This window comes from Spermophilus citellus (genome assembly GCF_964194105.1).
Source record: "Spermophilus citellus genome assembly, chromosome: 17".
Taxonomy (NCBI): Eukaryota; Metazoa; Chordata; class Mammalia; order Rodentia; family Sciuridae; genus Spermophilus; species Spermophilus citellus.
Genome location: NC_138199.1, coordinates 58369424 through 59480993, shown reverse-complemented (window position 1 = coordinate 59480993; position 1111570 = coordinate 58369424). Strand labels below are relative to the sequence as shown.

The window sequence follows — 1111570 nt, the reverse complement described above, 5'->3', positions numbered from 1 at the left end:
GCCAGATCTTGGGGTCTTCATCTGATTTGGCTCACCCCAGCTCTGAGAAGCAGGTCCTGCCTTCTCCATTCCTTCTAGGTGGATAGAACTTTTGACTTTCTTCTCCCTCTTTCTTCCTGAGCCAGATCTGAAAACGGACAAGAAGAGGCCCTGGGAAATCTTCACTCTACCCCGCAAAGCGTAGGTCCCAGCGACAATGGCAGCCGCCCCCAGAAAATGTAGAGGCACCTTGGGCGAAGCCTGGTCCCAGAGTGGCGGCCAGCTGGTTTTGAAATCAAACAGCCTGGCTGCCCTGGATTCCTCATCTTACCAGGCCCCCGCCTCCTCCCTTCCACCCCCATCTTGGCACTTTGAGCAAGAGCCAGTGCATTCATGGGTCCAAATGATCCTTATTTGGAGCTGGAGATTTTGCAGGCAGTCGTGTTATCCAACACACATTTTACTGGTGAGGAAACTGAGACACACAGAGGTGTGACCTGTCCAAAGCCCCATAGATGATAAGCCTAGTCCTCCCCTTCCTGATTCCCACCTCAAAGTGCTTGGAGGTCTGGGCCCTAAAAGAGTTTTGAAGTGAGAGGGCATTGAAGTGAGAGGTCATTTACCAGGAAGCCAACTGGTCACATTGGCTTAGCCAAATTGATGTCATAATTTAGATGGAGCACATAGTTCTGAGCCTTGCAAAACCCAATTTGCTTAGGGCCTCAGAGCTGGTCAATCAACCCAGAAGAGACTAACAGACCAACTAAATGGCCAATTTACTATTCTCAATGAAAATTAAGTTCAGGGCAGACAGACACAGTGGCCCGTGTCTGTAATCCCAGGACTCTGGAGTTGGAGGCAGGAGTATTTCAAGTTCAAGGCCAGCCTGGACAACTTAGTGAGACCATTCTCAGAATAAAAAATATAAAGGGCTGGGTGTGTGACTTAGTAGTAGATCACCCCTGGGTTCAATTCCAAGAAGCAGAAAAGAAAGAAAGAAGGAAAGGCAGAATGCAGGGTAGTTTGGCATCTGGTTCTGGAGTCAGGCAGCATGGGCTTGAGTCTTGATTCTTACACTTACAAGCTTAACCCTGAAAAATTATTTAAATTATTTAGCAGTGCCTCAATGTTCCTATCTATAAAGCGAGCCCAAGAACATCTACCTGCTAGGACATAATGACTTATTTGTAAAGGACTTGGCTCAATGCCTGGCACATAGCAATAGCTTCATGATGGTTAACTGTAGTCACCTAGCTGTCATCAAGATGGAGTGAACCAGGTGCTCCTGTGTTGGTGGCTTGGTCTCTCTTCTAGGCAATGTTTGTGAGAAGCAAATTTCTCCCTTGGAAGGCCCCAGAAGCAGTGGACTGTGGGATTGGAGGAGGCTGGCTGGTCATCAGTCCTGCAGAGGCCTGTTCCCCACTCACCTTGGAGCATGTGCTCCAGAGATCAGACAGCTCCAGTTTCTGCACTTCTCTGAGATTCTGGTTCCCTTTGCTTAATAAACACCATTAACTTTTGCCTCTCTGAGTCCATCCTTCTCCCTTTGACATGATCTTTAAATATGCTAATGCCATCGATTCTTTGTAATCAAGTCTTGCTCTTCCTGCCTTTTTAGGCTGGGTAGAAGACCTTCTCTCTTCCTGAAGTGGCATCTACAGCTAGTACATTTCCCCTGGTATGTTATTTCCCTGATTTACCCTCCATCTGCCCCCCAGATGGGGGTAGGGGGCTTCAGCATCTTTCCGTGACTTACTTATTTATAGTTCTGGCCTTGACAGCTGCAGGGGGGTTAGAAGGAGCTCCTGTTAAACAGCCTTCTGTAAAAGGTTCCATATCCCCTTTCATTTGCCTGGGAAAGGCTTCCTTTCACCTTCAAGAGCCTGGCTCCAATCTGCTCTGCCTACTGAAGATGCGGGTGTCTACGCTGGCCCCCCTTCTTGCCCTGGAATGCCCTCCTCCCCTCTCTGCCCAGCCACTCTAGCCCCTGCAGCCTGATGGCTCAGGCTGGTCTCTGTGGGCAGCCTCTCCTCACTGCCCTCAGGACAGACTTCAGCTCCCTTTGAGTATTCTTTCCCAGACTGACCTTTCCCAAACTCTCCTCCAATTGATCTCTCTCCTGCCCTCTCCTCTTCCTGCCTAGACCCAGACCAGAATCACCTTTCATTCTTTTAACCTGCCATTTTGGAAGAAAGAGAGATACGAGGAATCCAAACAGCAATAAAAGCCAATCACATGCCCTTCTGAACAATAGGCAAGACAGATGTGAGAACAAATGATGAAGGGGTCCAGGGAGAAGGACCCTGTCGATGCTTCCCGCCTGAAGGGTTCCACGGGCCCTGTGAAGATGGACAGTATGGAACAACAGCATTTCTCAGACCACGGGCAGTAACAACAGGTTCTTTATTTCTAAATTTCTCACCCCTTTCAGCTGATACAACTGCAAAATGCAGGAGGAATGAACTATTAGGAAATGAATTAAAAAATAAAGACATACAGAATAAAAGCCCAATTTTAAAAACCTGTAGATTCAGTGGGCCTAAAACTACTTTATCAGATTACTTTAAATTTTCTAAATGTTCCCTCTCAATTTCTGCACTTACTTCATCACAGATCGACAACAGAGTTTGTAGGCAAGTGCCAGTCTGCACATCATGCCCACGGTAGCACTGCTCTGGATTTATGAAGCCAGGAAAATGATCCCATGAAGGGAGCAGCTTTTAAAATCCCATGATCCTTGGGGTATATGGTGTTAATTACTCCACTCATTCAATAAACGTTTAATGAGCAGCAACTATGTGCCAGTCACTGTTGGACACCAAGGCTAATAATGATTAATATACCAGGTTCCTAGCCCTCAAGATGTTCACTGCCTGGAATGGGAGAAAACCACTTTGATAAATAATTAAAAGCTAGCAAAATTAGGTCAACTGTGGGCATGGAGGCAGCAATATTAATTCTGCCTAGGGCTCCCAGGGGAGGGTCTATCAAGGAAGTGATGCTTGGGCTGGGGTCTAGAGGTGGAGAGGCAGGTACCTGTTCAATCCCAGAGGGCCCCCTGCACTCTGTTAAGTGATTTAAAATGTGTCAAGAGCTTAGCCCAGAGCCTGGCACTGAGCAAGGGCTTCCAATGTGTTTGTTACTTTTATTATTAAATATGATAAATTATTATTGTTGTCATTATTATTACTCACCGAGATATGCCCATGGGGCTGTAGGGGTCAGTTGAGAGAAGGGGGTCATCTGGCTTTAATCCCACCCCCTTTGTCAGAGGAAGGACTTTTCTGGAAGAGATAGGATGGGAGTTGGGTATTGAAGGAGATGGATGTGGACAGGTGAAGGTGAGAGGGGGAGACTTTCAAGGTAGGAGGGTCTCTTAGAAACACAGCCCGAGGGACAAGGACAGGAAAGGAGACTGGCTGATGGGACAACAGCTGGAGGTACAAGGACTGGGTGGGGCCAGGCACAGCTGCCAGGGAGCAGGATGTGGACCTTCCAGCCTTTGGAGAGGGGACTTGACCTTATTCGTTCTCTGGTTTTGGACAGATCGTATTGGTGGTTAGAATTTGTGTGGCAGCCTGTACTCCACAGCTCTTTCACAAATATTTTCCCATCTGATCCTTGTAACAACTCCATGACGGAGGTGTTAACAGCCTCGCTTTACAGATGGGGAAGCCGAGCTCAGAGGGCGACCGCTTGCCCAAGGTTACACCACTGGCCTGCACCCAGACGGGATCGCAGCCCCGTTCTGACTCCCACTCCCGATATTTTCCAGCATGCTGTGGAGAGGTGACCTGAGCCCAAACCTCAGGGAGCTGAGCTGTGACGCTGTGACCTAGAGGAGGCCCTGGCTCCAGACTGAGAGGCTCTGAGATGAATATTGCCTTCTTTCTCTTCCCAGCAGGTAGGCAAAAGGGAGGAATGGAGGCAAGCCATGGAACAGCGGTTGACAATGATGGCAAGCAAAGGGAAGCCACTCAGCCACAGAGGTGACCTACCAGCCTTTCCTCCACCCCTCCCCAAGTCTGAGTTTGTATCACTCATGGGTGAGAGCACTAAGACCATGTTTTCACGTTTATTAGTGTGGCCAAGAGGGCCACTGAAGTTTGTTGGTGGTGGTGGTGGTTATTTAATTTTTAAGAAGTGCATTGAAGGGCTGGGGTTGTGGCTCAGCGGTAGAGCACTTGCCTAGCATGTGTGAGGCACTGCGTTTGAGTCTTAGCACCACAAATAAATTAATTAATTAAATAAAGGTTCATCGACAACTAAAAAAAACATTAAAAAAACGAAGTGCATTGAAGTAAGAAGCGTTGGGTGATAGAAAGGCACTTTGGGAACATTCTGGAAGGAAGAACAAATCAGAAAGTAAGAAAACACACCCGTTACCTTTATAGAGAAATAGCATTCCTCTAGCCTAGACCAGAGGATCTCAACCCAGGATATTTATGTCCCTTCACGAGGAGGGAAGGCTTAGCAATATCTAAGGATTTGGGGTTGTAACAGCTGGGGAAGTGCTGCTGTCATCTAGTAGGTCTTGTGATGCTGCTAAGCATCCTACCAAGTACAAGACAGCCTCCACAAAAAAGAATTATTTGGTTCAAGGCGGCCATAGGAAACCAGGCTGAGTCAGTAGTTTGGTACCATGGACAGCAGAAACTTGGCCTTGTGGTGAGGTCATGATCCAAACCTAGACATCCTATTTTGCATGAAATTTGCAGTAAGGCTAGGGCCCTTGGCTACATTTCCCGACCTCAATATTTCCAACCACTAGGACCCCAGGGGAGACAATGGGGGGGCGGCGTCCTGCTTGAGGCCACCAGCTGGTAGTTGGGAGAGCCAGGGTTTGAGACCTTCAGAGAACCTTTCCCACCCCTCCCCAGTTTATTGCCCAGCTCAGACCCCCCATCTCTTTTAGAGATATAGTTTGTCTCCTTTTCCCCTATTCATCAAATCCCATTTTAGAGCTAGGAGGCCCTCAGCCACCTACCATTCTATCAGATGAGGTGCTGCTCTTTCCAATTTACAGAGAGGTCCACTGAAGCCTTACGGTTAAATACACAGTGTGCGTATTTGCTCCTGGAGAGCAAAGGTGGCTTGGTTCATTCCCACAGCCCCAGCCTCTGGCAAAGTCGGGTCTCAGCGGATTCCAAATGCAACTCAATGCCTTCAGTCAATGGCCAGCTTTACCATGGGGTGAGACCCAGGCTTGTCACGTTCCTCACAACTAAAACCCTCAGCGTCACTCCAGGTGAACTGGGCTGCACAAAACAACCACACAAGAAACAGAGATTCCTTTTCCTTTGGGGTCCATGTGCTGACCCCTTTTATTGAGGAGAAGCCAATCAAATGAGGCAAGGGGTCAGGTTTCAGGGGGCTGAGTCTAGCTTGTGATGTCTGCTGTCAGCAGGTTGACTGGCATCTAGGAAGGTCACACCCAAAGGCAGAGCAAGAGAAGGGGACATAAAAGGGCATTTCCATGAACATTCTATCCCAAACAGGGCAAAGGGGTAATATCACAAAGGAACAGTGAACATAGCTCAATCCATGGGGCGACATGCCTACGTCCGAAGACGCATCCTCAAACTTCTGGGACCAGGGCAATGTCCAGGTCACTATGTAACTCCAGATTCGTGGGACCCCTATAGACCTCCAGGAGCCAAATCTGATGCAATCACACAAGAATCTTTATTGCAAGCTCGAGCCTGGATTCACAACCATTTCTGACACAGCGGACCCAGGGAGTGAGTCCCTGTCCTTTGTTCAGTGAGATTTTATAGGTTTGGGGGGGATACTGTATGCATCACAACATCACACAGCAAATCATTCCATACCGTGAGAAAATCAAACAACTCTTAACATTGATTAGCACATTCACTGGTGGGAACAAGTTGGGTAAGGGTGATTGCTTAGTGCAAGAGGGGGATTCATTTGAACTGATTTATTTAAGCCGCCAGGGGTGTACATGCTAAACTACATGGTTTCCCAACATGTTATCAACCACCATAAACTATTGGAGGGTCATCTGGCATTCCAGGTATTTTCCCTGTCTCATGCTGATTGGTGGTTGCTAGGGGGTTGCTATGGGTCTTCACCTAGCCTAACTGAGTCAGGGACCCCTGGAGCCACAGATCTCTCTTGTTATTTGCAGACAAACATCTCAGCAGGGTGGGTATGTGACTAGGAGTGCTCTGTGGGTTTTTCCAAGGACAAGGGTCACGCCCCCTTCCTTGGACAGGCTTTGAGGTAGAAGCTGTTTTCAAAAATGGAGTCACATCAGTTTCTCAACTACAAGATGTAGTGATGGTCAAAGCCTCTCTGCTCCGGAAAGGAGAATGTGAATCATTCAGAGCAGCCTCCCACACAGGCTCCTGCCCCTAGAAGCATCCTCACTAGGCACACCTTTTTTTTTTTGAATCTTAGCACCACCTGGCAGGTGCTCCTGGTTTTGGGTTGATGTCACCTCAATCATGGAGGGGGACACTCCCCACCCCAGCCCAGGCAGGCAGTTACATCTTCCTGGTGGGAAGTCATATATGAGCCTCGGACCGACTTCTCCTCTCAGGCCTTAAGCAGAACCCTAGGCAGTTGGGGATCCCCCTCCAGCCTCCTCCACTGCCCCCCCAAGGGAAGGCCACGCAGCTAATCACCCCAGCCTTCACTGGCCACTTACAAGTCACAGAACAAGACAGAGAGAGACTGAAGAGACATAGCCACCAGCTGCAATACGTTATGTGGCCTTAAGGAGACCTTGATTTTTTTTTAAACATTCTTTTTTTTTTTTTTTTAAGAGAGAGTGAGAGAGGGGGGAGAGAGAGAGAGAGAGAGAGAGAATTTTTAATATTTATTTTTCAGTTCTCGGCGGACACAACATCTTTGTTGGTATGTGGTGCTGAGGATCGAACCCGGGCCGCACACATGCCAGGCGAGCGCTCTACCGCTTGAGCCACATCCCCAGCCCGAGACCTTGATTTTTAACAAATTGAAATAAAAGCTCAAAATCTATAAATAGATAAGTGGAAATATAAACTCTAATTAGACATGGGATGATTTCAGGAATGGTTGTTAATTTTGAAAACGGTGATGATGGCACTGTGGTTATGTATTTACAATGAGTGCTTATCTTTTAGAGACACAAATTGAAACATTTATAGGCAAAATGATGTGGCATCCGGGATTCACACTGAGGAATCCGGGAAGGAGGAAGTGGGCGAGGATATCGATGAAACAAGATTCGTCATGAATTGTTAATTGTTGAATCTGGGTAATAAGCACATGGGAGTTTACGATAACATTTAGTCCATTTTATATGCATCTAATTTTTTTTTTCAGCATGAGGGGCTGGGGAGGCCGCTCAGTGGTAAAGCATGTGCATAGCACATGGGAGACCCTGGTTCAATCCCAGGTTCAGCCCCAGAACAAAACAAACAACAAAATTTAAAGCACATGAGAGCTATGTGGGACCCTTAGGGAGCACAGAGATTGGGTTTTCCAAACTATTTTCTATATTTGAAGATTCCAAAGAGAGACCCTAGGGACTAGGGACTAAAGTTGGAGGGGGAGGAGCTAGGGACTGGGACACTGTGCTTCTCTTTCAACCAGTTTTTTTTTTTTATAGTGAAATTCTACAGGAGATATCTTGGGAAGGTTCTGCCCAGAGGATGGAGCAGTTTTCCTGTGACCAGGTGTGTCAGGGGCAGAGCTGGGCCTATCCTTAGCCTTCTTCAGGCATTGCTGCTGCCCACAGCTCCTGCAAGACTCAGGGCCTGGGGTCTGGGTTCAGTGAGCCATGGCTGGAATGGAGCTGGATGGTGCCCCCTGTCCAAAGGTGGCTGAGGCCATGCTGCCTCCCTTGGCCACTCATTGCCAGATTTCTAAAGCCAGGCCAGTGGCTCAGAGCCAGCCTCGGCTTTGAGGCCAGCCATCTGGCCAGGCCCCAGTAGCAGGACAGGTGCCAGCACCTCTCAGGCATTTCTGAGCCAGTGAAGTGCAGAGCAGGGATCAGCCCACCAGCCCTACAGCAGCAGCACATTCTAGAAGAAAGCTTTCTACTTGTCTTTCCTGAGCCTCTTCTGCATGAAAGGACTAGCCATGGAGTTAGGCCAAGGCAAGGATAAAGGCTGGGGCCACTGGGCCTGCTGAAGGCCAGCTGTGGGGGAACACAGGGCCTGAGTCATGTGGGGAGGGAGGAAGGGAAGGGGGCTGCTAGCTGTGATGCTGAATTGGGAGGTTCGTTACTAGAAAGAGCTGGCAGGGCTCACGAGCAGCCAAAGGGAGAATGGGTGGCAGTCGGTGGTGAAGCAGGTCAGGTGGCTGTGCAGGGGACCTCCAACTTCACCCTTCCCGTGTGCTCTGGGCCTGAGGCTGACCACAGTGAACTTAGCCAATAAGCCTCCTTCCCTTCCTACTTCTGGCTCAATTCAACCAATAGGAAGCCTTGGCTGGAGGGAAGAGACTGAGGTGGGTATTTATGCCAGCAATTCTCCAAACTGGGGTGGGTCCTGATTGGCCCTGTGCCTCCTGGGGGGTCCTTGCTGCTCTCCTGGCAGCCTCTCCCCATTACCTCTTCCTCCACGTTCTTTTGGACCCAAGGATGCTAACATGTAATGCATGGTGTGGTCCCTTGAGGTCTCCTCACCCCGTGTACATACTTGCAAATAGTCTCTTTAATAAGCCCTTCTCCAGTATCTGGACACGAGTGGGCATGAGCTGTCATTTCCTGCTGAGACCTTGGTGGAGGCAGGCTGCTCAGAGGTCAAGTTCTCCAACTATGTGTGTACAATGAGGCTTTGCTTGTGTGTGACTCCAGCAAACTGGAAGGATGGGGAGTCCTGGGAGTCCAGGGGCCTGACGGGATAGACAATGACAAGGAAGAAGAAGTCAGGATGACAGTCAACCTCAAACAAAGGAGCAGAGATCCCAGGGGAGGGAATCAGCTGGAGGAGTGGTCCCAATGACCCCAGAGGAGACTTGAGGATCTCCCCGAAGCTCATTGGAGCCTACCTCCCCTTGCAGCCATCCCCATTTGTATTGATGGTGTCCCCAAACCTACCTTCCAGCCTGGCCCCATCACATCTTTGCTATGTGACCTTGTTTCTCTGCGTCTGTTTCCTTGTCTGAAATGGTAGTGGCAGTGAGAGGTATCCTGTCCCTTTCAGACTTGGGTAAATTCACGAATCCATGTATTTTGCCTTGTTAATAAAAGATGCAAGAGCAGCGAGCACGTTTCCCTCATTCATCTTTGCATTCCCTTCAGCACCTAGAGAGGTCCACGGGATGGATGGCTGGGTGGCTGGGTGGGTGGATGATGAATCTCCCCAGAGTGATGAAGGCAATTCATTCCATGGCTCTAAGATGATAGAAATATCCCCTGGGAACCTGCCACTGCCTCTGCCCACTTCCTGGCTAATCCAGAATGTTCTCATTTGTAACTGGGTCTCCTGAGCAGACTATTCCCTGAAAGGCACATCCAGAATCACCAAGAGTAGTTTTACTCGAAAGGACTGGAAGAGACCACCCACCACAGTTGCCCGAGATTGGGGGGTGAACTTAGGGACCCAGGAGGAAGGAGTCCCTTTGTTCTCTTAGGCATTTTTTAAGATCACTATTACTTTTATAACATAAAAGGCTTTTTCTTTCTTTCTTTTTTTTTTTTTTTTTTAGGAAAAAGAAAGTCATACACAACAGGCTGATAATTACAGTTGCTTTCAAGAGTCGAGGAGGTACCTGACTAAAGTAAGGGCAGGGAGGAGGGAGTAGATGTGCTGGTTGACTTATTTCCCCTGGTCCCTTTGGGTTATCTACAATGTACATGCATCATCTAGTTAAAAAATACAAATTTAAGAGATCCCTCGACTTGTAGACTTCTTATAAGCCAACAAAGCACTTTTCCGTGCAAGAGCTTACTCATGATCCCAGGTAAGTAGTCACTGTTACAAGAGGAAAACACAACAAAGCTAGTTTTGCAGATCTTAATTGGCTTCATTTGCAATTCTAGAATAAAGCAGCAGTCGTAACTAAATATGGTTCAGAATGCCCTGCTCTACCACATGGACAGATTATATTTATAGCCAGAGAAAGGGAAATGAGGTACTGAAAACGGAAGGGAGGTTCAGTCAGCCCAACTGGTTGCAGCTCAAGTCTGTCTTATTTGAATATGGTTTGAACAGTCGGTCACTTATGATTGGCTGAGACTCGGCCACTTGTTACAAGAGTAGGTTACCATCTGTTTACCCATCAAGTTAGCTTACAATTCACTCTGTGCAGAGAAACCTCTAAATCCAATTTAGAAAGCTAGTACAGTGTCTGTGTTAGGCTAAGCGAAACAGAATTACTATCCAGATTTTCAGATGAGGAAACTGAGACAGAAGATTAAAGGTTTGTCCGAAGTTTCTTGGTTGGGATGATGTGGCACTGAGACTCACACTGGATTTTGGTTCCAAAAGAAGGCTGCTGATGAGGCTTAGTTTGCCAAATATACTTCCATTTCAGAAAAACAAATTGGCATTTTGATGTATGACTCAGTCTCTGGAAGGTTTGTTTATTGTGAGTCAGATTCCCATTGGAGGCAGTTGAAACAGCAGGGTTCCTGAGGCTTCAAAACCGAGGTTGAGAGGCAGGGATGAGGACAGCCCAGCAAACGCAGACAGGAGGGGCTTCCCTGGCTGCCTGTCACATCCCAGCTCCTTACCTGCAGGCTGTCCCCGGGGAATGCATTTTTGGAAATTTCACCTTAAACCTCACTCCTTCTAGGAAGCCTTTGCCAGTGGTCCCCAGCCAGCTCCGTGGGCTTCTCTTTGGCCACTCAGACACCCCGTACAAAGCCAGCTTTCTCTGCCACCCCGGAAAGCCTGTTGCTTGTTCCCAACTACCCTGCAGCACCCTGTGCCCTGGTGGCAAATAGAACTCAGTACATGTCTCGGGAGTGAGTTAATCTATGGCTAGGCTCTCGGATCCCCTGGGCCACCTCTCTCTTCTCCTTTTCTCCATCTTCTATCTATGCAGATCACACCCCCACACACCCCCACTGGGGTGCAGAGGGGTGACCATAGCAGGTGGGACTGGTCCTCTCCACTCCCCACTCTACCTGCCCACTCCAAATCTCCCTCCACCCCAGGACCCGGTGTGGCAGAGCAGTTTCCCATTTGCTTTACCGATGAGCATTGTCCCCTCCCGGGCAGCCTGGCCGCCCACCTCTCATTCCCAAAGGCCCCGAGATGCAGCTGGGTGGTGGAGGGGCGGAGCCTCCTGGCTCCCCGGCCATCCCTGAGCAGCTCCACCTCTGAGATTAACTCGGCAGAGCTGGGTCGAAATTACTCATTTCTGCGTCTCCTCCGCGGCCTCGGTCTCCGCCTGGGTACACGGCTGCGCCGCGCCTCCCTCCCGACCTTCCCGCCTCTGCTCGGGGAGAGGCTGCGGAAAGGCTGAGCTCCGTCCTCTCGGCAGCTCGTTCAGATTTTCAATGAGCCGCAGCCCCCACGCCCAGACACCTACCGCCCGGCCCAGGTCCCTTCCCCCAGAGCCTCTCCCGCCAGTCGTCGCGTCGGTCCCCCAGCCGCCCCTCCCCCTCGTCGCGGCTCCGCTGTCAATCTCAGAATTCCTCAGCCCCGGGGCTGCCCAGCCCAGCTGAGGAGCGACGGCTGACCTCGGCTCCGGGCCGCAGCGGTTGAATTTATTAATCGCTCATTCTGCCAGCGTCCTCATTGATTTCCAAAATGTTCTCATCGTTATTCAGTCTGTCCAATGGAGCCATTATTGGGCACCTACTGCAGGCAAAGGGCTGGAGGTGGGGAGGGGACAAAGTCCTTTCACTTGGAGAAATGCAACCTTGCAGAGAGCAGCCACAAGTAAAGGGCCCATGGAGAGAGACACAGGTCACCGTGGAGCTGGAGCCTGGCCTGAGCCCTGGCTGTGCAACTTTGGGCCAGTCTCTGACTCTTTCTGGACTTGGATGGTCCTGATTGTAAATAAGGGTTTGAACTAGGTCAGTCTTTTTCACTGCTGTTTGCAACCCATCACAGGGTGGAGTGAGTCAGAATCAGTTTTAAGGAAAAAAAAAAAAATCAGAAGCCACCATATCAGACATCGCACATTAGAGGTATCACCTAAAGAAATTTCTTGCAGTTGTGGGTGTCTGTGCCCGTGTGTGTCCATGTGTGTTTGCATATAGGTTCACATGTGTCTCCTCGTGGTGGAGTGTGTGTGCGTGTGCGAGTGTGTGCTGGGTCACAACACACAGTGGATTTCTTATGAGTCACAGTCAAACATTACACAAGGGGCTGGGGTTGTGGCTCAGCAGTAGAGCACTCACCTAGCATGTGCCAGGAGCTGGGTTCCATCCTCAGCACCACAAATAAATAAACAAACGAATGAATAAAGGTATTGTGTCCAACTACAACTAAAAAATATTTATATATTTTTTTTAAATTACACAATTCCATATGCTTTTAGAAGAAGGATCTTGAGGGGCTCTTCTCATCCACGGGTCAGGGAAGGCCTCATTAGGCATTTGTACTTGCAATCATGTACAGATTTCCACCCACAGAGAACTGTTGTGGGGGACTAGAAAAGCACTCCATTGTGAGCAAAAGCCCAGGTGGAGGCACTGTGGGGAGCAAGGCCCAGGGGCGGGGTTGTGCTGGGACTGTGTGAGGAGGAGGAGAAAATGCTGTGGGCCCTGGGCAGAGAATGACTGGGGTTCTCAGGCTGGAAAGGTGGATGGGGGCCACAACTTGTGGAGGCCCTTGGCTTCCACCTGGGGGCTCTCCATAGGGATGGTGGGGATCTGAGAAGTCCAACATCCTAACAGCCCCAGGAGGGACTCAGACTCTATGCTCTTCCCTCCAGCAGAAAATAAATTTTTAGACTCACTTATACTAAAGTGTGACTGGCTGGTAAGACTGTGAACAACCTGTTTTATAGGAATGATTGCTGTTGTGCTGTTGACAGATTGTTTAAAGGTAGAGGAGTTTGGGAAATTTTAGAGCAGGTCCAGACTTTAATAAAACAGTTTAAAATTTTTTATTTTAGTTTAGTTTTTATGGTGCTGGGGATCCAACCCAGAACCTTGCACAGGCCAAGCTAGTGCTCTACCACTGAGCTACATCCACAGCCCAATTCCATATGCTGTTAGAAGAAGGATCTTGAGAGACTTTTCTCATCCATGGGACAGGGAAGGCCTCATTACAGAGAGGGTGTAATGAGGACCCAAGCAGGACCAGACTTTTTTTTTTTTTTAAATCCTGATTGAACGCAGGGGCACTTTATCACTGAGCTACCTTCTCAATCTAACCCATTATTTTGAGATAGGGTCTTACTAAATTGCTGAAGCTGGCCTTGAACTTGAGATACTCCTGCCTCAGCCTCCTTAGTCACAGGGATTACAGGCATGTGGCACCACATCCATCCAGGACCAGATTTCAAAGTCAAAATTAAAGTGATTTTTCCCCCCAGGGAGAAAATTAGCACACACAGTCTGAAGAAGGACCCCCAGTGCTGTCTGGTGGTCTGTGAGGGGTTTGCACACCATGTGAGGCCACTGAAGACGGAACACTTGCAACTGTGAGGGCCCACAGTGCCTGGGAACCCAAGCCAAGAGCAGATCAACTCATTCAATCCCTCCCTATGCAGATGAGGACACCAAAACCCAGAGAGAGGCGGCAGGCCCACCGTGACACCCACCGTGGGTAGAACCCACCTCCTGGACCCTGCTGCCATGGGTGGAGCGCGCTCAGGTGGAGAAGAGGTGGTATTTGGGGAGATCAACCGGGGAGGCCTCTGGCAAGGTGGCCACCTACACAGAAGCCCGTGCTCAGGGTGCACCAGCTCAGCTGGCTCCTCTCACCTGCAGAAGGCAGCTCCAGCCCCACCCTGTGGTCTGTGGGGTAGTCCCTGACCATGAAGTCTGGGTTCACCAGGCGAGACCTGGTCCCCGAGGTCATTCCCTCCAGGGACCCAGGAGACCTGGGAGAGACCTGACACCTGGGAGGGAAAGAGGAATCCACACACCGACTATTTTTAGTCTGAGAATTAGTTACCAAGAAACATTAAGCTAATTCCCTGCTGTTTATCAGGCAAGTGACAGTGACAGTTTGCAGGGTCTAATTGTGGAGATTTATTGTAAAACACAGCTCAGCAGCCGTGGTAGTGCCTGCGGCTCCATGGCTGGTCTTTGGAATTTGAGACTCCTTGGGTGGAGGGGAAGGGAGTGGGTGGGGAAGGGGCGGGGGTGTGGCCTGGGATCCTGGACAGCTCTCAGCTGACCTGGTACCAGGAGTCCCTGGGCCAGCGGTGGGCAGCTGGAATGGGGGTCTGGCAGGAGGGGCTGGGGCTGCTGGGCCCTCATTTGATGAGACTCAACCTTGACTTTCCTTGGGCCTTCAGATCTGGAAGGTCTCCTGTGGGGACCGTGGGGACAGCTCCACAGAAAATAGCACAGGCATTTGTGGCCACAAGAGGGTTTTCCCTAGACAGGAGGAGGCCCTTCTTGATGTGAGGGGGGGGGGGGCAAAGGCCAGCCCATGTCTGTTCCCCTGCGGGTCACTCCTCTGCCAAAGGAGGGGAGGGGCCCAGTGAAGAGCTAGCAGACCCTCTGTGTCAGGCCCAGCCTGCGGCTCCCTAATGGGGTCTTACTTAATCCTCTGTAACAGGAAACTGAGGCTCAGGTGAAGACACTCACCTGAGGACACCTGGCAAGAGGGAGGGCAGAGCCTCATTGAGCCAAATGTGTCCAACTCCAAACTTCCGCTCACCAGCTCTCCTTGTCCAGGGCCCCAGGGTTGGAAGGAGGGGCTCCCTCCCTTTTGTTGCTCTAGGCCTGTGCTCTGGGTCAAAAAGACACTCAACCAGCCAGGCACTCAACAAATGTGCCAGACACTGCTCCAGGCCCCTGGAATATAGGAACAGACTCCCACCCACCTCCTGTAACCCCTGCTTCTATCTCAAGCTCTCCAAAGACAGTGGTCTGCATTTCACATGACTCCGTGAAGGCGGAGCTGTGACCCTCCCTGGGTCCAGAATGTCTAGGAAGCTTCTGGTGTCTCAGGGGAGGGGTTGGGAAGGTGTAGACTTAGGGTAGGAGGAACTCAGGCCTACTTTCCTTATTTATAAACCTAGAGTAATGATGGGGGACCCCCGATGGGAAGGCCAGATGAGAAAAGGAAGGCGGACGCCAATGTCTGTGGGTTCAGTTTTTCTGAGACGGGACAAAATTGGATTGATCTTCATGGCAGACACCTCTTATTTTTACTCTTATTTTTATGTTGCATGTATTTTTTATTTTTTGTGGGGGAGGTACCAGGGATTGAACTCAGGGGCATTCGACTGCTGAGCCACATCCCAGCCCTATTTTGTATTTTATTTAGAGACAGGGTCTCACTGAGTTGCTTAGAGCCTCACAGTTGCTGAGGCTGGCTTTGAACTCATGATCCTCCTATCTCAGCCTCCCAAGCTGCTGGGATTACAGGTATGTGCCACCACGCCTGGCTTTTATATATTTTTATAATAGATAATGAAGAACTTGCACATCATGCAAAAATCAAGAGGTACACAGAGATATGTCCCTCCCTTCCCTGCTCATAGCCACATAATTCTCTCTCTAGAGACCCCACAATTATCCGTTTCTTGGTAAATTCTCAGACACAGTCTATTCACATCAGTAGCAATTATGCCTGTGTATTTTGTTTTAAGCAACCATGCTCCTCTATACCTTGATTTTCCTCTTTCTTTTATCTTGGAGATTGTTCCAAAATAGCTCATCATGAGCATCTCTGCCTATTCCCTTTCAATGGCTGCATCATATTCCACTGATGGCATGAACCATTAGATCTACTTAATTCATCCCCGGAGACAGGCATTAAGTGGCATCAGTCTTTGGCTCTCATGAGCAGTGCTGCATTTTCCTCATTCATAGGCCATTTGACAGACAAATCTTAGGACAAATTCCCAGAAGTGAAACCACTGGGCCATGAACAGGCACATTCATAATTTTGATACTTAGTGCCAGATCTTCCTCCAGAGAGATTGTGCCAATTTACACTCTCAAGTTGGGTTTCCTTAGAGGCAGACCCTGGAGTCAAGATGGCAGGTGGTTTACGGAGGGTGTGTTCCCAGTGGTATGTTGGAGAAGTGAGCCGGGAGGGAACAAAGGAGTTTACTCCATGGGTGACTGAAATTAATCTCACTGGGGATCTTGGGAGCCCATGTGGCTCAGAGCGACCCCAGGGGAAAGCACAAAGTCAGGGCACCACCCCCCAACCTCCACCAACAGCACCTGGTTTCCCTGGGTCCCTTTCTGGGCCCCACACCTCATGCTAGTACACACACAGCCTATGAAGGGGTCGCCTTCCCTGCTACCCCACCCAGGTGGACACTGATCCCCCAACCTTGCAGGGCTGCTGAGCCCTGAAGAAGGTACAGAAGTACTGAATCTTGGGGTAACAAGACCCTAAGATCCTTAAAGGTAATTAATTACCTCCGTTCCCATCCCCAGGGTCCATGCATCAGCCCAAAATGGCACCCACTCCGTAATTGTTTAATTGATCAAATATAAGATTCTGCCTGAGCTGGGTACGGTGGTGCCTGCCTGTAATCCCAGCAGCTCAGGAGGCTGAGGCAAGAGGATTGCAAGTTCCCAGCCAGCCTCAGCAACTTAGTGAGGCCCTAAGCAACTCAGCAAGATCCTGTCTCTAAATAAAATATTTATTTATTTATTTTTAGGTATCAATGGACACAACACAATGCCTTTGTTTTTATGTGGTGTTGAGAATCAAACCCAGGTCCTGCTCCTGCTAGGCGAGCACTCTACTGCTGAGCCACAACCCCAGCCCCTCTAAATAAAATATTTAAAAAGAGGCTGGGGATGTAGCTCAGGGGTTAAGTGTCCCTGGGTTCAATCCCTGATACCAAAAGGAAAAAAACAAAAGATTCCGCCCTGTCTCCAGAGTCACACCCTGCCTGGGAGCCCTGATGAGGGGGGTCCACTTTCTAGGGGCACCAACATAGATGCTAGAAGCAAGAGCTCTGCAGGTGAGCGGAGCTGGGCCTAGGCAGTGGTGGTCACCTTCCCCCACTCCCTACATCTTCCCTCCCACCTGGTCCCTGCAGACCCCCTGGTACAGAGTCCCAGGATCCCTCACACTGAGGCCCGTGAGGAAGACTTCAGAGAACTGAGTTCGCCATGCCAGGCCTGGAGCCCCAGCCCAGTGAGCTGCGGGGGGAGCCCTCTGTATATTCCTCCCCTTCCTGCTCTCAGGCTTATTGAACTGATGGCTGCTCTCCTCACTAGGACTCTAACAGTCAGCCTCAACACAAAAAAAAATACAAGGAAGCACAGGACTCCACCCAGACAGGCTCTGGTTATCAGCCCTGAAACCAAACCTCTGCCCTCAGCAACATAAACAGGGGTTCGGGCTGGAGCAGAAGAGGCCGCCTGAGGTGGGCTGAGCTCCCCCCACTGAGTCCTTTCCCTTTTGAGTGTTAGACATGTCAGAGAGAAACTCCAGCCTGGGTCAGGGGAAGGGGAGGCAGTGGGTCAGCGGAGCCTGGAGCTGCCCCAGCTGAGTGCAGCGGCTGAGCCCAGTTCCTCCCTGGGCCTCGGCCTGCTCCTCTGTGAGTGTGTGTGGATAAATGAGCCCGAGGATGTGCCAGGAGCTGGGGAAACAGAGGCGAGCAGTCTTAAGGAGCTCTTTGTCTGTCTGGCAGGAGACAGACACAACCCATCAACTCCCTGTGAAGCCAACAGAATAGAGTGGTACTTAAGTGTTATGGATGAGACGGGTTAATTCTGCCCGACCGGGGCGGGCGTCAAGGGCATCTGATGCGGGATTCAAAGGGTGAGTCGGAATTTCCCAGAGGGGCCTCCATGACCCCTTCTCTATCTGTCAGTGCCAACATTCCATTTCTCGATCTACCTCAGCATTTCCAACGGTACCCCACAAAATTCCAGCATCTTCAGGAAATCAATGAAGAGTTCTCAAGGGAGAAGAGTTACCTGGTGGTAGAGGTTTCCAGAAACTACAAATTAGAAAGAAACTGGTTTCCTTAAGGCAGGATTCCGCAGGGCCCTTGCCGCGCTTGATACAATGAGAGTGACCTGGGAGGGGGCAGAGGATGAGGAAGGGTCCCCTCCTCCTGCCTCTCATCCTAGAGGGCTGGGCTGGAGAAGGCCCTCCTGGGGGCTTTCCACTGGGCTGCAGGCTCCGCAGCTCCAGTTCCTCCAGGCATTGATGCAGAGGCCTGGCCTGGCCCCCAGCCCCAGCGGCTGCAGTAGGTAGACAACCTGCCCACCCCACGCCCTCAGCAGCCTGCCTCCCTCCACCCATGCATGTTGAACTGGCTCCGTCTCCAACGTGGGAGAACAGTGGATCATGGGTACATCCCCCTCCACCCAGGCAGCGCCCGGGGTCTGGACAGGTTGCTTCTGTTGCCCCTGTCCCATGCTGCACTCCGCTGAGCGCCAGCCCCACTCGGCACCAGCCTTTATAAAATTTAAAGGCATTGCTGAAAAGGGATTCTTCCCTGTGCCCCTGATTTTTCCTTCTCTCTCTCTCTAGTCCTTCCTTCTTCTCCTTTTCATCCCCTATTTTCTCCCTTGCTCTGTCTTTCTGGTCCCATGTCCTCTGGGCATGCACTAAGTGCTTGCTAAACACAGACTCCCAGCCCTGACTGTCCCAGTGGGGATTCTAACCACAGGGAGCTTGATGCATACACTGGGCACCCCCAGCAGAGGAGCCAGGCTGACAGCTCTGCCCCAGATCAACTCTGTGTCAACGAAGTGCTCAGAGAGGTAGAAGGAAGGTTGGGGGCCAGGCAGAGGTGGACCCAGAGACGGGAATCTAAGAGCTCACTATGTGCTGAGCACATGCTGAGGGCTGTTATGCATACTAGGTATTTTCCTTGGCCAAAAACTGTAGTAAAAGCGGTGTTATTATCCTTGTTTTTCCCCATCAGGAACCCAAGGTTCAGAGAGGTTATGCAAGGGCCATGGTCACACAGGACTGAGTGGAGACCCGGGCTACTCTCTCCAGAGTGCCTGCCTCTTGGAGTTGTGGCACTGACGTGGTGATTAGAGAAGGAAGAGGTGGGCTGCGGCTGGAAGGCCAGGGAGCTGCGGCTGAGGGGCCAGAGAGAGTGTGACAAGAGCTGTTCCAGATGGAGCTGGGGGAGCAGCCAGGATGGATAACAAGCTGCTGATGAGAGGGAAGAGCCGGGCTGCTTCCCCGGAGTGATCCGTGGACAATTTTCCCCGAAGTGACCCCAGGACAATTTTCTAGCTGAGGGAGTGGAAGGGACCCCAAGAAACCCTTGCAAAAGGCACCGAGATTGCAAGCTCCTCGGATTGATCTGCTGCAGGTTATGTGGCGTGTATTGATTTCTCTCTTAAAATTTGTTCTGATTTTTTTTTTTAAGAAAAATGAGAAGAGGGGCTGGGGATGTGGCTCAAGCGGTAGCGCGCTCGCCTGGCATGCGTGCGGCCCGGGTTCGATCCTCAGCACCACATATCAACAAAGATGTTGTGTCCGCCGAGAACTAAAAAATAAATATTAAAAATTCTCTCTCTCTCCCCTCTCTCACTCTCTCTCTCTCTCTCTCTCTCTTCTCTCTCACTCTCTCTTAAAAAAAATGAGAAAAGAAACTCATGGATTCATCAGAAAATTGTTTGGTGTTGGGGCACAAAGGGAGGGAGGGGCATCCCCCCCATCGGGATCAGGAAGCTGCTGGGGGTGGGCATGAGGAAGACACAGGGGCTGGAGGCGGGGAGGAGGGTCCCCCAGGCTTCAGTCCCTGCCCACTCCTCCCCTCCCACTGTCACTGTAAGGGGACTGGAGGGAGGGCTCTTGAGGTCTCTCTCAGACCTTCCGAGCTCTTGGCCCAGCAAAGAATTCAAGGATGAGCCAGGATTTAGCAAAGAGGACCAGCTTTTTAGAAAGTGAAAGGTGGAAATAGGTCCTGAGAGAGGGATGCAGCTGTCTACAGAGTGAAAAGCATTTTTAGGGTCTCAGGTTTTTCCTTTATTACTTTATTTTGGAACCGGGGATTGAACCCAGGGGCTGTCTACCACTGAGCTACATCCCCAGCCCTTTTTATCTGGAGGTAGGGTCTCACTAAGTTGCTGAGGCTGGCCTCATCCTTGCAATCCTCAGGCCTCAGACTCCCAGTGGCTGTGATTACAGGCTTGTGCCACTGAGCTCAGGTCTCAGGGTGTTCTTTTGAAGGAAACTCAGTGAAGGGCGGGCAAAAGAAGGTATGTGGCAACCACAGCCTGGTGGCGACAGGAGGTTTGTGGTGGCCTTGTCTTGTCCTAGGATCTGCAGTTTGGCATCTTCTCTTTTATCTAGGTAACCGTTAGAATGTGCTTATAAGTTTCTTTAAATACATATGGCTCTCTTTGCCTTTTCTGGTCTGAAAAACACATCATGTAGGCTAACTGGGTACTTAAGCTTTACTCAAAACGAGGGGATTCACAGAGGAGTGAGTTTACGGTCACTCTAAGACTTGTGGATTTCTCAGAAATCTGGGAGTGAGAGGCTCCGAGAAGGACAGACCTGGGGAATGAAGACGTGAGTTCTCTGATGCTGGGGGTTTTAGGTGAACAGCTGCGGTCTCCTGTCCCTTCTCGATGTCTCCTTTCTACCCATCTTTTATCTCTTCTCTACCCCACCTCACCACCACCTGCCGGGGCTGGAGCAGCGCTTCCCTGAGTTATGTCTCTGCCCCGACATCTGCCTGCTCCAGGCTGTCCCCTTCCCCTGCCCGAGGCTGGTGTCTTTCCTGCACCACCTGGCAGCCATGGGACGGGGGAAAGCACGTCACTTCTCTAAGGCTCACCACTTCACCCTCTCTGAGGGACATGGCCGTTTTGTGGATGTTCTGTCCACTGAACATTTTTTTTTAAATTTTTGTACCAGGGATTGACCCTATGGAAGGCCCCTCATCCCAGATCTCCTATAAAATCTAACCCTTTTCATCTGGACACTCAGGCCCCTGTGATGACTTCCTATAGAACAAGCCCAGCCCTGGGTGTGGAGCTGGACGTCTCGTCCAACAAGCCTCTAGCATCAGCCCCGGCTCAGCCTCCCCAGCCACGACCTGGGCTGTGTCCCTGTCTGGGTTGCTCCTCCCCCCAGGCCTTCATCACCTGCTGCATGGAGCTTTCCAGAACTCAACAAATGAGCGTGAATTCTTCTTCTGTTGAGACCAGGAAGACCACTCTGCCCAGGGAAGTGGTCAAGGGCGTGGGCTCTGGACCAAACCATCTCAGCGGCCATCTCTGCCAGGCCACTGTTCTGCATGACCTTGGTGAGTTGTTTGACCCCCATGAGCCTCAGTTTCCCCCAAAAAAGCATGGATGATAATAATAGTACCTTCTTCAGGATGGACGTGAACATTAAATCTGAGGTCATGTAAACTGGTCTGATGTGTGGCAAGAACTCCCAGATGTGGGCTGATGGCAGTGGCCCTGGCTACAGATGTTACTTGTCTGTATCTCCTGCTGGACACTGAGCCCTTTGAGGACATGAGCCATGGCTTATTCCTCTTCCAGCACATCATCTACAGGACAGCCCAGGCCTTCTCTGAATGGCCCAATCCTCCCGGTCCTTTCTGTTCCTTGAAATCCCACCATGATCCATTCTGCTCCTTGGTATTCATTAGGGTTATGTTTGGGAACACATGACCAAGAAAACAGAAGTAACATGGCCTTAAGGAGATGGAAGTTTCTTTCTTTGTCACGTAGAAGCCCAGGGCTAATATGGTATTTTAATTTTGGGCCTTCATATCTTTCTGCTCTGCTAGACGTCACCCCAACTTTGGGATCCGAGATGGCAGCACCCATGATCCTGGAAGCCAACGGAGGAAGGGGCAAAGAGCATGCCTGAGCTGACTCTTAAGGAAGAGCCCCAGGGCTTTCACAGGACCCTTCCATTTATACCCACTGGACAGAACTTAGTCATATGGCCATACCTACCTGCAAGGGGTTTTGGAAACGTAGCCTTTAATCTGGGCAGCCATGGGCCCAGCTAAAATATCCATTTCAATTAAAAGAGAGAGAGAGAGAGAGAGAGAGAGAGAGAGAGAGAGAGAGAGAGAGAGAGAGAGAGAGAGAGAGAGAGAGAGAGAGAGAGAGAGAATGAATACTGGGGGGAAATGAGTAATCTCTACTAGTTCCACATAACATAGCACTCGACTTTTCTTTAAAATTATTTTTAAATTTTCTAATTATGGTAAAATATGCATAACACAAAGTTTAGCATTTTAACCATTTTGAAGTGTGGAGTTGGGTAGTAGTAAGTACATTCACTTTGTGTTGTGCAACCAACTCCCCAGCCCCACCCCCGGCCCCGAGAAACCATCGTTCTACCTCCCGTCCCTGTGGTTTCAACTATTCCAGGTGCCCCCTCTCAGTAGAATCATGCAGCATTTAAAAAAAATTGTAGTTGTAGATGGACAGATGCATTTATTTTATTTGTTTATTCTATTTGGTGCTGAGGATCGAACCCAGTGCTTCATGAATGCAAAGCAAAGAGCTCTACCACTGAGCCCCAGCCCCAGCCCCAGCCCCACAGCATTTCTTTGGTGACTGGTGGGTTTCACTTAGTGTGACCTCCTCAAGACTCACCCACACGGTGGCACATGTTGACACGTGCAGGGCCAGAGGGGCAGGGGTGTCTGGCAGGGAGCACCCTTCTCCCCTCTTTGTCTTCTATTCTCAAAGGGTAAGTTGGCCCTCAGGCACATACCTGAGCACACCTGGCCCCTCACGGACTCCCCCGCAGGAACTTGTTAAAACAGAAACAAACAACAAACAGAAAAACAGATTCCTTGGTCCCACTCCAAACCTCCAGGATCAGAATTTCTGAGGTCAAGGGACTGGAAATATTACTTTCTAATAAGTCGCCCTGATGATTCAGCCTGGCACTGAGAACCCCTGGTACTCGGCAGAGAGAGTGTGGAATAAACAGCCCTGGGTCTATTGTCAGTTCTAGGACCCATTTGCTATGCAACGTTGGCCAAGATAGTTAACCTCTCTGAGCCTCATACCAACGCCTGCCTTAAGAAGTGGTACTGAGAATTATATCAGTGCCCAGAAAGCATTTCGTCCAATGCCCAGAATGTCCATATCCTAGTAAATGAGGAGCTGGGGTCGCAGTTATTATTACATCATTAGTTGATATGATTATTATTACTACTCAAAAGCTTGGCACAGCCCACCTGAGGACTGGAGTGTAAGCAGCTCCGGGGCTGCTGCCCACGGCCTCCTGGAGGGCCGCCCGCTCGTGTTGAAAGCCAGCCAGATAAAAGGAAGCACTGGGGCTATTTGCTGGATGCTGGTCTCAGTGACATAAAAGCTCCAGGAGACCAGAGAGATGAAAGGGAGGACTCAGGGTGGTGACATTACCCCGCCACAGTGACTCCTGCCAAGTCGGCTCGTCCCAGGGAACCTCAGCTGCTGACACCCCATAGCTTTCTTCAGCCGTGGTGAGGTTCAGGACAGGGGGATCATCTGGGGGAGTCCCTGGGGCCCGTGCACCCAGCAGCTGGCACCACTCCAGAGCCCCACTGGGGCCAGGAAAGGGAGGGACTGGAGCAGGTCAGTAGTGACAGAGGGTGGGGGGGGGCAGCTCTGGGCTCCGCCGAGTTCTGGGGGTCGGTGCGAAGCTGCCTCCTCCAGGCTGAGTACGTGGCCTCCCTGCACATTTTCTGCCTTCACGGCAGCCCTCACCTCTCTCTGCGGTCTGCTAAGGACAGTGACACGTCCAGCCCCATCTCTGCTTACCCCTCGGTCCTGCCCTCCTGCTGCTCCTCCAGCCCATGAAAAGTCTCTGGCCCCAGGGCCTTTGCATGTGTGTAATCTCTCCTGGCTGCTGGCTGTCTCTGCTCAGCCTTCAGGTTCTGGGGGGGCCTGAAGTAGACCACCCAAATGGCCTCCAACCCCAAGCCCTACAGATTCCCTCTACAGCACCTATGCGATCTAGAATCATCTTGCTTATTATGTGTTTGCTTCCTTATTATCTGTCTTCTGTGGAGGAAACCCATGCGTGCATGGAGGGAGGAATATCTATCCCATTCACCTCTCTATCTCCTGTACCCAGCTCTGGGCCTGGTGTGACTGAGAGCTCGATGCATATTGTTGAATTTCAATTTTCTAATCATCACAGTCTTTAGCACTTGGCACGGTGCCAGGGACCTGAGTGCTGCTTAACAAATACCTGAGGAAGAAATAAATTATACCGCAAGCCCCTCCGAAATTGGCTCATTACCAAGCAATCTCCTTAGAGAGACCCTAGAGCTAGAAATCCATTTATTCAACGCAATTTATTGAACAACTACTATGGGCCAGGCACTGAGCTGGGCTCAGAGGATACAAAACAAATCAGGACTACAGTAGAGCTTAGGCGGGGAGATGAATTCTCTGGGAGGTGAGTTCAAATACTCTCACCGGCCACTTTTCCTGCCACCTTTCCCCCTGACTTCTGGGATGTCCTAACATGCCATCCTCGCTGTGGTTGTACATGTGAGTTTCCTAGGTTTGCTGACAGGGGTTTGGATGTTGGAGGAGGAGTCAGAGGAAATTTCTCTTTGCTGGCAGGATCAAAACAGTGAAGCTCAATGACAGAGCCTCTCCCCAGCCCTGTCCCCGGGCTTCCGCCCACCTGCAATCCAGACAGCCCGCAATCAAGCGCCTCCATTATGAAAACGGATATTACACAGATAGAGGATCTGAGGGAGCTTGGCTGGGCCGGATGCTCACGGTGGGAGTTTAGAGCTCTTAGGCTGCAGATCCACGGCTCCCTTACTCTGCGCTGACCCAGCAGGCTAGGCCGAAGGTGCCTAGGAGGACCCGGAATTGGGACAACTGAGCCCCAGGGGTGGGCTTCGCAGCCAGTGTGGGGCTGTGAGAAGCAGGGAGGGGGAGGGCAGGAAAGGGCCAGAGGGGTAAAAAGGGAGGGGGTCCTGCAGTCGCCTGGATAGGGACTCTGCGGAGATGGGAGGAACCAGAGGAGCTTCCCTCAAGTCCGCATGCCCAGGAACCTGGGAGGCTCCACCGCGACAGCCACAGCGGCCCAATATTAATTTTGTATTGTGCTGGTCAGCTGGGTACCCCAGTCTGACAACCAAGCCCACAAATGCCCTCTTGAACTGAACCCTGTGTGTTTCAGGGCCACCCCATTTCTGTGTGGGCGATGCGCAGGTCTGTGGAGCCCAGCGCATTGCTCAGGCAGCCCCTGGGCAGGAAGAAGACCACTGCCTGGAAATGAGAGGCCTCTGCTCCAGAAAATGAGCCAGGAGCCCTGAAGTCCCAGCATTGTCAGGGGTTTGAGATCCCAAGTCCAACTCTCTCATTTGCAGAGAGGATCTAAGGCCCAGAGAGCCCAGAGACCTGCCCAAGGGAGGGTCCTGGAGTCTGGGTTTCTAGACTTTAGGTTTCTAGATTCACATTCTATGGTTTTTTCTTTTCTGTACAATGCCTGGGACTCAGCAGGTGCTTCATGTATATTGGCTGAATAATTGAATAAGTGAGGATGAATATATGGCTGGATGGTTGGGGGAAGAGAGGGGTGGATGGATAGGTTGCCTCCTATATTTTTTTGGGGGTGCTAGGGCTGGAAACTGGGACCTTGTGCATGCTAGGCAAGTGCTCCACCCTGAGCTATACCCTTAGCTCAGGTTGTTTCATGCCTTTAGAAAGAAATAGGTACATCCTCCTGATTTCCTGTGGCTTGGTTAGCTCCACAGACCGTACCTCAAAATTTATGAATAAACCAAATGATCAATTAGACACCACCCTGGAGTACATAACACACTACACTGAAGCGACCAAATTGGCTTTGGGAACAGCCAACTGTGCCAGACCAATTTAATTTCCTTTCCAGTGATAGAGCGACGGGCCTCTCTGCGAGGGCCGAGAGGAGCTGTCATCGATCTTGATTTCAAGTCGGCTGTTGGCTCAGTCCTTCATGACATTCTCATCAGCTTGCCAAGGAAACACTGTCTGTTCCCGCCTCCCTGGGTGGAGGTGGAGAGGACAACCTGCCGGAGGAGGCTCCGTGCCCCCAGCCCTGTCCTCACATCAACTCCCCGTGGGCTTTGTGCTCCCACTCAGGTATCTTGGTATGGGGACCCTGAGTGTGTACTCACCCAGAAACTGTGACAAGATCTTGGAGGTGGATGTGCACATCTGGACAGAGACAGATGTGCACGCGGCCACAGGAATACACACGGGTGTTTGCAAACACACATGCGACACACCAAGGTCAACGTTCCAAGTATATCTATACAAAAGCCTGAGAGGGGCTCCCTGAGGATGTGGGGGGAGGGGAAGACAGAGCCAGGCTGCATCGTTGATCACAAGCTCCCTCGATCATAAATAAGCACGCCCGGTGGAAATAGAATGTGAGTCAAATTAGGAAAGTAAACAGAAAAGAGGTGGAATTAAGTTTAAGATTTATGTTTGCTCTTGGATCCTGTGTTCACTTGACATCATCTTACCACATAGCCAAAAAAAAAAAAAAAAAAAAGCATTAAAAAGCTCTTCTATTCTTTGCTTTTTGGTACCAAATCTTCAAAGTCCAGTTCACGTTTTAGTTTTATACCACATCTCCATGGACGCCAAGTTCAGACAGAAGGATTTCATCAGCTCCGTGTCCAGAGTACAGGAACTTTCCAGTTAAAAAAAAAAAAAAAAAGTAAGTCCCTGTATCCAAAATTGTTCCAAACACATTGAAAAGTTTTCTGGTAATGGAATGAAGGTGTCCGTTTTGAAAGAGACTGGTATAAATCCAATTTAAAATTTTGTTCCTTGGAGGCCCAGGTGCACGCCTATAATCCCAGTGACTTGGGAGGCTAAGGCAGGATATCAAGTTCAAAGCCAGCCTCAGCAGCTTAGTAAGGCCTTAAGAAATTCAGCAAGACCCTGTCTCAAAAATAAAAGATAATGACAGGGCTGGGGGTGTAGCTCAGTGGCTGAGCACCCCTAGGTTCAATCCACAGTACAAAAAAATAAATAAACTGTTCCTTGGTGACACTATCCACATCCCAAGTGCCCCACAGCCATGGTGCAGCCGGCCCTCGGTGGCAGGCTGACTCCTCAGGAGGCTGTCTTGGGCAGGCTGAGCAGGAAGCTGTGAGGGAAGGTGGAGATGGTCCACATAGGTGAGCTCTGGTGTCAGCAGAGAGGCCAGAGTGGCAGGAACCAGGAGCTCAGCCAGGGCCATGTTGATGACAGGCAGGACACAGGGTCTGGGGCTGCTGGGTAAGCAGGTCTTCACCCCGCTGACGATGGAAAGCAACTGGAAGGCACATGAAGGGGGTTTCAGAAGACTGGTGTCGAGGTGGCAGGAGGCCCGGCTGGAGGGGAGGCAGAGGTGAGGGATGAGAAGCCAAACCAGGACCTGACGGAGAACCGAAAATGGGGGAAGGGAAGAACCCAGGAGTGGAGGGGGGGTGGTTTGCAGGTGATTCTGAGATGAGAGAGGGGACTGCAGCCTCCTGGCCCCAGGCACACCTCGGGGAGCCTTACCTCTCCAGGAGGAATCTTGGTGGCAGCCTGTGACTATGGCTGGGCTCTGCACAGCTTCTTAGCCACAAGTCTTCCCACCTTGGTTCCTCCCCAGAAGTCCTCCCAAGCCACTCAGAGCTCCCTAGAACCAGCTCCAGCCACTGGCCATGCTCCTGCTGGATGCAGCTCTAGCTGGGCAGGTTCCCTCCCCAGAGGGCTGGCTGCCTACACTTGGATGGGCTCTGGGGACTTCCGCACTCCTGGCTTAAGTGGGCAGAGGACACGGAAGTGCTTTGGTGGGTGGAAAAACCTCTGGTTTGGGAGGTGCCTGGATTGGGGTGCCTGGGGAGGTTCTGGGGGAGTCTAGCAGGTAGCTGCAAAGGCTGGTCCTGAGTTCTGGGAGGGAGTTAGTCCCAGGGCCAGGTGCACACCCAGACAACATGCTGCCCCCACCTGGCCCCTTCCTCTCACCCTGGTCCCTCTTCCTGGGCCTACCCCAGGGATGGGCCACCCAGAACCTCTGCCCTCCCCCAGAGCTCCCCTAGTTCTTCCCAATTTAGAAGGTTCTAGAAGGGGATGGAGTGCCAGGGATGAGGAGGTTGTGGAAGAGGCTGAGGGTGCAAAGGAGGTGGGTGCAGCTCTCAAGGAGGTGGGGGAGGGGCTGGGCCTGCAGAGATCCCTGCGATCGCACTGACATCTCCCCAAACATCCTTAGTGCGCATCCTGGTCCCCACACCCTGGGGTAGGAAGTCACTTACCACTGAGGCCATTGCAGGCACAGGAGCAGGGAGGACAGAGGAGTGGAATAGAGAAGCGTGGGGGGAGAATGCTGTGACTGTGGCAGGCCTTCTCTGGGGGGAGTCATGGTACCAGTTGCCACTTGGATTTCTCTCTTCTGGGGGACACATGCCATCTCTATGTCTATGGGGCCTCCTTGGCTGCTCTTCAGTGGTGTTCTGGCTCACAGGCAAACTGTGTTAAAGAGTTATATTGTTCCAAGCAGAAATTTTAAAAAGAGAAGAAAAGATAAACAACAAAAAGGAGACCTAGGGAACGGACTAGTGAAAATAAAGATACTAGTTGTCAAAATGTTTCTAACTAATACTGGCCAGAGGAGATCCACATTCAGCTCCTCATTTGCAGCTGGGAGAAGGCTACAAAGTATCCACACGTCTTCTGGCCTCTGGGGAATGAGGTAGAGCAAGATTGGACCAGGCGCTGCAGAAACGATCTACGAAGATGATCTCTGCTCGGGAGGGCAAGGGCTTGCCTCTATCTTTGGTCCCTTTCATCGCTCTACAAAGAGGCCTTTCTTCCTCCCATACCGGACTAAATAATAACAACCAGGGACTTTTCTCGCCCCAATTTCTGAGCTGCTTCAAGTGTCACCTGGTTGCCAATAAAATTCATACCTGGAATAGTGTCTGTGACCTTGGGTAAGTCTGCACGGTGCCTGGCCCTTCCTTTCTTAGGAGTCTGGAAGAAGTAGCTTGATTTGGAAATGTGCTGGGGACTCAGGGCTCCCTGGCACCTGGCTGAGAGTATGTGTTGGATTTTGTAGAGTAAATCGCTTCTCTTTCTGGCCTCTGTTAGGTTGGGGAAATACACTGCCCAGAAGGAACTGCAGGGGCCCCTCCCTCAGCGTCTCCCTGCCCTGCGGGTGTTGTGGTACCTGTCGGTCCTGCAGGTCTTGGTTCCCCAGGGTGATTTGCTTTGTCTTCCTCACGGTCTCTGTTCATCTAAGTATGGGCTGGCTACCCCAGCTTTTGGCACTTTTGGTACTTTGCTTCCATAATCACTATTCCTCACCTGGTCCACCGGCCAGTCGCACATCCTGAGTGACACCCCATCTTAAACAGAGCGAGGTGGTGGGAAGAGCCCAGCTGATTTGGGCGTTGGGGCTGGATTCCAAGTAAGACTCTAGCCCTCTCTAGCTGGGGGACCCAGACAGGGTATTTAAGAGGCCTGAGCTTCTGTTTCCTGGTCTCTGAAACATGGATAATACAACCTCCTTGCAGGGCTCCGGGAGGATTATGCTTTTTGCTTGCCAAGGATCTGGCCCTCAGAGAGCACTCAATAGAGGACAGCTCCTTGCCCCCAACCCCTTTGCTGCTAAGATGGCAGCAGGAGTCACTCCACTTGCCCTTGCTGTGCGTGATGGGCTGGGACCTTTGCAAACAAGTACATTTAACTGCACCGCCCAAGGGAATCCGTGGAAATTAACAGAGCTGCCACCACAGGCGCGTTGGCTGGGAGCACTCGGCCTTTCGTTTTATCCTCCAAGAGCCCCAGAAGGAGGCACCATTGTTATGCTCATCTTACAGACAGGGAGTGGGACCCAGGGCAGAAGTTGGGTGTGAATACTGCAAGCTGTAAAGCTGGGTCCAAACCCAAGCCTGGAGCTGGGGCCAAGGACAAGGTTGGTTTCCAAAGAACCAAGAAGGTAACCAAGAGTGGCAATGGGCTCACCCAATCCCCATGAGTACCCTCAGCTTGGGGAGGGACTGGAAGCAGAGCTGAGCAGCCCCAGGGTGGGGTGGGCAATGCTGGAGGGGTGGAGAGAGGGGGAGACAGGGGTCTATTTCACTGGTGTGGGTACAAGTTCGGCCCGTTTGCTGACACACCTGCCCATTCAGCCTGCACCAGGGGCACCCATGCTCAAAAGAAGGAGCAGAAGACAGCTGCGGAGCTGGTGGAAAGTCACCCTCCAGCCTCCAGTCTGCCACGATTCCCAGAATTGCCGCTTCCCAACACCCTGTCCTTATTCCCTCCAACCTGCAGCCTCCTCCCCAACCTCTCTTACTTCTCTCACCAACTTGCTGTATTTCTGAACTCATTTCTTCTTTCTTCCCACAGGAGGCCCAGAGAGGTGCCTCCCTGGCCCGGAGACACATAGTGAGCTCATGGCCAGGATCTGTCTGTCTTTAAGCAACCTGAGACATCATCGTGAGGCTCCTGCCTCATCCTCAGGAATGAGTCAAGGCCTGCTTTTTCCTCCCCCAGAGGTGAGGTGGCACAGCTCCTTAAGATGACAACGTTTGTCTTTCCACTTATAGGCAAGGGCCCCGCTGACTGGCTTTGACAGAACCTTTGTAGTCTCTGGGGAACGCAAGATATCGCCAACCTCCCAGAGCCGTGAAACTGAAATGCAGAAACAAAGATCGTTCCTCTCGGGGCCCCTAATCTCTTGGCAAATGGTGGTCAAGGAGTCCTCTTTCCCTTGTCACACCTGTTGGCTCAGGTTTACAGCGAGGGTGAACAAAGAGGGCAGCGGGGCAGGTGCAGACAGGGCCACAGTGGAGTCTGCTGATTCCCGCAGTCTCTGGGGGCTGGCTGGGAGGGGCGGGGGACCGGCTGGCTTCTGAAGGGTTGGCAGGAGTGCTACACATCAAGACTGGCTGAGCCGCCTGTGAGCTCAGAACGGCTCCTGCTAGGGAACCCAGGAGGGTGTAGGAGGAAGAGGCAAAAGGAGAAAGAACTGGGCCAGAGCAGGGGTGGGCACTGAATGGCATCCCCCCAATCCCTCTGGGGCCAGGGGATGGAGGGCAGAGATGCTGCAATGTTAGCCCCCTTGAGAGCGGACCCCGATCCCTGGCTCTCCCACCCCCATTCCCCATGCCCCGGCAAGCTGTTCCAGCGCCCCCCACCCCACCCCTGGGTTCCCACGCCAGCATTTGGGGCTCCTGATTTGGGATTAGACATTCTGCTCTTGGCAATTGCTGGTAACGAGCCTGTCAGGCTAAGACACCCATCCTTAGTGCTGAGTAACTCCTAGGCTTGATGACAGTCATTTGTCACCCTTACTAACAGGAGCCACCTGGTCTTAGGCAGCTGCTTGTGACAAATATGGCTAGGCACACCCTCCCAAAACCCCGGACCGGAAATCGTCCATGGACAGGAGGAGAGAGGAAGACAGTTGAGCGAGTTCCCATCTGTCCTGCCATCCCTAGTGGCCAGGCACTGATCTTAGAATATTTAGGGGCAACGACAATGGCTTAACCCTAGGCTTTGGGGAAAAGTGTTTTGGGGTTCAGATCCTGGCTCTGCCACTTTCTGCAGGTAACCTGACCTCTCTGAGCTGCTAAGGCCCTATCTGTGTGAAGGTGAGAAAAAGAGCAGCTTTGTAGTCCCCATGTGGATCCAGAGAGGTCTGGCTGGAAAGCCCCCTACCAGGCCATTAGTGCCTAGGGGGGGGGGACATTTAATACTAATATGCCTCACAGGCAAGGGACAGGCTGTGCTGAACAAATTTGCTTAAAGGGGAGAGAAAGCTCTGGGCCCTCAGGGCATCTTTAGAATTCTGAGGCCCCTCACCTCTCAGTGGAGGAAGGGAGGGGAACTGCTGTACACTCGAAAGAGCACTCAGTCCCCTCATGCACCTAGGTCAGGACCCTGGGACACAGACATGTGCCTTTGGAGGAGCTGGAAACTGCCAGTCGATGGGGCACAGATTCTGCAAGGACTCTAGCAGATGGCAGGGGTGGGTGTTCCCGGCTGGGCTGACAGAGCCTCGTTTGATTGGAAATGCCCTCCGGTTCCAGGGAATCCCTTCCAGATGTTCTCACCCACAGGCTGGCTGAGCAGGAGCGGTGGGGAGCTAAGAAGCCAGAGCTGGAAAGCTAAGGCAGCCTCACAGGTTGTCAAAGACAGCAGCCATTCACAGGGCCAGTCCAAAGCCCCTAAGCCATCAAGTGCCCACCACCACCAGTACGACCCCAGGGCTCTACTACTGGACAGTCATTCCTTTGGAGAAATCACTGCCATCGCAGGGAGCTCTCTCCCTGGGAGAAAAATCCATAACAGTTTTGCCACTCAAACTATGGCCAAGCGCATTACTTGCTGGAATCTCAGCGACACTCCTCGGCTCTGATTTTTTTTTTTTAGCAAACTCTTCTTTCTTTGAAAATCAGCCACTGCTGTCCAGATGTCAGATCTACTGAATGAGAATCTGCACTGCAACAAGATGCCCAGGTGAATCTGTACGAACCTGTAAGTTGGAGAGGTGCTGCACTAAACTATGCTTCTCCACTACCTTTCTAGAACACAATCTCTGCCCTCAGGCAGGACATTTGTTTTCTTCATTATACCTGGTACCCCAGAGTTCCTGAAACAACTTATTCAGTGCTTTTCTTGTTTGTTGGTTTGTTTTTATTTATTTGTTTGCAGTACTGGGGATTGCACCACCCAGAGATGCTCTGCCACTGAGCTACATCCCCAGCCTATTTTCTTTTCTTTAAAGTATTTTATTAGTTGTTGATGGACCTTTATTTTATGTATTTGCATGTGGTACTGAGAATCGAACCCAGTGCCTCACACATACTAGGCAAGTGTGCCACCACTGAGCCCCAGCCCCTATTTTCTTTTCTTTTCTTTTCTTTTTCTTTTTTTTTTTTTTTTTTGAGACAGAGTCTCACTAAGTTGCTGAGGCCGGCCTTGAACTTGTGATCCTCCTGCCTCAGCCTCCTTAGTCACTCGGATCACAGGTATGTGCCACTGTGTTTGGCTCATGAAATGCTTTTTGAATAAAATGAATTAACACAACTTACGACCTAATTGCCCACAAGCTGGAGGGAAAGAGGCACTGGATAAGTAAGGCATGATGCAGGAGGAAGGAGAAGGAATTGGAAGGGGACAGTACCAGAGTCAAGACACCTGGAGGACAGTGGAGGCCTCAAAGGGAAGGGAGGAACAAGGCAAGCAGGGACGCAGAGGCCCCTAAAAGAAGGCTTATAATTACTTCCAGAGTGGGAAGTGGAAACAGGAATTTGGAGGAAACAAGAAAGGCCCTTTCTAGAAATGTTCTTCATTTCAGACAGCTGCACTGCAGCTGAGCCAGCCTCTGCCAGGCGGCTCACCTAGGGATCCCCACACCCAGCCCCATGGCCTCACGCAGCTGGGAGGGCAGACTCAGACCCAGAACCTCTTGGATTGGTGCCCTCTTCCTCTCCCGTGTGGAAAGCTCAGGTATTCCCCCTCTGGGTACCCTCATGCCCAGTGCCTGGTGACTAGTGGGGGCCCAGTAGAATGAATGAGCCCCACTGGACCCAAGAGAATGACCGTGGCAGCGAGGGGCTGGGCGATTCACACAGGTGACTGTCACAGCCCAAGAGGGAAGGCATTCATCATTCCTGTCTCCATACGCGCAAACCGAGGCCCAGAGAGATCAAGAAGTGAGCCTCCGTGCTTCCAGAGCAGGGCCGTCATCCAATTGCTGCCTATAACTCAAGAGCGCCTGCTCCTCAGGACACTCCCCGGCTCTGATTTTTTAGCAAACTCTTCTTTCTTTGAAAAGCAGCCGCTGCTGGCCCAGATGTCTCTGGCAAACCTTCCATTCACAGTGATGGCGAGCAGAGCGTGTGACAAGGAGCCTGCGACTTTGAGGAATCCTCTCTGAACCCCATTCCTCACCTGGGATGCCCAAGTCTCTAGAGTCACTCTCAGGAGCAGCTTCTATTCAAGTCCAAGGGCTTCTGCAGATCTCCGAGGACACTTGGGTCTACAAGAGAACCCAACACTCTCTCCAGCCCTTTCCTGCCTTGCCCTTCCCCAGCACCGAGCATGGCCTGTAAGTCTCCCCACTGGGATGTACCTTCCATGAGGGTAGGGCATTGCTAGTTCCTGGCTCTGTCCCCAGCACCTGGCACAGGGAGGCTCTGTCCCCAGCGCCTGGCACAGGGAGGAAGGTGCTCAGTACAGACTGAAGGAGTGAGCCTCACATCATGCTTAAAATAGAACTTTTCTAAGTCAGTGCCCTTCAGAGTGATCCTGTGACAGATGTGTCTCCAGGAATTTGTTAATAAAAGTCAAGATCCCCATTTGCTAGAGGTTTCCTTTAAATAACTCTCACTGATGTTTTCTTTACTCATCCAATAGGTACTGAGCACCCCCGTGTGCCAGGTAGAGAGTTAGGCTCTGGGCAAATATCTGAGACCAAGTCATGCCCCCACCAACACTTCAGAATTGTATTTGAGTCAGAGAGATGGACATTAAATAATTCCCTCACATTAATATTGAGACCATATTATCAATATGACAGAGCTGATCAGGGCTCCTATGGAAGGGGGATAGGTTTGAGGACTGTCCCCTGATAAGGTCACTCAAACCTATTTGCATTCTCCTGGGTCTTCCTGGGTGGCAGTAAAGGGGCTGGGCAGCAGGTGCCATAACCAGGGAGGTGCATGCCCAGGGATGGTTAGCAGAGGGCACTATCTGTCAGCTGAGGGGAGAAAGGGCTGGAAAGAGCTGGGCTTCTCCGGAGGAGGTTGGGCCTGAGGGCAGAGGCTCTGCCTCCCAGCATTAAAGGGTCTCCAGAGGCACCTGTGGAGAACTCACCTCGGTCCCAGCCCAGGCTCCAGGAGCCTCTTCTCCAGCTGTCAAACAAGAGAACGAGGTCCACTTCCCTGCAGGCTTGGAGAGTACTGAATGGACAGATGGAGGCAAAGGACAAGTTCAGTGCTCAGCTCGCAGGACTGACCTATGTGAGTCTCTGAACGGGAGGATGCAGACTCCTGGGGCTGGTGCAATGGAAGGCTAACAAGAGGGGACGCTGAAAGGACTGGGATTGCTCATCTGGAGAGCAGATGACTCATGTGCCTGGGTTTCTTAGCCTATAAGATGAGTCACTGGTCATTTGTTTTCACACAAAGAGCAGAACAAGGAGAAGTGGACTTTAACTAACGCAGAAAGATTTGCAGTCAGATAGGGGGAGGAACTTCTTACATCTCAGAGAAAATAAATGCTCCGATAAGACAGTGAGGGGAAGAATCCCTTGGAATTAGAACTTTAAAGCTGGAAGGGACTGGCTACCCCTCACCCCATTTTGGATCAGAGCAATGGGACTCGATAGGGAGAATGGCCAACCTCTGGTCAGCAGGTGGTCAGTGGCAGAGTTGGAGCTAGAACTCAGGGTTTCTGACTCAGGATCCAGAGCTTTTCCCACCTGTGCCTGCTCCCCTCCCCCATTCTGATCTTCCAGGAAAGAATATCTAACATCAACTAAGGCCATTTGACATCAGGGGCCATCTCCTATCTTCAGTCTCTCCAGAGAGTGTCAGGATTAATCCCAAAGAAGTCCCATGAGGCAGGTGCCTGGCCTCAGATGAGGACACTGAGGCACAGAGGAGCTAAGCAACAATTAATCACCCCTTGAGGGAGGACCTGTGCCCTGACCTTCTGAGCTAAGTACTGGCACTGTGGCCTCTCTTTGGCTTCCATTCGGCAGGGGACAAATCAGAGCAGTGACCTCTATAGTTCCACTTGACCATACCAAAATACCCAAACTGCTTGCAAAGTGATAGCCACTTCCCTTTGCAGAGCCTTGCACATTGCATCCTCAGACTTTCTGAATAAGTGCACAGCATCTTTATTTTGCTTTGGGCCCTGAAATTATGTAGACCATCCTGACTTTGGACAAGGTCCTAGACCGTCACCTGCAGGGAGTGAGGATGGTGCTAACACAATGGCCCGGTGGCTGTCCAAGGTCTTCTCAGGCAGCAGGAAACTCAGATCCTTCCCTGGGTGACAGAAATTCCACTCCCTTCTTCCCACTCTGCTTTCCCCAGACAGAGTCTGAGGTCATCCTCAGGCAGCGGGGGACCCCCCGACACTCCTTCTTGAAGGCTGCAGACGGAGCCGGTGGAGCCAGGCAGAGGATGCTCCTTCTGGGCCCAGAGGTGACTACTTACCCTTAGGCTTTCTCCCAGCCTTTGGTTTCTTACCAACTCTCTGGGCTTGCAGCCAAGGACAGCCCATCTGCCTGGCCTAGAATAAGAAAAGCCACAATTTAGCTATAGAATGATGTTAACGTCAGGCTAAACAGATGACACCTGGGTAGACACCAAGTGGAATGCTACATGGCAGATAAAAGGAATGACCTAATTAGGTCTCAAACATGCAATCTTGAGTTTTTTTTTTTGTTGTTGTTTTTTTTTTAAGAGACAGTGAACGAGGGGAGAGAGAGAGAATTTTTTTTTAATATTTATTTTTCAGTTCTCGGCGGACACAACATCTTTGTTGGTATGTGGTGCTGAGGATCGAACCCGGGCCGCACGCATGCCAGGCGAGCGCTACCGCTTGAGCCACATCCCCAGCCCGCAATCTTGAGTTTAAAAGAAGCGTTTTGCTGTGTGATATGTAACCAGCATTTGCGGAACTCAGGGTGCGCCGAGCGGGCTTCTCCTACACTCACTCTGAGCCTCCATAGTGTAAACTAAGCCATGCACATATGCAGACTCACACAATATTATATATTTTCTAAGGGCACATTTTATTAACATGTAAAAAAAATTATTTTTCTAATGTGGAAGGATCATGCCAAATTCTTATAATGCTTGTTACTTCTGAAAGCAAGGTGGGGTGTCAGGGGAAGATGATCTGTGACCATCTAACCAAGAGAATCACTGAGGTGGTTTTATTCTAGGCACAGATACATCTGCACAGGAGCAGGAAGGGGTGCCAGTCCCTCCCTTTCTGAGGTTCTAGTAGTATCCACTGCAGGTGACAGCACTGTCACCTCCCTCACCTAAGCTAATGTCTCATAGTAGTGCTCATTGTAACAGAGTCAGAAGGTTGCTTCTTGCCCACAAGTACTAGACCAGGAGGCAGAAGACTGGGGCTCTTTATCCCGCAAGCGCAAGCGGAGTTCGACACAGTGTGCGTGGACTGGCCAGGACTCCGGCGATAGCGGCGATAGCGGCGATATCGGCGATAGCTACTCCCGCTGCCATTCAGTGTTTGCGGAACTCAAGGTGCCCGCTATGCCGAGAGGGCTTCCCCTAGACCCACTCTGAGCCTCCAGGCAGATATGGCTGTGTGCTAACCTTTTCATGAACTAAAAGCTGATGGCTCCTTTACTTTGCCATATGGTGCTGGGAGAGGGACCCAAACAGCAGCACCCAAGCAGGGACACTTTGCTTCCTGGGATTCCCTAGTTGGCTTCCCCTCTCTGGCTCCTCCCACCTGCCTGGAATGGCCTCTCTACCTTCTTCCAGAGGCTGCCCCAGGTCTGGACTTGACCAACTTTTATTTTACATCAATGGATTTGAAAGTCACACTGGCTGCCCATAAGCAGTCCTGAACCTATTAGACATCCAGATGCCAGGACCCCAAGTCCAGAGATGTTGATTAAGACTGTGGTAGAGGGCTGGGGTTGTCACTCAGTGGCAGAGTGCTCGCCTAGCACCACATAAAAAAATAAATAAATAAAATAAAGGTATTATGTTCAACTACAACTAAAACTAAATATTAAAAAAGAAAAAAAAAAGACTGTAGTAGAGCCCAATAAAAACAAATCACAGGTAATGCTGGTATCAATGAAATTTGGAAAATGACTCATGTAGTGCAAATCTTAAAAAAAAAAAATGAAGCAAAATCCCAAAAGGCTAAGTTTCTTGTCCAAGACCACACAGTTAATAAACAGAAAGCAAATATTGGGAGGCTACTGGTCCTACAGTATTGAAACAGACCCCCTTTACAATTAAAAAGTTCCAAATTGTTTTAACTACTGAACTTCTCCATGCTAAGGACAGATGTGCCAAGGAAATTAAGACTCACATTCTCTGGCTAAGCTCAGCCTAGCTAAATCTATGTATGTGTGTCACCTGGCTTTTGTTTTTATAAATTGTAACCGTGTCTGCGGGACCAGTGAAGAAGCAATCTAGCTGCTTCTCCCCAGTTTGATCAAACTGCATAAAATTCATTTTTCTTTTTTCCATTGTTTGCTTGTTTCTTAGGTAGGCGGGTGACAGAATTCAGCCAGCCAGAATCCAGGGAAGTTCTCTACACACCCTGCATGTGTGTACACACACACGCACACACGCACACACACACACACCTCTCACATCCCCCTTCCTGATCTAACTCTCCAGGTTTCTGCCCTGGACATGGCTCAAAGCTGGTCCCTTTCCTTCCAGGTTACAGGGCCTAAAGTCCAGTTCAGCGTGTGGAGTGGGAAAGGATGGTGACCAGGGCCTGGCATCTTTCTGCTACCCCACTGGAGCCCAGGTCACATATCAAACAGTGGTGAAATCTGAGCTTGCCCCTCCCTGTCCCCAGCTGTCCCGGGAGGCCCCAGGGGACTGGCCCCTCAGCCACCCTCCCTAAGATTCAGGTGTCACACAGCTGGGCCCTGAGCCAGGTTTCTGGTTCCCAGGCCACCCTCCCTCCCTCGGGCCTGATCCCAGGGGCTCACAGATGGCTCTGTTGAAAATGACTGTGAAGTTCCAGAGGGCAGAGGAGGTGATGTGGAGTCTGGGCCTCCTCCTGGGCCCTGGGGAACCCTCTCCCTACAAACCCTAAGCAAATGGGCCCGGCCCTCCAGGGTCCTGCCACCACCCAGGCCATCCAGTACCCCAGGTGCCCCGCCTCCTTGAATCTTGTTCAGAATCTCCTTCACACACTTACTGTCACCCCTTCTTAAAAACAGTAGGCCTGCAGTCACAAAACAGACACTTTAATTAGAAAATAGGCAAAAGATAGAGGAAACATTTCACTGTAGACACACAGATGGCAAATGAGCACGTGAGGAGATGCTCAACCCAGGCCATCAAGGAAATAAAATTAATAGTCACAATGAAGTGTCACTACATACCTATCCAAAGAGCTAAAGTAAAAAAAAAAAAATAGAGATAACACCAAGGTTGGCAAGGATGTGGAGGAAACTGAGTCACTTGCACGTTGTTGGTGGGAATGTAAAATGGTACAGCCATGGCGGGAAACACTTTGGCAGTTTCTTTAAAAACAAAAACAAAAGCTAAACTAAACATTCAACTACTACACAACCTAGCAATTGTACTTCTGGGCATTTAGCCCAGAGAAATGAAGACTACGTTCACACAGAAACCTGTATCCAGATGGCTTACCCCCAGACTGGAAGCCACTCGGTCATCCTCCAGTGGGGGTGGGGAGAAGATGATCAAATACACTGTAATATACCTTATCAGAGAGTGTCACTCAGCAACAAGAAGAAAAGCACTATTGATATCCACCTGGATGGATCCCCAGAGAATTACACTGAGTGAAAAAAAAGTCAGTCTCTGAAAATTACATACATACGATTCCATTTATAGAGCATTTTGTGTGTGTGTGTGTGTGTGTGTGTGTACTTTTATTAGGGCGTTATAGTTGTGCATCCTAATGGGGTTCATGTGACATAGTCATACATGCATGGAATTGAATTTACTCCATTTCAGTCCCTGGTACCGCTCTATGTGGCATTCTTGAAATGACAAAATTATAGAAAGCGAAGAGAGATTAGTTTTTGCCATCTGTTAAGGAGGGGCGGGGGTGTGAGAGGGAAGTGGGCATGGCTATGAAAAGACAACCTGAATGTCCTTATGGTGACAAAAGGTCCCATGTCTTGACCTATCAGTGTCAATATCCCGTTGGTGAGATACAAGTAAGGTTTTGCAAGATGCTATCAGGGGGGGAAGTAAGTAAAAGGCACATAGGATCTTTCTGTATTATTTCTTAGAACTGCATGTGAATCTACAGTGATCCCAAAATAAACAAGGTTAAATAAATTAATCAAAACTTGGGCAAAGAAGGGGTGAAAAAAGAAAAACAGCTGCTATTTCTCCAAGATAAAGTAAGAGTGGCCAAGACTTCCAGACAGTGGCCTGGGCTCACCCAGAACAGACTGTGGCCTCGGGAGGATGGCCAGCCTCCTCATCTGCATCCTCCTTTCTCCCGCACATGCTCAGGCAAGGCCTCTGAGGCTTCTCCCTCCTTTCCTCAGCCTAAATGGGAAAAAAAACTGAAGAGACACTGGTACTAAATCACAGATAATTGCTCACACAGGGCCTGCTCACTAAGGGATGTGCATTTTAATGGAGGCAAGTTCTGCTAAGCTAAAAAGTGACTCTCTAATAGCAGAATTGCTGACACAGAAGGCAAGGGAGGGAGATATTGAAAAGGGAGAGGGCCTCCTTGAACTCTGAATGCCTATCATGCTTGCAGGCTGGGCTGATTCCCAGAATCTCTCACCTCTCTCTTTTTCTCTCTACCTATTCCCATTCTGGCTAGGGGATCATCTAAAGGGGAGCCGCCATCTTGAGACAGATGGACACAGTAGAGTGGCCAAGCTGAAAATGGTGAAGTTACTCAAGCTCCCTGGACCTCAGTTTCCCCACCTTCCTTGTGAATTTGGGAATAGCAGCTGCCTCCTCTGGCAGTTGAAGGAAAGGAACTTAGTATTCGATGTGGAAAATGAAGAGCCCCAAGATAGTGCGGCCTGGGGGGAAAGGGAGTGAAAAAGAAAGCCATACATGGATAGCTTTCATCTCTTTCAAGATAAATCCTTTCCAGGTACTGGCCACAGACCCCCTAACCCCCAAACCCAAATTCCTGAGTGCCCAAACTGACATGCGCACTAAATCATCTCTCAGTGTAACTTGTATAAGCCCAAACTCCTCTTTTGGCCAGTGGCTCATTTTCCACCAGGAAAGTGGGTCCCTCAGAGGTGGTCACCCTGTTCCTGCCAACCCCATTCCTGCATGAAACTTCACTCCTGAATACACGGCTGAGATGACCCCTGAAGTTAGCATCCAGCCTGGACTTTTTGTGCTAATGCTTAGCATATAGGGCGTGCCCCCGGGGTCCAGGGAGCAACTTCTGCTCCTCAGTAAGGAGGAGCCTGGGCCAGACATCTCCTGCAGCCCTATCAGCCCTGACATCCCTAATCCTGCTGGCTCTGACCTTCTCCTTCCTGCCAAGTTCAGCCCTGCCCAGGCCATTCTTGGCTAAACTTTTCCAAATGTCACTCCTTGTTTTTCTCTTTCTTATGCTTTGTGTCTTTATCTAGGTGACATTTTTCTGTCCTTCCACAGGGACTGTTATGAGAACAGGAGTGAAAATAACAACAGGGCGCTGGTCAGTTTCCTCCAAAGAGCAGGAGGATTTTTTTTTTTTTTTTTTTTTTTTTTTTTTTGGCCTAGAGGCTGCCAGAGAGAGAGTCCCCAGGGGGTGGGAGGAGTTAGGGATGGAGCTGAGGGAATCCCCTCAGGCAGGCAGTACTACACCAGGCCAAAAGGCAGGTCACCCTCTCTAGGGAAAGCTCCACCGTCAGAATCTCAAGGATGATGAATACATGAAATCCAGCCCCAGAATTCTTGATAAACCTTCCTTGTAGGAACTTGCAGAAAGTACCTTCTAGTACTTTCTGTCCACATGTGACTGAAGCTGGCTTAGTACCTTTTTTTTGGTACTGGGGATAGAACATGGGGGTACTTAACCACTGAGCCACATCCCTAGCCCTTTTTATTTTTTGTTTTGAGATAGGGTCTCACTAAATTGCTTAGGCCCTCTCTAAGTGGCTGAGGCTGGCCTCAAATTTGTGATCCTTCTGCCTCAGCCTCTTGAGTCACTGGGATTACAGATGGGTGCCACTGTACCCAGCTTGCCCTACCCATCTTAAGCATTCCCTGGCTGGGTGCAGAGCTGGCCGTGATGGGCCTCACCTCGGTCAGGTCCTCCCAAGGCTCTATGCCCCGGGGCTTTGCCTTATTGCACTTTCCTGTCTTTACAGGAATGTGAGGGTTGTCTCCATCCGTCCCCAGAGCCCGCCACAGAGCCTGGTACCTGTGAAACATCAATTAGAGCCTCCATGAGAACTGAATGAAGTGACAGAAACCTCTTCTCTCTAGAAAAATGGAGGCCCTTCTGAGAGGAGGTGGGAGCCAATGGCAGAGACCTCATTTGCAGACTCGCCTCCCCGCAGTCTGAGGCTCACAATGTCTTCCCCTTCCCAGGAACTGGCTGTCTTCAGGTACCACCTGAAGGGACAGCAAGGAATGAGAGCCGGGGAAGCAAGAAATGAAAGACAGAGACCAGGCAGAGATCAACACGAGAGTTTATTTGTCAGAGCTGACAAATAAAGGCCATCTCTCCATAGACAGAGAGAGGCGAAACAGGCTTGTGTTCCAGGACTTTTATGGGGCGGGCTCAGAAATCAAAGCCGAGTGGGTCTTAAGGTGGGCAGTTAGGGGTTGGGATGGTGTGAGGGAGCGGTGAGACCTTGTCAGAAACGCCCTTGGGCAGGAAAGCAAAACTTTTCCCTTAAACTGGCGGCTGTCACTTAAGATGGCCGTCCAGATGCTAAGCAAGGACCTCATACCACCCAGCTGCTCTCAGCTTTTGTCCCATCCTGGGATTTGGCTAAGTGGAGCAAGGAAGTGCATCTGGCTGAAGCCAGCCAGGCAGCATCTTTCTCCTAGGAATCTGAACCTCTACCCTGAGAGGCACAGAAGGAAAGCAGTGGGCACAGGGCACCATGGTCCCCAGAGATGGTCTCATTGTTCTTCCTCCGAAGGCTCAAGTTCTTAGCTAGAGCCCCCTTGTTCTCCCCAGTGCATATCCCCTGTGGCTTATGCTGGCCAAAGTTCATGTGGTGCTTACAAGTAAAGGAGACTTCACTGCCCATTCCCACACACCCCTCAGGGAGGACTAAAGGCCAGTGTGAGTGCAGATGTGCCACCATCATCCAGATGTGAGGACAGTCATAACCATAGGTTCTTGGAGCCCCGTGTGTATCTTCCTGAGAGAAACCGATGTGACTCCATTTTTGAGAAATCAGCCTCTACCTCAGAGCAAAGCCTGTCTTGGGGGGGGGGTGACCCTGGTCCTTGGAAAAACCCACAGAGCACTCCTAGGCACATAGCCACGCTGCTGAGTTGTTTGTCTGTAAATAACAAGAGAGATCTGCAGCGCCAGGTGTCCCTGACTCAGGCTAGTTCCCGGAAAGACCCATAGCAACCCCGTAGCAACCACCAATCAGTGTGAGACAGGGAAAATACCTGGAATGCCAGGTGACTCTCCCAGTAGTTTCAGTGATTGATAACATGTATACCCCTCTGGCCTAAACCAATCAGTTCAAATGAATCCACCTCTTGAATTCACCTATCACCCCTACCCAACTTGTTCCCGCCAGTGAATGTGCTAATCAATGTTAAGAGTTGTTGCTTGATTTTCCTGCGGTATGGAATGATTTGCTGTGTGATGTTGAGATGCATAGAGTATCCCCCCAAAACCTATAAAATCTCACTGAACAAAGGACCAGGACTCACTCCTCGGGACCACTGCGTCGGGAACGGTTGTGAGTCCAGGCTCGAGCTTGCAATAAAGACTCTTGTGTGATTGCATCAGATTTGGCTCCTGGAGGTCTATTGGGGTCCCATGAATCTGGCGTAACACCTGCAATTCCAAGGAGTCTGAGAAAAGGAATCCCATCCAGGAACCTTCTAGATGAGGCAGTGAACTTACAGGAAAGAGCATTGGATTTGGAGTTGGGAAGCCCAAGTCCTAGGCTGAAGTCAGCCACCGGCTTGCTGTGTGACCCCGGATCCTTCTCACTATATCCCTGGATCTCTATATCTTTTATCCTAACTCTGCTTCACCAATGGCAATCTGCACTCACACTGTACCATCCTGAATGGCAGGGTCTCTGGGCCCCTCTTTTCCCTGTTGCAATCTTCTCTTCAAATTGGTCCCTCCCCTTCCATCCTGCCCAAGTACACACACGCACATACGCACACACTCATACACATGCCTTCTCTGTGCCTCGGTCCGTTTCTGTCTTTCTGTCTCATAAGATGCCTTGAGTTGAATGTATCTTTGCAGCATTTGGTGAGGTGTCAGGGTGCTATGGTTTGGATCAGGAATGTCCACTAAAGGCCCGTGTGTCAAAGGTTCAGTCCTCAATTGGATGCTATTGGAAGGGAGTGGAACCTCTAGGAGGGGGCACCTAGAGGGAAGCTCGGTCATTGGAGACAGGCCCTCAAAGCACACAGGCCCTCTTCCTTTCTCTATCTTTGCTTCCCAGTCACCATAACTGAGCAGCTTTCTCCTAACGCACTCCTTCCGCGATGCTCTGCCTCACTACGGGCCCAAAGCAACAGGGTCAAGTGACTATGGACTGAAACCTCTGAAATAGCAAGTTACAATAAAACTTTTCCTCATTTGAAGTTGATGATCTCGGGTATTTTTTCACAGAAAGCTGATGAGCAAGCACACAGAGTCTGTCAGAGTGGGTGAGGTTAGGCTGTGGTAACAAGCAACCCCCCCATCTCAATGGGTTTCATACCCAAGCTCCCAACTTCTGATAACCTTCAGGTCAAGGGCTGGGTGGTAGAGCAGCCACTCTGGGAAATTGCTGATTTGTTGGCCAATGGGCTGCCTTGACAGCAGGAAAGAGGAGTGCGGCCTTCAGCGCTCCCATCCCACAAGCCCCAGGGGAACCTCCCAGCTGCTCCTGGCCACCTCTCAGTCCAAATAGCTGAACACTTGGCAAGTGCAACTGGCAAAGGCCTCCAATGTCTCTTCTTGTCCCATACAAGAGGGACTAGCCTCCCGGTTTGGCACGTAAGGAAACTGAGACCCAGAGAAAGTGAACGGCCAGATGATCAAGGATGGTCTACGCAATTCAGAGCAGACCTGGGATTTGAAAGTCAGGTCTCCTGGCTTCTGCCCAGTGCTCACCCTTTCCCCACTCAGGCTTTTCTGAGGTTCGCTCTGACTCCACCTGTATCCCAGGGCCACCAACGCCACCTCCTGTACCATCCTGACTGGCAAGCACTGTCATTTCATAACCCCTTCCCTACCCATGTGCCGTTCCCTCCTCATGCTCAAGGACCCAAGTGTCTTTTATCACGTGGCACAACCATCTTTTCAGAGATCCGTCTGGGGGACTTCTGGTTAGCAGATGAGTAATTGCATGGAGAAGGCACACCACTCTCCAGTGCCTCAGCCTGGGGTGACACATGTCACCTCCACTCACGTTAGCAAGAACCAGTCACACGTCCCCACCCCCATCATCATCCCATCCCTGCAAGGAGACCAAGAAACGCAGTGCATGGGTGAGCCTGGGACAAAAAGGGGAACAGGGATCTTAGTGAGTTCCCGCAAGTAGCCTCTGCCACAGGCCAGGGAGGCCTTGGTGAGGCACCTGGGTCATATTCTACAGAAGCTGTGGGAAAGTTGAGAACAGAGGAATGAAATGATCTGCTTTGTATTTTTTAAAGTCTCCTCTGGCTGCTGGGGAGGAGAGGCCGGGAGCGGTGGTTAGAGAAAACAAACACCCAAAATGGTTCTGCACAACTCTGATGTGAACCAAAAGTTCATGCAGGTGGCTGAGAGGTGTGGCAGAGAGAGCATCCCTGTCACCTGAGTTATGAGCAGAGCTGATGGGTCTTCCTGGAGTCTTTAAAATACTCTTTCCACACCCATGGAACTGGGACTTCTGTCGCGTGGCTTACATCACCGACTCATGCCCTTCCAACTCTTCTGTGTTTTTACCAGACGTAAAGCCTGTTTTCCCCTTGGAGGAGTGGAGAGGGCAAATGCTCTTTCAGGGGTCCCCCTGCTACTCTGCTTCAGGGGGGTGGGGCAGGAAGAGCCCCGCCAGCCCAGCCTGAAAGTGAGGAGCCCTTTCCATCTCTGCCTGAATTCCTCTCCTGACCTGTGGCCTCAGGCTTGGTCCAGGGGAGCCTCTTTGGCAGCTACTTCCCTTCTAAAACTGAGATGTGTGTGAATCACCTGCTGAGTAGACAGCAAGCCCCCCCACTGTCCTGCCACCCAGGTGCAGGAGTGGCCCCCAACACAGCGAGGCCTGAGGGCTTCATGCCAATCATGCCCACTCCTACCCTGGGAAGTCTCTGAAGGCCTCACTCCTGTCCCCACTGGGTGCCTAGGACGACAGTGCGTGGAGCTGCAGCCCTTTCAAAAAATCAGAGCAGGCCAGAGCTGAAACACCCTCAGAGACCTCCATCTAACGCTCTTGATTAATAGGATGGGAAATCAAAGGGAAAGGAAGTGACTTCCAGACACACCTTTTTCTTCTGCTACCAGGGGTTGAACCCAGGGGCACTTAATTACTGAGCCACACCCCAAGCCTTTTTCTTTTTAATTTAATTTTTTTTTCTTTTGGTAGATGGACACAATACCTTTATTTATTTGTATGTGGTGCTGAGGATTGAACCCAGTGCCTCACACATGCAAGGCAAGCGCTCTACCACTGAGCCACAAGCCCTGCCCCCACCCCTTTTTTATATTTTATTTAAAGACAGGGTCTCACTGAGTTGCTTAGAGCCTCACTAAGTTGCTGAGGCTGGCTTTGAACTTTCGATCCTCCTCCCTCAGCCTCCCAAGCAGCTGGGATTACAGATGTGCACCACTGTACCTGGCCCAGACACACCTTAATTATTAGCTCCTCAGCAAGAATATCTTCTTCTGAACGTTGTTAGCTCCCTATAGATCTGTATTGGTGACCTCATTTCCATGGCTCATTTGAATAAAGCAAACCATAACAAACACTCCATTCATTGTAACTGAAAATAAACACAGTCCCTCAAGATCCTCGATCCTAAGCTCATTAAAACAAGATGTTGGGGCTGGGGATGTGGCTTAGTGGTAGAGCACTTGCCTAACATGTGTGAGCACTGGGTTTGATCCTCAGCACCACATAAAAATAAATAAATAAGATAAAGATATTATGTCCATCTATACCTTAAAAAATTTAAAAACAAACAAACAACAACAAAATTCAAGATGTCCTGGTTCTCTGGTAGGAAGATGACCTCTGCCCCCAGGCCTAGTGCAGAGAGGACAGGACCCTGGGTGGGATGCCACACGTGCTCTGCAGCACTCTGCAGGAGGCCTAGACTAGGTGGAAAACCTGCAGCCAGGAACCAGCAACCTGGACTCTGATGTTATTAAACTGTATAGGAGGCCATCAGTTTGAACTGAGCCTCAAGAGGCCCACACTAGGCTTCCAGAGACCAGCTCAACATGGAGTCAATCGTGCTAAGATCCTATATGACCAAACTGAAACCTATGCTGTTTACTTGTAAGAGCTAACCTTCTGAGAAACCAGGAGAGACATGATAACCAAATCTCCAAACAGACCACTGTTAGCTAGCAAGGTGAAGAAGCACCTTGTGAGGAAAGTCACCTGCTATTAACCCTTCTGGGTTTGTTTTGTTTTGTTTTTTATACTGTGTTGTTGTCTTGTTTCTGCTCAAGTCATCTTATAAAAAGCCAACAGTCCTGCAAGCCTGGTAGAGCACCTTCTATTTCATAGATGGGAAGCTGCCCAATTCATGAATTACCAATGAAAGCCAATTAGATCATTAAACTCAATTTGTCAAAATTTTGTTCTTTGGTGCTGGTCACATTCATAACTTGGTTCATTGTGTGGCTGTGGAACCCTCAAATACCCTCTCTGAGCCTCATGATTTCAGAAAGGAAGTTCTGGGGGTGGTGTTGGACCTGGTAGAATTCCAGGTGATTCTAACTAGAGAGGGAAGAAACACTTTTAGGCCATGGGGCAGGCAAACGGATCCCTGCTTCTGGGCCAGCCCAGCCCAGAGTGGAAGAGGCAGCATGAGGGTGAGGAGTTTTGGCTTGAAGGCAGGCACCGCGGCAGGGCAGAAACAGCTCCTGCACACGGTCTGCTGCAGTGTGGGAGGGCCTGCTGGGGTGGGGGGCTCCTCTCACAGGGCCACCTTCCTGCATAATAATTCCTTTGCCAGGAGCTCTGGTTGGAGGTGAGGAAGAGCCCTTGGGCTCATTTCCACCCATGCACTCATTTTCTTCATCCACCCTTTGCAGCCCCCTGCTGTGAGTCCCCAGCCCAGGCTCCCACAGCCTTGCTTCGTGCCCCCCGTGCCAGCCCTGCTCCATGCCAGGCCACTCCCTGACTTTATACTGGCCTTTCCAGAGCTGAGCTCCCTGAGCCTTCTTTGCTCTGGAGAATCACAACTTCCAATAAAGCAGGGCTGAAACGCCCCCTCCCCACCAAGGACGCACTGTGGGGCCCCGGATGCTCACCCACACCCTGCACTCTCAGAACCAGGCTTCTGCTTCCTCTCCGGGAGCACGGGTACCCCCTGGACCACAGCGGTCCATTCAAAGTCCCCCATGCTGGGGTGTCCCTGAAGGCAGGGACTCTTTGTCAGCAGAAGGAACGTAAGATTGTGACCCTGGGGGCCAACAGGCGTTCCTGGACTGAATCCGGGGCTTTGATTCCGCGCCTGGCTCTCATTCAGCCAGGGCAGCGTGTCCCTAACCACCTGGAACCCATCAGCAGGACTTTTGAGGCAACAGCCTCTCTCTGGCCACGCCTGTTGTCAATCCAGGCCACCACCAACCAGCCCAGCTGGCCCCCACTCCTCACCCACCCACTCTCCACGCTCCCGACGCCTTGCTCTCCAGCGCCTCACCGGGCCCCTCTCCTCCCCAGAGGGGACTATTCTTGCCCTCTCTGCCTGGAGGTCTCTTTTATCCCTGCTCCAGGGACTCTCTTCCACTGCTCCCTTTTCTTCTGCTGCTGCTTCTCTTTCTCTGCCTCCTTCACCTCCTCTTCCTCCAGAAAGCCCTCGCTGATTGAGGGATGGAGAAAGGAGAACATTCTCCAGCCACCTGGAATGGTCCAGCATCATCACATCCTTTCTACAGGACTCTGGTGTCAGGCCCAGAGGAGGCATCGAGCGCCACCCCCTGCTCACCCCTGTGTTCCCTAAAGGTTCTTCCTTTTAGTGATTGTCAGGCCTATTACAAAGTTCATACAGAAAAAGAGCCAAGCGAGAAAAGGCAGAAATTTTCTAAAAAGGAACGGTGAGGGGGCCTACACCTACCAGATATTCAAAGTAGGATCAAGCCATGGCAATGAAATCACGCCAGTAGACCGTCAGTCAAATGGGGAACGTATACAGTGAAAACAGAAAGAAACGGCAATTTTGGATTCGGAAGGTGGTGTTTCAAATTGCCAGGCATAAGATGGATTGTTTATTAAATGCATGGAATAATCGGGTAACTCTCTGGAAAACAAAGTTGCTCCGTCTTTCTCAAAACTGTATATTTCAGTGCAATTTCATTTGCATACTCCAAAAAAAGGTTTTGTTTTTTTTTTATGTGAATTTGATTATTAATTGGAATTAAAGAAAAATATTTGAAAATATGCAGCTTTTGCGCAAACATCAGACCTTAGACTAAAATAAATTTAGGTTGTTTCAAAGTCTTAAACATAAGTGAAATCACAAAAGTACTATTTAAAATTTTTTAAATGTTTTTGTTTTATTTATTTATTTATTTTTATGTGGTGCTGAGGATCAAACCCAGGACCTCACACATGCAAGGCAAGTGCTCTACCACTGAGCCATAACCCCAGCCCCTAAAAATTTTTTATATTAATTTGGAGATAGAAAGACCTTTAAAAATTTGGTATAAAACCTAAATGCCATATATATAGTAAATAACGAACTGTCAACTGCCAGCTCAGACAGGGTTTGATTTCTTAATATGTAAAGATCTCTCCAAATGTACAAGAAAATGGAACAACAATCCTGATTCAAAACTAGCATGAAAAGCATATCAGCAGTTGACAAGTATGGAATAACAAATGTTTTAAAACACGAAAAAAATATTCAACCTGGCTCATAAAGAAATGCAAATTAGGCTACAAGGAGAGAGCTTTCACCCGCTCACCTGTCAAATCGGCAAAGAAAAACAGTTCCGATATTGTGGGTAAGAGTGTAAATTAGTACAGCCTCCGGAGAAGCCAATTTGGTCCTCAAAATTAAAAATTCATATGGCCTCTGACCTAGAATTCACTCCCTGTGATTTATCCTGCAGATGAAATTCGCAAGTACAAACACGCAGGACCGGTGTGTGGCGCGCGCTCTTGGAAAACAACCTAAATGCCCAAGAGAGGAATTGGCTGAATGAATTATCCATGAAATGGAAAAGAAGCAACTGGGTGAAAAACGTGCTCCATCACGAAGCTCTTCTCCATGTGAGGTCTTCAGGGTAAATCAAAAGGAAAAACCAAAGGGCAAGGGGTGTGTGTTACCTGTTCTAGTAGGAAAAGAAGAATGCCTGTCAGGTGGGCCACCAGGGACCCCAGCTGATGCCTGTGGCCTTCAGTGAGTCATGGTGAGGGCAGCCAGGGCCCTGGGGGTGACAAGCAGCCGGGGCCTTACTGACCTCAGGCCTTTGTGGGTCTCTTGGCATCTCGGCTCCCTGGCTCTGTATACCTGTGACAGGGGCTTTGGAACAAAGGGACACAAAGGTACGCAGCCCACTTCTTGGCATAGAGCAGGTGCTCAAAAAATGTGGGTCCTCTTTGTTCCCCAGTTAAGGCTTTAGAGTTGGGGGTCCCACAGTCCCAGCCTTCTGCTCTACACAGCCAAACTCCAGCCCATCACTCCTGGGCCTTTCTGCCATTTCTTTAACCCCAGTGTGGTCTTCACACAGCACAGACTTGACAGTAGGTGATGTTCTGTCAGCTTTCTTTGGACTTTTCTGGGTGACCTTGGTGATACTTCTCTGTAGGACTCAGTTTCCCCACCTTTCCCATAAGTGACTTGGCATCTCCTGGATGGGCTACATCAGAGTCATCTGGAAAAGTATTTTAAAACACAGACTTTTTCTTTTTTTCTTTTTGGGGTACTGGGTATTGAACTCAGCAGTGCTCTATTACTAAGCCACAACTCCCTTCTTTTAAAATTATTTTTTATATTGAGATGGGGTCTCTGTAAGTTGCCCAGGCTGGCCTCCAGTTTGTGATCCTCCTGCCTCGGCCTCCTGGGCCTCTTTGATTATTAGTATGTGCTACCATGCCCAGCAAAATATGGGCTCCTTTACCCTGCCCTGTGGAGGAGCTGGAATGTTCCTGGGGATCTGCATTTTAAACATTTCCCCGTCAGGTTTGGGAATCACTAACCTCATCTCTAAGGCCCCTGCATTCCCCATGGGCTGCTTATCCATGCAGAGGTCACACAGGTCTCCATTACTTCATTTGACACAGAGGGGCTTCCTGTGCTGTGTGCACACCAAGCTCTTTTTTTTTTTTTTTTTTTTTTTGGTATTGGGGATTGAACTCAGGGGTTCTCAACAACTGAGCCACATCCCCAACCCTACTTTTAAAATATTTTATTTAGATACAGGGTCTCTCCTAGTTGCTTACTGAGACTGGGCTTTGAACTCGTAATCTTCTTGTCTCAGCCTCCCCTGACGTTGGGATTACAGGTGTGCATCACTGTGCCTGGCCTGGGCTCAACTCTTATTTGCTGTGTGATATTGGACAAGTTACTTAACTTCCCTCAACCTATGTATCATCTATAACAGGGAATAAGCGCAGCTACTACACAGGGTTATTGGGAGAAGTCATCTCATTATCAAAATATAAAGATATTTGATGTTTATTGGGTTCCTCTGACTTGCCAGTCACTGTGTGGAGCAGGCAATGAGCATTACTTCCTTCTACCCTCATGATAGCCCACGGGCAGTGTCTGTTACAGCCCCATTTTACTGATGAGGAAACTGAGACTTTGGTTCATTTGTCCAAGGTCACACAGTTGGGAGTTAGGACCCAAACCCAGAACTGACTCCTTTTTTTTTTTCATTTAAAAAAAATTTACATTTTAGATGGACAAAAATTGTATATACTTATTATGTTCAACATATTTTGAAATAGGTACACATTGTGGAAGGGCTAAACCAAGCTAATTAATAGGCATGACCTCACCTACTTACTTGTTTGTACTTAACACTTAAAACCCACTCTGGGCGATTTTCAAAATTACAATATTTTATCATTAATTACCGTCACCGTGTTGTATAATAGATCTCTCAAATTCATTCCTCCCGTCGAACTGAGATTTGGTATCCTCTGGCCAATATCTCCCTTCCACCCTTTCCATTTCTGAGTTCCACCTTTCTAGATTCACACATAAGTGAGATCTCACAGTGTCTGTCTTTCGGTGCCTGGCTCAGCCCACTTAACAAAACGTCCTCGGGCTCATCCAGGCTGTTGGAAACGACAGGACATCTTTCCTTTTGAACTCAGGACTTGCGCTGCTTGGAAGCCATGCCTGGAAAACAACCTGAATGACCAAGAGAGGACCTGACTCGATGCATCATCCACAAAATGGAACGGAAGCAACTTCGCAGACAAATGTGCCTGTGCTGCTGTGGATAAATAAAAAGGAAAAACCAAAGCGGGGAGGGTGTGCATGACTGTGAGGTCTACTCAGTGGGTGCAGACCACCTTTTCTTCCTTGTCCATCCGCCATGAACTTAGGTGGTTGGCCTGTCTTGGCTATGCAAGGACATGCAGATGTCTCTTCAACATACAAATTCCATTTTCTTTAGACATATATCCAGTAGCGGGATTGCTGGATCATATGGGAGCTCTATTATTTATTTATTTTGGCACTGGGGATTGAACTCAGCCACACTCAACCACTGAGCCACATCCCAGCTCTATTTTGTACTTTATTTAGAGACAGGGTCTCACTGAGTTGCATAGTGCCTCACTTTTGCTGAGGCTGGCTTTGAACTTGTGATCCTCCTGCCTCAGCCTCCCGAGCCTCTGGGATTACAGGCATGAGCCACTACGCCCGGCTTATTTTTAATTTTTTTGAGGAACTGCCACACTGTCTTCCATAATGACTGTGCAAATTTACATTTCCCCCAACACTGTGTAAGGATTCCCCTTTCTCCACACTCTGGGCCACTTGCTATGTTATGTCCTTTTTGATGACAGCCCCTCTGACAGGTGTGAGGTGGAGCTCACTGTGGTTTTAATTTGCATTTCTCTAACAAATGCTGATGTTGGGCATTTTTACATGTGCCCGTTGGCCATTTGTGTGCACCTTTTCAGAACCGGCACTCTCCACCACGTTAGAATGACCTTTCGGGGCCCCACAGAATGCTCAGCCTCTTGTAGCTCTTAGTAATATGGATATCTGGCACTGTCCTCAAAGCAGAGTGAGAGGATTCAGGCAGGCATTGGCGGGTGGAGAGCACACAGCTTGGCCCCAGGAGGCTGAGGCAGGAGGTCCCTGTGGTCCAGTTAGCTGGTGTGAAAAATCAGGCGTCACTGCTAAAATAGTGGTGTGGTACCTGCTTCAGCCAAATGCTCCTCCTGCCCGGCTTTGCCCTCGGCTGGCGGGATTCTATTTCCAATTCCATTAGGAAGAATCATCAAAGCACTTAGGTGAAAGCCTGGTGGCCCTGTGAGCACCAGGTGTGGACAGGCTCACTGGCCTGTCCTCGGGTAAGGCAGGCAAGTGTGAAACTGGCAGAGGCCTGAGAAATCCAGCCTGTCACTCAATGCCACACTAATTGCTTTAATTAAGGCACAGGACTGTGGGTCACAGGAGCACGTGATCAGGGTGGAGGCATGTAAACAGCATTTTAAATAAACTTGAGATTAAGTTGTCTGTGACTGACATAAACTGTCAGGTCTTTAGCTTGTGATGAGTACATTTCTGGAGAGGGACTTTGTCCTCAAGGAGGCTACTGCGTGGACTGAGGGATTTGGGGACATTCTTTGTCGAAGGCGTGCCTCCTCACAGCTGAGGCTGAGTCAGCTCCAAACCTGGCAGAGAAGAAAGAAAGAAAGAAGGAAATTATTTCAGGTCCCACTGTGTGCCAGGTGTGGACAGTTAGAACTCTGGATTATTCCTGCACCATATGCTGAAATAAGAACTGTGCTGCCCATTCTGCAGATGAGGAAACTGAGGTCACAAGGCTGAAAAAGCAACTGAGACAGAATGGGAAAAAAGATAAATAAACGGAGTATCCCCACATCTGCTTGACCATTCATGCTCTCTGCTTTTTTTTTTAATACTTGGTAGATGTTAATGGGTCTTCATTTTAATCATTTATTTATATGTGGTGCTGAGAATCGAACCCAGTGCCTCACACATGCTAGGTAAGTGCCCTACCACTGAGCCACAATCCCAGTCCCATGCTCTCTGCTTAATACTTACTGAAACCCTGTGGCAAAGGTGTTCCAAGCTGGGGTTCCGAGAGTTGAGGTGGCTTGTGATGAGTGGTTTGTCTTCTAAAAAAATTCACGCTCTTTTCCCAGTACCTGTGAGCCTCAGATGACAAGGACTCTATGAACCTGCAGTGTGCCCAGCAACAATGGAATAAATACCATACCTTTTAGGTTTGTGGATGGCTTTACAGGTGTTGCAAAATGCTGTTCTATTGGATAAAATAAACATTAAAATATAATCCGTTTTAAAGGGTAACTAATTCATAGTTGCTTTTCCTTGCTGGGTCCCTCCAACACTGGCTCCAATCAGTGACTATCAAAATATTACTGCTGAACCTGGGGGCAGGGGTGGGGCTGTTGGGACAAGGTTGGATGCTACGAAAGGGCTTTCAAATTGGAAAAGGCTGGGGAAGGCTGTCTGAAAGGAAAGTAGACACACTTCAAAATGAATGAATTTGACCACAGGGAGCCTGGATAAGGGGCAAGGAGATGTGGTATGACAAGGCGTGGTGGGGGGACAAGAGTGTGCTGTGCTCACTTTTCCGTGACAATGCTGTGTAACAAACACCCCCCCAACACACACACACACACACACACACACACACAATTCTCAATGTCCTCTCCTTGTGAGCTCCTGAGTCTGCAGGTTGACAGTGGTGTCTGCTCCATGCGTCTGGCTTTCCTTTCTCATCCTGGATCCAGGTTGGAGGAGGAGTGGCCACGTGAGACAGGCCCTCTTCAGGTAGCAGGGCTGGGGCCTGGGGGGCTCAAGCTGTCCTCCCACCCTTCAGCCTCTGCTTGATGAGCTGTAAGCCAGGGTCACCCACATTCCATCTGCCAAAGCCAGAGTCCACAGGGCCGAGTGGTATACTGGGCTGCATCCTGAGGAACAGACAGTAGGTAGCTGTTGCACAATGACACAGTTGGCCACAGAAGGTGACTGCCGGCAACCTCCTGGGCAGGAAGGGCTGGAGGACCAGCCATTTCACATGAGCAGGTCCCACGACCAGAATTTAAATGCACAGTAGTCTCAGACCTGGACACACATGGCCAACACCTCCCAGGCTTCGGGGATGGAGGCCCTTCAGGGCCCGCAGTCAAGTCACTCGCTCTACCTAGGTACATTCCCTTCAAGTCGTGATGGCTTCAGGCTTGGACCCTCAGGACCCTTGAGCCAGCCTCAGTGCAAGACTCTGCTGCCTCCCCCAGACATCCCCCAGCTACCTCAGGGGACTGCTCCCCTTCCGGCTCGTAAAACATTCATTTCTCCTAATTCAAATATTTTCACCCGTTAGAAGACTTGTTAATATTGGATTTTAAGAAGCATTAAAAAATATCGAGCTCTGCTCCGGCTAGAGCAGTAGTTCATGAATTATTGATCTCTGCTGGCAGGAGATGAGGATTCTCTTCTTTCTTGAACAGAAGAAATTGCCATGCTGAGATCTCAGAAGGAGCCGAAGGTGGGGGGAGGTGGTGCTGAAAGAGGGTCTTCACCAACCTTGGGCGGGGCAGGAGGAAACATGGCCTCCTCTTGACCACTAGAAGATGGGTTCTGCCTCTTGGCTTTCCTTTCCCTGATGCTGTGAAGTGGAAAGCCTTATAGGCGTGCTGAAATTCTCCCTCTGCCCCCAGCTGTGTGATCTTGAGTCAGCTACTTGGCCTCTCTGAATTGCAGTCGATGAGCCTTTAAATGTAGCAGTCATGCCTGCAGCGCAGGGCTGATGGGAGGAACCTCTTAGAGGGTCCCTGAAGAAGTCACCACCCTCCATCAGGTCCTAATAAATGGTGATTTTCTTTCTTCTTCCTCTGGCTTCAAGTTCCATGGAACAGTGGCTCCCAGCCGCCACATTCTCACTGAAACCAGCACTAGATTAGCCCAGGACAGAAGAATTCCCAGCCTGGGTTGGCCTGGGATGTCTCTGGAATGCTGCCAGGGCTTGAAGGGCAATGCAGCAGTGCCCTTGAGCCCTGGGTCTCCACCTGAAGGTGTGAATGACCTTGACAGGGTGTCTCTGTTCTGTGTTCTGGGTTAGGGTGGGGACGGCCTGACAGTCTGCCTCTCCTGCGCCAGCTTCCGTCCCAGCCTGCCATCCCCAGGGGGCCTATTAGCATCTCAAGACTCACACAAGACTTGGCAAATCAGGCTCCCTGTGTGGCATTATTCACTGGAGAGGCAGAAGAAGGGATGCTGAGACTTGGAGAAAGCCAGCTCAGATCCCCAGGGAGTGGGATTTGGAGCTGGATCTGCCTGAGCTGAGCCCGGTAGAGGTAGAGGAATGTGGGCCTTTGCTCGGTTGTGGGGGGAGCTAGAGTGTCAGTAGGGACATCAAGGCTGCACACCCAAGACCTGCCCAGCCTGGCCTCCACTCCCTTGGGGTACCCCAGGAACCCAGAATCAGGCCTCAGAGCTCCTGGGCCTGGGGGCCTGGGAAGGCTGAAATTCTAAAGACCAGGAGGCAGCTGCTCTGTGGAGAAGTCAGTGCACAGTGGATTCTGTTATATAAATTAGAACACAGGCAAAGGCCTCCCTCTACGCCCATCTCAGTGCCATTATTCTGATGAGCTTTTTGAGGAAGAGATAGGGCTTGTATTATAGCCCCTGGAGTGGTCCTGGCAGTGGCCAGACCCATGAAAGGGGTGAGCATGTGCCCACCATGACTAGGAGCAAAACAAAACAAAACAAAACAAATTCTGGAAATCACTAATCTTGTCCAACCTCCACACCTGAGTGGAAAAAAAAAAAAAATCCAGAAAGTTTGGACCAAGTCACACAGCTGGTTAGGGTGACGCCTGGGCCAGAGCCTAAACCCAATCTAATTCTCTCTCTGCTTCCTCACTCTGTCTGCACCCACTCAGCTGCTGTGGGCCTCACTCTTCCCACCTGCAAGGTCTTCCCAACCCTCAAGGTCTTTCAGGGAGCTCTCCAAGGTCCTCAGGTAAAGCAGGGTGAGATCCAACAGCTGAACACTCAACTGGAGCTGGGACCACCCACCAGGCCCTGGCCCTGGGCCTTCCCAGCAGCTGGGGAAAGCCCAGCCCTGCTCATCCTGTTTGTGCAGCTTAACCTGCCTCTCCCCCTCGAAAAATAGCAGAACTCTGATAATAAAGTGGAACTTAATCTCCCCACATCCCCTGGTTTTTATTTGGTCCACTTGTCAATCAGGAAGCACACACCTCGTGAGCATGGCCAGAGCCAGGCTGGGCGGCAGGCAGGGTCATCAGGCTCCTCTCCACCATCCCTCCCTTTCCCTGCAAGGAAGACCTGACCAGAGCTTTCTGCCAGCCTGTACCCTGGAGCCCATCTCTCGGGGATTTGCATTTTTGAAGAGGAAACTGAGGGGGAAAATGCCTATCTCCAAAGAAACAAATGGCCTCTGGTGGGGTGTCAGGCTCTGGGTCCCTGCAGGGAGGTGGGGAATTCTAGATGTCTCTGCATTGACCCAGGTGAGCCACTATTCACTCCATGATATGAGGCCTCCCTGGCCACTCATTAACTTGTGGCACTGTGGCACCAACTCCTCAGCCAAAGCCTCTTCTTCTTTTCCTTTCTGTCTGAACAAAAAGCCAAAAAGACTTGAATTCTAATCCCAGCTCTGACCTTGACCAGGTGATATTGGGCAAAATATTCTTCTCAGGATCTCCATTTTCCTCGCTGATTTGACCAGACAGTGGTTAAAACCCCTTTCAGTCCCAAAGGCAAATGAGCACGCCATTTCACAAACATCTTTATGTGCCCAGCAGTGGCCTCGAGGTTGCATGATGTTTGTGCTGTGGACAGATTGGAGAGCAAGGCCTGAAGTTACCAGAATTGAACAGTAGTATAGAATGGTCCTAAAAGAACCATCTTTACATGAGGTAGTTTATATGAAGGGCCATCAGAGCTGGGAATCACCTGGAAGAGACGTGGGAGTGGGGGCAGGGTGATGGGGGGCTCGGGGGCTAGAGAAGTGGAGGGGCAGTGGCATTCTGGAGGATGGGTGGCCTTTGACTGAATGAGAAGAGCCAGGCAGGGAGACAGCAGGGTGGAGGTGGGCCTGGGGACTGTGAGTGGACAGGCTGGGAATGAAGGGACAGTGAAGATAAAGTTTAAAGTTCAGTGAAGATAAAGTTTAAAGGTCACTGGGCACAGCCCAATTCCTTTCTCCTAGAATCTACCCTGGAGCCCTGGCCTGCAGGATGGTACTGAAGACCTGTCCTCAATCCTTGGCTATTTGGCCTTTGCTGCCTTTCTAGATCAACTCTCCTTGCCCCCAACCCCAGGAGCCTAAGGGTGAAGCCCTCCTCTCACACACCCTGTGACTCTGTTTCCTGCAGGCCACAGGCACCTGGATGAGGGGTGGGCAAGTGACTTCATCAAACTGTAGACAAGAATCAGGGCTGAGACTGAAAAGTAGGGTCAGCGAAGTTGAGTAGCCATGGGCCCAGAAGAAGAGCAGTAAGGCCCATCTGTGCCTGTGACCTTTGCCAATCAACCATACAGAGTGGATCTCGTGGTTCCTGGAACAGCACACCCGGAGTAGAGCACAGCTCAGACCAGGCCAGCAGCCCGGACACTCCTGCATCCCAGTCTAAGCCTTTGTCACTTAGCCTCTTGCAGTGGGTGACCCATTGCTGGGCATATATCCTGTCCAAACAGAGCTCAAAATTGTCTTTGTTAATTCACTAACTCATCTAAGATGTATCAAGTGCCTTCTTTACACCTGGATCTTTTCTAGATATTGGAGATACTTCGGTAAACAAAACAGACTGAATCCCTGTGTTCATAGAGCCTGAATTTTAATGGAAGGAGGCATGAAATAAAAAGCAAACAAGTAAAAGATACAGTGTGTTAGAGGGTGGTTACTAATATGGAGGAGCATAGGGCAGGAAAGGGGGATGGGAAATGCTGAAATGCTGGGGGTTCAGTGCTATTTAAATGGCATGGCCAGGGAAGCATCACTGAGAATGAGATATGTGACACAATAGCCTGAAACAAATGAGGGCATCGGCCATCCTCTTCACGTATCTGGGTGGCCCTGAGGCAGGTGATCACCAGTGCTGCGTGCCCTATGGCAGCCCTCCCTGACTCTTTGTCTCCACATACATCGGCCTCTCCAGAGCATGGTGCCTCCTGCTCCCAGCAAGGTGCAGGTCACAGAAGGAAGGCAACAGCCCAAAGCAGACAGGCTAATATCCCTCTCCTCGACTTCCACAAAAAGAGGCTCCCATAGGGCATCACCATATCCAGGAACTAAGACAGACCCCATGGCAGACCGTGTTCCCAAATTTTCAGACCAGGACCCAGACCCCAACTCCATGCCCCGCTAATCGGTGTGGACGTAGCAGTGGGGAGGCCACTAGCTGGATTCTCTCAGCTTCCGCTTACCAACCTCACTGCAAAGAAGAGTTAAAGGGACCAAGACAAAACACACAGGGAAGCTCTGGGACAAGACCAGGAAGACCATACACCTTATGCAAGACCCAGAGAAGGACCTGAGACTGGCAGGGCCACCGGGCCAATATGGCATCAGTTGGCACCAGCTGGGCCCATTTGAAGTCCCCTGCATTTACACACTTCCTTGGGCAGTTGAAGCTGTGCCAGCCCCATCTTCACCCACAGTCTGTTCCATTCACCGAGTAATCTTCTCTGTCGTTTGCTCCCACTCAGGGTGACTCACTCAGGCCAACAGGCCCAACATGCTTTCCCAATCCTTCCTGAGGAGCCCAAGATGGGCTCCTGGTGCAGAGGGGGCTTGTGGGTGGCAACCTCACCACCCATTCCAGTGAGGCTGAGCCTCCCCTGAGGAGGCTCAGACTTTTTTCCTCAGTGCCCCTCCCAGCATTTTCTCCCCTATCCCCGTCACACCAGATGTAACAGAATTTTCTCAGGGCTCTGTGGGGCATGCGGGTCCACTGAGACAGTAATTGAGGATAACAAAATTGATAGACTGAAGAGAAAAAAAAATCCATCTCTCTTCCCCAACCCAGCATTTACCAAACATTTGAGCTCTGTTCTCCCTTCTCCTGGTGGGGAAGCAATTACAAAGCCTGACAACCAGTCCCAGGAGCCTTGGCTTGAGTTGGAACTAATTACCAATTACTAATAAACATCAATTTAATACTCTTGACCAAATTAAAATTAATTCAGATCAAACAAGAATGACTCCAACGAAACTCCATGTCATTGCGTCCCCGTCCCCACCCGTATTCATGCACTCACACACCAAGTTTTGTCAGCCCCTTAAATTCTCCCCAAGTTTGGGAGTCCCAGGACAAACCCACAGAGGTCCCACATCAGGACTGACATCCCTCTTGTTCCCACGGCAGCAGATCCACTCCAGCAATCAAACTCCCGTCATCAAACTCCCACAGTCACCAAACGTCTCCAGATCCCTCTTCCTGCTCCCTAAGCACAGTCAATTTCCCAATTATGCCGCTGGCCTGCAACATAGAGTTCTCTCCAGATCTCGGCAAATCCTCATTCAACGCATCTTCTGTAAGTTTCTCTGGGAAACCTTCTCAAGCAATCTTTATCACCCAGTGAATTGGGATTAACTTCTCATCCCCACGCCTTTCCCTCTACACCAGCTCACTCAACCCCTTCCTGAAGCCTTGGGGGTGAAGACTTTGGGAAAAGGGAGAATCTATTCTCTTCTCCGAAAGTTGTGTGGCTTCGGGGCAAGCCAAGCCCTCCCTGCCTTTTCTCTCCAGAGTTAATAGAAATGGAAGGAGGAGCTCATGGATGAGTTTGACTGTGACTTAAGTCTCAGGGGAGAGGTTGAAAGGTTCCTGTTATGGGTTTGGATGTGAGGTGTCCCCTAAAACCTCATGTGTGAGACAATGCAAGGTTTAGAGGAGAAATTATTGGGTTATGAGAGTCTTAACCCAATCAGTGAATTAATCCCCTAATAGGGATTCACTGAGTAGTAACTGAAGGTGGGTAAGATGTGGCTGGAGGAGGTGGGTCCTTGGGAGCGTGTGCCTTTGGGGTATATATATTTGGTGAGCTGAGCTTAGTCTCTCTCTTTCTGATCGTCATGTGAGCCACTTTCCTCTGCCACACTCTTCCGCCATGATGTTCTGCCTCACTTCAATCCCTGAGGAATGGAGCTGGCCATCTATGGACTGAGACCTCTGATACCATTAGCACCTAAATAAACTTTTCCTCCTCTACAATTGTTCTGGTATGATTCTTTAGTCATAGCAGGAAAAAAAAACCAGCTGACTAAAACAGTTCCTCATGGGTCCATGTTGTCTAGTTCATCTTCATGGATAGGAAATCAAATATAATTGAGAAATAAGGATATGTTCATGGATGGAGAGTTCCTGCATATTAGCTCTCAGGGAGGATGTATGGGTGCCTATTTGTCCAAGGTAAATAAGGACCCAGCCAATACTTGTTAGGATCCACAGGAACCATGCTTGATCATCCAGCCAGAACCTCTTGTTTAAAGGACAAATTGAGACCAACAGACATGTGACCTGCCCCCCGTTCACAAGTTGGTTAGGGATCTGTGTATTAGTTGAATGTAAATTTTTCCAATATTTTTTCCAATCACAAATATCTTCCTCCTGAGACCCAGTGGGGAAGGTTAGTGAGGCTCCCTGGATGGAGTGGAAGCTCAGCAGCCCCTTCTCATTCAAGGCAATGAGGGACACATGGGGGGAGCAGAGAAGGGATGACAGACACTGACCCTACATGCCCAGGTCCCCAGAATGCTGAGGGCAGAGGACAGGCTGCCCTCCCATCAGCAGTGGGTGGGGATGGGGACACTGCTGAGTCCTGGGGTCTTGGAGTCCTGCTTACAGGATCAGCTGGGTGTGACTATGACAAGCACCCAGTTTTGCAAGACCACAGTCATACTGTCTGGGACTGAGACACCCAGAAAAAAATTACTCACTAATCCTTTTAAAGACATAACTCAGAGCCAACCACATGCTTACTTTTTAAACATAGCATTGGCACCTAAATTTAAACTGCTTCTCTGCTGTATTTAGATCAACTAGTTTTATATCCAAGACCTTTAGGCTTCCAATCCTGTAGGGAAGGGGCTGACAAGTAAAGAAATTGCATTTCAATGTAAAGTAGCCTTTTTCTCTTCAAGGGTCCAGACCCTGATATGGGGCTCACTTCAGGGACTTCTTTTTCAAGACCTCCAGAGCTCTCCCCAGTGCGTTTTCTTAGACCCATCATTATTTGGACCATTCAGGATTATCCCTTTGAGTTCTCCAGGAGGTGTTTTGTTGTACCCAACTTGCCTAAAATACCTTTCATAGCAGAATCTGGGTTCCCATGCCTCTAGTTGGTCACAGCGCCCCGCTGAGCACGGAGCCTCCAGAAGACGCATTCTTCCCTGGATTGTTGTTCAGCACCATGGACAGAGCCTGGTCTCCCTCCTGCTCCTCCCAGCGTGTTTTCTATTCTCTATTCTCTCCTTCCTGATTTCTTGGATGTGAGGAAGGGCTGTATCTGCCTCCCTGAGGACTCTGCTCCACTTAAACCTGCTTTTTTTTTTCCTGGGAAGACTGGGCAGGGAACCAGTAGCCAAATTGTGCCAGGTTGGAATAGAGACCAAGAACCCTGGAAAGGAAGGGGCTGTGAATCACCATCCTGCTGTGCTCCGTATGAGGAACCATCCCAGTCATGTGACCCAGCCAGAGTCACATCTCCCAGCTCCCTCCAAGATCTTCAGATCCTCCTCTCCCTAAACACTAAATTTGGTCTGTGGCCATGGGGTTTATAGGCCAGCCGAACACTGGCCATCTGGGGTGGTGCCGGGCTAGAACATGGGGCTGGGTTGGGCTGGGCACACTCCTGCAGTGACAAGACACAGACCAGATGAAAACCATGTCTGAGTTTTAAGTAAGGAGGGCATCAAAGGCTGAGGGCTGGGAGGGCGACATCAGTCATAAGGGTCCAGGAAGTAGGCAAAGCCCTGGGTTAGCGGGAGGAACTGAAGCCTCTGCAGATAATTCAGAGAAGATTTAAAGTGGGATGAAGGGATCGACTCTGGACAAAACTGCAAACAATACCATGGAGCTGGGGGATTACCCTGGCTTGATGTGGGCCAAAGGGCAAGGGTGGGGCACAACTTTAGCGGGATATGTGTGGCAGAGTGACACTGGGACATGTCTTGTGGTAGAGCAAGGTAGAATTTCCAAAAAAAGCAATAATCCAACACCCATACAGTTCAGATAGTGCCATTCCAAAGCCAAAATTAGTAAATTTGGTACTCCATGGTAGCATCAAATATCCATCTGGTTGCTACATCTCCAGCATGGCAGTTACCCACATGCTGAGATAGAACAGTGACGGCCATCGTAACACACACCACAACCCCCCGAAATTCACAGCCTCCCTCGTCCTGCTTTTGGCCTCTCTCCTGCTTTCTATTCTGCCCACTCTTCCAGGTCCACTTGGAATCCTTCCTTGTCAGAGAAGCTTTCTAGTGCCGACCTTATTATAGTGAAAAACACTTCCTGGCTGCATGGGTGGATGAGGCCCGGTGATTGTTAGATCCAGTGATTCTCATTTTTAAAATTTTGGTCCTGCCTTAGGTTGTGTTGCCTGGGAAACAAACTCTGAAATGGAGATTTGCATACAGGAGATTTATTAGGGTGCTTTTGTCATCAGTGGTTACTGGCAGGTGGAACATGGAGAGGAGATTGAAGAAAGTGGGATGAGGGGCTGGGGTTGTGGCTCAGTGGTAGAGCACTCACCTAGCATGCACGAGGAACTGAGATCGATCCTCAGCGCTACATAAAAATAAAAAATAAATGAATTGTGTCCACCTAAAAAAAATAAATAAATAGAAAGTGGGTTGAGACAGAGAGAAATTGAACTGGATGAAGTTTCAGGAAGGGTCTCTGCCAAGGGGGCTCCAGATCCAGGATGACCCTCCAGATTGTCCTATCTATAGGAGGATCAAGGTTGCCCCCAAGAAGGTGGCGGAGCCACAAGTGAGAAGGCTCACTTTGGCAGAGGCAATTCTTGAACCAGGATCCAGCTGAGAGACATCATCTGCCAATGCTCCCAGCATCAGCTAGCAAAGCAAGGACCTCAGTCCTAAAAGAGGGACCGGGGTGACCTTCCACAGAATCAACCCCATGCACCGAAATACATGGACACAACTGGGTAGATGGCACATGTCAGAACCCTTGATGGTGCACAGTTTTAAAAGTTGTCCAAGATGATTCTGTTACAACTTCCTCTCGATCCTTAGAACAACATGATCAGGAATTGGTGACCGATGCTAGCCTGCCTAGGGACAGAAGAGGTGACCACTCCAAGGACACAAAAGAGATAAGTAACCAATTCTACAGGAGTCCAGTAGAACTGTCTATTGCCATGTCCACGATGGAGTAAGTTTTCTTTCCCAGGTGATCACCAAAGAGCTGCACCCCCATACTTCACCTGCTCTCACCTCCCTGGAACAAACCCAGCACACAACACACCTGGTCCAGGGTGTCAGTAAGTGCAGGTAGAACTGAGTTGGTTTTTAAAGCAGTTGTCACATAGTGGTGACCTTTGTGCTACAAGACAACTCGATGAGCAAATCCCCTGATTCTTAATTAACCTTTTCTTTTGAACCCTTGACCAAGCAGCAAATGGAGACCAATGAATCGGAAACGACAGCCTCCCCTCCCCTGTGCTCCAACCTGGCCAGCCACCTAGCCCGGCAATTACCTGGACCAAGGCTGGGGACCTTTCCCAAGCTGATAAACAAATAATCTCCCACTAATAGCTATAATAACCACAGAGCCCAGTTTTCCCTCGGCTATTTCCTGATTACCTTCCGTGAAACCTGGGGGCGAGTTGTAATCATATTTCTAATATCTCTCTCTGCCTCTCTCCCTCTTTGCTTTTAATAAAAAGGAGGCCATGTGGACTGAGGCTCAGGAGAAGCAGCACTGGGGGGGGGGGTTGACCTGCAGAAACCTCGTCTCCCCAGGAAAGCGGGATGCTCAGAGCCTTTGACAGACCTGGGGGATGGCTAATATTTCGGAACCATGCTTATCGGTGGATCTCAGAGCAATTTGGAAGGCTGGTTCTCGACCCACAGTCCACTTGAAAGAGATGAGGAGTTGTCAGCAAAATCTCCAGTCCCCAGGGCTCTCAAGGAGCAGCAGGAGAATTAAAAAAAAAAAAAAAAAAAAGATTAAAAAAAAGGAGCAAGAGGGCAATAGAAGAAGATGCTAAAAGAAAGCAAAAGATCAGGACTGGGGATTTAGGGGATCGGGGCACTAAAAAATAAAGGATGTTTTTAACAGAGGCCTGGGTCCCTGCCATTTCCCCCTGAGATGGCTCATCACTCCTGCCTAGAGCATCTTCCTTGTCCCACCCAGCTCCATAGGAATAGGAATGGCAGAGTCACTTGCCGGGTGCTCACTTGGGGCCAGGCCTGTGCAGTATGTCCCCTGAGCCTCATGCAACCCTAGGATGCAGGTACTCTTCTTCACATCTTTAGAAATGAAGGAGCCAAAGTGCAGAGACTGTAAGAAACGCCCCCAAGGTCCACAGAGCAAGCTCAAGATGCCGCCAGGCTTCGGAGCCAGGCAGTCAAACCCCAGAACACAGCCCTTATGCATTCTGCCCAATTCTGAGTCCCCAAGAGCTCTGGGTAACCTTTCCTGTATGTGCTGGATGTAGCACAGAGAGCACTGGGATCGAATCCTATTCCATCCTGGCTGAATAGACCTGAATGAGTTCGCTTGCTTGTGTCACCAGTCTCTCATTTATAAAATGGGCAGAAGAACACCTGCTGGGTGCTATTCACAGAACAGGTGCAGGGATCAGGTGAGATAATATCTGTGAAAGCCCTTTGTAAACTCCGAAGTGCTCTGCACATGTCAGATGCCATCTTCCTCCCTCCTACCTCCCTATGAGTGCTGCAAGGACCTTGGGTGGGCCACCCTTGTTACCCAAGCCCCTCCTACTGTGGTGAGTGCCCAGGAGCTAGACACCTCCTGCCCCTCTACTTCTCCTCCTTGGCCCCTCTCCTTCCTCCTGTCTCTTCCTCTCCACCGTCCCGCTCCCCCTCCTGTTCCTCCTCTTTGGAGGACTTGATAGGACTCACTCTCTAGTGGGGGACAGCCGCCCCTCTCTTTCCAGTCTACACTCTGCTTTGAGATCAAGTTTTCAAAAGCACTACCGAGACATCACAACATGCTCAGAACCCTTTAACGACTCCCATAATTCAAAGGAGAAGGTTCGAGCTTCTTGAACAGAGGCCTCTCTTCTCTGCCCGGCCTCCCTCTCCTGGCCTCATTTCTCACGGGTGTTTTTCTCTGTTTGCGTTAGTCCCATCTGTTTCTTCACCTATAAGGGTCCTGTGGGCAGAGGGTTCATGACCCACAGCTCACAATAAATGCAATCTATGGAGCAGGGTGTTCCATGGATCTTGCTCTGCAGGTTTGGAAACTCACCTGAGGTCCCATGGCTGAGAACTGCAGGTGTGAAGTGCCTGCAAGTCTTGAAGGGAGACCTTGGGCCAGGTAGGACTGGCCCCATTGCATCTGGACCTCCACCCAGGAGAAGGCTACAGGTGGATGGAGGTGATGGGAACAGGTGGAGTTTCAGATGTCTCAGCTAGTAGCAAGGGCTGGGGTGGCACTGGACCCACTCATCTCAATTTCCCCAGACTAGGGCAGGGTGCACCACTAGCTGGATGCCATGAAGGAGTTGGAATGAGGTCTCTTGGGAGAATTTGACCTGAAATACCCAGAGCTGGGAGGACACAGAGCCTAGGGAAAAAGTCAAAGTCAAACCCGACTGTGAGGCCTGCGTCAGCAGTCAGTTGAGGAGAGAACATCAGCAGGGAACTGTCCAGCAGAGTTCAGGGACAGGGATGCCAAGGATACCAAGGCAAGGTGAATGGGCACGATCAGTCCACCCAGGAGCTGAGGACCACCCCTGCCAATGAGAACCGTGCAGAGGACACACTGAAGGAAGGGGAGAGGGAGGGAAGAACTTCTGGGGAGTGGCCAAGTGGCCCAGGGATGGTGCGTCACCCAGGGTGGTGGGACCCGGCTGGTGACAGTATTATTTTTACCGTCTCTCCCAGAAGAGGTTCAGTTCTCAGTCTCCTCTGTGGAGAGCTCCAGGCTGGCCTTGCTCACGGTTCCCATCCTCCATGCTGGCTGTGCTCCTCCCCGCTCACACTCTCTCCCCTGCCTGGAAGGCGCTCTCCACCCATCTCCACCACATACAATGCAGTTCATTTCTCCAGGGCCAGGCTGGGTCTCACTGCCAGGCAGACGTCTGTCCTTTCTTTGAATTTTCTCCCCCTGGTTGCCTCGCTATTGCCTACCCCAGACTTCATTCTCTTCTTCTTCAAAACAGAATCTCTTGGTTTTAGTTGGGTACATGGCCACCAAGATTGATTTTCACATCCTCTTGTTGCTAGAACTGGTATATTAGATAGAAAGAGCCGGCTTCCAGGAAACTTCAATGAAAGCCCCCAGCATCTGTCCTTTAGCCCTCTTCTTCTTTGCTCCTTTCTCCTTTCACGTGCCTGGAATGCAGACATCATGGCTAAAGGTCTGGCAGTCATTTTGTACCAGGAGATGAGTTTGTGGGGTTGGAGCTACATGTAAGAATAATGGAATAAAAAAGGAAATATCTTGGGTTTTGACACTATGAGGTTTCTGTATGAGTTCTAGATTGCCTACCTTTACTTTATGTGTGTGTGTGTGTGTGTGTGTGTGTGTGAGAGAGAGAGAGAGAGAGAGAGAGAGAGAGAGAGAGAGAGAGAGAGATCTAAATTTTGGTTTTGTCATTATGACTTTCCTATAGGAAGCAGTCAAACCTAGTCTTAATTGATACACTGCCTGTATCACCCACAAGCTAATACAAGTGAAAATGCCTGACATGGTGAGTCTCATATGACAGCATCCCTGTCAACTTCTTTTCTCTCCTAACCTGTGGCACTTCTGGTGTCATGGCTTTATATATTCTTTATACTGTCAGTCAGCTCTTCAGAGTTGTGTGCAACCTCAATTCTCTAAACATAGCTCCGATATGATGTTTTCCAAAATTCTTTTACTCCTGGACTTATTTAATCCTACAAAGAATGCACCATTGGCCCCATTGGACAGCTGTGGCCCTGCAGGGCCCTTGGGGACCGAAGTGGACTTGCTACCTAGATCTTCTAACTCCAGGTCCACCAGTGTTCTGCCTCTGTCACACCCCCAGCAACTGGAGCAAAGCTTGATTTATCTCTGGTCCTCTCCCTTGCAACTTGCTAAGACACACTTGCTAAGATAGCTAAAGGACGTATGCTAAGGGGCTTTCAGTGAAATTTACTGGAAGCCGACTCTTTGTAAGTACTGCTCTTTGTATCTAATAGGTCAATCCTGGCAACAACAGGATGTGAAAATCAGTCTTTATTCTTGATGGCCATGTACCCAACTAAAACTTAGAGAGTCTGTTTTGAAGAAGAGGACAATGAGCTATGGGATAGGCAACTAGTTAGGCACAGTGCACACAGTAGGTGTTCAATAAATACATCATATGAAGCTCTAAGAAGTGAAGCACTTTGTCCACGCTGGTTTCCAAGCTGTATCTAGACCCCGGGGAGGGCAAACAACAGCTTGCTGGAAAATCCGACCTGCAGTGTGTTTTGTGAAGCCCATGAGCTAAGAATGGTTTTTACATTTTAAAGATGGTTTCTGGGAGGAGAAGAGGAAAGGGAAGGAGAAAGGGAACAAGAAGAAGAGAAAGAGGAATGTGTAATAGGGACCATCAGTGTCCTGCCAAGCCTGCAATTACCAGTCCCTTTACAGGAAGAGTTTGCTGCACCCCCCTCTAGATATATCTTGTTTCATCCACTAGCACCTGCTGCCCCTGGGGGACACCATCTCTCCAAGAGCCTTGATTCCCTGGGGATTGATTTTCAGCCCTGTGGTGCCAGACCCTAGGGAGGGGCCTCGCTCACCATAGCTGACCACTTCAAGGGCAGGTGGGAATGAACTGTCTCTCCCCTACCACCTGCCCCATAAGCCTCAGAGGATTTCTGCCTCCCTGGTCAAATGCTCAAGCTCAATCTGATGGAAAATTCATTAGTGGTTTTTGTTGTTTTTTTTTTCCTGTAAAAAAGAATAAATAAGTACCCAGGCACAGAGGTGCAAGCCTCAGCAGCTTGGGAGGCTGGGGCAGGAGGATCATGAGTTCCAAGCCAGCCTCAGCAACGTAGCAAGGTGCTAAGCAACTCAGCGAGACCCTGTCTCTAAATAAAATACAAAAAAGGGGGGGGGGGCTGGGGAAGTGGCCCAGTGGTAAGAAGCCACCATCCCCAAAGCATTTCTGTTTCCAAAGATACTAGCCTTCTAGAGCTGAGCCTGGGTCCCCTTTCCAGCACCTCCGGTGGCACATTTCCTCATAAACATCCCTCCGTCATTCATCAGGTCAAAATGGGGGGAGCTCAGAGAACAGGTTTAAAGTGAGGCAGAGTTTTCCACCAACAGTATGTCTTTGGCCAAAGAGGCAATTAACCTCTCTGGGCCTCAGCTTTCTTGTCTGTAAAATGAGAACATTAACACTGACCTTGTAGGGTCAGCAGAGTGCCCGGCACAGTACTGTCCCTGTGGAATGCTCCCTACACGGGAGGCTTGTGCTCTGGAGGTCTGCACTGACCAGCCCCTGTTCTTTCTCCTCCCTTCTTCTAACTCCTTTCTTGACTTCTGCCTCTTAATTGCTCCATCCTTGAAAATAATCCAAGCAGCCTCTGCAACATAGCCCTCTCCTTCCTGGTCACGCCCCTCAGTGTTAGCACCAAATCTTAAACTGGCTCGGTGCCCTCACCTGCCCAGCCTCCTGATGGGGGTCCCTTTCCATTCTTCTTTCTTTTTAAACAATTATTATTATTATTAAGTGCCAGGGGTGCTTAACCACTGAGCCACATCCCCCAGCACTTTTTATTTTTTTATTTATGTTTTTGGTGGTGCTGAGGATTAAACCCAGGGACTTGGGCATGCTAAGTGAGCACTCTACCAATTGAGCTATATCCCCAGCCCTTCCTTTTCATTTGTATTTAGAGACAGGGTTTCGCTAAGTTCTTGAGGCTGGCCTTGAACTCTTGACCCTCCCGCCTCAGCCTCCCTCGCTGCTGGGATTGCAGGTGTGTGCCACTGCGCTCAGCTTCCACTCTTCTTTCCTGGCACCTCCAGGGTCAGCTTTCTGCCCCTTCTGTCACACTGTACATCTAAAGGCTGAAAATCCATCAGATGAGCCACCAGGAGCCATCCGTCCAGCTTTGAGGGAAGCTCCAGGCTTTCTTTAATCTACTTACATCTCGAGCCCGGCACACAGTAGGTGTTCAATGAGCATTGACCACAGACTGGCCGGGAGAGTGAGCAACGACCAGCTGGTCAGCTTTAGGTGAGCAGACCACAGACACAGCATCACTGTCGCCTGACCCCTGAACCACTTGGACACGGGACTCTGCCAGGCATGGAGGAAATGGCTCAGTGGGGGGCTGCCTGCAGTGAAGAAAAAGCAGGGACCCGCAGTTGAGTCTTGTCTGGTTGGCATTTTGGCTTCGCCTGTGGCTGTGAGTGTATGTGGGCAAGTTGCTTCACCGCTTGGAGCCTTCGTCTCCTCTTGGGGTCAACCACAAGATACCAATGCATGCCCACCGGGTGGCTGCAGGCCAGAAGACAGATAATCGCAAACATTGCCAAGGATATGGAAAAACTGGAATGCTTCTACCCTTCTAGTGAGATCTAAAGGGTGCAGACACTGGGGATGGCAATCTGGAGGCTCCTCAAAAATTTAAACATGTAGTTCTGCATGAGCCAGCAAATCCACTCCAAAGTCTCTACCAAGAGTTTTAAAAACCTATGTTTCTGGTGCTGGGGTTGTGGCTCAATGGTACAGTGCTTACCTTGCAGGTGTGAGGTACTGGTTCCATCCTCAGCACCACATATGAATAAATAAAGGTACCGTGTCCATCAACAACTAAAGAAAAATTTTTTAAAAAACCTATGTCCTATGATATCGAACATGAGAGATCACAGCAGCATTGCTTGTAATTGCCAAACAGTAGAAACAACTCAAATGTCCATTGGATAAACAAAAAAATTGTATATACATAAAATAAAATTATACTTGTCCATAAAAATAAATGAAGTACAGTTGGGTGTGGTGGCCCGTTCCTGTAATCTCAGAGGTTTGGGAGGCTGAGGCAGGAGGATCATGAGTTCAAAGCCAGCCTCAGCAAAAGTGAGGCACTAAGCAACTCAGCAAGACTCTGTTTCTAAACAAAAAACAAAATAGGGCTGGGGATGTGGCTCAGCGGTCGAGTGCCCCTGAGTTCAACTCCTGACACCTTCCCCCCCACTGAAAAATTAAAAATAAAATAAATGAAATACAAAAGGAAGGGGGGACGACAAAATCCTGATACATGCTACCACACAGATGAACCTGGAAAACATTATGCTCTGTGGAAGAATCCAGACACAAAAGACCAGAATTGTATAAGTCCATTTATGTGAAATGTCCAGAATAGGCAAATCCGTAGGAGGAAGGGGTAATGGGAATGATTAAAATGTTCTCTTTTGGGGTGATGGAATATTCTAAGATTGGATAGTAGTGATGGTTGCATAACTCTGTGAATACACTGTAAACCATGAATTGCACACTTCAAATGGGTAAATTGGGCTGGGGTGTAGCTCAGTGGTAGAGTGCCTGCCTAGCATGCATGGATCCCTGGGTTCAACCCCAGCACTGCAAAAAGAAAAAAAGAAAAAGAAAGGTGAACTGTATGGTATGAAAATTGTACCTCAATTAAAGCTATTGTTTTAAAACACGAGGTGGGCAAGGCCTCCCTACCCTCTCCGTAGGGTCCTTGGAAGACTCAGAGGAGGAGTTTGTGCCAGGGTTTGGGGCACAGTGTCACTATTACAAACAGGTCGCTGTACTTGATGCTCTCTCCTCCCTCCTGCCCCAGCCTGGGCCTCCCTCCTGGAGAGAGTTGATGAGGAGGGACACGGCCATCTGGCACTAGCAAGAGGTGGTGCGGGCCTCAATATGTCACCCCAGGGCTGGGAGGTGAGAAGTGTCTCCTCTGAGCCAAAGACCCAGAGGGACCTGACCCTGCCAGGAGCACTGCCTTGTCCCAGTGCTGCCCCTCCACACTCTCAGAGAGCCTCAGGGTCCCCAGAGGCCATTTAAACCTCATGCTTTGGAGTAACTGGATGCAAGGGGAGGGGAGCAGAGGCCTATGGGGGCCAGACTGTGTTTTAAAGAAAAGAGACTCTGGCCTTTTCAAACCCTCAGCAAGCACTGAAAACTGAAATGTTGATGATGATGACGACAGTCACTAATCTTCACTGCATGAGCATTTCCTCTTGCCAAGATCCAGGTGAAGCAGTTATATGAACTGATTGACTTAATCGTCAAAAGCATCCTATAAGGCAGGGACGTTGTTAACCCCATGTCACAGCTGAGAAGACGGAGGCACAGAGATTGCAGGCATGTGGCCAAGTCTGTGTAGCTAGATGTCACAGAACCACAAGATGATCTGCAACAGCCAGCACCTCTGCCCAGGTGCTGCCCCAGTCTGTGTGAGCCCTGCAGGCTGCACACAGTGGAAGTCAAGGTCATTACTAAATTCTGTGACCTGCCCTCCCTCTGCCCAACCATAGGGAAGGAGATCACAAACTTCAGAGCATCAGAACCACCTGGAGCATCAAACAGGGTTCAGAGCCCACCCCAGTAATACTGACTCACCAAGTCAGGATGGCCCTGGAATCTGCATTTGTGATGGGCTTCCCACATGATCCTGATGCAAGCTGTTTGGGACACACTAGGAGATACTTGGCCTCCCTGAGTCAAGACCCAATTTCCGGGCCAGGTGGATTCACCCTGCTCCCAGCCACGACACACACTCCCTCCCGCTCCACCACCCCAACTCCACCGTCCTCATCCAAGTTCAACCCATCTGAAAAGCCAGGCCAAGTCCCATGAAGTCCCCTAACCTGTCCACAGGCATAGCAGCTCCCTGCCCCCACTGACCTCCCCTCGGGAAATACCTAAACACAGGTCGAGGAACCACATGGCCTCGCTGCCTCCCTATATAACGTCTGGTGTTCCCATGTCAGCGTCCTGTGGCCCCAGGCCTCCTCTGGGGAACTGGATGGCAGGAGCCTTGACTGTGGAAGCTGTTTTGTCTGCTCCTTGTGCATGTCCCCCACAGCTCCTTCTGGAGGGGCTTTTGGATTTGGTATGGACCTAACATGCCAATGCGCTTCTATTTCAGTTACCAGCACGGCTCACATGCAGCTGCCTAATTCATTGACTGCTGGTCTGTGGGCACAGTCCAAGTGTCTGGATGCTTCCTGCACAGAATCCAGGTGCTTTCTCTATGCCAGGTGCCATTCCAGCCATGAGGACTCAGAGGACACACCCTCTCAGAGGGCTGACACGTTCAAAAAACTCACTCTAACAGTGTCCCTGGGTGTGAGTTTTGCCTCCCAGGAGACATTTGGCAAGGACTGGAGTGGTGGGGCTGTTGGCATCTAGTGGGTGCAGATGAGAGATGCTGCTAAATAGCCTACCATGCAGAAGACACCCACCTCCTCCACGACAAAGCAGTGCCCGGCCAAAAATATTAGTGCGAGTTTGAGAAAGTTTTGCTCTCGGGAACCATGCTCAGACAGACAGTGGAATAGCAACCCACAGGGTCTGGAGTCCTAAGGAAGGACCGACTGCTCAGGCTGTAGGGGCTGTTGGTAAGACCCACAGAGGAAGGGCTTAGAACAATCAGCTGATCGTCGGGAGGTGGAGGGCAAGGGTTTCCCACAGCAGAGTCAGGGAGGAGAGAGGAGCCCCCGGCAGCCAGATGTGGGCATGCTGGGCAGGGCTGAGAAGCTGCGTGCGCCCTGGTGGGAGGCGGCTGGAGTGCCTGGCGCTTGTTCTTTTCCTTCCTTCGGCACATCCGCTGCCATCTTACTTTCCTGACTCATTTGTCCTGCAAACCCTGCCACCAAGCAGAGTGAAATGTCAGCTCCAGCCCTGGTTGACTCATCCCCAATTCCAAAACTGGTGGTCTCTGAACACACAGAGGGTTTCACTGGAAGTGGGGATGGGGTTGATCTGATTGTGGCCAGTTCCGCTGCATGGACAGGCGACACCTCTTAGATCTGCAGCTGTGACAACACAGTGAAACTTAAAGGTCTTCAGAGGCCTCCTTCTGAAAGGCCCCAGCACTGAGGTGTGATACCACCCTGCCCAGACTGTAAATGAGGCATCCTCGGGGTGGCAGATGAGGAAAATGGATTTTTAAGAAGACCTTTGCTTCTCAAAGTTGGACAGGAATAAAAACACATTGAAAAATGATTCTTCGAGTATGGCAATATATAAATCAATGGAAGTGTAACTGATGTGATTCTGCAATCTGTATATGGGGTAAAAATGGGAGTTCATAACCCACTTGAATCAAAGTGTGAAATATATCAAGAACTATGAAATGTTTTGAACAACCAACAATAAAAAAAAAGATTCTTAAAAAAAAATAAGAAGTAATTCTGGTAATGTTTGTCTCTTAAAAAAAAAAAATCAACCCTAGATTGTCGCGTTCTCTCCAGGAGCCGAGTTGCCAGCTGGGCCCAGCCTCACCGTCTCCCTCTCCCGTCCTCCTCCAGCTCTTTCTCTGGCTCTGGCCTCCGCACCTCCAGCTCTCCCGTGACCAGCTTCTGTGGCTGCGTGCTGTTTTCCCTCCCCTTTCTCCTGTAATTTCTGTTTCTTTGCATGCAAACCAGTCACTCCTGTGCTATCTCCGTACTGAGTTTTGATTTTCCCCTTATTTCCAGTCACCTGTTTCTGATGCTGCCACCCTCTCCTCCTGGCTCCTTGAACCCCTTTTCTCTCCTTCCCAAAACTCTCTCCAGGAACTGGCCACCGTGTATAACCCAAGGGCATTTTTTTAAGTATTTTTTTTTAGTTGTAGGTGGACACAGTACCTCCTGTTTATTTCTATGTGGTGCTGAGGATCGAACCCAGTACCTCACATGTGTGAGGCCAGCGCTCCACCGCTGAGCCACAACCCCAGCCCCCAAGGGCATTTTCATTCTTGGTTTATTTACCCAGAGTTCCAGGCTTCCTCTGTCTTGATCTTTAAAAGCAAATGACCGAGATATTTTCTATTTCTTGCTTCCCAAAAGCTCCCTGAATGAAGCTGCGTTTGACTTTCATCTTCCTCCACTGATTTATTTTTTTTCATTCTGTGGGTCATGCCTTTGATAGAAAAAAAAATCAGTTCTCCAACTCCATTTTACCGTAATTCAGAGACTAGCTCGACCAGGCGCTGGGCTGGGCACTGGAGCAAGCACAGGGTGCCAGAGAGCCTGCCTGCCCTGAGGCTCTGGGTTGGGCGGACCCCAGGCTCAGCCGTCACCTTCCAGGGCTTGACTTGGTTAATCTGCCTCGGAGAAGCCAAGCCCCACTCTGGGTTTTCACAAACGCAGCTCTGGAGGAGGATCTATGGATTCCTAATGCATCCCTTCAGATTTCCTTGTCTTCAGTCCAGCCTGTTGTGGCTGGAGAGGAATGGAAAATGATTGAAGATGAGTCTCAGGGAGCAAATCTGTTACAGCTTAAAAGGAGAGAAATTTTCAGCCTGGCAGGAACATTAAAGTAGATCCAGGGGCCTTTGGAAGTATTGTCATTTTCCGTTTTTGATATGTAGGGAGCATTGTAGCCTGTAAGCAGGTCCCGTTTCCTGACCTGTGCAGTTGACTCTCAATCTCTTTGTCCTGGTTCCTATTCAGCCACTCCTGGCCCCTGCCGGGGGTCATTATCAACACCAGGGCTGGAAAGGTCCAGTCCAATTGCCTCATCTGAGAGAGAAGAAAATGAGTCTCGGGGGGTGAAAATGACTTGCCAGAAGCACAAACTGTGTGGTGGCTGAAGTCCCCTGCCCCTGCCAGGCCTGTGTGCACATCTTAAGGGTAATGGTGCCTGGCCGGGGTCCAGGGGCCAGTTCCCCTTTCCTGATGACAGCCCCGCCTCAGGGATGCGCGGCCAGCCTGGCAGCATGAACACTGCATATGGCAGCCCTCAGGGGCCATCCCAAAGCACCTGTGGCTCCCACCCCCAGAGGGATCTCAGATGACCCTTGTGGGAAGGAGGAGGGAGGCTGCTGGAGTGAAGACACCTGTGTCCATATCGATCTCATTCCAATCAATATCCCTTATTGATGACTGGTATAAGCCAGAATTTGACTAGGCCTTGGGGGACCTGGAGAAGTTTAAAGCCTTAGGGAATCAGAACAAAGTATGAGTGGGGACATAAGAAGACAGAGAACAAGTCCTCCCTCCCTGCTCAGCCTGGAGGATGGCTCAGGAGGGCTTCTTGGAGGAGGTGATATCCCAAGAACTAACTGGCCTAATATACCACTGGACCTTTCATTGATCAGTCCTGTGAGGAATACCATGGAAATAGGAATTTGGATGTATTAGGAATTCAGACCAAGACCTTCAGCATTGCCATCTCAACCTGGGTACTCCCCTATCAGCTATGTGACCACGGGCCCATCTTGGGACCTCTGGACTCTTCAGCTTAGGTTGAGCATGGGTGAGATGTGATCTGGGGGTGCATCTTCCACAACAACCTGATGTCGCAGGACATCATAGCTCCTATCCCCTCAGCAGCTTTCCCTCCTCCTTCCCTCAGGGTCATCTGAGATCCCACTGAAATCAAAACCAAACCCCTTCCTCGGGGCTATAACAAAGGAACAAAGAAGAGGCTTGGAGCCTCTCTGGTCCTCAGTTTTCTCGGGTATGAAGTGACAGTATTGACTTTTCTTTCCACAGTCCCTTCCCACACTAACACTTCATCCTGTGACTTTAGGATAGCAGCCAAGATCAGGGCTGTGTCATTGATGGCCCATGCCATGGGGGTGACTGTGCCTTTGCCCTGCTGTGCAAGACCCCAAGCAGGAGCTCTGGCTGGCTCTACAAGACCCAGGCTTGTGTGAACTCGGACCCCAGCAAATCCCTGACTCTGCCTCTCTGGAGTTACCACCCAGAAAGAGAAGCAAGATGCTGGAAATGAGCTCCAGCCCTAAAAAGAGGGAGGTAAGGAAAAGAAAAAAGATCTGCCATCTTCCTCAAAATAAAAACAGAGGCAGATGGTTGGAAAGGTTTCCATGGTTAATTAAATATGCTTTAGTCTCTAAGTTAATTATGAAATGATTCCTGCAGGGGGGAAGCTCTGCTTTGTGTGGAGCGGGTTCAGGTGACTGCTTGGGAGCTGCGGAGGCTCAGGGGCCCCGTTTGCATCTCTCTCAGCAGCCTGGCCTTCCAGAGGCCTCCACCCAGCCAACACCACCCACTCCACCTCTCTGAGCCTCTGATGCACAGCACAACTGAGACGCCACAATCTCTTGTTTTAGAATCTCTTCTGAGAAAATTATCAGAAACTCCGATAAATGTTTCCTAGACAAGAGTATTTGCCACTGCATCATTTATAATCGTGAAAAATAGGGAACGGCCCAGATGCCTGCAAACAGAGATCGGGCTAAATAAATCCTGGTACCACCAGACAATGAAATATTAGGTAGTCATTAAAATGCTGTCTCTGAAAACTAGGGGATGTCAGGGGGGAATGCTCCGGCTGTGTAAAGTGGAGAAAGGAAGATACAAAATTGTAGATAAAGTACCAAGTAATTTTATAAATGGTTGTGCACAGAAAAGAGGTGGCACATTAAATGCTAATAATAGTTATTTTTGAGAGAAGATCCTAGGATATTTTTTTTCTCTTTCTTTGTGCCTTTTTGTATTTTCTTAATTCTTTGAAGTGAACATATATTACTTTCATCATCGGCAAAATGATAAATCTTTTAAAATGCAAACGCTCCTTATAATGGATTTCTAAGTGGGTCTGAAAAATTTTATCACATGCTCTTGGAGGTAGATGAACTCGACTTTTAGGATGGATGAGGATGGACCGCGTTGGATTTTCCAGAACTCTTCACATAAGGTGCCTTCAAAGGGGAAGTGCTGAGCCCAGCAAGTGCCCATTCCCACGGCGATAAGTGACAGGTTCTGTCCCATCTGAAAATTGCACAGGAGCTGGGGAGAGAGAAGGTGCCATGAGTTCTGGAACCACCTAATCTGAGAACTAGATGGGACCTTCAGGCTTAGGATTGCTACAAGGACAGAGCTGAAGCCCCCCAGAGATAGGAGAAACCCTGGTGGTTTGGAGAAGCATAAGGCACACAAAGTCCATGGTGGAGTCCCAGAGCTGGTCGAGACCACGTTGCTGAACTCTTTGGGGTCTCTGGACCTTCCTTGGTCTCCAGGATCGTGTAGGCACAGGGGCCTCCAGGCTGACCTGAAGATGGCATTGGCGACCTCGCATGCCCACTGGCAAGACAAGAGGAGGAGACGGAAATAGAAACGTTCATAAATGTTGACGCAATCCAGATGTCACGTGAACATTGTCACAGTCACCGTTCCTTGTCGGGCTGGCAAACCTCCACCACCCAAACGACTCACATTCCAGATTAAGAGGTGGGAGCCGTCATGAAGAAAGGGGAAGGAGGGCATCTTGTGCTTGGCCTTAGGGAGTCCCACCTGGAGCTGACACCCTGTGGAGGGGGCCCTGTATTGTCAACCGGTGAACGCTTCTGGCAGAGTCGGGGCTCTCTTGGTATGTCCGTGCCAGACGGACAGCTCAGACTCACACACGTCCTCCCCAGCTTCTAGAAGGTAGCCATCAAAGTTGGGAGAACACCAAGACCATATAATCCCCAAGTGGAAAGATAATAAGTCCCTCCAGTTCTTGCTCACTGATGGTTAGAGACCCTGTCTCTAAATAAATACAAAAAAGGGCTGGGGATGTGGCTCAGTGGCTAAGTGCCCCTGAGTTCAATCCCTGGTACCACCCCCCGCCCCCCAAAAAACGTGGCGATACAGTAAGAGTTATCAGCTATAGAGCACATCATTCTCCAGGAGAATAAAGGGAGGGAGTTCAGGCCAGCTGAGGAGGCATCTTTGAGTACCTGCCGGAAAATTCTTGAGCAGGCCACCCTATAGAACTCACCAGAACTCCATTGAAGCAGCTCCACTTTTAGTCTGCTCCAAGAAGGAACAGCAATTACTGAAAGTGCTTTCAAATCTCTCTCACCACAATCCCAGCAGAGCCTGGGGGGGACCTGGCCCTATACCCGTAAACTTTTCAAAATGATCTGTTTTCCTCTAGAAGACCATTTAATTTTTTAAAATGGATAAACACACACACACACACACACACACACACACAGCTCACGTATTGAATAGTTGCTTTATGAGCCAGCTCTCTTGAAACTGGTCAGTTATTAAAGTGAAGGATGTCTGTCTCCTCCTTCATGGTAACAAATTGTTCTTTCAACAAGTAGAGCATTGACCTGAACCCAGAAATATGTCCCAGCTTCCATGGTCTTTGGCTTTTGAGTCAACGTTGCTGTCATGGGTTGTGTTTTGATGGTGCTAAATTGATTTCTCTTTACAATATTTGGACTTTTCCACATCCACTGGCAACCGTGTTGGGATATCACAAGGTGACATGAGCCACCATGTAGCAGTCCCATTTCTGAAACACTGCCATTCCATTTGGCCTGCACCACGTGACACGTTTGTATACTTGTTTGTCTGTGTTGTTGAGTTTAGACTCTAAAAAAAAAAATGAGAAAAGTGTGGAAATGAAAGTGTAGGTACTAGTAATAAGAAACAAATGTTCTCATAAATTAAATATAATCAAAATGAAATGAAAATTGGTAGGATGCTGAAAGGGGTAAAACTCTAGTTTTTGCTGAGTATTTGACAAACAAGTTGGTGAACTGGATCTCTTTGCTAGGGAAAGAAAACACATTTTTAGAAAGAGACCATCAATGATTTGTTCTTAAAGGCAAAATGTATTGAGGGAGTCCATCATTATTCTTAGCTCTCTGAATTCAGAAGCCACCTTACAAAATGCAATAATAACTGTTAGTTCTTTAAGTGTATCAAGATATCATATGTTTAAAGCACTGTACATGTTAATGATCGCACAAATAGTTACTAAAATCATTCATTCCCCTTTTTGGCAAAACAGAGGCATGGAGAGGTCTCTAGTTCTATACCTAGGAAGAGGCAGAATTATGGCCCTGCACTTTAGGATCATAATCAATGTCCTTAACCACAGGCCACATTGCTTCTTGTCAATCCAAAGAGCATCATCCATCATCCAGCTTTGATAACTTTCAATGTTCTTAGACATTTCCAGGAACTTATTATGTGTAAAATAAAAACAAATAAACAAGATTCTATTGGGACTGGGCCATCCTTGAAGCTGCCGCCTCAGCTGTATGGCTCTCATGATTGTGTTGTGGTCAGCTTCCAGACCCCAAGTTAAAAGAGAATTTAGGTGAGATCAAGAACAGTCGTTTTGCCGTGATTGGGACCAGCTTATGCTCCATGTTGGGAAGCCAAGTTCAATTCTGAGAAGCACACCAAAATTCCTACACAAGGCAAAAGCCCATGCCTGTAAGAAAACAAACAAACAAACAAACAAAGATCAAGATACCTCTGGGCAGAGGCTGCTCAGATGCAGGATGTCTGCATGGGATCAATGACTTCAGGTCTCCAGAAATATAGGAATGTTACCAGTGGCCTGGAGTTCACAGTGAGCAAGAGGAGGATGTACGAGGCAGGCAGGCCGATCTCCACCTCCCTGGAGCCCGTTGTGTTAGAATTTCAGAGTGAAGACTGCCCAGCCTGGGCGGCTGGTACCTAGTTAAATCTTTTGCGAGAGCCACAGACTTAACCCAAACTGTGTGTCACGGAACCCACCTACCAGGAAAATCCACGCCCTCCCGTGGTTAAGAGCCCCTGCAGAATTTGGGGGACAAGAGCCCTGAGTGGGGAGGGCTGAAGGAGTAGAGTGCCACGGGTCACATGACTGTCCTCTGGATCAAGGCCAGGTCCGGAAGGGTCCAAAGGTCTTCCACACCAGGTCTTGCCGTCAGCGCCCCTTGCTCGCAAGCTGTTCTCATTCACACTCCCAGCAGCTCGGTGAGAAGCATGGGGCGGCGACCTCTTCCCTCCCATGGCCATTCAGGAAGAGGGGAGCTGGAGGCCTTGTCCATCTGTCCCTCCCAGGGCTGCTCCAGCTGCCTGCCCTGCACCTTGCCTCGGGCTGTGTACCCTCCCTTCCGCCTTTCCTCTACTTCTGGTGTGGGAGGTGTGTGGAGGGGAGTGGGGGTGTCCACAGAAGGAGCTCAGCTAGAGGAGGCCCGGAGCCCCAGCTCAAGCCCTTAAAGAGGCAGCCCAGGGAATGTGGGAGGCCTCGGCTAGGGCAAGAGGCCAGGCTCCTTGCAACAATGGCCTGGTCTTGGGAAGAAGCGGGACAGGGTGTGGGTGGAGATGCAGGAAGCTCTCTTCCCTGCTGGCAGCTCAAGGATCTTCCATCCGGGAGCTTAGGGCAGCGGGGGCGGGGGGGGGGGGGGCTTGGGGAGGGGGCTGGGGTCCTGGCTGTGACAGAGACTGGGGATACTGAAGGCCGGAATAGAGCAACAGAAGAGGATGGTCCCCAGATGGGCTCTGGCCTGGCCTGCAGAAGATGTAGAAGAAGGGATGTCCCTCCCAGGTCCCAAGAGAGGGACAGGGACTGCAGGCAGCTTGGTAGTCACCTTCCCGAGATGGTTCCAGGTCCTGGTTTCCCCCCTTCCCTCCTCAGCTGACGCTCCTAGGTACTATCGTCCCTGCAGGCAGTGTTGTCCCCATAGTGGTTGCTTTCTCTGTAAGTGACCTCACAGTTGAGCCTCCAGTGACAGGACCATGACAAGGTACATTCCCCCAAGCACATGTGTCTTAAACAAGTGCCAGCTGTTGCCATTGACACAAGGGGACCTGTAGGAGCCATAGAGAACCAGTGGAGGTGAAGGGAGGCTGAGGCCAAGGGCGGAGGGTGATGATTCACAAACTGTCCGGGTCCATGTGTCTTTGCGGGAATGAGAAGGTGGTAGTGTCAAAAGCTGTTGCAAGTTTCCACAGGGGCTGCCAAGGCGAAGCTGTCACATCTGCTTCCTTGGTCACTAGATCTTTAGCAGACAGGGCTGCCCTTCTTGAAGGTACCCTCCAGGACAAAGCTATGAGGACAATGTTCACATATCTTGCATTAGACAACCCAGAGCAGGTGACTACCAGGTTCAGCCTTCTCATTGGTATGCCTGGAGCCTGCTCAAGTTCCATGAGAAGCCCTTAGAAGGGGAGGAACTTGCTCAAGGTCACCAAGATCATCAAGGCACATGGAAGAGCGGGAAAGTCAGAAACAGGGCAGACAGTCTGGGTTCATATCCTTGCTGTGCTACCAACTGACTCCACTATGTTTATGATTTGACCTCACTGAACGCAGTATGTCACAGGCTAATGACAGCACTTATGGCAAATGATGGCATTCATAAAAGCGCTGACCTTGGTCCTGACAAGTGTCAGTTCCCTGTCCACTGGAAGGGAAGTCTTGGGTCTCACCCCGCCTCGGTTCTCTCATCTCCTCTCAGCTCACAGATGAAGGTTGCTGCTCTTGCCTTGTGTGTTAGTTATCTGTTGCTGCATTTTAAAAAATGACCCACAACTTAGTAAAACAACCAATCTTTATTATATCACAGCTTCATGAATCAGAAACTCAAAAGCAGCTTGGCTGGGTGGTTCTGGCTCAGGGTCTCCAGTGAGGTTGCGGACAAAATATTGGCCTGGGCTCCGGTCGTCTGGAGGCTTGGCCAGGGCTGGTGGATCTGCTTCCAAGATGGCGCTCTCAGATAGTTCTTGGAAAAGGCCCCGGTTCCTGAAGAGCTATTGGCAGGAGGCTTCATTCAGTTTGTTGGCATGTGGAAGTTTCTCACCATTGGGTTACTTGAGTGTCCTCCCAACATGGCAGCTGGCTTTCGTCACAGTAAGTAACCCAGGTGGGAGAAAGAAGCCACAGTGCCTTCTATGGCCTGGCCTTAGAAGTCAACTATGGTAGCCAGGAGTGGTGGTACATGCCTGTAATCCCAGCAGCTCAGGAAGCTGAGGCAGGACGATTGCAGGTTTGAAGCCAGCCTCAGCAACTTAGCAAGACTGTAAGCAACCTCGTGAGACCCTGTCTCAAAATAAAAAATGAAAAGGGCTGGGGAAGAGGCTCAGTGGTTAAAAGCCTTTGGGTGAAATCCCTGGGACCAAAAAAAAAAAAAAAAAGTCATCCACAGTGGTTTCCACTCATTCTGCACTTTAGAAGGGAAACATTAAGTCCACCCACATTCAAGGGGAGGGGAATTGGGTTCCACCTCTCCAGGAAGGAGTATCAAAGACTTTTGGTAGATGTTTCAAAACCACCACTACATGATACCAACTGCCTTCACCCCAGGCCTTTTGATTTTCCTACATAGACCAGAAACAAATGGATTAGGGACCTTCAGAAAGTGGGGAGTCCCTCAATATTTGGAGTGTCTGATTAACGTGGAGAAAAATTCTCATATATCTGAGAAGACTTTCAAGGACTCTGATGATCGTCAGCAAATATCCCCTGGAGGATACAGCAGAAATAGCCAGAGGATGGAGGCTCCCACACATCATTCTACCAAACCTGTTCTGATTCCCCAAGTTGAGCCATGGGGGCTGGGGAAATGGGGTTATCTGAGCAGCCAAGCCCTTCAGACTGATCCAAGTTTCAGGGACCACTGTTACAATGTTGAGTCTGGCTAATCACAGCCCATCCTAGCCACCATTTCCCATGTCCCTTCTTCTTTTGTGATCCCCCTGCCGCACTCATCAGAGGGCAGATTCCTGGCACCTGGCTCTAACGTACTGCTTAGAAATTTTCAGGGTAGAAGACAAGTGATCTCCACAATTAACAAGTGCCCCAGGTGAATCATTGCCAGAGACATTTGGGAAATGTTCGAGGAAGAAAAGGACAAGCCAGTTAGCAGCCAGAGCTGTGCCAGGCACTGAGTCTGTGAGATGGGGAGAGCCAGGATCCCCTGGGCTGCCTGAAGTCAAGCCTGGAACAAGGGCCTCTTGGAGCTCCTGGACCAGAGGAGCAAAATCAGAGAGAGTTTAACAACTGGAATTTTAATCCCGGCACAATCCCACAGGGGAACTGTACTGGATTGTAGGCCCAGTGAAGTCCTTGGGGAAAGAGTCTGTAGTGCAGGCAGATGAAGCAGGCAGGCGCATCCTTCCTGAGACATGTCTGAGGAGTCGGTACTGTGGGGCCCTTGGAACCCCAGGGGCTGCCCACGCACTCGGCAGCTTCAGCAGGGGGTGGTGTCAGCTGGGCTTGGCAGCTCCCCCAGCACCAACCCAAGACGGCTCTGAACAGAAATAAAATCTGCCTTCCCTCTCCACAGGATGGGCTCTCCTGCCCCCCTGTGAGTCAGCCCCACACGTGCAGACCCAGAATATGCTGGGCGGACAGATGGAGGGGACGGGGGAGGGGACCTCAAACCAGGCTGGGGGCAAACCAGCAAATCCAAGGATTTTATGGGCAGAGAGACCTAGGCTCAAACCCCGCCTCCACCAGCTCCTGGCTCCATGACCTTGGGCCTCCGGTCAAACAGGTCCACCTCTGAGGCTGTTAGGAAGAGAGGTGGCAGGGCCCAGTGGCCAACAGCTCAGCTCTGGAGCCAGATTTCCTGAGTTGAATCCTGGCTATTTACTACCTGTGTAACCTCCTGTAGGTCACTGACACCCTAAAGTCTCAGTCCCCCCACTTGCACAATGGGGGTAATGAGAGCTCCAGGCCAGAGGCTTGCTGGGAGGATTCCAGAGGATGATCCAAAGGAAGCCCTTGAACTCTGCCAGGCTCACGGTAAACGTTTACCCAAGGGCTCCCTGTATGAAGGACAGCCCAGGGGTCCCTGGAGACTGCTCTTTGTCACCCTATGGCATTCACAGGCCTCTGGGAGGCAGCGCACCAGCCAGGGCTGCCAGGACCTGGTGCTGTGTAGAGTTGGGCAGAAGGTGGGAAAGCACTGGCCCTCACCGAACCTCAGTGACAACCACTGTGCTAGGCACTTGTGAGCCAAGTCCTCTTCCTGCTCCTGCTTTGTGTCCTCTCCATGCCCCATCACTTCCACAAGGTCATCTCGTCCATTGCCCCATTCCTACCAGAGATCAAATGGTGGGACTTAACTGAGGTCCTCCCTCATTGGGAAGCTCCATCAAGTTTCAGGAAAGCACCAGGGGATCAGGAGATAGGACAGAAAGGCCAAAGCCCAGGGCTCAGGGCACAGGACACGCCCCCCTGGAGAAGCAGGTGTGGTAGAAGCCAGGTGATAAGCTGGTTCTATCCTGCCAGTGGCCACAGCGCCCAGAGCACTGCTTCTCAGTGCTGGCTGTACCTCGGAGTCACCAGGGAGCTCTAGAAGTGCCCATGCCTGGGTTCTACCCCGGGGTCCAGGCAGCTGCCCTGGGATGCTGTCAGGTACTCAGTGATGCTTATGTGCAGTCATGGCTGAGAGGCAGGGCCTCTGGAACAGTAGCTCTTGAACTTCTGCATGCATAAGAACCAACTAGAGGGCTGGTCAAAGCCCAGATTACTGGGTCCCTCCCACATCCTTTAACTCAGTAGGTCTGGGGACTGCACAAAAGTTACCTTTCTGACACATTTCCACAGGATGCTGCTGGAACTCCAGGACCACACTCAGAGAACCACCTCCATAGAGTAGGGATGGACAAAATTACCAGCTCTTGGGCCCAAACCAGCCTGGGTTTGTAAATAGAGTTCAATTGCCACCTAGCCACACCCACTTATTTGCATAATGTCTGAGACTACTGTCATCATAGAGCAATAGTCAAGAAGGAAGGATAAGAGACCCCATGCCTTACATACCCTAAAATTCTCACTACCTGGATCTTCATAGAAAAAAAAATTGCTGGCCCCAGCTCTAGGGTCTGTGAAGATACAGATAGCAGGAGCCTCGGTTCCTGAGTGGCTGCCTGGGGCAGAGTTTCACTACTGACCTTGGATGTGATCAAGAAAGAGGTACCCATCATCATCTTTAAATCGCTGTATTTTCAAGGCCTCTTTACTACAATAACTCAGTACTGCTACATTCCAAATTCTTATTCCTGCACAGCCTAGCTGTCCTCATTACTTCTTGAGCCTTAGTGTCCCCATCTGTAAAATATGAGTAATATTGCTAGGCACGGTGGTCTATGCCTATAATCCCAGCTGGAGGCTGAGGCAGGAGGATTGCAAGTTCAAAGCCAGCCTCAGCAACTCAGCAAGGCCCTAAGCAACTCAGTGAGACCCTGTCTCTAAATAAAATTAAAATAGGGTTGGGGGTGTGGCTCAATGGTTAAGCACCTCTGGTTCCAATCTAAAAGAAGAAGAAGGAGAAGGAGAAGGAGAAGAAGAAGAAGATCAACCTGCAAGTTATGAGAAGGATTAAATAGAATGCTGTATAAAGCCCTGGCTTGACAGATCTTAGATCCCTTACCATTGCCCCTTTGAGTGCCCATGGCTTAAGGAAGAAAATCACCCCACCCCAATCACTTGGAGAAAGCAGGTCACAATCAGACACAGCAGAGAAAGTTGCTAAAACCTCTCCATGCTTAAACCAAAACACACTCCCTCGCCACCCCCACCCCTGCTGCAAATGCATCCTTTCCTTTGCTTGGATTCTGCACAGCTGTTCACTGGCAGAAGCGTCCTGGTTTCAATGAGCCAATCTTGGAGCTGCTTTAAAATAAACCTCTCCAGGTGGGGAACCCTCTGACTGGGCTGGAGGGTGGGGAAACCAGCCTAAGTGCCGCCCACAGCTGGGGGTGCTGCCGGAGAGCACTTCATTCCGAGGTCAGTCATTATGCCGCCTCTCCCGGGCTCCACTTAGTGCCAGCGGTGGAACGGGGCTGCCTCTCCCCCCTGCTGGTGGAGAGTGGGTCACTTGGTTCATAAGTATGTCTTCCTCATTTGCTGAATGTCAAATACCATGCTAAGGAGCTGGGGAGGAAGGGCCATGTGGGAACCAGACCCAGAAATGCCCCTTCCAGCAGCACCTTGCAGGACCTAGCTGGAAAAAAAAAAAAAAAAAAAAAAGCAACTAGTCTAAAGGCTCAGGGAAGCCAGGGACCCTTCTGGGCCCCAGAATATGGGTTCTCAAAGTCAGGTACATCCTGTCTGGCCCATGTTTCCATCACCTTGAACTTGAACTTCATGAAGAGGACAAGAATTGATATTTCAAATAACTGAATCCTTCTAGGCTCAGAATAAGAACTCTGAGATGAAACTGTGTGGGAAATAGGCTGATCGTTTTTATTGGTTAATAGCTACATAGCATCCACTGTATGCTGGATACTCTACTGAGGTCTTGTTTAATCATCACCATTTATGGGGTATTTTACAAATGAGTAAACCAAGGTCCAGCAAGGTTAGGTAACTTACCTGATGACACACAGCTAGTAAATTGCAGACCTCATTTCCAACACCCTACACTGCCTTGCAACTGAGGTGTAATTAACCATGCAGCTAGTAAGAAACCTGCAGTCAGGGATGACTAAGACATACCCTGGTTCTTTCCCTGATTGAATTAGAATCCATTCTTTATTTTGCAGACCTTGGACCTCCTCCAGGGTTCAAAGAGGTCTTCACTGCACAGGATTTGGGATCTGTCATTGTCTCGGCCCTTTGTTGCTCTTTGCAGATTATCTCATCCTTGAAGTTGCCTAACATTCACCTGAGCACCGGCTCTTCAGCAACCACGTTCTTGAGGAGGCGGGTGCTCTCTGAGAGTCTGCAGGACACCAGTGTCTGCTGAATCCCAGTGGCTCCTTTTCAGTTTGCCAGCTCAGCTCCTACCTGGGCATTCTGTGATGGCACTACCCACACAATGCCCTGTGCCCGTCTTCTGTGTTCTCATGGGGTGATCTTGGGAGGGCGCTGATCTGCTTCTTTGGACAGTGAGAACAGCTTCCTGATTGAAATAGATCCTCCACTGAACAAAAATGCGAATGTATCAACCCTTCCTGAGTAGTCTCATTAATCATGCCCTGGCTTCAACAGCCCAGAGTGTTCATGTTTAACCTTGCTTCTTAGCCACGACCCTGTGGGTGCCATACCTGGGGAGGAGGTGGGGAGGGGATGGTGACTCAGAAGTCCTCTGGAGCCTTTGTAATTGCCTGAGCATCAACCAGCTGGGAGCCACCCCAAGAGGCAAAGCAAGAGACACAGGCCTATAATCCCAGTGATTCCCGAGGCTGAGGCCGCAAGATCGCCAAGTTCAAGGCCAGCCCCAGCTATTTAGCAAGACACTCAGCTACTTAGTGAAACCTCATCTCAAAAATCAAAAAATAAAAAGGGCTGGGGATGTAGCTCAGTAGTAAAGCACCTCTGGGTTCAATTCCCAGAACCAAAAAAAAAAAGCAGCAAGCAAGAAAGAAAGCAGGGTGGACAAGAGGGGAGGACCTATGGGCTACTCCCAAGAACCTCCTCTGAGTCTGGTTCTTGAAGAGTGGGAATGGAGGGTGGAAATTGGAGGGAGGGAGCCCCCAAACCTCAGCAGTCACAGCAGCAGCAGGCAGTGTCTCCCACCCCGGGCGCCTGGATTGGTCTGAGCATGCCCCCCACTGTCCCAGAGCACCTACTCTGTCTGCGTCCTCTTCCAGGAGAGAATAGCAACCTGATGGGAGTCAGGATGTGCCGAGGACGCAGGGCAGTCATATGGGGGGATGCTGCAGGAAGAGGTTGAGTTGCAAACAAAAAATGGCATCTCTGGGGCCAAGAGGAAGGCGAGCATGCCCTGGGCAGAGGAAAAAACAGGGGTTCATTCACCCATTTACTCACTCAAGAAGTATTTCTTGGTCTCCTACTAGGGTCTGGCACTGCCGAAAGCCCTGGGGACACAAGGATGAGCAGAAAGTGACCTCCCTCCTGAACGAGGCTGGGTGCAGGGTGAGGCAGGGATCAGAGCCAGGCAGCCACGGCAGGAGCCGCCCGCACACTCTGTTTCCAGGGTGAGAGCCCCATGCTGCACCCTGGGGTACCCTGCTCGCCCCCTCCATGCCTGCCCCCTGCTCCTGAGGGGATGACAGAGTGGAGCGAAGGCCTGAAGGTGGGAAGCCACGGGGCGGTTGGTCTCGAGCCTCTGCCAGGCTACACGATGCATATTCTTCAGAATATGGTGCGACCTCCGTGCCTCCATCCTCCCCTGGAATCCCCAGCTCCACACACCCCTCCATCCGCTGGGCAAACTCCTGCCACCCCTCCACACGCAGAAGCACCCCTGCTCTCTGCACCCTCCACCGCCAGAACCAGAACTGGCAGCCTCGTTGCCCAGGACAAGGACAATAAAGGTGTCCTCAAAACGCCTCAGAGGTGCCTGTTGTGGCTGTGGGGGGAGGGAGAAGAGCGGGGTATTATTCAGTCTGTCACCTGGGGCGTCCTATTTTATATCATCATTGCTCCTATCAGATGTCTGCTGCACTGAAGGCTGGGTCCTGTTGTCCTGTGAAGGGGACATTTTTCATTACATGGTCCGAAAGCATCTTCTCAAATGTCATAACCTTTTATATTTGGCTGGTCTGGAGCAAAACCCCAGTTGTCAGAGTTCCTGCCCCCAGGAGACGAAGTCCCCTCTGTGTGTGCCACTGTTGGCACAAGCACCTCATGGGAGTCCGTGCCTCCCTCCTCTCCCACCCAGGCAGCCAACGTCGCACAGACAGGGGTGTCCCTGTGCATCTCCGGAGCTCTGGGACATGTCCTGTTGAGGCACAGAGTCTGAGCAGTGGCTGAGCTATCAGGATGTGCTGGGGGTCAGAGGTGGTTCAGAGAGCTCAGAACAAGGGGTGACCAAGATGTGTGCAGGTGCCACTCAGAGCAGAGAGGACCAGAAGCCCTGCGTGAGTCAGCCAGGGAGAGAGGGGGAGATGAAGGACAGGCCTCCGGTTCAGAGCAAAGTCATGTGCCTCTGGGAGGTGTACATGGTGAGGAAGCCCTGTCACACCCAGGATGCTGGCTCCAGAGACGGGCCCCGTCTGAGAGATGACGAGAATCTCCGCGCAGCAGGCCAACAGATGCCTGGTGGAGGAGAGAAATTACAACTGCTTGTTGTGAGTTCTCCCACGGAACTAAAAACAGCCCCTCAATCCCACGCACTCTGTATCCAGATGGAGCTGCAGCCTCTCCACCCCAAGGGGGACTCGGGGTGGATGGGACACTCTAGTGGGCAGAGGACCCTTAGAGGAGTACCAACCCTGAAGCTCGGAAGCTGGGGTGGCATGCCCAGGCTGGGTTACAGTCTGGAGGAAAGACACACAGCGGCTCTCTGGGCCATCCCTGTGACACCCAGATCCCAGGATGGATGCTGTTCTGCTCTACTCATCTTGAAGGAGTCGGGCAGGCTGGGGCAGGGGAGACACACGGGCACCAGCTGAGAGCCAACTCTTCCACAGGGGAGTCCCCAGGAAAAGTTCTCCAAACCCTGAGAAAGGAAACAGGTTACAAGCACAGGTTGAGGGGCCCACGTGAGCGAGTCTCTGGGGGGCACAACATGACCATGAGTCACCTGGAGCCTAGCGGGGTGCACCCCAAACCAACCACATCCAGTCTCCATCCACGCCCGCTAGCTTGTCCCCTCCTCCTCACCCATATTCTTGGCTGTGGGTGGGCTGCTCGGGCCTTGGACATCTTGGGCCCAGCTTGGGCAGTGAGCAAGGGACAGGGATCAGATGTCGAAGGCTGTGACAGTGATGGGCAGGGGAGCCCTCCTCTCTCAGCCCAGAGCTGAGGAGGAGGAGACAGCCTTCGGGGTGTAGCTGCAGGCTCCCAGGTCCCTGGAAGTTTCTGCTCTCAAGGCCCAGCCTGGGCTTCTCATTTCCCACGGCAGCACATGGACGCTCTTGACCTTCCTGCCATGGGTCTTACCTGCCTTACCGCTCTTGTTTTTTAGTTTAGTTTAGTTTAGTTTTTTAAAATTTTTTCATGCCTATTTTTAGTTGTTGATGGACTTTTATTTTATTAATTTATTTATATGCAGTGCTGAGGATAAAACCCAGTGCCTCACACGTGCTAGACGAGCCCCAGCCCTAGCCCCCAATCTCTTGTTTTGACGCTTATTAGAAATCCCTCTTTGGGGCTGGGGTTGTGGCTCAGTGGTAGAGCACTTGCCTAGCATGTGTGAGGCCCTGGGTTCCATCCTCAGCACCCCATGAACATAAAAAAATAAAATAAAGGTATTAACTACAACTAAAATATAAATTTAAAAAAAAGAAATTCCTCTTTTTCAGGTGCTGGGCACAGTGGCTCACACCTTTAATCCTGGTGGCTCAGGAGGCTGAGGCAGGAGGATCACAAGTTCAAAGGCAGCCTCAGCAACTTAGGGAGACCCTGTCTCAAAATAAAAACTAAAAAGCACTGGGGATGTGGCTCAGTGGTCAAGCACCCCTGTACTCAATCCCCAGTACCAAAAGAAAAAAAAAATCCCTCCCTTTTCATTCTGTCTGGCTGTGTCCCTGCAGGTTGCTAGGAACCCCAGAGGCTACCAACGTGAAGGGCCTGCCTTTCCACTGAGGCCATGGCGCCAAGCCTGCAGGACCTGGTGACACCCAGCTCAGCTCAGAAGGTGGGAGAGAGGGGTCCCGGGGCAGAGTCGGGAAGTGGGCAGGGCTGGTGGTGTGTGTGTGGGTCCGTGCTGGGTCATAGCTCAACCAGTCCCTTGGAGGGACCTTGCCTCCCCCACCCCTGTGCCTGGAATCTCCCCTGTCTTCCAGCTGGCTTCCCACCCCTCTCGTTGCCAAACACACCACCCAGAACATTATAGAGGCAAGAAATGGAGCTAATACCAAGATGAAATAAAAGATGCTATACCGACAATAGCTGCTGTTTATTAGCCCACCCCCCCCTGTTCTGTGCCAGGAGTGACACTAAACATTTTATGTGTGAAAACTCTTTCCAGTCCTACAACATTCTTGGAAGGCGGGGATTTTTATCATCTACAGAGAGACAGAATCCGAGAGGGGTTAGGTAAGTTGCCCTCAGTCACACAGCTAGTAAAGAAGAGCCGTGCTTCTCTCTAATGCCTGCATTTACGGCTGCCCTCCATGCTGCCTCCCAAACTGGGTGAGACCCAGCTCAGAAAAACCTCAGGTCCCCAGAGAGCCCTCACTTCAGGGTACCCTCAGCACCACACCCACAACTTGGCCCAGAGATCAGCCTCAGTTATAAGTGGGGAAATCCACCTGCCAAGAGAGAGCAGCTCCACAGAGATGAGAGCCCGGAGGGGCTGCCTGGTTCCTCATGTTAGCCTGCCCTTGAACTTGGATAACTTGCTCACTGTCCCTGGGCTTTGGTTTCCTGGAATGTAAAATGATGCAAAGGGAAAAAGGGTTGTGGGAAAAGGAGGACTTGGAGTGGTGCAGCCATTTCCTCTGCAGAGCTTCCTGAAATGCTGGGCTGGGACTGAGGTTCCCAGCCTCAGTGGTCAGTGGTCACTGGATGTCACAGTGAGGCAGGCCCAGGGAAGAATTCTCAATTTTTGGTGGAAAACAGGTGGCAGTTACTAGTTATGATGACTTTGTACTTTAGGTCTGGATGTGCTGCACTTTTCATTCCAGAAAGACGTAAGAGATAAGGTAGTTTTAGTTGGACACAGGAGGCAGAGGCAGGAGGATTGCAAGTTTGAGGCCAGCGCAGAGTAGTTACTATAGAGACCATCAGGCCTGCAAGCGTCCACTATTTACCCTCTGACCTTCTACCACTGAGTGGATGATGGAATGGGTGGTTGGATGGGTATTTGGATGGATGGAGAGACAGACAGACAGACCAAAATGAACATAGGCCAACCTTAGCTGGAACATCACACCTAGAACCATCCCAGTCATTCACCTGCCACGGAGCAATCAGAATGCTGAACTGGAGCGGTCCTGGCTCACTCCCTTTGTGCGGCCCAAAACGAAGCTGGGGCTTGGCCTCTGGCTCCCAGCGTCTCCCACCTCCACAGCCCTTTCTGCAAAAGCAGAAAATACAAAGCAATTTCCTCGGCCCCCTGGAGATCTTTGGAAATGCACTGTGGGATTTTTCCTCACTGTGTGCATGTCTAGAGGTCCAGCTCAGTGGACAGAATTGCTTTTGGAAAAGGAACTGTGCCCTGGAGAGGTTGTCCCTTTCCTCTTGAGGACCTTAGGGCAGGGGAAGTGGACCAAGGGAGGCCAGGCTGGGCCTTGAGAGCAGAACCTCCCAGGGACCTGGGAGCCTGCAGCTATACCCCAAAGGCTGTCTCCTCTGGGAGGAGAGGTGCCTGGCTGAGAGAGGAGGGCTCCCCTGCCCATCACACGGGGGACAGTGAGAAACAGGCAGTCAGAAAAGGGCAAAGGGTTTCCCTGTGGTCACTACCCCACGTGGGGGTGGGATTGGAGGGGAATTGCCTGGTGCCAGTCCTGGCCCTGCCCGTGCCCTTGACCAGCTGGTGCGGCTCCATCCCTCCGGGTTGAAGGAGAGGATTGGGCTAAGGCTCCAGCAGCAGCACATACCCAGACCCTCGGCAGCACCTCTGGCCGGGAGTGTCCTGACTACCAGGACAGGTGGCCACAGTCTAATGGCCCTCAACGAGAGGGTGTCAAGGTGGCACATGGGCACCCCAGCGCTGGGGGAGGCTTTCTGGGGAAGGGGAATCTTCCCTGAGTCTTGAGGGCAGGGGAGAATTGGGCAGCCCACGGGAGTGAGGGTGGGAACGTCCCCAAGAAGAAGCTCGTGTGAAGCTGGGCGGGTGCCCAGGCGCTTGATGGGACGCTGAGGGTAGCCTCCAGTCCCTGGTGCAGGCAGCTCTGCTGCCCAAGACTCCAGAGCCCCAAGAGCCCAGCCCTTTGCAGCTGGTGACCCACAGTCACCTCTGTCCGTGTCCTTGCTCCACCACCTAGTCATTCGCCTCCCCTCTCCTTAGTCTGGAAGCATTTCTCCCTCTTTCTTTTCTCTTCTAACAGCTTCATTGAGATTTAATTCACATACCATAAAATTCGCCCATTTAAACTGTGTCATTCAGTAGCTTTGAGTATAGACTTGTGGCCCTTTCTTATGCAGGTGGAACGTGCCTCCAGTTTGTGAGCTAAGGTGTTCCTTGTTATGCAGCTGAGGTTTCCTGGCTATTTTACCCAGCATTATTGGGGCAATAAATAACAATTATCTCTTTTATTTCTAAGCTCAAAATTCTTCTCTCTCAGATAAGAAGTCTGGAAGGATAAGCAAACCCAAGGTTGATGCAGGAGCTCAGCAAAATCAAGGACCCAGTCTCTCTATCTCTCTTCTCCATTATCTGTGGCTTGTTGTCTTTTCTTTCTTGTGCTTATTCCCTCATGGTTGCAGGATGGCAGCCACAGCTCTGATCATCACACTCTCACCTAGCCTCATTCAGGATAGGAAGGTGGGAACAGGACTTCTTGACATATTAGAAAGAAAAATCCTTTCCAGATGTCCTCCCCTTATATCTCACTGGCTAAGATTGGATCACACGCCCACCTCTAAACCATCAATAACAAGAGCAAATGGCATGAACGTACTTGGAGTTGCAGGAAGGGCCCTCCTACACTGAGCATGTTCCACCCAAATAAAACTGAAGGAGGAAGGGCCATTGGCTTGTGGGTGGAAGTGACATCTGCATTTGTTATCATCCCCACTTCACAGATAAGAAAACGGAGGCTGAGAAGTTCTCAAATAAATAGCCTAGGGCCATCCTCCTAGGAAGAGCTGGGCAGAGGTCGGATTCAACCCCAGCGCTGACTGCTAAGCCTTTGCAGGTTCTTTGGCCAAGTTTACAAACCCGAGTGCCAGGGCAGGGCTCTCCTCGGGTCTCCTCTGGGAGCTCTGTCCTCACCCCACGCCACCAGGCACTCCCTTTACATAAACAGTGCTGTCACCCAGCTCCTGTCCTCTTCTTCCCTTTGGATATTTCCAGTGTCTCTGGGGTGACCATGGTGCCACCATTTATGGCACCATTTATGTGCATGAGGAGCTCCCCACACACCCCACGCTGCTCCCCCCCGAGAAGCCTGCAGTCAGGGCCTCAGGGTGTGTGCAGTGACTGGAACGCTGCCCTCTCACCCTGAACCCAGGAGCCCACACGGTTTCCAGATGCAGATGCGGATGCTGGGACCTGACCCACCCCCACCCCGTCTCCTCTCCAGAAGAAACAGCTCCTTTCTGGCTCCTGGAGCGTCCTGGTGAGGCTTTCTGTGCTGGGGATCTGGTGTCAGGGGCTCATTCATGGTGCTGCTGGCGGCCCTCTACCAACTTCAGGCAGTGAGGACAGCCACCCACAGGTGGCTCCCACTGGACCTCCATTCTCCCCAGCCCCTGCTGGGCCTGAGCGTCCACTGGAGTGTCACATGGAACTGTCACAGGTTGATGGACAGGAGTCTACTCCTTCATGGATGCTTCCTCTAGGGGAACACACTCCCCAAAGGTTTGTGGTAGCCACCCGAACCTTCTGCACCTGCCCCGGCCCCTCCCCCAGCTGGAGAAACCCCTTCTAGACAGGACAGTCTACTGAAGCAGCAGTCAACCTGCCCCATGCCTGTCCCCAAGGAAGCACAATGTCCTGAGCCCTGAGTTTCAGAAGCTCAGGGGAAAACTCAAGGCTGAGGTCATGCAGGCTGGACACAGAGAAGATGCAAAGGCCAAAGAATATAGAATACACGGAATATAGGAGAAAACCAGGGGAGAAAAAACCATCTATGTGGGGAGCCATTCTGACACGTGATTGGGTGACTCCCGTTAAGGGTCTGAGGTGCTCTGGCTGTGTCGGAGCTTTCCCGACCCTTTCCTGATGAGAGAGCCCATCCGTGTGGGGGTGTGCGTGACCACTGACCCTGGAGACCCAATCACTGACCCTGACCTTGGAGTACAGCCCCCCCCTCAACCTTCATTGGATGGAATTCTCCCCTGAATCTCTTGTTCCCCAAATAAAAGGCTGCTCCCAGGCGTGTTCGCTCTCTCTCTCTCTCCTGCTAGCCCAGAGTAATCCTCGCTGTCCTGCTGGACGGCTAGAGGCGGGAACCAGGGAGGCGAGCCGTCTCGGACCTAGCAATATAAATAAGGTAACTGGTTTGTGTGTTTTATTTCGATCTCTTCTAACTAACTTTATGCCTAGAACCTCATTAATGAAACCACTGCGCAGGCCGCGTGGTAGACATCTAGGTGGTTATTTTCAAGCTCCCTTTTGGGGGGGGGGGGTAATCAGGGATTGAACTCAGTGGCGCTTAACCACTGAGCCACATCCCCAGCCCTTTGTATGTTTTATCTAGAGACAGGGTCTCACTGAGTTGCTTAGGGCCTCGCTAAAGTTGCTGAGGCTGGCTTTGAACTTGTGATCCTCCTGCCTCAGCCTCCTGAGCCCCTGGGATTGCAGGTGTGCACCACCACGCCCCTCTGTTTCTTTTTTCCTTGGCAGTGCTGGGGATGACCCAGAGCCTTGACCCTTGCCAGGCAAGCACTCTACCACGGGGCCACGCCCTCATCCCTCCAACTTCTTTTAAGCAGCAGAATTTGACTTCCAAATGAGCTATTTGCATAGAATTCCAGGATAAAATATAAATACAAGTGAGGGCACTCTAAGCAGGGGTGGTGGGCTCCAGGTGACCTTGGCCTTCCGCAGAGTCCCAGGGTTCTGTGGAGCAGCTTAAAAAGCACGGCTGTCAGGGGCCTTTCGTCTGACCATTGGAGAAATGGAGGTCTGGATATAAACCAAGTGATTTATTGTGCAAAAAGCAGCCAAGCTGAGATGCTGGAAACTTTGCCAAAACTAGAAGTCAAGGGTTGGCAAAGGTCTCCAAAGGTAGAGTTTGGAGGGAAGGAGTCGGGAGGGAGCGGGACGGAGGTGCCAACTCTGAAGCAGAGACTGCGACCTTGGACAGAGCTCAGTAGAAGACCTGGGGCCAGATGAAAGGCCCTCTGCCCCAGGAGAGAGCCAGCTTCTTGTTTTGCTCCTACACTGGGCCTCAGGGAGGGATTTCCAGGGCAATCCTTTACCACAGTCAACTCCTGTCAGCCATTTAACACACTGAATAAAATATCAATCCCTCACTGAGAGCAGCTCAGAGCAGAAAGTCGATTAAAGCTGATGCAAGGCTAAAAAGGGGCCTTATTTCTTGTGACACTGTTGGCCCCAGCAAAAGCCCTGCCTTGTTTGCAGAGGCCAAACAGACGGTGGACACTCACTTTCTGGATGGAGCAGGACAGATGCGCTAAGGGTCTGAGAACCCAGGAAGGAAAGGAATCCCTGCCCTCTTGCCCTCCACGTCCTTCCCAGCCTAACGAGATCCAAGACCCAAGGAGCAGATGCAAGGAAGGAAAGAGAAAAGCAAGGGCCTCTGGGGGCAAAATACTGGATATACAAAACCATATAGAGGAATACTATGCAGCACAAAAAGGAACAATCTGCTGAATGATTTGCTGCAACATGGGTCAAGTAAATAAGATCAGAAGCAAAAAGACAAGTATTGTGTGATTCTAGCCACATGACAAGGCAGGCAAATTTGTAGGCACAAAGTAACAAAGTAGATTGGTGGTTTCCAGGGGCTAAGAGATGAGGGGAATGAGGAAATTTTAAGTAGTGGGTAGTTCCAGTTGGAGTAATGAAAATAGTTTAGAAATAGTGATGATTTCTATAGTGTCAAGAATGTAATTGTAGGACTGGGGCTAGAGTGCTTGGTAGAGTTGGTAGAGTGCTTGCCTCGCATGCACAAGACCCTGGGTTTGATCCCCAGCACTACACACACACACACACACACACACACACACACAAATGTTATTGATGCCTATGAATTTGCCTTAGCCCCTTAACCCAAGGCAACACAAGGTGGCCTGGGTTATTGGGGAAATGACAGCCTACAAACAGAACAGAGTGGATGTGAGTCCTGGGGAATGTGTGGATCCACACAGCTGATCAGCTGCCCGACTCCACCCAATGTCACGTGGGCAGTGGCTGCAAGTCCCCCAGGTCTTCTAGCTGGACCCAGTGGGATGCTCAGGGCCCTTTTCTATAGTCTAGAAAAACAAGTCCCTCCCCACTAAGGGTTTTAGTTTCTCCTCCTCTAGAAAATGAGGGTCTCCAAGGTCTCCTCTAGCTCTATGTTCTAAAATGTTTAGGAGGGATTGCAGATGAGGGGGGCGGGACATAGAGAGTCTTAAGTATGAAGTGGAGAGGGGAAGAATTAACTGGAACTGAAGGAAACCGGTGGACCCATGGATTGTGCAGTCTCTTCCATGAGCACAATTCAAGGATTCCATAAAGGGACCGGACAGCTGTGTGGGACCCGGGACTCGTGATCCTTTTAGCAATGGTTGGTATTGTGATTGGCAGCCCCAATTTACACACACTCTGCTTACTTAATCACTAGTAACCACAGATCTTCAAAGTGCCGGGTCGTCAACTCTGGAACTGCAGAGTCATTGAAGCTGAAGGCCGCTGGACCATCCAAAGTGAGTTCCTCCAAGTCAAAGCTCGGAAGCCTTGCTGAGCTGGCACAAGGGGCCACACCTGAGCCATGCCTCCACCTATGCTGTCCTGACTGCTTTCAGTGACCTTCTAGATCTTTCTAGAAGTCAAATCCCACTTTAAGATCCCATTCACAGGTGCACTGTGTGGACATGACTTCATCTGGCTCAATAATGATAATCATTTAATATCATATTGCACTAACAGGAAACTGAGGTTCTCAGGAGTCACACAGCCTGGACCCAAGGCCCTTGCCACCCACCTCTTGGGTGGCATCCAGCTTCCAGACTGAGCTAAGCCAGCCGATATTTTCTCTTCTCTTTCGTCCATCTACATTTATAGCATGTATCGTTACATATTGTCATTGGTCTGCTCCCCCAGGCCCCTAGACGGTGACACAGGCAGACAGGAACCACGTTTGATCTTCCTCTCATTCCCACACCCAGCACAGTGCTGGACTCACTATGGGTGCCGACTGCGGCTCTCATACAAGGCCTTGCCAGGGAGTGTGGCTTCCACGGGGGGGGGGGGGGGGGGGGGGGGGGGGGACACGGACACCCTGAGGGAAGGTACATCCCGAGATTCCTTCCTTTGGGTGCCCCACCTCGCCCACTCTAAAGTTGGGAGTGCCCTGTGCCCCCACCCTCCCTGCGGCCCTACGGGGATCACATGTGGCCCAGCCTCTTCCTACCTCCAGCAAGGTCTAGATTGAGGGTTTCTGTTCTGGGTCTGGAACCCACTGGAGAAGCAGGTCAAAGGTCAGGCCTCTCTTTCCAGAAAAAATTTTTAAGCCCAGCCACAAGGAATTTTTTTTACACCCCTAAAATTCTGCATACAATACCAATGGGTTTCCAAGTTCCTGAATGATGCCCCTAAAGACATTGGACCCCCAGTTAGAGGAAGGCCTAGGAAGTTCAGGAAACCATGAACATAAATAGTGGAGATATTTAGGTTTTCTGGTGGAAACAGGGGTCACGGTGGACCCTGGAGGGGGGCCCAGACGCCCCTTCCCAAACCTTGCCGGGCCATCCCTGTGTCTCCCCACCTCCTCTTTGGCCCCCTTCTCTGGCTGAGCTAGCCTCTGCCCGCCCCCCACCCTCACCCCAACACCGTCTGGTGCGAGTTGTTTTGCATTTGCTTCAGCTTTTGAAAGTGCGTTTTCAGGTCTTTGTTCAGTACCGTGCATCTCCATGTGAAAATGTTCAGGCACATCTGTCACCTTAAGGTTGGCTGTTTCTATTTTTGGCCCTCAGCCTTCTCAGGCCCTTGCCCTGTGCAAACGATGGGAGAACCTCATGAACCACAGAGCAAATCCAGGGCTTCCAAGAGCCCTGACCTGCCTAATTATCTCCACCACATGTCCCAGCTGGGGAGCCCCGGCCAGCACCCGTGCAGCTGGACAGGAGATAGCTGTGAGATGTCCAGTTCCCTTCCCTGTCCCCAGGCCCAGGCTGACTTTGCCCTCAGAAACAGCCCTTCACAAGGGGCAATTTTCTCAGTTTTACAGATGAGGAAAAAAGGTTCAGACAGATGAAGGGTTCCTACCCACAAGGTCACCCTGCAAGTCCACAACAGACCTGGTCACATAAGCAGATCGGGAAGGCAGAGAAACCATGGCAAGCCTGTCAATTTCTGCTGCTTAATAATTCTAAGAGAAGGGAAAACACTTGGAAGTTGTGTATGAAATCTAGGATTGATCTGGAGTTCTCCAGACATTGGAGTTCCATCAGCTTTAAAAGGGCCAGACAGTGTCGGGGACAACTGTGGGCACAGAGCTGGCAGCTGGGCTCCAGACCAAGGATCCAAGAGCAGAGTTGCCAACTCTGTGTGGTGACATTTGACTCCAGCCCCGAGAGAGGGGTGATGCGTCTGACAGAGGATCGCAGGAAACAGCTGAGCCCTCTCTTCCAATGCAGGCTGCTGAGGTCTCTGGGCTCTCTGCGGGGACATCTCCTTTTAGAAGCCAGAAGGAGCAGCATGGATCTCTGCTCTGAACCCAGGGGTCTGACGTCCACAGAGGACCACCGGAGTCCTCAGATTGCACATGGCCCTACTCGCCCATCTGGCTTTCTGCAGCCATGTCTCTCCTCTGCCACCTCGGTGCTACCTGCACAGACTTGAAGCTCCCTGAGTCAGGACCGGATGTTCCCATGCCCGTGCCCAAGGCAGTTCTGCAACAGAAGCAGGTAAGGGAGAGGCCCAGCCCAGTACCTTGCACATGGTGGACATTCATCAAATTTTTGCCAAGTTAAAGATTTGGGAGGTGGAAAACTTACTTAACAGGGTGATCTAGAAGCTGGAAGAACACGTCTGTCAGGGGATGATGCTGAGAGTCTACTGGCTCCCAACGAGTCATGGGCCGAGGAGAATTCATTGGGAAGCTGGTAAATTTGTGCTTTATGCCTTCTACTTGCCAGGGCCCCTCCCTGTGTCCATAATTTTGTGTTACTCTTCTTATGGCAGACACTCAAAATAGTGTACACAGCAGGCTTCACAAAACCCAGATCCACCCCTGGTCCCAACACTCCAACTTCACAAACTCTGAGCCCCTCAAGCAGATAGAGCCATCCAATCCCAGAAACAGTTCTCAGCGACCTGCCAAGATAGATGTCACCTCTCATCAATTGCCCATTCTAACAATTGAATCCCTAAAGTCCAGAAACCTCTCTTTATTCTGCCTGCTGTCTCTGACTTCAATTGAACATCCTTTCCTTTTGTTCAGGCTTTGTGTGTGGGCTTAGAGATTCTATCTCCCCTTCCCCTAAGATGTTGATGTGTCCTTCCAAACACCTGGCAGACAGAAAACAGACTCAATGTAACGTGTTTACCACACTGTTCTCCAGAGCACATAAAGAAACACATTTCCATTCTCCCTTGCAGGTAATTTAAGACTATGTGACAATCTGGCCAATGGGATATGGTGGAAGTGATATAAAGCACTTCTGTCTTGGCCCTTTAAAGCAAGTGCATGACTTTTCAGTTCTCTGAGCTTTTTTCTGCAGAATTTTGGAAAGTCATATGTACCAGAGAGTCCAGATCTATAGGCAAATAAAGCCTGGGTCCCTGGTTCATCCCTTGGAGGGAACTACCAAGCAGCCATAGGATGGTAAAATGAGGAAGGAATAAACCTTTGTTGTATTAACTGAGTGAAATTCCAGTGTTCATTTGTTACTGCAGCATAGCCCAACCCCTCCTGACTGATGTAGCCTTAGTCTCTCTCCGCCCACCTCTACTCCACCCTCAAATTTTCCTGTTCTGTGGGAGCTTAGAAGTTTATACTAACACAATACAGGACCATGGAGGATGTACCAGGACAGAGCCCCTTTAAAGAATCTGAACTCAAACAAATAATCAAACCACCCCTGATCTTCCCCATCCCAGTTAAAAAAGCACCAACACATTCCAACTCCATCCCCCCCCCCCATCAAAGATCCATCCCTTTGATCACATCGGTTTCCTTTCTCAGGATTTCCTTCAGTTTCTCACATCATTTTTAAGAATCAGTGACCCAGATTAGAAAGAGCACTCTGGTCACCAGACTGTCTACAACATATCCAGCACAGACTATATATAGGCCTACCCTGTGTCCCCTTATGTCCATGGTGGCAAAAACACAATGTAGCTTTGAAAGACTCTCCTCTCTTTCAAAACCACACCACAGATGTGGCCTCACTGCAGTAAGAAAGGCTATGATCAAAAAGATAAGGAGTGTTTCAGAGGATGGGAGAAAAAGGAATCCTTGCACACTGTTGGTGAGAATGTAAATGAGGACAGCCATTATGGAAAATAGTATGAAAGTTCCTCAAAAAAAAATTAAAAATAGAAATTACCACACCATCTACCAATCCTCCTGCACAGATAGCCAAAAGAATGAAATCAGTAGGTTGGAGAGGATCCGCACTCCCATTTTTATTGTGGTGCCATTCATAGCAGCCAAGAAATGGAAACAGCTACGTGTCCGTCAAGTGGGTAAAGAAAACGTGGCACATACATATCATGGAAGACGAGGTGTTCCTAAAAACAGAATGAAATTCTGTCATCCAACGTGGATGGAACAGGAGATGGTTACATTACGCCAGACACCGAAAGACGAGTCCCACGTGATCTCGCTCGTATGTGGAATCTAAAAATGCTGCTCTTCTGGAGGTTGAGAGAGAATGGCGGCTGCCAGCGACGGCACTGTATATTTCAAAAAAGCAGAAGAAACGATTTTGAACGTTTTCACCATAAAGAAATCATAAACGGTCAAGGAGATGGACCTGTCTTCCCCTGATTCAAACATTACACAGTGTATACATGTACCCAAACGTCCCTGGGCACCCTGTAAATAAGTACTATTTTTATGCTTGCATAAGTTAAAACGATAAGCATCATTGAAATTCAGATTTTAAAAAAGTCTCTAACATCACATCGCAAACCTGGCAAACGGAGCCCATGGATTTCTTGTGGGTTCTTTCTGCAACCTGACTTCAAGTACTTCAAGTATTTAGTTAAGGAATAGAAAGGGACATGCCCACCAGAACACAAAGAATAAGAGGGAATAACTCAGCAGAAGATAAAAGCTATTAACAGATTTTTGGAAGTTGGAAAGCTGGGAGGGGGGCAGCATGGGCACAGAGGCATCTGAAGGCCATGTGCCCACACAGGGGGAAGCCAGCGAGAAGGGAGCCAACTCAAGCTGCGAAGCCTTGGCAAGGCACAGAATTGCAGGCACCGGGGACTGGAGGGGTAGGAAGGACTTGCAGAATAGGAGAGCCGATGACGGGCTGAAAGTTGGTGCAAGAAGCAGTTGGACATCCCAAGGCGCCTCCGCTGTCCAGCACAGCTAGGGGACCCAACCAACAAGAGAATTGTTTTGTGGAGAAATTGAGGGTCCAAAGCCCACGTGAACAGGAAGGGCAGGAGGGAAAGGGCCAGAGCCCCAACAAGAGGATTAAATGAGGGCAGCTGGTGGCACAGCCTGTAATCCCAGTGGAGGCCGAAGGGTCATGAGTTCAAAGCCAGCCTCAGCAATTTAGCAAGGCTCTAAGCAACTCAATGAGACCCTGTCTCTAAATAAAATACAAAAAAGAGCTGGGCATGTGGTTAGGTCTCCCTGGGTTCAATCCCCAGTACCAAAAAAAAAAAAAAAGGATTAAATGACAGTCTATCCAAAAGTCACACCCAGCCTACACCACCATATATCTCCAATGATATCAGCAACCAGAGTGCACCAACCCCTCAGATAGGAGGTTGGTGGATTCATGGATTCTTTTCTTTATTGGTGGTAGGCATTATACTAAGTACTTAATTTTTTTTGATTGACACATAATAATTGTACCCATTTCTGCTGGGGATATAGCTCAGTGATAAGAGTGCTTGCCTAGAACATGTGAGACTCCAAGTTTGATGCCCAGTGTAGCAAATAAAAAAGAAGTTGTACCCATTTATAGGGAACAATGTGATATGTCAATACACCGTGTAATGGTCCAATCGAGGCAATTAGCATATTCATCATCTCTAACATTTACCATTCCTTTGTGCTGGGAACAATCAAAATCTTTTCTTCTAGCTATTTTGAAATACATAATAAATTTTTTTAAATATTTTTTTGGTGTAGATGGACACAACACAATGCCTTTATTTATTTTTTTTGAGAGGGAGAGAGAGAGAATTTTAATATTTATTTTTTAGTATTTGGCGGACACAACATCTTAGTTTGTATGTGGTGCTGAGGATCAAACCCGGGCCGCACGCATGCTAGGCGAGCGTGCTACCGCTTGAGCCACATCCCCATCCCCTACATAATAAATTATTGCAAACTATAGTTACCCTTCTAGAACTGATTCTTTTTATCCAACTGTATTTTATACCCCAAAGCAACTAAAGAAATTGATGGCCCTTAGAAAAGACTCACTGCTACTGATATTTGGGGATCCCCAAGGAAATGGCCAGTACTTATAGTCCTCCGGTGAAACTCATCAATTGACAAGTGACATCCCCCTAGGCAGCATTAGCTGGCTTTTAAATATGTGATTCTTAAATAGTAATGAACCAAAAAGGATAAGAATTTGAGAAATGTCTCCAACATAAAAGAAACTAAATCCGGCAGACTAACAAGAACAGAGAGAAACTTGGAGGAAAGAAAATGTCAAAGAATTGGTCATTAATAGCTACAGAAATACAGAAAGTAAAAGAAGATATTTCACACATGAAACTAGGACAAAAGACCATGTTCAAGAGAATAATTCAAATTGGAGCTGGATGTCTTGACACACGCCTTTAATCCCAGCGACTCGGGAGGATGAGGCAGGAGGATCGAGAGTTGAAAGCCAGCCTCAGCACCTTAGCGAGGCCCTAAGCAACTCAGTGAGACCCTTTCTCTAAATAAAATACAAAATAGGGCTGGGGATGTGGCTCAGTGAGTTCAATCCCTGGTACCCCTCCCCACTCCAAAAAAAAATTGGATCGTGGTTGCAGTTATACACCTCTAGAAATGTATTAAAAATCACTGAATTTTACACTTAAAATGGGTGAATTTTATGTTATGTGGAGTGTGCAAACCCTAAAAAAGATGTTTTAAAAAATTATCAGAGAAAAGAAACATTATAAACATGATAACAGAAATAAAAACTTCCATAGAGAGCTTTGGGAAATATTATCGAGGAAATTATTCAAAGTGGAAACAAGTAAAGTATGAAAGATAAGAAAGAAAAAAATAGGAAAAATAGAAAATCTACTTAGGACACCCAACAAAAGAAATAGAGAAAATGAAAGGGAGTCCATTATCAACAGAATAATATTAAAGATGTTTCCCAGGACTAAACAGCCTGCATTGATGGAGTTTAAGAGCCCGTGGAGGCTGAGGGTGCAGCTCCATGGGCAGGTGCTTAGCATTTCCAAGACCCTGGGGTCTCTCCCAACAGTTAGGGCGGGGGGAAAGCCCATGAGCCCTTAACACAAGGAATGAAGAAAGGCCCACACTAACTTATTGGTAATGTATATGAAGATGAAAGAGGATCTTGAAAATTTTGAGAGAGGGGAAAAAAAAAGATCAATACTAAGAAAGGCATGGAACTTCTCATGGGCGATTTCTAACTCTAGAATTCAGAAAGCAACGGAGAAATGTGTTCAAAATTGCTCTCCTACTCTGACCAAAACCACAAAATACAAACAAAACCGAACACTAATTTTGAAAAACAAGGCTTTGATGAGATCAAAACGGGAGCCAGTGTGTGGGTGCCAGAGATTCTACCTTCATCTCCCTCCCTCTTCCCCTCCCTCCTTCGCCCCCACCCCCACCCCCAGGCTGCTCCCATTCCTTCCCTGGCCCTCTGCATTCCCTCTTCCCTGTTGTCTTAACAGGATGACAGAACCAAACGAATTTTTTTCCTATTTCCTTCATTTATTAAATCACTCTATGTTCTCTGTTCTCCATTTTAAAAGCAAACTAGAGGAACCCTTAATGATTCTGCATTAGAAAATTAGAACTAAATGGCTTTTGGGTTTTCCTCGGTGGCCTCCCAGGTGTCCCCCTGGCTTTCTGCCTGGGAAGACCTATCTCACTTCCCCTCCAGTGTGGGGCAGTTCAAGGTTTGTGGGTGGCCTCAGATGGAAACAGGGGGTTCAATTCCATATATTTAGAGACAGTTTCTATAACAGTTTTCCTACTCATTAGAAAAAGAGCTTCAACCTTTTGATCTCCTATTCTGGATCCTTCTATCTAGCTGGACTTCTAAGCCCTAACCCCTCGAATTGTGTCTGTTGCTCTAAGCCAGGCTTGGAGCATGGTCTGGATGCTGTTCAGTGTGCAGACCTGTGCAGAGGTGGATGGTGACTCTAATAACCATCTGTCCCTTGACACAAAAGTGCTATTGTATGCTCAGCTCTGCAGAGAAAGCTAAGGCCTGGCTGTTCATCTTAAGAGCTCACGGTCAGCCAGGTGCAGTGGCACACACCTGTAATCCCAGCTATTCAGTCTAGGTGGGGAGACAGACACCTAAACAACCATGTGATAACTGTGGTACTTTTATTAAAGTAAGTCAAAGGCATCAGTCTTGCAGGAGGTAAACTACCCTCCCTCCCCCCGACACATACCATTTCTGGAGCATTGTAGGCTTCCCAGAGGAGGTGGCTGGGAACTGAGTCTTGGAGCATAGGGGGACATTATCAGAGCATCAAGGCCTGAAATAGATAGGGGAGGGCAGGCTTGGCAGAGGAACACCATATGTAAGATCACCACATGTATAAGAGCATATCTGTGTGACATGTGGGGATGTGACATGTGGGGCAGGGCATATCCAACTCTGTCCACAACTTCCCAAGCCCCCATGGCATCTGTCACCTGCTGTGTCTGGTCCTGCATGATCCAATCCATGGTGCCCTAGGAGTGAGGGCTCTGTCCTTAGCAGGATGGAACTCCCTGGATAAGATATGGATATGACAGCGACCCTGTCAACCATGATTCTCATTCACTCCCAGCCGGACTCTGGTCTCCTCTCAGGAAGGAGGATCCTTCTCCCCACCAGAGCCCCCGAGCTCCTGCTGGAGGCTGAGGACCTTGCAGCCCCGTCTTCTGGGGGAAGGGGGTGGGCTGTCTTGGTCTTCTAGACCAGGATTTCTCCAAACTAGGGTGGGTTTCTTTCACCCTGGTAATGGTGAAAACCACAGACTAACCTCCGCTCTGGTTGGCCGTGGGCCCCGAGGGTCCTTTACAGGGCTCACTACATAGTCCATCTCTGTGTCCCCAACACCCTCCTCCTCCCCAGTGCCTGGCACGTGACGGGCACTCCATACATGTTTGTTGAATGAATAACGTGCTAAGAAAGAGAAAAGGAAAACAAGAGACAGAGACAGGGACCTAGATTGATTTGAGAAAGGGACAAGGGCTGGTGCGGCTGAGTGGCAGACAGCTCACCTGGCCCGCGCGAGGTCCTGGGTGCAATCTCCAGCACAGCAAAAAGATAAATGAGAAAGAAAAGAAAGAGATAAGAAGTTGGGGCTCACAGGGCACCAGGACAACAGAGATGACCCCACTCCCAGACCCCATGCACAGTAGGCCAGAGGACTAAACACCCTTTATCAGCATGAATCTGATGAATGCTCACTACTCGGCTCTGCAGTTGGGAAGCCCGAGCCACACTGGGGCTAAGGAACTCGTCCAAGTCCCACAACTAATGCATGTGGGAGCTGGGTGTGAACCCAGATGGTGGCCTCAGAACCTGCATGTCTACCCCAGCTGTGTGACAAGTACAGTAGCTGTGACAAGGAACAGTGTTAATGGGACAGGGAGGAGACAGTGCCTCAGGGGCACAAAATCTGACCAGGAGGCAGTGGCAGTCCCAGATCCCTCCTGATCTGCTCAGCACAGGCTGTGACCGCTGGCCTCTGCATTGGTTTCCTAGAGATGGGACCCTGTGCCCACTGGCCCTGCAGTTCTGGCTGCAATATTGCTGATGGAGAGGGCGGTGGTCTCCACTGTCAACTGTGGTCAAAGGAGCCCAGCTCTCAAAGCCTCAGAAACAGCCATCCAGATGGTCAGCTCATTAGCCAGATCCCTGACAGTGTGGCTGCCCCTCGGGGGTCAGCAGCATATGGGTGGACCCCCACAGCAGTTTGTGAGGGTCACCCAAGAAGCCCTCCTTCCCAGAATCCCCCCTCACTAGCTCTCTTTTCTCTTCCCTGGTCTGACACCACCTACCCATTACTTTTCTCATGGAATAATAATTACCAACACTTGGGCCTCCTCCAGCCAATCTTCATGTCTGCATCCTTGGAGGCAGGGATCTTCTCACTGTTCTGTAGACAGGGAGGGAGACTTCGGGCATTCCTTGAGAGGCCCCTGGTCACACAAATACCAAATGGAGCTCAGGTTCCAAAAGCCCAGCTCTCCAAGTCTGGGCCATAAAGTCTGAAAGGTTCTAAAGGTCAGCCTTTGTCTTCTGAGACCCACGACAGGGGGTTTGGGAACTTCTTTTTTGCATTGCCTGAGGTCTTAGATTGTCAATTTTCCCAGCAAAACTAAGTCACAACCTCGGTGTTTCCCAGTGTGGAGCCTTGTCTCAGGTGGATGGAAGCAAGGGAGTCATCTAAATGAGAAGGTGCGCCCCAGAGGTCAAAGGGGCAGCAGTCCCCAGGAACCAAAGGGGCATCTTAGCTTAGGGAGATGGGCCCAACCTGTCCGCAGATGGGTAGGGGAAGGAAGGACCCAAGGCTCCGTGCACTGGAGAGCCTAAAAAAAGAAAATAAAGGGTCATTTGAGGGCTGGAGTTTTAGATCAATGGTAGAGAACTTGCCTAGCATGTGTGAGGCACTGGGTTTTCTCCTCAGCACCACAAAAAAATAAATAAAGGCATTGTGTCCATATACAATTTTTTAAAAACTATTTTTAAAAAAGGGTCACAGGTACCAAATGACCATTGGGGAAATTTTGTGAGGGCCACACACGCAGGACATACAGGTAGAAGAAATCCAGGGTGGACCTACCTATATTGCCAGAACCCTGGGATCTAAGGGCAGCTGCCCAGCTTTATGGAGAGCACGATTCTTCGTGCCACAGCGCCATCTGCAGGACAGCCCCGCACTCATTTGAGGGCTACTGGGGCAGGTCCAAGGTGATCATCAGCTTTATGTGATGGTTGTGGGCAATAGCCCGCATCATCCGATACAGTCCTTTAACAGCTGAGTCAGATAGGCATCGTCTGTTTTCCACAGCCGCCTGAAATGATTCGGGCAGGTATTATCATACCCATTTTATAGATGGAAAACTAACTAGAGTCACCCAACTAGCTGGCCAAAGTGCTGGCCCTAATTCCCGCCCAAGCCCTTTGCCCAAAATCTCTGCACTCTACAGCTGTCGTTCCTGGTGTGGAGAAAGGTATAAGGCAGAAGATGAAGCAAAGATTTGCGGGTCGGAGGGGGCTGAGAGCCAGAATTTGTTGCTTGGGTCTGTCATGCAGCCTCTCCCTGTGAGCACCACCCACTGCCGCCTGGGAGAGCAAACATCCCCAGACAGAAGAGCCTCCCGACTCTGTCGCCAAAACACAGAAAATTGAGCTACTTAAAGAAGATTGTGGAGGTTTGACGGGTGGATTTTTTAAATGTCTCTCTAGCTGGCAAGATAATTGAGGACATTATTATTTTTTATTTTTATTCTCTTCAGAGCCTGTCTCTGCAGCAAGCCCCTGGAGGCCAGAACTTAGAGGCCCAAGTCTGTCTCCCCTGACGGAAAGGAGATACTCAAGTTGTCTGAATTCACCAATTTTTCTGAAATTTGAAACCTGTAATTTCTTAAGCTGTGTTCTGTTACTCGGCCATCTAAATTTCTGCGCTTTAAATGTTGTTGACACAAACTGTCACAACCCAGCCAAGTTGACATTCAATTAGCCACCTGTGAAGCATCCACTCAGCCATGGCCCATGGTAAATGGATCCTGGGATAATGTCTAACACCCAACTTACATATCAGAGGAGTTTGTTCCAAAAAATAGAAGCGAACAGCTACCATTCCTGCTGCTAATTCCAGGGTTATCCAAACTGAAACCCGATTAGAAGACAGATCTTACCTCTTCCTGTATGCAGGACCCTGGGAAGTGGATTCCACCATATGACTTGGTCATCTGATTATCTCTGCTGCGGTTTTTTTCTTGCCAATTTACCACCTTTACATATTTGTGTTCCCTAATTAGTTTTTAGTAACTGCCTACTGCATACACATCCCTAAGATATTTACTGTGGTTTGCAAATAGAAATACATGCTCCTTTGGGGTGCTGGTCTCTATGGAGGCCTTCAGTGAACCGATCAGTAATAGATATTGAACAGTCTTTGTGCACAAAACACGTGCCTGGAAACGCACGCACTTTTGAGAAGAGATGCCTGGTGAAGAATTTCTAAGGTCAGTTAAAATGAGAAAGAAACACTAATTCTATTGCTCTGGGCCTCTTCTCTACATCACTCCACCAGGGGACCATAAGGAGAGTACTCTGATTTTGAAGGAGCTCAAGGAATTTTACCCCAAAATGTGACACTTCGCTAAGCTGATTATTTTAAATTAAAGGCCCTTGGAGACCAGAGGCACTGGAAAATGCTTTAATCTGAGATTCCCTTTCCTGCCTAAAGACCTGCCAAAGAGGAAAACAATTGCCTTGGGTCCTGTCTTTAAGGTTTTTTGTTTTGTTTTGTTTTTGTTTTTTAACTAAATTCATGTGGTAGGAAGGGAAACAGAGCCATCACCACACCTGGATGGACTTTTCCTCCTAGATCCATCCATTCTTCCAAAGAGAATAATCCACAAACTATTTCCTTCTTCTTGGCACATTTACTGCCCCTAAAAATTATTTATTATCCCTTAAAATTACCTACGTTCCCTTACCTCCCTCTGTCAAATGAAGAAAGTATATAAACATTTAAATGTCCCTAGTAACAATGTGATCACTCTGCTCGGATTTCCCTTGTGCACCTTAAATAAATGTGTATATTTTTTTCCTCTGGATTAATCTGTCGATTCCTTTCATTGAAACATCAGAGGACAAAGGTTCCCTTTGCCCCTACAATTCCATTAATTAACTCACTAAATATATGTTGAACACCCCCCCCCTGTGTTTGGCCCCAGGAGAGGATTTTGCAAAAGCAGTCTCTTAGTGCAAAGATTTGACAGCACGGTGGGGAGGCTGTGTCTGTTTTTTTTTTTTTTTTTAATATGCAAGTCACAGAGCAGAACAGAAGCAAGATCCAGGAGTGATAAGGAAGTTTGGCTCTTGGGAAATTGTCACAAAGATTCATTTTGCTAAAGGTGGAGCGTCTTACCTGCTTGTTTTCAGCCTCTTGACAGCTGAGGAGGCAGAGGACGGGCCTACTCTTCTGGACCCAATTCTGACCCTCACTGATGAAAAAAGGAATGAGGGGTTCACACAGCCCACAGCCCCATCCACAGCCTCCTCCTCTCTACTTCTCCAGACCTGCCCAGGCTCCCCAGACTTTAACCTTTGGGTTCTGTTAGGTTTGAATATGAGGTGTTCCCCTCGAAAAGCTCCTGTGTGACCAGGTGAGATGATTAGATAATGAGGGCTGTGACCTCATCAGTGGATTAATCCATTTGACGGATTCATAATTTGAAAGGACTAAATGGGTGGTTCACCGTAGGCAGCTGGTGACTGAGGGCTGGAGGAGGTGGGTCATTGCGGGTGTGCCCTGGAAGGATTCGTCTTCCCCTTCCCGGCTCTCCGCTTACTGGTTGCTGTGAACTAAACAGTTTTCCCCATCATGCCCTTTCGCCATGGTGTTCTGCCTCACCTTGGGTCCAGAGAAATGGAGTCAACTGACCATGGACTGAGCCTCTAAAAGCCAAAATAAACTTTTCCTCCTCTGACTTGTTCCTGTAGGATATTTTGGTCACAGTAATGAAAAGCTGTGACTGACAGATTCCTTCCTGAATATCCCGTGCTCAGCCCCAATATCCACCCTCTGCAGACCTCTATGGTGACGTTTTGGCATCTCCCTCCCCTCACATAGCCACAGGTCACCCTGAGTCTGGACTTTGTACCATCAACTAGTCCCAGGGAACCCCATTCCTGCAGATCTTGGAAGGCTGGACTCTCAGGTGCCCAGGTGAGTATCTTGACCTCAGAGGTAGGACCCACTATCTAGAAGGAAGTAGGAGAGCAGCTTTTAAAGAAATACAGAGTGGCTGCCACAGATTTTAAGAGGACATGAATGAGAGAAACTAAAGGACAAATTATCAGAATGAATAGTTTCAGAAGTGTTTACTAATGAGATGAATACGTAAGACATTTATCACAGTGCCTAAAATGCAAGTACCCAGTAAATGTTAGGTGGTATTAATACTATTATTATTGAAAGCCAGAATGATGGAAGCTATAATAAAATGCAAATGTAACAAAAGAAGCCTTTAAAAGCTGATTTTTTTTCCTCCAGAGGCAAGAATAACAGGGAAGAGATAGACCCCATCGTTCAAAATAGATGATGTGATGGTAATAAAAGTCTGAAAAAATCTAAAATCTCTTTTCTCCCAATGTTCTTTCATTTTCTTTTTGTTTATTTTTACAGTAAAGGAGAGCAAACCCAGGGGTGCCTCACCACTGAGCTGCATCTGCAGCCCTTTTATTTATTTATTTTATTTTATTTTGTGACAGGCTCTCTCTTTGTTGCTGAGGCTGGCCTTGAACTTGCAATCTCCCTGCCTCAGCCTCCCAAGCCACTGATTACAGGTGTGTGCTACCATACCCAGCCTTCTGTTTTCTTTTACTAAAGAGAATAATCGGCAACCTGGAAAGGATTGTAAGCATGATCATAGGGAAATTGGGACCTAAAATGGCTGATGTAGCACTCAGGGAGGGCCCTTCTGCTATGCCTGAGCTCAACTCTTGATTCCAACCAAATGCAATCAAGAACTGTACAAATTCAGTCAAGAGTGCAGAACCCCTACTGGTAAATACCAAGAAATCAGGAAGCTGAGAGGGGTTGGGGGAAACCGGAGCAGGCCAATGTTACCCAGTTTTAAGAAAGACTGCAGGAAGGATTCTAGAAATCACAGATGTCTGACGAAGCTCTGTTGGCAGACAGGTTTTGAGTCCTCTAAAAAGATGGCAGCATTACTAATGGCCAGTGTGGCTCAGGAAAGATAATTTGTCAAATCAGCCTCATTTCCATTGTTGGTAGATTGGTACCAGGAGGCACTGTTATACATACCATAGGCTTAATTTTAGCAAAGCACCTGATAGAATTTTTCAGGATTCTTGGTGGGCAAGAAGAAGGAATAAGGGTTAGATTTAAACATGACTAGCTGATCCATGGTGGCCATCCGTGTATGTGTAAGCAATGGAAGAGCACATTACAGGTGCTCGGTAAATATTTTTTCCACTGAGAAACTGAGCTGGGGGAAGGTTTCTGATGGCATGCCCCAGTCTCCTTCAATATTTCTTATCGCTGGTTCAGATGATGACTTATGAGTCACGGTATCACATTTGCAGAAAGCAAAATTCGGAGGGAGAACCAATATGTTCAATAAGGAAATCCAAGACTTGAAATGAAGTCAAAAGGTTAGGACTATGGGCCAAAGCCTAAATGAAATGAAGGGACAAATGCAAGTCCTTCATGGGGTCCCTAAAGGCAACCGTGCACAGCAGAAGAGGAAGGCCAGGCCTCACGGCATGTCACACACAGATCTACAGGTTTGAAATAATGACAAATTCAAGGCACTTCGTTAGCATGAAAGGGTGGCCAAAGCGCAACTAGGAACTTAGGCCTCACAGAAGGATGGAGGAAGGAGAGGAGAGCCCCAATTTGCACCGCCCTGGCAATAATAGCTTGTACTTATTGAGCACTTACTGTATGCTGGTACTGTGTTGTGTTCATATAAACGATCTCATTATACCTCTGGTGTAGTTTCGATGGAAAGGGGTATCTATTGCAGTGGAAGGGGGGAAATGTCTGTTTTGTATGTAGGAAAGATGAAGTTAGCAGAAATACAATGTGCAGAGTCAGAGCATTGAGGGCAACATCAGAAGAGACAAACAATGTTGGTGGAAGGGGCTGCTGGGTGTTTCCATTCCTGGGAATTTCTAGGGGAGGGAGCAGAAAACTCAAGTCAGATTGCAATCAAATGGAGCCATAGGCAGGGCTAAGACCTAATTGAGTAGCCCCACCAAGGTCATCCCAATTCAGGAGCCCCTTCTGCAAGTGAATGGGTCATAATGAGAGAAGCCTTGGTAATAGTAATTGAAGAAACAATACGTGGCTCTGCTTTGGGGAGGGAACAAAAGGGGAGGATCAAGCTGAGACTCTCTGGGAAAAATGTAATGGAAAAAAAAATCATTGAGAAGACTGTTCTAGAAGGAAAGAGATTAATAAAAACATAACCAAGCCAGGCACCATGGCACACACCTGTAATCACAGCAGCTCGGGAGGCTGGGACAGGAGGATTTGAATTCCAAGCCATCCTCAGCAAAAGTGAGGCACCAAGCAACTCAGTGAGACCCTGTCTCTAAATAAAATACAAAGTAGGGCTGGGGATATGGCTCAGTGGTCGAGTGTTCCTGAGTTCAACCCCTGGTAGACACTCCCAAATAAATAAATAACCAATGCAATGGGTGAAACTTGATTGGATCCTACTTTTGGGGAGGACAGTAGGAGATGATTGAGGACATTTGAGTATGAACAGGAAATTAGATATTAGGAAAATATGACAGATTTCCTTATGTGAGCTCAATCTTGTTTCTTTTGGAGAATGTTTTTTTTGCTTAGGAGGTCCTTAGAGAAGAAGGGTTATGGTGACTGTCATTATCAAATGAAGTAGCAAAATAAATATACGTAAATGGAGATCTACAGAGCCTAAGTGGTAAACGTGAACAATTGTGTCTAGGTTTTCTGAATACTACCTAATTTATGTTGGAAATTTTTCTTTTTTCTTTCTTTTTTTTTTCTTTTTTTAGAAAGAGAGAATTTTTTAAAATATTTTTATTTTTTAGTTTTTGGTGGACACAATATCTTTATTTTATTTGTATGTGGTGCTGAGGATCGAACCCAGGGCCCCCGTGCATGCCAGGCGAGCGCGCTACTGCTTGAGCCACATCCCCAGCCCTGTTGGAAATTTTTCTAATATAAGTATTGGGAAAGCTGGGTATTGTGGTGCATACCTATAATCCCAGGGATTTAGGAAGCTGAGGCAGGAGGATCACCAGTTCAAGGCTAACCCTGAACAAATTAGTGAGACCCTGTTTCAAAAAATAAAAAGGGGGGCTGAGGTTGTGTCTCAGGGGTAGAGCACTTGCCTAGCACATGTGAGGCACTGGGTTCCATTTTCAGCACCACATAAAAATATATAAATATAAAATAAAATTAAACATCAAAAGGGCTTGTTGTGGTTTGGATATGAGGCATTCCCTGAAAAGCTCATGGGTTATCCAATGTAGCAATGCTCATAGGTGAAATGATTAGATTATTAGAGCTAGAACTCAATCAGTGGATTAATCCATTTGATAGATTAATAATTTGAATGAATTACTGGGGTAGGCGGGAAGGGCATGGCTGGAGGAATAAGGTCATTGGAGGCAGCCCTTGGGGATTATATTCTGTCCTTGGACTCCTTGGCTTTCTTTTCTTTTTGATTGCTTGATTGATTGGGTTTGGTACTGAGGATTGAACTCAGGGGCCTTTTACCACTGAGCCTCATCCCCAGCTTTTTCTCTAAATTTTGAGACAGGATCTTGCTAAGTTGCTTAGGGGCTGACTATATTGCTGAGGCTGGCCTTGAACTTGTGATCCTCCTGCCTCAGCCTCCCAGAACTGCTGAGATTCCAGGCGTGTGAGAATTCACTGCACCCAGCTCCTTGCTCTTTTTCTGCTTCCTGGCTGCCATGACTGAGCAGCTTTCCTCTGCCATAACCCCTCTCCCGCTTGCTCGCTTGCTCGCTCGCTCTCTCTCTGCCATAACCTTCTGCCATGAGGTTCTGCCTCACATTGGGTCCAGACCCAAGTCAGCTGACTATACACTGGGCCTCTAAAACCATGAGTCAAAATAAACTTTTCCTCCTCTACATTGTTCAGTTACTTAACACCAGGCTGGTGATGCAGCTCAGTGGTAGAGGGCCCCTGAGTTCAACCCTCAGTATGGGGGCGGTGGGCAGAGAAAAAATGTTTGGGGGAAGAAAGAGAAAGGAAAGACTAAGTTATAAGCCAATTACTTTCTGATCATCTGAGTCAGGCATCTCAGTGGGTGTTTATGTCTCCCAATGGCCTGACCCTCTCTACCAAGGACCCAAAGTCCCTGAGAGAGGAACCCCTTCTCCTAATGGTTCTGGTCATCTGTCCAGCTTATTAGCACTGTGACAGCTTGCTGTTTGTTCTCCCTTGCCTGCCTGTCACCAAGCTATGCTGAGCCCACCTGAAAGGGTTGTATGGCAGAAAATGAGGGTTCGCACAATCCCCATGACTCGGGAGAAGACATAAGGGCTCAGAGAAGTAGGGATTAACATGGTCACACTGCTGGCCTGTGGTGCAGCAAGGATTTAAACCCAAAAATCTTTACTCTGGGATCTAAACTGTTAGCCACAAGCACCGGGCTGGCACCTGCAGATTTCCAAGCCCCTGCATTTGAAGAATGCTGACAACTCAAAGCCAGTGGACAATGGAAGTCTCGAAACCGAGTTGAAGGAAAACCACTGAGGATTTATCTAAGAGAAAAAAATGACTTGATAAGATGCAGCGACTATCCTCAAGCTCTCAAGGACATGTTCCATGGCAAAGCAAAGAGGTTCAACTGACACAGAGGATAAGGTGTTCCATTTTGCCATTCTAAGGATTTGAGTCAGCTGGAATAGTTAGCTTGGGAGCTCCCTGGCATGGTGGGGGGTGGGTATTCAAGCAGGTGCTCCAGGCTTGTATTCAAATCATGCCCACGTGGCCTCCAGCAAGTTAAGGTTACTTTTTTTTTTTTTTTTTTTTTGTAACATAAACATAATAAATGCCTGGGAGAAGATGGGTGTAAAATGTCTAATATGATATCCTCTGAGCCTAAGATGGTAGCATAGCTGCTGGGGCTCCTGCTGCCACCTCCACCTTATTTGGGGGGGGGAGGTACCAGGGATTAAATTTAGGGGCACTCAACCACATCACCAGCTCTATTTTGTATTTTATTTAGAGACAGGGTATGAGTTGTTTAGCACCTCACTTTTGCTGAAGCTGGCCTTGAACTCCAGATCCTCCTGCCTCAGCCTTCTGAGCTGCTGGGATTACAGCTGTGCCCCCCCCCCCACACACACACACACCCTGGTCTTATTACTGTTGTTACTGGCACTCAAATGTCCCTGCTTTGGGTGCCTATTTCACTTCTCTCTTGCAGACACATCCCTGGCTGTATCTGTTTTCTGGGTTACTCCAGGTGTCTGACACCTACCACAGGCAGGAGATGGAATCCCCCACACTTGGAAACCTCATAGCCCACCCCAGCCAGGACTGTGTGGGGCCACTGGGGTGGAGCAGCAGCACCACCTAGTGGCAATAAGCCACAGCAAGCAAGCCCTGGCCAAATACAATAGCTGTTCTAATAGTTGGACATCTTTGTAAGTCACCTAGCCTGATCGTCCACCAATGCTTGTGTGGCCACAGCATCCTCCTAGAGAGGACTTCCTGTGCCATGCATTAAAAAGAAAAGTTCTCAACATGATGCTTCTTGGGTGGTGAAAAAAAAATTTAAAAACATTCCCAGTCACTGCAGGGGTGCACACCTGTAATCCCAGCTACTTTGGGAGGCTGAGGCAGAAGAATCACAAGTTCAAAATCAGCCTGGGCAACTTAGGGGGAACTTGACTCAAATAAAAAATAATTTTTAAAAAAAGAGGGGCTGGGATGTAGTTCAGTGGTAGAGTACCCCTGGGTTCAATCCCTAGTATATCCCCAAGAAAAAAACAGGATCCCCTACAGAAAGTAGATCAGTGGTTAGCAGTTGTTGGGGCTGGGTATGGGGAAAATGTAGGGTGAATACTAAAAAGCACAGGTGCCTCGTCTTTAGAAAATATTCTCAAGTCGACTGCAGTGCTGGGTGCATACACTTGTAAGCATACTGAAAACTACTGAAGAGTATACTTTTAAACTTGTGAGATGTAAAGTACGGGAATTACATCTCAATAAAGCTGCTACCAATTTTTTGCTTGCAGTATTGGGTATTGAAGCCAGGGCCTCAGACACACTATACAAATGCTCTACCACTGAGCCACAACCCCAGCACCCCCCTTTTAAAAAATATTTTTAGTTGTAGTTGAACACAATACCTTTATTTTTATGTAGTGCTGAGGATCAAACCCAGCACCCGCATGTGCTAGGCGAGTGCTCTACCGCTGAGCCACAACACCAGCCCCTACACTCAGCCCTTTTTTATCATTTATTTTGAGACAGGGTCTCGATAAATTGCCTAGGTTGGGCTCATACTTTCAGTCCTCTTGCCACGGCCTCCTGAATATCTGGGATTATAGGCATGTACCACCAAGCCTCCGTTTTGTTGTTGTTGTTTTGTTTTGTTTTTAAATATCAAAAATTTGGGGCTGGGGATATAGCTCAGTTGGTGCTTGCCTCACATGCACAAGGCCCTGGGTTCATTCCCCAGGAAAGAAAGAAAGAAAAAAAATGTCTAAGGAAAAAAACCCTTCAATGTAGCATATTATTAGATTTTCTATGTACCACTCAGTTACTTTTACCTGAGACATGTGAAAGACCCTAGGTCACTTTAAAGTGTCACACGGGAAACCAACTTCAAAGCTTAAACAACAAACCTTTTCTGTCCCAATACCAGGTATAAATATCCATAGCACTTTTATGGCATTTACAACAGATCAAACTACATGCTCTGTGACATATAGAATTGACTCAGAGCCCCCACTGTACACAATCTCATCTTCTGGGTATTCAGAGCTGTACCCCCAGAAGCCAGGTAACTTCTGCTTCTGGGTGAAGAATCGAGGGTCAGAGGTTGAATGGTCAGCTGAATCCAGCAGGTGGAGGGTGGGAGCTCTATGGGCCCGATTCCAGTTTCAGAACTCTTCCATTCTCATAGTGACCACACATCCCTCTTCACACTGTAATTAGTAACGTATCCCTTCCCCTCTCCAGGCTCAAGTCCATGGCCAGAACTATTGGGCTCCTCTCTGGGGCTCTGCGTCACCAGCTACTCTGTAGCCATAGGACTGATGCTGTGACTAGGCTTATAGCACTTCTGGACTTTTATAGCACCCACCAGCTCCCCAGACCCCTCACCTGTGCAGATAAATAAAATCTAGAGAAACAGATTCAGAGTTAGCAGTTCAGGGTGGGGGAGCTGAGACCAGTGGTTACAAGGATTCTTTCTGTGGTGATGGAAATAGTCTGTTAGTGGTGATGACTGTGTACTCTGTGAAGATACTCAAACCCACAGAATTACACAAAAAGGAAAAAATAAAAGGTGGCACACCTGTAATCCCAGTGACTCAGGAGGCTGAGGTAGGATGATCTCCAGTTCAAGATCAGCCTCAACAACTTGGCAAGACCCTGTCTCAAAATACAAAGGACTGGGCTGGGGATGTAGCTCAGGGATAGAATGCTTCTGGGTTTAATCTTTAGTATAAAAAAAAAGGAAGAAAACAGGGTGGGAACCAATTGTGTGCTTTTTACATGAGCATCCCAACTGATTTTTTTTTAAATCCCCCACCAGACACAGACTTGTGCCAGCACCTTGACATTGGACTTCCCACCTCCAGATCTATAACACATAAGTTTGTTGTTTATAAATTATCCAATTGAAGGTGTTTTGTTATAGCAGCATAATGGACTCAGACTTTATCAAAACTTTGAAGGTCTTCAGAACCAAGAAAAGTCAGAGAATGTCAGACAATTTAGTCATATCAACTAAGTGTAGTGTATCCTGGAGAGGAAACAATAAGGAAAAATTAATGAAAGAGTAATAAAGCATGGAGAATGTATATCTATCAGTTCATTAATTGTGGTTGATATATCACAATCATTCAAGATGTTAACAGAGGAAGCTGGGTGTGAGACATATTCTCAGTACTATTTTTGCAAATGTTCTATAAACATAAAGCCATCCTAACATAAAAGTTTGATTAAAAACGAAATTTATAGTAACCCAAATCCTTTGCTTTTTGGAACAAGGAATCTAAGCATACAATTCATAGTAATATAACAACAATCCCCTTTGCTTTCTTCTTTAATTCTCTGGGTCTCTAAAATGTGCGGGTGGGTTCTCTCTCCTAAATCCACATGCTCCTTCATCTTTCTCTGTCTCTCTGGTCACTTTCTGGTTTATGTCCCTTCTCTAACTCCCATCTTCTTCTTCTTTTTTTTTTTTTTTTTTTGAGCCAACCCAGATGCCCTTCAATACATGGATAAAAAAAAAATGTGGCATTTATACACAATGGAGTATTACTCTGCACTAAAAAATGACAAAATCATGGAATTTGCAGGGAAATGGATGGCATTAGAGCAGATTATGCTAAGTGAAGCTAGCCAATCCCTAAAAAACAAATGCCAAATGTCTTCTTTGATATAATGAGAGCAACTAAGAACAGAGCAGGGAGGAAGAGCAGGAGGAAAAGATTAACATTAAACAGAGACATGAGGTGGGAGGGGAAGGGAGAGAAAAGGGAAATTGCATGGAAATGGAAGGAGACCCTCATTGTTATACAAAATTACATATAAGAGGTTGTGAGGGGAATGGGAAAAAACAAGGAGAGAAATGAATTACAGTAGATGGGGTAGAGAGAGAAGATGGGAGGGGAGGGGAGGGGGGATAGTAGAGGATAGGAAAGGTAGCAGAATACAACAGTTACTAATATGGCATTATGTAAAAATGTGGATGTGTAACCGATATGATTCTGCAATCTGTATTTGGGGTAAAAATGGGAGTTCATAACCCAGTTGAATCTAATGTATGAAATATGATATGTCAAGAGCTTTGTAATGTTTTGAACAACCAATAAAAATAAATAAATAGTTTTAAAAATATAAGAATTGAATGAATAAATAAATAAATAAATAAAAATAAAGTTCCCAACTGATCTTTAAGCACTTAGCATGGTTAGAATGGACAGAACTTTCAGTGCCATCAAGCAGATGGATAAAGCAGGAAAGAGATGAAGTAAGACTCCTGCCACTTGTATAAATAAGTTTGCACCAGCACTGAACATCAAGATATTCCAGGAAAAGAGCAAAGCAAGGCATTCCAAGGCATGCAACAGCCAGTCCTCACAACCCCATGCGGTAGGGATTAGTATCCCAAGTTCACAGTTAAATAAACTGAGGCTCAAAAATATGGAGGCTAAGAGCACTCATGAGCAACATCGCAGGGATAGGAACATGGCTTTCAGGGACCTGGGTCTTTGCGTGAAACCACTACACTCAAATGCCCCTTCCACTTACCTTTATCCTGACTCCCCAGCTCCAAAGCCACAGTGTGAGAGACTGCAATGAAAAGTGTGTGAGGCCCAATGACCACTAAGTCCTGGGGTGGGGGCAGTACTTCCACAGGGATCCGTGGTACATGTGCCTTCCAAATTGGCAGGGGAAGAGATTTTATATTCAAGAAGTCTGTATCCATCCTCTCCTCCTTCCAAAGCAAGTTCTTTATTGTCCAACCAATCCACAGGTATTCAATGAGGCCTAGCACCATACCAAGTACACTGGACTAAGCATAAATACAAAAGTATGAGATACAGTCCCTGCCATTTCAGGCGTACAATCTAAATATTTCTCAGGAATTACTGTTAAACATCAAATCTGGCCTTGCCAGTATTGCAATGAGCATTCATTCTTTAAAGAAAAACATTATGCCCCACATTTACCATGGCAGGAATTTTTTCCTATTATAACTTCATTGTTATCAATAAACGAGGTTTACTCTTGTTAAGATTCACTTTACGCTCCCATCTCTATAATGTCAATCAAGATTTTTTTGAAAAAGAAATTTTAAAACCTTAGATGGTCGAAGTGCTCAGATACAAATGTGGCCAACAGTTAGCTATTTGGGCAAAAGACCTCAAGACTGAGTGAACCTAACTTGTCTCATTCTTATTGATATTTGGAGGCAACATAAAGCATAAAGCTGTCTCCTAACAGTTCCTAAGATGTTACTCCATCCAGAGCAGGAGTCAGAGCAGGGAGAGCCATCTAGACAAGAGATGTTTTTTAAAGAAGATTTAGCACCAGCTCGCGGGCAATACCAGGGGCGGCAGTGAGGGAACTACCTCCCCAAGATTAACCTTTTGACTTTCTCACAACTCACAGGTGTGAGATTCTGGGAACAGAAACTAACCAACATCCTAAAGGTGGACTAAGACAGTGGGGCATGGATGGCTCCACACAGGAGTGAACCCCCTGCTTTGTGTAGAACATTCAGCACACAGTAGAGAAGTGGGAGCAGCAGCCTCGGGGCCTACAACCCAAGGCAGTGACACCAGAACACAAACCAACCTCACTTATGCCACCTGACCCTCACCCTCCCTCCCCTGCGGAGTCCTTGCTCCACCAGGGACTGTGAGGCTCCAGGAAAGAGCCTTGGCCTCACACCGGGCTAACCCCCAACGGTCTCCATTTGGCAAGTAATAGGAGGACTAGCCTAAGGAAAGGGCTGGAGAATATCCTAGAGTTACAGAATCTTGGCACTCAAAGAAACCACTGATTTCTTTAACTAAAGCATGTTAAAATCAGAAAGTCTGGGCCAAAGTAGAACTTAGGAGCAACGTTCCAATCAGAGCCTCTTCACACTATGGTAAGTACCTTTTCTTTTGAGGATCATTTGCTTTAAAGCACTCAAATTTTGGCAGTAATGGGAAAAAAATGGCATTTCCTTCCTTCCTTCTTACAAAATGACACCCAAGTCTAACAAGACTCCAGGAATGCAGAGATGCCAGACCCAAGGCTGTAACTGGACCTGTCTCTACTCCTCTCCAGCTCCCCTTTCCACCCTCAAGATCACTCTGTCTATTGTGCACCAGGGAGCCCTCAGGACTCCTCCATCAACTGCAAAAATGGTCATCGAAGCTATTGAAATGGAAAGTAGCGTTTAAAACATAACACTGGTTTTCTTAAAACATAATACTGATTTTCTTATAGCGTGTATAAGGCACGGTGTGAGAAAGCTGCCCCCACTCCCAGCCACACAGCCACCAAAGCTCCTCACAGTGCACATGCACCCAGAGGAGGCCAGCTGGCTTTGCCACAATGCACCGGGGATGGACTGCTTCGGGTCACTTCTGGTTTTTGAGCTGGTTGGAGAGCCAGTCCAGGCCTTCATAAAGCCCATCTCCACTGGTAGCACAAGTAGCCTGAATGTACCAGTTTCTCTGGCGGAGGGAATGTAAGCCGAGCTTGTCCGTTATCTCTGCTGCATTCATAGCATTGGGAAGGTCCTAGAAAAAGAAAATGCAAAAGTCCGTTTATTATTTTTGTATCCATACAACAAAATGTGCTCTTCTTCCTGAAATGTTCCCCAAACCAGTCTTCTCTATCTTAGTTTCTCAGGCCAAAAACCTTAAAAATCATCTTTAACTTTTTTTCCCTCTTGAGTCCACACCAATTATCTGCAGAATCTGACTACTTCTCACTACTTCCCAGTCTGATCCCACCAGTTTCTCACTGGCTACTGAAATGACTTTCCAACTGGTCTCCCTGCTTCTGCTTTTGCTCTGTAAAGCCTGTTCTCAACCTAGCTAGTGAAAGCCAGATAGCATCATCCGATCATAAGTCTTACTAACTCTCTCTCAAAGAAAGAGCCAGAGTTCTTAGAGTGGGACCCAAGACCCTGTGACCTCTAATTGGCACGTTCCATGACCATATTATAAAAGTTACTTATTTCATATGTTTACTATGCATTATCTGTCTCCCCTAATTAAAGTATTACTAGGGCAGAAAACTCTGTCTTGTTCCCTGGTGTATTCCAAGAGCCTAAAACCATGCCTGGCACACAGTAAGCTCAAATTAAATTTGACTATATTAGCATTGAAGAACAAAGATTATCTACACAAACTGGCAATGGAAGGACCTCAAAGGTATGTGTGGGAGGCCACTCTCCGTCCTGGCGAGGTTTTGACCCTCACTACATCTTGTAGTGATGTGGACATTGCCCTGGTCCTGGAAGTTTGAGGATGCGTGTCGCCCCGTGGATTGAGCTACGCTCACCTGTTCCTTTGTGATATTACCCCTTTGTCCTGTTTGGGATAGAATGTTCCATGGAAACACCCTTTGCATGTCCCCTTCTCTTGCTCTGCCTTTGGGTGTGGCCTTCCTAGATGCCAGTCAACCTGCTGACAGCAGACATCAAGAAGCTAGACTCAACCCCCTGAAACTGACCCCTTGCCTCATTTGAATGGTTTCTCTGCAATAAAATGGTTCAGACACGCTCGCTCTCTTTCTGCAGACCCTTAGGTCAGAGGAGCTGTCACAGGACCCCCCAAAAAAGGGACAAAATAGGCAGCAACATCGTCAGAACAGCATGATCCCAATTACATTACCAACACTGCCTGTTTAACAGTGGTCACCTCAGGCTGGCACAGGTCCATGGGACTGGCCCTTCATGCTGGGTTCAGCCCAGTGCTCTTCTTTTACTGCTTTACATTTATGTACCAGCTCTTTCCTCCTCAAGCTCAGGCCCTATAGGGTCCAATCTCTCCTCTGTTTCCCCCACTCATCTGCTCCTAGAACCACGTGGCTCCCTTCCTCTTGGCTTAGAATGTCGCTTCCACAATTCCCCCCAAGGCATCACAGATCATTTACTGACTGCATCTCTTCCCAAAGAATGTAAACTCCATGACAGAGAATTTTTGTCTATGTGGCTCATTGCCACACATTTACCCAATACTTAAAATAAAATGGGGAACTTAGTAGATGCTCAATCCGCTATTCACAGAATGAATGATTGAATACAAGGCATTGCAAAAAAAGGGATGGTGGAAAAGGTTATGGTTAAGACTGGAGAGAGGGAGGCAGCTCTCTAATTTAAATATCTAGATATTTAGGTGAGACCTCTGACAGTAAATTTCTGTAAATGACAATAAATTTTCTGAATTCAGTATTCAGAAAACCAACAAGATACCTGTTTATTTACAAACACCAATAAAACTGCATCTCTGAGTTCATCTTCCGCTAACATTCTGGTTAGTTCTTCCCGGGCCTCATTGACCCTCTCTCTGTCATTACTGTCAACCACAAAAATCAGACCTGAAAAGAAATTACAAGCATGTTAGTAACATGAACCTGAGAGAGAAGCTGTTTTTATATCCTTAGAGTTTCTTCTCTCTGCCTGTGTGTGCAGTTTCACCAAAAGCAATCACTATGAAGGGACAGGTGATCTCCAGAGTTAGGAAGCTGCCACACACTCACCTCACATATCTTTTCCAGAATATTACAGCTCTTCACCAGACTAACGATAACAAGACAACACAGAGAAAAGATTAGGCTTGTTTCTTAGTAACTTAATTTCTATATCAAAGAAAAAAAGGATTTTGAAAAATATTTAAAGTTTAATAAAATAGTGTTCTAGGGCTGGTTCTCAAAAAGCAAAGCTTGAGGCCAGGGCCCAGGTACAGGTGTTTTCTCTGGGACATGATCCCAGGGAGCAAGAATGGGGGATGCAGGAAGCAAACCAGAGAAGGGGCAACAGCCACTATACAGAGGAGTCACCCTAACAGGGCTAGGTTGTGGCTCAGCAGTAGTGTACTTGTCTCGAGTGTGTGAGTCACTGGGTTCAATCCTCAGCACCACATAAAAATAAATAAACAAAGTAAAGGTATTTGTCCATCTACAACTATAAATAAATAGATAGATAGATAGATAAAGGACGAGTCATCCCTTTGGCTACTTCTATGTGACCAGTGCTTGATACTGCTGGACATTCTAAGAAGTCATATGAAAAGACTCTCAGAACTGTCCACCCAGGGACAAAACATTTACCCTTCTTCTCTACTCATCCCCCAGTGGTCAAGAGGAACTCCACAGGGTGTTAAGCCATTCATATTTCTGGGTCACGCTCCCTAGGTCAAGAGATTTCCATGGGCATCTGTACAAAAAAAAATTGGCTGATCTTTGTCTCCAGAATTTTCAGAGTGAGAGAAGTATCTGTCATCATGGTGGGCCCACACCTGATGAGCTATGCTAATGAGGTGATTCATGGTAGGCCTGAGGTAGTTAAAAAAAAAAAAGATCACCTGGGGGAGGGTGCACAGGGTTGGACTCACCTGGCCAATGATTCAATCAATCCTGCCTCTGCAATGAAGCCTTGATTAAAAAAAACAAAAAACAATGTACATGAAAGCTCAGGTAACCTTCCCTGGTTGGCCATCTGTATACTGTCACACATCAATGTGCTGAAAGGTAACATATTCTGAACCATGGGGACTGGACAATGGCAGTTTTGTGTCTGGTACCCTCCCAGGTCTGTCTCTCTCCTTTTAATTGGTTCATCTGTATCCTTTGCCATAATCAAGTCAATTTAAGTACAGTGTTTTCAGGAGTTCTGTAAGTCATTCTAACAAATGATCAAATCCGTAGAGATGGTAGGAAACAGCAAAATTTGCAGCCATCTAGTTAGAAGTGAGGGTGGTTTGGGAACCCTGAACCTGCTATAGCTGGTGAGGAAATCTTACGTAAGACTGTGACATTAATATGAGAAATGTGGCCCAACTCTGGATGATGGATAGTGAGAAGTCTTTGCAGCTCATACCATAACATTAAGAGAAATCCCAGGAAGTGAGATACCTGGAGCAGGCTAAATGAAGGTACCACCATATCATGCCTGCATAAAGGTTGCTGAAACCTGCACAAACCCAGTTTCTGCTACACCAGAGACAGGAAGAAGCAGGGCCAAAAGAATCTGCAGAGGAGGTGCACAGGAGGCATGTGACACGCCATCCAGGTACAGGATAGAGAAGACTCAGCAGTCGTCCATGTGAAAGTAACAAAAACTTGGTGTTTGTCTGACAGTGAGCTATTTGAAATAAGCCATTTCAAAGCACTAACTTGTCCCAATTCAGGTTCTGAAGCACTGGTGATAATGAGCGGACTTTCAGGTACCTTAGCCAGACTGTCCTGGGAACACTACAAGGGCAGCATTGGACCCTGTACTCTAAGACACCAGCAAGCTGGAGGAACTCGAAGAACGACCAGGACAGTCAAGATATTCAGATACCAGGTCATATAAAGAATAACTGATAGCAGGGAAGATATCACCTAGAGAAAAAGACTCAGTAAGGGGTTGAGAGTGGTCTTTGAGCATCTGAAAGGCTGTGGCATAAAAAGGTTCAATGTATTTCATGTTGCTCTATAAGGAAACTGAAGACCGGTAGTAAAACCTACAGCAAGTTAACATTACAGGATCAGCAGCGCTGCAGATGTCACAGGCTGTGTCAGAAGGCTCTCCTGCCACAGGGATATTTATACCCAGCTTAAGGCCCAATTCCTGGGGACACTGCTGAAGGGGAGAGTGGGACAAGTTGACTTCTTGGTTCCCCCTGTCAGTGAGATTTCACAATTGTCTAGGAGAGAAACCAGGGCTGCCCCTCCACCCCGGCCTCTGTGCGTCCCACACCCACCTGACAGCTGCCTGACTCACCTGGGGGAGCAGTGCAGGCAGGTACCAGTGCCCACACCTCTGCATGTGAGTTAAATTCACACAGTTACGTCACATCAGGCTCACAATGAGAAAGCAAAACATTCAAAACTCTTCCAAATGTTTGATATGTTACCAGCAATTCTGGACTCTTAATCATAACAAGCCAAGAAAATTCTTAGTCTTTAATGCAAAACTGACAGAGCAGAAGCTGACATGTTATCCCTTTACCATTCCTACCAAAAATAAAACTTCCTAATACTAGATCCTATTTTATACTGTTTTAACATAGGCCCTTACCTAAGAATTAGCATCTAGCATTATCTGACTACCCTTCTGATCTAAGAGAATCTAGACAAAATACATTTGTACATGAATAGCATACTGTTTTTAAAAGCATGAGTGTATACATACATACGTTCGTGTACACACACATTTGTAAAAACATTAAATATGTCTAGACAAATATACAGTGGTTATATATGGAGAGAAACTGAGGAATAAAATGGTGATTTTTTTCTGTATACCCTTTTCCTTATTTTTGAATTTTAAACCATATAAATGTATTGTCATTCAACAAATTAAAATAACTGGACCTATAATCAAGGATTAAAAAAAACCTTCCACACGTGAATGGACCACTTTATGCATTCTGTACCACATTGACAGAGCAAAAGCTGACATGTTATCCCTTTGCCATTCCTAACAAAAATAAAACATATCCATTAAGAAACTGCATAAACAGTTCAAATTCTAATCTATACAGGTAATAAACACACAATAAAATGTCTTAATAGAGTGCTAAAAGCATGCATTGAATTCTGTCACACTTGACATACTGATACAGAAAATTTAAAAGACAGCCTGACCTTTGTAAAGTTGGCAGAAAGAACAAGGGCAGCATCCAAAACTACTCATGGTTGAGACATGTGGCCCAGCCAGAGACAACAAAGCCATTCTTTAAACTGGTCCCATTTGCTATTTCATGAAGAGCCCAAATTGCCCACCCAAATAAGAACCTAGAAAAAAGCCAGCCCTCTGCCATCAAAGCAATAGTGACTGAAATTCAGTAAAATTAGGCTTGTTATAAACAGAAGACTGAAGAAAAAAAGGAACTTCAATGTGGTGTTTGAATGTGAAAACCTGAGCAGGGTAGGAAAAAAAAGAATCTTGCCAGAGAATGACACAGTAAAGCCTCAAACAATTTGGGCTTTCAATGTGAGTGCCTGCTACCTCAGCCACAGAACTAAGCATTTTATAAAATTAATCTCCTTTCAGCCCAGTGATGCAGGTGTCTCCATTTGAAGATAAGGAAAAGGAGAGAGAAGAGATCAGCTAAGTTTCTCAAGGTTCATAGAGCTGTCTGTGGTTCAAACCCAAGTATTCTGGTTTTAATTCAGATGAGAAACTGCAAAGGTTTAGCCAAACTGGGAAGTGTCAGTCCAAGATAAACGGATACTCTTGAGTTATCCAAAAAAAAATCTACAACAGACTGAAACACAAAATATAAAAAATCTAAGCCTCACCAGGGAAGTCACTGGGGTTATCAAGTGGTTTCTCTAAAAAGAAAAAAGAATCAATAAAAGAATTAAGCATTTATCCTGCCTTCCTTGAACAAACTATTTTCAGGGAAACCAAATCTTCAATGAGGGAATTTTTTGTTTAGAAAGATTAGGGCTAATAAATTCAAGAAGGAATAACAGGATTTAGAGAAATTGCCATTTTGTAACTCCTAATGAATTAACAGATCTACACAACAGCCTTCAATGGAAGCTAAAATCATGAGGCGAAAGGTTGATGGGAAATTTATTTTGAGGGAAGTAGGCTGAAGCCATATGAACCCATCTGGCATTACTGAAAGTATGAAAACTTGGTAGTCCCCAGGGGCTAGGTAGAAGGGAGGATAGGGAGTTATGTTTAATGGATACAGAATTTCAGTTTTACAAGATGAAAAGAGTAATAAAGATAGATGATTATCATGATTATACAATATTATGAAGTATATTTAATTCCACAGAACTGTACACTTAAAAGTGATTAAGCCAAGCATGGTGGCACACACCTGTAATCCCAATGGCTCTGGAGACTGAGGCAGGAGGATGGCAAGTTCAAAGCCAGTCTCGGACACTTATTGAGACTGTTTCAAAATTTAAAAAAAAATTTTAAAAGGGGATGTGGCCCCCTGGGGATATGGCTCATGATAAAGCACCTCTGAGTTCAATCTCTAGTTCCCCCAAAAAAGTGATCAAGATGGTAAAGTTTATGTGTTTTACTACCACTACCACCACCACCACAACAAAAAAACAGAAAACAAAAACAGTTACCTGGCAATTCTACTCCTAAGCATATACCCAAAAGAAATGAAACAAGCTGGTATAATCCCAGTTACTTAGGAGGCTGAGGAAGAAGGATGGCAAGTTCAAAGCCAGCCTCCCAGAAATTTAGAGAGACCCTGTCTCAAAATAAAAATATAAAGGACTAGAGATATTAGTCAGTGGTAAAGTGCTCCTGGGTTCAATCTTCAGTACCGGGGCGGGGGGCAGGGGGTGGGAATTGAAGTGAAAACAAGGATCAAACAGATACTTGTACCTGAATCAAAGCAGCATTACTTGTGACTCTCCTGCCTCACCTCCTGAGTAGTTGGGTTTACGGGTGTGCCCCTGTGCTTAGCTACAAAAACATTTTTTAAAATGGAAAAAAAAAATACTTTTTAAGTTTAGTAATCAAACTTCTTGTAATATATACATTCTGTGTGATATAACAGGATAAATACTTAAGTATTTTTGCCCCCAAAAATGAACTGGACACTAGATCAAGCCTCTATAACATGCTACCAGTTTATACCAGATCCACAGAGAGAAAAACAAGCCAAATGGCACCACAACAAATTAGACAGAACCACAATGTGGAATAAGCATTAAACCAAAACTCCCAGCATAGGAAAAAGAAAGAGAGAGGGAATTGTTGTAAGAATAAGATACTGAAGTGACAAAACAATGAAATGCAAACAAATAAAACAGAAAGGCTACATTTGATAATAGGGAAATTTGAATAAAGACTGGTATTAGAGATAAAGGCATCATTAATTTTGGAAGTGTAATAACTGAATACAGATTATGTTTAAAAACAAAACAATAAAAGACTTCATCAGTTAGAAATGAATCTTGCAGAATGTGTGAGTAAAAGGCACTACATCAGGGATGGGCAAAGTGTTGGTAACTGCAGAAGCTGAGTCATGGGTATATGGGGTCCATTACATCATCCTCTAAGACATTCTAAAATCTATGGGCTGAGAAAATAACTGCAAATAGAGCAAGTCCAAAGGTAACTTCTAACACAATGATGAAAAATATAAAGGGATAGGTGGACTTGGGTGTTTGGACTGGAAAGATTGGCAAGTTCAAGTCAATCAAACACATGCAATGAAAACCCCATCAGCAGCAGAATCTTCAAAAGTAATATACTCCAAGTAAATTCTAAAATGAGTAATCTGCAGATGACATATGGTGAAGACTCTACATTGAGAATCAGGGTGTAAAAACGATGTGAACAGTTACGACTTAATAAGCAATATGCAGTAAGGCACTGTTCATCCAAAATATAGGTAATATACTTAGATTGATGGATGAGTACATTAAGATCTCTACTTTTAAGACTCCAATAAGGTGACAATCTGGGATATTCATGCCTGTTCAGGTATGTGTAGAGCAGGAAGGCAGCAGGGAAGAACTGTGGCCAGGATTTAGGATTCTGGGTTCCAGCCATCCTTGTTCATCTCGTTTTCTCTAGAGGGATGATTTTCAGGTAATCTCAACAGATTTAAGAGAGTTAATTGAATTTAAACTCTTCAGAGACTGGAAATTCATTTAAGGTACAAATAACTCTAAATGAACTGAAAGATGAAATTCATCAGGATTACTATTTTCTAGCCATTCCAAATTAAGAGGAGTTAAAGCTCAAGTTTGTTCTCTAGGAACACAGGGACCACATCTCAAAAAAAAAAAAAAAAAAATCTAGTAAGTACTGCTAGCAGAAAAGAGGAAATGAGTTAAGAGTCCAAATAAAGCTGAGCACCACCAGGTATCTTTTCCAGCATCTTAGATACATTGAATATATACAATACCAAACTTTACCTTGAGTGTTCTGGAAATAATGTCGCCACAAAGGTCTGATTTTGTCCTGGCCACCAACATCCCAGACTGTGAAGCTGATATTTTTATATTCTACCGTCTCCACATTGAAACCTAAATTGGGAAGATAGAAAAACTGTTATGATTTTCTGTTAATTGACCAATTCAAAATATCAACTAACATTTAGACAGTACTTTTTAAAAAATACATTTATATATTTTAGTTGTAGATGGACACAATACTTTTATTTTACTTATTAATTTTTATGTGGTGCTGAGGATCAAATAGTGCCTCGCATGTGCTAGGCGAGCGCTCCACCGCTGAGCCACAACTCCAGCCCTGGCTAGTACTTTCAATTTACAAAGCAGCTTGCTATGTGAAGACCATAGCTTACAAAAGAGAATGTGCTGGTTTACTCTGCCATTCATCATGCCTGTGTCTCAAACCTTCTTGACTTTCCAAAATCCAATCCCCTTCTCCCCTTTCTCTCAGCAGAACACTTTTCAGTTTATTTCAGAGCAAAAAGATGTCACCTGTGGAACTGACTTCCACTTCTCACCACACAGTGTAAAAACTTACACCTACAGCAACACTTTTCCTCCTCCATCTTTGAAGAATGGAAAGAAGCAACTATCTAATTACAAATTCCTCTACTTATGTGCTAGATGCAATCCACCCAAACGGAGGAGGATCTTTTGCTATTGCTATTCTCTTTCCCTATCCAAATATCTCCTATTTGTTCTCAGGATGCCCAAGTCTTTTATATCTCCCCCCATCGAAAAAAAAAAAAAAATCTGATAGGCATGGTGGCCCACAACTAGAATCCCAGTGACTCAGGAGGCTGAGGCAGGACTGCAAGTTTGAGGACAACCTTGGCAACTTAGTGAGACTCTGTTTCAAAAAAGGAAAAGGTGGGGATAGACATAGCTCAGCGGTGAAGCACACCATGTTTAGATCCTGTGTACCACAATAAATAAATAAATAAATAAATAAATATTTTTTTTTTTAAAAATCCCTTCCTTGATTCTACATATTCACCTGTTATCATCTTCTCTTTGCACTTTATTTTTTTTCTTTTTGGTACTGGGGATTGAACCAAGAGGCACTTAACAACTGAGCCACATCCCCAGCCCTTTTTATTCTCCTATTTTGAGATAGGGTCTCACTAAGTTGCTTAAGGCCTCACTAAATTGCTGAGGCTGGCTTTGAACTAATGATCCTTCTGCCTCAGCCTCCCAAGTTGCTGAAATTACAGGCTTGCTCCCAGCTTCTCTTTGCACTTTTAAAGTCAAGTATCTCTATGATTCAGGATGCTTTGCTACATCCCGAAGTTCAGCTATATTTATCGAGCCTACTTTGTCACTTCTATCCCAAGAGCACCTGCTCCACCAAGTTGAGTCTCACTGAGGGTCCTCAACAATCTCAATTTCAATAAATCAAACACATGCTTTTCAGTTCTTAGGTAATTTGATTTTATATCTGACCCTACTGCTTACTTTTCCTTGAAACTCTACTGTGGCTTCCCATTTTCTATTTCCATAGTTGTACCTTCTCAGCCTCTTTTGTGAGTAAATCCACATCAAATGATCCTTATGATGGATTCCCACAAGTCCATCCTGCCACATCCATTCTCCTCTTTCCACACCCCTCCCTAAGCAATCTAACAGTTGTACTAACAATTCTCAATTGTATGTCCTCCAGCCCAGACCTCTGTCCTAAGCTCATAATCAGCATTTTCAATTAGATGTCTGCAAGGTCCCAAAATAAAGCAATCTGTCAAAAACGAACTTAAGATCCCTACTCCTTCAACCTACTCCTCTACAGTTATTTCCTCATTGACTGTGCTCCACAAGCTGAAAACCTGGGAGGCATCCCATACACTTCCAACCCTCTCTCACCCTCAAAATCCCACTACCAAACCTTACCATTCAACTTCCTAAATATCTGATAGTTACCTTAACCCAAGAAATCATCATTTCTAGCCTCAATTGCTGAAACAATCTAACTAATCTCCCTGTAGACACTCTTCTCTCCAGCCATTCACCATTTTCCCAATCAGAGCAACTGTTAAGAACATACAATGTAGGGGCTAGGGTTGTAGCTCAAAAGTAGAGCACTTGCCTAACATGTATGAGGCACTGGGTTCGATTCTCAGCACAGCATATAAATAAATAAAATAAAGGTCCATCCACTACTACAAAGTAAAAATTTAAAAAAAAAATACAATTTCGAGCCAAGCATGGTGGCGCACACCAGTAATTCCAGTGACTCAGGAGGCTGCAGTAGGAGGATCACAAGTTTGAAGTCAGCCTCAGGAATTTATCAAGTCCCTGTCTTAAAATAAAATGTCAAAAAGGGATAGGGACTTAACTCAGTGGTAAAGTACCACTGGGTTCAATCCCCAGTACCAAGGGGAGAGGGAAAGAAAGAAAAACACATAATGTGCATTATTTTCTACACATTTGTTTGATTGAAATATTTTAAATTAAAAAAAAAAAAAGAAAGAAAGGATATCTCTGCAGGCAAAGTGGTACCTACCTATAATTCCAGCTACTTGGGAGTCTATGACAGGAAGAATACAAGTTCAAGCCTAGCTGGGCAACTTAATGAGACCCTGTCTCAAAATAAAGGGCTAGGGATGTAGCTCAGTGGCAGAGCACTTGCCTAGCATGTGTGAAGGCCTGGGTTCAATCACTGGTACCAGAAAAAATAATAACAACAACAACAATAATAATCTCTCCTTGGCGTCCCATATCCTGAACTCCAAACTTGACTACCAAGGCCCACAGCGACAGTGGACACAGTGGACCTGCTCACACTCCAGTCTCAACTTGGTCATGCCTTGTTTTAGTGAGATACACTCATTACACTGCAACAAGCTAAATTCTTGCTGAATAAATATATGTTTGTTTGTTTGTTTGTTTTAAAGAGAGAGAGAGAGAGAGAGAGAAGGAGAAGGAGGAGGAGGAGGAGGAGGAGGAGGAGGGAGGGGGAGGGAGGGGAAGGGAGGGAGGGAGGGGAGAGAGAGAGAGAAACTTTTTTAATATTTATTTTTCAGCTTTCAGTGGACACAACATCATTATTTTTATGTAGTGCTGAGGATTGAACCCAGCACCCCGCGCATGCCAGGCAAGCTCGTTACCGCTTGAGCCACATCCCTAGCCCCAATAAATATATGTTTAATGCCATTCCAATCCTACAGAGGGCAAGTAGGTAAATTTGCAGAAAACTTGCCAAAATTACCTGGCAACCTGAATAAATAAGTGAACCTGGCCAGGAAATTTCTGAAAATAATGAATTATTCTTAAAGATATTACCAAATCCTAGTAATACCTGAATAGAATTCAATGACCACAACAGGAAGTGGTCGAGAAAAAGACACATACCAGTGAGAATTTAGTATGTGATAGGACATTAAAATCAGCATGGAAAACTTATTCAATAAATGGCACTGGGTAACTGTCTACCTCTGCAAAGTCTAATCCATAGCCACCAGTTATGTGTGGCTAATTCATTTATTTAAATACAATTAAAAGCACAGCTCCTCAATTGCATGAGCCACATTTCAAGTACCCAACAGCCACTTGTGGCTACTAATCAACACAACGGACAGCACACACAGAACATTTCTATCATTACAGAAAGAGCAACTGGGCAGCACTAGTCTACCCACTTGAAAATTATAATCAAATACCCACCTTACTTATAATAACAACATAAATGCAGAAGAAAATATTGGTGAATACTTTTATGATCTCAAAGTGAGTAAACCTTTCTAAAAATATGATCAAAACTAGCCAGCACAGTGGCACACACCTCTTATTTCAGCCATTCAGAAGACTGAGGCAAGAGGATAGAAAGTTCAAGGGCAGCCCCAGTAATTTAGTGAGACCTGTCTCAAAATAAAATACAGGGCTGGGTCAGTGATAAAATGCTCCTGGGGGGGCTGGGGATGTGGCTACTGGCATGCGTGCGGCCCGGGTTCGATCCTCAGCACCACATACAAACAAAGATGTTGTGTCCGCCAATAACTGAAAAATAAATATTAAAAAATCTCTCTCTCTCTCTCTCTCTCTCTCTCTCTCTCTCTCTCTAAAAAATAAAAAGAAAAAAAGAAAATGCTCCTGGGTTCAATGCCTAAAACCAAAAAAATTAAGAAAATTATCAAAACTGAATAAGGAAAAATTAGTAAATTTGGTTATCTAATAATTTAAAATTTACCTATAGCAAAATACAGAAAAAATCGAAGTTGAAAGACAAACCACTAACTGGAAAATGAACATGACAAGAGTTCAGGAGTCAGTTTGTCTTTTCAAATCATTAAAAGACAAACATTCCAACAGAAAAATAAATGAACAGTATCAAAAACAAGTTACAGAAAACCAATGTATATTTGAATATATTCACTTATCACAAAAGATATCCTAGCCAGGTGTGGTGGCACAAACCTGTAATCCCAGATGCTCAGGAAGCTGAGGAAGGAGAATCTCAAGTTTGAGGCCAGCCTCAGCAACTCAGCACAGACCTAAGCAATGTAGCAAGACCCTGTATGTCTTAACAAAAAATAAAAATAGCTGGGGATGTAGCTCAGTGGTAAAGCCTCCTTGGGTTCAATCCATAGTAAACCGTCCCCCTCAAAAAAGACATCCTAATATAAGTGGTTTTATCCTTTATGAGATTGACAAATTTCCAGAAGAAATTAGCACTAAAAAGGAGATGCAATTTTTTAAGAGAATAGTCTGGCAATCTGTGTACACATTTAAAATAGACATTGTTATATTAGCAAATCCACCTCCAGAAATCACTGCATGGAAATAAAGAACACCTTTGCAAAAATTTGAAATATGTTTACTTTGGCATCCTTACAAAAAAACAATGGCAAATAACCCAACTAGCCATCAATGGAAATTAGTTAAAAATATAGCCATATAATGAAATACTAATCAGTTATTAAAACTTGACATTGATCTGTATCAACATCTTCCTTAGTCCCTGCTTGCTTTATCTAGTGAACACCAGCTCATTCTTTTGGTCTCAATGTAAGCATTATTTATCAGAGACACTTCTCTGGGTCACTTAGGCTTTTTCCCAAGCCACATTTAGCTAATAAGCCAGAAGGGTGCTGGGTCTGTTTCACAGTGGTCTTTTTTTTTTTTTTTTTTTTTAAACTAGGGATTGAATCCAGGGACACTTAACCACCGAGTCATACCCCCAAACCATTTTTCTATTTTATTTAGAAACAAGATCTCAAAAAATTGCTTAGGGCCTTGTTAAACTGCTGACTGGCTTTGAACTCACAATCCTCCCACCTCAGCCTCACGAACCACTGGGATTACAGGCTTGCACCACCACACCCGGCTCATCCTCAAAGAGCAAGCAGCTTTCCTCAACTGATGACGGTGGTAGTTTTCAGTGAAGGCAAGTTCCACTACATAAGCATTTGTCAAGTCTCTGCTTTAATTATATTTGCCAATGTCTCACTGACTAAAGCAAGTCATGTGGCCAAGCTCAGTATCACTGAGGAAGGAGACTGCTCAAGAGCTCAGATGCTGAGGGTCATGACTCACTGGGGCCATTAGTTTAACAATCTACCACAACATCAGTATTGAACTCATTCACCAGTGGTAAATGATGCTTACCATGTAAAGGGAGGAAAGGGGAAGAAAGAAGTCAGGAAAGTCCTTTAGGGAGGAAATAACAGAAAGTGGATCAAATGTATTATCTAATGCAAAGTAAGTGGGGAAAATAGCATGCATACGATTTTATAAAAATCTTAATTGAACATTTTTTAAAATCTGTCTATATTTTTTGTACGTATGAAACTATTTTTTTTATAATCGGAGAAAGTTAAGTAATCATGCTATTTTCATTTAAGATTAATGTATTTTTCAAATCGTGTATATGAAATTTCTCATCAGTTTCCGTCTTCTTCCAATGTTGCAATCTCTGAAGCTACTACCTAATGGAAAAGTGGATCATTTGGGTCCTGGTCCAGTCCAATGCTAACATTCACATGTTGTCCTGTGGAGTGTATCCTTACTCAGGAGTCTGGTTCTCCAGGCAGTTCACAAGACAAAGATTAAGTTCTGTCAAAACTGCCTTAGCAAATCCCTTAAAGAGCCCATAAAATCAGTGCTCATCCACAGTAAGACCAACACACCAGATTGTCAACTGTCTTACTTGGACACTATCTCGAGTAGTTGGCTTGAGCCAGAGTGAAGAGAAGAAATCACACTCCATTTAAACACTAGGAGGCACTTAGTGGGAAGAGAGAGGCACTGAGAGAGGCCAGCTGGAATGGAGGCTGACTGAGGAGGCAGCAGCAGATGCCCAGCTCTCACCTCAGGTTTATGCTGGGACCCACACTGAGAGAAACGGCAGAACTCTCCTCACTGTTTTAATTATTACTATCCTTTTCTTCTTTGCCAAGCAGATAGGGCTAGATTTGCTTAGCCTAAATATGTTCATATGATTCTCCTATAAACCTAGGAATGTTCTAAAGACTCTGAAGAGCGACTGGGAAAAGTATATATAACCTGGTTTGGGGCCTCAAAAAGTTTATGCTCTTGGCTAGGTGCAGTGATCCATGCCTATAATCTCAGCAACCCAGCAACTCTGTACACTAAGGCAGGAGGATCGCAAGTTCAAGGCCAACCTCATCAACTTAGCGAGATCCTGTCTCAAAATAAAAATAAAAAGGACTGGGGAATATAGCTCAGTGGTAGAGTGCTCCCAGATTCAATTCTCAGTACCAAAAAAAAAGAAGTTGTTTATGTTCTTGGAGCAGAAAAGATTTCCAAAACAAAATATTCAATAATATAAGAAGCGTGTTAAAGTATTATATACGATATTGTAAACTTGTAAATTGGAATTCCCCACATTTGTTCACATACCTATTGTAGGGATGGTAGTCACAATCTCTCCCAACTTCAATTTATACAAGATGGTGGTTTTTCCGGCTGCATCCAAACCCACCATAAGAATCCGCATTTCTTTTTTCCCAAATAGACTTTTAAACAGCTTTTCAAAAACATTCCCCATTGTAATTTAATTCTGTAACTGAAAGAAAAGAAAAACAAGTCAAATAATTATTCTTTACTGAGATATAAAAGCAAAATACATAAACTCTAGGTTGCATTTAGAGGCAGCTCCTAGTAAACTTAAAGAATGTTAAATACAGTTTGGCCAATAAGGAATAGTGTATCTCATTTTCAAAGAGAAACTCAACTAAGCCTTTTGATGCCTTGCCAGAAAATTCTATTTTCCACAGAAGCTTCCAAGTGGGATATGCAGAAACACAGCCTCAATGCTATACTATTGTGGTAACCTTTAGTTGTCTTAAGTTTGAAAGCAATGTCACATTATTCACGTCTATACCTTGTTCTAAACTCTCTTGAAATGAGAATTTAGGAAGCAGAGAATCTGTTTATTTTATATAACATGGAACTGTGTGTGTGTGTGTGTGTGTGTGTATGTGTGTGTGGTATTAGGGATGGAACTCAGGGGTACTCTACCACTGAGCTACATCCCCAGTCTTTTTTATTTTTATGTTGCCACAGGGTCTTGTTAAATTGGAATGGCTGACCTTGAATTGTGATCCTTCTGCCTCAGCCGGGAATTATTGGTATACCTGGCTATTTTATACAATATAAAGCTAAGCCCTTAAGGCAGGTAAATAACAATTTCTTGGAAACTGCAGCTGCCTTTGGCGTTACACAATACCAGTACCCAGAAAAGAACCAAAAGAAATTTGTGAGTTGATGAAATCCATCACTGTGATACTGCATTCCCAAGAGAAAAATTAACTAGACAGAGTTGAGGAGTAATGGTAGTATCCAATATTCTATGGGGTAACCCTCACCAGTTTTTAAAACTTTTTATTTTAGTATAATTTACTTACAGATTACTGTAAATTCAATGAATTTTCATGAACCAAACTCACCTATGTTACCAGATCAAAAAAAGATGATTACCAGTACAGATTCTCCTTGTGTTCTACCCTTCCATTATTCCCCAAAAGTTAATTACTAAATTGACTTCTAACAGCATAAATATTCAATATTTTATTTTTCAGCAAAGCACCTGGCAGGATATATAAAGTAAAAGCAATAGCAAAGTCAGGCTAGCTTTGCAGAAATTTACATTCTTTATTCTTTAATAGATCAACCTATTTGAATCAACAGCCTGATATTCCAATGAAGGACTTAAAAAGCCGGGCGCAGTTGCACACAGAACAGCAGCTCCACAGAACAGAGGATCCAAGTTCAAAGCCACCTAAGCAACTCAGTGAGGCTTTCTCTAAATAATATATAAAAAGGGACTGTGGATGTGGCTCAGTGGTTAAGCGCCCCTGGGTCCAATCCCCAGTACCCACCCCACCCCCACAAAAAGTAGTATAGTACATTTTTTACACTTCTAACTAAGCTCTTGGAAGTCGATAAAGGCTGTTCAAAAAGAAAAACGACAAACATCCTTGTTCCAGAGTGTATGATTTTCCTTTTAAATTGCTAACCAAGGAAAGCTTTACTAGGGGGAGGGAGAAAAAGATGCAATAAGTCAGGTCAGCCACTCCTATTCATCCAGACACCAGCGACCTCAGAGGGGAAGTCACTAAATTCCAGAGGCACCACCTCTGAAATTCAAGTTTCCTACAATAGCTTAACATCATGGATTATGTCCAAGTACACACCATTACATTCTAGGGGAGAAAGCGAATATGGCATTTCTCCTGTACACAAATGAGGATCAGTGACCAAAGAATGACTGCTTTAATCATTTATAAAAGGTTTATTACAGGTCTAAAATAAAACAGTCCAGTGACTGAAACATTCAGAATCTGTTGGTCAACAAAACTAGTGATCCCTTTCCCTAGTTTCCGATATAAGGACAAGTCCCACAGACAGGAAAACTGTAAGGAACACGCTGTGGGAGGTAAGGTCCCTAGAGGCAGGTAATGTCAGATTCCCCCTGCCCAACCCTACACTGCAATCCTCCCGGTTTTCCCCCATTGCTTCTCTTCCCTCGCCTTCCTACTCCTATGCGCGAGGTCCCAGACACCCAGGCTCCGCTGGAGACCCTCTAAAATAAGACATCGTCAACCACAGAGCCTCTTAGGCATGCTCACCCTCCCTCGACACAAGCAGCAAATGACCACGGGGGAGAAACGACGGCAAGCCCTCAAGGGCATGAGCGAGAGCCATGGCCAAGGTGAGAGTGAACAGCGGCCGGGGGCGTGGGGCCGGGTAAGGCAGCCGAGTGCCCTTTCTGCCCCAGCCGCCAGGCCGCTGCCTCTCAATCTATGGGCCCTTGGGAAAGCAAGAGGGCTACGCGACGAAGCCTGCCCGGCGTCTTTGGGTTCCGGCTGCCTGGCCCTATAGAGGGCGGGGAAGGAACAGCAGACCCCAACCCCTTCAGGCAGGCCACCGCTGTTGTCCAGTTTCTCGGCCGCCGTGGGTCGGAAACCTAGCCAGGTATTGAGAGTGGCTGTCCCCCTCCATCCCACGACTCACCGGTCGCCTCAGTCAGCACCAACACAGGAACACCTACTAACTGTTACCTTTAGGATTTCGGCTCCCCTCAGCAAAATGGCGACTAGCTGGGGGCGGGAATAGTAATCAACCAATCATCCACGGCTTTGTGGAGCCCTTGCGCCAATGATCTCCAAGTTCTGTGAGTGACGATATGTCTGACCAATGCAAAGGACAATAAGGGCTTGGGCGGGAGGAGGCCCGACCCCCGCGACCTAGGCGACGGCACGAAGCTCTAGAAATGCCGGGTTCATAGTCCAATGACAACTCCCCGCGTCGCGGCAAATCACGTCCATGTGCCCCACCTCGGTGGCAAGCGCGACCAATCAGAAAAGTCAAAGGATTTCCGATTTGCCCCGCCAATGAACTCGGAAAACTCTCAAGGGTTGAACTAATCCGGGAACGTGTAGACAAACCCGGTGCAGGTATGTGGGCGGGGCCAGATTCATTGTGATATTTAAGGACATTTGCCGGGTTGAGCTAAAAGTAGAAACTAGTTGGGCGGTGTTCCTTACAGGAAGTACTCAGACACTAGCACCGAAAGTAGTCCTAAAGAAGATTTCCTCTTCAGTCTGAAGGCTGACTGCCGCTCTGCTTGCAAACGGATTTTCAACAGGTGTGAGGAAATATAGACGTCCAGAGGGCCCCAACCACAGCCTTTCCTTGAGAAATGCTTTCAGTAACTCAGTCTCCTGTCAACTTGTTTAGCTAGAAAGGTAAACGCCTGTAAATAGTATATAACTGAAACGATCAAAATAACAACTATTAAACGTATAATATGCACCAAGAACTATGTCAAAGACTTTACCTGCATGACCATAACGTTCCAACGAGTTATAAACAATCACTGCCGTTTTTTACAAAGATGAAAGTTAAGTAGCCTGGAAGGTATTCAAGCCTGGGTCTGTTTGGCACTTAGATTTTTATTTTTTATTTTTTTTAAAGTTGTAGATAAATACACTACCTTTATTTTATTTTTTTTATTTTTATGTGGTGCTGAGGTTTTAACCCAGTGTGTTACACGTGCAGACAAGCGTGCTTTACCACGGAGCCACAATCCCAGCCCACTTCAATCTTTTAATCAAGTTCTTTCTCTTCTTGTTACAATGAAATATATAAAGGTAAATATAAATATATATGAGTTTTTCTACACGATTTCTTAAAATTTTAAGTGTATATATTTATGTATATAAAAAGAGACAGACATTGGTTAAAGTACATAGGGAAAAAGACATCTCTGAGGGGCGGAGGTGAGCACTGTGAAGAGAAGGAGGAGGGAAAGAAGGAAATAAATAATTACCTATCATCCTACCATCCAAAAACAATTCTATCATTTTGGTTTATCTCTTTATCATCATTTTTCTATGCAAGTTTCACATAGTTCAGATATATACAATTTGTATTTTTTGTGTGTGTTTTTAAATTCTTCTTGTATTTTCCCATTTATTTTAATTTGAGCATTTCCACACTATTTAACATTTCCTTGGACATCATTTTTGATAGATGCATGATATTCCATCATATGAATGTATCCTAATTATGTAATAATTTTCATGCAGTTCAACATTTAGCTGGTTTCTAAGTTTTCCTATTATGAATAATGTTGCAGTAAACATAATTTTTTCTTTCCTGTATTCCTCACTACTTTTTGTAGAAAAGAATTCCAAGGACTGGGGTTGTGGCTTAGTGGTAAAGCACTCGCCCAAGCACATGTGAGGCCCTGGGTTCAATCCTCAGCAACACATAAAAATAAATAAATAAAATAAAGGTATTGTGTCCAACTACAACTAAAAAATCAATATTAAAAAAAAGAATTCCAAAATTGGAATCACTTGGTCAAAACATGAAGTTTAAGGTTCTGAATACATATTACATAATTACTATTATTTACCATGCAGAAATAATTTCACTGCCTATACTCCCAGCAATTTGGGAGGTTGAGGCAAGAGAATCATAAATTCAAGGCAGCCTCAGCAACTTAAAAAAAGTAAAAAGGGCTCAGGATATTGCTTAGTGGGAGAGTGTCCCTGGATTTAATCCCCAGTACTGAAAGAGAAATAGTTTCACTTCCCTAAAAATCCTCTGTGTTCCACCTGTCCATACTTCTTCCCTCTCCATTAATCCCTGAAAACTGCTAATCTTTTTACTTACTGTCTGCATAGTTCTGCCTTTTCCAGAATGTCATATTGTTGAAACAATGTAATATGTAGCTTTTTCAGATTGGCTTCTTTCACCTAGTCATATGTATTTAAGTTTCCTCCTTGTCTCTTTATGGCTTGATAGCTCATTTTCTTTTAGAACTGAATAAAATTCCATTGTCTTTATTTAGCTCAGAGGTAGAGCACCTCTGGGTTCAATTCCCAGAAACACACACACACACACACACACACACACACACACACGTGAATTTTTTTTTTTTTTTTTTGTCCAATCATCAGACTAAGTCTTTTGTTGTCATTGTTCTTTTTGGAGATACATGACAGTAGAATGTATTTTGACATATTATACATAAATGGAAAGGTTTTGTTTATGTATTTATTAATCTATCTATTTATTTATTTTTTGCTAACTTGAAAATCTATTGATTTCCAAGGCAAAGATGTAAAATTGTTTTGTTAGCAACTCTGAACGTTGTTTGTTTGAATGGGGTCATCATAACCTGAAAAAAGGCTGAAATAGCAAAGGGAAGATTTTTACCTACCATTGTTTGTATCTACAGAAAGAATTTTGGAGTGGATAGTGATGGAAATTTATCCCTCCACTTCTGACAACCTGAGAATACTCATTATTTTCCCAAGGTCTGCAGTAAGCCTGAATAAAACAAAGTCCCTGACTATGTCACATTTGGTTGTGGAATAATTACAATCAAATGAGCATACACACAATAATGTATAACTTTTATACATGTATATTTGTGTTGGTCACTTTTGCATTACTATAACAAAATATCTGCAATAATCAACTTATAAAGAGGAATGGTTTACTTTGGCTCATGGTTTTGGAGCTTTCAGTCAATGGCAGATTGGCCCTGCTGCTTTGGGCCTGTGGCAGCACAATATATCATGGCAGGAGTATGTGACCAAAGAAGCCAGTTCACTTCTTGGCCAGGAGCAAAGAGAAAGAGAATGAGCAAGCAAGGAAGAAACTGGGGTCCTGCTAGCCCTTTGAAGAGCATACCCATAATGATCTTGAACTTCCCATAGGCCCCACCTCTTAAAGAATCCACCATCTCCCAATAGCACCACACACTGGGGACCAAGCCTTTAACATATCACCCTTTAAGGGACATTCTAGACTCAAACTATGGCAATATTATATATAGTTTCAAGATGATATGCATGGATGATGGATGGTGAGGAAAGGCTAGAAGAAAATAGGCCTAATTTACAAGTGATTATATTGAGGAGGAAGAGTGGTTTTTAAAAAGCATTTGAGAGAAAACAGTACACTAATTTTATAATAGAAAACTCATTAAAAAGAAGGGGGGGACACCAAGGACGTGGTTCAGTGGTAGAACAACTTGCCTGAGATGTGTGAGGTTCCATACCCAGAACCATAGAAATAAAAGAAGATTAGATAAAAAACTGATTAGAAAGAGGTTTAACTAAAATCACAGTGGCTATTCAGGGGAATTTTATCAATCTCAAACTGCTGTGACTCATTAAGCATTGATTTAGTAGGGAGGGGTTCCATAATAGAAAACAGTTCTTGGGCTGGGGATGTGGCTCAAGCAGTAGCGCGCTCGCCTGGCGTGCATGCGGCCCGGGTTCGATCCTCAGCACCACATACAAACAAAGATGTTGTGTTTGCCGAGAACTAAGAAAACATAAAAATAAATATTAAAATTCTCTCTCTGTCCCCCTCTCTCTCACTCTCTCTAAAAAAAAAAAAAAAAAACCATTTCTTGTCAATATTACATTAATTGCAAAGCATGTAAAGAACAAAGTGCTCTTGGGAAAAGCAGGGGGAGAATTTCATGCTAAGAATCTTTTATTTGGAGGAAGCTCCCCACTCTGTGTCACATTTTTTTTTTAGTTGTAGTTGGACACAATACCTTTTTTTTTTTTAGTTGTTTATTTTTATGTGGTGGATCTAACCCAGTGCCTCACATGTGTTAGGTGAGCGCTCTACTGTTGAGCCTCAGCCCCAGCCCTAGCCCTATGTCAAGCTTTAAAATTGGTTAATAGTGTTATTGGGATTAATTGTAGTAATAGTAGCAATGGTGTGGTAATAAGTATTTACTGTGTATCTGCTGGATCAGCTGCAGAATGTGTAGGTACTCTATGATAACCAATTCTCATATAAAACACTGAAGTTTAGGGGCTTTAAAAGTCAGATAGGGGTGTAGTTTGGTGGCAGAGCATGTGCCTAGTATGCAGGAGGTCCTGGGTTCAACCCCCAGCACCAGAAAACAAGATTATACCCAGACTACCTACCTCCAGATGTCAGTAAGTCTATTCCTCTAGTCCGGTCAAACTTCCACTCAGGGACTGCCATCCCTCTCTTTTGGGAAGCCATTCTGTACATATCCTTTACCTTAGAAACAGCCCTCTAAGAAACTTATCTACCTTTAGGAGAAACCAAGAGATACACCTAGCAGTCAGTGTCATCACCCCAATCAGCAATGACTTGAAGGCTTCTAGCATCTTTAGGTTCTAGGCAACTCAGCCCTCCCAGGAGACTCTGACTTCATTTTCTCAAGATGCAGAAAAGCTCATCAGACCAATATGGGAAAACTCCCTTTCCAAAGGGATTCAGGCAGCTGGCAGCTTTCTGGCCCCACGAACATGCCGGGTTAGTCAGCCTGGCAAATGCATTACATTAGGGCTGGCACTAAAGGATCATCTGGTTTCCATAGCAACATTCCTTCCCTTCCACAGAGAATCCTATCATTTCTCCTTCCCACTCAGGCTTTCCAGAATGAATTGATTTTCGTGACTATAGGTGTTTGTCTTTGATCCTGCAAAGAGGGGGAAAAAAAAAACAAAACACCTACATTTAAAACAAACAAAAACCTGACTTGCAGCTAGATGCTGCACTGCATCAGCTGATCCTGCTTCTTTCAAAATTCCATATCTTTTCTCCATTTTGTTCTCTGACTTACCCATCATTTTGTTTATTTTTATTTTTATTTTTTTTAAAGAGAGAGTGAGAGAGGAGAGAGAGAGAGAATTTTTAATATTTATTTTTTTAGTTCTCGGTGGACACAACATCTTTGTTGGTATGTGGTGCTGAGGATCGAACCCGGGCCGCACGCATGCCAGGCGAGCACGCTACCGCTTGAGCCACATCCCCAGCCCCTTACCCATCATTTTGGGGAATAGCTTTTTCTGACAGAAAACAAACATATGGCAACACTATCATCCTAAACCTGATTGTGTGAGGCTATAAAATTAAGAGATCATAAGGCATGCTGCCCTGGCACAGTGGCTGCCCTGAAGGCTAGCATTGGAGGTGGAAGAATAAGGCTCTTGCTGGGCATGGTGACATGCACCTACAACCCCAATGACTGGGAAGTCTGAGACAGGAGGATCGCAAGTTTGAGGCCAGCCTGGGCAATTTTAGTGAAACCATATCTCAAGATAAGAAATAAGAAGACTGGGGATGAAGCTCCTTGGTAGAAAGTCCCTGGGTTCAATGTTCAATCCCTGATATAAGGAAAAAAAAAAAAAGAATAAGACTATCTACAGATGGCTTCCTATGCAATATCAGTCTCTGAAATTTTGCCATTATAGCTTTGTTTCCTTAGGGTAGCCGTTGTTTTCCCAGTAATATTCTCTTAAATTGCAACTACTCCTGGGAGGACTACTTCATTAGGTTACTAATACAAGAAAACATGAAGACTCTTTTTTTTTTTTTTTTTTTTTTGTACTGGGGATTGAACTCAGGAGCACTTAACCACTGAGCCAACATCCCCAGCCCTATTTTGTATTTTATTTAGAGATAGGGTCTCATGGATTTGCTTTGCCTTGCCCTTGCTGAGACTGGCTTTGAACTCACAATCCTCCTGTCTCAGCCTCCTGAGCTGCTAGGATTAGGGCGTGCACCATCATGCCCAGCAAGAAAACCATTTTTGTCTCACAATGACATCTTCTGTAAAGAGTCAGTGCAGATCCTCCTCCCTTTCCCTCCCTCCCTCCCTTCCTTTCTCTCTCTCTCTCTCTCTCTCTCTCTCTCTCTCTCTCACACACTGCAGATGCCTTCTGACAGTTACAATGCAGTGGTGAATAGGACTGTTCCCTGAAACATCTGCATACCATCCTGCTGAACTACCTTTGAAATGCGTGTCCTGCAGTGACTGAAAACTATCTGTCCCCAAACCATTTATTTAACCCTATAGTTCTCACAGACCTCAGGTAGTTCTCTTTCAGTTAATATGGAAAGCACCAAAAACAAAGCACTGCTTTGTTAAATAAAGTGCATTACAGTGAGTCAGCTCATTTTTATGTTAATATTGTCCTCACTCCTCAATTTACACAGGCAAAATTTATTTCCTCTCAGTTAAATTCTGTTACCACAGTTGTTACAACCAAAATTTCTATGTAACCAAAATGTTACTCAGCCCTAGTCCAATGGAGCACTTATTAGGCAATGTGTTGGGACATAATTTGAACATAAAATTCTATCCATGCACTGTCATCAAATCTTTAAATGCTGATTATCTGTCAAATAGTAACAAGGGAATATTAAGTTTCACTGTGTAAAAGCCTGGAATCACTCCATGTCACTCACTGACAGGAGACTGAGAATATTTGTCAGGGTTCTCCAAAGGAAGAGAACCAGTAGGATGTGTAAATATATAGGAAGCGATTTGTTTTAAGGAATTGATTTGTGTGCTTGTGAAGGCTTGGTGAGTCCAAAACCTGATAGAGGAGATTGGCAAGCTGAAGACGGAGGGAAAAGTTGCAGATCTAGTCCAAGGGTAATCTGCTAGAGAATTCTCTCTTGGTCTGGATGAGATTAGCCTTTTGTTCTATTCAGGCCTTCTGCTGATTAGATGAGGCTCAACAACATATGGAAAGCAATCTTCTTTACTCAAAGTCCACAGATTTAAATATAAACCTCATTTCAAAACACCCTTATGGAAATGGCCAGAAAAATATTTAATCAAGTATTTGGATACCATGGGCTCAACCAAGTTGACATATAAATTTTACCATCATTCTGGGTCACAAAAGGCCTCCATCAAACCCTGCTCCTGCCCTGACACTTCACTCTTCTTTATCCTGGGTCCTGTTTATATTTCATAATTATATCATCTTCTCTTCCCACCTTTCAGGTACTTTCCTATCCCTAGTCTATCTTTTGTCCCCTCCAAAAGCCCTCCAGCCTCTAGAAAATGTTAGTCATTTATACTTTAGGTTAAATTGAAAATCGTTCTGTTAGGAGGCTTACCTATCTTTTCACTGTAAGGAAAGTACCTTTGTGGTTTTTTCAAACCCAGTGCCTCATGTGCCACTGAGCCAAAACCCTGACCCTGTGTTTTTGTTTTTTGGGGAAGGGAAGGAAAGTGAGTAACTTACAGAAATCAAAACAAAGAGGGACAACACCAGATTTTGCAGAAGAAGAAATGAGCTCCAGGGATCTAGAAAACCAGAGGGTATCTCTTTGGGGTGTCACCATGGCAGTATATATGCTCTGGATATTTCTATCTTCCTCAAGGAGAGTTGAGACTACAGTTTGGGGGAGAGAGCATCTGACTGATGAGTCATGGTTCTGTCCTCACTGCTAGCCAGGGAAGAAAAGGGTTTCCTACTCTGACAAGAGTGAATGAATTGGGGGAGTTGTTACCAGAAAAGGAGGGAACAAAAATATTTGTTACCTATCAACTATCACTGCAAGGACTGTTCAGAAGGTGATGCAGAATTAGCTCCACTCTGTTTCTAATAAGACCTTGAATGTCAGAGCAAGGCACAGATGGGCTACAGAGACACATGGACAATCTGGAACAAGGTCTCCGAGTCCTTCGCCTCCTGCTGGAGGCTAAGCACCTTAAGGACAAATGCTATACCTGCTTGCAATTTGTTTGGTAGATCCTGCAAGACTGTTAATGTGATTCTATTTAATTTTTACCATTTTGGGGAAGATACAAAGGGCTTCTTACCATGGATAAGCTGTCACACTGGAACCTCTTCAGCAGGCCTATCTTTACAGGATGATAAACATTCCTCCTTGTTGGAGAGATTGAGGACATTCCTGCTTACAATCTACTTACCTACTAAAGTCAGACAAACAAACCAGTAGTATAGGTAAATATGTTTGCATTATTCTCTGACCTGAGAGCCAATTGGACCGAGAGCCATGTTTTTTCTGGAGCTGGTGATTCTTTGGGCAAAAATCTCTTAGACTTAACAGTTCAAATTCAAAGTACCAAAAATTTAAGATGCAACCATCAAGCTTATCTAATTATTCCTCTCACTTTACAAATAGGGAAACTAGGACTTGGAATTGGGAAGGGACATTGTAGGTGAGTTCCAGATAAGGACAAAGATCTAAGCCTCATGATTATTTCCATTGCCTTCTAGTTCTTTTTGTTGTTGTTATGTGGGGATTGAACCCAGGGCTTCAGGCATCCTAGGCAAACACTTCACCATTGAGCCACATCCCCAACCCACTCTAGTTGTTTTTATAGCTTTTGTAAGTTAATAGATGAGAATTGGACTGGTTTCCCATTCTTCCTGATAACCCCTCTGATTCACCCATTATTTAGTTAATATCTGATCTGTCCAACAAAGTACCATGATTCTCCCATTCAGTGTGAAAGTTTATGAAACTGGAATGAATTCTTCCGTCCCTAGGCCATCTTCAGCTCCTCATTTTAAATCACTAAATGTGCTTAGCTCTCTTAATTTTCTCCTTCTCTTCCTGTTTTGGGAAAAACAAATCCCCCCCCCCCCTTAATTAACTGTGAGAAATAAAAAATAAATCTTATTGTTCCTTATTGTCCTGTGCAAATATGAAAAGAAATATAAGCTAGCTGGTGCAGTACAGGCATCAGAGAATTCACTCGTATCATCCTCTCGTAGGGTGCTCTTCTGAGATTCCAGTGAAGAAACATTATGGTAGGAAGACAGCCTTGAGGTTAAAAAAAGAAAAGTGAATTTAGGGCATATTTTATTCACCACGTAGCCTACAATAAAATAATACTGGGAAATAAATGCCTTTATAAATAAATAGATTTAATCGTAAAGTTAACAAATTCATAAAAATAATATCGATTTACTTTCAAATTTGAAGAAAGTACGAGTTTTCCAGGCTTTCCTAAGCTAAATAAAAATGTCAACGTTGACAATTTCCAGGAATTAGGACGACCAGTGCGTCTATAAAGAAAAACCAGGACTCTTCAGAATTAGAATTCAGAACCAATTTCTCACTCGGGACACTGACATTTAAGTGGGCCTGGAAGCCTAAAGTGAAAAGGTCACTAAAAGGAGAACTGTAGTTGGCAAACAGGTAAGCGATTAACAGCATCAGAGGCTTTGCAACAAGTTCAGGCGAACACAGCCAGCACTGAGGAGCTTCGCAAAAGCAACCCGGGAGAGCGCAGCCCAGAGACTGCTCGCTTTCAAGATGGCGTCGCCGAGCCGGCGCGCGCCCAGCGGGGAGGGGCGTCGGGGACTAGGCCGGGGACGCGCGCGGGCTCACGGCGGCTGCGCGCTTGCGTGAGGGCGGGCGGCGGGGACGCGCGCGCGCGGCGGGGGCGGGTTCTGTCGAGCACCCAGCTGCAGCCGCGGAGCCGGACGTGTCAGCGAAGATGGCGGGCCGGGTGAGTGCTGGCCGGGAAGCCCCGGCTCGAGTCGGGGGCGCCGGGCTCGCGGGCACTCCGAGGTCCGGGCGGCCCGGGGAGGGGGAATGAAACTGAGCCATGGGGCGCTGGAGGAGCGTGGGGGAGCAGCGCTTGAGGCGAGAGGGGGGCCGGTGGCAGGGGATTAGCCCTCAGAAACTCCATCCCCTGGAGGGTGACCCTCGTTTCCTCGTCTCCTGCGCCTTCCTTAATCTTCCCTCTTCCTCCCCTGGGGCTCGGTTCCCTGGTCGTCCAGGTAGCCTGGGCTCTTGTCTCCCAAGCCCCTCTGACTCCGGGCTCTGGGGGTTCCTCCGCACTCCCGTCGAGGGCTTATTAGGTGGCGCCGCCAGAATGACTGCGGGGAGTCCGTCTGCTGCAGTGGGGCCAGGGGTGTGGGAAGGATCCGTCAGGAACCACATTCTGGTTCTTCACGAATAAAAGATCGTACGAACGATGGGGTGCGAATGAGTTTTCGGGTTAACCCCCGGCCATCTGGGGGACCTGTCAACTGTGGAGTCAGGCAGGAATGGCATTAGCTTGGAGAGGAGATGGATTTGGGGTGTCGCGTTTTGTTTTTATAAATGACAGCCGGTCCGAACACTGCAAGATATGTTATAGTTTGAGGGTTTTAAATTTTACTTCCTCCTTTAGCGTCCAGAATCGCGGTGTAGGATGGGTTTGGTGAGGAAAGATAGGGCCCATCCAGTGCTGTATTGCAGTGTGCAGAGAGCTAAAAGCTCTCTGAGGGATGGATCCTGCCCAGAGATTACACTGGTCATAAACCTGGGGACATTAACTGCGTCATTAGGGGCTAAGGATGTGCTTGACTGATTCATTTATACCAGAATATTTAAATAAATTTGCATAAATTTATGCATATATGCAGATGTCCTGCCTAAAGGGAATTGTAGGTCATGAGATTCTAGAGTCAGAAGAGATCTTAAAGGTCATCTAATTCAGCCTCTTTCACTTCCTTTTCTTCATCACCTCTCCTTTTTTCTAAGGCTGGTCCCTGGACCTGTATTTCAGATTCCATGTTTTCCCTCCTCCTGAACCTTTCTCCTGAATAATCACTTCTTCTTAACCTACTCAGGCTTCTCCTTCCACCTGCACACCAGTCACCTTTTCTTCCTATTTTACAGCTAGAAATTTGGATAGACTCTGTATTTATTGTCTCCCATTTACTTACTACCAGCTCACTTCTCAAAACACTGCATTCTGAATTCTGGCTCTGTCATTCCACTGAAACGTGTCCCTAAACTTAATTGATATTTTTCAATCCTCCTATATGTACTTGGGATTGTTGACCATTGCCTCTTTAATGGAAGACACTCTTTCCATGGCTTCTCTGATGCCTTGTTTCTGTTTTGATTCATACTCTCTCTTGCAGACTCACCCTCCTCTACCCAGTTATTCAATGCTATTATTCCTCAAAGGCCCTCTCCTCACTCTCTGTTTTCTCCTTAGATAATCCCTTCTAGACCCATAGCTACAACTATCTACATGTCAGTGATTCTCAATATTTTATTCCTAGTCTAGACCTGTCCTTTAAGTTCTAAATTAATATGTTAGATTGCCTATTTAAAACCAAGGCCACTGAAATTCAGCTTGCTCAAATCTGAATCCAAGGTCTTAGCCCACATAACTTGTTATCTTCCTATTTCCTACTTCATTGAATGGTACTGCCATCCATCCAGTTATGTAATCTGCAAAATGGGGGTGGGGAGTGTGGTCCACCTTTTATACCTTTTATCTATATCCTCCTCTGCATTCCCAGTAAAATAATTACTGAATTAATTATGCCTCCCCAACAAAAAAGGTATTTAATTAGGGCCAAAAAATCAGGAGCATTGTTGCTTTAAACCATACCCAACTACTGAAATCACCCCCTGGACTGGTCACCCATTTTCTATCATTTAACTTCCCAAAACTCTCTCCAATAAGTGCACCTTTCTACATTTTAATTACTACCTTCTTTTCCCAAACTCCTCTCCTTTCTGGTATGGACTACTGCAGGAAGCTCCTGAGTGGTCTCCTTTTGACATTCTGGCTCACTTCCAATTCATTCTCCACATTGATGGTTCCTATCTGTGCCATTTGGTACTTAAATTCCTCCTCAGTAGCATCCCATTACTTTTGGGAGAAGATCAAATACTTAACAAGGCCTTCAAGGCTCTTTGTGGTTTTCCCCCTGCTTCTTTCCATTCACTTCTTTACTGTCTGTGCTCAGGTTATATAAGCCTTTCAATTCCTTGAACCTACAGTAGTTTCTCTTTCCACAGGTCTTTGCTTGTGCTTTTTCCTTTCTTTGTAATGTTCTGCCCTTAACCATTTGCCTCTCACTCAGAGATCACGCAGGGGAAACCTGACCTCACACTGTAAGTTAGGATCTTTTGTTACATACGCTTGAAAAACTGTGTTCCTTCCTTAGGGATTTATCTTTCTCATTTAAAATGTATTAGTGTTATTATTTGCCTTGCACAGTAAACTTTACCTTCCATGAGAATAGAAGAGATTGTGCTGGTCATTTACTCATCATCGTCTTTGCTTTGCACACCTCCTGTCACTCAGTAAGCTTTTTTTTAAGATGAGTTCTCACATTGGGTGTGGTGGCACACACTTGTAATCCCAGCTATTTGGGAGGCCGAGGCAGAAGGATCGCAGGTTCAGCAATTTAGCAAGGTTGTAAGCACCCTACTGAGAATGTGTCTCAAAATAAAAAAATTTAATTGGCTGGATATGTGGCTCAGTTGTTAAGTGCCCTGTTCAATTCCTGGTACGAGAGAGAAAGAGAGAGAGAGAGAGAGAGATAGATCGATTTTCACTATGTTGCCTAGGCTGGTCTTGAACTCCGGGGCTTAAGCCACCCTCTCAGCTCAGCTTCATGAGTGGCTGGGACTTCATCATGATCATCTGCTCAACACATTTTGTTGACCATGAGCCTACTGTCTATTTGAATGCTCAGGTTATAGAGGGTTGTATTAGGCAGCTTTCCATCACTATAAAAAAATGCCTGAGATAATTAACTTAACAAGAGAAAAGACTCATTTTTGGCTCACAGTTTCGGCAATTCCAGTCCATGATCCACTGACCCCACTGTTTTGGCCTGTGGTGAGGCAGCACATCATGGCAAGAATGTTGGACAGAGCAAAACTGCTCTCTTCTCCAGCCAGGAAGCAAAGAGAGAGGAGGTCATTTGGGTCCCACATTTCCCTTTAAGGGCGCATCCCCAATAACCTAATGTGATCCCACCTCCTCCAGGTCCACAACATCTCCCAATAGAGCCATCCTGGGGACCAAGCCTTTTAACATGTGGACCTTTGGGGGACATTCAGCATCCAAATTATTGCAATGGTGCGTCACCCTATAGCTAGCCCATTTTAGTGTCACACAGCTCTGTACAAAAGGTCTTTTTTACATGGAGTTTCCATGTAACTTTTACACATAGGTATTATTTCTGCTGTTTAAAGCTGCATAGAACTGCATAGAATTTCTTTTCTATATGATAGCTTCTCCAATATTTGAAGACAGGTTCCAGATCCCTTCAGATTTTCAAATATGCAAGTAAACATATCCAATTTATCACATACCCAGTATTTCAGACCCTTAATCATTTAGGTTATCTTCCTTTGGAAATACTTTTGTCAACCTTTCTTCTAAAAGGTGTCTACAGTGGTGGAACATGATGATCAGAAAAGAATGTACTTGAACTATTATTTCCTTGATCTGGACACTACCATTATTAATATAGGTTAAAATTGTTTTAGCTTTTTTTCCTGCAATAAATCACACTCTTGGCTCATATGTTGTTTGCAAACAAAACTCTAACATTCTTGTGTGTGTGTGTGCATGTGTGTGTGTGTGGGGGGGTACTGGGGATTGAACCCACTGAGCTATATCCCCACCCCTTTTTATTTTCTATTTTGAAAAGGGGTCTTACTAAATTGCTGGGATTACAGGTATGCACCACTGTGCCCAGCTCTCATGTTTTAGAATAAGCTCTTCCACCCCCATTCTGAGTATTGGGCAATTGTTTTTTGAACCTAAATGCATGACCTACCCCTTTATAATTCATTCTTTTTAGGTCAGGGCATGTCTGCTACTTGTTAAAGGTCTTAATTTCTTCATGTTAGGAACAAAATAGTTTTCTATTCCAGTTTTGTTTCATCTGTAGGTTTAATAATCTTAATTTCTGTGTCTACATTCAAGTCATTTATAAAGTGTAGAATAAGACAGGGTCAGAAATACCCCTTGAGCTTGCTCTTAGTGATCTCTCCTCATTTGCCTGAGAAATCAATCCTGTAAGGTAGTTAGTATTATCTTTGTTTTACTGAGGCGGAGGAAGGAGGGAGAGGCAGGTTCGTGTGCCAAGTAATTTGTCAAGTTCATGTAATTCTCAAGAAGCAGGATCAGGATTTGAACTCAGGTCAGTTTGACACTGTTTCCTTGTTCACCAAATTAGTTGCAAGGACATAATGAAGACTAGATTTACTTTACCTAGAACTTTTTGGATTTTGATATCAAAATTTAATTTGTATTGGGAGTTCATAACCCACTTCAATCTAATGTATGAAATATAATATGTCAAGAGCTTTGTAATGTTGTGAACAACCAATAAAAAATGTAAAAAAAAAAATTTAATTTGTAGAATTTACCTTCTATCTTTTGGAAAATCTGAACAATTTTGGCCTATCTCTATCAATTCTTCTGAGAGCCTTAATTTTTTATGCTAGACTACTTATTGGTGCTTAAGAGTTCATCTTGCTACAATACTTTTTAAATATTGTCTTTTCATCTGCAATACTCTTAAAATGGCTTCTGTATTTCCTTTTTGTGGGAGACAAGATATTTTGAGTTATATTTGGTTAATTTTGGCATTCTGACATTGTCTTGTAAATAGTATTTATATTCTTTGTATAACTGAGGATTTTTTTTCTATTGCTGATTATTGCCATTGATAGTATTAGTAACTTGTTTATCTTGTCCTTGTCTTTCTGGCCAACAACACCATAGTTCATTTGAGAAAGTGCTGAGGAATGAAGTGTTATATTATTCAACATTATTACCATCTGTGTCATCAGAATTTGGTTAATTCCTAAATATATTAAAGTCCCTAATCTGAGAAGTAAAGAACCTAAAAAAACAAGAATTTTGTCATTTGTGAATTTATTGTATGATAAAAATATAAAATGGTAAGTTGTTCACATTTTATAATAAAACAATTGATTTGGCATCTCAAAAGATTCAATTAGGTAATAAGTTTTCTTACCCATTTAAATAAAAAAAATGTTAGTAATAAAGCAGATTCTAAACTTATATTTTTCATTGCTTACATTTAAATACTAACTCTTTTTCATAAATGAATAGCGTAGACAGATGGCTGCCACTGCCCCAGGCCTCCACATACATCCTCTTTCAGAAGTCTTATGCTTCAGCTGCTCTGGAACTGTGGAATCAAAAGTAGAGGAAGATGGAATCCAAAGTGCAGCAGTCATAATTTAGGAAAGAGCTGATTCTGGGTAGGAGGAGGTTCCCTAATAAAACTTCTCTCCTTGACAGTTGCTTTCTCATACTTTATACACTACCACCTACCCACTACTGAAATAGAGAAGAAAAGAAGAAATGTATTTATAAACAACAACGACAAGCCTTTGTAAAAATATATACACATGAATGCAAATAAAACTAGTGGATCTCTTCCTAAGTCCTTAAATCTCATTGAGATAATCTGTTGAGAAGAAATGTGAGAGAGATTATATTACATAGGAACCTAAGGGAATGAACTCTCTTAGGAGTTGACAGTTGTTATAGGAAAAATTTTACCTAATCCAATGCTTTGACTAGGATGGGCCAGTGTTCATTATTGGGATACTGAAGAAGCTTTTGTAGATTTGTTTAAAATCTAGTCATTTATAACACTTTATGGGTAAATTGTATCATTACCAACTAACCAATCTCCAGATGAATTTTTGGAACTCTAAGTTGTAAATTGGTAATAACTCATGTGCAGTGACACAAGTCAAAACAAATACTATAAAATGTTTGATAGTCTTATTTCCTAAATAAAAGCTTTGCTATCCAAAGCATATCAATTTTATGCAATTTATATGCATTATTGTTTTTGTTTACTAATTTAATTGAGATTTAAAAAGTCAGATGCAGGCTGGGGCTGTAGCTCATGTTAAAGCACTTGCCTAGCATGTATTAGGCACTGGGTTTGATCCTCAGCACCACATAAAAATAAATAAATAAAATAAAGGTATTGTGTCCATCTGCAACTAAAAAAATTTTTTTTAAAGTCTTCAAATGCAATAAATTTTAGAAAATAAAGTTGAATTCTTGCTGGGTGCAGTGGCTCAGAAGGCTAAGGCAGGAGAATTGCAAGTTTGAGGCCCGACTCAGCAACTTAGTGAGACCCTATTGCAAAAATTATATTTTTATTATTATTATCATCATCATCATCATCATCATCATCATCATCAAGAATGGCTAGGGATGTAGCTCAGTGGTAAAATACCCTGGGTTCAATCCCTAGCGCGCGCACACACACACACACACAAAAATTAATTCTTTAAAACACCATTAGAGGGCTGGGGATGTGGCTCAAGCGGTAGCGCGCTCGCCTGGCATGCGTGTGGCCCGGGTTCGATCCTCAGCACCACATACAAACAAAGATGTTGTGTCCGCCAAAAACTGAAATAAATGTTAAAATTCTCTCTAAAAAAAAAAAAAAAACACCATTAGATAGCTTTTATCTGAAACCCAGAGGAATTCATGCTTAGATTGGAGTGGATTTATTCTTTTTCCTTTTCTTCCTTCTTTTTTTTTAATTAAAAAAATTATTTTTTGCAGTACTAAGGATTGAACCAACCCCAGGAACACTTTACTACTGAGCCACATCCCTTGCTCTTTTAATTTTTGAAAAAAAAAAAGGCCTTGCTAAGTTGCTGATGCTGACCTCAAACTTATTCTTCCTACCTCAGCCTCCCTAATTGCTGAGATTATAGGCATGCACAGCCACACTCCACAGATTTATTCTTTTTTCAAGTATTTAAGTTAAGGTGCAAATGTATAAGGTGAAAGTATATTATTTTACTATTGAAAATTCTTAAATTGGCCAGTGAACAGTACACTGAACACTTGCTATAGTGCTGTTGTTGAACATCCCTACCCTGGGCAATTGTTTTATGAACCTAAATGCATGTATGGTATGGTATTTTAAGTAAAAATCTCTTAGATCCTTTTCATCTTTTAGTATTATATTCTTAATAGGACTCCGAGACCTACCTTACACTGACTTCAGTTTCCTAGTAGTTTAACCTCATAATTTCCAACTTAGTTATTATGATGAAAGCTGAGCTGAATATTCCTTCTGTCGCTTTAACTATTTTCAGAAGCTCTAAGCATTTTAAACAAGTATAATTCATATACAGTTTAAGAGATACCAACATGATGAAAAGTACAACAAATAATATAACATATTCATGTGATCACTCACACTTAAGAATTATCAACTGTGATATTTGCTTTAGATCTTCTTTTATTCTTGGTTTTTTTTTTTTTTTTTTTTTGATACTGGGGATTGACCCCAGAGCCACTCTACCACTGAGCTGCATCCCCAGCCCTTTTTATTTTTTGAGACAGGGTTTTGTTAAATTGCCCAGGTGACCTTGAATTTACAATCTTACCTCTGTCTCCAAAGTAGCTGGAATTACAGCTGTGTACACATGCCTGCGCCCCCTCCACGCACACCTGATTTTTTTCTTTTTAGAAATAAAATATTACAGATCCACTTGTGTCTTTTTTTGTATCCCCTTTTGATTCCACTGAACTTTCCCAGAACTAACCATTAGTCTAACATAGGTATAGATTCTTTCTATATTTATGTGTTTGTTCTAATAAAACAATATAATAGTTTGTGTGTCTTAAAAATATATATAGTATGTCATGTTGTGTTTCCTTCTACAACCTGCATTGTTCATCTTTGAGATTTGGCTCTGTTGATATGCGTGTGTGTGTGTGTACACACATTGAGAGAGTGTGTACTAGTTGATTATGATTAACTACTGGGTAGTAATTGAATATACTATAATTATCCATACGTTTGTTAGAGAATAACTTGGATGATTTCCAATTTTGTGTTTCCTGGAGTCTACATTCTTGTATCTGTCTCCTTGCATATGCATGTAGGAGTTCTTTTTTTTTTTTTTTTTTGGTACCAGGGATTGAGCCTAGGGGCGCTTAACCACTGAGCCACATCCCCAGCCCTTAAAAAAAAGAGACAGGGTCTCGCCGAATTGGTTTAAGGCCTTGATAAGTTGCTGAGGCTGGCTTTGAACTCATGATCCTCCTGCCTCAGCTGCTGGAGTTGCTTGGATTAGAGGCATGAGCCACTGTTCCATGCACAGCAAGAGTTTCTTTTGAGTATATGTCTAGAGGTAGAATTACTAGGTGAAAAGTTATATTCATTTTTACTTAGTTATTCTAGTTTACACCCTCGTTAGCAGTAAATGAGTGCCTGTTACTCATACTCTCTTCAATATTTAATATTACAGACATTTTAACTTTTTCAATATTGTTTAAATTTTGTATTTTTCCTGATTATTAGTGAGATTGAGCATTTTTTCTATTGGTCATTGACAGTTTTCTTTTCTATAAATTATTGTATAGATTTTGCCCATTTTTTTTATTGGTTGTTCAAAACATTACATAGCTCTTGACATATCATATTTCATACTTTAGATTCAAGTGGGTTATGAACTCCCATTTTTACCCCATATACAGATTGCAGAATCACATCGGTTACACATCCACCTTTTTACATAATGCCATATTAGTAACTGTTGTATTCTGCTATCTTTCCTATCCTCTACTATCCTCTCCCCTCCCCTCCCATCTTCTCTCTCTATCCCCTCTGCTGTGATTTAATTCTCTCCCTTTTTTTTTCCCTTTCCCCTCACAACCTCTTATATGTAATTTTGTATAACAATGAGGGAGTTTTTGCCCATTTTTTTGGTTGGGTTTTTTTTGTTGTTGTTTGTTTGTTTACTGATTTGTAGTTTTTCCTTTTTCTTGGTGGCTGGAGTAGGGCATGTTTTGGATTCTAGTCCTTTGTTAGTTGTGAATAGCTTCTTCCAGGTGATTTTATTCATATTGTTCATAGTTTTAGATATAAGTTTTATTATAGTTATAATTAACTTTTTTTTTAAACATAAGATTGATGCTTTGTGTGTTTTTCAAGAAATCTTACCTCATCCTGAGACTATAAAAGTTTTTTTAAAAAAAGTTTAAAATTTTAGGGCTGGGGTTGTGGCTCAGTGGCAGAGCGCTTGCCGAGCATGTGCAAGGCACTGGGTTCGAGTCTCAGCATCACATATAAATAAATAAAGGCCCATCAATAACTAATAAAAATATTTTTTAAAAAAGTTTAAAATTTTATTTTCCACATTTTGTTGATTAATTCAACTGGAACTCGATTTTGTGTTCAGCGTGAATTATAAAGCTAATTTTATCTTTTCCACATGTGTAATCAGTTGTCCCACTATCACTTATTGAGTCCATTCTTTCCCCCCACTGGTTTGTAATGCTATCTCTATTTTAAATCCAGTTCCAATATGTGTGGGTCTGACTCTGGACTCTACTTACCCTGTTACATTTTTTTATTTGTTAATAAATGTATAGGTAGCACTGTCTTAGTGGCCACAGCTTTAAAATTTTTCTTGCTAACCCACGTTTTTCTTAATTTTGTATTTTTTGGCCATTTTCCATGTAAATTTTAGAAGCAACTTAATCTCTCTTCCTTTTAAAGAAAATGTACACTATTTATTGCTTTTGATTTTGACCTTTTTTCCTCATATTTTACAAGGGCTGACACAAAGAGTACTTCAATAAAATTCAGCTGAATAACTTTAGGAAGCTTATTTTTTTTCCTTAACTTTATGTTTTGATTTATTGTTAGCCAAAAAGTGCTAAAAATTTTTCAAAATTATGAGCTATAAATTTGAAACCATATGAATTAACATCAGCTGTTTATGAGTAATGCAGGGTATTTTGGTCCTTTCCTATATTCAGAATGAGGCGTGAATGTGCTGATGGATAGGAAAGTTATTAATTTCAGGTAAGAAATAAATTAGTAATTTTTGAAATCTAACCTTTATTTGAAAAATCACTAGAAAAGAGCATCTTGGGGCTTCATTTTTTTATTGCAAACTATTTTTAATGTTATGTGTTTATGAATAAATAACACTTTGTGGTTGGTTTGACAGGCAATGAAAATAGGAATTATCACTAACTGTGGGTCTTCAAAAAAAAAAACCTCTGTATTGGGAATTTTAAAAAAATTAGTTATCCTAGCTACTTTCCTTTTAGAGAATAATAATGATAAAATTTTGTGAGATGATAACAGATTTGGTTCCCCTTGTTTAGAAAGGAGCCTGGCATGGAGTTATTATTCAGTAAATGATTGTTCAATAAATGAACATGACATTTATTTTTGAATACCTCAATAAATGATCTTTTATTACCATGTCTGCAATGTGGTGAGTCAAGCACTGTACCACTGAGCCACGACCCCAGACCCCCTTTTTGTTTTATTTTTGAGACAGGGTCTTGCTTGGTCTTCCTAGTAGCTGGAATAATAGGCATGTCCTTACTGCACCCTGCCTAGCAGTCTCTCTTTTTTTTTTTTTTTAAAGAGAGAGGGAGGGAGGGAGGGGGGAGAGAGAGAGAGAGAGAGAGAATTTTAATTTTTTAGTTCTCGCGGACACAACATCTTTCTTTGTATGTGGTGCTGAGGATCGAACCCGGGCCGCACACATGCCAGGCGAGCGCGCTACCGCTTGAGCCACATCCCCAGCCCCCTAGCAGTCTCTTAACAAGTTCTCCAGGTGATTCTGCTACAAGGTGAAGTTGAGAACCATTGACTTTGTATATCAAGCTCTACAAGTTAGATGTAGATTTTTTTTCCCAAATTTCTTCCAAATATATATGCAAACTTTTTATTTTTAGGTTTCAGTGTTATTGTTTTTTCTGCCTTTTAATACTTTCACCTATAACTAATTTTCAGATATTTAAGAAAGCCTAGTTATTTCTTGTAATATACTGGATTAGGTTCCCTGACTGAAAAATTTAAAATGCTAGGTTAAAAAAAATTAAAAATTGAGTTCATAGAGCTTACTCGTCAGAAAGTAAAGAATCATCAAAACAAGGTGGAAGTGGAAACTCAGAGATGTAAGCCAAGTGTTTTTGCTTTGAAGATATTTATAAATTTGGTTGTGCTTCCTTCTCAAGAAACTCAAGAGAACAGAGATAAAATTTAGTAAGTTTTATGATAGAAACCCCTCAGTAAAGATGGTATCTTAAGGGGCTATCTCTTGTAACAAATGTGGACAAAGAATAAACTTTTCCCATCCAGGGAAAATTTTCTCTTTTTTTAAAAAAATATTTAAAAAATTTGTCCTTTTTAGATATACATGATAGTAGAATGCATTTTTTATATATTATACACATATGGAGTATAACTTATTCTAATTTGGATCCCAATCTTGATGTGGAGTACATGATGTGGAGTTACATTGGTTATGTATCCATATATGAACATAGGAAAGTTATGTCTGATTCATTCTACTGTCACCAATCAGGGAAATCTTCTTTTTTTTTTTTTTAAAGATAGAGAGGAGAGAGAGAATATTTTAATATTTATTTTTCAGTTTTTGGCGGACACAACATCTTTCTTTGTATGTGGTGCTGAGGATCAAACCCGGTCCGCGCGCTTGCCAGGCGAGCGCGCTACCGCTTGAGCCACATCCCCAGCCCCAGGGAAATCTTCTATCTCCAACTTTGATGTTGCTAGGTATGGTTAAAAAAAAAAAAAATTACCCTGAGAATTTTCACCCCTAGGTTGACCTCCATGCAGATTTGAATCCCAACTTTATGCCCCTTTTTATGAAGTCTTAAGGAATTAATTAAGTGTAAAGTGATACAAAGTGACAGTGCCTCAAAGTTCCAAGAATGCTTAAGCAGCTGCAAGCACAAAGCTTATGAGAGAACTCATCTTCCTGGGACTTAAAGAATTCCTAAACATAAAGTTGTAAGAAATATGAACTCAGAGTCACAAAACACACAAAGAAACAAGACACAATGAATGAGAGCCAACAGAAAGACCGAAGGGCAGTCAGAATTGCAAAGACTTAAAATATTGGAGTTAGCAGACACAAATATACATAAATGCATACATTTAATATGCTTACAGGAATGAAAGTGAGAATTTAAAATAGAAGTGAAGAGCAAGTATTTGAAAATGACCAGGTAGATTTGAAAAAGAATCAAACATGATGGCTGGGGTGTATCTTGGTGTTCCCCACTTGCCTAGCCTGTGCTAGGCCCTCAGTTGGATTCCCCAGCACTGCACCGCCCCCCCCCCCAAAAAAAAAAAAGATCAAGTAAAATAGCTGAAAGTGAAAAACTATTATTCTGTAATTGAGATTGAGAACTCAGTGGCTTAAAAAAAGTTATAATTGAAATTGAGAACACAATGTGTAAGTTTAATAAAAGATTAGAGCTAAAGATAGAGTTAGGAAATTAGAAGATCTGAAAAAATCATTCAGAATGAAGTACAGAAACAAAAAAAAAAAATGAAAAGTAATGTAAGAGTTTAGAGAACACAGAAGGGGGAATAAGAAGGTCAAGTCCAGTAGAAAGAATTCTAGGGAGAAAAGCATGGAAAATACTGAGGCAAAGGCAGTATGTGAAGAGAGAATGACAGGGAACTGGTGTAGAACACCAGCCCACAAGTTCAAAAAAGCCTAAAGAATCTTGAGTAGGGTGAAAAGAAAACAAATTCAAAGAAGCTGCATAATGTCAAAGAAAGAGAAGTTTTAAAAGCCATCAGAGAAAAAAAGATAATATCTTTAGCAGATAACTAGGTGATCCGGTGATTTCTTGACCATAATAATGAAAGCCAGAAGACAAGAAATAATATTTTTCCAAATCCTTATATATATTTTTTTCTCTCTCTCCTCTTATCAGGCCAGAGTCCTGTCAGATTAGGGTCCAATCCTTTTGCTCTCATTTAACCTTAATTACCACCTTAAGGCTCTATCTCCAGAATAGTACAAGGGATGGGATGGGTAGATGTGAATCTTTTATGTGTTAATTTGTGTCATGAGTAGGGGGCAAAATTCGGTCCATAGCACATACCACTTAAAGACAGACAGAAGATAGGCCATAGAGTACAAGAAATTTGAAATACTTATATTTGACAGGACTTGTACCTAGACTTTATAAAGAACTACAAATCAGTAATTAAAAAATGACAGAAAGCCAGCATAAAAATGGACAAAAGATTCAAAGAAGCATTTTACAATGACCGTGTCTGAAGCATTTGTTAAGTGCTTAATTAACTCATTACTCATCATCGAAATAAAAATTTTGAGCCTGAAAGAGATATCACTTCACATTTACCCAAAAGTTAGATCAAGAACAGAGTCCAAGTATTGGTGATGATGTGGAGCAACTGGAACTCTCATACACTGTTGACAAGGATGAAAATGAATGAATACAATGTCTTCGGAAAACGGTTTGGCAAAATTAGCTAAAACTGAGCATATGCAAGTATGTCCATTATCTGGCCATTCTGCTCATTGGGAGAGGGGAAAGGATTATATCCAAAAGAAATGTATACAAATATTACTCAAAAGACATATACAAACATGTTTATAACAACAGTATCATAGTAATTCAAAGCTGGAAACAAATGGATAAGTAATGACAGTATATGCTATAAAAAGCAATGAAAATGAATAAAATATTGCTGTATGCAATGACATGGATGAATCACAGTCATGATGAAGGGTACAAGTCAGAGACAAAAGAACAAATGCTGTATGATTCTGTTTATATGACATTTTCAAAAACAGGAAAAGCTATGATTTCTCTCTCTGATGGAAATCAAGATTGCAGCCGTCTATGGTTGGGGGAGGAGGGACAGTGGGAACAGTAAGGGATGCTGGTAATGTCCTCTTTCTCCAATTGGGTGTTTTGTCCCTGGGTATGTTCACTTTGTATAAAAGGAACCAAGCACAAAGTACTTTTCTATGTGCATGTTTTCTTCAATAAAAACTTGATTTAAAAGAAATGGTAATGTTCTTTTTCTTAAACTGGATGATAGGTACATGAAACTTGTATGATGGTGTTTTAGATCTTGTATTTTATAACTATTCCTATTCAATATTAAAAATGACATAAAAAGTAATCACTACTTTGTTTTTAATTTAAGTATTTGCTGCATCTATCACATTTTAGATATTTTTAAAATATTCTTTCCAAAAAAGAGTAGTAGGCTAGTAGTTCCTTTTTGCCTTCTGTCAGCCATTTTTTACTCAATTATTTGTAAATAATTATTTCTACTGAATTATTTCTAAAGAATAAAATAGGAAAATAATATCATATTTTACTTATATTTATTAAGCTCCATTTATTAAATGAGAAACTTCTCAATATTACAAACATGAATTTTTAGTGTGAAATTTTAAAATATTTATTTTTTAGGTGAAGATGGACACAACCCAATGCCTTTATTTTTATTTATTTATTTTTTTAAAGAGAGTGAGAGAGAGAGAGGGAAAGAGAGAGAGAGAATTTTTAATATTTATTTTTTAGTTTTCGGCGGACACAACATCTTTGTATGTGGTGCTGAGGATCGAACCCGGGCTGCACGCATGCCAGGCGAGCGCGCTACCGCTTGAGCCACACCCCCAGCCCTAGTGTGAAATTTTATACCATGAAATTTTAGTTATGTTTAATAATAGGGATTCAGATCAAAATCGGCAATTTAGATAATTATAGTGGAGACTTTTGGGTTTAAGTCAATAGATCATGCAGCTTTGAAGACCTTGAAGTTTGTTAGACCTTAGACCTTCTGATATTCTCTGTGTATCACTTTTTTTAAAAAAATACTTTTTAGTTGTAGTTGGACACAATACCTTTATTTTATTTATTTTTACGTGGTGCTGAGGATAGAACCCAGGGCCTTGCACATGCTAGGTGAGCGCTCAACCACTGAGCCACAACCCCAGCCTCTGTGTATCACTTTTTAAATTTAATTTTGAACTGGAGTCAGTATTGTTTTGATTTCTTTACAACTTTTGGGGCCAACTTTTCAGAGTAAAAACACTAAGTTACTGAATAAGATCTTAAAATTAAATGGTATTGGGCTGGGGATGTGGCTCAAGTGGTAGCGCGCTCGCCTGGCATGCATGCGGCCCGGGTTCGATCCTCAGCACCACATACCAACAAAGATGTTGTGTCCACTGAGAACTGAAAAATAAATATTAAAAAAAAATTCTCTCTCTCTCTCTCTCCTCTCTCACTCTCTCTTTAAAAAAAAAAATTATATGGTATTTTACAGTTTTGAAAACACCTTCATGGATCTTTTCTTGTTAGATTCTCAGAGCAACCGTATGAGTTGGCACTCTCAAAATTCAGTTCACAAACAAAATTCAACTGACAGAAAAACCCACAGCTAACATTAATTATACTTAATGCTAAAGACTGAAATCTTTCCCGCTTAAGATCAGGAAAGGTGTCTTAAGAGCAAGGATGTCTACTCTTGCCACTTCTATTCAATACTATATGGAAGTTCTAGGTAGGGCAGTTATGTAAGAAGTAGAAATAAAAGACATCTGTGACAGAAAGAAAGAAAGAAAACTCTATTTGTGGATTGCATGATCTTATATATATAGAAAATCCCAAAGAAATTTTACCAAAACAAAAATTTGTTTGAGGTAATAAAGTTTAGCAAAGTTGTAGAATATAAGATCAATATCCAAAAAAATCAGTTACATTTATATACACTAGCAACGAGCAATCTAATAAATGAAATTAAGAGACTTAATTCAGAATAGATTTAAAATTCTTAGAAGGGAACATTAAAATCTGCATGACCTTGGATTAAGCAGTGTTTTTTTTTAAGATGTGATATAAAAGCAGAAGCAATTAGGAAAAATATGTAAATTGGACCACATCAGAATTAAAAACTTTGATGGGTCGACACTCTCAAGAAAGTGAAGACAACTCACAGAATGGGAGAAAATATTTGCAAATTATATATCTGATAAGCATTCATATCTATGTACTTGTATTAGGGTTATTTAGAGGAATAGAATCAATAGAATATATGCATAATTCTAAAAGGGAATTTTTTAGTTTGGCTTATATGGTCAGAGGTCACAGTGGCTGTCTGTGCACTGGAGAGTCAAAGGAACCAGTAGCTGCTCAGCCCCAAAAGCTGGGAGCCCCAGAACAAGAGGGACTAATGATGTAGCCCTAACCTGAACCTGAAGGCTTGGAAGCTCTCTGGAGAGTCACTGTGCGAATTAACATTGAAGAGCTGAAGAAGTTGGAGTCTGATGTTCTCCATAGCAGCAGCAAAAAATGAACCTGCTCAAGAGGAATTGAGCTTACATGTGTTGCTTCTGCTTTTGTTCCACGGCCCCTAGTCTATTGCTTGGTGCCACCCATACAGAAGGCAGGTCTTCTCCCCTCAGTTTACTGACCCATATGCTAATCAACTCTGAAAACACACAGATACACTCAGAAGTGAGATTTACTAATTTCCTAGGTGTCTCTCAATCTGATTGAGTTGACATTGAAGATTAACCATCATATTACTTGTAGGTATATATCTAAGAGAATTGAAAACATGTTCATAATACATTTATGCATGGATGTTCATAGCAGCATTATTCATAATAGCCCCAAAGTGGAAACAACTCAAGTGTCCATCAGCTGAGGAAATGATTAAATGTGGTATATCCTTACAGTGGAACATTATTCAGCCATAGAAAAGAATGAAGTCTGTATAAATGCTACAATCTGGATGAACCTAGAAAACATTATGCTAAGTGAATAGGCCAGACAAAAGGACAAATATTGTTAACTGTAGCACACAGCATGAGGTTGAATGGGTTCTGTCTCATGAATTCAAGGAATGAGATCCATGAACACAAAGGGTGAGAGCAAAGAAGCAGGATTTATTAAAGTAATAGAGAGCAGAGCAGAGCTCCTGCAGGGTGAAGACAGTTGCCAGTGAGTAGCTGTTATCTAGGGGTTTATACGAATCTACAGGGTTAAGGAAGTTAGTCTCTGACCCAATCCTGGCTAAGGCACTTGTATCCACGAGCTCTTCAGGTGCCCTTTTGTCCAGTCAGGTTACCATGCCTTTTTTGGAGGAGGTTTGGGCATTAGTCAACAGATATCAGGGTTTTTTTTTTGCTTATACAGGAATCATCCTGAGCTTGAGACCTGGCTTGTGTTTATGGTCTCTTAGCACTGTTACACAGAAAACAGTGCCACCCATACAGAAGGCACGTTTTCTCCCCTCAGTTTACTGACCCATATGCTAATCATCTCTGAAAACACACTCATAGATACACCCAGAAGTGAGATTTACTAATTTCATGAACATCCATGCATAAATGTATTATGAACTTGGCGGGGCTCAAGTTTCCTATCTGCCTATCCCAGCTCTTTTTCTTACCCCATAATTCTATTATATGAGGCATTTTTGCATATGGCTTCTTGGACTCAGCATTATGTTTTTGAGGTTTACTCATGTTATATATATCAATAGCTATTTTCTTCTTTTTGGTACTGGGGATTGAACTTGGTCACTCAACCACTGAGCCACATCCCCAGACCTATTTTGTATTTTATTTAGAGACAGGGTCTCACTGAGTTGCTTAGCACCTTGCTTTTGCTGAGGCTGGCTTTAAACTTGAAATCCTCCTGCCTCAACCTCCAGAGCCGCTGGGATTATAGGCATGTGCCTCTACTCCCAGCTGCTATTTTCTTTTTAATTGCTGAGTACTCTTCCATTTTATGAGTGTATCACAATTTGTTTATGCATTTATCTTTTGAAAGATATTTGTGTCATTTCCATTTTGAGTCTATTATGAATACAGCTGCTATGAATGTTTACATACAAGTCTTTGTGTGGACATGTCTTCATTTCCTTGGTGAAAAATTCAGGGGTATACTTGCTGGGTGACATTAACTATAGGAAACTTCATCACATTTTTGCCAATATTTGACGTTGTCAGTCTTTTACATTTTTTTTTGTATGTTTCTACCCAACGACTTTTTTCCTTTTTCAATAATTTATAAATTAAAGGAATTTAAAAGACTTAAATGATATCAGAAGGTTCATTCATTGTATGAATAGTTATCGGTCTAAGATGGGGAGTGTTAAGGGTATCCCTAGAGAACCTTGGAGAGACAATTGTAGGACACACAGGTTCAACTTTTTCTATGCCATTCACTCCTAGTCCTACATGGCTTCAGAATTTTAAGAGAAAGTATTATAAGAATCTATAGCAGAGGGATTCTATAGGCTGAAGGTGGGTATTACATGTGGTCTTTTTTGTTTGTTCTAAACCAGCACTACCCCATGAAACTTTATAGCCACTAGCAGCACTTGAAATATGGCTAATCTAACTAAAAACTGAATTATTTGTTAATTTTTTTCCTTGTGGTACTGGAAACTAAACCCAGAGCCTCCCACATGCCTGTAAGTACTCTTTATCACTGAGCTACATCCCCAGTCCTAATTTTTTTTTTTTTTTTTTTTTTTTTTGGTGGTGCTGGGGATTAAACCCAGAGCCTTGTGCATGTAAGGCAAGCACTCTACCCACTGAGCTATGATCCCCTGCTCCCCCCCATAATTTTAATTTATTTTCAGTCTTATATGTCTGGTGGTTCCTTTATCAGAAAGTGCAGTTCTAAAATGTTATTTATTTATTTTTTAGGAAAGATCCTTTTAGAGGAGATGTAAGTGAGATTGTCAGCTGAGCTGGCCCTGGGGCAAATTCATGTGGTTTGTCCTTCTCTTTCCTGTGGGGATATGTGTCTCTCAAGAGATGTCTTTTAACCAGTATCTTAAGCACCACAGAGGAAGGACTGGCAGATGCACCAAGGTTACAGTTGGGGTAGGGGCAGCTAATTGTGCTAACTTAGTGATTTCAAACTCAAAATAAGCCTTTAGTAATATAGTCAGGAACCACATTCTGTTTTTCTTTCTGTTATAGTCAGGAACCACATTCTGTTTTTCTTTCTGTTGAATTTGTCCTCCTGAATTATTTGGTAAACAATAAAGCATTAAATATTAAATCATTCAATTTTTAAAGTGGTCCTTTAGGTAAAGGGTGTATTATTTAAATGCTAAAGCAGTGTAATGTTGCCCAAAGGAATCCTGGCTAAATTCCCTCAATTTTTGTTTGATGAACAGAAGCAAATTGCCTTTCTGTATTTTCAAGGCTCTCAATAAATAATGATATAATTATTTTCACTAAAGTTTCTATTAAAGGCTTGTTGAAATTTTCTTCTTTTTTTTTTTTTTTTTTTTTTTTTTTTTTGGTACTCAGGGTTGAACCCAGAGGCACTTTACCACTGAGTCACATCCCTATCCTTTTTATTTTGAGACAGGTTTTCATTAAGTTGCTTAGGGCCTCGCTAAGTTGCTGAGTCTGGCCTTAAATTTGTGATCCTCTTGCTGAGTCCCAAATTGCTGGGATTATAAAAATGGGCCATTGTGCCTGGTGGAATTTTCATTCTTTAGAGAGCAAGTAGTTTATAATTTTTGATAATTCAGATTGTTATAATGAAAACATTTCTTCATTGTTTAGGCAGTTCGGTATTGCAGTAACTCAGATAACTAAACTTACATAAAACTGACTAACAATTTTGTACAGCTATAGTGGTTGTTTTTTATTACTGTTTCCTAGAGGCAGGGTCAATGTCAGAAAAATTGTGGAATTTTCCCTTGGCATTACTGTGGTAAGTAGGCAGCTACTATTTATAGGGATTTACACTTTGTTGAAAAAAAATGAGATATCCTGCTTGGCTTACCATAAAAACACAGATGCTTCTAGATTCCAGTAGGGAGGCCTTTTGCTCGCAGCATCTGTTTTAGTTGGTTAGCCAGATGACTTCTATAGATTTTTATTCTCTCTTTGTTAAAGGACACTGACAAGCAAACAAGTTTACAAATGAAAATGTTAACTTGGCATTTTGTAAATTTTTTTTATTACTTTGGAATATCTGGTTGGTTTTTTGTTTGCTTGTTTTGCAGTACTGGGGATTAAACCCAGGGGCCCTCTACTGCTGAGCTACATCCTTAGCCACCCCCCTTTATTGAGACATGGTCTCACTCAGTTGCTGAAGCTGCCCTTGAACTTGGGATCCTCTTGTATCTGCCTCCTGAGTAGCTGGGATTACCAGTGTGTGCCACTGCCCACAGTTGGCAAAATCAGTTCTATGTAACTTTGAACAATTGTATTACTTCCTAAATAACCATGAAATGATCAGTACTTTGCATTCATGTTCCTTGGATTGTTTATTCTTCAGTTGAGACAGATAGGTATTGACCAATAAATTTATATATTTAATGGGTGTTTAATGAATACTGACTGTCAGACCAGGTATTAGTCCCAGGAACTATAGATATGAGCAAAATATAGTCTCAGTCTTTCAGAAACTTATTTTCTTATATGCAGTGCAAACATGTAGGCAGATAGCAAAAATATAGTCAGGTGCTTCCATCTGAAGTTTATTTTATCTCTTTAGTTGGTAGGGCAGGTGTTTAGGAAGCCCTCTTAGAAAATGTAATGTTTAAGCTGAAAATGGTAGAATGAGTAGGAATTGCCCAGGCAAGGGGCAGAGGGTTGGTGAAGGAATACAAAAGGAAGAAACTCACAGGCTAAAGAGACCCTGGGAGGGTGTTAGATACCTGGTCAAGGTGTGACCTTGGCAAAATGCTATCTCATTCAGCAAGCAGACTTGTGATCTTGGCTGTTCATTTCATATGCTAAATTAGTGACTTCCAAACATTTGATCATGAATACCAAAATTAAAAAATGTCTTATGTACCCCCAGTATATATCCATACTTAACATATAAAAAAGATGTGCTAAAACTAAATGTACAATAATCTCATGATTTTTATTTTATTAATAATACGTACAGCAAAGTGATACATCATTCTTTAAGATGTTGCTGTATGTATTCAGAGGGCTATTTCTAAATTCAGTTTATCTTTTTTTAACAAGTGATAACTTTTTAAAAAATATATTTATTTACTTATTTTTATGTGGTACTGAGGACTAAACCCAGTACCTCACGCATGCAAGGCAAGAGCTCTACCACTGAGTTACAACCCCAGCCCTAAATTTAGTTTATCTTGATACTTGATTTTAATTGCATGTCAATGTCTGGATCAAAATGAGGGAATTTGGCTGCACTTTTGAAATCATTTTTTTTTTTCTTGAACTTAATAGACGGAACTCTAGGTAGGGCAGAGTGGTTGGAGGGGAAGGGAGAGGGGCATGGGATTATTAATGATGGTGGAATGTGATGATCATTATTATCCAAACAAAGTACAGGTATGAATACATGAATTGGTGTGAATATACTGTGTATACAACCAGAGATATGAAAAATTGTGCTCTGTATGTGTAATAAGAAATGTAATGCATTCCGCTGTCATATATAAATGAGAAAATTGATATAAAATAAATATAAATAAAGTACTAGTATTTTCTTCTTATATCCCAAAGGATTGTCTTGTGAACGTGTCCCACTTTAGCCCAAAACAACTGGGATGATGATTTTGAAATTTTTAGTTAAAAGCATAGCAAAAAATGATTCATCTTATTCTATAAATTTGTGTTTGGGAGACAAATTTAAGAATAATCTGCTTTGGTTTGAGATTTGAGGGATGAACACTTATAAAAGGAATGTGTCCTAGTGTCATAGCTCCCCGGAAACTTAGAGAACAATGGGGGAGGTTATCGGTTAAAAACATCATTTGAACATTTTGCTAGTAACTACTAACCAAAAGGGCCACTAATTGTTTTTCTTTTAAAGTATTCCTTGTAATTATTTTTGTTGAAAGAGGTTTAAAAGATAGGTTTTCTTAATCTGTAGGAGACATGATTCATAGCCATTTAGGATCTCTTATAACAAGATGCTTTTTATAATTTGTGCAATTAACTTCACAACACTTTCATCAGCCAAGATTCTTTTCTAGCCAGGCACAGTGGTGCATGCGTATAATCCCAGTGGCTTGAGAGGCTGATGTAGGAGGATCGAGAGTTCAAAGCCAGCCTCAGTAATTTATTGAGGTCCTGAACAACTTAGCAAGACCCTTTCTCAAAATGAAAAATAATAATGGAGATGTAGCTCAGTGGTAAAGTGCCCCTGGGTTCAATTCTTAATACCAAAAAGGAAAAAAAAAACATTATTTTCTGTGAATGAAATGATGGAATGGAAAGCCCCTTATTGTATTGGAGTCCAATAAGCTGAGCAAAAAAATTATTTATTGTCTTATAACCTGTTTAGGACTGGTTTCAAGGACTTAAACTTTGTCCAGTCTGAGTTTCCATAAAGCTATTTGTCTATGTTTCTGCTGACTGCTTTCTTTGTGACCATTTTACTGTCTTTTTTGAGTAGAAAATCTTTCTCCGTATGGTAATGCAGCAAAAAGAATGCTTTTCTTTTAGTGCCTGTACATATAAAATCCTGTGGGTGAGTTAAAGTGTATATGTGTGCGTTCTGTGATTGGCAGTCCCATAAACCCACATGAAATGAGGGAGGATTTGTTTCCCAAAGGAAGGGTTTGCGTCTACCACAGAAGGGATTCTAGGAGTGAAAAACAGTAGAGGTTTTTTTTTTTACAAGTGATGAAGAAGACAGTTCAGGAAGACATAAGATAATCTTTAAGGAAATAAATCCTAACTTCATTTTATCTTCTTAACCATTGATTTTTATAGAGTATGCAAGCTGCAAGATGTCCTACAGATGAATTGTCATTAACCAACTGTGCAGTTGTTAATGAGAAGGATTTCCAGTCTGGCCAGTGAGTATCTGTTTTCTTTTAACCTGCAAGTTATATTTAAGAAACTCCAAAGAGTAATTTTTAGGAAACTTCAGAATTATTTTTGTATTGTTCTTACTGAATTGGAAAATGAAGGAAATGAGAGTTAGGCATTTTAATTATTACTGTATCAAACTTTTAAAAGACATATATAGCTTTTATTTTTATTTTTATTTTTTAAATATTTATTTATTTATTAGTTATTGGCGGACACAACATCTTTGTTTGTATGTGTATGTGGTGCTGGAGGATCGAACCCGGGTTGCACGCATGCCAGGCGAGTGCGCTACCGCTTGAGCCACATCCCCAGCCCCATATATAGCTTTTATATATCACTCTTAATTTTTAATTAATTTTCTTCTCAGAGCTAAACATACTGGTTATCTGATTCATTGCTAGCATAGTTATTAGGTGTTTGACTCTGGAGTCAGATTGTCTGAGTTGGGGTCCAGGCTCACCATCTCTGTGTCTCTGTGTCCTGATCTTTAAAATGGGCATGATGCTAATATCTTCCTCAGCGTAGTTGTGAAGAGAAAGTTACACAGATAAAACACCTAGAATAGTCCCTAGCATGTAAATAAGTAAGCTCTCAATAAAGTTTAGCTATTTAGAACATTATTACTATGATAATCTGACATACTAAAGTTGGTAGATGCATGAGAAATGTGGAATCTTTGAAAGCATTTTCATCATAATTTGTTTCAATTGATTCACATCACCCACTAATCTTCCAAGGACCCTGCTTCCAAGTTCTGTGCCATACACATGCTTCTGAGATTGATAGAGATTAGGAGTTGAAGGGGCTGTACCAAAAGTCAGTCTAGGGACATAAAGAACAAAGGAGCAGGATTTTAATTGAGCTTTAGAGTTAAGAGGCATTGATTATATACTTGATTATATTAACATTATTTCCAGTGCTAAACATTCTTTGATGCTAAATTGAACACAGGACTTTCAACAAATAAACTGAAGTATAGGTAATCAATGTGAGAATTTGTTTATGAAATGTTTTCATATATGTTGAACTTTGGGTTACTTAAAATACAGTAATTATAAGGAACTTGTGTACTAGTGGCAAAGCAATATGTATAGAAATGCTAACCTTTAGCATTAAAATTATAGTATCATAAAAGATTATCTAATATTATTGTCATTATTTTATTTTTTTGATACTCAGGATTGAACATAGAGGGACTTTACCACCAACCTACATCCCCAGTCCTTTTTTCCTTTTTTCACTAAGTTGCTGAGGCTGGACTTGATTCTCATGCTTCAGCCTTCCAAGTTGCTGGGATTACAGGGTGTGTGCCGTGTGCCTGGCTGTAAAAGATAATTTTAAAAATGATAATTGAGCTAGCAGTGTACCACAGTAGTAAAGTACTTGCCCAGCATCCATGAGGCCCTGGGTTCGATTCCCAGCACCACAAAGGAAAAGAAAATATGGTGCTGTTGGATAACAGAATTTAGAACTTCTATTTTATAAACAGTCCTTGTTAGTCTCTTAATGTAGAAGATTATTACAAAATAAATATATGTATTTATGAGTAGCATTTGAGCAGGGTATTAGCACAAAATTCTTTGAAATTGTAAATATTAATATGTACATGAAAGCTGATGTCATTGGGGAAATTTTTTCATACTTTTCATCTTTTTATTTTATAGTGTTATTGTTTTAGCTTTTGAGAGTCTGTTAAATATTTTTAATGAATATTTCTAAAAACTAACTTTGTTTTTTACTGCTATGTTCTAGCTCTTTTATCTCTTGTTCTCCTGCCTTTATTTTGTTAGGATGTGTGAAATAATTCTCAGGAGAGGAAATCTATTTTTTACTTAATATCAAGGACTCTAAATCACTGTTTTCTGATTTATATAAAGTGGAAAGTGATGAAGTTGATTTTTTTGGATTAGATGTACTCTATTGAACTTGGCTGGATTCCATTTGATATGTCCATGGCCCAAGGTGGTCTTTATTATGTGTGTGTGTGTGTCTGTCTGTCTGTGTGTATAAACATGTATGTATGTACTGGAGATTGAACCCTAGGGTACTTTACTGCTGAAATATTCCCCGGACTTTTTATTTTGAAACACAGCCTTGCTAAATTGCTGAGGATTTCGCTAAATTGCTGAGCCTGGCATCAAACTTGCGATTTTCCTGCCTTAGCTTCCCCAGCTGTTGGGATTACAGGTGTGCTCCACCATGCCTGGCGGCCCAGAGTGCTCTTTCTGTCCGGAAAACATTTTGAATTGCTGATTGTTTTTGGAAACTAAATCTGTGATTTTGTTCCTTCAGGACTGTCATATGGTGCGATGCTTCTATCTGGTACTCATTAGACATCAGTTTGAGAAAAAATATATTTAGAAATTATGTTTTCTTTTTCTTTGATATGAAGTACTGACTATGTTTTTGGTTTTCTTTTAGGCATGTGATTGTGAGGACCTCTCCCAATCACAGGTACACATTTACACTGAGGACCCATCCATCAGTGGTGCCAGGGAGCATTGCATTCAGCCTACCTCAGGTAATTCAGATGTTCATTTATTCTTTCCTATTCTTGAAAGTCATACAAGAGTCCATTCATTTTAAGCAAGCATCACTCTCTAAATTATTTATTCATATTTAAGAAAAATACATAGGTATTATATAAGTAATTTAAAGATATATTCTTATCATTTTTTTACTATGGCTACATTTTATTGCCTTGATTTTTTTCTAATTTTTAAAAATTCAGCAGTAATACCAGTCAGCCATCAGATATAGTGTCAAATGATTTTAATGCTAACTCTCAGGGTAACAGAAATGATATAAAAATAATCTTATTTGTAAAATTGACATCTAATAGTAGAAGTTTTATAATATAATGGTGTCAGACTAAAGAACATGAAAAAAGTAGTTACCTCAAACTATAGTTTAACTTGCTAGGCTCCCCCAACAACTGGAAGGGTTGTGATTCCAGTTATGACTGGGGGTGGGTTCTGTGGAGTCTATTTGGGTCCCAGTGCTCATAGTACATGACAATGGAGCACCACAGGTACAAGCATGTATCATTTCCCACTTGTCATTTTACCCAGGCTAGTCACCCCACATTCCTAAGCAATGTGAATGCTATCTTACCTCTTTCTAGTATGTTAGTAAACATTGATTTATTTCTTTATAAGAAATTAAGCATTATTTATTTAAGGTTAGAGAAAGAGATCAAACACTTACTTGGGAACTATTAAAGATCTCCCAAAACACTCAAAAATTTTGGGAAATCTTTTTTTTTTAATATTTATTTATTTTTTCTTAGTTCTCGGCGGACACAACATCTTTGTTTGTATGTGGTGCTGAGGATCGAACCCGGGCCGCATGCATGCCAGGCGAGCGTGCTACCGCTTGAGCCACATCCCCAGCCCTTTTGGGAAATCTTTACTTACTGTTCTCCTTTTTTCTGTTTGGATGCCTCTCCATTATTAGGACTACTTTTCACATTTGTTTCTGCAGATTAACAATTTGGGATATCCCATGGTTTGCCAGCTTTTAGAGAACTTTTTGGGATTCCAGTAGTCAGAAGTAGCTTGAGGTAGCCATTTCTCTTTGTCTCTGCTTTGTAAAAATTTTCCCCCAAGATTTACTCTAGATCAGGCACTATTCAAGCACTTTTGAATGTGTTAACTCATTTAATTCTTGGAACAACCCCATACAAGAGTTACTATCAGTATCATCCCTTAATGCTGTTTTGGGGATTAAAGTACAGAACCTAAATGCGACTCTAACCAGCATGCTCCTGTATTTCACGTTGGCTAGATGTGATTTGGGATTTTATAGAAGAGTTTTTTTTTTAGGGGAGATGAAGAGCAGAGAAGGGGAATGAATGTGACCTATGGTGAGAAAGCTGGAAGGAGAGTGCTTGTTATTACATGATGCACCATCTTCTAAGCTTCACACTGTAAAATCCAGTGTTCAGATGAATATGCAAACTATGGATTTCCAGCCCAAAACTGTTTTTCTCACTGTTCTTTGGCATATTATCAGTAATTACTAATTTTGAATTTATAACAAGCCAGCCCCAAATTCCTGCCTGCATATAATCTGTCTTCCCTTTATACAGTCTTGCTACTTTAGACAGGATCAGGGAGAGGCTGAAGTATGACTGTAAATACCTGAAAATTCTTTATCCAATACACAAAGAATAGTCATGACTATGTAATGATTTGAGTCCCTTCTTGGGTTTCCATATAGATTATATGACCAGTTGTAATTTAGTTTTCATGCATTAAATTTCTTTTTATGATACTGTACAAATAGTAAAACTAACTGCAGCAGTATATTCAGAACACTGAAATATCTGATATGGTAAAGACTTCAAGAGCATAGTATTGTATAGAGAAGCATCCTACTCAGTGGGCCAACTTCACTGTAAAAAGGCCAGCTTCATGTGTTTTATGCAGATGTTCAGAAGTTATCTCTAATCTATGTATTAATTTCCCAGAGCTTTGTTACAAAGAACCACAAATTGTATTTCTTAAAACAACATAAAAAATATCAATAATAAAAAAAGAAAGTTCAGAAGACAAAAACTCTCGTAGTTTTTGAAGCTAAAAGTCTGAAATCAAGATGTCAACAGCAGCATGCTCTCTTTGAAGGTTCTAAGGAAGAGTCTGTTCCATACTAACTTCCAGTGTTGCTGGCAATCCTTGATGCTCCTTGGCTTGTATACATCACTGAAGTCTTTGCTCTTTCATCACATGGCATTCTCTCTGTGTCTGTGTGTTTCTTCTTTTCTTAAAAGAACACCAGTTATATTGACTTAGGGCCCACTATAATTCAGTAGGATCTCATGTTAACATGATTACATCTGCAATGACCCTATTTCTAAATACAGGCATGTTTACAGGTACCAGGGACTAAGACTTCACCATATTGGAGAGGATGCAGAATTCAATACATGACAACATACAATATTTTTGTCTTAGAATGTGTTCTTTTTTTCCTTATTTCTTTAATTTTGTTTGATTTTATTTCAAGTGCTTCTTTTTCTCATTTATTTTTTAGCGAAAATGGGCTGGACTTTCTATTGGGCAAGAAATAGAAGGTAAGTATATGTTTTTTTAGCCACTGAGATGGATGTTCTATATGGTTTTATCAGTTATCAAGATCTATATACTTTTCTATTGTTATTGGACCTTAAACATTCATTCTATTCAGAGTATGGGTTAAAACTCTGAGAACTGGAAGGAAATAGTTATGGGACCTATGTCCTTACCTTCTTTTCTCAGTGAAGTGTGTCATTGAGAATGACAATGATATGATCATCATAGTTCATTAAAAGAACGGCAAAGAAAGCAATTGGTGACTTAGGGGGAAAAAAAAGATTAAGCTCCTTATGGAAAATAAGCCAAAGAACTAATAAACAAAAACTGGCCTTGTCTTTCAGGAGTATGAATATGTAGTCAAATGATTTTGTGTCAACTTCATGGATACAGTAGGGGAAGGAAAGGAAATGCAAGTATAATTAAGACAGTTTTTTTCTGCTTGCTTTTACAAGTTAAAAAAATCACATTAATAGAAAGGTTGCAAACATGATGCAGAAAATTCCTATCATACTACCTCTATTAAGATTCACCAGTTGGGGCTGGGGTTATGGCTCAGCGGTAAGCGTTCGCCTTGCACATGCAAGGCCCTGAGTTCGATCCTCAGCACCACATATAAATAAGTAAAATAAAGTTTAAAAAATATTCCTTCTTCTTAAAAAATAAAGATTCACCAGTTGTCATTTTTTTATTATTGATTTTCCTTCTTCCTCCTTTTTTACATGTATGAGCACACATAGGCACACACACATTCCTTTTCTAAACCATTTGAGTTTTAGTTGCAGAAATCTTTCCTTTTTATCTTTAATACTTTAGTGTGTATTTCCTATGAATAAAAATGTTATGTTCTTATGGTAATCAAATTTAGTTAATTAAATATTTATACAATTAAATTCAATTGAGACATTTTATTTAATCTTGCAGATTGTCCAATTCTGCTAATTGTTCTGGCTATCTCCAGTATGGCATCCTTTCCCTTCAGTTTAGATCTGATTCAGGATTATACATTGCACTTAATTATTATTGGGGGATAGTTCTTTAGGTTTTTTTTTTTCCTCCGCTTTCATGTTGGTAACATTTTTGGAAAATACATTTATAGACTATTCTCCAACTTAAGTTAGTATGATTTTTCTAATGATTAATAGAGGTTATTCATCCCCATTCAGAATACCACAGAAGTGATTGTTATGTCTTTTGCAGGTTATCCCATCCTAAGGTATCCTACATTTTTTTTTATTAAATTTGTTATATGGTCAAGATGTTTGATTTCTCCACTGTATAGTTATTTTCCCCCTTGCAACTAAAAAGCTATTTCTGGAGAAACTGTTTAAGACCATATTCTTATCTGGTTCCAGATCAAACTTTCTGTCTTAGCATTCATTGATGCATTTTTGCAACCCCATTTTTTTAATGATTTGTTTTTTATATTTATGTTTTAGTTATAGGTGGACACAATATCTTTATTTTATATTTATGTGGTGCTGAGGATCGAACCCAGTGCCCCACACATACTAGGCGAGTGCTTTACCACTGAGCCACAGCCCCAGCCCTGCAACCCCATTTTTAATATGAATACAAAATTCTTTTGCAGCTGCAGGTGTCTTCCACATTTATCAGTCTGTGTACTATGAGAAAAAGCCCTTTTTTCCCATTTATGTGCTTATTTATCTACCTATCTATTATCAGTAAGGATTCATAGATTCCTGTTTTATTCATGAGTTTGTAATTTATCACTGTACATATTCAATTTGGTGTTCAAATTTTTCCATACTTGGTCAGTACAAGATCCTACAAGCTGGCTCCTTTGTCTTTTTTTTAGAGAGAGAGAGAGAGAATTTTTAATATTTATTTTTTAGTTTTCAGCAGACACAACATCTTTCTTTGTATGTGGTGCTGAGGATCGAACCCGGGCTGCACGCACGCCAGGCGAGCGCACTACCGCTTGAGCCACATCCCCAGCCCTCCTTTGTCTTTTTTTTTTTTTTAGTTGGACACTACCTTTATTTTTATTTATTTATTTATTTATTTTTTATGTATTGCCAGGGATCGAACCCAGTGCCTCATGCATGCTAAGCAAGCGCTGTATACAACCTGGGCCCTGGCTCCTTTGGCTTATTGGCTTGCTGCCCTCATGTTCTTTTTGTTGTTGTTGTTGTTTTGAACACTTTCTTTCTGTCACAAGATGTTCTTAGCTCATCACATACCTTTCCTGCCCCAGGCTTTAAGTTAGCCATTTCCCCAAAGAAGTCTAGTTTCTTTTAATAGGAGTTGGCATTTAGAAACCAAGTTCTAGCTGTTAGGCCACGACTAGGGAATCATTATTTCTAGGCTCTTTCGGTAATAAACAAAGAGTTCCTATTCCAGAAATGACAGTTAACTGCAATTATATAATGCTGACTCAGATCTAAACTGAAGGGAAAAGATGCTGTAGAGGAGATAGCTGGAACAATTAGCAGAATTGGAATATCATCTACATGTTAGATAAAGGATACAGGTACATACACAAATATTGTCATGAATTTATACTGATACCTCCAGTTTTAGTCCAGCCCCATAGAGTTCTTCTTTGCTTTCCCCATTCTACATCTTTATCTTCCTTTTTGCCCTGGAGAATCCTGAATCTCAACAAATTAATATTTTTGCCTCTATCTTACAATACATTAAATAGTTTTGGAATTGCCATGACTATAAAAATAAATCTACTAAAAACTTCCAGATTGGTTTGTAGTTCCCTTTTTTTACCCTGGATATACAGCTAGGGTACTGTGTTTAAAAGTTACTTAGATTAGTTATCCTTTCACCCTTGCTTTGGAGTGGTTGTCATGTTCATTTAATATATAGCTGGGTTTAGTTGTTTGGCTATTTTGCATTCAGTTTTAGGTCCCCCATCCTTATCTTTTCTGATTTAATATAATATAAAACATTAACATGCAAACATCTAAACTGTTCAGAGGCACCTATATAGTCAGCCTTCTGTATCTGTGGATTCAACCAATTGCAGATTGGAATATTTCAGAAAACAAATTTTTTTTTTTCTGAACATTGTACAGACTCTGCTCTTATCATTCTCTGAAAAATATAGTGCAACAATTACACATTTGTATTGTATTAGGTACTATAAGTAATCTAAAGATGATTTAAAGTGTATAGGAGGGTATGGGTAGGTCATATACAAATTCTATGCTATTTCACAGAAGGGAAGATCTCTTTGAGTTATATGAATAGAGGCCTTCCTGGATTTTGGTATCTGCTGAGGTGGGGAGCCCTGGAACCAGTGCCTCATGGATACCAAGGGACAACAGTACTCAGAAGTGTCACTTCCTCCTCTTTCCCTTTATCTTTTTCTACCAACCTATTTTGGGTAAACTATTATTTTCTTTTTGATCCTTTGGGGGGCTATTTTTTTTAATAAGTTGCCATCTCTATGTTACTTTATATTTCCCTTCTTTCTTATTCAATGGTAATATACCAAAGATACTCTTTTCTAGGCATCTATTCATATAACTCAAAGAGATTGTCCCCATTCTTACAGTTATATAGCACACCATTATATACCTGTACCCTTGTTTATTCAACTGGTCTCTTATTTTGGATCATTTAGGCTACTTTGTAATTATAGAGTATAATGTATTTTATAACTTTTAAGCATATTTATTTTAGTATTGTTAGAAGTGTATCTTCAAGGTGAATTAATAGAAATGAGATTTTGGAGTAAAAATTTGGGGTCAAGGATTTTACAAGACCAAAATGGGATTGGGCTGGGAATGGGTATAAGTTTTATCAAAGTCTTTTTTGTTATATGGAAATAATCATAATTTTTCTTCTTAGTTCTATTAGCATGGTAAATTTTATTAGTAAGTTTCCTATTACTGAATTATCCTTGCATTACTAGTTTGAACCCTACTTGCTCTTGACATATCATATCATTAATGTGGTGTTGGAGTCTGTCTGCTAATATTTTACTTAGGATCTTTGCAACAATATTTAAATGATTTTATTTTATGTACTATTTTAATCAAGTTTTGGTATTAATGATATCATACTTCATAAAAAGGATTTATAAGTCTTCCTTGATTTTCTGTATCATAAAACAATTCATATAACTTTGAGACTCTCTGGTCTCTAAAGATTTGGTACAATTATCTAGTGAAATCACCAAGGCACACTATGTGTATCTTCACTTGTGCTGGTTCCTTGATATTAGTCTGTCTTATATGGAAATTGGTGTGTTTTAATTTTATATTGCTATTGAAGTGAGTTTGGACATACTCTGCTTTTCTAAGAGGTTATCTGTTTCATCCAGGTTTTCAGATTTATTTGCATGGAAGTACAGAAACTGATCTTTTATGATAAAAAAATTTTTTTGCTCTGTGTTATTTGCCATTTCTTTTGTTCCTTTTTTTTATTAAATTAGCTAATGATTTTTTTCAAAGAATTAGAATTTGATTTATTGATTTGGTCTTTTTTTTTCTTTTTTTCTACTCCATTAATATTTATATTTCAGTATTTCTCCTTTTTGTCTATTTTTGCTGTACATTGAGGTTCTTTGCCTCAAAATAAAGGAAATTTTATTTTGGCTTTTATTTAAAAGTCTTAAGATTCTGATCTTTTCTCTGATCATTGCATTAAATGTAATAGATTTTGATAACAGTATTTTCATTATCTTTATTTTTCAGAAATTTTTTATTTTCTCTTTGTGCCTCCTTTCATCCAGGTGTTGTTTAGGAACTTTTAAAATTTTCTAGTTGGAAGATTCTTTCTTTCTTTCTTTCTTTCTTTCTTTCTTTCTTTCTTTCTTTCTTTCTTTCTTTTAGTTTCATTTTTTAAAAAATATTTATTTATTTTTAGTTATAGGTGGACACAATACCTTTATTTTATTTTTATGTGGTGCTGAGGATCAAACCCAGTGCTTCACTCATGCTAGGCAAGCACTCTACCTCTGAGCCACAACCCCAGCCCATTTTAGTTTCATTTTTTTTTAGTTTTGTTTTTTAATGCCAGTGTATATTGCACTGTGATAAAAGTTGTTTGTTTTATGAAGCTAACTGAAATTTTGGAACCTAATGTGTGAGAAGCTTTTGTAAATGATTCATGTATACTGAAAACAAGGTCTGTTCTCTGTTATGCTATGTGCCCATAAGATCTTTACTGATTACATTGTAATATTAAATAATTAATCTTCTTACTGAATATTGTCCATTTGACCTGTTTCACATAGCAGTACATTAAAATTGCCTATTAATAATGTCTTTCTGACCACTTTTCCTTGTATGTCCTGTAGTTTTTACTTCATAGCTGGTTTCTGTGTTATTTGATGCACAGGTAATTATATCTTTGATGTGCATTGTGGCTTTTAGCATTATAAAGTGTCTAAATTTAAAGTGTTTCAAATTATACTCTATCAGAATTACAGTCTCTGTTTTTTTGATTTTTATTTGTTCAACGTACTTTGCCCATTTCTTTATTTTTAGCCATTTGAATCACTTTTAGATACATCTGTTATATTACACATAGAATTGGTTTTATGAGCTAATTTGAAAATCTTTTTCTTTTAATGAAGTAGTTAAGTCACTCACAGTTATTGATTTGACTGATATGTTTGATCTCAATTCTATCATTTTGTTTTAATTATGTTTCTGTATGTGGTGTGCCTGCTATTCTTTTTTTAAAAATATTTTTTAGTAGTTGATGGACCTTTATTTATTTGTATGTGGTGCTGAGAATCGAACCCAGTGCGTCACACATGCCAGACAAGCACGCTACCACTGAGCCACAACCTCAGCCCAATGCCTGCTAGTCTTAAAAAATGATTTAAGAATGTTTATATCTTTGCCAGTGATTACTTTGTATTTATACCTCTCAGAAAGCCCTGTCTCCCCTTTTTTTCCTTACTTATCTTTTATGTATATATTTTTAGTTGTAAGTGGACACAATACCTTTGTTTTATTTATTTATCTTTATGTGGTGCTGAAGATCGAACCCAGTGCTTCAGGTGTGCTAGGCAAGTGCTCTACCACTGAGCCACAACTCCACCCCCCTTACTTAATCTTCTTAAAGATGTGCTGTGCTTTGTCAATTCTAAATGAAAACCTTTAACTCTCATCTGTTATCTGCACAACAGTCAGTAATCATATTGTACCTCTCCCTTTTTTTCCCATTCTGTCAGAACATATGATATCTGCATGTCATTCTTCTCTACATGACCCCATACTTGTCTTAACTCTACAGTTAAGTCTCTCAAACAACCACAATCAGTTCTTTTGCCAGTTTCTCTTGGTTGAATGAAAGCTGCCCTCTAGTACATTCCTCTAAGGCATACATGCAAATACACTGTTCCTTGGGTTCTTATGTAGTTAGCTAATTTTCTGTATCATTGAAATTTGAAGGACAAGCTGAATAAATATAAAATTCTTGACCTGTTTTCTTTCCTTGAATTTATCAAAAATGCTGCATCACAGTTGCCTTGTCTTTTATGTGCTTTTGGGAAGTCTGATGTTAGTATAATTGTCTTACCTTTAGGAGGAATTTGATTTTCTGCTTGGAAACCCTGAAGATTTTTCAGTCTTTGAAGTTTAATGTCTTTATTAGACTATATCTTGAACTTGGTGATTCTGGGTTCATTTTCTCATGTAGATGTATATGATGAGTCCTTTCAATGTGTCAATTTAAATTCTTATTTTCATACTTTTTTCTTATTTTATGGTTTAAGATATTAGTTCTGGTCTAGTTGTTTTGCTTTTCTCTTCAGGGGTCCTAATTATGCATGTATGTTGGACCTTCTTTGCCTATCTTCCATTTTTAACTGCTTTCTCAGTGATATTTAAGTTTTAAAAAATCTTTTCTAAGGACTGGGCCTGTGGCTCAGTTGGTAGAGTACTTGCCTAGCACAGGAGGCACTGGGTTCAATCCTCAGCACCACATAAAAATAAAATAAAGCTATTGTGTTCGTCTACCACAAAAATATTTTCTAAAAAAATATTTTTTAAAATGTTGGTTGTGTTCTTTCTTGCTTTCCTCTTATTAAATTCATTGAAATTTATTCTCCCTTGGATATCTAATAATTTATTCTTCACTCCTGAAATATTTTTTGTTTTCTTCAGTGTTTTTCTGAATTCAATAAATTCTCATTGCATTTGTTTTATTGTTTCTGTTTTTCTTTTTTTTCTTTTTTTAAAATTATTTATTTATTTATTTATATTTATTTTTTTTAAAAAGAGAGAGAGAGAGAGAGAGAGAGAGAGAGAGAGAGAATTTTTAATATTTATTTTTTTAGTTCTCGGCAGACACAACATCTTTTGTTGGTATGTGGTGCTGAGGATCGAACCCGGGCCGCACGCATGCCAGGCGAGCGCTTGAGCCACATCCCCAGCCCTATTGTTTCTGTTTTTAGTATTTCATCTTCTCATGATAGTTTTGTTATATCTAAGTGCTTGTTTGCAAATAGGTAATTTAGTTTAAATTATTACATTATAGATTTATCTATTTCATGTTGATCTTTTATGGGAAGACATTTCATCAGCTGCAGTGCTGCAATATTTTGTTTTAAGTTTTTTTTAAAAAAATAACCTTGGATGAAACTGGTCTTTTTGTACTTTTCATGAATTTGTAGACAAGATCACTAGTTGAAGAGTATTACTTTCTGTCAGTATAGGAAAGTACAATTTCTTTCATGAATAATACTGATGAAGTAGATGGAGAGATAGAGAGTTTGGTTGACATAGCTTATTTCTCTTTTGTTTCTTTATGATTCTTAATTTTTTTCTAATGGACTTCTTTTCCTCATTTCCATATCTTTTAAAAAAATTTTTTTAGTTGTAGATGGACACAATATCTTTATTTTATTTATTTATTTTTATATGGTGCTGAGGATCAAACCCAGTGCCTCACGCATGCAAGGCAAGTGTGCTACTACTGAGCTACAACCCCAGACCCCTCATTGCTATATCTTTAAGAGCACGATTGGTTCTCTGTTTGTTTGATTCTTAACAATGATTCTTTGATAATTCTAACTCTAGTCTTCTATACTTTCAAGTCATTTCCTAGCACCCGGAGCTGTAGACAGCCAGGTCCCACATCAGTACTTAGCATTGAAGCATTTGGTGCTGGAATTTCTTTTTGGAGGTGGTTTTGTCTATATTTTGTTTATAACCAAGCTTCTCCTCCCCCACAATGGAAGTTCTGTGTATTTTTTGGAGCTTATTTTTCTATTTTCAAGTAAGTTAAATTTCATAGTATTCTTTGTCTTGTGGTAGTGCCAAAGTTATAGGTTATATGTGGTATTGTTTATCCTCCTTGTTACTCCTATGGAGTTTTAGGAGATAAATCCAAATTCATGGAACACCATTATCCTCTAGACCTGATGCTTTTGAAGATATTCAAAAGTATTGTAGCTTTGAACTGGTTAAAAGAAGACAAATGCCTAAGAAAAGTTGGTAAATCGAGAAGAGAATATCTTACTTCTCATTTAGGAACATGACATTTATTATTTTTTTTCTGAGTTAGAGGGAGCTTAAACATTGAGGTAATCTTTAGTTGGCTCTTCATTTTCTTTGTGGAAGTAGGAAGAAGTATGAATTTTTAAAAAAATTTTTAGTTATTAATGGGCCTTTATTTTATCATTTATTTATATGCGGTACTGAGAATTGAACCCAGTGCCTTACACATGCCTGGCAAGCAAGCACTCTACCACTGAGCCACAACACAGCCCAGTATGAAAATTTTTGATTAAAGGTAAAAATAAAGATTACCTTCGATATGGGTTGTTGATGGAGAAGGTCGCATAATTAGTGCTTTCCACACTGCCTGAAAGAATTATCTGGGGAGTTTGTTTTTTAAAAACAGATTCACAGGCTCCTTGGGGAATATGATTCATGTATCTGTGTTTTTAACAGTCACCCTTGAGTGGTTCTTATCAGCTACATTTTGGGAAACACTGACATAAGTGATTCCCTTAACTATCACTTCCTTACCTGAAGCATAGTGAGAAGCTGATAGAGCAGAGAAGTTTAGCAGCAAAAGAAAGTTGGTCAGGGCATGAAATCAGGGTTCCCTAATGTGTGGACATTGGTGCAGGTAAAAATGAACACTTATTTAAAAATCTAATGAGAAGATAGTGTTGCATGTAGCTTAGGTTTCTAATTTCCTTAAATTTATTTGCCTAAATATAAGGGTAAAAGTGTGCTTAAATTTAACTTTTAACACAGATATTTTATGGTCTGTGAGAATTCAAGGTTATAAATTTTGATGAGTTGAGAAATGTGTTTTGTGCTTAAATTATGTTATATAGGTGTTCTCTTTCTATAAGAAATCCCTTCCTTCCTTCCTTCCTTCCTTCCTTCCTTCCTTCCTTCCTTCCTTCCTTCCTTCCTTCCTTCCTTCCTTCCTTCCTTTCGTTTCAGATCTTTAAAGAGGTGACACCAACAGACTTAGGGGTAAAATTGTAAAACCAAGTTATGAGTGGGGACTAAGATAGATGGAGTAGGCTTGAGGTTAGGCAGGATTTGAGGTCTGATATAGATGATGTAGCCATAAAGGGAGAAAACTGGTTCAACCTAAGTAAAGACAGGATAGGAGATGTGGTTGAAGGAGGACTGTTGAAGGATTCTAGAATGTGAGTTTTGGCTATAAAGTGAGACTTTTTAGTTGAGTCAGTGATTTTTTTTTTGAGAGAGAGAGAGAGAAAGAGAGAGAGAGAGAGAGAGAGAGAATTTTTTAATATTTATTTATTTTTTCTGGTGGACACAACATTTTTATTTTTATGTGGTGCTCAGGATCGAGACCAGGACCCCGTGCATGCCAGGTGAGCGTGCCACCACTTGAGCCACATCCATAGCCCTGAGTCAATGATTTTAATGTGAGAGAATCTCCTGGAAGAATCATCTACTATGTCTGTCTTAAGTATTGTAGACTGATGTTCACACATTTTTTGGCCATTCTACTCTACCTGTCATTGTAATATTTATCCTAAGCATTTGCTATGACATTTTTGCTTATAAAAACATTTTAAACTTGTCTTTGATATTAAATTGCTATTAGTCATAAAATAAGAAAACATTCTCCATCATGTCCCCCTTTGGTCCTGGATGAAATCCCTTCAGGATTGTGGTCTCTTTGGGACCGACCATGGTGCTGACCATGGTGCTGCCTATGTTACTGTCCATGGTACTGCTCATAGTACTGCCCATAGATAGCGTTTGAAATTGTTAGCAGCCTAGGTATTTTTTTTTTTTTCCTTTTTTTCCTTTTTCTATTTAGGAACACCAACCTTAAAGTAAAATACACTTGAAAACTAGAGTCATTGATGATGGTATTTTAGTATACTTACTCAAATTTCTCAGTATGAAGATGACATACATACATGTACCCGTATGTGTATTTACACACACATATATATGCATTATGACATTTTGGCATTGTTTTGGAGTCTTTAATGTACAAAATGGTGGCATAAATATGCAGATATTTCTTTTTTACTTATTTATTTTTTAATATTTATTTTTTAGGGGCTGGGGATGTGGCTCAAGCGGTAGCGCGCTTGCCTGGCATGTATGGGGTGCTGGGTTCGATCCTCAGCACCACATAAAAATAAAATAAAGATGTTGTGTCCACCGAGAACTAAAAAATAAATATTAAGAAAATATTTATTTTTTAGTTGTAGTTGGACACAATACCTTTGTTTCATTTATTTATTTTTATGTGGTACTGAGGATTGAACCCAGGGCCTGGCCCATGCTAGGCGAGCGCTCTACCACTGAGCAACAACCCCAGCCCTTTCTTTTTATTTTTTAACCATTTTTAAAAATTTTAGATTTGTTATATATGACAACAAAATGCATTACAATTCATATTACACATATAGAGCACAATTTTTCATATCTCTGGTTGTACACAAACCAGATAACGAAGATTTACATCTTCATATTACACATATAGAGCACAATTTTTCATATCTCTGGTTGTACACAAACCAGATACGAAGATTTACATCCTTCATATCTTCTTACATATATTTAGGGTAATGATGACCATCACATTCCACCATCTTCCCTACCCCTATGCCTCCTCCCTCCCCTTTTCCCCTTTGCCCTATCTAGAGTTCATTTAATCTTCCCATCCCACCCACCAACAGTATATTATGGATCAGCATCCTTATATCAGAGAAATCATTTGGCATTTGATTTTTTGGGGGATTGGTTAATTTCATTTAGCATTATATTCTACAGCTTCATCCATTTACCTTTAAATGTCATGATTTTATTCTCTTTTAATGCTGAATAATATTCTGTTGTGTATATATACCACATTTTCTTTATCCATTTATCTACTAAAGGGAATCTAGGTTGGTTCCACAGTTTAGTATTGTGAATTGTGCTACTATAGACATTGATGTGGCTATGTCCCTGTAATATGCTGTTTTTAAGTCCTTTGGGTATAGACTGAGGAATGGGATAGCTGGGTCAAATGGTGGTTCCATTCCCAGTTTTCCAAGGATTCTTCATACTGCTTTCCATGTTGGCTGCACCAATTTGCAGTCCCACCTGCAATGTATGAGTGTGCCTTTTCCCCTACATCCTTGCCAAAACTTATTGTTGTTTGTATTCTTAATAGCTGCCATTCTGACTGGAGTCAGATGAAATCTTAGAGTAGTTTTGATTTGCATTTCTCTAATTGCTAGAGATGTTGAACATTTTTTTCATATATTTGTTGATTGATTGTATATCATCTTTTGAGAAGTGTCTGTTCAGTTCCTTGGCCCATTTATTGATCGGGTTTTTTTTTTTTTTTTGGTGTTAAGATTTTGAGTTCTTTATATGTTCTAGACATTAGTGCTCTAGTTGATGGGCGTGTGATAAGACTTTGTTCCCAATTAGTAGGCTCACTATTCACCTCACTGATTATTTCTTTTGCTGAGAGAAGCTTTTTAGTTTGAATCCATACCATTTATTGATTTTTGAAATTAATTCTTGCTATGCAAATATTTCTGAAATGTTTTTTCACTCAATAATTTGTGTCATGGGCCATCCATCTTTATTAAATATAAAGTTTTTATTTTAATAAAAATTGCTATTCAGTGTTCCACATTCTGAATCTACTGCATTTTATTCATTGTTTCCCTACCGATGTTTTTCAGTGTTTGACAAAAGTATTGCAATGAGCCTTTCTATAAATCCCTTTTTAGGCAAAGGTCAAGGGCATTTCTAGAACAGTGGAATTCCTAAGTAACTCATTAATATTTTACATTAATATTTAAGTATTTTTTCATGATATAGAGGAAACAATCTCTCTGGCCTGTAAAAGTTACTTAGCAAATAACCTGTACTTTCTAGGAAATATTAAGAAGAAATAAAACTTCCAGAATTGGAGCGAGAGTATTCTGAAACTTTCAGACATGACTCAAACTTATTCTTTGATCTTTGATACTTTTTCCAATTTAATCAGGCTTTGTTACTTTGCTTTTGAAATATTTAAATATGTTTGCCCCCTTTAAGATAGTAAGCCAAATATAAAAATATGATTACACAAGTCATTTAATTCAAAGAATTTACAGAAAATTCTTATACATAACTCAAGTGGTTAGAATATAAGAAATAAGCTTAGAATAGAATTTGGAGTATGAGTGACCACGAAGACTCACCTAGTTCAGTCCTCTTGATTTACAAATGTGATGAATGAAGGCACAGAGAGCTTAAATGATTTATGTGGATTCCTGCTGGATCCATGGAAACTCAGAGACTCAAAAATCCCCTTTGAAGAGAATATTTAGGTTTGCAAACCACTAGAATCTTTGCAACACTTGTTTTGTAATAATGATAGATCAATTGAAAGCTACACTACAGTGACTTTTCTGTTTAGCTTCTTGCTGTTTTACCATGCTAACTCACAAAAGTGCCATACCTCTTGTCCAAAGAAAATGTAAAAATACAATCTTTTTTTTGACAACTGTAGAAACTTATCAGATGTGACTGGGACTAGAAGTTAATTGTAAACTTGGTTAAAAGCCTTTTCCTGTAGTTTTGGTCTATAGATCGGAGTTCTATGTTGTCTTTTTGTTTTTGTTGTTGTTATTGTTATTGTTGTGTTTTAAAAATATTTGTAAAGCCTGTGGTTTTTTAAAAATTGTATTTATCTATCTTAATTTGGTATATATGGCAGCAGAATGCATTTTGATTCATTATACACAATTGGAGTACAACTTTTGTGTTATCTTTTGTACATAAAAACTTCAACTATAATTTCTATATAGATTTTTTTTGAGATCGAAGTAGAGCTTAGACCTTTTGAATCATTTAGAAGTGCAGAATCCTTTTGGATTTTTATGGATTTCTCCTCTAATATTTTCTGATTTTCTTGTTCATATTAATGATGCTTTTTAGGAAAAAAAAACTTTTTTAAGGTTTTCTTTGAAACTTTCCACTTAGTTTTATAATACCAATTCTAGAATGCCCAAATGTCAAGTTATTATACTACTTAATTGTATGGCATAGTTCCTGTAATAATAAAACTAGCATAAACAGATTAGAAGATGAACATAGTTAATCCATGGCTGTGTAGCACTCCAGTGGCACATGAGGAACTTGCAAACTGAGCATTAGGCAAGCCACGTGCAGAGTGGTGTATATGGGAGGAGTAAAAAATTTTTGTGAGTCAGCTCAGGGGAGGTTGCTTAGAAGAACTTCTACTGTATTCTAAAGAGACCATTGGCAAATTTTAGGACAGTGATCTATAGGGAACACAGGAGGAATGTAAAGTTTGTATGCATTAAGCCCTATCAAAAAGCAGTGATAAACTTTTTTAAAATTATTTTTTAGTTGTAGTTGGACACAATACCTTTATTATTCATTTATTTTTATGTGGTGCTGAGGATAGAACCCAGGGTCTTTCACGTGCAAGGTGAGTGTTCTACCGCTGAGCCACAACCCCAGCCCAGTGATAAACCTTTTTAAAAAAAATTTTACTGGACATAATCAAATTTTCTTTTTGGGGAAACTCAAAATGCAAAAATTCCCTTGAAGATTTCTTGGTAGCTTATTCTATTCTTTCTTAATGATCCCAATACATTATGATGTAATGTGATACTTTTTTAAAAAAATACACTTTTCAATCTGACTTAAAAATCTGGGGGAGGTGCATGCCACCTCCTTTTTTCCCCCTAGATCCTTATATACATTCGACAAAGCCTGTAATCCCAGCAGCTCCCAAGCTTGAGGCAGGAGGATTTCAAGTTTAAAGCCAGCCTCAGCAATTTAGCAAAGCCCTAAGTAACTCAGCAAGACCCTGTTTCTAAGTAAAATATAAAAAAAGGGCTGGGGATGTGACTTAGTGATTAACCACTCCTGGATTCAATCTCCAGTACAACAATAACAACAACAACAAAAATACAAAAATCAGACTTTGTCCTATAGAAATGCTTCTCTGTAATGGTATGTCATTTAGGAACATTTCTTTTTACCTATTTTTCTAAAGCTATGTTATTTGAACTGTGTGTTATGTAATTAAAGATTTTTGTTGAATAGTTATTATATGATATAAAATTGCATGTATGCTTTAATATTTAAATTGATGACAGTGTAACCTAACAGTCATTTTAGAACTTTTTACTTGGCTTGAATAGGAATTTTCTTATCTAAAGATTTTTATATATGCTTGTCTTGCTTCCTTTGTTATTAGCATGGATATCATGGGAATTTTTGCTGTTGTTTCATTTATGCAGTTCATGAATGTATTAAGCACATGAAAAATACTGTTAGACACTGTTAATATAAAAATGCGTTAAAAACATGGCTCTTGTCCTTTTCTAAATTTATTTATTTATTTTTTTAGTTTTTAACTATTTTAATAAATACAATTAAAAAAGATATAGTTGAAATTTATTTTACTCACAAAACTGAATATATCAAGAGTACTATTTTTATGTGACAAATATATAATTACTAATAAAGAAGATATATGTATTTAGAACTACATTCTCACAACTCCCTCTATTTTAAGGCTCTAGAACATCTTTTTATTTATTTATTTATTTATTTATTTTATATATATTTTTTCTTTTCTAAATTTACATGTAAAACTTACTATATTTCCTTGATAGAGTTAGGTGCTCAGTAAATGTTATCATAGCATTAGAAATGTCACATTCTAACTTGCTTTAGAGTGAATCTCCCTATTAAACATGTTTCCCAAGGCTTCTTTTTAACCCCCTCCATCTTACTTTCCTGGGCAAAAGAATCTACCTACCTCTAACAGTGGTTCTTTCTTGTGTCAAATAAAAATCTCCTTTGGAAAGCACTTGCTATGCCAACTCTACTGGGACTTCTAATATTGTCACATTGTCCTCTGTTTAAAGAAGGAGGAAAAGTTGTGTGTCACCGCACCTGGCTGTTCAGTATTTTCTAATGAATTCAGATGAGGAAGAAAATCTCTAGTGGCTATTATTTTTTAAATCTGTGCCTGTGTGTCCCTCTAATGAAGGCTGTATTAAGCCTCTTTTGATCAAGTGCTGTTATGATTCATTTATTTGAAAATTAAGTTACTAGAAACATAGAAAGAATTTTGTGTCCTTATAATTTTTTTTAAATGCTTCTTTTTTCCCCCTTAGTCTCCTTGTATACATTTGACAAAGCTAAACAGTGTATTGGCACAATGACCATCGAGATTGATTTCCTGCAGAAAAAAAACATCGACTCCAACCCTTATGACACCGACAAGATGGCAGCAGAATTTATTCAACAGTTCAACAACCAGGCCTTCTCAGTGGGGCAGCAGGTAGGTCTAAGTTTTCTTTATTTCCTTTCATTTAATAGGTATTCTAATCCCTGTTGTTATCCAAAATTACTTCTACTTTTTAACAACTGAGAGGAACTTTGCATAGAACAGATATATCCAAGATATGTGATTAAAAAATAAAGGAGTTATACTTACTAAGCCTGCACAGTTCTAGTCAAAAAAATTTTAAAGTAGCTTTCAGCTTAAGATGTCATATGTAGTTACAGTTGCTTTTCCCTCTGCAAATTTAGGAACATTGCAGATATAAATCTGAGTTTCTTTCTTTCTTTCTTTCTTTTTTTAATTGCAGGACATTTGTTTTATTTCTGGGATATCTTTTCCTAATGTATTTCTGTACAAAAAGTAGTTCATGACATCTTTTGGTTATGGATTTGAGAATCTAAAAAAATTGTGTATATATTCAATTTTTTTTTTGTAGAAAATTTAAAGCTAAAACCTTCATTAAAAAACATTTGCCAAGGACTGTGGGTATACCTCACCAAGTTGTGCGAAGCCCAGGGTTCAATTCCAAGCACTGCCAAACAAAGAAATAAAAGAAGACATTTGTCAGTATTGTCCTTTATTTGGACTTCAGTTAATATCACATAATTAACCTCCTAAGAAAGATTCTTCTTTTTTTCAAAATTTTACTTAAATGTGAGTTCATATGAGCATTTTCTTTTGACCTTCCCATCACATTTGTCTCTTTTCTTAGTGACTTTCTTAGTCATTTCATACTCCTTCCTCATACCTTAGCTCCACAGCAGCAGTTCTAAGGTGTGGTCCAGAGACCCTGGGGTTCCCTGAGACCTTTTCAGGGATCTACAAAATCAAAACTACTTTTATAATAGTGCCAAGATGTTTTTGTCATGTTCCTTGTATTCTTCCACAAGTGTGTGGTGGAGGTTTGCTGACTACGTGGTTTGTGCTAGCACAGTGCACTGATTGTTGAAGCAGATGTGAGGTGTTTGCCATAAACCAGACATCAAAGAAATTTAGAAAAATGTGACAGCACCACTCTTCTCACTGTAACTACATATGACATCTTAAGCTGAAAGCTACTTTAGAATTTTTCTGACTAGAATTGTGCAGGCTTAGTAGGTATAACTCCCTTACTTTTTAATCACATATCTTGGATATATCTGTTCTGTGCAAAGCTCCTCTTATTTTTGTTTCAGAAAATAGGGTTTTTTAATAAAAAATGTTATTTATGTTAACACATAATAGATTTATCATTATTAATTTTAAATTAATGATAAAGTTTTTTGTTCTAATAATCTCTAATATGATGAATGTCAATGGGTCTAATCCATATAAACAAAAGCTCTTTGGAGTCCTCAGAATTTTTAGTAGAATATAAAGGCATTCTGAGATTAAAATGCTTGAGATTTGCTGTTCTCTAGCATTCTGATCCCTAATGGCTTAGAAATGCCATGTGGGAAGTACTCTGACGCAATGAACCCAGTGCTCCACTGGTGCAGTTTTGTTTTGAATGGTCTGGAATGCTCTCCCAGATGCCATTTAGCTGATAATTGTTGACTACCTGTCCATTGGTTTGGGGGCTATGCTTTATCCCTTATGGATTCCTGCATATTTTGGCTAATAATTGTATGCAGATAACCTACCTAAACTTTATTGTTTTTACCTTTGCCTTTAGCTTTAGTATCTTAGTAAAAAATGCTTAGAAGAATGTTTAATAGAAAATGCTTTGGTGTTTGTTTTCATTGTAAACTCAATAACATGTATGTGTCAATAAATACATGAAAGAAAACACTCCAGAATAAAGAAAAGTAAATATCTTAGCCCAAATCACTATTCCTAGTATTTACTCTCATTTGTAGTGGTTAGTAGTAGTACTTTTGTACTCCAACTCATGGAAGAGGGTCTAGATTGTAGAAGGCACTCAACAAGTACTTGGTGAATTAATGATTAAGCATTCAGAGCTGTTTCTGCATTTGTGTGGCAGGCATTTTGTACAATCTAAAGCATGAATTTTAGAGTCATACACCTGGGCATTGTTTACTGTGACTCTGAGCCCCATTGCTTAGAATTTCTATTCCCGAGAATGTTTGGCAGAATTCATTATGTAACCTCCTAAAGTGTTTGATCCCTAGCAGATAATAAATTGTAGTTCCCCTTTATTCTCATTGGCTATGTGAGTAGTGTGCTGGTGGAGCATATTTGAGAGAGGTAAAAACTGGTTTTCTGCATTTGGAAAACATTGGTGATAATGTGAGAATCAGGCCATTATATCATGAAATAAAATTTCTCCCCTTACCTCTTTTCTACATAGCTTGTGTTTAGCTTCAATGAAAAGCTTTTTGGTTTACTGGTGAAGGATATTGAAGCCATGGATCCTAGCATCTTGAAGGGAGAGCCTGCAACTGGTAAAAAACAGAAGGTGTGCTTTGTTTCTAATCTTTATTAAATAACCTTTGTGACTTTGTGATGTGAATTGTGCAGATTAATATAATTTTCCTAACTATTTACTTGCTTTGCATTTTTTCATATGGTGAATTTTCTTTTTGGTAGGGAGAAATGCTTTCATAAAGCATTGTTACTAATATACAAATTAAAATATAGTTATTTGCAGACCTAATAGTAATTTGAGGTTTGTATAAGTATTCATAATCTGAGCTGAATGAAGATATTATTTTTGTTTTCCCATTTTTTAATTGTTGCGTTAGAACTGTACACAATAGTGGGATTTGTTACATATTTGTATTTGCTCACAAACAATATTAATTAAAGATATTTATTATAAATAAAGAAGAAGAGCATTATTGAAATAAAGCATGTAGCAATTATAGGATGTATATAAAAAAAGTAAAAGTGACTCAAATAATAATGGGGGAGATTTGCTTTGCACAGAAAGTTCATTTTCTCTTCATTTTTTGCCTTGCATTGAGAAGTCCAAAAGTCTGCTATTAGCCTATTAATTATTATCTTTCTGTGTAGATTGAAGTAGGACTGGTTGTTGGAAATAGTCAAGTCGCATTTGAAAAAGCAGAAAATTCATCACTCAATCTTATTGGTAAGAGATACAGTTTTAAAAAATTCCAAGTGAAATGGAACTATTATTAAATGTGATTCAACTAAAGTGATTTTCAAGCAGGGAAGGAAAAGAGGGGAATGTCCTTCCTGTGAAATGGCTTATCCCAAAATCATGGCATATTTCATATTTGTCAGATATTCTGATGAAAAAGTTTAAAATCTTCATCTGGATCAGTGTTATCCAAATAGAATATCCAAATACAATATGAAACATGCAATTTTAAATTTACTAATAGCTATACTAAAAATAAGTAAAAAGAAACAATGAAATTAATTTTTTAACTTTAAATTTTCTGATAATTTTAGGCTTATAGGAGATTTGCAGAAATAGCTCAGAGAACTACTATCTACCTTTCACAAACTGCCTCTGATGTGAACATCTTAAATAACCCTGTATAGTTAACAAAATTAAGAAATTAAGAACAGTAGCTCATTAAAATAGCAGTTTCAATGCTACTAACTAAACTATAGACTTTATTTGGATTTCACCAGTTTTTCCCATTATGTTCTTTTTCTGGTTCAGGATCTCATTCAGGATCATCTGATATTGCATTTAGTGTAGTTTCTCAGAATTTTATTATCTTTCATGACCTTGAAAACTGGTCAATTATAACTGGTCATCTGGTGGTTGTATTAAATGAGATACTGTCATCACTTTTATTAGTGATCAAAGGATGAATGCTTTGGACTATGTTCATAGTCCATCCAGTCCCATTCTTGTTCTTTAGCCCTGCTTTTTTAAAAATATTTTTTTAGTTGTAGCTAGACATAATACCTTTATTTATTTTTATGTCGTGCTGAGGATTGAACCTAGTGCCTCATACATGTGAGGCAAGCACTCTGCCACTGAGCCACAATCCCAGCCCAGCCCTACTTTTATTATATTAAAATAATGCAATTTAGTATTGAAGAACAGTAGCTCATCAAAATAGCAGTGCTATTAACTGAATAATAATTCTTACTTTTGATCAATTTAACTATGTTCATGTCTACTACATTAGAAAGTAGAGGGTTTTCATTGACCGCACACTACTGCACACTATCATTTTCAAGTTTATGTAACTTTCTCTACATGTGTGGCCTATTTTCTTGGTCCATCAATTTTATTTTATCTTTTATTTATTTTATCTTATTGTTTATATTAATTATAAAATATAGACATTCCCTTGAAAACAACTCATATTCTAAATTTTTATTTTTATACTGTGTTTTATAATTTTTTGAGTGTTTTTTTTTTTTTTGGTTTAACATTTTTCAAGTATCTTAAGTATACCTCTACATATAATTTTTTATGACTATATAATGTCATTTTATAAATGCTGGGTATGTTCCAATATATTTTTGATCCAACACACATATTTATTTATTTATTTATTTTTACAACTTTTGTTAAGATATTTTATCTTAAGGGCATTGCATAACTTTCACACAATGCAGGTATTTCCAAGTAATCCAAGCAAAGGTGTGATAGGCTTGCAGTGAATTTGACCACAAGAGGGCAGTAGAATGTAAGCAAAATATTTTTGATAGCCTAAAAGAAATCTCAAAACTCTATAACCATAAAATTTCTTTAATGTGATATTTTAAACTTTTTAAAATATGATATTTTCTTCCCTGACTGTATAAAAACCATGTTCTTATTTTTTGTTGTTGTTGTTAATAGTAGAGTGTACTAAGGTAACTTGTTCTTTGTATGTGAAATAGTAAATGTAATTCTGTTAAGTTACTTTAGGTGGCACTCTGACATTTAAATTAGATATTTTTTACCCTTGTAAGAGAATCTGTAAACATGAATTTTGTAGTCAATGGTCTTTAGAGTGATTTTAGACTTTTGTGGACATTTGAAAAAAAGCAAATAAGACATCAAACTCACTAGTGTATCTTCTTAGGCTAAGGTGGGGGTTACGTACTGATTATAAGCTTAATCTAGACAAGTACATGTATTTTTAAATATAACTTAACTTTTTAAGAGCTTTCAGAGATTGCTAGATTTCCGTTGCCTTTCTAGCAACTAGTGTTGTCTTCATTTGATATGCATGTGGTGTTTCTTCTAATCAACCAAGTTAATTAATTTGGTTAGATTAAAAGCTAGTGAAAACAAGTTCTGTGAATTGATGACAAGTAGACTATAGCATAAGTTTAGCTAGTCATTTTGAAAATTTATTACTGACCATAAATGGGAACCAAAGTAGATAAAGCAAACTCACTCTTTTTATTAGAAAATCCTCCAAGGGTATGTTCTTCTTTGAATAAGGGTAGCTTGTCTGTTCACTTGAGATGACCAGAGAGTATCTATCTGTGTTTTTACACTTGGAGGTGAAGTTGTTGTTTCATATTTGATTACATTTATTTGACATAGGCAAATCTAAAACCAAGGAAAATCGCCAATCTATCATAAATCCTGACTGGAACTTTGAGAAAATGGGAATAGGAGGTCTGGACAAAGAATTTTCAGACATTTTTCGACGAGCATTTGCTTCGCGCGTATTTCCTCCAGAGATTGTGGAGCAGATGGGTGAGTTCAAAAGGGAAAATTTCATAAAAGTTTATATTTTTAAAAAATTAAATGATAATCTCTTTTCAGTGGTTTTGAAATTATTCACATCTGCCAAAATATTTTTTTCAGTTTTAACTTTTTTTAAAAAATAAGTTTTCTGAAAATTTTCAAAATCTTTAATTTTATGGTGAAATCATAGAAATAATATTTGGGTTGTTCAACTTATTTAGTTAGTTTAGAATTTTTTTTCCATAGGGCATATTTAGAAATTTTACCTGATTCTAAAGATTCATTATGGGTCAGGTTTACCCTGCTGAATAATCATTATCTATGATTATTATTGTTATTATTAATCATTATCTATGCTGCTTCTTTTTTTTTTTTTGTACTATCACATTATCTCATTAGTATATCTTCATACCTGATAGATGGATACATGGCATGTTTTTAAATTAGATAAGCTTGATCCAAAAAGACAAATTCAGGATATACACAGGGGTTTCCATATTGCATATAAAGAAATGCTCTATGCATTTATCATTTTCCTCTTGAAGGTTTATTTAATTTATCTGTGTGAAGTGACTTTATTTGCCCAGTGGAAATGCTGTCATGACTGCTTTCATATCCATATCATCCGCTGGATTGGAATGTGAGCAACAGAATATCTGAGAAAGGAATTTATAACATAATAGCTTCTGGCAGTCTATTAGTGTAAAAACAGGATCTAGAAAAACAGAGGGAATACAAATATGTTACTCCCCTTCCCTCATCATTCTTTCTTTTTAAATTGCTACTGGGAGATAAAAGTATATTCATCATGGTGGGGATAAGAACTGCTTTTTAGGCACTAAGTACTTGGATTGTATTAGCCCCCTATTGTTGATAGCTTTTCTGCCTGGTCGCTCACTCTAAGAAATTACAGGCACGGCACACACCTGTTCACTGGGTAAAGGTCGAGTTTGGAATTGGATTAAGAGAAAATGACAGAGACCCTCATCACCTGAGTTTTATACACCTTGAAATGACAATAGCATACTTTTTATCTGAAAGATACAAAGGCCAAGTCCATAAAAAACAGAATTCTAATTTGGAAAATAGTAAAAAGTGGGATAACTCACTATCATGGTAGTGTATTTTAAGGCACAATAAATCCAGAAAAGTTTTTGATCTAGACATGGAAATATTGTTTAAGTGTATTTGGGTGAAAGCAGAGTTGAAAGGATGATTCCAAATGTTTTAAACTTTTCATATGAAATATTTTTATTGGTTTTCAGGATTGAGACCTAGTGATTCAATCTCTGAACATTTATACTATCCAGCCAACAAATAAAAAAAATAACTACATCTGTAGTAAGCTGTGTCTTTGATTATAAATATTTTCTGTTTGGAAGCTCTTGAGGATTTCGTTATTAGACGTTAGTTTCTTGTTGGTATGTTATCCAGATCCTGCTCCTGAGGGCCTGTCTGGGGTAACATACATAGTTAATACATAAAAGAGTAAAACTCCTACCAGTTTGTGACTTTGTCAACTGTACAAGAGTTTGAAATTCAATAAAAATAGGTTTAGAATTTATTAATGAACTTAACCTGTTTCTAGTATTTGTATCTAAATGAGTTAAATTATGGTTGTATGCCTTTTATTATTCATGTGCTTTTTAACTAAGGACAGTGGATTTGAATTTTGTGAGTGCTACTGTCCAGAACCTTTCTTTTGGATTTGTTTTTTCTAAGATGTTTACATTAATTCAATTATACAAAATATAAGTTTTGTTGTTTTTAAACAAAAGTCATATATTTTCTCTTTATGGCTTTTTGCTTTTAAGAAGCATGCATTATCAATTTGATTTAAAAGTCAGTTAGTGTAAAGCTACCTTGGCTTTTTAGCTGAATAGAATAATCATTATTTCTTTATTCTAAATGAAGTTTCTGAAAATCTAAAAAAAAATCAAGCTACTTTTTTATGGCTAAATGACTGAGAAATAATTCTCTTGCTATGCATGTATCATTCCTCATTATCCAATAGAAGCTTCTTCCCTCCCCCCTTTTGAATTCTGGGGGGATTAGACAGTAAAATTCTTCCTTGCACTCCAGATACACTGTGGTCATAAAGTTCTCATTAAGTTGGTATGTAAAAATGAAAATTGCTGCATTTGGATAGAATATAAATAAAATTATACAAGTGTCTCTTATGCGTACCCTGCATTCTTTCACTCTGCCAAGTAGGAACAAAATTGGCTGATTGTTTTTTCTTTACTCTTTGTTAACTAAATAGGCAAAACTATGGTTTTGGATTCAATTAGATACTGGGTATGGTCGGTTAAATCAATTCAAATAAAAATATTAGAAAGGAATAATTTATGTAGGTTATAAGGCTTTTTGCTTTAAGCAGATAACTTTATTTTTGACTAAGAACAAAACATTATCTTACATGGAATCTGGAGAACTTCTACTTTGTAAACGGGAATTTTAACCAAATGGAGTTTTTGCCTATATATATATCAGTTTTTCAAATTTACAAAGTGATAAATTTAGAATTTTCTTCTGTCATTGTGTTTATGAGATTGATCACAATGCTTCTGGGTAGTATAGTTCTTTCCTTTTGCTTGTAAAACTTCATGTTTCCTTTTCAAAATTAAAAATATAGGTTAGATGCACACAAAATATTGCTGTGGGGGTAAAGAAGACTAAATGACTTAACCAGAGGCACACAATTATGCAGGAAAATTAGGGATCAAATGATGTGACACATGTAAAAATAACTGTCATAGAATTTCCAATCTCTTGAAGTACTTTCAGATACATAGTGTACACCTTCTTGCTTTTGTTATATCTTTGAAGAATTAAAACCAAGAAAATCCTTAAAGAGAAAAGGAAATCACATAAAGCCAGACAGACAGAGGGATAGAGGCTATCTGTAAAAATAGGAAAGGAATGACTTTGGGGGACTATCACCTGAGGCATTTGCTGTTGTTTTAATCAGGATAGCTACTTTTTTCTTGTCTGTAGCCCAAGTGTAGCAGCTGTTCTTTGGAAGTATGTGGAAATATTAGCAAAGAAAACAAGACCTGTACCTTGATGTTAGTGAGTACTAAGTAGGTATTTAGTTAAAATGTCCTCCAACCCCCCAACAATAGATGTTTAATTAGAAATGACCTTAAATTATTACTTTGTGGGATAACATTCAGCGCCATGAATCCTAGGGTAGAAGTGAGCATTAGAAGTTGGCGTCTGAAAGTTCAGGTAAATAAGAGCAGCAAGCGGATTGCTGCCCTTGAGCATTTTCAGATGCAATTGAATATATTCTTCTATTTAGATATTACCACATTTGTTCCCCACGTGCAATTTGTAGAAAATGCTCATGGTAAATAACTGACTGATGAATTACTGAATTCTCATTGTAGCTCTTTTGTTGGCAAAGAGAATTTCTGCAGAGAAACTTCATTTTTCAGCATCCCTGGCAACAATCTCTGAACAGTAACTGTCAAAACAAAAAACTAAATCCTTTTCAATGAATACTGGAATAACTGCTAAATGTAATCTGGGGAGTAGGTCTGTAGTTACCCAAAGAAAGGAGCTTTGGTAGAAGAACTAGAAGAGAAAGGGTATAGAGACTGTAGGTCTCTGCCTCCCTGTCTTTCTAGAATCTTCAGGCTCTGGATGCGCAGGCCACCTAGCGGGGAAGAATGCCCCTTGTTGTGGTCTTGTGCCCCCATTCTTTGAAACTGAAGCTGTGTTCTTTTTGGTTGTCTTTTCCCTGTGCTTTCCTCTCTAAGCCCATTTTCAATCTGTATTTTTAAGGTTTCTTTTGAAATTCAAGAGGAAAGCAACTCTTTTCTGATATCATAAGTAAAACTGTAGTTCATCTATGAAGTAGAGCTGTGGAGAAGATAAGGAGCCTTTCAATCACACCCAGACATCTTTCACATGCTAAGAACAGTGCAAATAAAACGTAGTGGAAGAAAGGGCACCAAGGTTTTGTGTGAGCCATATTTGGGAGAAAGGGAGTTCTGGCTAAGATTAACATAAACACTGACACTCTTAAAATGCATTTTCACACCCCCACTCATGAGGAGAGATTGCAATTTAAATGGGGGTTAAGACATCTAGCCGAACTCCAGGGCTCTGTAAAAGGAACCCTAAGGCTAAAGAGCTTATCTGAAATTTGAAAAAAAGAGAAAAAAAATGAAGCTTTCTGACATTCATCTTTTTTCCTTGTATTAGTCATAACTTGCTTTTCAGCTATATTTTAGGTTTTGAATGCCAGCCTGACATCTGTTCAAGTCTGCCTGCAATTTATTAGCAGAGAAAAAGAAAGCAGTTGCTTAGTAGTAAGATATACAAAACTTTTCCCTTCTGATTTTTCATTAACTGCTTATAGATGATACCTGAATATGAAGAATGTACTAATTTACTAATTCTTACTTTAGATCAAGAAATGTATATAATTTTTTAATTAGAAGAAAATGGCTTCTGACCATGTGATTTCTAAAATCTCTCCAGCAGGGTTTAGAGACAAAACATATAGCCTAAAAATATTATAGGTAACTTTTTATAAATCGAAAATTTTACTTTGAATTTATACTTGAATAGAAATGTAGTTATGCCTGTATCTCAAAGTCAAACTATGTAAATTCATTTGGCCTTTTTTTAGTTATGGACAGACTTTAAGAAATAAATCTTTTGGAGGGGTAGAGTTGTTTACAGAGTCACCAGTGGATTAGATTTCCTGGTAACTACAGTTTAGTTACTTACAGATAAGCAGTTGGGTCACTACCAAGTTGAAGTCTAAGTCTTAACCTGAATGTCCATTGGTAGGGAAATGATTAAATAAACTATGATATATCTACATTATAGAATATAACAGAGCCTAGCTTAAAATGAAATAGCTCCAAATGAACAGACATAATTGTATTAATAAATACATAAAACTGAAAGTAAATGCATCATAAACTCAGGACATGTTAAATTGAAAAAGTTGTTTACTTCTGTGAAAGGAAGTTAGAGGAATGAAGGGAGACTTTTGTTCTTTTACTATATTATCCCCCTCTTTGTGTTTTACTGTGGTCTTATATCTCTAGTGTATAACTTAAAAAGCAAACAAACAAAAAGATAATGTCACAGGCTGTTTCTCTTTTGTAGCGGCCATTAGCACAGAGCAGGCAGGGCACAGGTATGTCCTGTGACCTTCACAAAACTTTCAGTGGAAGAGAAGCGCCAAGGGTTATGGACCTGGATTCTAAGGACTTTGATGACAGAGGATAGAAAGGACACCTATCCTACTTTACTAAAAAGAGAAAAGCAGTTTCTCCATTCATAACAAACAGCTTCCTCCCGGTACTGTCTGGGTTATAGTGATGGTTGTAAGTAGTTTGTCTTCCCTCCAAACAAGGGAACCTTTGCATCCAGGTCTTTAGGTGGCTGAGGAAGCAGTGGAGGGGAGAAGGGAGAAAGGTATCTTGTGGGGAACTGTTCACAAATTTCTTTTTTTTTTTAATCTTTTATTTTTTTTATTGTTGGTCGTTCAAAACATTACATAGTTCTTAATGTATCATATTTCACAATTTGATTCAAGTGAGTTATGAACTCCCATTTTTACCCCGTATACAAATTGCTGTATCACATCAGTTACACTTCCATTGATTTACATATTGCCATTCTAGTGTCTGATGTATTCTGCTGTCTATCCTATTCTCTACTATCCCCCCTCCCCTTCCCTCCCCTCCCCTCCCCTCTTCTCTCTCTACCCCCTCTACTGTAAATCATTTCTTCCACTTGTATTATTCTTCTCTTACCCCTCATTTCCTCTTATATGTAATTTTGTATAACCCTGAGGATCACCTTCCATTTCCATGCAATTTCCCTTCTCTCTCCCTTTCCCTCCCACCTCTCATCCCTGTTTAATGTTAATCTTCTTCTCAAGCTCTTCGTCCCTACCCTGTCCTTGGTTACTCCCCTTATATCAAAGAAGTCATTTGGCATTTGTTTTTTAAGGATTGGCTAGCTTCGCTTAGCATAATCTGCTCTAATGCCATCCATTTCCCTCCAAATTCTATGATTTTGTCATTTCTTAATGCAGAGTAATACTCCATTGTGTATAAATGCCACATTTTTTTTTATCCATTCATCTATTGAAGGGCATCTAGGTTGGTTCCACAATCTTGCTATCGTGAATTGTGCTGCTATGAACATCGATGTAGCAGTGTCCCTGTAGCATGCTCTTATTAGGTCTTTAGGGAATAGACCGAGAAGGGGAATAGCTGGGTCAAATGGTGGTTCCATTCCCAGCTTTCCAAGAAATCTCCATACTGCTTTCCAAATTGGCTGCACCAATTTGCAGTCCCACCAACAATGAACAAGTGTACCCTTTTCCTGGCATCCTCTCCAGCACTTGTTGTTGTTGGACTTCATCATGGCTGCCAATCTTACTGGAGTGAGATGGTATCTTAGGGTGGTTTTGATTTGCATTTCTCTGACTGCTATCGATGGTGAGCATTTTTTCATGTACTTATTGATTGATTGTATGTCCTCCTCTGAGAAGTGTCTGTTCAGGTCCTTGGCCCATTTGTTGATTGGGTTATTCGTTATCTTATTGTCTAATTTTTTGAGTTCTTTGTATACTCTGGATATTAGGGCTCTATCTGAAGTGTGTGGAGTAAAGATTTGTTCCCAGGATGTAGGCTCCCTGTTTACCTCTCTTATTGTTTCTTTTGCTGAGAAAAAACTTTTTAGTTTGAGTAAGTCCCATTTGTTGATTCTAGTTGTTAACTCTTGCGCTATGTGGGTGTCCTATTGAGGAATTTGGAGCCCGACCCCACAGTATGTAGATCATAGCCAACTTTTTCTTCTATCAGATGCCGTGTCTCTGATTTAATATCAAGCTCCTTGATCCATTTTGAGTTAACTTTTGTGCATGGCGAGAGAAAGGGATTCAGTTTCATTTTGATGCAAATGGATTTCCAATTTTCCCAGCACCATTTGTTGAAGATGCTATCCTTCCTCCATTGCATGCTTTTAGCCCCTTTATCAAATATAAGATAGTTGTAGTTTTGTGGATTGGTTACTGTGTTCTCTATTCTGTACCATTGGTCCACCCGCCTGTTTTGGTACCAGTACCATGCTGTTTTTGTTACTATTGCTCTGTAGTATAGTTTGAAGTCTGGTATCGCTATACCGCCTGATTCACACTTCCTGCTTAGCGTTGTTTTTGCTATTCTGGGTCTTTTATTATTCCATATAAATTTCATGATTGTTTTATCTATTTCTACAAGAAATGCTGTTGGGATTTTGATTGGCATTGCATTGAACTTATAGAGGACTTTTGGTAATATCGCCATTTTGATGATGTTAGTTCTGCCTATCCATGAACAGGGTATATTTTTCCATCTTCTAAGGTCTTCTTCTATATCTCTCTTTAGGGTTCTGTAGTTTTCATTGTATAAGTCTTTCACCTCTTTTGTTAGGTTGATTCCCAAGTATTTTATTTTTTGGGGGGATATTGTGAATGGAGTAGTTGTCCTCATTTCCGTTTCAGAGGATTTGTCGCTGATATACAGGAATGCATTTGATTTATGCGTGTTGATTTTATATCCTGCCACTTTGCTGAATTCATTTATTAGCTCTAATAGTTTTTTTGTAGACCCTTTTGGGTCTGCTAGGTATAGAATCATGTCATCTGCAAATAGTGATAATTTAAGTTCTTCTTTTCCTGTTTTTATGCCTTTAATTTCTTTCGTCTGTCTAATTGCTCTGGCCAGTGTTTCGAGGACTATGTTGAACAGAAGTGGTGAGAGAGGGCATCCCTGTCTTGTTACAGATTTTAGAGGGAATGCCTTCAATTTTTCTCCATTCAGAATGATGCTGGCCTGTGGCTTATCATAGATTACTTTTACAATGTTGAGGTATGATCCTGTTATCCCTAATTTTTCTAGAGTTTTGAACATAAAGGGATGCTGTACTTTGTCGAATGCTTTTTCTGCATCTATCGAGATGATCATATGGTTCTTATTTTTAAGTCTATTGATGTGGTGAATAACATTTATTGATTTCCGTATATTGAACCAGCCTTGCATCCCAGGGATGAATCCTACTTGATCATGGTGTATAATTTTTTTGATATGTTTTTGAATCCGATTCACCAGAATTTTATTGAGGATTTTTGCATCTAGGTTCATTAGAGATATTGGTCTGTAGTTTTCTTTCTTTGAAGTGTCTTTGTCTGGTTTAGGCATCAGGGTGATGTTGGCCTCGTAGAATGTATTTGGAAGTTCTCCCTCTTTTTCTATTTCCTGAAATAGCTTGAAAAGTATTGGTGTTAGTTCCCCTTCAAAGGTTTTGTAAAACTCTGCTGTATACCCATCCGGTCCTGGGCTTTTCTTAGTTGGTAGTCTTTGGATGGTTTCTTCTATTTCCTCTATTGTTATTGGTCTGTTTAGGTTGTCTATATCCTCCTGACTCAATCTGGGCAGATCATATGACTTAAGAAATTTATCTATGCCTTCACTATCTTCTATTTTATTGGAGTATAAGGATTCAAAATAATTTCTGATTATCTTCTGTATTTCTGAAGTGTCTGTTGTGATATTGCCTTTTTCATCCCGTATGCTAGTAATTTGAGTTCTCTTTCTTCTTCTCTTCGTTAGCATGGCTAAGGGTCTGTCGATTTTATTTATTTTTTCAAAGAACCAACTTTTAGTTTTGTCAATTTTTTCAATTGTTTTTTTTGTTTCGATTTCATTAATTTCAACTCTGATTTTAATTATTTCTTGCCTTCTACTTCTTTTGCTGTTGTTTTGCTCTTCTATTTCTAGGATTTTGAGATGAAGTATGAGATAATTTATTTGTTGGTTTTTTCTTTTTTTAAGGAATGAACTCCAAGTAATGAATTTTCCTCTTAGAACTGCTTTCAATGTGTCCCATAGATTCCGATATGTTGTGTCTGTGTTTTCATTGAACTCTAAGAAGTTTTTAATTTTCTCCTTGATGTCTTCTAAAACCCATTGATCATTCAGTAACCTATTGTTCATTCTCCAAGTGATGCATGATTTTTCCTTCCTTCTTTTATCGTTGTTTTTCAGTTTCATTCCATTATGATCAGATAAGATGCATGGTATTATCTCTACTCCTTTATATTGTCTAAGAGTTGATCTATTTTTGAGAAGGATCCATGTGCTGCTGAGAAAAAAGTGTAACTGCTTGACGTTGGGTGGTATATTCTATATATGTCAATTAAGTCTAGGTTATTAATTGTGTTATTGAATTCTATAGTTTCCTTATTTAACTTTTGTTTGGAAGATCTGTCCAGTGGTGAGAGAGGTGTGTTGAAGTCTCCCATGATTATTGTATGGTGGTCTATTAGACTCTTGAACTTGAGAAGAGTTTGCTTGATGAACATAGCTGCACCATTGTTTGGGGCATATATATTTATGATTGTTATGTCTTGTTGGTATATGGTTCCCTTGAGCAGTATGTAGTGTCCCTCTTTATCCCTTTTGATTAACTTTGGCTTGAAATCTATTTTATTAGATATGAGTATGGACACTCCTGCTTGTTTCCGCAGTCCATATGAGTGATATGATTTTTCCCAACCTTTCACCTTCAGTCTATGTATATCTTTTCCTATCAAATGCGTCTCCTGTAGGCAGCATATTGTTGGGTCTTGTTTTGTGATCCATTCAACTAGCCTGTGTCTCTTAATTGGTGAGTTTAAGCCATTAACATTTAGGGTTATTATTGAGATATGGTTTGTTCTTCCAGCCATATTTGTTTATTAATGTTACTAAACCTGATTTGTTTTCCTCTTTGATTACTTTCCCCCCTTTACTGTCCTACCTCCCACTGTTGGTTTTCATTGTTATTTTCCATTTCCTCTTCCTGTAATGTTTTGCCAAGGATTTTTTGAAGAGATGGTTTTCTAGCTGCAAATTCTTTTAACTTTTGTTTATCGTGGAAGGTTTTAATTTCATCTTCCATCCTGAAGCTTAATTTCGCCGGATACACGATTCTTGGTTGGAACCCATTTTCTTTCAGTGTTTGAAATATGTTATTCCAGGATCTTCTAGCTTTCAGAGTCTGTGTTGAGAGATCAGCTGTTATCCTGATTGGTTTACCCCTAAATGTAATCTGCTTCCTTTCTCTTGTAGCTTTTAAAATTCTCTCCTTATTCTGTATGTTGGGCATCTTCATTATAATGTGTCTAGGTGTGAATCTCTTATGATTTTGCACATTCAGCATCCTGTAGGCTTCTAGGATTTGGGATTCTGTCTCATTCTTCAAGTCTGGGAAGTTTTCTCGTATTATTTCATTGAATAGATTGTTTATTCCTTTGGTTTGGAGCTCTGTGCCTTCCTGTATCCCAATGACTCTTAAGTTTGGTCTTTTAATGTTATCCCATATTTCTTGGATGTTCTGCTCATGGTTTCTTAGCAGTCTTGCTGAGCTGTCTATGTTCTTTTCAAGTTGAAATACTTTGTCTTCATTGTCTGATGTTCTATCTTCTAAGTGATCTACTCTGCTGATAGTATTCTCAATTGAGTTTTTAAGTTGGTTTATTGCTTCCTGCATTTCTAGGATTTCTATTTGTTTGTTTTTTATTACCTCTATCTCCCTGTGTAATTGATCTTTTGCTTCCTGGATTTGTTTATTTAGTTCCTTGTCAAAGTGATCTTTCATTGTCTGATTTTGCTGTCTCATGTCTTCCTTGAGACTCCAGATCATCTGAAGCATGTATATCCTGAACTCTTTATCTGACATTCCATCTGTTGCAGCTATTACCTCTTCTAAAGTTGAGTTGACCTGCATTGCTTGTGGTCCTTTCTTTCCTTGTCTTTTCATACTGCTCGCATTTCTTTCTGCTTGGTGAAACTGTTGTGTTTTTGAAATTTTCCCTCTATTTATTTATATTGCTCTTGTATAGTTGAAAAATCTCCCTTGCAGGGCAGGTAGTGGCTGTGATCCTCCTCCAATTGGGGTGATCTGTCTACCACGCTGGCGGGCTGCTAGGTCTGCTCTGCCGGTCGGTGGCAGGTCCACCTACCCTGCAGGCGCGTGGGGCTGCTCTGTCACTCTGCAGGTTGCTGGGCCTGACCTGCCGGTGGGTCGCAGGTCCACCTACCTTGCAGGTGCGGGGGGGGGGGAGGGGGCGGCTCCGCCCCTCAGCAGGCCACTGGGCCTGATCTGCCGGTGGTCACAGTTCCGCCTACCTTGCAGGCACTGGGGGAGGGGGCGGGCCTGCCCCTCAGCAGGCCGCTGGACCTGTTCTACTGGTGGGTCGCAGGTCCGCCTACCCTGCAGGAGCGTGGGGCAGCTCTGCCACTCCGCAGGTTGCTGGGCCTGACCTGCTGGTGGGTCGCAGGTCCGCCTACCTTGCAGGTGCAGGGGGAGGGGGCGGCTCCGCCCCTCAGCAGGCCGCCTGGCCTGATCTGCTGGTGGTCACAGAACCGCCTACCCTGCAGGCGCGTGGGATAGCTCTGTCACTCCGCAGGTTGCTGGGCCTGACCTGCTGGTGGGTCGCAGGTCCGCCTCACAAATTTCTTTTCAATCTTAAAAAAATCATTCTATTGACAAATTTCACTTCTGTGACTCCTCAGTAAAATGATATTTTCTTCTGTCTTATGTTTAGGTCAGTGATGATAATGATGATGTTTAGTGGGAGACACTGTTCTAAGTGCTTTACTTATTATTTTGTGAATTAATTTATTTAATCCTCACAAAAACCTTATGAGGTAGATGCTATATTGCTCCCATTTTGTGGAGCAGGAAACTGAATCTCAGAAAGGTGGAGTAACTGGTCCAAGGTTTATTCTTAGTAAGTGGTAGTATCAGATTTGAACCCAGGTGCTTTGGACTCCAGTCCATGCCCTTAACCCTTACACTGTACTTTTGTGAAGCCCATCATGTGAAACCATTACAGTGGGTCTTACTAACCCCATTCTGGAGGAACTTGGAGGCACTCTGAGGTTTTCAATCCAGCCAAGGGTTTTTAATCATGGCACCATGGACATGTTGGGTCAGATGGTTATTTGTAGAGGTTGACTGCCTATGCATTGTAAATAAACTACTTTTCTAGTAGTCTGATATATTCAAATTGTTATGAGCTTAAGAGCTCAAGAGACACCAAGAATCTATGGTAGGTAATGCCCAACACATAGTACCAATTTTTTCATGTTTTTTAAAGTACTTATTATCGCATAATACACAAAGGCAGTGGTTGCTACAGGTACGCCAGCTAAGTTCTGTCTTAAGTGAGCTGCCAATCTAAAGATGAAATATAAATATTAAATAATTATTTAAAAGTTAAGCAACATAACCTAACAAATGATATCAAAAGCCAGAACATGATTAAATACCAACTAAGTGATACAGATGATAAGTTATTTAGGAGTTTAAAGAGAATTACTGAAGACTTCCTGGAGGAGAGAGAGCTTGAGTGAGGTCTTAAATGCTGAGTAGTTTTGAATAGGAGGAAGAAAGAGACTGCTTTCTGTATTCTGGGAAGAGGGACACACTAAGCAAGGTATAGACTTTACAACTTAAACCAGTTTTACAGCCCTATTGTTGGAAAGAAATAGAAAGTAAGGCTGAAAGTCAAGTTGGAGTTGTGTTGTGGAAATTGATGAATCAGAAGATGACATTTTTTCCTAAATACTATCCCTGTTAAAGTTTGTAGTCAGGCTCTAGGCTTCTCTGTGCTTCTTCTGCACATCTATATTCATAAAATCTAGTAATTCTGTAATTCTTAATGTATTGTAATTATTCATTTGCATTATACTCCTAAGGCAAGGTTTCCCAACCTTTTTGTGGGTACTGAGGATTTATCCCAGGGACAATTACCACTGAGCTACATCTCCAGCTCCCCACCCCCCTTATTTTTTTATTTTGAGACAGGTTCTCACTAAATTGCTTATGGCCTCATTAAGTTGCTAAGACTGGCCTTGAACTTGTCATCCTCCTCCCAAGCTGCTGGGATTACAGAAGTACACCACCGTATCTGGCTAGCTGGATAATTCTGTTGTGGGGGCCTGCCTTGTGCATTGTAGGATGTTTCACAGTATATCTGTCTTCTATCCATTCAGTACCAGGAGTTGTTCCTCAGTACCCTATACCATGTAGCAATTAAAAAAAAATTATGGGTAGCAGAATCATCCTGCACTGAGAGACACTATTCAAAGGCCTTTGGAGGTACAACCATAATGTCTTCTTTGCAACTTCAGGGTTGTTTGTGATCTACAGGTTGTTGTTGGACTAAGAACCACTGTTACCAGTGCATGATAAGGTAAATATTGGAGATCAAGATAAACTTTCATGGCAATTTCACATTACTATAATGTTTTAAAATGGTATTTTACAAAAATATTATAATTTGTTGAAAAATTTAAAGGAAACAAAAACAACGTCTGGATCTTAGTTCAAGAAATACTGCCATACATAAATATCTATTTAAAAATGAAAATTTAGGGTCTAAGGGTGGCTCAGTGGTAGAGCACTTAACTAGAGCCCATGTGAGGTCTTGGGTTCAATATCCAGCACTGATTAAAAAAGAGAATGAATTTTTTGATCAATTGATTTTAATGGGAAGCTATTTGAGAATTTTCAGCAGTGGAACAATGCAATTAAAATTAATGTTGTAGGATAATTGAGATGATTATTCTGTCTGGCAAAGATTGCCCTGGGGAAGAGGTAAAGAACTGAATAGTTTGGGAGACCAGTGGACTGTAGTAGTCTGGTAGTGTGGACATAGAACCTGGATTAGGGCGATGGTATTGAGAGTGGAATGGGAAGAACTGATATGAGAAATATTATAAAACAAAATTGGCCAAATTTCATGATGAGTTATTGTGGGTGACCGATTTGGAGGCAAAACTCAGGTCTTGCAAGAAAATGTTAGAAATAAGAAAATCACAAGGACCCAATTATGGAGGATTGAAGAATGTCCCTACACATATTTTCAGTCCCATAGGAAGTAGAAGCTGACTTGAAGATAGCAAGGAACAATTGTTGACAATTTCCTGGAGGCTAGCTTCATTCAGTCTACATGTTTAAGAAGCATACAGTTGACCATTATTTCTTGAAATAGTGTATGTGTGTGTGTGTGTATGTGTGTGTGTGTGTGTACACACATCAGGGATTGAACCCAGGGGTCTCAACCACTGAGCCACATCCCCAGCCCTTCTTCTATTTTGAGATGGGTCTCACTGAGTTGCTTAGGGCCTTGCTAAGTTGCTGAGGCTGGCTTTGAACTCATGATCCTCCTGCCTCAGCCTTCCCAGTTGTTGGGATTACAGGTGCGCGCCATCACGCCCAGCCTGAATATCCTCTTTACTTGACTTCCTTTGCTTCAAGGTTTTCTGGTTTTCCCTTTACCTCTCTGCTGCCTTTTTTCTGTCCCTTTAGATCTTTGGGTTCCTCAAGAGTCTTAGACCTACTTTTTTCCTCACTCTAATTATTCTTCCCCAAATTGATCATATGTACTTCCATAGTATCTTTTTGCCATTAACTCTCAAATATGCATATTCTTACTCTGTCACAAGTGTAGAGGTTGGATTTTCACCAGCATAACCTGTTGTCTATCTCATGAGCATGCAGTAAGTTCAAAATTAATCTCATTCAGTTGCCTCCTATTTCTCTCTAGGCATGCTTTCACTTCTGTGTTTTTGTCTCTGGTATTATGCTAGCTAAAGATTTGGGCTTTTATAACTCCTCCTCTCTTTCCCTCAGTCCTCATTTTCAGTAAGTCACAGAATAGACAGTCAATTCTGTAATCTCACTGTATCTCAAATCCACCCAGTTCTTTCCATCTCACCCTGCCACTCTTCCTTCAGGACACCATTATCTCTTGCCTGAATTGCTCCATAAGCCTTCAGCCTTGCCCTTCTCTAATCCATTCTCCACACTGTAACTGAAGTGATTTTATAAAAAAGGCAAGTCTGATCCTGTCACTCCACTGGTTCAACTCTTTAGCAGATGCCCTTAACTCCTTCCACACTTTACAAGCCCTGTGTGATCTGGTATCTGCCAAACTTCCCTGCCTCATCTCAGCCTATGCCCCTCCCCTGTATTCTGGGTTCCAGCCAACCTGTGCTATTTTCAGTTCCTCTAATTTGCCATGCTACTGTCTCTTACCTCTGATTTCTAGGGTATGTTTTCACCATGTCTTTACTCGATTTCTGTTCATCCTTCAGGCCTTAGATTTGATCTTACTTTTTCCAGAATGCTTGGACTTTAATACTCTTCCTATATATCCCAACAATTCGATAAATTCTTTTATGCATTATTACATTGTATTACAGTTACTTATTACATGAATAAGTTCCAGACTCTCAATGTATACCCCCATATTTCTTTTTTTTAAGAGAGAGTGGAAAGAGAGAGAGAGAGAGAGAATTTTTTAATATTTATTTTTTAGTTCTCGGTGGACACAACATCTTTGTTGGTATGTGGTGCTGAGGATTGAACCCGGGCTGCACGCATGCCAGGCGAGCTCACTACCGCTTGAGCCACATCCCCAGCCCCATACCCCCATATTTCTACCTTTGTGAACACAATGTAAATTCAGTAAGAGTCCTTCTTCATTTTGGTCACTGCTATTACTACTTCCAGCATGGTGCCTGGCTAAAAATATAAAATTTATAGAAATGCATAAGTACCAAGAACTTGATTAAGTAGAACACTTGGACAGTTAGGCCCAAGCCCTGCCCTCAAGATGCTTACAGTCTCTTTGTGAGTAACAGTAACACTGTTTGTACATCGGAGAGCAGTATTATGTACAGCATAGTATACATAGTATACATCATGACCATATAGGGAAACAGCAGAGATATCAAAGGAGTAAGCACTGAGCCATGTCATTTAAAAGTCAAAGCATAGGGCCAGGGTTGTGGTTCAGTGGTAAAGTGCTTGCCTAGCATATGTGAGGCCCTGAGTTCAATCCCCAGCACCACAAAAAAAAAAAAAAAAAAAAAGAAAGCAGATATGATGGTTATAGGTCATTATTAAGTCTACTTAAATCCTTTTATTAAAGGATAGATATTATTGGCAAAGACCTCTTGGATTAGTCCCAAATGGAACTTGACTCCAGAAATAAGGGCAAAAATACTTTGTACTTGTCAGCTACCCCTCGTTTCACTGGGAACTGCCATTCTTATGTAAGGATGCTGTGACAGTGTTGAAATACAAGGGCATTGGGACCTTAGTGTGTGTGCACACATGCGTGTGTGTGTGTGTGTGTGTGTGGTGGGCACGTGCCTGCATGAACACATGCATTTTCTATTTCACAACTGTAAAAATAATGCATCTTCCTAAAATATTATAGATAATGCAGAGTAAAAAGTGATATCTTTCCTCATTTTACCCACTCCAGTCTTTCTAAGATGTGGTCACTGTAATGATATTGGCATGAATCTTTTCAGACCTTTTCTTAAGCATTTTATGCATTTATGTATATTTGTTGTAACTACCCATGTATAGATTTATTTTTTAATTATATAGGATCATATCAGTCACTGTTCTGTGTTTTTTTTTTAAACACTAACAGTGTATCCTGAGCTTTTTTTCCATGATAAAACATTAGATACTGTGGCCAGGGTTGTGGCTCAGTGGTAGAGCGCTTGCCTGGCATGCATGAGGCACTGGGTTCGATCCCTGGCATCACATAAAAATAAAAAAATAAAAAGTAAAATAAAGGTATAAAAAATGTAGATACCATTTTATTTTTAAGGATTAATAATATTGGCAAAATTGTGTCTTCCTTAGCCCTATAGTGGTAAATTAGCATCTGTTCCTCAGCAGTAAGAAGGCTTTTGGACACATTAGAACATAGTTGGCTTAGAGTCTCCCTTTACTACTCATTGCTTCCATGCCCTGCACTTAGAAATGCAGATCACTAAGCCCTATACTCTCTGAGCATTGGTACCCTTACCTGCAAAACTTTTTATTGACAGTCTAATGTGAAGAATGTATTTTCTAAAATAGTACCTGGATCACTGTAAAACATTTCATAGAGGATAGCTGGTATTGCTGTATTGCCAAAAGGTTCTTTTATAGCTCTGTAAAAGGTAAAATTCTATAACCTGACCTCTTTAATCAAATATTAAGAAATGTTTCCTTTTAATTTAATTTTGCTCTTGAAAAAAGCTAACACCTGAGATTATCTTCTTAAGCTGTTTTGTAATTACCCATTTTGAGCAGTGTTTGTTGATAGGTAGTCAAGGGGACACTTAGGAATATTTTTTCTTTATTTGTGAACTCATACTTTGGCTGATTTATATTTACTTTTTATCACATTCCATCAGAGAAGAGCTGATAAATGCTCTGCTGCTTCTATAAATCTTGTCAGTTTCTTATATGTGATATACTGACTTGGAAAAACAACCACCATCTTGGTAGATACAACAGAATGAATGTTGGGGGAAGTGAAGTGGAAGAAAAAATCAGTAATATAATGCCCACAAAAAATGGCCTGAAACGTAGACATTTATTATTCTCTCTCATTAGGAGAGAATTTCTACCATGATTCAAATAAGACTTTCCTTAGAGTTCCATATGATGTGTTACTTAGAGTGATTCACCTTTAATATGTTTAGCATATTTAATATCTTCATGCTTTTAGAAAAATACCCATAAAAACTTGGGTTTTGGTTTTTTGCTTTCTAAAGAGTTAACACATTGTTCTTTCAGGTTTTTTAAGTTAGAGTAGACAGGAGTAAATCCCCTCCATGTTCCATTTTATTAATACTGCAGAATTTGATATTAGAAGTTGTTGTAGATAATGTACCAACTACTCTAAAGTTTTATTTGTAATGCTTCTGGCTTTAATACAGTATTTTTCCAATGATCGAGTACAACTTTGAGTCCTATTCCTATTCCAAAGTAATTGAAAACTGTTATATAAAGATGTAAACATCTGTAGCTTGAACTTCTATACTGTTTACACATGTATTTACTCGAATTTGTCCACAATTATATGATTTTTTAAAAAGTGCTTTGATTTTAAAGTCTATCTAGAATCGTGTCATGGGGATCTTAGCAAGAGTTAAGAGCCTTTTGATAATGAATGGTTACTATAGGATAAACCTATAATTAGTATGCTGCTAATCCACACACTAAATATATTCAGTCAATTCTCAACTATACATAGGAGAATTATTCACATTGCAAATTATTAGTGCATTCCAGGGACATTTCCTTCTTGATCTATAAGTACTCTTGCTTGACAATTCTTCGATGTTCCTGGACTTCTCTTCTGTAAAACTTGTCTTCATTGGCACTTGATTTTCTACCAAATTACTTTGGCTTCCTCTGTTGTTCTTTATTTAGGTAGCCAATGGTGACTGTGATGTACTTACAGAAAGGGAGACAGGAAGCCAGACAGTGGCATGTGCCCTAGTCCTATCTATTTGGGAGGCTGAGGATTGTTTAAGTCCATGAGTTTGAGACCATTCTGGGCAATATAGTGAAACTCAGAAGAGGAAAGTGAGGAAAGAACCAAAAGAAAGATAGATAGTGAAAACTCAAGTTCGTGAGTTATAAATTCTCTACAGTCTGGTCTTCCTTATGTGCCAGCAGGCTGATCGTGGGTAACACTAAGTGACATGGAACTCAGTTGTTCAAGATGTAGATATATCTTGTAAGTAATAATAGCTTTAGGATATTATTCAGCATGAGGAGAGAAAGATGATCGTTTATTGCCATGGTCAAAAGACTGACCCCTTTTCCCATATTATCTAAAATTGAATATCTTTTTAAAAAAATTGAATGGGCTGAGCTTGTATTTGAATAATTTTATTTTTAGCAACTCATAAATAAAAGAACTTGAAGAGAAAGATCAATTGGAAGGATAGACAGAACATAATGAAAGACATTGTTCCCCATTATGCTTTCATTATCTTTCTCAAACACTGTTTTTTTACCCCTCTTGCTATTAAACCCTTTATCTTCTACTTTCACTTGCTGCTATAAAAGTATGAGTTTTCTCAGGAGATTGCCATCCATTTTGCTTATCTAATATTCCTCCCTCATGAGAAAATCAAGAGTAGACAGTGTATCTGTAGATAACCAGATTTCAATGCATTAAGGTAGCTATATATTTGAATCAAAATTGCATATTATGTTAGAGTGGGAGTGATCTAGTCTAGCATTTCCCAAATTTACTTAACCTTCTTAACAAGCATACCTACAAAATGAATGACATACCTATTAATATTCCAAGGAACATCAGTTTGAGAAATGCTTATCTTATCTATGTTATTTTTATTTTATAGATGAGGATACTGAGGTCCCAGAAAAGTAAGTAACTCTATTTAGGCTACTATAGTCACAGTGTGAGCTAGAATCTGTGTTGCCTTACTCACAGTCTGGTGGTGCCTTTTAGACTTTGTGACTCAGCCACTTAAAATGATTTATTTATTGTTGTTGTTGTTGTTTTTTAAACTTTTTAGTTGTAGATGGACAAAATACCTTTATTATTTACTTATTTATTTTTATGTGGTGCTGAGAATCAAACCTAGTGCCTCACACATGCTAGGCAAACACTCTACCACTGAGCTACACTGAGCTCTTGGTTTGTTTGTTTGTTTGTTTGTTTTAATTCCAGAATTACAACTTGAATGTGAAACCTTGCTTCCCATTTTCCAGAATAAACTTCTCTAATTCAGAAATCCCCAACCGCCTTGCATCACTACAGGCTCCCTTGTGGGTCCAGGGGGTCTGAGAACATTTATTTTTACCTAGTCATTGTTGTCCCAGCTTTTAGGGGTAAAACACAAATCTCTGTTTATGAAAATACTTTTGTTCTTTTGATTATAGTAATACATATTCCTTGTAGAAATTTCAAAAATACCAATGTCTAAAAAGAAGAAGATAATAATAATTCATCATAAAAAAATGAAAAAGTACCATTTATGTTCTGGAGCATATCAATCTGCCAGTTTTTGCTGTATGTGTGCACATGTGTATGTATACACACATGTCTAATAAAGTATTTTCTGTTTTTTAACCTTTCTTCCCACTAAGTTGAACAGTTTTTTAAAAATATTCTTCTGACATTATTTCATAGAATGATTATGCTGTGGTTTTTTTAATCAGTTCCCTATAAAACATGTAAATTGCATTGAGCTTTTCACTATTAAACATTATATATGATGGACATCCATGGAGCTAAATATTTCTGCACATTCATAGTTCTTTAAGATAAATTCCTAGAAGTAGACTTGCTGAATCAAAGAGCAAGTAAACATTTTTGTTATGCACTGCCAAATTTTCTTTTTTTTTTATAAATTAGTTGTCAAACTAATTATTTTATTTTATTTTTTTAATTTAGAGAGTGAGAGAGGAGAGAGAGAGAGAGAGAGAGAGAGAGAGAGAGAGAGAGAGAATTTTTAATATTTATTTTTTAGTTCTCGGTGGACACAACCTCTTTGTTGGTATGTGGTGCTGAGTTTCGAACCCGGGCCGCACGCATGCCAGGCGAGCGCGCTACCGCTTGAGTCACATCCCCAGCCCCCCAAATTTTCTTTCTTTTTCTGAAAGTGAAGATGTTAAATGCTTTAAGAATTGTTTCAGATATATAGCTATCTTAATTCATTGAAATATGCATTTATAGACACACTACTTTTATTTTCTCATAGAAAATAGAGAAAAGGAACCTCTAAGGAGGAACTCTGAAAGAGAAACAGGAATATAATAGTTTCATGGGAAACTGATACAGGGTCCAGGGACTTAGAGTCTAGTTTTAGATTTGTCATTGACTTACTATGACTTTGAGGTCTCAGTTTCCCCATTAGTAAAAATGGGAAGATAGACCAAAGATAGGAACTTTTCCAAAGCAGTCTTCATATGAATGCATTGTTTTGGTGAGATGTGAAGGTCTGTGTGAGGCTCTGGCAGGGGAGATGCCCTGTGTGTGTTCATCCTTCAAGTTTCAACTTGATTATCTTTGGAAGATTAATCACCTGTGTATATTCTCCCAATAGAAGTAATTGCTTTCCTTTTTGGCTTCTCATAGCCCTTTTAAATTTTGTTTCTCTCTAGTTACCTTTGATTTTTTTTTTTTTTTTTGGCGGGGAGTGATACCAGGGATTGAACCCAGGAGCACTTAACCACTGAGCCACATCCCCAGCTTTTTAAAATATTTCTTTAGAGACAGGGCCTTGCTAAGTTACTGAGGCTGGCTTTGAACTCCCCATCCTCCTGCCTTAGCCTCCCAAACCCTGAGATTATAGGCATGTGCCATCGCGCCCAGCTATCTTTGATTTTTAATATTAAACTACTTGTATCAGAGTCTATCTTATTCATCTCCTGAAAGAACTTTGCTTAGTATAGTTCTTGGATATAAAATGGAGACTCAGTAATTATCTATGGAAATTGACACATGTCCCTAGTGTGTAAAAGTAGACAGCCAACTTTCTCCTATTGAGCATTGTCTTTTCCCACTTTAAGAGCTACTGACGGGCTGGGGATGTGGCTCAAGCGGTAGCGCGCTCGCCTGGCATGCCTGCGGCCCGGGTTCGATCCTCAGCACCACATACCAACAAAGATATTGTGTCCGCCGAGAACTAAAAAATAAATATTAAAAATTCTCTCTCTCTCTCTCTCTCTCTCTCTCTCTCTCTCTCTCTCTCTCTCTCTCTCCCTCTCTCACTCTCTCTTTAAAAAAAAAAAAGAGCTACTGGCACTGTCATGTTAAGTGAAATAAGCCAGTCCCAAACCACCAAAGGTTGAACGTTTTCTCTGATAAGTGGAAGCTAACCCACAATAAAGGGAGGAGTTGAGGGGGAAGAATAGAAGTGTAGTAGATTAGACAAAAGGGAATGGAGGGAAGGGAGGGGGATAGGAAAAGGAAAGACAGTGGAATGAATCTGACATAATTTTCCCATGTACATATATGAAAACAACACAGTGAATCCCACCATCGTGTACATCCATAAGAATAGGATCCTCACCTGAATAAATATATTCCATGCTTGTATGATTATATCAGAATGGATTCCGCTGTCATGTACACTAAAAAGAACAAATAAATTTTTAAAAAGAGCTCACTGTTTTAATCCATTTTATCTTGCTATAACAAGAATACCTGAGACTGGGTAATTTATAAAGGAAAGACATTTATTTAGCTCATGATTGTGCAAGCTGAAAGTCCAAGATGAGGCAGCTATGTCTACCAAGGGCTTCATGCTCTATCCTAATGGAACAAAAGCAGAAAGGCAAGCAGGCACATGCAGAAGAGACAAAACATGAGGGGTGGCCGCCATAAAAGAACTCTTGTGGTAAATAATCCAGTCCTGCAAGAGGGAGAGCTTACCCACTACCAGAGAATTAATCCAGTTCCTCCAGAGAGGCATTAATCCCTTTTAACAACCTATTGACCCCTAAAGACTCTACCACCTCTCAACTCTGTTATACTGGGGACCAAATTTCCACGAGTTTCAGAGGAGACACAGTATATTCAAGCCATAGCACTAACCATGTTTCTCCAATTTGGGAGTTATCCCAAGGTCTCTCCCATCTCGTATCTTTTCTGTTCAGTAACATAGTGGTTCTCTTAGTCTTAGTTGTGTGTAAGAAATTTTTGACTCTTTGAAATACAGATTTCTAGGCTCTGCCTCAAGTACACTGAATCTGAGAATCGGCTAAAGCTGAGACCCTGCACCAACAGTAGCTGAACTGTTATTGGAGTTTTAGCTTTGTCAGCAGATTGGTATTCAAGTTCCAAGTCTGCCACTTACCCGACATCTCCATGAGAAAGTCACTGTGCCACTGTAAGCCTGTGTGCCTCTTTTCTAAAAAAGAGGGTAAAAATAATACCTGACTCAGAGCTTTTTAAGTGATTGCATAAGAGAACCTATTAAAGGACTTAGTGTAGTCCTTCCCATATCTGCAGTTCTGACCTTGATCTGTAACTTCTTGAGTCCTGAATGCATTCATTTTTAAAATAGCATTTATATTTTTCAGCTCTTAGAGATTAATATGTTCATAGAAAATTGAAAAACATAAAAAGCAAACCACTAAAAAAATCATTTATATTTATAGGCAATATACATTTTAATGTACAGTATAGTCCTTATATGTTTAAACACATATACATAACTGAGAATATCTGTGTTTGTGTGTGGGGAGGTGTTGTTTGTTTGTTTGAGATGTTAACAGAGATTGAGCCCAGGGCCTAGTACATACCAGATAAGCACTTACCCACTGAGCTACATCCCCAACCCTGAGTATGCACTTTTTTTTTTAACATGGCTGAGCTCATATAGTATATATTATGTTTTTTTTTTTTTACATATTTATCAGTATTCAAGTCCCACAGCCCTGAGCATTTTGAAAACCAAGCCATATAATACTAATGAGATTTAAGATATATTTCTTTATCTTTCATCAGAACAAAAATATCTTAAAGTCAAAATGGCAGCAGACCTCTAGAGATATATTGGCAAATTTGTAATTTAAATACTATATTCATGGGGTTGAGGTTGTAGCTCAGTGGTTGAGCGCTTGCCTGGCACACTTGAGGCACTGGGTTCGATCCTCAGCACAACATTTTAAAAAATAAATAAATAAAGATATTGTGTCCATCTACAACAACAACCAAAAAGAATAAAAAAATATTGTATTCACCTAATACCCAATTTAAAATGAACACAAAGCAGTAGAGTAAAATAAATATAATGCTTTTTAGGCAGTTTAGTATCAGATCTACACTATTAAAAATTAGCATAAGTGATGTTTCTATTTAATTGTTTAACAATATGTTAACCACCTCTATACATTCATATAGTGTAGGAGAGAGAATGTATCCTGTCAGTGGTTATAATCAGATTGTAAATATGGGCATATCTGAATTTGTCTCTTCCTTACCCCTTTTTCTACCCCTTCTGTAACAACCCAGTTGCTCAGAGGTAGTTTAACAATGCCATTTCTAAGGTGCTTCTTTTCTTTTAATTTTAACAAAATAATTTACTAATTGTTTAATTCACTAGCTCTCCTTTTATCATATGTTGTCCTCTCAAAATATCTAGAAGCTTAGCATTATAAAATAAGGGTTGATAAACTCAGGTACATTACCAAAAAAACGATTGCTCCTATAGAACTGTGGATACAATTTGAAATTATTTCTAGATATGAAAATACTAGCAAAGAACCTTCCCTTTGCCTTTTCCCTTTTCTGTCCACTCAGTGAATAACTCCATGAGGTGGTTTAATAAAGGTCACTCCCAGAAGACAAGCTTTCCTTTCCTAGAAACTCTAACAAAAGGACATTTATAAAGGGTTCGTTTTACTATTTGTGCTTTCAGCATATTTTGGGCACTTCCCAGTACCAAAGCCTTTTTTGCCCTTTACATAGACAGCAATAGTAAGTAAATGCACTTATACAGCAATGAGTAAATAAATAATCTGAATTTATCTCATGAACAACTCTTACGTTCACTTCCTTTCTCTTCCTGCCTCCTTCACCACCCAGTACCCAACAAAGAGCTAAACTTTAATAGTCGTTCTGAAGATAGTCCTGTGAGTTGACAGAAAAGTATTTAATATGTTATTTTAAAGACTCAATGTTTCAAAAGACTACTGCATAACACTAGCATTGAATAAATCATATGAAAATATTTTGTAAACACGAACTTATGGTCAAGAACCTTTCCCCTTCCCACTCCCTTCTAATCGTTTTCAGACTATGGGCAAATGTTAGCATCACAAGTTGTTTTCAGAAGACAGTCTTTCCCGTGAAATTTTTAAGCATCAAGATACTTATATAAGATGTTTTAGTTTACTGTCTCTTCTTTTTCACAAATACTAGCAACCTCTTTATCATCTAGACAACAAGGTATAAAATCAGGACCCATTTGTCTATTGTGTACATTATAAACACAGCAAAGTAGAATAAAGTGCCCAGAGCATTCTGAACAAGACAGTTTTGTCTTATTACAAACACTCTGACATAAACTTTCTTCCTTCTTAAACTTCTTTCTTTTCCCTCTGTCCTCAAGCACAGGTCTGTACCACTAAAAAGAGAAGGCTTAATGATTCCATTTCCAAGTTGGACACCATGGCACATGATTGTAGTTCCAGCAACTCAGGAGGCTGAGGCAGGAGAATTGCAAGTTCAAGGCCAGGCCCCACAATTTAGTGAGAGGCTCTCTTAAAATTAGAAGGGCTGGGATTGTAGATTCAGTGGTAGAGCACCCCTGAGTTCAATCCCCAGTACCACAAAATAATTATAATTCCATTTCCAAAAGACAGTGTTTCATATAAATTTATTGATTCCTTTTATCTAAGCAATTACTGATCATTTTACCTTTTACTTTACATCTCTAGATGTTCTCACCATACCTCATAAGAATTCTTACTGAAATGAATTCTTAATGTTCAAAACTTTTATTATATTTATTAAACATTTTCCCCATCTTCTATATAGGTATCTCTTCCAAATTATCTTTATTTTCTATGTTGTTGGAATTGTGTTTTCTCCCCTTTTTTCTTTAGTTTGCATGTATTTTCAGATCCATAACTGAATACTTCTTTTTTTTTTTTTTTCTGATTTGTGCTTTTGGATCTTTTCTTTTTCCTTTATATTTATTTATTTATTTTTATGTGGTGCTGAGGATCAAACCCAGTGCCTCTCTCGTGCACAGCAGGTACTCTGCCACTAAGCCCCAGCCCCAGCCCCTCTTTTTCCTTTTCCATCACTTCAGTAAAGAGCAGTAGCCTCTTTATTATAATCTTCCTAGGCTTCAGTCTCCTTCTTCCTTCCCACCCTTGAATGTTTATTTCACATCTTTCTGTGTAAAACCAGCGGGTTCTATCAGACAATGCCAGAGAAATTGTAGAATCTTAGCATTGGAAGGGATCTTAAGAGTCATCTAGTCATATACCTGTCTTTTGTTTGAATCTTCTCTACATTTCTGCTTAGTAATTTCTGCCAAATTTCTTAGGCTAAGCTTGAATCTTCCAATGACAGGAAATTCATTCTCCTAAGGCTGTATTTCCTTTTTGGACAACTGTAGGTTCAAGTTGAGTCTTCCTTTGCTTAGGTAGGATGTATGTCCTTGTAGTTTCTACTACAGTTCTAGCTTTCCCTGGAGACTAACAGAACAAGAACAATCCTCCTTCCTTGTGAAAGCCCTCTAGTGTATACACAAGGTTATTCTATCCAGACCTCAGCTCTCCTCAGATTTATTCTTGCTCTAAGTTAAATCTCTCAGCTTGGTTGGTTCCTCCAACCATTCCTTTTGGGTCCCTGTTCTTTAGTCCTTTACCATCCTATTCACTTTTCTGAACCTTAATATTTGTTTGTATTCACCTTAAGTTGTGAAACCTGGGACTTAGTAGAATACCGCAAGTGTGGTCCCTGTTGTACAAAAGACTAGGACTAACCATTGTTTGTTCAAAACACTGTCTTCTTTTAGTACAGGCTGTAATTGCATTAACATTTTTGACATCCTCATTCTATCTCGACTCATAATGAATTTACCATTGAGTAAAACTCACGTCATCTCTCACAAAACCTTATCTCTCCCAGCTGCACTCAAGAAAAAGGAAAATTACATTTATTCTTGATAAGTTTTATCTTGTTAGAGAAGCTCTTTGCTTTTTTACAGCTACAACTTGTCAAGGAATTAGAAAATCTATCTATATCCACTTATGATTTAATTGAGGTATAAAGCATATACACTAAATAAAATCTAAACCAGAACTCTTAGAAGGGCAACTGCCCTCAGAGTGTCCTCTGACCTGCATTTAGAAACACCAGGGAATGCTTATTAATAGTCAGCATTGTCAGCTTCATTCCAGACTTGAATTCAAATTTCTAGGAGTGATGCCTGGAAATATACATTTTTACAAGCTCTGTTGAATATTGGTGCACACTAAAGTTCAACAACTGCTACTGTAAGTATTGAAGAATTAAACCCAAAGATCTGATTCTGCTTAGGTAGTATTGAATAATGAGGTGATGTTCTGAGGAACAGAAAACTGTGAACCATTAGACTGAGCTGAAGTTCCAGGTTTGAAAAAGAAGGCATAAGTTGCTAGAGAAAACAAGATACAAGCTCAACTCAAACAGTGGTCCTGGTAGAGCAGTAAGCAAAAGAAATTTGAAACCAAGGGATAGAGGGAACAAAGAAAGAAAAAACTGTAAACTTTGAAACCAATATGATACATGCTGCCAGATGTCAGCAAGGCAGGACCTGCTACAGAAGAAGCATGATCTTTGTCATCAAGAATTCATGAAATACCAGGCAACACCCTAAGAGGGAGTGTAAAAGGGTGGGGGTGTCAGCAAAGATTAGTTTGGAGAGTTGTTCCACACAACCCTTCTATAGTTCTGGGCTATCTAATGAGAAGATCTTTATTAAACCTCAGTTGACTAATTTGGATATAGAACCAGTCAGGGATAGACATCTTGCACAGCTGCTTGGTGCTTAGGGCATAGGCCTTATTCATAGGCCTTTATCATAGCAGAACTCACAGTGCTCTTGGCATCTTCAAGGCGGTAGGGCAGCAGCAAGTCTGTGCTAGCCAGAATGATACCCAGAGAATGGATGATCCGTTTTCTGTCCAAATGGGGTCAGGAGTAATTGTCTTAGTCTTAAATATTTAGTAGTTGTTTTCTCTCATATGTGGAAGCTAGAAAGAAAAGGAAAAAACCAAGAATGTTATGACAACTATTAGGGGCACGGCGGGGGGGGGGGGAAGAGGAACTATTGGGGTGTTATACTAACCGAGTTTTATTATATGTGTCATGAATGTGCCACCATGAAACCCACTCTTCTCTATAATTAATATTCACCAATAAAAAAATTTTTTTGAAGATTTGGTGAGTGCACAGATAAGTAAATCTAAATGATAACCTATTTTAGATGCTGACTGACAATTTTTGAAATAAATGAAAGGCCCTCTTTCCTATATTATGAGTGGAGGGAAACTATGTGCCAAATCTTCATTGCCTGACTAGAAAAGACAACTGTTTCTTAGTTAATATTCATACTGTACTGCTAAAATGGTAAGTCAGAGAGAATGAAGAAAATACCCATAACTGTAATTCTAAATTGACAATTTTAAAAAGAACCAGAAGAGAAATTGAAATTATGAAAAATTTAAATCAAAAGATCAAATATTAATTATGATTGTATTTTCTACAAGTGCATGTACTATTTAAAATTAAGCATTCAAACCTGGTTTGCGCAACTGCATGGAGAAGCCTGCAATGCTCATGACTATCCTGACTTGTCACTAGTCTTTTGATAGCCTCTTATTTTGGCAAATGGTGGATCTGTCTGCATTTGAATTGGAAGCCAATTGGGATTCCCCTTTAAACTTCACTACTTATTAAAAACCCACTTCCCAGTCTGTCCTTATATATCATGTTTCCCATTAAATGGATTAAACACTTCTGTCCTGATGCTAATTTAGCAGAGATCACTTACAATTTTTTGTCATTCCATTTACCTTGATGTAAAGTTAGCGTTTGCTATAGTCTTTTCCCCTTTTGAATACCAAAAGTTGACTGACAATTTTTCTTTAATACAGCTGGCCTCTGATGACATCTAGGAAGAACAAGAAAATTTACTACTTTATAAAATAAAAAAGTTTAGCAAATACAAATTTGTCACATTTTGTCTAATATTTTAAAAGATTACAAACAGTAAACATTACTATTTGTTCCTAATGTTGAAGAAGTGAGGCTATGTAATTCTGGGGATATTTTAAAGAAAGAGATCATAATTAGTTTATTGGCTATCTTATAAATTCACATTTCATTTTCATCAGTAGGGCTGGATATGCCTTTCATGGTCATGTATATACCCTATTCTTTATAGAATCTTAGAACATAAATCATTCAAGCTGTCCATAGCACATACCCAGAAGCCTCTCGAAGTTGTCCCCACCAAAGTGTGCATGATTATAATCACTGGACAGCAACACCCATGGCTCAGTGTCCAAAATTCTTATGTTGTTTAAATGTTAACTGTGATTCAACTAAGAAAGTGGTAACTGGAAGCTGAGAAAGAATATAATGCTAATCTATCTCAAACTGAGAGGCAAAGGACAGGCTGTTTTGATCCAGTGTGTTGTAAATACATTTTCAGGTGAAGTACCCAGAAATAATCCCAGTTGCTCCCAGTAGAATTAGGTAATTTTACTATATACCAATGATGAATGCCAACAGAGCAATGTGATGCTCCCTAAGAAAGGGACAGTGGCAGCTTTCTAATGTCTAGTAATTAGGGACTATGAGACAGAGGCAGTTGGGGAAATGAGGGAAATTTTGGAGAATAAACATGATACAACAGAGGGGAGAAAAGATAGAGGAATGCTGTACATATGGAACTGATGGTCGTGCTAGCTTGGCTTTTAGGAAGGGGCTACCTGTTCACTCTACAAGAGTGTGGAAGGCTTGAGAAATCTGTTGAATTGACTCTGCATGATGCATAAGAAGCAGATAGGATCAACTCTGATGGTAGTCCAGAGGAAGAACAACTAAAGTTACCAAGAACTCTGACTTACTGAAATACTAGTAAAATATTTATGAAAATGTTATATTCTAACTCATTTACTACTGTGTTAAATTTGGAGCTTGATGTTCGTCAGTAGAATGGGTACTGTTATTTGCAAAGTTCAGTGACAATAGTGTTAAATAAAGTTTTAAGGGGCCAGATAGTCACAATAGTCAATCTTGGAATTTGGAAAGCAAAATAGTCATTTTTTAAAAAAATTTATGGTCACCTAACAGTGATCTAATTCTCACGTATCAGTTAGAATTCTGGTTTGATTTCATCATCCATCTACAGGAAATGATAAAAATAAACTAATATTAGTCAGGCACAGTGGCACAAACCTGTAATCTCATAGGAGGCTGGGGCAGGAAATCACAAGTTCAAGGCCAGCCTGGGCAATTTCGTGAGACCTTTGACTCAAAATTTAAAAAGGGTGGAGGCTTTAGCTCAATATTAAGGTACCTCTGGAGTTAGTTCCTAGTACCCCCCCCAAAAAAAAGGGCTAATATTAATATCCACTATTTATGAGCTTTTACTATATACCAAGAAGTTTGCTAAGTGTTTTGTGGACATTATACTTAATCTTCATAACAACCTTCAAAAGTAGTTGTTGTTATTATTTCCTGAAAAAAAGAAGGGGTTTTAATCAAGGCAAGTTGACTCTAGAGTCCCCACTTTTAGCAATGCACATAAAACTGTGTTTATTTAATACGAAAAACTGTCCTTTATTCTGAGATTATTACTGTTCTACTTTTTTATATTAAAATATATTTTCTTATATGAAATGGTGGTGACTGATAGTGTCAGATTTGATTTTTTTAAAAATTACCTTATGAAATAAAAACTAAGCAGCTCAATGACAGCACTTCTCCCTGTTTAAAAAAAAATGGGGTTTTGCTAGTTTGTGAAATTCAGGTCTGAGAATCACTTGTCAGGAAATTGAGGCTTCTAGTAATTTTTAATGTTCTCTGGAGATTTTCATCTGATTTATTTCCTACTTAATCCAGTCAATCCTCACCTATCCTGCACCTGATCACAAATCATATTTTCAGCCTTTTTTGACAGGAGTCTGTTGTGAAATATAATTAAAATGCAGCTTTGTGATTCAAATTCTAGGAAATTATTAAAATACTTTATGACAGGGGGTCTAGAATGAGATAAAAAAAAACCCTATTAATCTTGTACTAAATTCTTTACAAAATACAATCTTACAGTGAGGTTCCAATGTTTCATTAACTTAGATCCTTAGTAAATAGTGGTATCATCCTTTGCTCTTCTATTTTTATAGCATTTAATATTATTCATACCTTCAATAATAACTATTACTTAATGATATAGTAATCAACATCAGTGCTTTTCATTGTCATGAACATTTGGAGAACAAAATGAAAGAGTGAGGATAGGTAACCTTTCTAGAAAAGAAAGAGTAGCAGAGCCAGACAACAGCTGTAGGCCTTACTTATTCCTCTTAAGTGTAGTCTACACTGTGTGTTTTATCTTTAGCATGTTATTGGTGATTTTTGCATCCTGTTGATTTGTCCAACAGTCTATCCTCAATTTTTTACCTCCTCTTGTGTATTGAACATTTCTTTCAGTCCATCTCAGCTTGTACCCAGCACTTTGCCAGTACCAATAGCTGTGCAGCTCTTCATATTTCAGATGTGAGCTTCCTGCTCACTAGCTTCCTCCCATTTTCCTCACTTACTTCTCACTCAAGTTTGTTTACCACTTACTTCCCAGGTCTTTTGTCCTCTCTTCCCTCTTTACTCAGGTTAGATTCCACATATCTATCCCTCTATCATATCTCTCCCTTATGGCCTTGCTTTGCATTGTCTGTGGGTCAGAGCTGCAAGTGTTTCTCAGCTGCCTGCCTACTCTATGCCAGTACTCTCTGCCTTTAAAATGTGGTTTTAGAAAAATGCAAAACTATGGTGTCTGACCTTATTTTAAGTTTATGAGCCATATGTCAAGTGAGCCCTCAGTATTTCTTGGTATAGGCATTTCCTGATATTCCTTCTGTGCCTTCCTGTTCCAACCCATTTACTCTCCTATTCTCTGAGAGGACCAGTTCCTCTTTTACTCTCTCAAACCCCCAGCACTGCCTTTTCCCATCTTCCATTTCACCAGCAGATAGTGACTACCTATTATCTTATCTACATATGAGTAAAATTAGCAACTCGAATTCCAAAACCACATATATAAATCTATTTTTGACCATTTTAAATTGTGCTTTTCGCTTCTACCTGCCTTTCTGTTCCTATAACCTACTTGAATCAAATGTATGAAATATGATATGTCAAGAGCTTTGTAATGTTTTGAACAACCAATAATAAAAAAAAATGAAAAAAAAAAAAAAGAATTGACAATGTGTCTGCACCTCCTCCAAGTTACAGGAACAGTTAGTAAAATAAGAAGTGAAGTACTTGGACACAGGAAATTAAAAGAGATTCTTTGGAGCTGTTTGATTATACTAATAGTCCACAATAGTTCTTATTTACATAAGTTATAGAGGAAGGAGAAAAGATGGGAATAACTTGGAAATGAAGATTAAAGCCTCATTTTGTGGAAATGATAAAAATGTTTAGGACAGGCACATAATAGTTTTTACCTTACCTTATACTTGTGGTGGGAAAATCAGGCCATAAAATTGAGTTGTAAATATGTTAAGTTCAAATTAAATTAATTTAATCCTGTTATTTACCTCATAGAGCTAAATTTTGGGGGGAGTGGGGTGGCAGGGAGATGGGTACCAGGGATTGAGCTCAGGGACACATAACCACTGAGCCACATCCCAGGCCTTTTTCTTTATTTTTTATTTTCAGACAAGGTCTTGCTAAGCTCCTGAGGATGGTTTTGAACTCTGAACAATCCTGTTTCAGCATCCTAAGTTGCTGGGATTACAGGCATGTGCCACTGCACCTAGCTCCTGTAGCAAATCTTTAGGACTTAGTTTTGGAAAAGCATAGGGGAGGGCTAAAACCAAAAAAGTCAAGATTTTTATGCATGCTTACGTGAAACTTACATTTATAGAGTTGAATAAGAATCTATACCTTTCCTAACACTGACTTGCTTATATAATTACAAGAGGATAGTCCCTCAATGACCTGAATCTCATATGCTGAATTCACTTACATAATGGCATCCATCTGCTCAGGCACATTTCCCCATGTATTTCCTAATTCCCTGTGTTCTTTACCACATCACCCAATATTCTCTTCTCATGCCTTATTTTGTAGATGATCTAGCTGGCCCTTGCTTCATATAGTGAACCTCAGCTTGCTTCCTATTCTTCCTGAATTTAACTAGTCTCAGAAGGAGAGGCATCCTGGCAAGCTGGTCCCCTCACCCACTCTCCGAATCCCTCTTTGTTGCTGGAGTTCCTGAAAATGTGAACTCCATGCCTGCTTAGACTCCTCAGCTTCCTTCTATGTAAAAAGAAGGGTACCTCAACCCAAAATGCTCTGACCTGATCTAAGATCCTGTGGCCTCAGTCAATATTAACTTCTGGATTTTTATATCCAGTGGCTTTGTCCCATGCCTCATCACCTATCTCTGCAGCATGTGTCCCTTTCATCACATTTCTCTGCCTAAAACATTTTGTGGCTTTTTATGTGCCCAGAGCAAGCATCCAAAAATATTTTAAGATGTCAGAACCAGTAGCTCTGATATCTTTTCTGAGTTTTCAGCCTATATTTTTAATGGGCATTACTGCCCAAATCTCAAATGCCTTATAGCCAAAAACAAAGTGATGCTTTCCTCAAACTGGCTCCTCCTCTTGCCATCTCTTTGGTATCTCTGAGGTTGTCATCATTTTACTCTTGTGCCCCCGCTAGAAACCATACAGCCAACATTGACTTCTCCTTCTCTGATTTCTCCTTTGTCTCTGTGCTGTAATGAATAGCTTCCATGTCTTCCTTTTCTTTCTTTTCCTACTCTTTTTTATGACTATTGACTTTCTACTCCTAGTCTCTCTCTTGTCTTGATTATAGTACTTTCATGGTTTTTAATTTGAATTCCGTAGACTGACCTCAAAGACTTTAAGAATCCCCTCAAAATTATATGCAAATTTTGTACATGTGCATTTTCAGGGGGTGGAGGGCTCCGTTAGACTATTCCATTGGAAAGGAAGTGAGAAACAGAATGAGAGAATGAGACAGTTTAAATCAGTTCCACTGGTTTTTTACTTTTATACCTTCCCTTTGCTATTTATATTTAATTCACTAACCCAGGTACTGATTTCTGTGTTATGAGGGACTTGCATGATATTAAGATAAAGCAAAGGAAAAAAAAAAAGGGAGCAGCAGTCAGCACAGCTCAGCAGTCAGACAGTCCAGCAGCTAAAGATCAGAGGCTGCCCAGAATCAGAACCAGGCTTTGATGTCCTGGAGAAGCTCAGGAGAAAGCTGGGGTGTCAGCAACATTGGAAGGTGTCCTTCTGAGACCTCTGGACCCGTTTGCTCAAGTGCTTCCAGAGGACTAGGAGTGGTATGAAAACTCAACTAGCAAAAATAATGGAGAGTCAGTGTCTCTAGAAAAAGGTTAAAAACATTCCTCCAACCAGCCTTCCACCCTCTGCACCTTTGTTTCCCAGTCCTTCCTCTATTCTGCCACCAGAGTTAGCTTTTATCACATCTCATTGCCTTCAAAACAAGTTAAAAACTCATGGTGTCAAGACCTGCCACAGCCCCGTCTCCTTAGGACTGTCTTCCCCTCAAAAGCTCTAGTTGCCACTGGCTGTTTTGAGAGAACAGCTTCCATATCCATAGTTCTATGCCTTTTACCGTGTGAGTCTTTCCCTTTTTGGTGTCATTTCCTCTCTGCTGTCCAACCACAAACCTACTCATCCTTTTAGGCCCAGATTTTATGTTACCTCTTCCCCTGTGTCCATTCCTAATTTTCTGCCATCACTCTGGCAGAATCAGTCTCTCCTGGCTAGATTCCAAAATCATTTCATACATATCTCTGATATGTCATATTAAATTATAGATAACTTATTTTTATTTCTGTCTTTCCTACTAAGCCATAAATGCCCTGCAGGTAGGGACTGTCTTTTTCATGTTTGTATCCCTAACACCTACCTTAGTACCTAGTCTAAACAGGAGCTTAATACACTTTTGTTGAATGGAATTAGTTTTTATGACTCATTTAAAATTAGAGACCAATGCTTATTTAATAAGTCAGAATAGACCATAATAATAATAGTCATAACAAAGTCCCATTTCCACTGCTTATTCAAGTAACCAGTTCCTTTGTGGAAGTGGATTTTGAAAATCTTCACATGTCATTGTATATTTTTGAAGTGCTTACTTGAGATCCTAAAAGAATTATAGTACTAACGCAGACTAGAATTTCTAAGACATCCCTATTGATGTTATATTGAATATGTTCTGTCACTTATATACATATCTATCTATCTATACACACACACACAGACACACATATATATAAAATAAGATCTACATATATGCATCTTGTCTGTTTTTCTCTTTACCTTCAGGGTAATGCTTTGTGAATTACTTATTTTATAAGATCTGAGTCGGTTGAATTCGAAATGCAGTAAACTGAGCATTTTCCATGTACAAAAAGAATTGCAGGGGCTGGGACTGGGACTGTGGCTCAATGGTAGTACATTTGCCTGGCATGTGTGAGGCCTGGGTTCGATTCTTAGCACTCATATAAATAAAGTAAAGGTCTATTAACAACTAAAAAAAAATTTTAAAAAGAATTGCAAAGTTAGGATTCTGTTATTTATACATTATAAAGTTTATTTTGCTAAATTAATGAAGTCTCAATTATTAAAAAACGTCTTTTTTCTTTCAGTATTTTAATTAGTTCAGCAATGAAAGACATCATTGCTCCATAAATTAAGAGCATCAGATAATTTTGAAAAATGGCCTTTCCATCATATTCTTTGAGTGTTTTCCACCATTTAGTTATTCAGTCCTTTATTAGGTATACATTATGTGTTAGGCATTATGTTGGACGTTTTCAATTCAAGACAGTACTTGCCCTTGAATAGTAGAGCATCAGGTAATAGAGAAGAAGGCGAATAAACGAATAATTACAATATGAGCCTTGGAGAAGAGAAAGGAAACTCTTTTGAGAACTGAAGTTGAAGTTGAAAATGGATGCATCTGCTGACCAGTTGGTAGATAGAGAAGCAGAAAGATGAAGGGAGTTTGTGCTTGATAATCTTTTTTCTTCTTCTTCCTCCCATTCCCCCCACCCTCCTTCTCCTCCTCCTCCTCCTCCTTCTAATATGTGAAGTAGGAATCAGGAATCTAGGTCATCTCTAAGAATTAATGGCATGGAGTAGTTCTTGAGAAGAAAGGAACAGGGAAGATTTAATAAGGAGAATTAGAGAGGAGCTAACAAAGACAAGTAAAGAGTGGCATGCAGAATCGAGAAAGCAGCGAGTATGGAACTGAAATTGGCTAGCATAACACTGAGGGGATGTCAGTCAGCATGGTGGTGTAATTTTCTCTGGCGGTGCTCTGTGGCCAGTGTGTGGATAAATAAAGCTATGTTGTATTCAGGGCTCACAGGATGGGCATGACAAAATATAAAAAGGCCAGGGAATTAAGAGTCCTTCCAAGAAAGTATGGCTTAATATGGAAGCAGGGTGAAGAGAGAGGCAATAAACTTGGAGAAAGTAAAACGTCAAGAAACTAGGCATGAGGATAAGGCCTGGGACTTTGCAGGTACTCAGCAAATCTTCCCTTTCTGCTTTCTGACTGTCCTTTCTTTGTACCTATTCCTCCTCTCCCCCCATCTGCCTCTGCTGTGGTTCAGACATATGAATAGTTTGCAGTTGGCTTAGAGGAGAAGATCAGGAGCCAGGTTCCAAAGTCCTCAGCCCATGGGTCGCAGTGACTTGGATGCTGACAGTGCTTGATAGTGCTGGCCCCTAGGAGAAGCTCAAGGCTTGTCCCCTCATTTCTCCACCACTTCTGCTTGAAGGGTGGGTCAAAGGATGAATACATTATATTGGGCCATGGTTCTTGGGGCAGGGATTAACCTGTGATGAGAAGGGTTATGTCTCTGAGTCTTCAAGGGTTTTCACTAAGCCCCCTTCTCTCTACAAGCTAAACTCTAAGCACAGATCTTAGTTCTTTTGAGGATTTAAAAGGAAATCTTTCCTTGAAGTAAGGATAGATGTAAAGACCATACTGGCAAACCAAAGGTCTTCCTCCTCAGAATCTAAAGTTGCTAATAGAGTTGGTTGTAAGTTGTAACTTATTTTGCATAAGTATACATTGTTGTACTCTTTTCTTAAAGATGTACTTTTTCAGACTGACATTTCAAATAAAGACAAACCATTTTCTGTGGAAACACAGATATGTACATAGCATTTCCAGAGGACTTTTTTCACCCGTAATTATAACTGTTGACATCGAAGTCACATTATTTCAGAGTGCTTTTTTGGGTATATGTAGTAGAAAGGAAAAACTCATCAGAAAGAGACCATGCACCTTAACTGTGCAGCTATTAGAAGGGGGAGGGTACCCAGAGGAATAGGCAGAGGTTATAGATCTTCATTTTAGAAATTAAATAGATGAGTTGGCTAGAGACACCTGGGGAGTCTCTATCCTCAGTTGTGCTGTTTTGGATTGTTAATGGAACCTTTAAGGCATTTAGCAATTCCTGCCTAGAAAATAATTGAATGCTGCTTCTGAAACTATATTTTCACCTGGATTGCTCTAAAGAAGCATGCTCCTCATTTGACATTAGTCACACAAAGAAATTCAGCTTTGTTCACAGAGTTGGTGACATCCATCTGGACCCTTGAATTCCTCTAATGTTCATCCAATTCAGCATGCTTGCCCCTTTGTTCAACTGCTTGTCTTGACAGGTGGACCCAAAATTCTATGCATTATACTCTCCATAGCCTACATCATGACAGATTTGTTTTGGGTTAACCACCCCCAACCTTAAAAGGTAATGAAAATAATTAATATCTCATAATTACATATCTAGATCAAAGAGACATTTTCCAAGTTAGGAGTGTTTGTTCTAAGTGTTAGTTCTAATATATTTTTCCAAAGACCTTTAGCTGGCAGCTTTTTCCCCTCAAACATTAATGCTGGTATTAGGAATGGTTTCTGAATTTTATTTTAAAGAGAGAAAGAGACACTGTTCATTCTTGTTCTGTTCATGGCACCTGGATATTAATATATGTAAATAGCACTACTGTGTTTTTCCTTTAAGTACGTATGAAGAAGAAAGAAAACCTTCCCTTAAATGTCTTACTTGTATTTTAGATGGTGTAAGAGTGTTTTCTTTTCTTTTTCAGGTTGTAAACATGTTAAAGGCATTCTGTTATACGGGCCCCCAGGTTGTGGTAAGACTCTCTTGGCTCGACAGATTGGCAAGATGTTGAATGCAAGAGAGCCCAAAGTGGTCAATGGGCCAGAAATCCTCAACAAATATGTGGGAGAATCAGAGGCTAACATTCGCAAACTTTTTGCTGATGCTGAAGAGGAGCAAAGGAGGGTAATGTAACTATAACTTATAAAAATGTGTTCCCACTTATATGATGAATAAAATCAGAGTTATGGAGGCAAATTTGTTATTGTGTTCTATATTTTCAAACAGCTTATAGGTTAAGTTTACTTAGTACTTAGTTTATATTTTACATTACCCCAGAGATTATGTGGGATTTACATGATGTGAGCAGATGTCATTGCCCACATGTTCATAACATAAAGGGAGATGATTGTATAAGCCAAAGGTTTTGCAAAAACAGATCATGAATATATTTTCAAGTGACACTTTTATACCGCATTACTTTCAAAGACTTGAACTCATTTATCTTTTTGAAGCAGGGGGATGGGGGTGGTGGTGGTGGTGGTGGTGGTGGTGGTGGTGGTGGTTGGTAAATCCATGTATAGACTTACAGAATTTTATTCACACACACAAGGTCTATGATCAGAAAGCTAGCTTACTTACACTCAGTCAGCTCAGTAGTAGAGTAGTAGAATGGCAGGATTGCGTTGTCAGAGCTCAAAGGATTTGAGTCTTAGAAAAAAATAAAATTAACTTAAAAATCAGACCAGAGGCTGGGTGTGATGGTGCTCACCTGAAATCCCAGAGACTTGGGAGGGAAGGATCACAAGTACAAAGCCAGCCTCAGCAACTTAGTGAGTCCCTAAGCAACTTAGTGAGACCCTGTCTCAAATTAAAAAATAAAAAAGGCTGGATATGTAACTCAGTGTAAGCACCCCTGGGTTGGATTCCCAGTACAAAAAAAAAAAAAAAAAAAAAAATCAAATCAGAGTTTACTAACTGTGATGTTTGATTTTATGTGTCAACTTGACTAGGCCACAGGGTGACTAGGTATTTGGTCAAACCTTATTCTGGGTATGTCTGCGTGGGTGTTTCTGGATTAAATTAACTTTTGAATCAGTAGGCTGAGTAAAGCAGATTCCCCTCCTGATGACAGTCCCCATCCAATCAGTGTGAGGCTAACAGCTGTCTCCTCAACAGAAATAATGGAAACAAGACACCCATTGAATATCATTTTTAAGGGGCTGAGAGGAAATAACTAGATTTTTTAAAAATATGAGATATTATGTTTCTGGGTTCTATTTGTATTGGTAAATATAAGTCTTTTTTTTTCCCCCTGGTGCTGGGAATTGAACCCAGGGCCTTGTGCATGCAAGGCAAGCACTGTATTAGCCGAACTACATCCCCAGCCTCATATAAGTCATTTTAATATCTGTATGGTATTCCATTTCTTACTGAGGAGCAGTCAGGACACTTTTTTTTTTTTTGAGAAAGGGTCTGACGCTGGCTACAAACTTCCAATCCTCCTGCCTCAGCCTCCTGGGATGTTGGGATTATAGGAGTGCACCGTTTTCTTTTTATTTTAGTATAGTTGGAAATAATTAATGACAATGACATAATTTTTAGGATGATGCAACAGCATAATGTATTTTAGATTTATAAGAAGATTCAGTGGTTATTGAAAGATAGAATGAGCATTATTCTATTTTAAAAAATACATTTTCCTTTTTATTCTTTGGAAGTTTTATAAAAAGGAAAAGATACAAAATATCAGTCTTTATAAATAGTTTGAACTGTTCAAAAAGAAAAAACCTGAAATGAGTCTAATGGACCCTGATGGTTATAGGCACAGGTAAGTTAAGATGCCATGTAAAGAAGAATTTTGTAAAACTTTAGTTATGATAGTTTCCACTTGGCTACATAGGTAACTTGGGTGTTGTTTTTAAACTTGCAGGCAGTTTGAATATGATGCTACTAATGATAAACATTTGACAGCCAGGTGTACTGGCCCATGCCTATAATCCCAGCATCTTGGGAGGCTGAAGCATAGGATCACAAGCTTAAGGCCAGCCTCAACAACTTAGTGAGACCCTGTCACAAAATTTTTTTAAAAAGGGTGATGAGCTGGGAATGAAGCTCAGTGGTAAAGCTCCCTTGGGTTTGATCCCCGTAACTGGGGGGGGGGGGGATAAATTGGCAAAGACTTTCTAGATAGATTTTAATCAGAGCCAGCCTTTTTAGTGATATCTTTCTCAAATCTTTATGTCCAGAAAAGGCTTGCTATACCCAAGTAATCCCACAGAGGATAAATGTGTTACATAATAAGAAGCATCCCCTCAGTGATTCTGGACAGTCCAGGCTGACGAAGATGAACACTTGCATATAGGTCAAACTAGTTAAATATAGAACAGCCACTTTCAAAGGCTGTTGCCAGGGGCTCAACAGCATCGGCTCTGTTTCTATGGGGAAAGACTGCAGATGGTTAAAAACAGAGCTAGAAGCCAATGAACTAAAGTAGATTGCATTGTGGAAATTCAGATCCTTTGGTAAAGGCTTTATTGATAATTCAGCTATATTAATCTGTGAACATTAATCTTGATATCCTTCCTTACCTGATTTTTAATTTATTGTAATAAGAATTTGCCTTTATTTAAGTAACACACCTGTAAAAATTGATGTTATTGTGCAGACTAGGTTGGAGAAGGGACCTGATGACAGGTCAAAAGATTAGTAAGGTTTTGAAAAGGTCAGAATTGTACTGAATTATGTTTAGGACAGATTACTCCTGTGATCATTTAATCACACACAGTGTTCTTATTGTCTTTGGCTTCCCTGTCCACATAGGTGATTTTTGAGGTTGGACTGAAAAGGAAGTTGTGATTCCAGCTGCAACACAAGGCACATTGACAGTAAAATTCATACATTATACCACTTTTTTGTTTCTTGCTATATTGAGCAGATAAACATGAATAAAAATGTCTTTTAAAAATCAAGTAAAGGGCTGGGTTTGGTAGCTCAGTAGTAGCACATGTGAGGCATTGGGTTCAATCCTCAACATCACATACAAATAAATAAAATAAAGGTATTGTATCCATCTGCACCTAAAAATATTTTTTAAAAATTAAGTAAAATCTCACAATTTTCAGTCACAAACAAGAACATCCTTCTTTTACACTAAAGATGGCAAGAGTTAATACCCTCTACATAGAATTTCTTTGGCAAGTCTAAGCTTATTGTTCTGATTTTTCATTCCCAATCTTTTCTACAGATGGAAAGATGAATATTTTTAGTGTTGAATTTTTAAGGAAGCAAGCTCTCTCATTTATCACTAGACATCTACACTATAAATATAATGATATTGAGAAACTAAGTTGTATTTTTTTCAGATTTGAACTTAATTTTTAAAATATTTATGGAAGGTGAACAATTTATAAGTAATATTCAGGGAAAAAAATAATAAAACCTAGTTAAATTTTGGAAATGTTTATTATTGTATGACTATCATCTCACATAGAAGTGCATTAAAAAATGAACAGTACTCCAAATATGAATGTTACAATAAGATATTTACCAGTTTTGGTATTATTGTAATACAGTAAAATTGTTTTTTTTTTCTCTTCTGGTGTATGGTTTTATGAATTTTAACATGTGTATAGATTAATAGACCCACCACCCAAATAAGGATATAATATTAGTGTTTCCTAAATTATTTTCAGGATTTAGTCTAATTCTAATCAAAGCTTGAATTCCTCTTTTTTTTCCTTACTCTCTTTCTTATTTATAATTGGTGGAGGCTGTTTTTTATCTGATAGAAGTACATATGGTTGGAAAGAGCCAAGATAGTCTTGAAAAACCTGCCTAACCTACTACTATAGTTACAGAGATATTAACATCTGTGAATCCCAGGACAGAACAGATGAACTAGTAATATCTAGAATGCATAAAATCCAAAGCCTGGTAAAGATGGCATCTCAACCAGTGGAGAAAGAAAAGGTTACTTAGTCAATAGTATTGGGTCAGTTAGTTAACTATTTGAAGAATTATTTGAATTCTTATCTCTCTTGGGGTAAGCTGGAGATGTGGCTCAAAAATAAAATATCCCAGATAAAGAATTGTATGTAATGGCCGGGTGCAGTGGTGCATGCCTGAAATCCCAGCAACTCAGGAGGCTGAAGCAGGAGAATCACGAGTTCAAAGCTGGCCTCAGAAACTTAGTGAGGTACTTAGCAGCTCAGCAAGACCCTGTCTCTAAATAAAATACAAAAAAGGGCTGGGGATGTGGCTCAGTGGTTAAACATCCCTGGGTTCAATCTCTGGTGCCAAAAAAAAAAAAAAGAATTGTATGATTATATGTAGTATAATTAATTTAAAGAGCAGTAAAGGTAGGTGACCATTAGTGTCTATAATGGGGAAGAATTTTAAGGCTTAATGTAACAGAAAACATAGAAAAAATAAAAACTAATAATGTTGACTATTTAAATAGTATGAAAATCTTCACTTGCCAGGCATAGTGGTACACACCTGTGATCTCAGTGGCTCAGGAGGATGAGGCTAGAGGATCACAAGGTCAGCCTCAGCAAATAGTGAGGAATAAGCAACTCAGCAAGACCCTGTCTCTAATAAAATATAAAAAAGGGCTGGGGTTGTGGCTCAGAGGTTAAGTGCTCCTAAGTTAAATCCCTGGTACCAAACAAAAAAACTTTCACTTATCAAGTCAAATGGCAAACTGGGATAAAATATGTGCAACAAATATAATAATTTCCTTCATAAAACACTTTTTATAAAGCAATAATAAAACTTTAAATTCTAGTAGAAAAATGTACAGAAGACATCAAATAAGAGAACTCACAATGATGAAAAATGTAATTTACAGGGCTGGGTATAGCTGAGTGGTAGAGCACTGAGTAGTAGAGCCCAGCAGGTGTGAGGCCCCGGCGTGGTGGTGCGGGGGGGGATGCAAAACTTCTAGCCTCTTCAGCCTGTATTTAGACAAATGTGATTTAAAGGTTTATAGAAAGATCAATCCCTAGCACTGAAAAATAAAATTTAAAAAAAAAACTCACAAAAGGATGCCACTGTTAATACTTTTAAAAAATATTTTTAGTTATAGATTGACACAATATATTTATTTTACTTATTTACTTTTATTTGATGCTGAGGATCAAACCCAGTTCCTCACATATGCAAGACAAGTACTCTACTACTGAGCCACAACACCAGCTGGAGAATTACTTTTTAAATGTTTCTAATATTCATTATTTGTGAATCTCTGCCAAAACAGGCACTGTCATAGTCTGTGGTGGGATTATAAATTGAGAAAACATTTCTGGAAAAGTGTTTGACACCCTTCTCAGGTTCCTTAAAATACTCAACAAACCTTTGACCTAACAATTTGCCTTTAGAAAATAATCATATATATATTGTGAAGCAACATATATATAAATATCTAATAAGGTATTAAGTACGGGAGTTAAACTGTGGAACTAGTCATAATGAACTAGTATAAAGCTATTAAAAATCATTGGGTAGTTATGGAAAAGGATTTAAAATAAAGACTGGACTTAATAGAGCAGAATATAAAATATTATATAGCAGCATCTTGGCTGATTGACTTTGAGGTGATTGTGATCTCAATTTTTTTTATATTTTTCTAAATTTTCTATAGTCGTATATTTTGCAATTAGAAATAAAAATAGCCATTTGGAATTGTTCTTAAAGAATAGTTAACATTCAAGAGAATACAAGGTACAGTGAATTTTCAATTTTTAAATTAAATTTAAAATGTAGAAATAAATCTGTAGAATGTTAATAGCAGTTATCTTTAGGTGATCCAATGTAGTTTATTTTTAAACTTTATTTGTATTTTACAAATTTTTCTCAGTTAACACACTTATTATTTTATAATAAAACAATTTTAGCCTCATAATCCTCAATCTCACTATGCTCATCGTTTAATTTATATTATTCATGTACTGTTATATTTAGGTTATGTTTATTTTTTTCTGTTTTGTTTTATTTTAATCCCCAATATGTGGGGGGGGGGGTTGGGATATTGAACCCAGGGCTGCTCTACCACTGTACCGTTGAGCTGTATCCCCACCCCTTTTTATTTTATTTTGAGCCAGGATCTCACTAAGTTGGTAAGACCAACCTCAAACTTGCAATTCTCTGTCTCAGCCTCCCAGAGTGGCTGGATTACGGGTATGTGCCACTGTGCCCAGCTCCTAAGGTTCTTTTTTGTGTTAAAAATAAAAAAGAAAGAAAAAGAACTATGGCTGACAAGAATTAGCTGTATATTTCAAAATAGCTGGTAGAGAGGATTTTGAATATTTCCAACACAAAGAAATGATAAGTGTTTGAAGTGTTAGATTTGCCAGTTACCCTGGTGTGATCATTCTACATTGTATGTATATATTGCAGTATCACACTGTACCCCATAAACATGTGCAGTTATTATGTGTCAATTAAAATTTTTAAGAAAAAGAAAACATTTCTAGCATGTTCTTCTTCCTTTGGTCCCTAATAGGTGGCTTAATTGAATATAAATTGTTAGAAGGTCTGTGTTAATTTAGTCTAATAAATTAACATTCAAAAGTATTTGTTTCATGCTAGGAATACAGCTCAGTTGGTAGAGTGCTTGCCTTGAATGCACAAGGACCTGCGTTCAATCCCCAGCACCACACCCCAAAAAAGTATTTGTATCTATTAAAGGTCAGAAATACATAAACATAAACTAATGTCTTTTGATGATGGCTGTTTACAATATCAAAGCAGAAATCACTATGCAGAAGAAATAGGACCCCTTTACCATGTTCTTATAAACCGTTTCTCTGTTCCCACTTTACTCTTAGAGAAAAATAATCTGTTTTCATGTGATGTAAGTAAATTTGAATCACGTTCAGTTTCTTCATCATTTGCCCAATTCCCAGCCACCCCCTGGGTGGAGTTAATCGTTAGCTATATAATATGGCAAAACAAACATTAAACTTACTGCTTCTGGGACAGTCTTCTCACCCAAACCCAGGGAAAACGGGAGGAAGTTGCTCCTCACTGACTTAACAAATGCATCTGAGAGGTGTAAGAATTCTTCTTTCAAGTAGTAAGATAAGACATACATATAAGTTCACATTTAGTTATTTGATGGACTGTTTACTTTATATATATGTATATAAATACTATATAACAGTATATTTTTGTTTCATGACTGTTAAATGTGAGGTTCAGGGATGTCTTTTCGGTTTGTAGAATTCTGAAAATAGAGTTCTAATACCTTTGAGAGGGCATCAACTGTGATTAAATTATACTTGCTACATTTATTGTTCGTACTAGAGTGAAATCAAACTGTTGAAAGCTTTGTTTTGCTTTTTTGATTAATTTGTTTAATAATACATTTAAATTGTGACCTTTAACATAATTTCTTCCCTTAATAGCTTGGTGCTAACAGTGGTTTGCACATCATCATCTTTGATGAAATTGATGCCATCTGCAAGCAGAGAGGGAGCATGGCTGGTAGCACCGGAGTTCATGACACTGTCGTCAACCAGTTGCTGTCCAAAATTGACGGGGTAGAACAACTGAACAATATCCTTGTCATTGGTGTGTATATTTCCATTTAGAAAAGTTCTAGTCTTCCAAAAACATGAGATCTGTGTAGGTTGTAATTGTGTCATTGTCTCCAAATTAGAATCAAGTGATGTTGAAGACTATTTGCATGTTGAGTTTTAATAGGATAAATAAAAGTTGGGTTTTAGTGAATTGTAGGTTTAATGAAAAAGGCAGCGCTGTGTGATGCAGTGGTTTTCAACCTGCATTACAGCAGGCCCCCAAGGCCCTCAGATTCTACATCACCATTGTCACTATTTTTTTTAACTGTTTTATGTCCTGGGCTACTTCCTGATGATTTTGGATGGGGTGTGCAGAGCTGTTTTATGAAGTTTTAGGACTGGCCTAAAAAATGGGAAGGACTTTGAAATCAGAGAGTTTATGTTCACATTGCCCCCATCACCTTAACAGGTCATTTACCTTCTCTGAACCTGAAATTTTCTTTTTAATTATTGAAAGTTTTCATTACTTTTGTATCCTGTTTGCTTGTAAAGTAGTGAAATACTAAAGCAAAATCTCTTGATATTTTCATTAGAATAGATCAAGACTGAATGTTGGTTTTTATTTGAGAATAAGTTGGTTTACTATTTGACTTTTATAAAATGTCTTCTTAGCTTGTTAGAGAAATTACTATTACATATACTGAAGGGACATTTTATATTATTTTCAAACTCTGATCATTTGTTTGTCACTTTGTTTTCACATCTGCATTCAGGAATGACCAATAGACCAGATCTGATAGATGAGGCTCTCCTTCGACCTGGAAGACTGGAAGTTAAAATGGAGATAGGTAAGTAGATCTGTCACTGATGGCTGTGCTGTGTGCATGCACACATGTGTTCTGTGTACACATGTAAATGCTTATAGCATTCAGAGTTCATTAAGAGGAGCAATATCACCTAATTTAAATTTTGTTAGAAAATTTTATATCTATGGAAGAGAAAAAAAATTCTATATCATGAGAAGAAGGTGTTTGCGTGCTTGAGCACCTAGAAGAAAAGCATTAGGATTATAATTATGTCTTTTTTTTTTTTAAAAGACAATTTCTTTCTTTTTTTTTCAGAGAGAGAGAGAGAGAGAGAGAGGGAACTTTAATATTTATTTTTTAGTTATCGGCGGACACAACATCTTTGTTTGTATGTGGTGCCAGGCGAGCGCGCTACCGCTTGAGCCACATCCCCAGCCCATATAATTATGTCTTAAGGGCTCTCGAGAGAAAGCAAATGTATGTCTATTTTATTTTTTTCAGGCTTGCCAGATGAGAAAGGTCGACTACAGATCCTTCACATCCACACAGCAAGAATGAGAGGACATCAGTTACTCTCTGCTGATGTAGACATTAAAGAATTAGCTGTGGAGACCAAGAATTTCAGTGGTGCTGAATTGGAGGGTCTGGTGCGAGCAGCACAATCCACTGCTATGAACAGACACATAAAGGTCAGGAAAACCAACTCAACTAGGTGTTTGCAGTTCTCTTAGTACCATGCTCACGTTCTTTTTCCTATCAAGCATGCCAAGGCAGGTAGACTGACTTCTGATAGAGAAAAGAGATGATAAAGAAGTAAGAATTAAGTGTCCACTGCTCAATCTTTAGAATACCAGAAAGAAAGACAATGCTACCAATAGTAACCACTACCTTATTTTGCCTTCATCTTACACAGATGCATATAGCAAAGGTTTCATTTACTTATTTTTTTGTGTATGTGTTATTGCACCCAGGGCCTTATGTGCACTAGGAAAGCACTCTGCCACTAAGCCACACTCCTAGCCCTTGAATTAAAGATTTTGAAGTTTTTCAAAATCTTTGTACTGGACTGGGTGCAGTGTCACATGCCTATAATTCCATGGCTCGGGAGGCTGAGCAGGAGGATCTCAAGTTCAAAGCCAGCCTCTGCAAGTTAGCAAGGCACTAAGCAACTCATTGAGACCCTGTCTCTAATTTAATAAAAGGTGGTGGGGCAGTGCAGGGAATGTGGCTCAGTGGTTAAGAGCCCCTGGATTCAATCCCCAGTACCAAAAAAATAAAATAAAAAATAAAATCTTTGCACCATATACATTTATACCTTAATATATCATAAGTTGGATATTAGAATATAGAGATTGCTACATTTAGCAAATATGCCAAATACTTGCAATTTTGAAATAATAGGCTGGAGATGCAAGATAATAAATCATGACCTCTTCTCTCAAAGGGTTCAAAGTCAGGGAAGCAAACATGTTTGCAAATTATTACAATAATGTTATAGACACTGTGGCAGAAATACATACCTCTATGCTTTTCTTTTGATAGATTTGATAAATAAAGTGTTCTTGATCCTAGCTCCTTTCTTCAGTTTTTAGTTATCAACTATAGACAGATGACTCCCAGATTTATATCACATTTCTTGAACATATCTGTTTCCTACTTTCAGATTCATTTTAAATGCTCCCACCCATGTTTTCTCATGTCTCATATTTAATTTTCCAAAACCAAATACCCTTTTTTACTATTTTTCTTCCTGCTTCTATTTCACTGTTTATTCTCAGACTTAAAAATTCAGGATTATCTTTAATTGCTGCTACTTCTGTGTCCCATATCATGTCATTTGCAGGTATTGTTTAGTATCCTTCAGTTTTCACTGCACCATCCCGACTCGGCTGTGGCTCTCAACAACTGCCATCACCCATCTTCTCTTTGACTAACTTTCCCATCTCAGATCATGATCATTCTACCCTTCATGACTCAACATTTTCAGAGCAAAATAAATATTTCTTAGCCTGGTCTTTAAAGTTCTCTAGGTCTGCCTATAATTAGCCCTTCCAGATGTTTTCCTGATTATTCTCCATATACTTCAGCCAAACCAAAATACTTGATGGTTACTAGTTATCAGACATTAATTTATTTTTCAACTTCTCTGCTCTTTTTTTCCCTGTTATTTGAGGATCTTTACCCTCTATATTTACCTGTCTCATATGCTACCCTGTCCTCCAACTTTTTCTGATTCTCCCTTTCAAGAATGATGTACTCTCTTTCTTCCTGAAATAGTAATATATTATTAGAATGCCTCCAGTTGACTTTGGTCCAAATAGATTTATTCAGTGTCTGCAGTATACTGTGCACTGTGCTAGGAGTTAATGCTATAATTGCAGAGAAGTAAATTGCCTGCCATTGAGTAGCTCCCAGTCTGATCCTCCCTATCCAGTCATTGAAAGTATATGCAAGGTAAGGAAGTTAAAAAGTATCAGGTGTGGTCAACATAGGGTGAGAGAAACCACAGAGCAATTATCTGTGTGGATATGAATATCTCTTAATGGGTAGAAGGAAAACCATAGGCCAAGGATCAGGGACATAAAACAGCATGATGTGTTGAGTAATTTGGTACTGCTTCAGCACAGAAGTCAGGGAAGGGGTACTAGGAGAGAAACATTGTTGTATAAGTCAGATGACTAAAGCAAGGGATGGAGCACAAAGAGTCTTTTATACTCTACTAAAAATATGGACTTTATTTTTCTGCCAGTAGTGCTAAGCCATTGAAGAGTTTTAAGAATAGCAGTGAAATATTGTTAAAACCGTATCAGTCTGGCAGCTGTGTCAAGTGGAGTATTTAGGGGAGTAGAGTCAATGACATAAGACAAGAGAAGGGAACTTTTATAGCAGGCAGGAAATAATAAAAGCCTGAAGAGAGAGGTCAAGTCTGTTGAAACTACTGGGGTACATCCTGTCAATGATTCTAGACCAGAAGTCAGCAAACCGTGGTCTGTGGGCCCAATCTGGTCAGCCACCAGTGTTTATGATTAAACTTTTTTTAAAACACAACTACACACACTTATTCATGTCCATGGTTGCTCTTATGCTGTAATGGCAGAGTTAAGTGTTTGCAACAGAGACTGCATGGCCTACCCAAAGCTTAAAATATTTACTATCTGTTTTTTTATAGAAAAAAAAAAAGTTTGCTGACCCCTTTAGATGTTAAGTCTATTTCTTTTTTTTAATTAAATATCTTTATTTATTTATATGTGGTGCTAAGGATCAAACCCAGGGCCTCACGTGTGCTAGGTGAGCGCTCTACTGCTGAGCCACAACTCTGGCCCCAAGTCCACTTTTTAATTCATCTCGGAATCTTCTGCAGTATCCCATATAGATATAAATACTGAGCATATGATAATATTCAGAAAATATTTTTTCAATGAGTAAACTAAACATGTAGTCTGAAACTCTATACATGAGTCATAGTTTCTCTAAATAATAGAAGTGACTTTGTTTTAGCTCATTTTTTCCAAAAGTTTGATCATTATGGGAATACAGTATTAGGTTCATTAATGCAGCTTATACCTGCAGAAATAAATCCATTCTTCTTCCTGGCCATAGATAAGCCTTAGTAAAAAGTGGTGGTGAGTTCAAAAAAAATTATGTAAGTGATATGAAAACTGCTCCTTAATGATCCTTCAACTTAGGCCACAGGAGGATGTCTTAGTATAGTCCACCATAGTTAATGTGCTAGTTATTGGACTTTCATGTGCATTGGCCACAGATTTAATCATTTGTCATTTTTACCACAATAATCTTTTCCCAAAATGTTACTCTAAACCATTGTCTCACAAAGAAGTGTTCTTCAAATCATGTTGGGTTTATCTATATTGGAGGCAAGAAGATTGGTAGGAAGGTCACAGATTTCTTAGTCAAGAAGTGTGGTCATATATTACACAGTTCTTTTGCTGTTTGTTTCTGACCTGTCAAGGGGAAGTACTATAAACTATATAAATGCTAGTTACATACATGCGTGTGTGTATGTATGTGTGTGTGTATGTATTGTTGTCAGTGGACCATTATTTTATTTTTTTATTTAATGTGGTACTGAAAATATAATCTAGTACCTCACACATCTAGGCAAGTGTTCTACCACTGAGCCACAACCTCAGCCCTCTGATTTTTACTCATTATTTTCACTCAATACTTATTCAATATTGCATTTATAATTTTTCTAATTATAGAGCTAAAATGTTTGTTACACTGTATAGAATATGTTATTCTTCAGATCTTCAAGTCAGTAGTGTGAACAGTTGACTGTTGTTTCCCTCACTTTTTTCATGTGGTTGAATATTCTTAAAAGCTTCATGGATACATATTAATTTGTCATCAATGCTTTTTGTATCAAATAGGTTTCAATTTTTCCCAATATCAATAAAATAGCTAATGCGCAGCACTATGTGGGCTCTTAGGAAAGAGAAAGATTACATCACTAATCTCACCCCCCAAAAGGCATACTACTAACATGTGTTTCTTTATTTCTATTTCTAACAGTCTGCATTGTTAAAGAGTCTCTAAACACTGTTTTCCCAACTGGATGACTCCTCAGCAGAACAAAAGACATAGTTTCGGTTTTTCCACTGCTGTAGATGTTCATAGCTTTGTTTGTAATGTTTGATAAATACGTTTTTAATTTCAAGCTTAGGATTTAAAGTTGGGTAGAACTTTAAAACATCCATAACATTCAACTATTATGACATTCTTTCTTCATAGTATTAAAAAAATGCACTTTAATGAAATAAAAAATAATTTTAAAAAATGCACTTTAAGTGATATTTTGCTTCCCTTTCAAAAGATTAGACCTAAAGAAAGATTTAGCCAATTAAGTAAACAAGTCTTCACTGTTACACTATTTTTTCAGGTTTTCTGAAACAAGTGGAAAATCCAGCCGTAAACACCTGAGGTTCATGTCATTTATACTTGAACCCATGTTTTCGGTCAACTAAAATTCATGTGACATTTGGTTGTTTTTGTCTCGAAAGGAATTTCTGCTTCAGGTAGAAAAGATTCATAATCCAAATTTCTTCTCTAATCTGCTGTAAGGAATAAATCGAGGACACAAATACTTTATAATTAAATCAAAGCTCTGAATTATATTTACTGAATTTCAATAAAATTAATTCTTTTATGTAGACTTTTTGATTGATTATGGTTATTCTACCCTTAATTTAAGAGAAGAATGATAAGAACTTTGAAAGGTCAGATTTAAAAGGTTATGAAATTTAATGGTGACCACTTGATATTTGCTAGTGTTGAAATACAAGCTAATGAGTTTCTGCAGGTATAAGTTGAAAGATGCTGCCTCTTCTATATTGATTAGGTGTTATAAATAAACTGCAGAAAGTATCTTACTAACTCAAGCAAATGAGAAAAGATTTTCTGAATGAGTAAAAATTCAGAATTCTTGACTTTTAAAATAAGACTTTGCTATTTTTATAAAATAGTAAAAGTTGATTAAGAGAAATCCTTAAGGGCTGGGGTTGTGGTTCAGCGGTAGAGCATTCACCTAGCACATGTGTGGCTCGGGGTTCGATCCTCAGCACCACATATAAATAAATAAAAATAAACATATTAAAAAAAGAAACTCTTTAAAAAAAGAGAAATCCTTAAAAATTTTACTTAATGAACAAATAGAAATAATTTACAATTGGAATATTTATTATTTACAATTAGGTAACTTTTAAAATTTCTGGTAAGATTGAAAACAACTTGTTCTAAAATAACTCTTCTTCCCACCATCTTAATCCACTTAAAATTTAATTTTTAATTGACACATAATAATTGTACATATTTATGAGATAAGATATGATATTTCGATACATGTGTATAGTATGTGATGATCAGAATGATTGGCGTATCTGTTACCTCAAGCATTTATCATTTCTTCATATTTGAAACATTCAAAATCCTCTCTACTGGCTGTTTTGAAATATGCAATTATTGTTGTCAACCATAGTTCCCCTTCCATGATTTGTAACATTTGAGGTTATTTCTTCTAACTGCACCCTTGTGCCATTAACCATCTTCTCTCTGTTCTCTCCCTGCCCTTCCTGGCCTCCCATAACTGCTATATCTAATCTTTACTTCTATGAGATAATTTTTTTTAGCTTCCACATATAAATGAAAACATGTAGTATTTGTTTTTCTGTATCTGTTTTATTTCACTTTTAATTCATTGAAGTGAATTCTTTCTTAATAATAAGTAAAAAGCTCCGCACAGTGATGCTCACCTATAATCCCAGCAGCTCAGGAGACTGAAACAGGAGGATTGCAAGTTCAAGACCAGCCTGGGCAACTCGGCAAGACCCTGTCTTAAAATAAAAACAAAAAGGGCTGGGGATGTTGCTCAGTAGTAATGCACTCCTGGGTTCAATCCCCAGTACCAAATAATAATCACAGTAATAATAATAATTAGTCAAAAGATGTTTTGAACCACCTTCATTCCTGGAATTTTGATTTTTTTTTTTTTTTTGGAAGCACTAAAAGATGGACAAGATTTTTCTTTCACATTACTGTGTGTTTCTGTCATTTGAATTCAGTTTTACTATAAGAGCAAATCAAAATATCAAATATCATAGTAAAAATTTAAGACTACACAAGGAGGGGCCATTTAAAAGAGGCTGGTAGCTTCACTGGGATTTTAATATGATTCTGTCGGAGCTTGCTTCTTCACCTTCATGTGATAGTTTGCATTTTGTAGAATCCTTTTAGATGTGTCAAAAGTTTTAATCAGTTAAAGCTTTTGTGTAAAGCTGCTCAGGACGGAAATCCTATGTCTGCCTTTATTGACTTATAAAAGCCTCCAGGTTTATATCAAATGAGATAATGTAATTTGATGAAATGAGATAATGTATATGAACCTACTTGATGAAGAACTCTAGATCTGGAGGTGTAACTCAGTGTCAAGGGTGTGTGTTTAGCACATGCAAGACTCAGTCCCCAGCACACGCGCGCGTGCACGTGTACACACATACACACACACACAAAGTTGGCTGTAGAGATTTATATTTTATGAGTTATCAGAATTCTTTTTTTTTTCTTTTTTGATGATGGTGGTATTGGGTATCGAATGCAAGGCCTAGCACTCTGCCACTGAGCCACATCCCTAGCCTGAGCTAACATACTTTTTTTCATGGAGATGCCCGTTTCCTATAATACATTTCCCTTTTTTTAAACTTAGAAATGCTAAATAAATATGATTAATACTTATTGAATGCCTAATATGTACCAATGAAACCCTTATTAATAATCTAAATGCCAACTGTTCTATTTAAGTGGAATATTCATCTATTTAAATGTTACTTATCACTTTCTTTCTTTTTAAAAATATGGAACCTGATATAGTTTCAGTGATGTTGTCTCCCCAAAGATTCAGGTGTTGTAAATTTGTTGCCCCAGTGACAGTATTGAGAGGGGCTATGAAACCTTTAAGAGGTGGAGCCTAGTGGGAGGTCCTTAGGACATTGAGCCCTACCCTCCCAAGGAGGTGAAGTATTTCTTCTCAGACCCTGATTAGTTCTAGAGAGAGTATTCCCATAAGTCTAAGCCCCCCTCCACCCAGTCTCCCTCTGGCTTCCTATTTAGAGAGATGAATTCTTTTTTTTTTTTTTAAAGAGAGAGTGAGAGAGGAGAGAGAGAGAGAGAATTTTTTAATATTTATTTTTTAGTTTTCGGCGGACACAACATCTTTGTTGGTATGTGGTGCTGAGGATCGAACCCGGGCCGCACGCATGCCAGGCGAGCGCACTACCGCTTGAGCCACATCCCCAGCCCCAAGAGATGAATTCTTTATCCTGCACACACTCTTCTCATCTGCCATGGGGCCCTTGCCAGAGTGTGCACCATGGTGTTTGGGTTTTCAGCATCCAAAGCTGTAAGCTAAATAAACCTCTTTTTTTTTTTTTAATGTTAATCTGCCTCAGGTGTTAAGTTATAGTTAACACGAAGTAGACTATCATAGAAGTCATAAATGAATACACTCTATTTTTAGAAGATTCAAGGATGCCAAAGTATATAGGGAAAAATGAGAAAGACCATGTCCAACATCCCTTCCTTCTCCTTTTCAGAGGTAGCCAACATTTGGTATATACCTTTGTAATTTGCTTTCTTCATATTTACATTCATATACATATGTGCTTTCAAAAAAAATGAACATTAATGGAATTTGACTATAGTTTACATTTTTTACTTGCTAGTATGTCTTGGATAATCTACCATGTTGGTACATATAAGTTCCCTTTATTATTTTGGACAAAGGCACAGTATTCTAGAATATTACCACATGATTTTAAATGTAAGATCTGTGAGGGTGAGACTTGTCTATTTTATTTAGTGTTGTCTTTAGTTCCTAGAGCACTCAGTAAATATGAATGAATGAATGGTTTAACATCTAGGATATTTCTGGTTGTGTCTATTAAAAACAATACTGATATGAAAATGCTCTCTCGTGCCTCCTTGTGTTCATATGGGAGTCATTTCCAGGTCAGATATCCAGACATATTTTTGAAGACATAGGTTCATTGTCTGCTAGTTTCTAGTATTGCCAGCAAAGGTGTCATCCCAATCTTACTCCAATTTTTTACAGGCCACCCATTTTTGTCTCATAGAAAGGTTCTTAGACTTTTCCATCTTTGGTGCTCAGAAAATTTACAACAGTGTGTCTAGACAGATGTGGTTGCTTTTCACTTATACTGATCAGCACTCATTGAACCCTTTAAACTACAAAGACACGCCTTTCTGTAGCTGTGGAATTTTTTTCTCTTCTGTCTTTTGTTTCTTCTTTATTAGTCTTTCTGTTCTCTGCTGCTCAGACTCTTGTTAGGTCAGTGTTAAGATTTCTGCATATATCTTCCATGCTTTTTAATCTTTCTCATTTCTTGAAATTTGGGGCAGAAAAAGAAACAAATACATGTGTTCTCTTTGCCATCTTGATCCAGTTTCTTGACATAGTTCTTTTTATCCCCTAAGGCTGCCCCCCCCTTTTTAATGTCTGTCGTTTTATTTGTCTCAGGAGTTGGTTCCTAAAGGAATATGACTCATATTTTATATATTGATGGAAGGTTGATATTTGCTTAACATACTTTTGTTTTATAGTCAGCTTTTTTTGAAGATGCCTTTTTAAAAAAAACCATGATACCAATTTAAAAATTAGACTGACTCTTGCTTTGTGCTATTGGTAGTGAGCCCAGTCACATTAAAAAATGTGTTGGTATCTTAATCACTCATCAGGTCCAGGCAGCTCCAAGTGCTGATAAAGACCTTGATGCTTCTCCAGATGTCTAAGTGTTAGCTCCAGGTGCAGTAAGCAGAATATTTGGAGCTGGCACTTAGGTTCTCAAGCACACACTATGATTATAAATCAGTTTCAAGTCCTTGGTCTCCTAGACAAATGATTCTTAAACCTGGTTCAGTATCAGAATCATTCCATGGCACTTCATAAACATATAAAGGTGTAGACCCTCCATGGGACCTGTGAAACCAAAATCCTGAGGTGGGTGGGCTGGGCATCTATGTCTTTGAAGTCTCATTGTGTTGGCCATGCTGGCCTCAAACTGCTGGGCCCAAGTGATCTTTCCTACCTTAGCCCCCCAAGTAGCTGGGCCTACAACATGTACCACCACACCCAGCTATGCCTCGCTTTTTTGTTGTTGTTGTTGTTGCTGTTGTTACTGTTGTTTTTGTTTTGTTTAAGGACTATAAAGTATTCTTTGGTATAGATATGTTGTAATTTTCTTCATTGACCCCTGTTGGTGGACATTCAGTATGCTTCCAGTCTTTTATTATTACAAATCACTCTAGTAGATATCCTTGTACATTTAGCTTTGTACACATTTGTGAATGTATTTATGGAATAAATTCCTAGATGTGGAATTGTTCGAAGGATGTACATATTTATAAATTGAAGAGATTTTTAAAAATTTGTTTTTCTAAGTTTTTGGTTATATTAAAATATGAGTATCATAAAACTTACCAACTTAACCACTTTTAAGTGTATAGTTGAGTGTAAGTTTAAATGTATAGTTCATTTGTGGAACTGTCACCACTGTCCATCTCTAGAACTCTTCATCTTGTAAAACTGAAACTCTATATCCATTAAACACTAACTCTTAATTCTACCCTCTCCCTAGCCTGACAACCACTGTTTTAACATCTGACTGACTGATTTTGACTACTCTAAATAGCTTACATAGGAAGAATCAGAGAATATTTGTATTTTTGTAATGGATATATTCCATTTAACATAATAGTCTCAAGATTCATTTGCGTTATAGTACGTGTCAGAATTCCCTCCTTTTTAAAAAAAATTTAGATGTTAATGAACCTTTTATTTTGTTTATTTATGTGTGGTGCTGAGAATCAAACCCAGTGCCTTACATATGCTAAGCAAGCACTGTACCACTGAGCCACAACCCCAGCTCCCCTTCCTTTTTAAGACTGAGTAGTATTCCAGTGTATGTAGTTAACACATTTTGCTTATCCATTCATTCATCAGTGGATGCTTGGATTGTTTCCACATCTTAGCTATCATGAATAATGCTACTATGAACATGGGTAGGCAAATATCTCTTCAAGACCCCGTTTCCATCCTTTGGGTAGACACCCAGAAGTGGAATTACTAGATTATACATTAATTCTATTTTTCATTTTTTGAGGAACCACTGTACTGTTTTCTACAATGTCTGCACCATTTCATGTTCCCCAAGTAGTGCACAAGAGTTTATTTTCTCAACATCCTTGTCAGCACATATCATTTTCTGTTTTGTTTGTTTGTTTGTTTTGTTAGTAACCATCCTAATGTATATCAGTTGAAATGTCATTGTAGTTTTCATTTGTATTTCCCTAAATGGTTAATAGTGTTGAGCACCTTTTCATGTGTTTTCAGTCATTTGTACATCTACTTTGGAAAAAATGTCTATTTAAATTCTAGATTTTTTTGTGGTTGAATTTTAATAGTTTTTCTTATAAATTCTGCATATTAATCCTGTTAAATACATATGATTTGCAGAAATTTGAGCTTTTATCTGTAAAAATATGCTTTTTAATCTTCAGATTTTTTCCCCATTTTGACTTAGGCAAGTACTAAAGTGGAAGTGGACATGGAGAAAGCAGAGAGCCTGCAGGTGACAAGAGGAGACTTCCTTGCTTCTTTGGAGAATGATATCAAACCAGTGAGTATAGATAATTGAGTTATATATAAGCCATAATAATAGTGATGATAATTCAGGAAAAATAAGTGCCATTTTCCCAGTATTACAGAAGATGATATCATATATAGTTTTATAAAATGAAAAAAATCTTAGTACTAGAAGTGTCCAATATATGAAATATCTGGGGCTGCTGACCCAGTTCACTGGACACTCTGAGTTCCATCACCAGCATCATAAATAAAAGTAAACATCTGTACGATGTCTCTTGGTGGCTGGATGATTAACCATTATCTAAATATTTTCATGATAAGAAGCTTACCACCTTATATGGCAGCCCATTCAATTTTGAGACTTTATTAGTTCTTATTTTATATTGAACTAGAATTAGTTTTCTTATTGATTTTCATATAATCTCAAGATATAGAAACCTGAATTCATTTCATCCTTCACATGTGAGTTATTAGCTCTTATACCCTTCCCCCTCTTCCTTTCTACTTTTCCTCACCTCCTCTAAGGGTTTCTTCTTTTTTTTCAATTCCTCTAGTTCTCTGACCATTGTAGCTTCTAAACTCTTAACAATCCTAAGTAATCTATAGAGTTTTCTGAAAATGTACTCAAAACAGAGTCGGAGCTTCAGAATATAGGATAAGGTCATTAGCTCATTTTTCTACAAAACAATCACTAACGACTTCAAGTAGCCATTGTTTAGAGTCCTTTTGTTAGTACAAAAACAAACTGTAGAAAGGCCCAGTTCTTAAAGATTTGTTTTCTTTCTTAAATGGAAAATCTACACAGGAGTAGATTAATCTTATTCTTTTAATTCATGACACACTTTTGTCATTTGTCCATATACATAGTGTATGTAAAATAAAATGTGTTATTTGTTTGTTACTTTCTGGGACTTGCTATTTTATTAAATATTTCAATTACCAAAAGTCATTCATATGATTTCCTATAACTATACACCATTCATTTTCATTACTAAATAGCATTCTTTGAAGTATTGAATACCACAATGTATCCATTTCCTGCCAATAAATAAAGTTTCTGGGGTTTTGGTTATATGAATTTCCAACTTTAAAATATAATTTCAAATCATTTTCCAAGAGGTTGAACCAATTAGCACTGTCTCCAATAATGTAGGAAAGACGCTTCCTCTACATCCTCTCCAACACTTGGTATTCTCAAACTTGAGTCTTGCCATCCAATTAAACGTAAATTCTAAGGGGGCTCATTTTGGTCTTGTTTTCCATTTCACGCATTACTTACAAAGTTAAGCATTTCTCATGCTTATTGACTTCATGCCTGTCTTCTGTGAAATGCCTTTCATGTCTTTTGCCTATCTTTCTGTTGTATTGTTTATTTTTGTTTGATCTGCACCAGTTCTTTTCATAGTATTCTTTTCTCACTTTAAAAAAAATATTTATTTTTTAGTTATAGGTGGACACAATGTCCTTATTTTACTTTATGTGGTGCTGAGGATCAAACCCAGTGCCCCACACTTGCTAGAAGACCGCTCCTCCTCTGAGCCACAACTTCAGCCCATCACTTTTTTGATTGTGTTAAATACACATAACATAAAATTTACTGTCTTAATTATTTTTTGAGGTCATCAATTTGATAGTATTAAATTCATAATGTTTTGCAGCCATCATTACCATCCATCTCAGAACTATTTCATATGTAAAACTGAAACGCTACATCTGTTAAACAATAACTCCCTTTTCCCCCTCTTCCCAGAGCCTGACAAACACCTTTCTACTGTCTCCATAATTTTGACTGCTCTCAGTACATCACATAGGTGAAAGCATACAGTATTTGTCTTTTGGTGACGGAGATTCCCAAGGTTCATCCATGTTGCAACATATATCAGAGTTTTCTTTTTTAAGGCTGAGGAGTATTCCATTGTATGTATTTACTACATTTTGCTTATCCATTCATTCACCAGTGGACACTTGGGCTGCTTGCACATCTTAGCTATTATGAATAATGCTGCTGTGAACATATATAAATATCTCTTCAAGACCCATTTTTTGGTCCTTTGGGATATTTGCCCACAAGCAGAATTGCTAGATCATATGTTTCTGTTTTTTTATTTTGGGGGGGAATCACCATACTGTTTTCCATTTATACCATTTTACATTCCCACTAATAATGTACAAAGGTTCCATTTTCTCTATATCTTTGCTAACACTTGTTATTTTCTTTTTTCTTTCGTAGTAGTATCCATTTCAGTGGATATGTGTGAGGTCTTATTATAGTTTTGATTTGCATTTCCTTAATAACTAGTGAATATTTAACATCTTTTTATATGTTTATTGGCCATTTGTTATATAGTCTTTAAAAATAATTATTTGTTATAAGTACCTTCTTTAAAGGTAAGTCAATTTGTTTTAGCCCTGTGTACTTTTTATGACTTTTAAAACACAAATTATTTTCAAAAGTTAATGAACAATGGAAATGGTTTAATCTTTTGTCATTATCATTTGTAATAGTTACCAAAAATGTTAGAGCCTGGCCAACTGATCTATTGCAAGATTTATTTAATAATGAATAAATTGGCTATGAGGAAATAAGACCAAAACATTTACTTTTATTTATTCCAAGGGTCTGGAGGATAAAAGAAAAAAATGAAATGATAGACTGCATAATGAAGATGTAACTACTATGTAGCCTCAGACAATCACTTTTTAATTTTTTTGGGGGGGGCGGGGAGGTACCAGGGATTGAACTCAGGGTCACTTGAACACTGAGCTGCATCCCCAGCTGTATTTTGTATTTTATTTAGAGACAGGGTCTCACTGAGTTGCTTAGCATCTTGTCACTGAGACTGGCTTTGATCCTCCTGCCTCAGCCTCCTGAGCCTCTGGGATTAGAGGCTACACTCTTTTATGAATTAGGCATTTTAAAGCAGCTTCTAAAAGTCTTGGAAAATATACTTTGAACAATTAAAGACAAAAGCTAGCCAACCTACTACATATATCCTCGAAAAGCCATTTAACTGGTCTTTATTAGGCTCTTCTTTATAACTTTTTACAGGACCACTGAATTTCCATATCCAGACTAAAAAAATGAGAACTTTCCTCTGTACTCAGGAATGAAAGTACAGAGTAGGTAATGGCAGTACTGAGAGTGATCTGAAAAATTATTTTGTAGTAAAGTAATGGAAACAGGAGAACTGGGCGCTGTTTTAGAGACAATATTACAAAATGACTTTCTGCAAGATGGAAGTTATAAGAACTGTTAAAATTAACACATACATCAGGTAATCAAAAATGACTTTTTCAGGGATATGGTAATCTTTAAAAAGTTGAAATTCTCCTCCAGGCATGGTAGGGCACGCCTGTAATCCCAGCTACTCATGAGGTTGAGGCAGGAGGATCAAAAGTTCAAGGCCAGTCTGGGCAATTTAGCAAGACCCTTTCTCCAAAAAAAATTTTCTTAAAAAGGGTGAGAGATATAGCTCAGTGTGCAGGGCTCTGGATTCTATCCCCAGTACTGTTGGGGCGGGGGAATGTTGAAATTCTCAAAATATATGACCTATACATGAACATGGACTTATTTTTTTCAACACATTTATTCTCCTGTTAATCATGAAAATCCAATTCAATTATTTGTACTAAAGTTATTGACTACTTTGGGCAGCTATTTTGATGGGAATTATAATCTTTGTGATTAGAAGTTGGAAATGAAGAGGAATGTGATTTAAGCTTCAATATGTGATGAACTCAAAAAAAAAGAATTATTGCTGTTATTTCCTTTTTCTGACCTTTAAATTTTTCACTATACTTTCTCATGTCTTTTATTTTTTTCTTTGTGTGTGTGTGTGTGTGTGTGTGTGTGTATGTGTATGTGTGATGCTAGAGATTAAACCCAGAGCCTTGTTTGTGCTAGGCAAGTACTCTACCACTGAGCTATATCCCAGCCACAGCTTCTCATTTCTATCTCATTCTAAACCTTATATTTACATATATATCCTTACCTTGGTGCCATTTTACTTGTCTCCCCTATCACAAAGTTGATGTAGACACATAATTTCTATTTTGTATTCCCATTTTAATCAACGGCACCTAACATAGTCAGTGTTAAGATAATATTTCTATCTGCTGAGCTGTTTCTAATTTCTATGACCTTAATTACTTTCTCTCTTTTTTTTGACAGAATGACCACAACCTATATACTCTATAGAAACAAGCATGTTGGAATGTACTCATTTGCTCAGGGATTATGAGGATTTGGGTTCTGGTAGAATCTGAGCCTAGAATCTATTGTTTTTATTCCATTAAGTCATCTAAAGTAGCTTTTTTGCTGTTGTTTTGATTGGGTAAAAACATTAAATGAGAAATTATAAGATGGCTTTATTCTTTGTTTTTTTTAATATTTTTAGTTTTAGTTGTAAATGGATCTTTCACTTTATTTATTTATATGCGGTGCTGAGGATTGAACCCAGGGCCTCATGCATGCCAGGCAAGTGCTCTACCATTGAGCCACAACTCATGCCCCTAATTCTTTGTTTTTGTTTTGGCTTTTCAGACTTAACGTTAATACAAGATAGTGTTTAATATAGTCTTGGTGTGTAGGAATTTTTACTCATCTTTTATGCCTTTCAGTATTTTACTTTATTTTTTTCAGAAGGTTTTACGTTTATTACTGAATCAACCTCCTAGTGCAAAACATAGAAACAAAAAGAAAAATCGGACCCATAAAACATGTCCAACTGGGCTGGGGATGTGGCTCAAGCAGTGGCGCGCTCGCCTGGCATGCGTGCGACCCGGGTTCAATCCTTAGCACCACCTACAAACAAAGATGTTGTGTCCACCGAAAACTAAAAAATAAATATTAAAAAATTCTCTCTCTCTTTCTCTCTCTCTCTCTCTTTAAAAATAAAATAAAATAAAATAAAACATGTCCACTGTCCAGACAATGGTGACATTTTCAGCTTACTACAGCAAGATGATAGTGACCTTGACACAGTATAAATATGTATATCATTTCATGTGCAATTCTTTTTTTAATATTTTTTTTTAGTTGTAGTTGGACACAATACCTTTATTATAGTGCTGAGGATCGAACCCAGGGTCTTGCACATGCTAGGCAAGTGCTTTACCGCTGAACCACAACCCCAGCCCCTCAGTGTACAATTCTTTTTTTTTTTATTGTTGGTTGTTCAAAACATTACATAGTTCTTGACATATCATATTTCACATTATGATTCAAGTGGGTTATGAACTCCCATTTTTACCCCGTATACAGATTGCAGAATCACATCAGTTACACTTCCATTGATTTACATATTGCCATACTAGTGTCTGTTGTATTCTGCTGCCTTTCCTATCCTCTACTATCCCCCCTCCCCTCCCCTCCTCTCCCCTCTTCTCTCTCTACCCCCTCTACTGTAATTCATTTCTCCCCCTTGTATTATTTTTCCCTTTCCCCTCACTTCCTCTTGTATGTAATTTTGTATAACCCTGAGGGTCTCCTTCCATTTCCATGCAATTTCCCTTCCCTCTCGCTTTCCCTCCCACCTCTCATCCCTGTTTAATGTTAATCTTCTTCTCATGCTCTTCATCCCTACTCTGTTCTTAGTTACTCTCCTTATATCAAAGAAGACATTTGGCATTTGTTTTTTAGGGATTGGCTGGCTTCACTTAGCATAATCTGCTCTAATGCCATCCATTTCCCTCCAAATTCTATGATTTTGTCATTTTTTAATGCATAGTAATACTCCATTGTGTATAGATGCCACATTTTTTTTTATCCATTCATCTATTGAAGGGCATCTAGGTTGGTAGTGTACAATTCTTTATGTAGACCCAGTTTGGTTCTTCTCTAATATGTCCTCTTAAGAATTATACATGGGGCTGGGGATGTGGCTCAAGCGGTAGCACGCCTGCCTGGCATGCGTGTGGCCCGGGTTCGATCCTCAGCACCACATACAAACAAAGATGTTGTGTCCGCCGAGAACTAAAAAAATAAATATTAAAAAAAAAAGAATTATACATGATTTTCTGGGTGTGGTAGCACATGCCTGTAATCCCAGCAGTTTGAGAGGCTGAGACAGGAGGATTGTGAATTCAAATGAGACCCTGTCTCTAAATAAAATACAATATAGGGCTGGGGATGTGGCTCAATGGTCGAGTGACCCTGAGTTCAATTCCCTAGTACCCTCTCCCCCGAAAAAAGAGTTACACATGATTTAATTACCAGTTTTCATTCAAGCCCCTGGGGAATGGAACAATTTTGCTTTTGTTTCTTGGTCAGATATTGCTTGTCTTGAAAGTCTTGTGAGAAGATATTGTGAGGAATAGAACCAAGCACAAATAACACAGTGGTGGAGAAATTAAATATTTTACTTTTTAATACTAATGTTCAAAATGCTTTAAATTATCCTTTCTCTCATTAGGCATTTGGCACAAATCAAGAGGATTATGCAAGTTATATTATGAATGGAATCATCAAATGGGGTGACCCAGTTACTCGAGTTCTGGATGATGGGGAGCTGTTGGTCCAGCAGACTAAAAACAGTGACCGCACACCACTGGTTAGCGTCCTTTTAGAAGGTGAGAAAGAATGATGAGATGGGCTTAAAGCGTTTAAGAACAGCAGCACTTTTAAAAAGCCATTTAGCACATTCCAGAATTGATTTTCAGTTCTAAACCTTATTCATAATCTGAAAATAGTTACCCAGTCTGTGTACCAATATTATACACAAATTAAAATTTCCTTGGGATTGAGTGTTACTGATAGCAGTTAGTTTTCTTGTAGGATTGTATCTAAATTTCTCTGGTATTAAATAGACCTCATTCAGTTACAAGAGTATTTACTGAATACTTGCTGTGTTTTAGGCTACTTAGTTGCTGGAGATAGAGACATTCAAGCATCTCCACTCAAGCGTTCAGTATAGTCATGAAAAAGACTTGTAAAGAAATTCCTAACTACAGCATTTGTGTGTAAGGATGTGTGCTAATGCAAGAAATTTTGCCCAAGGGTGGTCAGAGTAAACTAGAAGTGATGGTTCATTTAGGCCTTGAAGGATTTGTTAGGATTTTATCAAGTAGACAACAGGGGAAGGACATTCCATTCACAAATAATTAATGTACAATTATGATTAGTATGAGGACAGAAAAATTCAGTGAGGCCAGATGACAGGAGCCTAACTCCCTCAAAAGTCAGGGGGCAAGGGCTCCTTGAGAGAAGCATGTTAAGTCCAGACCCAAAGGATGCAGAGAAGCTGGCTGGGCTTTGTAATTGGTGTTCTAGGCAGAGTGACTAGCATGTGAAAAAGCCCTGAGCAGAGAAGATCTGGAAACAGAAAAATTCACCACACATAAACTGAAGAAGTGTAGGTAGGAGCCATTTCTTACAAAGCCTCACTGGCGATGTTAAAGACTACATCTTGGGACTGGAGTTGTGGTTCAGTTGGTAGAGCACTTGCATAGCATGCATGAGGCCCTGGGTTTGATCCCCAGCACCACATTAAAAAAAAAAAAAAAAAAAAAACCTAAATAAACAAAATAAAGGTATTGTGTCCATCTACAGCTAAAAAAATAAAAAGACTGCATCTTAGGGGCAATGGGAAGCCATTTGTTGGGTTTTAAGCAATAAGTCATGTGAGCAGATTTGTGTTTTCAGAATATCATCATAATTGCTTCATCATGGAGAATGGATGGAAAATCAAAAAGAAGCAGTTGCATTGTCTTAATGAGTGCTGGTTGAGTGGAGCTGAAGCCCAGTGGGCTAATCTGAGAAATATCTAGGAGGTAGAACAAAGTGTGACAAAATCATTATTATTAATTCTCAACCATAATTGGGTTAACATTCTTCAAGCCCTTCCCATTTGCCAGTCACTCTGTTAGTACTTTATATGAGTTATCTCATTTAAGCCTAATGTCAGTTCTGTGGGAATAGATGCTCTTGTTATCCCTGTCTTGTAATTGTGGGGGCTAAAGCTTGGAAATATTGGTTTGATTGTTTAGTTATCATACATATATCAGTTATCACACGTGACTCCCAGATTTCTGGCATTATAGAGCCTGGTAAATGGTGCTGTTTACTAAGATTAGGAATACTAGTGAAGAAGCAGTTTGAGGAAGACAGATCATGAGTTCGGTTTTGAATAAATTCTAGGCTCCTGTAGGAGAATTAAATTAGAAATGGCAAATAGCCTATTGCATAGGTAGGCTTGGCACTCAGAAGAGTAGCCCAGCTGGCAATAGATTCATGATTTGTCATTATGGAGACTGACTTTGAAAAATGGGAATGGATGAAGTCACTTACAGAAGGGGTGAGGGTTGAGATGAAGAGAGGACCTAGAACTTATCTCTGAGGTGCATTAACAATTTAGGACTAAAAAAAGTGGGAAGTGCTGACAAAGGAGACTGAGCAAAAGTCTTGTTTGGGGCTAAGGGGCCAAGGGAGAGCATGCTGTCTCAGAAGCCAGAAATGGAAAGGTGTTTCAAGAAAGAGGGAAGTTACAAGTTGTATCAAATTTTCTAAGAGGTCAACAAAGATGAAGTATCTCTCTTGATTGGTGGCACCGAGATCATTGATGGGAGCCTGATCATGTCATGCAGTGGAAGCTGTATGGTTGGTGGCGATGGACAGATGAAGGGGAGATGAAGAGTGAAGCGCCAATGGAGATGATTGTTTAGGGAAGTTCCATTTTGAAGGGTATTGTTGAGTGGAATGTAGTCCAGAAAGAGTGTTTTTTTGTTTTTTTTTTTTTAACTGTCAGATCAGATTATGTTTAACACTATTGAAAAAGCTTCAGGGAAGAGGAAGCAGCTGAACATATTGGAACGAGGAAGGGTCGCTAATGTCAGGTTCCTGAGAAGATGGTAGGGAAAAATTTATTGGTTTATGGTTGGAAGAGGGACGCATCTTCCAATACACATGAGGGGAGGGAAGGGTTGTCTAAATGCAGGTAAATTTGTAGATTTGGTTGCCTTTGGATAAGGCCTGTGTCTTTAGAATTCTATCTTTTTATAGAACATTTACTTATAATAAGGCAGTTTTTCCCTAATCACAATGTCATCTCCTAACACGATAATATTTTTTGTTAAACAATTTGATAGAACTAATATCACAAGTGCTGATAGGCATTACATTCTCTCCCTCCCCCCTTTCTCTCTTTTAAGAAACAAAACCCTGGCACTTTATAAACACAGTGAGAATTTTTAAAGATTAAGGCAGTGTGAAAAAGCAAGAAGGCATGATATTTTACCATACTTTTAAAAAATGCTAATCAGATCATTAAGTTTAGTTGCTAATAAATAAAAGGAAACATGTCTGCCATGAAACTGTGTCAGGAAATGTTAATGAGCAACTAGTTGAGACCTCAGTACATTGTGGATCAAAGTTTAAACTTGTTTGATTCTCCTTTGCTTAGGTTGGCTTTTTTCCTCTGACTTGTTCATATCTTTATGCAGGCCCTCCTCATAGTGGGAAGACTGCATTAGCTGCAAAGATCGCAGAGGAATCCAACTTCCCCTTCATCAAGATCTGTTCTCCTGATAAGATGATTGGCTTTTCTGAGACAGCCAAGTGTCAGGCCATGAAGAAGGTATCAAGATTTGTAATTTTATTTTAATTTCCTGTCCCTTAGATGTGTGTGTGCACACACACGTGCGTGCTTGTACATACATGTATATACATGCATATATCTGCCTTTGTACACTGTTCTTCTCAAATGAAACAAAATTATCAGCATAACTTGTAAGGGAGGGGCATTAACTGCTTTGTTTTTGTTTTTTTAACTTTGTAATGCATTTAAAAAAAATTTTTTTTAGTTGTAGATGGACATGATATCTTTACTTATTTATTTTTATGTGGTGCTGAGGATTGAACCCAGTGCCTCATTCGTGTGAGACATGCGCTCTACCACTGAGCCACAACCCTAGCCCCTGTAATACATTTTTATTAAGGGTATCTTTACCTTTTAAATTATCTTTTTTGTTTAGTACATTTTAAGATTAATTTTCATTTCTTAACTTTATATCAACTTGATTAAAAGAAGAATTGTTAAGAGTATTCAGGTGGAGTAGAGCAAACTCATATAGGATTTCTTTTAAGTTCTTTTATTTATGTATAAAGTTGAACTGTTGAAGGCCAATTAAGTTGATTGGATAGTTTGGGAAAGAAAAGAGGTGATCATTGGGAAGATATTCCCAAGAATCCCTACAAAAGGATGATTATATGTTAGGTAATAGAGTCTACTTGACAACTTAACTCAGTCCTCAATCTTCTTTTCCCCATTTAACACTTTCTTAATATGGCTACTTTGAACCATCAGTGAAGCTAAAACAACATAGAATAGGATCCTAAAGCTGAAAGGACATTAAGATCATCTGGTCCATCTCTCTTATATTCAAGAAAGTGACAAGTAGGTTATCTAAGATAGACGACTGCTCAAAAAAAAAAAAAAAAAAAAAAACCTTTTTGAAAGTCTCACAATGAAGACTCTACCTATTTGTCTCACTTGGTAGTCAATGTTTCAATGTTGTCATTGGTAGGCTAATTTGACATCCTACCAAACAGACAGTGAGGAAATTATATTTTATATCCAACTAAAGTATTTCTTTGATTTAAACCTTTTTTTTATGCTTGATCTTTTACTCATATGAATTGATAAAAGTAAAAGACATGGGGAAGAAAATCCTGAAAACTGAGTGCTGCCTACTAAACATGATTCTGGGTGTTCTTTGATCTTACTCATAGGCCCTCACTTCTAACCTACCCCAGATGGTAGAAGTGCTTTAGTTTTTCATTAGGAAAGGGACTAAAAAGGAAAAACCCATTCCAAAATCCCAGACTCCTCCAAATCGAAGTTTAAGAAGTTAGTCTCTTGTTTTTGTAGGTTGCAGAAAATTGTTGGTGATGGGCGCTTGCAGTAGATGGAAGAAGCAGATTCTGAGCCACAAGCCCTGAAATGGCAAGATTTATACTCTAGGGCTGGCGGTGTAGCTGAGTGATAGAGTGCTTGCCTAGCATGTGTGAGGTCCTTGGTTCAATCCCCAGAATGCTCCCCCCAAAAATAGTTAATATTCTATATAAAGATCTTTCAAATTGGGTGTGAATGAGAGAGGAAAGTTGCCAGCCATGGAAAGACCTCAGACTATCATAGTTCACTCTATTTCTGAGTAGTATCTGTCCTTCTCAGGAATATCTGCAGAGAATAAACAAGACTAGTAACTCCCGATAGTAGGTGGGGTCTGTCTGTCTTTGTTATTTTTCAGTGATGGGGATCAAACCCTGGACCTGAAGCATGGTAGGCAAGCTGTCTACCACTGAGGTATTTTCCAGTCCTTATTTTCTGGTTTTTATTTTCCCTTAAGCCACTCCTGGTGAAAATTTAAATAATAGCCTTTTGAATTTCCCTGTTTAATTGAGAAGCTAATTCTGTTGCATTTCCCTACACTGTCTGTTCCCGTGCTTGTTCAAAAGTGGTAGTCTTCCCTGCAGACGCTCCATTGCTTTTCACCAGCTGCCAGCTTCTACCTCAGATGTACTGTGGGATGTGGGTGGATAGGCCTAGTTTTTCTAAAAAGTTTTTAAAAAGTACTTTAGGCTTCTACAGATCAAAGCTTCTTTGTGAGTGTGAGATATTATCATTTTTATTAGTTTAATCTCTTGCAAATTGACTTGAGGGGGGAAGGTAATATATGCTGATTTTAGAGGCTTAAATGGTTAAATTAATGGCTTAATAACTTATGATTTAATCTTTAAATTGTTGAAGCCTTTCAAGGTAGAGTTTTAGATGAGTAGAAGGCTAAAGAATATAAAAATAAGTGTCTATACAAGCTTATTCAAAATCATTTCAATTCATGATTCACTGTCTGGATCATCCATGTACTCTTAAAGTTACAAAAATTATTTCTGCTTCAGCAGTATAATTAATTCACATTAGACTTTTTGGTTTTCCAAATATGATTCCCTGTAACTAAAGTTCAGAACAGAAAAAAGAATGAAGCATAGGTATCTTAGAAATATATTAGAAATATTACAAAATCTTTCCCTGCAAATAGCTTTCACATTGTTACCTAATGATAGGTTGACAAAAGCCTGAGGGCTCAAACCAGTCTAAAGATGCTCAGTCTTCCAAGTTGTTTTTGAAAATGAAATATAAATGCCATTCTTTAGTTATTGTAGTCTACCTCCCACCACTGTTCTCCTCTCTACATTTTCAGTGGGAAGAAAATGTTTTTAACTTTTTTTTCAGAGCACAAATGATTTATAATGTTTTATCATCCTGGAGAAAATATTTCTTTCCTTCTAAGTGCTACCCCCAAAATATAGCTTTTCCTAATTACAAAAATAATTTAGAAAATACAGAAAAGCATAAATACCTATCTTCTTCAATTCTTTTTTTCTACACACACACTGTATTGGGGATCACATTGAACATACTGTTTTTTTGTTGGTTTTAATTTTTTTGCAGTATTGAACCCATGGGCTTGCACATGTTAGGCAAGTGCTCTATCTCTGAACTATATCCCTATTCCTTTTTATTTTCCTTTGAGATAGAGTCTCCCTGAGTTGCCTCAGGCTGTCTCAAACTTATGATCCTCCTGCCTCAGCCTCCCAAATAGCAGGGATTTAACAGATTTGTGCCACCACATCCAGTGACATACTATTATTTATTTATTCATTCATTCATTCATTCGTTCATTCATATATATATTATATATATATATTACGTTCGTACATACATACATACATACTGAGGATTGAACCCAAGGGCACTTACTAACTTATTACTGATTTACATCTCCAGCCCTTTTTATTTTTTATTTTGAGACAGGGTCTTACTAAGTTGCTGAGGCTGGCCTCAAACTTGTAATCCTCCTGCCTCAGCCTCCTGAATAACTGGGATTACCTCCATACCTGGGGAAACATACTGCTTTAAACCTGATTTTTTTTCACTCAAGATATTAAGAACTTTTAAAAATATCACTAAAATGTATCTCGATGTTATGTTAAATTAATAGCTGTATAGTAACCCTTTAAATAGTCCCACTTTGTTGCACATTTAAGTAGTATCCAGGTTGACCCAGGTTGGTTTTTCACAATTATAAATAATATTCTATAGAATTACCAACCTAGAGAAACCACTATTTCTTATTAGATTTTTCTTCGGTATATTAGCATGTTATAAGTGAGAATTTGGACTTAGGATTCACATAGATCTGAGTTTTACTCTATGACCTTGGACAAGTTCCTTACCTTATAAGCTTGTTTTTCTCAGCTATGAGTGAAGGTAATATTCATAGCTGCTTCTTAGGGTTATTATGAGAATTAAATGATATGGTAATTTATGTAAAGTAACACTGAGTACCTGTAACTTATAATATGTACTCAATAAAGTACAGCAATTGTTTTTACTTATTATACATACTTTCTGATTATTTCCTTAGTGTAAATTCTCAGAATTGGGACTGCTAAGGCAAAAATATTAATGTTTGAAGGATTTTTATGCATATTGTTATTACAATTCTTATGTAAATATACTAATGATTTATAAAGTCCACTTCTTCAGAAAGTTGTACTAATTTGCACTTGCAGCTGTGTCATCTGAGAATGAGTTCTTAGGATTTGCACCCCCACTTGATAGTATTAAAATTTTTTTGTTAGTTTGTTAGACAAAAAGTTGGCCCTGAAGTATTTCTTCAGCTACATTTTAATGATTAACTGTTCAATTTTAAAGATTTTTCAAATGTTTTATAGTGACAATAGTTTGTGCAACTCAAAAATAATGTAACATGTTAATTTTTGTTGAAGACGGGTGGTCTGAATTAGTTAAGACATAGAGTATCTTTATGAGCATTTATTACTCAAACCAAGAGGTGAGTGTGGGATAGTGGAGAAGGCCATTAGGCTTGCTTTAATGAGAATGTGAGATTCTATTGTAATTATGCTACTGCTTCTTTTTCATAAATGGTGTAAAAATACATGAAAGTAGTTTATTCTCAATTAGTTTAAAATTGACCATGTGTTTCTCTCAATTTGCTTAATAAATCCTTTCTCCACAGATAAACTCCTCATCACTGACAAAGTACATATGAGATATTAGCCTTATATTTGTGGGGGGGGAGGGGGAATACCATATGTTCCATTAAGAGATTCGAAGAACTCACAGATACTGCTTTTCTCTCCCATTTTATATTTGCTTCCTAAACTTCATTCTGCTTTTAAATTTTAACTCTCTTATCCACTTTTGCATAATATCTGAAAACATCTGTTTTGCCAGTTCTTTTAGTAACATTAAATGAAAAAAAAAACAAAGCAACAGAATTTGATTTTAACAGTTATCTAATCTTGATGCTTTCTAAGTAAGCAATGAGTACAAAGATGAAATAGAATAATTGTATACAACTAAATTGAACAAAATTAAGTTAAAATATCAGTGATTTCTAAAACTACATCCATTAATAACATGGTATAGTCTTATTTTCAAAGGATTGAAAATTAATGGAAGAAATTTTCCTTTCCACTAGCTTTGCAAGAAAGAAATAATCTTCTTTGAATATCCTTCTGTAAATCCCACTGCAAATTGTAGTCTGCACAGAACAGAATCATGGTGCCTAATCCTCCTCTTTTCATGGTTTAGTCTATACAAAGAGCAGAGCTGGAAATTGGATCTTTTGACAGCAGTTACTAAGCAACAGAATTTGGATGTTTTTGGTTAACATCCTAATATATCATGTAGCTGATTTGTTGAAGTTTTTGCATGTCTTAGCCGAGAGAAGTGGATACTCCGGAAGTGACTACAGGCCCTTGTATGGCTGGGTTGGGGGGGGGGGGTGTTCCTTTTGTTTAATGAACTGTGTCTTCTTTTACTTGTATCTGTTTAGCATATAAAGGAGGATGGTGCCAAACTTTCAGACTTTGTTGTAACTTTTTATATTATTAAGCATACTCACTCTGAGGTTCATGTTATATAAAAATGTAAGATTTTTTTTCCTGAAAAGCAGGGAGAACAAATAAGGGATTTTAAGGTCATCCAAGAAGCTTTAGTGCTTTGCCAAAAGTTTAGGTCCACTTCCTGAGGCAATTTCATTAGAAGACAGCTGATGTTTGCTTGGTTTACTCCCAAGTTATTTTTAGAAACTAGAGATTATCACTGATGGCACCCATTTAAATTTGCTCATTTACGTTTTTATATGCTACCAAATATGATTAGAGTATGCTTTCAACTAATTGCTGACAGATTTACTACATTAGGGATTTTCTAAGCCATTAGATTCCTACTATCATCAGATTGCTACTAACTAGGTTTGGCTAACTTTGTGCCAACTGCTCCAAAGTTGAGATGAACTCTTTCAGCCCCCAAAAGAACCAGAGAACTTGGCTTCACTTACCTAAGAGCACAAAGAAGTTAGAGAAAACGGATTTTGGAATCTACTTGGTACACACTTTGCTCTGTGGCTTGTGATTCTGAAAGTCTGGGATTAACATGGAACGAATGCAGGTGCGCATTCATGTAGACTCCAGAGCCTGCAGCTGCCGTTTCCCCCCTACTCACAGGTGGCTGTAGTGCATTTGAAGATTCCTGGAGTGGACTCTGTCTTAAGAGTGTCCTGCACCATTTATAGACCTGTCCCCAGTTCCTCCATGGCAGGAGCCCACTTCTGCTACTCAGTGCTTACAGAGCACATCCAACACACTCCTGCCTTGAGCTCCTGCTCCCCATGTTCTAGGTTGTCTCTTATGACCCCTGAGTCTGGTTTATGTTATCTGCCTTTGCAAGCAAGAGAAGTAGTACCAGAGGGTTTTAACAGTGGCAATCTCATCACACGCACAGCGAGAAATAGACTATGAGATTCTGTTTTCTCAAGATTGTCTTCATCCTTTTGAATAGGCCTCATCATTTCCATGCCAACAGATGCCACTTTTTCCCACAATTCCTTCTTCAACTCTTCCCATTTTCTTTCTTTAATCTTTTCTTTCAGATTTCGTACTTGACTCTAAGAACATATATATAGTGATAAATTTACTAGCTCTATAGGAAACTCCCTGATAAAACTAAGATGGTCATACATTTGATCATACACAGATTAATTTTATATGATCATACACAGATTAATTTTATATGATCATACATAGATGAATTTTTCAAAGCATCTGTAACATACAGCGCCCAGCTCCAGCTTAGCCCTCCTTGGCACTCTAGGTGGCATCTTTTGATCTGGTGCAGGCACCACATGTCTGTCTGTTCTGTGTTATTACCAGTGGCAAGTCATGGTATTCTGACTGGGCCAGTCCACAATATTATTTTTTCTGCATTTTTTTTCCAGTACCTCCTCCTTTGATGGTTTACTACCTAAAGTGGTGGTAGAGTCTCTCAGCTCAGTATGCATATATTATCACTAGACTTGAGTCTGGCATCTAATTTCTTGTGCTTGCCCATCAAATCTAAGTCTCAGTGATCATTCTGCTGGGGCCTCAGGCCAGGAATCCATGAGTTTCTGAGGAGACTAGACAGAAATCATGGACCCAAGGGAAGAGTGATGACCTCATATTCCACTAGGGACTAGATAAGGAAGAGAATATACGTGGAAGGGGTGTGGGTATGTATATTTAAATTAGAGCAGAGTCACTTCCCAGAAGAGTTCCAGTCATTGAGATTGGTCAAGTTACAACTAGAATTGCACTGCCTTTGTCATGCTTAGCACATTAAGAGACTTAGCTGTGAGTGCTCCTCTCTCTGGAGTAGTAATTAGTGCACTGACTGCTGTCTATAAAACAACAACAGGACCCCCACTACTTTACATTAAATGACAACCATAGGAGTTTTTCTTCTAAAATATTTTAGGTAGCCCAGGCAATCAACTATGAAGTGATTTGTAATGCTTTGTGAATTATAATATCTGAGATAAGTTGGTAAGACTATATACCACATAGCAATTTATCATCAATATAGATCCCAGAAATGTCCTGAATAAGGTCTCTGTAGCCATATAAGCTATACATTGTTTTGAGAAAAAAAAAAAGCTGATTCAAGAAAAAATGTAGGATTACTGCAACAAGCCAGACCCTGGTCTCTCAGGCCCCTGTGGCTCTAATCCATAATCTCACAGTCTGGTGACAGAACTATATGCTTGCCTCAGAACTTATAGTAGAATTATGAAAAATGTTTTGAAAAGCAAAGCATCATTTTAAGGGATTCCCTGAAATCCCCTGAGTTTGTGAGTTACCACATTGGATGCCATATTGGCCTAATCTTCAAAAATTAGCAAGTAACTACAATGGAGCTACTGCCAGACTCTCCCAGTATCTTGAATTCCCCAGCTCAAAGTCAAAAGGAGCCATCATTTTGTATCAAGAGACTGAAATATCCTATTCTCATCCGTTCTTCCCTTTTTGGGGGGAGAAGATTAAAGGCTTTTCTCTTCTTGTTCTTCATATGTGCTCATGATCCATTCCCAAATCAACTTCTCCATGTTATTTTTCATTTCATTTGCCAAACCAGGAAGGATCCTTGACCTCTGTTTCTCCCTCCTCATTATGCTCACTCATTTGCCAAGTTCACCTGTTTTAGAGTAATTTCTTCCCCCTTTTCTACAAGTTAACTCATATTCATCCTTCAGATCTCAGTTTATGTTGTCACTTTCTAATTTGAAGATACCATCCTTGACTCCCTGAGTTTCTTTATGAGTCAGGATGGCTGAGTTATGCTACCATAATGATCAAGCCCTAAAACTCAGTGGTTTAACACAATGAAGTGACTATTTCTTACTCATGCTACATGTCTGTCATGGCTTAGAAGGTGAGCTTTTCTCATTGTAGTTTCTTAGAGACTCAAGCTAATAGAGGTTCTTTCTCACCTGTGATTCCATGAGAGCCAAGATAGGAAAAGAAATATGGTGAATCATTCAGTGACTCTTTTAATTTCTTTTAGAAAGTGATATATTTCCACTCATACAATTATGAGTGACCAGCTTCCCCCACTCTAATTTTTGTGAGGTAGGATTACTTGTCTTAATTACTATTCTCTCTGGTGCCTTAGTTAATATTTGACACATAATAGGAATTCAAAATATATTTGTTGAATGAATGAATGAATGAATATGGCAGAACTTCTTATTTTATAAGTTCTTAGTCCTGTATTCTTTCCTCTACCATTTCTCCTTGAAGATCTTATCCCTTGCCTTGATTTTAGCAATCACTTCCCAGAGAGTGATCTCTATACCCTGACTTCAATCAGACATCTCCAACTATTTACTTGATATTTCTACTTGAATTTATAATGCATAAGTTTGAATTTATTCATTTAGTAAATACTTGTAGATTATTTTCTGGTAAGGATCATGATAAGTGATATGAGGATACAGAAATAATTAATAGTACTTAACCTTCTGAGTGCTAACAATTCAGTATTATACAAGGAATAATACAGTGAGTCTGTAATACATTCACAATGTACGAAACACTGATTCTAAAGAGAAGAGAGACAAATGACTTTGGGCAGGATGGAATTAGAACTTGTGTTGGTTCAACTATCCAATCTGTTGAGCCAACATCATTACTGAAAAGTGTTCTGGGCTGGGTACTAGAGACAGCATGAGCAAAGTGAAGTTTTTATCCAACTCACAATCCAGTAGGGAAACAGGTAGCTAAGGAAACAGCATAGCTGAGGTTTTGATGAAAAGCAGGACAGTGATTGAGAGGTAATGGGGAGGGAGCAAAGGAAAACATTTCCACCAGAGGGTTCCACTTGATCTGGAGGCAGAAATTATTGTTGGTATTTATGCCAGGAAAGATGTAATGAGGCACTCGTTCAGGTGGCGACAATGAGATTCGACTATGATAACTTTTCTTAATTGTCACAAATACTTTAAAGACCAAATAAACACAGGCTGTTTTTCAACTTAATATAAAAATATTAGTATTATGTGTTTAATTTACTTTATTTCTCTACCTAACTCTAAATCTTCTAAGGATAAAGGAATATTATGATACCTCAAGCAAGATGCAGGTAGGAATCAGAGCAGGCTTTGCCATCTTGTGCACAAAGGTTTTCAGCCAGAGAGATTGGGCTGGATGCAAAAGTTGGTTCTAACTCATGACTCAAGCGGGATGCACCAAGTCCCAGTAACAGTTTCTGAACTAGGAACCACCATCACTTACAAAAGGGCTGTTCTTGAGGCCGTGGGCACTTATATATTCAACTGATACAAAAACTAATTTATCTTACTGCTTTGAAATTGATGTGTCTTTGCCAGAATATAACTTCCTTCACAATTGTTTTAATTTGCATTTCTTTGGCTGTCTTAATGTACTCTTCTTGTCTTTTGTCTAGTTTTATAGGTATATCTATCTGATCCTTCGTACCCACCTTTTTTTTTTTTTGGTGGGGGATGAGGGGGGAGGTGGATCTCATTGTTGCCCAGGCTGGTCTTGAACTCCTGGACTCAGTTGATCCTCCCACCTCATCCTCCCTAAGTTGGCACCACAGACATGCCCCATTGTGCCTGACTCATAACCAAGTTTTAATTCTCTTGTAAACTGTTTTACCATTATGATCTGACATGAGTTGATGTGATTCTGGTCTTTCAACGTTACTCCTGCCTAACAGGGCCACATTGTGGCTCCATATAGCACTTGAGTTACAACACTGAAGCCATGCTCCTGGAAGATATGAGAGACCAACTGATAAACATGATAGGATCTGTTAGTTGATTAATGATCAGCTGTCCTTTGGCATGCACGGGTGTGACACCTGCAGCTCTGAGTGCTGAAAACAGCCTTAACCTGATCTCTATGTAGCCATGATCCAATTGTGTTATCTCAGGCAAGTCATTTAATTGCTTTGGACCTCAATCTTTTTCCAGTTCTAAAATCCTATAATCTACTAAATTCTAATTTATTGTGGTCTGAAGTATTGGTGTTTTACTGTGCTTTGTTTAGGTTTGCTCAGGAATTGGCTACATTTAATGTTGTTGGAAATTGACATAATTATGGAAGGCAGTGAGATAATAAATGGTTCTGTTTTCTTCCAGATCTTTGATGATGCATACAAATCCCAACTCAGTTGTGTGGTTGTGGATGACATTGAGAGATTGCTAGGTGAGTCATAACTTTGGCCATGTACTCTCTTTGCCACTTTATAGCTGACGTCTCAAAAAATTAAGAGTCAAATAATGGATATTTATAAACTTTAGGGCAAGAGAAATATTGTTCTTCATCATACAAGGAAATATAACTCTACTTCTTGTGTCTACTGTCAATCATAATATTCATTCATGGTAAAATGCCTGTTACCTTTACTCTGTTATAAACTGCTTTCTTTTAAGGACCCATGTTTCATGTTATTTTCTATCTTGTACAGTGTGTCCTTCATAATAAATTATTAGTATTTTGGGGGGTGATATATTTGCTATTCAGTATTATCTCTGAGATGCCTATAACTCAGAAGTCCACTTGTAAACTTTGACAGAATGAAAGAAAGAAGAGTTTAGGATTGTAGTAAAACCCACAAATTTGCTAGAATACTTGGGCAGAAGTTGTAAGCTCTCTGTACATCCATTTCTATTCTTACAATACAATTTATAATCCTTTCTATGCTAATACCACAGAGTAACTGTGAAAACAAAAATAGGAAAATGAATGTTGAAAACGTTCCGAAAGTTTCAAGTGCTCTATAGTAATTTTTTAAAATATTTATTAAACATCTTTTATGTTGAAGTGCAGTCCTATGGGACACAAAGATGAGTTAGACTGAGTCTCTGCACTCAACATAGTAATTGCCAGAAAATTCTTGTACTGTTACATTTTATTCGTTATAAAATTAAATCAATCTAGCATAAATCATAACAGTGGATCAGGATAGAATAATAAAATCCATTGAAAAAAAAACCCACCTGGTGACTTAATAAACATCTGAAAATACTACCCAACATCTGATTAACCTTCCATGAGCTTTCCATAATTGTATAGTCATGATTTCAGATTCACTGTTCTTACTGTGTTTTCTCCACGATTTTCAGACTTGGCATTAAATTCTGTTTTTTCTTTTTTAAGTTTTGGCAGTGTTTGTCATAAAGCAAAAGCAGGTATCCATGAAGTCTCCTTAAATTGATAGTTTTATCTGATGACCTGGGTTTTGGTGTGCAATGTTTGATACATCTCAGCCCAGTTTATAGGATTATTTCTTTAAAAGCTTTTAGGCACATACTCATAGCTCTGTGTAAATTCCTTTATCTAAACACAATTGAGATGTGTGGTCATAGCAACACCACTATGTCAGGAATGTGTGCCCTCTGAGTATATTTTCACTTGTATGAATAGTTATTTTCTGTTCATGTTTGTTCATTTATTCAACAAGCATTTGCTGAGCCCTTACTACTGTGCTAGAATTACTAGGGTCTCAGAAAAATAAATAAGATTCTGCCTGTCTTTTATAACATATATTGGCAAAAACTAATGCAAAGGGAATGCACATGTGTTCTGGATATTTTAAAACAAAGGGATCGCTTTTGACATCAGGAGGCTGATGCCTACTGGGAGCTCTAAGCCCAGGTCTAGGTTGAATATATAATACTCAGAGACAGCTAAAGAAGTACCATTTATACTGAGTCTTTTTTGGGGTAGGGGTGGGGGGCTGGGGATAGCACCCAGCAGGGCTTAACCACTGAGCCACATCTCCAGCCCTTTTTTTTATTTTACCTTTTTAAAAAATATTTATTTTAGTTGTAGATGAACACAATACCTTTATTTTTTTATGTGATGCCAAGGATCGAACACAGTGCCTCATACATGCTAGGCAAGTGCTCTACCACTGAGCTACAACCTCAGCCCTGTTATTTTCCTTTGAGATGGTCTCCATAAGTTGCTGAGGGATCCTCCTACCTCAGCCACTATGCGAATCTTGATGTACTAGTTTTCTTTAAAAAAAAAATTTTTTTTAATTAGTTGTAGATGGACACAATATCTTTATTTTTATTTATTTATTTTTTTTTTTAATGTGGTGCTGAGGATTGAACCCAGGGCCTCGTGCATGTGAGGCAAGCACTCTACCACTGAGCTAAAACCCCAGCCCATTGAAGTACTAGTTTCTAACCGAAAGTTCTTTAGTCATCCACTCTTCACCATCTGAGGCCAGTCTTCATCACCATCATTTCAGTTATTGTGTTGCCATAGTTTGCATCAGTTTCTTAGAAATGCTCGATAAATACACTTGGATGCTTTCCCCTTAAAAAAAAAAAAAATTCTGAAAACCAGCTAAAATGTCTACCTGAACTCAGAATGGATATTTAGAAGTTTTTAGTTTGCTTGTTTTGAAAAAATGTACAGAAAAGTGTTCTTATGTGACATTTTAAGCATTTAGGTTACTAGAGGTATTTTTTTCTTATTATAGATAGTTGCCTGTTACTTAGGATGATGTTTACTCTTGATGTAGAAAAATCAGAACATTTTGATGTGTGTAAATGTATATAAGATGCCTAATCATAACCATGTTTCTCTTCCAGATTATGTCCCCATTGGCCCTCGATTTTCTAATCTGGTATTACAGGCTCTTCTTGTGTTACTGAAGAAGGCACCTCCTCAGGTAAAAGAAATAATAATAATAATAAAAAGGAATATTTTCACAGTCTCTTTCAGTAAATTCCATTTAGTGGTGTACTGTTTCTGAATAAGCCAGGTTGTCATAAACATAAAATTCTGTTGTTGAAAGGATTTTGAAAGGTCATCTGTATTGCCATGGTTTGCAGCAATTTCTTAGAAATGTTTGTTAAAAACACCTGGATACCTTTCCCCTTGAAGGAGGGGACCAAACAAACAAACAAACAAAAAAGCCCTACTCTGAATACCAGAGGCGTTCTGTCTAAAGGTAAATTATATTATTAACTGATTTTTTTTTCTTTTCCAATTCTTAAAATATCAAAATCTGACAATTTCAGTTAGTATTGTTTCTTGCTTTATAAATTCTCCAACATATTCTACATCTTTCCCAACTCTACCTCCCAAGAGAGATGATGATATTAATGTAGAAGGGATTCAAAATGTGTTCCTGTTTGTTGCATTTAAGAGTTTTTATTTGAGGGCTTTTAAGTTTATTTACTATAGGCAAGGCTTTTTGTTTGTTTTGTTTTCTTTTTTAACTTTTACAGATGTTGAGTCATCATTGTAAGAGTCTTCTGTAGTCACATGGTACTTTTAAGGAATGATATTATAGTCAGGCTCATTTCTATTGATGTGGCTACTAGAGACTGGTGATTTTCTTAGCTTAACAAATTTAAACCAACCTTTATAGGTTGGTTAAATATTGTAATTATATAGGGGCTGCCAGAGCATGTTTGGTTATGTCTCAAGATAAATTCTCTTGATTGATTCTCTGTGTTATAACCTTGACAAAATGCCAATCAAGTCATATTCAAAAGGCTTAAGCATTAATTTGGAAAACATCTTAGTGTCTATATGGGAATTTTGTACATGAATATATATATCTGTAGGGAAAATATTTAATGTTGAGTTGATGAATCTAATTTTTAATTTAACAGTTAAAATAATGTGTATGTATATTTTTCATTTAAGGATAAAGGACTATCCTGATTTTCTAGATTGAGGGAATTTTTTAAAATTTCTAGAGTAGTGAAAGAAATCTAACCTATAATACCCTTGAAAATTTGCTACATATATGCACTGTGGGAGGATTTTTAAACCCTCGTTCCATAAATCATTATTCCCAGTACTGGAATTTGAGCTTATACTAAGGCTTAAGTTGGAGAAGTAACTCTATTTTTCCCTTTTCTGATTCCTTCAATATTCTTATAAATATGTAAATATGTCTAAGGTTGATGAAACAAAAATAATCTCTAAAATGTATTCTGCTGTCATGTATAACTAATTAGAACAAATTTAAAAATTTTTTAATTATAATTTCTACCCAATACCTATGTAGGTATCACAACCTCAAAAATCCCTTTTTTAATGAAGTTAGCATATTTAAAATTATTAGAATAAAAAAATGTCTTCTGGGCATTTAAACTTATTTCTTGTAATATTCAGTTTTTTTATTTAAAAAATATGCTAAGAGTCACTTGGGAGAAGGAAGAATAATTTTCAATGCTATTTTGAACAACTTGTTCTTTACATGGTTAAATACTACATACATTGATTTAAATAAGATACATCTTCTGGCTGAAAGTTTTTTGTAATCCAAAATAGATTCTAATATAGAAATAAACAGAAAATGTTTAAATTTTGATTAAAAACTTAAGAAGAACTTTATATTTATTAGAATAATTGTAAGATTCTTAAGGAACATTATCTTATGCTTTTAAATCTCACATCTGGCATAGAGGCTTACACATATATGCTTCATGAGTAAGTTATTCAACAAAAAATATATCTTATTAAATATAAATTTTTATATCTTCTCATTTTGGTGGGCTTAAGTGTTTTAGTATTGTTTGAGTTTATATTTAGAACAGGGTATGATTAAAGTAGAAACATTAAAAAATAAGTAAAGTTCAAATGGTCAATAAGTACACAAAAAGAGTTAACATCATTCATCATCAGGGTAATGCAAATCAAAACCAATTCAGTGAGGGACCATTTCATACCTACTAGGTTGGATCTAGTCTAAAGGTCAGATAATAATACGATGAAAAAATTGACATCCATCTAACACTACTGGTGAGAATGTAAAAATTGTGCAGTCTTTGGAAAATAATCTAGTAATTCCTTAAAAGGTTAATCATCAAGTTAGCAGATGGCTCATCAATTCACTCCCAGGTAGGTACCCAAAAAGAAAACATTTGCCTATACAAATTATTGTATATGGATGTTTATGGTAATATTATTCATAAAAGAAGTAGAAACAATACAAATGTTCATCAAATAAAATAAAATCTAATGTATCCCTACAGTGGAATACTATTTACCAATAAAAAAATGCAGTACTGAATGTGCTACAACATGGACAACCCTTGAAAACACGTAAAGAAACCAGTCCCAAAGGCCACACTATACAATTCCATTTATACAAAATGCTCAGAATTGGCAAATTTATAGAGACAGAAAGTATATTAGTGGTTGCCTGGGGCTGAGAGGGGTGGATGGGGAGACTAGGAGGTGACTGCCAATGGGTAGGGAGTTTCTTTTTTGGACTGATGAAAATATCCTAAAATTGATTGTGGTGACAGTTGCACTTATCTGTGAATATACTAAAAACTGTTTGTTGTGTGCTATGTGAATTACATCTCAATAAATTGGTCACAGTTTTTAAAGTGTGGTTTCAGATGCTACTTCAATGATGAAAAGAGAATTATATGGAGAGTTAGAAGTGAAGGGTGAGCATCCAAGGTACATGGCTCAGCTTGGTTAGAAACAGCAATTAGATCATTAAAAAGGGATGTGGAACAAACTTCTCTAAGGACTGAAGAGAAAGGATATAGGAAACAGGAGTAAGAGATCTGGTTGCCTTAGTGATGGGAAATGGCAGGGATTCTCTTTTAAAGGAATTAATCTAGAATTCCTTCACTCTGACCTGGTCTGCCTAAGATGACCTGTAGTATAAGTAGCAGGAAAAATTAATATTTGTAATATTTTTAATTGGAACATATTTAAGAAAATAAAGAATGTCTTTTCCGTATCATGTTGTTTTGTAAAATTAGTTTATATTATCTCAAGAAAATAAAGGAAAAATGTTCAGGCTGATCTAATATCAAGAATGTTTGTAACTCTAAAGTGGGAGGATTCACTTCACCAGTCCATTATCACGTAGGTTTTTCAGATGTTTTCAGTTTAAAAAAAAAAAAAAAAAAAAAAAAAATATATATATATATATATATATATATATATGCATCTGAATGTTGTAAGGTGCATAAAGGTAGAAAACTATTATTTACCACTGGCAAGAAAACAAAAGATGTGGGCATTTTTCTTTAAAAAGAGAACTGTACATGGATTACAATACAGCAATCATATCAGTCACAGAATCCTTAATGTTGCATTTGTTGTAAATCTAGCTTTCACACAGAAAAATTGTGTGTGCATGTGTGCACATGCTCAAATAAAAGAATCCCTCCAGGGGCACTATGTTGTTATGTATCAAGATATTCTCTTTTTCCACTTCCACCCCTCCCCCACCTCCCGTCTTGTAAATTGGCTTATTAAAACTGGTTCACAAGCCCTCCTTTTTTCCCTTTGTGATTGCCTTGCTCTTGGATTTTCAGTGTAGAACTAAAAATTCAAGTCAGATTTCAGTTACTAGGATAATTTTCTTTGAATTTTAAATTTTTCTAAGTAAATGCATAGATTTTTAATGAACCTGGTATTCAGTGGATTTGCTTTAAATTTAGCTGGAGAGTTAATTTCATGATTGATTTATTAGCCCTTTGAAAGTATAAAAAGTGGTATCCGTAGTTCATGAAGACTGAAAAACATCATCACATTTTGTTTAGCATCTTTTTAAAACCAATTAAAAGCTTTTCTAAAATGGATTGAACAGGAGAAAATAAAACATGTTCCCTAGGTCTTTATTTCAATCAAGTTTCCCTGTGTTCTGCAGGAGAAGAGATCGAGGGGGGATAGAAAAATTGAAAAGGGCTGTCCCAGCAGGGAGCCCAGCCGGAGAAAAGGCTTCTCTGAGAACTCAGCAGCAGCAGCTCAGAAAGCTCCCGGCCTGCTTCATCTACATGCAGAGTCACACAAGGCATGGGGGCGCTCACCGGCACACAGAGGTTTCACATGTGCTTCCCTGCTGATTCCTGTGAAAAGCTAACAATTGGCTTGGAGGGTAAAAGACCACTGCAGTTCACCCTCCCTGAGCTGGACGTACAATTTGTCCAGTGTTAGGAAATGTCCGGCTTAGCAGTGAGAGGCTTGAAGACACCCCTCCTTCCATGAGATTCCTAAAGCCTTCTCTTTTACTTGATGACACTGGGGCTCTTTTCAAGTTTTGCAGATTTATGGAAGTTGAGGGGGATGTGCTTTTCCAGATCAGGAGGATGAAAGCCTCGGTCTTAATGTCAAGGAAGAAGCAGCAGTAAGAAGGGAAGGCCAGGTAGATCCTGCAGCCAGCAGCACCAGGGCTTTATTATTTCCCTCATGGGTCTCTTCTGCCACTTTTTTTTTTTTTGAGGCAAAATAAATTGCCCAAAAAGGGGCACCTCAGACTTAAAATGATGCGACTTTCCAGTTTCTTCTACAAGTGTAGGAATAGTCAAAACCCTTTAACTTGACTATTTAATTCTGGGTATTCTTGGCAGTGGTAGAAATCAAATTGGAAGACCTCATCTGAATATAACAGAATAATCTGGTAGTTTATGGAGAACCAACCCTTTTTCAGTGCTTTCCAACTTTTTTATACATAGAAAAAGATAACATCTGATGATATACTTGGGTAAGTTGGCAAGAATACCCAAAACTGGCCCAGCCACCCCAGGACCCCCTGCTTTCCCCTCAGCTGGTAGGAGTGGCTATTTTAATCCACATATCCCTCATTGGCAGCATACCAGTGGAATACTCTGGAAACTTACACTTCTACAAAAGAAGAATATTACTTGAAATCCCTGGCAGTATTACTGAAGAAGAGCTCAGAACTTACAGTTGTTTGTTGTTTTAATTATAAAGTTGTTGAAAAAAACCTCCTCACTGCTCTGGCACCTAGTAATAATATTGCCTAATAAGTAAGAAAGAAACAGATTTAGAGCTGGGGAAGGTATAATGTGTGAGCCAGTAGGAAACTGTAGAGTACTGGTGGGTGGGGGGCTCAACTAAGCAGCCATATTTGTTTCTCCATGAGTTTTATTTCAACATCACCACTGTGTAGACAGGCTGCTTTCTGTGTGACACTTTTGTGACATCTTTGTACAGTCTTACTTCATATATGTTATTAGGAAGTCTTGGTAATATTAGGCAACTCTTCAGGCTTTGGGTTGCTTTAGTGAAATAAGCAGATAATGAAGAGACTCCAAATTGTGCAGGCCTAAACATGAGTATCTCTGCATCTATCTGTTTAAAATTAACTCTGGCTAATGACTACAATATGACTCAATAAGATATATAACCACTTTAGGAAAGAGGGTTAGTCATTTTGCCAGACACATTAATTGTAATCACTGATGTGGTGACTTCTGCATTGAACTTCATTTTTTATTTAAAAAAAATATGTGATGATTGACAGTGGCCCAGTTTTCCCACTTATTAAGTCAATGAAGTTAGATGGCTACTATATTTTATAAAATTTCTTTAGGTTTACTTTGGTTAGTATAGCATATTTTCTTGGAAAGTTCTATATATATGGATATATGCATATTTTTATAATACACATATATGTAGGCCAATTTTTTAAAATGTTTATTTTTTAGTTTTTTAGGTGGACACAATATCCTTATTTTTTTATTTTTATTTTTTTTATGTGGGGCTGAGGATCGAACCCAGTGCCTCATGTATGCCAGGCCAGCATGCTACCACTTGAGCCACATCCTGAGCCCTAGACCAATTTTAATACATCAAAAAAAAAAAAAAGAATCCTTTTATAAAACATTGCTACAAACATCTGCTAAGTAAAATCAGCAAATATTTCAAAAAAAAAAAAGAATTTGGTTTGGCTTGTTTTGGTTTTGGAAGAGCACATTTATAATAGGCACTAATGCATATCAAAATAAGTTATAAGATACATATACATGGCATATAAATGCTATTTTCAGATAATTCAAAATATCTGAATCTCAGAGAAGTATTGATAGTGTCAAGACAAAATATTTTCTCACAGCCAGAATGTCATGTTCTGCCTCTGTTGCCCTAGGTAATTACCATGATATGACAACAGCTTTAGAAAGCTTTGGTTACACTCTCCTAGTACTCTATGGTGTCATGAAGTGGCAGATCCCACTCTTTATATTGGGGGTCAAGAAACCTGAGTTTAAGTCTTAGCTCACCTATCTCCTGGCTTTATTGCCTTGAACTAGTCCCTTAATTTATTTGCATCTGTTTCTTCATCTACAAAGTGTCAATAATTTCTTTGCCTTACCTACCATTGAAGGTCAACTATGATATAATGAAGGCCTTTGTAAACTTGTGGACTACACGTGTATAAGGTATTAAAGAAAAGAGATGCCTGTAGATGGTCTATAGGACCTTTTCAGTTTGTAAAATAGGATGACTGAATAATATAACTGCTATTCAAAGCAAGTTTCCATAGAAAGTGAACTCAAACTTTCAATTTCCAGTGCCCAGATACCACTTCCTTTATGTGTAATACCAGGGAAAGAAACATGGGACTCCCTGCCTCCCCATCTTACATTCAGTGAGACTTGCAAGCTTCCTAAGACAAATACTCTGATACCGGGATTGGGGATTTCTGTTATACAGGGAAGAATAAAGGGGAGACCCAGGAATTTCAGAGCTCAATAGCATAGACAGATGGTCACAGTGAGATCCCTGAGGATACTCCCTAGTCACACTTGTCCTCAGCCTTGAGACTGGCCCACCTCCTTCCTTTCCCTTGCAACGACTTATAGAGTATAACCACAGCTCTTTTCTCCTGACTCCAAGTGCAACTAAATGGGAACTTCATAGTTTCTTTTCTATCTTCCTATACCTGAAGTAAGAACACAGATCTTTGGAGATTCCCTAGGATTTATGCTATGTAATATGTACATAATAGCAATGGTGTAAGAGAGAAAACTTATAAAAGGCCCAGAACAATCCTTCACTATTTCTGTGTGTATTGGCATGTAGGTGGAACTAGAACTTAATGTTTTAAAGTTACAACTTGGTCTGTAACCACATCACTGTGGCAGCCCTACTTCTTACACTGAGGAGTAGAAAGAGTGCCCTCTAACAAGTGTAAAACACTGGAAACAATAAAGCAGAAAAAAAATCTGCCGAGTTCACCCCCACCTATTTTTAACCTATTTAAGCAATGTAGATAATATTAGTTAACGTCTGTTTTGAAGATGGTAGATCTCTACTGCATGCACATAGAACTGTCACTGGCATGTAAATAAGAGGAGAGAGTTAAAATCAGAAGACTTGAATTTTAATCCAATCATTGAACCTCTGAGTCTCAATTTTCTCATTTGTAAAGTAGGAACAATCTTCCAAATTGTTTAGTTGTGAGAATTAAGTAAATGTTCATTGTGGTTCTTTACATATACTGCAAAGCACAACTCAGTGATTAGCTTATTATTAATTTTAGAAAACTAACTCCTTGCACAAAAAAAGGCAACAAAGTAAGCAGCCCATCAAAAGAGATGTGCTGCTGATGAAGCCAGCCCCCAGAAGTCACAGGGAAGAGCCCAGCCACTTCCTTTGCCCCAGCTCCTCCAGACCCTCCCTTAGCCAGCCCTGGAGCAGGGAGCCAGACACTGGAATGAAAACAGTAATGGCGGAAAGGCAAGAGAAGGAGCAGTGCTAAGGGACAGGGGTACTATGGGAAGCTCTGTGGTCACCTAGCTCACAGCAGTCCTGTGTCTGTATAAACTAAACCTGTGTCAGAAACTGCACGTATACTATCCAATCGCCTATCACTTCAGTTTCCAGTTATTCTGACAGTGTGATTTCAGTTAAAGGACTAGAGGATATATGCCAGGATGGTTTATTGTAATTGCCTTTTTATTTTTAAAATTTTATTTAATTGTAGGTGAACATAATAGCTTTATTTACTTATTTGTTTGTTTGTTTATTTAATGTGGTGCTGAGGATCAAACCCAGGCCTCACATGTGCGAGGCAAGCACTCTACACTGAGCTACAGCCCCAGCCCTGTAATTGCCTTTTTATCAATTGGCCTCCAAACTTCCTGATTACATACCCCCAACAAGTTAAAAAAAATGAGCCAATCACAATATTTTTGCACATACATTATGTACATGTGATGTTCATTTTTAAACATATACAAAAAATAAATGCTATAAAGAATGGTATTGAAAGTAAAAGGAGGGCTGGGGATGTGGCTCAAGCGGTAGCGCGCTCGCCTGGCATGCGTGCGGCCCGGGTTCGATCCTCAGCACCACATACAAACAAAGATGTTGTGTCCGCCGAGAACTAAGAAAAAATAAATAAATATTAAAAATTCTCTCTCTCTCTCTCTCTCTCTCTCTCTCTCTCTCTCTCTGTCCTTCACTCTCTCTTTAAAAAAAAAAAAGAAAGTAAAAGGAAGTTCTGTTTCTTCATCTTGAAAACAACTGCTATATTTTAGATGGTAGCATTATAGGTGATTTTTTTTCTGCTTTATTGTTTCCAATGTTTTACAAATTTTCTACTATAAGCATATGTTACCTTAATATGAAAACTTAATATGTATCCAGTTATGTTTATTTTTAACTCAACAACACAACTGTCAAAATTCTTTAATCCCATTGCTTTGCTACTAAATTTTAGTTTGCCCCCTGGAGTTAGAGTATCTTTGTATCTAAACTTTGTCCATGTGTAATATATATTTCTAACAGTTGGTTTTTCTTCTAAAACTAATTTAATGTAATGCCTATAAGACACCCTGTGATCCGGAAAGTAAAGGTGGCAAGAGTGCCTCATGACTATCACACCTGCCCTTGGAAACCCACCTGGAATTCAGCTGGGTGCCATGCTTCCAGTCTCAACCTATTGTGGTTGAGTGCCAGTGTGACTAATGTTGACCCAGATAAATGGTGACAGTTATAAGTTTCTGGAAGGGAGAATGGGGAAGTTTTTTAATCCAGAATATTTCTTTTAAATTATTACTTTAAGGAACATCTGCCTTTTTAGAATGTATGTTTAGTAAGCCTTTACTCTACACTATAGAAATACAAAGATGAAAAGATGGACCAGGGCTCGAAATCCAGGCCACCTGTTCACTTGGTGCAGTTTGTACACGAGATGTACACAGGTCAAGTGGCAGGTAGAGATCAACATCCAGCCCACATATCGCTCATACCAACAGTTCATCCTGGTGCAGGACTGGATCTGCCACCAGCAGGGTTGTCAAGATTTACAGGATAAGAATAGAGAATGCCCAGTGGAATTTGAATTTCAGAAAAACGTCAAAATTTTTTTAGTGTCAGCATATCCCATGCAATATTTGAAAGATATTAATACATAAGGATTTATCTGGCAACCCTAGTCCTGAGAAAGAGGTAAGGAAGTACCCTTTTGCTCCTACAAAAGTGCTGAGATTTGGGGGACAGAGGCAAGGGTGGCTGAATTCACCTAGATTTCTGTTCTCTAATTTATCCACCTAGGGGTTTGTTGAGTTTTGTTTTCTGATTCATGCAGAGGGTAACTGGTGTCCCTGTGACCACCAGCGTGGAGAAAAGATGTAAAAACATGATGGATGTAGTTAGGCTTCATACGTTAAACAGTTCCAGTGGAATATTACCTGAGAATGTTTCGCAAAAAGTAGTTCTTGATCCAGATCTTGAAAGCCTAATAAAAGGGAAATGTTGTCGGGGCAGCTGTGCCCTGCTGAGATGCCGGCTCTGCAGCCCTGGATACTGGACATGTGGCAGTACCCAGATTAGCACATTTCTGTTCTTTTCATACAGAGTGATACTTGAGAGCTGGAGGATGCTTTTTATGTACAGTTACTACCTTAGTCTTCATATGACATGCTCAGTTTTATTTGAGGGAAAAATAGGAATTTATAAGATATTAGAGGCTTCGTTTTTTTCCTAATGACTAAAGTATAACCTTAAATATCAAATGTTGTTAAAATTTAGTCTTTTTAAAAAGGAAAGAATTGCTGCATATATTTTTGGTGCCAAAAACAAAGTATAATAAACAGTTTGTTAATGAATGAAGATCATCATTACCAACCTTGGGTCCCTTTAGTCATTGGCACCCAGTAAGGACTTGGAATGGATAGACTTGTGCCATGGCAGTTGTTAGGGAGACCCTGTGTTTCAGTTTTTTGTATGTTATTTATTTTATTTTTATGTGGTGCTAAGGATTGAACCCAGTGCCTCACATGTGCTAGGCAAGCGCTCTACCACTGAGTCACAATCCCAGCCCCCGTTTTTCTTTTTTAATGATTTTGCTATCAGCTCTTACTACAGAATCTATGTGAGTGTGTCAGTCTGCCTGCCCATGACAATTCCCTCCTCTAATTTGCTGCTTCCATGTGCATGAACTAAGAAGGGCAGCCACCAGGACACATGTGCCATTTCTACAGTAATGAGAACCAAGGGCTGCTGTATGAACAGGCTACATTGTGATTTTCGTGGGCCCCTTTGTCCATGAAAAATATTTTTTTTCCAAAGAAAAGGATATTTATTTTTTTAAAAGAGAGAGAGACAGAATTTTTTAATATTTATTTTTCAGTTTTCGGTGGACACAACATCTTTATTTTTATTTTATGTGGTGCTGAGGATCAAACTCAGTGCCCTGTGCATGCCAGGCCAGCGCGTTACCACTTGAGCCACATCCCCAGCCCCCAAGAAAAATATTTTAAATGATATTTTCTATTGATATAAAGATTAATGTATTACTATAGTAAAACATCTTCAACCTAAAGATTTTGGATTCTTCTGCGCTTCTGATTTTAAGAGAAATTAAAGTGTTTTGTGGGCCCCGTGAAGTCTTATGGGCCTAGACACTGTGCCTAATGGACAAGTCACTGAGTAAAGCTACCTGAACCTCACATTAGATCTTTCAACCTTAAGAAGGCTTTACTTGGGGCTGGGGATGTGGCTCAAGCGGTAGCGCGCTCGCCTGGCATGCGTGCGGCCCGGGTTCGATCCTCAGCACCACATACCAACAAAGATGTTGTGTCTGCCGAGAACTAAAAAATAAATATTAAAAAATTCTCTCTCTCTCTCCTCTCTCACTGTCTCTTAAAAAAAAAAAAAAGAGGGCTTTACTTTTTCTTGTTGTTGTTTTTTTTTTTTTTTTTTTTTGGTCTGTGTTTGGATAGTTGAAATTGTTTAATAAGTTGATCCCCTGATAACAGTATTATCACTGGATACATTGAATCCATGTTCTGAAAGGTTGGGACCAAAGGAGTATGGTGGGTTATGTAGGGTTAAATGAGGACAGAGTGTGGAAAGAAGGAAAGTTTTGATGAAATAATTGTACATTGGTAGAAAACTCTTGGAAGATTTTGTAATAAAGAGAAATGCTGTGGATAAAAATCACAGAGATAGAAATAATAAATTAGAAAGAAGACCTGATTAGAACATCAGGGCTAATTCAGGGCATACCAAGCTAAAAACTGAGATAGGTAGGAACAGTCTGTGGATTAGAGAGTTTGGGCTGGCTGACTAATCTGTGGTCATCTTAATTAAGTTTCTGGTGAGAAAAAGCACTTAACAAAACTGGTCCTTTCCGCATTAAGAAGACTATGGTGTGGTCATACAATTTTAATTTTTTTAACCTATTTAGCCTTTTCTCCTTAGAGCTCAAAAGTCATCATTTTTAGTGATACATTTCCCAAACTCATAATTAAGAGATCAGGCCGGGCACAGTGGCACACGCCCGTAATTCCAGTGGCTCAAGAGGCTGAGACAGGTGGATGGCAAGTTCAAAGCCAGCTTTAGCAATTTAGAAAGGCCCTAAGCAACTCAGCAAGACCTACTCAAAATAAAATATAAAAAAAGGGTTGGGGATGGGGCTCAGTGGTTAAGTGCACCTAGGTTCAATCTCTGGAACCAGAAAAAAAAAAAAAAGAAAGAGAGAGAGAGAGAGAGGGGCAGACAGACCAGCCATTGCTGATATGGGTTTAAAATTACACATGATAGAGCACTTGCCTAGCTTGCCTGAGGCCCTGGATTTGATTCCCAGCAGTGCAAAAATTAACTAACTTATGCTATGCAGATGAAAACAATGGACACAGAAACAGTGAAAATACTAGCAAGGCCTGAACTCTAGTTTCATCTCCTCACCTGATGTAAGAGCCTCAGTTCCCTTCACTTCTCACCCCTGGTTCCTTGACTACAAAATGAGAGGATGAGGGAGAGAGGAAAGGGACAAAGGGAAAAATAAGGCAGTCATTAAGAACTGTCCCAAGTGTAAAGTCTGATGGTTCAGTCTTTTTCATAAATTGGTACTCAATGTTCTTTAATATCATAGAGTAATCCACTCTGCCTATAGTAATTGTTTAAGATTATTTGAGGTTAAGTTTCTCATTTCATTTCCCATCTGCACCACAAATTCCCCTTCTTTTTCTCCTCTGCTCTCCTTGCAGCACCAGAAGGATGGTTGCAAAGAGTTAGACTAAGAATTTGCTTCAGGGTAAAATCTAATGGAGAGTTTAAGTGTAGTTGTCTGCTTAGTTGTAGCATGATTTATTTGAAACATCCTTCCTTTGGTATTCAACTGAAATGTTTAACTCCATAAAAAGAAGAAACAGCAGCAGCAGCTACAGACATTTGAGCAAGAAATGAAAAATGCAGGCAAGACATACAGAGAAGCCTCATTTCTCCCTCATAATTCCTGTAGCTGGTTTTTTGTGATGCTGGGAATACAACCCAAGGCCTTATGCACACTAGGCTAGTGCTCTACCACTGAGCTACACCTCACTCCCCTCTGTGTTGTTCTTAACGTTAGTCAATCTTTTCCCTTGGTTTAGGGAAAACGAGAATTGTAGAAGACACTTAATAATACTTATTTCATTAGCTTAAATTAATAGTTCCCATGAATCTTCCCTTCCCTCTGTTAGAGAAGACTGTATTATGCAATCAATAGCTAGTCAAAAGAAAGGGATATAACAGCCTTCGGCATCAATTTATATGGTAAATGAAGCACACATGCCATTCATTCTAGAGTAGTTTCTTTAAAACTTATTGCTATCATAGCATTCGATGCTTGGGGTTCAGAGATGTAGGCTCTCTGAAATGGTAAATGTTTTCCTTTTGAACACTTGGTATAATGTACCTTTTTCTAGGGCCAGAAGAAAGAATGTAACAATGAAGGAGTGATCTCCTACCTCAAAACCTACGCTGGGATCATCACTCACTCAACACATACTTATTAACTTTGCACTTTGTACAAGGCTCAGTGCACGCCCTGAACATATCAGTAAAACCAGACCTAAGCCCCGGCCTCCTGAAGGAAGACCTGCAGGAAATTACAATAAATACAGGGAGTGAGTCAAGTACATAATATACAAAAAGGTGATTCTTAACTTGGGGGAAAGAACAGGACAAAGGGAGAGGAAGGGTAGGGGCTGCAGTTTTGAATGGGGACAGTGTTGAGTAGGTTTTCAGAAAAGCTGACCTTAAGCAGGTCCTTGACTGGGGGAAGTGCCCATGTGGACACGGAAGCGAAGAGCATTCCAGGCACACAAACCATGCCTTACCTTCTGCGTCAGGTGCACTGAGCTGAGTACAGCAAGGACACCACGGAATGAGGCGAGGCTCCCACCCTCAGGAAGGAGACAGACTAGAAACTAGATTCAGGCATGTAAATAAATGCAGTGAAGCACTATGGTCAGCCAGAGTATTTCTAAAAGTCTCCGTAGTGAATAATACAAACTAAAAAAATGTATATAAGAAATTCCCATTGCAAGGTTAAAGCCAGAATAAATGGTGGGTGGAAGTACCTTTTGCCAGAAGATCTTCCTCCTGGCTGTTGCTCTGAACTCATTTCTCCCGAGAAGTTGCTGCCTCTTAGGGAGGCCCCCCAGACCCCCACTGCCATGACTCCTTCCTACCCAGCATTTAACCAGAGGCTGCAGGTCTCTCCTGAGTCTCACCGTCGCCCTTAATGGGCTAAAGGTTGGAGGTCTGTCTTCCAGCACAGCACAAACCTTTGCCCTCTGGCAGAAGTGCTTTGCATATCACTTGCTCCATTCTCTGGAAGAGAATTCTCAGGGGTCCCGTTGCTCACTCACCTGACCTCACATTTTGGATCTTTATACCCTAGACGGAGGGTGATTTTTCAGGATTCTTTCAAGACCATCCTTGTCAACTTTCGCTTCTTTTCATTCTTGCCTGTTCTGACAGTTATGGCAAAGAGCCCCCTCCCCAGCATCCTTCACTTCGTGCTCTAGGAGTAGGAGTTGTTAAACTCCATTTTGGAGGAGGGAACAGAGGATAAGAAGTTAACTTAACCCCAATCACACACTGTGAATGATGGGGCCTGCACTTCTTCCACTGCACCAAGCCCCCTGTTTATCAGGGGACTTGTCTCTCCCCCATTGCTTTCTCCCCTCCCTAGGCTTGCATTAAAAGGACTTTATTTGTGTAAGATGTTGCTTTAAAGGTGCAGCTTCCTTCCTGGGGATGCTCACTCAGAACTGGTGCGGCATCAGGCAGTAGCTTCCTCCCAGGCCAGGAGAAGGGGGCCGTCCTGCAGGCAGCTGCCAGGCTTCTCTCTCCATCACAGTTCTTCCTCCTCAAGGACTTTCTTTGATTTCCTGTTGGTTTTTATATTAAATCTCCTTCCTTAGTTAAGTGTTCTGGGTCTTCCTTTTGTTGGCTGCCCCCCCCCCTCTAGCTCAGCTGTTTGCACCACCCACCTGGGATTTAGTAGCTTTAGGGAATTGGCCTTCTCCTAGAGGGTCTTGCCAGCGGCTCTGCACCACTACAGGACTCTTCCTAGATAACCCTATTCCAGGAAACTCCCAGTGGCTGTGTCCCCACAGCCATTATGGTTTTGCATTTTGCTGATATGTTCCTTGGTAGTGGCCACTGAATACTTACACATTTTCCCAGCTAAATTATAAACACTTTGAAGGTACCCACCAAATCTTTTAATTCCATAAGTACCTAAAAAAGAGGAAACTCTTGCTAATGGTTCGATCAACTAATGTCAATTCTATCTTTTACTAAGTTTACAAATTCTTAGCATTCTGTCATTTTTCACTCTCATTTACAAATTCTTAGCAGTCTGTCATTTTTCACTCTCGTTTTCAAAAGCATCAGATTCTAATAATCAGAACACAAAGTTTAAGGCCCACAGCATACAGCAGTTTTGAGTTGCACTTTTAAACTCGCTTCTTAATCCACTTCAGGGTTTCCAATTGTTCAGCTAATTCTTCTTACCAAGGGTGTATTACACTTGCTCAGCATTGAATGATATGGAAAGAATGGCCTTTCTTTTCTGCATAACTGACTTTACTTTTGTTCATAGGTTGAAATCAGCCCTTCCATTTCACTGCGGTATTATATTGGTGGTATTTTTATTTGGAGGGGGGAGCTTTCTTCCACATGAACTTTTGTTACAAATCAGTTTATTGGGGCCAATCAATGGGCAAGACCTCTGAAAGGGTGTGGATTATCTGGTTAGTCCTTTGTGTGGCAAAAGGCTTAGATGTTGTTCATTCTTCATCCTGTAAAGAAGTGGGTTTTTTTTTTTTTTTAAGGATCAACACCTAACTGAGCCCTGCCTTTTTCATGGTAATGTTTTCACCTGAGTTAATTCATATGGAACTGAGAATTAGTTAACTAATACTTATTTAACCTTGGAACAATGTTTATCATAATCCGATTGGCAGATAGTCATTTTACTGAAGTCTTTTCTTTACAGCATCAGGACTAGCTAATCTTAATAATGAGTATATTGGGTGAGACTTTTTTTTTCCCCCCCAAAAAAATTTATCACTGCTGTTCTTCTTTCCATCAGGGGCATGTTTGGGCACTGTGGACTTAAGACCAGTAGCCACACATGAACAAGATGAATCTCCCATCTTAGGTCGAGCCCCGTTTAGAGCTGCACCCCCATTGCGTGCTACTGCTGGCTTTTCCCGTCACATTATCCAGTGGCATTTGTTAGCGTGAGTGCATTCAGAGCAGCTTCTTCATGAGAAAGCTTCCATCTGAGCGTTACCACTAATTAATATACAAAATGACCCAGCACAACTTAATTATTCAGTAATGTTTTTCGGTGTTTTCTTAAAGATGATGCTTTGTAAGTCAAGGCCTGAACTTGCCTGGGTCGTGACCTCTTTGCAGTGTTTGCAGTCTTGTTAAACAAGAAGAAAAGCAAAACATAAATTAGCGTCTCCATTATAAGTTGCTGTGCATTTCCCAATCTTTCAACACTATAAAGAGTGTAGTCACTGTTACTACTGTGAGAGAAAGTTTCAGCTTTTGTAATGAGCAAGAAGATTCTTCCTCAGGGCCATACATTGTCCTCTGCCAGAGAGAACACGATGAGAGAGTTTGAATTAGAACTGTGGGGTGTTAAAAACCTAAGGGAAAAGAGAAGTATCATCTATGTTTAATTGTAATGAGGCTGAGGTGAGAAGATCACTTGAGCCCTGAAGTTTGAGAATAGCCCAGCAACACAGAGAGACCCCATCTCAAAAAATAATAATAAGTCAGGCACAGTGGTACATGCCTGCAATCTGGAGGCTGAGGCAAGTTTGAGGCCAGCCTCAGCAACTTAGGGAGGCCCTGTCTCAAAAAAACAAAAAAGAAAAGAAAGAAAGAAAGTACTGGGGATGTAGCTAGTAGTAAGCATCCTGGGTTCAGTCTTCAATACCAAATAAAATAAAAAGGGCTGGGAATGTAACTCAGGGGTAGGGCACTTGCCTAGCATGTGCAAAGCCATGGGTTCAATCCCCTTTACCTCAAATAATAATAATAATTATTATTATTATTACTATTTTTGAAATGAGAATATACCAGCACATGGTACATTTATTACCTGTTAGCCTTCAGGGATGTGTTCCCAAGCTTGCCATTACAGTTTAGTATTAAAAAAACAAACAAACAACAACAACTTTTGCTCGATGTGGTGGTGCACACCTATAATCCCAGGGGCTCAGAAGGCTAAGGCAAGAGGATTGCGATTTCAAAGCCAGGCACTAAGCAACTCAGTGAGACCCTGTCTCTAAATAAAATACAAAAAAGGAGTGGGGATGTGGCTCAGCGATCAAATGCCCCGAATTCAATTCCTGGTAACAAAACAAAACAAAAACAAAAAAATAAAAAATACTTTTGAGTAAAAAAAAAAAAGCCACCATTTTTATGTTGCTACAGTAGAAATGTACATGTCTTTACATGTTTATAATAACCCAGTGTCTATATTTCTGCTACTTTGGGCTTGGAATATCCTTCCCCTTCCTCTTCCTAATCAGCCTACTCATCATTTTAATCCAGGTCCTAGCTCCTCAAGAGAAAGCCGCTTTCTCTGCCACATATTTCTTCCCTCTGCTTGACATCACTGCGCATGACACTGTGCCTTTCTGTACTGCATTGTGGTTTCCTTTTGTATCTGTCTCCCTCTATATAGTCATTCCATTCTCATCTAGGAACTTGGTAAATGTTTGTTTTTAAGCATTTGATTTTTAGCTGGTTGAATATTGTTAATGCTTAGCCTTTAATCTGTATATTTCACAGACCACTTCCATCTCAGAATCTTTGCAGTCATCTATTATACCAATGGCTGATTGTACCAGAGAACCCTGACTGGGTTTCTTAAAGGTTTGTTCGTGGTGGTACCCTGTTCTTTCCTTGCACAGATAAGCAAATACATTAAGAAAGGGTAGCATGCCTTATTGACAGCTAATGAGATAATGTTCACAAACCCAAACAAGTTATTTGGCATCTGCTCTTTGGTTTCTTAAGGTCTTTCCCTACTAGCACAGTAATATTGATGTCCTGAGTTTCTAAGATCCACGAATAGGTTTAATATATGGTCTGAGTATGTACCATAAATCCACATATATTATAATTTTTTTAAAAAAATAATAACAGAAATCTAAAATGAGATATTATACTCATGAAATAAATAGGATGTACAGCTCCATGGTAGAACATTTGCCGCACATGAAGGGGGCCCTGGGTTCAAGTCCCCACTCAAAGAAGAAGAAGAAAGAACAGTATAATTCATATAAGTTTAATACTTACTTATCTTCCATTTTCTAAGCAAACCTTTTAAAATGTGTTTTTCTTCATGAAGAGCAGAAGCATACAATTTGATCTGGTATCTATTTATGGCTCCTTCATTTATTAATTATATGACCTTGAACAAATCACTTATATCTGCGAGACTAATAGCTTCACCAGTGAAACGGGAATTGTCCTGGTACTTAATTTGTGTGATTACAGGAAGACTGAATGAGAATTGATCTGAAGGGACAGTATACAGCAAATAGGATTAAGTGGCAGTCTCCTCGCCTTAAATGGCGAGGTTCTCAAACCCCTGGCCCCATCGACTTCCAGCATGCTGGTATCTAGGCTTGGTGGCCCTCAGGAAGGATACTGGAATACTCTTCTCTGGGAAAAATATATACATACTGATCATTGAGAGAACCACAATAATCAACCAAGTCTTCCTGACCTTCCTGGAGTAAGGCCCTCAAACACAGAGCTTCCAGTTATTAGCCTAACTGAACAGTTGCCCGATATCACCAGATGCTTGAGGAAAGTCTCCAGGAAACAAGTAGGGGAGCAGGAACTCAGAGGAAACAGACAAAGCAGGGAACAGAAGAAGACTTTTTAAAAAAATCTACAATATTCACAGAGACCTAAAATAAGATACTGTACCTGGGAAATAGGATAGGATGAATAGCTGGGGGTGTGTCTCAGTGGTAGAGCGCATGTCTGGTATGCAGGATGGCCTGGCTTAGATCCCCAGCGCTGCAAAACAATAATAATAATAAAGAGAAGAAGGAAATATAATAGGGTATAGTTAAAAAGGAAAGCTTTCAGGAAACAAGAAAGAATTTTAAAGATTAGAAGATAATGTTAACCCCCAAAATATTAGAGAAATGAAAACCAGAGGTAAAAAACAAACAAAAGGAAAAAAAAATTAGAAGATTTGTCTTAGAGGGTCAGTATCCAACTCGTGGAGGTTCACAATGGAGAGTGGGAAGGGTGAGTCACAGAGAAAATAAACCATCCAAGATATTTCTTTTTTTTTTTTTTAAAGAGAGAGTGAGAGAGGAGAGAGAGAGAGAGAGAGAGAGAGAATTTTTTTAATATTTATTTTTTAGTTCTCGGCGGACACAACATCTTTGTTGGTATGTGGTGCTGAGGATCGAACCCGGGCCGCACGCACACCAGGCGAGCGCGCTACCGCTTGAGCCACATCCCCAGCCCAATCCAAGATATTTCCTCAAACCGAATGATTAGAATTTCCACTTGAGAAAGGGCTCATCTAGTGCCAGCAAAATGAGTAAAGAAAGACCCATTTCAAGGTATATGATTTTCAAGTAGAAACAGAAAAAGAAAAGGGCAGAATAAAGAACTTCCAGAAATGCAATGTCTACGCTTTTACCTTTAATGCAACTTTCCTCTGGAATTTTCTGGGTATCTGCACCTCAGAAAAAGGGAAATAAATGAAGAGAAGGAAGTCTAGGACACAGGAGATCTCACAGAGGAAGGAGGAAAGTTCTAGAACTACATATGTACAGCACATGTACAGAGTGAGCATTTCAGATTGAACCATGAAGACAATGGACACCAGGAGGGAAAAAAAAACCCAAATTTCAAATTACCCGATATTTTTAAGCAGTGGGAGGAGTGTGCACAAGTAACTGGAAAAGCCCTGTCTCCCATAGTAAGGCATCAAGAAATGGTATTTCACAAAAATCTAAAAATAGTACCTTGCTATCAAAAGAGAAGAGAGCAAATGCAAGAAAAAGGCTAGGGGAGCTGGAAATGATTGACTTGGAGAGGGGAGTCAGAAATGTGGCACAAGCCTGGCATGGTTTTTAAACTTTTTTCATGTAATCTTGGTAAAATAAAAATGAGATTTAAAAATGTTAAATGAGACAGTCATGTAGAACTCTTAGTCTCTGCGTTTCACAGTTAAGTGTTGCTCACATGTAAACTGTCATACCCTGCTTCTTCTAGAAAACCCAATAGAGCCTTGTTAAACTGCAGATACCAACTTTCTATTCATTCATTTTCTCCCCCAGTTCCCACCATATAGTGCCATCTTGTCTCTGAGGAAGGAATTTCAGACACCCACTTCAGTGTCTTTCTGTTCAGTTTGCATGTCTCTCTGATTTAACGATCCATTGTTTTACTGTTGTGAATGAGAAGATGTTTAGATGCTGTTTTTGAATCATGTTGTAGACATCTTTTTTACAGATTTTCATGAGGGAACTCCTGATCTTTTCTTTTCCAGCCAAAGCACTCACACTTGCACAACCAAATAAATAGATTTTGCACATTTTGTTCAGTCTTTAGTACTCTAGTTTCCTAAATAGTCTTAACCTGTGCATTCCAACACATTTTCTTCCTGTGTTCAGGGCCGAAAGCTTCTTATCATTGGGACCACTAGCCGCAAAGATGTCCTTCAGGAAATGGAAATGCTTAATGCCTTCAGCACCACCATCCACGTGCCCAACATTGCTACTGGAGAGCAGCTACTGGAAGCTTTGGAGGTGAAAATGAGTCAATGAGTTACACTCTGTTTATAAGAAAGGAGTTGAGGCTGGAGATCATGCTGAGGGGTACCCAGCTAGAATACCTGGTGTCTGGTTTCTAACTTAACCTAGAACATGGAACCCTGAGATAGTACCTTCAGTTGTTCTCAGGAATTAGAGGAAGAAGAGGAATACAAGTATCAGGGTATTAATTCCCTGTTCCTCAAGTATCAGGGTATTAATTCCCTGTTCCTCAGGGTAGGCAGAGCACTCACTGCAGGAATGAGTTACTCTGCGCCCCACAGGCATAGAATGCATACAGAGTCCATGACCAGGGACTTGGATGGGTGAAGCTGTAAGGTGGGGAGTAAGATAATCATTGCAGGGGCTGGGGATGTGGCTCAAGCGGTAGCGCGCTCGCCTGGCATGCGTGCGGCCCGGGTTCGATCCTCAGCACCACATACCAACAAAGATGTTGTGTCCGCCGAGAACTAAAAAATAAATATTAAAAAATTCTCTCTCTCTCTCTCCTCTCTCACTCTCTCTTTAAAAAAAAAAAAAGATAATCATTGCATATAAAACCTGGTTATTTAGAGTGGCCATCAGCACATTTCCTTGCATTTAGTAGATTGGAACAGTAATTAAAGCCTTCAAAACTTCAAAAAAGCTACAGAAATAAAAAGAAGTTTCCTATGAGTTTATAATATGGAAATGTTCTGAAATTTTTTGAGGATGATAAAGTCTTTAGTTTTTAAAAAAAATACATGTTGCAGTAAACCTTTGGTTAATATTAATGTGCACAGATGACTTGACGAGATCTGTTGGAAAAGGTGATTTAGCCAAGTTGCTGAGCAGCGGTGGAGGCCATAAGCTCTCACAGCCTTCCCCACCCATGGTGCGTGCGTGCTCCCAACAAAATCATCCTTACGACAAATGTTTCCAGGTTGCCTGTTTGAGCAGTTTTTGTGGCAGGGCTGGGCAAGAGAATTAAATCTAGTCTGCTTTGACAACATACAGATTATTCCCAGAAAGGAATGCTAAAAATTTTAACTTGTATTTATTATGGATTGGAGCTATTTTTTCCCAGCTAACATATCTCTGAGTAACAATGGAGATCCAAAGACAAACAGGGTTTAAGATACCAGCTTTTGCTTTTGTGCTTGTACCTAATGGGTTCAGGAAGGTCAGACTGGTTTTAAAATAGGAGGGAATCCTATCAGCTTAACTCAGTCAGATGTTTCCTACCACTGTTCTTTTCAGGATGAATGTGAGAATTAATTAATGTTGTTGATGTTAGAGGGACTTCATTGTTGTTTATTGTTTTGTAGCTTTTGGGCAATTTTAAAGATAAGGAACGCACCACAATTGCACAACAAGTCAAAGGGAAGAAAGTCTGGATAGGAATCAAGAAGCTACTGATGTTGATCGAGATGTCCTTGCAGGTAAGGAGCTTCCTCCACATGATCCAGAGAAACAAGTTCACCATACACCTAGAGTTTTTTATTTGTTTGTTGTTTCTGAGATTGTGATTGAACCCGGGGCAGCTTTACCTCTGAGCCACTTATTATTTTTTACTTTTAAAATAAATCCCTAGCCCTTTTTATTTATTATTTTGAGACAGGGTCTCTTAAGTTGCTTAGGGCCCCATTAGGTTGTCAAGGCTGACTTCAAACTTGTGATCCTCCTGCCTCAACTTCCCAAGTCACTGGGATTACAGGCGTGCATTACCATGCACCAGATCCATGAGGTTTTAATATTTCCTTCACTAAGGTTTTAATTAATTTGTTATAATTCTCTTATATTATTTCTGAACTCAAGCTGTTAATTTAAGGAATCACTAGATCTTGGAACTAGAAAGGACTTCAAAGAGTGATTTTTTAGGCAGGGGATATAGCTCAATGATAGAGTATTTTCATGGTATGCATGAAGCCCTGTGTTCAAGCCCCAGCACCACCAAAAAAATAGCAATTGCTCTGCTGCCCTCTTGTTTTAAGAAAGCTGTGTATCACTCAGGTTGTCAGCAAATTAGTCAAAATCACATAGCCAATTAGTGATCGAGGAAGAATGTGCTGTCATCAGAAATCAGTAAGTTACTGCATGTATATGAGAGGAGGCCTGGGAGACTTCTGTAAAGAACAGGTGGGTTGCATTGCATAGAGTGGACTTGGGCTGTGTATAATTTTCCCTGACTGGACTCCTAGAAATTTCATGCAAACTACTATAGGGTTAAAGCATCTAGGATCTCATGGAAAACTGAGCCCCATTCTGCTTCCTGGACAGAAACAGATGAAACTTCTTTGGAACTTTCTCACAACTATTGGCAACTTACCTTTACTCTTTCTGGAACTCCGTGCTTCATGCCCATCCTGTCTCCTGGCCCTCATCTGACATACTAGATCAGTTTCTCCCTACCAAGCTAAGTGAGTTCAGATGCACCATCTAAAGCCCTGGAACAGAGCTAAACACAGAGTAGGGTGCTCAGTGAACTTTTAATGAATGCATGATTCCATCTCCGGTCCTGGGTGGAATGCTATAGGCATGGCGCATTGCTGAGGGGTCTTACCCATCCACCAGTGTGAGAGTGGATGGCAGAGCGGGAGTTCAGCTTCTCAGTTACATCCAGAGGGGGCCGTTGGAGCAATAACAAATCGGAAACATGAAGTGAGTACTTTTTAATCCTTTGTGATAAGCTTAGTTTAAAATAATATTTTTGTGGTTTTTAGAAACCTAAAGTTCAGCCTGCTGAAACTTTAATTTATTTTCCATTATGAGAAATAAAATAGAGTCACAGACCAAGCACTTTGCTGAAGCTTATTCCTGGTAAAGGTTCCCATACAGGTGTACTGGCACTTTCCTTGAAAAAAGACAAACCTGTCGGAAAGCCAGCTCTGCTCTTCTTCTTCCTCCTCTTCTTCTTCTAGTTTCAACTCAATTTTTTTTCAATAATTGCACAGAAGAAACTCTGTGGGTTTTTCTCCCCAGCCCCCTTCTCTTCCTCTTCCTTTGATGCCTGAGGTCAGTGATCAAGTTAATGCTTCTTATGTATGTGGGGTAGAAAGTGAGAGTGGGGCGCTCAGGCCTAATCTTCAGCGACTGACACTTCATAGGCCTCCAAATTTGAGCCCCTTCATGTCAAATGGATTCTGTGCAGCTGAGTGACTTCTCTTTAGATCTGCCTAAAGAGACTGAGCCCCAGTGAAGAGGCATGTAGTTTAGCAGAATGTAAGTCATGTTCCCTCTCTGTTCCCCGAGCATGATTCTGTTAAAACTTGCACAGTGCTGAGGATCTGCTCTGACTGGATGTCACCTGAGGGAATAAAGTCATTTATCTAGATTACTTTTTTCCTCCCTTTCTCTTGACTTTTAATTCCATAGCTACAGGCAAGTCAGTAAGTCGTTGCTCACACATATTAAATATATTTAATGGGCAAAGACCTGCAAGTACTGACTACAACTGAGCTCCAGCTAGTTCCATTTTTTTTAAGAACTTGACAATTGATTCATATGTAATTCTATTCCCAAAGAGGAAAAATGTTTCTTTTGTTAGCTATTCACACTTTTTCTTAGTCCTTTGTAGTCTGACCTCTTAACTTTGATACATTTGAAACTTCTGTTCAATGTTTTTCTGGAATAGAAGAGAATTTTTTTTAAGTGTTTGGAGGGGGGAATCCAATTGCACACTTGCCCACAGCTGCACTGAGCATTTGAAAACCGTTCCTGGAGGGTAGGGAGTTCCCTTCTGGGAATAGACTTCTGTCCTAGAACATGTTTTAAAAGTGAGGTGTGTTTCTTACAATAAAAAATCCATCTTAAAGAATTAAAGGATGTTTTTAATGATCGTTATCTAGATAACTTCACATCTCTGATAGACCAATAAGAATAAAATATATTTTAACAAATTACTATACATATAAATATAAAATGAAAACCAGGAGAGATAATTAATAGCAACAACCTGAACCAACACCTGAATCAGAACCCCGCCATCTTTCCTTAGACCCATGACATATTCCAGGTCCCTGAGAGACAGTTTACCCAGAGAGCGCATCAGAGTCAGCAGTATTCTTGTTTTAGTTGTAGTGCAACTGTTCCATTAATTGCAAAGAAGAAACTGTGCAAGGGCACTGAGGCTAAGAAAAGCTCAATGGTTGATTGACATAGAGTTAATAAGCCATATTTGGGTTATCTAATGAGACTTTTATGCCTTAGAGAAGTCCTAGGAATTGGATGTCATTTGAACTGCCTGGACTGACCACCATCTGGTTCACAATGATGCCTCAGAGGTGTGCTGTGCCTCCCCATGCTGCGCCAGCTGAGAGAGCACTTGGCTGAGGTGACCATGAATGACCCTGGGTCAGGTCATTTGAACCCAGCACTCAGCCATTCTCCATGTTGGGAAATCCCACTCTCCTAAATGATATAATCTGCTTTGTTGTGCATCAGAACAGTGGTCAAGGAGCAGTTGACACATTCCTGTGAGTCAGCAGAGTGCTACTGGAAGTATGAAACCAAGCATTTCCTTGGCATGAAGTAAGGGCATAGTTGTTAGAAGGCACCATTAACTTGTCTTCTTTATTTCTTCTGATGTATTTAGATGGATCCTGAATACCGAGTGAGAAAATTCTTGGCCCTCTTGAGAGAAGAAGGAGCGTAAGTACACACAGCACTTAAGACTACAGACCAAACTTCACTCTGTCAAATCCCAGTAACTACTTAAGAGTTGCATACAGTACATATGAATTTGACAGTTTCTTTCCAACATAACTTTGTTTTCATTTATTAGAATTCTTCACTGTGTTGTAGGTATGAGAGACCAAGCAAGGAGGTTGGTTGTTCTGTTGGTTTGCTCTCCCTGTCCTGCTTCGCAAAACTACCTTGTCACAATGCAGGGAAAAACTTGATGGTACATATTTATTGGAACCTGTTTTTAAATGCATGGAGTTGTGACCATTTTCTTTTGTCAGTTGTCCTTCTGTAGCAAATGCATAGTGGAAAATGTAGCAAAAACATTAAGAAGCTGCTAGTGATTCCATTATGAATGGCTTTTTGCAGGTGCTCATCTGTTTTTATGTGTATGTGTTTGGTGTTTCTTTTGCAGTAGCCTTCTTGACTTTGATTGAAAATGGACTCTTTGCAACACACGGTGACCAAGGGACATGACCAAGGTGAAGATGGCCTGGGATCTTCACTCATCTTGCTGGAGATACTGGACTAAGTGAAACATTCTCTACCTTCAACCTGCGCTCAACTGCATGATTAGTGCAAAAACACTCCCCTCTTCATGCTTATTGAGATATTCTGGTGTTTTTGTGGAAAGTGTAAATCTGCTTAAGATGCTGTGCTTACCTTCCCCCGAGCTGAGGTGGTTCCTTCTTACTCAGAGTCTGTGTGGGAGCCGTACTGTATTTGTGCACACTACACATTTGAAGCTCCACACCACCTGAAAACTATTAGTAAAGGTAACAAATGTTGCAGGACAACACTTGACCTTGTTAGAAGGTCGACTTTCTGCATGCAAAACAAGAGCAGTGAGCAGAGGCGTGGGTTCTCTGGGACTCTGTACAACTCCCCTACGCTTACACTAACGGTAATTGGTATTTGGTTAAAGGTATTCCCATGGAACTGGTTATTATTGCCTGAAGAAACAGGGCTTTGAATATCTAAGATGTTGTTCTTAATCATTTTCAGGGATATTTTCAAGTTGCAATCAGGAGATCTTTCTTATTAGAAAGTCCAATTGTCACTGTGGTGGCTGTGACATCCCCTTGATATAATTAATTTGCTCTGTGGTAAGATATATGCTAATTATTACCACTCAGAAGATGTTGTTAAAAACTTATGAAAGATATGTATGGAAAAATGTACACCCCTAAACAGAAAGGAATTATTAAAATAAAGTAATTTACAAACCTCTCAGCACTAATTAGTGTCCAACTCTAAGTGGGTCAATTCCTTAGGATAATATAAAAGGCTTATTAGTATCACCACTTTTCTCTTTTCCTTAGCCTAATGACTTACTTAGAATTTGTCCTTCCTTTATTTTAAATTATCTGTACTATCTAGCATGCAAATAAAACACTATTATCCAGAGAAATAAGCCACGTCCTCACCCTCTCCCTTCAGCCCTTGAACACCCGTCTGATCCTTTCCCTCATCCTCTACACGCTTCTTCCAAAGGGAAGGAGAACTCGTTGAGTCCTTTTGAGGGTGACTTGTCTTATCACTGAGTTGGAAGGAATTTAATTAGGTTATCACATATGGTGATGAGACATATGGAGCACGACTCTCCCACTGCTGCTTAAAACACGAGGACAGGTGGTCAGAAGCCACCACTTCTGACCAGTTTGTTGCCACAGTGGCACTTGGGTGTGGCAAGTAGAAGGCCAATCATCTCCAAATCTTGTTCTCTGTATACTTTTGTTTTGAGTCTTCATCCCTGGCTCATTTTGTGGCTTTTATGACAGTGGATTTATTGTGGAATTTTGTGATCCCTGGTGGCCCATGTCCTGAATCCCCAACCTGTTTGCCATCTTGCCTCTTCCCTCCTCCCGAGAAACAGCACACATTGTATTAACTTATGTCTCTTGTTAAATGAGGATAATGTCTTTGTGTTCTGTCCAAAACTATATTGAAAAAGATAAATATTATATTGTTTAATGCAAATGAAGGAATGCAATAAAGAGTAAATATACTTGAAAATGTTCGTAGACAGTATTTCATATAAAACAATCACCGACAGACGCTTATGAAGAGGAAGGAGGTCCAAAAAGAAATCTCTCTGTTTTATTACAGCTAGCCAAAGGAGGTGGAGGATTTTTGTTTTAAAAATCTCTTATTAAGTACAGTTATTTGAAAAGAAAAAGAGATCACTAGCATACCAAAATGCTGATAAACAGCAAGAACCTATATACTTGTGCTTTATGCTTATTTTATCTTGGAAAACAGAGCTGTAAACAAATTTTAGCAAGAAACCAGAGCAGAGAAGGCTGTTTCTGTTAGAACCGCTCCTTCCTGTGAGATGTGCACCCCAGCACCCTCAGTGAGATTTCTTCCATGGGTCATTTTGGTGTCCTTCATGGTTTTTACATTTTTTTTCTGAGCTATTATGTTCCAGGCTGATCCCTGATGCTTGACACTGGCCCAGATTAGGGCAAGGGGTAGCTCAGAAAATCAGCAGGAACTTCAGCAGCAGGGTTGGCTCCCCAGGACCTCAGAGGGGAGGACCCTAAGGCTGGCTGGTCCCCACCTTGCCTTCAGAAGGTGGGTTCTGGAAGTGCGTGGGTATGCGGCGTGGCTGGTGAACACAGGCAGACTCCACCCGGCCACTGCCTTGGAGGCCATTGCCTGTGGGTGGCTTAAGCAGCCACTGGGCTGCCAAAAGATGTCACTAAAAGGGGGAGAAGGGTATTTTATCCTTATTAGATTTTGACATCTTCACGGTGATACTTTTTTTAAAAAATTTAATAAGAAAACTAATTGTAGTTAATATCCAATATAAGTTTTGCTTTAAGGCTGTCTTTCTATAGCTTAAAAATTATTCAATAGCCAGCCCTCTAAGTTTTGGCCATGTATCACAAAATCGTGGAATAAATTCAAGTGTGTATAGTAATCAGATCCTGGTCAGAAGCCTTGCCGAAGCACTGAGTCCATTCTGATCACCCGTCCAGCCTGAACAGGGCAGCGGCAGCGGCAGAGGCAGGCTTTCGTTTTCCTTGCCTGGCAACTTGGTCTGCAGCCTCTTCAAAGAAGTGACTAGGCTAGGTGTGTTTGAGAGTTCAAAAAAGCATGTAAATTTCAGAAGTTATTGCAAAACGATCTAAAGTTTCTCATCAGCTGGCAGACTGTGCCGAGACTGGGTCCCAGGGATGAGCCCACAGAGGGCGTGTGCCACACGGACACCATGGTGTTGAGATGCAGAGATAGCACCTGTGATTGTCTCGAATCCCAAGTAGGCGAGGATGGAATTTGCAAGGAGGACTCAGGTTTGAGATTTTCCCAGCACACAGTCTCCACATGACTGACTCTGCCTCACTCATTTGTGAGAGTGATTAGTGGTCTTAGAAAATTCTCCATTTAGCTAGACGTGAGGACAGCAGAGCAGCCATACTTAGCTGAACTGACCTTCCTTGTGTGTAAAGCAGCTGCCACATCAGCACAAGTCCACGTACCCAGGGCCACATGGAGACTGAAGGAGATACATCTAGAATAATCCCACAATCAGGGTTCCCCTTGCTTTTCTCAGCTTTTTCTACTTCCTTACCTTCTCTCCTTTTGCCTATATTTCTACCTCCTCCTTAAACTCATGTACTCTTCCCTTCTTTCTTCATAAAATAATATTGCTTGAGGGCTGGGGATATAGCTCAGCGGTAGAGCACTTGTCTAGTACACATGAGGCACTGGGTTCGATCTGCAGTACCACATAAAAATAGGTAAATGAAGGTATTATGTCCATCTACAACTAAGTGCACGTGTATGTGTGTGTGTGTGTGTGTGTGTGTATGAAGTTCATGAACTTTGAGTGGCCATTCCTAAAGAGATTTGGCCTGGCACAGTGATGCACACCGGTAATCCTAGTGACTCAGTAAGCTGAGGCAGGAGGATCTCAAGTTTGAGGCCAGCCTTAGCAACTTAGTGAGACCCTGTCTCAAAAATATTTAAAAACGAGCTGGGGATGTGGTTCAGTGGTAGAGTGCACATTGAACTTGATCCTCAGGCTTCCAAAATAATAACAACAACAAATAGCAATAATAGGTGTGTGGGGGGGTCACAGACAACCTATTTCCACTGCCCAAAGTAGACAGTGGTTTCCTGGTTTTATGTTTTTATGAAGTGAGGTAACATTTGTTCCTAATAGAGGTAGATGAAGAGAGAGAAAAAATAATTTAGCTATTCTCAAACAATGTGCCTAACAAACTGAAGATGGCATTTTATGGGCAGGTCTGAAACTAAAGGACTGTGTATTGTTGTAAAACTGAGTGAAAGCATTCTGCCATCAAAAACTCAGAACTTGGGAGCTTCAGGTGAGTCCTTTGGAAGCCCCAGTCCAAGGAGAGAAAACCATTTCCCTGGAACATACCCACCTGTTCATCCTTCTGCCCAAACTAGCCTACAACTTCAAGTGACATCCCGACCACCCAGAGCCCAGGACACACCATTTCTTCTTGCTGGCCAACCTACTACTTCTACAGCTTGGCTTCTGCAGGAGAACTAGCTGGACGGGGCCATCTCCAGTCAAGTTACATTTTCAATTGCGCAAACTCCAGCAAATGGAGTTGAAAATATGGTGAGGATTGGGCTGGGGATGTGGCTCAAGCGGTAGCGCGCTTGCCTGGCATGCGTGCGGCCCGGGTTCAATCCTCAGCACCACATGCAAAACAAAGATGTTGTGTCCGCCGAGAACTAAAAAATAAATATTAAAAAATTCTCTCTTTCTCTCTCTCTCTCTCTCTCTCTCTCTCTCTCTCTAAAAAAATATATATATATATATATATATATATATATATATATATATATATATATATATGGTGAGGAAAGAATTAAGGCAGTATCCAGCCCCCTGATCTGCTGGCCTTGGGCCACTTCTTTTAGGAGTATCTGGGACATTTATGTGTACATCAAAAATGCTTGAATCTGGGCTGGGGTTGTGGCTCAGTGGTACATTGCTCGCCTAGCATGAGTGAGACACTGGGTTCCATCCTCAGCATCACATAAAAATATATATATGTAAACAAAATAAAGTATTATCTATAACCAAAAAAAAATTTTTTTAAATATTTGAATCAGTGAAATTAATTTCAGCCCAAATTCCTTGATAGAAGTTGACTTACAACAAAATAAGCCCTTAAGAGAGTCCTGAAGTAGATCAGACCTACTATCCATGACATCGAAGAAGATCTTGCTTAGAGAATAGAAGAAAAGATCTTAATTTGGTCACTTAATTAGCTTAGGCTACCACATTCAGAATGTCATATTCTTGACCTGAGCATGAATCTGGAAACTCCACACATGGTACAATGTATCCATTTTAAGTTTGTTTACCTTCTCTTTAATGGCTTAACAGAAAAAAACTGCATGATGAAATATATTTTCTCCAAATATATATATATTTATATAATATATAATCTTAGTTAACTCAAAGGTATATACATTGTATAATAAATAATATTTATAAAAAGAGACTTTTTGAATATAAAATCAAAAAGATCAACAACTTCTACAACTTTTTACAAAACTTTGGATACAGCAGGTTGGTAGGAAATTTCCGTTGGATACTATGACCTGACTACAGCGAGAATAATTACAATGCACTCATGAACTATTATTAAATAATTACTTGTCAGCTACTTGAATACGTCCCCAAAACATGACTTTATCACTTTTAATATAGAATACATAGATATGAAAAGACTGTTTTAAAAATTTGTATCCATTCTGCTGAAATATTCGCACATAAAGCAAGCATTAACCGGTTGATGTGATTTAAAACTTTTCAGTCTAAGATGAGATGGGGAGGAGCGTCTGGGACTCTAGAGGGGTGGGATGTGGTTCTTTAGCAGGGCTCATGGCCGGCAGGTGCAAAAGGCCAGGCAGGCTTTAAGATGACAGTTTGGCAAGCCTGCCTGCACAAACCGGGAATCACTGACCAGGTACCTTAGGTGAGGGTTAGATAGACCCAAGAGAGAGGGAGAAAGGAAAGACAAATCTTTATTTTGCTCTGTTTCCCTGTTGTGATTCTCCTTAAGAGAGTCGCCGGATTGATCAGGACTGTCAAAGCCATCTGCCTCCATTTGGTTCGCCGCCTCCAGGACACTCACCAGGACTGGTGTGCATCAAGGAGCACTCTGCTGGGGGATCTCCCCCTGGGAGCAAGTGACTGCTTGCCTGCTTTGAACACACCTGATCTAGATCCTTGAAACCATAAGGGTTGATGCTATCTCACATACAGGCAACAGGGAAGAGCCACGTTAAAGAACTCTGCATTTCTGTTTATTCACAGAGACCATAAAGAGAAGGTGGCAGGAGAACCTGGTCTGATTAGAGAGGAAACCCTGATATCTCTCTATCTCTCTCTCTCTCTTTCTCATGACCTGAAGTCCTACAGCTCTACCTGGAATTGTTTTTTATGGAGAATCTGCAGGTGAGCAGGGCTAGGATTGAAAAGTCCCCTCCAAAGACACTGCTTGTTGCTATAGGAAGCCATTTGAGCTGGAGAAGACTTGCCCCCCTACATGACCTATTTACAATGCCCACTACCCCCCCAAAAAATCTACTGCATTAACGATGGAAAGTGCAGAATGGTAGAAAAAGATTTTGAGATCTGACGGCCTCTCGTGCAGAACAGGGTTATAGAGAAAGTGAGACTGAGAAGAACTCGGCTGCTCTTCAAACAGCTTACCAGGGCACCAGAACTAGTTCTTCAAAACTCAAAATCCTCCTCTAACGATCGTGGGGACCTCCCCACCACTCCATCCTAGCTAAACCTATGGCTTTTATCAGAATGTGAAAGTGTATCAGATTTGAATGGGAGTCGACAGAAAAGGAGACTGCAGGGGTTTGTCCTACTTTGTAACTCCCACCTCACAGGCATCTTGGAATGTCACCATCAGAAGCAGCTTGGAGACAGATTCTTGCCCACGCTCATGTCCTTCCCACCAGGCCGAGAGCTCGCATTAGCCCAGCCTGTTCTGTTGGAGTAGATTTTTTTTTCATTTTTATTTTCTTTAACATGTGCAAAGGTAAGCCTCGGGTCTGTTCCTACCAGACCCTGGAGAACTAAAAAGAAAGCCCCTCTGTAAAAACCACACACCGTCCAGAGCAGGGTGAGAAATGTGAAGATGGGAGAGGGGGAAGCGCCTCCCATCGGCAGACTGGCGGGGTCCAGGTCACTTCCCACGTGCAGTTGGCAACAGTCCACGCTCCTTGCTGGCCGATGCCAAGGGTTGGCCGGCTCTAGGTCCTGCTTCCCGTGGGACTTCGGTGAATCTGCCCAGCCGCACACTTTACCCCTTCCCAGTGTCCTTTGGGAAAACAAATGGGAAGAGTCAGAAACCTCATTCCTCTCCCAGAGGGACCACCCCTAGGGGTGCAAAGATCAGAGGCAATGACAGGAGACCTAGACACTTCTTTTATGCTTAGAGAGGAGGGGCCCTGGCTTCCCCATGCTCAGACCTCCAGCCTGCCAGAGGGAGGGAGGTCACAGAAATCCTATGTCTCCACTGCCAGCTGAAGGCCTTGGGCACCAGGAGGCCAGGTGACCACCCTAGTGCAGGAACTCGCCTTGTGCAGAGATGGAGAAACTTGCCCATCTGAGCACTGGTCCCCAACCTCGAGTCCACTCCCAGGCTGTGCAAGTGCCACACACAAAGTGCTGTGTGGCACTAGGTAGCCTGATGATGAGCTGTCCAAATGGCAGAGAGTCTAACTATGCATACTTCCTTCCCGTGCGTGCACCAAGGGGTACGTGCACTTCACTCACCTGTGGAGTTCTATCTCACAAAGCATGGAGGCACCACGCCACTTCACAAGCATTCCCAGCCAACCCTCAGTTCTTCCGGGGGCTGACAGGGCCAGGACCAGACTCTACAGAGGTCAAGCAGGCTCAGCAGGATTACAAGGATACGCCCAAGGTCCCACAGCAGGTCAGTGAAAGACCCAGGGCCTAGGGTCGGTCAGGCCACCTGACATGTCCAGAGTCTTTCTAGTTCACTGTGGTCCCAACGTGGGAATTATAAGGAATAAATCTGGTACTTGTGGTACCAGTGTTAAGGTACCAACCAGTGATTAACTGGAGGCACTGGACATAACTAGGAGTGATAGGAAAAATGTTCACCTCACAGGAAGGACCCAGCAGGACTTTTCCCTTCCTGGACCAAGCCAATGTGACTGGGGCTCTCCCCCAAGTGTGAAGAGGGTGTGTGGCTCTATGATTACCTTTTCTACCTGCACTGCCGACACTCAGAGGGTAGCCAAGAGAAATCTGGAGGCTGTGTCCCCTGTGGTCCCTGTCAGTTTATCTCCTGGGCACACAGCAGCGTCCACATGGATGAAAGGATGGGAAGAAATAACCAGGACTCAGCTCATCTTTGGCCTGTGGCTCCAAACCAAGCAGCAAAAAGCCACTCTTGGTCACCCTGCTTGGCCTGGGAATCTCAGCTGCCTCTTCAGGAACACAGGACCATGGACCACGCTCTTCATGTACATGGTTGAGTCCAAGGGACGGTCCAGCGAGATGTGGCTCAGTTCACAAATGAGGAGAACAGGACTGAGAGAGCGAAAGAGCTTGCCTGGATCACCTGACAAGCTGACTGTTTATGAAAAAGCCACCACAGTGGGAAATGTTATGTACTTGTCCCCATGTAGGGGGTGCCTGGGACTAAGAATGTGCGGAGAAAAGAGGCCTGATGAAGAGCACAGATTTTATTTTACTTTATTTGTTGTTTTTTTCTGTGTGTGTGTGTGGCGGGGGGGGGGGGGGGGTGCAGAGGATGAACTCAGGGCCTCTGAATGCCAGGAAAGTGTCCTCACCAAGCCACACTCTATTCTTCTTAGGGTCAGTATTAGTAGAGAACGTGGAATTGGGGGATGTTCTGGACACTGAGGGCCAACCCAACACCTCCTTCCTCACCTGGCAGATGTTGGCTGCCACAAAGGGCAGGAACAAAGCTGTGCCCTGCCCCCTGGAGCCACCAATGGGATTGGGCACTGCTGCTGTGGCCTCGCTGCAGCCATAACTCGCTGTGTCCATCGGGGAAACAGGCAGGCTGACCAAGGGCCCTCTCGGGCCCCATCCAATCTAGTGTCCTGAAACCCTGTTGACCCCACAGCCTCTTCTCAGGATCACCAGAGCTATGTCTCACTTAATAAAGGGGACACCAGGCTGCCTCTGGCCCTGGTGAGCACCAGAAGCTGGTCTCTGTGGTTTTCAAACATTCCTTCCTCCTCGACAGGCTACAGCTGGCCGGTGAGTCCTCCTCCTCGTTGACTCTTCTTCTATCGTTTTGCAAAGCAGTAAATGAGGCTGCCAAAGTAATGCTGCCATTCCTTTGCACAATGCCTGCCCTGTGTCAAGGCTCTGAGAGTGTTTATCACCCTTCATTAGTGGTGTGTTCAGAGAAGCATTCCCATCTGTTAGCTAATTTGAGCCTCCTATAAATTGGGTTCGGCCCCAATATCACCAGCACCATACGAATGAGGAAGCTGGGGATCTGTGGTTGGACAGCTGGCAAGTGGTGGCACCAGAGCTCACCTTTGTCCTCTTCCCCTCCCCACACTGCTTTTATCCTGATGCCAAGTACAGTCATGCCTTTGGCTGCCTTCCTGGGCTCTGTCCCTGTCAGGGCATAACTTGACCTTCCCAGAGGGACTTCCTGGGAAGAGGGCCACCCCTCAACCGAGCTATTCCCCATGATGTCAGGTACCTCCCATCCCGCTCCCAGCCCCACACAGCACAGACAAGCACACCAGCTCCAAGGCACCTGGCACCAAGTGGGCTACTCTCCCCCAAACCTGCCCTGGAAGCCATGACCAAGTAGGCAAGTGCTTCTCAATTGACCTAGCACTGTCCCCGGTGTTCTTCTACCTGCTGCTCATGGCACCTCTGGGGAGGATGACAGATGAGGAAACAGGTCAATGAGGAAGATCTTGTCTGGGTCACATGGCTGACTTGTCCAGGGCTGAGCCTAATCCCAAAGCCTATGCTCACGCTTCTATGTACCAGAGCCCTTCTCAGGAGAGAAGAGGAAGAAAGTCCTCTCGGGCCTTAGAAACCTGCCAGGCCAAGGCTCCAGGACCACTCTGCATCCATGGTGACCTATCCTGGTGTCCTATGGGTCCGAGGGCCAGGGCATGAGGCCTCCCACGCAGACCACCTCTGGGAAGCTTGGGAACACAGTCCACCAGCCTTTGATCCCTTGATTACTCATCGTAGTCACTCTGAACTTGAATCCCTCCTCCTCCCCATCATCATCATCCATAAACTCCATGAGCAGCGTGCTCCCCGCTCCACCCAAGCTTCAGATCTGTCAGGATACGGGCTTATCCGACACTCCCCACCCACCTCCCTGACATTGGAAGGGTTTATGTTTGTGCAAAAACTTGCCCTCTAAGTTCAAGGTAGGTACAAATCTCTTCTACCCCAGTTAAAAGAGATTTCGGCCCACTATTTCAGGTATTTTAACCTCCTCATTTGATAGCAAGAAAAATGAGGCCCAAGAAGTAAAAGAACAGGAAGTTAGAAACAAAGTTGGGCCAGACATCAGGTCTCCCAGCTCCCAAGCCCATAGTGCCTCTCTTCTAACTCCACAGGGGCTCAGTAACGAAGGCCAGTGACCAAGCAAAAATCTCATCTGGCTCATAATTTACTAATTTATATAAGAGTTTTAATCAGTTGCTTGTGGCCTACTTGGTTATCTGTGCTTAATATAATCCACCAAGTTGCTGCCCAAGAACCATTTCTACTGAAACTTGGGAATCCTGGCTTCTAATTTTGGCTGTGGGAACTTTTGTGTCTTGGGTAGCTCATAAATGGGATGGGCTGCTGGGTGAGGCGGCATATGCCTGAAATCCCAGTGACTCGGGAGGCTGAGGCAAGAGGATGGCAAGTTCTAGGTCAGCCTCAGCAACTTAGAGAGACCCTGTCTCAAAAAAATAAAAAGGGTTATGGATGGAGCAAAAAAAAGACCGGGCAGCTCAAGTGTCCCCTTCCCACCCCTGAGCCCTACCTGGCTCTCTACTTGCAGGTATGCACATCGTAGATGCGGATGCACTCCTGGCAGCTGACGTAGCAGCACCAGTGGAAAATGCAGTGGCACTTCTCCTTCCGCTTCTCCGTCCTCGTGTTATGGCCTCGGCCACAGCAAAGCAGATCACAACCATCAATGCCATGGGAGGTGACATTGCAAGTCCGGTCCCTGGTGCCAAAGGAGCCCGTCTCTGGGTTGGGTTCACAAAAGTTGGGGGAGTTCTCATAGTAGACCAGGTCCCTCTCGGTAGGTGGCTTGAAGAGCGCGTACTTGGCCCGGAGAGTCTCCACCCAGCCTCGGGACTCCCGGTGCTTCTCCACCACCATCTCTGAGGCGCTGTCATACTTGTCCTTGAGGAAATCCCCGATGGCACGGAAGTCAGGCTGGGCCCACCAGCAGGTCTTCACCTCGCAGCTGCCCGACAGCCCATGGCACTTGCACTTGAGGTGCATGTGGTCCAGGATGGTCTGGGGAAGAGGAGTAGCAGTTGGCTCCCAAACTGACCCCATCCAGGAGCACCTTCCCACTCTGCCCACCCACCCACATTCTCCCAGCCTCCTTTACTACTCTGCGCCAGGAAGAGACTGGATGGGGACTGAGGTATGGATCTGAAGGTTCTGCTTTCCCTCATCACACCCCAAGCAGTTCATTTCTCAAAGTGGTAGGAAATAGGAATTGTTATCCCCATTAAACAGAGAGGGACACTGAGGCTGGGAGCTTTCGTTACTAGCCTGGGGTCATACACCCACAGGACAGGATGGAGGCAGAATTCCAAGACAGCTCCACAACTACACACCCAAGCTAGGGGTACTTGCTCCTATAGGGTGACCACACCTCCCAGCGGACTCATCCCCTAGAGATCAAGAACAGCCCAAGGAGGAAGGAGGGTGGACAGAATGGGTGGCTGTGGGGTGTGGCTGGGAGCCAAGCCTGGCCAAAGGGAAAGGGGAGCCAGATGCACAGGGCCTCTGAACGGGTCAAAGCCAGGCCAAGGGCAAGACTAGGGTCCCAGGTGGGATCCCAGCAGGGTTGGGGCGAGGGCAGCCACGGCTCACCGTGCGGCCTGCCTCGTTGTTGTGTTTGTTCATTGCCGAGCGCGCATCTGGCCTGTTCTCACGCGCGTCTGCGAACTCCCGGGACACTAGCACCCCGAAATCGGCGTCTTCGCTGCAGCCGCCCCACTTCCAGCCTTCGCCAGGTGGCCCCTTATGATGAGAATCGCAGCCGCAGATGGTGGAGGTGCCCTCGGCGCAGGAGCGCGTGACAGCGAAGGCCACGCCGGCTGAAGCGATGGCATGCACGAAAGCCGACTCGCGGGTGGCTGCGGGGAGGATGTAGGGAGGCAGGGCTCAGGTCGGAGTCTGGGATGCACCAGCCCTGCCTCCACCTCCCCAGCCAGGAGGAGGGAGAGGCTGGGAGGTGGAGCGTTTAAGAGCTCACCAGCCGCTAAGGAAGAGGGAGGAACCGCGGTGCCCTTGCTAACCTCCTCTTTGTCTGGTCCAGACCCTGTGGGTATCCCCAACTTTCCAATGAGCAACCGGAATCCCAGGGCCCCCAGTGCTGCTACGAAGCAGAGCAGACTGTACAAACCAAGCTCCTGGCGGGCGCTGAGGGGGTAAGGTAGCCATGCTGTCTTGTCCCTGGCCACCTGCCTTTCACCCTCCCAAACTCCAGACAAGCCAGCACAGTCCTGAGCCCTCCGCTCCAGGACAGTTGGAGCCTAAACATACCCAAGCCACCCATTTCCCACCTGCATGTGCTTGGCAGACATTTGAAACTTTGGCTGAGCCTCGGTTACACCCTTTGTAAAATGGGTACAGCTTCTCCCAGCCTTCTCACCAGGACAGCGGGGGCTGGTGCGTCCGTCTTCCCCTCTCCCTTCCCTACCCCCACCCCCAAACCAAGGTTTTAAACTGAGAAGGTCAAGATCCTCCCATAACTGGGCACAGGTCAGTTACTCTGGCTCTGCCCCACGGGTAATTCTCAGGGGTGTCCCCTAATACAAGGCAAGCCACTTTCAAATGTTGGGTATGCACAAATGCTGCGCTTCGTGTTTGTTTTCCATTTTAATGTTCTTAACGCTACTTTATAGATTCGGACGCTGATGGTTAGGGAGGCAGAGGGCTGCTAGACTTGCAGTCCAACATCTCTCTCCTTGTAGACGAGTTCCCTAGAGGGGGAAGGGGACGGGCAACCTTGCACCGGAGGCAAGACAGGAGGCCGGCCTCGGAGCCAGAACTCCTGCCTCCTTTCCTAGGCCGCGGCTACGGTCCAGAGTGCTGGGGGCGATGGAGCTCCACAGATGAGAAAGTAGCCCTTGAAGCCATTGCTGCCTCCCTGGGGCCCGACACCCTCCAGGGTCACCTGCAGAGCAGGCGCCCGTCCACTGGCACCAACAATTAGCAGGGAGTGCGAGCCCGAGTCCACACATTGAACCCGCGCCGCGACCGCGAACCCGACGGCCGCGGCATGGGACTGTGGGCCCCGGAGTCCATCCCGGCCTCAGGCTCCCCGCCGCCCCATCCCAGACCCTCCGGGCCTGGGCGCCCGCTGGGAGGGGGCCGAGGACGAGCTCGCGGGCGGGTGCCCCTGGCTTCCGGCGGCCCGCGGCCTCTCGCGGCGGCGGCGGCGCCCGGCCCCGGGCTGCGCTCGGTTCCCAGCCCCGGGAACGCGGGGGCGGCGGGGGCGGGGCGGGGATTAGCCTGGGAGCGGCGCTGACAGCCCCGCTGTGCCGGTCCCCGTCCGGCGGGGCCCGCTGGGCCGCTCAATCCGCCTTTGTTCGCGCGGTGTCACACCGCATTACCCGCATAATGCGGCCGCCGGGCCCGGGCCGCCGGGCCGGCCGCCACCGCGTAGCAACGGGCGGCTCCCGCGGCCGGGCCGCGCCCCCGGCCCCGGCGCCGGTCGCGCGATCCCCATTGAGCCGGTGGCCCCCGCCCCCGCTCCGCGCCGAGTGGCCAGAGGGCGTGTGAATGGCGCGGCGGCCGCGGCGGGCCGGGCCGGGGCTCGGCGGGGGGCGGCGCTCACGCCCTTTTCGAGCTGCGCAGGGACAGAGGCCTCGGGCTCCCGCGCTGCGGCCAGCACCCGACCACGGCGGCCTCGTCCCTTCCGGCCGCCGACCCCTCCAGCCCCTCCGGGCCGCTCCTCTCTGCCTTCAGCCGGAGCCCCAGGGCTCCCCTCCGGGCCGGCCCAGACCCTGGGGTTGCACTGGGCTGGCACCTACGACGCGCGCCCTGAGCAGCCGGACTCCAGGTCGCCTGGATCTCAAGGCGGTGGGCAGAGATTCAACCTTGGCTGCCTACATAGCGGGAGGCCGCGGGCTTGCCAACGGGTGCAAACATTTTTTGTGGGGGGGGGCGGTGTTCAAACGTGGGGTGGAGGCAGGTTGGAGCCCGGGTTCACCGCCCGCGCGCCAGGCACCGGGGCGCGTGGGCGCTTCCCAGAGACTCACCCCACCGCTTTCATCAAAGTCCCAGCATCTCTGACCTACACTCTTTGCCCCCGCAACACAAACCCGCCCCCTTGCAGTTTAGGGACGAAGGCATGTGCCAGACCCACAAAGGTGATTTAGAACGTCAAACAATGTGAGCGGGCCAAAAGCTTAAAGACCCGCTTCTCACCGGCTAATGTCCGCAGCGGGAAGAGCAATCAGAAGGTTGGGGAGCGCGTCGCGACGCCAGGCTGTTTGATTAAGCGCTACCTGGCCCAAGGTGGGGCAGCGGAAGCCGGTGAGAGCGAGATCGGGATTGAAATGCAAGCAGCAGCCACTTGGCCCCAATTAGAGGCCAAACCTTTTATCTAAACAAGGAATAATTAGCTTTGGTAATAGAAGCGTAAACAGAATCATCATCCATTGATTTGCTAATTGCCCTCCAATCCCGTGATATTAGCCAACATTGTGCCTGTAGGTCTGATAGACCCTGTGCACCTGAGGCACAGGTAAAGGGGTATTACACTAAAAAAATGGGAGTAGTCAGTCTCCCCACCCCCATCCAGCCACTGGGCACCCTGAGGACTGGCACTCGGATACCTGTTCTTTCTGGTGTAAATGCAGCTTTCAATGCCTTCTTCTAAAAGGAGAGGAACAGTTTGGATGGAAAAACTCCAGTTGAACGGCAAGGCTCAGCTAGTTACTAATTTCCTGGACTCTGCAATTCCTCCAAGAATTGCCCATCTTTTGCCCAGAGCCTGAGAGACCCAAAGGCCCCTTGTTGGGAGTAGTTGTCCCATGCAGCCCTCCCTCCATTGAATTGGGACCCCCAAGTTCAATCTCAAATCACCTTACTCTTAACCACCTGAAGCACAGCCAATTAGAACCCCAGGTTACAAGACTGCTGGAAAGTTACCTAAAGGCCAGTGTGCCCATCGTAGTTTGTGGGCGCATCTAGTTTGCAGGGCATGGGACTAACAGAAACTCTCAGGGGATACCTGGGGGCAATAAAATGTGCTCAGCACCAGGCAGCTTCCTCAGCTCCTGAGGACTTCCCTGTGGGGTGGCAAAGCCCCACCCCCTCCTCAAAGGGGCATTTGCATAGCACTTAGCACAGTTTTAAGGAAATGTCCCAAATGTCCACATCAAAGGCTGGAGTACCTGCTGTGCAAGACAGGAAGGAAGGCTGCAGGGTTTCATAGTGCCTGCCCTCAAATCTCCTGGATCCTGCCCAGCCCCCAGCAACACTGGAGAAAGTTGTGGCGGGACTTGGAGACAGCTCAGAGGAGGACCCAACCCACTCCCACTTTCCATGGAGGCCACTGGTCATCACCAGTTTTATTGCCTTCCACTGCACTCAAACCTGAAGCACCCTGAGGTAGGAGGGTCCTGATGCCTTCCACACCCCTCCCTGGAGCCTCACCCACCTCCCACCTGGCCTGGAGACAGTACCTTTGTCCAGGACGGGCCCGAAGATGGCCAGGCTGTCATCTATGGTGGTGCAGTTCCAGCGGCGGCCCCGGAACTGATGCTGGCACTCCTGGATGCCCAGCTTCACACCTTCGGCCACACTGGGCATGATCTCGATGTAATTGCGGCAGAAACGCAGTTGCTTGGGGACCAGGCCTGGGATGGAGCCGCAGAGCAGAGGCTGTGAGCCCAGAGATGTGTACTGCTGGCCCAGGGCCAGTGACCTGTGGGCAGACAGAGGGAGGTAGCACAGTAGACACAAAGCACATGGCCCAGCACGGGCTTCACTTCATGACCCTCTGGGGTAGGTGGAGGAATGGAGGGCCTGTGGGCCTCAACTTAAGGCCCTAAGAAACCTGGCATCTGCGTGTGCCACCTTTGGCTTCCTGGGAGCACACTGCCCCTCAAAGGGCAGAGCTCTGATCCAAGCAATGTCAGCTCCTAGCATAGACATATCATAACCACAAAAAGGACCCTGGAGTGGAAAGATGGAATTGGGGACCCAGATCTGGACCCATTTTCCCTGACAGGTGTTGAAGGGGTCTGACTCTGCACTCTTCTGGGAATTCAGAATTTGAGGGCCACATGGAAACTTCCAGAGATTCCTGGAAAAGAAGCCAAAACTAAAGAGAGGAAACCACAGAGGCTCATTTGACCCCAATTTATCTCTGAAAAATCAAAGAAGCATCAGTCCCAGCAGGGAGTCAGTACACATGTGTACATGTACACACACACACACACACACACACGCACACACACCCCGCTGCAGTGCTCGTCAGCCTCTTCCCTAGAGGCTGCATGCTCAGCCTCACTCCTGCCTGTGACTCCCCAGGGAATACATGACCATCTTTCCAGTTCCCTGGAAGTTAACAGTGTGCCACCTCTCCTCTCACCTGGGCTATTTAGACCTCAGCTCTCACCCAATACTATATGACATGAATCAAGCCACCTGGGTCTTTGCCCCTCATTTTTCAATCAGTATCCTGTCAACCTCTCGAATTTCAGAGTCTTGTAGGGAAGGGGTGGATAGGCAAATAGAATATATTAGAAAGCCAAGGAACTGTGGGAATCTCCACCATTCCCTCCCTCAGCACAGGAACAGCAGAAACGACATTTTGAGGGAGAAGCAAAGAAAATGATCAGTAGGTCTCAGTGTGTTTCAAGGTCAATTGTGATCAGTCATTTGTGATGGGGGCAGAGTGAGTAGGAAGAAGGAGCAGCCAGGAGTCCTCTCTTCTTTTGAGTCCATCACCTACCAAGCCTCGAGAAAGGGGGTCTAGGAGAAGACCCCAGGGGTGGGTCAGGAAAAAGCACACAAAAGCTTTCTGGGCGTGGCACCAGGAAGAACCCAACATCTGCCATCTAGGGACTCTTGCTATGTGCCTGGCACTCTGGACGCCACCGATGCGGTCAGTTCTTGAGTGAGAGGAGCATTTCCTCTCCCAGGTGCAGAAACGGGGCTTCGCAGAGGAATGAGCTCCCCCAAGGCGTTTTGGTGCCAAGTCTGTGGCAGCTCAGATTATGCTGTTTGCCGCCTTCCCCAATCCTTCCCTTGACCTTGGGCTAGCTCCCGGTTTCAGTCAGTTGACAGAGATTCTAAGGGAAGGGGCTCTCCAGGACCCCAGAGGTGTGTGCCTATCCGCCCTGGGCTGCCTCTGGGCTCAGTCATAAGGGGAGAAGCGGGCCCTCATTAGTCCACTGATTTAACTTGGAGGAGGAACCAGGGAACGAAGTCTGGGAGTTCAGATGGTGGCACTGATGTGATCTCAACCACTGAGCCCTTTCAAAGAGAAGGAAGGAGGAGCACGAAGTTGTGGCTTGTCATTGATAATGGCTAATTACCGACTTCCTCTGTGCCAGGCTGAGCCCTTTCCTTGGGTAAACCTCATTTAATCCTTATAACAACCTAAGACAGAGTAGGGTCATTACGAGCAGACCTGTTTTCACCGACGGCTTAGCCCAGACCACAGAACAACTAGAGAGTCGTGGAACCTGAGAACATTATGTAAAGTGAAATAAACCAAACTCAGAAAGTCAAGGGTCAGATTTTTTTTTTTCTCATGTGTGAAAGCTAAAGAGGAGGGAAAGAAAAGACAGATGGGGGGATCTTATTAAAAGGGAAGGGAAGGCTGGGGTTGTGGCTCGGTGATAGAGCGCTTGCCTCGCATGCGTGGGGCACTAGGTTCAATCCTCAGCACCAAATAAATAAATAAATAAATGTATTGTGTCCATATACAACTAAAAAAAAAATTGAAGAGAGATCAATAGAATTGAGGAAAGGAACCAGGGGGAGGGAGGAGAGGAGGGAAAGGGGAAATCCTGGGGAATGATATTGACCAAATTATATTACACTGTGTGCACATGAGAACATCAAAGTCCACCTTTACATACTACTAATGCATCAATAAAAAATGTGTGTGGGGGGGAGTCACCCATTGGAACCCAGCTGCCTGATTCCAGAGACCCGAGGGCAAACGGCTTACCACCCTGCCTCTTGGCTGAGGATGGCCTTGGGCCTACCTGTCTGCACCATGGGCCTCAGCCCCGAGCCCACACCTGAGTAGGGGAGCCCAGGTCCCTGATGGGTATGTGGCCCATGCAGCGCTTGACAGGGCGCTGCGGGTCATCCTCCCCCACTCCATTTATAGTAATAACCCGAGCAATAAAATATCTGTGGTTTGTTGTGTGCCCACCTTGGGCCACACGGTTTTGGGTGCTTGTGTTTGTTGCCTTATTTAATCCTCACAAGTTGGTGAGGTGGGAACGTCAGCATCATCACCACCATCATTCCATTTCATAGATGAGGAAACCGAGGCCAGGGAGATTAGTAATCTGCCTGGGTCTGCAGGACTGTGAAGCACCAGAACTGAGCCTCCTCCTCCAGATCAAATCTATCCTGGCGCTCCTGACCAGCATGTCCAGTGTCCAGCCTGCCCTGCAGGGGCAACCGGCCACCACTAGAAAAGAAAAACGAAGGAGGGCTCGGGGTAGCGGGCTTGGCACAGCACCGTCCTATAACTCACCATCCCGAGTTGTTTTCCCTCTTCCCTCCAAACCCTGCTTCCTTCCTACTGCCCAGCTCCAACCAACTGTGCGCCCAGGAACAGGCTGCCACAAGTCACATCCAACCTGCCACTTCCAGCCTGCTCATCTCAAGCAATTTCCTCTCCATGCCTCAGTTTCTTCATCTGCAAAATAGACCTAATGGGGGAGGAGTGAATGATATAATCCAGCGCCTGGCACATAGGAAGCCCTCCAGAAATGATGGTCAGTTACTGTGTGTCCCTGCCTTGTCACCAACCACATTCTTCCCATCAATGAATCTCTGACATCAGAATTTCCAAATCTCCTTCCCATCTACCCTGGGAAGGACGCCCTGGATCAAAGCAAAGGCCCATCCCCAGCATTGCCGTCCTGACAGGGCTGGCTGGATAAAGACCTTCATGATCTGGCTGGGTGTTAAAGGTAACCAAAGGGCATGAGGACATTTCCAGGATGCTCCACTCGAAAGTTCCAACTCGGATCTGGACATCCTGCCTGTAATTAGCAAGGGCCCCTGGGGATGAAGATTTAGCTGTGGCCCATGGGATTGATTTCTGCAGGATCACTGCCTCCCCAAACACGTGCCACCCCTGTCCTGAGCTCCTGGCCACACACTGCTGTGTGTGACATTCTACCTTAGCCACATGTGCCCCGGGGGGAGGAAACACAATGAGCCTCTTTTCCCTCAAAGCTTCCTACCCATCCGTGAGGGGCTATGATCAGATTCACCTGCTGCTTCCCATCTCTGGGGCTTCACCACCCCAACCTTTGCACCCTTTGGGCAAACATCTTCCCCATTCTTCAAAACCAGATTCCTGGGTCACCTCCATTCTAAAGACTCTCCCAGGCTCCCAGCCAGAAGTAACCTCTCCTTGTTCTGTAGGTTTTCTGTTCCATGTTCAAACCTTATCACAAAGTGCTCAACTGATTTCTTTCCAATTTCATCTGCCTGGGCTAGTGGAACTGCCCCAAGGATAGGGAGGGGTGTGTCTCCTCAGCCAAGCCACACACACACACACACACACACACACACACACACCAGCACACTTGGCCTTCCACGGGGCTGTGCACGTGATACCCACTTGCTGATACTCCAGAAGGAGAGGAACGTGCCCCCCACTGCCCAGGCTCCAGGCATCCGGAGGTGCCACCTACACACAGGACGAGACTCCCCAGTGCCGTTAAGGAAGTCCCAAGCTAGGATCTAAGATGATGGCCAGGCTCCCAAGGGAGCTGAGGACCTGCCTGGCACGAGCAGCTGGTGAGGGGGAGGCAGAGGGCCCTGCCAGGCCTTCCCAGCTGGGCCACGAGCTATTTATACCCAGCCGCTGCCCTGCCCTGCCCAAGGGTCCTGTGGCCTTTCCCTTGGGACAGCTCATCCTCCACCCCAACCACCCACCGCCCAGCTGGACCCAGGATGGACACAGGCAGCCAGGCAGATGGGCAGCAGGTGCCAGTAAGCCACAGGCTGCTGCTGGAGACCTCGATGCTGACCTCCACGGTGAAATGGCCCTCGTCAAATAGGCCAGACTTAAAACATGTCCCCTGGTCTTATCAGACTCCTGTCACCCCAGTTCTTTGTCACTACATGGAGGACACCTTCTGTGGCCAGAGGACGGAGGGTGGATCTGCCCTATGAGCACAAGGCAGAGACAAAACATTCAACCAAACAAGTCAGGTGGGCTCAGGCGTGGGATTGACTTGCACTTACAACATCCAGTGAGACACTGAGCAGAACCCCATGGTGTCCACGCTGCCTGGCCTGATGCTGGCGTTGCTGACACAAGATTCTGCGTCTTTGAGCGGTGAGGGCACGCTGGCCATGCGTTGCATGGGCCACGCACTGTGCTGCTGTCACCACACTCCGCTCCGTGACCCGTTAAGGTCTGGAGTCCTTTGCCCACCTGGGTAGCCTCCCCTGCACCCAAAGTTGGTGGTTCTTTAAAAAATACTTTTTATATGCTTGTTTTACCTTAGAACCTTCCAGTATAGAGTTTTAGAGATTGGAGGGACCCCGGGGGTCATCTAGTTCAGGTTCTCTCTTGTTTGTTGGCCATTTGTTTCCAAATGGGCTCATACCCAACCACCCTCCTCGCCCCTGTATGGAAAACAGATACGAAGAGGAGCCCTTTTCTCAAAAAGTTGAACAGAATTATCATAGGGCTGGGGGAGTGGCTCAGTGGGAGAGGGCCAAGACCCAGATTCAACTCCCAGCACTGCATGGAAAAAGAAGAAGACGAAATCATCATAGCACCAGGTGTGGTGCTATGCATCCATTAATCCCAGTATCACAGGAGGCTGAGGCAGGAGGATCACAAATTTGAGGTCAGCCTAGGCAACTTAGCAAGACCCTGTCTCAATAAAACAAAAAACTTTAAAAAAAAGGGGGGGGGGACTGGGGATATAGCTCAGTGGTAGAATGCCCCTGGGATCAATCCCCAATCCCACATACCCACACAAACATAGAGTCCAGCAATTCCATAGCTACATATTTTTTTCAAAGACCTGAAGATGGAGGCCCTGACAAATACTTGCACGCTAGTACTCAAGCTATTCACTGTAGCCAAAAGGTGAAGATAACCCATGTCCATCAACAGATGAATGGAACTGCCGTATATACGCGTGACAGAATTGTATTCAGTCATAAAAAGGAATGACGTTCCAAAATATGTTACAGCACGGATGAACCTTGAAAATGTTGAGTGAAGTAAACCAGTCACAAAAGCCAAAGATTGCATGACTCCATTTGTATGAAATGTTTAGAACAGGCAAATTCATAAGACAGGAGGAGATTAGAGGGTCCCAGGGACTGGGGAAAGGAAGGGAGACTAGAGTTTCTGTTTGGAAGGATGACAAAATTTTGGAAATAGAGTGATGGTCACATAACCTGGGGAAGTACTTGATGTCACTGATTTGTATACTTAAAAACGATTAAAATAGGAAAAAAAAAAAGAGGTGGGGTATCTACCTGATTCCCTCAATTTCCCTTTTGGCCCCAAACTAGGGCCCCTCTGCAGGATACAATTTGAAAGCCAAGGATCAAGTCTAATCCCTTCCTTCTCTACATGAAAAAATCGAGGCCCAGAGACAGCGTGTCATTTTCCTGGGTCACACAGCTGGCTATGGAGAGAGCAACAATAGAAGTCAGGATTCTCAAATGATATCCGGGCTCTTCTTCCTGCAACATCCTCCCTCCCTTGGGGAAGATGACACCCTTCTATGACCCACCAGGCCCCTAACCTAGGGGATGATAAAATCTTCTCAGAAGCTTCTCTAGGACTGGCACAGAGTGGACGGAGGTACCACCTGTGGTCCCCGTATGGATAGGGGTTTAGAAGGTGGGCCCCAGGGCTGCAGCCCAGAAAGGCTCCAGGGCTCCCCTTCTCCTTTCCCCAGTCTTGGGGTGAGCTCCATGGCCAAGCGGCCACCCATGATGTTTTTCATGGAATCACGGGCACCAGGCCCTCTCCTTTTCCCACAGGGAGGCCTAACCAACTCTGCCAGCGCCAAAGAGAGGGCACCATAGATTCTGATCCAAAGACCTAGTATCTCTTAAAATCACTTCTTGGGTGCTAAAGGGGAGGGAGCTGGAAACCACTCCTTTGTGGTCACTTGTCTCTCCTGCAGTAACCATGCTGTTTCCCTAGGCCCACGGTGGCCCCGTGTGCTGTGCTCCACCCACTGGATCCTAGGCAATCCTGAGCCGAGGCCCAACCTGCTCCTGGGTCCAAAGGGACTCCATCCTGACCTGGGACAAGATGGATACTTCCAAAAACGGAAGAAAAGTCTTGAGGAATCGGCAGGAACTAAAGAGCCAAGGGTTAGCCTTGGAACTAAGGCCACACTACCTTTCCACTTTGGTCAAGAGGCCATTTAGAGATGGACGAGCTCAACAAATTCAGGGACACCCATGTCAGTGGGGCAGGGAGGGCGCTGGGCCTGGTGGACCCTGCAGCCTCCAGCTCCTGGACGTCCAAGGAGCTGAAATGCAGCATGGCTAGCTGCCCCTGACACCACAGGCCCCGGGCCTGGTACTTGGGCAACTCACTCTGATGCCTTGGCAAGAAACTTGTGAGAAAGTGAGAAGAGGGAATTCACTCAAGTCTCCCAGGCTGCCTTCCACTGGTCCTATCTGGAACACAGGTGGGCCCTGTGTGTGTCAAGCACAGGTCTACACCCTTCCTGATGTCTTAGTAGGACGGAGGGATCTGAAAACAATCTTAAGGGAGGGAGTCGCTTCTGAGCCCAAGGGGCTCATGTGGTTCTCTGGTCTGGTGGCCCACAGAGGGTGTCATCAGAGAACTAGAGGTAGCTCAGGACCTCTCTTATGTGCATTGTTGGCTTATTCATTCCACAGTCACAGAGGGGCCCTCGGGTTGTCCCTGTCTCTGGCAGGAGGAAGGAGGGAAGAAGGAAAGAGAGCTAAGCTAAGACAGGAGCAATGTCAGGGCCTGCTGAGCCACAGGGCCCCAGGTCTCCTGCTGGGGTCCCAGCTTGATTGAGTGCTAGCCATCAGACTGGGGCCCAGCAAGGACACAGACATGTGCCACAAATGGAAGGGCCTGGCCTTACAGAGCAGGTTAGTCTTTCCTTGATGAACACATTCACTCACCGTCTGTTCACTTGACTGGCACTTATTGAGTGATGACCCTGAATCTGGCAGAGCTCCAGGTGCCAGGAACATGGGGATGAGTGAAGCCATGCCCCAGGAGGCCCAGATCTGGAGGCATCCGTCAGGAACAGACCAACCGACTTTGGGGGAGCACCTAGTAGGTCCAGGCACTGTGGGTGCCATCAGTGAGTGAGAAAGAATCTCAAGGCTCTGGTCACTTACAAGCTGAGTAACCGCCACACTAAGAGGGCACCATCTCCTGGAGGGGGCCCCAGTTGCCATGATCAGGAGCAGCTGTAGAGCTGGTGAAGGTGGTCAGGGGTCCCTCAGGCACCCCCAACAGGGGAACAGCCTCAGGCCAGGAAGCAGAAAAGGGAGCAGCCGTTGGTCCCCGCCCCCCACCCCACTGCCCCAGTTACCAGGGCTCCAGCCATACAGAGAAGCAGAGGGCGGGGTGCACCAGGCCTTCTGGCAGCCCTTGAAGCTTCCCGAGGTGGACTTTGGACTATTGATCTGCTAGTCACCTGTGGAAAAGGACAAAGGGTTGGCACTGGAGACCAAAGGCTGGCAAAGCTGGGAGTCCTGGTGCTGGCAGCACATTGCAAGCTCCCAGGGGCCCAGATGTCACTGGTCTGGGGGGAGCCAATTGTGCAGCTGAACGGACTAGGTTCTCAGAACAGTGGCTTTAGGAACAGAGGGAAAGCCATCAATTAGGATCAGGGACACAAGAGGGAAAGGAAAGTGTAATGAAGGCGTTGAGCCCAGGAGGACTGGGTGTCAACCAAGGCTGGGAACATGAGAAGCAGGTTTTGTTTTGTTTTTTGGTTATTTGGGTGCTGGGGATCGAACCCAGGGCCTTGAGCATGCAAGGCAAGAGCTCTACCAGCTGAGATATATCCCCAGCCCACGAAGCAGTTTTGAGAACAAAGATGAAAGGAAGTTTGCAGAGTCACCTGCAGAGACACCTGCAGGCACCTGTGTCCAGACAGTGGGGAGGGGCAGAGCTACAGCCAAGAGGAAGTAGAGGCTGGACATTCAGATTGGGGGATTTCTGACCAGGAGCTAGAGCCGAATGACACTCAGGCCTGATCTCCCTTTGGGCCCCCGGGGATGCTGTGCCAACTGGAAGTCGGTGGGGCAGCAGATACCACATGCCAAGGCGGGGAGGCCCTGGCAGGCTGGCCCAGCCTCAGGGGCCTGAACCTCACACCGTGGACCAGAACCTTGGGCTAAGAGGTGGAGAGAGCACCCCTGAAACTCCGCAGGAGGCGCAGTTAGTGTAACCCAGCCCCTGTTTCCTGGTATTCCTGACAGGTTCCCAGGGGACACACAGTCAGTGTGCAGTCACCCTGCCCTTCCCTTCCTCTTCTCTGTCCCTCTGCCACTTTGCATTCTCACTGGGCGAGAGCTCTGGCATGTCCTAAACTATTAGTCCTCAGCCAGTCCTCCTGTGGGGACACCTCTCTGACTACAGCCCTGACTTCTCCCCGACCATGAGCTGCCCCAGTGCTCTCTGGCCTGGGGACCAGGTTGTGGTCTGACCCTTAGGTTGACTTGGTTGAACTCTGGGCCTTTGGGCTTTGTCCAGCCCTTCCCGGGTGTTTCACCCTGCACTGTGTCACCAAGATCACCATAAACATGACAGGAACAGGAAGGCAGGGGCTTCAGGGAAAATGGAGGGAAAGAAGAATATTCCAGACCAGCGGTCACAAGCATGAAGAAAATCAAAATAAAAAGCCACTCCTTCCTGTAGGGGAGCAGCCTGTCAGGGGACAGCTCGCCCTCCCGCCCTCCCTGGGCTTTCCCATGGACCTCACTGGCCCTGCTGGCCCAGGGACACTTCTACGTCCTGTGAGTGACTTTGCTAACTCCCTGTGTCCCTCAACTTGTAGAGAGTCCCTTTCAGGGCCAATGGGGCCCTTAGAGGAAGCCATGTACCCCTCAGTTCCAGAAGGGTCTCAACCCCTGGCAGGAAGAGAAGGGTGTGGGCAGAAACCCCCCACCCCTGCCCACAGCAGGAGGCGCTGGTCACAGCCCTGCCTCTATCCAGGGGAGTCCTGCAGGCCTTTCTTTGGGAAGCAAAGGGAAGGGAGGGTGGAGTGGGGGGCGGCAGCCCGGCTGGAATGCTTGGGCTTCTGCTCTCCACATCTCCATAACAGCTCCTGGCCTGGCCTGCGGCTCCTGAACTGATAAGATGAGACAAGGCGGTCTGAAAAATGTTGAAACCTGTGAAATGTTTAAACCTGTTTTTTGTGGTGTTGTGAGCATGAAGCCCCCCCTCCCATCTCACAGGAAAGTGGAGTTAATCAGAGTGGAGCAGGGAGGGAGAGAGGGACTGTCTGTCCCCTTTGGCCAAATTGGGGGGGGGGGTAAGAGCAGGATGGTGGGCCCTGGGGAGGAGGGAAGGAGGGTGGGACCTGGGGGGAAGAATGGGGAAGGGGCCAGCAGAGCAGTAGTCGCGAAGGAGAAAGACTAGGGAAAGAAGGAGGAAGGGGCTCTGCCTGGTCCCCCACAGGGACCCCCTGAAGATCCCCTATACCACAAGCTAGAGAGAGCTTCCAGAGGATTCACCCAGACTCAACTGGGGGCAGAGAAAAGGGCAGCCCAGGCTGTCTGGAGGATTGAAATGGCAGGGCCAGGAGACGCCTCATACCCTGGACGGGCAGAGGGTCTCCCTGGGAGATGCCAAGACCACAGCTGTTCAAGCATGTACTGGGGACACAGCACCCAAGGGCGCAGGCCAAGAGCTGGTGGGTTTCTCCACTTTGTTAAGCAGTCCACAGGTGAGCAGTCAGGCCTCTTTACAGAGGAGGCACTGAGGACCAAGGACATGCTCAGGGTCACAACATTCCTGCCCATCAGTTTTGATGACTCTCTCCTAGTTTCCTCCAATCGAGTCCAGTCTTTCTAATGGAGAGATGCTGAGCATTCCAGAAACCCTGGTAGGACTACATGTCTCATTGGGTACAAGGTAAGTAGCCAAAAAAAAACCTGTTGAATAGAAGTCTCTGCCTGAGCAGGTTTTCTTGCTGGCCTCTGGCTAGCTGAAGGAGGGTAGGTAGGACATAGAAAGTGGCCTGGAAAGGCACCAGAAGGCTTTTGTAAAGGCCACACATGCCAGTTATTCCATCACAGCTTTGAAATGGCAAAGATGGATGGACCTTGGGCACCATCTAGTCCAGTTTCTTGTGGGGAACTGAGGCCCAGGTGTTTTTTATCAGGTTAGAAGTAATGCAAGGGAACAGCTCAGGTGTCTGACTCCCAGCCAGAGCTCTATCTCCTTCACATGGACAGATCCTTCTGGAGCCCTCCCAGACCTGCCATCTGAGAACTGGGGCTTCATTTAGTACTTGCATGTTATGTGCTGAGGGGAGAAGAGCTGGGAGAAGGGATTTCAGAGAACTGACATTTGATCTGGGCTTTGAAGTCAAGTTCAGCTTAGACATTTTTTTTTCTCCTTAGATATCTTTGTTCCCTTGCTTCCCACTCTACCAACTGAAGTCTAATTTAAAATTTTCCTAAACTCATATTTGCATCATCTTTAGCTCATTTTAACTTTATACCACTTCCTGGCCCTCCAGTTCTTGAGTTTTATATGGCAGGAGTTAGTCTCCCATTTTACAGATGAGGAAATGAGAGCCTTACAGGGTCAGGTTGCTTTTTCTGAAATGCCAAGTCTGCAGGTTTCCAGGTCAAACCCAGAACCTCACACAGGTGAGGCAAGCACTTTACCACTGAGCTATAGCCCCAGCCCCATCTCCAGCTTTTATGCCTACCTCCGGGATAAACTTACGTGCTCAATTGAATTGTCCATTGACTCTTTCTCCACTAAGGATGAATCTTTTGAGAGGAGAAATTCCTTCATTCGTGTGTAGACACTGAGCTGGGTGCCTGGTTCACCAATGGGTGCAGGACCCTGTGAGGGCCTCCCTGCCTCTTTTTGCAGTACCAAGTGGCTCCACCCGATCACCCCGGCCTCTCTTCATCTCCCAGACCCTGTGGGCTGCCACCCTAACAGCAGGCAATGTCCTGCCTGGGTCTTTTTACACAGCTGCTCTTTGGTCTGGAAATCCTTTGTTTCTGAGAACCCCAGTAGAATGCACAGAGAACCCTACTGCTTGGTTCCCCAGGGCTCCTCAGAGGGCCACTAACCTGCTGTGTATCTTCATTTACACTGGGCCAGGCCCTGTGCTGGATTCTGGGAGCCAGAGTTTTGTGTGGGGACACTCCTGGTCTCACAGGAGCTCCCAGCTTCAAGAGAAGCCTTCGAGCTGTCTGAGATGGCCCATCCTCCTCCCCTAGGGAGACCTAGATGCTGCCTGCCCTCCCTCACACCCAGATAGCAGTGACCACCAGGGCTGGAGCCCAGAGGACCTCACCTACCCCTACTGTCCCACCCATTCCCTTACACTATGCCTTCTGAGGCCTTCTGAGGGATCAAGGACACTCATTGACCAGGGTCAGGGAGGCAGGTGGTGAGCTTCAGCAGCCAGACCACTCAGGGTCGTTTTGAAAAATCCAGACACCTGGGCTCCAACGACAGACCTGCTGGACCAGACCATCTGGGGAGGAGTCCAGGAAGCTGGCTCATTAAAAACCTCCCCCAGGAGTGACAAGGGGATAGGAGGTGACGCAATATGAGGTACCCAACGCCCCTATAAAGCTCACTAGCCAAAGATGTTTAGTCTGACTCCAACCCACTTGGAGAGGTCACTTTCAGTTGTCAGGACATGTGACAAATAGAGGGACAAATCAAATGACATTGTGGGGAAGCAGTTGGCTCATTTCAGAAAGGTGGACGTTCTGAAAGACTACAGGTGGGAACTCTTCAAACCACCAGCCTCATTTTTGAAGCGTAGGGACACAGGGAGAACTGTTTTGGAGTAAAATGAAATTGAGACATAACAATCAAATAATTGGAATCAATTATCCCCCATAAAGATATGGGGGGGGGGGGATAACTGGGGAAATCTGAATTTCTTTTTTTAATATTTATTTTATTTCTTAGTTTTAGGTGGACACCATATCTTTATTTTACATTTTTGTGGTTCTGAGGATGGAACCCAGTGCCTCGTGTATGCCGGGTGAGCGCTCTACCACTGAGCCAAAACCCCAGCCTGGAAAGCTGAATTATTAAGAATCGTTAATAATTTCCTGGTGATCACAGGTGGTCAGGAATCATCCTTACATTTTGGAAATTCGGGGATCACCACTATCATTTACTTTCAAATTGTTCGGCAAAACAAACTGAATACACGTAAGTATTCAGAGGAAAGAGATTATAGCCATATTAAAAAAAAAAAAAAAAGTCTCTGCCAAAATGTTTGCAAAACTGCACCAGGAAATGTCTGATTCCTCCTGTACCATTTTTTTTTCTAGTTGTCGTCGTTGTCGTTAATATTACTGTGCTGTGGCTCTGAACATGTGACCTCCAGGCATGTGGGGCAAAGGCTCTACCACTGCGCCACATCCCAGCCCTGGTTAACGTTTTTCAGAATGAAACTTTGGAGGACATCCACAAAACCTCTAACTTGTAGGGACTTCTAATGGCACCCGCACAGGCTCGAACCCATGGCCTCCGGCGGTGGCCGACTTGCTGGCCACCACTAGGACCCGGGGCGGCCCCAGCACCCACAGCGGCAGGTGCGTGCGGCTGGAGTTGGCGGATGGCGGCGGCGGCGGCGGCGGCGGGGCTGGCGGCCCGTGGGGGTCCGAGCCACACCCGGCGCTCAGGGCAACGTTCCGCTCCCTGCCTTTCAAGGTGGGTATTTCCACCACATTCCCAGGAGGTCTTCCTTGCGCCTCGTCCCCCCACGGCGCTGGGACGCAGGTGAAGGCAGCCCTGCTCGGCACCTGGACTTCCCCCGCCCTCCTTAGGGAGGCTCCACGCAAGTTCAAAGCGCTGGCGGCCCTCCCTCCCAGCCCGTTCCCGAGCGAGCCTCAACATCTTCCTTCGCACCCACCTTCGCCCCACCCCCACCCCCAATTCATTAGTCCCCGGGCCCTGTCGCCAGTTCCTCGGCAGTGTTTCCTCTGCAATGTCCCTACATCCACACCCTCTGTCCTTTCTTCTCAAGGGACTCCCTGTCACCGGTGCTGGGTTGTGAAAGCAGCCACTCAGAGGCTCTTAGGACCCGTATTCGGCCTCTGCAGACCCAAGCAGGACTTCATTATTCCAGCCCTCAGAGGGACCAGTCACCGGTTCTCAGCTCAGGCTGCATGGGAACTGTCTCGGCTGAGCTTAAAAGTAATGCCCACCCTCAAAACCGATTTAAACGGTCTAGGCGCCCGGTGGTATATATAGCCCCTCCATTTTAAGGAGCAGGCGAGGTTGAGAAGCAGCACCCGCCGTCACAGACAAGGCTGGAGCCCTGCCCACCCGCACCTGGGTCCTCAGCCTGGCCTCTCCTGGCTGCCTCCCCTGCTCCCAGCACCACTGGATCCTTTCTAAATAGCCAGGTCATCCCTTCCCTCCTTTTCCAACCCCTGGTGTTTTCTAGTTCTCTTTCTCCTGGCCTCTCCATCTCCATCTTTACAGCCACAGCAGCAAAATGTTTTTGATCAGCAGCACATGAGCAAAAAGTGTTTGGGCATGCCCCTCATTTACATACACGTAGGTATAAATCACACACAGGCCTCTGTACTCATATTTTATGTGCATTACAAAATGCACACTACCATCCATTGGAAAGACAAGATAAAAAAATACATTTCAAAAGAAATCCTTTCCTCCACCAGTCCAAGGCATTGTCTGGTGACCCCCTGCTCAGGCCTTTAATTTTCCCTTCCTCCTGGTTCTCTGGGCCTTCTTTTCCCTCCTCCCTGATTTTTCCCACCCCGTTTCCTTAGCCTTGCAATGGGACCTATATGCTTGTGAGTCTAAGAAACTCTGAGCAGATCTGCAAGATGCTGGCAGATGCTCTCAGGGTTCAAGGTCTCAGGGCTTCCTCCCACTGAGGTTCCACATCTCTCTCAGTCTCTTGCCCATAGCCACTCCCCCAACCCCACAAGACCTTTCCTTCCCTCTGGCTGACCATAAAATGGTCCCTTGTTCTTGCTGAGCCCTTCCTGTCCACTCACCTCCTCCCAGTGGGTTCTCTCACCTCCTACTCCCTCCCCTCTGCCCACTGTCATCCCAAACAGCCAGCACATCCCAGCAGAGGGCTGGTGCCCCAGAGAGTTTCTGTTTTCAGTCTCATCTTTATTCATATTCATTACAAAAGTAGGGGGGCCTTTCTTCTGGGGTAAACACACTTTGGGTAGGAAAGACAAATCAACACCTCTCTCTCTCTCTCTCACACACACACACACACACACACACACATACACACTTAAAATCAAAGTTTTTGATTACCCATTTTTGTACAAATGGGCTTACTTTCAACATGAGGGTCAGAATGTCAGCACAGACTAGCCAATTAGTCTCTCAGGGATCGCTCTGGCTTGAGGGAAGGCCAGAGTCACCACAGGCAGAAGGAGGTGCCCACAAAACCGAGGGAGATGAGGTAATGGGGGCACCTTTATGGAGACACTCAGAGCTATAAGTGAAATCCAGGGGAATACTTTCACAGGTACACACTCAGTGATGAATAAGAAAATATGGGGTGTGTTTGTTTGGATACACAGTAGTTAATAAGGTCATGAAGAAATTATTTATTGAACTCTGCTGTAAATAAAGAGTGAGGGAACCTATTTTCCAGGGCATTCAGGACAGCTGTTATTATTCCTGATAATAACTAACATTTATTGAGGCCTGACTACGTGCCAGGTACCATGTAAAGCCCTCTACATAGAATATATCCTTTAATTAGCCAAAGAACCCAGTGACGTTATTATCCCTATTTGACAGATGACATGGGTTAGGGAGAACAGGAAATGTGTCTGGGGCCATGCGGCTGGGAGATGGTGGTGCTGAGGTGATTTCTGTGGGGAAGAGATCTGCCTGTTGGTGATGGCTGAGATGCTCAGGTTGCCCACTGGGCTCACAGCCCTGTAAATCCCAACCCCGGGACCCCTGTCCATTGATCTTTCTACTTTTCAATGTGGGCACAGATCTTCCCACTTGGTGTTTATTTCTCTGTGTCTCAGAGCCAGACCTACACCCAAAGCATCCTCAGGGGAAGAAGAGACTCCTCTCCTACAGGTGGAGGAATTTGTGTTTGAGTCAGGGTATGTAAATTCAGGTGACCACAGAGAATTCCAGGGGACAGGGATTCTTAAGACCTCTCCCAAGATGTCAAACCCAGCAGATGTTGATCAATGTGCACATTGAGCTCCTAAGAGAGGTCAGTGGGATTGACGTCCTGTTCTGGTACCTTCCATTTTGCAGATTTTCCCCACACAGCACCTAGTTTGGTCTTCTCAAAAGCCCAGAAGGTAAATACTGTTTCCCCTTCATAAATGAGGAAACTGAGGCTCAGAAGAGAACTCAAGTCAGGAAGTGGAGGCAGAGTTTGAGCTCATATTTTGTACCGTTGCTCTTTTGCTTTTTGGTCTAGATCCCATGCTCTGGTAATAGCCAGTTCATTCCAGCAGAATGCATTTATTTAGCACCCACTGTGTGCTCCGCACTGAACTGGGCATGATGGGAATAACGAAGACATTTTCATGGACCTCAACCTAGAGGAGGGTGTACTCTACCAGGCAGCAGGAGGTTAGCAAGGGGCCAGCCAGCTTACAACCATGCTGGTTGAGCAGGGGAGACCAAGAGAAGGAGGACAGAGAGCAGGATGGAGAATGGGTAGCCTTCAAAAGATGTGTTCTGAGATTTTTCATGCCCTCAGAGAAAAAAGAAAAAAAAGAAGCAGGGCACTTTGGAGACATTGACACAATGCAAAACACAAGGGGCACAGAAGGAAGTCCCCAAGACAGGAGATTGTCAGACTGGAAGGCATCCTCAGGGTCATCTGGCCCAGCCTACATATTGTTCAGGGCACAAAACTAAGGCCATCCTATGGGCCTGAGGCGCCAACTGTGAGATAGAGTTCTTCCAAATCTCTGTGGAATTCAGACTTTCCTTTGAGAGCAGAAACTACACCACTGTGGAGACGAAACAAATAAAGACTTCAATACCTTAACAGGTTCTCACATAGTCAGACTTTCGAAAGACCAATCAGTCTACAGATTCCTGGGGACTCCTTCCCTTTGCCAGCCTCCTTCCCCTAGATTCTCTGGCTCTTTCGGTTCATGAGCATCTTTACCTGGTGGGGAATCTTGCCTACTGACCTCACCTCCTGTACAGAAATGCGGTGCAGAGGATCTGATGCTGATCAGGCAGCCTCAGGTGTCACCAGGGTGCAAAACTCAGCAGGGGCCTGAAAAGTCCCCAGTTTCTGACTGCCTCCTGGTGGAGGGGGTTCAGCTAGAGAACTGATAGACTGGCCAACAGCATCAGGCCTAAGTTCGTTAATTCAGCTCAAGTCCCTCTAGGATGGGGGTTCTGGACTGAGCTAGTTCACATAGGAGGAATTAAAAAAAAAAAAGTTGAAATGATCACAGCCTGGCTGCTAAGAAAAATAAGACCCCAAGGACAGAGTAAAACATGAAAGACACAGAAGCATCTTCTAGACCACATTTTCCAAATGGGTGAGAGTTTATACCTAAGGGGAAGAAAAGGCTCTGGGGTTCACTACTTTTGGAAAATAGGTTGACCAAATGAAAACAGGGGTCAGTCACCCTAACAAGCCCCTCTGTGCCACTAAGATTTCAATGAGCGCAGTAAGCACCAAGAGGCTCCCAAGAGCAGGTGACAATTTCTAAATTTATTTGACCCCAGATCTTTTTTTCTCAGCAGGATTACATGAGACCTATGTTGCAAGTCACACACTTTGTGAGGTCACATTCTGTCCCAAAAGGTATGCAAAAGAGCCAGGAGAGCAGAAGAGAGGCTGGGAACAAACCCAGGATGATGGCAGCTCTGAGCTGGATTTTTGAAAAATCCTGGGAAGGTCATGGTCAGGTGGAGGAATGATGGAATCACTACTTAGAAAACAGTGTGGCATCCACTTGTGAAGAGGGGCACCCACCATTTACACACCCCATGACCCATGGGTCTGCTCTAGGCAGGAACAGCTCTTCCTCAAGTGCACTGAGAGACACATGTCCATGGACAGGAAATGGACCAGACAGATGGTGGAATATTCTGGTAATGGACTATTATATATTTGTAAAAAACGAAGGAACTAAAGAAAGATGCAATAACAATGTGAAACTTTACAACTCTAACGCAGAGAGAGAAAAGCTAATCACAGAACACCACATACAGGAAAACTCCATTTCTTCAATGCTAAAAGTAAGCAAAATAAAAAATACAGTTAGGCATTCTTTTATCTGGGAATACTATTATTAGTTTTTGGACATTTATTCCAGACTATTAAGCAAAGGAGCAAATGTGCAAAATTCAGGATGTGCTCACATCTGGGAGGAGGTGGAGGCTGGGATCAGGAGGAGCCCATGGACAGACACAGGTATTCTGGTTCTTCAGGACTGGGAAGGTCCAAGTTTTCATCTTGTTTTTATATCCTATATATGGTGTGTTTACACGCTTGTGAGTGTCAAGTATTATATAATAAAAAATATTTTTAGCCATCTTGGAGGAGAGCAGCTGGTGTCTACAGAAGGTGCATATCAGCCATCCACCTGCATGCCCTTGGCCCTTCCCATGAAATTCCTCGTTGCAGGTCAGCAGGCCTCTCTCACCTGAAAGATGGATGCACACGGTGACCTGGGCCTCCCAGAAACCCCTGCCAGTCTTACTCACTCTGCTCGGCAGGGCTGAAATGGCCAGTGTCTCAGCCATTAACTAGAGCCATATTAAACCTGCACAGACCAGTCCTCAGAACCCCAGTAAAATCCCTGAAGCCACCACATCTGATTTACCCTTCCCTTCCCAAGAACCAGAGGCCCCTGTGAGGATTTTGGCTAAACAGGACAACAGGACACAAGGTCAGGCCAGTGGCTCCCACTGAACCACCAGACTCCTGCCCCACACCCCTCCCCCACTTTGGTCTTCAGATAGGTTAATTATTGAGACAAACCAACATCAATCATATGGCTTTGAAGGAATTCAGATCTTCCTGCTCTACAGAAACCTGGCCTGAGAGAGACTTGGCACAATCCTCGCTACACTGGAATGACCTTCAGATTACCCTTGACTACTCATGTTCCACTCAGTCCCTGTGAGTAACTTCCAGTCATCCTCACAACTGCCCTGAGAGTGTAATTTTCACCCCCATTTTGCAGAGGAAGAATTGTTCCCTCAGATATTTTTAAGTAACCACCCAAAGTTCCAGTCTCTGGGGCCCAGAGCACCTCTCTCTCTGAAAGGCCATGCCATCTCCCAAGCACACAGGTGGACGCTCAGGGCTGGACCCACTGGGAGATGGTGGAGGGAGAAGATGCTGTTCAGGCAGTGAGAACCAGCTGAGCCTGCCCCGGAGCTTTCCTGGGAAGGAGCCTGACTCATGGGCCAACCTACCCACAGACTGGGTGACTCTGTTCCTGCGACACTTGGGTTGACGTGCAGGGCTCCCCAGGAATACACAGACACAAACAGAATCCCTGCCCCTAGGGGCTGACCCTCTCCTTGTGAAGACAAGAGAGATGCCCTTGAGGAGGTAACTAGGGACACAAGAAAAAAAACATGCCCAGGGCCAGTCCCTCTTGCAGGGGAGCAAGTCCTCAAAGAGGCAATGGAAATCCAGCCAGGGCAGAAAGACAGCGCCTCGGTCCATCAGGTGACTCTCAGCAGTGTTCTTTCATCCTGGGGCCTGTCCTTGAGCATCTGCCATGAGCAGCACGCTCTGCTTCGTGGTGTGGATACAGAGATGATTGAGAACTTGGTCCTGCCTGCATGTGACTCCAGTCCAGTCAATGGAGCAGAGACTCCTGAGAGAGGCTGAGCTGGGCTGGGTGCTGAAGGAAGGCTGCAGAGAGGAAGTGGTACCTAACTGTGCTCTAAAGAATGGACATGAGTCCAGAGAGGCTTTCCAGAGAGGGGCAGGGGCAAAGGCCTGGAGCTGAGCTCTAGAACAAGAGTTGTACCAACCGTACAACCAGATTAATGATGGCGCATGGGCGGATTACTCACAATGTAGACGCCAGACCCTGTCTGTCTCATGTGTGTTGTATCCTTTAATCCTCACAGTTGCCCTCGTGATCCCCAATTTATAGACAGAAAAACTGAGCCTCACACAGGCTAAGGTCACCCAGCTATAAAAACAGAAGCAGAACTCAAGATTGCGGTCCCCAGAGCCCACCCTGTTACCCACGCAAATGAAAGTGAATTGGAGGGCAGGCTTGGGGGCTGGGGAGAGTTCAGCAGAGAGTCACGCAGGGGCAGGATGGTGCAGGACCTGGAGTCCAGCCTGGGGAGCAGGGGACGACGTGGTCATATCTGCTACCTGAATGCATTTCTGATTAGATCATTTAAAAATGACAAAACCGACCAAACAAGAGGAAGATCCTTTACAGCTAAGAATGAATAAGACAAGGTTCAAGTTTAACAGGAAGGGGATCTGAAGGTAAGAGTGACTACAAGCTGAGAAGGAGCTGGCCGTGTTGCTGATGAGCAGGAGAGGCACCTGCCAAGGTAGGGACATCATATCACACCACAGCAACGGGGGGAGCAGGACTCCTTTAGGATTCTGGGCTAGGCAGATGCTTGCCAAACCTGCTTTCCCATCTGACTGGCCTGGGAACATGTGTAGGACCTGGGGTGGGGCTATTAAACCAAGACTTATTCACCAAGTCTCCAATATTTAAGTTTCATGTCAGGTTAACAAATGTAATATATTCTGTCATATATAATATATATATATAATATAATATATGATATAATATATAATATAACTCACTGACCTGGACCCTTATGAGTTGTGTGCTTTTTGGAGAAAAAGTTAAAAAACCATTCTGTCCTCCTATCTTGGTGAAATACCTTGTCACCTAGAAGGTTCTCTGTGGAGTGCATGTTAGAAAACGGTAACATGGGAGATCCTACAGCTTGTTCATCTCCTGCTCCATCCCATCCTGGACAAGCCTCCAAGCTCAATGCTCTCATAAGCAAATTAGAAGGGAAAATGCTGATTTCAGCTAGGCGTGATGGCTCACGCCTGGAATCCCAGCTACTCAGAAGGCAGAAGCAGGAGGATTACAAGTTTGAGGCCAGGCTGGGCCACTTAGTGAGACTCTGCCTCAAAATAAAATTACAAGAAAAGGACTGGAGGTATAGTCCAGTGGGAGAGCACTTGCTCAGTGCATGTGAGGCCCTGGGTTCAATCATATATATATATATATATATATATATATATATATATATATATATATATATATATATATAAAAGTTATTTCAAGGATGGTGTTGAAGTCATGGATTCCATCCTTGGAAAACTCCAGAATCTCTCTCCTGCAGAAGCTTCAGTTAAGATAGAGAACCACCCATTTTGAGATTAGACATTCTCTTTGCTAAAGTCAAAGGGCCTGGTGGGGTGGTCTTCGGGGAGCTACCCAAGGAGAGAAACGGAGGAGGTGAGATGTTCTCCTGGGTGGATAGCAGAAGCTGGCCTGGTCCCCTGGTTGGATGCTCTCCTCTGCTCCTCCTTGAGGCTCCAACCGCCGATGGAACTCCCAGGCCTAACCCGGGCCCCACCTAGGGCTTTGCTTATGGGAAGAGACTGGGCTGGTAGAGAGGCCCAGGTAACCAGGGGCAATGATCTTGGGCCCAGCTCCTCTGCTCTCCTCCTCCTCCTTCCCCACTCCTCAGCCTTACAGGATAGCAATTGTCACCACGGCTGCTGGGAGCAAGAGCAGTCCCCCTGGAGAGACTTGAATGCTACCTGGGTACTCCTGGGTCACCTGCAAAATGCCAGCAAGAGCTTTCAAGGCAAAGGAAGGTAGAAAGAGCCAGGTGTGGTGGAAGACAGGGGACAGGAAGACCATAGCATGGCCAGAAATGAGATCCTTGGGAGGAAGATTAGGGTTAGAATGAAGCAGATCATGGAGGAAAGAAAAGATGGTGACTCCCCTGAGGTCGAGGATTCTGTGATCTGGGGGAAAGCTGTTGGACGATAAAACAACTGGCTGGAATTCTCCCAACACCAACCATCCCTTCAGAGCCAATTCCTTGATAGAGAAAAAAAAATTTTTTTGTTTTTAAATTCTCTCGTGTGTCTTGCCTCTTTCCAGAAAAGACTGGACACAACTGGCAGAAAACATTCAGTTCATAGACAACAAATATTTTTGGAGTGTCCACCATGTCCATGTACACACCAGGCACAGAGAAGCCAACAGTGTACTTGGCTGCGGCTTTCCAACAGCCAGGATATAAACATGCTTCATCAGAAAGGAGTTCCTTGGGGAGAAAACAAGCTAGATTTCAAATTGCAAAAGTCAAGAGAAAGATCAGCTTTATCAGAGATGCTAAGATGAGAATAGGACTTGGGAGAGAAAGATGATTCTGTCGAGGTGCATCTTGGCATATGTGTGATAGAGACCAGATGCCAAGAAGCCAAAAGAACCAAGAAGAATAATGAAGCTTCTAGCTGGAGCTACCCATGGAGGGCCCTTGTTCTATCTTTCTTCTGTTTCATAGATAAGAAGACAGAGGCCCAGGAAGCAGTGATTTGACCAAGGGCACCCCATCTTCATTCCAAGGGCAATGAAATACTCACATGGCTGCTACTGCCAGTCGTTCACGATCCCACTTAGAGGACAGAATATGACATGCGGAAAGTTTGCCTGTGGCTAGTGCATAGCCCCAAATAAGATAGCTGCCAGAGGTTCATAAACAGTATCCATAAACCCGAAGTAGAAGCCTTGAAGTTGAAGGTCAAGTAGAATCTTGCCTCAAAACTATCCCTTGGGGAACAGGGTACTAGATGAATAAGCAAATTCCTACCCCAAGTAAGAAGTCCATCTCAACCTGAATGGTGGTGGAAGGAAAAGGATCTGGGCCAAAAGGACATGGACTCAGAAATTTCCTTTACCATGTACAGGCTACGGGATGTGATTCCTCATCTCTAAGATGGAGGGACTTAGGTTCCAGAGCTTGACGGACTGGCACATAGCACATAGTCGATAAACAGACTGACCTATTCCTGGGAGGAGAAACAAGTCTTGCTAACTGGAATCTTCAAACTAAGGGCTTGGACATTTAAGCATAATGTGAGCCAGTAAAATAATAATAATAATACACAAATAGAAAATATCTGCAAATGGAAGAAAGAAACCCAGGGGAATTGAGATCTTGGAGATATCTCAGCTTCTGGGACAGCAGCTTGCCCAGGTCAACGGTCCCCTTGACATGGGTGACCCTCCTAGGTGCCCTCCATAGTTCAGGGCTGGCAGCTACATGACCTGAGCCAAACTGGGCCTGAGCTCAGCAGGGCAGCCGGATCCCTGGTCAACCTGGGGACCAAGTTCAACAGCCTTTCAAAGTCAGAGACAAGAGGAGGAAGAAGTTCAGTGAATAAGCACAAGGACAGTTATTTCCTGTTGAAGTGAGATGTTGGGGGACTTCAGAGGGGTTATGCAGAGCACAACTGCATAGGTAGGTATAGGCCAAAGCACAGGGAGCCTCCGTGCCAGACAGGAAGTGGGGAGCCATGGGAGATTGTGACACCCTCAGAAATCCATGATGAAGATAAGTGATGAGGAGCTGGACGGGAGGAGGGATGCTTGTTCACTTGCACTGACACAAGCCCCTATTTGCATTCCTAACAGGCCCCGTGAGATTGGTTTTCCTCGCTGGCCCAGCTGGCTCTGGCAGATAAGTGGGACTCTGTGCCCAGGGGCAGGTTTTGCAGAAAGGCCCTCCTTCAGACCTGGGCACTGGGTCCTGTTGCTCCCATCCCCCTCCCCACACACAGACGTGCATTCAGACCTCCCAATTTCTCCAGCCCAACTTGAGGCAATGACCTGGATCCCTCTCTGGGTTGGCTGGTCTTATCCTCTCCTTTGGATTTCCCAATGACCACGGGCCTCAGAAGAGCCCTTTCAGCTACCAGCCCTTCACTCTCATCCCTGGTTGAAAATCCCACTCCATATCTGGCTCAGCTGGGGACAGGCCTGTGGGTTCTGCATCAGGCCAGGAGGTTCACCAAGCCCCATGCCCCGATGGACACCCAGTCATGCCCCAAGACCTCCTGGCCTCCAACCTGAGGCCTCTGCTCCCTCTCCTGGGCGCTCCCCGTTTAGCCCTACAACCCTACAAGAAGGAGCAGAGAACTCCCCAGTTTGACCCATTTCTTGCTCCTCTTCTGGAAAAACCAGCTCCTCAAGCCCAGAAGCTCAAAGGGTCCTGCTGTGTCGGGTCCTGCTGTGTCTATACTTAGCACCCTCGCCAGGTAGGGGCTCCATCTTACTCCTGTTTTTAGGAGTAGCAATGACAGTTGACTTCTCTGGAAAGAACTGACCCTTCTCAAGGTATGAAGATGATTCCATCTGAAGCTCTTACCAGCCCTGCGGACAGGGAGGATGTGTTGCTCTGGCCCACTTCACAGATGAGAAAACTAAGGCCCAGGGAAGCTTTAGTGGTTTGCACTCATTCATCCACACACCTTCCACCTTGCCCTGACATGGGCCCTCAATGACTGCCTCCCCCGCACTCTAGGAGATAATCTAAATGACTGGACAACAAAACATATCTTTGAGGTACAAGTTCGTGGCCAGCAGTTTGTCCATCTCCCCTATATACTGAGGCCCAGGGAAGCTGGGAGTTACCTGACATCACATCTGCTCTGGTGGCAGAGCCGGGTTTCAGGTCCCCTGACTCCCTTCCCGGAAACCTCCACCCCTCAAGGCTGCCTGCCCTTGTCTTGAGCACACTTCTGGGTCTCCATCCTTCCCTTAGACATATGGGTGTGCCTGACATTTCTGGAATTTACTCCACACACATAATGAGGCCATTTTGAGCAGGTCTGCCTCAGGGGGAACCGGAGAGCTGTCTAGTGTCCCCATCCTGACCCCTGCCAACCCCTCCCAGCTTTACTAACCCAACTGCAAACAGATAAATAGATGCTATGGGCCTCAGCAACCTCTTTCCTGCCCACCCCACACCTTTCCAGCCTCAGGAACTAGAAGTGAAGCATTTGAGTTCCAAAGCGTAGCTCAGGGGCATGGGATTGAAGAACCACTAGAGTGTCCCCACCCGGGTCAGTGGTAACAGCAAGTAACTCCACAGAGTGGGGCCTGCCTGTCAGCAGTGCCCACTGGTGATGTAGACTGAGCCCGTTGAATTGTCATGGCTCCCTGAGATAATAGTTTAACATGGGGACAGGAAAGTTCCTCCCCTCTGGTACAAGGCTGAGCCTTCCTGGAGGACCTCTGTGAATCTAAGTCAGCCACTATGCTCACATATGACAAGTCACCTACCACCAACACTCGGGATTCAGCCCCCGCACAGGGGATTTAATGTCCAGCCCCCTTGGTCCACTGAGAATTAAGAAGCAGAAAAGGTATGAACTTGAAGGAAGGCCCTCAGAGGTAGCAACAGAAAATGGAGAGTTGCCATACTTGGAAGATTCTAGAAACCCTTTGCCCAGGTGGTCAACTATTCACCTGCCCGGAAGCATGGTGAAGACCCAGTGATTCTTCCAGCATCCTGTTCTCCAACCCAGGTCCATGCAGACTGCTAAGGGGAGTCCCAGAGGAGCCTCTGCGCCCCCCTCTTTCCCACCTTCCCTGTGCTCTGTCTGGCTTCTCATTGAGAACGGGGAATTCCCTCTCTGGCAGCAGGATTAAAAAAGGACCCTGCTTGGAGCTGGGACAGCACAGGGACGAGGTGGAAGTCTTTCCCCTACTACAGCCCCACGCATACCTCCACCCCTGCCCCCCCCCCCCAAGAATGTAATTAAGCAGCAGACCTCTGCCAGGAGCCAAGCTTTCTGCCTTCCGTCTATAAATCACATTCTGAATCATCCTCAGCTCCTGGAGCAGCAACTTCAATTCAGGCTGCTCCAGCAGCTGGGTGCCACTCCCCAGGGAGCCTGCCTCCCACCCGTCCAGGACCAGCCCGAGGAGGCTCCAGGTCTCAGCTGCAGTAGCAGCCACCACAAGAGTCTGGCAGACTGTGGGGTCAGGGGAGGATCAGGAAGGATCCAGTGCCCTCTCCACCCTGCCCTACCCTTCCTAGGCAGTCAAGGAGCTGAGGTTAAGTCAGCCTGACCACGCTCCTTCAATTTAAGAATAAAGCTACAGGCTTGTGGTCACCTGTACCAAGCATTGTGGCCAAGCTGGCTCTGAAGTTAAGCAGAAAATAACCAAAGTAGGGCCAGTCTGGGAGGGCTGATTGGGAGAGGCAAGTTTAGATCCAGGAATTAAATTAGCCAACATTTTGCGGACCCCAGGGGTGAAAATAGCTCTCACGTACATAGTACTTCCTGTACAGTGGACATCATTCTAAGAGCTTCACATGTGTTTCCTGCATTTGATTTTCACAACCCTGTGAGGAAGCGGCAATCACTAGACTCATTTGACAGACTGGGAAAACCGAGGTATGGAGAGGTTATCTCGCCCTAGGTTATCCAGGTAGTACAAGAAGAAGCTGGATGGGAACGGAACAGCCTGGCTGCAGAGAATCATGTCTGGGGCAGGTCTGGTAGTGCAGACAGGTTAGCGTGGCAACCATTTCTGTCATTCAGATGCCATAGGTGGCAGCAGGGGAGCAGGAAGCTTTGGGGTGTAGATCAGAGGGAGCTGCAGAGATAGAAGGTGCGTGGCATCTGTGGTGGAAACCCATGCTTCCCGGCAATGAGTCTAGTCCATATCATAGCCCTGTAATGCTAAGAAGCTGCAGGGACCCCTCTCTCTTTCCTTGTGGTCAAAGGAAAAGAAGCCCAAAGGGAGACAGGGGCTTAAAGTGGATGAAGGACAGGGACTCATCCTTCGTCACACAGTCAGTGGGTGGTAAACTCAGGGGTCTCTCCACTCCTAGCAACAACCATTTCTGTCATTCAGACACCATGAGTGATGTGACATCCGGATGGCCCAGTCTGAGAAGGGTGTTAGGCAACCTCCTCTTTCTACCCAGTGAGAGGTGACAGTGTCTTTCTCTCCTCCGTGGCTTTGGAAGGGTTCCCTCCCGAGGATGGCAAGGACAGAAATCCCAGCTAAGTGACTTCCCTGTAAATTCCTCTTGGGGAATGTTGTGCTAGGTGAGCCAAAGAGGGCTCCTGTAGGGTGGTGGGAAAAGGTCCTTCTCAGTGCCTGGCTCGCCTCATTCCATTCCAAGGCCCAAAAATTCACCCTTTCCCTGGACGGGCTTGGTAGCTGCAACCTCTAAGAAAAAACACCTTTCCTGCCCAGTCCCCAGGTTCCTTGTCCTCTACCCAGACCAAAGAGTGATCTTCCAGGTCTAGAGAAAACAAACCCCAGTGTCATAGCTCCTCCCCCTGCGGCCCCATTGCCATGCCACCTTCTTAGTTCTACATCTGCCCAAAGTTCCATGAGTATCTATTAGTATGAAGCTTGCAGCAAGTGGGCCGGGCCACGTGAGCCTGGCGGAGTCTATTCTCTGGGGATTTCCACCTGGCGCTGTCTGCCTCAGAGACTCCAACTTCTCAGTGGCTGAGCAGATACCCAGATGCCAGAGAGTGTGGGTACAGGAAGGTCTGCCTGGGTTTGCTGCTGTGGCAAGTACCTGCTGAAGGACTTGGCACCCAGGTCCAGCTCCTGCCTCTTCTGGTCCTCCAAGGTCTTCCCACAGGCAGGATTAATTGCAGGGAAGAAGTTTCAGACCCAGGCCCTCAGGATCCCCGACTTGCAAATTGGGTAATGCTAAGAACAGAGGGCTCAGGCTCTACCCAGTGCTCACCTCTGGCCTCTAAAGAGAATTTGCCCTGACAACTGCCCCTTCATCCATCCTTGCCCCCATATATTGAAGAAGGTTTTCCCAATGCTGTTATTCCCAGAATTCTTACTGTTTGACCTGTTTCCTTCCTTCCTTCCTTCCTTCCTTCCTTCCTTCCTTCCTTCCTTCCTCCCTCCCCTCCCCTCCCCTCCCCTCCCTTCCCTTCCCTTCCCTTCCCTTCCCTTCCCTTCCCTTCCCTTCCCTTCCTCCTTTTTTTCTTTCCTAAGCAAAATGTGATCCCATGGGAAGAATACCAACAGATTAACCACACTTTTGTTCCCTTTGGACCCCAAAGCCCCTCCCACCATGGGGGCTAGGGTGGGCAGGAGGGCCATGAACTCACTTCCAGGAGACCTGCATTCATTTCTACCCACCTGTCACATCCCTCCAGGGCAAAGTCTGTCTTGGAAGAGAGACCACCCTGCTCAACCCTGGCCATCCAATCTCCTATCTGCCCATCTGTCTGTCTGTCTGTCTGTCTGTGGGATCAACAGCCTCCAGCCAGCCTCACTCCTCCTCACCAGCCCCAGCCCCAGCCAGCTGTAATTCCTGCCTGTTACAAGTGTTAACACCTGGCCTGGGGCCTTCCTCCCCCGCAGTCTCCAGGTGCCTCCCTGGGCCCAGCCCACTGACCCCCACGGGGTTTGACTGAACATGTTCACAAGCCTCTGAGAGACAGGTGGGGGTGGGAGTGGATGGGGAAGGCAGCAGGACATCTGAAACATGGGGAAACTGAGGCAGGGCATGGGGCAGGCGCTTGAGTGGGGGCCTGTGTCAGGGTGGTGGAGTGAAACCCGGGTGGCCTATTTTCCAGCTCACTCTGTGTCCTGAGCAAAACACCCTCCCTCAAGCTTCCAGGCAGGGTGTGCTGGTGGTCCTGGGTGAAAGAAGAGAAGACAGTTCCAAGCCAGGTGGGGTGAGGGGTCGTGGCCCTGAGTGACGGTGACAGCTATGTGAGCCGCTGACCCCACCCAGCCCAGGCCTCTTCCATCAGGGTGTCTGCTCTGGAACGCAGCAGGGACTGGGCTGGGCCCCGGGAAGGTAGGCTCCTTTTCCCCCAATAAGGAGAAGAAAGACAAGTTTCTCCACTAGGCACTAACTGGAACTGACAAGGAGAATTCTAGAAATCAGAGCTGCTGTCACTGCTTCCTGTCCCAGTGCCCCCAACTACCTGGCTGGGAGGGCCTGGAGCATACCACTTCCTTTCAGAAGCATCTGTCGGGGGGCCCCTTCTGTCTACCCTCTCTCAAGGGTGGGGCCTGAACAAGGCAGGCTCCTGAGAATGGGGTTCCCTCCTGAGGATGGCAAGAACAGAAATCCCAGCTAAGTGACTTCCCTGTAAATCCCTCTTGGGGAATGTTGTGCTAGGTGAGCCCAAGAGGGCAGGCCACAAGGGGCCTCCATCCTCAAAGGTCTGGAATCTGACTGCCTGGAGGCAGAGTGGGATCAGGAATCTGAGGCTCATCCACTCTCCAGTCCCGGCCCTAAGAAGGGGACTCATCCTTTACCCCAACCCCAAGATCAAACTACCTCAGAGAACAGGGCCAGTGACCGCAGTCCACAAGCAGATAGGAGAAGCTGATGTCAAAGAACATTGTCCCCCGACCCCAGCATGGGATCCCAGGTCCGCTGTGCCCTACAGCCACCTCCTGAGACCTTGGCTTCCTGCTGGACCTTCCCTCTAGAAGAACGGATCTCCAACATGCACACCAGCTCAGGTGTCGCTCATACCCACAGGTCAGACATCTGCAAACTCGTCCACGGACACACAGCCATGAGTCCAGCCACATCACTGTCACTTGGGGACAGGATCACAAGCTGACCTAGCCACAGCACTCACACAGCTACGGACACAGGTCTCATTCTCCTACTTACAAACACAATCAGGTCATGCCCATGAGCACTGATATCACACACAAAGACATTTGTGGGGCTTCCCCTTTACACTGCTGTGAAAGCATGTGCGCGCGCACACACGGGAACCATACTCACATACCCAGTCACCAACACAGTCATGCACAGCGTCACAAGCACAAACAGGCACTGACCTTTACATGGGCAAAGATACTTCTAGACTTTTCTCTCTCTGTGTCACACACATATACACATGGATCCCAAAACCGGCCCCTTGCTGACACTTGTATGCAGAGACACAAGCATAACCCGTCCCGGGCCACGGATCCCCCAGGCACACCCCGCGCGATTCCACATGCACAGTGTTCCAGTCTCTGGCACAAAAACTCGCTACACACACAGACACACTAGTGACCACACACTTCATAGGGTCCTAGATCCATAACACATGCACACACACACGTGCACACACACACACAGGTGCCACAGGCACTGACAAGCACATGGGTCCACTTGAACTTGCCCTCTCTCTCTCTCTCTCTCTCTCACACACACACACACACACACACACACACACACTCACACACAAAATCTCTCCTTGGCTCAGACAAAGCAACGTGTCTGCCCCCTGTGTCTAGCATTACCTTATGGCCCATGCCTTGGCCTTCCATGTTTTTCCACAGCTTCTGTCTGTTGGGTGGGCCCTATCCAGATGCCCCCTAGACACCATCACACTCGGACACCCACCACCACCACCTCCCCTCAGCACTGCCCCGGGAAGTGCCTTCCTCCAGTGCACAGGGCAGGGAGCCTGCTCTCTCTCCTGCAGTCCCTGCCACCTCTGGGGCGCCAAGCCTCTTCCCTCCCTTCCCCTGCCAGGGTCTTCTGAGAAGGCCAAGAACAGCATGGCCTTGGCCCAGGCATGGAAAGAGGGTCAGGAATGGCCAGTGAAGCGGCCTTCCCCCGCCCTGGAATCCCTGGCTGCCCTGGCCACCCTGTGGGCTTCTTTTTGTACAAGAGGCCTCAGGCCAGCCCAAGGCCACAGAGAAGGACAGGATGGGCAACTTCTGGGACCCTCTAAATAGAGTCCCTTGGCTATAACCCTTTTCCTGCTTCTGTCCCTCCTTTCTTCCTGGGGACCCCAAACACCCAGACACAAATGCTGCCACCCCCAAACAACTGGGAAAAGACTCAGGGTGTGGCCCCCAAATCTCCCTGGCTCTGCTCCTGGCTCAAGGTGGCAGGTAGGGAGAGTGGGGCATGCGGGCAGCACTGCACCCTGGCGGCACGTCCCTCTGACTTTCACCTCAGGGCCACAGCCCCCTTGTTCCTCACAGATCCCAAATTCCTCCTCCTCACCTCCCACCCCCAGGCCGAGTCTCTCCTAGTCCAGGAGGGGAAGATTCTTTAATTAAAGTTTTCCGGAATGCAGGGGGCTGGAGACTGGGGAGAGGCGGGGTGTAATTTAGAGAACTGGTTTCAGTGTCTTCCCCGCTGGCCCCCGGGACCTGCAGAAGGGGGGAGTGGAGATGGGGCGGCTTGGAAAACAAGGGGGCTCCCTAGAGCTGGGGCTCCCAAAAGGCTGTTTATTCCCTAGTCAGTCCCTTGGTACACACACACAGCCCCCAAGCCCTGCCTGCGCCTGGTTCCCTAGTCTTATTTACTAAAATGCCTTTTGTATCCGCATTTCTCAGGGACAGATTTCTCCTTTCCCTCTCCCTTTCTCCTCGGTCCTCGGTTTTCCAAAAGGAACAAATGTGACATGGAGAATTTGGTTTTTGGTCAAAGAACCACAAGCCTACCCCTCCCAGACAACTACATTTTCAAGGAGCCCCCCTTTTGCTAGGATGGTCAGGCAAGAAATGAATACAACCGAATTCAATGGCATCTCGGATCAGCAAATACCATATTCACTTCAGAAGCTCAAAATTAATCTAGTGCAGAGTGGGGAGGATCTGATGAAATCCCCCCCACTCCTCTGCCCCAGGGACTCCTTTGGGCAGCTTTTGGGGGTCTGAAATAGGAAGGCAAACGGGGTTATTGTGGGGAAATCTCTTGACCAAGGAGCTGCGGAGGTAGGGTGGCAATGAAGAAACAGGATGATTTTGCCCATGAAGACCCCAAAATGGAGAAGAGGAGTGGCTGGGCCCCAGGGACAGCGCTGGATTTCCAGAAACCCAACTGCAAGCCAATGGAGGGTCTTCAGCCACCCTCAGATTGGGATGGGTGGAGGGTCGGAATCATAAATGAGAAACCTTCAGAGATGGGGAAAGTCCTCCAGCCTCTGCGGCGGGTAGCAGGGAAAATGGTGATTATCGGAGAAACCAGGAGTTGGATTCTGAAGGCGACACCAGCAGAAATCCAGGAGGGGTGGGCAGCTGGGGGACTGGAGAGAGGCAAGGAGAAAGGAGCCCCAGCCCTGCCGCCGCCCACCCCCGAACCAGCGCCCCCCACCTCCCCCGGGCGCGGCGGAGAGATCGGGCCGCGGGCAGACAAGAGGCGAGTCTTACCACCAAATTGGGTAGCCGGCGAGGACCCTGGTGCCACCGAGCAGGAGGCCGAGGAGCAGCCCGAGCAGGTGGGGCTCCATTAGAAGCGGCGCCGAGGAGGAAGTTTGCCCGCGACCATGAAGAGGGGGAGCGACGCCCCCAATAGTTGGAACAAAGTCCACTTGAGGTTGGAAATGACTTTCGGGCTTGTCAGAAGCGCACCTCCACCCGCAGCCGCCCCCCTCCCGAGCCCAGCGCGGAGCAGCCGGGTTTGAGGATGTCAGCGAGCAGCCAATCAGCGCCCGCGGCCTAAGGTAAGAGATGAGTCTGTAGTTCAGTCTGTCAATCACGCGCCCCTCCCGCCCGGCCCACAACTCCGGCTCCGGGAAGGGCATCGCCCAGCAAACTTGGGCAAAGCCCGTGCCCCGGACACAGTGGGGCCTTGAGGGGACACGGCACGCCGGACTTTCTCTTGGCCTGGGACGGCCGCAATCCCCCGCAAGTCAGGTTTAGGAAGCTCGACTTCTGACCGACCCCGCGTTCACGTGGTGACGGGTTGGTGTGGGCATTACTGAGTGGCACATTTTCAGTGGGGAGACCGTGATCCCCTGGGACTTAGGCCCGCGAGGAATCGACAGTAGAAAGCACAGGGATGTTTGCAGAACCCCAGCTCGGGCCGTCAGGACCGGAGATTGGGAAATGCAACCCCTCCCAGTCTCCAGCCTTCCCAGCCCCGCGGGCCAGCCGGCCGGCCCCGCCACCCGGCCGCAGGAGGTCGCTTCCCGGGTGTCCGAGAGGCACGCGGGAGAGTCCGCGGAAGCTCGAAGGTCTGGCTGCGGGCGGCGCCGGGGGACAGAGCCGAGTGTCATTTGAGTCTTTTGTCAGGGATCAGATTGGTATCGGGACCTCCTGCTGCCTTTGCATTTCCTGCAACTGACACCAGCGGCCAGTTGCATTTCCTGCTCGCGGAGTCAGGTCACTTTCTCCTCCTCAAGGCGTTCAGGCCCGACCTCAGAAGCCCGACCCGCAGCCTCTTTTGGATCTTGGGGTTGAACCCTTTGGAGTCACTGAAACGTGGCCGCCCTGCCCAGGAGCTACTGGGAGCCTCCCGGACCCCCCTCTCAGTCCAACTCTCCGGTCCTGATCCCTGGGCCTTTCTGCTGATGGGGAGGTGTATCCTGGGGTTTGGTGATTAAGCTCTTATCCTGAGCTGACAGCACATTCATCCGAATACCCCATCCCTCCCAATGGGGGGGGGGATCCTTCCAGTTCCCCTGCAGGGCCGGAGGGTCCTCTTTTTCCTCTCCAAAGCTGAGGAATTAGGTCTCAGGCCGCTGGGAGACTCATCCCATCACCTGGGTGATTCCACCTAACCCCTTCCCTGGGGCTGTGGGAGGATTTAGGGTTCTGGTGCAGCCCTGACTTGGGGGTGAAGGAAATATGGCCGATGAGAGGCAGGCAAGTTTGGGAAACTCTGGCAGAAAGGGCAGGGAAGAAGCCCACCTGAATCCTGCCCAGGCTGGGAATGGTGGGCTCTCCTTGGGACTGGGGGGTTGGGGGCAAGGCTGAAGGAGGAGGACGAGACATTCCTGGTCTTTGATCTGGGCTGCTGGTATCCACAGCTCGAACCCGCTGCTGCTGGCCCAATCTCCGCACAGGGCCGCTCCTGGTGCGGGGAGAGCAAGGAACTGGCCCCTGGGGGCACCAAGGGTCGGGAGAGCCGCCTGGGCTTGTCACGGATTCTGCTGCGTTCCTAACCCAGTGCTTGACTGGAGGGGGTGGGGTGGGGGGAGAGATGAAAGAGAGGAGGGAAGGGGAGAAAAGGGAGAGACCAAGTGGAGAGATAGAAGCCCGAGAGACAAAAATAGAGATGGGGGGGGGGGGGTGAGGAGCTACCAACAGAAGGAAGAAAGGGAAGAAAAGAGAAGGGGAAAGGCAGAGAGGGCCCAGGAGCAGCAAGGAAAGAAAATTCCTGAACCTACTAAAGAGCAGGGGGCATGGTGGAAGCTGCAGAGACGGGCATCTCCACAGTTGCCCTAAGGGCTGGGTTGATTCTGAGGCTCCCCGTTTCAGATTCACCTGCAAAGGAGGTGGTAGTGGGCTTGCCGTTGTTGCAGAATGCAGAACCCCAGAACCAGGGCTGCAGGAATAGAGAGCCCTCTTCATACCCTTCATGGATCAAAGCCTGTTAGAACCTACCTGGAGGAGTGCTGTCTTTCCCATGGGCTTCCAGGTGGTTTTCTGAAAAGAGCTGCCTGCTGGAGTGCAAATTCTGCCCAAAACAAAACAAAACAATCAAAAAACACCTGGGGAGTTTCAGAGCCCCATAACCAACTTTCTGAGAGCTGGGGAGACTGCCTTCCCTGACCACCAAGACACCACTGAGGATGCAATGTAGTGGGAAGGCAGGGGCTGAACTAGATGGGCTCTTGGAGTGATTTAGGGCCTCGAGATATTCCACAAATGCCAGCCCTAGGAAGCAAGAGCACAAGATCCCAGTGGCTTTAGGTGGTGTGTGGTTTGATTGTGATATGCCCAGCAAGCCATCCTGGCTGGCCTTGGCAAAACTGGTCATTTCATGAAGGGCTGTGTATATCCAGATGCCTCCTCTGGGCTGCCTGGTGTTCAGTGGGCAAGGAACAAATGGATGAGAGGGTGAATCCAGGAGTCTGCTGGCCCAGAAGCCTGAGGAATAGAGGCAGAGAGGACTAGAACCTGTCAGATGAAGGCATGTCGGCAGGAGGCTGGGAGAATGGAGGCCTGTGTGGGGATTTCCCCCCCCCCCCACGCTTGAAAGTTCCCCAGAGAAGGGGATTCCTAAGCCCCTTCCTCTCCCTTGCCAGGTGTCCTTCCTTCAACACAAGCTTAATTTCCTTCCTCCTGCCCGCCCAGCGCTGCCGGTGGGAACCGAAGTATGGTCCCTTCCCCGGGCAGGGAGGGCGCCCCTGAGCCACGAGTCACAAATGGAAACATCTAATAGGCGCCCCGAACCTCAGGGTACGTTGCACTTGGTGGAGAAAGAGTTAAATCCACTCCAAAGCCAGCAAGGGTGGGCGGGGTGGAGGAGTCAGCGCGGTGGACCCGGAGGCCTCCGCCCCGAATGGGAGGGTGGTCTCTTGAATGGGGGCTGAGAAGGCAACAGGGGCCCGGGGACCTGGGGGCAAAAAGGTAGCACGTAGGAAGCACTTTATGTAGTGTGTGTGAATGGCGCGGAACTTAGACCTGGGATGGGGACCCCAACCCACCCCCACCTCTGTGGCTGGCCTGTGGTTCCTTTTGATGTGCGCTCCCCGGGGCGCGCAGTCTGCCGCTGGCTGAGTATTCAGCGCCGCTCCACCGGACCCCCCTGCCGCGGCACCTCCTAGACAAAGAATACGGCGGCCAGGCCCGCTCGCCCTCAAAGGGCTACCCGTCTGTCGCTGGGAGGGAGAAGGAAGTCGCCAATCCAGGCACTGACTGTGCCATTCATTTTTGCTTGGAATATCCCCGGGGCTGCGGGGGGCGGCATATGGGGGGAAGCGATGGAGGGGCTGGAGCCTGGAGCTGACCAGCCTAGGGAAGATGAAGGGAGAGGGAAAAGACACTGCAGGCGAGGAAAACGGCAAGTGCCAAGGTCCCAAGGCCTACAACAGGAACTCACGGGAACACCACGAGGGGGGCGCATAGGGGTCTCCAAGACCGCTCACCCAGAGAGAGGAGGTTTGAACTTTCTGCCAAGAGCTATAAGGGCTCCAGAACATTTTAAACGAGCTCCTTGGAGGTCACTGCAAGGTTGGACAATAGTGGGCACCTTGGAAGCAGGAGGACCACAGTGAGTGGTGGTCACAGAAATGAATTGGACAAGATTTCTGTTATGTCCAACTCCCTTCTCTGGCATAAATGTAGAGTCCTGGACATGCAGGAAACCCATGACCTGCACCAGGTAAGCACAACGTAGGTGAGCCACAAATCCAACGCACAAAGGCAAACAGGTATCTTCTCCAGGGCTCCCTGCCTCTCCCGCGCCACCCCGGCACGCCCCCTGGCGGTGGAGTTGATAGTGAGGCGGGAAGTCAGCAGGCAAGCGAGGTGGTCCCACCCTGCCTGCTCTATGCAGCGGTTAGTGGGTGCCTTTGGTACTGAGCTGTCAGAATCTTTGGGGATCCTGGTTAAGTGGGCATCCTCTTGAGTGAGTGACTTAAATCTCCACAACTATCCGAAGTTTAGCTGAGGATAAGGTGTGTGTGGCTTCTGGCTCCCCTCCCCTCCCTGCCTAGGTGGTTCCCTTAGGAGGGCCCAGAAGACCCCAGAGGCAGGACTCAGGCCCCGGTGACCCAAGTTGGCTCTGGCACCAGCAAGCAGGGACGACAGGATGCCTCTGCCCAGCATTGACAACCTTGACTTTCCACCAAGATGCTGGAACCTGAGAACAGCTGTCCAGTCCCCAGTCTTTCATGGCCTGGGCCCACCCTGACCCCAGGACCACAGGTTACAGCAGTTCTCCCTGTCTGTCTCAGTCAATCCCAGGTCACCAGAGAATTTTGGAAAGCAACTTGAGTCCTTGGAAGGGGTTGAGCAACGGAAAGAAAATGGGGCACCGTTGTGGCTGCCCATCCTCTGGGAGCCTGCTCTCCTCCATTGGGGAGAGGAGATAAGACTTTCCATCTCTCAGGGAGTCATCAGCATTAAATGAGAACAGAATGCCAGACTACAGAGAGTGAGTAAGAAATATTGGGTTTCTTTCTTCTTTCGACCTGAGGAATGAGCTCCTATCTCTCCCTCCATGCAGCTAAGTGGTCCCTCCTCAGGCGACCAAAGCCTTCTCCCGAAGGATTTCTCCAGGAAAATCTCTGACATCCCTGCCTGAGACTGACCTCAACATCTCCTTAGAGGAGTCCAACATACTCCTGGCAGTGCCCCCTCCCTGTCACTCTGGGTGGCTTGCCCAGCTCTATTTCCCGTCATAGCCCCTTACACTGACTAGATATCACATGTATGATGTACCAGACGTACCTGCCAGACGGTGCCCATTTCCTGTTCTGAAATCTAAACTCCATTAGGCTGCAGAACCCCCCAACACCTAGAGTAGGGTCCACACACAGTGGTCCCATGTACACACTGTTGATGACTGGCCTAGCCAGGAGGCAGGACTGACGTCTCAGGCAGGAGGACCACAGGTCTGTGCTCCTTACGGTCCTCCAGGGTCCTCATTGCCCTCCTTGGAGTAGATCTCGGCCCCTAGAACTCCTGCCCACCCCAGCTACCCTCAGTAGGGTGAGGGTAAGATGAGGCCTGCATGCCTCAGTGGGGTGAGATCAGGGATTGGCAGTCCATCAAAAAGTCGTTATGGGAGGGGGGCTGGGGTTGTGGCTCAGTGGTAGAGTGCTCACCGAGCATGCTTGAGGCACCGAGTTCGATCCTCAGCACCACCTAAGTGTAAAATAAAGATACTGTGTCCACTTAAAACTAAAAAAAAAATATATATATATTTTTAAAAAGTCATTATCATACGGGCACCTGCGGCTTAGTGGCCCCCCAACCACGCTGCATTCCCTCTCTCTGCTCTTGTTCAGTCTTCTTCCACACCCCCCTATCCTGCCCTTATCTCAGAACCTTGATCCCCACAGATGGCTGACCTGTCTGAGGCCTTTGGGACTCTGACCCAAGCCCCGTTCTTAGCTTAGGTGTGATCCTGGCTAAGGAAGTCCAGACCTCTGTTTGGCTGTGTGGCTACTGTGGTGTCTCTTGGACAGGACACAAGCTCCTGGGTTCTCCTTCAGTGCCGCCCTGTGAGTGAGACATCAGCAGGAGTGGGAAGGAAGGGAGCGCCAGGGGCAACCCAAGAAGGGCTGGGGGACATCTCTGATCTCCTTCGTCTGCAGCTTCAGCCAAGCTTAGCCCTCACACCTTTGCCTGGCCTCTGTGGGCCAGATAATGTCTCTGTTTTTCCTGTCACCTGCAAACATTGACAGTGTGCCTGCTGCAGGTGAAGCTCCAGGGAGGAATGAACAGGTCCCTCCTGCAGGAGTCTGTCTACGCCTTCATCAGTCACTGGTGCACGCAGTTAGCATGTTATGCCAGAGGACGGCTCATTCACGGAGGCTTGGTGCCCAGGCAGCCCCTTACCAGGTAAGCCCTCATGAGCAAATGCAAGCCCAGGTTTGGCCTGCATCGAGCTTACCATATGCTGGGGAAAGTCACTCATTGGACAATCGAATAAATGTTTCTAAAAATTGAGGTAAGAGTTGAAGGTTCTTTCTTAGTGGGGAGACTTCGGTGGGATACAACTGGCCTGATGCTATCTTGGGAAATGGCGCAGAAATTTTCCAGTCGTGCCCTGGTTTGCACTTGTCAGAGCTCTGCTAACGAATTCCCTTTCACAGGCCAGGATGGCCAGGGGCAGCCCCGGCTGAAGCCTCTGTGTAAGCCAGCTTTGGCCCTGGGTCCTGGGAGCCTGGACTCGTGGATGGGAGCCCAGGGGGCTGGCAATGAGGTCAGAGCTGACTCACCTGCGAGACCCACAGGCCTGCGGCCAACACAGGTGTGGGCAGGTCCTTGGGCAAACCAGGGACACCTGCCTGGGGTTGCTCACATGCCAGCAGGGCCACCTCTCTGTGCCTCTGCCTCAGTGTCCAGGTGAGACCCAAATGGAGCTGCACAGAGCTGGCTGGACAGACCCCCTCTGAGTGGTTGCCTCAGATCCCACAAATCGCACCACAATTCTAGTAAATTCCAGTTTTGCCTCTTACTGGGTGGCACTGGACACACTACGTAACCTCTCTGAGCCTATTTCCTCAATTGCAAAATGGGTATGATAACACACATTGCCTATTTAATGGAGTGGCGACTGCCTTGTCTGAAATGACTCCTGGGATGAGCTGATAGGGAGTCCTCCATTCCATGACTGTCGGCTATTCCTCTCTGAGCCTCAAGAGGGCAAAGACTTTATTTAGGGTTAGTTTCTTCAGACTGGCAGAGGCCCCCAGTTTGTTCTTTATCTATTCCTCTTCCGCCTGGCTTAGACATTAAATCCCAAGTAGTCTCAGTGAAACATGAGGAGAGGTCAGCTGGAGTGTATAAGAGAATTTCTGGGAAGAGTTTTTTGGGACTTTAAAATCAGATGTTATAAAAGATACCCTTCTTCCTTGCTTTTGGACATTGTTTTGTCTGGGTAGGAGGTCTGGAGCTGCAGCAGCCATCCTTTGACTATGAGGAAAGCTGTCTGAGGATGAAGCAGTGGAAGACAGAGCAAAGAGTGGGAAAGAAACTGGGTCTCTTGGAACTACCAGTTGACCCAGCTATTCTACTCCTTGGTTTATACCCAAAGGACTTAAAAACAGCATACTGTAGTGACACAGCCACATCAATGTTTATAGCAGCATAATTCACAATAGATAAATTGTGGAACCAACCTAGATGCACTTCAATAGATGAATGGATAAAGAAACTGTGGCATATATACACAATGGAATACTACTCAGCATTAAAAGAGAATAAAATCATGGCATTTGCGGTAAATGGATGGAGCTGGAGAATATCATGCTAAGTGAAGTAAGCCAATCCCAAAACACCAAAGGCTGAATGTTTTCTCTGATACATAGATGCTAATCCATAATGGGGGTTGGGGCATGGGAAGAATGGAGGAACTTTGGATAGGGAAAACGGGAGGGAGGGAAAGGAGGGAGCATGGGGGTAGGAAAGACAGTGGAATGAGACGGACATCATTAGCCCAAGTGCATGTATGAAGACACGAATGGTGTGACTCTACTTTGTGTACAACCGGAGACATGAAAAATTGTGCTCTGTGTGTTCTGTGCATTGAAATGCATTCTGCTGTCATGTATAACAAATTAGAATAAACAAAAAAAATTTTTTTAAAAAGAAAGAAACTGGGTCTCTGACTCTATTGCTGAGAAATCAATGCCCTCAGAAGAGTTCTGCCTTGAAACTTCTTGTGATGTGAAAAAATACATCTCCCTTATTGTCTGGGCCACTGGAGGCTGTTCCTGGCAGCCAGGACCTCTGACTGCATCTCCAGCCTCTTCACCCATGGTGTCTGGTTCCGAGCAGTTGGATTAAATGCTGCTAATTGATTTATAAGCTGACTTGCTTTAATTTAAAGGCTGGAGAGGGCTAGGGCTTCTTTTTCTTAGTTTGGGGGTTTATCTGGGTGGGGTGAGGTTGGAGCTGGGCGACTCATTCAGAGCCAAGTTACAGGAGAAGGAAACAACAAAAAGAGGTTGCAGGGCTGAGGTGGGGCTTATCCGGAACATATTCTGCCAGTTGCTGCCTTTCATTTTCCTTAAGCAGTAGCACCTCGACTTCTAATGGCTATAGCAGATCTTTTGGGGAGATGAAGATGCTTCACAATTACAGATTGGTGAGGGATGCAGATCTTTTTAAATATATCAGACGCCACTGAATTGTACACACCTGTAATCCCAGTGGCTCAGGAGGCTGAGGCAGGAGGATCACAAGTTCAACACCAGCCTCAGCCATTTAGTGAGGCCCTAAGCAATTTGGTGAGATCCTATCTTTAAATAAAATACTAAGAGGGCTGGGGATGTGGCTCAGTGGTTAAGCGCCACTGAGTTCAATTCCTGGTACCAAAAAAAAAAAAAAAAAAAAAAGATGAGTGAGATATGTGTGAATTGTATCAATTAAAAAAGATGAAGAAAAGTTCAACTTCTTCCTTCCACCCTCTCCTCCAGTCTTCCATTCCTGGGGCTCCCCAAGTATGAGTGAAGCCCCATTACAAGCACTTCGTAAGGTGGCCTGCTGCTGTGGGGGACACTGGTGGCAGTCCTGTTTGGGACAGGGGCTTTGTTCTACCTTCCACTCACCCACTCTCAGTCCTCTGCTCCTGCCTCACCCTGTGACTCAAGGGGACTGAATCCCCTCAGGTCTATTCCTCGGGGCCAAAGAGCCTCAGGCTGGGGTGGCAGCAGGAGCAGGGGCCTGTGATCAGACCCGGCTCCTGCGCTGCTAAGCCCTGGCTCGGCTTGTTACTGACATCCCTGAGGGGCCTATCCCCTGATCTGGCAAATGGGGACACGGATTCCAGCAGCTCGCAGGGTTAAGTGGCATGATTTACCCAAAGAGTTCAGGGCACACAGTAGGCAGCTGATTCCCTAAGACTTACCTCCCCGCCAAAATGGTGACATTCTGCCCAGACTGTCCTAGTGATTGCAGGTCAGCCATGATGGCGACAGTGACGATGTCCCCAGCTCTCCTGCTCGGCTCAGCCCAAAGCCTTCCTTCTCAGCCTCGTCCCCTCCCCCAGCTGCACGGTTGCTGGTGTCATGAGGCGAAATCATATTTTCTGAATCCCAAATCCAAACGCAGCATCATCAAAATGGCTCTTTTACATGATTCTTTCTCCAAAATGTGAGGGAATCTGAAATCTAGTTTGGTCAAAGGTTGGAACTTCAAGAACATCTCTCTGGCTACCGGTATCGTTCTGTAGCAGCTAGAGAGGACCCTGGTGCCCCGCAGGATGAAGCGTGGTGTCCTCGTGACTTTGAACTGAGAACGCTCCTTTATGCCCATTCCCTTTCCCCTTGTCCTTCCCTCTTTCTGGGAGTTGTCACGGAGAGGGTCTGCTTGGTGCAATTAGGACCTTAACGACTCTCCCACTGTCACTAAAATCCCTTCCTGAGAGAGAGAGACAGACAGACAGACGGCCACACATTCAGAGCCTCTGGGAGCAGTGGTACCTGATTAGAACAAAATCACATTGTGGATGAAATCTCATCGTGGGTCATCGAAAGCTTCCTTTTCAATCAGAGTTATTAAGTGCAGTGCAAATTAATTAAAAAAAATAGCAGCAAATAGCAGAACAGGTTGCGGGCAGCTGTGGACCAGGGTGGCAAGGAGGTGCCTGGAGTCTGGGAAGCAACTGGCTTGAGGGACAGAGGGACTGAGTACATGCAGTCAGGACGCCCCACAAGTGTCTGCCGGTGCAATCAGGGCATCTTCTTGGTGTGAGTGGGCTTGCACTCGTGGCTGCCCCTGGTGAAGGTTGCCAACTTGAGTTTAAGCCTTAGTTCCAGAACACAAAGCCTCCTCTCTGGGGGCTTGACCCCTTGGATCCTGCACCTCTAGGGGCAGCTCAGCTACCCCCAGGGAACTGGCCCCAGCAGGGCCTGGCTGCTGGCTGCGAAGTGGCTGGGAGGGAAGTTTTAATGATACACAGCACAAGACGCAGGGGGAGGAGAGAGGGGGTGGTGGAGGAGAGAGGGGAGGCTGGGGGAGAAAGAAAGGCCTCCTGCCAGGCCTGTTGCCAGGAGACCGCCAGGCAGCCAGAATCAGCCCTGCTCTTTTCACAGTTGCCTTTAAGCAGGGAGAGAAAGCCTGGGCCATAAAGGGGGACATGTGTTGCTGGGTGTGTAAGGCTAGCCTCTGCAGTTAGGGGAGCCCCCGCCCCACCCCCACCAATGCCCCGAGAGAGCCCCTTGCGCCCCCAGCGCTGCCCCCATCCCTGGGGGTTATGGATGAGGGAGACTGGGCTGAGGGAAAGCTCTCAGCAAACCAGTGGCCCTGGCCGCTGAAATGTCACAGCCACCTCTGGGGTGACACTCACCAGCCAGGGCCCCTTAGAAGCTAGCAGAGGCAGGGGCAGGAGCTCAGGGGACTCCAATGTGACATGTCCATGGGAAAGTGTTTCTGCCAGCCCTGGGTGGGCCCCTGGGGCCTGGGGTGTCTGGAGTCCTAAGGAGCCTCAACAGGGGACTCAGAAGAGTTGGGCTCAGGAGCTAAGTCCTTGAACTTACACTCTGGCCCCCTGGTCCTTGTCACAGATCCTATGGAGGGAACGGGCCACTCTAGGCTGAGCCTTGGCACTTGGGGGCTATGGCGCTTCCGTCAGCAAGTGTGTGTCTCACTGCCAGGAGAGTAAATAGGGAGGCTGTCAATGAGCCGGAAGCAGCACCACGTGCCATGCGTGGAAGCTGGGCGGGAGCCCGTGGAGGCTCGTCTGGCAAGGGGCATGACGACCCTGGGCTGAGGGCTCCTCCATCACGTTACAGGAGGAGCTGTTCCCTCCGATCCTCTGCTAAGCCACTGAGGTCCCAGTTCTCGTCCTGGGAGCTACCAGCCCTGTAAGAATCAGTGTCAGGACCAGCAGCCCACCCCATTCTCCATCTGGGCATCTGACTTCTCTTTGACTATCTGGGGAACTGCTGGAGGCTGACTGAGCTCGCACCCCTGTGTGCACCTCTGCTGGTGTCCTGGGCAGCCCCATTTCCCTGGCCGTCCTGCAGGACTGCCCCACCATGCGAAAGAGCCCAGCACCTGACAAAATCAGACGTTGCTGGGTCTTCCGAGAGAGCTCACTCCGTGCACACCTGAGCACCCAGGCGGTTCCCACGGGAGGAGGCTTCTGGAACTCCCTGAGGAAGCAGTAGGATTGTGGGCCTCTAGACGCTTTGGGGGTCCTGATGGGAAACCTGCTTTTCCTCCAGTCTTCCTTGCATCTTTCTCCTGCTGAGGGGGGACGATGTACTAGTTCCGGAGTCTTTCCTTTCTCCATCCCTGGGTCGAGCCCCCCCGCCCCCGTATCAAAGCTTGCTTCTAGAAGGGCCTAGTCACCATGCAGTAGTTACCCAAAGGGCTGATTTGCCCACTGTCAGGGGTGGGGAGTTGGGTGAAAGGCAGTGGCTGTGTGGGGGGGGGCAGGTGGTGACTGGTTCCCATTACGGAGAGCCTCTTGGGGGAGGGGAAGGCTGCCAGGAAGGGAGAGGTGGAGAGATGGGTCACCAGGGAGTGCACTGGGGATACCCGGCAAGTTGGGCAGGGCCAGCAGAGTTGAGCTCTGCACCAAGAGGCCGAGAGTCCCCATAGTGGAAAAGCCCATCTTCCTGGCAGGTCACTCACTTTCCATCCCAAGAAAAGCCAAGGGCTCAGGGAAGCAAATGCACCTACCTGGCGGGCTCTGGGCAGGAGATGCCTTGGCCTTGAGGCTGGACAGAAGTTTAGTCCTCCCCAGCTGCCTCTTTGCCTCCTCTCCCCTGGCACACCCTCCCCCATCCAGAGGAGCCAGTGTTAGCCTAGAAAGTCCCCTTCCTCCTCAGACTCTACCTTCTGCTGTTCCGTGATGGCCCCCAGGCAGCTCCTCCAGGATCCCCCCGTCCCACTTCTCTGGCTTGTAAGGGGAAAGCCCACCCTGCCTCAGAAGCAGCTAAATAGGCATAGACAAACTCACCTGTCTGTTCTCTTCCTCCCCTAGACTGGGCCAAATGCCCCAGCAAGGCGCCCATACTCCCTTATTATTTTTTAAAATTGGTTCTTTTTAGTTATACATAACATTAAGATCCAAAATCTTGACATATTAGTAAAAGCATGGAATATAATTTGCTCTAATCTGCCTCCTCCTCCTCCTGAGGATCTTGGGATGGAGCCCAGGGCCTCAGCTAGGCAGTGCTCTACCACTGAGCTGCACCCCAGCCCCCTCCTTCGTTCTACGGTGAGGCAGGACCATGAACCAACCTCTGGGGTTCACGCTCTCCTCCTCCAGGAAGCCTCCTCGGCTCACAACTCCCTTTGTGCCTTCCGGATTCTTTTAATAGAGTGACTGCCCACCCAAAGTGGCCCTTGTTAGTTACCAAAATTTGTCCCCAGTGCTCAGGGCTGATGGTCAGGTGAGTGGGGTTAGTTGTAACAGGAGTGCCCCCCCTAATGCAGGATGGAGAGACCAAGCTGGATTAGAGGGAAGGGAGGAGGGTCTAGGCCCTAGCTGGCCCCTTAACCCCCCACCCCCTTCTCTACCTGTGCACAGCACCTTGACCATGAGGTTGAACCATTTTTGCTGAATCATGGTCTTTCCCTAAGATGATGGAGGGCGGGGAGTGAGGCAGGGTGCTTCTCTTTCAGACAGGACCCTCCCTAGGGGATTTCTCCTTTGGGACCACTGAGAGGCCCCAGGACTCAAAGGTTTTGTACCCAGAGACTGGGAGAGGAGGCTGGGAGGATGGTCAGGGTCACAGTGCCATCTGCTGGGACTTTTAAGAATAGCAACTGGGGGGCTGGGGTTGTGGCTCAGTGGTAGAGCGGGGGCCTAGCACCTGTGGGGCCCTGGGTTCCATCCTCTGCCCCAAATAAATATATAAAATAAAGTATTGTGTCCAACTACGGCTAAAAAAAATTAATATTTTTTAAAAGAATAGCAACTGGAAAACACCCACCATGTGTGTGGGAAACGAAAATTAATAATACACCACAGATCTTGGAATGCACCTCAGATATTGAACCCTCATCCTACCCCCGACCCCCCGCACCAGGTGAGAAGCACCAAAAGGTGCAGGGGACATGGGGGTATAGGGATTCTAACTGGGGTTTCCAAGGCAAACCAGGGCCCTGCGGACATGAGCTAAATTCCTTGGAACGGAAGCTATGTTTTGAACTTCGCCCATTAAGTATGGTTTCTAGGGATGGTTTCTCTTTTTCAGAAGAAAGTATGAGATTGTTCTTTGCCTTTCTATGTGAAATGGGGTTTCAAGATCAAAGAACAAATACACACTTTGTATCTTTCTGTTTTATTGCTTTGATGGGAGGAAGCAAAGTACAGTATGTCACATTTGAAATGTCAATGATTAAAAATGGTTTGAGGATTGGGGTTGAGGCTCAGCGGTGCAGTGCTTGCCTAGCACGCGTGAGGCACTGGGTCTGACCCTCAGCACCACATAAAAATAAATAATTAAAAGTATTGTGTCCATCTATAGCTAAAAAAATAAAAATAAAAATAAACGGGTTGAGGTGGTCACTGCATGTCAACTGCTGAAGAAATGGGAGAGATAGATAAGATAACGAAATGAACTAGCTCAGTGCTTGCCATCTGATAAAGACTCAATATGTTAAGGACAATTTATTGATAAAATGAAATGCCCAAGCTGGGTGTGATGTCGCACGCCTGTAATCCAAGTGACTTGGGAGGCTGAGGCAGGAGGATGGCAAGTCTAAGGCCAGTTTCAACAATTTAGTGAGACCCTACTTCAAAATAAAAAATAAAAAGGGCTGGGGATGTAGCTCAGCTGTAGAAAGCCCCTGGGTTCAATCCCCAGTACCACCAAATTAAACAGGAGGAGAAGGAGGAAGAAGAGGAGGAGAAGGAGGAGGGGGGGGGGAGAGGAGGAGGAGGAGGAAAGAAATGACCAGTGAAGAAAATAATTGGCTTTCCTGGTGAACCAGGATGGAGGTGAGCAGATGCCCAGGGTCATGGGTGATGTCCTGGTTGGAAGCCACCTGCTAACTTCTATTCTTCTAACCCAGAGATGTGCTGCTCAGTATTCTCTGGAATAATTTAAAAGTCAAATGTATGAATGAAGAAATTCAGAATTTAGGATTTGGGTTTGTAAAAGAACTCTTTGGGAAGATCTCAGTAGAGGACTCTTGCAAATATTTCACACTTACTTCCCCTCCTCCTCCTCCTCCTCCTCCTCCTCCTCCTCCTCCTCCTCCTCTTTTTCTTCTTTTGGTACTGGGATTGTACCTAGAATTTCTTATCCACTGAGCTTCATTCCCAGCCCTTTTTAATTTTTATTTTGAGACAGGATCTCACTAAGTTGCTGATGCTGTCTCTGAACTTGCAATCCTCCTGCCTCAGCCTCCTGAGTTGCTGGGATCAAAGGTGTGTGCCACCACACCCGACATATATACTTCATGTAGCACTTGTTTTACTGCCTTTTCCCTCTGCTTGTGGAATCCATCTCCACCTCCAAGGACGGGGCTTAATGCTGCCCATCAACAACCTGCAAAGCTGATGTCCCTGAGGCAGGCTTTGGAATGTAAATGAGAGAACATTTGGGGTGGGTCTGATGCGGGGGGACTCAGGCCTGCCTTGGTTTACTACGTTTATTTCCTCATAATCCTTACTACAGTCAATTCGAGAGCCAGTGACACCTGCCCTTCACCAATAAGGGATATGTGGTCCAGGGTGACTGTGTGTTGAGGTCACAGTTCTAGCAAGTGCTGGAACTGAGATGTGAGCTCAGGTCCATCTCATTTCAAAGCCAGGGGTCAGGGATAACATCAAAGGGCCAAGGCCAAGTGCAATTAGGTGGTCCCACTCCTACCGGAGACATGAATGGGAGGCTTGGAGGGACAGCTAGCAGTCAGTGAGGCTCCATTTTCTGTTCAGCTGGTAGAGGACAGACTTGGTGTATGCCTTTAGGGCCCACATGCACAGCTATGCATGTCGTGTACTGCAAAAAGGTACTGGGCATCAGAAGATACCAGTCACATCACGGGGATATTTGTAGTAGTCATTTTCTGATGGTTGGAAATAATGTATGAAGGAGGGACCTGTTTCTAAGTCACTCAGAGGGGCTGGGCCAGAGGGTAGTGCCTGTTGGCTTCTTGTGTACATCCCATCTTCCTCTACCCAAAAGAGTGAGCAGTCATTGGGAAACTCCAGGCCATAGCTCCAATCCCCTGTGTTGTGGGGGTGGAGGAACCTTCCTCATTTTCTGCCCTCTCCTGGTGTCTCCTTCCAGAAGTCACCAGAGAGACAACAGGAGAAAGCCAGCACTGTCACAGGTCTTGCTGTTCCTCTCAGAGATATCTGGCTGAAGAGTCAGGCTTTGCCTGTCCCTGCTGGAGCAGGACCTCAGGATTGAGGGTGAGGTGGAGAGGGAAGAGGGGAGGATGAGGAAGAGCCCAGTGAGTGAGCGGAAGGGAAGAGATGGAGCAGCCTGTCTTAAAAAAAAAAAAAAAAGAACGAAAAATTTCCCCCCTATAAATCATTTGGGGAAGGGGAATGTGCTTCTCCCAATACCATCAGTGGAGGTTTGCAGACACTGGACCGTTTCCTGGGGCCATGTTTGGGGCAACAAGTGTGTGAATATATAAAGTGCCAAGCAGATGCTGTTGTTTTAGTCAGCTTTGTCACTGTTATGACTAAAGGATCTAACCAGAACAACTATAGAGGAGGAAGGGTTTATTGGGGGGCTCATGGTTTCAGAGGTCTTAGTCCATAGAAGGCCAGTTCCATTCCTCAGGACCCGAGGACAGGCTGAACAACATGGCGGGACAGTGTGGCAGAGTAAAGCAGCTCACATCATAGTGACCAAGAGGCAGAGGGGGAATCTCCACTGGACAGATACAAATATATACTCCAAAGCCACGCCCCAATTCCATCTCCTCCAGCCATACCCTACCACATCAGTTAATCCATCAAGGATTAATTCACTGATAAGGCTAAGGCTATATCACCCAATCATTTTTCCTCTAAACCTTGCATTGTCTCACACGTGAGCTTTCGGGGGACACCACACCTAAATCATAACAGCTGTCCAGCAACCCGCAGGCTCATGGAGAGGCCATACAGATGTGGATTTACAATTCAGGCAACTTGGCAGGGAGGCCTGGGCAGACAGAGGGGATTCTTCACGACCCAAAACAGTTCACAAGGGGGCAATTTCCTTTTCTACACAATTTTAAATAGATTTTCATAACTTTCAGATATTACTTACCATGGCAGTTAAATACTTATTCTATTAGGTATGCAAATATGTTTGCCACCATGCTCCACGGCACATGCCCTGTCCCTGTGACCACAACCAACTGGATGGACATGGTTTGGATTCCTGGTGTGTAGGATTCCTGTCCAGGGCTGACCAACAGCCTCTGACAGGTGCCGACAGCACCAGTGTGGGTTTCCCTTTTCTCTCAGACACTTGTGTTGGAATTTATGGTAGATGCCACTGAGCCCCAGTGCTGAATGACCAAGCCACAGTGAGGGTGTCAGAGCAACCACGATGCCAGCTATAAGTCCTAAGAACGGAGAGTGAATAGCAGTGGAAGAAGATACGTTTGGAAAGGGCACGCGGTGAGGAAACCAGCACTCAGAGCTGGGAGAGAAAGACGGACTCAGGTACCTGGGAGTTAACGGTTCTGGAAACCTTAGCTGGCCGTGGGCCTGATTACACCCGGTGTTCAGCCTCTTCTGGCTTCTAATAGCACTTCCTTCCCTGTGGCCCATACATGTTCAGTGAGTGACCACTTCTAGGGGGCTGCCTTCAACAGGAGGCAAGGGTGGGAAGGTGAGGGTTGGAAGACTTACACCTAGAAAAGAGGTTGCCAAAAAGGAGAGGGACCAGGCAGAGAGACCAGCACAAGCCTCCTCGGAAATCTGACTAATCAAATTTACCATTTACTAAGCAAGTATGTGTTACTATGTGTCGGGATCTTGTTTAATCCTCACAACCAGCCCAAAGAGTAGTTTTATTCCTATTTTGTCCTTAGGGGAAGGGAGGCTCTGAGAGATTTTAAGTGACTTGCCCAAGGTCACCCAGCTAAGAAGGAAAGCTGAAAAGTCAGCCTCTGTATCTATGCTTTCCAGGACAAGGGACACTAGGCTGGGTTGCTTTGCATCAATATTTATCACCTAGTGAGTTCAGCCTATAACCAGGCATCTCTGGGTTGGGAGAGGCTGGGAGGTAGGTGGAGAATCCACAAGAAAGAACCCTACTCCCTCTCTCTCCCTCTCCCTTCCTGCACCATCCCTGGTCCCCAAGATTATGCCAACAAGCAGGCAAAGCCATGCTTAGAACCGAGAGCCCTTTTTACCTTAAGGTCCCTGGAAGCAATAGGGCTTTGGAGAGGGGAGCGCTCTGGGGTCGCAGTGTGAGAGGATTCCTTGGGCTGGAGTGGCAGGTTGGCGCAGGCAGGGTGCAAGGAGGAGAGCGAGGGACTGTGGGCAGGAGGGCAGGGTAGATGGAGCGACAGGTGGGCTGCGAGATCCGCAACCCGCGGGCTCATTGAGAGGCCTTGAGCAGGTCACTTCTCCTGGAGATTTGCATTCGCCGTGTGCAAAGTGAAAGAGTCAGGGCGACCCCCGGAGCCCCTCCGACTCTACTCTGGGAGACTTCCTGGGTTCCAAAGGAACCACCCCTTCAGCGCTGAGCATGCCTCCATCCTAGAGCCGAGGCACTTCTGACCAGCAGGGGGCGCTCCTGCAGAAGGCTGGCCGCCCGGCCGCCCTCCTCTCACGCCACTTGCCAGGGAGTCAGGGGCCGGAGGTGCTCCCTTCTCCGACGCTCCCAGCCCGCTCTGGCCACCAGTCTTCTCGCCCTCCCTTTCCCCGCTCTACGTTGTGGGGTTGGTTGGCTGGGAAGTTCCTGGAGTCCGGCTCCTTGGGCAGGTCATTTTGCCTCCCTGTGCCTCAGTTTCCCCCTAGCACACCGGGTTGTGTAAGGGAGGGACAGATGAGTCATTGGGAGAGATGTCCAGTCACAGGGAAGGAAAACATGCTTCCTTTTCACACCCCCTCATCAGGGGCTGCTGCGTCTACCGCCCACCAAGGAGAGGCAGAGCCCCCCACCCATAGTCAGGGTTACAGTTTGCTTTAAACTTTTGTTTGAAATCCTTTTGTGCAAAAGCAGAAATAATTTCTGAATCGTTCATGGCACCTGGCACTGTGACTGATACTCAAGATGTCGCTATAGAATGGCTTTTTTTATTTTTTATTTTTTAAATCCTTTGGACAGGAGGTGGGAGAAAGTCAGTGTGCTGCTTCTGAATCACGCTGGAAGGTGTCTACATTTATCCTTACATTTCTCACCACTGTTCTAGGAGAAAGTCAGACAGGGAGTCTTATACCCATTTTATGGATGACTTCACAGAGCAAGTCAAGGACAATTTGTTAGGACCTAGGGTTTTCTGCATAGCACCACCTGTTGGAGTCAGTGACCCCTACTGGAGACATGTAGTAGTACAGCCAGGTCCTAGTAGACACTGACAGCCGGGTTTTGAGGTAGGCAGGCACCGGGGTGCTAAGCCCAGAGGAGAAACTGGGGTGACCCTTAACTTTGAAGCTGGGGACAGGGCCTGAAAATGAGATTCTAGAGTCCACAACACAGACTGGAAAGGTTTAGCAAGTTTCAAAGGACATTTCATATTCTAAATTCCCCAACACCCTTTCAATCTCCTTCTACTCCAAAGTTGAATTCAATATAGCAAAAGCAAGCTTTGTGAGCTCACCCTTTACAATGGGAATGGCAACCAGTGGGAAAACATGGTTCCTTTCTAAACACTCATGTGGCAATTAGGATGGAATGTGACATTTGGTAAAGCATGGAAAGAAGGACTGAAAAAACAATCACTCTGAGAGATCCAGCTTAAATATTACTGCATCTTAATGTTGTCCTGGCTACGCCCTCCCAGGGGCAAGGAGCCGATTGTCCTTCCACCTGTATTCCCATCTTATTTGGTACTTTCTCCTCTTTATTGCTGTACATGTATTAAACACATAGCCTCTGATGCAAGTTTACTGGGTTCTCATCCTTGTTCTGCACTTGGCTCTGGGTCTCAGTTTCCTCATCTGTAAAATGTGGTGAGGATTAATATAGTAGCATAGTAAGCACTCAGTAATTAGCTTCCACTTATTTAGAAATATCAGATACATTAAATATTTATCTATATGTCTTTCTCAACAAATTGTGCGTTGTTCAATGACAGGAACCAAATCATTTCTTATTCCAGGTGTAAGAGGCACCTCGGTATTTGTGGGTTCCACATCCATGGGTTCAACCAACCACTGAAAAATATTTTTTAAACAAGTTTTTGTCTGCACTGAACATGTACAGACTTTTCATTATTTCCTAAACAATATAGTATAACAACTACTTACACAGCATTTACATTGTACCAGGTGTTTTAGGCAATCAAGATATGATCTAAAGTACATAGGAGAATGTGCATAGATTATATGCAAATATTATGTCATCTTACTTTCTTTTCTTTCTTTCTTTCTTCTTCTTAATCTTCTTTTTTATTTCTCTGATACTGGAGATTGAACCCAGGGCCTCATACATGCTAGGCAAGTGCTGTACCACTGAACCACATTTTGATTTTGAGACAGGATCTCACTAAGTTGCCCAGAATGGCCTCCAACTTGCCATCATCTTGCCTCTGCCTCCTGAGTACCTGGGTTGACAAGAATGTGCCATATAAACCCAGGTTTGAGTCTCTCCCTAGTTTAAAGAAAGGTCTGGCTGGGCCCCTGGAATCCCTCACTGGGTTCAAGAAAACATGCTGTGTCCAACTGTTTACCAGTCAGGGCTCAGTTAGCCTGCACTTCCTGTAAATTTATCTGGATCTATAGTTGTGAAATGTATCCTGGAGGAATTGGCATGGTGGCCACCTCCTAAAACTGCAAGGAGACTGTGCTTCACCAGGGAACTTCTGAATTTCAAGATGGGATCCCTTTCTTCTCACCTTCCTTCACCAAAAGTAAGAAGTGATTCCAATGAAAATAAACTCAAAGATGCTGCAGATGCCTGTGTGCACGGTGGATCTTCAGGGTATCATGTGTGGTCTGCTCTGAAATTATTCTTTATTTCTGTTTCCTAAGAAAGTTGCTCTTGCCTTCCTCTGTCTTTTTCTTCCTTCATTTTCCTTTCTTGTGAGCAGAATCCCGGGCTGGCCCTGCAAGGCTCGCCTTTCTGTTGTAAGACATCCCTTGGTGCTCTCATAGTAGTCCAAGAAAGACACCTGCTGCTCCGAGCTGCCTGCCCAGTCATTTCACTGTGTTCCAAGGCCTCTGGAAATGCTAGCTGGGGGTGGGGTGGGGAGTTATTCATGAGTCTGGTTTTCAGGCAGAGCAAGAAATGTATGTTGCCTGCCTTTCGTGAGTGGACATATGAGAACCACGGAGCAGGTTGTTTCCCTCTAGGCTACTATCAATTTACCTACCTACCTACCTATGTACCTGCCTATGTATCTGCAATTACTACACAGGACGGACTGCTCAGAACACTCCACCTAGCTCCACTATGACTAGCATTGCCCTCTACTAAGAGAGGGCAATCACCTTGTCTCTCATGAACATTATAAAATCAAGGGCACAAAAATAAAAAAAATAATAAAATCAAGGGCAGGATTTCTAGACATCAGTAAATCTTGTCTGATTGTCCAGGGTCTGGTGTTATTTATTCATTTCTAAAGCTCTGTCTATGGGAAGATGTATGGGATATAAAAGAAACAGGGGAAGGGCTGGGTGTGGAGCTCAGTGCTTGAGCACTTGCCCAGCATAGGAGAGGATCTGGGTTCAATCCCTAGCACTACAAGTTAAAAAAAAAAAAAAACAGGGAATACCGTCTTGGTTTAGCCAGGGTGCCTAACTCAAGGATGGTGTGCATTAACATAGTCACTGATACAAAATAAAGTTGTGCCAGTGAAGTTTCTAGCACCAAGGTGATGAGTGAGCAGAGAGAGGCAGAAGTTGCAGGCCAAGGCAGGCCTCCAGAAGGAAGCTTGCTGGCCTTGGTGACAGGTGGGGACTTCATTAAGTGCAAAAATCTGACTATACCAAGGGCTGACGGAAGGCCTCAAGCAGGCAAGAGAGGGATGGTCATTCAACACCCCACACAACACAAGCTAGAGGGTTAATGTGGAGTGGGAAGAAGAGAAAGGCGGGGGAGAAATAGAGGTGACAGGGCTTCCATTGGAATTGCCACGGTAGGGGTGAACTCTGTCAACTCCAGACAGAGCTCCCCAAGAGAGGACGGGGACCCTTTCTACAGAAGGACTGATGAATGGATACCATGGGTGACACCTTCCAAGAATACTTCCCTACTCCCTTCCCAAGTATCTGTCCTGCTAAGGTTTGAAGTTCTAACATTGCGGATTTACTCCTAAGTCCATGTCTCCTTCTGCTTTTAGCTCCCCCCACCTTTATAAACATCAAAAATGCTTGTAAAAGAAAACTTGGAAAATACACAGAGGGTAGAAACACTTTTCCCACACCCCCATCCTCCATGGCACCCACCCATTTGTAACATTTTGTTCTTTTTCTGCCTTCCTTGACATTTTTGGGCTCAGCTGTGAGTCTCCTGTGTAGGGATTCTGAAGCCTTCTTTCTCACTTAGCTTCTGTCCAGTTCCAGTTCCATGTTCTAGAAACATCAGGTTCCCCACCACCAAATGCCAGTGAGTTCTGTGACCTTGAGAAGGTTACTCACCTTTCTGGATTTTAGTGTTCTTGTCTGTAAAATGGGGACAATGATGACTGATGCCCTAGCCCACGGTGCTCCAAAGTCTAAGGACACAAATGAAGGTCACAGGGTATTGCCAATACCACTCAAATGTGTGGGGTCAGGACTGATGGAGTGGTCAGAAGAGAACTAGACATAATGACTGGCAGAGAAGGCGGGTCACAGGGAGGGTGGGGAAGGACAAGGAGAGGGACAAGCGAACAGACCGCACCAATCCTATTTAGGCCTCCCCAGGACCAACCTCACGGGCTCTGGTGCTTTCCCTCAGAACTGTTGGGACATTGCTCACCCCGCTTCCTATTGGGTCCAGAGTCCATTTCCGCTGGTGCAGCTGAGAGGGAGACTAGAGGGAGACAGTCACCTGAATGCCACATTTCTATTCACTAATGGCCTCGTGGGGAACTCAGGGGGTTTTCTGAGTGCTCTCTGGCTGGAAATTGGAGGTGTGAGGAACCTGGGGCCAAGATGGCTGGTTCTTGGGGTTTGGCAGCAGATGGAGGAAGAAAGAGGTTCTGGAGACACTTTGGAGCTGAATTTGATTCAACTGTTACAAGACCTTTGGCTCCATGCTTGTGACCTTCAAGGGACGCATCGTGTATGTGAGTGTGTGTGTGCACGTGTGCACATGCATACGAGCACACTTGGGAGCAGGTGCGTACCCACAGAGGAGGGAGACGCATCCCTGAGCAGCGGCTGCCTTGGGCTGCTTCATGGAGACAGGTAGCTGCATGTGTGTGTCTAAGAATGTCCCTCCCGCGGACCTGTGTGGACGTGTGGATACAGAGCAGCTGTGGGTCTACCTAGGAATTTAGACATCCTTGGGGGAGACGTGGGGGGGCGGTCTGTGAGTCACTGAATATCTGGACTTGTGCTGTTGTGCTGGTTTGTGTGTGTGTGTGTGTGTGTGTGTGTGTGTGCGCGCATGTGTGTGTGTGAGTGCATGCACCTGTGCTCAATGGAGTGTGTGTCAGCATAGGAGGGAGTGCTTCTGTGAGCATGCGTCATGTTTGTATGACACTCCATAACTCGGCCACAGATCAAGGTTATAAGCTGTTCCCTAAGCACCTACTATCTGCTGGACCCTAGGCCAGGCTCTGGAGACACAGAGAGAAGTAAAACTCAGGCCTGCCCCTTGAGGAATTTGCAAGGCAGGGCAGGGTGGGAGCACACCAACCATACCAAGGACCACTTCTTACGTCCTTTCTTATGGAACCCATAATACCACAACCAGGGGATGATCTGCTGCTCCACCGTCTCCCCCTCCATACCAGGAGCCCCTTGAGGGCTGACACTTAGGAGGCACACCATGCTCTGAGAGGATGTATCATGCATAGAGTGCCATAAGTCAGGCTGTGCCTCTGCATCCCTGAGTCAGCCACGGCCCTTTGTGAGCCATGGCAACTTTCCTGGGACTGGGCTCAACTCCTATCTCCACGACTACCTCTGGGCCACCTGCACCAGCTATTTCAGCTCTCCCAGCCTCAGTTTTCTCATCTATGCAATGGGGATAAGGACCACCCCAGCCTCCCAGGGCACTTGAGGCCTCACTGAGACCATGGACTGAGCCGGGTTTTGTGCACATGGAGCTCCACACCCTGGAACTGTTGTAGGAATTCCCATTCTCAACAATGAGGAGCTGCCACCTGGGCCATCTGTGAAGCCCGTTGACTAAGAAGGCAGGAACAGAACTCTGAGGGCTCTGTGGGCAAGTTTGGGATGACTCCAGGGAGCAGATTTCAGGTATGATTCTAACTTCAGAAGGAAGGAGCCCAAGAGTGGGGTCTATGCCATTGGCTGGGGGAACTCAGGGCATTTATCTGAACATTTTCTATGTGTTTCTCATTCTCCAAGCATCAAATCTTTGCTGTTTCCTCAACTGTCTCTGCAGCACAACCTCCCATCAGACATCAACATGTAATTTTCATGAAATTTTCAAGATATGTCACCTCAGGGGAAATCCCTCCTCCCCACACACTGCACATGCCTGCCTTACTGTGCTGTTCCTGTGGTGTGTGCTAATGGGCTTGAGGACAGGAGGGGCAGCTGGGGCAGCCCATGATGGACCCATTTCCTTCTCACCTACCCACATTTGGGTGCCCATGGACATGGCTGGGGCTTGGTGGTGTCCCCCCACCACTCCAGTCCATGGCTCATCCTCCTCTCTGACTCACTAGTGCTGCTCAGACCCCTCCTCCTCTGAGCCTCCTTGATTTTGATTCAAGGTCTAACCAGCGGTGTGCTGGAGCCAGTTCCAGCTGGCTTGCAGAGCCTACTGTGCACATCTTTTCCTAACTCTGGTGAGTAAGAACCACATTGGGGGCTGGGATTGTGGCTCTGTGGTAGAGCGCTTGCCTAGCATGTGTGAGGCCCTGGGTTTGATTCTCAGCACCACATATAAATAAATAAAGTTCACTGACAACTAAAAACATATTTTTAAAAAAGAACCACACTGGTAACTTGAAATCAGTCATAGTGGGGACATTTACATTTATGGCACAAAAATAAACAAATGATACAAATCAGACACCTGTTCCACCCCCCTCTCAAGCTCATAGTAAATACCACCATACTGTGGCTCCTGCCTGCAGGCATTAACAGCCATTGGTATTGAGTGTTAGCACCTGCCAGGCATATGACATCTCATCTGGACAAAAATCCCGTGAGCTATTTGTCATCATTCTGGTTTCATATCTGGGGCTCATAATTTACATAATTGGAAGCCAGTTCTCTGCACATGCTACTGGGCCACACAGCCTCTAATTTGATAAGGCTGGCAGAGCTGTTGAAGATCAACAGGTCCTCTAGTCACCCCACTCATTTGACATACAAATAGCTCAGAGGCTCACTGTTAATACTACCTGTCGTCCTGTTATTTTCCCAACACCTCTCCCAGCCCTCCAATCATGTTGGGTGATTAGTTGTATGTCTCCTTCCTAGAGGTACCACTCTCTGCTTTGATCAGCACACTTCACTACAGGAATTGGAGTTAAACTTTTTTTTTTTTATTGGAGACTGAACCCAGGGTACACTACCACTGAGATATATCCTCAATCTTTTCCTTTTTTATTTTGAGACAGGGTCTCACTAAGTTGCCGAGGTTGGCTCTGAACTTGTGATCCTCCTATCTTAGCCTCCCAAGTCGCTGGGATTATAGGCCTGCCCCACCGCACCCAGCTCAGAGTTAAACTTTTAAAAAGAATAAGTAAGTCAGAGCTTTGGGGCACCCATCGCATAGAACTACTGGCATCTACACACCTTAGAGAGCAGGTCCCTCTTCCCTCTATGGCTCTGCCTGCCACACTGCCCAGAATCATAATTTCTGTCCTGGCAAACATCAACAGCATTTTGTGAAATGCCCACTGAGGCCCACGCTATGCACCTTGCCAGTGACAAGCTGCCTCCCGTTCAAAAAAAAAAAAAAAAAAAAAAACAACCAAATAAACAAAACACCCAGGGCACCCTTTCACCCTCTCCTCTGACCAAGGACTCCTATTGCTCAGCAAGAGGATCTCCCCAGTCACTGGGTATGAATGTGTCCCGCTACAGGAGAGAAGCTCAGCGTCAGGACCGCGCCCTGCCTGCGGAGGGGGACCTGCACCCTCTGGGCAGGAAGATGACAAACTACACTGATTTTCCGCTCGCCCCAGGAGCTTGGAAAGATCGCGCGTCCCCCCGCCCCGCCCTGGAGAGGCAGAATCTACTCGGCTGGGTACCCCCATCCCGCCTCTCCAGGTCCAGGGGGCTTCAAGTTCCGCTGCCACGTCGAGGGACGGGCGCGGCGCCAGGTGAGCTCTCACCTGGGGCGGTGGGAGAAGAAGCTAGGGGCGGTCCTGGGCCGGCGGCCCCACCCGCGGCGGGGCGGGGCGAGGACGGCGGGGCCAATGGGGCGGGGGGCTCGCCGCCTGGGGGCCGCTCCGCCCGCGTCGCTCCCTCCCCTCGCCGCTCCCGCTCCGCCCCGCCCGGGTTTAAAGCCCCGCGGGTGGCAGGTGGCGGCGCTGCGAGTGCTGAGCGGCGCTGGGAGATGCTAGAGGGCGCCGCGTCGCCGGCACCATGCGCCCCCCGCCCACGCTGGCCCTGGCCGCGCTCTGCCTCCTGGCGCTGCCCGCCGTCGCCGCTGCCGCCGCCTACTTCGGGTCAGTGCCCGCCGCGTCCCGGCCCGCCCCCTCCCGCCACGGCAGGGCCAGCTCCCCGCACCCTTGCCCACTGTCCCTGGCCCCTGGGAGGCCTCGAACTCAGAGCCTCCCCCTGGCAGGACCCAGACCACCTTGAGGCTGGAATTCATTCGCTGAGCTGGTCTCCGGCTTCCCGGGTTCAGACTCGAATCACCCTTTCTAGAATCCAAGTCTTTGGTCTCCTTGCGCCTCCGTTTTTCTTACCCCGATGGGTGTCAGACTCCAGCCCAAGCTCCGGAGCTCTGCATTCGCTTCGGATTCTGGCCCTGTCCGCCCCAGCGCGCCCTGTCCCTATCTGTCCAGGCGTCTGTCCCGCGCTCTGATGCCCTTTCTAGATTCTCACTCGGGTTCCCTGTGTGCCCCATCCTGGGCTCTGGCCAGTCACAGTCCTTGCCTCGAATTCCTTCCGTGCCCTCGGCCTTCGCCCTGCGGAGGAGAGATCTGGAGGGCTGGGTGCATGGGTGGGAGTGGATCGTTGCGGAGGCTGAAGGATCTTGCTGATCCGAGAGGGATGGGGAACCGTGGGTGGTGGAGTGTCAGCTGGAGACTGGAAGGGAACTGTCCGCTACCTGGCATCGGGTGAATGCTCAGGAGAACGACAAGGAAAGGGAGAGAACCCCATTTCAGAGGATGTACATGGTTGGAAAAGGAGGTTCGCAGTTGGAGTGACACCTGCCGAATGGGCGGTAACCACGAGGGGACTATTTGGAGCAAAAGTTATAGGGCAATTATTTCCAAGTCTCTTCTTCTCTGACCCTGAATTGCAGGGATTTGGAGGGGTTGGGGTGGAGGCAGACATCATGCAAGGATGAGAAGGCATCTTCCTGACCTTCACCCAAAGCTGACTCCAATCACCTACGTCGGTGACTTTAAACCTTTCCTCCCCCCCCTTTTTTTGTGAGCTTCACCCCCCACACAGGACAAAGCTTACTGACAGACCACAGCAAAGGCAAGAAAACACCCAGCAAACGACCTGCCAGAGGCTGCTCTTAGGAATCCACCAGGGAGGGGTGTGCAAGGGTCTGAGGAGTCCCTTGCAGACTGGAATAAGGGCTGCAGGCTAATTTCCAGGTCATGACCCCTGGAAATTACATGCCTGGGCTGTAGGCAGTGACCTCCCCTGAAATATATGGAAAAGATTGTCAGCCAAGACCTTAGTGCTGGGCCCAACTTACTGATGATCACTTGGTCTCAGGGCCTCAGTTTTTTTCCTTTGTACAATGAAGGAGTTGAATTTGATATGACCAACCCCAAGACCAGTTATGTATGTGATATTTGTTTTCCCAGGATTTCAAGCTTGAGGGGCCCCAACAGCAAAGACATATAGGTGGACACAAACTCAGGTTTGACCCTGCCACTTGCTAGCTGTATGCTCTTGTTCAAGTTACTGGTGGACTGGCTTTGTCCACCAGTCTCTGATCTGTAAAATGAGAACAACAGTGCCTATTTCATAAGAGGAGTGAGTTAGTACATGTAAAGCACTTAGAATGATGTCTAGCACATAGTAAATGCTTAACTAATGCTAACGATTATTATCATTATTATTAATAGTGATGGTAGTAGTAGTAAGGAAACCAGGTACAGTATCTTGATGTCCTAGAGGAAATCTGAGAGGTTTCTGACCTGGAATGGAGAAGAGAAGGACATCCCCTTGGATATCACCTCATTTTCACAATTCTTTTGTTTATTTGGGCTTTATGGTTGGAGATAGAGCAAAGGTCAGGTGGGATAGGAAGAGAGGGGTTCCAGGAGGTCTGGACCACTCTGGCTAGTGTATTGGAAGGGAAAATAGTTCTCAACAGCACACAGGGTTAGAATCTGAAGGCTGTGAACAAGGGCATCTTTGGAAAGGAGGACGAAGTTGGTCAGTGAGGGCTGAGTCCAGGCCAAGAGGTTTGAGTATTGAAACCCACCTCAATACTCAGGAGCCCCAGCAGGCAGGGCTGGCAAAGTATACCTCAACCACCACCATCCCAGTGTGGAGAGCAAGACAAATGCTTGGACAGTAAGCTAAAATTAGGGTATCATCTCTTAAGTATATAGTCCCAGAGAATGGACAAGATTCAGCCAGGACTCTCACTGAGGAAACCCTCTTGGACTCAGTGATACCAGGTTTTTGGCTTCCTATCTGAATTTGCTCTTTGGAAGGAATCTGATACCAGTCTTCACACTCTAGTGAGAATGTGAGGCAGTATGCCTCTCTCTTCCCCAGGCCGTTTGTATGCTAAATCTCACTTCTGACTATAACTTGGAGTACTTTCATTTATTTCCTAGTAAAAGAAATTTCAGCTACCAGGAGTGCAGGTGAGGCCGATTTTGGTGAGGCCAATATTCTTGGGGGTTTTTGCAATCGGGCTTCAGATTTGGAAGTGACCGCACCCCCCCCCCCCTTTAAAAATGTTACTCATTATTATCCCCATTGTTCAGAACAAACCCTTAGCACAGTAAACCAGCCTTAGGTGCTTTTGTGCCAGCCTAGATCCCATTCTGTTGATGGTAATGGTAACATAAATTGCAGAGAAATTTACAAACCAGTTCCTCATGCAGCCTCTTTTCTCCTCAGATCCTCAAAGCCATTCCTGAAGTATGATTTCCAAAGGAAACTGAGGGTCAGAAAGGTCCAGTGACTCATCTGATGTCATACAGCAAATCAGTGGGGGCAAGATAGAAACTGGGTCCTTCCTTGAATCTATGTTCCATGCCTTACAGAAAATGGCTTCCTGAGCTACTACTGTGTGATGCTCCAGAGGACAGCTAATCTCTGTCTCAATAAAGCCTCACACCTTCTTATAAAACAGGTATTGTCATCACTCAAAGCTCAGCAAGGTTAAAACATATGCCCAAAGTCACACAGCTAACCACAGGCAAAGCCTGGATTTAAACCCAGGATCCAAAGGCCTATGTTTTCATAATCTTCTTCTAGTGTCCCTAGAAAGGAAAGAAATGCACCCAGTGCAGAGGCCATGCATTTAGAAAGCATCACCAGAGACGATTATGATTTGAAAATCTGCTTTTACAGGAATGTTTTCTAGTTACAAAGCCACTGGTAAGACTAAAAACTGGGCTGAGTGACAGGACCTGGCATGTGCCTGGCTTATCACATAAGCAGGGCACTTGCTTATAAAACGGCTCAGAAGTTAATATTTGCAGAATCCCTGAGTTCTCCGGGCCAAAGCACATACTCTTGGGAAACCCTAGACCTCAGTGCCAGGACCAGGCCTGTCAGGCTGGGAAACGGAAGGGCCTGAGGGAACTGAAGACACTAGAGACAGGTGACTTGACTAAGGACAGTACAGAGAGCTGGAACAGACTTGGCCACTGAGCCCTGGTCCTCATGTCATTGTGGTGTCCTCTGAGAGCTCACCTGACAGCCTGGCAGTCTCAGTGCATCCTGTCTCCCAGGCGGGTTGTACCAGTGCCTCCATTAGGGTTCCACCGCAGAAAGAAAGCATAAACTTTAATTTTTCCAAATTCTTATTGCACATCCTAAAATGCATGACTTTTAAGTACACCAAGTTTTAACAAATGAACACACCTGTGCAACTCATTTGTGCTGACCACAATTATTCTATGGAACATTTTCACCACCCCGGAGGATCCCTGGTCCTCTTTGTGATCAACCAACCTTTCCCATCTCCACCAGCCCCAGTTTTCTGTCAATTCCCTGCTTTCCGTCACTATAGATTAGTTTTGCTGTTGTAGATGTTCATGTAAATGGAATCAAAGCTTTTTGTGCGTGGATTCTTTGGCTCAATGTGACACTTTTGAGGTTTGTCCATGTGGCACATATCAAGACCTCTTTCCTCTTTATTCCTATTCCGTTAGATGGATGTACCTCAATTTGTGCCTTCACTTCCCATGTGGGTTATCTCCAGTTTCAGGCTGCTCTCAATAAAGCTGGTATACACACCCATGTGCACCTCTTTCATGGACAGATGTTTTAATTTCTCTGACAGAATTGTCTAGGGCTGGGTGGCTGGATCAGATGTAGGAATATGTTTGATTGACAGGAAATGGCCAAACGGTTTTCCAAAGTGACAGTACCATCTTATACAGTTCCAGTTGCTCCATATTCTTGCTGACTATCCTCCATCTTTGTTGTGGCATTTTAGTGGATGTGCCTTGCTATCTCATTGCTCCATTGGTGAAGGGTGTGTTGGACATATTTTTTTTCACATGTATTTTGGTCATTTGAACTTTTCCATTGGCTTCTATGTCTTTTTAAAATATTTTTTTAGTTGTTGATAGGCCTTAATTTAATTTATTTATTTATAGATGGTGCTGAGAATCAAAGCCAGCATCTCACACATGCCAGGCAAGTGCTCCACCGCTGAGCTACAGCCCCAGCCCTTATGTGTCTTATTGGTAATGAATTTTAAGAGTTCTTTATATATTTTGGAATCAATCCTTTGTCAGGAAATCTTGGCATTATTTTATCCCTGGTTGTGGCTTCCCTTTTCATTTTCTCATTGGTGTCTTATGGAGAGCAGAGTTTTTAATTTTGATGAAGCTCAGGGTACCCGTCAACTTTTTCTTTTATGGATTGTTTTTGAGTGTCCTACCTAAGAAATATCTGCAAATTTTGGGTGGGCAGAGATTTTTTTTGGCAGGCCTACCCCAAAGTTGTTTCTTCCAGAAGCTTCACAATTTTAGCTGTTACACTGAAGTAAAAGCTGAAGCTGTACTTTGAGTGTATATGGTGTGAGGTAAGGGTTGAAGAATATTGCTCCCCATATGGGGCTTGTTCTAGTGCCATTTGTTGAAAAGATGATCCTTTCTTCATTGCATCATTTCTATAAATTAATTGATCTAATATGTGTGTGTCCATTTCTGAATTTTCAATGTATTGTTCCCCTAATCTATGTGTCTGTCTTTTTGTGCCAATATTACACAGTATTGATTAATGTTGCTTTGTAGTAAGTCTATAAAACAAGTGCTCTGAGTTCTCTAACTTTGTACTTCTTTCTCAAAATATTTTTGGCCACTCAGGTCCTTCGTGCTTCCATATAAACTTTAGCCAAGTTGTCAACATGCCTATGAAAGCCTTCTGGGATTTTGATTGGAATTGCAATAAATCAATTGATTGGAGATGACATTCTAACACTGAATATTCTGGTTCATGAACAGGTTTATTCTATCCATTTAGGACTTGTAAAATTTCCCTTAGCTTTTTAGTTTTCAGTGTGCTAATCTTGCAAATATTAAAAAAAATATTTCTAAGCATTTGATGTATTTTGATATCATTATTTTTACTTAAAAATTTTTAGAGATTGTACTGGGTTCTGAGTGAATCAGCAGAAGAGGAAAGAAAGGGTGAAAGAAACTTGACTGCTTTGGGGTGGTGGATTAAAAGCCAAAACCTTACTGATAAGAATCATTGTGTTTGGGGAAGGAATTTAGGCCAGCTTGTCCCTGGCTGAGCTGTAACCTCTGAGGACGTGGGCTCCAGAGTTGGGCTCAGGGTCAAACCAGCCCCCTCAGTGGATGGTGGTGAAGTTTCTGTGGCTCAGGAGGAGAAAGAGGAGGGAAGGAAACAGAGCAGGCGTCCTCCCAGCTGAAACTGCCTAAAGGAGATCCCAGTGTCTCTGGGATTGTGTGTCCGGGTAGAAGCTGAACTCCAGAGGGGTGGGCCAGGTCATCTATAGGGTGATCCTCACCTGGGGTCAATCTGAGCAGGATGGAAGGTGGCCCAGGCCTCACTCTGGCATAAGGGGCAATGAATTCGTATCCTCCTTTTATCACTTACTCTCTGACCCAGGGTGAGTTAGTCAACCATTCTGACCTCAGTTTTTCCCATCAGGAAAATGGGATAACCTTTGTCTCTCAGGCTTGTTTTACAGGTTAAATAAATGTATATAGGGCTAGAAATATAGCTCAGTGGAAGAGAGCTTGCCTAGCATGTGCAAGGTCGTGGATTTGATCTCTAAACATTTTAAAGTAAGTAAATAAAATATATAATACATAATGCTTATTGTATGTTTTATATATATATATATATATATATATATATATATATATATATATATGCAAAAATGCTATTTTTACATAAAAGTCTAAGAAATCTAGTGATCTGCCTCAGCGCATTCCAAGTTAAGGAATATCTTTGCTAAAATCTGTTCCTTTCTCTCTGCATTTTTGTCCCAACTGTGTACAATTCAAACCAAATTGAATCTTTCCCATGCTCAACACTTTCTATGCATCATCTAATTTTACCATTGTGACAGTCCAGGAGATAGGTGCTGGCATGATTAGCCTCTCTTATATATGACCGGGAGAAAAGCTCAGAGAGACCAAGTGCCTTGCCTGAAGTCACTCAGCTAGTGGCTAGCAGTGCCAAGATTTGAATTTTAGCTTATCAGAATCCAGAACCAACCCCTTTACCCCTGCCTTATACTGCCTGTTGAGTGCCAGCTTGAGGCTTGTCTCTTCCTTCAATCCCTCTCTCCCTACTCTATCACCTCTGCACTTCACTAGCATATGTAGGGGCAATTCTGAAACTATGTGTCCTCAACTCTTGATTCATTACTTTTTTTTTAAGGTAGACACAATACCCTTTATTTTATTTTATTTTTTTATGTGGTGCTGAGGATCGATCCCAGTGCCTCATGCATGCCCGGTGAACGCTCTACCACTGAGCCCCAGCCCCAGCCCGATTCATTACTTTTTTATATTTATTTTTTTAGTTGTAGGTGGACACAATATCTTTATTTCATTTTTATGTGGTGTTGAGGATTGAACCCAGTAACCCACATGTGCTAGGTGAGCACTCTACCACTGAGCCACAGCCCCAGCCCAGATTCATTGCTTTTTAAAAATTTTGTGGCAGTGCTAGGATTTGAACCCCAGCCCAGATTCATTGCTTTTTAAAAATTTTGTGGCAGTGCTAGGATTTGAACCCCGGGCCCTCGTGCATTCTGGACAAACGCTGTACAACTGAGCTACATCCCAGCCTTTTTTTTTTTTTTAAGTTTGATTTTGAGACAGGTCTCATTAAGTTGTTCAGGCTGGCCTTGAACTTGAGATCTTCCTGCCTCATGGGATTACAGGTGTGCGTCTCTGCACCCGGCTTTCATGTGCTTTAGCAGAGGTCCTGGGGCTCCGTTGTTGGCCCTTGCTTCCTGCTGGATGCTTCTTTCCCCCCTGCCCTTTGCCCCTGGGGCTGCTTCTACCCTGAGTTAGGGCTGGCTCTGCAAACCCAAGAAGCTGGGGAGGCTGCCTTTAAAGCTTCCAGCCCCCTTTGCTCCTCTTCTCCCCCCCACTACACTGGGCTCTCCTTCCTCTCTCTTCACCATCCTCACCGTTGATCTTCCCTCTATCTGGCAAAGTTGTTCTCAGATCTTGTACTGAATCAGACCTTCACACTTTAGTTTGAAAATGAAGGCCACATCTATAAGCCTAACTTCTGATTTTTGACTTTTGGTCAAAAAGATGTTGAGTGTCAGACCAGGGAAAAGCAACCTTTAAACAGAAGGGCCAGGCACAGTGACACACACCTGTCATCCCAGCGACTGGGGAGAGTGAAGGCAGGAGGATAGCAAGTTCAAAGCCAGCCTCAGCAACTTAGGGAAATCCTGTCTATAAATACATAAATAGAGCTGGGGCTGTGGTTCCATGGTAAAGCCCAGCTGGCTTCAAATCCCAGTATCAAAACAAATAAATAAACAGAAGACCCTCCTCTCCATTCTTGAGTTTCTATCTCTCAGGCTGCCAGGGGGCTCAGAGAAGTCCAGACCAGGCTTCCCTCCCTTAAAACTTGCCTTGTGTTCCCATCACCTTAGACATTTGCCTTGCCGGTGGCTGATTTTGCTTCCCTGAATGGTTATGTTGAGACTGAAAGCAGAAATTGGTAGAAGCAACCAGGAAGGCTGGGGCATGACCCAGCCCTGCCATTAATTCACCTTGGGCCATAAATCCTACATGAACTCCCAGGGGACCAGATGGGTCCAAACAGAGACCGGCCCACTTGGCAAGGCTCGTGTCCTCTGCTTCCCCCCAGCAGCTTCTCAGTTGTCTCCCAGGAGCCACCAGGGCAAAACCTCTGCCGGGCAATCCTGCAGGCCTGGCCAGCTCTCAAATGTAATGATGTGCCTGGTCCCTCTGCCCCAGCCAAGGGCCTGGGGCGATGCTGTAACCCCAGACTCAGAGAGGTGAGGGACCCCTCTGCACAGGACTGACTTTGGAGACTCTCTATGGTCACTACCACCAGAACTATGCATGCCAGGGACAAAGTCTCCTTTTCCCAGCTTCAGTCTGAGCCTGAGCAAAAAGGGAGAAGGGAGGGAGGGAGGAGAAGCACTTCCTCTCCAGATGTCGATCCAGCCACCCTGTAAATCTGGAGATTGTTGGGATGCAAAGCGTGCTGGCGCCGGGCTGTGGCTGCCACTCAGCTTGGAGCAGTGTCTCCCTGGTGCCATCCTTAGCAGGCGGCCTGGGTGAAACAGGAAGTGGAGCTGTTCCTGGACAGACAAAGTCCACAGCTGGGCCAGGCTCTTTTCTCTTGGAGCAGGGACTGGGTGGGGGATGAGAGTCTGGAGTGGGGAAGGTGGTGGCCAGATTCAGTCCCTGGAGGGGGATCATGGGACACTGGGGCTAAGAGCTGGGGAGGGCGGAAAGGCCTGACCCAGGAAGGGGGTCACTGAGCCAGGCTGGGACAGGTGTTTGTGAGTGGACTTGGCACGAGGCCGGTGGTCAGTGCATACAGGTATAAATGAGGAGCAGGCGAGTTAAGGAGGGGTCGGGAGCGTTGGAGTAAAGGTAAGAAACAGTAGCGCTGACCTTGCCAGGCTGCCCAGGAAGGGAGTTGCAAGGTGATTTGGAATCCTGGAGAGGAGAAAGGGGTCCAGAGATGGAAAAGGGATGCCCTGCACTAGCTAGACAAACTTGGGGCCCCTCTGTGATGAGGGAAGGGGAGAGGTCCCCAGGGAGGTGCGTGTCAACAGCTCCCCTCTCTGAAGAACAACGGGCTAGTGCTATGGTGTCTTTTCTGGCTGGGCAGGTGCTGCCGACACCAAGCTACCCTGCAGGGGAGAGGTTGGGAGTGGAGAGTGCAGGATGGGTGGGGGGTAGGGGACTCCATGGGCCGGGAGAGGTGGGCTGAGATGCTGAAGATGAAAGTACAAAGGAGCAGTGACCATGCAAATGGCCCCGCAGCGGAAGCCTGCTATCAGGAGCATCTGATGGGGTTTGCTGGCCAGGCCGAGGCCCCAGGCAGCACAGGCTTTCCTGGTTCCCAGGAAGCTGCCTGCAGTTGGCTTGGGCCCTGGTGCCGGGCAGAGCTCCTGGCTAGAGGTCCAGACACGCTGGCATTGCCTGGTGCCCTGGAAACAGCCCACCTTGTCTTGCCACACCTGCCCACCCACACACAACCTGGGGACATCCTCTGCTGAACCATCAGACTCAGTGGAGCAGAAACAGGGTGGGGGTTAGTCTGGAAGAACAGCCTGGGGCTCCCCCAGGGATGAGAAAAGCTCCACACTGGCCCAGTCTTCCCCAGACAGCCTGGAGTGCTCCCCAAGAGCCTCCTCCTGCTTCCCTGCAACTCCCAGACAGGATGGCAGGATGGGATTGGCCAAGGTCAGGTTGTCACCTAGATGGTGCCCGGAGATCACCTACTGGTTGTTCCTCAGGAAGCCAGGCCAGTTCAAGATTGTTCTTTCTCCTGCTCCTTGGGGCTTTGGAAGAATTGGGGGGGGGGCTCCTGAATCCAATCAAGTCCCTCCCAACACTATTGAGTTTGTTGAGGGTAGAACCGTGTCCCTCTTGCCCAACACAGTGCCTGGCATGCAGTGGGTGCTCAATAATGACACCTGTAACTTACTGTGTTTCCAGCACTGTTATAAGAGCTTTATAAATGTTAATTTATTTAATTCTGTCATCAACCCTGAAAGACAGGTTCTGTTGTTATCCCCAGGAGGTAAAGCACCCGGCCTAAGGCAACCCAGCCAGCAAGAAGTCCAGGTAGGATTTGAACTCGGGAAGTCTGGCTCCATCAGGCTCTCTCACAAGCCAATTCGTGTTTGTTAGATGAATGTCACTCCTGAGTAATAGGAACACCTGGAACCAGATACCCAGGCACAGCAGCCTGGGGGATGAGGTCCTTGGGTCCCCATCCTCCAGCGGGCAGGGTTGAAGGTTGAGCTCCAGCCCCAGTCTGGGGCTTCAGTGGCCCTTGGGGTCCTGCTGACATCAGGCAGAGTGATCTCTTAGGAGTCTTTTCCCAGGGCCTTGGGAACCTTCTGCTGCCTCTACCAAGGCCACCCTGATGGGGCAGCATGAGCCAAATCTGCAGCTGGGAGTGTGAGAGTGTGGAAGGAGGAGTCGGGAAGGGCCAGGAGTGGACAGAGGGGATCTGGGAGTGGGTGTCTGTGAGATAAGACCTGAGGGAACCTTTGGCTTTTCTCCTTCCAGGGGTAGATGTGGTTGTGGATGCCCTGGGGTCAGAGCCAGAGGGCATCTCATTGTGTGTGTAGGGTGGAGGCTTCTGGTCTTAGGACCACCCCGTCGAGGATTGAGAAGCTGCAGAAAACAGAGGAGCTCAGCCTGGGGGTAAGCAAGGAAGGAGAAGGAAGGTCCAGAGGTTGTTGCTTTCTTACTGGGAAAAGAGGCTGAGAGTCACCTGGGGGAGGCCAATGAGGACAGGAAGGGCGCAGATGAGCTGAGCCAGGTGCAGCCTGATGGAGTGATGGGCACCTACCGCACAGGAGCACTCAATTCAAGCAGAGGTCCTCAGGAATTGCTGTCCTCCCATCCCTAAGATCAATTAGCAAGATCACAAATTCTGGCTTCTCTTCTCCGGTTCTGAATGCTAGCTCCTTTGGTGGTTGATAATGAGGGACAGACCACAGGGAAGTGTCTTCCTTAAAACCTGCAGTTTGTCTGGATTCACAAGACCCACGAAGCTCACTTGAACTTTTCCAGTTGTCTGTCTTACCCCCATGGGGCTCAGCTAACATGTGGGTAATGGAGACTTCCTCGAAGGGTCCCATGGGAGGGTTCTCAGGCCTGGGGTACTTCCAGGGGAGGGAAATACAGCTGTTGACCACCAAATAGGCTGGAGCCTGTCACACCCAGAGTTCTTTGGGGGTCCAGGAAGAACCCTTCCCTGGCAGATGCCACAGGATGAGCACGCAAAGGGGAGGTCACTAGCCCTGCTTAAGGAAACACGTCAAGTCATTTCTCTAAATTTGATATCATGGTACTCTTTCTTAAAAGGAAGTACAACCACAATCTACAAATAAAAGGAAAACTCATTTCTGGAAATACCCTTAGGCTGCAGGGACCCCAAAAACAGTACCAGAGAACCTTCATGGAGAGCAGCCCTGGGCAGACCAGGGCCCAGTGTGGCCTGAGGCCTCTGTGCGGTTGGCTGCCTTTCCTGACCATTAATCGCTACTAAGTATCATTACCACTAATAAAATTAACCGACTTGATATTGGACCTGGGAACCATCAATCTCAGGACCTATTACATGAAAACTATAAAATCAGTAACTGTCCATGAGTGAAAGGGTTTCACTGAGCCCTGCTCACAGTGCAGCTGAGGCAATTCTGGTGCTCAACAGCTGTCAAAAGGTTACAACAAAGCCTGATGTCCTTAGCTAGACAAACCAACTCTCAGCCTTTACTCTGCAGTAAGGCGTGTCTTAGGCAAGAGCACAGCCAACCCTCAGGAAGACCTTGGCACCAGAGCCTAAAATGTTCCTCCTAAAATGTTCTCATCTCTAGTTCTTCCCGTTCATTTGGTTCATTCTTTTTCTCCCTCTTTGGGTCAGCTTCCTCTTTTGTGTTACAGGCTCAGTCACCCAATGAGAGAAAAGGAGAGAAAGCAACTGTATGTGCTCTTATTCAAACTCCAAATTCTCAGGGAAAGGACTGATTGGCCCAGCTTGGGTCATGTGATCATCATTGACCCAATCAACAGATCAGAGCAGCAAGGTCATGCAATATGAAATGGCCAATAGGGACCACATGGTAGCCATGTAGATATAAGGAATGTGTGGGCAGCCGACCCAATTAGATGTCCACAATAGTTTTTTAATGACTCAGTAATAGGCACTAAAAAATGGTAGGTATACTAGCATACATATAGTATAACATTTAATATAATAAATATATAATATATTTTTATAATATGACATATATAGATATAATGGTAGAATAATAATAGCTATTATTCTTTTTCTTTTGGTACTGGAGGTTGAACTCAGGGGGTCTCAACCACTGAGCCACATCCCAGCCCTATTTTGTATTTTATTTAGAGACAGGGTCTCACTGAGTTGCTTAGCACCTCGCTTTTGGCTGAGGCTGGCTTTGGACTCATTATCCTCCTGCCTCAGCCTCCCAAGCCGCTGGGATTACAGGCATGTGCCACCACGCCCAGCAGCTCTTATTCTTAAAATGGCATTTGAGACAAGCCTTGAAGGATATGCAGTCCCATTGACCAAGATTCCCATCATTCCCTGCGTGTTCTCTGGTCTGTCAATCAGCTTCTACAAGAAAGATCCCAACTTCTGAAACAGGAACTGTGTGAGCTAGAGTTTCCCCTCCTATCAGCCCCCGTCGTGGGGAGGAGGATACATGGGGTCTCTGCGGCTGTTTCCTTTGCTCCCAGCAGCCCCCAAGCCGCCCACTCTGCTAGAAGTCAGTCAAGGTGCGTCCTCCCCAGCCAGAGCTGACCTCAGGTTCTGCTCCAGGCCTGCCAAGGGTCAAGCTCTGAGGTTTCCTGCCAGGTTGCAGGGAGGGGTTTGGGTGTAGGCCTGGTGGACTGGAAATTTACCCATTTGCCCCCAGATTAATGATTAACGGGCCCCTGCCCTCACCCTGTCTGGGAGGGGAGCCCAGGGCCAGGCAGGGCCTGGAAGAGCCTGATAGCATCTGTCTCTGCTCGGAGGTTTCAGAGATACGCTCCACACTGGTTGGCTGCACCTGATGGATCTGGGATCTACAGGGCACCTGGGGCCTGGCCAGGACCCACACCCTTTAGTGAGGCTGCCTGCTCCCCAAGCAGACAGGGAGGGTGTGGCATCCAGCCAAATGTCCTGGGGAAGGCAGGTGACTCCAAACAGGAGAGCCTGTGCCCTTGGCTCAGTGGGAGGATGGCCTCTCCCGCCCCTTGGAGCTTGGCCACAGGGCTTACCTGGCCAGTGACACAAGAGCAAAGGTGGCAAGTGCCCCTTTCAAGCAGGAGCTTTAGGAGCCATAGTCTGGTTACGCCTTTGCCTTTTGACTCTGGCTATGAGGCTGGCATGTTCCAGGAAGGGGTGCTTCCTCCTGCTGGGTCCTGGAATGGGGTATAATCCACCCACACGGGGGAGGGGGCAGGCCACCAGGGGACAGCAAGCATCTTGAACTAGTAGCACCATGTCACAGAAAGCTTCTGGAAGGAGGGAAGTTGAGCCCTACTTCTAGATCCCTCTTTGCTGCTGAGCAGTTGTATATCTGAGCCCTCACCACCTCCTCATAGAACTCTGTCTCCTCCTCTGGACAAAGGGAGACTCTGCCCAGTTAGAGAGGAAGACATTCTGCAGAAGGGAGAAACTTGGGACCCAGCCAGCAGGAAGGCAAGTTGTATGTGTCCCCAGGGCTGAGGCCCGTGCTTTTCGTGTAACCCACGCAGCAACCCTGGGAAAGAAGGGAAGATCACTCTTTATACTTTGCAGAAGAGAAAACCCAGGCTTCACAGTTGCACAGCTAAGGAAGTGGCAGAGTCAGTCTTAGAATCTGGCACCTAACTCCAGATTCAATGGACTTTGGATATAGAATAAGAAGTCTTGGGATTTGCCTTCATCCAACCATCTGTCAGCCTTCCTCCTTCTTTCCTTCCTTCCTTTCCTCCTTCCCCCAAGCATATACGAGGCTTGGAATGGCTAGATGATTGACAATGTACCTGGGGTTCAGGAAACAACCCAGGTTTTACTGGGCAGTGATATAATGCAAGAGAAAGGCACATGGGGGACTGTGCCTGGGGATTTTTTCTCTTATGCTTGCTCCTCTTAGGAAGATGTCCTCCTCTGGGAGGTCAGCAATGCTATGTGCAATGTTCCCCAAACTTCCCCAATCTTATCAGCTGCCCGGGAAATGTGGCAAATCTATAGATTCCTGGGCCCCACTCCAGACCCATAGAATGAGAATTGTTAAGTGTGGGTCCTGGGAATCTGTATTTTGAAAAAGCACCCAGGTGATTTCTCTGATTGGGCAAATTTGGGAAATAGGACAGGTAAGAGCAGAAACTGGACTCTGGAAAACTTGGATTGGAGGTTCTCCACTAATCCTGTCACAAGCACCTTGGTCTCCTATGGGGACATACCCACTGTGGTGTATAGCCTGCTGCCCCCAAGGGCAATAAATGAAGCTCCTAAGAAGGACCCTTCCAACAGAGCCCCTTTTTGTCACCTGTCCCACGTCCACAGGGATGGTCATCCCTCACCTTGCCCTGTCGAGACCCCTCAGCTCACTGTCTCCCTTCTCTCGTCCTGTGCAGCCTGACTGGGCGGGAGGTCCTGACGCCCTTCCCAGGCCTGGGCACTGAGGCAGCCCCAGCACAGAGCGGGGTCCACTTGAAGCAGTGCGACCTGCTGAAGCTGTCCCGAAGACAGAAGCAGCTCTGCCGGAGGGAGCCCGGCCTGGCTGAGACCCTGCGGGACGCGGCCCACCTTGGCCTGCTGGAATGTCAGTTCCAGTTCCGGCATGAGCGCTGGAACTGCAGCCTGGAGGGGAGGACCGGCCTGCTCAAGAGAGGTGGGGAGGAGGGTGGGGAGGACCACCAGGGAGGAGGAGGCCTTGGGGGACCCAGCAGGTCACACCGCCCTGGGTTTCCTAGAACAGCCTCAAATGAGAAGGGCCTTGGGGAGTGAGTGAGGGTCTACTAAAGGCCAGTTGTCGCCTAACTACAGGTTTGGAGATAAAAGAGGATCAAGGAAGACAGAAAAGAAGGGGGATACAAGTCCTTTGCTGGAGGAGCCCACAGATGAGACAGAGAGCCCCAGCCACCTCCCGGGGCCTTCTCCACACACGTGTGAGGCAGGCGCAGGAGTGTATAGGATCAGAGGCATTAGTCACTGGTGGAGTACACGAAGCCGCTGATTCACCAACTCACTATTCATCTGTCTCTGTTCACCCCCGCCCCTCCTCCCACTCTGCCTCCCTCCCTTCTTCCTGCATCCATCGCTCTGTGCCTCCACCCACCCATCGCCCCCTAAGCACGGAGGCCCACAGCGACCCAGGAACTGTGCTGGATGCTGGAGGGACAGAGCCAAATGTGTCCCATCTGCCCGATGAAAGCATGTGGTCTAGAAGGGAGATACAGTCACTGGGTGACTCCATTGCCAAGTGCAAAGGGCTACAGTGGGGACTTCTACAACATGGTGATGGGGCAGGCAGCCCGCCCCCTTCTAGGCCAGCTGCTCTTGATGGCAAGGGAGGGTCTGGGGCAGAGGTAGTAGCCTGCTTCCCGCCTCTCCATGTGTCACACGACCCCGATACATTGGAAAGCAGAAGACAGTGAGCCCCCTAGGAAGCTAGGTTGGATCCACTCCCCAACAGTGTAAGCATAGCAGTGGTCCTGGAAGTGGGGAGGATGCTCAGTCTGGGAAAGTCAGGCAGGAGACCCAAGGTCACTCTGTTTGAAAAGTGTCAGGGAGCACAAGGAACCCACAGGGCATATCCCGCCAGCCCTCAGAGAGCATGGACAACCTCTGAGCTTCTCTCTTCCTTCCTGCTGATGCCCCCTGGGTGCCTGGCACAGGTTTTAAGGAGACGGCCTTCCTGTACGCGGTGTCCTCGGCCGCCCTCACCCATGCACTGGCCCGAGCGTGCAGTGCTGGGCGCATGGAGCGCTGCACCTGTGACGACTCCCCTGGCCTGGAGAGCCGGCAGGCCTGGCAGTGGGGTGTGTGTGGTGACAATCTCAAGTACAGCACCAAGTTCCTGAGTAACTTCCTGGGGCCCAAGAGAGGAAGCAAGGACCTGAGGGCACGGGCTGATGCCCACAACACCCACGTGGGCATCAAGGTGAGCACACTCCCCAACTGCTCAAAGTACCACCCACAGGCAGGTAGCAGAGTCAGAGAGCAAGGTCTATAGGAGGCTAGCACCCCACCCCACAGCCGTCCCAGCACGAACTTCATGACCTCTACTGACTTTCTCTGAGCATCCACTCTGGTCTATGACCAGATACCAGGAACACAGTAGAAGTTGGGAGGGTCTTGAGCAGCATGGATGGCTGGGCAGTGGTAGGAGCCAGGCCTGGAACCAGGCTTTGGTGAAGCAGGAATGTGTTTGGAGAAAGGCCTTCATTTCAAGGACAAAGCCAACATCATTCCATAGTTTTGATCTAGTATAACCCCTGCTTCTCCTCCATTTCATGGATAGGAAGATGCAGGAGGCCCAGAGAGGGGAGGGACTTAGCCAAAGTCACAATAGTAGTGGGAGAACGGAGGGTAATAAGTATCTAGCTCTAGTGGAGGGAGAAGGTGGGCAGAGACCAGTGCTCCAATTCTTGAGGAAACTGAATTCTGTCTTCTGTGTCCTTATCATTGAGGCTGCTATGTTCAGTTGTGCAGATTGAATACGCCACAAAGGCTTCAGGCCAAGCCCAAGGGAGGAGCTGGGGCTGAGATCTGGCCCACACGGCTCTCATCAAGGTGTGCCCCTCCTAGAGGAATGGGAGCCTCTTGCCATTTGTCTCCCTCACATGAGCCTTCCTGTCCCCTCATCCTCCTGACACTCCTCTGCCTGGGTTGGCACTTGGGGGCTGGTATGGGTGCTGGGCCCAAGCCTCTGACCAGGCCTCCACTCTGCCTCTCCTTGCAGGCCGTGAAGAGTGGCCTCAGGACCACCTGTAAGTGCCACGGCGTGTCGGGCTCCTGTGCGGTGCGCACCTGCTGGAAGCAGCTCTCACCGTTTCGTGAGACGGGCCAGGTGCTGAAGCTGCGCTACGACTCGGCCGTCAAGGTGTCCAGCGCTACCAATGAGGCCTTGGGCCGTCTGGAGCTGTGGGCACCTGCCAAGCCAGGCAGCCCCACCAAGGGCCTGGCACCCCGGCCCGGGGACCTGGTGTACATGGAGGACTCCCCCAGCTTCTGCAGGCCCAGCAAGTACTCGCCGGGCACAGCGGGAAGGGTGTGCTCCCGGGAGGCCAGCTGTGGCAGCCTGTGCTGCGGGCGCGGCTATGACACCCAGAGCCGCCTGGTGGCTTTCTCCTGCCACTGCCAGGTACAGTGGTGCTGCTATGTGGAGTGCCAGCAGTGTGCGCAGCAGGAGCTCGTGTACACCTGTAAGCGCTAGGCGGCTGCCCCAGAGCCTGCCTGCACTGCCAGGACCTCCACGGCCTGCTTGCACAGCTGCGTGCACACACTGATGCACGTACCAGTGCACACCGTGTGCGGCTCAGCGCTCCTCCCTCCACAGACCCTCGGCCTACCTCTGCCTCCCTCAACACTCAGCAAAGAGAAACAGGGCTTTGCCCCTGAACCCAAGGGTCCCCGACCTTGTTGAGGACTTGAAGCAGGAGGGCAGACTGGGAAGGGACAGGGAGGAAAACAAGGGAGAGCAAGAGGAGGGCATGATTAGGTTGTGCAGGGGGGAGAGGTTATCTGGCCATCTCAATTCCCTGGATGTGTGGCCTGGAGCCAGCAAGCCATTGGGGGAACACAGGCGAGGCAGTGCCAGCTGGAAGCACATTTAGGCTTTTGTCTGGGATGGGCCAGTCCAATCCCCTGGCCCTGTTCAGATTGCAGCGAGCCCTGGGTGCCCTATGTTTGTACCGCACCAGGGGCTTTGCTGTGCTGGAGATGGTGGTGGGAGCTACTTGCTTAGAGCAAGAAAAGCTTTCTGGGCTTGAGTGGACCCAAGTTGGGTACATGCCCCAGGTTCTTCAAAGAGGCCTGCATTGGGGCTTCATGTTTGTCTCTACAGCTAAGTTACCCACAGCCGCTCACCCTGCTCAATTAGACCGGCAAGGCAGACAGGATGGGAGACAGTGGCCCCTCCTCATTTTCCCTGGTGGTCAAAGGGACCTTTAGTTGCAGCCCAGAGGAGGGTGACAGCCTCCTGGTACCCAGTGGAAGCTCAGTGTTCCAGCCTGATCTAGCACTCATTCTGGCTACCTCCCCACAGCTGGGGTGCCCTGGGCTGGGAGGCCCCCACACCTGCTGACGTTGGTGATGCAGAAGAGCTGTTGGCTCGTGAACTGGGATTTGGGTTCCATTTCTACTCTTGTGGCTGCTTATCCAATTCAGCCTTTTGCCCTGGCAGAGACTTTGCTAAGCCTGGCCCCTCACTTGGGCTTCTACCTGAGGAATAGAAGTGACTTTGCTAACTTCCTTGGGTGCTGTGGACATTTCCAGGGCCACCTACGAAGGCCCTGTGTGGAAGGAGAGAAACTGGCTCACGCGCACGGGCAACCCACACACATCTGACACTGGAACCAGGCAGGGAGTCCCGTGGAGCGGCTCACATCTCCTCTGCTGCAGGATGAAGACCTCACAGGGGTCATTTTGCTGGAGGTTATGTGCTTCACCACAGTAGGGCCTGAGGCCAGCCAGAAGGAAGTGACCTCCTTCAGGAAGCTCTGGGACACTTGGCCAGCCCCACTGCGCCCCTCCTGTAAGCTTCCTTTCCTCCTGAACCCAGGGTTCCTGACCCTCTGCTGAAACAGGAAACTCCAGAATCAGCCAAGTGCTCAGAACCCTCATTGATGCCAGTTCCAGGAAGAAAGCCCCATGGCTGGGCCCAGCAGCCTCCCCGAGACCTCCAGGGGCCTGCACGGGCCACCTTGTCTCCAGGGGCTCAGGGCAGCCTGGGGAAGCTAGAAGGATCTTGGATGGCAGAGGCTCCAATAAGAAGCTGAACTGACTTGAGACTCCTCACTAGATTGACTTTGCTGACCCAAGCAGCTGGCCCACATCTTGGCAGGAGAAGGAAAAAACCATCAAGGGCCCACTTTCTATTTTTTTTCTACTTCCCTGCTGATTTGAGACTTGTCTCTGCCCGCCCATCTGTCTTGCTCCTCTGTGACCCCAGCTCTGCCTCCCCTGGCTCAGGCTTGGGCATAAGGCAGCAGAGGCTGCACAGATTGGAAGAGGGACTTGGAAACAACCTGAGGCCCAGGGCTCCCTGACCTACCACCTTACCATCTGCACCCCAACTCTCTGGCTGGAAGGGCTGGGGTTGCAGGAGGATAAAGGGTAGACTCAGAGGACCTCAGCTAAGGCTGGCCACTGACCCTGGCACCTCAGGTCGTGGGTCTGGGTGCAGGCTCTGAGTGTGCCTCAGTTTATAGGGTCCTCTCAGTGCAGCCCTCTCCTTCCCTTCTCGTTCCTTGATCTCAGCCCTTTCTCTTTCACTTACCCTGAGAGACCCACCTCAGCCCAATTGGGGCCCCCAAGGGACCAGAGCAACCACTGTCCCCTCCTTCACTAGCTTTAAGGGAAAAAAGCTCACAGGGTATTATTGTCTACCTCACATATATAGTTTTTAGAGAAAATGAGAATAATTTATATAGCTAAGATATATGGGAAAGTATTTATGTTATTTATATAGTTTCTCTATTTCATGAGCAGCGTATATGGGGTTTGTGCTTCCCCTGAAATCCTGTGTCTTGGGAGATATGGCTTGACCTGACTGGGTCCCCCCCCACTCAACTGGACACCAGATGGCCAGGAAGTCACATAAGCTCCTGTATCCTATGACCATGATGGTCCGTCTTGGAGCTGGTGAGCATGTGTCCCCTCTGTGATGAGTCCTGCTGGACTTGATCCAGATGCTCCTTGTGATGTCTTTGCAGATTCTCTGCCCCTCTGAGTCCCAGAACCCCTTCTTCTGCTCGAGCAAAGGTATTCTGTTCATAATAATGACAAGAATGATGACACCTGGCGTTTGTGAAGCAATTTCAATTTTCAGAAATGCTTCTATCTCTTTAGTCTCCCTTGATTTCCTCATTATCCCTGTGAGGTCGTTGGGGGCCACATTACTGGGCCCATTTTCCAGATGAGGCACATCTTGATTTTCCAGAAAAGACTTGTTCAGTGAATAGTTAGTGATGTCTACTGGACCAGACACTGTGGGAGCCGACCTATCCTGAGCCTGGGAGCCAAAGCCTAGATCTATCCTGAGCCCAAGGACTCAGGAAGTGGCTTCTTTCCTGGCCTCTTGGATCTGGATGTCATGTCAGCATTTCCTCCAAGCTGAGTCCCAAGTCTCAGAAACTGGGACTGCCTGAGAGGCCTCGAGAGACCAGAATAGCACGGGAGTCATTCCAGGGAGGAACCTTCTGCCCATATTGCCCTGGAAGTTTGGGCTACACCACTGGGTCTCTCCTAGCCCACAGATGTGTTTTGTTTGCTCTCATTTGTGTTTTTCCTTTAAAAAGGAATTGCTTTCTGGATTTTTCTTGAAGAATCAGTTACACTGGGAAACTAGGCCTGCCTTCCCACCCGGGAGCATGAGGGAGACCTATTAGACAGGATGCACGGGGGGGGGGGGGGAGGGGGTCCCCAACCTGTGATACTTCCTGCCCCAGCCCTCCTCATCATGCATGCTCCTGCCCGGCTCTCCTGAGTAGAGTCTGTTCCTAGTCTAGATGAGTTCAGCAACCCTGGCATCCTCTGTCAGACAAGGACGCACAGACCCACGCCAACCCTGGAGATTATTTCTTGCCCTCTAAAGTTTCCTTTCCCAACAACCATGAACTTCCAAAGCTTTTTATCTCAGCACATTTTTAGAATTACATTTATTGAGTGCCTGGTGGATTCATTCATTCAAGCAACAATTATTTAGGGAGCTCCTACTGAATACCAGGTTCCACCCTAGGTGCTAGGGTGCAGCAGCGTATAAGACCAAATCCTAGCGTTGTAAGGCTGACATCCTGGTGGGGAAGAGAGACAATAAACCAATAAACTACATGCCAGTTGCTTGTACTTATTTCGTCTCAATTTATTGTGATAACTTTATCCATTGGCTGCTACCACCCGCAATGGATAAGATGCAGGCTTGGGATGGGAAGGCTCCTATTACCACTAGCAAGCAGCAGTGCCAAGATTTGAACCCAGATCTGCTGGCCTCCGGAACACCACTTCTTTCTCCTGAACATTACTGTGATTCCTCGGGAGCAGGTAAAGCAGGGACAGATCACTCTTTTTTACAGTTTTGGGGTAAACTGAGGCCTAGAGGAAGGATGTGATACATCCCAGTTTATACACAAGTTAGACCAGGCCAGAGCTTGGGTCTGCCCTGCAGTTGATAAGTATTTCCAGACGCGGCACCCTGTGGCCAGCAGCATGAGGGATGGGGGTAGGATAAGGTGAAGCAGGAGCCTTCTGGGGCTCATGGTTCAATGCGAGAAACGAGAGCCAGGGCCAGGCAATGATTTGGACCATCTGTATATTCAACCCCAGAGTCCCTCTGTCAGCCACACTACCTTCCCAGCATGCTTAGGCAGCGGCTGCTCTTGGGGGTCTGGTGCAAGGGGGCCCTTTTCTGAGCAAGAGCAGCAAAGAATGCTTAACTCCCAGCCCAGACCTGCCCTGCCCCAGCTCTTCAGTCCTGCTGGGTGGGGACCTCACTGCCTCAGCGGGGGTCTTTGGCAAGAGAGGCAGCCCTGAGGCACTAAGCATCCCGTCCTAACATGTTTCTGCTGCCCAATGTTCTGGGGTCCGGACTCCAGCTGGTTCTGAGCAGCAACAGACACAGAAACATCAGGCTCCAGGTTATCAAGAGATTTCTCACCTGTTCTTCACAGGCAGGCGCCCCTTCCCTTGGTACAGATGGGGGATCCGGGGCACAGCACCGTTAGGGCTACACCGAGGGCCACGTCACGAGCCTGAGCCCTGGGTCTTTCCACCCCATTTGTCTTCAGCCTCCCCCACCCCATCTGAACCTTCCCTGCTCCTGCCCATAAACCGGTTCCTGAACAGACCCTGAGGCCGCTCCACCTTCCGCTGCTCCAAGCTGCCACTCTTCCTAGGGGATCAGGGCTTGTTGAGACAAACACTAGGTGGGTCCTACCCATGGCATCCCCCTTCAAAAACATTTGGCCACATTTGCCCATTCTGTTCCTCTCTCTCTCTCTCTCTCTCTCTCTCTCTCTCTCTCTCTCTCTCTCTCTCTCTCTCCTCTCTCTCCCTCTCTCTGCATATTTATTTTCTTGAGGCTTTTGTGAGAACTTGGCAGGCGTCAAGACTCTCCAATACTTTATCATGGATCTCCTAAGATCAGAACATTCTCTGACAGGACAACAAGGCCATCCTCACCTCCCAGGGCTTTAACATTGACACGATGTTCTCGAAGACACGGTCCAGATTCAGACGTCTCCATCTGGCCCTGAACCTACCCTTTATGACACTCAATCCCTGACCCAGGATCCAATTTGAAAATCAAGCATTGCCTTCTGTCGGGGCATCTCTGCAGCCCCGTGTAATCTAGACTCCCTGCCTCAGTGACTTCCAGGACACTGAGAGTTTGGGAGAGTGCCAGTCACGTGACTTGTAGAACATCTCTCAACTGAGATCTGTTTGATTTTTTTTTTTAAATTGGATTCAGGCTAAATGTTTTGGTGAGAGGCTGTTTGGGTGATGTGTGTCCTTCCCTGTGTGTCTGATCAGGAGCCACAGGATGTTGCTTTGTTCCGTGACTAGTGATGCTGAATTTCACTACTTGGTTAAGGTGGTTTCTGCCAGATCTCCTCAAAGCAAAGTCACCCTTGTCCCTTTGTTCATGACTCATCTGCAGGGTGGTGCTTTGAGACTGGGAATATCCTGTGGCCCAACAACACTTTAATAGCCTCAGCAACCCTTGGTAGTCCCTGCCCAGACTGATTGCAAGGTACTGATTTTTTGATTCCATGATCCCTTCTGTTTATCAGTCAGTATTCTTCTATCAACAAAAGACCTATTTTTTTTTTCTCTCATGGTATTCCTTTTAACCTTTGCAATACCACTGCTGGATGCGAATTATCTCATCCATTTTACAGATGGGGAAATTGAGGTTCAGGGAGTTTAAAGCACTTGTTGAGTGACAGAGCCAGGATTCAAATGCAGTCCTTTCTCATACCTGAGAGCTCTTGCCCACTGCCTTCTAGGAAATTTCTCAAATGCCTAAGTCAGTTTTTTACCCCTGCCCTCTGGAATCCCCTTGAATTCTCAGATGGCTTCTCTGATGACTTCCCTCTGGGCAGGGGATGAGGAGCATGTCCTTTCTCTGTGGGATCCTGTAGCAGAAGGGGAAGGCATTTGGAGTAGCTCGTGGGAGCAAGGGAGGAAATTTCCTCTCTAGGCTCACCCATCCCCCCACCCAGCTCACCTCCCACCTGAGAGACATAGCACCTCTACCTCCCTCCCCTCTGTGCCCCCACTCAGGACTCCCATCCCTGTGGACCCTGCTCCAGAACATGGCCCTTGCCATGTTCTAGGCTCTATGGAGTATGACTGTGGTGGTTCCAACCCCTGGAGCTTCGGAGATGGCCCCCAAGGTCAATTTCTCTGCTCCCCAGACTCCTGAAGACACACAGTACAATCCTCCCACATGCCCGACCTCTAGGTGGGGAATGTGGCCACTGGCTCAACACCAAGCATTGCCTGCCCAGGCCTGGTTCCAGAGCCATGACCTGGGAGCGGGGGACATCAGGAAGGAGAAAGCGGGTGGGGTCCTGTGCCTATGCCCACCCTTCCCCTTTATTTCTCATTCTTTGCTCCACACCCTCTCACATTCTGTTCCTTCATTAACCAACCAACTGGTCACCTAAGGTGCACGAGGCAGAGTGCTGGGGTGCCGGCAATGAGACCTACGTTGGCCTTCAGGGAGGTCACAGACAAGGAAAGAGACCCCTGCACTCTGAGAGAGCCACCGTTCACACAGCAAAGCTATCAGGGAGTCTTAGGAAGCTTTCAAACAATGTGGAGCTTCTTTATGATGATCTGGAAAGGCCAAAGCAGTGCTGCTGTTCTTGAAACACTAGATATCTGTGTGACTGCCTGGGTACTCCTGGGCTGGGCCCTTTCCTCGTTTCCTGGTTTAATGGCTGCAAAACCCCTGGGGATCCATACAGCCACAATCCCAGTTCACAGAAACTGAACTCAGAGTGGTCCCCTGCTGTACCCAAGGCCCCACAACAGATAGCGGGGCTGGAAATTGAACAGCCTCATTCCTAGGAGTGCAGGGCCCAGCTGGGCAAAGGCCTGGGGCCACAAGAAGGGGACACCAGGGAGTGGCAAGGATCCGTGTGACTGGTGGCATCTTCCTCCCCTCTGGCTTGGTCCTCCTCCTTCTTTCTTCCTTCTGCTCTCTCTCTCTCTCTCTTTCTCCCCCCCCCCCCCATTGAGTGCCTCTTGGGTGTCTTATCCCCGCTCCCATCCTCTGGAGTCCCCAGGGGCTGTGGGGCCCACATTCCTCCCTGACTCTCGAGCCCATTAGTGTGTTTACGCTGGAGCCATCTCAGGGGAGCCTAGCCGACCCCCCACCAGGCTTCCCCCCCTCCACCAAGGAGAGTGGCCAGTTGAGAAATGGAGACTGGTCAGAGCCATGGCAGACCTGACCCGGTGTCCGAATTCCTGCCCCCCTGTCTGAACAAGTCCAGGGCGGCCAAGAGCCTGGAGAGCAGCCGCAGCCCCGGGTCTCACCACCCCTTCCCGCACAGCCTCCCCCGGCTGACAGCCTCTAATCTCAGCTGTCTGCATGCAGCCAGCCCTCCGCGCCTGGGGTCACCTGACGCCTGACACATTTTAATTCACAAGCTGATTTCTGCTTGTTGGCAACATGTCATTTCTGAAATTGCTTTCTCTGCCCAGAGGCAGGAGATGTCAGAGCCGCACAGGTGTGGCAGCAGGGCCGTCCCCCCCACCCCCAAGTTCAGGAAGGATTAAGGGGTGTGGGGGGCACACATGAGATCCTCAAGCTCTGCTTCTCATGTTTCCCCAAGGGCGGGGTGGGGGGCAGGGGTGGAGACCACTGGGAAAGGCCTCAGCTCTCTTCTCCAGCCCACAGAGGCCCATAGTTCAAGACATGAAGTTGTGGTGCTATTGCTGCCACTGATAGTGGCCACAGTAAGGTGTCAGGGACCCTCTCCTGTGCATGACTGTGTCTGAATCCCACGACAAAGCTCAAGTTGGCATTGTTCCTACGTAATAGATGAGAAAACTGGGGCTTGGAGAGGTTAGATCACCTCCCTAAGGTTACATAGCAAGTATATGGCGGGACTAGGATTCAACTCAATGATGGCAACAGCTGGATTGAGATTTGGAGATCTGGGAAGAGATGGACCACGGAGCTGAGGAGGAAGAGTGGGTTGGCTATTTCTCTGTTTCCTTCATGTCTCGGTTTAAACACCTCCAATGAAATTTGCCCACTCTCGCAACGTCTCTGTTCCTACCACCCATCAAATAGTTATTTGCTCCCTCTTTTTTTATTTTCCTAACCTGTTCCATGTACCTCCATTAGCAGTCATCTCTCAGTATTGGCTTCCTTCGTTTTATTGGACAAATGAATGAATGGGAGGACAAGTGCGGAAATGAGCCTGTGGATCTCGTTCTCCGTACTCTCCCCCATCCCCTTTTCCCTCCCCTGCTGCATCCAGCTGCAGCAGGCTTCCTGTGGTAGCTGACACCTTGTCCCTCCCGGACACATTGGCTCCTCACTGCCCAGACTCCCTGCCCTTTGCTCTCCTCCCTTTCCTTCCCTTCACTCCCTCTCGCCTTCCTTTCATGCCTCCCAGAATCTCTGGCTGCCTCAAGCACCAGGAACAAGACTCCAATGAAGCCTGAACCTGGGCTCCCACAGCGGGAGTGAACTGGCCTGGCTGGAAAGCAGCCTGTTGGGACCCCGGCAGAGATGGCACCTGGCCTGACCCACGCTGCCCGCAGAGGTCCCCATCTCTCAGTTCACCTGCTTCTCAGGATGGGCTTCTCCCTCCTGCCCCTCTCTCCAACCCTTCAGAGGACCATGGCTGAGAATACTTATCCCTTGGCCTGGGCCAGAGCTGGGGACGTGGCCAGACTGCCTGGTGTGGAAGTCAGACCAGAAAGCTGTGCTCACCCACCTGGAGCACTGGGTGTTCGGGGATCGAGTAGCAGCTTTAACCCAGAACCTTCCACAGCAGCTCTCTCACTTACTACAGGTGTGAAGAAGATGGCCCCCCAGGTGGGGAGTAAGCTAGGGAAGCCATGGAAAATGCCCAGATGAGCAGGTCCCTCCCAACTCCTGGAGGAGGAAGGGGGCCCCCAGGGGAGCATGGCTGCAGCAGTAACATCCTGAGCACAACATTGGGGTGATGGTGAAATGGAGTGGGGACTGGGGTGCACCAGGGGACATATGTGGGGTGATGTCTCATTTCCTCTCCACTTTGTGGTCATTAATGAAGGGTAATATGTATGTTCCCATTTAAAAATCATACCAAAAAAATGAAATCAGAATCCAGTTCACAGAGTATGGTCATATGTCCAAGAAGAAGGGTCAGATTGTTACTAATAAACAGTTTTCAGGGAGCACAGTCTTGGGAAGGGGAGTTAATTGGACAAGCCACCTTTCTTTTTGGAGTCTCGTTCATTAAAAAAAAAATTGTATATAGATATCTTTCTAAATGTCTCTCAGATGGATGGATGGATGGATAGACAGACAGCATACACGGTAATCCTGGCATGTGCCAGGCACTGTGCTGGGCCATAGGGATGAGGCAGTTAATAAGGTAGGCAGGGACCCTGCTCCTGAAGGATGGGCAGATAAACAAGTCGTCACTATTCAGTGTGATGAAACTGACAGCCCTGCTCCCTGGGGCAGCAGGATCCAGGGGCTGGGGATGGGGGCAGGACAGAAGAGGGACCTTTCACTGTGTTCCTTGTTATTGCTTTTAAACTCTGAACCATGTGACTGTATTATAGGCCCAGAATAGAATAGGATAGCATAGAAATAAAGCAGGATGAGTTTTAATGAGCAGGACACAGAGGGGTACTGCCCTGGCCTCTGGTAAGTCAGAAAAGGCTCCCCAGAGGAAAGAGCCCAGCTGCTGCCTGAAGCTTAAGAAGGCGTTTGGGGGTGTGGGGGGGAGCCGTGGGGAGCTGGATGCAGGTATCCTGGAAGGTTATGGCGTAGGTTATGATAAAACCCACCTTGCAGGCTCCCTGGAAGGGTTGGAGAGTGTCCCTAGGAAGTGCCTGGCACACAGGATTATCATTTCTTAATTATAGTTGCTGTCCTTGGCTGCGGCTAGGGAGAGAGGACTCTGATGCTGCAGCTGATTCCACTGATAAACTCCTGGGCCTCTGGAAGTCCCTTGGGGACAGGAGCTCCTAACACTGCTGCAGCATTTTACAGTGTACCTCAGTCTAGCCTTGGGTGCCCCATTCCAGGGGTGCCTGGCTCTTCTGAAAACAGTGCCTTGTCAAATGCAGGACCCAAATGACTCCTGATGGGCTAGTGGCCTATCTCTTGTCATAGACCAAGAAACCTCCCCATGCAAAGAAGGGACAGAAGCTCTCCCTGCAGCATAGTGTTCACAGTGGTGAAAAACCACAGCTCCGAGCCCTGGCGGGCACCTGGCACCATGTAAAACACTTTACTCAGATGAACTCCTTAACCCCACACCTAGCCTACCAGGAGCCAGGTACCATGCAGAGTAGGAAACAGAGGCATGCAAAGGGTAAGTGACCCTCATGATGTCATGCTGTCAGGCTTTGGACCCAGGTGGCCTCTCAGCCACTTCCTGGCCTCCAAAGAAGAGTGCTCCTGTCTCAAATTGTGTCTGCTGGCCTGCTCGGCCCTGCCCTGCAGTAGAAGAAAATGATCTCTCAGTCTGATCCTACTAAGCACAACTAGACTTCATCTGTGTCCCTAAGTTTAGGAAATCTGATTTCCAAGCAGGACAGAGGGTCAGGAGTTGACTGAATCTAATGCAGGATGGACAGGAGTGTACTACTCCCTTAGAGGGGTTCCGCCTTTGGATCAGGACCTCTGGGCTGTGACCATCTTAGTCCAGCAGGAACATCCCCTCTCGCCCTCCTTGGAAGAAAGTGGAAGTCCTCTCCTCACCCACAGGTCCATCATGGCCTTGGTGGGCACCAGCCAATGGCCAGTGGTCATGGCCTCCAGATCCTGTTGGCTAAATGGAACTCTGACCCCCAAAGACTGAATGAGACCTCTGACCTTTGACTCTGAAAAGGTTAATGGAGATCTCTGACCTTTGTGTTTCTGGCTCCTCTTCTCCCTGGCATCCCCTGGCCCGGCATCCACACCTCTGCTGTGGTTACTGAGAACTTGTCTTCTCTTCCCTTCCAGATCCAAGTGGTCTGGGGGAGATGGGAGTGGAAGGCTTCAAACCTTCCTTTCCTTCCTCACAGCCCTCAAGCCCTTCCTTGTCCTGAAAGTGCCAGTTGCATTTCATTGACTCCTAAAAGGGACCTTTGCCTTTTGATCTCTAGGTGGTTGAGGAAGGCTTCCAGGAACAGCCAGGCCCCAGCCTTGCGACCTGGATTGGCATTCTTAATGGACGGGCCTCCCCTGATCTCTACACCATCTGTAAAATGGGAATGACAGCACTAACACCGATGTGGTGAGGACGACATTCGCTCACCCAAGTGCTGCCAACAGTACCTGGCACGCGCCGGCTCTGATCCAGAGTTGGCTGCCACGGTTATCAGCTGTGATCATCGAATGCAGGCCCCTGGAAGCCCCTCTCACGCTCTCTCTTCCACCTGCATCTCCAGCCCGGAGGCCCTGCCTCATTCTCCCGTCTGTTCTGTGTCTCTGAACCCCGTCCCTCCTCCTCCTTGCTCCCCTTCCCTCCCGGCCTAGCCCCGCTACTCCTGCGGCCTTTCGCTGGCTAATAATGCTGCTGTCAGTTCAGATTAGAGCCCATTACGTTCCTTCATCTCAGCTTAACATTTTTGTGGTTTCCCGTCTCTGCCTAAAGTGCTTCCTGAGGGGCAGGGGCTGCCCAGCTGGAGGGTGCTTTGGAGGAAGAATGCAGATCTGTGGTGAGGTTCCCCGGATTCCTGCCCATGGCAGAGGGCTGGATGGGGGAGCAAAGGGGAGCGCTCCTCCAGGGACTGCCATCAGGGGCTGAGGCCCCGAGACCAGCCAACAGGAGCTCTCAGAGGCTCCGCGTCATTGTACCCTATCACCCCAGGACGGACAGCACCTCCCTGGCGACTTGTTGGTCACTGAGTCTGAAAGGGGTCCCGGGGTTGTGGATTATGCCACTCAGAGACCCCTGGTGGAACTACTGGGCACAGGCCTTGGGCTGGGATCTGTCTGTTGCAGCCACAGGTTTGCACTCAGTTTTGAACAGTGGCATCCATGGTGACCCTTTTCAGACCTTGCCACAAGCCTGCCTTCCTGAGGCCCAACCTCCAAGGATCTTCCCAGCCATAGGTTTCCTGAGGACAAAGGCAGGAGCAAGGGAAATGGGAGGGGGTGGAAGGCAAGGACCAGAGGAAGGCAAACAGTCATTTTAATGAGCGCTTCCAGCAGGCCACCATTGTGCTGAGGACTTTGTGTGCCTCAAACTATTGACATCCTATCACAGCCCGCATCACCATTTCACAGGAGAAGAAACTGAAGCACAGAGAGATGCAGTGCCTTGCCCAGGATCACACAGCTAGGAAGGGAAAAGCAAGGAGGGGCTCATCTGGGCCCCTCAATCCTTCCCCACCCAGTTCATCAGCTCAGCTGGGAGCATGTCAGTGTGCCTAGAGGGAGCGCCAACCAAGCAGGAAGTTACCACCATCAAGAGATGTGTCCCTGCCACCAGGCCAGAAAGACTTCCAGTCAGAAATGTCCTCATGTGGGACCCAGTTTTGCCCTCTCACTAGGGCTGGTCTTTTTTGTGCTCTGATCACACTGACCAAAGGACCACCCACCATATGCAGGGGCTTCAGGGACTCTAGAGCTTTTTTTGACTCCAAAGTAAATGGATTCTGTTTCTAGTGAAGTTAATGCCAGCTCTCAGAGTTTCAAAGCCCCCCTTTTACTCTTGCTGGCTGGACATGTCACACTCCTGTTTAAAAACCTCAGCTGCTCAGGCACAGTGGTGCACGCTCGTAATCTCAACTATTTGGGAGGCTGAAGCAGGAGGATTGCAAGTTCAAGGCAAGCCTGGGCAATTCTAACAAGACCCCAAATAAGAAATAAAAAAGGACTGAGGATGTAGATCAGTGTTAGAGCACTCCTGAGCTCAACCCCCTAGTCCCCAAAAAACAAAACAAAATAAACAAAACCCCTTAAGTATCTGTCCCCAGCTCTTCTGCACCTCCCAGACCCACGTCTCCTGTGCCTCTCAAGGTATCTATTCCCCATCACCTGAGCCACTCCTGCTGTCCCTGCAGCTGGCTAACTGTGGTACCTCTGTCTTTGCTCATGCCAGTTCTGCAGAGGATGATTTCTCTCCTTTTGAGGAAACTCAACTCCCAACTCCTGTTCAACCTGAGACTCAGCCATAGAAGATGTCCTAGCTCTCCCCAGAAGGGACCTTCCCCTCATTGGGCCAGTCTTTCTTTTGTGCCCCATGAACCTCCCTTCCATCCTCATCTCTCCCCTGCACCAACTGCGGGCTCTCGTGAGCAAGGCTTGGCCACATGGGCCTCAATTCCTGGAAAAGTTCTTTGTCTTCTTTCCTTCTGTTCTTCCTTCCTCTCTCCCTCCCTCCTCCCCTTTCACCATCAATCAATATTTATTCAGTCCAGCACAGACCAGCTGCTGGGGGCTCAGGGGTAAGTGAACATTTCCACAGAGTTCACAATCTAGTGGAGGGGTAGATAATCAAACACTCACACAATTAATCAAAAGATCGATTACCTCTGTGGGGAATGCTCTGTTGAAGAAGTACGTGGTGCTGGGTCCTACCATGCAGGACGCCCTGACCTTTCTTAGGATGCCTGATTGTGAAGATTCACAATCAAAACTTTCCCAACAATCAGCATCACGTTGACTGGCTTCTCAGACTATTCATGTGGCCAGTGCAGTTAGAGCTTGGGGTTCTTTTTGAACCCCAACTCCTTTTTCTCTCTCCTTGCTCAGACTCATTCATTACCTACCACCACCACCACCAGGCTTTGTGGGGTGCTACCAGGGGACCTAGCTCAGAACATTGTGGGTGGACAGTGCAGGTGAGCAGGGCAGGGAAGGACAGGACACTCTTGACTTAGGCAGGTCTTTGTCAACGTGTCATTTGTGGGATCTTCTCACTTTGGGGAGAAGTGACAACAGCCATCAAGTTCTGAACTGTGGTTGGAAGTCTGAAAAAACAATCTGGAAAAGCTCTGGCTTCTAGAGAGGTTGATATGACATTACCAAGAGAAAGAAGCAAGGAGCCCAGTTCACTCTCCTGGGCAAGGGCAGATCCCCAGAAGAGCCAAGCTGGCCAGGCGGGGGCCATGGATCATGGGTGGGACCAAGTGTCTCTGTGGAAATAGAGATATCTTGGTGGCCATCTTTATCAAGACACAATGAAGCGCTTGGTTGGTTTTAAATAAACTGCACGCTATTTTATTATCTTGTTCTGAATAAAATGTATTTACCCCCCCCCAAAAAAAAGACACAATGAAGACTATTAGCACAGCTGGATTAGAACAGCTGCCGGCCCCTATGCCACCTTCCTGTGGTCAGTCTGTTTGTGGCACAATCCCCTATCTACCTTGGTTTGACCTGGTAACTTAAGACCATAATACCCACCTCCATCCATTCACCATGGCCAATGATCCCACTCCCAAGGTTTGGAGAATCCCCACTACGCTCTCTTAGGTGTCACCCTCTTATCATCCACGTAACCGACACTCACTCACTGAACACCTAGAGCATCCAAAACATTGCTGGGTTAAAATGGCATGATGAAGTCACCTAGTCACTGTTACTCTGGTTCGCTAAACTCAAGGCATTAGGGATACAGATCAGTGTTGGAGACACAGCCCCATCCTCCAGTGAGCTACAGCCTCAAGGGACTAAGCACCCAGCCATGTGATTGACGGAGGCCCTTCCCTTCTCTGGGCCTCAGACCCCTACTCAGTAATAACAAGGAGGGTCAGACTAGCTGACCTTGCTGGGCCACGTATAATTCTGATGTAGGTTCTACACACAAGGTCACTGGGTGAGATGCAGGTGTCATTAAGTCCCCCTAAGACAGGTGCCAGGAAACCTACCAATTGGGTAATTAGGCTGCCCCGACCCTGCACCCCTTGAGGGGATAGACATGGACTTCAGCTGCCCTCTCCACAGTGGCGGAAGCAAGTGCGCCGCAGGGGTCCCCTGGTGGAATGTGACTGTGGTGGGCGCTGGGACAGAGGGCTCGGCTGACAGATCTAAGGCTGCCGCAAGCCACCAGGTCTCCGTGGGGTGGCCTGCCGGCCTCCCTCCTGTGGAATGACAAGCCCCGCTCCCCCCACCTGGCGTTTAATCTTTAATGCAGCCCCAGCTGCCCTCGGGCTGGACCCATCAACCCACCCGCTCTGATAAAAGCGATAATTAGCTCTTTTTCAACTTTTCCCTTCTCCCCCCTCCACTCTGATGTGTGAGCATTGGGAGGATTCCAGCTAATGGGCCTGCCCTCAGCCAATTCCCGGCCCATGTAGGCCGGAATGCGGGGGTCATTAGCCGGGCCTCCCGGGCAGGGGCCTGTGTTCTCAGGACATGCTCGCCTGCCCGCTCTGGAGTGTCCCAGGCACCAGGAGCACTCGGCCCCAGCAGAGTAGACCTGCCCGGACCTGCTGGATCCCACCTCCCTCCATGGCAGCCCCTGCCCACACCTCAGCAGAGCCCACTGGAAGGTGCCCTTAGGCTCCATGGGGCCAGGCTGAGAGGACACGGGGCCATCCATCCCCAGGCATCACCCTGCTTCCAGGGCAGAGAGCCCAGGCTGGGTTCAGGCACCGGTCAGTGCAGAGGCTGCTGGCTGGGCTTCCCCACCCCCGCCCTGTCAATGGCTTATAATAACTAACTTGTGCACGGAACCTCGCCCTTTACTGAGTGCTTTCAAATAGCTCAACCAGGAGGTAGCTACAGTCCGGGCTTAATCATGCAGGCTAAGGGAGCCCGGCTGTGCAGGGCAATCCCAGGCTACCCCATGGGTGTCACGACAAATGGATTTGCAAGAAAGTGCCACAGCTCCCTCATCTCTGAGTGGGGACAGTCACAGTGGTGCCCACTTTGTATGCTGGCATGAAGACGGAGTGGGCTGACACATGTGAGGTGCTCAGCACCCTCCATTGTTGATGTTCTTGGTTCTCTGCACAGGCCTCTGTCTTGCAGGGGTTCAAAAAGGTTGCAACTTTCCCAGATTTTATTTATCTTAATAATAAGGATAATTGACTTATCTGGTCTGCACAGTTTTGTGTTTAGGTCCCATTAGTCCCATTTTCCAGAGAAGCAACTGATAAATGGCAGGTGCAGATAGATGTTTTCTGCTGCTCCCAGACACCTGCCTTGTTTGAAATCCTCTGCTGCTGGGGAAGCCCCAATCCTGCTGCAAATGCCTGAGGATCCGAGAACTGGGGAGATGGGGTCAGAGAGGGGCCACACCTGAGCTTGAGGGGCAGGGCCCTGGTGCTGGTGGGGCCTCAGAGAGGCCTGGTGGAGGTGGAGGTGGCTTCAGCTGGGGAGGAAGAAAGGCCAGGTTGGTGTCCAAGTCATGAGCTGGTCGTGCTCCATGGTGGTCATCTCTGCTCTGCCTCTGTTTTGTCCACCCTCCAACGGTGTGCTGGTGACATTCTTCACACTGCAAGGCAGCCCTGGCCAGTCACTGTCCCCTACACCCCCGGATTCCAGTGCCCAGTTGGTGGGGAGTGTGTGAGACAGAGATGCACAGGCCTGGCCTGGCCGCTGCCCATCAGAGCAGGCCAGGAGGAGCAGCCGGCACCGATGCACTCAGGTCTCGCTGGGGCTTTGCAGATCTGAGCAAAATGGTCCCAATTGTGATTCTCCCAGAGTTTCCTGAAGGGACAGCTGGGTACCTACAATCTGGTTGATGTGCCAGGAAAGGAGATCACAAGACAAACAGAAAACTTCAGAAGAGAAAGAGCTGGGCTGAGCCCACAGGGGCACAGGAAGGCTCCGACTGCAGCTGGGGAGCCTGGGGCTCTGGCTTAGCTTCCTCTTCCCTCCTCTGTCCAGCTCTAGCCAACACCCACCAACTTGTGACCACCCAGTGCCAGAAAGCTGAAACCACGGGGCCTCCATCATGAATGCCCAAGCTCACCAGCACCCAGATTGCCATAGAGAAACAGATGAGTAGTTACCTACAAGTAGGGTGGAGGGAATGGGAGTGGGTTTTGTGGGGAGTCCTGGATTAGATGGTGGTGATGGTTGCCCAACTCTGAATATGCTAAAAACCACTGAACTGTATAGTTCATGATGGTGACATTTATTGTATGTGACTTCTATCTCAAGGGAGCTCTTATTTAGAATATGCTAGGAAGCTGTTAGGCAGATAGATTATCTTATCTAATTCTTACAGAGTCTCCACATTGGAGGTAGGGAGATGGTTAGTGCAGTGGTTAAGGTCTCAGAATTTTCAGTTGAAGTATGAAGACAGTACAGCCTCAGCTCCATCCTCTACTAGTTCAGGGACCTTGAATAAGTGACCCAACCTCCATGAGACTCAGAGTCCCCTTGTTAAAGGGGCACAGATACCTGCATGTTATCTGCACAGCTCTGTGGTTGGTATGCAGGAAGTACGTAGGTATTGTCACTATTAGATGTCATAGTAATCTAACAGTATTATGGTTTCAGAAGTTCTTTCCATGCTTAAACTGTTCAAGTCCCCTGAAAGTACAGTCACCCTTAAAGGATGAGGATGGGGGAGGAGGAGGAGGAGGAGGGGCATCTGCAAGGTGGTCTGTATCTCCTTCTCTCAGTCAACTGTCTTGAGAGTGTTCGGCTTTGCAGGATGCGGTAGGGTGGGGAGTCTAATCTCTGCCAGGAACTTTGGAAGTGGATTATGTGTTTTTTCTCCACGCTTCATTCCAGAAAAGTGACCACTAAGTTATTCATAATTGAACACCATCTTCTGGCCATGCTCTGTGCTCTGGGCCCTATGATAGAATGGGGATCAAGACAGTCCAAATCTCACCCTTAATGGGGCTTACATCCTCCAGAGGTAGAAAACAAAAAAATGAACCATTCTCAGGGTATTTTCTGAGCAACAATAATACAATAAAAATAAACCAAATAAAGGTGGAAGGATGATCCATCATAGGTATTCAAGGAAGTTTTGTCCAAGAAAAACGGCTTCTGAGCTGAGAGAGGAGGAAGGCACCAGAAGTAAAGGAAACCAAAGTGAGAATAAGCCCAGCACATTTGAAGCACAGCAAGAAGCTTGGTACAGCCGGAGCTAAGATTTCCAGGGAAGATCCAGGAGGGAGGCGGGGCCTGTCCCAGCCAGCGGGTCTCCTCGAAGGACTCCACTTTGGCATCTAATGCAGTGAGCAGCAGGGGAAGCTTCTCTAGGCTTCTTATGGGAGGGAAGATGGTGGCAGAATCCCAGCAATGGTGTCTCCTCATGCCTTCGGCAGCTGAGTGAGGGTTGAGTCCTTTGCCACAAGTTCTATGGTTCCCTCCAGAATGTCTAGCTGCCAGGACCTTTACCACTGAGATTCCTTCTGGAACCTTCTATGAATCCAGCCAGGCTAGCAGCCTCCATTCCTGAACACTGCCCTTGGAAGCATCTTCCTCCTGGGCAAGCCACGGGGGCACATGAGTGTGGATGTCATTTTCCCCCTGAAAACAAGGTCAAGTCCATTCTTAGAAATTGTGAAGAATTAGAGGCTCACGGATGCCTCCTTGTGTAAACCGTGTCAGAAATGGACCTGGGAGTGTCTGTGGTAGGACGGTCTGTGGTAGGAAGAGTACATTGTGCTGATACTTATTTCCCCCCAAAAAGGTGTGAGGTTCAGAGTAACTCAGTGGAAATCTAGATAAGGAAAGTTTGTGTGTGTGTGGGGGGGGGGGCGGTATGTGTGTGTTGGAATAGAAGGAGAGAGAAAATACAGGAAGTTTTCACTCAGCCAAGTTTTAACAACAAACAAGGTGCAGTTTGTGTTCAAGCCAGAAGGGAAAACAAACATGCAGAGCCGGGGCTGAGAAGGCCAGGGAGGGGGGTTACCAGCTGCTCCTGGGGTGGGGGCAGAAACACCAAATATTGGACCTTTCATCTGGGTGCCAACGGACACCACGGTAGCTAACCTAAGCTTCAGCTGCCCTTTCTTGATAAACAGAATCCTGGTTCTCATCAGATCCCTTAGTGAAGGTACCTCTACCCCCAGCTCAAGGGAAAATCCTGACTCACTTAATCCAAGAGTGGTCATCCCTTTGCCCTTCTCAAAAGTTAATTTGAGCATGAGTGGGTGATGCACACTGGCCATGAGAGATGAAGGCAAGATTTGCTGGGAACAATAGAAAGGGTCTCTTAAAAAGAGATGGCAAGAAGAAATTGTTCCTCGTATGCTTTAGTTATTTACAGTATTAGCCTGCAGTCTCTGGATGTGTGGCAGCCGCCTTGACACCATCAGGCAAACTGACAGGTACTTGGAAGGTAGAAATATATAAAAAATTTGGATTCTCAATGAGGCCATTGAGTCCCAGTTGACCTTCCTGCCTACCTCTGAAGTTTTTTCCTCCCTTCAATACTGGGAATTGAACTCAGGGACACTCTTCCACTAAGAAACAACCCTAGCCCTTTTATTTTTAACTTTGAGACAGTGTCTTGGTAAGTTTCCCAGGCTGGTCTTCAACTTGTGATCTTCCTGCCTCAGCCTCTTGGGTTTTGGGGATTATGGTGTGGACTACTTCCTCTGGCCTTCTTAGTTTATGAGATAATACATTTTCCTTCTTAATTAAGGCCATTTCAGGTGCAATTCCCAGGCACTTGTATCCTAAGCAAGGCTGCCTTCCTTTCTGGAAAGCAACTAGAAGTTAATGACCACAGCTTCCTTCTCTCTGGATCTCTAGCACCCAATACCAAATCTGGCTCATTGTAGGTATTCAGCAGATGATGGATGGATGGGTGGAGATGGATGGGGATGGGGATGGATGGATGGATGGATGGGGATGGATGGAGATTGATGGTGGGATGGATGGATGGAGGGAGGGAGGGATCGAGTTCACCAGCTTTTATACCAACTTTGTCTCAGCATCTGCTCTTCTAGTTCTCACTATACCCTTGATCAAGATCAGAGTGAACTAAAGAGGCATAAATTTCTGAACTCGTGAGATCTGCTCAAAGCTTTCACATGAACACAGGCTTGTATTTTCCTTGGAGCTGATGGGAAAACTTGGGTCTTCTGAGTGAAGATCTCAGCAAGAGCCCCCTTGCTCAGGGTGTTCTGGAGAACGTCTCCTCTCCCTTGAAGGTAGCATCCCCATCTCTTTGGGGACCCCTCTCGGAGCTTCTGTGTCCCAACACACATAACAGGAACTGCCTACCCCATCATGAAGGAAGCAGCTCTGGCGTCTTGGAGCAGGTCTCCACCTGTCCTGAGGCCTGTTTCTATATTGAACAAAGGAGGAAACTGCCCTGGACCTAGTGAGATGAGATTATTAGCCAGAATCCACAGGGCCCTTGTGAGGGTGGTGTTTGGCAACAGTGGGAAATAACTAGAAGGCACAGTTTTATCCTTCTAGGGAGTCATGAGCTGATCCCTTTTGTATATTTCACATGAATGAGAGAGAAAACCCTGGTTCAGGTAGTATCCGTGGTTATAGAAGAGAAGGAAATCTGGCCCTGTCTAGGGATTGACCCATGACCTTGACCTGTTGGGCTATGGATACCAACAGCTAAGCCATCATTCCCAGCAGTCCACAGTGCATCCAGAGGGTGGGGCTTTGTAGTCTGGAACAGCCCAGAGGAAGGTCAAGAGGACAGCTAAGTCATTAGTTGGTTGCTTCATCCTGCAGCCCCTGTACTCTGTGTGTGTGTGTGTGTGTGTGTGTGGGGATCATGTGTCTATGAGTGTGTGCCAGGTTCTACCGGACCAGGTCCTCCAAGGGACCTTCCCAGTGCGAAGGAAAGACTCCGCCCAGCAATGACGGAGTAGCCAAGCCATCTTTCCACAGCATCTGGGAGGAACAGGCAGGGCCGGATGTGAGCTGCCGACCTTCTCCCTTCCTCCTAGAGAGGAAGCGCCTCCTGCGCCACCTTTGTGCTGCCACTGGGCGGTTACAAATCCTTCCCCGTCTGTCATTCCCTTCCTGAGCAATAAGGGGCAGCTAGCCTGGCCCACCCAGCCCCCTCTCTGGAGAGGGCCAGCCCAGGAAGGAGCTCCAGGCCCTGGCTTCAGCCCAGGGCTGATGGGTGGGGCGGGAGGCGAGGTCCTGCTTCCCCTGGTCCCTTCTGGAGCGTGGCATCCTTGCCTCTCCCATGGGAAAATAGACAGTGTCAGCAAGGACTTCCCTGCGGTCACAGGACAGGGGCCACAGAAGGCTAGAACTCGGACCAGCACATGGAGAATGAGTGTCTCTGGCCCTGGGGTGTTGTGGATAAATTTTATTTAACAAAACAGTCCTAAAGCACAAACATGTGCCCTTTATAATTACAAAAGTATATATAACTCCCAACAACCCTTTGAGAAAGGTGTTACTATTCTGCCCAGCTCAAAAATGAGGAGGTTGAGGCACAGAGAAGATAAGCAATTTACCAGCGATTGCCTGCCTGGCAAGTGGCAGGGCCCAGACTTGAATTCAGGCTTCAAGGTTGATGCTCTTGATTAATATGGAGGCACAAAATAAAATCAGAACTTGAGTACCATGTGTGTGCCATGTGTCACAGGGTCCTGCCTGGGATCCACTGTTTGAGAGACCAGCATTAAACATGTCACAGTTACACAGGAAAGAGGAAGGAATCTGATTGTATCAAGTACTGTCAAATACATGGTTTCATTAGCCTATACTCACACACACAAACACACACAAACTTGTAAGGAAACTAAAGGCCAGAATAGTTGAGTAACCTGCCCTAGGATGCATTGCCAGGGACTGATCTAACCCATCTCTCTCTGATAGCAAGGCCAGGTGACTTTCCACAACATCAGCAGTACAGTAGGAGGGAGCTCTTGCCACTTAAGGAAATGGGGCCCAGACAATTCAAGTAGCCGGCCAAGGTCAACGGGCGACAGGAGGCTGAGCCAGGATTTGAACACAGGCTTTTCGATGCCTCTATGAGCAAGAACCAAGTCTTGAAGTCCTTCTTGGCCATACTGTTCTCAGGATAACAGGCTCCCAATTGGGGCTGTGTTCAGAGAGAAGAGGAGGGAAATCCATGCCCACCTGGGGGAGGAACTGAGCATGTACAACAGTCTTCCCTGCATGCCTGCGACTACTGACAGTACCCAAACCTACGTATACCATGTTTTTCTCTATGCACACATACTTATGATAAAGTTTAACTTATAAATTAGGCACAGTAATGGATGTGATAATAACTAATAGAACAATTTCAACATATACTATAATAAAACTAATTTTTAAAAAATAATTATTCCTAGATTTTCCATGTAAGATCTTTGAACTGTGTTTGACTGCAGGTACCTGAAATCATGGAAAGTGAAGCAGGACTACTGTCCCCAGGGAACCTGGGGCTGACTGACCCTCAAGTTTTAGGAGAACAATCCAGGTGCAGGTGTTGGGTTCAGTAAGGAGGATCCTGGCCCTCTGTTCTTATCTGAGGGACCCTTTCCCCAGCTCTTGGCATAAACAAGGCTTTGGAGACCTTCAGTGCAACTCAGCTTCCCTGATTTAAGCAAAGGAAAAAAATGGTAATACAGATTGCCTCTCAAGATGTGTACTATTTTCTTAAAAACTGGGGCAGACTAAAAGGCCCCACCAATTTCTATTTTGCCCTGAGTTCCCTAACCGCAACTCCATTTGAGGAGTCGGGGCTAGAGAGTTCAGTCCCAGCACAGTGGGAGAGCAGGCTGGGGGCCAGCCCTGCCTGGGTTGCCGACCCCTAATCCCCCACCAATGGAATGTGCTCCATTGCAAGAAGCTACATTTTGTGGGGTGGGTAAGCTGCAGAAGGCCCCTTTAAAAAGCCAAACGTTCAGACAGGCGATAGCCTTGCTGTTTGACGGTTCTTGATGGATGAGCCCCCGACCCTCCCCACGAGCCTCATGTGCCCCCTCCTCACGTGCCCCCCTCACTCTGTGAGGTCTGGCTTGTGCAAGGAAGCCTGTCAGTGTCAGGACACGTTGGCCCCATGGCCTGCAGCAGGAAGGAGGCCTCTGAGGGATGCCTGCTGTCTGTCCCTCTCCTCAGAGGGCTCCTCTCGTCCCATGCCTCCGGGTCCTAGGCACTTCCCTTTCAAAGCTGCAAAATTATCACCATTAGTGCAGCTTGTCTCCTGGGGCCTGAGGGGAGGGTCAGGGAGGAGGAGGCCCTGACTCCCCGCCAAAGAGAAGTGGGCCCAGGGATGGCTTATTTGGGGCCAAGTATGCAGAGAGGGAAGGGAACAGGCCAGTTTGGTGGGTGCTGAATGGGGTTTTACCCCAGGAGATTGGGGCTATTAGAACACCCCAGAGAATGTTGGGAATTGAATGGTGTGGCCACACGGCTCCTGCTGAAGGAACCATATTGAAGCCCAGAAGAAGAAGGTAAGTAAGTAAAGTGCCTAGGGTCAGCTCCTGCACATCCTGACTGAGGGCCTCCTTCAGTTTTGTGCCCTGGGCACCTGCTCTGGTCCCAGCCCATTCATCTTCAACAGAAGGCCCATGTTAATTGCCATCATGACACAGTCTGAGATTTTTTGGATCCCAGGGATCTCAGAGGAGCCCATGCGGAGGAGCTGTGAAGGCCAGAGAACTGGAGATCCAGTTTGTGCATCAGTACATGCAGGGCCTGGGCTCTCAGGCTGGGAGAGGTGACTACATGACAGAAGCACTGCCGGAAGCAGCACTCTGCCCTCATGGAGCCTGCAGTGTCCTACGAAGGTGAAGATAAATGTTGGGCCAACACTGTCCAATAGAAGCATGACACAGGTTGCAAATGTGAGCTGCGTATTTAGTTTAAAGTTTCTAAAAGTCTTATGAAAAAATAAAAGAAAGGGCTAGGGGTATATGGCTCAGTGATAGAACATGTACATAGCATGCACGAGGCCCTGGGTTCAATCCTCAGAGAGAGAGAGAGAGAGAGAGAGAGAGAGAGAGAGAGAGAGAGAGAGAATGAGGGAGGAAGGGAGGGAAGAGGAGAGAAAGATAATTTTAGTAAAATACTAACAAATAAATATTTTCTTTAACCCAATGCATCCAAAATAAGATTGCCTTAACATGAGTTAATACAAACATGTGTTACTTTTACATTTTTTTTTGTTTTTCTTTGAAAAGCCAGGGTGCATTGTGTACATACAACTCATCTCCATCTGTGCCAGCCACACTTCAGATGGTCATTAACCACATGTGGCTAATGGCTAGTGTATTGGAAAGTGCAGGTCGAGACAGTGTGGCTTCATTTCAAGGGAAGACAAAACCAAATGGGATGTACCATGGTACAGAGGGTTTGGGGGCTGGGGAAGGGGTGAGAGATTCCTTCTCAGAGAGCTTTTCAGTCTGGTTGGACTTCTATTCCCAGCAGGTTGAAGGCAATCTGGATGAGGGGAAGTTTCCCAGGTTGTGGTCCCGGCCTACAATTCTAGAATCCTTCTATTTGCAAGGCCTCCCCAGCTGCTGTGTCACCTGAGAGGCAGTGTGATGTCGGGAGGTGATCATGGAACTGGAATCAGGCCATGAGGTTCCAGCTGGGTTTTGCTATCTGTGTGATGTGGGCTGGTCTCCCGGAGCCTCAGTTTTCCTGTGGGCAAATGAGCAGACAGATGGGGGATTCACAGTTCATTGGCTGTCAAGGGCACAGAAGGGAACTACTCAATATTCCCATTCCCAGTGATTCCCATTCTGTTCCTAAAACCCTGAGGACCCATGGAATGGAGGAGATGAATGGGGATGATTCAGGGGGTCAGGCACACTCAAGGAGATCCCTGTGGGGCTGTAGAAGAGCGGACTTCTAGGTCAGCACTCTGTCAGGACCCACAAAGTTGACACCTTCCCCTCCACACTGGTCTGCCACATCAGTACACTGAGCCTCCAAAGCACCAGATCCTCAAAGGACCATCACTCAGCTGCCCATGTTCTGGGGCAAAAGGTCCTTTCCTGACACACAAATGGATTGGTTTCTGAGGACACCTCTTAGCCCACTGCCTCTCTAATTGAGCAGATTCATTGAAAAATGCAAGTAGAACTTTGTCTTCAGGAAGCTTATGATCTAACCTGGAGACTGATAAACAGTCAACACACCCAGAGGGCGGGGGCCAGGGCTCCAAGGTTGATAAAGACAAGAGAGTGGAAAGCCTGCGACAGGCTGCATGGTCAGGAAGGCTGCTTCAGGATCAGAGCCAGCTAGGAAGAGGGGACAGATCATGTCAGGAGCCAGCAAAAGTCCACAGGTGTGAGGGCACCTAGTGTATTGGACAATCCAAGTGGGATTTGTGACTTGAGCCCATGGTCTGGTAGGGTAGGAGAATAGAAACTTTGCGTTTGGGAGAGAAAGTGAGCTGGTTCATGAAAAATGGAATTCCAAGACAGGAAGCAATAGCAGGCTGACACTGATGGTTCCTAAGCAGGAAAACTGGGGACAGGCATACGGTGGTATTTGAGGCAGAGGAATCTGAAAGCAGGTGGACAAAGAAACAAAAACCAGAGGCAAGAAACTGTCAGGATCTCCAGACAATGACTGTGTCAGTAACTAACACCCAAATCATGTGCCGATCCCTTTCATTCCCTCTCTTATTTCTCTTTTTATTCATTGAAATACATAGAGTGGGTATAATTGTCCCCATCTTACAGAAAAAGAAACTGAAGTTTCAAGGAATGAATTGATTTGTGCAAAGGACCCAAGTTGGAGAATTCAACTTGGGCTCTGTGTTTCAACATCCAGGACTCTTTCTACTCCCTCTTAAGTTAACTATCCAGAAAAATGGAGATCCAAAAGGAGGAGACAGAAATGGTGAACACAGGCTCCCTAGAGCAGAGGCGAATTAGGACTCCCTCAGGCCAGCAGCCAGAGAGGCCTTCACACTTCAGTGCTGCTCTGCCCAGGCTGTAAGGCCGGGAGACCTGCGTTTCAGGGTCTGTAACTTTGGGCCCTTTACTTAGCCCCTCTAAGGTTCAGTTTTAGCCTCTATACATTAAGATACCTGCACACAAAGGGCTTATGAGGAATGAATGAGATTACTATCCTTTAGAACCTAGAGAGACAATTCTCAGTCAGTCTCTCAAGTCTGAACTAAGCCAACACGTTGACCAGGGAACCACTCGTCCCCTTCATCAGCCTCCAGCCTCACACCACCTCTGCCTCCTCAGACTTCCTCTCTTTCCAAGAACTTCACATGTGTGCCCTGCTCCAGGTGGCTCCAAAGAGCAGGGGGCTCTGAAAGCATTTGTCCCATCTGGGGAGAGTGCTCTAGAAACTACTGAGCCCCTCAAATGCCTAATGACATGGGAATCGTTTAGCAAGAGAAAAAGCCAGACCTTTGCCCTGGCCCCGCTCACAGGTGATGGGGTTAATTGGGAATTCTCTTCCCTTGCTCAGGGCTGCTGGTAGGGGTCCAGCTTCCCCAATGACCTGGGGACACGCTAGTCAGTGATAAGTGGGGCTTTCCAGCCCCTTTTATGCTGTTTACAATACACTGGCTTTCCTTAGACAACTAAACCCTCCTCCCCCTGCCTTGCTCCCTGCTGTTACAGCTACATGAGACAATTTGCTGATGGACTCTTCACAGAGGGCGGCTTTCTTGGAGACCCTTTCCCACCTCGGCAGCACCTGGGGCAACATCCCCTCCACCTGGTGGGTCCTGGAAGGGGCCACAAGATGCTGTTTCCCAGCTCATTGCAATCTCCGCTTTCAAAACTATCATCCTTTCTGTCGGCTCAGCTTTAATCTAAGGGAGGGAGACCAAACCCTGAGGTGGCAGCAGTGTTTCTCAGGCTTTGGTGGGTGGTGACCAGGGCTGTTGTTGCTGTCCAAAGCAGAAGCAATCCAGAGGTGTCCTATTTATCTGTGACAAGGCCCTTTCAGGGTCTAAAAGACAGGATGATAGAACAGCTACCTGGAGGGTAGGATGATACTGCAGCCTGGTGCTTGTCTCCTTCTACCACTAACCAGCTTGGTCAGTCCCGGCAAACAAGTTTATTTCTCTGAAGCTGAGCCGTCCTGTCTAGGTGACCAGCGTGGAGATGCTGGTCCTGCCTCCCGCTAGGTGGCTGCGAGCACAGAAGCTTACTGTGAAAGTATTCAAAGAGGAGGCGTTTCGTTAAACATTCTGCACCCATTTCAAGTGATGATTCATCAAGCCAGATTGACTCCACTACTGGGGGCAGTTTTTAAATCACCTAAAACTTTCAAATAATTCTGGGTTCCCAGAATGCCAAGCCCAGAGAGTACCCAGGAGAAGGAATTCATTCCTAAGAGCCCAGAGACACATTTCCGTCAGTCTCTCAGGGGTAAACTGGGTCAACCTTTGACCAGGAGACTACCCTCCTCTGCAACTGCCCACCTCGTGCCACCTCTGCCTCCCTCAGACCCCCTCTCCTTCCAAGCGTGTCACATAGAATCCACTTCAGGGCAACAGATATTTAAAAACACACCAGGTCCTGAGCTGTGTAGGAATGAAAGACACGTTTCCTGCCCTCAGGAGGGTGGACAGAGTTGGGAGGCCTGTAATGAGTGGCAGGGGCAAGGGGAGACGGGGAGGGGAAAGTTCTACTCAGAATGGGTGTTGAAGGCACTCCCCAAGGAGGGGAATCGAGACTGGAAGAGCTAAGACTTGAAGAACCAATGGGAATTGGTTAGGCCTGAGGCACAGGGAAGGGTGTGTAAAGCACAGGGAACAGTGTATGCAAAAGCTAGAAGATAAGAAGGCCCTGGTGAGTAGATATGCAGCTGCTCTAGTTAGCATGGGTGGGAGGGGAGGATGACCAGGGATGAGGCCAGTCTGCTGAGATAAGGAGGTCTCACTGTACTCTAGAGGCACTAGGGAGCTATGGGAAGGCTTACCATGTATGAGACATCAAATTGTGTTTTAGCCCTGGGCAACCCTGAAGAGGATTCATGGGAAGTGGAGGGAGACCTGAGGAACAATGAGGGCTTCTCAACCAGCTTTATGGTTTAGTAGGGGAAGCAAGAAGTAATTCAGAGCAGGCACCAATTATGCAAGGTGGTGCATGTGCACTGGAACAGGTGGGACAGTCTCTAGGGGCAATGGCTCAGGAGAAAACAGGATCACTCTGTTTTCTGTATTGGTCAAGCAGGTCACAAATCCAGCTCGGATTTCAAGGGAATGGAACTGAACTCTGTCTCTCAGTGGGAGCAGTAGAAAAGAATATGAAACCATATTTTATAACACTATTTTTCCTGAGACCTAGACAGGCAAGGTCACTGACCCACATCCTACCCCACTCCTCAGGGGACCTCATACTTTGGAGTGCTATGTTGAAAATTTTCCAAGTCCTTCAGTGGTTGGGATAATCCTGGTCTGTTTCTCTGGTCTGTTTCTCTTCAAGGTACTCTTTGACCTGCCACAGCATCTATGGGGTTGACCAGATGCCTTGAAGAGCTTCAGGGTTCAAGCTTATCAGGTTGTCCAGGGCAAGCTGACAAGCAGATTGCTTGTGCTGGACAGCACAGAGCTTCTTCTGTGGCACTGCACAATATTAGCCATTAGAAAGGTACTGACTTGTTAAATATGGGTGATTCCCGTTCACCTTGGATACAGGAGTTCAAGAATGGGTTGCTACCAGTCTGCCATCGACCCTTGGGGTTGAATCATCTGCCTGGGTCAATGCCATGGTTCTCACCAGTCTGGGTTATGACCACAGTGCTGCCTCTGGTCTACAGCATGCCAGAATAGTGAGAGTGGCAGCGTCCTTTATCCTGTGAAGAGCCCCGACCTCCACCCCACCCTCTCTTCGGGCTTTGCAACCGTGTGTCAGGCAGTCTTTCAGGGAATGCCATGTCTTTTTTTTTTTCCATTTGAGATTGGAAATCTGTAATGCCAGCAGCTTTTCCAATCAATGTTGTCTCTTTTCTATGGTCAATGTCGTGACCTCACAAGCTACTGGGTTAATCTCAAGCTGTGTTAGGTGTGGGTCAGACATTCTTTAGCTCCACCCATGGACTGTAGCCCATCTCCACTCCCACAGACAACTGGATTCAGTGTCAGGAGTGCAGTCAACAGTGGAAAAGATCACATTCTAGGAATACAGTCCTTAGGCCTAAAGAATTCAAGAGAAGACATATTTGGATGATACATTGCTGTACATCTACAGTATACAACAACACAGTGTACACTTACAATGAGTTGTTATTCATGGTTTCCTTCATACTCTAAACAAATCTTGCCATTTAGTGTCATCATTGATGAGGCATGGTAACAAACTTAGAGTCACTGAAAGCCAGTCTCCATGGGCAGAATGAAGGATGATGAAACATCATGAGTCTCAATGTAATTAGCACTAAATAGATGACAAAAGGAAATGGAGGGACAAGAAGAGCTATACAGACAAAATGAGCAGGTTCTGAAGAGCCATGGCACTGTGAATAAAAACAGCATTGTTCGCTTTTTCTCATGGTAGCCAGAACCAGCCAGCAAGAGCATGCTTGACAACATGAATGTGAAGAGAGCGTTCCTGAACCCACACAGGGAGCCAGGGTTCATGAACATTGTAAAGGGATCTTCACATGCACTTATTGGACAATAAACAAATATGGAAGTACCTCTCCTCTGTCAAGTATTCTCAATCTTCATTGATAAATCACTGTTCTTATATGAGTCCATGAATTTGTAACACAGTTTTAAATCAAATTGCTTATACAGACAGGGTCCATAAACATTTTGCCTGGGGCTTGACAAACCCTAACAATCCTGCTAAGATAGATAGATAGATAGACAGACAGACAGACAGACATTTCCCAGAGGATCCTTTACCAATGAAGTACTAACAAATAATCCTTCAGTCAATCTCCCTCCTCTTGCCTATTAGACTGCAGATGGAGTGATCCGTGTAAAATGCAAATTTGCTCAAGTGACTCTCAAGATTGAAATCCTCCAAAGGTTCCTTGCCGCCTACAAAATGAAGTCCAAGCTCCTTAGACTGACTTGATCACAGTCTATCTTTCTGGTCTCATCCTTTGCCATTTTGTGCATTATATTAGTAATAACAAACTTACCTGTAGTATCTCTGTGCACCATGATCTCCTCACTGGGTTTAGCTTTCAAGACTCAGTTCAGGTATCACGTCATTTTTCAAGTCCTCTGAATCCCCAAACTAGGCTAAGTATCCCCTCTCAATCACCCCATAGTTCCCAATTACCCCTGATTCACACTCACCACGGAGCATTCTAATTATCTGTATAGAAATTTCCCTTCTACGATTCCTCATAAAACTTGGAATGGAATCACCATTTGATCCAGTTATCCTACTCCTCAGTATATACCCAATAAAATCAGCATACTACAGTGATGCAGCCACATCAATGTTTACAACAGTTAATTCACAATAGCTAAGCTATGGAACCAACCTAGGTGCCCTTCAACAGATGAATGGATAAAGAAAATGTGGCATATATACACAATGGAATATTACTCAGCCATAAAACAGAGTACCTTTATGACTTTTGTCGGTAAATGGATGGATCTGGAGATTATCATGCTAAATGAAATAAGCCACCCCCCCCACCAAAAAAAAAAAAAACAAAGGCCAAATGTTCTCTTTGATATGTGGATGCTAACACACAATAAGGTGGGGGGAGAGAAGAATTTAGAAGTTCAGTGGAATGGATAAAAGGGAATAAAGGAAAGGGGGATGGGAATAAGAAAGACAGTAGAATGAGTAAGACATAACTTTCCTATGTTCATATATGAATACGTGACCAATGAAACACCACATCATGTGCAACCACAAGAATGGGATCCTAATTAGAATAATTTATACTCCATATATGTATAATATGTCAAAATACACTCTACTGGCCTGTATAACTAAAAAGAACAAAGAAAAAAAAGAAAGTAATTTCCCTTCCAGTATATTAAACTTTTGCAGAAAGATAGTATCTCACATATCTTTGTGTCCCAGCCCTTGCATTATTCCTGATACATAGTATGAGCTCAATTAATATATAATATAGGATGATTTATGGGAAAACATCACTAGACTAAGTCAGGTGGGCTCTGGTGAGCCTCAAAAACAGTTCTGGGAGAATAAAGGAGAATAAAGGAGGCAAGTCATTATAGAGAATGTCAGCATAATAAATCAACTGTCCCAGTGGTTTACCATAAAAGAAAAATAAGAAATGAGACACATGAATGTAAGATAGAGGGATGGAATTTCCTTATATTTCTATTTGCATATGCACATGCAAAAGCCTGGGAAGCCATAAGGAGGCTTCTGTTCTTCAATTTTCTTATCTGCCTTATCCACCTCACAGGGATGCTGTGGAGCCCAAAGGAAATAAGAAATGGGCATAAAAGTACTTTGAGAGCTCGGCATAGTGGTACATGCCTGTAATTTCAGCTACTTGGGAGGCTAAGGCATGAGGATGGCAAGTTCAAGGCAAGCCCTGGCAATTAGCATGACCCTGTCTCAAAAAAAAAAAAAATTAGGTGTGAGGGGCAGGGGATGTAGTTCAATGGTAGAGTGCTTGCCTGGCATGCCAGGAGCCCTGTGTTCAATCCCCAGCACAACAAAAATAAATAAAACAAGTCTCTGAGAAATTTAAAAACTTCTATCTAACCTCTGATAGCTTCCAGCTATCTATAGTACCAAAATCTACAAATGAAAATCTAAGCCTTACATTTGTGTTCCCCGTGATCTAGCTCTGAACTTCCTTCTAATACTATTCTTGCTCCAAGCCCCATGAGCCCAGCCACAGAAGGTCCAAATTATTTCCTCATATGCCTTTACTCAAGTTATTCCTTCACTCTTAAATGCCCTCCCTTTCATCTCTACCAAGGCAATACAAGAAACAGTGGTTAGTACAGGCAAGACACTGTTGATTCTTGAAGGCCTATTCATATGGCAATTAGTCTATGATCCATGAACTTTCCCTGCTCTTCCCCATGGAAATGGTACTTCAATCAAAAGTAGCATATATTCTACTTGATAATTGATCTGGAGTGTACGTCTAGCCCTCTAAATGGACTTATGAGAGGTATGAGACAGTTGAGGACTGCTGCTTTGTGTTCTTATCCCCAATATCTGTGCATGGTACATAGTAGATGCTCAGTGAATACAAGTGGAGAAGCTAATGTTAAGCAAATAAACAACAAGGGTGGACAGTCTCTTGGGACACAAAACTGGGAGGGATCCAGGATATGGGAGAATAGAAACATCAACTTGTCAAAGGAAGAGGAACATCTCCTCCTCTGGGAGGATCTGCAGATAAAGCCTGGGAGGATGAAAACGCTATGGGTCTACGTGGAAAGACAGAAATGTACAAGCCCATCCAAGTCTCAACTCCAATGCCAACCTCTTCAAGTCTCCTGAATCTCCCACCGAACACAACCCTAGCTCAGCCAATTTTCTTGGGCTTTCTCCGGATTTTCTACCTTTTAGAATGTTTATTAGTATACGTAGCTTATTTCCTTTCCTAGACGGCGACCTCTCTGAGGGCCGGAGGAACTCGGATTTTCGCCGTTACCACCCATGACACCAGATAATGCGGGTTCCATTCAATGCGGGTTTATTGGTTGGATAAATGGGAAGGGGAGGAGGGAGATGGGCGTGCGACTGAGCGGACAAATTCAATACAGGGGAAGAATGAGCCAGAGAACCCGGTGAAGATCCGCAATCGCAGGGTCAGAGAAGACAAGCCGAAAACCGCAGTCAAGAGCCGCATCTGCAGCCTTGCTTTGAGGACCTCACTCCAGGACCTCACTCGGCGGCTGTCCTTTTCAAAACCTGACTCAATCCTGCAGCTGGACCTCGGAAAAAACCTTCACCCCCTCGGCCCCGACGTGAGGCCGAGCCTCTAGCTACATGTGTTCTTTCCTCCCTTGCGGTTGTTTCTCGTTCTCCTCCATCCCAACATCTCAGTCAGTAAGGCGCGATCAAGGGCGCCCTAACCAGAGGGGAGAGGCGGGGTGGGTCCTGTGACCGGAAACAGGAAGCCGGAAGCCGGAAGGGAAGTTTTGAGGACGTGTTCTGAGAAAGCCAGAACCCGGGTCGGCGGGGCCAGCGACATGGAGCCACTGTACCAACAAACGCACAAGTGAGGGCGGCGTCGGGGAGCGGGCGAAGGCTAGGCCAGGCGAGGCCGGCCCCTGGGGCTGGGGTCTCGGGCGGACACCCGTGTACAGGCGGAGCCCTTCCGCCGGGAACGCTCGGAAGTTCTCAACCCCTGGCGGGATGCCCGCTCAATCTGGGGCTCCGGAGACGTTGGGCCGAAGGGCCTCTGGGGTCTGCAAGCTGTGACTGCCTGTCGAGTGGACTGGGCGAAGGGGTAGTAGCACTTGCAGGTCGTAGTACTTCCTCCAGCACCTGGCAACTCGGGGCTTCGTGTTGGTAGAGTTCTGGGGAGAACGGAGCAGACGCGGTTCCTCGCCCCTAGGAGTTCACTAAACCGTGGGGAAGGCGAAGAGTCAGGGGAATAATGAAAAGTTATTTTTATTCTGATTTTGATATCTGCCAAAGATTATGTTTTTTAATACAAAGAAATTACCATACAGGTAGCATTCACAGTGTTTGTCAGTCATATCTGATTACAGCTTACCTTTAAGAAATATAATTGACTTAGTTTCTCATAACTAAAATTCTTCGGTGTGTCCTTTAGTCATATTGCCCTGCATTGTTGGGAGTAGTTGAGTATGGTGATGTGGAACCATACCTATCCTATTTAAAAAAATATTTTTAGTTTTCTTTTGTAAAATATACGTAACAAAATTTCCCATGTTAACTCTTTTTAAGCGTATGATTCTGTGATATTAAGTACAGAATTACACCACCACTATACATTTCCAGAACTTTTTCACCAACCTAAACAGAAACTCAGTACCTACTAAGTAGTAACTCCCTATTCCTCCTATCCAGAGCCTCAAGTAAATTTGATTCTATTTTCTGAAGTGAAATCATACAATTTCTCTCTCTCTCTCTCTCTCTCTCTCTCTCTCTCTCTGGGGGGGGGGGCTGGCTTATTTCTGGTGGCATGTTTTTCAAGGTTCAATATTGTAGCATGTATCAGAATTTCATTCCTTTTTGTGACTGAATAATATTTCATTATATGTTAGGGATGGCATTTTGTTGTCTGTTTATCCATTGATGCACACTTCACCTTTGGCTATTGAGAATGATGCTATTTTCGTCCATTTTCAATTTTTTGAGATGTATACCTATACCTATCCTATTTTAAGAACTTTCAGATTTATGCTATCATTTTGATGTAGTGGAAACACTTAAAATCACACTTGCTAGGCCTGGAAATGAAATAAAATCCACTAAGGAGAATTCACAACAAGCTTAAGCATTAGGAATAAGAGGATGATGATTCTCTTACTCTTCATGCTTTGTGTGTGTGCTCGCTCACTCGCTCTCTCTTTCTCTCTCTTAGTGTACTGGGAATTAAACTCAGGGGTATTCTTTTTTTAATATATATTTTTGTTATACATGACAGTGCATTTTGACACATCATATATGAATGTAATATGACTTCTCATTTGTCTGGTTGTACATTACGTAGAGTTACACAGTTTATGTAATCATGTATGCACATAGGGTAATAATGTCTGATTCATTCTACTATCTTTCTGACCCCCATGCCCCCTTCCCTCCCCTCACTCTTCTCTGTCTAGTCCAAAATATCTCTATCTTTACCCCCCATTATGAATTAGCATCTGCATATCAGAGAAAACATCCGGCCTTTGGTTTTTTGAGATTGGCTTATTTCACTTAGCATAATATTCTTCAGTTCCAACCATTTCCCAGCAAGTGCCATAATTTCATTCTTCTTTAAGAGAATTCTTATCACTGAGCCATCAATCCTTTTTATTTTTTATTTTGTGACAAGTGCTAAGTTGCCCAGGCTGTCCTCAGCTTCCAAGTAGCTGAGATTACAGGAGTGCACCACTGCGCCTGGCTAGCCCTTTATTTTCCAAGTTTATGGGTTTCTTGCACTTTCCTTTGGCAATGAAATGTTTGATTTGGGTGGAGGAAAATACAGAAACTACTTTGTAATGACAAAATTTGCATTTGCCCTGGGGAACCTTATTCTTAAATAAAAATTGTAGGAAGGAACTTTAAAAAATTACCCTGTGAGTCATTTTGAAAAGGAATAAAACAGCTGGGCTGAGTGGCAGCACATGCCTATGATCCCAGCAACTCTCGGGGCTGAGGCAGGAGGATTGCAGATTCTAGGCCAGGATATAGTTCAGTGGCAAAGTTCCCCTTGGCTAAATCTCCAGGACCAAAAAAAAAAAAAAAAAGGAATGAAACAAAATTATGTTTGTGTTACTAAGAAAGGGCAATCTTTTACAGTAGCAAGTTTCAGTGGGCTTTACAGTGCTTTAAAGTTAATAATATGCTAGTTGCTGAATTGACACAATAGTAACAACATTAATTTTTCTGGAACTTTGAACCCCATTTGTGATTTATCTCTTGTCATGTGCATAAAAGTACATTTGAATTAAATCAGCACTTTATCTTGAAAACTGAACTACCTGAACAATGAATGAATGAAAAAAAGAAATTAAAAAACAATAAATATTGTACACTTAAATAATATTTCATAAAGGCTAACTTTATAAAGGGCTAGTGGCCGGGTTTTTGAGATTCCAGTGGTTGTAACAGTGCCCATGTTTGTCCCCTGTTCAGATCATCCTCCTGTTCAGATCATCCTCCTGTAGGTCTGAGGCACGAGAAGCTCTGATCAAATAAGTTTTCAAAGTGATTTTTTAAAAAATCTTTATTTTAGACATTGATGGCCCTTCATTTTATTCATTTATTTTAATACAGTGCTGAGAATGGAACCCAGTGCCTCACGCATATAGGCAAGTGCTCTACCACTGAGTCACAACCCCAGCCCCTTCAAAGTGATTTTGATGAGCACCTGGGTTTAAGAATTTTTACATATCTCAAAAGCATTTTTTTTTCTTTTCAATTTTGCATTCTCATGATGTAAAGACAGGAGATGGAGTTGTGGAATTAAAAATGACTAGGTGGTTCCCATTACTTTAAGTAAAATAAAATAAAAAACGCGTTACGCAAGGCTGTGTATGTTGTATAGCATTTTCATATTGCGTTGGGTTCTATAATCCTTTGGATAATCGTTACTATTAGTATCCCTACTTTATAGTTGAGACTGAGACACCTAGAAATTAAATGACTTGTGTCCCTGAGCTTGTACATAGTGAAACTAGACCTTTAACCCAGATCCTTTAACTCCCGAACCCTGTTTCCTGCTGGTATTGGTGGGAGGCAGCATGCTTGCAAAGTGGCTCTGTGTGGTGGATCTTTTTGTGGAAGACTGGTTTCATTTAAAACCCTTCCTACATCCTTTGTAAACCTTTTTATGTTTTATTTTTTTAAGCAGCAACAGTGCCCCTTGCTTACTTTCTTCTAGGTCTTTGCTTGGTTATTATTATCACCCAAGCCTGTTGTGGACCCCATGCTAAACAGGGCTAAAACTTCTTTTTTCTCATATCTACCCTCTCAGGTCATACTTAAGTGTCATCTATTCTTTATCAGCTATGCATGTATTATCTGAATTTCCAGTTTAGTTTAAAACAGATTTTCCACTTATCATATTGTAGTTCCCACCATGCCTGTCGGACTTGTGTTATTATTTTGTTGTTGTTGTTTTGCATTTATTTCTTAGCATGGAATGAATCTAGAGATTGGAATCATGTAGGCTGATCTTCTCTAATTCATTCAAAGCAATTAGAAACTAAGTGGGAGAAGTAGTAATTTTTTTGCAAATTTTTAAAGTTTATCCTTTTAGCTTACAAAACCAAAGTTAGTAAAAGTATGTTTTTGAGGTATTATTAACATCTCTCCTGCTGTCTTATACAATCTAAGACATAAAAGGGATTGGCACAATTTTCCACTCCAACTCTGACTTTGGTCTAAAAGACCTTTGTAAGACAGTCCATGTAATCTATGTTTAAATATGAAGTGACCCACCATGTAATCCTGGTGACTCAGGATGTTAAGGCAGGAGAATTGCAAGTTCAAAGCTAGCAACTCATGAGACCTGTCTCAAGATAAAAATAAAAGGGGCTGGGGGATGTGGTTCATTGGTTAAGTGCCTCCGGGTTTAATCCCTGGTACAAGATGTGTGTGTGTACACATACATATATATGGAGTGATCTCTCCCTGCCTTTTTTTTTTTTTTGTACCAGGAATTGAACTCAGGGGGACTTGACCATTGAGTCAAATCCCCAGCCCTATTTTGTATTTTTTATTTAGAGACATAGACAGTGTCTCACTGAGTTGCTTAGCACCTCACTGTTGCTGAGGCTGGCTTTGTACTTGCGATCCTCCTGCCTCAGCCTCCTAAGCCACTGGGGTTACAGGGGTGCGTCACTACGCCCGGCTCTCTTTTCTTTTCTTGAAGAGAGTTCATAAGTGCTCTGTGTTCTTGTTTTTTTTCCTATGAATCTGAAATCTGTTGTCTTGAAAACATGGGCCTTTTGGTTCTGGGTCTCCCTGAAGAAGCATCAACAGGGAGCAAGCCCATTTCTCCCCTCTTGTGTCAATATTTGAAGAACACCAGCTACCCCATTTTAGTGAATTTTTCTTTCTTTTCCCAGAGACTTGGTATCATGAGCTCTTTGGACCATCCTTTGACTTCTAAACTCTGGTCATCTTCCTCATTGTCTATTGGGGAAAACCTTTAACAGATGACTCCCAGAATTGAATGCCAGTCTATATTTGTTCACTTAAAAAAAAAATTAAAGGCAAAGTTTTTTTTTTCCTTGACCCATTTTCATTATACTGTTTAAGCCTAAATGAAAATATTAGTATTTTTTTTGTCATAGAACATTCTAGATGTGAACTTCATAATCATAAGTTGATTTTTAAAAAAAAAATGAACAAAAAAAACCGAAGGTGGGGGCTGGGTTTGTGGCTCAGTGGTAGAGTGCTCGCCTAACATGCACGAGGCACTGAGTTCAATCCTCAGCACCACATAAAAATGAAATAAAGATATTGTGTCCACCTAAAACTTAAGTATAAGTATTTAAAACAAACAAACTCTAAGGCAGCCCATGATGAACACTAGAAATCTTCCCTAGTATCCCTTGTTCCCTTGTGTGTCATTGTTTGGCCTGTTGTGAATCCCTCAATCTGTAGTATCATCAAGAAATATTTATCGTAAGATATTAGAAACTACCATTTCCTCTTAAAATCAACACAAATTTGCTGTAGCCTTCTCAATGTATCATTCCTTTCTCACTGTAGACAAATCTGTGGTTTCATTTCCTAATTGCCCATGGACCGTTGTGCATGGTCTGTTTAATGTGTGAATGAATGAATGATCCTCATTAACCATTGACTTAACATTTGAAAAAAACTTCTATTTATGAAATATTTCAAACAAAGATAGAGAATAACAAAACTCATATGTCAGGACTCATTAATACCTGTGTTTTGCTGACAATATATGTCTAGCCTCATTCCACCTAGGGATTCTACAGGGAAATGTCAATTGTGTTGCCTTTTGTCTTACCCATATGGGTTTGAGTTTTTTCAAGTGTCAGGTTTTTCTTGCAAATTCAATTCTGATGTATATTTTTATAGAATAATTATTGCTTGATTCTAAAATATATTTTCAAATGCTCTTATTTGTACTTGAGTTTGTCTTAAATCCATTTTCCTTTTTTTAATGGAGTTTAGAAAAAATAAGCCTAATCATTTTGTTTGGGGGAAAAAAAAGGTGCTTTACATTATTGATTTAGAGACAGAAGTTAAATTAAAAGCTCCACACCTGTTCTTGTTCCTCAGCCCTAAAGATAGCCACCCTCTTATCCATTATTTTATTCTTCTTCCTATATTTGTATCCACAAGCAATATATATTACTGTTTGATGTGTTTTTTAGTTTAATTTTAATTTTTTAAAAAAGATACTGATGTATTAGAGTTTAATATTGTCTTTTCTTAAAGACTTATTGTCCGTGTTAATATGCATAGGTCTCTTTTATTTAAACTGCTCGTATAGTTTAATTAAACTGCCGAATTACTAATTTCCTTTTTGATGAACACTTGGATTGTAACTTTTTTTTTTTTTTTGCTATAAAAGTCCACAGTCTTTTATCTGAAATCCTTAGGAACAAACCACTTTGGAATTCAAGTGTGTTGCAGCTTTTAGGAAAGAAATGTGGTACATGTACCCTATATCATGTAACATCCCAAACATCAGGGCACCACAGGATACATGAAAAACTGCTGTAAAATTTCACACTTTGTGGAATAAACAAAGACCATAGATTCATGTCTGATCATTTTTCACCACTGAATTAATTTGCTACAGACTTATAAAAAATTAGGAATTTGAGAACATTTTGAATTTTAGAATTATTCATGGTGGGTTATGGGCCTGGATGAACAGCTGTTGCAAATGCCTCCTCATTGTATGCCAGATCTCTCTGGCATCGGACATATTGCTAGAGGTGGAATGTGAGGTCATAGAGTAGATGTCTAGTGATTCTACTAGATGTTGTCAGAAAGCCATGAAAGTGTTCTACCAGTTCATAATCCTACCAGCCATGTATGAGAGTTCTAGTTCCCCACATCCATGTCAGTAGTATGTTCTCACACTTAAACTACTTGTCAGTCTGAGGGGAGCATTGTTTTTGACACGTTTTCCTGAGTTACTAGTAATGTCTAGCATCTCTTCATAGTGTTATTGGCCATATGGCTTTCCTTTTCTTTCATTTACCCTTTGTCTATTAAAAAATTTCTTTGTTTGACTTTTCCTGTTAATTTGGAGCAATTCTTGTATATTCTGGACATTGATCCTTTGTTATCTACTGCAGCTATCTTCCAGTCTGCCATCTTTTAATTTTTGGTGGGGGGTACTAAAGAGTGACTGGGGTGCCACTGAGCCACATCCCTACTCCTTTTTGTCCTTTTTATTTTTTTTAAATTTTGAAACAGGGTCTCACTAAGTTGTTAGGGTCTCGTTAAATTGCTGAAGCTGGCCTTGAACATATTATCATCCTCTTGCCTTAGCCTCCTGAGCCACTGGGATTATAGGTGTGCACCATCACGCCTGGCCTTTAAATTGTTCTTTGTGGTGCTTTTGGTATAAAGAAGTTGTTTCATTTTAATGTCAAAATTTCCAGTCTTCTCTCCTTTGAGGTGATTTTTGGGTTTTGTCATAATATTAAAAATCCTTCTTTAACCTGAGGCATTAAATTGAGTTTTCAGCATGTACTGTAGTCCATTATTTTTCAATTGATTTATGTCACCAACTTCCCAAATATGTGGGACCATTTCCTCTTAGGGCAAGGTTAGGGTTTGTCTATCTTTGTCCATATGACCCTGCACTGCTACTATATTTTAATTATTATGGCTCTGTAATAAGTATCTTTGGGTGAGTACCAGGGATTGAACTCAGGGGCACTTGACCACTGAGCTACATCCCCAGCCCTAGTTTGTATTTTATTTAGAGACAGGGTCTCACTGAGTTGCGTAACGCCTTGCTTTTGAACTCATGATCCTCTTGCCTCAGAGCCCCGAGGATTACAGGTGTGCACCATGTCGCCCGGCTATAATAGGTCTTAATAACAGGAGTGATACTCCACATGTCTTCAGAGTCATCTTGGCTGGTTTTTGCTCCCGTCCCAGTTTTTGTATTTTTATGTTGTTGTTCCTGTTGATAATGCTGTCAACTTTCTGATTTGCCTTATTAAGGCACCCTTGAAAATTTACCTGCCTACATCCAGGCCTTCAGTAAAGTCCTAATTCTGTCTTCTGTTGCCGTTCTCTTAGTTACCCTGATCCAGATGTTCTACATGGTGATTCCACGTGATCAAACTGCATTTCTGTATCAGCCTCCATACCTCTACATCCCCTCATTCCAAAATATCCTGGACTTACCTTACTGAAGCAGCTGTCTGGTTGCAGACTCTAGTAGTGATTTCTAGCTGCAGTCTTGCCTAGGAACATTCTGGAAGTTCTTAGACAGGTGGCCTAGCTTCTGGTGTCCTGAGTTATATTTAGAAGCCACAAGGAGGCCCCAGAAAAACTGGAGGCAAGCTTAAACCAAAGTTGAGCTCCTGGCTGACTGTCATTGGTAAATTTAGGGTAACAGTCAATTGTTCTCACCATGAAGGAAGATTAGTGACTTTTTCCTTCAGTCCTGGGGATGAGGCCCTTTTCACTTGGGCTTCAATATGAAGAGACTGTAAGCTCCAGGAGGTGGCTATGGGGGCTAGCATAAGTAATATTTCAGGGACTGATGATGGGGGACTACTAAGAAATGTTCTGAGGGTGACCTTGGCCAAGTTCTGAAAAGCCCCCAGAGTGCTTTGGTGCCTGGTATCTGGGATCCTGTTGCATTTCCAAATCAGATGGCAGTCTCTTCCTGTTGCCAGGGAAGGATGTTTACCAAACAGGAGATTCTGTCTTTCAGGCCTTCCTCTGCACGGTTTCCTCATCCTCCTCTCCGACCAACTCTCCTTCAAGTAGGCCACCCTGCTAGTGACCCACACAGCATGCCTTGTGTGCATTTTGGCATATCATTTTCTTAATATCTCCCTTCACTAAATCATGTCTTTCTTTAAAGTGCTGCTCTGAACTCTTTCATTCACAAAAGTTCCCAGCTTACACTTTCTCAGCCTCAGCCCTTCTATTTGCTTTTGCTTTACACCACTGTGCAAAGCTCCTCAACTTTCTGTTTGTTTACATTTATGTGTGTTGGTTTTCTTGTAAATCTTCTCAGAGCTTTTTCATGTCTATCTGGCCTGTCATTCCTAATTACAGTGTTTCTCAAGGACAGGGATTCTATCTCTCTTGCCCTTTGACTCTTGTTAGTACACACCAGCGCTCAGCACATTAGGTCATAGAGCAGATAGTGGGATTGGTTGGATCTCTGAGTTTATCACTTGCTGTGTGACCTCGAACAAGTTACATAACCTTTCTGGTTTCAGTCATCTTATTTATAAAATGAGGACAATGATAGTACTTTCTTCACAGGGTTATTGACTTAGCAGTGTGTCTTGGATACAGTATGCACTCACTAAATGCTGCCTATCAGTATTATTAATATTAGTGTTTGGCTATTAGAAACATGTGGCCCAAAGCATCACATACAAATTTTTCAGTTCAGCAGTGCTGTCCGTTTAAATCAGTTACGTGTTGGCATCAGAAAAATTGTCTTTCCTCACTGAAGTGCTGTTGATTATTCTTGTCTCACTCATTTCCTCCCTCTTCCTTTGATAGGCAGGTCCACGAGATCCAGTCTCACATGGGACGCCTGGAGACAGCAGACAAGCAGTCTCTGCACTGTGAGTAATTAACTACGGAGACCAGAGTCCTTTCTCTGATGACACGGTGCTAATGGGCTGGGTTTCCTGACTGCTTTCTGCCTCAGGGCTTAATGATTCAGTGTGGAATGAATTTTGTTGTTAGGGTAGACAAAAAAACCCTATGGCAAAGTCACTGATTTCCTTGATTGTGCCCTTTGGAATCCCATAAGTCTTATCCCCCATTACCCCTCCACTCAACCTGACATGGCCCTATGGGAATGGAAGTTCTTTCCCCCCATCTGTCTTAATCTAATTACCTAGTCCTTAGAGGAATGCACTCCTTAAAAATTCAGAGATGTTTAACTGGGATTGGCCATTTCTTCTAAGCTGAGAACTCTGGCTTTTTAGGAGGATTATTCAGAAACGAATAGCAATATTAATTAGTTTAGTTCCCACACCGTGGTTTCCTTTGAGAAACTTGCTGGGTTTTGTTATTTGGCTTTATTCTGTTCCAAGAAAGGGCCCCTTTTCTGGGTCAACATGCAGACACTTCTGCAGAAGCTCCTGTCACCCCACTGCCTGGCTCTTGCCATGCCATTTCTCCGTCTCTGTCCACAGCTCGGAGCACCTTTTCTCTCTGTGCCCCACAGCATCTTAATTTCAACCGTTCGTGTTTGCTGCATTCGCAAAGACCTAGGAAGGGGCAGTCAGTGCCCCTGCTGATGCTTCTTGGTGTGGCAAGGAGCCTGTACTTTTTGTGTGTGTGTGTGCATAGTTCGGTTTCTGTCCACTGGACTTTGTTTGCCTTCCCAGCAATCTCATTGTTACATGATTAGAAATGGAAAAGAGGTCATTTTGACTGTCTTTATCAAAAGGGATAAGGAAAATAACTGTATTTTTCATATCTTTTTACCTCTGGATTCTTTCCTAGGCCTTTCCTGTTGATATTTGAGTTATTTTGGGGGCTTCGGTATAGCTCAGCCCACCCATTCTTACAGAAAGCCTTAAGGGAACTCTTCTCCTTATGTTTCCATACTAATCTTCTCTTTCCTTTGTGCCTTTTTTTTAACTTTATTACTGTAAAATTGGCATTCTTTTTTACTAGGTATTTTATCTGAGACCTATCTCAAAGGAAAAGAGACCTACATAAGAAAACTTAGCTTAAAATATTTATTTGAACAACCTTTTAATGTTTTATTTTCTAAAAGTATATCTCTATAGATCTACCTTTAGCTTTTAAAAAATTGTCATTGTTATGGCATTAACAGGTGTGTGTGTGTGTGTGTGTGTGTGTGTGTGTGTGTGTGTGTGTTGAAACAACGCTTTTAGCATATCTTGGATTTTCTTTCATTATTCATTTGTGTATACATTCTTCTCCTTTTGAAATACATTATTAGTTTATTGGATATGGGGAAAATATGTTTGGTTTATCATTCTAATTTAAATTCACTATCTTTTCCAGCATTTATTCTTTTTTTCTCTTTTGTGCAGTAGTAGAAAATGAAATCCAAGCAAGCATAGACCAGATATTCAGCCATCTAGAACGTCTGGAGATTTTGTCCAGCAAGGAACCCCCTAACAAAAGACAGAATGCCAAACTGTAAGTGCTGACCTTTGACACTGCCCTTATCCCCAGGCTACCAGGGAAGGCCTTCCTTCCAGGGAGGTGGTAGAATATTCTGAAAATATATGAACATGTTGAAAAACTAAGTGCAAAGATAAATTCCCCTAACAAGCACAGTTCTTAAGTGTTATCCCCTCATAGTCAAAGCCTGTGAGGTCTCTTGTAAGGTCTCTTGAAATATAGTACCTACTTGGTGGTGTTTTGGAATTTTGCCTCCAGTTCTGTTTTCTGACCAGACCCCTAACCACTTGAAGCCTGATATTGTCAGGGAGTTTGGCTCTGCTCTTTGATTCCCACTGGGTTCTTGTTTGAAATGAAATCATGCTCTTACTTCAATCAGTCTTGTTTATAATGAAATACTGATCTAACGTTTGATACTCCACCATGAAATTAAAATGAAACCACCCTCAACGCCTTCACCCAGCCCCTGCTTGCTCCTAAAACTTTTATGAAACTTCATTGATGCTTTGCCTCAAAGATGCCCTTGGGCTTCTTCCAGGAGAGCGATATAATCCATAGAAGGTCAGGAAGGGGTCATCAAACCTGCTTCCTGTCACCTGTTCCCTATCATGCATCCAGAATCAGAAACCAGCAGGTGAATCTTGTGTGTGAGCACCCACTTTAACCTCAAGCCTCTTCTTTACTTTCAACATCATTGATTCACATCACATTTCAGGGGGTGGTGTAGGGAAAAGTAAGGAAATGTCCTCTGTCCTGAATACAAGGCCTGGCTGCCTCAAATTGTGCTGCACTGGGTTCCTGGAATTTAATCTCTCTCTTCATTGATTCCAGTCGAGTTGACCAGTTAAAGTATGATGTCCAGCACCTGCAGACTGCTCTCCGAAACTTCCAGCACCGACGCTATGCCAGGGAGCAGCAGGAGAGACAGCGAGAGGAGCTTCTATCTCGTACCTTTACCACTAATGTAAGCCGAGGGGGTCGGCAGGTGCTCAACAGATTGTTGGGGCTGAGCTCAGGTCGCTGAGCTTTATCTTTGTAGGAGGACATCTAAAACAGACTGACATGGAGGAGACCAACTGGAAATGACAGGGGACTTTGTGTATTGCCACTGATACTAAATCTAGACTGGAATTTCTTTTTTTCCAATCAGAAACCTGAAGAGGAAGCAGTTAAATTGAGGGATGGGCAGAGGTGAAAATTACCTGGTTCAGCTGTCCAGTGCACAGAGGTGAAAGTTCACATGGTCGAAATGTTTTTGTCATCAGATAGAGACAGATGATTAGAACTTAGGCCACTGGTAGAAAAGGCAGCATTTCAAAGCTGCCTCCAGGCAGTTGCTGTTATGCTGTGTATGTGTGTGGTTCCAGTGTCAGATGCATTAAAATGTTTTTGCCTGTAGTCGGAACAGCAATTTAGAGGAATTTGTTAACAGATGTTTAGTGTTGGATGGACTACTTGGCTCGAGTCTGAAAATGGCCTGATGGTTTGCATATTTCATTTCTTAGACACCGTTGTCCCTGTCCTTTAGTCTTGATAGGATCAGTCCCTGCACATGTTTGCAGAACATACTGGCCTTTTCTGTGACCTGCATAACATGTTTCACCAAATGAGGTGGGTCTGGGGTTTTTTTATTTTGTTCCTTATTAGAGGGGTTTATTTTCTATAGAGGTGTCAGCTTCCTCAGCCTGTTACTGGAATCCACATCATTTCCCGCTTTTCAGATGTTAAACTCTTACTGCTCCATCCATGCATTGCAGGAAATTTCCTTCAGTGCGTCAGAATGTGCCTCCACAGGTGTTTTTCTCCAGGATAAGCAGTCAGGTCATAATGACCAACAGTTCAAAAATGTAATGCTCTATATAGACACACTAAATGTTGTTGTGTGAGCTTTTGATAGTTATGGTCTTGCATCAGGCGTATTTTAGGCTAGGGATATCTCTCAGGATTATTTTATTACTTACCAGCCTGATGTGACAGTGCATACAGTAGGCCCTTAGTAAACATTGACTTGCCAAATGAAACTACTTCTTGGTCACATTGCCATCTGGAGCTATAATACATGTGCTTGGGAGATAATGACCTATCAGTGATACTTTTCTGGTAGGAAGGTAAGAAAGATTTGCACATAAAAGGCATTCAATAAATTCTTATCAAATAAATGAAGAGAAGTCTGTCATTGATTTTTTTTTTTTTTTTTTTTTTGGTGGGGGGCAGTACTGGGGATTGAACCCAAGTGCACTTTACCACTGAACTATGTCCCCAGCCCTTTGTTTCTTATTTATTTGTTTATTTTGAGACAGTCTCAGTAAGTTGCTGAGGCTGGCCTCAAACTTGCAATCCTCCTGCCTCAGCGTCTTGACCTGCTGGGATTATAGGTATGTGCCACCGCACCCAGCTTATTGATATTTTTTTCCAAGCACTAGAGTCCTTTGACCCAGAGCATTAGCTCTGTGTAGAACACTAAGGTGCTGAGAGCTAACTGTGAGAAAATTAATAAAATGATTCCTTCAGCTGTGCCACTCCTAGAGGAGTTATTGAAAATTTGCATGTGAGAGATGATTCTGAACTTGTGGAGCAGAGAAAAGAAGGCTTAATCTCTGTACCATCAGGAACTGAGGTGTAGATGGTCAAAACAGCATTGCTTGGCAGGAGTTTGGGCAAGTCAGAAGTTGGGAAGGAGAAGAGAACATTGTCACATGGTGATGACTTGCTTCTGTACACAGTCCACTTTTAGGGTGAAATGAGAGCCATGAGGATTGATCATGGTCTCTCTTCTGTGTGTGTGGTTGAGAGAGAGCAGGCCTTGCATTTAGTACCAGGATTCCTGTCATACTGGCTTCTTACCAGCTGTATAATCTTGGACGAGTTATTCTTCTTTCTGCAGTTTGTTTCTTCATCTGTGAAATGAGGATAATAATGCACAGAATGAGGATAGAGTGAGTTTACAGTAATGAGTCTGTATAGTAAGAAAGCTCTTGATCAGTACAGGTTGAGCATCCTTAATCTGAAAATCCAAAATCTGAAATGCTGCAAAACCTAAAGAAGCATTTTGGATTAGGACCACTCACCTGCTACAATACTCAACCTGTATTCTTTTTTTTTTCCCCCCTCTCCATTTTTTAGCATTTTTCTTGCCTACTTTGGAGTGTATTTCCATCCTGAACACCATTAGCCTTCAATAAAAAACATAGGCTCTTTGATCCTTAGTCTCAATTTAATTGGAGGGATAAGCTATAGATAAAATAGCTGAAGAACAAAAGCAAACATTTAATGCTGCATTAAGGGGAAGCCAAGTCAGGGACTTTTGGAACACCTTTCTTAGTAGTCAGAGAAAGCTTTTACAAGAAATGTAATGAGATCTTGAAGGAATAGGTTTTCCTAAGAAATGATACAGAGGCAGAAATCAGCAATAATTGGGTAACAGAAGAGTGACAGTTCTGAGGAAACAAGCTTGTTCTTCTTTGTAAACGGAGGCCTCCCACACTTTGCTTTTTCTTCCCCGTTGGGTTCTCTGATTCTTGCATCATTCCCTCTGGCTGTTCTGGCTTGGCCTTGGCTGCAAGGCAGAACACTCAGAAGCAGTGGGACCCCTGGAGCTGACTAGCAAGCATAGTTAATCAAGTGCCTGCGTTTCTTTCACAGGACTCTGCCACCACCATACCAATGGACGAATCACTGCAGTTTAACTCCTCCCTCCACAACATTCACCACGGCATGGATGACCTCATTGGAGGCGGGCACAGTATTCTGGAGGGACTGAGGGCCCAGAGACTGACCTTGAAGGTGGGGTCCCTCCTGGAGAACAGGGAGAAGGCCTTTTGTTTTGGCCTCATCCAACAGTTTGAAACTGTTTACATTTTGATTATGTGTCCCCAAATTGTGATATTGTAACAGCAAGGGTTTTCCTTGAGTTTTCGATTCTTCCTGTTGGAGTTGGATTTCTATAAGCACCAGAGTAACCAAATTCCTGAGCCATAAAGTGGCCTCTCTTGGTATTCAGGTCTTTCCCCATCTATTGAACCTACATGGAATTGACTGCTACAACAGGGGGACCAGTAATAGGCTGAGAAGATCTGATATAGAATCTGCTCTGCTCAAATGAAGACGAAGCTGCATCCTAGCTGGCTTTCCCTTAGGATCTCAACTGTGCACTGCCTTACTGCAGTCCTGAATTCCCATGGGTGGGTCTTTGGGTTGCCTAAAACTGCAGTAGATAGTTTCACAGTAGATCACTTCTAAGCTTCTAGAGCACATAGTGAGGATTCTCAGTGACTCTTTATTCTCATTAGCTGTAGGGATTCCTAGAAGCCCTGTCCCCTTGGCATTAAGATTCTGACCCCCTGGGAGTGGTTTACAGGAACATGACACAGACTCTGTGTCATGCCCTTTTCCTGTGTCAGCCCTGATGGCTGATGGGGTGTGGGCTTTGCCTGTTATCAGGGTGTGGCCCCTGTAATGAAGAACTCCCATCCACTGAGCTGTGAGAAACTGTCGCTCAAAAGTGTGAGCTTTATCTTAGTTTTTGTTGGACCACATGGAGCCTGTCAGCTCTGCAGGACTCTATACATTTCTCAACAGCCCCCTCCATCCTTACCAGGGAGAGGGTCAGGTGAGCCAGAGACATTCCTCCCCACCCCCCTTGCTGACAGTTGCAGCAATTTCAGTACTAATTTAACCAGGTACTTGTTGGTGAGCCTACTCTTTCTATAAAGAACTGCTGCTCTCTTTTCCATACCTCAGCTGAAGAGTAGAGCCCTTTTAGGACAAGACTCCATGTCACACTAATGGAAGAGTCAGTGGGGGGTAGAGCTTTATTATTAAAGCAAAGGTTAGCTTCCTTGAAGTCTTGTGGCACTGAGGAGCCCACCCACCTTCTGCCACCTGCAGTGATGAAGTGCTGGGGAGCCTGTCTAGGCGTTGGGGGTTGCACCTCAAAGTTTCTAGCTCACTTTGCTCTGCACACCTAGTCTGTACCTGTCTTTTGCCTCTTGATTCTTTCCACCTGCCTCTGTCAGGGACTTTTCTGCCTAAATCATTTGAAAGCAATGCTGGAAAAAACATGAAGGAACTGGGCTGGAGCACCCTAATGATTAAGGCCAGTTCATGTTTGAAAATACTTATTTTTTTTGAAAGGTACAGTTACTTTTAGGTGATTTTAGAAATTTGATTCTTGAACCTCACATTGATTAGTCTGCACTTCAGCACTCAGCAGGCTCTTCAGCAAGAAGCTTGTTTTCACTGTCACCTTTCATGTCTTCTCTAGTAGCAAACAAGTATAACTGAGTCTGTGCGCACTCTCCATCTCTATTTTTTTGTTTTTTAAATATTTTGCAGTGCTGGGGATGGAATCCTGGGCCTTAAACACTAGGCAGGTGCTCTGCCCTGAGCCTCACCCCAGCCCTGGAGATCTCTTCACAAGGCTGGTTAATCCTTGTGTGGGCAGAATGTCGGCTCTGAATCTCTGTCAATGATGCCTCCTGTTCCTCTTTCTTCCTTGGCCTTTTCTCTTAGTCTCTTATGAATGTGTGTTCATTTAAGAAAGTAGATGGCGCAAGCCTGTAATTCCAGCAGCTCAAGAGGCTGAGGCAGGAGGATCACAAGTTCAAAGCCAGCCTCAGCAACTTAGTGAGGCCCTAAGCAACTTAGCGAGATCCTGTCTCAGTATAAAAAAGGGTTGGTGATGTGGCTCAGTGATTGAGCACCCCGGGGTTTAATCCCTGGTACTAAAAAAAAAAAGTGGGAGCCACAATGGCACATATCTGTAATCTCATCTGCTAGTACTAGAGTCTGAGACAGGAGAATTGTTAGTTCAAGGCCAGCCTCTGCAACTTAGACCTTCCTTGTCTCGAAAAATAAAAAGGACTAGGGATGTAGCACAGTGGTAGAGCACTCCTAGGTTTGATCCCTAGTACCAGGAAGGGAAAAAAGAAAGAATGGATGTGGGTAAGTCATATCCATCTGTCCGGGTATAATGAGTGACTTGTGAATGTAAGTAACTTGGGGTCTGCCTCTGCATTCATTTATACTTGTTATACCTAGGAGAAATATTTAAAAAAAATATTTAAAAAACAAATTCATAAACGTTCTTAAAAATTAGAAAGCAGAAAGAAAGGTAGGCTGGATGGTTTGGGCTGTTGATTTAGGAATAAAATATCCTTTTGTTTTGTTGGCAACATTTATATAAGGGGCTTTTGGTCTTTGTGTTGGTGTCTGCTGCATTTCCATCTTTTCCCACTTCATACCCTCATAAATGTGGACTTTGACCCACACATTATACTCAGTAGAATCCCTGAAGATTCTGCTCTACACAGTGGGCAGATTAGTATCAAGGATTATTGGAGGTAGGGAGCCAAGGGAGAGTTTTTCAATGTGGTCTCTAAAATATATATTGAGTTTTAAATTTAAAAATACTTATATTTTTTGAAAGGTATAATAGTTATTGAAGTGTAGTTTATATTGTGAGGCATACAGAGCTTATTTGTATAGTTCAGTGCATTTTGACAAAAGCATCATGCTCGTACTCCTATCAAGTTACAGACTGTTTTTATCACCCCTGAAAGATCCCTTTGCCCCTCCTAGTCAGACTATCCCAGGCAACCACCATTCTGATTTATTTCACCTGTAATTAGTTTTGCCTGTTACTGAATTCATATAACCATTCATACTACTATTTTATGTGTGCTACCCTCTGATATTTTTGAGGTTGGTTCATGTAGTTACATGTTTGGTTATGGGTGGCAACTAGATACCTTTTATTGCTAAACAGTATTCCACTGTGCAGATAAAATGTGATTTGTGTATCCATCCTGTGGGTGATGGGTACTTGAATTGTTTCCAGTTTTTAGATATCTTCCTGTGATATGTATGATACATACATGTGTGTGTGTGTGTGTGTGTGTGTGTGTGTGTGTATGTATGTATGTTAGGGAGAGATACATATAAATGACAATTTGTTATGTAGTCAGTTGTCTCATCACCATTTGTGATAGACGTTTCTTTCCCTTTATGTTGCTTTGGTACCTGGATTAAAAATCATTTGACCTGGGCAACCCTTATAGTGCCCCCTCTTGCCCCTGTGGGAATTCGGTTTTTATTCATACTTAATGAATTCTACTCCTTTCACTCTGGTAAAAACAAAAACAATTGACTATAGGAGAGTGAGTCTATTTTGGTGGATGTTTTTTTATAGAGCATGACCAAGAAAACCCATTGGTAAAGCCCCAACACGTGATAACCATCACCCACCATTGGCACAGTGAGTCAGTCTTTGTTTTCTTTCTCTTCTTGTCTGCTGCAGGGGACTCAGAAAAAGATCCTTGATATTGCCAACATGCTGGGCTTATCTAACACGGTGATGCGACTCATTGAGAAGAGGGCTTTCCAGGACAAGTACTTCATGATCGGCGGGATGCTGCTCACCTGTGTAGTCATGTTCCTCGTGGTGCAGTACCTGACTTGAACCGCCCACACTCAGTGGCTGGACATTGTTCCCACCGCGAGACTGTGTGAATGTGAGTGTGTGCACGTAAGAGAGAGAAGGGCCTAGAGGCCACCTTTTGAAATGTATGCCTGACTTAACTGTGAAGACCACTTAGGAGTAATTGTGATCAAACTGCTCTTTTTTCTGTGACATCTTGGGGAGTTAGTGCCACCAAGATGCGTGGTATGTAGAAAGTGAAAGAAGTTCTGATTCTCTTACCCTCATTCTCACTGGCGGAGGGAAGCGATGGCTTTGTCCACATGACTGTGTGCACCTGGAGAAGGCTTCTGCAGTGAGCCTCATGCACAGGACTGTTCACACTGTTCACACCTTGTCATCATCAGCCTTTGAGGCTCCTGATGAATAAGCTGGAGCATGAGCAGAAAGGAGAGGGAAGAGGCCTTTTCCTGCACCTGTTGTAGTGGATCCGTTTACACACTCTTGTTCCTGCCACCCTCCCCCAGCAACTGACATGTAGATGACTAACTGCTAACACTCATCATCCTTTCCTGGAAGCAGCTACCTAGGAGAAGCAGAGACATTAAAGGTATTGCTGATAAGGGTAAGCTTTTCCACACTGTGGTTGCTGGGCGTTTGTCGTTCCTGAAGGAAGGCCAGTGTTCCTGGGAGTGTTCAGTCTGGAGACTGAAGACCCGAGTCACCAATTTTTTTTCAAGTATTAGAATGGTTAGCTCTCTTAAAACTCAGAGACTGCAGCTGGGCACCTATGCCCAGGCTTTGATGGGCCTTTGCGTCTTAAGAAGGTGGCAATGAGCAAAGGTTGGTTATTTGTCAGTTACAGTCTCATCTCTAGTTCTAACATCTCTTAATTCTTTGGCTCTCTTCTCTTCCTTGAAATACATTAGCACCTGCCTAGCCAGGGTAGGTCACCCTGGAGATGTCTCTGATTATATGTTCTTGTGAGACTTTCCAGGAACCAGAAACTTTCCCTTCTTCCCAGCCCTGGATTAAGGCTGTAACAATACCTGGAGTATTGTGGAATTCATTATAAAGCCAGTCTGTCTTGAAGTCTGTCTAATGTGATAAATTTCTGAAAGTACCAGAAAGACCTGGTGAGTGTAGTTGTTCATCTGTCAGAGAACAACTGTCCTACCAACCCTAGGCTTAGCCTCATGGCGAGGCAACATAACACTCAGAGTTCCCCGGAACTAGAAACCTGGTCAGTATTAACTCTACCCTTGATCATTCTACTTACACTTTGTCTTTGTTCCTTGTAGCTTGAACTGTCTTGTGCCTCTTTTCCCTCCTACTGTGTATGGTCTCTTCCCTCCCTTACTCACCTGTTTCAGTAGCAATACTGGTCTCTTCAGGCATATGTATTTGTGGCGTAACTCCCCCTTTGGTGAATTTTCTTAATTGTCACAGATTTTTAACATGAATTTTCTGGGTACTAATTTCAGACTTCTGATCAGAAGAGACATCCATTACCCCTCCCTACCCCTCTGGGCTAAACAGGGATCCTAGATTTCCAGGAAGGAGGAATCTGACCCCTTCTGAAAAGGATTAACAGCCCTGCAGAGCAAAAACAGTGACCTGAAGCAGGGACAGTGGGGCTGCAGCATCTTCAACCTGCCTTTGGGAGGCATTTTGAAATCTTCACCATGCTCAGAACAGAGCTCTTGAGGGTCCATAAAATGGATTATTAGGCTGCAGAGACCTGTCTTGTCTCCTGGGCACCTGAGGATTCTGCCAGACAGTACACTTTGGAGGAAGGTATGCAAGTCGCAACTGAGCCATTTGGACTTGAACTCTGGGAGACAGACACCTCCAACCCCCATCCCTGTTGGCTGGTAGGGCATCTTTTTGTAGTGAATACCAGTTTCCACACCTGCCTTTATAGTGATTCCTGGCCTTGATAGACCTTCATGCCTCACCTTTGCAGCAGGTTCTCCCTACTTGGGAATAAAAGTTGTGGAGGTGGTGTGTGAGTCTTTACTGCCTGGGGCTGGGAATGGTGTTCTGTGTCTGGTGATTCGGGGGCACTGAGAGGGCTATTGTCACAGAACTACCATCCTTCCCATTTCGTGTCCAGTGCCCTACTGGGCAAGAAGTGCGTGGCCTGAGTGCAGGAAAGGGTCCCAGTCTAGGGGACCCTAAGACTCCTCCCCAGTTTAGGGGAGGAGCGCCCTCTAGTGGGGTCAGGGTGAATTCTTAGGTGGAGCTAGCTAGAAACTCCAAAAGGCGGCCTTAGCCACCTGGTGCATCAGTTAGGCTGCCTGCTGGGGTTTGCAGCAGGTGAGTTGCCAGGAGGAACTTTGAATACCCTTATTACATGGATGTTTATTCCAGGTCTGGCCACTTTAAGAAAAGCCAGATTCAAGATCAAATTAATACAATAGTCCTGGTTTTATAGAAAATTTCATGCTGGGTTTTTCACTAAAGCCACTTTCCCTGTTGAATGTAAGTGGATTTGATTTGCAAGTTTGAATTTCCACTGTTTTTGAAATATCAGCTGAATAAAGTTGAGATTTATTTTATTTAGAAAATCATACTTTGTAAAATAATTTGACATTGTTATCACTAATAACCTTTTTTATGGTTCCAGGACAGTTTCTTAAACACTGTTCCATGGCCTAGGACTGGGCTGGCTGGCTCAGAAGCAGTTGGGAACTTTTTTTTTTAAAGTACAGATTCCTGGGGCCTATTCCAGACCTGAATTAGAACATTTTTTAAGTCTCTGAGGTCATTCTTACATGTGTATTTTGGAACCACTGTCTTGCAGGAGGCTTTTGTCTTAATCAAAGGTGATAGCATTTGAAAGTGTAAACTCAGAATACATGTGTGAAGGAGCTGTGGGGTGGAGCTCGGTGGTAGTGCACCTGACTAGCATGAGTGAAGCCCAGCACCAAAGAATACATGTGTGAAGAGCAAGACCCATCAAGTCCAAGAATAAAGTTATTTATAGCCTCCTTTATTCCAGAAGAGAGTTGAAACAGGAAATAACTCAGGCTGGGGATATAGCTTAGTGGAGTAATCCCCAGGACTGCTGGGGCAAATGTTGAACAAGAATACGGAAAAAAACAGTGGAAAAAAAATGAGGATCACAAGTCAAATCAGTGGAATGTAAGTACAGAGAAAACCTCAAATGCAAGTTGAAAATCCTTCAGATGCACTGGGGAATCCCTCTTGGGACTCTGAGCCTTGGCAGAACAGCACAATTCTTTACTGACTGGTGGGATGGGGGTGTCACCTGTTTTCAGGGAAAACCCAGAGCCTTACTACTACTGGCTTCCGCTGAATTCCCCATAGTCCCTACTGGAAGTCAGGCAAAGTTTTTTACCCTGCCTCCCCATTAATTTTCACAAACTAAAGTACGTCCTGCTACTCATATGTGCAAGCAAGAGGGCTGAATTTTAGTGACTTTCTAAGGGCCACGCAGAGTGGTGACTCCTTGTCTGGCTGTCCCACATCTCCCAAGATCTGCATCAGCTTGCCTACCACACTTCTTGGAGACGCTCAGCTGGGGTGTAGGAATCAACCACAAGTGTGTGGGGACTGAGGTTGCCTGCTGACACTACGTGCAGGTCAAGCATTTGTTGCAGACCATTTAGACTTCACATAGCAAATTCTTTGTTCTAGAACATTTTCCCAGTGGAAGGGGAAAGCAATTTGGGGGAACTTTTGAAGTGGGGGGGTGAAAGCTGTACCTGCACTTTGCCACCAGAGGGTGGCATAGCCCTTCTAATGGCTGGTCTGTCGGAGTCCTCGGGTACTTTTGACACTGACAGATTTGGATCCAACTTTTTAGATCCAGCTTTTCTTGCTGGGCAGTGGCTTTGGGCTACTCTTGGAGCTTTCAAGAGTACAGCCAAAAATGGCCTCCAAAACCCCAGCGAGATTTCATTTCCAGAACTCCCTTTTCAGTCCTTCCTTGGTTTGTGGACACTGCAAATGTGGGAAACGTTTCTCAAGGTGTGGTGGTCATTCCTCCCTGCCTTTCTGTGTCCTTTCATTTTGTGTGGTGCATGGGAAAAGAAGGAAATGGACCTCTGCAACACTTCCTCCCCACCTCATCCCTTTGTCCCTCTACCATCTGGCTGTACATTGGGTTCCCCTCAGGAGCTTTTAGAAATAGCCATGTGAGGGCATTTTACCTTGACCCCTTCTGATTAACTGGCCCAGAGTGGACCCTGTGCATTGTGTGCTGCCCAAGTGATTGTAATGTGCAGGCATGACCGAGAGCAGAAAAGAACTTCAACCCAAGAGCAGGCCATCCCTGTGAGTTTCCCTCTGTCTACACTGGTGTGGTAGCCTTTTGTCATTGTGACCAAAATACTGACAGGAAAAACTTGGAGGAGGAAAGATTAATTTTGGCTCATGGTTTCAGGGGATTCAGTTCGTGGTCTGCCAGCTCCATTGTTTTCAGCCTGAGGTGAGGCAGAACATCATGGCAGAGGGCATGGTGGAGGAAAGCTACTCAGTTTCCGGTACCCAGGAAGCAGAAGATAAGCTTTTCCAGGGCATGGATCCTACTTCCCAGTGGTCCATCCAGCTATCAATGGGATAATTCACTGAGGAGGTCAGAGCCCTCAAGATCCAATTATTGTGTGAAGGCCCCACCTCTGAACCTTGCTTCGTGGGGCATTAAGGTTTCAACACATGAGCTTTGTGTGTGTGGTGTGTGTGTGTGTGTGGGGGGGGGGTCAGATCCAAAAGATAATGATGGGGAATCACTGTTCAAGGCTAGCTGGAGGGGAGAATGGAGACCTAATTCTCTCAGCTGGTTTGGGGAGAAGCCAAATCTATCTTGGCTAGTGGGTGCCCCTCATTTTCTAAGGCTGCTCTGTCTAAAGCAAAGCACCACAGTGTGACAGGCCAGCCCTTCCTGCCCTCCAGGGAACCTCCCAGCCTTCCCCACCATATCCTGCCTTGCTCCATGCTCCCCGATTGCTTGATCTTGGAACATGTCATGCTTTTCTGCATAGCTGCATCTTTGCACAAGATGTTTCCTTTGTCACATGTCAAGGACACTCCACAACCCCATGTCACCTCCACGAAATCCCTCCCCCAACCTCTAGCCTTGCCGTCTCCTGGAGAATGATAGTTGTTTCTCCCACAGGGACCCTTGTGTATCCCCTACTTTGTGCACATAGTAGGTGGTCAGGAACATGGGGTAAATGGCCTTTGGGAGGGTGCTTGAGTCCAGCCTTTGTGGGTAACAGAAATGGATGCGAAGGTCCAGTGAAGTTGTTGTAATCGGACTCAGGAAGCCAGATAATTCAATGCCCCTAGTGTTCAAAGACTCAACAACAGCGATGGCTAAAGTAAAAGGGGGAGACCCCAGGAGGGAAAGTCAACCAGGATTGGAGAGAGGCAGGAGAGAGACCATCTTGTCTGAGATCTAAAGTGGAAAGGCCTGAATCCTGGGAACCCCTCAGTCTGGAGTAAACAGGATGGCTGGATCATGCTAGGTAAGTGTCATAACTAATAAGTCATGATTAATGCAGGGTGCCCAGAGGAAGGGGACTGGCCTCAGAAGCTAACTCCTAACTCAGTCATTCCTTTGGTGTGATCTCACAGCCCCTCCTTACAGGTACCTGTGACATGAGACTCCTCCTGGAGAGCTGGTGGAGGCTGAGCAGGCCCAAGTAGGCAGTCCTCCAACCTTGAAAGAGGGCCATAGCACTAGGCAGGGTGTTTGCCTTTGTGTGTTCAGTGCTTTCGTGCCCTGCTCCCAGAGCTCTGCATGCCCAACACTGTGTGAGCTGCTCCCTGCAAACCTGCCCTCTGCAGTCTGCAGTGAGCACAGAGTGAGGCAGCACTGCAATCCCCAAACCCAGAAGACAGCCCTACCAGCTGCAGCCACGTGGCACATATCCCTCTCAGTCTCAGCTTCCTCCTCTTAGAATGGAGCAACCTGTCCCACATCCCTTTCCAGGTGGGCCTGGCTCAAATGACCTAGTGTTTGCAGCAGACTCCAGACCTCTGAAGAGGTGATTCTCAGCTATGGCTGCTTCCTGGCATTACCTAGAGTTAAAAAAATTGACTTTGGTCTCACCCCAAGAGACGCTGGGCTACTTGGTCTGGGACCTGGGCTTCAAGACTTTTTTTTTTTTAACTTTCCAAGGAATCTCTTGCTCTAAATGCCTTCCAGGTGTGAGGGACTATTTTTCCTGTCCAGCTGGAGAGTTGATCCCTGTTCATATGAAACAAAGTAATGTGCTCCATCTCCACAGTTGAGGGACAATGGCTCAGAGCAACTGTCATGGTAGGGACATTGACTAGGAAGGGCTTTTCCAGTGACAGGCGCTGGCTGTGTTCAAAGGAAAGGAAGAGTGGGAGAAGCTGAGAAGAAGGGGTGAGGTGGAGAAGAAGCTCTTGTCAGCCTCTAGCTGCTGAAGGCGGTGAGAGAGGGCTTATGCCATCTGCCCATTGTCTCCATGGCTCACAGCTTCCTGGAACTAGCTCAGAGCCCATGGAAGAAATCGTTGCTGCTCAGAGGCCCAAGAAACCTGAAATGGAGCTAAATTTTTGGAGTGTGATAACTCATCAGAGTTATAGGCCTGAGTTATGCAGAAGGAAAGAAATTTCTCTCCTTGTTCTCTTTTCTGATCAGGGCAATGGGTGCCACTTGGACAAAGCCCACCCACTGGCTCTGCTTATCTCCTGGCACCTTTCTGCACCCTCTGCTAAGAATTTCCTGTGCCCAGGATATGTTCAGGGACTCAGGCAAGGGGTCAGGGAAGGGAGACTTCTGTGGGAGGGCAGAGTAATCACCACTCACCAGGGACCTCTGCAGATTATTGTGAATATCAAGATAAAATGCTGGAAATGAAGCCCTGGTTGCTCCCAGGTGCTGTCCAAATTCCTGTTGCTATATGCATGGAGTGAGTGTCCATGGTGATTCCTTTCAGGAAACCATTTCTTTTTTCCCGCTTGTGGCAGAAGGCAGCCCCTTTTACCTCAGCCTGGGGATCCTGGGAGGTCCTTCACGGGCAGCCCCAGGAGCTGAATTCCAGAATGGGAGCTGTAGCCATCTCCTTGGATTAAAAGATACTTTGGAATAAATATGTTAAGTTCACCCATTTGGAGGGAACTGCACTTGATTAATGATGGGGGAGGCCTGGAATATTCACTTAAGGAAAAAGTTTAAGCCTGGTTCACAGCTTTTTTTTTTTTTTTAAATTGTAGATGGACACAATACCTTTATTTTATCCATTTATTTTTATGTGGTTCTGAGGATCGAACTCTGCCTCATACGTATAGGCAAGCGCTATACCATTGAGCTACAACCCCAATTACAAGCAATTGGGGCAGCAATTAGGTGCCAGGCAAGTGGGATAGATACTGGAGGGTTTTGTTCAGAGGGAAGAAACTCATCCAGGGCAGCAAGAGTGAGCAAGGAGGCTTCCTGGAGGGGAGGCTGGAGCAGGCTAGAGGGCAGAATGGACCCATGTTCCTGGGGAGTTTGGGGAGGGGAGCTGGATTGAGAAGAGGAGTGGGAGCTCAGTTCTTGGTAGGCTGGGTTTGGGATGAACTGTGCAGAGTAGGGAGTATTAGAGGGGAGTTGTAGAAGTGGGAGAAGCAAGGCTGGGAAGCCCTGGGGTGAATGCAGTGGAGGAATCCTTAGGTACCATCCTAAAACCAGAAGGGAAGAATCCTGACTCATGCCCTGCATTCCTTGGCCCCAGGAGAGCAGCCTCTTCTTTAGTGTAAACTTGCAAGGAAGAGGATGAACTGGGGTTCTACCAGTCTCCCCCAGGAGCACCCATTGACCCAGACTCTCCCCTTCCAGACTGGTGAAGTCCCGCTGGTCAGAGGCATGAGGGGGCAGAGGCTGGCACTGCCAGGTAAGCTGAGAACTCCCCGCAGTTCACTTTCATGATGTTGACAAGCTGGTGAGACCTAGTGGAGAAGCTGTCAATCTGGTGTGAAGTGTGGACAAGCTCTGCTCTCCCGGGAAGACCTGACTACCAAGGACCTTGGACATCATCTTTTGCAATACGGCATAGTGAGATGGGAGTGGTGGGATGATGTTTGAAATAATGATAATGGCTTAGAATCCTGGTGTTACCACTTGTTAGCAGCTCAACCTTGGGCTTCATCACCCAAACCTCAGTGTCCTGCCTATATAATGGAGGATAATAATAACTACTTCATAATGCTGGTTCACGTGTCTGTATTTGAGTCAATGGGAGTGATTTTTGTAAGAGGGAAGAAGAGCTTAAATGATCTTAGTGTGACAATCAGCTCTGCCCCTTCTGTTCATGGAAACTTGAGCAAGTTACATCATATCTTACCTTCTGGGGATCCACAATGACCAAGTCACAAGGTGGCTATGGCCAAGCACTATAAAGTGCTTGCAGCACAGCTTGGAACATGAAAGGTATGGTAACTGAAGTTTGATGGTTGTTGTTAATTAGCATTGCATAAGACCTGGGTCTGATCCTTCTTATTCAGCTGGTATGATTTTTAGTCAAGGATCTGATATCCCCAAAGATACTTTGTACTCAAAGAAAGTATTGCAAGTGTCTGCCAGTTAGGCTTTATTTGTTAAGAGCTTTAAGAATGTTGTTGACATGATATTGACTTGCATTGCAAGCTCACTTTACTACTTACGAGTATTCACCCGCTCTCTTTTTCTCTCAGCCTCAGTGTCGTTGTGTATGAAATGGGGATGCTCATAATGGCCTACTTGGCTGAACTGTTGTGAAGGCAAAAACAATCAAATGTATAAACCAATGAGGATGCTCTGGGCTGCAAGTATCAGAAATCCCAATTCCAACACTTTGGCATTAAGAATTTGTGGAACTGGGGCAGCTTGTAGGGTTGCTTGATTCAAGACTCGGTGATGTCATTAAAGGCAGGCCTGGGGCCCACCTAGCTTCCCTGCAAGCAGTGGAATTATGGAGAGAAAACATGAGAAAGATGACAATGGTGATTTAGGGGCTGGACTGGAATTGTCATCTCAAAAATTTCATTTGTCCTTTCATTTTAGGAATGCCATTGAGCATGCACTAGGTAATAGTCAAAGGGTTGGGCCTTGAGGTACAAATATGATTCAACAAGACCCCATCCACATTAGTGACCTATTGTTGTGTGACAAATCACCCTCTCACACTGACACTTCAGACAACAATAGAGGAGCAGGATTTGGGCTATGATAATGCATTTCTGCTCTTTGACTTCAGGGTCCTCAGCTAGAAGATTCTGAGGCTGTTGGAGGAGAATCATCTTAAGGTCATGTCCAGTACTTTTTTTTTTTTTAAGAGAGAGTGAGAGAGGAGAGAGAGAGAGAGAGAGAGAGAGAGAGAGAGAGAGAGAGAGAGAGAATTTTTAATATTTATTTTTTAGTTCTCGGCAGATACAACATCTTTGTTTGTATGTGGTGCTGAGGATCAAACCCGGGCCGCACGCATGCCAGGCGAGCGCACTACCGCTTGAGCCACATCCCCAGCCCAATGTCCAGTACTTGATATCTCTGAGCCCTGGAATACCTGCACATGCATGGCTTCTCCACATGGCCAGGACTTCCTTACAGCACAGTGGTTGTATCCCAAGGGAAGAACCAGATGGGATTTATATCCTTTTTTTTTTTTTTTTTTTTTTTTTTTAATGATCAAGCCTTAGAAGTTACAGGGCGAATTCTGCCATATCCCTTGGGTGGTGGCAGTTACAAGCTTCCAGCCACCTTTTTCTCAGTGGGAAGTAGAAGAGCAGGTGGGATGGGCTGAACACATAGGTACAGCTGTCTTTGGGCAGTTTAATCTGGCACACTCCCCCAAAGAATCAACACTTCTGCCTGGGAACATGTACGTAATTAGCCCAGAACAATAACATGCACAAACTCCATCATCATAGGTACAAGGTGCTTTCGGGAGTGGGACTCAGGCTGAATCTTGGGGCTGAATCTCAGATGAATCAGACTTGACCAGAGTTGATAAGGGCTAAGCAGGGGGACTATCTGAGCAGAGGGAAATCACTGGAAAGTGCTGGAGGATTCTGTGGTGGGAGCTCAGGTCCAGCCAGGGCCAGACTTGAGGTGCCTGAGAGTGAGCTCATTACTTTCTGTCCTCCTTTATTTCCAATCCTTCTGCACACAGAAGGCACTTAATAAATATTGATTGAAACTGGAGTGAGCAGCAAGTGTTGAAGAGAGAAAGCCGAATCCCAGAGGGATGCAGGGCGGCCTCCTGAAGGGGGCATGGGATAAAGACAAGCCAGAAATCACTTTCTTATTGTGGGGACTTGAGTCTTTTTTTCTTAGTTTTCTAATATTTTTCAATGCTTCTGAGAGTCCACAGGCGCTGGTGGCAGCCCCTGAGCCACGTCTCTTTCATTTCCCTGGCCCCCAGCAGGATTCTTGAGTCCTCACCCCTCCCTCTTGGCCCCCAGCCCATGCTCTCTTCTGCCTCTTGTAGGGTGGGGAGGAGGCTGCTGGCTGAGGAGGCACCAGAGGGAGAGTGACAGGGCCAGCCGGAACAGCAAGGAAGGAAAAGAAAAGAGGAGGAGCTGAGAGGGCAGAGTGAATAGAATCATTGAGTGAGTGCTGGGCGCCAGAGTCAAGCCCATACTGAAAATTACTTTTCCCCTCATGCTTGTCCCAGGGAAAGAGCCAATTCAAATAGTACCTATTGGAAATGGAAGAGTAATGCCAACAGGCAGCTTCTTGCACCCATCTCTGGGAGCAACTGGGGACCTCTGTGTGCTTCAGGAACCTCCATGTATGATCACAGACATCCTGAGCTTGGGGGGCCAGATGTCCCTAAGCAGGATGGGGGCTGCCCCAGCATCTTGCATACTAAGTGGTACAGCCTGAGATGGGCCTGGACTGGTCTCTGAAGGACTCTGTGCTCTGATGGGTACAGTGGGCTAAGCCATGGTACTAACGAGATCAAATGGTCCAGTTCCAAATCCAAGAACAGAGAAGCAACAGGACTTGAAGCAATCTTAGGGACCACTAAGCCTGACTTTTCAGGGAAGGTGACTTGCCAAGGGCCATACAGCTAGTTGAGGATGACAGATCTGGAATCAGAGTGGAGGTCTCCTATGCCCAACCTGGTGCTCCTGCTGCTTTACTCTGCTGCCAGGGATATTTTTGCCTTAGGACATTACACCATCCCAGCCCAAGTCTGTGTCCCCAGCCCAGCGGCAGTCCTACGACCTGATACTGTATCATATTTCTGCCCACATACAGCTAACTCAGGGTGATAGGAGCCACCTGAAAACCAAGGTTTGCCTGGTTTGAGGGCATCACCCCAGATCCCTCAGATATTGACATAAACTGGCAGTCACACTGCCAGGCTGTGATGTCCCTAGGAGGAGGCAGACAGAGGTGGACAGAGCCCACACACTGGCTGGAACAAAGGGTTCCAGAGGTGCCTGCTGGCGGCTCACAGTGAAGCCAGGTGGTGGGTGGCATTCTCCCCACAGTTATCCATTAGGCCGTGTCTCATCCACCCATAGTCAGTTTCCATGACAACAGCAAGCTCCTTATCCATCGAATTCATCCTTATAGATTCCCACTCCAGCTGCCTGAGCCCAGGCTCCTCGCCCAGCTGCTGCATCAGCCCATCGGCTCTGGATTGCAGGTTTAGCAGTGAACTGTCAAGCTGCCAGATAGAGCCTCCCGGGAAGTGCCTGGAAACTGACTAGCCCTTGAAAACAACCACATAATCACTTCTTAATTGGATTAGAAGTGACTCTCTGCTCCCCTTTTAGAGCTCCCTCCCTCCTCTCCTCCGAGCTCAGCATTGGAGAGCCCCTTTCCTTTCTGCCCAACCTCCCAGGCCAAGAAAATGCTACAGGACTGCTGCTCCAAAGCCAATTACTAATCCCAGGGAAGTCTCTAGTCTGGGGGGACCTGGGGACCCACAGGGAGGAAAAATAGCCCCGTGTGGGAACACTGTCTCTCAGCCAGCCCTACTCCTGGATCTGCCCGCTGCTTTTCCCTCTGGGTTTTGGCCTCCCTGTCCCTCCTCTCTAGACACCACCTCCTTCACAGCCCAGCTCCAAATTCACTCCCACCAGGAAGTCTTCCTTTCTGAACATTCTCTGCATCTTCTCGGAGTGGCTATATTTGGTTCCTGCAACACAACTTGGTATATGTTGCGTCAGAGAAGGGGGAGATCCCTAAAGCTATTTATTTTCTGAAGCTAATTTTTTTGGGGTATGTTTTCTTTCTTTGCAGGAAAATTCTTGTAGTGAACATATGTTGTTTATCTGCCCAACATCCCCTCTTTGGACTACAAACCCTTCTGCTGGTGACATTATATAATGTCTCTTTCTCATGGAAAACTTATTCCATGGGATTTAGGTGGGGCTGCCTCCTCCAACAGGGGTAAGTACCTAAAGGAGGCCCGGCCAGAGGACTGGTCAATTTGTAGGCCATGGTGGTTGGTTCCTGGATGACCCCATGACCATGCAGAGCCAATCAGAATCTTCCCTGATATTCCTGTACACTCTGCTAGTTCCCTGACCAATATTCATCCTGCCTCCCCACCCCCAGTCCTGATTCTCATGAACAAAGACAGTTGGAGATATCTGCCTTTTCACACTGTCTTACAGCTAGGGGTTGTCATGGCACTTGGTTCTGGTCAATAAGACATGGGAGGAAGTTGCTGGGAGAGATGATGGGAAACGGTTTCAAAAGGAACAGACGCAGCTGCCAGGGCTGCTTTTGACCGAATTCTGACTAATCACTACCTCTAAAATCAAGACATCTTAACGTGGAGGCTGTTATTCCAGCCATATGGAGAGGAAAGCCCACCAAGAGACAGAGCCAGTGAAGCAGAGAAAGAGAGATGACAGTATCAGTAAAGTCCCTGCATTGAGCCATACCTGCAACTTTAGAACATCCCAGTTTGGGGAGTTGATAAATCCTTTTCCGACTAAGTAGGTTTGTATTGGATTTCTGTCTCTTTTCTGTGAAATATCCTTGAAACTGCTCTGTTTCTACTCACTGCCCTCCTAAGCTGTCCTACATGAGATGCTGCACGCAAAGGTGACACACCATAAATATCAATGCAAATGATTTGGAACTCCCCAAATTCTTATTCAGATGCTACCTTTCCCCACATCAGACTAGGAACTGAACAATCATCTCCCCATGCCTCATGGAGCCTCACTGGCAATATAAGAAAATATGGAGTCTGAACTACTACTCTGGAGAGATGGAGAATGGGAAGGAGGGTTCATTCTAACCTTCAGGGGAAAACTGATCAAGGGCCCATAAGCTTAGTCCAGGATCACAATCTGTTATTTTAAAAGCTCTTGAAATAGTCTAACTTGGAACCTGCCTCCTCCAGAGTAGCAACATAAACAGAAACCCTCTCATATGGCCAGAATTCTGCCCTACAAACTCGTTTTTCTTGTTCTTGGTTACTGTCCTTTGACTAATGAATCCCTTTATTGGGAAGCTTGTTAAATTTGAGTAGACACACATGGAGGGGGCGGTCAGCCATGTGTTCACTGTAGCACGGCTCCCGTTGGCTGGGAGTAGCCTGCGTAGCTGACAGGCCAGTGGGAGAGGATGCCACCATTCTGCCCTCCTCAACACTCTGCCCTGGCTGTGGGTCTCCTGCCCCTGTTCAAAAATTAAAACCTTTTTAACAACAGCTACACCTTGAGCACTCATAGAGAAACGATGCTAATGTAGGGTTTTGAAGAAGGGGACGTATCCCCAAAACAGTCAAGGAAAGCCCCATAGGAAGGATGAAATAGTCTGTGTAGAGGCAGCAGGTGTGAGGAGGCTAGGCTGCCCACCCAGAGCAGAGTTGGGGCCACAGAGTGCACAGAACAAAGGTGAGGCTGGTTTGCTTGTGGGAGAACAGGGAACTGATGGAAGGCTTTGAATGCAGGTTTAATCTGTATTTGGTGGAAAAATCAATGGGGAGACTGGCCAGATCTTGGACAAGAGGGAGACAAGATAAAAATAGTGCTAATGATCCAGACATCTGCTCGTGGGAGGATGAGCACCCAGAGAGAAGGAGGCGAGGCGCTCACCCAGGATGCTGCGACAGGGATCAGCGTGCACGGTATGATTTTGCAAGTGGGAGGAATTGGTATTGATTGAGCAACTCCTCAACTCTAGACAAGGCTCCATCTCTTAAAGAAAGGCGGCTGGAGCTCTGGCTTAGAAATCCCACCCCAAGAGGCTGAGGGCTCCAGGAGTCCAGCTGCTGCTTTGGGATCCGTTGCTGCCAAATGTCATCACACATAACCCTTGGTGAGCAGGGTCCTCAGCTGTCCAGGACTTTCTTTCCATTGGCAGTGACCAACCAGGGAGCCTTGGAGCAGAAGAGAGTGGGGAGCAGGCTGCCGAGAGGCTTTGTCTCAGGTTAGCCAAGTTGAAAGACAAGGAAGAGAAGTGGAGAATCTTTAGTCTCCACATTTTCTGGGCATACAGATCCCAGACCAAATAAGGAGAAAGATGGGATGCATTTGCACAATAACTCAAGACAGGGTCTCCATAGCAACAATTACCCAAAAATCCACTCCCGACAGTCGCAACAGCAGGAGCTAGCAAAGAAGACTGGGGGTGGGAGACGTGCGTGGGGGCTCAGAGAATGGCTTCCTTTTATTCTTGAACTGAAGGAAGTGCTGATGGCAGGAACCAAGGCATCCCAGAGCCTTCTAAGCCAAGAGCCTTCAGCAGCAGAATCTGAAGAGAGCCTTAAGGGAGCGACTCAAGGCCTGGGCATGGGACACTGGCACTGTGCTCTCAGGCATATGATCAGGGATCATCAGGGAATCATCCCTCCCACCACCCACCTTGTGGAAAAGACTTCTCCATGGTCTCCAGAGGGTTTGGGGCAGGCTGGGCATGGACCTAGCTTCCAGAGAAGTCAAAGACTTGGGGGCAGTTTGAATCAGCCTGAAGACAGGGCACAGCCCAGAAATGGCTCAAACATGACATGGGATGGGAGACTTGAGTTCCAGCATACTCTTCCCCACCCCCAAACTTGCTGTAGAACTCCTGTTTCCCCACCACGCAATGTATAACCTAAGCCCAAGAACTGTCACCCGGTGGAGTGAACAGTATGAGATGGAAAATGCTGTTGGCAAAGTCAAGTCCAACACAAGGACAAGAGTTGTCCCTGTGGCCTTGCAGAGAAGCCTGAGAAAGTAAGCCACACCCAAGACTCTCCTCAACAGGTAGGGACATTCCCTAGGTTGGCGGAGAGCCATTGGAAGGAATGCATTGGGGACCTAGAGTGCCAGAGAGGTATCAGAGAGGGGGGTTGGTGGGTGGGGGTAACTTAGCAGCATAAGTGTCTTCTGTTCCTCCCAGCAGACAGATGGAGGGCTGGCAGAGTAAGCTTGAAGCAGGCAGGGAAATGTGTAACTTCCAGTTTTTATTTTATTTTTTTTAAAGAAGTTTGACTTAAAAAGGAAAAAACATTTTGGAGAAACCTAAATCCAACCTGCCCCACCCCCTACACACACTTTTCCATTTTTCTCCTTGTCTGGTGCTTAGGAGTCTCTGGCTATTTTTCAGCTTCTGGAGCTCAGGTTAATGTCTCTAGGGAAAAAAGCAAATTTTTTTTTTCATCTTAATTTTAGGGATGAAGAAAGAAAAGGCAGTTTGACTTTCTCTTTAGAACAGAAAAAAAGGCTCTACTAGGTCTCACCTACACTTGAGAAGCCCAGGTTTTTGGAAGAAAGCAACTCTGAAGAGCTTATGAATATTATGAGTGTTCTCTAGTCATGTGATTGTCCCCCACTGCATGAGGCAGAGGACACCCAAGACTACCTACCAACTCCCCTAGAGAGTGACACCCTTATTCTGAGTTATGGTGGAAGGCATTAAGCTAGAGCATGTCTTGAGTTATTTTTGCTGTTCCAGGGTCTCTCCTTTGCTCTCCCTTCCTCCACCCCAAAATGTATCCCCCCTTTGGATTTTTTTCTCCCTTACCATAGAGAGTCCTCTCATTCCCAAAGGTCCTCAGTGGTCATTCTTTCCACCACTAGAGCTGAATTTCTTTCCCTTCCTACTGGACTGAGCAGGAAAAAACAGATCAAGAAAAAGGCTACCTGAGGAAAGCTGGCTGGACCCTCGGGCAGGGCCTCCCAGGATGCTCCAGGTCTGGTCCTCAACACTAGAGTCAGCTGGTCTAGGACACTTAAACGTGACTCTCAGGACTGACTCCTGCTGACCAAACTAAGTGATGAGCATCCAGAATGCCACTTCCTAAACCAGGCACATACCAAAAGATTTGTACCCAAAAAACATACCCAAAGAACTCTCGAAGCTCAATAGCAAGAAAACAAGCAACCCGTGTGTGTGTGTGTGTGTGTGTGTGTGTGTGTGTGTGTGTGTACCGGGGATTGAACTCAGGGGCATTCAACCGCTGAGCCACATCCCCAGCCCTGTTTTGTGTTTTATTTAGAGACAGGGTCTCACTGAGTTGCTTAGTGCCTCACTTTTGCTGAAGCTGAATTTGAATTCGATCCTCCTATCTCAGCCTCCTGAACCGCTGGGATTACAGGCATGTGCCACCATACCTGGCGCAACCCAACTTTAAAAATGAGCAAAAAGCACTTCACCAAAGAAAATATAAAGATAGAAAATAAAAGCACAAGAAGATGTTCAACATCATCATTCATTAGGGAAAAAGCATCTTCAGCCCACAACGAGACACCACTACACATATACTAGAAAGTCACACATATAAAACAAACATAATACAAAACACTGACAATAGCTGGGCCCAGTGGAACAGGAGACTGAGACAGGAGGATTGCAAGTTCAAAGCCAGCTTCAGCAACTCAGTGCAGTCCTAGACAACCTAGCGAAACCCTGTCTCAATATAAAAAATAAAAAGGACTGGAGATGTGACTCAGTGGTTAAGTGCCTCTGGGTTCAAGCCCCAGTACAAAAACAAAAACAAAACACCAACAATACCAAGTGCTGATGAGGATGCAAAGCAAGCAGAACATTCAGACCTTGCTGGTGGGAGTGCGAAATGGAACAGCCACTAGAGAAAACAGTTTAGCAATTTCTTACACAGTAGGCACATACTTCCTGTATGACCCAGCAATCTCATTTCTAGGTATTTACCCAAGAGAAATGGAAACTTCTGTTCACGCATACATTAAGAGAAACATGCATGAATATTTATGTTGGCTTTATTCATAGTCACGAAAAACTGGATACACCCAAATATCCTCGAACTAGAGATAGATAAAAATGAAAATTTAAATTTAAAAACCTGTGATACAGCTGGGTGAGGTGGCATGCACCTGTAATACCAGTACTTGGGAGGCTGAGGCAAGAGGATCACTTAAGTCCAGGAGTTTTGAGACTAGCCTGGGAAATATAACAAGATCCCCCAAACAAAACAAAACATCCATTCAATGGAATATTACTCCTCAGCAATACAAAGGAACTACTGATAAATGAAATGACATTGGATGTGTTAAGCTAAGTCAAGGTGACATTGTATGATTCCATTTATTTGACATTTAGGAAAAGAAATATCATAGAGATAGAGAACAGATCAGTGGTCATCGGGGGTCAAGGGAAAGAGAGAAGGTGTGATCCCAAAGTGGCAGCAGGAGGGTGTCTTTGAAGGTAGAACTGTTCTGTGTCTTTGATTGTGTTAGTGATCTCACAACCCTAAGCATTTGTCAAAACTCATAGTATTGTACACCCAAAAAGAGAATTTTCCTATAAATTTTAAATAAAAATGAAAAAACACAACAAACATATGCCACTTTAGAGGCAGTTTAAAGAAAACAAAGTGGAAATGAAAATATTAGAGAGTGTTAGACTGGTAGATTGGGGAGGTCATCAGAATTTAAACATTTACAATCCTGATTTTGTCCAGGATGAAGGAAGAGATATTGATAAATTTTATACTTCTTTTTTTGTATCAAGAATGCTCTTTAAAATGGAAGGTTAACTGCTAGAAAAAACAGATATAAAATGCTTAGCTTCTAAACCAGTAGAAGCCATAAGATGAAGAAGAAAATAAGCAAATAAGCCTAGCAAGGTGGCACAAGCCTGTAATCTCAGCAATTTGGGAGGCTGACGCAGTAGGATTGCAAGTTTGAGGCCAGCCTCAGTAACTTAGTAAGGCCCTGTTTCAAAATAGAAATAAAAAATAAAAAAGGGGTTTGGGATGTTAGCACAGTGGTAGAACACCCCTAGGTTTAATCCACAGTCTCTCTATCTCTCTCTGTCTCTTTCTCTCTCTCTCTCTCACACACACACACACACACACATACACACACACACACGTGGTTAAAAAGACACTAAACAAGATAGTGGAAATGAATCCAAATATACTTTTGATCACAATAATGAAATAGATGAAACACACCAATAAAGACTATTTTTTTAAAAAATTCAGCTATTTGCTATATGCCAAAATAGAATGACCTGAGAAACTTACAAGGAGAATTGATTGAAGACAACAGACACAAAGAAAATATTAACACAAATAAAATTGGCATAGAAATATTACTATCCAAAAATGTGCAGTCTTTATTTAATACCTCCTGTTTGCAGAGCCCTGTCATGGGCCTGTGAGGGTGATATGGAACAAACATGACTCTTAAGGGACTACAGTTAGAGTGGTAACTACATGATACTAAATTATTTAGTCAACAAATATTTGTTTGATAACTGTGCAAGCCAGCAAAAGACGGTTTCTAAAAGAGCGAAAAGGAGTGGCTCCTACCTGGAATTCCAACAATAGAAATATTTATTAACCCTTGTAGTAGTTGGTTTCTTTATGAAACATGCCTTCTTGTATTCATGCCCCCATATAGTTTCCTGCTTTGAATCTGGGCTGGACTGGTGACTCATTTAATAAATAGGATTTGGCAGAAGAGAAATTCCAATTCTGGGCCAATTATGAAGGCCCAGAAACTTCTGCTTTTGCAAATTGGTGAATAAATCTGCCATGTATTAAGTACAATTATATACTCCTGGGGATGTTGTGGGACTACAAAGAGAGGAAAGGTATCTGATCTAGCCATCCCAGCTGAGTTCAGCCTTCCAGCAATCCTTGCCAAAGTGCCAGCCTTGGACATTGTACCAGTTGACCCCCAGGCAGTGGCAACTCCAGTGACATCATATGCAGCAGAACTGCCTGCCAAGCCCAGTCAAACCTGCAGAATCATGAGAGATAATAAAACGGTTTTCATTTTAAATGGGAAAGTTTGGAAGGTGTTTGTTATGCAGCTATACAGAATAAAAACAATCATTTTCAATGTCTGTTAGACACTGTGCTTGCTAATTTTTTCCATTAATGCTTGGTTATTTAATGCTTTCAACTTAGAGATATGTGTAACTAACTCCCACCTTACCAATAGGGAAACTGAGACTTGGAAAGATGGTCACACAACTACTAAGGAATAGAAGCATGATTTGAACAGAGCTTCTTGACCATGTTCTACACACATACATCCACTGCATTATGTGGCCAGGTGAGGGTGCCAAGGGGTGAAAGAATATTCCAGAGCAAATCACATTGCCTGTGTCCCTCCTACCATGACTTCCCTTTACGGTTTCCCGTTTCTTTTTTTAAAAAATACTTTTATTTTATTTATTTAATTTTTCATGTGGTGCTGATGATGGAACCCAGTGCCTCACACATGCCAGGCAAGTGCTCTGCCACTGAGCTACAGCCCCAGCCCCTCCCCTCTTTCTTTTTTTCATCCTGTGCTACTAAGGAGGGAAGTGAATTCTGGAAACATGATCAGATTAGTAGGTGGATGACATAGTTGGGGATTTTATTATAGTTTCAACACATTTAACAACAAGCACTAATTACTCTCAGTGTTTGGTAGTCGTTTGAGAACATGTAAATGCTACATCTGCTCACTGCCTCTTTTTCCTTCCAGACAAAAGAACACATGTTCCTGACAAGGTGTACTTGTTTCCACCTGAAGTCACCTGAGCTTTGAGATAGATGGGGGAAGAGCTGAATTTTTAGGGCACTCTTCTCCCCCATGGCCCAGGAAAGTCTTCAGGACTTTTCTGGATGCATCAGGTGTTAGAGATCATCTATTCCCCACCTCATTTTCACAGATGAGAAAACAAAGAACCACAGAGAGGTATGGTTTCATCAAAAAACCCAGACAGTTTTGATCAGTCATGTTAGGACATCTTCAGAAGTCTCCTCTAGTCCTCTCTGAACTCTAAGGCCTGTGGATTCTCCTCTCCAGTTTAAAATAGGTTCCTGGGATTTGGCTTAGAGTGCTGAGAACAACCTGGATTTGTCAAGAGCAGAACATGGCAGAGGGGCTCAACCTTTGGACATTCAGCACCATGGACAGCCCAACAATCCTACTACAGAGGCGGTGGGAGGCTGGTTGCTCAGCAAATCAGAGTATTGGAATAATCCCAGAGACCATCTAGTCCTGTCTCCTCAGTTTTCATGAGAGGAAGCCCAGGGAAAGAGACACATCTTGGGCAAGGTCACACAGCAAGTAGTGGAGAGCCAAAGATGGGAACTGGGAACCTACGCCTTAGTGGCACAGAGCTTGAGTCAAGTTCTCCAGAATCAAAATCTCCTCCTCTTGGAAATGACAAGGAAGAAAATAGAAGACAAGAAAACAAGAGAAATAAAAGAAACTGAAAGAGCACCTGGCCCTGATGGGAAGGTCTGTGATTTGACCTCTAATTGCCAATTCTTGACAGGATCTTCCTACTTCTCCAAGGTGATGTGGCCTTTCAGCTACAATTTAGTTACCATGGCAACCTTATTCCAGGTTTCATCTCCATGGCAATTCATTAGAGTTTTTCACCCTCTGGTATGTGCACACGTGGCTGACCATATGTACATCCCCAAAATTTAATATAAAATCATGTTTTTGAAGTGAAGTTTCTCATTATCTAGCTCTGTACCCAGGAGCATAACAAGGCGCATTCTAGAACGGACAGGGCCCAGGGCATGGAAAAAGGTTCTGCATTGTTATTGCAAACCTCTCCTAATTATTACAGCTCAGCACATCGTAAGCTTACCATGGGCACAAATAATTTCTCCCTTCCTGTGATCTCCCTAGCTCCCTGTTCCATGGCAAAGGCTCTGTGTTGACTGTGCCAGTGAGAGGTGCCAGGGCAAAGAGACAGAAAGCTGGTCCTTCAGACTACAACCTCAGCCCCAACCCAGGGGTGCCCCTCCTGCTTCTCTTATCCACTACATCCCAGTTTGAGGCACCCTTGGAGCTGGCAGCCTAGGTGGCAAGGATGTCAATAAAGAAGGTAGCCACTGTTTGAATATTGGTTCCACCACCTCCTGTCACGGGCTTCAATTTCCTCTATTTCAAGTAAGCAAGCTACTTGGGGACTCCCCTGACCCCAACAAGCCCCATCCCGCAGGAGGGCCACAGCTGCTTTCCTGTGCCAGAGATGCTGTCAGAAGTGTCAGCTTCCCCTGCTTTGGGCTATTACCAGGCTCTGTCCTGATGATGAGAAGCTTAGTTTGGCAGTTGTTGATGGCAAACAATTCCATTCTATGAAAAGGAGAGTAAATAATGCCTTAAAATGGAATTGTTTATGGGACAAAAAATAGTTAAAGAGACTTGGTGGCAAATGATTTCGAAAGAGAAAGATGGGCCCTATTCTATGAGGTCTTCCAGGTTTGACCTAAGAACTTGAGCTTGTGAGCATGAGGCCTAGCCTCCTTTCCCAATATAAGAAAGATACTTGTTACCTTTCCTAACCCTTTCGCATGCTCGCTTGGCCAGCTCTTTCTCTAACCCCACCCCTGCCCCAAGCACCCTAGTGATTGTACATAGCAGAAGCAGACACATGGGGAGCAGATTCTAGGCTGCCATTGTCTGGCTATAACCTGACCTCTCTGAGCTTCCATGGTCTCATCTAAGAACCCCGATATACAGGGTTGCTGTGAGAATTAAATAACGAGCAGTACTGGTTGCTCCCCACCTTGCTCCTCCTCATCTCTCCCATCACTTCTGTTAAATGGTTACAGCTTCCATCCTGGAGCATGAAGATGCTTTCTGCAAAAATGATCCCAAGACCACAGGGGCAGAGAAGCTGGGACACGAGGACTCCTGTTACCATGAGTCATAAGCTAAGCTTTTTCATCAGAGTTCATCTGTAAGGCAGGAGCACATGCTAGAGCCGTTCCACTCACCTGGAGAGAGGCTCAGAGACCTGGAGACAACATAATACCCAATAATAGGGGATCAGTTAGTTAAAGTATGATATGTGCACAAAAGAAAAGTGTACATCCCTTAAAATTATGGTGTATGTGGCTCTTAGTTTCTGACATGAAACTTCATCACCATTTATTATCAAGTGAAAAAATGATCTCACAATATATGTTCAAAACAGAACATATACTATAACATTTTTTGGAGAAAAATAATCTCAATTTTAACTCTTATCAATCCCTAAACATATGAAAAGATAAATGCCAAAGGATTCATGGTGATTCTTCCTCAGTTGAAAGATTGTGGCTTTTTGCCTGTTTTTCTTTCTTTGTTACTATAAGGATTAATGATTTTAAAAGCAAAACTACTCTGAGGATGACCTCTGTGGTTTTTGCAGTCTCCTCTGAGCTGGCATTCAACGACCTGGCACATCATGGCTCTCTCTCATGCTGGATTAGGGACTCTGTGATTGAGCATCTCATATTTCTCTGGCCTAACGAACTACATCCTTTTCTGACCTTGAAACTCACATGGATAGAGACAGAAATGCATCTATCCTTTAAAACATTTTTTCCACTTAATTCATTGCATTATCAAAAGCTTTTATCAAGCTTTTATAAAAACTGTTCTTGTTCTGCTGCCCAGTTAGGTTTTGGGGGTGGGGGACTCTCAGCAGTCACAGCCATGCACCGTCTGTGTGAACTTGGCTTGGACAAGCCAGTGGGAAAGTAAGCAGCATAGTGATGTAAGCCCTCTATCATTCCCGTTCCAGAGCACATCTTGCTGGCGGGGTACATCAGACCCTAGAAGTACACCCCTGACTCAGACGACGTGACATGGAAGACTTAAACTGGTCTCTGAGATGGATGGAACCAGCTACCCTCAACCCAGCCCTAGTGCCTGGGGCTTCAGCAGCTGCAGGCTGGGATTAGTTTCTTGCTCACCCCACACAGTACCCAGCCCACAACAGAACCGAAGTTGACACTGAATAAACTTGGGCAATTCCATTAAACTGTAACTGCTTCCTCTTCTATAAAAGGAAACTAGGAGAATATCTGCTCCTCTTATTAACTCCCTAACTACATGACCTCAGGCAAACTTTTTGGGCCTCAGTTTCCTTATCTATAAAATGGAGGTAGTAATACAACTCTCCTCATGGGATGGGAGCTCTGTTTGGCATAATGGGTATTCAACACATTATTTCCACTCTGCTTATTAAAGTGCTTTAAAACTACAAAATGCCTTGCAAATATGAATTCCTCTTTTTCTATCCAGGGATCCCATTTCAGAGAACCAACTCTATTTTATTGGTTGAGAGTTTGTGTAATACACAAAACTAACAATAATCATAATTATCTTTAGTGGGTGTCTATGAAATGCCAGCCCCTATGCCTATTTTACACATCTATCATGGGAGCTATAGACCTTATTGCTCCCATTTCATAGATGAGGAAACTGAGGCACAGAGAGGTTGAGCTTTTTCCAAATCATGGAGCTAGGACGTAGAACAGCCAGGATTTAACAGACAAAAGTCCAAGGCTTCTCTCCTGAATCCAGGACCCTCTGAAATTTGGCCTCTGCATTCTGGGCAGGCCTCTTAGGAAGGGCTTTGTTACCTAAAGATTGAGAGTGGGAGGGGGGATTCTTGAGATGAGGCCCCCTCCTCCATTCTTCACAGCACCCAAGTCTCAGGATTCTGATCCAGTGTGGCCCTTCTCTGAAGCTGTGTGCCTTTTGTTTTCCTCTCTTTCATAACTCAGTGTTCCCACCCCTGCCTGAAGTTCAGGTAGGCAGCTCAGCACATGTCGAAGGCCTTTAGGGCTCTGGGAAAACAAAAAAGGACTACATGTGTGATCCCTCACTCTCCACCCCTCTCCAGGACCTTGCTCCTTCTTGAGGTATGAGCACTGCCCTTGTGTGCCTGCACGCATGAGCACACACCCATGCACATGTCCACTAGTGGACATCACATGGTGGGGGGTGTCAAACACACATGGTACTGTACAGATGTCTTCACTGTGTTTTTTAATTTTTCCTGTATAGGAAATTTAACTCTTGAATCACCCCCACTCCTGCCTCCGTCCCCAGCCACATTTAATAGAAGACCATTTTATGAGAGGGAAGGTCTGATGGTGTTCATTCTAACGTGTCAGGCAGAAAAGAGAAGCCCTTATTCCTCATGAAACTCATTTTCCAGTCTTTGGGGCTATACATGACTGCCTGAAGCTGAGTGGTGTTCTCCAGGTCAGGTCACTGGGTGGCCAGGCTTCAGGCACCTGTACTACTTGGAGCCAGGTGTCCCAGTTGCCTAAATCATCAAGGGTTGCACCCTCCATCAGGTTGGCTACCTGTGAGTCACACCAAATCATCATGGAACATTCTTTTACCTGGAGGATTTGTCTCAGATACTTAACAAGGAGTGTTTGGCCCCTGGCCTCACTGGCCTGCCCTGGCCCACTGAATAAACCTGTAAGCCCGAGATTGGGGCAACAGGACAAAGGGGGAAAGAAATGCTCCACAATATTGATAATTCTGATGGCAGGAGCCACAAAAATTCCAGGTCCTTTAGTCAATGACTGTCTATGCTTTTGTTGAGATACTTCCCCTACCACCTCCTCCCTTAGGAGGAGACAGGAGAAGGTTCCCTATGCTTCTTGTTCCAAAGCCAGTGAAGGCGTCAGCCATCTTCTTTCTCATTCTTCATTTCCATTCCTGGCAAAAGAGGAGTGCGGAAGAAATCCATCAGAGCCTTCCCTGCCCCAATCTCCCCAAGTACAGGGGTTCTGAGTGGGGCCAGCACTGGGCCAAGGGGATATGCAGAGGCCCCAAAGTCCCTCTAGTCTCCCCAATTTCAGCTGCCCCCCCAGACCAAACACTTGCAGATCACAGAACTGTCTGTCCCCTCCTCTTGACCAGTGAACACCAAGGTTCTTACTGCTTAATACAGATCTTAGAGAAGCTGGCATCTCCAGGAGGCACTGGGTTTGGGGGTCAGCTGGGGCATCTCCTAATGGGTGGTTCTAATTCCTCCAAAGAGGACTGCAGTTGGAGGCCATTTTCTCATTTTAAATATGATGGGTCCCCTTCCCCCTCCGGAAAGCAACAAGGAGTCTTCTTTGAGGGCAACTCATCTACCATAAGGGTGTAGGCAAAACAAGACCTTAGATGGGGATTTGGGTCTTACTAAAATTTTAAGTAGCTCTAGTTTTCCCCACTCTCTCACCCGCGCAAGTGAATTCTACTTTTTCATTCTCCAAATATCCTGTTTTCCTCTTTTTGGATTCAGTTCACTGATCCCCTCCCCACATCCAGTCTCACGGAAGAGACAGATTTCCAAAGATTTAATTAATCGCACCAACTGTCAGGCCGCCCAAAAGGACCCGCCTCCGCTGTCGTTGTAGAAAACAGTTCCTTTATCCTTTCGTGGCTTGGTCTCCGGTGTGGAGCCCTGTATCTGCTCGCACCGCACCCCAGGAAGCCCTCAAAGGAGCTATATTTTTTCTGGACGGGCTTAAAGGGCTCCCCACTAGGGTACAAGCCTCCCTCCACCCCGCACATTCCAACCCCCAACACACACACCCACAGGCGCCGGTGGGAAGTCGCCGGATGTACGACGGCTGGGGTTTTATTACAAAAATTTCTTTTCAAATGCAAAATCAGACCAACAAGCTCGGAGACTCCCATTCTTCAACCTTTCTCCTGCGCCGCCCGTGTCCTGTCCCCAATTAACACGCACAAAACTCCCACGCGAGCGACCTCAGCCCCACACTGTATCCCACACTCAAGTCCACCCAGCCCCGAACTTCTTAAAAAAAAAAAAAAGTCTGTTAAGAAACCTTATCCCCCCGCTGAAGTGCACAGGACCGTGCAGGGCGTGGAAGTCCCTTTCCGCGCCGCCGCCGCGAGTCCCGCGGTGTCCAGGCACTGGTGCCCGGGGGCATGTCGCTGTCCCGGCGCTGCTGCGGCGGCCGAGCGGAGAGGGGGACGGGGGTCCGGGTCTCCCTTTTCTTAGTAGCTCTGTCGAAGGCGGCAGGCGTGGTGCTCAGTACAGCCCCAGGATGGCGGCGCCCACGTCCTTGGAGGGCCGGCGCTCTTGCACCAGAAAGTTGATCATGCTCTCGGACTTGATGAGCAGGTTGCAGCCCAGGAAGAAAACGCCGAAGACCACGGTGAGCGACAGCACGCATACCACGGCGATCTGCGCCACGCGCGACACCCACAGGCTGCGTTCGTCTGGAGCCAGTCCCGCCGGGACCCCGTCGCTGGCGGCCAGCGGCGCGCCCCCGGAGCAGCAGTCTAGCCACGTGCCCAGCCCGTGACTGCGGTTCCCCAGGGCCGCCCCGGCGCCGCTGCCCACTCCGCCCACCTCACCCAAGCTGGTGTGGTTCAGGAAAGTCGCGTTCATCGCGGCGCTGCGCCCGGGGTCTTGGCGCGCGGTCCGGGGTGCACCAGGAGGCTGGCTCTGTTCGCGCTCTCCGGGACACTCTGGCGCGGGGTGGGGGAGGAAGAGGGCTGCCCACGCGATGGCACCCTCTGGGGCCGCCTACCGCTGGGCACCGGGCAGGAAGCGGCACAGGGAGGGAGCAACAGGCGGCGCGGGAGCGGGAGCGGGAGCCGGAGAACCGAAAGCGTAGCGGTGGTCGGTGGAGCTCCCAGCGGCCCGGCCGTCCCTCCCCTCCAACAGCCCCGCCCCGCCCCGCCCCGCCGGGCGTCTAGAGGGCGGGAATCCAGGCGAGGGCTCGGCCTCCGGAGTCCCACCGCTGCCGGGGGCTAGGGTCCCGCGGCAGTCCCCAGTCCTAGGGCCAGCGAAGGTTGATCGCCTTTGGGCTAGAATATCTCCCCAAGGTGCTTATTCCAGGATTTGGTGCTCTTAGCGGTCAGGTTCTTCTGGAGTCTGCCCTAAATCTCGTCTTATCTTTTTCTTTAAACCAGGGTTGGCCTCAGGCAGTTCCGCATCGCCTCTGCGGGAACCTCCCAGCTTTTCCCGGACTGAAGGCTGAAGGAGTGTTGCATTGAGGAGTGTACCCTGCCTCCTTTCCTACATCTCCCCTACCCTGCCCCATTTAATTTTTTTAATTAAAAATAAGCTACTGGAGTTTTTCCTTTTACAAAAACGTAGTCATTGTAGACCGGTCATAAGGCATGGATGAGCAAAATGAAGAAAAAAAAATCTAAAACCTTATAATCTTACCATCCAACAAGGGTCGACGTCACCTTGGTACAAACTCTTCAGGCCTTTTCTATTGTGCGGCTCAGTATACATATATTCGAAGGGTGGGGGGGGGGGTACAGTATTGGTGCATACTGTTTGGTGCAGCAGGTATCTGGCCTTTTGGCCAGTTGGATTTTTTTCTTAGAGAAGTGCTGGGCTATATCCTTTGCCCATCTCACTGCTGAGAACAGATCCTGACCTTTATGTACCCTGAAGTCTGGCTCCCTGCTGCAAAGAAATGGAGCAGGGAAGGGTGACTAGGGTATGGTAAGGGGACAACCTACTCCAGTGAGTCATGAGGAGCTGAACGTGATGGCCGGTCTTTGTTTTATTAAGTACCTACTATATGGTCAGTACACCAAATACATTACCTCGCTGGATGCTTGAACCAGCATTTGAGTTTCAGCTGGACTGTTCCCTTGACATGAGGAATCAGGGGCTAAGGTTGTTTAGTTGACTTACCCAGGACCACATAGCCAGGTAAACCTCGGCTCTCTCCTGTTCCAAAGCTACACTCTTAATTATTGCTGTTCCCCTTTCTTCCATTGTCCCTGAACTGATTTCTCTAGATACCTGGTGATCGGGGGAAGGGAGAGGTGTTGTCTTTGACCTGGAGCAGGAAGGAAGAGAGAACTTGGGTTTATGGGAGTAAATGAAGACTAGCCACAGAGAACAAGCCAAGGCAATTTAATCAGAGCTTGCTGAGAGTCTCTTGTAAGAGAGTTAGCCATTGTCACTTGTGTTTTGCAGAGACTCAAAGGCCGGTGGATAAGTGGGAAGCTTTATAATAGGAAAAAAGGGACAGCTTCAGGCATGCCCTGGTTGGGGCCTGTTGGCATGGGGAAGCTGTAGGGGGACTCCCTAGAAGAGGGGCATCCATGACATTGGTTAGGGGAACATACTTGCTTTCTCCAATTTATGCTAATTTTGGAATTAGGGACAAAATTAGGCAAGCTGTCCATGATTGACCAAGTTTGAGCCATTTGGGACTAGTAGCTGTTTGGCTTCCCAGACTTTTATTGCAGGTTCCTGGTCCATGCTCTGTTTTCACATGTGATCTGGTCACTGTTTGTAGACTTGGTGTCTCATGCTCCTCCACATCAGGAGTGGGCACCCTGCCTGGCTTGAACCCAGCCACCTGCTCCCCGTCCAGTGCTCCCTCCTTCTACTGCTCCCTTCTGCCGTTTCTGGAACCACCGGTCCCAGCAGGTGTGCTTGCAGTTTGACGTATATTAACTCTTCACTCTTACAATTTCCCTGAAAGGCAAGTGTGTGTTAGTTGTTGACTGCTACGGCTCAGATTTCCCCAAACCAAGCAAACGTTTACCCTCGCTCATAGTTTCTGGGGCCAGGAAGCTGAAAGCAGTTTAGTTGGGGGCTCTGGCTCAGGGTCCCTCATGGGGCTGTGGTCAAGGTGTTGACCAGGTCCATAGTCATCTGAAGGCTTGGCTGGTGATGAGGATGGGTTTTTGAGATCACTCCCTTGCTGGGTGTTGGCAGTAGGCCTCCGTGACTAGTTGGCCATTGGCAGAGGGAAACCTAGGTCCTTGTCATTGTACTTCTTCATGGTGTTACTTCAGTGTCCCTATCACATGGCAGCTGCCTTGCCTCAGAAACACTTTTTTCACTTTCCTTCTCTTCCTTCTCCTCCTCCTCTTCCTTCTTCTCCTTCCTCCCCTCCCCCCTCCCTCTCCCCTCCCCCTCCTTCTTTCTCCTTCTCCTTCTTCTTCTCCAGTACTGGGGATTGAATTCAGGGGTACTCTACCACTGACCCACACCCCCAGCCCTTCCTTTACTTTGTATTTTAATATAGGGTCTCACTAAGTTGCCAAGACTGGCCTTGAACTTGCTATCCTTTTTCCTCAGCAACATCCCCCACCTCCGTATCACTTTTTTTAAACTTTATTTTATTTATTTATTTCAATGTGGTGCTGAGAATCGAACCCAGGGCCTCACACGTGCTAGGCAAGGGCTCTACTGCTGAGCTACAACCCCTGCCCTCCCCGACCCCATGTCACTCTTGAAGAATGTGCTAGAATGTGAGGAAAGGAGAGGGACGGAACAGTAAGGCTGCAGAATGAAATATGTTAGCTGTAGTTGTTATTTAATCTTTATAGAAAGCCTTGTAAAAGGAAATCCTCAGTCCCATTTGACAGTCAAGAAAAATGGAGACTCAGAAAGGAAAAAATTCTTGCCCGAAGTCACAGAGAGCCAGTAAAGGGCACAGCCAGGATTTAAACCATCAGATATCTTACAACCAAGCCCAAACTCTTCAGTGCTTGGTGTGTGGGGGTAGGTATATGTGTGGGGGGAGTACTTCATGGTTAGGGAAATACTAGAAGCCCCTGAGGCCAGGGGTGGGGAGTCTCAGGAACCCAATGAAACGTCTGATAACTGGGTTGCCTCTCCTTCTCTAGAGCCAAGAAAGCAGGTGCCTCTGGGCTCAGCTGCCACCCACACGGGACTATTTTTACCCTCTACCTTAGTGACAGTCTGCATCGTCCCCAGGCTCTGGAAGGGCCATCTGGGCAGTCTGACTCCCCGGGAGGGCCTGCCACCCAGAGGCTGTACGCCCTGCTGTCTCTGCAGCTGTTTCTAAATGAACCTTTAGCCCTGTGGCATGGCTGGGCCATCAGGGTCAACATGACATCTCCCTGTCCCAGAACCAGAGGTTGGTAAAACCTCCCTAATTAGTACCAATGGCTGGATGGACCTATGGAAACTAAAAAGTCTTCATCCACAGCTTTAAAAAGAAATACTCTTTGTGTGTGTGGTATTAGAGATTGAACTCAGGACTTCACACATGCTAGGTAAATGCTCTATCTCTGAACTACATCCCCAACCCACCTTACTTTTTAAAAATTTGAAACAGAGTCTTGCAAAGTTACCAAGGCTGACCTTGAATTTGTGATCCTCCTGCCTCGGCCCCTGAATAGCTGGGATTACAGGTGTGTGCCACTGTACCTGGCTCATTCACAGATATTTGAAATTTTGTTCACATTTTAAACAAGGTTAATAAAGTGCTATTTTCATGAGCCCTTTTAATGAAGAGGTAAGAATGATTTTACTTGCGTGTTCCACAGTAACTCCCTCCACTCATTAGAAAAATGTAAATGGACATTCATCTTATGACAGTGTGCGGCAGGGATGCCCCAGAGCCCTTGAACAGAATTTATTTTGTGAAGTGGTTTCCAACAACCCCCCTCGGTTCCTGTTTACGCTGCTCATTTTTTGGCAAGCTCTTCCTGGAACAGGCAAAGGTTGCCTTCTGCCCAGTTCCTGTCCAAATGGTCTCACGTTTCACATTGGCAGAGGGGGAGTTAATGACATTTTACTGCATCTGGTTACAGAATTAAAATAAACACAAGTTGCCCTGTTCAGCCTTTGCCCCCAGTGAGATTGCCACTGCGGGCTCGGCCAGGCTTTGTGTACGGAGAGTGAGTGGAAGGCAGAGGGAGGCCGCCAGGCTATTTGGGCCCTTTGACCTTATCCAAATTGGCAGGAGAAATGCGTGTGAGGGGATCTCTTCAGGAGTGGAAAGAGGACAATGCAGGTTAAGTACCACAGAGTGGGGAGCAGAGACAAGTATCACAGGTATAGTGGGACTTCATACCCCAACCTCCTGCCACCTGTCTGATGTGTGTTTTAGAGGATATTTGGATTTCAGTGAGCTGGGATCTATTTCTTCCTCTACCCCTAGTTGGCCGTGTGATCTTGGACAGGTCAACCGTCCATTAATCAAGGGAACTTGATCAGAAAATCTTCAGTAAGACATAATTTCCCCAAACAGATCAATGGGCCAAATGGGCCATAGTCTGCCTTCACCAACTCCATGCACAGGAAACCATGAGGCAGAGTCCTCTCCTGGTCTGTCCCTAAAGTTCTACGTGGGTCTCATTACCCCAAATGAGGAGGTTGGCCACTCTCTGCGCTCCCCAAGCTGTGCTTCTTGGATCAGAAGTTCTGCGAAGCCCACAATAGAGGAGACAATGGCCTAGATAGGTTCTTTACTGCAGGACCCTCAGGATGTTTGTATGTGGATATGTCTCATGAAGTCCCTATGGGAGATACAGGATGATACAGGAGATACTCAGGCTTTGATGATGGAACTTTTTCTTTCCCTAACACCAACTGATATTTTGTGCCACTATTCACCACTCAGCACAATTTGGGAAATCTCCTATAGTTTCCCTTAAGCCTCAGTTTCCTTCCCTGTAGAACAGGTACCTGCCTCCTAGAAGTGTTGGAAAGGTTAAATCAGGTAAAGTCTGGAAACAGGCCTGGAGCAGCGCCTGGCACAGAGTAAGTGCTCAATAAATGCTGGTAGCGCTTATTTATAACACGATCCTTTCCTTTCCTGCTCTGACATTCTGGGCTTCCAACTGCAGTGTGTAATTAAACTCCAGAGCATCTGGCTTCCCAAGTTGAAAGAACAAGCTTGGAGGAATGAAAAAGGAAGAGAAAGATCCTTCTGGGTTGCCCATTTGTGCTTCAGCCTCATTGCCAGCCGTCACGCCAGGGGGATGCAGCAAGATGCAGCCCCTGACAGCAGGGCTCAGGCCAGCAGGTGCTTCCCAGCAGGGTTCAGACACTGTGGGGAGTATTTGAGACTGTGGAGGGGTGAGAGGTCAAGTCAGTACTGCTTTATGGTTACTGTGATTTGGATATGGTCTGAGTGTCCCTAAAGGTCCACGTTTTAAAGGTTTGATCTCAGTGTGGTGGTGCTGGGAGGTGTTTGAACCTTTAAGAGGTGGGGCCTAGTGGGGGTCCTTGGGCTAGTGGAGGCTTACCCTCAGAAGGTATTAACAGTTCCGTGAGATGGTGGCAGTCCACCTGATCTTGAATTTTAAACCTCCAACACTAGGAGCTAAGTAAATTTATTTACTTATAAGTTAACCTGCCTCGTGTATTTCATTATAGTAACAAAACTGACTGATACAATGGTCAAACAATAGATCATGTCCTGGACACAATGATCCTGGCCACTTTCAAGTACATGTGACAGATTGGGGAGCAGTGCCAGGGAGAACTAAATTGGAAAAGGTGAAATCGAACACTGTGTTATGTGAGAAGCAAGACAGTATAGCTCACATATTGTGTGATGCTATTTATATAAAATATCTAGAATAGGTAAATTATATTCAAAGAGACAGACTGCAGATTGGTAGATGCCAGGGGTTGGGGAGAGAGGTACATGCAGCGTACCTCTTCATAGGACATTTCCTTTTGGAGGGATGAGGTGTTTTGGAACTAGCTGAAAGTAGTGGTTGTACAACACTGTGAATATACTAGTTGCCATTAACTTATTAACTTTAAAATAGTTAATTTTATGTTATATGAACTTTTGTGGCTATAGCACAGTAGCTTGCACACTGAAACTACCTGGGGAGTTTTAAAATCCCAAAACCCAGCCCCACCCTTGATTAATTAAACTTGACTCTGGGAACAATATTTTTAAAGTTTCCCTGGGAGGATCTAATGTAGAGTCACTGTGGTAGATAAATATTCAATGACATAGAAAGATGTCTGCTATATACTACTATACAGTGAAGAAAAGCAATTATCTAAGTGTGTACTATATCACTTCTTGTGGTAAATTTCTCATGCATGTCATACACAGACTCACACATACGAACAATAAATGCAGAAGCAATGACAGTGGTCAGTTTTGTCAGCTGAGACTATGAGAAATTTGGAATTTATTTCTTTTTGCTTATCTGTATATTCTATTCTCTCTCTCTCTCTCTTTTTTTGGTACTGAGAGTTGAATCCAGTGGTACTTAACCACTGAGCCACATCTCCAGTCCTTTTTTTTATGTTTTGAGACAGGCTGTAAGTTACTTAGGGCCTCTCTAAGTTGCTGAGGCTGGCCTCCACTTTGTGATCCTCCTGTCTTAGCCTCCGAAGCCACTGGGGTTATAGGCATGCGTCCCTTGCAGTGCTATCCTATTATTTATATTTTTGTAATTTTGAGATGGGATCTCACGGTATTGCTCCAGCTGGTCTAACCTCAAGTGATCCTCCTGTTTCAGACTCCCGAGTAGCTGAGACTCCAGGTGGGTGCCACTGTGCTCATCTTAAATTATTTTATAGCAAAGGAAAAAAGGCAGCTGTCACCAGCCACTTCACTGCCTCCTGGGAAAAGACGGTCTTGTCCCTGACTCATCATCCTAGGGATGCTTTCCACAGCGTCAAGTAGCTATTGGCCTCTGAGTCTGTGCCTGTCCTTGACAATGAAGCAGACCAACCCTGCCGACACTTCTTCCTGAGCTGAGGCTGTGCTTAGTTAGCTACAGAATGCGCTGGGGCTGCAGGAGCAGGTTCTGTGAACAGCTGTGCCCCTGGCTAGGCGGCAGCTCCTCCCTTGCTGCATTTGTTGGGAGTCCCATGGCCTCATCCTGCCCAAATCCAAGCCCCAGGACCTAGGACAGCAGGGATGGAGAGAGCGGCAGCTTCCCCTGTTGACCTCTGCCTTGAATCATACTTGGAGTCCCTGGAGGTATGTTCTCTGAGCTTCAGTGTCAGACTCTTGATTTGGGGGTAGGTTCATGGTTGTGTGAAATGAAAACATTTCCCATCCTCCCAACTTGCAGTCAAGTGTGGCCATGTGACTCAGTTCCAGCCAATAAAATGTAAGTAGAGTAGTTTGTATAATTCTGGAAATTGCCCTAGAGCAAGAAGAGTGTTCTTCTCCTTCTGCGACTCCTTCTTCAACCTGGAATATGTCACAGCAAGGCTGAGTTCCAGCAGCCACATTATACCGTGGAATAGAATCATGTCTGTGCATGGCCGAGCAACAAGATAGAGTGGCTAATGTTCTCTCTGTTGTTTCCTTTGGTAGCCTGTTGGCTCGAGATTGACTCTTGGGATGAAGAACGAGATGAGCATTAGCCTGTTTAAGTCAGTGATAACTGGGATTTTCCATTCCTTTCAACCCAGCTCAATTCTAACTAACACACAGGGCTTCTGACTTGATCCTTGGACCTGAGTCCTGCAGTGGTCACCTACCCAGTGTGAGGCTAAGGGGCCTGGCTTCCTCCATTCCGACACTAGGGTCTGAGCCTGCCCCAGCTCAGTGTAGACCTTGCCACCTTCTGGTGTCCTTCACCCCGCTGCCTGTCACCTTGCAGGACTTTGTGTTATTGGGCTTGCCCCTTGCCAGGGTGGAGCACAGGCCTGGATCTGGTTCCTGGAGTCCCTGCCCTTCCTACTCATCCCTATACCCTTGGCTCCTATCCTGGCTCTGGCAGGTTGGCTGATCTTTGGACATCCAGGGCAGGGTGCGTGCCTGTGGTATCTTCCCTAGCTCGTGGTGTGGGAGCAGCCTGTTCCTGACGTCCAGAAACATTGACGTCATCATTAATTACTCATTCCAACATGTATTCATCAAGTGTCTATTGTAGTCATTGGGGACACACAGGAAATAAGAATGGGATGAGCGGTAGGCCTGGTGCAGAACTTCCAGCACAAGCTGTAGGACAAGAGTGTCAGGCACAGCCACCAAATATGGGAGCTGTTCACGGGGAATTGGGGGGAGTTTCCTTTAAGGATGTGCCCATGATCCTTTTGTGATGTCACCAAAGGAAGCCACTAGCCATATGCCTTCTGGAGAACACACCTACCCTGAACGAGTGTTGCCAAAATTAAAATCTTCATCTGATCAGGCCTCTAGATGCAACTAACAATTGCCAAGCAATGCAAAAGACAGAAATATGTGAAGCCACACGTTTGCAATCCTCAAAATCCAGATGGCAGAAAATCAACAAGATACGTGACGTGGCTACTTCAATAATACATTGTAGGTGGCACTTACCTGTAATCCCAGCATCTCCAGAGGCTAAGGCAGGAGGATCCTCAGCAATGGCAAGGTACTTAGCAGCTTAGTGAGACGCTGTCTCTAAATAAAATGCAAAATAGGGCTGGGGATGTGGCTCAGTGATTGAGTGCTCCTGAATTGAATCCCCAGTACCCCAAAATAACTAAATAAATAACACATTGTAAGGAAAAAGAGAAAGATGAAAGAGAAATTTGTGGATTAAAAGAGTTTTAAGGTACAATCAACCAATCATAATGTGTGCTTCTTATTTGGATCTTCATTTAATCAATCTGTAAAAAAAAAAAATGCTCTTTGGCAAAAAAAAAAAAAAAAACAAAAAAACAAAAACAAAAAATAAAACCCACTGACTGAATATGTGATAAAGTTGCCCACGGTGGGGGCCTTTGCCAACTCCCTTCCTTGCCCAGGCCTTGGTCTTCCCATCTATGAAAGGAAGAAAGGGTCTGTGAGGATGTCTTTTCATTCTGGCCTCCTTTTTACTTTGTCTTCCCACTTGAGCCCAGGAGCCTTAATTTGGTGGCTGTAACAACCCAATCAGTGTCTACTGGGAATAAAATGGCCCAGAGAGGGCATGGTGGGCACCAGCCCAGGGCCCTTGGCTTTGGCAGAATCCAGACTAGGAGGGGACACTTTCCTGGAGCACTTGGCCTGGAGCATCAAACTGCATGATCTCAGGGGGACTGTTCCAAAGTTGAGGAAGGAAGGAGAGAATCAGCTGGAGGACTCACCCACCCATGGACTATGGGCCAGTTAACAGCTCACCAGGATGCTCAAATTTGTTCTGATACCCAAGGGGCATTTCCTGGGCCTGCATCCTAGCCTGGTCTGGTCTTATTAGGTTAAGCTGCTTTTCACAAATTCCTTTTTTTAAAAAAAAAATTTTTAAGAGAGAGATGAGAGAGAGAATTTTTTAATATTTATTTATTTTAATTCTCGGCGGACACAACATCTTTGTTTGTATGTGGTGCTGAGGATCGAACCCGGGCCACACGCATGCCAGGCAAGCGCGCTACCGCTTGAGCCACATCCCCAGCCCTCACAAATTCCTGTGAGCACAAATGAATAATATCACTACATAGCTGCATGTCACCTGTCCCTTAACTCCTTGTTGCTGGCCTTGGCCCACCTGCCTTTCAATTATTATCACTGTAAAAGTATCAACCTTAGCATGGAACCTCACACATTGTAAATGTTCAACACAAATAGGGGCAAGGGGGTGGAAAGGGGAACCTCCTTCCTGGACCATCACAGGCTCTTAACCTTCTCTTGAAGCATTACAGGCTTTATCTTCAGAAGGCTAAACTAGAACCTCCACCATCTGCGACCAACACCAACCAGTTTAACACATGAACCAAAGAACTGAGAAGGACCATTCCATTTAAGTGTGTACTATATTGTAGTAGCTAAGCTGACAAATCAGTGTAAAACCTGGATTCAAATTCTCCTGAAGCCTCCTACTAGCTCTATTTGAGTGAGTTACTTAACCTCCGTGCAGCTTATTTGACAAGAGCACTGTGAAGGTAAAATGACTCCCTGTGTCCAGCACTGGTGTCCAGTGTTAGCAAGTGCTTTCATTGGAAGGCCTCCATTGCCGATCCGCCATCATCTCCCCTGCCCCCACTAAATTTTCTCTCCTTTCTCCTTCCCTTTTAAAAATGAATTTTAGGTTGCAGCATCTGATCCTGGAAATTGCCCTGCTTCACAATCGTGGGTTTCAGGTCAACTGAGGAGTCTTGCCAAAGGCACCTGGAGAATCACAACCCCCTGGTGCCATCTCCAACTGCTCCCTGCCGGCCCTGTGGGTAACAGACCCAGGGCTATGACGGCTACCCCACCGGAGCACAGGGAGGTCTCCTGGTGCTGAGGGATTAATATGGTGGAATCAGGACCAAAGAGACGATGGTTCAAATTCCAGCTCTACTAAGAGTAAAGGGGGCGTTTAACCACCACCTCCAAAGTTAGGGAGCCCAGAGGAACGAATTTTAAAATTTGAAGCCCTGCAGCCCCTGCTTCCTGTACAAGGACCACTTCTGCCCTCTAGCAGTCTCTCAGTGAATTGCACAGCAGATATCAATCCAAAGATAGGGCACGGGGAGGAGCTTGTTCCCACTTCTCAATCTACCTGATGCTGGGTTCTCAACTCTGCCCAACCCTTAACTTCCTTTTCACAAGATTCATTTTGTGTAACAATACTAATTTTTAAATATTTTAAGTACCTTTTCTGAGGTGTTGATACACAGTAAACTGCATAACTTACAGAGTACAATTTGATAACTTGGGACAGATAGACATGCCTGGAATTATTATCAAAATCAAGATAGTGAACATATCCATTTCTTCCCAAGTTTCCTTTTGCTCCTTGATGACCCCCTCCTTTCCCTTCCTACTTCCCCAATTCCCAAGTACCTACAGCTCTGCTCTCTGTCATTATAGATCAGTTTACACATTCTAGTTTTGTTCAAATGGAATCATATAGATTGTGTTAGCTTTTTCTGACAAGAACAAGTACCTGAGACATGAATGAAATATCATTTTCTAATAGTGCTGAGATTATCATTTCTGCATGTTTTTGTGCTCCTATTCATGATTTGAAGGTACTAAAAAAATTAGTATAGTTTTGCCTCAGTTGTAAACGTAAGCTGAGGAAAACTTTGTAACATTAAATAAATTACACATTATTCTTCTTTTTCCCTTTCCCTTTTTGGTACTGAGGATTGAACCCAGAGGTGCTTTCCCACTGAGCTACATCACCAGCTTTTTTTCATTTTTTGAGATAGGGTCTCACTAAGTTGTTGAGGCTGGTCTCGAACTCGTGATCCTCCTGCCTCAGCCTTCCGAGTTGCTGGGATTACAGGCATGCCTGCTGTGCCCAGCTTATGGAATAGTTTTAATATTGATGAATTACATATATCTTCATTTTATTGCTTATCCCAACACAGTCAGCTCATAAAAGAGCACTCAGACATGTGCAATAAAAACTAAATCCATGCTGGGGGGTATAGCTCAGTGGCAGAGCACTTTCCTAGCACATGTGAAGCACTAGGTTCGATCCTCAGCACTGCATAAAAATAAATAAAATGAAGTTATTAAAAAAACCTAAATCCAGTCATCTGACATTTTGCTAACTATGTCATTTGCAAACAGCTTGATACACAATTACAATTTGTATCCTTTTAAAGATCCCTTCAGAATCCATCAGGGTATGAACATTGAATATATTTTATTTATTGGTCCCTTAGTGTGATGTATAACTTGTAAATATTTAGACAGATGGCCTGGGGCCTGCATTTGTCCTTTTACCCCAGGCTGCACATCCAGAATTGATCTTTGTGTGCCAGCTTGGATTTTCCACTTCTCTGAAGGTATAGGACTCCACCCAGGGCTCATGTATGTCACAGATGCTGGGCCTTGGGGTGGGGTGGGGCCCTCTGGTCCCTCTTCAAGTGCTGACATCATCACTCCCAAGATTTTAAGCTGCAGAGAGGCCTGACAGCAGATAGCCGGGGCCATATGAGTTGTCCCTCTTGATAGGGGATCTAATTTTACAAGGATAAATTTATCTGGGTCATCTGAGGCACCTGCAGAATTCTGACCATAAACAGTACCTCATAAAATGATACCCATCTTCCCCAGGGTTCTGCCTCCGCCTTGCTTCCCCTGACTTCCTACCCCAGGATAAAGGGGCTGCTGCCCTGCTGAGAAGGGAAGTGAGTGTTACAGTCTAGGGGTGCTGAGTCCATTGTCTCCACTCAGCAAAGAACTGAAGAACAGGACACAGAGATAGCAAGCGAGCAGCAGGTTTATTGCAAAAGTGACCATAAGGGACTTCTCCAGAGAAGGGGTCCCGGAACTAGGAGTCTGGTGGGGAAGTTTTGGCCTATTCTTTTTATGGTCTCTGGAATTTCCTCCTTTCCATATCCCTTCCATGATCATACTCTCCTCACTATTACTGATTGGTGCCGTCTCTGTCCACGCATCTATTTTCTTTCTTTTTTTTTTTGATCCCCCCGCTTAGGGACACAAGTACAGAAATATCTGTCTGCTTGGGTCCCCAGCTTGTGTCCACAAGCAGTTAGTTGACCAGGAAGTTTTTATTTATTTATTTTTGGTACTGGGGATTGAACCCAGGGTGCTTAACCACCAAGCCACATCCCCAGCCCTTTTTTATATTTTATTTAAAGACAGTGTCTCCCCAAGTTGCTAAGTGCCTCACTAATCTGCTGAGGTCCTTTTGCCTTTTGCCCCAGACTGCACAACAGAAGTGATCTTTTTGGCTTTGAACTCGCAGTCCTCCTACCTGAGCCTCCCGAGTTGCTGGGATCACAGGCATGCGGGAAGTTGACCTCATTAGAAGACCCTCTCCATGCTCTTTTGTTTTGGTCCTGACCCTGACTTCCTCACTCACCATCTTGCCCTGGCTGCCTTTGCCCTTCCCCCTATGGGGAGCACTAGGAAGATGGCCACTGAGAAGCCCACGTTACTCTACATAAATCCTAACATTCTGTCTCTGAGGTTGAGTGGCCATTAGTGACAAAACTCTCTCAGCTTGGGCTGGGGATGTGGCTCAAGCGGTAGCGCGCTCGCCTGGCATGCTTGCGGCCGGGGTTCAATCCTCAGCACCACATGCAAACAAAGATGTTGTGTCCGCCAAATAAATAAATTTTTTTTTTTAAAAAACTCAGCTTTTCTTTCTTTCTATTTTTTTTTTTTTGCTACAGTTGGAGAAAATTCTCAGACTTCCTTGGTAACTGACACTGAGAGATGTTTTGACCTTCATGGAGAGGTGATATATTGTTAGTTCACCATCTCATAGATGGTTAACCTGATAACCAGCTGTAATAGGCAGGTCTCCTTTGGTGGCATGTGACAGAAACCCAATTCAAACTTGTTTATGAAAAAAAAAAGATATTTATTGAATCTCAGAGCTGCAGAAAAGGAAGAGTGTGTTTGAATTCTAGAAAGGATGAGTCTGGCCCAGATGCTATTGTCTCTTCATGGAGGCTTAGCCTCTGATGTAGGCTGTATCCACAGGAATTAAAACTACCAGCCTGGGCTGGGGATGTGGCTCAAGCGGCCCGGGTTCGATCCTCAGCACCACATACCAACAAAGATGTTGTGTCCGCCGAGAACTAAAAAATAAAAATATTAAAAATTCTCTCTCTCTCCCTCTCAAATAAATAAATAAATAAATAAATAAATAAATAAATAAAACTACCAGCCTCTATCCCTGCAGAGAAGCTGAGCTGCACGTAGTTTCAATTCAAAATATGTGGATTCACAGACCATTTTTTTCACCCCAAGGAGGCAGGATCCTATGACTGGTAGCTCCCACCAAAAACACCTGTGGGGAAAGGGGTTTCCCCCGTGTGGTCCTATTCCCAGAAAGGATGGGAAGCAGAAGGATGGAGCCCTGTGGGGCCCAGCAGGCTCCCACACACTTGTCACCTCTCCTCCCAGGCCCATCTGCCATTTCCGCCTGAAGCTTGGTCTGTTTGCGTGTCTCGATCCAGCGTATTTCCAGCGTATTTCAATTATGATGTCACAGAACCCGAGTTCCAGAAGGCTGGAGTTGCCAGCGCTCCTGACTTCTTTAGAACAAGGAGGGGCATTAGCCAGGGGGGGCTCGAGTGTGCTTGGTGAGGAAGAGGTTCCTGCTCCAAACCGCCTTGTTCTCTAGATTTCACAGAAAGCCCTGGGCAGAGACTGGGACCCAAGGTCAGAGAGGGGCGGGAAAGAGGTAAGCTTCAGAAGGGGTGGGAACCCGCGTTCTAGGGCCACTGTCTTCTCTGAGAGAACCCAGAGGGAACTTCATGGGTAGACCTGGAGGCCCCTTCTTCCCAGGCTCAAAGACTGGGTTCTCTGAGGGAAGCCTCTGAGTCAGGGTGGGGAGGGTGGAGAGGGACATTCTTAAACTAAGCGACGATTTGTTATTTGCCTGAAATTCTAATTTAACTGGACATTGTGTAATTTTATTGGCTAAATCGGCAACTCTGGGGTGAGGGCTGTGAGAGAAGTAAAAGAATTGTCTCCAGGCTCGGGCGAATCCAGTTCGTCATCAAGCTTCCTGCCTCTCAAACTCAGCACCTGCTGATAATTCTTGCTCAAACCAATCTATGATGGCTACAAAATGTTAATGGGTACAGGGCTTCATTTTGGGTTGATAAAGATGTCCTGAAATTGATTGTGATAATAGTTTCATATGTCTGGAATTGAATTGTATACTTTTGATAAATTATCTATTGAATTGTACACTTTCAATAAATTAATTATCCATTGTGCCTTATAGCTCAATGAAGCTGATATAAAAACACTGTTCAAGGTTTGGCCAGCCGATGGCCCTTTGAGCTAACCCTTAAGTCTATCTGACATGCCTCAATCCATATTTTGAGCACTTCCTTACTTGTTCAGTTCAAGACATTCCAGAATTATCTCATACCCTTTCCTGCTCTAGCTTAGGAATTGCCATACTCCTAGGAATCCTGGGTTCATTTTGTGGGAAATGTGAAACCAAGACCTGGGCATTTATTATTTTATTTAATCATCATGTCTTCCCTATTAAGTAAGTATTAACATATCTTCATTTTATAAGTGAAATTAACTGTATTGCCAAAGTCACACAGCAACCCAGCCTTTGAAAGCAGGTGGTGTGAATCCAAAGCCCTTTCACCAGTGTGAGTCTGGTTATTTGAACAACCATATCACTCTGACTTGCTTTAAGTTACCACATTGGAGTGGAAACAAAAGGGTCGAACCTTCAACCAGCCCACCCCACATAAGGCAGAGTATGTGTCTAAGGGTGAAGGGTGGGGGAGGAACTCACCATCCAGTGTCCTAACTCTTTTCTTTTTATGGACCTAATATCTTTATTTTTTAATGTGCTGCTAAGAATTGAACCCAGTGCCTCACACATGCTAGGCAAGCGCTCTACCCCAGCCCCAGTGTCCTACCTAACTCTTATTCTGAAAGGACATGCTCAAATAGACATGCACAAATGCCAGTGAAGCATAGTTTTCATCAATCTCCTTCCTGGCCGCAGGACCCAAATGTGGTTGGTACCTAAGTGTCCAGTACAGGACGACCTACAAAGGAAATCAGATTGGCCATGGTTTTTAACTGTCAAAGCTGAGAAATGGGTACATGGAGGATTATTAGAGTCTCTTTTTGTAAATCTTTAAATTAAAATATATTTATAAAACAATAGATGAAAGGAAAGAGACTGGGAATAGAGAGTGAGCAAGGAAATTTATTCTCTCCAGATTCTCCAGGTTCTAAAGTGAAAACCAGCAAGAAGTCTGTGAGACAAGACCTGTGGGCCCTACTGGGCACCCTTTCCCCTCTGAGGATGACCAGGGTGCTGCGCATCACTGTGGCCTGCTGCCTCCTTGTCATAAATCAGGCCACTCGCATGCATCGCTGTGAGTTGGCCAGGGTGCTGTACAAGAATGAATTGGATGGATATGAGGGTTATTCCTTGAATGACTGTAAGTGCCATGCTTTTTAGCCATCTTTCTTTCTCTCCCGTTCTTCTTTTCAAAGCCAGGAAGCTTTTCCCAGCATTTCACATTCATGCAAAAATTATTAATTGAACACCACTTATATATCAATAACTATTTCAGAGTCTAGGGATACAAACAAATCAGCTTCCCTACACACACACACACACACACACACACACACACACACACACTTTTACATCTGGTAGTGATAAATGCATGAAGAAGAATAAAGCAGTAGGGTGTGTGACAGGTGACACTGACTGTTCTGAATGGAGAACTTAAGGAAAGACTCTCTGAGGAAGTGACATTGAGCAGTGCTTAATGAAATGGAAAATCTAATCAACCAAATGCCAGAGGAAGAAAATTCCAGACACAGGAAATGGCTGGTGCAAAGGATTCATGTCCCTGTGTGGCAGGGACATCTCCCTTTTGGTCTGGAATTTGTGCAACTGTCTTGCAACACTTTCTCTTTTTACATTGCTTTGTGGTTTTTTAGGTACATATTATCATTCTTATATTAAAATTTCCTTGAAAGCAACATCTATAGTTGACCCAGTTAATTTCCCTTGTTAGGCTTTGCATATTTCCTGACACACAGTAGATACTCAAGAAATCAGAAAGCATGGGTGTATGGTAGGGAAAATGAATGGCTGGTTATATTGATGGGTGGCTGGAGGGACCAAAGAATAAGATGAGATGCCCATGATCATTTCCAGCCCTCCAGTTTCATCTAGCCTCCCAGATCTTGTTCCTTTCCTCCAAATCCTTGTCCTCCTTTCTATGTCATCTCTCTCCCACTCAGCTAGGTCCTCCCTAAATCCTGATTCTCTTCTCCCCATCCTAAGGGATTTGCCTGGCTTTTGTGGAAAGCAAGTTCAACGTCTCAAAGATAAATGAAAATGCAGATGGCAGCACTGACTATGGCATCTTCCAGATCAACAGCCACTACTGGTGCAACAATTATCAGAGTCACTCAGAAAACTATTGCCACGTGGACTGTGAAGGTTTGGCCTGGGTCCCAGGGTGGGAGGGACGAGAGAGGAGACCAGGCTGTACTCACAGGACTTCTCTTCCTACCCACAGCCTAGGCACGTCCTTAGAGAGTTCTAAGAGTCAGGAAATCCCTTTACTGAGCAGAGGCTTGGTTTACCGGCCCTGTTACCCATCCAGTCAAAGGATTCTACAGATCCTGAAGCAGCCAAAGTTGGTTGTACTTTACATGCTTACCTCATTCGATCCAAATTCCATGCCAGTTTTCCATTCAAAACTGTTTGTGATTCCCACTTTACAAATGAGGAAGCTGAGGACCAAAGGGAGAACTGAACCTGAGGTGATGGGATGCTTATTATCCCATCGACTTGTGAAGCTGAGGCAGGAGGATGGCTTGAGCTCAGGAGTTTGAGGCCAGCCTGGAGTGACATAGTGAGACATCATCTCTGAAAGAAGAATGGCATTGAATGCAACTTGTGGCTTGAAGGCTCAAGTCTAACCCTTCAGTAGTATGCAGGGATACCAGTCTGACCAAAGGCCAAGTGTAAACTCCTCACCTCAGAGGTGATCCAGGAGACGTGACAAGGCCCAGGACTCTGCCCCTTACCTCCTCCTTGTTACTCTAATATTTCTGGAATCTCCACCTAAAGAAATATTAGGTTCTAAGAAATAAGAGTTTCCCTCATTAGACAGGATTTTACCTTGATTCTGGGCTGCCTCTTTTGGTATTTCTTTTCCCTGGAAACCCTGAAAACTTTGGGGGAACCACCATCTACCCTGACTAGGAAGAATGGTAATGGACAGGCCCAAATAGTGGCCCTCCTGCTTCTCCTGCCCACAGCACCAGCTACGCCCAATCTCTAGTAGTCATTATAAGAGCGTCTAAAAGAACCCTGGGAGGGAGTTCTAATCTGGATGAGTTCAAGCCCAGGTGGCAGATCCTGTGCAAGGAAGGCCAGAATCTGCGTCCGTCTTTGTGATTGTCCTCTGTACTCTTAACAAATGTTCTCTTTCCCCCTGACAGATCTGCTGGAACCGGACCTTATCTCGAGCATCAACTGTGCAAAAAAGATTATATCTGGACAAAGGGGGATGAGGAACTGGTGAGGAGAGAATAATGGGCAGGACCCCAAGAAGGAGGAGTGGCAGAGAAAGAGGCCATGGGAGAGGCTCCTGGGGGCACTTTCTTGTAGAAGTCTAGAGAAATGTGGGATAGTGATCTGGCTTGGAAATCTGAGAAGACTTGGGTTTGGTCCATTCTCTGATATTATACTAAACAAAACTATTTTGATTGCAGTAACAGAAAACAACTTGAGCTAGCTGAGGGAAATTTATTCTGATAGGAGAAGGTGTCTCACTGAGCCCACTGAAAGGGTGCAAGCTAGACCTCAGAAAGAGAATGCAATTAGGACTGGAAACTGCCAGAAGCTTTCCATGGCAGGTTTCTGTGTCTGTTGGTGCGTTCACTTCACTAATCTCTATGTAGACCTGCTTCCTCTGCCCCCATCCACAAGCCTATCAAAGTTCCAAGTTTATGAGCTGAAGTCATAAGCAATTAGAAGGAGTGGCTAGGCTCAGTCCTAGTCCAAGTTCTACGACAGAGAATCTGATTGGTTCAGTTTGGACCATGGATGTTCTTCCTTGGTCCAATCAGCTATAGGCATAGGAAGATTTAAGCAATACAACATAGCTTCCAACAGGTAGGAGCTGCTCAGTTGGGTAGACATCCTGAAAGCTTCCAGCTCCTCAATGGTAGACGTTCACTAACCTTTTCTGTGCTTCAAACTGGGCATGTAAATGGTTGCCCCTGCAAGGTTTCTGAGTTCCTTACAGACTCAAACACCTTAAAAAATGAGACATTGATGAGTATCCAGGCTGATCCTTTCTGAAAGAGTCAATGGTTACACGTGGGATTTTCTTTTCTTTTTCTTTTCTTTTTTTTCTTCCTTTTCAAGTAATTCTTAGTCTTGTAAAACAGTACTGTCCATTTTTGGAGGGAGATGAGGATTTGAAAATATAGAAGCATTCTGAATGAGGAAAGAGGGAAAGGACAAGAGAGGAGGGAAATTCAAAGGAAGAATTAAAGAAGCCTGGAAAACAAGCTAGAGAGCAAGTAATGAAGAGAATTCTTGCTGTTGCTCTGCAGGGAGACTCACCAGGAACTGGGACAGGTGAACTGCTGCTAAGTGGGAAGCAGGACCTATGTATTTTTTTTTCTCCACAGGTTAGAATGGAGGTTGCACTGTGCAGGCCGGCCTCTCTCCCACTGGATGACAGGATGCCACCTGAGATGAGACAGGGTGCAGGCACTCTGTGGAGTCATTCCAAAATTCCTGTCCTTATTCTGGGATTCCTTCACTTCTTCCTCTTTTCTCCACTTTATTTTCTTCCCTTCCCACTCACAAATAAAATGAAGAAACCCAGGGATAAATGATTTTCTTAGACTTCCTCCGGGCACCCACCCAGGCCTTGCTCCTGACTTTGATTTGCAAACCAAAAGGACGACTTCTAGGGTTTTTAAAATGTACTAAGGTTTTCCCTGGGCAAGAAATATGTTAGTTTATTTATATTCACACACACACACACACACACACACACACACACACACACATTTGGGTTCTTACTACAGTAGGAGTGTACCAGATTCTGGAAGAAGGAAGACATAACTATTGTCCTTCGGGTGTTCATAATTGAGGCAGAGAAGCAGAAATATCCACAAACTTACAATGGACAATGGAGTGGGTAATAAAATCTACAATTATTGGTTTAAAAGAGTACCAAGTTTTGTGTAATTCCCCCAAGACAACTATTTTTGAAGTAAAAGAGGAAGCTTAGAGGTAGGTAATGGGTGGGCTAAGGCTGTGGTATTTGAGGTGGAAAAAGTAGTGGCGGACCACAGAAATAGTGCCAGCTACCAATGATTTTTGGTTGCTTTGGCAGAATGAGTTAGAATCTAGGTGATTAAAGAAAAAAGTTTTTCTGGATAGGATCCAATTTGCTTGGAGGGGGTTGACATGGAGTCGAGCCTATTTAGGGACAAGGCAAAGACACAGAAGAATGTCCTGCACATAGGCACCATCAGTAGTGTCGGACCAAACTGGAGTGTTATGGGGTCCTAAAGCCTCTACCTCTGATCCCTAACTGCATCAGATATAAGACAAAAGAGTTGATTATTCAATGGTTTCCAGACCAGAAAAATGTTAAAAAAACCCTAAAATAAAGGTTTTCAACTTTTAATGTTAATGCTTAAGTATTAAAATAACTATCTTCTCTATTTCAGCATCTCTTCCTTAAATATTTTTAACATCAAAATTGTAGGGAGGTAATACATGTAGGAAAATGAAATATACTTTATTACAAAATTTCAGAATGACATGTTTTCCTTTTCTGATTTTACTGAGGATAGGTGAAAACATCATAGACCAGCACAGATCTGAGAAGTGTTATTTAGAAACCACAGGAGACCTGTTCTATAGAGTCTTATCTGGTAGCATAACTGCAGCCAAGATATCTTCCCTTTCCCTATCTCCACTTTATGAATACTGTTCTTATTCCCAAGAAATAGAAACTTTGCCCAAGATAAAACCTACCAGCCTGGAGACATGCTGGTCTCTCCCTGTTCTCTCATTGATAGGAGACAACTTACTGGCCCTTGAGATGGGGACATAATGGTTTCCCTGTTCTCTCCTTGAGAAGATAAAGGAACATGCTGGTTTTCCTGTCACCCCTCTGATAGGAAAACTGTCTGTCTCTGTTCCCAAGAAATAAATTTGCCTTCCATAAGATAAGGGGATGCTTAGTATGTAAGTCAAAACTAAACCCTCCCCTAATGTGCAGCCATGATTCTAGCCTATAAAAGGTGAGATTCAAAGGGTGCTTGCTGCTCTCCCTTGCTTGCTGCTGCTGTCCCTCTCTCTAGGCTCCTGACAATAAACTCCCTTCTTATCCCAGGTGTGTGTGAGATTAGTCCCATGCCACTTTTCTTTTACTATCCAGCTCTGACATTGTAGGATTAAAAAGTGCTTTAGGAGCCAAGCATGGTGGCACACGCTTGTAATCCCAATGGCTCAGGAGGCTGAGGCAGGAGGATTGTAAGTTCAAAGCCAGCCTCAGCAAAAGCAAGGCTCTAAGCAACTCAGTAAATAAATAAAATACAAAATAGGACTGGGAATGTAGCTCAGTGGTTGAGTGCCCCTGAATTCAATCCCTGGTACCCAAAAAGAAAAAAATTGCCTTAGGACCAAATTTCTATTACTACAACATGTAGCCAATTTTGACACCTAGAACACCACTTGTCAGGCACAATATGTTCCAGTGTTGGTGCCCTATTTAGACCCACTCTGATTCCAAATTTATTTTTCCTTCTTATTCTGTTACCCAGTTTCTCACATCATTTCAATATCCACAGGTGTACATATGCCACCAGAATCACCTGGGAATTTAAGAATTTCACACTAGACTATTAACAGGTTAGTCAGCTTTACTTTGACTTGCATATTTAAAACTCCCCAAAATATTCTTAAAGGATCACATTTCTAGAGGTCATTTCTCACAAGCTCAGTAGGTAGTGCTAACTACCTAGTGAGGTAAGACCACAACCCAGATTAAAACCCTAGGATACAACTTGTTTTTTGATTTTGGCCACCTGACTAGAAGGCATTACTCACCCTTGAGCGCCCTACATTTTTGTTGCCCCAGGTTTCCTTGACTAAGGTAACATTAGTCAACCCTGAAGAGTTGTTTTGAACCCAAGTTCTTTTGTTTTAAAGAACAAGTACAGGACAAACTCAGGTTAACAAACACATTAAACCATCCCACTATGGGAATAAGAAATTAAAATCGTGAACCTTCAACCGAATCAGAATAAGAGAACAATAAAGACTTTCCAATGAAAGTTTAGTTCCTCATCAAAATAGTATAAAAAATCCCTAGACAGAGACCCTCATCACGTTAGCCAGACCCTGTCTCAAAAAGGGCTGAGGATGTGGCTCAGTTGTTAAGCCAATCTGGGTTCGATCCCTGGTACAAAAAAAAAAAAAAAATCCAACAGTACCCTCTTTAGGACCCTTCCCATGCTGTGGGAGAGCTTTCCTTGCTTGCTTCTAGTAAATTTACTACTGAATTCCCACCCTCTGTCCTCTGCGTACTTCAGGTGCATGAGACAAGAACCTTTCAGCATTCACACAACTCTCTGTTCCAATAAGTACCTTAGTCTGCTCCACAAGTAAAGATGAAACTAGCTGCTATAAAGATGTCCTATACTTGATCTTGTAAGCCCATTCTTAGGGATCTACCCTAAAAATACACTCGAATAGGCTGGGGATGTAGCTCATGATAAAGAGTCTGCTTACTCTGCGTAAGGCTACTTGGTTTTGAACCCCAGTGTAAGGGTCCGGCGAAGTGTCGGAGAAGGAGAGACCACATGAGACTAGCTCCATGCAATGGCAAGGGGGATTTATTAGGGATCCGTTCCAGCGCGCTGGGGCTCCGTGCTCACTCAAGAAGGGAGAGCAGCCCAGAGCCCAGAGCAGAGGTCAAGCAGAGCTTAAGTACACTTTTTGGAGAGGGTGGGGGGCTTTGCATACATCAGAACAAATCATCATGAGGCGCGGGAAAATTGAACAACAACTCTGATACATGATTAGTCCATTCATTGGCGGGAACAGGCTGGGCAGGGGTGATTGGTCACTTCTAAACTGGGTACACATTCAAACTGATTGGTTCGGGCCCTGTGACAAACTGCACAGGGCCCTAGGCTGAATGGCCAGTAGGGCGTTGTCTTAACTATCTCAGGAATCTGGGTGTAACAGAGGAACTTAATAATACCTAATCTTTTACATTTTAATTCAAGGTTTCCAGCTTAGAATCTTTACCCTTTCATTCCCCACTCCTTTTTCTGACTACTTTTAATCTTAAAAGTAATGAATCATAATTATTGGGGAGTCTCATTTTTCATCTCTGTCGGTGGAGCATATTGCCTTCTGATTACCATGGGTTGTCCTGTGTTTCCTGGAATCATTTTTAGCATGGCCTCCATTTTAGATTTCACTCGGTATTAGACCCCGATTTATCTAACTACACTGACTACCTAACTTTAAATCTGGCTTCATTCCCCCCTCTAATTTGGGAACTCCTTACTGCTGTGAGGAAGGGGGATGAAGAGGATCTCTCTGGCTTCTTCAGGCTGAGAAGGGACGGTGTGGGGCAAGCAGTTTGGAGTCCCCCTTAAAAATATCGGGTCTATCGAGTGGTCCATGCTAAAAGTCCAATTGAGAAGTAATAGGCTGGAGGGCCATTCGAGTGATAGGTGGTCTATAAGAGAAACAAGAACTCATTAGTACTGGAACCATATTGATGCAGTAACAAATGCCACAGCACAGGAATATGCCAATGAGTATAATGACCAAGACAAAGATTAACAATGTTTTCCATCAGGCAGTACCAGGAACTAGGAGCTAAGATATTATTTTCACAACAGAGTTGCTGAGGACATGGCTTCCATCTGAGCATGTAAATCTTTAAGGATATTTGTCACATTGTCAGAAATGCCAGGGATGTAAACACAACAACTAACATTTAGGGTTACAGATGTCCTTTTTATTAAGATATAGTCTAATAATCTAATGCCATCTGATCCTGCAAAATCCTTTGCTAGTATGACCTCTGTGTCTAATAGAGAAATCTTTAATTCTGCTACTCAGGGCTGGATAACCATACTAGCAAACATCAAGCCTACCTGCGTTGTTTAGAGATAAAGGCCTTAGACTAAAACTACTCTAGCAGTCCCTTTGACAGTTATCAGGCATTTCTGTCTAAGAATCTCTTTTGTAGCCTCCAGTCTACTTATTTATGGAAGTTACATTTAACTATTATTATCATTTAAGATGTCCAGGAACAGCTGTGCTTTGGCTTTGACTGTCTTTGCTAAGTGTTTAAGATGAAGCAAGTCAAACTGACTTATGTTTCTACCTATTGTTAACAGTCAGCTGAGTCCCCTGGGAGTCCTCGGGAACTTCACAGCAGCTTCTCAGTTCTGCTAGTGCCATTTGCGCTGGGATGGGTCCAGGCCTTGCTTGACCATATGGCTTCCCTCAGAAGCATCAGGGATGTCTCCCTTCTCTGATGACCCTCCTCTTTACAGCAAATGCACTGATTGGCCTTCTGCCCTCCACTGGTCTCATTAATCTCCCTGCTCGGGAAGTTATGTGGCCTAGAGTTGCAGAGCCCTTTGAAAAAGTTCCCTATTCCCTGATTCAGACTGACTCAGAGGGCAAAAGCCAAATTTTTAATTTTAAAACTTAATCTTAAACATCTAGCAAATAAGTCAACAGCCTTATATTAAGGGTGCTGAACTTTTATGTCTATCTCTCTATCCTGGAGGTGATATCTCCTTATCTTAAGTTAACCCAGGTTGTGAGTTCTTAAAGCAGTACCTCTTAAAAAAAATTAACAGGCAATCCTTAGACCATCTAAAAGCAAACTTCAAAACAAAACTAACTAGGATAAAAACATATTTAGTTTACGTAATAGCTACCTTGAATTCTAGCAGAGTTATACATTATAATCCCCTGTTTGATATCCTGGCAATCGTGACAAAAACCAACTTTTGGACACAATTTTAAATGTACTGAAATCTAGCCTACTTCTTTCATAGTCACTTTCACATGAGATGGGACATAGAGCCTTATCTCAAGTAAGGTGGGGCTCTTCATAAATCTTAAATACTATAGTTCTGAAGCTGATCTTTGCTTTTTTTTTTAAACATCATTTTACAAAGCCTACATAAATTGTTGCTCAAGTTCACATGAATATTAGCTAACACAACATAATATCACATCTAAAACATGAATTAAAGAAAGGCTGAAAGCTTTTAACCTCTTGTTGGAAAGTAGCAAAGTACTTTTGTGTTTTGCAATAAAACCTTTACATAGATTAGGCTCTCATTAACTTAAAAATACATTTAAATTGTATCTCAATGTAAAAAGTAACATGGAACTTTACATAACTTATTGATAATAAGTACAGTTATAGAACACAAGTGATATAAATAAATTTCCAACATGTTTTTTTTTCTTTGAACCTAAAATTACCATACAACTTTAGAACACCAGCTTGTAAAGCTTCTACCTTACAGACTTGTATACCTGGAAGATATGAACACATTAGTAACATCACAATTACACTGATGATTTTATGTTAACCAAGTTTGGCTTTTAAGGAAATAACATAGCACAATTCTCTAAAACAACAGCACTTGTTTAACCAGCTGCTTAATTTCTTTAAGATTACTTGCTCAAAAACTTACTTATAACCAACTTGCACAGACCTTTTTTATCACTTACTTAAACCCTCTTAATTACTTAATCACATAGACTCTCTTATCCAGAAACACATTTTCCCTCTATTAAATCCATACCTAGAACCTTCTAGTTTCTCTTTTCTATCTGTTAACCTCCTTCTGTTCACATCTTGAAACAATACTTGTAAACTTTTTAATTTAAGCAGATTTAACATTTTATTAGGGCCTTTTTGAACACCTAGAAAAACTTATAAGCTTAATTTATGACCTCCTTTTTTATCTATTTACCAAATTTAAAATGAACCATTTGAATAGAACTTATCAGAAAAACATTAACTTGTCTGTAGGATAAAAATCACGAGCTCAAAAAAAAAAAATACAGAATCTAAGAAAAAGCAAGAGTCCTAAAAAAAAAAAAAGGATGACTGGCCAGTAGTTAGTAAATACCTTATAATTTACTTCTTGGTTTGGTCTAGTTTGAGTTCAGGTAAAAAGACACTTTTACCCTTTTTTTTTTCCTTGGGCCTCAGATCTGTCTCCTACTGAGTGCTCCAGGCTTCTTCTATTTGCATATCAGCTTAAGCCCTGGCTAAGGTCTGGAAGGAGCAGGGAAAAACTGCTATTTTGAGCAGACACTTTAGGCCTAAGGCATTTTAGCCATAAGTCATATTTCCAGGTTTGGATGTTGAAAATTATGATACAAATTTAAGAAGCAATTCCCAAAAATTTTATCTTTTTACACTAGAAAAACTTGCTCACATAAAACTGGAAATAGGATCTCTACCATCAGAAGAAATTTCTTTAGGACCTCTAAGCCACTTTCCTTGTTCTGAAGTTCCTAAAGTAGCATTAAGTTACATTAAATTTGCCCACACACTACTATGTATATCTGAAATTAAGCTTTGAGAATTTCCAAGACTGTTGCTAATTAATGTCATTTCAATAAGCCAGACCAACGTTTTAATTCAACACTTTTTTCCTAAATCTTACACACAGAGAAACAGATACCAAATCATAATTTACTATCCTTGCCCAAATCAATGCACTGTATACCTAGTGAAATCTCCTTAGGCTACCCAGTTCAAAAACTGATGAAAAAATAAAACTGAATGATTGGGAGTTACTTGCCAACTTAGAAGTAGAGTTCTTTTAATTTTCTATCCTAAGTATTTAAGTTCTCTGGCATGAATTATCTGAAATCACAAACTAAACAATTACCTAACCCTGACTTTTAACTGCAAGATTATGCAATGTTTCAATCTCATTTAGATACTAGATGTTACAATGAAACATCTTTTAGACACACATTTAGCCTAGATTATCCCCAAGAAACAATCTATAATAACCTTTAAAACAGACCAGATAAAAAAAATCTCTCCAGGTTTTGAACTTCCATTTAATTATGACTCCCATCAGTGGCACCATAGATTTTCCATGAGTGGACCAGATGTTCTCACATAGGGGCAACTATAGTGTAAAATCAAAGGTCTCAGTGTGACTGACTTTACTGCATTCAGTGTCCCTTCTTTTTAAGTAAACAAGGGTGGCTTAATCCTTAAGATGCAGATAAGGACCCAGGGAACTCCCCAGAGCTAAATGGCTCTGGCAGCTGCTGGGAGTCCCTTAATCTTATCTTTCGCCCACAGGATCAGCTCCTCCAGTTTGGTTTGACCTTAGGCACTAGGCATTTTTTTTTCCTAACTTTGTAGTAGCCAGTGGAGACTCCTTAGAAGTCTCCTCGGGAGTGTTAAAATTTGTGACTGAAAATTTGGTTCCCATCTCTAAAGCCAATTAACACCAATTTAATAATGAGGACAGGGCTTTGCGAAAAGTCAAAGCGAGATGTGAAAGTTGTTAAATCCCCAGCAGGCATCTCTATTTGCATTCAAGCCCATTACGGGAGGGAAAGAAAACATTGCTTTCCTAGTCTCAGTATTTAGCCCATCCGCCTTGGCCTGCATTTCCATGCAGCCAGACTCGAGGAAGACCCGTTCGCTTCTTTGGCCCCGGGATTTGGTGATCACTGCAGCCGGGGAGGGCTGTAACACTCAGGGGGTTTGGGGACCCGGTCCCTTTTACCCCCATGAGGGAGGGAGAGGGCCGGGTGCCCCCAAGCCGCTTTGTTTTTTGCTCGCCAGGAGGACGGAGGGGGGGGGGCAGTCCCCCGCCAACCCCGCCCGCTCTGCTGTGGTGCAAGTGCACCCAGTGGCAACCGGTTGCTGGCAGAGGAGGGGGAGGAGGGGCGGTCCCCCGCGGACCTCACCCCCGATTCCGTCCGCCAGTCCCTCAAACCTGCGGGAGCATTCCCCCCCTCCTCCCGGGAGGGGAGACGGCCAGGGGCGGAGAGGACAGGTGGGTGGAGGGGCTGGGAGGAACAGGGACAGGACAGATCCGCCATACCGCCGGGCGGAATCCTCCCAGCAGACTGCGCGGACCCCACCCATGCAGGAAGAGATTCGAAGAGGTCCTGAAAGGTTAGAAGCTATGATCTGGATGGCCTGGGGGCCATTCAACTCCAAGGGTGGGCCATTCTGAAGCGCAGAGAGACAATACAAACGTGACGCAAACACGGACACACAGTAAACGTTTAACACAAATTCAGAAGCAAAAATTAAAGACAGACAGTGAATTCAACAGAAAGAGTTGCCAGCAAAACCAGACGGGTTGGCAGCAAAATACACCGACGAGGGTTCATCCGCCCCTCTACCTGATGGGGGGCACCTCCGTCCCCCCGAGTCCCCCAAAGCGTCCCTTGGGGGGTGGCCTGTGGCTTCCTAGACACGTCTGCAGCCACCGCCAGGGGGAGCTTACGCTCTCCACTGACAGCCACACACACACACTGCCAACCCCACCCGAGGCTCTGAAAGCTTATGCCTTCTGGGGACTTACGCCCACCATTGAGCCACCAGAGACCAAACCTGAGCGATCGCACCTGAGAGAAGAAGGAGGGGAGAGAGAGAGAGAAAGAGAGAGAAAGAGAGAGAGAAAGGCGCCTTACTTACCCCCGAAGCAGTTTGTTGGGTCTCCCTGTCCGGCGATGCGCAGTTCCCGGCCAATGCACCAAATGTAAGGGTCCGGCGAAGCGTCGGAGAAGGAGAGACCACACGAGACTAGCTCCATGCAATGGCAAGGGGGATTTATTAGGGATCTGTTCCAGCGCGCTGGGGCTCCGTGCTCACTCAAGAAGGGAGAGCAGCCCAGAGCCCAGAGCAGAGGTCAAGCAGAGCTTAAATACACTTTTTGGAGAGGGTGGGGGGCTTTGCATACATCAGAACAAATCATCATGAGGCGCGGGAAAATTGAACAACAACTCTGATACATGATTAGTCCATTCATTGGCGGGAACAGGCTGGGCAGGGGTGATTGGTCACTTCTAAACTGGGTACACATTCAAACTGATTGGTTCGGGCCCTGTGACAAACTGCACAGGGCCCTAGGCTGAATGGCCAGTAGGGCGTTGTCTTAACTATCTCAGGAATCTGGGTGTAACAGAGGAATTTAATAATACCTCATCTTTTACATTTTAATTCAAGCTTTCCAGCTTAGAAACTTTACCCTTTCAGGACCAAGTATGCACCCCCCACTGAAAGGGTACATACATGTAGAAGAGGAGGAGTGTCCAGGACCAGGTGGTACAAAACATGGCTGCCTCCATTTTACCAAGGGCTAAATAACAGCTCAGAAGACCAGATCTTAACTGAATCCTGAATAATAGTGTAATACCAGATTCGTGGGACCCCAGTGGACCTCCAGGAGCTGAATCCGATGCAATCACACAAGAGTCTTTATTGCAAGCTCGAGCCTGGACTCACATGCAGCGGTCCCAGGGAGTGAGTCCCGGTCCTTTGTCCAGTGAGATTTTATAGGTTTGGGGAGGATACTCTATGCGTCACAACATCACACAGCAAATCATTCCATACCGCAGGAAAGTCAACAACTCTTAACATTGATTAGCACATTCCCTGGCGGGAACAAGTTGGGTAGGGGTGATTGGTTAGTACAAGAGGGGGATTCCTTTCAACTGATTGGTTTAGGCCACGAGGGGTGTACGTGCTGAACTACATGGTTTCCCAACACGTTATCAACCAACATAAACTACTGGGGGGTCATCTGACATCCCAGGTATTTTCCCTGTCTCATGCTGATTGGTGGTTTCTAGGGGATTGCTATGGGTCTTCACCTAGCCTAATAAGTCAGGGACACCTGGCTCCGCAGATCTCTCCTGTGATTTACAGACAAACAATTCAGCAGGGTGGGTATGTGCTTAGGAGTGCTCTGTGGGTTTTTCTAAGGACAAGGGTCACACCTCCTTCCTTAGGACAGGCCTTGAGGTAGAAGCTGCTGTTATTTTTCAAAAATGTAGTCACATCAGTTTCTCAATAGAAGTGGATACAAGGCCAGTGGCTAACGCATTTAATGAAAACTGTAATTCCAGTAAAATATGTCAGACAAATGAGACATTTTTTTCAAAGAAGATAAATCAGTCACAGTGGCACACAGGAGGATCACAAGTTTGAAGTCAGCCTCAGCAACTTAGTGAGACCCTGTCTCAAAATGAAAAATGAAAAGGGTTGGGGATAGAGCTCAGTGGTTGTCGAAACGGGCAAAAGGTGCGACTTATGCAGTTGAGGGGGAGAAATAAAGAATGTCCACGTGCTTCTGCCCTTTTCAATGTTTTATTCACTCAAATCACTCAATAATTTCACTCTAGGGCTGGGATTGTCGCTCAGTGGTAGAGTGCTCGCCTAGCATGTGCAAGGCCCTGGTTCAATCCTCACTGTTGAGAGCCACAGCCAAAGGGGCCCCAGCAAACTTCCAGCTGCCAGCAACCAGCTGCCAGCTGATGATTGGCTCACTCAAGAAGGGAGAGCAGCCCAGAGCCCAGAGCAGAGGTCAAGCAGAGCTTAAGTACACTTTTTGGAACATCCTCTACAGCTCCACCATGTGGAAATCCCCATAACTCTTATGAACTAAGGTATAGGCTTTGTCCTAAAAAGACCAAAGGTGCACATTACAAAAAGACATGAAAAATGGCATCCATCACTAATTGTCTTGTGCATGTGTTTCCCCCCAGGAGCTGTTTCGGGTCTCTGTGTAGTTCGAGAAGCTCATCGGAAAGTGAAAATCAGGTAAATCTGAAGAGGACCCAGTGCTGTGGCCAGGGAAGGCAGTGGGAAGCAGAATTAATGTTCCCCTTTCTGCCGCAGTCTTGGCTGGGCACAGAATCACGAGCCACCACACAGCTTTGTAGATTCAAACAGCAATTCTTTATTCCCAAACTCACACCGGCCTCCACACACGTTCTGGGGCAATCCCAGTTCTGCTGCGACCCAAATCACCTACTCCACGAGGCTCTCTTTCCCAAAATGCTCTCTGAATCTCAGGAGAACTCCAAGGGAGCTCAGGCAGCAGGAACGCCCTAATCCTGGCAGCAATAATCTTCAACCTCCAACTTCCCTAAAATCCCTATTCTTAAACTGGGAACGCCCTAAACCCAAGGACCGGGATACTATACTTCCTCAAACTGCAGGATACACCCTAATCCTGGATACACCCTCGTCCTTGAGTAGGATCATCTTTCTCAAACACACATGCAAGGTCACAGCAAATTTCCAAGGCAAGTCCATTTAAACATGGGGTACGCTGGCTTACGGATATGTACAGACCTCTCAATGCCACACGTAAGAAAAACATGGCACAGAAGCTACATGACAAGGACTCCTCTGATGAGTGCTGAGGGCTGTTTGAATCGACAAAGCTGTGTGGTGGCTCGTGATTCTGTGCCCAGCCAAGACTGCGGCATTCGTGATTCTGTGCCCAGCCAAGACTGCGGCAGATGAGGATGAGATTTTCAATAAGGATGCTGGGTAAGTGACTGGGGGTGATATAAATTCTCAAGTGAAGAGGTAAGGAAAAGCTTAATTGCTCCTTTCAAGAGTAACAACCTTGGCTTTGTTCTTCTCCCAGGGATGAAGCCCCATCACAGACCTCTGGGGGGCCGGGGAGTTAACTGACAGTTTGCTTCCATTCTTGGGCAGGGATTCACCTGGAGAGCCGCCCCCAGAGGTAGATCAGTTTGCTGTTCCACGTCAGGATCTGCATCAAGACAAACTAATTTGGCAAGAGAGGCTCCCAGAATTGGTTCCAATGCTAGATGGGGATCAGAATCAGGTCCTAGCTCTACCTTCTCGACTCAAAAGTAAGATTCATACTGTCAATCTAGATCAGTCTACAGATCACCAGTCATTTGAAGTACTTGTTCCACCTCTAGATAGCCAGAGTTCAAAAGCAGCAAAGTTTATTGTTTCACCACTGAATCTGAAGAAGGTTGTAGCTCAGCATCCGAGATTTGCTAAAGAAGTTGGTGGAACTCCATTGCTTTGCAAAACTTCAGCTTCAAAAAAACTTGGATGATTATGTATATCCAAGTACAGATGTAGCTTATTCTGGCAACCTACCTCCAGAATCCCAGGAGAACTCAGATGAGTCTCCAGAAACTCCTGACCAGGTTGAACCTTCTCTGGAGGCCCAAGAGACTCCTGAGGAGCTCCAGTCCTCTTCGTCCCAGCAAGAAGTGCATCATAAACTTTCATCTCTAAGAAGTGACACTCAGCCAGTTGTCACAAGGAAACCTGCAGATCTGGTTACCGTAACTCCGCAGGCAGATAAAGAGATTCACCTTCCTTCAGGCCAGGAGCAGGCCCCAACCCAGCCTTCAGAGGGTCTTGAAGTAGTAGAACCTTCATCAACCCAACAAGAGGCTCCAGCTCAGACCTCAGAGCTCTCTGAACCCTCTTTATCTGAGCAAGAGACTCCAGTTCAAGCTCCCAAGTCCCCTATGGAGAATATAGCTGAAACTCTACCAACTCTACCTGTAGTTCCATCTCTAGGTCAGGATCAAGTTCATTATTATAACTTGCCCAGTGTTACAGGTAGGCCTGCAGACGTGGAAATTACCATAACTTCGGAACCTACCAAGGAGGCCGAATCTTCTCTAGCCCAGCAGGAGGCCCCAATTCAGCCAGAGGCCTCTGTTCGGGAGGCCCCAGTTCAGCCAGAGGCCCCAGTTCAGGAGGCCCCAGTTCAGGAAGCCCCAGTTCAGGAGGCTCCAGTTCAGGAGGCCCCAGTTCAGGAGGCCCCAGTTCAGCCTCCAGAGTATGCTGAGGAGGTAGAACCTTCTCTAACCCAGCAAGAGACCCCAGCCCAGCCTCCGGGCCCTCCTGTGGAGACTGAACCTTCTCTCAGTGAGCAAGAGACCCCAACTCAGCCTTCTGAGTCTCCTGGGGAGGACCAGTCTTCTGAAAGCCAGCTGGAAGTACCAGTGCAACCTCTAGACTTGCCCAGTTTGACTGCAGATGTACTAGCAATTACTATAACACCTGAACCCACTACAGAGGTGGGAACTTCTGTGATCAATGGTGAGGCTATAGTTCCTCCCTCAATTCCAACTCATGAGTTAGGACCTTCTGCATCCCAGCCTGAAGCCCCAACTGTGCCTCCAGAGCTCCCTAACGATGTAGGTCAACCTCCAGAAGGTGAGGTTGTGACAGGTTCTTCTCTAGGTTCTGATCAAGCTGAGTCTCCTACTCCAGAATTGAATAATGAGGTTGAAACTTCAGCGCAACAGGAGACCCTAGATGAGTCCTCAGTGTCCCCTGAGCAGTTGGAACCTCAGCCAAGCCCCCCTCTAGAGGAGGAACAACCTCCAATTGATCAAGAGGTCCCCAGTCAGCTTGAAGAGCTGCCTGAGGAATCTTTATCAAGTCAGCAGGAGAGCTCACCTCTGCCCTCAACGCCCCCCGTGAGTGTTGAACTTCCACCAGTCCAGGAAACACTCCCAACTAAACCTCCAGAATCCACATTTGTCTCGACTATTGCTTCATTCAGTGATTCCATGTCATTTTCACCTCAAGATCTAGAAGTAATGTTCAGAAGTGGGTCTTCAGATTTGCCTGAAACCACAGTTCAACATGTGGCTCTGATAGTTACTGTACCTTCAGAAGCCACTAAAGAAGTTGAGCCAGTTTCCACCCAGCAAGTTACATTTTATCCAACCCAGTCTAATGCCCCTTCCCAGTCTCCAGGATTCCCTGAAAACTTTGGATTTTCTTCAGCCCAACAAGCAACCACAACTCAGATGGAAACTTCAACTCAGGTCCTAAGTCAGAATAAAGCTCAGGATTTAACATCACCCAGTGTTACCTTTCAACCTTTGGACCTGGAACTCACCTCAACTCCAAAACCCACTAAACATTCTACAGCTGAGAAGAAGCCCGTAGCTCTTTCATTGTTCCCTATGGCTATTGGAACGTACCATATATCTCTTCCAACGGTCCCTGTATTTGTTTTTCCAACCATGAAGGAAACTTCAACTTTGCTTCCAACGTATCAAGAAGGAATAATTCCAACACAAGAAACTTCAACTCAGCCACAGGTCCTAACTGAGAATCAAGTTCATTTTTCAACAGTACCCAGCTTTACATTTAAACCTGTGGAAGTGGAACTCCCCATAACTCCAGAGCCCAATGTGGTGGTTGAAAATCCTCTACAGCCCCACCATGTAGAAATCCCCATAACTCCAGAGCCCAATGTGGTGGTTGAACATCCTCTACAGCCCCACCACGTGGAAATCCCCATAACTCCAGAGCCCAATGTGGTGGTTGAACAACCTACAGCTCCTCCAAAGCCCCACTATGTGGAAATCACCATAACTCCAGAACCCAATGTGGGGGTTGAAAATCCTACAGCTTTTCCTCTAAAGCCCCACGACGTGGAACTCACCATAACTCCAGAGCCCAATGTGGGGGTTGAACAACCTACGACTTTTCCTCCAAAGCTCCAGGACATGGAACTCACCATAACTCCAGAGCCCAATGTGGGGGTTGAACAACCTACAGCTTTTCCTCCAAAGCTCCACGACGTGGAACTCACCATAACTCCAGAGCCCAGTGTGGAAATCACTATAACTCCAGAGCCCAATGTAGGGGTTGAACATCCTACAGCTCCTCCAAAGCCCCAGGATGTGGAAATCACCATAACTCCAGAGCCCAATGTGGGGGTTGAAAATCCTACAGCTTTTCCTCCAAAGCCCCACTACGTGGAACTCCCCATAACTCCAGAGCCCAATGTGGGGGTTGAACATCCTACAGCTCCTCCAAAGCCCCACGACGTGGAAATCACCATAACTCCAGAGCCCAATTTGGTGGTTGAACATCCTACAGCTTTTCCTCCAAAGCCCCACTATGTGGAACTCACCATAACTCCAAAGCCTAATGTGGGCGTTGTACATCCTACAGCTTTTCCTCCAAAGCCCCACGACGTGGAAATCACCATAACTCCAGAGCCCAATGTCAAGGTTGAACATCCTACAGCTTTTCCTCCAAAGCCCCACGACGTGGAAATCACCATAACTCCAGAGCCCAATGTGGGAGTTGAACATTCTACAGCTTTTCCTCTAAAGCCCCATGAGGTAACACTTCTACGTCCTCACCAGGGGACTACAAATCCTCCTCCAAACCCCCCGGAGACAACATTTCCACATCGAGTTCTGGAAACTACAAATCTTCCTCCAGAGCCCCCTGATGTGGCTGTGGATATGGAGGCGGAGAGAGGCGCGGGAGCCCAAGGCTGAGACACATTGGAGGGAACGAGCTAGTGTCCCGTCATCATCCCGAAATAGCTAGCGAGAAGAGGAAGATGGCGGCGGGAAAGGAGTAAGCCTCTCCATGCTCCGCGCCCCTTGTAAGGGTCCAGCGAAGCGTCGGAGAAGGAGAGACCACACGAGACTAGCTCCATGCAATGGCAAGGGGGATTTATTAGGGATCCGTTCCAGCGCGCCGGGGCTCCGTGCTCACTCAAGAAGGGAGAGCAGCCCAGAGCCCAGAGCAGAGGTCAAGCAGAGCTTAAGTACACTTTTTGGAACATCCTCTACAGCCCCACCATGTGGAAATCCCCATAACTCTTATGAACTAAGGTATAGGCTTTGCCCTAAAAAGACCAAAGGTGCACATTACAAAAAGACATGAAAAATGGCATCCATCACTAATTGTCTTGTGCATGTGTCTCCCCCCAGGAGCTGTTTCGGGTCTCTGTGTAGTTCGAGAAGCTCAGCGGAAAGTGAAAATCAGGTAAATCTGAAGAGGACCCAGTGCTGTGGCCAGGGAAGGCAGTGGGAAGCAGAATTAATGTTCCCCTTTCTGTTTTCTAGGAGGGCTTTTTCTGGTTTCTTTGGCTTACAGATATGTACAGACCTCTCAATGCCACACGTAAGAAAAACATGGCACAGAAGCTACATGACAAGGACTCCTCTGATGAGTGCTGAGGGCTGTTTGAATCGACAAAGCTGTGTGGTGGCTCGTGATTCTGTGCCCAGCCAAGACTGCGGCATTCGTGATTCTGTGCCCAGCCAAGACTGCGGCAGATGAGGATGAGATTTTCAATAAGGATGCTGGGTAAGTGACTGGGGGTGATATAAATTCTCAAGTGAAGAGGTAAGGAAAAGCTTAATTGCTCCTTTCAAGAGTAACAACCTTGGCTTTGTTCTTCTCCCAGGGATGAAGCCCCATCACAGACCTCTGGGGGGCCGGGGAGTTAACTGACAGTTTGCTTCCATTCTTGGGCAGGGATTCACCTGGAGAGCCGCCCCCAGAGGTAGATCAGTTTGCTGTTCCACGTCAGGATCTGCATCAAGACAAACTAATTTGGCAAGAGAGGCTCCCAGAATTGGTTCCAATGCTAGATGGGGATCAGAATCAGGTCCTAGCTCTACCTTCTCGACTCAAAAGTAAGATTCATACTGTCAATCTAGATCAGTCTACAGATCACCAGTCATTTGAAGTACTTGTTCCACCTCTAGATAGCCAGAGTTCAAAAGCAGCAAAGTTTATTGTTTCACCACTGAATCTGAAGAAGGATGTAGCTCAGCATCCGAGATTTGCTAAAGAAGTTGGTGGAACTCCATTGCTTTGCAAAACTTCAGCTTCAAAAAAACTTGGATGATTATGTATATCCAAGTACAGATGTAGCTTATTCTGGCAACCTACCTCCGGAATCCCAGGAGAACTCAGATGAGTCTCCAGAAACTCCTGACCAGGTTGAACCTTCTCTGGAGGCCCAAGAGACTCCTGAGGAGCTCCAGTCCTCTTCGTCCCAGCAAGAAGTGCATCATAAACTTTCATCTCTAAGAAGTGACACTCAGCCAGTTGTCACAAGGAAACCTGCAGATCTGGTTACCGTAACTCCACAGGCAGATAAAGAGATTCACCTTCCTTCAGGCCAGGAGCAGGCCCCAACCCAGCCTTCAGAGGGTCTTGAAGTAGTAGAACCTTCATCAACCCAACAAGAGGCTCCAGCTCAGACTTCAGAGCTCTCTGAACCCTCTTTATCTGAGCAAGAGACTCCAGTTCAAGCTCCCAAGTCCCCTATGGAGAATATAGCTGAAACTCTACCAACTCTACCTGTAGTTCCATCTCTAGGTCAGGATCAAGTTCATTATTATAACTTGCCCAGTGTTACAGGTAGGCCTGCAGACGTGGAAATTACCATAACTTCGGAACCTACCAAGGAGGCCGAATCTTCTCTAGCCCAGCAGGAGGCCCCAATTCAGCCAGAGGCCTCTGTTTGGGAGGCCCCAGTTCAGCCAGAGGCCCCAGTTCAGGAGGCCCCAGTTCAGGAAGCCCCAGTTCAGGAGGCCCCAGTTCAGGAGGCCCCAGTTCAGCCTCCAGAGTATGCTGAGGAGGTAGAACCTTCTCTAACCCAGCAAGAGACCCCAGCCCAGCCTCCGGGCCCTCCTGTGGAGACTGAACCTTCTCTCAGTGAGCAAGAGACCCCAACTCAGCCTTCTGAGTCTCCTGGGGAGGACCAGTCTTCTGAAAGCCAGCTGGAAGTACCAGTGCAACCTCTATAAGTTTGCCTTTATTATTTATTGTACTACCAACAAAAAATATTCCTACAGGAGTATTTTGGCAAGAAGGTCCATTATTATGGATACGTTTATCTTATTCTCCTAACACTATTCTTACTAGGTATCCTGAGGCTGTAGGACAATTAATACTCAAAGGAATAAAAACAGCAAAGGGAGTATTTGAATTTCTCCCAATAAAATTATTACTCCATATACTATGAATCAAATTGATGAATTAGCTAATGAGTTAAATACTTGGGCAATAATCATGTGCAAATCTAATGTTTCATTTGATAACCACTTACCATCTAATCCTTTATTGTCTTTTTGGTCATTGCATCCTGTAATTTTTCCAAAAATGACAAGAAAAACACCTATCATGAATGCTCCAAATATATTCACTGATGGGTCAAATAATGGTACAGCAGCAATAGTTACACCTGATCAAACTTTTACATTTTTAGTACCCAAACAATCAGCTCAAAAGGTAGAGCTTAATGCAGTATTACAAGCTTTTGTGATGTTTAAAGATTCTGTATTTAATTTATTTTCTGATAGTCAGTATATAGTTAATGCTATAATATCCCTTGAAGATGCTGGTAGGATTTCCCCTTCTTCTAATGTTTTCTCTTTGTTTTCCACTATACAAAGTTTAATCTGGGACAGAAAAGATCCATTCTTTATAGGACATATCAGGGCACATACAGGATTGCCTGGAGGCCTTAGTTTGGGCAATGATTTAGCAGATAAAACTACACATGACATACATATTTTCTCTACACTAGAAGAAGCTATAAATTTTCATAAAAGGTTCCATGTCAATGCTAATACTTTACAAAAGCGTTTTAAAATAACTAAGGAACAAGCTAGACAAATAATAAAACAATGTCAAAATTGTGTGACCTTTTTACCACAAGTTAATCTTGGAGTCAATCCTAGAGGATTGATACCTAACCATATTTGGCAGATGGACGTCACACACTTGCCAGAATTTGGAAAATTAAAATATTTGCATGTTACAGTTGATACTTCTTCCGGATTTTTGATGGGCTCCCTTCATGCCGGAGAAAAAACTAAAGATGTTATAGCTCATTGCTTACAAAATTTTGCCACTGTGGGCATTCCAAAACAGTTAAAAACAGATAATGCCCCTGGTTATACTTCTACCTCTTTTAAACAATTTTGCTCATCATTTGGCATTACTCATATAACAGGAATCCCATACAATCCACAGGGACAAGGCATAGTTGAAAGAGCTCATCAAACTATTAAAATGTACTTATTAAAGCAAAAAGACGGAATTGGGAAGGGGTATATATTCCCCAAAGATAAACTTAAAATAACCCTTTTTACTCTAAACTTTTTAAATTTGGATTCATCAGGACTTAGTGCTGCAGAAAGGCATATGTGTCCAAAAAATGTACATAAGCCCAAGGTACTTTGGAAAGATATTCTAACAGGACAATGGATAGGTCCTGACCCAGTAATTGTCTGGAGTCGGGGGTCTGTTTTTGTGTTTCCACAGGAAGAACAGCAGCCGATTTGGATTCCGGAGAGATTAACTAAAGTCCTGACCCAGTGATTGTCTGGAGTCGGGGGCCTATTTGTGTATTTCCACAGGGAAAACAGCAGCCGATTTGGATTCCAGAGAGATTAACTAAAGCGATTTCTACAGACCAAAAAGAAGATGATTTGGCTCAAATCCATAACAGCTGATATCCAAAACTCCAATTTAGCTATCCTTACATCTGCGACAGAACCAGGATGCTTTTTTCAATATCTATTTTATTATTGCCTTTTCCCATATCATGAAGTTCTATTTTGGTTTTTGAGCTCATACAGACCTAAGTTAATGTTTTGCTGATCAGTTCTATTTTTTTTTTGACTAAGAGTTTTTAAACATTGCAATGGAGATTTCACCTGTAAAAAGTTATAAGGCCTTTACTATTATGTGTTGTATGTATTATATTATGTGTGCACACTTGTGTTTTGTGTTATATGTTTGAATGTACGTATGTCCATATATCATATATGATGAGCGCTCATGAAAAAATGGATCCAAATTTTTTTTTTATTCACGTGATTTAAATGGTTTAATTTAAATTGGGTAAATAACTGTTAAGAATTGTTTTAATATGTAAACAAAAAAGAAGGTTAACAGATCTGTTTGTTTACTTTCACCTTTCCTTTTCATTATATTTAATAATCCTCTTCAAGATAATGTAAATTGTTAAGAAAATTGTTTTCTTTTCTCTTCAAGATAATGTAAATTGTTAAGAAAATTGTTTTCTTTTAGTGCCTTCTGGAATGTTACATAATTTTTTCTTTAGCCATTATTGCCAGAATTCCTATCTTCATCCCAGTGCCGGTGAAGACAAAGATAAAACTAATCTACAGTTTCTGCAATAGCCATCACTGAACTGCTTGCAGAACTTGCCTAAACTATGTGTCACTTGTATGCATTGTGAACTCACTTGTATGCATTGTGAACTATCTGTTGGTGCAGCGACTTGTGGTAGTGTTGGAGTATTTATACTGATGATGTCATCGGTTGTACAATTTTTCCAACAAGAGCCGTCAATTGGCGAGGTGTATCTTCCTCCCTTCTGCTTGTCATGACAAAGACCTCTCCACAGGTGTGGCTGTATACTGGACCGGTAGTCAATGACGGGTAAGATCCAATTACAATGGTACCAACCTAAGACAGGAGGCTGACGCCCTGAGGTCAGCTCATCCGAAGACGGGTAAGGACCATATGTAGTATTGGACAACCTAAGGCAGGCACGGTCCCCAAGCCACATGCTTGTTGTTTAAACAGAGAGGGGGAGATGTTGAGAGCCACAGCCAAAGGGGCCCCAGCAAACTTCCAGCTGCCAGCAACCAGCTGCCAGCTGATGATTGGCTCACAGCGGCCCCAGCAACATCTAGCTGATTGGCTCCTCTGCGGTGATGTTCATTGGGCTATTTCCCTGCCCTTCAGACTGCCAGCTGATGATTGGCTCACAGCGGCCCCAGCAACATCTAGCTGATTGGCTCCTCCACGGAGCTGCTCATTGGGGGACTTCTTTGGCTCCGCCCACGCAACCCAGCCAATCGGCCTCAAGAACAGGAGGATTGTGGGAGGTGGTGAGGTTTGTGTGGGGGTGAGAGGCTTCGGGGAAGCCGGTGGTGGCAGTTGGGCTCTGAGGGTTTTTTCCTGAGGAGCTGTTTTGTTTGGTGTTTGTAGTTCTAAAAATAAAGTTAGTTTCTTTTGACAAGTGGCTCCTGAATTGTGCCCAGCCAGACTGCGGCACCTCACACCACATAAAAATTTAAAAAGATATTAAAAAAAATTTCACTCTATAGGTTCTTAATCAAGAAAACAATCCTTAATGCTTAAGGCACTGCAACAGACATAATCAATTCACAGCAAACAATTCTAGATCAATTAATTCTAAGCACTGCAAACACACTTAATCATGACAGGCTAATGGCAGACATTCCCTCTGCATGCTAAGTTCAAGTGTCAGATCAAAAGACTCAAGCCTTAGACTTTAAGTCCAGCAGATGCACACTCACTCAGACCATGGTGATCAGATCAGGAACCAAGGCAGGCTTCTGGGGTGGAGCTGACCGCTAGTTGAGGTTGAGGAGAGGGTTGTAGGGAGAAGTTGCAATTCTCACCAGGGTCAAGATGTGGCTGTAGAGTTTGAGAGCGGTGAGACCTGCAGAGGATCAGGCAAACAATGACAAGTGATGGGATGTCAGTCCAGGTCCTCATCAAGCTCTCCAGCTTCTGTGTATCAATATTGGCTGGATAAATGTCTGTTCATTTGCTCTATTATTTATACTATATTTTGGGGTTTTCGATCCCCCTTTCAATCCTTATCAGCTGCCACTGGATTTCTCAGTGACATCATTTACCCTGGGATTAAAACTTCTGGTTTGGGGGCTGCAGTTGTGGCTCAGCAGTAGAGCGCTTGCCTAGCACATGCGAGGCCATGAGTTCGATCCTCAGCCCCACATGGAAATAGATAAAGATATTGTGTCCAACTACAACTAAAACATAAATATTTAAAAACAAAACATCTGGTGGATCTTTTTGCTTTTCCCAATTATAGGGCACCTTTCCCTCTTCTGCCAGAGGCTTCACTCTGAGTTTATTGAGGTGGGGGAGTGACTTGCTTGTGCCTGAGGGCCATCCTGGAAGGCTCCTTTAGGCTGCCTGATGAGACTGCAGGTTTCAAACTGGAGTTTTTAAAATGGAGCTACTTAGGCTCAGGCCTAAGGCCATCCTCACAGAGTTCTCTAGAGTACTCCTGAGTTTGATCCTCAGCCTGGGGAATAAAACATACAAGAAGAAGGTGATGGAGCTGGGCGAGGTGGCATTCACCTGTAACCCCAGCAGCTTGAGAGGCTGAAGCAGGAGGATCGTGAATTCACAGCCAGCCTCAATAATTTTGCAAGGCCCCGAGCAACTCAGCAAGACCTTGTCTCTAAATTTAAAAATAAAAAATATAAAAAGGGCTAGGGATGTGGCTCAGTGGTTAAGCACCCCTGGGTTCAATCCCTGGTACCAAAAAAAAAAAAAAAAAAAAACAGATGATGATGAAATGGGCCAATGTACTATTGGGCAAAAACTATACAGAAAGGAGGTCTTGGTTCAGGGAGGGAAAGGTCATCTAAGGAGAACCCATGAAAAAGATGCAGCTTGAGCTAAGTCTGGGTTATAAGTCAGACACCGTTTCTGGTATTGGGGTTAAGAGCTGACTAGGACAGAGTCTCTTTCCTCAAGGGGCTTCTAGACTGGAAATACTAAGAGGGCTTCATGCAGATGAGGGCCATAGGAAGGTGGAGCAAGATAGATAGATAGAGCCTGTGTCTCTGACATATGAACCACCAGACTTTTTATTATTATTATTTGTATTTATTCTTTTTAGATATACATGACAGTGGAGTGTCTTTTTTAAATTATTTATTTATTTATTTATTTTAAGAGAGAGAGAGAATTTTTAATATTTATTTTTTAGTTCTCGGCGGACACAACATCTTTGTTGGTATGTGGTGCTAAGGATCGAACCCGGGCCACACGCATGCCAGGCGAGCGCGCTACCACTTGAGCCACATCCCCAGCCCTTTAATTTTTTATTTATTATTTATTTTTAGTCATACATGACAGCAGAAGTGTGGTGTGTCTTTTGACATATTATACATACATGCAATATAACTTACTCTCATTAGGATCCCATTCTTTTTTTAAAATATTTTTTAGCTGTCAATGGACCTTTATTTTATTTATTTATATGTGGTGCTGAGAATTGAACCCAGTGACTCACACATGCTAGGCAAGTGCTCTACCACTGAGCCACAACCCCAGCCCTAGGATCCCATTCTTGATGTGGAGTACATGATGTAGAGTTACATTAGTCATATATCACATATGAGCATAGAAAAGTTATGTCCAATTCATTCTGCTGTTTTTTCTACATGATGGTGTGTGTAGGAAACGCCAGACTTCTTTATTGGCTTTATTACATGACAACTCAGAGAACATTCTGAACCCACTATTGGGCTGGGTGTCACTTGTAGCAGCTGGACCTACAACCTAATAAAGGAATGGATTAGCGGTTGCTACCGAAACTCCACATTGGAATAAGGATTGCTACTGAAACGCCATATTGGAATAAGGATCCCTGCAGCAGAATCCTGTAGCTGTATAATATAGATACTTCTCTAATGCTGTGCTAACCACTGAGCGGTATCTCTCCCTGCATCTCTGTTCCAAGTGTGCTCATTCTGCAGTCCAGGCTGGAGATGCAGTAGCTGCCTGAGAGATGTACTTCTCCTGATGAATGCTAAAACACACAAGGGCTAGCAAAACCTCAGCAGGCCTTTTGTACTTTATTTGAAGGGTAAATTCAAGCCCAAAGCCAGAGGACAGGAAAGGACATTCCACTACATGGAGACCATGGATGCCAGGAGGGGAGAGAAATTGGGGCCAGTAATTCTCTCATAGTATGTGATGATCCCTGGTTTGGAGATTACACAATTTGGACCCACTCTTCTAGTGATCACCTGGAATTGCAGCCTACTGAAAGGAAATGCCACCCACTGTGGTGATTCAGCCACCTTCTCAATTAGATCAGGAGTCCTGACAAGGAAAGAATCATGTCTCCTTCCTCTCCACCCTGCTCCTGCTCCCTTTCTCCCAGTGCCTAGCACCATGCCCTGCCCTTAGGGATGACTCAGAAATATTACTGAGTGAATTTTAAACCATTCTTTCATTCTCACCATGTGATTTGTTACAAAAGAGAGACATGTGCTAAGTATTTGCCCCATAAAATGTAAAGAGATTGTGCCATCTGAAGCTGAGATCTGTGCCCAGATCTGACTCATGCCAGTTTTGAATCTGCTACCTCCCGTAGGGACCTCCAGAAGACAGGACTAAACACCAAAACAGGTTAGGGAAATTTCTTTCTCTAGAGGCCATTTGAAACTGGAAAGAGTCTCATCACCTGAAATATCCTAAGAGGAAGGCTGTCTGAAGGCACCAAGCTAGTCAAGGATCCACATGGCTTAAGGACAATTTCAAGACAGTGAGATTTACCATTAAAGCCCATGCTGCACCAGGCAGTGGTGCACACCTATAATCCCAGGGACTCAGGAGGCTGAGGCAGGAAGATCACAAGTTCAAAGCCAGCCTCAGCAACTCAGTGAGATCCTGTCTCAAAATGAAAGATAAAAAGGACTCGGGATGTAGCTTAGTGGTAAAGTGCCCTGGGTTCAATCTCTAGTATTAAAAAAAAGTATGTAATATTTATGTATAATATGTGTTGCAAATATAAATTCATGCAAATTAAAAATTTATAGTCAACTTCTAAGTCACACTAGCCACACATCAAGGGCTCGATAGTCACATGGCTAATGGCCACCATATCAGATAGCATAGTAGACTATTTTCTTTCTTTTTTTTTTTTTTTTTTAGAAAGAGTGAGAGAGGAGAGAGAGAGAGAGAGAGAGAGAGAGAGAGAGAGAGAGAGAGAGAGAATTTTTTAATATTTATTTATTTATTTATTTTTTAGTTCTCGGCAGACACAACATCTTTGTTGGTATGTGGTGCTGAGGATCGAACCCGGGCCGCACGCATCCCAGGCGAGCGCGCTACCGCTTGAGCCACATCCCCAGCCCAGTAGACTATTTTCATCTCTACAATTCTGATGGACATGCTGGTAAGGGTGTTTCAGAGAGGGCAACTGTTTCAGCCTGGGCAACTTGATGAGACCCTGACTCAAAATAAAATAAAAAGGGCTGGGGTTGCAACTCAGAGTTAAAGCACTTGTTCAGTATATGGGAGACCTTGGGTTCAATCCCCAGCACCAAATGTGTGTTGAATAACTCAAGAATGCAGGATTAAGAAAATGGAATAAAAATTAAAAATTGAAAATGAAAATCAAATATGGCAATTCCCTCTTATTATCATCACTAAATTAGAAAACAAATATATATGTACATATATATTTAATTTTTTTATTTTTGTGATACCAGGAATTGAACTACTATGCTATATCCCCAGCCCTTTTTATTTTTCATTTTGAGATAGAGTCTTGCTAAGTTGCTTAGGGCCTCCATAAGTTGCTAATAAGGCTATCCTACAAACCTTTAATCCTCCTGCCTCAGTTTTCCAAGATGCTGGGATTACAGGCATGTGCCACCATACCAAGCTGGATTTTACTTTTAAAAGCATACTTTCTGCTAGATATGGGGGCACAAGCCTATAATCCCAGCATCTCTGGAAGCTGAGGCAGGATGATCATAAATTCAAGGCCAGCTTGGAAAATTTAGTGAGACCCTGCCTCAAAATGGAAAATAAGAAGGGCTGGGGATGTAGCTCAGTGGTCGAGTGTCTCTGAGTTCAGTCCCTGGTACCTTGGAAAAATAAAAAATAAAAATTCTGTGAGAGTTAGTTTCATTGCCAAAATAAGGAAAAAAGTGAGTTTGAAGAGGAACCAATTAAATTACACAAATTACTTTAAAATTTTCCTTTTCCTGAATATTAATCAGAGTTCTTTCTAGAACCAAACAGAAAAGAATATTTCAGAGTTAACATACTATTATTAATTTAAAATGCTTCCGGGGCTGGGGTTGTAGTTCAGTGGTAGAGTGCTTGCCTAGGATGGGTGAGGCCCTGGGTTTGATCCTCAGTACCACACTAAAATAAATAAATAAATAAACAACAAAAATTAAATTCTAAAAAAAAAAAATCCTTCAGAACTTTACGTGCTGAAAAGTTTTAAAATTTTAACAAGCAATTTAAAACTCCACTATTGTAAGTTTTTATAGCTTACTCTGGCTTGTTCTCGAAGTTCATCCACAATTAAGCGATCAACTCTAGATGGGTTGGAGGTCAGCCTTGGAATTGGAGTATTGTTAGTACTGGATACTTTTTTCCCTGGATAATTCTTGGCAAGAGCTAATTCAGTCTGTAAAAAAATGTATATAATCATTAGATGCTGAATTTCCTAAATATAATTCAACTGTGAATAATATTTTTCATAGTCCTAAGAAATAAATGGAAAATTACTCCTTTAAATAAAAATCTGATTTGGTATTAAAAGGCAGTAAATATAAACCACAGTACCACAGTAGCTTTCTGTTCCAATACATATAAAATAATTGAATACTCCAACAATTTAATATTGATAGAATTCATACAGGCGTGGTAGTACACGTCCATAATCCCAGCAATTTGGAAGGCTGAAGCACAAGGGTCACAAGTTCAAAACCAGCCTCAGCAACTTAGTGAGGCCCTAAATAAAAAAACAAAAAGGGCTGGGGATATGGCTCAATAGTAAAGCACCCATGGATTCAACCCCGGTACAAAAAAAAAAAAAAAGAGATAGAATTCAAAGAAACTTAACCCAATAAGAGAAACAAATATACTTCAGAGACAATTTTTTTTACAAATGTACTTTTTAGTTTTCGATGGACACAATACCTTTATTTTATTTATTTTTATGTGGTGCTGAGGATGAACCCGTGCTTCACACATTCCAGGCAAGCACTCTACCACTGAGCCACAACCCCAGCCCCCAGAGACAAATTTTTAAAATTAGAATATGGATAACAGTTATTTTTAAAACTCAACCTTTAGTCTTTAAATAACCTAGATAATTCTTTATAGTTGTGAACCTAAATACTGTACATTATAGAAGAATTCAGCTTAAAAAAAAAAAGGTAAGTACTTTTTTCTTGTTACTGGAAAATGAACCCAGGTACTTTAACTACTGAGCCATATCCCCAGCCCTTTTTTATTTTGAAACTGGTTCTCACCAAGTTGCTGAGACTGGCCTCATTGAGATCCTCCTGTCTCAACCTTCAGAGTCACTGCGATTATAAACATGTGCCATCACACCTGGCAAGGCAAATATTTTTGAACTACACCAAGGTAAAGTAAAAATTGGCAGAGGAAATATACTAAATTACTCCTAAATGGATAACTCTGTTACCTTTTTTCTCTCCTTTTCTAATGCTCTCCATTGTTCATAGCACTCTTCTAGACGAATATGAAGTTCACTGGCTGGTCCACTTCGAGTTTTAATTGGTCTTTGAAATCCAAAGTTGGCACGAAACCAGAAAAGGAATTATCACCATACATCATATCATTAAAATAAGGGTATAAATGGCTTAAGTCATCATAAGAAAACAAATCATAGGAATCCAACAGTGGAACAACTGAATGGCCAAATGGGTGGGTGGATCTTAGGGGAAACCCATTTGAACCAAGTTGTTGAAAACCCTGATTATGCCTTAAATCTCCCATCATATAATTATTAGAAAAGCATGATGCCTGTGTGCGATTCACACGGCTATTAATATTGCTGTCTCCACTTCCTTGTCGGTGGCTATTAAAATGACCCTGTGACTCCAATAGATCTTGATATGTGTTTTGAGATAAGCCATCTAAATGCTTTGGACCTTCCTCAGGATCATAATCTCCACTCTGGGGCTTGGCTTGAAAATTATGTTTACATTTTCAATGATCCCATACTGCTGAGCTGAATAATTATCACAAAATCCATTTGGCTGCTTTATTTTTTTATCTGTAACCGATTCAAAGAGATTTTCTTCTCCAGTCTTTGTCAGTCCTTCCATGTGATTGACAGATTGAATTCTTTCTGCACCATTGTAACTGAAATCAAAACTAGAAAATGCTGAAGGGTTTTCTTGGCAATACTTCTGAAATAAATTGCTATTTGGGGTTAAATTTGTGGATGATAGCTGGGGGAAATCTGAAGAATGGTTAGAACCTTTTGAAGCTGCACTTAAATGACTATTTAATTTCATCAAGTTACCTTGATTTCTATAAGGAACAGGAGTGTTATTTTTTGTTTGAATATTCATCCAAGTTGGTCTGTTTAAATTGATACCTCCTGAAGATGTTGCTGAGTTTGATAATAAATTCACTGATTTAAAATACTCAGAATTTGGGGGATCAGGCTTAGCAAATTGTTGCTTTTCTGTGACATTAGCAAAATCATTATTAGCTGGACAAGCTGTGTGAGGTTTTAGTCCATACTCTGATTTTAAGCCAAAATCAGCTGTGAATGCTGCTGCTTCCTTTGCAAACTGTTTTTCAGTTAAATGTGGTGTGGTTTTTGGAAATGTGAAATTCTGCTGGTCAGGCATTGTCTCCTCCATTTTTTTCTGATTTGCTGGTTTAACCTGAAATAACTTTGTATAGGCATCTGCTTCTACAGTTGGTGTTTCCGGTGTGCCATTGGCTAATTTTTTACCATCCTGGACACTAAAATTTGAACATTTACTAAGCTTAGCCTTGTTAGGATGAGCATATTCTGGGTATCTACAATAATCTGCATTTTCATTGTATCTATTAAATTGGGAAAGAAATATCTCTGCTCTTTTTTGTTGTAATGGTGCTTCAAGACCTTTAGCACATATTTTCTCTCTTCCATAAGGGTAAGTACCAATTCCTGATTCTTTCATGATATCAGACAGACCAGTTTGTGGTGTAAAACAGTTTTTGATAAATGGATATTCTTGGAATGTTGCCTTAGCTGTATCATTTGTCTGAATATTGTAACAGTTAGAATGATCACTTCTTGAGGGGTATATCCATTGTTCTTCAAGGTCTAATCCAGTAAATCCATGATAAAGTTCATCTATTTTTTGTTGTGGTGTGAGATTACTATTATGCAAGTTTCTATTGCTTTTCCACTGCTGACACAGATTCACCACTATAAAAGGCTTGTTGAGAGATAGCTGTATCTATTGGCCTTTTGGTTTCTGTCAAGAGATCATGGTGATCTACAAATCTGCTTGTGTTCATTGGCCAAACTGACTTTAAGTTGGTCGAGCAGGTCCTAGAACAAGTAAATATATTTAATTACAACTTAAGTTTTAAAGACTATTTTCTCAGGGAAAAAGGCAGGAAAAACTCTCATAAACATTTATCTTCCCCCTACCCTCACCATTTTCAAATATTTTCCAACCCTGCCTTAAAAGCTGCCATTAACTCCAAATAATTAACATGTGAAATACGCTATATGCTCTATAAATATTCATGCTCCAAATAAAGTTATATCTATCAACGACAGACCACATATGTCAGAGATTAAGATTATAATAGAGCTAAAAAGTTCCTACTGCTTAGTGACATGTCAGAACCATTATAACATCCCCATAGCACAAGACATTACTCACATATTTGTGGCATTGCTATAAACAAACCAACTGTACCACCACCAGTCACATAAAAGCACAGTGCATTTATCATGCACATTATAAAACTAGACAGTGATGGTGTCTTTGACTGGTTTGTGTGTTCATTCTTCTATGCCTTTTATTGTCTTTTATTGTTATTTAGAGTGTTATACCACAAGCAGCCTCTATATTTTGTGGTTACAATGTCTATTGATTGCATAGGCCATGTTGAGTGAGTAACCTATACCATCTAGAGGGTGTGTAGGCACACTCTATGATTATTTACACGAAGGTGATATAGCAACATATTTCTCAGAACCTGTCCTCATCCTTAAGCAACACGTGACTGTATTCATTTTAATCTTTTGTTGTTGTTGTTGTTGTTTTGGTACTGAGGATTGAACCCAGGGATACTCAACCACTGAGCCACATCCCCAGCCCTTTTTTTATATTTTATTTAGAGACAGGGTTTTGCTGAGTTACTAAATGCTTCACTAAGTTGCTGAGGCAGGCTTCAAACTTGCAATCCTCCTGCTTCAGCCTCCTGAGCTGCTCGGATGCATTTTAATCTTTTTTTTTTTTTTTTGGTACCAGGGATTGAACTCAGGGGGGCACTCAACTCCTAAGCCACCGCTCCACCCCTATTTTGTATTTTATTTAGAGATAGGGTCTCACTGAGTTGCATAGCACCTCACTTTTCCTGAGGTTGGCTTTGAACTCTCGATTCTCCTATCTCAGCCTCCCAAGTCACTGGGATTACAGATGTGCGCCACCATGCTCAGCACATTTTAACCTTTTTTTTTTTTTTTTTTTGGTGCTGGGGATTGAACCCAGGGCCTTGTGCATGCGAGGTAAGCACTCTACCAACTGAGCTATATCCCCAGCCCCTCATTTTAATCTTAGTATGTCTTCACTGTACTTTCCCAAGAGGCCTACTGCTGGCAACTTCAATGTCTTAGATGAACTATTTATCTATGGTAATCTAGTATTTTGTAATGAAAACAGATGTGTTTTGCTGTAATTATTTTTGAAATTAAAACAATTTAGTTGGGCTGGGATTGTAGCTCAGTGGTAAGAGTGCTTGCCTAGCACACATGATGCACTGGGTTCGACCCTCAGCACCACATAAAAATAAATAAAGATATTGTGTCCAACTAAAAAAAAATTTAGTTGACCTTGCATGCACAAGGTCCTGGGTTCAATCCCCAGCACCACAGAAAAAAAATTTAGTTGATTACATATGTGAAGGATATTTCCCTATTTATGAATAAATTGGACAATATGGCTTCCACACTCAAATAAAACAATTATAACATACTTAAAAGGCTTCTACCACATGAATAAAACTCATGTATTTCTTCAATGAGTAATGAGTTTTATTCTTTGTGATATATACATATATTATACACACACATAAGCAACATGTGACTGTATACATTTTAATCTTAGTATGTCTTTACAGTACACATACACACACACGTCTTTTTTTGGTACTAGGGTTGAGATTGAGGGGCACTTGTTTAACCACTGAGCCACATCCCTAGCCTTTTTGTTATTTTGTTTTTAAAATTTTTTTCTTTTAATATTTTTTTAATTGTCAATAGACCTTTATTTAATTTATTTATATGTGGTGCTGAGAATCGAACCCAGGGCCTCGCAAGCACTCTACGTCCTAGCTACAACTCCAGCCCTTAATTTGTTCTTTTGAGACAAGGTCTCACTAAGTTGCTTAGGGCCTTGCTAAATTGCTGAGACTGGACTTGAACTTGTGATTCTTCTGCCTCAGCCTCCCAAGCCCACTGGGATTACAGGTGTGTACCACTATACCCAGCTGGAATTTATATTCTTTTTTTTTTTTTGATAGATAGATAGAGAGAGAGAGAGAGAGAGAGAGAGAGAGAGAGAGAGAGAGAGAGAGAATTTTAATTTTTATTTTTTAGTTCTCGGCGGACACAACATCTTTGTTTGTATGTGGTGCTGAGGATCGAACCCGGGCCCCACGCATGCCAGGCGAGCGCGCTACTGCTTGAGCCACATCCCCAGCCCCATGGAATTTATATTCTTTAAGCCAAACTTTTGCTCATGAATTCAAGGGAAATAGCTCTGAATTATATAAGAATAATTTTTTCAAGTGAAAGTTCTTAAGCAAATTGAACCTAAGACTGAATTTTCAATTGTATGGCAAGTATTTTAGCAAAATCAAGCCTTCTAGAAACAAATATTTGAATTAAGAAGTCTACAGTCAGGGGCTGGAGTTATAGCTCAGTGGTAGAGGGCTTGTCTAGCATGTGTGAGGCACTGGGTTCAATCTCAGCACCACATAAAAATGAATAAATAAAGGCACTGTGTCCATATACAAATTAAAAAATATTTTTAAAAAAGAAGTCTACAGTCAGAGGATTATTAAATAAATATTAAAGTTAATAATAGAGTAACCTAGTATATGTGAATTTAAAAATTATTGTACAATACAAAGGTATATAACATACTAACCCTTCAGCAAAATATGGCTGTGACTTATCTTGTTCTTCCAAAATGTTAGACACAAGTCCATATAAGTCTGTTTCACTGCCATAGTCATTTCTTTCAGTTTGAATCCTAAAAATAAATAATCATATGTAAACTATTTTATTCATGTTAAAATACAGCATGTTGATTTCTCCTTCCAGACATATTCTATCATAATTTTTATAAGATATTTGGTCTGACTCTATATCATTATTTCAAATAAGGGGGGAACAGAGCTCAAGAATATATTCTACTTTGGCATGGTGTCTATCCTACATAAATATTTCTCCTTCATTTCAAATTCTACATCTAGTTCACAATGTATGCTTACCTCTTATTTCTCCATAAACATACAATTCTCTGACTTATAGTATTGTAGACATAGTACCACAGCTGCTCCTGAAAGCATGTCTAGTCCTCTTATACATCATTCCGTCAACATTTGCTTAGTTTCTTAATTTGGATTTGAAAAAATCATATTAACCTGCTGCTCTATTTTTGTGATTCTTTATATTGGACAAAAAAGTGAGATGTGATATGATCATCCTAGATTCCAGGGTGATTTTGCAGCTGACCCTTATGTATAACAGATTTTAGGATTATCCTTAAATCTTTGCCAAAGTAGTTGGAGTCCTATGTCCCTTGAAATCCCACCAGTAATCAATATTCTAATTCAAAATATAAAAACCATAAGGTCATAGAAAACTGGTATATTTAACTTCTTATGGTTTTTGGATAATTCTTTCCTTGAAATAATACTTTGTTTTAAAATGCTACTTCTTGCTTTTTGTGATTTATTTCCAACATTTCAAAGTATTGGGATATTTTAGAAATAAAAACACCTTATTTTTGCCTAACACTCAAATATTTAATTGATCTTCATAACATCAGAAGGGTAGGTAATAGGGCTGGGGCTGTAGGTCAGTGGCAGAGTGCTTGTCTAACGTGTGAGGCACTGGGTTTGATCCTCAGCACCACATTTAAAAAAAATAATAATAAAGGCATTCTGTCCATCTACAACTACAAAAAAAATTTTAAAAATAAAAAATGTAGGCATTAGTAATCATTCAATTATTACTGTTTGAATGGATGATCATTAGAAGATATTAAGAAACCTGATTTTTGCAAGGCTCTATTACTTGCCAAACTATACACTTGCTAAACAAACTGTCTGCCATCAAGTCTAATACTTTTTTTCCTAATAAATTGTTATTTCACAAAAATTCAACATAAAAGCTTTTTTGAATAATAATGTATTAGGACATATCTAGGAAAATATTCAATGCTATACGTATCAAACTGTTAAAAAAGTGTTATTGGGGTGAGGATAGGATTAAGGTGAACTTTCACTTTTCCTGATATATATTTCTGTAAAGTTTGAATTCCTCAATAGCATGTATCAACCTAAAAATATTTTTGGAGCTGGGTATTGTGATGCATACCTGTAATCCCAGCAACTTGGGAGATGAGGCAGAAGTATTACAAGTTCGAGGCCAGCCTCAGCAATTTAGCAAAGCCCTAAGCAAAAATATTTTTGGAGCTGGGCATTGTTGATGCACACTTGTAATCCCAGCAACTTGGGAGAATGAGGCAGAACGATTATAAGAGACCCTAAGCAATTTAGTGAGACCCTGTCTCAAAATAAAAAATAAAAAGGGGCACTGGGGTTGTGGCTCAATGGTAGAACTCTTGCCTGGCATGTGTGAGGCCCTGGGTTAGATCCTCAACACCACATAAAAATAAACAAAGTAAAAAATTCATTTTTTTTAAGAGAGAGAGAGAGAGAGAGAGAGAGGGAATTTTTAATATTTATTTTTTGTTCTCGGCAGACACAACATCTTTGTTGGTATGTGGTGCTGAGGATCCAACCCAGGCGGCACGCATGCCAGGCGAGCGCGCTACCGCTTGAGCCACATCCCCAGCCCCAAAGTAAAAAATTCATTGGCTGGGCTGGAGATGTGGCTCAAGCGGTAGCATGCTCGCCTGGCATGCATGCGGCCCGGGTTCTATCCTCAGCACCACATACAAACAAAGATGTTGTGTCTGCCAAAAACTAAAAAATAAATATTAAAATATTTAAAAAAATTCATTGGCAACAACAAAAAAATTTAAATAGATAAAAATAAAAAGGACAGGGGATGTGGTTCAGCGGTAAAGTATCCCTGGGTTAAAGCCTCAGTACCAAAAAAAAAAAAAAAAGTATATATTATATATCTGTATACATATGGAGAATTAATTATTATATATGCTTTCTAATAAAATCATCAGAGAATTTATCATAAATTTTAAATTTTAACATTTTTTAATTAATAAGATTCAAAAGTAACTCATATTTGTTAAATTATAACAGCTTCCTTATAATTAAATAAAGTTGAATGTCATTCCCTTAAATTTCTCTTTTCAACAGGCTCCCATCCACCCTCTTTTTTTAACCCTCACTATACTAGCAGTGACTAGTATGTCACGTCATTATCATTATGATTGTAATATTATAAACTCAGGTAAAATACTTGCCATGTTAATTCTAGTATCCCCAGTAGAAGACTCTGTCACATAGAGTAGTTCCTTATTATTTATAGAATATCATCAAAAAACAATCTTAAAATTTTGTTTGGTAAAACCCTGTTTGTTATACATTAGTGAAGGAAAAAAATTACTGAAAATGTAGAAGTGAATAACAAAAATCTAAAACTTTTAACTCTTTATTTTTTTTTTGGTACTGGGGATTGAACTCAGGGGCACTCAACCACTGAGCCATATCCCCAGCCCTATTTTGTATTTTATTTAGAGTCAGGGTCTCACGAGTTGCTTAGCATCTTGCCATTGCTGAATTTGGCTTAACTCATCTTTAGAAAAAGGAGTTTAAAATTTATTTACTAAAGATTCTCTCTAATAAACTTTACAAGTGATAAACTAAAACATAAATAAATACAAGGCATTTTAGACTTTCCTAAAAGTTTGATAAACATAAAAGTATAATGTCTCAACATTAAAATGCTTATTATGTATGGAACAGAAAGCTAATTACACCTTTGTTCCTGTGTAATAAAAAGAAACAACACATTTAGCTTGAGAAATCTAACTTATTAATTTACCTGTTCTTTACATTGATCTGGGAATTAGAAGATTGTTTAATATCATCTCCATAAGTAGACCATGGTGCATAGAAAAGTGAAGAATCTATAGAACTTGCATATTCTGTGGATGAAGAAAGTGGAGTGTAGGTCTGCCTTAGGTCTATATTGTCTTCATTCTGAAATTTTAAAGAAAAGTTTGTATATTAGACACATCAAAACTTTGTTTATAGCCTTGTATGATGGTGCATTCTCAGCTACCTGGGATGAGGCAGGATGATTGCAAGTTGGAGATTGGCCTGGGCAATTTAGCAAGACCCCGTTTCAAAAAAAACAGTAAAAGGACTGGGAATGTGCTCAATAGTACAGCATTTGCCTAGCATATATGAGACTATGGGTTTAATCCCTAATCCCAAGTACTACAACAATAACCAAAAAAAAAAAAAAAAAAAGGAAAGAAAGAAAGAAAAAGCCCCAACATTGTTTATTATAGAAGAATTTAGAATAACACAGGTTAAGAGTCTGGAGAATTACTTTCAAATCTAGACCTAGCTACTTAACCTTACTTTAAAAGTATTTTTTAAAATATTTTTTAGGTGTAGATGGACACAATACAATGCCTTTATTTATTTATTTTTTTATGTGGTGCTGAGGATCGAACCTGGGTCCCACCTGCGCTGAGCCACAATCCCAGCCCTTAACCTTACTTTATACCAGACATTGGTGAACTTTTTCTGTAAAAGGCCAAAAGAGTAATAATTCTGGATTTGCTGGTAAGATTTCAGTTGAAATTCATTAACTTCGTTATTCTAGCACAGACTATATATTAGCAAATATATAGTTGCAATAAAACTTTATAGAAATGTGTACTGGTCAGATCTGTAGATGATACTATATTATTTTAAATAAACCATACAAATTTTATCTCAATGCTTCCAAACTGTGAAAGATGTACATTTATAGAGAATTTTTTGAGTTTCAAAGAAATTATACATACACTATTATATTTAGTTAACCTTGTGACATTAGTATTATTTTTATTTCAAAAACAAGGAAACTATGGCAACAAGTTATTCAACCAATATAGGATAAAAATAAACCAAAACTCTAATTCTTCTTACTTTCAGTCAAGGATCTTTTATATAGCTATCTTTACTTTTTGGCTTACTTTTTATATCCAAGAGATATTGTAAAAATGAAGTCGTAAATAAAATGTCATGATTTCTACAGAAATTTTAATGCTCAATTAGAAGAAAAATTCTCTACAAACTCATTTTTCTTTTTCCAGTCAACTGAGTAAGAAGATAAAAAGTTTGGATTTTAAAAGTTTAATAAATTATTTAAAATTCTGCCTCCTTCCAAAAGGTATTAAGTGCTGTGAAAATAATTTAAAATTCAATGAATTTAACAGGCAACAAGCAAAAAAAAACTGCTTCATTACAAAAGTTTGGCTGGGCAGGCACAGTGGCACATGCCTATAAACTCAATGATTTAAGAGGCTGAGGCGAAAGGATCTTAAGTTTGAGGCCAGCCTCAGCAACTTACTGAGGCCCTAAAACTTAGACCCTATCCCAAAAAGAAAAAATAAAAATAAAAAAATTAAAAAGGTCTGGGGATATGGCTCAGTGTTTCAATCCCTAGTACAGGGGAGGAAAAGTCTGAAAGTAGACTGGGGATGCAGCCCAGTGTACAGCACTTGCCTACCTACCTAGCATGGGCAAGGTATTGGGTTTAATCCCCAGTGCTGCAAAAAAGGAAAGGAGGAAAAAAAAAAAGTCTGAAAGAACAGATTCACAATTTTTTAAATATTTTTTTTTAGTTGTAGATTGACACAATACTTGTTTATTTTTATGTGGTGCAAGGGATCTAACCCAGTGCCTCACGCATTCTAGGCAAGTACTTTACTACTGAGCCACAACCTGGCCCCAGATTTATAATTTTTAACTCCTTAAACAAGGGAATAGTAAAACTTGAGATGTAATATCTACATCCTGACATAAACAAGATGGAAACAGTATTTTCTTATTCAGAAGTAATATAATTCTGGCTAAAAATGTGTTGATGTGATGCAGGGGTGTTTTGGGTACTAGGGACTGAAGGTGAGGCCTTTGTACACACTTTGCCACTGAGTTCCCAGCCACTGTATGTTACTTTATTTTTTCTAAGAGGTGTTGTCCAGGTCGGCCTTGAACTCCAGGGCTCATGTGAGCCTCCTTCTCTACCTCTTGAATAGCTGGGATTACAAGAACATACCACTGCATGTGGTTAAAAATATTTTAAGTTGTTTTTAGTCTAAAATTTATACAAGGAGAAAAGACACATTTATTAATCAAGGTATTTTAAATTTTGCGGGGCTGGGGTTGTGGCACAGTAGTAGAGTGCTCACCTATAGCCTGTGCAAGGACCTGGGTTTGGTTGTCAGCACCACATAAAAAATAAATAAATAAAATACAAAAGGTATTGTCGGGGGCTGGGGATGTGGCACAAGCATAGCACGCTCGCCTGGCACGTGTGCAGCCCGGGTTTGATCCTCAGCACCACATACAAAGATGTTGTGTCTGCCGAAAACTAAAAAAAAAAAAATATATATATATATTAAAATTCTCTCTCTTTAAAAAAAAAAAAAAGGTATTGTGGGGCTGGGGTTGTGGCTCAGTGGTAAAGCAATTGCCTTGCACATTCGAGACCCTGGGTTCGATCCTCAGCACCACATTAAAAATAAATAAGTGAAATAAAGGTATTGTGTCCAACTACAACTAAAAAATATTTTTTAAAAAAGGTACCATGTCCAACTACAACTAAGAAATAAATATTAAAAATAAATAAATAAATAAAACTAAAGATATTGTGTCCATCTACAACTAAACTCCTTTATCTCTTTATCATAGGCCTATTTGGAATCTTTTTTAGTGGGGCTGGGGATGTGGCTCAAGCGGTAGTGCGCTCGCCTGGCATGCGTGCGGCCCGGGTTCGAACCTCAGCACCACATACCAACAAAGATGTTGTGTCCGCCGAGAACTTAAAAAAAAAATAAAATAAAAATATTAAAAATTCTCTCACTCTCTCTCCTCTCTCACTCTCTCTCTCTAAAAAAAAAAAAGGAATCTTTTTTAGTGGTTATTTGTCAAAAGTGACATAAATACTTGCTTATCATTTTGAAACAGTTACTTAAGTGTTAGGGAAGTAGCTCCCTGGTAGAATGCTTGCTTAGCCTAGCATGAGCAAGGCCTTGGGTTCTTCTTACATACATCTTTTAAAAAAATGTTTTTTAACTTAAAAATGGGTCAGGTACAGGTGCACACTTGTAATCCCTAGTGATGCTGAGGCAGGAGTACCAAAAGTAAGAGGCGAGTCTCACCAAGTGAGCAAGAACCTGCATCAAAAAAAAGCGGGGAGGGCCAAGAAGTGGTAGAGTGCTCCCCTGGGTTCAATCTGCAGTTCTGCAAATGAATGAATGAATGAACAAAAAAAAGACAAACAAGTAAATATGAATAGTTGTTTAAACAAATGGAGCATCTTCAGTTTGTGTAATAGCAAATAAGATAAAAAGTGTTTGGAAATATATGTATTTCCAAAATATATATATATATATATATATATATATATATATTTCCAAACACTCTTTATTATATATATATATATATATATATATATATTAGCAGAAATGAAGTTTTGTTAAAGTGGGCTTATAAATATGGCAATGATAACAATAATAATGATAGCTACACTTATGTGTACTTATCTTCTGATTGGCCTTGAGTTAATTCCTTAACATATTTTAGCTGTATGGAATTAAATATATTTTGTAAGTATTCCTTCAAGTACATTTTATATTGTGAAACATTCTGGGGCTGGGGATTTGGTTCAGTGGTAAAGCGTGTGCTTAACACACACAAGGCTCTGGGTTCGAGCCCAACACCTCCAAAAAATGGGGGAGGGGAGAGGAGTATATAAGTTCTGAAAGTTAGAAAAGTTAAATCCTTGGGGCTGGGGATGTGGCTCAAGCAGTAGAGCGCTCGCCTGGCATGCGTGCGGCCCGGGTTCAATCCTCAGCACCACATACAAAGATATTGTGTGTCCGCCGAAAACTAAAAAATATTTTAAAAAAAAAAGAAGAGTTAAATCCTTTTAAAAGAATATTTAACTTTTGTATTCTTGGATAAAACAAGGAAATAAGATAATGTGGATTTAAACATAATTCTATTTGAAATATCTGAATCCTTTTCAGTTAAAATATTTACTGAAAATATGTAAATATTTGGGGTGGACATATTAGGATAACTGTAAAATGTATCACTTTATATCACTGATATACTTCAAATAGTTCATTGAAATTAAATCCTAGTAAAATTTAATAGAATTGTAAACTTTACAGAGAGCAGCAGAAGTCTGGAGCTAGGTTCCACTTGGGGTTTGTCATTTAGGACAAAAATCTCTGTGCCTCAGTTTCTCAATCTGTACAGTGGGCATAATACTATATAAAGTTGTAATGTGGGTTAAATAATTTTGATATATTGTTATAATTCAAAGTATAACAATACCAACATTGATGTCCCAGTTAAATAATTTCAAATGAACATGACTTATATTACCCTAAGCCTTATTTAATACATTAACAAAAATAAATGTCATAGCATTTAACTAAGGACACTGTCAAAACCAAAGAATAAAGAAAAATTCACCTTTAAATGATTAAAACTATGTTTGAAATGAGAAATATATTTGCAATACATTATTTTTATTGTTGGTGGACACACAATATCTTTATTTCATTTTTATATGGGGCTGAGGCTCGAACCCAATGCTTGACGCGTGCTAGGCGAGCATTCTATCACTGAGCCACAACCCTAGCCCTGCAATAAATTCTTTGAAATTAAAAATGTATACTTTGGTCTTAGTAAGTATGAACTCATTTCTGATGTCATGTTATACTGAAGACAAGATGGAAACAAGAGTCAATAAAAAATCTTATTCCTGACCTTATTTTCAAAGTTAAGTAGGAACTGGGCACGGTGGTGCCTGCCTGAAACCCCAACAGCTTAGGAGGCTGAGGCAGGAGATCGCAAAATCAAAGCCAGCTCAGAGGCCCTAAGCAATTTAGCAAGAAAAAATAAAACTGGCTAGGATGTGTCTCTGTGGCAAAATGCCCTTGGGTTCAATCCCTGCTTAAAAAATAAAAATAAAAAATAGACACCTAAGTATGTATTCTTGCATATTTAAAATGTTGTAACCGGCTTTCTGGTCCTAACTGTGGAGCCATTTAAACACCCATGAATCATCCTGGGTGCATGAATTTGATTTAGAATAAATTGTCTAACCAAGGGTTGGGGTTATTAATGGACCTGCGATTTGTAGCAATCATAGAAGGAAGTGGAGCCAGTCAACATCACGCTGTTGAATACATCAGATAATCTGCTGCTGGTGTCGACAGTGAGGTTCCAGCAGCGATTCGCACCTCCACGGAACGCTACTTTAGGCTGCAGAAAACAAGGACATGGGAGAAAGTCATCACGCAGCGCAAAGCCAGGCCTAAACGGCCAGATGACTGTTCCATCTGGATTCTTCAACTAACTCAATTCCAAACGCTCTCAAGGAACACCAATTCGGTGCCCCAGCTCTGTCCCCGGGATTCCCCCTCACCCTCCCGCCCCCCGTGTGCCAGTCCCGCTGCGCCGCACCGACAACCCTCACAGGCCCACGACGCCAGCCTGCCCCAGCGTCTGTGCCACCCGACGGGTTCAAGGCGTCAGCGCTAGGTCTCCACCAGGGCCCCGCCAGGGCATCGTAGCGACCCCGGACCCAGTCTGCCAGTCCACTCAGCCCGCGCAGGGACTCCTCGCCGCGGCCAACCCTGTCGCCCGGAACCCCCCCCCCCCGCCCCCCGCCCGCTCGCCGGCACAGACCCGGCGCCCCGTAGGTGCTCCTCACAAGGACCCACCCTCTCCCGGTGGTCCCTGCCTCCTTAAAGAACCACACTTGGGGACGCGCCAGCCCGTCAGCTTCTCCTGCCGTCGCCATCCTCCAAGCCTGGCCGCCCCCACATCCCTGGGAGCCCGGCCCGTCACCACCTCAAATCCCTCCCTCAGGCCTTGGGGGTGAGGGGGAGGGCAGGTGTCTCCCTCTCTCACCTCCATGGGGACCCCCCAGCCCCTCCTGGACTAGGTACGGCTCCTGGGGTACGGGGTGAGGGAGGGCGTCGAGGCCCGGCTCCTGGGGTACGGGGTGAGGGAGGGCATCGAGGCCCGGCTCCCTCAGCCTGCACCCCACCGCTGCCGCCCCGGGCGCTGCCTGGAGCCGGTCTGTGGGGGGGCCGGAGCCGGGAGGGTGGGGCGGGGAAGAGGCCGTTACATTGCCTGCCCCGGGCTCGCGACCCGGCACGCGACCCCGCACCGGCCGGCCGCGCCCCGCCCCCTCCTGTGAGGCTCACTTCTCGCCCTGCACCCCTCATTGGCCCGCTGCCCAGCCAATGGGCACCCGCCTCCAGGGGCTGTTACCCGCCGGAGACAGGGTTAAGAAGGGGCGGTTAGCCGACCTCGCTTTCCTGCAGCTTCTGAGCTTTTCCCGCTCAAAGTAAACGTGTTCCGGATTGGCCGGTATGGACAAGCACCAGCCCGATGATTGGCTGACAAGGCAGAGCCGAGAGCGGGCCTACTGTTGGAGAAGTGGTGGTGGTGCTCCAAAGATTTGAGAAGGTGCGCAGCAACTGGCTGATAATCCTACAGCTATCCGCTGCACGCCCTATGCCAACATTTTCGTTTGTGCTCCTTGGTCCCTCCCCTAGTTCCCAGAATCCTTTGGAGCGGCCCAGAGACTTAACAGACCTTGTATCCGTTTCAGGGGGTGAGGAACCCTACTTGTGGAGTTGGGTGTTGGGAGACCTGCTTCTGAGAGCCGCCCTCTGTCCTAGGCCCAGGTTTTAGTGGCGGTGACGATGTTTGGGCGTTAATGTGACTCGTGAACAAAATTCACCCTGACCTTTACTTCACCCGAGAAACAAGAAGCCATTCCTGGCACCTACGAGCCGGTTCACACCCGCAGTGCGACTGGGGGTGTGATGTCTCAGAAATGCGAGGGGTGGTGTTTTTTTTTTTTTTTTTTTTTTTTTTTTTTTTTTTTTTGTCCCCCGACAGTGCTGGGGACAGAAAGATGTTCGAGTTGAAATATTAAAGATGATAGAAGTAAATACAATGAGCACCTTTAGAATATATTTAAAAGCAAAACTTGAGAAACTCTCAAGGGAAAGATATTCTTGGTCACAAACGGAAATCGGGTAGGGCGGCAACTTATTAGCTCTTGATATTTCAAGTCTTCTTAGAAGATGTTCATGTTCAGACATAGGTAAGCTTCCCATTTGCTTCCATTCTTGAAACAACAAACCAGTGCCTTGAGTCTGTTTCTCACCAAATCAGCATCTTGACCAAACTGACCTGGTCATGGCCTCAGGCCTCATGGCAGAGGGCTGAAGGGCTGATTGGAAATCCTTTGTCTTCAGATAACTTAACTCCCTGTTTTTATTTTTTTATTTTTATTTTTGGAGTGCTGGGGATCAAATCCAGGGCCTCATACATGCTAGGCAAACTCAGCCACTGAGCTTTACCCTCAGCTCTCCCAGTGTTTTAAAAATAAATCCCCATTTTATGGCCCATAAGAAAATCCAGAAGAGGCAGGATATCCTCAGGGTCTGCCTCTACTATCACCTTTTCTCAACCTGAGGCCTCTTTCTAGGCACTGCCCATTCATTTCAATTAGAAAAGCCGATAAAATGGCAGTCTCTGCAGCCCTCCCCACCCTTGCCCACCTACCGGGATGGCAGCCCGGGGGTCCAGTCCATTCTCCACCACTGAGAGCATTTCCACTCAGGCAGCAGCTCCTGAGGAGACTCACATGACACCTGCAGGGAGAGATGGCGGCCAGGTGAGCAGGCTCCCAACTCACCCCTGCAGCCAGAGTCCCCTCCCGGCAGGCAGCAGGTGGTAGGCCCAGCTCACCCAAACAGCCACTGAGAGGCCTCTGAGCAACACTGAAGTAAAAACTGAAAGTGGATTTTAAGGAAGGAAACGGAAGGGAAACAAGTCAGAGGCTCAATACTTGGGAAGGGAGGAGCCCCGCGTGCCACGAGTGGGTGGTTAAGGGTTCTTCACACCAAAAGCTGCCCCCAAAGCCAGTGCCTGTGGGATGGGGGCAGGGATAAGGAACCAAACGCTGATCTAGGACACGAAGGGGAGGCTTCAGCTGAAGGTGCCAAGAACCAAGGGGATCAGGACACAGAGCTCACAATTAACACTGAAAGCCGGGAATCCTGTAGCAGCTTCCCAATTCTTGTCCCCTCCAGGGTCTACCAGTTCAGCAGTGGAAAACCTAAGGGGAGCAGCACCAAAATAGAGAGAGCTCTCTTCCCACACTTCTGCTTCTCCTGGGGTGGGGGGCCAGGGATGTGTCTAAATAGACCAACAGGAGTCTGTTTACAATTTACCTCTAACCAACAAGGCACAGAGGGCGTAGTATCAGACTTCTCCAGTGGAGAATAAGAACGTGTAAAATTCTTACTGGTATAAATAGCATCTATAATCTATAGTAGAAATATATAATCTATAGTAGAAAATAGTAGACTATTTTCTTTTTTTTTTTTTTTTTTAGAAAGAGTGAGAGAGGAGAGAGAGAGAGAGAGAGAATTTTTTAATATTTATTTATTTATTTATTTTTTAGTTCTCGGCAGACACAACATCTTTGTTGGTATGTGGTGCTGAGGATCGAACCCGGGCCGCACGCATCCCAGGCGAGCGCGCTACCGCTTGAGCCACATCCCCAGCCCAGTAGACTATTTTCATCTCTACTATTCTGATGGACATGCTGGTAAGGGTGTTTCAGAGAGGGCAACTGGGAGGCTGCAGTATCATTGGGTATTTAACAATGAATTTGAAAAAATACAAATTGGGAATTAGGTCACTATATTGGGACAGTGGTTCCCAGGAAATTACCTAAATTTGCCTAAAACAAGTTTATAGACATTATTTTACTTTTACTTTAAAAAAAAAAAACAGCTTAAACTTTTTAGCTCCTGCCAGTCTCTCTCTCCTCTTAGGAGCTCACAGGCAACAAAGTGAATTAATAAGTACCAGGGGAACATTAAAGGAAAAATTCAACCAGCTGCCATGCACTGGTTGACATTTTTTCCTCCAAGAAATGTGTGTGTGTCATTGTGATTTTATTCCACGTGAATAATCAGCAGCCATAGTTCCTCTTGGTAAGGGTGTTTCCAGTTTTGTAACAGAAATAAGTGTTCATGTACAACTTCCAAACACCATGCCTCCTAAGCAAGTTTGATTATTAGCAAAATAAGGGATGGGGAATCTGCTTGGAAGTAACCTGAATCTAGGCCAATTAGATGGGAACATGGTGGAGAAAACTATAACACCAAACTATCTCTTAAAGGAAGAATACACATAGACTGGAAGGGGACCGGAAAATAAAGGTTGCCCTACTCAAAAGGTAACCTCTGGAACAGTGATTTCCAATTAATAACTGCAGATCTTTGGAGAGCCCATCACAGCAGGAAGCCTCTGAATTCATGTGTACACCATGCACTATTTGCAGAGCAAATAAATCCTGTCTGTGTCTCCCAAAAATATAATCACTATATCACTAATAGTAATCATATATTGAATGTGTATGCATGTTATCTCATTTAAATCTTACAGCTACTTAGAATGGAGATCTTATTCTCCCCAATTTAATAGTTGAAGAATCTGAAGCTGGAGGATAAATAACTTGCCCAAGTTCAAAAAGATAATATATTAGGGCTTTTTTTCCATATGAAAGAAATTCAACTAAAATATGCTAAATAAAAACATGACAGGGCTGGGGATGTGGCTCAAGTGGTAGCGCGCTCACCTGGCATGCGTGCGGCCCGGGTTCGATCCTCAGCACCACATACAGACAAAGATGCTGTGTCCGCCAAATACTGAAAAATAAATATTAAAGTTCTCTCTCTCTCTCTCCCTCTTTCTCACTCTCTCTCACTCTTTCTTAAAAAAAAAATGACATATCAGCTTATATAACAGGAACCCCTAAGGGTTTAAGGCTGGCTGCATCCATCACTCATTGCATCCACTCCCTGTCTACATCTCAGGTCCACTTTCCTCTGTGAGAGCTTCAGCCTTGAGAGGACTCCTCTTTTTTTTTTTTTTTTTAATTATTAGTTGTTCAAAACATTACATAGGAGAGGACTCCTCTTATCTGCAAGAATGGTCCAATTCTCCACTGCTGTGGAGGAAATGGCTCAGAGAAAGACCTTCCTCAAAAGGTCTTTGATTGGCCTGTTGGGTCACAGTTCAGGGAAGAGGAGACTCTGACTGGCTGGCCACTGTCTTGCACATATCCTGGGGTGGGGGACTTAAACCTAGCAGAATCACAGTGAGTGAAGGAGGCTCATCCCTAAAGTAAAATAAGAGTAGTACCAAAAGATTGGTCCTTGTTCCCAATGCCACTCCAGTAATGAGGACACAGTTTTAAGAAAAAAGGGAAAAAAACAGAGGGGACTCTTGTCCCAGAGGCTACATTCCAGATATGTCTGATGGGTGTGTGTGTGTGTGTGTGTGTGTGTGTGTGTGTGTGAGAGAGAGAGAGAGAGAGAAAGAGAGAGAGAGAGAGAGAGAGAGAGAGAGAGAGAGAGAGAATTCACTTGTTAATTTGGGAGATTTCTTAGATCTTCTTGAGCCATCCCCCAAGTCTGAATTACTTTATTCTTATGATTGGAGGTGTGCTCAAAGACAGATAACTGGGCCTAGGATAGAGAAAAAGAGTAATCCTGTTTCCCCTGAGATCAGGGAAGGGAAAACTAGGGAAGGGGAGAGAAAAAAACACATGCCTATTTTAAAAATAAGTCTGTGTGTGGCTGTGGTAGTACACACCCGTAATCCCAACAGCTCAGGAAGCTGAGGCAGGAGGATCATGTATTTGAAGTCAGCCTCAGCAACTTAACAAGGCCCTAAGCAACTTAACAAGACCCTATCTCCAAAAAAAAAAAAAAAAAAAAAAGAAAAAAAAAGAGGAGGAGGAAGAGGAAGAGGATGGCTGGGGATGTGGCTCAGTGGTTGATGCCCTGAGTTTAATCCCTGGTACCAAAAAATAAAAAATAATAATAATAAGTCAATGTGGCAGAGCAGCAAGGGCTATATCAAAGCATGAAGTGTTACGAGAGGCTCTATTACCAAAAGACAAGGGAATGAGATGAATAATGGAGGATCAAAGACTGAAGCTAGATTGAACTAACCTTTAAAGCATAAACTCAACAGTTCTTCACAAGTTCATAGATACTATGCATCTGGAAACCTCTCAAATTCTTTTCTCTGGTTCGATAGTATTTTGCAGGCGCCTTTATTATTGTTCCAGTCACAGGGTAACATTTTTTTTCCCCATCTGGAGTCTACCTGGTGCACTCATGGTCCATTGTGAAATGTTTTGTGGAAATGTGCAATATTTATGTGCATTTGTGCATTGCCCTCTCCTGCCACTTCCTCCATCCTCCCCCATCTTAACTCCAGGCCTTTATATAGCTTCACCTTGTATAGAGCAAGATGAGAAGAGGTAGTCAAGCATGGAAACTTTTCAGATATCAGGAGCCTGGAAAATAGGGGACCAGGAAACAGAGACTCCTGAAAAACAGACAAGAGATTATTTTGAGGAATTCCACACAGTTATCCTTTCAACAGCTGAACAAAAATGCAAGGGAATAACTGAGGGACATGAAGTGCTTGATTTAGGGGCAGGACATGCTTCTTCTAGACCACCAATATCTGTCTGTGATGATTATGACCAGAAACAGCTATCCTTTTGCCAAGGTAGGTAAGTTTCCCTAGAAAACACCTTACCTTCTTTCTTGTTTAAAATGAGTTTGACACAACAGAATAGTTTGTACGCGTGTACTTGTCATCTTCCTGCTCAATATCAACTGTATTGAATGAACACTGTGACCCATCTAGCCTGAAACTGAGGGGAGGAGAATTACTGAGCAGGCAGCCCACTAACAAGGTGGGGGACCACCCCCAACAGCTGGTTTTATAAATGGAAACAGGAACTGGGCCCTCTAGATTTGTGGAGATATGAGGGCCACCTTCCTTGCCTAGAGGCCAAGGGAGCATAAGACCTCCAACCAAAGTCAGTGCAGCTTCTTTCCAAGAATTGGCCTGTCCCTGGTCACCCTTGTGCTACTCTCTTAGGACGTGCAAGTACCTCTCCTGACCCTAATAATTCACAGTCCAAGCTCAGGCCCTAGGCTCCCATTGATGGAAGTTTGCAAGTGTGAAGTGCCCAAAGAACTGTCCCTGGCTCCAGGGCGCAGTCGCTGCTCTTGATATTTTTCTTCTAAGTTCATTTGAAAGAGCGATGTCACTTCTACAGGGAAAGAAAACAAACAACAAGGCTGGAAGAGGAAAGCGAACCCCTGGGCTTCAGGTCTTCAGGATTGTGTTGAACACATGAGACTGCCCAGAGAAACCTCAAGGTGATCACGTGGTATTAGGTGCCTTCAAAATAGGTGTGTATTCCCGGCTCTTAAAAGCCAGGAGGAAGGCTCCAATTTGAGCCCAGGCTCTACCCACTGGGTTGGACTGATGCCTTCGGGGGGCAAAGTTAGAGTAGGTATTAAGAGAGGGTATTATTGGTACTACTCAAGTGGACTGTCGTCGGCTTTGTGAGGCTAAGTCACTACTCCAAAGTCGCTCAGTTTATGCCGACCGAGCGGAGTCAGAGACCCAGAAGCCTGGATCTACCAGCGCGGGTCCGACTCAGGCCGGTGTACAAAGATCTAGAGCCACTCACCTGCGGATGGGGCTCCGCACCCTCAGGCTTTTAAGAACTCCGCCTCTCATCCTCCGAGCCTCACTACTGGCTCCTCGGGCTGGAGGTGGGGCCGAGAGCCCAATCAACGTAATGGCGTCAGGCACTGGGGCGCAGCTTCCTGTTGTCAGTGGCCAGGAGGCCGCAGCGTCGGTTGGGAGGCCAGGAGCGCCCCCAGCCCGGCTCCCGGCTCCGTTTGGTGAGTTAGGGGTCAGGGGTTGAAGAGGGCAGCGCGGGGGCGTTGGGGCCGTAACACCAACGGACAGTTGGTCCTCCCGCCCTCGCCGTGATCCCAGAGATCTTGGTTGCCTGGAGACAGTCCGGCTTCCGAGCCCTCTGCCCTCCCAGCCCGCACCGGGCTCCCACCGTAGCCTTGGGCCCGCGCTGCCACCGTTGGCCTGTTCCGTCCATTTTCTCCTACCCGTGACCCAACCTCAGCTCTTGCTCCCATCTTCTTACCACCGGTCTTGCATAAATGCAGCCTCACTCGTGACCTCTCTTTAACCTAGTTGCAACTCCGATCTGGATATATCCCTTACCTCCTTTTTATCTAATCCTCACCCCACAACCCCCCTGGCAATCCTAAAACTCCGCACAAACCTCCCCTAAATCCACCATTCATGTTTCCCCTTTTCTGGCTCAGCTCTCTCATCCCCAGCTCCCAGTGTCTACCCAGCCCCCTAAGGTCTGTTTATCCCAAACGTCTACCTCTCCCCTCCTCTCATTGAAGACCTACCGCTAAAATAGATGCCCTGTTGAGCTCACCCGCTTTGTGTTAACTCCTCTTTCAGCCTTCTCCCAAATTTTATGTGTAGCTTCTTCACAGACTTTGCCCTTAACTTCCTAGCTCATTATATATTTCTCTTCCCTCCTCTACCATCGCGAGGAAACCCCATTCCTAAGTCTTTATCTGTCCCCATCTCTAGTTGCCTCAGTTCCTCTCACCCTCTTCCTTTTTATTAACAGAGATCCTCCATGTCCTTTCACCTTTTGTCCCCGTAGCAACTCTTCACATCAACTCTGCCCATTCTTCCCTTGACAGCTCCCATTCAGCCTGAAATTGTAGTGCATAGCTCCCTGCCAACCCCACCAGCTACCCCTGAACAGTCAAGTCTAGGTGCTTGCTCAGAGGTGAGCAGCTTGATAGACCATGCAGCTTGTTTGGTTAATGAGTGCAGGGGGGTAGAGTTCCCCTACTCTTGGGTCAGAGATTTTTTCCTGGTGTCTGGTCCTTTTTTTATTATTATTTTTTATTTTTTAGTGGTACACAATACCTTTATTTTGTTTATTTTTATGTGGTGCTGAGGATCGAACCCAGGGCCTTGCACATGCTAGGTGCGCGCTCTACCACTGAGCCACAACCCCAGCCCTGGTGTCTGGTCCTTATACCTGTCCCCAGGGATTGTTTTTTCACCGTTCATATTATATTACTTGTGTTGACTATTGGAATGGTAGGTGTCATTGAAATTCCTGCAAGGTAAGAGATGGTCCCTCACCCAGCTCACTCATCCTGGGGCAGTTGAAGTTCTTGCTTCCTTTTGACTGGTATTCTGGCTCTGGAGAACCTCAGGGAATGCCAGTGGGGTTGGCTCTAATTACAGAGCCATGGCCATGTGTCTTGTCCTGGCACTTGTGGAGGATCCTGTCCCAGTGCTCCTTGCCAGAGCTGATGGCAGATCAGTTCCAGCACTAAACACAGGGATCACATGGTGTCAGAGGCATGTTAGGGTTAGGGTTAGGGTTAGGGTTAGGGTTAGGAACCCAGTGCCTCAGGCATGCGAGACAAGTGCTCTACCTCTGAACTACAACTCCAGCCCTCCCCAGCCCTATTTTATATCTTATTTAGAGACAGGGTCTCAATGAGTTGCTTAGTGCCTTGCCTTTGCTGAGGCTGGCTTTGAATTTGGGATCCTCCCGCCTCAGTCTCCCAAGCTGCTGGGATTACAGGTGTGTAACACTGCATCCGACCCCCAGTCCTTTTTGAAACAAGATCTTGCTAAATTGCTGAGGCTGGTTTTGAACTTGTGATCCTCCTGCCTCAGCCTCCCAAAACCCTGGGATTGTAGGTGTGTGTCACTGTGTTCAGTCCCTAAAATTTCTTAAAAGGAAGATCATAAGTTCAAGGCCATCTTAACAACTTAGACTCTTTTTTTTTTTAAAGAATTTAACCAGGGGCTGGGGATGTGGCTCAAGTGGTAGCGCGCTCGCCTGGCATGCGTGCGGCCCGGGTTCGATCCTCAGCACCACATACCAACAAAGATGTTGTGTCCGCCGAGAACTGAAAAATAAATATTAAAAATTCTCTCTCTTTCTCTCTCTCCCCTCTCTCACTCTCTCTTTAAAAAAAAAAAAAAAAAAAAAAAAAAAAAAAAAAAAGAATTTAACCATTATTTTATTTATTTGTTTGTTGTTGTTTATTTGTTTTTATGTGGTGCTAAAGATCAAATCAAGTCTAAAAAAAAAAAAAAAGGCCTGGAAATGTAGCTCAGTGATAGAGGTACAGAACCCCTGGGTTCTCTGCCTAGTATCCTGCCCTCCTCCCCTAATGCACAAATAAACCAAATACAGGTACCTTTTGTTTTCAAATATCAGAATCCACTGCTTCTTTTGAAAATTCTTTATGGTATACACAAAAAAGAAAAATGGAAAATAATAAAATTAAGCTGGAAAAAAAGCGCTACTTTTGAATACTCAAGTTGCTCATGGGTCTGTAACTATGGAAAAAACAAAATTCACATATTCCAAAGTACCTGTAAAACAATAAACTATAAATAATTTTGAAAACATAGCTTTGCTTCTTTTACACACACACACACACACACACACACACACACACACACAGTATTGGTAAATGCCATAATCCCAACATGCATCTCCTAACAATGAATTAGCAATGAATAAAGCTTTCTGGCTACAATCCTCTTTTTGGTACTATACAAAATTACATGAATAGACATGTCTGCATTTATTTTCTGCCTGGGAAGAACAGTTTCCCCTTGTGTCTTTGCATGGCTCATGGGAAGAATAATCTTCTGATTCTGAGCTAATTAAAAAAAAAAGGAGTACCATACTTTCAGTGCCCCTCACTCAGCCTCCTTACCATGCTTCATTTTTCTTCATATTACTTCCTGCTACCTATCCTCACACATTTATTGGCTTATACTTTGGCTATTACTAGAATGTAATATACTCCATGGAGGCAAGAAATTGCCTCATTGTATTAGAAAATACTATATACTGAAATACATTCTGAAAAGTAACCTTGTCAACTTTTTGGGGGGTTTTGTTATCTTTTTAAGCTTAGGGGTAGGAAGAAAATGCTTTGGACAGAAGAAATTATTTAAATTGGAAATTGCATTTTTTTTAAAAAAAAAATTTAATTAACCATCCTTTCCTTTTCTCTATAAGCAGATAACTTGTCAGGCACAGTGGTACATGCCTGCAATCCTAGCTACTTAGGAAGCTGAGGCAAGAGAATCACAAGTTCAAGGTCAGCCTCTATTACTTAGCAAGACCCTGCCATGAAATTAAAAAATAAATTGGCCTGGGATGTAGCTCAGGATACAGCACCCTTAGTTTCAATCCCCAGTATCACAACAGCAACAAACACTCCCCAAGCCAAAACCCAAATAAAAACACATAAGCCCCACTAACAACAGGTATCTTAAGTAAAAAATTTAATTAAAACTAAAAGGATAAAAGCCTTCTGATAAGAATATTGTGTTATCAATTAAATATAATTCTCCTCATAGCATTCTTTAAGTTTCTAAAACAAATCAGAGTCCGGCACAGTGGTGCTCACCTATAATCCCAGTGAATCCCAAGGCCAAGGCAGGAAGATCCCAAGATTGAGGCCAGCCTCAGAAACTTAGTGAGGTTCTAAGCAACTTAGTGATGCCCTGTCTCAAAATTAAAAATAAAAACGGGCTGGGGATATAGCTCAGTGGTTAAGTGCCCCTGGGTTCAGTTCCCTAGTACCAAAAATAAATAATAATAACAATAATTCATAAAAACTATATTGTAGAAAGAATTTATAGATTATATATCTAAATATGCATTTTCAGATCAAATGACCAGAGTACAAGGCATTCTGCATAAGAGTGCATTCATGGCTCTGTTCTCACAAATCTCCCTCAAGAAAGTCTGAAAAATTTAAATTATCCCTTAAAGCAAGAAAGAATCTTGTCAGCAGGGCGAGGTGGCACATGCCTGTAATCCCAGAAGCTCGGGAGGCTGAGACAGGAGGACCAAGAGTTCAAAGCCGGCCTCAGCAAAAACCGATGCGCTAAACAACTTGGTGAGACCCTGTCTCTAAATAAAATATAAAAAAATAGGGCTGGGAATGTGGCTCAGTGGTTGAGTGGCCAGAGTTCAATCCCCGGTACCCACCTCCAAATTTTATCTACAAATTATAAATAATGATAAGATAGCCCCCCCCCCCCATTTTTTTCAGTACTGGGAAATCCAATCCTTGATGTAACAGGCAATCATTCTGCTGAGGACATAATAATCCCTGAGAAAATAATTATATAAACAAACATAATAAACAAATATTGACGTTTTAGATCTGGTCTTCTCAAGCATGGCCATTTTAATTACACTTAAAATTATTTCTAGAAAGACACATGTACCTATTTTTCTATACTTACTTGCATGTATTCTGAAAGTTCAAAATAGGCCCTTCCAATTTGGCACAGTACCCAACCAGTATTGTAGTGGTGAGAAGGCAGGTGGCTCAAAATATTTATAGCTTCTTTGCAGTTGTATGAACACAAAGCTAAATAACCTTTTCCCATTTCACGAAGAAGGCTCATCAAACCTTCTAGGAGAAAACAATATAGTAACCAAAGGAGAGAAACATAAAACTCTGGTGTTTAAGAAAGGCTGATTACAAACTAATTGATTAAAATTCCATCTATCTAGAGAACAATGAAAGCAGTGTAATGAACATAAAGAAATTACTTAAAATAAGTACATAATAATGTAAAATAAACAATATTAAGCATTTAAAACAGACCTGCAGCTGCTTTTTGTAGATTAAAAGCTTGGATCTGAGGTGTGATTGTGGATATTTTCCCTTCTGAAATGATGGAAGAATCCAATTTTGTGATTTCCAGGTTATCATTTATGTTAGGTTGAGTTATTCCTCCTTTATTAGTTTTACTTTTTGTTTTTCTGTTTGGGATTTTAGGTGGAAACTTCATTTTTAATTTTTTGCTATTCTCCTGCAAAAGGGTAAAATTCCATACTTTATACTCATATATTTTAGACTTCCCCCTCAATGCTTTCTCAAGTATTAGATTTAAAAGTATAATCTTGATTAATCTCTATTTTTCTCAGAAGAAGTTTTATAAAAACAGTCTTCAAAGTCAATTCTAAATTCAAGAATTATAAATATAAATTGTATTTACTTATCGTGATTAAGGTGAATCTGCATCGAGCAGTATTTTTTTTGCAAGTATATCATATTCTCATTTATTATTTTACAGTAAGAAAATAAGAGGATGCAATACCATTTAATTGTCTCAGAGCACTTAACTAATAAATCACAAAGTTGAATTTACCTATAATGTCCTTCTATGGACCAAAAAAAATTTAACCAAGGCCATTGTAATGAAGTCCTTTAATTTTTTAAACTTTTAATTTTGAAATAGTTTCAGTTCATAAGAAGATAGAAGCAAAGAAAACATAGAGAATTTCCATTCAGTCTTTCATTAGTGATAACATATAAAATTATATTGAGGAAACTGAAATATTATACTATGAAATGAACTACAGACCTCATTTGTTTGGTTTTCATTTGAACTCTTTTGCGTGCTTGTGGGTGTGTATATATACAATTCTGTGTAATTTTATCACATGAATGGATTTATGCAATCAACCACCACGCTTGGGATATACAACTATTTTACTATCACAAAGAAATCCTTTTTTTGCTATGCTTTTTTTTTTTTTTTTTTTTTTTTTTTGGTGCCAGGGATTGAACTCAGGGGTGCTCAACTCCTGAGCCCATCCCCAGCCCTTTTTAGAGTCAGGGTTTCACTAAGTTACTGAGACTGGCCTCGAACTTGTGATTCTCCTGCCTCAGTCTCCTGAGTTGCTGGGATTACAGGCATGTGTCACTGTGTCTGGCTGTGTTATGCTCAGGCCTATTTCCTGATAACCACTGTTGTTTTCTACAATAACAGCTGGGTGCAGTGGTGCATGCCTATAATACAAGCAGTTCATGAAGCTGAGGCAGGAGGATTGCAAGTTTAAAGTCAGGCTCAGGAACATAACAAAACCCTGTCAACTACATAAAATATAAAAAGGGCTGGGGATATAGCTCAGTGTTACACCCCTGGGTTTAATCTCTAGTACCAAAGAAGAATGTTATATAATATTTACCAAAGGACCAAAAAATTATAGCTAGCTTTCCAAATTTATTTATAAAGATGAAGTCATCAATGAACAGATATTTTAGCAGGGAAAGCATTAAGTAAATGTGGCATTCAGAATTCTTTACCTTGGTTGTAGAGCTGTCACTAGTAAAAAGTCGAGAACTTCTTCGAGGCAGTGCATTTGGGGGAGATGTGATAGTGGGGCTCAATACCTGAGGTGTTGTACTAAAAAGTGACAAAACATTATTTAAAATTCATTTTTTGACCATTAACTATTATTTCAAATTTAGCCATATTAAAAATATGCATTTCTAATATAAGTACTCTAGAGTTGGTGAGTTTGGTCAGTACCTTTCTGGTCCCCCCCTTTCTAAAAAAATTATATACATACATATATATGAACACAATAATCTTAATTTTATCACTTATTTTTATGTGATACTGAGTATTGAACCCAGTACCTCACATGTGCTAGGCAAGTGCTCTACCACTGAGTAACAATCCCAGGCCCCCTTTCTGGTCCCTTTATGAAAACCCACCATTTAAAAACTACTCACATTACTGTAAAATGATAAACATTATAGGAGAGATCTCTAATTGAAATTGATCTAAAAAAATATTTAAGGTCAATAAATATGACAAGCACATCTATATGCCAATTACCTTTAGCCCTTTATTTGCATGCATAAAAAAGTTAGGGAAGTGGGCCAGGTGTGGTAGCGCACGCCTATAATCTCAGCAGCTTGGGAGGCTGAGGCAGGAGGATTGTGAGTTCAAAGCCAGCCTCAGCAAAAACCAAGGCGCTAAACAACTCGGTGAGACTCTGTTTCTAAATAAATAAATAAATAGAAATTGTAGAAATGTTAAAAAAAAAAGGGAAGTTATGTCAGAAATTAAATATATTTTCAAAAAATATAAAACATGAGCTGGGCATGGCGTGCATGCCTATAATCCTAGTGGCTCAGAAGGCGGAGGCAGGTGGATCACAGGTTCGAAACCAGCCTCAGTAACTTAGAGGCTATAAGCAACCTACTGAGACCTTGTCTCTAAATAAAAAATAAAAAGGGATGGGGATGTGACTCAGTGGTTAAGTGCCCTTGGGTTCAAAAAAGAAAAAAAAATTAGAGAAAAAAGGAAATTTCTATCAGGTATGGATCATCTAAATGTTGGGCATTTTTAAACAAATAAATACCACTAGAACAACTGAAAGTTGAGAAATAATTTCCCTGTAAATTCAAACAGCTGTATCAAAGGTTTATTCTGGTTAGAGCAAAAGGAGTCTGACAATCATTGGATATATTTTTACTTTAAAGGCAAACCCTAAGAATTCCATTCTTAGAAAGCAAGCAAATTTAAAACTTAAATGATATAACTGGGATTAGGTTACGTTTATAATTTTTTAGGAAATTCTACAAATAGGTATCTAAGTCTGAAATTAAAAGGTTTCTTAATAAAAAGAGAAGAGAGAGAGAGATGCTGCCCAGTAAGTAAATCATGTCCAGGATTATTCTTATTTCTTTCAAAACACAGAGCCCCAGTGCAGGGATATTAGGCAAGTAAGAACACTTGGGTTGATCAATTCATTTTTTAAAAGTACAATAAGCTCGCCAGGCATAGCGGTGAAAGCCTGTAATCTCAGCAGCTCAGGAAGCTGAGGCAGAAGGAGCCAAGTTCAAAGCCAGTTTCTGCAATTTAGTGAGGCCCTTATCAACTCAGTAAGACCCTGTCTCTACTAAAATATTTTTTAAAAAGTCTGGGTATGTGGCTCTGTGGATAAGTACCCCAAGTTCAATCCCCAGTAACACCCCCCCAAAAAAGTCCAATAACCTCAATTTGGTAGAAATAACTATTATACTTTATACTAGGAATGTGAATTGTGGGGCTAGGCTGTAGCTCAGTGGTGGAGCACTTGCCTAGCACACTAGACGCACTGGGTTTGAGCCTCAGCACCACATAAAAATAAATATTGTGTCCATCTTCAACTAAAAAAATTTTTAAAAATGTGAATTGTACTGTCAACATGATTATTGATCACAGAAGAGTTTTGTCAAGAAGTAAGAAGAAAGAACTTCATCAAATGGGGCAAGTGGGACAAATCTGAAGATGTTGCTAAGATTGTTTTAAAGAAAACACTCAACTGAATGAGGGTAACACAAATTTTGTGGAGGTAGAAGTAAAAATTAGTAAGAATTCTAGAGCTGGGAGGATAAACTCTTCTTATAGAGTAGATACAGACTTATAATTTTTGTTAGGCTTCTGTTAGCTCCAAAGGCCCACTTGATGTAAGGATAAAGAAGCCCTAAGTCTGAGGCACCAGAAAAATTAAGTAAAATCATAAGTTTGGAAAATGGAAAATGGGCGTGTATTTATTTATTTAGTTCATATTATGTAACCAATACATGAATCTGTATAAGTTCCATTTGGTTAACTAGGGGTTTAGCAATGAAAGGAATATGCTCTGGAACTAGATTGCCACAGCTTGAAATTAAGGTTCTACTGCCATCATTAGACATATACATTATATGTCAGTTATATTGTTTAATAAATTTATGTAAATAGCATTATTTTTTCTGGTTTTAAAGCAAAATGTTCTGGTAGTTAACAAAAACATCTTAGAAAATTTACAGAAATAAATTTTGAAGGATACTTTATGTGGAGAAAATGATGGGGTTTGCCATGCTGCAAAGATCCACCATGTGATTAGAGTTGAGCCTTAAAGCCAGGTGACATCAGCCTGACCTCCTCCAGGAAGGGCAAGGTGGCTGGTGACTGAGTTTAATCACACGCCCAATGATTTCATCAACCATGTCTACATAATTCAATCTCCATTAAAATTCTGAACATCAAACCTTAGTTGAAATCCCTAGTCTCTAAACATAGGTCCTGATTCCATGAAATGAACATAAAAGTCTGTGTTTGGGACCCTCCCAAAACCTCACCATAGAGTCTCTTCAGTTATCTGGTCCTGATTTGTATCCTTCACAATAAAACTATAATCATAATTATAGTATTTTCCTGGTTCTGAGTTGTTCTAGCAACTTACTGAATATGAAGGGGTAATGGGAACCCTCAATTTTTACTAAGTTGATCAGAAATGCAGGTGGCCTGGGGAACTCTGCACCTGCAATTGGTATCTGAACTGAGGACATTTCAGATAGTTCTTGTTGCAGACTGATCTTAATCTTTGGAGTCCAGTCTAAGTCTGGGTGGTTAGCATCAGAATTGCATTACAGTATTGCTATGAGAAAACCACTCAACACTGGGTGGGGTAAGAACTGCTATAAAGGAGTAGGTAGAACAGTTCTTGGTGCTCATCCTGATTGGGAATAGGCAGAGGGCAGAAATCTCATACTAAATAGGCCATAAAGAGTACTCTTTCAATAGCAGGGCAAAACTAGACTGCTCTTGTTCCACCTAACAAAACAAAACAAACCCCAAACAAACAAACAAACAAAAAATCAAACTGCTTCCAAATAATCTAGCTGCATCCCAGAACAAATCTTAGAAATACCTAAAGTAATGATAATAATAATAAAAAATTCCAGTTGCTGTGTGGCTCGGGAGGCTGAGGCAAGAGGATCACGAATTCAAAACCAGCCTCAGCAACTTTGAGAAGCCATAAGCAACTCAGTGAAACCCTGTCTCTAAATAAAATTTTAAAAAGGGGTGGGGATGTGGCTCAGTGGTCAGGTGCATCTGAGTTCAATCCCTGGTACCTCCCCGCTCCAAGCATTCAACAATGTAACACCAATCAATAAGAAACACAACTAGAAATGACACAGTAATAGACTTTTATACAAAAACATTAAAAGGACCAATATAAATATTTTCTGACTATTTAAAAAGGTAGAAGAAAGCATGGGTAAGTAAGGAGACAAGCAAATCAAATTTCTAGAGATGAAAAAGGAGTGTCTGAGATTTAAAAAAAACCCAAAAAACTAAAAAAACAAAAAACACAACAACTCCCCACTGAATTGGATTAACAGTAAATTGGACATTATCCAAAATGAAACAGAGCGGAAAAAGCCCAGAAACAAAAACGGACAGAGTATTAGTAAACTGTGGAACAATTTCAATATGTTGAAGACCTTACCCTCAGTACCTGTGAATTTGACTATTTAGAATAGAGTCTTTGCAGATGTATCAAGTTGAGATTATAAGTGTGTGTGAGTGTGTCCCCTAATCCAGTATGACTGTCATACTTATGAGAGGGAAATCTGGAAAGAGACACACAGGGAAGATTGCCATGTGAAGATATAAGTAGATATCTTGAGTTATGCTGTCACAAACCTATCAGAAGCTTCAAGTAGCAAAGGAGGATTCTCCTCTGCAAACTTTGGAGGGGGAATGGCCTTGCCAACAACTTGATTTCAAATTTATAAGCTTTAAAACAGAGATTATATTTTAGCAACATGGTCTAAAGGAAAAAAAGTAAAAAGTGGGAGAGAATAAATTTCTGATGTTTTAAGCCACCCAGTTTGTGGTACAGGCTGAATATCCATTATCAAAATGCCTGGGACCAGTGTTTCAGATTGCAGAGTTGTCCCCCCCAAATTTGTAATATTTATATAATAAATTTTACTAGTGGGGCATTCCTAATTTGAAAATCTGGACTCTAAAATACTCTAAAACCTGAAACTTTTTGAGTGTTGTGTTGGGATTCAAAAAGTTTTAGATTTCAGAGCAGTTCAGATTTTCAGATTAGGAATACTCATGTTTTACAGCAAGCTTTAGAAAATAAATCCAAGCAAAAAAATAGATAAAAATGGCATAAACAATACAAAATATATAGTTGATAATTACATGTAGGTTTATATATTCTTTAGGGTTAACATATACTCAGCCTATGTAATGTTGCTCTGTAAGAAGCCTCAGCTCTTTCTCATAATGAGCCTCAAGCAATCACTATCAGCAAGCTGGTATTCATTATTACACTTACCATCCTTGTAGTAGAGCAACATTGAGACCTTTTAGACAGTCAAAGAATATGAACATTTGTGTCTATTTAAAGAATTCTGAATTTGAAGTTTTGAAGATTAATTTTATAATCTATGTATAGAAGTGCATAATGGGGGGAGGGGATAATGAAATCTATCTGTACTTGATCTGCAGAGAAGGTCATATACATAAAAAGAAATTACTCTGAGGAAATGTTTATAATATTTATAATATTCATAATATTAAAAAATCTAAGAGGGCTGGGGATATAGCTCAGTTGGTAGAGTGCTTGCATGACATGCACCAGGCCCTGGGTTCAATTCCCAGCACTACCAAAACAAACAAACAAACAAACAAACAAGCAGACAGACAAATGAAACAACAACAAAAAAACAATAACAACAAAAAACACTAAGAGGTGTATTGGAAAAACTTGTTTTAGGTAACTATTGTGTTATTTGCATTATAAAATTCAAGTAAAAATTATATTAGTCTTTTCAGAAGTCACAGATTTCAAGTTTTATATATTCAAAATTTATAACAGTTACATTAGAAATATATATATATATATAGGTACTAGGGATTGAACTAAGGGGTACTCAGGAGCCACATCCCAAGCCCTATTTTATGTTTTATTTAGAGACATGGTCTCACTTAGCTTGCTGAGGCTGGCTTTGAACTTGTGATTTTCCTGTCTCAGCCACTCAAGCTGCTCGAATTATAGGCATGCACCACCATGTCCGGGTACATTAGAAATTTGTGGGTCAATACCCAAAAATATAAAGAAGGTTTTACAGCAAGAAAAGATGAACAATGGGAATTTATAACATCAGAATAAATACCTTGTTTGAGGGCCAGAACTCTGTGTTTGTGCAACAAGAATTGGAGTGACCTCGCGACTATTTCCACTCTGTGAGAAGACAGACTTTGTTCCAGTTTGGCCCATTCTGGCAACAGACTGTAAAACAAAAAAAGTCTAAGGTTTGTGATTATCAATTGCAGTATAAGCGATAAAAGACACCATGATGCTCCCATCTACATTTTTGTAATGAAAGACCTCATAATATATATTATCTTAAAATACAAATTATAAATATCATTACTGTCAATTGCTATTAGTATGAATAATAATCTATTTCCTCATTTTAACATCAAAGGAATTTTACTTCTCTACTATCTTTTCATCTTTCACTTTAGTTTCAAAAGAAAGGCTCAAATTCTGAGGAACTATTCTATTTAACTCATTGTGAACATCTCTGTTTATTGCATACCTTCTCAATTTGGGGCTAAGTGCTAAAAAATTTTAAGACAGCTACTATTTTAGGATTTAACTTCCTATACATAAGAAATAGCAATACAATAAGATTTTTTACTCCTCTTTTGGCACTTAGTAGAACAGTTCTATAGAAGTTCATAGGAATAGATTTTTAAAAATCATGAAAACTTTCAAAATTCAAAAGATTCTGCTCTTTATTGTTACTATTTCTTTCTTGTTTTTCCAATCTTTCATTAAGTAGGTTTTTGATCCCCTTGAAGGAAAAAAAAAAAAAGATCTTTGCTTGCCTCTTCTGTCTATTCTTTTTTTTTTTTTTAAAGAGAGAGTGAGAGAGGAGAGAGAGAGAATTTTTTTTTTGGGGGGGGGTGGAGAGAGGGGGAGAGAGAGAGGGGAAGAGAGAATTTTTTTTTAATATTTATTTTTTTTTAGTTCTCGGCGGACACAACATCTTTGTTGGTATGTGGTGCCGAGGATCGAACCCGGGCCGCAGGCACACCAGGCGAGTGCGCTACCGCTTGAGCCACATCCCCAGCCCTCTTCTGTCTATTCTAACTCATTATCTTCTTTCTATTCATTTTACCATTTAGTTTCTTTTTTTTCTTGTATTGGGGATTAAACTCAGATACACTCCGAACCCTTTTCAATTACTTTTTAAATATTTATTTTTTAGTAGTAGTTGGACACAATACCTTTATTTTATTTATTTATTTTTATGTGGTGCTGAGGATCGAACCCAGGGCCTCAAATACGATAGGCGAGTGCTCTACCATTGAGCCACAACCCCAGCCCCCTTTTCATTTTTATTGAGACAGGATCTTGCTAAGTTGCTTAGGACCTCACTAAGTTGCTACCATTTAATTTCTGTATAAAGTGATCTTTGATATTAATGGATTTTTTTTTCTTTTGGTACTGGAAATTGAACCTCATCTACCACTCTGCTACATTCCAGTTCTTTTATTTTTAAGACAGGGTCTTGTTAAATTGCTAGATGGACTTCAAACTTGAGATCCTCCTGCCTTAGCTTCCTGAGTAGCTGGAATTACAAGATTACAAGTGTGTGCCACCAAGCTCAGCTTCAATGGACTTTTTTTTTTCACCACCAGATATTTTTCTTCAAAAGTTACTGTTATCCTAATATTGTGTACAAAATTATCAAAAAGTTTATTACAAATACTTATTAATAACTTTCTCAGGGGACTAGAGATACAGCTCAGTTGGTAGAGTGCTTGCTTTGCATGCACAAGGCCCTGGGTTCAATCCCCAGCACCACCAAAAGAGGAAAAAAAAAAAAAACTTTCTTAGCAGATTTGAAGGCCTTATTTTTTGTCTTTTCTAAATTCAATATCATTGGTTATCCTCTCTCCTCTGTTTTGAAAGTCTGTATAACTTCCTAAACAGTCCACTAACTTGACTGTGCTCTCACTTCATTTGCTGGCGTCCCTTTATTCTACAGTTTTAAAATGAGGTATATGTACTGTGTTACTTAGCTACTTTTTCTCTGGGAAAGCTGGGACATTTGTCATTTCTATCACTGGATAAATTATTTCCTCTACAACTACCCACTGAATATTTTCACCTACCCTACCATCACCTCAGAATAATACTTTATAATCCTTCCTCTTCCTTCCCAAAATTGGGACCTCCACATTCACTCAAAGGACAAACTTATAGTCAATTCTGGTCCTTTCTTATTTATCAAAGAATTATATACTGCATTCACTATTTGGCCTGATTATTTTTTTAGTCGATACATGTAACTCTTCTGGAAATGTTGTGTAAGAGGCAAGAAGAGAAGGGAGGCAGAAAAGGATGAGACAGTGTGTATATTTTATTGCTTAGGCACTCATCTGCTGCCTAACTTGTCTTTGAGCTGCTATGGCTCTTCTGGTTTTGGTCTACTTTACCTGGCACACAACCATTCTACCATGTTTTCTTCACAACTGTAATAAACTAATTCCACACACATAGTTTGCTCCCATAACAACACACCCATAGTTATCAACTTAAAAAAAAATCAGGTTTGAAATAATTCAATAGTTCATATGTAAATTACTTTACAGTTCCTTCTTTTTTTTGGATAGTTTTGAAGTTTCTATTTCCACTAAGGAACTATAGATACAGCTTTTGCAGGAGAGAGAAGGGAGGAAAAAAAAAAAAAACTTTTAGCAGATTTGCATTGTTCAGGAGTAAAACAACAAAAAATAACAAAAAAAGAAACATTTCTAGAAGGTAAGAGGCTACATCTGTTATTCATATATTAGTATGACTTAATTAGTTTCCATTTCTTAAACATCTATTAAGCATGGCAGTAGGCATTTAAAATACATGATTTAATTCTCACAGAAGATATCCTACACCACAGAAATGTTTCACACAAACGGTATTTTGTTCTACTGCAGCACATCTATATAAAAGAACATTATATAAAGAGCCTCAAAAAACTTTTTTCAGTGCTTATAATAATTATACTATCAAATATTTTTACTTTTACTAAATATTTATGAAAATTCACCATAAAAATCGTATTATCAGAAATATCTTGCTTACCTGAGCAAATTTTTTTTTCATGTCATTTATTAGTGCTATTTAAAAAACATGGACTGGGGTGCAGCTCAGTGGTAGAGCACTAGGCTAGCATGTGCAAAGCCCTGGCTTTGATTCCCAACACTGAAAAAACAAAACAAAAAAACAACACCCCACCCCCAACAAAAACCCCAACAAACCATTACCATAACAACAACAACACCAAGCAGTGGGAACAAGTAAAAACTATGGCAGACATAATTTGTAATTTATATTCAAAATATAGAAACAATCTTAATTTTGTTTTTAAAAAGGAATTAAAAGTAAAAATGAATATATTTACTAGCTATATGCTGATGAACTAACGAGTTATAATGTTAGTTGGTTGAAAAAGTCACCAGTTATGTATCTAAGATAACCATGAAGCTAGGACAATCATATTCTTTTATATTTTGATCAACAACTCTAAGGCAAAAACAATTACAGAAAAAGTTAAATTCTCTCTGAATTTATCTTTACAGATTGGAATTTTAAAGATTTTTTTAAAAATCAATACAAAATTGCATTTTACATGTAAAATACCTTTTTTGTAGGGGCTCCGGTGGATGGCACATCAATTACAGAAGGTGTATTAGTGTAGTTTTGTAAATAGGATCCATCTCCAGGACTTGGGGTTTCTAATGGCAAAATCCCAAAACTGAGAAGAGGTTGAAATCAAGGTGTCAAAAAGTCATCAAGGCATATATAAAGCAGCAGTATACTTAAATTAGAAGGTCTAAAAGGAAGAGAATGGCAAATCAGTCTTGGGGGCAGTGAGGACCTGAGGGGCAGATTAAAAATAAGCTGTGAATGAAGACTACACCACCCACCATTCCTAACACTAAAAAATAATAAAAAATAAAAAAAGAACTAAATTGAGATACAACTACGGATCTCAGGAGGTTTATAAAAAATAAAGAAGAGTGGCTTTATAAAAGCTGATAAGCATACACTAGATAATTAAGACATATTTAAGAGTTTTAAAAATTTCTCCAGGGGTTAGGCATATAACTCAGTGGTAGACCACTTGTATAGCATGTGCAAGGTCCTGGGTATGATCCCTAGCACCACAAACAAAATTCTTAGATTCTGGGTTTTAGATACAATTATGGAGACAATGTCTCTAGACAGTCTGGATATTTATCTAATAATTATCAGTATAATTATACAATGGTGTCTAAGGGCACTGTCATCTCACAGTCAAGTTATTTTAGTAGTTCCCTGGGCCCAAGGCCCCATTCATAGCATATAATTTTTTGACACTTTTAGATATGTACCCCTTTTGGATGGGTTCCTATATTTATACATACATATACTTCTCATAATTTTGACAAAACATTTCACTGATTGATAAATACTTCCTCCATATTTTAGAAAAATGTACTAAAAAAGCCCACTGATGTTAGCTAGGCACAGTAGTGCACGCCTGTAATTTCAGTGGCTTGGGAGGCTGAGGCAAGAGGAATGCAAGTTCAAAGTCAGCCTCAGCCACTTAGCAAAGCCCTAAGCAACTCAGTGAGACCCTGTCCCCGTCTCTACACAAAATATAAAATAGGGCAGGGGATGTGGCTCAGTGGTCTGGTGGCCCTGAGTTCAATCCCTGATACCCCCCCCACAAAAAAAACCTCAAAAAACAACAACAACAAAAAAAACAAAAACCCCCACACTGGTGTTGCTATGATTATATCATAGGCATAACAACATTTCAAGGGGTTCACTGCCATCTACTGATGTACAGCCATAAAGGTAGTATTTTTCAATGCATACACTAAAGATAATTAAGACAGGGGTTAGGCATATAACTCAGTGGTAAAACATTTGTATAGCATGTGCAAGGCCCGGGTATGATCCCCAGCACCACAAACAAAATAAAACAAATATACAAAATTTTAATCACATCCACTGTTATCCACAGTAATTTAGGAAATTGCTGTTCATGTTAATTTATATTATTAATCATATGAACCATTGTAATATCACAAAATATTACAATACATTTTGAACTAACTTTTTGTTTGACTTACCTTGGGGTTAATGGGCTAAGAGCAGCTGGTCCTCCTAATAAACTTCGACCAGTTTTTGGTTTATTTTGAACCTGTTTAGATAATATGAAAGTTCCTGTTCCAAGAGGTACAGTATCTGGTGAAATTACAGCTGAATCAATATAAGACACTGAGGAATCTGTATTCAAGGAGTACTTTGAATTGGAAGATTCTAAGTTCAATCTGTTTAATTCCTGAAACAGAAAATTTCTATTATGTCATTTATGACACATTGTTTAGCTCAGATAATTTTCTCAGTTTTCACAATCTTTTGAATGGTAGAGTAAATACACTTACAATTGTGTCCTGGGGTGTTTCCGTAAGAACTGTCTCAGGCTGTCTATGAGATAAACTATGATTAGATACTAGTGTTGTACAAGAATTGGGCAGACAGTTGCTAAAGTTCTGTATAGATGTTAACTTAAATGTTTGGTCAGGATCTGGCTTTTCACCTGCAAAGACCAAAAAAAAAAAAAAAAAGAAAAACAAAACAAACAAAAAAATAAAGATATTTGCCTCTGAGGAATAATTTTCTTTCGAGTTTTATAACTAAGTGGAAATAAGTCCTTATCTAGAGATTTAAAAAATTCTTCTGTCTATTTCTGTTAATCAGATTGGCCTTCCAAAAGCCCATCCATTAACTTATCATAAAAGTTAACCCATAAGACAAAGATGTAAATGTAGTAAATATACTAAATTGAAAGGACACTAGTTTTTAAATATAATAAACCACAGAAAAATGTAGATATGGATGTTTGTTTTACAGCAGAAAACAACTAGATGGCTTTTTTCTCAAGGTAGAAGGTGACTTTACAGAGGTGAAATGCAGGTGATATTACAGTAAAGACTGAAGTATTTCTGGGGATACAGACACCTGTTTTAAAATGATCCTTTACATAGCTTAGAGCATATATACTGAGACACTCTATATTGTCCAGGTGTCATTCAATTAATACTTTTTGTTCCAGGACTGTATTAATTTCTTATCCAGAAAGCAATTTGGCTAGTGATATACACACAATACAACTTATTCTAAAGGACTGAATATATTAAAGGTGAACTGGCTAAATAGAAAAGACTAGTGGATTTAATTTTTGAGGTAGCATAATGGAAGGTAACATTATTTCTGAATCATATGATTCTAATTCTCAATTTTAACAGTCCTTAGTTCACAAAATATTTTTATTGTAGATAGATGATTTGTATGAATCTCCAAAAATTAAGGGAGGAAAAAAAAAAAAAGAAAACATGCAAACCCCCTTCCATCCCCATGGCCTCCACCAACCTACCTATTTCACATAATGATTCAAAGGGAGACCAGAGGAAAGGATTTAAACTAAGGCTCTTTTGGTAACATTCTGATCCTTTGGCAAGCCGATCTGTCTTGCTGTGGAAACAAAAGAATAAAAAAGCTATAAAGCCCCAACATTTATGAAGATAATTTTTGGTTTAGAAAATCATATAAATCTTATATAAATTCTGACAGCACTCCTCTTGATGTTTCCCTCAATTATCAACTTCTCCTTCTTCCCATTTTAACTCTATTATTTGGAAAAGTTCAAGTTAAAAGTCAGGTGAAACAAATACAACATGAACTGAAATATTAAAATAAACTCTTACTGCCTTCTTGAATACTACCATATAACATCCCAATGGTAATTCTAAATGTGAGTTACATATTTTAAACATATTTAAAATTATTTGATTTTTAACAAAAAGCAGTAGCCCTTAATGAAAAGGAAAATTCATAATTCTTTCCTAAAGGTTTACATTTGGAATCTTCACAATATCCCTGGTAATAAATAACTTGTAACAATCTGGGATTATGAGAATGGCATTGCTGACTCCCAAGATTTCTATTAAGAGGGCAGAAGGGGTTGGTGGGTATTGAGATTCATTGACACTTTGAAGTAAAAATACTATTTACCTGGTCTGAGGTTTAAATGTTTTAATACCACATGAAAAAATATATATATAGCAAGTCTTCTAAAATTGTAAGGTTTTACAAAGAACCAGATAGCAATGCAACCAACATCAAAGGAACCTCCTCTTCAAGTGAAACTATCAGATAAAATACATAATCTGTTTTAATATGCCAATTATCAGTATAATCTTAGGGAACTATAAAGAAGACTTCCTTGGGAAAACAGGCATTAGTTTGCCTGCCTTCTAAATTTCTACTTTAAAAAAGGAGAAAACAGGGGGCTGGGGGTATAGTTGGTAAAGTGATTGCCTCACATGCACAAGGCAGTAGGTTCAATCCCCAGCACCACAGGGGGAAAAAAAAAAGTAGAAAAAAGGGCAAAATGGATGCGGTGGTGCACACCTATAATTCCAGTGGGTTGGGAAGCCAAGACAGGTGTTCAAAGCTAGCCTCAGGAGCAGTGAGGTGCTCAAAGCTAGCCTCAGGAGCGGTGAGGTGCTAAGCAACTCAGTGAGACCCTGACAAAATATGGCTGGGGATGTGGCTCACTCTCGTGCCTGAGTTCAATCCCCAGTACCAAAAGAAAAAACAAAATAAAAACAAAACAGGGCAAATAATATGATAAGCCTAAGAAGTTTCAAGTGGATATAGTTGCAAATGCCAGAATTCCCACCTATGTGGGCAGCAAAAGCAGGATTGAAAGTTTGAGGCCAAATTAAAAAAAAAAAAAAGTTTGAGGACAACCTAGGCAATTTAGTTACATCTTTTTTGAGGGGGGGGAGGGAAGGAAGGAAGGAGGGAGGGAGGGAAGGAAGGAGGGGGGAGGGAAGGAAGAAGGGGGGAGAGGGAGACAGGCAGAAAGAGAAAGAAAGGGAGAAGATGTTAGATGTTAACAGCAGAGATGTTATCAGCAGAGTGCTTGCCTAGCATGTGTGATTTGTTCCCCAGCACAGGAAAAAATAATAATAATTAATCTGGGGGGTGGTGTCCTAGGGAATTGAACTCAGGGGTACTTTACCACTGAGCTACATCCCCAGCCCTTTTTTAAATTTTGAGACAGGGTCTCACTAAGTTGCTGTGGTTGGCCTCGAACTTGTGATTGCCTGAGCCTCTTAAGTCTCTGGGATTCAGGCACATGCCACTGTGCCCTGCCCTATTTGTCTAACTTTGTTTGTTTTTTTGGGGGGGAGAATGTGTGTGCCAGAGACTGAACTCAGGGGCACTCAACCACTGAGCCATATCATCAATCCTATTTTGTATTTTATTTAGAGACAGGGTCTCACTGAGTTGCTTAGTGTCTCGCTTTTGCTCAGGCTGTCTTTGAATTCAATCTTCCTGCCTCACCTTCAACTGGTGTTACTGTGATTACAGGTGTACGCCACCATGCCCAGCTATTTGTCCCACTTAAACTAATAAACATGTGGGCAACACTCTGGCAATGGGCAAAGAGACATGTCATGGCGGGATTACTCTCATAGTAGTCAGAAGTAGAACAGAAGACAGTCCTTTGTTCATCCTAGCTAGATCTCTATAGTGGCAGCCAGAGCTGTTTCATGCTAGGGCACATTAAAAACACACATGCACACAAAGAAGGAATCAAAATGAATGTAGACTTTTGAAAAATGTAAATAAATTTTGTCAAAGTCCATGCCTAAGACTGTTCAGGTGAAATTTCTTACAAGAAAAATAATTGTCACAGATTGATTTAATCATCTAACAGGGACAGAGAAGTAACCTAAAAATAGGAAATAAAGAAAATGTATAAAAAGGCTATTTTCTAAAAGTAACAGAGTTAGAAGTAGTAAATCAATACTTGGGATTTATTATTTTTTTTTGGTGGGGGGAGTAATGGGGATTGAGCCCAGGGTTGCTTTATTACCAAGCTACATCTCCAGCCCTCCTTTTTTATTTTGAGACAGGATCTTGCTAAATTACTTAGAGCCTACTAATTTGCTGAGGCTGGCCTTGAACTTCTGATCCTCCTGCCTCAGTCTCCTGAATTGTTGAGATTATAGGCATGAGCCACTGCACCTGGCAGGAATTTTTAATATAAGGCTAGAAAGGGAAAATACAGTGAAATCTCAATGTTTGAGGACTATATTAAGCCTCTAACAAACTATTCTATGACTATTTCTTCTACTATTTTCTTCTTGTAATTCTGAAATAAAAACATTTCCTCTAGTCCCTTTCTTCATAAACCCTTCTCTGGTGAGAATCTCTTTGATAAATAATTCCTAAATCTACTTATTGACATCAAACTTACCTTTCCTCTGCCAGCTGGACAGTTTCATCTAAGTTTATTTAGTTCCTTACTTAAAGCTTCATGTGTTCAAAATCAAATTCATCTTTTCTCCTGAAATCTGTTCTCTCCTTAGATATTAGCCTGCCTCACTTCTAATTTTTCAAGTGAGTAGAAAATAGGGCAAATGATATGATAAAGATAAGAGGTTTGAGCTGGGCATGGTTTGTGCACTAAGAGCAACACTATTATCACAAGTTCACACTCAAAAAATCTACTTACAGACAATTCTGACTCATTCTTTCCTGACCTTCACGGTCAAACAGAAACCTGGCCTTAATTCACATACTTTTATTTTACCTCTGGCTTAAAGTTCCTTCTTTATTTTTACTGTTATGATCTGTATTGCTTCTTACATGTCAATAGTCTTCTTTTTTTTTTTTTTTAGTTTTCGGCAGACACAACATCTTTTGTTTGTATGTGGTGCTGAGGATCGAACCCAGGCCGCACACATGTCAGGCGAGCACTCTACTGCTTGAGCCACATTCCCCAGCCCCAGATTCTTAACACTCCATGTTTCCATTCATTCACAGTTTGCCTGTTTATTTTTTCCTGTGTTTTCCCTTGCAATTGATGTAGTATGCATGTATCTAGATTATAGGATGCAATTTTAGTCATAAGACAGGCATATCACAACTAAAATGAAAATTCAGTTTTGAGGCAGGATTGTTCCACTTTGGATTCTTTACCATCTTTATGATGAATAAAAATAACATAATCATATTCCTCAGAAGGGGGAAAAAGCTTCCATCTTCACAATTAGGAACTGCTTTCACACACACCAAACTTTTCTCAGGACTGGAGTTCAACTGCACCCTCAAAACTTTATTAATAATTTTATTTAAAAATAATAGTAGTACTTACATGTGCGAGGCAAGCGCTCTGCCACTGAGCCACAACCCCAGCCCCCAAATTTTAAAATTTAAATGTTCTCTTTTATTTATTTTGGGATAATTTTAGATTTATAAGAATGTCACAAAAGTGATAGAGTGCCTGTGTCTCTTATATATAATTCCCCCTAATAATATCTAATAAAATCACAGTACAATTATCAAAACCAAGAAATTGACATTAATATAACAGTGTCCTCATTTGGATTCAGCTGCTTTTATGTGTGCTCATTTGTAGGTATATAGTTTTATCACATTTACAGATCTGTGTAACCACCACCACAATCAAGATATAGAACTGCTCCAATTTCCCAAAGAAACTCCTTCAGCTGTTCTTTTAGTTACATTTTCTCTCAGAATCACTCATGTTCTCCATCACTATTATTTTGTTAAATCACTACATAAATAGAATTTCGCAGTATGTAAACTTTTGGAACTGACTTTTTTCACTTGCCACAATGCCCTTGGTATCCAAGTTATTGTATACAACAATAGTTCATTCCTCTATATTGCTAAGCAGTAGTAGTACACTATATGAAATATTTATTTACCTATTTACCCACTGAATATTTTCCAATTTGGGACTTTTACAAATAAGCTGCTATGATATATAAGTATCCCTGTCACAATGTATGAGGAATCCTGTTGTTCTGCATCCTTAGCTGAACTTGTTATTGTCAGAAGTTTTTTTTTTTAGCCATTCTAATAGGTATATTGTAGAATTTCATGATGGTTTTACTTGCCTTTAATAATGGCCAATGATTTGGTACATCTTTTTTTTTGTTTTGTTTTGTTTGTTTTTGTTTTTGGCAGTACTGGGGACTAAACCTAAGAGTAGGCTCTACTACTGAGCTATATCCCCAGACCTTGTATTTTTGAGACAGGATTTGGCTAAATTGCCAAGGCTGGCCTTGAACTTGTGATCCTCTTGCCTCAGTTTCCTAAGGTGTGGGAATTATAGGCATGTATCACTATGCCTGGCTGAATATGGTGCTTTTAAGAATATTAAAATTTTGACTTCTTTCACAAATCCTGCATTCCCAGGTATATATCACTCCCCTCAAATAATTTATAGTCTTCAAACATCTATTTTCCTTTAAAAGTTCTATAGTTATATAGAAATGTTATATTTTTTCTTTTTCTATCAAGTTTTTCCTAGTTGACATCTTACTCTTCTGCCTAACCAAGCAGAACTGATTACTATTTTATTATACAAACAAAATATTGCTCAAATTTTATCACAGTACTTTATTTATTTTTTTGTTTTACAAAAAGAAATCATTTTTTATTTAACAAAATCATCTTTTTTTTTATTAGTTGCTCAAGACAATACAATGATCTTGACATATCATACTTTGATTCAAATAGGGTGTGAATTGCTGTATGTTTACAAATGGATGTATAACCAATGTGATCCTGTAATCTGTACACGTGGAAAAATGAGAATTCACAGTACTTTTATTATAATAATAAAAAATTACAAACTTTGTTAACTGTTTCTTTCCTTGTATTCTATTATAAACGTTTGAGGGTGGGGGCTATTACTTACATTTATATTTTCAATGTCAAGTACTGTGTCTAGCTATAATGTGGGATAGATCTCCAAGTATCTTGAATGAACAACAAGAAGGAAGGTAATGCCAGTTGAGTGCAGGGCACAGTGGCATATTCCTGTAATCCCAGTGGCCCAGGAGGCTGAGAGTTCAAAGGAAGATTGAGAGTTCAAAGCCAGACTCAGGAACTTAGCAAGGCCCTAAGCAACTCAGTGAGACCCTGTCTCTAAATTCTATACAAAAAGTCATTTTCAAGTTTTTTTATTTTCCTCTATACAAAAAGTCATTTTCAAGTTTTTTTATTTTCCTCTTTTTTTGGGTACTTGGGGATTGAACTCAGGGGCACACACCCAGCTCTATTTTGTATTTTATTTAGAAACAGGGTCTCACTGAGTTGGTTAGGGCCTCGCTAAATTGCTAAGGCTGGTTTTGAACTTGTGATTCTCCTGCCTCAGCCTCCTGAGCCCCTGGGATTATAGGTGTGCAACACTTGGCTGGGCAAGTTTATTTTTCTTAATACAATATTCATTTGTCTTGGGGCTGGGGTTGTGCCTCGCGGTAGAGCGCTTGCCTCGCACGTGCAAGACCCTGGGTTCGATCCTCAGCATCAAATAAAAATAAATAAAGGTGTGGTGTCCAAGTACAACTAAAAAGTAAATATTAAAAAAAAATTCATTTGTCTTGATTTATCTTAAAACAGATGCTATTCTGGTTCTTTAAATAAGCAGTCCTCTGTTACTTCTCATACAACAGATGACATTTAGATATACAAAGTGCTCCCTTGGGCAGTTGTGAGCAATTTCTACTATTCTAATTGTAACTCAACCCACTACTTCAGAAGTATTTCAGAATGAAAATGAGTAAGAACAATATTATTATTGTTCAATAATATTATTGAATAATATTATTATTGTAGTAACTTTGATTTCATACTGACTTCTCTTGAAACTTTAAATAGATTTAGGGGCTGGGGCTGGGGCTGAGCAGTACAGCACTCGCCTAACACATGCAAGGCCCTGGGTTTGATCCTCAGCACCACATAAAAATAAATAAATAAAATAAAGGCATTGTGTCCAACTACAACTAAAAAAAAATAAATATTTAAAAAAATAAAATAAGTAGATTTAAAGAACTATTTCTATAATCACTATTATTTCAACTGCCACTGTAAGAGACTTCTTTTGACATACTTCAAAACTGTTATGATATGGGGCTGGGGTTGTGGCTCAGAGGCAGAGCATTCACCTAGCACCAGTGAGGCACTGGGTTTGATCCTCACACAACATAAAGATAAATAAATAAAGGTATTATGTCCATCAACAACTAAAAATATTTTTAAAAAATTGTTATGATATGCCAGATGATAACTGTCATTCTTTATTACTGAAATTTGCATTCAAGCCTTTAAGGAATAGCAGTGATATTTAATATCAGAGGAAAAAAATAACATTGTATTTATTCAATTGTTAAGCAGTACTGCTGTAGTTAATTATCATTAAAGCTAAAAAATTCGATCCACAATTTTACTATTTAACTGGAATCGGAAGATTTTGTACTATTCAGCCAAGTTATATTTGACAACATAGATCAACAGCTTTTTTTAAAAAATATTTTTAGTTGTTGATAGACCTTTATTTATTTATATGCAGTTCTAAAATCGAACCCAGTGCCTCACATATGTCAGGAAAGTGTACTACCACTGAGCCACAGCCCCATCCCCTCAACACAGGTGCTTTAAACTACAAAGCATTCTCATACAGGAAACATTTCTGGTAGTTTGAATCATTCTTACTTACCAATATACATGTCCCAACAATGAAAGAGTAAAGCAAGCTGAATCACCAAACTCAGTAACAATATCATCATGGCTTCTCTGCTTATTAAACACTCCACCAGATAAGATCTGTTCTCCCTCCGCAAGCCTTCAAAATATAAATTTATAGATTTAAAAACATCAAATATAAAAAGCACTTCATGAAGACACCATCATTACCAATATATGTCTTAAATATGGAGACAGATAAAGTAAAAGTTTATGGGGGCTGGGGATGTGGCTCAAGCGGTAGCGCGCTTGCCTGGCTTGTATGTGGCCTGGGTTCGATCCTCAGTACCACATACAAAAATGTTATGTCTGCCTAGAACTAAAAAATAAATATTAAAATTCTCTCTCTCTTAAAAAAAAAGTTTATGGTACTTTTAGAATAGCAATAAACATGTACTTCAAATTATTTGGGAAGAAGAAAATTATTGTCTTTACAATTTCAGTTTCTTCTGACATTTTTTAACTTATTAAATTTAATTTCTTTCTTTCTTTTTTCTTTGTGATGCTGGGGACTGAACCCAGAACCTTCTGCATGCAAGGCAAGCACTCTACCAACTGAGCTTTATCCCCAGACCTAAATTTGGTTTCTATGTAGACATCTAGTCTAAGCAATATAATCATTACACATGTCAGAAGAAATAGAAGATGATCATTTTACTGGAGGGAACTATGAATGGTTCTTTACTAACAAGTATGGTCATCCTTAGTTTTATAATTCCTTGAAATAGGAATGTACAAGCAAATTAAATAAGACTAATACTCATAGCTTTAATCATTTTAAGTTTTATGAATGAAATCTGAATAGCACTTCATCTCTTTTTGTCAATTATGTTTTCTTGATTAAAAAAAAAAAATTTTTGCCAGGCCAGAGTTTTAAAGTTTTTGATTAAAAATAACTAATTAAAATTACCATGTGGAAAACTCTCAAGTAGGTTAACAGCATATCCTGAATACATCCTTTCACTATTAATGGGACTTTTTTATTTTCTCCTAGTAAGACTAAAACACACACACACACACACACACACACACAGACACAATATAAACATTTATAAATAGGATAAGAACATCAATTTAGGGGGCTGGGGTTGTGGCTCAGTGGTAGACCGCGAGCCTAGCATGTGCGAGGCGCTGGGTTCGATCCTCAGCACCACATAACAATAAATAAAATAAAGGCATTGTGTCCAACTACAACTTAAAAAAAAAAAAAAGAACGTCAATTTAGAAATTGGTTTAAGAGACTAATTGGCAAATTAAGAAAGTCAGTTTTTAAGATTTAAGCATTAAAATTTTTGGAATTTAAAATAATCTAATAACAAATGTTCCAGAAATTTTATAGCTACTTTAGCTATCCCTAATTAACAAGTCATCAGTCACTGGACAAATAATATAGTATAGTTATAATTTATAAATATATGGTGACTTTATGAGACTTATTTACACCCTCCAATGAATAAAATGTACATACATGCTTTTAGATGTGCTAGGTCAGTTAATGGTGGAAGAGTGTTTGGAAAATAAATATTAACAAGGCTTGTACAGACTTCTTTCAGCCTCAAATCTGCCTCTGGTGTATATCTTTCTCCTATAGGGAGAGCACCTTTCACGTGGGAATTTTACCTCCTACTTTCAAGAATAAAAAGGAAGGTCAGGCCCTGGATGTGTAGCTCAGTGGTAGATTCCTTACCTAGCGTGTGGGAGGCCCTGAGTTGTTCCCCAGTGTCACATATGTTCTCCCCACCCCTGGGGGGGGTGGGGAAACAAGGACAATAAAAAGGAAGGTCAGAGTGTCCTTCTTACATCTGCTCTTTTTCAAGTGTGTTTAACTATGAATAATTAATGCATCAAAGTAGCGAATCTTTGGGTGGCATATTGATTCTCTATAACCTCAACATCTAGTCACAAAAGATCTACCAATATATATGTATATGTTTCTTTCTTTACCTCCCCTCTCCCAAACTCTTTGTGTGTGTGTGTGTGTGTGTGTGTGTGTGTGTGTGTGTGTATACTGGTGATTAAACCCAGGGGTTTTACCACTGAGCTACATCCCCAGCCTTTTTTAAAATTTTTTTTTTAGTTGTTGATGGACTTTATTGACCTTATTTTTATGTGTTGCTGAGGATCAAACTCAGTGCCTCCTTCATGTTAGGCGAGCACACTACCACTGAGCCACAACCCCAATCCCCACCCCCCACCTTTTTGATTTTTTTTTTTTTTTTGAGACAGAGTCTCACTAAATTGCTTAGGGCATGGCTTAGTTGCTAAGGCTGGCCTAGAACTTGTGATCCTCTTGCCTCCTGAGTCATTGGTATTACTAGCATATGCCACCCTGCCTGGTGCTGTGTGGGACTTCTTGACCCACTCTTGCCTCAGAGGCTTTGCACATACTGTTCTCTCTTCCAGAATACTTCTTATTAAGAATACATGCATGGAATTTAATTTCTTCCATTTCAGTCCTGCTGAGGGCCATTACCAAGTAGGAAATTTCCTTGCCAGCGTACCCCATGTTAATTTCGCTGTTGACATTGCATGTAAGGTGACCCTGCCCAAGGACGAGGGTGGATCCAGGATTAGGGTGTATCCTGCAGTTTGAGGAAGTATCCAGCTCCTTGGGTTTAGGGCGTTCCCAGTTTAAGTCAAATTTAAGGCGTTCCCAGTTTAAGACTATATGGGTTTTAGGGAAGTTGGAGGTTGAAGATTATTGCTGCCGGGATTAGGGCGTTCCTGCTCCCTGAGCTCTCGTGAGATTCTAAAAGTTGATTTGGAGAAAAGCCTCGTGGAGGAGGTGATTTGGGCGGCAGGAGAACGGGATTGCCCCGGAGCCTGTGTGGAGGCCGGTGTGAGTTCGGGAATAAAGAATTGCTGTTTGAATCTACAAAGCTGTGTGGTGGCTCGTGATTCTGTGCCCAGCCAAGACTGTGGCACAGTCCTTGGTGCCATGCCTTTCTCTGTCCTGCTCCCTCTCCCTATTACCCTTTATCTACTCTACTGATATTCCTTTCACTCATCTATTTGAATATTTTTATTTTATATATTTATTTATAGTGGAATTCACTGTGGTTTATTTACACATGTGTGTAGTATAATTTTGTCAAATTTACTCCATATTTTCTCTCCTTTTCCGTCCCTCCTCCCTCCCTCTTCTATTTCATTGATCTTCCCTGTATCTTTATGATATTTGATACCCCCCTTCCATATATTTTTTAATATTTATTTTTTAGTTATAGGTTGGCACTATATCTTTATTTTATTATTTTATTTTTATATGGTGCTGAGGATCGAACCCAGAGCCTCACGCATGCAAGGTGAGCGCTCTACCTCTGAGCCCCAGTCCAGCCCCAGCCCACCCCCTTCCATCTTTTTCCCCCCATCTTTTTGCTCTAGATTCCACATATGAAAGGAAATATTAGAACTTGATTTTCTGAATCTGGCTTATTTCACTTAAAACAATGTTCTCCAGTTCTATCTATTTACAGGCAAATACCATAATTTCATCTTTCTTTATGTCTCTGCCCAAGACACTCTTAATTCTACTTTTCATCCAGCTGTCTCTGCTTCTGTCCCAAATATACTTCTTCTAAACCTTTCCTGACCCACTGGAAAGTTGACTGTCCCTGCAATTGCCCAGTGCTACAGACATGCCATTTGACTCTCATCACTCTTTACTGTGTTCACTTCTCATTTGCCTATAAGCTCCACAGGGCAGAGACCCTATCTGCTTTGTAAGCCACACCTGATACACACATGGTACTTATTACTCATTATTCTTTCTTTGAATTAATAGAATATCGTAATTCCCCCTTATTCATGGGGAATAGCCTCCAAAAACCCCAGTGGATGCTTAAAACTGTGTATAGTATCAAACCTATAAAACACTTTTTTCCTCCACCTACACATATTAATTTAATGCTTATTTCTTTTTATCTAAGCACTTATTATCCATTGTGGTTGCAACTTGCAGTTTGAGGTATAAGAAAGCTAGTATGGATTTCTTTTTCCTTCTCCATAACTTCACAGACAGAATACTTATTATTGATGTAGATCTTAGCAACCTCAGTGTATTTCTTTCCTTAGAACATTAAGAAATTTAACTTTTTCAGTTATAGGAAGGACTTTGTGGCTTCTCTTTGGTATATCAGAATTGCCAGTATCACTCATCTTGAGTTTTGGGGCCACCGTTAAGTAAAATAAGGTCTTCTTGAACACAGGAACTATGGTACTGCAACCAAGTTGGCCACTAAGTGTCTTCTGGGTAGGTAGCATATATGGTATGTATACACTGGACAAAAGGATGATTCATGTCCTGAGCAGGATGTATCAGATTTCATCATGCTTCTCAGAAGATCATGTAATTTAAAACTTATGAATTATTTATTCTTGGAATTTCTATTCGATATTTTCAGACCACAGTTGATTGTGGGTAACTGAAACCTTGGAAAGTAAAACAGCAGATACAGAGGACTGTTGCAAACTAAATTTGTTTATATTATTATTATTATTATTATTTATTGATGGGTGTTGGGGACTAGATTTTTTAGTGTGTATGTGTGGTACTAAGGATGGACCCCATGAGTGCTCTACCACTGAGCTACATCCCCAATCCTTTTTATTTTATTGTTTTACTTTAAGAGAAGGTCTAAGTTGCCAAGGCAGGCCTCTGACTTTCTATCTTCCTGCCTCAGCTTCCTGAGTTGCTGGGATTATAGGTGTGCATCACCACACTCAGATGGACTGGATGTTTGTGGTCCCCTGCATTGATACGTTGAAGCCCTACCCCTAGTGTGACTATATTTAGACATGGGATCTTGTGGAAATAATTAATGTTAAATGAGGTTATAAAGGTGAGGCTCTGATCTCATAGGAATTAGTGTTCTTATGAAAAGAGGCACCAGGCAGCTTAATCTCTCTCTGTGCATGTGCATCAAGGAAAGGTCACATGAGGATATGGCAAGGAGGCCACCATCTACAAAGCAAGAAGAAAGCTCTCACCAAAAACTAATTTACTGGCACCTTGATCATGGATACTGTGAGAAAATAAGTTTCTCTTGTTCAAGCCATCTCATCTATGGTATTTCATTATAACAACTTGACCACATTAATACTTTGATTATTCTATTTATGTCTTATCCCATATGGGAAGCACCAAGTCATATATTTCCTTTATTGTTCTTTAAAAAGTATCAAATATATAGAAGATGATTTAAAAATATCAACTAAGTGGAATTAAAGTGGAAACCTTGGGCTGGGGTTGTAGCTCAGTGGTAGAGTGCTTGCCTAGCATGTGTGGGGCACTGGGTTTGATTCTCAGCATCACATATAAATAAAATAAAGGTACCCTGACAACTTAAAAAAAAAGTGGAAACCTTAATAAATTAGTTTTCTTCCTGAAATACTTTCCCCATATTTTTTTAATATTTATTTTTCAGTTGTAGTCAGACACAATATCTTTATTTATTTATTTTTTAAAATTTGGTGCTGAGGATCAAACCCAGGGCCCCGAATGTGCTAGGCGAGTGTTCTACTGCTGAGCCACCATTCCAGCCTCTCCCCATATTTTTTACCAGATAAATTCTATTCATCCTTCAAGCTCAGCCTCAATATCATGTCCTCAGAATATTCCCTAACTAATCTAGATTTTTAGTTTTACCCTATTATTATGTCTTCCAGTATCTATCTATCTTTCTTTCTTTCTTTCTTTCATAGTATGTATGGTAATTTGAATTGTATTTCTTTACACAACAGGGTCCTTATGTCCCCATTACAGATAGGTTATAGTACCAAACCTATAATACATTTTTTCCTTGTATATGCACATACTAATTCAATGCCTCTTCCTTTTTACCTGAGCACTTATTCTCCATTGTAGCTGTAACTTGCAGTTTGAGGTGCAACAACAACCTGGGAAAATACTATATATCTATTAAAATATTATAAATACTTTTAGAATATCTTGTGATTGAATGAATTGACCACTTAATTTCATCTCTTACTTGATGCTTTATTGACTCCTTCTTTCTGAACCCAGGGAGCATGCTGTCTGGCAAATAAAACCTTAATCAATTTAAAGTCAAGGTATCTTTTCCTCCCTGGCTGCCTGAGGGTTTGGTGCTATCATGAACAACAGCCATCTGGACCAGGAAGTTCATAGCCAATTACTTTGGAAAAACAAGATATTAGGGGTTCCCAAAAAGCTCATGTGAGAGACAATGCAAGAAAATTTAGAGGTGAAATGATTGGTTTATGGAAGCTTTAACCTAATCAGTGCATTGATCCTCTGATAGGGACTGACTGTGTGGTAACTCTAGGCAGGTAAGATATAGCTGGAGTAGGTGGGTCGTTGTGGGATGTGCCTTTAGGGTATATATTTTGTCTTTGGTGGGGTGAGTCTCTCCCTCTCTTATTCCTGGTGCCATGTCCCAAGTTGCTGTCCTTTGTCATACAGTTCCATCATGATGTTCTGCCTTCCTCAGGCCTTGATGAATGGAGTTGGCCATCTGTGGACTAAGACCTCTGAAATCGTGAGCACCAGATAACTAATCCTCCTCTAAAGTTATTATTATAGTTATTCTTTTTAAAAAAATTTTAGTTGTCAATTTATTTTATTTATTTATATGTGGTGCTAAAAATCAAACTGAGTGCCTCACACGTGCTAGGCAAGCGCTCTACCACTGAGCCACAGCTCCAGTCCTTTATAGTTATTCTTATAGACCAAAATCTTTTGGTCATAGCAATGAAAAAGTTAACTGAAACACAAATGGTCATCAATGTCCTTCACCCTGGGAAGGCAACAGCATCTAAAACAGAAATTGGGGAAAAACTTGCCAGAATGTCCATAACTACAGTGGATATCATCTTTGTATTGGATTCAGAACTCATTTGGTGGTGGCAAGACAGATGGCTTTGGAATGATTTGTGATTCCTTAGATTATGCAAGGAAAATGAATCCAAACATAGACTTGCAAGAGACATGGCCTGTATGAGAAGAAAAAATCTCAAGAAAGCACCAAAAGGAATGGAGAGCAGAATGAGGGAAGTCAGGGGACTGAGATCATGAATGGTGGTACTCACAAAAAGCAGGAATAAAGATTTTTTTTCAAATATTTTTTTAGTTGTTGATGGATTTTTATTTTATTTATTTATACGCGGTGCTGAGAATCAAATCCAGTGCCTCACACATGCTAGACAAGTACTCTACCACTGAGCCACAACCCCAGCCCCAGGAATAAAGATTCTGTAATGACTTTATTTGTGGTGATTTTGTGAGTTTTTTTCTTGAGGATTAATAAACTTTACTTAGAAAATGTATCTTGAGGTTGGGAGTGTGTGTATCTTAAGTCCTAGGTTCAATCCCCAGTACCACACACACACCCCAAAAGAAAACAAAAAAATAAAATGCATCTTGGTTCAGGTGAGTTCTGAGATGTTCTAACTGGTCCAAAGTTAGAAGGTTAATACATGCTGGAAGATGCAGGGAGAGAAATAAACAAGAATGGCAGGATACTGAAAGGAAGTAAATATGCGTGACTGAGGTAGAGGCTGAAATGGTGGTGTTGGGGACAGTTGATAAAAAGCTTTGAGTTCCAGGCTGGTGACTTTAGACTTGATAAAATAGACCTAGGGAGCGGCTGGTAGTGATTGAGCTGGAGAGTGACCTCATGAGAAGGGAATTTGAGAAAGATTATGCTAACAGTTGAGGATTATGTGAATTGGAGAAGAGACTGAGCTTTGAGGGTCTGTGAATGTGGCTGCTAGAGAGTCCAGACAGTCCTGTTTCCCTTATCCTTGAATCTGAAAAAAAAAAAAAAGTTGGAACATTAAAACAGTTCTGAGTTACTCATTTAAAGTGAGAAACATTTTTATCCAGTTCTTTGTCCTAAAGGCATTTAGAATCTAACCAGAGGCGCAGCTTGCTATACACAGACTTAAAAGCAAAGGAGTAAAGTGAATGATAGTGCCGGCTATTGTCTCTTTCTCCTTAGAAGGACATATATGCTTGCTTTCTAGATGAAAATAACCACATCATCTAGAGAGGATGCCCACCAAATGATAGGTTCTTTGTTTCTTCCTTTTCTAGCTAGGTTCTAGTCAAACTCATTGTAGAGCAATAAACAGACTTGATTATATTCCAATCTTGAGTATACACCATAGTTGCCTTGAATAGGCTTTGTTGTTTTGCCACAAATATATAATTTGAGAAAGAGGGGTTTAAAATATAAAGTCGTCTCTCAGTATCAATACAGTTGGTTCCAGGGTGCTGGGTAGATACCAAAATCTGTGGAGCTCAAGTTCTTCATATGAAATGGTATAGTATTTATATACCCTCCCTTATACTTTAAAATCATCTGTAGATTACTATTAATACCTAGTATAGTGGAAATATGTAAATAGTTTTCATATGAATTGTTTAGGGAATAATGACAGGAAGAAAAGTCTGTAGTTGAGTTAGTTGTTTAGTACAGATGCAGTTTCCCCCACCCCCCCAATGTTTTCAATCTGCACTTGTTTGAATCCATGGATGAAGATCTCGTGGATACAGAGGACCAATTGAACTGAATTTGGAATGCTTCAGTGAGAAATGTCCAAAAAATTGAAAATGTGAAGCTTTAAAAATTTGAAAATGAATTTGGGACTTGTATAGATTTTTTGGGCAGAACTAAATGCATTATTTTTTATGTAATAACTTGTAAAATCTTTGCAAGTGTATTCATTATCATTATTAAAACTGTGTACTTATACGTCTACATCCTCCACACAAGATGGTGAGCTTCTTGGGGCCAGGATAACTCTTATTCATCTTAGTAAAGTGCTCAGCACCCTATAGGTGCTCAGTGTTAGTTGAGCAAATGAATGAGAGTAATGTGAGTAAAAGAGATAAAGAAGGAGGAGATCAGTGGCAGAGAAGCCCCAACACAAGATCTTTACTAACCCTGGCCATGGGGAAGTCACTTGGGTGCTAGGGAGGAAGTCAGAATTCAGGAAGCCAAAGAGGAAGTTGGTAGAGAGGGAAGCCATGAAAGAGAATTCCCTCTAGCATTAAAAGCACATCCCAGCTAAGGATTGTGGCTCAGTGGTAGAGCACTCACCTAGCACATGTGAGTCACTGGGTTCAATCCTCAGTACTACATAAAAATAAAGGTATTGTGTCCATCTAAAAATAAAAAATAAAAAAAAGCACCTCCACAAAATGCTGGAAAAAGTGCCTTCTAAAGGTTTGTATCTTTTTTCCTTATCAAGAGCCACCTGTGCTGTGAACACCAGGGCCATCACTTTTATTGATGCTTCCTAGGTTCCTTGCCCCCAAGGGGCCAGCCTTCATCCGGAGTGAACCCTTCTTCGCTCTGCCAGCTTCCCTTGTTGACTTAGTATGGTGTCCTGGGTTCTATTCTCAGGTCTGCTGTGCAATGATCCACACAGTGTGTCCTTAAGCAAGTCACCCGCTCTGGGCTTCTATAGTCCCCTGTGGCTGGCAGCACGTCTGGGAGTATGCAGTTGACTGGAGATGATCTGACTTGCTCTCTGCTGCTTTGCAACAATAAATCACTTCAGCAAACATCAGCTGTGTTGCCTTCTGCCCTCTGCTTTGTGTCCTAAGGCTGACTCTCACCCTCCTATTGTTGGGCCTTCTAGTGTGCATCTTTAGGCAGCACGCCCTTGATTGCAGCACAGAAATGCGCTTCAGACATTTAAAGGGAGTGTTGAGTGAGTAGGCCAAACCTAGGGCACTTTCTCCACCTCTGCCCAGGCAGCCAAGGAAATGAACTTTGAAGGGATGATTTAAAGTGCTCCGACTGGGCTGGTGTTGTGGCTCAGGGGTAGAGCGCTTGCCTACTATGCGTGAGGCACTGGGTTCTGTCCTCAGCACCACATAAAAATAAAATAAAGATATTGTGTCCATCTGTAACTAAAAAATAAATATTATTAAAAAAAAGTGGTCAAATGTTATAAAAAAAAAAAAGAGCTCTGACAGCCAGTGATACCGTGGTCCTTGAAATTTAATTTGAGACATTTTTGCCCTTCTTTTTTGCCCTCTCCTTTGAATTTTGGGGTCTAAAGGCTGACTGAGCCTCCAGGTTATCCTTTGCTTCTTTTCTTCCTTGGTGGGAAGGAATCTTATACACAGAGGATTGAGTTAATCATTCTCCTGACTTATGGCCTTTCCATGTAAGGCTTTTTTTTTTTTTTTTTTTTTGGCAGTACTGGGAGTTGAACCCAGGGCCTGGTACATACTAGGCAAGTATGATCTTTACCCCCAGCCCTATTTAAGGCCTCTCTTATATAAGAACTTTATTCCCTTTTATCTCATTGAGCCATCTATCCAAATCACGCCCACCATAGACAATCATCAGATATTTTTAATATGTATTTATTTATTTGTTTGGTATAGGGGATTGAACCAAGGGGTACTAAACCAGTGAGCCACATCTCCAGCCCTTTTTATTTTTATTTTGAGACAGGGTCTCACTAAGTTGCTGAGCCTGGCCTTGAACTTCCTCCTGCTTTAGCCTTTTTTTTTATATTTATTTTTTAGTTGTATGTGGATACATACCTTTATTTTATTTTTATGTGGTGCTGAGGATCAAAGCCAGTGCCTCACACATGTTAGGCGAGTACTCTACTTCTGAGCCCCAGCCCCAGCCCTGCTTCAGCCTTTTGAGTAGCTGGAATTACAGATGTGTGCTGCCTCACCCAGCATCCAATGTACCCAAAAGGTCATCATTTTAACATGTAATCAATATAAAAAATTACTAATGAAATTGATTAAATTCCTTGTTGTACTAAATCTTCAAAATCCAGCGAGCACTTTACTCTTAGTATAATATCTCAATTTGGATTCTAAATTTTCATCAGAAGTACTTAATCTGTAGTTAGATTTCATAAAATTCACTGTTAAAAACTAGATTCACATACCTAAGTTTTCTCAAGCATACTTAAAAGCTTTCCAGTAAGTACCAAAATAATTATTTTCCTTTCATATTTACATACAAATTGACAAATCAGCTTCGTTTCTTTTAGAAAAATTGACTTTGAAGCAAAAGCATATCAGTTTCAAAATGCATCTGTCCAATTAAAGTCACTAACTCTTATGATATTTTCCTTGTTTTCCTATATTTACTAGATAGCTAGTAATATACAGTCTGTAATTAAGGAAGTTGTATCTTTGAGTTAGTTGTGCTTCTCACCTGTCTTGTGCTGTCCTTGGGCATATAGGTTGCTTTGGCCAACAGTGTGTACCTGTGTCATTGAGCTCAGGGGGTCCTGGTAAGGGGGTAAGGATGGTAATTTAACCCTAAAACCGAGAGCCCTAGGCACAGAGACTCCTAAATAATCAGATCCAACCCTACAAAATAACTCTTTGTGTTAGGAATTCACCTCCACCCTCCCCAGGGAGAAGTAGCCTGAAGAGGAAGACCTTCTTGAATTCTCCTGCCCTGGAAGTTTAGAGGGGCTGAGGAGGGGAAATATCTGTCCAAGGTTAGGCTGCCTCCCTCCTACCTGTTTCTATCAACTCCTTGCAAGCGCAGTGCATTTTCATGCCTTGATGTTATTACCTTATTGACACCTGGACCACAGTTTTGAGTCATACTGGTAAGCAGGTGGCACTATTTGTTCCAAGATGGTAGTAGAGGAAAAGAAGGACCAGAATCCCAATAATTCCTTTTTTTAAAAATCTTTGCAAAGCTACTCCTGGCCACTTCCTACCCCAAACTGAAGCTACTCCTCTATCACATACACCCTGGTTTAGAGGCCCTCCCTTTACCCAAGAGGTTCTTCACTATTTTCCTAATTTCTTGGCATTTTCTCTTTGTAATTTTTCTGTTTGATCTTGGGAGAGGGAGTGGCAGGCATGTTAATCACTTGTTTAATCCTCGGGACCACTCTATGAAGTTATATTAGCAGTCTCATTTCACAGATGAGAATACAGGCTTGAAGAAATTAACTAGCTTGCCTGTGTTACTGAGTCAGGACTTCGATCCAGGCAGTCTGGCTCCTGAGTGGGCCCTCTTAACCTCTGCCTCGCAGGAAAACCCAAATTATTTCCAGTGTCCTGTGTGGGGATGCATTAATGGAGAGTTGATCAAGGCATTGTCTGGCAATGTGCAGGCTTAAGAGAACTGAGGAGAAGAGAGGGAAAATGACAAGGGCAAGGCATTAGCAGCCAGGCCTGCTGTCAGCAGCATTTATCCTGGGCAGGAGACTGACGGATGGCTCTCAGGGCAGGACAGGCCCTGTGTGGCTAGAAGTGAAGGGAGGAGGGGTGAGCATCTGCGAGCCCAGCCCACACAAGGACTGATGTCAGTGCTCTGTGCGTTGGTCTCCAAATTTGACATCTGATATAAACTTGTTGGTGTGAAATTCTATCCTGCATTTTCAGTCCACTGGATTTGAAGTCCTTCCAGGGCAGCAGTTGGGCCGGAACGACTGGCCCAGGCACCACTAGATGCTTCCCAGAGGTGGCTGTCAGGCTGCCAGTGTGCACTGCTATACTTGTCTCTTCACACTTCTGCATCTCCTTCTTTCCTTTTCTCTGATTGGCCAACATGCACTGGGGGTAAGTCTCGGTTGTAGACACTGTGAAGGAGACTCTAGATGGATGAGACTTGAAGGTCAAAGTCAGCAACCAGTAAATAGATGAGGAGCACAGGAAGGTAAAACCTCTGACTCCCTTTACTGGACTCTAATGAGTTTCAATAAAAACAAGGCCAGTGTCTGTCTGGTGTATGCTCTAGATGTACAGCTCTTGCCTTGAAACCACTGTTTCCTAGTTGCTTCTGGAATGCCAGGCACTTTTTTTTTTCCTCCTGGGGTTGCTAAAATAGAATCAGAAATGGATTTGAAGAGCCTCTCCTTCCCCGTTGTGGTGCCTGTGGTCCAAGGTTTCAGGCAGACAGGCTCCTCCTTTGAGTGTCCACTGACAAGGCAGGCTGCCTGGCCCTAGGGACATGCCACATGCTTTCTGGGCCACAAATATTTCACACCCTGGGTTCCTAGCTGCCTCCCAGCCCCCTCTCCCTTTCCTTTCTACCCTTCCCTCAATCCTAAATCCACACTTTCCAATCCTTTTGGCCACTATCACCTTACTTTGTCTCTCCTTCATGTGGACCCCTCTCCTGGAGTTCCTTCAGGGAAATCTGAGCAGCCTGTTCGCATATGGCTTTAAATGCCTGGGAAAGCAAAGAAAAATGAACTTGTATGCTTGTTTTCTTGTGCTAGGGGTTGTTTGCAGAGCCTCATGTTATTTCTCATAAATTTCATAACTTGAGAAGGAGATGTTTACTTAAAGGTCATGAGGATTCTTAGCCCGAGATTAGGAAGTAGTAAATCCAGGCTTCAGGGGATCTGTCTGCCTCCAAAGTCCACACTCTCTGTCTTGGGGTGCCCTTGGAGCCCCGTTCAGTATTCCCACCTTATAGTGCTATTTCCATGGAGACTTAATATTTTGCTTCTACCTATAATTTTTTTAAGGGAAAGAAAAGATAAGAACAACCTCCCAGCCCTCTTTTGAGGGATCATACTTCTTTCTAGAATTACTAGAATGACTCGTTTTTAAAATTGATTTTTAAACTGGGGTCGTATGAGAACATTTCATTTAGTGGTTATTTAAAAAATTTAAAACCTTGAAACTGTTTCTTTGAAAATGATCCTGCGAATCCCCATGTATAAAACACACAAGGGGGAGCTGCTTGAAGTGGCGGTGGCAGAGGGAGCTCCTAGACCCATGTCCTTTGCAATTAGAAGCATGTCTGTGGAATTTTAGGATTGCTTCTGTTGAATGTTCTTTGAAAGTTTCTGATTATTTCTTCACTTTAGAGATAGACTGAGGCCAAGAGAGGCAAAGTGGCTGGGGCAGTTTGGACTAGTGACTGGTCTCCAGCTTCCAGGGGTTCTGCCAATCTTACAGGTGAGAAACTGTCCTGGAAAGTCCAGGTATCTTTTCTGCTTCTCTCAGCTTTATTCCTCTTTTTCCTCTGAATTTTACAGAAACTAAAGATTCTGTTCAAAGCAGTTCTGTGTGGTAGATAATTTTTTTTTCTAAAATATTTTATTGGCATTCAAAGGTTTTTTAAAAAACAAAAAATAGTATGAGCTCGTTATAAAAATTTCCATTAATATAGGAAGTGAAAAATTTTAAAAAGTTGCAAATTGGCATCATCCTCTCATTCTCAACCACCAAGTCCCCAGGGGTGTCTCCTGTTGACAGTTGATGGCTTATCCATCCTGATCTTTCTGATGAACACACAAACATGTATGCTTCTCTCCCCACATAAGTGGGACTATAATATAAATCATTCAAGTAAATGCTTTCAAATCAGACACACCTCACTTTTGGCCTCAATCTCTGCATGTGTAAAATGGGAGTAAAAAATAGTATTTGTAGGATTATGGTGAAGATTTAATGAGTTTTTATATGAATAGTGCTTAATTGTGGCTGGCACAGAGTGAGCATAAAACACACACACACACACACACACACACACACACACACACACACACACACGGGCGGGGGTGACGGTGGGGGGGGAGGATTGCAGACTGAGAAGTAGAATAAGACTTGAGTCCTACGTTTTCTGACCTCCAGTCTCCTAACTTTCTACTGCCCTTCTGCTTCTCAACGGGGTCCTCTGGGCATGGTTTAGTGATCAATCCCCACTGAATGAATGTGCGTGGATGGAGGGGGCAGGCAGGTAGTAGACCTAGGGACTTGAGGTCTGTGGAGCTGCTCTGGGATGGCCGCCCTAGAAAACAGAGGCTTTCACCCCTGGGATGGGGAGGGTGTGAGGCAGCAGGGTTGTCTGGCTCAGCTGTTGCCTCAGGGCTCCATGCCGGGAGAGTTGAGCCTCAGGGCAGAACTGAGGGTGCAAAGTGGCTCTCAGCTTAAAGGATCTTGGCTTAAAAGGAATGTGCAGGGGTTGCCTCTTCTCAGGAGGGGCTAAAAAAAAGCTGCACGTCCCCTGGGCTTTGTGTGAGGGTTATCAACCGCTCAAGTCAGCTCATCTCTCTGGCTGCTCTGGCATTTTTGAGAGGGTCTGTTTTCCTGGCCCCTCTGGGTTTCCACCAATTGGCAGGAAGGAGTCAGCCGTCCCAGAGGTGGAGGCTGCGAGGAGTGAGTGTGTGTGTGTGTGTGTGAGGGGGCTGGTGGCCCTAAACCTGGTGACAATGCACAGTTGTCAGCTGTACCCTGCTGGTGTTTCTTCCTTTTATAGTCAGCAGCAGTTGCTCTTGCTCTCACCCAGCCCCTCTGTGGGGGCTCCTGCCCAGGATAAAAGCCGAGGGAGGCGGCCTGGTCTCCTATCTCATCTCTCAGGAGTCACATCTCTTGGTTCCTTCTTAGGTCCCACCTCCACTGAAGATCCCAACAAGACAAGATGCCTCCCAAGAAGCCTGAACTTAAGAAGGAGGCGGCCAAGTCAGCCTCAGCCTCTGCCCCAGCTTCTGCTCCAGCCCCTGCCCCAGCTTCCGCTCCTGAGCCCCCCAAGGAACCTGCCTTTGACCCCAAGAGTGTAAAGGTGAGTGAAGTTCAGGAGGGTGGGATGATATTCAGGGTTCTATTTGTCCTGGAGCATAGAGAGAGCCCTCACAGAGGTCAGACTGGCATGAGGACTATGGTGTCCATGCCCGAGATCACAGCCCCAAGGGCCAATGGAGCCAGTATCAGACTCGGGCTGAGGGCTGTCTGTGGCCATAGGCTTTTTTCCTTTAAGAACAGGATACTTCATCCAAGGAAGTCCTGTTTGGCATCTCAGATTTGCCCAGCAGAGTTGAGAATGGTGGGAGGTATAACCAGTCAACCATCCAACCTTTTTAAAGGCCTTTGGGGGCCATCGTAGTAAAGGAAACTGACTCTCCTGGAGGTGGTTTGATATCTTTATGGAGCAGACACATAGCAACAGCTGCCGGTGTAACTAGGAGTAAGTGATGTCTGCAGTCAGGGAGGATGCTCCCAGTGTGCGGGAGGTCTGGGAAAGTCTTCACTCACAAACACCCTGTAGAGGGTTGATGGGGTGGGAAGGAAGGCTGTAGATACAGTAAGAAGAGCCTGGGTCCTTCTTTTCCTCTTTCCCTGCCCAAAGGGGCTCCTCCTTTTGTGGCCTGAGCCCCTATTTGTAGTTTGCTGCGGACTGGCCCATCCCAGCTGAGACCTCCTCTCTAACCTTGCCAGGAGCCAGGCCTGCTTCCCTCTGGCCTCCGCAGCTCTACCCCCTCCCTGCCCTGCCCTGTTCCCTCATCTGGAATGCTCCCTGGAGCTGGTATGTGTCCTGTGGGCTGACTTAGTAATTTTAGGCCTCCCTTAGCTATCTGACCCAGCTGCAAAGGAATGAACTGGGAGGGGGTGGGCACAGGAGGGAGGGGTTAGAAGCCTCTGGAGAGGAGAAATTTTAAGTCACGACACCAGAACTGGAGAGGTCAAGTGGCTACTGGTATGAGGAGCTATTAATAACATCGAAGGAGTGGTAGGCCCCCCAGGGATCTCAGCTTTAGGGCAGTGGCTGGGAGTGTAAGGGGTCAGGTCAAAATAGAGGCTCAGGACCAGGTTCTGTGACCAATGGGAATAGAATCCAAGGTCCAGGGCTCTAGACCCTCCCTGGCCTCCTCAAGATTTCCCAGTACCCACAGGAGGGAATGCCCTACAATTATCTGTCGAAGACCTTGGGATTGAGCCACAAGGGGCAGGAATTAAGTAGAACTGACTTGACCAGGGGGTGGAGGCGGTGGCCCCATTCCTGGGCTTGGTTATGGCTTCCTCTGGCGAGACCTAGTTTAGTACATGACCTTAAAAGTATTTGAAGGTTTCTCTGTCATATGTCACTATGGACGAAGACTGGCAAGAGAAGCTCACCATCCGCCCCTCAGGAACCCTCCTCATCTTTCTTTGATTTATTTTGATAAAGTGCCAGGCCTGGTCCCTGGTGTCTGGGAGGGAGTGGCCTGGTGGTATCATGGGGGCCCTTCCCTGTGCCTATCACTTCCCTCCATCCTCTCACCTCTCCCAATTTCCTATTGCAGTCCTCTTTTCTGGTGGTTTTTTGAAATTGCTCTAAAGTATGGGGGAAAAGAAAAGCAGTGTCTTTCCCAAGATTCATTTTTTCCTTTTATTATACTTACCCAATGCCTTTGTTTATAAGATTCTTTTCTCAAAGAGAAAGCAAAGGTAAACTTAAGTCCAATGTGTGTGGTTCTGTGTAGCCAGACTTCAGCTTTTATTTACTTATTCATTTTTTGGTAACAGAGATTGAACCCAGGGGTGCTTAACCACTGAGAAACATCCCCCACTGCCCTCCCACTTTTTTTTTTAAGAGAGAGTGAGAGAGGGGAGAGAGAGAGAGAGAGAGAAAGAATTTTTAATATTTATTTTTTAGTTCTCGGCGGACACAACATCTTTGTTGGTATGTGGTGCTGAGGATCGAACCCGGGCCGCACGCATGCCAGGCGAGCGCGCTACCGCTTGAGCCACATCCCCAGCCCCCCTCCCACTTTTTAAAGAAGCAAACTTAAAGAATTTGAGATAGGGTCTCACTAAGTTGCTTAGGGCCTCTCTAAATTGCTGACGCTGGCCTCAAACTTGCGATCCTCCTGCTTCAGGCAGGCAAGCTGCTGGGATTACAGGATTGCACCACCATGCCCAGCTCCCAGACTTCATGCTTTTATACTAGTTTCTCTTACATACTTTTCCTGGGCTTAAAGCATTGCAGAGTAAGGCCTACTATACCTTTTTCTCAGAGAGTTAATGCAGAGCATCCTTTATCCCATTTAACATACTCACCACTACCCCAAACCCACATTTGGCAAAGTCCATTCCTAGTTTCCTTGCAGAACTAGGACTAGGAATAGTGGCACATGACGAAGATGCTCCAGGGTAGCAATCACTGCTGCTGGTGAGGGGAGGGGCTGGACAGGGTGGGATGCCATGAAATGGGTAAGGATGCTGAGGTGACATTTCAGGTCTTGGTGAAGATGACTCATGGCTGGTCATTGCCATTCATTTTTGGAACCTCCTACACTCCTCCTCTGTATTTATTCAGCATTGAATTAGGCATCATGGGAGTGTCAGGTCCACGGCCCAGCTGTGCCAGGGCAGTAAGATAGGTTGCCAAGAGGCCAAAGAAAATACTTGGGAATACCTTGTATGCATAAGACTTTGTTGGGAAAGCCAGTGGCAATAGGTGGAACAGGCAGCACCTGTGTCCCTCACTGCGCTTCACCAAGCAGTACCTCCTCTCTCACACAGCACCTTCACAGTGGTGGTCGGCTGGATGAGTGACACATGTCTTTTCCATGGTGCCCTCAGTTCCGCCCCAGTTTTCTCAGGGAGGGGTGTGGCTTTATATTTGGCTACAGATGCGGTGATATCATTAATTTACTTTGCTTTGTCCCTTGTATGACCAGCATTCCAAGGAGCAGCTATCCTGGTGTACACGCAAGAAAGCAGCTTTCTACAGAAAACACTAACTTGCCCTAGATCTCAGCATGCCTGAGAGAAAGTTGGTGTCTTCCCGGTAATACTTATTTAGGCATTTGGCCCTGGGTCAACTCTCATGGTTCCCTGGGCTTAGCTAGGTCCTTTTGAACTAAAAGGGGCATTTCAGGGACATGGTATTACTAGCTCCTTTTCTTTAAGGACAATACAGGGGAGAATCCGAAATTTATTCCTGTATTAAACCAATATTTTTGTGAGTGGCTACTATGTACCAGGTATTTCAGTGAGCAATAACAAAATCTCTGTCCTGCAGGAACCCTGGCTTCAAGGACACAGGGTACACATGGAAGACAATGACTAGAAAACTATCACAAAGCAACAAAGGCCCATGTAAAGGACTCTTGCTGTTCCAAAATGTCTAAGATTGCAATGTGCTGAAGGAGGGTTTGGGGTGGTGACCAGCGATGGGAGGGAAAGCTCCATTGAAGGAGGTGGATCAAGTAGAAAAGGAAGTAAATCCAAGGGTGGGCACCCAAAGCAGGAGGAGTTGCAGCTTGTCAGAGGGCTGTGGAATGGGGAGAGACTGAAGGGTAGATGTGAGAGCAGTTTAAGGGTGGCCAGGATGAGGAGTTTATCAATAGGGAGTAGGTTCTCGAGTTATCTACATGATTTTTCTTTCTGTTTCCCTCTGGGTCTTGAGAGAGGTTTGGAGGCTGTATACTATGTGTGGCCTGTGCACCAGGAGGCTGGGGGCATACACTCGGCATGCATCTCCTTCCTGCTGGAGGTGACCAGGCTTCCCTTTGGAAGCTGTTAACAGTCTGTACCCTCACTCCTCTCTTTCCCTCTCCACAGATAGACTTCAGTGCTGACCAGATTGAAGGTGAGTACGAACAACCCCACTTTCCCCTCTCAGCTGCGTTTTTATTTTTTTTTTCTGGAGGAAGACGAGAAGGCACAGACCAGGGCACTTTCTATGGATTAACTCATTTAATTCTTATAACCCTACATGGTAGTAACTACCAACCCCATTTTCTAGGTGATAAAATGGAGGCCCTGAGAGTATGGGGGGGGGTTGTCCAGTCTCACTCATCAGTCAGTGGTGGGGCAGGGTTCACACCTAGGCAACCTGATTCTTCTGAGATCAGATGAGATTGGGCATGTTCAGGGTGGCATGGCTGTAGACGGCAACTGGATTCTTAATTGTTCAGCTAGACAGCCTAGAGCATAACAGATGCTCAACAAGTGTTAGTGCCCTTTCCCCTCCACCCTAAAGAGCTATCCAAGTTATTTGGAAGCCCTCATTTCTGCTCCTGTTATTGAAAAGCCCTCCTTAGGTTACTAGCTTCCCTCCCCATCATGAGGCCTGTCGAGATGCTAACCCACTATGGTTGCTGGGCCAATGGTGACCTGTGGGAACCCCAGTTCATCTGCGATCCCATCAAGCACTCTTCTCTACCTTGGATGGAGATGATTTATGTTTTCTCAATCTTACATAAAGTGTTGTTAAATACAACTTCAAGCTAAGTTTCAAGATCTCCTAGCCTCTGACCTGATTTTCACCCCTTAGTCCCTCTTTTGTTGGGGTCTGATGTTTCAAGAATGAAATGTATACTGGCAGTGGTGGTGTGCACGTGTAATTCCAGTGACTTGGGAGGCTGAGGCAGGAGGATTGAAAGTTCAAGGCCGGCCTCAACAACTTAGCAAGACCCTAGGCAACTTGGTGAGAGTCTGCTTCAAAATAAAAAATAAAAGGACTTGAAATATAACTCAGTGGTATAGCACCCCTGATTTCAATCCCCTGACCTCAATTACATATAATTTTATTAAAAAATAAAAAAATATATAAAATATACATATACACTTATACATAAATGCACTAAAATTATCAGGACTGCATTTACAGATGTTTGGGTTATTTCCAGTAAGGGAAAACTTCCTAGCTGCGGGTCAAAGGATATGCACATTTTAAATTGTGATAGTTATTGCCAAATTGCCCTCCAAAAAAGTGATGCAGCTTACCCACAAATAGAGCATGAGAACTGGCATATGCATTTTGAATGAGTGAATGGAATCACACTGGCATTTGTTTTTTGTTGTTATTTGTTTTTGTTTTTTGGTCCTGGGGATTGAACCCAAGGGCACTTTACTGCTGAGCTATATCCCCAACCCTTTTTATTTGTTATTTTGAGACAGGATCTCACTAAGTTTGCACTCTGTTTTTGTACTCTACTGTGGATATTCACTTTCAGTCAATAGTGTTCGGAGTTCTGTGGAATTCTTAAAGTTAATTTTTGTGCATTTTAATGAAATATATACTTATGCATTATACAAACTCCACAACACAAATGAGGACTGGAAAATCAATTAGTGATAAAATTTTTCTTTTCCCAAATGGAAATTTTTGTTAAAGCCAGGGGGATTGTTAAAATTAGGGGGATTGCTCACTTCAATCTTTTTAAAAAATTATTTTATTTATATATTTATTTATTTTATGTGGTGCTGAGGATCGAAACCAGTGCCTCACACATGCCAGGCAAGTGCTCTTCCACTGAGCCACAGCCCTGGCCCCCTATTTAATCTTTTAATTTGAGACATGGTCTCACTAATTTGCTTAGTATCTTGCTAAATTACTCAGATTGGCCTTGAACTTTCAATTCTCCTACCTCAGCTTCCCAAGTCACTGGGATTACACATGTGCCACTGCTGCTGGCTTGGTTCTTTTTAATTCAGAAATTCTGTGACTATTTAGCATTCTGTAGTTACCCTCTATCTGTTTGGAAATAGTTGTCACCCCCCCTTTTTTTAAAGACTAGTATTGTTGAGAAACATGTTTTTATTTATTTATTTTTTACCTTTATTTTATTTACTTATTTTTATGTGGTGCTAAGGATCGAACCCAGAGCCCTGTGCTTGCTAGGCGAGTGCTCTACCACTGAGCCACAACCCCAGCCCTTCAAACCCCTTCTTAGCTTTATGTTTATTAGGTGATAAGGCCTGAATTTCTTTTATGCTTTTCCTCTCATATGAACTAATTTCTAACTCTTGAATTCCTTCTCTGGTCCCTCCACATATTTCCATAACTTTCCTTCTGGAAAGTTATTGTCACCATTGCACTTGTTCTAGGAGGCACTGACTATACTACTGCAGACTATTGAGGAAAGGCTTTTCTGGGCCCATGAGCATCACCTCTAATGCCACTGGCTTTGTTTTTTCCTAGTAACAATCAAACTTCAGCTTTGATTTGTATGTGCTTGGTGGACTTCCCAGCAGGCCAGGTACAGTTGGACCATTCGTGCAGGCACAGCAAGCAGGCCTCTTCCTCTTCCTCCTTTCTCTCCACCATTTCTATTTGGCTTCCTTAATAGATGCTCAGTAACCATGCTGAGCATTTGCTCTGCATTTGGCTTATAAGTGAAGATAACAATGCCTACATTGTAAGTTTTTTTTTAGTATAATTTTTTAAAAAAGATTAATGAGTAATCTATGCAAAATTATCAGCTCAAAGCCTGTGCTGAAATCCTAAGTAATTGTTCTTATTATTCAGTTTTTCCTATTAAATATCACTATATATTTTTTAAATATATTTTTTAGTTGTTTATGGACTTTTATTTTACTTATTTATATGTGGTGCTGAGAATCGAACCCAGTGAGTCATGCATGCTAGGCAAGCACACTACAACTGAGCCACAACCCCAGTTCACTATATCTTCTTAGATGAGGAAATTCTCTCTTTTGTTAAGTCTGACTTCACTTTTCTGAATGAACTAGGAGAAGATCAAAATATCTGGGTTCAGATTCAGTTATTAAATAATTATTGAACCTGAATTTGTGGCAGACACCATGCTAATTATTTTAAACATTAGGAAATTGAATTCTTATAACAAGATGTGAGGAGTTGTTATTTCCTTTTTACAGAGTAGGAAACTAAGTTTTAGAGAGATTAAGTGACTTGGCCAAGATCAAAAAGTTAAATGATAAAGTTGAGATAAAACTCAGTGAAATGATACTAACAGTGTTGTGTTACTGTGTAATACTAACAGCATTGTTTTTTTGGTAAATTATGTTAAGATTTTTACATATATTATTTTATTTGCTTATATTCTAGAACTGGTCTAAATATAATTTAAAGACCCTATGAAGTAGGTGCTATTAATAAAAGAGATTAAATGTTCACTTTCTCAAGGTCATAATAAGGAAAAGAAATGGAATTTGAATTCAGTTATTGATTTTGAGTTCATATGAAGTCTAATAAAGAGTTGTAAGTAAAGATCCAGGGGATGTGCTTTGATATGTAGAATGATGTCTAAATAATCCATATATAGCCTCTAAGGAAAAAAAGCGTTTCTAAAGCACTTGACGAAGATTAAGAACAGCTTTTCTTCTAAGAACTTCACACATTCTTCCTTGGCTTATACTGTTAATCTGCTTAGTAAACCACTGCTTTGTGGAAATCAACTTCAGTGCCACTCCCAGTACAAATGATCCACACTAATGAATTGGTTGAATCCAGATTAATGAAGAATTAAGGCTCTTTGCAAAAGTCCCAGGAGTGCCTTAGTTTGACCTTGCCCCTTGGACACCTGCCCTGCTAGCCTTGAGGAGTCCATCTTTATAGTACTGACTTCCCTCTAGAACTAGGAAACATAGTTGACCACCATTCACGGATTCCCTTATCACATGCAAGACACCATGCTTGGAGTGCTTTGTGATCCCGTCAGCAACCTGCTCAGGTGGACATTGTATCCCTACTTAAAGCTAAGAAATCGAGGACCCACAGAGGTTTGCAATTTGCCCAAGCAGCATATGGATCAGTGGCAGAGCTGAGGTGGTCTGACTGTGTCCCAATGCCACCTTACCTGGATGAGGAGTCCTCTTTTAGCCTGGAACAGGCAGTACTGATAATAGTTGATTCTTGAGCAGGTATTATCACTTAGCAAAGTACCTCCACATCCTGCCACCTCTGTTGACACTGGGGAGGGGTGGTGAGGGAGAGCTATCACCCTCTTGTTTGCACAAGAAAACTGAGACCCAAACTGGCTTGTCCTTCTCTGTGAGCCAGAGCTGAGGTGAAAACCCAGGGACCCTCACTCCTAGGCTGGGTCTATTTCAATTCTCTGTTCAGCAGTCAAGACTCTCAGCTACACCAGGGAAGGACAGGTAGTGGGAGGGGTGGAGACAGGGGAGATATTCAAATTGTGTAGCAATGGGCTGATAGGAGACAGTTCAGGCCAGGGCTGGACTGGACACCAGGCTGCCACTCTAGTTGACAGAAGATGGAGTGGGGACAGGTTCCAAGGAGAGCCTGGGACAGGGGCCAAAGGAAAATATTGGCTTATTTCAATCACACATTAACCTGTTATTCAGTGGGGTGGAGGCTGAGCAGACCCTGGCCACTGCCTTCTCTTGGGACCAGCAGGCTATAGCTGACTCTTCTCTCTACAGAGTTCAAAGAGGCCTTTTCGTTGTTTGACCGGACCCCAGGTGGAGAGATGAAGATCACTTATGGGCAGTGTGGGGATGTGCTGCGGGCCTTGGGCCAGAACCCCACCAATGCTGAGGTGCTGCGTGTGTTGGGCAAGCCCAAGCCAGAAGGTTAGTGTGGGCCCCTGGCTGACCTCTCCCAGCACTGCCCAGCAGCTCCTGGTCCAGATTCAACTCCTGTCAGTCTCACTCTCTGTTCTCCCCTTTAGCCCTTCAGGACCAGACTCCCCTACCCAGGTTACCTGAGTCCCATTGTGAGAATTATCTAGAAACCTTAGCCTTAGATGACTCTTGAAGAATGGAGCCTGTGCTTGCTCTTGGTTCCCTCATGAGGCTGGGAGCTCATGGAGGGCAGGAGAGACCTGCTACTGCTTCAGTGTCTTCCTCTGATCCCCTCCCCACCAGCTGTCAGGCACATGGCATGGGCAGGAACACTGACTGGAAATAAGATAACTAGTCACCCACTATCTCTAACCCTGAAGCTTTTAGTTGAAGTGTCTGTCACAGCACTGTGTCCTGTGACGTTGTGAGTCGTATCACACGTCGTTCCTAATAAGTGGTAGAACCCTGAAGTTGGCAAATGATTTGTTTAATGTAAATTAGAGGAGATTCAAAATTAGCTCTACAATGAAGCATCTTTCCCTCCTTTGAACAAAAACTTGGTGGATTTTTTGGTGAGAATTTAGAAAGTGGTGCAAGGACATATGTCCCATTTGTAAATGTCAACTGTTGTGTTTGGCAGTGAAATTAACAGCTACCGCCAAACGCACACAGCCTGTCCTCAAGGTGTGGAGCTGAGGGGATCAGGTGGACCTGGGCAGGGGCACTAGCAAGGGTGGGCTGTCTCTAGAGGGTACCTGGGTCTCAGATTGGTCCTCTCTGCCTCCCTTGGTTCTGGCCTCTTCCCCTTCTCCTCTGACTGAAGATAATAGTGATGGGGGGCAAATATTGTGGGCAAGAAAGTGTCCAAGGGCTATGAGATTGCCCATATTATCAGAGCTTTTTAGAGGTCAATAGATAACCTGGGCTGGGCACAGTGGTGTACGCCTGTAATCCCAGCAGCTTGGGAGACTGAGGCAGGAGGATTGCAAGTTCAGAGCCAGCCTCAGCAACTTAGGCCCTGTCTCAAAATAAAAAACAAAAAGGGATTGGGGGTGTATCTCAGTGGTAAAGCATCACTAGGTTCAATCTCTGGTTAAAAAAAAAAAAGTCTACATTGTGAATATGAACCCTGGGGCCTGGGCTGTGTGGCCTTTTGGGCTCCTCAAATCCTGCTGCTGCCATCTGCAGCTCCTCTGCCAAGGTGGCCACCTGGAACTCTGAGATGTGGGTGGAGTCAGGTTCCTTTTTCTTCTGCTCTTCTTCTTTGCCTGGGAATAGACTGTCCTGGGCCCAAGTCTCCTGCTCTGCTCCTGTGGGCAGCTCGGTGCCCTCCAGGGCGATTTCTGGGTGCTGCCAGGGCTGGGGTGAGGTCTCGGCTTGGCTGCCTACTCCCTGCTTATGGCATTTCCTTTGTCCTTCCTGATGCTTGCTGGAAGAGATGAATGCCAAGATGCTGGACTTCGAGACGTTCTTGCCCATCCTGCAGCACATCTCCCGCAACAAGGAGCAGGGCACCTACGAGGACTTCGTGGAGGGGCTCCGTGTCTTTGACAAGGAGAGAATGGCACGGTCATGGGCGCTGAACTTCGGCATGTCCTTGCTACCCTGGGTATGCAAACTGAGCAGAGGTGAAGCCCTCGTGGGAGGGCGGGAGGGCTGAGAAGGGCTAAGGTGGCTTGTGTTGCGGGGGTTCCCAGCGATTACGTCTTGACCCAGCCTCTCTCCCTGGGCTCTTGAGGAACAACCTCCCCCAGCTGGGTTTGCTCAGCAGGCACCAGAGTTTAGCAGAGGAGAGTAGTGGCAGAGCAGGGGTTACTCCTGAGGCCTGAGAGGGAGACCCCATCTTCTGTCCTTGTCTTCTCCTCAGCCAATGGGCCCTGGAGGTTGTAGAAATGGGGAGAGGCTTCAGGGAGTGGGCGGGGCCTTAAAGCCATTGGCCCCACCCTCCAAAGCCTTTGCCAGAGACTTGTTAGGAAGCATTTCCAGATGCAAGAATCTTGGACCTTCAGTCTTAGGGGACACTTGGGTTTTGTCTGTGTCTTCTGTGACATTTGTAAGTAAGAGCCCACGACTTCCCAACCCCCACTTCAGGAGAGAAGATGACAGAGGCTGAGGTGGAGCAGCTGTTATCTGGGCAGGAGGACGCCAATGGTTGCATCAATTACGAAGGTATTGCTTCTGCTTTGCTTCCCCAGGGCCCAAGACGGGTGGGGGCACGATTGGCTGACGGCTCAGGGTTGGAGGATGTGTCTTCAGATGAGCTTTGGTGGACTCCCAGGTGAATGTGTTCTTTTCCGTCCTGGGAGTGAATATCCCGGTGGAAGGAAGGAGCATGGATTTAGGAGACAGCTCTGTGATGCACTAGCTGTGGGACTTTGGTCAAGTCACTTATCTTCTGAGCCTTGGTTATCTCACCTGAGTAGCCAGAAATGCTGGCATCTTTCTCAAGGTCATGGGGGATAATGTAGTTCATTTCATTTGTATTGAAGATCAGCACAAAGAGCAGACACAACAGAGTTTAGTCTCTCCCCTCTTCTACCTCCTTCCCACCAACCCTCAAATAAGAGAAAGAATTTCAGTCTGGGGAAAGGGTGGTGGGAAGGTTTGAAAGGTGGGAAGAGGAGGCGGGTTAAGAGGTGGAGAGGAAAATGAGGACTGAGAGGGGGCTGAGTCCACAACTGATTTTCATTTTCTTCCCAGCCTTTGTCAAGCACATCATGTCTGGGTGAAGCAGATTCCTCCAGGGTGAGTGCAGCCTCTCTTCCGGGTCCCTGAAGGGCCTTAGGGACAATATCATGTGCCCTAGAGGTCTTTGCTTCAAGTCTGACCCCTGGAGAGGAACCAAATGGGCTGGAGATGTGAAAGCAGCCTGCCCCCCCCCCAGCCCACTGCTCCCCTGGGCCCTTCATTTCCTCCCTACCATGCCTCCCACCTTCTCTTGTCCCCCATCTTGACCTCTATTGTCACATCTTCTTGCCTGTCTCAGGGTCTCTCAGGCCTGGGGTTCCCTGTATAGGCTGAGCATGAGAAAGCTCCTCCCAAGTGGAAGGGAGAGTCCCTGACCAATGGTCTTGACCCTGTTCCTCCTCACTTCCTTCCCTGGGCTCCTCCTGGGTGTGGGGTCACCAGACAGTGATGTGAGGCTATGAGTATGGGAGGGTGGCACACACTTTCCATCTAGCACTTTCTTTCAGGTGCCTTAGCCATCCCAGAGTGAGTGAACAAGAGGCCCCCAGTAACCCATCCGGAGTCCTGGACTTACCACTGCGCCACACCCCAGGACCCTGAGGCCCAGGGCCCCTTCTGTAAATAAGCCACCCTGGCAAGGTTGGGCTTGTTCTCTGGTTCTAACCGGTCTCTGAGTGTTTTCTTTTCTTTCTTTTACCTAATTAATTGAAATCTCTCTGTGCGTGACGTCACCCGAGGCTTCATGTTTACTCAGTGAAATGAGTCATATCTGGGGAGAGACAGGCCAAAAGCCCATGGATGGAGAAATATTAGAGTCAGACACATTAGCAAGAGCTTTGGAAGGATCTGCCAGGAGGAGCCAGTAGTTTCACTTCCCCCCAAGGCTTGCTGTCCACCCATCTATCTCCTCCCCAGGGGAGCAGGAAGGGGGACACCAGGAGCTAGCCAGGGATTCTGCAAAGGAATCTTTCTTAAAAAAAGAAAAAAAAATGTGGACTCAGTGGTGGAGCACTTGCCTCGCCAGTGCAAGGCCCTGGGTTCCATCCCCAGGACTGAAAACTTACGTAACATAAAACTAACATCTTAAACCAGTTTCAACACACAATTCAGCCCTGTTAAGGATATTCACATTGTTTGTGTAACCAATCTCCAGAACTTTTTCATCTTCTCAAACTGAAACTCTGTACCTATTAAACAACTCCCCACAGGGCTGGGCTTATGGCTCAGTGGTAGAACGCTTGCCTAGCATGTGTGAGGCACTGGGTTCGATTCTTCACACCACATATAAATAAATAAAAAATAAAGGTCTGTCAGCAACTAATATATATATATATATATATATATATATATATATATATATATATATATATTTACTTAGAGATATTGTGTCCATTTACAACTAAAAAAAGAAGATATATAGTAATTTAGAAAATACAAGTTTCTTATAATGTCATTCTTAGAGATAACAATAGGATCACTGACATTTAATAATATATTCTAGGCATCTTTTTTATGTCAGTATATGACTTTCCATTATTTATTCTAAGAGATATATAATTTTAGTCAGAGGCAGACTCTTATAGGGCTGTATCAGAATTTATTTAACCAACTTCCTGTTGGCAGTCATTGGAGTCATTCCCAATGACTATAGATGAAGTATTATTTGCCGTTACAGATAAAGTTGCAGGGATCTAACCTTATTCGTTTATTATGCACCTTAGTTTAAATTTTTCTACAGACTGAACTACTTGAACTAAAGTTGCTGGGTCAAAAGGCATGGATATTTATTTATTTACTTATTTAGCAGTTGAACCCAAGGCAAGTGACCTACCACTGAGTCACACTTGCAGCCTATTTTTTTTTTCCTCTGTTGCCCAGACTTGAACTCTTGGGCTCGAGTAATCTTTCTGCTTCGGCCTTCCCAGTAGCTTCCGAGTAGCCTAGCATGGTCATTTTAAATTTTAATGGATGTTGACAAATTGTCTTCTAAAACAATCAAACCAGTTTGCCTTCCTCCCAAGACTGGCTGGCAGTTAGGACTGGTGACAGCACTGCTGCCTGCTGTTCTTACTCGTGAGACATGAGCTGGGGAGGAAGATCCCAGAGCTGGAAAGCTGGATGCCAAGGTCCCCTACAGGGTTCTGCTGGGCTGGGCCTTAAACCGAGCTTGGTACGGCCTGCCTCTTTCATATTCCGCAGGAGTCAGATGGGAGGTGGGGCTGGTGCTAATAAAAATTTCCAGAACTCTAAAATGCCACATTTCAGATGTCAGTAATGCCATTAGGAAGAAATGGCCCCTTGTGCATTGGGTAAGGGGGCTTGGACCTTGGGATGCTAGGCCTCCTAGAGTACCAGTCAACATGTTGATGTTTCTGGTGTTTGAAAGACTGCATACTTCAGGGGCCAACATTCAAGGTCATCTAATCCAACTTGGTTTGTCTTATAGAAAAGCAGAAAGGAAATTCCTGAGAGGTAAAGGCGTTTCCCCTAGATCTCTTGGGATTGTGTGGGATCTAGCCCTGAGCGCTCCTGTCTCCTGATTTCTTCCTTACATCCTGTCTGAGACAAGTATCCTCTCTTGTCTGACACTGAGGTGGAGAGGGGAAGATGGACATTCCTGGTGCAAGAAGTGACTAGAGTAAAGATAAGGGGGAGGGAACTGGACATTTATTGAGCATCTACTATAAATTGCTCTTTCACACACATTACCTCATTTAATCCTAAGAACTCATGTGGCAAGCATTGTGCCCATATTTGGGAGCACAGAATAAAGGAAACAACTGTTGAGGTCTCCAGACTTGGCTGATGTGGCAGGGTTAAACCTGATAAATATTAGGGAGGAGTTACAAATTCTCTCTCTCTTTTTTTAATGTTTTACTTGCCGATGGACATTTATTTATTTATTTATGAGAGCAGAATGCATTACAATTCTTTTTTTAAAAATTTATTTATTTTTTTAAAATTTATTTATTTATGTTTATATAACAATGGAATGCATTACAATTCTTATTACATATATAGAGCTCAATCTTTCATATCTCTGGTTTTTACATAGTACACTCACACCAATTTGTGTCTTCATTATTGGATAATAATGATCATCACATTCAACCATCATTAATTATCCCATGCCCTCCCTTCCCCTCCTACTCCTCTGCCCTATCTAGAGTTCATCTATTCCTCCCATGCTTCCTCTCCCTATTCCACTATGAATCAGCCTCCTTATATCAAAGAAAATATTCAGCATTTGTTTTTTTGGGGGGATTGGCTAACTTCACTTAGCATTATCTTCTTTAACTCCATCCATTTATCTGCAAATACCATGATTCCATTCTCTTTTATTGCTGAGTAATATTCCATTGTGTAATTTTTTTTATATCCATTCATCTATTGAAGGGCATCTAGCTTGGCTGACGTGGCAGGGTTAAATCTGATAAATACTAGGGAGAAGTTACGGATTCTTTTTTTTTTTTTTTTAGTTGTCGATGGACCTTTTTTTTTTAATTATTTACATGTGGTGCTGAGAATCAAACCCAGTGTCTCACACATGCTAGGCAATTGCTGTATCACTGAACTATACAACCCCAGCCCCAGTGGTTACAAATTCTTGAATAGAGATGTGACTGGGCCTCAGAGAGAGCAGCAGAGAGATTCAGGGACAAGCCTGGGGTCATAGGGCCAGTGGGAAGGACACCCCTGGTCTCCTGCTGGTCTTCAAGCTTTTCTTACCACATCACCATGCCCATTGTTTAACCGCCCCTGCCTCATTCAGTTTCTCCAGGCTGCTTGTGTATTTTAGACCACAGCCATTCACAAGATGGGACTCTGCCCAAGGATGGGCTTTAGGTAGTCTTTGGCACATGACTATCTAATTAACCCCGTCAGAGGCGATAACTAGACATGATCTGGCTTCATTTATAAGGACAGAGCCTACTGGCTGAAGGGTCAGTAAAAGGGGATGGCACAGTAGTCAAAACATTTGAGCCTTGTCCAAAGGGCATCCACTTGCTTAGGCCAAAGTCCTTCCTGTCCTTCCCTCTTACCCCAAGTGGCCTCTTTCATCAAGTCCTTAGAACACGTCCAGCATCTGACCACTTCATCCACTCCACTACCATTCAAGTCCAGACTACTGCCATCTGTTGTCTGGATTATCTTAATGATGTCCTTATTGGTCTCTTTGCCTTCTGGCCTGCCTGCTGTCTGTCCTCCACTCAGCAGCCAGGCTGAGCTTTTTCTGCTCACTTATGCTCAAATCCCTCTGGTGGCTCTCACTGAAGGATGTGTAGAGACTGAAGACCACCTGCGCTTCCCTGGTTTGTGGCTTTTAAGTGTTCCGATCCCTGCTTCTCCACCCTCCTCTCTGCCTTCTCCTCCTCTACTTCTCTTCCTGCTGTTTCTTCAAAAGGCTGAGGTCCACCCAGCACTGGGTTTCGGTTCCTTCTGGAGTGCTGGTCCCCTAGATCTTCCCACGGTTCACTCTTTAACATCATTTTGGAATGTGAACTTGTTGGAGAGGCCTTCCTGATGCCATCCCCTCCTTGTTTGCTATTCATTTATCCTGCTTTATTTTCTTTAAGCTTTTGCCACTGTTTGAAATTATGATTTTTTTTATTGTTATGGGTTTATTTTAGTATTTAATAAAAAATTTGTTCTAATTAGTTATATGTGACAGAAGTGCTGTGTATGTTTTTGTTAGCAATTTTCTCACAACATATAAGCTTCACAAGAATGAAGGCTTTGTTAGTTCATCAGTGTGCCTCCAGCGCCCAGGAGAGTCCCTGGTATAGGCAGATGTTGCAGGGAATAAAAGAATCAGTGAATGCTGACACCACTGAGATATATTGGTAGAAAAGTATAAGGCTGGGACTGGGGATGTGGCTCAAACGGTAGCGTGCTCGCCTGGCATGCGTGTGGCCCGGGTTCGATCCTCAGCACCACATACGAACAAAGATGTTGTGTCCGCCAAGAACTGAAAAATAAATATTAAAAACAATTCTCTCTCTCTCTCTCTCTCTCTTAAAAAAAAAAAAAAAATATATATATATATATATATATATATATATATATATATATATATAGAAAGGTATAAGGCTAAAGTAACCATTTTGCTGATTAAATATAGCAAAGTTTTCAGTCCAGGCTGACTTATTTCAGGGCACTACTTTTCAAAATTATGTCATACAATATTAAGGAAATGAAAATCCATTCTGTTAGGTTCTTAGGGATTTGGTAACAAAGTACCACAAATCGGATGTCTGAAAACAACAGAAATTTATTCTCTCTGGAGGATAGATACCTGAAATCAAGGTGTTAGCAAGGCCATGTTTTCTGAGACTCTGGGTAAAATCTTTCCTTGTCGGGGCTGGGGATGTGGCTCAAGCGGTAGCGCGCTCGCCTGGCATGCGTGCGGCCCGGGTTCGATCCTCAGCGCCACATACCAACAAAGATGTTGTGTCCGCCGAAAAGTAAATATTAAAATTCTCTGTCTCTCTCTCTCTCTCTCTCTCTCTCTCTCTCTCTCTTAAAAAAAAATCTTTCCTTGTCTATTCATAGTTTCTGATGGTGGCTGCAATCATTGGTGTTCCTTAACTGCCACCTGTAATATGCCTCTGTTGTCACATGCCACCATTCTCTCTGTCTCTGTTTTCACATGACATTTCTTTCATCTTATAAGGACATATTGGATTAGTGCCTACTTTAATTATCTCATTGATTACCTCTGCAAAGCCCCTATTTCTCAATTCTGCGCACTGGGGATTAGGACATACAAATCTTTTAGAGTATAATTCAATCCATAGCAATTTTAATATTGGTGGAGGCAAATTATCACAAATGTTTTCCAAAGTTAAATACCGTATTTAATTGACTCTGATGCATTGCTTTTTTCCTGTGGTATTGGGAATCGAACCCAGGGCTCCGAACATGCTAGGCAAGTGCTTTACCACTGAGATGTGCACCTATTCCTACCTACCTATTCTTGAAAGGCCAGGCAGTTTTACCTTTTGATGGTCATGGGGTCTTGTTGTTGTCGTTGTTGCTATACTCGGGATTGATCTAGGGCCTCAAGCATCCTAGGCAAGCGCTGTAACACTGAACTACATCCCCAGTTCTGTTTACTTTATTTTGAGACAGGGTCTTGCTAAGTTGCTGAGGCTGGCTTTGAATTTGCAATCCACCTGCTCCAGCCTCCCGAGCCCCTGGGATTACAGGGCGCCTGGCTGCACTTTATTTTTTCAAAAGTTTAGAATCTCTGAAACCCATAATCTTAGATTCGGTGAAATGTGGCAGTTTGGATTACTTATGCTTTGGGCGATGCTTCCTGGAGCTTTTGCTCAGAGCACAGAGGTGTGCATTGTCTTGAATTCCATCTTCTTTCTCCTTCCCCCTTCCTTGGGTTACTGAACTACTGCTACCTTTAAGAAAGGAACAAAAGTAGGTTTCCTTTGAAATACGCTTTATAGAAACCACTTGTGCACACATAGGGCAGTTAGCACGAGAAATTTTGTTCTTCCATGAGTCACCCAGCCAGGTGACTGCAATGGAAGATCAGGTATTGAATCACCCATGGACCTTACTGGGAATTGACCAAAGGTCAGTGGCAGGGCTGAGGATCCAGGCCAGAATTCCCCTCCAATAGACAGTGAGAGAGATGTCCATAGACTGTGGACATCTAAACACTGCCCTCTAAACACTGTTCATTCTAACTTGGCCCTCTCTGAAGTCCCCTGGCCTCATCAGGGTGGCCTGTTCTTGCATCCTGTTTGATTGGACACCATGTCCCCGAAATAGCCTCGTTGACGCATATGACTTCCACTGGTTCCAACTCCCTTCCTTGTTTCCTTTTTTTTCTCTATTTTTCCCACCCTCTGACTCTGCTCTGGTTCTGTGAACCAGGCTGATGTGCCAAACCACAGCCTTCGACTTCTACTTTCCAGGCAAACATCTTGGCTGGCCTTGCCTACCTTTTCTATTGGCCTTCTTTTCTTGGCTGTCTCTCCTAGATTGGATTTTTGTTATTTTTTTTTTTTATTGATTATTTATCGCATTACATAGTTCATGATATATCATCTTTCATACATTAGTAGATTGGATTTTTGAATGCTGATATTCCTAACTCCATGTAGAAGCCAGATCTGATAGTTGGTCATTTGACCCGAGCCTGATACTTTCTGCTCCACGTTCTCACCCCTGCCCCCTCTGTTTGGGGCGTACTTGGCTTTGTGTCTAGTGTTCTATAAAATAATATCTTCAAGGAAAAAATAAAAACATTCATTTGCCCTGAATAGCTTGAGACTAAGGATAAAAACAGCAACAATAAAAACAATGGCAACAGCATTTATTGAGCATTTTCTGTGTGCCAGCTGTTATGCTCAGCTATATTCCAGGTTCTTTTAATTCTTACAACTATCTCGTGAAGACCAGACCCAGTCCAGCTGTTTTCCTGCTCTGGCTAAACTGTCAGAGGAAAGAGGCTGTTGCAGTTGTCCATCCTTTTCAATGACATTGTGATGAAGATCCCCACTTCTCTCGGAGGACCATGTCTGGGCCCCAGAGGCTGAACAGGAACACAGGCTTTTATGAATGACTGAAAACGTAGGTTCAGACTCCTTGCTCATTGTTCAGTTTGGCAGGGTGTTCTCGGAGCAGCAGCTCCTTGAATCAGCATGGGCCCATCTTGGAGACTTCTGATGTGAGTCAGTCACTTTGAACCACTGCATTCCAGGAACCTGCCCTAAGTGGCAGGACTTGGTTGGGGAGATCATGGAAGGATCATTGGTTCTCATGAAATCAACCTGTGATTCATTAAAAACAAGGGATAAAGGGGAGTGGGTAACCATGACTCCAAGGCATGACTTCCTAAAGACCAAATCCCAGCAGCTCAGCTCCTCATCTGGGGTCAGGGACGACTCATACACTAGGAGGGGCCTGCTGTTTTGTATTTCACATCTGGCAAGGCTTTCTTTTGTGGCTATGAATCAAGGACTCCTAGGGAAATGCTAACTTGAGAATGAATGGCTGGATACATGGACAGACTGGGAAAAGTTTTCAAAAACAATCTGATAGTGCCCACGCTTCCCATGCTGCCCACGCTTCTCTTCTGCCTTTCGACTCTCTGCAGTTGCTTTGGGTTTCTCCTCGGGAACCTCCTCAGCATTTATATCCAGAATTATTTCTTGGATGCCAGTCCTCATGGCAATTCCCCAAAGGAAGAGAGATACCTAAAATAGTTCAGGCGAGGCTCCTTTCTGAACTCTTCTGATAGAACAATAAAGAGGGGCTATGTCCACATCTGCCCAGGGAGAGAGCAACTGGGAGGCCCAGACTTGGCCAGGCAGCCCCTGGCAGGGAGAAGCCTTGGGTTGCCTTGTTGGTTCTGAAGATTGAGATATCCTGACTATGGCTCTGGGAAGATTAGTTTCCTTTTTTCCATTACAGCTTTTTGTCTGGCTGAGGGATACCCCACCTTAGAGGTGACCTTGATGTTTTAGGGCCAGGCCTGGAACCCAGGCCATAATTTCCACCCACAGTCCGAGGTATACATGCTAAGTTTGTAGTCAAGCAGAGATAGAGCTCTAGAAGTTACTCATGGGCTTATACCAGCATCCCTCTTGTTGAATTTTAGGATTAAGAAAGGCCCTTGAAGTTTGTTAGACTCAGGTTATGAAGAAACCTGGAGTTTCTAGGAGTTACTTCAAGGATTCCACATTTTGTGGAGAACAGTGAAGGTCTAAATTGAATGAGGGACCCATTTAGAATTCTATGAGTAATTTTGAGAAATGAATTCATTTGCTTAAAAACAAAACAAGGGGCTGGGGATGTGGCTCAAGCGGTAGCGCGCTCGCCTGGCATGCGTGCGGCCCGGGTTCGATTCTCAGCACCACATACCAACAAAGATGTTGTGTCCGCCAATAACTAAAAAAAAAAAAAAAAAAAAAAAAAAATTAAAATTCTCTCTCTTTCTCTCTCTCCCTCTCTCACTCTCTCTTTAAAAAAAAACCAAAACAACAACAACAAAAAAAAAAACCAAAACAAATAAAACTGATGTAGTGTAATACCTTTATATATATTTACTGAACATCTTTGAACACGGACTGGGTCCTGTCTGGGCAGGCTAGGGCAGGCCTGAAGGGAACCTAAATATGTTGGGTGGCAGTGTCATTAAGATGAGAAAAATAATAATAATAATGTGGTAGTAATACTAGAGTTGAGAAAAATAAGGCTGAGAGGAGTTAAATGACTCACCTAAGGCCACACTATTAGCAGGTAACTCAGGATCACAGTCTTCTGATGGCCCATGCACCCTTCTGTTAGATCCCTTTGCTCCTAGTGAGGCCCTACAAATACTGATAAAGTGTAATTTTCTTCTTCTCTCTATGTTGGGATTGAACCCAGGGTCTTGCACATGGTAAGCATGATTAGTGTAAATTTCAAAGAGTTAAATATATAATTCTAATATAAATAGAAAGTAAATGCATGTCAAAGATTTATTTAGCTTAATTAAAGAGAGAACCAGTAAAATATTAGGACTATTTGAAATGAAAATTCAAGGAAGAGAGATTAATACTTGGTCAAAGAAAGGTGGGAATGAATTATGGCTCATAGATTCAGAATTGGCCACTGTTTACAAAGCAGTAAATCTTAAAAAAAATTTTTTTAAGTTGTAAATGAACACAATACCTTTGTTTTATTTATTTATTTTATATGGTGCTGAGGATGGAGCCCAGTGCCTCACACATGCTAGGCAAGCGCTGTACCATTGAGCTACAAACCCAGCCCTACAAAGCTGTAAATCCTAATGTTTGAAGGTTACCTTTTCTCCTAGACAGAAATTATTTGCATTTTTGTTGGGTAAGAATCATACAGGTTGTTTCTCATAAAAAATCATTTACATTGTCATTGGATACCCGATACTCTCACAGAGTTGTAAAGTGTCCCGATCAATAGAAATCAAACAAAAGGTAGAAAATAAATCACACAAAAGGTAGAAAATCAAATATCCTTAACCTCAGCAGGTCATTTTCTGAATGTATTTTTGTCCAGGTGTTGGGATGAGAGGAACTCAGTCACACTATAATAAAATAGATTGGGGCATTTTGTCTGGTGAGAAGCTTTGGGGATAATGGAAAAGTACTCACTGGGGTCAATTTCCCCAAGACACAGACTTGCTGGTCTTTACAGCTGGGGGCAAAGAAGGCCCTTTAGAAACCTGGATAATGAATGGTCAGGATAACTGAATGGATCTTTCTTTGATCTAGGGAGGAATGGGCCTTCCTCATTCTGTGTCTTACACTGGAAAAGGCCTCCCTGGAGTCCCCGCAAGAAGAGGGGTTTAGTTGGCTGAGGCCAGGGAGGCTGAGCTGAGGAGCAGGGAGCATGGCAGCTTCTGCACAAGCAGATGCCTGGGTTTTGCTTCCTGGCTGGGTTTCTCAGGGATATTTTTGTGCTCCTTGCTGTCCCCACTCCTCACCCCCATCCCCAGGCTTTCCCCTGTCCTTTGTCAGTCTGAGGACTGTTCACACTAGAATGGTATCTTTTCGGGTACCCCTTGGCTCACCAAATTCTTAGACAAATCCTGTGAGGCAGATATATCATTTTGTAGAGAATAGGCAGGTTGCCCAAAGCTATAGTACAAAGAACATTTGGAATTCAAGCACAGGCCTTACTTCCAATGCCCCAATTCCATGATCTTCCAGTTCTGACCAGTTGATTTTTTCTTGACATTTCTATAGTTCTCTGGAGCATTTCATGCTTGGATTCCAAAATACGTGTATATGGGAAGTGTCGCGAGGGGGCAAAATTGTGACGTATGCAGTTGAGGGGAGAACTAAAGAATGTCCCCGTACTTCTGCCCTTTTTAATGCTTTATTCACTCAAATTACTCAATACAGTTTCACTCAATAGGTTCTTAATCAAGAAAACGACAATCCTTAATGCTAGGCACTGCAATAGACATAATCAATTCACAGCAAACAATTCTAGATTAATTCTAAGCACTGCAAAATACACTTAATCATGATAAGCTAATGACAGACATCTCCTTTGCATGCTAAAAAAAAAAAAAGTCTTAAGCCTTAAGCTTTATGCCAGCAGATGCACACTCACTCAGACCACAGTGACCAGGTCCAGAACCAAGGCAGGCTTTTCCTGGTGTGGAGTGGATGACCCGTTGAGGAGAGGGTCATAGGGAGAAGTTGCAGCTCTCACCAAGGTCCAGACGAGGCGGTAGAGTTTAAAAGCGGTGAGGATCATGCAGAGGCTCAGGAATGATGGCAAGTGATGGGATGTCAGGTCCTCATCAGGCTCTGCAGCTTGAGTGCATCCTTGTTTCAGCTGGCTGAATCCCTGTTCATTTGTTCTATCATTTATACTAAATTTGGGGGGTTTTGGAACCCCTTTACAATCCTTACCAGCTACCACTGGATTTCTCAGTGACATCATTTACCCTGGGGTCAGAAACATCTGGTCTGGTGGTCTCTACCCTGATCTTCTCACCTTTTCTTCTTACCAGGCGAAGACAGCCTGCCAGGGGCTTCACTCTGTTTATCAGGGCGAGGGGAAGTCACTTGTTTGAGGCCATACTGGAGGGCTCTGTGGGTGTGCCTGGGGAGACTGCAGGTTTCAAACTGGAGTTTTTAAAATGGAGTTGCTTAGGCTGAGGCCTAGGGCCATCCTCACAGGAAGCTTAAGAAGTTTTCAGATTTGCTTTCTTCTAGCAGGCCAATGGGACACTGCCACTAAAGTCACCCTGCCCTCCCTGTTCCCACCATACTTAGGCTATGCTTAATGTTAGTGCCTCTGGGATGTGTTGTAGCTGTAAATATCACTTGGGTAATTGAAGACGACACTTGCCACTTTGTTTTATTTATTTATTTTATATGGTGCTGAGGATGGAGCCCTTGTATTTTCATTTGCACCACGTAGGCATCAAGCCACTTGTTCATTAAAGCCTTTCCATCAGTTGTGATCAGACACTTGGACCCATGTCTCAGCCACATCCCGTCACTTGTTATCCCTGTGACCTCATCAGCTGAGGGTGGAGATGAGTTTCTCCTAAGTCTTTATTCTCTTTCTTCCTTATCAATAGCCTGTTTGGTAAAAACCTGTGAAATGAGTAAGGTGTGTGCACTTTAGGTCTATGAACCTGGGTATTTGGGAAAGTTGGGAAGGATAGGGCAGGCTGGTTACTTCATTGAGCCAAATCAGGTACTAATGCCCTTATCTCTGTGTTGCAGGGCCCAACATCTGCGCCACAAGAGGTGTGAGCTCCTGCCAGCAATGTCTGGCTGTGAGTCCTGTGTGTGCTTGGTGCTCTGATGAGGTGAGGAACAGACACTGTACCTTGTTTTCCCTGACATAGACACAGACTCCTTAGGTTATCTCCTTTCTCCTAAATGCATAGCAAGACCCTTCTGAGCAAGACTGGGGTGAAGCCTTCCCACTGATGGATGTTGAAGAGCCATTACAGGAACATGGCTGGGAGTGCCACCCAGAGTCTCTGGGAAGCCCCCACCCAGCCAGTTCAGCTGAGCCTCTAGCTTGGTTGTAACTATTGCTACCTTTTACCACCTTTGCTTGCCTTTTGTTGGGGTGGGATATTCCAGGAAAGAGGGGCCTCAAGTCCCAAAGGAGAGACAGAAGGGGTATAGATATGGACGGGTAACTGTTTTCTTTCTTCTAGAACTTCAAAAAGGCAAATAGAAGAGGAATCTTGCTCATGTGTGGGGCATTTAGTTGGAGGCTCTTTCCTCTTCTTCCCCTCTCTGATGGCCTCTTTTTCTTCTTTCCCTCCTTTCTTCCCTCTCCTAGGTGTCAATGAGAGAAGGAGCTGGGCCCATTGGTGAGGATGGGAGGGTGATGGGAAAGGGTGAGCTGTGTCTATGAGGAGGGTTTGTTGTGTCTGGGGCCCTAGGGAATGAGTGTGTCTGAGCAAATGCTATGTTTGTGGCTGGCTTGGCAATTTGGAGCAGGCTAGGCTGGGGATGGGGAGAGGTAGACCTGGCTGCAGAGATTCCCAGCCATTACAGAGTCTGAGGCTGAGTCACTGGCCACTGGCAGGTGGTTACCTGAGCTCCTGGCCTGGCTGCTACTCAGCTACCAGAGGGAGGCATCCTCTGTCACTTGGCATGTCCCTGCCCTCTACAGTTTTAAGATTGCTCTAACTGGGCCTTTCATTCCCCCTGTCTACTTCTCTTCCTGATTCACTGATTTTCCTAAAAAGGCAACCTCCCACGCAGGCTGCGGGGGGGGGGGGGGGGGGGGGGCTGGGAGGCTGTGTTTATCCCCAAGAGGAGGCTGCCAGAGCCCAGAGGCCAGCTCAACATGCTGCTTTGGCCTCTGTGCCGTCAGGCACGGGAACTGCTTCCCGAGGCAGCTGCCCAACATCTGGGCCACATTGACTTCATTTAGTAAATGAAACATTCCCTGGGGCTGGGAGTGGGAGGTGTGTGGGGAGGGTGAGTCCTTCTCCTCCACCCCCTCAGGTGCCCCTCCCCTCTGGGCAGAACTGGCTGCTCAAGTGTTGAGGTGGCTTCTTCCCCTCTCATCTGCCCTCTCCTCCTTCCTCCGGTTACCACCATGAATGAAGCTTTTTTTTTTTTTTTTAAATTTTTTTTTTATTGGTTGTTCAAAACATTACAAAGCTCTTGACATATCATGTTTCATACATTAGATTCAAGTGAAATGAAGCTTTTTTAATAAGAAAGTGGGAGCTAATGCAGAGAGAGGTGTCTGGTTTGGGTTGGATGGCCTAAAACTGGTAGAGCAGAGAAGGACTGGGGTAGAAGCCCTAGTGTCCCTCATTTCCTCCTCCTCCTTCCCTCCTTTTCAGTCCAACACAAAAGAAAAGGCAAGCAGCTCTGCCCCAGAAAGTCTAGGGGAAAAAAAAAAGGAAACATTCTTGGAAAGTCTGTCCCGTACCCCTTTTCTTCCCATTTTTCACTCTTCTTGATCTTCCCAGGGTTGGGGTCTGACCAGGTGCTGCCTTCAGAACATGTGACCAGATTTCAGAGATGCAAATATGGAATATTTATGGGTGACCATGGTGACCTCTGAGGCAGGCTGGGTGAAGTCAGGGGCAGGGGAAGGGGTGTGTGCAGGGTAGGATCAAAGTATGAGGTTAGGCCAGCCCAGGAATAGGAAATGGGAACAGCTAAGAATGGAGAAAACTAATGAGGATGGAATATAAATGGAAGCAGAGGAGCACAAAGCTTTAGTGAATGACTACAGCAAAGGGTGGAGGACCCCAGTGTGATGCAAAAATGTGTCAGCCAGGGAGGAAAGAGATGGGAATCCAAGACTGTAACCCTTGCCTGGGTCGTCCCCTGCACAGCCAAAGATGGGGCTGAGGGTGTAGCTTGGTGCTTCTGCGCCCCATGCCTTGACTGTTCCGGGCTATGCTGGCAGTGCCTGGAAAAACAACTGGTTGGGCTCTGCTTTCCCTTGGTCCTTAGAGGACAGCAGCTCTTGGGTGTGTAGCGAGTGCTTGGCTGGGTAATAGGAAAACATAGCCAACGTGCTTGAGCGTAGTGTTTTGGGCCCATCTGCATAGGGTGTGTTCTTGGAGGGTTGGGGTTGGGGTGGTGTGCTCTCCCTAGTGGTGCATCTAGCAAAAGGCCAGCTTCATGCAGAAATTCATCTTGTCATTTTGGTCCCAGTGGCACCGTGCCGGTGCCTACACCTTTCCAAACTCACCTGGTGGTGAAAATTGCCTGAGGTGTTTGTTAAAAATAAAGGTTTGCGGGATGGACCCTGGACCTATTGCACCAGAATGGGTTGTCATGGTAGCAAGTTGGACAAACATTGCTCATCAGAAGAACTGATTGTTGATCAAGGAGAATGGAGGCAGAATTGAGGTTTCCAGTCAAATACAGAACACCCAATTAAATATGGATTAAATAGCAAATAATTGTTAGTATTAGTATGTCCCAAATATCTGCTAAATTTGGCAACCCTAAGTGGAGGTGAAAGGAAAGCGAGGAACCAGGAGATGGGTGAGTGACAAATGAAAGACGGAGACCAGGCAGAGATACACACGAGAGTTTATTTGTCAGTGTTGTCAAATAAAGGCCATCTCTCCATAGATGGAGAGAGGCAAAACAGGCTTGGGGTTCGGGGCTTTTATGGAGTAGGCTCAGGGATTAGAGCCAAGAGGTTAAGGGTGGAGTTGGTGTGAGGGAGTGGTGAGTTTTCTCAGAAAGGCCCTTGGGCGGGAAAGCAAAATTTTTCTTAAAATGGCGGCTGTCACTTAAGATGGCCATCCATCTTAAAGCAAGGACTTCACAGGAGGAAATACTAGCGCTTGGTATGTAGGCCTGAGTGCATGCTGGGAGGTGGACCAGCTCCCTTTTAATCTGACATCCAGGGGTGAAAGAAGAAGGTTAGGTTTGGGTCTAGAAAAATAGAAGACTCCAGTAGGACTTCCTTCTTATTATCCTCTCTTCAGCTGTGGAAAGGCATGGGCCACTCTTTATGGTTCTTTTTAGTTACAAACACAATTTTGTTCTCACTTCTTTGCTGTTCTTTCTTTCTGCTTATTTTTAACCTGGAGGATAAATGTCCATCTTGAGAGTTTTGCTTCAACTTGTTATTATAAAAAACATCAACAATGACGGGATAAAATTAAGAGTTCTTTCCTTGTAAACAAGGAAGTATGAATACCCACAACTATAAAGTCCAATGTCTTCCTTCTCCTCTCCTTCTTTTTCTTCTCTCTGTACATCTCTGCATGTTCAAGTGATTTCTTGTTTTTGCCAGATGAACCAGACAAGATGGCAATGTTAATTTATTTGGATTGGAGATGTTTTTGTAGTTCCCTGGAGTGAAGGAAAGTACTAGGGCATGTTGCCCCTTGCTTTTCTCTAAGGAGAATATGCAAAAACAGTAGTAGTTACAATGGAAATTGTAGAAAAGAGTCACCTTCTATTCAATTTTATTTGTTTAAACCATATCCAAAGGATTTGAGAGTATTTGACTTATACTGAGGTATTTGTATTCTGAAAGCCTTTCATGCTCACAAAATTATTTTATCCCCTGACCAAATCCTATGTGATATACAGCATAATAATTATTCATGCTGTACTTTCCCAATTTCCAAAACAGGATTAATGGGGAATAGTACCAAAAGCATGTGTCACCTTCCCAGGAAAGGAAAGTAATTCACCAGCTCACAGAGCACATGGAGCCACACCTCCCACCTCTGTGCTCAGCATCTTCCCTGGGTCCTGTCCATTTTTGCCCTTTTTTGTATAAAATTTGGTTTCACTGGAAACTGAAAATTTCATATCTGCCTTCTTTCTAGTCTTCTCTCCAAGTAACCTGGAGACATCCCTTCTACCATCTCTGGCTGGATATTCAGGAAGGGAATGTTGCTCAAGGGTGTTGAGGTCACTGCTCTGGTGTCCTCCAGGGACAGGAGGCTCTCAGGGAGAGCTGGGTCGATGAGCAGGCCTCTGATGTCAAGGGGCGGGAGGGTAGGAAACCATTTTTGTTTTCCCGTGTTTATTTTTCTAAGGAAATTCATACTAAATTTTAAGGACCTCAGCATGTCTTTGCATTTGAGATCCTCTTCTAATTAGGACCGCCATCGTAGAAAATGGGAGTAAGAGAACCTCCCTCAAGAACATTCTCTTCCTTCACTTGAAGCAGCTTGAAGACATTTGATGGCTTGCAGTTCTCATTCAGTTCTCTGCTCTCCCCACCCCCAGATCTCTCATCCAGCATCTGCCTTGTCCTGTAAGGGATCAGCTTCCTTGGTATCTTGGTGATCCAATCATTGCCTTTTGGGGAAGGTTTTCTCAGGGCTTTGTGGGGAGCTGCAATCAGAAATAAGGGTAGGGTTTTTTTTTGTGTGTGTGTGTGTGTTTTGTTTTTGTAAGAAAGAGACGATTTCCTGAGAGAGAAGGGTTGGGAGAGAGTTTTTCACAGGTTTCACAGATGGGTTTTTAGCCCATCTGAGTGATTGGGTTGGAGAGGTAGAAGGACAGGGACTTTGAGCATCAGGAGGTTTGGGTTGCTGACTCTTGAGCATGGTGGTTTGCTGAGGCTCAGTTCCACTCCTGATATGGCCACCAGATCTCATGAGCAGACCAAGGAGGAAGGACATTACCCATTCTTCCCTATATCTCACACATCCCTGTTTTGCATCCTGCTCCCTACCTGGGGCATTCTCTGGTGTGGCTCCTCCTAGGACCATCTCTTCCACACCCCTACTGCTCTGTCTTGATCCCCATTCTATACAGAATTAAATAAAATTTTTTTTATGAAGATAACTAGACAATCTAGTTGGCAACTCAGTTGTGCCCCTTCCTAGCTCTGCAACTTTGGATTTCTTACTTGTAAGATTGGGTTCCTCATTTGTGAAGCCTCCAGGTCGCAGGTTCCTCATTTGTAAAATTATATATAATAGTTCCAGCATTACAGAATCGTCAGGGGGATTGCAATAATCTATGTAAAGTGCTCATTACAGTACCTGCGTAAGTGCTCAATAAATGTTAACTGCTTGGTCTCTAGACATTAGTAACTCCATTTTGGTTCTAGGACTCCATCTTAACCTGAAACTGAAACTTACAAGCTGCCAAGAAAAAGAAGTTAAGATACCCTGTTCCCATAACCTTTCTCCCTTCCAAGGGTCCCTGAATAGAAAAATCTATTGTTACCCAACCACCTGCACCCAAGGTCAATTCTAGCTTGCTCTTATTCCATGTTTAAAAAAGTTATATAAACCTCCATTCAAGTGACTGGCTGCTGTGCCTTACAGAACGGCAGCCTGGCAGATATTCTCCATCAACAAACTGTTGCTTGAACTCAGAGCTGTGTCTCTTGTGGATATTAGTGCCAGCTACCTTAACATTAACGCTAGCTCTTCTGGGATATTGGTATGGGGTATCCACCTGATTTTTAGAAGTGGTTGTGAGGGGTAGGTATGAGACCCAGAAGGCCCATACATTGTGAAATAGGTCCAGGTTGTTGGATTCTTATAGAGAGAAGGGACATCAAGATTTTCATCCAGGAAGCAGGGTTTATTAGTGCTGGCACTGGCCCAGCAGATTTGAATCCAAATTTGATTCCCAAGTCTGAGCCCCGAATGCAACAGGGCCTTATAGATCCTGTTAATTTTCCCTTTGCATGTTAGCCCCTTTGTCTCCCCTGTATGGTATCATTCGTACTTTTGGATTGGGTGTTCTATACTATAGGGTTGCAACAGAGTTGTGCAGGTGCACATGGATACTGATGGTGCCATGTTGCCTTCTGTCTTTTCCAGAAGGGCTATTATCACACAGAGATGGGTTTACTAGTTTTCTGGTAGGTCCCTTTGAGCTGGCAAGGAGACTTCATGGACATATGCCCACACAGTGCTGGCTAAAGGAACTGAAAAATTGTCTACCTTCTCTGTTGGGTTAGGTGAGGAAACTGGGGCTCAAAATGACTCATCTGAGGTCTCATGGTCAACTCGTGGTAGACCTAAGACGGAGCCTGCTTCCTGGTTTTTGGTGGTCTTTCTAGTATAGCGTGTCCTCCATTCAATACTTAGGTGTAAATGCACCCAGGGTCCCACAGGGCAACGAGATACAAATGTGGGTTTCTGGAAGGGGTTTAATTTGTTCTTTGTCCAGGTTGAAGGAGGAAGGTGATAGGACAGGATCTGGTCAGCAGACTGGCATTATACTATTTCCCAAATGTATGGATTTTATTTATAATTAATTTATCCAGGAATAATTAATGAAGCATCTCATAATAGTAGCTGACACTTACGGAGCACTTACTGCATGCATCGTCTTATTTAGTCCCAGGTGACATCCCTTTGAGGAAGAAACGACTACTATTTTCATTATTTGTTCTAAAAAGTAATTTTTATTGTGGTAAAATGCACATAACAGGATTTACCATCTTAACCATTTCAAGTGTACAGTTCCATGGTATTACATACATTCACAATATTGTGAAATTGTCACCATCATCCATCTCCATAATTTTTTTAAAAAAATATTTTTCTTGGTCTGGGGAAGTGGCTCAAGCAGTAGCGCGCTCGCCTGGCATGCGTGTGGCCCGGGTTCGATCCTCAGCACCACATACAAACAAAGATGTTGTGTCCGCCAAAAACTAAAAAAAAATTTTTCTTGTTTGTAGTTGAACACAATACCTTTATTTTATTTATTTTTATGTGGTGCTGAGGATCGAACCCAGTGCCTTGCATGTATTAGGCGAGCGCTCTACCGCTGAGCTACCCCTGAGTTCCTAGCAACTCCATAATTCTTTTTGTCAAGAAAAAACAGAAACTCTGTACTCATCTAACAGCAACTTCCCATAGCCACCCCACCCTAGCTCCTGGCAGCCACCATTCTACTCTCCAGGGTTTTGACTGCCCTATGTACCAAGAAAGGGCTATTTGTGTTACAGTTGAGGAAACTAGACTGGGAGTGTTTAGGTGACTCCCTCTAGTAACCAGTTAGTAAGTAGCAATGCTGAGGTTTAGTCTCAGCCAGCCTACTCCTGGGCTGTTGTCCTTTATGCTTCACTACCTCCCCACCTTTGTTGTTAGACCTGGGTTGCATGTTGGGAACAGAGAGGGAACAGGACACACACAGCCTTGCTTTCATGGTCTCCCAACTTCCAAATGGTTTTGATCTTTACCTACAGAAAGAAATACATTTCATATTATTATTTGTTATAGTTGTTATAACTCATTTCCTAAGAAGTAAAAGTTTCATGAAATAACACTTAACTTTTACAATTTATATACTTTTTTTTTCTTATTTTATTCTATTGCATCTTATTTCATGAGATGATGATTGAGATCCACTTACTACATTGATTTTGAGACCCACAAATGAGTTGTATTTTATAGTCAGGAAAATGCTGGTCCAAAGTCATCTGTTGGCTTGCTTCTTGGCTACCAATCCATGAATAGCCCTTCTGATGTCTCAGTTTCCCTTCTGATTATCCTAGGAAGTACCGTACCAGTTCATTTATGCTGATTTAGGTCCTAGGGACTATCCCAGGAAAGACCTTGCTGGTTCATTTACGCTGTTTTAGCTCCAAAGTATGGGATAAGGTCTAAGTCATCATGGCTCTGATTTATAGGGCGTCCTCTTGGGCTTCTATCTTACAGGACCTGCCTCTGGGCTCGCCCCGCTGTAACCTGAAGGAGAATCTGCTGAAGGATAACTGTGCCCCCGAGTCCATCGAGTTTCCTGTCAGTGAGGCCCAAGTCCTGGAGGCCAGACCTCTCAGTGACAAAGGTTCCGGAGATGGCTCCCAGGTTACTCAAGTCAGTCCCCAGAGGATTGCCCTCCGGCTACGGCCAGGTAGGCATGGGGCTTATTTTTGAGAAGAAACCTGAGAAAGGTGGGCATAAGGCATGAGGTGGAGGTCTGAGCAGGAAATCTTGGGGGAGTATCTCAGAGTGGAGTGGGAAGAGAAGCATGTGAGGGAAGATCTAAGTAGGAGAATGGAAGACAATGGGAAGTATTAGGGTTTCAGTCTGCAGATCTGAGTTTGAATCTCAACTCTACCACCTATTAGGTACTTAGCCTTGAGCAAGTTACTTAACTTTTCTGACATATCAGGTGCTCAAAAAGCATTTGTTCTCCCCAGGGCCCATTTTACATAGCGTGTAATTCCCTGCTGAGGTATGACTGAGATGAAGAATGAGAAAGCAATTTGGGAGGCCCTTTTCCATGGGGAGAGAGACAGGAATGGGACAGACAAAGTAGGGACAAAAGACCTTCAGAAGGAAGGAGGATGAGGCTAGGAGACAGGCTTTTTGAAAGCACTGACTTTGACTTTCTGATTAAATTAATAAGAATTTAAGAGAGGGCTGGGGTTGTGGCTCAATGGTAGAGCACTTGCCTAGCTTGTGTGAGGCACTGGGTTCGATTCTCAGCATCACATATAAAATAAAATAAATAACGGCCCATCAGCAACTAAAAAAAATCTATCTATATCTATATCTATATATAAAGAATTTAAGAGAGACTTACTATGTGCTAGGCATGTGTCAGGTGCTATGGATTCAGAGAAGAGTAGGACAAAGTTCCTGTCTTTTACACACTCTGGAGTGTGGTAATTACTCAAACTCCTGTGACTCAGGATGATAGACTCTTGGAATCCAAAGGATTAGACAGATGAGAATTTTAAGAGGGTTAAAAATCATACACTTAAAAACAGGAGGGTCAAGAGTTTGAAAAAGGAACATAATTGTAAAACAAGAGAGAAGGAACCAGGGCTTTCAAGTTTGGTTGATGAAGCAGTTACTTTTTCCCAACGGTGGCTTAATTACTTATTCAATCTTGGAGGAAGCAAAGGAGATAAATTAATATCTTTATGGCTTCCAGATGACTCGAAGAATTTCTCCATCCAAGTGCGGCAGGTGGAGGATTATCCTGTAGACATCTACTACCTAATGGACCTGTCTTACTCCATGAAAGATGATCTGTGGAGTATCCAGAACCTGGGTACCAAGCTGGCCTCCCAAATGCGCAAGCTCACCAGTAACCTGCGGATTGGTTTCGGGGCCTTTGTGGACAAGCCTGTGTCACCATACATGTACATCTCCCCACCAGAAGCCCTCAAAAACCCCTGTTATGAGTAAGTCTCTCCTCCAGAAACCAGGGAAGCACCCCTCCCCCTTTGTCCCAGGCAGGTCCAAGTCCTGGTTCCCATTTCTAGCTCTAGGGTTGCTTTGTCGGCTGCCTTCTGGCCAACCCATAGCTCCTTTCTACTTTAGTTTTCCCATCTGACACACGGGTTAGCCTGTGGATCTGGAGTATTGTGCCAATAGAGTCCAAGGCTAGTTGGGGACCTAGAAAGAAAATTCATCAACTTCTTGGTCTTTGCCACAAATATATAGGAGGAAAGAGAATGGGAAAGCAGTGAGGTCCAAAGCAGAGGGAAATTCGTGGATAAGTAAGCAGAGGAGTTATGCTTTCCGAAGGCTTGCTTTTATTGTTGTCATCGCGGGCATGGATTCTATAGGATTAAAATGCAAGAAATTAAATCCTAGAGATATTGAACCCTTTAGTAAGGTATAAATTGATGAATAGGGTTTTTTTTTTTTTTGTGGTGGTGGGGATTGAATCTAAGGTCTTGTACATGCTAGGCAAGCACTCTATCACTGAGCACCCCAGCCCTGGTTTCACACTTGAATTTATGGCGGAATGACTTATTTAATTGGTGAATACTATGCAAATCCATGTATTATGGTAATTAAAAATGATGGTTACTCTGTGCCTGACAAGGTGTGAATTTGCTTTTTAGTTTTCAAAGTTTTATGATAAAGTTTCTCCACCCCTACCCCATACCAAGGATTGAACCCAGGGGCACTGAGCCACACACCTATCCCTTTTTATTTTATATTTTGAGACGGGGTCTTGTTAAGTTGTTCAGGGCCTCCCTAAGTTGCTGAGGCTGACTTTGAACCTGCAATCCTCCTGCCTCAGCGTCCTGAGCTGATAAGATTACAGGTGTGTGCCACTGTGCTGGACTGTTATCACTTTTAACCTTCTGTCTGGGTTGTATTTTTTACAGGAAAGACATCATCTATTAATTAAACAAGCAAACTATTAGTCTGGGGACAGCAATGTTCCTGTCTGGACATGATATATCAACTTATTGATAGTTTAGGAACTTTCTTTTGTGATGGACTTTTGCTGTAGAGTTACTATAGAGAAGTGTTGATTATAAGGTCACAGCAACAACAACTCAAGCCTTACTCTGGCCTAAATTCTTACTTGCTTACTCTTCACAACAGCTCTTATGAGATACGTGCTATCATGTCCCTGGTTTCCTGGGTTAGGATTAGAGGGGTATGTTGACGTTCGCATGACTAGTAAGTGGAGAAGCTGGGATTTGAACTCAGGCAGTCTGGTTTCACAGCTCACTGTCTTTTCTGCGAGGCTAGCTGAAGATGAGGTTGAAATGAGAGAGTTGGCATCTGATCTGTCTGGGCAATTGTGATTGTGTGAAACTGGCCTGGGCATACCACAATCCATATTTGTCCCATTCTCTTTCCCTTCCAATTTCTTGCTGCCTTTTTCCTTCAGGGTGTCTGCTTACATTATCTCTTGTTCCTTCTCAGTATGAAGAATGCCTGTTTGCCTATGTTTGGCTACAAACACGTGTTGACACTAACAGACCAGGTAACCCGCTTCAATGAGGAAGTGAAGAAGCAGAGTGTGTCACGGAACCGAGATGCCCCAGAGGGTGGCTTTGATGCCATCATGCAGGCTACAGTTTGTGATGTGAGTTTGGAGGGTTTGGGTGCCAATCGTGGTTGGCACAGATCAAAGTGGGGAAGTGGCTCACCCTGGGGATTTCTGGTGCAATCTGAGATAAGAACTGGGCTGAACTTTGCACAGTATGAGTAATAAGTTGCTCCTGGTATGCAGTTCCTGCTTATATTTACTCCTTGACCAGAAGAGAGAACTCTTTGAACCTCACTGGTTCCAGTTGTTTTCTGGGGAGAACATCTTACCTTCTCTGGTATTCTTTCAAAATCAAGGCTGAGTTAACTTAACCTCAGCAATGTGGGTAGATGTTCAGATGGAATTTCTTCTAGCCCAGCCCAGCTGTAGGTGGGTAACATGACTATCAGTGGAAGAGTTATGTTTGGAGTTGAAGAGGGAGTCATTTGGCTGTTTGAATTAATCAGTTATGAAATTATTTATTTTCCTAAGAAATTTCTGAATTAGGAAGCTCTAACTTGGATTCCAAGGGATAGGGCTGAGGTCCTTCTCCAAGATGACTTGTCCAGCCCTTCAGGCAGGGAGGTCCTTAGATCTTGTTTCTCTATCAATGATATGGCTGAAATTGCTTTGCTCTTTTACCTGTTTTTTTTTTTTTAACAGGAAAAAATTGGCTGGAGGAATGATGCATCCCATTTGCTGGTTTTTACCACTGATGCCAAGACCCACATAGCACTGGATGGAAGGCTGGCAGGCATCGTCCAGCCCAATGATGGGCAGTGTCATGTTGGCACTGACAACCATTACTCTGCCTCCATTACCATTACCATGGTGAGATGTCTGGCACCACCCATGGTCCCTATCTATTATGGCTGTCCTAACTCAGGCAGAGTCCTTGTGTGAATAGGAAAATGACAGCCCTTCTTCTGGGCAGTGAGCAGTTCCCCAGCTCCTGCCTCCTGTCAGCTGGACATCCCCCTCCAGAGTACAGCCTGTGCAACCATGACAGAGCCTTGACTGGGTCAGCGTTCCCACTGCTTCCCCTGTCATCAGCACCAGCGGCAGCACCATGGCATCCAGAATGTATCCAAAGGACTCTCATGGGCCTAGCTGGAAAACAGGTCTTCCCCTCCTGCTCTGTGCAGATGAGCCCCCATTTTGGAAACCATGTTCATTTGGGGTTATTGGGAGAAGACAGAGGAAAAAGAGACAAAAAAAAAAAATCAAAAACCCAGAGAGCTAGTCCTATAAGGAAACATTAAAGGGCTTAAAGTCATTAGCTTGAAGAAAAGAAGGGCTGTGGATGACTGAGCTGATATGCAAGAAGTCTTCTTACACTTTTTAAAAAATGTTTTAGTAATTAACTATGCACAATTCATTAAATAAGAGGAAACGTGTTTAAATTGAAACAGGAGAAATCATTGTAAACCATAAGATAAATATGCTGATGCTCAGAATCCTGATAACTTCTTCATCTCTAAATTTATTAATGAGCAACTGTCTTATCAGGTAGCTTACAGGTATACCCCTGTGTAAAGGCAGGAGACTGAACAGGATGATCTCATGAGCTCCCTACAGGGTGTAGGAGCCCATGGATATATTCACACTTCACCCCCTCACCAGTGTGGCTGGAGTTCCTTGGTGTCAGCCATATCCAAGTCAAGTACCACTAGGCAATGGGCGAGTCAGCCACCTTTGACACTACTCTATGCAGGGGACTGGAGCTGAGGGACATAAAAACTATCCCAAGATCCTACTCTTAGTAGTTTTTGGTTTAGTTGAAAGGCAAGGACATATATATTTATTAATAACACAAAATGCACGATGAATGCAAAATGGGTGGCGTAGTCAATAAAGGCTACTGGTATCCAAAGGAAAAAAAAGCTCATCAAGAGCTGGGATGGTCAAGGAAGGCCTCCTGGAGAAGGTGGGCCTCGAGCTAGTTCCTAAGGAAGGAGGTGGGTTACTAAAAAGAAGGCCATTCCAGGTGGAAGGAAGCGTGGCCCAGGTCAAGCTTGAGTGGAAGTGGATTGGAGGTGAGCAATGTTTAGAAAGAAAGGCTGAGACCACATGGTGGAGGATCATGAGAGCCAGGTGAAGGTGTTTGTTCATTGCTCCAAGATCAGGCCTAACCCAGGGCCGACCCCAGGGAGTTAGTTTATGGTTTTGCTGCATTAAGTTTGAGTAAGAAGAAAAGAGGTGCTTAGCTTTGATGTCACCTTCATTTAACTCTGGAGCTCACAGCTAGGTTTGTGCTGCTACTTTATCCTTCTTGCTTATATATTAGTAAATCATAAAGCAAAGAGGTTTATTTGGGCTAGTGGTTCTGGAGGTGCCATATCTGGGGATGGTCTTCCTGCTGGCAGAGTCCCGAGCAGTGCAGAGAGTCATATCTCAAGGGTCAGAGAGCACAAGTATGTATGTGTCTCTTCTGATCTTTCTCTTCTTATAAAGCCACCAGGATTTAATCATGGGGGGCTCCACCCTAATCCTCATTTTCTCCCAAAGGCCCTTACCTACCTCTAAACACCACACACAGTTGGATTAAGTTTCCACCTTATTAATACCTCACGATGGAATCAAATTTCAACACATGAAATCTCGAGGGACATACTCTAACCATATCCAAACACAGTAGCATGTCTCTTTGCCTGTGGAGTAAAAAAGTCTTGGTCACAGCCTAAGTCAGCCAAGTTCAAAGGCATAGAATCCATTGAGTATGTGAGACATCTTCATTAACCTCCACTTCCTTCCCCCTTTCCAGGATTATCCCTCTCTGGGGCTGATGACTGAGAAACTATCTGAGAAAAACATCAATTTGATCTTTGCAGTGACTGAAAATGTAGTCCATCTCTACCAGGTAACTGTGCCTCTGGGGCTCTGTGGAGTGGACCCTGTGATGGACAGTCCTGTTATTGGGAGCTAGCCTATGGTACTGTCAACTGGGGACCCAATAAGGAAAGATCTTTCTTCAAACCACTCCTCAGAAGCTTAAGATTCCTCTCTGTGGCCTTTCCCCTCCAACCTCCAACCTATTAGGGTGTGTTAATGTTTGATCTGATGGAGGGGAGGCAATTCAATGAGATGAGGAGTAGGAGGATTTCCTATAATTTTGCTCAGGCCTTAAAAATTGCTAGATATATTTCTGGAAGTGACAAATGAAATATCCTATACTTTTCTTCAATTTTCATTTCAAGAATCAGTCTGATTTGGGGGGTGGTGCTTTAGGAGATCCCTCCTTTCCTTCAGTAAACTCTGGATATCTTTACCTTTCTTTCTAGAACTATAGTGAGCTCATCCCAGGGACCACAGTGGGGGTTCTGTCCACTGATTCGAGCAATGTCCTCCAGCTCATTGTGGATGCTTATGGGGTAAGTATCTTGTGCCGGGAATGACCTGCCACTTGGCCACTTGATTTGGCTTGCTATGCAGCAGGACTCAGATTTGGGAGTCCTGGCTGCCAGTCAACCATGAAGCCAAACTGCCTTCTTCTTGTGCTCCCAGAGGCCAGGGGATGACCAACCTGGGAGGGATGCAGCTTCTGAGAGAGGCAGGGAGGAGTGGGGACAATGAGTAGAGAGCTAAAAGAAGGTGGAAGGGGATAGTGAGGGGGACTAGATGGAGAAGCAATTGTGGGGTGCTGAGTGGGGCACAACTTAGGTCCAACAACAGAGAAAAGAGGGATCTGAAACATGGGCAGGGTAAGAGTGACAAAAAAATCAGATAGAGGCTGGGCACAGTGGCACATGCCTATAATTCCAGATATTTGGGAGGCCAAGGCAGTTTGGGGTCAGCCTGGACAACTTAGGGAGACCCTGTCTCAATTAAAATAAAAAATGACTGGGAGTGTAGCTTAGTGTTAGAACACATGCCCAGCATGTGCAAGACCTTGGGTTCAATCTCCAGTAATGGAAAGCAAAATTAGGCAGAAAAGTGCTACTACCCAAGGTGACCCATTTTGACATTTCTTTATTGTATGCCTTTGAGGCCTTCAGAAGGGTGTGGCTGATTTAGATTTTACCCAGATTTATCTGGACACAAGTGGGGACAGAAAGAGGGAGGAGATTCCTGGGCAGGAAATAGAGCAGGAAATAGGCTCCCAGGATGCTCCAGTAGCTGCCACACTAACCTCAGCACCTGGCACTGCCAGGGTAAGTTCAAGGCCACCCAGTAAATTTTGCTTGGGATGAAATTGGCTCTTGCCCATTTCCTTTCAGCTCATTTCTTTTGTTCTTTTCTGCTCAGAAAATCCGCTCTAAAGTAGAGCTGGAAGTGCGTGACCTCCCTGAGGAGTTGTCTCTATCCTTCAATGCCACCTGCCTCAACAATGAGGTCATCCCAGGCCTTAAGTCTTGTGTGGGACTCAAGATTGGAGATACGGTGAGGTGGGCTGGGCAAGGCTGAAGATGCAGCTCTGACCCTGGCCTGAGCCCTGGAGTGTCTGTGGGCATCCTAGCTCCTTCTTTTCTGGTACCTTCTTCCTGAAGGTTATTACAAATGAGATGTGCTGGAGCTGCCAAGCTTTTCCTCTGAAGTTTCTGTCGCCTAAGCTTTCTTCATCTGCTAAGTGAACTTCCCTGCCAGGGTTTCCAAGAACTTCCATTTTGGTCCGTCTGTATATGCACATTTGATTGCAAATCAAAAATATTTCTTTACCTTCAAACTCTATCCAACTTCCAGATTCCTCCAAGGTAATACCTTTCTTTTCTCTACAATGTAAAATGACAATATTGTCTATGAATTTTTATGTGCCTAACTATGTGCCAGGCATTGTTCTAGCTGCTGAAGGTTTAACAGCAAATGGAACAGGAAAAATTCCTGCCCTCATGGAATTTGAGGATGCAGATGTTCATTCTGCCCCTCCATATTTTTCCTTATTGGTTGGTTCTCCTTTGCTTCTGTCCAAGGAGAGGGGAAGAAGGAAGAGAAGGAAATAGATCTTCTGATCTACCCATCTTTCTATAGATCTATATATTGATCTTTCTATCATTGGGTTTTCTAGGCACATGTGCATATACCCCATATAAGAAATTTTGGCCAGTTATGAAATATTATATGAAAATTGAACAGTAGATCTTCAGCTTATGACTGACTACTCTGTGACACTGTGTGCTGCACAATTGTGCTTTGTGTGCCTTGCTGATATTATGTGACTGTGTTTAGCCAGATATGTCACAATGGCACAACTACCCTGTGTTCTTGGTTTTGCTTTGCGGGACGTTGGTGTTGGGCAGGCTGAGAAACTCCAGATCACAGGAGGATTAGACACCCAATCTGGGTACTCCTTGGCAGGACACACACACACACACACACACACACACACACACACACACACTTCTTCTCTTCCGGGGCTTGAGTGTTAACTGGGATACTTATATCTGAATCCGGTCTGGCTTTCCATCCAGGTGAGCTTCAGCATTGAGGCCAAGGTTCGAGGCTGCCCCCAGGAGAAGGAGAAGTCCTTCACCATCAAACCTGTGGGCTTCAAGGACAGCCTCACCGTCCAGGTCACCTTCGATTGTGACTGCACCTGCCAGGCCCAAGCTGAGCCTTACAGCCGCCACTGCAACAATGGCAATGGGACCTTCGAGTGTGGGGTGTGCCGCTGTGGGCCTGGTTGGCTGGGGTCCCACTGCGAGTGCTCGGAAGAGGACTACCGCCCTTCTCAGCAGGATGAGTGCAGCCCCAAGGAGGGACAGCCCATCTGCAGCCAGCGGGGCGAGTGCCTCTGTGGCCAGTGTGTCTGCCACAGCAGTGACTTTGGCAAGATCACCGGCAAGTACTGCGAATGCGATGATTTCTCCTGTGTCCGCTACAAGGGGGAGATGTGCTCAGGTGAGTTGAAGGCCGGCCCCACCACGTGCCCACGAAGCAGCGTGGCCAAACTTGCACACGTGCTGGTGGCTCCCGAGACAGGCGAGGGTGGGCAGAGCTGCGCAGATGGTAGTCTTCTACCCCAATGGCCAAAGAACCCAGGAGGAAGAGAGGCAAATTGATCTTTTCTTTCCTTGTAGAATACAAGAAACCTAAACCATCCTCTGCTTCTAGGGTTTCTCTCCTTCCTGGAATAGGGTAGGAAAGTGGAGGAACTTCAAGGTAAAGATATATATATTTCTGTTCTTTTCTTTCCTCTGCCTACTCTGGAAATATTTTAAGGTCCTAATCTTTTTGAGTATAAGGACTAACACTTTTTTCCTGCCCGCCCCCCTCCCCCCAAATCACCGAGTGATGATAATTAAATTTTTAGTATTCCAAGAGACTTGGTATATGCAAGACATTGTAGCATATTTAATGAACTAATATACTTAGGACAATATCTGGAAGATAGTATGCTCTTTCTTGTTAAATATTAGACCAGTTTTGTTACCAGTGTTGTTGCTTTTGTTTTTGTTTCCTTACTATTACTTTAAAAAATTTTTTTTAGTTGTTGATAGACATTTATTTATTTATATGTGTTGCTGAGAATCGAACCCAGTGCCTCACACGTGCCAGGCAAGTGCGCTACCTTGAGCCCCAGCCCCAGCCCCAGCCCCAGCCCTTTACTATTATTTTTTTGATGCCAGATCTACACTGTTCAACATGGTAGCCACTAGCTACACTAGGCCATTCAAATTAACTGAGTCTGAAAATATATTTAGTTCTTTTGTCGGTAGGCTAGTGGTGATTGTGTTTGACTCCATAGATATAAAACATTTCAACAGGGCAGAAAGTTCTACTGGATAGGGTCACCATAGGAGAGTTCCTGGGTACAAATATGGAGTTTATCATTTTGAGTCCTTCTACCTGCTGAGTGCTGAACTGTCCTCACTACAAAATTCATTAAAATCTTGAGGCCTGCAAATAATCTCAAACTGTTTCTCATTGCCTTAAAGACCATTCTTGGGGTACTTGTCCAGCTAGAAGTTAAACTTTATTTGTAGATATGCTGACAACACTTTTAGATGGCAAATGAGCAGTCTGAGTTTTTCCTTGAGCTCTGGAGATGGATTTTTATCTTGATTTAATCCTTTTTTGCAATGGACAAACTGCAGACATTTTCAAATTGGCTGGAACTAGTTTATGGGTATGTTTTTATGGCCAGTTGAACATAGGGATTATAGTTGCTTCCTGTGATGATCCATGACCCAGACTGGCTTCATCTGCATTGGAGTTTAACCAGCTGAACTAATTGACACAGATGCTCAATTTAACATTAACATTGGCCCTTAAAAAAGCCTGATTAGAAAGAATAATCTGTGCCATTCTTCACATGCCCTAGAAACATAAAAAAGACTCCTTTTCTTTTTTATTTATCTATTGGTTCTTTTTAGTTATATATCACATTAGGTTTCATTTTGGCATAATTATAAAAGCATGGATTATAATTTGCCCTAATTCAGTCCCCCTTTCTCCCCTCCTTTTCCCATTGTTTTTCTTCTATTGTACTGATGCTTCTGCTATTTAACTATAGTTTATTTTTTTAAAATTAGTGCCTTGTGGAGATACATAATGGTGAGATTCACTGAGGTGTATTCATATAGGTACATAGGAAATTTAGGTGGGATTTATTTCCCTGTTCTTTGCTTATCCTATCCCTTCTCCCTCTGTCTCAATCTCCTTCCTCTACTCCACTGATCTTTCTTCTATTTTGATGGAACCCTTTCCTTTTCTTTTGCCCCCCACTCCCTGCTTATTTTGGAGCAGCTTCTGCATATCAGAGAAAACATTCTGGGTCTGGCTTATTTCACTTAGCACAATGTTCTTCAGGTCTGTCCATTTTCCAGGAAATGCTATAAGTTCATTCTTCTTTATGACTGAGTAATACTCCATTTTGTATGTAAACAACATCTTTTTAAAATCCATTCATCTATTGACTATTGACAGGTACCTAGGTTGGTTCCATAGCTTAGCTGTTGTGAATTGTGCTGCTATAACATTGATGTGGCTGCATCCCTATAATGTGCTAATTTTAGATCTTTTAGGCATATACCAAGGAGTGGGATAGCTGGGTCATATGGTGGTTCCATTCCTAGTTTTTTGAGGTATCTCCATACTGCTTTCCAGAGTGGTTGCACTAATATGCAGTTCTATCAACAGTATATGAGTGTTCCTTTTCCCCCTACATCCTTACCAACACGGTATTATTTGTATTCTTGATAATTGCCTTTCTGACTAAAGTTGAAACAATATTTCCCCTACTATGGCAATAAAATCTGAGAGAGGGCTTGGAGGAAAATGATACCAACATTAGAGAGATTGGGGGGCCTGTGGAGAGAGAGATCAGGTACACAAAATGAAAACACATAATGGCAAATTTTTTAGGGGATACCAGGAATTGAACTCAGAAGAACTTGGCCACTGAGCCACATCCCCAGCCCTATTTTGTATTTTATTTAGAGACAGGATCTCACTGAATTGCTTAGCTTTTGCTGAGGCTGCTTTGAACTCGTGGTCCTCCTGTCTTAGCCTCCTGAACCACTGGGATTATAGCCGTGCGCCATCGCACCTGCCATAATGGCAATTTAAACTAGGGGGTGAGGCAGGAACCTCAGCTCATTTTACTATTTAATAGTACTTACATCATTTTTAAAATACCAAAGGAAATGGGCAAGTTTGGGGTGGGAGATCCAAGGGGAGAAGGTTGGAACTGAGAGCTAGGGGTTTGGTGCCAGAGAGGCCTGCAGAGGGCCTGCTAGGGGCACGCCCGCTACTCTTCTGGGTCCTGGTCTGGTGTGAGGCGCTGTGAGAAGGATTCCAGTCAGAGTGTGTTTCCTTTGGCTGATGGCCCCATGGAAGCCACAAAAGAAAGCTGCCTGGGTCAGAAGCCCTGGTTCCTGCCAAAGTGGATGCAAGAAGAGCTCGTCCTGTGCACTGCGGTCTAATCCGTCAGGGAACCCCAGGTGGCCTCAGCAGCCTCCCACTAACAATTCTTGCCAGGGTGTCAGGTGCCTGGCCAGCCTCACATCTGGACCCTGCCGTGCTGTCATCACATCCTTAGTGACAGGACTCAGGGGCACATGTTCATCCTGCACCTGCTCTGTGTCTCAGCACTTGGTCCACACGGGTGAATAGGGGTCATGCATGATTCCTGACCTCTCAGAGCTATACTCCAGCTTGTCCTTGTCCCTTACCTGAGCTGTTGGCTCTGTGGACTGTTCTTTGCTACAAGCAGGGGCTCATGAGGCAGGACTGATGTGACCTGGCCATTTTCCTAGTGCCTGGCCACTGATCATGGCAGCTGGTTTCCTGGCCTGCTCCCTCCCTACCATAGGAATGGTCTGCGGAGTTGCCCACTCTCAGCACCTCTGCCTTACACATCGGGGAGTGCATCCTTTCCCTCAAGGTTCTTTTTTTTTGTCTTGGGGATTGAACCCAGAACCTCACACATGCCAGGCCAGTACCCACTGAGTCACAGCCCCAGCCCTCAAGGTTCTTTTCCACTTCCTACATTATGAGCTCGGGTCTATCAGGCACCCTCCATGAGCAGGTTTTGTGCTGCCCTGGTGCAGGGTAGAGAGGTGTTAATAAGAGCTTTGTGCTTCATTAACATACCTAGGCCTAGTTCACAGCATGAGGCAGAATCTGGCGGAGGTCGGTTGTCCTGGGGGAGTCTTACAGAAGTCTACCCCATAGGACTCCACCCTGGGGAGACTCCCTGTGGATAGGGGAGGCCTGGGCAGTTTCATGGAGGAGGTGGGACGTGTGCTAAGTCTCAAAGGAAGGTTGGGTCATACCGGAGTGGAACAATGAGTCAGCCAGAAGTCCAGCTACATTCCCTCTGACCTGAAGCACTTGCTCCTTCCTGCTCCCCTGCTCTCTTCCTTCCTCCCTACCTTCCTCTCTTCCACTCATTTCTCATCTGTCTCCCTCCTCTGACTTTCCTGTGAACCCCGGCTGGTCTGTCTGTTGGAGGGGTGCCAATCCTGTGACATTACCACACTGTGGTTGCCTTTCAAGGGCTGATTCTGCCAGGGCTTGGGGTCAGCCCGCTGGCTCTGACTGCCCACTTCCACTCCCAGCCTCACTCCCTGGCTGGCCCTGCACATCGTCTTGTCAAAGATCACTTTGTTTTGCCTCACAAAGGAAACACTGTGGGACCAGGGTTTCTGAGGAGGCCGAGGCCTCTGAGTAAGGCCAAGCCACTGTGGTGTCGGTCTTTCCCCAGTCCAGGAGCTATGGCCAAAAGCAAGGCAGAGTGGACGCTATGGGGCCTCACTCTGCTGGCTGTCACACCCCTCCCCCAGCTGCTGTGAGGTAGCTGCTGTGATGATAGCCCACAGCTGTCCTCTCTCCATAGCCTGGCCCTGGACCCACAGGAACTGCCTTGCCCTCAGGCATTGGGCAAGGCCAGTCCCTTTGCCTCAAGGTGGGCCTGGCTGTGTGGTGCCATTCATGCTCCAGAGCCCACAGTGGGCTCAGACTGAAGGCAGTCTCTGTCTGAGACAATATTTCTGCTGGCTTTTGCCTCTTGCCCTAGACTACATCCTGCCTCCCCTCCACTCCCTCAGTGAGTTGCTTGAACAAGAATCTTCACCACACGCTGTCCTTCGAGGGAACCCAACCTCAAGACTCAGAGGCTGTCTACTTTCCCCTTCTGCCAGCCCACACCTCCAGATATACGTGGCAGCTGGCCAGAGGGGGGCTTCTGTTCCCCATCCATCCTTCCCGGGAAACACGCCTTTATTTCCAAGGCTGCAAAGAGGTGGCTGAGTCGTATTTTGTTTCTTTATGTATTTATTTATTTTTGGTGTGTTTGAATCTTGAATGCTGATGTGGTTTCTAGAGGGTGGTGGTGGGGTCATGGGCAAAGGGACCCACAGCGGCCAAGAGACACTGGTTGCACCCCCTGGGTTCACTGGAAGAATTGGTGCCAGCTAGCTCAGGCCCAGTACCATCCCTCCTCCAACTCCTTGGGGCCACCTACTCACACAGTGATGTGGCTTCCAGAGCAGTTCAAGTTACTTCCCCTTTGCTCCTGCCTTTTCTCTGATTAACAATCGGATTTTTATCACGCTTCTTCCTGATTGAGAATTCTGGAGAATGAGTCACCTTATGTGGGGTTTAGGAGCCAACTTTTAAAGTCTTGTGAAATGACAATCAGGGGGATGCAGTCAGTGATTCTGAGTTAAGGATTGCCTTCAAGCAGACTGACCCCTGACCCCAGGCTCCCTCCCATTCCTACCCTCAGTAGAGAGCACAATAGTTCTCCCCACCGGGGCTGAGAGCTCTTTGCAATACTGTAATAATATAACACAGAGCATCTCTTGGTTGATATGCATGGGTTTTCCAGAAATTTGGCTACGTTGTAAGCTCCATGATAGAAGGGACTTGGCTTTATTCACTTCTGAATCTCCAGTGCCCACCATGTGGTATGAACTTGATAACTATTTGCTGAATAAATGAATGGATAAGTGAACAAACATTAATGGTGTGCCTGCTCTGTAACAGATTTCATGATAATCACTGTAACTAGAAAAATTAATTTGGCCTATTCCCTCCCATCAAGGAGCTCACCATTTAGAAAGAAACAGGAAAGCAAAGGGGCATAAAATAAGGATAGAAATAGAGGTAGATTTGCTGGGAGAACCCAGGAGCAGACGGTTGATTCTGTCTGAGGCGATCAGAAAAAAGTTGTTGAGTGAGTAAAGATTTGAGTTGGGCCTTTGAGAGTGAGGGGGAGTTTGGTAAAGGTCACAGGGTGAAAGAACAGCTAGGAAGAGGGAACAGCCTGAACAGAAACACAAGGAAATGAGGATAGTGGATAAAATGAGTATCTCTGTGTGTTGGCTAATGTGTGGAAAGGTCAGGTGGATGAAGTATGTGGTGCTCACTGTCAAAGTCATGGGTGTTTGCTAAAAAGTTGGACTTAATCCTTTAGGCAGGATGGAGCCTTTGTAAGTCCAAGGATGCTAAACATTGTACAAGGTACAGGACAGTCCCTCAAAACAAAAAGCACCAAGTTTGAGAAACGATGCTTTAAAGAAGGAGAATCATGGCTATAGAGGAAGGGTGGATTGAATTGAGGATGACCTGGAGAGGGAGATGATTAGAGTTACCTAGGGATGGGACCACGCTAGGAACCAGGGATGGAAACATCTTCAACGAGGCCCATAAACACAGCAGTGAGAAACTCCCTTCTTGTGACATCCAGTCAAATAGTTCAGTAAATGTGAATTCCTAAAATGTTCTCATCTAGAATTTTCTTACTGGTGTCAAGCCCAGTTACTGGACTTGTCTGTTCTTCCTCAACTGGTAGAATTTTTTAAAATTTGTTTTATTTAGGTGTATAAGACAGCAGAATGCATCTTAATTCATTGTACACAATTGCAGCACAACTTTACGTTTCTGTGGTTGTACAAGATATAGAGTTGCACCATATGTGCAGTCATACATGCATGTAGGGTAATGATGTCCATCTCATTCCACCATCTTTCCCACCCCCATGTCCCTTCCCCACCCTGCCCTCCATTTTGCCCCATCAAAGTTCCTCCATCTTTCCCATGTCCCCCCATTATGGATCAGCATCCACTTATCAGAGTCAACTGGTCAAATTTAACCAGTTGGACTCCATCTTTTACTGTTCAAGCCACTTTCTCTGTATGTTACAGCAGACTTCTAGAAAGACTATATGAATATAAAAAGGGAAAGTCATTACTTATGATATTGCACAGAGGCTAAGTACTTGGGACCTAAAGTCAGAGTGATTTCAATATGAGCCCTGCTCCTGCTATTTACAAGTTGTGTGGCCTTGGACAGGTTACTTAACCTCTTTGGTCCTACAGGGTTATAAGAAATGAATAGGATAACATATTGAAGAACTTGACCCATATTAAATGCTCAACAAGTGTTCTTGGGCATTATTATCCTTGTAGTGGTTATTTTTGGCGCTTGTTCCTACTGGAAATACTTACTTCCTTGGTCGGTTTGGAACACAGATGCAGTTCTTTTGTCTAAATGCTTTCCAAGGCTTCCCTCCTTCACTGCCAAGACACCATACTCTGAATTGAGAAGAGGACCAGGATAAGAAGGACAAGTTGTGTTGGTGATGTTGGGGACAGTTGAACTGTGTGTACAACTCAAAAACAATTTATTGTGGAGAATATTCTGCAACTTTTGAGGGCAGAGGAGGAACAAAGATGAGCCAGCAGAGGCTTGGTGAAGGCCGCTGGGCTATGCAAGGTCATTGCTAATGATCGTCCATACTGCTGTCCTTAGGAAAATCTCTCTTTTTTTTCGTTCATCTTCTTTTGTTCTCTGCTGTCTTTTTGTGGGATTTAGTTAAGAGCTCCAGACCTCAGCAGGCTGTGAGGTAGGCTACATCTGTTCTTTCTGCTGACTTAACTCCATTGCCGACTCCATGGGCTCTTGGTACCTTCTGTCTGCCCCTTGGATGCCCCACCCCATGCCCCCATGTATTGGGGCACTCTGTGTATCTTCCCTTCCCTGTCCTCCATGGCCCCTGTGTTGAGGTTTTCCTGTCTTGGCTGTGCGCTCTCAGATCGCAGCTGCTCACCTGGCAAGGTGACACGTAGCCAATTTGAGAAAAAGAATAACGGACATCTGTGGCTGAGTTGTTAGTGGGAGGGACCAGCTCATTCAAATCAGAGCCTATGTGGGTGTCTAACCCAGCTGGGAGAAGACAATGATGATAAAGGTCTGGTTGGAGAGAGGAGCAGTCTATGCCAGATCAAAGGGAGAGAGTTTGGGGCCTGAGGGTCACTTTGCTGTCTCAGGCCACATCATCCAGGATCCTGGGTACTCTCTGTGGGTGCAAGCTATGGCTCAGTGCTGTGCCAGTTCTCAAGGCTGAAGATCTGCCTTGTCCTCATACAAGGGCAAGAGGAAGGTAGGAGGCTTGGGAAACTCAGCTCCTGAGACTCCTTTGTCCTGTAGGGATTCAGACCAAGACCTTCCACACCTTGGAACATCTGGAGAGTGTGTCCCCGTGGAGTAGGGTTCCCCTGATATGGGGCCAGTTCCCTGCTGACCTGGAGGATTATTATCTGTCTGGCTGGGAGAGCAGAATGGAAGTGTGTGGCAGGATGCCACGGGAGTGGGACAGTCACTAGCTGATCCACCCTCTTGGGCTGTCTGCTTTCAGGGCATGGCCAGTGCAGCTGCGGGGACTGCCTGTGTGACTCCGACTGGACTGGCTACTACTGCAACTGCACCACCCGTACTGACACCTGCATGTCCAGCAATGGGCTTCTGTGCAGCGGCCGGGGCAAGTGTGAATGTGGCAGCTGCATCTGCATCCAGCCAGGCTCCTATGGGGACACTTGTGAGAAATGTCCCACTTGCCCGGATGCCTGCACCTTTAAAAAGTGAGTGGGAAGTTTGGAGAGATTTGGGAGGCTGGGAGTGGGGAGAGGGTCCCCTGGACTAGAATCCTCAACTCTTAAGGTCTTAAAGTTCTACCTCTTACTCACTGAAGCTTTAGGAAGAAGAGTTTGCTCCTGTCAAATGGCTTCTCTCCTCTTTCCAATGAAAACTATGGGGAGTTGGAGGTAGAGCCAACGGCAAGGGGCCAAAGTAGCACTAGCTGGATTCTAGTTGGAGCAAACTCTCTCCTAGGGTGGCATCTCGAACACTCCCAAATTCAGAAAGGAAGGCTAAGCCAGATATTCTCTGGAACATTCCAGTGCTGATGTTCTGATTCTATAGGAGTTGCAGAGGCTGGAATTGGGGAGGACACTGTGCGACAGGGGCAACTCGCCAGTACACACTTCACCTGTTTGTGGGTCAGAGGAAGCCCCAAGTCCGAAGCTCTGCCAGTCTTCTTACCACTTTAAGCAGGGCTGGAATATTGGGCGTGCACTGTGCAGCTCTACAGGGCCCCATGCTTAGTAGGGCCTTTGCATGTTCTTCTGTCACAGTTCTTAGTAATTTTTGAACAATAATTTCATTTTGTCCTGGGCCCCCCAGTTTTGTGACAAGTTTTGACTTTAAAGTTCCCAGAAGTGTGTAGGGCTCACATATCCTGATTGGTACATGAAGTTTAACAAAGGACCCGGGGACCTCTGGCTGCGGATGAGAAGCCTGTGGGTGAGGAGGACACCTTTACTCCTGAACTCCACACTTGACTATTTGGGGCCTTAGGATGATTTTACAGTGTGTGTGTGTGTGTGTGTGTGTGTGTGTGTGTGTGTGTTGTGTTATTAAATTTTTTAAACTGAGGAGCCGCTTTCTGGGTACGTAGAGGTCAGAGGTGGACTGGGACATGCCTCAGCTTGCTGCTCCCTTGCTTTAATCGCCGTGTCCTCTCTCCTTTAGGGAATGTGTGGAGTGTAAGAAGTTTGACCGGGGAATCCTACAGGAGGAAAATACCTGCACCCGTTACTGCCGCGATGAGATTGAGTCTGTGAAAGAGCTTAGTAAGTTCAGCAGGCCTCAGAGTCTCACTCGTCTGGGTTCTGAATGTTTTCACTTCAATCTCAGAACCTGCCCAACTCCCATCTGTAACATGGAAGAGTAATTCCTGCTTCAAGAACTGGTCATGCAGGCCTGATGCACAGCAGGCATGAAATGAAGTCTAACTTTCTTGAGAGACCTCCTCTGACCCCTCCAGAGTGCCCCTTTCTGATTCCTGAAGCACACAGACCCAGCAAAAACCTGTGCGTAACTTGTAAAGGGTGTATAAATTGGACAACCCTAACTTCACCCCATCCCCAAAGAAAGAAAGATAATGTACTCTACTTAAAGATAAAAAACCAGAGGCACACACTTGGGAAGTGGTTGCCTATGGTGGGCCTCATCTTAGCCTAGTAGGCTAGTTCACTTTATTAAAAGTTAAGCAATACTCAGGCTTGTTTGGAGGAAAACCTTCACCCTGATGGTCATTACCCAAATCTCTTTATCCTGAAGCCCTACTTCTGGCTTTCTGGAGCTCCCCAGAGATAAGACAGAAATATGAACACAGCAGGGAGCAAAATTCTTGCCTGCAGTTATTTTTCTTTTACTTCATCTTGATTTTAAAGATGATCTTTGCTGCTGTCAGCACAGCTGATGTGGGGGTTATCTGGGCCGGGAGGCACTAGGTGGTGCTAGGGAGATGCCATCTCTCTGAAGATAACAATCGCCCACAAGGGCAGGAAATTCGTTTTTAGTGAGATCCGTTGTGAGATGGCCAGGCAGTCAGCTTTGGGTGGGAGTGTTATGGAAAAGAGTGAGATCTCTGAACCTTTTGATTAATATCAGAAGTGGGCTGGGGTGAGGTTGGTGATTTGGGGATTGAGTTTGAAGAGGGAGTTTTCTTCTAGAGGGGGCTATACTTCTATAATTAGCCCAGAGGAAGGGTATGCTAAGATGTCAAGGTATTTTTATCATCTAGACCAGGTGGGCATTAGTTGATAAGCATTTCTTTACCCACCTCCTTTGTCACCATAATCATCATAAGGGTAAGTGCTTACCTATATGAATTTTATAACTTATGAAAATTTAAAAAAAGCCTCTTTCCTACTCATTCATTACATATTTTTCTCCAAACCTAATGAAGTAGAACTATAGTACTATTGTTACCTTTATTTTGTGAATGAGTAAACTGAGTCTCAAGAAAATTAACTTGCCCACACAAGGGAGAAATGCATTGAGAACTAAATCCTGAAAGGTTTACTCTTTCCTTTGTGCTGTGGTACCAGTACTGATGGCCTGTTGACTTCAGGTCCACTGGAATGTATTTTTAGACTCATGTTCTAGTCCCTCTCCATCACTTATTTGCAGTGGGAATCTTGGCACATTTGCTTAATTTCATGGTGTATCAGTTTTGCCCATCTGGTTCCTCAGTATAGGATGTAGTGCAACTGGTGGAGGGTAACCGTAGTGTCACCAACAGAATAACAGGTTGGAGAGTTAAATGACACACTGTGGGAGGCACACTAGATCAGAAACAGACATGGAAGAGCTAAAAGGGCTGTGTAAACAAACTATGGAGAATTATTGAGCAAGCAGAGAAAGAGAAGGGAGGAAATGCCTACTGTATGTTAAGGTCTGTTTATTTTATGCATAAAATTCTCCACCAACTCTGTAAGGTGGGGAGATCATCTCCCTTTTATAGATAGATGAAGAAAGAGAGAATGAGTTAGGTCAAATAACTTACCCAAGATCACACGGCTGGTAGGAAGCGGAGCCAGGATTTGAATCAAAGTGTATAATGTTATTATGTCATGTCCCTTCCAGAGGAAGGAATAAGAACCAATAAGGGCCCTTGAGGGACAAAATACATCCGTGAGGGTCAGTGAGTGGCAACTGCCAGGCATGCCGGCTATCTTGAACCTAGGCATCTGGCCTAATATCAGACACAGGGTTTCCTGTCACATGTTCTTCTAGAAGTCCTGTGGCAGAGGTCTTGAAATCTGTCATCTTCTAGGAATTGACTTGTTTTTCATTCTTCCATATTCTCCTCTCCCTTCCCCAGAGGACACTGGCAAGGATGCAGTCAACTGTACCTATAAGAATGAGGAAGATTGCGTCGTCAGGTTCCAGTACTATGAAGACTCTAGTGGAAAGTCCATCCTGTATGTGGTAGAAGAGCCAGGTGAGTGACTCCTGAAGTCCTTTCTTTACCCCCCAGGAGAGAGAACAATCTTAGGCAGGAATTTCTACCCACCACTCCTCTTAAACTGAACAGGTTAAACCTGGCTTTAAAAGTGATGTGAGAGTTTGTCACCCTGGTGAGGGGATGTATAAACATAAGTATCAGCAAGAAAGTGACTTTCTAATTGAGGAGACAGAAAGATAAGAAGGTGGGTAAAGAGAGGAAGAAGGTGGGTTTGGATGTCATCAAGGAACAAAATATGTCATGACTACTTTTTCCCCTCAGTTTTGGGGATGGAACCCAGGGCCTCATGCATGCTAGGCCAGTGTTCTATCACTGAGGTACATCTGCAGTCCTATCATTGCATTTTTGGAGGCAATAAGGTCAAGAAATAAGGAATTTAGATTCTAGAACTTTATAGCACATGGCATAAGTTCTACTGAGGACAGCTGCAATGAGTACCCTGCCTGCTGCTATAAGAGGAAGGCCTGACGGTGGGAGGCACTGATCCTACCATGTTATGGCAGGATGTAGTGATAGGTTTCTGGCACCGACTCAAGGCTGCATTGAACACCGAAAAGATTAAAAATACTGCTTGCTCTCAAGACCCTTTGGAAGTAGGAGGAGTCCACCCCGCCATAACCAGACCAACCACAGGTTGATTACCACCCAACAGTTAGATTTGTTTGCTTCACCTTACCACCATCATGGCCTCTGTCTTCATCCATTTTCTACTGCTATAAAGAAAATACCTGAGGCTGAGAAATGTATGAAGAGGAGAGGTTTCATTTGGTTCACAGTTTTGGAGGCTAGAAGTCCAAGATCAGTGGTTTCGTCAGTTCATCCTCTGGTGAATGCTGACTGTTGAACCCAGGGCCATGTGCTAAGCCCGTGTTCTGTCATTGAACTATACCCTCACCCAGGCTGGGAACGAATGGGGGTCCAGTGAGAACTACATTAATCCCTTGCAAGGGCAATGCTCCCAATGACCTAACTACTTTGACCTATCTCTTACAGGTTCCAGCACTTCAATATTCCCATGTTGGGAACCAAGCTTTTAGCACATGAATGCTTCAGGGACACACTCAAAGCATATCCAAACCATATACCTTCTTTGCCCTTAAACAACAGATTAAGATATGAATCATTAGAAAATAATTTGGAATACTTACTATATACTGGATACTATGCTAGGTGCTGAAACTAACAGTAAATAGACAGATGTGGTACTCGCAGGCCATGGGGGAGACAGGCATGGAAATCAATAACGTCATTGCAGTGGGATAGGACTGTTAATGGTGGAGGCTGGGCAAACACTAGAACGAAGGAACAACCTTGGAAGGCTGAACTTGAATCAGTTGGTATCCTGACATTCATAGCTGTAAGAATTTCTTCAAATCATCTTTTAGACAAAGGACCAGAATTTTTTTTTCTGCAAAAGACCAAAATATTTTAGGTTTCAAGGGCCATATGGTCTCTGCTGTGGCTACTCAGCCCTGCTATTATAGCAGGAAAGCAGCCATAGATATTCTGTAAACTTGTGGACAATTGGCTATATATTTTTATTGTTTTATTTGTTCTTTTTAGATATACATGATAGTAGAGTGTATTTTGACATATTATACATTCATAGAGTACATGATTTATTTTAATTAGGATCCCATTCTTGTGGTTGTGCCACAAGAATGAAGTTTCACTAGTGGTGTATTCATATATGAACATAGGAAAGTTATGTCTAATTCATTCTACTGTCTTTCCTATTCTTATCCTTCTCCCTTCCCTTCATTCCCCTTTGTCTAATCCAATGAAATTCTATTCTTCTCTTCACCCCCTGTTGTGTATTAGCATCCACATATCAGAGAGAACTTTTGACCTTTGGTTTTTGGAGATTGGCTTGTTACACTTAGCATGATAGTCTCCAGATCTATGGCAAAAGTCATAAAGTCATTCTTTTTTATGGCTGAGTAGTATTCCATTGTGTATATATACCATATTTTCTTTATCCACTCATCTGTTGAAAGGCATGAAGGTTGGTTCAATAGGTTAGGTATTGTGAATTGGGCTGCTATAAACATTGATGTGACTGTGTCACTGTAGTATGTTGCTTTGAAGTCCTTTGGGTATGTACTGACGAGTGGGATAACTGGGTCTAATGGTTCTATTCCAGGTTTTCTGAGGATACTTTCCAGTGTGGTTGCACCAATTTTCTTTTTTTAAAAAAATTTTTTATTAGTTGCTCAAAACATTACAATGATCTTGACATATCATACATTTGATTCAAATGGAGTATGAATTCTTATTTTTCCACATGTACAGATTACAGTATCACATTGGTTTTACAGCCACGTTTATACATACAGCCATACTAGTGTCTATTGTATTCTGCTGCCCTTCCTATCGGTTGCACCAATTTTCAATCCCACTAGCAATGTATGAGTGTACGTTTCTCCCACATCCTCACCAACACTTATTGTTACTTATATTCTTGATTGTTGTCATTCTGACTGGAGTGAGATGGAATCTCGGTGTAGTTTTGATTTGTATTTCTCTAATTGCTGGAGATGTTGGACATTTTTTCATGTATTTATTGGCCATTCATATTTATTCTGTGAAGTGGTCATGGCTGTATTTACAGAGAGAGTTGATAGTTGCATTTGGCTCATGGGTTATATTGTTTGCTAGCCCTTGGTCCACGAGCAGGGGTTCTCAAACTTTAGCATATTTTCCTGTTTAAAAAAAAACCCCAGTGCTGGGGTCATAACTTAGTAATAAAATACTTACCTAGCATGTGTGAGACTTTGGGTTCAATCCCCAGCAACAAAGAACAGTCCTGAGCCCTGTCTTACTTCCACAAACCACACCTCTGTGCTATTAGTGTTCCTGGCAATTGGGCTACACCCCAACATTTGAGAGCCTCTTGCTTTAGGCTCACCACTTCCCCCAAGAAGCCTTCTCAGTCCTCCCCTGGCCTCCATATTGCTGACTAGGTTTGGTTCTTCTGTTTGACTCGCATAGCATCTGTGCTTCCTTAGAAGGGCCTTCATTTCACTAGAATTAAATTGCTTCTTTAATCAGCTCATCTGCTCAGATCATATGCTGTGCAGATACTCGAACCATGCCTGTCTTATCTATTGCTATATCCCTGTACATCTACCAAGAAGTTAGTTAATAAAGAGGTTTTGAATGATTTTCTAGGTTTGATTATTCCTAGAGGAAAAGTGAGTGTATGTACATCTTGATATCTGCTAACCAGAATTTTGGCTGCTTGGGGAGGGAAGAAAATGAGGTGGTTTGAAAAAGGAGGCAGGAAAGTCTGGAGGAGCTACCCCAGGTCTCCCTTCCTTAGGAAAGAGCTGCCACATCTACATCACCCAGGGCGTTGCTATGTCCATGGGTGGAGGAATGCATGGTGTCCTGTCTGGAATGTTGTCCACTAGCCCTTCCCAGAGCTTTTGCCCTTTATATGGGAAAAGGAAGGTCAAGAAAGGGCATAACCTTAATTTTATTTAGCCACTTCAAGGGCAGTTGACATGAGGAAGGAGAGAGGAGAGTCTGGGGATGTGTCCAGGAGCCAGCAGGGGTGGACTGGTTTGACCACGATTTCCTCACGCCATCCCACCCACCCTAGCTGCGATTTTGTCCCTACTAATTTCAGAAGGGCATTGTGTCTTTGCTTTTGGGTCTAACATTATCTCATCTCTTTGTACACCTGTCTTGGCTGGTACTTTTGATGAATCATTTATCCAAATCATTTGGCTTGGGATTTTGTGACTGCAATCTACTGCCTCAGGTTGTGGGGAATAGAGATGATGGTAACGCTGGTGCCCTGTCAGGAGACCCACTCCTCCACGTTAGGATAAGGGACTCTAGTATAATATGTCAAAATACACTCTATTGTCATGTATATCTAAAAAGAGCAAAACAAAAATTAAGTAAAATAAAAAGAATATGGGCCCCTCATTTCCTCTCTGTTTGTCCTGGCTCTGCTTCTCCTCTTAGCCCCAGCCCCAATTATTTCTAGGGACTCCAACTTTGGGGAGGTTGTAGCAGCTGGGTTCCCAGAGGATAGTAGGAGATATCTCTTTCTCATGGCCTCTCAGATGCTCTCTTTGAAGGGCTGAGCCCTGACAGGGCAGTAAAAGGGAGTATGTCACATGGCTAGGCATTGGCCATGTGGGGAATGGCCATGTGGAATGGGCTCCTGAGCTGGGGCCTGTTCATTCCCGGATAGTTTCCAGATAAAATACAGTACGTTCCAGGCGCTGTTTGGTACATACTTACCCTTAAAACTAACTCCTTGTTTATCTGAAAATAAAATTTATCTGGGCTTCCTATAATTTTGTTTGTTAAACCTGCCAACCCTACCCAGACTCCTCTGACCTTGGGTCACTCAATCTGGGGCTGTTGCTGCAGCTGGAGGTGCCTTTCAGAGACCACCTGATCTTGTCTTCTGCTTCTGGGAAGCCACATACCCCTGTTGGGACAGATGAGTAACAGATTGATCTCACCTGAATACCTCCCGGGATTCTACCTGTCCTGCCCAGACTAACATGCAGAAGGAAGAGATTTCACCTTGGGGTTTGAAGGTCAGCCCTACTCCATTCTTCCAGGGAATTTATAATTGCTTTTCCCAGAAAAACTGGGGCCCTTCACTCCTGGGAATTCAGACGCTGGAACCTCGCAGCCTCTCTCCAGGCGTCCCTTTAATTATAGATAGGGTGTAACTTGGTGGTTTGGAAAAGGACCAACTTGGTTTGTGGTAGTGGTTGTGTTTGTGTAATGTGTGGTGAGCATAGAGTGTATGTTTAGAGAAGAAGGTGGGAGACAGTGTGGAAAGTGGGTGTGACTTCCTCTCCAGACTCATCAGTACCCGTACATACAGACACCTGGTTTCATAACACTTGAGGTTCCAGAGTGAGGTCATTTGTCAGACACCTGAAGTTTATGAGAGCAGTGATCTGCAGAGGATAATCAGCTGACCCTCAGAGGGATGACGGACCTCTGTCTGCTTTGGTTATTGACTGGGGCTGAACAGGAAGTCAGCTTACAATGGGGTAGGATTCTGGATGACTAAATATTTTGAGAAAGAACCTTTAAGATTATCGTGGCTGGCAGGCTTCCTGGTCTCTAAGCATGCTAAAAAGGTTCATCGCCCTTAAGGATATAAATATCTAAACCACAATTAACAGACACTAATGTCTACCGGGGCTCAGTTAGCAAATAAATAAAAACACTGGGTATAAGAAGAACACTGGTAATAATGGCCCCTACTATTTATTGTGAGCCAGGCATTGCTTTCAGTTCTTTAAATATATTTCATTTAATTATTACTCTTTGCAATTTTTAAAATTGAGTTTGAAGGGTTGGGGTGTAGTTCATTGGTAGAGCACTTGCCTGTCCTGTGCAAGGCTCTGGGTTCAGTCCCTAGTACCCCACCCACCCACCCCTAAAAGGGAATGTGAATACTTTCTCCATTTTAAAGACAAAGAAAATAGAAAACAGACATCCAGAAAAATTAGTTACTGAATGTCACATCGTACAGTGTGTTAAGCCAGGATTTAAATCCAGAGTGCACAGTGGTACAGACACAAGGACAAGTCACACTTTGCCTCTGTTTAGGGAAGAAATGGGAGAGTGGTGAGGACTCTCACAAATAGAAAACACTGTGTCCCAGGTAAAAGGAGCAACTGCTCTCAGCTGTAGTTGGTGGCCACTTCATAGGGATATTGTTCTAGAGTTTCCAAATCTTTTGATTCTTTTTTTTCTCTTTTTGTTGTGTGTGGGCCTGGGGATAGAATCCAGGGCCTTGTGGAGTACTCTACCACTGGGCTACACCCACAGTGGCCAAATGGATTTTTTTTTTTTTTTTTTTTTTTTGTACTAGGGATTGAACTCAGGGGCACTTAACTACTGAGCCACATCCCCAGCCCTTTTTGTATTTTACTTAAAGACAGGATCTTGCTGAGTTGCTTAGGGCCTCACTAAGTTGCTGAGGCTGGCTTTGAACTCACAGTCTCCTGCCTCAGCCTCCTGATTCTGCTGGGAATATAGGCATGTGCCACCAAACCCAGCAGAATCAATTAAAAAAAAACACAAAAAACAGTTGGTTAACCCATATCAGGTGGTCTAGATTTTGTGCAGGAGTGACCAGCTTGAGAGCTCAGATTTAAACCACTCAGGACAGCTTATTACCCCCCTAAAGATTGCTCCCTTAAAAACAAACAAACAAACAAACAATGAATTTGTTTTAAAACTGTCCTGTTTCCTTCAGAGGCGTTTCCAGTGCATTGTTCCTCTGAAATAACACTCAAGGTCTTACATTCATGGCCAGTTCAAGTGATTCCTGCTCTCTGCTTCTTCCTTGCAGAGTGTCCCAAGGGTCCGGACATCCTTGTGGTCCTGCTGTCAGTGATGGGGGCTATTCTGCTCATCGGCCTTGCTACTCTGCTCATCTGGAAGCTTCTCATCACCATCCATGACCGGAAAGAGTTTGCTAAATTTGAGGAAGAACGAGCCAGAGCAAAATGGGACACAGTAAGAGGCTGGGTTGGGCTGGGCATTTTCTTGAGTCTTTGGTTCGAGAACCTGAAGTGGGAACAGCAGCTGTTCAGAGTGGCCAGGGTCATCCAGTACTGCAGTTTTCGGATTATCCTCTGTTCTGGAAACTGGGAGATGGTCTCACGGTTTTCTTTAAGCTTCCTGAAAACTACCGGATCCTCTACCACACGGTGACCATGGGCCATGTCTTGAGTACTGATAGAACAAATAGGACCCAGCTCTGCTCCAACAGTGTAAAGAAATGGAAAAGAAACTTACTCTTCAATTGAGGGAGACAAGACAAACCTATATTGAGAACAATAATACATTATATAGTATTGAAGTCCAAAGCATTAAAAACAAATAGAAAAAAATAGAATAGCTAACATTGACTGAGGGTTTGCCATGTGCCAGGAACTGTTCTAAATGCTTTTTTATATATTAGCTTATTTCATCCCTGAAACAACCTTTGTGGTGGGGAGTGTTAGTGTTCCCATTTTATAAGTAAGAGAACTGAGTGCAAGGGAGTTCAGTGCTTGTCTGATTGTGGGAGGGAATTAGGTAACTATAGGACTTCCTTTTGGGGTCAGCCACTTAAGAATAGTGGCAGGACATCAATCTACCTCATTCTCTTCTTTGCCCCCAAATGATGAAATGGTAGTTTCCAAATCAGACTCTTTATGGTCCCTGTTGTTTATCTTGATTTAAGCCAATCAAACAAGCATTTATTGAGAACTTTTTATATACTAATTTTACTGTATTCTCCTTTGGTTCATCTTCCATATCTTAACTATTTTCTGGACCTTTTACATGACATTTGATTCCTTAAATGTCCAGGGTTAGGCCAAAAGTTTGATCCCATTTGGTGGTGATCCCAGGACTTTGTACCCAATAGTTCCAAGAACCTTGGATGTTTCTGTTAAGAGCATACAGAGCATGCTGAGTCTCCAAAGGACAGAAGAATGTGCTGGGCTTCTTGCAGTTACCATTAAGAACTACTTAGCCAGGTGCAGTGGTGTGCACTTATAATCCTAGCAATCGGGAGGCTGAAGCAGGAGGATCACAAGTTTAAGGCCAGCCTTAATAAGTTAGTGAGAGACCCTCAACAATTTAGTGACTCCCTGTTTCAAAATAAGAAATAAAAAGGGCTGGGATGTAGCTCAGTTGTAAGGTGTCTCTGGGTTCACTTTCTAATGCCAAAGGGGGGAAAAAAAGAAAAAAAAAAGAGAAAGAACTGCCTAACTTCATGGGTTTTGTCATTTTTTTGTTGGAAAATAATTTGAGAAACCCAGTGAGGGGCTTATTTTTCCCTGATAATATGACAGTTTTGTAGGTAATCATTGAAGAGATGAAAACAAATTAAGAATTATTTCAGCCAAAGCAGTCCTCTGTGTTCTGACCTTCACCCATCAACTACTACATTTCTCTCTCTGCCTCACATTGGCTGGCCCTGTCACAGCGAAAGAAAAAGGGGAGAAAAATAAAAGAAAGAGAAGGGCGAGAGGAGAAAACAGGACAGATTTGGGTGAAAGCTATTCTAGAAGGTTTTGGGATTGTCAAAGAATGATGGGCCTCCAAAAAAAAAAAAAAAAAAGGTGCTGGACTGATTTTAACCCTTTAAAAACAGCCACAAGGTGGCCACATCATTTTTCCTCCTCTCATTTCCTGCCCATTCCCATTCTAAAAGTGAAAGTGTGAGTAAAATGAGCACTAGCCGGTTTCATCCAGTCTAGGCCAGAGAAGGGTGTCTTGGGCAAACCTCTCAGGTGAAATTGAAGCCTTTGGGACATGAGAGGACCCCGGAACTGACTGTGTGACACTCACTCTCTTCTTCTCTCCACAGGCCAACAACCCACTGTATAAAGAGGCCACGTCCACCTTCACCAATATCACCTATCGGGGCACTTAATGACAAGACGTCATCATCAGATCATTATCAGACTATGCCAGGATTGTGGGCGTCTCTGCCACCATGTTTACAGAGGACAGTATTTGTGGGGTGGGATTTGGGGCTTGGAGTGGGGTGGGCTGGGAGAATGTCAGTATTTGTGCGTGTGTGTGTGTGTGTGTGTGTGTGTGTGTGTTACACGTGGGGAAATGTTTAATTTAAAACGTGTGATGTGTCCCCAGAGCACAGCTCCTCGGCCTTTGTTCTCCAATGCCTCCTGCAGGGATGTGTCCTGCTTAGCTTGAGGGTGACATGGAGCTGAGCAGCTGTTCTTCATTACCTCAGTGAGAAGCCAGCTCTCCTTAGTAGGCCATTCTCCCTCAAGAAAAGGGCAGGGCTGAGGCTTCTCATTTTAGAGAAAGGGATGCTAAGCCCCGGCTCTGTCCTGAGTTTGTAATTTTATGGCATCGGGTCTGACTCTCAGGAACTGCTGGCCCGTGCAGCCCGGTTTTTGTCACCTGTGTCTCTGTGTCCTTACATTTCCCTCAGGCTGAAGGGAGAGTCAGGGGAGAGCTTCCTGTGCCTTCTGCCACCACCTGGATCAGCTGTGGTTCTCTTGAAAGGGAAGTCCTTGCCACCTAATATACGTTGACCTGATGAGAGTGAGGAAGGCAGGGCCACTCAGGGTCCTGCATGGCCTGGGGGATGTGCCAGCTTTCCCCAGTTCATAATCACGACCCTTTAGATTTGACTCCCTGGCAACTCTACGCTGGAGGTTTGTTCAGAAATGTCATCCTTAGACCAGCCCCTTCTCTTTTCCTCCCATTTCCACACCCTTGCTGTTGCAGATATTTGCTGCATACTGGAGACTTCTCTCATGAGGTCCTCCCCTTCAGACCTCTGCTCCACGTCCGAGGCACCTCCACAACCTAAGCCCGGGCCTCTGTGTGCTACATCCACCCACAGGGGTGGCTGCATTTACCTACCTCATGGGTGTCTTGTGAAGAAGTCATTCCCATGAGTCTATTGAACCTAAGTGCCAGGATGGCACAATGGGCCAGTTGTATCAGCTTGTGTGGCCTCTATTCCTACAGGAAGGACAGCCTCATTTTAACTCAGTCTTTAATCTGAGAGGTCACAAGTGCAATTTTATTTTATTTTGTTCGTGGGAGCACCTGAAATCATGATGAGGTTTGCTTACTCTAAAGGGACATGTATATAAACATACTTACTTTATATTTGTAATTTTATTTGATGACAAAGAAGGAAAGTATAAAAAGCCATGCAGACATGAGTGGGAAGCAGACACACCCATTTGGCATCATTCATAGGAATTTGCTGCCCAGTTGCTGGGTCTATAAGGACCCTCAATTCTTGGGAGCCTGTGGGAATAGATGTATGGACATGCTGGACCTTTCCTGAGGGAGAAGGACTGTTCTTTTGTCCCAGCAAAAGCAGTTGCTTCCTTGGTGTTGACTTTTACCCCACATGAAGACTGGTCTTAGCACCCTAGAAACGGTAAAGATTTATAAGCAGAAAATTTGAGTCCTGTATTCGGTGTCACAGATAAGGAACCTTTAATGCTAATTAGGGCAAGCCACTTTCTTCTCCCCAGGGCTCAGTTCTCTAGTAGTGAAAAGTATGGATTTGGACAAGCCAACCATGAAGGCCCAATGTAACATTCTGAGATGCCAGAATCTTAATGGTATTAAACATGAAGTCAAAATTCTGTGGGTGTGGGATGGGACTGGGGTGCAGTTCAGTGGTAGAGCCCTTGTCTAGCATGTGTGAGACCCTAGGTTTGATGCCAAGCACAGCAAAACAAACAAACAAACAAACAAAAACAACAACAAAACTGAGGGATGTTGCTAGAGTTTGCTTTTTAGTTGGAAGATCTGAGAGCCCTGGCTTTGGGAAGGATAGATGTTAATCCCTATCATTCTTCTCAATGAGAATCTCATCCTCATCCTATCTTATCTCAGAACCCTTTCTCCAACTTTTGTTAGCAGGTATGTCTCCTGATGTAGCACTTAAGTTTCACTTAGTTATTATTTCTTAGTTATTTTGCATATCAATAAGAAGTAGCTGATCCAGATGTTAACACTGAGAATAAGCCTTGAAATTACTAATGAGGCTGATGACTGAGCCCTTTCTCACTGGTAAATTACCCTCACAGTAAGAGATGGGAATATGTAGAGGGACAAATAAGGGAAGAGAAGGATGATCACAAATCCAAGAAGTTCTGAAGTTAATTGTGATAACCTTTGGCTATCAAGACAGATTTTATGAGAGTAATAGTGGGACATTTTCTTTAGATAGGATGGTTTACATGAAGAAACCCTATGGAAGGAGGAAGGCAGTGTATCCCAAGGATGAAAAATATTGTGAACTCTTGTGTGAGCTTCTGGGACAAGGCTTGTAGGCCTTGAAGACCCGTGTTGCTTCTTTGCCAGATGGAGACTAGGGGTTAGTTTTGGCATCGGGTGAACATCTAAATAGTATTTTGGCATCAGACAATATAGTGCAAAGGGGTTGTACCCAGCTCTTTTGGGGGTAATTTTATGTCCGGTCTCAGGGTCTGTGGACAAGAGTTGGAAAACTGAACATTCCTGACAAGTTGCTGTATCAGGAGTCAGTTCTTTACCTCTCAGTCCTTCCTAGACTGTCCAGACACTTCTGTTTGTTAAGTTTCCTGAAATTACTTAAATGCCTTCCTGACTTCCTCACCACCTCCTCTGAGTTGTGCAACAGTGAATTAAATGTGTTTTCCAAAAAGAACTGGCCTAAGGCTGTCCAGTGCTTCCTGTGTTGTTATTTCTGTTTCCTCTGGTTAAAAAAGAATAAGTGTCATTGCCTCACAAATGATTATTTTAGAGTAAGCATGCTTCCAAGTGTAACAGAATGACGAGTACTATGTAAACTGAAGTTTCCGTCAGGACCCAGGGCCTTGCTTTTCTTTTTAAAGAGAGAGAGAGAGAGAGAGAGAGAGAGAGAGAGAGAGAGAGAGAAAGAGAGAGAAAGTTTTAATATTTATTTTCTAGTTTTTGGCGGACACAACATCTTTGTATGTGGTGCTGAGGATCGAATCCAGGCCGCACGCATGCCAGGCGAGCGCGCTACCGCTTAAGCCACATCCCCAGCCCCCAGAGCTTTTCTTTAGACAATAATATTTTCAAAATGAATAGGCTATTACTAAGAGTTTGTTCTAACAGTTTCGAGTACTTTTTTAAAAATTGACATTATTTAGGAAGTTGTGCAACAACCTCAACCTCAACAACCTCAACAGAACAGACTGTCATGCTTCCTTTGTGGGAAACATGAACAATAAAGGCTTGATGGCAAATTATTTATAGGGCCATTTACATGTCCAAATTTTACTTCAAGTATTGGGTGTCAAAGTGTGGTCCCAGGACCAGCCACATCAGTATCACCTGGAAACTTGTGAGACATGAATATTGAGCCAGGTGTGGTGGTGCACTCCTGTAATCCCAGCAGCTCAGGGGGCTGAGGTAGGAGGATCGCAGGTTCAAAGCCAACCTCAGCAATTTAGTGAGGCTTTAAGCAATTCAATAAGACCTGGTCTCAAAAAGGGCTGGGGATGTGGCTCAGTGGTTAAGTGTCCCTGGGTTCAATCATCCCTGGTACCAAAAAAAAGGACACATAGTAAACACAAGATATATGAGGCTACTACCAATGTAACATGGCACGGTATTTTACAGTCAATGTAGGAGTATACTCTAAAATAATGATAAAATACATAGTAGAGTTGATACATTAACTAATAACAGTACTTTATCATCATTAAGTGTTTTGTACCTAATACAGAATATGTACTTAATAATCTACGTGCTACTTTGGCAGTATATTAGATTTGTTTACATATAACTAATGTGTTATTCTACAACATTATTATGGTTATGATGTCACTAGGTGGCAGGAATTTTTTAGCTCTATTATAATCTTATGGAACCACTGTCATATATACTGTTGGTCATTGACCAAGATGTGGTATGCAGCTCATGGCTGTACTAAATCAAAAAATCTGAATGTGGGACTCGGCAATCTGTGTTTTAATGATTCGGCTACATGCTTATGTTTGAGAACAGATCTAGAAAGAAGGTTATAGAAAGCTCAGTCACTATACTGTTAAGAAAATACCTTGGCTGGTTGATTCAGAAAACCAAATATTCACCCACACAAAATGAAATTCTACTTTTGATCCATTTTTCAAGTTAAGTGATTTTGGCTTCTTGAGTTCATTCAAAGCCACATATTTCCATGAAAAAACTAAAAGCGGTAATAGATTGGAATCTTGTAACAACAAAAACTAACAGCATACTTGGAAGGCACCTAAGAAAACTTCTTTTGTGTATCAAACTGCAGGCTATCACAGAATTTATTCACAAGAGTTGGGATTAAAATCTAATTATTAATATTATCATCCTATAGGATGCCAAAATAAGATGGTAGAATTTATAACTTCATTTCTGCTATTTACAATTTATTGATCACTGACAGTGTGGGATTGAACAACTTTACAAAACACTCCCATCACTTTTGCCTTTGAGTCTTAAATTTCTTACATAATATACATTTTGAAAGTAACACAATGAACAACATTATAAAAAGATTATATGAATATAGACCTAATCCTTTTATGTTGAAATCTTGTGAGATTTTTAAATTTATATCTTAGTCACAGGCAACTAAATGGATAGAAGTGGAGACCTTGTGAGAAAAAAGAAAGATGTGCAAGGATGTTAGCTGGACTCTGCTTTTCCTGACTCTTGCATGTCAAACACATTTGTAATACTTTAGCTCTGGGCCTCTGTTATCTGAACTCTACAGTAATAGAGCCATCTAATGACCATTGGGGCCAATTACAAGCAGATTGGTAATTACAGAGCACTCAGTTTTCACACTGATATAACAGAATGATAATATATGCTTTGCAAGTTAAGCCATTTAAAAATAATTTCTATTTGATTTTTAATACAGTATATTTCTGAAAATATATATTCCCAATTTTTTTAATTTGGCTAATATATGCAAAGAAGACAATCTTAGATATTTGTGATTAGGGTTAAGTATATTAGTAAATAAAAATTCAAAACTACTCAATGGGGCTTCCTAAGAACAGTTTGTAGACAAAGGGAGATTGAGAGGTCAGGATTGTGTTTGCCGTCCTTGAAGCTGTTAATGTCATTGTGAAGCTCCTCCAACCTCTTGCATAGAGGAAGCACTTGTCGTCAGTTCTGTATTTTCTGACAATGCATACAGAAAGCAGCACTTAGAAAATTTAAGAGCCTTTACATAATACGTCCATTGTAAATTATTCTTTAGTATTGTCCCTGAAAAAAACTCTGTAAGGAAAAAGTTTCACAATTAATTGTGTTTTACCTAATGTGTTAGCTGGGTTTTCCAGTGACTCATGCATAATTGGCATGATTCTTTGGAGAGGTCATAGTAATGGGTGGGTAACTATCGCTTTGAAGGCCAATGGAAATATCTAGTTAAGGAAAAAAAAAAAAGAAAAATGTTGATGGGTGTAGGCTGGACTTTGCTTTTCCTGATTCTTTTTTTTTTTTTTTTTTTGCTTTTCCTGATTCTTACAATCACCATTGTGACAAGGATTGATAAGTAGCCCAGTATATGTTTTCTCCTTCTAGGTCTCTCTTGCAGCTCGATGTGCCATGTCCAGCTCATAGACAATGAGATTTAAGTGGAAGAGGTGCATGAAACTTCCAATAATGCCATTTAAGGGCAGAAACATGGCTTTCTTCTCCCTTTCCTTCTTCCTGAAGGTGGAGTTTACAGCTAATAGCTAGAACTTAAGCAATCATGATGGAGCAAGATGTGACCTAGGGAATTATATCAGTTATCTATCTATTGCTGTATTGCAAACAGCATTACCTCACAATTTAACAAACATTGTTATATAGCTTCTGCAGTTAGGAACTCAGTGATGGCTTAGTTGGGTAGTTCTGACTCAGAAGCTCTCATGAGGCTGAGATCAAACTGTTGACTAGGACTGCAAGTCAACTGAAGTCTCAAAAGGGCTGGAGAATATTTTTCTAAGATGGTTTACTCTGATGGCTGTTGGCAGGAGGCATCATTTCCATGCTGGCTATTGGCAATAGGCCAATATCCAAATGGTGGTTGGATATCTTCATAGGAACACTTGGGTGTTTGCATGACATGTTCACTCTGTTTTCTCTGAGAGTGAGTATCCAAAGGAGAGCAAGGAGGAAGCCACACTTTTTTTATGACTTAGTTTTTAAGTCATAACTTACTTTTTATAAGTGTCACCCCATCACTTTTGATGTACTTCATTATAAGTAACTTGCTACCAGCCAATCTTTAAGGGGATGCTACCTTTAGAAGGAGGAACACTGTGGACAGAATCATTGTATACACTTCCTAACCCCCAGAATCCATGCATGGAATAAAGAACTTTATTGATATAATTAATGATCTTGAGATAAGGAGATTATCTTGGATTGTCTAAGTAGGTTCAAAGTAATCACAAAGGTCCTTATGGGTCAGAGTAAAAGAATCAGCATAGGAGATAGATGATAAAAGCAGGTCAGAGTGATATGGCCAGAAGTCAAGGCATGCAGATAGCCTGTAGAAGTTGGAAAAGATAAGGAATACTCCTCTACAGACTCCAGAAGGATTTCAGTTTTTGACTTTAGCCCTGTAGGACCAGTTTTGAACTTCTGACCTCCACAAATGCTAAGATAACAAATTTGCATTGTTTAAGCCACTAAGTTTGTGTTTTTTTTAACAGCAGCAAGTATTTTTGGATATATTTAAAACCATCACTGTCCACAAATTATTTATAGTTCTCCCACATACAAAATAAACTCACCAGTCTTATGGCCTCAAGATGTTACTCCATTATAGTATTAACTCAAAAAAGTTTAGACTCTTACTGGGTACAGTGGTGCATGCCTGTAATCTCAGCAATTCAGAAGGCTGAGACAGGAGAATTGTGAGTTCAAAGCCAGGCTCAGCAATGGCGAGGTGCTTAGCAACTCAGTGAGGCCCTGTCTCTAAATAAAATTCAAAATAGGGCTGGGGATGTGGCTCAGTGGTCGAATGCCCGAGTTCAATCCTCAGTACCAAAAAAAAAAAAAAAAAAGTTTAGACTCTTTTCCTCTAAATAGGGCAGGGGCAGATGAAGTTTCTTGGGTATAATTACTTATGTACAGCTACTTAAGTACATACTCATCAATCTGAAGTGGACTAAAGAAAAAATTGTATGTTCCTCTCCTACAATAACCAATATAAAGTGATAGGGCATATGGGACAATTGCTAGAAGCTCCTGTTCCAACAGGTAGAAAAAGAAAAGATGGTGTACAGAAGTTACTGGTCGGTAGCAAATTCTGATATCCACTTGGTTACAGGCTTGCAGTCCTCGTTCAAAATCTGGGAGTAATTCTTTATGGTGGTTTCACCCTTGACTCTTGGTTTTACCCTCTAAGTCATCTTTCTTTCATGAAAGGTAGTATATATTTGCACCTGAATAGTTTTCTCAGCCTGCTTCATGCATGTAGAAATGTGACTCACAAATCATTTTGAGATACATGACTCTCTTTACCTTGGACTTCTGCTAAAGGGCAAAGACCATAAACTTCTTAGAAACCCTATTATGTGAATAAGAGGACCTGTGGGGCACACTTTGAAAAATTTTGGAGGGATTTTTGTCTGAAGACGACTCTGATATACCATCCTTAAACACCACTGTGATGAAAGCCAGTGGACCAATAAAACAAGAACACTGTCTCCTGCTCCTTGGCACATAGTTCAGCTCTGGAGTGACTGTCTCTCAAGCTTTGAATGTGAGAGAAGTCTTAGGTCACGATTTTGTAGAAATTTTCTGCTATTGATAAAATAACTGAATCTTAACTTATCCTAACTAAGAACATCTTTGGTGGTTTCAGGGGGTGTGGAATGAATACATAACAAAGTAACTCATGAATAACTTTAGAACCCCAAACTACAGTTATTCAGGATTTGGTAAGCCTCCACATTCTGTTGATCAGCACACACTCTGAACCCATCATTATTCTCACACATTAGTAGTTTGATACTTGCTTTCTGTGGTGGCTCATGCCTATAATCTCAGCTACTTAGGGGGCTGAGGCAGGTAGACTACAGTAGAGATCAGTATGAGCAATTTAGTGAGACCTAGTCTCAAAAAGTAAAAAGTGCTGGGGGTGTAGCCCCTAGGTTCAATTCCTAGTACTACCAAATTAAAAAAAAAAATTCTTAATGAACTGGTAAAAAATTACTTTATTCCACTAATATATATATATATATATTATAAATAGGGGTGGGAAGTGGAAGTTGGGGATGGAAGGTAAGTAGATTGGGGATGTTTACAAAAATGAAAGACCTGGTCTCAGCACTTAGGTTATTTATAGACTCTTTTTTAAATGGGAGAATAATTACAATTTTATTAGGACTATTTGGGCTTATGTTTTGAAGCCACATCACATTTTGAGGTCAAAAGGCAATTTTAAGCAAATGGACTTTTAAAAAATTATTTGTTCTAATTAGTTATACATGACAGTAGAATGCATTTTGACACATCATACATAAACGAAGTATAAGTTCTCATTCTTCAGGCTGTACATGTTGTAGAATCACATCAGTCATATAATCATATATGTACATAGGGTAATAATGTCAGATTAATTCTACTATCCTTTATTTATAGACTCTTTAGAGAGGATAAGCAATATGCATTTTAAAAGTACTAAAGAATTATAGCCCAACATGTCATGAACACAGATGCAAAAATCCTCAACAAAATACCAGCTAACCAGCTGGGTACAGTAGCACATGCCTGTAATCCCAGTGGCTCTGGAGGCTGAGACAGGAGGATCAAGAGTTCAAAACCAGCCTCAGCAATTTAGTGAGGCCCTCAGCACCTCAGAGAGACCCTGCCTCTAAAAAAATACAAAAAGGGCTGGGGATTTGGTTCAATGAACCCAGCGCCCCTGGGTTCAATCCCTGGTACCAAAAAACAAAAACAAAAACAAAAACAAAAAACCAGCTAACCATATTCAACAGTACATGAAAAAGATCATTTACCAGGACCATGTAGGATTTATCCTTAGGATGCAAGCTTGGTAAACATGCAAACCTTTAAATGTGAGACATTATAATAACAGAATGAAGGAAAAAACCATATTCATCTCAATTGATGCAGAAAAAGTGTTTGACAAAATTCAACATCCTTTCATGATAAAAACTGAAGAAACTGTATATAGAAGGAACAATTCCAACACAAAAAAAGGCCATATATGACACACCCATAGTTGACATATTATGAAAACTTTTCTTTCTTTTGGTACCAGGGATTAAACTCAGGGGCACTCAACCACTGAGCCACATTCCCAGCCCTGTTTTGTATTTTATTTAGAGACAGGGTCTCACTGAGTTACTTAGCACCTAGCCATTGCTGAGGCTGGCTTTGAACTTGTAATCCTCTAGAGCTGCTGGGATTACAGGCATGCACCACTGCACACCATGGCCTATGAAAGTTTTTCTTAAAATTAGAGAAAGACAAATTTGCCTCCTCTCACCATTTCTTTTCAACATGGTACTAGAAGTCCCTTGCCAGAGCAATTAAGCCAGAGAAATAAATAAAAGATATCTTAATAGGAAAGGAGGAAGGGAAATTGTCTCCATTGATGATAAGATCTCATATAAAGAAAACTCTAAAGATTCAACTAGAACCAATAATAAAATGCAGTAAAATTGCTGGATACAAAGTTAGCAAAAATCACTAGCAGTTTTATATACTAACAATAAACTATTCTCGTGCTGGCATGAGCCTGTAATCCCAGTGATTGGGAGGGTCACTAAGATGCCAATCTGGGTAATTAGTGAGACCCTGTCTCACTAAGTTTACTTTTACAAAAAAGTAAAAAGGACTGGATATGTAGCTCAGTGTTAAAGCGCCCCTGAGTTCAATCCCCAGTACAAAAACAAACAAAAAATGGCAACAAAAAAACCCCAAACAAAAACAACACCCCCCCAAAACAAAACTAAACCAAAACAAGAAAGCAAAAAGAAATTTAAAAAAACAATACCATTTATAATAGCAAAAACCAAGAACAAGCACAAAAATCTTAGGTATAAATTTAACCAAGGAAGTAAAAGATCTGCATACTGAAAACTAATGATGAAATAAATGGAAGAGCACCCAAATAGATGGAAAGATATCCTGTATTCATGAATTGGGATAATTAATATTGTCAAAACGTCCACACTATCTAAAACAATATACAGATTCAATGCAATCCCTAACAAAACTACAATGACATTTTTCACAGAAATAGCAAAAATAATCCTAAAAGACCTCCAAAAGGCAAAGCAATCTTTTTTTTAATGTTTTTTTTAGTTGTTGATGGACCTTTATTTTATTTATTTGTATGTGGTGCTGAGAATTGAACCCAGTGCCTCATGCATGCTTGGCAAGCTCGCTACCACTGAGCCACAACCCCAGCCCAAGGCAAAGCAATCTTGAGCAAAAAGAACAAAGTTGGAGGCACCATGCTGACTTCAAAATATACTACACCAAGTCAAAATAATGAAAACAGCGGAGTATTGGTATAAAAACAGACAACACAGATCAACAAAGCAGGATAGAGTCCAGAAATAAACCCTCACATTTATAGACAACTTATTTTTGATAAAGGAGCCAAGAACACATAATGCGGAAATAACAATCTTTTTAATAAATAGTATTGGTAAAATTGGATATCAACATGCGGATGAATGAAATTGTACCTGTATCTCATATCATATATAAAAGTAAACAATAATGAATAAAAGACTTGCATGTAAAATATGAAACTATGAAACTACTAGAAGAGAACAGGAGAAAAGTCGCATGATATTGACCTGGGCAATTATTATTATTTTTGGACATGATTCTAAAAGTACAGGCAACAAAAGCCAAAATAGATAAGTAGGACGGCATCAAACTAAAAGTTTTTTTTTTCTTTTCTTAGTATTGGGGATTGAACCCAGGAGTGCTTAACCACTGAGACACATCCCAAGACATTTTTATTTTTTATTTAGAGACAGGGTCTTGCTGAGTTGCTTAGGACCTTGCTAAATTGAAGAGGCTGGCTTTGAACTTGCAATCCTCCTGCCTCAGCCCCCTGAGTTGTTGGGATTATAGTGTGCATCACCATGCCTGGCCAAACTAAAAGGTTTCTGCACAGCAAAGGAAATAATTAACAGAGTGAAGAGACAATCCACAAAGTAGGAGAAAATATTTGCAAACCATACATCTGATAATCATATCCAAAATATGTAAGGAACCCAAACAACCCAATGCAAGAAAAGAAATAACTCGATTAAAAAATGGGCAAAGAATCTGAAATAGACATTTCCCAAAAGAAGACATACAAATGGCCCACTGGTATATGAAAAATGCTTACTATCACTACTCATCAGGGAAATGCAAATTAAAGCTACAATGAGATATATCACTTCATATTGGTTAGAATTGCCGTAAGAAAAAAAGAATAAGTGTTGGTGAGGGTGTGGATAAAAGGGAACCTTTGCACACTGTTGGTGGGAATGTAAGTTAAAGCTGCCATTTTGGAAACAGGAAAAAACTAGAAATGGAATTACCATAATCCAGCAACCACATTTCTGGGCATATACCCAAAGGAATTGAAATTAGTCTATCAAAGAGTCACCTGCACACCCATGCTTGGTGATGCACTATTCACAATGGTCAAGATATGGAATCAATCCAAGTGTCCATCAATGACTGAATGGATAAAGAAAACGTGGTATATTTACAAAATTGAATATTTAGTCTTAAAAGATGAAATCTTGCAGTGTGTGACAACATGGAAGAACCTGATGGACATTATGCTAAGTGAAATATGCAAGGCACAGGAAGTTGAAACTCAGAAATAGAGAGTAGACTCAGGTGTGGTGAAGGACGCCTATAATCCGAGCTATTCGGGAGGCTGAGGCAGAGGATATCAAGTTGGAGGCCAGCCTCACCAACTTAGGGAGACTCTGTTTCAAATAAAAAGTGAAAAAAGGACTGGGAGTTGGGGATGTAGCTCAGTGGTGTAAAGGGCCTCTGTGTTTACTCCCTCCCCAGTACTTCAAGGAAAAAAGAAAAAGAAATAATAGAATGTTGGTTGTCAGAGGCTGGGAGGAACTGAAGATTGGGAGATGCTGTTCAAAGGGTACACTGTTTCAGATAGATTTTTTTTTTTTTTTTGCACCAGGGATTGAACTCAAGGGACTCGATCACTAAACCACATCCCCAGCCCTATTTTGTATTTTATTTAGAGACAGGTCTCACTGAGTTGCTTAGCACCACACTTTTGCCAAGGCTGTCTTTGAACTCTGGATTCTGCCGTTTCAGCCTCCTAAACCTCTGGAATTATAGGCCTGCGCCACCACACCCCACAGGAGGATTAAATTTTAAAATATATTGTAAAGCATACAATAATGTACTATATTAAGAGCTGCTGAAAAATTTCAAATCTCATTCTAAAAAGATAAGTGAGGTGATTGAGGCTATAAACTTGATTTAATCATTCCATATAAGGTACATATATTAAAACATCACATTATACCCTCACATATATAAACAATAATGACTCGTTAATTTAAAAATGAAATAAAAGTTCTAAATGCTTACAAAGCAGGGTTTTAAGATACAAATGAGCAGGTAATATCACTGAAGGAATTAAATATTGCAACATTTATCAAGTGCTACATATACATTTTAAAATTCCTAAAACCCTTGAAGAACAGAAAACAGACTCAGGGAGTACAAGTAATTTGCTAAATCGTGTGCAGTAAAGACAGAATGTAAATTGTATCCATCCATCTAAAGCCTGTGCTGTTCAATTCAATGTAAATAACAGAGAATCCAGTTTAGATAAATGCATGTAAACATACTGACTGATATGTTTATAAAGGACAGATATTTATAAAAGATAGATGAACTTTTTGAAAGAAAAATCTTTACAAAATGTTCTTTACAGAGCATTTACAAATTTAATATGGCCCTAGAAAATGATTAATTTCACTGAACTGGATTTTTTTTTTTTTTTTTTTTGCAACAAGGGATTGAACTAGGGGGAGCGGGTGTAACCACTGAGACACATCCAGCCCTTTTCATATTTTATTTTGATACAGGTTCTTGCTAAATTGCTGAGGCTGCTTTTGAACTTGTGATCCTCCTATCTCAGCCTTTCAAGTTGTTGGGATTACAGATGTGCACCACCGCCTCTGGCTGAACTGGATTTATACAAGGTTTTAGGGATATAATATTTGAAGAAAGCAGTATTTTTTCTTTTGCCACCATCATTTCAGGGAAGTACAAAAAGTTGATTTAATAAATAAATCCAAACTATCTCTTACAAAAGAAAGAGTACCCCAAAAGGTAGCCTGGGATTCATTTCAGGTAAATATTGGTAAGAAGGGCCCTAAAACTGCTGCTTTAAGTCTCTTACTACTTATTTTTCGGTACTGGGGATTGAACCCAGAGGCGCTCTACCACTGAGCTGCATCCCCAGGCCTTTTTATTTTTTATCTGGTGACAGGGTCTCACTAAATTGCGAAGGCTGACCTCCAATTTGCGATCCTCTTGCCTCTGCCTTTCGAGATCCTGGGATTAGAGACCAATACCAAGTAGCAGAAACCAAGAAGCACCGCAAACTCTGGAAGAAAGGGAGGGCGGAGGTATTCAAAGCAGGGATAGAAAACCAAACTGAAGTGGGGGGGGGGGGGGTCAGGCTACCGCGTGAGAGCACCAGAGAATGAACAAAAACAGAGCTGCTGGAAGAGCAGCGAATGGGTAGGTTGGAGGACGAAATCCAGGGCTGCGGGAGAACAGCGCGAGACAAGACCCCGGCACCCAAACACTGAGTTCAGGCCCGCAGTGAGGTCACAGCTCCTTATGAGGTGGGGCCCACCGACTCGACCGCGGCGCTTTCCCGTCGGCGCCCAGACGGCGGCGAGCTCAGCCGCTTCCCCACCACCCGCCCTAGAGCCTGGATGGTGATGGAGGCGGCGGTGGCTCTGGCGGAGGCGGTGGCTCTGGCCGCGGCAGCTAGGGTCCAGAGCCTGCCTAGCTGGGTCCGCTAGGTGGGCGGAGCGTCAGATGCGGTCAGGTGACCTCGGGGGCGGGGCCAAGCTGCGCGGGAGCGGGGGGAAGGAGGCGGAGCCAGGGCGCTGCGAGCCAGGGTCTTGAGGCGCCTGGGGGACACCCGCCTGTCGCCCAGAGCGAGCCTCAGCTTGAGGGAAGGAGGGCGGGGCAGTGCAGGGCAGCCAGGAGGGTCCATGGGGTCGATAGAAGCAACGCTGACGTGGTGTCCAGGCGAGGTTTGCTGAGGAGAGAGGAAGGCAGAACCTTGGAGCCTGAGGGAGGAGAACCAGATGTGAGGGAGGACACAGTAGAACATTAAAGGAGCTGGGTGAAGGAAGGTTCCAGAAAGGAAGGCGAGGCGCCCGAATGGGACAGTCAGAGGGGCAGAGTGACAAGGACTGGGACTAATCACGCGGCCCCTCAGAAAGTGGCCGTAGAAGGGTGGAGGACACGGTCGCTGGGAAACTCCCTGTCCCCGGCGACTTGGGCTTTCATCTCCGGGATGGTTTGCTCATTTGTTGACACGTTGACTTTCTTCTCAGAGTTGTTTGACTCATAAAAACGGGGCCTATGGGACTCCACCAGAGCATAGGTTCTTGCCCGAGGAGGAGATTCACAAAATACTTTTAAGCAAATATGACAAACGGGAGTGATTAATGTGTGAACGTTCCTCGATGGCAATAGGTGCAAGGAGGTTAGGTGTGCAATTGCTGTTATGGACATTTGCAAGGGAAAAGTGAGTGGGGCTCCTTGGAGCCTGGAGGTGCAGCGTGAGTGAAAGAGGGGAAAGTACTCTGTAGTGGCATGTCTTACGTAGTCTTCTGTAAACATGCCTTTCTTTTTCTCATTAAATCCTCGTGACTCCACTTCCTCCTCAGTTCCTGCTCTCTTTCCCTTGACAGCGAAACTTCATGAGAGAGTGTACTTTATGTCTGCTGTATCCATCCTCACCATCTTGTTCTCTCTCCAAGGATGTTTTATGAGCCACCATCCAGAGGCTCCTCTCAACATCTCGGTGTCCTTTCTACCTTGCAAACCTAATGAGTCATTCAATACTTGTCTTGACCAATAGCACCTTCTACCACAATTGATTACTCTTTGAAGTACTTTCTTCACTTCAGGAGGCCCTAGAGTGATTCTTTCAGAAAGGACTTCAGGTCTGGTCTCCCTCTGTTCAGAACTCTTTCATGATTCCCACCCCTCCGGGATAGGAGCTTAAGTTCTTAGTATTATTAATGGGCCCTCCTTAATCTGCCTGCCTCCTCTGTTCTGTTTGCTGTTTCTGCTTCAGCTTCCAGTGTCTTCTACGGTTTTTGGATAGTGAGGCTTCTTTTTGCTCTAGGCCTTTGTACTTGCTCTTCTTTCTGACTGAAGCCTCTTTTCTGAGATATTCATAGGCTCCCTACCTCTGTTCCTCTACATTCAAGTTTGCCTCTCAGTCAAGTGTTCTTTGGCCACCCTTCTATTACCTGCATTTCTCCCTCTACATATTGCTTCCTATTCTTCTTCCCTTTACTTTTTTCTTATTAGTATTTATCACAGATAACTGACAAGTACAATATATTTTATTTTTTTTTTCTATTTTATCATCTCTCTCCTTGACTAGGATGTAAGCTCTTCTTGAGGCAGGATTTTCCCCCCATTTTGTTTACTGCTATATCCTCAGGCCCAGAAAGAGCTTAGCATAGTGAGCATTCGATAAATCTATGTTGTTTACAGATTGAGGAATGAATGGATAGATGATTAAAGAACTCCCAGTCATCAACATCCTTCATTTTTATTTTTTTATTATTATATATACAATTATGCTTGATACTATGAGAGATTATTCAAAGAATGATAAGTAACCAGTCCCAGTTCTTTTAGACTGGAGTTGATAGAAGAACTATACATGTGAAAATTAAAATCCAAATGATTAGTGTAACTTGAATTGTGAGGACAGCAAGGATAGTGACAGTATTGCTCTGACAAATAATTTAAAGATTGAACTGATTAGAGAAGGTATAGAAGAGATTTCATAGAATGGGTTGCTGGGAGACCTGGATAGATTTCTAATGTCTTCTTGAGATGGGTATTGTTAATATGATTTCATTTTATTTTTAAACCTATTTTGGATTCCAGAGATAGTAGATATATCACATTCAAAATTAATTACTATAGCATGTTTCAGAAATAAATGCAAACAATTTAAAAGTGATGGGTCTCTATTTGACAGAATAATGATACTTCACAATATGAAAAAGACACTGATGGTTACAACTAGCATTGTAATATATAACATTACTAATAATGTAATAAATAGCTGTTCAGATGTGGCTCAAAATATGAGTAAAAAAATTGTGACAATTTTGGGAATTTCCAGAAGTGTTGGTTATTACTGTTGCATGATGTGAAATCCATGGTCTCAAGTGAAGCTAAAACATCTTTGGTTTGTAGTAGTATTGTTTTGAAGGCAATGTTATATAGTGCTGAAGAGCATGTGATTTTGAGTTAGATTGCCTAAATTCAAATTCTGATTCCATTACTTGCTGGCTGTGTGGTCTTGGGAAATTTCATTTCTCTCCAATTCTTTATTTTTCTCATCTGTAAAATAGGGATAATGGCAATTCCTTAAAGGACAATTGTGAAGAATAAATTAAATAATTCATGTCATAGTGTTTATCATAATGTTTAGCACATAGTAAGCATTTGTTAGCTGGTGATTGCTGTTTCTGTAGTTATACTCCTTAGGGTTTATTTGAATAAATATAATTGGATTTCTCTGCTTTTTGTGCCACTTGAGATGCATTTATTTACTTCTCTTTATACCACAAAGGGACTGGGTGCTCTCCTGTGATTTATAATCTAATAATTGCTTTTTTATGTCCATGTATCGCAATGCTAGGTATTAAATCTTAAGTGAGTGTTACACTGAAGAGATAACTTCAGGTAGATAAATATAATTATAAATATAATTACTTAAATTTCCTAAATAGACATATGATTTTTTTTCTATTTCTGCAGGAAATCCTTTTGTACTGTTGCTCAATCATACTTGTTGATTAAGGCCTTTTAATCCTGAAGAGCAGAATTTATCTCTCAGCAGAAAGATGGAAACAAAAGAACATTTGTTCTGCCAGGTATTTGTTCAAGACAGTTTTTAAAGATTCCTTGTTTTCCCTGTATTTTTTAGTTTATATTATTATACATCCATGATCATTAAGCAAATTTAGAGAGTAATAAAGTCCTTAGGAACCTGCCTAATATCTGAGATGATTTTTGAGCTCTTTTAGTGAACATATGTTGGACTGTCATCTAACAACCCAAGTAGTACCATACCAAGAGAATTTCTGTGGGGTGTGATGGGAATACCTTTTGAATGTAGGGACTTGGATAATTCTTCAAGAGACCAAAGAATTTAAACTGTCTTCCAAAGTGGCTGTTACCATTTGCATTCCCACCAACAATGAATGAGTTCCTTTTGTTCCACTTTCTTGTTCATATTTGTTACTTATAGTGTTTGGGGTTTTCACGTTTTTAAAATAGTGTCATTGAATTTTAAAATTATTTTAAAATTGGGCTGGGGATGTGGCTCAAGCGGTAGCGCGCTCACCTGGCATGCATGTGGCCCAGGTTCGATCCTCAGCACCACACACAAGCAAAGATGTTGTGTCCGCCGAAAACTAGAAAATAAATATTAAAAAATTCTCTCTCTCTCTCTCTTTAAAAAATTATTTTAAAATTGGCAAATAATAATTGTGTATATTTAAGGGATACAAATTGGTGTTTTCAGCTGTGTATATGTAATTGAATGATTCTGTCAAGATCATTCCATTGTTTCTATCACCTCATCAACTTATCATTTTTGATATAAGAATATTAAAAATTTGTTCTTTCAGCCATTTTGAAATACACAATACATTATTAACAAGTGTTGTTACCATACAGTGCATCAGATCACTAAATTCTTCCAGTGTAACTGTAACTTTGTACTCTTTCGATCAATATTTTCCTTTTCCCCATCCCTCCCTCTTCTCCAGCCTCTGTTAAACAGCTTTTTACTATGTGTCTATGAGATCAGGGTTTTTATATTTTACATATAAGTGAGTTCATGCAGAATTGTCTTTCTGTACTTGGCTTATTTCATGTAGCTTTCAGTCTTATCCATGGTGTTGGGTATGACAGAATTTCCTTCCTTTTAAGCCTGGATAGTATTCCATTGTGTTGATATACTGCAATTTTTTTTAATATATTTGTCCATGGACACCAAGGTTGATTTTATATTGTGGCTATTGTGAATAATGTTAAAATCAATCTGGGAATGCAGGTATCTCTCTGACATATTATTTAGTTCCTCTGAATATATACCCAAAAGTGGACTTGCTGAATCATATGATAATTCTATTTTTAGTTTTTTGAGAAACCTTCATACTATTTTCCAAAAATGGCTATACCAATTAATGTTCCAACCAACAGTTTGTTTCCTTTTCTTCAGATCCTTGCCAATCCTTGATATTTTTTTATCTTTTTGATAATAGCTATTCTAACAGGTGTGAAGTAGTATCACTGGTTGTAATTTATTTGCATTTCATAATGATTAGAGATATTGAACATTTTCTTTCAAATCTGTTGATCATTTGTACTTTTTTTTTCAGTACTAGGGATTGAACCCAGGGTGTTTTTCCACTGAGCTACATTCCAAGTCCTTTTATATTTTAACTTGAGATAGGATCTTGCTAAGTTGCTGGGGCTGGCCTTGAATTTGCAGTTCTCCTGGTTCAGTCTTCTGAATTTCTGGGATTACAGGCATATGCTACTGCACCTGGTTTATACGTGTTTATTTTTGAGAATTGTCGATTCAGATTCTTTGCCAACTTTTTAATTGGATTGTTTTCTTGATATGTTTAGGTTCCTTATATAGTTTGGATATTAACCCTTTATCAGGTATATGGTTTGCAAAATTTTTTTTCCCACTCTGTGGATTGTGTCATCATGCTGTTGTCTCCTTTGCTGTGCAGAAGGTTTTTAGTTTGATGCAATCCCTTTCTTGTTTTATTTTTTTCCTTTTTTGGTGTTGGGGATCAAACCCAGGGCCTTATGCATGATAGGCAAGTGATCTACTACTGAGCTGTAGCCCAGTCCTTCATTCAGTCTTAGTAATCGTTTTTTACTTTTATTATCTGTGCTTTCTGGGTCATATTAAAAAAAACAAAAACCCGCCATTACCAGTGCTGTGGCATTTTTCCCAAAGGTTTTCCTCTAGTAGCTTTGTAATTTATTTTACCCATTTTGAGTCAATTTTATATATTCAAATTAGACAAGTAGTGTCTAATTTCATTCTTTTCTTTTTTAATTTCACTCTTTTACATGTGGATATCCAGTTTTCCAACCACCATTTGTTGAAGATACTGTCATTTCCCCATTGTATGTTCTTGCCTCGCCTGTCAACAATCAGCTGACTGTAATACTTGAGTTATTTCTGAGTTTTCAATCCTATTCTAGTTTTTATGTTGTTTTGATTACTATAGCTTTATAATGCATTTTGAAATGAGGAAGTGTGATGGCTCTAACTTTGTTTTGCTTCAGATTGCTTTGGCTTTTTGGGGTCTTTTCTGATTTAATACAAATTTTAGGATTTAAATTTTTTTTTTTTGAAAAATGACATTGGAATTATCACAGGAATTGCATCAAATATGCTTTGGATAGTATGGACGTTTTTATTTTTTAGTTGTAGATGAACACAATGTCTTTATTTTATTTATCCATGTGGTGCTGAGGATCAAACCCAGGGCCCCGCATGTGTGAGGTGAGCACTCTACCACTGAGCCACAACCCAGTCCCTCAATGTCTTATAGTTTTCATTATTGGATTTTCACCATTCTGACAGGTGTGTAGTGGTATCTTGTTTTAATTTGCAATTTCCTGATGACAGTTGATGTTGAGCATCTTTTTATATGCATATTTGCTATCTTTACATTTTCTTTGGTGAAGTATTTGTACAGATCATTTACCCTTTTAAAAATAGGTTGTTCTTTTCTGATTGCTGTTTCAAGAGTCTTTTGTATATTTTGGATAATAGTCCTTTATGAGGTATGTTCTTTGCAAATGTTTTCTCCTAGTATTTATCCTCTCCTTCTCATGATAGGTTTATTCATAGAGCAAAATATTTAAATTTTAATGGAGTCAAGTTGATTAGTTATTTTTTTCATGGATCATGCCTTTGATTTGTATGTAATTTTTATGATTAAAACTATTGCTTTGTAAAGCATATGGTAAATATTTTCAATCTGATGCCTTAAGAACTAGATTCAGGTATTGTTAAATATATTAATGAATGCCATGTACTTTAGAGGTTCATAATGCATTGAGGAAAACTGATGATATTTAAAGTAGGTCATCTGAAATAATAATGCACTAATGAATAAAATCCTTTTTAACAAAATTCCCTTTGGTAGCATTATTTGAGAATAAATACTGATCTAACATGAATTATTGGACCCAGAATGTTGCATTTGATGTATAGGTACAAAGAGAACATGGATAATTGTGACTCTTGATTGTTCACAGGCAGAAGAAAATATTGGCTTATCAGTTAATAACTCTAATTCTTCTGGAACCAACTTTCGAACAAGAAATATTGAAAACAAGAAATACATCAAATTTTCTAAAATAGTGGAGGACAAAGTTTCACCTGAAATTAGAGGTTATAACCCAGAACATAAAAATGTGTAAGTTAAAAATGCTGACCTTAACTTTAATGAATTATGCTTTTGTTAGTGCCAAACATATAGTTTATGTTGCTTATTTGAGGCCATTCTTTCAGGAGCATAGCTTTAACTCTTAAATAGCCATTCTTATATTCTTTGCTCACTTCTGTCACAACTATATGGAAGTCTGTTATCTATCATAGAATACCAGTTAGAAGAGAGCAATTATCAAAATTATCAATGTGTCTATAAGTTTATCTTTTTTTTTTTCCTTGTGATGCTGGGGATTGAACCCAGGGCCTTGAACATGTGAAGCAAGCACTCTACCAACTAAGCTATATCCCCAGACGATATAAATTTATCTTAGGGGGCTGGGGATGTGACTCAAGCGGTAGCGCGCTCGCCTGGCATGCGTGCGGCCTGGGTTTGATCCTCAGCACCACATACAAACAAAGATGTTGTGTCTGCCGAAAACTAAAAAATAAATATTAAAAAAGATTTATCTTAAAGATAATTTAGGAAGGAAATAAAAGTGTTCTTCTATCTGAGCTTGGGTTACTGGTTTCCATAAAATTAAACCATTTGAATATTTGTTAATTCTTTTTTTTGTATATTTCATTGCCTTGGTTACTTTTTGTTAGTTACAAAAGAAGCTCTAGCCTTTCACATATATGCAGGATATATGTAAGAAATAAAAAAATATTATTTTTAATATTTTTAAATTTCTTACATGGCAATAGTGGAGTGCATTACATTCATAACTATCCATTCACAGCACAATTTTTCGTAACTCTGAAAGTATGTTCACGCCAAATTATGCCATTATACATGAGCTCTCTTTTTTTTTGCATTATAATTCTTAATACACCTTTATACCACAGTTTATCCATATCTCTGTTTAAAAGATTGGAATAGAAAACTTGCTTCTTGTAAAAAGAAGAAAGCTCTGAGAAAACATTCTGGATATATCTCACTTTATCTTTGTCCACCTATATGCTTGTCTTACCAGTTGGTGATGTTGGAAATTATCTGAGCATTGTGATTAAAGAGGCACTTAAACCCCAATCTCCTCTACTTACCATAAGTTTGTATTTCTACTTTATTTAATCTAACATTTTTATCATGATTTCTGTCAGATGGCAAAAGCAAGTCAATTGTTTCCAGAAGATCACAGTAGAACTTGTTATCTAATAAGGAGTAGAAGGTAGGGGAATGTCCCTTACCTTGTTTCTTTAGCATTGTTCAAAGTAGGTTAGCACCTTGGAGACACATGCCCCAAAGGAATGGAATACAGGACAAATATTTTAAAACTATTCATTATTTATACCAAATCATCTCTATTCCATAAGATGTTGGAGCAGCTCAAAATTTAAAAACATACTTAAAAAAGAAGATGAAACACCACAATCATGTAGTAGAGTGGAAGCCATGATTGAACCAGTTATAGGAACACTCAGTTTCAGGAGGGATATATAGGGAAGAGGTGGGACAGACAAAGCAGCAGTAGACTCTAGGCTGTGACCCATTAATGGTCGTGAAATTAATGGTCATGAAATCAGTTTAGAAAGTCACTACTAGTTGCTGGGCATGGTTGTACATTCTTGTAATCCTAGCAACTTGGGAGGCTGATGCAGAAAGATCGCAAGTTCAAGGCCAGCCTCAATACCTTACTGAGGCCCTAAACATCTTAGTGAGATCCTGTCTCAAAATGAAGAAGGGCTGGGGATGTAGCTCAGTGGTTAAGCACCCCTGAGTTCAATACTCATTACCAAAAAAAAAAAAAAAAAAAAAAAGAAAACAAAACCAAAAAACCCCCAAATCAACCCCCAAACTACACAACAACAATAACAACAACAACAAAAACCCAAACATACAAAAAGAAAGTCACTATTGTTTTTTTCTTTTTGAGGAAATAGTTTAGAACTGATTACATTAGAGTACTTTTCACATAATATGGATAAGTATTGTTTTGTGGAATAGTTTGTTATTATATATTCTCTTTCTGTACTGTTTCTCAATAGAAAATTTATGTTAGCCTATTTATTTTCAAAATAGTTGAAAGTCATTGCCTATGGGACCAGAGGCCTGTAGAGGGGACTAAGTAAGATAGGTAATTTCTATTTCAGGATAGGAATTTGGGGGATTGGATTTAAAAGGGAAACAGAAGCCGGGTACCTTGGCGCATGCCTCTAATCCTGGCAACTCAGGAGGCTCAGGCAGGAGAATTGTGAGTTTAAAGCCCTTGTACATTGTTGGTGGGACTGCAAATTGGTGCAACCAATTTGGAAAGCAGTATGGAGATTTCTTGGAAAGCTGGGAATGGAGCCACCATTTGATCCAGCTATTCCCCTTCTGGGTCTATTCCCTAAAGACCTAAAAACAGCATGCTACAGGGACACTGCTACATCGATGTTCATAGCAGCACAATTCACAATAGCAAGACTGTGGAAGCAACCTAGATGCCCTTCAATAGACGAATGGATAAAAAAAATGTGGCATTTATACACAATGGAGTATTACTCTGCATTAAAAAATGACAAAATTATAGAATTTGGAGGGAAATGGATGGCATTAGAGCAGATTATGCTAAGTGAAGCTAGCCAATCCCTAAAAAACAAATGCCAAATGTCCTCTTTGATATAAGGAGAGTAACTAAGAACAGAGTAGGGAAGAAGAGCATGAGAAGATGACTAACATTAAACAGGGATGAGAGGTGGGAGGGAGAGGGAGAGAGAAGGGAAATTGCTTGGAAATGGAAGGAGACCCTCAGGGTTATACAAAATTATATACAAGAGGAAGTGAGGGGAAAGGGAAAAATAATACAAGGGGGAGAAATGAATTACGGTAGAAGGGGTAGAGAGAGAAGAGGGGAGGGGAGGGGAGGGGAGGGGGGATAGTAGAGGATAGGAAAGGCAGCAGAATACAACAGACACTCGTATGGCAATATGTAAATCAATGGAAGTGTAACTGATGTGATTCATAACCCTCTTGAATCAAAGTGTGAAATATGATATATCAAGAACTATGTAATGTTTTGAACAACCAATAAAAAAATTAAAAAAAAAATAAAGCCAGCCTCAGCAAAAGTGAGGCACTAAGCAACTCAGTGAGACCCTGTCTCTAAATAAAATACAAGTACAGCTGGGGATATGGCTCAATGGTTGAGTGCCCCTGAGTTCAACCCCCAGCACTCCCCTTCCCATAAATAAATAAAGAAATAAAATAAATTAAAAAAAAATAAAAGGGATACAGAGTCCAAAGGGCAAAGCATCTGCTGGATGTATGATAAAATTTTCTCTTATTTTACAAGTTTGTTTAGGACTAAATTTACCTAAAACTATTAAATATATAACTTAGTCATTATCCTGTGTATTACCTAGGCAGGTCTTGCTCTAAAAAGAAGGAACCATTTCTGAAAAAACTTTTAGTTCTGTGAACAAGGAAGAGTAAGATATTACTCCAAGTATGAGGAGCTGCAACTAAGTTGATGTGAATACTGGACAGGAGCAAATCTATGGGGTTTGCCATAGTAAGTCCCAATTTGTCTGCATGTTAGAATTGTGTGGGTATTTTTTAAAACTTCAATATCAGACCACACCCAAACACTTAAACCAATATTTGGGAATGGGACATAGGTATTAGTGTTTTCTGAAGCTCTCCAGGTAATTACAATGTGGAGAAGACAAGTTTGGAATCTAGTTCAGCCTGGAATCATTCCTAGTCAACAGTGTTTAAAGAACACAAAAATAATTTTATGTTTGTTCTTGAAATTTAGATATATCCTGAATTATCTGAAGTAAAACTATGTAGTTTTCCAAGAGCATTGGTCTTGTCTCTTCCAGTTTGATTCAGGCTAATTGTATTTATCTTTTGTATAGTTTATGTGATGTTTGTGTTGTGAAAATTCTTTGCAGTACAATAGGAAGTGGAAATAAGAAATAAAAGTAACAAGAAAGCAAATTATTAAAAGGCAGTTCAGCTTCTAGTGCCCAGACTTTAGCCTTGAAATACCACTTCTTATTAAAAGGCTCTTTGGAGATGTGGCCAATTTCAGGTAGAGAAAATATACAGAGAGGCCCAGAACATCTTGACTTCCACAGATAAGAAAAGTAAGGAAGAATGTTACCAGTGATACATCAGGAGGACTTAAGTGCCTACTTGAAGAAGCTCCTGCCTTTTTCCACTGAAGATGAGAAAATTAGAGCATCAATAAAGAACAATTTTTACAGGGATTAAACTACATCAAATATACTTAAATTCATGTATTCAAAATTATACAGAGAGTCAATTGGACATTATATACTTCCTGAAGGAAAAAACACCACTTAAAAAACCAAGTGGTTTTGTACTTCCCCCTAAAAAATTAAACATTAATATGATCAAACTTTAGAATCCTATGATCATGATGAAACTGCCAGCAAAATCCAGATTGGAAAATCTACGGGACAAATGACATCATCTTCATCATTTTCATCATTGTCGAAAAATGAAAGGAGAAGCTATGGATAAAAGGAGATTTAAGACAGATTAGCCAACTATAACATGGGGACTTTATTGAATCTGATGCAAATTGTTGAAACAGTTTATATTGTTTAAGTGACAACCGGAAACTTGAACTCTGATTATCTTACTTTATGATATTAAGAAATGCCTGTTAATATTTCAGGGGTCATAATAGCATTTTATTATGTTTATTATAGAAAAAAAACCTAATGTATATTATGGAGATATATATTTGAAATCTTTACAGATGAGACTGGATGCAGTGGCATAGCCTGTAATCCCAACTACTTGGGAGTTGGAAGGTGGTTCATAAGTTTGAGGCCAGCCTTAGCCATTTAGCAAGACCCTGTTTCAAAATAAAAAAAATGAAAAAGTATGGGGATTTAGCTCAGTAATAGTGTGTCTTTAGGTTCAGTCACCAGTACTCCTCCCCAAAAGATCTTTGTAATGAAATAATATGATACTGGGGTTTATCTCAAAATAATAAAGGATAAGAACAGGGGTAAAGTTATAGATGGAAAAAGACTGGCCATTAGTGAAGCTGGGTGATAATTACATGTGGGGGATCATTACATTATTCTGTCTATTTTGGTTTATGTTTGAAAATTTCCATAATTAAATGTTGAAAAGAAGGAAAGAGGAAGAAAAGCAATCTAGGAGTTATTCTGATTTCTGTGTGATTTAGGTATAAAACATCAGTATTCCTATGTAGAGAAGAAAAATCCTCTGATTTTTCAGGAGCCAAAAAGTTCAGGAGAAAGAAAAGTTTACAAGTACACCTGCACAGTACAAGAACTGAGGTAAATATTTGGAAATTTTCCTTTCACCTTCAAATATTTGTCCTTGGGCCTCAAACATTCTTGTGTATTTTAAGTCCAAGTTTTAAAATGTCACTATTTTAAGTGTTACTTCTCCTTCCTCTTCCTCTCTTTTTCCTAAGTCACTTTTCTACCCCTTTTTAAAAATTTATAATTTTGAGTCAGGGCCTTGCTAAGTTTCTAAGGTTGGCTTTGAACTTGTGATCCTCCTGCTCCAGCCTCTGTCTTTTTCTTCTTCTTCTTCTTTTTTTTTTTTTTTTTTTTTTTTTTTTTGAGTTGGAGTCCCATGTTGCCCTGGCTGGAGTTGATCCTGCCTCAGCTTCCTGACTTTAGGAGTGCATCATCATGCTTGGTTTTCCCTCTTTTTTAAAAAAATAAGATAAGGAATCCTTTCAGAAGATGATGAAAATTTGCCCCTTTTTTTTCTCTCCATTAAACCAGTTTTTAGTTTTAAACCTGTGTCCTCTGCTGACATTTCTGCTATTTAAAAAATGAGCCTAGTGTTTCTTGGTTTGTGGCAGCATAACCTCAGTCTCTGCCTTCATCTTCACATGGGTCTTTATGGCCTTCTCTTCCTCTATCTCAAATTTCCCTCTTCCTTACTTTTGTGAACATATCCATTATTGGATATCTCATTTCAAGACCCTTAACTAATATCTACAAAGAATTTTTCTCCAAATAAGGTTATATTCACAGGTTCCAGAGATTAGAACATTGACATATCTTTTTGTGGAGGCATCATTCAACTTCCTACATTTGATTATTTAAAAAGTTTATTTCTATTCCAATTTCATTCAGAGCTTTTTAAATAAAATCATTCTTTTTAGATATTCATGACAGTAGAGTGTATTTTGACATATTACACATACCTGGAGTGTAAATTCTAACTAGGATCCCATTCTTCTGGTTTTACATGATATGGAGATTCACTGTGACGTATTTATGTATGAACAAAGAAAAAATATGTCTGATTCATTCTATTGTCTTTCCTATTCTTATCCCCGCTCCCTTCCCTTCATTCCCCTTTGTCCAATCCAATGAATTTCTATTCTTCCCCCTCCTCTCCTTGTTTGTGTGTTAGCATCTGTATATCAGAGAGAACATTCAACCTTTGTCTTTTGGGAATTGGCTTATTTCACTTAGCATCATAGTCTCCAGCTCCATCCATTTACTGGCAAAAGTCATAAAATTCTTCTTTATGACTGAGTAATATTTCATTGTGTATATATACCACATTTTCTTTATCCATTCATCTATTGAGGGGCACCAAGGTTGGTTTCATAGCTTATCTATTGTGAATTGAACTGCTATAAATTTTGATGTGACTGTGTCACTGTAGTATGCTGATTTTAAGTCCTTTTGGATTTAAACCAAGGAGTGGGATAATTGGGTCAAATGGCGATTCTATTCTAAGTTTTTTGAGGAATCTTGACTGCTTTCCAGAGTAGTTGCACCACCTTTCAGTCCACCAGCAATATATGAGTGTACCTTTTTCCCTACATCCTCACCAACATTTTATTTTCATTTGTATTCTTTTTTTTTTAAGAGAGAGTGAGAGACAGAGAGAGAGAGAGAGAGAGAATTTTTTAATCTTTATTTTTTAGTTTTCGGCGGGCACAACATCTTTGTTTGTATGTGGTGCTGAGGATCGAACCCGGGCCGCACGCATGCCAGGCGAGCGCGCTACCACTTGAGCCACATCCCTAGCCCTTCATTTGTATTCTTGATAATTGCTCTTTTGACTGGAGTGAAATGGATTCTCAATGTAGTTTTAATTTGCATTTCTCTAATTGCTAGAGATGATGAATCTTTTTTTTTATATATTTGTTTACCATTCTTATGTCTTCTATGAAATGCTTTGGCAGTAACTTGAAGAACTTTAAAGTAACCCTGTGACCTTGCTATGCATCCATTGCTCATTAATAACTACATCCTAATAATACCCATTCCTCTCATGACTCCTCAGGTTCACATTACTGTTCCACTAGGGCAAGGCCACTGCTTGTGTCCCCTGTTTCCCAGATGAGTTCAATCATTCTCTTTTTAGTGTGAACAAGAGAGGCATATTTCAGTTAACATGTTTGGCTAGAAGTAGCCATAAAAAGTGTGCAGCCATACAGCTAGTGGCTGCCCGCAAGCATCTCAGTTGTTTTTCACAAATCATAATCCATCTTCTTTCAGCCCTGGTAGCAATTTCTCTAGAAGACATTTTCAGAGATTCCTTGGAGATCTTCTCTGTCTTGGGCTCCCACCTCCGGCATATGCATGATGATGACAAGAATTGTTTCTGGGACATAGTTGTCAATCTTGATCAATTAGACTATGATAAATGAGAGTTTCCACTGCTAAGAAGTAGAAAAATGACATTTTTTATAAAGAAAGCTGCTACATCAAGGGGGTATCATTTCCTGGTGCCCAGTGTTCTCCCTGTGCTTCTTTCAGCACCTGGGTAGCACAGAAGCATAGGGCTCCTAAGCATAGGAGGAACCTGGAAACGGATCTGAAGAATGGCAGACTCCCCATACTAACTCCTACATTTACTTTTTATTTTTCTATTTTGATATTTGTTGTGCTTCCTAAATCTGAGGTTGAATGCCTTTCCTCAGTTTTGTGAAATTTGAGTTCATTATCTGTTAAGAGAATTTCTTCTCCCTTAATCTTTTACTATCCTTCTGATTCTTGTTAGATGTATATTAGACCTTATGATTCTGTTCTTCATGTTCTTTCACATTTGTATTAACTCTATGTTACTATAATAAAATACCTGAGAAATTAACTTATAAATTGAAAAAGCTTTATTTTATTCTATGTTTCTGGAATTTTCAGTCCAAGATCAATGGCTCCATTCTTTGGGCCTCTGATGGGGCAGGAATATGTATATATGTAATGGCAGGAATATGTTGCAGAGCAAACCACAACCCTCATGAGCTAAGAAGCAGAAAGTGAGACAGAGACTAGGATTCCATAGTCCCTTTGAAGTCATGCTTCCAGTGATCTAAAGGCCTGTCATGGAGTTCTACCTCTCAAAGCTTCTACTACCTCCAGACTTAGCCCAGAGACCAAGTCTTTAACATAGCAACCCATTAAACTATAGCAAGATTACTTCACATTGTTTTTATCTATTTCTCTTTTTCTTTCTTGTATTTTGTAATTTTTCCTTATGTACTTTGTGGTACACATGTTCTTCATCCACCTGAATTTAATTTGCAGTTTAGCCTTCCCATTGAGATTTTTTAAAAATATTTTTTTAGTTGTTGATAGACCTTTATTTTATTTATTTATATGCAATGCTGAGAGTCAAACCCAGTGCCTCACACATGCCAAGCAAGTGCACTACTGCTGAGCCCCAGAACCAGCCCCCCATTGAGATTTTTATGTTTATTTTTTTTTAGGTGTAGGTGGACACAATACCTTTATTTTATTTTTTACATGGTGCTGAGGATTGAACCCAGAGCCTCACACATGCTAGGCAAATGCTCTACCACTGAGCCACAATCCCAGCCTCCCCATTGAGATTTTAATTTCAGTTATTTTATTTTTTAGTTCTAAAAGTTTTATTTGGTGATTTTTAAAATCTGCTTTAAATCATATTCTTTGCTCATTTTCCTTAGTTACTTCACTATGAGTGTCTGATAAAGATTGGTATCTGATAAATATATAAAATCTTTGGGAATCTAAATCTGTCATTTTGTATGATTCTCATTTATATTAACTGTGTCCTTGAACATTTTATATTTTGTTCATTCTTTCACATATACTTGATCTACATTTATGGGAGTCTCATGATAAATCTCTGAACCTCCAAGATAATTTTTTTGAGAATTTATATTTGCTTCTGCCTTGCACTTCATAACTGTTACATGTCTGGGATCACTTTAAATGAATTTTTTAAATTTCTATTTTCCTGGCCCGCATATTTAGTGTAAATTTGAATTCAAAATTTGTGTGTTCCTGGAGACATGGCTATAACTGACGAGGAGAAATGGTCTTTCTTCTTCTCTTTCTATTTTCCAGCCCAGAGTTGAGACAGAAAGAAACCATACTTGTCATACTCCTCCAGTGAAGGTAAGTTTTTTCCTAGCCTACTCTTGCTGAGAACATTGATTTGAAGATTTTGGGATCTCAGTGCCAATTTCTATCAATCTTTTGTGGCTTGAGTTTGTTTTCTATATTCTGAGTAGTCTTTGAAACTCAAGGTTATAGGTTCCATTTAAAATTGAAGACATCTATAATAGAGTCCTCCTTTTCTAAAGTGGTACTTTTCTATTTATCTAGCTGTTTGTCTCTTAAATCATGTTTGTTTATGGATAATTTACTCAATCATGACAATAATTACCTGTGTCATTTGAATAACTGTGTTGATTCTTCACATTATTTTGTTCCTGTAGTTAAAATCTGTTTATGTAGCCTAGTTTGGTGGCTGAGTCATGTTGTTCTCACTATACCATAGGTTTTCCTTGTGCTATAAAATTCATGACTGCAAATTGACAGAATATGAATTAGAAGGCAATTAGTGGTATACTTAAGAAAAACATGGTTTTGCAGAAAGAACACCGTATAGTTTATTTAAAAATTTAGCATATATGAAATGCAATTTAATTACAGAAAGCAATTTTACATCAGAAGCATAGCTAGGTGAGAAGCTCAAGTTATGATTATCTTTTAAGAGGTTCATTTTCTAAGAGTGATGGATTACTAGGGTTATCTCAGGCACCAACGTACTTGCTTTTGAACCTAGATTGCCTCTCCCTCTCTGAAGCTGTCAAAGGAGGAGATGACCAGGAAAGAAAGCACTTTATGCCAGTTGCCAAATCAGTACCATGTTCCCAAGACTTCATTACCTCTTTATACATCTTCCTCACTTATATGGTATTTAAATTATTGTATTCTATTCCTTAACTGTTGCTTCAAGATTGGGTTTTTTATTTTCCAGAGTTATCTGTCTCTTTTGCATACGTAATGTCAAATAGTTTGTGCAAATTAAGAGACTGTGCTCTTAGGATCAAGTAGAGATAAGAGCACTGTACTTGGGATTGGAAGACTTAAATTGAGTACTAATTGACATCATATTTTAGTTTAGGCTCTTGTAAAATTCACTTTACATTTCTGGGCCTCATTTTCCACTTTTGTACAAGAATCTTGTATTATATACACTCTTAATATTTCTTCTAATACTGATGATATATGATTTATTTATTTATAATAGTATCAAAGGAATCATCTTTTCCAGACATTTTTACTGACAGGTGATGAGATCTTTGATTCTTTGGCTGTTTAAAGATTTAAATTTTTTTTTAGTTGTTGATGAACCTTTATGTTTTATTTATTCATTTATATGTGGTGCTAAGAATTGAACCCAGTGCTTCATGCATTCTAGGCAAGTGGTCTACCACTGAGCTACAACCTAGCCCCTAAAGATGTTTTTATTTGCCTTATTATAACAACTTTCTTAAAAAATTGCTGTGACTTATAATAGGAAAAATTGGACCACAATGAAAGAATAGGGTCTATTTACTGACTAGGATCAGTAAATTCTGTTCCTTACAGATACAGTGTGTAAAAGAAACAAGGTGGGAATTCTAGGGAAAGAGTATGAAACTCTATCACTTGAAAATTCTTTGGGAAAGGTTCTTATGATGAAAAAGAGAGAGAGGGAGGGAGAGAGAGAGGGAGGGAGGGAGGAAGAGAGAGAAAGGGAGGGAGGGAGGAAGAGAGAGAGAAAGGGAGGGAGGGAGGGGGGGGAGAGAGAGGGAGGGAGGGGAGAGAAGCAGATAGATATGAATCTCAGGCTATTGATAGATTTGCTAATATTTAAAAAAATTTTTTAGTTGTAGATGAACTCAATACCTTTCATTAATTAATTAACTAATTAAATGTGGTGCTGAGAATCAAACCCAGTGCTTCACATGTGCTAGGCAAGCACTCTACCACTAAGCCACAACCCCAGAACTGGTTTGCTAATATTTTAAAATGTGGTTTTATATAATTGTATTTGCTGCTTTCTAATGTGGATGTTTCTTTGACAGGGAAAAGAAATTACATTCTAACCTCTCTCTGACATTATATGAAGAAATACCTCAAGGACATTTTTATGCAGAAGAATTAAGTGGTAATAAGAAGTTCTAGAATTACTTGAATAAATTTCCTGATTATATGCTCTTTCAGCAGTTAGTGCCTATTTTTCCATTCCCAGTGGCTTATGGTATCAACTGATATTACATTATATGATAAATGCTGCAGGCCCTAAGAAAACAAAAGTGGATAGTTTAGTCCATAAATATCTTTTGCTCTGTTGATTTAACTGGAATATTCTCATCAGCACCTTTTAAAAAATTATTATTATTATTTTTAGTTGTCAATGGGCCTTTATTTTATTTACTTATATGTGATGCTGAGACTCAAACCCAGTGCCTCACACATGCTAGGCAAGTGCTCTACAGCTAAGCCACAGCCTAACCCTTATCAGTACCTTTATGCTAAGGGGTATTCTACCCTTTACTCCTTCTTGACATTAACCTCTACCATAACTTGGGCTTCTTCTTTGTATTTATGGAGTAATTTGGCATAGTTTTCTTTCATTCTTAACTCTGCTCATTGTATTAGCTTAGTGTCCAAGTAGATAACCCCTGTGCTGCTCTAGCTTCCCACCTCTATTTCTCTGACCAGAAATCATGGCTGCAAATCATGATGGTCATCATGTTGAAATCTAGACTTTCATGACTTGTTCTCTGTTCACAATCTCTTACACTCTTAGCTCTTTTTATTTACAATTTCATTTCCTTGACCTCCGTATTTGGTGCACCAATATGATTTCTAGCCCTAGCTACTTTTTTTTTTTTTTTTTTTTTTTAGCACAGTTGGCATTCCTTTAAGTTTTGGCCAGAGCTCTCTCCTATTTCCTTTGGTGCCTATTTCAAATAGTCATTTCTTTCCTCAAATCCTCAACCCTATCACACCTATTTGTTAAAATTTAAAACCCTTTTATTTAATTAAAATATTAAAATTTGCTTCTCTGAAATATATGAAAGTGGATATTTTCTCCCCCATTTATTTTTGTTCTTAAAAATTTTTATTATGGTAAAAATGTTTAGCATGAGATTTGCCTTCTTAACAGTTTTAAGTGTAAAATACAGTATTGTTATCTATAGGGACAAAATTGTACAGCAGAGCTCTAGAACTTATTTATTTTATGTAAATTTTTGTTTTGTTTATTGCTATATTGCCCAGGCTTACCTTGAATTTGTGATCCTCCTGCTTCAGTATGAAGAGTAACTAAAATTTTATATCCATGCTTGACAACTTCCTGCTTTCTCCTCCCACCACGTTCCTGGCAACCACAGTTCTATTCTTGGCTTCATGAGTTTGATTGTTTTAGACATCTTATGCAAGTAGAATCACACAGTATTTGTCCTTCTATGACTGGCTCATTTAACTCACATAATGTCCTCCAGGCTCATCCATGTTATTGTGTATTACAGGATTTTCTTCTTTTTAAAGGCTGAATAATATTTCATTATATGTATATACTACACTTTTTTTCCTTTAAATCCACTCATCTTTTGGTGGACATTCAGGCTGTTTCAACATCTTGGCTATTGTGAGAAGTGCTGCCATGAACATGGAAATGCTAATATGTCTCTTTGAGATTCTGACTTCAGTTCCTTTGAATGAATACCCCAAAGTGGGATTGCTGGATCATGAAGCTTTATTTATTTCAGAATTTTCATAAAGGCTGTTGGAGGAATCTTCCTAAACTCCTTACTCTTCCTATCCATAAACTTACCTTTAAACACCATCCATAGTCTTCTCTTTTATCTCTTTGGAAAAGTTTCTCTGTCACCAGACTAATTTTTTCACTTCTAATTTGGGTTCTTTTTTTTTTTTTTTTTGCTTCCACAGGATCTTTTCTTTACCAATTTTATACTCATTACTTTTCAGAGAAGTGTCTTCAGTTATTCCATTTTTTTTGCTTCCCATTTCACTGAAATCTGGCTTCACATCCAGTATTCCAGTAAAACTTTTATTATTAATAAAGTCACTGTTGTAATTTAAAAGATCTTTCTTTTGTATTTAGTGCTGTTTCCTGAAAATAAAATGTAGTAGTTACTGAACTATACCAAATTTAGTTCAACACATTTTTTTTTGATATTCTATTCTGAAGTAGGAGTGGAAACCAAAGAATGAAAAGTGTTGCCTCAGTTCAGTAAATGATATTGATATGCAAGAAGTCTATGATACCAAGATATTTGGTTGAGGTAGATACTGAGTGCTATGAGAGCACAGAGGAAGTATTTAAAATTTCCAGGGAATCTTAAGGAAACCTTTTCCTATGTGATCTTTGCATGACTTTTCTGACAATTTCTCACTGTCTCCAGATATATCTAAATAAATCATGAGCTAGATTTTAAAGTAGAGAATCTGAGAAACAAATGTTTACTCCCCTTTCTTCTTTTAATGATTATGTTTTTCAAGAGAGTAGGGGGAATAAGGATATTTACTCTTTTGAATTAACTAACTAAATGTTTTGTTATGTGTGTGCAGAACTTCTTAAAGCCTGTAAAATTTTTAGTAAAATTCGAAGTGGTAAGATTTATGTGAATGATCTGCCAATGGTCCTTGGTACCTTGAAGATTTCTATAAGTGATTCAGAAATGCTACAGGCACTAAAGACTATTGATATCAATGGTAAGTTTTTTTCTTTTCCATATTAATTTAAGCTGGTCATATTGTAAGTTATATGAAAGCTAATCTTTAAAATGTTATAAAACATAATTTTTGTCACATGTTCTAAAACACTTTTGTCTTAAAAACATTATCTGATGATAATGGGTCAATAATTTTTTAATAAAAATTGGGCCTCAGGTACACATAATTTTACTGATTTCCAGATTGGATTATAATGTATTCTCATCATTGGTCTATGGATGGTTTACTTAATCATATTTAGTTGTGCAGTGGTATTCAATAATATAATAAATATCTGATCTGAACACCCAAAATGAAAACTAGGACCTTGATAATAAACTTTCACCTATCCATAAAGTTTATTAAATAACCCATTCTTTTTTCCCCAACCTGATGTAAGCATTTTTTTTGAGTCCTATGCTTATTATTTTCTTTTTACATAGTTTTATTGTTATGGATATATATATTTCTGTAAAATAGATAAGAATTATAACTTTTTTGTTTTTGAAACTTTAGTAAAAAATTTATCATAATGTAGGAATCTTTTGGGGCTTTTTCAGTTATTAGATGACTAAGATTATTCATATGTTTTCATGCTTCTTTTAATTTGTTTAGTCATTTGCATAATATTGTGTGAATATGTCACATTTTATCCATCTACTCTCTCATTGATGAGCATTGAGTTTCTTTCTAAGTTTTTGCTACTGTGAAAAATATTTGCCATGACAGGTTTCCTGATATGTATGTACTAGGGTTATTCTTGGGTATATACTTATAAGTAGAGTTACTAAACTGTAGGTATATAAATTAATGCCATACTGTTGTCCAAAGAAGTTGTACCACTTTACATATTCACTAGTAAGTAATATACCCAAGTAAGGTATCCTGTGGATCCACTTTCTTTTCAATATTTGGTGTGTTTAAACTTTTTTTTTAAAATATTTATTGAGCTGTAGTTGAACACATAGTATTTTTATTTTTTTATGTGGTGCTGAGGATTGAACCCAGTGCCTCACACTTGCAAGGCAAGCACTTTACCACTGAGCTACTGTCCCAGCTCCATGTTTAAACTTTTTAAAAATTGGTTTTCTTAGTATACATGATTTTATTTTGGTACTGGGGATTTAACCCAGGGGCCCTTAACCACTGAAATACATCCCCAACCCTTTATTATTTTTTATTTTGAGACAGGGTCTTGCTGTTACTGAGGGCATCACTAAATGGCTGAGGCTGGCCTTGAACTTGGATCTTCCTGCCTCAACTTCCCAAATCGCTGGGATTATAGGGGTACACCACTGCACCAGTTTAGACATTTACTTTTATTAATTACATGTTATAAAGTGGTACTATGAAATAAGGAAGCATTTCTTAAACAAGGCAAAAAGGTTTGAGTGTAACAGGAGGAGTGGGCTTATAAGAAGAGGTTAATATATTTTATATATTTGACCATATTAACATAAAAAACTTTTGTTTGCCAAAAAACACCTTAAAGTGAAAACATGTTACAAACTTGGAGATATTTGAAATTCACACAAGTGAAAAAGAATTAGTTTTAAGACCATTTAAAAAACCCATACAAATTAGTAGCAAACAATGAGGTAGAAAAATAGGCAAGACATATTTTACATAAAAGTATTTTTCATAAAAGAAAACACATATAGCCAATACTTATATAAAAAGTTTATTCAGTTTGTAATCCCAGCTACTCAAGAGTCTAAGGAAGGATGATCACAAATTTGAGGCAAGCCTTGCCAATTTAGTGAGGCCTTGTCTCAAAATAAAATTTAAAACTGACAAATTTAAATAATGATATATTACACCATCAGTCCTACATTTAAAAATGAAGTCAGAAAACAAGTCAAGTAGTTGATTAAAATTTAGACAGATGTTTCACTAATTTTGAAGGAAAGAAGAGCCCTCTTTCAAGTTGTTACACTGAAGAAATTTGGAGGCAGATAACTTAACAAGCTTCCTAATATTGGAGAAAGTATTTTTATGGTATGGAAATGAGAGCAAATAAGCCTTTTCATTTTCTTTGCAGTTAGAAGCCTGGAGGCAATTGGATGGAAGCACTGAAGTGTTTTTACTTCTGCTCAGATGACATAAATAGAAATGCAGATTTATAATTATTTTTTTCTGGTGTCCATAACATCATTGATCTATAAATCCTGACAAAATTAACCTCATTTATTTAAGGATCTATTTTTGTTCAGAAAGTGAATTTTAAAAACCCTGCTTCTGTGCTTTGGCAGATTCTATGAATCAGAATTTTCATCTCTGATTGTCATTAGAGATGACTTATATGACTTATGCGCCCTCATGACAAAAGCACTGCATAATTTCAACTTCTTTTTCAAACCAAACAACCACAATTTCTTATAAAAATCATCATTTGTACAATTTAGATTTCCTTTCTTTTTTTTCTTTTAAGAAATAGTCATTATTTTTACATGAAAAATGAGATGACTTCTCTGGTTAAGTATTATTTTAATATTGTGCAGTATTTTGTTCATGTATTTTAATGGGAGAGAGGGAAAGAAATGAGGTAAGATAAATCTTTCACAAAAATCTCAACTGGATCCATAACCTCCCAGAAAGGCTTGGAACCACTTTTCTATAGCACAGTGAAATCAGTTCTATCCTTTAAGTATAAAACCCATTATGCTTAATCACTTCTCAGGTAAAATTGGCATGTTATATATACATATATGTATATATATTTTTTTACATCTAATTATAAATATAAACATTAGAGTCTTAAACTGAGAGCATTACAAATCTACAGTCCTAGTTCATAGTATTTCTGTTATTGCTGGAGCACTATTTACTATTTAATTATAACATGTAACTTTTTTTCTGGTAAGTTTTCTTTACATATAGTGTTATTGTTGACTGCTCTTGTGTACAGACAATGGTATTCTAACATCATCAGTTAATCCTTTTACATTTTTAGCTTTTAAAAAATACATTTTTAGCTTGTATTTTTATTTTATGTTTTTAATGAGTTTCCTGATATTGTTTGCTGATGGGATTTTTTCTTCTCTTTCTGAACCATTTTTATAGTTAATGGAATGCTGGATTTTTCAAATTTCCTTAAGGCTGTGAATGGTATTTCTTATGTGACCTCTCAGGATTCAGGTAAAAAGACTATTCTTCAAAAGTATAGAAGAGAATGTTTTGATAGTAACTGATTTTAGGGTGGGGTGGGCATATTAACTTGTTTTTTCAGAATCTCTTACTGGGAAAGTGAGACATGAGTCCTCTCCCGTTCCCACAAAGGCATTAAAAGTCTGGATCATTGCCACAACATCCTTTCTATCTCAGTTATGAGTTAATTTGCTTTAAACACTACTTGTGTCATGCCATTTTCTTGCTCAAGAATTTAAATGCTATTTTGAGAAGGGTCTGTTCAGTTTTTTTGCCCATTAATTGATTGGGTTATTTGTTTGTTTTTGGTGTTAAGTTTCTTGAGTTCTTTGTGTATCTTGGAAATTAATGCCCTATCTGAGGAACAGGTGGCAAGATTGTCTTCCATTCTGTAGGCTCTCTCTTCATGCTCTTGTTTGTTTCTTTTACTGTGAAGGAGCTTTTTAGTTATATATAACTAAAAAAACCAATTTAAAAAAATAATTTAGATGCTCTTCCTATTATATAAATTTTTATGCTGAGCTTCCTCACATCTTTAAAATTTTGCTTGCAGCAAAATTGTTTTTCCACGGAAATTTTCCCGGGTTAATTAGTTTAATTAATCTCCATACATGTCAATTTCATTCTTACTTTTATGTGTGTGTGTGTGTGTGTGTGTGTGTGTGTGTGTGGTGTTTTCTGTTGAAGTTTCATATTTCTTCTCTACTCCTGACAGTATTTCTATTTGCGGTTGAAGTATGAAAAAAGTTGATTGTGACAATTTTTGCCAGTGTTCTCATTGCTTTTAATGGAGGAAGAGTTTTTTTTTGGATTTTTTCCTTTGTTATTTTGTCTAACTTTATCAATAACTACTAGTTGGATGAATACATAATGCTCAGTTTCCCTTCTTGGTTGTGTTTATCCAAAGACTGAGGATCATTTTGCTTATTGTATCCTGAGTTCCAAGAAAATCTAATCTGAGTATAAAGTGATTTTCATTCTGGAGTTAGTTAAGGAAATTTTGTGTGTATGTGTGTGTGTGTGTGTGTGTGTGTGTGTGTGTTTTAATCAAGGTAAATTAAGGGATGTAGTTGTCAGAGGAGTATTTAATTTAGCAGTTGGACACAGCTTTCCATTTAAGTTTTCAGGAAAGCTTTTTAGTGGAAAATTCTTGATTGGTGTGTGCATTTTCTTCTAACCATGTTTATAATTCATTAAATTTTTTTTTGTAGTTGTATATGGACAGCCTGCTTTTATTTTATTTAGTTTTATGTGGTGCTGAGGATTAAACCCAGTGCCTCACATGTGCGAGGAAAGTGCTCTGCCACTGAGCTACAGCCCTAGCATCTCCAATTCATTTTTGATGTTAGAATTGCTAGCATAATAATATTAAATTTCTGAGAAAAAGAAACCTTATAGTAGTGGTTGAACTACTGCTAAACTCTTTGTAATATGATAAAACAGCTGAAAAGAAATTTCGCCTCTCTATCATTCTTCTTTTCTAATAAAATTTTCATTTTTAAGCAATTAACAACTCCTTCAGATTGTGTATTAAATGATTTGCTATTGTGGATTATACCATTGGTAAGAAATTGTCTTAATTAAAATTTTTAAGAGTTAAATAGTATAGTGATTAAAAGCAAGAATTGTGGATTAATATTGTTAGATTAGTATTTTGACTTTTCTGCATACTAGCTGTGAGTTGAAGGGGACTTTTTAAGCCTTAGTTTTCATATCTGTAAAGAGATAAAAGCCTTTTGTGATGATTGAATGAGCTAACTCATAGCTTTTAGTGCAGTTTCTGACACATGATCAATATTCAATAAATACTAGCTATTGTTATTCATATTATATTAATATTTATAATAGCAAAATTAGAATTTATTCTAGAAATTTGACCAGAATTGGAAAATGCCTACTTATACTTATAGGTGACTATTTAGAAAACCTCACGCTTATGTAAGGTTATTTTCCCTATATGGTCACTGACACAAAATCAGTTTTTTATCCAGGGAAAGCTGTTAATTCTCGTGGTACAAAAATTTCTTTGTTTATTGTTTTTCACAGCATTCCAGAAAGCCTTGGAGATTTTTTCTAGGATAAAAGATGGTCGGGTTTCTACTGATGAAGTGGTTGCTGTTTTGAGTAGCATGAATATCTTTGTAAACCCTGACACACTGCAGGAAGTGATCAAATATTCCTATACTGACCGTGAGTTACTTGAATTTTAGATACTAATTTTGTGATTTATCTTTTGTTTCTGTGTTTTCATTCTTGATTCTTAACCTTCTGCCACTGCCACTGCTTACTGGTGTCTATAGTAAAAGATAGTCTTGAAAACTTAAACAAAATGTTTTATTTTTGAGATGTTTGGTAAAAGTCTAAGAGTAAAATGGATTTAAAATTTTTTATAACATCATCTCGCTTTTCAATAGTTATTTCTTATTTTTTTAGAGAGGTAGTTTCTTGTAGTATCAAGAGTATTGGCACTACAAGACCTAAATTTCTTGAATTCTCAATTTTATTATGTAGTTTGGATTAATTGCTATGCTGTTCAATTACTGTTTGCACAATGTAGATTACTTTAAAATATTATAAATATATTTAGCAGATGTTTTATATTAAATACATTTGTCCAAGGGATGTTCTCTAATAAACAGACTAGTGATTGATTAACTGATTTAATTCATTCATTTAATGAGTCAGATAATCGCTAATTTGATATCTATTGTACTTGGACCTGTGCTAGGTGATACAAAGTAGAATAGAACACAGTTCTTGTTCTAAGGGAGCTCACATTCTAGTGTGAAAGAGTCAAGTAATGCTCTGTGACAAGTACTATAATAGAATGTACATAGGCTGCTAATACATATTGGAAGCCCCAGGGAAAAATTATCAGAGGAGATAATGTCTGAGCTAAATCTTGAAGAATTAATAGGGATTAATTGGTTAACAGAAGTGGTAAAGGGTGAGAAAAACATTTTAGATTGAGAGAACAGTTTATATAAATATGACAGAAAAATAATCAGACATGGCATCCTTTTCAATGAGTTTCACTGGTTTTGTATATTAGTGGTGGCTTTGTAGTAGGTGTTTGGCTGCTGATATGTGGTCTGGAGGTAGAACCAGGTGTCATAGAGTTCTGTTAGGTTGTTATTGGGCTCTGGAGGTAACATTAGTAGAGGGATATATTGGAATATGAAAATATGTATAAAATAGAGATTTTAAGTACTAATAAGACATATTATTAAACATTCTTTAGGATATACCCTACCAGGAGCAAGAGAAATCATACATGAAACTGTTGCAACACTTTGCTTTTTGGCTTATGAAATTCTAGTCTGGGTCTCCAGATCTCCTACTTTATTTGCGGAAAAAGGCTGGACAAATGATAATATTTTCATAGGATTATTGTAGGAATTAAATATGAACAAGTATCACAGTGCTTGGCACTGTGAACAAGCTCAAGGAAGGTGAAGCAAAAACCTAAGAGTCATCTTTGACAACTTCATTGCTTTCTCATTCTCAAGCAATCATTATAAAGTTCTCTTATGCATGTATGTGTGTATGTATACATTTTTGTGGTACTGGGGCTATTACCCAGGGACACTCTACCACTGAGCTATAGTCCCAGCCCTTTTTATTTTTTATTTTTAGATAGGGTCTTGCTCAGTTGCCCAGGCTGGCTTTGAATTTGCAGTCCCCTGCCTCAGACTTCGGAGTCACTGGGTTTGATTACAGGCTTGCATCACTGTGCCTGGAAAAGTTCACTTATTTTAAACTCCTAGATATCTATTAAATCATTCTATTTCTCCATTTTGATTCAAGTTACTATAAACTTTTCTTAGGACAATTGCAGTTCATCCTTGCAAATCTACTCATATCCACATTTATCCTTTTTATGCTGCAAATAAAATGATGTTTTCAAAGCACAGATATGACCTTGTTACTCTCCTTGCATAAAATCCAATATTAGCTCTTGGACAAGAGCTGTTTAGGGTGGCTTTAAGGTGATGTATGTATAAGGCCTTGCATGGTCTGACCTTTACCCAGATCTTCAGCTTTACCTCAGACCTATTCTCCCTTGCTTTGTGCCTTTTTAGAACTTCAACTATATACATCAAGCCCCTTCCTTTCATATACCCATTGCATATATTATTTTTTCATCCTTGAACATTTCTATTTTACTTAATTCCTACTTATACTTTAGTCATTTCCTACTTAACACTTTAGATCGGAATTTAACCATCTATTCTTCAAGGATTTTCTTATTCACTTATCTCATGTTATATACTCTCATAGTACTAATTACAGTTGCAAATTATATTTTTAATTTTTTTAACATTTGTATCTTAAATGAAACTAAACACCAAATGGACAGATAACATGTCCACTTTTGCTTAACATTATATTCTCAGTACCTAGAAAAATGCTTTTAGTGCATATTAATTGCTCAACAAATACTTGTTGAATTAATTAATAATTCTGACCTCTTATTCCATCATTTCCAATTAGAAAGAATAGTATGTCCTTCCTTTTGTTATATTTATAAGTTGGCTGCAATTCTCATAAGGAAGGTACTTGTCCTTTAATTATGAAAATCATCTTAATAGTAATGTTTGACTATGGGAACTAAAATCTACTGGGAAACACCTAGACTGAGCAAAAAGGTAAGGTGAAATACTCTACAAATGAAAACAATAGGAATTTAGTATATAGTAGAAGCTTAGTAGTGCAGGAAGATTGATAGAATCTAAAAGTGGGTAGCTGAGTAGGAGTGGTAGAGAGAAGCCATAAAACTTTAGGGCTATAGTATATACTTGCTTATCATGCTCCTTAATTTTAAACTATCAGTAAAAGTTTTAGTCTTGTATTAGTGTTGTTGATAGGGGAATTTAAAGGGAGAAAGACCTGTAGATTCTATTTTGGGTCTCCTTGAGATAGAGAAAGGTTAGTACCTATAGAAGGTGATAATGTGATATCAAGAATCGATGGGAGCATGCCTGTAATCCCAGGGGCTTGGGAGGCTGAGGCAGAAGGAGTGCTAGTTCAAGGCCAGCCTCAGCAATTTAACAAAGTCTTATGCAACTTAGCAAGACTCTGTCTCTAAATAAAATATAAAAAAGGGCTGGGGATGTGGCTCAGCAGTTAAGTGCCACTGGGTTCAATCCCTAGTACAAAGAAGAAGAAGAAGGAAGAGGAAGAGGAGGAGGGAAGGGGAAGGAGGAGGAGGAGGAGGAGGAGGAGGAGGAGGAGGAGGAGGAGGAGGAGGAGGAGGAATCTATGGGAAATGTTATAGCAGCACAAGTCATAATAACCAAATTATGTAATGAGCCTTGGTGTTCATCAATGGATGAATGGATAAAGAAAATGTGGTATATATACACAGTGGAGTTTTCATTCAGCCATAAGGAAGAATGAAATTATGACATTTGCAGGAAAATGGATGGAACTTGATAATAATATGTTAAGTAAATTAAGGCAGACTCAGAAAGCTTAGGATAGGATTTTTTTTTTCCTCACATGGAAGCTAGAGAGGAAAAAGTAAGAGACAGGTGTGTGTGTGTGTGCGTGTGCGTGCGTGTGTGTATCTCATGAAAATTGAAGGGATATCAGTAGAATAGAGGAAAGGAACTGGAAGGGGAAATCATGGGAACCAATATTAGCCAAGTTATATAAGTTGTATTATGTACACATATGAATAGTAACAATGAATCCCACCATAATGTGCAACCACAACACACCAATAAAAATATGGGAAAAGAATTTATGGGAATAGAAAATAAAGCAAAAATCAATTGAAGGAGTATAAGTTACTCAGGTATCTTTAAATTTTGGACAGGTATTGATTTATGTTAGTATATGGTCTGGGGTCTGAGCTGTTTTGGTTTAATATTAAAGGAAATAGTGACTTTTGGATGCTGAAAGATTTGGGTCACCCCTGTAAGATACAGGTGAATTTTTTTTTACCATATGATTTATTTTTATTTTTTTAGTCATACATGACAGCAGAATGTATTTTGACATATAAAACATACATGGAAAGATACAGGTGAATTTTGAAGTAAAGAATAATATAATTGAGTTACCCTTCTAAAAGGGAACAGCATTATAGATACTGTTTTAACACCTTGTTTTTGCATTTGATTTATTGTTGGAGTAATGATGACAGGCAGATAAAATGTTCATTTTTATGAATTTTCTTAATGAAGAGGAAGGAATTGTGCTTTTGGAATTTTCAGAGAAATGCAAGAAGAGGTGGACATGGTGAATTAGGTTATCGAGTGCAAGGCTGCAGTTGCCTGGGAGGCTGAAAAAACCTCTGTCTATAGAGGAGGTAGAAGTAGCACCTGCAAAGTCTCATGAAGTTTGAATTAAAATCATTGCCACTGCACCTTGCCACACTGATGCTTATACTCTGTGTGGAGCTGATCCTGAGGGTGTTTTCCAGTGATCTTGGGACATGAAGGTCTGGAATTGTGGAAATTGTTGGTGAAGGAGTTACTAAGCTAAAAGCAGGTGATACCGTCGTTCCACCTTACATCCTACAGTGTGGAGAAAATTTGTCTAAATCTGAAAACAAACCTTTGCCAGAAGATAGGTGGAGCCTGGCTCTACTTTTGTGGTCTTTGGTCTAGGAGGAGTTGGCTTGGCAGCTATCATGGGCTGTAAAGTTGCTGGTGCCTCATAGATTATTGGTGTGGATATCAATAAAGGTAAAATTTGCAAAGGCCAAAGAATTTGGAGCCTTTAAATGTATTAATCCCCAAGACTTCAGTAAACCCATCCAGGAAGAGCTCATTGAGAATACTGATGGAGGAGTTGGACTATTCCTTTGAGTGTATTGGTAATGTGAAGGTCATGAGAGCAGCACTTGAGGCATGCCACAGTCTGTGGGTCAGCATGGTGGTTGGAGTAGCTGCTTCAGGGGAAGAAATTGCCACTCGTTCATTCCAGCTGGTGACAGGTCGTACATGGAAAGGCACTGTCTTTGGAGGATGGAAGAGTGTAGAAAGTATCCCAAAGTTGGTGTCTGAACATATGTCAAAAAAGATAAAAGTTGATGAATTTGTGACTGGCAGCATGTCCTTGAATCAAATTAATGAAGTTTTTGAACTTATGCATTCAGGGAAGGGCATTTGAACTGTTGTAAAGTTTTAAATTCAAGAGAGCAAAATGTATTCATCCACTCCTAAGTCTTGTGATCTGATGGAAACAGCTGGACAGATATGGAGGTCTTCCAGCTGATAGCCTATTGGACCTTCAGTGACTACGGTAGTGAACAGTGTTAATCTGTGTGATTCATAAGTCTCTGCAATCAAGGACAAGGCTAACACAGTCACAGATCTGTTTTCTGGACTCTCCTTCACATAAGTAATTACAGCTCATGAACAAATATTACAACATAATAAAAGTAATTTCCAAAAAAAGAGAAATAGCAAGAAGAAAATGGAAAATCAGTTGATGGCAGTTCTTGAAGTGTCTTATTTTGGATTCTGAAATAGAGTATTAGTATACCAGTTTTTTTTCCTCTTAGGGAAATTAGTGATCTGGAAATGGAACTGAGTGAAAAGTGTGACTAACACAATTTTTGCTAGCGGAGGTTTGTTGATATTGTGGAGTTATCTGAGGATTACTGAAATGCAGTGTTAATGGTTACTCAGCACCTTCAGAGTAATGTTAACTTGTATATGACCTTAATGATTACAGTCATTTTTTTAATCTCTCATTAGATAGTTGTATTTTCCAGGATGAATTTCTTCCAGAAGTACATATATGAGTAGGAGGCTGATCTGAATTTCCCTTATGAAATAAATGAACTTTATTGATTAACTTAGTCATAAACAGGAATTATTCTTTAAGGTTGTGGTGAGCCAGGTAGGGGCCTAAATGGTCATTTCAGATTCTAGTTTGTTTCTCCCACCAGGGACTATTTAAATAGATAGTATTTTTTTTTGAATAGGTATCTATTATTACACAGAAGCAAGGAGTAAATATTGAGCAAGAGCTAGTGAATCTATAGAAATTGTTGGCTATCACATTCTCATTAGTTGCTGCTTGACAGATAAGGAGTTTTATAAATGGATAGCAGATGAAGATAATATGGTCATCACTATTAATATACATATGATCCAACAGAAGAGTTTTGAGTGGTCAAATTTAAGTGTTTTGAGGGCTAAAGACTTGACTTAAGACTTAACCTAAGAACAAATGGCGGCATCACTCAATTTACAGCAAGGAATTTCCTGGGTAGATGACGGGATATGGTAGAGAACCATAATCAAGAACAGAATGAGGTAAAATACTAAGGAAGTGAGTAACTAGAATGTAGGCGGCAATTCCTGATCAGAAGGTGATTTAACATCAATTTGGTCTAACATTTCTTTGATTGGTTCAAATATATACTTGCTTTGCAGTAATTTGAAGGCCTGTACTTGACATACATGGCTTTATCAATTTTCAGAAAATCAGAGTTAATCAAGCTTATTCAACATTAAACTATATTGTACCTAATTTAATTCTTCTTAGATTCAGAAGTCACTTAAAAACCACTTCTCTCAGTGTGCTCACTAACACATATTATTGAACAGTGGACTAAAGAACAAATTCAGTATTATTATAGGTAATAATACTGAATTATTTTTTTGGGCCTTTTCACCTTGGACGACAAGGGAAACCAATACTTGGGTGAAAAAATTTTTATACTACCTCTGTGCATGATTGGAATGACATTATTTAATCACTGCATCTGAGCTTGTTCTTGGTCATGCATTGCCTGAGAAGAAAAATGGCTTTAGACAGGGGTGGCGGCAAGGATGGGTAGGAAGTTAAAGTACATAGAAGGTGCTAAATATGAGTACATAGAAGGTACTAAATAAATGGTTATTTGCTATTTATTTAGCATGATTTATAGCCTCCAGTGTATTTTATCTGTTTGAAAATAATTTTGAAATGATAGGAATTAGGTACTTTATTAGGCATTGGGGAAACAGAAGTAAAGGACACATTCTCAATTTTTGAAGCGCTCACAATTTAGAAATTAAGACAAAAGAGTAAATAAATACTACCTATAGTAAATGCTCAAAAATGTAAAATGAATAAAATGTTATATAGACTATCTAGAAGAGAAGCTTAAAATTCTACTATTTCAATGAAAACTCTTATTAAGAAGCAAAACTATAATCTTAATTTTATATTTCACTTCACTTATTCATAATTTCAAACATTCAAAACTCATAATAGCTGGTTCTCTGTCCCCAATTCCTATATAGTGAAAACTATATCTGTGTTCAGAAGTAAATACAGTATTTGAACTTATTTATTTCTATTACAGGTAACCAGATGGTGGATATTGGTGATATTGTATTTGCTTTGAATGAACTACAGCAACCGTATGAAGATGTTTGTAAGGGACCTCTTGTTGCTATAGCAAGTTTTGTTGGAAATATAGTGTATTTAAATTAAATCCTAATTTATAAGTTTTACAAAGGATTTTGAGATTTTGTTGAACCCTCTAAATCAGGGAGGATAAAATGTTAGATATAATGTTCTTACATATACCTTGTTAATGTTGATTATGTAATATGACTACCATAATTTTTCTTTTATCTTACACTTAATACATTGCAACGTAAAGTCAAATTTAAAACAAGATTGTAATATTAAATATATGTGCCAGCCATATGCTGGTAATCCTAGTGACGCGGGAAGCTGTGGCAGTAGGATCACAAGTTTGAGACCAGCCTCAGCAACTCAGTGAGGTCTTCTGCTGACCCTGTGTCAAAATAAAAAATAAAAAAGGGATGGAGATATAGTGCAGTGATAAAACACCCTGGGTTCACTCTCTAGTATTTAAAAAAAGGATAATATTTAATTCATAATTTGTAAAGGATTCTGACATCCTGACATTGATCCTTCTATCAGTATTTAATTTTTCTTAATTAAGTATATTGTTTTTGATTTCTTCTTATTGTATAACATATTACTCACTATCTATTCTCTCATTTGTCTAAATTTCATTTGGTTAAAATTACCCTATTCCCATAATTTTAAGACTTATGAAGATTTATGAAGCTTATTACATAAAAAGTAGCTTCTAGCCTCAGTCCTTCCCCAGCTTTTCTGGAGGTGATCATTTTAAATCTTTTATCTGATTTCTAATATTTATATTAATAACATGTTTACTTTGCTACTTACTGATTTTTTTAAATAAAAAATTTGATATGATAATTATATATATTTATGGAAACAGTGTGATGATTTTATATATATATATATATATATATATATATATATATATATATATATATATATAAATAAAACAATCAAGTCAGGTAATTAAGTTTTCAATCTTCCTAACACTTATGATTTCTTTGTTTTGGCAACCTCCAAGAACTTAAACATTATTTTTTAGAATTTTGAGCAGGCATAGTAAACTTCCTACTTAAAAGAATAAGGATTTAGCTCTGTTTCATTTTTCTGTGTCCCCAACATACTCAATTTCCCCATATTTATCCACCCATCTAATATATTTATGTATATATATGTATACATATATGTAAATTTGTTTAATTTTAAATTCAGTATTTATATTAACAAATCTATATAAACACTATTCACACCTGACCCATATAGTATCATATCATTACTTTGTTCTTCTGTGCAACATTTGTTCCTTCTTTAATAGTTGTCATTTATATATTTGGTTGGTTTTTTAAAAGTGTATTTATTATTGACTTGACCCCAAATGTTGCCAGATGAGTTAAAAATCCTCTTCATAATTTTGACTGCACCTGGTTTTCTATCAGTTTTGTGCTCGTGAAGAAATTTTCCTTAGAGTACTCTGAAAGGTGTAGAGACCAACAAATAGCATATTGGAAAACTGAAATGGATTTTTTTTGATCTCTACAGCTTGTATACAACTGTCATCCTGGGGTCTCCTTTACTCACATTTTGGAGACTCTTTTTACTTCTGTATCAGATTCTTTTCTCACATTTGTCTGATAGTTTGTCATGGGATTTTAGATTGGAAATAGTTTTTTCTACGAAGCTTGGATTTTCTGGTTTCCTTTTTTCTTTTTCTTTTTCTTTCTTCTTCCCTCAGTACCCCCACCCCCGACTTTCTTCCTTTCCTCCTTTCATTAGTACTGGAAATTAAACCCAGGGCACTCTACTACTTACCTACATCTCTAGCCCCACCCCCTTTTTTTTGAGACAGGGTCTTGCTAAATTGCTGAGGCTGTCCTTAAACTTGTGATCCTCTTGCCTCAGCTCCTGAGTAGCTGGAATTATAGGCATGGACCACCATACCCAGTGGATTTTCTAGATTTCCATATTGCTGTTGAAATCTTAAATTCATCTAATTCTTGACCCTTCTGTTGTACTTGATTTTTCTCTTTCAAGCTTATGGAATATTTTCTTTTCATTAATTGTACTAAAGTTTTAGTAATGCTGTACCTTGAAATATGTTTCCTTGTAACTATGTGCTGTGTATGTGTTCTTTGATTCTGGAAAAAAAATGTCAATTATTTAATTTTGTCTATTATTTTTTTCTTTTTGGATCTCTTGGTATTTTTATGTTTGACTGCCAGTACCAGTTCTCCATTTCTTTTTTAAGTCATTTTCTTCTTTATTTGGGCTTATTTTCTTTTTTGTTTACATTCCTTGGGATCAGAGGTGGTGCTTACATGCAGAGAAAACAGCATACTCAAAGATTCGAAGTATGAAACAGGCTTAGTCTCAGCGACTCAGGAGGCTGAGGGAGGAGGAATACAAGTACTAGGCCAGCCTCAGCAACTAAGCATGCCTTAAGCAATTTAGTGACTCCCTGACTCAAAATAAAAAATAAAAAAGGGCTGGTAATGTGGCTCAGTGGTAAAGTACCTCTGGGTTAAATCCCCAGTATCAAAAAAGAAAAGAAAAAAGGTTTAGAGTATGATTATGAGATTGTGACCAAGAGCTAGTAGCTCAAGGTGGACAACCCTGCAAAGTAAAACTTATTTTCTCCATTTTTATGGAGTTAGACATCAAAATGAGCATTCTTTATAAAAATCAAACAACAAGTATACAACAGAGCTGGGATTTACACTGTTATCTGTTATTGTGCATGGTCATAAAAAGTGAACATATAATTTATCTTTTATATAAGTTTTTTTTAATATGAAAAGAGGCACTATTAATTTTTATCCCAGACAATAAGTCGAGACTCTTTCTGGTTCTCCATTTTTCTAAAAATATTTTTTAGAAATATAGATGGATGCAATATCTTTATTTTGTTTATTCATTTTTATGTGGTGCTGAGGATCGAACCCAGTGCCTCACATGTGCGAGGCAAGCCCTCTGCCACTGAGCCACAACCTGAGCCCCTGGTTCTCCATTTTTAAAACACTTTTCTTTTTGTTGTTCCTTATTGTTTTCTTTCCTTTAACTTTTTATTCTGCTTTCTGAGAGATTTCTTTAATTTATCTTCTAAAACTTTTTGGTTTATTTAATCCCATTTGTCTATTTTTACTTTTATTGGCTGTCCATTGGGTTCATATCCAAAAAACGAATTGCTCAGACCATTGAAATTGAGCTTTTTTCTTGTTTTCTTCTAGTAGTCTTATAATTTCAGGTCTTGTATTTAAATCATTAATTCATTTGAGTTAATTTTTGTATATGATATAAGCATCTAATTTAATTATTTTTCATGTGAATTAATTTTCATTTATTGAATACATTGTCTCTTCTTCATTGAATGTTCTTGACACATTTATTGAAGATAAATTGACCATAATTGTATGGATTTATTTTGGACTTTTTATTCTGCTCCATTGGTCTATATGTCTGTTTTTATGCCAGTACCATATTGTTTTGATTACTATAGTTTTGTAGTACAGTTTAAATCAGTGTGATGCTTCCAGTTGTATTATTTTTGCTCAAGATTGCTTTGACTAGTCAGGGTTTTTTTAAAAAAATAATTCTATACAAATTTTAAGATCATTTTTTATAGGTCTAGGAAAATGTTATTGGAATTTTGAAAGGATTAGATTGAATTTGTAACTGACTTGGGATAGAATGGACATTTTAACAATATTAATTCTTGAACATGGATATTCTTTCATTTATTTTTGTCTTCTGATATCTCTTTCACCAGGGTTTTGTAGTTTTTAGTGCACAAGTCTTTTACCACCTTAGTTAAATTGATTCCTAAGTAGTTTTTATTTTTGTGGCTATTGTAAATGAGATTGTTTCCCTGATTTGTTAAGATAGTTTGTTGTTAGAGTATAAAAATGCTATTGATTTTCTTTTAAAATTCTTTAAAATTTTATCATGCCTCAATTTACCTTTTTTAAAATTATATTTTATCTTTTGATTAGCATGTAATAATTGTAAATACTGATGGGGTATGGTGTGATATTTAAACATATGCATTCATTGTGCACCAATCAAGATAATTAGCATTTCCCTTTCCTTATCATTTCATGTTTGGAGTCTTTAAGTACCTCTCTGTACATGTAAAATATACATTAGGTTATTGTGAAATGTAGTCATTCCATTGTGCTTGAGAATAACAGAATTCTTTCCTTTTGTGTTCTGATATTCATTATCCAACTTCTCTTAATGCTCTCTTTTCCCTACCCTCCCCAGCTTCTATTAATCACTAGCCTACATTTAGATCAATTGTTTGTCGTTTCCATATATGAGAGAGAACATGCAGTATTTGTTTTTCTGCCTCTGATTTATTTTTACTTAACATAATGTGCTCTAGTTTCATCCATTTTTCTGGAAGTGAGATTCTTCTTTGTTGATAAATAATATTCCATTGTGTAAATGTAACACGTTTCTTTACCCATTCATCCACTGATGGAAACATAGGTTGATTTTAGATTTTACTCATTGTGAAGAATGTCACAATAAACATGTGAATGCAGGTATGCTGATTTCATTTCCTTTACATGTATGCCCAGAAGTGAGGTAGCTGGATCATATGGTAATTCTATTTATTTTTTTTGAGGAACCTCCATACTGTTATCCACAATGGTTGTACTAATTTAAATTCTTACCAACACTGTATCAGAATTTCCTTTTCTTCACATGCTTATCAGCATTTGTCATTTTTTGCCTTTTTGATATTTAATTATTTTTCGTGTAAATATTCAATTGTCTTAACATCTGAGATATAACCGGGGTGAGGTTATATCTCATTGTGGTTTTGATTTTCATTTTTCTAATCACTAATGATATTGACATTTAAAATTTTTTTTGGTTGTTTGTTGATGGGCCTTTATTTTATTTTATTTTATGTATATGTGGTGCTGAGAATTAAATCCAATGCTTCACACAGGCTAGGCAAGCACTCCACCACTGAGTCACAACCCCAGCCTGATATTGAACATTTTTGATACATCTGTTGACCATTTGTTTATAATATGTTGAATTTTATCAAATAGTTTTTGTGTACTTATTAAAATTACCACATAATTTTGTCCTTCATTCTGTTAATGTAATTTATCATATTTGTAGATTTCCATATGTTGAACCATCATTGAATCCCATGGATAAATTCCACTTGATCATTGTGAATTATCCTTTTAATGTACTGTTGAATGTGGTTTGCTAATATTGAGAATTTTTGCATCTATATTCATTAGTGATATTGTCCCTTGAGAAAGATTGTTATTCTTTAAATGTGAAGCCTTGTTCTTGGGCTTTTATTTGATGGGAGACTTTTATTATTGATACAGTGATCATCTTTGTTATTGGTCTGTTTAGATTTTCTGTTTCTTAATGATTTAATTGGTAGGTTGTATGTTTCTAGAATCTATCCATTTCTTATAGGTTATCAAGTTTGTTATAGTATGATTATTCATGGTAATTTTTTATGATCATTTATATCTCTGGTTTTTGATTTTGAGTCCCCTATTTTTCTTTGTCTAGCTAGAGATTTGTTGACTTTTTCTTATCATTTGAAAAACCAACTCTCAGTTTTACTGTTTTCATACAGACTTCATTTTATTTATTTCTATTCTGATCTTTATGATTTTCTTCTTGTAATAACTTTGCGCTTAGTTTTTGCTTGTTTTTCTAGTTCTTTGAGGTGTAACATTTGGTATTTATTTGGGATCTTTCTTCCCTTCCCTTCCCTTCCCTTCCCTCCCTCCCTCCCTCCCTCCCTTCCTTCCTTCCTTCCTTCCTTCCTTCCTTCCTTCCTTCCTTTTCCCATGGCACGTTTAGGTCTTGCTAGCTGGGCATGTATTTTTTGTAAAACTTGAAAACCAGCATCAGCGTACCATGGCTCTGAAATATTGGCTGGAAATAAGACAAAAGAGGGCTGATGAAGTATCAGCACTCCTTTCCCTCTATTATACCTGGTAATGCAATTAGTTAGATTACATTTGTTACATGTTACAATATATCTATCATCTACCCATTTAACTTTCACATTTCCAATAATTAAAGCATAAGGAGATTGAACACAGGCTCATAAGCCATAGCAAGAATCTTCCTTACAGTTCTTGCCAAAAAATTCCAGTAAAGGCTTATCTGTAAAATGTAAAAATTCTGAGGCAGCAATTAAGCACCAAACATCCTTTTGAATACCATCTTCACTGTAGGTCAAAATATTGCTAACAAATCCTGCAGGTGTCATAGCAGAACTTTTTCATAATTGTCTTTTATCAATTTTTGGAGACAATCTAAAATATACCCACTATCTTTAGACACCTTGTGTTGTACTGGAAAGGTATTTACACAATCCATCCATCTAGGAAAGGTGCCAATTTCTATTGCAGAACTGTTAGGATGGACAATGAGGTATTTGTGGAGTTTCTGCAGAAATGACTGGTTTGTTATGAGAAGTCCCATTTTAATAACTGATCTAGTATAAGGTTTTAAGTCAACATTAATAGTACAATTAATCAGTCTAGGTCTCCCAATTGCTGTCTTTTCCTCAAATGATACTCTTATTAGACAGCCATCATGTTTATCGTGGGACCAAAACAAAGGTAATTGGGCACTATAGCCAGAATAATTAAATTCAGTCACATAATTGGGAGAAATATGAGTGTCTGTAAATCCTCCCATCATAAATGAGTCATAAATAAACACTGGGATGGATTCTCCAGTCCACACAGCTGGGTGTACTAGTGGTGGACCTGGAAAATAGGTCCAATAAGTGTCTGCTTGATTCCCTTTTACCTGAAAGCTGAGTAATGCTATTACTATGCAAAAAAACAACATTGGATTCTTATTTCTCCCTAGGAGCTGAATCATTTGTGAAGCCTGTGTTGTCAGCTTCTTCAGGTCTTCCCGGGAGATCAGCTTTTCCGCCGGCTCTTGCTGGGTCATCTTCTTCCTTTTTTGAAATCGCTTCCTTTTGAGGGAAGGGTTCTCTGGGTTGATCTTCAATCGTTTGAATCTTGGTTCTATTTCCTCCATGACTGATTGCACTTTCAGGCACCCACATAGGACAAAAAGCACCTTCTGAGGCTGCTGATGAAGTGCTTGCTTTAAAGCCTTGAAGATGAGTTGGGGCCAATATCCGAGCAGAGGGGGATAATGAATTCCGAAATTGTCCCTTTTTTCCTATGGGGCCTGAGAACGTCCTGACAGAGTTTATTTGCATTTTCGATGGCTAGCTGCTTAACGATAAACTCACAAGCACCCGGATCCCCTATTGATCTTTAGCTGTTTGATACAGGTGGTCCACAAAATCTGCCACAAAATCTGCATATAGCTCCTCCGCACCCTGTTTTATCTTAGTCAAAACTAAACTAAACTGGTTCTGGGAGGCAATTTGTTGCCACGTGCGTTTAGCGCATGCGGTTATCTTATCATAAACTGCAAATTCATAATTCAAGTGTCTTTCCAAGTCCTCAAATTTGCCCGTCAATATTTTGCCTTCGGTTTCTCTCTGCCTGCTCCATACAAAAACCCATCCAATACTATTTCCAGAGGAAATCTCCACTGCTCAAGCAAGATCCAGCGATAGATGCCCAATCCCTTGGCGGGAGCGGCTGACGACAAACCGACTGGAGCAAGCTTTGTACAAATGGCGAATTAGGGCTGTAAACATCACAAGCTTTTTGTAACTCTTTTATAGTTCTAAAAGGAATTACAGCATGTATGTGGACACGCTGATCTTGCACGTTAACCTGTCCAAAAACTGGGAAAAACTAAAACCCGGTAATGTATTCCCCCACCTCCTGCGCTCTTCTGAACCCATGTTGTAATGGTGTAAGGAAAGTCATAGTGAGTTTAGAGTACCTATTAAAATTTCTTCTCCCAACTGGAGGCGGCCCAATCGAATAGCTGGAGCTGGTCCCACTAGACGTAATCTATTAAAATTTCCTGATAATTCCTGGATTTCATTGTCTGATTGGTTTCCTTCTGACTGGGACTCCTCGCCTGTATCCTAATCACCATCTTGATTTCGCTTCCCAAAGCTTCGAAGGGGAATGCTTATCTCTCTAGACACCTCCTCTGGGCTTTCTCTAAGTCTGGGATCTTTCTTTTTTGTTGTAGTCATTTATTGCTATAAGTTTTCCCTCTTAGAGCTATTTTTGCTGCATCCCACAAGTTTTGGCATGTTGTATTTCCATTTTTATTTGCCTCAGGACATTTTGTTTTATTTCATTTTTTCAGTACATTAAACGGAAGCAGTCCACCACTGAACTACATCCTTAGCTTTTGAAATTTTCAAAAAAGAATTTGAGCCAATGTCTTGCTATGTTTCCCAGGCTGGCCTTAAATTTGTGGTCCTCTCCTGCCTCAACCTCCTGATGTGCTGTGATTATAGGTGAATGCCACCATACCCAGCTTATCTTGGGACATTTTAAAAGTTCTCTTTTAATTTCATTTCCTTCATTGAGCCATGAACATGTTGTTGAATTTCCATGTGTATGTAAAGTTTTTGAAATTGCCCATTGTTGATTTCTAGTTTTACACCACTGTGGTCAGAAAAGATACTTTGTATGATCCAGTTTCTTAAATTTGTTAAGACTAGTTTTGTGGCCTGTTCTAGGATCTATCCTGGGGAATGCCCCATGTATAATTGAGAAGAGTGTGCATTCTGCTGCTGTTGGATGGAATATTTTGTATAGATACATTTGGTGTAAATTTTAGTTTAAATCTGAAGTTTCCTTATTGATTTTCTGCCAAGATGGTATGTAAGGATTGTTAATATGTAAGGATTTACTACTGTCATTTTGTTATTTGTTTTCTGGTTGTTAAGTTCTTTGTTCCTCTCTTCCATGGTTATTAAAAAAGTCTAGTGATATGTTTTAATTCCTTACTTTTAATCTTTTTTAAAATTATGTTTTATTTGTAGTTGGACATAATACCTTTATTTTATTTATTTATTTTTATGCCATGCTGAGGATCAAACCCAGGGCTTCGCATATGCTAGGTGAGCACTCTACTGCTGAGCCTCAACCTCTGCCCTACTTTTAATCTTTTGTATAACTTCTATAGGTTTTTGCTTTATAACTACCGTGAGGCTTATGAAATGTTCTTATAATAGGCTATTTTAACCATATAACAACTTTGATCACATAAGCAAATGACTTTATTCCACCCCTCCTCCCACTTAAAATTTTTGATGTTACAATTTATAATTTTTATATTATAGATTCTTTAACAAATTATTTAGCATATGTTATGTCTAATTGTTTCGTTTTTCATCTTCATATTGATGATATAAATGAGTTACCTACCACCATCATAGTGATAGAGAATTGTGAATTTGTGGACTTTAAAAAAATATGTATATTTTTAGTTATAGGTGAACACAATAACTTTATTTTTATGTGGTACTGAGGATTGAACCCAGTGTCTCATGCATGCTAGGTGAGTGCTGCACCACTGAGCCACAACCCCAGCCCCAAATTTGTGCACTTTTATCAGCAAGTTTTATATTTTCTCATGTTTCTGTGTCACTAGTTAGTGTCCATGTCTTTTGACTTGAAGAACTTCTTTTGGTATTTATTATATGATGGGACTGGTTGTGATGAACTCCAAGCTTTGTTTGTCTGAAAAAGTATTATGTATCCTTTATTTCTGAAGGGTAGCTTCACTGAGTATAGAATTCTTGGTTAGCATTTTTTTTCCCTTCAGTACTTTGAATGTATCATCCCACTCTCTCTTGTCCTATAAAGTCTCTGCTAAGAAATCTCATGTTAAGCTTATTGAAACTCCCAGGTATATTATTTGCTTATTTTTTCTTGCTGTTTTCATGATGTGCTTTTATCTTTGGTATTTGGATGTTTGACTATATTTGGTATAGTCTTGTTTGGATTAATTCTAACTGTAGACTTCTTATCCATGGGTGTTTATCTATTTTCCCAAATTTGGTTTTCCACATTTTTATTAGTGCATTATAGTTGTACACAATGATGGGATTTGCTATTATATATTTGTACATGCACAAAATATATCAATATAGTTTGGCAAATATCATTCCCCAGCACATCTCCCCTCCCTACCCTCCTCCCGACACCTCTATTGATCTCCCTTTGATTTTCATGAGATCTCCCCCACCTCTCTTCCTTTTCCTTCTAGTTGCCACATATAAGAGAAAGTAAATGACCCTTGAATTTCTGAGTTTGATTTATTTTGCTTAACATAATGGTGTCAAGTTCCATATGACATAACTTTACTGCAAATGATATAATTTCAGTTTTATTTATGGATGAATAAAACCCTATTGTATACATATTCCACATTTTGTTTATCCATTATCCATTGATGAGCACCTAGGCTAGTTCCATAGTTTGGCTGCTGTGAATTGTGCTGCTGTAAACATGGGTATGCAAGTGTCCCTATAGTATGATGACTTTAATTCTTTAGGATACGTACCTAAGGAGTGGTATAGCTGGATCATATGTTGGCTCCATTCCTAGTCTTTTGAGGATTTCCATGATGGTTGAACTAATTTACAATCCCACCAACAATGTAAAAATGTTCCTTTTTCTCAGCATCCTTTCTAGCATTTATTATTATTTGTATTCTTGATGACTGCTATTCTGACTGGTGTGAGATGAAATCTCAGTGTAGTTTTGATTTGCACTTCCCTAATGGCTAATGATAGTGAACATTTTTTTCATATATTTTTTGGCCATTTGTACTTCTTTTGAGAAGTGTCTGTTTAATTAATTTGTTGATTTATTAATTGGGCTGATATTTTTGCTGTTTTTAAGTTATTTATATTTTCTATATATTAATTCTGTCAGATGAGTAGTTAGCAAAGATTTTCCCCCATTCTGTAGTTCTCTCTTCACATTTCTATTTCCTTTGATGTGCAGAAGCTTTTAAATTTGATACCATCGGTTTACTAATCCTTGAATCATTATTTCCTGAGCTTTAGGGGTCCTATTGAGAAAACTGTTGCCTATGCGGATATACTGGATTGTTGACCATATGTTTCCTTCTAGGAGTTGCATAGTTTCTGTTCTAATTTTTAAGTATTTGATCCATTTTGAGTTGATTTTTGTGCATGATGAGAGATGAGGGTCTAGTCTCATTCTTCTACATGTGGATAACCAGATTTCCCAGCAGATTGTTAAAAAGACTGTCTTTTCTCTGATGCATGTTTTTGGCACCTTTATCAAGAATCAGATGTTTGTTTCTGTGTGGGTTTGTCCTGTGTCTTCTATTCTGTAACATTAGTATATGTGTCTATTTTTATGCCAGTATCCAGTAATTTTTTTTTACTATATCTCTGTATTATAATTTTTGAAGTAAGATATTGTGATGTCTCCAGTCTTCCTTTTTTTTGGCTTAGAATTGTTTTGGCTATTCTTGATCTTTTATTCTTCCAGATGAATTTTAGGACTGTTTTTTTTAGTTCTGTGGAAAATTGGCATTTTGTTATTTTGATCATTGGTATTTTGATGAGGGTTGCATTGAATCTGTTTATTGCTTTTGATAGTGTGGAAATTTTGACAATATTTCTTTAAGGTATTGTTTTAGTTATACATGGACACAATATCTTTATTTTGTTTATTTATTTATTATTTATTTTTATGTGATGCTGAGGATCGAACCCAGTGCCTCACATGTGTGAGGCAAGTGCTCTGCCCCTGAGCCACAACTCCAACCCAATTTGACAATATTAATTATGCCTGTCCATGAACCTGGGAGGTCTTTTCACCTTCTGAGTTCTTCTTCAATTTATTTCTTAAATATTCTAAAGTTTTCATTATAGAGGTCTTTTACTTCCTTGGTTAGATTTATTCCTATGTATTTTTGGAGGCTATTACAAATGGGATTGTTTTCCTGAATTCTTTTTCAGTAGATTCATTATTATTACATAGGAAAACTATTGATTTTTGATGTTGCTTTTGTAACCTGCTACTTTGCTGAATTTGTTTATTAGCTCTAGCAGTCTTTTGGTGGTAGAGTGTTTTGGATCTTCTAGATAGGATCATCTGCAAATGGTGATAATTTGACTTCTTCTTTTCCTATTTTTATTGCTTCCCCCCCATCTCTGCTCTGGCTAGAATTTCTAGCATTATATTAAATAGGCATCATGAGAATGGACATCCTTGTCTTATCCCAGATTGTAAAGGAAATGCTTTCAGTTTTTCCTCATTTACTATGAGATTGGCTTTGGGCTTTTCTTACATAGCCTTTATGATGTTGAGTTAGGTTCCTTTTATACCTGTTTTTTTTTCCAGCATTTTTTTCATGAATGGGTGCTGAATTTTGTTGAAGGCCTTCTCTGCATCTATTGAGATGACTAAGTGATTTTTGCCCTGATTCTATTTATGTGATCTATTATATTTACTGATTTTCATTTATTAAGCCATCCTTTCATTTCTGGAATAAAACCAACTTGGTTGTGATATACAATCTTCTTAATATTAAGTATTTTTATATTTATCTTCATCAGGGATATTAGTCCATAGTTTTTTTTCTTTGATGTGTCCTTATCTGGATTTGATAGGAGTGTGATACTGACTTCATAGAATGAATTTGGAAGTGTTCCATCTCTTTCTACTAAACAAAATAATTTGAGGAATGTTGGCATTAGCTCTTCTTTAAAGGTTTGGTAGAATCCATCTGGTCTTGGACTTTTCTTTTTTGGAAGGTATTACCACTTCTATCTCATTGCTACTTGTTGGTCTGTTTAGGTTTTCTATGTCCTATTGATTCAATTTTGGCAGGTCGTATGGGTATAGAAAACCATTTCTTCTAGATTTTCCAATTTATTGGAGTATAGTTTTCAAAATAGTTCCTAATGATCGACTATATTTCTATGATGTCTGGTGATTTCTCCTTTCTCATCACTAATTTTGTGAATTTGAGTCTTCTCTCTTTTCCATTTGGTTAGTTTGGTTAAAGGTTTATTAATCTTATTTATCTTTTCAAAGAACAAATTTTTGTTTCATTGGTACTTTGTGTTGTTTTTTTATTTTCAAATTTATTGATTTTGGTTCTGACCTTAATCATTTCCTTCTTTCTACTTGTTTTGAATTTTTTTTTCTTCTTTTTCAAGAGCCTTGAAATGCATCATTAGGTTATTTTGGATCTTTCTGATATACTCTCGTGAAGGCACTCTTAGCTTAAATATTCCTTTTAGAACTGCCTTCAAGGTTTCCCAAAGTTTCTTGTGTATTGTATCACTATTCTCATCGAGTCTATAAATTTTAAAATTTTTTCTTTGATTTCTTCTGGCACCCATTTATCATTCAAAAGTGTATTGCTCATTCTCCATGTGTTTATATTGCTTCTTAAGGGTTTTGTTCCAATTGTATTTCATTATGATCTGACAAGATATAATCTTATTTTTTAGGTGAGCTTTCTACCCCATTATTTTCCTCTTTTATTTCACAAACTTCTAGAACTTGAACATTTGTTCTTTTAATGCTGTTCCATATCCTGTAAGCTTTGTTTATTCTTCTTCATTCTTTTTCTCCTCTCATTGTGTATTTTCAAATAATCTATCTTTGAATTCATACATCCATCCAGAAATTGATGCTCTTTTTTGCATTTTTTATTTCATTCATTGTATTTTTCAGTTCTGGGTTTTTTTATTTTATAATTTCAGTTTTCTGTTAAATTTGTAATTTTGGAGATTTATTATCTTCTAGATAATACAGAATTTTTCTATAGGAATTCTGGGAATACATTGACCTTAATTAAAATGAATATTTTGAATTATTATCCAGGTGTTTGTATCTTTGGGGTCAACTAATAAGAAATTATTGTATTATTTGATGATGTAAGTCTTTTATGTTTTTTTGTCTTATGCTGATGTTTTCATATTTGGAGAAATAGGGAATTATTTCAATCTTTTCAAACTGGAGTTTTCTTCAATAACTTTTCAGAAATATGTCTCATCCTACCCAGAGATTCTGGGTTGGTCACTTTTCATGGTACACAGTGTTAATGTAGAAGTGTTAAAAGATTTTATTTTTACCTATATACTAGCTTATTTCTCTTTGATAGACAGCAGTTTGAGATTCATATAACCATCTTTAAGATTTACAAGATTTTAAAATCCAAAATTTTAAATTCTTCATTCTCATACAGATCAAATTATGAAATTTGTCATTTGTTAGTTTATTTATTTATTTTTTTTACTGGGAATTGAATCCAGGGGCACTCCACTGAGCTAAACCCCCAATCCTTTTTATTTTTTATTTTGAGATAGGGTGTAAGTGCTGAGTCTGATCTTGAATTTGTGAGCCTCTTTGCCTCAGCCTCCTGAGTTACTGGGATTATAAATGTGCACCATCACACCCACCAACTTTTCCATTTTTAAAAATGTAGTGCTTCCTACTTAAGATTATACTACTACTCTAATTATGTTTTTTTGTTTATATTTTGGCAGTCTTATTCAAAGTTATACTCCATTGAGTAGTATAATAATTGAAATACTTCAAAATGTAAAATGCATATGTAAGGTACCACTCTGAACCATCAGATGAATTCTGTAAATGAAGCTATAATTTGGGATATTGTGTTAATGTTTTTCTAAAGATGCTATTTTTATGTATGAAATTATTTTAAACCCACAAATACTGAGAATATGAGGGTAACTATTTTCATTCTAATTTTATAAATTGAAACTTCCCCTCTATACCTTCCTAATAGTTCTGTATCCTTTTATTAAAGGAATTTATATTTGTATTAGCTTATTAGTCTGTTATATTTCCTTTAAAATTTTTTCCAAATGCTACTTAATATGAAGATATTGCTGCATAGAAAGACTCCAAGTTGCCACAGTCTCGGCTTGGCACAGAATCACGAGCCACCACAGCTTAGTAGATTCAAACAGCAATTCTTTTTTCCCCCGAACTCACACCGGCCCTGTACAAACACGTGCTGGGGCCATCCCAGTTCTGCTGCCGCCCAATTTCCCTACTCCACGAGGCTTTTTTCCAGTATATCCCATTTGAATCTCACGAGAACTCAACGGGAACAAGCAGCAGGAACACCCTAATCCCGGCAGCAATAATCTTCAACCTCCAACCTCCCTAAAACCCCTATTGTCTTAAACCGGGAACGCCCTAAACCCAAGGACCGGGCTACTTCCTCAAACCTGATCAGCTCTAAACCCGGATCCGCCTTGGTCCTTGAGCAAGGTCACCTTACATGCAATGTCAACAGCGAAATCCATTTAACATGGGGTACGCTAGCAAGGAAATTTTGATGCGTCATTCCTACTTGGCAATGGCCCTCAGCACCAAGTGCCATCATAATATAAGAAATTGAGTTATTAAAAGAAAATTGGCTCTTTAAGTTGCACAGATCAAAGATATTATCTTAGAATAATACAACACTATATTCTGTGTACAAAAGTTAAATAATTAAGGTGTTTTATTTGATATAATAGATATGAAATGAGAAATGAAAGAAATAAAGGATAATACTATTAACTAAGCATAGGAAATCGATGATAGATGACAGAATTTACTTTATTTTTATTTTTTATATGACAATGTAATCAGGATAGTTGTTCAGGTTGGTAGACTTACAAATTCAATAAAACTATTGTGGAAGCATATGGGCTTTTTAATATTTTTTAAAATTTTAATATATTATAGTTATATAAATATTATCAGGATTCCTTTTGACATATTCATAAATGCGTGTAACAGTTTTCTCCATTTCAATTTCCTCCCTCTTAACCGTCCCCTAATCCCCTTCCTCCACTCTATTGGTCTTCCTTCTATTTATTTATTTATTTATTTATTTTTAATTGATACATTATAGTTATATATAAAATTGGAATGCATTATGGTATATTCATACATGTACTTAATATAATTTGGTAAACTTCATTCCCTAGTTCTTCCCCATTTTCTCCTTTCCTTCCTCCTCTTTGGTTTCTCACTTCCACTCTACTGGTTTTCTTTCTGTTTTCATGAGATCTCTTCCCATTTTTAAATGCCTTTTTATCTCTTAAGCTCCCACATATGAGAAGAAACATTTGACCCTTGACTTTCTGAGTCTTGCTTATTTCACTTAGCATGATATTCTCCAGTTCCATCTTTTTATCAGTAAGTTACATAATTTCATTCTTCTTTATGAATAACACTCCATTATGTGTGTGTGTGTATGTATATACATATATACACACATACATATGTATATGTACATATACACAAAATTTTCTTTATCTGTTGTTCATGTATTGATGGGCACCCAGGCTGGTTCCATAATTTGCCTATTGTGGAATGTGCTGCTGTAAGCATTGGTATGCATGTATCACTATGCTTATTTTAGTTCTTTTGGAAAAATAGCAAGGAGTGATATAGCTGGTCATATGATGATTCCATTCCTAGTCTTTTGAGGAATCTCCATTTTTTTCAGTGGTTGTACTAATTTGCAGTTCCACCAACAATATAGCCTAATGTCTTCCTAAAGTGTGAAGGAATAGAGAATGAGAATCATATTCTAGTTACACTATCACTGTAGTTTCAGTATAACTTTAAACAGCTTTGGATGAAAATACTTTAAATATATTAAGCTATTATATTTATTCTAGTTAATATTTAACTCTTTTCATCATCATGTCTCCTAATTTTTAAAATTTGTTATACTTCATTTTATATACTTAAGCAATGGGTAATTTCTTGAATGACTTTTATAAGGACTTAGTTGTGCTATTTTGAAATATAATACAAATTATACAAGTAATGAAATAATTAAATATGTTTCTCTTACTTAGCAATTATTGAAGATTCAGCCCCGGATGAAACTACTTTAGACAGTGAATTACCAAATGTAGCAGGACACTCTCTACAACGTAGGATAAGAAGCTTACCTGCCAGACCATCTGAATCTTAAATACTCAAGAATTTGAATGGAAAGAGCCTCCGATATCATAGTAATATTATGGAGAATGATGACACTGAATTTAAACAATCAAGATATTCTTGGCCAGTAGGACAATTCCTGGGCAGAGTTGATAGCAATCATGAAATTCATGACCCAAAGTCTGTACCACAAAGCTTGAAGAATGTTATAAGCCTCAGTAAATCTTTGGATAAAAATGATATTTCAAGTGTTCCAAAACTTGAGAAACTAGTTGTGAGAAGGCCTTCCACCCTTCTAAAACAGATTTCATCAGAGGAAAAACCAGCAATTACTACCTTGGGTTAGTATCACATTTATAAGTCAGACTCTAGGTGGTTAATTGCTTTAGTCATCTCTGAAATGACCAGAATGAGGCAATTATTGCATAGTTGCAAACATTTTAATAATCAATATCATGTGTAACTATTACTTTTGATGCATAGGCCAGTGAGTATAATCTTGTGGTTTTGAACGCAGTTCCTTTTCCAGATAACCCCCTTCTGGGAAAACTTTGAGATTCTTATTCAATGATTAATAACTCCCTAGAGCTATTTACCCTAGTGTTTCTACTCCTATTTTCCTTTGGGGATGTTTTTTATAATTTATTTGAACAAGTACATAGGAAATCTATGTGAAATTTTTGCTTAGCATTCCACAATTTAACAATACATGATACCTCTAGTACTTCAGGTATTATCTCCTGTGGATATCAAGAGAAAATAATACTATTCACCTGTAACCTCCATGGCCTTATTATCTTCCTAAAGATGGGCAATGTTTTCTCAACCAATATACATACTCCCCTTCTGGGCTACTTCCATCACAGAAGTATTGTGTATGGAATCTAATTAAACACTTCTTTCTATAGTCCCTAGCTGAAGTTACTTAGTCATGTCTATTCTCTTTTTTTTTGTCTATTCTCATTAAAGAATTTTTTTTGACATTTTTATTGCATTTAGTATTTAATAGTTAAAATATTTAAAAATTAGTCATTCATATGTTAATGCATAATTCAAATAACTCAGTTGAAAAAAGAATATGATATATTAAGGAGAATTGGGAGATGTTTATTCTGATTCCTTTATAGTTGTGCTGCTGATACTCTGCCTCATTTATTTATTTTTTTTTACTTGTCGATAGACCTTTAATTTATTTGTTTATATGCAGTGCTGAGAATCCTAGTCCCTCACACATGCCAGGCAAGTGCACTACCGCTGAGTCACAATCCCAGCCCACCCTGCCTCATTTCTATTTCTCAAGGTTCTTTGCATTTTAATAAGAATTAAAGCCTTAGATTATCAAAGTACTAGATTAGTACATATTTGGCGTTCAGAAGAAAGTTATACTTACCTTCCTGGAGTCATTAAAATCAGAAGTCACCTACCACTGCTATACTTATGTATTGTCTATAGAGAAGTATTAATTTATCTGGTATAAATTCCCCAAAATAATTAATGGTAACTGATCATCTGTGAATTATGACTTCCTCCATGATTTAAAAATAAAACATTTTTTTTAAGAATTTTTTTAATATTTATTTTTCAGTTTTTGGCGGACACAACATCTCTGTTTGTATGTGGTGCTGAGGATCGAACCCGGGCCGCACGCATGACAGGTGAGCGCGCTACCACTTGAGCCACATCCCCAGCCCCCCAAAAATAAAACATTTTTTTAAAAAATTTTAAGCTAATTTTACATTCCCAACAGTTACAAAACTAGGAAGAGAAGTGTTAATGTCTTGTGTAACCACAGTAAAAAGATCTAAACCAATACTACTTACTGATTTCTAGACCTTATTCATATTTCACCAGTTATTCCATGATTTTTTTTTCTGATCTAGGATCACACATTAAATTTTGTTGTCATATGTCCTTAGTCTCTTCCAACCTGGGGTGGTTCCTGAATCTTTCATTTTTTTAAGTCATCAATGGACCTTTATTTTATTTATCTGCTGTGATGAGAATCAAACCCAGTGCCTCACATGTGCTAGGCAAGGCTCTACCGCTTAGCTACAACCCCAACCCAACCTTAACATTTTTGAAGAACAGTGACTAGTTATTTTATATAATATCACTCATTAATTCCTTACATTTCTTCATGAATTAATTCAGGTTCCAAAATTTTTAAAATCATGATATCACATAAGTGATGTTGTGCCCATCTCAGTGCATCATAGGAGGAGGCTTATGATGTCTATGTATATCTGCTTTTTGAATTTTATTTTTTCAAGTTGTGAACTGAGAATTTATAGGATGAGAAATAACTCAAATTTTTCTTGAAATTCTGGACTTTAACAAAGTACATTCATGTTTTGATATGTTGGACTTACTAATTATATTTTATTTTTTTCTGTTTTTATTAGTACTTTATGGTTATAAATAATATTGAAGTTCATTTTGACATAATCACACATGCATAGAATAAAATTTTTTCCATTTCAAGTACTCAGCACTTCCTCTTTCCCTCCCTTCCTCTACTGGTCTTCCTTCTGTTTCTTTATTTTTTCTTTAATTGGTGCTTTACAGATATCCGTAAAGCTGAATTTCACTGTGGTATATTTATATATAGACATAGTATAGCTATGTAGTTCTTTCTTTTAATCAGAAGTAAGCAGCACTGTCTGGGTCACTGGAACAGCCTGTTTCTCCAAACTAGTAGCTTGTAAATGTTTATGGAATTGTAGGACAATTTTGTGTTTGAGCTAAAATAGAAACATTAAGTATTATGTAGCATAACAGAAATATGAAGACCATACAGTTCTTCTTTCTATTAGGTAATACTGTGTAGCTAAAACTTGTTCTCTGGTTACTAGATAAAGATTTTAGTACGTTATTGCTTTAGACACAAATTCTGTTGCTTAACAGTCCTCTACATTTTGTATATTTAGAAAATGTCTCTGAAGTTATCAGTTAACTCAAAGAAAATTACATTTTTAGCTCTGATCTTAATTATTTCTGTTCTACTTATTTTAACATTCATATACTATACCTTTTTAAGGCCTTGAAGTGTAGCATTAGATTATTTATTTGGGATCTTTTAATTATGTAGGAAATGCTATAAAATTTCCTCTTAGAACTGCCTTCATACTGTCCCAGACATATTGATATGTTGTATTTCTACTCTCATTTGTTTCTAAGAATTTCATAGTTTCTTCTCTCATTTCATCCTCAATCCATTATTCATTTAAAAGAGTAGTAGTGTTCAATCTCCATGTGTTTATATGGTTTCTATAATTTTTCTTGATGTTATTTCTAGTTTTATTCCATTTTTGATCTGATAGGATGCATGGGATTTTCTCTCTTTGTTTTGTATTTGTTAAGACTTACATTGTGTAGGGCTGAGCTTGTGACTCAGTGATAGAGTGCTCGCCTAGCATGCATGAGGCATTGGATTCGATCCTCAGCATCACATAAAAATGAAATAAAGATATTGTGTCTACCACGTATAACTAAAAAATAAATATTAAAGAAAAGAGTTACATTGTGGCTTAGAACATGGTCCATTTTGGAAAAAAATCCATGAACTGCTGAGAAAATGAAATTAGTTGATTTTGGGTGAAATGTTCTGAAGATTTCTGTTTCATCCATTTGATTTTTAGTATTAGTTAGGCTGGAAATATCTTTAACAATTTTGTGTTTGGATTACATGTCTGTTGGTAAAAGGGGTATATTGAAATTGTTGTATATTATTGTATTAGGGTACATTTGGGATTTAATGTCCAGAGTTATTTTTTTTCTTAATGTAATTAGGTGCAATGAATTTGGGGCATAAATATTCACAACCATTATATCTAGATTGTTCCCTTTACCAATATATAGTGAGTTTTTTTTGTATGTTTTGACTAATGTTTGCTTGAAAGCTGCTTTGTTGGATATGAGAATAGGTATTCCTGCTTTTTTTTGATTCTTGATTTTTTAATAACTTTATTTTTATTTGTTTTTAATTTTTTTTATGTGGTGCTGAGGATCGAACCCAGTGCTTCATGCATGCACGACAAGCGCTCTAACACTGAGCTACAGCCCCAGCCCTGGATTTTTTTTTATCCTTTTTCTTTCAGCCTGTGTGTGTCTTTGCCTATGAGATGAGTCTCTTGCTAACAGTATATAATTGGGTCTTTTTTTCCCCTTCAATAGACCCTAGAGATTAGTGCTATGATGTGTGAGAGGTAAAGCTTTGCTCCCAAGATGTAGGCTCTCTATTCACCTCACAGATTATTTCTTTTGATGAGAAGAAACTTTTTAGTTTGAGTCCATCCCATTCATTGATTTTAATTCTTACTCCACAGGAGTCTTATTAAGGAAGATGGGGCCTAATCCCACATGATGAAGATTAGGGCCTACTATTTCTTTTATAAGACACAGGGTTTCTGGTTTTATTCCTAAGTACTTGATCCATTTTGAGTTAAGTTTTGTGGATGGTGAGAAATATGGGTTTAATTTCATTTGTTGCATATGGATTTCCAGTTTTCCTAGCATCATTTGTTAAAGAGGCTATCTATTCTCCACTGTATGTTTTTGGCACCTTTGTCTAATATGAGATAATTGTAATTTTGTGGGTTAGTCACTGTGTCCTCTATTCTGTACCATTGGTTTACCAGTCTGTTTTGGTGCCAATACCATGCTGTTTTCGTTACTATTGCTCTGTAGTGTGGTTTAAGTTCTGGTATAGTGATGCCACCTGCTTCAGTCTTCCTGCTAAGGATTGCTTTAGCTATTCTGGGTCTCTTATTTTTCCAAATGAATTTCATGATTGCTTTTTCTATTTCTATGAGGAATGCCATTGGGATTTTGATTGGAATTACATTAAATCTGTATAATGCTTTTGGAAATATGGCCATTTTGATAATATTAATTCTGCCTATCCAAGAGCAAGGTAGATCTTTCCATCTTCTAAGGTCTTCTTTTACTTCTTTCTTTAGGGTTCTGTAATTTTCATTACATAGATCTTTCATCTCTTTGTTAAGTTGATTCCCAAGTATTTTTTTTTTTGAGGCTATTGTAAATGGGTAGTATACCTCATTCTCCTACAGCTCTGTTGTCTAAGATTTGGTATTGTTATGCTTCCTGCTTCACTTTTCTCAGTAAGGATTGCTTTGGCTATTATAGGCCTATTATTTTCCCAAATGAATTTCACCATTGCCCTTTCTATTTCTACAGAATATCATTGGAATTTTAATAGGAATTGCATTAAATCTGTATAACAGTTTTGATAGTGTGGTCATTTTGACAATATTAATTCTTTAGTGTTCTGTAGTGTTCATTGTAGTGGTCTTTTACCTCTTTTGTTTGATTGATTCTCCCTTTTTTTTGAGGCTATTATGAATGGGGTAGTTTTCCTAATTTCTCTTTAAGCTGATTCATCATTGCTGTTTAGGAAAACAATTGATTTATGGGTGTTAATTTTACATCCTGCTACTTTGCTGAGCTCATTAATGAGTTTTAGAAGTTTTCTGGTGGAGTTTTATGGGTCTTCTATCCTTATATCCTTATTCTCTCCTTATTCTGTAAGTTAGGCATTCTCATAAAGATGTATTTTGGTGTGAGTCTGTTGTAATTTTGTATATTTGGTTTCCTGTAAGCCTCCTGTATTTGATTTTCCATTTCATGCTTAAAATTTGGAAAATTTTTGATATTATTGTCATTGAAGAGATTGTCAAGAATCAACAAATGGGACGGATTCAAACTAAAGAACTTCTCAGCAAAGGACACAATCAATAATGTAAAGAGAGAGCCTATCGAATGGGAGAAAATATTTACCACATGCAGCTTAGCTAGAGCATTAATCTCCAGGATATATAAAAACTCAAAAAACTCAACACCCAAAAAACCAAATAACCCAATCAATAAATGGGTTAAGGAACTTAATAGACTCTTAGCAAAAGAAGAAATACAGTAGATCAACAAATATATGAAAAAGTGTTCAACATATCTAGCAATTAGAGAAATGCAAATCAAAACTACTCAAAGATTTCATCTCAATTATCAAGAATACAAGCAATAAAAAAATGTTGGCGAGGATGTGGGGAAAAAGGTATACTTGTACATTGCTGGTGGGACTGCAAATTGGTACATCCATTATGGAAAGCAGTATGAAGATTCCTCAGAAGAACTGAGTATTTCCTCGGTTTGTTTGCAGAATTCTCCATCTCTCCCAATAAATCTTTTTTTTTTAATATTTATTTTTTAGTTTTTGGTGGACAAAACATCTTTATTTTGTTTTTATATGGTGCTGAGGATTGAACCCAGCGCCCTGTGCATGCCAGGCAAGCGCTCTACCGCTTGAGCCATATCCCCAGCCCCCAATAAATCTTATATTTTGTCTTTTCATGTTATCCCATATTTCTTGGAAGTTCTATTTATGGTCTCTTAACATCTTTTCTCCATAGTCAACTTTACTTTCAAGATTATGTATTTTGTCTTCCTTGCTTGAAACTCTGTCTTCCAAGTTACCTAGTCTATTGGTGATGATTTCCATTGAATTTTTAATTTAGTATTGCTTTGTTCATTTCAAGGATTTCTGCTTGATTTTTAAGAAAGAATCATTATTGAAGTGATCTTTTACTTCCTGTATTTTCTCTCAGATTTTACTCCTTACATCATCATTTAAGTTGTAGATCAGTTTAACTATGTACATTCTACACTCCTCTGACATTTCTTCCACTGTGGTGTAGAAGGATTCTGTTACTGAAGTATCTTGGTTTGTTTGGGGCAATTTATTTCCTTGCTTTTTGATGTTGTTTGTGTATCTAACAGTATGGATCTGAGGCAGTAGAGTTTCTACTCTGTGCACTTACAGTGTCCTTGAATGTTTCTCATACCTCAGTTTTTGGGGGAGACAAAAAATAACAACAACCAATGCAAACAATATACAGCATTAACCCAATTATTTCCTGCTATGACATCTATAATATTAATTGTCATAATAAATAAACTATATGATCAGTTATTGCTCACAATAAAAACGTAAGTTTGCAAAAGGGTTTACAATTTCAAATTGTGGACAGGAAGAGAACAGAAGTGATCTAAGATGTGATGATTATGATGGAAGAGGTAGAATATTAAGTAAAAAATTAAAATAAGAGTGAAAGAACAATACAGATTGATTATAGAAGAAGAAAAGAGAGAAAGAGAATCAAAGGAAACAGATAAGCGATAGAAAAATATAAAATTTAAAAAAGTAAAAATAAAAGTATACAAAACAAAACTGAAATATACTAATCAAGCATCCTAGTCCTCAAAATACTGATCTATGAAAAAGAACTGGCTTCAAAAATGCTAGAAATGAAAAAAAAACAATTATGAATACAAATATCCATGAAACATTAAGGTCTCCATTCAGAGAAAATAAAATATATTAAAATTAAAAACAAAAGATCTTGATGAAAAGGGTTTTTTTTGGAGTTAAAAAGACTCTGTTTTCCTTCTCAGCAGTGTTAGTATGGTGGTTGGAGAGCAATGCTTGGTCCACCTTCACTGTGGGGTTTGCTGGAGTAAGAGAGGAAATCCCTTAAGTAGAACTCCTGGAGGCAGGGTTTATGCTTACTAGGCTCCTTGTTCTTCCTTGAATGGTAATTGTTCTCAAGATTTTAAATCGGAACACCTCCAGGACCTATCAGTTGCTGAATCTTGCTGGAAGACGGCACCCCAGGCATCTCCCTGGATTTCCCTTGTGCAGTAGAGGAGCCAATTCTTGGTTTCTTCAGTCGCCTGTGGACTCCAGGTTTCCTGGTTTTGGGTTTAGTCTTCAAACTTGATCTCTCTTGCCTCCAACCTTTCACATTCACAGCAAGGGCATCTCTCCCAGTGGGTCCTGCAAGTGGTCGTTTGGAGGGGAGGAGGAAGGCCAGTGGGTTTCCATGACCAGTGTAAAACCCTCTTCTTATTTGTTTTTTTTTTTTTTTTCCTGGTCATTTAGGCACACTCTCTGTCATGTGGTGTGGATTTGCTAGGCCTGTATTTCAGGTCAAACTTGGGTTTACTAGGAATTGGCTTCCCTGGCTTTCTGCCCCAACTCTACGGCTCCAAAATGGTTCCTTCCTCCATCCTCTGCATGTAGCCAGCTGGGAGAGATGCAGCTCTTTCCCTCACAATGATGTTGTGCAGCATCTTTCATTTTAGTGGGGCAGTTTCTTTGATCTTTGAACTCTTTGCAGTTCAAAGAGTTCAGGCCTCCTAAAAATGTGGGTTCCTTTAATTCCCTTATACCTCCACTTTGCACATGGGGGGACTGCTGTGGCTGCTGTCTCTGGTGGTAGCTGTGGAGTACTTCCTTATTTTATTATATCCAATCTCCTGAGTTCCCAATCTCCTTTGAATGTCCAGTATTAAATCTCAGTCCCCCCCCCCACTTTTTCCACCCACCTTGCTGAGAAGCTGCCTATCTGCTTCCTTGGTTTCATGCCACAGAGTAACCAGGAAGGCGACCTTTTCTATTCCGACATCTTGAAATATTCCTCAAGTTAATTTTAAATTTGATTCATTGTTGTCTTTTATTTTCAGGAGTTCTGATTGTTTTCTTTTTCAATAAATCTACTTCTTTACTGAACTGGTCTTCTTCTCTATTTGCTCTCTTAATTCATTCCTTAGATCTTTTAGTTCATTAATCATTTTTTATAGTCTTGCTGGAATTTCATCTATCTTCATATCTGTGTGTTCCTTTGTAGGGGGATTGTGAATTTTGTGGGGAGATTTGTTTGCTGTTTCCTCATGTTTCAGAGGTCTTGGACTGGCACATCAGTGGAAATGGATCCCTTTCCTCTTTTATGTGTATGTTTTTTGGTATGTAATTGTCTTTTTTCTTCTAGGTGCTTCTCTGTTTTTGCTGTATTAGTAGATGTCCAGCCATAGGACTTGAGATCCTCCTCTAGTTGTTCCTTCTTGGGGCCTGGTTATTGGTTTGGGAGTTTTCTCTCTCTATATATTGATATACTGTTGAGATTTGAAAGGGGCTAGTTTTCATGTGTGGAGTGAGATTTACTGTTATCTGAGCTGTATTACTCAGAAGAAGGATCTCTACTCTGTGAACTTAAAGTGCCCCATTCACTTTTCAGCCTCTGTTGGAGAAAGGGGGAGCAAGGAATAGTAATGATGTAAGCAAATGATGTACAGTCTTAAAATAAATATCTGGTGTCCACTTTGACATTCATAACACTAATTAACACATATATAGGAATGGTTAGCCAAGACTAAACCCCAGCCTACTCACATATGCACTAATAGTAAACAACCATGAACTAGATAAGACTTAAAATAGCAGGTGTCGTCCACTGTATTAATAATCACAACAACACGAAAGGGTAGGGATTATAAACTATATAATTCTATCATATAGTGCAATTACAGTTCTTTAAGTGAAGAGAAAATAGAGTACAAAGGTAAGAGAAAGTTTGAAATATTTTAAAAATTTAAAAATTAAATATTTAAAAATGGATAGGTAGAAAATAGTAGCAGATGACATCTATAAAGATGGAGGAGTTAAAAAACAAATAAAAATATGAAAGAGAGGAAGGGTGAAAAGGAAAATTTGGCTATTAATGGGGGATAAGAGTGAAAAGTAAAGGGATAATGAGAAACAAAAACCACGGTACAACAAATAAATACAAGATCAAAATAAACCAAACCCACATCAATTAAAATTTATTTATTTATTTATTTATATGTGAATCTGAGAATCAAACTGAATCAAGCTGAGAATCAAACCCAGTGCCTCACACATGCTAGGCAAGCACTCTACCAAGTGAGCCACAACCCCAGCCTACTCACATAAACTTTTACCCTACCAAAATCAAACATAGGCTAAGTAATACATGGGTGAAAAAGAAATTAAAAGAAAAATAATATGGGGCTTGGGTTATAGCTTAGTTGATACAGCGCTCGCCTCACACGTGTGAGGCACTGGGTTCCATCCTCAGCACCATATAAAAATAAAATAAAGGTATTGTGTCCATCTACTACAAAAATATTTAAAAAAGAAAAATAATATAAATATATATGAAAATATTATTTAAAAAATATATATATTTTAGTTTTAGTTGGACACAATACCTTTATTTATTTTTATGTGATGCTGAGGATTGAACTGAGCATCTCTGCACATGCTAGGCAGATGCTTTACCACTGAGCCACAACTCTAGCCCTAAGGAAAAAAAAATATATTGAACTTATCAGTGCAGCAAGAACACACAAATACTGCATATAATCTGCATACAATCACACAGACCAGAAAAAGTAAAATAAAATAAAATATACAATAAAAATTTTTAAAAAAGGAAAATGGGGAAACAGGAAAAAAATTCTTAGTGAGAAATAAAGATCTTATTTCCACTGAGGTGGTCAAAACAGACAAGGATGCATGTTTATTGCTTATGCTGTTGTGCCATTCTTTGTGTGTATGTATGTATTACCACTTATCTATTTATTTGTTTTGGGGTTCTGTGACCCTTAGTTGAAGTGCTGGGGGTTTTAAATTTTATTCCTTGTTTCTCACCAAGCTGTCAATTGTTTTGACCAGGAGCCGAAACCATTTGTAGTAACTCTTAGTTTCTCCTCTCATAGTATAGGATGGTCTACACTGAGGAGTGCTGACAAATGGTGTACTTCCATAGTGGGGCTGGTGCAGAGTTCTGCATTGGAAGTTCCAGAAGCTGGGGTTTAGTCTTGGCTGACCTTTGGAACTCTGTCAGGTGGTATTAGGGATTTGATCTACATGCTTTCTTGCTGGGCAGATGCCAATCTCTATTGGACATCTGGGTTTCAGAATTTGGGCCTTCCCCAAATTCCACTTTAGAGTGAAGAGTCTAAACCTCCACATATTCCATTGCCATGGATGTAAATTACCCATGATCAGGCCTTGAGTGCAGATTCCCCAACTGGCTGGTTACTGGTACCTTCTCAATTGCTCACACGGGCTGTCAACAACAAAGGTATTCTCTCTCCTTGATATCCCCAGCCTGGATCACTCTAGGCACATTTGTCTTTGCATCTATTTTGGTCATGCTAGTCCAGGCACAATCAGCAGGGTGACTAGATTGGGTCAGTCTGCTAACTTCCTTTGTGAGTTTCTAGTCTCTCACTTTTAATGCCACATGGCTGCTTCAACATGGCTCCCACCACTGTGGAGAGTCTGGTTCCCTGGGAACTGTGAGATGAGTGATTTTGGTTGCTTTTCCCTCAATAACTTCCCCCACCATCTCTGGGTCAGTTAAGATCAGCCTCTTCCTCTATTCCACAGGTTCCCCCAAACCAATTTTATTTGCCATGCTTTCCTCTTTCTCTGCCTGTGTTCCCTTTCCCTCTGCATTGGGCTGGTGGCACTTAAGCTGCCACTATCAGCCGAGCTGGCTCATCTCTAATGTATTATTTGTTTTATTTTCAAAGTTTCCAAACTTTCTGTGTCTCTATGACTATTTTATTATCCAATGTTGAATTGCACTGAATTCTTTTAGTTACCGACCTTGCTGAGGTACAGCCTTCTAACTGTTTAAATCTTGGGCAGAGTAACTGTGTTGTGTGTGTGTGTGTTTGTGTGTGTGTGTGTATACCCTTCCTCTAAAATTCTATCTTCCTCTTATCTCTTTCAGATCTTTAAAAAATTTCTCTAGCAATGTTTTTAGCCTTCAGTTTCCAAGGCTTTTACATTTCTTTTGTTAATTTTTAAGTATTTTATTCTTTTTGATGTGATTGTGAATGAAATTGGTTTCTTAATTTTATTTTCATATTTTTTTGCTAGTATGTAGAAATATATTTGACTTGTATATATTTATCTTGGGTCTTGAGAACTTGCTTAGTTTATTTGTTCTAGTAATTTTTTGTTCCTTAGCATTTTCTGTATATAAAAATCACGTCAATTATGAATAAAAGCAGATTTGTTTCTTCTCCAATCTGGATGTCTTTATTTTTTTTCTCTTTTCTTATACTGGTTAGACCTGTACTATAGAGTTGATTGAATGGAAATGTTAAAACTAAAAATCTTTTCTTTGTTCTTGGTAGAGAGAAAAGCAGATACACTTTCATCCTTAAATATATCATTAGTTGTGGATTTTTCATAGATACCCATCATTAGGTTGAGGAATTTTTCTTCTTTGCTTAGTTTATTGAGAGTTATAATTCTTAATTTTGTCAGATGCTATTTCTACATCTTTTATGAGGAATATGTTCTTTTTGCCAAAACTTTATTTTGGTGGTTAGTTGAAAGTATAATTTTTGAAAATTTCTAGTTTTTTTTTATTTGATATACTCAAAATTTCTGAAAAAGATTTGCATTAATTCACTTAAATACCTATATTTGGTCTTAAATCTCCACTACTGAACCCTAGTTCTAGAATAACTTCCACATGCAAGTGAAATGAAAACTGTCACAATCTCATATTTCATCCCCACATGTCATATAGAGAATTAGAACCATATGTATTAGATTCATTTTTGGAGAAAATTTGAAATGTCTTCTCACTTTGGGAAAGTGATGCCATTTAGTGTCTTGAGTACTAATATGCAGAATTTCTGGTTTCTGCTGTTTTATCACTTTTTTCTTTTATATTTAAATATATTCAATAACTTTTATAAGCCATTAACATGTACCAAGCTTTGTGTTTAAATGTAAGTGTGCTAATATGAAAGATAGTCTTTGCTACTACAAAGCTCACCAGAAAAAAAGGGTAAAGTTGCATATGTATATTTTGCATGGAGTGAAATTAGTACTTAAAAGTTGTGGCTTTTTAGCATGTTATTTTGTCCTCATATATTGGGTAATGGTGGATTTTAATTAACAGTTATTTTTACCTTCAAGTAGATTTGTCTCTTATAGAAGACAATAAAGACAAAGAGATTATTTGTACTGTCAGTTCATTTTTCCTAGGAATTTCAATTTCACAGATTAAAATTTTATTAGCATAGAGTTGTATAGTGTTTATATATATATATATATATATAATTATTTAGTTGTAGCTGGACACAATACCTTCATTTATTTATTTTATGTGGTGCTGAGGATCGAATCCAGTGCCTCACATGTGGTAGGCAAGCACTCTATCACTGAGCCACAACTCCAGCTCTGTATAGTATATTTTTATTTATATCTGTAGTTATATTTTCTTTCTAATTCTTAATATTGTGTATTTATGCTTACTTCTTTTATGTTTCTCATCAGATTGCTTGGGGCATGTATTCTTCATTGGGACCTTATTGGGACCTTCCATCCATTTACCTCTCTACTTTCTCCTTATCAGTCTCCTCCTGTTTTTACTTTTCTTCCTTATCCAGTTTAAATTCTCTAATCTGTATTTACATGATACTCTGAATTCTCTGCTTCCCTGTACTTTTGTTGCACTTAGGTAACAAAGCTCCCAGTACTGAGTGAACCCAATCATCTACTGTCTCCTTGTGGCTGACAGCATTTCTGGAGAAAATCACACAAGTTAACAGATTATACAGGGTACCATTATAAAAGCAATGGCTGCTGGCCCTTAATGCTACCCTGGAATTTTGTGAAATTTTTTTTTAATACTTAGCTCATTCTCCTACTCCTTGAAATAGCTTTTTTTAAAAATTTTAAATTGGTACTAGGAATTAAATCCAGAGGTGCCTAACTACTGAGCAACATTATAAGCTCTTTTTATTTTTTATTTTGAGACAGGGTCTCACTAAGTTGCTTATGGCCTTGCTAAGCTGCTAAAGGCCTTGCACTGAGGCTGGCTTTGAATTTGTGATCCTCCTGTGTCAGCCTCTTGAGCCACTGAAGTAGCTATTTAAAATCCCCATTCCAACTTCAAGTCCAACTTCACCTCCTATATCTTTCATATGTAGTGATAACCTTTAAATAGGAAGTAGAAACTTATTTCAAATTTGAGGCTATATCCCAATATTGTCTTCTAAAAGTTTAACAGTTTTTCTTTTAATAAATAAATCTTTTGATTTATCTGGAATTGATTTTTATAAATCAGGTGAAATTAGGATCCAATCTTATTTTTTCTTCATAAGGATAACTAAGTGTGCCACTTTTATGCTAGTTCCTAGTTTGGAATTCGTTTTCTCATCTAAAAACTTAATAGTAGAGTTGAAATTGATTTTTTAATAAATAATAAATAATAGAATTGATATGAGAATTCACGAAGTTATATTTAAAATTATAGAATAGTCTGGAATATTATACATACTTAATAAATACAAGTAACATAATAAAGAACATCATCATTACCATCATCATGTAGTAAAACTAAGTCTAGAGTTGTAATTGAGATGTCTACATAAAGCCAGGACACGTGTGTATTGTGTGATTTGAAATGTGATATTCTCAGATGGTAGTCTTGGGATTCAGTTTATCATTGGAAAATTTTTCTCTCTTTTAGACCTTAGGCAAAGATCAGACTTTTTTCTTAAGTTCTTAAAAAGGTGACCAAATTGTTTTAGTCCTAATTTTCAGATGGGAAGACTTCCCAGAGTCCTGACTTTATGTGGACATCTCAATTACAACTCTAGACTTAGTTATACTACATGATGATTGTGATGATCTCTATCATGTTACTCACATTTATTGAGTGCTTATAATGTACCAATAGTATTCTATAATTTTAAATATAACTTCATGAATTCTCATATCAACTCTATCAAGTTTTTAGATGAGAAACAAGGCAGGGAGGTTTTATAAAAACCCCTAATATCACACAGCTGAGTAGTAGCATTAAGATTAGAACTCAGGTAGAGCTTATCCTCTTAACTTTCACTTTATGCCATCTGACTGCTCAGGCACATACACAGTTAATGTTCATTCTTAATTTTTGGCATTGATTCCCCTTCTTTTGAGTTTAATGTCCAGGGACTTGGGTCTATCATTTAAGAGTCTTTTAAAATCCCTTTCATTCCACATGGCCCTAGCTCCAGTGCTCTTACTCTGCTAATCTACTACATTACCAAAATTTTTGGTTTGTTGAGATGGAGGTCTTGCTAAGCTGCCCAGGCTGGTCTTGAGCTTCTGGATTCAAGCTATCTTCCTTCCTTGTTCTCCGAAGTTCTGGGACAATAGGAATGTGTCACCATATCTGACAATTACCAAATGTTTTTATTGGTATTTTAAAATTTGGCATAGAAATTGTTTGGTGGTGAAAGTGAACGTGAATCTCTCTATTCTTATTGTACTCTGTTGCCAGTTCTTTCTTGGGCAACTTTTTAAACCAAGGCTGAGGTTTTAAAACAAGGCTTCACAGTTGCTGAACAAGCACTATGGCATTGAGCCACGCTCTTAACCCGCATTTTTTTCTTTCTTTTAAAAACACTCATTCAGGGAATAGTCTGAGAAGGGCAATAGCTGGGTCAAATGGTGGTTCCATTCCCAGCTTTCCCAGGAATCTCGGACTATTCCCTGAAGACCTTAAAAGAGCACACTACAGGGATACTGCCACATCGATGTTCATAGCAGCACAATTCACAATTGCTAGACTGTGGAATCAACCCAGATGCCCTTCAATAGATGAATGGATAAAAAAAAATGTGGCATTTATACACCATGGAGTATTACGCAGCACTAAAAAATGACAAAATCACGGAATTTGCAGGGAAATGGATGGCACTAGAGCAGATTATGCTTAGTGAAGCTAGCCAATCCCTAAAAAACAAATACCAAATGTCTTCTTTGATATAATGAGAGCAACTAAGAACAGAACAGGGAGGAAGAAAAGATTAACATTAAACAGAGACATGAGGTGGGAGGGAAAGGGAAAAAAAAAGGGAAATCACATGGAAATGGAGAGAGACCCTCATTGTTATACAAAATTACATATAAGAGGTTATGAGAGGAATGGGATAATAAACATGGAGGGAAATGAATTACAGTAGATGGGGTAGAGAGAGAAGATGGGAGGGGAGGGGAGGGGGGACAGTAGAGGATAGGAAAGGTAGCAGAATACAACAGTCACTAATATGGCAGTATGTAAAAATGTGATGTGTAACCGATGTGATTCTGCAATCTGTATTTGGGGTAAAAATGGGAGTTCGTAACCCACTTGATTCTAATGTATGAAATATGATATATCAAGAGATTTGTAATGTTGTGAACAACCAATTAAAAAAAATTAAAAAAAAAACACTCATTCAGGTTCTTGTCCTTATCTTTCCATACTAACTTTACAAAAACTTAAATCTGATTTTGGTAAATACAGTGTTCAATCTTCTATATTCATCTTGTTTAAACTCTAGGTGAGATGCATGTTTCTTCTAGAAAATCTTTCTTGTTTTCTAATACTCTAATCTCCTAATTTTCCTCCCACTTTATTAGCCTTTCCTTTTTGGTCTTTTTGCTAGCTGATGCATTTATGGCTGAATTTTAAGTATTAGCATAATTCCAGCCTTCACTCTGATTCCCATTCTCTTAAGATTCTTCTAGAGTAGTCTTACGGCTTCAAGTATTATCTCTATTCTTGACTTCTGATTTATCTCAAACTTAATGTGTTTGCCCATAAACTTTGGCTTTCCTGTCTTTCACATCACTACACAGTTGCTTAAGACTCAAACTTAGGAGTTCTTCATGGTCCCACCCTCCTTAGCCTTTTGTTCAATACATCATTAAATACTCTCTGCTTCATTCTCAAAATACTTCCTGAATGTCTCCACTTATTAGCTCCGTCACTGTCAGCCTTGTCAAAGCCACTGCCATCTTTTTCTCTGTATTTTCCTGTCTGATCTTCCAGAGAATCTATTCTCTCTCTATAGCAGCAGAGTGATATTTTATAAATTTTAATAATTTAATTCTCCTATTTAAAACACAATGATTTTCTATTGAAATTCTTATATAAACAAAACTTATTTCCATTGTCTATGGTGATAGATTAAAGAAAAAGTAGGAGCCAGGGGAGAATTTGGAGGAGAATATATAGAACAAATGTTATTTAATTCATTATTTTATTAATAGGAAGTGTTTGTGAGTTCAGACTTCAGAATTTTGTAAATCTAAAGTTCAAGGGAAATTATTCTTTATAATTTTTCATGGATGAGGGCCCTATAAATTCTTCTTATTTTTCCTTTTTTTTTTTTTTTGGTACCAGAGATTGATCCAAGGGCACTTAATCTTTGAGACACCTCCACAGCACTTTAAAAAAAAAATTACCTTGAGACAGTCTTTCTAAGTTGCTTAGAATGTCACTAAGTTGCTGAGGCTGGCTTTGAACTTGTAATCCTCCTTCATCAGCCTTCCAAACCTCTGGGATTACAGATGTGTGCCACTGTTCCTGGTGCTCTATAAGTTCTCGAAATATTGCAGAATCCTCAAAGATATATTAACTTGGGTTAAATATTTTATTGTGTTTTGTTACTTAAAAGCTGGCTGTTCAATTATATTATATTTGTTATTGTTTTTAACCACAAAACCATTAATTCTTGACTATTCCAAATAAATTTGTTGTATTAATTTCGTGAATAAGCATGTTATAAAATTTGTGTTTTTATGTTCCTGTTAGTATTGCCTGATGTAACCGAGAACCTCCATAATATCAGCAAGGAGCAAATGAATGTCTCTGACCTGTGGAACATTCTGTCTACTCTGAATAGTAATTTAAAAAAAGATGAATTCCTAGATGCACTGAAATTCACAACTGTTGATGGTGGGTATTCCAAATACTAAAATTGAGATATACAAAGATATTTTTTATCTTCTGTTTTTGATAACAGCCAGTTTAAATGTCAGGTGATATCTCATTGAGATTTGAATTTGCATTTCTCTGATTAGAGATTTTGAGCATTTTTTTCTTGACTATAGGTCATTTGTATATCTTCTTTTGAGAAAGATCTATTTGAGCCCTTTGTTCATTATTTAAAAAGTATTGTTTTCTTGCTCTTAACTAGTTTAAGTTATCTATAGATTTTAGATATTAGCTGCTTATCTGATATGTGATTTTCAGATATTTTTCTCCCAACCAATAGGTTTTCTCCTTATTCTTATTGTTTTATTTGCCCTGAAGAAGCTTTTTAATTTTAGGCAATCCCATTTGTCAAATATTGCTTTATTGATTGTTCTTTTGGGGTCATGGCAAATAAATTTCTATCTACACTAAATGTCATGAACCTTTCCTCCTGTTTTAATCTTGTGATTTTATGATTTCAGGTATTACAAGGGATTTTTCTAGCATGGTTTGAAAAAACCAATAAATATAGTTTGGAAATATAAATAAAGTTGATTATTTGTTATATAGAAAAATATTAATATCTAATTTACCACTTCTCTAAATTGACCCAATATGCTTTGAGTACCTTCAAGTTGGGAAGAATGTTATTGAAAAACAGCATATCCCAGTGAACACAGAGGGGATGATGAGATGTTATAAGATCTATTAGAATTTTATAATACTACTACTAGGAACAAACTGATAGATTCAGGGGCAGAGTGTTTGTAGTTAGAGATGTAGGGGCATTACTAAAAGACAGACGCAGGAAAAAATGCTGCAATAAAGACATGCTATTTTACTATAGATTATAATTCCTAAAAAAAAGCCCCAAGTGTTAAATAAGAAGCCATGATATAAAAAAGGTAGCTGTATAGTTAAACTCTATATAGGGTTTTTTTTTGTATCTACTGGGGATACATCTTGCTCTCTGTACTTTGTTCTAGTTTGTGATCATAAACTATTTCCTTGTTTCTGACTAGGAAAACAGAGCTGCTTCTGTCTCCTGTGTTTGTCACTTTGACTTTATAATCTCATACTTGTATGATCTTATATAAAAATAATAGATATAACTACTTCTTAAACATTATAGTTATAGAACCACTGGGCACTCTGATAGAAGTCTTTAAACTTACCTGACATAGAATTTTTAACTTGGAACAGTTGAAGATCTAAACTATGATTGAGATCTATCTTTTAGTTTGGACTAGGAGTATATCTTAGATTTATATTTTAGGAATATGGATTATATCTATAATTTCTCTTAATTGATAGCAATTGAGAACTTAGCTTAACTTCTATGGTTTTAAGATATAATTATTCCATGAAATTAATCTTTTGGTTACTCGAAAATATGAAAAGGAAATATGGTTCTTATGAGTACATCAAATGATTTAAATTTTTATAGATTGCTTTATTGTATTTGGCTTTTGTTTAGTGAGGCTTATCTATTAAATATATTTTTCTCACAGATGACAAAGTACAATTTGATGAATTCACAAAAACTGTGAAGAATATGTGTGATGCCTCCAGGTTAAAGGGTAAGTACTGGATGATTTGTGACTGTTAAATTTACTTTTATTGAATGGATTTCTTTTTGTTTTATTTTTTAAAAAACATTTCTGGCTCTGCTAGTTTCTGATGAATATACTGATGTTGATTTGCCAAACTTGGTTTTGATTAAAAGTTGGTAGTTACTGTAATGAAAGGAAAAAAGATTTTCTCTAGAAAAGGAGTTTAATTAAAAATTTTAAAAAGCCATTTTTTTGTGTGTGTGTGTGTGTCCTAGGCTTTATGGAAAGTCTGCTATTGACTTTAAAATTTTTCCACATAAGAATATTTACTGTATCATTTTAAGCCTCAGACTTAGAACTCTATTCCATGAATTGATTAATTGGTTTCTATTATTACAGAACTTCTCATAAATTCTCTGCTGCTCCCCCAACTCCCACTGCCTTTTTAAAACAAGCTCTGGAAAATTTTATTAAAGAAAAATTCTCTATGGTTTACTTCTCATCAGTCTGTTCTGATATGCTTCTAATGATATCAGAATCACCTAGAAAATAGAAACTATAATTTTATGATACATTTAAGGGCAACTGGTAATCTCTAGTTTGTTTACACATTCTTTAGACAAGTCTGCAAATTAGGATTGATTATTTGCAAGTTATTACACTAGCTGAACTATCATTTTTCTTAATGTTTATCAAAGATAACCTATTATTGAAGCCATTATAAAATGATTATAATAAACCATATCTGGAATATCACCAGCATTTATAAGACCAGACCTGAGGAAAGAATTAGGTCTTGGGACATATGGTCTTAATATAGTAAATGTTTAGCCTGTCTTGATTATTACAGAATTAGAACAGTGAGAATATTCACAGGTCTGCTGCTTCCTTTAGTAAATCTTCCTCAAGACCCTTCTTCAGTTCTTGTTTTTTTTTTTAATTGGTTGTTCAAAACATTATAAAGATTGCAGAATCACATTGGTTACACATCCACATTTTTACATAATGCCCTATTAGTAACTGTTGTATTCTGCTACCTTTCCTATCCTCTACTATCCCCCCTCCCCTCCCCTCCCATCTTCTCTCTCTACCCCATCTACTGTAATTCATTTCTCTTCTTATTTTTTTCCCATTCCCCTCACAACCTCTTATATGTAATTTTGTATAACAATGAGGGTCTCCTTCCATTTCCATGCAATTTCCCTTTTCTCTCCCTTTCCCTCCCACCTCATGACTCTATTTAATGTTAATCTTTTCCTCCTGCTCTTCCTCCCTGCTCTGTTCTTAGTTGCTCTCATTATATCAAAGAAGACATTTGGCATTTGTTTTTTAGGGATTGGCTAGCTTCGCTTAGCATAATCTGCTCTAATGCCATCCATTTCCCTGCAAATTCCATGATTTTGTCATTTTTAGTGCTGCATAGTACTCCATTGTGTATAAATGCCACATTTTTTTTTATCCATTCATCTATTGAAGGGCATCTAAGTTGGTTCCACAGTCTAGCTATTGTGAATTGTGCTGCTATGAACATCGATGTGGCAGTATCCCTGTAGTACGCTCTTTTAAGGTCTTCAGGGAATACTCTGAGAAGGGCAATAGCTGGGTCAAATGGTGGTTCCATTCCCAGCTTTCCCAGGAATCTCCATACTGCTTTCCATATTGGCCGCACCAATTTGCAGTCCCACCAGCAATGTACAAGAGTACCCTTTTCCCCACATCCTTGCCAGCACTTGTTATTGTTTTACTTCATAATGGCTGCCAATCTTTTTTTTTTTCAAATAGTGTCATCTTTATCAATCTCAGCCTAAAATGTTACCTTATTTATGCACCATAATCCATATAACTGCTTTTACAAGTTAGGTATGCTTTCTTTTCAGAGAGTATAAATTAATTTGTCTTACTTTTCCATATGTTTCAAAGGCTAAAAAGCTGGGAGCTAAATTTCAGGTCTGGTTGAATCAAAGTTATTTTAGTTCTTTATTATATCCTTTTATATCTAGCTTTTTATTATATTGGTTGTTTTTCATTTTGTTCACCCAGTTGGGTATATATATTTTATTTTTTTTAATATTTTTTATTGGTTGTTCAAAACATTACAAAGCTCATGATATATCATCTTTCATACATTTGACTCAATTGGGTTATGAACTCCCATTTTTACCCCAAATACAAATTGCAGAATCACATTGGTTACACACTCACATTTTTACATAATGACATATTAGTGACTGTTGTATTCTGCTACCTTTCCTATCCCCTACTATCCCCCCTCCCCTCCCCTCCCATCATCCCTCTCTACCTCATCTGCTGTTGTTCAATTCTCTCCCTTGTTTCCCCCCCTTTCCCCTCACATCCTCTTCTATGTAATTTTGTGTAACATTGAGGGTCTCCTACCATTTCCATATGCTTTCCCTTTTCTCTCCCTTTCTCTCCCCCCACTCGTCTTTGTTTAATGTTAATCTTTTCCTCATGCTCTTCCTCCCTGTTCTGTTCTTAGTTGCTCTCTTTATATCAAAGAAGACATTTGGCATTTGTTTTTTAAGAATTGGCTAGCTTTGCTTAGCATAATCTGCTCTAATGCCATCCATTTCCCTGCAAAATCTATGATTTTGTCATTTTTAGTGCTGCGTAGTACTCCATTGTGTATAGATGCCACATTTTTTTTTATACATTCATCTATTGGAGGGCATCTAGGTTGGTTCCACAGTCTAGCTATTGTGAATTGTGCCGCTATGATCATTGATGTGGCAGTATCCCTGTAGTATGCTCTTTTAAGATCCTCAGGGAATAGTCCAAGGAGGGCGATAGCTGGGTCAAATGGTGGATCCATTCCCAGCTTTCCCAGGTATCTCCACACTGCTTTCCAAATTGGCCTTACCAATTTGCAGTCCCACCAGCAGTGTAGAAGTGTACTCTTTTCCCCACATCCTCGCCAACACTTATTGTTGTTTGACTTCATAATTGCTGCCAATCTTACTGGAGTGAGATGGTATCTTAGGGTGGTTTTGATTTGCATTTCTCTGACTGCTAGAGAAGGTGAGCATTTTTTCATGTACTTGTTGATTGATTGTATGTCCTCCTCTGTGAAGTGTCTGTTCAGGTCCTTGGCCCATTTTTTGATTGGGTTATTTGTTATCTTATTGTTTAATTTTTTGAGTTCTTTGTATATTCTGGATATTAGGGCTCTATCTGAAGTGTGAGGGGTAAAAATTTGTTCCCAGGATGTAGGCTCTCTATTTACCTCTCTTATTGTTTCTCTTGCTGAGAAAAAACTTTTTAGTTTAAGTAAGTCCCATTTATTTATTCTTGTTATTAACTCTTGTGCTATGGGCGTCCTATTAAGGAATTTGGAGCCCGACCCCACAGTATGTAGTTCATAGCCAACTTTTTCTTCTATCAGACGCAGTGTCTCTGATTTGATACCTAGCTCCTTGATCCATTTTGAGTTAACTTTTGTGCATGGTGAGAGAAAGGGATTCAGTTTCATTTTGTTGCATATGGATTTCCAATTTTCTCAGCACCATTTGTTGAAGATGCTATCCTTCCTCCATTGCATGCTTTTAGCCCCTTTATCAAATATAAGAAAGTTGTAATTTTGTGGATTGGTTTCTGTGTCCTCTATTCTGTACCATTGGTCCACCTGCGTGTTTTGGTACCAGTACCATGCTGTTTTTGTTACTATTGCTTTGTAGTACGGTTTGAACTCTGGTATCGCTATACCTCCAGATTCACACTTCCTGCTTAGAATTGCTTTTGATATTCTGAGTCTTTTATTTTTCCATATGAATTTCATGATTGTTTTATCTATTTCTACAAGAAATGCTGTTGGGATTTTGATTGGCATTGCATTGAACTTATAGAGAACTTTTGGTAATATCGCCATTTTGATGATGTTAGTTCTGCCTATCCATGAACAGGGTACATTTTTCCATCTTCTAAGATCTTCTTCTATTTCTCTCTTTAGGGTTCTGTAGTTTTCATTGTATAAAACTTTCACCTCTTTTGTTAGGTTGATTCCCAAGTATTTTATATTCTTTGAGGATATTGTGAATGGAGTGGTTTTCCTCGTTTCCATTTCAGAAGTTTTGTTGCTGATATACAGGAATGCCTTTGATTTATGCGTGTTGATTTTATATCCTGCCACTTTGCTGAATTCATTTATTAGCTCTAGCAGTTTTTTTGTAGACCCTTTTGGGTCTGTTAAATATATTATCATGTCATCCGCAAATAGCGATAATTTAAGTTCTTCTTTTCCTATTTTTATGCCTTTAATTTCTTTTGTCTGTCTAATTGCTCTGGCTAGTATTTCAAGAACTAAATTGAGTAGAAGTGGTGATATAGGGCATCCTTGTCTTGTTCCAGATTTTAGAGGGAATGCCGTCAGTTTTTCTCCATTTAGGATGATGCTAGCCTGAGGTTTAGCATATATAGCTTTTACAATGTTGAGGTAAGTTCATGTTATCCCTAGTTTTTCTAGTGTTTTGAACATAAAGGGATGCTGTACTTTGTCAAATGCATTTTCTGCATCTATTGAGATGATCATATGGCTCTTGTCTTTAAGTCTATTGATGTGGTGAATAACGTTTATTGATTTCCGTATATTGAACCAGCCTTGCATCCCAGGGATGAATCCTACTTGATCATGGTGCACAATTTTTTTGATATGCTTTTGTATTCGATTTGCCAGGATTTTATTGGGAATTTTTGCATCCAAGTTCATTAGAGATATTGGTCTGTAGTTTTCTTTCTTTGAAGTGTCCTTGTCTGGTTTCGGGATCAGGGTGATGTTGGCCTCATAGAATGAATTTGGAAGAGCTCCTTCTTTTTCTATTTCTTGAAAATGCTTGAAAAGTATTGGTATTAATTCTTCTTTGAAGGTTTTGTAAAACTCTGCTGTATACCCATCCGGTCCAGGGCTTTTTTTGGTTGGTAGTCTTTTGATGGCTTCTTCAATTTCTTCCTTTGTTATTGGTCTGTTTAAATTGTGTGTGTCTTCCTGACTCAATCTGGGCAGATCGTATGACTTAAGAAATTTATCCATATCTTCACTATTTTCTATTTTATTGGAATATCGGGTTTCAAAATACTTTCTAATTATCTTCTGTATTTCTGTAGTGTCTGTTGTGATATTGCCTTTTTCATCCCGTATGTTAGTAATTTGAGTTCTCTCTCTTCTTCTCTTTGTTAGCATGGCTAAGGGCCTGTCGATCTTATTTATTTTTTTCAAAGAACCTTTAGTTTTTTCAGTGTTTTTTTTTTGTTTTAATTTCGTTGATTTCTGCTCTAATTTTAATTATTTCTTGTCTTTTACTACATTTGCTGTTGTTTTGCTCTTCCTTTTCTAGGTTTTTGAGGTGTAGTGTGAGTTCATTTATTTGTTGGTTTTTTCTTTTTTTGAGGAAAGAACTCCAAGAAATGAATTTCCCTCTTAAAACTGCTTTCATTGTGTCCCATAGATTCCGGTATGTTGTGTCTGTATTGTTATTTGTCTCTATGAATTTTTTTATCTCCTCCTTTATGTCTTCTGTAACCCCTTGATCATTCAGTAACATATTGTTTATTTTCCATGTGATGCTGAATTTTTCCTTCCTTCTTTTATCATTGATTTCCAGTTTCATTCCATTATGATCAGATATGGTGCATGGTATTATCTCCACGCCTCTATATTTACTAAGAGTTGCCCTATGGCATAATATATGGTGTATCTTTGAGTAGGATCCATGTGCTGCTGAGAAGAATGTGTATCCACTTGATGATGGTTGATATATTCTATATATGTCGGTTAAGTGTAGGTTATTGATTGTGCTATTGAGTTCAATTGTTTCTTTATTCAGCTTTTGTCTAGAGGATCTGTCTAATGGTGAGAGCGGTGTGTTGAAGTCACCCATAATTATTGTGTTGTAGTCTATTTGACTCTTGAACTTGAGGAGAGTTTGTTTTATGAATGTTACAGCTCCATTGTTTGGTGCATACAAATTGATAATTGTTATGTCTTGTTGGTGGATGGTTCCTTTTCACAGTATATAGTGTCCTTCTTCATCCCTTTTGATTAACTTAGGTTTGAAGTTGATTTTATTTGATATGAGTTTAACCACTCCTGCTTGCTTCCGAGGGCCATGTGAGTGATATGATTTTTCCCAACCTTTTACCTTCAGCCTGTGTATGTCTTTTCCTATCATATGAGTCTCCTGAAGGCAGCATATTGTTGGATTTGTTTTTTTTTGATCCAGGTTACTAGCCTATGTCTCTTGATTGGTGAGTTTAGGCCATTAACATTTAAGGTTACAATTGAAATATGATTTGTACTTCCAGTCATGTTTATTTATTTATTTATTTTAGTTTGACTAGTTTTTACTTTTTGGTTATTTTCCTCCCCCTTTACTGAGATACCTCCTGCTGTTAGTTTTGGGCACTATTTTTCAATTCCTCTTCTTGTAGTATTTTGCTCAAAATGCTTTGCAGTGCTGGTTTTCTGGCTGAGAATTCTTTTAGCTTTTGTTTATCGTGAAAGATTTTAATTTCATTGTCAAATCTGAGGCTTAATTTTGCTGGATACAGTATTCTTGGTTGGAATCCATTATTTTTCAGCGTTTGAAATACATTGTTCCAGGATCTTCTCGCTTTCAAAGTCTGTGATGAAAAATCAGTCGTTAACCTAATTGGTTTACCCCTGAATGTAATCTGCCTCCTTTCTCTCGTAGCTTTTAATATTCTCTCCTTGTTCTGTATGTTGGCTCTCTTCATAATTATATGTCTTGGAGTTGGTCTATTACGGTTTTGAATGTTTGGGGTCCTGTAGGCTTCCAGGATTTGGCAATCCATTCCATCTTTTATCTCTGGGAAGTTTTCTAGAATTATTTCATTTAATAGGTTGTCCATTCCTTTGGTTTGATTCTCTATGCCTTCTTCTATCCTGATGACTCTCAAATTTGTTTTTTTTTATGACATCCCATATCTCTTGGATAGATTGCTCGTGGGATTTAAGCATCTTTTCTGTGTTGACTATATTCTTTTCAAGTTGATAAACTTTGTCTTCATTATCTGATGTTCTGACTTCTACTTGATCTAGTCTATTTGTAATATTCTCGTTTGAGTTTTTAATTTGGTTTATAGTTTCCTGCATTTCTAGGATTACTGTTTGATTTTTTTAGGATCTCTATCTCCTGGTAAAGCTCATTCTTTGCCATTTGAATTTGTTTGTTTAATTCATTTTCAAAATATACTTTTATTGCTTGTACTTGCTGTCTCATGTCTTCTCTAATATTCCTTTCCATCTGAGTTAGGTATGCCTTGAGTTCTTTCCCTATCCCTGTTTCTGATGCTTATAGGTCCTCCTGTAGATTTAAGTTGTCCTGCATTGTTTGTACTCCTTTTTTCCCTTGTTTTTTTCATGATGTTCATGCTACTTTCCAGCTCTATTTGATTGCTGTGTTTCTGCTCTCTTCTATAAATTTGTTTTGGTTTTTTATATCTATGTTGTCTCTCCTTTGTGTTGGTAGACTATGCTTGCTAAAGTGGATTCCGCTGGGAAGGAATTCCAACGGCCAAGCTCCAGTGACGTCACCTCTCTGCTATGGCGGGTCCCAGGATCCTTACTGGGGTGTCCAAATGGAGGGGTGGGACTGGACTGTCTCTGGTTGGTTTCAGCTCCCGACGCCGGCAGCTGGGTGGTCTCCAGCCACCCAGTTGCGCAGACAGTGGGTGGGCTGTCGCTGGCAGGTGGGTGATCTCTAGCTGCCCAGTTGCGGGGTCGGTCACCAGCAGGCGGGCGGTTTCCAGCTGCCCAGTTGCGCAGGCAGCGGGTGGATGATCGGTCGCCGGTGGGCGTGCGGTCTTCAGCCACCTAGTCGCATGGGCAGCGGGCTGGCTGTCACCGGCGGGCGGGAGGTCCTCAGCTGCCCAGTTGCGCGTGCAGCCGGCAGGCGATTGGTTGCCCGCTGGCGTGTGGTTTCCAGCTGCTCGGCCGCAGGGACAATGGGCCAGCTGTCGCTGGTGGGCGGGCGATCTCCAGCCGCCCAGTCGCAGGGGCAATGGGCCAGCTGTCGCTGGTGGGCAGGCGATCTCTAGCTGCCCAGTCGCAGGGGAGGGCTTTCCCCAGTTGCCCAGTTGTGCGGGCAGCCGGCGGGCGATTGGTTGCCGGCATGGGGTTTCCAGCTGCTCAGTCACAGGGGCAATGGGCCGGCTGTCGCTGGTGGGTGGGCGATCTTTAGCTGCCCATTCTCGCAGTCAGTCGCGCAGGCCTGGCCTCTAGTCCCCTGGTTTCTCCTGCTAGACCAGATTTCCCCTGAGTGATGCCTCTTGGCAGTTCAAACTGTACTCTGGGCCTGCCGTTTGTTGGGCATGGAGGGTGGCTATTGAGAACCCCCCCGAACTCTATTGTTTTGATTTTTTCCGCTTTCCCCTCCCCCTGCGCTGGCAATACAGGTTTCATTTTCCCCGCTGATGGGAGGGGGAGTTGAAGGTCGGGTGTCTCTAGTTTTCCCTGCGTCTTTATGCAGGCTTGCTCTGATAATCCCTCCCCCGGAGAGCCTAGGAGAGATTTTATGCAAATTCCCCGCTGTACGGGAGATGAGCTGAGTAACACGCACCTGTTTTATTGTTGCAATCTGTCGGAGAGTGGTGGTGGTTACTTCAGCTCTCCAAGATGGTGGCCGCTGGTTTCCTTGGTGGAGTTTCCATTGTGGGGGATAGAACTGTCCTGCTTCCCGAACTCAGCCCGGGGCTCCGTGAGTGCTCAGGTGGCAGGATTCCACAGAATCTGCAGCAATCTCCCTGCTTGCTGGTTGCTTCTTAGGATAATTTGTATTGTCCTAAGAAATTATTGTTATTATTATTATTGCTTGAGATTGAAGCCAGGAGTGCTTAACCACTGAGCCACATCCCAACCCTTTTTATTTTTTATTTGGAGACATGGTCTCACTAAATTGCTTATGGCCTCACCAAGTTGCTGAAGCTGACCTTGAACTTGTGATCCTCCTGTCTCAGCCAGAATTCTGAGTTGCTGGGATTATACGGTATGCTACTGCATCTGCATTCTCCTAGGAAATTCTAAATCTTATTTAGATTTTATATAATTGCAGTGTTAGGACAACCCTTTGCACTTAAAATTCTTCTGATTTTTTGGTATATGTAGTAACGGTCCTTTCTTATATTTGTATAGATGTAATTTTGACCTTTTTCTTTGTTTTTTAGTGAATATTTTCCTCCTTTTTAAAAAATATTTTTTTTTTATTTGTAGTTGGACACAATGCCTTTACTTTATTTATTTTTATGTGGTGCTGAGGATCAAACCCAGGCCCTCACACGTGCTAGGCGAGCACTCTACCACGAGCCACAACCCCAGCCCTCTTCCTTTCTTTTTAAAGTACTAGTATCTTAGATACTAGCTCTTAAAGAGTACTAGCTCTTAAAGATAAATCTATCTTTAGTGCTTGTATTTTTAGCTTAAAAATTAATGTCTGAAGTTGGGCATGGTGGCATACACCTGTAATCCTAGCAACTGGGGAATCTGCAAGTTCACAACTTAGCAAGACCCTGTATCAAAATAAAAAATAAAAGGGCCTGGGGGTGTAGCTCAGTAATTAAGCAGCCCTGGGTTTAATCTCCAGTAAACCCCCCACCGAATAAAAATCTGATTTTATCTTTATCTTGCTTCTTTGTGCTCATTTTATATTTTTTCCTAACTAACTTAAATTATTAATTTACTTATACTTATTTTTCCTAGGTAATAATACATGTTCAAGGCTATCAATTTTAATTTTAGTAAAATTTTGGTTTATCTAGCAGTCTTTGATTTGTTGGGATATTATTGTTATTTTTGAAATAGTGCCAGTTGTGTGTTGTTTTCTCTTTGAGCTAAGACTTTTATAGAAGATTTTAAATTTTAAGGCAATTTAAATTTCATTGTTGCCTTGTGTTTATTATTTTGAATTTTATTTTATTGTGGCCAGAGAATGAGGTCTGTAGTAGCAGGTTTGATGGTTCCCTAGAACAAGTGGAGTTTCTTCAGTTTTTATATATTTATTTAAAAATCAAAATCAAATCAGTTGCACACACAGCTTACTGGTAATGTACATTCACTCATTCTGTCTTGGATGTCCTCATGACTTTTTAAAGTAGACCATTCTATAATTTTATATAGCTTATAGAACTAGAAAACTATAGCATATATTTGGCAGAACTTTTGCCTTATCATTCCATTCTTGGAGCTAGATTTTACCTTCAGACTCTTCTTCCTATTAGTTCCCTTCCAGAAATATCAAAAGAACTCTCATCTTCTATTTTCCTCCTACTAAATTGATCTTTTCTTTAGACTCAAATTTCCCTTAAACTCTTTTTCACTGACCTGTTTTTGAAACTTCTGATGGTTAATGATTATGTCATAGAACAAAACAATGTATTAAATTACAGTTACTTTTATATAAAACTTTAAATAATTTATTTTATTTTATTTTTTTTTTTAAAGAGAGAGTGAGAGAGGAGAGAGAGAGAGAGAGAGAATTTTTAATATTTATTTATTTTTTTTTTTTAGTTCTCGGCGGACACAACATCTTTGTTGGTATGTGGTGCTGAGGATCGAACCCGGGCCGCACGCATGCCAGGCGAGCGCGCTACCGCTGAGCCACATCCCCAGCCCTAAATAATTTATTATTAATTTCTTTCCATGAATCTTGTGAGATTTTTTTTTTAGAAATATACTTTACACATATGAACTCTTTTGTTTTCATTAAGTGAGGTTGGCTTCATGAGCTTTTTTTCCCCCCAAGACCAAGCATTCTTTTTTAGTATAACTGCTTTGCAATATACACGTTCAGTTTTTCTTAAACAGGAAAGTGGGTTCTAATCCTAATGTGTGCTAAACATGAAACTGCGATTCTTTAATTGGGGTGAAATTAGCTGACAGGAGCAAAGGGTGTATGGAAGGATAGTGGAATAAGAATTGGGGTTTGGAGATTATTGTGAAGATGGAGGGGAACTTTTTATGAAAATGATGAGCTCATTAATGAAAAAACTACAGAAATGTTGCTGTACTTTTGACAGGAAGAGCCCACCCCAAACCTGAACATTTAACAAATTCTTTAAAAGCATAAAGAAAGGGTTATTTATAACTATCAGAGTTTGTAAATAGAAAATTATAGGAGTAGAGAAAACTGTTCAAGCAGGGTACAGAAAACTATCAGAATGGAGAATGGACTACTATACATATTTAAATAGCCACCTGTGGCTTGTGAATGCCATGTCGGACAGTGTGGATCTAAAAGAGGCCATCAGTTTTATCGTTATCCTTAGAAGACTTAGGTCTATGGACTGAATCGTGTGTTGTTTGTACACTCTCTGTATTTGCAGCATTGAATGAGACCATCAATAAATTGGACTGCATGAAAGAAGGCTATCAGTCTGATAAAGACAAATATTCAGACGTAGTTGAAAATAATGATAGACATTTTACTGACAAAACTCTTCAGAAAACAGAAGATGACTCCTTTGTTGAAGGTGAGTTGTTGAAACAGATGACCAGCAGTTTGTAATAAAATATTTCTTCTAAATCTTATTTAGTTTTTTTTTTCCCTTTTCAAATTAAGGTAACTCAGCCATGGTCTTTCTAGTCCAAATATTTGATGTTACTCTTATTCTACATTTTTATTCAAGAATTTCAAACTATTTACCAAATATTAATCAAGTCTTAATACTTAGTTCCTAAATAATACCATAAACTTGTTGGAACATTGTTTACTATAGATCAGATTTAGGACTATACCTTATTTTATAGCTACAGAAATTTTGTTATTATAGTATTAAATGCCTGGTTAATATCATGGTATGGATCGTAAAACAGATCTCAAAAATATTTATGTATATAGTTGTGTGGCTTAGACATGATGTTTCTTCCTAGAGTAATTTCATTTCAAAACCAATCCCTTTCCTTTTGTGTTTTGGATGGTCTTAATTATCTGCAGTTTTGTAGCTTTTATTCTTTGTTTTCTCTTTCCTCTTTTATATCTATCTATCTATCTATCCATCTATCTATCTCCCTTTTTCTTTCTAAAAGGCCCTGAGAGAAAGTATTATTAAGCAATTACATTGAAATGTTTGTTTCTAAAAAAAAAAAAGAAATGTTTGTTTCTATAGCAAATTGTTATTTAAATAGCCACCTGTGGCTTGTGAGTGCCATATTGGACAGTGTGAATCTAAAAGAGGCCATCAGTTTTATAGTTATCCTTAAAGGACTTGGGTTTATTGACTGAACCATGTGTTTATTTATTGACAAGGAATTTACCTCATTCATCTTGAATGTACTCAGATGGAACTTACCTATATTTACAAAGCCATTTCCTGCCTTTAAATTTAACTTCAGCTAAAAATTACAATCAAAATGTGTCCCAGGGAATATTTGGCAATGTCTAGAGACAGTTTTGATTTTAGAACTGATGAGGAAGAATTACTGGCATCCAGTGAGTGGAGGCAAGAGATGCTACTAAATATCAAATAATGTACATAATTGTACCACTACACCCAAATAGTTATCTGGATCAAAATGTTAGTAGTGTTGATGTTCAGAAATCTTGTTTTAGAGTTACCTGAAGAAACTGCCAAATCTACTGTTTTGAAATTATTTTAGTAGGTTAGTTTTGTTTTTCCTACTTAGATAAAATAATTAAATATAATCTATCTATCTATCTATCTATATATATATTTTTAAAGAGAGAGTGAGAGATAGAGTGAGAGAGAATTTTTTAATATTTATTTTTTAGTTCTCGGTGGACACAACATTTTGTTTGTATGTGGTGCCGAGGATCGAACTCGGGCGGCACACATGCCAGGCGAGCGCGCTATTGTTTGAGCCACATCCCCAGCCCATTTATTTATATTTTAACCTCCCTTTATTTCAAGGTAATAACCTGTTGTAGTTGTTAAGTTCTGTAACTGCAATAAATTTGCAGTTAAACTTACAGACCCATTTATGCAATAGACAGATTTTATTTCTATCTCTTGTCCCCCAAACAGATCTCTTCACCAGTTTTTATTTCTGAAAGAGGTGTGCGGGATAAGCTGCAGTTTGTCCTTAAGAAAAGCCCTAGGATTAGACAGGATAGGTAGGCAAGCAGAGATAGAATAGGAAAATTCAATACCTAAACTTTTTATTGAATAGAAGTTTAGGTATAAAGGAAGCACCTGTGACATTAGAAACTGCCACATTTAAGGGGCTGGTGGAGAAGACCACAGAGAAGTCCAAGAATGAGGATAGTGAAGAATGAGGAATGGTGTGAAAGTCCAGGGAAGATTTTTATATGTGAACAAAATTCTGTGTAATAAGAGATATTTATTCAGATTATTATCAATGTATTTTTCCAAAATAGTAATCTGATCACATTACCTTTCCCTGTTTATAACTCTTTAAACATTGCCCATTGTTTTTGATCAAAATCCTGTATGCTTATCTCTCTAGCATTATTTTGTGCAGTGTCCTTGCTGTCTATACTTCAAGTACATTGGCTTTTCCCACTTCAGTTCCTAAGATACTTTCTTTCCTTCTACTCTCAAACTTTTCCATATTTTATTGTTTTGAATATTCTTCCCTGACACTTTTTTCTTGCTCTATGTTTATTTATGTGTCTGGCTCCCCAGCATAGCCTATTATTTTCTTCTAGTTTGGGTCACTTTCTTTTGTTATATGCTCTTATTAGTTCATTTCTGTTCCACAGTTCTTATTTCAGATTATAATTATTTCATTCATTTTTAAAAATTATTTGATTAATGTTGCTTTTTCCGACTTCCTTGAAAGTGTCATTTGTCCAAGGACCACGTCTCTACTTTGTTTGCCATTGTATCTCTAGAACCCACATGATCCTGGCTCTTATCATACTGTTTAAAATAGCTAATATTAATAGCTAATAGTTAATATTTACTGTGCTAGGTATTGTTCCAAATAATTTATGTTAACTCACAATTATAAATGTTTATTGAGTGAATAAGTGACTGAATAGATCTTTTTTATCTCTCTAACCTCATCTTTCATCACTTCTGCATTTGTATTTATTCTGTAGCCATACTATTTATCATACTTTAAACTAGTTCTATTTGCTACTGGTTCCATGCTATTCTTTGTGTGTGTGTGTGTGTGTGTGTGTGTGTGTGTGTATTTTATCAGACCAACTCATGTTTTTCTTTCTCTAATCTCAGATCAAATGTCCTTCCTATCTTGTCCCATAAACTTCATCTAAGTTCATCATGATTAAATGAAATGAGAAGATTAAACTTTCTCAGTACTTCAGTAATTTCGTGTGTATGCTTTTCTCATTTCCAGCTGTAGGACATATTATTATTTTGTTTATGGAGATGACAAGATTCAGTCTCTTATCAAGGAATTTACAGGAAACTCTTTGATAACAGGGTCTGAACGTTTCATTTTTCTCATTAATTGTGAAATAAATGCTAGTAGAATATAGGTGTTCTAAGTGACCTCCATGAAGATTTAGATCTACTTGTATAATGCAATGGTTTTCAGAATATGGAAAATACAACTTTGTTTTAAAGTTTTAATGAGAAATGGATTGAGAAATGGTTTAGGTGAAAAATTTAGAAACTCAATTATGTTTCATATTTAATTGTTTTAAGATCAATAGAACAATCCTATTTAGCTAGGACACAAAAGTACTTGCTTGAGAAAGTGCCAGTAGAGTTGGATATGTTCTCTAAGCCTTGAACCCCTATGCTATATTGTGGTTGTCTAGTGAAAGGGTGCCCCCTTTTATAATTTATACATATAGAGGGGGTGACTTTTTATAATTCATACAAAATACTATATAGAATATCAGAGGCTCTGGGGATTCAGAGCTTCAGTTTCATTTTTTAGCCTTTTATTATGAAAAATATCTTTAGACATACATGTAGAGATATAACTATTATTTAAGAAAGGCTTACAGCTCATTCAGTGTTTATTGGATGAATAATTTCAGATTAACTTTATTACAATATATGTGACTAGTCCATCATGTTATCTTTGCATGAAAATTTTTTATTTCACATACTGTTTGAAATAAGTGGGTTTTCAGTTACAAAGAGAAAATATTTTATTTTTGTTAGAATTTGGGTTCTGATAAATATTTAATTTGTGGGTTTGCCTATGATGGGCTTTGGACAGTTACTGTACATGCATTTTTAAAAAATGATATCTTGTTCATATTTATCTTTGTAGAGATTAAAGAAGCTGTTCACATCTTGTCACATGTTGATAATGGTAAGATTGATATCCCTAACTTGAAACATGCCCTGAAATGTTTGAATGCTAATTTAACAGAAGAGGATGTCAATGAAGCCCTTAAACATTGTGACATCAGTGGTGAGCATTTTTGATTTAAGATTCTCTTCATTTTTCTCCCTACTCATGGAAAATAGTCTTAGGGTATATATATATATATATATAAGGGTTAAGCATCTAAAGGGAGTCATCCTTCTACTGAAAGCTTAGGTTCATGTAAATTGAGCCAAAATAATTGATTAACTTGCATATTTGTTAACATATATAATTGTTCATACTTGTGTGGATACTATAAATGATTATTTATATAATTGTATAATTATGTGAATTAATACATATAAAACATCAGAAAAGGATGGCTAGTATATATAAAAGAACTCAAAATGTTAGTTATTAGTATTATTCTCTATTCAGTGAATGGTTCTTAAAGGCGTTTTCTGTTGCAATAGTTTCAATGATTTGAAGAAGGAAAGTGAATCAGAAAGGAGTTTTAGCTAATTATTATACATCAGAGTCTCTATTTCATGTGCTGATTCAGTATCAGGTTTTCAATGGCAACATATTTTATTTTGACATTCCAGATAATATGGCGGTAGATTTAAAAGATTTCTTATTGGAAATGAAAGAAAATCCACATTTCAAAGAGTCCAAGGGTAAGTGAATACTTTTGGATCAGGATAATGACTGGAAAATAAAGATAATGAAATGACATTAAAACTTTTGCCATATAGATTTCAAGTTTTAAATTTGTATAGTTTCAAAAAAGATTTTAGCTTATGAATATAAATAATATAGGATTATAAAAGTGAGGAAAATGGGTCATAAATGTAACGATGGGGAAATAAGTGAAAGTAAAAAAGTCATAGTAAATACCTTTGCTGTCATCGCATGGACATTTCTCTCCTTTTAGGAGTTCTAGACTTATGAAATAACTCAGGGCTGGAATTGGGAGAATCGAGAGGAAATCATTTTTGTTTTTGTTGTGCTATGTCAGACCTCTGAGTTTTCAGGTGTATCTAACTAGACTGCCTCTCTATTTTGATTTTAGAAATTCTAACTTCAGTTAATCAATTCTTCTGAATCTCTGTAGTATCAACGCCTGTTATTATTACCACACAATATTTATCCTAACCTCTGCTATTTCTGCTTCTTGACCTCCTTCCCAGAAGTTTCTTTTATCCTTGAAATTAGGGAACTAATTTCAACACTAACATCTTTTCCTAACTCCCAAGTCTACAGAGAATACCTACCAAAACAACTCTTCATAGATGCAGACCTCCTTATCAACAATACATTTTTAAATGCTTTGGGTGAAATAAATGTCTTTTTCACATTTTAATATCTCTGAAATTAAGATGCCTAATAATATATTGCATTTATGATCAGATATGTACTTTTTATTGAGATTTAATTTGTAAACCACAAACTTCAGTCTTATAATCTTCACTCTTTAAAAGTGTATACAGTTCATTGGTTTTTAGTACAGGCACAAAGTTGTGTAGCCATCACCACTTTTCTGCTTCCAGGATATTTTTATCATTCCCCAGAGAAATTTGGAACCCATTAGCAACTATTCTCTATTCTCTCTCTAGCCATTGACAACCACTAATCTACTTGCTGTCTCCCTGCTTTTGCCTATTTTGAATATTTCACATGTATGTAGTAAGATGCTACCTTTTGTTTCTGACTTATTTCACATAGCATATTTTCAAAGTTCATTTTATAGCATGAATTAATACTTTGTTACTTTTTGTGATGAAATAATATTCCCTTATATAGATATGCCATATTTTATTTATTTTTTTAAATCAATTGTTGGACATTGAGGTTGATTCTACTTTTGGCTATTATGAATAATGCTACTATGAACATTTGTGAGTTATTTGTATATAAGTTTTTGTGTAGATATATATTTTAATTTCTCCTGGTTAGGAGTGGAATTGCTAGGAGTGGAATTTCTAGGTCATATGGTAATAATTATTTTTAACTTTCTGAGGAACTTGCAAAGTATTTTCCAAAGTAGCTGCACAATTTCAGATTTCCACCAACAGTATATGATATATTTACATCCTCAATAATACTTGTTATTGTCTGTCTTCCTTATTGTAGCCATTCCAGAGTTTGTAAAGTATCTCATGCTGTAGTTTTGATTTGTATTTTCCTGACAGTTGATGATAATTGAGCATCTTTTCATGGGTGTGTTGACCACTTGTCTATCTTCTTTGGAGACATGTATTTTCAAATCTTTTGCCCAATTTAGAATTAGGTCATCATTTTGGTGTTGTTGAGTTGTAAGAATTCTTTATATGTTCTCGGCAATAGATCTTTATGAATTGCAGATCTTTTCTCCCATTTTGTGGATTGACTTTTCTTTTTTTTTACTCTAATTTGTTATGTATGACAGCAGAAAGCATTACAATTCATATTACACATATAGAGCATGATTTTTCATATCTCTTGTTGTACACAAAGTAGAATCACATCATTTGTGTCTTCATACACATACTTAGGGTAATGATGTTCATCTCATTCCACTGTCTTTCTAACCCCCACGCCAACCTTGCATTCCTGGGATGAACCCCATTTGATTGTGGTGCACTATCTTTTTGATATGTTTTTGTATTCGATTTGCCAGAATTTTTGCATCTATGTTCATTAGAGATATTGGTCTGAAGTTTTCTTTCTTTGATGTGTCTTTGTCTGGTTTTTGAATCAGAGTGATAGTGGCCTCATAGAATGAGTTTGGAAGTGCTCTCTCTTTTTCTATTTCACAAAATAATTTGAGGAGTATTGGTATTAGTTCTTCATTAAAGGTCTTGTAGAACTCAGCTGTGTATCCATCTGGTCCTGGGCTTTTCTTGGTTGGTGGGCTTCTAATGGTGTCTTCTATTTTACCACTTGAAATTGATCTGTTTAAATTGTGTATATCACCCGAAGTCAATATGGGCAAATTATATGACTCTAGAAATTTGTCGATGCCTTCCAATATTTTCTATTTTATTGGAGTACAAGTTTTCAAAATAATTTCTAATTATCTTCTGTATTTCTATAGTGTCTGTTGTGATATTTCCTTTTTCATCATGTATGTTTCAAAATAAAAAAGTTAAAAAAGAGGTCAAAAATTGATTGTGTTTTGAAAAGAAGAGTGTAGTCAAATTTTAGGTGCCTGAATTTTATTTTCTCTACTGACCACACCTACATGACCTTGCATAGGTCATTTTACTACTTCAGACTTTAGATTCTTTCTCCAAACATCAATGGTTTGATCTCAAAAAACCATAAAGAACTTTCTTTTTTAACAGTTCAGTGATACAAGTTGAATTTTATTCCTTTGACATTTCATATTTTGACAGTTGAATAGGTTTTGTATCGGAAGAACAGAGTAGATAAATGAACTTATTATATAATATATATAATTATATAATACTGTGGTAATGACTGGCTGTGTGGCACTGGAAAAATTACGAATGTTTTTGTATTCTCAGTTTCTTCACTTCAATAAAAGGATAACAATGCCCATATCATACGGTAGTTGTGAGAATTAAGAGCATTTCTCTGTAGTAGGTATGTTTTAGTCAGCGTTTTTTGCTGCTGTGACCACAAGACCTGACCAGAACAATTTTAGAAGAGAGAAAAGTTTATCTGTGGCTCACAACTTCAGAGGTCATGGTCCATAGGTGGTTGACTTAGTTGCTCTGGGCCCAAGATGAGGCAGAACATCATGATGGAAAGGTGTGGAGGAGGAAAGCAGTTCAGGATATAATAATTGGGAAGCAGAGACAGACTGATCCACTCACCAGGGGCAAATATATATACCCCAAAGCCATGCTCCCAATGACCTACCTTCTCTAGCCATACCCTACCTTCCTGTGGTTACCACACAGTTAATCCATTCCACCTCTAAACTTTCTCACATTGTCTTACACATGAGCTTTTTGGGGAACACTTCATATCTAAACCATAACAGGGTACTAATTAAACAGTTATAAACTCCACTGTGCAAAATGTAAAATAGCATAGTTTTTAAAATTAAATCAGTAGTCAGATTTTCTTTTCTAAAATTCAGTACTGTAAATTAAACTTTATGCCCCTAATATAACACATTTTGAGGAGCTGAGTAAGTGCTCTGTGAAGAGAACATAGTGGGCAAATAACTTTGTTACAGAGCATAGATTAGTGTGTCATCCCAGAAAAATTACATAAATTTTCTATTTTTCTGTTTCTTCTTTAAAATAGTAGTGGATCATGAAATACATTCTGCTTTTATACCAAGGCACTGGAATCCTTTACATTCAAATGACATAGTTGAGTTCATTTTGTTTCCTAACTTCTCTAGAATCAGATTCTCATAGTATTATTTCTCTTTTTAAAGAAAAGAAACTTCATGTTCAAAAGGACATGTGGATATTAATGCTTTTGTCATAAGGAGTTGTAAGAATTGGGACCATGCCTCTAATGTAGATAGTAATTAAAATTGTAGACTCCTAGTGTGTGGAAATGTAATTAAATTCATACTCAAGGTTTAAATTATTATGAATCTCCAAACAAAGCTTTTGATGGGCCAAGAGATATTCTGCCTCCTACCTTGCCAATTTGCTTATACAATCTCCTGAGCTAAAGCCATCTTCCTGTCAGCCTTCCTAGTAGCTGGTACTACAGGAGTGCACCACCATGTCTGACTTACCTTGTTTTAAAACTTGTATATTTTATTATAGACTTATCCCCCCCCATATCTAACATTTCTGGCACACCTATTAACATATTCAAGTACTCAAACAGAGGCTTAAGTCCTTCAGATGCTCTGACTTGAACTGTTTCTTCTCTATGCCTGCTTTACAGCTCTTGTCCTGGGACTTCTGTTCAGCCATATTTTGGTACTAAATTGTTTCCTGAATCTGTTATTTTTCCTTGTTAAAATGTACTCCTTCATTTTGCTGATGCACATACTCAATGAGGTTCCAAGGAAAGCAAGCAGGGGGATACAATTTTCGAGTCTTTGAGTGCTTACAAATGACCTTCTTTTAGCTTTATCTTCTTTGATTATTTGGCTAGGAATTAAATGGTAAGTCTCTACCATAGTGCTTATGTAGTAGTTGCTCCATAAATGGAAGATGATTTTATTGTTGGAGCAGATTATAGCAGAGTTTGTCCTCCTACATCCAGCTAGCCATACTTTCCACTTAGTCTATATATTATTTTATTTTTATTCTCAGTTGTGGCCAGTTTCAATAAGAGCTGGAGGAAGAATCTACTTATGTGAAAAAAGGGCTGACAGAATATTTTTTCATATTATTAGTATCTATTCTTTTTTTGCTACTAGGGACTGAATCCAAGGACATTCTACCATTGAGCTATATCTGCATTCCTTTTTTTAAGAAAATATATTTTAATTATACATGGATACAATATCTTTATTTTGTTTATTTATTTTTATGTGGTCCTGAGGATCGAACCCAGTGTCTCATATGTGCTAGGCAAGCGCTCTGCCACTGAGCCACAACCCCAGACCACATTCCTTTTTATTTTAGGACAGGGTCTCATAAAGTTACTCAGGTTGGCCTTGAACTTGTGTTCCTTCTGCCTTAACCTCCCAAGTTGCTGGGATTACAGGTATGTGCCACTGCACCCAAACACTATCAATATCCAGTTATTTGCTTAGAACAAAATATAACATGCTTACATGTTAATCATTTTGTGGTGAAATCTATCTTGTATCTTTATTAAACTTTAAGTCAAATTATTTAATTTAAAATGAATTTATAATTCTTCACAAGATTATTTCAAGGGTTACATATGAAATATTAAATAGCCCAAGGGATAAAATTTGACTACCTATATATCTACTTGAAAGGCACAGTGGTTAAGAACTTAGGCTTTGGAATGTGTCTGACTTGAATTCTGTTTTTAACCTCAGTTTCTTCATCTGAAAATGGGGATAAGAATGCATATTGTGGGATTATTATGAGGCCAAATAGGTAAGGTAAAAGTGCTCAGAACAGTGTCTAACACTTGGCAAGTTTTCAGTAATTGTTATCTAGTATGATACATTTTGTTTTTAAAACTATACTAATTAGTTCCATTATATTTTATACAACCTGAGGCTACTACGTGAAAATGAGTAACACACAGTTTCTGCTGCTGAAAAATTTGTTTTTGCTTTTTTTGCAGCTACTCAACTACTCTTAGCTACTACCCAAATTCTCCAAGATGATCTAATTGATGTCTCTGATCTCAAGATGTTATTGATGAACAATGATCTTTATCCAGCTAATGCCATATTTAATGAAGTGTTAAGACATATACCTGAACATGGTTAGTAGTTTTAATATATCTATCTTATATGGGTCATCTTCTACTGATGGGGTTGGAAGGTATAGGGGTGGGACATACAAGAATGAAGGGTACTCATTGCTATGAAATGACTGATGGACAGCAGTGTTGTCCTGATGGTGTGCCAACCCAGAGCTCCGTGGGGCCAAACAAAGGGAGAAGTCAGGGCCCATCCTGTCTTTATGGGAAACCAATGGCGATACCTAGGAGGTGAAATTATCTTGTGAACTGACTGATATGGGCAGTGATCAATCAGAATTCCATCCATATAGTAAAACAGGGCCTTAGACCCTTTAGCACCTTCTAAAGGTGCTAACCCTGTAGAAGCTAAATTGTAGTGACATCAAAAGACACTAGGTATGGTTGCATATGGTGGAGGCTCAAAGCAGCAGATATTTACAAAGGTACAAAATAATTTCATTATTTCAGTAAGTAGTATAGCTGAATATTATCATTGTTAGGTTCTTAAAATGAGTTGAGGAGTATTTTCTTCCTATTTTCTCAAAGAGACTTTTTTCTTCCTTTAATGTTTTCTTTCTTTTTTTTTTTAGAGACTCAAAAATATTTATCAAAGCAGTAATACACTAATTCTAGCAAAATATAAGAGGAATAATCTCAAACAATAGTTTTCCCCATGAATATCAACATATCAACAATAGACACTAATATCTCAATAATTTCAGTAGCATTTAACAAAATTCAACATTCATTCATAATAAAAGTTCTCAGAAATAATGTTTTCTTTCTTAAATGTGAAGACTTATGGAGTTTGTGAAATGACTTTGGATTATTAATAATATTAATTATTATTATCTAAGTGAATGGGATTATAAATATATCCAATTATCTTGTTATTTTTTGTAAACTGTTTGTAATAGGAATTTGTTCAATTCATTTACATTTTCAAATGTATTGAACAAAGTTGTTCTTGATTTCTCCTGTCTTTTTGATGTCTACCACATCTATAATGATATTCTCATTTTAATTTTCAATATTAATGACATATAGTTTTTTTCCCCCTTGATCAATTGAATCTAGGGCTTTGTGAACTTTACTAACTAAGCTCTATTCCCAGCCCATGTATTATTCATTGTTGCCATTCTGACTGGAGTGAGATGGAATCTCAGTGTAGTTTTAGTTTTTAGAGATGTTAAACATTTTTTCATATATTTGTTAGTCATTAGTATTTATTCTTCTGTGAAGTGCCTGTTTAGTTCCTTTGCCTGTTTATTGACTGGTTTATTTTTTGGTGTTATTTGTATTTCCTGGAGATGTTCTGAGGTGGATGGAGGTGGTGAAGATTTTTCTTCTATTCTGTAGGCTCTCTCTTTACATTCTTGATGGTTTCTTTTGCTGTGAAGAAGTTTTTCAGTTTGATACCATCCCATTTGTCTAACCATTTATTAGGTGATAGGTGAAGATTTAATATTTCATTTAGGAAGAAATAGCTGAGTTTCTGCTTATCATGTCTTTATTTTACCTTTGTAGTTGAAGGCTATTTTCTGAGAGTATAGACTTCTAGATTTTCAGTTATTTTCTTTCAGTACTTTGACTATATCATTTTTATTTGTTCTTGGTTCCATTTATTCTGTTTAGAAGTCAACTATCAATATGGTTGTTCTTCATTTATAGATAAACTGTACCTTTTGTTGTTGTTGTTGTTATGGTGATCAAAGCCAGGGCCTTGCACATGCTAGGCAAGCACTCTATCATTGATCTACATCTCTAGGCTATATCTGCTTTAAAAACTTTTCCTTCCTTCTCTCTTTCTTTCCTTTGCAGTTTTATATAATGTTTGAGGTTATAGGATTTCTTGAATTTGTGGCTTGATATTTTATGTAGTTTTAGAGAGTTCTCTGCCATTATTTCTTTAGATATTTTTCCTACTCTAGTTTTTCTTCTTTTTGAACTTCAGTTACATGTGTATTATATTTTCTCACTGTATTCACAACTCTTCTTATGTACTTATATCCTTTTACTTCATACTCATTGTGTGTTTTCTTCTGAACTATTTTTTCAGGCCACTCATTCTCTGGCTGTGACTGTTTTGTTAATAAACCCATTTCTTGAATATTTAATTGTGATTAATATATTTTTCAGATTTATGTTATTTGATTTTTTAGTTTTCTGTTTAATTTTCATTCTTATCTTTTTCTCTTTGAACGTAGTAAATATAATATCTGTTTAGAAGTCTGATTCAAACCCCTCCCCACAATATCTGGATTTCTTCTAGGTACCTGAGCTTCTGTATTCAATTTCAGAGACTGGGATAATTCACAGGAGAATTGTAGTCTTTGGAAGGCCTATTTAATTTTAGTTATTCTTACTCCAGTCCCAAGTGAGACACATTTACCATAGCTCTCTCCTCTCTGTGGATTATGGATTCTAATCCTTGTTCCTGGAGCCCTGTAAGGTTTTCATAAGTGTTGCACATACTCCTACATTCCCAACAGCATCTTATGCTTTTGGTAGGTGCTCTAGGGAAGAGTACTCCCAAATGGGCTCATCTGTTTTGCTTCTTTCCTTGTTAGTTTTTTGATGCTATAAATCATATATTTAAAAAAAATATTTTGGCCAGTTTTATTTAAGTTGCCTTCAATAAGAAAATTGATTCAAATAGCCTATCATCCACAAGCTAGCCACAGAAAGACAGTAACACCACATAATCTCATTCATATCTAAAGAAGATCTAAAGAAACTCATCTAATGGAAGAAAAAAGTAGGAGAGGTTGGGAAAGGTAGGGGGGAGAGGGTGGTTAGGAGAGACTGATCAATGCATATGAAGTAGTGGATAGACAGGAGGAATAAATACTGGTATTCCTTTGCATAGTAAGATGACTATGGTTAGCAATATTTTGAATATTTCAAAAAAGCTAGAAAAGAAGGTTTTCGAATGTTTTTGTCACAAAGAAATGATAAATGTATGAGGTGATGATATATTAAATATTCTAATTTGTTTATCATTAATGTATGCATATATAAAAAAAACACACTATATCCCATAAATATATATAATCATGTGCCAATTAAAAATAAGATTAAAAAAAAACAAAATTACCTCTTTCCCTAATGAGTTATTATATAACAATTCCATAATTGCAGATGTTTATTAAATCTTCTATGTATTATTTGTATTTCTCCTTATTGTTCTATCAATTTATGCTTTATTTTTGATTTTTAAAATTAAGGTCCAATTTACATGCATTTAAAGATGTAATTATTATGTGTATGACTTGATACATGCAAAGGAATGTTCATAACGTATTCGTAATAGTCATTCAAAATAGTTAAAAAAACCAGAACTTGAATATTCATAGAAAGTAGAATGAATAAGTTCTATTAATCATATAATGAAATAAATATATAACTGATAAAGAATGAAATACTGCAATCAGAAGATTATCTTGTATTATAGTGCTAGAAAGTTGAGTGAAAGAAGTCAGACACAAAAAGAACATATAGTATAATTTCATTCATATGAAAGTCAATACAGGTAGACTAGACCAATAGTGATAGACACCTGGATGTTAGTTACTTTTTGAGAATGGAATACTGAGTAAGAAAGGGCAGGGCTGGGATTGTGTCTCAGTGGTAGTACACTTGCCTAGCATGCACAAAGGCCCTGGGCTTGATGTCCAGCATTCCTACAAACAAAACAAAACAAAATAAAATACAAAAAAATTAAAAATTAAAAAAAAGGAGAGAGAGAGAGAGAGAGAGAGAGAGAGAGAGAGAGAGAGAGAGAGAGAGACCTTCCCAGAGGAAATGATTTGGGTGATAGTTACAAAGATACACACATACGTACATAAACATTTCTGTGGAAAATGATACCCAATTTCCAGTTTCCTGGATAATATATATATCCATGAATAAAAATATATATATAATCATGGTAAATTGCTGAGAGAAATTTAAGAATGGAGATACAGCATGTTCATGAATAGGGAAATTTACTATCAAATAGATTTCTTTTTTCTGTTTGAAATGGGGTTTTGCTATGTTGCCCAGGCTGGTCTCACACTTATAGGCTCAAGTGATCCTTCTGCTTCAGCTTCTCAAGTGCTAGCACTACAGGCATGTACCATTGCATCTGGGTACATATTAAATTTATTTTAATCTGCCCAAAAGTTATACAAAGTTTCAAAACAAATATAATCTAAATTTGATAAAAATTTTTTGAATATTTTTATAACTTAATTAGGTGGCAGAAGGTTAAGAATAGTCAGAATATTTCTGAAGAAAAGGAGAGAGTTGAGACTGCATTTGGTAGATATCCTCAGATGTTAGGATTTATGAGAGGCTAATAATAATTAAGACAGCATATTATTCATGTAGAGATAGACAACTTGACTATGGAATGGAACATAAGCCTTAAAAAAGCAATGCAAGAATGAAACATACCCACTTATGCACTGTGGCTGTAAACCATTGTAATATCTAAGATTTTTTTCTCTTGCTCTAAGAACCAATTTTGTCTCTTGAAGATGATACCACCCTCAGTGAGAATGCATGTCCTATGGACATCTTAATTTTTTTGTCTTGTTGTATTGCTGAATCCAATTTTCAATATTTCAACTTTTAACATGTTTGTAAACAATATTGGTCTATAGCCTCCCTGTACCCCCCTGCAGTGTTATTTATATCCTGTAGTTTTATAGGCAAGTAGAAGCTGCTGGAGTGTTTTAATTATGTGAGTAATCACATTTCTTTTTTTCTTTTCTTCTTCAGAGAAAGACCTCCTTTAACAAATTGTGGAAAATAAATAGAAAAGGATAAAACTGGTGGCATGGGTTTTTAAAAGATGCTATTTTAATAGTATAGATATTAGTTAATGTGATAAAGTCAGTAAATATTTGGAAACAAACAAAAATTGATAATCCTGTGCATGTAGGAGGTAAGAGAGGAGAAACAGTCCAGGCTGACTCTTAAGTGTTTAGCCTTTGTTATAATTTGACTGTTAGCTTCAGCTATATTAATAAATTCCAAAACTAATTATTTCATTCAGCTAAATCTTGCTTTACATTACAGAATATGGCAAAGTTACTGTTCAAGAATTTATGAGCAAGCTCTCTGATACATTAACAATTCCAAAAGCTACAGGTGAGTTTTATATAATATTTATTTAATGTCCATTTCTGGAAAGACAAGTGGGGTTTACATGTTAAAATAATAGGCTGAACAAAAAGAGCAATATTGGTGGTATCTCAATTCATGATTTAAAAATATATTAATAACAAAAACATCATAGTACTGGCAAAGAAACTGACAACACAGACCAGTGGAATAGAATAGAGGACACAGAAATAACCCACACAGCTACAGACACCTTATTCTCAACAAAGGTACCAAAAACACATGTTGGAGAAAAGTCAGATTCTTTAATTAAATTCTGGGAAAGCTTGAGATCCAACTATAGATATGTAAAAGATTGAAACTATATCCCTATCCCTCACCCTATACAAAAAACATTTCAAAATGAATCAAAGGCCTAAATATAAGGTCTGAAGCTTTGAAACTGCTCGAAGAAAAGAAGGAAAATATTTCAAGATATTAGCATAGGCAATGGCTTTCTGAGAAAGACTTCTATAGCTCAGAAAATAACAGCAAGGATTGATAAATGGAATTTCATCAAATTTAAAAACTTTGCAAAGGAAATTTTTATGAAACAGTTAAGAGATAGCCTATAGAATGGGAGAAAATAATTTCCAGCTACTCTTCTGACAGAAGATTAATACCCAGAATATATTAAGAGCTCAAAACACTTAACACCAGAAAACCCCAATAGCCCAATCAATCAATAAATGGGCAAAGGAACTAAACAGATGCTTCTCAAAAGAAGTAGAAAAATGGCCAATAATTATATGAAAAACTGTTCAATATCTTTAGCAATCAGGAAAATGCAGATTGAGATTCCATCTCACCCTAGTCAGAATGGCAATCATCAAGAATAAAAATAAGCATTGGCAAGGATATGGGGAAAAAGGAACCCTGTACAATGTTGGTGGGAATTTAAATTAGTACAGCCACTATGGAAATCAGAATGGAGGTCCCTCAATGTATAAAAATGAAACTACTGTATGATCCAGCTATACCACTCCTCAGGAATAATATCTAAAGGAATTAAAGTGAACATACTCTATAGATACCTACATATTTATGTTATCACAGCACAATTCAAGTTATAGAATATGTCTAGGTGCCTGTCAACAGATGAATGGATAAAGAAAATGTGGTGCATATACACAACAGAATATTAGCCATAAACAATAATAAAATCATGTCACTTGCAGAAAAAATAGATGAAAATGGAGAACATCATATTAAAGTAATCCAGACTCATAAAGACATTTTGCATGTTTACTCTCACATGTGGAATCTAGAGAGAAAAAGAATGACATGAAAGTAAAGGGAGGGGCTGGAATTGAGGCTCAGTGGTAGAGCACTTGCCTAGTATGTGTGAGGCACTTGGTTTGATCTGTAGTACCGCATAAATATAAATAAATAAAATAAATATATTGTGTCCATCTACAACTAAAAACATTAAAAAATTTTAAAAAGAAAGTAAAGGGAGAAAAGAGGAAGGAGACCAGGGAGAGGGTGGAAATGATCAAAATATGTTATATGCTTGTATGAATATGCTGCCATGAAACCCATTATTCTGTATAATTAATATGCACTAATAAAGAAAAAACCAATACATAAATTAAATAATTAAAGCACAGGTAAATAAGAAATAATATGAAGGTAAAACAATCCAAGATTAGATTATATATAGCTTTTATTTGAATTATAAGGCAAATATTGCTAAACTTAACCAAATTTAAAATTGTAGGTAGTTTTACTTGAAAATGCTAGAAAATTACTAGATTATGTATTATCTGAGATTATTCAATATTCATATTTGACTTCTGAGCTGATTAGAAATATAAATGGTTAGAAAATAATTTTTAAAACTTGGAGCTAAGGTTGTGGCTCAGTGGTAGAGCCCTTGCCTAGCATGTGTGGGGGCACTGGGTTCAATTCTTAGCACCACATATAAATAAATAAATAATAAATTAAATAAAGGTTCTTGTATCTTTAAAAAAGAACCATTATAAAAAAAGACTAACCTACTAGAATGGACTTTGATCAACATATTCCTATTGAATTCCCCTGAACACCACCATTCTATTTTCAGCTTCCATGATTTTAACGTTTTTAGATTTCATCCAAGTGATATCATAGTACTTGTCTTTCTGTGTCTGATTTATTTCCCTAAGCATAACATCCTCTAGTTTCATCCATGTTATTACAAATGGCAGTATTTTCTTCTTTTTAAAAGCTGGATAGTATTCCATTATGTGTTATCATATTTTATTTTATTCATCTGTTGCATAAAATATGTGCAAAATCTGTAGGAGGAAAATGCTGAAACACTCCTAAAAAACAAAAAAATTATATTGTACTTGTGTAGGTGTGTGTATTTGTATGTACTATGTATAATACAGGCAAAGTGAAGGTCAGAAAACAAAATAGGACAAACTATTTGCAATGTACTGTATATTGCAGGTGATAGGATGGTATTCTTACTCTGTAAGGTCCTTTTAAAAAATGAAAAAATGAGACCAGAAATATATAAAAATATACAAAATATGTGCACATGTTATTCATTAAAATTATGTAAAATCCCTTAACGTATATATAGATTAAAACTTAGATTGGCAAAAAATTTAAAAACTTGACAATGTATTCTCTTCGTTAGGTTGTAGGGGAAAAGGCTTGTATATGTATATATTAGGATCTGTAAAATACTTCCATTCTTGGAAATTTGGCAGTGTCTTACAAAAAAAAACTATATATGGATTTACTCTTTGGTGCAGCAAAACAATGTCACTTATACAAACTTATGCTGAAGATGTGCTCCAGAAATATGAAAATAAGGTTATTTACCATATGATTTATTTTTATTTTTCGTTAGTCATACATGACAGAAGAATATATTTTCACATATAATACATACATGGAATGTACGTACATCAATCATATTGTCTATTCTATTCTGCTTCCCTTCCTATCCCCCCTACTCCTCCCCTCCTCTCCCATCCTTTCTCTTTATTCAATCTAATGTGACACACTTTTTTTTCTTTTTCTCATCACAACATCATATATGTATTCTGTGTAACAATAAGGTTCTCCTTTCATCTTCCGTGAAAATGGGATAGGGAGGAAGAGCATGAGAAGAAGACTACCACTAAATAGGGAAGAGAGGTGGGAGGGAAAAAGAGGGAGAAGGGGATTTGCACGGAAGATGAAAATAAGGTTATTCATCACAACATTATTTGAAATTATAAAATAATTGAAAACAATGTATAAACATTAGAAATGAATTTAATAAAGTTTCTATATACAAATAGAGCATTATTGAACTATAATAAAAGAATGAGAAAACCGAACTGACATGGAAAACTTTCCAGAATAAGAGGAAAAAGCAAAACAAATGTATGTGTGCACACATGTGCGTGCATGTGTTTACCATATACTATCTTTTGTGAGGAAGATGGGAAAATAAGAAAAAAATATATATGAGGAGATCAAAATGGTGAATCAGAGGAACCCACAGTGTCACAGCAAGTTCCTTGAGAGTGAATTAAAATAGCATTTGATTTGGTGGATTCTCATCACTGAGAGTCAATCAGGACATAGAATAGTGATTGGGACTCAGTCTGAGGAGAAACTCACAGTAGCTCTATCAGTCTGAGCAGTGAAGAAGAATAAAGGGCACTTCCATTTGAAATCGGAGTCTGATCTCTGAGATAAGGAGTGGGGTTGACAAGGGAGGGGAGGAACTGGTCAGGAAGAAACTCCCACCTTCCTTGAGCCCAGAAGTGACTGGAAGGTGGAGTGAAACTTCCATATATCTTTCTCCAGCACACAAAGAGGGACTCTCAGAAAGAGGGATGCTGTTCAACCCAGAACAGTTTATAGATGGAGCAGGTGAAGAAACTCCTTAGAAGACCTGTTAGATTTATATTCCCACCAATGGACACAACAACAAAGCCATTTTGAATGAACCTGCCCATCCTTATCCTCCATTCCAGCAGAAATGGGCAGGCAGGAAAGGGACCAAATGCAGCATACAGAGTCACCTAACAAGTTTGACCAGCCTTATACTATTGACAGCAAATAGTATAAGATTTTCATCACAGAAAATTCCTCACAGTGGGAATTTTTACAATTGAAACCCAGAAGGAAAAAAAAGACTCTTTGCAAAAACTTCAGGAAGAAATCATCTGAGATATTTGGGACCATTTCTGCACCTAAGGTTGTTTTCTTCTTTGGCTTTGTTATCTCTATTGACTTCAGGGACTGTGAAAAAAACCAGGAGACACCAGAAATTGGGAAATGGGTTTCATTAAGTCAATCAGGTTAGTCTGGAATTTGCAATCCTTCTACCTCAGCCTCACAAGTCACTGGGGTTGCAGGAATTGGTGATCTTTAGGATATGGCTGTGAACTTTATCCTGGAAAGGTGGGCTTTGCTGGATACTTCTCAGAAGCAGCTCTACAGAGATGTTATACAGGAGTCTAAACTTTATGGGAAAAAACAACAACCAAAAAACCAGACCAATGAAGATATGTTTAAAAATACTAGGAGAAATTTAAGAAAGACAAATTTTAGGGAGACTGAACTTAATAAAGAAGGCAGTGAACATGGAGAAATCTTCAGCTAAACTCTAGATCATATTGTGAATAGTATAACTCTTCCTGTAGCAAAACCCAGTGAAAGATGTGTATGTGGAGAAATCCTCATTGGTTATTCATCACTAAACATGCTCCTCAGACCTTACACTGGACACAAACCATATTAATTTCAGGAACATGGAAAGAACCAGTATAAATGTCAAGAATATGGAAAAGCTATTAGTTATACAGAAGCATGGCAGGACTCACACTGGAGGGAAACACCATGAATATAAGCAATGCGGACATTTGTCTTACAAATAGATGAGTCATGCAGACATACAGAAGAACTAAAAACTACTATAAATCAAAACACTTCAGAACTAAAAACTACTATAAATCAAATGGTCCTAAACAGAATTATAAAATAATTCATACAAAATGGCCTTTTTAATTTTCTTCTCAGATCCACATGGAACCTTCTCCAAAACTGACCAATTTTAGGTCATAGAGCAAGTCTTATCAAATACAAAAAAGATATAATCCATTTTAGATCATAATAGAATGAAAGTAGAAATCAACTAAAATCAAAGTAACTTTATAGCCACTACAAAAGCTTATGGAGACAGAACAATACAGTTTTGAACAATGAGTAGATAAAAAAAATGAAGAGAAAATTTTTTAAAAAATCCTAGAAACAAACAAGAATAGTGATACAAAGTACCAAAATTTCTGGGACACTATGATGGCAGTTCTAAGAGGAAAGTTTATAGCATTGAGAAATTATTTTTTAAAAAGGAAAAATATCCCAAATAAACTAAAGTTACATCTCCAGTGCACCATTATCAAGTGGGGTTCATCTCAGGGATGCAAGGTTGTTTCAACATATGGAAATCAATAAATGTAATTCATCACATCAATAGACTTAAAGACAAGAATCACATGATTATCTCAATAGATGCAGAAAAAGCATTTGACAAAATGCATCATCCATTCATGCTCAAAACATAAAGACCTAAAAAGCAAGCAAGCAAACAAAACCTCAAACCATAATAACAGCAACAAACAAACAAACAAACCAACAAACCCAAAACACACACACACACACACACAAAACCAAAAGAAATAAGCAGATAAGTGGGCAAATTAACTAAACAGACATTTCTTAAAGGAAAATGTATGAAAAAAATTTCAACATCTTTAACAATCAGGAAAATACAGATTTCATCTCACCGAGATTTCATCTCACTCCAGTTGGAATGACAATCATCAAAAATACAAATAACAATAAATGCTGAGGAGGATTCAGGGAAAAAGATAGATTCATACATTGTCAGTGGGAGTGCAAATTTGTATATCACTATGACAATCAGAATAAAAATTCCTCAAAAACCTAGGAATGAGGTACACTCATACATCATCGATAGGACTGAAAATTGGTGCAACCACTCTGGAAAGCAGTATGAAGATTCCTCAGAAAATTTGGAATGGAGCCACCATTTGATCCAGTTATCCCACTCCTCAGTTTAAAAAGTCCTCAGGACTTAAAATCAGCATACTACAGTGATGCAGCCATATCAATGTTTATAACAGTTCAATGCACAATAGCTAACCTATGGAACCAACCTAGGTGTCCTTCAACAGATGAATGGATTAAAAAATGTGCAATATATACACAATCGAACATTATTCAACCTTAAAGAAGAATGAAATTATGACATTTGCTGGTAAATGGATGGAGATGAAGAATATCATGCTAAGTGAAATAAGCCAATCCCAAAGAACCAAAGGCCAGATGTTCTCTCTGATATGCAGATGCTAATTCTCAATAGGGTGGTGGGCTAGGGAAAAATAGAAGTACTTTGCATTAGGCAGAGGGGAGTGAAGGGAGGTGAGAGTGTATGGGGGTAGGAAGGATAATAATAATCAGACATTTTTATAATGTATGTGAATGTATGATTACATAACCAGTGTCATTCTAAATCATGTACAACCCAAAGAATGGGAAGTTATTCTCCACTTATGTATGATGTGTCAAAATTCATTCTACTGTCATGTATACCTAATTAGAACAAATTAAAAAAATACATAAGGTAAACCACCACCACCACCACCACCACTGCCACTAATAACAACAACAAAAAGGCATAGGAATGGAATCAGCATATGACCCAGCAATTCTACTTCCTGGTGCTTATACAAAAGAATTATTAGTAGTGTGATACAGGTATAACAATGTTTATAGCTGTGTAATTCACAATAGCGAAGTTATGGAACCAGACTAGGTATCCATCATCAGGTGATTGAATAAAGAAAAATGTGATACACACACACACACACACACACACACACACACACATACAATGGAGTTCTACTCAGCTATAAAGAAGAATGAAATTGTGGCATTTGGTAGTAAATAGATGGAATGGGAGAATAAGTTATTAAGTGAAATAAACTAGACTCAGAAAGTCAAAGATTTTATATTTTTTTCTTGCTAGTGAGTAAGGTAGGGCTTTAAAAGAGATGGAGGCTTGTCCAAACAATAACAACCACCACAACTACAACCACAAAAATGCAAAACAATGCAGGAGTCCATCTAAAAAGGCTCTTGATGGCTGAAGTTAGAACAATTTGAATAATAAAATGCATATTGCTATAATTGAATTATAAGTCAGGGAATAAAATAAATGTACACAGGTCTAAACTTTCATAAATAAAAATCAAATAAATAAGCAAATGGGGGAGAAATTATAGTTCTTTTTTTACAGTAGAATTCCATGAGTAAACATGTAAGTTAAAGAAAAATAGAGCATCACTATTGGGCTGAAGCAATAATAATCATATTGCTGCAGAGAAGAACCACTGATTGATACTGAAATTAGTGGGTGATAATTTGAGGAGAAATAGGATTTTTTTTGGTTAAAGCTATCTCCCCCAAGATATTTATTAACTACAAAAGGAAGGAAAGCATTAGAGTAGAGGAGAAATGGAGCAGAAACCACCTTAACCAAGTGATCAAGGTCAGCATCGACAAAAGTAAGGCACTATATCCACATCATGAACCCTATAATAAAAGGAAATGAAAACATGAGTGTAAGAAATATTTCCTTAACTCAAAGTTAAAAAGCTACCTTCTTTGTTTTTCTTTTCTTTTTTTTTCTATTTATTTATTTTAATTAATTTTTTATTTATATATGCTATATGACAGTGGAATGCATTACAATTCTTATTACACATATAGAGCACAATTTTCCATATCTCTATACAAAGTATATTCATACCAATTCATGTCTTCATACATGTACTTTGGATAATAATGTCCATCACATTCCACCATCATTTCTAACTCCATGATCCCTCCCTTCCCCTCCCACCTCTCTTCCCTACACCTTTGTTTTTCTTTTATAGTTTTAGGTTTTACAAGTCCATTGTATTTTTTGTATCTGGTACAAAGTAGGAATTGAAGCTTATTTTATTGGGCATATGGATTATATAATTCTAGCATCATTTGTTGAAAAGACAATCCTTTTTAAATTAATTTATTTATTTAATATTTATTTTTTTAGTTGTAACTGGACACAATACCTTTATTTTATTTATCTTTATGTGGTGCTGAGGATTGAACCAGGGCCTTGCACGTGCTAGGTGAGCACTCTACTGCTGAGCCACAACCCCAGCCCAATTCTTGTTTTTCATTTACTAGTCTTTACAACTTTACAGAATTCAGTTTGCAGTTTGTGTGTGTATTTTTTTCTTAAACAGACTCATTGTGATATTATTTACATAATACGCAATTTATCCATTTAAAATATGCAATTCAGTGACTGTTAGTATATTCATATAATGTGCATCCACCAACAAAATCAATTTTAGAATATTTTCATTACTCCCCACCCCCACCAAAGAATCCTATAGTCCTTACCAGTTAAAAAGTCTTAAGAGTGTTAGCTCTTATATGTATGTCTTCAATCCATTTTGAGATAATTTCTGTATGTGATAGGAGATAGATGGTCCAGCTTCATTCTTTTACATGTGGATATTGAGTTGTCCCAGAACCACTTGTTGGTTTTTTTTCCCCTTTGACTTATTTTGGCTGCCTTGTTAAAAAACACTGACCAGGCCTGGGGATGTATTATGGTGGTAGAGTGCTTGCCCAGTAAATGGGGCTTTAATTCAAAGCCCCAGGTTTGATCCCCAGCACTGCATAAAAACCAATTGATCATAAATGCTTTATTTTTGTATTCTCATTTCTGCTCCTTTGATCTATATCTCTTCTTTAGCTGGCATGTAGATCTATTTCTGGAGTGTTTTTTTTTTTTTTCATTGATCTGTTTTCTGCCTTTACATCATACTGTATTGTCTTGATTCCTGAAGCTTTATAATATGCTTTGAAATGAGATACTGTTTGTTTCTTACTTTGTTCTTTTTGGATATTGAATTTTGTCAAATGCTTTTTTCATTTATTTAAATGCTTATAGGTTCTTCTTCTTTGGTTTCTGTTATTGTGGTGAATTATGCCATTTTGGCAATTCTAGGTCCTTTGCATTTTCAGATAAGATTTAGAATGAGCTTGTCCATTTTCCAAGAAATGGTGATGAAGGTTTGATGTTATGGTGGATCTGCAAATAAATTTATAGGGAGTTGACATTTGTATATCATATATTTTGTCTTATTTATATCTCCTTTAATTTATTTTATTAATTAATTTATTTGTTTGGATACTTGCAATTTAATTAAGGGGCACTCAACCACTGAGCCACATCCCAAGCCCTATTTTGTATTTTATTTAGAGACAGGGTCTCACTGAGCAAAAGCGTCTTGCTTTTGCTGAAGCTGGCTTTGAACTTGCGATCCTTCTGCCTCACTTTCCAAGCCTTTGGGATTACAGGCATGGTGATGTCTGGATCCTTTAATTTGTTTTTTTTTTAATTATTTTTTAGTTGTAATTGGACACAATACTTTATTTATTTTTATATGGTGCTCAGGATTGAACCCAGGACCTCTCACATGCTAGGCGAGTGCTCTACCCCTGAGCCACAACCCCAGCCCCCTTTAATTTGTTTTGATCATAGTTTTCAGTATAGAAGTGTCTTATACCTTTTTCTTAGGTTTATTCCAGATATTCTATATTTTCTTTTGTTGTTGTAAATGGTATTTGCATAATAAATTGTAGAGTCCAATTTTTGTTGTTACTAAATGGAAATCCAATGTTTATATTGACCTTGCATCCTGTAATTTTACTGAAATATAGTTTTAATAGATTTAAAAAATTATAATTATCTCTCTGTGGAAAATGGGAATTTTCCCCGTTTTGCTATCTTAATGCCTTTCTTTTTAGTAGTTTGTTGCACTGGCTATAATCTCTGATACAATGCTACATAGAAGTGGTGAGAGTCCCCATCTTTGATGTATTCGTGATTTTAGAGGGAATCTAGTTAGTATTTCAGTATTAAGGATGATGTTAGCTATAGAGTTTTCAAACACTTTTTTTTGGTCAGGTTGAGGAAATTCTCTTCTATTCCTAATTTTCTCTTATCTATGCCCAGGAGTTGAAGATAAATTTTACAACATGGATATTCACAAAAATGACCTTAGAGCTGTTTCTGATATTCATCAAAATTTAAATGCTATAGGAATCTATCTAACAGATGACAAAATACAGAAGACTTTGGATAATACCAATCCTAATGGTGAGTAATTATTTCATTTTAAACCAACAAAGTTTGAGTATTTTGGAAGCTTCACCCTATATGCTCAAGGAGATATAGCCAATCTGTCTCTTAAAATTCAAAACATTTTTTTTTACATTCTAAGTTGATGGATTTATATTAAGACAATTGATTTTCAAAGTAAGCTTTTATTTTACATCTATTCTGCAATTGTCAGTATTCCACATAATTTTTTTGTTTTATAACTCTGGTTTTCATAACATTGAATGGTATTTTTTATAAGAATAACTAAATGGTTTCTTCTTTAATTTTTTATTTCCTTTTTTTAAAAGATGAAGTAGTGCATTTTGAGGATTTTATCAGAAAATTGGCCAACACTGATGAATTTATTGAGTGCCAAAGTAAGTATGAAATAGATGTAAATATGAAGCTTTGTGTTTCTGGATTGGTATGTGTAGGTGTGTGTGTGTGTGTGTGTGTGTGTGTGTGTGTGTGTGTGTGTGTAACTTTTTTAAAAAATATTTTTTAGTTGTAGTTGGATACCTTTATTTTATTTATTTATTTTTATGTGGTGCTGATGATTGAACCCAGGGCTTCACATGTGCTAGGCGAGCACTCTATGGCTGAGCCACAAACCCAACCCTGTGTGTAACTTTTAACAGAACTCTACCAAGGCCTCTTTTTCATTTTGTCATTTAAAAATATAGGAAATATTTAAATTTATATGCGTAAAACCCTAGATAGATTTTCAAATTTATGACCATATTTTTGATAATATTCTTGAGTCGCTTGTAAAATCTATTATTTCTATATTTCTTCCTCTTTAGGTATTGTTTAGTTGCATTCTTTATTTTTTCTCTATCAATCTTATCAGAGGTTTATTCATCTTATTGAATTAATCAGATTAGCTTTTGGCTTCTCTAATCACTTCTAGTGGCTTTTGCACTTTCCTGATTTACTTTTTCTTATTAATTTCTTCTAATTATTCTCTTGCTCTTTGTCAAAACTTTATCTAAATGCCTAACTGAGCTTTATTTTGTTTTGACATTTTTGACATTTTTAGCACAATGAGATATAAAAACAAAATTGGATCAAAGACCTTGAGACTGAGAATTGGAGTCTTAGGATTGGGGTTTTAAAATGGGCATTAAAAGAACATATTGTTTCTAAATTAATCTGTTATTTGAACAGAATTCTAATTAATGCCATAGGAAATTTTTGATGGGATCCTTGACGAAATAATTCTGTCAGTTTTTAAAAAGATTACCGATCTATGAATAGCTAAGGCTATTTAAAGAACCATGATGGGGAACTTTCCTTATCAGATATACAGACACACTTATAATGCTATTATAATAGGGTTGCAAGTAGACCAGTGCATTACTACATAGAACCTGCAAAGACTCATGTATATAGTAATTTGGGTTATGAAAGAAGATGACATCATCCATAAGTGGGGGAAGGATTGTGTTATTTAGTATATGATTTGGAAAATTGTGTGGAGAAAAATTGAGTTGAATCCCTTCTTCATATCTTATATAAAATATCTTCAAATGAATCAAATAAATACTAAAATGGATTTTAAAAGGAAAACTATAGATCTGGTGGAAGAAATGTTGGAAAAAATATCTTTTGGTCATGAAGGATTTCTTAAATAAGATTTAAAAGTACAACTCAAGTATGAAAAAGGATTGGATTACATCAAAATTGAAGATTTCTGTTCGATAAGGACTCTAAAAATTACAATAGTAACAGACTGAAAGAAGATAATTGCAACTTTTAAACCAATAAAAGATTAATGTTGCAAACACATAAAAATTCTGCAAATCATCAATAGAAGGAAAAAATTAGAAAATGATTAATGATATAAAATGTCATACAAAGGGAGAAATGCAAATAGATAATATATACTTAAAGAGCATTGGTAATATTCATAAATTACTGGTGGATAAATAAAATAGAATTGCCATTCTGAATAGCAATCTAGCAATAATTGGTAAAATTAAGTATGCATATTCCTTATGACCCAATAATCCTATTATTTGGTAAATAACTCAGAGAAAGTTTCTTGTAGAGACATGTACAATATTGTTTGTGGGAGAAAAGAAATCACAGTTTATCTAGGTGTTCATCACTAAGGGAATGGTTACATAAAATATGGTCAGAATCAAGAAACTAGATTTATATTTGCACTGTAGTTAGGTTTAGTAATATAGTTATTAGAATAAATTTGTAGCACAAAATGCTTTATGTAAATAACATTCATAATAATGCATATAAAACAACATCAAATTTTTTTTCAGGTAAACACATAAACTCTAAATAGATGAGATAGATTGAATAGAAATATATTAAATACACTGGAGTTGGTGCTTATATAGGGTAGATGGATAGAAGTGGAGATAAGGGTTAAAGGAGAAAAATAAGAAAACAAACAGGAGACTTGTGTAGATTAGTGATGATAGTATACCATGAATTGAATGATCAACATTCAATTACCAGAAATATTTAGTAATAATAAAAATTAAATTAATTAAATTAAAAAATGAAATTGACAATATAGATAAAATTTATTAGGAAATATATATGGAGATAAATTTTATAAATATATTATTATATTATATAATATAAATATATACTTATATAAATATATCTCCTAATAAATTTTTATATAGACATTTATTTTCATGTAAATAAATTTATATATATACACACATACATATGTATATATATATTTACACTCAGAGAAAGGCAAAGAGAAAAAGAGATTGAGATTTAATAGCAGTATTAATAAACTTGACTTAGGAAACATATAGTATTTCATATTATAAAGGCATTGGATATACATTCTTTTAAAAATGCTCATAAAGTACTTGCAAAATATCTTTTATATTTAAGGCACAAATAAAAATTACAATTAATTTTGAAAGTTTTTCAGAACACATACTCTGACCACCATGAAATCACATTAAAATTATTTGTTTTCAAGATTATTAACATGATTTTCTAAATAATTCGTTGGTTAAAGAATAAATAAAAGCTGAAATTTAAACATTATGTAGAAATGGATGACAGTGAGAGCATCACATACTAAAATATGTGAAGTGTGACAAAAGAGTCTTACAAGAAATGTTATAGATTTCCGTGTTTTCATTAGAAAATGAGAAATACTGAAAGCAATTTATCTTAAATGTTCAATTCAAGAACCTAAGCAGCAACATAAATAATAACAAAAAAGTAGTAGTCAGAAACTAATAAAGTCAACAGTAGAAGTTATTGAAATGAAATACACACACAAAAAGCAAATTATCAATTTAACCAAAAGTTGGGTCTTTAAATAAACTAACAAAATAGCTCTGTTTCAGAGGTCACTAAGACCTTAGGTTGTTCATTTAAAGATTTCTCCTGATAAAGGGAAAAAGTAGAGATGACATAATTAAAAGACAGTCAAAATGATGGATAGAGAGATTAAAAATGTAACTGAGATTGAAGAACACTTTTTCTTGTAAAATGAAAGGGGTCACACTATTTATAAGATCTCTTAGATTCATTTCATTCTTGCCATTTCAGAGAATAATGGAAACCTAGCAAAAGAAAGTAGCAAGAGAAATTCTGAACTGACTGAGCAATGAGCAAGCCCCACCCTATTTTTTTGTAAGCAGAGTAGATCAGAGAAACTGAGACAAAGGAAGAAGGTTTTCTAACAAAATTGAAGCCCTAGGAAATAAAGAAATTGATAATAAAAGCTTTAAATAAAAAAAATGTAACTGAATAATACTTGGTTAATAAAATATCTGTTTATTGACATCTCTTCAACAGTGCTGTCATTCTTGTCAAACATTTGGATTAGGAAACTAGGGCTAGGTTTTTCTAATTTAAAAAAGATTTTAAAAATTATGGTTGCATTTTATTTAGGATCACATTGCTATTTTGGTCTTGGACTTTGTGAGTTGAACACCAAAGATAAAGTATTTTAATGTTTCTTGTTTATAATCCAAGTGTGAAAACCTATGAGTTTTGTGAAGCTTTCAGTTTTGAGGATGCCGAATGTTTTCTCTGATATAAGGGGGGGGTGACTCAAAGTAGGGTAGGGAGGGAGAGCATGTGAGGACGATTTCCTCTAGACAGGGAATAGGGGTGAGAGGGAAAGGGAGGGAGAAGGGGAATAGCAAAGATGGTGGAAGGAGACGGTCATCATTATACAAAAAATGTATGAAGATGTGAATTTGGTGTCAACATACCTTATATGCAAACAGAGATATGATAAATTGTGGTATAAAGGTATATTAAGAATTGTAATGCAAAAAAAGAGAGAGCTCATGTATAATGGCATAATTTGGCATGAACATACTTTATATACAGAGTTACAAAAATTGTGCTGTGTATGGATAATTATGAATGTAATACATTCCACTATTGTCATGTATGTAAGAAATAAATTTTTTAAAAAAGGCAAAAGAGATTGGGTATTCTAGAAAATGAATAAACTTTAGTCAAATAGGATTGTTATATGTTTATATGGATATATCACCTAAGTAAGTGCTTTTACATTTTGTCATCATTATAAATACATAGGGATAGAAGATGCATGGAACATTGTTAAGAGTGTCTCTGATGGAAAAGTTAAAATTAAAGATCTTTTATCTACCTTAAAGAGTATGGAGATACCTTTAAATGAAGACCAACCTAACTCTGCAATAGATGGTGAGTACTTTTTAGTTCTAAGATTTCCTGTTTCGAGCATATGTGTTCACAGAAGCACATTGTTTTCGAAAAGGATGGTGATTCTGTGTTTTTTTTTAACATAAAAATTGATTTTATTTCTGTATATAAGTAATAAATGGTTAGAAAATAAAACTTGAAATATGTCTTTCTTAAAATTATAAAAACCTGGGTATATACCAAAATATTTATAAGACCTTTTTAAAAAATTACAAAACTTTACTGAGAGATATTAAAGAAGTTTTTTTTGTATTTTTGTTATATATAATATTAGAGATTAATAGTAAATTTCTTTGATCCCTAGCTTCTCCAGTGCTTTTAACATGAATGGGTGTTGGATTTTATCAAAGACCTTTTCTGCATTTATTGAGATGATCATGTGATTTTTATTCTTAATTCTGTTTAAGTGATGAATTTCACTTATTGATTTGTATAGTTGAACCAACCTTGCATCCTTGGAATGAAACCCACTTGATCATAATGTATTGTCTTTTTTGATGTGGTTTTTTATTTAATTTTTTTGTAGTTGTAGATGGATATAATACCTTTATTTTATTTATCTTTATGTGGTGCTGAGGATCAAACCCAGGGCCTCACATGTGCTAGGCAAGCACTTTACCACTGAGCTATAACCCCAGCCCCTTGATGTTTTTTTTTTATAATTAATTTTTTAATTATACATAAACACAATATCTTTATTTTGTTTTTTATTTATTTTTATGGTTTCTGAGGATCAAACCCTGGGTCTCACACATGCAAGGCGAGCGCTCTATCACTGAGCCACAACCCCAGCTCTATAATTAATTTTTTAATATAGATGGACATAATTCATTCCTTCCTTCCTTCCTTCCTTCCTTCCTTCCTTCCTTCCTTCCTTCCTTCCTTCCTTCCTTTCTTCCTTTCTTTCTTTCTTTTTCTTTCTTTTGTGGTGCTGATTGACCCCAGTGCCTCACATATGTGAGGCAAAGCACTCTACCACTGAGCTACAGCCCCAGCTCCCCTTGATGTGTTTTTGAATGCAGTTTACTAACATTTTATTAAGGATGATTACTTTTATGTTATTTGTAGATATTGGTCTGTAGCTTTTTTTTCTTGATGCATCTTTGTCTGGTTTTGGTATCAGGGTTTTACTGGCTTCATAAAAAGTAGTAGGGAGTGTTTTCTCCTTTTCAGTTTTGTGGAATAATTTGAGAAAGACTGGTGTTAGTTCTTCTGTAAAGGTCTGATAGAACACAACTGAAAATCCATCAGTTCTTGGGCTTTTCTTTTTTGGTAGGCTTTTTTTTTTATTTGTTCTTTTTAGATATATATGCGGGTAGAGTATATTTTGATGTATTACACATACACGGAGTATATCTTATTCTAATTAGGATTCAATTTTTGTGGCTGTACATGATGTGGAGATTCACTCTGGTGTATTCATATATGAACATAGGAAAGTAATGTCAGATTCATTCCACTGTCTTTCCTTTTCCTATCACCCTCCCTTTCTCTTCATTCCCCTTTGTTTAATCTACTGGTCTTCTGTTCTCCCTGCCTTTGTGTATTAACATCCACATTTTGTTAGGCTTTTAATTACTATTTCAATTTCGGTCTGTTAAGGTTTTCTATAACCTCCTGATTCAATTTGGGCAGAGTATTCATTGGAGTATGAACGTATTTCAAAATAGGTTCTAATAATCCTCTGGATTTCAGAAGGGTCTGTGGTGATATCTCCTTCTCTATTTCTGATCTTGTTGATTTGCATCTTCTCACTCTTTTCTTTTGGTTAGATTGGCTAAGGGTTTGTCAATTTTATTTATCTTTTCAAAGAACCAATTCTTCATTGCATTGATCGTGTGGATTATTTTCTTATTTGCAGTTTCATGGATTTTGGCTTTGATCTTAATTATTTTGTCTTCTACTGGTTTGGGAGGTTAGTTTGTTCTTTTCTAAGGCCTTGAGGTGGAGCATAAGCTTATTATTTGGGATCTCTCTAATTTTTTAATGTAGGCACTCAATGCTATAAATTTTCCTCTTAGAACTGTTTTCATACTGTCTCAGAGATTTTGTGAATTGATTTTCAATATTAAATGCAGCCTGAATTTGTGGAATAAGTCCATTTTGATCATTATGGATTATCTTATCTATATATTGTTGGATTCATTTTTCGAATACTTTAAGATTTATACACTCCTATTTATAAGTGAGACTTTTAATTTTATTTTTTAATATTGTCAGGTTTGAAGTCAAAATATTTTCATGAACTGAAATTATTCTTTTTTTGTCTAAATCTTGGAATAGTACATACAACATTGAAATTGCATATTTCTTTCCCTTTCAATGGAATTCACAAAAAGCCATTTGAACCTCAAAACTTCTTTGTGGAAGGATTTTTAATTACTGATTCATTTTCTTTAATGTCATAGGGTTAATTAGTTTTTTTGCTTATTCTTGAGTCAATTTTGGTAAGTTTTTCTTTTCTAGGAGTTTAGCCTTTCCATCTGAAAAATTAGTGCTATAATGCTAAACTTTTCATGTATTAGTCTTTTTGTAATATTTGCAACATCTGCAGTGATTTTTGCTCTCTTTAAAAATAATTTATTAGTGGTTGGTAAATTTTCATCCTAACTATTTAAAAAAAAAATTTTGGAGTTGTAGATGGACAGCATGGCTTTATTTTATTTGTTTCATTTTTTTGTGGTGCTAAGGATTGAACCCAGTGCCCCACACATGCTAGGCAAGTGCTCTGCCACTGAGCTACAGCCTCAGCCCCTTAACTTTTAAAATTCTCTCTATTATATGTTTGCTTACTAGTTTCTTACTTTGTGTTTTAATCTTCATTGTTTAATTCACTAAAAAATTTTCAGGTTTATTTTGTTGCTCTTTTTCTAATTGTTGATATGGATTGTTAGTTCATTAAATTTTGGCCTATTTTTCCTTCTCTAATTTAAGCCTTTACACACATATATTTTTTCTCCAAGTATTGCTTTTCTACCTATATCACTCAGGTATCAATATGTATTGACTTTATTGCCAATTAGTTCAAATTATTTTCTTACTTTTTTAAATGATTTCTTTCTTGATCCATGGGCAATTCAAAAAGTATGTTTCTTCATTTCCAAATTTGGGATTACTTTTGTTGTTGATTTCTGAATTAATTACATTGCAGTAAATTATTTACTAATTTTATTAATTTTAGAATCAGATGATGTTAATGGGGATATATATTTGGTTATTAACCTGTACTTATAGGTACATTATTGTTCAGAAGATAATAAAGTAAAAATATATGTATGTAAAGTATTAGGTGACTTACAGAATCTCCATTTGTTTTCAGATGTACAGTCTGCCCTCAATACTGTCGACTTGATGAGCTATGACAGAGTTCAAGTTAATGACTTGAAAAATGATTTTGGTAACCTCAATATTTCTTTAAAACCTGAAGAACACCAGAAGTTAGGGAGAAACTTGATGGTATATTAATTGTTATAAGTCAATTTTCCTTATGAGTGACTGTAATTTCTCTATTCCCTTTCCATAGCTTCCACTCATCTCTCCCCTCTAGTTTTTTGTTTTATTATCCTAATATAAAAAACCCACTCATATAGAGCAGTTCACCTGAGATCATAAATTCAGCATGATAGAAAAATATTGAATAAAATTAGTAAAAAAGTTTAAGTCCTTATTTTATAGACTCGAAAGTATCTTGTGTTGATTACATTAGGGTCTGTTTTGAATAAATAAACTAAATATATTCACATATTATGTAAATCAGTGAAGGTAAAGTAATTCACTGAGATAGTTGTGGCAAAGTGAAACTGCTAATAAAATTGAAGAGAATAAGGAAAGCCTTTCTCCTCCCCACTGCTTAAGATATTTATAATGCAATATTATTTTGTGAATCCTCAAAGTTTTTGGAGAGGCTAATATGTACTCTTCACATTTTGGCATTTATTGTGTATGCTTAATTTAAAATCAATGCCTGAAAATATTTTTTTCTTTTTTTATATTTATTAAATGGGTTTGCCATTGATTCATCAATTATATTGACTGGGACCACTTCATGGCACAACTTCAGAGGAATATTTTCATGTGTGAACAGTACCCCATGGAATTGTGCCAATAGTCAAGGGAAGATAAAGATCAGAGAGATTTTTTGTTGTTGTTTGACCTTTACATGGTGTCCATGTCCTCAAGTCTATTTATATCATGAATTACATTTGTTTAATTTACATATGTTAAATCATCTTTGCATCTCTGATATAGAACCAGCTTGGTCATAATGTACTCTCTTCTTAATATGATATTGAACATGATTTGTTAATATTTTATTAAGTAATTTTTTGCATCTAACTTGATGTTTTTCTCTTGTGGTCTTATTCTGTATGTTAGGCATTTTAATTTTAATGTGTTATGGAGAGGTTATTTTTTGATATTTTCTATTTGGGGTCCTGAATGCTTCTTTTGTCTGGATGTCAATATCATTCTCAAGGTCTGAAAAATTTTCTGTTATTATTTCCCTGAAGAGGTTATCAATTCCTGTAATCTGTATCACAAACCATTTCCAATTCCAGTGATTCTTAAATTTGGTCTCCAAATGTTATCCTAGAGTTCTTGAATATTCTGGTGATGGTTACTCATTTTCTTTTCTTTAATGCTGTCTGAGTGTTCCAGGCTGGCCACTTTGTCTTCCAGCCCTGAGATCCTGTCTTCAGCCATGTCCTATTCTATTAATAGACTTTCATTTGAACATTTTGTTTATTATGTCTTTTGCTTCCAGGATTTGTTTCTTTTTCAATATCTCTATCTCCTTATTGAATTTCTCATTCATATCATGTACTGACTTCCTTACTCCATTCAGTTCTTTTTCTGTGCTCTCTTGGAATTCATTTTATTTCTTTTTCTGGTATTTTACACTTCAGTATAATTTGGGTCAGTTGCTGGTTGATTAAACAGAGGTTACCAGAGACTGGAGGGTAGGAGGAATGGAAAGTTGATCAAAGGATATAGAATTTTGGTTAGATAAAATAAATTCAGGAAATTTGTTGTACATTATCATGATTGTAGTTAATAACAGTGCCCAGCTCCCTGCTCTCTTCCCTGCCCAGAGAATCTGGGAATTTGCTCCTGTGGCTCCTGTGGCTCCTTCTCCCACAGGCTTGGTGTAAGCAGAGACATGTACTGATATTACAATGTGGTAAGCCAAGCTGATACCCCTTCCCAGACTTTTTATTTTTGTGTGTGTACCAGGGATTGAATTCAGGGGCACTTACCCACTGAGCAACATCCCTAGCCCCTTTTTGTATTTAATTTAGAGACAGGATCTCATTAGGTTGCTTAGTGCCTCACTAAATTGCTAAGGCTCGTTTTGAACTTGTGATCCTCCTGCCTCAACCTCCCAAGCAGCTGAGATTACAGGATTGTGCCACCATGCCGGGCCCCCATGCTTCTTATCCAAATCCAGTCTGTTCTCGTCATAGTGAGAATCCCGTGTTCCTCCTGCAGTGACAGCTGAATTGTTGATTGTCTTTAAAATTGTCTTTAAGGAGGAAAGGTTCCATTGAAGGGTAAATTTCTAATAAATTGGAATTTCAAGTAAACATTATGTGCTTGTGTTTATCAAAAAAGTGTATTGTATACTTGAAAATTGCTGAGAGGAGATTTTAGGTGTTATCATCATCATCATTACACAGTTTGTGAGTCAATGCATATCTTTTTTTTTATTGATTATTTAAAGCATTACATAGCTCATGATATATCATCTTTCATACATTAGACTCAAATTGTGTTTTGAACTCCCATTTTCACCCCAAATACAGATTGCAGAATCACATCTGTTACATATTCACATTTTTACATAATGCCATATTAGTGACTGTATATTCTGCTACCTTTCCAATGCATATCTTAAACATCTTGATTTAACCATTCCACCTTGTATATACATATCAAAACATCATTTTACACATTAATAAATGTTTCCTTGCCAATTAAAAATTAAAAGATATAGTGTTAATACTAATTTTTTATAATTTTAAGTTGTAGTACTTCTGGTTTAACTACACATATCATTATTGCTTCTGTTTAAAAACATTTTTTCTTATAGCTGATGGGAAGACACATCAGCTTAAATTGATAGATACCATGGACACCCTTAAAGGTGAGTGAGTGATAAGAAGACATAAAACTAAAATCTTAAGCCTTTTCAATAATGTTTTAATAAAGCTTATTAAATGTTTACCTATAATTATAAGCATACCTTTTCATAATGTACAAACTTGGAGAAAACATGAGATGTTTAAAGAGGAAAAAAGAAAATCACCCCTAGTTTAATACTGAAGACAAAAATAACCAATGCCTACGTTTTGACATATTTTCTTGTATTCTATTATATATATATCAAATTGAAATTTTTGGCTTTGGTTTTGTATTCAAATTACTTAATGGGTAATAATATGTGAATCATATTTTATTGATAGATAATTTATGTCCATTAATATTGAGTTTTCTTCTATGTAAACAAACAATCTATATTAGTGTAATATTGCACAACTTCTCTTATCTCTTTTTTATATATCTTGCTAAATAATATAATTTAGCCTGGCTTTCATTTTCTAGACATTCACGGAAACACCAATGCTATAAATAATCACGTTGCTTTCGTGGCTATAGAACTAAGTGGAAATCTAGAAGAATGTGTTGGAATAGAAGAGAACAAATCTGCTTCTAGTTTAGGGGATATCTAATAGACAAAATAGTTGAATTATTTTCTACATGGTGAAATTTTTTGATGGACAGTTAATAACTCACATCCTAAAATTTGGTTTAGGTGGATTCTCAGAGATATAATTCTGATCTTTGAACAAGTATTAATAATATCTGTTATGTTTCTGTCTTTTCTATTTGTTTTATAGGAATTGTACAATAAACTTCATTGTACAGCCTTGCTTTTTACTTTGAAACTGGAAAAAACAATGTGTAGAAATAGAATGTCCTTATCTCAGACATTATATGTGTATATATGCACAAGATTGATTATTATATAAATATACTTTTGTCTCATCTTTCTTAAGGAGAAAAAGTTAATATTGTATTTTTTTTCACTTTTTTCCATTATGTATGATCGTGTGTGTGTGTGTGTGTGTATACTCCCTACATGGACAGGTTTGAAGAAAATATATATTTATTCATAAAAATTTAATAACTTCCCTCCCACTTGTTTATTATTCAGCCTTCTCACTCTATTTTCTCATTACCTAAGAAACTACTAAATAAGAGGATTACACAGTTTATGCAGTCACACCCTATTCATATTAATGTAATTATTAATACAGTATATGACATAGTAGACATCTGATATTGAATGCCCAATCTAGTTCACAGTCTTGTATTGCTGCTACTGGTATTAAATGTGGACCCCCACAATTTCTATATAGGTGTAAATTAGGGCTACAGATGTCAGAGGACTCCAACAATTATCTTAAAATTTATACATCTGTCACTGTCATTAGTGCTATTCCTGGTTCCCAAGCCAAGAGAGGCTCAGAAGTCGTTGGGACTTCAGAGTAGAGACCCTGCTGCCAAGAAATACTTACAAGTCAGACAAGCAACAGCAAACCTCACCCCACAATTGGTCCAACCCTACCTGAGCCTAATACTACTTCAACTTATAGAATTGGGGAAGTAGAAATCCCAATCCCCAAACCAGGAACAATTAGAGGGGAACCCTATATCCCTTACCTAGACATCTACTTATATATCCCAAACAGAAATCTTATAATAAAAATATGCACATGAGGACACACATATAAAATAGGAAGGGGAAACCACCTCAATGTGCAAGAGTAGGACTTCAGAAAATATGAGAAAATGTCAAACTATGCCTCCCCACAATGCACAATCCCCCAACAAAAGATCCCACAGATATGAAAGTAGATTGAAAAAGAAAGTTTAAAAGAGAAAGTTTATTAAAAAATTGATTATCAAAATGTTCAATGAACTAAAAGAAGATTTTAAGAATGAATTGAGAGCAAATTCAAGAGATAAAAGACCATTTTAATAAAGAAATAGATTTAGTAAAAGGAAATTTATCAGAATTCCTGAAAATGATGACACAATGAATCAAATTAAAAATTCACTTGAAAGCATTACCAAAACATCAGATGGCATAGAAAGTAGAACTTCAGTGTTTGAAGAGAGAACCTCAGGCATTGAAGACAGTATACAAGAATTTGAGTGCACAGAATACAAAAAAGAGAAAAATAGAACATGATCAGAATATACAAGAACAATATATATTATATTGTTTAGTTATTACTAAACAATATAATATATATATATAATGAATATTATATATTCATTAGGGCAGAATAGAACATGTAAATATAATATAAAAGCATTAAGAACATTTTTAATGAGGAACTCACAGAAAACTATCAGAAAGGAGATAGACACCCACATATAGGAGGTGTACGGGACCACATATAGACCTAACCAGAAAAGAAGTCTTCCAAGACACATCAGAATCAAAATACCTAACTTAGGAAAATAAGGAAAGAATATTAAAAACTGCCAGAGAGAAACAACAGATCATATGTAGGGGAAACCAATAAGGCTCACTTCAGACTTCTGAACTCAGATCCCAAAATCAAGGAGGGCATCAAATGAGATATTTCAAACTCTAAAAGAAAACATTTGCCAACCATATTGCTGTACACAGAAAAGCTCTCTTTCATATTTGATGGGGAATTAAGAACCTTCCATGACAAGGTAAGACTAAAAGAAGGCATGACAACTATGCCAGCACTACAAAATATACTCAAAGAAAAAATTGCACCGAGCATACCCAAAACAAATTCTAAAATTCTCAAATAAATGAAGATCAATAGAAGACAAATTTTCTAAATGAGAAGCAAGACAGAATTAATTACAACAACAGATCAAAATGGCAGCAAACCACAAACACATATTCATAATAATCCAGAATTTAAATGGTCTCAACTCGCTAATGAAAAGACATAGATTAACTGAATGGATCAAAATACTGTTTGCAAGGGACTCATCTGGTAGATAAAAATATTCACAGGCTGAACGTAAAAGGATGGAAAAAATATTACTTACATATGGACTCTGAAAACAAGCTGGAATAGTCATTCTCATATCTGACTACAGATTTCAAGCAAAAATGAATCAGAAGAGGCAAACAGGGCCATACATCCCAGTAAAGGGAATGTTCCAAAAAGAAGAAATAATGATACTTAATATATGTGCTCCAAATGCCAATACAACAGATTACATTAAAAAATACTCCTTGACATTAAATCCCAGATCGACCCCAATATAATAATATAAGGAGATTTCAACACAACCTTATTACCAATAGACAGGTCACAGGTCATCAAAACATAAAAGCATACATAAAGACATATCAAACCTAAATAATACTACAAATCAAATGGGCCTAATAGACATCTATAGATATTTTATCCCCAAAGAGCTGAATTTTCCTCCTCAGCAGCACTGGAACCTTCTCCAAAATAGACCATATTTCTAGGTCACAATGTATGTCTAGCTAGTACAAAAAATTGAGATAATCCCATGTATCATATTAGACCACAGTGGAATGAAACTAGAAATCAACAGCAAGAAAAATAACAGAAGCCACAGATGTGCATGGAGATAAAATAATACTCTTTTAATTGAAGAATGGCTCAAAGAAGAAATGAGAGAAGAAATTAAGAAATCCTTAGAAACAAAACAAAGATATAGCATATCAAAATCTTTGGAACAGTATAAAAGGAGTACTAAGAGGAATTTTTTTTTGCATTGAGTGCCAACATTAAAAATGTAGAGAGATCCCAGATAAATAAACTTGTGCTCCACCTCAAGACCCTAGAAGAACAAATTAATTCCAAAATTTCTAGAAGAGAGGAAACAATAAAGATAAGAACCAAAATTAATAAAATTGAGTATTTAAGAAAACACACACACAGAATCAACACAAAAAAAGAGTAGGTTCTTTGAAAAGGTAAATAAGATTGATTAGCCCTTAGCCAAACTAACAGAAGACCCAAATCAACAAAATTACAGGAGCTCTCAGACAGACACTGCTGAAATCCAAAGGGTCATTAGAAAGTATTTCAAAAATTTATACTCCAGTAAATTGCATAATTTAGAAGACATTGACAAATATCTAGACACATATGGTCTGCCCAAACTGAACCCAGAAAATAAAGATAAATTAAACAGACCAATATCAAGTAATGAAATTGAAACAGCAATCAAAACCTACCAACAAAGAAAAGCCCAAGATGATATAGATTCTTAGCTGATATCTACCAGACCTTTAAAGAACAACTAACAGCAGTCTTCCTCAAATTATTCCATGAAATTGAAAGGTAGGGGACACTTCCAAATACATTCTAGGATACTAGTATAACCTGATACCCAAACCAGACAAAGACACATCTCAGTAAAGAAAACAATCAACCAATATCCCTGATGAACATAGATGCAAAAATCCTCAATAAAATTAGAAAACCACATTCAAAAACACATAAAAAAGACGGAAAGACAAAATTACTATTGTTAAAATGGCCATGGTAACACAAGTAAACTACAGATGCAGTGTGACCCTCATCAAAATACCAATGACATTCTTCACAGAACTAGAGAAAGAAAACAGTTTTAAAATTCATTTGGTAGAATAAAAGACCCAGACTAGCCAAAGAAATTCTGAACAAGAAAAGTGTGAAGGAGGCATCATGGTACCTGATTTTAAATTATATTACAGGGCTATAGTAGCAAAACAGTATGGTACTGCATAAAATAGACATTAAGATCAATGGAATAGAACAGAAGACACAGAAACTCAAATATACACAGTCATCTGATACTTGTCAAAGGTGACAAAAATATATTTTGGAGAAAAGACATCCTTTTTAAAAATAGTGCTAGAAAAACTAGATATTCATATGTAGAAGAATGAATTTAGATTCCTGTCTTTCACCCTGCACAAACATCTAATCAAAATGGATCACAGAGCTGGGCACAGTGGCGCATGCCTGTAATCCCAGTGGCTCCGGAGGCTGTGACAGGAGGATGGCATGTTGAAAGCCAGTCTCAGCAACAGCGAGGCACTAAACTCAGTGAGACCCTTTATCTAAATAAAATACAAAAATAGGGCTGGAGATATGACTTGGTGGCTGAGTGCCCCTATACTATCACATCCCAAAATGGATTAAAGACTTAGAAATTAGACCAGTAATCTTGCAACAGCTAGAAGAAAATAAAGGGAACACTCTATTATATAGGTGTAGGCACCAACTTTCTCAGTAAGACCCTTAAAGCTCAAGAAATAAAACCAAGAATCAATAAGTGGAGTACCATCAAATTAAAAAGCTTCTGCACAGCAAAGGAAATGTTTAAGAGAGTGAAAACAGAGCCTAGCAATGGGAAAAAATCTTTGCCAACTACTCCTCTAACGGGATTAAAGTTGAGAATATTAAAAAAACTAAAAAAGCCAAAATAAAACAAAAATAAATAACAACAAAAACCAAACAGCCCAATCAATAAATGGGCAAAAGAACTAAACAGATGCTTCTCAAAAGAAGAAACACAAGTTGCCAAGAAATGTATGGTAAAATGTTCATCTCTAGCAATTAGGGAAATGTAAATCAAAACTACACTGAGATTTCATCTCACTCCAGTCAGAATGGCAATTATCAAGAACATGAATAATAGATGATTGTGAGGATGTCAGGGGAAAGGTACACTCTTACATTTTTTTTGTTGGTGGGATTACAAATTAATATACCACTCTGGAAAGCAGTGTGGAGATCCCTCATGAAACTAACTAGGAATGGAACCACCATATGATCCATCTATTCCACTCCTCAGTCTTCATCCAAAAGATCTAAAACCAGCGTGCTATAGCAATATAGCTGCTTCATTGTTTATAGCAGCACAATTCACAATAACCAATTAAAAAGTTGATTATGGACTCAACCCAGATGTCCATCAATAAATGAAAGTTTTAAGAAAATGTGGCATATACACAATAGAATTCTATTCAGCCATAAACAATGAAATAATGGCATTTGCTGGTAAGTGGATGGAAATGAAAAAAATAATGCTAAGTGAAATATCCAGACTCTGAAAATTAAGGGTTAAATGCTGTCTCTCAGATGTGTAAGCTAGAGCAAAATAAGAGAAAGAAGGCAGTGAGGGAGAGAATATGATATCAAAAAGATATAGCGAATATCAGTGGAGTCGATGTAGGAGAATGAGAGGGAGGAAGGAAGGGAAAAGGGTAGATAAATTTAACAAAGTCATGTTATATTCATAACTAAAGGGAATTTCATGTTTATGTATCTGTAGAAGAAAAGAAGTTTAATAGAGGAGGAAGAATAGAGGAAGGAAAAGGGAGGGGTTAGGGCTTGAAATCGAATTCCATGTATGTATGATTTTGTCAAAATGAGCCGTTACTATGTATAATTATGATGATCTAACAAAAATTGAAATTATTTGAACGAATTGTATGCAAATTGAGATGTCAACACAAACTTGATTATTTGATAACATAATAAATAATTTTCAAAATTTAGAATGATAATGGTTTAGTAGTCATTTTTAGTGTTCCTATATTTTAGTAATACATTTGAAATATATGATATGATATATGATATTTGCTTCTAAATAATCAGAGTAGGGTAGCAAGAGTAGGTGGAAATGTATACAAATTTAAAATGGACATTATTTTCTAATATCACATTAATAATTTATGTGAAAAATGTTCTAGTTCTCTTACTTTCATTTGGAAAATATAGTGTGCAAAATTATAAATTAGATTTTAACTTTGCAAATGTATATATAAAATGTTGGAATCTTTAACAATATAAATAAATATATATTTGCTTTTTATTATTGAGTGAAAACTAAATTATGGGAAGCCGATAGATATAATTGAGGCTTTTAAAAGCAAGATGGAAGGACAGTACATTTTAATACTTTTGCTTAGATTCTTGTACTATTAGTCATTAGATTGTCAGTTTGCCCCAATATCTTAATTATTTTCATTGTTCCTTTATATTGCTTATCATTTAATATCTCATGGGAAATTGTTTTGTATCATGGAAAGAATTTTAAATCTGATAAATTAGAAAAAAATCCTTTTGGGTCTATGAAGCAAAAAAATGAACTACAGAAATCAGGATTTTTATCAGCAATGGAGACTACTTCCTAGATAATCTAGACAATGAGAATGAACCTTATTAGTCTAAAGTTTTGGTATTAGATTGTTTACTTTTAGTGCTATGATTTATTCAGTTAATTAATATTTACTGAGTTCCTATAATTCTCTAAGTGTAGGAGATACACAGGACTTGAATCAGACAGTATTCTTTCTTTCATGGAGCTCACATTTCCTTACTAGGTGGGGAATAAATTAATAAAGATGAGATAATTTTAAAAAGCAATAGGTATTTTTAAGAAAAAGATGTTAATGTGACCAAAAGTGGCTGAATGCCTTTACTTTAGAAAGGATAGTTAGGGAATGCCCGATAGTGATATCTGAGTTGAGATTTGGAATCAGCCTCATAGTATTAAATCTCATTGCCAATTGGATAGATTTTGAATGTAGTAATATAATACATAGTAGTGATTATTTTTGTGTTGTGGAGTCAAAATAACTTTTTCATGGTCCATCCTCTTTCCTCAGAGAAGGATGATGTCATTCTAACTGAAGTGAGATGAAATCTCAGTGTGGTTCTGATTTGCATTTCTCTATTGTTAATGATGTTGAACTTTTTTCCATATACTTGTTGACCATTTGTATTTCTTCTTCTCCCCTCCCCCTTCCCCTCCCCCTTTTTTGGTGGTAAGTTTTTTGATTTATTTAAATATTCTGGATATTAATCCTATGTTGGAAGAGTAACTGGTAAAGATTTTCTCCCATTCTGTAGGCTACACTTTCATGCACTTATTTCCTTTACTATGCAGAAGTTTTTAAATTTGTTGTCATCCCATTTATTGATTCTAGGTTTTACTTCCTATGTTTTGGGGTATTATTAAGGGAGTCAGTGCCTGAGCCAATATGTTGGAGTGTTGACACTGTTTTCTCCTAGCATTGTGAAGTCTTGTGTAATGCCTACATCTTGGATCCACTTTGAGTTGACTTTTGTGCTGAGTAAAAATCAGGAATCTAGTTTCATTCTTCTACATATGGAAATCCAGTTTTCACAGCACCATGAGGTAAAAGGCTATCTTTTCTCTAACCTACGTTTTTGGGATCTTTGTCAAGTAACAGATGACTCTGTCTGTGTGGGTTTGTCTCTGTGTCTTCCTTTCTGTCTCATTGGTCTTCATGTCTGTTTCGATGCCAATACCATGTCTCTGTAGGATGATTTGAGTTCTGGTATTGTGAAACCTCCTACATCACTCTTATTGCACATGATTTCTTGGCTATTCTGGGTATCTTATTCTTCCAAATGAATTTTAGAACTGTTTTTCTAGTTTTGTGAAGGATGTCATTGGTATTTTAATAGGGATTGCAGTGAATCTATTTACTTTTGTTAATATGACCATTTTAACAATAGTAATTTTGTCTATGCCTGAATGTTGCCTTTCCATCTTCTAGTATTTCTTGTAAAAAGAAAAAAAAACATTGAATAGATATTGTATGTAGCAGTATCAAATCTTCTAGTTATAATCAATCTTCTAGTTATAATAAAACTAAATGTCTGACTTTAAAGTTTTGTTTGTAATAATAGCTTTCAAAGTTAAAAGTATTTTTTCCTCTGAGGTCATATAAATTCTATGACAGAACAGGGAAAGTTTTCATGGAATAAAGAATTGTGAAAAGTACACGAATAGTATTTTAAAATACTGTGCCTGTACTTGATAAGGTGTCAATAGCAATTTTTTTCAAGAGTAAAAAAAGATTTTTACCTTCTTTCCATACTTTTATGGAGATAGACAGTCCTAGCTATAGGGCAAATCTGACAAATACTTCTTTGTAAAACTTCAACTATTTTATTCTGTTTCTCCTTCTCTGTGAGTTGAATTTTGGCAATTTTTTAGATACTAGTAAGATATATCAGAATTAAATCTTATCTGTTTGAAACATTCAAAAATAAATGGCTGGTGAATTAGAGAATAACTCTTCTTTTATCTCTTGTTATATTATGTTTCTAATCACTTGATAAAAAATCATGCTAATCTCCAAGATATGGATCCAATATAATTTAACTTATCTTACCTTCGCAGAATGTCTCATATTTTCACATATTCATATTGGCAATATTCATATGTATTTTAATAAAATTTCCTAGAGGAATGACAGAATGTATTTTTGCAGGCTAAATTCTGAAATGCAGAACAATCACTAATGATGTGGTGAGCATAGGCAGTAAAACTAGATAAAATTAGTTTGAGTTAAAAAAAGAAAACATGTTCTACTTTTGCTCAGAAGTAATTATTAAAGAACTAAACAAAAACTTTTCAAAAGATGAAATACAAATGGTCAACAAATAAATGAAAAAAACGTTCAACATCTCTAGTAACAAGAGAAGTGCAAATTAAAATTACACTGCCATTTCATCTTATTCTAGTCAGAATGGCAATTATCAAGAATATAGGTAACAATGTTGGAGAGGATGTGGAGAAAAAGGTACACCTCATACATTGCTGATGGGACTGAAAATTGGTGCAACCACTCTGGAAAGCAGTAAGGAGAGTCCTCAGAAAACTAGGAATGGGAGTACTATTTGACCCAGCAATCCCACTCCTTGGTATATATCCAAAGGTTTTAAAATCAGCACACTAAAGTGATGCAGCTATACCAATGTTTATAGCCACTCAGTTCAAATAACTATGCTGTGCAGCCAACATAGGTGCCCTTCAACAGATGAATGGATAAAGAAAATGTGATACACACACACACACACACACACACACACACACACACACACAATGGAGTATACCCAGCCATAAAGAAAAATAACTTTATGACATTTGCCAGTAAATGGATGGATTCTGTAGACTTAACATGCTAAGTGAAATAAGCCAGTCCCCAAAAGCCAAAGGTGGAATGTTTTTGCTGATATGTGGAAGCTAACCCACAATAAGGGTGGGGAGAATGAAGGGAAGGGAGGGGTGATAGGAAAAGGAAAGACAGTGGAATGAATCTGACATAATTTCTCTACATATATATGAATGCACTACAGTGAATCCCACCATTGTGTACATCCACAAGACTGGGGTCCTAATTAGAATAAAATATTTTCCATATATTTGCATAATTGTATAAAAATGGATTCTACTGTCATGTATGACTAAAAAAATAAACAAAAGAAGTAATAGTTAAAATGCACCATCACATGCCATATGCCTGACAGAGTTCTAGGTCTTTCCTCAAGTGTGACTTTTTCTTCACAGATACTCTATGAAACAGGTAGGATCACCTTAATTTCACACAAAAGAAAAGTGAAAATAAAAAGTTAGGTTACTTAAGTAAATCCCAATAGAATAAATAATAAAGTACAATATTCAAATCTTTGTATTCTTACTTCAACAATATTTTTTCAACTCACTAGAACTTCTTATTTTTATCATAAGAATAATGCACTAAATATTAATTCTGTTCTCTTCAGGAATTTTTGATGTGTATATTTATTTCCCAGATAACACATAAGGGAAGTAAGTTTAATTTTAACTGTATTGAATCTTAAGTCTTGCCAAAAATGTCTATAAGTCATATGCAAAAATAAGTGAAACATTTTAGCATGGGTAGGAGTTTTCATTTTTTTCTCTTTACCTAGAAGAGATAATTAATATCAGAGACTTGGACAATGTGCTAGGAAACATGGGGATTGAACTCACCAAAGAAGAATTTGGAGAACTGAAAAGAAACCTTCCAGTTGATGGTAACTCAATTTAGATATTAAAAAAATTCTTCATGAAATCTTGGTCTTCAAGGTTTTATTTATATTTCTGAAACATGTACTTTGTAATGATAAACTTGAAAAACATCAGAAAAAAATTTAGTCTAGAGTAAGAGCAAATCCTGACTTCATTTTATAAATTCATATAGAATGCAAAACATTTGACAAGATTGATTCTAATACCATCTTTCACATTAATGAATGTTTAGGAAGCAGAATAAAAAGGTGGAGAAGGAAACAAATGGAGGGAAGCTGATATATTGAGATATATATATAAATGGATTGATGAATGGCTATATGACTTTCCATTTTCTATATAGATTTCTGTATTCTGAATCACCCCCTAATACTATTGAAACTTTTCTCTAAGAACATCAGTTACTTATTATTTACCAACTGCATTAGACACATATAGATTTGTTACAGGGGTTCTTTGCTGTCTTTGATATTGTTGATAATTCTGACCTTGAAATTTTGTTCCCTTGGTTTTTGTGTTGTTCTCTCAATCTGGATTTTCTATTCCTCTCTGGTTTTTATTTAACATACTCTCTGGGAAATCTCATTGATATCCATGGTTTTACCTATCCCCTATAGGTTGAAGACTTTCAAGTCTTTTTTTTAACATAAACTCTCCCCTGGGTTTCTGACAGATATATCCAAATGTGTTTAGATATTCCCACTTGGATATTTCATAACAGACATCATTTTGGACATATTTTAAAAGGAATTTATTATTTCCTTTCCCATTCTCCTACTCCTAGATTCTGTCTTGTTTGTGCTATCATGATTTATTCACCTAAACTAGTTATGTGGAATTCATTTTTTTGATTCCCCACTATTTCCTATCACTTACTATCTGGTCCACCTACTTCACAATGCCAGTTTTACCTCAAATACCACACATACATGGCTGAATGGATTGATGAATGGCTATATGAGAAAATAAGAATAGTAAAATGTTAATTGTAGAATCTAAATGATGGGAATGTGGGCATTTATTGAACACTTCTTTCAACTTCACAGTATGTTTGTAAATTTTCAGAATAACCCCCTTTTTTTAAAATACCACATATAAATCCATCAATGTCTTTCTGTCCTTTCTGCCACAACCAGATTTCAGATATTTTCATTCCTGGCTTTAGTTATTTTGATGGCTTTACAAAATGGCCTTCAAAGTGAGCCATATAAAATGCAAATCTGACCACATTGTGTTTTAATTTAAAATCATTTATTGACTTTCAGCCATAAACTAAAAAATGAAAGTCCTTTAAAATGGCAATCAAGTTCTTTTATGATTTGGATCTTGTTTATCTAATCTACTGCTTTACCCTGAAATAATAATGAACTTTTATTCCATTATTTATAATGAAATATAGCTCACTTCCCCTTCATCTAATTGACTCTTACTCATTGCTTATCAGAGTTAAAAAAACCATTTTCAGAAATATTTTCCTTAACTACTCAGATAGCATTAGATACTTCTTCTCTATTTATCCACAATAACTATGCGTGCTCATGAACTTTCTATGTTTGTATTATAATTGTGTATTTACATTTATTTGCTTTTCTTGTCATTTTAATGTGAGCTTGAGAGTAAGGAAGGATATATTATTTATCTTTCTATATTCAAAACCTGGAAAAGTTTTTCGCATATTAAGTAGGCACTTCATAAATCTTGAATGAGAGGAGACAAATGACTGAGTAAATGAGAGAGTGAATAGACACTGATAAAGCGATTCCTAAAAAAATGAAGAACTGGGGGCTGGGGTTGTGGCTCCGTGGTAGAGTGCTTGCCTAGCATGTATGAGGCACTGTGTTCAATCCTTAGCACCACATAAAAATTAATAAGTAAATAAAATAAAGATGTTGTGTTCATCTACAACTAAAAATTTTTTTTTTAAACTTTTTTTTTTTGGTCAGGGAATATTTATTTCTGGTATGCTTTAAGCGCTTACCTGCAGCAATTCTGAGTGTCATGGAGAATCAATTTCTGTTTAGGAATAGACTAGAAAAAAACTAATTGTCTTAATTTTTTTTTTACCAGACACCTCAGTCATAACACTTATGACATTACCAGAATTGAGGGTCTTCATAGAATTGACCTGCATTGTTGGTATTTTCTATCGTGTTTTTAAGGAAATATCATAATCCAGTAAGAAAATATTTTTCCCTGGGCCAGGTGTTATAGTTCAGTTATCAAGGGCCAGTTTACTAATGTAGAATTAATTCTTGAAACTAAGAATTATACAATTAAAAGTGAACCTAAATTAAAAGTATAATAACAAACTTTGGCTAGGTTCTGAATCATAATTTTAAAATATTTTTCTCTTAATTTGTGTTATAGCTAAAGGGAAGACTGATCTCAAATCATTGATGGATACAGTACAAGTTATTACAGGTTAGTGAGAAAATACTATAAATTTAAGATCCTAATTCTTTATACTAAGCTATATTTTTCTGTGATAAATATTTATCAACATGTTTGATATAATTCTATTGTAATCATTTGTCTACTTTAAGAATTACCACAAAGTGAACAGTAAGCTTTTTGTTGGTATGACCCAAATATCTGACGTGAACCACTGAAAGGAGAAAAAATTTATTTTGGTACATGGCTTTAGGGGTTTCAGTCTATGGTTGGCTAGCTCCATTGCTTTGGGCTTGAGGTGAGGAAGAATATCATGGCAAAAGGGTGTGATTCATGGCAGCCAAGAAGCAGAAAGACAGAAGGAGAAGGGGAAGGAGAAAGAGAAATAAAAACAGAAGGAGAAAGGAGGTGGGGGGACAAAGGGAAGAAGGAGAGAGGGAGGGAGGAAGAGAGAGGAAGAAATTGTGGACAGGGCCAAATGGAAGATAAACCATTTTAGAGCAGGCGCCTAGTGACCTGCTTCCTCTAGTTAGGTCCAATCTCCCAGTCATTCCTTCACACATTAATGGAATAATCTATTGATAAGGTCAGATCCTTTCATGATCCACTTCTTTCTCCAAAGCCCCACTTCTGAACATTGCATTGGGGACAGCCCTTTAACACATGAGATTTTGGGGGACATTCTGATAGACCCAACCTGATTTTCTCTTAAAATTGGGAGCCATCTTGCCACAAAGACATGAAAAGCTAATTTTGGTTTTACTATAAATTACTGCAAATTCTGAACTTGCTTGGCATGCCTGCCCATGCCTTGAACTCACCCATGCCTGGCTCTCTCTGACCAGATAGCAACCCTCTCTGAAACTTTAGTGACACCTCATAAATCTTGGCCTTCCCTGGCTAGATAATGACCCTCTCTGAGGCTCTAATGACCTTCATAAATTCTGATGTCGGGGGCCAGCAAAAATGTAAACTACCATTAGTGTTATGCTCCTCAGAGTTTTGTTATCTGTAACCCTCCCTTTGTGTAACTTTCTGGGCTATAAATCTGGGCTGCAGGAAAGATGCAGTGCTGTCTTGTTCCCATGGTTTTTGTTGGGAGAGGCAGCCCAGCTGGTCGAAATAATAAGCTTGCTTTAATTTGATTTTAATTGGAGTCAGTGGTCTTTTCTTTCGTCCTGGTCTAACAATTTCAAATCCTATCCATAACACCATTTAACTACACCTAGATCATGAAATAGAAGATTATCAGTAATCTATGAGACCCCTATATCATGGCATAATCACTTTCCCTTTACATTTGGAGGTAATTATAGTTGGCTCTCCTTATTCCTGGGTTTTAGATCCATGGATTGAACCATATTCAATAAAAAACATTTGGAAAAAATTGTCTATACTCAACAATTGCCATTATTCTTTAAATAATACAGCATAACAACTATTTTCATAGCATTTATGTTGTATTATGTATTATAAGTAATGTAGAGATAAACTAAGGGATATGGAAGGATGTGTGTAGGTATGTGCAAATACTACATCATTGTATATAAGGGACTTAATTATCTGCAGGGTTTTTGTAAAAATTTAAAAAGCTTTTCATTCTTTTGATTAACATGAAAATAATTGCAAATATTTAAGAGTACAGTGCAATATTTTAACACATGTATACAGAATCTACTGATCAAATCAGTATTTGACATTTCTATCTCCTTATCACTTATGTTGGAGCCTTTGAGTTCCTCTCTTCTAGTTCTTCATAAAAATACAAAATAGGTTATTGTGAACTGTAGTCACCCACAGTGCTATGGAACACTAGAAATTATTCCTTTCATGTTTTGATACCCTTATCAAACATCCCTCTTTCTTCTCCTCCCCACTGCTTCCTAACCTCCAGTAATCATTATTCTTCACTCAAACCAACTCCCTTTTTAGCTCCTTCATGTGAGAGAGAACATGAAATATTTACCCACCTGTGTCTGGCTTGTTTCATTAAACAATGTCCTCTATTTCCATCCATTTTGCTGCAAATGACAAGATCTAATCCTTCTTTATGGTTGAAAAATGTTCTATTGCATATGTATAGCACATTTCTTTTTCCATTTATTCATAGAAGTACCTAGGTTGATCCCATATCTTGGCTATTGTAAAATAGTGCTGTAGTTAACAGCAGTGGATGTTATCTCTTTGATGTAATGATTTAGTCATTGGGAGATTAAATCCCACCCAGTAGTGAGATTGCTGGATCACGTGGTAGTTTGACTAGATTTTAAGGAAATTTTCATACTGTTTTTTATAATGGCTGTACAAATTTACACTCCCACCAAAATGTATAAGAATTCTCCTTTCTCTCTATCCTTACTGGCATTTGTTATTAATAACAATAGTTTTAAAATATAATAATAATAATTATAATTGGTCTTTTTGATAATAACCATTCTTGCTGGGGGGAGATGTTATCTCATTGTGGTTTATTAAATTGATTATTCTTATTCATACATGACAGTAGAATCCTTTTTGATAAAATTATACAAGCATGGAATATATCTTACTCTACTTAAGACCCCATTCTTGTTTTGCATTTCCCTGGTGATTAATGATGTTGAATATTTCTTCTTTTGAGAAATTTCTGTTTAGATCTTTGGCCAATTTTAAAATCAGATTATTTGGTGATTTTGGGTACTTTTTTGAGTTCCTTATATTCTGAATATTAATCCCTTTTGGAATAATTAGTTTACAAATATTTTCTCAATTTTATAGGTTGTTTCTTAACTCTGTTGGTCATTCCAATTGCTGTACAGAAGCTTCTCAGTTTGGTTCAATCCCATTTGTCTAATTTGCTTTTGTTGCCTTTGCTTTTGGTGTCTTATCCAAAAAATCATCACCAATTACAATGCCTTGAAATGTTTCCCTCGTGTTTTTTTCCTATTACTTTCTAGATTTGATTTTGTTGTATGGTGAGAGATTGGAATCATTTCAGTCTTCTTCATATAGATAGATAATTCAACATGCATCATTTATCAAAGAAGCGTTTTTCCAACACATGTTTTTGGTGGTTTTGCCAAGAATTAGTTGGCTGTAGATATGTGGTTCGATCCTCAGCATTGCATATAAATAAACAAATAAAATGAAATAAAAGATCCAGTGACAACCAAAAAGTATTAAAAAAAAACCTAGACTCTACCAAAAGACTATTAGAACTGATAAACAAATTCAGCAAAGTTGCAAGATACAAAATTAACATTCAGAAATCAGTAGCATTTTTTTATACACCAATAATGAGCCTGTTGAAAAAGAAATCTCAAAGCAATCCCACTCAGAATAGCTATAAAAATTAAAATACCTAGGAATAAATTTAACTAAGAAAGCCAAAGTTGTCTGTATTTAAAATTACAAACACTGGTGGCAAGAACTTAAAAATGACACATAAAAAAGGAAAAATCTTCTATGTCCATGGATTGGAAGAAATAATATTTTTAAAATTTTCACACTACCCAAATCAATGTGTAGAATCCATGCAATCCCCATTAAAATATCAATGACACTCTTCATACAGAAGGACAAAAGATTTCAAATAGCTGAAGCAATCTTGAAAAAAAGAAAAAAATGGATACATCATAATACCTGGTTTCAATATATACTACAGAGCTAATAATAACCAAACAGAATCATACTGGCCTAAAAACACACAGACCAATGAAACAAAATAGAGATCCCAGAAATAAACCACATATCTACAGCCAACTGATTCTTGACAAAACCACCATTAGTCATTTTAATGGGCATGTAATAGTTTCCCACTATGCTTATAATTTTCATCTGTATTTCCCTAAAGATTAATGATGTTGATCAGCTTTTTTACATGTATTGGTTGTTTGGGTAATCATTTTTATAAAGTTCTGTTTATGTCTGTTACCTATTTTTCTCTTTGAATGTCGGTATTTTACTTTTTCAAGTTTTTATATGCTGTCTTTTCCTTATAGTTTTTTTAATGTATGCTAGATAAAATTACATTGTAGGTTATAAATTGCAAATATCTCACTAAACATATTTACTTTTCACTTGAATTATACCTTTTAAGGAACAGAAGTTCTTATTGTTTATGTTCCTATTATTTATTATTATTCATGTATTTATGAATCAACCTTTTCTTATAAAATTAAAGTGTTTGGGATCCTGTTTAAGAAATCCTAGCATACATCAAAGTAATTAAAAATATTTTCCTATTTTATCTTCTGAAAGCTTTATTATTTTATTTTTACATTTAGATGTATAATTCACTCATTTGATTTTTATATATCATGTGGGGCAAGAGTCACAAATCCATTTTTTCTAAGTGGATATTCAGCACCATTTAATAGCAAGATGATATTTCTCCACTACAGAATAAGGCCATCTTTTTCATAAATCAAAGACCATAAATGTAGTGGTATATATGGACTTTTTAATCTGTTTATTTGGTCTAATTATCTGTCTTTGCATGTATACTATGGTCGTAATGCCTTTTATATGTCCTTGTATATGAAGGGTAAAGTCCTCCAAATTTGTTATGCTTATTTAAGATTGTCCTGGCTATTCTTGACTTTTTTTTATATTTCCATTTACAGTTTATAATCAGATTTTAATTTTTCCCAGAAATTTTATCAGAGTTTTCACTGGATTTTTTAGATCTATTTACAGGGAATTAACAGCTTATAATATTGAGTTTTATAATTTGTGAAAATCATATGTGTGCTGGTACAATGACTCTGAAAAATATCACCATCCAATCTGTAGCATTTTCCAGTTTTCACTTGTAGATTCTCTCACCATTGCTGGTTCTAAGCTACAAATAATCTGAGAGAAGAAAAAAGCTCAAAAATTCCTGAATGAAGCAATCAGCTATCATGTGCTAAATTTAGGCTGTTGGCAAACCACTGAAAATGGTGCATTGCTACATTGATTTAGGTCAACTTAATTTTTCTCTTTTGTTAAATTATTCCTAGGCATTTCATACTTTTATGTAATTGTAAATATATATATATATATATATATATGTCTATATATATATATATACACACACACACACATACACACACATACATGTTTTTTCTCATTTAATATTCTGATTGTTGAGAGTATATAGAAATGCAATTGATTTTATGTGTGTGTGTTTGTGTGTGTATGTGTGTGACAGAAAGAGTGAGAATGTGTGTGTTGTGTGTGTAGCTGGATGAGGTCTGATATTTTGTTTAGTATTTTTTCAAACTGGTTTGAAATGCACTTTTCCTATAATGTTAATGTTCTTCGGTTTTAATATATTCTGGCCTCATATAATTAATAGAAAGTATTTCCCTTTTTTCTCCTCAGAAAGTTTTTGTGTTTATTTGTATCATTCAGAGGTGAAATTCTCTAAGATTGATAATTTCTATATGGGAAAATTTTAAATGAGCTGTTCAGTTGTCTTAATATAAGGCTCAAGATTTCTGATATCGTCTTTCATTATTGCTAAATGTGTTTCTCCAGGATATCCTTTATTCTGAATATTCAAAGTACTTATATAATGTTCATAATATCTTCTTATTATCTTTTTAATATCTATAGGATCTATATTGATGTCTCTTTTGTTATTAGAGTTATTAGTAATGTGTGTTTTCTCTCTTTTTTTTCCTTTGTCAGTCTTGGTGGAGGTATTTATCAATTTGTTAGCCTTTCCAATGCTTGACTTTGATCATATATATTCTATTTATTTAAAGATTGTTTTCTGTTTCAGCATCCATGTATCTGTTGAGGGGCACCTAGGTTGGTTTCATAGCTTAGCTATTGTGAATTGAGCTGATATAAATATTGATGTCTGTGTCAGTGTAGTATGATGATTTTAAGTCCTTTATATATTGAGCAGAGAAACTATGCATCATGAACAACTACAAGAATGAGATCCTAATTAGAATGAGTTATACTCCATGTATGTATTATGTGTCAGAATGCATGCTACTGTCATGTATATCTGAAGAACAAATTAAAAATGTCTAAAAATATGTACAGATGAGAAAATACTAAAAAGTAAAGATTAAGGTTTTAACAGAAAAAGTATCACTTTGTCCGCATTTATCTCTTATAATTTGGGATTATAATAGTTTTTAAAACATTTCATCTTTTTCTACTTTTATTTTGAAGGAAGAGAAGTTCACTTAAGTGACCTGGAGAATGCCATGCAAAATATGAGAATAGAACCCATGTCTAAAGAACAACTGGAGCTAAATAAACTGCTTCCAATTACTGGTGGGCATTTCAAATATTAGAATAGCTTTGAAAAGAGAGTTTATATTACCTACAAGGGAGTTAGTATCAAAGGAGTGTTCCACATTACAAGTATAAGTAGAGTTGAGGGAGTTATGATTATGTTCTTAAAAATTTGTATTATCCAGTAGTCTATGTTTATTGTAGACCATTATCATTTATAATGTAGAGATAATAATAAGTATCCATAATCTCAGATATAACCATTTTTAATATTTATAAATATGTAAGTTGTCATTTTCATAAACACAAGACAGTGAATCATAATTCTTTCCAGCAGGGGTAAGGAATGTTGATGTTTACCTTTTATACTATTGAGATATATTGAATTGAGCCCTATTGAAAATAAATAAAAGAAGGAAGGGAGATGTAAAGGTATAATAAAGGGTTATAATAAAGGTTTGAGTTGAAAGAAATACAAGATATAAAAGTATTTTTGTTTTAGCCTATGTGGTATATTAACAATTGTCTCAGGTAATTAACAGATTTGCTTTACTAACAATTTCAATATTTTATTATATTTATTTTTTATTTTTAGAAGATAAAATTTTAAGAACAAATTATTTTCTGGTTTACATTTAAAAACTTAAAAGATTTTTGTATTACTTTGGCATAGGTTTTTATCCATGACCTAAAATACATATTTTCTTACAGCTAATGGGAAAATATATGAGTAGGTTGCTGAAATGTGTGAAAGCTATGAAAGGTGAAATTTAAATTGAGATTTAAATTGAAGTGCTTGTTTTTGCTTTTGTTTCTTCTTTGTCATTAAATTTTTTTCCTGTCAATCACATGTATATATTCCCATAATTAATTTTATTATATATACATGTCCTTATTGATTAAATATTCTTCAATGTTTTATTTTTCAAAGATGTTCTAATTGTCTTGGGATTATTTCAATATAAGTAGTGGAAACAATAAAAATAGGCCTAGATATCAAAAGCTGAAAGAGGCTAGTATAACTTTTTAAATTCAGTGATCAAATGAACCTTACTTTTTGTATATTTGTGTTAAAAATTATTAGATTTGCCATCTTACTGCTATAAATGACTTGAGTGGTTTATCAACTCTCTTTCAACATATGGTTTCTTATAAGTTTATTTTCAATATTGAATGTAAGTGAATAGGTTCATTTTAGTTCATTCAGTAATGAATATATCCTTTTTAAATATTTAATATCTCTTTATTGGGCTTTCTTTATTGATAAACTTCATAATGTAATACATAGATATTGACATTTATTATATTTTGGCTTTTATTTAAATTTTTCCTGTCTTTTGTAGGGTTACAAATTGAGGCTCATGGTATTGACAGTATACTTGGAAACATGGTGTTCAAACTCACACCTGAAGAACTTAATGATCTAACCCCAAATCTACCATTTGATGGTAAGTGACTGAGTAGCCTTGCGCCCTCAGTAGAATTTAATTTGAGCTAATGCTTTTTATAGCACTTATTTAGTTGAGATAAGAATAATTTTCCTCTTGATATGTTAAACTTAAGTTGATACTTTTCTCACCTTTCATTCATTTATTTATATAATTTTTTGATGAGCACTCTTAAAAAGCATATCTAGCTAGTGGCTAAGGACAGTGCAGAAATAGAGCATTTCTATCATCACAAAAAGGTCTTTTGAACAGTACTACTTTAGCTCAACCAATACAAGTCAAAGTCAAGGCCTATACTAGTTTAAGATCATCCAGAATGGGAACTGCCTATTAGTGTAAAAATAATCAACATGCTTCAGTGGAAGAGAATTCAGTCTTGTGAAATTATCCAACATGCAATAAAATATTACTAGATATATATTTAAAAATTCCTTCCAATTAATGGTGGGCATTTCAAATATAAGAATAGGAAAGCATGTGTTATAGTCAAATAAAGAAGATGAATCAATAGATCAATCAATCACTATGCCTAACTGAAATGGCATTAGTAGATACTTTCAAGCAGCTGTTTTTATGTTTAAGGACTTAAAGGAAAATTAAAAAGCAACATTTTCCACTTTTAGTTGGGTGCTTCTCTTGAGGAAATTTAATCACTGATACTTCTAGCCTGCCGTCGACATGCTGAATACATGCCTACATCCAGGAAGAAAAGAACAACCAGATAGTCATATGTGCTTGCAGTAATGCATTAGCAGCATATGGGGGACTAGTAAGTGCCACGAGAAAAGGGGTTGGGAATGGATAACTTTTGCTTGATCATCTTCAAGCTTGGATTGATGTTGTACATGTGTTGAGTCCATTTGAGCTTCTATAACAAAATAAATACCCGTGTTAATCAGCTTTTCATCACAGTGACAAAGATACCTGACAAGAACAACTTAGAGAAGGAAAATTTTATTTGACTCACAGTTTAAAAAGTCTCAATCCTTGGTCATCCAACTCCATTGCTCTGGGCTTGATGTGAGGCAGAACATCATGGCAGAAGGACAAGCAGAGAGAAGCTGCCAAGCTCATGGCAGCCAAGAAGCAAAGGGTTGGGGGAGGGGTGTGCAAATAGAATCAAGAGCTAGGGACAAGATATAATCCTTAAGGTCATACCTCTAGTGATCTACTTCCTCCAGCCATGCCACATCTGCCAATAGTTACCACCCAGTAATCCATTCATTTATTCTATCAAATGGATTTCTTATTACTTTTCTCCATCATTCTAACCACTTTCTTGTGCTTTTAGAACATCCTGAACACATTCGTACTTCAGATCACAGGTACGAATTGTCCACTCTTCCATAACCTTTCCTCCACATATACATATAGATTCCTCCTTTGTGTAACTCACAGGTCTCTTCAGATATCACTTACTCAGTAGTGAGTATGCTACTTAAAATTCTGCCCTCTTATTAGAGTAAAATCACACTTCTTTTTCCTTAGCCTGACTTACTTTTTTCATGTATTTGCTTATGTGGATTTTTATTATCTTTCCCTGAATATAAACCCTCTGAGGATAAGGACTTTATTTCTATTCCTTGATGTGTCCCCAATATTTGGAAAAATAATTTATCCTCAATGAATATTTGTTCAATCATTTATATACAGTACTTTGAGCCATCACTGGTTATCATGAATTATGTGATTAAGAGAAAGATCCTGCTGCTCTATGTTTAGCCTACTAGAATTTTTTAACATATGATACTTGGCAGCTTTGTATCTTGAAATCCAAATGTAAGCAATGCTTTTTATTATTACTTAACTTTTCTTCCATATCCTCAAAATACGAAGATAGCACAAAAAGAGATATGTCAACCTTTATTTACTTATAAATACAGACACAAATTCAGCAATAAAATGTTGACAAATCAAAAAATTACTGATAAAAATAGGGAAACAGAACAAGACTCATAAATTGGGTTCCATAAGAAAGAAAAACCTTTTGTATGACAACATACATGCTAAAGAAAAATTTCCAAAAGCACAACAAGTAGAGCACTTGGCTAGCATGCATGAGGCTGAGTTTGATCCCCAATACCCTGCCCTCCACACAAACGCTTTCCAAAGTCTAAATAGATGTTTCTTATGAAAAATAACCATGAAATAATTTATAGAATACATGAAACAGTCCTTCCAATGATTTAAGAACAAGCCAACCAACTGGCATTGAATGGGAGAGAATACAACAATAGATATTTGAGAGAAGAGGATATCCCTCAGAGGCCAGACTCTTACGAAGGGACTTTGTCTTGATCATGTAAATCTAAGTTTGTAGTAAAATACCATTTATTTACAGGTGTCAGATTCACAAATCTGGTAAAAGTCAATACCAAGTGCTGAGAGTGATGAGGAATAATAGGGACTCTAAGCACTGTTAGTAGGAATAGGAATTTATTCATTCTGAAGAAAGTGGGTAAAATCTCAAATTGAAGATATGCAGTATCTCCCAGACTCTCACCCTTGTCTACAAGGAGACATATAGGAGAATGTACATTGCAACATTGTGTATAGTGACCAAAGCTTGGAACAGATCTTAACATTTATCTGCAGAAAAATAGATCAGCATATGATGGCTTAATATTATAGAATTATAGCAGCTAAAGTGGATGAAGAAGAGCTCCAAGTTTCAACATGGACAAATATAGAAATATTTTACAAATTGAACAAATACTTCACGTGGCAAAAGAGGACTCATGATGTGATGTGTGTAAGCTCTAAAGTTACGCAAAACCACTTTAAGAGTACATGTATAACATGAAAAGTGCATTGGAGCTACAAACAGTACATTTAAGACAGTGAGGAGAAAGTAAGAGGAGGGGGATAAGGAAAATTTCACAAGATGATTTTGCTCTTTTGATACTGTTTCTCCCAGAAGCTGGTAGGATACACAGATGTTAGCAATAGCACCACAAAAATCATGTATCATTGTAATATCTTGTAATTTAACAAAGGTAAGAGAGGGATAATTAAAAATTCTTTGGCAAATTTACTCTGAGGAAAGGAAATGTGAACTTCTGTTCAGAAACAATTCGTATCTTTTAAATGTCAACATTATGTGGCTTTTCTCCCTTTGTTTTTATAAATGTTATACCACAACCATGGAAAGCTAGTTGTATAAATAGACTCCCCCCACACTCCAAAAATGCTCTAAGGTAGAAATTTGAATTTTACCTTCAAACTGACAGTATTTGTATCATTGGTCATACCCCATTGGCTTCACAGAGAAAATGATGTCCATAATGAACAGTAATGCATAGCTTTTTTTCACATTTATGGTGATTTCATTTTGCTTATGTTCCTCTCTTTTTCCCCCGAGAAGGGGCTGTTGACATCAATGAACTGGACACTGTTTTGCAAAACATGGGAATCCAACTCTCAGAAATGGAAACCAAAGACTTGGTAGAACACCTGCCTGTTGATGGTGAGCATGTAAACCTTTAAATTGCTCAAGATCACCTGAGAACGTGAGCATCCATATCATGTCCTCTGAAAAAATATATTTGCCACTAAGAAGACATTTATACAAACTTAGGAATGAACTCAGAAATGAAATATGATGATATTGTCTCTTATCATTTTATTAACGTATACTAGCAACTTCTTTAATTTTGGATCCAAAGAACGTAGAACAAGTAGATAGCAGCATTATCAGTACAAAAAAAAAAATGGGGAAAAAAGAACAAGCAGTTGGGTGAAAAGTAGCCTGACAACAGTCTGTAGGGGCATTCAAGCTAAAAACTAGGAAAATAGAGAAGTGCAGTTCAAAACTGGGAGATGGTATTAATATGAGAGACACATTCCATAGATATATTGTGTATTCTCACTTTCTCAGAATCGAGGGCTACAGAACACTCTAGCACTAAAGTGTGGAATGCTTCTCTATAATACTGCTGCATAATATCCCACTTCCTTGCTCAGACTCCATGATCCAAAGACCATATTCTCAGGTATCACCCTTCATGATCTAGTGGCCAAATCTATATACACTTAAAACTAATTTAGTGCTGAAGTACAGTGGATCATTGAAATTTTTGTTGTTGTTGTTAAATGAAGGAAACCATTCACAAAAAGACTACAATAGTATGATTTAACTTATAGGAAATGTCCAGAATTGGTAAATTTATAGAAACAGATTGATTAGATTTTCTTAATGGAGGTGCTGAGGTCTGAGATAGTAAAAATGTGTCATCATATTAGTTTGTGATCATGATTTCACAGTTCTGTGCATATACTAAAAATACTTCATTGTATGTGAATTATATCCACAACAGTTTAGTAAATCTACCAAAACAATTAATAATGACCTACTTGATTTTTTATAGAGAGGAGAAAACAAGGAATGAAAATTCCCCTCAGCCTAGATTTAATAATACTGAGGACAAATGATACTTTCTTCTGGACACTTTCTAGTACCTATTTGAATTTCAGTAATATACGTATATTGAGAACATTTTCAATGAGGTTCTTAATTATCAGAGTTTCTAACTTGCATGAAACTTATGTTTAAATATTTGTCATTTACAGTGACAAAAAGTGAAGAATATCAGTTTTACAAATGAACAACAGAGAGAATATCATTTTGTTATATGTCCTCCAATAAAGAAAAATGTAACTGAAAATCTAAAATACCTTCAATTTCTGAGTTAATTCTCTATATAACATACTTTCATTTCAATGTATGTTTTAATTGATTTAGCAAATAAATGTCAATCTTTTCGTTTATAAAATATGTAAATTATTTGAGTGATTATTAAGTTAAGATTATTAACTTATTAATGTAAGACAAAGGAATAAGAAATGCAGGGAAAATCAGCAACTCCTAAATATCAAGTCTGTACATACAGAGATCATTCTTAAGATCCAAAGAAAATATTAATTAGAACACACAACTTAACGATTCTAATCCTTGTGGTTGTTCACAACATCACAAAGCTCTTGACATATCATATTTCATACATTAGATTGAAGTGGGTTATGAACTCCCAATTTTACCCCAAATGCAGATTGCAGAATCACGTTGGTTACACATCCACAATTTTACATAATGCCCTATTAGTAATTGTTGTATTCTGCTACCTTTCCTATCCCATATTATCCCCCTTCCCCTCCCCTCACATCTTCTCTCTCTACCCCATCTACTATAATTCATTTCTCTCCTTGTTAATTTTTCCATTCCCCTCACAACCTCTTATATGTAATTTTGTATAGCAATGAGGGTCTCCCTTAATTAAATTCAGAATATTTTTATCTAAGTTGTTCTTGACATAATTGTGATAATTTGCTGAGCTAACATTCTATGTCTCTTCATTATTCAAATAAATATTATATTTATATTTTATTTTATTAAAGTACAGGTAAAATAAAATTTATGCTTGAATACATCTATACTTTGAAATTATTAACTGTTTTCTTCATCATTCTTTTTGGCTTCTTTCTAAGGAGGAACAGTGAAAGTCAATGACATAGACACTGTTCTTGGAAACTTGGGGATTGAACTCACAGAAAATGAACATGAAAGTCTGACAGAAAATCTTCCACTTACTGGTGAGCATTGTAGATGGCACTGGATCTTAGAAAGGAAATGACATTGTGTTTACATAAGGAAAACTATATTAACTAGTAATATTTTGTGTACAAAGAATCGTTTTGCAAAAATAAGGGAGAAACAATAAGAACATAATATGTATGATTTAGGGTGTTAAAAAATTTGTAGACAAAACAAATTTAATAGTGTTAACATTAAACATTAAAGGATTTACAAACTGGGCAGCACTCAGAACCAGAAGAGCTTCAGTAGGTGAGCAGTAGGCTTTTAAACACTGAATGCAGAAGCGAAGAAACTTTACCTGATTTGCTACAGCTAAGCATTTGCCTTACTTGGGTGTGATTCTTATTTACATAACTGATGAAAATTGTAATTGGCTTAAGTTTGATTTAGCTTGGTGGTTTTTCTTTCTAAATTCGATTAGTTAAAATGAATACTTGTAAGTTGAGTTTCAGTTACTTGTTTAAGGGTTCTAGGCATGGAAACGACCTTAGGCTAATGGCCTCCTGCTTATTTTACTTTAATAAGAGTAAGCTAAGTTTTTATTTTAAAACAATTAAATTCAAAACACATCATGCTGGAACACAGTTGACTAATTCTCTCTTAAAAGTTTAAGGGTGAGAATATTTTTGGATGGTGAGCAGTGGCTCTTCTCCATTTAGTGATATAGGAATTCAGATTCCTTACAAGTTGGAGTCGCTTTCTAGGGTCTTTTCATTGCTTGTATCTGACTGATGGGATAGAAAAGATACATGATGGAGGGATATGTGATATACATAATTTATACAACTATCCCTTTGCTTAGATTTATTCACATGGCTATATCTAATGCAAAATGTGTTAGAAGTGTAGTATCTGGTTGGGCATCCAATTCCATTTACAATTCTACATTATGAAGAAAGCAGGCATTTTGATGGATCATTAGTTGCTTTTTTTGCCATAGAACCTATCTCTTAATTTTCATATATGAAAAAATAAGAATAGGGCATATCTCTGTTTTGGAAATCTATAGTCATTAACTTCTTCCCTCCTGTGTTCTTTGCATTGCCTAGAAATGCAGAAAGTATTCAAGACTACTATCAAATTAGAAAATGCATATGGAGCACAATGAGAATATTTAAATAAACAATGTCCTTACTAACAGTCATTGCTCAATCAATCTCTATAAACTTCAATGACCATTATTCATTTTATTTGTACACGTTTACCCAGGGAACTTTTTTTCATAATTATGTCTATGCTGAAGACTTCAATATCAGCAGTTTAAGGTTTGCCCTGAATAGAAGATCAATGTATCAAAAGCTCTTATTGATGTTTTCTTATTTTCACCATGTTTAATAATTTTCTGCCAAACATTGATTTTTCTCTTAGTAGGCCGAATTATTGTTTTCACATGAGTTAGAATGTTTTATGTCACCTTGCACTCATGCACCCTCTCTGCTTATATCCTATTAATTATTAAATGAAGTAATCTCTAATTATAGATTATTTCCTTTAAAATTTATTATTTTGAGCTCTCAGAATGTTATACTTAAAATATAAATATTACATTTCTCTGCTTGAATCACTTTAATGACTTGCCTTTGACCACCCTACCCCCGCAAAAGTCCAAGGTTTCTAGCCTAAGACTAGGATTTTGAAATTTCTCTTATATTAGGTCTTGATATCCATCCTTTGTTATTATTTCCTGTCTCTCACTTTGCCTCACTGTCACTAAAATATCTGTCTTCCCTGTTGGATATGAGTGGCATTCCAGGATATTAATATAAATCTCACCTTACTCAATAAGTGGAAAATTTCTCCCTTCATTTCTTTGATAACAACTATCAATTGAGGTGTCTTTTCTCTCCATGAGACTCTGATATACTTGAAGGTAGAGATTATGCTACTTTTAGCATCCTCTGTATTTCTTCTCTATGTATATTATAGTACCTTTCTTTTAGAAGTCTATAAAAGTTTCTTTTACAAGTGAATAAATGCTGTTTGTCTAAAAACTTTTGCCACATCATCTTATTTTTTTAATATTTATTTTTTAATTGTAGTTGGACACAATATCTTTATTTTGTTTATTTATTTTTATGTGGTGCTAAGGATTGAACCTAGGGCCTAGCACATGCTAGGCAAGCACTCTGCCAATGAGCCACAACCCCATCCCCCACATCATCTTATTATATATCTTCTCTCAGCTCAATCTACACCTAGCCACAAGCATAGTCATGCATATAACTTAAAAATTTATACTCTTGTAAAAAGACTCAGCCTCAACTCAGGGTTAACCTTTCAACTTCTGTGTTATCTCCCTACTTCAGTCTCATGTTCTTCAAGTCCTAGTCACTTCTTAGATTATTATTTACTATAATAGTGTGATTCATTATCTTATTATATTAAAAATGCCCATCTAGAAATTTTATGAAGTTCTCAGGAATAGGGGTTTCAGTTCATATAAACAACCTTCCTCTTGAATGTTTATATTAATGGATTTGTTTGCACTAGATAAAACTTCCCTCTGTCTAGTTTTTAGGTATAACCATAGGATTTAGGGGAAGCTCTATGATGTGAAACCAGTGCAGTTGGACATAAGCACAAAACATAAGCACAAAAGAGTGCTGTGTTCGGGGCTTTTTTTTTTTTTTTTTAGATTCAGAGATGTTTATTAACTTGCTTAAGGGTACGGGATTTCTTATACTCAGGGCCAGAATTATAATTCAAATGTTTTACCATATAGTTCATTGCTCTGTATGTGGGATAGAAAGAATGATTTTTAAAAAATTTTACCAAAAATTCATGCCACATCAAATGTTGATATTATAACATTAAAATTTTGAAACATTATGTTTCTTATTACTACATAATAGCAAAATTGCATAATGTAAAATAGTAACATTACAATTTATATAATAAAAAATAGAAAAACACACAAATACAAAATTCCATATATTTCAGAAACAGGTTGAATGAAGCCTTTGTATCTAGTATTCTTCCTTGATTTTATTAGCAGACAGTAAAACATAATCTGCATAGAAAGAATAAATTTGTCTTTCCTGCATATACAGTGCTCAGAGTAGATGTTAAATAAATATTGTCTGTTAAATGAATGAATCAATTAGGAAGGGGGGTGATTTGTAATATCACTGACTCTTATATACCTCACTTAATTCTAGAAGGGACAAATGCTGGCGAGGATGTGAGGAAAAAGGTACACTTGTACATTGCTGGTGGGACTGCAAACTGGTGCAGCCAATTTGGAGGGCAGTATGGAGATTTCTTGGAAAGCTGAGAATGGAACCACCATTTGACCCAGCTATTCCCCTTCTTGGACTATACCCAAAAGACCTAAAAAGAGCATACTACAGGGACACAGCTACATCAATGTTCATAGCAGCACAATTCACAATAGGTAGACTGTGGAACCAACCCAGATGCCCTTCAACAGATGAATGGATTAAAAAAGGTGGCATTTATACACAATGGAATATTACTCAGCATTAAAAAATAACAAAATCATGGCATTTGCAGGGAAATGGATGGCACTAGAGCAAATTATGCTAAGCGAAGTTAGCCAATCCCTAAAAAACAAATGCCGAATGTCTTCTCTGATATAAGGGAGGTGACTCAAAACAGAGTAGGAAGGAAGAGCATGAGAAGAAGATTTCCACAAAACAAGTTAAAGAGGAGGGAGGGAAAGGGAGGGAGAAGGGGAATTGTACGGAAGACAGAAGGAGACCCTCGTGGGTTCACAAAATACATATACGATGGTGTGAGGGGGAAGGGAAGAAAAAAAAGAGAGAGATAAGTGTCACAGTAGAATGGGTAGAGAATAGTGATGGGAGGGTAGGGTAGGTTAGGGGGGGATAGGGATGGCAGCAGAATACAACTGACCCTAGGATTGCTGTATGTATACACATGGATGTATAACCAATGTGATCCTGCAATGTGTACACGTGGAAAAATGAGAATTCATACCCTATTTGAATCAAATGTATGATATGTCAAGATCATTGTATTGTCTTGAGCAACTAATAAAAAATATTATTTTGCCAGATCAAAAAAAAAAACTCTGGGCTTAATACTCTACATTTGCCATCTTGAAATTCTTCTTGAGTTTATTTGAATTTTTGTTTCCTAATTGAAGTCTAATGGGGAAACAGAGCATAGGTGCAGCTTAGAGTCTTGTCTCAGGCAGGTTCCTGCCCTATTGCTTCCCAGGACAGACTCTGGATCAAATATTCCACACCTCTTGGAACCTCAGACTTACCTCCCTTTCACTGCCTTTACTCATAACCACTGCTATCTGGTTTTATCAATTCTTCCTGATACTGAAACAGTACCATGTTTCCGTAACTCTCTAGTTCTAACTATTGATTCCTTTCCCTCAAATATAGAAGGTGAAAATATTTATCCAAACTTTATGAATTTGTTGATAATGAAAGATTGAAAACACTTATCATCAGCCATTCCAAGTTAGCAGTTGAAATACCTTAAGAAAAAGTATTCAAGATTAATGAAAAATGGGGTCTCTGTTTCAATGTAGATCTTAGAAAGGACTTTGTGTTTGCACTAGAAGTAAGGGTTGCCAGTGACCAGTCCACCATCACTAGTCTATTCTTCCATTCTTACAAGTGTAAGTCTTAGGAAAAATTAATTTTCTTAGCCAATGTTCTCCCTACCATCAATGATTTTGTAATCATTGTATATGATTTTTTTTATTGATTCAGATTTAAATTGTGGATGGACTCTTAATTCTTTTTTAAACTTGTTTTAGTTGTAGATGGATACTATACCTTTATTCTATTTATTCATTTTATGTGGTGCTGAGGATCAAACCCAATGCCCCACATGTGCAAGGCAAGCACTCTGGCACTGAGCCATAACCCCAACCCAGGGACTCTTAATTCTTAATTTGGCTTTTTTACCTTCTTATTATTTTGCCTTATTCTAATTATGATTTTTCTTACAGCTAATGGGAAGGTTGATCTCAGCGCATTGCTGGATGTAGTGGAAACTATTACAGGTTAGTTACCATAAATATAATGTCTTAATTTTTATACTAAATTATATTTTATACAGTACTATTATTTTTCATTGCATTTTTCTTCTGTCCCCTTTCCTCTATATTAATGAATATCTGCCTACAATTGTAGTTTAAAATATCTTCATTTTAGTGCTATCTCAGTACAAAATTCTGATAGCAAATTCTTTTGTGTCTGGGATATTATATTTGCCAATAGATAATCACTATTCCTGATTTCTAAAAACAAAATTTAAATTAGTACAACAAGTTTTATAGCAATCTGTTATCATGAAGAGGATAGAGGGAAATAGTATCCTAATAAAGTAAATGTATACCTACAATATCCCAATTTACATTATAGAAACTGAATCATTCTTTATTACTAAAGAAAAATTTTATTTCTACCACAATTAATGAGAATTATTAACAGTTGGCATATTTGTGTGATATATGATCATATAATTATTGAATCTAGATTTGTATTAATATCAACATGTTTTTGAATGTATAACATATTTCTCTATACTAATGTGTGTTCATTTTTGTATGTTGAAGGAGAAGAAGTTGATGTCAGTGATGTGAAAAATGTTCTGGAAACAATGGGAATAACTCTCACAGATAAAGAATATACAGAGCTGGCAAAAAATCTACCAGTTAATGGTAAGCTTTTAAATATTAATATGGTGCTGAAGGCAGTATACATTTTTGTTTTGTTTATGAGAAGATCTATATACTTTCTAATATGACAGCAAATAAAAAATACTTTAAAATATCATTCAGAATGAAATTTCTCATGCTAATGTAATTATCTCTCTATATATACAGATAGATATAATGTAGGGTGTAATTTGTTAACATGAATTATTGGGGGCTTCTTGTGACTGCACCTGTAGTCTGAGAGGGAAAAAGGGAAGAACGGGATTTTTTAAAAGGAAGTCTAGACTAAAAAAAAAAAAAAAATTAACATGAATGAAATGATCCAAATTTATACATTTTACATTTATGTAAAGTTATATAAGTGAAATGTTATTTATAATTTTTTTTTAGAGAGAGGGGAGAGAGAGAGAGAGAGAGAGAGAGAGAGAGAGAATGTTTTAATATTTATTTTTTAGTTCTCGGCGGACACAACATCTTTGTATGTGGTGCTGAGGATCGAACCCGGGCCGCACGCATGCCAGGCGAGCGCGCTACCGCTTGAGCCACATCCCCAGCCCTATAATTTTTTTTAAAAAAATGGTTAATCCAACTTCACCTTAAAGATAATTATATATAAAAGTAAAATAACATTAATTATTTAAGACAGGAATATATCAGACTATTCAGCTTTTGTATATGCTCAAAATTTTTCTTAATGAATACATTGAGATGATTTTTTAAAAAAAGAGTTCTGGGAGGGGGCAAGATGGTGGATTAGAGTGAGGCAGCATTTCTCCTAGCTCAACTACCCAGAACTCAAACAGTAAGAATACTGCCCCCAAGGCTTAGAGTGAAAAATCCTGAGGCTGGAGGGGCATTATGCCCTAGCCGAACTAGAAACTTGTTTAACTCATTAAATGCATCTAAAAAAAAGTCTCTGTGTTTAAAAATAATTTGTGAAGAGCCCATCCAGGACCCATCTTGGGACTGCAATGTAGCTGAATCAATGGAAACTGGAAACCCAGATCTGTGAGTTTGCAGCTAGGTCTGCATGGGCCTGTCTAAGCCTAGCAAGGACTTGCCTGGGCCTAGCAAATCTGTGAAAAGTCAGAAACTGGGAGCATTTTGCCCTGGGTGTACGCAGGTTGGAGAGACTGGAGAGACCCTGGCTCTCCCCAGTCCTGTGAGTCCTGTACCTCATGGGGCCAGCTATAGTGGGTCAGAGGTTGGAGGGGTGGGTGTGAGGATACTTGGCTCTTGGCTTGCCCAGCCACCCAGTCTGACATCCACTGGGTTTCCAGGGGCCCACCTGGGCCAGCACTCACCAGGCCCTTGCACCAAGCCAGACACAGCTTTGCTGCCTATCTACAGGACTTGTCACCCAGCCCTGATCTGCCAGGCTAGATAGGCCTACCAGACATGGCCAGCCACTTCACCACCCAGCTGTTGCACAGCCTGCCTGGCCCACCACTTCACAGCCAGGCCACCATACCCAGCTCACTGCTTGGCTACCTGACCTTCCCAACCTGATTGGCTTGATCTGCCCAGCAGGCTGCTACACCACCTAACCCAGCCAGCTGCTTCATTGCCTAGCCACAGCCCAGCTTGCTGGACATGCCAATTTGCTGCAAGGCCCGCATCCCCCAGCAGCAGCTTTGCCAATGACCTGCAGCCTAGCCCACCCACACTAATTTCCCAAGAAAGGAAATTGGGAAGTCTCAATCGCCAACCTTCAACTCAGTGAGCAACACAGTAAAAAGGAAGGACTTGATAGCCCACGGCCCATACTCCCATGTTCATTTCATACCTAAGAAGAAGAAACAAAAAAGAAAATCAGTTGGGCACAGACAGTGAACACATATGCTCACTGACTATTTTGTCCAGTCTAGTGGAAACAACTTCTTAATTTTCTTAACATTTCACCAACAAGATTTTTCTTCCCCCCCCCCATTGTTGCTTTGTTTTGCTTTTTGGTTTTGGTTATCTATTAGGTTTCTGTTTTATTTGAATGTGTACTGATACACACACACACACACACACACACACACACACACACTTGTCTCCCTTTCCTCATTTCTTACTTTTTTTTTTTTAGATATTGTTTTCCCATCCTCTGTATTTTGAGGGCTAGTGCCGCAGTCTTGGCTGGGCACAGAATCACAAGCCACCATACAACTTTGTAGATTCAAACAGCAATTCTTTATTCCTGAACTCACACCGGCCTCCACACACGTTCTGGGGCAATCCCGTTCTCCTGCCACCCAAATCACCTCCTCCAGGAGGCTTTTCTTCCCATATCCTTTCAGAATCTCACGGAGCTCAGGTAGCAGGAACGCCCTAATCCCGGCAGCAATAATCTTCAACCTCCAACTTCCCTAAAACCCATATAGTCTTAAACTGGGAACGCCTTAAATTTGACTTAAACCGGGAACGCCCTAAACCCAAGGAGCGGGATACTTCCTCAAACTGCAGGATACACCCTAATCCTGGATCCACCCTCGTCCTTGGGCAGGGTCACCTTACATGCAATGTCAACAGCGAAATTAACATGGGGTAAGCTGGCAAGGAAATTTCCTACTTGGTAATGGCCCTCAGCAGGCTAGGTTTCTTGATTAGCCTTTTTCAACTTTGTTTTGTATAGCTTTGCCACTACTCTATCTCCTTTGTCTCATTCTGCTCACTCTATCTTTTTTCTATTGCTGACAGCAAAATTACTCTCACCTCCTTTATATTCCTCTATTTTTCTTCCCTTTTCTCATTAATAACATATCCTAAGTTACCACTGCATCTCCCCTATTCACCCTTTGAAATTGCAAACACCTTTCTAACTTCCTTCTGTCTCTTCTTTCCTTATACTCAACTCTGTCCTTAACACCTCTTAATACTAATTGATATATATCTGCCCCTACCACTGATGTCACAGAAATAATTAATATGGTGAAAGTCACATGCAACACCTGTTGTTTGACTTTAAGCCAGAAATAATTCATGCTATTTACTCTTTTTATGGGAGGAAGTTGCTGATCCTACTATTTCTGCATATTTTACCAATTAACACTGTAGATGTCAAAATAGGAACTAAGTACTTAGTCTACTATGATATATTTGTTTGCATAGATTTTTGCTGTCATTGGACTCCCTCCACCAGTCTGTGATATAACATAGAGGGATACTATAAACTCATAAGGTAGAAATTTTACAGTTTCAGATCCATCCAGATAGATAGGTAGACACACAAACAATATGAAAAAGCAAGGGAACAAACTGTCCCAAACAACACAGAATAGCCCAACAATGGACTCCATTGACACCAGAATGGAGGAAATATCAGAGATGGAATTCAGAAAATTCATGGTTTAACTAATCTATGAAGTAAAAGATTACATAAAAAATAAAATCAGAGAGAAAATACAAAAATTGAAAGATCACTTCAATAAGGAGATAGAGATCCTGAAGAAGAATGAGCTGGAAATTCTTGAAATAAAGAAATCAATAAACCAAACTAAAAACTCTTTGGAAAGCATCACCAGCAGATTATACCACTTGGAAGACAGAGTTTCAGGCAATGAAGACAAAATATATAATCGTGAAAATGAAGTAGACCATAAAGAAAAGTTGGTAGGAGACCATGGACAGAACTTACAAGAAATATGGGGTAAATGAACAGACCAAACTTAAGATTTATCAAGATAGATGAAGGCTCAGAGATACAAACCAAAGGAATGCACAATTTTTCAATGAAATAATATTAGAAAATTTCCCAAACCTTAAAAATTAAATGGAAAACCAAATATAGCAGGCTTTAAGGACTCCAAATATAAAAAATTACAATTGATCCACACCAAGGCACATTATCATGAAACTGCCCAACATACAGGGTAAGGATAGAATTTTAAAGACTACACTTAGAAAAATGACAGGTTACATTTAGAGGGAAAAGAATTTGGATCTCAGTTGATTTTTCAATGCAGACCCTCAAAACAAGGAGGTTTTGGAATAATATATACCAAGCTCTGAAAGAGAATGGATGTCAACCAAGAATCCTATATCCAGAAAAATTAAGCTTTAGATTTGATTATGAAATAAAATACTCCAAAAGGCAAAAGAACACAACTAGAAAGCCTGCACAACAAAAACATACTCAATAAAATATTTCATGAAAAAGAAATGAAAAATAAAAGTGAAGACCAGCAAAGAGAGGAACTACACTAAAGGAAAAGTCAATCTAAGGAGAAACCAATTCAAATTAAAATTGGAAATAAACCAAAACGACAGGGAATAAAAATCATATCTGATTAATAACATTGAATGTAAATGGCGTAAACTCAATCAAAAGACACAGACTGGCAGATTAGATTTTAAAACAAGTCCCAACAATATGCCGTCTCCAATATATTCACCTCATAGGCAAAAACATCCCCAGGCTGAAGGTAAAAAGCTGGGCAAACAAAACAAAACAAAACAAAAACAATATATCTTTCACATGGATCTCATAAACAAGCAGGGGTTTCTATTCTCTTATCAGATAAAGTGGACTTTAAACCAAAGTTAATTAGAAGGGACAAAGAAGGTGATTTAATACTGCTTAAGGCATTTATACATCACCAAGAAATAACAATTGTAAATATTTATGCAACAAACCCTTGTTGGGCTGGGGCTGTAGCTCATGCATGCTAGGCAAGCACGAGGTTCAATCCTCAATACCACATAAAAATAAACAAATAAAATAAAGGCATTCTGTCCATCTATAACTATAAAAAATTAAAAAATAAAAACCCTTTTCAATTTCAAGAATAAAATAGACCACAACATAATAATACTGGGTGACTTTAACATACCTCTATCATCATTGGATAGATTTTTCCAAACTAAATAAAGAAGCTATAGAACTAAAAACTACAATTAATAATTTAGATGTAACAGATATATATAGAATATTTCATCCATCAATGACAAATATACTTCTCAGCAGCACATGAATCCTTCTCTAAATAGACCTTATGTTTGTCCACAGAACAATGCTTAGCAAATAACAAAAAAAAGGATAATAACTTTCATTTTATCAGATCATAATGGAAAAAAATTAGAAATCAATGATAAAATTAAAAATAGAAGCTACTGTAATACTTGGAGACTATATAATATGCTATTGAATGACCAATGGATGGCAGAAGAAATTAGGGATGAAATTTCAAAAATACTTAGAGGTAAATGTGAATAACAACACAATACATCAAAATTTCTGGGAGACTAAAGGCAATTCTAAGAGAAAAGTTCATTGCAAGGAGCTCATTCACTGAAAGAATATAAAGTCACCAAAAAATAAACTAACATTATATCTCAAAGCCCTTGAAAAGACAAAAATCAACAAGAAAAGCAGTAAAAAAGAGGAAATGATTAAAATCAGAGCCAAAATCAATGAAATGAAACAACAAAAAGCAAAAAAAAAAATAATGAAACAAAAGTTGGTTTTTTGAATAAATAAATAAAATTGGTAAACTCTTGGCAAACTTAATTATGAGAAATAAAGAAAACTAAAAAACTAAAATTTGTGTGTGATGAAAAGGAAATATTATCATAAACAATACTTAAATACAAATGATAATCAGAAACTATTTTGAATCTATACTCCAGTGAAATAAAAGATCATGAAGACATCAACAAATTTCTAGAGACATATGACTACCATAATTTAATCAAGAGAACATAGAAAATTTAAATAGATAAATTTCCAGCAATGAAATTGAAGATGCCATCAAAAGCCTACCAACAAAGAAAAACCTTGGACCAGTATGATTCTCAGCTGAGTTCTACCTGACCTTCAAAGAATAACATCAACATTCCTCAAACTATTCCATGAAACAGAAAAGGGGGGAACCCTTCCAAACTCAGTTTATGAAGATAATATTTTCCTGGGGCTGGGGATGTGGCTCAAGCGGTAGCGCGCTCGCCTGGCATGCGTGCGGCCCGGGTTCGATCCTCAGCACCACATACCAACAAAGATGTTGTGTCCGCCGAGAACTGAAAAATAAATATTAAAAATTCTCTCTCTCTCTCTCACTCTCTCTCCTCTCTCACTCTCTCTTTAAAAAAAAAAAAAGATAATATTTTCCTGATATCAAAATCAGAAAAAGACACATCAAGGAAAGAAACTTCAGACCAATATCCCTGATGAACTTAGATTCAAAAATTCTTAATAAAGTACTGGCAGGTCACATGCAAAAACATAGTGCACCATGATAAGAAGCGTTCTTCCCAGCAATGCAAGGTTAGTTCAACATACAAAAGTCAATAAACATAATTTATCACATCAATAGACTTAAAAGACAAGAATCACATGATTATCTCAATAGATGCAGAAAAAGCATTTGACAAAAAGCAGCATCCATTCATGTTCAAAATACTAGAAAACTAGGGATAGTAGGAACATATTTCAACATTTCAAAAGCTATATATGCTAAACCCAGGGCCAACATCATTCTGATGGAGGAAATTTGAAAGCACTCCCTCTAAAAACTGAACAAGACAAGGGTGCCCTCTTTCACTACTTCTATTCAATATAGTCCTAGAAACTCTAGCCAGAAAAAATTGGGCAGAAGAAAGAAATTAAAGGGATATGAATGGACAGGGGAGCTCAAACTATACCTATTTGCTGAAAACATTATTCTATATTTAGAAGACCCCAAAAATTCACCAGAAAGCTTGTTGCCTTTTAGAGAGTTTAATTTTATGGGATTATGCGAGGTTTTTAAAAAAATACTCTTCATGTAGCATTTGAAAATTATTTAAACAACTGGAAAATGCTTTATATTATATAGTTAGATACTCCTTTGCTCCTTTTAACCCAGACTATCAAAGGATAAGCAAATTTCATCCTCTGTAGCCAATGGAAAAACTTTACTAAGAAAGAAAATAAGGAAAGTGGTAGTTTGAGAAATTTTTAGAAGAATTGAATACAAGAGGTTAAAAAAAAAGAAACAAAGGAATGTCAGCATAGTAGAAACTATTGAAAACTGTCTCAGGTGTTAAAAATTGTATAACTTGTCAAACTAATAATTCTTAATTCAGATCTTCAATTTTTATTGGCCAAAAAGAACATATTTATTCAGTAATTCTTTCTGAAATTAGGAAATATATGTACCATTTTATAAGTGTCTATATCACCGTTTGTTTAGCATAAAATATGCTTTGAGTTGAAAGTGTGCTTTGCTTTGTAGCTTCTGGGAAGATCTATAAAAACATATTGTTGAATGGTATAATGTCTTTCAAAGGTGAGTTACAATTTGAGATTTAAGGCTTAAATTATATTTTTAATAATTAGCAACCGACCCTTTATATGAATTAATTTTTAAATTCATCTTCTTTCATGATAAATATATTTTCTTGAGTAACTTTTTTTGTCTTTGTAAAAGGTCTACAATCTCTCATATATTTATTTTAAAATTAAGCCCTCAAAGTATAATTTGACTTGTAGGTAGATAGAAAAATGTTAAGACAAAGAAAGGTAGCTTTTCTGAAATTAACAAAAGAAGCAAAGAGAACCAAAAATAATTCCTGCCTATTTTAAGAAAGATTAAGTATTATTTTCAAGTAGAATTAAATCCATTAAGTTTCATTATGGTTTCTCTAATTAGAATATATTTTAGTGCTTCTATTTTTTTCTCCTTTCACTCTTCCTAGTACATTGTCCAAAAATAAAAGGGAATGGAGAATATGAAGAAAAAAATTTAGAAGCCCTACTAAATGCCTGTTGAGAGGAATCTCTGTGCACAGGAACAATGCCTCCTGGTGCTACTAGGCCTTTGGGAAGAAATCCGTAAGATTACTTCCTAAAAAATTTAAAAAGTGTAAATTACCCAAGGTACTTTCCATTTTATAATTTTCTCTGTATTATTATCAACTAAATTGAGTGTCACCTTAAAAATGAAACATTGATTGCCAGAAGCTTCATTTTTCAATTTCTCTTGTAGTCTGTTTTCCCATATGTCAAATGGGAGCATTTTATCTAACTTTTATAATCTCTGAGTCCATGTTTTATAGTTTACATAAATACATTTTCTTTCCAAGCTCCAATTCTTGTTTCAGCTTCACACCATTTTTGACTTAAGTCTTTTCAGATATTATCTGAGGTAATTGATAGAGAGATGTATGTATATAACATTATATACATAATATGTTACATATATCTAATATATATCATATATGTAATATATTATTATTTCTTGTTTCCCTATTTTGATATCTTTGCAGTAGCTTTCTATCTTAAAACAATCTATACTCATAAAGTATCTTCAAGTGTGGATAAACCAAGTCTAGAGTAATTTCAACATCACAGAGGAAATTAGTACTAGTTTTCTTAAATTCCTCTGTACTATACATTTCATTGGTTATCTTTACCTCCAGTTGCAAAATTGCTGTATAAACTATTTCCTGGATATAGTTTCACCAAGACAAAGTTTATCCAAAGTCAGTCATTCATGTTTAAAGCAGTATTTGAACTGAAAATTGATGATATTTTCCTTTACTGTGAATTTTTTCATTTTAATATGACTAATGTTTCTAATATTTAATATCCTTCTCATATTTTGATAATGTTTTGCATTCTCTGTGCCTTTTTCTAAGGGGGGAAAGTTAAACAAAATAAAGTGAATACTGTTCTAGAAAACTTGGAAATAAAGCTCTCAGAAAAGGAGCTTAAACAGCTAGCAGACTATGTACCAGTTAATGGTGAGTAATAACTGAGGTCATTACTGTGCTTTTCTGCAGAGCTCTTGCTTGTAAATTTACTGCATTGAACTATCTGCATTCACTTGTATCTTACTGAGTTTCTTTCATATCATTATCTTTTCAAGCAATTCATACATTTCTTTTTCTTTGGGGTCAGTTACTAGAGAATAAATATTACATTACAATTACATTATATTACAATTATATGCCAACATATGTGATAGCTTTATAACATGGTCTACATTAGAGAAAGACCTTCTTTTCTGAGAAGAAAGTGTATTAAGTCATTGATGGATGATATATTCTATATATGTCTGTTAGGTCTAAATTATCAATTTTATTTTTTACTTCTATATCTTCTGTATTTCATTTTTGTTTGGAGGATCTATCCGGTGGCGACAGAGGCATATTAAAGTTACCCAGTATTATTGTGTTGTGGTCTATTTGATTTTGAGAAAGGTTTGTTTGAATGTATGTGGATGTTCCATTGTTTGGGACATAAAAGCTATGCCTTTAAAATCCTATTCTTATTCTTAAATATCTATGATTGTTAAGTTTTGTTGATGTGTGATTCCCTTAAGCAGTATGAAATGGCCTTCTTGGTCCCTTCTAATTAACTTTAGCTTAAAGTCTACTTTTTTCTGATATGAGGATAGAAACCCCTGCTTGTTTACGTGATACATTTGAGTAATATATTTTTTCCCACCCTTTTACTTTCAGTCTGTGGCTGTCTTTGCCTATTCAATGAGTCTCTTTGATACAGCAAATTGTTAGGTCTTGTTTTTAATCCAATCTGCCAGTCTGTGTCATTTGACTGATGAGTTTAGGCCATTAATATTCAAGGTTATTATTGAGATATGATTTGTATTCCTGGTCATTGGATTTCTAGTTTTTAATTGAAATTACTTTCTCCTTTGATTTACTATTCCTTTAGTATAGTTCCTGTTTTCACTTTTTTTTTCATTTCATCTTCCTGGAATATTTTGTTGAGAACGTTCTGTAGTGCAGGCTTTCTAGTTGCAAATTCTTTTAACTTTTGTTTATCATGGAAGGTTTTTTAATTTCATCTTCAAATCTGAAGCTTAATTCTTCTGGATATAAGATTCTTGGTTGGCATTTATTTTCTTGCAGAGCTTGGTATATTTTATTCTAGGACCTCCTAGCTTTGAGGGTCTGGGTTGAGACATCACCTGAGAGCCAGATTGGTTTTCCCATATATGTAACCTGATTTTTTTTTATTGGAGCCTTTAAAATTCTATCCTTATTCTGTATGTTCGGCATTTTCATTATAATGTGCCTTGGTGTGGGCCCATTGTAATTTTGTATTTTGGGGTGTTCTGTAAGCCTCTTGTATTTGATTTTCCATTTCATTTTTTTAGGTTTAAGAAATTTCTCTGATATTAATTCATTGAAAAGATTGTGCATTCCTTTGGTTTGTATCTCTGTGCCTTCATCTGTCCTGAAAAATCTTAAATTTGGTCTTTTCATGTTATCCCGGGATAATGGGTCCCGCCCATGCTAGGAAGTTCTTTTCATGGTTTCTTAACATCTTCTCTCCATGGTCAACTCTGTTTTCAAGAGTAGATATTTTGTCTTCATTGCCTGAGGTTCTGTCTTCGAAGTGGTCTAGTTTGTTGGTGATGCTTTCTTTTGCATTTTTAATTTGGTAAGTTTTTTCCTTAATTTTGAGGATTCTACTTGGTTTCTTTTTTCAGGACTTTTGCCTCTTTACTGAAATGATCTTTCACTTCCTACATTTTCTCTCTGTTTTCATTTTCTATACTATACTTTACTTCACAGATAAGTTTAAGTATGTACACTCTAAACTCTTTCTCTGACATTTCTTCCACTTTGGTGTCAATGGATTCTGTTGTTGGAGTATCTTGGTTTGTTTGGGGTGAGTTGTTCCCTTGCTTTTTTATGTTGTTTGTATGTCTAACCATCTAACAGTATGGATCTGAGACAGTAAAGTTTGTACCCTGTGGTGTACCTTCAGTGTCCCTGAAGGTTTCTAGTACTTCACTGTTTAGAGGGAGACAAATAATAACAACCACCAATACAGCATTAAACCAAATAGTTCCTACTATGATATCTATAATGTTAATCATCACAGTAAACAGAAATGATATGATCAGTTATTGCCTACAATAAAAAAAGCAAGTTTGCAAAAAGGTTTATAATTCAAATGGTAGACAAGAAGAGAATGGAAGTGATATAGACTGTGATAATTATGAGGAAGGAGGAGAGAAGAAGAAAAAATTAAAGGAAGAGTGAAATAGAGAACAATAGAGATTGGCTGTTAGCAGAAGAAAAGAGAGAATCAAAGGGAATCTGTAGGAGAAAATATATAAAGTTAAAATGAAAAAAAATTAAAAATAAAAATAAAAGAATACAAAATAAAACTAAAATATACTAATCAAACATCTTGGTTCATAAAAATCTAACCCATAAAAAATAACTGGCTTCAAAAATGGTAGCAATGAGAAAAAACAAATATGAATATGTATCAAATTCGATGTACCATTAAGGTCACAGTTAAACAGAGAAAAAAAATTAAAGATCTTGATGAAAAGCTGAAGGATTCTTTCCATTGGAGTTTAAAAGATTTTTAGTTTCTCTTCTCAGCTGTTTTAGGTGGGATTTTCTGGAGCCTGATGCTCCACCCTCTAGATTGCTGGAGTGAGAGAGATAATCCTGTAGGTGGAATTCCTGGAGGCAGATTTTAGGTTTAGGTGGGCTCCAGACTCTTCACAGAATGCCAATTGGTCTGGAGATTTTAAATCAGCACACCTCCAGTGCTGGTTCATGCTGAAAGACTGTACCCCAGGAATCTCCCCTGGGTTCAACTCTTGTGGTAGGGGACCCAATTCTTAGTCCCTTACCTCACCTTTGGACCCCACATTTCCTGGTTGAAGTTCAGTCTCCAAAGAATCTCTCCTGCCCTTGCCCTTTTGAGTTCCTAGCCAGATATGTCTCTCCTAGCAAGTCCTACAATCATTTGGATTAGAGGAGGAGGGGTAGAGACAGAAGGGTTTCCACGACCAGTTGTCCCCTGTATAAACCTCTCTCCATGTTTTATTTTCTCCTGGTTGCTTAAGCACACTCTATCTCATGCAGTGTGTGTTTACTGGGCCTGGATTTCGAGCCAAACTTAGTTTGCCAGGAATCAGCCCCCTCAGCTGCCAGCCCCCACACAGCGGGCTGCAGAATGGTTCCTTCCTTTGTCCTTCACACACCACCTGGAGAGATGGCAGCTTCTTTCTTTCTTTCTTTTTTAAAATTTTTTAGTTATGCCTTTATTTTTATGTGGTGCTGAGGATCGAACCCTTGTCCCGCCTGTGCTAGGCGAGCGCTGTACCACTGAGCCACAATCCCAGGCCTGGCAGCTTCTTTCTTTACATGGTTATTGTGCAGCATGTCTTTCAGGTTTGCTGAGCAATGTCCTTGATCTCTACACTCCATACTCAGACATTTCTCCGGGCCTCCCAAAAATGGGGGTTCCTTTAATTCCCTATTGCTCCACTATGCTCATGGAGGGACCACTCTGGCTGTTGCTTCTGGCCCATGTCAATGGTTGTGTTGCTGGGGGTTTCTTCCTCATTTTATTATATCCAGCCTCCTGAGTCCCTGATCTGCTTTGAATGTTCAGTTTTAAATGCCAGTATAGTCCCCTGCTTTTTTATGTTCCCCCACCTTCCTGAGAAGCTGCCTGTTTGCTTTCTTGGTTATACTTCACAGAGAAGCCAGGAAAGGGACCTGCTCTGTTCTGCCATCTTGAAAACCTGTGAAGTATTACCATCTTTGTGACATTAGTTTTTGCATTTATTTAGGCTGTCTTTAATTTCTTTCAACAGTGTTTTATAGTTTTCAATTTTCAAGGCTTGAACTTGTTTTATAAAATTTATTCCCAAGATTTTATTCTTTTCTATTCTATTATATGTAGAATTTTATAATTTTTATTTTATATTATTCATTGTTTATATACACAAAGCCATTTTTTACATTGATATTGGATCTTACAACACTACTGAATTTATTTACTGCTCTAATAGTTTTTAACCTGGATTGTTTAGGATTTTCTATATACATCATTATGTCATCTACAAATAGAAGTATATTTGCATTAGTTAGAGCCTCTAATACATGTTATATAGAGGTTGAGAGGATAGACATTCTTGTTGTCATCCTAGAGAGAAAGCATTCTTTCACTTTATATTAGCCATGACATTTTGTAGTCATGTTTTATGATATTAAGGAAGATAAAAAACAATTTATTCAATATTTTTATTATAAAAGCATATTTATTTTTGTCAAATGCTATTTCTATGTTGATAGATTGACCATGATCACGTGGGTCTTGTACTTTATCTTTTAAATATTGGGTATTTCATTGGCCAATATTCATAGGTTGAACCAACCTTGCAATTTCTAGGCTATAGCCCACTTGGTTGTGGATTACATATAATCCTTTTTATATGTTGTTGCATTCTGTTTGCTTATATTTTGTTTGGGAAACTTACATATAAATTCATACAGCATATTGGTCTCTAGTTTTTTGTGATTTCTTTGCTTGGTTTTGATATCAGAATAAAATCGCATCATGTAATAAATTGAATAGTATTCCCTCCCTTTCTATATTTTGAAGAGTTTGTGAAGGATTGGTTTTAATTCGTTTTTTATGGTTTGGTCAAATTAACCAGCAAATCCATTTGGGTGGATTCTAGGATTTTCCTTGTGTGATGATTTTTGACTACTGATCAATATCTTTCTTATTAGAGATGTATTCAGATTTTATGTCTCTTCTTGATCCAGCTTTAACAGTTTTGTGTGCATGCCATTTAGATTATCTAATTAATTGACAAATAATTTTTCATAATATATCTTTATTATCCTTTTTATTTCTGTATCATCCAGTTGTATGTTGACTATATACTGTACCTGAATGCAATATATGTTAGAATATTTAGAATGAATACCTAAATGTTTTTCTAAACATAATTTTTCCATTACTGGGTGCCTTTTCCCTACCTCTCAAACTATCCCACAGTTTTTTAACTAAATAATTTACATTCTTGCTCAGTATACCTTTCTGAGTCTTTCCTGACTCTATGGGCTACATTTAAGTATACCTAACTCAGTTTACTATTTTCACAAGGCTTTATGCCAGGATGCAAACCTAAACTATGACCTTGTTGATATTTTGAGAGTTCCTTATTTATCTTTTAATGTCCATTGATTTGGCTTTAGGTCTAGCAAGGAGTAGGTCTATAAAACATATTTAATGGATGAGTAGATGAATGAATAAGTGAGTGAATGAAAAAAGAAGTGAAGATTTAAAAAAGCACTCCAAGATTATCATAATAGTTTAAAGAATTTCAAGAAAAAAATATTGGGAAGGAAGAGAATGATAAAATGTTTGTTACTTTTTGTTTCTTTAATACTATTACCTGAACTTCTTGGCTGTGACAGAGTTTGAATCAATCAACTTGGTCAGAGTTATTGTATAACTACTGTATTTATAATACAGGGTACCATCACAAAAATTAGAAAAGAGATTAGACTCTGCTACAGGATTATACTCCCTGGATTATACTCTGCTATGAAGGAAAGAGTGCCTTTTAATAATATACCATGGCTGGGCATGGTGGCACACATCTGTAATCCCAGTTACTCAGGAGGTAAAGAAAGGAGGACAGCAAGTTCAAGGGCAGCTGAGGCAACTTAGCAAGACCATGTCTCAAAATAAAATAAAAAGAGCTGAGAATGTAGCTCAGTGGTAAAATCATCATCATCATCATCATAATCATCATCATCATCATCATCATTTACTTGGACCAGAGTCAAATAAGTTAATTTGTAGACTTTCTTCCTTTGTAATGTTATTTGTGTCTTATTGTATCTTTTCTTATAGTTTCTGGGAAGGTTAATTTTGATGAGTTAATGGATGGAGTAAAAATTGTCACAGGTAAGAAATGAGTTGCTATAAATCCAAGATTTTAATTCTTATCACTAAACAATAATTATCTTGATTTCTGTATTCTCATCTTTTACTCTTGTTTGTATCTAATTGTTCAAAGTTTGAACTTGGATTTTACCCATATTTTTTAAATGCAGCTTTTAACAAAATAAACATTTTAACATTTTTTTTCATAATAATATTTTATTCTCTGCAGTAGTATATCTTTCCTACTATGTGCTTTTAAAAAATATCAATTCTAAATTAGCACAGTATATTATGAAATAAAGTTTTGATTTAAAATATATAGGTAATTTGATAATCTTAATAATAATAAGACCACTGACAAATTACAGAATTATTTCAATTATTTAAAATTTTCAAAATAAAATTATAAGCTTCATATATTATTATGTTGATGTATTTGATTAAATCATTATGAAGTAACCTAATTTTTGATAGGATTAGGGGAAGAAATCCTCTTTATTTAAATTCCATAAAGTAGTTAGTTGGACGGATCTTGTGCTTTTTTTCATTTAGAAGTTGATATTAACATTGAGTAATTACTGATGATTTTTTAAAAATGTCTTCTAGTCACTAACTCATGACTTCTTCATATATTTTATATTTGTCTTTCTAAATGAAGGTGAAGAAAATACCAGACAAATAAAAAATATTCTAGAAAGTGTGGGGATAGATCTCACAGAGTAGGAATGCACAGAGTTGGTGAAAAATCTACCTGTTGATGGTAAGCATTTCAAATAGCAGTATAGCCTTCAAAGTTTAGACCATATTTTTATTTATGGTAACTTTATTGACTCTCGTTTTGATAGCCATGGAAACAAATTACCCAAATAAGCCTTATGAAGCAGTCCTATCTGTGCCATGAAACTATTTTCACTTTTAAAAATCAAAATAACGCTTCCACTGATATGTGGAAGCAGATCCACAATAAATGTGCAGAGGGAGGTATAGAAGTTCAGAGGATTAGACAAAGGAGAATGAAGGGAAGGGAGGGGTGATATTAAAAGGAAAGTCAGTGGAATGAATCTGACATAACTTTCCTATGAAGATATAGGGTATTCACCACAGTGAATTCCACCATGTGTACATCCACAAGACTGGGATCCTGATTAGAATAAGATATAGTTCATGCATGTATAATTTTGTCAAAATAAACTCTACTTTCATGTATAACTAAAAAGAACTGATAAAAAGGAAAAAAATGTTTCCACATTAAAAAAATAAAATGAGACAAGGTAATAAAAAGGAATAGCATTGACTTGAATTTTCCCTCCTCAAGTGAATCACACTGCTTAGAATAAAAAGTTATTTTAGAAAATATTTCCAGTGGATTGCTCTTTAAAATTCTATATTATGGGGCTGGGGTTGTGGCTCAGTGGTAGAGCACTTGCCTACCATGTGTGAGGCACTGGGTTTGATCCTCAGCACCACATAAAAATAAATAAAACAAAGGTATTGTGTCCATCCATAACTAAAAATAATTTTAAAAATATTTTAAATAATGAGTATGCCTTGCTTCCTAACATAGTAATCAATTCTCATTTAGTTCAATATTTGGATCATTATTTCCTATAGCTTTTGTTGTTATTGAGAAGAAAGCTATATACTTTCTTTCCCCGTGTCATTAACATTTTCCATCTCTCTAATAATTTCTCTATTACTAGTTTTTAAGCTTTACTGAGATAATAAACTGCACTTATGAATGTACACAATTTAATGAGTTGGATACCATTACCATAGTCAAGGAGCTAACAATATCCATCACTTCCAAAAATGTCTTTGTTTTCTTTAATGTATTGTGTGTGTGTGTGTGTGTGAAAAATACTTAACATGAGATATATATTCTTAATGTATGTTGAAATGCACAGTACCTTATTATTAACTATAGGTATTCTGTTGTACAGATTTCTAGAACTTATTCATCTTGTATATCCAAAATTTTATACCCATTGAGTAATAATTCCCTATTTCCCCCTCCGTCAGGCCTTGGCAACAACTATTCTGTTTTCTGTTTCTATGAGTTAAACTGTTTTAGGCATCTTATATTAAGTAGAATCATTTAATATTTGTCTGTGTGTGACTTTTCACTTAGCATAACTTCTTCAAGGTTTGTCTATGTTGTAGAATGTGACAAGATATCCTTCTTTTTAAAGGGTCAGTAATATTTTATTGTGTAGATATACCACATTTCTTTATTCATTCATTTGTTGCTGTATATTTGCATTGTTTCTATCCCTTGGCTATTGTGAATAATGCTGCAGTGAACATAGAGATAAAGATATTTCTTCTAGATCTTAACTTCAGCTCTTTTATATATATCAAAGACTGAGACTGCTGGGCCATATGGTAGTTGTCTTTTTGTATTTTTGAGGAATTTTTGTATTGTTTTTGAAGTGGCATTTCTGCAAACTATATATATCATCTGGAATCCATTTCATTCTTCTACCTGAAAATATTATTTTCACAAGCTCCTTGCTGCTGCTTCTATTTCAGGCTGAGAATTACCAGTTAGGCTACACAATTGCCATCTTGGGATTTTGGGGGTTTTTTGTTTGTTTGATATTTCTATGTTAAATATACCATTTTTATAGTCTTTATCTACCTGTTTCTTTTTTCTTTTTTACTCATTTTGATAGAGTATATATTTAAATAACTTATTTTAAAAGTATATGTGGGTAATAAGTTTTGTTTCATTAGAGCATTACAGTTTTACACAGCATTTGGATTCATTTTGACAAAATCATAAATGCAAGAAATTTTATTTCAATTCTCATTCCTCATCTCCTTTTTCTCTCCTCCTCTCTCTCCCTATTAACTTCCTTTCTTTTACATATGCATAAAGCTGAAATTCCCTTTAGTACCTTTATATATAAATACAATGTGATTTTTAAAAATTCATTCCATATTTGTTCTCTTCCTTCCTTCCTACATCACTTTCATTCATCTTCTACTCCACTGATCTTCCTTTCTTTTTTTTATTGGTTCTTTTTAGTTATATGTGACAGTAGAATCCCTTTTGATATAATTATACAATGTTGAATATATCTTATTCTAATTAGGTCCTCAATCTTGTGGATGTACATGATGGTGGGATTCACTGTGATATATTCATATATCTCCACAGGAAATTTATGTCAGATTCATTCCACTCTCTTTCCTTTTCCTGTCACACTTCCCTTCCCATCATTCCCCTTTGTCTAATCTAATGTACTTCTATTCTTCCTTCCCCTCCTCCCTCATTGTGTGTTAGCTTCCATATATCAGACAAAACATTTGCCCTTTCATTTTTGGAGGATTGACTTATTTTACTCAGCATGGTAATCTCCTGATCCATCCATTTACCAGCAAATGTCATAAAGTCATTCTTTATGGCTATTAGTACATTTTGTATATATAAAGTATATATAAAGTGAAGAAAAGCAATTATCTAAGTGTGTACTATATCACTTCTTGTGGTAAATTTCTCATGCATGTCATACACAGACTCACACATACGAACAATAAATGCAGAAGCAATGACAGTGGTCAGTTTTGTCAGCTGAGACTATGAGAAATTTGGAATTTATTTCTTTTTGCTTATCTGTATATTCTATTCTCTCTCTCTCTCTCTTTTTTTGGTACTGAGAGTTGAATCCAGTGGTACTTAACCACTGAGCCACATCTCCAGTCCTTTTTTTTATGTTTTGAGACAGGCTGTAAGTTACTTAGGGCCTCTCTAAGTTGCTGAGGCTGGCCTCCACTTTGTGATCCTCCTGTCTTAGCCTCCGAAGCCACTGGGGTTATAGGCATGCGTCCCTTGCAGTGCTATCCTATTATTTATATTTTTGTAATTTTGAGATGGGATCTCACGGTATTGCTCCAGCTGGTCTAACCTCAAGTGATCCTCCTGTTTCAGACTCCCGAGTAGCTGAGACTCCAGGTGGGTGCCACTGTGCTCATCTTAAATTATTTTATAGCAAAGGAAAAAAGGCAGCTGTCACCAGCCACTTCACTGCCTCCTGGGAAAAGACGGTCTTGTCCCTGACTCATCATCCTAGGGATGCTTTCCACAGCGTCAAGTAGCTATTGGCCTCTGAGTCTGTGCCTGTCCTTGACAATGAAGCAGACCAACCCTGCTGACACTTCTTCCTGAGCTGAGGCTGTGCTTAGTTAGCTACAGAATGCGCGCTGGGGCTGCAGGAGCAGGTTCTGTGAACAGCTGTGCCCCTGGCTAGGCGGCAGCTCCTCCCTTGCTGCATTTGTTGGGAGTCCCATGGCCTCATCCTGCCCAAATCCAAGCCCCAGGACCTAGGACAGCAGGGATGGAGAGAGCGGCAGCTTCCCCTGTTGACCTCTGCCTTGAATCATACTTGGAGTCCCTGGAGGTATGTTCTCTGAGCTTCAGTGTCAGACTCTTGATTTGGGGGTAGGTTCATGGTTGTGTGAAATGAAAACATTTCCCATCCTCCCAACTTGCAGTCAAGTGTGGCCATGTGACTCAGTTCCAGCCAATAAAATGTAAGTAGAGTAGTTTGTATAATTCTGGAAATTGCCCTAGAGCAAGAAGAGTGTTCTTCTCCTTCTGCGACTCCTTCTTCAACCTGGAATATGTCACAGCAAGGCTGAGTTCCAGCAGCCACATTATACTGTGGAATAGAATCATGTCTGTGCATGGCCGAGCAACAAGATAGAGTGGCTAATGTTCTCTCTGTTGTTTCCTTTGGTAGCCTGTTGGCTCGAGATTGACTCTTGGGATGAAGAACGAGATGAGCATTAGCCTGTTTAAGTCAGTGATAACTGGGATTTTCCATTCCTTTCAACCCAGCTCAATTCTAACTAACACACAGGGCTTCTGACTTGATCCTTGGACCTGAGTCCTGCAGTGGTCACCTACCCAGTGTGAGGCTAAGGGGCCTGGCTTCCTCCATTCCGACACTAGGGTCTGAGCCTGCCCCAGCTCAGTGTAGACCTTGCCACCTTCTGGTGTCCTTCACCCCGCTGCCTGTCACCTTGCAGGACTTTGTGTTATTGGGCTTGCCCCTTGCCAGGGTGGAGCACAGGCCTGGATCTGGTTCCTGGAGTCCCTGCCCTTCCTACTCATCCCTATACCCTTGGCTCCTATCCTGGCTCTGGCAGGTTGGCTGATCTTTGGACATCCAGGGCAGGGTGCGTGCCTGTGGTATCTTCCCTAGCTCGTGGTGTGGGAGCAGCCTGTTCCTGACGTCCAGAAACATTGACGTCATCATTAATTACTCATTCCAACATGTATTCATCAAGTGTCTATTGTAGTCATTGGGGACACACAGGAAATAAGAATGGGATGAGCGGTAGGCCTGGTGCAGAACTTCCAGCACAAGCTGTAGGACAAGAGTGTCAGGCACAGCCACCAAATATGGGAGCTGTTCACGGGGAATTGGGGGGAGTTTCCTTTAAGGATGTGCCCATGATCCTTTTGTGATGTCACCAAAGGAAGCCACTAGCCATATGCCTTCTGGAGAACACACCTACCCTGAACGAGTGTTGCCAAAATTAAAATCTTCATCTGATCAGGCCTCTAGATGCAACTAACAATTGCCAAGCAATGCAAAAGACAGAAATATGTGAAGCCACACGTTTGCAATCCTCAAAATCCAGATGGCAGAAAATCAACAAGATACGTGACGTGGCTACTTCAATAATACATTGTAGGTGGCACTTACCTGTAATCCCAGCATCTCCAGAGGCTAAGGCAGGAGGATCCTCAGCAATGGCAAGGTACTTAGCAGCTTAGTGAGACGCTGTCTCTAAATAAAATGCAAAATAGGGCTGGGGATGTGGCTCAGTGATTGAGTGCTCCTGAATTGAATCCCCAGTACCCCAAAATAACTAAATAAATAACACATTGTAAGGAAAAAGAGAAAGATGAAAGAGAAATTTGTGGATTAAAAGAGTTTTAAGGTACAATCAACCAATCATAATGTGTGCTTCTTATTTGGATCTTCATTTAATCAATCTGTAAAAAAAAAAAATGCTCTTTGGCAAAAAAAAAAAAAAAAAAAAAAAACAAAAACAAAAAATAAAACCCACTGACTGAATATGTGATAAAGTTGCCCACGGTGGGGGCCTTTGCCAACTCCCTTCCTTGCCCAGGCCTTGGTCTTCCCATCTATGAAAGGAAGAAAGGGTCTGTGAGGATGTCTTTTCATTCTGGCCTCCTTTTTACTTTGTCTTCCCACTTGAGCCCAGGAGCCTTAATTTGGTGGCTGTAACAACCCAATCAGTGTCTACTGGGAATAAAATGGCCCAGAGAGGGCATGGTGGGCACCAGCCCAGGGCCCTTGGCTTTGGCAGAATCCAGACTAGGAGGGGACACTTTCCTGGAGCACTTGGCCTGGAGCATCAAACTGCATGATCTCAGGGGGACTGTTCCAAAGTTGAGGAAGGAAGGAGAGAATCAGCTGGAGGACTCACCCACCCATGGACTATGGGCCAGTTAACAGCTCACCAGGATGCTCAAATTTGTTCTGATACCCAAGGGGCATTTCCTGGGCCTGCATCCTAGCCTGGTCTGGTCTTATTAGGTTAAGCTGCTTTTCACAAATTCCTTTTTTTAAAAAAAAAATTTTTAAGAGAGAGATGAGAGAGAGAATTTTTTAATATTTATTTATTTTAATTCTCGGCGGACACAACATCTTTGTTTGTATGTGGTGCTGAGGATCGAACCCGGGCCACACGCATGCCAGGCAAGCGCGCTACCGCTTGAGCCACATCCCCAGCCCTCACAAATTCCTGTGAGCACAAATGAATAATATCACTACATAGCTGCATGTCACCTGTCCCTTAACTCCTTGTTGCTGGCCTTGGCCCACCTGCCTTTCAATTATTATCACTGTAAAAGTATCAACCTTAGCATGGAACCTCACACATTGTAAATGTTCAACACAAATAGGGGCAAGGGGGTGGAAAGGGGAACCTCCTTCCTGGACCATCACAGGCTCTTAACCTTCTCTTGAAGCATTACAGGCTTTATCTTCAGAAGGCTAAACTAGAACCTCCACCATCTGCGACCAACACCAACCAGTTTAACACATGAACCAAAGAACTGAGAAGGACCATTCCATTTAAGTGTGTACTATATTGTAGTAGCTAAGCTGACAAATCAGTGTAAAACCTGGATTCAAATTCTCCTGAAGCCTCCTACTAGCTCTATTTGAGTGAGTTACTTAACCTCCGTGCAGCTTATTTGACAAGAGCACTGTGAAGGTAAAATGACTCCCTGTGTCCAGCACTGGTGTCCAGTGTTAGCAAGTGCTTTCATTGGAAGGCCTCCATTGCCGATCCGCCATCATCTCCCCTGCCCCCACTAAATTTTCTCTCCTTTCTCCTTCCCTTTTAAAAATGAATTTTAGGTTGCAGCATCTGATCCTGGAAATTGCCCTGCTTCACAATCGTGGGTTTCAGGTCAACTGAGGAGTCTTGCCAAAGGCACCTGGAGAATCACAACCCCCTGGTGCCATCTCCAACTGCTCCCTGCCGGCCCTGTGGGTAACAGACCCAGGGCTATGACGGCTACCCCACCGGAGCACAGGGAGGTCTCCTGGTGCTGAGGGATTAATATGGTGGAATCAGGACCAAAGAGACGATGGTTCAAATTCCAGCTCTACTAAGAGTAAAGGCGGCGTTTAACCACCACCTCCAAAGTTAGGGAGCCCAGAGGAACGAATTTTAAAATTTGAAGCCCTGCAGCCCCTGCTTCCTGTACAAGGACCACTTCTGCCCTCTAGCAGTCTCTCAGTGAATTGCACAGCAGATATCAATCCAAAGATAGGGCACGGGGAGGAGCTTGTTCCCACTTCTCAATCTACCTGATGCTGGGTTCTCAACTCTGCCCAACCCTTAACTTCCTTTTCACAAGATTCATTTTGTGTAACAATACTAATTTTTAAATATTTTAAGTACCTTTTCTGAGGTGTTGATACACAGTAAACTGCATAACTTACAGAGTACAATTTGATAACTTGGGACAGATAGACATGCCTGGAATTATTATCAAAATCAAGATAGTGAACATATCCATTTCTTCCCAAGTTTCCTTTTGCTCCTTGATGACCCCCTCCTTTCCCTTCCTACTTCCCCAATTCCCAAGTACCTACAGCTCTGCTCTCTGTCATTATAGATCAGTTTACACGTTCTAGTTTTGTTCAAATGGAATCATATAGATTGTGTTAGCTTTTTCTGACAAGAACAAGTACCTGAGACATGAATGAAATATCATTTTCTAATAGTGCTGAGATTATCATTTCTGCATGTTTTTGTGCTCCTATTCATGATTTGAAGGTACTAAAAAAATTAGTATAGTTTTGCCTCAGTTGTAAACGTAAGCTGAGGAAAACTTTGTAACATTAAATAAATTACACATTATTCTTCTTTTTCCCTTTCCCTTTTTGGTACTGAGGATTGAACCCAGAGGTGCTTTCCCACTGAGCTACATCACCAGCTTTTTTTCATTTTTTGAGATAGGGTCTCACTAAGTTGTTGAGGCTGGTCTCGAACTCGTGATCCTCCTGCCTCAGCCTTCCGAGTTGCTGGGATTACAGGCATGCCTGCTGTGCCCAGCTTATGGAATAGTTTTAATATTGATGAATTACATATATATTCATTTTATTGCTTATCCCAACACAGTCAGCTCATAAAAGAGCACTCAGACATGTGCAATAAAAACTAAATCCATGCTGGGGGGTATAGCTCAGTGGCAGAGCACTTTCCTAGCACATGTGAAGCACTAGGTTCGATCCTCAGCACTGCATAAAAATAAATAAAATGAAGTTATTAAAAAAACCTAAATCCAGTCATCTGACATTTTGCTAACTATGTCATTTGCAAACAGCTTGATACACAATTACAATTTGTATCCTTTTAAAGATCCCTTCAGAATCCATCAGGGTATGAACATTGAATATATTTTATTTATTGGTCCCTTAGTGTGATGTATAACTTGTAAATATTTAGACAGATGGCCTGGGGCCTGCATTTGTCCTTTTACCCCAGGCTGCACATCCAGAATTGATCTTTGTGTGCCAGCTTGGATTTTCCACTTCTCTGAAGGTATAGGACTCCACCCAGGGCTCATGTATGTCACAGATGCTGGGCCTTGGGGTGGGGTGGGGCCCTCTGGTCCCTCTTCAAGTGCTGACATCATCACTCCCAAGATTTTAAGCTGCAGAGAGGCCTGACAGCAGATAGCCGGGGCCATATGAGTTGTCCCTCTTGATAGGGGATCTAATTTTACAAGGATAAATTTATCTGGGTCATCTGAGGCACCTGCAGAATTCTGACCATAAACAGTACCTCATAAAATGATACCCATCTTCCCCAGGGTTCTGCCTCCGCCTTGCTTCCCCTGACTTCCTACCCCAGGATAAAGGGGCTGCTGCCCTGCTGAGAAGGGAAGTGAGTGTTACAGTCTAGGGGTGCTGAGTCCATTGTCTCCACTCAGCAAAGAACTGAAGAACAGGACACAGAGATAGCAAGCGAGCAGCAGGTTTATTGCAAAAGTGACCATAAGGGACTTCTCCAGAGAAGGGGTCCCGGAACTAGGAGTCTGGTGGGGAAGTTTTGGCCTATTCTTTTTATGGTCTCTGGAATTTCCTCCTTTCCATATCCCTTCCATGATCATACTCTCCTCACTATTACTGATTGGTGCCGTCTCTGTCCACGCATCTATTTTCTTTCTTTTTTTTTTTGATCCCCCCGCTTAGGGACACAAGTACAGAAATATCTGTCTGCTTGGGTCCCCAGCTTGTGTCCACAAGCAGTTAGTTGACCAGGAAGTTTTTATTTATTTATTTTTGGTACTGGGGATTGAACCCAGGGTGCTTAACCACCAAGCCACATCCCCAGCCCTTTTTTATATTTTATTTAAAGACAGTGTCTCCCCAAGTTGCTAAGTGCCTCACTAATCTGCTGAGGTCCTTTTGCCTTTTGCCCCAGACTGCACAACAGAAGTGATCTTTTTGGCTTTGAACTCGCAGTCCTCCTACCTGAGCCTCCCGAGTTGCTGGGATCACAGGCATGCGGGAAGTTGACCTCATTAGAAGACCCTCTCCATGCTCTTTTGTTTTGGTCCTGACCCTGACTTCCTCACTCACCATCTTGCCCTGGCTGCCTTTGCCCTTCCCCCTATGGGGAGCACTAGGAAGATGGCCACTGAGAAGCCCACGTTACTCTACATAAATCCTAACATTCTGTCTCTGAGGTTGAGTGGCCATTAGTGACAAAACTCTCTCAGCTTGGGCTGGGGATGTGGCTCAAGCGGTAGCGCGCTCGCCTGGCATGCTTGCGGCCGGGGTTCAATCCTCAGCACCACATGCAAACAAAGATGTTGTGTCCGCCAAATAAATAATTTTTTTTTTTTTAAAAAACTCAGCTTTTCTTTCTTTCTATTTTTTTTTTTTTGCTACAGTTGGAGAAAATTCTCAGACTTCCTTGGTAACTGACACTGAGAGATGTTGTGACCTTCATGGAGAGGTGATATATTGTTAGTTCACCATCTCATAGATGGTTAACCTGATAACCAGCTGTAATAGGCAGGTCTCCTTTGGTGGCATGTGACAGAAACCCAATTCAAACTTGTTTATGAAAAAAAAAAGATATTTATTGAATCTCAGAGCTGCAGAAAAGGAAGAGTGTGTTTGAATTCTAGAAAGGATGAGTCTGGCCCAGATGCTATTGTCTCTTCATGGAGGCTTAGCCTCTGATGTAGGCTGTATCCACAGGAATTAAAACTACCAGCCTGGGCTGGGGATGTGGCTCAAGCGGCCCGGGTTCGATCCTCAGCACCACATACCAACAAAGATGTTGTGTCCGCCGAGAACTAAAAAATAAAAATATTAAAAATTCTCTCTCTCTCCCTCTCAAATAAATAAATAAATAAATAAAACTACCAGCCTCTATCCCTGCAGAGAAGCTGAGCTGCACGTAGTTTCAATTCAAAATATGTGGATTCACAGACCATTTTTTTCACCCCAAGGAGGCAGGATCCTATGACTGGTAGCTCCCACCAAAAACACCTGTGGGGAAAGGGGTTTCCCCCGTGTGGTCCTATTCCCAGAAAGGATGGGAAGCAGAAGGATGGAGCCCTGTGGGGCCCAGCAGGCTCCCACACACTTGTCACCTCTCCTCCCAGGCCCATCTGCCATTCCCGCCTGAAGCTTGGTCTGTTTGCGTGTCTCGATCCAGCGTATTTCCAGCGTATTTCAATTATGATGTCACAGAACCCGAGTTCCAGAAGGCTGGAGTTGCCAGCGCTCCTGACTTCTTTAGAACAAGGAGGGGCATTAGCCAGGGGGGGCTCGAGTGTGCTTGGTGAGGAAGAGGTTCCTGCTCCAAACCGCCTTGTTCTCTAGATTTCACAGAAAGCCCTGGGCAGAGACTGGGACCCAAGGTCAGAGAGGGGCGGGAAAGAGGTAAGCTTCAGAAGGGGTGGGAACCCGCGTTCTAGGGCCACTGTCTTCTCTGAGAGAACCCAGAGGGAACTTCATGGGTAGACCTGGAGGCCCCTTCTTCCCAGGCTCAAAGACTGGGTTCTCTGAGGGAAGCCTCTGAGTCAGGGTGGGGAGGGTGGAGAGGGACATTCTTAAACTAAGCGACGATTTGTTATTTGCCTGAAATTCTAATTTAACTGGACATTGTGTAATTTTATTGGCTAAATCGGCAACTCTGGGGTGAGGGCTGTGAGAGAAGTAAAAGAATTGTCTCCAGGCTCGGGCGAATCCAGTTCGTCATCAAGCTTCCTGCCTCTCAAACTCAGCACCTGCTGATAATTCTTGCTCAAACCAATCTATGATGGCTACAAAATGTTAATGGGTACAGGGCTTCATTTTGGGTTGATAAAGATGTCCTGAAATTGATTGTGATAATAGTTTCATATGTCTGGAATTGAATTGTATACTTTTGATAAATTATCTATTGAATTGTACACTTTCAATAAATTAATTATCCATTGTGCCTTATAGCTCAATGAAGCTGATATAAAAACACTGTTCAAGGTTTGGCCAGCCGATGGCCCTTTGAGCTAACCCTTAAGTCTATCTGACATGCCTCAATCCATATTTTGAGCACTTCCTTACTTGTTCAGTTCAAGACATTCCAGAATTATCTCATACCCTTTCCTGCTCTAGCTTAGGAATTGCCATACTCCTAGGAATCCTGGGTTCATTTTGTGGGAAATGTGAAACCAAGACCTGGGCATTTATTATTTTATTTAATCATCATGTCTTCCCTATTAAGTAAGTATTAACATATCTTCATTTTATAAGTGAAATTAACTGTATTGCCAAAGTCACACAGCAACCCAGCCTTTGAAAGCAGGTGGTGTGAATCCAAAGCCCTTTCACCAGTGTGAGTCTGGTTATTTGAACAACCATATCACTCTGACTTGCTTTAAGTTACCACATTGGAGTGGAAACAAAAGGGTCGAACCTTCAACCAGCCCACCCCACATAAGGCAGAGTATGTGTCTAAGGGTGAAGGGTGGGGGAGGAACTCACCATCCAGTGTCCTAACTCTTTTCTTTTTATGGACCTAATATCTTTATTTTTTAATGTGCTGCTAAGAATTGAACCCAGTGCCTCACACATGCTAGGCAAGCGCTCTACCCCAGCCCCAGTGTCCTACCTAACTCTTATTCTGAAAGGACATGCTCAAATAGACATGCACAAATGCCAGTGAAGCATAGTTTTCATCAATCTCCTTCCTGGCCGCAGGACCCAAATGTGGTTGGTACCTAAGTGTCCAGTACAGGACGACCTACAAAGGAAATCAGATTGGCCATGGTTTTTAACTGTCAAAGCTGAGAAATGGGTACATGGAGGATTATTAGAGTCTCTTTTTGTAAATCTTTAAATTAAAATATATTTATAAAACAATAGATGAAAGGAAAGAGACTGGGAATAGAGAGTGAGCAAGGAAATTTATTCTCTCCAGATTCTCCAGGTTCTAAAGTGAAAACCAGCAAGAAGTCTGTGAGACAAGACCTGTGGGCCCTACTGGGCACCCTTTCCCCTCTGAGGATGACCAGGGTGCTGCGCATCACTGTGGCCTGCTGCCTCCTTGTCATAAATCAGGCCACTCGCATGCATCGCTGTGAGTTGGCCAGGGTGCTGTACAAGAATGAATTGGATGGATATGAGGGTTATTCCTTGAATGACTGTAAGTGCCATGCTTTTTAGCCATCTTTCTTTCTCTCCCGTTCTTCTTTTCAAAGCCAGGAAGCTTTTCCCAGCATTTCACATTCATGCAAAAATTATTAATTGAACACCACTTATATATCAATAACTATTTCAGAGTCTAGGGATACAAACAAATCAGCTTCCCTACACACACACACACACACACACACACACACACACACTTTTACATCTGGTAGTGATAAATGCATGAAGAAGAATAAAGCAGTAGGGTGTGTGACAGGTGACACTGACTGTTCTGAATGGAGAACTTAAGGAAAGACTCTCTGAGGAAGTGACATTGAGCAGTGCTTAATGAAATGGAAAATCTGATCAACCAAATGCCAGAGGAAGAAAATTCCAGACACAGGAAATGGCTGGTGCAAAGGATTCATGTCCCTGTGTGGCAGGGACATCTCCCTTTTGGTCTGGAATTTGTGCAACTGTCTTGCAACACTTTCTCTTTTTACATTGCTTTGTGGTTTTTTAGGTACATATTATCATTCTTATATTAAAATTTCCTTGAAAGCAACATCTATAGTTGACCCAGTTAATTTCCCTTGTTAGGCTTTGCATATTTCCTGACACACAGTAGATACTCAAGAAATCAGAAAGCATGGGTGTATGGTAGGGAAAATGAATGGCTGGTTATATTGATGGGTGGCTGGAGGGACCAAAGAATAAGATGAGATGCCCATGATCATTTCCAGCCCTCCAGTTTCATCTAGCCTCCCAGATCTTGTTCCTTTCCTCCAAATCCTTGTCCTCCTTTCTATGTCATCTCTCTCCCACTCAGCTAGGTCCTCCCTAAATCCTGATTCTCTTCTCCCCATCCTAAGGGATTTGCCTGGCTTTTGTGGAAAGCAAGTTCAACGTCTCAAAGATAAATGAAAATGCAGATGGCAGCACTGACTATGGCATCTTCCAGATCAACAGCCACTACTGGTGCAACAATTATCAGAGTCACTCAGAAAACTATTGCCACGTGGACTGTGAAGGTTTGGCCTGGGTCCCAGGGTGGGAGGGACGAGAGAGGAGACCAGGCTGTACTCACAGGACTTCTCTTCCTACCCACAGCCTAGGCACGTCCTTAGAGAGTTCTAAGAGTCAGGAAATCCCTTTACTGAGCAGAGGCTTGGTTTACCGGCCCTGTTACCCATCCAGTCAAAGGATTCTACAGATCCTGAAGCAGCCAAAGTTGGTTGTACTTTACATGCTTACCTCATTCGATCCAAATTCCATGCCAGTTTTCCATTCAAAACTGTTTGTGATTCCCACTTTACAAATGAGGAAGCTGAGGACCAAAGGGAGAACTGAACCTGAGGTGATGGGATGCTTATTATCCCATCGACTTGTGAAGCTGAGGCAGGAGGATGGCTTGAGCTCAGGAGTTTGAGGCCAGCCTGGAGTGACATAGTGAGACATCATCTCTGAAAGAAGAATGGCATTGAATGCAACTTGTGGCTTGAAGGCTCAAGTCTAACCCTTCAGTAGTATGCAGGGATACCAGTCTGACCAAAGGCCAAGTGTAAACTCCTCACCTCAGAGGTGATCCAGGAGACGTGACAAGGCCCAGGACTCTGCCCCTTACCTCCTCCTTGTTACTCTAATATTTCTGGAATCTCCACCTAAAGAAATATTAGGTTCTAAGAAATAAGAGTTTCCCTCATTAGACAGGATTTTACCTTGATTCTGGGCTGCCTCTTTTGGTATTTCTTTTCCCTGGAAACCCTGAAAACTTTGGGGGAACCACCATCTACCCTGACTAGGAAGAATGGTAACGGACAGGCCCAAATAGTGGCCCTCCTGCTTCTCCTGCCCACAGCACCAGCTACGCCCAATCTCTAGTAGTCATTATAAGAGCGTCTAAAAGAACCCTGGGAGGGAGTTCTAATCTGGATGAGTTCAAGCCCAGGTGGCAGATCCTGTGCAAGGAAGGCCAGAATCTGCGTCCGTCTTTGTGATTGTCCTCTGTACTCTTAACAAATGTTCTCTTTCCCCCTGACAGATCTGCTGGAACCGGACCTTATCTCGAGCATCAACTGTGCAAAAAAGATTATATCTGGACAAAGGGGGATGAGGAACTGGTGAGGAGAGAATAATGGGCAGGACCCCAAGAAGGAGGAGTGGCAGAGAAAGAGGCCATGGGAGAGGCTCCTGGGGGCACTTTCTTGTAGAAGTCTAGAGAAATGTGGGATAGTGATCTGGCTTGGAAATCTGAGAAGACTTGGGTTTGGTCCATTCTCTGATATTATACTAAACAAAACTATTTTGATTGCAGTAACAGAAAACAACTTGAGCTAGCTGAGGGAAATTTATTCTGATAGGAGAAGGTGTCTCACTGAGCCCACTGAAAGGGTGCAAGCTAGACCTCAGAAAGAGAATGCAATTAGGACTGGAAACTGCCAGAAGCTTTCCATGGCAGGTTTCTGTGTCTGTTGGTGCGTTCACTTCACTAATCTCTATGTAGACCTGCTTCCTCTGCCCCCATCCACAAGCCTATCAAAGTTCCAAGTTTATGAGCTGAAGTCATAAGCAATTAGAAGGAGTGGCTAGGCTCAGTCCTAGTCCAAGTTCTACGACAGAGAATCTGATTGGTTCAGTTTGGACCATGGATGTTCTTCCTTGGTCCAATCAGCTATAGGCATAGGAAGATTTAAGCAATACAACATAGCTTCCAACAGGTAGGAGCTGCTCAGTTGGGTAGACATCCTGAAAGCTTCCAGCTCCTCAATGGTAGACGTTCACTAACCTTTTCTGTGCTTCAAACTGGGCATGTAAATGGTTGCCCCTGCAAGGTTTCTGAGTTCCTTACAGACTCAAACACCTTAAAAAATGAGACATTGATGAGTATCCAGGCTGATCCTTTCTGAAAGAGTCAATGGTTACACGTGGGATTTTCTTTTCTTTTTCTTTTCTTTTTTTCCTTCCTTTTCAAGTAATTCTTAGTCTTGTAAAACAGTACTGTCCATTTTTGGAGGGAGATGAGGATTTGAAAATATAGAAGCATTCTGAATGAGGAAAGAGGGAAAGGACAAGAGAGGAGGGAAATTCAAAGGAAGAATTAAAGAAGCCTGGAAAACAAGCTAGAGAGCAAGTAATGAAGAGAATTCTTGCTGTTGCTCTGCAGGGAGACTCACCAGGAACTGGGACAGGTGAACTGCTGCTAAGTGGGAAGCAGGACCTATGTATTTTTTTTCTCCACAGGTTAGAATGGAGGTTGCACTGTGCAGGCCGGCCTCTCTCCCACTGGATGACAGGATGCCACCTGAGATGAGACAGGGTGCAGGCACTCTGTGGAGTCATTCCAAAATTCCTGTCCTTATTCTGGGATTCCTTCACTTCTTCCTCTTTTCTCCACTTTATTTTCTTCCCTTCCCACTCACAAATAAAATGAAGAAACCCAGGGATAAATGATTTTCTTAGACTTCCTCCGGGCACCCACCCAGGCCTTGCTCCTGACTTTGATTTGCAAACCAAAAGGACGACTTCTAGGGTTTTTAAAATGTACTAAGGTTTTCCCTGGGCAAGAAATATGTTAGTTTATTTATATTCACACACACACACACACACACACACACACACACACACACACACATTTGGGTTCTTACTACAGTAGGAGTGTACCAGATTCTGGAAGAAGGAAGACATAACTATTGTCCTTCGGGTGTTCATAATTGAGGCAGAGAAGCAGAAATATCCACAAACTTACAATGGACAATGGAGTGGGTAATAAAATCTACAATTATTGGTTTAAAAGAGTACCAAGTTTTGTGTAATTCCCCCAAGACAACTATTTTTGAAGTAAAAGAGGAAGCTTAGAGGTAGGTAATGGGTGGGCTAAGGCTGTGGTATTTGAGGTGGAAAAAGTAGTGGCGGACCACAGAAATAGTGCCAGCTACCAATGATTTTTGGTTGCTTTGGCAGAATGAGTTAGAATCTAGGTGATTAAAGAAAAAAGTTTTTCTGGATAGGATCCAATTTGCTTGAAGGGGGTTGACATGGAGTCGAGCCTATTTAGGGACAAGGCAAAGACACAGAAGAATGTCCTGCACATAGGCACCATCAGTAGTGTCGGACCAAACTGGAGTGTTATGGGGTCCTAAAGCCTCTACCTCTGATCCCTAACTGCATCAGATATAAGACAAAAGAGTTGATTATTCAATGGTTTCCAGACCAGAAAAATGTTAAAAAAACCCTAAAATAAAGGTTTTCAACTTTTAATGTTAATGCTTAAGTATTAAAATAACTATCTTCTCTATTTCAGCATCTCTTCCTTAAATATTTTTAACATCAAAATTGTAGGGAGGTAATACATGTAGGAAAATGAAATATACTTTATTACAAAATTTCAGAATGACATGTTTTCCTTTTCTGATTTTACTGAGGATAGGTGAAAACATCATAGACCAGCACAGATCTGAGAAGTGTTATTTAGAAACCACAGGAGACCTGTTCTATAGAGTCTTATCTGGTAGCATAACTGCAGCCAAGATATCTTCCCTTTCCCTATCTCCACTTTATGAATACTGTTCTTATTCCCAAGAAATAGAAACTTTGCCCAAGATAAAACCTACCAGCCTGGAGACATGCTGGTCTCTCCCTGTTCTCTCATTGATAGGAGACAACTTACTGGCCCTTGAGATGGGGACATAATGGTTTCCCTGTTCTCTCCTTGAGAAGATAAAGGAACATGCTGGTTTTCCTGTCACCCCTCTGATAGGAAAACTGCCTGTCTCTGTTCCCAAGAAATAAATTTGCCTTCCATAAGATAAGGGGATGCTTAGTATGTAAGTCAAAACTAAACCCTCCCCTAATGTGCAGCCATGATTCTAGCCTATAAAAGGTGAGATTCAAAGGGTGCTTGCTGCTCTCCCTTGCTTGCTGCTGCTGTCCCTCTCTCTAGGCTCCTGACAATAAACTCCCTTCTTATCCCAGGTGTGTGTGAGATTAGTCCCATGCCACTTTTCTTTTACTATCCAGCTCTGACATTGTAGGATTAAAAAGTGCTTTAGGAGCCAAGCATGGTGGCACACGCTTGTAATCCCAATGGCTCAGGAGGCTGAGGCAGGAGGATTGTAAGTTCAAAGCCAGCCTCAGCAAAAGCAAGGCTCTAAGCAACTCAGTAAATAAATAAAATACAAAATAGGACTGGGAATGTAGCTCAGTGGTTGAGTGCCCCTGAATTCAATCCCTGGTACCCAAAAAGAAAAAAATTGCCTTAGGACCAAATTTCTATTACTACAACATGTAGCCAATTTTGACACCTAGAACACCACTTGTCAGGCACAATATGTTCCAGTGTTGGTGCCCTATTTAGACCCACTCTGATTCCAAATTTATTTTTCCTTCTTATTCTGTTACCCAGTTTCTCACATCATTTCAATATCCACAGGTGTACATATGCCACCAGAATCACCTGGGAATTTAAGAATTTCACACTAGACTATTAACAGGTTAGTCAGCTTTACTTTGACTTGCATATTTAAAACTCCCCAAAATATTCTTAAAGGATCACATTTCTAGACGTCATTTCTCACAAGCTCAGTAGGTAGTGCTAACTACCTAGTGAGGTAAGACCACAACCCAGATTAAAACCCTAGGATACAACTTGTTTTTTGATTTTGGCCACCTGACTAGAAGGCATTACTCACCCTTGAGCGCCCTACATTTTTGTTGCCCCAGGTTTCCTTGACTAAGGTAACATTAGTCAACCCTGAAGAGTTGTTTTGAACCCAAGTTCTTTTGTTTTAAAGAACAAGTACAGGACAAACTCAGGTTAACAAACACATTAAACGATCCCACTATGGGAATAAGAAATTAAAATCGTGAACCTTCAACCGAATCAGAATAAGAGAACAATAAAGACTTTCCAATGAAAGTTTAGTTCCTCATCAAAATAGTATAAAAAATCCCTAGACAGAGACCCTCATCACGTTAGCCAGACCCTGTCTCAAAAAGGGCTGAGGATGTGGCTCAGTTGTTAAGCCGATCTGGGTTCGATCCCTGGTACAAAAAAAAAAAAATCCAACAGTACCCTCTTTAGGACCCTTCCCATGCTGTGGGAGAGCTTTCCTTGCTTGCTTCTAGTAAATTTACTACTGAATTCCCACCCTCTGTCCTCTGCGTACTTCAGGTGCATGAGACAAGAACCTTTCAGCATTCACACAACTCTCTGTTCCAATAAGTACCTTAGTCTGCTCCACAAGTAAAGATGAAACTAGCTGCTATAAAGATGTCCTATACTTGATCTTGTAAGCCCATTCTTAGGGATCTACCCTAAAAATACACTCGAATAGGCTGGGGATGTAGCTCATGATAAAGAGTCTGCTTACTCTGCGTAAGGGTACTTGGTTTTGAACCCCAGTGTAAGGGTCCGGCGAAGTGTCGGAGAAGGAGAGACCACATGAGACTAGCTCCATGCAATGGCAAGGGGGATTTATTAGGGATCCGTTCCAGCGCGCTGGGGCTCCGTGCTCACTCAAGAAGGGAGAGCAGCCCAGAGCCCAGAGCAGAGGTCAAGCAGAGCTTAAGTACACTTTTTGGAGAGGGTGGGGGGCTTTGCATACATCAGAACAAATCATCATGAGGCGCGGGAAAATTGAACAACAACTCTGATACATGATTAGTCCATTCATTGGCGGGAACAGGCTGGGCAGGGGTGATTGGTCACTTCTAAACTGGGTACACATTCAAACTGATTGGTTTGGGCCCTGTGACAAACTGCACAGGGCCCTAGGCTGAATGGCCAGTAGGGCGTTGTCTTAACTATCTCAGGAATCTGGGTGTAACAGAGGAACTTAATAATACCTAATCTTTTACATTTTAATTCAAGGTTTCCAGCTTAGAATCTTTACCCTTTCATTCCCCACTCCTTTTTCTGACTACTTTTAATCTTAAAAGTAATGAATCATAATTATTGGGGAGTCTCATTTTTCATCTCTGTCGGTGGAGCATATTGCCTTCTGATTACCATGGGTTGTCCTGTGTTTCCTGGAATCATTTTTAGCATGGCCTCCATTTTAGATTTCACTCGGTATTAGACCCCGATTTATCTAACTACACTGACTACCTAACTTTAAATCTGGCTTCATTCCCCCCTCTAATTTGGGAACTCCTTACTGCTGTGAGGAAGGGGGACGAAGAGGATCTCTCTGGCTTCTTCAGGCTGAGAAGGGACGGTGTGGGGCAAGCAGTTTGGAGTCCCCCTTAAAAATATCGGGTCTATCGAGTGGTCCATGCTAAAAGTCCAATTGAGAAGTAATAGGCTGGAGGGCCATTCGAGTGATAGGTGGTCTATAAGAGAAACAAGAACTCATTAGTACTGGAACCATATTGATGCAGTAATAAATGCCACAGCACAGGAATATGCCAATGAGTATAATGACCAAGACAAAGATTAACAATGTTTTCCATCAGGCAGTACCAGGAACTAGGAGCTAAGATATTATTTTCACAACAGAGTTGCTGAGGACATGGCTTCCATCTGAGCATGTAAATCTTTAAGGATATTTGTCACATTGTCAGAAATGCCAGGGATGTAAACACAACAACTAACATTTAGGGTTACAGATGTCCTTTTTATTAAGATATAGTCTAATAATCTAATGCCATCTGATCCTGCAAAATCCTTTCCTAGTATGACCTCTGTGTCTAATAGAGAAATCTTTAATTCTGCTACTCAGGGCTGGATAACCATACTAGCAAACATCAAGCCTACCTGCATTGTTTAGAGATAAAGGCCTTAGACTAAAACTACTCTAGCAGTCCCTTTGACAGTTATCAGGCATTTCTGTCTAAGAATCTCTTTTGTAGCCTCCAGTCTACTTATTTATGGAAGTTACATTTAACTATTATTATCATTTAAGATGTCCAGGAACAGCTGTGCTTTGGCTTTGACTGTCTTTGCTAAGTGTTTAAGATGAAGCAAGTCAAACTGACTTATGTTTCTACCTATTGTTAACAGTCAGCTGAGTCCCCTGGGAGTCCTCGGGAACTTCACAGCAGCTTCTCAGTTCTGCTAGTGCCATTTGCGCTGGGATGGGTCCAGGCCTTGCTTGACCATATGGCTTCCCTCAGAAGCATCAGGGATGTCTCCCTTCTCTGATGACCCTCCTCTTTACAGCAAATGCACTGATTGGCCTTCTGCCCTCCACTGGTCTCATTAATCTCCCTGCTCGGGAAGTTATGTGGCCTAGAGTTGCAGAGCCCTTTGAAAAAGTTCCCTATTCCCTGATTCAGACTGACTCAGAGGGCAAAAGCCAAATTTTTAATTTTAAAACTTAATCTTAAACATCTAGCAAATAAGTCAACAGCCTTATATTAAGGGTGCTGAACTTTTATGTCTATCTCTCTATCCTGGAGGTGATATCTCCTTATCTTAAGTTAACCCAGGTTGTGAGTTCTTAAAGCAGTACCTCTTAAAAAAAATTAACAGGCAATCCTTAGACCATCTAAAAGCAAACTTCAAAACAAAACTAACTAGGATAAAAACATATTTAGTTTACGTAATAGCTACCTTGAATTCTAGCAGAGTTATACATTATAATCCCCTGTTTGATATCCTGGCAATCGTGACAAAAACCAACTTTTGGACACAATTTTAAATGTACTGAAATCTAGCCTACTTCTTTCATAGTCACTTTCACATGAGATGGGACATAGAGCCTTATCTCAAGTAAGGTGGGGCTCTTCATAAATCTTAAATACTATAGTTCTGAAGCTGATCTTTGCTTTTTTTTTTTAAACATCATTTTACAAAGCCTACATAAATTGTTGCTCAAGTTCACATGAATATTAGCTAACACAACATAATATCACATCTAAAACATGAATTAAAGAAAGGCTGAAAGCTTTTAACCTCTTGTTGGAAAGTAGCAAAGTACTTTTGTGTTTTGCAATAAAACCTTTACATAGATTAGGCTCTCATTAACTTAAAAATACATTTAAATTGTATCTCAATGTAAAAAGTAACATGGAACTTTACATAACTTATTGATAATAAGTACAGTTATAGAACACAAGTGATATAAATAAATTTCCAACATGTTTTTTTTTCTTTGAACCTAAAATTACCATACAACTTTAGAACACCAGCTTGTAAAGCTTCTACCTTACAGACTTGTATACCTGGAAGATATGAACACATTAGTAACATCACAATTACACTGATGATTTTATGTTAACCAAGTTTGGCTTTTAAGGAAATAACATAGCACAATTCTCTAAAACAACAGCACTTGTTTAACCAGCTGCTTAATTTCTTTAAGATTACTTGCTCAAAAACTTACTTATAACCAACTTGCACAGACCTTTTTTATCACTTACTTAAACCCTCTTAATTACTTAATCACATAGACTCTCTTATCCAGAAACACATTTTCCCTCTATTAAATCCATACCTAGAACCTTCTAGTTTCTCTTTTCTATCTGTTAACCTCCTTCTGTTCACATCTTGAAACAATACTTGTAAACTTTTTAATTTAAGCAGATTTAACATTTTATTAGGGCCTTTTTGAACACCTAGAAAAACTTATAAGCTTAATTTATGACCTCCTTTTTTATCTATTTACCAAATTTAAAATGAACCATTTGAATAGAACTTATCAGAAAAACATTAACTTGTCTGTAGGATAAAAATCACGAGCTCAAAAAAAAAAAAAAATACAGAATCTAAGAAAAAGCAAGAGTCCTAAAAAAAAAAAAGGATGACTGGCCAGTAGTTAGTAAATACCTTATAATTTACTTCTTGGTTTGGTCTAGTTTGAGTTCAGGTAAAAAGACACTTTTACCCTTTTTTTTTTCCTTGGGCCTCAGATCTGCCTCCTACTGAGTGCTCCAGGCTTCTTCTATTTGCATATCAGCTTAAGCCCTGGCTAAGGTCTGGAAGGAGCAGGGAAAAACTGCTATTTTGAGCAGACACTTTAGGCCTAAGGCATTTTAGCCATAAGTCATATTTCCAGGTTTGGATGTTGAAAATTATGATACAAATTTAAGAAGCAATTCCCAAAAATTTTATCTTTTTACACTAGAAAAACTTGCTCACATAAAACTGGAAATAGGATCTCTACCATCAGAAGAAATTTCTTTAGGACCTCTAAGCCACTTTCCTTGTTCTGAAGTTCCTAAAGTAGCATTAAGTTACATTAAATTTGCCCACACACTACTATGTATATCTGAAATTAAGCTTTGAGAATTTCCAAGACTGTTGCTAATTAATGTCATTTCAATAAGCCAGACCAACGTTTTAATTCAACACTTTTTTCCTAAATCTTACACACAGAGAAACAGATACCAAATCATAATTTACTATCCTTGCCCAAATCAATGCACTGTATACCTAGTGAAATCTCCTTAGGCTACCCAGTTCAAAAACTGATGAAAAAATAAAACTGAATGATTGGGAGTTACTTGCCAACTTAGAAGTAGAGTTCTTTTAATTTTCTATCCTAAGTATTTAAGTTCTCTGGCATGAATTATCTGAAATCACAAACTAAACAATTACCTAACCCTGACTTTTAACTGCAAGATTATGCAATGTTTCAATCTCATTTAGATACTAGATGTTACAATGAAACATCTTTTAGACACACATTTAGCCTAGATTATCCCCAAGAAACAATCTATAATAACCTTTAAAACAGACCAGATAAAAAAAATCTCTCCAGGTTTTGAACTTCCATTTAATTATGACTCCCATCAGTGGCACCATAGATTTTCCATGAGTGGACCAGATGTTCTCACATAGGGGCAACTATAGTGTAAAATCAAAGGTCTCAGTGTGACTGACTTTACTGCATTCAGTGTCCCTTCTTTTTAAGTAAACAAGGGTGGCTTAATCCTTAAGATGCAGATAAGGACCCAGGGAACTCCCCAGAGCTAAATGGCTCTGGCAGCTGCTGGGAGTCCCTTAATCTTATCTTTCGCCCACAGGATCAGCTCCTCCAGTTTGGTTTGACCTTAGGCACTAGGCATTTTTTTTTCCTAACTTTGTAGTAGCCAGTGGAGACTCCTTAGAAGTCTCCTCGGGAGTGTTAAAATTTGTGACTGAAAATTTGGTTCCCATCTCTAAAGCCAATTAACACCAATTTAATAATGAGGACAGGGCTTTGCGAAAAGTCAAAGCGAGATGTGAAAGTTGTTAAATCCCCAGCAGGCATCTCTATTTGCATTCAAGCCCATTACGGGAGGGAAAGAAAACATTGCTTTCCTAGTCTCAGTATTTAGCCCATCCGCCTTGGGCTGCATTTCCATGCAGCCAGACTCGAGGAAGACCCGTTCGCTTCTTTGGCCCCGGGATTTGGTGATCACTGCAGCCGGGGAGGGCTGTAACACTCAGGGGGTTTGGGGACCCAGTCCCTTTTACCCCCATGAGGGAGGGAGAGGGCCGGGTGCCCCCAAGCCGCTTTTTTTTTGCTCACCAGGAGGACGGAGGGGGGGGCAGTCCCCCGCCAACCCCGCCCGCTCTGCTGTGGTGCAAGTGCACCCAGTGGCAACCGGTTGCTGGCAGAGGAGGGGGAGGAGGGGCGGTCCCCCGCGGACCTCACCCCCGATTCCGTCCGCCAGTCCCTCAAACCTGCGGGAGCATTCCCCCCCTGCTCCCGGGAGGGGAGACGGCCAGGGGCGGAGAGGACAGGTGGGTGGAGGGGCTGGGAGGAACAGGGACAGGACAGATCCGCCATACCGCTGGGCGGAATCCTCCCAGCAGACTGCGCGGACCCCACCCATGCAGGAAGAGATTCGAAGAGGTCCTGAAAGGTTAGAAGCTATGATCTGGATGGCCTGGGGGCCATTCAACTCCAAGGGTGGGCCATTCTGAAGCGCAGAGAGACAATACAAACGTGACGCAAACACGGACACACAGTAAACGTTTAACACAAATTCAGAAGCAAAAATTAAAGACAGACAGTGAATTCAACAGAAAGAGTTGCCAGCAAAACCAGACGGGTTGGCAGCAAAATACACCGACGAGGGTTCATCCGCCCCTCTACCTGATGGGGGGCACCTCCGTCCCCCCGAGTCCCCCAAAGCGTCCCTTGGGGGGTGGCCTGTGGCTTCCTAGACACGTCTGCCGCCACCGCCAGGGGGAGCTTACGCTCTCCACTGACAGCCACACACACACACTGCCAACCCCACCCGAGGCTCTGAAAGCTTATGCCTTCTGGGGACTTACGCCCACCATTGAGCCACCAGAGACCAAACCTGAGCGATCGCACCTGAGAGAAGAAGGAGGGGAGAGAGAGAGAGAAAGAGAGAGAAAGAGAGAGAGAAAGGCGCCTTACTTACCCCCGAAGCAGTTTGTTGGGTCTCCCTGTCCGGCGATGCGCAGTTCCCGGCCAATGCACCAAATGTAAGGGTCCGGCGAAGCGTCGGAGAAGGAGAGACCACACGAGACTAGCTCCATGCAATGGCAAGGGGGATTTATTAGGGATCCGTTCCAGCGCGCTGGGGCTCCGTGCTCACTCAAGAAGGGAGAGCAGCCCAGAGCCCAGAGCAGAGGTCAAGCAGAGCTTAAATACACTTTTTGGAGAGGGTGGGGGGCTTTGCATACATCAGAACAAATCATCATGAGGCGCGGGAAAATTGAACAACAACTCTGATACATGATTAGTCCATTCATTGGCGGGAACAGGCTGGGCAGGGGTGATTGGTCACTTCTAAACTGGGTACACATTCAAACTGATAGGTTCGGGCCCTGTGACAAACTGCACAGGGCCCTAGGCTGAATGGCCAGTAGGGCGTTGTCTTAACTATCTCAGGAATCTGGGTGTAACAGAGGAATTTAATAATACCTCATCTTTTACATTTTAATTCAAGCTTTCCAGCTTAGAAACTTTACCCTTTCAGGACCAAGTTAGCACCCCCCACTGAAAGGGTACATACATGTAGAAGAGGAGGAGTGTCCAGGACCAGGTGGTACAAAACATGGCTGCCTCCATTTTACCAAGGGCTAAATAACAGCTCAGAAGACCAGATCTTAACTGAATCCTGAATAATAGTGTAATACCAGATTCGTGGGACCCCAGTGGACCTCCAGGAGCTGAATCCGATGCAATCACACAAGAGTCTTTATTGCAAGCTCGAGCCTGGACTCACATGCAGCGGTCCCAGGGAGTGAGTCCCGGTCCTTTGTCCAGTGAGATTTTATAGGTTTGGGGAGGATACTCTATGCGTCACAACATCACACAGCAAATCATTCCATACCGCAGGAAAGTCAACAACTCTTAACATTGATTAGCACATTCCCTGGCGGGAACAAGTTGGGTAGGGGTGATTGGTTAGTACAAGAGGGGGATTCCTTTCAACTGATTGGTTTAGGCCACGAGGGGTGTACGTGCTGAACTACATGGTTTCCCAACACGTTATCAACCAACATAAACTACTGGGGGGTCATCTGACATCCCAGGTATTTTCCCTGTCTCATGCTGATTGGTGGTTTCTAGGGGATTGCTATGGGTCTTCACCTAGCCTAATAAGTCAGGGACACCTGGCTCCGCAGATCTCTCCTGTGATTTACAGACAAACAATTCAGCAGGGTGGGTATGTGCTTAGGAGTGCTCTGTGGGTTTTTCTAAGGACAAGGGTCACACCTCCTTCCTTAGGACAGGCCTTGAGGTAGAAGCTGCTGTTATTTTTCAAAAATGTAGTCACATCAGTTTCTCAATAGAAGTGGATACAAGGCCAGTGGCTAACGCATTTAATGAAAACTGTAATTCCAGTAAAATATGTCAGACAAATGAGACATTTTTTTCAAAGAAGATAAATCAGTCACAGTGGCACACAGGAGGATCACAAGTTTGAAGTCAGCCTCAGCAACTTAGTGAGACCCTGTCTCAAAATGAAAAATGAAAAGGGTTGGGGATAGAGCTCAGTGGTTGTCGAAACGGGCAAAAGGTGCGACTTATGCAGTTGAGGGGGAGAAATAAAGAATGTCCACGTGCTTCTGCCCTTTTCAATGTTTTATTCACTCAAATCACTCAATAATTTCACTCTAGGGCTGGGATTGTCGCTCAGTGGTAGAGTGCTCGCCTAGCATGTGCAAGGCCCTGGTTCAATCCTCACTGTTGAGAGCCACAGCCAAAGGGGCCCCAGCAAACTTCCAGCTGCCAGCAACCAGCTGCCAGCTGATGATTGGCTCACTCAAGAAGGGAGAGCAGCCCAGAGCCCAGAGCAGAGGTCAAGCAGAGCTTAAGTACACTTTTTGGAACATCCTCTACAGCTCCACCATGTGGAAATCCCCATAACTCTTATGAACTAAGGTATAGGCTTTGTCCTAAAAAGACCAAAGGTGCACATTACAAAAAGACATGAAAAATGGCATCCATCACTAATTGTCTTGTGCATGTGTTTCCCCCCAGGAGCTGTTTCGGGTCTCTGTGTAGTTCGAGAAGCTCATCGGAAAGTGAAAATCAGGTAAATCTGAAGAGGACCCAGTGCTGTGGCCAGGGAAGGCAGTGGGAAGCAGAATTAATGTTCCCCTTTCTGCCGCAGTCTTGGCTGGGCACAGAATCATGAGCCACCACACAGCTTTGTAGATTCAAACAGCAATTCTTTATTCCCAAACTCACACCGGCCTCCACACACGTTCTGGGGCAATCCCAGTTCTGCTGCGACCCAAATCACCTACTCCACGAGGCTCTCTTTCCCAAAATGCTCTCTGAATCTCAGGAGAACTCCAAGGGAGCTCAGGCAGCAGGAACGCCCTAATCCTGGCAGCAATAATCTTCAACCTCCAACTTCCCTAAAATCCCTATTCTTAAACTGGGAACGCCCTAAACCCAAGGACCGGGATACTATACTTCCTCAAACTGCAGGATACACCCTAATCCTGGATACACCCTCGTCCTTGAGTAGGATCATCTTTCTCAAACACACATGCAAGGTCACAGCAAATTTCCAAGGCAAGTCCATTTAAACATGGGGTACGCTGGCTTACGGATATGTACAGACCTCTCAATGCCACACGTAAGAAAAACATGGCACAGAAGCTACATGACAAGGACTCCTCTGATGAGTGCTGAGGGCTGTTTGAATCGACAAAGCTGTGTGGTGGCTCGTGATTCTGTGCCCAGCCAAGACTGCGGCATTCGTGATTCTGTGCCCAGCCAAGACTGCGGCAGATGAGGATGAGATTTTCAATAAGGATGCTGGGTAAGTGACTGGGGGTGATATAAATTCTCAAGTGAAGAGGTAAGGAAAAGCTTAATTGCTCCTTTCAAGAGTAACAACCTTGGCTTTGTTCTTCTCCCAGGGATGAAGCCCCATCACAGACCTCTGGGGGGCCGGGGAGTTAACTGACAGTTTGCTTCCATTCTTGGGCAGGGATTCACCTGGAGAGCCGCCCCCAGAGGTAGATCAGTTTGCTGTTCCACGTCAGGATCTGCATGAAGACAAACTAATTTGGCAAGAGAGGCTCCCAGAATTGGTTCCAATGCTAGATGGGGATCAGAATCAGGTCCTAGCTCTACCTTCTCGACTCAAAAGTTTAAGATTCATACTGCCAATCTAGATCAGTCTACAGATCACCAGTCATTTGAAGTACTTGTTCCACCTCTAGATAGCCAGAGTTCAAAAGCAGCAAAGTTTATTGTTTCACCACTGAATCTGAAGAAGGATGTAGCTCAGCATCCGAGATTTGCTAAAGAAGTTGGTGGAACTCCAAAGCAATTTGCAAAACTTCAGCTTCAAAAAAACTTGGATGATTATGTATATCCAAGTACAGATGTAGCTTATTCTGGCAACCTACCTCCAGAATCCCAGGAGAACTCAGATGAGTCTCCAGAAACTCCTGACCAGGTTGAACCTTCTCTGGAGGCCCAAGAGACTCCTGAGGAGCTCCAGTCCTCTTCGTCCCAGCAAGAAGTGCATCATAAACTTTCATCTCTAAGAAGTGACACTCAGCCAGTTGTCACAAGGAAACCTGCAGATCTGGTTACCGTAACTCCGCAGGCAGATAAAGAGATTCACCTTCCTTCAGGCCAGGAGCAGGCCCCAACCCAGCCTTCAGAGGGTCTTGAAGTAGTAGAACCTTCATCAACCCAACAAGAGGCTCCAGCTCAGACTTCAGAGCTCTCTGAACCCTCTTTATCTGAGCAAGAGACTCCAGTTCAAGCTCCCAAGTCCCCTATGGAGAATATCGCTGAAACTCTACCAACTCTACCTGTAGTTCCATCTCTAGGTCAGGATCAAGTTCATTATTATAACTTGCCCAGTGTTACAGGTAGGCCTGCAGACGTGGAAATTACCATATCTTCGGAACCTACCAAGGAGGCCGAATCTTCTCTAGCCCAGCAGGAGGCCCCAATTCAGCCAGAGGCCTCTGTTCAGGAGGCCCCAGTTCAGCCAGAGGCCCCAGTTCAGGAGGCCCCAGTTCAGGAAGCCCCAGTTCAGGAGGCTCCAGTTCAGGAGGCCCCAGTTCAGGAGGCCCCAGTTCAGCCTCCAGAGTATGCTGAGGAGGTAGAACCTTCTCTAACCCAGCAAGAGACCCCAGCCCAGCCTCCGGGCCCTCCTGTGGAGACTGAACCTTCTCTCAGTGAGCAAGAGACCCCAACTCAGCCTTCTGAGTCTCCTGGGGAGGACCAGAGATGTACTAATTACTATAACACCTGAACCCACTACAGAGGTGGGAACTTCGTTGATCAATTCCAACTAATGAGTTAGGACCTTCTGCATCCCAGCCTGAAGCCCCAACTGTGCCTCCAGAGCTCCCTAACGATGTAGGTCAACCTCCAGAAGGTGAGGATGTGACAGGTTCTTCTCTAGGTTCTGATCAAGCTGAGTTGAATTGAATAATGAGGTTGAAACTTCAGCGCAACAGGAGACCCTAGATGAGTCCTCAGTGTCCCCTGAGCAGTTGGAACCTCAGCCAAGCCCCCCTCTAGAGGAGGAACAACCTCCAATTGATCAAGAGGTCCCCAGTCAGCTTGAAGAGCTGCCTGAGGAATCTTTATCAAGTCAGCAGGAGAGCTCATCTCTGCCCTCAACGCCCCCCGTGAGTGTTGAACTTCCACCAGTCCAGGAAACACTCCCAACTAAACCTCCAGAATCCACATTTGTCTCGACTATTGCTTCATTCAGTGATTCCATGTCATTTTCACCTCAAGATCTAGAAGTAATGTTCAGAAGTGGGTCTTCAGATTTGCCTAAAACCACAGTTCAACATGTGGCTCTGATAGTTACTGTACCTTCAGAAGCCACTAAAGAAGTTGAGCCAGTTTCCACCCAGCAAGTTACATTTTATCCAACCCAGTCTAATGCCCCTTCCCAGTCTCCAGGATTCCCTGAAAACTTTGGATTTTCTTCAGCCCAACAAGCAACCACAACTCAGATGGAAACTTCAACTCAGGTCCTAAGTCAGAATAAAGCTCAGGATTTAACATCACCCAGTGTTACCTTTCAACCTTTGGACCTGGAACTCACCTCAACTCCAAAACCCACTAAACATTCTACAGCTGAGAAGAAGCCTGTAGCTCTTTCATTGTTCCCTATGGCTATTGGAACGTACCATATATCTCTTCCAACGGTCCCTGTATTTGTTTTTCCAACCATGAAGGAAACTTCAACTTTGCTTCCAACGTATCAAGAAGGAATAATTCCAACACAAGAAACTTCAACTCAGCCACAGGTCCTAACTGAGAATCAAGTTCATTTTTCAACAGTACCCAGCTTTACATTTAAACCTGTGGAAGTGGAACTCCCCATAACTCCAGAGCCCAATGTGGTGGTTGAAAATCCTCTACAGCCCCACCATGTAGAAATCCCCACAACTCCAGAGCCCAATGTGGTGGTTGAAAATCCTCTACAGCCCCACCACGTGGAAATCCCCATAACTCCAGAGCCCAATGTGGTGGTTGAACAACCTACAGCTCCTCCAAAGCCCCACTATGTGGAAATCACCATAACTCCAGAACCCAATGTGGGGGTTGAAAATCCTACAGCTTTTCCTCTAAAGCCCCACGACGTGGAACTCACCATAACTCCAGAGCCCAATGTGGGGGTTGAACAACTTACGACTTTTCCTCCAAGGCTCCAGGACATGGAACTCACCATAACTCCAGAGCCCAATGTGGGGGTTGAACAACCTACAGCTTTTCCTCCAAAGCTCCACGACGTGGAACTCACCATAACTCCAGAGCCCAGTGTGGAAATCACTATAACTCCAGAGCCCAATGTAGGGGTTGAACATCCTACAGCTCCTCCAAAGCCCCAGGATGTGGAAATCACCATAACTCCAGAGCCCAATGTGGGGGTTGAAAATCCTACAGCTTTTCCTCCAAAGCCCCACTACGTGGAACTCCCCATAACTCCAGAGCCCAATGTGGGGGTTGAACATCCTACAGCTCCTCCAAAGCCCCACGATGTGGAAATCACCATAACTCCAGAGCCCAATTTGGTGGTTGTACATCCTACAGCTTTTCCTCCAAAGCCCCACTATGTGGAACTCACCATAACTCCAAAGCCTAATGTGGGCGTTGTACATCCTACAGCTTTTCCTCCAAAGCCCCACGACGTGGAAATCACCATAACTCCAGAGCCCAATGTCAAGGTTGAACATCCTACAGCTTTTCCTCCAAAGCCCCACGACGTGGAAATCACCATAACTCCAGAGCCCAATGTGGGAGTTGAACATTCTACAGCTTTTCCTCTAAAGCCCCATGAGGTAACACTTCTACGTCCTCACTAGGGGACTACAAATCCTCCTCCAAACCCCCCGGAGACAACATTTCCACATCGAGTTCTGGAAACTACAAATCTTCCTCCAGAGCCCCCTGATGTGACATTTCCACGTCCATACCAAGAGACTACAAATCCTCAAATCAACCACGAGGAAACTTCGGTCATGCCTCAATCTTTTGAAGTGGAAATTACCATAACTTCAAAACCCAACATTGATGTTGCATCTTCTCAAACCTTGCCGGGGAAGCCAATTCAGCTTCCAGAGCCATATAAAGAGATTATAGCGAAACCTCCTGTATATTATGAGATTACACTTCCAACAATAAGTACAGCTCTGGTGTCGGAGTCAACTAGTGTTGGAGTTCAACCTCCAGACGTGACACAAGGTGTGGAGGCCCAGGAAGTTAGTGGGAAACTCCCTCCTGGATGCTTCGCTTCATTTACAAATGAACGTAAGAATGTTGCCCAAGAAGGCAGGCTCAGGAGACCAATCCCAAGGGAACTAGAGCAGCTTCACAAGGTGTGGAGGCCCAGGAAGTTAGTGGGAAACTCCCTCCTGGACGCTTCATTTACAAATGAACGTAAGAATGTTGCCCAAGAAGGCAGGCTCAGGAGACCAATCCCAAGGGAACTAGAGCAGCTTCACAAGGTGTGGAGGCCCAGGAAGTTAGTGGGAAACTCCCTCCTGGACGCTTCATTTACAAATGAACGTAAGCCAGCAGTCTCTTCTTTTTTCAAACAATACTCCTTGGGCAAATCTCCCACCTCCAGCATTTCAAAACTACAGCCTGAGATTAGAAGCAAAACAAAAGACTTAACCTACACCCTTTTTGTTTTAGAAGATGCAAATGCTCGAGTTAAAAGCATGAAGGCTGATAAACCAGTCACGCGTTCCAAAAAAACTCACAGCTTTCATAAAACTTACCCTCTTGCAGCCCACGGAATACCCAAGGCCAAAGTGAGTCGAAAGTTCAGAAAGGATAATTTGCACAATAGACTGATGCTTGCAAAGAGGCCCCCATTCTCTGCAATAAGGAGCCTCATAAATTCCCCCCCACGAGGGGCCTTTTCATCTTTAGGAGACCTGAATTCTCAGGAGAATCCTTTCTCAGGATTATATGCTCTTTCAGAACCTATAGGCTTTAGATGCCAGAGACATTAATGAACAAGGGCAAATTGTGGCAGCTGCAGTAAAACAGGCTTTATATACCAGGCCAAGAACATGCTACAATTGTCAACAAACAGGACATTTAAAAAGGAATTGCCCCATAGGAGAAGGGTTTAACAAAACTAGGTATCAAAGGAGTAGAATACCGGGTATTTGCCCACGATGCCGTAGAGGGAGACATTGGGCTAATGAATGCCGTTCTCAAACCACCATAGAGGGTACTCCATTACATTGGGCTAATGAATGCCGTTCTCAAACCACCATAGAGGGTACTCCATTATCAAAAAACGAACAAGGACCAAGTGTTCATCCACAATATCGTGGACAAAGGCATCGGGCTCCGTTGCCAAAAAATGGACAGGGGGCCCCAATGCTCCGGGGCCCCAAACCACAAATATACGGAGCACTGGAGGAACCCAGCAACCCCATCAGGGTAGTGCCCAGGACACATTGTCCATCAGATCCCTCACCAGACAAACCAGAGGGAGCGCAGTGTTGGACATCTGTGCCTCCGCCAGATCAGTACTAACTCCAGAGATGGGAGTTCAAATCATTCCCACAGGGGTAAAAGGACCTCTTCCCAAAGGAACAGTAGGCTTATTATTGGGACGCAGCTCTTCTACTCTAAAAGGACTTTTGATAAGTCCTGGGGTAATTGATCCCGATTATGAAGGTGAAATAAAAATTATAGCCAGTTCTCCAAAGGGTATATCAATAATTTCACCAGGAGATAGAATAGCACAGTTACTAATAATACCAAGCCTACATGATAAATTTTCCAGTCATGCTGTAGAAAGAGGTTCCAAGGGATTAGGCTCCACAGGTGTAGATTGGGCTATGCTTTCTTTAAATTTAGATTCTCGCCCCATGCTAACACTAAATATTCAAGGACATGAATTTAATGGGCTACTGGATACAGGTGCAGACCTTAGCATCATCTCTCATCAAGAATGGCCAAAACATTGGCCATTACAACAAGCCACTCAAACGCTTCGAGGCCTAGGAGTAGCGACTAATCCCGATAGAAGCGCAATGGTATTAGATTGGAAGGATCCTGAAGGATGTGAAGGAACTATATAGCCATATGTATTGGATCATCTTCCCGTAAATTTATGGGGACGAGATGTCTTAGATCAATTAGGTTTGACATTAACAAATAACATCAATCAAAATGCACCCACTATTATGGCTAGACAAGGTTTTAGGAAAGGAAAAAGATTAGAAAAACAAGAACAAGGTATAGCAGCACCAATACAAATAGATCAAGGAACAGACAGACATGGGTTGGATTTTCACAAAGGGCAACTGAGACAATAAAAATTACATGGAAATCAGAAAGACCAGTATGGGTTCCTCAGTGGCCCTTGACTAAAGAAAAGATACAAGTAGCCCATGATCTGGTCAAACAACAATTAGCAGAAGGACATATACAACCTTCTGTATCTCCCCCATAATACTCCCATTTTTGTCATCAAAAAGAAATCTGGTAAATGGAGATTATTGCAAGACCTAAGAGCCATTAATAATGAAATGGTCATTATGGGACCTGCTCAGTCGGGGATTCCTCAATTGTCTGCTTTGCCAAAAACTTGGTATGTTTTAGTTATAGATATTAAAGATTGTTTTTTTTTCAATTCCAATTCATCCTGAGGATAGTCCACGTTTTGCATTTACTATCCCTGCACTGAATCATGAAGGTCCTGATCAGAGATATGAATGGAAAGTACTCCCTCAAGGGATGGCTAACAGCCCAACTATGTGTCAAATTTATGTTAACAAAGTAATCCAGCCACTTAGAAATCAAAATCCTGAACTACAAATATTTCACTATATGGATGATGTATTATTAGCACACAAAGCTAAAAACACATTGTTAGAATGTTATGCCACACTTACAAACTTATTAAAAAATTATAATCTAGAGATAGCAATAGATAAAGTACAATTAAATTTTCCAATTAATTATTTAGGAGTTCTAGTATCCTCAACCATGGTCCGTCCACCGAAAATTCAAATACGAGTAGATCAACTCAAATCACTTAATGACTTTCAAAAGTTATTAGGAGACATAAATTGGATAAGGCCTTATCTAGGTATTCCAACAGGAGAATTGGGACCTTTATTTGATATCTTAAAAGGTCCATCAGATCCAAATTCACCCCGAATGTTAACGCCTGAAGCAAGAAAGGCATTAAAAATCATTGAAACATATATGGAAAATATGCATTTGGATAGAATTGATATAAGTTTGCCTTTATTATTTATTGTACTACCAACAAAAAATATTCCTACAGGAGTATTTTGGCAAGAAGGTCCATTATTATGGATACATTTATCTTATTCTCCTAACACTATTCTTACTAGGTATCCTGAGGCTGTAGGACAATTAATACTCAAAGGAATAAAAACAGCAAAGGGAGTATTTGGAATTTCTCCCAATAAAATTATTACTCCATATACTATGAATCAAATTGATGAGTTAGCTAATGAGTTAAATACTTGGGCAATAATCATGTGCAAATCTAATGTTTCATTTGATAACCACTTACCATCTAATCCTTTATTGTCTTTTTGGTCATTGCATCCTGTAATTTTTCCAAAAATGACAAGAAAAACACCTATCATGAATGCTCCAAATATATTCACTGATGGGTCAAATAATGGTACAGCAGCAATAGTTACACCTGATCAAACTTTTACATTTTTAGTACCCAAACAATCAGCTCAAAAGGTAGGGCTTAATGCAGTATCACAAGCTTTTGTGATGTTTAAAGATTCTGTATTTAATTTATTTTCTGATAGTCAGTATATAGTTAACGCTATAATATCCCTTGAAGATGCTGGTAGGATTTCCCCTTCTTCTAATGTTTTCTCTTTGTTTTCCACTATACAAAGTTTAATCTGGGACAGAAAAGATCCATTCTTTATAGGACATATCAGGGCACATACAGGATTGCCTGGAGCCCTTAGTTTGGGCAATGATTTAGCAGATAAAACTACACATGACATACGTATTTTCTCTACACTAGAAGAAGCTATAAATTTTCATAAAAGGTTCCATGTCAATGCTAATACTTTACAAAAGCATTTTAAAATAACTAAGGAACAAGCTAGACAAATAATAAAACAATGTCAAAATTGTGTGACCTTTTTACCACAAGTTAATCTTGGAGTCAATCCTAGAGGATTGATACCTAACCATATTTGGCAGATGGACGTCACACACTTGCCAGAATTTGGAAAATTAAAATATTTGCATGTTACAGTTGATACTTCTTCCGGATTTTTGATGGGCTCCCTTCATGCCGGAGAAAAAACTAAAGATGTTATAGCTCATTGCTTACAAAATTTTGCCACTGTGGGCATTCCAAAACAGTTAAAAACAGATAATGCCCCTGGTTATACTTCTACCTCTTTTAAACAATTTTGCTCATCATTTGGCATTACTCATTTAACAGGAATCCCATACAATCCACAGGGACAAGGCATAGTTGAAAGAGCTCATCAAACTATTAAAATGTACTTATTAAAACAAAAAGGCGGAATTGGGAAGGGGTATATATTCCCCAAAGATAAACTTAAAATAACCCTTTTTACTCTAAACTTTTTAAATTTGGATTCATCAGGACTTAGTGCTGCAGAAAGGCATATGTGTCCAAAAAATGTACATAAGCCCAAGGTACTTTGGAAAGATATTCTAACAGGACAATGGAAAGGTCCTGACCCAGTAATTGTCTGGAGTCGGGGGTCTGTTTGTGTGTTTCCACAGGAAGAACAGCAGCCGATTTGGATTCCAGAGAGATTAACCAAGGTCCTGACCCAGTGATTGTCTGGAGTCGGGGACCTGTTTGTGTGTTTCCACAGGAAGAACAGCAGCCGATTTGGATTCCGGAAAGATTAACTAAAATCCTGACCCAGTGATTGTCTGGAGTCGGGGGCCTGTTTGTGTATTTCCACAGGGAGAACAGCAGCCGATTTGGATTCCAGAGAGATTAACTAAAGCGATTTCTACAGACCAAAAAGAAGATGATTTGGCTCAAATCCATAACAGCTGATATCCAAAACTCCAATTTGGCTATCCTTACATCTTCGACAGAACCAGGATTCTTTTTTCAATATCTATTTTATTATTGCCCTTTCCCATATCATGAAGTTCTATTTTGTTTTTTGAGCTCATACAGACCTAGGTTAATGTTTTGCTGATCAGTTCTATTTTTTTTTTTTTGACTATAGAGTTTTTAAACATTGCAATGGAGATTTCACCTGTAAAAAGTTATAAGGCCTTTACTATTATGTTATGTGTTATATGTATTATATTATGTGTGCACACTTGTGTTTTGTGTTATATGTTTGAATGTATGTATGTCCATATATCATATATGATGAGCACTCATGAAAAAATGGATCCAAATTTTTTTTTTTATTCACGTGATTTAAATGGTTTAATTTAAATTGGGTAAATAACTGTTAAGAATTGTTTTAATATGTAAACAAAAAAGAAGGTTAACAGATCTGTTTGTTTACTTTCACCTTTCCTTTTCATTATATTTAATAATTCTCTTCAAGATAATATAAATTGTTAAGAAAATTGTTTTCTTTTCTCTTCAAGATAATGTAAATTGTTAAGAAAATTGTTTTCTTTTAGTGCCTTCTGGAATGTTACACAATTTTTTCTTTAGCCATTATTGCTAGAATTCCTATCTTCATCCCAGTGCCGGTGAAGACAAAGATAAAACTAATCTACAGTTTCTGCAATAGCCATCACTGAACTGCTTGCAGAACTTGCCTAAACTATGTGTCACTTGTATGCATTGTGAACTCACTTGTATGCATTGTGAACTATCTGTTGGTGCAGCGACTTGTGGTAGTGTTGGAGTATTTTTATTGATTATGTCATCGGTGGTACAATTTTTCCAACAAGAGCCATCAATTGGCTTGGTGTATCTTCCTCCCTTCTGCTTGTCATGACAAAGACCTCTCCACAGGTGTGGCTGTATACTGGACTGGTAGTCAATGACGGGTAAGATCCAATTACAATGGTACCAACCTAAGACAGGAGGCTGACGCCCTGAGGTCAGCTCATCCGAAGACGGGTAAGGACCATATGTAGTATTGGACAACCTAAGGCAGGCACGGTCCCCAAGCCACATGCTTGTTGTTTAAACAGAGAGGGGGAGATGTTGAGAGCCACAGCCAAAGGGGCCCCAGCAAACTTCCAGCTGCCAGCAAACTTCCAGCTGCCGGCTGATGATTGGCTCACAGCAGCCCCAGCAACATCTAGCTGATTGGCTCCTCTGCGGAGCTGCTCATTGGGGAACTTCTTTGGCTCCGCCCACACAACCCAGCCAATCAGCCTCAAGAGCAGGAGGATTGTGGGAGGTGGTGAGGCTTGTGTGGGGGGAGAGGCTTGTGGGAAGCCAGTGGTGGCAGTTGGGCTCTGAGGGTTTTTTCCTGAGGAGCTGTTTTGTTTGGCATTTGTAGTTCTAAAAATAAAGTAAGTTTCTTTTGACAAGTGGCTCCTGAATTGTGCTCGACCCCTTGGCCCTTTTTAAATTTTTTTGAGACAGGGTCTTTCTAAGTTGCTCAGGCTGCTCTCAACTTTGCAATCCTCTTATCTCAATCTCCTGAGTAGCTGGGATTTCAGGCTTGTGTGCAACCACACCCATATAGGTAAAATTAATTTTAACAATTTATTTTATTTAACTCAATATATCAAAAATATTATCATTTCAGTATGTTACCAATATCAAAGTTATTAATGAGGTGGTTTTCTTTCACACTAATTCTTTGGTATCTGGGGTATATTTCACACTTATAGCACATGTCAATTCATATATATATATATATATATATATATATATATATATATATATATATGAACTCAATAGCCATGCATGGCTAGAGGTTATCATGCTAGACACTGCAGATCTAGAATAGTGTTATCAAACTTTAGCATACATCAGAATACCCAGAAAACTGTTTAAAGTACACATTGCTGCTGAGGGCCATTACCAAGTAGAAATGATGCATCAAAATTTCCTTGCTAGCGTACCCCATGTTAATGATTTCGCTGTTGACATTGCATGTAAGGTGACCTTGCTCAAAGACCAAGGCGGATCCGGGTTTAGAGCTGATCAGGTTTGAGGAAGTATCCTGGTCCTTGGATTAAGGGCGTTCCCAGTTTAAGACCTTGGATTTTAGGGAAGTTCGATGTTGAGGATTATTGCTGCTGGAATTAGGGCGTTCCTGCTGCCTGAGCTCTCATTGAGTTCTCGTGAGATTCAGAGGGCATTTTGGGAAAGAGAGCCTCGTGGAGTAGGTGATTTGGGTGGCAGCAGAACTGGGATTGCCCCAGAACGTGTGTGGAGGCCGGTGTGAGTTCGGGAATAAAGATTTGCTGTTTGAATCTACAAAGCTGTGTGGTGGCTCGTGATTCTGTGCCCAGCCAAGACTGCGGCACATTGCTGGGCCCCATCCTCAGAGTTTCTCATTCATTAGCTGTTAGTGGAGATTAAAGTCCCTGTAGTTCTACCAAGTTCCCAAATGCTGTCAATGCTGTTGATCTAAGCATCACACTTTGAGAACCACTTGTGGAGAAATTGGAGCAGTAGGAAAAACAAGAGCAGCAATTAGGGAGTCAGCAGTATGTCAAAGCAAAAGGTGAAAAAAAAAAACCCAAAATGAACACTAAGCAACAAGATATGACTACACATCTAATGGAATAGCTAAAACACAAAATCCAGTGTCAAATGCTGGTGAGGATATAGAACATGAATTCTCATTCATTGCTGGAGAGAATGCAAAACAGTACAGCCACTTTGGAAGACAGTTTAATAATTTCTTACCAAAAAACCCATAAGTTGGGCTGAGGTTGTGGCTCAGTGGTAAAGCACTCTCCTAGCACATGCAAGGCCCTGAGTTCGATCCTCAGCACCACATAAAAATAAATAAAGATATTGAGTCTAAATACAACTAAAAAAATATTTTTAAAAAACCCATAAGTTTCTCATCTTAATCCAGCAGTTGAGTTTCTTGTATTTACCCAAATGAGTTGAATACTTAAGTTCACACAAAAACATGCACACAGATGTTTATGGTAGCTTTATTCATAGTTACAAAACTTAGAAGCAATCAACATGTCCTTTAATAGATGAATTGGTAAATAAGTAGTGGTACATCTAGAATTATTATTCAGTGCTAAAAGAAATGAGCTGGGATTGTGGCTCAGAGATAGAGCGCTTGCCTAGCACTGGGTTCAATCCTCAGCACCACATAAAAATAAAAGTATTGTGTCCATCCACAACTAAAAAATAATTTTAAAAAAATGAAGAAATGAGCTATAAAGCCATGAAAAGCCATGGAACATATTTAAATGCATATTACTTAGGGAAAGAAGCCAGTATGAAAAGGTATATACTGTATGATTCCAACTATATGACATTCTAGAAAAAGCAGAACTATGGATATGGATATAGTGAAAAGATCAGTGATTACCAGGGCTGGGAGAGGGAAGGGATGAGTAGGTGGAGCACAAAGGACTTTTAATGAAAGGAAAGTGACCATGACACTCGAGCGACCAAGAGATCTTTATTACAGTGGTGTCTGATTGACAGGGAAGGAAAAGAAAAGAGAGAGAGAGAGAGAGAGAGAGAAAGTGGGGGAGTGTATTCATTAACAATACAACATGTCAGCATTTTAAGGTGTTCTGTTTTTGGACCATCTTGCTTGTACAAAAATGCTATGCTTGGTGCTGGGGATGTGGCTCAAGCCATAGCGCGCTTGCCTGGCATGCGTGGGGCACTGGGTTGGATCCTCAGCACCACATAAAAAAAATAAAATAAAATAAAGATGTTGTGTCCACCGAAAAATAAAAAATATTTAAAAATTCTCTCTCTTTCTCTCTCTCTCTCTCTAAAAAAAAAAAAAAATGCGGGCTGGGGATGTGGCTCAAGCGGTAGCGCGCTCGCCTCGCATGCGTGCGGCCCAGGTTCGATCCTCAGCACCACATACCAACAAAGATGTTGTGTCCGCCGAGAACTAAAAAAAAAAAAAATGAATATTAAAAATTCTCTCTCTCTCTCTCTCTCTCTCTCTCTCTCTCTCTCTCTCTCTCTCTCCCCTCTCTCACTCTCTCTTTAAAAAAAAAAAAATGCTATGCTAATCAATGAAGGACATTTGTCAAAATTCCAGGTCATTACTATATGAATTTTTAGAAAATAAGTCAGAGTCTGCAGGAGAACTTTCCCATGGCCTTTACATCTATGACATCACATGCCATTTTAGAAGTTCAACACTGGAATCTAAAAAGGAGTTTATTTACTTCAAGCAACAAGGAGACATACCCTCAATATTAGAAATTATAGACAACAATAAAAGAAATGTATAGTATTAGGAGCCCTTTCAGTGTGCTTAGATCTCAAGTGGAGGTGCTTTTAAGTGTACCTTTAAATACAAATAGTAATGCTTGGAAAATAGAAAAGTTAGTGGTTCTAGGGAGAGTATTAGAAAAATATATCTCAGAGGAGGGTGGGTTCCCCAGCTGCAGGAGACTCTCAAACAATCCTGCCGCCCTTAAGCAGTCAATCAATTATAACAATGAGAAATGGGGCTTCACGACAAAACCGATCTGCCACTGAGGCCAAGTGACCACAAGCAGGACGGCCACGTGGCACTCAAGAGATTGTCTTGCGCTGGTGTCTTTCACTTGGGTTTCCAAGGGAGGAGATCAGGCTTAGCGCAGGACCAACATCTCCCTGCTCAGCACCAACAATCAGGAAGGGGCTTTGACAAGAAAGCATCCAGGGGCTGGGGATGTGGCTCAAGCGGTAGCGCGCTCGCCTGGCATGCGTGCGGCCCGGGTTCGATCCTCAGCACCACATACAAACGAAGATGTTGTGTCGCCGAGAACTAAGAAAAAATAAAGAAATATTAAAATTCTCAAAAAAAAAAAAAAAAAAAAAAAAAGCATCCAGCTTGTTCTGAGCAGCTCAACCACGCCTTCCAGGTGTAGGTCTCAAAGCGTGCACGGTGCTGCGCAAGCACTTGGCGCCCTCTCTTGCCAAGTGGCTCCAATCACTCTAGTTGCATGCAGATGCCTCTCCTGGTCAATTAGTCAGGTATGAAAACAAGCCATTCACTCCTGGGCCCAGAGTTAACAGCCGCCAAAGCCTCAATAAATTACTTTAGGAATGATGCCTGTTTTCAGTGGAGTCTACCTCATCTTTCTGGTTTTGTCAAAGATAACTATTCCAAGACAAACCTTCCTTTACCTATGGCCAACGGGAGGCTGAGAGGGCACAGGAGCGAGTCTGGGGCAGGGGTGAGATAATAAGATGAACACAGTAGATACAGATTTAGCAAGCAAAACAGGTTGGTTTTTTTTTTGTGTGTGTGTGTGTGTGTGTGTGTGTGTTTTAAGAGAGAGAGAATTTCAATATTTATTTTTTAGTTTTTTGGCGAACACAACATTTGTTGGTATGTGGTGCTGAGGATCCAACCCGGGCCCCACGCATGCCAGGCCAGGCGACCGCTTGAGCCACATCCCCAGCCCCCCCCCCCCCCCCCGCCTTTTTTTATTCAGACGCGATTTCATGATTAATATTTACAAGGAGAGGATCTATCCACATTTGCTGCTTATAATACTTTTTCCATTCAAATTCCTTGGTCTTGATGCACCTAGTTTAGCAGGTAACACCCCCTCCTTATAATGTAATGATAATATTTTCCACTGAAAAATAAGAGCCGAGATTATTGGAAATCCTAGAAGATGGTCCATGTCTTTGTCTATAGGAGGCTTCTGTCATTTCACCCCAACCCTCAAATTCCCTGTTGATGAGCGGTCCACTTGGGGTAGCCCAGGATGCACCAGGTCCAGAGATCTGAGAAACCTGAATGACAGACTTCTATGAAACTCCACAGCCAACAGGAGGGCTCTGCTTCTCTTTCTTCAAAGCCACCTTTCCAGCACATGTCCAGAGTTTCTCCAAGCTTATATCTTTCCTAAATGACGTTCTTCATCATGAATTTCCCTTCCGACTTCTCCACTGTGTTAGCCAGCATCTCCTGCAGGGCCTGCACTGAGAGGGACTGCTCCAGCACAAAGATGCTGATGGACAGGTCCGGGGGCACATTCTATTCTTGGAATTGGAAGTAGACTCTAAGAAACAAAGTCTGTTGCCAAATCCTTCTGCTGCCAAACATAGTTTCTGTTGTTCTTTGTGGATGGTTGCGGTACACTGCAGAACCACTTCATCCTCCCCATCCAACATTCTGAAGTTGTTTTCTGTCACGTCCTATTAGAAATAAGCTCAGTAAGCCAAGAATCTTCATCCCCTGAGCATGGTGGCTGCAGCCCCTCAGGTGACAGATCATTCTGATGCTGTGCTGTCAGGGGCCTCCTGCCACGTGGGACTTCGGAGCACCGGAGGTGTGGTGAGTGCCAGTGAGGGGCTGTTGTGGTTTAGATGTGGTGTCTCCCAAAAGCTCATGTGAGAGACAGTGTAAGAGGTGAAACAATTGGGATGCAGGAGAGAGTTTTTATAGCCAAAATCTAATGGAGTCTCTGTGTCTGCAAGCTGCCTTGTTGGCATACAGTGATTGGATCATATAGTAGTTGCTAAAGGTGTCATTTTCTGCCTTCAGGCAGACCCAGTAGGGGCTAGATGTGGGTTTTCATCACACCAGTCTGATAGGGGTTGAGTGTTCATCCTTGAGTGGGGTTGTGTGTTCAGTCTTGAGTGGGGTTGAGTGTTCAGCCTTGAATGGGGTTGAGTGTTCAGCCTTGAATGGGGTTGAGTGTTCAGCCTTGAATGGGGTTGAGTGTTCAGCCTTGAATGGGGTTGAGTGTTCAGTCTTGAGTGGGGTTGAGTGTTCAGCCTTGAGGCAAACAAACAATAAGGAACCAGATGGGTGAGGGTGAGGGTCAAGTGTTCAGCCTACCCTGCAGCTAACATTTGTTCAGTCTGCTCCCCAGCTAACATTTAGGGTGGTAAAGCTATTTTGTACACTTTAATGAAGAACACCTATCATTATACATTTATCCAAAACTGTAGAATGTACAACACCAAGAGTGAACCCTAATGTAAGCTGTGGACTTTGATGATATGTCAATGTAGCGTCACTAATTGTAACAAATGTACCACTTTGGCACAGGATGCTGATATTGGGGAAGCTGTATAAGTGTAGGATCAGGGGTTATTAGGGTTCTCTAGAAGAACAGATCCAACAGGATATATATGCAGATATGATTATAAAAAGAGGGTTTATTAGATTGATTTACAATACCAAAAACTAGATAGTCCCACAGAGGTCTTCAGGCTAGAGAGTTGGAAGAACTAGTAGCAGAACAAGAGGGATCAATGATGTAGCTCCAATCTGGGACAGAAGACCAGGAAACTCCCTTGAAAATAGCTGATCAGTCTGATTCATAAGAGTGAAGGGGCTGGAGTCTTATGTCCTCAGGCAATGGCAGCAGCAATCATAAGCACCTGTTCAAGAACTGAACTTGTCAGGCTGGGGATGTGGCTCAAGTGGTAGCGCGCTCACCTGGCATACGTGCAGCCCAGGTTCGATCCTCAGCACCACATACAAACGGAGATGTTGTGTCCGCTGAAAAATAAATATTAAAAAAAAAAAAGAATTGAACTTGTGTCTGCTCCCGCTTCCTTGTTGTTCCAAGTTTTTGTTCTATTCAGGCTTCCAATCTATTGGACTGTGCTGTTAACTTTTAGGGTGGGTTTAATTAATTAATTTTTATGTGGTATTGAGGATTGAACCCAGGGCCTCACACATGCTAGGCAAGTGCTCTACCATTGAGCTACAACCCCAGCCCCTGTACACCTTTAATTTTCAAAACTAAATATGTGAACTCAAAGTTTTCTTATTAATGAAAACCTTATTAATGAAATGTTATTTAAAACATTACTAGGAGGTAGAATGACTTCTTTAAAAAATGAAACCCCAGATTTGTTTTGTTACAAAAAGAAATGTTTAAGTATTAGTAAAAATATTAAATGGGTCTCATTAATGTATCTAAAGAATACCACATTGTACACTGTCTTCCAGAGGTAGGGGGGAAATCTACATTCTACACTAACTTTTTCAGATGGAATGGGTTTAAGTTGTTCTCAGTTCTATCAAAAAATGCTCTTAAATATCTTTTGAAAAATTCAATTGGGGGCCGAGTTTGTAGCTTGCATGAGGCACTGGTTTGATTCTCAGCACAGCATATAAATGGATAAATAAATAAATGTCCATAAATTTAAAAATTTTTTAAAAATTTCAATTGTACCAGGGCATAATGTAATCCCTGCAACTTGGGAGACTGAGGCAGTAGAACTGCAAATTTGAGATCAGGTTTGGAACTTGGCCAGTCCCTGTCTCAGAAAAAAGTAAAGAAGGCTGGGGATGTAGCTCATTGGTAGAGCACCAATCCCCAGTACCTGAAATTTTTTTTCAGTTGTAAATTCTGATTCTCTTAAGTATCCCCAAATAGTAAGTGGTAAACAATGAGTTTGTTACTTGGGGCACTATCTTTCTGAAGTGGATCAAAGTTACTAAAATGTAATTAATTTTATTACATAAAATGTCTTTCATTGTTGCTCCTTTGTAGATACATTTAATAGATGGAGAAAGGTCATCATCCCCCACCCCACCCCCCAAAAAAAGCCCAAAAAACTTAAAATTCAGATGAAGGCAGAAAAAAATACAAAACAAGTGTTTTGAGTATTTCTCTCATTTTAACCTGAACTTTGTGTATATCTCTGGGTTTGACTGTGGAATCAATACTACCTCACCCCTAAATACACATGTTCAAAATGAGACCTTCCAAAAAAAGAATATAAGAGCTGAAAGAAAAAACTACATATTAAATATTTGCTCTGCTACATAACCAAAATGTTTCCTTTTCTAATGTATTCACGTGAGTTCAAAGGAATGTTAAACACGTTTACTTTGAGCGGGAAAAGCTCAGAAGCTGCAGGAAAGCGAGGTCGGCTAACCGCCCCTTCTTAACCCTGTCTCCGGCGGGTAACAGCCCCTGGAGGCGGGTGCCCATTGGCTGGGCAGCGGGCCAATGAGGGGTGCAGGGCGAGAAGTGAGCCTCACAGGAGGGGGCGGGGCGCGGCCGGCCGGTGCGGGGTCGCGTGCCGGGTCGCGAGCCGGGGCAGGCAATGTAACGGCCTCTTCCCCGCCCCACCCTCCCGGCTCCGGCCCCCCCCACAGACCGGCTCCAGGCAGCGCCCCGGGCGGCAGCGGTGGGGTGCAGGCTGAGGGAGCCGGGCCTCGACGCCCTCCCTCACCCCGTACCCCAGGAGCCGTACCTAGTCCAGGAGGGGCTGGGGGGTCCCCATGGAGGTGAGAGACGGAGACACCTGCCCTCCCCCTCACCCCCAAGGCCTGAGGGAGGGATTTGAGGTGGTGACGGGCCGGGCTCCCAGGGATGTGGGGGCGGCCAGGCTTGGAGGATGGCGACGGCAGGAGAAGCTGACGGGCTGGCGCGTCCCCAAGTGTGGTTCTTTAAGGAGGCAGGGACCACCGGGAGAGGGTGGGTCCTTGTGAGGAGCACCTACGGGGCGCCGGGTCTGTGCCGGCGAGCGGGCGGGGGGGGGGGTTCCGGGCGACAGGGTTGGCCGCGGCGAGGAGTCCCTGCGCGGGCTGAGTGGACTGGCAGACTGGGTCCGGGGTCGCTACGATGCCCTGGCGGGGCCCTGGTGGTGACCTAGCGCTGACGCCTTGAACCCGTCGGGTGGCACAGACGCTGGGGCAGGCTGGCGTCGTGGGCCTGTGAGGGTTGTCGGTGCGGCGCAGCGGGACTGGCACACGGGGGGCGGGAGGGTGAGGGGGAATCCCGGGGACAGAGCTGGGGCACCGAATTCGTGTTCCTTGAGAGCGTTTGGAATTGAGTTAGTTGAAGAATCCAGATGGAACAGTCATCTGGCCGTTTAGGCCTGGCTTTGCGCTGCGTGATGACTTTCTCCCATGTCCTTGTTTTCTGCAGCCTAAAGTAGCGTTCCGTGGAGGTGCGAATCGCTGCTGGAACCTCACTGTCGACACCAGCAGCAGATTATCTGATGTATTCAACAGCGTGATGTTGACTGGCTCCACTTCCTTCTATGATTGCTACAAATCGCAGGTCCATTAATAACCCCAACCCTTGGTTAGACAATTCATTCTAAATCAAATTCATGCACCCAGGATGATTCAAGGGTGTTTAAATGGCTCCACAGTTAGGACCAGAAAGCCGGTTACAACATTTTAAATATGCAAGAATACATACTTAGGTGTCTATTTTTTATTTTTATTTTTTAAGCAGGGATTGAACCCAAGGGCATTTTGCCACAGAGACACATCCTAGCCAGTTTTATTTTTTCTTGCTAAATTGCTTAGGGCCTCTGAGCTGGCTTTGATTTTGCGATCTCCTGCCTCAGCCTCCTAAGCTGTTGGGGTTTCAGGCAGGCACCACCGTGCCCAGTTCCTACTTAACTTTGAAAATAAGGTCAGGAATAAGATTTTTTATTGACTCTTGTTTCCATCTTGTCTTCAGTATAACATGACATCAGAAATGAGTTCATACTTACTAAGACCAAAGTATACATTTTTAATTTCAAAGAATTTATTGCAGGGCTAGGGTTGTGGCTCAGTGATAGAATGCTCGCCTACCACACGTCATGCATTGGGTTCGAGCCTCAGCCCCATATAAAAATGAAATAAAGATATTGTGTGTCCACCAACAATAAAAATAATGTATTGCAAATATATTTCTCATTTCAAACATAGTTTTAATCATTTAAAGGTGAATTTTTCTTTATTCTTTGGTTTTGACAGTGTCCTTAGTTAAATGCTATGACATTTATTTTTGTTAATGTATTAAATAAGGCTTAGGGTAATATAAGTCATGTTCATTTGAAATTATTTAACTGGGACATCAATGTTGGTATTGTTATACTTTGAATTATAACAATATATCAAAATTATTTAACCCACATTACAACTTTATATAGTATTATGCCCACTGTACAGATTGAGAAACTGAGGCACAGAGATTTTTGTCCTAAATGACAAACCCCAAGTGGAACCTAGCTCCAGACTTCTGCTGCTCTCTGTAAAGTTTACAATTCTATTAAATTTTACTAGGATTTAATTTCAATGAACTATTTGAAGTATATCAGTGATATAAAGTGATACATTTTACAGTTATCCTAATATGTCTACCCCAAATATTTACATATTTTCAGTAAATATTTTAACTGAAAAGGATTCAGATATTTCAAATAGAATTATGTTTAAATCCACATTATCTTATTTGCTTGTTTTATCCAAGAATACAAAAGTTAAATATTCTTTTAAAAGGATTTAACTTTTCTTTTTTTTTTTTAAATATTTTTTAGTTTTCAGCGGACACACAATATCTTTGTATGTGGTGCTGAGGATTGAACCCGGGCCGCACGCATGCCAGGCGAGCACTCTACTGCTTGAGCCACATCCCCAGCCCCAAGGATTTAACTTTTCTAACTTTCAGAACTTATATACTCCTCTCCCCTCCCCCCTTTTTTGGAGGTGTTGGGCTGGAACCCAGAGCCTTGTGTGTGTTAAGCACACGCTTTACCACTGAACCAAATCCCCAGCCCCAGAATGTTTCACAATATAAAATGTACTTGAAGGAATACTTACAAAATATATTTAATTCCATACAGCTAAAATATGTTAAAGAATTAACTCAAGGCCAATCACAAGATAAGTACACATAAGTGTAGCTATCATTATTATTGTTATCATTGCCATATTTATAAGCCCACTTTAACAAAACTTCATTTCTGCTAATATATATATATATATATATATATATATATATATATATAATAAAGAGTGTTTGGAAATATATATATATATATATATATATATATATATATATATATTTTGGAAATACATATATTTCCAAACACTTTTTATCTTATTTGCTATTACACAAACTGAAGATGCTCCATTTGTTTAAACAACTATTCATATTTACTTGTTTGTCTTTTTTTTGTTCATTCATTCATTCATTTGCAGAACTGCAGATTGAACTCAGGGGAGCACTCTACCACTTCTTGGCCCTCCCCGCTTTTTTTTGATGCAGGTTCTTGCTCACTTGGTGAGACTCGCCTCTTACTTTTGGTACTCCTGCCTCAGCATCACTAGGGATTACAAGTGTGCACCTGTACCTGACCCATTTTTAAGTTAAAAAACATTTTTTTAAAAGATGTATGTAAGAAGAACCCAAGGCCTTGCTCATGCTAGGCTAAGCAAGCATTCTACCAGGGAGCTACTTCCCTAACACTTAAGTAACTGTTTCAAAATGATAAGCAAGTATTTATGTCACTTTTGACAAATAACCACTAAAAAAGATTCCTTTTTTTTTTTTTAGAGAGAGAGTGAGAGAGGAGAGAGAGTGAGAGAATTTTTAATATTTTTATTTTATTTTTTTTTTTAAGTTCTCGGCGGACGCAACATCTTTGTTGGTATGTGGTGCTGAGGTTCGAACCCGGGCCGCACGCATGCCAGGCGAGCGCACTACCGCTTGAGCCACATCCCCAGCCCCACTAAAAAAGATTCCAAATAGGCCTATGATAAAGAGATAAAGGAGTTTAGTTGTAGATGGACACAATATCTTTAGTTTTATTTATTTATTTATTTTTAATATTTATTTCTTAGTTGTAGTTGGACATGGTACCTTTTTTAAAAAATATTTTTTAGTTGTAGTTGGACACAATACCTTTATTTCACTTATTTATTTTTAATGTGGTGCTGAGGATCGAACCCAGGGTCTCGAATGTGCAAGGCAATTGCTTTACCACTGAGCCACAACCCCAGCCCCACAATACCTTTTTTTTTTTTTTAAAGAGAGAGAATTTTAATATATATATATATTTTTTTTTTTTTTAGTTTTCGGCAGACACAACATCTTTGTATGTGGTGCTGAGGATCAAACCCGGGCTGCACACGTGCCAGGCGAGCGTGCTATGCTTGTGCCACATCCCCAGCCCCCGACAATACCTTTTGTATTTTATTTATTTATTTTTTATGTGGTGCTGACAACCAAACCCAGGTCCTTGCACAGGCTATAGGTGAGCACTCTACTACTGTGCCACAACCCCAGCCCCGCAAAATTTAAAATACCTTGATTAATAAATGTGTCTTTTCTCCTTGTATAAATTTTAGACTAAAAACAACTTAAAATATTTTTAACCACATGCAGTGGTATGTTCTTGTAATCCCAGCTATTCAAGAGGTAGAGAAGGAGGCTCACATGAGCCCTGGAGTTCAAGGCCGACCTGGACAACACCTCTTAGAAAAAATAAAGTAACATATAGTGGCTGGGAACTCAGTGGCAAAGTGTGTACAAAGGCCTCACCTTCAGTCCCTAGTACCCAAAACACCCCTGCATCACATCAACACATTTCTAGCCAGAATTATATTACTTCTGAATAAGAAAATACTGTTTCCATCTTGTTTATGTCAGGATGTAGATATTACATCTCAAGTTTTACTATTCCCTTGTTTAAGGAGTTAAAAATTATAAATCTGGGGCCAGGTTGTGGCTCAGTAGTAAAGTACTTGCCTAGAATGCGTGAGGCACTGGGTTAGATCCCTGGCACCACATAAAAATAAACAAGTATTGTGTCAATCTACAACTAAAAAAAAATATTTAAAAAATTGTGAATCTGTTCTTTCAGACTTTTTTTTTTTCCTCCTTTCCTTTTTTGCAGCACTGGGGATTAAACCCAATACCTTGCCCATGCTAGGTAGGTAGGCAAGTGCTGTACACTGGGCTGCATCCCCAGTCTACTTTCAGACTTTTCCTCCCCTGTACTAGGGATTGAAACACTGAGCCATATCCCCAGACCTTTTTAATTTTTTTATTTTTATTTTTTCTTTTTGGGATAGGGTCTAAGTTTTAGGGCCTCAGTAAGTTGCTGAGGCTGGCCTCAAACTTAAGATCCTTTCGCCTCAGCCTCTTAAATCATTGAGTTTATAGGCATGTGCCACTGTGCCTGCCCAGCCAAACTTTTGTAATGAAGCAGTTTTTTTTTGCTTGTTGCCTGTTAAATTCATTGAATTTTAAATTATTTTCACAGCACTTAATACCTTTTGGAAGGAGGCAGAATTTTAAATAATTTATTAAACTTTTAAAATCCAAACTTTTTATCTTCTTACTCAGTTGACTGGAAAAAGAAAAATGAGTTTGTAGAGAATTTTTCTTCTAATTGAGCATTAAAATTTCTGTAGAAATCATGACATTTTATTTACGACTTCATTTTTACAATATCTCTTGGATATAAAAAGTAAGCCAAAAAGTAAAGATAGCTATATAAAAGATCCTTGACTGAAAGTAAGAAGAATTAGAGTTTTGGTTTATTTTTATCCTATATTGGTTGAATAACTTGTTGCCATAGTTTCCTTGTTTTTGAAATAAAAATAATACTAATGTCACAAGGTTAACTAAATATAATAGTGTATGTATAATTTCTTTGAAACTCAAAAAATTCTCTATAAATGTACATCTTTCACAGATTGGAAGCATTGAGATAAAATTTGTATGGTTTATTTAAAATAATATAGTATCATCTACAGATCTGACCAGTACACATTTCTATAAAGTTTTATTGCAACTATATATTTGCTAATATATAGTCTGTGCTAGAATAACGAAGTTAATGAATTTCAACTGAAATCTTACCAGCAAATCCAGAATTATTACTCTTTTGGCCTTTTACAGAAAAAGTTCACCAATGTCTGGTATAAAGTAAGGTTAAGGGCTGGGATTGTGGCTCAGCGCAGGTGGGACCCAGGTTCGATCCTCAGCACCACATAAAAAAATAAATAAATAAAGGCATTGTATTGTGTCCATCTACACCTAAAAAATATTTTAAAAAATACTTTTAAAGTAAGGTTAAGTAGCTAGGTCTAGATTTGAAAGTAATTCTCCAGACTCTTAACCTGTGTTATTCTAAATTCTTCTATAATAAACAATGTTGGGGCTTTTTCTTTCTTTCTTTCCTTTTTTTTTTTTTTTTTGGTTATTGTTGTAGTACTTGGGATTAGGGATTAAACCCATAGTCTCATATATGCTAGGCAAATGCTGTACTATTGAGCACATTCCCAGTCCTTTTACTGTTTTTTTTGAAACGGGGTCTTGCTAAATTGCCCAGGCCAATCTCCAACTTGCAATCATCCTGCCTCATCCCAGGTAGCTGAGAATGCACCATCATACAAGGCTATAAACAAAGTTTTGATGTGTCTAATATACAAACTTTTCTTTAAAATTTCAGAATGAAGACAATATAGACCTAAGGCAGACCTACACTCCACTTTCTTCATCCACAGAATATGCAAGTTCTATAGATTCTTCACTTTTCTATGCACCATGGTCTACTTATGGAGATGATATTAAACAATCTTCTAATTCCCAGATCAATGTAAAGAACAGGTAAATTAATAAGTTAGATTTCTCAAGCTAAATGTGTTGTTTCTTTTTATTACACAGGAACAAAGGTGTAATTAGCTTTCTGTTCCATACATAATAAGCATTTTAATGTTGAGACATTATACTTTTATGTTTATCAAACTTTTAGGAAAGTCTAAAATGCCTTGTATTTATTTATGTTTTAGTTTATCACTTGTAAAGTTTATTAGAGAGAATCTTTAGTAAATAAATTTTAAACTCCTTTTTCTAAAGATGAGTTAAGCCAAATTCAGCAATGGCAAGATGCTAAGCAACTCGTGAGACCCTGACTCTAAATAAAATACAAAATAGGGCTGGGGATATGGCTCAGTGGTTGAGTGCCCCTGAGTTCAATCCCCAGTACCAAAAAAAAAATAAAGAGTTAAAAGTTTTAGATTTTTGTTATTCACTTCTACATTTTCAGTAATTTTTTTCCTTCACTAATGTATAACAAACAGGGTTTTACCAAACAAAATTTTAAGATTGTTTTTTGATTATATTCTATAAATAATAAGGAACTACTCTATGTGACAGAGTCTTCTACTGGGGATACTAGAATTAACATGGCAAGTATTTTACCTGAGTTTATAATATTACAATCATAATGATAATGACGTGACATACTAGTCACTGCTAGTATAGTGAGGGTTAAAAAAAGAGGGTGGATGGGAGCCTGTTGAAAAGAGAAATTTAAGGGAATGACATTCAACTTTATTTAATTATAAGGAAGCTGTTATAATTTAACAAATAAGAGTTACTTTTGAATCTTATTAATTAAAAAATGTTAAAATTTAAAATTTATGATAAATTCTCTGATGATTTTATTAGAAAGCATATATAATAATTAATTCTCCATATGTATACAGATATATAATATATACTTTTTTTTTTTTTTTGGTACTGAGGCTTTAACCCAGGGATACTTTACCGCTGAACCACATCCCCTGTCCTTTTTATTTTTATCTATTTAAATTTTTTGTTGTTGCCAATGAATTTTTTTAAATATTTTAATATTTATTTTTTAGTTTTTGGCAGACACAACATCTTTGTTTGTATGTGGTGCTGAGGATAGAACCCGGGCCGCATGCATGCCAGGCGAGCATGCTACCGCTTGAGCCACATCTCCAGCCCAGCCAATGAATTTTTTACTTTGGGGCTGGGGATGTGGCTCAAGCGGTAGCGCGCTCGCCTGGCATGCGTGCCGCCTGGGTTGGATCCTCAGCACCACATACCAACAAAGATGTTGTGTCTGCCGAGAACAAAAAATAAATATTAAAAATTCCCTCTCTCTCTCTCTCTCTCTCTCTCTCTCTCTCTCTCTTAAAAAAAATGAATTTTTTACTTTGTTTATTTTTATGTGGTGTTGAGGATCTAACCCAGGGCCTCACACATGCCAGGCAAGAGTTCTACCATTGAGCCACAACCCCAGTGCCCCTTTTTATTTTTTATTTTGAGACAGGGTCTCACTAAATTGCTTAGGGTCTCTTATAATCGTTCTGCCTCATTCTCCCAAGTTGCTGGGATTACAAGTGTGCATCAACAATGCCCAGCTCCAAAAATATTTTTGCTTAGGGCTTTGCTAAATTGCTGAGGCTGGCCTCGAACTTGTAATACTTCTGCCTCATCTCCCAAGTTGCTGGGATTACAGGTATGCATCACAATACCCAGCTCCAAAAATATTTTTAGGTTGATACATGCTATTGAGGAATTCAAACTTTACAGAAATATATATCAGGAAAAGTGAAAGTTCACCTTAATCCTATCCTCACCCCAATAACACTTTTTTAACAGTTTGATACGTATAGCATTGAATATTTTCCTAGATATGTCCTAATACATTATTATTCAAAAAAGCTTTTATGTTGAATTTTTGTGAAATAACAATTTATTAGGAAAAAAAGTATTAGACTTGATGGCAGACAGTTTGTTTAGCAAGTGTATAGTTTGGCAAGTAATAGAGCCTTGCAAAAATCAGGTTTCTTAATATCTTCTAATGATCATCCATTCAAACAGTAATAATTGAATGATTACTAATGCCTACATTTTTTATTTTTAAAATTTTTTTTGTAGTTGTAGATGGACAGAATGCCTTTATTATTATTTTTTTAAATGTGGTGCTGAGGATCAAACCCAGTGCCTCACACGTTAGACAAGCACTCTGCCACTGACCTACAGCCCCAGCCCTATTACCTACCCTTCTGATGTTATGAAGATCAATTAAATATTTGAGTGTTAGGCAAAAATAAGGTGTTTTTATTTCTAAAATATCCCAATACTTTGAAATGTTGGAAATAAATCACAAAAAGCAAGAAGTAACATTTTAAAACAAAGTATTATTTCAAGGAAAGAATTATCCAAAAATCATAAGAAGTTAAATATACCAGTTTTCTATGACCTTATGGTTTTTATATTTTGAATTAGAATATTGATTACTGGTGGGATTTCAAGGGACATAGGACTCCAACTACTTTGGCAAAGATTTAAGGATAATCCTAAAATCTGTTATACATAAGGGTCAGCTGCAAAATCACCCTGGAATCTAGGATGATCATATCACATCTCACTTTTTTGTCCAATATAAAGAATCACAAAAATAGAGCAGCAGGTTAATATGATTTTTCAAATCCAAATTAAGAAACTAAGCAAATGTTGACGGAATGATGTATAAGAGGACTAGACATGCTTTCAGGAGCAGCTGTGGTACTATGTCTACAATACTATAAGTCAGAGAATTGTATGTTTATGGAGAAATAAGAGGTAAGCATACATTGTGAACTAGATGTAGAATTTGAAATGAAGGAGAAATATTTATGTAGGATAGACACCATGCCAAAGTAGAATATATTCTTGAGCTCTGTTCCCCCCTTATTTGAAATAATGATATAGAGTCAGACCAAATATCTTATAAAAATTATGATAGAATATGTCTGGAAGGAGAAATCAACATGCTGTATTTTAACATGAATAAAATAGTTTACATATGATTATTTATTTTTAGGATTCAAACTGAAAGAAATGACTATGGCAGTGAAACAGACTTATATGGACTTGTGTCTAACATTTTGGAAGAACAAGATAAGTCACAGCCATATTTTGCTGAAGGGTTAGTATGTTATATACCTTTGTATTGTACAATAATTTTTAAATTCACATATACTAGGTTACTCTATTATTAACTTTAATATTTATTTAATAATCCTCTGACTGTAGACTTCTTTTTTAAAAATATTTTTTAATTTGTATATGGACACAGTGCCTTTATTTATTCATTTTTATGTGGTGCTGAGATTGAACCCAGTGCCTCACACATGCTAGACAAGCCCTCTACCACTGAGCTATAACTCCAGCCCCTGACTGTAGACTTCTTAATTCAAATATTTGTTTCTAGAAGGCTTGATTTTGCTAAAATACTTGCCATACAATTGAAAATTCAGTCTTAGGTTCAATTTGCTTAAGAACTTTCACTTGAAAAAATTATTCTTATATAATTCAGAGCTATTTCCCTTGAATTCATGAGCAAAAGTTTGGCTTAAAGAATATAAATTCCATGGGGCTGGGGATGTGGCTCAAGCGGTAGCGCGCTCGCCTGGCATGCGTGGGGCCCGGGTTCGATCCTCAGCACCACATACAAACAAAGATGTTGTGTCCGCCGAGAACTAAAAAATAAAAATTAAAATTCTCTCTCTCTCTCTCTCTCTCTCTCTCTCTCTCTCTCTCTATCTATCAAAAAAAAAGAATATAAATTCCAGCTGGGTATAGTGGTACACACCTGTAATCCCAGTGGGCTTGGGAGGCTGAGGCAGAAGAATCACAAGTTCAAGTCCAGTCTCAGCAATTTAGCAAGGCCCTAAGCAACTTAGTGAGACCTTGTCTCAAAATAACAAATTAAGGGCTGGAGTTGTAGCTAGGACGTAGAGTGCTTGCGAGGCCCTGGGTTCGATTCTCAGCACCACATATAAATAAATTAAATAAAGGTCTATTAACAATTAAAAAAATATTAAAAGAAAAAAATTTTAAAAACAAAATAACAAAAAGGCTAGGGATGTGGCTCAGTGGTTAAACAAGTGCCCCTCAATCTCAACCCTAGTACCAAAAAAAGACGTGTGTGTGTATGTGTACTGTAAAGACATACTAAGATTAAAATGTATACAGTCACATGTTGCTTATGTGTGTGTGTGTATAATATATGTATATATCACAAAGAATAAAACTCATTACTCATTGAAGAAATACATGAGTTTTATTCATGTGGTAGAAGCCTTTTAAGTATGTTATAATTGTTTTATTTGAGTGTGGAAGCCATATTGTCCAATTTATTCATAAATAGGGAAATATCCTTCACATATGTAATCAACTAAATTTTTTTTCTGTGGTGCTGGGGATTGAACCCAGGACCTTGTGCATGCAAGGTCAACTAAATTTTTTTTTAGTTGGACACAATATCTTTATTTATTTTTATGTGGTGCTGAGGGTCGAACCCAGTGCATCATGTGTGCTAGGCAAGCACTCTTACCACTGAGCTACAATCCCAGCCCAACTAAATTGTTTTAATTTCAAAAATAATTACAGCAAAACACATCTGTTTTCATTACAAAATACTAGATTACCATAGATAAATAGTTCATCTAAGACATTGAAGTTGCCAGCAGTAGGCCTCTTGGGAAAGTACAGTGAAGACATACTAAGATTAAAATGAGGGGCTGGGGATATAGCTCAGTTGGTAGAGTGCTTACCTCGCATGCACAAGGCCCTGGGTTCAATCCCCAGCACCAAAAAAAAAAAAAAAAAAAAAAAAAGGTTAAAATGTGCTGAGCATGGTGGCGCACATCTGTAATCCCAGTGACTTGGGAGGCTGAGATAGGAGAATCGAGAGTTCAAAGCCAACCTCAGGAAAAGTGAGGTGCTATGCAACTCAGTGAGACCCTATCTCTAAATAAAATACAAAATAGGGGTGGAGCAGTGGCTTAGGAGTTGAGTGCCCCCCTGAGTTCAATCCCTGGTACCAAAAAAAAAAAAAAAAGATTAAAATGCATCCGAGCAGCTCAGGAGGCTGAAGCAGGAGGATTGCAAGTTTGAAGCCTGCCTCAGCAACTTAGTGAAGCATTTAGTAACTCAGCAAAACCCTGTCTCTAAATAAAATATAAAAAAAGGGCTGGGGATGTGGCTCAGTGGTTGAGTATCCCTGGGTTCAATCCTCAGTACCAAAACAACAACAACAACAACAAAAGATTAAAATGCATACAGTCACGTGTTGCTTAAGGATGAGGACAGGTTCTGAGAAATATGTTGCTATATCACCTTCGTGTAAATAATCATAGAGTGTGCCTACACACCCTCTAGATGGTATAGGTTACTCACTCAACATGGCCTATGCAATCAATAGACATTGTAACCACAAAATATAGAGGCTGCTTGTGGTATAACACTCTAAATAACAATAAAAGACAATAAAAGGCATAGAAGAATGAACACACAAACCAGTCAAAGACACCATCACTGTCTAGTTTTATAATGTGCATGATAAATGCACTGTGCTTTTATGTGACTGGTGGTGGTACAGTTGGTTTGTTTATAGCAATGCCACAAATATGTGAGTAATGTCTTGTGCTATGGGGATGTTATAATGGTTCTGACATGTCACTAAGCAGTAGGAACTTTTTAGCTCTATTATAATCTTAATCTCTGACATATGTGGTCTGTCGTTGATAGATATAACTTTATTTGGAGCATGAATATTTATAGAGCATATAGCGTATTTCACATGTTAATTATTTGGAGTTAATGGCAGCTTTTAAGGCAGGGTTGGAAAATATTTGAAAATGGTGAGGGTAGGGGGAAGATAAATGTTTATGAGAGTTTTTCCTGCCTTTTTCCCTGAGAAAATAGTCTTTAAAACTTAAGTTGTAATTAAATATATTTACTTGTTCTAGGACCTGCTCGACCAACTTAAAGTCAGTTTGGCCAATGAACACAAGCAGATTTGTAGATCACCATGATCTCTTGACAGAAACCAAAAGGCCAATAGATACAGCTATCTCTCAGCAAGCCTTTTATAGTGGTGAATCTGTGTCAGCAGTGGAAAAGCAATAGAAACTTGCATAATAGTAATCTCACACCACAACAAAAAATAGATGAACTTTATCATGGATTTACTGGATTAGACCTTGAAGAACAATGGATATACCCCTCAAGAAGTGATCATTCTAACTGTTACAATATTCAGACAAATGATACAGCTAAGGCAACATTCCAAGAATATCCATTTATCAAAAACTGTTTTACACCACAAACTGGTCTGTCTGATATCATGAAAGAATCAGGAATTGGTACTTACCCTTATGGAAGAGAGAAAATATGTGCTAAAGGTCTTGAAGCACCATTACAACAAAAAAGAGCAGAGATATTTCTTTCCCAATTTAATAGATACAATGAAAATGCAGATTATTGTAGATACCCAGAATATGCTCATCCTAACAAGGCTAAGCTTAGTAAATGTTCAAATTTTAGTGTCCAGGATGGTAAAAAATTAGCCAATGGCACACCGGAAACACCAACTGTAGAAGCAGATGCCTATACAAAGTTATTTCAGGTTAAACCAGCAAATCAGAAAAAAATGGAGGAGACAATGCCTGACCAGCAGAATTTCACATTTCCAAAAACCACACCACATTTAACTGAAAAACAGTTTGCAAAGGAAGCAGCAGCATTCACAGCTGATTTTGGCTTAAAATCAGAGTATGGACTAAAACCTCACACAGCTTGTCCAGCTAATAATGATTTTGCTAATGTCACAGAAAAGCAACAATTTGCTAAGCCTGATCCCCCAAATTCTGAGTATTTTAAATCAGTGAATTTATTATCAAACTCAGCAACATCTTCAGGAGGTATCAATTTAAACAGACCAACTTGGATGAATATTCAAACAAAAAATAACACTCCTGTTCCTTATAGAAATCAAGGTAACTTGATGAAATTAAATAGTCATTTAAGTGCAGCTTCAAAAGGTTCTAACCATTCTTCAGATTTCCCCCAGCTATCATCCACAAATTTAACCCCAAATAGCAATTTATTTCAGAAGTATTGCCAAGAAAACCCTTCAGCATTTTCTAGTTTTGATTTCAGTTACAATGGTGCAGAAAGAATTCAATCTGTCAATCACATGGAAGGACTGACAAAGACTGGAGAAGAAAATCTCTTTGAATCGGTTACAATAAAAAAATAAAGCAGCCAAATGGATTTTGTGATAATTATTCAGCTCAGCAGTATGGGATCATTGAAAATGTAAACATAATTTTCAAGCCAAGCCCCAGAGTGGACATTATGATCCTGAGGAAGGTCCAAAGCATTTAGATGGCTTATCTCAAAACACATATCAAGATCTATTGGAGTCACAGGGTCATTTTAATAGCCACCGACAAGGAAGTGGAGACAGCAATATTAATAGCCGTGTGAATCGCACACAGGCATCATGCTTTTCTAATAATTATATGATGGGAGATTTAAGGCATAATCAGGGTTTTCAACAACTTGGTTCAAATGGGTTTCCCCTAAGATCCACCCACCCATTTGGCCATTCAGTTGTTCCACTGTTGGATTCCTATGATTTGTTTTCTTATGATGACTTAAGCCATTTATACCCTTATTTTAATGATATGATGTATGGTGATAATTCCTTTTCTGGTTTCGTGCCAACTTTTGGATTTCAAAGACCAATTAAAACTCGAAGTGGACCAGCCAGTGAACTTCATATTCGTCTAGAAGAGTGCTATGAACAATGGAGAGCATTAGAAAAGGAGAGAAAAAAGGTAACAGAGTTATCCATTTAGGAGTAATTTAGTATATTTCCTCTGCCAATTTTTACTTTACCTTGGTGTAGTTCAAAAATATTTGCCTTGCCAGGTGTGATGGCACATGTTTATAATCGCAGTGACTCTGAAGGTTGAGACAGGAGGATCTCAATGAGGCCAGTCTCAGCAACTTGGTGAGAACCAGTTTCAAAATAAAAAAGGGCTGGGGATATGGCTCAGTAGTTAAAGTACCTGGGTTCATTTTCCAGTAACAAGAAAAAAGTACTTACCTTTTTTTTTTTAAGCTGAATTCTTCTATAATGTACAGTATTTAGGTTCACAACTATAAAGAATTATCTAGGTTATTTAAAGACTAAAGGTTGAGTTTTAAAAATAACTGTTATCCATATTCTAATTTTAAAAATTTGTCTCTGGGGGCTGGGGTTGTGGCTCAGTGGTAGAGTGCTTGCCTGGAATGTGTGAAGCACGGGTTCATCCTCAGCACCACATAAAAATAAATAAAATAAAGGTATTGTGTCCATCGAAAACTAAAAAGTACATTTGTAAAAAAAATTGTCTCTGAAGTATATTTGTTTCTCTTATTGGGTTAAGTTTCTTTGAATTCTATTTCTTTTCTTTTTTTTTTTTTTTTTTTTGTACCGGGGTTGAATCCATGGGTGCTTTACTATTGAGCCATATCCCCAGCCCTTTTTGTTTTTTTTATTTAGGGCCTCACTAAGTTGCTGAGGCTGGTTTTGAACTTGTGACCCTTGTGCTTCAGCCTTCCAAATTGCTGGGATTATGGACGTGTACTACCACGCCTGTATGAATTCTATCAATATTAAATTGTTGGAGTATTCAATTATTTTATATGTATTGGAACAGAAAGATACTGTGGTACTGTGGTTTATATTTACTGCCTTTTAATACCAAATCAGATTTTTATTTAAAGGAGTAATTTTCCATTTATTTCTTAGGACTATGAAAAATATTATTCACAGTTGAATTATATTTAGGAAATTCAGCATCTAATGATTATATACATTTTTTTACAGACTGAATTAGCTCTTGCCAAGAATTATCCAGGGAAAAAAGTATCCAGTACTAACAATATTCCAATTCCAAGGCTGACCTCCAACCCATCTAGAGTTGATCGCTTAATTGTGGATGAACTTTGAGAACAAGCCAGAGTAAGCTATAAAAACTTACAATAGTGGAGTTTTAAATTGCTTGTTAAAATTTTAAAACTTTTCAGCACGTAAAGTTCTGAAGGATTTTTTTTTTTTAGAATTTAATTTTTGTTGTTTATTTATTTATTTATTTTAGTGTGGTACTGAGGATCAAACCCAGGGCCTCACCCATCCTAGGCAAGCACTCTACCACTGAACTACAACCCCAGCCCCGGAAGCATTTTAAATTAATAATAGTATGTTAACTCTGAAATATTCTTTTCTGTTTGGTTCTAGAAAGAACTCTGATTAATATTCAGGAAAAGGAAAATTTTAAAGTAATTTGTGTAATTTAATTGGTTCCTCTTCAAACTCACTTTTTTCCTTATTTTGGCAATGAAACTAACTCTCACAGAATTTTTATTTTTTATTTTTCCAAGGTACCAGGGACTGAACTCAGAGACACTCGACCACTGAGCTACATCCCCAGCCCTTCTTATTTTCCATTTTGAGGCAGGGTCTCACTAAATTTTCCAAGCTGGCCTTGAATTTATGATCATCCTGCCTCAGCTTCCAGAGATGCTGGGATTATAGGCTTGTGCCCCCATATCTAGCAGAAAGTATGTTTTTAAAAGTAAAATCCAGCTTGGTATGGTGGCACATGCCTGTAATCCCAGCATCTTGGAAAACTGAGGCAGGAGGATTAAAGGTTTGTAGGATAGCCTTAATTAGCAACTTATGGAGGCCCTAAGCAACTTAGCAAGACTCTATCTCAAAATGAAAAATAAAAAGGGCTGGGGATATAGCATAGTAGTTCAATTCCTGGTATCACAAAAATAAAAAAAATTAAATATATATGTACATATATATTTGTTTTCTAATTTAGTGATGATAATAAGAGGGAATTGCCATATTTGATTTTCATTTTCAATTTTTAATTTTTATTCCATTTTCTTAATCCTGCATTCTTGAGTTATTCAACACACATTTGGTGCTGGGGATTGAACCCAAGGTCTCCCATATACTGAACAAGTGCTTTAACTCTGAGTTGCAACCCCAGCCCTTTTTATTTTATTTTGAGTCAGGGTCTCATCAAGTTGCCCAGGCTGGACTTGAACTTCAGATCTTCCTGCCTTAATCTCCCAAGTAGATGGGATTTCAAGTGTGTGCCACCATCCCCAGCTTTTGAATAGCTATTTAAAAACGCTTTTCTATTTGGGATGATACTTTTTTTTTTTAAATTATTTTATTGTTGGTTGTTCAAAACATTACATAGTTCTTATTATACCATATTTCACAGATTGATTCAAGTGGGTTATGAACTCCCATTTTTACCCCGTATACAGATTGCTGTGTCACATCAGTTACATTTCCATTGATTTACAAATTGCCTTTCTAGTGACTGATGTATTCTGCTGTCTATCCCATTCTCCACTGTCCCCTCACCCCTCCCCTCCCCTCCCCTCCCCTACTCTCTCTCCATCCCCTCTACTATAAATCGTTTCTTCCGCTTATATAATTTTTCTCCTACTCCTCCTTTTCTCTTATATGTAATTGTGTATAACCCTGAGGCTCACCTTCCAGTTCCATGCAATTTCCCTTAACTCTCACTTTCCCTCCCACCTATCATCCCTGTTTAATGTTATTCTTCTTCTCCAGCTCTTCGTCTCTACCCTGTCCTTGGTTACTCCCCTTATATCAAAGAAGACATTTGACATTTGTTTTTTAAGGATTGGCTAGCTTCACTTAGCATAATCTGCTCTAATGCCATCCATTTCCCTCCAAATTCTATGATTTTGTCATTTCTTATTGCAGAGTAATACTCCATTGTGTATAAATGCCACATTTTTTTAATCCATTCATCTATTGAAGGGCTTCTAGGTTGGTTCCACAATCTTGCTATCGTGAATTGTGCTGCTATGAACATCGATATAGCAGTGTCCCTGTAGCATGCTCTTGTTAGGTCTTTAGGGAATAGACCGAGGAGGGGAATAGCTGGGTCAAATGGTGGTTCCATTCCCAACTTTCCAAGAAATCTCCATACTGCTTTCCAAATTGGCTGCACCATTTTGCAGTCCCACCAACAATGAACAAGTATACCCATTTCCCCGCATCCTCGCCAGCACTTGTTGTTGTTGGATTTCTTAATGGCTGCCAATCTTACTGGAGTGAGATGGTATCTTAGGGTGGTTTTGATTTGCATTTCTCTGACTGCTAGCGATGTTGAGCATTTTTTCATGTACTTGTTGATTGATTGTATGTCCTCCTCTGAGAAGTGTCTGTTCAGGTCCTTGGCCCATTTGTTGATTGGGTTATTTGTTATCTTATTATCTAATTTTTTGAGTTCTTTGTATACTCTGGATATTAGGGCTCTATCTGAAGTGTGTGGGGTAAAGATTTGTTCCCAGGATGTAGGCTCCCTGTTTATCTCTCTTATTGTTTCTTTTGTTGAGAGAAAACTTCTTAGTTTGAGTAAGTCCCATTTGTTGATTCTGGTTGTTAACTCTTGCGCTATGGGTGTCCTATTGAGAAATTTGGGGCCTGACCCCACAGTATGTAGATCATAGCCGACTTTTTCTTCTATCAGACGCCGTGTCTCTGATTTAATATCGAGCTCCTTGATCCATTTTGAGTTAACTTTTGTGCATGGCGAGAGAAAGGGATTCAGTTTCATTTTGATGCAAATGGATTTCCAGTTTTCCCAGCACCATTTGTTGAAGATGCTATCCTTCCTCCATTGCATGCTTTTAGCCCCTTTATCAAATTAAGATAGTTGTAGTTTTGCGGATTGGTTACTGTGTCTTCTATTCTGTACCATTGGTCCACTCGCCTGTTTTGGTACCAGTACCATGCTGTTTTTGTTACTATTGCTCTGTAGTATAGTTTGAAGTCTGGTATCGCTATACCGCCTGATTCACACTTCCTGCTTAGCATTGTTTTTGCTATTCTGGGTCTTTTATTATTCCATATGAATTTCCTGATTGTTTTATCTATTTCTACAAGAAATGCTGTTGGGATTTTGATTGGGATAGCATTGAACTTATAGAGAACTTTTGGTAATGTCGCCATTTTGATGATGTTAGTTCTGCCTATCCATGAGCAGGGTATATTTTTCCATCTTCTGAGGTCTTCTTCTATGTCTCTTTTTAGGGTTCTGTAGTTTTCATTGTATAGGTCTTTCACCTCTTTTGTTAGATTGATTCCCAGGTATTTTATTTTTGGGGGGGATATTGTGAATGGAGTAGTTGTCCTCATTTCTGTTTCAGAGGATTTGTCGCTGATATACAGGAATGCATTTGATTTATGCATGTTGATTTTATATCCCGCCACTTTGCTGAATTCATTTATTAACTCTAATAGTTTCTTTGTAGACCCTTTTGGGTCTGTTAGGTATAGAATCATATCGTCTGCAAATAGTGATAATTTAAGTTCTTCTTTTCCTATTTTTATGCCTTTAATTTCTTTCGTCTGTCTAATTGCTCTGGCCAGTGTTTCGAGGACTATGTTGAACAGAAGTGGTGAGAGAGGGCATCCCTGTCTTGTACCAGATCTTAGAGGGAATGCCTTCAATTTTTCTCCATTCAGGATGATGCTGGCCTGTGGCTTATCATAGATTGCTTTAACAATGTTGAGGAATGATCCTGTTATCCCTAATTTTTCTAGAGTTTTGAACATAAAGGGATGCTGTACTTTGTCGAATGCCTTTTCTGCATCTATCGAGATGATCATATGGTTCTTATTTTTAAGTCTATTGATGTGGTGAATAACATTTATTGATTTCCGTATATTGAACCAGCCTTGCATCCCAGGGATGAATCCTACTTGATCATGGTGTATAATTTTTTTGATATGTTTTTGAATCCGATTCGCCAGAATTTTATTGAGGATTTTTGCATCTAGGTTCATTAGAGATATTGGTCTGTAGTTTTCTTTCTTTGAAGTGTCTTTGTCTGGTTTAGGAATCAGGGTGATGTTGGCCTCGTAGAATGTATTTGGAAGTTCTCCCTCTTTTTCTATTTCCTGAAATAACTTGAAAAGTATTGGTGTTAGTTCCTCTTTAAAGGTTTTGTAAAATTCTGCTGTATACCCATCCGGTCCTGGGCTTTTCTTAGTTGGTAGTCTTTTGATGGTTTCTTCTATTTCCTCTATTGTTATTGGTCTGTTTAGGTTGTCTATATCTTCCTGACTCAATCTGGGCAGATCATATGACTTAAGAAATTTATCGATGCCTTCACTATCTTCTATTTTATTGGAGTATAAGGATTCAAAGTAATTTCTGATTATCTTCTGTATTTCTGAAGTGTCTGTTGTGATATTGCCTTTTTCATCCAGTATGCTAGTAATTTGGGTTCTCTCTCTTCTTCTCTTCGTTAGCATGGCTAAGGGTCTGTCAATTTTATTTATTTTTTCAAAGAACCAACTTTTGGTTTTGTCAATTTTTTCAATTGTTTCTTTTGTTTCAATTTCATTAATTTCAGCTCTGATTTTAATTATTTCTTGCCTTCTACTTCTTTTGCTGTTATTTTGCTCTTCTTTTTCTAGGATTTTGAGATGAAGTATGAGATCATTTATTTGTTGGTTTTTTCTTTTTTTAAGGAATGAACTCCAAGCAATGAATTTTCCTCTTAAAACTGCTTTCAATGTGTCCCATAGATTCCGATATGTTGTGTCAGTGTTTTCATTTATCTCTAAGAATTTTTTAATTTCCTCCTTGATGTCTTCTATGACCCATTGGTCATTCAGTAACCTATTGTTCATTCTCCACGTGGTGCATGATTTTTCCTTCCTTATTTTATCGTTGATTTTCAGTTTCATTCCATTATGATCAGATAGGATGCATGGTATTATTTCTACTCCTTTATATTGTCTAAGAGTTGCCCTGTGACATAATATATGATCTATTTTTGTGAAGGATCCATGTGCTGCTGAGAAAAATGTGTAACTACTTGATGTTGGGTGGTATATTCTATATATGTCAATTAAGTCTAGGTTGTTAATTGTGTTGTTGAGTTCTATAGTTTCCTTATTTAACTTTTGTTTGGAAGATCTGTCCAGTGGTGAGAGAGGTGTGTTGAAGTCTCCCATGATTATTGTATGGTGGTCTATTAGACTCTTGTACTTGAGAAGAGTTTGCTTGATGAACGTAGGTGCACCATTGTTTGGGGCATATATATTTATGATTGTTATGTCTTGTTGGTGTATGGTTCCCTTGAGCAGTATGCAGTGTCCCTCTTTATCCTTTTTGATTAATTTTGGCTTGAAATCTATTTTGTTTGATATGAGTATGGACACTCCTGCTTGTTTCCGCAGTCCATATGAGTGGAATGATTTTTCCCAGCCTTTCACCTTCAGTCTATGTATATCTTTTCCTATCAAATGCGTCTCCTGTAGGCAACATATTGTTGGATCTTGTTTTGTGATCCAATCGACTAGCCTGTGTCTCTTAATTGGTGAGTTTAAGCCATTAACATTTAGGGTTATTATTGAGATTAGGTTTGTTCCTCCAGTCATATTTGTTTATTTATGTTACTAAACCTGATTTGTTTTCCTCTTTGGTTACTTTCCCCCCTTTACTGTCCTACCTCCCACTGATGGTTTTCAATGTTATTTTCAGTTTCCTCTTCCTGTAATGTTTTGCCAAGGATTTTTTGAAGAGATGGTTTTCTAGCTGCGAATTCTTTTAACTTTTGTTTATCGTGAAAGGTTTTAATTTCATCTTCCATCCTGAAGCTTAATTTTGCCGGATACACGATTCTTGGTTGGAGCCCATTTTCTTTCAGTGTTTGAAAAATGTTATTCCAGGATCTTCTAGCTTTCAGAGTCTGTGTTGAGAGATCAGCTGTTATCCTGATTGGTTTGCCCCTAAATGTAATCTGCTTTCTTTCTCTTGTAGCTTTTAAAATTCTCTCCTTATTCTGTATGTTGGGCATCTTCACTATAATGTGTCTAGGTGTGGATCTCTTATGATTTTGCACTTTTGGCGTACTGTAGGCTTCTAGGATATGGGATTCTGTTTCATTCTTCAAGTCTGGGAAGTTTTCTCGTATTATTTCATTGAATAGATTGTTCATTCCTCTGGTTTGGAGCTCTGTGCCCTCCTGTATCCCAATGACTCTTAAGTTTGGCCTTTTAATGTTATCCCATATCTCTTGGATGTTCTGCTCATGGTTTCTTAGCAGTCTTGCTGAACTGTCTATGTTCTTCTCAAGTTGAAATACTTTGTCTTCATTGTCTGATGTTCTATCTTCTAAGTGATCTATTCTGCTGGTAGTATTGTCAATTGAGGTTTTAAGTTGGTTTATTGCTTCCTGCATTTCTAGGATTTCTATTTGTTTGTTCTTTATTACTTCTAACTCCCTGTGAAATTGATCTTTTACTTCCTGGATTTGTTTCTGTAGTTCCTTGTCAATGTGATCTTTCATTGTCTGATTTTGCTGTCTCATGTCTTCCTTGAGAGTCCAGATCATCTGAAGCATGTATATCCTGAACTCTTTATCTGACATTCCATCTGTTGCAGCTATTACCTCTTCTAGGGATGAGTTGATCTGCATTGCTTGTGGTCCTTTCTTTCCTTGTCTTTTCATGTTGCTTGCGTTTCTTTCTGCTTCGTGAAACTGTTGTGTTTTTGAAATTTTTCCCCCTGTTTATTTTTGTTGCTCTTGTATATTTGGGATATCTCTCTTGTAGGGCGGGTAGTGGCTGTGATCCTCCTCTAATCAGGGTGATCTATATACTACGCTGGTTGGTCGTAGGTCTGCCCGCCCTGCGGGCACGGGTGGCTGCTCTACTCTGCCCCCACTCCAATTGCGGTGACGTTCCTACCACGTCCTCGGATCGTTGGTCCTGATCCGGACGTGGGCAGCAGCTCTTCTCCACCCCTACTCCAATTGATGTGACGTGTCTACCACGCTGGTCGGCCTCCAAGCCTGTTCCGCCGGTGGGTCTCAGATCTGCCCACTCTGCGGGCCTGGGCTGCAGTTCTGCTCAACCCCCACTCCCAGTGGGGGTACCCAACTGCCTCTCCAATGGGTCTCTGAGCTCCTTCCAGATGCTGGCGGCGGCTCTGTTCAACCCCCACTCCAACCAGTGTGACGTGACTGCCTCGATGCTACTCGTCCACTACACTGGCCGGCTGCCGAGCCTGTCCTGCCAGTGGGACACCGGACTGCCTACCTTGCAGGGTAAGACGGCAGCTCTTCACGGCCTCTACTCCAAGTGGGTTGACTTGGCTACCCTGCCGTCGGGTTGCTGGTCCTGTTCCAGGCGTGGGCGGCTACTCTCCTCGGCCCCAGATGCAGTTGGGGTGTCGCGATACCACACCGGCGGGACCCTTAGCCTGCTCTGGGCACAGGAGGCAGCTCAACTCTGCCCTCCAGGCCCCCGCAGCACCCAGCAGGACCCGGACCAAGAAGCACTCCCTGTAGGATCCCCAACCCTGAGCCAGAGCCGCTTCGGGAGCCAGGAGCCAGTCTCTCCGATCCCCGCCGCTTTCTGCTAGGAGCAGGCTCCTCAGGGCAACCGCCGCGGGTTCCCCAATCCCAGGCCAGAGCCGCCCCGGGAGCCCAAGCCTGGCCGCACCAGACTCTCCCTGCTAGCTGCCCAAGCCTGGCCGCACCAAACTCTCCCTGCTCGGTGTACGCTCCCCTGGGAGCAGAGTCTAAGACGCACTTCCCGCGGGCTCTCCAGCTCCGGGTCAAAACTGTTCCAGGAGACAGAGTCCCGCTGCCCCTCGTCGCAAGTTTCACTTGTGGCTGGCCTCAGCTCGCGGTCCCCGCAGGCTCCGCGGCCCTGGGCTCAAGCAGCCACCGAGGGCCAGAACCCAGCCTCTCCGATCCCTGCCACACTCTGCTCGGAGCAGGCTCCACAGAGGTACCCCAGCCTCAGGCCCAGGCGGCCCCGGGAGCCCGGGCCTGGCAGCTCCAACCTCTCCCAGCTCAGTGTACACTCAGACAGGGGCAGGGTCAAAGACACAGTTGCCGCGGGTTCCGTAGCCCCGGGCCAAGAAGGATCTCCCGCCCTGGGCCAAAGCAACCCGGGGAACTAGAATCTGGCTGCTCAAAGCCCGGCGCCCGCCTTGCCAGGGGTGAGGCCTGAAGAGTATTCTCCTCAGAGTTTCCAATCCCGAGCCTGAGCGATCTGTCTGCGCGACGCAGGCAAATACCAGCCTGGAATCACCTGTTCTGTAGTTGAATGAGCTGAGATCAGCAGAAAACAGGGATGATTGCATCAGCTCTCCATGATGGCGGCTGCAGTTCTCCTGCGTGTTCCGACCGGTGTCGGGAAACGAACTGGACCGATTCTCTCCTGTATTTCAAAGCTGGAATTCAGCACTCAGCGCGGCTAGTGTGCCATTGGCAGGAGCCTGCAGAATCCGCTTCGCTGTAATCCCTCTCTGGTAACTCGCGGCTAATTAACTCGGGCGCGTCCCAGACTCCATCCACGGGGCGGTCCGCCGACCAAGTACTGCTTCGCTCCGTGCAGAGAAATCGCCCGCTACCAAGCCCCTGCAGCCGAATCCCGCGCGCTGGAATTTTGACCTCTAGATTCTGGAGCACTTCAATTTCACTGGGGATTCCCACCAAGGTAGCCTTCAGCCATTTCACCTCGTGTTTCTCCCACACAGTGGCGCAGCGTACTGGTGTGCTGCACTCCCTTGGCCGCCATCTTCCCGTCTCTCCGGGATGATACTTTTTATTATGGTAAAATATGTACAACACAAACTATCATTTTGACCATTTTTTGAGAAGATAACCTTTTTTTTTTTTGGTGCTGAGGATTGAACCCAGGGCCTAGTGCATGCAAGGCAAGCACTCTACCAACTGAGCTATATCCCCAGCTCCAGAAGATAACTTTTTAAAATATATCTTTATTTTATTTATTTTTTATATGGTGCTGAGGATTGAACCCAGTGCCTCACACATGAGAGGCAAGCACTCTACCACTGAGCTACAACCCTGACCCTCATTTTGACCATTTTAAAGCATATAGTTCAGTGGCATTGAGTATATTCACACTGTTATACAACCATCACCCATCTCTAGAACTTCTTCACAATTCCCAACTGAAACTTTTTATTTTATTTTTATTTTCCACAGTGCTGGGGATGCAATTCAAGGCCTTGCACATGCTCTGTAAGCACTCTACCACTGAGCCACACCTCCAGCCCTCCAATTGGTACTTTTTTTTTTTTTTTTGGTACTAGAGATTGAACCTAGGGACGCTCAACCACTAAGCCACATCCTCAACCCATTTTTCATATTCTATTTAGGGACAGACTTTTGCTGAGTTGTTTAGGGCCTTGATAAGTTGCTGACTTGATAAGTTGCTGACGCTGACTTTGAACTCAGGATCCTCCTTTCTCAGGCTCCGGAGCCTCTGGGATTACAGGCATGCACCATCGTACCCAGCTACAATTGGTACTATATACCCATTTAACAACAACTCCTCATTCCCCAGCCTCTGGCAATTCCCATTCTCCTTTCTATCTCTGTGAATTTTACGAATCCAGATCCCTTGTCTAAGGATGTCTCCATTGCTGCCTTCCCTTCAGTACCAGGAAGGAGCTGAGTGAATTCCCAGCATCCAAAGCTGAGGAAGGGCCCTGGAGGCCTTAGAACCACTTGGGTTTGTGAAAGACTGTGGCACCATCTGACAGCTTTGGAGAGAAGAGGTTTGTCAGCCAACACTCTGGAAAGCTGGTGACACTTAGTCTCTCAAGCATGTGTAGTTAGGGGAGAGCATCAGGGATCCTTGGCATCCTCTCAGATGGCGCTTTTTGTCCTTTTCCCTGTGTTCTCCAGGTCTCCAGTTTGAAGGTCCAGATGCCCCAGTCTATGAGGTAAGATTCCCCTTCCCAGCATTGCACTGGGCATCCTGCCATTACTGCCCTTATCCAGATGAAATAGCCCGTGAGCCCAAGGTGGGCCATGAGGAGAATGGGTGTAGAAGCATGATCTTCTCAGCCTTGGGGGTGGCTGGAGTTGTGGGGAGAATTCCCAAGGTCACACAAAGCATTGGGCCACCACAGAGGCTGCTATTTCTGCTGCAGAGAAAGCTGCTAGCTTGTGTGGCCTCTGGCTTGTGTGGCCTCTGTTGGGGTCAGAGCTGGCAGGACAACAGTGCTCAGTGTCCTTCTTTCCCTACTGAATGCTCCAAGTTGAGATCTTTTGAAGGGATATCTTATTGGTGGGATGTACCCTGGGTGAAAGGTAACTTTAGTTTTCCTACCTCTGCATGCCAGATAGAGGCTGGAATGGTGATGAGTGAGCTAATTCTGTCCTCCGTGGGTCTTCTCTGGTTCCCCCACCCCTTGAGCACATCCCCAACCTTGTTACTGTCACTTTCTTGTTGCACTGTTTTTTGTTGTTGTTGTTGTTGTTGTTGTTTTGGTGCTGGGGATTGAACCTAGGGCCTGTGTATGCAAGGCAAGCACTCTACCAACTGAGCTGTATCCCCAGCCCCTTTTGTTTTGTTTTATTTTTACATTTTTTGCTTGCAGTGCTGGGGATGGAATCCAGTGTTCTACCCATGAGCTATGCCCCAGTTCCTTCTGCTACCTTCTTTATGGTCCTTATCTGTAGCTGAGTAACTGTGTGTGGCTCTGTGCTGGTTGATGTCTTCCTCACTGGAATACCATGTTCATTCTCAGAGAGTATCTGTTGATTAAATCATGTTTTAAGCAGGAGTGACAATCCAGTTGATTTTTTTTTTTTTGTACTAGGGATTGAACCCAGGGGCTCTCAAATGCTGAGCTTTATTTAGAGATAGGATCTTGCTGAGTTGCTTAAGGCCTTGCTAAGTTGCTGAGGCTGGCTTTGAACTCAGGATCCTCCTGTCTCAGCCTCCCAAGCTGCTGGGATTACAGTTTATTCTTTGTGTGTGTGTGTGTGCACGCGCGTGTGTGTGTGTGGTGCTGGGGATTGAACCCAGGTCCTTGTGCATGCAAAGCAAGTACTCTACCAACTGAGCTATATCCCCAGCCCCTACAATTGATTTTTTACTTGTTATTTTTAATTATACATGACAGTAGAGTATATTTTGACATATTTATACAAACATGGAGTACATCTTATTCTAATTAGGATCCTAGAATTGTGGTTGTAAATGATATTCACTGTGTTATATTCATATATGTACCTAAGAATATTATGTCAGATTCATTCCGCTGTCTTTTCTATTTCTGTCCCCCCTTCACTTTTTTTCATTCCCCTTTGTCTAATCCAATGAACTTCTATTTCCCCCACACACACCTTGTTGTATGTCCACAGATCAGAGAGAACATTCAACCTTTGGTTTGAGGGATCGGCTTATTTCACTTAGCATAATAGTCTCCATATCCATCCATTTACTGGAAAAAAAAGTCATAAAGTCATTCTTTTTTACGACTGAGTAATATCCCATTGTGTATATATACCACATTTTCTTTATCCATTCATCTGTTGAGGGGCTCCTAGGTTGGTTCCATAGCTTAGCTCTTATGAATTGAGTTGCTGTCAACATTGATGTGGCTATGTCACTGCAGTATGCTGACTTTAAATCCTTTGGGTATTTTCATAAAGATACCTGACTATCGGGCTGGGGATGTGGCTCAGCGGTAGCGCGCTCGCCTGGCATGCCTGCGGCCCGGGTTCGATCCTCAGCGCCACATACAAACAAAGATGTTGTGTCCGCCGAGAACTAAAAAATAAATATTAAAAATTCTCTCTCTCTCTCTCTCTCTCTCACTCTCTCTTTAAAAAAAAATTCTCTCTCCCTCTCTCTTTAAAAAAAAAAAAAAGATACCTGACTATCACTGGGTGTGATGACACACAATTGTAATCCCAGCAATTCAGGAGGCAGAAACAGGAGGATCGCAAGTTCAAGACTAGCCTCAGCAATTTAATAATGCCCTAATCAACTTAGTGAGACTCTGTCTCAAAATAAAATATAAAAAGTGCTGGGGATGTGGCTCAGTGGTAAAGAGACTCTGGGTTCCATCCCCAGCACCAAAACCAAACAAACCTACTTGATTATTGCAGAAGACAAGAGCAGAGAGTAGCGTGGAGGGTGGCAGTGGGGGTGGAGAGAAGAGGTGTACAGCTAGCTGCATGTCTAGGAGAGTTGGCAGGGCTTGCCCACGATGGGTTGTAGGTGAGAGGAGAAGAAGAGAACAAGAAAAACTTCCTTTGGGGGGCTTGAGCAGGTGAGTGGATGAAATGCCATTCATCAGGCAGGGAGAAAGGGGGTGAGTGGGCAATGGGTATCTATCCAGTTGTTTCTATCAGTATCAAAACTATCAATAATTCAGTGTCTAAGACACTGAGTTGGAGTTGCTTGGGAAATTTCCTAACAGGACCACCAACCAGGCAGCTAAAGACATAAGCTGGTTTTGAAACCATTCATAAATAATTGTTTCTTTAAAGTAATAAGAATGGATGAAATCCTTTAGCAGGAAAGTATAAAGTAAGAAGGGAAAAGGGTCTCCAACCAAGTCACTCCCGGTCTGAGTGAGCGTAATAAAGGTTGAGCCTAATAAAGGTTGCTAAACAAAGGTGTCGTAAATAAAGGGCGGGGCGGGGCGGGGCCACGGGGTTGCCCAGGCGCGAGTGTCAAGGGGCTGCCATAACGGTTAGGCCCGCACAGGCACGGCCCCATTGGCCTGGGGTACTTCATGGAGTATTAAGGTAATATGAAACCAAAATGAGTTTCCATTAGTATGATAGAAAGTACAACTCTGAATTAGTTCAAAGACATGCATTAATTAGAGGAGTAACTGTCTTTCAAATGATTGGAAAGGTATCTTTTTCTTCTAGTATTAAAACTGGGTTAGAAAAATAGAATAAAGGACTAGGGGTATAGCTCAGTGTTAAAGTGCTTGCTTAGCATGCACAAGGCCCTGGGTTCAATCCCCTGTACCCCCCCCCACACACACACACACATGCACGTGTGAAAGAAAAACCAAATTAAGCCAGGAACATGAGAATATTCCCTTTAATTTTAAAAATTACATGCAGAAATTAATACTTGTAGCTCATAATCTTGAACTTGATAAAACTGTAAAAGGTCACATAATAATTATCCTACTGTCAGGAAAGACTATCTCAAAACCTGTCAAGATATAAAGTTGTATATTTTACTTATGAAAGTGAGACTCAAGAGAAAAGTGGGCAGGGTTAAAAACTCTAAAAAATTAAAATATAAGTCCAAAGGTTTAGAATTTAAACAAAAACTAGGTATTCAATATTATCAATTCTGGATTCTATTTATTCATACTAATAAGATAGCTAATATCTAATCAAGGCAATATTTTCCTTTTACTTTTCCTAGAGATTTATCCTGCAATAAAATACAATCTATCGAAAGACGTACATTTGAACCACTACCTTTTTTGTAATTTATGTAAGTTACAAGTATAACTTGATGATATTTGAAATTTTATAAACCCCCTTGCTACTCATTTGAAATTATGATTAAAAATTTATTAGTAAAAAGTTGCTAAAGTTATATAGCAAATCTTTTTAGTATCTAGCAAAGATAAGTATGAGAATTATTATACATAGATTGAAATGAGTCATTACAGAGCAGTGGTTCAATTAGTGTGATTTTATACCCAGGTGACATTTTGGCATCTAGTGGCCAGACACCAGGGATGCTGCTAAACATCTACAATATACAGGACAAAACTCCACAACAAGAATTTTCCAGCCCAAAATGTCAATAGCATTGAAGTTGTAAAGCCCTGTTTTAGAGAAGTAAATATCACAAGTATTTTTTGAGCATTCACTGTTTTATAGCTAAGGCTCTGCATGTATAAACGCAGAAATATAAGTCATAAGTCAGGATCTTCCACAGCAAGATTTCTTTAGTGTGTGGAAAAAGTATTGAGGTTACATTTCATCATATATAAGTTAGAATCACTGCCAAATGATAAATGTTCTGAAAGAATATCTTTTTTCTTCTCCTTCTTCTTTGGCTTTCTTTTTTGTAGAAACCTTGGTTGCAATTTACTCACAGAACTGGGCTTTGGAACATTTCAGGCATGGCATGGACTGCAGTTTTTACACAAGTTGTAAGTGAAATAGAAGATACACGCATGTACAAAAAAAAAACCCCAAAACTATGTGTTAAAAACGTTATACAGTTATTGGTTAGCTTGATGTAAGCCCTGTCTTATTCTGAGAAGTATGTCTTAAGATCCATTCATTCTTTTCAAATGAGGAAACTAAGGTACAGAGAAGCCAAGAGACTTGTAATTTATATAGGACATGCTCTGCTTTCCCTAGCACTGATCTCTGGCATAGATAATAGAAAGCATCATGCAAGCAACACCCAAATTAGCATTGCCATGGTAGTCTCAGTGATGATGCTCTGACATGTGAATTGTCCTTGAATTTCATTTTTGAGTTTAACTCTGATTCAATCTCACATTTAGAGTCCCTAACTGCTTAAATATATGCAACAGGGCTACAAAGAATGAAGTTTAGCATAAAGCCCTCCAGGGAGCACAGATGCAGGTGCTTTCTCAATGGAAAGCAGAAACGAATTGGCTCAGGGGACCTCTCTCCCCAATCACCCAGAGCATTATTTTTCTAAAAATACCTGCCTCTGAAGTCATGAATTGTATGTAGGCAGTAAGAGGTGTGAGAAAGATGATGTTTATGATATAGTGTAAAAGACATTTGTAAAGAAAATACATTGCTCTGACCTAATTACATATACTTTCTTTCCTGACTACCCTCAACAAGAAGTATGGGTTTTATTTCCTTTCAGCTCAAAAGGAAATTTTGTTTTTACTTATTTATTTGATTTGTTTTGTTTTTCGGTGCTGGGGATGGAACCCAGGGCCTTGGGCATTCTAGCCAAGCACTCTGGCACTGAGCAACATATACCCCTAACCCCTGAAAGGGATTTAAGACTCAAGGTGAAAGTTCTCCCCTCAACTCAATTTTGGAAAAAATTGTTCACCTGTCTCGTGGATCAGAAATCCAGGTTCACATGGTTCATTTTGGGTTCCATGAAGGGATGGTTATGGTATGCCTGGAGCTGGATTAACTTTTCCTTCAGATGCTCATTTATTGCAGCCACCTCCTCCCCCTCATCAATTTGCTGAAGCCTAACTTGGGGAAAGAATATGGAGAGTCTACTTTTCAAACAAAGCAGGGATGGGTGGTGGGTCAGAAAAGACTCATAATGGAGGAGGCACCAACTTATCTCTAGTTTCTGTGTTCATCTGAACAGAAAAAGGCATTTGCTTCATGATGAGAACTCAGAGCCAACTGGCAATGGACATTAACACTCATATCATGCAATGCGAATGGAGCTCTGCCTCTCAGACCAATTCATAGTTGCTTTCATAGATTGGCACATTGAGCCAGACAAGGTGCACAGCTGTGGTCCCAGCCATTTGGGAGGCTAAGACAGGAGTTCAAGGCCAATCTGGGCAACATAGTAAGACCTGTCTCTTAAAAAAGAAGAAAAGAGCTGGGCACAGTGACACACGCCTATAATACCAGCAGCTAGGAGGCTGAGGCAGGTGGATTATGCATTTAAAGCCAGCCTCAGCAAGTTAGCAACATCCCTAAGTAACTCAGTGAGACCTTGTCTCTAAATAAAATACAAAAAAGAGCTGGGGGGTGTGGCTCAGTGGTTAAGTGCCCCTGAGTTCAATCCCCAGTACCAAAAAGAGAGAGAGGGAAAAAAAAAAAAAAAGATTGGCGTAATGGTGTCACGATCCACCAAGTGTGTATTGGGAGCTGAGCACTTTTGTTTTGGGTAAAATTTTTCTAATAGGTAAAGCCATTTTGCTTCAGGAAACACTTGCCATAGTGAGAGATAAGCCTCTTAAATTTCTTTCCAAAGGCAACTTGCCAAGGGAAGATGCCGGTAATTTTATGATCAATATGAATGTACTGGGGTATTTATAAGTTAAAATACCAATTTTCCCTGAACTATAAAAGTTTGTTCAGAGGTCTCAGCTGATGTAGATATATCATGAATTGAATGGAACCTAAGCTCTGGGTCTCCTCCCTTGCACAGGTCTCTTCTAAGGTTCTGATTGGGGCCCTTGCAATTTCTTTTTCTTTTTCTTTTTCCTTTCCTTTTTTTTTTTTTTTTGTTGGTACTGGGGATTGAACTCAGGGGCCCTCAACTACTGAGCCACATCCCCACCCCTATTTTGTATTTTATTTAGAGACAGGGTCTCACTGAGTTGTGTAGTGCCTCTCCATTGCCAAGGCTGGCTTTGAACCTGCGATCTTCCTCCTTCAGGCTCTCAAGCCACTGAGATTACAGGAGTGTGACACCACACCCGGCCCTCCCAATTTCTATATACATAAATTTTGCATGTTTTTATCAGAGGTCATTTCCCAAATTAGATAAGTTTCAGGCCCCACAAAGTCTGGATTCACCTCTGGGTTCCATGTAATACAACCTGGTAAATCTCTCGAATAAGGACTTTCTATTATTGACAAACACTGATGCAACAACTTAGCAGTATGTTAGACTATTTTGAACCTGAAAAAAGATGTGCCAAGAGCTTATTAGTAAAGTACCACTGTTTAAATGGTAGTAATAATCATATCTCTTCCAGATGAAATAAAAAATGAAACACATTATATGGAAAACTAGTACTGGTTGATAATCCTAAATGTTAAGTTTACTTTTTTCCCCCTGACTTTAAAGTGCTTCTCCTTCATTCACCTACACAGGTCCAGACTGATGGCTTATTTTTTTAAAAATTCTTTTAGTTACTTCATTGGTTCTAACAATACAAGCTCCATGAGTTTAGAAACTGAAGGACTCTACAAGGTAGAAAGACAGGCTCTATTCAGATAGAGCATATTCACATGCTGACTTGTCTATGACACATCAATATTGTGCCAAGAACATAAGCACAAAGAACAAATAAGAGGGAAATCCAAGATTTATCCCTGTTATTTATTCCACTACTGAGAATATCCATGAGGTAGGTGTGCCACACTATAAAGGCAAATTGAGCTGCAGTCCCAGAAATGCCCTATTGCTCCCCCATAGTCCACTAGCACCAGTTTCCTACGGACAGCTGTAGAGACACAGAAGTTTGCATGCTTCAGGGTACGGTCATCACTTTTTGGTTTGTACTGGAATCCTTGCAGCTTCTTTCAGATTCAGAGAGGCATAAACATTAAAGATGAAAAAAGAGCTCAGTTCTGTCCTTTGGGGTGAGTTAGATTGGTTTAATTTGTAATGGTTCAAAAGTTTTGAGAGTCTCATATCCAGTAACTATTATACCTTTCTTCTCCCAGTTGCATCTTATTCTTCCCACCTGTGGAAACAGGCATCTTCTCTTCTCTCCTCTTGGAACCTTAGTAATTCTTCCTCTGCCCATTACATTTATTTAATGCCTAATTTACTAGTTGTTTATTATGTTCCAGGCACTATATTAAGTATTTATGCAAATGAGATGACATACCAAAAAGCCTTAGAATAGTGCTTGGCACATGATAAATATTCAAAACATGTTATCTTATTTTCCCAAGAACTCTTGCAATGTTGATATTATTATTCCCCATTTTTCAGATGAAAAAGTTGAAATTCAGAAATCTTGCCTAGGTTCACACTGTTAGTAAGTGGCAAAATCACAAACTTTACAAATAATTTTCCATGCAGCATTTGTTTCCTTGTAATAAAAGCTGGCTGATAACAATTTGGCTCTTTGTGCATTGTATCTTGAAGTTGGCTTCTGACTTGCGTAGGACTTTTGGAGCAGAGAGCTCTGTTTCCCTTTGAGAATTCTGTACTTCTAGAGCTATGGCCATACCACCTCTGGGCATCCCCAGGGTTCCTGTTCATTGGCCAGTGCATATTTGACATCATCACAGCCTTCTCTGGGCCCAGCCCATCCTAGATGCCTTAACATGTTCTTTCATTTAATCCTCAGACTGCCTGGTGTGAGGAAAATGCTACTAATAAGGCTCACAGATGTTTGTGACTCAAGTCACTTCAGTAGAAAGAGACAGAGTCAGAATTCAAACCCAGGTCTGCCTGATTCCAGGGTCCTTGCTGCTTCTCCTGTTCCTCACTGCCAGGGAGTCTTCTTCAAGGCTCTTCTCAGCACTTTCAGATACAGGCTTGCCATTTCAGATTCCTTTAGAATTGCCTTTAGAAAGGACTGACGTGGTGCAGTCAGAGGTCTTGTATTGAGGAGCTTCATGTGGGGAGTCATTTTCTTATGGCTCATGGACCTATATAGACGAATAAAGGAAAGGGGTTACTCCATCCCCAAGTACTTCAAACATGCTGGAACGGGGTGAGGGCTACTCTGCTTATTTCTTTGATTACCTTCCTCAAAGGAACCAGTTTCCCTGCCTGCCTTGTGATTCTAGCATAGATAAATAGTGTTGGAGTTTGTCCTATTTTAAGTTTGTTTTGACTGCCTGCTTTGGACATATTTTCAGCTAAAGCTGTTAGGATTTCAGTACATTCAGGACAGTGATGACGCTTCAGTCCTCAATTCTTCTCTGTCTCCTCAGTTAATAGAAAGGAAACATAGCCCATCTGTCTGGACCTGTATAGAAGAATTTGGAGAAAAAAAAAATAACAGGTAAGAAATGTTCCCTTATTTTGTGAGCTTACCTTTATTCTGTCCCATTGTTCCTACAGCAAAAGGCTTGAGCAAACATATTTGAGTTTGAGCTGGGGCCGGGGAGTTAACTGACAGTTTGCTTCCATTCTTGGGCAGGGATTCACCTGGAGAGCCGCCCCCAGAGGTAGATCAGTTTGCTGTTCCACGTCAGGATCTGCATCAAGACAAACTAATTTGGCAAGAGAGGCTCCCAGAATTGGTTCCAATGCTAGATGGGGATCAGAATCAGGTCCTAGCTCTACCTTCTCGACTCAAAAGTAAGATTCATACTGTCAATCTAGATCAGTCTACAGATCACCAGTCATTTGAAGTACTTGTTCCACCTCTAGATAGCCAGAGTTCAAAAGCAGCAAAGTTTATTGTTTCACCACTGAATCTGAAGAAGGATGTAGCTCAGCATCCGAGATTTGCTAAAGAAGTTGGTGGAACTCCAAAGCAATTTGCAAAACTTCAGCTTCAAAAAAACTTGGATGATTATGTATATCCAAGTACAGATGTAGCTTATTCTGGCAACCTACCTCCGGAATCCCAGGAGAACTCAGATGAGTCTCCAGAAACTCCTGACCAGGTTGAACCTTCTCTGGAGGCCCAAGAGACTCCTGAGGAGCTCCAGTCCTCTTCGTCCCAGCAAGAAGTGCATCATAAACTTTCATCTCTAAGAAGTGACACTCAGCCAGTTGTCACAAGGAAACCTGCAGATCTGGTTACCGTAACTCCGCAGGCAGATAAAGAGATTCACCTTCCTTCAGGCCAGGAGCAGGCCCCAACCCAGCCTTCAGAGGGTCTTGAAGTAGTAGAACCTTCATCAACCCAACAAGAGGCTCCAGCTCAGACTTCAGAGCTCTCTGAACCCTCTTTATCTGAGCAAGAGACTCCAGTTCAAGCTCCCAAGTCCCCTATGGAGAATATAGCTGAAACCCTACCAACTCTACCTGTAGTTCCATCTCTAGGTCAGGATCAAGTTCATTATTATAACTTGCCCAGTGTTACAGGTAGGCCTGCAGACGTGGAAATTACCATAACTTCGGAACCTACCAAGGAGGCCGAATCGTCTCTAGCCCAGCAGGAGGCCCCAATTCAGCCAGAGGCCTCTGTTCAGGAGGCCCCAGTTCAGCCAGAGGCCCCAGTTCAGGAGGCCCCAGTTCAGGAAGCTCCAGTTCAGGAGGCCCCAGTTCAGGAGGCCCCAGTTCAGCCTCCAGAGTATGCTGAGGAGGTAGAACCTTCTCTAACCCAGCAAGAGACCCCAGCCCAGCCTCCGGGCCCTCCTGTGGAGACTGAACCTTCTCTCAGTGAGCAAGAGACCCCAACTCAGCCTTCTGAGTCTCCTGGGGAGGACCAGTCTTCTGAAAGCCAGCTGGAAGTACCAGTGCAACCTCTAGACTTGCCCAGTTTGACTGCAGATGTACTAGCAGATGTACTAATTACTATAACACCTGAACCCACTACAGAGGTGGGAACTTCTGTGATCAATGGTGAGGCTATAGTTCCTCCCTCAATTCCAACTAATGAGTTAGGACCTTCTGCATCCCAGCCTGAAGCCCCAACTGTGCCTCCAGAGCTCCCTAATGATGTAGGTCAACCTCCAGAAGGTGAGGATGTGACAGGTTCTTCTCTAGGTTCTGATCAAGCTGAGTCTCCTACTCCAGAATTGAATAATGAGGTTGAAACTTCAGCACAACAGGAGACCCTAGATGAGTCCTCAGTGTCCCCTGAGCAGTTGGAACCTCAGCCAAGCCCCCCTCTAGAGGAGGAACAACCTCCAATTGATCAAGAGGTCCCCAGTCAGCTTGAAGAGCTGCCTGAGGAATCTTTATCAAGTCAGCAGGAGAGCTCATCTCTGCCCTCAACGCCCCCCTTGAGTGTTGAACTTCCACCAGTCCAGGAAACACTCCCAACTAAACCTCCAGAATCCACATTTGTCTCGACTATTGCTTCATTCAGTGATTCCATGTCATTTTCACCTCAAGATCTAGAAGTAATGTTCAGAAGTGGGTCTTCAGATTTGCCTAAAACCACAGTTCAACATGTGGCTCTGATAGTTACTGTACCTTCAGAAGCCACTAAAGAAGTTGAGCCAGTTTCCACCCAGCAAGTTACATTTTATCCAACCCAGTCTAATGCCCCTTCCCAGTCTCCAGGATTCCCTGAAAACTTTGGATTTTCTTCAGCCCAACAAGCAACCACAACTCAGATGGAAACTTCAACTCAGGTCCTAAGTCAGAATAAAGCTCAGGATTTAACATCACCCAGTGTTACCTTTCAACCTTTGGACCTGGAACTCACCTCAACTCCAAAACCCACTAAACATTCTACAGCTGAGAAGAAGCCCGTAGCTCTTTCATTGTTCCCTATGGCTATTGGAACGTACCATATATCTCTTCCAACGGTCCCTGTATTTGTTTTTCCAACCATGAAGGAAACTTCAACTTTGCTTCCAACGTATCAAGAAGGAATAATTCCAACACAAGAAACTTCAACTCAGCCACAGGTCCTAACTGAGAATCAAGTTCATTTTTCAACAGTACCCAGCTTTACATTTAAACCTGTGGAAGTGGAACTCCCCATAACTCCAGAGCCCAATGTGGTGGTTGAAAATCCTCTACAGCCCCACCATGTAGAAATCCCCATAACTCCAGAGCCCAATGTGGTGGTTGAACATCCTCTACAGCCCCACCACGTGGAAATCCCCATAACTCCAGAGCCCAATGTGGTGGTTGAACAACCTACAGCTCCTCCAAAGCCCCACTATGTGGAAATCACCATAACTCCAGAACCCAATGTGGGGGTTGAAAATCCTACAGCTTTTCCTCTAAAGCCCCACGACGTGGAACTCACCATAACTCCAGAGCCCAATGTGGGGGTTGAACAACCTACGACTTTTCCTCCAAAGCTCCAGGACATGGAACTCACCATAACTCCAGAGCCCAGTGTGGGGGTTGAACAACCTACAGCTTTTCCTCCAAAGCTCCACGACGTGGAACTCACCATAACTCCAGAGCCCAGTGTGGAAATCACTATAACTCCAGAGCCCAATGTAGGGGTTGAACATCCTACAGCTCCTCCAAAGCCCCAGGATGTGGAAATCACCATAACTCCAGAGCCCAATGTGGGGGTTGAAAATCCTACAGCTTTTCCTCCAAAGCCCCACTACGTGGAACTCCCCATAACTCCAGAGCCCAATGTGGGGGTTGAACATCCTACAGCTCCTCCAAAGCCCCACGACGTGGAAATCACCATAACTCCAGAGCCCAATTTGGTGGTTGAACATCCTACAGCTTTTCCTCCAAAGCCCCACTATGTGGAACTCACCATAACTCCAAAGCCTAATGTGGGCGTTGTACATCCTACAGCTTTTCCTCCAAAGCCCCACGACGTGGAAATCACCATAACTCCAGAGCCCAATGTCAAGGTTGAACATCCTACAGCTTTTCCTCCAAAGCCCCACGACGTGGAAATCACCATAACTCCAGAGCCCAATGTGGGAGTTGAACATTCTACAGCTTTTCCTCTAAAGCCCCATGAGGTAACACTTCTATGTCCTCACCAGGGGACTACAAATCCTCCTCCAAACCCCCCGGAGATAACATTTCCACATCGAGTTCTGGAAACTACAAATCTTCCTCCAGAGCCCCCTGATGTGGCTGTGGATACGGAGGCGGAGAGAGGCGCGGGAGCCCAAGGCTGAGACACACTGGAGGGAACGAGCTAGTGTCCCGTCATCATCCCGAAATAGCTAGCGAGAAGAGGAAGATGGCGGCGGGAAAGGAGTAAGCCTCTCCATGCTCCGCGCCCCTTGTAAGGGTCCGGCGAAGCGTCGGAGAAGGAGAGACCACACGAGACTAGCTCCATGCAATGGCAAGGGGGATTTATTAGGGATCCGTTCCAGCGCGCTGGGGCTCCGTGCTCACTCAAGAAGGGAGAGCCAAGTGGCTCCAATCACTCTAGTTGCATGCAGATGCCTCTCCTGGTCAATTAGTCAGGTATGAAAACAAGCCATTCACTCCTGGGCCCAGAGTTAACAGCCGCCAAAGCCTCAATAAATTACTTTAGGAATGATGCCTGTTTTCAGTGGGGTCTACCTCATCTTTCTGGTTTTGTCAAAGATAACTATTCCAAGACAAACCTTCCTTTACCTATGGCCAACGGGAGGCTGAGAGGGCACATTAGCGAGTCTGGGGCAGGGGTGAGATAATAAGATGAACACAGTAGATACAGATTTAGCAAGCAAAACAGGTTGGTTTTGTGTGTGTGTGTGTGTGTGTGTGTGTGTGTGTGTGTTTTAAGAGAGAGAGAATTTCAATATTTATTTTTTAGTTTTTTGGAGAACACAACATTTGTCGGTATGTGGTGCTGAGGATCCAACCCGGGCCCCACGCATGCCAGGCGAGCGCGCTACCGCTTGAGCCACATTCCCAGCCCCCCCCCCCCGCCTTTTTGTATTCAGACGCGATTTCATGATTAATATTTACAAGGAGAGGATCTATCCACATTTGCTGCTGCTTATAATACTTTTTCCATTCAAATTCCTTGGTCTTGATGCACCTAGTTTAGCAGGTAACACCCCCTCCTTATAATGTAATGATAATATTTTCCACTGAAAAATAAGAGCCGAGATTATTGGAAATCCTAGAAGATGTTCCATGTCTTTGTCTATAGGAGGCTTCTGTCATTTCACCCCAACTCTCAAATTCCCTGTTGATGAGCGGTCCACTTGTGGTAGCCCACCATGCACCAGGTCCAGAGATCTGAGAAACCTGAATGACAGACTTCTATGAAACTCCACAGCCAACAGGAGGGCTCTGCTTCTCTTTCTTCAAAGCCACCTTTCCAGCACATGTCCAGAGTTTCTCCAAGCTTATATCTTTCCTAAATGACGTTCTTCATCATGAATTTCCCTTCCGACTTCTCCACTGTGTTAGCCAGCATCTCCTGCAGGGCCTGCACTGAGAGGGACTGCTCCAGCACAAAGATGCTGATGGACAGGTCCGGGGCACATTCTATTCTTGGAATTGGAAGTGGACTCTAAGAAACAAAGTCTGTTGCCAAATCCTTCTGCTGCCAAACATAGTTTCTGTTGTTCTTTGTGGATGGTTGCGGTACACTGCAGAACCACTTCATCCTCCCCATCCAACATTCTGAAGTTGTTTTCTGTCACGTCCTATTAGAAATAAGCTCAGTAAGCCAAGAATCTTCATCCCCTGAGCATGGTGGCTGCAGCCCCTCAGGTGACAGATCATTCTGATGCTGTGCTGTCAGGGGCCTCCTGCCACGTGGGACTTCGGAGCTCTGTGAGAGCTTCAGCCTTGAGAGGACTCCTGTTTTTTTTTTTTAAATTATTAGTTGTTCAAAACATTACATAGGAGAGGACTCCTCTTATCTGCAAGAATGGTCCAATTCTCCACTGCTGTGGAGGAAATGGCTCAGAGAAAGACCTTCCTCAAAAGGTCTCTGATTGGCCTGTTGGGTCACAGTTCAGGGAAGAGGAGACTCTGACTGGCTAGCCATTGTCTTGCACATATCCTGGGGTGGGGGACTTAAACCTAGCAGAATCACAGTGAGTGAAGGAGGCTCATCCCTAAAGTAAAATAAGAGTGGTACCAAAAGATTGGTCCTTGTTCCCAATGCCACTCCAGTAATGAGGACACAGTTTTAAGAAAAAAGGGAAAAAAACAGAGGGGACTCTTGTCCCAGAGGCTACATTCCAGGTATGTCTGATGGGTGTGTGTGTATGTGTGTGTGTGTGTGTGTGAGAGAGAGAGAGAAAGAGAGAGAGAGAGAGAGAGAGAGAGAGAGAGAGAGAGAATTCACTTGTTAATTTGGGAGATTTCTTAGATCTTCTTGAGCCATCCCCCAAGTCTGAATTACTTTATTCTTATGATTGGAGGTGTGCTCAAAGACAGATAACTGGGCCTAGGATAGAGAAAAAGAGTAATCCTGTTTCCCCTGAGATCAGGGAAGGGAAAACTAGGGAAGGGGAGAGAAAAAAACACATGCCTATTTTAAAAATAAGTCTGTGTGTGGCTGTGGTAGTACACACCCGTAATCCCAACAGCTCAGGAAGCTGAGGCAGGAGGATCATGTATTTGAAGTCAGCCTCAGCAACTTAACAAGGCCCTAAGCAACTTAACAAGACCCTATCTCCAAAAAAAAAAAAAAAAAAAAGAAAAGAAAAGAAAAAAAAAAGAGGAGGAGGAAGAGGAAGAGGATGGCTGGGGATGTGGCTCAGTGGTTGATGCCCTGAGTTTAATCCCTGGTACCAAAAAATAAAAAATAATAATAATAAGTCAATGTGGCAGAGCAGCAAGGGCTATATCAAAGCATGAAGTGTTACGAGAGGCTCTATTACCAAAAGACAAGGGAATGAGATGAATAATGGAGGATCAAAGACTGAAGCTAGATTGAACTAACCTTTAAAGCATAAACTCAACAGTTCTTCACAAGTTCATAGATACTATGCATCTGGAAACCTCTCAAATTCTTTTCTCTGGTTCGATAGTATTTTGCAGGCACCTTTATTATTGTTCCAGTCACAGGGTAACATTTTTTTTTCCCCATCTGGAGTCTACCTGGTGCACTCATGGTCCATTGTGAAATGTTTTGTGGAAATGTGCAATATTTATGTGCATTTGTGCATTGCCCTCTCCTGCCACTTCCTCCATCCTCCCCCATCTTAACTCCAGGCCTTTATATAGCTTCACCTTGTATAGAGCAAGATGAGAAGAGGTAGTCAAGCATGGAAACTTTTCAGATATCAGGAGCCTGGAAAATAGGGGACCAGGAAACAGAGACTCCTGAAAAACAGACAAGAGATTATTTTGAGGAATTCCACACAGTTATCCTTTCAACAGCTGAACAAAAATGCAAGGGAATAACTGAGGGACATGAAGTGCTTGATTTAGGGGCAGGACATGCTTCTTCTAAACCACCAATATCTGTCTGTGATGATTATGACCAGAAACAGCTATCCTTTTGCCAAGGTAGGTAAGTTTCCCTAGAAAACACCTTACCTTCTTTCTTGTTTAAAATGAGTTTGACACAAAAGAATAGTTTGTACGCGTGTACTTGTCATCTTCCTGCTCAATATCAACTGTATTGAATGAACACTGTGACCCATCTAGCCTGAAACTGAGGGGAGGAGAATTACTGAGCAGGCAGCCCACTAACAAGGTGGGGGACCACCCCCAACAGCTGGTTTTATAAATGGAAACAGGAACTGGGCCCTCTAGATTTGTGGAGATATGAGGGCCACCTTCCTTGCCTAGAGGCCAAGGGAGCATAAGACCTCCAACCAAAGTCAGTGCAGCTTCTTTCCAAGAATTGGCCTGTCCCTGGTCACCCTTGTGCTACTCTCTTAGGACGTGCAAGTACCTCTCCTGACCCTAATAATTCACAGTCCAAGCTCAGGCCCTAGGCTCCCATTGATGGAAGTTTGCAAGTGTGAAGTGCCCAAAGAACTGTCCCTGGCTCCAGGGTGCAGTCGCTGCTCTTGATATTTTTCTTCTAAGTTCATTTGAAAGAGCGATGTCACTTCTACAAGGAAAGAAAACAAACAACTACAAGGCTGGAAGAGGAAAAGCGAACCCCTGGGCTTCAGGTCTTCAGGATTGTGTTGAACACATGAGACTGCCCAGAGAAACCTCAAGGTGATCACGTGGTATTAGGTGCCTTCAAAATAGGTGTGTATTCCCGGCTCTTAAAAGCCAGGAGGAAGGCTCCAATTTGAGCCCAGGCTCTACCCACTTGCCGCGTCCGGCTAATGGCCCCAGTCCGGCGAGAGGCGGCGGGATTAAAAAAGACACAGGAGTCCGAGGTTCTTCATCCAGGGGGAATCTCCTCTTTATTAGCTCAGCACATACTTATATATATTCTTTTGCAAAGGGCAGGGAAAGTTACTAGTAGGCGGGAGAAAAGGGGGGAGGAAAAACAAAGGAGCCTTCAACCAGGAACCTTATCGGACCCAAGCAGGTCAGGACTTTCCCACATGGCCATTATCGGCTGAATGATATGAAAACAGACACCACAAATCCTCCAAGGCCTTGTGAGCTCCTTCAAGGCCCTGTGAGCTGGCCTCCTTGACGTGCACAAAAATCAGGGCTGGATCCAAGCCCTGGGGGCCGGGGGGAGTCCGTGCCAGCAGTTCCCCCCCTTTTGTTTGTTGCACGTCAAAGGGAATCAAGTAGCCCCTGTCTTAGGTCGTTCACTGTCCTTACAGTGCTTACCCGTCTCTGGGGAGGCCCCATTCCCCTGTCTTGGGTTGCAGTGCAAGCGTGAAAGTTGCCCGTCTCTGGGTACTACAAGATCAGCTCGTTGTTGCCAAGGTGTTTAATGGTATCTACTCAGCCAGTCATTATTAGGTCTCTAATTGGTTCCGGTTCAACAAGGCATAAAGTCAGAGGAGAGGAATAATAAAATAAAGAAGAAGAGGGGTGAAAGGAGGAAGGCATGAAGCAGGGATTATTGTAGAAAAAATCATCTTCGAATCGGTCGGAGACAAACTTCAGCAAAATCATCCTTGGTTTTCCCTGTATTTGGCCATGAATCTTGGGCGAGGTGGCATAGGTTAAAAGTAATGTTCGGCCACCATCCTGGTGAGGGATAATGTCCGGTACCCTGGGCCAAAACTGCAATCTTTCCCGTTTCCACATTTTGTATAGTCCATTTCAAATTCCTAATAATATGGGGACTTGTCTGAAAATTTGTACCTATTGGGAGGCCGAGGCCCCCATGGACTAACTCACCCAGAAGGAGCATCACCAACAGAGTCCATCTCATGGTGTGGAAGATCGGTGGCAACGGCAGGGTCAGGCATCTGGGGGTCTTCATCTGGAGCCTCATGTGTGTCATTCACCGGCCTTATGCAGCGTTCCGGGACCCAAATGGGCTTTTCTGCTCCTGGAGGGAAAATACATACGGCTCCTCTCACTCTCGCTAAGAGTGGAGCCAAAGGCTGCCACCTTCCGGTGGATAAATCTTTCCACCGTACTTGAGCATTTTGTACAGTTGGAGGAGAGAAATGGCGCTGTGCGGCCGTACGTCCCCTCGCATCCGTGAGCAAAAAATTCAAAGTGAACAAGGTTATGGATAATAGCGCTTGTGGTCCCTGGCAGCATCTATATATCTTCCCCTCTTTTGTTTTTTGTAAATAGGTTTTTAAATGTTGATGGGCCCGTTCTACAATTGCTTGTCCCTGGGGGTTATATGGGATTCCAGTTCTATGTTTAATCTCCCACTGGGCACAGAAGCGTTGAACTGTTTGGCTTGTATATGCGGGTCCATTGTCTGTTTTGAGACATCGTGGAGTGCCCATGCAAGAGAAAGCCTTTAAGAGATGTCCAATTACATCTTTAGCCTTCTCTCCAGTATGTAAGGTAGCAAAAATATAGCCAGAATATGTGTCAATAGAAACATGCACAAAAGACAGCTTTCCAAAACTTGGGAAGTGGGTAACATCAGTTTGCCAGACATCATTGGGGTGTAAGCCTCTAGGGTTAACACCTAAACTGGGAGAATGAATAAATGGAGCACATACTGGGCATAGGGAAACAATTTGTAAAGCCTGATCACGCGAGCATCCTGTGCGGAAGCATAAGGATTGCGCATTTAGATGGAATTTAGCATGAAGTTGTGAGGCCTCATCATACCCGGTTATGGTGTATATTAGGCCCATATTATGAGTGGCGGCATCTGCTTTAGTATTACCCTCTGCCAGAGGCCCAGGAAGCTCCGAATGTCCTCGGATATGTCCAATGAATAAAGGATCTTGTCTAGCCCAAACAAGGAGTTGAACTGTTTGTAATTGTTCCATGATGGTAGATTGTCTGCCAATATAAGGGGCTGTTTCAATAACTAAGGCTAAATTGGCAACATAAAGACTATCAGTGTACACATTAAGTGGAATAGAATTGAATAGTTTAAGGGCCATAATTAAAGCCTCAACTTCTGATCTTTGGGCAGACAGTTTAGGAACAGGGTGTTGAATTACTTGAGATCCATCAAAAACAACAGCAAACCCCCCTTTTGCTCCATCTGTATAAACAGTTTGAGCTCCTGGGATAGGCTCCCCTTTAATAATTTTTGGGAAAATAATAGGACATTTTTTAAGACCTTCTAGAAGTTTATGTCGGGGAAAGTGATTATCAATTTTACCTTTGAAATTACAAAGAAAAAGACACCAAAGATCATGTTCTTGTTGCAATTTTAAAATCATATCCTGGGTATAGGGTTGGATGAGAATATCGAAAGTCTTTCCAAACAATGCATCACCCAAATATTTGGCTTTCCAAATTAGATTTATTACTAGTTCATAAAAGGGAGTTATTACCCGAGAGTTAGAAGCGGGTAAATGGACCCAATAGATAGGGCCTGCTTGCCAAAACACTCCAGTAGGAGTTATTTTAGATGGCAAAACTACAAATGACAGGGGTATAGAGTAGTCTATCTGGGTAACCTGCATGTCTTGTAGGGCCTTCTCTATCAGCCTTAATGATTGTAGAGCCTCAGGTGTGGGTTTCCTGGCTGAGGTAGGGGAAGGGTCTCCTTGGAGGAGATCATACAGAGGCTTAAGTTCCCCTGTGGGAATATGGAAAGATGGACGTAGCCACTGTATTTCTCCTAAAAAGGTTTGCCATTGGTGTAAAGTCTTAAGGTGATGTATCTGGAACTGAGGCTTTTGGGGATAGATTCCAATATGATTTATAATATACCCCAAATAGTTAAAAGGGTGTTGGAATTGAACCTTTTCAGGGGCTATAATCAATCCTGCCCCCTGTAGGAGGGACTGGAGGACCTCATAAGCCTGAAGGAGGGAGTCTTTCTGTGGCCCTGCTAATAAAATATCATCCATATAATGAATAAGATACAGCTGAGAAAATTGGCGCCGAAAGGGTTGTAAAACTTTGGCTACAAAATATTGGCACATTGTGGGACTATTGGACATCCCTTGGGGTAGGACAGTCCACTCAAATCGTTGGTAAGGCTCCCTAAAATTTATGGATGGTAGGGAAAAGGCAAAGCATTTTTGGTCTTCTGGATGTAGGGGAATGGAGAAAAAACAATCCTTTAAGTCTATAACAATAAGGTGCCAATCCTTAGGGATTGCAGTCGGGCATGGCAGCCCTGGTTGCAGGGGTCCCATGGGCTGCATGGTTTTATTAATCGCCCGTAAATCCTGTAGGAGTCTCCATTTTCTCGATCCCTTTTTTATGACAAAAATAGGCGTATTCCAAGGAGAAGTAGAGGGTGTCACATGTCCCAGGTTAAGTTGTTCCTGAACTAGTAAAGAAGCGGCCTGTAACTTTTCTTTTGTCAGGGGCCACTGTTCTACCCACACTGGATCGTTTGATAGCCATGTGATGGCTAGTGGGGGTGGCCGCTCTTCAGCGGCCCCTAAGAAAAATTTCCCAATCCTCGTTGGTCCTTTCCTTTTCTAATAACCTGGCCCATTGGGTCTATGGGGGAAGTTCTGCCCTCATGTTCCTTTCCTAAGCCTTTTCCAGGCAACCATCCCATATCCAGCATTACATTATTAACAAAATGATTATTTTCTTTTAAGGTCTGGGTAGTAAGGATAGCCCCCATTTGTTGGAGTAGATCTCTCCCCCAGAGGTTTGTGGGAAGCCCGGCCACCACATAAGGTTGGAAGAAGCCGCTGTGACCTTCATTATCTTCCCACTTTAAGAAGGATGCACTCTTTTGTGGTCTGGTTTGACCTATGCCCTGTAGGACAGCAGAGGGACTTTGAAGGGGCCAGGCACGAGGCCACTGTCTATCGGAGATGACAGAAACATCCGCCCCCGAGTCCAATATTCCCTCAAAGGTTTTATCCTGTATTTTTAATGTAAACTTAGGACGTGAATCCAAATGAGCCACCCAGTAGGTTTGGGGGGTCCCGGTGGAGCCAAATGCGCCCCTTTCTCGGGATCTGAGAAGATTAGGTCCAGGGACAGAGACCAAGGGCAGAAGCACCAGTTGGCTTATGCGCTCTCCCGGGCGGATGACAACAAGCCCCTGTGTTGCCTCTACTATCATCTTTATTTCTCCTTGGTAATCAGAATCAACAACTCCGGTAAGGACTCTCAATCCCCGCTGAGCAGCACTACTTCGCCCTAGTACTAATGCCACTGTCCCTTCAGGAAGGGGCCCAAATACTCCAGTGGGTAAAATTTGGGGTCCCATTTGTGGGGTTAGTACTGCTCGGGAGGTGGAACTGAGGTCCAATCCTGCACTTCCTGGGGTTCCCCGGGGGAGTTGGCTGATAGAAAGGGGTTGGTTAGTGGGAGGCGGCGGAGACGCCTGGCCTCTGAGGCTTGACTCTGTCTCGGCATTGCCCCGTACACTTTGGTTTCGGGGGCCCGGGGCGGGCCTTTGTTCCCGTTTCCCGGCAATATGAAGTGACCTTCATTGTCAAATTTGGATTTACAGTCTTTGCTCCAATGATTACCCTTACGGCAGCGGGGACAAAGTCCCGGTCTTCCTCTGCCAGGGTTCCCATAAAGTCCCGGGCAATTCTTTCTTATATGACCTTCTTTGCCACATTTGAAGTACCCCCTCGGGTTAGCTTCTTGATTGTTAAATTTTTGAAAACCAGTCTTAAGGGCCGCGGCCAAAACTTGACCAGTGATATGGGGCCCATCTATATCCTTGCATGCTCTAATCATATCATCAATACTTTTAGCTCGTGAGGACTTTATGGCATTTTGGCAGTAAGTATTAGTGTTTTCATAAGCCAATTGCTTAATCAAAAGCATGGCCTGTTCCAAGTTTGGGAATATTTTTCCCGCTGCCTGTATTAGGCGAGCTGTAAAGTCTGAATATGGCTCGGAAGGTCCTTGAGAGATTTTTGAAATTTTAGCCTCTGTTGTGGAGACGGGTAAGGCCTTCCAGGCATGCACGGCAGCTGCGGCAATCTGAGCGTAAACGCCTGGATCAAAATGTATCTGTTGGTCAATGGTGGCATATTGCCCAGTCCCCGTCAACATTTCTGCATTCCTCTGTGGATGGCCTGCATTCTGATTAATTTGGGCCAACTCACGACATCTCTCATGATATTCACTTTTCCATAGCAAAAAATCTCCCCCTGATAAGACAGCCCTACAGAGTTGTTGCCAATCACCAGGAGCCAACTGATTAGCTGAGAAAGACTCAAAGAGGGTTAATGTAAAGGGAGCATGAGGCCCATAATTTATAATTGCCTCCTTAAGTTGTTTGATATCTTTAAAGGCTAAAGGGACGTGGACCCGGGCTGGTTGTTCATCAGCATCAGTATTCTCTATCACAGGAAAAGTTTGAGCTATCTTAGGGCTCCAATGGACCCCGGCTCGCCTAATTAGGGGGTCTCTGCTTCCGTCCCAATAAGGATTATAGAGAGGAGGAGGGACAGGTGGGGGTGCACTAGGCGCTTTTGAAATAATTCTTTTTAAATGACCCTCCATCTCTTGAATCTCCTTTTCTAATTCTTCCTCCTCTTCAGAGAGGCAACTAGCATCCTCAATGTCCTTGTCTAAATTAACGTGAAGGCGTCTCTTATTTCTCCCAGTAGGGACTTCAGGAGAGCCTTCCTCTTTTAGGGAAGCCTCCATCTGTTCTTCCTGAACTTGATTAAGGGCTTGTTCACATTCTGCAAGTTGTTCCTTAATTTTTACTTTGTCTGTTAGTAAGGCATCTTTAATCAATCTCCACAAAGAGAAAGTGGCAATAGGGACACTCCTTGGTCTTTTATCCCTCAATAATTTCTGAAGATCATGTCTGATTTGATCCCAATCATTATTAAGAAATCCCCCTGTCAGAAACCAAGGACATGCCTGGGCAATAACTTCAACGAATTCTGTTGCAGTTTTTGTCTTTATTCCTGTTCCTTGTGTGTTCAATAGCTCTCTGAGTTCGTTGGCCAGACGAACCTTAGCTGTTGAGTTACCCATGGTGCGCACCTCTTTTCCCCTTCTCTTATGGAAGGTCACCTTCTCTTATGGAAGGTTTTTCTCCCCTTCTCTTATGGAAGGTTTTTCTCCCCTTCTCTTATGGAAGGTTTTTCTCCCCTTCTCTTATGGAAGGTTTTTCCCCTTCTCTTATGGAAGGTGAGTCCCGTCCGCTTATTTACCTCTGCTTTCCGGTCTCGGTGGGAACCTCCACTTGCCGCGTCCAGCTAATGGCCCGAGTCCGGCGAGAGGCGGCGGGATTAAAAAAGACACAGGAGTCCGAGGTTCTTCATCCAGGGGGAATCTCCTCTTTATTAGCTCAGCACATACTTATATATATTCTTTTGCAAAGGGCAGGGAAAGTTACTAGTAGGCGGGAGAAAAGGGGGGAGGAAAAACAAAGGAGCCTTCAACCAGGAACCTTATCGGACCCAAGCAGGTCAGGACTTTCCCACATGGCCATTATCGGCTGAATGATATGAAAACAGACACCACAAATCCTCCAAGGCCTTGTGAGCTCCTTCAAGGCCCTGTGAGCTGGCCTCCTTGACGTGCACAAAAATCAGGGCTGGATCCAAGCCCTGGGGGCCGAGGGGAGTCCGTGCCAGCACCCACTGGGTTGGACTGATGCCTTCGGGGGGCAAAGTTAGAGTAGGTATTAAGAGAGGGTATTATTGGTACTACTCAAGTGGACTGTCGTCGGCTTTGTGAGGCTAAGTCACTACTCCAAAGTCGCTCAGTTTATGCCGACCGAGCGGAGTCAGAGACCCAGAAGCCTGGATCTACCAGCGCGGGTCCAACTCAGGCCAGTGTACAAAGATCTAGAGCCACTCACCTGCGGATGGGGCTCTGCACCCTCAGGCTTTTAAGAACTCTGCCTCTCATCCTCCAAGCCTCACTACTGGCTCCTCGGGCTGGAGGCGGGGCCGGAGAGCAGAATCAACGTAATGGCATCAGGCACTGGGGCGCCGCTTCCTGTTGTCAGTGGCCAGGAGGCCGCAGCGTCGGTTGGTGAGTTAGGGGTCAGGGGTTGAAGAGGGCAGCGCGGGGGCGTTGGGGCCATAACGCCAACGGACAGTTGGTCCTCCCGCCCTCGCGGTGATCCCAGAGATCTTGGTTGCCTCGAGACAGTCCGGCTTCCGAGCCCTCTGCCCTCCCAGCCTGCACCGGGCTCCCACCGTAGCCTTGGGCCCGCGCTGCCACCGTTGGCCTGTTCCGTCCATTTTCTCCTACCCGTGACCCAACCTCAGCTCTTGCTCCCATCTTCTTACCACCGGTCTTGCATAAATGCAGCCTCACTCGTGACCTCTCTTTAACCTAGTTGCAACTCCGATCTGGATATATCCCTTACCTCCTCTTTATCTAATCCTCACCCCACAACCCCCCTGGCAATCCTAAAACTCCGCACAAACTTCCCCTAAATCCACCATTCATGTTTCCCCTTTTCTGGCTCAGCTCTCTCATCCCCAGCTCCCAGTGTCTACCCAGCCCCCTAAGGTCTGTTTATCCCAAACGTCTACCTCTCCCCTCCTCTCATTGAAGACCTACCACTAAAATAGATGCCCTGTTGAGCTCACCCGCTTCGTGTTAACTCCTCTTTCAGCCTTCTCCCAAATTTTATGTGTAGCTTCTTCACAGACTTTGCCCTTAACTTCCTAGCTCATTATATATTTCTCTTCCCTCCTCTACCATCGCGAGGAAACCCCATTCCTAAGTCTTTATCTGTCCCCATCTCTAGTTGCCTCAGTTCCTCTCACCCTCTTCCTTTTTATTAACAGAGATCCTCCATGTCCTTTCACCTTTTGTCCCCGTAGCAACTCTTCACATCAACTCTGCCCATTCTTCCCTTGACAGCTCCCATTCAGCCTGAAATTGTAGTGCATAGCTCCCTGCCAACCCCACCAGCTACCCCTGAACAGTCAAGTCTAGGTGCTTGCTCAGAGGTGAGCAGCTTGATAGACCAAGCAGCTTGTTTGGTTAATGAGTGCAGGGGGGTAGAGTTCCCCTACTCTTGGGTCAGAGATTTTTTCCTGGTGTCTGGTCCTTTTTTTATTATTATTATTTATTTTTTAGTGGTACACAATACCTTTATTTTGTTTATTTATTTTTATGTGGTGCTGAGGATCGAACCCAGGGCCTTGCACATGCTAGGTGCGCGCTCTACCACTGAGCCACAACCCCAGCCCTGGTGTCTGGTCCTTATACCTGTCCCCAGGGATTGTTTTTTCACCGTTCATATTATATTACTTGTGTTGACTATTGGAATGGTAGGTGTCATTGAAATTCCTGCAAGGTAAGAGATGGTCCCTCACCCAGCTCACTCATCCTGGGGCAGTTGAAGTCCTTGCTTCCTTTTGACTGGTATTCTGGCTCTGGAGAACCTCAGGGAATGCCAGTGGGGTTGGCTCTAATTACAGAGCCATGGCCATGTGTCTTGTCCTGGCACTTGTGGAGGATCCTGTCCCAGTGCTCCTTGCCAGAGCTGATGGCAGATCAGTTCCAGCACTAAACACAGGGATCACATGGTGTCAGAGGCATGTTACATGTGAACAGTAGAGGTGGTGGGTCCTGAGGAAGCTGAAGCCTAGGTGGGTGCAGAAGCTGTTGAATTGCTTCCTCTTTTCTGTGCTGGGTCATTGAATTTTAGCTATTTGGGTTTCATGAACACAGGAAGTCACATTATCTCACAGTAACTGAGGCAGAGGGTTGTTTCTGAGGCACCTGGGGCTCATGCTCAGTGGTTATAGTTTCCTGGGGACTTTTTGATGTACATTTCCTCTGAATTCTGATGACCTGGTTTCAGAAGGGTTGGCCATTTGATGGCAATTTGTTTATTTATTTATTTATTTTTTTGGTGCTGAGATCTAATCCAGGGCCTTGCACATGCTTACACTGAGCTACACCCCAAGCCCTGGCAGGATTTATAGGGCCCCCAAGAGGACCCATTGTCTTTGCTTGTCACTATGGTCTTTTCTTTTGAAAACTGAATGCACTGCTACCTTCAATATCCTGCCATTAAGATGTGACTTACATGAATGGCTTTTACCCTTATTGACAGCTTTGTTTAATGGCGGGAGTTCCACAGTACCCCTACCACTTCAGAATGGTGTACCTCAGGTTTCCACAGTCTTAAAAATGAACCTACCTACACTATGCCCTGTTTTAATTTTATTCACCAAGTCATTCAACAAGCATTTTCCAAGTATACTGTGTGGCTAAGCACAGTTCTAGGTATAGAAATGCAATGTGAATGACTCAGGCAAAGTTACTGCTTTTTTTCATTCAGAGTTTGTTCCTTGCCAGGCATGGCGGTACACACCAGTGACTTGGGAGGCTGAGGCAGGAGTATTGCAAGTATGAGGCCAGCCTAGGCAACTTGGTGAGACTGTGTCATAAAAATCAAAAGGTCTGGGGATGCACCTCAGTGGTAAAGTGCTCTTGGATTCAAGCTCCAGTAAACAAACAACAAAACCAGAATTTACACTTTGTTAGAATTCTACAGCACATGGGACAAGAATATGGGGAAATAGTTGTTATTGGATGGAAAGAAGGAGGGAGGAAAGAAAGATATTCAGTGTTTACCATTTTCATAATTCTGCCTTTGCCCACTAATCCTTGGTCCGGGAATCACAAGCTAGAAATTTCTCACCTTCCAGTGTATTTTTTTTTCTTTTTCTTTCTTTCTTTCTTCTTTTTTTTTTTTTTTTAATGGAAATTGAACCTTGGGGCACTTAACCACTGAGTCACACTCCCAGCCCTTTTTATTGTTAGTTTGAGACAGGGTCTCACCTAGTTGCTTAGGGCCTCACCAAATTGCTGAGGCTGGCCTCAAATTTGTGATCCTCCTGCCTCAGCCTGGGATTACAGTGGTGTACCACCACACACTGCCTTATCCTCCAGCAAATTTCATTTGAAATTATTGTTCTGAAGGATTTATCCTCTCCTCCCACCCCACCCCATCCAGGAAGGACACTGGTCCAGAAATCCACCTTGCTTCATATAGAAGGAGATGCTGTTTACTCATTCAGCACTCACATGTCTGAAAGATCAGCTGCCTTTCCGAATCAGAAGATAACTTTGTCATTCTTTTCCCAGTGAAATAACATGACTCATCAGTTAGTACAGCAGTTAGATGGCATAAACACCAGTCTGTTGTTCTGAAGAACCAGGGTAAGATTCAGACAGTAGACAGAAGGCTGTTAGGAGAGGCTGAGAATTCTCTGAAGAGAATAGGTTGCTGTTTACTGATGGGTTGAATGTTTTGAGAGTGGTAACGTCAGCTTATCCATTTCTTCATTTAATGTAAGTCTTGTCTAAGCTGTTCTTCTCTTTTTATTTCTTCCTTGATCTCTGGAGGAAATGAAATTGGACATACTGTATATAGAAGGACAAGCAGTATAATGAAGAAAAACAACTAGGACGGTTCTTTCCTGGTGTTGAAACATTTAGAAAAGACATCTGTGAAACTCAGGTACCCTGAGAAGGACTTGGGCTTAGCTGTTTGGGACTATGAATCTGATCACCAGGATTGTGTCTTGTTGCTTACAGGCCTAATTCAGTAAAGCAGAGCTTCTGACCACAGCTCTGAAGAGTCTGGAAATAGTAGTTTCCTTATAAACTTTCAAGCCAAAGACCTAGGATAGTTTGATCTGATGAAAAGACAAGGAGACCAGAGAATTCTGTCCCTTAGCTGAGCCCTGTTTCTATTTAACTTCTATTTTCTCCTCTGTAAAATAGGGATGATCATCTTTATGGAATTACTCTAAGAATTAAATGAGGTTGGAAAATGAGATCAGAGAAACTTGCTTTGTTTGCTCTGGAAAGCAGCAGAAGGTTGGATTAATGTCTGCTTAGGGGTGAAGATAGACTTATTGTGATTTGGGGTTTCCTAAATGGTGGGAGTCACCTTTCCCCTGCCATTCTTTCCCTAGTAGTGTTGCCCATCTTTCCCCTTCAATGAAGCCATGGTTCTTTCCAGTTTGTTTTTTGGTGTCAATAAGGGATATTCTGAGGACAGGAAATGACACCAGCTGGTCTAGTGGCAGATTTAGGGTCTGAGCCACCAAATGGATAATGGAACAGTGACCCAGCAGTAAAGAGATCCAAAGCCTCCATTAGTTTCCACCAGAAAGTTCTTACGTCATCGATGGTCGTCATTGATGGTCACGTTCCTGCCTCCTTGAAGTACTGTGGAAGAGCTGTGAATAAGTAGGCTGCTTGGGCTTCCTACAAAGAAAGGTAGAGGTATCCTGAATTGTGGCCTGAGCCTCAAAGTCTTGGTTCTGTTTTGTAAATTGTGAAATGGCTGTTCTGAATTCCTCTTAGCTGTTAGTAATTTTGTGGCTTTCTAACCCTTAATTTTAGGCAAGTTATTTGTCTCTTATCAAGTTATTTGTCTCCCTTCCCCCCATCTCTCTCTTTTTTCCTGAACCCAGGAGCACTCTACCAGTGAACTATGTTCTAACCCTTTTAATTTTGAGACAGGTTCTCCCCAAGTTGCTGAGGCTGGTCTTAAACTTGGGATCCTTCTGCCTCAGCTTCCCAAGTTCCTGGGATTGCTGGTGTATCGCCCAGCTGACCTCTCTTAGCTTCAGTTTATTTTGTTTGTTTTAGCAGACTGGTGCTTGGCCAGAGCACTTAATTATTGATAGCTTCTCCTAATGAGTGCTGTGTTACTCTCAGCTAATTAGTTAATGAGGTATTAATGGATCCAAGCTACTATACAGATTATTGAAGTCTATGCCCTTAGGGTCCTTATAACTGGTTGAGGAAAGGGAAACTTTGAAGCTTAAGGGCTCGTCTATAAGGCTTGAGGGAGTGGTTTAGGCCACTGAAATTGTGGATTAGGTTTGCAACCTAGGTTCTTGAGCCAGGGGCCGGATTTTATCTGTTGGATGGATCAGGCATGTTGCCAGGCATGACTGACTACAGTATGTATCCCTTTTCCTCTTCCTCTGATGCCCAGTGTGTAGAGCAGGTCTCAGGAAGCTCTGAGAATCCACTGGTACATGGAGCAGCAGAATGTGGCAAAGGGTGAGGTGATCAACCAGGAGCTGTAGCCAGGGCCAAGGGCTCTTCCAGGCAGTCTGCCAGGGCCACCATCCACACACACCTGCCTCCCTCTGTGGCCTGGCTTAGAAGGTCTGCTCCAGGCCCTAATTCTCTGTGCCGTGTTTATTCTTGGCCCACCGCAGAGGCCAGAGATTGAAGCAGCAGTTTCATTGAAGGCCACCCTGCTTTCTCCTTCTCAGACCTCAAGCTCTTCCACTCTCCTGTAATCCTTGCTTCCAGGCTGGCCCCAGCCTGGGCCCCCAGGTGAAGTGTCTTTCTCCCAGCCCACCTTGGAGTCCTGGCTCTAAGGATGGCACTCACTCAGGAATTCCCTTGAGCTGGGGTTGGCATTACCCTGGGGGCTGTGGAGCCAGGCCACTGTGAGCCATGGCACCTATGATAGTTGCTTGACCTTATCAGCTTCCATGTCCTTATCTGTCAGGTGGAGATAATAAAATGGGACTGCTGTGACTATGAGGAGCTTAAATGAGGCAGTCTATGTCACATTCCTTGGTTCTGTTAACTTCTTCGGGTCATAATTACTTGAGAGCAGAGACACCCATATATATATATTTTAATTCCCCTGAAGCTCAGCAGAGTAGTCACTGGAGATTTGTTTAGATGTGAGGGCCCTCCCAACCTAAGCTGCTGGGGGCCAGGCCTTCCAACAGCACCTTCACGCTTGCTCAGGTGCAAGGAGAGAGCCAGCTGCCCTGAGGGAGTTAATGTTGTACTGACTTCCAACTATTTTGGGCAGTGGCATTCTTTGCTTATAGATTTGGGTGGCCACACCATTAGATTATAGATGCTATTTATACCAGTAAGAATTTTACACGTTCTTATTCTCCACTGGAGAAGTCTGATACTACGCCCTCTGTGCCTTGTTGGTTAGAGGTAAATTGTAAACAGACTCCTGTTGGTCTATTTAGACACATCCCTGGCCCCCCACCCCAGGAGAAGCAGAAGTGTGGGAAGAGAGCTCTCTCTATTTTGGTGCTGCTCCCCTTAGGTTTTCCACTGCTGACCTGGTAGACCCTGGAGGGGACAAGAATTGGGAAGCTGCTACAGGATTCCCGGCTTTCAGTGTTAATTGTGAGCTCTGTGTCCTGATCCCCTTGGTTCTTGGCACCTTCAGCTGAAGCCTCCCCTTTGTGTCCTAGATCAGCGTTTGGTTCCTTATCCCTGCCCCCATCCCACAGGCACTGGCTTTGGGGGCAGCTTTTGGTGTGAAGAACCCTTAACCACCCACTCGTGGCACGCGGGGCTCCTCCCTTCCCAAGTATTGAGCCTCTGACTTGTTTCCCTTCCGTTTCCTTCCTTAAAATCCACTTTCAGTTTTTACTTCAGTGTTGCTCAGAGGCCTCTCAGTGGCTGTTTGGGTGAGCTGGGCCTACCACCTGCTGCCTGCCGGGAGGGGACTCTGGCTGCAGGGGTGAGTTGGGAGCCTGCTCACCTGGCCGCCATCTCTCCCTGCAGGTGTCATGTGAGTCTCCTCAGGAGCTGCTGCCTGAGTGGAAATGCTCTCAGTGGTGGAGAATGGACTGGACCCCTGGGCTGCCATCCCGGTAGGTGGGCAAGGGTGGGGAGGGCTGCAGAGACTGCCATTTTATCGGCTTTTCTAATTGAAATGAATGGGCAGTGCCTAGAAAGAGGCCTCAGGTTGAGAAAAGGTGATAGTAGAGGCAGACCCTGAGGTTATCCTGCCTCTTCTGGATTTTCTTATGGGCCATAAAATGGGGATTTATTTTTAAAACACTGGGAGAGCTGAGGGTAAAGCTCAGTGGCTGAGTTTGCCTAGCATGTATGAGGCCCTGGATTTGATCCCCAGCACTCCAAAAATAAAAATAAAAACAGGGAGTTAAGTTATCTGAAGACAAAGGATTTCCAATCAGCCCTTCAGCCCTCTGCCATGAGGCCTGAGGCCATGACCAGGTCAGTTTGGTCAAGATGCTGATTTGGTGAGAAACAGACTCAAGGCACTGGTTTGTTGTTTCAAGAATGGAAGCAAATGGGAAGCTTACCTATGTCTGAACATGAACATCTTCTAAGATTTTTCAAACATAGTTGCTTGTCACCAATTCATCAGAGACCCCTCAGATCCCCTTTCTTGGAGAGTCCTTTGCCCTGTGCCGGTCCCAGAGCTGTCTTGGGCCTGTAGACTGGCTCTGTCACTTCCCTTGGAGACACAGAAGGTCGGAGAGCTTTTGGACTGGTCTCTCAGCAGAATCCTGAGGTGGCTTCTTGGGAGAAGCCAGTATTGCCCTTTCTTCTCTGCTCTTTCTCCCAGTTCAGAGAACTTTTTCTTGAAAAGAACTTCTACCCTCAGAGATATATCTTCCCCTCCTGGCCACTGGTTCAGCTTCACCTGGTTTTTTGTTGTTTATTTTGGTACCCAGGATTGAACCCAGGGGCATTTACCACTGAGCCATATCCCCAGCCCTTTTTATTTTATTTTATTTTGTTTTATTTTATTTTTGGTACTAGAGATTGAATCCAGAGGCACTTAATCACTGTGCCACAACCCAAGCCCTTTGTTATATTTAGAGACAAGGTCTCACTGAATAGCTTAGGGCCTCACTAAGTTGCTGAGGCTTAAATTTGTAATCCTCCGTCCTCAGCCTCCTGAGTCTGGGATTGTAAATGTGTGGCATGGCACCCAGCTCCCAGCCAGTCTTTGTATAGAGGCTCTTCCCCTTCCACATCCCCACCCCACCCCACCCCATCCCTAATGGTCTTCCATCACACCCAGGGCCCTCTCTGGAGCAGAGCAGGGGCCAGCTCAGCCTTCTAGCATGGCTGACTCCTTGAGGTTATAGGTTTCTTGAGGGTATATGCCTACTCTGTCCTTGCATACCTTACCTTAATACCTTGTGGACACTCAAAAGTGTTTTTAGTTTTTATATAATCTACTAATATCTTGCATTTATTTTTTGAGATGGTATTTCACTATCTTGCACATTTTCTAATATTTTCATTTAAGAAACATTTATTGAATTCTTGTGTGTGCCAGGCACAGTGTCACATGTTGAGGACACAAGGATGAATACAAAACTAGTCCTGCCCTCAAGGGACGATGCTCCAATACTTTTTGATCAGGAGAAATTATTTCCATTTAACACATGTAGGAATTGAAGCTCAGAGGTTAAGTGAAATGTTTGAGGTGATCCAGGTGGTTACTGATGAGCTGGAATTAAATGTGGGTCTTTGGTTCCCAAACCTAGAATCTTTCTTAATGTAGCTTGATTAAACATATGAAATAATTAATGGAGACGTTATAGCATTATTTACCCAATACAATGTTTTACTATTGCATCTATCCATTAGCAAAGTGAATAGTGAGAGATGTGTGACCTAATAGGATCATTAAATTCACGACAAGGTTAACATTAGCTTGTTGATTCTCTGCAGAATGCTAGTTGTGTAACCTATCTGGGAAGCCTCACCCCATCCATTGCTCTCATAGCTGTATCCATGATGGAGCAAGTATTTAAACACAATAGTATATGGCTAGCCTATAATCCCAGCAACTCAGGAAGCTGGGTCAGGAGAATCACAAGTTGGAGGTTAGCCTCAGCAATTTAGCAATTTAGCAATACCCTTTCTCAAAATTAAAAATAAAAAATGTTGGGAACTTAGCTCAGTGGTAAAGCATGCCTGGGTTCAATCCCCAGTACCAAAAAAAAAAAAAAAAATTATATGGCTATAGAGTCACTGGAATTTGATTTCGAAAGCAAAAAGTATCCACAGCAAATGATATTCAAAATAATCCAGTCATGTTACCTTGGGCAACAATACCTCTGGATAGGGTTGTGTGATTTTCCTTTCCTTCACTATGCTTTCTCTCTATTTGCTGTAATAAACGTATGTTAATTTTGCTGAAGGAATCTACAGATGCTTACACAGGTGTGTCTGCTTGTGTCTGCACATATATTTGGCAAGTGGCTGAGGGTTATATTCCAGGGGCACTCCACAGGATTCTCTTCTAATGGCTTATCTTCTGTTTGGCACTACCTAGGTCATCAAGAAGAAGCTGGTGGGTTCTGTGAAGGCATTGCAGAAGCAGTATGTGTCCCTGGACACAGTGGTCACTAGTGAAGATGGAGATGCGAACACCATGTGCAGTGCCTTGGAGGCTGTGTTTATCCATGGCCTTCATGCCAAGCACATCCGCGCGGAGGCTGGAGGGAAAAGGAAGAAAAGTGCCCACCAGAAGCCTCTGCCTCAGCCTGTCTTCTGGCCCCTCCTGAAAGCTGTCACCCACAAGTGAGATCAGCTGGAGATGTTTTCTTAGGGGAGGAGCTTCAGAGTGTGGGATGCTAGTTTTATCCTCTCCCTGTCTTCTAGAGTAGAGATGGGGTGAGAGAAGCCTGGAGAGTGTCTAGAGAAGGTTTATCACCAGACCTAGCTTCCCAGACAGACCCTAGACCTTGAGACTCTGAGAGTCTCAGCCCTTGGCAAGAGTCAGTGGTCCTGGCACCCCAGGGCCAATGACATTTTGACCATGTATGGCAGAGTCAGGCAGTTAAAACTAAGATATTATTCTGTGGCCCTTTATAGAAAAAGTTGCTCTATCTTCAAATATTTTAACATCTGTGTTCTAAATATTATACTCATAATGAGGTATGGGTTTTTATTGTTTGTTTTATCAAGAACTAGAATGCAAGTAGAACATCTGAATGTTCACTTGAGTCATGTGTCTCTGACCTTGTCTCTAATTGCTGGGACTTTTGAGCAAGTGGCTGGCATAGTGCCTCTAAAAGCTGTTCAATGCCACCTTTAGCCCAAGGTGCCTTATTAGTCTCTGAGCTTCCTTTCCCCGCCTACTGACACTGTCCTATCTCAGGTTTTTAACCTCTCTCCTGGGCAGCAGTGGCTTTAATTGTCCCTATTATCTCACTGTGTCTTTCCTTAAGTCATCAGCTGCTTAACACTTACTGAGCTTAAACTAGCTACAGCTCAGCCACCAAGTCCAGTGGTCTGCACTCCCCCACGGGAGACACACACAGGCATTGTAGTCTCACAGAGGGGCATTTATGCCAGACCAATGGATTTGGGAGCTGAGTTTCTCATATCAGTTTCTGATCTCCTTATCCAGAGCAATCTATCCTAAAGCAGTCCTCATAGGTGTGGGCAGGTCACTTTCCTATACAGAAACCTGTAGCTCCCAAATGCTGCCCTAGAGTCTAGTTCACTAAGTTGGGGCCCCTGAATCTACATCCTGGTAAGCTCTCCAAGGGCTTCTGTGCAACTAGTTGTGGGAAACTTTGCTTTACGTGGCCTTATCAGTTTTTACTCAAGACCTTCCATTGCCTGATTTCATAACCAAATCAATCACTCTCCCTCCACTTGTTGTAATTAGAGTGCTCACATTCCTGTTACAGGTCTGTTGTTTTCCTACCACTTGTGCCCTTTTTCTGTGCATCCATTTTGCCTAGAAGTTTCTCTATCTCTGCTTCTTGAAAGTCCTTGGTTCTAGCTTAGATACTTTCTTTTCTGTGGCATTTTTCTTACAACAACCCAGAAACTATGGTCTGACCTCCCACGACAACTTCTTCAACTAAAGGGCTCATGTCCATGTGCCTGTGAACAGCAGTTACTTAGGGCTAGGAGAGTAACTCAATGGTAGAGTGCTTGCCTGACACACACAAGGTCCTGGGTTTGTTCCCGAGCCCCACAAAAACATAAAGGCAGTTACTTCACCCTGTTTCTTTTCAGTTCCAAAAACTTGAGGGCTTAGCACACATGCTTGGATAAGCAGATGATTTTACAGATTCTAGGGATGGTTATATTGAACATGGCAATTATCTTTCATGACACCAACAAGAAGTCAGGAGTTATAGCTTAGTGTTTCTATATTCCCTTTAAAACATATTATCCAAGTATTTTTTATTCCTATAATACTTGCAGTAGTTATGATGGATTCTTGCTAACCAGTGGGTAAAATGACATCTCAATGATTTGAGAAAATTTCTTGAAACAAGTAATCCTCTTCCCCATTCCAGACACATCATCTCAGAATTGGAGCACCTGGTCTTCGTCAACACAGATGTGGGCCGCTGCCGGGCCTGGCTGCGGCTGGCCCTCAACGATGGCCTGATGGAGTGCTACCTGAAACTGCTGCTACAGGAGCAGGCCCGACTGTGCGAGTACTATCAGCCCACAGCCCTGCTTCGAGACGCTGAGGAGGGAGAGTTCCTCCTTAGTTTCCTGCAGGGACTAACATCCTTGTCCTTTGAACTGTCCTATAAATCTGCCATCTTAAATGAATGGACGCTCACCCCATTGGCCCTCTCTGGGCTTTGCCCACTCTCTGAGCTTGACCCTCTCACTACCTCTGGTGCAGAACTACAGCGGAAGGAGTCTCTGGATTCAATTTCCCATTCCTCAGGCTCAGAGGACATTGAAGTCCAGCACTCGGGTCATAAGATACGGCGGAATAGGAAGCTCACTGCCTCCTCCCTCAGCCTGGATACAGCCAGTTCATCCCAGCTGTCCTGCAGCCTAAACTCCGATAGCTGTCTACTTCAAGAGAATGGCTTCAAGAGTCCAGACCGTTCTGAGGAACCCATGTCCTACGATTCAGACTTGGGCACAGCAAATGCTGATGATTCCGACCCGTCTCTACAAGAGTGAGTGCCCTTCCCACAGCCCTGCCCTCTCCACCTCCCACTTTTCTCTCTTCTTTCTGATCACATGTGATTTTCTGTCACTGAACTCTGTCAAGGTATAAGAAAGTCAAAGGGAGGCATGGCTCTTAGATATAGAAAGGCTCAGAGCTGGTACAAAACTCCAGCTTTGCTTCTGGGCCACCTTTAACAAGTCACTTAGTATCTCTGAGGTTTAGTGTAAAATATGTTTAATCGTTTAGAGAATATGTGCAATTTCTAGCAAATACAATGAAGCATAATGCATAAGAATGTAACTTCATAGAAGACTTCCTAGAGGACACAAAACCCAGGACAACAGGGATAAGCAAGGAAGTGTGTGGAAAAGTGTCTGATTCACTTGACCTTAGAGGGAGCCGGGGCACAACCTTCTTCAGCCACCTTTTTTCTTCTTCTGTCTTTTAGCTCAGACCAGGGGTGGTCTGAGCTACATCCCAACCCTTTTTTATTTTTTATTTTTTTAGACAAGTTCTCACTAAATTGCTGAGGCGGGCCTTGAACTCGCCATCCTTACCTCAGCTTCCCAAGTCACTGGGATTACAGGTGTGCACCACCATGACAACCTTTTTTTTTTTTTTTTTGGTACAGGAGATTGAATCCAGAGATGCTCTACCACTGAGCCACCTCCTAGTCCTTTTTATTTTTTTATTTTGAGACAGGGTCTCATTAAGTTGCATAGGGATTCGCTGAGTTGCTGAGGCCAGCTCAAGTGACACTGGTGCCCCAGCCTCCTGAGCCACTGAGACTACTGGCGTGTGCCACCACGCCCAGCTAAAGTTTTTTTTTTTTTTTTTTTAATAATTATTTTATGGCAAAAGAAATCTAAACCATATACAGTGAAAATTATTTTCCTTCTCTGTCCTGCATCTATCCTGTTCTTCTTCCTCATTTATTAATAAATTGTTGATTTGTTGCATATTCTTCCAAAGTTTCTAAATGCATCTGTAACAAATAATAGTATGCAAATTTTTAAAATATCTTCCTTATTTCTTATCCCCTTTTCCACAAAAGGAAGTATGTTTTTCTATCCTTGTTTTAGAGATCTTTTCCTATCAGATTGTCTTCATTCTTTTTTCTATCATATGTTATTCCATTGCTTGAATATATATTAGTTTATTTTATCAGCCCTATATTTAATGGACATTGGAGTTTAGTATTTCCATAAATAATCTTGTATTTGTGGTCTTTTAGTTTTATGTAAATATCTCAGTTCAGTAAACTCCTAGAGGCAAAATTGCTGAGCCAAAGGATGAATTAATATGTGCTTTTCAGGCACTGCCTATTTATACTCTACCAGAGGTGTAGCCTTATCCTCTTACCTTGCCACAAGTTATTATCAAACTTGTGGATATCTGCTCATTTAATAGATGAAAATGTAGACCTTATATTGAGTCTCCCTTAGGTAAGCCCGTGTTCCATCTGCCTGATCTTAGGACCTTTTCCCACTCCTGCTGCCCACCCTGACCTTGATTCAGGTCCTTCCAGGGTTCCCACCCAGTGCGGAAATAGCACTGGAGTTAGGTGGTGTGTGGACTAGTTTGCAGTCCTGTTCTGCCACTTACAAGTCCAGTAATGTCAGGCACGCTGCTGACTCTTGCTGAAGCTCTGTTTCTTCATCTTTAAGATGGAGATTCTCTTACACATGGCTGTTTGAGAATCAAGTCAGATGCCTGTTGGTGAGCAACACAGGTGAGACTGTATGGTTGGTTCCAGAGACAGCTTCTGAGCACTGAGCCTGTGAGATGGAGTTTCTTTATGTCAAATGGATAGGGAATGTTGGGGAGGAACAGTCTCTACCACATGATGTAGGTCTGCTCACCTGTCTCAGCTCTTTTTGTGTCTCTGCCTTCTCCACAGACCATCCTGCTTTGCTATGTCATATACCTGGTCTTTATCTTTCATGAATCTTATGATTGGAAAATTCCAACTTGAGGTCATTGAATCAGTAACCATCCACCCTGTGTGAGACGCATTGTCTTAGGTTTTATGGGGAAACTCAAGGGACAAGGGTCAGAATGTATAGACAAACACTGGACAGTGAGGTGAACCCCTGACAAACATTAAACACACAGATGCACAAATGCATGTCTAACACCATCATTCTTAGAGCTTGGCCTTGAAGTAAGTATTTGAACATCCACAGAGATCAGCATTTCTTAGATACAAGTGTCTCACCAGCACTTAAGGGTTTACTTATGCCGGATTTAATGGCACAAGCCTGTAATCTCAGCGGCTTGGGAGGCTGAGGCAAGAGAATCCCAAGTGCAAAGGCAGCCTCAACAATGGTGAGGTGCTAAGCAACTTAGTGATTACCTGTCTTAAAATTAAAAATAAAAAGGGCTAGAGATGTGGCTTAGTGGTAAAATGCCCCTGGGTTCAGTTCCCAGTACCAAAAATCAAAACAACCACCACCAAAATAAATAAATAAATTTAAAAACTGCTGCAAAAGCTTTGTTAATATTTGTCAGATGTTATTGTCGTGAATCTTGCCCTTGGGGGAAATAGTTCTCAGTATATGCAGCCCACCTCTGTGCTTATTTCAGTGGCCCTTGCCTGTCAAAACAGTACCATATTCCACCAACACAAGACATTTGGCAGTACTGCTTTGTAAGGTGGTTCTCCAGGCCATGTTTTTTAATTACTGCACACATGTATAAGCATATGTATATGCACACGTGTGTACACACACACACCCACCCCCCCACACACACACACACACAAATCACATACTCTTTTTTTTAAAACCAGGAGTACTTAACAACTGAGACACATCCCTCCTCTTTTTTTTTTCAATTGTATAACTCTATTTATTTATTTTTATGTGGTGCTGAGGATTGAACCCAGTGCCTCACATATGCTAGACAAGCACCCTACCACTGAGCCACAACCCCTTTTTATATTTTATTTTGAGACAGGCTAGTTGCTTAGGACCTCACTAAATTGTTGAGGCTGCCTTTGAACTTGAGATCCTTCTGCTTCAGCCTCTCAAGAAGCTGGGATTACAGATGTGTACCTCTATGCCCAGCTGACACATAGTCTATAAAAAATTGCTTTCTAAAATAAAGCACATTTAAATTAAAAAAAATTTTTTTTAGTTATAGATGGACACGATGCCTTTATTTTGTTGTTTTTTTAATGTGATGCTGAAGGTCGAAACCAGTGTCTCACACATACTAGGCAAGTGCTCTACCACTGAGCCATAACCCCAGCCTTAAAAATTTTTTTTTATTAAAAGTTTCTGGAAATTGGTGCCCAGAGCCAAATAGAAATGGAAGGACTGTAGCCATTTTGGTTGCAATTTTTTCACAATTCTTCAAAAATTTCTTTTCTTTTACTTTTCATTCAAAATCTCATCTCTAGCTAGCAGTTTTTTCCGCTTGATGCACGTGTCTCTCTTATATTCTCTGGCCCTGAAGATTGGTGAAACTGAACTTGTTTTCATCTTGACCATGGTTTTGATTCAGTGGAAACTGATTTATCATACAAGTTTCCTGCTATCTTTAGGCATTTCACTCATTTATTCTAATACCCCTAGTCTACTTTGTCATTAAAATTTTTCTTACATTAGGATTCATTAATTGATAATCATTTTATAGTGCTAACAAGTATTTTCATAATTTGACTTTTTTTCTCTAAATGTTTATATTTGTGTACATGGAGGCTAAGCAATCTTATCAGTGATAAAAGTAACTACGAAAAAATTGAGGTTAACATTTATTGAGTACTTACTTTGTGCCAGACACTCTGCTAAGCATTTTGCCTACATTATCTCTTTAGTCTTTGTCATAGTCATAAAAAGTGGGTGCTATTGTCAGTCCTGCTATGCAGATAAACGAATTAAAGTTGAGGAGCTGAAAGAACAGCAGTGTACTAAGTGAGACCACATAGACTCAGGAGCCTGCTCTTAATCATTCACTACACCATCTTCCAGGTGCCCGTGGGCAACTGGGACCTCACAAGGCAGATTTGCAAAACTCTGCCTCCCTGCCTCATTGCAGAAGTGGTTCCATTCTGTCCCAGTGGTATGGACACGTACAGTTGTTAGCAAATTTACTTTCCTTCTCTGCCTGTAGAAGCCCTGTGTTTCCAGAACTCAGCTCTCCCCACTCCTGCAAGATGCACTCTTGAATTTTCATTGATCTGTTTTTAGAATGAGACCTTAGAGCAAGAAACAGCACCTGCCCACTTTCCCTTCACCCCCAACCATTCCTCAAACACCTTTCCACCTTTCTCCGATTGGTTATCCATTTTTCTTATTGCAATAGACTTCACATACCATAAGATTCACCTTTTAAAGAGAATATAGTTCAGTGGTATTTTGTATGTTCACCAGGTTGTGCACCATCATTACCATCTAATTCAAGAACAATATCACCACCCCAAAGGGAAGCCCCTTACAAGTACCATGAATTGCCAATTCTGGACATTTCATATAAATGGAATCATATAATATGTGGCCTTTTTTTTCAACTTAGTATAATGTTTTCAGAATCCATCCATTTTATAACACATATCATGCCTGAATAATACTCCAGTATATGTATCTGTTCATCCATTCATCAGCTAATGGACATTTTCCCCCACACATTTTGGCTATTTTGGGTAATGTTTCTTTGAACATTCATATCCAAGTTTTTGTGTGAACATATTTTTATGCCTATTAGACATATACCCAGGGATAGAATTGCTGGGTCACATGTAACTCTATGATTAATCTTTTGAGGAACTATCAAACTCTTTCTACAGTAGCTGCACTGTTTTACGTTCTCACAACTAATATGAGTTAATTTCATCACGTCTTTACTAGTCTTATTATTCTCTTTGAATATAACCATCATAATGGGTATAAAGTAGTATCTCATTATGCTTTTGATTTGCTTTTCCCTGAAAGCCAATGATATCGAATACCTTTCATGTACTTATTGTCATTTGTTATCTTTCTTGGAGAAAAGTCCATTCGTATCCTTTTTCCATTTTAAAATTTGATTGTCTTTTATTATTGAGTTGTAAGAATTGCTTATATATTTGGATATTAGACTTTTATGTATGATCTGCAAATATTTTCTCTCATTCTGTGTGTTGTCATTATGCTTTATTTTTTTTATTTTTTATCAGTGCTAGGGATGGAATCCAGACCTTGTACATGGTAGGCAAGGGCTCTACCAAGCTATATATCCAAGCCCCTCACTTTTTTGATAGATCATTAGGAACACAAAAGTTTTTTAATTTTGAGGTAATCCAATTTATCTATATTAATCACTGAGGCTTAGATGTCACATCTGAGAAACCATTACCTAATCCAAAGACACAAAATTTATGCCTTATTTATTTATTTAATTAATTTATTTGTTGAGACAGGATCTTACCATGTTGCTCAGACTGGCCTCAAACTCAAAATCCTCCTGTTTCAGCCTCCCAAGTAACTAAGATTACAGGCATACATCATTGCACCCAACTATACCTATATCTTCTTCTAAGCTTTAGCTTTCTTTTATAGCTTTAGCTCTTACATTTAGGTCTTTGATTCATGGTGAGTTAATTTTTTTATATGGTGTGAGATCATATTCAAACTTTATTCTTTTTGCATGTGTCTGTTCACTGATTTCCAGCACCATTTGTTGAAAATACTGTTCTTTCCCCCATTGAAATGTCTTGGTGTCCATGTTGAAAGTCAGTTGCTCGTAAGTGTATGGGTTGGCCTCCTAATTCTGACTATCTTGGAATGTTTTGAGTTAGGATGGCATAGGAAAGAGCACAGCTCAGTGGGAAGACAAGCAGGTAAGCAACCTGGGTGCTAAAATCCTCATGTCTGTCAGGCCCAATTAAGGGGCGTTTAACATCTTCTGAACCTAGTTTAAGTAGATGTGTGCAGATTTTGGACTGCAAACAACCTTGTTACCATCTAAGGCAAACTCTGCTGATTTTATAAGCCGAAGAGAAAACAGCAAATAGGTTTATTTTAGAAAACAAACTTGGATTCTCAGAAACCACAGGCGAGGGAGGAGCAGTCACTAGCCAGGGCACATTCCAGAAGGCTCAGAAATACGTTTTGTGCAGTATACATGGATACTGTGACAGTAACATTGACTCCCTGTGGCCCCAGAAAGCGCCTCAGAGACAAGGAGTGGCAGTCCCACAGGAGCATGAAGAGATACACCCTGTGTACACTGGGCTCAACTTCTGGGGACATGAGGTTTCTATGATCCCATACCCAGTCCAGCTCTGGGGGGAATTAACCCTTGCACCTCATTCCCTCCCTGCTGCCCTGGTGACTGTCACAAGACAAAGTATAACCTCATCTCACCCAGTCCCTGTCCCAGTAGTCTTGGTGTCTCTTCTGCTTTGCTGATGGGGATCCCCACTGTAGACACCATCTGTCCTGGAGTCTCTGTCACAGACAGTGTTGGGGAAACAATTGCCCACACAACCATTTGTTTGAGCAGACTCTCAGAAAGGCAGTTCGTTCCATGTGCAAGTGTTCATTTGTACCCTGTGAACATTTTACCTGAGATCCTGACTACACAGCTCACCTGACCAGGGACAACCTTTGTGGGGTGTGTCTAGAGGGCTTTGTGGGGCTGGGGGCTGGGGAGTGCAATGGGTATTGAAGAGAGTGTTGTTTTATTTGGTTGTTTAAATCACAGAACAGCATTTTTCCATTCTTACCACTGTCCCAGTAGCCTTAGGCCTTCTATCCATCATCTTATACACAGATTTCTTTGTTTAAAAACTTCTAGGGTATTGTCAGAATTCAGCAAAGCCCAGGTAAACTCTGTGCCAACCAACGGACTAAGCCAAAAGACGGAGATCCCCACGCTACAGGCTTCACTCTCCCTGGCCACGTGTACACACCTGGACTTTGATGTGCCTGCAGAATCCCTTGCTGCCCAAGCTTCTTCTGGGAGCCCAGATGGTGGTCACAAGCAGGAATCACTTTCCCAGGCATCTGACATCCCAGATGTGCAGCAACCAGATGTTGCCCAAGCTGAACCTATGGGGAGCACTTCAGACCAGCAGCCCTCTAGTGCTACGAAAGAGACAGATGCAGCAGTCAGCCACAGGAGTGCCCAGCAGAAGGCCCTGGAGGATGGTACAGTTGGACTGAAGCTTGTGGTTTCCTCCCCCACCAGCCCGGTGAGTGGTGCAGGATTTGGGGAAGTCCTGGGGAAATGATTCAGAGCAGAAGCAGGGTTTCCCCAGCTAATGACCTTGAGTCTCTGCCTTCTCCCCATTAACCTCCCTTTCCTGCCTGCAGTAGTGTTAATAGCATGGAAATGATGAGCTAGTGTTTCTTGGGCTGTGAGGAGTGGAGATGAGCCAGGTGCTGTGCCAATCACTTCCCATGTATGTACCTCTCGTATCTTCACATCAACTCTGTGAAGAAGGTAATCCCTACCTGGTCACAGTCTCTCCTCTTAACCACTACCACTCACCAGCTTAAGGCCTTAGGCAAGTGACTTTGCATCTCTGAGCCTTAGTTTCCTCCTTAGTATTTATTATTATTAAATTAATATTTTTATAAAATACCAGGCTTTGAAAAATACACATTTTTCCTTGACCCAGGTTTTAGAACTACATGGTCCAATGTGGCAGTCCATGTGGCTGTTGGGCACTTGAAATATGACCAGTCCAAACTGAGATATGCTATATAAAATAAGCACTGTATTTTGACAACTTAGTATGAAAAAGATAAAAGAATAAAAACCTTTCAATATTTTTTGTGATGTTAGGGATTGGAGGCAAGCACTTCACCAACTGAGCTATCTCCCCAGCCCTCAGTAATTTTTATTTTTATGAGTTTTTTTATTGATTCCATGTTAAAATGAAAAGATTTTGGACATATTGGACTAAATAAGATAGATTAAAATTCACCTGTTTCGGGGCTGGGGATGTGGCTCAAGCGGTAGCGCGCTCACCTGGCATGCGTGCGGCCCGGGTTCGATCCTCAGCACCACATACCAACAAAGATGTTGTGTCCGCCGAGAACTAAAAAAAATAAAATAAAATAAAAATTAAAAATTCTCTCTCTCCTCTCTCACTCTCTCTTTAAAAAAAAAATTCACCTGTTTCTTTTTACCTTTTACCTTTTTTTTTTTTTAGTGTTAAATGAACCTTTATCTTATTTTAATGTGGAGCTAAGGATCAAACCCAGTGCCTTCCACATGCGAGGGAAGCACTCTACCACTGAGCTATGCCCCTAACTCTCTTTTTGCCTTTTTTTATGTGCCTACTAGAACATTTAACATTATACATGTGGCCCACACTGTTTTTCTAGTAGATAGCACTGGCCAGTCCGATTTGTTAGGAACCTTAGGAGAGACAGCCCTGGGCCTCTCCTTGAGAGCGCTGTGGGCCGAGAGGCTTTAGGACTGCTGGCCCAATGAAGCACCTGTCAAGCTGTGCACTAGAGCTCCTTAGCCTTTTACACTTGTTCCTGTGGCCTTTGACATTTCCCAAAGTTATTGACTTTTATTGAGTGTTTGCAGGAAGGTATGTGCATGGTATCTGCCCTTTCTATGACTCAAGTCCCAGCTACCTAACAGGGCAGGGTGAGCAAAGGCAGCTGCTCTGGAATGCCTCTGGAGACCTATAGAGGAAGAGGGAGAGAGGCCACAGTGAAAGAGAGAAAATGAACCCCTTTGTAGGTGTGAGTTTCTCTAATGACTCTCTCTGGCCTTTACAGTTGAACTATACCATGGAGGGCAAAAGAGAGTCGTGAGAAACAGAGGCAGAAATTAGAAAACCCCAAGTTTATCCCAGCTGCCATCTGGGGCTCAGGTTGGGATGTGGTCTTGCTTTTTCAGCTCTATCCATGCTTATTTCTCCCTGGGTATTAGCTTCTAGATCATATGACTCAGGTTGGGGTCAGGGCCATGAAGCCTAGAGAGGCACTTCTCCCGCTTCCTAACAGCCTTATTTGAAATACAATTAATCAAAGTATAATTCAGTGGGTTTTAGTGTATTCATAAGATTGTGTATATTCATGATGGAGGGGTTACTGGCAGTTGAACCTGGGGCACTTTACCACTGAGCTAAACCCCAGTCCTTTCTATCTTTTATTTTGAGACAGGGTCTCGCTAAGCTGCTAGGGGATCTCACTACATATTCACACATTATTGAATATGACTATATAAATCATATAACTATAAATGTGAGCTAGATTCTCTGTATTTACTATCCTGAAAATGGCTTTGGATGTACTTCTGGAAGATGAATGTTATGGGCCCCTAAAGGTTGTGCAAGGTGACTGCCAAGCCATGCTGAAGGTTATGCTGAGCCGTGCCCTGCATGCCTGTTCCTGAGTTCCTTATCTTTCTGTGCTTCCATGCTTATTATTTGAGCAAAAATGTTTGGAGGAATGTTGGGGGTCAATGTCAAGTTTTATAGCCCTCAGAGCCATTCAGCTTTTCTTTTAAAAATGTTTAGTTTTTCATTAATTCAACAGAAAGCATCTAGTATGAGCCAAGCACCATGGTGGATGCTAGGGATACAGAGATGGAACAGGACAGACAAGATCCCTACCCTTTGGGGACAGACACTAGATTAGACAAATGATGATCCACATCACAATTACACTTGTGCTAAGTGCTGGGTAGGAAGGTGCAGAAAACTGGAAGCTACCCAGAGTGACTGTCTATGAGTTGGTCAAATCAATCCCCCATGGACCACCCACCTATGGCACAGTCGTAGGTACAAAGTCCCTTTGCCTGTCATAATGAGGACAGCCTAGACAGAATGTCCAATCCTTTTGAAGGTGATCCAGAGACCCAGCATCGCATTCCTTAGCTAGATCTCTCTCTCTCTGGAACTTAGCTATTGTGTACAGTGTCATCATGGTACCTGAGTAACTCAAGGTGGCATTCCTCTGTCTTGGGTCCCTGGTGGCAGGTGGTACTCTAATATAGTTATTGGGTCAGTAGTGATTCCCCCCACTATTAAAGGGGCAGGGAGCTGGCCAAATGTGAGCCCCTGAACCAACAGGCATAGAAAAGGAGAGAGAAAAGGGAACCCCTGTGTGATGATTTTGCAGGCACATTCTCTCCCTCCCCACTGCACCTGCCCGGGTGTGTTCTTTGATAGGGTTTTGCAAGACACATACTCTCAGTGCTTTTTCCAAGGAATCTGCTTCCCAAAGCTTTTCCCTGTTGTTTGAGAGAGCCAAAGGTTTTCTCTAGAGAACCTTTTCCTGGAGGCTGCTCTGTGGTCAGTGAACTAGGGTCTGCATATTTCCTAGTAGTCTCCCTCTCCTCAGTGGAGAGAGAAGCCCTCCCTATCCATGGTCATAACATTCACATTTGTTTCCATCCTTCCAGTTCCTTCAAACCACCTTTCTTATATTATACTAAAAACATTGGGACAGTCAAGATTTATTCCCCATCTTTTATGACCCTGTGCCATGTCCTTTAGTGGGAGATATCAAGAAAAATAGGACTGTTCAAACAAGGTGGGGTTAAGCATAGAATATCACTGGGTTCATTAGGGGACCCTGGCCCATCTGTGGGAGGAAGTGTGGGTTGAGAACCAATAAAGAAGCTTAAGGAGGAGGTGATGGATGATGTCTCCCATCAGGGCTATGAGCAGGGGCTACAGATGGTGGGAAGGATGTCACAAGTGTGTGAGAGGCTGCCAGGATAGCATCATGGTTTCAGGGAGCTGCTTCGGCCTGTTTTCCACAGGGTCTTGATGTCAGAGGCAGTCTTTGTTAAGAATGCAGCATTGTACATGTTCCCCAGTAGCCATTGACAGATCTTCCCATCCCTGGCAGAGGATGCACCTGCCAATTCTGAGGGGTCTGTGGAGGAGGCCTTGGGGGCCCAGTTCTGGGAGGTTCCCCAAGTGCCTGAATCAGATTTGCAGCTCTTGACTTAGGAGTCTTAGAGCATCTGAATGGATTAAACTGTGAAAACGCACCCTTCTGGGGCAGCCAGCCCCAGCCCAGCTCCTCTTCCCTGTCTACATAAGCAAGGAGGATGTCTTGATTTAGGGGTTGGAAATAGCAACATCAGGGTGAGGCTGATGGCACTTAACAAAACAGCTGGGCTGGTCCCACCCCTTGCGTGACTCATATCCTCTGTGTAGACAGCCACACAGGACAGCCCAGTCAGCTTCCTTGCCTCTGCTTTTGCATTTTTGGGCACAGAAGCAGGGAGGGCTTGAAATAGTGAAATAAAGGAACTGGAATTCATTCCCACTAGCCCACAGACCCCACACTTCTCCGACTTCCTCTGTTAGGTGAGCTTCAGACAGAGAGGGCACTCAGAGAGCACCGCAGAAGGGGCGGGGAAGGGCCTGCCTGTCGTGGCGTTCTAGGCCGGCCGAGGCAGAGGCAGGCACAGAACTGAGTCCTGTTCCCCACACCTCCCTCATCTCCAGCCCCGTAAGCAGGGCAGAAGAACCAACATGCTGGGCAGCTGGTGTCCACCTGCAAAGGGATCAAATTGCACTCCTTCCTTAGACCTAGCACAAAAATTAACACTGAGCATAGACCTAAATGTAAGAGCTAAAATTGTAAAGCTTTTAGTAGAAAGCGTAGGAGTAGATCTTCATGACGCTGGCTTTGGCGATGGTTTCTTAGTTACAACACCAGGAGCAGAGACAAAAGAAAAAAATAGGTAAATTGGACTTTAGAATAAGTTATACTCAATGTATACATGATGTGTCAAAATACACTCTGTTGTCTACTGTCGTGTATACCTAAAAAGAACAAATTAAAGAAAGAAAGAAAGTGAAAAGACAGCCACAGAATGGGAGAGATCACTGGTGAATCATATAACTGGGTCAAGGTCTAGTTCCTAGAATGTTAAAGAACCCTTGCAAAAAAAAAAAAAAAAAAAAATATATATATATATAGTATATATATATATATATATATATATATATAATTTTTTTTTAGAGCAGCCATGATAGGGTGCCATAACCAGACAGCTTACAATAACAGAAATGTGTTCTTTGATAGCTCTGGAGGCTAGAAGTTTAAAATCCAGATGTCAGCAGGGTTGATTCCTTCTGGAGATTACAGCGAGGAATCTGTGCCATTCCTTTCTCTTCACTTCCAGTGTAGCCAGCAAACCTTGGTGTCCCTGAACTTGTAGACTCACCCTCCACCTTCCCCTGCACTCCCCCTCTGTGCTCTGTCTTCACTGGTGTTTTCCTCTGTGTGTGTCTTGCCTTCTCTTTGTATAAGGACATAACTCGTTTTGGATGAAGGGTCTACCCTACTCTAGTATGACCTCATCTTAACTAATTACATCTACATCTAAATAAAGATCACATTCTGAGGTGCTGGGGTTAAGAGCTCAACAAGTCTTTGCAGGGGAGGGGGGGCACAACTCAGCACTTAACAACAAAGATAAATTAATTAAAAGTGGCCAAAGGATTCAAATTGGTTTTTTTTTTCCCAAAGAAGATATATCAATACCACCCAACACATGAAAAGATGTTCAGTATCATTAGACATTAGGGAGGTGCAGATCAAAACAGCAATGAGAGAAAAAAAAAAAAGAAGAAAACTGCAATGAGATAGCCCTTCACACCCATCAGGATGGCTGTAATCAAGAAATAACAAACATTGGAGAGTTTATAGAGAAATTAGTTCCCTCATAAATTGCTGATGGAAATGTAAAATTGTGTAGCCACTTTGGGAAATGGTTTAACAGGTCCTCAATATGTTAAACTTAGAGTTTCATACAACCCCACAAATCCACTCCTAAGTATGTAGCCAAGAAAAGGGAAACCTGAATCCACACAAAAACATGTACATCGATTTTCATAGCAGTATTAATCACAATAGCCAAAAGTGGAAACATCCCAAATACCCATCCACTCATGAATGGATAAATAAAATATGTTCATCTATACAATTATTTGGCCATAAAAAAGAATTTGAATTTTCACATATACTTGGTGAAAACATTATGCTAAGAGAAAAAAAGTCAGTCACAAAAGATCACACATTATATGATTCCTTTTATATGAAATAGCCAGATTGTGTAAATCTATAAAACCAGAAAATAGATGAGTGGTTTCCCAGAGCCTGAATGGTCATGGGGAAATGAGGGTGCCTGCCAGTAGGTATGGGTTTCTTTTTGGTGTGATGAAAATGTTCTGAACTTAGATTAAGGGGATGGTTGCACAACTCTGGGAATATACCAAAATTATTGAATTATATGCCCTTAAAAATGGGTTCATTTTGGGCTGGGGATAGAGCTCAGTTAGTAGAGTGCTTGCCTCGCATGCACAAGGCCCTGGGTTTGATCCCCAGCACCACAAAAAAAAGTGGGGGGGGGGGGCGTCATTTTACGGTATATAATTTTTTAAACCTTAAACATCAGACAATCTCTATCTTTACTTCTTTCTCAACAGAAAAGCAGAAACTGGATCTCTGAAGATGACTTCTACCGGCCTACCCAGGAGCAAGCCCCTGAGAGCACCACAGATGGCTCCTGAGCTGGTTCTCAAGGAACTCCAGAGTCAAGGCCTGCTCTCCACAGGCATTTTTCTCAAGGACCAAGAAAGAGCTGCTCCCTGGGGGCATTAGACAAAGCATGTGTGCCTTCCCCAGGAAGCAGGAAACCCAGGGCAGCACCAGCTCCGGAACATAAAAACTTCCGGGTGGTGCACCGCAGGCAGATGGGTAGGTGGCTCATCAGGTACCGTGCAGTTGTAAAGTCTTGTTTGCCATTATCCAATAGGTGGCGTGTTCTCCTAGAGAAACTTCATATCAGAATGTAATAAGAGGCATACTCGTGCTTAGTAATTCAGAAGAGCATTTTAGGAAAAGTACTGTATTCTCTTATAAAATCTTATTGAGATAGTGTTAAAACCTATCTACAGAGAATTAAAATACTGTTTCATATATTGAAACAGAAATACGCTCCCTGAAATTGCACTATAAAATTGAGAATTACAGAGGATTCTTGATTCCCTCTGTGCTCAGAGCACCCTGCACCTTGGAGGCCGAGGTGTTCTAACAGCTCCTTCTAAAAGCCTTATTTTAGATGGTTCATTTAACAAAGCTGGTGGGCTTTATCAGGTCTTGTGTTTGTTTCTGTCCTCCATGTGCTATTTATTGTGAAGGTCCCACCCTATGAAATTCCAAAAAGCACTAAATAACCATAACCTAATTTTTCTGTAACCCTCAAAATGAGTTCCTTTTATAACAAACAAAATAATGGGGTCCTGGCATCAGTTTCTCCTCATTTTCTGTTTATAGTGACCTAGCTGAGAATTCTGTCAGGTTCATGGGGCTCTGGGTGGGAAGAGCCCTGGTCTCCATGTTGGCTTCTTTTGGGTTTGTCCCACCTGCTTTTGGCTGTGGTCTCTAACCATGTCTGAGAAGGTGTGCTTTTTTCTTTGTCTTTCTTTCTTTTTTTCTTTTTCTTTCTTTCTTTCTCTTTTTCTTTTTTCTTTTTTTTTTTTTAGTGGTAGATGGACACAATATTTTTTTATTTATTTTTATGTGGTACTGAGCATCAAACCCAGTTCCTCACACATACTAGGCAAGCGCTCTACCACTGAGCCACAACCCTTACCCCCAGTGGTATGCTTCTTACTTAGGATATCCACGGGGTCAGGAAACCCTATGCAGTACAAATCTCCAGGCTGGGGGAAAGAGAATTTTGTGGCCTTTGGACCCCTCCTTATAATGTAGCAGACTCCAGAGGAGCAAGGAGCATTGAGCAGTGTGGGTCACAGGCCTTCATTCCTTTGTTCATTGAACAGGTATTCGTTGGTGTCTCTAATGTGCCAGGCAGTATTCTAGATGTGTAGGACACAGGGGGAAGCATATGGGACTTGGATTCTGGCAGAGGGCTCCAGGAAATAAAAAAAACTGTCAAGTAATCATAGAGTGTGGTTAGGTGGTGATTAGAGCCCTAGAAAATAAGGAGTCAGGGAGTGCCAGGCTAGAGGGTAGCCAGAGCACCCTCACAAATAGAGTGACATGTGAGGTCATGGGAAGGGAGAAGGGAAGGAGGCATGAGGTCATCCGTGTGTTTCAGACCGTGAGAAAAATGAAAATCCTGTGCCAAGAACATGCTTAACATGTTCAGGGGACAGTGGTGACCAGAGCAACTGGCGCAGAGTGGGGAGGGGTGGTGAGAGATGAGGTCAGTGGCATGGAGGCCTATGGACCATGAAAGGTAGGTAGGCATTTGTTCTGGGGACAGAATGGCAGAGGGACATGTTCTAGCTTATCTTTTAAACTAATCACTCCAGCTCCTATACTGAAGGACAGCAGGGGATGCCAAACCAGTCAGGGGACTGTCGTCATAATCCAAGAAAGAGATGACGGTGGCCTGAGCTGTGAGGTAGTAGAGGTGGGGGAGAAGCAGGGGACTATTAGATATGTATTGAAGCTCAGAGGATTTGCTGAAGGTTTGGATATAAGGTGAAAAAGAAAAATCTGGGATAACTCCATGGTTTTTAGCCTAGGAAACTAGAAGGATGAAGTTCTCCATTTTATGAGATAAGGAACATTAGGGAAGAAGCAGTTTTGCAGCAAGAAAATTAGGAAATCGTTTTTGGCATGTCAGCTTAGACATATGTGGAGCAGGTAGATGTATTAAAGTTCATGGGTGAAGTCCAGGCTAGAGGAAAAAAGGGGGCAGGGTCTGTTGGCATAAAGCCCTGAGAGCAGGTAAGCTCAGCTAGGGAGTGGGTGTCCACAGAGCAGACAGGGACCCAGGGCTGAGCCCCAGAGTGCTCCAGCCCTGAGAGGTTGGGGAGCTGAGGAGATAAAGGGTCAGGTAAGGCCTCCAGGGAGGCCTTAGGTTTGGCCACAAGGAGGGTGTTGGCGGCCTTCCCAGGAGTAGTTTCAGTAAAGTGAGAAGTCAGAAGTCTAACTGGAGCAGGTTCAAGAAGGAATGGGAGCAGCAATAGAGCCAGAGATGCCTGTACTTCTTAAGCAGGTTTTCTGTAAAAAGGACTAAGAAACAAAGTGGTAATTAGAGATGTGAGTTGAGGTGAGAGATTTTAAAGATGGGAGAAATTACAGCATTCTGTGTGCCAGAGGGCCTGATCAAGTAGAGAAGGGAGGAAAGAGCGACACAGGAGAAAGGGAATTGCTGGAAAGATGTCCTTGGCCTTGTGTGGGTGTGGGGAGGGGTTGGCCTCACTTAGAAGCACAACCTAATGACAGGAGGCAAGGTCCAATGAAGGCCCAGATGCCAGAGTGTATATGAGCACATTCATCTTCTCAGCAAAGTGCAGGAAATGAGGTCAGTGCTGAGGAGGATTGGCCAAGGTGCTCAAAAATATTCCCATCCAGCTTTCAGAATCTCATCTGACAGTGGCCCATGACCGGCTGTGTTCTGGGGATTTCCACTGTGGCCCATACTCTAAAGTGCCTCTTTCTGCTTCTAGGGCTGTCCAACCCATTCCGGGGCCTCATGAAGCTGGGCACAGTGGCTCGGCGAGGGGCCATGGGCATCTGGAAAGAGTTCTTCTGCGAGCTCTCCCCGCTGGAGCTCCGCCTCTACCTGAGTGATGAGGAGCGCACCTGTGTGGAAAGCTGCTCTCTGCTGCGCTGTGAGGCAGTGGGGCCGGCCCACAGTGATGGGCGCTTTGAGCTAGTCTTCTCTGGCAAGAAGCTGGCCCTGCGTGCCTCCTCTCAGGATGAGGCTGAGGACTGGCTTGACCGGGTGCGGGAGGCCCTGCAGAAGGTCCGGCCTCAGCAGGAGGACGAGTGGGTGAACATCCAGTATCCAGACCAACCTGAGGACCCCGCTGAGGCTCCCCTAGGTGGACACCTCTCTTACTCAGCCTTGCTTCCGGAGCCCACAGTCCCCCAGGGCACACAGTTTGACTGGACATCTGCCCAGGTTCCGGAGCCAGATGCTATCAAAGAATCCCTTCTGTACCTGTATGCGGACAGGACCTGGATACCCTATATTTTTTCCTTGTCTTTGGAGTCTCTTAAATGCTTCCGAGTGAAAAACAATGAGAAGATGCTAAGTGACAGCCATGGAGTGGAGACCATCCGAGACATCCTGCCAGACACAAGCCTAGGGGGCCCGGCCTTTTTCAAAATCATCACAGCCAAGGCTGTGCTGAAGCTGCAGGCAGGGACCGCCGAGGAGGCTGCCCTGTGGAGGGACCTGGTCCGCAAGGTCTTGGCATCATACCTGGAGACAGCCGAGGAGGCTGTGACACTTGGCGGGAGTCTGGATGAAAACTGTCAGGAGGTGCTGAAGTTCGCCACCAGGGAGAATAGCTTCCTGTTGCAGTACCTGGTGGCCATCCCCACGGAGAAAGGCCTAGACTCCCAGGGCTGCTTCTGCGCAGGTGCTGACTCCCACCACCCACTGCCTGCCAGCCTTGCTCTACTTCCTGATTTGGGGCCCTCCCTGTGCCTTCATCCTTCCCCTGAGCTGACGTATCAGTGGGCTTCCAGGAAGCCTGTGCACCTCCCCAGCACCCAGTGGGGCCAGCTGCCTGCTCTTGGGCAGCCCCCTGTCTCTCCCCTCTCCTGCTGCTGGGTGGGACCTGTGGGTGACAACCATGCTTCCTGTTGCTGTCTCCTTTCTGCATTATCTTCTTGCTACACTGTCATATTCTTTTACAAAAGGGGCCTGGGATTCTCCCAAAGCAAGTATTTGTGCATGTTTTTGCAAGTCATGCTATTCCATGCTGTCCAGTATAACTTCCTGTGTTAATGAAAAGTTCTAGATCTGTGCTGTCTGCTGTGGTAGCTGTGAGCCACATGTGGTCACTGGGTGCTTAACACGTGGCTAGTGTGCATAAGGAACTGTTTTCCATTTAAATTCACTTAAGGGCTGGGGTGGTGACTCAGTGGTAAAGCACTTGCCTAGCATGTGTGAGACCCTGGGCTCAATCCTCAGCACCACATAAAAATAAATAAAATAAAGGTATTGTATTCTTCTACAACTAAAAAAAAAAATTTTTTTTTTAAATTTGCTAAATTCACTTAAAAGGGACACCTATGGTGCATGGCACTGTCTCAGGCAGCACAGCTCTATGTGTTATTCTGCAATTTGTTTTTTTCTCCTTAGTAATACATTATGGGTATTATTTCATGTCACTGCATCTGCCTTGTTATTATCACCATTGAATCTAATACCTTTGTGTGGGGCACTGAGCCAGATGCTTTATTTGGATTATCTCATTTAGTAGAGACTGGGGCTGTTACTCTGTTTATAGGTGAGGAAGCTGAGGCCCAGAGCTGGTAAGTGCTTTGGCTCAGGCTCATACAGCTAGTAAATGTTAGAGACAGAACTGGACCTTGATGGTTGCTCTCTCAGAGCCTGTGCTAGTAGAGAGGACCCCAGAGGCCCTTGAATTGTCCAAGCCTATGTGATGTACCACTCACTCCCCTGTGCAGGGGGACATGCCAGCTGCACTGCTGCAGAAGGCCACAATAAGTTGAGTTCCAATTTCAGGGCTGACCTGGGGGGAGGGAGGAGCCTGCGGGACCAGAGGGGAAAGCCTCCTTAAATGTCTGGAAGGAAGTGGCCTGCAGTGGCCCCCTGGAAGATGGGAGAAACAGGCTGAGCAGAGCTTCCTACAGAAAACACCTGCAAGCAGCACTGCTGCCCCAGAACTCACCCTTCTCTCTTCAGCCTAAGGGGCAGGACTTTAGCACTTGTGAGGGGACACTTCCCACCTGTGAAGTAAGTGCTGTCACAGAGAACAGGTCTCCCCATGGCTGTCACCTGACAGCCAGGACTGTGAAACCCCAACTTCCTGCTTCCTCTCCACCCTGTAGCACAGCCCCGTGGCTGGGCAGACATTGGTGCACACTGGGTTGTATTTCAGTTTGCGGTCACTTTCAGAATATGGTCTCATTATTACTTTGTAATATCCCCACAAAAATAGCAAGTAGCAGCTGAGTTTTATAGACACTGAAATGAAACCTTGAGAAAATTAGGTGAAGGTCAGGGTGAGCCAGCTGTTAAGCAAGAGATCCTGCACTTTGGTCCCAAGGCCAAAGTGGCTCAGTGGTAGGGGGACCCTTTCCCCTGCCCCTGTGGGAGGCAGAACATGTGTTCAGGATTTGAGCCAGCCTTAGATTTTTGCCTCAGCCACATCCCACTCCCAGTGCCCCCTGAGACCTTCAACCAAGCGGCTGAAACTGGCCCTATCCCACTCCCCTGAGATAACAGGCTGCTCAGGGTTCAAGTTGGTCTCAGGAAATGTCCAGGCCACCCTGGCTTCTGCTGGCTTCCCCATCCACTACCGTGGCCCCTTCCTCAGCTCCTTCACTGCTGGCCCTGACTTGGTTGCTTCCATTACTGGGCCCCGGTAGGAGGTGGATGGAGAGGAGGTGGCATTGGGGAGCAAGCAGAACCACTGGATAAAGGACGCTGAGTATCATGGAAGCTTGGAACCAACCCAGCCCAAATTTGATTTCCACTGTGTAAACTAGTTGTTGTGTAATCAGACAGATTTCTTCACCTCTGAGCATCAATTTCTTTAGCTGTAAAATGGGGATAGTAATTTTTTTTTAAAGAGCGAGAGAGAATTTTAATATTTATTATTTTTTAGTTTTTGGCAGACACAACATCTTTGTACGTGGTCCTGAGGATTGAACCCAGGCCACACGCATGCCAGGCGAGCGCGCTACCGCTTGAGCCACATCCCCAGCCCTGTGATAGTAATTCTAATACTGTATTGTTACATTAATAGTGTTGATCATTAGTGGTGGAAATATAAGTGAGTCATTTTTACCCTTGTGCTCTTCTTTTTAAAAATATAACATATGTATACATTAGTTATGTTAGTTATATTTATATTTATATATATTATATATATATTTATATAACTAGCAGGCTCCTCCCACCATAGTAGCTCTTGATACCTGGAGCTGACTCTGCCCATCTCTGCTCACTGCCTATCTCCCCAGGCTGCTCCCAGCAGATTGGCTTCTCCTTTGTACGACCCAAACTCTGTGCCTTCTCTGGCCTCTATTACTGTGACATCTGCCACCAAGATGATACTTCAGTGATTCCGGCCAGAATTATCCACAACTGGGACCTCACCAAGCGCCCGGTAAGTCTCAGGCCCAGCGAGTCATGGTCCTACATGGCTGCTGAATGACAGAGGAATATCCTCCCCTTTTTGCTGATGCTGTTTGTATGTTTGAAGTGGTTTGGCTCTAGGGAGCAAGATCACTGGTTCAAGACCAAGAGAAAAGCTTGGTGCCTATCTGCAGCTCCCAAACAGAGCTCTGAAAACACCTACCTGAGTCCCCAGTAGACCTCTGAAGATGATTCTCTGCAGCTTCCAAGAAACAGACAGAACTGTGTAAGGCACCAGCAACTAGGTAGATAGGCAGGCAGATAGGAAGGAGGGACAGGATAAGATAGATCAGATACGTCAATGGATGTGTGGCTGGATAGTTGAGTGGGTGGGTGGATAGATGGATAGATGGATGGAGTTAGGTAGATGGCTGGGTGGGTGGATTGCTGGATAAGTAAATGTACAGTCCAGCCAGCTGGCCACACCCCAAAGAGCAATTCAACCTTACTTTTGCCAACCCTGAGGGCCCCAGGTAACTGCAAGCCCTGTGTGGGCTACTTATTTCATGTTTTCCAAAGTGTGCTTTTAGCCAGGTGTGGTGGTCCATACCTATAATCCCAGCGACTTGAGAGGCTGAGGCAGGAAGATTGCAAGTTCAAAGCCAGCCACAGCAAGTGAGGCCCTAAGCAACTTGGCAAAACCCTGTCTCTAAATTTTAAAAATAATAATAATTATTATATATATATATGGCTGGGGGGAAAAAAGTGCACTTTTTCTGGGCCTCTACCCGTTATAAAGATATGGTTATTTTTTTTAAAAGCTTTCCCTATGCAGAAAACTAGGACTTTTTTTTTAAAGATGTCGATGGATCTTTATTTTGTTCATTTATTTATATGTGGTGCTGAGAATCGAACCCAGTGCCTTGCACATGCTAGGCAAGCACTCTACCACTGATCCACAACCCCAGTCCAATACAGGATTATTGTTCAACATTAAAACTTACAGAAAAGCCCAAAGACAAATCAGTCAAAATTATGTGTCATCACCCAGAGGTAATCACTACTAATATTCTGGGGGGCAGCCTTTTCTGTGCATTAATTTACATATGCATCTATTTTTTATAAATCGAACCCAGTGCCTCACATGTGCTGGGATCATATTGGACTCATCCTGCTTTGTTCACTTAATTTTTTTTCTTTTTTTTTAAATTTGTTTTAATTAATTACACATGACAGTACAATGATCTTGACGTATTATACATTTGAATCAGATGGGGTATAATTTCTCATTTTTCTGAGTGTACAGGTTGCAGAATCACATTGGTCATGCAGTCATATATATACATACAGCAATAATAATGTCTATTTTATTCTGCTGTCCTTCCTTTCCCCACTTCCCCTCCCCTCCTCTCTCCCATCTTGTTCACTTAATATTATATCGTTGTTTTTTTTTTTTTTTTTGAGAGAGAGAGAGAGAGAGAGAGAATTTTAATATTTATTTTTAGTTTTCGGCAGACACACATCTTTGTTTTTTGTATGTGGTGCTGAGGATTGAACCCGGGCCGCACTCATGCCAAGCGAGCGCGCTACCACTTGAGCCACATCCCTAGCCCCTAATATTATATCTTGGGTACTCTTGTATGTCCACCAGATGCTTCTGAACAAGATATTTTTTTTCTTTGAATAAGATATATTCTAAAATCTTTCAGATTGTCCTCTTCTCTAGGTGGGCTTAGCCACCTTCCTTCCTTCCTCCTTCTTTCCTTTCTGTCTGTCTCATTCTCCTTCCTTCCCTCCTTCCTTCCTTCCTTCCTTCCTTCCTTCCTTCCTTCCTTCCTTCCTTCCTTCCTTCCTTTCTTTCCTGGGGATTGAACCCAAGAGCATTTAACAACTGAGCACATCCTCAGTCCTTTTGGGTTTTTAAAATTCTTAATTCTTTAAAATATTTTTTTAGTTGTAGATGGTCGCAATACCTTTATTTGATTTGATTTGATTTTTATGTGGTGCTGGGAATCAAACCCAGTGCCTCACATGTGATAGGCAAATGTTCTACCACTGAACTACAACCCCAGCCCTAATTTTTTATTTTGAGACAATTTCTCACTAAGTTGCTTAGGGTCTTGCTAAGTTGCTGAGGCTGGCTTCAGACTTGCAATCCTTCTGCCTTAGCCTCCTAAGCCATTAGGATTATAGCCACTTTTTTTTTTTTTAAAGAGAGAGTGAGAGAGGAGAGAGAGAGAGAGAATTTTTAATATTTATTTATTTTTTTTAGTTCTCGGCGGACACAACATCTTTGTTGGTATGTGGTGCTGAGGATCGAGCCCGGGCCGCACGCATGCCAGATGAATGCGCTACCGCTTGAGCCACATCCCCAGCCCCTTATAGCCACTTTTCTAGTTGTGTTGTCATGAGCAAGTTAGCTTCAGATCCCTACTCTCTTAAGGTTTTTGGTTTGTTTTTCTTTTCATAAAGGGGTTTAATAATAGTGTATGTCTCAGGCCGAGCATATTGGTACACACTTGTAATCCCCGTAGCTAGGAAGGCTGAGGCAGGAGAATCAAGAAATCAGAGCCAGCCTCAGCAACTTAGTGAGGCCCTAAGCAACTCAGCAAGACCCTGTCTCTAAATAAAATATAAAAAAGCCATCTCAGTAGTTATGTGCCCTGAGTTCAATCCCTAGGATCCCCCCAAAATGAAAAAAAAATAGTGTATGTCGTGGGTCTATTGTGAAGACTGTGGTAGTACTGCCTGTCACTTAGAACAGTGCCTTCTAACAGTGCCCTTTCCCTCCCCTGAGGCCAGTCCTATATCTTATCCCTAATTCACTTGTTCAGTCCCTAATTCAAGACCACCCATCTGTCTACCTATTCATCCATTCATCTGTTCAACCACAAATCCATTAATAAATCTTTCCTGTCCTGTCTTGTCCTATTCCATCCTATTCTATCCTATCTCAAATGCTACCCTCTCCTTTCAAATCTGCCTTCTTTCCAAAGCAGACACAAGACAGACACAGAAACACAAAGAAGCAGTTGTTTTCTTCTCTCAAGGCCCAGGACCTGCACACTCTACAGTCTTGCCTCATGGATGTGTCCTCAGAATTCAGGGAAGGTGACTCCAAGTAAATTGCACTCCTCTGGGGAGGAAAAACCCCAAAGTTGGCTTTGCTTTGGCCATTCTGTTGTTCACCCATCACCACCCCTGCCCTCAGTAGTATTTAACTAACTATGCACAGAAAACTAACCCTCAGAGTCACCAGGAATGCACCTTTGACCGTGAGCACATTCCCTCTTCCCCAGACCCTGATACTTCGGTTGGGCCACCTCCTTACTCAGTGCTGGAATCCTGTGCTCTTCCTTCCTTCTCCCTAGGAAACTGCAAAACTTTTCTAGGCTTATCTGAGATCAGGAAATATCCAGCTCTCTATCAAAGATCAATGACCTGAGAGAGACAAGAAAGTTCAAAACAGAAAGTGGCTGGCCAGGGCTTTGGGGCCTTATTGTTTGCTGTTGCAGCTCTGGCTGACCCACTTGTTCTGAAGCCCTTGGCAGGATGTCAGCCCCAGAGTGTGGTTTTTGCTTTTGTCTTTCTCTTCCATGCCCACAGGATAGGGACAGCCCCTGGGGAGCACAAAGTCCCTGCCAGTCTCTAGCACTGGGCAGTGTTTGGCACTCATTCCTGTGTGTATTTCATCTGAGCCTCACTCAAGGCCAGACAGAGGCTGTTACAGGAGAGCTGAGCCATGGCTGGAGGACAGCAGTTTGACCCAAGTCACCAGGGGGAGAAGAGTGTTGCTGGTGGAGCTGGGAGACAGGAGGCCAGAGGTCTCCCCAGCTCCCAGATATAGGGACAATTCTGAGAGCCCCATTACATTCTCTGACCCTCAAAGGTACAGACAGGCTCTTAAACAGTTGCTGACAGAAGTTCACATTTACTGAAGATGAACTCTGTGCCAGGCCCTTTGCCAAATACTTGCATGGAATATCTTGTAATATAAACTCAAAATAATCTGCCAGGCATGGTAGCACACACCTGTAATACCAACCACTTGGGAGGTTGGGGCAGGGGGATCCCAAGTTCAAGGCCAGCTTGGCAACTTAGCAAGATCCTGTCTCAAAATAAAAGAAAGGGGGTGGGGAAGCTGGGATGTAGCTCAGTGGTAGAGCACTTGCCTAGCAAGGACCTGGGTTCAATTTCCAGCACTGCTAAATAGTCTCCTGGCATAGATCCTTTGATTTTCCTCCAGTTAGCCCCAGCTCCTTAGCATGCCACAAGGAGTTCTTTTAGTCAGAGTGGCTGCCTGGTGTTCAGAAACAACACTGCAGCTCAGACCTGGGCTCCACTTTCCACAGGCAGGTCAGATACTTCAGCTTCTCAGAGCCTCAGTTTCCTCATCTATAGAATAGAAATGATGCCACCTCTCCCCATGGCTTGTTCTGTGGATGAAAAGAGGATGTGATCAAGGTCACTCCCTATGTCTGGCAAACTGTATTAGGGCCAGGATCTTAGGTAGAACCTTCAACCCTCTTTCAATCTGTTGAGAGAAGCTGAGATTGATCACTCAGCTCCACAGAGTCACAGGGGAGTCCTGGTGGTTGTTGGCAAGAGCCCAGTGCATTTGGGGAATCTTGTTAAGCTGTGTCTGCTCTGTGGTTTCCTGTAGCTAGAGCCGCAACACCAGTCACCTGGTTCCTGAGTCAGGGCCCAGAGGGGAGCACCTGTTTCCTATAGGCAGGAAAAGGAAGTTGGGCTTACAGGAAAGAGTGGGAAAGATCTGTGAGGCCCGGAGGAGGGGGCCTTATCCAGAGTGACCTCCCATATCTTGTCATGGTTGGGAGGGGGCAACACGGGTGTCATTAGAGGAAAAGCTGGTTTGGGAGTCGGACTGTACCATTTCTGAGCTGTGTGCTCTTGGCTAAGTAGCATCATCGCTCTGAACCTCAGTTTCCTAGTCTATAAGATGAAGCTAGTGCTACATCCCTTGGAGAGGGCTACAGGGCAGGTGAGAGCTGGGCAGTGTAGGCGTCGCTAACAGCCAGCCTTTCCGTGGTGCCCCCAGGTCTGTCGGCAGGCCCTGAAGTTTCTGGCGCAGATCGGGGCCCAGCCCCTAGTCAACCTGCAGCTGGTGAATGCCTCTCTGTATGAGCATGTGGAGCAGATGCGCCTCATTGGCAGGAACTGGGAACAACTGAAGCTTCTGGGGGATTACCTGGGCCTATGTCGAAGTGGTGCCCTGAAGGAGCTGAGCAAGAGGTGAGTACCTTCTACATGCACAGGCCACACACGCTCAAGGCGGCTCCTTGAGCAATGCCAGGGCTGGGCAGAGAACTTCCCATTGGGCTTGCAAAATCACCACATCCTTCAGGGGTGTTTTGTTTTTTGACTTTTTTTTTTAATTTTTAAATTTTTTTTTTAGTTTTAGATGAACAACATACCTTTATTTTACTTGTTTAATTTTGTATGGTGCTGAGGATCGAATCCAGTGCCTCACACATGCTAGGCAAGTGCTTTACCACTGAGCCACAACTCCAGCCCCTCAGGGGTAGATTTTGTTCATTTATTTATTTATTTATTCAACAAATTGACTGCTTGGGAGGCTGAGTAATAAGGATTATAAATTCAAGGCCAGCCTGTGCAATTTAATAAGATCCTGTCTTGTAAAATAAAAAGGACCGGGGATGTAGCTCAGTGGTGGTGCATCCCTGGGTTTAATCCCCAGTACCACCAAAAATGTGTGGGTGTGAGGGTGGGGAGTGTGTGTGTGGGGGGTGTGATTTATTTGTTGAGAACATACCCAAGCACCTGGCAAGGTGTACAGGGTGCAATGCTGAGTAAAGTATACCAGAGTCCTCCCCTCTGAAAGCCTCTGGTCTAGGAGGGAAGGCAATGAGCTAACCAGCAACTCCAATCAGGGGGCGGTGGGGAGAGGAGAAGGATACCCAGAAGCTCAAGTAAGACCTCTAACCAGATCAGGGGAGGTCCCAGTGGGGAAGACTTCCTAGAGGAAGTGACACGTAAGGTGAGACCTGAAAACTGATTAGGAGGTAGAAGAGGAAAGAGGAGGGGAAGAGTGTTCCAGAGAGAGGAATAGCAGGTACAGGCCCCAAAGGAAGGCACTATACACAGAAAGCACAGGGAGAGCATTGTCTGGAGTGGAAAGGGAGGTAGGAAGCGTGAGTAGAGGCAGGCGAGACACAGCTAGCCAGGTGATGATGGCTGTGCTCCGGGTCTCCTTCCTGCCGGCCCATCCTCTGTGCCTCAACTGTTAGATGCTGCTGTCCATGGCAGCATCCTTCCTGAAACCCTCCAGGAGTGTGTGATCAGTGCACACCCTCAGGAGCCCTTCCAAGAAGCTCCCGGGTACCCAGGGCTGGAGGCCTTTGTTTCCCAGGGATGGAAGGTGACTGCAAGCTTCAGGATGGACTCAGATAGTCTCCCTGCCGTCACAAACCTCTCCTAGCCCAGCATGGGCTTTGTGTTCACCTTTTCTGGGTCTTTGAAACCAGAGTAATTTATAAGCACCTCCACCTTCTCCAGAGCCTCACCTCCTCAGAGGCTGCCAGGGAGCACTGTCTGAAGGGTGTCTTCTCGGCCCTGAGTGCAGTTGTTTTTCCCAGAGTCATGCCTGCTTTGCTCCTCCAGGCAAGGGTATGCCCATACAGGTCCCCTGGGGCTGTCCAGTGCTGCAGGGAGCTCTCTGGTGGGTACTCGGAGAACTGGTCCCTCACAGGCCCGCAAAGCCCCCAGGGCTTTCTCTTCTGCAGGGCCTGGAAGAACAGAAAGCCCCTAAAGGCTCTGCCACCCCACACCAGCTGGGTACCTGGGCCCGCCCTTTTCAGTGAGGCTGACTCTCTCCTCTCTTTTCTGAGGTTCTGTGACCCAGGACTCCAGACTCTCCAGAGGTCTGCCTTCCTGCCCCTAACCAGGTGATAAAAACCTGGGGTCATGTCTAGCATGTGTGAGGCCCCGAGTTCAATCCCCAGCACACACCCACACACACACAAAAAAACAAACAGGTGACAAGTGGTACCTCTGTCACCCTTCCTGACACCTGCAGGGTGGGCTGGCACTGACCTCACCCCACACTCTGCCTGCTGAACCTTCTCTGAGCCAGCCTATGATTGGTGCCATGGGCAGCCTGCCTCTGACTCTCTGGCCCTGCTGTCCCATCCCTGTGTACCTGGCCTGCTAGAGGACGAGGCCACACTTGTGGAAGTCCCCTTTTAGAGGAATTAATAAGACAGGGGAAAGAGCATAGGAATAGCTCCTGCCCAGCTCCAGACCCACATGACTCAGGGAAGTCACGTCTCTGAACTCCAGCTTTCTTGCCTGTAAAATGGGTCAGTAATCCCTATATTCATGTGGCCTTCCACGTCATGGTGAGGGGCTCAGTGTCTGAGCTACAGATAAGCAGGCAGATGGCCTGGGTCAGCTTGGTATGTGCTGAAGGGGCACCTGACTCAACTGGGCAGGGGCCAGGGGGTTCCAAGAGATGGCATCAGGGTTAAGGGTTTGCAGCATTCTTTCATTTTAAGAAAATACTTATTTTCCTTACAAAGTTAGTCAATTTGAAAGGGGTGTTTATAATAAAAGGGAATGAAACAGAACGTGCGTGTCAGCTCTTCTCAGATTCCACCACCACCTGCACCCAGGCCTCACTGTCAGCACACTGGAGCAGAGCTGCTCAGTACCAGGGGCAGCTTGTGTTTGTTGAACTGGGGTTTAGAAGAACTGCTAGAGAAGAAAGGGCCAGGGAAAGGCCTGGCTTTCCTGGCTGAGGGGCCTTAAGTGGGCAGCGGATGGAGCACAGTTCACAAGGGCCCAAACAGGCTCAAGACAGCTGGATGCAGGGCCAGGGACCAGAACTCGGAGGCCCTGTGGCCCCCACTGAAGTCCTTTGCACTTCATCTGCCACCAGCATGGAGCCACTGAAGGGTCTGAGCCCAGACTGTCATGGTTCAGTCTGTGGTTAAGAGACCATTCTAGCAACAGAGGGTGCAAGAGCTAAGGAGAGAGTCCTGGCAAGGTGGCTGGTGTCGTTATTGACTCCAGGGGCTAGGGAGACCTGACCGAGCTAGCCAGAGGGGAGGCTGGGAGGACGAGAAAGGAGAGGACACTATCAGGTTCTGGATGTAGGAGGTAAAGTCAAGAGGAGCTGCCCCTTGCCAATGGCAACAGACTTGTGGGTCCCCTGAGATAAAGGGGTCCTCTTGCAGGTCTGGGACATGTTTCTAAAAGCCTTCTTTTGGGCCTTTGGGAAGGAACCATCACAGAAATGCCTCACAGGGATGTTCTCACCAGACCTGGTGGCTCCTACCAACATCTGAGTAGGGGTAGATAGAGGAGGAAGAGGGGCTCAGAAAGAGGTAGCACCAGGCTGCCCACTCGAGACCTGCAGATCATTTGGCCTTGCCAGGGTCAGTAATCCCTATGTTCATGTGGCCTTCTGTCCCATCACCCTGTAAGTTATAGGAGTTAAAAAGCAACCTTCTCCAACTTCCACTGTCTCCCAGAGACCCCTGAAATTCTCTCCGGTCTCTTCTCCAGACAATCAGCCTCACACCAGAGGACTAAGAGGGGTCTTTCTTTTTTATGGGTGAGAAGCTGAGGCCCAGAGTAGCCCAGGGTTTTCTCCTGTGCCCAGGTGTTTCTCTTCTGGAGGACAGCATGAGTGGTACTGCTTTCCTTCTGGCCTTGACACAGCATCAGTTATAGAGCCCCACTGAGAGTGTGACAGGCCCAGGGCACAGTGACTCTCAGATCAGACTATAGGCCTGACTGGCTGCCAGGACTGTAGACAGAGGTAGAAGACAGGGACCTCTCCATCCAACTCAGCCCCACCCTTCCTGCCAGCTTGGAGCCAGCCTGTGTGCCTGTCTCCCACCATGTTTTCCTGGTGATAAATGGCAGCTTCCTGTTCCCAGAAAGCTGGAAGTTTACTAAGGAAACCAGCATGGTAAACTGAGAGGCAAGTTGGCAGTGTCCTCACCCCACATGGCACAGTGTGGCCTGCCTGGCTGTTTGTGGGACCATCCCACACTGGGCTCCCCCTGAACCACACTAAAGCCATTGGATGGGGTATGGCCAAGCCCCCATTCCTGATGCCAGACACCATCTGCTCCAGGTGTCCAGGGCATCCTGTGCAGGTTCTCAAGCTTCCTCTGACTTTGAGTATCCACCCCCCCACCCCAGGACCTGCACAGGCACATGAGCAAGGCTGGATAGGGTTCTGTGCCAGGGATTTTCTGCAGGCACTTCCTCTCCATCCCTCAGGATGTGACCTAGAGTCTCGGCTGTTGGTGTAGTGGGAACCAAAACAGGGCTGGCGGCAGCCCTTGTCCTCCACTCCATTCCCCTCTGAAACGGGATCTGCTGTGCTTAGAACACATCTCAGTTCCTTTCATGTAGCACTGAAACCAGATACTGGAATGTCTTTTCTTCAGCTAGACCAGGGGCTGCCAGAGGGCAGCAGCTGTATCTCCTGCATTTCTGTCCTCAGCAGGGTCCCTGGTATGTAATGGTGGTAGAGTTTCAGTGGAGTGGAGAAGGATGCTGGCTTTAGAACCAGACACCTGCATGCAAGTTCCTCCTCTGACTCTTACTGTGTGACCCCAGGCAAATTATTTAAACTCTCCACATTTGCCCATTTTCTCAAAGTGGGAGTTGCGACAGGCTCAGCCTCAGAGCATTGTTGCAAGGACAGATGAGTGACTGAGGGTAAAATCTCAGCCAGTTCCTGGTACTGGCTGTCAGTTTTCATCATCCTCATCCTCATTATTATTTTTTTAAAAACTTTTTAGTCGCTGATGGGCCTTTGTTTTGTTCATTTATTTATATGCAGAGCTGAGAATCGAACCCAGTGCCTCACACATGCTAGGCAAGAGCTGTACCACTGAGCCACAGCCACAGCTCCACCCTAATCATTATTAGTTATGTGCTCACAACCTGCCGGGCACTGTACCGAATGCTCTAAATAGATTATTTAATCATCAAAAACAATTCCACTTCTTAGAGGAAGATACCTGAGGTTCAGAGATTAAGCAACTTGCCCAAGGACCCACCAGCTGGTTAGTTTACCTGGGAGGCCAGGGCAAGTCTGGTCCAGCTGACTTGTGCTCTTAGCCCTGCCTGGCGAGGCAGGAGGGTTTTGGTTGGCTAGCATTGCTGAGGGAAGGAAAACAGACAATGCAGGGTGGCCCAGCCTCCAAAGCCCTTCTGAGGAAGCTCTTGTGTTTTCTTTGCAGGCTCAACCATAGGAATTATCTCTTGGAGTCTCCCCACAAGTTCAGTGTCGCTGACCTCCAGCAGGTAAACGTGTCCAACTCTCCCCAAATCTCTATAGAGAGGCCTCATTCCTGGAGAAATCAGAAAAAGAGATGGAAGAAGGGTGTTTCCGAATATTGAGACCAGATAGCAGTGTTCAACTTTTTCACATCTCAGAATGGGCCTTCCTGCTGCCCCAGTACATCCTGGGCAGTGACAGACTCCCCTGGTTCCCTGGCAGGCAGCAGACTCTAGAATCCTGGGTTGAAAGTATAGGACACTGCTTTGCTCAAGAGAATGGAGTAGATTTGGATCTCATCTGTAAATCCAGTAACTCCCCATGACAGATACAATTTGGGGAAGTCTCCTTGCTCATATAAGAGCTGGAGGCAGTTCCTCTCAGTGGGGAGTCTGGTGCCACAATGCAGCTGCCTGAGGCCAGGCTTGTGCTTATCCCTACAGATTGCAGATGGGGTGTACGAAGGGTTCCTCAAGGCCCTGATTGAGTTCGCCTCCCAGCATGTCTACCACTGTGACCTGTGCACGCAGCGGGGCTTTATTTGCCAGATCTGCCACCACCATGACATCATCTTCCCCTTTGAGTTTGACACCACAATCAGGTATGCATGACACCCACAGCTCTGCACAGCATTATAGGGAGTAGCCCTAGCTTTGCCACTCAGGAACAGTGAACATCCACTCTGTGCCAGAGCCCAGCTGGCAAAGTTGTCTGAAGCAGCCCCTGCCTGGGGCTCCCATGGCTCCCTCCTGTACTGAGCATCCATCACCCTGGAGAAGAGGTGGCTGCCAGTACTGAGAGGGACCCCCACCTCAGTCTGCAAACAAGCTGAGGAGGGACTGAACAAGCTATGGCCCTGGCCCTAAACCCCTGGCACAGAATGGGCACCTATGGGTGGTGCTCGCCACAGCTTCTGCCACTGTAGCGATTGTTCTTATCCCCAGTCATTGCTCATTATCAGAAGCCTCTGAATTGAAAAATTCACCCAGACATGGGGAATAAAAAGCTGCCCCAGGGAGCACATTCCTCCACTTCCAGTGGGTACACCTGCCAGGGTTCAACCCTGCATGGGCCTGGAGCTGTTTTTCAAACTGTGTTTTTAAAAATCACTTAGGGACACTCAGGCAGCACTTGTGAGAAATGAAGTGGATGGAGAATCTCCATGCTTGGCATGGCTGTGATCTCATCATCTAAGGGTAGGGTAGGGGCTGCCAAGAAGAACACAGCCTCACTATGGGATCTGACCAGACCCCTGGCCAGCCCCAACCCCAGGATGGCCTCTAGTCAACTGGCACAAACTGTGCATGCTGCTCTCTCCCCAGGTGTGCAGAGTGCAAGACCGTCTTCCACCAGAGCTGCCAGGCTGTGGTGAAGAAGGGCTGCCCCCGCTGTGCCCGCCGGCGCAAATACCAGGAACAGAACACTCTAACCTAGGCCGATCTCCTCACCCACCCCAAGCCATCCCAGCCGGGTTTGCCATCACCCCAGGCTCCACTTGGTGTCACAGTGTCTCCCCTTTTCAGGAAGACCCTCAGGTGTGACTAGAGAGCATGGGCCTCCCAGAGAAAGCCAGGAAGCCCAATGACATCCCATGGCCTCCCACCTCCCTCTGTCTCAGGAGCAAGGACACCACCAGATGTCCTCTGCTCAAGGCTCAATGGGGCCTTTCATCAGGCTGGGGTCACCTCACTGTCACACCTCCATTAGGTCTGTTCAAACACTGTGGAAATGAGACTTGGGGGACATTTTCAATTCCACATTCCTGATTAAAAGGTCTAGTTTTTTAAGGTGGGTTTTTTTCCCTTCATATTGCAACAGAAAATATTTTTTTATTCCTGACCCTACACAAGTCACCCAAGAAACCCGGGCCTTCTCACCCTGGTGGATGTGCACACTTAGGCCTGGCCCGAAGGCAGGCAGCCAGCCTGTCAGCGGACAGTGCCTTTCCTTCGTCCTTGCTGGCACTTGCTGCTGACAACTCCAGTGCCACGTGCCAAACTGCTTCCAGCAGGACGAGGTCAGTCCTGATGACCACCTCCTTTCTCTCCCATCTCATCTTGACTTCATATCCCCTCGCTTCTCACCTGGAAAGTCCTCCCTTTCTCAGAGTCAGAGCCCCCTCACTCTTCTCTAGTCTGGAGTCATTGTGCAGAAGGGGAAATGACTCAAGACCAGCACTGTCAGCACTTTGAGCCTTCCTCGGTTGGGGGAAGGACTCCATCTTGCCCATTCTCCTCCCCCCACCCACCTTACTCCTGCAAAGATGGGCAGGACCTGCCTCAGACTGACTCTTGAGGTCACACCCCTGCCTGACTGACTCCTGAGTAGGCTGGACCCCAGAGAGAGCAGTGAGCCAAGGGCAGGGGCTGCCTCAGATGTCGTGACTGCCGAGCCCTACCCTGTGGAGAAAGTGACCCTGTCCTTCTGCTGCTGAACTGTGTTGGGACATGCAGAGAAGCTATCCTGTGGGTGCTTCTGCAGCCTCAGTCTTACAAAGCCATGAATTCACAAAGCTGCCCTGGACTTGCCCAGCAAGGGTCTGCCAGGACTTGGAGAATTTCCTTGGAGCGGAATCGGTTTCTGAAGGGGTCCTGGGGGCTGGATGGGAGCCTGGAGTTCCCCTCTAGGCATGTCTAGATCCTTGAAGTTTGGGGAGCGTGGGTGGTCTCTGCAGCCTTCCCCTCCTCTCCTGGATCCAGCAGGCTCCTCTCACTGTCTCACCTGCCCTCAGCTTGGAGTCAGAGGCCTCAGGTGGAGATGTACCTGTCACTGTCAAGAGGTGAGCCTTCCCCCATCCTCCCTGGAGTGATGGAGCTGCTGAGTCACCCACCCAGCCCCACAGGGTTGGATGAATTGTGCAATAGAACAAAGGAGACAGTAGGCAGGCAGCGGAGGCTGCCACATAGCTCCTGTGTCCCCATTGTGGAAGGTGGTGCACACCTGTGCCCAGAACACCAAAGCTTCTTGAGCCAGGAAGTGTGACCATATCCCTACCCCACCCACCTCCCATAGCCAGCATTAACTCTCCCCTGTAAACACGGCCTGATCAGAGCTATCACTGCCCCAGGTCCCTGAGTGGGCAGGAGTCTGGCCTGCTGTGGGCCTTGGTCCTGGGTGTACATTCCATATGGTGCCCTGGGAGGCAGCAGGAGTGAGGCCCTGATTGATGGGGCCTCCTCACCCCTGGGATTATGTGCATTACAGCTGCCCTCTCCTCTATTACCAAAACGCTGCTAATGCTGTTGGATGAGTTGACTCTTACCCTCCACCTCCAGTAGAAAGCTGAGGTGAACCTCAGCAGTGCCCACACTATTCTTAAAATGTTATTTTATGCAATAAACTTTCTAGAAAGTAGGGCTCTGGCCCTGAGATTTTGCAATGTATTGAAGGAACTGCAGCTGTGTGATATTTGAGTGATTTTGCAGTAAAGACCTGATCTTTCTAATCACCATCTGACTTCTGAATCCTAACTCATGGGAGGTGGGGAAACCAGCCATCATAACCATTGGATGAGCCCCCCACTTACCCATTAGCCCCTGGGCACAGGGAGGTCTCCAGGTCACTGAAGAACACTTGGAGGCAGCAGCTATGTACCAGGAGTGGCCATCAAGAAAAGAGCCCATAAATGACAGTGTACAGTCCCATCCTTCATGCCCAGGAGTTGAGATCCTCCCTGGGATGGGATTTCAGGGACTTTGGGGAGGTTCACTCATACATTCATCTGTGACAACTGAAGCTGACTCCCCCATGGCTTCTTTTCCTGAGCCTTAAATGTCAACACAGCCCCTTGACACTGATCACGGACACGGCAGGAATTCTTGGAGAAATAAAGCAGTGTGGAAGGGATGGGTGGGAGGGGAGCAGGTGACTTGAGCAGAGCCCCAGAATCATGAATCTTGGATTTAGGGCTCAAAGTGGCTTTTATTTGGTTGCCAGCCTTTCTCACAAGTTCCACAAGCCCCTGGGGTGGGGGTGGGGGGGACTCTAGGGGGAAGCCCCCCACTGTCCATGTAAGAACAAAAGAAGGAAACAGACTTAATTCCCAGAAAGTCAGTTTGCAGGAAAATGGAGCAGAAAAGAATAACATTCAGGTCTGCAGTTTCCTGCCATTGAAGATCCCTTTCAACCCATCATGGAAACCCTCTGCCCATCCATGAGCCCCAGCTTCCTCCAAGGGTCTTCCCTCTTCAGGGGCAGTAAAGGTAGGCCCAGAGATACAAAGAGGAACTGGGTTTGAGGGCTGGGGGAGGCAGGCCCAGGGGAGGGCCATGGGCATGTGAGCTCATGCTGCCCTGCCCTTGGACTCAACCCAAAGTACCTTTAAGGCCACATGTTTCCCCTTCCTCCCTTTCTACCTAGAGAACGGGAGGTTTGGAGATCACAATTCAACCCCAAAGAGCTTATCTCAGTAAAAGTCGTAATAATAATGAAGTGTGTGTACTTGCCACTGTTCTTAGTGCATCTCATTTTATCTTCTCAGCAAGCCTATAGTAGGTAGGTGTTACTATCCCCAGTTTATTGGAAAGAAAGCTGAGATGCAGACACAAGTCAGTACTCACAATGTCTAAAGGCCAACACAGGACAGAGCTGGACATCAGCCTGCTAGACCCCAAACAAGGAGTACAACCACTACCAGCCACTGCCATCCTACCTAGCCAGGACAGATGGGGAGACCTAAGAGGTGGGGTGGAGGGAGGGTCAAATCCAGTCACTATTTTCAAAGTATGCAGGGCAATGCTGAGTTTTGCTGTGACTGCCTCGGGGATCTTAAGATGCCATCAGAATTCAGATGCACTGAGATTCTACTAGCACAAGGAGAACTCACTGGTGGGCAACCCCTCACAGGGTCAAAGATGTGGAGGAAATAGGGTTCAAGAAAGAGCATGGCCAGATTCAGTTTCCAATCAAACGCTCAACTCACCTGAAGTACCCAGCTCTCAGCACAAGCATCTAAGGGAGAGGGCACAACTGTTCCTGCCACCCTGAGAGCTGGGACCCACTGGGGCTGGCTTGCCCAAATCTGGAGTGAGTGCAAGGTCAAGTCACAGGAGCAAGCTTGCTTTTCCCAGAGGCAGCAGATTCCAAAAGATAAGACCTCCAAGTGGAGGGCCCTGGAACTGGACTCAAGATGCTGGCCTTCAGGAGATTGTTCTAAGCTTACCCAGCCCACAGATCAGATCTGAGGGTGTCCCTCCTCCCCTACAATATTGGGGGGGGAGGGGCGTGAAGGGAGGGAAATCTGGCCAGGAGAATTTAGTGGGAGGCTGCCACCCTCCTTATCCCACCATCCTGGCCCAGCTGCCTCCTTCTCCTCTCTGGAGACAGCCAGGTGTGGCCCAGGAGGTGTAGGGGGGAAGGGGTGGCGTCTCTGCTCCAGAGGCACTGGCCCGGCCCAGAGGGGACAGGAAGCTAGGACACCGGGGATTGTCTCTCCCAACCGCAGCCCAGCCCCAGCCCGGGAGGAAGTTCTGCCGAGTGCTCTCCGTCGGTGCCTCCCTTGTTATATTGTTGAACAGGAAACAGGGCAGCACGGGAGCCGGGTGGTGGAAGAGGGAGCACCGGACACCGAACCCTCGCGCGTCTGTCCGGGCAAGTGGAAGCGAGGCCAGCGGACCGACGCCCAGAGGTGCCAGGACCGGCAGGGCTGGGCGGCGGGGGGGGGGGGGGTCGAGGAGGGGGAGGGCGGGAAGGGTGCCCCAGGTGGCCTGTCCTCACCCAAGCGCTCTGCGCGCCGCCTCCCCTTCGCACAGAGCTGCGGCGGGAGCTGAGCGAGCCCAGAGGAGGGCCCGGCGGACCGGATCCCCCTGAAGAGGAGTAGGCTAGGGGCTGCTCTCCGTTCGGGGGTGGGAGGGAACCAGACCGGGCCCACAGGGCCGACTCGAGCGTTAGCCCCCTGGTGGCTCCTGTCCCCCGGACAGTACAGGCAGGGTAGGCACCTCCTGATGACCAGTGTGTTCCTGCGCTCCGGGGATCTTCCCCGCTCTCCCATTCCCTCCCTTTCTCCCCGCTCCCACCAGGATCCGGGAAGAAGCTGAGGCGCAGGTCCCCTTCCCACACAGCCCGAGACACTGCTCTTTGGTGGGCGTCTCTGCCCGTGGGAATCTCCCTCCGAGTTTTTCCAGGCTCGGTTGGGTTGCGCCCAGAAAGGTCCTCCGGAGGGCGGAGGTGGGCCCGGAACGGGTAGTACCGGCCATCCGGCTGGAAAGGGCACGAATCTGGTGATTCAGGGTGCAAATGGCCTTACTCGGAATGGGGACGCCCGGAGGAGACAACCTGCTCCAGGAGGGCATTCCCAGAGCCGCTCACCCGCGGGACTCAGGGGCTCGCGGACATCAAATCCCGCGGCTGGTGGAGGCGGGACAGGAGCGGGTCCCTGAGTCCCCTCACTACCCCCCGCGCCCCTTCAGACCCAGCCCTCCGGGCTCCCGCCCCTCCCGCATGCCTTCGCTTGTTCTGGGCCCTGTCCTCGATGCACTCCCAAAGGCCCTGGGACAGGCATTATGGATCCTCCTTGTCCTCCCAGGCACAGCTGCATTGGAAATTGGGGACAGCCCTCCTGAGTGTCCCTTTTCTCCTTCCCTCCCCTTGCCAGCTCCTGCTTCGCGCAGTCTCTCCAGCCGTGCCATTGGAAGCCCCGCCCAAGGAGATGACAGAAGCCTAACCTGCAGCCCTTCGCCGGCTCCGCCCATCCAGCCCATGGGCTCCCAGAGGCCCGCCCAGCTAACGTGAGTGCGCAACTGGGATTCAAAGGAAGGGAACGTGGGTGGCGGGGGGGAGGGGAGTCCTCCTCCCCGGAATTTGTTGGTTTAGCTCCGAACTGCTCATGGACCGTGCTTCCCGGGCCCAGTTTGCCCAGTGACTCCCTTTACAAGACTTCCCAGGAGAGGAACTTTTGAGACAGCAGAGTAGGAGCGCTACGGGAACCCCGTCGGACCTTGTTACTGGGGTCTTCCAGCCTCAGCAAGAGACCAGACTCGAGGCTGCTGCTCCCGGCACACCTTTGCGGGGCAGAAGGTGTGGTCGGTCAGTGTAGGAATTTGGAGGGATCCGGCAGTTCCGGAGGAGGCCACCGGCTCTTAGCTTTGATAAAGCACACAAGTGGATTTACAGTTAGTCTCTGAACCCTTCCTTGACACACCGGTAGCCGGGCGGCATCCTGGGAACACCATATGAATAGTCACTGTCACAAAGTGTCTTCTTTGATATAATGAGAGCAACTAAGAACAGAACAGGGAGGAAGAAAAGATTAACATTAAACAGAGACATGAGGTGGGAGGGAAAGGGAAATCACATGGAAATGGAGAGAGACCCTCATTGTTATACAAAATTACATATAAGAGGTTATGAGAGGAATGGGATAATAAACATGGAGGGAAATGAATTACAGTAGATGGGGTAGAGAGAGAAGATGGGAGGGGAGGGGAGGGGGGACAGTAGAGGATAGGAAAGGTAGCAGAATACAACAGTCACTAATATGGCAGTATGTAAAAATGTGATGTGTAACCGATGTGATTCTGCTGTATTTGGGGTAAAAATGGGAGTTCGTAACCCACTTGATTCTAATGTATGAAATATGATATGTCAAGAGATTTGTAATGTTGTGAACAACCAATTAAAAAAATTTAAAAAAAAACACTCATTCAGGTTCTTGTCCTTATCTTTCCATACTAACTTTACAAAAACTTAAATCTGATTTTGGTAAATACAGTGTTCAATCTTCTATATTCATCTTGTTTAAACTCTAGGTGAGATGCATGTTTCTTCTAGAAAATCTTTCTTGTTTTCTAATACTCTAATCTCCTAATTTTCCTCCCACTTTATTAGCCTTTCCTTCTTGGTCTTTTTGCTAGCTGATGCATTTAAGGCTGAATTTTAAGTATTAGCATAATTCCAGCCTTCACTCTGATTCCCATTCTCTTAAGATTCTTCTAGAGTAGTCTTACGGCTTCAAGTATTATCTCTATTCTTGACTTCTGATTTATCTCAAACTTAATGTGTTTGCCCATAAACTTTGGCTTTCCTGTCTTTCACATCACTACACAGTTGCTTAAGACTCAAACTTAGGAGTTCTTCATGGTCCCACCCTCCTTAGCCTTTTGTTCAATACATCATTAAATACTTTCTGCTTCATTCTCAAAATACTTCCTGAATGTCTCCACTTATTAGCTCCGTCACTGTCAGCCTTGTCAAAGCCACTGCCATCTTTTTCTCTGTATTTTCCTGTCTGATCTTCCAGAGAATCTATTCTCTCTCTATAGCAGCAGAGTGATATTTTATAAATTTTAATAATTTAATTCTCCTATTTAAAACACAATGATTTTCTATTGAAATTCTTATATAAACAAAACTTATTTCCATTGTCTATGGTGATAGATTAAAGAAAAAGTAGGAGCCAGGGGAGAATTTGGAGGAGAATATATAGAACAAATGTTATTTAATTCATTATTTTATTAATAGGAAGTGTTTGTGAGTTCAGACTTCAGAATTTTGTAAATCTAAAGTTCAAGGGAAATTATTCTTTATAATTTTTCATGGATGAGGGCCCTATAAATTCTTCTTATTTTTCCTTTTTTTTTTTTTTTTTTGGTACCAGAGATTGATCCAAGGGCACTTAATCTTTGAGACACCTCCACAGCACTTTAAAAAAAAAATTACCTTGAGACAGTCTTTCTAAGTTGCTTAGAATGTCACTAAGTTGCTGAGGCTGGCTTTGAACTTGTAATCCTCCTTCATCAGCCTTCCAAACCTCTGGGATTACAGATGTGTGCCACTGTTCCTGGTGCCCTATAAGTTCTCGAAATATTGCAGAATCCTCAAAGATATATTAACTTGGGTTAAATATTTTATTGTGTTTTGTTACTTAAAAGCTGGCTGTTCAATTATATTATATTTGTTATTGTTTTTAACCACAAAACCATTAATTCTTGACTATTCCAAATAAATTTGTTGTATTAATTTCGTGAATAAGTATGTTATAAAATTTGTGTTTTTATGTTCCTGTTAGTATTGCCTGATGTAACCGAGAACCTCCATAATATCAGCAAGGAGCAAATGAATGTCTCTGACCTGTGGAACATTCTGTCTACTCTGAATAGTAATTTAAAAAAAGATGAATTCCTAGATGCACTGAAATTCACAACTGTTGATGGTGGGTATTCCAAATACTAAAATTGAGATATACAAAGATATTTTTTATCTTCTGTTTTTGATAACAGCCAGTTTAAATGTCAGGTGATATCTCATTGAGATTTGAATTTGCATTTCTCTGATTAGAGATTTTGAGCATTTTTTCTTGACTATAGGTCATTTGTATATCTTCTTTTGAGAAAGATCTATTTGAGCCCTTTGTTCATTATTTAAAAAGTATTGTTTTCTTGCTCTTAACTAGTTTAAGTTATCTATAGATTTTAGATATTAGCTGCTTATCTGATATGTGATTTTCAGATATTTTTCTCCCAACCAATAGGTTTTCTCCTTATTCTTATTGTTTTATTTGCCCTGAAGAAGCTTTTTAATTTTAGGCAATCCCATTTGTCAAATATTGCTTTATTGATTGTTCTTTTGGGGTCATGGCAAATAAATTTCTATCTACACTAAATGTCATGAACCTTTCCTCCTGTTTTAATCTTGTGATTTTATGATTTCAGGTATTACAAGGGATTTTTCTAGCATGGTTTGAAAAAACCAATAAATATAGTTTGGAAATATAAATAAAGTTGATTATTTGTTATATAGAAAAATATTAATATCTAATTTACCACTTCTCTAAATTGACCCAATATGCTTTGAGTACCTTCAAGTTGGGAAGAATGTTATTGAAAAACAGCATATCCCAGTGAACACAGAGGGGATGATTAGATGTTATAAGATCTATTAGAATTTTATAATACTACTACTAGGAACAAACTGATAGATTCAGGGGCAGAGTGTTTGTAGTTAGAGATGTAGGGGCATTACTAAAAGACAGACGCAGGAAAAAATGCTGCAATAAAGACATGCTATTTTACTATAGATTATAATTCCTAAAAAAAAGCCCCAAGTGTTAAATAAGAAGCCATGATATAAAAAAGGTAGCTGTATAGTTAAACTCTATATAGGGTTTTTTTTTTTTTATCTACTGGGGATACATCTTGCTCTCTGTACTTTGTTCTAGTTTGTGATCATAAACTATTTCCTTGTTTCTGACTAGGAAAACAGAGCTGCTTCTGTCTCCTGTGTTTGTCACTTTGACTTTATAATCTCATACTTGTGTGATCTTATATAAAAATAATAGATATAACTACTTCTTAAACATTATAGTTATAGAACCACTGGGCACTCTCATAGAAGTCTTTAAACTTACCTGACATAGAATTTTTAACTTGGAACAGTTGAAGATCTAAACTATGATTGAGATCTATCTTTTAGTTTGGACTAGGAGTATATCTTAGATTTATATTTTAGGAATATGGATTATATCTATAATTTCTCTTAATTGATAGCAATTGAGAACTTAGCTTAACTTCTATGGTTTTAAGATATAATTATTCCATGAAATTAATCTTTTGGTTACTCGAAAATATGAAAAGGAAATATGGTTCTTATGAGTACATCAAATGATTTAAATTTTTATAGATTGCTTTATTGTATTTGGCTTTTGTTTAGTGAGGCTTATCTATTAAATATATTTTTCTCACAGATGACAAAGTACAATTTGATGAATTCACAAAAACTGTGAAGAATATGTGTGATGCCTCCAGGTTAAAGGGTAAGTACTGGATGATTTGTGACTGTTAAATTTACTTTTATTGAATGGATTTCTTTTTGTTTTATTTTTAAAAAAACATTTCTGGCTCTGCTAGTTTCTGATGAATATACTGATGTTGATTTGCCAAACTTGGTTTTGATTAAAAGTTGGTAGTTACTGTAATGAAAGAAAAAAAGATTTTCTCTAGAAAAGGAGTTTAATTAAAAATTTTAAAAAGCCATTTTTTGTGTGTGTGTGTGTCCTAGGCTTTATGGAAAGTCTGCTATTGACTTTAAAATTTTTCCACATAAGAATATTTACTGTATCATTTTAAGCCTCAGACTTAGAACTCTATTCCATGAATTGATTAATTGGTTTCTATTATTACAGAACTTCTCATAAATTCTCTGCTGCTCCCCCAACTCCCACTGCCTTTTTAAAACAAGCTCTGGAAAATTTTATTAAAGAAAAATTCTCTATAGAAGCATATCAGAACATCAGTCTGTTCTGATATGCTTCTAATGATATCAGAATCACCTAGAAAATAGAAACTATAATTTTATGATACATTTAAGGGCAACTGGTAATCTCTAGTTTGTTTACACATTCTTTAGACAAGTCTGCAAATTAGGATTGATTATTTGCAAGTTATTACACTAGCTGAACTATCATTTTTCTTAATGTTTATCAAAGATAACCTATTATTGAAGCCATTATAAAATGATTATAATAAACCATATCTGGAATATCACCAGCATTTATAAGACCAGACCTGAGGAAAGAATTAGGTCTTGGGACATATGGTCTTAATATAGTAAATGTTTAGCCTGTCTTGATTATTACAGAATTAGAACAGTGAGAATATTCACAGGTCTGCTGCTTCCTTTAGTAAATCTTCCTCAAGACCCTTCTTCAGTTCTTGTTTTTTTTTTAATTGGTTGTTCAAAACATTATAAAGATTGCAGAATCACATCAGTTACACATCCACATTTTTACATAATGCCCTATTAGTAACTGTTGTATTCTGCTACCTTTCCTATCCTCTACTATCCCCCCTCCCCTCCCCTCCCATCTTCTCTCTCTACCCCATCTACTGTAATTCATTTCTCTTCTTGTTTTTTTTTCCCATTCCCCTCACAACCTCTTATATGTAATTTTGTATAACAATGAGGGTCTCCTTCAATTTCCATGCAATTTCCCTTTTCTCTCCCTTTCCCTCCCATCTCATGTCTCTGTTTAATGTGAATCTTTTCCTCCTGCTCTTCCTCCCTGCTCTGTTCTTAGTTGCTCTCATTATATCAAAGAAGACATTTGGCATTTGTTTTTTAGGGATTGGCTAGCTTCGCTTAGCATAATCTGCTCTAATGCCATCCATTTCCCTGCAAATTCCATGATTTTGTCATTTTTAGTGCTGCATAGTACTCCATTGTGTATAAATGCCACATTTTTTTATCCATTCATCTATTGAAGGGCATCTAAGTTGGTTCCACAGTCTAGCTATTGTGAATTGTGCTGCTATGAACATCGATGTGGCAGTATCCCTGTAGTACGCTCTTTTAAGGTCTTCAGGGAATATTCTGAGAATGGCAATAGCTGGGTCAAATGATGGTTCCATTCCCAGCTTTCCCAGGAATCTCCACACTGCTTTCCAAGTTGGCCGCACCAGTTTGCAGTCCCACCAGCAATGTACAAGAGTACCCTTTTCCCCACATCCTCGCCAGCACTTGTTGTTATTTGACTTCATAATGGCTGCCAATCTTACTGGAGTGAGATGGTCTCTTAGGGTGGTTTTGATTTGCATTTCTCTGACTGCTAGAGATGGTGAGCATTTTTTCATGTACTTGTTGATTGACTGTATGTCCTTCTCTGAGAAGTGTCTGTTCAGGTCTTTGGCCCATTTGTTGATTGGGTTATTTGTTTTCTCATTGTTTAAGTTTTTGAGTTCTTTGTATACTCTGGATATTAGGGCTCTATCTTAAGTGTGAGGAGTAAAAATTTGTTCCCATGATGTAGGCTCCCTGTTTAGCTCTCTTATTGTTTCTCTTGCTAAGAAAAACCTTTTTAGTTTAAGTAAGTCCCATTTGTTGATTCTTGTTATTAACTCTTGTGCTATGGGTGTCCTATTAAGGAATTTGGAGCCCGACCCCACAATATGTAGATCAGAGCCAACCTTTTCTTCTATCAGACGCATAGTCTCTGATTTGATATCAAGGTCCTTGATCCATTTTGAGTTAACTTTTGTGCATGGTGAGAGAAGGGGATTCAGTTTCATTTTGTTGCATATGGATTTCCAGTTTTCCCAGCACCATTTGTTGAAGATGCTATCCTTCCTCCATTGCATGCTTTTAGCCCCTTTATAGAATATAAGATAGTTGTAATTTTGTGGATTGGTCTCTGTGTCCTCTATTCTATACCATTGGTCTACCCGCCTGTTTTGGTACCAGTACCATGCTGTTTTTGTTACTATTGCTCTGTAGTACAGTTTGAAATCTGGTATCGCTACACCTCCTGATTCACACTTCCTGCTTAGAATTGCTTTTGCTATTCTGGGTCTTTTATTTTTCCATATGAATTTCATGATTGCTTTATCTATTTCTACAAGAAATGCCATTGGGATTTTGATTGGCATTGCATTGAACCTATAGAGAACTTTTGGTAATATCGCCATTTTGATGATGTTAGTTCTGCCTATCCATGAACAGGGTATATTTTTCCATCTTCTAAGATCTTATTCTATTTCTCTCTTTAGGGTTCTGTAGTTTTCATTGTATAAAACTTTCACCTCTTTTGTTAGGTTGATTCCCAAGTATTTTATTTTATTTTTTTTGAGGATATTGTGAATGGGGTAGTTTTCCTCATTTCCAGTTCAGAAGATTTGTCGCTGATATACAGGAATGCCTTTGATTTATGCATGTTGATTTTATATCCTGCCACTTTGCTGAATTCATTTATTAGCTCTAGTAGTTTCTTTGTAGACCCTTTTGTGTCTTCTAGGTATAGGATCATATCATCCGCAAATAGTGATAATTTAAGTTCTTCTTTTCCTATCTTAATGCCTTTAATTTCTTTTGTCTGTCTAATTGCTCTGGCCAGTGTTTCGAGGACTATGTTGAACAGAAGTGGTGAGAGAGGGCATCCCTGTCTTGTACCAGATCTTAGAGGGAATGCCTTCAATTTTTCTCCATTCAGGATGATGCTGGCCTGTGGCTTATCATAGATTGCTTTAACAATGTTGAGGAATGATCCTGTTATCCCTAATTTTTCTAGAGTTTTGAACATAAAGGGATGCTGTACTTTGTCGAATGCCTTTTCTGCATCTATCGAGATGATCATATGGTTCTTATTTTTAAGTCTATTGATGTGGTGAATAACATTTATTGATTTCCGTATATTGAACCAGCCTTGCATCCCAGGGATGAATCCTACTTGATCATGGTGTATAATTTTTTTGATATGTTTTTGAATCCGATTCGCCAGAATTTTATTGAGGATTTTTGCATCTAGGTTCATTAGGGATATTGGTTTGTAGTTTTCTTTCTTTGAGGTGTCTTTATCTGGTTTGGGAATCAGGGTGATATTGGCCTCATAGAATGAATTTGGAAGTTCTCCCTCTTTTTCTATCTCCTGAAATAGATTGTGGAGTATTGGTATTAGTTCTTCTTTAAAGTTCTTGTAAAACTGTGCTGTATATCCATCCGGTCCTGGGCTTTTCTTGGTTGGTAGTCTTTTGATGGCTTCTTCTATTTCCTCACTTGATATTGGTCTGTTTAGGTTGTTTATATCTTCCTGACTCAGTCTGGGTAGTTCATATGTCTTAAGGAATTTATCGGTGCCTTCACTATCTTCTATTTTATTAGAGTATAGGGTTTCAAAATAATTTCTAATTATCTTCTGTATTTCTGTAGCATCTGTTGTGATGTTGCCTTTTTCATCCCGTAAGCTAGTAATTTGGGTTCTCTCTCTTCTTCTCTTTGTTAGCGTGGCTAGTGGTCTATCAATCTTATTTATTTTTTCAAAGAACCAACTTTTAGTTTTGTCAATTTTTTCGATTGTTTCTTTTGTTTCGATTTCATTGATTTCAGCTCTAATTTTAATTATTTCTTGCCTTCTACTGTATTTGCTGCTGATTTGTTCTTCTTTTCCTAAGACTTCAAGGTGTAGTGTGAAGTCATTTATTTGTTGGCTTTTCCTTCTTTTAAGGAATGAACTCCATGAAATGAATTTTCCTCTTAGTACTGCTTTCATAGTGTCCCAGAGATTTCGATATGTTGTGTCTGAGTTTTCGTTTACCTCTAAGAATTTTTTAATTTCCTCTTTGATGTCTTCTGTAACCCTTTGTTCATTCAGTAGCATATTGTTTAATCTCCATGTGATGTAGGATTTTTCCTTTCTCATTTTATTATTGATTTCCAATTTCATTCCATTATGATCAGATAAAATGCATGGTAGTATCTCAACTCCTTTGTAATTGCTAAGATTTGCCCTGTGACATAATATATGGTCTATTTTTGAGAAGGATCCATGTGCTGCTGAGAAGAAAGTGTATCTGCTTGATGTTGGGTGGTATATTCTGTATATATCAATTAAGTCTAAATTATTAATTGTATTATTGAGCTCTATGGTTTCTTTATTCAACTTTTGTTTGGAAGATCTGTCCAGTGGTGAGAGAGGTGTGTTGAAGTCTCCCATGATTATTGTGTTGTGGTCTATTAGACTCTTGAACTTGAGAAATGTTTGTTTGATGAACGTATCTGCACCATTGTTTGGGGCATATATATTAATGATCGTCAAGTCTTGTTGGTGTATGGTTCCCTTGAGCAGTATGTAGTGTCCTTGTTTATCCCTTTTGATTAACTTTGGGTTGAAGTATATTTTATTTGATACAAGTATGGACACCCCTGCTTGCTTCTGGGGTCCGTATGAGTGATATGATTTTCCCCAACCTTTCACCTTCAGTCTGTGTATGTCTTTTCCTATCAGATGAGTCTCCTGTAGGCAGCATATTGTTGGATCTTTTTTTTTTTAATCCATTCTACTAGCCTATGTCTTTTGATTGGTGCATTTAAGCCATTAACTTTTAGGGTTCCTATTGAGATATGGTTTGTATTTCCAGCCATATTTGGTTATGTATGTTACTTAACATGATTTGTTTTTCCTCTATGCTTAGTTTTTCTTTTACTGTACTACCTCCCGCTGTTGGTTTTCATTGTTATTTTTCATTTCCTCTTCCTGTAATGTTTTGCCAAGGATGTTTTGAAGAGCTGGTTTTCTAGCTGCAAATTCTTTTAACTTTTGTTTATCGTGGAAGATTTTTATTTCATCTTCAAACCTGAAGCTTAATTTTTTCTGGATACATGATTCTTGGTTGGAACCCTTTTTCTTTGAAATATGTTGTTCCAGGATCTTCTAGCTCTCAGAATCTGTGTTGAAAGATCAGCAGTTATCCTGATTGGTTTACCCCTAAATGTAATCTGCTTCCTCTCTCTTGTGGCTTTTAAGATTCTCTCCTTATTCTGTATGTTGGGCATCTTCATTATTATGTGTCTTGGTGTGGTTCTCTTATGATTTTGTACATTCGGTGTCCTGTAGGTTTCTAGTATTTGGATTTCTTTTTCATTCTTTAAGTCTGGGAAGTTTTCTAGTATTATTTCATTGAATAGATTGCTCATTCCCTTGGTTTGGACCTCTATACCCTCTTGTATCCCAATAACTCTTAAGTTTGGTTTCTTGATGTTATCCCATAATTCTTGGATGTTCTGCTCATGATTTCTTAACATTCTCACTGAGCTGTCTATGTTCTTTTCAAGTTGAAAAACTTTGTCTTCGTTGTCTGAAGTTCTATCTTCTAAGTGTTCTACTCTGCTGGTAATACTCTCATTTGAGTTTTTAATTTGGTTTATTGTTTCCTGCATTTCCAGGATTTCTGTTTGTTTTTTATATCCTCTATCTCCCTATAGAGTTGATCTTTTGCTTCTTGGATTTGTTTATGTAATTCATTGTCAAAGTGATTTTTCATTGTCTGAATTTGCTGTATGATGTCTTCCTTGAGACTCCAGACCATCTGAAGCATGTATATCCTGAACTCTTTGTCTGACATTCCATCAGCTGCAGATATTACCTCATCTAATGTTGAATTGACCTGTATTGTTTGTGGTCCGTTCTTTCCTTGTCTTTTCATACTGCTCATGATTCTTTCTAGCTTTGTGAAACTGTTGTGCTAATGTTTTTCCCCTTATATATTTGTATTGTTCTTGTATAGCTCCAAAATCCCTCTTTTGCGGAGAAAGACAATGTTAACAGTTCCCAATATCCACAGTACATTATCTAAGCACAAGTTTTCATTATTAATACATTTATAGTTAGATTCTAAGACTATAGATATTGGTTTTAATTATTACTTAAGAATACATTCATTAGTTTCGTAAAAGGCATACCATATCTGGTGGCATATAGAAAACTTAATTTCAGACGAAGGATGTTATACTTAGAGGGAAAGGAGTGAGGGTATGAGGTTAAACTAACTTAGCACCTTTGGAGAACTCTAACCAATAGACTGGTAATTTATGGAAGAATGTATAGACTCAACCTCCTATCTGTATTTAGATAGTTACCCTATGTATAGATAGCAAAAGTTAGGAGATTGAAAGTGGGATAGAGAGAATATGAATGAAAAAAAAAAGAAAAAAATAACAAGGAAGAAAAGAGAAATAAGAGAAGGAAAAGGAAAGTAAGATAGAAATAAAGAAAAAAATGGGGGGAAGGTGGGGTATATGCAATTCCTCTATATTATATTACTTTGGTAATTCGGTTGTTCTTGGATTCACATATGGTGAAGTTGTGGAAGAGAGAGAAGAAAAGAGAGAAAGAAAGAGAAAAAAAAGGTCTCTCAGAACACTGTTTTCCTTGCTTCCAGTAGGTGGCGTTGTCTATTCCTAGCTTGAGCCTCTGTATTCAGGGTGGTGGGTATAGCCAGTGTGAAAGGAAATGAGCTTCTACCTGTATCTTCCCTACTCTAGTCTCTGAGGTAGAAACCAGGTGCCTGTACAGTTGTTGTTTTGCGTTGATAGCTACAACCCCCAAAAGCTTGTGGGAAATATTTTGAGTTATGGTAGCTAAGGGTGGGGGAGTTGGAAACTGGGTACCTGGATCAGCCGCAGAACCGTGCTGGTAGCCACACCCCCTTTGATGGGTTTTAAGGGTTGATGGGCTTCCTCCGGACTAGCACTCAGGGCAGGGCCGGACTTCCTCCTCCTCCTGTCTGGCTTGGCGCCTGGTGTCTTCCTCCTCCGGTCTGGCTTGGCGCCTGGCATCTTCCCCAGTTCTTGTTAAATAAAATAGTTGTCATGTATATTTTGGTAGTACAGTTCTCAGAGTATTTGACTTTTAATTTTATTTTAAAGTTAAAGATAGGACTAAAATCAATAAAGATAACACCTAAGGGTTAGTGTATTTTTTGTTTGTAGGATATATTTAAAACTTTATATCACTGATAATTTATTTGAATAAGTGTTTGAATGACATTTGGTCAATGAACATTCTTTTTTTAAAATATTTTATTTATTTATTTTTTTTGTTGTAGTTGGACACAACATCTTTGTTTTATTTTTATGTGGTGCTGAGGATTGAACCCAGGGTCTTGCACATGCTAGGTGAGCACTCTACTGCTGAGCCACAACCCCAGCCCCTCAGCGAACATTCTTAAGAAAACAACACAAATTAATGTTTAATAAGACAAATGCAGAGTCAATTATGTGCACAAATAAGTAACAAATACTATTCAGATTTGTAATACCTACTCTGCCCTGGAATGTGAAATTCTTCTCACTTTAGGTTAAGGAAAATATTTAATAATTTTCTGTTAAAATATAAAAATTGGTCAAATAATATAACCACCATCAACATGTAGTATATTAGTAATTAGATTAGCTTTGCTATAGGAAGCAATGCCTAGAAATAGAAAAGAGCATGGGTTTTGCAATAGACAAATATGGGTTTATAGTTCTTTCACTTAACATCTGGGTGATTCCTCTTGATGATTCTGGGTTCCTCATCTTTAACAAACATCATGTCCTCATAGAGTTGTCTGAATCAAATGCAATAACACATGTAAATCATATAATCTAGTATTAGGAACATATTGAGTGCTTAGTAAACAGTAATTTTTATTTACATGGAATAACACATGTAAATCATATAACCTAGAATTAGGAACATATTGAATGCTAAGTAAACAGTAATTTTTTATAGTTTTAAGGGATAAGGTCAATGTCAGATTTTGAAGCTTAAGACTTTTGAGGTACAACGGGAAGTTCTAGGTAATGATGAGGATTCAGGGTAGCCATTGGTGTGGATGACTTTGGAAAGACAATGTAGAAAATTTAAAGAAATCAATTTCCAGTAATAAAATTGAAAAAGCTATTAAAAACTTTCCAACAAAGAAAAGCCCAGCACCAGATGGATTCTCAGCCAAGTTTTACCAGACCTTTAAAGAAGAACCAATAACAATCCTCAAATTATTCCATGAATTAGGAAAAGAGTGAACCCTTCCAAACTCAGTCTATGAAGCCAGTATCACCCTGATACCAAAAGCAGACAAGACACATCAAAGAAAGAAAACTTCAAATCAATATGCTTGATGAACATAGATGCAAAACTTCTTAATAAAATACTGGAAAAAACATATGAAAACACATTAAAAAGATAGTGTACCATAATCAAGTGGGATTCATCCCAGAGATGCAAGTTTGGTTCAATATACAGAAATCAATAATGTAATTCACCACATAGACTTAAAGATAAGAATCAGGGCTGGGGATGTGGCTCAAGCGGTAGCGCGCTCGCCTGGCATGCGTGCAGCCCGGGTTCGATCCTCAGCACCACATACAAACAAAGATGTTGTGTCCGCCGAGAACTAAAAGAAATAAATATTAAAAAAAAAATTCTCTCTCTCTCTCTCTCTCTCTCTCTCTCTCTCTCTCTCTCTCTCCTCTCTCTTTAAAAAAAAAAAAAAAAAAAAAAAAAAAAAAAAAAAAAGATAAGAATCAGATTATTATCTCAATAGATGCAGAAAAAGCATTTGACAAAATACAGGATCCATTTATGTTTAAAACACTAGAGAAATTAAGGATAGAAGGAACATACTTTAACATTGCAAAAGCTATATATGACAAACCCAAGGCCATTACCTTCTGAAGGAGAAAAATTGAAAACATTCCCTTTAAAAACAGGAAGAAGAAGGGATGCCCACTTTCACCACTTATATCCAACATAATCTTGAAACTCTAGCTAGAACAATAGGCAAAAGAAGGAAATTAAAGGGAAATGAATAGGAATAGAAGAGATCAAACTATCTCTGTTTGCTGAGAACATGATTTTACATTTAGAAGACAATAAAACTCCACCAGAAAACTTCTAGATTCATAAATGAATTCAGGATACAAAATCAGGATACAAAATCAACACTCATAAATCAATCACATTCTTACAGTCCAGTGATGAATTTGCTGAAAGAGAAATTTGGAAAACTACCTCATTTACAATAACCTCAAAAAAATTGAAGATACTTGGTAATCAGTCTAACAAAAGAGGTGAAGCATCTCTACAATGAAAATTATAGAACACTAAAGAAAGAATTGAAGACCTAGAAGATGGAAAGATTTCCTATGTTTTTGGATAGGCAGAATTAATATTGTCAAAGTGGCCATACTACCAAAAGTGCTATGTATATTCAGTGCGATTCCCATAAAATTTCCAATGATGTTCTTCTTAGAAATAAATAAAGCAGTCATGATATTCATTTGGAAAACTGAGAGGCCCAGAATAGACAAAGTAATCCTTAGAAAAGGGAAACAAGAGGTATCACAATCCCAGAATTTAGCTGGATGTGATGGCACATGTCTGTAATCCTAGTGGCTCAGGAGGCTGAGGCAAGGGGATCATAAGTTTAAGCCAGCTGCAGCAATTTAGCAAGGCCCTCAGCAGCTCAGTGAGATCCTGTCTCTAAATAAAATACAAAAAAAGGGCTGGGGATGTGGCTCAGTGGTTGAGTGCCCCTGGGTTTAATCCCTAGTACCCCCCCCCAAAAAAAAACAAAATAAAAACAAACCAACAACCAATCCAGACCTTAAATTATACTACAGAGCTATAGTGACAATAACAGCATTGTACTGACACCAAAATAGGCATGAAGACCAATGGAACAGAAGACACAGAGATAAAGCCACATAAATACAATTATCTCATACTAGACCAAAGTGCCAAAAATATACATTAGAGAAAAAATAGCCTCTTCAACAAATGATGCTGGGAAAACTAGAAATCTGTATGAAGTAGAATGAGATTTAACATGTCTCTGACCCTGCACAAAACTCAACTCAAAGTGAGTCAAAAACTTAGGAATTAGACCAGAAACCCTGCACCCACTAGGAGAAAATATAGGCCCAACATTGCAATATATCAACTCAGGAAGGAACTTCCTTAACAAGACTCCTAAAGTGCAAGAACTAAAATAAAAAAATCAATAAATAAATGGGATGGCATCAAATTAAAAAGCTTCTTTATGGCAAAGGAAGCAATCAAGAGCATGAAGAGATAGCCTACAGAATAGAGGAAAATCTTTTCCAACTTCACCTCAGATAGGGTGTTAATATCTAGGATATGTGTAGAACTCAAAAATCTTAACACCAAAAAACAAGAACAACAACAAAAACCCCAAACCAAATAATCTAATCAACAAAAGGACAAAGGAACTAAACAGACACTTCTCAAAAAGAAGAAATATGAATGGTCAACAAATATATAAAAAAATTATTCAACATCTCTGTGAATTAAAGAAATACAAATTAAGACTACACTGGGAGTCCATCTCACTCCAGTCAGAATGGCAATTATCAAGAATACAAGTAACAATATATGTTGGTGAGGATGTAGGGAAAAGGGTACACTCATACATTGTTGGTGGGACTGCAAACTGTATACCACTTTGGAAAGCAGTATGGAGATTCCTCAGAAAACTTGGATGGAACTGGTTCTTGGATGGAACCAGTTATCCCACTCCTCATTATATATGCAAAGGTTTTAAGAACAGCATGCTATACTGATGTAGTCACATCAATGTTTATAGCAGCACAATTCACAATAGTTAAGCCACGGAACACCTAGGTGCCCTTCAAAGAAAGAATGGATAAAGAAAATGTGGTTTAATTTCAATGGAGTATTATTCAGCCATAAGGAAAAATGACTTTCTGACATTTTCTGGCAAATGGTTGGATCTGGAGAGTATCCTGCTAAGTGAAATAAGCCAGTTTCCAAAAACCAAAGTTCTGATATTTTCTGATGTGTGCAAACTAACCCACAATAAGGAGTAAGTCAGAGCATCAGACAAAGGGGAATGAATTCTTGTTTTATATTTTACATTCTTTATGTTTCTGAAAAAAAAAATCATCTATATAAGGATGAGTTAGGGGGCTGGGGATGTGGCTCAAGCGGTAGCACACTCGCCTGGCATGCGTGCGGCCCCGGGTTTGATCCTCAGTACCACATACAAACAAAGATGTTGTGTCCGCCGAAAACTAAAAAATAAATATTAAAATTTTCTCTCTCTCTCTCTCTCTCTCTCTCTCTCTCTCTCTCTCTTTAAAAAAAGGATGAGTTAGAGCTACACAGAAAAATAACTACTTTCTATAATTGCAGTGAAAAAATATATGAATCATTTTAATTGTGCCAATTTTCTTTTCTCCATATTTTTATGGAAGGGGAGGGGAGATAGAAAAAGGAAAGACAGAGGAATGAATCTGACATAACTTTGCTATGAATTATACCACAGTGAATCTCACCATCATGTACATTCATAGGAAATTAATTACAAAAAATAACTATGGATAAATGGCAGAAAGATTAACATAGGAAAGGGAGCAGAGGTGGGGAGTTGGAATGGAAGGAGAGGTACAATATCTGAATTAGAACAAGCTATATTCCATGCTTGTATAATTCTGTCATAATGGATTCTACTGTCATGTATAACTAATGAACCAAATAAAAATTATTTAATAGAAAAAAACTAGGAAGTCAAATTTTAGTTAAGAGAAAGAAGAGGTGGTAGAGGCTTTTAGTGAGGCAAAGCTCTGATTGCTGCTATCAGTTGCCTCCTAGTGTTGGAAGAAACAGAATCCTAAGGGACTAAGAGGCCACAATTATTATTTGCTGGTTTAATACTACTTTTACTACTAATGATGATAATGTTGATAATAATAATTTTGTATTTATTGAGACCTTCCTATATGTTTAATACTGTTTAAGTGCTTTATATACATTCTCATATTTAATCACATCGATCTTGTGAGGTAGATATTATTATTTTCCTGTTTTAGATATGAGACTATGAACTTTAGCATGGAGTGCTTAAGTAGTAATTTGCTCAGACAGTTCTAGGTCACAAACCCTGAAGGTAGGATTTGATTATGGGTTTCTCTGACTTAACAATTGCTTAGAATCTTGATAGAATTAAAAAGGAAGGGTGAATGAATTCTTGCTTTATATTTTATATTCTTTATGTTTCTGAAAAAATTTCATCTATATAAGGATGAGTTAGAGCTGCACAGCAAAATAACTACTTTCTATAATTGCAGTGAAAAAAATATGAATCATTTTGATTGTGCCAATTTTCTTTTTTCCATATTATGATGCATTATTCGTGCATCATAATTGTAAATAAAGGTGCAATTTGTTGTTATGTTTTTGTACATGCATAATTGTGCCAATTTTAGCACCAGAGAAACATGATCAACCAAGAACTCTGCACATTGCACCGCTGGCCATAGAATTTTTGCAGGTTAAATTTCTTATTTTACAATTCAGAGTGTAATAATAAACTATGGACTGCTTCTAGCAAAAGACTTCAGTGATGGTTTCTGTATTGTTTTTTTTAAATCAGAGGTGAGTCAGTTTTCAAATATAGTTTTTCCATTCTAGAGTTCCAGGAGATTGTATTAGCTCTTGATTCACTTGAAGGTGACATGATATCTGGGGAGAATTTAGAAGATTTTATAAGAAATATTGGAATTAAGTCACCTAAAGAAGAGGTAGAGAAAATTCTTCAGTCAGATTTTGTTTCTGGTAAGCATTTTGAGTATCCATTTCAGGTGTACCTATTGGTGGAGTACCTATAAAAAAGGTATGTAGTCTATAGATATTTGCTTATGTTACTACAAATATTTTTGAAAAGGAGCCTTTACTCTTTTGCAATTCTAATAATATTTTTTTAACAAACAAATGTAAATTTTGTGGGGAGTGGGCTTGTTGAAATCCTCTCTTATAGATATCTTGATTTAATGAGTGATGAAAAGTTTGAGAATTCAAGTTCTGTGACTAGAAATCCTAGCTTTGCAACTTTTGGCCACACAAAGTTACTGGACCTTTCTTAGAACTTTAGTTCTATTATAGGTAGAATCAGAACTAGTATATCTACAACCTTTTGTAGGGTTATGGTAAGGAATAATAGATGGAAATGAATCCTGAAGTACTATATAAATAAAATGTTCAAGAAGTATATAAAAACTATGTTGATTTTGATACTAGTCTTTAATATTATATTGTCCAGGAGTTCTTGTTTTTCACTTCCTTCTTTCCTTCCAGAAGACAACACGGTGAATGTTAAAGACTGTATGAGGGCTTTGAGGGACACCCAGAAATTTTCCAATTTTATTGGTAAGAGCTTTATGGCAAAACTGTTAGAAAGTAACAATTAGGTTGTTGCTAATAGGACTTATTCAAAGATCATTTAGTCAGATACTATATTTGGTGCTGAAATCATCTTTAGAATATCTGTTATGGTTTGATTATAGTTTGTCCCTTCTGACTCATGATGGAGTTTAATCCCCATTGTGAAGTATTATGGAGAGTGGAAAACCTAATCTGATTACAGTGCTAGAGCTGAGGTCTTTGGGAACTGATTAGGATTATAAAAGGTCATCAAAATAGGACTCTCATGATTGAGTACTGGTGACTTTATAAGAAAAGAGAATGACCCGAGGATACATACCTCTTTACTCTCTGTCACCATGGATCACCTTGAATTTCACATCTAGTGATGGTCTTCCTTCTGGCCAGCAGAAAGACCATCACTAGATATCACCCATTGACCTTGAATCAGAAACATATGAGCCAAAATGAATTTTTTATTTTTTTAAGTAACATGCCCAGTATGTGTGTGTGTGTGTGTGTGTGTGTGTGTGTGTATATATATATATATATAATGTTCTTTGCAACAGAGAGAAGACCAAGGCAATTATCTGTGTCAATTATTTATTTCATCTGTACTTGAAAACTTCCAGTTATAGGGAGTTTACTACATTTTATTTAAATTTAAGAATTATGCATTTGTGATAGAAAAGACTGGAAAAATCACAAGGTTGTAATATTTTTCAATAGTTAAAATAATACATCTTTATTACATACTAACATCATTAAAAAATCTTTTTAAAAAACTAAATGACCAGAAATACAAGAAATATAAAGTACAAGTGTCTTGTAATATTACTCTCAGGGCTATGCATGCCTGTTAATGTTTGGCCAATATTCTTTTAGACTCTTTTTCTTTACATCTTTACATCTTTACTCTGTTAATGTTTGGCCAATATTCTTTTAGACTCTTTTTCTTTACATCCATGAATAGTTGTATATTCTGAAATTACTTTTAAACACATTATTTTGTCCCTAATATTATACAACTTTCTTAAAAAATTATAGTATATCTTGGATATTGTTCCATGTTTTATTATATTATATAAGCCTCCCTCATTCTTTTAAGAGTATATAATAATCTACTGCAGTGATGCACTATAATTTTATCCACTATCTTTTTAATGAATATTTTATTTCTATTTTATTTTTACTTTTACAAACATTTTGATGAATATCTTTATCAATGTGCATACAAAGCATTATTTATTTATTTATTATTTTTTTATTGGTTATTCAAAACATTACAAAGATTGCAGAATCACATTGGTTACACATCCACATTTTTACATAATGCCATAATAGTAACTGTTGTATTCTGCTACCTTTCCTATCCTCTACTATCCCCCCTCCCCTCCCCTCCCATCTTCTCTCTCTACCCCATCTACTGTAATTCATTTCTCTCCTTATTTTTTTATCCCATTCCCCTCACAACCTCTTATATGTAATTTTGTATAACAATGAGGGTCTCCTTCCATTTCCATGCAATTTCCCTTTTCTCTCCCTTTCCCTCCCACCTCATGACTCTATTTAATGTTAATCTTTTCCTCCTGCTCTTCCTCCCTGCTCTGTTCTTGGTTGCTCTCATTATATCAAAGAAGACATTTGGCATTTGTTTTTTAGGGATTGGCTAGCTTCGCTTAGCATAATCTGCTCTAATGCCATCCATTTCCCTGCAAATTCCATGATTTTGTCATTTTTTAGTGCTGCATAGTACTCCATTGTGTATAAATGCCACATTTTTTTATCCATTCATCTATTGAAGGGCATCTAAGTTGGTTCCACAGTCTAGCTATTGTGAATTGTGCTGCTATGAACATCAATGTGGCAGTATCCCTGTAGTACGCTCTTTTAAGGTCTTCAGGGAATATTCTGAGAAGGGCAATAGCTGGGTCAAATGGTGGTTCCATTCCCAGCTTTCCCAGGAATCTCCATACTGCTTTCCATATTGGCCGCACCAATTTGCAGTCCCACCAGCAATGTACAAGAGTACCCTTTTCCCCACATCCTTGCCAGCACTTGTTATTGTTTTACTTCATAATGGCTGCCAATCTTTTTTTTTTTCAAATAGTGTCATCTTTATCAATCTCAGCCTAAAATGTTACCTTATTTATGCACCATAATCCATATAACTGCTTTTACAAGTTAGGTATGCTTTCTTTTCAGAGAGTATAAATTAATTTGTCTTACTTTTCCATATGTTTCAAAGGCTAAAAAGCTGGGAGCTAAATTTCAGGTCTGGTTGAATCAAAGTTATTTTAGTTCTTTATTATATCCTTTTATATCTAGCTTTTTATTATATTGGTTGTTTTTCATTTTGTTCACCCAGTTGGGTATATATATTTTATTTTTTTTAATATTTTTTATTGGTTGTTCAAAACATTACAAAGCTCATGATATATCATCTTTCATACATTTGACTCAATTGGGTTATGAACTCCCATTTTTACCCCAAATACAAATTGCAGAATCACATCGGTTACACACTCACATTTTTACATAATGACATATTAGTGACTGTTGTATTCTGCTACCTTTCCTATCCCCTACTATCCCCCCTCCCCTCCCCTCCCATCATCCCTCTCTACCTCATCTGCTGTTGTTCAATTCTCTCCCTTGTTTCCCCCCCTTTCCCCTCACATCCTCTTCTATGTAATTTTGTGTAACATTGAGGGTCTCCTACCATTTCCATATGCTTTCCCTTTTCTCTCCCTTTCTCTCCCCCCACTCGTCTTTGTTTAATGTTAATCTTTTCCTCATGCTCTTCCTCCCTGTTCTGTTTTAGTTGCTCTCTTTATATCAAAGAAGACATTTGGCATTTGTTTTTTAAGAATTGGCAAGCTTTGCTTAGCATAATCTGCTCTAATGCCATCCATTTCCCTGCAAATTCTATGATTTTGTCATTTTTAGTGCTGCGTAGTACTCCATTGTGTATAGATGCCACATTTTTTTTTATACATTCATCTATTGGAGGGCATCTAGGTTGGTTCCACAGTCTAGCTATTGTGAATTGTGCCGCTATGATCATTGATGTGGCAGTATCCCTGCTCTTTTAAGATCCTCAGGGAATAGTCCAAGGAGGGCGATAGCTGGGTCAAATGGTGGATCCATTCCCAGCTTTCCCAGGTATCTCCACACTGCTTTCCAAATTGGCCTTACCAATTTGCAGTCCCACCAGCAGTGTAGAAGTGTACCCTTTTCCCCACATCCTCGCCAACACTTATTGTTGTTTGACTTCATAATGGCTGCCAATCTTACTGGAGTGAGATGGTATCTTAGGGTGGTTTTGATTTGCATTTCTCTGACTGCTAGAGATGGTGAGCATTTTTTCATGTACTTGTTGATTGATTGTATGTCCTCCTCTGTGAAGTGTCTGTTCAGGTCCTTGGCCCATTTTTTGATTGGGTTATTTGTTATCTTATTGTTTAATTTTTTGAGTTCTTTGTATATTCTGGATATTAGGGCTCTATCTGAAGTGTGAGGGGTAAAAATTTGTTCCCAGGATGTAGGCTCTCTATTTACCTCTCTTATTGTTTCTCTTGCTGAGAAAAAACTTTTTAGTTTAAGTAAGTCCCATTTATTTATTCTTGTTATTAACTCTTGTGCTACGGGCGTCCTATTAAGGAATTTGGAGCCCGACCCCACAGTATGTAGTTCATAGCCAACTTTTTCTTCTATCAGACGCAGTGTCTCTGATTTGATATCAAGCTTCTTGATCCATTTTGAGTTAACTTTTGTGCATGGCGAGAGAAAGGGATTCAGTTTCATTTTGTTGCATATGGATTTCCAATTTTCTCAGCACCATTTGTTGAAGATGCTATCCTTCCTCCATTGCATGCTTTTAGCCCCTTTATCAAATATAAGAAAGTTGTAATTTTTTGGATTGGTTTCTGTGTCCTCTATTCTGTACCATTGGTCCACCTGCGTGTTTTGGTACCAGTACCATGCTGTTTTTGTTACTATTGCTTTGTAGTACGGTTTGAACTCTGGTATCGCTATACCTCCAGATTCACACTTCCTGCTTAGAATTGCTTTTGATATTCTGAGTCTTTTATTTTTCCATATGAATTTCATGATTGTTTTATCTATTTCTACAAGAAATGCTGTTGGGATTTTGATTGGCATTGCATTGAACTTATAGAGAACTTTTGGTAATATCGCCATTTTGATGATGTTAGTTCTGCCTATCCATGAACAGGGTACATTTTTCCATCTTCTAAGATCTTCTTCTATTTCTCTCTTTAGGGTTCTGTAGTTTTCATTGTATAAATCTTTCACCTCTTTTGTTAGGTTGATTCCCAAGTATTTTATTTTCTTTGAGGATATTGTGAATGGAGTGGTTTTCCTCGTTTCCATTTCAGAAGTTTTGTTGCTGATATACAGGAATGCCTTTGATTTATGCGTGTTGATTTTATATCCTGCCACTTTGCTGAATTCATTTATTAGCTCTAGCAATTTTTTGGTAGACCCTTTTGGGTCTGTTAAATATATTATCATGTCATCCGCAAATAGCGATAATTTAAGTTCTTCTTTTCCTATTTTTATGCCTTTAATTTCTTTTGTCTGTCTAATTGCTCTGGCTAGTATTTCAAGAACTAAATTGAGTAGAAGTGGTGATATAGGGCATCCTTGTCTTGTTCCAGATTTTAGAGGGAATGCCGTCAGTTTTTCTCCATTTAGGATGATGCTAGCCTGAGGTTTAGCATATATAGCTTTTACAATGTTGAGGTAAGTTCATGTTATCCCTAGTTTTTCTAGTGTTTTGAACATAAAGGGATGCTGTACTTTGTCAAATGCATTTTCTGCATCTATTGAGATGATCATATGGCTCTTGTCTTTAAGTCTATTGATGTGGTGAATAACGTTTATTGATTTCCGTATATTGAACCAGCCTTGCATCCCAGGGATGAATCCTACTTGATCATGGTGCACAATTTTTTTGATATGCTTTTGTATTCGATTTGCCAGGATTTTATTGGGAATTTTTGCATCCAAGTTCATTAGAGATATTGGTCTGTAGTTTTCTTTCTTTGAAGTGTCCTTGTCTGGTTTCGGGATCAGGGTGATGTTGGCCTCATAGAATGAATTTGGAAGAGCTCCTTCTTTTTCTATTTCTTGAAAATGCTTGAAAAGTATTGGTATTAATTCTTCTTTGAAGGTTTTGTAAAACTCTGCTGTATACCCATCCGGTCCAGGGCTTTTTTTGGTTGGTAGTCTTTTGATGGCTTCTTCAATTTCTTCCTTTGTTATTGGTCTGTTTAAATTGTGTGTGTCTTCCTGACTCAATCTGGGAAGATCGTATGACTTAAGAAATTTATCCATATCTTCACTATTTTCTATTTTATTGGAATATCGGGTTTCAAAATACTTTCTAATTATCTTCTGTATTTCTGTAGTGTCTGTTGTGATATTGCCTTTTTCATCCCGTATGTTAGTAATTTGAGTTCTCTCTCTTCTTCTCTTTGTTAGCATGGCTAAGGGCCTGTCAATCTTATTTATTTTTTCAAAGAACCAACTTTTAGTTTTTTCAGTGTTTTTTTTTTTTGTTTTAATTTCGTTGATTTCTGCTCTAATTTTAATTATTTCTTGTCTTTTACTACATTTGCTGTTGTTTTGCTCTTCCTCTTCTCGGTTTTTGAGGTGTAGTGTGAGTTCATTTATTTGTTGGTTTTTTCTTTTTTTGAGGAAAGAACTCCAAGAAATGAATTTCCCTCTTAAAACTGCTTTCATTGTGTCCCATAGATTCCGGTATGTTGTGTCTGTATTGTTATTTGTCTCTATGAATTTTTTTATCTCCTCCTTTATGTCTTCTGTAACCCCTTGATCATTCAGTAACATATTGTTTATTTTCCATGTGATGCTGAATTTTTCCTTCCTTCTTTTATCATTGATTTCCAGTTTCATTCCATTATGATCAGATATGGTGCATGGTATTATCTCCATGCCTCTATATTTACTAAGAGTTGCCCTATGGCATAATATATGGTCTATCTTTGAGTAGGATCCATGTGCTGCTGAGAAGAATGTGTATCCACTTGATGATGGTTGATATATTCTATATATGTCGGTTAAGTGTAGGTTATTGATTGTGCTATTGAGTTCAATTGTTTCTTTATTCAGCTTTTGTCTAGAGGATCTGTCTAATGGTGAGAGCGGTGTGTTGAAGTCACCCATAATTATTGTGTTGTAGTCTATTTGACTCTTGAACTTGAGGAGAGTTTGTTTTATGAATGTTACAGCTCCATTGTTTGGTGCATACAAATTGATAATTGTTATGTCTTGTTGGTGGATGGTTCCTTTTCACAGTATATAGTGTCCTTCTTCATCCCTTTTGATTAACTTAGGTTTGAAGTTGATTTTATTTGATATGAGTTTAACCACTCCTGCTTGCTTCCGAGGGCCATGTGAGTGATATGATTTTTCCCAACCTTTTACCTTCAGCCTGTGTATGTCTTTTCCTATCATATGAGTCTCCTGAAGGCAGCATATTGTTGGATTTGTTTTTTTTTGATCCAGGTTACTAGCCTATGTCTCTTGATTGGTGAGTTTAGGCCATTAACATTTAAGGTTACAATTGAAATATGATTTGTACTTCCAGTCATGTTTATTTATTTATTTATTTTAGTTTGACTAGTTTTTACTTTTTGGTTATTTTCCTCCCCCTTTACTGAGATACCTCCTGCTGTTAGTTTTGGGCACTATTTTTCAATTCCTCTTCTTGTAGTATTTTGCTCAAAATGCTTTGCAGTGCTCGTTTTCTGGCTGAGAATTCTTTTAGCTTTTGTTTATCGTGAAAGATTTTAATTTCATTGTCAAATCTGAGGCTTAATTTTGCTGGATACAGTATTCTTGGTTGGAATCCATTATTTATTTTTCAGCGTTTGAAATACATTGTTCCAGGATCTTCTCGCTTTCAAAGTCTGTGATGAAAAATCAGTCGTTAACCTAATTGGTTTACCCCTGAATGTAATCTGCCTCCTTTCTCTCGTAGCTTTTAATATTCTCTCCTTGTTCTGTATGTTGGCTCTCTTCATAATTATATGTCTTGGAGTTGGTCTATTACGGTTTTGAATGTTTGGGGTCCTGTAGGCTTCCAGGATTTGGCAATCCATTCCATCTTTCATCTCTGGGAAGTTTTCTAGAATTATTTCATTTAATAGGTTGTCCATTCCTTTGGTTTGATTCTCTATGCCTTCTTCTATCCTGATGACTCTCAAATTTGTTTTTTTTTTATGACATCCCATATCTCTTGGATAGATTGCTCGTGGGATTTAAGCATCTTTTCTGTGTTGACTATATTCTTTTCAAGTTGATAAACTTTGTCTTCATTATCTGATGTTCTGACTTCTACTTGATCTAGTCTATTTGTAATATTCTCGTTTGAGTTTTTAATTTGGTTTATAGTTTCCTGCATTTCTAGGATTACTGTTTGATTTTTTTAGGATCTCTATCTCCTGGTAAAGCTCATTCTTTGCCATTTGAATTTGTTTAATTCATTTTCAAAATATACTTTTATTGCTTGTACTTGCTGTCTCATGTCTTCTCTAATATTCCTTTCCATCTGAGTTAGGTATGCCTTGAGTTCTTTCCCTATCCCTGTTTCTGATGCTTATAGGTCCTCCTGTAGATTTAAGTTGTCCTGCATTGTTTGTACTCCTTTTTTCCCTTGTTTTTTTCATGATGTTCACGCTACTTTCCAGCTCTATTTGATTGCTGTGTTTCTGCTCTCTTGGTTTTTTATATCTATGTTGTCTCTCCTTTGTGTTGGTAGACTATGCTTGCTAAAGTGGATTCCGCTGGGAAGGAATTCCAACAGCCAAGCTCCAGTGACGTCACCTCTCTGCTATGGCGGGCCCCAGGATCCTTACTGGGGTGTCCAAATGGAGGGGTGGGACTGGACTGTCTCTGGTTGGTTTCAGCTCCCGACGCGGGTGGCTGGGTGGTCTCCAGCCACCCAGTTGCGCAGACAGTGGGTGGGCTGTCGCTGGCAGGTGGGTGATCTCTAGCTGCCCAGTCGCGGGGTCGGTCGCCAGCGGGCGGGCGGTTTCCAGCTGCCCAGTTGCGCAGGCAGCGGGTGGATGATCGGTCGCCGGTGGGCGTGCGGTCTTCAGCCACCTAGTCGCATGGGCAGCGGGCTGGCTGTCACCGGCGGGCGGGAGGTCCCCAGCTGCCCAGTCGCGCGTGCAGCCGGCAGGCGATTGGTTGCCGGCGGGCGTGTGGTTTTCCAGCTGCTCAGTCGCAGGGACAATGGGCCAGCTGTCGCTGGTGGGCGGGCGATCTCCAGCCGCCCAGTCGCAGGGGCAATGGGCCAGCTGTCGCTGGTGGGCGGGCAATCTCTAGCCGCCTAGTTGTGCCTTCTGTCGCCGGCCGGCAGACGGTCTCCAGCTGCCCAGTCGCGCGTGCAGCCGGCGGGCAATCGGTCGCCCATGGGCATGTGGTCTCCAGCTGCTCAGTCGCAGGGGCAATGGGCCGGCTGTCGCTGGTGGGCAGGCGATCTCTAGCTGCCCAGTCGCAGGGGAGGGCTTTCCCCAGTTGCCCAGTTGTGCGGGCAGCCGGCGGGCGATTGGTTGCCGGCATGGGGTTTCCAGCTGCTCAGTCACAGGGGCAATGGGCCGGCTGTCGCTGGTGGGTGGGCAATCTTTAGCTGCCCATTCTCGCAGTCAGTCGCGCGGGCCTGGCCTCTAGTCCCCTGGTTTCTCCTGCTAGACCAGATTTCCCCTGAGTGATGCCTCTTGGCAGTTCAAACTGTACTCTGGGCCTGCCGTTTGTTGGGCATGGAGGGTGGCTATTGAGAACCCCCCCGAACTCTATTGTTTTGATTTTTTCCGCTTTCCCCTCCCCCTGCGCTGGCAATACAGGTTTCATTTTCCCCGCTGATGGGAGGGGGAGTTGAAGGTCGGGTGTCTCTAGTTTTCCCTGCGTCTTTATGCAGGCTTGCTCTGATAATCCCTCCCCCGGAGAGCCTAGGAGAGATTTTATGCAAATTCCCCGCTGTACGGGAGATGAGCTGAGTAACACGCACCTGTTTTATTGTTGCAATCTGTCGGAGAGTGGTGGTGGTTACTTCAGCTCTCCAAGATGGTGGCCGCTGGTTTCCTTGGTGGAGTTTCCATTGTGGGGGATAGAACTGTCCTGCTTCCCGAACTCAGCCCGGGGCTCCGTGAGTGCTCAGGTGGCAGGATTCCACAGAATCTGCAGCAATCTCCCTGCTTGCTGGTTGCTTCTTAGGATAATTTGTATTGTCCTAAGAAATTATTGTTATTATTATTATTGCTTGAGATTGAAGCCAGGAGTGCTTAACCACTGAGCCACATCCCAACCCTTTTTATTTTTTATTTGGAGACATGGTCTCACTAAATTGCTTATGGCCTCACCAAGTTGCTGAAGCTGACCTTGAACTTGTGATCCTCCTGTCTCAGCCAGAATTCTGAGTTGCTGGGATTATAGGGTATGCTACTGCATCTGCATTCTCCTAGGAAATTCTAAATCTTATTTAGATTTTATATAATTGCAGTGTTAGGACAACCCTTTGCACTTAAATTTCTTCTGATTTTTTGGTATATGTAGTAACGGTCCTTTCTTATATTTGTATAGATGTAATTTTGACCTTTTTCTTTGTTTTTTAGTGAATATTTTCCTCCTTTTTAAAAAATATTTATTTTTTTACTTGTAGTTGGACACAATGCCTTTACTCTATTTATTTTTATGTGGTGCTGAGGATCAAACCCAGGCCCTCACACGTGCTAGGCGAGCACTCTACCACGAGCCACAACCCCAGCCCTCTTCCTTTCTTTTTAAAGTACTAGTATCTTAGATACTAGCTCTTAAAGAGTACTAGCTCTTAAAGATAAATCTATCTTTAGTGCTTGTATTTTTAGCTTAAAAATTAATGTCTGAAGTTGGGCATGGTGGCATACACCTGTAATCCTAGCAACTGGGGAATCTGCAAGTTCACAACTTAGCAAGACCCTGTATCAAAATAAAAAATAAAAGGGCCTGGGGGTGTAGCTCAGTAATTAAGCAGCCCTGGGTTTAATCTCCAGTAAACCCCCCACCGAATAAAAATCTGATTTTATCTTTATCTTGCTTCTTTGTGCTCATTTTATATTTTTTCCTAACTAATTTAAATTATTAATTTACTTATACTTATTTTTCCTAGGTAATAATACATGTTCAAGGCTATCAATTTTAATTTTAGTAAAATTTTGGTTTATCTAGCAGTCTTTGATTTGTTGGGATATTATTGTTATTTTTGAAATAGTGCCAGTTGTGTGTTGTTTTCTCTTTGAGCTAAGACTTTTATAGAAGATTTTAAATTTTAAGGCAATTTAAATTTCATTGTTGCCTTGTGTTTATTATTTTGAATTTTATTTTATTGTGGCCAGAGAATGAGGTCTGTAGTAGCAGGTTTGATGGTTCCCTAGAACAAGTGGAGTTTCTTCAGTTTTTATATATTTATTTAAAAATCAAAATCAAATCAGTTGCACACACAGTTTACTGGTAATGTACATTCACTCATTCTGTCTTGGATGTCCTCATGACTTTTTAAAGTAGACCATTCCATAATTTTATATAGCTTATAGAACTAGAAAACTATATCATATATTTGGCAGAACTTTTGCCTTATCATTCCATTCTTGGAGCTAGATTTTACCTTCAGACTCTTTTTCCTATTAGTTCCCTTCCAGAAATATCAAAAGAACTCTCATCTTCTATTTTCCTCCTACTAAATTGATCTTTTCTTTAGACTCAAATTTCCCTTAAACTCTTTTTCACTGACCTGTTTTTGAAACTTCTGATGGTTAATGATTATGTCATAGAACAAAACAATGTATTAAATTACAGTTACTTTTATATAAAACTTTAAATAATTTATTATTAATTTCTTTCCATGAATCTTGTGAGATTTTTTTTTAGAAATATACTTTACACATATGAACTCTTTTGTTTTCATTAAGTGAGGTTGGCTTCATGAGCTTTTTTTCCCCCCAAGACCAAGCATTCTTTTTTAGTATAACTACTTTGCAATATACACGTTCAGTTTTTCTTAAACAGGAAAGTGGGTTCTAATCCTAATGTGTGCTAAACATGAAACTGCGATTCTTTAATTGGGGTGAAATTAGCTGACTGGAGCAAAGGGTGTATGGAAGGATAGTGGAATAAGAATTGGGGTTTGGAGATTATTGTGAAGATTGAGGGGAACTTTTTATTAAAATGATGAGCTCATTAATGAAAAAACTACAGAAATGTTGCTGTAATTTGACAGGGAGAGCCCACCCAAAACCTGAACATTTAACAAATTCTTTAAAGCATAAAGAAAGGGTTATTTATAACTATCAGAGTTTGTAAATAGAAAATTATAGGAGTAGAGAAAACTGTTCAAGCAGGGTACAGAAAACTATCAGAATGGAGAATGGACTACTATACATATTTAAATAGCCACCTGTGGCTTGTGAATGCCATGTCGGACAGTGTGGATCTAAAAGAGGCCATCAGTTTTATCGTTATCCTTAGAAGACTTAGGTCTATGGACTGAATCGTGTGTTGTTTGTACACTCTCTGTATTTGCAGCATTGAATAAGACCATCAATAAATTGGACTGCATGAAAGAAGGCTATCAGTCTGATAAAGACAAATATTCAGACGTACTTGAAAATAATGATAGACATTTTACTGACAAAACTCTTCAGAAAACAGAAGATGACTCCTTTGTTGAAGGTGAGTTATTGAAACAGATGACCAGCAGTTTGTAATAAATATTTCTTCTAAATCTTATTTAGTTTTTTTTCCCTTTTCAAATTAAGGTAACTCAGCCATGGTCTTTCTAGTCCAAATATTTGATGTTACTCTTATTCTACATTTTTATTCAAGAATTTCAAACTATTTACCAAATATTAATCAAGTCTTAATACTTAGTTCCTAAATAATACCATAAACTTGTTGGAACATTGTTTACTATAGATCAGATTTAGGACTATACCTTATTTTATAGCCACAGAAATTTTGTTATTATAGTATTAAATGCCTGGTTAATATCATGGTATGGATCGTAAAACAGATCTCAAAAATATTTATGTATATAGTTGTGTGGCTTAGACATGATGTTTCTTCCTAGAGTAATTTCATTTCAAAACCAATCCCTTTCCTTTTGTGTTTTGGATGGTCTTAATTATCTGCAGTTTTGTAGCTTTTATTCTTTGTTTTCTCTTTCCTCTTTTATATCTATCTATCTATCTATCTATCTATCTATCTATCTGCCTTTTTCTTTCTAAAAGGCCCTGAGAGAAAGTATTATTAAGCAATTACATTGAAATGTTTGTTTCTAAAAAAAAAAAAGAAATGTTTGTTTCTATAGCAAATTGTTACTTAAATAGCCACCTGTGGCTTGTGAGTGCCATATTGGACAGTGTGAATCTAAAAGAGGCCATCAGTTTTATAGTTATCCTTAAAGGACTTGGGTTTATTGACTGAACCATGTGTTTATTTATTGACAAGGAATTTACCTCATTCATCTTGAATGTACTCAGATGGAACTTACCTATATTTACAAAGCCATTTCCTGCCTTTAAATTTAACTTCAGCTAAAAATTACAATCAAAATGTGTCCCAGGGAATATTTGGCAATGTCTAGAGACAGTTTTGATTTTAGAACTGATGAGGAAGAATTACTGGCATCCAGTGAGTGGAGGCAAGAGATGCTACTAAATATCAAATAATGTACATAATTGTACCACTACACCCAAATAGTTATCTGGATCAAAATGTTAGTAGTGTTGATGTTCAGAAATCTTGTTTTAGAGTTACCTGAAGAAACTGCCAAATCTACTGTTTTGAAATTATTTTAGTAGGTTAGTTTTGTTTTTCCTACTTAGATAAAATAATTAAATATAATCTATCTATCTATCTATCTATATATATATTTTTAAAGAGAGAGTGAGAGATAGAGTGAGAGAGAATTTTTTAATATTTATTTTTTAGTTCTCGGTGGACACAACATTTTGTTTGTATGTGGTGCCGAGGATCGAACTCGGGCGGCACACATGCCAGGCGAGCGCGCTATTGTTTGAGCCACATCCCCAGCCCATTTATTTATATTTTAACCTCCCTTTATTTCAAGGTAATAACCTGTTGTAGTTGTTAAGTTCTGTAACTGCAATAAATTTGCAGTTAAACTTACAGACCCATTTATGCAATAGACAGATTTTATTTCTATCTCTTGTCCCCCAAACAGATCTCTTCACCAGTTTTTATTTCTGAAAGAGGTGTGCGGGATAAGCTGCAGTTTGTCCTTAAGAAAAGCCCTAGGATTAGACAGGATAGGTAGGCAAGCAGAGATAGAATAGGAAAATTCAATACCTAAACTTTTTATTGAATAGAAGTTTAGGTATAAAGGAAGCACCTGTGACATTAGAAACTGCCACATTTAAGGGGCTGGTGGAGAAGACCACAGAGAAGTCCAAGAATGAGGATAGTGAAGAATGAGGAATGGTGTGAAAGTCCAGGGAAGATTTTTATATGTGAACAAAATTCTGTGTAATAAGAGATATTTATTCAGATTATTATCAATGTATTTTTCCAAAATAGTAATCTGATCACATTACCTTTCCCTGTTTATAACTCTTTAAACATTGCCCATTGTTTTTGATCAAAATCCTGTATGCTTATCTCTCTAGCATTATTTTGTGCAGTGTCCTTGCTGTCTATACTTCAAGTACATTGGCTTTTCCCACTTCAGTTCCTAAGATACTTTCTTTCCTTCTACTCTCAAACTTTTCCATATTTTATTGTTTTGAATATTCTTCCCTGACACTTTTTTCTTGCTCTATGTTTATTTATGTGTCTGGCTCCCCAGCATAGCCTATTATTTTCTTCTAGTTTGGGTCACTTTCTTTTGTTATATGCTCTTATTAGTTCATTTCTGTTCCACAGTTCTTATTTCAGATTATAATTATTTCATTCATTTTTAAAAATTATTTGATTAATGTTGCTTTTTCCGACTTCCTTGAAAGTGTCATTTGTCCAAGGACCACGTCTCTACTTTGTTTGCCATTGTATCTCTAGAACCCACATGATCCTGGCTCTTATCATACTGTTTAAAATAGCTAATATTAATAGCTAATAGTTAATATTTACTGTGCTAGGTATTGTTCCAAATAATTTATGTTAACTCACAATTATAAATGTTTATTGAGTGAATAAGTGACTGAATAGATCTTTTTTATCTCTCTAACCTCATCTTTCATCACTTCTGCATTTGTATTTATTCTGTAGCCATACTATTTATCATACTTTAAACTAGTTCTATTTGCTACTGGTTCCATGCTATTCTTTGTGTGTGTGTGTGTGTGTGTGTGTGTGTGTGTGTGTGTGTGTGTGTATTTTATCAGACCAACTCATGTTTTTCTTTCTCTAATCTCAGATCAAATGTCCTTCCTATCTTGTCCCATAAACTTCATCTAAGTTCATCATGATTAAATGAAATGAGAAGATTAAACTTTCTCAGTACTTCAGTAATTTCGTGTGTATGCTTTTCTCATTTCCAGCTGTAGGACATATTATTATTTTGTTTATGGAGATGACAAGATTCAGTCTCTTATCAAGGAATTTACAGGAAACTCTTTGATAACAGGGTCTGAACGTTTCATTTTTCTCATTAATTGTGAAATAAATGCTAGTAGAATATAGGTGTTCTAAGTGACCTCCATGAAGATTTAGATCTACTTGTATAATGCAATGGTTTTCAGAATATGGAAAATACAACTTTGTTTTAAAGTTTTAATGAGAAATGGATTGAGAAATGGTTTAGGTGAAAAATTTAGAAACTCAATTATGTTTCATATTTAATTGTTTTAAGATCAATAGAACAATCCTATTTAGCTAGGACACAAAAGTACTTGCTTGAGAAAGTGCCAGTAGAGTTGGATATGTTCTCTAAGCCTTGAACCCCTATGCTATATTGTGGTTGTCTAGTGAAAGGGTGCCCCCTTTTATAATTTATACATATAGAGGGGGTGACTTTTTATAATTCATACAAAATACTATATAGAATATCAGAGGCTCTGGGGATTCAGAGCTTCAGTTTCATTTTTTAGCCTTTTATTATGAAAAATATCTTTAGACATACATGTAGAGATATAACTATTATTTAAGAAAGGCTTACAGCTCATTCAGTGTTTATTGGATGAATAATTTCAGATTAACTTTATTACAATATATGTGACTAGTCCATCATGTTATCTTTGCATGAAAATTTTTTATTTCACATACTGTTTGAAATAAGTGGGTTTTCAGTTACAAAGAGAAAATATTTTATTTTTGTTAGAATTTGGGTTCTGATAAATATTTAATTTGTGGGTTTGCCTATGATGGGCTTTGGACAGTTACTGTACATGCATTTTTAAAAAATGATATCTTGTTCATATTTATCTTTGTAGAGATTAAAGAAGCTGTTCACATCTTGTCACATGTTGATAATGGTAAGATTGATATCCCTAACTTGAAACATGCCCTGAAATGTTTGAATGCTAATTTAACAGAAGAGGATGTCAATGAAGCCCTTAAACATTGTGACATCAGTGGTGAGCATTTTTGATTTAAGATTCTCTTCATTTTTCTCCCTACTCATGGAAAATAGTCTTAGGGTATATATATATATATATATAAGGGTTAAGCATCTAAAGGGAGTCATCCTTCTACTGAAAGCTTAGGTTCATGTAAATTGAGCCAAAATAATTGATTAACTTGCATATTTGTTAACATATATAATTGTTCATACTTGTGTGGATACTATAAATGATTATTTATATAATTGTATAATTATGTGAATTAATACATATAAAACATCAGAAAAGGATGGCTAGTATATATAAAAGAACTCAAAATGTTAGTTATTAGTATTATTCTCTATTCAGTGAATGGTTCTTAAAGGCGTTTTCTGTTGCAATAGTTTCAATGATTTGAAGAAGGAAAGTGAATCAGAAAGGAGTTTTAGCTAATTATTATACATCAGAGTCTCTATTTCATGTGCTGATTCAGTATCAGGTTTTCAATGGCAACATATTTTATTTTGACATTCCAGATAATATGGCGGTAGATTTAAAAGATTTCTTATTGGAAATGAAAGAAAATCCACATTTCAAAGAGTCCAAGGGTAAGTGAATACTTTTGGATCAGGATAATGACTGGAAAATAAAGATAATGAAATGACATTAAAACTTTTGCCATATAGATTTCAAGTTTTAAATTTGTATAGTTTCAAAAAAGATTTTAGCTTATGAATATAAATAATATAGGATTATAAAAGTGAGGAAAATGGGTCATAAATGTAACGATGGGGAAATAAGTGAAAGTTAAAAAGTCATAGTAAATACCTTTGCTGTCATCGCATGGACATTTCTCTCCTTTTAGGAGTTCTAGACTTATGAAATAACTCAGGGCTGGAATTGGGAGAATCGAGAGGAAATCATTTTTGTTTTTGTTGTGCTATGTCAGACCTCTGAGTTTTCAGGTGTATCTAACTAGACTGCCTCTCTATTTTGATTTTAGAAATTCTAACTTCAGTTAATCAATTCTTCTGAATCTCTGTAGTATCAACGCCTGTTATTATTACCACACAATATTTATCCTAACCTCTGCTATTTCTGCTTCTTGACCTCCTTCCCAGAAGTTTCTTTTATCCTTGAAATTAGGGAACTAATTTCAACACTAACATCTTTTCCTAACTCCCAAGTCTACAGAGAATACCTACCAAAACAACTCTTCATAGATGCAGACCTCCTTATCAACAATACATTTTTAAATGCTTTGGGTGAAATAAATGTCTTTTTCACATTTTAATATCTCTGAAATTAAGATGCCTAATAATATATTGCATTTATGATCAGATATGTACTTTTTATTGAGATTTAATTTGTAAACCACAAACTTCAGTCTTATAATCTTCACTCTTTAAAAGTGTATACAGTTCATTGGTTTTTAGTACAGGCACAAAGTTGTGTAGCCATCACCACTTTTCTGCTTCCAGGATATTTTTATCATTCCCCAGAGAAATTTGGAACCCATTAGCAACTATTCTCTATTCTCTCTCTAGCCATTGACAACCACTAATCTACTTGCTGTCTCCCTGCTTTTTCCTATTTTGAATATTTCACATGTATGTAGTAAGATGCTACCTTTTGTTTCTGACTTATTTCACATAGCATATTTTCAAAGTTCATTTTATAGCATGAATTAATACTTTGTTACTTTTTGTGATGAAATAATATTCCCTTATATAGATATGCCATATTTTATTTATTTTTTTTAAATCAATTGTTGGACATTGAGGTTGATTCTACTTTTGGCTATTATGAATAATGCTACTATGAACATTTGTGAGTTATTTGTATATAAGTTTTTGTGTAGATATATATTTTAATTTCTCCTGGTTAGGAGTGGAATTGCTAGGAGTGGAATTTCTAGGTCATATGGTAATAATTATTTTTAACTTTCTGAGGAACTTGCAAAGTATTTTCCAAAGTAGCTGCACAATTTCAGATTTCCACCAACAGTATATGATATATTTACATCCTCAATAATACTTGTTATTGTCTGTCTTCCTTATTGTAGCCATTCCAGAGTTTGTAAAGTATCTCATGCTGTAGTTTTGATTTGTATTTTCCTGACAGTTGATGATAATTGAGCATCTTTTCATGGGTGTGTTGACCACTTGTCTATCTTCTTTGGAGACATGTATTTTCAAATCTTTTGCCCAATTTAGAATTAGGTCATCATTTTGGTGTTGTTGAGTTGTAAGAATTCTTTATATGTTCTCGGCAATAGATCTTTATGAATTGCAGATCTTTCTCCCATTTTGTGGATTGACTTTTCTTTTTTTTTTACTCTAATTTGTTATGTATGACAGCAGAAAGCATTACAATTCATATTACACATATAGAGCATGATTTTTCATATCTCTTGTTGTACACAAAGTAGAATCACATCATTTGTGTCTTCATACACATACTTAGGGTAATGATGTTCATCTCATTCCACTGTCTTTCTAACCCCCACGCCAACCTTGCATTCCTGGGATGAACCCCATTTGATTGTGGTGTACTATCTTTTTGATATGTTTTTGTATTCGATTTGCCAGAATTTTTGCATCTATGTTCATTAGAGATATTGGTCTGAAGTTTTCTTTCTTTGATGTGTCTTTGTCTGGTTTTTGAATCAGAGTGATAGTGGCCTCATAGAATGAGTTTGGAAGTGCTCTCTCTTTTTCTATTTCACAAAATAATTTGAGGAGTATTGGTATTAGTTCTTCATTAAAGGTCTTGTAGAACTCAGCTGTGTATCCATCTGGTCCTGGGCTTTTCTTGGTTGGTGGGCTTCTAATGGTGTCTTCTATTTTACCACTTGAAATTGATCTGTTTAAATTGTGTATATCACCCGAAGTCAATATGGGCAAATTATATGACTCTAGAAATTTGTCGATGCCTTCCAATATTTTCTATTTTATTGGAGTACAAGTTTTCAAAATAATTTCTAATTATCTTCTGTATTTCTATAGTGTCTGTTGTGATATTTCCTTTTTCATCATGTATGTTTCAAAATTAAAAAGTTAAAAAAGAGGTCAAAAATTGATTGTGTTTTGAAAAGAAGAGTGTAGTCAAATTTTAGGTGCCTGAATTTTATTTTCTCTACTGACCACACCTACATGACCTTGCATAGGTCATTTTACTACTTCAGACTTTAGATTCTTTCTCCAAACATCAATGGTTTGATCTCAAAAAACCATAAAGAACTTTCTTTTTTAACAGTTCAGTGATACAAGTTGAATTTTATTCCTTTGACATTTCATATTTTGACAGTTGAATAGGTTTTGTATCGGAAGAACAGAGTAGATAAATGAACTTATTATATAATATATATAATTATATAATACTGTGGTAATGACTGGCTGTGTGGCACTGGAAAAATTACGAATGTTTTTGTATTCTCAGTTTCTTCACTTCAATAAAAGGATAACAATGCCCATATCATACGGTAGTTGTGAGAATTAAGAGCATTTCTCAGTAGTAGGTATGTTTTAGTCAGCGTTTTTTGCTACTGTGACCACAAGACCTGACCAGAACAATTTTAGAAGAGAGAAAAGTTTATCTGTGGCTCACAACTTCAGAGGTCATGGTCCATAGGTGGTTGACTTAGTTGCTCTGGGCCCAAGATGAGGCAGAACATCATGATGGAAAGGTGTGGAGGAGGAAAGCAGTTCAGGATATAATAATTGGGAAGCAGAGACAGACTGATCCACTCACCAGGGGCAAATATATATACCCCAAAGCCATGCTCCCAATGACCTACCTTCTCTAGCCATACCCTACCTTCCTGTGGTTACCACACAGTTAATCCATTCCACCTCTAAACTTTCTCGCATTGTCTTACACATGAGCTTTTTGGGGAACACTTCATATCTAAACCATAACAGGGTACTAATTAAACAGTTATAAACTCCACTGTGCAAAATGTAAAATAGCATAGTTTTTAAAATTAAATCAGTAGTCAGATTTTCTTTTCTAAAATTCAGTACTGTAAATTAAACTTTATGCCCCTAATATAACACATTTTGAGGAGCTGAGTAAGTGCTCTGTGAAGAGAACATAGTGGGCAAATAACTTTGTTACAGAGCATAGATTAGTGTGTCATCCCAGAAAAATTACATAAATTTTCTATTTTTCTGTTTCTTCTTTAAAATAGTAGTGGATCATGAAATACATTCTGCTTTTATACCAAGGCACTGGAATCCTTTACATTCAAATGACATAGTTGAGTTCATTTTGTTTCCTAACTTCTCTAGAATCAGATTCTCATAGTATTATTTCTCTTTTTAAAGAAAAGAAACTTCATGTTCAAAAGGACATGTGGATATTAATGCTTTTGTCATAAGGAGTTGTAAGAATTGGGACCATGCCTCTAATGTAGATAGTAATTAAAATTGTAGACTCCTAGTGTGTGGAAATGTAATTAAATTCATACTCAAGGTTTAAATTATTATGAATCTCCAAACAAAGCTTTTGATGGGCCAAGAGATATTCTGCCTCCTACCTTGCCAATTTGCTTATACAATCTCCTGAGCTAAAGCCATCTTCCTGTCAGCCTTCCTAGTAGCTGGTACTACAGGAGTGCACCACCATGTCTGACTTACCTTGTTTTAAAACTTGTATATTTTATTATAGACTTATCCCCCCCCCATATCTAACATTTCTGGCACACCTATTAACATATTCAAGTACTCAAACAGAGGCTTAAGTCCTTCAGATGCTCTGACTTGAACTGTTTCTTCTCTATGCCTGCTTTACAGCTCTTGTCCTGGGACTTCTGTTCAGCCATATTTTGGTACTAAATTGTTTCCTGAATCTGTTATTTTTCCTTGTTAAAATGTACTCCTTCATTTTGCTGATGCACATACTCAATGAGGTTCCAAGGAAAGCAAGCAGGGGGATACAATTTTCGAGTCTTTGAGTGCTTACAAATGACCTTCTTTTAGCTTTATCTTCTTTGATTATTTGACTAGGAATTAAATGGTAAGTCTCTACCATAGTGCTTATGTAGTAGTTGCTCCATAAATGGAAGATGATTTTATTGTTGGAGCAGATTATAGCAGAGTTTGTCCTCCTACATCCAGCTAGCCATACTTTCCACTTAGTCTATATATTATTTTATTTTTATTCTCAGTTGTGGCCAGCTTCAATAAGAGCTGGAGGAAGAATCTACTTATGTGAAAAAAGGGCTGACAGAATATTTTTTCATATTATTAGTATCTATTCTTTTTTTGCTACTAGGGACTGAATCCAAGGACATTCTACCATTGAGCTATATCTGCATTCCTTTTTTTAAGAAAATATATTTTAATTATACATGGATACAATATCTTTATTTTGTTTATTTATTTTTATGTGGTCCTGAGGATCGAACCCAGTGTCTCATATGTGCTAGGCAAGCGCTCTGCCACTGAGCCACAACCCCAGACCACATTCCTTTTTATTTTAGGACAGGGTCTCATAAAGTTACTCAGGTTGGCCTTGAACTTGTGTTCCTTCTGCCTTAACCTCCCAAGTTGCTGGGATTACAGGTATGTGCCACTGCACCCAAACACTATCAATATCCAGTTATTTGCTTAGAACAAAATATAACATGCTTACATGTTAATCATTTTGTGGTGAAATCTATCTTGTATCTTTATTAAACTTTAAGTCAAATTATTTAATTTAAAATGAATTTATAATTCTTCACAAGATTATTTCAAGGGTTACATATGAAATATTAAATAGCCCAAGGGATAAAATTTGACTACCTATATATCTACTTGAAAGGCACAGTGGTTAAGAACTTAGGCTTTGGAATGTGTCTGACTTGAATTCTGTTTTTAACCTCAGTTTCTTCATCTGAAAATGGGGATAAGAATGCATATTGTGGGATTATTATGAGGCCAAATAGGTAAGGTAAAAGTGCTCAGAACAGTGTCTAACACTTGGCAAGTTTTCAGTAATTGTTATCTAGTATGATACATTTTGTTTTTAAAACTATACTAATTAGTTCCATTATATTTTATACAACCTGAGGCTACTACGTGAAAATGAGTAACACACAGTTTCTGCTGCTGAAAAATTTGTTTTTGCTTTTTTTGCAGCTACTCAACTACTCTTAGCTACTACCCAAATTCTCCAAGATGATCTAATTGATGTCTCTGATCTCAAGATGTTATTGATGAACAATGATCTTTATCCAGCTAATGCCATATTTAATGAAGTGTTAAGACATATACCTGAACATGGTTAGTAGTTTTAATATATCTATCTTATATGGGTCATCTTCTACTGATGGGGTTGGAAGGTATAGGGGTGGGACATACAAGAATGAAGGGTACTCATTGCTATGAAATGACTGATGGACAGCAGTGTTGTCCTGATGGTGTGCCAACCCAGAGCTCCGTGGGGCCAAACAAAGGGAGAAGTCAGGGCCCATCCTGTCTTTATGGGAAACCAATGGCGATACCTAGGAGGTGAAATTATCTTGTGAACTGACTGATATGGGCAGTGATCAATCAGAATTCCATCCATATAGTAAAACAGGGCCTTAGACCCTTTAGCACCTTCTAAAGGTGCTAACCCTGTAGAAGCTAAATTGTAGTGACATCAAAAGACACTAGGTATGGTTGCATATGGTGGAGGCTCAAAGCAGCAGATATTTACAAAGGTACAAAATAATTTCATTATTTCAGTAAGTAGTATAGCTGAATATTATCATTGTTAGGTTCTTAAAATGAGTTGAGGAGTATTTTCTTCCTATTTTCTCAAAGAGACTTTTTTCTTCCTTTAATGTTTTCTTTCTTTTTTTTTTTAGAGACTCAAAAATATTTATCAAAGCAGTAATACACTAATTCTAGCAAAATATAAGAGGAATAATCTCAAACAATAGTTTTCCCCATGAATATCAACATATCAACAATAGACACTAATATCTCAATAATTTCAGTAGCATTTAACAAAATTCAACATTCATTCATAATAAAAGTTCTCAGAAATAATGTTTTCTTTCTTAAATGTGAAGACTTATGGAGTTTGTGAAATGACTTTGGATTATTAATAATATTAATTATTATTATCTAAGTGAATGGGATTATAAATATATCCAATTATCTTGTTATTTTTTGTAAACTGTTTGTAATAGGAATTTGTTCAATTCATTTACATTTTCAAATGTATTGAACAAAGTTGTTCTTGATTTCTCCTGTCTTTTTGATGTCTACCACATCTATAATGATATTCTCATTTTAATTTTCAATATTAATGACATATAGTTTTTTTCCCCCTTGATCAATTGAATCTAGGGCTTTGTGAACTTTACTAACTAAGCTCTATTCCCAGCCCATGTATTATTCATTGTTGCCATTCTGACTGGAGTGAGATGGAATCTCAGTGTAGTTTTAGTTTTTAGAGATGTTAAACATTTTTTCATATATTTGTTAGTCATTAGTATTTATTCTTCTGTGAAGTGCCTGTTTAGTTCCTTTGCCTGTTTATTGACTGGTTTATTTTTTGGTGTTATTTGTATTTCCTGGAGATGTTCTGAGGTGGATGGAGGTGGTGAAGATTTTTCTTCTATTCTGTAGGCTCTCTCTTTACATTCTTGATGGTTTCTTTTGCTGTGAAGAAGTTTTTCAGTTTGATACCATCCCATTTGTCTAACCATTTATTAGGTGATAGGTGAAGATTTAATATTTCATTTAGGAAGAAATAGCTGAGTTTCTGCTTATCATGTCTTTATTTTACCTTTGTAGTTGAAGGCTATTTTCTGAGAGTATAGACTTCTAGATTTTCAGTTATTTTCTTTCAGTACTTTGACTATATCATTTTTATTTGTTCTTGGTTCCATTTATTCTGTTTAGAAGTCAACTATCAATATGGTTGTTCTTCATTTATAGATAAACTGTACCTTTTGTTGTTGTTGTTGTTATGGTGATCAAAGCCAGGGCCTTGCACATGCTAGGCAAGCACTCTATCATTGATCTACATCTCTAGGCTATATCTGCTTTAAAAACTTTTCCTTCCTTCTCTCTTTCTTTCCTTTGCAGTTTTATATAATGTTTGAGGTTATAGGATTTCTTGAATTTGTGGCTTGATATTTTATGTAGTTTTAGAGAGTTCTCTGCCATTATTTCTTTAGATATTTTTCCTACTCTAGTTTTTCTTCTTTTTGAACTTCAGTTACATGTGTATTATATTTTCTCACTGTATTCACAACTCTTCTTATGTACTTATATCCTTTTACTTTATACTCATTGTGTGTTTTCTTCTGAACTATTTTTTCAGGCCACTCATTCTCTGGCTGTGACTGTTTTGTTAATAAACCCATTTCTTGAATATTTAATTGTGATTAATATATTTTTCAGATTTATGTTATTTGATTTTTTAGTTTTCTGTTTAATTTTCATTCTTATCTTTTTCTCTTTGAACGTAGTAAATATAATATCTGTTTAGAAGTCTGATTCAAACCCCTCCCCACAATATCTGGATTTCTTCTAGGTACCTGAGCTTCTGTATTCAATTTCAGAGACTGGGATAATTCACAGGAGAATTGTAGTCTTTGGAAGGCCTATTTAATTTTAGTTATTCTTACTCCAGTCCCAAGTGAGACACATTTACCATAGCTCTCTCCTCTCTGTGGATTATGGATTCTAATCCTTGTTCCTGGAGCCCTGTAAGGTTTTCATAAGTGTTGCACATACTCCTACATTCCCAACAGCATCTTATGCTTTTGGTAGGTGCTCTAGGGAAGAGTACTCCCAAATGGGCTCATCTGTTTTGCTTCTTTCCTTGTTAGTTTTTTGATGCTATAAATCATATATTTAAAAAAAATATTTTGGCCAGTTTTATTTAAGTTGCCTTCAATAAGAAAATTGATTCAAATAGCCTATCATCCACAAGCTAGCCACAGAAAGACAGTAACACCACATAATCTCATTCATATCTAAAGAAGATCTAAAGAAACTCATCTAATGGAAGAAAAAAGTAGGAGAGGTTGGGAAAGGTAGGGGGGAGAGGGTGGTTAGGAGAGACTGATCAATGCATATGAAGTAGTGGATAGACAGGAGGAATAAATACTGGTATTCCTTTGCATAGTAAGATGACTATGGTTAGCAATATTTTGAATATTTCAAAAAAGCTAGAAAAGATGGTTTTCGAATGTTTTTGTCACAAAGAAATGATAAATGTATGAGGTGATGATATATTAAATATTCTAATTTGTTTATCATTAATGTATGCATATATAAAAAAAATCACACTATATCCCATAAATATATATAATCATGTGCCAATTAAAAATAAGATTAAAAAAAAAACAAAATTACCTCTTTCCCTAATGAGTTATTATATAACAATTCCATAATTGCAGATGTTTATTAAATCTTCTATGTATTATTTGTATTTCTCCTTATTGTTCTATCAATTTATGCTTTATTTTTGATTTTTAAAATTAAGGTCCAATTTACATGCATTTAAAGATGTAATTATTATGTGTATGACTTGATACATGCAAAGGAATGTTCATAACGTATTCGTAATAGTCATTCAAAATAGTTAAAAAAACCAGAACTTGAATATTCATAGAAAGTAGAATGAATAAGTTCTATTAATCATATAATGAAATAAATATATAACTGATAAAGAATGAAATACTGCAATCAGAAGATTATCTTGTATTATAGTGCTAGAAAGTTGAGTGAAAGAAGTCAGACACAAAAAGAACATATAGTATAATTTCATTCATATGAAAGTCAATACAGGTAGACTAGACCAATAGTGATAGACACCTGGATGTTAGTTACTTTTTGAGAATGGAATACTGAGTAAGAAAGGGCAGGGCTGGGATTGTGTCTCAGTGGTAGTACACTTGCCTAGCATGCACAAAGGCCCTGGGCTTGATGTCCAGCATTCCTACAAACAAAACAAAACAAAATAAAATACAAAAAAATTAAAAATTAAAAAAAAGGAGAGAGAGAGAGAGAGAGAGAGAGAGAGAGAGAGAGAGAGAGAGAGAGAGAGAGGGAGAGACCTTCCCAGAGGAAATGATTTGGGTGATAGTTACATAGATACACACATACGTACATAAACATTTCTGTGGAAAATGATACCCAATTTCCAGTTTCCTGGATAATATATATATCCATGAATAAAAATATATATATAATCATGGTAAATTGCTGAGAGAAATTTAAGAATGGAGATACAGCATGTTCATGAATAGGGAAATTTACTATCAAATAGATTTCTTTTTTCTGTTTGAAATGGGGTTTTGCTATGTTGCCCAGGCTGGTCTCACACTTATAGGCTCAAGTGATCCTTCTGCTTCAGCTTCTCAAGTGCTAGCACTACAGGCATGTACCATTGCATCTGGGTACATATTAAATTTATTTTAATCTGCCCAAAAGTTATACAAAGTTTCAAAACAAATATAATCTAAATTTGATAAAATTTTTTTGAATATTTTTATAACTTAATTAGGTGGCAGAAGGTTAAGAATAGTCAGAATATTTCTGAAGAAAAGGAGAGAGTTGAGACTGCATTTGGTAGATATCCTCAGATGTTAGGATTTATGAGAGGCTAATAATAATTAAGACAGCATATTATTCATGTAGAGATAGACAACTTGACTATGGAATGGAACATAAGCCTTAAAAAAGCAATGCAAGAATGAAACATACCCACTTATGCACTGTGGCTGTAAACCATTGTAATATCTAAGATTTTTTTCTCTTGCTCTAAGAACCAATTTTGTCTCTTGAGGATGATACCACCCTCAGTGAGAATGCATGTCCTATGGACATCTTAATTTTTTTGTCTTGTTGTATTGCTGAATCCAATTTTCAATATTTCAACTTTTAACATGTTTGTAAACAATATTGGTCTATAGCCTCCCTGTACCCCCCTGCAGTGTTATTTATATCCTGTAGTTTTATAGGCAAGTAGAAGCTGCTGGAGTGTTTTAATTATGTGAGTAATCACATTTCTTTTTTTCTTTTCTTCTTAAGAGAAAGACCTCCTTTAACAAATTGTGGAAAATAAATAGAAAAGGATAAAACTGGTGGCATGGGTTTTTAAAAGATGCTATTTTAATAGTATAGATATTAGTTAATGTGATAAAGTCAGTAAATATTTGGAAACAAACAAAAATTGATAATCCTGTGCATGTAGGAGGTAAGAGAGGAGAAACAGTCCAGGCTGACTCTTAAGTGTTTAGCCTTTGTTATAATTTGACTGTTAGCTTCAGCTATATTAATAAATTCCAAAACTAATTATTTCATTCAGCTAAATCTTGCTTTACATTACAGAATATGGCAAAGTTACTGTTCAAGAATTTATGAGCAAGCTCTCTGATACATTAACAATTCCAAAAGCTACAGGTGAGTTTTATATAATATTTATTTAATGTCCATTTCTGGAAAGACAAGTGGGGTTTACATGTTAAAATAATAGGCTGAACAAAAAGAGCAATATTGGTGGTATCTCAATTCATGATTTAAAAATATATTAATAACAAAACATCATAGTACTGCAAAGAAACTGACAACACAGACCAGTGGAATAGAATAGAGGACACAGAAATAACCCACACAGCTACAGACACCTTATTCTCAACAAAGGTACCAAAAACACATGTTGGAGAAAAGTCAGATTCTTTAATTAAATTCTGGGAAAGCTTGAGATCCAACTATAGATATGTAAAAGATTGAAACTATATCCCTATCCCTCACCCTATACAAAAAACATTTCAAAATGAATCAAAGGCCTAAATATAAGGTCTGAAGCTTTGAAACTGCTCGAAGAAAAGAAGGAAAATATTTCAAGATATTAGCATAGGCAATGGCTTTCTGAGAAAGACTTCTATAGCTCAGAAAATAACAGCAAGGATTGATAAATGGAATTTCATCAAATTTAAAAACTTTGCAAAGGAAATTTTTATGAAACAGTTAAGAGATAGCCTATAGAATGGGAGAAAATAATTTCCAGCTACTCTTCTGACAGAAGATTAATACCCAGAATATATTAAGAGCTCAAAACACTTAACACCAGAAAACCCCAATAGCCCAATCAATCAATAAATGGGCAAAGGAACTAAACAGATGCTTCTCAAAAGAAGTAGAAAAATGGCCAATAATTATATGAAAAACTGTTCAATATCTTTAGCAATCAGGAAAATGCAGATTGAGATTCCATCTCACCCTAGTCAGAATGGCAATCATCAAGAATAAAAATAAGCATTGGCAAGGATATGGGGAAAAAGGAACCCTGTACAATGTTGGTGGGAATTTAAATTAGTACAGCCACTATGGAAATCAGAATGGAGGTCCCTCAATGTATAAAAATGAAACTACTGTATGATCCAGCTATACCACTCCTCAGGAATAATATCTAAAGGAATTAAAGTGAACATACTCTATAGATACCTACATATTTATGTTATCACAGCACAATTCAAGTTATAGAATATGTCTAGGTGCCTGTCAACAGATGAATGGATAAAGAAAATGTGGTGCATATACACAACAGAATATTAGCCATAAACAATAATAAAATCATGTCACTTGCAGAAAAAATAGATGAAAATGGAGAACATCATATTAAAGTAATCCAGACTCATAAAGACATTTTGCATGTTTACTCTCACATGTGGAATCTAGAGAGAAAAAGAATGACATGAAAGTAAAGGGAGGGGCTGGAATTGAGGCTCAGTGGTAGAGCACTTGCCTAGTATGTGTGAGGCACTTGGTTTGATCTGTAGTACCGCATAAATATAAATAAATAAAATAAATATATTGTGTCCATCTACAACTAAAAACATTAAAAAATTTTAAAAAGAAAGTAAAGGGAGAAAAGAGGAAGGAGACCAGGGAGAGGGTGGAAATGATCAAAATATGTTATATGCTTGTATGAATATGCTGCCATGAAACCCATTATTCTGTATAATTAATATGCACTAATAAAGAAAAAACCAATACATAAATTAAATAATTAAAGCACAGGTAAATAAGAAATAATATGAAGGTAAAACAATCCAAGATTAGATTATATATAGCTTTTATTTGAATTATAAGGCAAATATTGCTAAACTTAACCAAATTTAAAATTGTAGGTAGTTTTACTTGAAAATGCTAGAAAATTACTAGATTATGTATTATCTGAGATTATTCAATATTCATATTTGACTTCTGAGCTGATTAGAAATATAAATGGTTAGAAAATAATTTTTAAAACTTGGAGCTAAGGTTGTGGCTCAGTGGTAGAGCCCTTGCCTAGCATGTGTGGGGGCACTGGGTTCAATTCTTAGCACCACATATAAATAAATAAATAATAAATTAAATAAAGGTTCTTGTATCTTTAAAAAAGAACCATTATAAAAAAAGACTAACCTACTAGAATGGACTTTGATCAACATATTCCTATTGAATTCCCCTGAACACCACCATTCTATTTTCAGCTTCCATGATTTTAACGTTTTTAGATTTCATCCAAGTGATATCATAGTACTTGTCTTTCTGTGTCTGATTTATTTCCCTAAGCATAACATCCTCTAGTTTCATCCATGTTATTACAAATGGCAGTATTTTCTTCTTTTTAAAAGCTGGATAGTATTCCATTATGTGTTATCACATTTTATTTTATTCATCTGTTGCATAAAATATGTGCAAAATCTGTAGGAGGAAAATGCTGAAACACTCCTAAAAAACAAAAAAATTATATTGTACTTGTGTAGGTGTGTGTATTTGTATGTACTATGTATAATACAGGCAAAGTGAAGGTCAGAAAACAAAATAGGACAAACTATTTGCAATGTACTGTATATTGCAGGTGATAGGATGGTATTCTTACTCTGTAAGGTCCTTTTAAAAAATGAAAAAATGAGACCAGAAATATATAAAAATATACAAAATATGTGCACATGTTATTCATTAAAATTATGTAAAATCCCTTAACGTATATATAGATTAAAACTTAGATTGGCAAAAAATTTAAAAACTTGACAATGTATTCTCTTCGTTAGGTTGTAGGGGAAAAGGCTTGTATATGTATATATTAGGATCTGTAAAATACTTCCATTCTTGGAAATTTGGCAGTGTCTTACAAAAAAAAACTATATATGGATTTACTCTTTGGTGCAGCAAAACAATGTCACTTATACAAACTTATGCTGAAGATGTGCTCCAGAAATATGAAAATAAGGTTATTTACCATATGATTTATTTTTATTTTTCGTTAGTCATACATGACAGAAGAATATATTTTCACATATAATACATACATGGAATGTACGTACATCAATCATATTGTCTATTCTATTCTGCTTCCCTTCCTATCCCCCCTACTCCTCCCCTCCTCTCCCATCCTTTCTCTTTATTCAATCTAATGTGACACACTTTTTTTTCTTTTTCTCATCACAACATCATATATGTATTCTGTGTAACAATAAGGTTCTCCTTTCATCTTCCGTGAAAATGGGATAGGGAGGAAGAGCATGAGAAGAAGACTACCACTAAATAGGGAAGAGAGGTGGGAGGGAAAAAGAGGGAGAAGGGGATTTGCACGGAAGATGAAAATAAGGTTATTCATCACAACATTATTTGAAATTATAAAATAATTGAAAACAATGTATAAACATTAGAAATGAATTTAATAAAGTTTCTATATACAAATAGAGCATTATTGAACTATAATAAAAGAATGAGAAAACTGAACTGACATGGAAAACTTTCCAGAATAAGAGGAAAAAGCAAAACAAATGTATGTGTGCACACATGTGCGTGCATGTGTTTACCATATACTATCTTTTGTGAGGAAGATGGGAAAATAAGAAAAAAATATATATGAGGAGATCAAAATGGTGAATCAGAGGAACCCACAGTGTCACAGCAAGTTCCTTGAGAGTGAATTAAAATAGCATTTGATTTGGTGGATTCTCATCACTGAGAGTCAATCAGGACATAGAATAGTGATTGGGACTCAGTCTGAGGAGAAACTCACAGTAGCTCTATCAGTCTGAGCAGTGAAGAAGAATAAAGGGCACTTCCATTTGAAATCGGACTCTGATCTCTGAGATAAGGAGTGGGGTTGACAAGGGAGGGGAGGAACTGGTCAGGAAGAAACTCCCACCTTCCTTGAGCCCAGAAGTGACTGGAAGGTGGAGTGAAACTTCCATATATCTTTCTCCAGCACACAAAGAGGGACTCTCAGAAAGAGGGATGCTGTTCAACCCAGAACAGTTTATAGATGGAGCAGGTGAAGAAACTCCTTAGAAGACCTGTTAGATTTATATTCCCACCAATGGACACAACAACAAAGCCATTTTGAATGAACCTGCCCATCCTTATCCTCCATTCCAGCAGAAATGGGCAGGCAGGAAAGGGACCAAATGCAGCATACAGAGTCACCTAACAAGTTTGACCAGCCTTATACTATTGACAGCAAATAGTATAAGATTTTCATCACAGAAAATTCCTCACAGTGGGAATTTTTACAATTGAAACCCAGAAGGAAAAAAAAGACTCTTTGCAAAAACTTCAGGAAGAAATCATCTGAGATATTTGGGACCATTTCTGCACCTAAGGTTGTTTTCTTCTTTGGCTTTGTTATCTCTATTGACTTCAGGGACTGTGAAAAAAACCAGGAGACACCAGAAATTGGGAAATGGGTTTCATTAAGTCAATCAGGTTAGTCTGGAATTTGCAATCCTTCTACCTCAGCCTCACAAGTCACTGGGGTTGCAGGAATTGGTGATCTTTAGGATATGGCTGTGAACTTTATCCTGGAAAGGTGGGCTTTGCTGGATACTTCTCAGAAGCAGCTCTACAGAGATGTTATACAGGAGTCTAAACTTTATGGGAAAAAACAACAACCAAAAAACCAGACCAATGAAGATATGTTTAAAAATACTAGGAGAAATTTAAGAAAGACAAATTTTAGGGAGACTGAACTTAATAAAGAAGGCAGTGAACATGGAGAAATCTTCAGCTAAACTCTAGATCATATTGTGAATAGTATAACTCTTCCTGTAGCAAAACCCAGTGAAAGATGTGTATGTGGAGAAATCCTCATTGGTTATTCATCACTAAACATGCTCCTCAGACCTTACACTGGACACAAACCATATTAATTTCAGGAACATGGAAAGAACCAGTATAAATGTCAAGAATATGGAAAAGCTATTAGTTATACAGAAGCATGGCAGGACTCACACTGGAGGGAAACACCATGAATATAAGCAATGCGGACATTTGTCTTACAAATAGATGAGTCATGCAGACATACAGAAGAACTAAAAACTACTATAAATCAAAACACTTCAGAACTAAAAACTACTATAAATCAAATGGTCCTAAACAGAATTATAAAATAATTCATACAAAATGGCCTTTTTAATTTTCTTCTCAGATCCACATGGAACCTTCTCCAAAACTGACCAATTTTAGGTCATAGAGCAAGTCTTATCAAATACAAAAAAGATATAATCCATTTTAGATCATAATAGAATGAAAGTAGAAATCAACTAAAATCAAAGTAACTTTATAGCCACTACAAAAGCTTATGGAGACAGAACAATACAGTTTTGAACAATGAGTAGATAAAAAAATGAAGAGAAAATTTTTTAAAAAATCCTAGAAACAAACAAGAATAGTGATACAAAGTACCAAAATTTCTGGGACACTATGATGGCAGTTCTAAGAGGAAAGTTTATAGCATTGAGAAATTATTTTTTAAAAAGGAAAAATATCCCAAATAAACTAAAGTTACATCTCCAGTGCACCATTATCAAGTGGGGTTCATCTCAGGGATGCAAGGTTGTTTCAACATATGGAAATCAATAAATGTAATTCATCACATCAATAGACTTAAAGACAAGAATCACATGATTATCTCAATAGATGCAGAAAAAGCATTTGACAAAATGCATCATCCATTCATGCTCAAAACATAAAGACCTAAAAAGCAAGCAAGCAAACAAAACCTCAAACCATAATAACAGCAACAAACAAACAAACAAACCAACAAACCCAAAACACACACACACACACACACAAAACCAAAAGAAATAAGCAGATAAGTGGGCAAATTAACTAAACAGACATTTCTTAAAGGAAAATGTATGAAAAAAATTTCAACATCTTTAACAATCAGGAAAATACAGATTTCATCTCACCGAGATTTCATCTCACTCCAGTTGGAATGACAATCATCAAAAATACAAATAACAATAAATGCTGAGGAGGATTCAGGGAAAAAGATAGATTCATACATTGTCAGTGGGAGTGCAAATTTGTATATCACTATGACAATCAGAATAAAAATTCCTCAAAAACCTAGGAATGAGGTACACTCATACATCATCGATAGGACTGAAAATTGGTGCAACCACTCTGGAAAGCAGTATGAAGATTCCTCAGAAAATTTGGAATGGAGCCACCATTTGATCCAGTTATCCCACTCCTCAGTTTAAAAAGTCCTCAGGACTTAAAATCAGCATACTACAGTGATGCAGCCATATCAATGTTTATAACAGTTCAATGCACAATAGCTAACCTATGGAACCAACCTAGGTGTCCTTCAACAGATGAATGGATTAAAAAATGTGCAATATATACACAATCGAACATTATTCAACCTTAAAGAAGAATGAAATTATGACATTTGCTGGTAAATGGATGGAGATGAAGAATATCATGCTAAGTGAAATAAGCCAATCCCAAAGAACCAAAGGCCAGATGTTCTCTCTGATATGCAGATGCTAATTCTCAATAGGGTGGTGGGCTAGGGAAAAATAGAAGTACTTTGCATTAGGCAGAGGGGAGTGAAGGGAGGTGAGAGTGTATGGGGGTAGGAAGGATAATAATAATCAGACATTTTTATAATGTATGTGAATGTATGATTACATAACCAGTGTCATTCTAAATCATGTACAACCCAAAGAATGGGAAGTTATTCTCCACTTATGTATGATGTGTCAAAATTCATTCTACTGTCATGTATACCTAATTAGAACAAATTAAAAAAATACATAAGGTAAACCACCACCACCACCACCACCACTGCCACTAATAACAACAACAAAAAGGCATAGGAATGGAATCAGCATATGACCCAGCAATTCTACTTCCTGGTGCTTATACAAAAGAATTATTAGTAGTGTGATACAAGTATAACAATGTTTATAGCTGTGTAATTCACAATAGCGAAGTTATGGAACCAGACTAGGTATCCATCATCAGGTGATTGAATAAAGAAAAATGTGATACACACACACACACACACACACACACACATACAATGGAGTTCTACTCAGCTATAAAGAAGAATGAAATTGTGGCATTTGGTAGTAAATAGATGGAATGGGAGAATAAGTTATTAAGTGAAATAAACTAGACTCAGAAAGTCAAAGATTTTATATTTTTTTCTTGCTAGTGAGTAAGGTAGGGCTTTAAAAGAGATGGAGGCTTGTCCAAACAATAACAACCACCACAACTACAACCACAAAAATGCAAAACAATGCAGGAGTCCATCTAAAAAGGCTCTTGATGGCTGAAGTTAGAACAATTTGAATAATAAAATGCATATTGCTATAATTGAATTATAAGTCAGGGAATAAAATAAATGTACACAGGTCTAAACTTTCATAAATAAAAATCAAATAAATAAGCAAATGGGGGAGAAATTATAGTTCTTTTTTTACAGTAGAATTCCATGAGTAAACATGTAAGTTAAAGAAAAATAGAGCATCACTATTGGGCTGAAGCAATAATAATCATATTGCTGCAGAGAAGAACCACTGATTGATACTGAAATTAGTGGGTGATAATTTGAGGAGAAATAGGATTTTTTTTGGTTAAAGCTATCTCCCCCAAGATATTTATTAACTACAAAAGGAAGGAAAGCATTAGAGTAGAGGAGAAATGGAGCAGAAACCACCTTAACCAAGTGATCAAGGTCAGCATCGACAAAAGTAAGGCACTATATCCACATCATGAACCCTATAATAAAAGGAAATGAAAACATGAGTGTAAGAAATATTTCCTTAACTCAAAGTTAAAAAGCTACCTTCTTTGTTTTTCTTTTCTTTTTTTTTCTATTTATTTATTTTAATTAATTTTTTATTTATATATGCTATATGACAGTGGAATGCATTACAATTCTTATTACACATATAGAGCACAATTTTCCATATCTCTATACAAAGTATATTCATACCAATTCATGTCTTCATACATGTACTTTGGATAATAATGTCCATCACATTCCGCCATCATTTCTAACTCCATGATCCCTCCCTTCCCCTCCCACCTCTCTTCCCTACACCTTTGTTTTTCTTTTATAGTTTTAGGTTTTACAAGTCCATTGTATTTTTTGTATCTGGTACAAAGTAGGAATTGAAGCTTATTTTATTGGGCATATGGATTATATAATTCTAGCATCATTTGTTGAAAAGACAATCCTTTTTAAATTAATTTATTTATTTAATATTTATTTTTTTAGTTGTAACTGGACACAATACCTTTATTTTATTTATCTTTATGTGGTGCTGAGGATTGAACCAGGGCCTTGCACGTGCTAGGTGAGCACTCTACTGCTGAGCCACAACCCCAGCCCAATTCTTGTTTTTCATTTACTAGTCTTTACAACTTTACAGAATTGAGTTTGCAGTTTGTGTGTGTATTTTTTTCTTAAACAGACTCATTGTGATATTATTTACATAATACGCAATTTATCCATTTAAAATATGCAATTCAGTGACTGTTAGTATATTCATATAATGTGCATCCACCAACAAAATCAATTTTAGAATATTTTCATTACTCCCCACCCCCACCAAAGAATCCTATAGTCCTTACCAGTTAAAAAGTCTTAAGAGTGTTAGCTCTTATATGTATGTCTTCAATCCATTTTGAGATAATTTCTGTATGTGATAGGAGATAGATGGTCCAGCTTCATTCTTTTACATGTGGATATTGAGTTGTCCCAGAACCACTTGTTGGTTTTTTTTCCCCTTTGACTTATTTTGGCTGCCTTGTTAAAAAACACTGACCAGGCCTGGGGATGTATTATGGTGGTAGAGTGCTTGCCCAGTAAATGGGGCTTTAATTCAAAGCCCCAGGTTTGATCCCCAGCACTGCATAAAAACCAATTGATCATAAATGCTTTATTTTTGTATTCTCATTTCTGCTCCTTTGATCTATATCTCTTCTTTAGCTGGCATGTAGATCTATTTCTGGAGTGTTTTTTTTTTTTTCATTGATCTGTTTTCTGCCTTTACATCATACTGTATTGTCTTGATTCCTGAAGCTTTATAATATGCTTTGAAATGAGATACTGTTTGTTTCTTACTTTGTTCTTTTTGGATATTGAATTTTGTCAAATGCTTTTTTCATTTATTTAAATGCTTATAGGTTCTTCTTCTTTGGTTTCTGTTATTGTGGTGAATTATGCCATTTTGGCAATTCTAGGTCCTTTGCATTTTCAGATAAGATTTAGAATGAGCTTGTCCATTTTCCAAGAAATGGTGATGAAGGTTTGATGTTATGGTGGATCTGCAAATAAATTTATAGGGAGTTGACATTTGTATATCATATATTTTGTCTTATTTATATCTCCTTTAATTTATTTTATTAATTAATTTATTTGTTTGGATACTTGCAATTTAATTAAGGGGCACTCAACCACTGAGCCACATCCCAAGCCCTATTTTGTATTTTATTTAGAGACAGGGTCTCACTGAGCAAAAGCGTCTTGCTTTTGCTGAAGCTGGCTTTGAACTTGCGATCCTTCTGCCTCACTTTCCAAGCCTTTGGGATTACAGGCATGGTGATGTCTGGATCCTTTAATTTGTTTTTTTTTTTAATTATTTTTTAGTTGTAATTGGACACAATACTTTATTTATTTTTATATGGTGCTCAGGATTGAACCCAGGACCTCTCACATGCTAGGCGAGTGCTCTACCCCTGAGCCACAACCCCAGCCCCCTTTAATTTGTTTTGATCATAGTTTTCAGTATAGAAGTGTCTTATACCTTTTTCTTAGGTTTATTCCAGATATTCTATATTTTCTTTTGTTGTTGTAAATGGTATTTGCATAATAAATTGTAGAGTCCAATTTTTGTTGTTACTAAATGGAAATCCAATGTTTATATTGACCTTGCATCCTGTAATTTTACTGAAATATAGTTTTAATAGATTTAAAAAATTATAATTATCTCTCTGTGGAAAATGGGAATTTTCCCCGTTTTGCTATCTTAATGCCTTTCTTTTTAGTAGTTTGTTGCACTGGCTATAATCTCTGATACAATGCTACATAGAAGTGGTGAGAGTCCCCATCTTTGATGTATTCGTGATTTTAGAGGGAATCTAGTTAGTATTTCAGTATTAAGGATGATGTTAGCTATAGAGTTTTCAAACACTTTTTTTTGGTCAGGTTGAGGAAATTCTCTTCTATTCCTAATTTTCTCTTATCTATGCCCAGGAGTTGAAGATAAATTTTACAACATGGATATTCACAAAAATGACCTTAGAGCTGTTTCTGATATTCATCAAAATTTAAATGCTATAGGAATCTATCTAACAGATGACAAAATACAGAAGACTTTGGATAATACCAATCCTAATGGTGAGTAATTATTTCATTTTAAACCAACAAAGTTTGAGTATTTTGGAAGCTTCACCCTATATGCTCAAGGAGATATAGCCAATCTGTCTCTTAAAATTCAAAACATTTTTTTTTACATTCTAAGTTGATGGATTTATATTAAGACAATTGATTTTCAAAGTAAGCTTTTATTTTACATCTATTCTGCAATTGTCAGTATTCCACATAATTTTGTTTTATAACTCTGGTTTTCATAACATTGAATGGTATTTTTTATAAGAATAACTAAATGGTTTCTTCTTTAATTTTTTATTTCCTTTTTTTAAAAGATGAAGTAGTGCATTTTGAGGATTTTATCAGAAAATTGGCCAACACTGATGAATTTATTGAGTGCCAAAGTAAGTATGAAATAGATGTAAATATGAAGCTTTGTGTTTCTGGATTGGTATGTGTAGGTGTGTGTGTGTGTGTGTGTGTGTGTGTGTGTGTGTGTGTAACTTTTTTAAAAAATATTTTTTAGTTGTAGTTGGATACCTTTATTTTATTTATTTATTTTTATGTGGTGCTGATGATTGAACCCAGGGCTTCACATGTGCTAGGCGAGCACTCTATGGCTGAGCCACAAACCCAACCCTGTGTGTAACTTTTAACAGAACTCTACCAAGGCCTCTTTTTCATTTTGTCATTTAAAAATATAGGAAATATTTAAATTTATATGCGTAAAACCCTAGATAGATTTTCAAATTTATGACCATATTTTTGATAATATTCTTGAGTCGCTTGTAAAATCTATTATTTCTATATTTCTTCCTCTTTAGGTATTGTTTAGTTGCATTCTTTATTTTTTCTCTATCAATCTTATCAGAGGTTTATTCATCTTATTGAATTAATCAGATTAGCTTTTGGCTTCTCTAATCACTTCTAGTGGCTTTTGCACTTTCCTGATTTACTTTTTCTTATTAATTTCTTCTAATTATTCTCTTGCTCTTTGTCAAAACTTTATCTAAATGCCTAACTGAGCTTTATTTTGTTTTGACATTTTTGACATTTTTAGCACAATGAGATATAAAAACAAAATTGGATCAAAGACCTTGAGACTGAGAATTGGAGTCTTAGGATTGGGGTTTTAAAATGGGCATTAAAAGAACATATTGTTTCTAAATTAATCTGTTATTTGAACAGAATTCTAATTAATGCCATAGGAAATTTTTGATGGGATCCTTGACGAAATAATTCTGTCAGTTTTTAAAAAGATTACCGATCTATGAATAGCTAAGGCTATTTAAAGAACCATGATGGGGAACTTTCCTTATCAGATATACAGACACACTTATAATGCTATTATAATAGGGTTGCAAGTAGACCAGTGCATTACTACATAGAACCTGCAAAGACTCATGTATATAGTAATTTGGGTTATGAAAGAAGATGACATCATCCATAAGTGGGGGAAGGATTGTGTTATTTAGTATATGATTTGGAAAATTGTGTGGAGAAAAATTGAGTTGAATCCCTTCTTCATATCTTATATAAAATATCTTCAAATGAATCAAATAAATACTAAAATGGATTTTAAAAGGAAAACTATAGATCTGGTGGAAGAAATGTTGGAAAAAATATCTTTTGGTCATGAAGGATTTCTTAAATAAGATTTAAAAGTACAACTCAAGTATGAAAAAGGATTGGATTACATCAAAATTGAAGATTTCTGTTCGATAAGGACTCTAAAAATTACAATAGTAACAGACTGAAAGAAGATAATTGCAACTTTTAAACCAATAAAAGATTAATGTTGCAAACACATAAAAATTCTGCAAATCATCAATAGAAGGAAAAAATTAGAAAATGATTAATGATATAAAATGTCATACAAAGGGAGAAATGCAAATAGATAATATATACTTAAAGAGCATTGGTAATATTCATAAATTACTGGTGGATAAATAAAATAGAATTGCCATTCTGAATAGCAATCTAGCAATAATTGGTAAAATTAAGTATGCATATTCCTTATGACCCAATAATCCTATTATTTGGTAAATAACTCAGAGAAAGTTTCTTGTAGAGACATGTACAATATTGTTTGTGGGAGAAAAGAAATCACAGTTTATCTAGGTGTTCATCACTAAGGGAATGGTTACATAAAATATGGTCAGAATCAAGAAACTAGATTTATATTTGCACTGTAGTTAGGTTTAGTAATATAGTTATTAGAATAAATTTGTAGCACAAAATGCTTTATGTAAATAACATTCATAATAATGCATATAAAACAACATCAAATTTTTTTTCAGGTAAACACATAAACTCTAAATAGATGAGATAGATTGAATAGAAATATATTAAATACACTGGAGTTGGTGCTTATATAGGGTAGATGGATAGAAGTGGAGATAAGGGTTAAAGGAGAAAAATAAGAAAACAAACAGGAGACTTGTGTAGATTAGTGATGATAGTATACCATGAATTGAATGATCAACATTCAATTACCAGAAATATTTAGTAATAATAAAAATTAAATTAATTAAATTAAAAAATGAAATTGACAATATAGATAAAATTTATTAGGAAATATATATGGAGATAAATTTTATAAATATATTATTATATTATATAATATAAATATATACTTATATAAATATATCTCCTAATAAATTTTTATATAGACATTTATTTTCATGTAAATAAATTTATATATATACACACATACATATGTATATATATATTTACACTCAGAGAAAGGCAAAGAGAAAAAGAGATTGAGATTTAATAGCAGTATTAATAAACTTGACTTAGGAAACATATAGTATTTCATATTATAAAGGCATTGGATATACATTCTTTTAAAAATGCTCATAAAGTACTTGCAAAATATCTTTTATATTTAAGGCACAAATAAAAATTACAATTAATTTTGAAAGTTTTTCAGAACACATACTCTGACCACCATGAAATCACATTAAAATTATTTGTTTTCAAGATTATTAACATGATTTTCTAAATAATTCGTTGGTTAAAGAATAAATAAAAGCTGAAATTTAAACATTATGTAGAAATGGATGACAGTGAGAGCATCACATACTAAAATATGTGAAGTGTGACAAAAGAGTCTTACAAGAAATGTTATAGATTTCCGTGTTTTCATTAGAAAATGAGAAATACTGAAAGCAATTTATCTTAAATGTTCAATTCAAGAACCTAAGCAGCAACATAAATAATAACAAAAAAGTAGTAGTCAGAAACTAATAAAGTCAACAGTAGAAGTTATTGAAATGAAATACACACACAAAAAGCAAATTATCAATTTAACCAAAAGTTGGGTCTTTAAATAAACTAACAAAATAGCTCTGTTTCAGAGGTCACTAAGACCTTAGGTTGTTCATTTAAAGATTTCTCCTGATAAAGGGAAAAAGTAGAGATGACATAATTAAAAGACAGTCAAAATGATGGATAGAGAGATTAAAAATGTAACTGAGATTGAAGAACACTTTTTCTTGTAAAATGAAAGGGGTCACACTATTTATAAGATCTCTTAGATTCATTTCATTCTTGCCATTTCAGAGAATAATGGAAACCTAGCAAAAGAAAGTAGCAAGAGAAATTCTGAACTGACTGAGCAATGAGCAAGCCCCACCCTATTTTTTTGTAAGCAGAGTAGATCAGAGAAACTGAGACAAAGGAAGAAGGTTTTCTAACAAAATTGAAGCCCTAGGAAATAAAGAAATTGATAATAAAAGCTTTAAATAAAAAAAATGTAACTGAATAATACTTGGTTAATAAAATATCTGTTTATTGACATCTCTTCAACAGTGCTGTCATTCTTGTCAAACATTTGGATTAGGAAACTAGGGCTAGGTTTTTCTAATTTAAAAAAGATTTTAAAAATTATGGTTGCATTTTATTTAGGATCACATTGCTATTTTGGTCTTGGACTTTGTGAGTTGAACACCAAAGATAAAGTATTTTAATGTTTCTTGTTTATAATCCAAGTGTGAAAACCTATGAGTTTTGTGAAGCTTTCAGTTTTGAGGATGCCGAATGTTTTCTCTGATATAAGGGGGGGGGGTGACTCAAAGTAGGGTAGGGAGGGAGAGCATGTGAGGACGATTTCCTCTAGACAGGGAATAGGGGTGAGAGGGAAAGGGAGGGAGAAGGGGAATAGCAAAGATGGTGGAAGGAGACGGTCATCATTATACAAAAAATGTATGAAGATGTGAATTTGGTGTCAACATACCTTATATGCAAACAGAGATATGATAAATTGTGGTATAAAGGTATATTAAGAATTGTAATGCAAAAAAAGAGAGAGCTCATGTATAATGGCATAATTTGGCATGAACATACTTTATATACAGAGTTACAAAAATTGTGCTGTGTATGGATAATTATGAATGTAATACATTCCACTATTGTCATGTATGTAAGAAATAAATTTTTTAAAAAAGGCAAAAGAGATTGGGTATTCTAGAAAATGAATAAACTTTAGTCAAATAGGATTGTTATATGTTTATATGGATATATCACCTAAGTAAGTGCTTTTACATTTTGTCATCATTATAAATACATAGGGATAGAAGATGCATGGAACATTGTTAAGAGTGTCTCTGATGGAAAAGTTAAAATTAAAGATCTTTTATCTACCTTAAAGAGTATGGAGATACCTTTAAATGAAGACCAACCTAACTCTGCAATAGATGGTGAGTACTTTTTAGTTCTAAGATTTCCTGTTTCGAGCATATGTGTTCACAGAAGCACATTGTTTTCGAAAAGGATGGTGATTCTGTGTTTTTTTTTAACATAAAAATTGATTTTATTTCTGTATATAAGTAATAAATGGTTAGAAAATAAAACTTGAAATATGTCTTTCTTAAAATTATAAAAACCTGGGTATATACCAAAATATTTATAAGACCTTTTTAAAAAATTACAAAACTTTACTGAGAGATATTAAAGAAGTTTTTTTTGTATTTTTGTTATATATAATATTAGAGATTAATAGTAAATTTCTTTGATCCCTAGCTTCTCCAGTGCTTTTAACATGAATGGGTGTTGGATTTTATCAAAGACCTTTTCTGCATTTATTGAGATGATCATGTGATTTTTATTCTTAATTCTGTTTAAGTGATGAATTTCACTTATTCATTTGTATAGTTGAACCAACCTTGCATCCTTGGAATGAAACCCACTTGATCATAATGTATTGTCTTTTTTGATGTGGTTTTTTATTTAATTTTTTTGTAGTTGTAGATGGATATAATACCTTTATTTTATTTATCTTTATGTGGTGCTGAGGATCAAACCCAGGGCCTCACATGTGCTAGGCAAGCACTTTACCACTGAGCTATAACCCCAGCCCCTTGATGTTTTTTTTTTTATAATTAATTTTTTAATTATACATAAACACAATATCTTTATTTTGTTTTTTATTTATTTTTATGGTTTCTGAGGATCAAACCCTGGGTCTCACACATGCAAGGCGAGCGCTCTATCACTGAGCCACAACCCCAGCTCTATAATTAATTTTTTAATATAGATGGACATAATTCATTCCTTCCTTCCTTCCTTCCTTCCTTCCTTCCTTCCTTCCTTCCTTCCTTCCTTCCTTCCTTTCTTCCTTTCTTTCTTTCTTTTTCTTTCTTTTGTGGTGCTGATTGACCCCAGTGCCTCACATATGTGAGGCAAAGCACTCTACCACTGAGCTACAGCCCCAGCTCCCCTTGATGTGTTTTTGAATGCAGTTTACTAACATTTTATTAAGGATGATTACTTTTATGTTATTTGTAGATATTGGTCTGTAGCTTTTTTTTCTTGATGCATCTTTGTCTGGTTTTGGTATCAGGGTTTTACTGGCTTCATAAAAAGTAGTAGGGAGTGTTTTCTCCTTTTCAGTTTTGTGGAATAATTTGAGAAAGACTGGTGTTAGTTCTTCTGTAAAGGTCTGATAGAACACAACTGAAAATCCATCAGTTCTTGGGCTTTTCTTTTTTGGTAGGCTTTTTTTTTTATTTGTTCTTTTTAGATATATATGCGGGTAGAGTATATTTTGATGTATTACACATACACGGAGTATATCTTATTCTAATTAGGATTCAATTTTTGTGGCTGTACATGATGTGGAGATTCACTCTGGTGTATTCATATATGAACATAGGAAAGTAATGTCAGATTCATTCCACTGTCTTTCCTTTTCCTATCACCCTCCCTTTCTCTTCATTCCCCTTTGTTTAATCTACTGGTCTTCTGTTCTCCCTGCCTTTGTGTATTAACATCCACATTTTGTTAGGCTTTTAATTACTATTTCAATTTCGGTCTGTTAAGGTTTTCTATAACCTCCTGATTCAATTTGGGCAGAGTATTCATTGGAGTATGAACGTATTTCAAAATAGGTTCTAATAATCCTCTGGATTTCAGAAGGGTCTGTGGTGATATCTCCTTCTCTATTTCTGATTTTGTTGATTTGCATCTTCTCACTCTTTTCTTTTGGTTAGATTGGCTAAGGGTTTGTCAATTTTATTTATCTTTTCAAAGAACCAATTCTTCATTGCATTGATCGTGTGGATTATTTTCTTATTTGCAGTTTCATGGATTTTGGCTTTGATCTTAATTATTTTGTCTTCTACTGGTTTGGGAGGTTAGTTTGTTCTTTTCTAAGGCCTTGAGGTGGAGCATAAGCTTATTATTTGGGATCTCTCTAATTTTTTAATGTAGGCACTCAATGCTATAAATTTTCCTCTTAGAACTGTTTTCATACTGTCTCAGAGATTTTGTGAATTGATTTTCAATATTAAATGCAGCCTGAATTTGTGGAATAAGTCCATTTTGATCATTATGGATTATCTTATCTATATATTGTTGGATTCATTTTTCGAATACTTTAAGATTTATACACTCCTATTTATAAGTGAGACTTTTAATTTTATTTTTTAATATTGTCAGGTTTGAAGTCAAAATATTTTCATGAACTGAAATTATTCTTTTTTTGTCTAAATCTTGGAATAGTACATACAACATTGAAATTGCATATTTCTTTCCCTTTCAATGGAATTCACAAAAAGCCATTTGAACCTCAAAACTTCTTTGTGGAAGGATTTTTAATTACTGATTCATTTTCTTTAATGTCATAGGGTTAATTAGTTTTTTTGCTTATTCTTGAGTCAATTTTGGTAAGTTTTTCTTTTCTAGGAGTTTAGCCTTTCCATCTGAAAAATTAGTGCTATAATGCTAAACTTTTCATGTATTAGTCTTTTTGTAATATTTGCAACATCTGCAGTGATTTTTGCTCTCTTTAAAAATAATTTATTAGTGGTTGGTAAATTTTCATCCTAACTATTTAAAAAAAAAATTTTGGAGTTGTAGATGGACAGCATGGCTTTATTTTATTTGTTTCATTTTTTTGTGGTGCTAAGGATTGAACCCAGTGCCCCACACATGCTAGGCAAGTGCTCTGCCACTGAGCTACAGCCTCAGCCCCTTAACTTTTAAAATTCTCTCTATTATATGTTTGCTTACTAGTTTCTTACTTTGTGTTTTAATCTTCATTGTTTAATTCACTAAAAAATTTTCAGGTTTATTTTGTTGCTCTTTTTCTAATTGTTGATATGGATTGTTAGTTCATTAAATTTTGGCCTATTTTTCCTTCTCTAATTTAAGCCTTTACACACATATATTTTTTCTCCAAGTATTGCTTTTCTACCTATATCACTCAGGTATCAATATGTATTGACTTTATTGCCAATTAGTTCAAATTATTTTCTTACTTTTTTAAATGATTTCTTTCTTGATCCATGGGCAATTCAAAAAGTATGTTTCTTCATTTCCAAATTTGGGATTACTTTTGTTGTTGATTTCTGAATTAATTACATTGCAGTAAATTATTTACTAATTTTATTAATTTTAGAATCAGATGATGTTAATGGGGATATATATTTGGTTATTAACCTGTACTTATAGGTACATTATTGTTCAGAAGATAATAAAGTAAAAATATATGTATGTAAAGTATTAGGTGACTTACAGAATCTCCATTTGTTTTCAGATGTACAGTCTGCCCTCAATACTGTCGACTTGATGAGCTATGACAGAGTTCAAGTTAATGACTTGAAAAATGATTTTGGTAACCTCAATATTTCTTTAAAACCTGAAGAACACCAGAAGTTAGGGAGAAAACTTGATGGTATATTAATTGTTATAAGTCAATTTTCCTTATGAGTGACTGTAATTTCTCTATTCCCTTTCCATAGCTTCCACTCATCTCTCCCCTCTAGTTTTTTGTTTTATTATCCTAATATAAAAAACCCACTCATATAGAGCAGTTCACCTGAGATCATAAATTCAGCATGATAGAAAAATATTGAATAAAATTAGTAAAAAAGTTTAAGTCCTTATTTTATAGACTCGAAAGTATCTTGTGTTGATTACATTAGGGTCTGTTTTGAGAAAATAAACTAAATATATTCACATATTATGTAAATCAATGAAGGTAAAGTAATTCACTGAGATAGTTGTGGCAAAGTGAAACTGCTAATAAAATTGAAGAGAATAAGGAAAGCCTTTCTCCTCCCCACTGCTTAAGATACTTATAATGCAATATTATTTTGTGAATCCTCAAAGTTTTTGGAGAGGCTAATATGTACTCTTCACATTTTGGCATTTATTGTGTATGCTTAATTTAAAATCAATGCCTGAAAATATTTTTTTCTTTTTTTATATTTATTAAATGGGTTTGCCATTGATTCATCAATTATATTGACTGGGACCACTTCATGGCACAACTTCAGAGGAATATTTTCATGTGTGAACAGTACCCCATGGAATTGTGCCAATAGTCAAGGGAAGATAAAGATCAGAGAGATTTTTTGTTGTTGTTTGACCTTTACATGGTGTCCATGTCCTCAAGTCTATTTATATCATGAATTACATTTGTTTAATTTACATATGTTAAATCATCTTTGCATCTCTGATATAGAACCAGCTTGGTCATAATGTACTCTCTTCTTAATATGATATTGAACATGATTTGTTAATATTTTATTAAGTAATTTTTTGCATCTAACTTGATGTTTTTCTCTTGTGGTCTTATTCTGTATGTTAGGCATTTTAATTTTAATGTGTTATGGAGAGGTTATTTTTTGATATTTTCTATTTGGGGTCCTGAATGCTTCTTTTGTCTGGATGTCAATATCATTCTCAAGGTCTGAAAAATTTTCTGTTATTATTTCCCTGAAGAGGTTATCAATTCCTGTAATCTGTATCACAAACCATTTCCAATTCCAGTGATTCTTAAATTTGGTCTCCAAATGTTATCCTAGAGTTCTTGAATATTCTGGTGATGGTTACTCATTTTCTTTTCTTTAATGCTGTCTGAGTGTTCCAGGCTGGCCACTTTGTCTTCCAGCCCTGAGATCCTGTCTTCAGCCATGTCCTATTCTATTAATAGACTTTCATTTGAACATTTTGTTTATTATGTCTTTTGCTTCCAGGATTTGTTTCTTTTTCAATATCTCTATCTCCTTATTGAATTTCTCATTCATATCATGTACTGACTTCCTTACTCCATTCAGTTCTTTTTCTGTGCTCTCTTGGAATTCATTTTATTTCTTTTTCTGGTATTTTACACTTCAGTATAATTTGGGTCAGTTGCTGGTTGATTAAACAGAGGTTACCAGAGACTGGAGGGTAGGAGGAATGGAAAGTTGATCAAAGGATATAGAATTTTGGTTAGATAAAATAAATTCAGGAAATTTGTTGTACATTATCATGATTGTAGTTAATAACAGTGCCCAGCTCCCTGCTCTCTTCCCTGCCCAGAGAATCTGGGAATTTGCTCCAGTGGCTCCTGTGGCTCCTTCTCCCACAGGCTTGGTGTAAGCAGAGACATGTACTGATATTACAATGTGGTAAGCCAAGCTGATACCCCTTCCCAGACTTTTTATTTTTGTGTGTGTACCAGGGATTGAATTCAGGGGCACTTACCCACTGAGCAACATCCCTAGCCCCTTTTTGTATTTAATTTAGAGACAGGATCTCATTAGGTTGCTTAGTGCCTCACTAAATTGCTAAGGCTCGTTTTGAACTTGTGATCCTCCTGCCTCAACCTCCCAAGCAGCTGAGATTACAGGATTGTGCCACCATGCCGGGCCCCCATGCTTCTTATCCAAATCCAGTCTGTTCTCGTCATAGTGAGAATCCCGTGTTCCTCCTGCAGTGACAGCTGAATTGTTGATTGTCTTTAAAATTGTCTTTAAGGAGGAAAGGTTCCATTGAAGGGTAAATTTCTAATAAATTGGAATTTCAAGTAAACATTATGTGCTTGTGTTTATCAAAAAAGTGTATTGTATACTTGAAAATTGCTGAGAGGAGATTTTAGGTGTTATCATCATCATCATTACACAGTTTGTGAGTCAATGCATATCTTTTTTTTTATTGATTATTTAAAGCATTACATAGCTCATGATATATCATCTTTCATACATTAGACTCAAATTGTGTTTTGAACTCCCATTTTCACCCCAAATACAGATTGCAGAATCACATCTGTTACATATTCACATTTTTACATAATGCCATATTAGTGACTGTATATTCTGCTACCTTTCCAATGCATATCTTAAACATCTTGATTTAACCATTCCACCTTGTATATACATATCAAAACATCATTTTACACATTAATAAATGTTTCCTTGCCAATTAAAAATTAAAAGATATAGTGTTAATACTAATTTTTTATAATTTTAAGTTGTAGTACTTCTGGTTTAACTACACATATCATTATTGCTTCTGTTTAAAAACATTTTTTCTTATAGCTGATGGGAAGACACATCAGCTTAAATTGATAGATACCATGGACACCCTTAAAGGTGAGTGAGTGATAAGAAGACATAAAACTAAAATCTTAAGCCTTTTCAATAATGTTTTAATAAAGCTTATTAAATGTTTACCTATAATTATAAGCATACCTTTTCATAATGTACAAACTTGGAGAAAACATGAGATGTTTAAAGAGGAAAAAAGAAAATCACCCCTAGTTTAATACTGAAGACAAAAATAACCAATGCCTACGTTTTGACATATTTTCTTGTATTCTATTATATATATATCAAATTGAAATTTTTGGCTTTGGTTTTGTATTCAAATTACTTAATGGGTAATAATATGTGAATCATATTTTATTGATAGATAATTTATGTCCATTAATATTGAGTTTTCTTCTATGTAAACAAACAATCTATATTAGTGTAATATTGCACAACTTCTCTTATCTCTTTTTTATATATCTTGCTAAATAATATAATTTAGCCTGGCTTTCATTTTCTAGACATTCACGGAAACACCAATGCTATAAATAATCACGTTGCTTTCATGGCTATAGAACTAAGTGGAAATCTAGAAGAATATGTTGGAATAGAAGAGAACAAATCTGCTTCTAGTTTAGGGGATATCTAATAGACAAAATAGTTGAATTATTTTCTACATGGTGAAATTTTTTGATGGACAGTTAATAACTCACATCCTAAAATTTGGTTTAGGTGGATTCTCAGAGATATAATTCTGATCTTTGAACAAGTATTAATAATATCTGTTATGTTTCTGTCTTTTCTATTTGTTTTATAGGAATTGTACAATAAACTTCATTGTACAGCCTTGCTTTTTACTTTGAAACTGGAAAAAACAATGTGTAGAAATAGAATGTCCTTATCTCAGACATTATATGTGTATATATGCACAAGATTGATTATTATATAAATATACTTTTGTCTCATCTTTCTTAAGGAGAAAAAGTTAATATTGTATTTTTTTTCACTTTTTTCCATTATGCATGATTGTGTGTGTGTGTGTGTGTGTGTGTGTGTGTATACTCCCTACATGGACAGGTTTGAAGAAAATATATATTTATTCATAAAAATTTAATAACTTCCCTCCCACTTGTTTATTATTCAGCCTTCTCACTCTATTTTCTCATTACCTAAGAAACTACTAAATAAGAGGATTACATAGTTTATGCAGTCACACCCTATTCATATTAATGTAATTATTAATACAGTATATGACATAGTAGACATCTGATATTGAATGCCCAATCTAGTTCACAGTCTTGTATTGCTGCTACTGGTATTAAATGTGGACCCCCACAATTTCTATATAGGTGTAAATTAGGGCTACAGATGTCAGAGGACTCCAACAATTATCTTAAAATTTATACATCTGTCACTGTCATTAGTGCTATTCCTGGTTCCCAAGCCAAGAGAGGCTCAGAAGTCGTTGGGACTTCAGAGTAGAGACCCTGCTGCCAAGAAATACTTACAAGTCAGACAAGCAACAGCAAACCTCACCCCACAATTGGTCCAACCCTACCTGAGCCTAATACTACTTCAACTTATAGAATTGGGGAAGTAGAAATCCCAATCCCCAAACCAGGAACAATTAGAGGGGAACCCTATATCCCTTACCTAGACATCTACTTATATATCCCAAACAGAAATCTTATAATAAAAATATGCACATGAGGACACACATATAAAATAGGAAGGGGAAACCACCTCAATGTGCAAGAGTAGGACTTCAGAAAATATGAGAAAATGTCAAACTATGCCTCCCCACAATGCACAATCCCCCAACAAAAGATCCCACAGATATGAAAGTAGATTGAAAAAGAAAGTTTAAAAGAGAAAGTTTATTAAAAAATTGATTATCAAAATGTTCAATGAACTAAAAGAAGATTTTAAGAATGAATTGAGAGCAAATTCAAGAGATAAAAGACCATTTTAATAAAGAAATAGATTTAGTAAAAGGAAATTTATCAGAATTCCTGAAAATGATGACACAATGAATCAAATTAAAAATTCACTTGAAAGCATTACCAAAACATCAGATGGCATAGAAAGTAGAACTTCAGTGTTTGAAGAGAGAACCTCAGGCATTGAAGACAGGATACAAGAATTTGAGTGCACAGAATACAAAAAAGAGAAAAATAGAACATGATCAGAATATACAAGAACAATATATATTATATTGTTTAGTTATTACTAAACAATATAATATATATATATAATGAATATTATATATTCATTAGGGCAGAATAGAACATGTAAATATAATATAAAAGCATTAAGAACATTTTTAATGAGGAACTCACAGAAAACTATCAGAAAGGAGATAGACACCCACATATAGGAGGTGTACGGGACCACATATAGACCTAACCAGAAAAGAAGTCTTCCAAGACACATCAGAATCAAAATACCTAACTTAGGAAAATAAGGAAAGAATATTAAAAACTGCCAGAGAGAAACAACAGATCATATGTAGGGGAAACCAATAAGGCTCACTTCAGACTTCTGAACTCAGATCCCAAAATCAAGGAGGGCATCAAATGAGATATTTCAAACTCTAAAAGAAAACATTTGCCAACCATATTGCTGTACACAGAAAAGCTCTCTTTCATATTTGATGGGGAATTAAGAACCTTCCATGACAAGGTAAGACTAAAAGAAGGCATGACAACTATGCCAGCACTACAAAATATACTCAAAGAAAAAATTGCACCGAGCATACCCAAAACAAATTCTAAAATTCTCAAATAAATGAAGATCAATAGAAGACAAATTTTCTAAATGAGAAGCAAGACAGAATTAATTACAACAACAGATCAAAATGGCAGCAAACCACAAACACATATTCATAATAATCCAGAATTTAAATGGTCTCAACTCGCTAATGAAAAGACATAGATTAACTGAATGGATCAAAATACTGTTTGCAAGGGACTCATCTGGTAGATAAAAATATTCACAGGCTGAACGTAAAAGGATGGAAAAAATATTACTTACATATGGACTCTGAAAACAAGCTGGAATAGTCATTCTCATATCTGACTACAGATTTCAAGCAAAAATGAATCAGAAGAGGCAAACAGGGCCATACATCCCAGTAAAGGGAATGTTCCAAAAAGAAGAAATAATGATACTTAATATATGTGCTCCAAATGCCAATACAACAGATTACATTAAAAAATACTCCTTGACATTAAATCCCAGATCGACCCCAATATAATAATATAAGGAGATTTCAACACAACCTTATTACCAATAGACAGGTCACAGGTCATCAAAACATAAAAGCATACATAAAGACATATCAAACCTAAATAATACTACAAATCAAATGGGCCTAATAGACATCTATAGATATTTTATCCCCAAAGAGCTGAATTTTCCTCCTCAGCAGCACTGGAACCTTCTCCAAAATAGACCATATTTCTAGGTCACAATGTATGTCTAGCTAGTACAAAAAATTGAGATAATCCCATGTATCATATTAGACCACAGTGGAATGAAACTAGAAATCAACAGCAAGAAAAATAACAGAAGCCACAGATGTGCATGGAGATAAAATAATACTCTTTTAATTGAAGAATGGCTCAAAGAAGAAATGAGAGAAGAAATTAAGAAATCCTTAGAAACAAAACAAAGATATAGCATATCAAAATCTTTGGAACAGTATAAAAGGAGTACTAAGAGGAATTTTTTTTTGCATTGAGTGCCAACATTAAAAATGTAGAGAGATCCCAGATAAATAAACTTGTGCTCCACCTCAAGACCCTAGAAGAACAAATTAATTCCAAAATTTCTAGAAGAGAGGAAACAATAAAGATAAGAACCAAAATTAATAAAATTGAGTATTTAAGAAAACACACACACAGAATCAACACAAAAAAAGAGTAGGTTCTTTGAAAAGGTAAATAAGATTGATTAGCCCTTAGCCAAACTAACAGAAGACCCAAATCAACAAAATTACAGGAGCTCTCAGACAGACACTGCTGAAATCCAAAGGGTCATTAGAAAGTATTTCAAAAATTTATACTCCAGTAAATTGCATAATTTAGAAGACATTGACAAATATCTAGACACATATGGTCTGCCCAAACTGAACCCAGAAAATAAAGATAAATTAAACAGACCAATATCAAGTAATGAAATTGAAACAGCAATCAAAACCTACCAACAAAGAAAAGCCCAAGATGATATAGATTCTTAGCTGATATCTACCAGACCTTTAAAGAACAACTAACAGCAGTCTTCCTCAAATTATTCCATGAAATTGAAAGGTAGGGGACACTTCCAAATACATTCTAGGATACTAGTATAACCTGATACCCAAACCAGACAAAGACACATCTCAGTAAAGAAAACAATCAACCAATATCCCTGATGAACATAGATGCAAAAATCCTCAATAAAATTAGAAAACCACATTCAAAAACACATAAAAAAGACGGAAAGACAAAATTACTATTGTTAAAATGGCCATGGTAACACAAGTAAACTACAGATGCAGTGTGACCCTCATCAAAATACCAATGACATTCTTCACAGAACTAGAGAAAGAAAACAGTTTTAAAATTCATTTGGTAGAATAAAAGACCCAGACTAGCCAAAGAAATTCTGAACAAGAAAAGTGTGAAGGAGGCATCATGGTACCTGATTTTAAATTATATTACAGGGCTATAGTAGCAAAACAGTATGGTACTGCATAAAATAGACATTAAGATCAATGGAATAGAACAGAAGACACAGAAACTCAAATATACACAGTCATCTGATACTTGTCAAAGGTGACAAAAATATATTTTGGAGAAAAGACATCCTTTTTAAAAATAGTGCTAGAAAAACTAGATATTCATATGTAGAAGAATGAATTTAGATTCCTGTCTTTCACCCTGCACAAACATCTAATCAAAATGGATCACAGAGCTGGGCACAGTGGCGCATGCCTGTAATCCCAGTGGCTCCGGAGGCTGTGACAGGAGGATGGCATGTTGAAAGCCAGTCTCAGCAACAGCGAGGCACTAAACTCAGTGAGACCCTTTATCTAAATAAAATACAAAAATAGGGCTGGAGATATGACTTGGTGGCTGAGTGCCCCTATACTATCACATCCCAAAATGGATTAAAGACTTAGAAATTAGACCAGTAATCTTGCAACAGCTAGAAGAAAATAAAGGGAACACTCTATTATATAGGTGTAGGCACCAACTTTCTCAGTAAGACCCTTAAAGCTCAAGAAATAAAACCAAGAATCAATAAGTGGAGTACCATCAAATTAAAAAGCTTCTGCACAGCAAAGGAAATGTTTAAGAGAGTGAAAACAGAGCCTAGCAATGGGAAAAAATCTTTGCCAACTACTCCTCTAACGGGATTAAAGTTGAGAATATTAAAAAAACTAAAAAAGCCAAAATAAAACAAAAATAAATAACAACAAAAACCAAACAGCCCAATCAATAAATGGGCAAAAGAACTAAACAGATGCTTCTCAAAAGAAGAAACACAAGTTGCCAAGAAATGTATGGTAAAATGTTCATCTCTAGCAATTAGGGAAATGTAAATCAAAACTACACTGAGATTTCATCTCACTCCAGTCAGAATGGCAATTATCAAGAACATGAATAATAGATGATTGTGAGGATGTCAGGGGAAAGGTACACTCTTACATTTTTTTTGTTGGTGGGATTACAAATTAATATACCACTCTGGAAAGCAGTGTGGAGATCCCTCATGAAACTAACTAGGAATGGAACCACCATATGATCCATCTATTCCACTCCTCAGTCTTCATCCAAAAGATCTAAAACCAGCGTGCTATAGCAATATAGCTGCTTCATTGTTTATAGCAGCACAATTCACAATAACCAATTAAAAAGTTGATTATGGACTCAACCCAGATGTCCATCAATAAATGAAAGTTTTAAGAAAATGTGGCATATACACAATAGAATTCTATTCAGCCATAAACAATGAAATAATGGCATTTGCTGGTAAGTGGATGGAAATGAAAAAAATAATGCTAAGTGAAATATCCAGACTCTGAAAATTAAGGGTTAAATGCTGTCTCTCAGATGTGTAAGCTAGAGCAAAATAAGAGAAAGAAGGCAGTGAGGGAGAGAATATGATATCAAAAAGATATAGCGAATATCAGTGGAGTCGATGTAGGAGAATGAGAGGGAGGAAGGAAGGGAAAAGGGTAGATAAATTTAACAAAGTCATGTTATATTCATAACTAAAGGGAATTTCATGTTTATGTATCTGTAGAAGAAAAGAAGTTTAATAGAGGAGGAAGAATAGAGGAAGGAAAAGGGAGGGGTTAGGGCTTGAAATCGAATTCCATGTATGTATGATTTTGTCAAAATGAGCCGTTACTATGTATAATTATGATGATCTAACAAAAATTGAAATTATTTGAACGAATTGTATGCAAATTGAGATGTCAACACAAACTTGATTATTTGATAACATAATAAATAATTTTCAAAATTTAGAATGATAATGGTTTAGTAGTCATTTTTAGTGTTCCTATATTTTAGTAATACATTTGAAATATATGATATGATATATGATATTTGCTTCTAAATAATCAGAGTAGGGTAGCAAGAGTAGGTGGAAATGTATACAAATTTAAAATGGACATTATTTTCTAATATCACATTAATAATTTATGTGAAAAATGTTCTAGTTCTCTTACTTTCATTTGGAAAATATAGTGTGCAAAATTATAAATTAGATTTTAACTTTGCAAATGTATATATAAAATGTTGGAATCTTTAACAATATAAATAAATATATATTTGCTTTTTATTATTGAGTGAAAACTAAATTATGGGAAGCCGATAGATATAATTGAGGCTTTTAAAAGCAAGATGGAAGGACAGTACATTTTAATACTTTTGCTTAGATTCTTATACTATTAGTCATTAGATTGTCAGTTTGCCCCAATATCTTAATTATTTTCATTGTTCCTTTATATTGCTTATCATTTAATATCTCATGGGAAATTGTTTTGTATCATGGAAAGAATTTTAAATCTGATAAATTAGAAAAAAATCCTTTTGGGTCTATGAAGCAAAAAAATGAACTACAGAAATCAGGATTTTTATCAGCAATGGAGACTACTTCCTAGATAATCTAGACAATGAGAATGAACCTTATTAGTCTAAAGTTTTGGTATTAGATTGTTTACTTTTAGTGCTATGATTTATTCAGTTAATTAATATTTACTGAGTTCCTATAATTCTCTAAGTGTAGGAGATACACAGGACTTGAATCAGACAGTATTCTTTCTTTCATGGAGCTCACATTTCCTTACTAGGTGGGGAATAAATTAATAAAGATGAGATAATTTTAAAAAGCAATAGGTATTTTTAAGAAAAAGATGTTAATGTGACCAAAAGTGGCTGAATGCCTTTACTTTAGAAAGGATAGTTAGGGAATGCCCGATAGTGATATCTGAGTTGAGATTTGGAATCAGCCTCATAGTATTAAATCTCATTGCCAATTGGATAGATTTTGAATGTAGTAATATAATACATAGTAGTGATTATTTTTGTGTTGTGGAGTCAAAATAACTTTTTCATGGTCCATCCTCTTTCCTCAGAGAAGGATGATGTCATTCTAACTGAAGTGAGATGAAATCTCAGTGTGGTTCTGATTTGCATTTCTCTATTGTTAATGATGTTGAACTTTTTTCCATATACTTGTTGACCATTTGTATTTCTTCTTCTCCCCTCCCCCTTCCCCTCCCCCTTTTTTGGTGGTAAGTTTTTTGATTTATTTAAATATTCTGGATATTAATCCTATGTTGGAAGAGTAACTGGTAAAGATTTTCTCCCATTCTGTAGGCTACACTTTCATGCACTTATTTCCTTTACTATGCAGAAGTTTTTAAATTTGTTGTCATCCCATTTATTGATTCTAGGTTTTACTTCCTATGTTTTGGGGTATTATTAAGGGAGTCAGTGCCTGAGCCAATATGTTGGAGTGTTGACACTGTTTTCTCCTAGCATTGTGAAGTCTTGTGTAATGCCTACATCTTGGATCCACTTTGAGTTGACTTTTGTGCTGAGTAAAAATCAGGAATCTAGTTTCATTCTTCTACATATGGAAATCCAGTTTTCACAGCACCATGAGGTAAAAGGCTATCTTTTCTCTAACCTACGTTTTTGGGATCTTTGTCAAGTAACAGATGACTCTGTCTGTGTGGGTTTGTCTCTGTGTCTTCCTTTCTGTCTCATTGGTCTTCATGTCTGTTTCGATGCCAATACCATGTGTTTTGTTACCATGTCTCTGTAGGATGATTTGAGTTCTGGTATTGTGAAACCTCCTACATCACTCTTATTGCACATGATTTCTTGGCTATTCTGGGTATCTTATTCTTCCAAATGAATTTTAGAACTGTTTTTCTAGTTTTGTGAAGGATGTCATTGGTATTTTAATAGGGATTGCAGTGAATCTATTTACTTTTGTTAATATGACCATTTTAACAATAGTAATTTTGTCTATGCCTGAATGTTGCCTTTCCATCTTCTAGTATTTCTTGTAAAAAGAAAAAAAACATTGAATAGATATTGTATGTAGCAGTATCAAATCTTCTAGTTATAATCAATCTTCTAGTTATAATAAAACTAAATGTCTGACTTTAAAGTTTTGTTTGTAATAATAGCTTTCAAAGTTAAAAGTATTTTTTCCTCTGAGGTCATATAAATTCTATGACAGAACAGGGAAAGTTTTCATGGAATAAAGAATTGTGAAAAGTACACGAATAGTATTTTAAAATACTGTGCCTGTACTTGATAAGGTGTCAATAGCAATTTTTTTCAAGAGTAAAAAAAGATTTTTACCTTCTTTCCATACTTTTATGGAGATAGACAGTCCTAGCTATAGGGCAAATCTGACAAATACTTCTTTGTAAAACTTCAACTATTTTATTCTGTTTCTCCTTCTCTGTGAGTTGAATTTTGGCAATTTTTTAGATACTAGTAAGATATATCAGAATTAAATCTTATCTGTTTGAAACATTCAAAAATAAATGGCTGGTGAATTAGAGAATAACTCTTCTTTTATCTCTTGTTATATTATGTTTCTAATCACTTGATAAAAAATCATGCTAATCTCCAAGATATGGATCCAATATAATTTAACTTATCTTACCTTCGCAGAATGTCTCATATTTTCACATATTCATATTGGCAATATTCATATGTATTTTAATAAAATTTCCTAGAGGAATGACAGAATGTATTTTTGCAGGCTAAATTCTGAAATGCAGAACAATCACTAATGATGTGGTGAGCATAGGCAGTAAAACTAGATAAAATTAGTTTGAGTTAAAAAAAGAAAACATGTTCTACTTTTGCTCAGAAGTAATTATTAAAGAACTAAACAAAAACTTTTCAAAAGATGAAATACAAATGGTCAACAAATAAATGAAAAAAACGTTCAACATCTCTAGTAACAAGAGAAGTGCAAATTAAAATTACACTGCCATTTCATCTTATTCCAGTCAGAATGGCAATTATCAAGAATATAGGTAACAATGTTGGAGAGGATGTGGAGAAAAAGGTACACCTCATACATTGCTGATGGGACTGAAAATTGGTGCAACCACTCTGGAAAGCAGTAAGGAGAGTCCTCAGAAAACTAGGAATGGGAGTACTATTTGACCCAGCAATCCCACTCCTTGGTATATATCCAAAGGTTTTAAAATCAGCACACTAAAGTGATGCAGCTATACCAATGTTTATAGCCACTCAGTTCAAATAACTATGCTGTGCAGCCAACATAGGTGCCCTTCAACAGATGAATGGATAAAGAAAATGTGATACACACACACACACACACACACACACACACACACACACACAATGGAGTATACCCAGCCATAAAGAAAAATAACTTTATGACATTTGCCAGTAAATGGATGGATTCTGTAGACTTAACATGCTAAGTGAAATAAGCCAGTCCCCAAAAGCCAAAGGTGGAATGTTTTTGCTGATATGTGGAAGCTAACCCACAATAAGGGTGGGGAGAATGAAGGGAAGGGAGGGGTGATAGGAAAAGGAAAGACAGTGGAATGAATCTGACATAATTTCTCTACATATATATGAATGCACTACAGTGAATCCCACCATTGTGTACATCCACAAGACTGGGGTCCTAATTAGAATAAGATATTTTCCATATATTTGCATAATTGTATAAAAATGGATTCTACTGTCATGTATGACTAAAAAAATAAACAAAAGAAGTAATAGTTAAAATGCACCATCACATGCCATATGCCTGACAGAGTTCTAGGTCTTTCCTCAAGTGTGACTTTTTCTTCACAGATACTCTATGAAACAGGTAGGATCACCTTAATTTCACACAAAAGAAAAGTGAAAATAAAAAGTTAGGTTACTTAAGTAAATCCCAATAGAATAAATAATAAAGTACAATATTCAAATCATTGTATTCTTACTTCAACAATATTTTTTCAACTCACTAGAACTTCTTATTTTTATCATAAGAATAATGCACTAAATATTAATTCTGTTCTCTTCAGGAATTTTTGATGTGTATATTTATTTCCCAGATAACACATAAGGGAAGTAAGTTTAATTTTAACTGTATTGAATCTTAAGTCTTGCCAAAAATGTCTATAAGTCATATGCAAAAATAAGTGAAACATTTTAGCATGGGTAGGAGTTTTCATTTTTTTCTCTTTACCTAGAAGAGATAATTAATATCAGAGACTTGGACAATGTGCTAGGAAACATGGGGATTGAACTCACCAAAGAAGAATTTGGAGAACTGAAAAGAAACCTTCCAGTTGATGGTAACTCAATTTAGATATTAAAAAAATTCTTCATGAAATCTTGGTCTTGAAGGTTTTATTTATATTTCTGAAACATGTACTTTGTAATGATAAACTTGAAAAACATCAGAAAAAAATTTAGTCTAGAGTAAGAGCAAATCCTGACTTCATTTTATAAATTCATATAGAATGCAAAACATTTGACAAGATTGATTCTAATACCATCTTTCACATTAATGAATGTTTAGGAAGCAGAATAAAAAGGTGGAGAAGGAAACAAATGGAGGGAAGCTGATATATTGAGATATATATATAAATGGATTGATGAATGGCTATATGACTTTCCATTTTCTATATAGATTTCTGTATTCTGAATCACCCCCTAATACTATTGAAACTTTTCTCTAAGAACATCAGTTACTTATTATTTACCAACTGCATTAGACACATATAGATTTGTTACAGGGGTTCTTTGCTGTCTTTGATATTGTTGATAATTCTGACCTTGAAATTTTGTTCCCTTGGTTTTTGTGTTGTTCTCTCAATCTGGATTTTCTATTCCTCTCTGGTTTTTATTTAACATACTCTCTGGGAAATCTCATTGATATCCATGGTTTTACCTATCACCTATAGGTTGAAGACTTTCAAGTCTTTTTTTTAACATAAACTCTCCCCTGGGTTTCTGACAGATATATCCAAATGTGTTTAGATATTCCCACTTGGATATTTCATAACAGACATCATTTTGGACATATTTTAAAAGGAATTTATTATTTCCTTTCCCATTCTCCTACTCCTAGATTCTGTCTTGTTTGTGCTATCATGATTTATTCACCTAAACTAGTTATGTGGAATTCATTTTTTTGATTCCCCACTATTTCCTATCACTTACTATCTGGTCCACCTACTTCACAATGCCAGTTTTACCTCAAATACCACACATACATGGCTGAATGGATTGATGAATGGCTATATGAGAAAATAAGAATAGTAAAATGTTAATTGTAGAATCTAAATGATGGGAATGTGGGCATTTATTGAACACTTCTTTCAACTTCACAGTATGTTTGTAAATTTTCAGAATAACCCCCTTTTTTTAAAATACCACATATAAATCCATCAATGTCTTTCTGTCCTTTCTGCCACAACCAGATTTCAGATATTTTCATTCCTGGCTTTAGTTATTTTGATGGCTTTACAAAATGGCCTTCAAAGTGAGCCATATAAAATGCAAATCTGACCACATTGTGTTTTAATTTAAAATCATTTATTGACTTTCAGCTATAAACTAAAAAATGAAAGTCCTTTAAAATGGCAATCAAGTTCTTTTATGATTTGGATCTTGTTTATCTAATCTACTGCTTTACCCTGAAATAATAATGAACTTTTATTCCATTATTTATAATGAAATATAGCTCACTTCCCCTTCATCTAATTGACTCTTACTCATTGCTTATCAGAGTTAAAAAAACCATTTTCAGAAATATTTTCCTTAACTACTCAGATAGCATTAGATACTTCTTCTCTATTTATCCACAATAACTATGCGTGCTCATGAACTTTCTATGTTTGTATTATAATTGTGTATTTACATTTATTTGCTTTTCTTGTCATTTTAATGTGAGCTTGAGAGTAAGGAAGGATATATTATTTATCTTTCTATATTCAAAACCTGGAAAAGTTTTTCGCATATTAAGTAGGCACTTCATAAATCTTGAATGAGAGGAGACAAATGACTGAGTAAATGAGAGAGTGAATAGACACTGATAAAGCGATTCCTAAAAAAATGAAGAACTGGGGGCTGGGGTTGTGGCTCCGTGGTAGAGTGCTTGCCTAGCATGTATGAGGCACTGTGTTCAATCCTTAGCACCACATAAAAATTAATAAGTAAATAAAATAAAGATGTTGTGTTCATCTACAACTAAAAATTTTTTTTTAAACTTTTTTTTTTTGGTCAGGGAATATTTATTTCTGGTATGCTTTAAGCGCTTACCTGCAGCAATTCTGAGTGTCATGGAGAATCAATTTCTGTTTAGGAATAGACTAGAAAAAAACTAATTGTCTTAATTTTTTTTTTACCAGACACCTCAGTCATAACACTTATGACATTACCAGAATTGAGGGTCTTCATAGAATTGACCTGCATTGTTGGTATTTTCTATCGTGTTTTTAAGGAAATATCATAATCCAGTAAGAAAATATTTTTCCCTGGGCCAGGTGTTATAGTTCAGTTATCAAGGGCCAGTTTACTAATGTAGAATTAATTCTTGAAACTAAGAATTATACAATTAAAAGTGAACCTAAATTAAAAGTATAATAACAAACTTTGGCTAGGTTCTGAATCATAATTTTAAAATATTTTTCTCTTAATTTGTGTTATAGCTAAAGGGAAGACTGATCTCAAATCATTGATGGATACAGTACAAGTTATTACAGGTTAGTGAGAAAATACTATAAATTTAAGATCCTAATTCTTTATACTAAGCTATATTTTTCTGTGATAAATATTTATCAACATGTTTGATATAATTCTATTGTAATCATTTGTCTACTTTAAGAATTACCACAAAGTGAACAGTAAGCTTTTTGTTGGTATGACCCAAATATCTGACGTGAACCACTGAAAGGAGGAAAAATTTATTTTGGTACATGGCTTTAGGGGTTTCAGTCTATGGTTGGCTAGCTCCATTGCTTTGGGCTTGAGGTGAGGAAGAATATCATGGCAAAAGGGTGTGATTCATGGCAGCCAAGAAGCAGAAAGACAGAAGGAGAAGGGGAAGGAGAAAGAGAAATAAAAACAGAAGGAGAAAGGAGGTGGGGGGACAAAGGGAAGAAGGAGAGAGGGAGGGAGGAAGAGAGAGGAAGAAATTGTGGACAGGGCCAAATGGAAGATAAACCATTTTAGAGCAGGCGCCTAGTGACCTGCTTCCTCTAGTTAGGTCCAATCTCCCAGTCATTCCTTCACACATTAATGGAATAATCTATTGATAAGGTCAGATCCTTTCATGATCCACTTCTTTCTCCAAAGCCCCACTTCTGAACATTGCATTGGGGACAGCCCTTTAACACATGAGATTTTGGGGGACATTCTGATAGACCCAACCTGATTTTCTCTTAAAATTGGGAGCCATCTTGCCACAAAGACATGAAAAGCTAATTTTGGTTTTACTATAAATTACTGCAAATTCTGAACTTGCTTGGCATGCCTGCCCATGCCTTGAACTCACCCATGCCTGGCTCTCTCTGACCAGATAGCAACCCTCTCTGAAACTTTAGTGACACCTCATAAATCTTGGCCTTCCCTGGCTAGATAATGACCCTCTCTGAGGCTCTAATGACCTTCATAAATTCTGATGTCGGGGGCCAGCAAAAATGTAAACTACCATTAGTGTTATGCTCCTCAGAGTTTTGTTATCTGTAACCCTCCCTTTGTGTAACTTTCTGGGCTATAAATCTGGGCTGCAGGAAAGATGCAGTGCTGTCTTGTTCCCATGGTTTTTGTTGGGAGAGGCAGCCCAGCTGGTCGAAATAATAAGCTTGCTTTAATTTGATTTTAATTGGAGTCAGTGGTCTTTTCTTTCGTCCTGGTCTAACAATTTCAAATCCTATCCATAACACCATTTAACTACACCTAGATCATGAAATAGAAGATTATCAGTAATCTATGAGACCCCTATATCATGGCATAATCACTTTCCCTTTACATTTGGAGGTAATTATAGTTGGCTCTCCTTATTCCTGGGTTTTAGATCCATGGATTGAACCATATTCAATAAAAAACATTTGGAAAAAATTGTCTATACTCAACAATTGCCATTATTCTTTAAATAATACAGCATAACAACTATTTTCATAGCATTTATGTTGTATTATGTATTATAAGTAATGTAGAGATAAACTAAGGGATATGGAAGGATGTGTGTAGGTATGTGCAAATACTACATCATTGTATATAAGGGACTTAATTATCTGCAGGGTTTTTGTAAAAATTTAAAAAGCTTTTCATTCTTTTGATTAACATGAAAATAATTGCAAATATTTAAGAGTACAGTGCAATATTTTAACACATGTATACAGAATCTACTGATCAAATCAGTATTTGACATTTCTATCTCCTTATCACTTATGTTGGAGCCTTTGAGTTCCTCTCTTCTAGTTCTTCATAAAAATACAAAATAGGTTATTGTGAACTGTAGTCACCCACAGTGCTATGGAACACTAGAAATTATTCCTTTCATGTTTTGATACCCTTATCAAACATCCCTCTTTCTTCTCCTCCCCACTGCTTCCTAACCTCCAGTAATCATTATTCTTCACTCAAACCAACTCCCTTTTTAGCTCCTTCATGTGAGAGAGAACATGAAATATTTACCCACCTGTGTCTGGCTTGTTTCATTAAACAATGTCCTCTATTTCCATCCATTTTGCTGCAAATGACAAGATCTAATCCTTCTTTATGGTTGAAAAATGTTCTATTGCATATGTATAGCACATTTCTTTTTCCATTTATTCATAGAGGTACCTAGGTTGATCCCATATCTTGGCTATTGTAAAATAGTGCTGTAGTTAACAGCAGTGGATGTTATCTCTTTGATGTAATGATTTAGTCATTGGGAGATTAAATCCCACCCAGTAGTGAGATTGCTGGATCACGTGGTAGTTTGACTAGATTTTAAGGAAATTTTCATACTGTTTTTTATAATGGCTGTACAAATTTACACTCCCACCAAAATGTATAAGAATTCTCCTTTCTCTCTATCCTTACTGGCATTTGTTATTAATAACAATAGTTTTAAAATATAATAATAATAATTATAATTGGTCTTTTTGATAATAACCATTCTTGCTGGGGGGAGATGTTATCTCATTGTGGTTTATTAAATTGATTATTCTTATTCATACATGACAGTAGAATCCTTTTTGATAAAATTATACAAGCATGGAATATATCTTACTCTACTTAAGACCCCATTCTTGTTTTGCATTTCCCTGGTGATTAATGATGTTGAATATTTCTTCTTTTGAGAAATTTCTGTTTAGATCTTTGGCCAATTTTAAAATCAGATTATTTGGTGATTTTGGGTACTTTTTTGAGTTCCTTATATTCTGAATATTAATCCCTTTTGGAATAATTAGTTTACAAATATTTTCTCAATTTTATAGGTTGTTTCTTAACTCTGTTGGTCATTCCAATTGCTGTACAGAAGCTTCTCAGTTTGGTTCAATCCCATTTGTCTAATTTGCTTTTGTTGCCTTTGCTTTTGGTGTCTTATCCAAAAAATCATCACCAATTACAATGCCTTGAAATGTTTCCCTCGTGTTTTTTTCCTATTACTTTCTAGATTTGATTTTGTTGTATGGTGAGAGATTGGAATCATTTCAGTCTTCTTCATATAGATAGATAATTCAACATGCATCATTTATCAAAGAAGCGTTTTTCCAACACATGTTTTTGGTGGTTTTGCCAAGAATTAGTTGGCTGTAGATATGTGGTTCGATCCTCAGCATTGCATATAAATAAACAAATAAAATGAAATAAAAGATCCAGTGACAACCAAAAAGTATTAAAAAAAAACCTAGACTCTACCAAAAGACTATTAGAACTGATAAACAAATTCAGCAAAGTTGCAAGATACAAAATTAACATTCAGAAATCAGTAGCATTTTTTTATACACCAATAATGAGCCTGTTGAAAAAGAAATCTCAAAGCAATCCCACTCAGAATAGCTATAAAAATTAAAATACCTAGGAATAAATTTAACTAAGAAAGCCAAAGTTGTCTGTATTTAAAATTACAAACACTGGTGGCAAGAACTTAAAAATGACACATAAAAAAGGAAAAATCTTCTATGTCCATGGATTGGAAGAAATAATATTTTTAAAATTTTCACACTACCCAAATCAATGTGTAGAATCCATGCAATCCCCATTAAAATATCAATGACACTCTTCATACAGAAGGACAAAAGATTTCAAATAGCTGAAGCAATCTTGAAAAAAAGAAAAAAATGGATACATCATAATACCTGGTTTCAATATATACTACAGAGCTAATAATAACCAAACAGAATCATACTGGCCTAAAAACACACAGACCAATGAAACAAAATAGAGATCCCAGAAATAAACCACATATCTACAGCCAACTGATTCTTGACAAAACCACCATTAGTCATTTTAATGGGCATGTAATAGTTTCCCACTATGCTTATAATTTTCATCTGTATTTCCCTAAAGATTAATGATGTTGATCAGCTTTTTTACATGTATTGGTTGTTTGGGTAATCATTTTTATAAAGTTCTGTTTATGTCTGTTACCTATTTTTCTCTTTGAATGTCGGTATTTTACTTTTTCAAGTTTTTATATGCTGTCTTTTCCTTATAGTTTTTTTAATGTATGCTAGATAAAATTACATTGTAGGTTATAAATTGCAAATATCTCACTAAACATATTTACTTTTCACTTGAATTATACCTTTTAAGGAACAGAAGTTCTTATTGTTTATGTTCCTATTATTTATTATTATTCATGTATTTATGAATCAACCTTTTCTTATAAAATTAAAGTGTTTGGGATCCTGTTTAAGAAATCCTAGCATACATCAAAGTAATTAAAAATATTTTCCTATTTTATCTTCTGAAAGCTTTATTATTTTATTTTTACATTTAGATGTATAATTCACTCATTTGATTTTTATATATCATGTGGGGCAAGAGTCACAAATCCATTTTTTCTAAGTGGATATTCAGCACCATTTAATAGCAAGATGATATTTCTCCACTACAGAATAAGGCCATCTTTTTCATAAATCAAAGACCATAAATGTAGTGGTATATATGGACTTTTTAATCTGTTTATTTGGTCTAATTATCTGTCTTTGCATGTATACTATGGTCGTAATGCCTTTTATATGTCCTTGTATATGAAGGGTAAAGTCCTCCAAATTTGTTATGCTTATTTAAGATTGTCCTGGCTATTCTTGACTTTTTTTATATTTCCATTTACAGTTTATAATCAGATTTTAATTTTTCCCAGAAATTTTATCAGAGTTTTCACTGGATTTTTTAGATCTATTTACAGGGAATTAACAGCTTATAATATTGAGTTTTATAATTTGTGAAAATCATATGTGTGCTGGTACAATGACTCTGAAAAATATCACCATCCAATCTGTAGCATTTTCCAGTTTTCACTTGTAGATTCTCTCACCATTGCTGGTTCTAAGCTACAAATAATCTGAGAGAAGAAAAAAGCTCAAAAATTCCTGAATGAAGCAATCAGCTATCATGTGCTAAATTTAGGCTGTTGGCAAACCACTGAAAATGGTGCATTGCTACATTGATTTAGGTCAACTTAATTTTTCTCTTTTGTTAAATTATTCCTAGGCATTTCATACTTTTATGTAATTGTAAATATATATATATATATATATATATATATGTCTATATATATATATATATACACACACACACACATACACACACATACATGTTTTTTCTCATTTAATATTCTGATTGTTGAGAGTATATAGAAATGCAATTGATTTTATGTGTGTGTGTTTGTGTGTGTATGTGTGTGACAGAAAGAGTGAGAATGTGTGTGTTGTGTGTGTAGCTGGATGAGGTCTGATATTTTGTTTAGTATTTTTTCAAACTGGTTTGAAATGCACTTTTCCTATAATGTTAATGTTCTTCGGTTTTAATATATTCTGGCCTCATATAATTAATAGAAAGTATTTCCCTTTTTTCTCCTCAGAAAGTTTTTGTGTTTATTTGTATCATTCAGAGGTGAAATTCTCTAAGATTGATAATTTCTATATGGGAAAATTTTAAATGAGCTGTTCAGTTGTCTTAATATAAGGCTCAAGATTTCTGATATCGTCTTTCATTATTGCTAAATGTGTTTCTCCAGGATATCCTTTATTCTGAATATTCAAAGTACTTATATAATGTTCATAATATCTTCTTATTATCTTTTTAATATCTATAGGATCTATATTGATGTCTCTTTTGTTATTAGAGTTATTAGTAATGTGTGTTTTCTCTCTTTTTTTTCCTTTGTCAGTCTTGGTGGAGGTATTTATCAATTTGTTAGCCTTTCCAATGCTTGACTTTGATCATATATATTCTATTTATTTAAAGATTGTTTTCTGTTTCAGCATCCATGTATCTGTTGAGGGGCACCTAGGTTGGTTTCATAGCTTAGCTATTGTGAATTGAGCTGATATAAATATTGATGTCTGTGTCAGTGTAGTATGATGATTTTAAGTCCTTTATATATTGAGCAGAGAAACTATGCATCATGAACAACTACAAGAATGAGATCCTAATTAGAATGAGTTATACTCCATGTATGTATTATGTGTCAGAATGCATGCTACTGTCATGTATATCTGAAGAACAAATTAAAAATGTCTAAAAATATGTACAGATGAGAAAATACTAAAAAGTAAAGATTAAGGTTTTAACAGAAAAAGTATCACTTTGTCCGCATTTATCTCTTATAATTTGGGATTATAATAGTTTTTAAAACATTTCATCTTTTTCTACTTTTATTTTGAAGGAAGAGAAGTTCACTTAAGTGACCTGGAGAATGCCATGCAAAATATGAGAATAGAACCCATGTCTAAAGAACAACTGGAGCTAAATAAACTGCTTCCAATTACTGGTGGGCATTTCAAATATTAGAATAGCTTTGAAAAGAGAGTTTATATTACCTACAAGGGAGTTAGTATCAAAGGAGTGTTCCACATTACAAGTATAAGTAGAGTTGAGGGAGTTATGATTATGTTCTTAAAAATTTGTATTATCCAGTAGTCTATGTTTATTGTAGACCATTATCATTTATAATGTAGAGATAATAATAAGTATCCATAATCTCAGATATAACCATTTTTAATATTTATAAATATGTAAGTTGTCATTTTCATAAACACAAGACAGTGAATCATAATTCTTTCCAGCAGGGGTAAGGAATGTTGATGTTTACCTTTTATACTATTGAGATATATTGAATTGAGCCCTATTGAAAATAAATAAAAGAAGGAAGGGAGATGTAAAGGTATAATAAAGGGTTATAATAAAGGTTTGAGTTGAAAGAAATACAAGATATAAAAGTATTTTTGTTTTAGCCTATGTGGTATATTAACAATTGTCTCAGGTAATTAACAGATTTGCTTTACTAACAATTTCAATATTTTATTATATTTATTTTTTATTTTTAGAAGATAAAATTTTAAGAACAAATTATTTTCTGGTTTACATTTAAAAACTTAAAAAAGATTTTTGTATTACTTTGGCATAGGTTTTTATCCATGACCTAAAATACATATTTTCTTACAGCTAATGGGAAAATATATGAGTAGGTTGCTGAAATGTGTGAAAGCTATGAAAGGTGAAATTTAAATTGAGATTTAAATTGAAGTGCTTGTTTTTGCTTTTGTTTCTTCTTTGTCATTAAATTTGTTTCCTGTCAATCACATGTATATATTCCCATAATTAATTTTATTATATATACATGTCCTTATTGATTAAATATTCTTCAATGTTTTATTTTTCAAAGATGTTCTAATTGTCTTGGGATTATTTCAATATAAGTAGTGGAAACAATAAAAATAGGCCTAGATATCAAAAGCTGAAAGAGGCTAGTATAACTTTTTAAATTCAGTGATCAAATGAACCTTACTTTTTGTATATTTGTGTTAAAAATTATTAGATTTGCCATCTTACTGCTATAAATGACTTGAGTGGTTTATCAACTCTCTTTCAACATATGGTTTCTTATAAGTTTATTTTCAATATTGAATGTAAGTGAATAGGTTCATTTTAGTTCATTCAGTAATGAATATATCCTTTTTAAATATTTAATATCTCTTTATTGGGCTTTCTTTATTGATAAACTTCATAATGTAATACATAGATATTGACATTTATTATATTTTGGCTTTTATTTAAATTTTTCCTGTCTTTTGTAGGGTTACAAATTGAGGCTCATGGTATTGACAGTATACTTGGAAACATGGTGTTCAAACTCACACCTGAAGAACTTAATGATCTAACCCCAAATCTACCATTTGATGGTAAGTGACTGAGTAGCCTTGCGCCCTCAGTAGAATTTAATTTGAGCTAATGCTTTTTATAGCACTTATTTAGTTGAGATAAGAATAATTTTCCTCTTGATATGTTAAACTTAAGTTGATACTTTTCTCACCTTTCATTCATTTATTTATATAATTTTTTGATGAGCACTCTTAAAAAGCATATCTAGCTAGTGGCTAAGGACAGTGCAGAAATAGAGCATTTCTATCATCACAAAAAGGTCTTTTGAACAGTACTACTTTAGCTCAACCAATACAAGTCAAAGTCAAGGCCTATACTAGTTTAAGATCATCCAGAATGGGAACTGCCTATTAGTGTAAAAATAATCAACATGCTTCAGTGGAAGAGAATTCAGTCTTGTGAAATTATCCAACATGCAATAAAATATTACTAGATATATATTTAAAAATTCCTTCCAATTAATGGTGGGCATTTCAAATATAAGAATAGGAAAGCATGTGTTATAGTCAAATAAAGAAGATGAATCAATAGATCAATCAATCACTATGCCTAACTGAAATGGCATTAGTAGATACTTTCAAGCAGCTGTTTTTATGTTTAAGGACTTAAAGGAAAATTAAAAAGCAACATTTTCCACTTTTAGTTGGGTGCTTCTCTTGAGGAAATTTAATCACTGATACTTCTAGCCTGCCGTCGACATGCTGAATACATGCCTACATCCAGGAAGAAAAGAACAACCAGATAGTCATATGTGCTTGCAGTAATGCATTAGCAGCATATGGGGGACTAGTAAGTGCCACGAGAAAAGGGGTTGGGAATGGATAACTTTTGCTTGATCATCTTCAAGCTTGGATTGATGTTGTACATGTGTTGAGTCCATTTGAGCTTCTATAACAAAATAAATACCCGTGTTAATCAGCTTTTCATCACAGTGACAAAGATACCTGACAAGAACAACTTAGAGAAGGAAAATTTTATTTGACTCACAGTTTAAAAAGTCTCAATCCTTGGTCATCCAACTCCATTGCTCTGGGCTTGATGTGAGGCAGAACATCATGGCAGAAGGACAAGCAGAGAGAAGCTGCCAAGCTCATGGCAGCCAAGAAGCAAAGGGTTGGGGGAGGGGTGTGCAAATAGAATCAAGAGCTAGGGACAAGATATAATCCTTAAGGTCATACCTCTAGTGATCTACTTCCTCCAGCCATGCCACATCTGCCAATAGTTACCACCCAGTAATCCATTCATTTATTCTATCAAATGGATTTCTTATTACTTTTCTCCATCATTCTAACCACTTTCTTGTGCTTTTAGAACATCCTGAACACATTCGTACTTCAGATCACAGGTACGAATTGTCCACTCTTCCATAACCTTTCCTCCACATATACATATAGATTCCTCCTTTGTGTAACTCACAGGTCTCTTCAGATATCACTTACTCAGTAGTGAGTATGCTACTTAAAATTCTGCCCTCTTATTAGAGTAAAATCACACTTCTTTTTCCTTAGCCTGACTTACTTTTTTCATGTATTTGCTTATGTGGATTTTTATTATCTTTCCCTGAATATAAACCCTCTGAGGATAAGGACTTTATTTCTATTCCTTGATGTGTCCCCAATATTTGGAAAAATAATTTATCCTCAATGAATATTTGTTCAATCATTTATATACAGTACTTTGAGCCATCACTGGTTATCATGAATTATGTGATTAAGAGAAAGATCCTGCTGCTCTATGTTTAGCCTACTAGAATTTTTTAACATATGATACTTGGCAGCTTTGTATCTTGAAATCCAAATGTAAGCAATGCTTTTTATTATTACTTAACTTTTCTTCCATATCCTCAAAATACGAAGATAGCACAAAAAGAGATATGTCAACCTTTATTTACTTATAAATACAGACACAAATTCAGCAATAAAATGTTGACAAATCAAAAAATTACTGATAAAAATAGGGAAACAGAACAAGACTCATAAATTGGGTTCCATAAGAAAGAAAAACCTTTTGTATGACAACATACATGCTAAAGAAAAATTTCCAAAAGCACAACAAGTAGAGCACTTGGCTAGCATGCATGAGGCTGAGTTTGATCCCCAATACCCTGCCCTCCACACAAACGCTTTCCAAAGTCTAAATAGATGTTTCTTATGAAAAATAACCATGAAATAATTTATAGAATACATGAAACAGTCCTTCCAATGATTTAAGAACAAGCCAACCAACTGGCATTGAATGGGAGAGAATACAACAATAGATATTTGAGAGAAGAGGATATCCCTCAGAGGCCAGACTCTTACGAAGGGACTTTGTCTTGATCATGTAAATCTAAGTTTGTAGTAAAATACCATTTATTTACAGGTGTCAGATTCACAAATCTGGTAAAAGTCAATACCAAGTGCTGAGAGTGATGAGGAATAATAGGGACTCTAAGCACTGTTAGTAGGAATAGGAATTTATTCATTCTGAAGAAAGTGGGTAAAATCTCAAATTGAAGATATGCAGTATCTCCCAGACTCTCACCCTTGTCTACAAGGAGACATATAGGAGAATGTACATTGCAACATTGTGTATAGTGACCAAAGCTTGGAACAGATCTTAACATTTATCTGCAGAAAAATAGATCAGCATATGATGGCTTAATATTATAGAATTATAGCAGCTAAAGTGGATGAAGAAGAGCTCCAAGTTTCAACATGGACAAATATAGAAATATTTTACAAATTGAACAAATACTTCACGTGGCAAAAGAGGACTCATGATGTGATGTGTGTAAGCTCTAAAGTTACGCAAAACCACTTTAAGAGTACATGTATAACATGAAAAGTGCATTGGAGCTACAAACAGTACATTTAAGACAGTGAGGAGAAAGTAAGAGGAGGGGGATAAGGAAAATTTCACAAGATGATTTTGCTCTTTTGATACTGTTTCTCCCAGAAGCTGGTAGGATACACAGATGTTAGCAATAGCACCACAAAAATCATGTATCATCGTAATATCTTGTAATTTAACAAAGGTAAGAGAGGGATAATTAAAAATTCTTTGGCAAATTTACTCTGAGGAAAGGAAATGTGAACTTCTGTTCAGAAACAATTCGTATCTTTTAAATGTCAACATTATGTGGCTTTTCTCCCTTTGTTTTTATAAATGTTATACCACAACCATGGAAAGCTAGTTGTATAAATAGACTCCCCCCACACTCCAAAAATGCTCTAAGGTAGAAATTTGAATTTTACCTTCAAACTGACAGTATTTGTATCATTGGTCATACCCCATTGGCTTCACAGAGAAAATGATGTCCATAATGAACAGTAATGCATAGCTTTTTTTCACATTTATGGTGATTTCATTTTGCTTATGTTCCTCTCTTTTTCCCCCGAGAAGGGGCTGTTGACATCAATGAACTGGACACTGTTTTGCAAAACATGGGAATCCAACTCTCAGAAATGGAAACCAAAGACTTGGTAGAACACCTGCCTGTTGATGGTGAGCATGTAAACCTTTAAATTGCTCAAGATCACCTGAGAACGTGAGCATCCATATCATGTCCTCTGAAAAAATATATTTGCCACTAAGAAGACATTTATACAAACTTAGGAATGAACTCAGAAATGAAATATGATGATATTGTCTCTTATCATTTTATTAACGTATACTAGCAACTTCTTTAATTTTGGATCCAAAGAACGTAGAACAAGTAGATAGCAGCATTATCAGTACAAAAAAAAAAATGGGGAAAAAAGAACAAGCAGTTGGGTGAAAAGTAGCCTGACAACAGTCTGTAGGGGCATTCAAGCTAAAAACTAGGAAAATAGAGAAGTGCAGTTCAAAACTGGGAGATGGTATTAATATGAGAGACACATTCCATAGATATATTGTGTATTCTCACTTTCTCAGAATCGAGGGCTACAGAACACTCTAGCACTAAAGTGTGGAATGCTTCTCTATAATACTGCTGCATAATATCCCACTTCCTTGCTCAGACTCCATGATCCAAAGACCATATTCTCAGGTATCACCCTTCATGATCTAGTGGCCAAATCTATATACACTTAAAACTAATTTAGTGCTGAAGTACAGTGGATCATTGAAATTTTTGTTGTTGTTGTTAAATGAAGGAAACCATTCACAAAAAGACTACAATAGTATGATTTAACTTATAGGAAATGTCCAGAATTGGTAAATTTATAGAAACAGATTGATTAGATTTTCTTAATGGAGGTGCTGAGGTCTGAGATAGTAAAAATGTGTCATCATATTAGTTTGTGATCATGATTTCACAGTTCTGTGCATATACTAAAAATACTTCATTGTATGTGAATTATATCCACAACAGTTTAGTAAATCTACCAAAACAATTAATAATGACCTACTTGATTTTTTATAGAGAGGAGAAAACAAGGAATGAAAATTCCCCTCAGCCTAGATTTAATAATACTGAGGACAAATGATACTTTCTTCTGGACACTTTCTAGTACCTATTTGAATTTCAGTAATATACGTATATTGAGAACATTTTCAATGAGGTTCTTAATTATCAGAGTTTCTAACTTGCATGAAACTTATGTTTAAATATTTGTCATTTACAGTGACAAAAAGTGAAGAATATCAGTTTTACAAATGAACAACAGAGAGAATATCATTTTGTTATATGTCCTCCAATAAAGAAAAATGTAACTGAAAATCTAAAATACCTTCAATTTCTGAGTTAATTCTCTATATAACATACTTTCATTTCAATGTATGTTTTAATTGATTTAGCAAATAAATGTCAATCTTTTCATTTATAAAATATGTAAATTATTTGAGTGATTATTAAGTTAAGATTATTAACTTATTAATGTAAGACAAAGGAATAAGAAATGCAGGGAAAATCAGCAACTCCTAAATATCAAGTCTGTACATACAGAGATCATTCTTAAGATCCAAAGAAAATATTAATTAGAACACACAACTTAACGATTCTAATCCTTGTGGTTGTTCACAACATCACAAAGCTCTTGACATATCATATTTCATACATTAGATTGAAGTGGGTTATGAACTCCCAATTTTACCCCAAATGCAGATTGCAGAATCACATTGGTTACACATCCACAATTTTACATAATGCCCTATTAGTAATTGTTGTATTCTGCTACCTTTCCTATCCCATATTATCCCCCTTCCCCTCCCCTCACATCTTCTCTCTCTACCCCATCTACTATAATTCATTTCTCTCCTTGTTAATTTTTCCATTCCCCTCACAACCTCTTATATGTAATTTTGTATAGCAATGAGGGTCTCCCTTAATTAAATTCAGAATATTTTTATCTAAGTTGTTCTTGACATAATTGTGATAATTTGCTGAGCTAACATTCTATGTCTCTTCATTATTCAAATAAATATTATATTTATATTTTTATTTTATTAAAGTACAGGTAAAATAAAATTTATGCTTGAATACATCTATACTTTGAAATTATTAACTGTTTTCTTCATCATTCTTTTTGGCTTCTTTCTAAGGAGGAACAGTGAAAGTCAATGACATAGACACTGTTCTTGGAAACTTGGGGATTGAACTCACAGAAAATGAACATGAAAGTCTGACAGAAAATCTTCCACTTACTGGTGAGCATTGTAGATGGCACTGGATCTTAGAAAGGAAATGACATTGTGTTTACATAAGGAAAACTATATTAACTAGTAATATTTTGTGTACAAAGAATCGTTTTGCAAAAATAAGGGAGAAACAATAAGAACATAATATGTATGATTTAGGGTGTTAAAAAATTTGTAGACAAAACAAATTTAATAGTGTTAACATTAAACATTAAAGGATTCACAAACTGGGCAGCACTCAGAACCAGAAGAGCTTCAGTAGGTGAGCAGTAGGCTTTTAAACACTGAATGCAGAAGCGAAGAAACTTTACCTGATTTGCTACAGCTAAGCATTTGCCTTACTTGGGTGTGATTCTTATTTACATAACTGATGAAAATTGTAATTGGCTTAAGTTTGATTTAGCTTGGTGGTTTTTCTTTCTAAATTCGATTAGTTAAAATGAATACTTGTAAGTTGAGTTTCAGTTACTTGTTTAAGGGTTCTAGGCATGGAAACGACCTTAGGCTAATGGCCTCCTGCTTATTTTACTTTAATAAGAGTAAGCTAAGTTTTTATTTTAAAACAATTAAATTCAAAACACATCATGCTGGAACACAGTTGACTAATTCTCTCTTAAAAGTTTAAGGGTGAGAATATTTTTGGATGGTGAGCAGTGGCTCTTCTCCATTTAGTGATATAGGAATTCAGATTCCTTACAAGTTGGAGTCGCTTTCTAGGGTCTTTTCATTGCTTGTATCTGACTGATGGGATAGAAAAGATACATGATGGAGGGATATGTGATATACATAATTTATACAACTATCCCTTTGCTTAGATTTATTCACATGGCTATATCTAATGCAAAATGTGTTAGAAGTGTAGTATCTGGTTGGGCATCCAATTCCATTTACAATTCTACATTATGAAGAAAGCAGGCATTTTGATGGATCATTAGTTGCTTTTTTGCCATAGAACCTATCTCTTAATTTTCATATATGAAAAAATAAGAATAGGGCATATCTCTGTTTTGGAAATCTATAGTCATTAACTTCTTCCCTCCTGTGTTCTTTGCATTGCCTAGAAATGCAGAAAGTATTCAAGACTACTATCAAATTAGAAAATGCATATGGAGCACAATGAGAATATTTAAATAAACAATGTCCTTACTAACAGTCATTGCTCAATCAATCTCTATAAACTTCAATGACCATTATTCATTTTATTTGTACACGTTTACCCAGGGAACTTTTTTTCATAATTATGTCTATGCTGAAGACTTCAATATCAGCAGTTTAAGGTTTGCCCTGAATAGAAGATCAATGTATCAAAAGCTCTTATTGATGTTTTCTTATTTTCACCATGTTTAATAATTTTCTGCCAAACATTGATTTTTCTCTTAGTAGGCCGAATTATTGTTTTCACATGAGTTAGAATGTTTTATGTCACCTTGCACTCATGCACCCTCTCTGCTTATATCCTATTAATTATTAAATGAAGTAATCTCTAATTATAGATTATTTCCTTTAAAATTTATTATTTTGAGCTCTCAGAATGTTATACTTAAAATATAAATATTACATTTCTCTGCTTGAATCACTTTAATGACTTGCCTTTGACCACCCTACCCCCGCAAAAGTCCAAGGTTTCTAGCCTAAGACTAGGATTTTGAAATTTCTCTTATATTAGGTCTTGATATCCATCCTTTGTTATTATTTCCTGTCTCTCACTTTGCCTCACTGTCACTAAAATATCTGTCTTCCCTGTTGGATATGAGTGGCATTCCAGGATATTAATATAAATCTCACCTTACTCAATAAGTGGAAAATTTCTCCCTTCATTTCTTTGATAACAACTATCAATTGAGGTGTCTTTTCTCTCCATGAGACTCTGATATACTTGAAGGTAGAGATTATGCTACTTTTAGCATCCTCTGTATTTCTTCTCTATGTATATTATAGTACCTTTCTTTTAGAAGTCTATAAAAGTTTCTTTTACAAGTGAATAAATGCTGTTTGTCTAAAAACTTTTGCCACATCATCTTATTTTTTTAATATTTATTTTTTAATTGTAGTTGGACACAATATCTTTATTTTGTTTATTTATTTTTATGTGGTGCTAAGGATTGAACCTAGGGCCTAGCACATGCTAGGCAAGCACTCTGCCAATGAGCCACAACCCCATCCCCCACATCATCTTATTATATATCTTCTCTCAGCTCAATCTACACCTAGCCACAAGCATAGTCATGCATATAACTTAAAAATTTATACTCTTGTAAAAAGACTCAGCCTCAACTCAGGGTTAACCTTTCAACTTCTGTGTTATCTCCCTACTTCAGTCTCATGTTCTTCAAGTCCTAGTCACTTCTTAGATTATTATTTACTATAATAGTGTGATTCATTATCTTATTATATTAAAAATGCCCATCTAGAAATTTTATGAAGTTCTCAGGAATAGGGGTTTCAGTTCATATAAACAACCTTCCTCTTGAATGTTTATATTAATGGATTTGTTTGCACTAGATAAAACTTCCCTCTGTCTAGTTTTTAGGTATAACCATAGGATTTAGGGGAAGCTCTATGATGTGAAACCAGTGCAGTTGGACATAAGCACAAAACATAAGCACAAAAGAGTGCTGTGTTCGGGGCTTTTTTTTTTTTTTTTTAGATTCAGAGATGTTTATTAACTTGCTTAAGGGTACGGGATTTCTTATACTCAGGGCCAGAATTATAATTCAAATGTTTTACCATATAGTTCATTGCTCTGTATGTGGGATAGAAAGAATGATTTTTAAAAAATTTTACCAAAAATTCATGCCACATCAAATGTTGATATTATAACATTAAAATTTTGAAACATTATGTTTCTTATTACTACATAATAGCAAAATTGCATAATGTAAAATAGTAACATTACAATTTATATAATAAAAAATAGAAAAACACACAAATACAAAATTCCATATATTTCAGAAACAGGTTGAATGAAGCCTTTGTATCTAGTATTCTTCCTTGATTTTATTAGCAGACAGTAAAACATAATCTGCATAGAAAGAATAAATTTGTCTTTCCTGCATATACAGTGCTCAGAGTAGATGTTAAATAAATATTGTCTGTTAAATGAATGAATCAATTAGGAAGGGGGGTGATTTGTAATATCACTGACTCTTATATACCTCACTTAATTCTAGAAGGGACAAATGCTGGCGAGGATGTGAGGAAAAAGGTACACTTGTACATTGCTGGTGGGACTGCAAACTGGTGCAGCCAATTTGGAGGGCAGTATGGAGATTTCTTGGAAAGCTGAGAATGGAACCACCATTTGACCCAGCTATTCCCCTTCTTGGACTATACCCAAAAGACCTAAAAAGAGCATACTACAGGGACACAGCTACATCAATGTTCATAGCAGCACAATTCACAATAGGTAGACTGTGGAACCAACCCAGATGCCCTTCAACAGATGAATGGATTAAAAAAGGTGGCATTTATACACAATGGAATATTACTCAGCATTAAAAAATAACAAAATCATGGCATTTGCAGGGAAATGGATGGCACTAGAGCAAATTATGCTAAGCGAAGTTAGCCAATCCCTAAAAAACAAATGCCGAATGTCTTCTCTGATATAAGGGAGGTGACTCAAAACAGAGTAGGAAGGAAGAGCATGAGAAGAAGATTTCCACAAAACAAGTTAAAGAGGAGGGAGGGAAAGGGAGGGAGAAGGGGAATTGTACGGAAGACAGAAGGAGACCCTCGTGGGTTCACAAAATACATATACGATGGTGTGAGGGGGAAGGGAAGAAAAAAAAGAGAGAGATAAGTGTCACAGTAGAATGGGTAGAGAATAGTGATGGGAGGGTAGGGTAGGTTAGGGGGGGATAGGGATGGCAGCAGAATACAACTGACACTAGGATTGCTGTATGTATACACATGGATGTATAACCAATGTGATCCTGCAATGTGTACACGTGGAAAAATGAGAATTCATACCCTATTTGAATCAAATGTATGATATGTCAAGATCATTGTATTGTCTTGAGCAACTAATAAAAAATATTATTTTGCCAGATCAAAAAAAAAAACTCTGGGCTTAATACTCTACATTTGCCATCTTGAAATTCTTCTTGAGTTTATTTGAATTTTTGTTTCCTAATTGAAGTCTAATGGGGAAAAAGAGCATAGGTGCAGCTTAGAGTCTTGTCTCAGGCAGGTTCCTGCCCTATTGCTTCCCAGGACAGACTCTGGATCAAATATTCCACACCTCTTGGAACCTCAGACTTACCTCCCTTTCACTGCCTTTACTCATAACCACTGCTATCTGGTTTTATCAATTCTTCCTGATACTGAAACAGTACCATGTTTCCGTAACTCTCTAGTTCTAACTATTGATTCCTTTCCCTCAAATATAGAAGGTGAAAATATTTATCCAAGCTTTATGAATTTGTTGATAATGAAAGATTGAAAACACTTATCATCAGCCATTCCAAGTTAGCAGTTGAAATACCTTAAGAAAAAGTATTCAAGATTAATGAAAAATGGGGTCTCTGTTTCAATGTAGATCTTAGAAAGGACTTTGTGTTTGCACTAGAAGTAAGGGTTGCCAGTGACCAGTCCACCATCACTAGTCTATTCTTCCATTCTTACAAGTGTAAGTCTTAGGAAAAATTAATTTTCTTAGCCAATGTTCTCCCTACCATCAATGATTTTGTAATCATTGTATATGATTTTTTTTATTGATTCAGATTTAAATTGTGGATGGACTCTTAATTCTTTTTTAAACTTGTTTTAGTTGTAGATGGATACTATACCTTTATTCTATTTATTCATTTTATGTGGTGCTGAGGATCAAACCCAATGCCCCACATGTGCAAGGCAAGCACTCTGGCACTGAGCCATAACCCCAACCCCTGGACTCTTAATTCTTAATTTGGCTTTTTTACCTTCTTATTATTTTGCCTTATTCTAATTATGATTTTTCTTACAGCTAATGGGAAGGTTGATCTCAGCGCATTGCTGGATGTAGTGGAAACTATTACAGGTTAGTTACCATAAATATAATGTCTTAATTTTTATACTAAATTATATTTTATACAGTACTATTATTTTTCATTGCATTTTTCTTCTGTCCCCTTTCCTCTATATTAATGAATATCTGCCTACAATTGTAGTTTAAAATATCTTCATTTTAGTGCTATCTCAGTACAAAATTCTGATAGCAAATTCTTTTGTGTCTGGGATATTATATTTGCCAATAGATAATCACTATTCCTGATTTCTAAAAACAAAATTTAAATTAGTAAAACAAGTTTTATAGCAATCTGTTATCATGAAGAGGATAGAGGGAAATAGTATCCTAATAAAGTAAATGTATACCTACAATATCCCAATTTACATTATAGAAACTGAATCATTCTTTATTACTAAAGAAAAATTTTATTTCTACCACAATTAATGAGAATTATTAACAGTTGGCATATTTGTGTGATATATGATCATATAATTATTGAATCTAGATTTGTATTAATATCAACATGTTTTTGAATGTATAACATATTTCTCTATACTAATGTGTGTTCATTTTTGTATGTTGAAGGAGAAGAAGTTGATGTCAGTGATGTGAAAAATGTTCTGGAAACAATGGGAATAACTCTCACAGATAAAGAATATACAGAGCTGGCAAAAAATCTACCAGTTAATGGTAAGCTTTTAAATATTAATATGGTGCTGAAGGCAGTATACATTTTTGTTTTGTTTATGAGAAGATCTATATACTTTCTAATATGACAGCAAATAAAAAATACTTTAAAATATCATTCAGAATGAAATTTCTCATGCTAATGTAATTATCTCTCTATATATACAGATAGATATAATGTAGGGTGTAATTTGTTAACATGAATTATTGGGGGCTTCTTGTGACTGCACCTGTAGTCTGAGAGGGAAAAAGGGAAGAACGGGATTTTTTAAAAGGAAGTCTAGACTAAAAAAAAAAAAAAATTAACATGAATGAAATGATCCAAATTTATACATTTTACATTTATGTAAAGTTATATAAGTGAAATGTTATTTATAATTTTTTTTTAGAGAGAGGGGAGAGAGAGAGAGAGAGAGAGAGAGAGAGAATGTTTTAATATTTATTTTTTAGTTCTCGGCGGACACAACATCTTTGTATGTGGTGCTGAGGATCGAACCCGGGCCGCACGCATGCCAGGCGAGCGCGCTACCGCTTGAGCCACATCCCCAGCCCTATAATTTTTTTTAAAAAAATGGTTAATCCAACTTCACCTTAAAGATAATTATATATAAAAGTAAAATAACATTAATTATTTAAGACAGGAATATATCAGACTATTCAGCTTTTGTATATGCTCAAAATTTTTCTTAATGAATACATTGAGATGATTTTTTAAAAAAAGAGTTCTGGGAGGGGGCAAGATGGTGGATTAGAGTGAGGCAGCATTTCTCCTAGCTCAACTACCCAGAACTCAAACAGTAAGAATACTGCCCCCAAGGCTTAGAGTGAAAAATCCTGAGGCTGGAGGGGCATTATGCCCTAGCCGAACTAGAAACTTGTTTAACTCATTAAATGCATCTAAAAAAAAGTCTCTGTGTTTAAAAATAATTTGTGAAGAGCCCATCCAGGACCCATCTTGGGACTGCAATGTAGCTGAATCAATGGAAACTGGAAACCCAGATCTGTGAGTTTGCAGCTAGGTCTGCATGGGCCTGTCTAAGCCTAGCAAGGACTTGGCTGGGCCTAGCAAATCTGTGAAAAGTCAGAAACTGGGAGCATTTTGCCCTGGGTGTACGCAGGTTGGAGAGACTGGAGAGACCCTGGCTCTCCCCAGTCCTGTGAGTCCTGTACCTCATGGGGCCAGCTATAGTGGGTCAGAGGTTGGAGGGGTGGGTGTGAGGATACTTGGCTCTTGGCTTGCCCAGCCACCCAGTCTGACATCCACTGGGTTTCCAGGGGCCCACCTGGGCCAGCACTCACCAGGCCCTTGCACCAAGCCAGACACAGCTTTGCTGCCTATCTACAGGACTTGTCACCCAGCCCTGATCTGCCAGGCTAGATAGGCCTACCAGACATGGCCAGCCACTTCACCACCCAGCTGTTGCACAGCCTGCCTGGCCCACCACTTCACAGCCAGGCCACCATACCCAGCTCACTGCTTGGCTACCTGACCTTCCCAACCTGATTGGCTTGATCTGCCCAGCAGGCTGCTACACCACCTAACCCAGCCAGCTGCTTCATTGCCTAGCCACAGCCCAGCTTGCTGGACATGCCAATTTGCTGCAAGGCCCGCATCCCCCAGCAGCAGCTTTGCCAATGACCTGCAGCCTAGCCCACCCACACTAATTTCCCAAGAAAGGAAATTGGGAAGTCTCAATCGCCAACCTTCAACTCAGTGAGCAACAGAGTAAAAAGGAAGGACTTGATAGCCCACGGCCCATACTCCCATGTTCATTTCATACCTAAGAAGAAGAAACAAAAAAGAAAATCAGTTGGGCACAGACAGTGAACACATATGCTCACTGACTATTTTGTCCAGTCTAGTGGAAACAACTTCTTAATTTTCTTAACATTTCACCAACAAGATTTTTCTTCCCCCCCCCCTCATTGTTGCTTTGTTTTGCTTTTTGGTTTTGGTTATCTATTAGGTTTCTGTTTTATTTGAATGTGTACTGATACACACACACACACACACACACACACACACACACTTGTCTCCCTTTCCTCATTTCTTACTTTTTTTTTTTTAGATATTGTTTTCCCATCCTCTGTATTTTGAGGGCTAGTGCCGCAGTCTTGGCTGGGCACAGAATCACAAGCCACCATACAACTTTGTAGATTCAAACAGCAATTCTTTATTCCTGAACTCACACCGGCCTCCACACACGTTCTGGGGCAATCCCGTTCTCCTGCCACCCAAATCACCTCCTCCAGGAGGCTTTTCTTCCCATATCCTTTCAGAATCTCACGGAGCTCAGGTAGCAGGAACGCCCTAATCCCGGCAGCAATAATCTTCAACCTCCAACTTCCCTAAAACCCATATAGTCTTAAACTGGGAACGCCTTAAATTTGACTTAAACCGGGAACGCCCTAAACCCAAGGAGCGGGATACTTCCTCAAACTGCAGGATACACCCTAATCCTGGATCCACCCTCGTCCTTGGGCAGGGTCACCTTACATGCAATGTCAACAGCGAAATTAACATGGGGTAAGCTGGCAAGGAAATTTCCTACTTGGTAATGGCCCTCAGCAGGCTAGGTTTCTTGATTAGCCTTTTTCAACTTTGTTTTGTATAGCTTTGCCACTACTCTATCTCCTTTGTCTCATTCTGCTCACTCTATCTTTTTTCTATTGCTGACAGCAAAATTACTCTCACCTCCTTTATATTCCTCTATTTTTCTTCCCTTTTCTCATTAATAACATATCCTAAGTTACCACTGCATCTCCCCTATTCACCCTTTGAAATTGCAAACACCTTTCTAACTTCCTTCTGTCTCTTCTTTCCTTATACTCAACTCTGTCCTTAACACCTCTTAATACTAATTGATATATATCTGCCCCTACCACTGATGTCACAGAAATAATTAATATGGTGAAAGTCACATGCAACACCTGTTGTTTGACTTTAAGCCAGAAATAATTCATGCTATTTACTCTTTTTATGGGAGGAAGTTGCTGATCCTACTATTTCTGCATATTTTACCAATTAACACTGTAGATGTCAAAATAGGAACTAAGTACTTAGTCTACTATGATATATTTGTTTGCATAGATTTTTGCTGTCATTGGACTCCCTCCACCAGTCTGTGATATAACATAGAGGGATACTATAAACTCATAAGGTAGAAATTTTACAGTTTCAGATCCATCCAGATAGATAGGTAGACACACAAACAATATGAAAAAGCAAGGGAACAAACTGTCCCAAACAACACAGAATAGCCCAACAATGGACTCCATTGACACCAGAATGGAGGAAATATCAGAGATGGAATTCAGAAAATTCATGGTTTAACTAATCTATGAAGTAAAAGATTACATAAAAAATAAAATCAGAGAGAAAATACAAAAATTGAAAGATCACTTCAATAAGGAGATAGAGATCCTGAAGAAGAATGAGCTGGAAATTCTTGAAATAAAGAAATCAATAAACCAAACTAAAAACTCTTTGGAAAGCATCACCAGCAGATTATACCACTTGGAAGACAGAGTTTCAGGCAATGAAGACAAAATATATAATCGTGAAAATGAAGTAGACCATAAAGAAAAGTTGGTAGGAGACCATGGACAGAACTTACAAGAAATATGGGGTAAATGAACAGACCAAACTTAAGATTTATCAAGATAGATGAAGGCTCAGAGATACAAACCAAAGGAATGCACAATTTTTCAATGAAATAATATTAGAAAATTTCCCAAACCTTAAAAATTAAATGGAAAACCAAATATAGCAGGCTTTAAGGACTCCAAATATAAAAAATTACAATTGATCCACACCAAGGCACATTATCATGAAACTGCCCAACATACAGGGTAAGGATAGAATTTTAAAGACTACACTTAGAAAAATGACAGGTTACATTTAGAGGGAAAAGAATTTGGATCTCAGTTGATTTTTCAATGCAGACCCTCAAAACAAGGAGGTTTTGGAATAATATATACCAAGCTCTGAAAGAGAATGGATGTCAACCAAGAATCCTATATCCAGAAAAATTAAGCTTTAGATTTGATTATGAAATAAAATACTCCAAAAGGCAAAAGAACACAACTAGAAAGCCTGCACAACAAAAACATACTCAATAAAATATTTCATGAAAAAGAAATGAAAAATAAAAGTGAAGACCAGCAAAGAGAGGAACTACACTAAAGGAAAAGTCAATCTAAGGAGAAACCAATTCAAATTAAAATTGGAAATAAACCAAAACGACAGGGAATAAAAATCATATCTGATTAATAACATTGAATGTAAATGGCGTAAACTCAATCAAAAGACACAGACTGGCAGATTAGATTTTAAAACAAGTCCCAACAATATGCCGTCTCCAATATATTCACCTCATAGGCAAAAACATCCCCAGGCTGAAGGTAAAAAGCTGGGCAAACAAAACAAAACAAAACAAAAACAATATATCTTTCACATGGATCTCATAAACAAGCAGGGGTTTCTATTCTCTTATCAGATAAAGTGGACTTTAAACCAAAGTTAATTAGAAGGGACAAAGAAGGTGATTTAATACTGCTTAAGGCATTTATACATCACCAAGAAATAACAATTGTAAATATTTATGCAACAAACCCTTGTTGGGCTGGGGCTGTAGCTCATGCATGCTAGGCAAGCACGAGGTTCAATCCTCAATACCACATAAAAATAAACAAATAAAATAAAGGCATTCTGTCCATCTATAACTATAAAAAATTAAAAAATAAAAACCCTTTTCAATTTCAAGAATAAAATAGACCACAACATAATAATACTGGGTGACTTTAACATACCTCTATCATCATTGGATAGATTTTTCCAAACTAAATAAAGAAGCTATAGAACTAAAAACTACAATTAATAATTTAGATGTAACAGATATATATAGAATATTTCATCCATCAATGACAAATATACTTCTCAGCAGCACATGAATCCTTCTCTAAATAGACCTTATGTTTGTCCACAGAACAATGCTTAGCAAATAACAAAAAAAAGGATAATAACTTTCATTTTATCAGATCATAATGGAAAGAAATTAGAAATCAATGATAAAATTAAAAATAGAAGCTACTGTAATACTTGGAGACTATATAATATGCTATTGAATGACCAATGGATGGCAGAAGAAATTAGGGATGAAATTTCAAAAATACTTAGAGGTAAATGTGAATAACAACACAATACATCAAAATTTCTGGGAGACTAAAGGCAATTCTAAGAGAAAAGTTCATTGCAAGGAGCTCATTCACTGAAAGAATATAAAGTCACCAAAAAATAAACTAACATTATATCTCAAAGCCCTTGAAAAGACAAAAATCAACAAGAAAAGCAGTAAAAAAGAGGAAATGATTAAAATCAGAGCCAAAATCAATGAAATGAAACAACAAAAAGCAAAAAAAAAATAATGAAACAAAAGTTGGTTTTTTGAATAAATAAATAAAATTGGTAAACTCTTGGCAAACTTAATGATGAGAAATAAAGAAAACTAAAAAACTAAAATTTGTGTGTGATGAAAAGGAAATATTATCATAAACAATACTTAAATACAAATGATAATCAGAAACTATTTTGAATCTATACTCCAGTGAAATAAAAGATCATGAAGACATCAACAAATTTCTAGAGACATATGACTACCATAATTTAATCAAGAGAACATAGAAAATTTAAATAGATAAATTTCCAGCAATGAAATTGAAGATGCCATCAAAAGCCTACCAACAAAGAAAAACCTTGGACCAGTATGATTCTCAGCTGAGTTCTACCTGACCTTCAAAGAATAACATCAACATTCCTCAAACTATTCCATGAAACAGAAAAGGGGGGAACCCTTCCAAACTCAGTTTATGAAGATAATATTTTCCTGGGGCTGGGGATGTGGCTCAAGCGGTAGCGCGCTCGCCTGGCATGCGTGCGGCCCGGGTTCGATCCTCAGCACCACATACCAACAAAGATGTTGTGTCCGCCGAGAACTGAAAAATAAATATTAAAAATTCTCTCTCTCTCTCTCACTCTCTCTCCTCTCTCACTCTCTCTTAAAAAAAAAAAGATAATATTTTCCTGATATCAAAATCAGAAAAAGACACATCAAGGAAAGAAACTTCAGACCAATATCCCTGATGAACTTAGATTCAAAAATTCTTAATAAAGTACTGGCAGGTCACATGCAAAAACATAGTGCACCATGATAAGAAGCGTTCTTCCCAGCAATGCAAGGTTAGTTCAACATACAAAAGTCAATAAACATAATTTATCACATCAATAGACTTAAAAGACAAGAATCACATGATTATCTCAATAGATGCAGAAAAAGCATTTGACAAAAAGCAGCATCCATTCATGTTCAAAATACTAGAAAACTAGGGATAGTAGGAACATATTTCAACATTTCAAAAGCTATATATGCTAAACCCAGGGCCAACATCATTCTGATGGAGGAAATTTGAAAGCACTCCCTCTAAAAACTGAACAAGACAAGGGTGCCCTCTTTCACTACTTCTATTCAATATAGTCCTAGAAACTCTAGCCAGAAAAAATTGGGCAGAAGAAAGAAATTAAAGGGATATGAATGGACAGGGGAGCTCAAACTATACCTATTTGCTGAAAACATTATTCTATATTTAGAAGACCCCAAAAATTCACCAGAAAGCTTGTTGCCTTTTAGAGAGTTTAATTTTATGGGATTATGCGAGGTTTTTAAAAAAATACTCTTCATGTAGCATTTGAAAATTATTTAAACAACTGGAAAATGCTTTATATTATATAGTTAGATACTCCTTTGCTCCTTTTAACCCAGACTATCAAAGGATAAGCAAATTTCATCCTCTGTAGCCAATGGAAAAACTTTACTAAGAAAGAAAATAAGGAAAGTGGTAGTTTGAGAAATTTTTAGAAGAATTGAATACAAGAGGTTAAAAAAAAAGAAACAAAGGAATGTCAGCATAGTAGAAACTATTGAAAACTGTCTCAGGTGTTAAAAATTGTATAACTTGTCAAACTAATAATTCTTAATTCAGATCTTCAATTTTTATTGGCCAAAAAGAACATATTTATTCAGTAATTCTTTCTGAAATTAGGAAATATATGTACCATTTTATAAGTGTCTATATCACCGTTTGTTTAGCATAAAATATGCTTTGAGTTGAAAGTGTGCTTTGCTTTGTAGCTTCTGGGAAGATCTATAAAAACATATTGTTGAATGGTATAATGTCTTTCAAAGGTGAGTTACAATTTGAGATTTAAGGCTTAAATTATATTTTTAATAATTAGCAACCGACCCTTTATATGAATTAATTTTTAAATTCATCTTCTTTCATGATAAATATATTTTCTTGAGTAACTTTTTTTGTCTTTGTAAAAGGTCTACAATCTCTCATATATTTATTTTAAAATTAAGCCCTCAAAGTATAATTTGACTTGTAGGTAGATAGAAAAATGTTAAGACAAAGAAAGGTAGCTTTTCTGAAATTAACAAAAGAAGCAAAGAGAACCAAAAATAATTCCTGCCTATTTTAAGAAAGATTAAGTATTATTTTCAAGTAGAATTAAATCCATTAAGTTTCATTATGGTTTCTCTAATTAGAATATATTTTAGTGCTTCTATTTTTTTCTCCTTTCACTCTTCCTAGTACATTGTCCAAAAATAAAAGGGAATGGAGAATATGAGGAAAAAAATTTAGAAGCCCTACTAAATGCCTGTTGAGAGGAATCTCTGTGCACAGGAACAATGCCTCCTGGTGCTACTAGGCCTTTGGGAAGAAATCCGTAAGATTACTTCCTAAAAAATTTAAAAAGTGTAAATTACCCAAGGTACTTTCCATTTTATAATTTTCTCTGTATTATTATCAACTAAATTGAGTGTCACCTTAAAAATGAAACATTGATTGCCAGAAGCTTCATTTTTCAATTTCTCTTGTAGTCTGTTTTCCCATATGTCAAATGGGAGCATTTTATCTAACTTTTATAATCTCTGAGTCCATGTTTTATAGTTTACATAAATACATTTTCTTTCCAAGCTCCAATTCTTGTTTCAGCTTCACACCATTTTTGACTTAAGTCTTTTCAGATATTATCTGAGGTAATTGATAGAGAGATGTATGTATATAACATTATATACATAATATGTTACATATATCTAATATATATCATATATGTAATATATTATTATTTCTTGTTTCCCTATTTTGATATCTTTGCAGTAGCTTTCTATCTTAAAACAATCTATACTCATAAAGTATCTTCAAGTGTGGATAAACCAAGTCTAGAGTAATTTCAACATCACAGAGGAAATTAGTACTAGTTTTCTTAAATTCCTCTGTACTATACATTTCATTGGTTATCTTTACCTCCAGTTGCAAAATTGCTGTATAAACTATTTCCTGGATATAGTTTCACCAAGACAAAGTTTATCCAAAGTCAGTCATTCATGTTTAAAGCAGTATTTGAACTGAAAATTGATGATATTTTCCTTTACTGTGAATTTTTTCATTTTAATATGACTAATGTTTCTAATATTTAATATCCTTCTCATATTTTGATAATGTTTTGCATTCTCTGTACCTTTTTCTAAGGGGGGAAAGTTAAACAAAATAAAGTGAATACTGTTCTAGAAAACTTGGAAATAAAGCTCTCAGAAAAGGAGCTTAAACAGCTAGCAGACTATGTACCAGTTAATGGTGAGTAATAACTGAGGTCATTACTGTGCTTTTCTGCAGAGCTCTTGCTTGTAAATTTACTGCATTGAACTATCTGCATTCACTTGTATCTTACTGAGTTTCTTTCATATCATTATCTTTTCAAGCAATTCATACATTTCTTTTTCTTTGGGGTCAGTTACTAGAGAATAAATATTACATTACAATTACATTATATTACAATTATATGCCAACATATGTGATAGCTTTATAACATGGTCTACATTAGAGAAAGACCTTCTTTTCTGAGAAGAAAGTGTATTAAGTCATTGATGGATGATATATTCTATATATGTCTGTTAGGTCTAAATTATCAATTTTATTTTTTACTTCTATATCTTCTGTATTTCATTTTTGTTTGGAGGATCTATCCGGTGGCGACAGAGGCATATTAAAGTTACCCAGTATTATTGTGTTGTGGTCTATTTGATTTTGAGAAAGGTTTGTTTGAATGTATGTGGATGTTCCATTGTTTGGGACATAAAAGCTATGCCTTTAAAATCCTATTCTTATTCTTAAATATCTATGATTGTTAAGTTTTGTTGATGTGTGATTCCCTTAAGCAGTATGAAATGGCCTTCTTGGTCCCTTCTAATTAACTTTAGCTTAAAGTCTACTTTTTTCTGATATGAGGATAGAAACCCCTGCTTGTTTACGTGATACATTTGAGTAATATATTTTTTCCCACCCTTTTACTTTCAGTCTGTGGCTGTCTTTGCCTATTCAATGAGTCTCTTTGATACAGCAAATTGTTAGGTCTTGTTTTTAATCCAATCTGCCAGTCTGTGTCATTTGACTGATGAGTTTAGGCCATTAATATTCAAGGTTATTATTGAGATATGATTTGTATTCCTGGTCATTGGATTTCTAGTTTTTAATTGAAATTACTTTCTCCTTTGATTTACTATTCCTTTAGTATAGTTCCTGTTTTCACTTTTTTTTTCATTTCATCTTCCTGGAATATTTTGTTGAGAACGTTCTGTAGTGCAGGCTTTCTAGTTGCAAATTCTTTTAACTTTTGTTTATCATGGAAGGTTTTTTAATTTCATCTTCAAATCTGAAGCTTAATTCTTCTGGATATAAGATTCTTGGTTGGCATTTATTTTCTTGCAGAGCTTGGTATATTTTATTCTAGGACCTCCTAGCTTTGAGGGTCTGGGTTGAGACATCACCTGAGAGCCAGATTGGTTTTCCCATATATGTAACCTGATTTTTTTTTATTGGAGCCTTTAAAATTCTATCCTTATTCTGTATGTTCGGCATTTTCATTATAATGTGCCTTGGTGTGGGCCCATTGTAATTTTGTATTTTGGGGTGTTCTGTAAGCCTCTTGTATTTGATTTTCCATTTCATTTTTTTAGGTTTAAGAAATTTCTCTGATATTAATTCATTGAAAAGATTGTGCATTCCTTTGGTTTGTATCTCTGTGCCTTCATCTGTCCTGAAAAATCTTAAATTTGGTCTTTTCATGTTATCCCGGGATAATGGGTCCCGCCCATGCTAGGAAGTTCTTTTCATGGTTTCTTAACATCTTCTCTCCATGGTCAACTCTGTTTTCAAGAGTAGATATTTTGTCTTCATTGCCTGAGGTTCTGTCTTCGAAGTGGTCTAGTTTGTTGGTGATGCTTTCTTTTGCATTTTTAATTTGGTAAGTTTTTTCCTTAATTTTGAGGATTCTACTTGGTTTCTTTTTTCAGGACTTTTGCCTCTTTACTGAAATGATCTTTCACTTCCTACATTTTCTCTCTGTTTTCATTTTCTATACTATACTTTACTTCACAGATAAGTTTAAGTATGTACACTCTAAACTCTTTCTCTGACATTTCTTCCACTTTGGTGTCAATGGATTCTGTTGTTGGAGTATCTTGGTTTGTTTGGGGTGAGTTGTTCCCTTGCTTTTTTATGTTGTTTGTATGTCTAACCATCTAACAGTATGGATCTGAGACAGTAAAGTTTGTACCCTGTGGTGTACCTTCAGTGTCCCTGAAGGTTTCTAGTACTTCACTGTTTAGAGGGAGACAAATAATAACAACCACCAATACAGCATTAAACCAAATAGTTCCTACTATGATATCTATAATGTTAATCATCACAGTAAACAGAAATGATATGATCAGTTTTTGCCTACAATAAAAAAAGCAAGTTTGCAAAAAGGTTTATAATTCAAATGGTAGACAAGAAGAGAATGGAAGTGATATAGACTGTGATAATTATGAGGAAGGAGGAGAGAAGAAGAAAAAATTAAAGGAAGAGTGAAATAGAGAACAATAGAGATTGGCTGTTAGCAGAAGAAAAGAGAGAATCAAAGGGAATCGGTAGGAGAAAATATATAAAGTTAAAATGAAAAAAAATTAAAAATAAAAATAAAAGAATACAAAATAAAACTAAAATATACTAATCAAACATCTTGGTTCATAAAAATCTAACCCATAAAAAATAACTGGCTTCAAAAATGGTAGCAATGAGAAAAAACAAATATGAATATGTATCAAATTCTATGTACCATTAAGGTCACAGTTAAACAGAGAAAAAAAATTAAAGATCTTGATGAAAAGCTGAAGGATTCTTTCCATTGGAGTTTAAAAGATTTTTAGTTTCTCTTCTCAGCTGTTTTAGGTGGGATTTTCTGGAGCCTGATGCTCCACCCTCTAGATTGCTGGAGTGAGAGAGATAATCCTGTAGGTGGAATTCCTGGAGGCAGATTTTAGGTTTAGGTGGGCTCCAGACTCTTCACAGAATGCCAATTGGTCTGGAGATTTTAAATCAGCACACCTCCAGTGCTGGTTCATGCTGAAAGACTGTACCCCAGGAATCTCCCCTGGGTTCAACTCTTGTGGTAGGGGACCCAATTCTTAGTCCCTTACCTCACCTTTGGACCCCACATTTCCTGGTTGAAGTTCAGTCTCCAAAGAATCTCTCCTGCCCTTGCCCTTTTGAGTTCCTAGCCAGATATGTCTCTCCTAGCAAGTCCTACAATCATTTGGATTAGAGGAGGAGGGGTAGAGACAGAAGGGTTTCCACGACCAGTTGTCCCCTGTATAAACCTCTCTCCATGTTTTATTTTCTCCTGGTTGCTTAAGCACACTCTATCTCATGCAGTGTGTGTTTACTGGGCCTGGATTTCGAGCCAAACTTAGTTTGCCAGGAATCAGCCCCCTCAGCTGCCAGCCCCCACACAGCGGGCTGCAGAATGGTTCCTTCCTTTGTCCTTCACACACCACCTGGAGAGATGGCAGCTTCTTTCTTTCTTTCTTTTTTAAAATTTTTTAGTTATGCCTTTATTTTTATGTGGTGCTGAGGATCGAACCCTTGTCCCGCCTGTGCTAGGCGAGCGCTGTACCACTGAGCCACAATCCCAGGCCTGGCAGCTTCTTTCTTTACATGGTTATTGTGCAGCATGTCTTTCAGGTTTGCTGAGCAATGTCCTTGATCTCTACACTCCATACTCAGACATTTCTCCGGGCCTCCCAAAAATGGGGGTTCCTTTAATTCCCTATTGCTCCACTATGCTCATGGAGGGACCACTCTGGCTGTTGCTTCTGGCCCATGTCAATGGTTGTGTTGCTGGGGGTTTCTTCCTCATTTTATTATATCCAGCCTCCTGAGTCCCTGATCTGCTTTGAATGTTCAGTTTTAAATGCCAGTATAGTCCCCTGCTTTTTTATGTTCCCCCACCTTCCTGAGAAGCTGCCTGTTTGCTTTCTTGGTTATACTTCACAGAGAAGCCAGGAAAGGGACCTGCTCTGTTCTGCCATCTTGAAAACCTGTGAAGTATTACCATCTTTGTGACATTAGTTTTTGCATTTATTTAGGCTGTCTTTAATTTCTTTCAACAGTGTTTTATAGTTTTCAATTTTCAAGGCTTGAACTTGTTTTATAAAATTTATTCCCAAGATTTTATTCTTTTCTATTCTATTATATGTAGAATTTTATAATTTTTATTTTATATTATTCATTGTTTATATACACAAAGCCATTTTTTACATTGATATTGGATCTTACAACACTACTGAATTTATTTACTGCTCTAATAGTTTTTAACCTGGATTGTTTAGGATTTTCTATATACATCATTATGTCATCTACAAATAGAAGTATATTTGCATTAGTTAGAGCCTCTAATACATGTTATATAGAGGTTGAGAGGATAGACATTCTTGTTGTCATCCTAGAGAGAAAGCATTCTTTCACTTTATATTAGCCATGACATTTTGTAGACATGTTTTATGATATTAAGGAAGATAAAAAACAATTTATTCAATATTTTTATTATAAAAGCATATTTATTTTTGTCAAATGCTATTTCTATGTTGATAGATTGACCATGATCACGTGGGTCTTGTACTTTATCTTTTAAATATTGGGTATTTCATTGGCCAATATTCATAGGTTGAACCAACCTTGCAATTTCTAGGCTATAGCCCACTTGGTTGTGGATTACATATAATCCTTTTTATATGTTGTTGCATTCTGTTTGCTTATATTTTGTTTGGGAAACTTACATATAAATTCATACAGCATATTGGTCTCTAGTTTTTTGTGATTTCTTTGCTTGGTTTTGATATCAGAATAAAATCGCATCATGTAATAAATTGAATAGTATTCCCTCCCTTTCTATATTTTGAAGAGTTTGTGAAGGATTGGTTTTAATTCGTTTTTTATGGTTTGGTCAAATTAACCAGCAAATCCATTTGGGTGGATTCTAGGATTTTCCTTGTGTGATGATTTTTGACTACTGATCAATATCTTTCTTATTAGAGATGTATTCAGATTTTATGTCTCTTCTTGATCCAGCTTTAACAGTTTTGTGTGCATGCCATTTAGATTATCTAATTAATTGACAAATAATTTTTCATAATATATCTTTATTATCCTTTTTATTTCTGTATCATCCAGTTGTATGTTGACTATATACTGTACCTGAATGCAATATATGTTAGAATATTTAGAATGAATACCTAAATGTTTTTCTAAACATAATTTTTCCATTACTGGGTGCCTTTTCCCTACCTCTCAAACTATCCCACAGTTTTTTAACTAAATAATTTACATTCTTGCTCAGTATACCTTTCTGAGTCTTTCCTGACTCTATGGGCTACATTTAAGTATACCTAACTCAGTTTACTATTTTCACAAGGCTTTATGCCAGGATGCAAACCTAAACTATGACCTTGTTGATATTTTGAGAGTTCCTTATTTATCTTTTAATGTCCATTGATTTGGCTTTAGGTCTAGCAAGGAGTAGGTCTATAAAACATATTTAATGGATGAGTAGATGAATGAATAAGTGAGTGAATGAAAAAAGAAGTGAAGATTTAAAAAAGCACTCCAAGATTATCATAATAGTTTAAAGAATTTCAAGAAAAAAATATTGGGAAGGAAGAGAATGATAAAATGTTTGTTACTTTTTGTTTCTTTAATACTATTACCTGAACTTCTTGGCTGTGACAGAGTTTGAATCAATCAACTTGGTCAGAGTTATTGTATAACTACTGTATTTATAATACAGGGTACCATCACAAAAATTAGAAAAGAGATTAGACTCTGCTACAGGATTATACTCCCTGGATTATACTCTGCTATGAAGGAAAGAGTGCCTTTTAATAATATACCATGGCTGGGCATGGTGGCACACATCTGTAATCCCAGTTACTCAGGAGGTAAAGAAAGGAGGACAGCAAGTTCAAGGGCAGCTGAGGCAACTTAGCAAGACCATGTCTCAAAATAAAATAAAAAGAGCTGAGAATGTAGCTCAGTGGTAAAATCATCATCATCATCATCATAATCATCATCATCATCATCATCATTTACTTGGACCAGAGTCAAATAAGTTAATTTGTAGACTTTCTTCCTTTGTAATGTTATTTGTGTCTTATTGTATCTTTTCTTATAGTTTCTGGGAAGGTTAATTTTGATGAGTTAATGGATGGAGTAAAAATTGTCACAGGTAAGAAATGAGTTGCTATAAATCCAAGATTTTAATTCTTATCACTAAACAATAATTATCTTGATTTCTGTATTCTCATCTTTTACTCTTGTTTGTATCTAATTGTTCAAAGTTTGAACTTGGATTTTACCCATATTTTTTAAATGCAGCTTTTAACAAAATAAACATTTTAACATTTTTTTTCATAATAATATTTTATTCTCTGCAGTAGTATATCTTTCCTACTATGTGCTTTTAAAAAATATCAATTCTAAATTAGCACAGTATATTATGAAATAAAGTTTTGATTTAAAATATATAGGTAATTTGATAATCTTAATAATAATAAGACCACTGACAAATTACAGAATTATTTCAATTATTTAAAATTTTCAAAATAAAATTATAAGCTTCATATATTATTATGTTGATGTATTTGATTAAATCATTATGAAGTAACCTAATTTTTGATAGGATTAGGGGAAGAAATCCTCTTTATTTAAATTCCATAAAGTAGTTAGTTGGACGGATCTTGTGCTTTTTTTCATTTAGAAGTTGATATTAACATTGAGTAATTACTGATGATTTTTTAAAAATGTCTTCTAGTCACTAACTCATGACTTCTTCATATATTTTATATTTGTCTTTCTAAATGAAGGTGAAGAAAATACCAGACAAATAAAAAATATTCTAGAAAGTGTGGGGATAGATCTCACAGAGTAGGAATGCACAGAGTTGGTGAAAAATCTACCTGTTGATGGTAAGCATTTCAAATAGCAGTATAGCCTTCAAAGTTTAGACCATATTTTTATTTATGGTAACTTTATTGACTCTCGTTTTGATAGCCATGGAAACAAATTACCCAAATAAGCCTTATGAAGCAGTCCTATCTGTGCCATGAAACTATTTTCACTTTTAAAAATCAAAATAACGCTTCCACTGATATGTGGAAGCAGATCCACAATAAATGTGCAGAGGGAGGTATAGAAGTTCAGAGGATTAGACAAAGGAGAATGAAGGGAAGGGAGGGGTGATATTAAAAGGAAAGTCAGTGGAATGAATCTGACATAACTTTCCTATGAAGATATAGGGTATTCACCACAGTGAATTCCACCATGTGTACATCCACAAGACTGGGATCCTGATTAGAATAAGATATAGTTCATGCATGTATAATTTTGTCAAAATAAACTCTACTTTCATGTATAACTAAAAAGAACTGATAAAAAGGAAAAAAATGTTTCCACATTAAAAAAATAAAATGAGACAAGGTAATAAAAAGGAATAGCATTGACTTGAATTTTCCCTCCTCAAGTGAATCACACTGCTTAGAATAAAAAGTTATTTTAGAAAATATTTCCAGTGGATTGCTCTTTAAAATTCTATATTATGGGGCTGGGGTTGTGGCTCAGTGGTAGAGCACTTGCCTACCATGTGTGAGGCACTGGGTTTGATCCTCAGCACCACATAAAAATAAATAAAACAAAGGTATTGTGTCCATCCATAACTAAAAATAATTTTAAAAATATTTTAAATAATGAGTATGCCTTGCTTCCTAACATAGTAATCAATTCTCATTTAGTTCAATATTTGGATCATTATTTCCTATAGCTTTTGTTGTTATTGAGAAGAAAGCTATATACTTTCTTTCCCCGTGTCATTAACATTTTCCATCTCTCTAATAATTTCTCTATTACTAGTTTTTAAGCTTTACTGAGATAATAAACTGCACTTATGAATGTACACAATTTAATGAGTTGGATACCATTACCATAGTCAAGGAGCTAACAATATCCATCACTTCCAAAAATGTCTTTGTTTTCTTTAATGTATTGTGTGTGTGTGTGTGAAAAATACTTAACATGAGATATATATTCTTAATGTATGTTGAAATGCACAGTACCTTATTATTAACTATAGGTATTCTGTTGTACAGATTTCTAGAACTTATTCATCTTGTATATCCAAAATTTTATACCCATTGAGTAATAATTCCCTATTTCCCCCTCCGTCAGGCCTTGGCAACAACTATTCTGTTTTCTGTTTCTATGAGTTAAACTGTTTTAGGCATCTTATATTAAGTAGAATCATTTAATATTTGTCTGTGTGTGACTTTTCACTTAGCATAACTTCTTCAAGGTTTGTCTATGTTGTAGAATGTGACAAGATATGTAGTGAGCCGTTTCTGCGGACTGCGGTCGCCATTACAAGATGGCGCTGGCTCGACTGTGGTTTGTGACAAACAACTCCTTAATTGGGAGAGTTGGTGCGTGGTTTTCTAACACCTTATGAGAAAGCTCCACGTGGCAGCTTCGCATTGGGGCTTGAGATGCTTTATTAAGGCTGGTAGGAGCATTCGGGGAGGAAGATGAAGAGGAGGAGGAAGATGAAGAAGAGAGTAGAGTGGAAGAGATCTCGAGAACCTGAATAAACGACTGGAAGAAGATTCCCGGTGTTGCGTCTTCCTTGCGGGCAAGGGGGTCGCGACAAATGGTGCCGAGACCCGGGAAAATCAGAACTTTCAGTCGTCAGGAGTGGTGCACCAATCGTCCCGTGAGTGGACCCCTCGTCCCGTGAGTGGACCCCTCGTCCCGTGAGTGGACCCCTCGTCCCGTGAGTGGACCCCTCGTCCCGTGAGTGGACCCCTCGTCCCCGAGAGCGGGACCCCGTAGGCCTCATATTTTATTGCAGCTGCTATGTGTACTTTCACTTTTGTTTTCTGTGTTCTTTTTTTGTCGTCTGTATCTTTCGTTTTCTGTGTTCCTTCTGTTGCTGTGCCATGGGTGCCGCAGCAGCAGATTAATTATGACCCTGGGATCTATGCCCAGGGACGCCCACTGCAGCCGGGAAAAGGGAACAGGAGCCCGCCCCGGCCCGGAAGCCGGAGTGTGCGGGGATGGTCCAGAAACAGAGCAGGCTGCTGCCGCAGTAAGAGCTTGGCCAGGCGGGGAAAAATGCAAACAAAATCAGGCAAGGTGCGGTCGGCTAGGAAATCTTGGGGAACTTTTGCCCCGAGGGTGAGCGGCGGACTCCGTGTTGCTTGCATCACCATGGTAACCATGGGCTGCCTGGCGGAAGAGCGACTTCCTGGTCCCACCTCCCACACTCTTGGGGGCTACCGATTGGTTCTTCCACAGTCACTCAGACAGGACTTCTAGTCCCGCCTTCCAGCCACTAACCTGTACTGCTGCGTTTCAGATTTCTACCGGAGCTACTCAGAAACTGTATTTTTAAAAAATGCCTACCTGTAAATGCTAACGGAAGATATCTTTTTTAGACAAAATTTGATTCCACAGGTTTCTATGTTAAACTCATAAGATGATAAATTGAAGACCCTGGCGGAGTCTGTGCGCACTTATGGAGTGGATGCCGCCTTCACACTAACTCAGGTGGAAAGCATTTTTAATCAATCTCAAGTTAATCTCACAGGAGTTTCTTGTTTTGGCTTCGGGAACGCTCATTGTATTAGCCTTAAGACCAAGAATTTGATTAACTGGAAGGACCCATTGCGGTCCAGTCAGGTCTCAGGGAGCATTCTCAGTGCTGTATTGAGCTAAGTAGCCTCAGGGGAACAATCAGGCTCAGGAACCCCCGTAAATAGCTCTGCTTTAAACATAACTACCTTGGCTATTATCTCCGAAGTACTAATCCCAGTGCCTCCTTCTTCTAATAGTCTTTATAATGCCACTCATTTTAAGGCCTCTCCTTACTGTACCCCTAATCTTGGTTTCCCCCCAACATTTACGCCTTGTCAGGATCATTCTTGGGAGAAACGTCAAGTTGCTAAAGGTTTCTCCCTTTCCCCCTCTCTTAAGAGGTATGTTTATAACTTTGACAACAGTGCCAACTCCTCTCTTTCCAGGAACTTAAGCCTCTGTATGATCTCCTCCAAGGAGACCCTTCCCCCAGCTCAGTCAGGAATCCCACACCTGAGGCTCTACAATCATTAAGACTGATAGAGAAGGCCCTACAAGAGAATCCCACACCTGAGGCTCTACAATCATTAAGACTGATAGAGAAGGCCCTACAAGAGAATCCCACACCTGAGGCTCTACAATCATTAAGACTGATAGAGAAGGCCCTACAAGATATGCAGGTTACCCAGATAAACTACTCTATGCCCCTATCATTTATAATCCTGCCATCAAAATTAACTCCTACTACAGTGTTTTGACAAATAGGTCCCATCTATTGGGTCCATTTACCTGCTTCTAACTCTCGGGTAATAACTCCCTTTTATGAACTGGTGATGAATCTGATCTGGAAGGCCAAATATTTGGGTGATGCACTGTTTGGAAAGACTTTTGACATTCTCATTCAACCTTATACCCAGGATATGATTTTAAATTTCCAACAAGAACATGATCTTTGGTGTCTCTTCCCTTGTAATTTCAAAGGTCAAATTAATAATCACTTTCCCCGACATAAACTTCTAGAAGACCTCAAAAAATGTCCTATTATTTCTCCTAAAATTATTAAAGGGGAATCTATCCCGGGAGCTCAGACTGTTTATACAGACGGAGCAAGAGGGGGGTTTGTTGTTGTTTTTGATGAATCTCAAGTAATTCGACACCCTGTTCCTAGACTGTCTGCCCAAATATCAGAAGTTGAGGCTCTAATTATGGCCCTTAAATTATACAATTCCATTCCACTTGATGTGTATACTGATAGTCTCTATGTTGCTAATTTAGCCTCAGTTATTGAGGCAACCCCTTATATTGGCAGACAATCTACTATCATGGAACAATTACAAACGGATCAACTCCTTAGCTCCATGCTAAATTCCATCTAAATGCACAATCCTTACGCTTCTGTGCGGGGTGCTCACGTGATCAGACTCTACAAATTGTTTTCTTATGCCCAGTGTGTGCTCCATTCATTCATTCCCCTAGTCTAAGTGTTAATCCTAGAGGCTTACACACCAATGATGTCTGGCAAAATGATGTTACCCATTTCTGGTAAACAATAGAGGGAGAATCAGATATTACTATTCAGTTTACTTCCAATGGAAAACAGCAGCCAGATTGGACTTAAGGATATCTCTGGGGGCTGCGTATTTACACCCCCGGACAGTACAATCCTGGCCTGCTTTTTCGGCTTAAATTGACCACAGAACAGCCTACTGGAAGTTTAATAGGACCCAATCAGGTGCTCGGAGATCAAAAGGCCCCATCTGGACCCAAACAGCCTATAGCCCCAGCAGTAATATCTTCCCCCAGCGGTCAAACAATAACTGTGGGCTATCAAACCTTTGATTGTGCCCCTGGGCCCATACACCCTGGAACTGGAGATCGTCTTTTTGATTTGATCCAAGGAGCCTTTTTCGCTCTCAATGCCACTAGTCCTAACAGGACCCAAGATTGCTGGCTATGCTTGACCTCCAGGCCGCCCTATTATGAAGGGGTAGCAATACTGTCTAAATTATCCTCTAATACCACTGCAGATCCTAAATGTTATTCTCTACCCAGCTATAAGATTTAACAGCCATGGCCAAGTCAATTACTGCTTTGGAAAAGTCCCTCACCTCCCTCTCAGAAGTTGTGTTACAAAATAGGAGGGGACTAGATTTATTGTTCCTAAGGGAAGGAAGACTATGTGTAGCCTTAAAGGAACAGTGTTGTTTTTATGCGGATCATACTGGGGTAATCCGTGAAACTATGGAAAAGGTCACGGAAAGATTGGCTAAAAGACAAAAGGAGTTTGAAGCACAACAAGGATGGTTTGAACAGTGGTTTAAAAATACCCCATGGTTAACTCCTTTGATATCCACTGTAATGGGACCGCTTTTCGGTCTCCTCCTTATAGCTGCTGTAGGCCCCTGCCTAGGTAAGAGAATGACACAATTTATTAAAGACCAAATTAACATTCTGACTTCTAAGCCAATACAGATCCATTATCAACGCCTGCAGACCAAGGATGATCTTGCTGAAGTTTGTCTCCGACCAATTCGAAGATGATTTTTCTACAATGATCCCTGCTTCATGCCTTCCTCCTTTTGCCCCCTTTTTCTTCTTTATTTTTACTCTATGCCTTGTTGAACTGGAACCAATTAAAGACCCAATAATGACTGGCTGAATAGATACCACTGAACGCCTTGGCAACAACAAGCTGATCTTGTAGTACCCAGAGACGGGCAACTTTCACGCTTGCACTGCAACCTAAGACAGGGGAATGGGGCCTCCCCAAAGACGGGTAAGCAGTGTAGGGGCAGTGAATGACCTAAGACAGGGGCTACTTGATTCCCTTTGACGTGCAACAAACAAAAGGGGGGGAACTGCTGGCACGGATTCCCCCCGGCCCCCAGGGCTTGGATCCAGCCCTGATTTTTGTGCATGTCAAAGAGGCCAGCTCACAAGACCTTGAAGGAGCTCACAAGGCCTTGAAAGATTTGTGGTGTCTGTTTTCATATTCAGCCAACAACGGTCATGTGGGAACGTCCTGACCTGCTTGGGTCTGATAAGGTTCCTGGTTGAAGGCTTAGTATGAGTAATGGCATTTCACCTCAAGTCTGGCTTGCACAGATTACCCGTGCCTTTCTTTTAGGGTGTTACCAACTTGTTTGTCGTTATATTTCTATACAGCCACAGTTCAGCCTCAGCTATCCCCCTTCGTCCACCATCGTCACGATACAGGATGCGAGGCAAGGCACTGCACTTGAGTGATCCTTGAAGTGGACCTCAAGGAGAGCATGTCCTATTGCATGCGGGTTAGACGCGTCCACGCCCCGTCCCACGAGAAAAGCGTCGGCTGATATGGTCTCAGATCTGGGGAAGGGCCCTCCTTGGGACTGAGCCATACTATGCAGCCACTTCTGCACAGTGGGATAGGACCTCTACTCTCGCCTGTATTGTTTTTAGAAAACAAAAGGGGGAACTGTAGTGAGCCGTTTCTGCGGACTGCGGTCGCCATTACAAGATGGCGCTGGCTCGACTGTGGTTTGTGACAAACAACTCCTTAATTGGGAGAGTTGGTGCGTGGTTTTCTAACACCCTATGAGAAAGCTCCACGTGGCAGCTTCGCATTGGGGCTTGAGATGCTTTATTAAGGCTGGTAGGAGCATTCGGGGAGGAAGATGAAGAGGAGGAGGAAGATGAAGAAGAGAGTAGAGTGGAAGAGATCTCGAGAACCTGAATAAACGACTGGAAGAAGATTCCCGGTGTTGCGTCTTCCTTGCGGGCAAGGGGGTCGCGACAAAGATATCCTTCTTTTTAAAGGGTCAGTAATATTTTATTGTGTAGATATACCACATTTCTTTATTCATTCATTTGTTGCTGTATATTTGCATTGTTTCTATCCCTTGGCTATTGTGAATAATGCTGCAGTGAACATAGAGATAAAGATATTTCTTCTAGATCTTAACTTCAGCTCTTTTATATATATCAAAGACTGAGACTGCTGGGCCATATGGTAGTTGTCTTTTTGTATTTTTGAGGAATTTTTGTATTGTTTTTGAAGTGGCATTTCTGCAAACTATATATATCATTTGGAATCCATTTCATTCTTCTACCTGAAAATATTATTTTCACAAGCTCCTTGCTGCTGCTTCTATTTCAGGCTGAGAATTACCAGTTAGGCTACACAATTGCCATCTTGGGATTTTGGGGGTTTTTTGTTTGTTTGATATTTCTATGTTAAATATACCATTTTTATAGTCTTTATCTACCTGTTTCTTTTTTCTTTTTTACTCATTTTGATAGAGTATATATTTAAATAACTTATTTTAAAAGTATATGTGGGTAATAAGTTTTGTTTCATTAGAGCATTACAGTTTTACACAGCATTTGGATTCATTTTGACAAAATCATAAATGCAAGAAATTTTATTTCAATTCTCATTCCTCATCTCCTTTTTCTCTCCTCCTCTCTCTCCCTATTAACTTCCTTTCTTTTACATATGCATAAAGCTGAAATTCCCTTTAGTACCTTTATATATAAATACAATGTGATTTTTAAAAATTCATTCCATATTTGTTCTCTTCCTTCCTTCCTACATCACTTTCATTCATCTTCTACTCCACTGATCTTCCTTTCTTTTTTTTATTGGTTCTTTTTAGTTATAAGTGACAGTAGAATCCCTTTTGATATAATTATACAATGTTGAATATATCTTATTCTAATTAGGTCCTCAATCTTGTGGATGTACATGATGGTGGGATTCACTGTGATATATTCATATATCTCCACAGGAAATTTATGTCAGATTCATTCCACTCTCTTTCCTTTTCCTGTCACACTTCCCTTCCCATCATTCCCCTTTGTCTAATCTAATGTACTTCTATTCTTCCTTCCCCTCCTCCCTCATTGTGTGTTAGCTTCCATATATCAGACAAAACATTTGCCCTTTCATTTTTGGAGGATTGACTTATTTTACTCAGCATGGTAATCTCCTGATCCATCCATTTACCAGCAAATGTCATAAAGTCATTCTTTATGGCTATTAGTACATTTTGTATATATAAAGTATATATAAAGTGAAGAAAAGCAATTATCTAAGTGTGTACTATATCACTTCTTGTGGTAAATTTCTCATGCATGTCATACACAGACTCACACATACGAACAATAAATGCAGAAGCAATGACAGTGGTCAGTTTTGCCAGCTGAGACTATGAGAAATTTGGAATTTATTTCTTTTTGCTTATCTGTATATTCTATTCTCTCTCTCTCTCTCTCTTTTTGGTACTGAGAGTTGAATCCAGTGGTACTTAACCACTGAGCCACATCTCCAGTCCTTTTTTTATGTTTTGAGACAGGCTCTAAGTTACTTAGGGCCTCTCTAAGTTGCTGAGGCTGGCCTCCACTTTGTGATCCTCCTGTCTTAGCCTCCGAAGCCACTGGGGTTACAGGCATGCGTGCCTTGCAGTGCTATCCTATTATTTATATTTTTGTAATTTTGAGATGGGATCTCACGGTATTGCTCCAGCTGGTCCAACCTCAAGTGATCCTCCCGTTTCAGACTCCCGAGTAGCTGAGACTCCAGGTGGGTGCCACTGTGCTCATCTTAAATTATTTTATAGCAAAGGAAAAAAGGCAGCTGTCACCAGCCACTTCACTGCCTCCTGGGAAAAGACGGTCTTGTCCCTGACTCATCATCCTAGGGATGCTTTCCACAGCGTCAAGTAGCTCTTGGCCTCTGAGTCTGTGCCTGTCCTTGACAATGAAGCAGACCAACCCTGCTGACACTTCTTCCTGAGCTGAGGCTGTGCTTAGTTAGCTACAGAATGCGCTGGGGCTGCAGGAGCAGGTTCTGTGAACAGCTGTGCCCCTGGCTAGGCGGCAGCTCCTCCCTTGCTGCATTTGTTGGGAGTCCCATGGCCTCATCCTGCCCAAATCCAAGCCCCAGGACCTAGGACAGCAGGGATGGAGAGAGCGGCAGCTTCCCCTGTTGACCTCTGCCTTGAATCATACTTGGAGTCCCTGGAGGTATGTTCTCTGAGCTTCAGTGTCAGACTCTTGATTTGGGGGTAGGTTCATGGTTGTGTGAAATGAAAACATTTCCCATCCTCCCAACTTGCAGTCAAGTGTGGCCATGTGACTCAGTTCCAGCCAATAAAATGTAAGTAGAGTAGTTTGTATAATTCTGGAAATTGCCCTAGAGCAAGAAGAGTGTTCTTCTCCTTCTGCGACTCCTTCTTCAACCTGGAATATGTCACAGCAAGGCTGAGTTCCAGCAGCCACATTATACCGTGGAATAGAATCATGTCTGTGCATGGCCGAGCAACAAGATAGAGTGGCTAATGTTCTCTCTGTTGTTTCCTTTGGTAGCCTGTTGGCTCGAGATTGACTCTTGGGATGAAGAACGAGATGAGCATTAGCCTGTTTAAGTCAGTGATAACTGGGATTTTCCATTCCTTTCAACCCAGCTCAATTCTAACTAACACACAGGGCTTCTGACTTGATCCTTGGACCTGAGTCCTGCAGTGGTCACCTACCCAGTGTGAGGCTAAGGGGCCTGGCTTCCTCCATTCCGACACTAGGGTCTGAGCCTGCCCCAGCTCAGTGTAGACCTTGCCACCTTCTGGTGTCCTTCACCCCGCTGCCTGTCACCTTGCAGGACTTTGTGTTATTGGGCTTGCCCCTTGCCAGGGTGGAGCACAGGCCTGGATCTGGTTCCTGGAGTCCCTGCCCTTCCTACTCATCCCTATACCCTTGGCTCCTATCCTGGCTCTGGCAGGTTGGCTGATCTTTGGACATCCAGGGCAGGGTGCGTGCCTGTGGTATCTTCCCTAGCTCGTGGTGTGGGAGCAGCCTGTTCCTGACGTCCAGAAACATTGACGTCATCATTAATTACTCATTCCAACATGTATTCATCAAGTGTCTATTGTAGTCATTGGGGACACACAGGAAATAAGAATGGGATGAGCGGTAGGCCTGGTGCAGAACTTCCAGCACAAGCTGTAGGACAAGAGTGTCAGGCACAGCCACCAAATATGGGAGCTGTTCACGGGGAATTGGGGGGAGTTTCCTTTAAGGATGTGCCCATGATCCTTTTGTGATGTCACCAAAGGAAGCCACTAGCCATATGCCTTCTGGAGAACACACCTACCCTGAACGAGTGTTGCCAAAATTAAAATCTTCATCTGATCAGGCCTCTAGATGCAACTAACAATTGCCAAGCAATGCAAAAGACAGAAATATGTGAAGCCACACGTTTGCAATCCTCAAAATCCAGATGGCAGAAAATCAACAAGATACGTGACGTGGCTACTTCAATAATACATTGTAGGTGGCACTTACCTGTAATCCCAGCATCTCCAGAGGCTAAGGCAGGAGGATCCTCAGCAATGGCAAGGTACTTAGCAGCTTAGTGAGACGCTGTCTCTAAATAAAATGCAAAATAGGGCTGGGGATGTGGCTCAGTGATTGAGTGCTCCTGAATTGAATTCCCAGTACCCCAAAATAACTAAATAAATAACACATTGTAAGGAAAAAGAGAAAGATGAAAGAGAAATTTGTGGATTAAAAGAGTTTTAAGGTACAATCAACCAATCATAATGTGTGCTTCTTATTTGGATCTTCATTTAATCAATCTGTAAAAAAAAAAAAAATGCTCTTTGGCAAAAAAAAAAAAAAAAAAAAAAAAAAAAAAAAGAAATAAAACCCACTGACTGAATATGTGATAAAGTTGCCCACGGTGGGGGCCTTTGCCAACTCCCTTCCTTGCCCAGGCCTTGGTCTTCCCATCTATGAAAGGAAGAAAGGGTCTATGAGGATGTCTTTTCATTCTGGCCTCCTTTTTACTTTGTTTTCCCACTTGAGCCCAGGAGCCTTAATTTGGTGGCTGTAACAACCCAATCAGTGTCTACTGGGAATAAAATGGCCCAGAGAGGGCATGGTGGGCACCAGCCCAGGGCCCTTGGCTTTGGCAGAATCCAGACTAGGAGGGGACACTTTCCTGGAGCACTTGGCCTGGAGCATCAAACTGCATGATCTCAGGGGGACTGTTCCAAAGTTGAGGAAGGAAGGAGAGAATCGGCTGGAGGACTCACCCACCCATGGACTATGGGCCCGTTAACAGCTCACCAGGATGCTCAAATTTGTTCTGATACCCAAGGGGCATTTCCTGGGCCTGCATCCTAGCCTGGTCTGGTCTTATTAGGTTAAGCTGCTTTTCACAAATTCCTTTTTTAAAAAAAAAATTTTTTAAGAGAGAGATGAGAGAGAGAATTTTTTAATATTTATTTATTTTAATTCTCGGCGGACACAACATCTTTGTTTGTATGTGGTGCTGAGGATCGAACCCGGGCCACACGCATGCCAGGCAAGCGCGCTACCGCTTGAGCCACATCCCCAGCCCTCACAAATTCCTGTGAGCACAAATGAACAATATCACTACATAGCTGCATGTCACCTGTCCCTTAACTCCTTGTTGCTGGCCTTGGCCCACCTGCCTTTCAATTATTATCACTGTAAAAGTATCAACCTTAGCATGGAACCTCACACATTGTAAATGTTCAACACAAACAGGGGCAAGGGGGTGGAAAGGGGAACCTCCTTCCTGGACCATCACAGGCTCTTAACCTTCTCTTGAAGCATTACAGGCTTTATCTTCAGAAGGCTAAACCAGAACCTCCACCATCTGCGACCAACACCAACCAGTTTAACACATGAACCAAAGAACTGAGAAGGACCATTCCATTTAAGTGTGTACTATATTGTAGTAGCTAAGTTGACAAATCAGTGTAAAACCTGGATTCAAATTCTCCTGAAGCCTCCTACTAGCTCTACTTGAGTGAGTTACTTAACCTCCGTGCAGCTTATTTGACAAGAGCACTGTGAAGGTAAAATGACTCCCTGTGTCCAGCACTGGTGTCCAGTGTTAGCAAGTGCTTTCATTGGAAGGCCTCCATTGCCGATCCGCCATCATCTCCCCTGCCCCCACTAAATTTTCTCTCCTTTCTCCTTCCCTTTTAAAAATGAATTTTAGGTTGCAGCATCTGATCCTGGAAATTGCCCTGCTTCACAATCGTGGGTTTCAGGTCAACTGAGGAGTCTTGCCAAAGGCACCTGGAGAATCACAACGCCCTGGTGCCATCTCCAACTGCTCCCTGCCGGCCCTGTGGGTAACAGACCCAGGGCTATGAGGGCTACCCCACTGGAGCACAGGGAGGTCTCCTGGTGCTGAGGGATTAATATGGTGGAATCAGGACCAAAGAGACGATGGTTCAAATTCCAGCTCTACTAGGAGTAAAGGGGGTGTTTAACCACCACCTCCAAAGTTAGGGAGCCCAGAGGAACGAATTTTAAAATTTGAAGCCCTGCAGCCCCTGCTTCCTGTACAAGGACCACTTCTGCCCTCTAGCAGTCTCTCAGTGAATTGCACAGCAGATATCAATCCAAAGATAGGGCACAGGGAGGAGCTTGTTCCCACTTCTCAATCTACCTGATGCTGGGTTCTCAACTCTGCCCAACCCTTAACTTCCTTTTCACAAGATTCATTTTGTGTAACAATACTAATTTTTAAATATTTTAAGTACCTTTTCTGAGGTGTTGATACACAGTAAACTGCATAACTTACAGAGTACAATTTGATAACTTGGGACAGATAGACATGCCTGGAATTATTATCAAAATCAAGATAGTGAACATATCCATTTCTTCCCAAGTTTCCTTTTGCTCCTTGATGACCCCCTCCTTTCCCTTCCTACTTCCCCAATTCCCAAGTACCTACAGCTCTGCTCTCTGTCATTATAGATCAGTTTACACATTCTAGTTTTGTTCAAATGGAATCATATAGATTGTGTTAGCTTTTTCTGACAAGAACAAGTACCTGAGACATGAATGAAATATCATTTTCTAATAGTGCTGAGATTATCATTTCTGCATGTTTTTGTGCTCCTATTCATGATTTGAAGGTACTAAAAAAATTAGTATAGTTTTGCCTCAGTTGTAAACGTAAGCTGAGGAAAACTTTGTAACATTAAATAAATTACACATTATTCTTCTTTTTCCCTTTCCCTTTTTGGTACTGAGGATTGAACCCAGAGGTGCTTTCCCACTGAGCTACATCACCAGCTTTTTTTCATTTTTTGAGATAGGGTCTCACTAAGTTGTTGAGGCTGGTCTCGAACTCGTGATCCTCCTGCCTCAGCCTTCCGAGTTGCTGGGATTACAGGCATGCCTGCTGTGCCCAGCTTATGGAATAGTTTTAATATTGATGAATTACATATATCTTCATTTTATTGCTTATCCCAACACAGTCAGCTCATAAAAGAGCACTCAGACATGTGCAATAAAAACTAAATCCATGCTGGGGGGTATAGCTCAGTGGCAGAGCACTTTCCTAGCACATGTGAAGCACTAGGTTCGATCCTCAGCACTGCATAAAAATAAATAAAATGAAGTTATTAAAAAAACCTAAATCCAGTCATCTGACATTTTGCTAACTATGTCATTTGCAAACAGCTTGATACACAATTACAATTTGTATCCTTTTAAAGATCCCTTCAGAATCCATCAGGGTATGAACATTGAATATATTTTATTTATTGGTCCCTTAGTGTGATGTATAACTTGTAAATATTTAGACAGATGGCCTGGGGCCTGCATTTGTCCTTTTACCCCAGGCTGCACATCCAGAATTGATCTTTGTGTGCCAGCTTGGATTTTCCACTTCTCTGAAGGTATAGGACTCCACCCAGGGCTCATGTATGTCACAGATGCTGGGCCTTGGGGTGGGGTGGGGCCCTCTGGTCCCTCTTCAAGTGCTGACATCATCACTCCCAAGATTTTAAGCTGCAGAGAGGCCTGACAGCAGATAGCCGGGGCCATATGAGTTGTCCCTCTTGATAGGGGATCTAATTTTACAAGGATAAATTTATCTGGGTCATCTGAGGCACCTGCAGAATTCTGACCATAAACAGTACCTCATAAAATGATACCCATCTTCCCCAGGGTTCTGCCTCCGCCTTGCTTCCCCTGACTTCCTACCCCAGGATAAAGGGGCTGCTGCCCTGCTGAGAAGGGAAGTGAGTGTTACAGTCTAGGGGTGCTGAGTCCATTGTCTCCACTCAGCAAAGAACTGAAGAACAGGACACAGAGATAGCAAGCGAGCAGCAGGTTTATTGCAAAAGTGACCATAAGGGACTTCTCCAGAGAAGGGGTCCCGGAACTAGGAGTCTGGTGGGGAAGTTTTGGCCTATTCTTTTTATGGTCTCTGGAATTTCCTCCTTTCCATATCCCTTCCATGTTCATACTCTCCTCACTATTACTGATTGGTGCTGTCTCTGTCCACGCATCTATTTTCTTTTTTTTTTTTTTATCCCCCCGCTTAGGGACACAAGTACAGAAATATCTGTCTGCTTGGGTCCCCAGCTTGTGTCCACAAGCAGTTAGTTGACCAGGAAGTTTTTGTTTTATTTATTTATTTTTGGTCCTGGGGATTGAACCCAGGGTGCTTAACCACCAAGCCACATCCCCAGCCCTTTTTTATATTTTATTTAAAGACAGTGTCTCCCCAAGTTGCTAAGTGCCTCACTAATCTGCTGAGGTCCTTTTGCCTTTTGCCCCAGACTGCACAACAGAAGTGATCTTTTTGGCTTTGAACTCGCCGTCCTCCTACCTGAGCCTCCTGAGTTGCTGGGATCACAGGCATGCGGGAAGTTGACCTCATTAGAAGACCCTCTCCATACTCTTTTGTTTTGGCCCTGACCCTGACTTCCTCACTCACCATCTTGCCCTGGCTGCCTTTGCCCTTCCCCCTATGGGGAGCACTAGGAAGATGGCCACTGAGAAGCCCACGTTACTCTACATAAATCCTAACATTCTGTCTCTGAGGTTGAGTGGCCATTAGTGACAAAACTCTCTCAGCTTGGGCTGGGGATGTGGCTCAAGCGGTAGCGCGCTCGCCTGGCATGCTTGCGGCCGGGGTTCAATCCTCAGCACCACATGCAAACAAAGATGTTGTGTCCGCCAAATAAATAAATTTTTTTTTTTAAAAAACTCAGCTTTTCTTTCTTTCTATTTTTTTTTTTTTGCTACAGTTGGAGAAAATTCTCAGACTTCCTTGGTAACTGACACTGAGAGATGTTTTGACCTTCATGGAGAGGTGATATATTGTTAGTTCACCATCTCATAGATGGTTAACCTGATAACCAGCTGTAATAGGCAGGTCTCCTTTGGTGGCATGTGACAGAAACCCAATTCAAACTTGTTTATGAAAAAAAAAAGATATTTATTGAATCTCAGAGCTGCAGAAAAGGAAGAGTGTGTTTGAATTCTAGAAAGGATGAGTCTGGCCCAGATGCTATTGTCTCTTCATGGAGGCTTAGCCTCTGATGTAGGCTGTATCCACAGGAATTAAAACTACCAGCCTGGGCTGGGGATGTGGCTCAAGCGGCCCGGGTTCGATCCTCAGCACCACATACCAACAAAGATGTTGTGTCCGCCGAGAACTAAAAAATAAAAATATTAAAAATTCTCTCTCTCTCCCTCTCAAATAAATAAATAAATAAATAAATAAATAAATAAATAAAACTACCAGCCTCTATCCCTGCAGAGAAGCTGAGCTGCACGTAGTTTCAATTCAAAATATGTGGATTCACAGACCATTTTTTTCACCCCAAGGAGGCAGGATCCTATGACTGGTAGCTCCCACCAAAAACACCTGTGGGGAAAGGGGTTTCCCCCGTGTGGTCCTATTCCCAGAAAGGATGGGAAGCAGAAGGATGGAGCCCTGTGGGGCCCAGCAGGCTCCCACACACTTGTCACCTCTCCTCCCAGGCCCATCTGCCATTTCCGCCTGAAGCTTGGTCTGTTTGCGTGTCTCGATCCAGCGTATTTCCAGCGTATTTCAATTATGATGTCACAGAACCCGAGTTCCAGAAGGCTGGAGTTGCCAGCGCTCCTGACTTCTTTAGAACAAGGAGGGGCATTAGCCAGGGGGGGCTCGAGTGTGCTTGGTGAGGAAGAGGTTCCTGCTCCAAACCGCCTTGTTCTCTAGATTTCACAGAAAGCCCTGGGCAGAGACTGGGACCCAAGGTCAGAGAGGGGCGGGAAAGAGGTAAGCTTCAGAAGGGGTGGGAACCCGCGTTCTAGGGCCACTGTCTTCTCTGAGAGAACCCAGAGGGAACTTCATGGGTAGACCTGGAGGCCCCTTCTTCCCAGGCTCAAAGACTGGGTTCTCTGAGGGAAGCCTCTGAGTCAGGGTGGGGAGGGTGGAGAGGGACATTCTTAAACTAAGCGACGATTTGTTATTTGCCTGAAATTCTAATTTAACTGGACATTGTGTAATTTTATTGGCTAAATCGGCAACTCTGGGGTGAGGGCTGTGAGAGAAGTAAAAGAATTGTCTCCAGGCTCGGGCGAATCCAGTTCGTCATCAAGCTTCCTGCCTCTCAAACTCAGCACCTGCTGATAATTCTTGCTCAAACCAATCTATGATGGCTACAAAATGTTAATGGGTACAGGGCTTCATTTTGGGTTGATAAAGATGTCCTGAAATTGATTGTGATAATAGTTTCATATGTCTGGAATTGAATTGTATACTTTTGATAAATTATCTATTGAATTGTACACTTTCAATAAATTAATTATCCATTGTGCCTTATAGCTCAATGAAGCTGATATAAAAACACTGTTCAAGGTTTGGCCAGCCGATGGCCCTTTGAGCTAACCCTTAAGTCTATCTGACATGCCTCAATCCATATTTTGAGCACTTCCTTACTTGTTCAGTTCAAGACATTCCAGAATTATCTCATACCCTTTCCTGCTCTAGCTTAGGAATTGCCATACTCCTAGGAATCCTGGGTTCATTTTGTGGGAAATGTGAAACCAAGACCTGGGCATTTATTATTTTATTTAATCATCATGTCTTCCCTATTAAGTAAGTATTAACATATCTTCATTTTATAAGTGAAATTAACTGTATTGCCAAAGTCACACAGCAACCCAGCCTTTGAAAGCAGGTGGTGTGAATCCAAAGCCCTTTCACCAGTGTGAGTCTGGTTATTTGAACAACCATATCACTCTGACTTGCTTTAAGTTACCACATTGGAGTGGAAACAAAAGGGTCGAACCTTCAACCAGCCCACCCCACATAAGGCAGAGTATGTGTCTAAGGGTGAAGGGTGGGGGAGGAACTCACCATCCAGTGTCCTAACTCTTTTCTTTTTATGGACCTAATATCTTTATTTTTTAATGTGCTGCTAAGAATTGAACCCAGTGCCTCACACATGCTAGGCAAGCGCTCTACCCCAGCCCCAGTGTCCTACCTAACTCTTATTCTGAAAGGACATGCTCAAATAGACATGCACAAATGCCAGTGAAGCATAGTTTTCATCAATCTCCTTCCTGGCCGCAGGACCCAAATGTGGTTGGTACCTAAGTGTCCAGTACAGGACGACCTACAAAGGAAATCAGATTGGCCATGGTTTTTAACTGTCAAAGCTGAGAAATGGGTACATGGAGGATTATTAGAGTCTCTTTTTGTAAATCTTTAAATTAAAATATATTTATAAAACAATAGATGAAAGGAAAGAGACTGGGAATAGAGAGTGAGCAAGGAAATTTATTCTCTCCAGATTCTCCAGGTTCTAAAGTGAAAACCAGCAAGAAGTCTGTGAGACAAGACCTGTGGGCCCTACTGGGCACCCTTTCCCCTCTGAGGATGACCAGGGTGCTGCGCATCACTGTGGCCTGCTGCCTCCTTGTCATAAATCAGGCCACTCGCATGCATCGCTGTGAGTTGGCCAGGGTGCTGTACAAGAATGAATTGGATGGATATGAGGGTTATTCCTTGAATGACTGTAAGTGCCATGCTTTTTAGCCATCTTTCTTTCTCTCCCGTTCTTCTTTTCAAAGCCAGGAAGCTTTTCCCAGCATTTCACATTCATGCAAAAATTATTAATTGAACACCACTTATATATCAATAACTATTTCAGAGTCTAGGGATACAAACAAATCAGCTTCCCTACACACACACACACACACACACACACACACACACACACACTTTTACATCTGGTAGTGATAAATGCATGAAGAAGAATAAAGCAGTAGGGTGTGTGACAGGTGACACTGACTGTTCTGAATGGAGAACTTAAGGAAAGACTCTCTGAGGAAGTGACATTGAGCAGTGCTTAATGAAATGGAAAATCTAATCAACCAAATGCCAGAGGAAGAAAATTCCAGACACAGGAAATGGCTGGTGCAAAGGATTCATGTCCCTGTGTGGCAGGGACATCTCCCTTTTGGTCTGGAATTTGTGCAACTGTCTTGCAACACTTTCTCTTTTTACATTGCTTTGTGGTTTTTTAGGTACATATTATCATTCTTATATTAAAATTTCCTTGAAAGCAACATCTATAGTTGACCCAGTTAATTTCCCTTGTTAGGCTTTGCATATTTCCTGACACACAGTAGATACTCAAGAAATCAGAAAGCATGGGTGTATGGTAGGGAAAATGAATGGCTGGTTATATTGATGGGTGGCTGGAGGGACCAAAGAATAAGATGAGATGCCCATGATCATTTCCAGCCCTCCAGTTTCATCTAGCCTCCCAGATCTTGTTCCTTTCCTCCAAATCCTTGTCCTCCTTTCTATGTCATCTCTCTCCCACTCAGCTAGGTCCTCCCTAAATCCTGATTCTCTTCTCCCCATCCTAAGGGATTTGCCTGGCTTTTGTGGAAAGCAAGTTCAACGTCTCAAAGATAAATGAAAATGCAGATGGCAGCACTGACTATGGCATCTTCCAGATCAACAGCCACTACTGGTGCAACAATTATCAGAGTCACTCAGAAAACTATTGCCACGTGGACTGTGAAGGTTTGGCCTGGGTCCCAGGGTGGGAGGGACGAGAGAGGAGACCAGGCTGTACTCACAGGACTTCTCTTCCTACCCACAGCCTAGGCACGTCCTTAGAGAGTTCTAAGAGTCAGGAAATCCCTTTACTGAGCAGAGGCTTGGTTTACCGGCCCTGTTACCCATCCAGTCAAAGGATTCTACAGATCCTGAAGCAGCCAAAGTTGGTTGTACTTTACATGCTTACCTCATTCGATCCAAATTCCATGCCAGTTTTCCATTCAAAACTGTTTGTGATTCCCACTTTACAAATGAGGAAGCTGAGGACCAAAGGGAGAACTGAACCTGAGGTGATGGGATGCTTATTATCCCATCGACTTGTGAAGCTGAGGCAGGAGGATGGCTTGAGCTCAGGAGTTTGAGGCCAGCCTGGAGTGACATAGTGAGACATCATCTCTGAAAGAAGAATGGCATTGAATGCAACTTGTGGCTTGAAGGCTCAAGTCTAACCCTTCAGTAGTATGCAGGGATACCAGTCTGACCAAAGGCCAAGTGTAAACTCCTCACCTCAGAGGTGATCCAGGAGACGTGACAAGGCCCAGGACTCTGCCCCTTACCTCCTCCTTGTTACTCTAATATTTCTGGAATCTCCACCTAAAGAAATATTAGGTTCTAAGAAATAAGAGTTTCCCTCATTAGACAGGATTTTACCTTGATTCTGGGCTGCCTCTTTTGGTATTTCTTTTCCCTGGAAACCCTGAAAACTTTGGGGGAACCACCATCTACCCTGACTAGGAAGAATGGTAATGGACAGGCCCAAATAGTGGCCCTCCTGCTTCTCCTGCCCACAGCACCAGCTACGCCCAATCTCTAGTAGTCATTATAAGAGCGTCTAAAAGAACCCTGGGAGGGAGTTCTAATCTGGATGAGTTCAAGCCCAGGTGGCAGATCCTGTGCAAGGAAGGCCAGAATCTGCGTCCGTCTTTGTGATTGTCCTCTGTACTCTTAACAAATGTTCTCTTTCCCCCTGACAGATCTGCTGGAACCGGACCTTATCTCGAGCATCAACTGTGCAAAAAAGATTATATCTGGACAAAGGGGGATGAGGAACTGGTGAGGAGAGAATAATGGGCAGGACCCCAAGAAGGAGGAGTGGCAGAGAAAGAGGCCATGGGAGAGGCTCCTGGGGGCACTTTCTTGTAGAAGTCTAGAGAAATGTGGGATAGTGATCTGGCTTGGAAATCTGAGAAGACTTGGGTTTGGTCCATTCTCTGATATTATACTAAACAAAACTATTTTGATTGCAGTAACAGAAAACAACTTGAGCTAGCTGAGGGAAATTTATTCTGATAGGAGAAGGTGTCTCACTGAGCCCACTGAAAGGGTGCAAGCTAGACCTCAGAAAGAGAATGCAATTAGGACTGGAAACTGCCAGAAGCTTTCCATGGCAGGTTTCTGTGTCTGTTGGTGCGTTCACTTCACTAATCTCTATGTAGACCTGCTTCCTCTGCCCCCATCCACAAGCCTATCAAAGTTCCAAGTTTATGAGCTGAAGTCATAAGCAATTAGAAGGAGTGGCTAGGCTCAGTCCTAGTCCAAGTTCTACGACAGAGAATCTGATTGGTTCAGTTTGGACCATGGATGTTCTTCCTTGGTCCAATCAGCTATAGGCATAGGAAGATTTAAGCAATACAACATAGCTTCCAACAGGTAGGAGCTGCTCAGTTGGGTAGACATCCTGAAAGCTTCCAGCTCCTCAATGGTAGACGTTCACTAACCTTTTCTGTGCTTCAAACTGGGCATGTAAATGGTTGCCCCTGCAAGGTTTCTGAGTTCCTTACAGACTCAAACACCTTAAAAAATGAGACATTGATGAGTATCCAGGCTGATCCTTTCTGAAAGAGTCAATGGTTACACGTGGGATTTTCTTTTCTTTTTCTTTTCTTTTTTTCCTTCCTTTTCAAGTAATTCTTAGTCTTGTAAAACAGTACTGTCCATTTTTGGAGGGAGATGAGGATTTGAAAATATAGAAGCATTCTGAATGAGGAAAGAGGGAAAGGACAAGAGAGGAGGGAAATTCAAAGGAAGAATTAAAGAAGCCTGGAAAACAAGCTAGAGAGCAAGTAATGAAGAGAATTCTTGCTGTTGCTCTGCAGGGAGACTCACCAGGAACTGGGACAGGTGAACTGCTGCTAAGTGGGAAGCAGGACCTATGTATTTTTTTTTCTCCACAGGTTAGAATGGAGGTTGCACTGTGCAGGCCGGCCTCTCTCCCACTGGATGACAGGATGCCACCTGAGATGAGACAGGGTGCAGGCACTCTGTGGAGTCATTCCAAAATTCCTGTCCTTATTCTGGGATTCCTTCACTTCTTCCTCTTTTCTCCACTTTATTTTCTTCCCTTCCCACTCACAAATAAAATGAAGAAACCCAGGGATAAATGATTTTCTTAGACTTCCTCCGGGCACCCACCCAGGCCTTGCTCCTGACTTTGATTTGCAAACCAAAAGGACGACTTCTAGGGTTTTTAAAATGTACTAAGGTTTTCCCTGGGCAAGAAATATGTTAGTTTATTTATATTCACACACACACACACACACACACACACACACACACACACACACACATTTGGGTTCTTACTACAGTAGGAGTGTACCAGATTCTGGAAGAAGGAAGACATAACTATTGTCCTTCGGGTGTTCATAATTGAGGCAGAGAAGCAGAAATATCCACAAACTTACAATGGACAATGGAGTGGGTAATAAAATCTACAATTATTGGTTTAAAAGAGTACCAAGTTTTGTGTAATTCCCCCAAGACAACTATTTTTGAAGTAAAAGAGGAAGCTTAGAGGTAGGTAATGGGTGGGCTAAGGCTGTGGTATTTGAGGTGGAAAAAGTAGTGGCGGACCACAGAAATAGTGCCAGCTACCAATGATTTTTGGTTGCTTTGGCAGAATGAGTTAGAATCTAGGTGATTAAAGAAAAAAGTTTTTCTGGATAGGATCCAATTTGCTTGGAGGGGGTTGACATGGAGTCGAGCCTATTTAGGGACAAGGCAAAGACACAGAAGAATGTCCTGCACATAGGCACCATCAGTAGTGTCGGACCAAACTGGAGTGTTATGGGGTCCTAAAGCCTCTACCTCTGATCCCTAACTGCATCAGATATAAGACAAAAGAGTTGATTATTCAATGGTTTCCAGACCAGAAAAATGTTAAAAAAACCCTAAAACAAAGGTTTTCAACTTTTAATGTTAATGCTTAAGTATTAAAATAACTATCTTCTCTATTTCAGCATCTCTTCCTTAAATATTTTTAACATCAAAATTGTAGGGAGGTAATACATGTAGGAAAATGAAATATACTTTATTACAAAATTTCAGAATGACATGTTTTCCTTTTCTGATTTTACTGAGGATAGGTGAAAACATCATAGACCAGCACAGATCTGAGAAGTGTTATTTAGAAACCACAGGAGACCTGTTCTATAGAGTCTTATCTGGTAGCATAACTGCAGCCAAGATATCTTCCCTTTCCCTATCTCCACTTTATGAATACTGTTCTTATTCCCAAGAAATAGAAACTTTGCCCAAGATAAAACCTACCAGCCTGGAGACATGCTGGTCTCTCCCTGTTCTCTCATTGATAGGAGACAACTTACTGGCCCTTGAGATGGGGACATAATGGTTTCCCTGTTCTCTCCTTGAGAAGATAAAGGAACATGCTGGTTTTCCTGTCACCCCTCTGATAGGAAAACTGCCTGTCTCTGTTCCCAAGAAATAAATTTGCCTTCCATAAGATAAGGGGATGCTTAGTATGTAAGTCAAAACTAAACCCTCCCCTAATGTGCAGCCATGATTCTAGCCTATAAAAGGTGAGATTCAAAGGGTGCTTGCTGCTCTCCCTTGCTTGCTGCTGCTGTCCCTCTCTCTAGGCTCCTGACAATAAACTCCCTTCTTATCCCAGGTGTGTGTGAGATTAGTCCCATGCCACTTTTCTTTTACTATCCAGCTCTGACATTGTAGGATTAAAAAGTGCTTTAGGAGCCAAGCATGGTGGCACACGCTTGTAATCCCAATGGCTCAGGAGGCTGAGGCAGGAGGATTGTAAGTTCAAAGCCAGCCTCAGCAAAAGCAAGGCTCTAAGCAACTCAGTAAATAAATAAAATACAAAATAGGACTGGGAATGTAGCTCAGTGGTTGAGTGCCCCTGAATTCAATCCCTGGTACCCAAAAAGAAAAAAATTGCCTTAGGACCAAATTTCTATTACTACAACATGTAGCCAATTTTGACACCTAGAACACCACTTGTCAGGCACAATATGTTCCAGTGTTGGTGCCCTATTTAGACCCACTCTGATTCCAAATTTATTTTTCCTTCTTATTCTGTTACCCAGTTTCTCACATCATTTCAATATCCACAGGTGTACATATGCCACCAGAATCACCTGGGAATTTAAGAATTTCACACTAGACTATTAACAGGTTAGTCAGCTTTACTTTGACTTGCATATTTAAAACTCCCCAAAATATTCTTAAAGGATCACATTTCTAGACGTCATTTCTCACAAGCTCAGTAGGTAGTGCTAACTACCTAGTGAGGTAAGACCACAACCCAGATTAAAACCCTAGGATACAACTTGTTTTTTGATTTTGGCCACCTGACTAGAAGGCATTACTCACCCTTGAGCGCCCTACATTTTTGTTGCCCCAGGTTTCCTTGACTAAGGTAACATTAGTCAACCCTGAAGAGTTGTTTTGAACCCAAGTTCTTTTGTTTTAAAGAACAAGTACAGGACAAACTAAGGTTAACAAACACATTAAACGATCCCACTATGGGAATAAGAAATTAAAATCGTGAACCTTCAACCGAATCAGAATAAGAGAACAATAAAGACTTTCCAATGAAAGTTTAGTTCCTCATCAAAATAGTATAAAAAATCCCTAGACAGAGACCCTCATCACGTTAGCCAGACCCTGTCTCAAAAAGGGCTGAGGATGTGGCTCAGTTGTTAAGCCGATCTGGGTTCGATCCCTGGTACAAAAAAAAAAAATCCAACAGTACCCTCTTTAGGACCCTTCCCATGCTGTGGGAGAGCTTTCCTTGCTTGCTTCTAGTAAATTTACTACTGAATTCCCACCCTCTGTCCTCTGCGTACTTCAGGTGCATGAGACAAGAACCTTTCAGCATTCACACAACTCTCTGTTCCAATAAGTACCTTAGTCTGCTCCACAAGTAAAGATGAAACTAGCTGCTATAAAGATGTCCTATACTTGATCTTGTAAGCCCATTCTTAGGGATCTACCCTAAAAATACACTCGAATAGGCTGGGGATGTAGCTCATGATAAAGAGTCTGCTTACTCTGCGTAAGGCTACTTGGTTTTGAACCCCAGTGTAAGGGTCCGGCGAAGTGTCGGAGAAGGAGAGACCACATGAGACTAGCTCCATGCAATGGCAAGGGGGATTTATTAGGGATCCGTTCCAGCGCGCTGGGGCTCCGTGCTCACTCAAGAAGGGAGAGCAGCCCAGAGCCCAGAGCAGAGGTCAAGCAGAGCTTAAGTACACTTTTTGGAGAGGGTGGGGGGCTTTGCATACATCAGAACAAATCATCATGAGGCGCGGGAAAATTGAACAACAACTCTGATACATGATTAGTCCATTCATTGGCGGGAACAGGCTGGGCAGGGGTGATTGGTCACTTCTAAACTGGGTACACATTCAAACTGATTGGTTCGGGCCCTGTGACAAACTGCACAGGGCCCTAGGCTGAATGGCCAGTAGGGCGTTGTCTTAACTATCTCAGGAATCTGGGTGTAACAGAGGAACTTAATAATACCTAATCTTTTACATTTTAATTCAAGGTTTCCAGCTTAGAATCTTTACCCTTTCATTCCCCACTCCTTTTTCTGACTACTTTTAATCTTAAAAGTAATGAATCATAATTATTGGGGAGTCTCATTTTTCATCTCTGTCGGTGGAGCATATTGCCTTCTGATTACCATGGGTTGTCCTGTGTTTCCTGGAATCATTTTTAGCATGGCCTCCATTTTAGATTTCACTCGGTATTAGACCCCGATTTATCTAACTACACTGACTACCTAACTTTAAATCTGGCTTCATTCCCCCCTCTAATTTGGGAACTCCTTACTGCTGTGAGGAAGGGGGACGAAGAGGATATCTCTGGCTTCTTCAGGCTGAGAAGGGACGGTGTGGGGCAAGCAGTTTGGAGTCCCCCTTAAAAATATCGGGTCTATCGAGTGGTCCATGCTAAAAGTCCAATTGAGAAGTAATAGGCTGGAGGGCCATTCGAGTGATAGGTGGTCTATAAGAGAAACAAGAACTCATTAGTACTGGAACCATATTGATGCAGTAATAAATGCCACAGCACAGGAATATGCCAATGAGTATAATGACCAAGACAAAGATTAACAATGTTTTCCATCAGGCAGTACCAGGAACTAGGAGCTAAGATATTATTTTCACAACAGAGTTGCTGAGGACATGGCTTCCATCTGAGCATGTAAATCTTTAAGGATATTTGTCACATTGTCAGAAATGCCAGGGATGTAAACACAACAACTAACATTTAGGGTTACAGATGTCCTTTTTATTAAGATATAGTCTAATAATCTAATGCCATCTGATCCTGCAAAATCCTTTGCTAGTATGACCTCTGTGTCTAATAGAGAAATCTTTAATTCTGCTACTCAGGGCTGGATAACCATACTAGCAAACATCAAGCCTACCTGCGTTGTTTAGAGATAAAGGCCTTAGACTAAAACTACTCTAGCAGTCCCTTTGACAGTTATCAGGCATTTCTGTCTAAGAATCTCTTTTGTAGCCTCCAGTCTACTTATTTATGGAAGTTACATTTAACTATTATTATCATTTAAGATGTCCAGGAACAGCTGTGCTTTGGCTTTGACTGTCTTTGCTAAGTGTTTAAGATGAAGCAAGTCAAACTGACTTATGTTTCTACCTATTGTTAACAGTCAGCTGAGTCCCCTGGGAGTCCTCGGGAACTTCACAGCAGCTTCTCAGTTCTGCTAGTGCCATTTGCGCTGGGATGGGTCCAGGCCTTGCTTGACCATATGGCTTCCCTCAGAAGCATCAGGGATGTCTCCCTTCTCTGATGACCCTCCTCTTTACAGCAAATGCACTGATTGGCCTTCTGCCCTCCACTGGTCTCATTAATCTCCCTGCTCGGGAAGTTATGTGGCCTAGAGTTGCAGAGCCCTTTGAAAAAGTTCCCTATTCCCTGATTCAGACTGACTCAGAGGGCAAAAGCCAAATTTTTAATTTTAAAACTTAATCTTAAACATCTAGCAAATAAGTCAACAGCCTTATATTAAGGGTGCTGAACTTTTATGTCTATCTCTCTATCCTGGAGGTGATATCTCCTTATCTTAAGTTAACCCAGGTTGTGAGTTCTTAAAGCAGTACCTCTTAAAAAAAATTAACAGGCAATCCTTAGACCATCTAAAAGCAAACTTCAAAACAAAACTAACTAGGATAAAAACATATTTAGTTTACGTAATAGCTACCTTGAATTCTAGCAGAGTTATACATTATAATCCCCTGTTTGATATCCTGGCAATCGTGACAAAAACCAACTTTTGGACACAATTTTAAATGTACTGAAATCTAGCCTACTTCTTTCATAGTCACTTTCACATGAGATGGGACATAGAGCCTTATCTCAAGTAAGGTGGGGCTCTTCATAAATCTTAAATACTATAGTTCTGAAGCTGATCTTTGCTTTTTTTTTTAAACATCATTTTACAAAGCCTACATAAATTGTTGCTCAAGTTCACATGAATATTAGCTAACACAACATAATATCACATCTAAAACATGAATTAAAGAAAGGCTGAAAGCTTTTAACCTCTTGTTGGAAAGTAGCAAAGTACTTTTGTGTTTTGCAATAAAACCTTTACATAGATTAGGCTCTCATTAACTTAAAAATACATTTAAATTGTATCTCAATGTAAAAAGTAACATGGAACTTTACATAACTTATTGATAATAAGTACAGTTATAGAACACAAGTGATATAAATAAATTTCCAACATGTTTTTTTTTCTTTGAACCTAAAATTACCATACAACTTTAGAACACCAGCTTGTAAAGCTTCTACCTTACAGACTTGTATACCTGGAAGATATGAACACATTAGTAACATCACAATTACACTGATGATTTTATGTTAACCAAGTTTGGCTTTTAAGGAAATAACATAGCACAATTCTCTAAAACAACAGCACTTGTTTAACCAGCTGCTTAATTTCTTTAAGATTACTTGCTCAAAAACTTACTTATAACCAACTTGCACAGACCTTTTTTATCACTTACTTAAACCCTCTTAATTACTTAATCACATAGACTCTCTTATCCAGAAACACATTTTCCCTCTATTAAATCCATACCTAGAACCTTCTAGTTTCTCTTTTCTATCTGTTAACCTCCTTCTGTTCACATCTTGAAACAATACTTGTAAACTTTTTAATTTAAGCAGATTTAACATTTTATTAGGGCCTTTTTGAACACCTAGAAAAACTTATAAGCTTAATTTATGACCTCCTTTTTTATCTATTTACCAAATTTAAAATGAACCATTTGAATAGAACTTATCAGAAAAACATTAACTTGTCTGTAGGATAAAAATCACGAGCTCAAAAAAAAAAAATACAGAATCTAAGAAAAAGCAAGAGTCCTAAAAAAAAAAAAGGATGACTGGCCAGTAGTTAGTAAATACCTTATAATTTACTTCTTGGTTTGGTCTAGTTTGAGTTCAGGTAAAAAGACACTTTTACCCTTTTTTTTTTCCTTGGGCCTCAGATCTGTCTCCTACTGAGTGCTCCAGGCTTCTTCTATTTGCATATCAGCTTAAGCCCTGGCTAAGGTCTGGAAGGAGCAGGGAAAAACTGCTATTTTGAGCAGACACTTTAGGCCTAAGGCATTTTAGCCATAAGTCATATTTCCAGGTTTGGATGTTGAAAATTATGATACAAATTTAAGAAGCAATTCCCCAAAATTTTATCTTTTTACACTAGAAAAACTTGCTCACATAAAACTGGAAATAGGATCTCTACCATCAGAAGAAATTTCTTTAGGACCTCTAAGCCACTTTCCTTGTTCTGAAGTTCCTAAAGTAGCATTAAGTTACATTAAATTTGCCCACACACTACTATGTATATCTGAAATTAAGCTTTGAGAATTTCCAAGACTGTTGCTAATTAATGTCATTTCAATAAGCCAGACCAACGTTTTAATTCAACACTTTTTTCCTAAATCTTACACACAGAGAAACAGATACCAAATCATAATTTACTATCCTTGCCCAAATCAATGCACTGTATACCTAGTGAAATCTCCTTAGGCTACCCAGTTCAAAAACTGATGAAAAAATAAAACTGAATGATTGGGAGTTACTTGCCAACTTAGAAGTAGAGTTCTTTTAATTTTCTATCCTAAGTATTTAAGTTCTCTGGCATGAATTATCTGAAATCACAAACTAAACAATTACCTAACCGTGACTTTTAACTGCAAGATTATGCAATGTTTCAATCTCATTTAGATACTAGATGTTACAATGAAACATCTTTTAGACACACATTTAGCCTAGATTATCCCCAAGAAACAATCTATAATAACCTTTAAAACAGACCAGATAAAAAAAATCTCTCCAGGTTTTGAACTTCCATTTAATTATGACTCCCATCAGTGGCACCATAGATTTTCCATGAGTGGACCAGATGTTCTCACATAGGGGCAACTATAGTGTAAAATCAAAGGTCTCAGTGTGACTGACTTTACTGCATTCAGTGTCCCTTCTTTTTAAGTAAACAAGGGTGGCTTAATCCTTAAGATGCAGATAAGGACCCAGGGAACTCCCCAGAGCTAAATGGCTCTGGCAGCTGCTGGGAGTCCCTTAATCTTATCTTTCGCCCACAGGATCAGCTCCTCCAGTTTGGTTTGACCTTAGGCACTAGGCATTTTTTTTTCCTAACTTTGTAGTAGCCAGTGGAGACTCCTTAGAAGTCTCCTCGGGAGTGTTAAAATTTGTGACTGAAAATTTGGTTCCCATCTCTAAAGCCAATTAACACCAATTTAATAATGAGGACAGGGCTTTGCGAAAAGTCAAAGCGAGATGTGAAAGTTGTTAAATCCCCAGCAGGCATCTCTATTTGCATTCAAGCCCATTACGGGAGGGAAAGAAAACATTGCTTTCCTAGTCTCAGTATTTAGCCCATCCGCCTTGGGCTGCATTTCCATGCAGCCAGACTCGAGGAAGACCCGTTCGCTTCTTTGGCCCCGGGATTTGGTGATCACTGCAGCCGGGGAGGGCTGTAACACTCAGGGGGTTTGGGGACCCGGTCCCTTTTACCCCCATGAGGGAGGGAGAGGGCCGGGTGCCCCCAAGCCGCTTTTTTTTTGCTCGCCGGGAGGACGGAGGGGGGGGGCAGTCCCCCGCCAACCCCGCCCGCTCTGCTGTGGTGCAAGTGCACCCAGTGGCAACCGGTTGCTGGCAGAGGAGGGGGAGGAGGGGCGGTCCCCCGCGGACCTCACCCCCGATTCCGTCCGCCAGTCCCTCAAACCTGCGGGAGCATTCCCCCCCTCCTCCCGGGAGGGGAGACGGCCAGGGGCGGAGAGGACAGGTGGGTGGAGGGGCTGGGAGGAACAGGGACAGGACAGATCCGCCATACCGCCGGGCGGAATCCTCCCAGCAGACTGCGCGGACCCCACCCATGCAGGAAGAGATTCGAAGAGGTCCTGAAAGGTTAGAAGCTATGATCTGGATGGCCTGGGGGCCATTCAACTCCAAGGGTGGGCCATTCTGAAGCACAGAGAGACAATACAAACGTGACGCAAACACGGACACACAGTAAACGTTTAACACAAATTCAGAAGCAAAAATTAAAGACAGACAGTGAATTCAACAGAAAGAGTTGCCAGCAAAACCAGACGGGTTGGCAGCAAAATACACCGACGAGGGTTCATCCGCCCCTCTACCTGATGGGGGGCACCTCCGTCCCCCCGAGTCCCCCAAAGCGTCCCTTGGGGGGTGGCCTGTGGCTTCCTAGACACGTCTGCCGCCACCGCCAGGGGGAGCTTACGCTCTCCACTGACAGCCACACACACACACTGCCAACCCCACCCGAGGCTCTGAAAGCTTATGCCTTCTGGGGACTTACGCCCACCATTGAGCCACCAGAGACCAAACCTGAGCGATCGCACCTGAGAGAAGAAGGAGGGGAGAGAGAGAGAGAAAGAGAGAGAAAGAGAGAGAGAAAGGCGCCTTACTTACCCCCGAAGCAGTTTGTTGGGTCTCCCTGTCCGGGGATGCGCAGTTCCCGGCCAATGCACCAAATGTAAGGGTCCGGCGAAGCGTCGGAGAAGGAGAGACCACACGAGACTAGCTCCATGCAATGGCAAGGGGGATTTATTAGGGATCCGTTCCAGCGCGCTGGGGCTCCATGCTCACTCAAGAAGGGAGAGCAGCCCAGAGCCCAGAGCAGAGGTCAAGCAGAGCTTAAATACACTTTTTGGAGAGGGTGGGGGGCTTTGCATACATCAGAACAAATCATCATGAGGCGCGGGAAAATTGAACAACAACTCTGATACATGATTAGTCCATTCATTGGCGGGAACAGGCTGGGCAGGGGTGATTGGTCACTTCTAAACTGGGTACACATTCAAACTGATAGGTTCGGGCCCTGTGACAAACTGCACAGGGCCCTAGGCTGAATGGCCAGTAGGGCGTTGTCTTAACTATCTCAGGAATCTGGGTGTAACAGAGGAATTTAATAATACCTCATCTTTTACATTTTAATTCAAGCTTTCCAGCTTAGAAACTTTACCCTTTCAGGACCAAGTATGCACCCCCCACTGAAAGGGTACATACATGTAGAAGAGGAGGAGTGTCCAGGACCAGGTGGTACAAAACATGGCTGCCTCCATTTTACCAAGGGCTAAATAACAGCTCAGAAGACCAGATCTTAACTGAATCCTGAATAATAGTGTAATACCAGATTCGTGGGACCCCAGTGGACCTCCAGGAGCTGAATCCGATGCAATCACACAAGAGTCTTTATTGCAAGCTCGAGCCTGGACTCACATGCAGCGGTCCCAGGGAGTGAGTCCCGGTCCTTTGTCCAGTGAGATTTTATAGGTTTGGGGAGGATACTCTATGCGTCACAACATCACACAGCAAATCATTCCATACCGCAGGAAAGTCAACAACTCTTAACATTGATTAGCACATTCCCTGGCGGGAACAAGTTGGGTAGGGGTGATTGGTTAGTACAAGAGGGGGATTCCTTTCAACTGATTGGTTTAGGCCACGAGGGGTGTACGTGCTGAACTACATGGTTTCCCAACACGTTATCAACCAACATAAACTACTGGGGGGTCATCTGACATCCCAGGTATTTTCCCTGTCTCATGCTGATTGGTGGTTTCTAGGGGATTGCTATGGGTCTTCACCTAGCCTAATAAGTCAGGGACACCTGGCTCCGCAGATCTCTCCTGTGATTTACAGACAAACAATTCAGCAGGGTGGGTATGTGCTTAGGAGTGCTCTGTGGGTTTTTCTAAGGACAAGGGTCACACCTCCTTCCTTAGGACAGGCCTTGAGGTAGAAGCTGCTGTTATTTTTCAAAAATGTAGTCACATCAGTTTCTCAATAGAAGTGGATACAAGGCCAGTGGCTAACGCATTTAATGAAAACTGTAATTCCAGTAAAATATGTCAGACAAATGAGACATTTTTTTCAAAGAAGATAAATCAGTCACAGTGGCACACAGGAGGATCACAAGTTTGAAGTCAGCCTCAGCAACTTAGTGAGACCCTGTCTCAAAATGAAAAATGAAAAGGGTTGGGGATAGAGCTCAGTGGTTGTCGAAACGGGCAAAAGGTGCGACTTATGCAGTTGAGGGGGAGAAATAAAGAATGTCCACGTGCTTCTGCCCTTTTCAATGTTTTATTCACTCAAATCACTCAATAATTTCACTCTAGGGCTGGGATTGTCGCTCAGTGGTAGAGTGCTCGCCTAGCATGTGCAAGGCCCTGGTTCAATCCTCACTGTTGAGAGCCACAGCCAAAGGGGCCCCAGCAAACTTCCAGCTGCCAGCAACCAGCTGCCAGCTGATGATTGGCTCACTCAAGAAGGGAGAGCAGCCCAGAGCCCAGAGCAGAGGTCAAGCAGAGCTTAAGTACACTTTTTGGAACATCCTCTACAGCTCCACCATGTGGAAATCCCCATAACTCTTATGAACTAAGGTATAGGCTTTGTCCTAAAAAGACCAAAGGTGCACATTACAAAAAGACATGAAAAATGGCATCCATCACTAATTGTCTTGTGCATGTGTTTCCCCCCAGGAGCTGTTTCGGGTCTCTGTGTAGTTCGAGAAGCTCATCGGAAAGTGAAAATCAGGTAAATCTGAAGAGGACCCAGTGCTGTGGCCAGGGAAGGCAGTGGGAAGCAGAATTAATGTTCCCCTTTCTGCCGCAGTCTTGGCTGGGCACAGAATCACGAGCCACCACACAGCTTTGTAGATTCAAACAGCAATTCTTTATTCCCAAACTCACACCGGCCTCCACACACGTTCTGGGGCAATCCCAGTTCTGCTGCGACCCAAATCACCTACTCCACGAGGCTCTCTTTCCCAAAATGCTCTCTGAATCTCAGGAGAACTCCAAGGGAGCTCAGGCAGCAGGAACGCCCTAATCCTGGCAGCAATAATCTTCAACCTCCAACTTCCCTAAAATCCCTATTCTTAAACTGGGAACGCCCTAAACCCAAGGACCGGGATACTATACTTCCTCAAACTGCAGGATACACCCTAATCCTGGATACACCCTCGTCCTTGAGTAGGATCATCTTTCTCAAACACACATGCAAGGTCACAGCAAATTTCCAAGGCAAGTCCATTTAAACATGGGGTACGCTGGCTTACGGATATGTACAGACCTCTCAATGCCACACGTAAGAAAAACATGGCACAGAAGCTACATGACAAGGACTCCTCTGATGAGTGCTGAGGGCTGTTTGAATCGACAAAGCTGTGTGGTGGCTCGTGATTCTGTGCCCAGCCAAGACTGCGGCATTCGTGATTCTGTGCCCAGCCAAGACTGCGGCAGATGAGGATGAGATTTTCAATAAGGATGCTGGGTAAGTGACTGGGGGTGATATAAATTCTCAAGTGAAGAGGTAAGGAAAAGCTTAATTGCTCCTTTCAAGAGTAACAACCTTGGCTTTGTTCTTCTCCCAGGGATGAAGCCCCATCACAGACCTCTGGGGGGCCGGGGAGTTAACTGACAGTTTGCTTCCATTCTTGGGCAGGGATTCACCTGGAGAGCCGCCCCCAGAGGTAGATCAGTTTGCTGTTCCACGTCAGGATCTGCATCAAGACAAACTAATTTGGCAAGAGAGGCTCCCAGAATTGGTTCCAATGCTAGATGGGGATCAGAATCAGGTCCTAGCTCTACCTTCTCGACTCAAAAGTAAGATTCATACTGTCAATCTAGATCAGTCTACAGATCACCAGTCATTTGAAGTACTTGTTCCACCTCTAGATAGCCAGAGTTCAAAAGCAGCAAAGTTTATTGTTTCACCACTGAATCTGAAGAAGGATGTAGCTCAGCATCCGAGATTTGCTAAAGAAGTTGGTGGAACTCCAAAGCAATTTGCAAAACTTC

At 41.3% G+C, this 1111570-nt stretch overlaps 11 protein-coding genes, 1 long non-coding RNA gene and 4 pseudogenes across 24 annotated transcripts; 10 read left to right on the top strand and 6 right to left on the bottom strand.

Annotated features, from left to right (window-relative positions):
• Window positions 1-121731: 121731 nt before the first annotated feature.
• LOC308636021 (ADP-ribosylation factor 2) lies at window positions 121732-141522 on the bottom strand. Its single transcript, XM_081271027.1, has 5 exons — window positions 141371-141522; window positions 138755-138920; window positions 131864-131974; window positions 125220-125344; window positions 121732-123537 (listed from the first exon to the last, which is right to left on the bottom strand). Exons 2-5 carry the CDS (start codon window positions 138900-138902, stop codon window positions 123376-123378), a joined length of 546 nt encoding a protein of 181 aa, XP_081127153.1. The 5' UTR covers window positions 138903-138920; window positions 141371-141522; the 3' UTR covers window positions 121732-123375.
• Window positions 141523-145219: 3697 nt separating this feature from the next.
• LOC308636207 lies at window positions 145220-915695 on the bottom strand. The gene is made up of 3 exons (XR_014019372.1): window positions 915612-915695; window positions 544175-544335; window positions 145220-145241 (listed from the first exon to the last, which is right to left on the bottom strand). It is a non-coding gene; the product is annotated as an uncharacterized lncRNA (long non-coding RNA).
• Window positions 151042-307677, top strand: NSF (N-ethylmaleimide sensitive factor, vesicle fusing ATPase). Of its 2 annotated transcripts, XM_081271459.1 has the most exons (22): window positions 151042-151154; window positions 173996-174081; window positions 176519-176618; window positions 179132-179171; window positions 194765-194931; window positions 197225-197332; window positions 197890-197965; window positions 200345-200500; window positions 238262-238461; window positions 245685-245850; window positions 246572-246646; window positions 247106-247293; window positions 257716-257811; window positions 264194-264350; window positions 267219-267352; window positions 277788-277854; window positions 280257-280336; window positions 300858-300992; window positions 302303-302416; window positions 305569-305624; window positions 305778-305877; window positions 306073-307677. In XM_081271459.1, the coding sequence occupies exons 1-22, from the start codon at window positions 151143-151145 to the stop codon at window positions 306073-306075; spliced, it is 2316 nt and encodes a 771-aa protein (XP_081127585.1). In that variant the 5' UTR covers window positions 151042-151142; the 3' UTR covers window positions 306076-307677. The 2 variants fall into 2 exon arrangements, with proteins under 2 accessions (XP_081127585.1, XP_081127586.1); XM_081271460.1 differs by lacking the exon at window positions 305778-305877.
• Window positions 316702-353555, bottom strand: WNT3 (Wnt family member 3; the record flags this gene model as incomplete). The annotated part of the gene is made up of 4 exons (XM_081272209.1): window positions 316702-317181; window positions 317770-318035; window positions 321597-321838; window positions 353476-353555. The coding sequence occupies 4 exons, from the start codon at window positions 353553-353555 to the stop codon at window positions 316702-316704; spliced, it is 1068 nt and encodes a 355-aa protein (XP_081128335.1).
• WNT9B (Wnt family member 9B) lies at window positions 379262-400438 on the top strand. The gene is made up of 4 exons (XM_081272014.1): window positions 379262-379554; window positions 394072-394328; window positions 395335-395600; window positions 396402-400438. Exons 1-4 carry the CDS (start codon window positions 379472-379474, stop codon window positions 396873-396875), a joined length of 1080 nt encoding a protein of 359 aa, XP_081128140.1. The 5' UTR covers window positions 379262-379471; the 3' UTR covers window positions 396876-400438.
• On the top strand, window positions 429699-450000 carry GOSR2 (golgi SNAP receptor complex member 2). Of its 5 annotated transcripts, XR_014019330.1 has the most exons (7): window positions 429699-429803; window positions 438968-439032; window positions 440485-440593; window positions 441410-441542; window positions 444221-444361; window positions 447876-448605; window positions 449480-450000. XR_014019330.1 is itself a non-coding variant. In XM_081271024.1 (6 exons), the coding sequence occupies exons 1-6, from the start codon at window positions 429775-429777 to the stop codon at window positions 448035-448037; spliced, it is 636 nt and encodes a 211-aa protein (XP_081127150.1). In that variant the 5' UTR covers window positions 429699-429774; the 3' UTR covers window positions 448038-450000. The 5 variants fall into 5 exon arrangements, 4 of the variants coding, with proteins under 4 accessions (XP_081127150.1, XP_081127149.1, XP_081127152.1 ...); XM_081271024.1 differs by having other exon boundaries at window positions 440488-440593; window positions 447876-450000; XM_081271023.1 differs by having other exon boundaries at window positions 447876-450000.
• Window positions 473738-474783, bottom strand: RPRML (reprimo like). The gene has a single exon (XM_081271809.1). The coding sequence runs from the start codon at window positions 474553-474555 to the stop codon at window positions 474193-474195; it is 363 nt and encodes a 120-aa protein (XP_081127935.1). The 5' UTR covers window positions 474556-474783; the 3' UTR covers window positions 473738-474192.
• On the top strand, window positions 490428-494116 carry LOC308635964 (lysozyme-like protein 6). 2 transcript variants are annotated; one of them, XM_081270904.1, is made up of 4 exons: window positions 490428-490614; window positions 491541-491699; window positions 492710-492788; window positions 493910-494116. In XM_081270904.1, exons 1-4 carry the CDS (start codon window positions 490542-490544, stop codon window positions 493977-493979), a joined length of 381 nt encoding a protein of 126 aa, XP_081127030.1. In that variant the 5' UTR covers window positions 490428-490541; the 3' UTR covers window positions 493980-494116. The 2 variants fall into 2 exon arrangements, with proteins under 2 accessions (XP_081127030.1, XP_081127029.1); XM_081270903.1 differs by having other exon boundaries at window positions 490428-490680.
• Window positions 504914-535302, bottom strand: LOC308635496 (meiosis-specific coiled-coil domain-containing protein MEIOC-like; annotated as a pseudogene). Its single transcript has 7 exons — window positions 535237-535302; window positions 534511-534645; window positions 529190-529347; window positions 526080-526184; window positions 521372-523246; window positions 520211-520345; window positions 504914-504973 (listed from the first exon to the last, which is right to left on the bottom strand). The product of its transcript is annotated as a meiosis-specific coiled-coil domain-containing protein MEIOC-like (transcript).
• LOC308635495 (cell division cycle protein 27 homolog) lies at window positions 546637-579273 on the bottom strand (the record flags this gene model as incomplete). Its single annotated transcript, XM_081269930.1, has 10 exons — window positions 546637-546827; window positions 547023-547230; window positions 548511-548610; window positions 554166-554281; window positions 557705-557819; window positions 559186-559397; window positions 559501-559655; window positions 560493-560590; window positions 567666-567791; window positions 579185-579273. 10 exons carry the CDS (start codon window positions 579271-579273, stop codon window positions 546637-546639), a joined length of 1410 nt encoding a protein of 469 aa, XP_081126056.1.
• Window positions 581507-595037, top strand: LOC308636204 (myosin light chain 4-like). Its single transcript, XM_081271462.1, is given in 9 exon segments — window positions 581507-581591; window positions 583023-583197; window positions 586962-586989; window positions 591552-591701; window positions 593129-593248; window positions 593251-593301; window positions 593784-593861; window positions 594393-594437; window positions 594887-595037. Coding segments are annotated over 7 exon segments (597 nt in total). The 5' UTR covers window positions 581507-581591; window positions 583023-583056; the 3' UTR covers window positions 594422-594437; window positions 594887-595037.
• On the top strand, window positions 606604-643577 carry LOC308635493 (integrin beta-3-like; the record flags this gene model as incomplete). Its single annotated transcript, XM_081269921.1, has 14 exons — window positions 606604-606699; window positions 614488-614683; window positions 615713-615965; window positions 617455-617617; window positions 618224-618391; window positions 620325-620420; window positions 620842-620931; window positions 621806-621945; window positions 622971-623395; window positions 631641-631863; window positions 632813-632913; window positions 634953-635072; window positions 641440-641606; window positions 643453-643577. Coding segments are annotated over 14 exons (2304 nt in total), but the record flags the coding sequence as incomplete, so codon positions are not given.
• Window positions 678267-688629, top strand: LOC308635492 (alcohol dehydrogenase class-3-like; annotated as a pseudogene). Its single transcript has 4 exons — window positions 678267-678342; window positions 683536-683679; window positions 687370-687422; window positions 688070-688629. The product of its transcript is annotated as an alcohol dehydrogenase class-3-like (transcript).
• Window positions 867824-882924, top strand: LOC308636201 (meiosis-specific coiled-coil domain-containing protein MEIOC-like; annotated as a pseudogene). Its single transcript has 6 exons — window positions 867824-867889; window positions 868473-868607; window positions 873787-873944; window positions 876958-877062; window positions 879890-881764; window positions 882802-882924. The product of its transcript is annotated as a meiosis-specific coiled-coil domain-containing protein MEIOC-like (transcript).
• Window positions 915696-922951: 7256 nt separating the features above from the next.
• On the top strand, window positions 922952-960194 carry LOC308636198 (pleckstrin homology domain-containing family M member 1-like; annotated as a pseudogene). The gene is made up of 11 exons (XR_014024349.1): window positions 922952-923045; window positions 925496-925743; window positions 927483-928109; window positions 934883-935279; window positions 941508-941778; window positions 944508-945428; window positions 948007-948152; window positions 953181-953374; window positions 958366-958429; window positions 958847-959004; window positions 959726-960194. The product of XR_014024349.1 is annotated as a pleckstrin homology domain-containing family M member 1-like (transcript).
• On the top strand, window positions 925605-1099309 carry LOC308636205 (lysozyme-like protein 6). 3 transcript variants are annotated; one of them, XM_081271465.1, is made up of 5 exons: window positions 925605-925743; window positions 1095649-1095807; window positions 1096734-1096892; window positions 1097903-1097981; window positions 1099103-1099309. In XM_081271465.1, the coding sequence occupies exons 2-5, from the start codon at window positions 1095735-1095737 to the stop codon at window positions 1099170-1099172; spliced, it is 381 nt and encodes a 126-aa protein (XP_081127591.1). In that variant the 5' UTR covers window positions 925605-925743; window positions 1095649-1095734; the 3' UTR covers window positions 1099173-1099309. The 3 variants fall into 3 exon arrangements, with proteins under 3 accessions (XP_081127591.1, XP_081127589.1, XP_081127590.1); XM_081271463.1 differs by having other exon boundaries at window positions 1095649-1095873; XM_081271464.1 differs by having other exon boundaries at window positions 925617-925743; window positions 1095658-1095873.
• Window positions 1099310-1111570: the final 12261 nt, after the last annotated feature.

Bases quoted from the DNA above. Each gene is read 5' to 3' on its own strand.
- RPRML (XM_081271809.1), bottom strand. From the start codon at position 474,555: ATGAACGCGACTTTCCTGAACCACACCAGCTTGGGTGAGGTGGGCGGA.
- LOC308635964 (XM_081270903.1), top strand. From the start codon at position 490,542: ATGACCAGGGTGCTGCGCATCACTGTGGCCTGCTGCCTCCTTGTCATA. The intron at 490,681-491,540 runs GTAAGTGCCATG...CCCCATCCTAAG, and splicing joins GGGTTATTCCTTGAATGACT to GGATTTGCCTGGCTTTTGTG. The intron at 491,700-492,709 runs GTTTGGCCTGGG...TCCCCCTGACAG, and splicing joins TTGCCACGTGGACTGTGAAG to ATCTGCTGGAACCGGACCTT.
- GOSR2 (XM_081271023.1), top strand. From the start codon at position 429,775: ATGGAGCCACTGTACCAACAAACGCACAA. The intron at 439,033-440,484 runs GTGAGTAATTAA...TCTTTTGTGCAG, and splicing joins AGACAAGCAGTCTCTGCACT to TAGTAGAAAATGAAATCCAA. The intron at 440,594-441,409 runs GTAAGTGCTGAC...CATTGATTCCAG, and splicing joins AAAAGACAGAATGCCAAACT to TCGAGTTGACCAGTTAAAGT.
- NSF (XM_081271459.1), top strand. The intron at 179,172-194,764 runs GTAAGTATATGT...TTTCCCCCTTAG, and splicing joins TATTGGGCAAGAAATAGAAG to TCTCCTTGTATACATTTGAC. The intron at 197,966-200,344 runs GTAAGAGATACA...TATTTGACATAG, and splicing joins TTCATCACTCAATCTTATTG to GCAAATCTAAAACCAAGGAA.
- WNT9B (XM_081272014.1), top strand. From the start codon at position 379,472: ATGCGCCCCCCGCCCACGCTGGCCCTGGCCGCGCTCTGCCTCCTGGCG. The intron at 394,329-395,334 runs GTGGGGAGGAGG...TGCCTGGCACAG, and splicing joins GACCGGCCTGCTCAAGAGAG to GTTTTAAGGAGACGGCCTTC. The intron at 395,601-396,401 runs GTGAGCACACTC...CTCTCCTTGCAG, and splicing joins ACACCCACGTGGGCATCAAG to GCCGTGAAGAGTGGCCTCAG.
- LOC308636021 (XM_081271027.1), bottom strand. From the start codon at position 138,902: ATGGGGAATGTTTTTGAAAAGCTGTTTAAAAGTCTATTTGGGAAAAAA. The intron at 125,345-131,863 runs GTAAAGTTTGGT...ATTTCTTTTCAG, and splicing joins TTATTTCCAGAACACTCAAG to GTCTGATTTTTGTGGTTGAC. The intron at 123,538-125,219 runs GTATCTTGTTGG...TTCTTTTTCTAG, and splicing joins TGGTGTTTGTAAATAAACAG to GACCTTCCCAATGCTATGAA.
- LOC308636205 (XM_081271463.1), top strand. From the start codon at position 1,095,735: ATGACCAGGGTGCTGCGCATCACTGTGGCCTGCTGCCTCCTTGTCATA. The intron at 1,095,874-1,096,733 runs GTAAGTGCCATG...CCCCATCCTAAG, and splicing joins GGGTTATTCCTTGAATGACT to GGATTTGCCTGGCTTTTGTG. The intron at 1,096,893-1,097,902 runs GTTTGGCCTGGG...TCCCCCTGACAG, and splicing joins TTGCCACGTGGACTGTGAAG to ATCTGCTGGAACCGGACCTT.